This window comes from Pan paniscus, chromosome 13, assembly GCF_029289425.2.
Source record: "Pan paniscus chromosome 13, NHGRI_mPanPan1-v2.0_pri, whole genome shotgun sequence".
NCBI classification, from domain to species: domain Eukaryota; kingdom Metazoa; phylum Chordata; class Mammalia; order Primates; family Hominidae; genus Pan; species Pan paniscus.
In genome coordinates this window covers 60,603,259-61,656,684 of record NC_073262.2, presented here as the reverse complement: position 1 = coordinate 61,656,684, position 1,053,426 = coordinate 60,603,259, and the positions used below count along the sequence as shown (strand labels likewise).

Here is a 1,053,426-nt window from a genome sequence, read left to right as displayed (position 1 = left end):
AGTAAATTAAACTCCTGAGTTCCCAAAATGTTTTGTTATTCTCCAGCAGAGCAAAAACCAGGATAGGGACTAGGGATTCGGGTGTCCTGGGTTCTCCAAGATCCTCCCAGGAATCCCAGGCAGCCAAATTGGCCTAAGGGACTCTGCTCACTTAATACCCGAAGCTCTCTAAGACAGCCTTCGTTGATCTAGTTGACCAAGGAAGGATCAACTAGAACTGCCGCTGCCTTGTGTGGCCAGCGGGAATTGTGCACGGGTCACCCCATTGGTGTGTCTGGAGCAGAGAATAGAGAAGTTGCTGTAAACCGATTTATTGGTAACCCCTAACCTTGCTGTGGCAAACCCGCCTTAAAATACGATTGTGTTTTAAACAAGTTTCCTCATAAAAACTTCAACCTCACGCAGAGCTTCCCTATATAAAGACACCAGCAGGAGGGGTGTCCATATTTAAAGTTCTTATGAAAAGAGACAGGAAGCAAAATGCCACACAATCTCTTTTCATAAATTAAAAAGACTGAAATGGACTGGATTTTTCACCCGTAGTTTCAAAGGCCTGATTACTGCTGTGTTGATATTTGAGCAGTAAACACATCAGCGGCCTTGAAGTATTCCCGAAACAAGGCAGGATAGAATATTGAAAATAAAAATACAAACTTAAACCAGAAAACTATTGACTTCTTTCTCCATCTGAAATGTTTCATTGCTGAAAAATATGGTAATGTTTTATTTAATTTATCTTGAAACGAAATCTTTCAACAGACAAAAAAGCCAGACAGCAACCTTAATGATAAAAGAATGATGCAAACAAAAGACAAAAACTCCAAGCAGTCTAACTAATCTGAAATATTAAAATATAAGAGAAACAATCCTAAGAAAATAGACTGGTAAGATTTCCTGCTCCAGACTTCTTTATAATGGGAGAAAGGTATAATGGATGAAATTTATCATTTGTACCACATTTTTCTGGTTTCGGCTCTTCTCAGCTGTATTTCCAAATTTTTGATGAAATTGCTTAGTTAAATAGGGCTTTGAAGGCAGTGCAATTTTTTTCCCTCTACTCTCAAAGCTCCTTAAGTAGCAAGTAGAAAATCACATAAATATGTTCATTACTGACATCATCTTTAAATTATTTTTAGTTGAAAAAGTTTTGTCTTTATAGTTTCAGAAGTCACAGTCACTAAAGAAGTAACTTCATCACTGCCTAGTTAGGAGTATTTAACATTCTAAACAGGCATACAGCTAGCAATCTGAAATGTGCACACAGAAAGGCCCTGTCTCCCCTTCTTCCTGTAGTGTTTATATAATCCAAACTACATATGTTATTATGCACAATCTGATCTCCAGCTTTAAACAGCTGACATTACATACGCTATGTTGTACTAAGAACATCAAAGAAGCTCTCTTAAGCTGTGGGTGAAAATAGTACATTTATAAAAGACAAGGCCAAAAAGAGTAAAAAAAAAAAAAAAAAGAAAATTCATGGGTGAGGCAAACAGGGGGCTTCCATTAAGATCCGTTTCATAAGAAAAAATGTGAACATTTTCTAAATATCTTAATAAGTGAAGTATTAGCTGAGCACATATTAAAAAATGAATTTTAATTTTTTTTAAATCTGCTTTTCCCTTAAAAAATAAAAGCGTTTTTACTTAGTTGTTAGTTGATGGTCTGTTTGAATTTTTAGGAAAAGGAAAGCAAGAATCATCTCTTGCTTTTCTGAGGATATCTCTGCTTATCCCATCTACTTTAAGAAGCTCATTCATTACATTTCTGTTGATACCAGTTAGGAGAAAAAAAGAGAAATATAGATCACGTGAATAGTCTATGCTGCACACATTCCCTAAACAGACATACAAAATACTGGATTCCATTTTTAAATTTTCTGTCAGTTTGCCAGCAATGTAGCTTTTCTCAGCAGAGTGAAAGAAAACAGCAAATAATAAACTGGTCATTTTACTATACAATTTACTGCCCAGGGGAATAGGCTGAGGAAAGCGTGAGAAAAGAATGTGCCTTGTGAGTGTTAGAATGCTTTTTTTTCCTGCTTGGATTCGTAAGTACTTCTATTTTAAATCAAGTCTAAGTTGGGATCATGGCCAGTGTTTATTATGGTATGTGTAGTATAGAATACATAGTGAGAAGTGAAATGTTTAAAACACTGTAGTTAATTACATCCAAAAACTGTAACAGGGCTAAAAAAATTTTTAAGTCAATTTTTAAGGCAAAATTTAAGGAAATCTAGCCTCAAAATAATTCAGCACACAAACACTTCTTCTTTGGGGCATCTTTTAATGTTTACAAAATCCATTCTCCTTTGGTCCATTCATTCTTCCTCTCCCTTTTAACATTTTGGGGAAGAAAATAATTTTTATTAAAGACATTGAAAATAATAAAATAAATTGGGTGTAGTTAGAAATCAGGTGGGAAAAGCAATGAAATTACATACCCCTACACCACAGTCCCAGCATGTGTAACGATCCATGGCCATACACGGCTGCCAACACCATGGTCAGCTGCAAGCTGATGGCAGACATTCATCCAGGAATATAGAAAGCCGTAGCTGTGCACAGTTAGCCAGACAGTTAAAGTTAAGGAGTCATGGGACATATAAACCCCTCCACAGGTCTAACACATGGCCTGCCAACATTATAGAAACTCATCCAATATGGGTGAGGCAGTGAATTGTTTAAACCGATATGTAATCCACTGAGAGAAGAAACAGAGAGATAGAGTCAGAGGTTCACATTTCCTTATAAGAATATGAGAATAAATAAAGTCCTGGGAGAACCTGCTTTAAGACGGCATGCCATCTGAGTAGTATTTTAAATATAAATTTAGATTTAGATTTAGAAATCTACATTTATAAATTTAGATTCAGATTTTAAATATAGACTTTCATTAATCTTCTGATAGTGAAATACCCTATAGGGGGAAACAGGAAATTCCCTTGTTCAGGAAAGGTAAGGTAAGGCAATCAGATAGTAACCCCTCTGAGAAATGTCATTGAGTCTGGCTAAGACAGTTTAAAAAGAAATGTGTTCTTAACTTTGAGTATAACAGATGCATTTTAATGTTCTCCACCTTCCCTCTTTTCAGCAAGTTGTGCTAGAAAAGGCACTGGAAATGGAGTCATAATATCTAAATGCCAATTCTGACTGGTACTTACTGTTTGTGGTGACTGGCAATTCGTTTAGCCTTTTTGAGCCCCAGGTTCCTAATCTATGAAAAAAGGAGAATGGTATAGGATCCCAGCCTCACAGATGTGTTGGGAAGATTAAATTTTAAAAAGGTTGAAAACAATTAATTAGAAAATGCTCTACCAAAGTTAGTTTTTATTTAGTAGACAGTTAGATGTTTTCCTCTCCCTGTTACCTGGGGCCACTTTGGCTTGAATAACAACCTAAAGGTTTGATCAGAGCAGTCCAGAATGCCTATATTTGTGCTCTTAAGGAAGAGTGACTTAAAGATGATTTAGTAGTAGGTAATAACTCCAATTAAGCTCTCAGAGACTTATCTGAGGGTAAATTGGCAGGTCTTGTCGCAGTCAGGAGTCATTTACAGAGATATATTTTCTCCTGTCTTACTGTAGAGGAAAAAGTGTAGTGTATGTCTAACACAGGCACAACTCTATGCAAATCAACATGTGGAAATTCTTACATAATATATTAATGTAAAGGAAATATTTTCTTTAAAAAATTCTCGCTGAGATTCTTTGCAACTGCCAGTACAATCTTATTTATATTATTAATTAGTGACAATCTTTTCAATTCTGTGAAATAACACTGATAAATACCAATGGGATTACAAACTTGAACCCCTGAAATACTTTTGTAAGACCAAGCACTAATCAAAACTACTTTGTAGTTGCATATTTATTTGAAGAAATGCAAATCAGAAAATAGCACCTACTAAAAGATTTGGTTTAAAGGGGATGAGATGTGGGAGATGGGGGGACAAAAATATGGAAAACCTAGCCAAAATAGAAATTTTGGTTTTGTTTAAAAATCAGTTTGCTGTTTGTCTCTGGATGATCAGACAACTTAATCCAGAAAGAGATGAGGAATGTTGATATTGTGGATGATGAAGAAAATCAACTTGATAAAATTGAAGAGGTTTGTCCACTAAAGGGCCACATATAAGAGACAGCAGTAACTTCCAAGCCAAAGGGTGCATAAAACAGGATTCGTGCATTTAGAAGTTTTTAATACAACAATTAGAAGTCCTATCTGTCTAACTATTAAAGATCTGAACATTTTTTATTTGGAGCAGAAACTGATTAAATATAAACTTTTGCTCCTCTATCTTTCTTGTGTGTGTCATGTCTAAATGTCTCAATGGTTTTAGCAGCAGTCATGTCTGCCTAAGAGAAAATAGGGCACTATGTAATTATCAGGAGAAATTAAACTACCGGGCTTCATTAGAGAAGTCACCCCTTACCTAGAGCGTTTGCTCTAAAAACCAGCTACTTAGTAAAGATTGATTTGACTACTTAGTGAGCTGTAGCTAAAGCCCTGTTACCTTTCAGTGATTTCAAAGCTCTTCTTAAACCTCCTTTTGATTTCACAGCTAATCTATTGCTTCTCACTCTTCAAGGTTTTCAGTGCCTTTGAAAAGACCACCTGAAGGGAAAGAGATTACTGATACGATTACAATAGAAACAGGTTAAAACAAGATGTCAGGAACCCAAAATAAGACAGCAGTCACTGGGGGTTAAAATTAGATGCTGTCTTCTTTGACTGTCTTTTTTCTTTTTTTCTTTTTTTTCTTGGGCTCAGGAATAAATCCATTCATCTTTTTTCTAATTTGCCATGCCCCTGTTCTACCCCCAGGAGTCAACCAGAATGTTAGAGGCCTCAATCTTATTGGACAAAGAATGGGTTCCCGCAATTGGTTTAAAAAAAACAAAAACCTACTATTTACCTGGGAAGCTGTATTTAACTTATTAAAAATCAGGTGACATGCAGAGAAATTAGATCACTTATACATTGCTAGTGGTAATATAAAATGATACAGCCTTTCTGAGAAATGGTTTGAAAGTCTTTGTGGGGGGGGGGGGTTGTTTGTTTGTTTGTTTGTTTGTTTAGAGACAGAGTCTTGCTCTGTCACCCAGGCTGAGGCTCAGTGAGCTCCGGGGCTCAAGCAATACTCCACATCAGCCTTCCAAGTAGCTGGACTACCCAGCTACCATGCCCAGCTAATTTTTATTGGTTTTTAATTTTTAGTAGAGACAGAGGCTCACTATGTTGCCTGGGCTGGTCTTGACATCCTGGCCTCAAGCAATTCTGCTGCCTCAGCCTCCCCAAGTGCTGGGATTATAGGCATGAGTCACCTTGCTAGCCTGGGAGTTTCTTAAAACGACAGCAACAACAACAACAACAACAACAACAAACTAAACATGAAATTACCATATGACCCAGCAATTGCACCCCTGGGCATTTATCCCAGGGAAATGAAGACTTGTGTTCACATGAAAACCTATACACAAAATGTTTATACTAGCTTTATTCATGACAGCTAAAAACTTGAAACAATCCAGATGCCCTTCAGCAGATGAGTGGTCAAACTGGGATACAGCCATACCATGGAATACTACTCAGCAATGAAAAGGAATGAGCTATTATATACACAGCTTGCATGAATCCCAGGAAATTATGCTGAACAACAACAACAACAAAAATTCCAAAAGTCTACATATGATCCATTTAAATAATCTTTTTAAAATTATTTTTATTTATTTATTTTTTATTTTTTATTTAATTTTTTTTTTTGAGATGGAGTCTTGCTGTGTCGCCCAGGCTGGAGTGCAGTGGCGCGATCTCGGCTCACTGCAAGCTCCACCTCCCGAGTTCACGCCATTCTCCTGCCTCAGCCTCCCGAGTAGCTGGGACTACAGTCACCCGCCACAACACCCGGCTAATTTTTTGTATTTTTAGTAGAGACGGTGTTTCACCGTGTTAGCCAGGATGGTCTTGAACTCCTGACCTTGTGATCTGCCCGCCTTGGCCTCCCAAAGTGCTGGGATTACAGGCGTGAGCCACTGCGCCCGGCCTTTTTTTTTTTTTTTTTTGGCAAGGTCTAGCTCTATTGCTCAGGCTGGAGCCGTCATGGCTCATTGCAACCTCCCACCTCCCAGCTCAAGCGATCCGCCCACCTCAGCCTCACAAAGTGTTGGGATTACAACCATGAGCCACCACGCCTGGCCTAAATAACCTTCTTGAAATAATAATATTATGGAAGTGTCAAATAGATTATGGTTGCCAGGAGTCAGGGACTGTGTGCTGGAGGAGGAGGGAGACTTGGCTGTAAAAGGGCAACAGGAAGGATCTGTGTAGTGATGGAAATGTTTTTTCTTGACTGTATGACTGTCAATGTCCTTGTGATAGTATACTATAATACTTTTGCAAGATGTTACCATTTTGGATAAACTGGATGAAAGGTACGGGAGATTTCCATATTATTTCTTACAACTGCATGTGTATTGATAATAATCTTTAATTAAAAGTTTAATTTAAAAAATCAAATGGCAAAAAAATACGCAAGAAGCTGAAAACCAAAATAATAATAGAAATATTTGACTTGAAAAAAAATATTGGGCCGGGTGCGGTGGCTCAATCCTGTAATCCCAGCACTTTGGGAGGCCGAGGCGGGCAGATCACGAGGTCAGGAGATCGAGACCATCCTGGCTAACACGGTGAAACCCTGTCTCTACTAAAAATATTAAAAAATTAGCTGGGTGTGGTGGCGGGTGCCTGTAGTCCCAGCTACTCGGGAGGCTGAGGCAGGAGAATGGTGTGAACCCGGGAGGCGGAGCTGGCAGTTAGCCGAGATCGCGCCACTGCACTCCAGCCTGGATGACAGAGTGAGACTCCGTCTCAAAAAAAAAAAAAAAAAAAAAAAGTCATGTGTATCATCACTTAGTATGACAAATATATCAAAAGCAAGATTGTCTCCAGATGTTGATTAAAATGTAACATCCAAAGGCCCTTGAGAAGAATGGTCTGTATAATAAATAATGCTGATAACCAAATGGCAGAGTGGCTTATAAGAGAATCACAATGAGTGAGACAGCTTTTTCACTAGAATGTGAGCTCCATGAGGACAAGCAACATGTTGCATGACTGAATGAATATATATTGTGCATTTTTCCCCAGTTATCTGTTGCTGTGTAATGAACCATCCCAAATTCAGGGACTTCATACAATAATGATCATTTATTTTGCTTACAAATCTAGGGTTTGACTGAGCTCTGCTAAGCAGTTCTCACTCAATGTCCCTCATGAAGCTGCAGTTAGAATATGCCTGGGGTGGGATCTGGAGCCTGGGCTGGAAAGATTTAAACAGCTAGAAGCTGGAGGAGCTGGGGCTCCTTAAGCATCTATATGTCTTCATGTGATTTCTCCACATGGCAGTCTCAGCACAGCCAAATCTCTAATGTGGCAGCTGGAAGGCTCCCAGAGTGAGTTCCCAAGTACAGCAACAAAGGCTGAATGGCCTTTTCTAGCCTAGACTCAGAAGTCGCATAGCATCCTTTAATCCTCTTGCTGAGAGTTGCCGTGGTATACTATTAAGACCCTGTGCTTTATTATTATTATTATTATTTTATGTATTGATTTTTGAGACAGGGTCTCACTCTGTTGCCTAGGCTGGAGTGCCGTGGCATGACCTCGACTCACTGCAACCTCCACCACCCAGGTTCAAGCGATTCTCCCACCTCAGCCTTCCAAATAGCTGGGACTACAGGCACGTGTCACCACACCCGGCTAATTTTTGTATTTTTTGGTAGAGATGGGGTTTCACCATGTTGGCCAGGCTGGTCTCGAACTCCTGACCTCAAGTGATACACTCGCCTGGGCTTCCCAAAGTGTTGGGATTACAGGCGTCAGCCACCACGCCTGGCCTATTTTTTTGTTTGTTTGTTTTAAATTTTCTGGCTCCTGGGGCGGGGCGTGGTGGCTCACGCCTGTAATCCTAGCACTTGGGGAGGCCGAGGTGGGTGGATCACGAGGTCAGGAGATCGAGATCATCCTGGCTAACACAGTGAAATCCCGTCTCTACTAAAAATACAAAATAAAAAATTAGCCGGGCATGGTGGCAGGCGCCTGTAGTACCTTGCAGTGAGCCAAGATCGCGCCACTGCACTCCAGCCTGGGCAACGGAGTGAGACTCCGTCTCAAAATAAATAAATAAATAAATAAATAAATAAATAAATAAATAAATAAATAAATAAATAAAAAATTCTGGCTCCTGGAACTGAAGACTTTTTGCTTTAGAGACAGATACACTTACATTCACAGCCCAGTTCTTCCTTTCCTAGGTATGAGTCCTTGACAAAATGATTTAATCTCTTTGCCACCCAAGGTGAAACCCTTATCTTAATAATTGGCACCAAGACTTCCCCTCTGGAAGGTAACTGTCTTTACTGGGAAAACATTTATTGGAGTAGAAGGTGAGACCGTTTAATCCTCAGTATAGGTTAAGTGGCAAGGCATCAGAGACAAGAGCCAAACTGCTTTAAAGTGTGACAAGGAGAGAACTTTGTGTTTGCTTCTGAGGAAAGGCAGTAAGAGGAAACTGCAGACAGTAGAAGGTAGCATGCTATGTGTATGAAGGAACTTTCCCTCCCACAAGAAGATCCCTGCAGTAGGGTGGCTAAAGGACATTTTAAGAATAAGTGCTCGTTATTAAATTTAAAGTCGTTGGTGGTAGTGTGCTGCTTCTGTGTCTCCTTCCATGCCATTCTCCCTCAGCCACTGACATACTTCCAATAATAATGATTTTAACCACTTTGCAATGTAACAGCATATTATAGATAATAAATGGCAACAAGTATTATAATTATTGATCAAAAGATCAAATTTACATATCTTAATAAAAACGACTAATTAAATATTGCATGATATACCAGTTAAGGTTACAATCAGAGAAAGAAAACTCAGCTTAAATGGGCTTAACCAACAGAGGGGTTATTGGCTCACTTAAGTGGCAAGATCACAGATAAAGTAAGCTTCAAAATTTGGGTGATCCAGCAACTCAGGATCATCAAGGATTCATTTTCTTTCCATTCTCTGCTTAGCTATGTGCAATGTTAGCTTCATCCTTCATCCTAATGCCAATTCCCCTTGTGAATGTAATGTGGCTGGGAACTGCAACTGGGCTATGCGCTTCCAGATTTACATCCAGTAGGAGAAAACACACATTTCTGTCCCAACATTCTAAGCAAGAGTCCTGAAATTCACCTTGATTGTATCATTTGAGTTCCAATGTCCACTTTGAAATCAATGACAGTAGTTGGTGGTGAGGAGGGGGAACCATGCTGATTGGCCTGTCAATCATGGCCTATCCCTGTCATTGGTGGAAAAGGTAGGTAGTTTTCCTTGAAGCATGTAGGCTACACCAGGAAAATGCAAGTTCCCAAATAAATACCCTGTTAGGTAGAAGCAAACCAACTAATATCCACCACAACTGGCAAATATGGATTACAGACAAAATTCTTCAAATTGTGAACTATTGGGGGGAAATTAATTAAGGGGCTCTTTGATGGTTTAAAAAAACAAATTATGGGTTTTTTTTAGCCATATATTTTTAAAAACTTTTAATTAAAAAGTAAACCTTAATGTCAAAAATGCAAGGGAGGGCAGAAAGATCACACACAAGGCTATCACTTCACACTTGGAGGGTTGCACAGCAGCCAGGCAGAGGCGCTCCTCACTTCCCAGACGGTGGGGGCCGGGCAGAGGAGCTCTTCACTTCCCAGGCGGTGGAGGGGCTGTAGCCACAATTTTTTTAAAAGTTGGAGCCAGACGCGGTGGCTCACGCCTGTAATCCCAACACTTTGGGAGGCCAAGGCGGCAGATCACTAGAGCCCAGGAGTTCAAGACCATCCTGGGCAGCATGGTGAAACCTTGCTTCTCCTAAAAATACAAAAATTAGTCAGACATGGTGACGCCATAGTCCCAGCTTCTCGGGAGGCTGAGGTGGGAGGATCACTTGAGCCCAGGAGGTTGAGGCTGCAGTGAGCTGTGACTGCACCACTGCACTGCAGCCTGGGTGACAGAGTGAGACCCTGCCTCAAAAAACAAAAACAAAACAAAAAGGTTGGGAATCGCTGATATAAAAGGAAGTAAAAGAATGGGAAGAAAACAGGATAATTGATGGATTGAAAATTTAAGAAGAAAGATTGAGAGAAAAAAAGAGATAGGCAAAGATAAATTAATTTTAAGAGTCTTGTCTCAATAAGAAGCTGATAGTTTTTTTCTCTGAACATGAATGTCATAGAGACCTAATTATAAGGTTTATTAGAGCCATCAGCAAAATGAAACAGAACAGAACAGAACAGAACAAGAACAACTTTTAATAAATCTCACCTAAGAAAAGGTAGGGACAAATACTAAATAAGAGATGGCTACAAGTAGAGAAGGATCTGAAACCCAATTATTTAATGGCAATATTTGTGTGACCTTTTCCCCCTTTAATGTATAGGACTTTGAATACTACAAATGAAATAAAGAAAAAATAGTTTTTAACAATACTGAAATTGTTTAATATTTGTCTTCATTTCATGTGACTGCTGCAACAAACTGCCACAAACTGAGTAGCTTAAAACAGCAGAAATTTATTTTCTCACAGTTCCGGAGGCCAAAAGTCCAAAATCAAGGTGTTGGCAATGCTCCATCCTCCCTCCAGAGGCTCTGGGTGTGAATCCTTCCTTGCCTCTTTCAGCTTCTAGTGGCTCCAGGCATTTCTTGGCTTATGGCTGCATAACTCTAGTTTCTGCCCTCATCTTCATATGGTCTGTGTCTTCTCCTCTTCTGTATGTCTCAAATCTCTCTCTTTCTCTCTCTCGCTCTATCTCTGTCTCTTGGTCTTTCTCTCTCTCTCTCTCTTTAAGAGATGAGGTGTTGCTAGATTGCCCAAGCTGGAGTGCAGTGGCTATTCCCAGGGATGATTATAACACAGTGCAGTCTTGAATTCCTGGGCTCAAGTGATCCTTGAGTAGCTGGGACTTCAGACGTGTGCCACCATGCCCAGTTTCTGCCTTTCTCTTATCCAATCCAACACCTGTCATTGGATTTTGGGCCCCTATCCAGATAACCAGGATGAGCTAATCCTAAAACCCTTAATTATTACTTCCACGGAGACCCTTTTTCCAAATAAGGTAACATTCACAAGTCCCAGGTATTTAGACATGGACCTATGTTTTAGGAACCACCGCTCAACCACTACAATATTTATTAAAACAGAAAAATAATCTAACAAAAATGGAATAAAGACCCTAAGACTAGATTTAAATTTACAAATAAATTATATTTGTTAATGAAATGTTTACAGTTTAAAAAAAAAAAAAACCTATTTCCACTACCAATTTTTTAAAATGCAAAATAGGTCTTTGGGTGCCATTATATTCACATTAACCTAATAAAATATATATTAGAATTAGAAGACCCAGTTTCTAAACCAGGATCTAGTCAGGAAATTAGCAATCAAGCTAGGTATTTCAAAGAGAGGGTATTTAATACAGAAAACTATATTGAAACTATATTGTTGGGAGAACTGAAAGGTCAAAAGGGAAAGGTAGGTAACCCTGAGATTAATAAAGATAGAAAGAAAGAAGCTGGCAGAATAAGAAGGAGGAGGTAGCACTACCACAGCACAAGACTGCATGTCTTATTGTGTCATTGGGAATGCCAAATAGGATCCTGGGAACACCAGAGAGAGGACATCCAGAAATGAAGTCACTTCTAGAAATACTGCCAGAAGCAGAAAGAAAGAAAACTATGGCTTCTCCCTCCCTTACACTTTCTAATTTTCTGCTGGCCTCTTCTATTGACAGAACCTAACAAGAAGCCAGCTAGAAATGAAGCCTGGGAAATGTGCTTTGCAGGCTTCTAGCCCCAGCATTGTGAAGCAGAGTAGAGTGGGGTTGGTGCAGAGCTATGAGACAATAGGTAAATAATTGGCACATCAAGTGATGTGGAAAAGCAGGTGTATTTCTACATTGCTGATGATACTGTAAGTCAGAGAACAATTAGAGATGAGTAACTCTTTATACACATTGACTAAATAAGGCCATTCTGGGGAACATCATCCTGAGAAATAACCTACGTGTAAAAAAGAAAGAATTTGTACAAAAATGTTTGAAGTAGCATCATTTATAACAGCAAAACCATGAAAACAGCCCATATACCCAGCAATAAGGGAATGATTAAGAAAGCAATGACTGATTGATGTATGAGAATACTCTAAAGCTTAGAAAAAAACCCAGAACATATGTTTCAAGGCAGTATGAACATATTCATATGAAATAAGGTTAAGTGAAAAAAGTAGAATGCAGAATTATATGTCTACTACACTAATTACATCTGTGTAAAAATGTAGTAATGTATATTAACAAAGATCAGGGGAGACTTGGAGTGATATAACTGGTTTGGAGCTTAATGTTACTTAGGCTTCTTCTGTAAAGTTGGCTAAGTTCTTAATTAAAAGAGAGGCTGGCCGGGCACGGTGGCTCACGCCTGTAATCCCAGCACTCTGGGAAGCCAAAGCGAGTGGATCACCTGAAGTTGGGAGTTCGAGACCAGCCTGACCAACATGGAGAAACCCCATCTCTACTAAAAATACAAAATTAGCCGGGCGTGGTGGCACATGCCTGTAATCCCAGCTACTCAGGAGGCTGAGGCAGGAGAATCGGTTGAACACGGGAGGCAGAGTTTGTGGTGAGCTGAGATCGTGCCACTGCACTCCAGCCTGGGCAACAAGAGCGAAACTCTGTCTCAAAAAAATAAAAAATAAAAAAAAAAAAACCAGGGAGGCTGGGTGCAGTGGTTCATGCCTATAATCCCAGCACTTTGGGAGGCAGATTGAGGAAGATTGCTTGAGGCTAGGAGTTTGAGATCAGCCTGGGCAACATAATGAGACTGTGTCTCTACAAAAAAAAATTTTTAATTAGCCAGCCTTGGTGGCACACGCCTGTCATCCTAGCTACTTGGGAGGCTGAGGTGGGAGGATTGCTTGAGCTTAGGAGTTTGAGGTTACAGTGAGCTATGATCATGCCTCTGCACTCCAGCCTGGGCAACAGAGCAAGAGCCTGTCTCTTTAAAAAAAAAGAGAGACAGAGAAAAGTAAATGAATCTTTAATTTTATTTTTAGATTCCAAAACAACTGAGAATTATGTGTTTCATATTAAGCTACTTTAAGGAAAAAACCAGCACACACACACAAACACACACACACACACAGTACAACCTGGCTAACCGTTCCTACCACGGCACTTTTTACAACTCTGGCATTAATCACTGCCATGGCCTGAGGCCAGTGTCCAATTGGTCTAGAGATTTTATTTTACAACCTGAGAACACTGGCTGGCTCCCAGTGCCTCTGCTCTCCTGCCCTGAGCAGAGCCTTTCTTCTTGTTGCTACACTTCATGTTTTCTTACTACAGGCCAGGAGCTGTTAAAGTTAAGTAAAACAATGAATAAAGATAACAGAGTGAGCGCCCCCCCACAAAAAAAAGCCCAGCATTTTAATAATTATGTAAGTTTTTGTCAGTATTTATTGCTTCAAAAGATTTTGTTTTCTCCTTGAACCTGAAGTACTTTATAGCATGTCTGAAACACACACCCTAAGCTAAGAGGGCAGAAAGGCCACACCTTTGCCTCACCCCTCCCCCAATCCATGTTGCTGCCCAGAAGCACTGATGTGCCAAGTTTTTTGGACCCATGAACCCTGCCTCACTAGTAAGCTAATACAGATGCTTGTCACAGCTGCCTTAGGACTATCTGGAGTCTGAGAGTATGTGGTTACAGCACGAAAGACATGACATCATAATTGCCTCCCACAGGGACCTGCTGGCAGATTGCCCAAGAGACCTTGGCCGTGCCCAGAACCAATCTCTAAACTTGACAGACTTCCCACTTTTGCCTTTTGTGATTATTTGAAAATCATCTTCCAAAGACTGCCTAGCTTCAGATCCCAGTTTTGCTACCCATCATCTGGGTGACCCTAGGTCAGTTAGTTAAGCCCTCTGTGCCTCAGTTTCCTAATGTAAAACATGGGAGGAAAACCAGGAAATAATAGTAAGTACTTCATAGTTTTGTTGCAAAGATATGAGATAATGCACTTAAGGCTCAGTGGAATATATGACTCGTTCTCTACCCAAGATCCTTTCTATTCTTCTTTTTTTGTTAACAGAAATATGATTTTGTTTGGGGTGGCAGTGAGCCCAGCTAAAATACTCCCACAGACTCCCTTACAGCTATGGTGATCATATGATTCTACAGGGAGAGGTTTCCTGGAAAGCAGCAGATTCTGATGAAAAAAGGACAGACCCAGCTGGCGTGTATATTTTGCTCTTTGCCCTTCCTTTTTCATTCTGTCTGGAATGAGGATACCTGCAAGGCAGCCACCTTGCAACTAAGAGGACAAGAGCCACATGCTAAGGATGGTAAAGCAGAAAGCTAGAAGGAACCTGGGTCCCTGATGATGTCCTGAAGCAGCTGTGCCAGTAGTGAGCCACCTATCTCCAGACTTCGTGTTACATGAGAAGAATGAACTCCATTTGGCTAAGCCACCACGGTAGTTTCTCTTATATGCAGCTGAATGCAATCCTGATCTAAACTCATACCGCCTGCCAATAACACCTTAAGAACGGTTACCTTAGGCCGGGCACGGTGGCTCATGCCTGTAATCCCAGCACTTTGGGAGACCAAGGTGGGCAGACCACCTGAGGTTGGGAGTTCGAGGCCAGCCTGACCAACATAGAGAAACCCCGTCTCTATTAAAATACAAAATTAGCTGGGCGTGGTGGCGCATGCCTGTAATCCCAGCTACTCGGGAGACTGAGGCAGGAGAATCCGCTTGAACCCGGGAGGCAGAGGATGTGGTGAGCCAAGATCGTGCCATTGCACTCCAGCCTGGGCAACAAAAGCAAAACTCCTCAAAAAAAAAAAAAAAAAAAGAACAGTTACCTTTTATTTTTCTATGAAGTACCATAAGTCAGCTATCTCTGTGCTGAACACTGAGAGAGGTTCACAATTATTGTCATGAAATTTAGCTATGGCAAATATTATATAAAATTATCAATTGTCAACTAGAGTTGGTAAACATTCTTATTATTCAGAGACACTGGTAGTAATAACATTTGTTGAGATAGAATTTGACATTCTAGGATAGTGTTTTATTGCTGCTAGGTTATACTCAACTAGCTCTTTAAAGGGATTATTTTATTAATAAATCTAGTAAACTCATGGGAGGTGGGGGAATAGAACATTTACATATTTTAACTGATAAAGGCCTGCTCAGTGGCTCACATTTGTAGTCCTAGCTACTTGGGAGGCTGAGGACCACTTGAGCCCAGGACCTAAGGTTGCAGTGAGCTATGACTGCATCACTGCACTCCAGCCTGGGTGACAGAGTGAGACCATGTCTCACTCCATGTGGAAGCATGGATCCATCCCCAACACGAGAAAAGTTCATTCTAGCTTCAGTCTGGACAAGTGACTTCCCCATATGACCAGGGTGAGATCAGAGAACCAATCAGACATCCCTCAAGCCACAAATTAAATGATGTTCCTTTTTTCTCAGTTTGAACTGTTGGTTGTTTAAGTAGAGGAAAGCAGCAGGAGCAGCAGGAAAGGTTGAATTACGCTGCAAGAACACCTCCACCAAAATCCCAGTAGCTGAAAATAACAAAACTTGTTTCTTATTCATTCCACTCATCCTTCCTGGGGTAGCTGGGACACACTCCTCATTATAGCCGTGGAACTCAAGCTGAGAGAGCAACCATCATCTTGAACATTGCCAGCCACCATGTCGAAAGGAAAATGGGCCTTGCTTTGGCAGTTTCAAGAATATGTCACTTTTTGCTCACAACTCATTATCTGGAACCAGTCCCATGGCCTCAGGTAACCAAAAGTGAGCCATGAAGTGCACTTCTACCATGTGCCAGAAACGGTAGCACCAGAAAATGTTGGCGAACCGCACCAATGCCTATCAAAGAAATAGTATCACTGAGTGCGTATTATGTGCTAGCTGTGTGTGATGTCACTTATGTTATCTAATTCTTACCATACATTTGGATATTGTTTAACTCCAATTTTTGGATGAAAAATTGGAGGCTTAGACAGGCCAAGTTATTTGTCCAAGAGACCCATCTAATGTGTAGATTTGATTTTAGTTTCACCAGATTCCAAAACCTATGCTTTTTCCCTTGCCTCCTAGTATAACACGTTGAGCTGCTTACAACCTCACAATTTTGGGGTTGGGAGAAGTGGAGAAAAAGGGAGTAGAGGAAATGGTTTATGTAAGAAATAATTCTCTCGACAAAGCTGAAGTATGGTAACCAATGGGGCCATACTTCCTTGGCCTCATTAGTACAATGAGGTGGCCAACTGAACTAACTTACCTGAAGACTTAAAACTGATCAACACAAGCCCCGAAACAAAAATGACTAAAATAAGATTGTGGACAAGGAGATACTCGGTATGCTGAGTGAGTTGGACAGACAATACCATCAAATTGAGAGGCAGCGTTATGCTATCAAGTGGTAACTTGATAGCTTGATACCTAACAAGTGATAACTTCAGAATGTTTCCTATTACCCCAGATGATAACCAATTGCTTTAAGGGGCTCTCTTCACTATTGAATAATTCTCACCTTTAATACCTAAAGAGTGTTTATGATTTTCAGAAGTTCATTAACAGCATTTTATATATATATAATATTGCTTTGACTATAATAATGCTGACAGGGATTCACATTTCAAAGTAAAGTATGCACTCAAGCACAGCAGAGACACTGATTCTCTCTAGAGGTCTCAAACAGAGCGTGGTTGTGTACCATTGACCTGCTTCTAGAAGAGATGTAATTTTTAGCAAGAAAAGGATGATCCTTTAAGCTTTTAAAATAGTTTTTGCACTGTAATTTATTTATCCTACATAGCTAATGGTAGGTAAGGCCTTAAGTATTCAACCAGAGTTGATATTAATATAACATAGCTAGATTTTTATTTCTCTAAGCACATTCTTAAAAAATTATAAACCTAAATATAATTTTATCTTTTATAAAATGCTTGTGATATAATTTTTTTTGTTTTCGTTTTTGTTTTTTTTTTGAGATGAAGTCTCACTCTTGTCACCCAGGGCTGGAGTACAATGGCACGATCTCGGCTGGCTGCAACCTCTGCCTCCCAGGTTCAAGTGATTCTCCTGCCTCAGCCTCCCGAGTAGCTGGGATTACAGGTGCCCACCACCACGCCCGGCTAATTTTTGTATTTTTAATAGAAACAGGGTTTCACCATGTTGGCCAGACCAGTCTCGAACTCCTGACCTCAGGCGATCCACCCACCTCAGCCTCTCAAAGTGCTGGGATTACAGGTGTGAGCCACCACGCCCGGCCTTGTGATATAATGTTACATGGAAAAGCAGTCTGTAAACATTTACAGTTCCATTGGTTCCAGTACATACTACCTTCAACACACTAATCTGGATGTGTGTGGATGGGCCAATTTCCCATCTCACCCCTATTAGGTCTGTTTTAGCAGTATTTGTTGGTGCATTATAGATTATGGATGAATTTTCCCCTTTGTTCCTCAATTTTTTTTTTTTTTTGAGACAGAGTCTTACTCTACTGCTCAGCCTGGAATGCAGTGGCGCCGCCTCGGCTCACTATAGCCTCCACTTCCTGGGTTCAAGTGATTCTCCTGCCTCAGACTCCCGAATAGCTGGGACTGCAGGCACATGCCACCATGCCCAGCTAATTTTTGTATTTTTAGTAGAGACAGGGTTTCACCATGTTGGCCAGGCTGGTCTCAAACTCCTGACCTCAAGTGATCTACCTGCCTTGGCCTCCCAAAGTGCTGGGATTACAGGCATGAGCCACTGCACCCGGCCTCAATTTTTTTTGTATAATACTTTTATGACAAAATATTTTCTAAACTCAAAAACAGCATTTACAATATGAATTCAAATACTTCTGGTTACATACTTTTGTGTTCCTGTAGATTTTTTTTAATGGAAATCACTGTGAGATAGAGTATCAAAGACTCAAATAGTATTCTTAAAATAATCAGTTAAGCATGGAAGTCAAAACTTAATTTTAAGAGGAATGTCATAGAGTTGAGGGTCAACCCCTTCATATAACAGCCAAAATTTGAATCACCTGAATAAATAATGAGAGGAGAAGGAAAGGGCAATTTGAACTCTGCAACCTCTCATATTTAAAAGAAGAAACAGAAGAGGTAATTCCAATCGACCCTTTGTGTTTTTATGGGTTTTGCATCTCTGGGAAGGTTAAGATGACAACCCATTCTAAACACACATCCGTTTACATTAGCAGCCTTTTCTATGGGTGACTTAAGTGCATATTTGAAACATTCCAACAGAGAAACAAAAAAGACATCAAAGGGCCAAATAAATCCACACAAGCATGGGAATTTCAGAGGCGTTTATTTGGACTTTATCTCACCTTGTTTGCCCACTATAATCCAAATGAGACCGTAAAACAGTCAGTACCCAAAAGCCCTGCTTTCCATAGTCAAAACAGGGTTAGATCTTGACCCTCTTTTGGGAAAGTTATAGTGGCTGCTCTCTGTTAGCAAAGGGGACTAGGGGAGGATGTTGGGGAGAATTGTTTTACTAACACATTTGAAGTGTGTCAAATAGGTGTCAAGTTCCTGCCTGAACACTAATTAAATCTGGATGCTAAAAATGAACAAGAACAGGTTGACAGCAGTTTTTATACTACTTGGGTGGTAGTTGCAATGACCATGACTGGAATGGCCCTGAACCCGCCACATTGGGTTGATGATGTAATTTAAGGAAAACAATTAGTTTAACTTTTCTGACAGTCTAGGTCTAGGTTCCTTTGTCTTAGCCTGATATTCTCTTTTTAATGATTTTCCCCCTTCTTCTCTTACACTCCTTCCTCCCTTGATGGTATCATTACACATGGAAAATTGCAGATGTTTAGTTTATATAACAGGCAAGACTAATGTTCACTTTAAACCAAATCTGGTACATGGATAAAATCCATATAACGGCACATACAACACTCACACAAAGAACTCTGGGGCCCTTAACTTCAGTAAGAGCTAAAGAATGTTTTTAAGTGGAGAGGAAGAAATGATGGGAATATTTGCTACAGGATGCAGACATCAGTCCCTTGGTACCATTAGCTCAACAGGAGTTAAATGTAACTATGAGCAGGGGAAGTCATTAAGCCAATGGTCTTTTTCTAGGAAGTCCTTACTCTGCAACCTGGCTAGACTGATTTGTTGGGTTTGCCCAAGTAGTGCAGACATAAAATAATTGGGAAGAGAAGAAATAATGTGAGCAAAAGAGAATACTGAAGTTCTAATGGGTGCAACACCGAGGAAGACTATGGAGGTGATAAGAAAGAAGCAGATATTGAATGCTTACTTAACTTATTTCACTGATATCTTAACTAGTGACATCACAATAATCAATACTGCAAGTTGAACTACTGGTTCTTTAAGGAAAAAAACCAGAAAGGTGTTCTTTGTCCTTTGTTAACACAAACATAAATGTTTGTGCAATGAGAGAAATGCCCCTCTGTGGTCTCTTCCTCAGCACATTAGGGATGACTGGGAAATATTCAATTAGAACAACATAATAACGATCAATGACTGGCAATGTTTTATGTTTTACATCACCAGGAACAGATATTTAATACATTCTTTGCCTGTTTCCTTATATATGCAGTCACCACTACTAGTCACTGAAAGAGTTTCTTACATATTTTTCAAAATATGTATTATTATTTATAGATCCAGCAAATATACTATTTTTCCTTAAAGGCTGCCTGCCTCTCCCTTTTTTTTTTTTTTGACAGGTCTTACTCTGTCACCCAGGCTGAAGTGCACAGTGGTAAGATCATGGTTCAGCGCAGCCTGAACCTCCAGGCTCGAGCGATCCTCCTACTTCAGCCTCCTGGGTAGCCGGGATTACAGGTGTGCACTGCTACCACATCCAGCTAATTTTTGATTTTTATAGAGACAGGGTCTCGCTATGTTCCCCGGTTGGTCTTGAACTCCTGGATGCAAGCGATCCTTCCTGCTTTGGCCTCCCAAAGTCCTGGGATAACAGATGTGAACCACCATGCCTGCCCCCGCCCCGCCTTTTTTAAAAGTTTAATTAGAAACACTGATTGTAAAAATGTAAACAATGAATATGAATATAACAATCTAGGCTGGGTGCAGTGGCTCACGCCTGTAATCCCAGCACTTTGGGAGGCCAAGGCCGGTGGACCACGAGATCAGGAGTTTGAGACCTGCCTGGCCATCATAGCGACTTTACGAAAAATACAAAAATTAGCCGGGCATGGTGGTGCGCACCTATAGTCCCAACGACTCGGGGAGGCTGAGGCAGGAGAATTGCTTGTACCTGGGAGGTGGAGGTTACAGTGAGCCAAGATCGTGCCACTGCACTCCAGCCTGGGCAACAGAGCAAGACTCCGTCTCAAAAAAAAAAAAAAATCTAAAAAGTAAAATGTTCTCCCTTACCTTTCTCATGTTTATACTTATTTTGGTTATCTATTGCCATGTAAGAAATTATCCCTGAAACTTAATGGCTCACATAGTTTCTGTGGATCAGGAATCCGGGGTAGCTTAGCTGAGTGGCTCTTGGTCCAGCATCTCTCACAGGTTGTAGCCATGATGCTTGCAAGGGCTGTAGTCATCTGAAGGCTTGGCTGGGGCTGCAAGACCCACTGCCAAAGTAAGCCTGGTGAGTGATGCTGGTTGTGGGCAGGAGGCCTCACCTCTTCACCACATGGGCCATGACATAGCACTGTGTGGATGTGTGGATGTCTTCATAACATGGAAGCTAGCTTTCCCCAGGGTGAGCAATCCAAAAGATAGAGCAAGAAAGAGGCCAAATGACTTTTATGGTTGAATCTAATAAATCACACACACACACACACACACACACACACACACACACACACCACTCAGTCCAGTTCATATTTAGGGAAGTGAAATCAAGCCCCACCTTTTGGAGAGAGAAGTAGGAACATATTTGTGGACGTATTTTAAAATCACCATAATGGGGCTGGGCACGGTGGCTCACACCTGTAATCCCAGCACTTTGGGAGGCTGAGGTGAGCGGACCACTTGAGGCCAGGAGTTTGAGACTAGCCTGGGCAACATAGTGAGACCCCTATCTCTAAAAAAAAAAACAAAAAACCTGCCATAGTGCTGCTATTTCTTAAAGGTAACCACTATTAATATTTTGATATGTAACTTTCTAGACCTTTTCCTATGTACATACAAATATATATGATATATATATGAATATATATTACATATAGATGTAATACATGTATGTTTTATAAATATTTATAATTATTTTACAAAACTCTTAGAAAATGAATGAGAAAGTGCAGTACCATTCTGCTACCTACTCCTTTGTGTGTCACCTGTTTTTACTTTATTGAAGCTTTTCGGATTTGTTCTTTCTTCCTGATATTCTGGGATTATATGAAGGTATGTCATGGCTTTATTGTTGTTGTTGATTTGCTTGATTTGTTACACTGAGCACTCAGTGGGACTTATCTTCTGAAGATTTACATCAATTGGTGGTAGAAATTTTTCTTCTATTATTTCTTTGATAATTTCCTCCACTCCATTTTTTCCTATTCCTTCTTTTTAAAAAAAATCTCTCTATCCTGTTGATCAGATGATAGTCTTCCGGATTGATTCTCTAACTTTCTTATTTTCCGTCTGCTACTTTTCTTTTCTTTCTTTCTTTCTTTCTTTTTTTTTTTTTTTTTTTGAGATGGAGTTTTGCTCTTCTTGCCCAGGCTGGAGTGCAGTGCACAGTCTCGGCTCTATGCAACTTCTGCCTCCCAGGTTCAAGCGATTCTCCTGCCTTAGCCTCCTGAGTAGCTGGGATTATAGGTGTCCACCATCACACCTGGTTAACTTTTCTGTATTTTTAGTAGAGACGGGGTTTCACCATGTGGCCAGGCTGGTCTCGAACTCCTAACCTCAGGTGATCTGCCTGCCTCGGCCTCCCAAAGTGCTGGGATTATGAGCATAAGCCACCACGCCCAGCCTTCTCTCTGTTACTTTTCATCAGTACTTTGGGAAAAAAGGCTTTACTCTTATAATCAGATGAGATATGATAGTCATCGCCTCTAGGTTCAGTCTTGCTTTTTTTTTGGAGGCAGGGTCTTTCTCTGTCACCCAGGTGAGAATGCAGTGTGCACTCACACGATCACAGCTCACTGCAGCCTCGACCTCCTGGGCGCAAGCGATCCTCCCACCTCATTTTTTTATTTTTATTTTTTTGTAGAGATAAGGTTTCACTATGTTGCCCAGGGTGGTCTTGAACTCCTGGGCTCAGGTGATCCTCTCACCTTGGCCTCTCAAAGTGCTGAGATTATAGGCATGAGCCACTGTACCTGATGGCTCAGTCTTTCTTGATCACTGTCCTTATAGTCTGGCCATGGGATGAAACTTTTTTTAAAAAGTCAGAGGAGGCTGGTCTAAGCCCACTCAGCAGCAGGAATGCTGTTCCCCCACCATTATGATAACTTGTCCCCTGAAATCTCTGCTTCAGTGCTCCTGCCAATGCCATTTTAAAAGCTTGCCTTCTATTTGTACACAGTACATATGTTTTCTATTTATAGTTACCTTACTCTTACTCATACCCCCTGTTTATGGATGACTCCTGTTGCCTTATAGTATATGTGCACAACTGCTATGGCTTGAATGTGAGAGACACATTCAAGCCGTAACAGTACATTCTATCTCAAGAAACCACTTTAAGAATCTTAAAGTGTTCATGCGTTGAAAACCTAAATCCCAATGCAATGGTGTTGAGAGGTGGAACCTTTAAGAGGTAATTAGGTCATGAGGGCTCTGCTCTCATGAATGGATTAATGTTGTTATTGCAGGAGTGGGTTAGTTATCTTGGGAGTTGGTTACTGATAAAAGATAAATTTGGCTTCCTTCCTTTCTGGCTTTCTCATGCTCTCTGGATGACACAGCAAGAAGGACCTCACCAGATGCAGAGCCCTCAACCTTGAACTTCCCAGCCTCCAGAATTGTAAGAAACAAATTTCTATTCTTTTTTTTTTTTTGAGACAGGAGTTGTCACTCTGTCTCCCAGGCCGGAGTGCAGTGGCGCAATCTCAGCTCACTGCAACCTCTGTCTCCTGGGTTCAAACAGTCCTCATGCCTCAGCCCAGCTGGAATTACAGAAGTGTGCCATCATGCCCAGCTAATTTTTGTGTTTTTTGTAGAGATAGGGTTTTGCCATGTTGGCTGGGCTGGTCTCAAACTCCTGGCCTCAAATGATCCACCTGCCTCGGCCTCCCAAAGTGCTGGGATTAGAGGCATGAGGCACTGTGCCAGGCCTAAATTTCTATTCTTTGTTAATGACACAGTCTGTGGTATTCTGTTATAGCAAGACAAGACAGACAAAGACAATGATTTTCTCATCTTTGGTAGCTTTCAGCTTTTGCGACTAATGACAACATCCTCCCTGTATTTCTCACAAAATGTTTTCTAGATAATCTAATTATGTACCTAATCACCATCATTCCTGTTTGGGCAGAGCTTTTGCTCTAGGTAACCTCTTATACCTCAGCCTTGTAGCTTGGCTGCCCTTGAGTCAGTTACCACCTCTGGCAAAATCAGCTGTGGAATAGGGAAGGGACCAGGAGATACCATCAAAGCAAATCCTGTCCAAGGACCATTCAGGGCTACCTACCTAGCTGCCAAGTGGCTGTGGGCGTGGCAAGGTGTGACCAGCTCTTAATGATCACTTTAGGCAGGACACTTAACATTAGGAACCTCAATGGCCTCTTGGAAAAGCGGAAATAACTAAAGGTCTCTCATCTATTTCATTGGATTGTTATGAACATGACTCTATTTTTTGTCTTTATTGTTTTATTTATGTATTTATGTATTTTTTTTTTATTTTTTTAAGAGATAGGGTCTCATTCTGTTGCCCAGGCTGGAATGCAGTAGCATGATTGTAGCTAGCTGCATCCTTAAACTCCTGGGCTCAAGCAATGCTCCCACCTTAGCCTCCCGAGTAGTTGGGACTACAGGTGTGTGCCACCATGGCTGGCTAATTTTTTTTTTTTTTTTTGTAGTGATGAGGTCTTGCTATGGTACCCAGCCTAGTATTGAACTTCTGGGATCAAGTGATCCTCTCACCTCGGCCTCCCAAAATGTTGGGATTATGGGCATGAGCCACCATGCTCAGCCTGTTGTGAGAATGAAATAAAATATTATGAACTATAAAACACGGTCCAGCCGTGGTGGCTGAAGCCTGTAATCCCAGCACTTTTGGAGGCCGAGGTGGGCAGATCACCTGAGGTCAGGAGTTCGAGACCAGCCTGGCCAATATAATGAAACCCCATCTCTACGAAAAATACAAAAATTAACCGGGCATGGTGGTGTGCACCTGTAATCCCAGCTACTCAGGAGGTAACCAAATCTGTAATATCTCCAAAGGATTGTAATATCCTTTCAATGACTGCACTAAAGTCTACTGTTTTGAGATGCTTTTTTTTCCCAGAGATAGGATCTTGCTATGTTACCCAGGCTGGACTTAAATTCCTGGGACCAAGCAACCCTTCCACCTCTGACTCCCAGTAGGAGGGACTACAGGTATACACCACTGCACCTGGCTAATAGCTCATTTTGGTACTGGACACCTAGCAGCATTTTGTTACACTACTGTTGATGGAGCACCTCACAATAAAGCAAGTCACACAGATTTTTTGGTTTTCCAATGCACATAAAAGTTATGTTTACACTATACTGTAGTTTAAGTGTGCAATAGCATTATGTCTAAAAGAATCAATACCAGCCGGGCATGGTGGCTCACGCCTGTAATCCCTGCACTTTGGGAGGCCAAGGTGGGTGGATCACGAGGTCAGGAGATTGAGACCATCCTGGCTAACACGGTGAAACCCCGTCTCTACTAAAAATACAAAAAAATTAGCCGGCAGCACAATGGTGGGAGCCTGTAGTCCAGCTACTCGGGAGGCTGAGGCAGCAGAATGGTGTGAACCTGGGAGTCGGAGTTTGCAGTGAGCCGAGATCGCGCCACTGCACTCCAGCCTGGGCGATAGAGTGAGACTCCATCTCAAAAAAAAAAAAAAAAAAAAAAAGGAATCAATACCATACCATTATTTAAAAATACTATAATTTAAAAATACTTTATTGCTAAAAACCATAAACCATCATGAGACTTTAGTGACTTGTAATCTTTTTGCTGGTGGAGGGTTTTGCCACAATAGTGATGCCTGCTGACTGATTAAAATGGTGGTTGCTGAAGGTTGAAGTGACTGTGAAAAAAAAATTTTTTTTTTTGAGACAGGGTCTTACTGCACACCACTGGAGTGCAGTGGTGTGATCTCAGCTCACCGCAGCCTTGACCTACTGGGCTCAAGTGATTCTCCCACCTCAGCCTCCCAGGTAGCTGGAACTACAGGCACATGGCACCATGCCTGGCTAATTTCTTGCAGTTTTTGTAGAGAGGGGGTTTCACTATGTTGCCCAGGCTGGGCTGTGGAAATTTTAAAAAATAAGACAACAATGGACTTGGTGTCTCACGTCTGTAATTCCAGCACTTTGGGAAGTTGAGCCCGGAGGACTGCTTGAGGCCATGAGTTCAAGACTAGCCTGGGCAACATAGTGAGACTCTGTCTCAGGGAAAAAAAGACAACAATGATGTTTGTTGCACTGATGGATTCTTTCCTTCATGACAGATTTCTCTATAGCATGTGATGCTGTTTGATAGCATTTTACCATAGAAGACCTTTCAAAGTTGGGGTCAATCCGCTCATACCAGGCTGCAGCTTTACTGAGTTTATATAATATTCTAGATTCTTTGCTGTCATTTCAACAATGTTCATAGCATCTTCATCAAGAGTAGATTCTATCTCAGGAAACCACTTTAAGAAGCAACTCTTAATCTGTTCATGTTTTATCCTGAGATTGCAGCAATTCAGTCACATCTTCAGGCTCTACTTCTAATTCTAGTTCTTGCTATTTCCATCACATCTGCAGTTACTTACTTCTGTGAATCTTGAACCCCTTAAAGTGATCCATGAGGGTTGGAATCAACTTCTTCCAAATTCCTGTTAATGGTGATATTTTGACTTCCTCCCATGAACCACAAATGTTCTTAATGGGGAATCCTTTCCAGAAGGTTTCCAATTTTTTCCCCCAGATATATCAGAGGAATCACTATCTATGGCAGCTATGGCCTCACAAAATATATTTCCTAAATGATAAAACGTGAAAGGTAAAGTGACTCTTTGATCCATGGAATACAGAATGGATGCTGTGTTAGTGCACATGTAAACAATATTAATCTCCTTGTACATCTCCCTTAGAGCTCTTGGGTGACACGGTGAATTGTCAATAAGCAGTAATATTTTGAAAGAAATCCTTTCTTGTAAGCAGTAGGTCTCAATAGAAGGCTTAAAACATTTGTGACACCCCACTGGGTGCAGTGGCTCACACGTAATCCCAGCATTTTGGGAGGCCAAGGCGGGTGGATCACATGAGGTCAGGAGTTTGAGACCAGCCTGGTCGATATGGTGAAACCCTGCCTCTACTAAAAATAGCAAAATTAGCTGGGCCTGGTGGCACATGCCTGTAATTCCAGCTACTTGGGAGGCTGAGGCAGGAGGATCACTTGAACCTGGGAGGCAGAGGTTGCAGTGAGCCGAGATCGTGCCATTGCACTCCAGTCTGGGTGACAAGAGCAAAACTGTGTCTCAAAAAAAAAAAAAAGTGGTAATCATGCTATAAATAGATGTGCTGTCACCAAGGCTTTGTATTTCCATTTATAGAGCACAGGCAGAATATGTGAAGCATAATTCTTAAGGGCCCTAGGATTTTCAGAATGGTAAATAAGCATTTGCTTTGGTTTAAAGTCACCAGCTGCATTGGCCCCCGCAAACGGGGTCAGCATGTCCTTTGAAGCTTTGAACCCAAGCATTGACTTCTTTTCTCTAGCTATGAAAGATCTAGAGGGCACCTTCTTCCAGTATAAGCCTGTTTCATCTACACTGAGAATGTGTTGTTTAGTGTAGGCACCCTCATCGATGATCTTGCTAGATCTTCTGGATAACTTGCTGCAGCTTCTATATCAGCACTTGCTGTTTCACGTTGCATTTTTATATTATGGAGATGGCTTTCTTTAAACCTCATGAGCCAACTTCTGCTAGCTTTGAATTTTTCTTCTGCAGCTTTCTCACCATTCTTAGCCTTCATAAAATTGAAGTGAGTTAGGGCCTTGCTCTGGATTAGGCTTTGACTCAAGAGAATATTTTGACTGGTTTGATCAGTCCAGATCACTCAAACTTGCTCCATCTCAGCAATGTTTGTTTTGCTTTCTTATCATCCATGTGCTTAATGAAGTAGCACTTTTCATTTCCTTCAAGAACTTTTCCTTTCTATACATAACTTGGCTAACTGTTTGGCACAAGAGGTCTAGCTTTTGGCCTATCTTGGCTTGTTTTTTTTTTTTTTCTTGAGATGCAGTCTCGCTCTTTCACCAGGCTGGAGTGCAGTGGCGCAATCTTGGTTCACTGCAACCTCCGCCTCCCGGGTTCAAGCGATTCTCCTGCCTCAGCCTCCCGAGTAGCTGGGACTACAGGTATGTGCCACCACGCCCAGCTAATTTTTGTATTTTTAGTAGAGACAGAGTTTCACCATGTTGGCCAGGATGGTCTCAATCTCTTGACCTCGTGATCTGCCCACCTCAGCCTCCCAAAGTGCTGGGATTCTATCTTGGCTTTTGACATGCCTTCCACACTAAGCTTAATTGTCGCTAGCTTTAATTTAAGGTGAGAGACATATGACTCTTTCTTTCACTTGAACACTTAGAAGTCAGTGTAGAGTTATTAATTGGCCTAATTTCAACATTTTTGTGTTTCAGAGAATGGGGAGGCCCAACAAGAGGGAGAAAGATAGGAGATTGGTTGTTGAAGAAGTCAGAACACACACATTTTATGGATTAAGTTAATCATCCTCTATGGATGCGGTTTATGGTGCACCAAAACAATTACATGGTAACATCAAAGATCGCTGATCACAGATCACCAAAACAGATATAATAATAATGAAAAAGTGTGAAATATTGTGAGAATTACCAAAATGTAACACATAGACACGAGTGAGCACATGCTGTTGGAAAAATGGTGCCAGTAGGCTTGCTTGATGCCAGGGTTGCCGCAAATCTTCAATTTGTAAAAAACGCAGTATCTGTGAAGTCCAGTAAAGTGAAATGCGGTAAAATGAGGTATGCGTGTATTGCTTATTTGGAGACTTTATAAAGATGGAAGCATATAGTATAAATATACAGTTGACCTTCCATATCTGCTGGTTCTGCATCCACTAATACAGCCAACCATAGATCAAAAACATATTTAAAAACCCAATATGACAATAGCAATACAAATTAAAAAATATGGTATAGCATAGCATTTACATTGTATTAGGTATTATAAGTAATGTAGAGAGACTTTAAATTATACAAGAGGATGTGTGTAGGTTATATGCAAACACTACACCAGTTTATAGAAGAGACTTGAGCATCTGCGGATTTTGGTATCTGCAAGGGCCTGAAACCAATCTCCCACGGATACTGAGGGATGACTCCACACCGGTTTACCTGTCTATGCCACTGGTGATGGACATTTGGTTTGTTGCCAGTCTGGGGCTATTATTACCAAGCTGCTATGAACATTCTTGTACATGACTCCTGGCATGAGTGTATATGCATTTCTTTAGGGTAAATATATGGCTAGGAGTAGAAATATTGGGTGATAAAGCTGGGCATGATGACATGTACCTGTATTCCCAGCTCTTCAGGAAGCTTGCTGGAGCCAGGAGTTTGACAGCAGCCTGGGCACCATAGGAGACCTGTCTCAAAAGGAAAAAAAAAAACGGAAACGTTGGGTGACAGAGTACGTAAATCCTCACCTTGACTACAGAATATTTTCCAAGTGGGTTCTCCATGTACATCCTCACTAGCAATTTAGAAGAGTTCTCCCTGTTCCACATCCAAAAAAGGATTCTTCATTTTGAGATAATATCCTTCTGTATGAAAAATACTTTTATAAAAAATAAAAAATAATGATGGTTAACAGGTTGCTCTTTTTACATGCCAAAATAAAGATCTACTAGTTCCATTTAGGAACTTCTAAGCTTTTCCTCTGAAATTCTATTGGATCATGACATCTCAAATGCTGTAAACCATTGTTGCACAGAACATACACAGTGTAGATTTTTTTTTTTTTTTTTTTCTTGAGACGGAGTCTCACTCTTGTTGCCGAGGCTGGAGTACAGTGGCGCCATCTCAGCTCACTGCAACCTCCACCTCCTGGCTTCAAGCAATTCTCCTGCCTCAGCCTCCTGAGTAGCTGGGATTACAGGCACGTGCCACCACGACTGGCTAATTTTTGTATTTTTAGTAGAGACGGGGTTTCATGTTGGTCAGGCTGGTCTCGAACTCCTGATCTCATGATCCACCCACCTCGGCCTCCCAAAGTGCTGGGATTACAGGCATGAGCCACCGTGCCTGGCTCTTTTTTGTTTTTTAACATCAAAAACCACTTAATGTATATAGTAGTCAGCCTCCAAGATGGTCCGCAGTGCACCTCCTTTCTTGGTATTCATGCCTTTGTGCAGACTATTCCCACATATTAGGTAAGGGCTGGTTTTGCAAACAATAGAAGTGTCAGTGAATGAGTTCCCAAAACTAGGTCATAAAAGACATTGCTGCTTCAACATTGGATCAATTGCTTCAACATTTGGATCAATCACTCTGCAGGGAGTCAGCCACCATGTGAGAATGCTCAAGCAGCCAGATGAGTAGGCCCATATGGAAGAGAACCAATTTACCAATGCCAGCTTGTGAATGAAGTGAATGAGCCCCTTGAACACAGAGCCTTCAGCCTCAGTCAAGCCTCCAGATGATTTCAGTCCCCCAGTCCTTGAGTTTTCCAGCTGAGATCACAGAAATCATAAAGCAGAAACAAGCCATGCCCTTCTGCCCTGTCTGAATTCCTGATTCACAGAAACCATGAGATAATATATGATTATTTTTGATTTTAGCCCCCAGGTTTGGGGATAATTTGTTACACAGCAAGATATAACTGATACAACTCACATGACCATCAAGGAAGGTCAAAAATTGCCCAAAAATTTGGATTTTTGAATGACTTCACACAGCAATATAAAGATCTAGTACTTCTATTTAGGCCTTAATTTTTTTTCTGAGTCCAATTATGCCTCTAGATTTAATTACAAGTTTAGAAGAACTAGAAGTGACATGGAGACATGTTAAACAAACACACTGCAGAGAATATAGGAAATTCTAAAGCACAAATTACTCATTTTCTTCAATCAATAAATTGAAAAAACAAGATGAGGAGGGGAACCTGTAAATTAAAAGAGATGTAAGAATAGGTTGTATTCTTCCCAATAACAGATGCTGTCTCCTATAGGGAAAATTACACTTCCCGTCTCTCTGCTGACATCAGCTTTGACCATGTGGTTTGCTTTGACCAGTGAAATGTGAGCAAATGTGATGGTTGATTGCTACTTCTGAGCAGAAACTTTAAAAGACATTGTGTGTTTCAGCCATTCCTCATTTCCATCTGCCAGGAACTGGGCATATCCCAAACACAGATTGTTTCTTTAGCTTGTAGCCAGGAGTGAAGAGGATGCAGGGCTGACTCACAGTGGAAACTCACGTGAGCAGGAAATAAATCTGGGTTGTTGTAAGCCACTCCAATTTTGAAGTTGTCTGCTAAACATAACAGCATAACATAATGTACTCTGACTCATATAAGTAATGTTTCAAATACAATATGTAAACCTTGTTAGGATCTTGACTTATGGGACAATTGAAGAAATTTGAGTATGTACTAGATATTTTTGATGATAATTAAGAAATTGCTATTAATTTTTTAGGTGTGTGGATGGTATTGCAGTTAGGTTTAAAAGAACAAAAAGAGGCCGCTCATGCCTGTAATCCCAGTACTTTGGAGGCCGAGGCAAGAGGATTGTTTGAGTCCAGGAGTTCGAGTACAGCCTGGACAACATAATGAGACCCCATCTCTATTTAAAAAATAGAGAACAAAAAGAATTCCTATATTTTGGATACATGTTTCAGAGGAAAGGGAGAGTAGGTGAGGGAATATTTGAAACAAGGTTGGCCATGAGTGGACAACTGTTGAGCCGTGTGGTAGATACATGTCAATTTATCATACTATTCTCCTTACTTTTGTAGATGTTCAGAAATTTCCATAATAAAAACTTTTTTTTTTTTTTTAGACAGAGTCTCGCTGTGTCGCCTAGGCTTGAGTGCAGTGGCACTATCTCGGCTCACTGCAACCTCTGCCTCCCGGATTCAAGTGATTCTCCTGCCTCAGCCTCCTGAGTAGCTGGGATTACAGGCGTCTGCCACCACGCCCGACTAATTTTTGTATTTTTAGTAGAGATGGGGTTTCGCCATGTTGGCCAGGCTGGTCTTGAACTCCTAACCTCAAATGATCCACCCACCTCGGCCTCCCAAAGTGCTGCGATTACAGGTATGAGCCACCGCGTGCAGCCCATAATAAAAAGTTTAAAAGAAAGGGTTTGTTGACATGATTCCCAGAGTTGTCCCTTGACTCCCAAAGGGGTTCAGAAAATATGGGAGCTGGAAGGATTGAGCTGACCACTTAGGTTTATGAGTGTGAGTACACAAAATAGATGTTTGGGTCAGGCCTCAGGAATAAGATACTGAGACTGATTATGTTCAGTGAGAAAGATGTTTCCTTGGGAGCATTACATCAGGTCAGAGCAGTATCAGGGAAAGTTTGAGAGCACTGGAGAGCTGTAGGGAGCTGAGGTGTCAGCCTCCACCTCAACTGAGAAATAGGAGAGGTGTGGCGTAAGTAGACGCATTATCCGCCTATTGGCTAAAAACAAATGTAGTATCTGTTCCTATCAGTTAAAGCATCAAATGTGGTCTCTAAGTTCAGGGAATTAAATTAATATTTGGAATTGGGAGATGGTTTGGGAGCTTGCTCTATCCTCTCCATGCCTCAGCATGTAATTGCAATGCTTTCAGGAGTGGTGCATTCCTTTTGAGTTAATGACAGATTGTTTTCTTTTGTTCCCCTAGTGTTCTACAAAGTGCTCTAATTCACTGTTAATGAGGCTCCAGACTGCATTTCCACCATTTGTGCTGCAAAAAATAGAGTTTCCCATAAGTGAAGTCGACAAAGCAGTGGGCTTGAGCTATCTTGCCAGTACCACATCCAAGAGAGTGTTGGACAAGAAGATCACTTGAGTGAGGGGCAGCCTGGGGTGAGGGGGAGAACAGGCTGAGCTAGAAATCCCATGTCAAGGGACTGTGTGCCAGGACATGTGTCCCCAGGGAGCAACAACATGGGCAGCTACAGAGGGGGAAGAAGTTCTCTTGGAGTTACAGAGGCAGCAGCAACGTCGGTGACAGCACCCAGTGCCCACCCCCTCCATCCCTTATCTAGAGGAGTCAAGTAAAATGACCGTGCCTCTCATTCTGTCTTCCAAACCTAGGGTGGTCCTCTCTGAGAAAGGAGGAGAAGATGGGTATGCAAGAGCAGATATAGCTCCCATCCTTGCCCTTGCTGGACTGGCAGGTACTGGGACAATGGGGCAGGAGAACAGAGAACTTGAAATTCCCTTTTGACATTTTGTTTTTGTGATTGAATTTCAAAATCAATGGGATGCCATGTGTGGTGGCTCACGCCTGTAATCCTAGCACTTCGGGAGGCCAAGGTGGGTGGAAGATCTCAGCTCAGGGGTTTGAGACCAGCCTGGGCAACATGGTGAAACCCTGTCACTATTAAAATACAAAAAATTAGCTAGGTGTTGTGGTGCATGCCTGTAATCCCAGCTACTCGGGAGGCTGAGGCATGAGAATTGCTTGAACAGGGAGGCAGAAGTTGCAGTGAGTCGAGATAGTGCCACTGCACACCAACCTGGGGGATAGAGTAAGACTGTCTCAAAAAAAAATAATAATAATAATGAAACAGAGCATTTAGAAATGGGACTGGGAAGTTATGGAATTGAATGGAGACATCATTAAGACATCAAGGGAGCCTAATGCCCAGAGTAAAGCAGGGATTCCACAAGAATAAGCTGAGAGCAGTCAAATAGTTTCATGCTTACACCCCAATGAGTTGTTGCTCCTCAATGATTATAGGGTTTCTTCACTTCCCCTGTCAATACAACAAAAAACAAAAACAAAACCTTTGGTTAAGATCCACTTCAAAGTAGACAAAGCCTTTCTTTGGCAATTGCCCTCTGAATCTTTCTTCCCTTCTGCCTTCTCTCCCTCATCCTGCAATAAATCCATGCCCTCCTGCTACCCTCCTTGCAATTAACAAGAGCCAAACTTATGTACCATCAAGGACACTAAAAATAAGTATCTATATTTTCTTCTAATATTTTGCCTACTGTGACCTACTTTCAGTTAAATTTCAAAAGCAAACGAGTGAGATGTGTCCTAAATAAACATGCCTATGAACTCTGCTGTAGTGTTGGCTGCATAGTTTTTGTACCATAACCAAATACTTGTTTTCTATACAGAGCAAAAATTTAAAAGATTTCCTGTGTTGATATGTTGATATTTAAATTATAAAATTCCACTTGCTTCATCAAAAATCTATTTCTTTGAGGACCATTTCCCACTGATAATTCTGGTATTAAAGAGCTCTAGTTAGTGCTACCTCTGATGTGCCCAAGTCACATGTAGAATCACTTCCAATCTGCCCACACATCTGAAAATACATTTTCCAGCAATTATAATATCAAGAGCTGTGAAGCTTCCTTGCAAACACAGCATTGTATCAGCCGATGTTATTTTAATCATTCACTTTTAATGAGACACCTATGAATATCTTTAAAAATCAGAGTCAAAGGCAGGCTGTCACCTAAAAAAAAAGTCAAGTTGTGGTTTGAGGGTTTTACCGACATTAGACAATTATTGTAATAATTTAAATACTTCAGCTTAAACAGCAAGATATATGTTTGTGCTTTCAAAGTGAGTTCTAATATTCACCCTAGCAGTTGCTAATTAACATTTGAAGTAGTCTAATGGGGAATAACACTCCAGGGGGTGGTTTGTTAGCATTTAAGGGCCCTAATCAGCACCTTGGACTTGGAATCTATAGCTACTATAGCTCCTTCAACTATTCCTTTCTGAATCTACACTAGTGAATTTATTGTTTAGCATAAGAGATGTTAGAAATAACTTCTTAGGCTGGGCGTGGTGGCTCATGCCTGTAATCCCAGCACTTTGGGAGGCCGAGGCAGGAGGATCACTTGAGGCCAGGTGTTTGAGACCAGCCTGGGCAACGTAGTGGAACCCCATCTCTACAAAAAATAGAATAAGTTAGTCCAGTGTGGTAGTGTGTCCCTGTGGTCCCAGCTACTCAGTTTTGGGTGAGCCCAGAATGGTACTCCAGGCTTAGGTGTTTGTTTAGTATTGTGCCTGCCACTGAAGGCAGCACCCAGTAGTCTGATCCACTGGATTCTGCTCTGGGGCATTGTGGCGTCTGGTTCAAGTGAATACTTCATGGAAGACTATGGCCAGAGAGTCTGGAGCTCACCAAGCTTATGAGGCTGATTTGCCTGACTCAGGCTTGTTTGCTGATAGGCCCAAGACTCACTTTCATGGACCTCATCACCCAGTGACCCTGTGCAGGGGCAGAAGATCCAAGCTCCCGTGACTCAAAGGGGTGAAGGCCCCAGCAAGGCACTAACAACAGTGTACCACCAAACTGATTTGAACAAGTTAACAACATTTAACTATCCGCAAGTAGTTACCATGAGATGTATTTAATAATAATTTTTAAAAGAGGGCCAAATAGGAAAAAAAAATCTACATGTGATGGTCAAAATTCAAGGAAGATTTATAGAAAAACATGTGGCTTTGTCTATATAATTATAATAATAGAATTATATGGGGCTTACTCTGTGCCAGTAACTATTCTAAGCCATACCTTAGTAAAGACATACTATTATCTTAGTATTATTATTATTTTGGAGGCAGAGTTTTCTGTGTTGCCCAGGCTGGCCTCGAACTCCAGGGCTCAAGTGATCCTTCTGTCTCAGCTTCTTGTATTCAGAAACCAAGGGACTACAGGTGTGCACCACTGTGCCCAGCTCATCACATTATTATTCCCATCTTACTGATGAGGAAACTGAAGCACAAAATGTGACTTGTCCTAGGTTCTACAAATCAGGTAAGTGGGGGAGCAATGATTTGAATTCAGGCAGTCTGACTCTGGAATCCAGGCTTGTACCTGCTTTAGATACCGTAGTTTCCTTTCTGAAGAATAACAGTTGGTATGTGACTAGAAGCCACAATAGGAATTTATAGGGTTAAAGAAAACTGGACTTGCTATAAAAGCCCAGGGGAAAACTAAGGAATTCTGAGGTTTTCCTTGACTTCAGAAAAGGCTCTTACCAACAAGAGATTTTTTTTCTGTCAAGCATCATTTCAGCAGCAGACTTCTGTGATGAATTAAAAATAAAGATCTGTCGCTTGGTTGATGATGTGTATAACAGTTTTCCTAGACGCAACAAAACTGTGGAATTTTAGAAGGCTTTGAAGAAAAAGGCAGACAACTTGCCTCTCTCTTTTCCGTATTTGACTTCCTTTCTTTTTATATCTCCCTATAATATCTTATACCAGAACAACCATTCACACATGAAGTTACTGATCTAAGTCACAGCAAAACATTCATGTTTTTCTATGTTCCTTTCAGCCTCTCAGTGAGGGCAAAAGTTGGGATAATCTGATTACTAGCATGGTTATTTGGTGGACTCTTCACCAGCAGCTGTAAACCTGATCTTGCATCTTTCCTTTGCAAGTTCCTCTCTGGCCATGGCTCTTAGAGGGGACATAAACCACCAACCACAACCATCATTCTATGGATTTTTTTAAAAACCCATTTACTCACCTTAATTTCTGCCACAGAATTTTATCCACATATTAAATAAGTGAGTGTTTGGAGGTCCACTCAGGGCCCCTTCCCATTTTCCTGTCACTAAGGCAACGTGGTACTCATCAGCAGCAGCCCTGTCTCCTCAACTAGCTCCGTGTATATTCAGGATCCTGGTGAATGACTCATTCAACCACATTACACAGAGCTATAGAAAACTGACCCTGAGCATAGCAGACTAACAATGGTTTTGGGGGCTGCCAGATTCCAAAACTTTTAGAGGTTCTGAGATATTTAGGGTTCTTGTAACTGTTACTTAGAAAGTTGTCAAGTATTTTTTAAAAAAATCCCCAGTGTTTGCATGTACCAGATTGTTTTTATGTAAAAGTATAATAGTTAAATAATGTATTCATCAAATTTGAATTGAGTATTAGGAATTAATCCCAATGCAAGAAATTTAAGAGGAAAAAGATATAGACCCTGCTGATCTGTTGGGCTGTTTTGGTTGCAGGTGATAATAACTTAAAATAGCTTAAAAAAAAAAGGAAATGTATTGACTCATGTAACTGAAAAGTCTGGGTGTAAATTTCAGGCATCACTGGATCAAGAGGACTCAAATGATCTCATTAGGACCCTTTTTCTGTTTTCATCTCTGCTCATCTTTGCCTGTTTGTGTGCTGGCCTCATTTTCTCTTACCAAAGATAGCTTCCTCCACTATAACCTGAATGAATGGCTATAAGAAGCTCCAGCTTAGATCATTTTTGGAGCTCAAAGAAGTACAGGAATAGAGATCATCTCTCAATAAGAATCCACTTATCCAAAATCTAGAAAGATATTGATTGGCTCTACTTGATCACATGCCCATCTGACTGACCAATCTGGTTAGGGAAATGAAGTCCTCAGATTGGCCACACTTTGATTACCTGCTTCTCCTTCGGATGAGGAGGGTTTACTAGCAGTTGTACAACATGAAATATGTTTTCCACACAGGGAAAGGAGCAAACAATGGACAAAAAGAACAGATATTCACTGTGGTAGTCAGCCTCCAAGATGGCCCCAAATGATCTCCACCTCTTCATACAGTCATGTGTCACTTAACAACGGGGACACATTCTGATAAATGTGTCCATAGATGATTTTGTCATGGTGTGAATGTCATAGAATATACTTACACAAAGCTAGATGGTATAGCTCACTACACACCAAGGCTATATGGTATAACCTATTGCTCCTAGGCTACAAATCTGTACAGCATGCTACTGTATTGTAGGCAATTGTAACATAATGGTGAATGTTTATGTATCTAAACATATCAAAACATAGAAAAGGTACAGTAAAACTATGGTATTTTGATCTTATGGGATTACCATCTTATTTTTGGCCCATTGCTAACAGAAATATTGTTATGCGGTACATGATCATATTTACACATTCTTGCATAATCTTCTCCTACATGGAATCACGGCTGGCCTGCATGACCGATAGAATATGCAGAAGTGGTGGTGTGTGACCTTCATGGCTAGGTTACAAAACACGTTGACGCTTTCACTGTGCTCTGTCTTATATTACTGGCTCTGAAGGAAGTCAGCCACCATGTTGTGAGGACACCCAAGCAGCCCTGTGAAGCGATCCATGTGAAGAGTGTATTAGTTCATTTGCCTTGCTATAAAGGAGTACCCAAGACTCGATAATTTATGAGGAAAAGAGGTTTATTTTGGCTCATAGTTCTGCAGACTGTACAGGAAGCATGGTGCTAGCATTTGCTTCTGGAGAGGGCCTCAGGAAACTTATAATCATGGCAAAAGGCCTAGGAGCCAGTGTGTCACATGGCGAGAGAGGGACCAAGAAAGAAGGAGGTGCTAGGCTCCTTTTTAAACAAGCAGATCTCACATGAGCTCATTACTGTCTGGAGGGCACCAAGTCATTCATGAAGGATCCACACCTGGGAGCCTCCCACCAGGCTCCACCTCCAGCATTGGGAATCACATTTCAACATGAGATTTAGAGGCCACAATCATCCACACTGTATCAAAAAGGAACTGAGAACTTCTGCTAACCTCTTGTACCAGCTTGCTAGAAATTTGAGTGAGCCATCTTGAAAGTGGATTTTCCAGCCCTAGGCAAACCTTCAGATGACTGCAACCCTGGCCTACATGTTGGCTGCAACTTCATAAGAGGCTTAGGCCCTAAAACACCCAACTAAGCTGCTTCTGAGTTCTTGAACCACAGCAGCTGTGAGTTAATAAACGTTTATTGTTGTTTAAGCCAGCAGGTTTTGGAGGGTAATTTGTTACTCAGGAATAGATAATGAATATAGTCACTACATTTGCTTTCAAGTAGCTCATGGCCCAGTCTGCAGACATAGACATTTAAATGACTAATTCTAATTTGTGGGTGGGGTAGGAAGATAGAGGGGGGTAGAAGAGAGCCTCTGTGAAGGTTTTATGGAGAAGACCACCTCTGAGCTGGACTTTAAGGATGAGCAGGAGGAGGAAGGGAAATCTAGACCAAAGAAACGTCATATACTGAAGCCCGAAAGTGAATCACATTCAGGTAAATGCAAATGGAAGAGTGTGGTTGTAGTTAAGGCACCAGTCTATCAGAATCACATAGAGGGCTTAAAAAGTACAGATACTCAGACCCTACCCCTCAAAAATCTGATGATTAGGAAACACTGGTTAGGATTTCCTAGTTTCTTGGGTTTTGGTTGGTTAGTTAGCTGGTTACTGGGAAGGGTGTGTCTGCAGCAGGTTTCTCAGTAGGGACTCTGGACCACATGCTACAGAAAGCAGGAAATGTAGGTTCTCTGGAAATCCAGGGGCCCATGACTCACCTGTTCATACAATTTACACTCTGTAAGCCCCTGGAGACTTGGACACCATCAAATTTTGTGGGTGCAGTGAAATCAATGCTTAGAGAGAAATTTATAGCATTGAATGTATATATTAGAAAAGGAGAAAGCTCTAAAATCAATAATCTAAGCTTCTACCTTAGGAAACTAGTAAAAGAAGAGCAAATTAAATTTTAAGTAAGCAGAAAAAATAAAACATAAAAACTAGAGCAAAAACCAATGAATTAAAAATAAGAAGTCAGTAGTGAAAATCAACAGAACCAAAAGCAATGGATAAGCTTCTACCCAAGCTAACTAAGAAAAAAAGAGAGAAGATACAAATTACTAATATCGAAAATGAAAGAGGGACATCACTACAGATCCCATAGACATTAAAAAGATAATAAAAAATATTATGAACAACGGTATGCCCACAAAATTGATAATCTAGATGAAACAGACCAATTCCCTGAAATATACAATCTGCCAAAATGCACACAAGAGGAAATAGGCCATCTGAATAGGTCTATATCTATTAAAGAAATTGAATCAATGATTAATAACCTTTCAAAACCAGGACTTGATGGGTTCACTGGTGGATTCTACCAAACATTTATGGAATAAATTATACTAGTTATTCACAATCTGTTCCAGAAAATAGATGCAGAGGGAATAGTTTCTAACTCATTCTATGAGGCGGCATCACTCTAATACCAAAACCAGACAAATATGTTACAATAAAAGAAATCTACAGACCAATACTTCTCATAAACATACATGCAAAAATCCTCAACAAAATATTAGCAAGTCAAATTCAACAATGTATAAAAGGAATTATACACTATGACCAAGTGGGATTTATCCCAGGTATGTAAAGTTTGTTCAACATTTGAAAATAAATTAATATTGCCTATTACATCAATGGCTAAAGAAGAAAAGGATCACGTGATCTTATCAATAGATGTGGAGAAGCATTTGGCAAAAACCCAACACCCATTTATAATAAAAACTCTCAGCATACTAAGAATAGAGAGGAACATTCTCAACTTAATAAATAACATCTACAAAAAAACCTGAAACTAATATATTTAATGGTGAGAAACTTGATGCTTTCCCACTAAGATCAGGAACAAGACAAGGATGTCCCTTCTAACCACTGCTTTTTAATGGAAGTCCTAGCTAATTCAGTGAGACAAGAAAAGGCAGTAAAAGAAATATAGATTAGAAAAGAGTAAATAAGGCCAGGCGCAGTGGCTCATGCCTATAATCCCAGCACTTTGGGAGGCCAAGGCGGGCAGATCACCTGAGGTCAGGAGTTCAAGACCAGCCTGACCAACATGGAGAAACCCCATGTCTACTAAAAATACAAAATTAGCTGGGTGTGGGGGTGCATGCCTGTAATGCCAGCTACTCGGGAGGCTGAGACAGGAGAATCACTTGAAACCGGGAGGTGGAGGTTTCGGTGAGCCAAGATCACACCATTGCACTCCAGCCCGGGCAACAAGAGCGAAACTCCATCTCAAAAAAAAAAAAAAAAAAAAAGAATAAATAAAACTGTCTTTGTTTGCAGATGACATAATTGTCTGTGTAGAAAATCCAGAAGAATTGACAACAATAACAACAAAACCTCCTGGAACTAGTAAGCAATTATAGCAAGGTTACAGGATACGGGATACGAGGTTAATATGCAAAAGCTAACCACTTTCCTATATATCAAAATGATACTGTGGAACTAAAATATATTACCATTTACATTAGCACCCCCCAAAATGAAATATTTAGGTATAAATCTAATAAAATATGAGCAAGATCTATATAAGAAAAACTATAAAATTCTACTGAAAGATATCAAAGAATAAGTAAACAGAATAACTAAATAAATGGAGCGATATTCCATGATCATCTTAGTCTTAACTTGGTAAGATTATTCATGATCATGCAATTAAGAATTAAGGTGGATTAAATATTTTCAGGATGTCAGTTCTTCTCAACTTCATAGATTCAATACAATTCCAATAAAAATCACAGCAAGTTATTCTGTGGATATTGACAAATTAATTCTAAAGTTTACATAGAGAGGCAAAACAAAACAAAACAAAACAAAACAAAACACGAAACCAGAATAGCAAACGTAATATTAAAAGAGAAGAACAGGCTGGGTACGGTGGTTCATGCCTGTAATCTCAACACTTTGGGAGACTGAGGGGGGTGAATCACCTGAGGTCAGGAGTTTAAAACCAGCCTGGTCAACAGAGTGAAACCTCATCTCTACTAAAAATACAAAAATTAGCCGGGCGTGGTGGCACATGCCTGTAATCCCAGACACTTAGGAGGCTGAGGCAGGAGAATTCCTTGAATCTGGGAGGCAGAAGTTGCAGTGAGGTGAGAGCATGCCACTGCACTATAGCCTGTGTAACAATAGTGAAACTCCATCTCAAAAAAAAAAAAAAAAAAGAAGAAGAAAAAGAACAAAGTCAGAGAACTGACATTCCCTAACTTCAAGACTTACTATAAAGCTACAGTAATTAAGATAGTGCAGTACTGATGAAAGAATAGACAAAGAGATCAATGAACAGAATAGAAAGCCCAGAAATAGATCCATATAAAAATAGTCAGCTGATCTTTGACAAAAGAGCAAAGACAACATAATGGAGCAAAGATAATCTTTTCTTTTTTTTGAGACAGAGTCTCACTCTGTCATCCAGGCTGGAGTACAGTGAAGCAATCTTGGCTCACTGCAAGCTCCGCTTCCCGGGTTCACGTCATTCTCCTGCCTCAGCCTCCCGAGTAGCTGGGACTACAGGTGCCCGCCACCATGCCTGGCTAATTTTTTTTGTAATTTTTTTAGTAGAGATGGGGTTTCACCATGTTAATCAGGATGGTCTGGATCTCCTGACCTCGTGATCCACCTGCCTTGGACTCCCAAAGTGCTGGGATTACAGGCGTGAACCACTGCACCCAGCCTCAAAGATAATCTTTTCAACAAATGGTACTGGAATGACTGGACATCCACAAGCAAAAATAAAATAAAATAAAATAATAATAATCTAGATGCACACCTTACACCTTCACAAAAATTAACTCAAAATGGATCATGGATGTAGATATAAAGTTCAAAACTATAAAACTCCTAGAAAATAACTTGGGAAGAAAACTAGATGACCTTGAATATAGTGGTGACTTTTTAGGTAAAACACCAAAGGCACAATCCACAAAAGAAATAATTTTTAAGCTGGACTTCATTAAAATGAAAAACTTTTTTTTTTTTGCTCTGCAAAAGACAATGTCAAGAGAAAAGAAAAGACAAATCACAGATTTGGAGAAAATATTTGCAAAGGACACATCTGATAAGGGACTATTATCCAAAATATACAAAGAATTCTTAAAACTAAACCAGAAGAAAATGAATAACTTGATTAAAAAATGGACAAAAGATCTGTTATGGTTAGAGTGCAGTTTGTCCCCACCAAAACTCATGTTGAGGCTTAGACCTCAATGGGATGGTGTTGGGAGATGGCGGATTTAAGAGGTAATTAGGTTGTTAAGATAGATTAATGTCTTTCTTGAGAGACATTCTTGATGTCTCAAGAAAGATAATGTCTTTCTTGAGTTCTCCCAGGAATGGATTAGTTCCTTGCAGAGCTGGTTGGTATAGGGTGGTTGCCTCTTGTATTTTGCCCTTTGTCACATTAGCCTAGCTCCTCTTTCATTTCTCTGCCATGTTTTGATGCAGCCTGAGGCTTCACCAGAAGCCACCAGATGTGACCACCCAATTTTGAACTCCCCAGCCTGCAGACCGGTGAGCTAAATAAACCTCTTTTCTTTATAAATTACCCAGTCTTAAGTATTCTGTTATAGCAACACAAAACAAAATAAGACAAGATCTGAACAGACATATCACCAAAGAACACATACAGATGGTAAGTAAGCATGTGAAAAGACGTTCAACATACATCATTAGAAAATTGCAAATTAAAACACCAGTGAGATACCACTATACACCTATTAAAATAGCCAAAATTCAGAACACTGACAATGCCAGATGCTGGTGCTGATGTGGAACAACAAGAATTCTCATTCATTGCTGGTAGGATTTCAAAATGGTGCAGCCACTTTGGAAGACAGTTTGGCAGTTTTTTAAACAATTAAAATATTTGATACTTGTCCAGATAAATTGAAAACTTATATCTACAGAAAAACCCAGGCCAGGTGTGGTGGCTTACACCTGTAATTCCAACACTTTTGAAGGCTGAGGTGAGGGGATTGCTTGAGCTCAGGAAATTCAAGACCTACCTGGGGATATTGTGAGAACATTTCTCTACAAAAAATAAAATATTTAGCTGGGCATGGTGGCATGTGTCTGTAGCCCCCAGCTACTCAGGAGGCTGAGGTGGGAAGGTCACTTGAGCTTGGGGAGTTCGAGGCTGCAATGTGCTAATGTAGGTTCATGAATTGTAACAAATGCATCACTCTTGTGGGGGATGTTCATATTTGGGGAGGTTGTGCTTGTGTGGGAACAAGGGGTATATGAAAACTCTCTATTCTTCCTGCTTAACTTTGCTGTGAAACTAAAACTGCTCTAAAAAATAAAGTTTATTAATTAAAAAAAAAAGAGAGTGGAAATTCCAGTTTAACATCCATATTCTTAAACCTACATTTGAGAAGGTATTTTCTTGCCTTTACTAATTACAAGTTGAAACGAAGGAAGAGAGCACCCTCCTCTCTTTTGGGGTGCACCTACAATGTAGGGACTGTCTGAGGAGTAGTAGTCATTTCATTTCTATTGACAAGCTCTCTGGGAGCAGTCAGATGATAAGTGGAGAATGGCATATGGAAGGCTTCTGATGCAAATGGCCTTTCACGTTCCTGGGCTACCATATAGCTACAGGGAGCTCTGCACTTGGCAGAGCAGGATCACAGAAAAGAAATGCAAAGAAGGGAGGAGGGAGGAAGGGGCATAATAGTTTAGTCTAACTGTAACCAAACTTTATAAAAATTAAATTCCAGAAAAGAGAGAGGTTATCAGGCAATTACTTGCTTTATAGAAATATTTCAATATTTTATAAAAACATTTAAAATATTTTTAAGAGGTAATACACCCGAATATATGGAATAATAAAAGCCAATAGCACACACTATGTTCATTGTTCTGCTTTCCATGTAGTTGACTCATTTAATCCTCATTATAATCCTCATTTTACCACTGAGACAATTTAGGGTCACAAACACACAACCACTAAAGGGCAGCAGAGCTGTTTCCAAAGTCATGCTCTTAACTTGACCACTCCCTCAATAAGAAACAAAAAGAATGTTCTCCTCTCCTGAAGACACCATTTCCTGGAGATTCTTCCAGAAGATTGATAATTCAAGGAAACTTCTTTTGCAGATTCATTCAAGTGTGTTTTTCAATAAGCAGTTTGGAGAATGGATTCAAATGCTCCTTTCCATTCACACAGCTAGTTCTGAGCCACAAACTCTGAAGTCCCCCAGTCGCCTGCAGAGAGGCACTGCCTGTTACATCGCCACCTGTAAGTCCACAGACCCACAAACAAGGGGCTTCTGATTTACTAGGCTTCTCCCTGCTGGTCCACAGAGCAGTTAATCTTCTGCCCCCGGGCAGAGTTTGACAGCTCCCAAGGGTCCCATGAAGTGCTCTTTTCAAAGAGAAATTCTCAATCACATAAATTTGAAACGGACTTGGTCTGGATCCAGGTACAGATTCCCCACTCCCCCATAGCCCCAGGCAGTAGTTGGCTACACTTCACTTCCTGGGTTTTTTGAGTCCTCTGGTGCAGACTAGTGTTTTCCTTCAATAAAACAGTGATTTAAAAACCTTCATTCTTCCTGTTTTGAGACTGTGCCAGGGCATAACATTCTGTCTTCACCAAGGAGTACACAAAAATCAGCTGGGGCTCTGTGGCCACCCCCATGGTAGATAATCAGATAAACACTCCATTAGACCTATCCATCTACTTTTGGAAGAATCTTTTACCTTCATCCAATTAGAACTATTTTTCATTCCTCTTATTTTTCCTCACTTGAAGTTTTATTTTGATTGTTCCTAAGTATTCATTTTCCCTCAGACATTCAGATTATTCCTTATTTTAGATTAGTGCCCACAGGCTCTCCTCACCTCTACTAGGGTGCCTTAATGGTTTTATGATGATGATAATGACAAGGAAAGAGTTTCCTTCTCTTTCTGTAAACCCTAACTAAAAAGAAAAATATGCAAAGAATGTTTTCTACTTGTGGGGCAGTGGTGATAGCAGTAGGAGGCAGGCAAATCCTAGGCAGACAGGGATGAATCCCTAGTGAAACCCCACCTTCAAATCAAAGACAATTTAAAGCCTGAAAACCAAGCTACAAATCTTGGATAAATCCATGGACTGGATTGAGAACCTCTCTTCCTGTTTGGTGCACTTTCCTCTGATTGATCCCTACCCTTCACTTATTTTTCGTATACCTACCCTTCCCTAATTGATTTTGTACACCGTCATGCCCATCTCTGAGTGGTGCCTTTTTTTAGGCTGTTTTGCATACTCACAAACCAATCAGCACACACTACCCAATTCAGAGTGCATAAAAGCCTCGGACTCAGCTGCACTTTGGGACTACGTGACTTTGGGTGGGGGACTGCCCCTTTTGGGTCCCCTCTTCACAGAGAACTGTTCTGTGCTCAATAAAACTCTCCACCCGACTCACTCTTCAGTTGTCAGCATAACCTTGCTGGGTTATGCTGACATAATTCTTCTTGGGTGTAGGACAAGAACTTGGGACCTGCCTAACGCAGGTCCCAAGTAACCCTGTAACACTGTAGCCCTCTGCACTCTGCCAGTGCCAGGTGGCTGCCCCATGTGATGGGAAACAGTGGTGGGGCCAGGCCAGCCCAGGGGGCATGGGCCGGAGCAGGGCAGAGGGACTGAAAGAGCCGTTAGTATGCCCCCATCCACTCCAAGCTATGGACGGCGGGAATGACACCCCTTGGGGCTCTGTGTTTTTTTGGCATCTCCAAGTTTTCAAGTACCAACGCATCCCCCTTGTCTGGTCACTGGAACCCACTGAGGGAGTCACTTGTGACACACCTGGTTCAGACGCATACCCCGTGCAGAGCCTGTGGGCTGCTTGGAGCAGCCCACCCACCATAGCAGCAGCCCACCCGCTGCAGCAGCTGACACACCTGACTGTGTGCTGTGGCCAGGCCCTGTGCTTGCTTGCTCATGCACGCCCTCTCGCTGCAGGCTGAGTACGCAGTTGCAGTGGTCATGGGATCCTGGCCAGGGCACAAGCCAAGCACAGCCTGCGGGGCCAAGTAGGCAGGGTGCCTCCAGCGGCGAGTCTGAAGCCCAGTGAGGCCCTGGGCAAGGGTGTCACCAGCTGCAGAGGTCTCTGGCTGGCGAACTGGCACCAAAAAATCCTGCGTCATTTCTACAGGGAACATTTATGAGGGAAGAAGGTGTATAGTAAATTTCTAGCAGCCCTACAGTTTTTAGTAATAATTTCATTTGAAGTCCATTGCTGGTGTTCTCACTTCTAAGTCAGAGCTAAGCATTGGGTACACATTGGGTTTCCATAAAGACGGGAACAATAGACATGGGGGACTGCAATAGGGGAAGGAGAGGGAGTGGGGCAAGAACTGGAAAACTACCTATTGGGTACTATGCTTACTGCCTGGGTGATAGGACCATTGGTACCCGAAACCTCAGTGCTACGCAATATACCCATGTAACAAACCTGCACATGTATACCCCATGAATCAAAATAAAAGTTGAAATTATATATACATATAAGTTGTAAATATTTATAACGTATAATATATAAAACATATCATCATATATATATGATAAGTCCATCGCTGGGCATCTCATCCTTCTGCGCTCATTTTATCACTGACTGTATTGATATGGAAATCCTTAATGCTGTTTTGGTCATTTTTCCAGGCACATAGTAGGTCTGTACTTCATTGTTCCTTTAGAGGTGAGACCATGTGATTTGCTTTGGCCAGTGGAATATGAGAAGTGATATGTGTCATATCTAGGTGAAAATTTCAAATCCTATGATTCCTCAGGTCTGCTTCCCAGTGCTGCAGTGGTTGTAGGAGTAAATGTTGAGATGGAGACTCCATGGTCTTCATCCTGGAGTAACAGTGACTAGAAGAGCTCCCTTGCAATCTGCAATGGACAATGAAAAATTACTTTTGTTGTGTTAAGCTGCTGAGGTTTGGGAGATGTTTGTTACTATCTAGCCCTTCCTGGCTGATAAAATTCCAGAACAATCACAAATAAATATTGAAGAGCATCGTTGGATGTTTGTCTCACCCCGTGAGTACAAAAATTAAAGTCTGTCTTTACATCTGATTGAGCAATCTCAGATGAAATATCAATTCAATTTATTCACTTAGCAAGTATCTACTGAGGAGCTTCTGTGTACAAAGCACTACATGAAGGGTAAAAAAATCTGTATTTGGCTGGGTGCAGTGGGACTCATGCCTGTAATCTCAGCACTTTGGGAGGCCAAGGTGGGCGGATCACTTGAAGTCAGGAGTTTGAGACCAGCCTGGCCAACATGGTGAAACCCCGTCTCTACTAAAAATACAAAAATTAGCTGGGTGTAGTGGTGGGCACCTGTAATGCCAGCTACTTGGGAGTCTGAGGCAGGAGAATTGCTTGAACCCGGAAGGCAAAAGTTGCAATAAGCTGAGATTGCAGCACTGCACTCCAGCCTGGGTGACAGAGCAAGACTCCATCTCAAAAAAACAACAACAAAAAATAACAAAACAAAACAAAACAAACCCAAAACTGTATTTGATTGGTAGGACTATTTTGACTATTTTTTAAATAAAACACTGAAATTCCAGATAGTTCAAAACAGCCAAAATGACTAGGTATCTAAGATTCTGTACAGAGTGCTTTATTCCCAATTTTACATTGTCTCCGAGCATTTTTCAATTATAAAATTGTTAAAGGGGGCTGGGCACGGTGGCTTATGCCTATAATCCCATCACTTTGGGAGGCTGAGGTGGGCAGATCACCTGAGGTCAGGAGTTTGAGACCAGCCTGACCAATATGGTGAATTGCTTGAACCTGGGAGGCAGAGGCTGCAGTGAGCCGAGATCGTGCCACTGGAGTGCATCACTGCACTTCAGCCTGAGTGACAGAGCAAGAATCCGTCTCAAAAAAGAAAAACAAAATTGTTAAAGGATAGTTTTCAAAAAGAAGTAAAATCATGATTCTCATGCAGCTATAAAATAAACACGTGTCAAAGATTTTACTCAATTCATTATTTAATGAATAAACTGTAGACATATTACAACTGATTCAAAGGAGAAGTCAAAAGCACCACAATTTTATATGGAGTAAGGGAATGTTAAAATGAATTTACAAAGGGAAACAAAACTGGCTTTTTTCACTAGAGTGGGGAGTTCGTGGGCTTTGGGAGGAGTAAAATGAAACCACCACACCACAATTCACTGCAGATTTTATTTGCATGACAATGGATAAGAATTATTTTGGATTGCTATCAATTACCTACAAATTACAGTCATAAAACAACTCAAAGTCAACAATTAGATAAACAGTGTGTTCTAGACATACAGTTTTCACTGGAGATACCTAGTAATCTCTTTGCTTATTCTAAATTTATTTACAGAGTGAATCCTCTAAAAAAAAATAGAAACAAATAAATAAGACCATTTGCTCAGTGCTTTCTTAGTGCTGGGCAATGTGCTAAGTAAGGCCTTTACATACATTATCATTAGATGGATGGCATTGTTACTATTTTACAGATAAGAAAACAGATTGACTTGCCTAATATTCCAATACTTAAATACAAGTCTGACTGATTCCAAATCTTTTAATGTCTTAAAAATAGGATAATGACAAAATTTTCTAAAAATTTGACATACAGTAAACTTGACATTTTTATTCCGTGAACTTTAATGCATGTGTAGATTTTTCTAACCACAATCACAATCTGGATACAGAACTATTCCATCACCCAACAACTCTCCTTGTGTGGATCCTTTGTCATGTTACGGAGCCAGGCCCGTTTTGCCTGCCACACAGTATGCCACTCACTGAGACAATGAGCTTTGCAGCAAAGAAGGGATTTACTCGCATGGCAGCTAAGTGAGAAGATGAGAGAACAGGTCTCAAATTCATCTCCCCAAAGATGGGGTTTAGAGATATTTATGGGATAGGGGAGCAGGGTGGTCTGAGGTACAAGGAAAGGTGACTGGGGGTAAGGAAAAGTGAGGTAATTGGTGTTCTGTGCAAGCATAGCTAAACTTCATGGCTCTTTGTGGGACACATGTTCCAAAAATGGTAGCTTTAGCATGATCAGTGGGTGAAGCTCATGGCCTCTGACATCAGAAGATCACCCATCAGACATTTGCTCAGGCCCAAAGGGTCAATGTGGTCTTACCCAGTTTGGACTGGTTGAGAGCTGTCTTTAAGTTCCTGAAAAACAACTTAGGCAGCTGTTTTACCATTGTGACCTGTATGTCAGAGATGTTATCTATAGGATGGCTGATGGGAGTTTCTTTTTTAAAAAAACCAGCTAAAAGCAAGCAAAGCAGGTTAAAGTTTGACAAGCCTAGATAGGTTTCCCTCAGCTTCAGTAGTCATACACTCTCCCATCCCTGGCAAATGTTGCTATATTTTGGTGTTTTCAAGAATATCAAATACATGAAATCACACAGCATATAAATTTTAACAAAAACTTATTACTTAGAAATAATTATAGATTCACAGAAAGTTGCAGAAATAATACAGAGAGATTCTGGTACTCTTCGCCAGTTACCCCCAATGAGGACATGTGACATAACTATAATACATAACAAAACCAGGATTCAAATACCTCATTCAGATTTCTTCAGATTTATATGCACTCATTTGTGGGGGTGTGTGTGGTTCTATACAACTGTTATTTTTATTTTTTTATTTTTTGAGACAGGGTCTCACTCTGTTGCCCGGGCTGGAGTGCAGTGGCAGGATTACGGCTCACGGAAGCCTCAACCCCTGAGGCTTAAGTGATCCTCCCACCTCAGCCTCCTGAGTACCTGGGAACACAAGCATACGCCACCATACCCAGCTAATATTTATTTATTTATTGAGAGACAGGGTCTCCCTATGTCGCCCAGGCTGTTCTCGAACTGCTGGGCTCAAGTGATCATCCTGTCTCTACCTCCTAAAGTGCTGGGATTACAGGCATGAACCACCATGCCCAGCCAGTTCTATACAATTTTATCATGTGTGAATTCATGTAATCACCACGACAAGATACAGGCTGTTCTATCACTGCAAAACTCCTTGTGCTACCCTTTTATAGTCACATCTTGTGAAGTTAAATTTCTTGGAAGCCTTTCTTTATGTGTTTTACCACCCCCTAAAAAAAAAAAAACTACTCTAATGTAATTAAACAGAATCAAACCATTGCTTTTTTGGTACTGTAATATTTATTTTATTTTTTTCCCGAGATGATTATATGTAGAAAGTTCAATAAAAGAAAAATTATGCTTTTAGCTACATTATTATTTAATTTCAGGATTATTACTGAGGATAATTTTGTCACACATAAAGGGGTGTGTTAAAAAATGATCTATCCCAGGTGTCAGATGAGCTATGTAGACCACTATTTGGAAACCAGATGCTTGGACTTCACCAGACATCAAAGAGTGAACAGTAGCCCACCGCTTAAGATGAGTTCAAACTCTCTTACAGCTGTTGAGCCAAATGGCAGAACTTTAATCATTTTTCCTCTTCAGTACTTTTTAAAAACACACATTTTATAATAAAAGTATGGCATGCTAAATCTCTAAAAATGTAATGTTTTGGTAATAAATAGATGAACTGTGGAAATGGGATAAATGACGTTTATTTGTAAATTAAGAAAGCTTTCTTAGGGGGAAAAGTACTTGCCAAAACTATAAAATCACAGTGCTTCCTCTGGACTCTTCTTTTGCCAACCAATCAGATTTATTATTTTAATCTAAGAATAGCTGTAGACATGTTGTCTCCAATTTTTGTCTATTTGCTTATAAATTAAGATAAACTTTATTCTTAAAGCAGATTGCTGTTTTGGAATTACCAGAATATTGTTTAATCATATTGATTTGTGGAGAACTCTGACTTCTTATCAACCCCATTCACATTCTCCTTTGTACATTGTTTCTGTCTTAGGTTAACATTTATTGTAAGCATGAGGATAGTAGTTTCCAGCCTTTGCTCAAGTTATTCCTCTTGCATTCTCTGGTCAACTTAGCCTCCACTCATGATGGAATTTTTCTCCTAAAGCCTGGATAAAGATATTCCATTCAGCTCCTGTGGCATATCTTACAGATTCCCATACTGGGAATGATGAAGAAACTAAATACTAATGGGCAGAGGCAAGTAGGGGACATTTTTCCCTCTAAAGTTTACCTTTTTATTGTCTCTTTTTATGTGCAGCCTCTTTTTAAATATATATAATTGGAATTATAAGCCAAGGTATCCACAGCTATTCCTAAATAGTTGAACAATTTTCAGAGCAGATATAACCAATTCACTACCATAATTGGATAAATGTGTTGCCTGTGGTTTTGGTGAGTGGCTTTGTCCTGAGGTCCACATGCATTGCTATTAATGAGCAAAGAAGGACACTGATGTACCCCTTCAGATTGGCTCTCTACCCTTGCCCACCTAGGGTTGCCAGATTTAGCAAATAAAAACACCAGATTAAGAGTGAGGTCACCCACCACCTCCTGCTCCTTTCCTTGCTGAATGAGGACCATGCAGGTGGCCTCTTTTACAGCTAGAGTTACTCTCCGTGCCCAGTAACTGCTTTGTTCTCTTGACTCTCAGGTCTTGGGGTGATAATGTCTCTCCCTGTTGCTACTCCCAAGGTGCTTCACCATTCTTTTCTGGTTTCCTTTAACTTTGCCACACCACTGAAAATGGTCCCATTATTCCTTTTTCCTCAGTACCCCATTTGAAAGTGTTGCCTATTTCCTGTCAGGACTCTGACACGAAACGGTTCTGACTGGTGAAGAGCACAGCACATTTTGTAAAAATATGAATTGCAGATTAAACCATAGAGCCATTGACTTACATAACTCTATGGTGATGGGCTTCTATAATTTCAAAGGTGCTTTAGCTTAATTTATGACACATCTTCAACTGGAGGTGAATCCTAATAGCTCTGGTTTTGGAGGCCTTGGAAATAGTTCTACCCATTCACTATTAGACATAACTCTACAACGAAGATTTCCATGCATATAACATGGTCCTGTTTTACTTTCTTCTTTGCACATAAACAATTGTTTGATATTTCTAAAATTCAAGTCACTTAATTTACTGACCTTTTAAAAAAATACATGTGTGTATATGAAAGTGTATGTATGTGTAGGTGTGCGTGTGTGTGTAAAATTTTAAAAAAGATTAAATAATTACATCAGTCATGATAAATTCATACTACTGAATACTACAGAGGTATTAAAAAGAATGAGAACACATGGACACAGACAGGGGAACGACACACGCTCGGGCCCATTGAGGGGTCAAGAGGAGGGAGAGCATTAAGATGAATAGCTAATGCATGCTGAGCTTAATACCTAGGTGATGGGTTGATAGGTGCAGCAAACCACCGTGGCACACGTTTACCTATGTAACAAACCGGCACATCCTGCAAATGTACCCCGGAACTTAAGATAAAATAAAAGAAAATAAAATTGGCTGGCACAGTGGCTCACACCTGTAATCCCAGCACTTTGGGAGGCCGAGGTAGGAGGATCACCTGAAGTCAGGAGTTCAAGACCAGCCTAGCCAACATAGTGAAACCCTGTCTCTACTAAAAATACAAAAACTAGCTGGGCATGGTGGTGCTTGCCTGTAATCCCAGCTACTTGGGGGCCTGAGGCAGGAGAATCATTTGAACTCGGGAGGCAGAGGTTGCAGTGAGCCAAGATTCTACCATTGCACTCCAGCCTGGGCAATAGAGTGAGACTCCATCTAAAAAATAAATAAATAAATACAATAAAATAAAAAAGAATGAGATAGTCCTATATGTGTCAATATGGAAATCACTCCAAGACAATGTGTCACTTAACAAAACCAAGGCCAGAAGAAAAAAACATAGAATCAGATGATTTGTGTATGTATCATCGTCAAGAGTGAACTGGGGAGAGTTCCAGATCACTGACAGTGATTCCCCTTGGGGGAATGGAGGGAAAGGGTGTGAAACATGCTCTCACATTTTGCTCTCTATGCTTATGTATTGTAAGGGATTCTTACATATCTTTTACAACACATTTTGTGTTCATCTATGCTTTCTCCTAAAACCTCACCAAAATGACAGTGAAGAGACAACAAAGGACAAGCAGAACTGAGAGATGACAACAGTGGCTTAGAGACACCAACAAAATTTCGGAAAGTTAAGGGCAGAGGATAAGTGATAACTGGATTCACAGAATAACAAAAACTGAAGCTTATAGTTCTGCGGAGGTGGTTGCCAATGAGAATCAAACTGACTCATGGCCCAGAACACCTGAGAAACTCAGAAGTTAGAGACACCATTTGCCTTCGAAGGAAGGATAAGGAGGGGGATAAAAACAGGAAAATTAATTGAGAGTTTTTATTAGAAGGAATTCCATTCCTTGAAATTCTACCCCACTCCCAGAAGTCCAGTAATTACACTCTCCCAACACCAGCAGGAAATGGGAGGTTTGATTCCTGAAAAAATTATTCTAGAGACTCTGAATTCAGGGATGGCAGAAACAACTGAGGGCACATGGTGATCAAGTGAGACCTTGAGGCACTGGACAGGAAACAGCTGGATTGAGTGAAAGGCTACATACCCTGTGGTGACACCCCAGGCCTTCTCCCCTTCTCAGCCACAAGAATGCTGGCAGGAAGGCCCAGACCCCTCAGTCAGGAGTCTGGATAATTCTGTTTTGGAAAAGTTCTCCCCAGTGGACCTAGTCACCTTTAAGATCATCCAACAAACCATCAAGGTCCCACTTGATCAACCTACAATGAAACCCACCAGTTGATAAGCCCCATTCATGTACTCAGAGCTTCCAATCTAGTGCCTCACTTTAAAATATGAATTGGCAGATTTTTTAGGAAAACCTCTGATGTGCAAAAATAGAAACAAGAACAAAAAGAAAAAAAGAAACTCAGAAGAATCAAAGACAGTGCAAAGAGCAGAAGAAAACTTCAAACAAACTATTAATAATCTCAGAAAGATAAGTGATGATATTGCATCCATAAAATAATAGAATGCTAAGACAATAGAATAACCAAGGAACAAGAAAGAGTTTTAGAAATTAAAAATATTTTCAGTAAAAAATGCAATAGAGGGGTTGAAAGGCAAAGTTGAAGAATTTCTCAAAAATAGAACAAAAAAGCTGGAAAAAAGAAAGAAGAAAGATAGGAAAATTAGGGTAGTTCAAGAGGGCCAACTTCTAATTAACAAGGATTTCAGAGAGAAGGCAAAAAAGAGAGGCAGACATTGTCAAAAATACTGTGTTAGTCTGAGTTCTCCAGAGAAAGAGAACCAATAGGAACATGTACACGTTATAAGGCATTGGTTCATGCGAATAGAGAAGCTGAGAAGCCCCAAGATCTCCAGTCAATAAGCTGGTGACCAAGGAGAGCTGGTGGTGGAGTTCCAGTCTGAGTCCAAAGGCCTGAGAAGCCAGACAGATGACAGCGTAAGCTCCAGTCTGAGTCCCAGTCTGAAGGCAGAACAAAATCTACGTCCCAGCTCCTAGACAGTCAAAGAGAAAGAGTGAATTTTTTTTTTTTTTTTTTTTGAGACAGGGTCTCACTTTGTCACCCAGGCTGGAGTGCAGTGGCATGATCTCTGCACACGGCATCCTTGACCTCTGAGGTTCAAGCGACCTTCCTGCCTCAGTCCCCCAAGTAGCTGAGACTACAGGCATCCTGGCTAATTTTTGTATTTTTTGTAGAGACAGTTTCACCATTTGCTTAGGCTGGTCTTGAACTCCTGAACTCAAGTGATCCACCTGCCTTGGCCTCCCAAAGTGCTAGGATTACATATGTGAGCCACTGCACCTGGCTGAAAGAGTGAATTCTTTCTCAGTCTTTTTTGTTCTAGTGAAGCTTGAAATGGATTAGATGAAGGCCACCCACATTGGGGAGGGCAATCTACTTTACCCAGACTACCAATTCAAATGTTAATCTCATCCAGAAACACCCTTACAGACAAAGCCACAATAATGTTTAACCAAATATTTGGGCACCCCATGGCCCAGTCAAGTTGACAAATAAAACTAACCATCACATATACGAAATAGAAACATGTTCCAGAATGAAGGATGTGAGTCCCTGGTGAAGGGCCCCAGTGAGAATGAGAAATAAAAATGACCTATACCAGGGCACATCACTATAAAATTTCTACTGGGGATAAAAAGAATTCAAAAGCATCCAGAGAGAAAAACAGAGGTTACCAGGGAATAGAATGGCACAGGACTCTCAACAACAATGCGGGGAGCTAAGAGATAATATTGCAATGCCTTCAAACTTCTGAGAAAAAGCCAGGCCTGGTGGCTCACAGCTGTAATTCCAGCACTTTGTGAGGCCAAGGTGGGTGGATCACTTGAGGCCAGGAGTTCAAGACCAGCCTGGCCAACATGGTAAAACCCAGTCTCTACTAAAAATACAAAATTTATCTGGGTGTGCTGGTGCATGCCTGTAATCCCAGCTACTCAGGTGGGTGAGGCATGAGAATAGCTTGAACCCAGACGGCAGAAGTTGTGGTGAGCCAAAATTGCGCCACTGCCCTCCAGCCTGAGTTAGAGTGAGACTCTGTCTCAAAAAACAAAAAAAAAGGTCTGAGAAAAAAATCTTTCCAATCCAATTCTTTGCCAGCCAAACTACCAAATATGAGCATAGCAAAAAATTTGTTTTCAGACGGGTAAAATCTCAAAAACTTTGCTTTGCATCTTTTTTTTTCTTTTTTTCCCCACGAAGCTTCAGGAATGTGTGTCACTAAAAGAGGGCAATAAATGAAGAAAGAGGAAGCTCTGAGTTTGGAAACAGGAATTACAACAGAAGAAAGAGGCAAATTAAATTTCTATAGTGATGGTGAAGAGATATCCTAGGATGACAAAATGTTGCAATTCTAGAGATCAGTCACTACAAACAGCAACAGAAGGACAGAAGAATCTAGGAGAGATGTCTCCATCAAAAAGAAGAAACAAAAAACCAAAACCTGCTAGAATACTTGAGGTGCTTGACCATGTTGTCTGGAAGAGAATTGGGGAAGCATAAGAAAATGTATATATATTTTTGAAAGTCCACTCACACATACAAAAAAAAACAAAACAAGACGAATAAGTAAGCAGTATTTAATTCCAGGAAAAACAAAAAAACAATTTGTCTAGAAAACAAAATGTAAAAATGATATTGCTTATTTATGAGCAATATTTGCAGCATCATTATATTTAAACCTTGGATATTCAATTAATACAAAATTGTGATTAAAACACACAGGGTGGGAGAAATATGTGTGGAGGGTTGGGTAGGAGGAGTGGTAGTGAGAGGGTGCTAAATCCTTATCTTCTGTAGTAGGAAGTAAGTTAATAATGTCTGTCTGAATCTGTTGTTCAGGCTGCTGTAATAGAATACCATATGGTTGTTCTAGAAGACTATGAAAAAGCAATAGAGTACCATAGACAGAGCGGGACGGGCACAGTGGTTTAGGCTTGTAATCCTAGCAGTTTGGGAGGCCAAGGTGGGAGGATCGCTTGAGCCCACGATTTCGAGACCAGCTTGGGCAAGGGAGACCCTGTCTCTACAAAAACATTTTTAAAAATTAGCCGGGTGTGGTGGTGCACAGCTGTGGTCCCAGCTGCTTAAGAGGCTGAGGCAGGAGGATCGCTTGAGCCTGGGAAGTCAAGGATATAGTGGGCCGTGATCATGCCATTGCACTCCAGACTCCTGGGTGACAGAGTGAGGCTGTCCCCACTTCCCAAAAAAAAAAAAGATGGCTTAAACAACTAACATTTATTTCTCACAGTTCTGGAGGCTGGAAGTCTGAGATTAGCGTGCCAGCATGGTTGGGTTCTGGTGAAGGTCCTCTTCTGGGTTGCAGACTGGCAGTTTCTTGTGTCTTCACATGGTGGAAGTGGGTTAAGAGCTCTCTGGGGTCCCTTTTACAAGGGCCGTAATTTTATTCATGAGGGCTTACCCTTGTGACCTAATTACCATCATATTGAGGGTTAGGTTTTCAACATATAAACTTTGTGGGGGACACACACAGTCAGTCCACTGCAATGTCTAAAATCGTTTAATCAATAAATACAATAAATAGTAGCATAAACTTATTACTAAAAATAAAGAGTTAAATGTAAAGGGAAAAACAGCTGAGTTAAAAGTTGTCTCTGCCTTTGGGGAGTCTAATTCTGGGGTCAAATATTGCTGGTTTTTTTCTATTGCTGTCATAGTTTTTTGTTTATTATAAGTGTTGTAGTATTAATTGATCTTTCAAACCATGTCTGGGTATTTTTTGACTGCCCAAAATATTTTTATGACCAGAAGAAGTTGTGTATAAGGTGATAGAAAACACATTAAGAGTAATGGTTTCTTTTCTTTCTTTCTTTTTTTATTTTTGGAGACAGGATCTCGCTGTCACCCAGGCTGGAGTACAGTGGTGTGATCATGGCTCACTGCAGTCTCAACCTCTGGAGCTCAGGTGATCCTCCTGCGTCAGCCTCATGAGTAGCTGGGACCACAGGCACATGCCACCACACCTGGCCAATTTTTAAATTATTTGTAGAGACAGGGTCTCCTTATGTTTTCTAGGTTGAAGGTTTCCTTAATCTTTCTTGAATAAGGTTGGACCTAAACAAACTAGATATCTTGATGTTAATTGCCTTCTAGTTTTTGTTTGCTTGTTTGTTTTGAGACGGAGTTTCACTCTTGTTGCCCAGGCTGGAGTGGAATGGCGTGATCTCAGCTCACTGCAACCTCCGCCTCCTGGGTTGAAGCAATTCTCCTGCCTCAGCCTCTTGAGTATCTGGGATTACAAGCATGCACCACGATGCCCGGCTAATTTTGTGTTTTTAGTAGAAACAGTTTTCTCCATGTTAGTCAGGCTGGTCTTGAACTCCTGACCTCAGGTGATCTGCCCACTTCAGCCTCCCAAAGTGCTGGGATTACAGGCATGAGCCACCATGCCCAGGAGTGAATTGCCTGCTGGTTTTATTTATTTATTTAGACAGTGTTGCCCAGGTTAGAGTGCAGTGGCACAATCATAGTTTACTGCAGCCTCAAATTCCTGGGCTCAAGTGATCCACCCACCTCAGCCTCCCAAGTAGCTAGGACTACAGGTCCATGCTGCCATACCTGACGAATTTAAAATTTTTTTTTTAGTGATGAGGTATTTCTATGTTGCCCAGGCTGGTCTCAAACTTCTGGGCTCAAGTGACCCTCCTGCCTTGACCTCCCAAAGTGCTAGTATTACAAGTGTGAGCCGCTGAGCCCAGCCCACCTACTAGTTATTAATCATGATTTTCCCTTAATTCAAATACTCAAACAATTCAAATACCTACTTACATTAAGGCATATGTTTTATTATATTATTTAGAAAGCATTTCTATCAGATCAAAACATTTCTAAATGTTTTAAATGTATTAACTTTTTGAAATATTGTTGCTAATAATGTTTATATAGAATCAGATAATTCTGTAATTTTATTTTACTCTTTTATATGACTTTTCTATTACACTGTCTTTTTTTTTTGGAGACAGAGTCTCGGTTTGTTGCCCAGGTTGGAGTGCAGTGACACAATCTTGGCTCACTGCAACCTCTGCCTCCGGAGTTCAAGCAATTCTCCTGCCTCAGCCTCCCAAGTAGCTGGGATTACAGGCACGTGCCACCATACTCGGCTAAATTTTTATATTTTTAGTAGAGACAAGGTTTCACCCTGTTGGCCAGGCTGGTCTCGAACTCCTGACCTCAAGTGATCTGCCTGCCTTGGCTTCCCAAAATGCTGGGATTACAGGTATGAGCCACTGCGCCTGGCCTATTACGCTGTCTTAATAGCTATCAAGGAAACAATCCCAGGTTAATACTTTAAAGGTTAATGAATTATTTAGACATACCCTTTAGAGATATTTAGATATATCTTCTTTGATAATTTTCTCTTCCTAATCAGGGTTGAATTATTAATATCCAGTGTATATATCTTAGTTTGAATTTCTGTAAATTATCTTGATATAAGTAATACTCTTAAACATGTAGTTATGCAGAAAACAATCTGGAGGAATATATGACAAAAAGCTAACTGGATATTTGGGAAATGGAATTGGGGAGGTATTTTTTAAAAGTGTTTTATAGCCTTTGAGTGTTACTTTTGTAATCTGAATATATTTGTATATATGTAAAATAAAAGAAAGAGTTGTACATAGTAGGTTTGGGCTCTATGATTGCATTGATTGATTGATTGAGACAGGGTGTTGCTGTGTTACCCAGGCTAGAGTGCAGCGGCGTGATCATGGCTCACTGCAGTCTTGATCCCACTGGCTCAAGCTCAAGCAATCCTCCCACCTCAGCCTCCTGAGTAGTTGGGACTACAGGCATGTGCCACTGTGCCTGGCTAATTTTTGTGTTTTTTTGTAGAGACAGGGTTTAGCTATGTTGCCCACACTGGTCTTGAACTCCTGGGCTCAAGCAATCTGCCCACCTTGGCCTCCCAAAGTGCTGGGATTACAGGTGTGGGCCACCATGCCCAGCCCTACTTCAGCTCCATCACAAGAGAATTTCACAAGCACAAGCCCGGAAGGATTGCCTGTCAGATTTCACATGACATTCCAAGATTGGGTTTCACCACTTTGACCAAATGACCCTGAAGTGACCAAAGGCAACTGTCCTGTTCTAGATGGTTAAATCCTAGGTGGGGAAAGCATGTTAATGGCGGAGCCAGGAACATCCAAGCTAGGCTAATAGGCAATCACTTCTCAGTCCACAGTCAGCCAAGGTAAATAATGCATGAATGAGCATAGGAAATGGACTTTATAGACTTAAAAAAAACACAAAGAAATTCTTATTATTTATTTTATTTAATACATTGGATACATTTTAGCCAATATTTTTCATCCCCTTTGTTTGTCAGGACTTTTTATGTTAACCAGAAAATACAAATAACAGAGTTTCACATTTTTGCCGTTACTCTTCTGACGGGCAGTGTCTTCTTTCAGAGTAAGCTCTTCTCGCTTGAGATCTTGACTAGATTAGTTCTTTATTCTTCAGTTTCTAGTACAAGCAAGAAGATAATTCTGTCTCATGTTCTCCAGCATTTACATTACTATTCCAGTCCTTAGTACATATTTAGAGATGCTGCTAATGTATGCATATAATTCTGCAGGTTAGGAGGATTCTGTAGGTAATTCACAGTGGAGTTAGGAATAGAACCCTTTGAGGCTCTTTGCTCTACAACCACCTCAGATGGCACAGGAAATTAAAAAAAAATTCTTGGGGTCTCTTTTGACAACTCTAGGTCTTTTCTGACTCACCTCCAGTCCATCAGCAAATCTTCCAGTTATCCGTCCAAAATATGTTTCTGGTGGCCTGCTTTTCTCCATCTTTACCCCCACCACCCTGGGACTGGCTCTCAGGAAGGATGTCTGACCAGGACCACTGAAACAGCTTCAAGACTGTTCCTGCTTTTGCTGCTCCAGTCCTTTTGCCACACAACAACCAGAGTGACTTTCCAACCCAGTAGTTTGACCAGGTTCCCCTCCTTTTTATTATTATAATTAATTTTTTTTTAAATGATGAGGTCCCACTATTTTGCCCAGGCTGAACCTTAACACATGAGGCTCAAGCAATCCTCCTGCCTCAGCTTCTTGAGTAGCTGAGACTATACCACTGAGCTCAGCATATTATAATTTTTTATTTTTTGGAATGGAGACTTGCTCTGTCGCCCAGGCTGGAGTGCAGTGACACGATCTCGGCTCACTGCAACCTCCGCTTCCTGGGTTCAAGCAATTCTCCTGCTTCAGCCTCCTGAGTAGCTGGGACTACAGGCATGTGCCACCACACCGGGTAATTTTTGTATTTTTGGTAGAGACGGGGTTTCACCATGTTGGCCAGGCTGGTCTTGAACTCCTGACCTCAGGTGATCCGCTGTCCTCGGCCTCCCACAGTGCTAGGATTACAGGCGTGATCCACCGCACCCGGCCCGTATTATAATTTTTTATAAGTCAGTTTGTTGAGTTACAATTTACATACAGTAAAATTCACCCTTTGAAGGAGTACAATGCTATAATATTTAACAAATGGCACATCATTGTGTGTGAGTCCCTTTGTAGGCAAACATTTCTCTACTCACATGGCTCTATTTTTGTCCCTATAGTATTACCCTATTCACAGCGTCACATAAATGGAATCATACACTATGTAATCTGGTTTCTTTCACTTAGCAGAATGCATTTGAAATTTATCATGTTGTTGCATGTATCAGTAGTTCATTCCTCTTTATTGCTAAGTAGTATTCCAGCAACAAACTGTTTATCTACCCAAATCATCAGTTTTTGGCAACCATGATTAAAGCTGCTATAAGCATACAAGTTTACTTGTTTGTTGGGGGTGGAGTTGACATATGTCTTTCTTTCTCTTGGCTAACTACATAGGCATGGGATTGCTGGGTGATACGGTAAATGGATGTTAAACTTTATGAGAAACTCTTTCTGTTACCAAAGTGGCTGTACCATTTGCATTCCCACCAGCAATGCAAATTCCAGTTGCCCTGCATCCTCTCGAGCAGTTGGTACTATCAGGTTTTTAAATTTGAGCCATTCTAATTTTAATTTGCAGTTTCCCAGTGACTAATGATGTTGAGAATCTTTTCATGTGCTTATTTGTTGTTCATATCTTTTCTTTGGCGAAGTGTGCACTTTTATTTTTTTTTGAGACAGGTTCTTGCTCTGTTGCCCAGGCTTGAGTGCAGTGGTGCGATCCTGGCTCACCAGCCTCAACCTCTGGGGCTCAAGAGATCCTCCCACCTCAGCCTCTCGACTATCTAGGACTACAGGCATGGGCCACAAGCCCAGTTCCGATGACTGTTTCTTAAACCATGGAACCGTGGCCTTTCTGAACTCGTATGTAAACTTCCTCTGTTTATTTCAACTCCACTCAAGGGGCTTGTGCAAATTCTATTTATAAATATTACAAAAACTGGGATGTGTGTGGTATGGAGTGTGTGTAGAGGGAGGGGTGGGTATGGAAGCCTCCAAATCAGAAACTCTTCATAATTCAGGATCTACCTGCCAAGAAAGGAACACAAAGAGGGCTATAAGAAGCTGCGGAGCCCTGCAAAGCCCTCTGCTTTTTGTGATGTTCTTAACCTCTCTCCAAACCTCCCTGTTTCTGTTTTCCTTCTATTTGTTTTATAGCGGATATCTCATGCGTATATCTGTGCCTTTTATTTCTCATCTTTATCTAACTAAAGAGAGGTTTTTCTGATCTATGTTTCAGTCTCACCAGCAATTTATGGAGTTTGCTCTTCATAAGTTTTTCTTTTGATCATCGTTCACCCTCAGTTAATTTGCTCAAGTGAAGAGCAAAATCTCAGGAGGAGATTAGCAAGGTGAAGGATAGCATTTAGTTCTATCTAATGAAGTGTTTCTGAATTTGATCATTCACTTCTCACTCAAGGGGAAATTTAGGGTGTAGTAGTAACCTCTTTGATATTTAACAATCTCATTATTTCTCAGTTATTTATGTCTTAAAGGGCTACACTGACTTTAAGTACTGATTATTCTTTTAAACTCTATTTATATACTAAAAACAGAAGTTGGAGGTAAAAAAAAACCACTAAGCAGACCGCCTTCTGGTCAGTTCTAAATGTAACTTGCCATCTTACCTTTAGCATTAAAGACACCTTTTCATTTTGGCTTTTATAATGTACACACGGGTATTGCAGTATCCTGTGAGTTGCTTGGTTTTTTTTTTAGGAAGAGGTGACTGCGAAAGTGAAGCCAGGGGGCTCTGCTCAGGCACATGCCACTGGTTCACCTCTCCTGCACAAGTTATTTTCAGAATTGCTGCAAAAAGAGACTGTCATATTTTTCTTTCCACATTGTTTATTTAAAGAGACATGGGAACCATCATGAAGAAGATTCATAGGCCCCAAATGTCAACCCTGCATGTCTGCTTTGTTTTAGTTAATGAAGTTGTGATTTTGGAGTCACCTCTTCCCCCAGTCCTCACCTCTGCCCTGGGAAAATGGCAGGCCCTGAAATTTATAGGAATTCTGACCTAAGGGGCCAGGAAGTGCATGGGACTGGAGAAGGTGGGTAGCAAGGAGTCTGGCCTGTGATGGAGAGCTTTTCCTAGAAGAGAAAATATTACCTGCAGCTCTGGTTTCCACTGCACTGTTTTTAAACACTTAAAGATTTGTTACTCCTCTTGAAATGGCCCCAGGCATGTAGAAGGCACCAGACTTCATTTAAGTCACTTCCCTTCCCTTAACCTGCCATTTTAACTAGAAAAAAAAATCTTGAAGTGATTAGAGAATTTCCAGTTAAAAATTGTAGAGAAGCTGCACATTCTTAGTCCAAAGTTTTCAGAAAAAATGATCACTTTGAGGTTGATATTTACTGTAAAAAATTTTATTTCAAGAGATCAATTTTTGTCAGTTCTATGAAACTAACAGGGACAAGGCTGAAGGCTGAAAGAAGCCTTAGAGTTAGTCATGAAAGCTCTGGATTAAAAACCATTTTTTAAATGGTCTCATTGAGAAATTTTTCAAATAAGAGTCACCCTTGAATGAATGAATGTATGCTGTATCAAATTATCCAGAGACAAAGAAGAGCAGCCATTCTAGCAGAACAAATGCAGCCTGCTTTGTCTGGGGGACAAATCATTCTTGCAGCCAGTTTGGAAATGTCACTTTTAAGTCAATGAGAGTTGTGTTCAAATAAGAGGGGGCTGCAAGACCCTATTATATTCACTGGGATGTGATGTTTTGCCTCTGAATGGTTTCTACAGTGCATGAAAATTCCTTTTTCTTTTAGATGCGGGGGGAGGCCTTTTTAATGTCTTAAACTGTTTTCAGGTTTCACAAAGTGCTTCAGTTTTTACATTTAAAGGGCAGACATGATGATCACACTGGAACACCAGTCATCCAGCTACAGAAGTTCTGACTTATTGAACAAGTCTTTTGAACTCTTGACTTGGTGAAAACAGATGACTGGGAAAACAGATTCGTTGGCTCGCATGGTGGAACCTGTATTCTGGAAGTGATCCAGGGCTTACAGTAGTCCAACCAGCCATTTGCTCTGTCTTTTGGTGATATGACACACTGGGGCTCTGTCTTTAATGGGATTTATTTGAGCAGCAATGGTGTCCAGTGGAATAGGAAGTTCTGAGGTCTGAGGCGAGATTGAAGAAAACTGATGGGGAAATCAATCCATCGCCAAGAATTGACTAGATTGGCTGGCAACTGTAGGATTTGCAGGTCAAGCAGAAGCAGCTCGGCCCTCTTGGCTCACTATGGCAAACTCTAAATTCCCCAGGGCTGTCAATAAGCTCATGAAATCAATTTGTTTTGTGGCCAGTATTAATTTTTTTATTACCAAAAGAGACTAAATGCTAAGCAACAGTTCAACACCATCGAACTCTTCTTGGCAGGTATAGCAAAACACATAAAATGATTGATGATGTTTTTATATCATTTTGAAGTAGGTATGATTTTTTAAAGGTAAGTTTTTTTTTTGTTTTAGAGATAGAGTCTCATTCTGTTACCCAGGCTGGAGTGCAGTGGTGCTATCATGGCTCACTGCAGCCTCGACCTCCTGGGCTCAAGCAATCCTCCTGTCTCAGCCTCCCAAATAGCTGGGACTATAGGCATAAGCCACCATGTCCGGCTAAATTTATTTTATTTTATTTTGAGTACAGATGAGGCCTCACTACATTGCCCAGGCTAGGATAAGCTTCTTCATGGAGATAGGAGGATGTAAATCGAACCGTCAGTGCCAAACCATCCTTGCTCAACAACAAGTAAGGCCCTGGCAGCAGAGACCAGCTTAGGGAGAATACAGATGCTAGCTTTAATCTGTGGAAGTCTATCCAGAAATAAACAAGGGATGACACCTTGTACACAATCACAGAAGAAACTTGAAGTTTTTGAATGATCCAAATGAAAGATTCACTTTCAACAAGAAAGCGAGTTTTAAAGGGGCACAAATTGTTTGCATTGTCTTTAAAGGAAGATTAAATTCTCCACTTAACTGCATATCCAGTTTGGTTTTCAGGTAGAGGCAAAGCTTTAAAACTGTGGTGAGCAGTATGTGGCCAGGAGCCTTGCCAGCTTTGGGAAGAACCAGAAAATGCAATTCCATGTTGCCATTTCTCTCTCTCTCTCCTTTTTTTTTTTGAGACAAAGTCTTACTCTGTCACCCAGTCTGGAGTGCAGTGGTGCGATCTCAGCTCATAGAAACCTTCGCCTCCCAGATTCAAGCGATTCTCCTGCCTCAGCCTACCAAGTAGCTGGAATTATAGACACACGCCACCACACTCGGCTAATTTTTGTATTTTTAGTAGAGATAGGGTTTCGCTAAGTTGGCCAGGCTGGTCTCGAACTCCTGACCTCAAGTAATCCAACTGCCCTGGCCTCCCAAAGTGCTGGGATTACAGGCATGAGCCACCCCATAGGGCCGCAGTTTCTCAAATGTGCCTTAAGGTAAACAATCAATGACAAAATACCAGTGCCAAGTTTTTATTCCAAGTCTAACAATAATATCATTAGTAATTATAAAAAGAATATTAAAATAGTACTAACAAAAGCATATATTATATTTTACCAAGTGTCAAGCATTGTGCTAATTGCTTATGTGCATTTACTCTTCAACCATGGGACTAATATTGCTAGCTCCACTTTACAGATGAGAAAACTGAGGCCAAGAAAAGTAAATCTGCCCAAATTTGGAGCATGCTCACTATGTGCTATGCAGTCACTATTCTAATTGAATGATCATAGATACTGTTATTACCATTGTTTTACAGATGCTGAAACAGAGGTTAAACACTTTCCCATGGTCACACGGCTGTTAAGAGTCGAGGTAACATTCAAACCTAGTCACTCCAGTCCTACACTCTGAGCACTTCATGTCTAAATTTGTCTAACCAGTTAAATATACACATTTCTCATGGAATTTGGTAACGGTATTTTTTTTTTTTTTTTTTTTTTGAGATGGAGTCTGGCTCTGTCGCCCAGGCTGGAGTGCAGTGGCACAATCGCTGCTCACTGCAAGCTCCGCCTCCCGGGTTCACGCCATTCTCCTGCTTCAGCCTCCCGAGTAGCTGGAACTACAGGCGCCCGCCACCTCGCCCGGGTAATTTTTTTTGTATTTTTAGTAGAGACGGAGTTTCACCGTGTTAGCCAGGATGGTCTCGATTTCCTGACCTCGTGATCCAACCGCCTCGGCCTCCCAAAGTGCTGGGATTACAGGCGTGAGCCACCGCGCCTGGCCGGTAACGGTATTTTTATTTTGAGTTTTTATAAAGTGGGGCCTAAATTGTTTTGCCTACACTGGTCATTCTAACCAAATGGCTGTTTATCACTGCAGCACTTAGTCTCAGGAATGTGCTGCCGCCAACTGGATGCTTGGGCTTTTTTTCTGGTCTATACTACCCTCTAGTGGTTGATAGAAAAATTCGATGATAGGCTATTTAATGACAAAGAGAGAAATAGAATGTTGTCCACTAATGAGGACTCCTTTTAAGCGTAAGGGTAAGACATGAACCTGCATGTAATAGTATTTGTACTTTTTGTATCTTTTGATTGAGAAAAATACATAAAGACTAAAAGCTTCTATGAATTTAGTGCCTCATTTATGTGAATGTGTATTTTTATTTTTATTAATCTCAATAGTATACACATACATAAGAAACAAGGTGATATATATCTTTGTGTGTGTATATATACACATATATGTATGTATATATACATATGTGCTATATACATGTGTTATACAATATATGTGTTTTATACATATATATGTATGTATGTATGTATATAACATACACCTTATTTGTTTAGCTATAGACAATGCCTGGAGTGCATTGATGGATTTAGAAGCCCCCAAATTAGACTTCCCTCAAACTTCTTTGGCTAGATTTTCAACAAATACCCACTCCTAAACCATTACAGGCAAGGAGAAATTAACTCAAAATTTTAGATTAATTAGTATATTCTCCTGAATTGGGCATAGTCCCCTGGCCTGAGAGGTGGAGATGTGAAGATAATTGGGATTGTCTTTTTTTTTTTTTGAGAGAGTCTCACTGTGTCACCCAGGCTGGAGTGCAGTGGCGCAATCTTGGCTCACTGCAACCTCTGCTTCCTGGGTTCAAGCGAGCTTTGTGCCTCAGCCTCCTGAGCAGCTGGGATTACAGGCTGGTGCTGTCCCCATCACGCCCAGCTAATTTTTGTATTTCAGTTTCACCATGTTGGCCAGGCCAGGCTGGTCTGAAACTTCTGACCTCAAGTGATCTGCCCACCTCGGCCTCCCAAAGGGCTGGGATTACAGGCACGAGCCACCGTGCCCGGCCGGGATGGTCTGGACAAGGAAGAAGTCCTGCTGCAGGGGTGGCTGCAGTCTTACCCGAGTCTCCCTCCTGGGCGACCTCAGGAGGTGGGGGACTGGGGGCAGGCCCATGGGAGCATCCTCCCTGTGCAGGCACTAAGGTGGGCATTACCTGAAGGAAACTGAAAAACAATAGTAAAACTAACTAAAAGGTGGCCTGTGCTTTATTATCACCATCAAACAGTGATTCTAAACAGCAATGATAAACTAATTCTCCCTGAACATTTTTCATTTAAGTTCTAAACAAGGACTTTGCTTTCTTTCCATTTTTAACTATGTATGCTTCCAATTAGCACATTTTCATTATATATCCTTTCACAAACATTCTGTTCTACGTCATGGAAGTCAATCTGGAGAATTTCCAGTTACACAGTTGGCCTATGACATATGCGGCTACAAGCATTTGTTTCAGGAGTAAGTTCATGATAAATTGTAACTATCAGACCTCAGATTGGGCACAGTTCTACCATGTATTTCTGAGTCTAAAGTGTACATTTGAAATGATCAATGATAATACAGTGATTGTAAAGACAAAGAAACAGAGCTTGGGTAACTTTAATTCTGTCATTCTACGTGACTTCACAAACATATTAACAAACAGCCAGAATCAACCTAGAACAGTGTACAGTGAAATTGTTTACTTCAGATGGGTACATAGACTTCAAGAAGACCATTAACTCTGCAAAAACAAAATATAAGGAAATGGACATTTCAAAGAAAAATGTCAGGAGAAACAACAAAAGATGCAGGCCTTACATGGCCAGAAGAAATCAAAAAGACAATTTTGAATGCCTGAATTATTTTCAGCAAGAACTGGACATTCATTCTAAAATAAAGGATCAAATACGATGAACATTTACTATCACTCAGCCACTTTCTCTGATTTTTGCAAAAGAATAACTTGAGAAGTTTTAACTAAATGCAGAAGAAATTTATCATGAATTTCCTGGTGAGGATACTTGAGGGAATTTTTTTTTCACTGCAGAGATGTTTGAAAACTGCTATAATTCATCCTCAAGAAATTACATGGACTGTATTACAATCTCAGATTGACTTTGACATGGAATTTTTATGAATCAATCTCACCTTGATGCTTAAGTTTTTTCTTAACTGTGTTTGTATTGACTCATTTGAAAGCAGCTTTTCAAAATTAAAGTAATTAAAATATTATTTGTTTAATATGAGTGAAGAAGTTTGATTTTCACAGTTCTTGACAAATTTGTAGAAGGCTTGAAAATAGAAACCATAATCCTATTCATTAGTGCAACAGACCAAATGTACGTATGTGTTTGCCTTCTTTTTTTTCTATTTTTGAGACAGAGTCTTGCTTTGTTGCCCAGGCTGGAGGCAGTGGTGTAATCACTGCTCACTGAAACCTTGACCTCCTGGGCTCAAGTGATCCTTTCACCTCAGCCTCCTGAGTAGCTGGGACTACAGAGGCATACCACCACACCCAGCTACTTTTTTTTTTTTTTTTAGAGATGGGGTCTCACTATGTTGCCCAGGTTGTTCTCCAACTCCTGGGCTCAAGTGATTCTTCCATCTCGACCTCCTAAAGTGATGGGATTACCTCTGTGAGCCATAATGCCTGGCTTGCCTTTTTTTTTTTTTTACATGAACATGTTTTAAAGGTATCAATCCATTACATGTTTCCCTTTTTGTCCTGTATACTTTTTTATTAAAAAATTTAAAAATTGACTCGATTATATTGTTGGCTGCTGTGGAGGTTATGATCTTGATGAAATCTTAATAGCAGGGAAGCCAGAGGTGGGGATATTTATGAGGTTTCTGGGGTCTATGTTTAAGGTGGGTCTTTCAGTGTCAGGCTTGACTGAGATGGGACAAAGTTCATAATAGTTTAGTATTGGTGAATACAGAGAGGATAGGCTTTTGAAATGAGTCTTCAAACAGTAAACAATCATTTGATAATTTCAGTTGAGCTTGCTATTGCTTTGAGAAGATGCTATTTACCTGTGTTATGTGCTGAATGTTTATGTCCCCCCAATTTCATATGTTAGAGTCCTAGTCCTCAATGTCATGGTACAGTTGACCCTTGAACAATGCAAGAGTTAGGTGCACTGATCCCCCACAAAGTAAAAAAAAAATCTGTGTGTAACTTTCGATTCCCCGAAAACTTAACTACTAGTAGCCTACTGTTAACCAGAAGCTTTACCAATAACATAGTCAATTAACACACACTTTGTGTGTTATGTGTACCATATCCTGTATTCTTACAATAAAGTAACCTAGAGAAAATAAAATATTATTAAGAAAATCATAAGGGTCCAGGTGTAGTCGGTCATGCCTGTAATCCCAACACTTTGGGAGACTGAGATGGGAGGATCACTTGAGCTCAGGAGTTCAAGACCAGCCTGGGCAACATAGTGAGGCTTTGTCTCTATAAAACATTAAAAAAAAAAAAAAAGAAGAAGAAAATCATAACGAAGACAAAAATATTTACCATTCATTAAATGGAAGTGGGGCCAGGTGCGGTGGCTCACACCTGTAATCCCAGCACTTTGGGAAGCTGAGGTGGGCGAATCACGAGGTCAGGAGTTGGAGGCCAGCCTGACCAATGTGGTGAAACCCCATCTGTACTAAAAATACAAAAATTAGCCAGGTGTGGTGGCATGCACCTGTAATCCCAGCTACTTGGGACGCTGAGGCAGGAGAATGGCTTGAACCCAGGAGGCAGAGATTGCATGAGCCGAGATGGCGCCAGTGCACTCCAGCCTGGGCGATAGAGTGAGACTGTGTTTCTAAATAAATAAATAAATGGAAGTGGTTCATCATAAAGGTCTTATTCTTGTGGTCTTCACATCAAGTACACTCAGGAGATGGAAAAAGGGGGTGGTTGGTCTTGCTGTTTCAGGTAGAGGTGGAGGAAAATCTATGTATATATGGACCTGCCCAGTTCAAACCTATGTTGTTCAAGGGTCAAGTGTATCTGGAGGTGGGGCCCTTGGATGTAATTAGGTTTAGATGAGGTGATGTGGGTGGAGCCCCCATCATGGATAGTGTCCTTATCAGAAGAGTACTACACACCAGAGCTTTCTCTCCATGTACACACACTGAAGAAAGGCCATGTGAAGACACAATGAGAAGGCAGCAGAGAACCAAATCTACTAGCACCTTGATCTTGAACTTCTCATCATCCAGAGCTGTGAGAAGAAGAAAATCTGTTGTTTAAGCCACCCAGTCTATGGTATTTTGTTACAGCAGCTGGAACAGACTAAGACATCCCGCGGAGAGCAAATTGATAGCCTATGTAGAGAAATTGCTATTTCAGGAAATCCAATTTATCTTCTTGATCAAGAATATTCTGGATGAGTAGTGATGTTAATGCAGACAGTAAGCTGTATGACTGTAGACAGTTTTAGTTCTCAATATAAACAAAGTTCAATAAAAGAAAATGATCACTGTCTGCATTTCTTTTTAGACTATCATTATTATTCACTTCATTTCATGATTCTTTCTTTTTTTTCTTTTTTTGAGACAGAGTTTTGCTCTTGTTGCCCAGGCTGGAATGCAATGGCGCGATCTCGGCTCAGTGCAACTTCCACCTTCTGGGTTCAAGTGATTCTCATGCCTCAGCTTCCCACATAGCTGGGATTACAGGCACCTTCCACCATGCCTGGCTAATTTTTATATTTTTAGTAGAGATGGGGTTTTGCCATGTTGGTCAGGCTGCTCTCAAACTCCTGACTTCAGGTGATCCACCCACCTCGGCCTCCCAAAGTGCTGGGATTACAGGCATCAGCCACTGTGCCCGGCCCATTTCATGATTATTTCTAAAAATAATTTTGTTGTACAGAGGAGGGCTCTTAAAATCTATCTGATTGCCAATTATGCTAGGAAGGCCAGCTAGAAGAATCATATAAAAAGAGCCTATGGCAGTCTGGGGTGGGAGCAGCAGGCCCATGTGGCCCTGGCCTCATACCCTCAAAAGAAAATAAAGTTATAGGAGCCATCCCAAGGATACTCTGAAATGGCCAAATATTCATCATGAAATATTTTTGATGTGTTAAAAATGTTTATTTGTACACCCACATTCATACCAACATTATTCACAGGAGCCAAAGGGTAGAAGCAACTCAAGTGTTCATCAGCAGATGAATGGATAAACAAAATATGGTCTATACACACAATGGAATATTATTCAGCCTTAAAAAGGAAGGAAATTCTGACACATAATGCAACATAGGTGAACCTTGAGGTCATTGCTGAGTGAAATAAGCCAGTCACAAAAAGACAAATACTGTATGATTTCACTTATCTGAGCTACCTACAAGAATCATATTCATAGAGACAGAAAGTAGAATGGTGGTTGTCAGGGACTGGGTAGAAGGGAGAGTGGGGTGTTATGACTTAATGTGTATAGAGTTTCAGTTTGGACAGATGAAAAGGGTTCTAAAGATCGGTTGCACAACAATGTAAATGTATTTAATGTTTCTAGACTATATACTTAAAAATGGCTAAAAGGAGGCCGGGTGCAGTGGCTCACGCCTGTAATCCCAGCACTTTGGGAGGCCAAGACAGCGGATCATCTGAGGTCAGGAGTTCGAGACCAGCCTGACCAACATGGTGAAACCCTGTCTCTACTAAAAATACAAAATTAGCCAGGTGTGGCCATGCATGCCTGTAATCCCCACTACTCAGGAGGCTGAGGCAGGAGAATCATTTGATCCTGGGAGGCGGAGGTTGCAGTGAGCCAAGATCGCGACATTGTACTCCAGCCTGGGCAACAAGAGCAAAATTTGGTCTCCAAAAAAAAAAAAAAAAAGAAAAAAAAGAAAAGCCTAAAAGGGTAAATTTTATGTGAGATATATTTTTTTACCACAATATTAAAAATATTGATTTGTAACATGGAAACATTGATGTCTACCACAATTTGCATAATGCTATTTTGGCATAGGTTTCTTTCTTCTTTTCTTTTTTTTTTTTTTTTTTGAGATGGAGTCTTGCTCTGTTGCTCAGGCCGGAGTGCAGTGGCACGATCTCAGCTCACTGCAACCTCCACCTCCCGGGTTCAAGCAATTCTCCTGCCTCAGCCTCCCAAGTAGCTGGGACTATAGGGGCATGCCGCCACACTCGGCTAATATTTTGTATTTTGTATTCGTCTCGAACTCTTGACCTCAAGTGATCCACCTGCCTTGGCCTCTGAAAGTGCTGGGATTACAGGCGTGAGCCACCTTGCCCGGCCTGGCCTAGTTTCCTTTTGAAAAAAAGTTAGCACTGGAGCTAACCTCCTAAGTACCTTTGTGCAGGTGAGAAAAAGCAACTTTTCCTCAGATACTTTGCTGCCATCTGCAAAAAAAACGTATCCTAATGCACGTGCAAATCTACAATGACTTCAGTATGAAGGGAGCCCCCTAGAGTTGTGCAGTATACTACCTGCACAGTTGTTCAAAGAGTCCCCAACAAAACACAAGTGCCCAGGCCTCTCTATCTCTGTAAATAGTCTGGGGTGACTGGTGGTGGGAAAAAAATAAATACAAAATATAAAAAAATAAAAAAATAAAAAAATAAAAAATAAAAAATAAAAAATAAATTTTTTTTTAATATGGAAAGTTTGGATTATACTGGTTGTAGCTGTTGAAAATGCTGTTCTATCAACATTAATAAGCCAAAAACAAAGTCTCCCAAGGTGCCCAGCTGACAATTCAGGAGGTGGCTTTGAACAAGAAGTGGTGGGAATGATGTGTCAGGAAAGAAAGAAGCCACTGCCAGGGTTGGCCTTATTCATGGATAAACAGATTTATATTATGCGAACACTGAAGAGGCCCTGTGCACATTTCTATTCTCTAGTTTTGGGGATGCCTAAAATTCCAACGACTTTCTTCATGACTTATAGCTTGTCAGAACTACAAAGAGCCTTTGACGTCACCTGGTTCTAATCTCCAATTTCTCAGATGAGACACTGCAGTCTAGAAATGTTAAATGACTCAGCCACAGGCACACACTAGTTGGTATTTTGCTTTGCTCTCTACCTGAGAATCTGGCAGGGAAGAGGGTCCTCCAAGAGAGGAGAGAATATCAAAACTGGCAGGGACGTGGTTCTAGAGACAGGGGTGCTCCACTTCACAGTCATTATAATTTCCCTTTTCCCATAATCCCTAAGCCACAGGAGGGGTGAATGGGGAGGGAAAGGCAGAGGCTCGAGAACATTGATAACCCTGAGAAGCATACTAAAGCTTAAGAAGAATCTATAAGTAGTGTGTATTTGACTTTTCATTCATTTATTCACTAAATACATTGAGCATCAACTTAAGACAACGATTATGTACTTGAGGGTCTTGTGAACTAGTTGGGGAGAGAGACATGTAAACAGATAAATTATAGTAAGACCTGTAATATGCTGATTTAGATGTATGAACCTAGTGCTGAGGGGACCCTGAGGTGGGGACAACTCTTTTTCCACAGAGGCCTTGGGGAAAGCTCTCCAGAGGAAGCAATATTGGAGTGGGTTTTGAAGGGTGAATAGGAGTTTAGCAGGTGGGAAGGGTGTGAGGGAAGGTTCTAAGAATTCCGGGTGGAAATAATAGCCTGTGCCCTGGGGTAGGGTCTAGAGAGTGTGATCCCTTTAGGAATGGCAGGAGCACCCTGTGTTTTAGTAGCACATGGGAGGTGACCTGGGCCAAGGTACCGAGTTGGCATTTTATCCTGTAGCCAAGCAAGTCAACAAAGGCTGTGAAGCAGAGTGTGACAGGTTTCCTTGGGGAAGGAGAGAAGGACTCTGGCTTCCAAGGAGGATGAACAGCAGTGAGAGAGAGCAGAGCTGGGGAGACGGGGCAGGGGCTGTGAACACTCAGGCTGTGCTCCATCAGTGAACGAACTTGCCAGGACAAGCCGGGCAGCGGGGTGGAGAATGGCTCAGCCCCAACCCCCTGCAGCCATCTGTTCCTCCACACGCACACTGTGCCTCCTCCCACTCCTGAGCCGGCAGAACTTCTGCCACTGACATTTGAAACAGTGGGGGAGTTGAAAGAGGGAGGCCTGTGGCGAAAGCCCGCCACCCCATCCCTCCTTGGGCTTGCTTGGTCTGAATGTGGGATATGATGTATGTGGTTACACGTGTGGCACCTACCTCTAGCAGTCAGGAGGTGAACAAGGAATGTCACTTTATTCCTTCCAATGGAAACGAACTGCCTCTGATTCTGAGCATAGCAGGAGAAACTGAGCATCTGGGTGTAAAGCAGAGAAGACTGCTAGTGGGAGAGAAAAGGGCTTTAGTCTGGTAGTGGCTGGTACCAGGAGAACTACATTAGAGCAAGCCTAAGGTTGTCACCAACTTCTGTAGGAACAGGCAGAGGGTTTGTGGCCAGGTAGTTGGCTCAACTCCAGAGGCTGAGCTGACATATTGGACCCTCAGCCTTTGGGCTAATGTAGCCTTAGTCTGAACCAGCCGAGGACATTTTCTAGCTGAGGGTTTGAGGAGAGTTCCTTGTTTGGTAGCCCCCAGCTCAGCACAATGCCGGGTTCAGTAAATGATTCCTAAATGGAATCAAACTCAAGTGAGGAACCTACTGAGAGTCTTCACTTGTAACTGTACACACCTGTATATAGCCCCATGGCTTGTAGCAACATGTTTTTTAAAAGCTGCACATTGGCCACACACAGTGGCTCAAGCCTGTGATCCCAGCACTTTGGGAGCCTGAGGTGGGTGGATTGCTTAAGCCTAGGAGTTGGAGACCAGCCTGGGCAACATGGTGAAACCCCATCTCTACAAAAAATACAAAAATTAGCCAAGCATGGTAGTGTGTGCCTGTAGTCCCAGCTACTCAGAAGGCTGAGGTGGGAGGGTCACTTGAGCCCAGGAAGTCGAGGCTGCAGTGAGCTGTGATGGTGCCACTGCACTGCAGCCTGGGTGACAGAGCGAGACTCTGTCTCAACAACAACAACAACAACAACAACAGCAACAACAAATCTGCACACTATTATCTGGACAGGTGAATATTGAGAGAAGGAGGCGCAAAAAGCATGTGGGGGGGGCAGGAACCATGAACAGAGGCAGGGAGCAGAGAGAGAATGGTGCTGAGCAGGGGCTTGGAGGCCCCTTGTGTAAACGCAGAAGAGATGTTTAACCTTTAGCTGCCTGACAGAGAAAATGGAATGTTCCAGGGAGCAGTGGTGGTGACAGTGGTAGAGGACACTTGAGGGGCTTGCACACCTAAAGAGAAGTTTCTCAATATTTTAAATAACCACTATGGCCATACTGGTGCATGTGGTTACTGAGGGCAAAAGATGAGGGGGCAGGAAAAGACCTAGGCAAGTGCCACAGCAGGACTTACCAAGACAGCTTCATGGCAGACAGACTGCTGCAGTGTCCAGGGTGGAGAAATTGGGAAATAATAATAATAGTAATACTTTCCAGGTTCTCCACACTTAGGTAAGTCATTTAATCCTCACCACAATTCCATGAAGTAGATACATTAATTTTCCTTATTTTACAGATGAGGAAAATTGAAGAGTGCTCCGGATCATAAAGTAACTGAAGAAAAACAATGGGTAAAACATAAGCCCCCTACTGTCTCGTAGGAATTTAAAAACCATAGCCACCCTATCACAACCTGCTCTCTACCCAAGGTCTCCCATGACTGCGACACACACCAAAACCTTGTTTGTAACTGATGGATTTGAAGGTGGGAGATTCAAGTAGAATATGTGAGAAATAGCTTTAACATTTTACAACCAAATCAATAAAAGCTAAAAACACAGTTGCCTCTCCCTGTATTAACCAGTGCTGGGAACAGGCAAAAATATGAGAGTTGCTTGCTCCCGGAAACTAATAGCCCCAGAAGACAGGAGTATGAACCAACCAGCAGCTTGCCCATCGAGACATCCCTCAGGACCCTCGTCTCATGGAGCCACCACGCAAAGCTATTATATCATAAACTCTACCTCATTCCGACCAGTTCCCCACCTTGCAAGACCTGCCTGAAAATCCTCAACGCTGGTCCTGAAAACCCGAAAACATCTCTCTGTACTTTCCCGTGATGAGACATTATGAAGACTTTGTCAAGGTGATGTTCTCCCTTAGCTTTGTTTGATCAACAGGTTTTTCTGTGTTTCTTTGACGAGTTAAGAGTTGACGTTAAGCATGTATTTGACAAGACAGCCCTGGTAACATTGCGACCTTATCAGGGCAAGATATTAAAGCAGTATTATGGGTGTAAAACACACACGTTTGGATCCTTCCTGCTACAGCGATGTGTGCCCCAAAACCAGGGCAGGAGACTCAGACACTGGGGAGCTGAGGGGCACTGTTTCCCCATGACTGAACATGGTCATCACAATGACTCAGGAACCTTCAAGGGCTCAACTACCCTCACAGCCCCTGGAGTTCCTGCCTTCCACCCAAATTGCCATGAAGTGTGTCATGAGACCCTGCCACCCTGGCCATACAGACTGGACCAGAAATGGAGTTCTAACAAAGGCACCTCTAGATGTTATAAGCTAGGACAGTGGAGGCTTTTGAGATGGCAGGATATGAGACATCAGACCAATAGTCAGGGAATGCTAATTAACTCACCAAATCTTATTCTCTCTGGGGATGAGAGAGAAGCATAGGAAAAATTACAATGGGAACCAAGAGAAGTAATGAGAGAGGCAGCAGGAGAAATAATTGGAGAGTCGAGAGAGAATCTGAGTCATGAGAACAGAGTCACTAGATGAGGGAACGGCAGATGCTCAGTTCTGATGGGACCACAAAATATTGGAGTCAGAGAGCTACTGATGTATCCTGAACAGCTGCAGGTCCTGTTCCCATTCTCCATGAGGCCTATGGCTTTGCTGATGATTTGTTGTAATCATGATAAGATAATAAGTAACATAAGTTATTTTACAGCAATGTATTATTTATTTATTTATTTATTTTGAGACGTAGTTTTGCTTGTTGCCCACGTTGCAGTGCAATGGCACGATCTCAGCTCACCACAACCTCCGCCTCCTGGGTTCAAGCGATTCTCCTGCCTCAGCCTCCTGAGTAGCTGGGATTACAGGCCTGCACCACCATGCCCAGCTAATTTTGTATTTTTAGTAGAGGTGGGGTTTCTCCATGTTGGTCAGGCTGGTCTCAACCTCTGGACCTCGGGTGATCTGCCCACCTCGGCCTCCCAAAGTGCTGGGGTTACAGGTGTGAGTCACCGCACCTGGCCGTCGATGAATCATTTAACACAACAATATGCACAGATCTTAAATGTTCAGTTCTACGAATTTTGGAAATTATATACACCCATGTAACCACCAAAGAAAACAGGATAGAACATTTTCCTGATCCCAGAAAGTTCTCTCGTGCCTCTTTCCAATCAATCCTTCTTGTTACCAAAAGCACCAAAGGTTAACGTGGCCTTTCTTGTGCTTCATCTGCAATGTCCTTTTTGTGTCTAGTTTCTTTCACTCAACATAATGGTTTGGAGAGTCATCATGTTGCAAGTACCGGTAGTTGTTTTCTTATTATGACTAAGTAGTATTTCACTGTAGGAACATGCTGCTATTTGTTCATCTTTTCTCTGTTGAAGGGCATTTGGGTTGTTTCTACTTTGGGGCTACTAAAAATAAGGCTGCTACAAACATTCACGGACAAGTGTTCTTGAGGTTATAACTTTTAATTTTCTTGGATAAATACAAGGAGTGTAATTTCTGTTTATAGGCTTAATGTGTGTTTAAACTGATGGAAGTGCCAGGCCGGTTTTCAAAGCAATTGCACCTCTTTATACTCCTACCAGCCAGGTCTGAGAGTTCCAGTTGCTCTGCTTCATTGCTGATGTTTAGTGTTATCAGTCTTTCTTGATTTTAGTCATCCTATTGAGTGTGAAATGATGTCTCACTGTTGCTTTATATGCATTTCCTGGATGAATAATGATGTTGAGCACCTTTTCATATGCCTTTAACCATCTGTATATCCTCTTTTCTGAAGAGTCTGTCCAAGTTTTGTGCCCATGTTTTAAATGAGGTGGTGGTTTTTATTGTTGAGTTGTGACAATTCTTTATATATTGAGGATATGGATTCCCTCCAACTTTTTTTTTTTTTTTTGAGATAGGGTCTTGCCCTGTTCATTTAGGCTAGAGTGCAATGGTGTAATTATAGCTCACTGCAGCCTCAACCTCCTGTGCTCAAGTGATCCTCATGCCTCAGCCTCCCCAGTAGCTGGGACTACAGTCACAAGCCACTGTGTCTGGCTAGTTTTTTTTTTTCCAGTAGAGATGAGGTGAGGTCTTGCTATGTTGTCTGTCCTGGTCTTGAATTCCTGGGCTCAATCTTCCTGACTTGGTCTCCTAAAGTGCTGGGATTATGGGTATAAGCCACCACACCTGGCTTTTCTTTTTCAGATGAATATGCTGTAATTTTTTTTTCCAATCTGTGGTGTGCCTATTAATTTTTTTTGTTTTGTTTTGTTTTTTGTTTTTTCACTCTTGTTGCCCAAGTTGGAGTGCAATGGCACAATCTCAGCTCACTGCAACCTCCACCTCCCAGGTTCAAGTGACTCTCCTGCCTCAGCCTCCCGAGTAGCTGGGATTAGAGGTGCATGCCACCACACCCAGCTAATTTTTTGTATTTTTAATAGAAATGGGGTTTCACTGTGTTAGCCAGGTTGGTCTTGAATTCCTGACCTCCGGTGATCTGCCTCGGCCTCCCAAAGTGCCGTGATTACAGGCGTGAGCCACCGTGCCTGGCTCTTCATGGTGTTTTTTGTTGAAAGAACTAACATTGTTTTGAGTACCAGCCACTTAAAACATTAAGTGCTTTACCAGCATTATTTCATTTAATCTCACATAAAATTAAAAGTTGGATATTAATCTTCCCTTTTTACAGATAACAAAAGGCCAAAGGAAGTTAAATAATTTGCACCCAGCTCAGGGATGGGCACATCAACATTTGAATCAGTCAGTTGTTTTAGCCTGAGGTTATCTTTTTAAACCTCTCCGGAGGTGGAGAGAATGATATTACTCCCAATATCACAGGGGGTGTACACCACCCCTGTTTGATATTGTTGGTAATATTCTGTTTGTCAGAGGATGATGTTACCTCCAATATCGCAGAGTGTGTAAACACCCGCTGTGATATTGTTCCTAATGGCCTGTGAAAGAGAAAATATTACTCCCATTATCGCAGGGGGGTTCAGCCCTGATGATACTGTTTTCTAATATCCAGGGAAGGAGAGTATGATATTACTCCCAATATCGCAGGGGTTGTACACCTTTTGTGATATTGTGCCCAATATCCAGGGAAATAGAAGATGATATTACTCCCAATATCACAGAGGGTGGACACCCCCCTGGGATATTGTTCCTAATGTTCCAATGGGGAGAGGATGATATTACTCCTAATATCGAAGTAATTGTACAGCAACCCTGTGATGTTCTTCCTAATATCCAGAAATGAAAAGAATATTACTCCCAACAGCGTAAGAAATGTATACCTGCACTGTGATATTTTCCCCAATATCCAGGTGGGGAGAGGATCATATTACTTCCAATGTCGCAGGGTGTGTACACCCCCTCTGTGATCTTGTTGCTAACATCCAGGTTTGGGGAGGATGACATTACTCCCAATATCGCAGGGGGAGTACACCCCCTGTGACCTTGTTAGTCATTTCCTGGGTGGAGAGGATGATATTACTCCCAATATCGCAGGGGGTGTACACACCCTGTTAAAATCTTCCTAATACCCAGAGGGAGAGAGGATGATATTACTCCCAGTACCACAGGGGGTTTACACAGCCCTGTGATACTCTTCCTAATATCCACAGGGAGAGAGGATGATATTACTCCTAATATCGCAGGGGGTGTACACAACCCTGTGACATTGTTCCTAATATCCAGAGCGAAAGAGGATGATATGACTCTCAATTTCACAGGGTGTGTACACCCCTCCTGTCCTATTGTTCTGAACACCCTGGGAGGGAGAGGATAAGGTGACATTGAATATCGCAGGGAATGTACACCCTCCCCCTCTGATACCATTCCTAATATCCAGGGGAAGAGAGGAAAATTTTACTCCCAATATCGCAGAGGCAGTACACCCCACCTGTGATATTGTTCCCAATATGCAAGGGGGGAGAGGATGATACTACTCCCAATATCGCAGGGATGTTCACATCCCCAGTGACATTTTTTCCTAATATCTAAGGGAGAGACAATTATATGACAGCAAATGTCGCAGGGTCTGTACATCCCCTGATATTGTTCCTAATATCCAAGGGGGAAGAGGATGATATCAAATATCAAAGGGGGTGTATACCACCCCCCTGTGATATTGTTAATAATCACAAGGGGAGACGATGATATTACTCCAAATATTGCAGGGGTTGTTCACACCCCCTGTGATATTGTTTCTGATATCAAGGGGGGGAGAAAATCATATTACTTCCAATATTGCAGGTGGTGTATACCCCCCCTGAAATATGGCACCGAATATCCAAAGAGGGAGAAGATGGTATTAATACCAATATCGAAGTGTGTGTACACACCCCTTGTGATACGGTTTTTAATATCCAGGGGGCGGGAGGTTGATATTAGTCCCAACATCCCAGAGGGTGTGCACTACCCCTGTGATATTGTCCCTAACTCCCGGAGGGGAGAGGATGAGATCACTCCCAATATCTCAGAAGTTGTACTTCCCCCGTGATATTGTTCATCATATCCAGGGAGGCACAGGATGACATTCCATTGAATTTCGTGACAGGCGTACATGCACAGTGTGATATTGTTCCTAACATCCAAGAAAGGAGAGGATGATATTACTCCCAACAAAGCAGTGGGTATACATTACCCCTGTGTTATTGTCTCTAATATCCGGGGCCGGGGGACAGGGGGAGAGGATAACATTCCCTCAAATTTAACAGATGGTTTGACGCCCCTTGTGGTGTTGTTAATATCCAGCGGGGAAGACAATAATACTCTTTTTGATAGTCTGATTCATCCGCTCCACCTTTCCGGAACTCTGAGGCCGGGAGGCGGCATGCAGTTTCCGTGTGATCCCCAATACCTTTGCCGTCTTCTGTACCAAGGCAGCCAAAAACGCAGGCCCGTTATCTGAGCCAATCCGTAAGGCCAGTCGAAATCTCGGAATCAGATCTCGAAGAAACACAGGAGTTACTTCACGAGCTTTCTCAGTTCGTGTTGGATAGGCCTCCACCCACCCAGAGTAGGTATGTGCAAGAACTAGTAAATACTTGTTACCTCCACACTTTGTCATCTCTGTGAAGTCTACCTAGAGATCTTCAAAGGGGGCTGCTCCATAAGCTTGTATGCTGGGCGGAATGGCTGGACCTTGCCTCGCATTATGCTGTCGGCAGGTAACACACCGCTGTGTCACCGTTTTGGCGAGGGCTGACAAATGCGAGATGTAGAAATACTGGCCTAACAATTTTTCCAGTGACTCCTGACATTGATGGGTGGTTTCATGCACAGCCAGTACAACTGCAGCTCCTCGCAGCTGTGGCACAGCTACTCTCCCATCTGGTAACCGAATCCATCCTTCCTCCATCACTTGTCCTTCCCTCTACCTGGAGAAAGTCCTTTTCTTCTTTAGAAGAAGTAGGTCCAAGATCAGGTGCTTGAGGGAGCAGAGGAGCTGTGACTGATGCCTGGAAAGGGGCAGATGCTGCTTTTTGAGCCTCTGAGTCAGTGCGGGAATTCCCCAAACCCAGCAAGGTGGAAGCTCTCTGGTGTCCTCTGCAATGCATAACTGCCACCTTGTGGGGTTTCCATACTGCTTCTAATAATTGCAAGATTTCTTGTTGATATTTTCTGTCTTTTCCCCCAGAGTTCAATAGGCCCTTTTCTTTCTATCATGCTCCACGCACTTGAAGGGTTAAAAAGGCAAACTGAGAATCAGTGTAAATGTGACAGTCTCAGCCTCACTGAGTTCTAAGGCCCGAATGAAAGCAATGAGTTCAGCTTTCTGGGCTGAAGCGCCCTGGGGCAACCATCTGGCTTCAGGGTTACCACTGAATACCCTGTGCATCTCTCTCCTTGTGGGTTGAAGAAGCTGCTCCCATCCACGTATAGTTTCCAGTCTACTGATGCCCAAGGCTGGTCCTGGAGGTCAGGTCTGCTAGAGTCAATTGAGTCCAACACTTCTACACAATCATGCTCAACAGGGCTCTGTGATACCGGGACCAAGGTGGCGGGGTGTAGGGTGTTACAAACTTCAATGGTTATATGGGGATTTTCACAAAGCAAACTTTGGTACTTGGTAAGTCTAGTATTCGTTAGCCAATGATGTCCTTTAGTATTCATTAAAGTCACCACAGCATGGGAGGCCTTTATGTTCAGGTTTTGCCCAAGAGTCAGCTTATTTGCTTTTTGTACCAGTAGGGCAGTTGCTGCCAAGGCCTTCAAACAGGGGGGCCATCCTTTAGAAACCCCGTCTAGTTGTTTAGAGCGCTAGGCCACCGGCCTCAGCCAGGGCTGCACAGTTTGGGTTAAAAGTCCACCTGCCATCTTTTCTCTCTCTGACACATACAATGTAAAAGGCTTTGTCAGATTGGGTAGCCCCAGGGCTGAAGCTGCCAGAAGTTTTTCCTTTAACTAAGGAAAGGCTTGCTGTTGTTGGGGTCCCCATTCTAAAGATTCCCAGTCCCCACCCACTCTGTGACCTCTTACAAAGTCTTGGCTAATACTGCAAAGTTTGGGATCCACAGTCTACAAAACCCCACCGCTCCTAAGAATTCTCTCACCTGCCTTCTGCTCTTAGGCTCTGCTAGATTGCAAATGACCTGCTTTCTTTCTGATCCCAGGCTGTGTTCCCCCTGTTGGATAGTAAATCCCAAGTAACATACCTGCTGTCGGCAGATCTGAGCTTTTTTTCTTGGACAGCTTATACCCGCAGACCTCCAGGTGCTGGTGTAGGGCATCTGTTCCGTTGGCGCACCCGACTGCCATGGGGTGTCCCAGCAAAAGATCATCAACCTACTGGAGCAAAATGCAGCCTAGGTCTCTGGTGGGAAACTTCTGGAGGTCTCGAGCCAATGCCTCCCCGAAGATGGTGGGGGAGTTCTTGAACCCTTGGGGAAGCCCGGTCCAAGTGTGCTGAGTAGAGACACCTAACTCTGGATCTTCCCACTGAAAGGCAAACAGCTTCTGCCTCTCAGGGGCTAATCTGATAGGAAAGAAAGCGTCTTTCAGGTCCAAGGTGTCCTCAGCTGGCAGCAACCCCAACAATGTGGACTGGTTAGGTACTGTTGGATGTAAAGTCAATGTAGCTTGATTAAGCAAGCGCTAATCCTGTACCGGCCGGTAGTCCTTGGTCTGTGGCTTGGGAACAGGCAGGAGGGGAGTGTTCCATGGAGACTGACAAGGAACAATAATTCCAAAAGTTCTTAGGTGCTTGAGACGGACCTGGATACCTTGAAGAGCTTCTCTGGGGACTGGGTCCTGTTTTTGCCTAACCAGCTGGGCCCCAGGCTTAACTTCTATGAGTACAGGGGCTTGGTTGACTGCCAGTCCCAGAGGGTTGTCTTCTGCCCATACTCTTGGCCACAACTTACTCAGAGCTGGTCTTCTCTCTTGGCCCGGCTCAGTTAAGAAAAGTCTCCATTCCTTCTCTTGGGGGACCATAAGGGTCATAATGACTCCCGTTCCGGGTAACTTTAGTAGGAAAGAGCCATGCTCTGTCAAACAGATAGTGGCTCTCAGCTTGCTAAGCAAGTCCCTTCCCAACAAGGGCAAGGGACAGTCAGGCATGTACCAAAACTGATGAATGACTTTATGTCCTCCCACAGTACAAGTCCGAGGCAAGCAGGAAGCTTGCTTTGCTGAAACCCCTGTGGCTCCGATGATGTCAATAGTCTTTTTGGATAAGGGGGCGACCGGGGCGGTTACTAGCGAATGTTCAGCACCGCTATCTACAAGAAAGTCAATGTCTCTACCCCCAACTGTCATTCTGACCAGAGGCTCTTTGGGGACGCTTGAGCCCAATAACCCTTCTGCCAGGTTGAGTAGGGCCCCTTCTTCCTTGTCTGGGGCCTCCTGCTTGGAGTCACCTTGTTTTCTTTTGAGCTGAGGGCATTTGTTCTTCCACTGTCCTATTTCTTTCCAATAAGCACACTGGTTACGCTGCAAACTCTGACAGTCAAGCTGAGTTTCTTTCCCAGGGCCCCCCTTCCCTTGCCTCTTTGGGGGGGCCCCTCTGATTGCTGCAGCTAACAAACAGGTCAGCATTTCACCGGGCCTGACGTTCATTCTCTTTGCCGTTTTCCTTATGGCCTACTGCATCCCTGTTTACAAACACCTGGCTAGCTATTTCTAGTAATTGTGATGTATTCATCCCTGCAAGCCCAGCCTGTTTCTGCAGTTTTCTTCTCATGTCTTCTGCACTTTGGCAGACTAAAGTCATGTTAATCATGTGCTGATTTCAGGGCTATCGGGATCAAAGGGAGTATACATACCATAGGCCTCACACAGTCTCTCGTAGAATTGTGCTGGACTTTCTTCTTTTCCCTGAATGACCTCAGAGACCTTGCTAATGTTTGTAGCCTTCTGAGCTCCCCTCTTTAATCCTTCCAAGACAGCTTCCCTGTCTCCGTGTAGTCTTTGCATATCCTCTCTTTCATGTGGGTCCTACTGCCGGTTGGTTCCTGGTAACTGGGTCCTTCCATACTCTTGCGGGTTTTGATAATCAGCTGGTGCATGTTCCTCTAGCCACTTAGTTGCCGCTTGGAGCACGCTCTGCCTTTCATCTCTGTTAAAGAGGAACATAAGCAACTGGTGGCAATCAGCCCAGGTGGAGTTGTGGGTCTGGATAACAGTTTGGAGCAAGTCAATTAGAGCTTGTGGCTTTTCGGTATAGGATGGGGTATTGTTTTTCCAGTCAAGAAGGTCGGCAGAGGTGAAGGGCTGGTACCTAAAAACACGCCTCTCCACCACGTTACCATCCTCGTCTATCCCAGTATACCGCTGCTCTCTCAGGGGCATTTGTATCCCCGTTTTGAGTCATAAATGAGCTGCCAAGGGAGGGGTTTCTCCTGAATCTTCACCTCCTCTCTTGTCTACTCTGGGTAGCCTAGGGATATGCTTGTCTTGCAGAGGTGCAAGCACTGTGGGCTCAAGAGTGGGGAGCCTCTTTCCCTGGTAAGGGGGGGCACCACTGGGATCTCTGGTGCCATCTCCTGCAATGGATCTTCTGACATTGGGTCAAACAGAACTTCAGGAGTTGATTTCCCTGGGTGGGTGGAGAGGGATCCTTCCTTAGCTATCTGTCCCTTTGCTACTAGTATTGCTGCTAACTGCCCTCTTAGCCACTGTGGGGGGTCTAGCACCAGCTGTCACCAAGTGTCTATGTATGGGAACTGGTCTAGGTATCCTTTACCAGTTACCTTGTGCGACACCTTGGAAACAAGGGACCTGTCCAGGCTTCCTTCTGATGGCCAACCCACTTCTAATGTTGGGCAATCTATTTCCTACAAGATTCTAAGTTCCCCTGGTGGTCTAGTGCTTAGGATTTGGCACTCTCGCCACCGCTGCCCGCGTTCAATTCCCGGTCAGGGAACCAAGAAATGGAGCAGGACTAGCCACGGACAAAACCCCTCAGATAGCGGAATAAAGAAGGAAGAGGTTTTTTAATTTGGCTGGGAGCGTCGGCACACTTGCATCTTAAGAGTCAAGCTCCCTGAAGGAAGACAGAGTTCCTGGCCTGTTTAAGGGCTTACAACTCTAAGGGGTTCCACGTGAAAGGGTCGTGATGGATTGAGAGCACATGTGCTTAGAGTGGGGGAGGGGGTGGTTAATATTTTCACCTCAGGCGGGCTCCTCAGTGCCACCGGCTGGTCTTGCCACTGACTTCATTCCTGTTGTTTTTCAACTTTTACTTCCTCCTCCTCTTCAGAGACAGAAGACAGTAGAGAAATGGCTTCTCTCCTCAGGGCGACAGGATGATATTACTCCCAATATCGCAGGGGGTGTACACACCCCTGTGAAACTCTTCCTATTATCCAGAGGGAGAGAGGATGATATTACTCCCAGTACCCCAGGGGGTGTACACAGCCCTGTGATACTCTTCCTAATATCCACAGGGAGAGAGGATGATATTACTCCCAATATCGCAGGGGGTGTACACAACCCTGTGACATTGTTCCTAATATCCAGAGCGAAAGAGGATGATATGACTCTCAATATCGCAGAGGGTGTACACCACTCCCGTAATATTGTTCTTAATACCCTGGGAGGGAGAGTATAAGATTACATTGAATATCGCAGGGAATGTACACCCTCCCCCTCTGATACCCTTTCTAATATCCAGGGTAAGAGAGTATAATTGTACTCCCAATATCGCAGAGGCAGTACACCTCCCCTGTGATATTGTTCCTAATATCCAAGGGAGGAGAGGATGATACTTCTCCCAATAAAGCAGTGGGTGTACTTTATCCCTGTGTTATTGTCTCTAATATCCGGGGCAGGGGGGAGAGGATAAAATTCCCTGAAATTTGGCAGGTGGTTTGGCACTCCTTGTGGTATTGTTTTTAATATCCAGCGGGGAAGACAATAATATGACTCTCAATATCACAAGAAATGTACATCTTCCTGTGATATTGCTACTAATATCCAGGGGTAGAGAGAATGACGTTACTCCCTATATCGTCAAAGTGTCCACCCCCCTTTGATATTGTTCTTAATATATGGAAGGCAAGTATGATAAGACTCCCAATATGGAAGGGGGAATACACGCCCTTGTGATATTTTTCCCAGTATCGAACTGGGTGTACATCCCTTCTGTGATGCTGTTGCTAATATCCAGGTGGGGAGAGGACAGTATCAATCCCAATTATCCAGAAGATGTAGACCTCCCCTGTGATGTTGTCCCTAGTATCTAAAAGTGGAGAGGAAGATATATCTTCCAATTTCGCAGGGTTGTACACCACCCCTGTGATATTGTTTCTAATGTCCAGGGGTAGAGAAAATGACATGACTCACAATATGGCAGGGGGTGAACACCCCCTCCATGATACGGTCCCTAATATTCAGGGGGAGAAGAGTATGATACTACTCCCAATATCACAGGGGTTGTACTCCCAATATCCCAGGGGGTGTATAGTATCCCGACCTCGGATAGACTCCGCCACCATGCAGGTAGTAATATCATCCCCCTCTCCTTCACTGGATATTACGATACACATCGCAGGGGGGCAGGCGACCAGGGGGTCAGGCGACCCCCGCGATGCGGGGAGAAATATCACCCCCCCACCCCCGATATTACGAGCCACATCGCAGGGGGGTGGACATCAACAGTGACGCGGGGAGTAATATCTACCCCCCTTCCCCATGGATATTAGGAGCTACATCGCAGGGGCATGGGCACCCCCCGCTGATGCGCAGGTGTCCTCTCCCCGCCTGGATATTAGCAACAACATCACAAAAGGGATGTACACTCAGTTCGATATTTGGAGTAATCTCTTCGTCTACCCCTGGCTGTCAGGAACAACATCACAGGGGGGTGTATATTTTCTGCGATATTGTGAGGAATGTCGCAATATTACGTATCACAATTAATAATATCATTATTAATTGATACTAATAATTATCAATATTAAAAACTGATAATATAATTTTTAAAATCAATACCGATAATAATAATTAATATTAAATAGTTATACTAAAGATAACAATAAATGATTAATATTAATGATAAACAATGCCCGAAATTAATAACTGATACTGATCTTATTCATTAGAAAACAGTAATAGTAGCTCCTAATAATTAATACTAATATTAATAATCTGATAACTTTATTAGCAATTATTTCTTAATATCAATATTGGTTATTCATAGTCATGTTACTAATAAATGAGTAATAATTAATACTAATATTACGCCTAATATCTCAGTGGGTGTACACCCACGTGTGATATTGTTCCTAATGACCAGGGAGTGAGAGAGCATGATATTACGTTCAATATCGCAGTAGGTGTACACCCACTCCGTGATATTGATCCGAACATAACATCCAGGGGTGGAGTATGACGTTACTCCCAATATAGCAGTGGGTGTACATCCACTCGGTGATATTGCTCCTAATATTCACAGAAGAAGAGAATGCTTTACTCCCAGTATCGCAGGCAGTGTACACCCCTTCTGTGATATTGTTCCTAATATCTGGAGGGGGAGAGGGTGATATTACTCCCAATATCGCAGGCTGTGTACACCCACCCTGTGATATTGTTCCTAATAGCCAGGAAGGGAGAGGACGATATGACTCCCCATACAGCAGAAGGTGTACACCCATCCTGGGATATTATTCCTAATATCCATGGAGAGGAGAGGCTGATATGACTCCCAATATCGCAGGGGGTGTACATCCAGTCTGTGATATTGTTCTTAATATTCAAAGGCAGAGAGGTTATTACTCCCAATATCACGGAAATTGTACAAACCCGTGTGATATTGTTCTTAATATTCAAAGGCAGAGAGGTTATTACTCCCAATATCACGGAAATTGTACAAACCCGTATGATATTGTTGATACTATCCAGAGGAAGAGAAGATGATATTACTCCCCATATCGCAGGAGGTTTACACCCACTCTGTGATATTGTTCCTAATATGAAGGGCGGGAGAGGATAATATTCCTCTTAATACGGCCGGGTGTGTACATCGGCCTGTGATACTGTCCTTAATATTCCAAGGCGGAGAGGATGATCTTACTACCAATACCGCAGAAAGTGTACACCACGCCACTGATATTGTTCCCATGATCCATGAGACAAGAGGATATTACTTTCAACATCGCATGGGGTGGACACGCCCCCAGTGATATTTTTCCTAATTTCAACGTGGGAGAGGATGATACTACACCCAATGCCACTAGGGGTAGAAACACTCCTGTGATATTGTTCTTAATATCCAGAGGGAAGAGGATGCTATTACTGCAAATAGTGCAGAGGATGTACACCCGTCTGTGATATACTTGGTAATTTCCAGAGGTGGAGAAGATATTACTGAGAATAACGTGAACAGGCTACGTGACCACCCTGGATCGTAATATCCGGGGGGGAGGGGGGCGTGATATTACTCGACGCATCGCGGAGGGCGCCCGCCCCCCTGCGATGTGGATCGTCATAACCGGGTGGGAGAGGGGGGTGATATTACTCCCCGATTTGTCCTAGGATCTTTTCCCTACTGCCACCCTCGGTTCACACCCTGGGACATTATCTTCCATATTGTAGCAAGATGTGGCTGCTAAAGTCACAGAGGGTATACACCCTTCAATACTATTCCTAATTTTGTAGGAGAATGTTAAACCTGATGTCACAGGACTCTGTACACTGTGATGTTATTCCCAATATCCTAGCTTTACCTTAATAATAATGTCACATTGTGTGTTCACCTTGTGGTGTTATTCTTATTCTCCTAAGGGGAGGTTGCATTTATTGTCACATGGGGTATGTTCCGTTTGATATTATTCTTAATATCCTAGAGGGATGTCACTCCTTATGTCACAGGGTTTGTACACCTTGTCCAGTTACTCGTATTATCCTCATAAGATGTCACTCCTCATATCACAGAGGGTGTACACTCTGTGATCTTGTCGTCATATTCTAGGGAAATGTTACTTTTAATTTCACAGAGGGTGCACACCTTGTGAAATTATTCGTTATAATTTTGTGGGATGTCACCCCTAATGTCACACGGCGTGTACACACAGTGATGTTACGTGCAATATGCTATGGAAATGTTACTCGTAATTCACAGGTCCTGTACACCCTTTAATAATCTTCATAATCTTAAAGGTTGCTCATTGCAACCACCTCCGCTTCCCGAGTTCAAGTGCTTCTTGGGCCTCAGCCCTCCGAGTAGCTGAGACTACAGGCACGTGTCACCACGCCCGGCTAATTGTTTGTGTTTTCAGTAGAGACGGGGTTTCACCATGTTGGCCAGGCGGGTGTCGAACTCCTGGCCTCAGGTGATCCGTGCGACTCGGCCTCCCACAGTGCTGGGACTACAGGCCTGAGCCACCACACCTGGCCAAGATTTTGTTTTTTGTTCCTACATAGAAGTGAGGACATGAAATATTTGTCATTCTGTGCCTGGCTTCTTTCACTTAATATACAGACCTGCAATCTCATCCATTTTGTCTGCAGTGGAGAGGATTTTGTTTATTCCTTTTTTGGCTGAATAATACTTCATTGTGTGTGTATACCACAGTTTCTCAATGGAAACAAATTTCTAAAAAGCAAATATTTTTAACATGTCTCGGACGGTGAAACTTCAGGGATACGGTGCCCATTTTATTCTTTTCTATTTCCCATCTTATGTATATGCAAGTGTATAACAAAGCAACAATCAAAGTGTGTATAAATCTATAATTTCAACAAATGTAAAATGTAAATGCTAAGTGGTGGCTGGGCGAGGTCGCTCCCGCCTGTAATCCCAGAACATTGAGAGGCGGAAGCTGGCGGATCACCTGAGGTCGGGAGTTCAAGACCAGCCTGACCAATAGGGAGAACCACTGTCTGTACTAAAAATACCAAAAAAAAAAAAAAAAGAAAAAAGAAAAAAAGAAAAAAAAGAATCAGCCGGGCATGGTAGCGCATGCCTGTAATCCCAGCTACTTGGAAGGCTGAGACAGGAGAATCGCTTGAATACGGGAGGCAGAGATTGCAGTGAGCCGAAATCATGCCATTGCACTCCAGCCTGGGCAACAAGAGTGAAACTCTGCCTCAAAAAGAAAAAAAGAAAAAAGAAAAAGAAAAAAATAGAAAATGCTAAATGGTAAGAAACAACTGCATAATAAACATTGGTATGGTGTTGATGGACAATGCATTTGAAGATAATATTTGAAGAAATCATATTACAATTAACTTCTGTTCTTACTCATTGGAGCTTGATGCCTCTAAAAACTTCGTCACTGCAACCACCTCTGGTGCTTTAAAAAAAAAAAAAATCCACATACTCACACAGCTGCAAGGAAATCAGAACCTCAGGTATTGAGACCCAGGCCTCATCATTTGTAAGCTCCCCAGGTGATTTGACTCAAAGCCAAGATTGAGGACCGGTGACTTGGATCTCTACACATAACCTGCCTAAATTGATTCTCTAGAAGCAGTTTATAAAGAAATTCCACATGAACTCTGGAAGAGGATATGAATTTGATTTACAGTATGTCCTCACTTAACATCTTTGAAAGTCTCTTGGAAACTTCACCTTTAAGCAAAATTAGATATAGCGAAACCACTTATTCCTCACCTACAGTATAACTACACAACTTTGAAAACACCAATGGTGTTGCAGGACCTGCTGTACATTGTTTCCATAAAGTCAATTTTCAGGGAATTCCAAAATGAAGAGAGGACTTCACATATATAAAAAGATGGTTGTGATTCCACCTGGATGACAGGGTTATTGCTCAGAAACTAAAGGAGGCCGCCTAGGTATAGAGGATTCTGTCATGAGTTTCCTGCTAAACAGAGGATCCCAGAATACTCACCCATTCCAGTTAAAGGCATAACGAAGAAAGCAATGTTCACAAAGGAAATGCAGAAAGGAATAAAAGCCATCAAGCCACAGAAAGAATGTGACTAAGGGGCAGGATTTGCAGATGTAGGGATTTAATGTGGTTGCCCTTTCTCACCCACACAAGAAAAAGGATGGAACAGATCATGAGATTCCACTGTTCTTCTGCGCAGCCTCCGCAGGGCACTTTGAATGTCCCTGTTTCTCAGGCTGTAGATGAAAGGGTTCAGCATGGGGGTGACCACAGCGTACATCACTGACGCCGCCACACCATTCCTGGGGGGTGGTGACACAGCTGAAGTCAGGTACATGCCAATGCCTGTTCCATCAAATCAGCAAACAACTGCTAGGTGAGAGCCACAGGTGGCGAAGGCTTTATACTTCCCATCTGACGATGACATCCTTAGAATGGAGGGGACAATTTTATAGTAAGACAAAGGATCCCTGAAATGGGAAGAAAACCAAACATAGTACTATCGAAATATATAAATATGCTATTGATGACGGTGTCAGAACAGTCAAGGTTGAGAAGTTGAGATGGCTCACAGACAAAATTAGCGATTTCCACATTATTGAAGAAAGTGAATTGTAACACAATCTAACTGTGCAGCTAGGAATCCAACAGGCTAAGGAAAAAGGACACCAAAACTAAGAAGACACAGAGGTGAGGATTCACAATGACTGGGTAGTGCAGAGGGTGACAGATGGCTACAAAGCAGTCATAGGCCATCACAGTCAGGAGCATGTCTTCTATACATGCAAAAAGGACCAAGAAAGACATCCGTGTCAGGCAGCCCGCATGAGAGATGACTCTGCTATGCGACTGCATGTCCACGATCATCTTGGGAACCATGGGCGAGGTGAAACCGATGTCAGCCCAGCACAGGTTGGAGAGGAAGAAGTACATGGGGGTGTGGAGTTGGGAGTCAGAGCTGACAGCCAGGATGCTGAGCAGGTTCCTCAGCACCGTGACCAGATACATGGACATGGACAGGGACAGGGACAGCAAAGCGAGGACCGGCTGCAGTTCTGGATCCTCTGAGAGTCCCAGAAGGAGGAATTCTCAGACACCTGTGAGATTCCGTGGCTCCGTGTGTCTTGGACACCTTGAGAAGGAAAGAGGATTGGAAAAATAAAAGATAAAAACCAGCCCTTAATGCTGTGTGTATATTTTGGATGCAAGCAATTCACAAGGAACATTTTCACACTTGAGGACCATACGCCATCAGCAATATTTCTCAGTTGTGACAAACCCAAAAATCTCAGAGTTATTACATGATTTACTTTTTTGCTATTCAACTCCTTCTGTACATACTACTTTAGAGAAAATCCACTGAAGAATGTTGGAAGACCAAAACTTAATATATAACAAATCCGTGATCTCAGTAAAATACGGCCTACTCTTTTCAGAAAAAATAAAATGCAATGAAAATGTCCTTCTCTCTTTAAGAAAAAGATCTCAGTCTAATTGAAAGAAATTAAGAAGCAGTGAAATACGCTCTATTTTATTCTGACACCGTGCTACAAATTCCTTTGACATAGAATATGTAAAAGGACGACACAAGAGCTAGGACCCCATTATCTAAAAACGAAATCGAACCTTAGAGTTCTCAATCGGAACACCTTTTCACATGCCTGTTACTTTTCATATTTATTATCATCCTTAGGTTTTCTGACATCATTTCTTCATAGAAGTACATGCACACTCAAATATGGGAGTTGTGTTTCCAAATTAATTGAATATATAACTCTTGGCCGAGCGCCATGGCTCACACCTGTAATCCCAGCACTTTGGGCGGCCGAGGCCGATGGATCACCTGAGGTCAGGAGTTCCAGACCAGCCTGACCAACGTGGTGAAACCCCGTCTCTAGTGAAAATAAAAAAAAAAAATTAGCCGGGCGTGCTGGCGGGTAACCCTAGCTACTCAGGAGGCTGAAGCAGGAGAATCCCTTAGAACCTGGAAGGCAGAGATTGTACACCCTGTGATATTATTTTGGATATCCTGGGGAGATATTGCTCCTGACAGCAGAGTGAGCGTACACCATGTGATATTGTTTGTAATATCCTAGAAAGATGTTGCTCCTAATATCACAGTGGCTGCACACCCTGTGATATTAATTGTAATATCCTACAGAGATATCACTCCTAATAATACAGTGGGTGTACGACCTGTGATATTATTCATAATATATTATGGAGATACAACTCCGAATATCACAGTGAGTGTACACCCTGTTTGTACACCCTGTGATATTATTTGTAACAACTTAGAAAAATATTACAGCTAATATCAAAGTGGGTGTACACCCTGCGATGTTCTTTGTTATCTACTCGGTAGATATTACTCCTAATATCACAGTGAGTGTACACCATGTGTGTACACACTGTGAAATTATTCCTAATACCCTAGGAAGATATTACTCCTAATATCACAGTGGGTGTACACCCTGTGATAGTATTTGTAATCACCTATGGAAATACGATTCCTAATATTACAGTGGGTGTACACTCTGCGACGTTATTTGTAATGTCCTAGGAAGATATTACTCCTAATATCAAAGTGGATGTACACCATGCGTGTACACTCTGTGATATGATTTGTAATATCCCAGAGAGATATTTCTCCTAATATCACAGTGGGTATACACTCTGTGATATTATTCGTATTATCCTAGAGAGATATTGCTCCCAGTATCACAGTGGGTGTACACCCTGTGATATTATTCATAATATCCTAGAGCGATATTACCTCTAATATCACAGTTTCTGTACGCCCTGTGGTAGTATTCATCATATCCTAGGGAGTTATTATCCCTAACATCACAGAGCGTGTACACCATGGGTGGACACCCTGTGATGTTTTTCATCATATCCTAGGGGGATATTACCCTTAATGTCACAGTGGGTGTTTACCATGTGTGTACGCACTGAGATGTTACTCGTAATATCCTAGGGAGAAATTACACCTTGTGTTGCAGTGGGTGTACACCATGTGTTTATGTTCTCTGATGCTATTCGTAATATCTTAGAAAGTTATTAGTCCTAGTGCCACAGTGGGTGTATACCATGTGTGTACACTCTGTGATGTTATTGGTATTATCCTAGGGAGATAGTTCTTATAACATCACTGTGGGTGTACATCATGTATGTACTCCCTGTGGTGTTATTGGTTATGTCCTGGGTTGATATTACTCCTAATATCACCGTGGGTGCACATCATTGGTGTACATTCTGTGATATTATTCGTAATATCCTAGGGAGATATCACTCCCTGTGTCATAGTGGGTGTACGGCCTTGGGATATTATTGGTAGTATCCTTGCGACGTATTACTCCTGTTATCGCAGTGGGTGTACACCCTGTGATAGTATTTGTAATATCCTAGGGAGACATCAGTGTATACCCTGTGGTATTATTTGTGACATTTGAGGGAGCTATTTCTCCTAAAGTCAGAGTGGGTGTACACCCTGTAATATTCTTCCTAATATCACAGTGGGTGTACACCATGAGTGATATTTTTTCTAATATCCAGCGGGGGAGAGGATGATATTGCTTCCAATATCACAGAAGGTGTACACCCCCCTGTGATATTGTTCCGAATATCCAGGGAAGGAGAGGATGACATTATTCCCAATATCACTGGGGGTGTACCACCTCCCGCCAGGATATTGTTCTTAATATCCAGAGGTGGAGAGAATGATGTTACTCCCAATATCCCAGGGGGTGTACACCACCCCTGTTTGTAAACACCCCCTGTGATATTGTTCCAAATGGCCTGTGAAAGAGTCACTATCACTCCCATTATCGCGGGGGGTGTTCAGCCCTGATGATATTGTTTTCTAACATCCAGGGAAGGAGAGTATGCTATTACTCCCAATATCGCAGGGGCTGTACACCCTTTTGTGTTTTTCTGCCCAATATCCAGGAAAATAGAGTATCCCAATATCGAAGTAATTGTACAGCACCCCTGTGATATTCTTCCTAATATCCAGAAAGGAAAAGAATGATATTACTCCTAACAGCGTAGGAAATGTATACCCGCGCTGTGATATCTTTCCCCATACCCAGGTGGGGAGAGGATCATTATTATTTCCAATGTCGCAGGGTGTGTACACCCCCTCTGTGATCTCGTTGCTAACATCCAGGTTTGGGGAGGACGACATTACTCCCAATATCGCAGGGGGAGTACACTCCCCCGTGACCTTGTTAGTCATTTCCTGGGTGGAGAGGATGATATTACTCCCAATATCGCAGGGGGTGTACACACCCCTGTGAAAATCTTCCTAATATCCACAGGGAGAGAGGATGATATTACTCCCACTATTGCAGGGGGTGTACACAACCCTGTGATATTGTTCTTAATATCCAGAGCAAAAGAGGATGATATGACTCTCAATATCGCAGGGTGTGTACACCCCTCCTGTCTTATTGTTCTGAATACCATGGGAGGGAGAGGATAAGGTGACGTTGAATATCGCAGGGAATGTACACCGTCCCCCTCTGATACCCTTCCTAATGTCCAGGGGAAGAGAGGAAAATTTTACTCCCAATATCGCAGAGGCAGTACACCCCACCTGTGATGTTGTTCCCAATATGCAAGGGTGGAGAGGATGATACTATTCCCAATATCGCAGGGCTGTTCACATCCCCAGTGACATTTGTCCTAATATCTAGGGGAGAGACAATTATATGACAGCAAAGGTCGCAGGGTCTGTACATCCCTTCCTGATATTGTTCCTAATATCCAGGGGGGAAGAGGATGATATCAAATATGAAAGGGGTGTACACCCCCCACCCCTACGATATTGTTCTTAATATTCTTGAGGAGAGACGATGATATGACTCCAAATATCGCAGGGGTTGTTCACACCCCCCTGTGATATTGTTTCTGATATGTGGGGGGTGGAGAAAATCATATTACTTCCAATATTGCAGGTGGTGTATACCCCACCTGAAATATGGCACCGAATATCCAAAGAGGGAGAGAATGGTATTCATACCAATATCAAAGTGTGTGTACATGCCCTTGTGATATGGTTTTTAATATCCAGTGGGCGGGAGGATGATATTAGTCCCAACATCCCAGAGGCTGTACACTACCCCTGTGATATTTTCCCTAACTTCCAGAGGGGAGAGGATGATATCACTGCCAATATCTCAGAAGTTGTACATCCCCCGTGATATTGTTCGTCATATCCAGGGAGGCAAAGGGTGACATTCCATTGAATTTCACGACAGGCATTCACGTGCAGTGTGATATTGTTCCTAACATCCAAGAAAGGAGAGGATGATATTACTCCCAACAAAGCAGTGGGTATACATTACCCCTGTGTTATTGTCTCTAATATCCGGGGCCCTAACTTCCAGAGGGGAGAGGATGAGATCACTCCCAATATCTCAGAAGTTGTACTTCCCCCGTGACATTGTTCATCATATCCAGGGAGGCACAGGATGACATTCCATTGAATTTCGTGACAGGCGTACATGCACAGTGTGATATTGTTCCTAACATCCAAGAAAGGAGAGGATGATATTACTCCCAACAAAGCAGTGGGTATACATTACCCCTGTGTTATTGTCTCTAATATCCGGGGCCGGGGGACAGGGGGAGAGGATAACATTCCCTCAAATTTAACAGATGGTTTGACGCCCCTTGTGGTGTTGTTAATATCCAGCGGGGAAGACAATAATACTCTTTTTGATAGTCTGATTCATCCGCTCCACCTTTCCGGAACTCTGAGGCCGGGAGGCGGCATGCAGTTTCCGTGTGATCCCCAATACCTTTGCCGTCTTCTGTACCAAGGCAGCCAAAAACGCAGGCCCGTTATCTGAGCCAATTCGTAAGGCCAGTCGAAATCTCGGAATCAGATCTCGAAGAAGCACAGGAGTTACTTCACGAGCTTTCTCAGTTCGTGTTGGATAGGCCTCCACCCACCCAGAGTAGGTATGTGCAAGAACTAGTAAATACTTGTTACCTCCACACTTTGTCATCTCTGTGAAGTCTACCTAGAGATCTTCAAAGGGGGCTGCTCCATAAGCTTGTATGCCGGGCAGAATGGCTGGACCTTGCCTCGCATTATGCTGTCGGCAGGTAACACACTGCTGCTTCACCGTTTTGGCGAGGGCTGACAAATGCGAGATGTACAAATACCGGCCTAACAACTTTTCCAGTGACTCCTGAACTACATGGGTGGTTTCATGCACAGCCAGTACAACTGCACCTCATAGCAAGTGTGGCACAGCTACTCTCCCATCTGGTAACCGAATCCATCCTTCCTCCATCACTTGTCCTTCCCTCTACCTGGAGAAAGTCCTTTTCTTCTTTAGAAGAAGTAGGTCCAAGATCAGGTGCTTGAGGGAGCACTGATGCCCGGAAGGGGGCAGATGCTGCTTTTCGAGCCTCTGAGTCAGTGCGCGAATTCCCCAAACGCAGCAAGGTGGAAGCTCGCTGGTGTCCTCTGCAATGCACAACTGCCACCTTGTGGGGTTTCCATACTGCTTCTAATAATTGCAAGATTTCTTGTTGATATTTTCTGTCTTTTCCCCCAGAGTTCAATAGGCCCTTTTCTTTCTATCATGCTCCATGCACTTGAAGGGTTAAAAAGACATACCGAGAATCAGTGTAAATGTTTACAGTCTCACCCTCACTGAGTTCTAAGGCCTGAATGAAAGCAATGAGTTCAGCTTTCTGGGCTGAAGTGCCCTGGGGCAACGATCTGGCTTCAACAACAGTGTCCAGGGTTACCACTGCATACCCTGCATCTCTCTCTCCTTGGGGGTTGAAGAAGCTGCTCCCATCCACATATAGTTCCAAGTCTACTGATGCCCAAGGCTGGTCCTGGAAGTTAGGTCTGCTAGAGTCAACTGAGTCCAACACTTCTACACAATCAGGCTCGACAGGGCTCTCTGATACCAGCAGCAAGGTGGCGGGGTGTAGGGTGTTACAAACTTCAATGGTTATATGGGGATTTTCACAGAGCAAAATTTGGTACTTGGTGAGTCTGGCATTCGTTAGCCAATGATGTCCTTTAGTATTCATTAAAGTCACCACAGCATGGGAGGCCTTTATGTTCAGGTTTTGCCCAAGAGTCAGCTTATTTGCTTCTTGTCCTAGCAGGGCAGTTGCTGCCAAGGCCCTCAAACAGGGGGGCCATCCTTTAGAAACCCCGTCTAGTTGTTTAGAGAAGTAGGCCACCGGCATCAGCCAGGGCCCCACAGTTTGGGTTCAAAGTCCAGCTGCCATCTCTTCTCTCTCAGATGCATACAATGGAAAAGGCTTTGTCAGATCGGGTAGCCCCAGGGCTGGGGTTGCCAGAAGTTTTTCCTTTAACTCATGAAAGACTTGCTGTTGTTGGGATCCGCATTCCAAAGGTTCCCAGTCCCCACCCCCTTTGTGACCTCATACAAAGGCTTGGCTAATACTGCAAAGTTTGGGACCCAGAGTCTACAAAATCCCACAGCTCCTAAGAGTTCTCTCACTTGCCTTCTGCTCTTAGGCTCCGCTAGATTGCAAATGACCTGCTTTCTTTCTGATCCCGGGCTGCGTTCCGACCCCTGTTGGATAGTAAATCCCAAGTAACATACCTGCTGTCGGCAGATCTGAGCTTTCTTCTTGGACACCATATACCCACAGTCCTCCAGGTGCCGGAGTAGGGCATCTGTTCCCTTGGCACACCCGACTGCTGTGGGGTGTCCCAGCAGAAGGTCATCAACCTACTGGAGCAACACGCAGCCTAGGTCTCTGGTGGGAAACTTCTGGAGGCCTCGAGCCAACGCCTCCCCGAAGATGGTGGGGGAGTTCTTGAACCCTCGGGGAAGCCCGGTCCAAGTGTGCTGAGTAGAGACACCTGACTCCAGATCTTCCCACTGAAAGGGAAACAGATTCTGCCTCTCAGGGGCTAATCTGATAGGAAAGAAAGCATCTTTCGGGTCCAAGCAGGTGAAGCAGCTGTCCTCAGCTGGCAGCAACCCCAACAATGTGGACGGGTTAGCTCCTGTTGGATGGAAAGTCAGTGTAGCTTGATTAAGCAAGCGCAAATCCTGTACCGGCCTGTAGTCCTTGGTCCATGGCTTGGGAACAGGCAGGAGGGGAGTGTTCCATGGAGACTGACAAGGAACAATCATTCCAAAAGTTCTTAGGTGCTTGAGACAGACCTGGATACTTTGAAGAGCTTCTCTGGGGACCGGTTCCTGTTTGTGCCTAACTGGCTGGGTGCCGGTCTTAACTGGCCAATCCCGGAGGGTTGTGTTCTGCCCGTACTCTTGGCCACCTCTTAGCCAGAGCTGGTCTTCTCTCTTGGCCCGGCTCCATTCAGAAAAGTCTCCATTCCTCCTCTCAGGGGACCATAAGGGTCATAATGACTCCTGTTCCGGGTAACTTTAGCAGCAAAGAGCCATGCTCTGTCAGAGATAGTGGCTCTCAGCTTGCTGAGCAAGTCCCTTCCCCAAAAGGGCAAGGGGCAGTCAGGCATGTACCAAAACTGATGAATGACTTGATATCCTCCCACAGTACAAGTCCGAGGCAAGCAGGAAGCTTGCTTTGCTGAAAGCCCCATAGCTCCGATGACGTCAATAGTCTTTTTGGATAAGGGGGCAACCGGGGCAGTTACTAGCGAATGTTCAGCACCGCTATCTACAAGAAAATCAATGTCTCTTCCCCCAACTGTCATTCTGACCAGAGGCTCTTTGGGGACGCTTGAGCCCGGTCTCCGTCAGTCCAATAACTCTTCAGCCAGGTTGAGCAGGGCCCCTTCCTCCTTGTCCAGGGCCTCCTGCTCTGAGTCACCTTGTTTTCTTTTGAGCTGAGGGCATTTGTTCTTCCACTGTCCTATTTCTTTCCAATAAGCACACTGGTTATGCTGCAAACTCTGACAGCCAAGCTGAGTTTCTTTCCCAGGGCCCCCCTTCCCTTGCCTCTTTGGGGGGGGCCCTCTGATTGCTGCAGCTAACAAACAGGTCGGTATTTCACTGGGCCTGACCTCCATTCTCTTTGCCATTTTCCTTACGGCTTACTGCATCCCTGTTTACAAACACCTGGCTAGCTATTTCTAGTAATTGTGATGTATTCATCCCCGCAAGCCCAGCCTGTTTCTGCAGTTTTCTTCTCATGTCTTCTGTGTTTTGACGGACTAAAGCCATGTGAATCATGCGCTGATTTCAGGGCTATCGGGATCAAAGGGAGTATACAGACGACAGTCCTCACACAGTCTCTCGTAGAATTGTGCTGGACTTTCTTCTTTTCCCTGAATGACCTCAGAGACCTTGTTAACGTTTGTGGCCTTCTGAGCTCCCCTCATTAATCCTTCCAAGACAGCTTCCCTGTCTCGGTTTAGCCTTTGCATATCCTCTCTTTCATGTGGGTCCAACTGGGGGTCGGTTCCTGGTAACTGGGTCCTTCCATACTCTTGGGGATTTTGATAATCAGCTGGTGCATGTTCCTCTAGCCACTTAGTTGCTGCTTGGAGGACTCTCTGCCTTTCTTCGCTGTTAAAGAGGAACATGAGCAACTGGTGCCAATCAGCCCAGGTGGAGTTGTGGGTCTGGATAACAGTTTGGAGCAAATCAATTAGGTCTTGTGGCTTTTCGGTAGAGGGCGGTGTATTGTTTTTCCAGTTGAGAAGGTCGAGGGAGGTGAAGGGCTGCTACCCAAAAACACGCCTCTCCACCACGTGACCATCCTCCTCTATCCCAGTATACCGCTGCTCTCTCAGGGGTATTTGTATCCCCGTTTTGGGTCGTAAAAGAGCTGCCGCGGTGGGGTGGAATGGCGCAATGTGACTTACCGCAATTAATCATCTCAATTATTAATTGACGCTAATAATTATCAATATTAATAACTCATAATATAATTTTTAAAATCAATACCGATAATAATGATAATTAATATTAAATAGTTATACTCACGATAACTATAAATGATTAATATTAATGATTAATGATGCCTGATATTAATAACTGATATTGATCTTATTCATTAGAAAACAGCAATATTAACTTCCAATAATTAATATTAATATTAATACTCTGAAAACTTTATTAGCAATTATTTCTTAATAGTAATATTAATATCAGTCATTCATATTCATGTTAATAATAAATGAGGAATAATTCATACTACTATTAGGCCTAATACCTCAGTGGGTGTACACCCACCTGTGATATTGCTCCTAATGTCCAGGGAGGGAGAAAGCATGATATTACGTTCAATATCGCGGTAGGTGTACACCCAGCCGGTGATATTGATCTGAATATCATCTCCAGGGGGTGGAGTATGACGTTACTCCCAATATAGCACTGGGTGTGCATGCACCTGGTGATTTTGCTCCTAATATTCACGGAAGAAGAGAATGCTATTACTCCCAGTATGGCAGGAAGTGTACACCCCTTCTGTGACATTGTTCCTAATATCCAGAGGGGGAGAGGGTGATATTACTCGCAATATCGCAGGCTGTGTACACCCACCCTCCGATATTGTTCCTAGTAGCCAGGAAGGGAGAGGACGATATGACTCCCCATACAGCAGGAGGTGTACACCCATCCCGGGATATTCTTCCTAATATCCATGGAGAGGAGAGGCTGATATGACTACCAATATCACAGGGGTTGGACATCCAGTCTGTGATATTGTTCTTAATATTCAAAGGTGTAGAGGTTGATATTACTCCCAATATCACAGAAAGTGTACAGAACCATGTACTATTGTTGCAATTATCCAGAAGAAGAGAAGATGATATCACCCCCCCATCGTCGGAGGTGTACACCCACTCTGATATTTTTTCCAATGTACAGGGCAGGGGAGGATAATATTCTTCTTAATAGCAAAGGGTGTGTACAGCCCCACTGTGATATGGTCCTTAATACTCCAAGGCGGAGAGGATGATCTTACTCCCAATACCACAGAAAGAGTACACCACCCCAGTGATATGGTTCCCATGATCCAGGAGAGAAGAGGATGAAGTTACTTTCAATATCACACGGGGTGGACACACCCCCAGTGATATTGTTCCTAATTTCAACGTGGGACAGGATGATACTACACGGAATGCCCCCAGGGGTAAAAACACTCCTGTGATATTGTTCTTAATATCAAGGGTGAAGGGGATGCTATTACTCCAAAGAGTGCAGAGGATGTGCACCCGTCTGTGACATAGTTGGTAAATTCCAGAGGCGGAGAAGATATTACTGACAATAACGTGAACACGCTGTGTGAACACCGTGGATCGTCATATCCAGGGGCGGAGAGGGGGGTGATATGACTCCCCGCATCGCGGGGGCCTCACCCCCTTGCGATGGGGGTCCTAAGAGCCAGGGGGCGATAGGGGCTGGCTCTTACTCCCCGTACCGCCGGGGGGGGGGGTTCCTCAGCCCCTGCAATGGGGCTCCTAAGAGCCAGGGGGAGAGAGGGGCTGGCTCTTACTCCCCGTACCGCCGGGGGGTGGGGGTTCCTCAGCCCCTGCAATGGGGCTCCTAAGAGCCAGGGGGAGAGAGGGGCTGGCTCTTACTCCCCGTACCGCCGGAGTGGGGGGGAGGCGGTCCTCAGCCCCTGCAATGGGGCTCCTAAGAGCCAGGGGCGGAGAGGGGCTGGCTCTCATTCCCCGTATCGCAGGAGGTGTGTACAACCGCTGCGATATTGGGAGTAATATCATCCTCTCCCCCGAATATAAGAAACAATATCACAGGAGGATGTACACCCCCTGCGATATTGGAGGTAACATCATTTTCTCCCCCTCGGGATATTCGGAACAATATCACAGTGGGTGTGAACAGCCCCTGCGACATTGCCGCTAGTATCTTCCTCTCCCTGCCAGGATATAAGGAAGAATGTCACAAGGGAGTGTACACCCCCTGCGATATTGGCTGTAATATCTTCCTCTCCCCCGCTGCCCTTTAGGAGCAATGTCACAGAAGGGGTGTACACCCCCTGCTATATTGGGAGTGATATCATCCTCTCCGTCCCTGGATATTAGGAACAATATCCCTAGAGAGTGTCCACCGCCTGCAATATTCAGACTAATATCATCCTCTCGCCGCCTGGATATTAGGATCAATATCACAAGGGTGGTGTGCACCCCCTGTGAAGTTGGAAGAAATATCATCCTGTCCGCCTTTGGATGTTAGGGACAGTATCACGGGGGAGGTCTCCGCCCCCTGCGATATTGGGAGTCATATCATCCGCTCCCACCCAGGATATTAGGAACAAGATGACCGAAGGGATGTACACCCACTGCAATATTTTCAATAATGTCATCCTCTATCCCCTGGCTATTGGGAGTAACATCATACAGGGGTGTACACTTTCTGCGATATTGGGAGTAATATCCTCTCCCTCACGGATATTGGGAACAGTTATATTAATTATTAATATTAATAAATATAATAACAATTAATAGTAATCGATATTAATAATTACAGTAGAGACAGTAAAACTTAGTATGGATGAAAAATATTAAGGGTTATTATTAATTAATAGCAATATCACTATTAATAATAAAATAATTGTATCAGTAATTAATGTTACTTCAATCAATCATAAGTGATGTGGGTAATAAAACAATAATTAATATTAAGAATAATAACTAATATTAAAAATGACATTAATGTTAATAATTAATTTTAATCACGCATAATCATATCTTGAAAATAATCGTTAATGATTAATAACGTTAAATTATTAATTAATATTACCATTGATAATTATTAACCAGACTGATGTTTAATAATTCATAATATTATTACTGCTAATAACGCAGGGTGTGTACACCTACCTGTGATATTGTTCCGAATATCCAGGGATGGAGAGCATGATATTAGTTTTCATATGGCAGTAGGTGTACACTCACCCTGTGACACCGATCCTAATACCCAGCGGGTAGAGTATGACATGACTGCCAACAGAGCAATCAGTGTACAGCCACCCGGTGATATTGCTCCTAATATTCACGGAAGAAGCGTATGATATTACTCCCAATATCGCAGGGAGTGTACACCTCTTCTGTGATATTGTCGCTAGAGTCCCGAGGGGGAGAGGATGATAATAATTCCAGCATCGCAGGCTGTGTTCACCCAGCCTGTGAAATTGTTATTAATATCCTGAGAGGGAGAGGATGATATTACTCCCCATAATAGATAGATATGACTCCCCATAATAGAGCAGGAGGTGTACACCCACCCTGTGATATTCTTCCTAATATTCAGAGGCCGAGAAGATGATATTACTCCCAATATCACAGGAAGTGTACACCCCCTTGTGAGATGGTCCTCAATAATATTCGAAGGCGGAGGGGGCGATATGACTACACATAGGGCAGAAAGTGGACACCCCCGAGGGATATTTTTCCCATGATCCTGGAGGGAAGAGGATGATATTACCTTCAATATCACAGAAGGTGGACACGCCCCGACTGATATTGCTTCTAATTGCAACGTGGGAGTGGAGGATATGACACGCGATATCCCAGGGAGTAGAAACACCCCTGTGATACTGTTCTTAATATTCAGGGAGGAAGAGGATGACATTACTCCCAATAAAGACGGGTGTACACCCTCTGTACACGCAGGGTGTACACCCGTCTGTGAAACAGTTCATAATCTCCAGAGGGGGAGATGATATTACTCACAATATGGTAAACAGGCTGTGAGTCCACCGCGGATCCTAAAAACCAGGGGGGAAGAGGGGCTGGCTCTTACTCCCCGCATCGCGGGGGGCGCCTCACCCCCCTGCGATGGGGGTCCAAAGAGCCGGGGCGGAAGAGGGGCTGGCTGTTACTCCCCGCATCGCGGGGGACGCCTCGCTCCTCTGCGATGGGGGTCCTAAAAGCCAGGGGAGGTAAGAGAGGCTGGGTCTTACTCCCTGCATCGCGGGGGGCGCCTCGCCCCTCTGCGATGGGGCCCCAAAGAGCCAGGGGGGGAATAGGGACTGGCTCTTAATCCCCGCATCACGGGGGGCGCCTCGCCCCCTGCGATGGGGATCCTCATATCCAGGAGGCGAGAGGGGGATGATATGACTCCCCGCATGGCGGGGGGCGCCCGCCCCCTGCGATGTGGATGGTCATATCCAGGGTGGGAGATTGGGGTGATATTACTCCCCGAAAGGGGTGGGGCGCCAGCCACCCTGCGATGTGGATCGTCATATCCGGGGGGGAGTGGGGTGTGATATTTCTCCCCTCATGGGTGAGGGCGCCCGCCCCTCGGCGATGTGGGTCTTCATATCCAGGGTGGGAGTGGCGGATGATTTTACTCCCTGAATCGCGGGTGTTGCCGCCCCCATGCGTTGTGGATCATAATTTCCACAGAGGATAGGTGGGTGATATTACTCCCCGCATTGAGGGGGGCGCCCGCGCCCCTGCGATGTGGATCGTAATATCCAGGGGGAGAGTGGGGTGTGATATTACTCCCCGCATCTCGGGGGCCGCCTACCCCCCTGCGATGTGGATCGTAATATCCAGGGGGGAGAGGGGGGTGATAATACTCCCCGATTTTTCCTAGGATCCTTTCTATACTGCCACCCTCGGTTCACACCTGGGACATTATCTTCCATATTCTAGCAAGATGCGGCTGCTAAAGTCACAGGGGGTATACACCCTTCAATATTATTCATAATTTTGTAGGGGAATGTTAAACCTGATGTCACAGGACTCTGTACACTGTGATGTTATTGCCAATATCCTAGCTTTACCTTAATAATAATGTCACATTGTGTGTACACCTTGTGGTGTTATTCTTATTCTCCTAAGGGGAGGTTGCATTTATTGTCACACGGGGTATGTTCCTTTTGATATTATCCATAATGTCCTAGAGGGATGTCACCCCTTATGTCACAGGGTTTGTACACCTTGTCCAATTACTCGTATTATCCTCATAAGATGTCACTCCTCATATCACAGAGGGTGTACACTCTGTGATATTGTCATCATATTCTAGGGAAATGTTACTTTTAATGTCACAGAGGGTGCACACCTTGTGAAATTATTCGTTATAATTTTGTGGGGCATTACCCCTAATGTCACACGGCGTGTACACACAGTGATGCTACGTGCAATATGCTATGGAAATGTTGCTCGTAATTCACAGGTCCTGTACACCCTTTAATATTCTTCGTAATCTAGGAAAACGTTACTGCTAATGTCACAGGGCGTGTAGACCCTGTTATCAAATTCCTAATATCCTAGCGGGAGTTCACTAGTCATTTCACAATGCGTGTACACCCTTTGATATTATTCGTATTGTCTTGAAGAGATGTTACTACTGATGTCCCAATGCGGGTACATTCTCTGATCTTATTCGTTATATCCTAGGGGGATCTTACTTCTAATATCACATGGGGTGTACTCCCTCTGTTCTACTTCATAATATCCTAGGGCAATTTTACTTTTAATGACACAGGGGGTATACACATTGTGATATTATTTGTGATATTTTAGAAAGATGTTACTCCTAATGTCACAGGGCTGTACACCCTGTGATAGTATTCATAATTTCCCAGGGGTCTATACTCCTATTGGCACAGACAATAACACCCTGTGACATTATTTGTAATATTCTAGCGAGATGATACTCCTCATGTCACAGGTGTTGTACACCCCGTGTTGTTATTTTTACTATTCTAGGGGGATGTTACTCCTAATGTCACAGGGATATACACCCTATGGTATTATTCATAGTGTACCAGAGGGATATTAGCACTAATGTCATGATGCGTGTACACTTTGTGATATTATTTGTCATATCCTAATCTCAAAAAGGCTTGGTCAGATCGGGTAGCCCCAGGGCTGGGGCTGCCAGAAGTTTTTCCTTTAACTCATGAAAGACTTGCTGTTGTTGGGATCCACATTCCAAAGGTTCCCGGTCCCCACCCCATTTGTGGCCTCATACAAAGGCTTGGCTAATACTGCAAAGTTTGGGATCCACAGTCTACAAAACCCCACCGCTCCTAAGAATTCTCTCACCTGCCTTCTCTCTTAGGCTCCGCTAGATTGCAAATGACCTGCTTTCTTTCTGATCCCAGGCTGCGTTCTGACCCCGGTGGGATAGTAAATCCCAAGTAACGTACCTGCTGTCGGCAGATCTGAGCTTTCTTCTTGGACACCATATACCCACAGTCCTCCAGGTGCCAGTGTAGGGCATCTGTTCCCTTGGCACACCCGACTGCCGTGGGGTGTCCCAGCAGAAGGTCATCAACCTACTGGAGCAACACGCAGCCTAGGTCTCTGGTGGGAAACTTCTGGAGGCCTCGAGCCAACGCCTCCCCGAAGATGGTGGGGGAGTTCTTGAACCCTTGGGGAAGCCCGGTCCAAGTGTACTGAGTAGTGACACCTGACTCCGGATCTTCCCACTGAAAGGCAGACAGCTTCTGCCTCTCAGGGGCTAATCTGATAGGAAAGAAAGCGTCTTTCAGGTCCAAGCAGGTGAAGCAGCTGTCCTCAGCTGGCAGCAACCCCAACAATGTGGACGGGTTAGCTCCTGTTGGATGGAAAGTCAGTGTAGCTTGATTAAGCAAGCGCAAATCCTGTACCGGCCTGTAGTCCTTGGTCCGTGGCGTGGGAACAGGCAGGAGGGGAGTGTTCCATGGAGACTGACAAGGAACAATCATTCCAAAAGTTCTTAGGTGCTTGAGACGGACCTGGATACCTTGAAGAGCTTCTCTGGGGACCGGGTCCTGTTTTGGCCTAAGCAGCTGGGCCCCAGTCTTCACTGGCCAATCCCGGAGGGCTGTCTTCTGCCCGTACTCTTGGCCTCCGCTTACCCAGAGCTGGTCTTCTCTCTTGGCCCGGCTCCATTCAGAAAAGTCTCCATTCCTCCTCTCGGGGGACGATAAGGGTCACAATGACTCCCGTTCCGGGTAACTTTAGCAGCAAAGAGCCACGCTGTGTCAAAGAGATAGTGGCTCTCAGCTTGCTGAGCAAGTCCCTTCCAAAAAAGGGCAAGGGACAGTCAGGCATGTACCAAAACTGATGAATGACTTGATGTCCTCCCACAGTACAAGTCCGAGGCAAGCAGAAAGCTTGCTTTGCTGAAACCCCCGTGGCTCCGATGACGTCAATAGTCTTTTTGGATAAGGGGGCGACCGGGGCGGTTACTAGCGAATGTTCAGCACCGCTATCTACAAGAAAGTCAATGTCTCTACCCCCGACTGTCATTCTGACCAGAGGCTCTTTGGGGACGCTTGAGCCAGGCTCCCTCAGTCCAGTAACCCTTCTGCCAGGTTGAGCAGGGCCCCTTCCTCCTTGTCCGGGGCCTCCTGCTCGGAGTCACCTTGTTTTCTTTTGAGCTGAGGGCATTTGTTCTTCCACTGTCCTATTTCTTTCCAATAAGCACACTGGTTATGCTGCAAACTCTGACAGCCAAGCTGAGTTTCCTTCCCAGGGCCCCCCTTCCCTTACCTCTTTGGGGGGGCCCCTCTGATTGCTGCAGCTAACAAACAGGTCGGTGTTTCGCCGGGCCTGACCTCCATTCTCTTTGCCTCTTCCTTACGGCTTACTGCATCCCTGTTTACAAACACCTGGCTAGCTATTTCTGGTAATTGTGATGTATTCATCCCTGCAAGCCCAGCCTGTTTCTGCAGTTTTCTTCTCATGTCTTCTGCGCTTTGAGGGACTAAAGCCATGTGAATCATGCGCTGATTTCAGGGCTATCGGGATCAAAGGGACTATACATACCATAGGCCTCACACAGTCTCTGGTAGCATTGTGCTGGACTTTCTTCTTTTCCCTGAATGACCTCAGAGACCTTGTTAACGTTTGTGGCCTTCTGAGCTCCCCTCATTAATCCTTCCAAGACAGCTTCCCTGTCTCCGTTTAGCCTTTGCATATCCTCTCTTTCATATGGGTCCAACTGGGGGTCGGTTCCTGGCAACTGGGTCCTTCCATACTCTTGGGGGTTTTGATAATCAGCTGGTGCATGTTCCTCTAGCCACTTAGTTGCTGCTTGGAGGACTCTCTGCCTTTCTTCGCTGTTAAAGAGGAACATGAGCAACTAGTGCCAATCAGCCCAGGTGTGGTTGTGGGTCTGGATAACAGTTTGGAGCAAATCAATTAGGGCTTTTGGCTTTTCGGTAGAGGGCGGTGTATTGTTTTTCCAGTTGAGAAGGTCGAGGGAGGTGAAGGGCTGCTACCCAAAAACACGCCTCTCCACCACGTGACCATCCTCCTCTATCCCAGTATACCGCTACTCTCTCAGGGGCATTTGGATCCCCGTTTTGGGTCGAAAACGAGCTGCCGAGGGAGGGGTGGAATGGCGCAATGTGACTTACCGCAATTAATCATCTCAATTATTAATTGACGCTAATAATTATCAATATTAATAACTGATAATATAATTTTTAAATCAATACGATAATAATGATAATTAATATTAAATAGTTATGCTCACGATAACAATAAATGATTAATATTAATGATTAATGATGCCTGATATTAGTAACTGATATTGATCTTATTCATTAGAAAACGGTCATATTAGCTCCTAATAATTAATATTAATATTAATAATCTGAAAACTTTTTGTTAGCAATTATTTCTTAATATTAATATCGGTCATTCATATTCATGTTAATAATAAATGAGGACTAATGCATACTAATATTACGCCTGATACCTCAGTGGGTGTACACCCACCTGTGATATTGCTCCTAACGTCCAGGGAGGGAGAGAGCATGATATTACGTTCAATATCGCGGTAGGTGTACACCCAGCCAGTGATATTGATCCGAATATCATCTCCAGGGGGTGGAGTATGACGTTACTCCCAATATAGCACTGGGTGTGCATGCACCCAGTGATTTTGCTCCTAATATTCACGGAAGAAGAGAATGCTATTACTCCCAGTATCGCAGGCAGTGTACACACCTTCTGTGACACGGCTCCTAATATCCGGAGGGGGAGAGGGTGATATTACTCGCAATATCGCAGGCTGTGTACACCCACCCTGTGATATTGTTCCTAGCAGCCAGGAAGGGAGAGGACGATATGACTCCCCATACAGCAGGAGGTGTACACCCATCCCGGGATATTCTTCCTAATATCCATGGAGAGGAGAGGCTGATATGACTCCCAATATCGCAGGGGGTGTACATCCAGTCTGTGATATTGTTCTTAATATTCAAAGGTGGAGAGGTTGATATTACTCCCAATATCACAGAAAGTGTACAAACCCGTGTACTATTGTTGCTATTATCCAGAAGAAGAGAAGATGAGGTCACACCCCCATCGCAGGAGGTGTACACCCACTCTGTGATATTTTTTCCAATGTACAGGGCAGGGGAGGATAATATTCTTCTTAATAGCACAGGGTGTGTACAGCTCCACTGTGATGTGGTCCTTAATATTCCAAGGCGGAGAGGATGCTCTTACTCCCAATACTGCAGAAAGTGTACACCACCCCAGTGATATGGTTCCCACGATCCAGGAGAGAAGAGGATGATGTTACTTTCAATATCGCACGGGGTGGACACGCCCCCAGTGATATTGTTCCTAATTTCAACGTGGGACAGGATGACACTACACGGAATGCCACCAGGGGCAAAAACACTCCTGTGATATTGTTCTTAATATCAAGGGGAAAGAGGATGCTATTACTCCAAAGAGTGCAGAGGATGTGCACCCGTCTGTGACAGAGTTGGTAATTTCCAGAGGCGGAGAAGATATTTCTGACAATAACGTGAACACGCTGTGTGACCACCGTGGATCGTCATATCCAGAGGGGGAGAGGGGGTTGATATGACTCCCCGCATCGCGGGGGCCTCACCCCCTTGCGATGGGGGTCCTAAGAGCCAGGGGGCGATAGGGGCGGGCTCTTACTCCAGGTACCGTGGGTGGGGGGGTGGCCTCACCCCCTGCGATGGGGCTCCTAAGAGCCAAGGGGAGAGAGGGGCTGGCTCTTACTCCCCGTATCGCAGGAGGTGTGTACAACCCCTGCGACATTGGGAGTCATATCATCCGCTCCCACCCAGGATATTAGGAACAGGATGACCGGAGGGATGTACACCCACTGCGCTATTTTCAATAATGTCATCCTCTACCCTCTGGCTATTAGGAGTAACATCATAGAGGGGTGTACACTTTCTGCGATATTGGGGGTAATGTACTCTCCCCCACGGATATCGGGAACAGTTATATCAATTACTAATATTAATAAATATAATAATTAATAGTAATCATCCATATCAATAATTACAGTAGAGACAGTAAAACACTAGGGATGAAAAATATTAAGGGTAATTATTAATAATTAATAGCAATATCACTATTAATAATAAAATAATGTTATCAGTAATTAATGTGACTTCGATCAATCATAAGTGATATTGGTAAGAAAACAATAATTAATATTAAGATTAATAATTAATATTAAAAGTGACCTTCATAGTAATAATTTTAATCATGCATAATCATAACTTGAAAATAATCATTAATGATTAATAACATTATACTATTAATGAATATTACCATTGATAATTATTAATAAGCCTGATGTTTAATAAATTATAATAGTATTACTGCTAATATCGCAGGGGTTGTACACCTACTTGTGATATTGTTCCTAATATCCAGGGATGGAGAGCATGATATTAGTTTTCATATGGCAGTAGGTGTACACTCACCCTGTGACACCGATCCTAATACCCAGCGGGTAGAGTATGACATGACTGCCAACAGAGCAATCAATGTAGAGCCACCCGGTGATATTGCTCCTAATATTCACGGAAGAAGCGTATGATATTACTCCCAATATCGCAGGGAGTGTACACCTCTTCTGTGATATTGTCGCTAGAGTCCCGAAGGGGAGAGGATGATAATAATTCCAGCATCGCAGGCTGTGTTCACCCAGCCTGTGAAATTGTTATTAATAACCTGAAAGGGAGAGGATGATATTACTCCGCATAATAGATAGATGTGACTCCCCATAATAGAGCAGGACGTGGACACCCACCCTGTGATATTCTTCCTACTATTCAGAGGCCGAGATGTTGGTACTACTCCCAATATCGCAGGAAGTGTACACCCCCGTGTGAGATGGTCCTTAATAATATTCCAAGGCGGAGGGGGTGATACGACTACATATATGGGAGAAAGTGGACACCCCCCAGGGATATTGTTTCCATGATCCTGGAGGGAAGAGGATGATAGGACTTTCAATAACACAGAAGGTGGACACGCCCCCACTATTATTGTTTCTAATTGCAACGTGGGAGAGGAAGACATGACACGCGAAATCCCAGGGAGTAGAAACTCCCTTGTGATACTTGTCTTAATATTGAGGGAGGAAGAGATGATATTACTCCGAATACAGACGGGTGTACACCCTCTGTACCCCGAGGGAGTCCAACTCGCCTGGGAAACAGTTCATAACCTCCAGAGGGGGAGAAGATATTAGTGACAATATGGTAAACAGGCTGTTGAGACCAGCGCGGGTCCTAAGAGCCAGGGGGCAAGAGGGGCTGGCTCTTTACTCCCCGCATCGCGGGGGGCGCCTCGCCCCCCTGCGATGGGGGTCCTCATATCCAAGAGGGGAAGCGCGGGGTCGTGTGGCTCACCGTACCGCCGCGGGCGCCTCTCACCGCTGCGATGTGGATCGTCATATCCCGGGGGGATTGAGGGGTGATATTACTCCTCGAATGGGTGTGGGCGCCCGCCCCCCAGCGATGTGGGTCTTCATATCCAGGGTGGGAGTGGGGGATGATTTTACTCTCCGAATCGCGGGTTTTGCTGCCCCATGCGTTGTGGATCGTAATATCCACGGAGGTAGGCGGTTGATATTACTGCCCGCATCGCCGGGGGCGCCCGCGCCCCTGCGATGTGGACCTTAATATCCAGGGGGAGAGTGGGGTGTGATATTACTCCCCTCATCTCGGGGGCCGCCCGCACCCCTGCGATGTGGATCGTCATATCCAGTGGGGAGAAGCGGGTGATAATACTCCCCGATTTTTCCTAGGATCCTTTCTATACTGCCACCCTCGGTTCACACCTGGGACATTATCTTCCATATTCTAGCGAGATGCGGCTGCTAAAGTCACAGGGGGGTATACACCCTTCAATATTATTCGTAATTTTGTAGGGGAATGTTAAACCTGATGTCACAGGACTCTGTACACTGTGATGTTATTGCCAATATCCTAGCTTTACCTTAATAATAATGTCATATTGTGTGTACACCTTGTGGTGTTATTCTTATTCTCCTAAGGGGAGGTTGCATTTATTGTCACACGGCGTATGTTCCTTTTGATATTATCCATAATGTCCTAGAGGGATGTCACCCCTTATGTCACAGGGTTTGTACACCTTGTCCAATTACTCGTATTATCCTCATAAGATGTCACTCCTCATATCACAGAGGGTGTACACTCTGTGATATTGTCATCATATTCCAGGGAAATGTTACTTTTAATGTCACAGAGGGTGCGCACCTTGTGAAATTATTCGTTATAATTTTGTAGGGTGTTACCCCTAATGTCACACGGCGTGTACACACAGTGATGCTACATGCAATATGCTATGGAAATGTTGCTCGTAATTCATAGGTCCTGTACACCCTTTAATATTCTCCGTCATCTTCTAGGAAAACGTTACTGCTAATGTCACAGGGCGTGTAGACCCTGTTATCAAATTCCTAATATCCTAGCGGGAGTTCACTAGTCATTTCACAATGCGTGTACACCCTTTGGTATTATTCGTATTGTCTTGAAGAGATGTTACTACTGATGTCCCAATGCGGGTACATTCTCTGATCTTATTCGTTATATCCTCGGGGGATCTTACTTCTAATGTCACACAGGGTGTACTCCCTGTGTTCTATTTCGTAGTATCCTAGGGCAATTTTACTTTTAATGACACAGGGGGTGTACACATTGTGATATTATTTGTGATGTTCTAGAAAGATGTTACTCCTAATGTCACAGGGCTGTACACCCTGTGATAGTATTGGTAATTTCCCTGGGGTCTATACTCCTATTGGCACAGACGATAACACCCTGTGACATTATTTGTAATATTCTAGCGAGGTGATACTCCTCATGTCACAGGTGGTGTACACCCCATGTTATTATTCTTACTATTCTAGGGGGATGTTACTCCTAATGTCACAGGGATGCACACCCTGTGATGTTATTCATAGTGTACCAGAGGGATATTAGCACTAATGTCACGATGCCTGTACACTTTGTGATATTATTTGTCATATCCTAATGTCCCAGGAGGTGTGTTCCGTGTGATTTTCTTCCTGACATCCTAGACGGATGTTGCTCCTAACGTCACAGGTTGTGTACACCTTGTCACATCATTCACAATATCCTAAAACTACGTTATTCCTCAGGTCACAGGGGGTGTTCACCCTGTGATATTTTTCATCATAGTTTTGTGGGATGTTCCTCCTAAAGTCACACGGGGTGTACACAGAGTCACACAGTGATATGAGTTGTAATATTCTGTAGACATGTTACTCGTAAATCACAGGGGCTGTACCGCCTGTGATATTATTCATAGTATTCTAGGAGAATGTTGATACTATTGTCATGGGGGTGTACACCCTGTGATGTGACTCGTCATATCCCAGCGGGATGTTACCACTTATGTCACAATGCCTGTACACCCTGTGATACTATTTGTAATATCCTAAAGAGATGTTACAGCTAAGGTCACAGTGCATGTACACCCTCTGATATTATCCGTTATATCCTTTGGGGATGCTACTCCTAATGTCACACGGGGTGTACTCCCTGTCATATTATTCGTAATATCCAAGGGGGATGTTATTTTTAATGTCACCGAGGGTGACATTACGCATTAAAAATGCGTATTCAACGCCTGTGATACTATTCCTAATATCCTAGGGGCATGCTCTTCCGAATGTCACATGGGGTGTACACCATGTGTGTACACCTGCTGTGATATTATTCGTAATATCCTAGGGAAATGTTACTCCTGAAGACACAGGCGGTGTACACCATGTGGGTACCCCTCCTGTTTTATTATTCATAATATCCTAGCGGGATGTTTCTTTTAATGTCACAAAGAGTGTACAAAACGTCACAGGAGGTGTACATGTTGTGGCGTGATCTGCAATACCCTGGAAGGATGTTACTCCTAACATGTCACAGGGGTGTACAAGCTTTGATGTTATTTATAATCTCATAGAGAGATATTACTTCAAATATCATAGTGGATGTACACACATAGTGTATACCCTGTGATAGTATTCATAATATCCTAGGGAGATACAACTCCTGATATCACAGTGCGTGTACCCCGGGTGTGTACACCCTTGATATGCGTCGTAATATCCAGGGTAAATATTACTCCTCATATCACACAGTGTGCACACCCTGTGATATTTTTCATCGTACTTTAGGGAGATATTACTTCTAATATCACAGCGGGTGTACCCCATGTGTGTATACTCTGTGACAGTATATTCTGTATCCTAGGGAGGTATTACTCCTAATATCACAGTGGGTGTTCACCCTGTGACATCATTCTTATTTGACCTTGCTGCCTTTTTTAACCCACACTACAAAAGGAATGGAACACATAAGAAGATATTGAGATGAGACCGTGCTGCCGTGCGGCTGCCGCAGGACACTTTTAATATCCCTGTTACTCAGGCTGTAGATGAAGGGGTTCAGCATGGGGATGGCCACCGTGTACATCACTGAGGCCACTGCAGCCTTTCTCGGGGAAGATGACACATCTGAACTGAGGTAGCCTCCAATGCCTGTTCCATAAAATCAGCAAACAACTGACAGGTGAGACCCCCTGGTGGAGAAGGCCTTATGCTTCCCACCTGATGATGAAACCCTCAGAATGGAGAAAACAATTTTATCATAAGAGAAAAGGGTCCCCGAGATGGGAAGAAAACCAAATATGGCAGCGGGGAAATACATGATTATGTTATTGGTGAAGGTGCCACAACATGCAAGATGGGGAATTGAGAAGGGTCACAGAAGAAATTAGGAATTTCCACATCCTTGAAGCAGGTCCTTTGTAAGGCAATCAAGTTGTGCAGCTGGGCATCTAAAAGACTGAGAAAAAAAAAAGACAACAAAACTAGAAAGCCACAGAAACACGGGTTCATGATGGCTGAATGACATAGAGGGTGACAGATGGCTACAAACCGGTCATAGGCCATCACACTCAGGAGCATGTCTCTCTTCCATGCCTCCAAAAATGGCAAAGAGAGACATCTGAGTCAGGCAGCCTGCATAGGAGATGACTCTGCTGTGAGACTGGATGTCCACAGTCATCTTGGGGACCGTGGTGGAGGTGAAACCGATGTCAGGCAAGGACAGGTTGGAGAGGAAGAAGTACATGGAGGTGTGGAGGTGGGAGTCAGGGCTGACGGCCAGGATGATGAGCAGGTTCCCCAGCACCGTGACCAGGCACATGGACAGGAACAGCCGTTCTGGATCCTCTGAGTTTCTAGGAGGAGGAATATAGAGACATCTGTTAGATTCTGTGGGTCTGTAGAGATTGGACAACTTTTGCCTAGAAAAGAGGGTTAAGAAATCGGAAACAAGTAAACCGACCCCCAGCATCGTGTCTGCGTTTTGGATAGAAGCAATTCACAAGTCATGTTTTCAGATTTCAGAACAATCCACTCAGCAATAGTTTGCAGTTCTGACAAACTCAATTGTCTTCTAATGCTTTCATCATTGATTTCTGTGTTATTCACTTCTTGTTGTACACACCTGTCTCAGAGACACCAGATTCAAGAATGTTCCAAGAACCAGATCATCCTATATAACAAATTCGTAATTGCTAGAAAATACAGCCTGTCTTTACCGAAGGAAACTATGTAATAAAACCATTCTCTTCACTTTAAGAAAAAGGTTATCCTAATTAAAGGAAATTAAGAACTCAAATATTTTATGTTATTCGAATAGATTGATACAAATTCCCTTGATTTAGAACATCTGTAAACACCGTATAACTGCTGAGCCCATGCCATCTGGAAATGAAATTAAAGTTGATAGTTCATAAGCAGAGAATAGTTCCACAGACCGGTTGGATCCTAGTGATTTCATCATTCTGTTTTCTGGCTTTTCTCCTTCAAGAGAGGAATTGCTTACTCAAATCGGTGGGTCTTGTTTTAAAATTCATGGAAGCTATAACTCCTGTCCTTAGCTTCGGTGGACTTAGCGTTTTCATCAGAACGTTTGGCCGGACGCGGTGGCTCACGCCTGTGATCCCAGCACTTTGGGAGGCCGAGGAGGGCGGATGACGAGGTCAGGAGATCAAGACCATCCCGGCCAACATGGTGAAACCCCGCCTCTACTGAAAACACAAAAACTTCGCCCAGCATTGGCGGCGCGTGCCTGTAGTCCCAGCTACTCGGGAGGCTGAGGCAGGAGAATGGCTTGAACCTGGGAGGCAGAGGCTACAGTGAGCCGAGATCACACCACTGCACTCCAGCCTGGGCAACAAGAGCAAAACTCCGTCTCAAAAAACAATAAACAAAAAACACACGCTCTGTCACACTGACGTCACACTGATGACAGCCAATTTTTGTGAACCAAGGAAGTGTCAATTCAATAATTCACGTAGATGTTTACTCTGGCTATCTCCTATGTGCCAAGCAAGATATAGGCTCTGGGGAATCAGAAACAAAAGAGACTCACTTGTTCCTCTCACAATACTCAGTACTTACTGAGATAAGGACAAAAGAAAATGTCCGGTCTGGAATGCAGGGAAACCAGAACTTCAGGTCAGGGGATATTTCCGTCGAACCGCATGGAGTTTAAGCTGAAAATATTAACGAATGTATCTAAAATTCACTTTGCCTTGACTTTACGCATCCATCACACAGAGATCACGCAGCGGGCAGCCACGATCGGTTTCATCATCGCTCACTTCCATTGGATCAACTAGAAATCAACTCAGATGAGAGTGCTGAGTCTCAGAGGATGGACGTCTCACCCCTTGCCATACAGATAAGTAGGAAGGGTGGTGTTGAAAATTAATGGCCAGACTCTAAGTCCCAGGCACTAAACTTGATGGTCTCCCAACCCTCAAAATGTTGTGGGTTCTTTTTTGTTTTTGTTTTTGTTTTTGAGACGGAGTCTCGTTCTCTTGCCCAGGCTGGAATGCAGTGGAGTGATCTCGGCTCACTGCAACCTCTGCATCCCAGGTTCAAGCTATTCTCTTGCCTCAGCCTGTCGAGTAGCTGAGATTACAGGCACCCGCCACTATGCCCGGCTCATTTTTTTCTCTTTTTAGGAGAGACGGGGTTTCACCATGTTGGCCAGGCTGGTCTCGAACACCTGACCTTGTGATTCGCCTGCCTCAGCCTCCCAAAGTGCTGGGATTACAGGCGCGAGCCACCGCGCCCAGCTTCCAAAAGTTTTCAACAGAGCTCAGAGGTCTTAACCACAGGCACATCTGAGGAGCATTTTTGAAATGGTTTCCAGCTTCCTCAATAGGAATGGAAGCCAAACCCCGAATTGATGACTCCTTGGAGGAAGTCGAGAGCTATAAGGAAAGCCAGGAACAGGGGCAAGGGAGAGATGCATCCCGAATGATCCTGTGCCAATTCTTTCTGGAATCTTTGATGTGATCTCAGCTGCCCTTTCCATACTTGACACAGTGCTTATGGCACCCACTGGTCTAGCTGTGGTCTACAAGGAACCCCCAAAGGGAAGGGCACAGTGAGCAGGCGCATCGGCCTGAGTGACAAGGATTGGAGGGGGCAGGTTGGATGCAGGGAGAGGAATGGCCAAATGCCATGTGTCTGGCCTTAGACTGCCTGGTTCAAATTGGACTTCACCGTTTTTGACTTCATGATCTGGTACAAGTTACATGAAAATGTGTTGCTCCTTTTCTAGTCTGCAAAATAATCACGAAATGTGCACTAATAACTGGGAGACTATGCAGATGAAATGAAACAAGTAGCATAGACCACAGAGCTCAGAGCCTGGCCTTTAGGAAGCCCTCAGTAAGGGTTCATGTTGCCGTGGTGTCTGTCATCATCCTCTTTATCCTCATCATCACCTTCATCATCTTTTTGTTGTTCTCAGGGAATAGTTTAGAGGGACTCATTCCCTGCTCACGTGGGTGAGATGTCTATGAAAAGGACAACCAGTGGGGGAGGGAAGCACAGTTTTGAATAAGATTTCTGAGAGAGACCCCCCACCCCAACCAAGAACAGAAACTCCACGGTCTGCTGAGCTGACAGTTTGCACATTGGTCTCCTCCCATCTGCCCACGGCACTCTCCCGTTTGTCCTGAGGATGAGGAAACAAACAAGGCTCCTGACCGTCCCTCGGCACTCACTGAACTGCCCTTCCCCTCTGCTGGGCCATGACCACGGAGAACAGGTCCACTGTCCTCCCTGCGTGGTGCACATGGGAGGCTCAGCCTCCGTCCTCAAGGCTGGCAAGAAGACAGGCCGAGACATGAGCCTCCTGATACAGGTGACGGGTGTGGAGCCCACAGGACTGCAACCTCACACTGCGGGGCTGGAGGCACAGACTGAGTATTTACTATTCTATGGCCTGGGGGTCTCAAGGCATAGAGCTCCTCATTAGCCAGAGTCGCCCAAGTTCCCCAACCTCTAAGGATTTCCTCATAATCATGCAAGAAGAAGAAGGGAAAAGTCAGTGTCCACAGAAGTTTTGGGGCTCTTCCTCTAATCAGGAGAGAGCTTGTGTGGATTCTTCGCTTCTTTCTTTTCTTTTTCAAGATCCAAGTGCTTTAATTTTCATCTTTTAGTATGGGAAAATATAACACGTATAAATCCTAAAAATTATAAATAGAGATTCTTGCATATAGAATGGCCAGTATGAACATTTACAATTTCCACTAGTTTTCAGTTTAGAGTTTAATCACATTAGGTACATTCACGTTGTTTTGCAACCATCACCGCCATCATCTCCAGAACGGTTTTAGCTTTCCAAATGGAAATTGCACCCATTAAGCAAACTCTCCATTCCTCTCTCTCGCCCACCCCGGGGGCCACCGTTCTATTTTGCAACTCTATGAGTTTAACTACTCTAGACACTTGATAGAAGGGGAATCATACCGTGTTTAATTTTCTTTGTTTCTTTGTTTTGGAGACAGTCTTTCTCTGTCACCCAGGCTGGAGTGCAGTGGCATGGTCTCGGCTGACTGCAACCTCCACATCGTGGGTCCAAGCGATTCTTGTGTCTCAGTCTCCCGTGTAGCTGGGGTTACAGGCGTGCGCCACCACGCCCAGCTAATTTTTGTAGTTTTAATAGAAACGAGGTTTCACCATATTGGCCAGGCTGGTCTCGAACTGCTGACCTGAAGTGATACGACTGCCTCGGCCTCTCAAAGTGCTGGGTTTACAGGTGCGAGCCACGGAGGCTGGTCGTGTTTATCCTTTTGGGATGTATTTGTTTCACTGGAGATAATGTCTTCAAGGTTCATCCATGTTGCAGCCTGTGTCAGAAGTGCCTGCCTGGCTTTTTCGGTTTTTTATTATTTATTTATTTATTTATTTGGTTCTGTTTTGTTTTGTGTTTACATGGAGTCTCACTCTGTCACACAGGCTGGAGTGCAGTGGCACAATCTGGGCTCACTGCAACCTCCGCCTCCCGGGTTCCAGCGATTCTTGTGCTCAGCCTCCCGAGTAGCTGGGAGTATAGGCACGCGCCACCACGCTCGTCTAATTTTGTGCATATTCAGTAGAGATAGGGTTTCACCAAGATAGCCAGGCTGGTCTCGAATTCCTGACCTCGGGTGATCCGCCCACCTCGGTCTTCCAAGATGCTGAGATTACAGGCGTGAGCCACCACACCGGCCAGAAGTGCCTGCATTTTTATGGCTGAATAGTCTTCCGTTGTATGAATGAACTGCACTGTGCTTTTTCATTCATCTGCCCACGAACCCTTGGGTTGCTTCCACATTTTGGCTGTTTTGAGTAACGCTGCTATGAATATGGGTGTACAAATCTCTCTTCCACTCCTGGCTTCTAATTCTTTTTGGTGGGTACCCACAAGTGCAACTGCGGGAACATCTGATCATTCTGTTTCTACTTTTTCCAGGACAGGCCATACTATTTTCCCCATTCCTTCACGGTTTTACATTCCCTCCAATCAGATTCGAGCATTCCTACTTCCCTCTAGTTTCACCAAGGCTTGTTCGTTTATCATATCCATCCTAATATGTGGTATCACATTCTTGGTTTGATTTGCACTTCCCCATGATTAGTGATTTTGAACATCATTTTAGACGCTTATTGGCCATTGCTCTATCTTCTTTAGGGACACGTCTACTCGAGTCTTCTGACCATTGTTAACGGGGTGCTTTGGGTTTCTTGTTGTTTAGTTCTAGCTCTTCTTTATATATGATGGATATCAGCCTCTTTTCAGAGATATGATTTGCAAATCTTTTTCCTAATCCAGGGGTTATCTTTTCACTGAGTTCACAGTGTTTGCTGATGCACGAAAGTGTCTGTCATTTAGATGTCATCCAAGGAATCCAATTTTCTTTTGTTGCCTATGCTTTTGGTGTCATATCCCAGAAAGCATTGCCCAATCTGATGTCGTGAAAGTGTGGCCAATGTTTTCTTTGAGGCATTTTATACTTTCAGCACTGGGGGTGAGGTCTTTGATCCAGTTTGTGTTCATTTTTGCACCTGGTGTGACATAGGGTCCACCTTCCTTCTTCTGCATGTGGAAATCAAGTTTCTCCAACACCATTTCTTGAAAAGGCTACTTTTCCACCAATGAACTTTCTTAGCACTCCTGTGAAAAATCATTTGAACATATAGGGGAGAAGTTATTTCTGGGCTCAAAAACAAACAAACAACAACAGACAACAGACAAGGATACAGCATGGGCCGGGCGCGGTTGCTCACGCCTGTCATCCCAGCCCTTTGGGAGGCCGAGACGTTTGGATCACCTGAGGTCAGGGGTTCAAGACCAGCCTGACCCACAGGAAGAAACTTCCATCTCTACTACAAATACAACATTAGCTGGGCGTGCTGGGGCATGCCTGTAATCCCAGCTGTTTGGGAGGTGGAGGCAGGACAATCGCTTGAACCCAGGAGGCAGAGGTTGCGGTGAGCCAAGATTGCACCATTACACTCCAGCCTGTGAAACAAGCGCAAAACTCCGTCTCAAAACAAAAAACCAAAAACAAAAAAACCAGCATGATTTCAAGAGCAGAAAGAGAATAGCTGAGAAACCAGCATAAGGAGAAAGTTAGGAAGCTTCTTACCAAAGCATCTGGAAATATGCAAGAAATTCTTGTGAACTAAAATTTTCATACTGTGCTGTCAAACACTAGAACTCACTTATTCCATCTTTCTGTATTTTGGGACCCAATTATCCCCTTCTCTTCATTCCCCATCCCACCCCTTTTCTTCCTAGCGTCTGCTAACCACCTTTAGACTTTCCACCTTCCTGAGATTCCTTTTGTGTGTAGGTGTGTGATGGCGTCTCTTTCTATTGCTCAGGTTGGAGTACACAGGCACAATCCGGGCCCACTGCCACCTCCGCCTCCCGAGTTCAAGCGCTTCTTGGGCCTCGGCCCTCCCAGTAGCTGAGACTACAGGCACGCGTCACCACGCCCGGCTAATTGTTTGTGTTTTCCGTAGAGACGGGGTTTCACCATGTTGGCCAGGCAGGTCTCGAACTCCTGGACTCAAGTGATCCGTGCGACTCGGCCTCCCAAAGTGCTGGGATTACAGGCCTGAGCCACCACACCTGGCCAAGGTTTCCTTTTTTCTTTCTACATAGAAGTGAGGACATGAAATATTTGTCATTCTGTGCCTGGCTTCTTTCATTTAATATACAGACATGCAATCTCATCCATTTTGTCTGCAGCAGAGAGGATTTTCTTCCTTTTTAGGCTGAATAATACTTCATTGGGTGTGTATACCACAGTTCCTTAATTGAAACAAATTTCTAAAGAGCAAATATTTTTAAAATGTCTCGGAATGTGAAACTTCAGGGATACTGTGCCCATTTTATTCTTTTCTATTTCCCATCTTAGGTATATGCAAGTGTATAACAAAGCAGCAATCAATGTGTGTATAAATCTATAACTTCAACAAATGTAAAATGTAAATGCTAAGTGGTGGCTGGGCGCGGTCGCTCACACCTGTAATCCCAGCAATTTGGGAGGCGGAAGCGGGCGGATCACCTGAGGTCGGAAGTTCAAGGCCAGCCTGACCAAAACGGAGAAACACTGTCTCTACTAACAATACAAAAAAAAAAAAAAATTAGCCGGGCATGGTAGCGCATGCCTGTAATCCCAGCTACTTGGAAGGCTGAGACAGGAGACTTGCTTGAATACGGGAGGCAGAGGATGCAGTGAGCCGAGACCTTGCCATTGAACTCCAGCCCTGGCAACAAGAGTGAAACTCTGACTCGAAAAAAAAAAAAAAAAAAAGAAAGGAAAAGAAAGAAATAGAAAATGCGAAATGGTAAGAAAAAACAGCATACTAAACATTTGTATGCTGTTGATGGACAACGCATTTGAAGATAATATTTGAGGAAATCATATCACAATTAATTTCTGTTCTTACTCATTGGAGCTTGATGCCTCTAAAAACTTCGTCATTGGAACCACCTCTGGTGGTTTAAAAGAAAAAGAAAAAAAATCCACATACTCACATAGGTGCAAGGAAATCAGAACCTCAGGTATTGAGACCCAGGTCTCACCATTTGTAAGCTCCCCAGGTGATTTGACTCAAAGCCAAGATTGAGGAACGGCGACCTGGATCTCTACACATAACCTGCCTAAATCGATTCTCTAGAAGCAGTTTATAAAGAAATTCCACATGAACTCTGGAAGAGGATATGAATTTGATTTACAGTATGTCCTCACTTAACATCTTTGAAAGTCTCTTGGAAACTTCACCTTGAAGCAAAATGATGTATAGTGAAACCACTTATTTTTCATCAACAGTATAACTACACAACTTCGAACAACCAGTGGTGTTGGAGGACCTGCTGTACATTGTTTCCATAAAGTCAGTCTTCAGGGAATTCCAAAATGAAGAGAGGACTTCGTGTATATAAAAAGATGGTTGTGATTCCACCTGGATGACAGGGTTATTGCTCAGAAACTAAAAGAGGCCGCCTAGGTATAGAGGATTCTGTCATGAGGTTCCTGCTAAACAGAGGATCCCAGAATACTCACCCATTCCAGTTAAAGGCATAACGAAGAAAGCAATGTTCACAAAGGAAATGCAGAAAGGAATAAAAGCCATCAAGCCACAAAAAGAATGTGACTAAGGGGCAGGATTTGCAGATGCAGAGATTTAATGTGGTTGCCCTTTCTCACCTACACAAGAAAAAGGATGGAACAGATCATGAGATTCCACTGTTCTTCTGCGCAGCCTCCGCAGGGCACTTTGTATGTCCCTGTTTCTCAGGCTGTAGATGAAAAGGTTCAGCATGGGGGTGACCAGAGCGTACATCACTGACGCCGCCACACCATCCCTGGGGGGTGGTGACACAGCTGAAGTCAGGTACATGCCAATGCCTGTTCCATCAAATCAGCAAACAACTGCTAGGTGAGAGCCACAGGTGGCGAAGGCTTTATACTTCCCATCTGACGATGACATCCTTAGAATGGAGGGGACAATTTTATAGTAAGACAAAAGGATCCCTGAAATGGGAAGAAAACCAAACATAGTACTATCAAAATATATGAATATGCTATTGGTGACGCTGTCAGAACAGGCAAGTTTGAGAAGTTGAGAGGGGTCACAGACAAAATTAGAGATTTCCACATTCTTGATGATGGTGAATTGTAACACAATCCAACCGTGCAGCTGGGAATCCAACAGGCTAAGGAAAAAGGATACCAAAACGAAGAAGACACAGAGGTGAGGATTCATGATGACTGGGTAGTGCAGAGGGTGACAGATGGCTACAAAGCTGTCATAGGCCATCACAGTCAGGAGCATGTCTTCTATACATGCAAAAAGGACCAAGAAAGACATCTGTGCCAGGCAGCCCGCATGAGAGATGACTCTGCTATGCGACTGCATGTCCACAATCATCTTGGGAACCATGGGCGAGGTGAAACCGATGTCAGCCCAGCACAGGTTGGAGAGGAAGAAGTACACGGGGGTGTGGAGGGGAGTCAGAGCTGACAGCCAGGATGCTGAGCAGGTTCCTCAGCACCGTGACCAGATACATGGACAGGGACAGGGACAGCAAAGCGAGGACCGGCTGCAGTTCTGGATCCTCTGAGAGTCCCAGGAGGAGGAATTCTCAGACACCTGTGAGATTCCGTGGCTCCGTGTGTCTTGGACACCTTGAGAAGGAAAGAGGATTGGAAAAATAAAAGATAAAAACCAGCCCTTAATGCTGGATGCAAGCAACTCACAAGGAACATTTTCACACTTGCGGACCATACACAGCCAGCAATGTTTCTCAGTTGTGACAAATCCAAAAATCTCAGAATTATTACGTGGTTTACTGTTTTGCTATACAAGTCTTTCTGTGCATACTACTTTAGAGAAAATCCACTGAAGAATATTAGAAGACCAAATCCGTAATCTCAGTAAAATACGGCCTACTCTTTTCAGAAAAAATACAATGCAATGAAAATGTCCTTCTCTCTTTAAGAAAAAGATCTCAGTCTAATTGAAAGAAATTAAGAAGCAGTGAAATACACTCTGTTTTATTCTGACACCGTGCTACAAATTCCTTTGACGTAGAATATGTAAAAGGACGACACAAGAGCTAGGACCCCATTATCTAAAAACGAAATCGAACCTTAGAGTTCTCCATCGGAACACCTTTTCACATGCCTGTTACTTTTCATATTTATTATCATCCTTAGGTTTTCTGACATCATTTCTTCATAAAAGTACATGCACACTCAAATATGGGAGCTGTGTTTCCAAATGAATTGAATATATAACTCTTGGCCGAGCGCCATGGCTCACACCTGTAATCCCAGCACTTTGGGTGGCCGAGGCTGATGGATCACCTGAGGTCAGGAGTTCCAGACCAGCCTGGCCAACGTGGTGAAACCCCATCTCCAGTGAAAATAAAAAAAAATTAGCCGGGCGTGCTGGCGGGTAACCCTAGCTACTCAGGAGGCTGAAGCAGGAGAATCCCTTAGAACCTGGAAGGCAGAGATTAGACACCCTGTGATAGGATTTTTGATATCCTAGGGAGATATTGCTCCTGACAGCAGAGTGGGCGTACACCCTGTGATATTATTTGTAATATCCTAGAAAGATATTGCTCCTAATATCACGGTGGCTCTACACCCTGTGATATTAATTGTAATATCCTACAGAGATATCACTCCTAATAATACAGTGGGTGTACGACCTGTGATATTATTCATAATATATTACAGGGATACGACTCCTGATATCACAGCGAGAGTACACCATGTTTGCACACCCTGTGATCTTATTTGTAACAACTTAGAAAAATATTACAGCTAATATCAAGGTGGGTGTACACCCTGCGATGTTAGTTGTTATCCACTAGGTAGATATTACTCCTAATATCACAGTGAGTGTACACCATGTGTGTACACACTGTGAAATTATTTGTAATACCCTAGGAGGATATTACTCCTAATATCACAGTGGGTGTACACCCTGTGATAGTATTTGTAATCACCTAGGGAAATACGATTCCTAATATTACAGTGGGTGTACACTCTGCGATGTTATTTGTAATGTCCTAGGAAGATATTACTCCTAATATCAAAGTGGATGTACACCATGCGTGTACACTCTGTGATATGATTTGTAATATCCCAGAGAGATATTTCTCCTAATATCACAGTGGGTGTCCACTCTGTGATATTATTTGTACTATCCTAGAGAGATATTGCTCCCAGTATCACAGTGGGTGTACACCCTGTGATATTATTCATAATATCCTAGAGCGATATTACCTCTAATATCACAGTTTCTGTACACCCTGTGGTATTATTCATCATATCCTAGGGAGTTATTATCCCTAACATCACAGAGCGTGTACACCATGGGTGGACACCCTGTGATGTTATTGGTAATATCCTAGGGGGATATTACCCTTAATGTCACAGTGGGTGTTTACCATGTGTGTACGCACTGAGATGTTACTCGTAATATCCTAGGGAGAAATTACACCTTGTGTTACAGTGGGTGTACACCATGTGTTTCTATTCTGTGATGCTATTCGTAATATCTTAGAAAATTATTAGTCCCAGTGCCACAGTGGGTGTATACCATGTGTGTCCACTCTGCGATGTTATTCGTATTAACCTAGGGAGATAGTTCTCATAACATCACTGTGGGTGTACATCATGTATGTACTCCCTGTGGTCTTATTGGTTATGTCCTGGGTTGATATTACACCTAATGTCACCGTGGGTGCACACCATAGGTGTACATTCTGTGATGTTACTCATAATATCCTAGGGAGATATCACTCCTGTTATCACAGTGGGTGTACACCCTGTGATAGCATTTGTAATATCCTAGGGAGATATCAGTGTGTATCCTGTGGAATTATTTGTGACATTTGAGGGAACTATTTCTCCTAAAGTCAGAGTGGGTGTACACCCTGTAATATTCTTCCTAATATTACAGTGGTTGTACACCATGAGTGATATTTTTCTCTAATATCCAGTGAGGGAGAGGATGATATTGCTTTATTGCTTCCAATATCATGGAAGGTGTACACCCCCTTGTGATATTGTTCCGAATACAGGGAAGGAGAGGATGACATTATTCCCAATATCACTGGGGGTGTATCACCTCCCGCCAGGATATTGTTCTTAATATCCGGAGGTGGAGAGAATGATGTTACTCCCAATATCCCAGGGGGTGTACACCACCCCTGTTTGTAAACACCCCCTGTGATATTGTTCCAAATGGCCTGTGAAAGAGTCAATATGACTCCCATTATCGCAGGGGGTGTTCAGCCCTGATGATATTGTTTTCTAACATCCGGGGAAGGAGAGTGTGCTGTTACTCCCAATATCGCAGGGTTTGTACACCTTTTTGTGTTTTTGGGCCCAATATCCAGGAAAATAGAGGATGATATTACTCCCAATATCGAAGTAATTGTACAGCACCCCTGTGATATTCTTCCTAATATCCAGAAATGAAAAGAATGATATTACTTCCAACTGTGTCAGAAATGTATACTCGCGCTGTGATATCTTTCCCAATATCTAGGTGGGGAGAGGATCATTATTATTTCCAATGTCGCAAGGTGCGTGTGTACACCCCCTCTGTGATCTTGTTGCTAACATCCAGGTTTGGGGAGGATGACATTACTCCCAATATCGCAGGGGGAGTACAACCCCCGTGACCTTTTAGTCATTTCCTGAGTGGAGAGGACGATATTACTGCCAATATCGCAGGGGGAGTACACACCCCTGTGAAAATCTTCCTAATATCCAGAGGGAGAGAGGATGATATTACTCCCAATACCGCAGGGGGTTTACACAGCCCTGTGATACTCTTCCTAATATCTACAAGGAGAGAGGATGATATTACTCCCAATGTCGCAGGGGGTGTACATAACCCTGTGATATTGTTTTTAATATCCAGAGCAAAAGAGGATGATATGACTCTCAATATCGCAGGGGGTGTACATCCCTCCTGTCCTATTGTTCTGAATACCCTGGGAGGGAGAGGATAAGGTTACGTTGAATATGGCAGAGAATGTACACCCTCCCCCTCTGATACCCTTCCTAATGTCCAGGGGAAGAGAGGATAATTGTACTCCCAATATCGCAGAGGCAGTACACCCCACCTATGATGTTGTTCCCAATATGCAAGGGGGGAGAGGATGATACTACTCCCAATATCGCAGGGCTGTTCACATCCCCAGTGACATTTGTCCTAATATCTAGGGGAGAGACAATTATATGACAGCAAAGTTCACAGGATCTGTACATCCCTTCCTGATATTGTTCCTAATATCCAGGGGGGAAGAGGATGATATCAAATATGAAAGGGGGTGTACACCCCCCACCCCTACGATATTGTTCTTAATATTCGTAAGAGGAGACGATGATATGACTGCAAATATCGCAGGGGTTGTTGACACCCCCCTGTGATATTGTTTCTGATATCCGGGGGGTGGAGAAAATCATATTACTTCCAATATTGTAGGTGGTGTATACCCCACCTGAAATATGGCACGGATTATCCAAAGAGGGAGACGATGGTATTAATACCAATATCAAAGTGTGTGTACATGCCCCTTGTGATATGGTTTTTAATATCCAGTGGGTGGGAGGATGATATTAGTTCCAACATCTCAGAGGCTGTACACTACCCCTGTGATATTGTCCCTAACTTCCAGAGGGGAGAGGATGATATCACTGCCAATATCTTAGAAGTTGTACATCCCCCGTGATATTGTTCGTCATAGCCATGGAGGCACAGGATGACATTCCATTGATTTTCGGGACAGGCATTCCCGCACAATGTAATAATGTTCCTAATATCCAAGAAGGGACAGGATGATATTACTCCCAATAAAGCAGTGGGTGTACATTACCCCTGTGTTATTGTCTCTAATATCTGGGGCCGGGGGAGTGGGGAGAGGATAACGTTCCCTCAAATTTAGCAGATGGTTTGACGCCCCTTGCTTGTGGTGTTGTTTTAAATATCCAGCGGGGAAGACAATAGTACTATTTTTGATAGTCCGATTCATCTGCTCCACCTTTCTGGAACTCTGAGGCCGGGAGGCGGCATGCAGTTTCCGTGTGATCCCCAATGCCTTTGCCATCTTCTGTACCAAGGCAGCCAAAAACGCAGGCCCGTTATCTGAGCCGATCCGTAAGGCCAGTCGAAATCTAGGAATGAGATCTCGAAGAAGCACAGGGGTTACTTCATGAGCTTTCTCAGTTTGTGTTAGATAAGCCTACACCCACCCAGAGTAGGTACGCCCAAGAACTGGTAAATACTTGTTACCTCCACACTTTGGCATCTCTGTGAAGTCTACCTGGAGATTTTCAAAGCGGGCTGCTCCGTAAGCTTGTATGCTGGGTGGAACGGCTGAACCTTGCCTCGCATTATGCTGTTGGCAGGTAACACACCACTACCTCACCGTTTTGGCGAGGGCTGACAAATGCGAGATGTACAAATACCGGCCTAACAACTTTTCCAGTGACTCCTGAACTACATGGGTGGTTTCATGCACAGCCAGTACAACTGCACCTCATAGCAAGTGTGGCACAGCTACTCTCCCATCTGGTAACCGAATCCATCCTTCCTGCATCACTTGTCCTTCCCTCTACCTGGAGAAAGTCCTTTTCTTCTTTAGAAATAGGTCCAAGATCAGGTGCTTGAGGGAGCACTGATGCCCGGAAGGGGGCAGATGCTGCTTTTCGAGCCTCTGAGGCAGTGCGCGAATTCCCCAAACGCAGCAAGGTGGAAGCTCGCTGGTGTCCTCTGCAATGCACAACTGCCACCTTGTGGGGTTTCCATACTGCTTCTAATAATTGCAAGATTTCTTGTTGATATTTTCTGTCTTTTCCCCCAGAGTTCAATAGGCCCTTTTCTTTCTATCATGCTCCATGCACTTGAAGGGTTAAAAAGACATACCGAGAATCAGTGTAAATGTTTACAGTCTCACCCTCACTGAGTTCTAAGGCCCGAATGAAAGCAATGAGTTCAGCTTTCTGGGCTGAAGTGCCCTGGGGCAACGATCTGGCTTCAACAACAGTGTCCAGAGTTACCACGGCATACCCTGCACCTCTCTCTCCTTGGGGGTTGAAGAAGCTGCTCCCATCCACGTACAGTTCCCAGTCTACTGATGCCCAAGTCTGGTCCCAGAGGTCAGGTCTGCCAGCGTCAACTGAGTCCAACACTTCTACACAGTCAGGCTCCACAGGGCTCTCTGATACCGGGAGCAAGGTGGCGGGGTGTAGGGTGTTACAAACTTCAATGGTTATACGGGGATTTTCACAGAGCAAAGTTTGGTACTTGGTGAGTCTGGCATTCGTTAGCCAACGATGTCCTTTAGTATTCATTAAAGTCACCACAGCATGGGAGGCCTTTATGTTCAGGTTTTGCCCAAGAATCAGCTTATTTGCTTCTTGTCCTAGCAGGGCAGTTGCTGCCAAGGCCCTCAAACAGGGGGGCCATCCTTTAGAAACCCCGTCTAGTTGTTTAGAGAGGTAGGCCACCGGCCTCAGCCAGGGCCCCACAGTTTGGGTTCAAAGTCCAGCTGCCATCTTTTCTCTCTCTGATGCATACAATGGAAAAGGCTTTGTCAGATCAGGTAGCCCCAGGGCTGGAGCTACCAGAAGTTTTTCCTTTAACTCATGAAAATCTTGCTGTTGTTGGGATCCCCATTCCAAAGTTTCCCGGTCCCCACCCCATTTGTGACCTCATACAAATTCTTGGCTATTACTGCAAAGTTTGGGATCCACAGTCAACAAAACCCCACAGCTCCTAAGAATTCTCTCACCTGCCTTCTGCTCTTAGGCTCCGCTAGATTGCAAATGACCTGCTTTCTTTCTGATCCCAGGCTGCGTTCTGACCCGTCGGATAGTAAATCCCAAGCAGCGTAACTGCTATCGGCAGATCTGAGCTTTCTTCTTGGACACCTTATACCCACAGTCCTCCATGTGCTGGTGTAGGTCATCTGTTCCGTTGGCGCACCCCACTGTAGTGGGGTGTCCCAGCAGAAGGTCATCAACTTCGTGGAGCAAAACGCAGCCTAGGTCTCTGGTGAGAAACTTCTGGAGGTCTCGAGCCAACGCCTCCCCGAAGATGGTGGGGGAGTTCTTGAACCCTTGGGGAAGCCCGGTCCAAGTGTACTGACTAGTGACACCTGACTCCGGATCATCCCACTGAAAGACAAGCAGCTTCTGCCTCTCATGGGCTAAGCTGATAGGAAAGAAAGCACCTTTCAGGTCCAATCAGGTGAACCAGCTGTCCTCAGCTGGCAGCAACCCCAACAACGTGGACGGGTTAGGTACTGTTGGAATTTGAAAGCAGGATATTTAAGCTTTTTTCGCTGACAATCTGAAAGAGCCGCTACTCAGGTTGGCGTGAACTCCATCCCTGGATAATGCAGACCTGCTTCTGTAAACCTCAAGTCTGTATATTACCCACTTTGATGGTAAATAGCCACTGGGGATGAGTTTTTCCATGATCCCAGGGAAAAACTCCATCATCAATTGCTCTGAAGGGCATGACGTTATTATTATCATACTGACCAGAATAATTTATGCTGTAAAATTGCTTTGAAGTGATGTTATAGAGCTCAGAGAAGAGAGGTTTCCTTGTGGGGAATTGTGGAGATTTGAAGCTTACCTTGTCTTTTTTTTACTTCTTCCCCATTATAATCACCACCTCAATCTCTTAGATAGGGTCCTCTGAATAGTATTAACCAGTCTTTGCCACTTTGGGTGCTAATGCTAAATACTTTGCCCTTAAGAATCTCCTGTGACCAGTAAAACATCATCATCTGAATGTGCATTACACAGTTGGTTTCCATAACTCAGTGATTTATAAAGCCTGGATAGTAGTAGTATTTGAATGTACATAAAGGCAACAAAGAACACAGCTTTATGAAGTGCTAGACAGGGTAGAAGAGTGAAGAAGAGCTATAAAACTTCAGGTACAAAGGACTAGGGGAAGTCTGAGTACTCAGGCAGAACATAACTGTAACAAATGGAGCTAAGGGCTTTCCAAAAACTAAAGGTAAAGAGAGAAATCCTCGGTAGAAGGTCTCACCCAGCAGGAGGTCTGCAAAGGAAGAGGCTCCTTGGGCTGAGAAAGCTGTTTAATGTGCAGTTGACAAAGGGCAGGGGAGGTCTCTGGAAATGTTTATGGGAATGCTCCAGAATTTAATCTGACACCACCAGTCCTGTGAGCTTTGTGCTCTGGGCTCCTAATTAGCAAAATAGAGACACGGGGATTGTGTTTGTCTCACTTGAAATGATTCAGTGTTTATCTTGGCTTGATTGGTCCCAAAGTACTCATTTCACAAAGACCTGTGATGCCTCGTGGGAAGACTTGCACTGCTATTTCCTCAAATTCATGTTCCTATTCACTTGCCCTTCAATGCCAAAATTGAGAACCATAAAAAACTACTTCTTTTGGCCATCTGGCTTTCTGCTGGCATTAACATTCAATAAAACAGAGAGACCCAAACCTTTCCTTTCCCATATAGGGTGAATATTAAAGTGTTTTATGAGCAACTGATCAGGTTCTAGTTCAAGAGAGAAGGCTAGATGTATGGCACAGCAAGAAGGGCATGTATCTTGAGGGCACACTTACTGGCTGTGTGACTTTGGGTAAATCACTTAACTTTTCTGAGCCTTAGTTTCTTGGGGATGATAATAATACCTACTTATTTGTCCACTGTGAACACTTCATCTATAAAATAGGACTTGCCTCCTCTTTACCTCAAAAAAGAAAATCTAAAAAGAAAATCAAAAAAGAAAATCTATGTGTAGATGTGTTGTAAGCAGTGAAATGCTACATGTAGAAGCAAAACAGGTCATTATATTTTCATCAGATTTGAGTCATTCACTCTTCTATGTTCCAGACATTTTAAAATGCTTTTTTAAAGTCAGAAAACAACATGAATGAGAAGTTACCTGTGGGTCCCCAAATATCCATTTTGAGGGGACTGGAAAATAAAGCAGCAAGGTTAAGAAAGCTTTCAGAATTCATCACAGTGAGAACAGAGTCAAAACTGGAGAAAAAAAATGTCTTACACATTCTTCCAGACAAAAGGGCATTTCAAGTATTGTCTTCAAAATTCAGTTTGGAAAGTTATTAGCTTATAAAAGTGAGTTGTATGTACTTGACAATGCTGTGGAAACTCAGACACCCAGAGGTCCTCAGTCATGGAAGAATCAGCTATAAATGATTTGTTTTGAAATAATTGTCTTAATTCTTGACTACAATAGAATGTTAAAATGGAAGTTTCCACTAGGTAACAAGCTGCAATAGATGTGATATTCCAAAGTGAGCCTCTGGGCTGCCATACGCAGAATGAAGAAGCAGTGTCCTGACTTCTGAACTCCCTACCCTAGAGGGGGGTGAGGCCTGTGTGTGGGATGGGGTGGGGTACCACGGAACCAGGGGTCAAGCGGGCATGGCCTTGAGGGTGGATGCATTCTCAGTGATGGGACTCTAAAAACCCACAAAACTTTCCACAAAAGAAAAGGTGGTTTGTGATCAAGCCATCAATAAGAAACTCAGAAACTTCTCTGATTCTGTTTCCCCAGTTTTGCCCACTCAGGTGAGTAAGCAGGGATGAGGGAGTGGGCTAACTTTGAAAGTTCCCTTCCCTCCTGCGGATATTCCCCAACAGCAGCCCTAAACCCCTGGGAGTTTTGGGTTTCACACTGGATCAGGTATTCTAATGGCTGAGTAAAGACCTGCTGGGACCATGAAACAATTACTCCCTGAGGACCTGAGAATGAACGAAGTCATGGGGCTGCCCGGGTTTTCTGGCAGTACCACCTCCCTAGAGATCATTCAGAAATATGTTGGAGTGTGTCTTGATTGTCACAATGATTGGCAGGGAGGATACTCTTGGCATTTAGAGGACAAGGGCCTGAGATGCTCTATATCCCAGTAACCCAAGAACTCTCCTGCTTGAAATATTAACAGTGCTCCCAGTTGAGGCCTACACTCATGGAGGCAGGGGCAGGATCACCCCTTCCCTGAACAAGTTTTAAAAAGACAGTGGAACCTATGCCAGGCAGGTAAACCAGAACTGTAATTGATGACCTGCTGGAGGCTCAGTGTGAACAAGTCTGAGAAGAAAACTCCAGAGGGACCCAGTTACTTTTGTGAATTTTACCTGCTGGAGGTCAACCAGGTTCTCAGAGTAAATATCTGAGAAAAATAATAATAATAATAATAAAAAGACAGTGGGAGACAAAAATAGAAATACATTTTCATTATGTTGCCCTTTATGCTTATTCGCCATATCTATTACGCTGAGGCTACAAGTATTTTGCAGTGACTTGAGAGCTCTTTCCCACAGCTGCTTAATTACATTCCAGCTGCTTGGATGCATTAGAGCCAGAAGCAGGCCATGAAGTGGGTGAAGGACCTAGCAGAAGGTGCTATGGTGTGCTGCGGTAGCCTGAACCCCTAAAAGCCCTAGCCCAGGTTAAACTTGCTCTGGTGACTGAAGACCAGGATCAGCCCCAGGTTTGAGAAAACCTGGCTGGTCTTGGTGTGGTAGCCTGAACAATGTCTACGTTCTTAGCCCTGAAATCTGTGACTATGTTACCTTCCATGGCAAAAGAGACTTTGCTAACATGATTAAATTAAGATGTTGACATGGCAAGATTATACAGATTGTCCAGTAGGCCTGCTTTATTCACGGGTGTCTTTTGAAGAGGGACAAGGGGATCAAAGTCAGAAAAAGGACACATGATAACAGAAGCAGGAGTTGGAGTGATGCTTGTTGGAAATGGGGGCATGAGGCCAGGGCGGCAGCTCACGCCTGTCATCCCTGCACTTTGGGAGGCTGAGGTGGGCAGATCACCTGAGGTCAGGAGCTTGAGACCAGCCTGGCCAACATGGTGAAACCCCATCTCTACTAAAAATACAAAAATTAGCTGGGCATGGGGATGTGCACCTGTAATCCCAGCTACTCAGGAGGATGAGGTGGGAGAATTGCTTGAACTTGGGAGGTGGAGGTTGCAGTGAGCCAAGATTGCACCACTGCACTCCAGCCTGGGAGACAGAGCAAGACTCTGTCTCAAAAAAAAAAAAAAAAAAAAAAGAAAGAAAGAAAAGAAAATGGGGCATGCATGTGGCACTAGAAGCTGGAAAAGGCAGGAAGATAGATCCTCTTCTAGAGCCTCCAGAAAGGAACACAGACCTGCCAACACCTTGATTTTAGCCTGCAAGACCCATTTTGGGCATCTGATCTCCAGAACTGTAAGATATCCAATATGTGTGTTTTTAAAAGCCATTATATTTGTGGCAATTGGTTACAGCAACAATAGGAAAATAATTTACCTGGTTTAAAGTGTAATATAAACCTTTCTACTCAAGAGACCTTAGCAGTTCTCTCAAGTTCACCCGAAGAACCCCCAAATCCCAACACAACCCTCTCTCCCCTCTCTGAAGATTCCAAGGAGAAAGGAAAGCAGTCCTGGCAAAATCCTCCTCCGGACCCGGTAAACAACCTGCAACCATGGCACATTGCTGTGTGATATAAACGTGTGTGTGTGTGTGTGTGTGTGTGTGTGTGTGTATGAGAAGCCAAAAGAAATAAAAAGGATTTCTATATTATCTGCGGTTTTCTTCACTAACCTTTCCCTTTCTAGCTACATAGATAATTGAGGACTCACTCCATTCTATCAAGGACCGCCACTGCTTGCTTTCAAGGGCTTCCCTCACCCCACAGATTTCTAGATTAGATCCAATGCAGTCTCTGATCATGCTGAAGCCTTGATTAGCAAAGTAGAATAAAAATTAGAGAAAATTAAATGGACATTGTTGGAAAAACAAATAAATCCTCCTTCATTGGCAGACTTGAGCATTTACTAGAGCAATAACTATAGCACCATTTTCAACACTTTCTGCTGATGGGTGTGGAAACACTTTCTATCACAACCGACTTGACTTTTCCCTCTTTCTTCAGACCATAGATAAATATTTAGTTACAAACTTCCAAACAGAATAAAACCAGACTTTTAGTTTATTTGACAGGAAAGCTTAGTATGGGATACTTAAATCATTAAGGAGAAAAGACAGCTTAACTCACTGTAAAGCTAAAGATTAACTAGGAACCAACATGAATTCTCTTATAGGCTGTTTTCTACTCCCCTTGGTAGGAAAAAAATGTTAATTCACTCAGTATTAGATATCATGAGCCAAGTCTGGATTCCTTGGGAAGGTTTGTTTTCTCTCAGGAATACTTAGTTTGGCCCAGGGAAAATGAAAACAAGTTTAAAAAAAAAATCTTTCCTGGTTAGTCATTTTCTCTGGAGACTTAAAAGAAAAAAGACACTGATGTTGAGTAGAACGCTTTCTCTGCAAGCTTTTACTGCAATGTCAAATAAAAAATGCACAGAATTGGATCCCCTGGCAGCTTGTGCCTACTTTCAACTTTTTTTTTTTTTTTTTTTTGAGACTGAGTCTCACTCTGTCACCCAGGCTGGAGTGCAGTGGTGTGATCTCGGCTCACTGCAACCTCCACCTCCTGGGTTCAAGTGATTCTCCTGCCTCAGCTTCCCGAGTAGCTGGGACTATAAGCATTTGCCACCATACCTGACTAATTTTTTAATATTTTTAGTAGGGAAGGGGTTTCACCACATCAGCCAGGCTGGTCTTGAACTTCTGACTTCAGGTGATCCACCCATCTTGACGTCCCAAACTGCTGGGATTACAGGTGTGAGCCACCACGAATGGCCCCTTCAACTTCATGTCTAAAACACCAAAAGCAATGACAACAAAAGCCAAAATCGACAAATGGGATCTAATTAAAATAAAGAGCTTCTGCACAGCAAAAGAAACTATCATCAGAGTGAACAGGCAACCTACAGAATGGGAGAAAATTTTTGCAATCTAGCCATCTGACAAAGGGCTAATATCCAGAATCTACAAAGAACTTAAACAGTGGCCAGGCACGGTGGCTCACGCCTGTAATCCCAGCACTTTGGGAGGCCAAGGCAGGTGGATCACGAGGTCAGGAGATCAAGACCATCCTGGCTAACATGGTGAAATCCTGTCTCTACTAAAAATACAAAAAAATTAGCCAGGGTTGGTGGTGGGCGCCTGTAGTCCCAGCTAATTGGGAGGCTGAGGCAGGAGAATGGTGTGAATTGGGCAGGTGGAGGTTGCAGTGAGCCAAGATTGAGCCACTGTGCTCCAATCTGGGTGACACAGCAAGACTCTGTCTCAAAAAAAAAAAAAAGAGAACTTAAACAAATTTACAAGAAATAAAAAATCAACCCCATCAAAAAGTGGGTGAAGGATATGAACAGACACTTCTCAAAAGAAGACATTTATGCAGTCAACAAACATGAAAAAAAAGCTCATCATCAGTGGTCATTAGAGAAATGCAAATCAAAACCACAATGAGATATGATCTCATGCCAGTTAGAATGGTGATCATTAAAAAGTCAGGAAACAACAGGTGCTGGAGAGGATGTAGAGAAATAGGAATGCTTTTACACTGTTGGTGGGAGTGTAAATTAGATCAACCACTGTGGAAGACAGTGTGGTGATTCCTCAAGGACCTAGAACTAGAAATACCATTTGACCCAGCAATCCCATTACTGGGTATATACCCAAAGGATTATAAATCATTCTATTATAAAGACACATGCACACATATGTTTACTGTGGGCTATTCACAATAGCAAAATCTTGGAACCAACCTAAATGTCCATCAATGATAGACTGGATAAAGAAAATGTGGCACATATATACCATGGAATACTATGCAGCCATAAAAAAGATGAGTTCATGTCCTTTGCAGGGACATGGATGAAGCTGGAAACCATCATTCCCAGCAAACTAACACAGGAACAGAAAACCAAACACCACATGTTCCCACTCATAAGCGGGAGTTGAACAATGAGAGCACATGGACACAGGGAGGTGAACATCACACATTGGGGCCTGTTGGGGGGTGGGGGGCTAGGGGAGGGATAGCATTAGGATAAATACCTAATATGGGTGACGGGTTGATGGGTGCAGCAAACCTCCATGGCACGTGTATACCTATGTAACAAAACTGCATGTTCTCCACATATATCCCAGAACTTAAAGTATAACAAAAAAATTTTTTTTTCTAAAGATAACTTGTTGCCTTTTGTTAGCTGGAAAATGGGAAAGGAGAAATTTATATGTGTGTTTAACAGGAAACAGTAGAGCACAGAGTTAATATCACACATGTGAATCCCAATTTTGCTAAAATCTGACCAATGTGAGGAAAATAACTAATGTGTCATGCCTTAGCACACTTTACAGAGTTTTATCAAGTTAGGAAGTGTTATGTTAGTCCCTCATATAAACTTACTACTTCATGTAACATGACTATGGGCTACATTGGATGAAGGTCCAATAGTAGAAGGTCCAAGGTTAGGCTCAGTAAACTGAACACATCCAGTATCTGTTCAGCACTGGAAAGTTCTCTGGCTTTCACTGAAGACTTTGGCACCCAACTCATGGTTCTATTTTCCATCCTATGACTTGCTTCATCCTTGATGACCTTTTCAACAACTTTGTCCCCTTTTCTTGCTCCACATAGCTACCCACCTCCATGGCCATAGCCCAGAGCCTGTCCTCAGAGAGGCTCTGGCCACAGCCTGTTTTACATCCTCCCAGTGGCCCTGAGGGCTCTTGGAGCCCATGGAGACCTCCAACACTTTGTTACTGGCAGAATGTATCCATATCCATACGGGGCTACAGCAACCTCAATTCTTGCCTCCTCAGAAGAAAGAATGGGACTGAGGGGCATAAGGTAGAGGGAGAGACCAAAGCAAGTTTCAGAGCAGGAGTGAAAGTTCATTAAAATGATTTAGAGAAGGTTGACATTTAGAGAAGTCCAAATAAGAAGTTGGACTTATACTTTTGGAATTACCTCTAGAGACAAGGGGTCCAAAATTTTTTCAGCACCTAGGGCATTGACATTTTGTCAGCACCAAGACAGCTTGACATTTTGACTTGGGGTTTTATATGTTGGCATACTTCCAGTGTCTTGTGTTACTTCTCACCACTCGCCCAACTCCTGAGATCTTATTGGGAAGCTGCTGATCACCAGTTTCAGGTATTTTCTATCTATTAGGAGACGGCCTTTCCCTGGTGCCCGGTGTGACCAATTATTACTTTAGCGAGAGAGTTAACAAGAGCCTGACCATCACCTGATGGTCACCCAACACTCCTGGTGTGTGTGTCGGCGGGCTCTCTCCTGCCCTGCTCATACCTGACTAGCTACCTACTGTAACCGGTTGACCCCTCCTTTTATTTCCCATCCCTGATAAGAGTACCTCATCCAGATGAGAGTATATAGTTACTCACTTGAAAATCAGGAAGGCTGGGTGCTCACCTGTAATCCACAGGTGGATTACCTGGTGGCTCACACCTGTAATCCAGACACTTTGGGAGGCTAAGGCAGGAGGATCTCTTGAGGCCAGGAGCCAGGACCTCAAGACCAGCTCGGACAACATAGGGACACCCCATCTCTGCCAAAAAAAAAAATAAATAAATAATAAATTAGCTAGTCATGGTGGCGTGCACCTGTAGTCCTAGCTACACAAGAAGGCTGAAGTGGGAGGACTGTTTGAGCCCAAGAGTTGGAAGTTGCAGTAAACTATGATCATGCCATTGCACTCCAGCCTGGGCAACAGAGTGAGACCCTGTCTCTAAAAACTCAAAAACAATCAGGGCTAGACTAGATGCCCTAGGTGCTGAAAAAATTTTGGACCCCTTGTCTCTAGAGGTAATTCCAAAACTATAAGTAAGTCCAATTTCTTATTTGGTTCTCAAGGTGACTAGTTTAGTGTTCTTCAGAGGGAGGGTAGGGAGGAGGAGTGGGGAGAATATAGTGTTCTTAATTTTTTTTTTTCAATTTTGAGTGCCCCCTCGTTGGTACCCCAAGTGTGGGTTTAGTCTGTTCACTGGGTAATTGGAAGCATTATTTTACAAATATCCACATCCCTGCTGCACACTTGTTTCCCACAGCACAGCCAGGCAAACCAAGTTCGGTCGTGCCCTATCTTAGCATGCCTCAGAATCACCTGAAATGCTTGTTTCTATTGCTTGTTCCAAATGTGGTAGGATTGCAGCCCACCTCAGCTTGCACCTGCCACACACACACTTCCCTAAGTTTGCTGCCACCCAGACAGTCCACCCTAAAGCCCTCAGCCACAAGGTCCTCTCATCCCTCACCACAGTGACCCTTGGCTTGCAGGCTAGCCCTCTCACCTCCTCTTCTCCACCTCCTCCAAGGCCTGAAATTCAGTACCCTCTCGGCCTCTTGAGACAGAGAGGCTTATGAAAGGAGAGGCTAGCTCGGGTCCTCTCTCTGTCTAGACCTGTCCTGCTCAGATTGCTACTCTGGTGCAGCTGCCCATGGCTGGCAAGGAGTGTGGAGGAGACGGCTTCCTCCCAGGGACTCAAGAGGGAAGGAGATCATAAGCCCCTCCCCTCCCTGCATGCCTTCAGACCTAGCTAAGGGATTTAGGAGTCATTCTCCTATCTTTTAAAATTTTTTTGTAGAGACAGGTTCTCACTGTGTTCTCCAGGCTGGTCTTGGACACCTGGCCTCAAGTGATGGTCCTCCTTCCTCCACCTCCTGAAGTGCTAAGATTACAGGCGTGAGCCACTGAGCCCAGCCTCACTCTCCTGTGTAACACCCCTTCCTCCTCTCTGAGTGCCCCTTCCACCCAACTGGTCAAATTCTTCCCTTGATGGAAAATTGGGTCTATATTTTGCAGAACTTGTTCTCCTATGGGCTTCTAAAGAGCCAGGTTCCTGTTCTAGATATTTAAGAAGAAATTTTTAGAATGCAGGAAACTCTTTTTTCTCTTAAAAACCTGACTCTTGGCCGGGTTCACGCCTATAATCCCAGCACTTTGGGAGGCCGAGGCCCATGGATCACCTGAGGTTGGGAGTTGGAGACCCGCCGGACCAACATGGAGAAACTCCGCCTCTACTAAAAATACAAAATTAGCTGAGTGTGGTGGGGCATGCCTGTAATCCCAGCTACTCGGGAGGCTGAGGCAGAAGGACCACTTGAACCTGGGAGGCGGAGATTGCAGTGAGCCGAGATCTCGCCATTGCACTCCATCCTGGGCAGCAAGAGTGAAACTCCATCTCACAACAAAAAAACAAACAAACGAATAAGCAAACCTGATTCTTGCCATTGAAAGCTTGAATTCAAACCTAATGTTTCTGCTATGTTCTTTTAAGAAAGGTCTATTTTGAACATCATAATTGATCAATGACTCTTTTCTTCTTCTTTTTTATATTATATAAAATTCTTTTTTAAAATAATAGGCTGGGTGTGGTGGCTCACACCTGTAATCCCAGCACTTTGGGAGGCCGAGGTGGGTGGATCACTTAAGGTCAGGAGTTTGAGACCAGCCTGACCAGCATGGTGAAACCCCCGTCTCTATTAAAAATACAAAAATTAGCTGGGCGTGGTGGTGTGCACCTGTAATCCCAGCTACTTGGGAGGTTCAGGTAGGAGAATTGATTGAACAGGAGGTGGATGTAGCAGAGAGCCAAGACTGCACCACTGCACTCCAGCCTGGGCAACACAGCAAGACTCCATCTCTAAATAAACAAATAAATAAAATAAAATAATAGAGACAGGGTCTCACTATGTTGCCCAGGCTGGTCTTTAACTTCTGGGCTAAAGTGATCCTCTCACCTCAGCCTCTGAAAGTGCTAAGATTACAGGCGCGAGCCACTGTACCTGACCTCAATGACTTTTTTTGTTGTTCTGAACTGTATCTCACCCTCTGCCCCAAATAAGCATCAGTGGGTTAAAAGGTGTTGGGCTGTAAAAAAAAATAGGGGAAGAAAAAAGACCTAGGGTTCTATTAAAAAAGCATGCATACTACACTTTCCTTCCCACCCCTACTTGCAGCCATGGGCTCCCAAGTTTGGTTTGGCCTGGATAGTGTTTGAAACAACGTTTAACTAATTATCAATCTTTTCTTTTCTTTTCTTTTCTTTTTTGAGACAGAGTCTAGCTCTCGCCCAGGCTGGAGTGCACAATGTTTTCAATTGGATAATTTCATCTACAAAGCTGTATTTCTGCCTTCTCTTGGATCATGGTGACACTGGGCTGTGGTGGAGGCACTAGGGCCCATCTTGATTAATCCTGCCCTCTTCAGTTTGCTGGAAACCCCTCCTGGCCGCCTCACACATTGGCCTCTGAGGACATTTCTTTCTTTCTTTTTTTTTTTTTTGAGATGGAGACTTGCTCTGTTGCCCAGGCTGGAGTCCTGTGGCATGGTCTTGGCTCACTGCAACCTCCGCCTCCCGGTTCAAGCGATTCTCCTGCCTCAGCCTCCCGAGTAGCTGGGATTAAAGGTGCCCACCACCACGCCTGGCTAATTTTTTGTATTTTTTGTAGAGACAGTGTTTCACCATGTTGGCCAGGCTGGTCTCGAACCCTTGACCCTGTGATTCGCCCACCTTGGCCTCCCAAAGCACTGGGGTTACAGGTGTGAGCCACTGTGCCAGCCCCTCTAGGGCATTTCTAACCTTGACCTTAGGCAGGGTTTCTCACTTAGCCTCAAAAGCCTTTCTCTGTCTTTCCTCTTACAAACACTTTCAGACCTTTGCAGCTTCCTGAAAGTCCCTACTCCCCCAACACCCATTCCCCTACACTCTCACCAGATGACTAATTTTGTTGAGAAAATTCAGGCCAAAAGTACAGAATCTTCTATCTGCTGTCCAACCTACAAACTTTTCTATATCTGTACAGATCTTGCCTCACTCTCAGAGTCCTGCTTTTGGTCAAAGCAATTTCTTCAGTTATGCTATTTTAAAAATATATTGTTTTTTATGATTATGAAAATGATATAGCCTCAGAACCCTAAAGCCAAAATTAAAAATAAGTCACTCCTCCACAAACCCACAATGGTATCACTGCCCAAAAGTAAATACTGTAAAATTACTGCTAAATATTTGGTAGCCATCCTCCAGGGCTACCCACACACACACACACACACGCCACACACACACACACACACACACAACTAAGTATATATGTGTACACATAATTTTATTGTATTTTTCCATAACAGTGATTGTTTATTTTTGTACAAGTTGTCTTTTTCTACTTAACAGTGATTGTGAATGCCTTTATGTATCAGTACATGTAAATCTACTGTCTTCTAGGGCTATTCAGTGTTGCATGCATTGAGTATGTCACACTTATTAAAACCTTTTTAAAAATCGCCAAAAAGCAGTATATGCTTACTAAAAGTAATACACATTATACAGAAGTGTAAAATATGAAAGCTGCTTTTTTTCTTATACTCCCACCCCATTCTCCAAGGGGTAACTATTACTAACAGCTTACTGGGAATCTCTACAAACTTTTTTTAAAGTCTGGTTAATTGACGTGTAATTCACATACAGTAAAACTCACCATTTGTAGTGTACGGTTCTACGAATTTGTAAAAATACATATAGTTGTGCAACCAAAACCACAATTGAGTTACGGAACATTTCCATAACAACAAGAAACTTTTTTTGTGTCCCTTTATAGTCACCTGCTCCCTGACTCCCAGCCCTGGCAACCATTGATCTATTTTCTGTTCCTATAGTTTCGCTTTTTCTAGAGGGCCATATGAATGGAATCATACAATGTGCAGCCTTTTCAGCCGAGTCTCACTCTGTCGCCCAGGCTGGAGTGCAGGGGCACGATCTCGGCTCACTGCAACCTCCATCTCCCAGGTTCAAGAGATTCTCCTGCCTCAGCCTCCTGAGTAGCTGGGATTACAGGTATGTGCCACCAACACTCGGCTAATTTTTGTGTTTTTAGTAGAGACGGGGTTTCACCATGTTGGCCAGGCTGGTCTTGAACTCCTGACCTCAAGTTATCCACTCATCTCAGCCTCCCAAAGTGCTGGGATTACAGGCCTGAGCCACCATGGAGCCCTGGCTTTTTTCCCCTAGCATAATCCATTGGAGAGTTGATATGTGTGTTATTAAATCCTTGTCTAGTACATAGAAATGGTTTTTGTTCCTGGAAATGGGATCATGCTATACCTGGAATTAGCTATTTCTTTTCTTGTTTACTTAAATATTATAAATCCTTTTTTTTTTTTTTTTTTTTTTTTTTTTGAGACGGAGTCTTGCTCTGTCACCCAGGCTGGAGTGCAGTGGCGCGATCTCAGCTCACTGCAAGCTCCGCCACCTGGGTTCACGCCATTCTCCTGCCTCAGCCTCCCCAGCAGCTGGGACTACAGGCGCCCGCCACCACGCCCAGCTAATTTTTTGTATTTCTAGTAGAGACGGGGTTTCACTGTGTTAGCCAGGATGGTCTCAATCTCCTGACCTTGTGATCGCCTGCCTCGGCCTCCCAAAGTGCTGAGATTACAGGCGTGAGCCACCGCTCTTGGCCTCTTTTTTTTTTTTTTTTTTTTGGAGTCAGAGTTTTGCGCTTGTTGCCCACACTGGAGTGCAATGGCGCAATCTCGGATAACCGCAACCTCTGCCTCCCGGGTTCAAGCGACTCTCTTGCCTCAGCCTCCTGAGTGGTTGGGATTACAGGCATGCGCCACCACATCTGGCTAATTTTGTATTTTTAGTAGAGATGGGGTTTCTCCATGTTGGTCAGGCTGGTATGGAACTCCTGACCTCAGGTAAATCCATTTCTTTGTAACTTACTACATCTAGATCTAATTCTTTCTTTTTAATAGCTGCCCAGTATTCCATTACATACTTTCTATATAATGTATTTAACTGTTCTTCTCTTAATGAACAATGAGGTCATGTCCAATTTTTCACTGTTCCAGCATGTAAAAAAGTATGAACAGGTAAAATAAATACTGGTTCATAATTTCTTGTGAATGTATAGACAGATTCTTAGAAGTAGAATTGCTGACTGAAAAGGTGCATTTAATATTGTGACTCTGGGTGATGGATACCCTAAAAGCCCTGATTTCACCACTACGCAATCTCTGTAGGTAACAAAATTACACTTGTACCCCATAAATATTTTTATTTTTATACAAATAAAATGATTTGATAAACACTTCCAAATTGCTCTCTACAAATGTTGTATATGTTTAGGCTCCATCAATCTGCATTGGACTGTTTTTTTCTCTATAGCCTTACCAACAACACATATTAATCTTTCTAATTTTTCTTAACCTTATTGACAAAGTGAAAGATCTCATTTACATAGCTTTCATTCTTAATGAGATTGATTATTAAAAAAATATATATATATATTTGCTGTTCAAGTTTGTTATCTATGAAATGCCAGTTTCTAGCTTTTGCCCATATTTTCTATTAGGCTGTTATTTTAAAAAATGAATTTGGGCTGGCATGGTGGCTCACGCCTGTAATTCCAGCACTTTGGGAGGCCAAGGCTGGTGGATCCCTTGAGGTCAGGAGTTTGAGACCATCTTGGCCATCATGGTGAAACCTGATCTCTACTAAAAATACAAAAAATTAGTTGGGTGTGGTGGTGGGTGCCTGTAATCCCAGCTACTTGGGAGGCTGAGGCAGGAGAATCACTTGAACCTAGGAGGCAGAGGTTGCAGTGAGCCGAGATCACGCCACTGCACTCCAGCCTGGGGGATGGAGGGCGACTCTGTCTCCAAAAAAAAAAAAAAAAAGAATTTGAAGGAGTTTTTAAATATATTAGGTAGACTAGAACTGTTTTTTTTCCAGACTTATTTGTGGAGTCTATAGAGGCTGTATACTTTTGTTATCAACTTTTATTATGTCTGGAAATCATATACCATGAGGGAGATCTTTCCACCGCAAGACTTTAAAGTGATTCTGTAATCCATAGCTTAACTAATCTTTTCTGATAGACATGTGAATTGTTTCAAATTTTCCCTTTTACTGGTGATACTGCATTGAATACTCCTGTACATACATCTATCTCTTTGCCTTTGAACAATTTTATACAATTTTTCCTCCTTATGTGAACATTTGTATAAGTTTAAAAAAATTTTTTTTCTTGGAAGACAAATTCTGAGAAACTGCATCAAAGGATAGGCATATTTTAAATTTCACTGATCTGCGCTTTTGAATTCCTACCCATCAGCCTCTTTTGGAAACTTGTTCTCTCAGTGAGTCTTTCCCGCATAAATCTTTAGCCTCTCCCAATCCATGGGCTCTTTCTTTTCAGCCTACCAACATGCTCCAAACTCACATCTTCTTAGAAACAAAGCAGAACAACACAAAATCGCTTCCCTTGTTGAGTCTGCATTTCTTTCTAGTTGCCATCATGCCTCTTTTCTTTTCTTCTTAGCCAGCTTGTTGGAAAGGTTGTCTATCTGTCCCCATTACCATGACTGTTATTTGCTGCCATCTGATTTCTACCCCTTGCCCTTCACTGACACCGCCATGGAAAAGACGCCCAGGGACCTCTAAGTGGTTTACTAAATGTCACCTGCCACTGTTCCCTGTAACTCTCCATTCTTCCCCTCCATGACACCAGTTCTTTCCTGGTGCTCTCCTTGGTCAGCCTTCCTTCTCCATCTTCTTTGGGTTCCTTCTTCCAATGCTCACTCATTAAAAAATTATTATTATTATTATTTGAGATGGAGTTTTGCTCTTGTCACCTAGGCTGGAGTACAATGGCACGATCTCAGCTCACTGCACCCTCCGCCTCCCAGGTCCAAGCAATTCTCCTGACTCAGCCTCCCGAGTAGCTGGGATTACAAGCATGCGCCACCAGGCCCAGATAATTTGTTGTATTTTTATTTTTATTTATTTTATTTATTTATTTATTTATTTTTGAGACGGAGTCTTGCTCTGTCACCCAGGCAGGAGTGCAGTAGCACGATCTTGGCTCACTGCAACCTCTGCCTCCCTGGTTCACGCCATTCTTCTGCCTCAGCCTCCCGAGTAGCTGGGACTACAGGCGCCTGCCACCATGCCCAGCTAATTTTTTCTATTTTTAGAAGAGACAGGGTTTCACCGTGTTAGCTAGGATGGTCTTGATCTCCTGACCACGCGATCTGCCCGCCTCGGCCTCCCAAAGTGCTGGGATTACAGGCATGAGCCACTGCGCCTGGCCAATTTTTTGTATTTTTAGTAGAGACGGGTTTCACCATGTTGGCTAGGCTGGTCTTCAACTTCTGACCTCAAGTGATCCACTCACCTTGGCCTCCAAAGTGCTGGGATTACAGGCGTAAGCCACCGCGCCCAGTCAATTATTATTAGTTTTTGAGACAGGGTCTTGTTCTGTTTCCCTGACTGGAGGGTAGTGGCACGATCTTGGCTCACTGCAGCCTCAACCACTGGGGTTCAAGTGATCCTCCCACCTCAGCCTTCCAAGTAGCTGGGACTACAGGCACATGCCACCATGCCCATCTAATTTTATTTTCTTTGTAAAGATAGGGTATCACTGTGTTGCCCAGGCTGGTCTCAAACTCCTGGGCTCAAGCGATCCACCCACCTCGGCCTCCCAAAGTGCTGGGGTAACAGGCATGAGCCACCATGCCTAGTCCAATGCTTACTCTCTTAACTTTGGTGTTTCCAGTGTTCTGGTCTTGATCTCATCCTTTTCTCTCCATACACGTTCACCTCATCGGTTGTATCTACTCTCACTAACTTTATGCTATCAACACATGGTAGGTTGAATAATGCTTCCAAAGATGTCCAGGTCCTAATCTCTGGAACCTGTGAATAATACCTTATCAAGCAAAATGTGCAATTGTGATCTTGAGATGGGAATATTATCCTGGATTATCTGTGCAATGTAATCACACGTGTCCTGATAGAAGGGAGGCAGAGGGAGGCATGACTACAGAAGAAGAAAGCTATGCGACAACAGAAGCAAGACGCTGCACTCTTGGCTTTGAAGATGGATTAAGGGCCAGAAACTGAGGAATGCAGGCAGTCTCTCGGAGCAGAGAAGGAAAAGGATTCTCTCCTAGAGCCTCCAGAAGGAACCAGCCCTGCTGACACCTTGACTTTAGCTTAGTGAGACTAATTTTAGACTTCTCACTTCCAGAATCATAACAGAGTAAATTTATGTTGTTTTAAGCTACTAAATTTGTGGTAATTTGTTACAGTAGCCTCAGGAAACTAGTATAATGCTTGAATACGTATTTTTCATACCAGAACTCGCCTCTGATCATCAGATTCATAGCTGCATCTGCCTGCTACCCTCACATTCAACACGACTCAAACAGAACCCATCATCCTCTCCCTCCTTCTGCTGTGTTTCCCTGATTCATTTAATGGCACCGTCGGCCGGGTGTGGTGGCTCACACCTGTAATCCCAGCACATTGGGAGGCTGAGGCAGGCAGATCACCAGAGGTCAGGAGTTCGAGACCAGCCTGGTCAACATGGTGAAACCCCACCTCTACTAAAAATACAAAAATTAGCTGGGCATGGTGGCACGCACCTGTAATCCCAGCTGCTCGGGTGGCTGAGGCAGGAGAATCACTTGAACCTGGGAGGCAGAGATTGCAGTGAGCCGAGATCACACCATTGCACTCCAGCCTGGGTGACAGAGCAAGACTCCATCTCAAATAAATAAATAAAGATATGAAATAATAAATAAATAAATAAATGGCACCATCATTCCCTGAGTCATACGAGTCAGGACCAAGGATCCTCCTGGATTCCTCCCACTCACAGACCAGCAATCATCAAGCCCTGCAGTGTCTGCTGCCCAAACCTTTCTAATATACGCCTCCTTTTGGCCTCTATGGCTCTCCGCCTATAGATTTATCCCTTCCCGTATTCATCCTCCATATCAAAGCCAAGACAAGCCTTCTAAAAGGAAACCTGACCAAGGTCCTTTCTTTAACCACTGCTTAGATTCAAGTCCAAACTCCCTGGCAGGCCATACAAGGTTCTCCCTTTTGCAGCTATGTCTCCTGCTGTGGACTCTAATGATGCTCAAACAGTTTGCTACTTTCCTACCTATAGTAGTTACCTTTGCGTGTTCATGAAACTTCATGACCTTTGCTTCTGCTGCTCCTGCCCTTCTTTTTCTGCTCAGCTTTTACTGCTCTTCATGACTTAGCTCATTTTCTCTAATGAGGCAGAGCTCAGCATTCTTCTTTTGTCCTCCTGTAGCAGCCTGTGCCTGCTTGTGTACCATAGCAGTTTCCACAGTAAAGAGACATTATTTGTGTTCACCTGAAGCCAGGAGCAATGTCTCATTCATCTATTAAAGCTCAGTGGTTTGCACAAGGCCCAGTAAGTATCTGTCGAACTGAGCTGAATTGCATTGCAGATAGAAAAAAAAAAATGATTTCACTTAGTCAAAATATTTCAAAAATGTAGAAACTCTTCTTTTATAAACTTAATCTCCTCTGACAGTTCTGGGTTGCAGCCATGTATAACAAAGGGCAGGAATACAAAACAAAGATTGTCTGAAAATTCCCCGAGTGAAGCATTTAAAAAAGGAATCATGAAAATGTAAGTAAACTCTGTGGCCAGCCCATCTTCTCTGTGTTCTTTCAAGAAAAATATTTGAAGTTTCATTTTTCCTTGAAGTTCAAAACAAGTCGGAATATTTAAGAAAGTGTCTAGACATTCTGAACTTGACCTTTGACAATTGTAGGAGTTGACTTTTCTAGCCAGCTGTGAAGTGCAAATACAAAGCACAGTTCATTTAATCCAGAGCCAGGTATCAGGCTTGGGCACACTCTCTGTGTGAATAAATAGAAGCAGCAATTATGTTCACTTTTCTACAGGCAGGGATGACATCCTAAAAGGATGTCAGGCTGAAGAGACTACAGCATATACTGCTAGGTGACCAAACCAAAGCACAGAATGGTGTGTACGGCATGCCTCCTTTTGTGTAAAAAGGAGGGAGGGGAATAATATATATTCATATTTGTTTGTATTTGCATAAGTAATCACTGGAAAGAGAAATCAGAAATGAATAAATATGGTTACCTGTAGAGTGTGAGAGGCAACGGAGTAGATGGGGATGGGAAGGAATGACAGTTCTCAGTACCTACCTTTTCATAGTGTTCAGAGTTTTCACTTGTCTAAGTGTATTTTCTATTTAAAATAACTATAAAAAAATAATGTCAGATGTAGGCCAGTACTATTCCCAGTGTGCCTTGTTACCATTTGAGAAGCATCAGTATATTCTTAGTTTTTGGCCTAGAGAGACTTTTTTAATGTTTAGCACTTGATTTAGAAATGATGGTAAGTTTTATTTTATTTTTTTCCTTAAAAAAAAAATTTAGGTTGGGCACGGTGGCTCATGCCTGTAATCCCAGCACTTTGGGATGCTGAGGTGGGAGGATCACTTGAGTCCAGGAGTTCAAGGCTGCAGTGAGCTGTGTTCACGCCACTGCACTCCAGCCTGGGCAATAGAGCGAGATTCCATCTCAAAATAAACAAATAAATTAAATAAATAAATAAATAAATTTTAGATTTGGGGTACATGTGCAGGTTTGTTACATGGACATATTGCATGATGCTGAGGTTTGGGCTTCTGTTGGAAGCCCAAATAGTCCATTCTGTCACCCAAATAGTAAACATGGTTTCAAAATTTTAAAAATATTACAAAAATAAACATAGCACAAAGATCTCTATGCCCTCTGGGTGCAATGGCTCACAACGGTAATCCCAGCACTTTGGGAGCCTAGACAGATGGATCACTTGAGCCCAGGAGCTCAAGACCAGCCTGGCCAGCATGGCAAGATCCCATTTCTATGAAAAATATAAAAATTAACCTGATGTGGTGGTGCATACCAGTGTTCCCAGCTACTCCAGAAGCTAAGGTGAGAGGATTGCTTGAGCCTGGCAGGTCAAGGCTGCAGTGAGCCGCCACTGCATTCCAGCCTATCAATGAGAGTGAGACCCTGTCTTCAAAAAACAAAAAAAAACAAAACAAAACATTTCTATGCCCTTAACCAGATTCCCTGTTATCAATATTTTATCCCACATGCGTTTCCTCTCGCTCTCTCTCTTTCTCTCTCATACTGTATCTGAACCATCTGAGGTTCTGGATCCTCTACCTCTAAATGTTTCAGAATGTATTTTCTAAAAATGTAACCATTGCACAGTTACCAACTTCATGAATTTATGGTGATGCAATACGAACAAGAGAGTTTTCTTGTAGAAACAAATGTTTCCCAAACATAAGATCAATCTTAACTTTTACATTGTACAAAATGGCCATTAGGCAATCTACTGTTATAGGTGAGGAAGTGAATTGGGTGTGTCACTGTGGAGCTCATCAAACACTCTTAATGGCATCCATTTATCAGTCTCTAGAGGGTTTTTTCATCTTCCTTTTGGTAAAATCAAGCCATTAATTTCTAAAAGTCTGCAGCTTCCCTGAAGTCCTAATGAAAATGTTGCACAGGCCATTATAGTTCTGTCATGAAGTTGGAAGAAGATTCCTCAACTATACCTTGTTTAAAAGTAATTAACAATATATAGGCTGGGTGCAGTGGCTCACGCCTGTAATCCCAGCACTTTGGGAGGCCAAGGCGGGTGGATCACTTGAGGTCAGGAGTTCGAGACCAGCCTGGCCAACATGGTGAAACCCTGTCTCTACTAAAAATACAAAACTTAGCCAGGCATGGTGGCACACGCCTGTAGTCCCAGCTACTTGGGAGGCTGAGGCAGGAGAATCGCTTGAACCTGGGAGGTGGAGGTTGCAGTAAGCTGAGATTGTGCCACTGCACTCCAGCCTGGGTGACAGAGCAAGACTCTGTCTCAAAAAAAAAAAAAAAAAAAAAAAAAAAAAAAAAAAAAAAATATATATATATATATATATATATATATATATATATATATGGAGCACCTTGTGTCAAATCCACTTGTTTCCTTCCAGCTGCAACCATGGTGAAAAGGCTGGACCTGCCTTTCATTCCTCACTCCCAGCTGAACTTGTTCCTGTTGGAGAAAGAGGAGAAATATGGAGGTGGAGGTAAGCATGGAAGGTCTAAGGAAGGAAAGGGGGCTGGCCTTGTCCCCCGTGGCTCTGGCAAAGACCCAGAGTCTTACACGGCTGCTTTAACTACTATGAGGTAGTATTTTGCAGCCCCAAAACCAGTTTATTTTTATTTTTATTTTTGGAGATGGAGTCTTGCTCTGTTGCCCAGGCTGGAGTGCAGTGGTGTGTTCTTGGCTCATTGCAACCTCCATCTCCCAGGTTCAAGCAATTATCCTGCCTCAGCCTTCCAAGTAGCTGGGACTACAGGCACACGCCGCCACACCCGGCTAATTTTTTTTTGTATTTTAGTAGAGATGGGGTTTCACCGTGTTGCCCAGGCTGGTCTCAAACTCCTGAGCTCAGGCAATCCACCCTCCTTGGCCTCCCAAAGTGCTAGGATTACACCGCACCCAGCCCCCAAAACTAGTTTAAAAATATTTCAGAAACATTCTATGAATAGATTAATGCTAGATGATATGTTTTGGGTAAACGACATTGAAGAATGGTTCTGTCATTAATAGACACTGCTCTACAATCCTCATGAAGACTGGGATGGTGGTGAGGAGGTGACCTTTCCAAGTGTGACACACGTCAGCCCAGGCTGGGCCTCATGACCTGGTTTGGTGAAGGGTTCTTCCTTCCTATTCTCCTGTTTCTTCTGACCCCTCCTGCTCTCCCCAGATGCTAATCCACAGGACATACCCTTCCTGAGCTCAGCTACACTGCCAGAGGGATGTGCTGGGCTAAATTTAGCCAATACTTTGTGGACAGAAATAAGAATTTTTCTTTTAAAAAGTCTTTTTAATTGGCTATTGCTATATATACACAATACCTTGATGAACATCCTTATATTTGTATATATATATTTATTTACTTGTCCAATAATTTTTATAGAATAAATTTTTAGAAGTAGAGTTGCTGGGTTAAAAAGTATGGGTTTTTAAAATAACTTTTGATACACCCTGTCAAATTACCCTCCAGAAAGTTAATATGTACCAATCTACAATCCCACAAACAGTGTATGAGCATGTGGGGTTTTGTGTGGGAAGTCCAGGCTGTGACATCCAGCTGTCTGGTTTTGCACCCTGGCTCTGCCAGATACCAACTTCATTGTTTAGTAAATGATGCAGTCTCACTAAGCATTTCCTCATCCTTCCCATGGGAATAATAATAATACCCTTCTCGTGGGGCTGTCATGGAAGTAAATGAGATACTGTATGTGAAATGCTTATGTGAGGGCCAGGCACAGTAGTTCATGCCTGTAATACCAGCAATTTGGGAGGCTGAGACGGGAGGATCACTTGAGCCCAGGAATTCGAGACCAGCCTGGACAACATGGGGAGACCTTGTCTCTATAAAAAATTAAAAAATTAGCTGGGCATGATGGCTCACACCTGTAGTCCCCAGCTATTCTGGAGGCTGAGGTGGGAGGATCTCTTGAGCCCAGGAGGTGGAGGCTGCAGTGAGCTGTGATTGCACCACTGCACCCCAACCTGGATGACAGAGTGAGACCCTGTCTCACACACACACAAAATGCTTATGCCCTGGATAGTCTAAGGCCCAAGGTGTAGCCAAGCCCCAGTATTGAGTGCCACAAGCCTGGGGATTGGACCACAGTTTGGGTTGGTGAAGAAGTTAGAATATAAAATTGGTGCCAACCTTTATTAGGTAATAATTTGTGTTTCATGACATGCAACAGATATTTCAAAATCAATGTTCTCTTCATATCTTTTGTTTTTTTGTAACAGCTCTATTGGGATAATTGATGTATCATACAATTTCACTTATTTAAGTGTATAATTCAATGGTTTTTAGTATTTTCAGAGTTGTGCCACCATCAGTATAATCAATCTGAGAACATCTTCAGCATCCTTCAAAGAAATCCTATGCTATTAATATTTAGGGTTAAAAATGCAACCTCCAACTCTTTCTGTCCCTGAGTCTTAGGCAACCACTTCCACTTACTACCTGTATAATTTTGCCTATTCTGGACATTTTATGTAAATGGAACAATATGTGGTCTTTTGTGACTGGCTTCTTTCACTTAGCATAATGTTTTCAAGATTGATCCATGTTGTAGCATGAATCAGCACTTCATTCCTTTTTATTGTCAAGTAATATGCCAGGGTATAGAGATACCGCATCTTTTTTACCTGTTTGTCAGTTGATGGACATTTGAGTTGTTTTTAATTTTTGACTATTATGAATAAAGCTGCTGTGACATTTGTGTACAAGTTTTTGTGTGGATATGTGTTCTATTTCCTGGCTATATATCTAGGAGAGGAATTATTTGACCGTTTTGTTGGCTTTTTAAACACGTGAGTAGTGTTGCAATGAATATTTTGGCAAAAAAAAGTAATGGAGAGATTTCCAGTTAAAGGAGAAAGCATAAAGGTCCAGGGGCCTGGGTGTTGTATGCCTTAACTCCTCTGAATAATCCTTCAGCATTTGTAAAAGGGGTTGTTGTAAATATTAGAGATTAAATATAATGGACAGCCTCTGGCACACAGTAAATTCTCAGCAAATGATAGCTATTATTCTACACCCTCCAAACCGTGAAACAGAAATCCTCATGGGCCTAGCCTCTTCATCCATCCGTACCATCAATATTATCAGATTTCTTTGGTTCTTTTATTTTTATGACCTTGTGTTTTATTTTGCCAGTGCTGATGTAAACCCTTCAGTAACTGCCAGAATGCTACCACCTGCGGAAACTAAAACCGGCCTCTTCTTAAAGTGGGCCATTTCCTTCTCATCTTCACATCCTACTTCTTGCCAAACTCTAAGGTTATTAACTATTTCCTTGCATCCCTCCTGTCAGAGAGGCAAGCCCTGCCCTTACATCCCTCAGGTCATCAGGAACGTAGGACGGTTGTGCAGGCTCGGCGTGAAAATCTTGGCTTGCACGAAACGGTGGCCCACGGGCCAAATTGAACATGCAGACTCAATTATTTGTCTGCACAGTGTATAGTAAAAATAAACATGAAAGGCCGGGCGCAGTGGCTGACGCCTGTAATCCCAGCACTTTGGGAGGTTGAGGCGGGCAGATCACGAGGTCAGGAAAACACGGTGAAACCCCGTCTCTACTAAAAATACAAAAAATTAGCCGGGCGTTGTGGCGGGCGCCTGTGGTCCCAGCTACTCGGGAGGCTGAGGCAGGAGAATGGCGTGAACCCGGGAGGCGGAGCTTGCAGTGAGCCGAGATCGCGCCACTGTACTCCAGCCTGGGCAACAGAGCGAGACTCCGTCTCAGACAAAAAAAAAAAAAAAAGAATAATAAATAAATAAACATAAGAAAGTTGAGCCAACGTATCAAATTCAGAAGATTTCACACAAAACCTATATTTCAGATTGCTTTTGAGAAGAATAAAAAGATATGGCAGTATTGGGCCTTCATTCTTGCCTGATAAAAATAGACTGATTTGTGCTACTCCAGCCCCTTTGGTGTGTTTCAGGAATCAGAAAAGGGAGGCCAAATAGCTAGTCCTTGGAGACACAGCAAAAAGGCTTTTTTTCTTTTTTCTTTTCTTTTCTTTCTTTCTTTTTTTTTTTTTACAAATGCTTGTGTGGTCGGGGACCATCCCCCTCTCCCACCCCCACCCACACTGTTGATTATCCCTGCTAAGCCCCTGACATTTTTGTCATTTCACACCAGTCCAGACAACTTTTTCTGTTTAAACTTTGTCTAGAATTCTGCTACAAAGTCTCCAACTACAGGTTTATAAAGATAGTGACCTCTACTTCCCAGCATCCACCTTCCGTTTTTTTTTTTTTTTTTTTTTTTTTTAAATATCCCAGCTCCTTGTTTTACTGTACAGGACACTCCGCCTTCCTCTCAAGTGTCTGTCACGGAAAACAGTGCTTTGCTCAGTTCTTAAACGCCTGGTGGAACTACTCAGGACGCCTGCCAGACCCGGGGTGCTTCCTTTCTTCCAAACCCAGCTCACTCACAGCCACTTGACCCATGATGTCCGCTGTCAGATTGCTTGTTTCTTCGTCAGCCTACAGCCGAGCTGGCCACTCAATCTTTCTTTGCACTTGATACGTTTGGTTAAACCTTTCCATTATCTCAAGGCTCTCTTCTGGTGCCTTCTTATTCTGTCCATTTTAATCTTGTGACAGTCCTCGCTCTTCTCCCAGACCTCAGGTTTCTGGTGAGAGTGTTTTTGTTCTTGCCTGACCTTTTCTGCTCTCATCCTCCCCATTCTGTTTCATCTGGTCTTCAATTTCACTATTTCTGCTCCAGTGTCTTCACCTCCATTTTATTTACCTGTGCTGTCTCTTAAACACTTCTGCAGCAATATCTATTTTATCCTTAAAAGCCTCTGGCTATACTCCTTTGGAAAGTTCTCTTTATTTGTTAAAGAAAATGTTTCATTTTTCTGAAATCTTTAAAGAGGAGCAGGACTTCTGTTCTTCTTCACTTCTACCCAATTTCCTGTGTTTTTAGAAATTAATTTCAATCTCTTCATCGTGTACATAGAGATGATAAAATCCTGCACTTTACATTTTATGACCTCTAGCATTTTTGCTTATGATCCTTTCAATCCTGCCATATTCAAACGGCTAGCATGGGCGGCTAAATAAACATTCTTCTCTCCACTCGAATGGTTCTTTAATTTGAATAACTGATAGGCCTTCTTTTAAAAAAGAAAAAAAAATTCCTCTGCATCCACAGTGTTGACCTAAGTTATTTTATTTATGATCGATGGCTGTTCTAATATAGATACGATTCTGGCTAGTTTCATAACTTTAGCAAGTTTACAATGACTCAGTTCTCTCATTTGTCTCTTTTCACACTACCATGACATTTTGTTCACGAGGAACATTTCTGTTAAGTCCTCCTCCATTCTTTTCTCATAGGTCTCTGAGATAGAATACTGGCACTGTTGATGGGTTAAAAATCCCAGTGTGAACTTGGGCCAGAGGTCCTGTAATACACTTGCTCATAAAGTAGGCATCCAGGTCATTCAAAACATGCTTCTGCAATGAGTTAGACTGATTTGCAAAGCCATTGTAGGAACCATTCAGATCTCTGTTACTACACCTTACAGTCTGATAATGAATACTTCAGTGCAAGGTCACCTTTCCCCTGCCCTAGCTCCTTTCCGAAGCCTCACTTGACATGTCCCCTAGCCTCATGTCTCTTGCTGTACACAGGAGAGGTGTCCTGTGCAAAGTTGCCTTTTATCTTTCATTTGTCTTTCGAAGGCTCATCCTGCACATTTGATCTTTTCTCACAACCCAGTTCACTTCCATGATCTTTCAAGCTTTCACATTATATCTGTCTTAGTCTGTTTTCTGTTGCAGAGTACCTGAAACTGGGTAATTTATAAAGAGAAGAAATCTATTTCTTACAGTTATGGAGGCTGAGAAATCCAAGGTTGAGAAGCCACATCTGGGGGCCCTTTCTTGTTGGTGGAGGTTCTCTGCAGAGTCCCGAGGTGGTGCAGAGCATCACACTTGGGGAGGGGGCTGAGCACGCTAAGCCCAGGCCTCCCTTCTTCTCCTTATAAAGCCACCAGGCCCAGTCCCATGATAACCCATTAATCCACTAATCCCTGAATGCATTAATCCATGCAGTAGGGCAGAGCCCTCTTGACCCAATCACCTCTCAAAGGCCCCACCTCTCAACTCTGCCACATTGGAGATTAAATTTCCACATGAGCTTTGGAGGAGACAAACATTCAAACCATAGCACCTTTCAAAGAAAACTCTGAGAAGCTGTGTTTGTGTGGCTCCTCCCTATTGAGGTATTCGGTGAATCCCACATCAGTTCTCTCACACACAGATTTCTCTCTTCAAATTCATTTCTATTTCCTAAGTCAAAATTAGATCTCGATCCTCTCTGTTTGGAAACTTCTAAGCTTCAGCTCCAACCTATTTTCTTACGGGTTAGCAACAGAGACAGCTCTAGATTTGGGATTACGAGAGCCCCAGATAAATTTCTCTAGTTAACAAACTATAAGACATTAAGGAATCTCTTAATTTCCCAGAGGCTCATTTTTCCCATCGGTATAATAGGATAATAATAGCTATCATCTTTCAGAATTCTTGTGACAATTCCATGAAATACTGTATGGAAAACTATGTTTAAAATTCTGTCTTATATATTTTTTAGCAGAAGCTCTGCTTGCCCTACTTTTGTGTTTGTATTTCTTTCAGGCCTTCAAGATTTTATTTGAAACTTCTCTTCCTTTTCCTTTGGCTTCTCATTTCTCTTGTCTCAGGTTCTCTATCACTTCATTTTTTCTAATTAATTCATTGTTCATCTATCATATTTGGACAAAAATGTTGACATCCTGACAGTTGGTGTCACAGCTGTTTGAGGGTGAGGAGACTATTTTGGGGTAAAGTGACATGGTTTTCCAGGGGTTCAACAACCAGAGAAGTAGCTGAATTGCGAATTTGAAACTGAACAGGGTAAGGGAAGAAAAGTGAGGGAAGGGAGAGTGGGAGAGGGGAGCACTGCCAGCAAGATGGAGGCTGCCCCAGGTGACATGAATAGTGAATGAAGTCCTGGGGTGGGGTGGGGTGGGGTGGGGTGGGGGTGGCAGTGGGAAGTGGGTGGAAGGACACACAAATAGAATGAGGGTAGCGGACATTCTACTGGATGTCGTCTGGTTACCATGATGTAAATGCTCTATCAAGTCTTTAGTAAATTTTGCCACCCACTGAAGAAGACTTTTAGGGAAATCATGGAAAAGAGCTGGGTCCAGATCAGGGTGGTGGGGGCACAGGGACAGCAAGCAATGAATGAATTCACTGAAAATCAGAGGTGACCATACCAGTGTAACCCTCCTGGGAATTTACAGACATCTTGGAGAGGGCTTTGAATATCCACTGGGGATAATATGGGAATTTGAACCAATCTTATCATTCTAAAGGGGGTGGTGACACCACCTGACATCTAGATGTTCTTTAAAACAAAACATAGCCCAGGTCAGGTGCAGTGGCTCATGCCCGTAAGCCAGCACTTTTGGAGGCCAAGGTGGGAGGATCGCTTGAGCCTAGGAGTTTGAGACCAGCCTGGGCAATACGGGGAAATGTTGTCTCTACAGAAAATAAAAAATTAGCCAGACATGGATGTGGTGGCTTACACCTGTGGTCCCAGCAGCTTGGGAGGATCATCTGAACCGGGGAGATTGAGGCTACAGTGAGCCATGATTGCGCCACTGCACACCAGCCTGGACGACCGAGTAAGACCCTGTCTCAAAATGAATGAATGAATAAATAAATAAACAAATAAAATAAATCAGATAAAACATGACATATGTCAAATGCTAGGCATATATTCCTTGGACTTGGGGTCTATCTAAATGAAGCCTATCACACAGGAGAAACCTGGCAAGTGTTTGTTGGATAAATTGATTTTAGTTTTTCCTGCCAATAATTTATCATCCTTTGTTCCTCTCTTACTCTGTGTTTTTTTGAGTGGCCTCAGAAATAGCTATTTCTAAGTGTTCTCTATATCTTTTTCCTTGGCAAGACCTAGTTTTGCCTGTCATTTTCTTCCTGTACCTCTTGTTTGTCCCCAGCAACTTCGTGTTTCCTGGTTCCCTCCTTGGACTTGAAGGCCAGCTTCATCATCTACCCTCTGAACTCCACACACTCTCTCAGCTTCCCTGGCTCAGCGGCGGTCTTGTTTGTTTTGGCTCTTGTGCCTAGCATAGCTAGCAATGCTAGTCTCCCTTCTGTGGGGAAAGATTCTCCTCAATCTTGGTGAAAAATCAGTTTACAGAAGGAGAAAGAGATACAGAGAGAGAGAGAGAGCACACATGAAGGTTTATCTTTTGGAGATAACATACTGAAGTATCTCTAGATGAAACGATATGAGGTTTAGGCTTCACTCTAAAATAATCCAGAAGGAGAGAGGGAAAAGAGCAAAGAAGTAGGGGGCCAGATGCTGTAGCCAAACCAAGACGGTCCATGTTGTTGAAGCCCTGTGATGGGTAAGTGAGGGTTTAATATAATAGCCACTCGGCTTTTGTGTATGTTTGAAGATTTCATAATAAGCTTAAGGAAAGTCTGTTTATTAAAGATCCACACATGAGTTATTGGTCTCCACAGCCACCATGGCTTTTTTTGGCTTGCACGTGACCTTCAGGTGAGTTCTTGAGCCTCATCCACAGCATGACCCCAGCCCCCACCAAGCTGCATCTATAGTCTCTCTTGTTATTGATTTGTTGGGGGTCCATTTCCCTTTGGTCTGAGAGATCCTGGTGGACAGGGGCTGTGTCTTATTCATCTTCATGTCCCAGTGCCTAGCATAGAATCTGGTGAACGGAACTGAAATGAACTGAAGAAAATTATCTGCCAGTGAATTCCCAGCCCACGGCAGCCCCTCCTCCTTGTCATGGCCTTTGCTGGGCCCATGACCCATGGCTGGGGGCTCCTGAGTGGAGCCACAGCACATCCATGCCGGGATCTCTTCCTCAGGAGGGACAGTGGGCAGCTCTTGTGGCCTCTTGCACATGCCTCCACATCACCACAGAATTCTCTCCTGGACCTTCCTCTGCTGTTACATTAGCCAAGGGAATTCCAATTTCCTTTCAGATCTGAAGCTCATACCAAACGTCTGACTCCCTGTGACTTGGTGATTTAAATGACTGTAATTGTAGACTCAAGTTAATGCGTGGGTCCTCACTGCATAGGCTCCCTTCGAGCAGCCTCCCTTCCCCCACAGTATATCCCTCATCTCCAGACAGAGAAAATGGTACCCTTCCTCCCTTCTCACTTCCTTTGGGTGGCTGGCCCTCATATCACCCTAAAGAAAGGCAAATCTAGCAGTGCCACCATCTGTGTTTCTCAGTTCTCTTATCACCCCCTCCCCGTGTTTCCTTCCTGCCTCCATCTAGCCCCAAATCTCCACCTTTTCTCTGAATTTCCTGTTCTAGTCTCAACTTAATAGAGTTCTACTATTACTCTAGTTCTGGCAGCTTCTAGGATAGGCATCCTGGCACCATCTTGCTCTCACACTACTCTTTAATTAGCTTTTACCAATCTCAGTAGTCATTTTATCCTCTTTGCAGTATGCAACACTGAAAGGGTTCAGTTGGGGAGTCAGGTGTTATTGTGCCCATTTGGCAAGGATTGGAAAGGTTAAGTGGCTCGCTTAAGGTTGCAGAACTAGTAAGGGTCAGTAGTAGAATCTCCGTCTCCTGAACGTTAGTCCAATGTTCCAACCTGTACCCACCATCTGGTCTGTGTTACTGTCGCCTTGGAAAATGATGGCTGACCTTGAACTTCTGTCCATTTTCCTTGCAACAGTTATCTTCCTGGGATATATCTGACAGCAGTCCCAGAGGACAGGAAACTGAGCTAAGCCAAAATGAGGTGGTAATAACTGTCTTACTGATTCATGCTGGCATTGCCTGAAGGTCTGATATTGTCTCTAGCAATTCTCTTATTCTTGAACAAGAGCCAAAAAATGGAGGGGAGGAGGTGGATGCATCCCCACATCCAAGTGGGCATTAGCCAAGTGCCTCTTGTTTCCAAGAATCAGAGACAGGCTCAGCACCAGGTCATACTCCAAGAGTTGTCAACCTGTTCAGTGAAGGACTGAAGTGCTGGCCCCTTTCCCTGGGTAAAGAGAAGGGCTGGTAGTCCAATAGCATTCTCAACTGGAGGTGCAGAATGGTGAAGCAGTGAGTGACAGCCAACTTCTGTGAGGAAAGGATATGGCTGTCCCCAGCTGTCACCTGAGAATGCCCTTGACTGTTTACATGTGAATTCATGAAGTGTGTGTGTGTGTGGTAGAGGGGAGAAGAGCTAGTGCATGCTTAGTTATGGCAATACTCTCTCTCCCACACCATCTCCAGTGAAAATAACTTCTGTAGCCCAACGACAATGCCCTGTTCTGGAGCTTTCTGGAAGGCCCTGAGCAACTCTCCCACTGAAGCTATAATTCTACCTTCTGTCCTTGATTGCTTGGCAGAAAATAATATGTTTGTAATCAATTTAATTTTTCATTTTCCCACACTGAGCCTTGAAAACAAACTATGTACTTATGTGGGAAACTGGAAAAGACATTTCGCCTCAAGTGAAAACTTGAACATCCTTAGACAAACAAACTGAGAAGAGTCACTCCTTATGTTTGCATTGGATATTGGCCTTTGCCAAGCCCAGTCTACTCCTCTCCAACCTCTGCCTTCAAGGAGAACTCAATGAGGGTAGAACAATTCAGGGTCAGCGTCAAGAAGAGTGCTTATGTAGGGAGGTGGATGGAACAGTCAGGTATTCTGGATGCTTCACTTAATCTACAGAATTACATATGCAAACATCAATGGGATTCTGACCTGGACCAAAAAGAGGCACAGGGATGTGTCAGATTTACAAGTTTGGATGCTTTATTACCTAAAGTCAAAGGGGAAGATACAAAAGCTGTTTAATTTACCAAGCAAGTGCAGCATGCCTATGGAAAGCTTTGGCCCTTTTTGCTAAGCTGTCAGATATTCGAGGCAGCTGGCCAGACGGCTGTGTTTTAAATCCAGGCTTAACATTTTCGAGGCTGTTGAATAATGTAGATCCTTTTCAGTGGAACAACCTTTTCCAGAGCAGGTGTGGGTTTTTGATGCGCCATGTGCACTGTTGCTGGAAATTTATGGTTGAGCTAAAGGTGAGAAGGGAAGAAAAAATAGGCATATTGGATCTTCTTGGTCATGAAATATTAAACTAGTAGAAAGTGATATCGTTGATCAAGGGAATCTCACAATTTTGTTTATTTATTTGATAATATCTCTTTTTTTTCCATACTATTTCTAGCCCTAAACCCATGGGAGTATGTTTTAACCTGGGTCTTCTCTCATTTACTGTCCTTAATTTTAAAAAATTCCAATTGACATTTTAAAAAGTAGGAATGGTTAATTATGCCTGCATCAGTTCTCTGTGGTGTTAGCAATTATTCTGGCACTAGTATGCATCTATGAATCACTGAATTCTAAGAAGGGTACAGGGACATTGGAGAAGGTCCAGAGTGGGGACGAAAAACTCCTCAATTGTCAAAAGAAAGAAAGAACCTCTGAAAGAAGTTAAGAAGAGTTAGGGTTCTTTATTAGGTCTAAGTATGTACATTTGTTATTTTTTAAGGTAAAAAATGATGTGATATTGGCCATTCCATATGGTTCAATCTAAATAGCCCAGTGAAGAGAAGGCTGAGGGATGGCCTACTAGCCTCAGGGAACAAAAGTTCTGATTAGTCTTCTCCACAGAAGACATCTATGAGTAAATAAGCTTAAATAGGCTTATTAACACAGGCTGAGACTTTCTGACAATAAGAGACATTTCATATGCAACCCAGAGACCTTGTGGAATTTACATTAATGATAGCTTAAGATAGAAAGCATGCCCAATGCTGCTGACCACTTCAGACATGGTTTTCCTAGGAGGAGAATTTGGACACAGTGACCTTTTGGGTCCATGCTAGTTCTTGGTTTCCAAGCCCATCAATATGTAAAAGTACCTAAAGAAACCTCCCTTGGCCAGCAAGGAAGGAATGCCTCAGCTCAGTAGGAATTTAACTTATCACTATTGAACTTAGATGCCCTTGCCTTGGCACTCAAATTAAATAAAAGGGGAGATAAACTGTTCATGACCCTAGCCATCACACTGTTCATGGTTTGTTTGGGCTCTTCTAAGCCAGGGAAAACATATGTGCCTTACATCTCTTCTCAAATGTCTCTGCCCAGGCCCTAGGCACTCAGCAGTCCCTTTCATATGAAACGTGACTCCAAAAAGTCCTTTCTTCTTGGTTTTAAAGAATTAAACACACTGGAAGAAAATACACTGAAGTGTTAGCAATGGTTACCTCTGGGGGATAGAATTATGGGCAATGCCTAGTCTTTTTCTTCACTTTATTTATCAGTACTAATTTTTTTTTCTTTTACAATGAGCAGGTACAAGTTATACAAAAATTAAGCCCAAGGATTATCTCTGCCAACATTCTAGCAGAATGGAAACAAAACACAATTGAGATATTGATCATAAATGTTGCATTAGAGTCTAAAAGAGACCTGATGACTTTTTTTTTTTGTCAGGTCAGTTATTATCAGACCATATGACATGCATTTTACAATGTGTTAAGGGCAGAATGTTTTGTTTTGCTTTGGTTTTCTTTCAACATTAGATCCAGAAGGAAATTTAAGAGGTCACTGACTTCAGTAGTTTACTTCCAGACTGTGTGTCTTTAGTCTCAACTAAAATAGATCAATTATTTCAGGTTAGCTTTAAATCATATTGAGAGATTGCAGGTAGGAAGAAAAATGTGACAAGTCAGTTAAGGTAAAAGTGGGTGAGAAGGCAAACAAACAAAAAAACTCTGATATAACAGAAATTTGGGCAATCAGCCAAGGTAAGGGAGGGTAAGAGGATAAGTTGGGACTGGAACAAAGAAAGCCACATGTTGATTGTTGTTCTTAAGTGTGAAAGAGATGATGGGTGGAGGTAGGAAAAGAAAAAGGAAAGGCAGCCGGGCTCGGTGGCTCACGCCTGCAATCCCAGCACTTTGGGAGGCCAAGGCGGGCGGATCATGAGGTCAGGCGATCGAGACCATCCTGGCTAACACGGTGAAACCCCATCTCTACTAAAAATATGAAAAATTAGCTGGGCATGGTGGTGAGCGCCTGTAGTCCCAGCTACTCTGGAGGCTGAGGCAGGAGAATGGCATGAACCCAGGAGGCGGAGGTTGCAGTGAGCCAAGATCGGGTCACTGCACTCCAGCCTGGGTGACAGAGCAAGATTCCGTCTCAAAAAAAAAAAAAAAGAAAAAAAAGAAAAAAGAAAAAGGAGAGGAGAGTAGTGTTAGAATAAGTGATAGAAGATATTTGCTGCTTAGTTGGGCACTAACTTGTTATTTGATCACCTCCAGGGTGATCTCCACAATTTAGAGGCTACATCGTTTGGGCATCTAAAAAAATTGTGCTAAGATATACAAAACATAAAACTTGCCATTTTAACCATTTTAAAGTGTGTGTACAGTTAGTCCAGTGGTGCTAAATACACTCACATTATTGCACAGCTATCAACACCATCCACCTCCAGAACTTTTTCATCATCCTAAACTGAGACTCGGTACCAATTAAACAGTAATTCTCCATTCCCTCCTCCTCCAAGCCCCTGGCAACCACCATTCTACTTTCTATAACTATGAATCTGACTACTTTGGTACCTCCCATAGGTAGAATCATTCAATATTTGTCCTTTTGTGTCTGGCTTATTTCACTTAGCATAATGTCTTCAAGGTCCATCCATGTTACTGTATGTGTCGAGATTTCCTTCTTTTCTAAGGTTAAATAATATTCCATTGTATACATATATACCACGTTTTTTCTATCCATTCATCCATTGATGAATACTTGGTTAGGATCTCTTCATCTTTTGGCTATTGTGAATGATGCAGCTATGAACATTGGTGTACAAATATCTGTTCTGAGTCCCTACTTTCAATTCTTCCAATATATGGGAAGATTATATTGGAAGAAGTGGAATTGCTGGATCATACAGCAATTCTCTCTCTTTCTCTTTTTTTTTTTTTTTTTTGAGTTGAGGTTTTGCTCTGTCACCCAGACTGGAGTGTAGGGGTGTGATCTCTGCTCCCTGCAACATTGAACTCCCGGGCTCAAGTGGTCCTCTTGCCTCAGCCTCCTGAGTAACTGGGACTTCAGGCATGTGCCACCATGCTGGGCTAATTTTTTATATTTTTAGTAGACACAAGGTCTTTCTATGTTGCCCAGGCTGGTCTCGAACTCCTGAGCTCAAGCAATTCTCCTGCCTTGGCCTCCCAAAGTGCTAGGATTCGAGTTATGAGCCACCGCGTCCAGCCTGATATGGGAATTCTATATTTATTTTTTGAGGAACCACTGTATTGTTTTCCACAGCAGCTGGATCATTTTACATTCCCACCAGCAATACAGAAGTGTTAAGGGTTACATTTTAACTGAGGCATTCAACCGAAGTTCTAAAAGCACTGCTCAACTACTTCTCAGAAGAGGAATGCCACAGATCAGAATATTTGGGAAACTAAGTCAGCCCCTGTGGCCCAATGGCCATCTGAACTGATCTGGAAAGTTTGAGAGAAGAAAAGAAAATCAACAGGATTGAGAAAAAAGTAGGAATAATTCTGGCAAAGATAATAGAGAAACCGCCCATAATTGTTAAGCTACAAGTGTACAGCTTTTGGGGTGCCCAGAGCAGGGTTTCATAGCAACTTGAAAATATGATAACAGGAAAGTCAAGTTCTCCTTCTCAACTCCCTACCTGCCTCAGTCAGGGGCATCCTGATGTAGGACTTGGGGCTGTGGGTGGAGAGTCTATAAAGGATCTTCCATCAGAATTGATGAAACTGTCGATAAAATGGTCAGTTCCTAAATGTACTAATTCTTTGTGGTAGATTTTATATCAATGGAGATAGGAAAAGTTTATTTTCAAGTCTAAACTACAAATAAGTAGAAACAGCTTTCCAGAGTATAAGCTACAGCCAGCTGTGTTTTAGTCTGACATTTTAACTTCGGGGAAGCTGTGGAATTTTCATCATTAGTCTTTGTAAAATGATAGTGTTTGTAGAATGAAAGGTGTTTCTTGTCTCATTCATTAGGGTAAGAGAATCTAGGGTAACCCCACGAGAGAAAGAATTCAAAGCCAGTATATGTACAAGGATCCTGCCTTGCTGTGGCTCCATTACAGGGGCAACATATTGAACTTAGAAAGTGGATCAATAGAAACTTCCACATTAAGAATTTACCTTCATCTTGGGTAGCTGCGACCTCAGAACCTATATTTTTCATTTCAGAGAAAAAGCAAAAGAAGTGTGATAGAGGTCTTTATGACTAGAGAGCCCTGAAATTCTAGATGCAAGAAAATCAGCTGCAGGTTTTGTTTTAGAGCCTGAAGTTGGGTAGTATTAGCAGACTGGCAGCACTTTCATTCATCTTTCCAGGGTGTTAACTTCCAACTCGAATATTGGCACTTAAATTTCCACACCCTGTTAAGCAAACTGCTTAAAACAAAACATTCAGCTCTCATCAATGAAATTCAGGGATACTCCTACAGTGATATTAATCTACAGAACAAGAGAAGCCTTTTAAAATTTGCGATGCCTTTGATAGTTTTCTCTCCCCCAGGATCCCATTTCACATACATCTCACTGGCTTTGGCAGTGGTGACCCAAAGTCTGGAAGCTTGAGAAAAGTAGCCCCAACTTTAACCAGGCTTCAGCATTTCCCCCTCCACACCATAACGCAACCCCATTATGGATGTTTTAACTGGATACTTTTATGTTCTGAGAAGTTTCACAACTATTGCCAAATTTATTGCCATGACTGTCCAGAGGATTAATATATTTGGCAGTATCATTCTTGTTCACTCCCTGCCTTAAAATAATTTTTTAAAAGTAAATGAACGAGCACAAATCCCAGAGGAGTTACGTGACATCTAAAAGGTCAAATAACTTCTAAGTAGTGGGTGGAACTTGATCTAAGACCAGGTCTCCCAGATTTCTAGCCTAAAGAGCTTTTGGGCTACACAGCCTGTTTTCTGCAGGAATACCATGTCATGTGTTCTGCCACTGGGCAACATGAATTCTCTTATTGAGGGCTTCAAGAGGTGGGGAAGGCTGGCTGGAGAGTGAGGAGGAAAGCAGAAATGAGGTAGGGTGGGAGAAAGCAGGCTGTGTGGAGGGGAGAGGTGGGGAAATACTGTGGAGGTAGATTCTAGGCTGCTTCCCACTTTGATTTACACAATTCCAGCCCTTCGGGGACTATTTTTCAATCTCCAAAATCTTAAACCCCATGTTGATTTTGAAGTAGGAATTCAGAGATGAGTAGCATACAGAGAGAATTTTCCTGCCATGATTGAATGGTTGATGAGTTCCTATGGAGAGGAGTTTCTTTAGAGACTTAATTTCTTAAAATAAGTATGAGAAATAACATGGGTTCTTGAGTGTAACTGAGGGCATGAATGCATGTTAATAAATGCAGAGGATGTGACTCTCAATTCTGCCACTGCATTTATTCTGACCAACTGTATATTGTTAGGTCTCTGTGGCAATACATACCGTGAGGAGAATCATTGTAGTGCAGGAAAAATGTATTAAAAGATACCTGTATGTCTGTATCTTTTATATATCGATTCATATATTTTTTGAATCACCCTGTATAGTTTATGCAGCATGGCTACTCAGTTTTAAAAATCAAAGTATTTACCTACAGTAAAATTTACCCTTTTTCATGTGCTGCTTTATGAGTCTTGACAAGTACATACAGTTTGTGACTACAACCACAATCAAGATGAGTAACCATCCCATCATTCCCCCAAATTTCCTCTGGTCATTTGTAATCAACCCCTCCTACTCAGTCCCACACAACTGCTGATCTTGGTAGATCTAGTGGTCAGCAGGTGTCAACCCCAGGTTGACCTTTATTGTGAAATCTTACTAGGTTTCAGGTTGAATGATGGATTCGGTGAGATTTTTCTTAGCTATATGGAAACACATGGATTCTACCAATGTTCGTTTTTGAGATAGTCCCTTATGGTAATCTTGGAGCTTATTTTTGTTGCTGGTGCCTTACGCTTTACCTGGGATTCCAAGTGAAGGCAGGATGCAGGCCTGGGAACAGAAGATATTACTTGCTGAGGGCTAAGTATCCTAGCACTGTGCATGTATTATGTAACTTCATTCTACTCTCAACATGTCCCTATGAAGTAGATACTGGTACTCACACTCCCATTTACAGATAAGGAAAGAGGAGCACAAAAAAGTGAAGAAACCTGCCCCAGGACAAAAAGCTAGTAAGAGACACAGCCAGCACAGGAACCCGGCAGCCTATGGCTGATGCCAGGACCTGCTGTCCTAACCAGTAACCCGTGCAATCTTAGCCACAGTCCTACTCCACTAAACACTGAGCTGAGCACAAAGGTATATTTTAAAAAATAGGTATAGTTTCTGTTAAAAATGTTTCTTTTCTTTTCTTTTCTTTTTTTTTTTTTTGAGATGGAGTCTCGCTCTGTAGCCCAGGCTGGAGTACAGTGGCATGATCTCGGCTCACTGCAACCTCCACCTCCCGGGTTCAAGCAATTCTCCTGCCTCAGCCTCCTGAGTAGCTGGGACTACAGGTACCTGCCACCACGCCAGGCTAATTTTTGTATTTTCAGTAGAGATGGAGTTTCACCATATTGGCCAGGCTGGTCTTGAACTCCTGACTTGTGATCCGCCCACATCAGCCTCGCAAAGTGCTGGGATTACAGGCGTGAGCCACCGTGCCCGGCCTGTTAAAAATATTTCTAACAGCACACCATCTCAATGTTCTCTTATGGTTTCCAAATACAACTGATTATTGTTGTTAAGTATTGTTACTTAGGGAAGAGATTATTCTTTTTACCTTTGAAATAAAGAGGTGATATGTCAAAGACATAAGCATATCACATGTCTATAAGAACAGAACGTAAACTCTGGCATCATACCTAATACACAGCATGACCAACCTTTATTGACCATTCCTTTTCAATACTTTATTTCGAGTTAACAAATATTTTAGGGGAACATGTCTATTCTATCCATTTCCACTTACAACTGTGAGCATTCCCTTGCCCTAAGGAAGTGGTGTTTAGTGGGTGGGAGCAAGAGAATATAAGATGTGTGAGCAGGCAGCTTATGTTACAGGGTGTCATGCACCAGCCCTGCCTCTGAAGCCAGGAAGGCAGAGAGTCACTTATGACTTCACCCTAAATCGACCTGAGTGGAGAACCAAGGCTCACATGTGAGAAGGCTCTGTAGCTATGGCTCATCATCAAGATCTTACCTTGTACAATCTGCCCTGTAACATCATGGACTTTAGATAAACTGTCTTATTTCACTGTCATAAAAACCAATACTACTAACCCTAACAGAGTGCAAAGAGGTTACTCTGTGCTGAGACTCTTCCAAGACCTTCATGTATGTGAGCTCATTGTCTCCACGTAACAACCCTATAAGCTGTGCGCTCTTCCTTACCTCCATTATACACACATGTAACTGAACCACAGGATAAATAACTTGCTCAAGGCCATACAGATGGTGATGAAGCCAGTGCCAAATGGGGGGCCCGGAGGCCAGCTGCACTAATCTTTTTCAAAGGCTGAGCTGGTGGTCCTCAGGCATCTGATTTTGGCTGCAACAGCAAGTCTTCCTTCTACAGAGGACACTTTGTCCCACGCCTTCCATAAACATGGCAGTAGCAGAAAGAGTGGCTCTATATTACCTTGACTGTAATGTACCTGCCTACTAGACATAGAATAAGGGCCCTCACTCAGCTCACCTACAAAATTTGAAAACAAACTTTTCAATCCAGAAAACCAAACCACTGTCTACTTGGTAAGAGTTTTCTGAGTTTCTAGAACTACCTAGAAGGAATTCAGGACATATGGCCAGGTGAGGTGGCTCACACCTCTAATCTCAGCACTTTGGGAGGTCGAGGTGGCCGGATGGCCTGAGGTCAGGAGTTCGAGATCAGCCTAGCCAACATGGTGAAACCCTGTCTCTATTAAAATACAAAATTAACTGGGGGTGGTGGTACATGCCTGTAATCCCAGCTACTCGGGAGGCTGAGGCAGGAGAACCACTTGAACCCAGGAGGTGGAGGTTGCAGTGAGCTGAGATCGCACCATTGCATTCCAGCCTGGGCAAAAAGAGCGAAACTCTGTCTCAAAGAAAAAAAGAAAAGAAGGAATTCAGAATATAGAAATAAAAATAGTCCTGGTCAACTACCTTTATAAGCAGACTTCACTGGGTAAACCCAGCTGGTGCCCAGCCTTCCTCCAACCCTAGACCATGCAACCCCCTACCACCCACCCTCTCCTCAAATCAATATCTCCTTATAGGAACGCAGGGGCAGGGAGGAAGGTCAAAAACCGCTGAAGCCCCACTCCACAGGCTGCCTTTTATAAAAACATGCCAATGTTTCCAAGAAATATTTGGGATGGCAAAGTACCATTCTGCAAACTCAGCATCATGATTCCCACTTTCTTATCTTATTTTTGAAATGATTTATTAAATGGACACTTTAGGAATTTGAGAGAAGCAGCTTCTCCCACTCAAATCACTTTGTGTTCCTCTGACAGAGAACAAATTCTTTCACAAGGACATCAAACCTCTGGGTTGGAAAAAACCTCAGTGGTCATCCGCTCATTCACCCATGCAGCCGGATCCACTGGGCAGATTGACTTGGAGCACTATGTGATTTGCCCACGGCTCACCTTCTCCAGTGTGTCATTCAGGGCATCCAGTGTCTGTATTTTGGCAACATTTGCAATGGCACTGTGAAGATGAAAAGAAACTTTGAACAGGACTTAAAAAATTTTCCCACTGAAAAGGCCACATGATTTATAGAGGGTTGTCTCTTCAGCCTTTTATGCTTTCACTTTGCTTAGGAACATCTAGAAGACACAGATTTTGCCTCTGTGTACCTATGTGCTACACACAACAAGCTTTGCAGGCCAAATTATTATTATTATTATTATTTTTTTTTTTTCTGAGACACAGTTTCGCTCTTGTTGCCCAAGCTGGAGTGCAATGGTATGATCTCGGCTCACTGCAACCTCTGCCTCCTGGGTTCAAGCGATTCTCCTGCCTCAGCCTCCCAAGTAGCTGGGATTACAGGCATGCACCACCATGCCTGGCTAATTTTTTGTATTTTTAGTAGAAACAGGGTTTCACCATGTTAGCCAGGCTGATCTTGAACTCCTAACCTCAGGTGATCCACTCGCCTCAGCTTCCCAAAGTGCTGGGATTACAGGCGTGAGCCACTGTGCCTAGCCATTTTTTTTTACCTTTTTATTGAAATATGATATACATACAGAAACATGCACATGCTATAAGCATATAGATTGAATAAAATTGAAACCACTAGTCAAACCAGCTGCCCCTAAGGATAACTGCTATCCTCATTTATAGCCCCAAAGACTAGTTTTGACTGTTTTTGTGCTTCATAAAATGAACCGTCTACAGCTTGTACTCTTTTGCATCTGGCTTCTTTCTCTCAGGCCAAGTTATTTTGTAGGAGAGTTTCAATCAGGGCCAAATCTACAGTACAATGTCTTGAAGAAACTCTGCACTTGGCATATTTTTTTTTTTCTGGATGGTTTGTGTTGGTTTGTAGAAGCTATTAGGAAGTGGACATGGATTGATGATGTTTGGAAAATTCTGGTCTAGAGCATATTTTTAAAAAGCTATTCTCTAAGATGACGTACAAAGGAGTGTTTGTCCATGAAAACAAGGCTTTCCTATCCTGTGCACATGCCCTGCTAGGAGATGTAAATAGCAGAGGGGGATATATGTGGAGCTAATGATATTTAAGCCTAGGGTCTCCTGCCACAGTGGCTCCTCCCAAGGCCCTGGGAGGGGCCCTACCCATTTCATATCGGTCATTTTTGGTTATTTTTCTTTTAAAATGGCCCTGAAAGTCCATAAGATTCAAGCTCCGCATAACCTGTTTCTGTCCCTGGTACTTAGGGCAAGAGCTATCTTTTGCTGTTTAAGTTCTGTAAAAGTCCAATTCCTGTCATTTAACGACTATTAGAAAACAATTGAGTTTTTAAAGAAGATTCCAATCACCATCTTATTACTCTCTAGCCAACTCCCCTGCCTGCATTGTTCAGTGGATGTTAGAATTAATAGTAAGTCCCATTTTTCTGAGATGCAGAGAAATGAATGACCTGTCCTTTGGCTGTCCACTAGTAAGTCATTTCCAAGATAAGACGCTTTAGTTCCTGAGCCCCTGGCTCAGGCAGGTTAACTAATGTCACAATAAGCAGGGCACATGCTTGACTCAGGTTTTAGATACAGAATGAATAGGTCTCAAAGTTAATCAGCTTGCAATTCAATCGCAGTCTGATATCATTTACAGAATGCATTCACTATTCTAGGAACTGTCCTAGATGCTGGGTCAGAAGACAAATAACATGTGACCTCCACTCTTGAGGACGCACAGCTTCCCTTTTGTCATGTGATGGTTAGTTTCTGATATCAGAAATAACAAATGACTTGCTGCTAATGGAGCGAATCAGTATTTCATTCTAAAGTGGAGGGAGGCAAATCCTCAAAAAATGTCTTCCCAGAAATTAGGAAGCAATCTTTAAAAGTGATTTAAAAATAATTTTATAGAAAAGAGTCAAAGAAGTGCATTGTCTATTTCCATTCTCTTTCTGATATGGTTTAACTCTTATGGAGGTGCCTGGAGCATCCTCTACTCAGATCCTTTTGAATTACTCATCAACTGATCTGTGGAAACCATTTCAAAATTAATAGTCTCTGAAACACTCCTCAGAAAGAAACAGTTCTGCGTGTTTCTTGTTTTTTGAAATGCTCTGGTTTTCCTTACCCAAGGCCTAGACTGGTTGGGCCATTTGCTTACCTGATCCAGCCCACAGCTCTCTGCTGAGTTCTGAGAATAGGGCAGGCGTCAATGTTATGGTGGAAGGAGCAGCGGGGAGGCTGCTCGGTACCTATGTGCTTTCTGGCTATGCCAAATACAGTGGCCATTACTTTCTAAATAATTCAGTGATGGGTTTAAAACAAAAAAGACATTTATTTTTAATTCAGGACATTTACTTCAGCAGACAGCATATTATGAAAACAGAGCCAGCCTAGGAACAATATTTTAAAGGCTGATCTGAAAATAGGATAAAAGGATGGGTGTCAGGTTTGGATGCATGTAGGACTGTGCCTATTAAGTGCAAGGCTGCTGGGCTGGATGCAGACAGGAGGAGAATGGGTGGGAGTCGTGATGGGAGCCCTCTCAGAGGGATCCCTCCAGAGGGTAGCCACCTACCTTTCCCCACCCCTCACCCTAAGTCACCACGGATCACGCCCTCCCCCTCCTGCCCCCTTCTCTGGCTGCCTCCAAAGGCATAGGGAGCCTTGGTTTGTTCTAAAATAACTCCTGGAGGCAGAGTCACTCAAAACTCCTCAAGGCGATGGAGAAAAATTAAGAGTCCCTACCTTGTTTTCTCGAATCCTGTTTTTTTGGTATGTCTTTCCAAGATGCCAATTTCTTGTTTTTTGGAAATTCTCATTCCTCCAGCTTTTACTACAAACAGATAAAAATCAGCATGGAAGTTAGAACAGTGAGAGAAGGCTTGCTTTGTTATTAAAGGTATGACTTTAGATTTGAAAATAATTTTTGAACTTATTTTTTAAAGATCTAAACGTTTGTATAAAACAACACAATAAAAAAATATATATATTTTATTGGCAAACCAGGTGTGGGTGGAGGAAGGGCTGAGAGCTACTTGTTTATGCTCAGAGAAGTGGAACCAAGACTGAAAAAGCAGAGGTTACACCTTAGATTTGGGGAGGAGAATAACAACATACTCCCTTAGGCATTTCACTGAAAAACATTTTTTCTTATTATCAAACCAATTACATTCCCCACAATAGCAACCGACAATTACAACATGACCCTCTGTTTTCCCACCAGATTAAAGTTGTGCGTGGCTTGCATTTTTTTTTCCAACCAAAGCTTTCAAAAGCCAGATTCTGAGAGATGAGCCAAAAGTCAGTGCACACAGTGATAAAAGGCATTTAATTCAACAGAGATGGTTCTGATTCTACCAGATACCCACCTTCCATCCAGACCCCAAAACTCCGGTGTTGGCCAAGCTCAGATGTTCTAATGAGTAATTAAACTGCGTTAATAATCCTGCCATTCAAGTGATCAATTAGTGTTAATTAGGCTACAGATGACCTAACAGCAATTCAAGTGTTTAACAATGTCAGATGAAATCAACTTTTGAAAAGGAACAACCCATTTCAAGATAGCAAGTCAAAGCAAATGCTTTTTTTCTGTTCCCAGGAAATTTGCACATCTAAAATCTGACAAGCTCAGATGAGAAAAAGCTAAATGGACATTGATTTGTTTGAACCTGTTAATTCTTTTTATGAAAATGCCAGATTGGTGATTTTCTAAAACTGTGGTCCAATAAAGTGAAAAATAAAGAAAATGTATTCTATTTTTCTGTGCCCTTGTGAACTGACTTCATCATTGTTCTTTACAATTATTACTTAATTTATTGTCTTGGTTATCTTATCTGCATAAGGCCCAAAATTCAAAAGCCATAAAAAGGTCTGCAGTCTCCCTCCTACAATGATTTTCCAACTTCCTAGATTATCTCCCAAGATACTGCTAATGTTATAAGCTTCCTGTGTCTTCATCCACAGTTATTCTACACATACACTCAGGTTTTATTTTTTATAAAATGGTAGCCTAAGGTACACATTGCTCTACATCTTGTTTATTTTCTTCACTTAATCACATATTTTAGAGAAAGTTCCAAATCTATATTTACATCTACATCTATATCTCTATATATCATTTGTGTGTTTTTCTTTTTAACATCTGCTTTAACATTTTATTGTATGAACATCCTGTGTTTACTTAACCAGTTCCCTAATGTTGGACATTTCATGTGTTTCTAATCTACTGCTATCACAAACAATGCTGCAGTGAATATCCTTTTGTTACCAGAAAGAGGTGTCTTGATCCAGAATCCAAAAAAGGGTTCTTGGATCTTGCACAGGAAGAAATTCAAGGCGAGGCACAGAGCTCAGTGAAATAAGCAAGTTTATTAGAAACGACTCCATTACAGAGTAGGGTGTCCTCAGAAAGTGAGTGCACAAACACACTGTTTTTCAGTTTTTCTTATATAGGGGTCTTGTCTATGTAAAGACTAAACTGTGACTACATGCAGGTGAGCAGGCAACATGACAAGATTTATTATTCTACTGATGTAAAGAAAACCATCCTTGACGATTTGGTGTGTGAGTACATCAAAGCATAACTGTTACTATCTTGAAAGCATTATCATTATGGGTATTGGCACATCTGGACTTTCTGTGGTTGTAAGAGTTTGTTCTTGCAGGCATTACCAAGCTGCTTCCTCAGCTGTAAACATCTTAGCATCATGCGGTTGTGACTAGCAAGGAATGTGCCTCGCTCATTCTAAGATGGAGGTGATTTTCAAATGATGTCACTCTGGCTCTTTTAGGTTCTTGCTCTCCTAACAGTTTTAGATACATAATTTTGCACAAATACAAGCATACCTGTGGGGGAAATTCCTAAAAGTGATCTTGTTAGTTCTTAAGAGTGTGCGTGTTTGGAATTTTGTTAAATCTTGCCAAATTGCCCTTAGCAGAGGTTGCACCAGTTTAGAATCTCACCAGCCACGATGACAGTTGTTGTTCCTCCATACCCCTGTTAACAATGCGAGCTACAAAGTGTTTGGTTTTGTCAGCCAGTAAGTTACAAAATAGACAAAGGTATCTCACTGTTTTAATTCTCATTTCTCATGTTGTATTAAAGGTTGAGCTTGGTTCTGTGTTTTAGAAGCCATTTGCATTTCCTTTTCTGTAAGCTGTTCAAATCTTTTGTCCTTTTCAATTGGATTGCTAGTCTTTTTCCTATCTTTTTCTTACCAATTTATAGGAGCTCTTTTTCCATGAGATACATTGCAAATATAAAATATTATATTGTACCGGTTACTGCTTTTTGACTTTATTGATAATGTTTTTGCCAGTCAGAAATTTGCTGTTTTTATGTGACCTTGTCAATCTCTTATGGGTTTTGTATCACTAAGATCTGTGGTTTTACTATTCAACTATTCCTGCATTCATGGAATAAACTCCATTTGGTCATTTGAATTACCAAGTTTAAAAAATATTGATTTTTGTATATAAGCCTCAGAAAATGCTATCTTTATACATTATCTGCTTTAAATTATATATATATACACACATTCTTTATATACATAAATTATTTATACACACGCATATGGCATACAAAGTAATCAGCAACAAAAATGAAATTATATGGAAACATTTCTGAATAGCCATGGAATACAGGTGAAATAAATCAAGGGATGGGCTTTTTCCCAAAGAATGTTTGAGGCGTGTGTGCCTCTGTATGGGAGATGGCGTCTGCTCATAGCACTGTTGCTTAATGCTAAGAAGAATCAAATAAGAGCTCTGGGGCCTTTGATATACCTCCCAACAGTATTTTTCATTCTCCTTATGACAAGTGCCTTTCATATATAGTGTGCTGTAATTATTTTCTTGTTAGTGTTCCTTTTGCTTTCCCTGATGCTATTATTCCTACACATTTTCTTCTACCTGGATTAATTATTATTACCAAATATAGAAGCAAAATTGTTTTAGTTAAAGATGAGAAGACCTGGCTGGGCATGATGGCTCACACCTGTAATCCCAGCACTTTGGGAGGCCGAGGCAGGTGGATCACCTGAGGTTAGGAGTTCAAGACCAGCCTGACCAACAGGGCGAAATCCCATCTCTACTAAAAATACAAAAATTAGCTGGGTGTGGTGGCGATTGCCGGTAGTCCCAGCCACTATTTGGGAGGCTGAGACAGGAGAATTGCTTGAACCTGGGAGGCAGAGGTTGCAGGGAGCTGAGATTGCACCACTGCACTCCAGCCTGGGTGACAGAGTGAGATTTTGTCTAAAAAAAAAAAAAAAAGGAAAAGAAAAGAAGATCTTTGGAATGCTGAGTTCTGTACCACTCATTTGGAAGGACATTGACAATCTGGGAATCTTCAGAGGAGAGTGACCAGAGTGAAGGCAGACATGCTACATGAGGAACTAGGGAATCTAGTAAGATAACTCCTGAAAAAGCAAAGACTCGAGAGAACTTAGGGAGCCATCTTCAAAGATCTGAAGGGCTGTCATGAGGGCAGAGGAGCAGTTTACTGGTGAGGACATGTTATGTAGGGTTGGACAACTCTATTCCTCCTAAGCTCTGTGACTGTGAGTAGGACACTTAAAACTGCTCTCAGACTGTCTCCACGTCCTTCAATGGGGAATAATACTGACTATTGCTGTCAGAAAATAGAGGTGACATATGAACCTGGTGCATGGTAGGCACTTACTAATTACTAATTATTATTTATATTTATTTTATGTGGTTCCAGAGGTGAGAACGAAGACCAAAGACTAAGAGTTCCAGAAAGGTACAGTCTAGCTACTTGTAACAGCTTGTCTTATTCAACATGAAATAGATTGCCTAATACAATAACGAGTTTTTTGTACCTCAGTGTATTAAAGTGAAGGAAAGAAGTTCTTTTGTCATGAATACCTTAGGAGAACTTTGGGGAATTCAGTGGAAGTTGAACTAGATTATGTTTATTATAAAGTCCTTATTATAATTTCAACTCTTTTCATCTACCTCTAAAAAAGATCCATCACTTCTTTCTCTTTGGAAAGAACATAAGGCACTTAACAAAGAAATAATTGCCAAAAAAAATTTTTTTTTTTTTTTTTTTTTTTTGAGACGGAGTCTCTCTCTGTCACCAGGCTGGAGTGCCATGGAGTGATCTCGGCTCACTGAAACCTCTGCCTCCCAAGTTCAAGTGATTCTCCTGCCTCTGCCTCCCGATTAGCTGGGACTATAGGCGCCTGCCACCACACCCAGCTAAACCATAAACATGGGAGTTCCTCATCCTTAGGAACAATAAGATAGACATTTTAGGGGGAAGAAGAAAAAGTCCTCCCCATAAAGATTCCTACTTCCATCCAGCAGTCTTTAAATCCTCTCTGTCATAGGGCTGTAGGCTCTAACTCAGCAATTTTGGAAGCATAAGGGAAACACACATTGGATTTCCAGAACAGAGTTCTTGTTCTGGTAGCTGGTACCAAACTTGTTCTGGTAGCTGATCTTACTCGGTCATCTATGTACAGTAGAAAGAAGCAGAAGATAATATCCCTAGACTACAGATGGATACACTGATATAGATTTGGGCTCTCACTACATTGGGGTGACTGAACCAGGTGGAGTCAGTTTGTGGGAGGGTCATCTTAAAATCTCTGCAGGGAACACTGATCACAATGATCTCCTGGGGTCTAGACAAGCCATTATTTACAATGCAACACAATCAGATTCTTGCTCATTTTGCTTATACTAGATACCTCTGACTCAAGAGACCTTTTCAAAGTTTCACTGTATCCAAATCGATCCATTTAAGTTTGTAATCCTTTACGTAACTCCATGTTTGGGACTATCCTGCCTTTTGAACCTTTGCAGAAAGATCAATTGGAATTGGGCAAAGGAAAATATGAACTGATTTAACATTTTAACAGGATTTTGAGTACAAATATGTAAATTAAGACTTTCAGTCCTTTCAATAATGAAGATGAACTAGAGATAGACAATGTAAAAAAGGGAGATGCTCTTTTAGATAATTTCACTAGAAAACCTAAATTTAAGCAGGGAAAATGAAGCTTTGCTTTCCCATCTCTGCATGAGAATTATACTCTTGTGACTGCTTTTGTAGTTTATAAATTTTTAAAAATACATAATTTAGTTTAGAATTCTAAATAATAATTTTCCAGCTAAGATTTTCCAATCTTTTTCACAGTTTTCGGTAGAGAGTAGTGAAGATAAACATAAGCCTGCAAAAAAATTAGGCTTTTTCCTTCACAAATCCATGGACAATGTATGTGAAAAAGCTGAAAGGCACAAAGGTTTGTGCAAACTCTGCCTTGTGAATGAGAACATGTATTTGAAGGTTTAATGAAAAGTTTAGATGTTTGCAAAATGCTCACTTTGCATTCACAGTTAATTTATTAGGAAATTTTAGGCTGCCAATCAAGACCCCCAAAACCCTCATCAAGAGAAGGTTGTGGAGCAAACAGAAAAGGCTTTAGAGTAAGAGGGCTTTGACATGAGGTCAGCTTCATTTTCCAATTCCAGCTCCACTTCCCACTGGCTGTGTGGTTTTCGGCAAGTCCCTCAATCTCACTGAGTCTCTGTTTGCTCTTCCATGAAACATCACCCATCTGCAGGGCTGTTGCCACGTCTAGAAGTCTCTTTGCTGTGCCAGGTGCAGTCAGCATTGAGCGAATGGCAGCTGTTCTTGCAGTCCTCAAATCCCTGTCCCCTGGGGCAGGAGGAGGTGAATCTCACAGCCTCTCTCTTCTAACTTCATGGTTCTGTCCTGTTCCAATGCCCCCAAGTTGACTTGAGCAGATGGAATTGAGAGATTCAAGCCTTTGGAGTGTGTGAGGGTTTTCAAATGACCGTGGTCCATATGCAGTTTATGGTTGTCCCCCATTTTCTGCATTAGTTTTACAATTGGTCATACTCCCCCTCCAACTTCCTTCTCTCTTTAATGAGTCAGAAAACATATTCTCTTTAGGGATTCAGTGGCAACACCTCTAATGGCTCTGATTCATTTGGCTTAGACCCAATTAAAAAGTGCAGGAAATATAGAAAAAGTCATGAACCACTGCTCTTCTTTCTATTCATCATATATCTGGCTTCCTGGGGTCACCTTCTACTCACACATTTTTGGTGCTGCTGTTCATATAATGGGGTTCTTCTGAAAGTGAGAGTGAGACAAATCAAGAAAGCAGAAAATTCCAAGTTCTGCTTACTGGAGCCCAGGCCACCTTGTGTTTTATGTAGTCTCATTTCACAGCATAAATGTATAACCAGGGCTATCAGAGATGCAATATATTATATTAATATACATTAAAGTGAAACCATTGACCGCTCCATAGATAGGTAGGAAAGGGATGCAGCTGGCTGACTTCTAAGTGATTTTTTTTTTTTTTTCAGATGGGGTCTCACTCTTGTTGCCCAGGCTGGAGTGCAGTGGCATGGTCTTGGCTCACCGCAACCTCTGCCTCCTGGGTTCAAGGGATTCTCCTGCCTCAGCCTCCCAAGTAGCTGGGATTACAGGCACGTGCCACCATGCCTGGCTAATTTTTGTATTTTTAGTAGAGATGGGGTTTCACCATGTTGGCCAGGCTGGTCTTGAACTCCTGACCTCAGGTGATCCACCCACCTCGGCCTCCCAAAGTGCTGGGATTACAGGCGTGAGCTACTGTGCCCAGCTGAGTGATTTCATTTTTAACTGTGATGGGATAGGCACATATTTTTTCCATTGCAGTTTCTTTCTGTTCCGACTACTGCAGTAGTGTCTAATGCCGCTCCAGCATCAGGATGTCTTGAAATTGGGGAGGATAATTTCTTTTGATAGTGATGTGTTCTACCGGGCCTGCATTTTAAGGGGGCTAACATTCAGGTGCCAGATACTTTACAGAGGTGATCTCTTTTAATCATTACAACAAACTTACTAGATAGATGTTATTTATTGCATCCTGTTTCAGAGATGAGGAAACTCAGGCTTGAAGATGTGAAATGAAGTTGAGGTTCAAACCCAGGTCTGTCTGATTCCAAAGGCTATGTATGTCCCACCCTCCCCACCGAATCATATCTTCTTCCCACTTTTAGGGATCTGTATTTTGCTTATAAAAATCAAGTGAAAAATTAATAGAATTTTGGCACTTGTTTTTGTTCCATAAATACAATTTTGCACCACCACAAACAGATTCAGACTTAAAATTAGTGGCAAGACAGGCTGAAGGATGACACTTCTTTGTTCCCTTGTGCTCAGTGGGGAGGCAAAAGTCTGCCTTCATCTCCATTCTAATTATCCAAAACCTCTTATCTGTAGTGTCACAGTTCATAATAATTAATTGTCATGCCAGAGGCATTGTGACATGCTTGATGGAGTCATGGTGTGCTATGTACACAGAGTAATTAGCAATCATTAGTGGTGGGGACAGAAAGTTCCCGGTGGTTTCATTCGAACTTTCATTTGGTGAAGTTTATGAGTTTATGTCTGTGTTCTTTGTGCATAAATGTAGTTTAGCAAAACAGGTTTCATCTTAGCCATTTTATGAAGGGTTGGAGTGGAAACGACATAATGAGAATGGAATTCTTTTTTCTTTTGTCTTTGTCTATGTAAGGAGCCTGTCTTCCAATGATTTGCATATATACTTCCTGACTATTAGCTAGCATAATTAACTTTAAATATAGGTAATGTTAAATATTGCTAAATTTGATTACAAATATAAAACATCAGTAATCTACCAGAGGAGATCAGACCAAGATGTCTAGAGCTGGAAACTCAGAATGAGTAGTAAAATCTGGACTCTTTCTGGCCAGGCTACCAGCCGGAAACCCACCAAAACAATGTTACATTTTGACTCTCTGCGAAGACGATACCTGCCATCACCCTCTGCAGCAAAAATTATTGAAATAACCTTGGCCTAGAGGTGCCAGAGAATTAGACAGTAAATATGTTTTTGTAAATGGAGAAAGGCAAGAACGAAGCAGTCAAGCTTTTGAGGTCTTTCTTCAGTAAAAAAGAAGGAAAGCAGTTGGAAGAATATAAAACTGACTAAAAATAGGCCTGTACACCTTAGCCAATCTATATGAACATATGGTTAAGTACAATAAAACTAATTTCCATATTCCAGAGAGTCAATATAGATAGCATAAATTAAAAAAAAGACAACTATGGATGCTTTGCAAACACCTTGACAGCTACTTTTTCCAGTCAGCCTCCTCAAGTGCTGTGTCTTTATTTAAAAGTACTTCTCAGCTTGTTGACAGGTAAATACATCCCCAAAGCCTGAGGAGGGAGAAGGAAATGTGATTGTTGTCGTCTGTGCAGAAGCTGCTTTGCCTGGGTAGGAAGTCACATGATGCACAGGCATCTTGGGGAGACTGAGTCTTACAGCTGGAACCTCTAAAGAGAAAGGTTTCCATGGTAGCAAATCATCTTCCTGGTGTAGATGTGTCACTGCTAATCTACAGCCAGGGCCCCGAGAAAGGCATGCTGCCTCGAGGGAGGAAAGGTGCAACCTCTCTACCTATGCCTTTCCACTAGCCCCAAATCCATACACTCCCGTAGGTAATTAGGTTTTAACTCACTGGGGGTCTGACAAATCCCCGGGTGGCTTTACATACAAGCTAAGAAGGATCAAAGACATAAGAGGAAGTCAGGCTGCATGGAGTTAAAGTCATACTGGGTAGACAGAGAAGCTTCCGTCTGTTGGGGTGCTCCATGGAAGGCATTGGTGGAAGAGGGGAGCAGCAACAGCCTGCAGGACTGAGGGCAGGTGGCAGCCTACCTGCAGGAGGATGTCCCCCTTTCCGAGGGGAGAGCAGGTCTTGCACTTCATTTGCCATAGCGTGTGCCAGTGCCAGTGCCAGTGCTGGTGCTCTGGAGGCCGAATGCCAGCTGTGGCTGCCCCACCACCGCACCGGCTTTATAAAGGCAGGGGGCAGGGCCCCTTAAGGGCATTGCTGAGCAGCAACAGGGCTTGTCATCCAGCTCTCCGGGAAACCTGCATCTCCTTGGCAAGTTTTCTCTTAGAAGAAGACTTTCTTCTTCCCTCCATCTGGGAAGGCAAGGTAGACGTCTGCAGGAGACAGGATATTCCTTTCTTTCTTTTTTTCTCACAGGAGGAAAGGGAGAGGATGGAGTTCAGTGGAATTCTTTTTCTCTCCAACTGTTGATCCCTCAAGTGTGTATAGTGCACCTGCAATGTAACAGGCTTTTTTCATATTCTGGCATGACAAGGAGGCCAAGACAAGTTCTCTGCTTCAGGACATCTGTAGTCTTTCTAAAGAGACAGGTATAGAGCAAAGTCCTGTGCCTCTGTCCCAGTTTTTGCAATTATAAGCATTTATACTAAGAAAATAATTGGAAATGTATACAGAGATTTCTGCGCAAGGATGGGAATCATATGCTTCTTTTCTTTTTAAAATATTGATGGGAATCAAGATAAACATCTCCAAATACAGAGGGATAGTTAAGATGAATCAAGAAATCACTGTGAGAGTATACCTTACAATCATGTTTTCAAATAATACTTAATGATGTAGAAATATTAACGATAAGATAGTGAAAAAGTAGACAAGAAACCAATCAATGCCAATTTTGTTAAAAAGGAAAAATACAACTTTAAGCTTAGCCATTATTGTAATTCCAGCGCCAATAAAAGTTTAGCATGTGGCAGATATTTATAAAAATTTCTTTGTTCTTCAGTACAGTTAAAAAACAACTTGAAGAGCAGTTGTCTGCTCTTCGAAAAACCCTGTTAAGAAAATAAAAACAAGCTACAAACTGGGAGAAAATATCTGTAAAATGCATTTCTGATGAAGTACCGACATTTAGAATGTATAAAGAATTCTTACAACTCAATAATAAGAAAGCAGACAACCCAATTAAAAATGGGCAAAAGATTCAAACAAAACATTACAAAGTAAGGATATTGACAACACATAATCACATAAAAAGATGCTCGACATCATTAGTCATTAGGGAAATGCAAATTAAAGCCACAATAAAATACCACTACATATGTATTAGGATGGCTCAAGACAAAAAAAAAAAAGGAAAATACAAAATGCTGGTGAAGACGCAGAGCAACTGAAACTCCCATACATTGCTGGGGGAAACGCAAAAAAGCAAAGGTGTTCTGGAAGTCAGTTTGACAGTTTCTTATAAAATTCAACATACACTTACTATATATGACTAACAATCCAATTGCTAGGAATTCTCCCAAGAGTGATGAAAACATATGTACACACAAAACCCTATGTGCAAATGTTTATAACAGCTCTATCAGGATTGCCAAAAGTTAGAAACAACTCCGAAGGTCAACTGTAGAATGGGTAAACAGATTGTGGTGTATCTATATCATAGAATATAACTCAGCAATAAAAAGGGAAACATGGATGAATCTCAAAAGCAACACGTTAAATGGAAGAACCCAGACTAAAAAAAGCTACTTCCTATATAATTCCATGTACATGACATTCTTGAACAGTTGAAACCCTAGGAACAGAAATTGGATCAGTGATTGCTGGAGAGCGGTTGGGGAGAGTGGCTTAATTACAAAGGTGAGGAGGTGACTTTTTGAGGGTGATGGAAATAATTTGTATCTTGATTGTAGTAGTTGTTACATTCATCATACATCATACACACATCACCTTAAAATGGTGAATTTTACCATATGCAAAATATGCCTCAACAAATGACAAAAAATCTATGTATAAATAAATGAATGTAAATACTCCAAAATGTTAAGAGTGGCATTCTGTAGGTGGGAGTATTACATGTGGATTTTTAAATCTTCTTTCAGTATTCTGTATTACTTTTTAAATAAATAAAAACTAATAAAAGTTTTTTTTGAGGGAAAAGTATGCTAAAGTGTTGTGACAAAAGTTGGCACATTTTTGGGAGCAAAGAGGAAACATTCATATCATCTAGCAGTAATTTTGTGAGTGGCCTTTCCTGCAGGGCCCTGGACTAGGAGCTGGGGTTCAGAGATGAGAAAACCTCATTCTTGCTTTCAGCGATCTCACATTCTCATGGGGATATGGACATGATGAGAAGATTAACAGAATTCCTTCTATGATTGACAAGGTTTATTGTGGCATTATTCCTCAGAAATTTCTGAGAAGATGGAAATGTTTGTATCTGCTCTGACCAGTGTGGTAGCCACAAGCCACACATTCATTTGAGCACTTGAAATGTGGCTGGTGCAACTGAAAAACTGAATTTTTAATTTATTTAAAATTAAATAGTTTTAATTAATAGAAATAGGAATAGCTACATGTGGCATGTGACTCTGGTATTGGACAGCATAGGTAGGTAGCATAAAGCCTAGATGTGTGACTGTTTGGTACCAGATTTTATTGGTTATCTTCTATATCTATAAGCTGTGAAAGTGCAAAAGGCAAGGAGGAAATCAAAGGGCAACCACCCCTTAGGAGAGCCTGCACCGAGGACAGCCTAAGTGATGTGGAGGAATGAGTGGTTGGACCAGAATATAATGCATGCCCAAGCAGAGAAGGCTTCTTTGGGGCAAATACTCGATTTATCCATGAAGTAATGTTAAACAGGATTTCTTTTCACATCATTCGCATGTAAAGCCTCCAGTTCACAGATGTACATTGTGACCCTCCCCAGGGGGATTTAGTAGGCAGCATCCGCAGAGCATTTTTCATCATGAAAACGTTCGTTCTCATGGCCCTAAAAAAAACCCTTAGAGGGCCAGGATTGGTGGTGCACGCCTGTAATCCCAGCACTTTGGGCAGCTGAGGTCAGCCTATTGCTTGAGCCCAGAAGTTAAGAGACCAGCCTCCTGGGCAACATGGAGAAACCCCATCTCTAAAAAAACTATAATACAAAAATTAGCCAGGAGTGGTGGCACACGCTTCTGGTCCCAGCTATTTGGGAGGCTGGGGTGGGAGGATTGCTTGAGCCCAGGAGGTCAAGTCTGCAGTGAGCCAAGATCATGCCTCTGCATTCCAGCCTGGGCGATAGACTGAGAGCCTGTCTCAAAAACAAAAACCAACAAACAAAAACCCCCTAGAATTTGTGTTCTTGGCTTGGTGGGGTGTTGTGCACCTGGAGTCCCAGCTACTTGGGGAAGCTGAGGTGGGAGTATTGCTTGAGCCCAGGAATTCAACGGCAACATAGCAAGGCCTATCTCAAAATAAATAAATAAATAAATAAGAAAGAGAGAAAGGAAGGAAGGAAGGAAGAGAGAGAGAGAAAGAAAGAGAAAGAAAGAAAGAAAGAAAAAAAAAAAGAAAGAAAGAAAAAGAAAGAAAGAAGGGAGGAAAGAATTTGTGCTCTTGAAATCCAAGTTGGAAAATTCTGATCTAAGGGAACGGGAGTAGTGGTATCCACAGGGTGATGGTAAAAGGTAAGGGGCAAAAGCAAAAATGAGGCCAATGTGGCCTCCTCTGGGCCCCGCCCAGCACAGCCTTCCTGCCCTGCCACTCTTTCTGCTTCCACTAGAGGAGGCCCAGGGTCCCAACTCTGTCTCCCTCTGTGTGTGCTTAGGAGCACAGGGCAGCCCCAAAGTGGGATGGGGTCTTCCCTTGCCTTGTCTTTATGTTCGTCATGAAAAGCCCAGGCCTGTTTTGTCACTGTGAGGCAAGTGGAGCCCAAGTGATTTACTCTGGGGACATACTGGAGCTTCCATCAGGGTGAAAGTCTCATGGAAAGAAGACAACATGTTATTACTCTTTAAATGGGCTTATAAAGCTCACTTTAAAAATGGCATTAGTCGAGTTAACTGCAACAGGAGAGCAGTTCATGCTAGGACCAAAGTATTTGAAATTGTGCTTTGTAATGCAAAAAGCCTAGTAAAATGGATTCTCACGATGTTGAGGTTGCCAGAGAGCTTTCTGTCTTAAAATGAAAGGATGCTTTAACATTAATCATATTTTAAAATCATACAACACTTTCATCGTAGTATTGCACTTTCTTCTTTTAATTTGTATGTGGGAGACATTACCTTCCTCATGCACCTGTATATTTGCAGGGTGCATCTAATTTTTATATTTTCTTTTTTCTCTTAACATTAGTTACATGCTGTACCTTATGCTAAGTTCTGAAAGTGTGAGAAATCTATGTTAGAAATCAGGGGCAAGAAAGCTAACTGGGAGGGTGGTGACTCTTAGGTGGTGGGGTGGTGTCTTAATTTGTTTTCTATTGCTTACAACAGAATACCTGAAACTTGGTAATTTATAAAAATAAGCAGCTGGGCTTATTACAGTGGCTCATGCCTGTAATCCCAGTACATTGGGAGGTCAAGGCTGGAGGATTGCTTGAGTCTAGGAGTTTGAGACCAGCCTGTGCAATGTGACAAAACCCTATCTCTACAAAACATGCAAAAATTTAGCCAGGTGTGGTGGCGCATGCCTGTAGCCCCAGGTACTCAGGAGGCTGGGGCAGGAGGATCACTAGGCAGAGGTTGCAGAGAGCCAAGATCTCGCCACTGCCTGAGGGATAGAGTGAGACCCTGTATCAAAACAAGAACAAACAAACAAAAACAGTATTCAGTTATGGAGGCTAAGAAGTCGAAGGTGGAGGGCATGCATCTGCTGAGAGCCTTATTGCTGGTGGGGTCGCACTCTCTGCTGAGTCCCAAGGCGACACAGAGCTAACCTGCTCACTCGGGGTTTCTCCTCCACTTCTTTTTAGAGTCTCACTCTATCACCCAGACTGCAGTGCATTGGCATGATCTTGGCTCACTGCAACCTCTGCCTCCTAGGTTCAAGCAGTTTCTCCTGGCTCAGCCTCCCAAGTAGCTGAGATGACAGGCATGTGCCACCATGCCTGGCTAACTTTAGTATTTTTAGTAGAGATGGGGTTTCACCATATTGGCCAGGCTGGTCTCGAACTCCTCAAACTCCTGACCTCAGGTGATCTGCCCACCTTGGCCCTCCCAAAGTGCTGGGATTACAGGTGTGAGCCACCATGCCCAGCCTCTCCTCCACTTCTTATAAAGCCACCAGCTCCCCTCCCAGGATAACCATTAACCCTTTTTTTGAGACAGGGTCTCGCTCTATTCCCCAGGCAGGAGTGCAGTGGCTGTATTATGGCTCATTGTAGCCTCAAATTCCTGGGCTCAAGTGATCTTCCTGCCTCAGCCTCTCGAGTAGCTGGGATTACAGGTGTGCACCACCACACTTGGCTAATTTTTATCATTTTTGTAAAGACGTGTTTCACCATGTTGGTCAGGTTGGTTTCAAACTCCTGGGCTCAAGCCTTGGTCTCTCAAGTAGCGCAGGCTACATATGTGTGCCACCATGCCCAGATAATCTTTAAAAAATTTTTAGTAGAGATGAGGTCTCTCTATGTTGGCCAGGCTGGTCTTAAACTCCTGAGTTCAGGTGATCATCCCTCTTCATCCTCCCAAAGTGTTAAGATTACAGGCTGCACCTGGCCCCATTAACCTATCAATCCATGAATGGATCAATCTGTTCACGAGAGCAGAGCCCTATGGTCACCTCTTAAAGTCTTCACCTCTCCATACTGGCATATTGACGATTCAGTTTCAACATGAGTTTTGGAGGAGACATTCAAACCATAGCAGGTGGTTTAGAGAAAGCCCTCTCCAAAGCATCTTGCCTCCTGTTTTGTAAGATGCCTCTGAGCTTCCAGTGCCTGTCTAGACATTTTCACTCCAGTTTCTCCCTGTAGTCTATATCCATGTGTTTAGGTGCTTTGCTTTCTCTTTAGATTTCATTCAGTATTTTCTCTGTTGTTTCTCCATTATATGTTTTCTAGGTGGGGTGTGTTGGGGGGTGCGGTATTATGGGAGTTACATTATGAAGAAAACTGTGCTTACCAGCTTTTTTGGTCTGTTTTTTAGATATAGTATGTCTTTCTCTTCCCTCTCTCCAAAACACTGCGATTTTCCTTTCATCCGAGGACATTTTTAATTCCTAGTATTCTTTAGCAGAAAGCACTCATTGTCTTCTCTCTCCATTTGCTGGACCTGAAACAAAGAATCCATTAATAATTTGGAGAGGTGTGTAAGGATCTTTCTTCTGAGTTATCATGCAGATAGACACTTTTATGTATAGGGATTCCCCCAGCAACAAAACAATCACAATTCTGTGTGCAGGAATATAGAAACACAGTTTAGAAGTTAGCCAATCTTGATAACAAGGTAAACAATGAAGAGTACATTTTTTCTTGCCTTGGGGTCTTGAAGTTTTAGTGGTGAGTGTTGGAGCCAAGAGGCAAATAAACTTAATTAGAAGATAATAATAGTTCACTTTGCTTTTAGAAATACACTCGAGATTAGTTAAAACACAAATTTCTGCAATTCCCTACCTTCCACATCTTCTATAAAGCCAAAATTTACTGACCCCATTTTACAGGTGGGAAAAGGCCATAAAAGGAAACAAAGAGAGGTAAATTAGTCGTAAAACATAACAAGATGGCAGTGGAAAGATCAGAAGCTGCTACTGATCCATTGTTGGCCCAATCTTTATTATTGTCCAGCAGCTTGAAATCCGCATTGGGCATCTGAAAAGTCATGCCAGGAATCTGTATAATGCACCACTAATAAAACAGCTAAAGGACAGCATACTGTCTGAGCAGCGGATGCTAGTAAGTTATCTGTTACAGGGTTTTGTACCGCTTCCATGGGTCGAGATGTTTCAGGTATCAAAGATTCTTAAATGAATTCCAACCATAGCCAGACTAGGCCATGGGAAAGACATAGCTGGAAAGAGGGCCAGCCTTTTGTGGGCCAAGATGTGACTTTTTTGGACCAGTGTTTACTTCACTAACTGCTTCCCTCTTCTCTCTGCCAAGGACCCTCCCTGCCTTTCCTGTTAAAGGAAAAACTAGAGCTGGAAATTTATATAAAATGCAGTCTTTATAGACATTTTTACTCTAGTTTTTTCCTTTAGTCTATATCCATTTGTTTAAGTGTTTGCTTTCTCTTTAGATTTCATTCAGTATTTTCTCTGCTGTTTCTCCATTATATGTATTATAGATGGGGTGTGTGTGGTGGGATCATGGGAGTGATTATGGAGAAAACATTCCCTTGGTCCTTGGGCTTAAAAGACCAAGACATTCTTGCCTGTGGGCACCATCTCTTGGTGCCACTCAGGGTTCAGTGGTGAATTTCAGAGCCTGGAGATCCCTTTTCATGAATCTGGGCCCTTGTAGTCATGATATGATGACTCCACTTCACTCTGTAAGTCCCATCCTACTGTTGGGAAAACCCTCCAATTCATCCATTTAATCAAAAACTTATTATTTATCTCTCTATTGGCAAAGCCCTGTGTTAAGTCTCCTACAAATTATTCATCTCATTTAATCTCTCCAAAGATTTTTACGTTTTTATTTATTGAATGGGTAATGAGGGAGACAGGAGGCAGAGAAATATCAGGCAGAAAAGGGCATGTCCCTAGGGAAAACCTCATCCTCAAGCTGAAAAGCCTGAAACGGTGGCCCAAAGTGAGAAAGTATATCCCTGGTTTCCCGCTGGAATGTTACCTTTTCCTAAACCACCCAGGACCCCACCCCACCCCATCCTCTGCCTATAAAGACCCCAGATTCAGCCAGCAGAGAGGAGAAGCAGCTGGACATTGGGGACTATGGCTGGATGTTGTCGACTTCAGAGGGACAGCTCAAAGGTGTAACTTCAGAGAAGAATCTGGCTGGAGATAGCAGGACTTCAGGGGAAGATTACCTACCCCATCCTATCCCCTTTCCAGCTCCCCTTCCCACTGAGAACCACTTTCTTCGGCAATAAAATCCCCCACGTTTACCATCCTTCAATTCGTTAGTGTGACCTCATTTTTCCTGGATGCTGGACAAGAGCTTGGGAACCATGAGTGTGGACACAAAAGGCTGTCACACTGGCTCTTTTCCTGCTCTGGCAAAGGGCAGCCACCTCACGCAAAAAGGGAAAGGGCCCACTGAACTGTTGACACTTAAGCAGTCTGCGGATGGCAGTGCTAAAAGAGCAATGTAACATGCCCTTTGGGGCTTCAGGGCTCGCAGGCACCCACCTGGATGCTGCCGTGGGGCCTACACGGAGTTTGCTCCTGCCAGTGCTGAAGTGGTAGGCTGGTTCCAGTGCTTATGCACTCCAGTTTACATCTTGTTTGCTCACGTGCTCCCTCCTGTGAGGAGTTGAGTGGCAGGCTGAGTAAACCAGGCGCCCCTGTCATGAGTCCCTTGAAGGGGTCAGGGAAATACCCTGTTTCAGTAATACATTCATATGATTCAAAACTCAAAAGATACAAAAAGGAATATAGTGAAAATTGATTTTTTCCCTCTCCAACCTCCAGGTCCACTCTTTGGGGACAACCAAAGTTATAAGTTTTCCTAAGATATTTCATACATATAGGAGAAATTCATACATATGTTTTTAAATTTTTTTGTTGTTGTTTTTGAGACAGAGTCTCACTGTGTTGCCCAGGCTGGAGTGCAGTGGTGCAATCTCTGCTCAAAGCTCCGCCTCCCGGGTTCACGCCATTCTCCTGCCTCAGCATCCTGAGCAGCTGGGACTACAGGCGCCCGCCACCATGCCCGGCTAATATTTTTTTTGTATTTTTAGTAGAGACGGGACGAGGTTTCACCACGTTAGCCAGGATGGTCTCGATCTCCTGACCTTGTGATCCGCCTGCCTCAGCCTCCCAAAGTGCTGGGATTACAGGCGTGAGCCACCGTGACCGGCAAGTTTTTTAATTTTTATAACACATATGGTAATATATACAAAAATTATTGTGTACCTAACTTTTTTCACTTATAGAATATCTTGAAGACACTTCCTTCATTAGATATAAAAGCTCTGCAATTACTTAGTGACTGTACCCTTCCATGTTATGGATGGATCAGAATTTATTTCATCAGTGCCTTTCTGATGAAGATTTAAGTTGTTTCTAATCATTTACTCCCATAAATAATCTTGCAGTGAATAATCTTTTACAAATGCAACTTTGCCTCTGTATGCCATTTTATTTATAAGCTAAATTCCTAAAAATAGATTGCTGTGTCAAAAGACATGTGTATTTGTAATACTGATACTGCCAAATTGCTCTCTATTGATGTTGGAGGGCAATTCCTGCCAGAAATAAATGAGTGCCTTTTTCCCCCAAATGTTACCAATTTGCCAAGTCTTACCAACTTGCTCTTTGTCAAGTTGATAGGTGAAAAATAGTATTCAATTTTGTTTTTGTCTACACTTCTCTGAGTATGAGTGAGGTTGAACATCTTTTTAGAGGTGGTTCTCACTCTGTCACTTAGGCTAGAGCAGTGGGGTGATCATAGCTCACAGTAATCTTGAACTCCTGGGTTCAAGGAATTACTCCCGCCTCAGCCTCCCCTGTAGCTAGTGCTACAGGTGAATGCCAGCACACCCAGCTAATTTTTAAATTTATTTATTTATTTATTTATTTATTTATTTATTTATTTATAGAGATGAGGTCTTGCTACGTTGCCGAGGTTGGTCTTGAACTTCTGGCCTCGGGCAGTCCTCCAGCCTCGGCTTCCCAAAGTGCAGGGATTAGAGACATGAACCAGTGTGCTCAGCCTGTTGAATATCTTTTGTTTGTTTGTTTGTTTGAGACAGGGTCTCACTCCGCCACCCAGGCTGGAGTGCAGAGGCATGGTCATGGCTCCCTGCAGCCTCAACCTCCAGGGCTCCATTGATCCTCTCACTGCAGCCTCTCGAGTAACTGGGACTATCAGCACACACCACCATGCCCGGCTAGTTTATTTATTGTTTTAATTTTATTTTTTTGAGACAGTGAATATCTTTTAATGCTTCAGACTTATTTGAATTTTCTTTGCTGTGAATTATTATTCACCATGTTGATTCTTGTAGGGGTTTGATGGTATTTTGGTCATTTTTGTTATTACTTTTTAGAAGCTGTTTATATACTGTAATCAGTGCAACAAGCAACACTTTTATAATTTTCTTGTGTAAATCAAAAGAAATATAAATTATTGATGTATATATTAAAAGTCTCTAGAGGACATTTGGTTATTTTTAATGCTTTTACATATTCATTAAACAAAAACTTTTTGTTTGTTCATTTGTTTGTTTGTTTTTTGAGACAGGGTCTTTCTCTGTCAGGCTGGAGTACAGTGATATGATCATGACTCACTGCAGCCTCAACCCCCTGGGCCCATGTGGACATCCCAGCTTAGCCTCCTGAGAAGCTGGGACTACAGGTGCACACCACCACACCAGCTAATTAAAAAAAAATTTTTTTTAAGAGATGGGACCTCACTATGTTTCTCTGGCTGGCCTCAAACTCCTTGGCTGAAGCGAACCTCCAGCTTCAGCCTCCCAAAGTGCTGGGATTATAGGTGTGAGCCACCATGCCTGGGCGAATTAAAAAAATTTTTTTTACGGAGTCTGGGTATCACTGTGTTGCCCAGGCTAGTCTCAAACTCCTTGGCTCAGGCAATCCTCCTGTCTTGGTCTTAAAACTTTTTATTATTGACACTTTTAAACATGTACAGAAGTAGAGAGAATGACATAACAAACCCCCATGCACTCATTACTCAGCTTCAGCAATTATCAACACATGGCCATCTTATTGTCCATAACCTTCTCCCTGACCGACCCCACTTCTGCCACAAATTTTCCCTTGCCCCTTGGACTATTAAGATGTAAAAATCCTGGGTGTTACATAATTTCACGGTAATGATTGCTATTACATTGAAGTATTACTATTATGTATCCTTAGCAAAATTAACAGACGTTCTTTAATATCACTAAATACTTAGTAAGTACTCAAATTTGTCTGATTGTCTCATATCTTTTTTTTAACAGATGGTTTGTTCACACCAGAATCCAAACTGGCCCCTTCCTTAATTAATTAATTTATTTTTGCAATTATTTGTTGAAGACGCTGGGTCTTTAGTCCTGTAGAATTTGCTACATTCTGGATTTGGCTGGATTTGTTGTATTGCATGAACATGTCCTGTTCTTTGTATTTCCTGCAAACTGTTGGTTAGATCTAGAGGCGTGATCAGACTCATGCTTGATTGATTTATTTTGGGCAAGTATACCCAAAGGTGTTATTGTGTACTTCCTGTTGAGGCACATCTACAGGCTCATAAAGTCTGGTTGTCTTTGTGTAATGTTGAGGCTGATCTGTCATTTTAGCTGACATTCTGTTCTAAAGAATGCTATTAGATACAGAAAACAAAATTTGCCTCTCTATAGAAAATGAAGTGCCAAAGGAGAAACCCACAACTTCATTTTTGAGAGGAGAGAATGCACAATATGGGTAGCTTGCTTTTATATTTAACACAGTGAAAGACTCACAGAAAAAACTTGCCCTTCTGGTTCAAGTTCCCTTTAGTCCCCAGTTCAGCATCAGATATTTGTGTGATTTGGTCGGGCGCGGTGGCTCACGCCTATAATCCCAGCACTTTTGGAGGCCAAGATGGGTGGATCACTTGAGGTCAGGAGTTCCAGACCAACCTGGCCAACATGGTGAAACCCCGTCTCTACTAAAAATGCAAAAATTAGCTGGCCGTGGTGGCAGGTGCCTGTAATCTCAGCTACTCGGGAGGCTGAGGCAGCAGAATCACTTGAACCCGGGAGGTGGAGGTTGCAGTGAGAAGAGATGGTGCCACTGCCCTCCAGCCTGTGCGATAGAGCAAGACTCCACTTCAAAAAAAAAAAAAAAAGATATTTGTGTGATTTATTTGCTGGCTTACTGTGTCAGAATGTATTTAGATTTCAGGCATTTTTCTACCATCTTTTTAATTTGACTCAGAGTAAGAATATTTTCATCTTGCTTATTATGTTTCACTTTTAAAACAGCTGCCTCAGGCCGGGCGTGGTGGCTCACCTCTGCAATCCCAGCACTTTGGGTGGCCGAGGCGGGCGGATCATGAGGTCAGGAGATGGAGACCATCCTGGCTAACACCGTGAAACCCTGTCTCTACTAAAAATACAAAAAATTAGCCGGGTGTGGTGGCGGGCGCCTGTAGTCCCAGCTACTCGGGAGGGTGAGGCAGGAGAATGACGTGAACCCGGGAGGCGGAGCTTGCAGTGAGCCGAGATCGCGCCTCTGCACTCCAGCCTGGGCGGCAGACGAAGACGCCATCTCAAAAAACAAACAAAACAAACAAAGAAACAAACAGCTGCCTCAAAAACGTGAGTGATAATTTAGGGGGCTTGGAAGATGTCTTTCCAGGAGGCCTCGGTGGCTGGGGTCTCGGCTGTAGTCATATTGGACTTTCGGTGTCTAAATGACTGTCGCCCACTCTCCTTTCCCTGCCTCTGAGCTTTCATTTTCCTCAGTCTGCTATAATCCTCTACTCTTGGTCAACTCCCACGCCTTCCATGACCCCATCAGTCTGTGAGTCGCTCCTGCAATCATTCCACTCTTCTCATTCACAATACTTTGTGGGATTGATGAATTAAATCTCATAGTATCCTGAATTTGAATCAACCTGTAGATCTTCAATAAGTACTTTTTAAAAGGGAATCAAATTTCCTTGTTTTGTGTTACTTTAAAAACTACATTTCTTCAAAGACAAGTAGCCTGAGTGGTGTCTCAATGGAAAGTTACTTTCCCAAAGCCATTCTACAGTATCTGCAATTGCCTTAAAATTCTGCCAATCCGATTAATCTTATTTTAACCACAAAAATGACTTTCCTAAATACATCTTATGATGATCCTAAGTGATACCTAAAGTGATAAACGGATGAAACGACAAGTGAAGTGGCTTGTTTGAAAGGTTTCCGCGGATGGCCCTCCTTTCCGTCGCCCTTCCCTGTGGGTATAAAAGAAACTGCAGTCATGTGAAAGATTTGTGTTTGCCTCGATTGGGAGCACGCGGGCTTGGAAAAGAGGTGCACGTGCCCTGTTCTCTCTTGGGTATTTTGCTGTGGATGCATGTGATTCTGATCTCACAAACGGCTGGTGTGCTTTAGAAATTGAAAAATAAATGAGAATCCAAAGACACTGACAGATCATGTAGAATTTAATTTCAACTGTTACTTGAAGAGAAGTTGTGAGAAAACACCCACTTTCTGAAAGTAATCTTCTCTTTAATAACACTGGTTGGAGATTTTCAAAATGGCTATACACACACATTTATACACATTTATACACACATATTTAAATTTTTATAGTAATAGATGTAATGGATTGTCTTACCCAAGAATTTAATTTCTGAATAAAATAAATCTTTCCAAGGTAAATACTTATAATACAATTCTTCCTTTCCTATATGACCACAACTTAATGTAGAACTTTTACAAAACAGTCCCTTCATTTCACTCCCTTTGCTTTGGAATGCTGAGTCAGTGTGCTGTTTGAAATCCCAAGGCTGGGTGTGGGTGGAAATAGTAAGTCATGGGTTTTAAGACGCAGAACAATCAGGAAAGGAACTTTGACTCTGGACTCCGTCTCTTCAGCCCCTTTGTGGATTTTAGCACAGGATAACTTGCAACATCAGCATTTCACTCTTTGCCTGCACTTCTCCTACCTTTGGGGCAGGATTAGGAGCTCTTTGAGAGCAGGCTCTGTTTGTTATTCAGATCACATGGCATGCAGTTGGCAGAAAATAGATGAATGTTATTGATGATGCTGAGAATACCAGGATAGACAGCTGTGGGAGGTGTTTCACTCTTAATTGTGTGGCATGAAGAGCATTCAGCAGGAGAGTTGGCAGCTGTGACTTCTAGAATTCCACTTAAGAAATGGAGCGCCACTGATTCAGATCACCAGAGAATCTCATGGGTACACCTCAAAGGCAATATGACAAACAGTGTGATCAATAGTCATTTTAGGGTTCTCCTCTGCTACCAGTGTGTATTCCATGAAAATAGGCATGCCAAAAAAAGGAATCTTAAGCCTGTGAACCATGGAAAGGGTCAGAAAATAGCTATGGTAGCAGGCAAAAACTAGAAATGTCAAAAATTGGGCAGAAGAGAGAAAGGAGAAGGTAAAAAAGCAGATGAAAAGAATACCTTGTATAACAGAAAACCAAACACCACATGTTCTCATTTATAAGTGGGAGGTAAAAGATCAGAACACATGGACACATAGAGGGGAACAGCACACACTGGGGCCTATTGGAGGGTGAAGGGTGGGAGGAGGGAGAGAATCAGGAAAAATAACTAATGAATACTAGGCTTAGTATTCTGGGTGATGAAACAATAATCTATACAACAAACTCTCATGACACACTTTTACCCATGTAACGTAACAAACCTGCACATCCTGCACATGCATCCCTGGACTTCAAATAAAAGTTAAAAAAAATACCTTGTATAAAATAGAAATTGGGTGGGGGAATACAGGGCTGGGAGGGGGAGAGGAACTGATTTCAAGAGCAAACTCACATAGATAACTGGGCCTTTTAAAATGCCAGCATTCTGTGTTTTCAAGCCAGCAGGAAATGCTTTAGAAGAGTAGCAATATCCTTTGCTGAAGCCCATTTAGTTTCAAAGTGGAAATGTCAATAAGACTTGTGTTCCTGTGCCTCCCAAGCCAGAGGGATCTCCGTGCTTTGTGTTGGGCAGTATAAAACAGAGCTCTTAGGTCTGCAAAGAGTATTTCTTCTGAAAATAAGCCTACTGAAAATCAACTTTTATTACATTTTCTTGCACAATCCACATGCATTCTGGTTTTCTTCCTAGCATGCCAGATCCTGATTCATTAGGAGAGAAAAACAACTCCATTTTAAGCACTCTTTTCATTGTTTTCTATCCCATGGACTCCATGTTTTGAAAGATTTTGTCAGCCAAACTGCTTTTGATGAGCAATTTATATTTCCACTTTTCTTAAATCAAATGTATAGACCAAAGCTTTGTTTGGATGGGTATTTTCTTATTACTGATACAATTCCAGCAAACAACTTCGTGTCTGAGATAGTCTGGGAGGCAGGAGTTGCAATTTGACCCTTTGACTGCCAACATAGCTGACTCTATTCGGGCAGTTTTGCCAAAATTGAATTTGAACATCTTGAGGTGGGACAAATGCTGTCTAGTTTTCCTTTGGTGTTACTTTGGCTTCATGCATTGCAATGGAAGGTCTGGCTCCTGAGGGCTCCAGGAGAAGGTATAACTTCCACAAATCTTCTGAATGAATGGAAAATAGCTCTGGATCCTGATTTCTAACATTTACAGTCCCTGAGCATCCTGGAGACCCCAGAATAGAGACCATAACTGGACATTCCAGGTAACCTATGTGGTTTCTGTCTGGTGTGATCACATACCAAGGCCATCTTTTTTTATGATTAAAATTTGTATTTTGAGGTAACTGTAGATTCACATGCAGTTGTAAGAAATAACACAGACAGATCCCATGTACTTTTTATCCAGTTTCACCCAATGGTAACATCTTACAAAACTATAATATGATATCACTATAGGATATTGACACTGATACAGTCAAGATACAGAACATCCCTTCACCACTAGAATCTCTTACCCTTTTGGCTTCACACACTTCCCTCCTGCCAACCTCTTTCCTAATCCCCAGCAATAACTAATCTGTTCTCCATTGTCTGTAATTTTTGTCATTTCAAGAATGTTCTATAAATGGAAGCATATAGTCTGTAACTTTTGGGGATTGATTTTTTCACTCAGCATGTTTTTTTTGGAAATTCATACAGGTTGTTGCATGTATTAATAGTTCATTTCTTTTTATTACTCTGGTGTAGATATATAAACAAAATATATAAATAAATAGTTCATTTCTATAAACAATTTTAGGAACTTTCTACTTTTTGGTTATTACAAATAAAGCTATATAGTATATACTTTATAGTATATACTGTAAACATTTGTATATAGGTTTTGGTGTGAACGTTAAGTCTTCATTTCCCTGGGATAAGTACCCAGGAATGTGATTGCTAGGCTGTATGGTAGTTACATGTTTACTTTTTAAAGAAACTGACAAACTGTTTTCCACCCCAGGGCATCTTAATCACCAACTATCTCTACAAAGGATAGGCTGTTTCTATTAACTTTTTCATACTTTGCTTATAACTTTTGTGCAACCTTTTCGCTACAATGTACTATGGCAAACTATCACTTAGGCAATATAGAAACTCTCTTATCACATGCCTTTTGTTCTCTCTATTTGCTTGTTTCTTCTTTTCATCTTCTGATCTTTAGAGAGCAATAGAGATAATAACCAGCTCTACCCAGAAAGGAAATCAAAATAATCTTTTAAAAACATACGGTAATATCCGCTCCTGTTCTCACCTTGGGTTAAGCAAAAAAGGAAAAGGAAATTTGATCTGAATATTACAGGAAAAAATAGACTTTAAACTCTGCCTAAAAAATGTCACACCAATTTGATGATGTGGTCAACATTGTGCAAAAGAATGAAAATTTATAAAAAGTGAGTCCCTATGCAATAATCTTAGTTGCTTTTCTTTTTATAGTGAAACATGTTTTTAAAATTACTCCAGTATTAAATATACACTGCACCTTTGTTGAAAGGTGCAGTGCTTTGAAAGTACACTGCTCATTGCTGAAATCCTGCCAGAATTAAAAAATGGGGCAGAAGAATAGCATTTTGGGTCAGTCATTGATCACAGCAAGAGGATGGAAAACAGCGAGTAGTAATAATAGTAACAATATGGAAGCAGAGTGACGGACCCCCAGGGCAAGAAGAGCCAAGTAGAGGTCAATTAGCCCATCTGACTTGTTTAACTGTATTTTGGATGACAGTATTATTCTGCAATACAGTACCTCCACATTTCTTTTCCATAAGCGCATACAAGATGGACACAATTCAATAGTCCCCCTTATCCTGGGGGAATATGCTCCAAGATCCCGAGTAGATGCCTGAAACCTTGGATAGTACTGAACCCTATATATACTATGTTTAAAAAAAATACATACATACCTATGATAAAGTTTAATTTATAAATTAGGTACAGTAAGAGATGAACAACAATAACCAATAATAAAATAGAACAATTATAATATTGTACCAGCATCCCCACTGTTGTGTTTTGGGCCATTACTAAGTAAAATAAGGGTTCCTTGAACACAAGCACTGTGATAACATGAAAACCAAGAGGGCTACTAAGTGACTAATAGACAACTGGCCACTTGAATACAGCATGGAGATGCTGGACAAAGGGAGGTTGCACGTCCCAAGTGGGATGAAGTGGGACGGCCAGAGATTTCATCACGCTACTCAGAATGGGGCACAACTTAAAATTTATGAATTTATTTCTGGAATTTTCCATTTAATATTTTCAGACTGCAGTTGACTGAGAGTAACTGAAACCATGGAAAGTGAAACCATGGATAAGGAGGGGACTTCTGTACCATCTGTTCTAAAAATATAACCAAAAGCTCAAAGCTTCAATTAAAAGAAAAGCCACTCTCGTTGGGGCTTAACTCTGTAAATCTGAGCATAGTAATTTAAGAGACAGGATTGCACATAGGTTTTCATGTCTGAGGGAGCTGGATTTTAATACTGTCCTCACCTCTTCTTAGCTAGCGGTAAGTGTTGGGGGATGATTCTCCATGGGTTTCTCACATTTCTGCACTTCTTGTGTCAGCTTTTGTATCAGAGAATCTATTCAAGGATGTTTGTATAGTGAATAGTCTTCAAAGATACAATGTCTCCTTCCAGGTCAGGGAGCAGATGTGTTTGCTAGATCATAAAATTAATGGCATTTTTGGGAAAAACATTTGGGTGGGTTTACTAGCAGCCCTTTTACAAGACTGGAAGTTTCCTAAGCTTGGGGTTCCTTAGCTCCCAGGCCCATTGCGTGTGTGTCATCCACCTGGACTGATCCCCATTGACTTTGTGGGACTTGGAAGGTAAGGGGAACTTGAGTGACCAACCGTCCCAGTTTGCACAGGACTCTCAATGTTAAGTTGAAACAGTCCTGGGCAAAATGATCACTTTAGCTGGGAAACTGATGAGTATCTGATGCTTACACAGCTGTCTGCTATGTCATGAAAATGAAGTCCTTTGTCTCTGACCCAGGAATCATGTCTTTTGTGAGCACACATGAAACTGGCAGCCTAACTCATTAGCTTGCAAGTAGGGTAAAGTCTCAGACACCTCACAGTTTTTGATAGTGAGATGTTTGGCAAGTCCTTCTCTAAGCCTCCATTTTCTTTACTGTTAAATGCAGATGTCAACATCTGCCTCAGAGAGTTGTGAGTAAGAAATGTACCAGTTTTTCAGAGTCCTCAGCCTGACCACTCTGCCCAGGACATAAGTCTTCAACAGATATTGACAGTTTGTAACTATAATTCTTATTAGATATGATTGTTCTAATTCAATCATCTAACTGGTTGGGTTGGTGTGGTTTGTATATTGGTATCTTCTTCTCTGTGTCTTTACACAATGGAATGTGTCAGATTTTAAATGCCCAATTAAGTATTTTTAATCATTTTTATTACCAAGATCAGATTGATTCATGGTTGAGTCTAGTTACTGATTAAAATGTCCTTCAACTGGATAATTCAGTAACCTTATAGTTGTTGCACTTATTGCAAAGCTCTTTGTAATCTGGTAAAAACAATGTCTAATGGTGTTTAATGAATGACCTTTGACCTTCCTTAAAGCTTTCCAGGAAATCAAGTTCCAGGTAACACTCTTGAGAGATTATCTGCATGGAGTAATATGACAGCATTTCTCTTTGATCGTATAAAATAAATGTCATATACATACTCATTCATCTCAGCTGCCATGGCAAACAAAGTTGGAAAACAGCATTCCCATTTTTTTTTTGTATTTCCAAAGATTTTATGTATTTTTGTTGTTGTTGATATGTGATATATTTATGGCTCTTTTTTCTAAGAGTCAGAGACAATTTTCTTTTTTCTTTTTACATACAGAATCTTTCTCTGTTGCCTAGGCTACAGTGTAGTGGCACGATCATGACTCACTGTAACCTGGAACTCCTGGGCTCAAGAGATCCTCCCACCTCAGCCTCCTGAGTAGCTGGGACTACAGGTGTGTGTTACCATGGCTGGCTTATTCTTGTTTTTCTTGTGGAGATGGAGTCTCAATATTTTGCCCAGGCTGGCTTCCAACTCCTGGCCTCAAGTGATCCTCCCACCTCAGCTTCCCAAAGTGCTGGGATTATAGGCTTGAGCTACTGCACCCAGCCGACAATTTTCTTCAGAAGAAAAAGAATCCCAGTTTTTCTTGATTTGGAGGGATTCAGAATAACAAACATCTGGGCAGTCTTTTGCTCATTTGGGGACGTGGATAATGCTCATATTTTGTGTGACAAAGGAACATAACATTCCTTTCATGGTTACAAAAAAAGCATATTTAAACTGAATGTGGTTGTGGGATGATTTGAAACTGTCTAGGAAAATGGATCCCATTTGGGACACTATGATTATACCTCAGCCAGTTCATTTCATGTGCAAGACAAGAGTGACAAACAGAAATGAAAACCCAGGGCCTCTGCCTCTACTCAGATGTCATAAAGAGTGGGTAGAGTTCACACATTATTCTATTTCTGTTCTTAACTACTGATTTCCATTTCACTTGCAGGCTCAGTTCAGTTCTGGTTGTTTTGCAAATGTAACATGAGACTCAGTAAATTCACTCCGAGGCCATCTGACTTTATCTTTTCTGCACTGGCAACTGCCTTGGTAGTTTCCTTGGATCAAACATGAGGATTTATGGCTTGATGTTTATTTGTAGGAGATAGAAAACAATCAGAAATGTTGCCTAAAGGGAGCCAATTCTTGGTGTGATGTAACCATATGAACATGGGCATCCCTCTCTGACCAAAGTTGGAAATCCTCCAACAGCCTCAAATGTTCTATTAGTTTCTGTAAGGAAACTAGACCCATCAATAATGACCACTAATGTATATTCTGATTTTTTATCTTATTTTTTTTTTATGATGGAGGTAAAATTGACATACTATAAACACATTTTTATATTTGAAGAACTGTTTGTTCCCGTTTTCCTTTCGAATCCAGTGGCTCTGCCCAGAGCCAGGAACTCCTTTCTCCATCTCCTAATGGCTCAAGCTCTGAACATGCCTTTCTTCACCCCAAGGTCTCATCTTTAGACAATGTCCCCTTTATTCTGTAGGCCCAAGGCTCTATGGCTTTGTCTTACTCCTGTGCTATTAAGGAGATGTATATTGGCAGCTCTCTTGGCAGTTCTAGAGCCTACTGCCCCATGACTCCATAAGGCTTTCATTTACCCTCCACTCTTCCTCCAGAACAGGCCTCCATCTCTCCCCCACAGGGTTGCAGTTCTGCAATTCTGCCCTAGGTTTGTTTGTTTGTTCATTTGTTTTATTTTTATTTTTATTTATTTATTTTTTGCCTCAGTTGTGTGCTTTCCACAGCCTTGGGAGACAGCTTTGGACAAGTGGTGACCTCTGCTGAACCCTGGCCTTCCCGTCCAGGTTGTGCTCTGTGGTTTTGCCTTCTGCTGCAACCCTACTATTGGTCCCTGTATTCATCTTCTTGGGCTGCTGTAATAAAGTACCACAAACTGGGTGGTTTAAATGACAGAAATTTGGCTGGGCATGGTGGCTCACACCTCAGCACTTTGGGAGGCTGAGGTGGGTGGATGACTTGAGGCCAGCAGTTCGAGACCAGCCTGGCCAACATGGCAAAAACCCATCTCTACTAAAAATACAAAAATTAGCCAGGTGTGGTGGCGCATGCCCACAGTCCCAGCTACTCAGGAGGCTGAGGCATAAGAATTTCTTGAACCTGGGAGGTGGAGGTTGCGGTGAGCTGAGATCACACCACTGCACTACAGCCTGGGCAACAGAGCAAGGCCTTGTCTCAGAAAAAAAAAAAAAGAAGAAGAAGAAAAGACAGGAATAATCATCAATCAACAAACCCTATTTCCAAATAAAGTCATGTTCATAGGTGCTAGAGGTTAGGACTTCAATATCTTTTGGGGGAACACAATCCAACCCATAACAGTCCCATTGCTTTCACTCTGCTTTTAGTGAAGGACCAGAAAAAAAGCCCGTAAAGAAACTGATCTGTGACTCAGGCCATGGCATGAGCCCAGGCAGCTGGCTCAGGGGCAGTGAAGGCTAAACTCCAACTAGGCCCCTCTCCAAGCCATGCCCCCTGAGCCTTCTACCACAATGCATGACACATCCCATGAGGCTTCAATCACCCAAAAGGTTTTTGTTTTGCTTTTTTGTTTTTGTTTTTTCCTAATTTGCACCAAGGTGCTCTACAAGCTGGCTGAAGTCTCATAGGGTGAATGTCTGGTTTATTCATGGATATCTGCTATGCTGAACACAGATTTTTTTTTCCAATTCCATCATATTAGGCTTGTGATCTTATGTAAGATCTGTAGTTTGTCTTGCTTTAAAAATGAGTTTAGCCTTTCTTTTAGCAGAAACAGCATTACGATTATAATTTTTATGATCAGTTCAAAATTGGTTTTTCTGTAAAAACTGTCAAGGTTCGGTAGAAGGCAGCATAACAAGCCTATGTGTGTGGGATGAATTAGAATCCAGGCAGGTGAGGCAGCCTTGCTTCCTGCCTCCCCTCCGTTCAGCCTTCACATGTGCCTCACAGGCTCAGCATATGAAAAGCTGGAAGAAACAATGGTCGCTATTTTCTCACAGCAGCCAACTGTGGAATGAAAATGGAGATCTGGACTTGCTTATTATTTGCAAAATTCCAGATATATTTCGCTAGTAGTTTGTAATTAAAACAGAAAATACCATCCACCACAGTGCGAACCTCCTCTCCCAGCAGCATGATTGAGCACTGAAACATCTGAATCACTTTTAAATCTAGTCATTGTCCATTCAATTCGTTGGACCACAGTAGCCCAGGCTCAGCTTTCTAATTCTGGAGTTTGGCAAACATGGACAGGATCTCGGTTGTTCACTGGGGATGGGAGTGCCAGCTTTGGAGACCAGCCTGAACAGCATCTGTCTCTCCATTTAGTGCTGACGCTGTGCTCAGCCTTCCCATGAATTTATTTGCCTGGGCATCTTTGCCAAATGAGTTGGGTACATCTGAATGGAGACCATATTTCCTTGCCCACAACCTCTCTGGAGAGCTCGCAGGTACAGGACGCTGAGATAATGACCTAATTGCTCAATATAAGCCATAAAAAAATCTATGGTATATACGAATCTACTGTGGGGATAGATTTAGGGGTAGATTAATAATTTTTGTCAGCATATACTGCTTTTCTAAGTAAAGTCTGAGCATGTTCTCCTAATATTTTTAGATAAAATAGAGGATTTTTACATTCCTTTTTCTTTTTATCTATAGTGATGGTTTACTGCTGTGCAGAAGAGCCCGAGTTTTACTCAGTAACTCATATGTTCATGCAAATATTATAATAAAATATTCCCAGGTGGTTGAATCAGAGACCCAGGAGCTCCAATGTGAATGGTAGATAGGGCTTCTTAGAAGCAAAATGAGAGTGAATATCCAAGAGATCTGTGAAAATGACCTTGGGAAGGGATATCCCTGGAGGTCCACTTTGTAGATGTCCTGTAACAAAAAGAAGCAGGGGCCATGAAAAGCTTCTCAGGGCCGGTGCTGGCTGCAGCAAAGTCAGGGCCTCAGGGCAGTAGAGGTCCCCCAGGCAGAGACCAGGTTTAGGGCCTGCAGTGTTGGCTACTGGGACGGGGGTGGGAGGGTGAGGGAATGGGGAGGCATTTGTGGCAGGTGGGGAGATAGAGGTGGGAGCAGTATGGGGGGATCAGGGGAAAGGGATGGGTGAGACGCCGTAGTTCTCAAGGGCACAGCAGTAGTCCCCACCGCCATATCACTTCTGCCCTGTGGTTTTTGGGTGTCGTCCCAAATGCCCAGCCTCCGAGCATGGTTCTCCAGCTCTCCTGGCAATTTTGGATGAGCCTCTCTCAATCCTCTTAATAAGTCCCTTTTCTGCCTAAATTAACCAGAGTCAGTGTCTGTCGCTTGCAGCTAAGACCCTAACTGATTTGGGTATTCCGCTAGGGAAGCCAGAACTTGAAACTAGGCAGCTGGACTACAGAGCCCACACTCCTAAGCCCTGCAGGAGCCCCTTCTACCATGGGTCAGTCACTGTGCCAGGTACCAGGCCCGGTGCCTTGCTGAGGGGGACCATACAGATGATTGTCCAAAATGGAACACTTTTGTGAATGAAAAAGGATTCTCTTTATAATTATGCCAGGACTGTTCTAAGCTTCCTACCTGTATGCCCTACTGAGGAATTATGGCTTTTTCCTTATGCTGTAGAGATTAATGGGATCTGCTGAAAATTATATGTATAGTTTAGGGCCCAGAGCTAAGGGTCAGACTCAATTCTATTTCAATTCTCCAACTGCAGTGGTTAGTTTTATGTGTCAACTTGGCTGGGTTAAGGGATGTCCAGATAGCTGGTAAAACATTATTTCCGAGTGTGTCTGTGAGGGTGCCCTGGGAGAGATGAGACTTTGAATTGGTGAACTGAGAAAAGAAGACCGGCCCTTATCAATGTGTGTTGGCATCACTCATCTGTTGAGGGGCTGACTAGAATGAAGAGGTGGAGGAAGAACAAAGTTGCTTTCTTCTGGATGTTTCTTTTCTCCTGCCTCAGTCATTGGAGATTCTGGTTTGTGGTACTTTGGGGCCTTATATAAGTTGTTTCTCCCTCCTTGCTTGCCAGTTCTCAGGCCTTTATATTTGGACTGAATTACATCACTGGCTTTCCTGTTCCTCAGCGCCAGATGGCAGATCTTGGGATTTGTCTGCTTCCATAATTGCATAAGCAATTTCAATAATAAATCCCTTATCTATCTATCTATCTATCTATCTATCTATCTATCTATCTATCTATATCCTATTGGTTCCATTTCTCTGGAGAACTCTGACTAATACACCAAGATAAAGTCAGTAATGTCTATTCTGCTAAATGTCCATTTAATTTCTTTACCAGCAAATATGAAAATCCTATTTAAAGCGTAGACTTTTCTAGAAGGATAATACCTACCTGCCTTTAAGTGCATATGCAAAAGTATTCTAGATAATGCTCACCAAGGGCAGTAAGTTTAAGAAAAAAAATGAAGCAAAAAGGAAAGAACTGCATTATTTTTAAGGAGTCCATGAAATTAACAAACCATGGAATGAATTGGTAATTGAGGATACACCTGAGATAAGGTTAGTGGTTCCATGGAAATACACAGGGCAGAAGCATACAGAGATGTTTTATGCTCTTAGCTTTTCCTTTGAGCAGGGTCTTCCATTTGTTTGAAAGAAATATATATGAGAAGCTGCAGAAAAGAGTGAGGCCTCAAAGGGCAGTCAGGCCACAAGACAGAATTGGTAAACTGCCTTCCAAAGAGGGTTTCTGTCAATTGAGAGGCCCTTGGTTAAGCATCTTAAGGAGTTTGGATCTGCAGGCATGGGCTATGCAAAAATGGGCTTGAAGCTGGAGCAGAGCTTAAAGGCTCTGCACAGATCAGGGAGGAGGAAGTACAGAAGGAGAATAAAGGAGGGAGAAGCCAGAGGGACTGGGAACCATATGGAGAAGTCTTGGAGAAAAAAGCTTTCCTACATCAATTCTGTTGGGGGCAAGACTAGAGGGGGCCTTTAAGAGAAGAGAAGTATCTAATGTGCTGCCTGATTTGACCTCTCTTTGTTACCCACAGAGCTTCAGTAAAGACCAGAAAAATGAAATCCAAATGCTAGGAGTAATGAGCTTCTTGTGACAGTCAATGTTCTGCCTTCAAGTTGGCATGGGACCAGGATGTAGTTAATGCAGTGGGGTGAAGGGGTGGCTGACCAGTGGGCATCTTCCTTGATAAAAGTGTGCTTATTTTTTTACAGGATACAAAATTACGGCTAGATAGGAGGAATAATAATTTCCAGTGTTTCATACCACTGTAGAATTACTATAGTTAATGATAATACATAATTGCAAGTAGCTAGAAGGAGGATATTGAATGTTGCCAACATTGAAACAATGTTGGATACATGTTTGCGATGGTGGATATGCTAAGTACCCTGATGAGATCACTGTACATTACACATATTGAAACATCACGATGTACCCCATGAATATGTACAATTATTGTTGATTAAAAATAAATACATATATAAATAAAATAAAAAGGTTAAAAAGTTATAAATGTGCTTATTTTGAAAGTTGGCAAGGAGTCAGGAGAGGGAGGGAGGAAAGAAACCTCAGTGGACTAAGGAGACCGTAACTCTGGGAGAGCTGACATTGATGAGATAGGGAAAAATACAGAGAAAGATAAAAAGGGTTAGAATTCCAGAGGGAATTTGAGAAGGGAGTTCTGTCAAGATTTTAGCTCAAGTACAGACATGGAGTGACAGCATGGTGAGAAGAGGGACAGGTGATGCAGACATCCCTGTATCACTGAGGCTTAAGTAGCTTGCACCACAAGTCATAGAGAAACATGGTTAAGAGGCTCGGCTAGGCAAAAAACTTGGAATGCCTGGGGACAAGTTTAAGCAATGTTGTTGAAGATTACCCTACTGAGCTTTGGTGAAGCCATGGGCTTTGTTCACCCATCTGCCTTTAATTTTTCTTTCTCCAAGTATTGCTTATTATTTCTCCAATTATGCCTAGTAGATTAAGCAGGTGGCTGTACATGGTGGAAAAGGGCACACTTGTGACTTTTCTCCTAGTTCTGCTTCTTCCTCTATTCACTTCTAATTTCTGTCCATCCTCCAGAGCAGAGAGTGCAAACATTTTTTTTAATCATAAAGGTTGTTGAATATCAAAAATATCCAGGCCAAGCATGGTGGCTCATGCCTGCAATCCCAGGACTTTGGGAGGCTGAGGTGGGTGGATCACTTGAGGTCAGGAGTTCGAGACCAGCCTAGCCAACATGGCAAAACCCCATCTCTATTAAAAATACAAAAATTAGCTGGGTGTGGTGGTGAACACCTATAGTCCCAACTACTTGACTTGGGAGGCTGAGGCATGAGAATTGCTTAAACCTGGGAGGTGGAGGTTGCAGTGAGCCGAGATTGCACCATTGCACTCCAGCCTAGGTGGCAGAGCGTGACCCTGTCTAAAAAAAAAAAAATCCAGGAAAATTATAAGAGCATTTGTTTCTACTGATTAAAAAATGCATACAGTCAAAAATATTGCTAATGCAAAAACATTTCAATGGAATATTTATCTTATTAATTTTAACAGCATCTATAAACAGTTGAAAATACACATGTATTTGTTAGGATTAGACTAACTGTAACAGAGATCTGAAAAACAGTGGCTTAAATAATGTACAATTTATTTCTCTGTCACATGAAATGTGGTGTAAGGCTCCATAATCACTGGCAACCCAGGCTACTTCCAGCTTTTGACTGCATAGTCACTAGAGTGGGGCTCTTGTCATCACTATCCAAGATAGAAGTCTATCTAACATTTCCACATCTCGAGAAGTAGGGTGAAGGAAAGAGGAAGAGAAGGAGCCAAGGGCATACATCTCAGTTGTCTCCAGAAATTTCTGGAAATTTCCATGTTATCTGTTACATCCCATTGGCCAGAGCTTAGTCATACCTTACATCTAGCTGCAAGGGAGACTGGGAAATTGGGCCTTTATTCCTGGCTGTCATGTGCTCAGATAAACTGTGGACACTCAAGAAGAGAAAATTTAGAATGTGCTTATTTTGAAGGTTAGCAGGGATTATTATTAGAGGTAACTAGCATTTTCTGCCCCAACAGATATCTGTCATTTGCCCACAGCCACATGGCAATTCAGTCCAGGGTTAGGACTAGATGGAAGCTAGTTCTCCTAGATTTCCTGCTGCCTTCTGTCTCATATCATTTTTATTCTCGCTCCTTATCTTGTCCACTGAATGGCATACATATCTGTCTCATGGGTAAATGCCTCTCTAGCTTTCTTAAATTGCCATTTTCCCTTGTGGGTGTGTGACATTCTGGTAATATTTAATATATGTGATACTGTGTATGAGTCTTCTTGCCGCATTTAATCCCACATAGCGTAATACTCTCAAGTCACCATAGATAAGATATTTGGGGTTTAGGATGGTCCCTGAGGCACCTAAGAAAGTGCAGAGAAAGCAAGGAGCAAACAAGAATTGGTTGCAGCTCATGGAGTAATTCTCGAGATAATCAGGGGAAGCTGCCTTTGGCAGAGACTGAGACTTACATACCCTTGAGGGTATGTAAGAGGGTGAAATATGTGAATAATAAAGGAAGTCTTAGTGCTTGGGTGGTCTCTTGTGTAATATACTTTCAGAAGGTGAAAAAATATTTACGATTTTTGACTGTGTTGTTGCTGTACACAGCTCAACACTAAAGATGGGAGCTTTATCATTTGAACAGGGCATAATAACCATGGGTTTCAATTTCTTTTTCTTTTTCCTTTGTGCACTATTTTGAAGTAGCAAGTAAAATTGGGGTATCAACATTTGCAGAAAATTGACACATCCTACTCAACATTGTATCTTAACTTCCAAATCTTGCACAAATTCTTCTTTTGGGCAACTATCTCACCTTTGAAATTAAAAAAACATGTATATAAAACTAATAACTTTTTAGCCCTTTTACAAGGCCAGACCCTCATTTTTGATCACAGCAAAAGAATGAATGCATAGATATAATTGGATAGATGTGGATATAGGTGTATTTTAGCTTTGTATGCCTTTCTTCAGGAAGAGGAACTGTGGAGCCAACTCTTGACTCTGGTGTGAAATCTCTTTGACTGATTCACTGCTCTCAGCATGATGAGGCAAAGGAATCAGTTTGGGTGTAATCAAGGAAGTGGAATTACTAGGAGTATTATAGAGGAAAGGATTCATTACACAATTGTGGGAGAAGCTGGGAAAGTAAGGCCTGAAAGGAGGAATTGGAAGATCAGAGAAAAGTTGCTAATCTGCCCCCAAGATGGGCAATTTGGAACTTGTCGGGGAATCTGGGAAGCCAGATACAGTCAGTTGCCAGAGTTGGACCATGAGGGAAAGCTGGTTGAAAGTTGTGATCTCTGCATAGCAATTGCTTCTGAGGGTCTGTAGCCAGGCATCTGGCAGTGGGCTGTTGGATGCGGTTGGTCAGCAGTGTTGGCAGTTAGCAAAAGCTGAACACAGAGCAGGAGAGAGCAAGAAGCTGCAAGCTGCCGCCTCCTCTCCATCTGTCTGTCAACTTCAGAGAATAATGGCTACTGCTTTACTCCTGCCTTACAAATCTTGCACAAATTATTCTTTTGGCCAACTCTCTCTCAGAACCATATGGGGGTTCTGGGAAATGTAGTTCTAGATTAACCCAGTTGACACAGTACACATTCCCATAGTAAAATAGCCAAATAAAGGAAAATCATTGTTTGTACATTTTAAGGAAAATTCCAATATTAATGAGCCCCCAGTTCACCTGGTTCATATATTCACATGTACGAAAATGAAAAGTCATAGAAAATTTGCCAGTTGCAAAATATCATACAATGTTTACATTTTATAAATATGAAATTGCTGTAAAATCTTGCCCTTAAAATTCCCATTATAGATATGGTTTTGATTTCTAGTAGGTAGAGGGGAAAACTGTCCAAGAGAATTAGTTGAAATATTGAATGCTTTCCAGAGTTTGACAGAGTATTAAGAACAGAGGGCTATACTCTGTGGACCATAAAGTATCCCACGCCATTTACAAAGGCGATTTATCCCAGTAACAATTTTACTAATAGTGTCACACTTGGTGCTTATTAATGCTCATTACAGATCATTTCCCTTAGCTCCATTATGCTTTAATCTCAGCTGTTTTCTGGCACATTAACAGTATGGCAGACCCCCAAAGGAAGGCTGGTCACAGACTTAATGTTATGCAAAAAATGATTTGGCCAGTGAATTGGATGGATTAGAAAACTCAAGTAGGATCTTATTCTCCTCAGAAGACTCCGGGAGGCTGTGGAATCTCAAGTGTGGATAGCCGTGTCCTCTTTATAGAGTAGAGGCCTCAGAGAAGCGTTAGGTGGAGAGCTGCCAGAGAAGAGGCCGCTTTAGTCTTGTTTTTTTGGAAACTAACATAATATTCGAAAGTATGTGCCACTGTTTCAACCTTGAAACATTATCCATTCCCTCCCAGGCTCTGACTAGGTTGCGAGGCATCAAGAGGTTGTGTCTCTTCCTCCAAAGGCTTCCATGAGCCATCTGCAGGGCTGGCCCATGGTAAACCCGTGGAGGAGGATGACAATGCCTTCTCTACTGCCTTTCTTTCCACTTTCTTTGGCCCTTTAGACACTCCCTCCCCTGGTGCTAGGTGTCCTCATGAAGACTTTGGTTTTTGTTTTTGTTTTTGTTTTGTTTTGAGACAGAGGAGTCTCATTCTATTGCCCAGGATGGAGTTCAATGGCATGATCTCAGCTCACTGCCACCCCCGCCTCCCGGGTTCAAGCAATTCTCCTGCCTCAGCCTCCCAAGTAGCTGGGAGTACCAGTGCGTGCCTCTGCACCTGGCTAATTTTTGCATTTTTAGTAGAGATGGGGCTTCACCATGTTGGCCAGGCTGGTCTTGAACTCCTGAGCTCAGGTGATCCACCCACCTCAGCCTCCCAAAGTGCTGGGATTATAGGCGTGAGCCATATCGCCCGGCCCTCATGAAGACTTTGATTGTCCAAGGTCAGTCAGTGTCGTTCACTCCTTATAGGCCAGCTTTCACTGGCCAGTGCCTTACTTCAGACTTTCCATTTTCTCTGCTCCTGTAAAAATGTTCCATTGCAGTGTCCCTCTGAGACCTTCCCTCAGCTACTATCACAATACTGCTAATGGCTCCAACAATGCTCAGTCAATAAAAGCCTCCTTAATGGTAGCAATTGGGTGTGTCTGGCTTCCCAGGTTTCCCTGCCAGTTCCACATTAAACAATCTGATAGGACGATAATTTGGGCAAGGTTTTGGAAGTTTCCACTGGCCACCTACTCCACCTACATGTAGAGTAAATTACACACATAAATGTCTGTTTGGTTAGTTGTTAATGCAATTGATGGCTAGTGATTATTCAAACTCAAACTTCATACATGTTTTGCATCTGTTAGGTACTTAATAAATGCCTGTTGGCTGAAGTAGTTTTGAATAGTCTTTGTTCAAGGATTTTACTCTCTAAATTACAGAGACAATGGGACATCAATATTCCAGGAAAGAGTTAGCAGGAGTTTCAGAGGAAGAGTGGTAATTATGGATGGCAGGGTTGGGTGTGTGGCCAGGTGAGCGGAATCCCTAGCAAGGATATCTGAGGCTCTAAGCCGGGGAAGTCAACATATTTCAGCTTGTGGCAAGATTTGGAAAAGGAGATGAGTCATTGTTGGGGTCTATCATGGAAAAGGCCTAACTGCAAGTGTCCAAACAAAAGAACTAACTGAGACCAACTCAGTCAGTGCCTACAGGGATTCAGACCACTCCTATAAGCATGTCCTTTTTCAGCAGGTCTTGGGTCTCTGGATTCCTTTCATGGGTCCTGTCAGGGTCTCAGTCCTACCGGGTTTAGACCCTGCTGCGCAGGGCTAGGAGGTTTAGACCCTTCTACTGTGTTTCTGTGGATTTGACCACTCTAGACAGCACGTGGCCAGGTACCTCGCATAAGTGGAGTCTTAAAATATTTATCTCTTTGTGACTGGCTTATTTCACTTAGCATAATGTCTTCAGATTCACCCACGTTGCGGCATGTGTCAAAATTTCCTTTCTTTTCGAGGCTGAATAATATTCCATTGCATGAATAGATCACATTTTTTTTTTTTTATCTTTTCTTCCGTTGATGGACACTTGGGTTGTTTCTACCTTTTGGCTATTGTGAACAATGCTGCTATATTGTGAGTATGCAAATATCTCTTTGAGTCCTGCTTTTACTTCTTTTGGGTATATATCCACAGGTGGAGTTGCTGGATTATATGGCAATTCTACGTTTAAATTTTTGAGGAATTCCACACCATTTTCCATGTGTGGCTGCATCATTATACATTACTGCCAGCAATGCACAAGGGTTCTGATTTATTCACATTCTCAGTTACAGTCTTTATTGATGTATCTTTAGTGTGACACAGGTTAGTTTAGCTTACATGCTTACCTGCTTTTTTTTTTTTTAATTTTTTTGACACAGGGTTTTATTCTGTCACGCAGGCTGGAGTGTGGTGGCGTCATTATAGCTCACTGCAGCCTCAACCTCCCGGGCTCAAGCAATCCTCCTGTCTCAGCCTCCCAAGTAGCTGGGACTACAGGCATGCACCACCATGCCCAGCTAATTTTTTGTTTATTTTTAGTAGAGACGAGGTCTCACTATGTTGCCCAGGCTGGTCTCAAACTCCTGAGCTCAAGGAGTCTTCCTGCCTCAGCCTTCCAAAGTGCTGGGATTACAGGTATGAACCACCATGCACGGCCTTACCTGGCATTTTTGACAGCACATTTACCTTACAAAGATTTTGTAAGCTTGCCTTTGAGTGTGGGGGGTTTGAATTGTGATAGTTGTACTGTAACATGAATGGATGGGTTGAACTTGTTTTTGGTGGTCTATACTCTGTTTCCTTGGTGATACCTGTGAATAGTGTCCTGGTAGCCAAATTTAACTCAGCTTTGCTTCTGGAAAATGAAAACATGTTTAAAAAACTTGCTGGATTAGAAATTTCTAACCTCTCTTTAGAAAGATGTTATTGTCTACTTTACTCCAGACTGTTTGCAGCATATCTTGGGTCTTGGCAACATAAACTACTCATAAAAGCCTTCTGGTACCACAACCTGACCAGAAACTCACTGATTTGAAGCAAATATGTATACAAAAATAAAATCTTATTTTAAAAAGTGGGAAGACAAGGACAATATAGAGTGGCAGTTGTGCGAATGGTAGACTTGCCTTTTGATGGGGGTGGTGGCAGGGGGTGGTGATGGGGGTTGGGCAGAGAGAGGAAGCTTCCTCAACTTCCTCCCTACAAGTCTCCGCTGCCCAGGGCAGGCAGGGCTCTTGTGGCAGAGCTGTTGGAGAAGTCACAGGATGTGGCTGCATGTCACTGATGTCCGCATTTTCAATTTGCTGTTATTTAAAGAGCATCAAAAATCTAACATGGAGTATGTTGTTTTTCAAACTGATTTTTATGTTTCTTTGTTTTACTTAATTTCTTGCTTAAATTTTCTAAATGGTAATCCTTTACCCCTGCCTTTAGGAAATATTTTCTGAGCCAGTTATTCCTGAATCTTCCTGGCTTCTTCTGTTTTTTTTTTTTTTTTTTTCTGAGGAGGCTCTCAGGATTTATGCTCCTGATGGCCTTTCCCAGCTTGGCAGAGAGGGCACCTCAACCAGTCAGGAACCCACCTCTCACCCAAGGAAAGAAGCCAGCTCAACACAGGGATCCACCTGCCTTCAACCCTGGGATAAGCCAGCTTTAGAGCTGATTATTGACCTAGTTACTGATTCCACGCTAGCTTAGTGTGGGTGTGATAAACCTGGGTTAGTCTGGGCAAAGACTGTCGCATCCCCATGAACATGAAGGTAGTAATCCAAGGCCTGGCCTTGTTTCACAAGCGTCTTTGCAGCCAGTGACTCTCCTATTCACCATTGTGGAACCTCCTTTCTCCTACACACATTCTCCAGACAGGTTCTTACCTGACCTGGGATGGCTGGAAGTGAGTGAAGGGGGAGGGAGGGACTCTGCCTTCAGGAGGCCGCGCTCTTGCTCAGTCAGTCATTAGGAACTTGTGCTGACTTGGTTAGGAGGCGTCTACTTGAAAACCACGCTGTTAAGCAATGCATGTTCACACACAGACCTTAGAAATCTATTAAGTATTGAGCTGCCCTTCTATGATTGATTAAAATGTCTGGTGCCTTTTGAAAAAATTTTACGTGAAAATTAACAAGTTTCTTGTAAAAAAAAAAAAAAGCAAACGCAAACGATAGAGAAAGGTGAAATGTAGAAGCTCCCCATTCCCCCTCCCCATCCCAGCTCCCCAGTGCTGGGTATGTATCCTTTCAGATAAGTTCTACATACGCACAGGCGCACACACACAAATCTTCACATACACTTAGGAAAAAAACCCAAATAGATCATATTGTGCATACAGCTATACCATGTGCCTTTATCAATTATCATATCAGTTAGATCTTTCTATGTTAATTCAGTTTTGTTTCATTTTTAAAGAAAAAGTATAACAGGAAAAGTCATCGGCTTTCTGATAGGTGCATATTCAGACAAGGTTATGTGGCTCCACTAAGCCAAGTTTAGCTGAGAATCACTGGTACAGCTGACCCCCAGGCTGCCAGCTCCCTGGCCACTGCTGCCTCCTCTCACCTGACCCCCTAGCCCCCATGCATATGCCCATGACAAGGACTGTGGCATCTTATCAGGTACCCATGGAGGTGCAGGCATGAACTCCTGGCAAGGGAGAGTCAGCACGTGGCCAGTTTGGCAGGGAAATGAAAAGACCGGAAGGCCTCCTGGCTCAGTAGTTACCCTGGGTTTGGCAGAAGTACTTCAAAGACTGTCTGGTTTAGTGAATGCTGATGCCATTTCTCCTTATGAATGGTCCAGCATTGGTTGCCAGGCAGAGTCTCCAACAGCTTATGATTTGTTGGTGGCCCAGACATGCTAAGGGAATCAAATAGCTGGAGTCTTGTTTTTTTTTTTTTTTTTTTTTATCCCTACCTGTGGTGTAGAGGCATTTTGCCAATTCTATTTTAGGGGTGTAGGGAATGTGGGTGTAGGTGGGGGAGCTTTGATCTTGTATGTAACAATTATATAGGAACTTGAGCCTGACATATTCCTTTGGAAAGTCATAAATTTGAACAATTTCTAGCATTTCGGAGGTTAATTCTCTTGACTAACACCCTCTCTTGTAAACTGCATCTCTGTGATGGTGACTTCTAGACCTTCCTATCTTTTGCCCCAGCCTTTCTTAAATTCCTGACCTGTCAGACCTACTTCGTTCCCTGGATTCCCAGGCCTCTCAAATCTAATATGTTCAAAAGCACGACTATTATCTTCACCTAGTTCTTATTTCCATCCATTTTATCACTTAAGAGAGAAACTGCTAAAACATTCTTAATTCTTGCCTTTCCTTCCTAATTGTTGGATAAGTCCTGTTGGTTCTAGCTCAACAATGTCTTTCAAAATTGCTCCGTTTTTTCTATCCCCTCTGCTACTGCCTCTGTTGAGACTGTCACCATTTCCCAATAAATGTTTATCAACACTACTGCATACCAAAGACACTCCTACCATCCAAGGGTTCATCATTTAATGATCCCATTTAACCTCCAGAGGGATTGTATTAAATTACAAATCTGCTTTTAACTCTTCTCTGCTCAGAAACCTACATTAGCTCCTTGTTGCCTAGGATTCAATGCAACTCCTTGGCTGGACTCGATCTTTTCATGTCATTCACTCCGTCCTGCAATCTTGCTGCCCACCGTTCCCCTTAATCTCACCCTCTGGTGGGGTTCCAGTGTACCCACCAGGCCACAAGCCCTGTTTCAAAAATCCTTGTTTTTGCACATGCTGATTGCTCATATGGAACTTCTTTTTAAGATTCTGCTGAAATACTAACTCCTTTCTTCAGTCTTTACCTGCCCTCTGTATTTTCACAACACTTTGCTCAGTGCTTCAGCATGTACTTATCACCCTGTATTGCATGGTTTGCTAATATCTTGGACTCTGCGGTAGTCCCAGTTTCCAGACTGCTGGTAACCGGAAGGAAGGGACTGCATCTTCTTCATGTCGGTATCCCTCACGTTCAGCTTGATGCCTGGCACATAAAGCTAAAATAGGTGGGTACCAGACCTGTCAACTTCTGGGTCACACATCCACCCCTGTGGATAGGTAGGTGTGCAACATTGATGCAGCATTGTGAATGACTATCCCTGTGGGAATGACATAGGATGGGTGCAGTTCTTCAGCAGGAAGAGGAGTGCTGGGCAGACAAAGCATCAGATGTCCACTCTAGTTGCATGTTTGTGTTAGGATAGTAGTTCCTTTTACTTGTCATTAAAAAAATAATCATTCAATTTGTCTGTTAGCTTTTATGAGTGTGTAGCTGAGGTTCATGAGTGGCCCATTTTATCATATTGAAAGCAGAATAGAGGTTAAAGACAGTAGGTATTTGTCTTAGTTCACTTTCTGTAGCTATAACTGAATACCACAGACTGGGTGATTTATATAGCTCATGGTTCTAGAGGCTGGGAAGTCTAAGATCATGGTGCTGGCATCTTGTGAGGACCTTCTTGCTGCATCCTAACAAGGCAGAGGGCATCAGATTGTGAGACAGAGCAAGTGTGCTCGCTCAGGCCAATCTCTCTTCTTTTAAAGCCACCAGGTCCATCATGGGGGCCCCACTCTGATGACCTTATCTAATTTTCATTACCTTCCAAAGGCTCCAACTCCAATCAACATATGAATTTGGGATTTATGCTTCCAACACAGGCTGGGTGAGGTGGCTTAGGCCTGCAATGCCAGCATTTGGGAGGCCAGGGTGGGTGGATCACTTGAGCCCAGCACTTTGAGACCAGCCTGGAAACATGGTGAAACCCCATCTCTATCCAAAAAAAAAAAATTAGTCGGGCATGGTGACATACACCTATAGACCCCACTACTTGGAAGGCTGAAGTGGGAGGATCAGGATCACCTGAGCACAAGAGGTCAAAGTTGCATTGAGCCGTGGTTGCACCACTGCACTCCAGCCTGGGTGAAAGAGTGAAATAAATAAAATAATAAAGTTTCAAAATAAATAAATAAAATATAATAAAGTTTCTAACACATGAAATTTGGGGGACACATTTAACCATAGCAGTATTCTAGGACAATGCTTCTCAAACTGCTATGTGCACATAATCCACCTGTTAAAATGCAGGTTCTCATTAGGTTGGGTGGGACCTAAGATTCTGCATTTCTTACAAGCTGGTATTAATCTGCGTGGGCTGCCATAACAAAATACCACAGACTGGATGGCTTAAACAACAGAAACTTATTTTCTCACATTTCTAGAAGCTGGAAGTCTAAGATCAAGGTTGTTTTCTGGCCTCTCTTCCCGACTTGCAGTTGGCCACTATGTCCTCACATGTCCTTTCTTCTGTACATTCAAGGAAAAAAAGACAGTTCTCTGATGTCTTTTCCCTTTCTTATAAGGACGCCAGTCCTTTCGGATTGTGGCCCCATCCTTATGACCTCATTTAACCTTAATTATCACCTTAAAGGCTCTACTTCCAAATACAGTCACACTGGAGAAACACAATGCAGTCCATAACCAAGCTTAAAGTTGAATCTGTGTACTGCTACATCAGCACCACCTACCTGGCCAGCAGTGCTAAAGTGAGCTAGAGGCAGGTCTAGAGCTTTGAGGCAGCAGGAACCAGCCGGAGCTGAGGGCCCCACGCTCTGAGGATCCAGAAGGAGTGTGGTTGACTTTCTTAAGATTCTCTGGGTACTGTTCTCTGAGTAGGTCTTCTTTGAATATTAAGACAAAAAGTGTCTTTAATTTGGTGATTAGTAGTTTTTTGTTTTGTTTTGTTTTGAGATGGAGTCTCACTCTGTTACTCAGGCTGGAGTGCAGTGGTGTGATCTTGGCTCACTGCAACCTCCATGTTTCAGGTTCAAGCGATTCTCCTGTCTCAGTCTCCCAAGTAGCTGGGATTACAGGCACCCACCACCACACCCAGCTAATTTTTGTAATTTTAATAGAGATGGGGTTTCACCATTTTGGCCAGGCTTCTCTCAAACTCCCGACCTCAGGTAATCTGCCCACCTCAGCCTCCCAAAGTGCTGGGATTTCAGGTATGAGCCACCATGCCCAGCCATTTGTTCAGTTATTTTTAAAGTTGGTTTGAAAGTTTTATCTTATAATAGCCTTTCTTTCATTTTGAGAATGTGTGATAATAGTAAAGGTGGAGAACCTGTCCCCGGAGTGTACCTTAAAGGGCTGAGAAGGTTCCCCAGCACAGATGACTGCACCCTGCCCTGTGGAGAAGGCCGGGGCTTTGATTCTTCGTTTTTCAAGGAGTGATGGTCCTAGAGTGGAGAGTGTCAGAGAAAAATCTTGGTCCTGGCCTCAGGTGGCACCTGGTCTGCTCTGTGGGGTTCTAGGGTAGCCCCCTGGTGGGCAACTCCTCTCCCTACTCAGCCAGTTATCCAAGCATTTGAAATTGACTTTCACAGGACATACAGACATAATGAAGATAAATCTGTGAACTATGTGCCATCTAATTCTCTACCCCTTGGTAGAGCCCTCTCCGACCCCAAGTCAGTCATGTGTCCCCGCATCCAGCCCACGGGATTACTTGCAGTAGCCTGAGTTGCCCATGTCAGGCTGTGTTCCTCTTACTCATGATGCTGTCTCTGACTCAAATGCGCCCCCCCCTCCCAGGGCCATCTGTCAAGATCCTGCTGTCCTGCTTCCACATACCTCTTGAGTGAAGCTCTACTTAAAAAGTTACTGAGGTGAAATTCACGTAACAAAATTAACCACTCTAGACTGAACAATGCCACGGCATTTAGTACATTCACAGTGTTATGCAACCACCATCTCTGTTTAGTTCCAAAACAATCCCATCATCCCAAAACAGAACCCCACACTCATTAAGCAGTCACCCCTCACCATTCAACACTTTCCCCAGCCCCTGGCAACCACCAATCCACATTCTGTCTCTATGGATTTGCATAACCTGGATAATTCATATACACAGGGTTATACAATATGTGACCTTTTGAGTCTAGCATCTCCCACTTAGCATAACAGTCTACAGGTTCATGCAAGTTATAGCGTGTATCAGTACTTCAGTTCTTTTTACGGCTGCATATTACTCCATTGTATGTGCGTAGCCAGAATTTGTTTACCTCTTCATTCGTTGACGGACATTTCAGCTGTTTCTACCTTTTGACTCTTGTGAATAATGTCGCTATGAATATTTGTGTACAAGGATTTGTCTGAGCACCGGTTTTCAATTATTTTGGGTATGCATGCTGGGTCATGCGGTAATTCTGTGTTTAACTTTTTGAGGAACCGTCAAACTGCTTTCCACAGCATCTGAGTCATTTTTCACTCACACTGGCAATGTATGAGGGTTACTACTCCTCCACAGCCTTGTTATTGAAGCTTTACTTTTTTGGAGGGGGTGCATTTTTTCTACTTATTTTGTAATTATTAAGCAAAAAGTAGTTTGGTCCTTTCAGCCAAACTTGTCAATCAAGCTTAGAAAACATATAGGATACATTTTGGAGAGCAGAAAGTCTGATTTAATTAATTTAACTAATTAAAAAGGGGTTAACACTGTTTTTCCAATTACTTCATTTACTACAATTTGTACTGAAGCTTTACTTTTTAAACCCTTCAGTAACTTCCTCTTGTGCCCAACTCTGACTCTCTCCACACCCAAACCTAACCCTTCCCTGCAGCCTACCTCTTATCATGCTATATTGTGATTCTCTGTTCATGTGTCTCTTTGTGTTAGACTTGGCAGTTGCAGACTGGCATTGCTTGTGGGCAGAGAGCCTCTGGTGCCTGCAGAATGTGGACTGGCCACCTCGTAGGTGGGCAATGGGTGTCTAGGAATGTGTTACTAGGAGGGCACAGGGGCGCCCCCTCGTGGCGAGCAGGAATAAGCCTACACACTCTCACCTTCCCTGGCCCTGACACTAGCATAACACACTTTATTGACTTTAAAGCGATGAAACGAAGGCAAATGAGACACCAGATGGGCAAGCATGCTGAGCTCTTTGGAGAAAAGAGGCTGTGTAAATCCAAGTCTTTCTTTTATTGAAGAAACAAGGCAAATGACTCCAAATTGTCTTTACTTTATTGTGCCTGAAAAAAGAAAAGTTAGTCCAGATCATGCAAATGGTATTCGGTGGCATCTGAATGGAATCCTCATGCAATAAATGCAAGACTTATGGGCAAGCTGTGAGTCTGGGGTGCTGCACTGTCATCTAGTGATGAGGTGAGAGTGTGCCCCTGCATGACTAAGCCCTTCCTTTTCATTTGTTGTCTGTCGCTGTAAAATTGGAGGAGCATATGAATCCTTCCTGCTGCCCACGTGAGAACATTTGTCACTTCCCGTTTATCAAAAGACACCACAAAGGTGCTAAGCTCCAGCAAGGCAAAGATAAATACAATCTCATCCTACTCTCAATGTGTCCACATGTCAGATGCCACATGCTTTGAAGCCACATACCTGGAATATTTTGAAAGAAAGAAATCTCAGTGGGAAGGAATATAAAAGTTGCTTGCAGGCACACATGAAAGATATGGGGCAGAGCAGTTATAGGTCCTTTATTTGGGTTTTATTTGGTCATTTGGGTCCCATTGTTAGACAAAAAGCTAAATATTTTTCACATGTGTTGGCAGTTTTAGGGCTGTTATAACATTGACTTTTCTAGTACCAATAGATGGGCAGTAAGTTAAGTCAGAGAGAAGCATTTGACTATGAGCTTTTCTCAACTGAAGTTACAATAGTTTCCCTTTATCTGTGGGTGATACATTCCAAGACCCCCAGTGGATGCCTGAACCATATATATATTATGTCTTTTGCTATATATATGTACCTATGATAAAGTTTAATGTATAAACTAGGCACAATAAGATGAATAACAATAATAATAAAATAGAACAGGCCAGGCACAGTGGCTCACACCTATAATCCCAGCACTTTGGGAGGCTGAGGCAGGTGGATCACCTCTCTACTAAAAATACAAAAATTAGTCGGGCCTGGTGGCAGGCGCGTGTAATCCCAGCTATTCGGGAGGCTGAGGCAGGAGAATGGCTTGAACCTGGGAAGTGGAGGTTGCAGTGAACCGAGATTGCACCACTGCACTCCAGCCTGGGCAACAGAGTGAGACTCCATTTCAAAAACAAAAAAGAAACGAAACAAAACAAAACAAAAAACCAACCAAACAAAAACAAACCCTAGACCATTCTGTCCACACAGGCATCAGCTTCTTATCAAATATTTTCCCATCAGAAATAACTTTCCCTTCCCATGATGACTTCTGGCTAGTGGATTTTCTCCAGCTCAGCATCCTTGCTTTGCAAACCCAATCAAGCCTTAGGAGCTCTGTGCTGGGAAGCTAATCCTGGGAAGCTTCAGTAAGACCTGCGAGGATTTGTGCACCGCTCAGACGTCCATTTCAATATTCACGACCTGTATTTGGCATTTTCAATAAAATTCAAAAGCAAATGGCTTTCCACCATTACAGCTTATTATGTAGGTGTTAGGAGGCATTCTCTTCTTGTCTTCCATACTCTGTAGCGGTTCCTCCTGCTGTTTTCTGTGGAAATGACCATCTGGTTGGGACTTCCTAGAGATGACCACTAGAGGGCACATGATTCCCAGCTCACAAGCCCTTTACACCGCCAATTCCTGGGGCTTTGCTGCAGAAAAAGACAGTTTTTGTTTGTTTGTTTGTTTGTTTTCCCTCAGAAACAGGAGGAAAGCACTTGAAATTCCCTGGATGCAGCTAAGACATTTTCTTCAGCATTCATCTGTGAAATGCTGGCTGCAAGCAGACATTCTGGCGGGTAGAGGAAGGACTGTATTCTCTGTTCCCGTCACTCATTCCCACCAAGGGGAGGAGACAAGGGCTGCAAAAAGCTGCTCAAATGAGTTTTGTTCTTCCTCAGATGGCTAAAGAGAATATACTTGTAGGCCACATGCGTCTATTCAGGCCTCATGGTGTAGTGAAAAGAATGTGTGTTGGAAGTAGACAAACCTGGGATTTATTTCCCACACCCAGGCTTCCTGCCAAGAGGGTGCACTGGCCCGGTCTGCCGGCTCCTCTCCCAAGTCAGCCCTGGAGAAGCTCCAACATTAACTTGAAGGGAGGTAGGGGAGCGGTTAGGGAGACCAAATCACACGGGAGTGTCCCTTAGGCTCAGATACTCTGGAGGGAAAGAGAGAGTGATGGCACTGATAAATTAACGTGGGAAAATAAACATGAGTATGGTCAAACATTAGGAGTGACCAGGATAACATCAAAATTAGAATGCTTAACTTTAAACTGGTAGGTGAAAATTCATGGGAAGTGGAAATGGAAAAAAAAAAGAAATTTTAAAATCTTGTATTATGAATGAAAAGTCTGAATTAAAATGCTGAACTAAGTCTTCACAAAATCGTAACTAAATATTGCTCAGCTGCCGCACTTACTAACTCCGTGACCTTGGATAGGTTGATAAACTTTCCTGAGCTTCAGTTTCCTCATCTCTAAAATGGGTAAACTTTGTATGGTCACAAGCTTTCTGGGAAAGTTGAATTCTATGATGCACATGAAACAGGCCTCCTGTGCCTGACCCCTGGGAGATGGCTGGCCTTCTAGTTCTCATCTCTCTTTTCTGTCTCTAGCACGTTTAACATCTAAACACCTATGCAGTCAACAATATTTCCTGAGTGTCTGTCAGGTTATGTTCAGCTGCAAGTGACAGAACACGTTACTTAAATAAACAACAAGGAAAACAGTATCATCTCTATAGTGAGATACAATCACAATATTATTATATAGGTAATATAGTGAAAAGGTATTATCTCATCACAAGAAGTCAAGCAGCAGGGCAGTTCCAGGGCTGGTTGATTCAACGTCTTAGCAAAATCATCAAGGACTTGGGTTCATTCCATACTTTGGCTCTGCCATCCTCAGCAGGTGAATATTTGTCCTTGTGCCTTTCATCATGGCTGTACAACAGCCGCCTCCCACTCACCTAAAAACAGGGATGGGTTGTTTCCTCTCCTGAAACTCTTTAAAATGTTCCTGAAACTGTTTCTCAGAAATCATCCCAGCATATCTGCCCTCATGTCTCACTGACCAGAGTGGGTCACATTGCCCATCCCTAAGTCAGCCTCTGGGAGGGTGAATAGGTTTCCATGATTGGAACAGGCCAATCATGAATCAACCTTAGATCTCTCTTGGTCTTCTGGAGTTGTTGGTACTAGAAAAGACATCAATTACGTAAAGAAAAAGGGAAAAAATGGCTGCTGGGTAGGCAACCAAGACTGTTTTCCAGGCCCTGTATTTGGTGTTGGGCATATAGTAGTTAATAAGTCAGATGCCATCCTGGAGAGCTTACAGTACGGAAGGTTACAGACAAGCAAACTGGTATTTACATTCTAGCGTCTAAGAACTATGCATAGAGAACTAAAGGGCAGTAGCTCATAACTGGTGGTGAAGAAAGACTTTCTGGAGGGGGTGCTGTTTGCCTGAGACCTGAAGGATAAACTAGGCATTTTCCAGATGATCGGGTATAGAAGTAGAATAAGAGACTGAATGAAACCCTGGGAACAAAAGTGATTATAACATATTCAGGTAACTGAAAATGAGTTACGTGTGGGAGGGGAGACTGGGATAGAGGAGGCTAAGGGGTCAGCAGAGGCCAGTCATGAAGGCCTCGGAAACCATGTTGGAATCACATTATGTGAGCAATGGTCTTTAAAATGTGGGGTGTGAAACTAACACAGTGGTTCATAACCGGCATATAAAAATAAAATAATGGCAAATTCCTAAATGGCACTTACTACATTCAATGCACTGCTTTGAGAGTTTTATGTATTTATTAGCTCATTGATCCTCAGAGGTTGGTACTAGTTATCCCCATTCTGTGGATGAGGGAACTAAAGCACTCACCCAGGGTCACTGTCACCCAGGGTCACAATTCAGGGTTGAATTGTGTCCCCCTCAAAGGATATGTTGAAACCCTAAACCTCAGTTCTTCAGAATGTAGTCTTATTTGGAAATAGGATTTTTGAATTTAGCAGATGGAATTTAAGATGAGGTCACACTGGAAAAGGGGGCCCTAATCCAATGCAACTAGTCCTTTTCTTTCTTTCTTTTTTTTTTTTTTTGATAGGCTCTCACTCTTGCCCAGGCTGGAGTGCAGTGGCACAATCACAGCTCACTGCAGCCTCAACTTCCTGGGCTCAGATGATCTTCCCACATCAGTCTCCCAAGTAGCTGGGACTACAGGCATACACCACCATGCCTGGCTGATTTTTTAAGTATTTTGTAGAGATGGGGTCTCACTATATTGCACAGGCTGGTCTCAAAATCCTGGGCTCAAGCAATCCTCCTGACTTGCCCTCCCAAAGTGCTAGGATTGTAGGCATGAGCCACTGTGCCTGGCTGAGACCAGTGCTCTTATAAGAAGATGGCCATGTAAAGAGAGAGAGACAGGGAGAACGCTGTGTGAAGCTGGAGGCAGAGATTGGAGTGGTGCATCCCTAATATAAGCCAAGGAGCACCACAGATCACCTAGAATAAACACTGAGCAGGTGCTTAATGAATATACGTTGAATGAACATAGAAGGAGATATAGTGAGGAATGTGAATGAAATTTAGTCAGACAGTTGTCATTTTTTATGTCCATGCTCCCCTATCCCCCTGCTACCAACTGCAGAATCAAACACCTCCCCACAGAGCCCTGGCCACACACCTCCCCCTGTGTCCCTTCCACCTCTGTGACTCTGCAATTACATGTATGCCTCTCCTATTCATTATACACCAGAGGAAAGGGATGCTGGTGGCAAGTTGTGTGGCCTCTGCTGAATCATATCCCCACCAACAATGAGCTGAACATTGTTAACAGCTCCGAGTCAGCTGCAGAGGTGCGTGTGACATTTGTGGATGCCCTGAGCCCTGTTCCACAGCAAGGGATTATAGCAGTGTGCACAAATCCTTGTCTCTAAGACCTCCGTACTGTCTCAGAGTGACTGACAGAATTAAACATGGTCTAGACTGATGGGAAGTCCAAGGAGGATTTATGGCCCAATATAAAGAAATGTAAATTTTGTTCTCATTCAAACCATTCCTATGCTACTATTGATTTTTTTTCTAAGTGTCAAGATGAATTCAGCTTTCTGTATTAGGAAGTTGACTCAATCCCAGGGAGAGCTCTGAGCCACCAGACCTCTTTGTTTCTTGGTGTGCACACTGATGGGGATTTGTGGCTCACAGATGCATCATAATGACCCAGCTGTCACCTGAGTTTTGTTTTAGGGGAGATTGTCCCTGCATCTGAGACATGCAGAGAGGAGCCCATCTAGGGTGATCAACTGTTACAGTTTACCTGGGACTTGCCCAGTTTTCACAGTGAAAGTCCCATGTCCAAGGAAACCCCAAAGTCCTGGGCACACTGAGACAGTTGGCCACTCTAGCAGGTCCCCTCCCACCCTCCCAGTCAAATGGATTGGAAGCAAAACCCAGACTGCCTGTATTTCAATTCTGACCTCAGAACTCACTAACTGCAAGTTGATCTACCACTCTGTGCCTCAGTCTCTCCATCTGTAAAATGAGGATGATGAAAGTACCTGTCTCAAGGGGTTGCTAAAAGATTAGAACACACACACACACACACACACACACACACACACACACACACACTGCTTCTTCAATTGTAACTAGCTGGAGTAGGTACTCAGGGAAATGTGAGTAATTGATATTGTCTTATTGTCACGTCTCCACCTGCAGAAATGGGATCTTTCCATTTTTGGGAGCTAGCATTGCTTCCTTGCTGATGGGGATGGATGGTAGAAAAAATCCCTTTGCTATCTACAAAGGAACATGACTAAGAGACATTTCCAGTGGGAAGATGTGATCTCTCCCCTCCTTTTAACCTTTTATGTTAAATAAAACACAGATACAGAATATGGCATAAAACAAGTGGATTCTAAATAAGGCCAAAATTCTTGTAACGAATATCTGTGTTGGAAGACAGAAATTTGCCAGCTACCCAAGGAGTCCTCCATTGCTCTGCCCAAACTCTACCCCCTTTTCCTTCCCCAAGAGTGGAAGGAATGCTTATTATATCCGGAAGTGCTCCATTTTATTGTTTTCTTTAGGGCAAAAAAGGTGGCATTGTGGTGCTATTCAATCATGACTCTCTTATGTCATCTAGAAAACAGAAGGATCCATGTCTCCTTTATTTATTTATTTATTTATTTTTGGGGGGTGGGAGGGGGAGGAAAGAAGTCTGATTCCTAAAGGAAAGGGTTTAAGTAGGAAGTTGTAAATATTACCTTTCTTTTTGCAGCTATGCATACTACCACCTGTAAGAGTGCATAGATCTTGGTGTATGTTGCTTAAAGAAAATAGACAATAGTCACAGTCCATTAAAATCCCATCTGCTCTGTATAAAATGGAAAAGTCATTACTGCTGAGTCAGGGGGTCTCAGACCCATGTTGAGGAAGACCTCACCTACTGATTCTTTACATCATTGCAGCTTACAAAGGATAGAGTCACCCCCTTATTTTTCTACTAGGTCAAGTGCTTTTTACACCAAACCATGCTTCTCCCTCAACAGCTGTTAGTATAAAACATTCCTATTGGTATTTTGAATGATGCTGAAAAGAATACAGGGCCCAGCTCTCTGGTTACGGTATTAATTGTAAGATCTAGAAAGGCAGAGGCTGGGTGGATGTGGAAAACTGGGACTTCAGACTTGAGTCACAGAGGCAGGGAACATGCATCCCCGGGGAATGAGGTGTGGAAGGGAAACAGAGCTTAATGGAGGAAACTATTCATTGATGGGGCAGGCAGTTGGAAATAAAGACCAGGAAGCACAATTTGAAATATGGCCTTGTGTATCTGTTAGTATTAGCTTCATCTGCATAGAATAGAAAACCCAAATAAAGGTGGTTTAAATACAATAAAGCTAGTTTCCCTCTAGAGGTATGCAGTCCATAGCTGGCATGTGGGTTCCATGACTGTTAGGAACCCAGACTTCTACCTTCCTGCTTTGCCATCCTTAGCAGGTGAGGTACGTCACCTGCTTTGGGTTCAGGATGGCTGCTGACACACCAGCCATCACATCCAGGTGTTAGGCAAAAGGATGCAGAAAAAAGATCAACAAGGTGTGTCTTGAAGCAGGGTAGCTTTTTAAAGTAGCCATCCCAGAAGCTACACCTGACAACTTCTGCTTCATTGAGCGTACCTAGCTGAAAGGCAGGCTGAGAAATACAGACTTGGCTTCCTGGAATAAACTGAGATTCTCTTGGAAGGGTTGCCAGAGACAATGAACATGGAGGTGGGGCAGCCTGTCCTCTTTTCCACATATGTTGAAGCAGTAAAGCCTCATGGTTAACCATGGAGCCTCTAATGCCAGATTACTTGAGTAAGCATCTGGGCTCTATCACCTACTAATTGTGTGATCAATGACAAGACACCTAACATTTCTAAGACACAGTTTCCTCATCTGTGAAATAAAGAAAGTAATCAAGACTCCCGCAAAGGCTTGTGAGAGTCTGATAATGATGTAGATGCAGAGTGCTTAGCACAGTGTTTGGCACCCAGAAAGCAGTTCAAAGTGACAGCTATTACTAGGATTCTGATTTAAAGGGCTTGGGAAGCAAAGTTTCAATAACTTTTATAACATATGATAAAAATTAAATCCCATTCAAACAAACATGTCATCCAAAAAGTATGATGGAGGGGTTCCCAAATCTGGATTGGTGACTCCTTTTAAGTGCGGTTTCCATAGGACTAAATGATTTGAGGTTCTTTGCATTCCCGTATGCGGGCTGTGAACAGTTTGAGAGACTCTCTGTGAACTTCGGGGACATGGGTCTTTCCTGACCCAATTGCTGCCAACCTGGTGAAGATGGAAGGAAAGATGCTGCCCTGACCACACTCAAGCGGGCCAGACCACCACAGAAGCTCTGCGGCTGGATGTTCTGCTCCCAGACTTGCCCTGTACCCACTCCAGGAGTAAGCCTCTGCTGGTTCCATTTTTTTCTGAGCTTCAAACCATTCTGCTTAGATGATCAGCCTCCTTTACCTCTCTGGAAAGCTCTTTGTATCCACGTTTTGGTGGTCCTGGTTTCTCCTGGGTTCAGGGACCCACCCATTTTAGTCTGCACTTCTCAAAGTGTGTCCTTAGGAACATTAATCTCAAACGCGATCCCATTATCAACTATGTGTGGGAAGCACTGTATACTCTAGTCTCACTCTGGGAAGTCAAAATGCACATTAGCATATCAAAGGATCTGAGAAGTCCTGCAAAGAAATCCTATTAATCAACCCAATGTTTCCTACTTACCAACTGAGAAAGCTTGGCTTAGAGGTCAGCTTTAGGAGGGTGTGTCCTGAACATCTCAAATTTCCTGTAATTCCTAGTCAAATACGCTTTTCTCTCATATGTAGTTTTCTTGTTCCTGGTGGGAGTGGGTGGGGGCAGGGAACTCCTACTGAGTCCCTCTTTTCAGCCAAGGAGATATCCAAGGTTTAAATCCCATTTGCAGATCTGAGATGATCATTATTTTCTTGAAACCAATAAATGATGCATCTTTTCTGGGTGTCTCTTATAAACTCTTCCTACTTTTTTATATTCTCTGCTTATTATAAGAAATGAGATCACGGTTATGAAAGCTGCTTTATCAACCATTAAATGCTGTATAAATGTTAATTGTCACTGTTACAATGACTCACTCTGGTGCTCCAATCCCTTTCTCCCTGGGATGCAGCATTTACAGAATTGTAGTTTCATAATATAAAAATAATTGAAACCTACACAAATAGTAATAGCCATTTATATTACAAAAGGGTCCGTTCTGTTAGTGTAATAAGAAAATGACTGTAAAGTACATCATCAGTTCTCTGTCAAATGCAGGAAGAAAGAAGTGTAGACATCACTCCCCTTGAATCCTGAGGTTATATCCAGACACGCAAACCCAGAAACTTCCACGCCAACACGTCCAGACACTCAGAGCTGCTTCCTGCCTGCCCTCAAACCTCCAGGGTCAGATCCTCTAGTTACCCGCAGCTCTGCAGTGGAGCTTTCTTCAGATCACTTCAAAATGGAGACAGTAAACACCAGCTAAGGCTTGATTTGCCCAAGCTCCCAAACAATGGACTCTTCCTTGTTTGTTTTGAGAAGTTTCAACTTGGCTCTGCCTTTCCTGTAGACCACAGCAGTTTTCACGGGCACAGCCATACAAATATTGTATGATTCCACTTATAGGGGGTACCCAGAATAGGCAAAGTCACAGAGACAGAAAGTAGGGTAGAGGTTACCAGAAGCTGAGGGGAAGGAAGAAGGAAGAGTTATTGTTTAATGGGCATGGAGTTTTTGTTTGGAATGATGAAAATGTACTAGAAATGGATGGGGGGTGACAGTTGCACAGCACTGAATCATTCAATTAAAAAAAAGCTAAAGGGTAAATGTTATGTTATATGTATTTTGCCACAATAAACCAGAGCAAACAATGACAACAATAACATATTTGATATCAATTCCCCCAAAATGGTGTCATCCCCTGGGGACAGCTCCTAATCTGTGTTGTGTGGCAGCGACATGGTCATGGGAGGGAGGGTGAAGTGGACAGGATCTCCAGTCCTGGGAGAATGAGCCCCATACGGGAAGACCCAGCCAGGAGTGCCGGTCAGGCAGCTGCAAGCATCTCCTAGCACTGAGAGCTCATGTGGGTTTGGACATCAGCTGGAAGGCTCAGCTCATCTTTCCTAGGTACCTTTCTTACTTCTGAAGACAAACCGAAGAGTTTTTTTCTTTTGACAGAGGCTAGAAAGTGTTAGAAAGCTGTTCTGGTTGAGCAGGTCTGCTTCAGTCTAAGGACTCCGTGAGAGGTGCGTGGGATCACAGAAAGCCAACTTCGAGAAAGTAGAAGCACAGTGGAGTCTACTCAGGAAACACAGCCTTTCTGGGGTCTTTCTGTTGGTGAGGGAAGGAGACAGGTTGCTTACTGGAAAGAGTTTAAGACAGCGGCCTCTAGGTGGTGCACAGGCCGTGATAAATACCTGAGAAGAGAATGAGATTTTTGTCAGTGAATCAAGCTTCATGGCTCAGTTCAGAAGCAGGGGATTTTTGTAAGGATGCTACTCCCTGCCCCAGCTGAAGGCAAGCCCTAAATGTGAACCTCCTGGAGTCGATTTAAAGATGGCAGAGCTTTGATCATCTTGATGTCAATGGGGGGAAGGCATCACAGCTCCCTGAGGATGCCGCGGAGCCATCAGCTGTGGCCTTTCCCGCCAGGAGAGAGGTGAAGTGAGCGCCCATGGAAACGTTCAGTGCTCGGAGAAGAAAAGGCCTATTGTTACTCCTGGGAGGGTGTCAGCGGGGGCGCTGGCTGAACGCAGTGGTGGAAGGGGTGATCTCTCAGCCGTCAGGAGAGAATGCATTCAGGCCCTCAGCTCTAGGAGTGTGTTTTTCCCCCCTCCTCTTTTCAAGCCTGTATCATCTCAGCAAGTGCCTCAAGTGAGCAGGAGACAGGACAGAGGCCAGCCACTGGGGAGGCAGGGCTGGAGGAGCAGGCAGCTCCTCTCACCCTCCCAGGGCCATTCTCATGCAACACATAACCAACACGCACACATGCAAAGCCCTGTGAGGACAGACTGACACGGCCTGGAGAGTGCGGCAATCCATTGCTGCAGAGAGTGGAGCAGGCGGCGCTCACTCTCAGTGCCCAGGTTAGTTCTGTTTTTCTCCATTATACCACAAGGGCTCAGTCACTTCACCTATGCTGAGCAGGTCTATTCATGATTCTGTGCAAACTGGGAGCACTTAGCTAGTTGGTGACATGCATTTACGGGAGGCCCTCCAAGGGCCCCACGCTTGACTCAAGGCAGTGGTGAGGTGCAGAGGAAGCAGAAACTTCTGTCTCAGGCTTCAGGAGGGTACAGTCTGGAGCTACACTACCCACTATGGTAGCCACTGGCCATCTGTGGCTATTTAAATTAAAAGTAGCTAAAACAAAAAATTCAACTCCTAAGTTGAACTAGCCATGTTTCAAGTGCTCAGTAGCCACATGTGGCCAGTGGCTACCATACTGGACAGCACAAAAACCATTTCCATCCTTGCAGAAAGTTCTGCTGGACAGTATTGTGGCATTTTGGGCATCTATGGGAACGATATAAGGCCACTTACAAAGGTGGAAATTAAGAGCAAATGAATGGGGGGAAATTAAGGCTCAGACGAATTGTGTTTTCCAGCCAGTAAGTGGTCTTCTGATTTCTACTCCAGAGTTTAGAAGCATCCTGAGGATGGTCTTGACCCTAATACATGAAATGTTTGCATTTGGGGTGGGGAGTGGGGTTGAGCACTAGTGTGGTGGTGGTGGGTTAGCTATTGGAATAGATTTCAAGGTAACTAGAAGCACGCTCTCTAAGCTGTAGCCCCCCAGATATGTGAGTGATTCATTTCTGGTTTCACTTCATCTATGGTATTCTTCCCCACCTTCTGCCTTCCTCTCTCTTACTGTATTTACTCTCTCTTACTCCCTCTTATTGTATTTACTATGTGTCAGGGGCTGGGCTAAGTGCTTTCACACATCTCATTTAATTCCCACCACCTTCTGTGAATTGGAATTGCTGCCTATCTAAGCAAGAGATCCATTTCCTCTCCCCAAATATGACTCCTGCTCTCCCCAGCCCTTGGCTGTCCCAGTAAGAGGATTGCACTCCCAGCTCCAAGGGAGGGCTTCACTGATCCAAAAGGAGTCTTTTGTGATCAACAGGCTGAGGAACACAGCTCAAGGCCAATCTCCTTGCCACAACAATTTGTTGAGAAATGAGGTGTGACTTCTTTGGGCCAATAGGAAACAAGAGGATGTTAGCTAAGTGCTTCTGGGAAAGAAGTTTGCTTTATCTTAAAAGAGAGTTACTAGAGATGTGTCTTTCCACTGACTTCCTAGTGTATGGATATAAGACCTCAACCTGCTGCATCCATTTCTGTGCTGCTCAATACATAGCAGAGAGAAGAGCCAAGAACTCGCAGAGAAAGGGTGCAGGAGGGCCTGGAAGGGGCTATGGCTAATGCTATGGGCTCAGTGATGCCAGCCAGTCAACCCCTTTGTTGTTTCAGCATTTAGCCTTAGGCTTTCTGGGATTGCAGCCCACAAAACACCAAATGATCATTCCCTTCTGCAGATAATGAAACTCGGGCTAAGAGAATTTGATAACTTGCCCAGAACTACCTAGCTAGGAAAAGGCAGAGCCAGGTTAGAAGTACAGATATCCTTGACCCCAGACACATGCTCTTTTGTTTATCACACTGTTTCTTCCCTGCATGAACCATGCTGGTATTTCAAAGGACCTGGGGGAGAAACCATGAAGACAAAACTGAAGAAATCATACCTCTGAGGCCCCAAGAATACTCTTTTACCTCGAATATTACCTGAGAATGCTCTGATAGTCTGGTTTTTGTAGGTAATTGCAAACCAGACTTTAAAAATTCATTGGCAGCTACAGTTGATGGTCCTATTTATTTCTTGCTTTTTCCCAGGGCCCTTAGGGAACTCTTTTGGGCTTTTGGCTTTTTTTTTTTTAAGAGTGGATGAGAAACTTCTAGACAGAACTGCTGAAATCCCTGCCTTTCACCAGGTGAATTAAATTAAATACCTTAGCTCTTTTAAGCGTTCAGCCAACTGAGCTCCCGGGCAGCCAGGTCTCACCTTTACCCTTTGCTTTTATTTATTGCATATCCAGGGAGTTTGCTGGTAAGCCAGCAGGTGACTCGACTCCCTTCAATGTTGGAAAGCTGTGGTTGCTGCCTTAGAGACTTTTCAGTCTTTCAGAATTCAGTCAACAACCCCGGGGAGGGCTGTGATTCTGTCTTTGTCTCTTTGTCACTCTTCTGGCATCTCTCAGCTCCCTCCCCTAATGGTGCCCTTGACCTTATTTAATGAAGGTCATCCTTCTTGCAAATATCACTTTAAACATATCAGGCACTGATCAACTGAGAGATTTCCTAGCAGAAAGGTCACAGCTGAAAAGCATCATCTTTCCCTGCTCCCCTTAGCAATTGCTCTGGAGGAGATGCCTTGGGGGAGGCGGAAGTTGCCCACACAGGAAAGCCCTTGGAGTCTGTTGGATTAGCATCAGCTGCACTCCTGCTGCTGCACAAAACAGGATCACGGCTGAAACAACACTGCCTTCGAGAACTTTTGTCTTGGCCCTGGTGGAAATGCTAGCAGTGGAACATATCTGTATCTGTACCAGGTTGCAGCAACCTCAGTTCTTGCCTCCTCCTCAGAAGAAAATAATTTGACTGAGGAGCGTAAGACAGAAGGAGAGACCAAGGGGAGTTTTAGAGCAGGAGTGAAAGTTTATTAAAAAGCTTTAGTTAGCCCTGTGTGGTGGTGGGCACCTGTAACCCTAGCTACTCTGGAGGCTGAGGCAGGAGAATCACTTGAACCTGGGAGGCGGAGGTTGCAGTGAGCCGAGATTGCACCACTGCACTCCAGCCTGGGCGACAGAGCGAGACTCCATCTCAAAAAAAAATAAAAGCTTTAGAGCAGGAATGAAAGGAAGTAAGGCACACTTGGAAGAGGGCCAGGCGAATGGCTTGAGTGGCTACATGCCCTGTTTGATCTTTTGACTTGGGGTTTTATATGTTGGCATACTTCTGGGGTCTTGTGTGTTACTTCTCCCGATTCTTTCCTTGGGGTGGGCTGTCTGCATGCTCAGTGGCCTGCCAGGGCTTGGGAAGGGAACATGTAGTGTGTTGACTGGAGTTGTACTCATGCTTACCTGAGGCATCCTCCCTTACTAGGCTAGCATTCCTAGAGGAAGGTATATACCAGTTAAACTCTGCCATTTTGCCTCTTAATGCGCATGCTGGAGCCCACTCGCCCAACTCCTGAGCTCTTATCAGGAAGCTGCTGCTCACCAGTTTCAAGTGTTTTCTATTTATTGGGAGCCTGCCTTTCCCTGGCACTGGCTGTGACCAATTACTATTTTAGAGAGTTAACAACCGCCTGACCATCACCTGATGGTCGCCTGACACTCCTGGTATGTGTGTTGGGGAGCCCTCTCCTGCTCGGCTCATGCCTGACTAGCTACCTACTATAACAGAAGGAGCTGTTCACTTTGAGAACTAACAACCTGCAAAACCTGCTGCTTTCAATGCTTAGGCTTCATGGCCGAGTTGTTAGACATTTAAATCTGCAAAGCTTTCCTCTCATCCCCACTGTCCTCTGTGTTTGCTCTCCTTTTCTGATTATTGAAGAACCATATGGGTTTGACTTTTCCCCAAAGAAAAGACCAAGGGTTACCAACCCATTTCCTAACTAGCAACAGGGCCACTGGGCAGCTCTGAACAGGACGAATTGTACCTAAAGATCTGAAGTAGGTGAGCCCTCAAGCTTTAGCCAACCCAAGTATCGGGCTCCCCTCAACCACAGGATGAAAGGTTAGTTGAGTAGGAGACGTGGTCTGCTGTCCATAGACACCTTCGGGCTTGGGTGCCTTCCAGAGACTTTCGGACCAATACCATTGGACTACTGTGTTTTTCATTCTCTTAAGTGCCTGCCCTGCCCCCAGGAGAGCTTCCACCCTGCAAACACAATCCCAGAAGCCTCCCCATCTCCCACTATAAAGCAATTCTTATGTGCATGAGGGAGAGAATGTGCAAGAGGACTCGTGTTGAATCAAAAATGATAGATTCCGGCAAAAAATCATGCTTTAATGATAATGATAATGATAATGAGGGCATCATATTGTGAGCCTGGTTCTAAACCACGGTAACTCTGCACTATTTCCACACTAAGAAGATTTTATCTTCTGGGATCGAGATTGGGCCATGTGTTCCTCCAAGAATGAATTAACACGAGGCAATCATAATCCCCGGGGAAGACTTGCAGGGGTGTCCTGCCCCTTCCTTTAAGTGCTAGATGACCACTTCAGCTAGCATCTGGCTTTGTGATTCTGTCCATCAGCAGGAACCTCACTGCAACAGCATTTGCTGGAGAATTTGGAACAAGAAGACCTCGTTGGACTTTATCCAAGGGGATTTAGTCACTGCAGATCTAAAACTCCTCATAAGGCTGTGGCACAGTTCCAGAACCTGGCTCCAAGGAAGAGGTCATACCAGATACCATGTGTGTGCGTTTGCATGTATTTTTGTGTTGTTTGTGGGAGGTGTGTATGTGTCACATGAGTGTGTTTGCAGATATGCCTGTATAGTATGTGTTTGAGGGGTATGTGTGAAGACAGAAGATGCTCAGCTGCTTACAGTAGACACTCACTGTATGTGTTGAATTGAGACTGGGGCCTCCCCATCACAGCCTCCATCTGGGACAGAGGCTCAGAGATGCTGCCTTCCATTTTTCTCTCACTCCTCCTCAGAAAGTGCCTCAGGCGTGTTTGTCTCTGTCAGGGCAGGTCCCCATGCAGATTAGCTAAAGCCAAAGGGTGACATGGATTGCAGCTTTGTCCAGCCAAGGCTGCGGCTCTTCCTGGGAGCCTTTCCTCAAATTCCAGATTCCTTGCTCAGCCAGCCGAGTCCATCCATTTCCGTCTCAGGCCCTTCCAGTCCTGGTTTCCAGAGCAGTTCCTATTTCCTGCGTCTAGCCTGCATCATCCCTGGGTCAGGGGGTCAGGCTGCCTTTTAAATCTTTTTTTTTTTTTTTTTTTTTTTTTGAGAAAAGGTCTTACTCTGTCACCCAGGCTGGAGTGCAGTGGCATGATCACTGCTTGCTGAAGCCTTAGACCTCCTGGGCTCAAGCAATCCTCCTGCCTCAGCTCCCCCAAGTAGCTGGGACTGCAGGCCTGAGCCACCATGCCTGGCTTTTTTTTTTTTTTCTGTAGAGACAGGGTCTTGCTATGCTGCCCAGGCTGGTCTTGAACTCCTGGCCTCAAGAAATCCTCCTGCCTCATCCTCGCAAAGTTCTGGGATTACAGACATGAGCCACTGCACCTGGCCCAGCTGCTTCTTACTTAGCATCTGCAAAGTGTGGAGCTGCAAAAGGCATTCAAGATGGTTAGGTCCAGCCCCTACTTTTATTTATTTTATTTATTTTTTAAATTTTTATTGTGATAGCTTTTAGGATGCACGTGGGTTTTTGTGACATGGATGAATTACATAGTGGTGAATTCTGAGATTTTAGTGCACCCATCACCCAAGTAGTGTATGTATACATTGTACCTAAGGTGTCATTTTTTATCCCTGGCCCCCCTTTCATTCTTCCCCTTCTGAGTCTCTAAAGTCCACTCTATGACTCATGCCTTTGTATACTCAGAGCTTAGCTCCCACTTCTCAGTGAGAACATATGGTTTTTGGTTTTCCACGCTGGTGTTACTTCACTTAGAATAATGGCCTCCAGGCCGGGCGCGGTGGCTGACGCCTGTAATCCCAGCACTTTGGGAGGCCGAGGCAGGCGGATAACGAGGTTAGGAGATCGAGACCATCCTGGCTAACATGGTGAAAACCCGTCTCTACTAAAAATATAAAAAATTAGCCAGGCATGGTGGTGGGCACCTGTAGTCCTGGCAACTCGGGAGGCTGAGGCAGGAGAATGGCGTGAACCCAGGAGGTGGAGCTTGCAGTGAGCTGAGATTGCACCACTGCACTCCAGCCTGGGCGACAGAGCGAGACTCCATCTCAAAAAAAAAAAGAATAATGGCCTCCAGCTTCTTCCAAGTTGCTGCAAAAGACATTACTTCATTCCTTTTAATGGCTAAGTAGTATTCCATGGTGTGTATATACCACTCATTAGTCAATGAAGCCCCTAATTTTGTAAGTTAGGAAATGGGAGCAAGAATGGCCTCCAAGGCACGTAGCTGGGACCGGAGTTTTAAATCATGTGACAATCCCCCACCCCCACACATTATCATTCCTGCTTGCAGGATGACAACCTTGATGACAAGGTTAGAAACTGGAGTCTTATCATCGGTAGGACTTTCCTTAAATGAAGATCTCAACCTCTATCCTGGACAAGTGGGATCTTGCAGAATGGACTCAGGGGCCCGGGTTGGGCAAGGCTGATCCATGAAAGAGAGTCTAGAGGCAAAACTGAAGTCACAAACAGGCACAGACTGATCAAGATGTCTCAAAGATGCCTTCAAAAAGGTAAGGCACGAAGAGGCAATCCAGGTATAAGACCTTGGGATGGCATCAGATTTGACTTCGAGGCTGGGAGGGGGTTCTGAGAGAGAAGTGGGGTTCTGAGAAGTGGCCTTCTGCTCCCGCAGGGCTGCAGTGGTCACAGTGATTGGGAGGGGTTCTGAGAAGTGACCTTCTACTCCCACAGAGCTATGGTGATCACAGTGATTGGGAGGGGTTCTGAGAAGTGGCCTTCTGCCCCTGCATGGCTGCAGTGGTCACAGTGATTGGGAGGAATTCTGAGAAGTGGCCTTCTGCTCCCGAAGGGCTGTGGTGGTCACAGTGATTGGGAGGGGTTCTGAGAAGTGACCTTCTGCTCCCAAAGGGCTGTGGTGGTCACAGTGATTAAGCGGTGCAGTGGCTTTTTCTTCCCTGTTCTTACAAAACTGGTTACCTCTCTAAATTCTTAGCTCCACTGAGCTCAGAATCCACCATTTTTTTCCCATTAATGTGGAGTAGAAACTTGTTATCTGGCTCAATATTAATCTGTTTCAAAATCAGCATCAGCACGTCTATTTTCATAAGTGCTTAATAGAATGAACAACAACTGCCCCTCTCAACTCCCAGCCCAGCGTTCTTCCTACCAAACCAAGCAGCTTATTGCCCACACAGAGGCTGAGTTCATTGAAAAATATTTATTTTTTACCTTTCTGTTTTTACCCTTCTGGCATGGCCTGTGAATGAAACCGGGAGCTGGGGATTTTGTGAGTGTTTCGAGTCCATGTAGCTTCACGATGAACTGCAGGTCCTGCAGCAGGGAGGGCTGGGCAACCAGCGCTTCTCAAGCTGACTCATGCTCAGCTCCATTACTCTAGGATTCAGTTTCTCCAGTTATAAAAATTGTGATAGAGATGGAAAGCAAATTAATTGAATGAAGGATGGTTTTCAAGGGCCCCCACTGCACTTGCACAAGCAACTTTCAAGACCTGCAAGCCATATATCTATAGTTTTATACTCTTTTTCTTAAAGAAAACCCCTAAATTATAAATACACAAACTTCTGTAAAACCTGATCTATCCCCAGAATGGTATCCAGCTAGTTCAGGGGCACTAAGGATTCACATTTTGAGAGAAAGGCTAGAAACCATGCCTGCTTTTCTCTGCTTTTGCCAACTCCTTTCTCTTTTTTTTTTTTTTTTTTTTTGGCCAACACTAAAGAGTTGGAAATGTTGCTATCAACAGCAAGCTAACACCAGATATTTATTAACATGATTCTATTGGAAAAGCCACAGAGGTTTGGGTTACAGTGATGTCTATTATTGATGAAGAGATGAGGAGCTTCCACTGCGAAAAATAAAACTAAGCTCATATAAAATTCAACTTGGCTAATTTGACTTGAAGGTTGCAAAGCTGGAGGAAGCCAAGAAGAGGGAAAAAAAGAACTAGGAAAGGCTATGCAGCCGAGAAAGTTTGGGAGACTGGTCTATAGGGCAGGAGGAGTCATCCCCTTATCACTGGGCCCCTTTGCTCTATAGAGAAGACACTGCCCAGTACCTGTTGATGTTCTGTGTTGCAACTGAGAGCACAATACAGAAAAGACCCCTGTCTGTGCCACAAGACTGCATGTTGTGGTATGAAGGGCTTCAATCATTCACCATTCATTCAACAAATGTTTTCGTTAGTGTTGCTAGATGCTGGAGACATTATGTCGAGCAAAACAGATGTGGCCCTGGTGTTCCAGTTTGGAGAAGACACAGCCAAGAAAAGAGGCCAGTGCAATTCAATGTGATGTGTGCTGCAATAGGGCAGATACAGCGTATTAGGGGAGCACAAAGAGAGGCATCTGATCCAGCTTTGGGGAGTCAGGAAAGACTTCTCCAGGAAAGCGAGGATCCATCTGAGACCTGCAAAATGAGCAGGCATTCACCAGAAGAAACGAGAAGCATGTTTAAGGTAGAACGAAGAGGGAAGCAGTCAATGTTTCTGAAGCATCATGGACCAGGTGTGTGGTGGAGTCATGGGAGAAGGATAGAGTGGGCATTATTTAAGCAGATGCTGGCTCATATCGGCTTTGAAAGCCTTAGGAAGGAGTGTAGACTTTATCTCAAAGGAAATAACTTTGTGATATCACCCAGATGTTGTGGGGGAGTGGTCTAGAGGGAAGCAAGGCTGGGGATAAAGAGGCTAGTTAGGAGGCTGTGACAATGGAGGCGAAATGTAATGGGGCCCTGGATGGAAGTTGCAAATGTGGATGGAGAGATGAATAAGGATTCAAAAAATATTTAAGAGGCACAATAGACATGCTTTGATAGTTGGTTAGAAATGCAGTGTAATGTGTCCAAGGAATCTAGGATGACCTCAGACACATTTGACTTGAGCAGTTGGGCAGCCAGATGGTAGAGCCATTTGGAAAGACAGTGACTCCAGAAGGAACAGGTTTAGCACTTCTGAACTGAATTGGCCATTAGGTTAAAAGGAGGCTTCAGAATTCACAGAAGAAGGTCAAGTTGAAAGGCCCAAGAAAAACTGACTTATTAAAGTTACAGAGGTCAGGTCAGAGGAGGAAAAGACAGGAGGTTGAGAAGTTCAATCGAAAAGGCGTTCAGATGAGAAAAGGAGGCTACAAAACCATATGTACAATAAAATACACATGCACATGATAGAAACAAGGAAAAGATGCTGGAGAAATCCATATGAACACATTAGCAGGAATTATTGCCTCATAGTAAGATCACTGGTGATTTGTAGTTCCTTTTCTTTGCTTAGCTGTATTTGCAAAACTAAAGGTTGCACAATAAATGTGTGTTCTTTTTGTAATAAAAACAAAAGGTGTTTTCGAAAAGTGGTTATGCAGGTGAGGGAAGAATACGGAAGAGCTTTTTTTTTTTTTTTTTCAGGCATAGTCTCTCTCTTTTGCCCAGGCTGGGGTGCAGTGGCGCCATCTCGGCTCACTGCAACCTCCACCTCCTGGGTTCAAGTGATTCTCCTGCCTCAGCCTCCAGAGTAGCTGGGATTACAGGCAGGCACCACCATGCAGGGCTAATTTTTGTATTTTTGGTAGAGATGGGGTTGCCATGTTGGTCAGGCTGGTCACTGGTCTTGAACTCCTGACCTCAGGTGGTCTGCCCACTCAGCCTCCCAAAGTGCTGGGACTACAGGCATGAGCCACCCCACCTGGTCTAATACTGAAGGGCTTTTAACTTAAAGTGAAAAACTTAATTGGAAAGGTTTATAAAAGTAAAGCTCGTGGACAACTAACCTGATGTACTGTCTCACAAACTTGGTTGCATATTGAAATCACCTGCACAGTTTCAAAAATACTGTTCCTGGATCCCACGTCCACAGCTTCTGATTTAATTGACAGGAGGTGTGGTCTGAGCCTGGAGATTTTGGTAATGCTCCCCAGGTGATTCCAATGTTGGCAAAGATGGAAAACCACTAATGCAGTTAATGAGAAGGAAGAGGGTTAACTTTTTAGACTAGCATTCTGAGTATTTAAAGGAGTGAGAATCTTGGGGGAGAAGGTTCTCAGTGAGGCCATAAAGCGGGGTCAAAGGTTGGCAGTGAGATGGCACCCCAGGGTCAGGCATGAGGTCCATCCCACAATATGCTCTTAAATGACAACCTAGTGAAGTGAGCTGAGCTCAACCTTAGAAGGACGCTCCAAGAAACTCTGCAAAAAATGGGGACATTTTGCGCATAAGGAAATCTGAGGTCCTGCCAGCTTTGCCGTGGTCAAGAGCACGTAGCAGCTGGTTCCATATTTAAAGGGAAGCGGCTCTCACATCCTAAGGTATTACCCAGCAAAAGGCAGCCTCAGGAGGCAGCCCACTGAAGACCTTCAAGTCCACGAAGACAATGTATGGATTGTTCACTAAAACTGAGGAATGATTTTCAAATAATCTGTCGCCAGAGGGCCAATCCAGGCTTCAGGCTCCAGTGCGTATGGAGGAGCTGCCACTGCAGAGACGCTGGCTTAGGGGGCTGGGGGATGCCTCCTTTGAATTCTGGGCCCACCACTGACAACACTTCTCTTCTTGGGTGAGTTATTTCATTTCACTGACCTCGCTCTCTTTATTTGTGAAAAAGAAGATAGTACTACCTGTTACACAGGTTTCTCAGGATTAAATGAGCTCAGGTTGAGCTCATTGTGAAAGCAGCTATTCGGTTTTTTAAAATGTGATTGCCATTGTTTGAAATAGCAAAAGAGGATATATCGCTGTTAAAGTCCGTCTGGACGGCAGTCTTGCTGTGTCATTTCCACCACTTGCGTGACATTTTTTCCTTTCTTATTTAATTTTCTAAATTCTAAAGTACGGCGGCTAGAGCAGACAAACTGTTCTTTTCTTAGTAGATTAATGGCATTGAGTACGTAGCCCTTAAAAACATAAAGTTTAAAAGCAAAAGCAATAGCAATGGCCGGGCGTGGTGGCTCACGCCTGTAATCCCAGCACTTTGGGAGGCCAAGGCTAGCGGATCACTTGAGGTCAGGAGTTCGAGACCAGCCTGGCCAACATGGTGAACCTCCCCCCACCCCGCCCCACCCCATCTCTATTAAAAATACAAAACTTAGCTGGGCGTGGTGGCATGTGCCTGTAATTCCAGCTACTCAGGAGGCTGAGGCAGAAGAATTGCTTGAACCCAGCAGGCGGAGGTTACAGTGAGCCGAGATCACTCCACTGCACTCCAGCCTGGGTGATAAAGCGAGACTCTGTCTCAAGGAAAGGAAAAAAAAAAAAAGCAAAAGCAACAAACTCAAAATTTTGTTTTTTAAGTAAAATATCTTGATGTTAGTAATCACCAGAGTGAAGACAATGGTTACTGAAATTTCAACTCTAAGAGAAAAGGCAAAAGGCAATTATATCAAAGTATGGGCAACTTCCATATATATTTCATTAAATCTGAGATGCCTTTATTATAAGATATGTTCATTTTCTATATGGTTAAGGAAAAAATAGTTGCAAATTAAACTATGACACAATGCTTTCTTTCCTGAGACAATGTTTTCCATATTGAAAGAGCTCTTTCATATTTATTTAAACATCTCTTGTTACGTGTAGCACTCGACGTATCTAAAAAGGAAAACACAAGTGAAATGAATTGCTTAAGGTGTTCCACAAAACTTCACATTCTCACTCTTCTGAATCACTTTGCAGTCATCAATGCCACACATTTTTTCCAAACCACACAATTAACATCCTCTGGGCTTTCATGTGAACTGGCGATACACTCTCTTATGGTCTCCCGTATTTTTTCAGCCGCTGACATCTGTTTTTACAAGCTTTTTTGCCTAGGGTGTGATAGATGATCCTTTTGTGTATATCTTGGTAACAAACCTAACTCAGCTTTATCTACTTGTGGATATCTTCCCTTCATAAGCCCTATAAAGCTATGCTTCTCAAACTTCCCTGTTCATACAAATCACCTGGGGATCTTGCTAAACAGTAGATATACAACAGGTCTGGGCTAGAGCCTGAGATCCGGCAGTTCTCACAAGCTCCCAGCTGAGGCCAGTGCTGCCGGCCCCAGCACTACAGTTTGAGCAGCAAAGCTATAAAGCAATTGATCCTATTGGTTGTTGCTTCTTTGCAAGAAAATATGGAAGTGTGATTATTCCTCCAACAAATGGTTTCACTAATATCAAATTTATGTCTTGCTGCTCTGTTTTCATGCTCTTCTGTATATGCAGTAATTTTTCATTTCAATGCCAAATTGTCACACAATCTTTTTGAAAACACTTAAATGGCAGTGAAACTCAACATGTGTAGTGCCAGCAGTGCACGTAATTCACTGAAGTGTGATGGCGGAGAGTGGAGCTAGGACCAAGCTAGTTGTAGCATACCACCGATTGCAAGCTGTACTCTGATATCAGAGATGCTAAAAAGTGGAGAAGGTGCAGTTTTGGATCAAAGAAATATGGAGAATCTGTTGCAAACCTCTGTACTTTTAGCTTCCACTTTTTTTTTTCCTTTTTAAGAAAATGCTGAAATCAGCATTAGGAATTATGAGAGACAACACTAATAACCCCAGTGTGTTTTGCTGTGTCTGTTTTTAACCTTTTGGCTTCACCTTTGTAACTGGAACACAAGGATGAAAGTTCCTTGGTGTGTGAGTGTTGGTGATATGTGCATTTACAACTGACTCCACAGTGGTCAGTCACCTAAGAACTGACTTGTTGAAAATGCCCAACTCTGAGCTCCACCCAACCTGCTGAAGCAGCATCTCTGGGGGCTGATCCCAGGAAACCCTTTTACCAAGTCCCCCAGGGAAGTCTTAGGCCACTCAAGCTTGAGAACCACTGGTTTAGTGTCTTCGTGCCTTCTTGCAATATTTAGTCCATCAGTCTTCCAGTAGGGGACAACTATCGGGCATGTCCCAAACACTGTGCAGGTGCCAGAGGGAACACCGAGAGGTCTGGCGCAGCACCTGTCCCCACCTCATGGAGCCTATGCTCCAGATAGGTTGCCACAGAGAATACTGTGCTAGGGGCATTCAGAAGGGGCATGGAAGAGAGGAAGAAGATCCTCATATGGGTGTGATTGGAAAAGGCTTTGTGGAGAAGACTAGAAACGTGCTGGATCTTGAAAGATAGATGAAATTTGGATGGGACAGGAGAGGAAAGGAGCATTTCAGGCAGGTGGTACAGCATAAGCCCAGGCAAGGAGGCAGGCGAGCACTAGTCACACACCATAGAGAGTCGACCAGGCATCTAAAGAGATGGTTCATGCACACAGGCAGAAAGTATATGCTTGAAAGTTAGACAAGAGTAAGGCAATGCCCCAGGAGGATTTACCCTCTAATATCCGGTCCCTCCATGTGGAGTTTTTAATTTGTTTCTTTTCTTCCCCTTCTCCTCTCTTTCGAGCCTTTGGCTTCTCGTCAGTACCCCAGGCCATCCCTCTCCATCCCCACCACCTCTGTCCGAACCCCTCTGCTGGCAGCTGGTGCATGAGGAGAAATGCAAGCTCATTGCAATATTAATCTGAGCAAAACACAACTAGAGAGGAAATTTTGCTGCTCTGTTGCAAATAGCATATGGTACCTCCCCAAAAGCCAAAAGAAATGATTTTTTAATCATCTGCTGTTCAGGATTATCCACGCTCCCTTTCCTCAGTGTGGATAATTGAAGGTTGGCTGTATCTGGATTTCAAAGCAGTTTGGACTTCATTGAAATCCAAGGATCCCAGTTTGCTCCCTACCCCCCAGTGGGCATCCGTGCCTGTAATTAAACTGATCTGACAAGGGAGGGCCAAGGCAGTATCTCTGATGTGAGTGGTTACCAGAGAAAGACAACTGGCGTTTCTGTGGTGCACATGTGTTCCACGCGTGGACCGAGAATGATAGCAACTTCTCCCCTTCAAGAGAGAGCCCTTTGTGCTGTGGCTCTGGGATGCTGTTACCCCTAGACAATGCAGATTTGCTCTCTAAACAAAGCCTTGCAGTGAATTTAATGCCTTTTAAGGTTGGGCCTCACCTGCGGGTCTCACAGTGATGTAAGCAAAGATATTAGAGATGATTTGCTTTTTAGGTGGGCAGAAATTCGTCAACACAAAAAACACACACACACACACACATTCTGGATGCTGAAATTCTGAGGAGAGAAAACTCTGAGTAGAGCATGGTTAGAAAAATCCATCTGTCGCCCGCAGGTGTGTGCAGGTTGCATGTGAGAAGGAAGGTGGGCAGCCTCTTGGAGGACACGTGGGCCGAGGAGTGGGAGGCGTCTTTCTTCAAACAGAGCCCTTGCTCGTTGTGGGGGACAGAGGGAAGGAAAGACAAGATGTGAGCCAGCCCTTCACCTGGACTTGTTTTCCACCTGGCTATAGAGGCTCCACACAGTGCTGGGGTGAGGAGTGAGAGGCCAGGGGGAGGCCCAGGAGCCAGGTTGTCACTGGCTGGGCAGGGGCACTGGGCAGCTGGCTGAGCTTGGAATAGCAGAGGATGGAGGAAACCTCCATGCAGGACCGGCCCCTCCCAGCTGGCCCCCTGAGGAGGACACATTAGCTAAAGCCTCCTGAGCCCTCTCAGCCACTTGCCCACGCATGTTCCTCCTTGTTGGCAAGGGGAATTTCCCCATGGCCGGCGGCCACAGAAAGTGTTCCCTTGAAGTCCACAGCCTACTTGGCCCCCCAGGGGCAACCCCAAACCCCTGTTGAAGGTTAGTAGCAAGAGTGTCAGTAGTGGGCATTCATGTGGGCAGCCCCTTCACGTCTTCGCCAAAGCCAGCACTAGGCAGTCATCAGTCAGGACCCCAGCATCCCTCACTGGCCATCCCCCCACATCAACCGCCAGCAGCTTCTCTCTGGCTCCTCTCCCCGGCTCCTCTCCCCCATGCTCCACGGGCTGCAGGGCCATCACTGCCTCTGTCTGTTTGCTGTCATGCCTCAGCTGGCCCGAGAGAAAGAATGTCTGTTCAGTCCAGAGAGGCACAGCACGTGTGTCCTGCGGTCGGGGCTCCCTCTCTCTACTTCTCTGCCTGATGCCAGACATACTGCTCTTCTTGCCTTCACCATCTCAGAAGAGCTTCTGTCGAGATCCTCTGCACTTGCATGGAGCTTATTAGTATTTACACCTCCCTGGCTGTCCCCTCAGCAGTGCACAGATACTGAGAGATGGCAGCCCTGCACAGCCAGCTGGCCCTCTACTGAAACCAGGATGAGCAAGGAAAGAAAGCCATCCAAGGCGTAATTTCGTGTCCTCCTCAGAGAGGACAGCCGGCCATTTTCATGATTAAACCCACTAACCACTCCCACTGGCCTGTGACAGCTTCTTCTGACCACGGTGGTTACTGATTAAAGAGAATCGGGATTATTTTTCTTAGTAGAAAATTAAAACCACATACACATAGATAGAGGGAGAGTGCATTCCACTGTAATGCTCTTAATAAGAACTCCAGATTGCTCAAGCCATGTCCCTCTCATGATACCAGGCACCCCTGTCACCCAGAAGATGGCCCAGAGGACATGTGCTATGGCCCAGCAAGTGTGCATGTCAGGGGGATCCAACCACTCTGGCCCTTTCTTCACCCAGCATATTGATTCCTCTGGAGTGTCAGACACTGTGCTGGGCCCAAGGGCAAAAGCTGTCCCCAGGCCCCTCTACCACAGGAGACCGGCCAGGACATACTGAGCGTCTGCAGGAGAGTTTAGGCAGTCCCCTCCCAGGCTGCTCCACGCTGGCCCTTTCTGCTCCTGCAAAGCTGCCCATCCATCTTGCCTTATGGACTGCAGAACTGCCTCAAAGGCAGACACTTGCCCCTGTGGCTGAGGAGCAATGAACTGTCCACTGGCAGCTCTCCCAGCAGGAATAAAAAGACTGTACTTCAAATAAAGTTTCCTCCAAAAAAATAAAAATAACAAAAATAAGGCACTACCCCGGTGTTTCCCATATGTGAGCCTGCCTTTTACGGCCTGGATGCTTGACTCTCATTAGCATTGCTGAAGAAAAGCTGTTGACTGTACATGGGGGCAGCTCCAGGACTTATGTATTGAGGGATTTGGGGGCAGTGTAGTGGTCAGAGAGAGAGGGGTCTCTGCTTATTGAGCACACTGGTTTTTGGGGAGATGCTGATGGAGAATGCAGAAGGGTAAGACCCTCTCCCATCACCCCCACCGGTTCTTGGCAGCATCCCAAATTAAGCCTTTGTTCCATGAATGGAGCCAGCACTAGGAATCAGGAGTGCTGCATGCCAGTTCCAGCTCTAATTAGCTGGGGGACTTTGTACAATTCCAAAATTTTCCTAAGCTTTAGGATTCTGCTCTGTAAGGAGGTTGGACTTGGACCACATCGTCTCTAAAATCCCTCGAAATGATTCTAGGCCTTGGAGGAAGAAAAAGAAATTAGAGATACAGTTTCCATCCAAGGGAACGCTAATGATGGTGAAACTATAGCACCACACGGAAACATTGATGAAACTACAAATGGTGAAAGTCATGGAAAACTCTTGCTTTTTGTCCACCAGCTTCTACCCCCATTACTTCTGGCAATAGCTCCCGATTTCCATTTGGGAAGGTCACGAGGTTCTGGTTCCAGGGATGGAACTCATGACCTACAACGTGTCCTGAGTCCAGCCACTTCTCACCAGCTCTGTCACCACCCCCGTTCCAGCCACTACTGTCTGGCCCCTGTTTCCCCCACCCCTCTCCACATAGCAGCAAGGGGGCTTTTCCAAGCATAACTCATGTCATGCCTCTCCCCTTCTGAAAAGCCTGCAGACTCCACCATGGTCAGAATGAAGCTCTGTCTCCTCCCCATGCCGGCAGGGCCCAGCCTCCCATGGCGTCTGCCACTTCCCCACCTCTCCTCCCCTTGTTCTCTGTCAGTCTACTTTCCTCTGTCTATACTGGCCACTGTGGCTCTTCCTTCACCAGCCTGGCTTATTCTGCTTCAGAGCCTCTGCACTGGCCCTCTCTGCCTAGAATATTCTGTGCCCGGATCTTCTTGCAGCTTCTATTCTCATTGCATTCAGGTCTCAAATGTCACCTCCTAAGAGAGCCATCTTATTTAAACAGCACTCTACCCCATACCCCGCATCAATCTCTACCCTCTGAATCTGCTGTAGGTGGTTAATTTTTTAAATATCTGTTATTTCCTAATTTTGTATCATTCTGTTTGATGTATTTGTTTGTTTTCTGTCTCCTACTGGTAAGTAAGCCCCAACAGGGCTTACTGCCTTGTCAATATTATGCCCCCAGAATGCACAATAGTAGCTGGTACATAGTAGATGCTCAATAAACACTTGATGAGTGAGTGAGTGAGTGAGGTCAATCTGAGCATTCAGTGTCCCAGACATATTGGTTGGTTCTGGTTTGGGGGTCACATGACTTAACCTGGTCCAGGCAGAGTGAATCTCAGGACTTTGCCAGAACACTGAGTGACAGGCACCTACCTGCTTTGGTCTGCTGGGCTAAGTGTTGTTATGGTGTGAGGCTGAGGCTGCTAGAGCTTCCAGAGGGAGTCAGGAACAGGGCCAACCCAGGGGAAGAAGGACCAAGGGGAAAAACCTGCTGGCATTCTTAGAACCTGAATAAAGCCATACCTCAAGCCAGAACTTTCTATGACTTTTCTAACTAATGTGAGCCAGTTCATTTCATAAGCACCGTCTAGTTAATCTTCACACAACACCAGAAGAGTTCTGCTTACCCACATTTCCCAGATGACAGAATCAGGCTGAGGAAGAAAAGTTGAGTGACTTAGCCAAGGTCACACAGTCAGTAAGGGTCGGGTTAGGGCTTGATTTAAGGTCTTCTCGCCCCAGTGCTGTGTTCAGTATTCTCCTCCCCAAGGCCTCTAATGGCCCTTTTCTGGGGAAGGCAGCAGCCTTGCTGACATGACAGAGCTGGGCCAGGGCGGAGTCAGGTCAGCCTCGCAGCAGAGCAACCTGTTTGTGTTACTTCTGTTTATATAGGGCTTTTCTTCAAAGCACTCCACCTGTTTTTGCAAATAACTATTACAAGCCTTTTCTGCAGCAAGTCAAGAAGAGACAAGGCAAAACAATGGCAACAGATGTTCCCCAGCCTTAGAAACTGGTGAGTGGCCAGGCTTGTCAGCTGATGCAGCTGACAGAGCCCAGATTAACAGCACAGGCCTCTGTGATCTGTCTTTGAGAAGTGACGTGGCACCTCACAGATGTTCAGTCCTCATTGTCCGTTGGCCCCACCAGCAGGGTATGAGACGATGAAACTCCTTATGTTTTAAAGAGTGGCCAGTGTCTGGCCTTTGTCCCTTCCAGGCTCCTCTCCCATGAGCTCCACTGAGGATGGCTTTGTTGGTCTGGACCGTGAAGTTCAGCTGCCTCTGCTGGCCCTGCTCCAAGGATGAGCTTTGTTTGTCTGAGCTGGGTTCACACCATGTGAGTCCTGGGTCCAACTCTTAAGCCTGAGGTTTCCCGGCAGCCACCTTCAGACTGACTGCCCAGGTGACTGTTCTCAGGAACAAGCCTGCAGGGAAACATCTCAGCCACACTTGTGCCTGAGGTGGCCAAACAGCATCTAAAGGACTCAGAGGAAGACCAAGGGGTGGCCTAGGCTCCCCTGCCGAGCTCCCAGGCTCTTAGTGAGGGGTGGGAACCATGGGAGCTACCTCCATTCATCCATAAAGCCTGCTCAACAGCCCTTTCCTTTCCTGGGCCTGGTTAAGAACCTGCAGTGCCTCTCACTTTGCCTCCCAGCCAGGCCACTGGGTTCCTTCCCAGTGCCTGCCTGCTCTGTACTTGGACCAGGGCACAGCTCAACCTGAGTCTCCTACCTGGGTGGTGGCACCTATCTCAGCATATGGCCCTGCAGAATGAGGCTGAGAAGCTACCTAGTGAGCAGTCTGAATTCAACTAGTAAAGATCAGTTGAGTTCTCATGTGGACTCAAGTATTCACTTCTTTGGGCAGTTCTCAGAAAACCAGAGTCTAGACAGAGACTGGCCAGTTTTTGTTTGCCTTTGGCTAGAACCCACTAGGCTTGTACTAAATGACCATCTGGCTGCATACACATAAGGGTCAGGTAATTCCTGTAAATCCACGGTCTTCAAGCACAGAGGTGCATCAGATTCAGGCGGAGAAGACTGGGCTCCGCCTGCAGGGATTTGGGTGCTATGAGTCTGGGATGGGTTCACTGCATGTTTCTGTACCCCCACGCCCCAAGGCCTTTAATTTCATAGACATAAAGAAAAGTCCTGCAGATATAAGGAAATGAGAGGTGATCTCAGTTGATGGGGGAGACAGTGGCCCATCAGCTACTAGGTTTCAGCTGAAGATCAGCACACATCCCATGTTGCAGAGAAGAACAGAGCCAGTGAGCAGTGCTTCTCCCTGGCTTCTCCATTCTCTCCTTCACAGGAGGGGACAGGAATCCCCTCATAATTTGTCCCTATGACAGCCGAGTTGTCACCACTTGGGGAGCAAGGCAACCCCTGATGTCATCAGGTGCAACACACAGCCAAGTGAGCCCAACGCTGGCCAGGCATTGGTTATGCACTGCACACACCCAGCTCTTTGTCTGGCTCACTCCTAGCCAGACTGCAGAGGCATTTGGTAAGTGGCAGCCATTCAAAGCCAGAGGGACTCTACCCTGTTAAAGGGATGCCACTCTCAGTCCTGATGGAGACAGCGAAAGGGTGGATGTCTTTGGGAACAGCCTGCTATAGCAGGAAGCAAGCTGTGCATTTGTTAAAGGATCACATTTCGCCCTTGGGTTAACTGGCTCGGAGCAAGCAGTATCATCTCTGCTCTGGGAGGTTGTTTGCATAGGCTTTCTCCGCAGCTCTACCGGGCCATGGGCGGCCCTAATATTACTGTCAGCAGTAACAGCTGGCACTTTCCAGGTAGTCAGGAAACTTATTAATCCCCATTATGACTTTATCAGGTGGGCACTAAAATTACCCCCCGCCCTTTAGAGATAACTGAGGCGCAGAGAGGTTAATGACTTGTCTGAGAGCCCGTGCCAAGGGAGTATCAGCTCTGGACAGTGAACCCAGGCAGTCTTGCCTCTGGAGCTCTCCACGGCTTGGACAGGAGAAGAGGGCACCAAGTGAGGCTCAAGTCTGCCAGGCCAGTGCTCAGGGACCCATCCATTGGAGGGAGTGGTGAGGTGGGTACCATTTGCCTCATGGGATGGAGCGGCTGGTGTAGTCTGGGCACTTCAGGTCAAGGTTTTTGTGACTAATGCCATAGATATGTGATTGGGTGACTTTTTTTTTTCCTTTTCATTAAACAAATTGTAAGATTAGTGACTGGGGCATTCCATAAACGCACATCAGAGTGTTCCAGAGAGCTGTGGCTGGTAGGGCAGAGAGAGAAGGCAAACACCAGCCACCTGAAGGGCTGGGGGAACTCCAGCTTCTGCTTTGCAAAGACACAGCTTCCAAGAACAGCAAAGAGAAGCCAAACCAAGCTCCAAGGAGCATGCCCTGACAGCCAGCTGCAGATCCCGTCCAGGGTGGCTGGGCTGTCATGGTCCTAGAGGATCTGTGGGTCCCTCTCTCCCTCAGCCAGGTTTCTGGACACCTGAGCAGCAGTCCCCCTCCAGGGTCCCTTCCCTGCCAGGCATCAGAGCCACAGGGGAGACCCACATGGAGACTGCCTGATGCAATTGCAGCTGACATCATCTCCATAACTCACAAGCATGCTCTCACTGTGAGGAAAGCCACCTGCCCTCTCTTCCTGTGTATGTCTGTCCAGGAGAGCCCTCCCTTGCAGACACCTTTATGGGAGGGAATCAATGGAATGGGACTTGTTAGCAGTCACCGCCCCTGCTGGAGCCAGTGGGCATATGGGAGATGTCAGATGGTTCTGTTCAAACAAAAGAGCACAAGTTGTGGGTGGAGGCAGAGGGCAGCTAGCGAGGACAGAGGAGGCTGGCGGGTGAGAGGGTGTTTAGAGTGGTGACTGAGGCTAGCTCCCTCTTGAGGTTGGTGGTGGAGAGTGCAACTGCTCCCTCAGTGGCTGTGGAAAAGTTGGTTAGTTTTCATAAAAACCAAGGAAGTTTGCCCACTTGTCAGGGATGCCTTTTTGTTTTGTTTTGTTACTGATGTCATAGATAAGCAGGCCCCGTCCACATGGGGCATGTCTCTATGCCTGCAATACTTTTCATTTTAGAAGATGAACATTGAGACTTGTCAAATTTTGATGAAGAGAGGGCATACTGTCGTGAGCCGGATGTGAGCCCTGGGGCCAGCCTGCACTGGCTGTTTACATTTGGGCAAGGCTGTGACAAACAGAAAGGTGCTTGGCTATGAGTCACCAGGGAGCTTCCAGAGCTCCTTGGGGAGCTTGGATCTTGTCACACTGCCTTCTCTGAGGGGCTGGGGAGAGAAGCGGAAGCCAGTGATGGGATTCAGAGCTGGAACCAGAGATAGCAGGTCAGGGTGGTAGGTTTGGTACTGAGGGGAGAAGGTTCATTTTGGACAAATTCACTGAGGCCTTGGGCAGAGTGATAGTGCATTTTTATAGGGCATCAACCCCTCACCTATGATGGGAGGGCAGAGGTTGGCATGCAATGGCACTTATACAAGGGTAGATTCCCTCCTTTCTGGATGACTGTGAGGTGCACCTAGACTGTGGGTTATGGGAGATCCTGCCAGCCCTGGAGTGCCTGGGGCCACTGGGGCAGGGCCACAATGCTTTCCCTGTGGGCGCCCTGGGCTTGGTGACCTCCAGAGTCAATGTTAGTCAGGCCATTGTTGGGCCAGTTGTGTTTGTTAAAGCTCTTTAAAACAACATGTACAATCACAGGCCTGTCCCACAACTGGATTCATGACTCTGAAAGGGTTTCTTGTCCAGGCAGACCCCCCTAGAAGGCTGGGGGCAGGGACGGGGCCGCCGCTTGCTTTCCCCAGTCTGGCTGCCAGCCCCGCGACTGCAGCTGGCACTGGCTGTGAGGCTGGGCCTGTGAGAGGCTCTGAGCAGCGGAACAACACAGTCCTTGAAGCCCATCAAGATTCAAGTTGGCTGTGGGGGTGGAGGACAAATGGGGAATTATCCTGAGGCTTCCCTGCCCTCTGCTTTGCCAAGGGTTCATAGTGGACTTGCTGGGAGACACAAGGGCAGGGGCTAGGAGAGTCCAGCTGTTTCAAACCCAGGAGCTCCTCTGCCTAGAAACCCCTTTCTAACCAGGCCAGCACAACCAGCTGCAGACAATAGTGGCAAAGCAGCCAGCATCCCTGCTTGTGCACTCCTCACCATGCAAGGGAGGGAGGAGCTGTGCTGGGGCAGGCCCTGCTCTCCACACCTGGGCAGGGCTGGGGATATTAATATGAGTTATTTGAGTGTTTTCATGCCAAATGCTGTGCTCAGCACTGTGCTTATCTTACAAAAATTAACCCACGAGATAGACGCAGCCAGTAGAGCAAGGCGGTGTCCAGGGTCACATGGCCAGTAAGTGCAGGGCCAGGATGTGATCCCAGCTCTGTCCAACTCGCATGGGAGCTCTTCACCAAGACAGGACTTGCAGGACTCAGAAGATGGACGTACTGTGTAACTGTCAGCCCATTGCTTCACCTCTCTGAGCTGCAGGTACCTTACATGTGAAGAGTGGCTAATATGACCCCCTTCTGAGGCTGGGGTGGGGATTAGCTAAGATGAAGTATGAAGAGTGCCTGGCTCTGCTAGGCACACTGTAGGAGTTAACTTGACTCTTTGTCCTCTTCAGACCTGGAGTGCTCTCATCGAGGCCCAAGCCAGGCATGAGGGGGGTTGGAGTCACTTCCTGCTTCCCTTTCTGCCTCAGAGCATGTGACACTGTGTGTGCTTGGGTACCCATCATGTCTGTGAGGCTGGGCAGTGACCTTGACACAACCACTGCACCCCCAGCTACTCCCTTCCCTGACAAGTGGCTTCATCTTGAGCTGGGCTCCTGCTGGGTTGGGAGAGCACCCCCGACACCCAGGACCTACAGAGTGGGGCCTTCCCCTGCCTGGGATGCCTATCCTTCCCCTGGACCTGCTGCCCCTGAGGCCCAAATCCCAGCTCTTTACTGCCTCTTATTTGCCTCTCTCCACTGTGGCCCCCATTTCCTGGCAACTCTGATGGAGAGTATGGTAGGCCGAATAATGATCCCCCAAACATATCCCATCCTAATCCTTGGAACCCATGAATGTTACCTTATATGGCGAAAAAGAACTTGGCAGATGCGATGGACTTGAACATCTAGAGATGGGAAGATTATGCCATCCTAAGTGCCCTTACAGGAAGGAGTCAGAGGGAGATTCCCCAACCAGAGAGAAGAGGAGAAGGTGATGTGAAGATGGAGACAGAAACTGGAGTTTTGTGGCCAGAAGCCAAGGATGCACCAGACGCTGGAAGAGGCAAAGAAAGATTGTCTGCTAGAGCCTCTGGAGAGAGTGTGGGGCTGCCAATGCCTTGACTGCAGCCCAGTGATACTGATTTTCAACTTCCAACCTCCAGAACGATGAGAGAGTACATTTCTGGGGTGGGACTGTTTATCTTTTAGCTTTAAAAAAATTGTGTAAAAATACATATCACATAAAATTTACCATTCTCACCCTTTTAAAATATACAGTTTGGTGGCATTGGTGCATTTACGTTGTTGTGCACCCATCAACACTATCCATCTCCAGACTTTTTTCATTATCCCAAACTTAAACTCTATATTCATGAAAATAAATCATCCATCCTCCCCTCCTCACTGGACCCTGGTAACCACTATTCTACTTTCCATCTCTACGGATTTGACTCCTCTAGGTATCTCATATACATGGAATCATATAGTATTTGTTCTTCTGTGTCTGGCTTATTTCATTTAGCATCATGTCTTCAAGGGTCATCCATGTCATAGCATGTGTCAGAGTTTTCTTCCTTTTTAAGGCTGAATAATATTTCACTGTGTGTAACATCCATTTTGTTTATACACTTATTTGTGGATGGACATTCGGGTTGCTTCCACTTTTTGGTCATTATGAACAATGCTGCACATTTCTGTTGCTTCAAGCCACTAAATTTGTGGCAATTTGTTACAGCAGCCCTAGGAAACCTTGAGATGTTGATTGGACCCTCGGCCTTCCTGCATTCCATGCTATAAATCAAGCAGAAGCACAGAATTGCTCCAGGTGTGAGCAGCTGATCCCCTGCATCAGAAGCACTTGGGGCAGGGTGGAGATGAAAGACTTTTAAAAATGCAGATTCCTAGGTTCTACTGTCTGCTGTGTCAGGTTAGGGCCAGGGAAGCTGTATTTTTAACATGTGCACCAGAAGATTGGTATATGCGCTAAAGTTTGAGAACTTGTAGTTTGAGACCTGGTGGGTTACTCTTCCCAAATGAAATGTGTGGTTATGTGCATCTTCTGGATATAATCCCTTAACCTGAAGAGATGACCTTCTTGGCAGGGGTGTCAGGCATGGGGGGTGAGGCAGGTCTCTCTAAGCTTTCAAATCACGTGGTAGAGAGTGTGGAAAGATGAGAGAAAACATCTGTTACTTTAAAAGTCGAGTGCGATTTTTTTCATTGGTCTGGGAGGAAGATAATTGTTCCTAGAGGTTGAGTGGCCCTGTTGTTTGGGAAAAATGACAGGAGCCCTGCTACTGCTGAGAGATCAGGTTCTGGGCCTGAGCTGGATGAGTAAAGATGAAACAAAGGAAGGCTAAATTGCTCTTGGAAATGAAGAAATTTTGAAGGTTTTTGGTGTCCAGGATGTCTATGAGTTGAGAAGCTAGAAGATCAGAGCAGCAGGAGATGACACAGTCGTCTAGAGGCAGCTCTGAGGGGGTCATGGGGCCCAGTGGCATGGCCTAAGGCTGGAACATATGGAAGATGGGACCAGAGAGGAAGCCTCCCTGGGAAGCAGAGGCAGCCTAAAACTAGAAGTGATGTCTGCCTGATCATGAATTTACCTTGTAGTCTATGCTGTAATGACCCTCTTTTGGCCACCAAACCTTCAGTAAAATCTGTTATGTGTAGCTTGTGTACAAAGACCCTTGCAGAAAAGAGATTTTGTGCCATAGCAGAACATCCCAAGAAAGGGGAGACGGGGGCATTGCAGGAATTGTGGTCCAGCGAGGAAGCAGACTCTAGGCAAGGACCGACCAGAAGAATGTGAGCTCTTACTGCTACAAATGCATGGATACATTCAGGGATGCTAGACCTCCTGCACCAGGAATGGGGACTTTTCTCAATACCAATACCATTTTATTTGGTATTGAAGAAAAGGGGGATCCAGAAGGATGGAGAACCTTTGGAAAGGATGGTTACACATAGGCAGAAACTGACTAGTCTGTCTGGGGAGCTGGCTCCATGGAAGTCACCTAACTCCATGCCTGTGCCTTTCAGCACCTTTTTAGGTGAGTGGGTCCCTTAGCTCATCACTGAATTGAGTTTTCAGACATCACAGCTGGAGGATCTTTGGTGAGAGTCTCTCTGATAGAAGGTGGGTGGTGTGTGTGTGAAACAGAAGGTTCATCCAATTACTGATGGGCTAATAAAAACTTTCAATGTTCTGAAGGTGGAGATGAATAAAAAACACAAACTTTTCTTTTTGATATTTTTCCTACATTCTCCTAAGCCAAATGCTCAAGCATGTGGAATTTAAATAATTGTTTTTAAGTCAAATCAATTTTGGAACAGAGAGAGTTGGAGGTTTATAGACTCCTCGGTCACTGGCGGATTGCTGATTAATGACGCTGGTGTCTGTAATTATATTGCTGTCAGGAGGCTGTGTGTCCTCGATAAATCCAGGCCCATCTGCCTTCCCAAGACACCAGGAAAGGAGTGTCTTGATTTATGCCCTGATTGGCACATATTCTCTTTACTGTACCTTAGAGAACTCTCAACTACATAATGGTTTGAGAGGTCAATTTTCATCTTGCTTGTATTGAGCAACCTAGAATTTAAGTGTCCTTGCCCATGATTGTGAGGACATAAATTGGGTTTTTCTTCTCATTGCTCTTTTCGTTCATTTTTCTCTCTCTAACTTACCTCTTTCATATGAAAAACTGGGTGTGGTAGATCACAAAAATTCAGAAAGGGGTGACAATTCCCACCCCTCTCTGAATCCATGCCCTGTAAACGTGGCTTCACCACTCTTCCCATCAAGAGACAGAGTCTATTTTTCCATCCCTTAAATCTGAGCTGGCCTTGTGACTTGCTTTGGCCAATAGAATGTAGTGAAAGTAACAATGCGCCAGTTTCAAAAAGCCCCACGGCCTTTTGCTCTTCTCCCTGTAAGAACTCTGCCAGGCCTTGCTGCTGGTTGATGACGGACACGTGGTCCATTTCTCCCCACCACCCCCATAAGTAGAAGCAGTGCCTACATGGCCTGTGGCTGGGCCCAGTGGAGACCAGAAGAACTCCCCAGGCAGAGCTTGGCTTAAACAGCCTGATTGCTGAATCATGGGCTAAATGAATTGTGGTTTTAAGTTTGGTTTGCTGTGCAGCATTATTGTGGCAATAAATAACTGACCCCCTGGGTACCTACTGTATACTACTGCTGTTCTAGAGTTTGGAGCCACAGAGAATCAGAGATACAGAGGTGGATAATGTATAGTTCTGGCCCTTGAGGAGCTCACAGTCAGTGGAGGCAGACAGCCCAACAAACATGCCATTCTAATGGGAAGTGACAATGGAAACAATTTTTCTTGAACATTATCTATGTGCTGGACATGATGACAGGCATTTTATCTACATTATCATCCCACTTAGTCTTTGCTGTAAGGCTATGAAGCAGACACTATTATTGGCACATTTTATAGGCAAGAATACTGAGAACCATGGAGGTTAGGGCAGGACCTGATTCCAATCAGCCCCTGGTTTCTGCCAGCCCCTGATGCCCCTCTGTAACAGGTATAAAGCATTAAGGAGTCAGAGGAAGGGGAAGCTGGCACTCAGGGGGTAGGGGCAAAAGCTTCACTGGGACCTGGCCAGTGGGGGAGACCGGAAGCCTGAGGTCATGGGCTCCCAAATCAATCCAGGGGTGAGCTGTTGTGATCTTGAGCTGGAGAAGCTGATAGGATACATTTGGATGGAGACTCTGCTGGGGAACCTGGAAATAGCACCAGCTATTTTTAGGGTGCAGGCTGAAAAAGACAGGACATAATCCTCAGGAACTAGGGTGCATAAGGACAGGAGGAATTTTGTGTTCCTCATGACAAGCAGCATTTCTTTACTGCAGAGTATTCAACACCAGACAATGCCTGATTGGGAATTTCCGCATGGATTGTATTTTTTAAAAAACACATCATAATTAATAGGAAATTCAGTTTTTTTCCTCTATTGCTTTATCTTCAATGCCCTTTTAAGATGTTTGTTTTTAAATGGGTTATCTAGCTTCCTTCTGATGGCTCGTCTGGCTGAAGTGATTCCACACGATGCTGCGACCTGTGTGATGGGTCAGTCCCAGGAGCTACGCTCCACTCTAACCGACATCTCCTTCCCTCCTTCCACATAGAGGGGCATGGAACAGACAAAAAGTGGGTCTTGACATTTGCAGGGGTGACTTTCAACTGTGAGCTCCTTAAAGGTAGCACTCACCTCTGTTATAGTTATCGCTCCCTTACTGTGAGTGAAAGTCAGATGCAATACAAACAGCTAGCATGTAGGGAACATGGTGTCCGGGCATTGTTGTGGTTCTGTGTGTTAATTCACAGAAACACAGACACTATTATTGTCCTAGTTTTACAGATGAGGAAGCAGGCAGGCAGGGAGAGCTGTGTCTAAGGCCTCACAGTGGGAAGGAGCACAGCATGGGTTCGAACTGGGCCTTTTGCGTCTGGAGCCCGGGATCTTAAACACTCCCCTCCGCTCCAGTTGTCTGGAAATGAAGCCCTGGGGACAACAACCTGGGTGAGGTGAGACTGCGGGGCTGGGTGGGTGTTTCACTTTTTACTTCATGCACTTCTGTCATTGATTGAGGTGATCATGTGATAAATATGCAAATCTGGGGCGGTGGAAGGAAGAAAAAAATACCTTAAAATATATATTTTTTAAACATGGCATGTTAGAGCTGAAAGTGGCCTTGGAGCAGATCTAGCCCAAGGAGGAAGTGGTCTTGAAGGTGAAGCGATTGCCCCAGGCTCTATAGCTAGGTGGTAATGACAGAACCTGGCTCTCTGGACTCTCCTTGTTCCTTCCTCTCAGAGCTGCCTAGAGGACAGTGGCGGTGCTAGTGCGCGGTGGGGGTGGAACTATGGTCTGAGGCTGGCGCTCCTTCACCTGCCTTTCACACCCCTCCTTCCCTCTCACTGTGTCTCCTGGGCTTGCCCAAGTGCCCGGGGCTCTCGTGCTGGCCCCAGCCTGATCACAGTAACTTTTGGGGACCCCTCTTGGGCCAGCTGTTTCAGACATGCTCCATGTTCTCCTGACCTCTCTCCCAGTCAAATCAGTCTTATGTCCAGGAATCAGTCTTATGTCGGATTCTTTAAGCCTATCTGGTCAAGCTGGAAAAACTAATCCAAGCTAAAGAGCGAACAATGGATGCTATTTTCCCTCCTGCAGGTTGTAGCTAGATTTTAACAGTGGCCTTCAATGACTTAAAGCAAAAGACTCCTATTGCCATTGCAGCAGCCAGGCTTGGCTAGTGGGGGAAATATTTTAAGAATTTAATGCTTCAGTTAATGTCTTTAGCAGCAAGAAGAATTGTTAAGTGGGAAGGAAGAACTAATTGCAGGGCCAAAATAAATTCCATTTTCTGGCAAGGCCAGTCAGACCAGTGATGTCAACCATAAAATCCCTTGTTCTCTCAGTTCTTCCCTTTCCAAAGAATTGCCCTCCTCTGTGGCCATTTGCGGAGAAAAGGGAGGCTGTGCTATAACCATGGAGGCAGAGAAATGTAATCCTTCAGACAGGAGCTCTTTTCTGGGATGAATGTTTTGTTTTTACAGCATCATCCCTTGGCTCATTTTATTCAATGACCTTGCCCTCATGCTGAACCTTCCTCAAAATAAGAGTGGTCATTTCCTTTTCCCCATTCCCTGAAGGCGACATGGCAGACAAGTCACTATTGTGTAGTTCTGAGGGGGAGGCGGGGGCATGCCGCTTGGAGGTTATGTTTACTGGAATCATTTCTTCCCAGTAAATCCACTTTCTGAAGTCCCAGCCACTTCCTCTCTCAAGTCACACAGTGGGCTGTGATGGCTGCAGAGGAAGTGAGGGCCAGGGAGCAATTCTGAGCCTCATCCTGTATTTAGGATTCTAGCTTCCCCTCACTTCCCTGGAGGCTTTGTTCTGGAAAACAGCACTTGTTTTCCATGGAACAAAGGTTTCTGGAAAGCAAGAAGGCCATCCTGGAAGAGCCCTGTATGGGACAGTGAGCAGGGAGCCATGTTCTGGAAGCCCCTTGGGGTTGTTTATTATTATTATTATTTTTTGCTAGGGAGGCCAAGCTAGGATTCAGGGCCCAGGGTCCTGGAGGGCAGGCACAGGAAGTCAGACTGCACCTGCTTCTGGCAGGGTCGGGCTCCAGGCTAGAATCACAGGGGCTCAGTAATTATGGAGGGCCCTGTAGCCCAAAGCCTGCACTTCTAGATCTGGCTCTTCAACAAATATACTTTTATTTCTCTGAGCCTCTGTCACCTGCAACATGGAGATAGTAATACTTTTCCCTCTTACCTGGTAGAGGTTGGTGTAGACTTAAAGAAAACAATAAAGGCACAGAGGTTATTGGAGTTGGAAAATGAAAAGGATTACTATGTTCTCCCCACCACTCTCCTCTGCATGTTTTGTCAAGACAGAATGACCTTTGATCATTTTGTGGACCTGGGGGCACAGCACACACAGTAAGATGCCAGTCCCCTCCCTTGTGAAGGGTGGGTCCTGAGATAACTCCCCAGATTATATGGCTCAGTGGACACTATTTCCAAAGTGGACAGGAGTATAGTATAGGATATTGTAAGTACGCTGGGAAAGCATGTTTCCTGCTTAGCTGAATTTGGGAAACACTGGATTGAAAAAATTCACTACATTCAGATCTTCTCAGAGTATTTAATATACTAACTTCATCAAGAATTCCGAAGTGAGGGGGCATAAAATGCAACCTTTCCCAGATGTTTTTGATCACGGAGAAGTATTTTTCTCATGGAACAACTATTCGTGTGTCTCAGAACAGGGTGGTAAGTGCTGATGTTCATTCTTATGCCTTTGGCTATACAAAATATCTATAGTCTTTATTGATTTTGACTAAACAACATCATGCTGTTCTTGAAATGAGCCTCATTAGAAAAAAAAATCCACTGCTAAAAACCATTCTCTTGGACTTGTACTTTTGGGAAGATGGAATAAACATACTTTCCCCTATTCTTCCTACAACTTAAAGCAATTAATATTATATATAAAACAAACACATAAAGACTCTGAAAGGTAGAGGGAAGAAGGCAGGTGGTTAGGACCTTGGGACCCAAGGAATGACACAGTGATGAGTTCTCTGGGTTTTCTTTTTGCCTCATACCTCCCAGACTTGCAATTGAAGAAGCCAGAAACCTGGAAACAGCAACAAGCACAGGCAAAAAAGTGCCCATAAAAGCTAGCTCTCTCTAGCCAAAGTACCAGGAAAGGGGCAGCCTAGCAAGACAGAACCCTTCCAGACAATGACAGCTCTACTGCAGCCAGACACCATGGAAAAACTTTGGCCCACTTCCACCCTCACAAGTGAAAGCCAAGTGGGGAGCCCAAATGTCTGTCCTCATTACACCATGATGCAGAGCCCTAACGCCCCCAAAGAGTGGGATTAGAGAAGGCCAAGCAGAGAGCCAACTTTTGTCCCTGCTGGCCAGTCATGATGCACACCTCTCCCCACCATGTCTGTGGAAACCACAAAAGGAGCTTGAACTTCCCTCCCCACCTGGGAGTATGACATGCACCTCCATCCTCGGCTGGGGTGGTGTTAGAGGAGACCTGGTGGAGAGTCAGGACTTCTACAATTGCCCAGCAATAATGAGGCCACTTCCACAATGGCGTCAGTGGAGACCACATTGGAAGCCAGAACTCCCACCCACCAGCAACAGCAACGCACACTCCCCTCCCCTATGTCAATGGAGCCTGAGTGGAGAAACTGGTATTCTACCTCCATGTGTCAATAGTGAGGCAGCAAGCTCCCTCTTCCGCTGCATTGTCAAAGAAAGCCAGCTAAACCAGAAAATAATATGAAGATGTCCAGGTTTCTCTTCAATTGTCATCATACTTAAAAAGACAATTGATAGATGGCAACACTGAAATGACAGATGATAGAATCATTTGATGAAGGTTTTTAATGCAACTGTGGTAAAAAAGCTTCAACAAGCAATTATGAACATGATAGAAACAAATAGAAAAATAGAAAGCATCAGTGAAAAAAGAAACTCTGAACAATGAAATTGATAATATAAAGCAGAACCAAATGTAAGAAATAAAAAACACAATCAGCAAAATTTTAAAACTTAATTGATGGACTCAACAAGAGAATGGAGGGGACAGAGGAAAGGATTGGAGAACTGGGAGATAGAAAAATAGAAATTATCCATTCTGAGCAACAGAGAGAAAACAAACTGGAAAGAAAAACCCCAAACAAACAAATAGAGCTTTAGGTGCTGATGGGACCATAGCAAAAGATCTAACATTTGCATCATTGGAGTCTCAGGAGAAGAGAAAGAGGAAAGGAATTTTAAAATATTTGAAGAAACAATCACTGGCAAGTTTCCAAGCTAAGCAAGAGATATACAATTACAGACTTCTGAAGCTGAGCAAATACCAAAGAGAATAGACTCAAAGAAATCCACACCAAGACATGATAATTTAGTTTCTGAAAGCTAAAGACAAACAAAAAATCTTGAAAATGGCCAGACAAAAATGAAACCTTTATGTACAAGAAAAAAGAAATTTAAATGAAGGTGGATTTTTTCATCAGAAACCATGGAAAACAGAAGGAAGCAGCATAATAATTTTTAAGTACTGAAAGGAAAGAATGGTTAGAATTCTATAGCTAGCTAAAATATCCTTCAGGAATAAAGAGAAAATCAAGACATTTTGAGATGAAGGAAGATGAACAGAATTTGTTGCAAGTAGACCAACCCTAAAGGAAGTTCTCCACACATAAGGAAAAGAAAGAAAGAAGAAGGAACTTTGGAATATTAGGAAGGAAGAAAGAACGTGTTAAGCAAAAATATGAGCTATTACAATAGGCTTTACGAGAGTTTTCTAAATTATGATTGATGGTTGAAGCAAACATTAAAACACTTTCTAATGTGGTTCTGAATATATCTAGAGGAAATATTTAAGGCAGTAATAAAAACAGGAGTGTAATGTAATATAAAGGAAGGTGAGGTTTTTATATTTATTCAAACTGCTAAAATGTCAACACCAGTAGACTGTGATAAATTATGTACATATAAAGCAATACCTAGAGCAACCACTAAAAAGCTATGCAAAGATGGCTGGGCACAGTGGCTCACGCCTGTAATCCCAGCACTTTGGAAGGCAGAGGTGGGCAGATCACTTGAGACCAGGAGTTTGAGACCAGCCTGGCCAACATGGCAAAACTCTGTGTCTACTGGGAAAAAAAAAAATAGCCGGGCATGGTGGCACATGCTTGTAATCCCAGCTATTCAGGAGGCTGAGGCATGAGAATAGTTTGAACCTGGGAGCTGGAGGTTGCAGTGAGCTGAGATCATGTCACTGCACTCCAGCCTGGGCAACAGAGCAAGACTCTATAAAAAACAAACAAACAAACAAACAAACAAAAAACTCTGCAAAGAGATAAACCAAAAAATTATAGAAAAATCCTAATGGAATTCTACAAAATATTTAAGCAACCCACTAGAAAGTGAGAAAAGGAAAAAAGTAACTGAAAACAAAAGAAATAAAATGGCAGAGATAAGCCCTAATATATTAATAATCACTTAAACTGTAAATGGTCTAAAAACACCAACTAAAAGGCAGACATTGCCTAAGTGGATCAAAACACATAACTCTACTGTATGCTGTATATGAGAAACTTGCTGCAAATATAATGATAAAGGCAGGTTAAAAGCAAAAGATGGAAGCACTCCAGACCCATTAGGATGGTTATTATTAAAGATACACATAAATACACACACACACAACAGAAAATAACAAGTGTTGGCAAGAATGTGGGGAATTTGGAACACTTGTGTGCTGCTGGTAGTAATGCAAAATGCTGAAGTCACTATAGAAAACAACATGGTGACTCCTCAAAGAATCAAACATAAAATTATTATATGGTCCAGCAATTTTACTTTTGGGTATGTATCCGAAAGAAATGAAAGTGATGACTTGAAAAGATATCTGTATACCAATGTTTATATCAGATTTATTAACAATAGCCAAAAGGTGGAAGAAACTTATGTGTCTCCTAACGGATGACTGGATTACAAAAATGTGATATATACATACAATGGAATCCTATTCAGCTTTAAAAAGGAAAAAACTTGACATATGCTACAACATAGATGAATCTTGAATACACTCTGTACTAAGTGAAATAAGCCAGTCACAAAAGGACAAATACTGTATAATTTCACTTCTATGAGGTACCTACAATAGTCAAATTCATAGAACTAGAAAGTAGCATGTTGATTTCCAGGGGCTGAGGAGAGGGGCAAATGGGGAATTATTGTTTAATGAGTATAGAGTTTTAGTTTGGGAACATTAAAAAAGTTCTAGAGCTGTATGATGGTGATAGGTGTTCAACAATGTGAATGTAGTTAACACCACTGAACTGTACACTAAAAATGGCTAAAGTGGTTAAAAAAGTAAAAGGCTAGAAAATGATATATTATGCAAACATTTATAAAAGGAAAGCAAGATTGGTTATATTAATATTAAAGTAAATATCAAAGCAAAGAAAATTACCAGAGACAGAGGAGGATGTTATGTCATGATAAAGGGTCAATTGCCAAGAAAAAAGTGGCAATTCTAACTGCATAGGCACCAAACAACAGAGCTCCAAATATGGATAGCAAAAACTCACAGAATAGACAGGAGAAATAGGAAAATCCACAACTGTATTTAGAAAGCACAACACGCCTCTCTCAAAAATTGACGTAGACCAGGCACGGTGGCTCATGCCTGTAATCCCAGCACTTTGTGAGGCCAGGCATGCAGATTGCTTGATCCCAGAACTTTGAGACCAACCTGCACAACATGCCAAAACCCCATCTCTACCAAAAAAAAAGAAACAACAACAACAAAAAACCCAAATTAGCCAGGTGTGGTGGCGCACGCCTATAGTCTTAGCTACTCAAGAGGCTGAGCTGGGAGATTACTTGAACCTGGGAGGAAGAGGCTGCAGTAAGCTGAGATTGTGCCACTGTACTCCAGTCTGTGCGACAGAGCAAATCCCTGTCTTGAATAAATAAATAAATAATTGATGAAAAGCTAAACAGAAAATCAGCAAGGATAGAAGAACTCAGCAAATATTAATCAACAGAATCTTATCAACATTTATAGAAAACTCCATTCAAGGCCAGGCACAGTGGCTCATACCTGTAATACCAGCACTTTGGGAGGCCAAGGCAGATCACTTGAGGTCAGGGGTTTGAGACCAGCCTGACCAACATGGTGAAGCCCTGTATCTACTAAAAAAAAAAAAAAAAAAAATTAGTCAGGTATAGTGGCGGGCATCTGTAATCCTAGCTACTTGTGAGGCTGAGGCAGGAGAATCGCTTGAACCCAGGAGGTGGAGGTTACAGTGAGCTGAGATTGTGCCACTGCATTCCAGCCTGGGCAACAGAGCAAGACTCTATCTCAAAAAAAAAAAAAGAAAAGAAAAGAAAAGAAAACTCCATTCAGTAACAATAGAATACATGTTGTTTTCAAGGGCCCACAGAACGTTATACCAAGATAGACCATATCCTGTACCATAAAACAGACCTTAAGAAATTTAAAAGAATTGAAAACATACAGAGTATGTTCTCTGACCCAGTGAAATCAAACTAGAAATCAATAACAGAAAGATAAATGGAAAATCTCCAAGCACTTGGAAACTAAACAGCGCACTTCAAAATAATCCATGGGTCAAAGAGGAGGGCTCAAGGAAAATAAAAACTACCCTGAAGTAAATAAAATGAAAATACAACATCTTGGCATTTGTGGGGCACTGCTAAAACAGTGCCAAGAAGGGAATGTATAGAACAAAATGCTTACATTAGAAAAGAAGGAAAGTCTGAAATCAATAACAGAAGCTTCCAACTCAAGAACTTAGAAAAGCTCAAAATAAACCCAAAGCAAACAGAGTGAAGGAAATAATAAAGGTAATATCTGAAATCTATGAAATTGAAAATAGAAACACAATAGAGAAAATTGATGAAACAAAGAGGTTTTATTTTTTTTGAAAAGGTCAATAAAATAGTCAATTTTAAGAGTAAAACTGACAAAAACAGAGAGAAAACACAAACTATCAATATCAGGAATGAAAGAGGGGCTATCACTACAGACCCTGCAGTTATCAAAAGGATAATAATAAAGGACTGTTATGAACAAGTCTATATACATAGTTTGACAGCTTAGGCTGAATGAACCACTCCCTCAGAAAAACACAAATTACCGCAACTCACCCAACATGAAATATATAATTTGAGTAGACCCTATAATAATTAGGAAATTTAGGCCAGGCACAGTGGCTCATGCTTGTAATTCTGGCACTTTGGGAGGCCGAGGCGGATCACCTGGGGTCAAGGGTTCGAGACCAGCCAGGCCAACATGGCAAAACCCCATCTCTACTAAAAATACAAAATTAGTGGGGTGTGGTAGCACGTGCCTGTAATCCCAGCTACTTGGGAGGCTGAGGCATGAGAATCGCTTGAACAAGGGAGGCAGAGGTTGCAATGAGCTGAGATCCTGCCGCTGCACTCCAGCTTGGGGGATAGAGTGAGACTCTGTTTCCAAAAAAAAAGAAAAGAAAAGAAAATTAGGAAATTTAATTTCTAATTTAAAAACTCTCAGAAAAAAAATCTCCAGGCCAGATGGTTTCAATGGAGAATTCTACCAAATGTTTAAAGAATAATTAACACCAGTTCTACACTATCTCTTCCAGAAAGTAGAAGAAAAGGAAATATTTACTAATTCATTATAGGAAGCTAGTATTACCCTGATATCAAACCACAGTGAGATACACCCTTATAAGAATGGCTAACATAAAAAATAGTGACAACATTATAGGTTAGAGAGGATGTGGAGGAACTGATCACTTCTAGATTGCTGGTGGGAATGTAAAATGGCATAATCATTGTGGAAAGCAGTTTGAAAGTTTCTTTAGAAAAAAAAAAGAAAGAAACATGCAATTACCATATAACCTAGCAATTGCACCCTTGGTCATTTATTACACAGGAATGAAGACCTATGTTCACACAAAAACCTATACGTGGGCTGGGTGTGGTGGCGCATGCCTGTAATCCCAGCACTTTGGGAGGCCGAGGAAGGAAGATCCCTTGAGCTTAATAGTTTGAGACCAGCCTGGTGAAACCCCATCTCTACAAAAAAAAAAAAAAAAATTAGCCGGGCATGGTAGCATGTCACTGTAGCCCCAGTTACTTGGGAGGCTGAGGGGGGAGGATAACCTGAGCCCAGGAGGTCAAGGCTGCAGTGGGCTGAAATTACACCACTGCATTCTAGCCTGGGTGACAGAGACCCTGTCTGAAACAAAACAAAACAACAACAATAACAACAACAAAACCCTATACATGAATGTTTATAGCAGTTTTTTGTAATAGTCCCAATCTGGAAACAATCTAGATGTCCTTCAGTAGGTGAATAGCTAAGCATGCTGGTACATCTATACCACAGGATACTACTCAGCAATAAAAAGGAATGGACTATTAGTACAGTAACAACCTGGATGAGTCCCCAGAGATGAATATAAAAAGACAATCCCAAAAGGCTACGGACTCTATGATCCCATTTATATAATGTTCTTGAAGTAATAAAATTATAGAAATGGAGAACAGGTTAGTGAATGTCAGGAGTTTTGAGGGAATCTAGTGATGATAAAAATGTTCTGTACCTTGACTATCAATGTCAATATCCTGGTTGTGATACTGTATTATAGTTTTATAAGTTTTACCTTTGGAAGAACTAGGTAAAGGATACCTGAGATGTATTATTTCTTACAACTACATGTTACAGAATTGTAGTTGTTTCTTACAACTATGATTATTGCAAAATTAGAAGTTTAATTTTAAAAATTCTACATGGGTAGAAGAGCAGATGAAATTAAAATTCCCTTTCACATGCTTGGCAGGATTGGCATTCACCCAGCACAGGTGCTTGTCTGAAAGGCAATTTGCAGAGTGAACTAAGGTGTTGCAGATGTCTCAGGAGAAGGGGCACAGTGTGGTAGAAGAGTGCTGTATTTACAGCTGAAGACCTGGGTGTGAGCCTCAGTTTCCTAACTTACTAGCATGTGACCATTGGTACGTTATGAGTCCCAGTGCTAAAATTGGCCAAGTGGAGATAACTGTACCATAAAGGGATGCTGTGAGGAGCAGACAGCACCTTGTGAGTGAAAGCCTCACACACAGATATCCTCCAGCAGTTGGTCTAGAAGTCACAGATTCAGGCTGGGACTCCAAACGCTGGCATCGGTTGAGATTTATCTAGAAACCCCTGCTGCATGTGTGCAGCGTACTGTACTATGCCTACTGCGGTGTGAAGTTAAGTCATTTAGTATAATTCAGCGCTGAAAGTTTAGTTTGTAATGGAGAAGGAATATATCCCTCTAAATCAGGGGTCCCCAACCCCTGGGCTGAGGCCTGTTAGGAACTGGGCCACACAGCAGCTGAGCAGTGGGCTAGGGAGCATTAAGGCCTGAGCTCGCTGTGATTTTTTTGTTAAGCCAGACATGATGCATTGGGTAAAAGAACATGAAGAAAACAGGTATTTAGTAATGTAGTGGCAGGATATTGGGGAGAGGAATGTTCTATAGTCCTATGATTAGCCTCAGTGTTCTAGTGAGTCTGTACCCCTGGTCTATGACCTCCACAAGTGTGTCTCTGCCAGGGGCAGAGCCTTAGGTGGGACGGGAAGTCTAGAGGGGCCTGGACTCGGGTATTTCCCTTTCCCCAGGAAGGTTTGGCTCTGATAAAACTCCAGTAGGTTAGGGTCTAGTAAAATAGTTTCTCCTGAGGTCAGGCCCTGTTAAGAATAGAATACTTTGATATATTTCAAAATAGTTCTTGTGTGTGTGTGTGTGTGCGCAAAAGCTACAAGGGGATATTTCTCTTATCTTTGCTGTCAGAACCTGTTTGGGCTCCTAGAGGTAGAACCCACAAAAGTGTTGAGGTCCCCTAGGGTTTTTAATCCTCAGACTTATCCACATTGAGCTTCCAGAAATTGAGCAATTACAGTTTAGGGTCTCCTAGCCCAGCTCTGGTTCCCATGGGGGTCTCTGCTCATAGGTTTCTGCTCCAGTAAGTTGTGGTTCTCTGTATCCTCCTGTCTGTTTCTGCAGTTTTGGGGGCAGCAATTTGCTCAAAGACCTCACTTCCATGCTGGATCTAAGAAGAGCTGTTGAGTTTCGGTTTTTTCGGCTTTTTACTTGTTAGGATGGAGTGGCAACTTCCAAGCTCCTTACCTGCTGAACCAGAAACCACAAGTCTAAAGCGTTGTTTAAAAGAAATATAAAGTTGTTTCTTCAATTTTCTATTTTACAATTGGCATGGTAAGCAAGCTACTTTAATTTTTTTTCTGGACAAACTGATGTCAGGGTATATGAAGAAAAAGCCCCAGGAAGCATAGGACCCTTGGAGGGGCGGAGGAGTGTTGTAGCAGCCAGTGAGCACAGCATTTATTTTCTGCCTAGAAACCCTATGGTTTGTCCATTGTCAACCTGCTTTCCCACAAAGGATAGACTTGGAAATCAGGACCCTGTCCCTTGCAAGATCTCTGACTGTCAAGAAGGATATTTGTCATAAGCTTTAAGGGAAACATCCACGTAAAGGAACCAAATGAACATTGGTTGTGCCATCTTGGCAAAGCATGGCCAGGGATGCTTTGATACAATTAATCCTTCCTGTGATGCTGTGCCCCTTTCAATAGTGTCCTAACGAAACTGCCTTTGCAAAATTATAACCGAGACAAGTGTAAGAGATCTGACCTAACCAACTCCATCTTGCTTTCAACCTCCAAGTTGTCCTTGTTCATTCCTAGGCATAGGCTGAACTAACTTTGAGACAAATTTAGTTTACATATAGTTTAAAACAAAGATCATAACAGCCCTTTCCTAAAACAAACCCGCTTCTTGCCTGGGTACTAGACTGCCTTTGTAGGACTAACAAATTAGCCAAAAGATTAGAAATTATGATTTAGGAGTCATGCAGCTAGAGGCTACAAGATTCTGGCCCTTCCCAAATTGCTCTTGGGATTAACATCACTATTGTAAAGCCCAGCATCAGTGCTTGAGATATTTTGCAGACCCCTGCATTTGATGGGTCAGCTGGCACCACCCAGATAGATAAACTGGCTCATCTGCTCTTGTGGCCATGACCCTGGAACTGACGAGGCCTTGACCCAGGCACAAGAGGACAATTCGACTCCCTATGATTTCATCTCTGACCTGACCAATCAGTGCTCCTGACTCATTGGTGTCCCACCCACCAAATTATCCATAAAAACTCTGATTTATGAATGCTTGGGGAGACTGATTTGAGTAATAATAAAACTCCAGTCTCACAGATTGCTGGCTCTGTGTGAATTACTCTTTCTGTATTGCAATTCCCCTGTTGTGATAAATTGGCAAGGTGAACCTGTTGGGTGGTTACATTAATTTAGTTTTCTCAAGAACACAAACTTCTAGAAAATTTGTATGGTCTTTGTATGAAGATTATTTAGGTGACTATCTAGACAAGCTGTGCTCAAAGGCAAGACAGCATAAAGCCTTGGAGCAAGGTCCCCAGAGTCCGATGGAACTCCACTACCTGCACTACTTAACTTTGTGAACCAAGGTTTCCTTGTTTCCAAATCAGGGAGAATAATACCCACTTTTTTGGGCAGTTGTGAATATACACGGGAGAATGCATGTCAAGCATTCAGCACAGTGCTCACGACATGGAGGGGGTAAATAAGTGCTGCAATGACCTCATTCTTTTTCCTCCTGTGGAGCTGTTTGCTAATATAGAGGCCCAGAGACAGGGAAGGAGGATAGCCACAAAAAATATGAGGAACTTGATATCTGTATTTGTCTGTTTTCACACTGCTATAAAGAATTGCCCAAGACTGGGTAATTTATAAAGGAAAGAGGCTTAATTGACTCATAGTTCAGCATAGTTGGGGAGGCCTCCGGGAATTTACAATCATGGTGGCAGGTGAAGGGGAAGCAAGGCACCTTCTCCACAAGGCGGCAGGAAGGAGAAGTGCTGAGTGAAGGGGGAAGAGCCCCTTATAAAACCATCAGGTCTCGTGAGAACTCACTCAGTATCATGAGAACAGCATGGACTTGTAGCCATAGACTTGCAGAACACATGGATGATACAGAAAGAAGAGGATCTGCAGGGTGACCTAATGATTCAATTACCTCCACCTGGTCTGTCCCTTGACATGTGGGGATTATGGGGATTACAATTCAAGATGAGACTTGGGTGGGGACACAAAGCCAAACCATATCAATATCTGACAAAGGCCCTCCCTGGGTGAAAATGGAGTTGGAGACTTTCAATTGTCTATTGTTGTGTAACAAACCCCCTCAAACTTCATGTTTTAAAACAGCAATCATTTAATAAAGCCAATGGCTCAGGAATTTGGACAGGTGACAGTAGGAATGGCTTGTCTCTGCTCTGTGATATTTGGGGCATCAACTGGAAGACTGAAGGCTGGGAGGTGGAATCTTCTGGAAGTTTCTTCACTCAGAGGTCTACCACCAGGGTTGGCATTATTTGAGTTGGGGGCAGGGGGCTCATGAGTCATTTCTTTTTCTCTTTCTCTCTCTACGTGTGGTCTCTCCACCGTAGTGGCCTCAGGATGGTTGGACTCCTTACCCAGTGTTCCAGTGAACCATGTGGGACTCTTACAGCCATCTACAACCCAGTCTTGAAAGTTTTTGCATCATTTTCACCCTACTCTGTTGGTTGAGGTAGACACAGGCTCACCCAGATACAAGGACAGGGGACATGGGCTTTGCCTTTCAATAGGAGTGCCAAAGAAGCTGTGGCCATGCTTTAAAACTGCCACCAATACCACAGACTCCACACAGGCCCTGGTGTTCCTCTGGGCTTCATTTTTATGTCCTATATTGTGGAAAGAAAGGAAAAAGGAAAAATGGTTTCGTGTGGGAAGGGAATGAACCTGCCTTTTTGGCGTCTAAAATTGGTGGTAGAAGGCTGGGAAATGCCAGATTCACCTTCTTTATTTTCACTTCTCTGTAGCTGCAACCTGGGTATTTAGGAGTTAAAGGTAGGCAGTGGATTTTTTGTTTTGTTTTGTTTTTTAACATCGACTGCCCTGCTGTTACTTCTGGCTAAAACGTAATTTTTCTCCAGGGTGTGGTGGGTTAAGTAGTGTCCTAAAATTTGTATCAACCTGGAACTTCAGAATGTGACCTTACTTGGAAATATGGTTTTTACAGATGTAATTGGTGAAGGATCTTGAGAAGAAATCATCCTGGTTTTAGGCTTGTCCTAAATCCGATGACTAAGGTTCTTTTTTTTTCCATGATAAGCAATACTTTATTATGTTCAGTTCTTCTATGTACATAAAAGAAACAACATTTCTATTTTTAAAAAATCTGAAAATTCCACCTTTGCCCTTAAAATCAGCCTTTTGACCCCAATTTAGCAAACTTACTTTGTAAAACTCAAGATAACCAGGAAGGACAAACATTTCAAAAACAGTAACAAGAGGGAAAAAATAATTAAAGCAAATTACCCATGTGTAACAAATTGGGCACCTTTATCCTCTGTATTTCCTTTGAAGGCCACAAACATTGTGGAACCCTCCAAAATACTATCACTTTTTGTGTCATCATCTTCTAGTCCAGAGTCAAAATCCATCTCTGAGTCTTCCACTGTTGATGAACACAAGGAAATATAGATGTCGTCTAAGTTTGGAAGGTCATCCAAAACCCTGGTGAATATTATTCCAGAAGCGTACGCCAAGGGGCCAAGAAGAAAACCAGAATCTCTTTCTAAATTTTTATCATGTATCCAGGTCATCTTCTAAGTCCAAACAAGCTGGCATTTTTAGGGCTTGGATTTCAAGGTAGCAGCCAAATCAAAATTCTGTTGAACTCTCTGACCACTCTCAGGAAAGTTAGTTAGTAGGACCTCCCTCCATTCTTCCCAGTACCTGAGCCCTGCCCTAGCCCTCCGGGGAGGGCCTTGAGTGCCAGTCCAGGCCCTGCATGCCCACTGCCCTCCATGTGTGCACCTGTCAGTTCTTGTGTGCACCCGCCTGTCTGTTCGGCTGCTCACAGTTGGCCTCATGGAGCCAGTGGGAAGGGGGAATGGGCTGGTCCAGGCCTGACTAGGGTTCTTATAAGAAGAGGAGAAGACAGAGAGGTTCACAGGGAGGAAGGCCATGTGAAGACGGAGGCAGAGATTGCAGTTTTGCTGCCACGAGTCAAGAAACGCCTGAGGCCCTCAGAAGCTGTAAGAGGAAAGAAAGGATCCCCGTCAGAGCCTTTGAAGAGAGCATGGCCCTGGTGACAATTTGATTTTGGACTTCTAGCCCTCTAGAGCTGTGAGAGAATAAATTTCTGTTGCTCAATTTATTATGGCAGTCCAGGAAACTGATACATAGGCTAAATCCATGGGTGGACTTTGGATCCACAGAAACATTAGAGCAAGATTTGTAACCCTGGCAGTATTGATGTTTTGGGCCAGATAATAATACCAATATTATATTATTATTATTTTATTATTATTATTATTGCAAAAGGGTGGGCTGTCCTACGAGATGTTAAGCAATGTCCCTGGCTTCTACTGGCCAGTAGCACTTCAGCACAGTTGTCACACCAAAAACTTCTCTAGCATTGCCAAATGCCCTCCTTTGAGAATCACTGCATTAGACAGACAAGCTTGTGACCCATGAAGATGACTGCTCTGAAGAATTGGAAGCAAATAAACACTTGGGGTTTTGCCTTTGATATGGTTTGTCTTGGGGTCCCCACCCAAATCTCATCATTGTAATCCTTATAATCCCCATATGTTGAGGGAGGGAAACTAGTGGGAGGTTATTGGATAATCGGGGCAGTTTTCTCCATGCTGTTCTTGTGATAGTGAGTGAGTTCTTGTGAGATCTGATGGTTTTCTAAGTGTTTGATGGTTCCTCCTTCACACGTGTTTTCTCACCTGCCATCATGTAAAATGTATCTGCTTCCACTTCCACCATGATTGTAAGTTTCCGGAGGCCTTCCCAGCCATGTGGAACTGTGAGTCAATTAAACCTCTTTTCTTTATAAATTATCAAGTCGTGGGCAGTACTTTCTAGTAGTGTGAGAACAGACTAATACAGCCTTCTGGGTTTCCCTGCAGGCTGACAGAAGACAGGTAATAAAATTGATTTGACAATGCTATTGGTTGTCTCTTCTCTGCTTGATTTATCTCTCAGCCTGGACACATTCTATAACTCATCATCTTGAAAGGAGAGACAGAGATAGAGAGAGAGGAAGAGAGAGAGAAAGGAGAAGAGAGAGGGAGGGAGGGAGAGGAGAGAGAGAGAAACAGGTGGTTGCAGAACCCGACACCCAACCACCCAACACAGGTCTTTACCCTGGTCTCAGCAGGGGCCTTCCTAGAAGGTCACATTGGAACATTAGAATCAGGGTCATAGTTTCTGTGGCTGTGACAGGGAGTCCTATACCCTGGCCTAATTTGGCTCCTTGGAGAATGGCTCCGGAGGACAGGCAGACAGGAGACAGGAACGGTGAGTGTAAGTCCAGCCAATTCCTCTGAGGCCTTAGTGCTTCAGAGGAAGACAGCCTGGTTAAAACAGGATTTACACATCTATTGATTTTTTTCCCATTTAATCTTGACAACATTCATTTTCTTTCCTAAAGAGTCAACTCATTAATCGTTCAGGTGCAGCTGACTTTTTCTTATTCGTAGTGACAGGAGTTACTGATGTGTAGCTAATGGGAACCACAGATAATCCCAACCTTCACTGGAGTTCCTCAACATGGCTTTGACATTTCATTGAGAGCCTGGGAGAGGAGAGATACCCAAAGACAGACCACTAGGGGAGGGAAGCAAAACATCTGGGAGATCCACAAAAATAACCAGAACATGGCTGTTTGAGTTGATTTTCTTTTTTGTTTGTTTGTTTTTCTTTTTTTTCTGCCTTGGTTCTTTGGGTGGGGAAGCCATACTTCAAAACGAGTCAGCAGAGTGTGACAGCGCAATACCCTCAATGCCCCTCCTCCCACCCCATGTCTGGCAGGACAATAGCCTCCCCAAGAATCTGTGAAGAATACATTCCAACAAGCTCCATGGGTGCCTGAAACCTTGGATAGTACCTAACCCTGTGTGTGCTATGTTTTTTACTATCCAGTAAGTCCTCATTTAATGTCATCAGTGGGTTCATGGAAACTGGGACGTTAGCAAAATATAATGAAACCAATATAGTAAAACCAATTTTACCATAGAGCTAATTGATATAAACAAGGATTAAATTCCTAGGGCAGATTTCTGGTTACAAAAACATCACCAAACTTCTCAATAAAGACCAAAATGCTTCTAACATTAAACATTGAAATAAATGTGAGCTATACGTACATTTAATAAAGTAATAAAAACAAAATAATGATTTACCTAATTTTTGATGAGTCAGTGAGTGACAGCCGTTGTAGTCATGGTGGGTTAAATCAAGGAATAAATATTTACAAAGAGAAAATTTTAAGGAATACCCCACACCACCACACAGTTCAGAAGCAGTCATAAATACTGCAGGCTTGCTGAGTCCCTTCATTTTGCATAGTTTATCGTCATGCATTTGTATGATTATTGTCTACTTTAAAAAAATTTTACAATAGTTTGTATTCATTCACTCATTCTTTTACCAACCCACTTATTTATGGGTGGCTGAAGCCTGTTTCTGAAGCTCAGGACGTAAACTGGGAACCAGCCCCGGCCAGGACGACATCCCATCGCAGGGCACACTCACACACACCCTCACACTCACTCACACTGGGACAATGTAGACATGCCAGTGAACCTAAGGCGCACATCTTTGGGGTGTGGGAGAAAACCAGAGTACCCAGAGAAAACCTACACAGACGTGGAGAGTATGTGTGACTCCACACAGACAGTGGCCCCGGCACTGAATCAATTTTTTTTCTCATCAGCTTTACAATGAAACAACGTTGAATAAAATAACATTATTTGAGGACCTGCTGTACTACATACCTATGATAAAGTTTAACTCATAAGTTAGGAGAGGTAAGAAATTAACAACAACTACTACTAAAATAGAACAATTATAACAATATGCTATAATAAAAGTTATGTGAATGTGGTCTCCCTTATTCTCTCCTTCTAAAAATATCTCAATATTTTTGGACAGTTGTTGACTGTAACTGAAATCATAGAAATCAAAACCATGGAAAAGAAGGGACTGCTGTATTTGGTCCATCTCTACAACAATGAAGCACCCTCTCACACTTGGCGGGAGAACTCACCAAGGCCCTTTACAGTCCTGACCTTAGACCTGGTCGAAGAAAGGGGTTCCTGCTCCCGGCCTTACACGTCACACACACACACACACACACATCACACACACACACACACACACACACACACACACACACACACATGCACACACAGCATTTATTAAAGAACACATGAGAGCTTCAGTCACTCAGGACTCATAACTCTCAACGACTGCTGTCCAGACACACTGCGCATGCCTCAGGGAGGAACTTCTTCCCATCTCGTGCCACAGAAGCTCAAAACCCAATGCTATTGAGACTGAAGGCCTTGAAGGTGTGGGTAGAACTGAGGCCTAGGTCAGAGACAGAGTGTTTCAGAGTGCAGGAAGAATTTCAGTAGTGAAAATGCCAAGGACAGAGAAAAGAAATAAAAGGAATCCATCACAATCATGCTTCCCTTCCGATAGCATGAATGTGATGGATTCCTGCATCACACAGTGTCAGATCCCAATGGACAGGAATTCACTGCCTGCTTCTTTTCAAGTTGTTGTTCTCCTTTCTTCTCCTCCCTCCTCCCCCTCCTTCCTCCTCCTCCTCCTCCTCCTCCTGTCCTTCTCTTCTTCTTTGGATAGGTCTGCATTTTCTTCTGGAATAATCATTATAGTCTAACACAAGTATGGTTCTGAAAGGTAGTGGTGAAGGGAAATCCTCCTGGAGGCAGAACGTAGCTCATAAATCTGGTTTTCCACATTTTACAGGAGAGATGGCCTGAAATATACATCTATCCTATGCTCAACTTTATTTCAGGTTATTGTCTAGTCTCTTGAATTATTAATTTATATATTTTGCCTTTTTACTTTCTCTGTGCTGCAATGGCCTGAATTGTTTTCCATTGTCTGTGTATACCACAATTTATCCACTCACTAGTTTTTGACAGTTATGGATAAAGGCGCTAGAAACATCCATGTGCAGGTTTTTGTGCGGACAGTAGTTTTTAGTTCCTTTGAGTAAATACCAAGAGGTGCAACTAGATCGTATGACAAGACTATGTTTAGTTTTATAAGAAATTGCCAAACTGTCTTCCGAAGTGACTGTATCATTTTGTATTCCCACCAGCAATGAATAAGAGTTCATTGTGGAACAACAGCTCCACATCCTAATCAGCATTTTGTGTCAAGGTTTTGGATTTTGGCCATTCTAATAGGCATGTAGTGGGATATCATTGTTTTAATTTGCATTTCCCTAATGACATATGATGTTAACATCTTTTCATATACTTACTTATCATCTGCATATCTTATTTGGTGAGATGTTTGTTCAAGGTTTTTGCCCATTTTTAAAAAATTAAATTAATTAATTTTTTTACTTTAAGTTCCGGAATACATGTGCAGAAAGTGTAGGTTTGTTACATAGGTATATGTGTGCCATGGTGGTTTGCTGCACCTATCAACCTGTCATCTAGGTTTTAAGCCCAGTGTGCAGGAGCTATTTGTCCTAATGGTCTCCGTCCTCTTCTTCCCCACCCCTTGACTGGCCCTGGTGTGTATTGTTCCCCTCCCTGTGTCCATGTGTTCTCATTGTTCAACTCCACTTACGAGTGAGAATATGTGGTATTTGGTTTTCTATTCCTGTGTTAGTTTGCTGAGAATGATGGCTTCAAGCTTCATCCATGTCCCTGCAAAGGACGTGATCTCATTCCTTTTTATGGCTGCATAGTAATCCATGGTGTATATATACCACATTTTCTTTATCCAGTCTATCATTAATGGTTTTTGCCCATTTTTAGTTGGGTTGTTTGTTTTCTTATTGCTGAGTTTTAAGAATTTTTTCATATATTTTTGGATAACAGTCCTTTATCAGATGCCTCTTTTGCAAATATTTTCTCCCAGTTTATGGCTTGTCTTCTCATTCTCTTGACCTTGTCTTTTGCAGAGCAGGTTTTTAATTTTAATGAAGTATAGTTTCTCAATTAGTTCTTTCATGGGTTATGTCTTTGGTGCTGTATCTAAAAAGTTATTTCCATACTCCAAATTATTTTCTCCTCTGTTTTCTAGTTTTCCTGTTTTCAAGTTTTTTTTTTTTTTTTAGAGTGTCTTGCTGTGTTGCCCAGGCTGGAGTGCAATGTTGCAATAAAGGCTCACAGCAGCTGCAACATCCTAGGCTCAAGCGATCCTTCTAGGAATTTTATAGTTTTGCATTTTATTTAGTTCTACGATCCATTTTAAATCAATTATCATAAACAGTATAAGATCTGTGTTTAGTTCATCATTTTGCCTGTGGATAGTCTGTCATTCCAGCACCATTTTATTTAAGATGATCTTTGCCCTATTGTATTGCTCTTGCCCCTTTGTCAAAGATTAGTAAAACATATTTATGTGAGTCTATTTGTGAGTTCTCTCCTCTATTCCATTGATTTGTCTATCCTTTTATCAATATCACATTGTCTTAATTACTGTAGCTTTGATAGTAAGTGTTGAAGTTGGGGAGTGTCACTCTTCGAATTTTGTTCTCCTTCAATATTGAGTTGGCTATTCTGGGTCTTTTGCATCTCTGTATAAATTTTAGATTCAGTTTGTTAATATCTACAAAGTAACCTGCTGAGATTTTGATTGGGGCTCCATTGAATCTATAGATCAAGTTGGGAAGAACTGACATCTTGACAATCTCATGGACTATCTCTCTGTTTATTTCTTCTATTTCCCTCATCAGAGTTTTGTGGTTTTCCTCATATAGATCTTGCACATACTTTGCTAGACTCATACCTAAGAATTTTTTGGGGGGTGTGCTAATATAAATGGCAGTGTATCTTAAATTCCAAAATCCACTTAATCATCACAGGTATAAAGGAAAGCAAATGATTTTTGTTTGTTTAATTTTGTGCTCTTCAACTTGGCTATAATCACTTAGTTCTGGGAGGGCTTTTGGTGTGAGTTATTTTGGATTTTCTACATAAATGTTCATGGCATCTGTGGAAAAAAAAAGTTTTCTTTATTTCTTCCCAATCCATGTACTTTTGATTTCCTTTTCTTGTCTTATTGCTTTAACTAGGACTTCCAGTACAATGTTGAAAATCAGTGGTGAGAGGAGACATCCTTGCCTTATTCCTGACCTTAGTGGGAAATCTTAGATTTTCTTACCATTGATGTTAGCTGTAGGCTTTTTGTAGATGTTCTTCAGCAAGTTGAGGAAGTTCACCGTTACTTCTATTTTACTGAGATCATTTTATTTTTATATTTCTCAATGTGTATCTTTTTGGCAATATATATAGTGTTTTTCCCAAATCCCAAAGGGTTGACTACTGACTGACCATAACTATTTAGAGGAAAAAATTAGATATATACTGTTTTTTAAAATTGTGGTAAAAAACACATAATGTAAAATTTACTATATTTACCATTTTAAGTGTACAGTTCAATATGTTAAATATATTCACATTGTTGTGAAACAGATCTCCAGAACTTTTTCATTTTGCAAATCTGAAACTCAATACCTATTAAATAACAACTTCCCTTTCTTCTTGCCCTCAGTCCCTGGTAATCACCATTCTACTTTCTTTTTTTAAAAAATAAATTCAACTACTTTAGAAACTTATATAATTAGAATCTTATATAGAAACTTATATAATTAGACAGCATTTGTCTTTTTGTGACTGGCTTATTTTACTTAGCATAATGTCCTCAAGGTTCATCCATGCTGTAGCTCGTGACAGGATTTTTTTCTTTGAGATGAGGTCTCAATCTGTCACCCAGGCTGGAATGCAGTGGTGCAATCCTGGCTCACGGTAACCTCTGCCTCCTGAACTCAACTGATCCTCTTGCTTCAGGCTCCCGAATAGCTGGAATTACAGGCACGTGCCACCAGGCCTGGCTAATTTTTGTATTTTTTTGTAGAGACGGGGTTTCACTGTGTTGCCCAGGTTGGTCTCCAACTCCTGAGCTCAAGCAATCCTCCTGCCTTGGCCTCCCAAATTGCTGGGAATACAGGCATGAGCAACTGTGCCTGGCCTCCTTCCTTTTTAAAGATGAATAATATTACATTGTATGTGTATACCACATTTTGTTCATGCATTCATCCATTGATAGACATTTGGGTCACTTCTACCTCTTGGCTATTGTGACTACTGCTGCTGTAAGCAGGGGTGTGCAAATATCTTCTTGAGATCCTGCTTTAAATCCTTTTGGATATATACCCAGAAGTGAGATTGCTGGATCATATGGTAGTTCTATTTTTAATTTTTGAGGAAGCTGTTTTTCATAATGGTTGCACCATTTTATAGTCCCACTAACAGTCCACAATGGTTCCAATTTCTCTACCTCCTTCCCAACACTTCTGCTTTTATTTTATTTTACTTTTTACATTGGCAATCCTAATGGGTGTGAGGTGATATCTCATTGTGGTTCTGATTTGCATTTCTCTGATGATTAGTAATGTTGGGCATATTTGCAAATGCTTGTTAGCTATTTATATATCATCTTTGGAGAAATGTCTAATCAACTTCTTTGCCCATTTTTAAATTGGTTGATTTTTGTTGTCGTCTCTTCAAGTTCTAATGTGTGGTTCCCACAGTAGTAAATAAGGAGCACTGTATACACAACAGTTGCACATGGTGATTGAGGAACATTTGCAGTATTAATTCATGTTACTTTAAATTTTAATACATGACAGTCTAAAAGTAACATGCACGAAACATGAAAATGATTATTCTGGTACTAGGTAGATATACATGCTAGAATTATGAAGAGTTTCATATTTGTCAAAATAGGTGAAATATTTAATTGAAAATTTAAAAGTTAAATTAATGGCAGCTTTATTTAAATTATTTGATTTAAAATTTTATATTAATACATTAAAATTTATAATTTGCCTTATCATCTTGAATATATTCAAAGCAAAATGATATTTTGGAAACATATGAAAAGTAATTTTGGCTGGGGGTGGTGGCTCACGCCTGTAATTCCAGCACTTTGGGAGGCTGAGGTGGGCGCATCATGAGGCCAGGAGTTGGATGGCCAACATGGTGAAACCCCGTCTCTACTACAAAATACAAAAATCAGCTGGGCTTGGTGGCGGGCACCTGTAATCCTAGCTACTTGGGAGGCTGAGGCAGAAGAATTGTTTGAACCTGGGAGGTGGAGGTTACAGTGAGTCAAGATCGTACCATTGCACTCCAGCCTGGGTGACAGGGTGAGACTCCATCTCAAAAATAAAAATAAAAGAAAAGTAATTTTGTGTTTTTGACTTTTATGTATACTTTATACCTTGATAAAAATCTATTTCTACTTTTTGAATATACAACAATTTAAATATAATTACATTTTATTTTCTAATTTAAATATTAATAGAACAAAAATTATGGAAAAATATTGACCATAAATCATCAGTGACTTTGCCAAAATAAAGGGAGGAAGTGTTTTGTGAAATATTTATAATAATAAACTGTGTTTGTATTTATTACTCATCCAAATAGTGCTTTCCCTGAATGAGATATATGCAATAATAAAATTCAATCATATTTTAAATTTTGCAAACTTTTAGTCGTATAAAAAAATCATACCTTCATGGATACTTTAAAAATTTTGTTGTTATGAAAAAATAATTAAGATAAACATATGAGACACAGTTTATGTAACAGTTTGTTAGCAGATATATCTTTAAAATATCTATATATCTATACGGTGTCCAGAATTATGTTTGTATTGCACTGAGCTCTGCAAACATTAAGGCTGGGCCTGCACTTTTACTTCTCTAATCATGTTAGAAGGTGAGCGGGAGTATGGAACACTGGCCAGCGTTTATTGAGATGTTAGAAGGTGAGCGGGAGTATGGAACACTGGCCAGCATTTATTGAGATGTTAGAAGGCATTTATGAGATGTTAGAAGGTGAGTGGGAGTATGGAATACTGGCCAGCATTTATTGAGATGTTAGAAGGTGAGCAGGAGTATGGAATACTGGCTAGCATTTAGTGAGTGCTTATTGTAGGCACCATGGTAAGTGCTTTACGTGCATGATCTCAGCCAATCCTACAATAACCCATTTTACAGATGATGAAACTGAGACTCAGAAGGGCCATGTACTTTGCTCAAGGTCACCCCAGTAGTTAGTGGCTAATGGGATCTATATCCTAGCCATTTAACTCCAAAATCAGACCTTCCAATCTGAGCTTCATAAATGCAGGTTCTTGCCTGTGGGAACAAGGGTGTCGCTACTGCCATGGTACAAGAGGGATCCCCAGGCCTTCCTTTTATCTCATTTTGGCCCAAAGCAGAAAATTTGTTAGTTGTGTCTGACTGTTCACCTGCGGCCTCTACAGAATGAGGACCAACCCAGGCCTTATTCTTCTAGACCCATCTCTCACTCCATCTTAGGAAGTTGGCCCAAGGGAGGGGGCCCCTGCCTCAGGGTGTGCGGGTGCCAACAGCATGTGGCCTTTATGCTCAGATCTGCTGAGGCTGGTGTCTTCCTTTCTCTCTGTCCCTTTTCTGTCTAGTCTAAAAACCTCCCCAGGGCAAAGATGAAACACTGTTTCATCTTGTTCTATGTGTGAAGAAGAACAAAATATAGATCTTGGCTTGCTCATATCATAGACCCACTGACACCCTGTAGAACAGAGCATGGATTATAGATAAAACTTAAATCCATTTTTGCAGGAATTAGGCAGCTTACAAATGAAGGCAATATCTGTGTTTGGACAATGACTACCTCAGGGCCCTATGGCTTTAATGAAATTCTATACATCAAAGCCCTTTAAAAACCTCTGAGTCAAGATCATGCAAAGTGAACCCTATTCCTCTGGGCCCAGGAACCATGGTGAGAAGTGGTGGGGAGGGGACAGAAAAAGGCATCAGCCTGGCTGGGCCATAGTGGATGACAGCACAGGCTGACTTCTAGGTAGCCCCACCCCAGGGTTCTCTGAGAGGTGGCCCCATTCCGGGTTGTGAACCTGTTAATCTCAGGAGCCACGGAGACGCATCCATCCCTTCACCCCCTCATGGGTATGCAGAGTAAGGAGGCACTGGGTCACTTAGCCCAAGCAGTGGTTCTTGAAGTGTGGTATGGGGACCCCAGGGGTCTTAGAGACTCTTTTTTGGGGTAGGCCACAAGATCAAAACTATTATCATCATGATGCTACCATGTCAATTTCCCTTTTCACTCTTACTCTCTCATGAGTGTAGACTGGTGTGTTCTGGAGGCTACATGATGTGTGATGTCGCAACAGTTTGAGTGCAGAAGCAGGTATGAGAATCCAGCTGTCTTCTCTTATGCCAGACAGGAAAGAGACTTGCAAACATGTAAAATGCTGTCATTATGCTTCCTGATTTTTTGAAAAATAGTTATTTTTCATAAAATATATAATTTATGTTAGCATATAATGAACTTATTTTTAAAAATGTATTATTAGGTAGTTTTCCAATAACCCCCATAAACTAAAGTTTGCTGGATTTTTCAGTATTTTCTAAGAATGTAAAGGAATTCTGAGACCAAAAATTTGAGAACTACTGACATTACTGAGTCTATAGAGCACCCCACATCATGTGGCATCAGGGGATCTGGGCCACATTATATGCTCACTCTTGACCTTTACAGAATGAGCAAATGGGTCTGGATTTGAATTGGGCTATTTTGAATTTAAGGGGACCTTACAGTCAAGAAGATATATTTTAATTATAAATGTATAGATTATGTAAGAAAAAAAGCACCTTCAGCTATGAGTAGGGAAAAATAACTTTTATGTACTCTTTTATTTCAGAGATACTGGATTTCTGAATCCAATATTTACTGTAAGTCTTCTCTGAGCCTTCAATATGAACATTAGAAGTATTGTGAATCTCCCAGAGAAATACACTACGCTGTATTTTCCAGACTTATTTGATCATAAACTTTTTTAGGGATGACTTGCAGAGCTAATGTTCCAAGGAACACACTTTGGGAAAATGCTTTACTCAGCAAAAGGATGAACTGCTCCAAAGACCTGAGAGCTGCTCAATGACTACAAGCCCAACTGCTTGCTCCAGTGCAAGAACAGGGAGGGCTGGCTGTGCCCTGTACTCTGGGGGTGCCCGGGTGGGTCTGGTGGGGGGTGGAGTGGGCCAGGAAGCATTCAGCCCGACCTGATGGTGAACAATGTAGCAGAGGGGAGAGAGAGGTGATTCTGGAGCCCAGGGCTGGCCTGGGTAGAGAGCAGAAATAGAATAGAAGCTTTCTAGATCTCGTGAGAATGTGGGATACTGGGGATGGGAGGGGAAGAGCAGCGCGGAGATGGGACAATGATGCTGTAAGAGATGGGAAGCCCAGGGCAGGTCTCACCTGCCTTACCCACCCAGTCACGGTGCAGGGAGTTGGAATGGAATGAGAGCTAGTCCATAAACCATCATTCTCAGCAAACTAACACAAGAACAGAAAACCAAACATCGCATGTTCTCACTTATAAGTGGGAGTTGAACAATGAATGAGAACACATCACACACCAGGGCCTGTCGGGGGGTGGGGGGCTAGGGGAGGGATAGCATTAGGAGAAATACCTAATGTAGATGACAGGTTGATGGGTGCAGTAAACAACTATGGCACGTGTATACCTATGTAACAAACCTGCACGTTCTGCACATGAATCCCAGAACTTAAAGTATAAGAAAAAAACAAACAAAAGAATAGGGCATCCATGCTTACTCTCCCAAGAGACAAGGCTGCCAAGAGGAGCTCCTGTCCCTCTTTCCCTGTGCTCCCCAGCAGAGGGCCATTGCTGATCTGATAGGTGACAGCCTGACACTGCACTGTCACTTGGGGTGGGCTTTCTAACCTCCCTTTACTGGGTTTCCTCACCTGAAGAATGGAGTTGACAATAGCGCTTTCCTCTTTACCTCCCAGTGAGGTCATTTGCCAGAGGATCTTGCTCAGTGCTTGAGGTGGAAGCATGGACAGCTGATGGTGGTGGTGTTATTTCTTGGGCCATGTTTCATCCCTGGGCACTGGGCTGAAGGCTGGCCACCCTCTTGGGTTTTGTTCCCATGTGTAAGCACATGACTGGGTGGGGAGGTTAGCTCACACCTCACTGGATTTGGCTGTCCGAAGTTCCATCTGGGGAAGGGAGGGGAGAAGTGGGAAAACCAACTTCAACCTCAGGTTCAGCCATGTTCTCCAAAGAACTTGCTTGAAGCTTTGTCCCTTGGGGTGATGGGTGCTGGCCCAGGCTAACCTGGTGGGACTTCTGCCCTCAGTGTGTGTTAGCCCTGAGGCACTGGTGACAGCCCCTTCTTATCTACTCCCGTGAAAGAGTCCTGTTTCACATATTGAGATTCAGTTTGGTCCAGAAGTTTGGATGTGCTGGGGTTTCTGAAGGCCCAGACATACCTTAGGGCTGAGACCAGAACTGCGGAGGAATACACCCAGGGGTCATGTGGATTAGAACACTATCAGCTTTCTCACTCCTGAGGTGGATTTGGGAACTATAGCTTGAACCAGAACAAAAATCAGTCTTCTATAGATACTTGGGTTAACTGAACTCACCCAACCAAAACTTGAGGCCTCCGTGTAGTGCAGCACCAGCCAGGATAGTCTGCCCTGCGAGGGAGGCCGGATGCTCCGGCCCTTTGCTGGGCAGCTGGGCTCCCTGAGCTTACTTTGTTTCTCCTAGTCTCATCAGATGATCCCTCCTTTGCCCTTGAAGAAGAATGAAGAGTGAAGAGTGAAGATAAAGATATAAGGTTTCATTCCACATCTTCCAGAATGTCTGTGCTTCCCTTTTTATAGACTTGCAGGGCTATGAGTGAGTCCTTATTGGAGATGGTCTTTGGTGGGAGGGCCCTTCCCTCCCTTTGAGGCAACAGCCCTTTCCCAGCTGAACTGCCTGGCCTCCTGCCCCTGCTCCTGCCCAGCAGAGTTGCTCCTTGAGGCTAAGCGAGGTTGGAGGGGTGTGGAGGGGCAGTGGGATTGGACTGTGCAGGGGAGGGCCTCTCTTCTGGGTTCTTTTGATTCCATGAAGTGTTTAGTCACAGGTCTGGACTCGGAGCGTATTTTGTGAACAGGCCATTTGATAGTTTTCTTTTTGAAGGCATCAACTTTGATTTGCGCCAACATGATATTTTCCTAGTAATCTTTGCTAAGGCAACGTTAAAATGGATTTGTATTATTTGAGCCTAATTTGGCTGGGAAGCTGGTAGGAAGCTGGAGGGGGATTCCTGGCTGGGAGAGGGTTTGTCACAAGGGTTGACGTTAGCATAAACATCAAGGCTGGAGGGGACGGCTGTTCTGCTTCCTTAGGGAGGCAGGAACAGCTAATGGGGTCTCTGAAATCCAACAGATTCATCTGGCAATCCCCAATTGATGTGACCTTGGGCCACTTTATAGTTCTGAGGACAGTTTTCTCTTGTACATTGTTTTAGGGTTGTTATGAAGATTAAATGGGATAATGTGGTTAAAGCATACAGTACTGTCCTTGATAGCTTACATCCTAGCAAATACTCACCAAAAGATTATTGTTTTTAGGAGTCATCAAAAGGCTGAGATTTCTTTCATCTTCACCCCAAACCACTGAGAGAAACTTGTATTTTTGTTTGTTTGTTTTGGTTTGGTTTTGTTTTTTTGTCTCTTCCTCTTGACTTTCTTCCTGTACTCAACGTTCCCTGGTTTTCTCTGTAGTCTGCATCCCACCATTCTCATGTATTTCCTTTGTTTAAAGTTAACCTAAAGTTTAGCTTGAGTCCCTCTTGTTCTATCGGGCTTTCCTTGACAGCTCAACCCAGACTTGGTAGCTGCTAACTGCTCCAATGGACTCAGGAATGTTACAAATTCTTGGGGGCAATGACAGACGTGTCAGCCCCAGATTACCCCACAGTGCCCAGAACATTGAAGGAAGATTGCCACAGACATACTGTGAGTCGCAGCAACTCTCATCTGGGTGGCTGAGGGAGGCAGCTGCTGCCTCAGCCTACATGGCTTGCCAGTCAGGAGCACACAGAGCCATCTCTAGGGAGCTGCTTTTTAAGGTCAGGTGTTGGCCATACATGGTTTATCATTATTTTTGTTTTTAGCTATATAACCTTTGCTAAAATGATCTCAGGTGGACATGGAATATAGAAAGCAGCGCACAGTGGGCTGCTCTTGGTGCAGTGGGGAGAGGCACCTGGCGTCCCTCCCCTTGACTCTTGCACTTCTGTGGACTCCCCATGGCTCTACCCCATGGAGATTGGAAGCTACCAGGAGGGTGGGGCTTCTGACCATAGATTGCTGATGGTTACTGGCTTTCCGTGGTTAACTTTTACACTATGACATGGAGCCTGACTGCTGAGGACTCCTACCTCTAGGACAACTTGAGCTTGAGAAGTTTCATCCAGCCTTACTTATCTTTCATGCCTAGGAGCCCTGGGTACTATGGCTTCTGCCCAAGCATGGGAATAATACAACACAGGTCTCCAGCTTGGAGCATACATTCATAGGAACCGAAGAAATAAAAGTGCAGAGGTCATCTATCATCTTGGGCAGAGACTGAGAGTGACTTCCTCCTATCCACCCCCTCCTTTTCCTTACTAACAGAACCTACATGAGTAGAGGTGGCAATAGGACCTGGTAAAGATTCCTTTTCCAAGTGTCTCTTATAGACAGGAATGGCCAATGAGATGTATGGGCAGGGATTTAAGGAAAGCTTTTTTAGGGGTTTTGACTCAATCGACAAGCTCCACTTTCCCAACTCCTTTCTCTTTGTTGAGGAATGAGGATGTGATGGTTGGAGCTCCAGCAGCTAGCCAGGAAGCCATGAGGATGAGGGTCCTACCCAAAGAGTAGGATAAAGCTTACTTTATGCCATGAGGGCATTTGTGGAACCCCATACTAGGAAGACAGACATTAGACTTTCTGTGGTCATCTCTTTATGTGGTAGAGGAAAAAACTACAAATAAAACCTCTTAAAACTTGTCTTGTTGAAGCCTCAATTTTGGAATTTTTTTTTTTTTACTGCCAGCCAAATGCAGTTTCTCAGTGATGATATATCATCACCACACTCACTGATGTGGCCTCAGAGGACAATATTTGTAGCTTCAGGTAATTTAGCATCAGCTTTTCTCCAATTAAGATGTTATATATTGACAGACCTGATTTCAATACCACTCCACCTCTCCTCTGATAGCCTTTTCCAAAGCAGTGTTAATTTTCAAAGAAGTGATTAAAAGGTTACGCAGAGATGAGAGGAAAATGAAAAACGAGAACCTCACCATTTGCAAGCTGAATAAACACACCATTATCTTTTGACCACAGTAAGAGACAAGAAGGAGACTGCTGGTCACTGTGGCCAGCCATAATCACAGTGATTTTGGTGGACACATATTTCATCCAGCCTTACTTATCTTTCATGTCTAGGAGCCATGGGAATAATACAACACAGGTCTCCAGCTTGGAGCATACTTTCATAGGAACCGAAGAAATAAAAGTGCAGAGGTCATCATTCAGTGATAGAACCTCCTGGTTTTTGTTTTTGTGAAGGCTCAAAATGCATCCCTCATAGCACAACACAACCATTTCTACGATGGCCAGGACCCCTCCTGTGATCGTCATTTCTAACCTGGAACCCATGAGGATTGAATCCTTTCCTCTGGTCCCCAGGAAACTGGGCACACCTCACTATGCTCATTCTCACCCCCGGAAAGGAGAGAGCTGCCCTGGATTGTGCTGGCAGAACCACTGACTCTGGAGATCCGAAATAAAGACCTCAGAGGGGTTTCATCCTCCCTGAAGTCATTTTATTAGATTATTACTCAGTGGGTGGCAGCTCCTCAAGGCCTTGGAAGCCAAACACATTACATTTCATTGCCAGCAAATAAAGGCACATTTCAGGGGGCTTCTGGGGAGTGAGTTAATAGTTATAAGGGATTTCTGAAGGAAGAATTGGATATGTTCCCACTGATCGCAGAATTACACCTTTGACCCAGCATAAGTTGTGTTTTATTTTCTAAGACAATGCATTGGTCAGCTCTGGAATCACTGGATGTGAATGGAGGGTGAAATAGCTTATCATATCATTAAGTCTTTATCAAAATTACCCCAAGCATTGGATGGGGCTTTAATAATGAAAGAGCTAGTTATGGCTCATGCAAACGATTATGACAGCACAAAATGCTTTTTAGCGATTTCGTTAGAATTAGGCAATGGCGATAGGCACAAACAGCCACTTTGGGGACATGCCAGCTGCTTCCAGCGAAGCTGCTGACATGAAAACAGGGAAAGGCACTAAAACAGACACAATCTAAGTCATAATCTGCTTGCTAATAATTTCCTTTTTGTGTCTGCAGCCTTTAAGGATTGTCCTGAATAAGGGTATTCATAAGGACAGAGAGTTAAGTCAAGCCATTACGCTGGGGCACAGCAAACTGCTATCACGAGGATGAATAAGGCTGGAGACCAAAGACAAGACTGATTAAAGGGTGGCGGAACTGATGAGTCCCAGCTGAGAAGTGATCCTCTGTGTGGGTGGCAGCCCGTGCTGCACATGGTCTCTGAGGCCCAGTCCAGTTCTTGGCACAGGCCAGCAAAGGGCAGCTGTGTATCAGCGGTGGAAGCTGCCCCATGGAATTCCAAACATCATTTGTATCTTTGCTGCCCGCTAACTCCCTTCCCAGTTGCACACTAATTAAAGACTGTTTGGTTCCTCCACAGCAAAGATGCCTTTTACCTGCCACAAAGTTCTCCTTTGAATTCAAAGTCTGCCCTGCATTTGTAACATTAAAAAAAACCCATTAGCTGCTCTGCCTCTGATTTCACTGACCTGTTTGTTTTTCTGCTGACATCTTTCTGGTGCTTTGATGAAGGGGCTTCGCTCCCACACTCCGTCCTGTGGCTTGGGAAGTACTGAGATGGGTGAGGTGCTTATTTACACAACTCTTTGGATCGTTAGGTAAAAGGGGTGACACACTTCTCATTCTCAGCAACATGTTGAGACAGGTGCCTGAGTGTTGCTTCTTAACTTACCTTCTTGTCAGCACACACCTGAATCTGTACAATCATAGCTCATCCATAAAGGACACCCCCTGTAGTGCTTTCCAAGTGTATATTTTCCAGAATTCTGTTTAAACATAACTTGGTAGGCTGTCTATAGAACTACAAAGGCATTTTGTGCTCAAACCTTTTGTGTAAGAAACTATGTTTTCTAGGCCAGGCATAGTGGCTTACACCTGTAATCCCAGCACTTTGGGAGGCCGAGGCAGGCGGATCACCTGAGGTTGGGAGTTAGAGACCAGCCTGGCCAACATGGCGAAACCCCGTCACTACTAAAAATACAAAAATTAGCCAGACGTGGTGGCAGGTACCAGTAATTCCAGCTACTCGGGATGCTGAGGCAGGAGAATCACTTGAACCTGGGAGGTTGGAGGCTGCAGTAAGCCCAGATTGCGCCACTGCACTCCAGCCTGGGCAACAGAGTGAGACTCCATCTCAATGGGAAAAAAAAAAAAAAAAAAGAAATTGTTTTATTTTTCTTAACTCATGGGAGACTAATAATCAAAATTTTGATTCTAGTTCATAAAACTAAGTCTCAGACAATGGCGTGTATTTCCTTACTGATTTTTGAAGAAAGTTTTTTTTATTGAGGCAAATTGTATATACAATGAAATGAAGATCTTATGTGTACATTTTGATTTTTTTTTTTTTTTTTTTTTTTGAGAGAGTTTTGCTCTTGTTGCCCAGGCTAGAGAGTAATGGTGAGATCTCGGCTCACTGCAACCTGTGCCTCCCAGGTTCAAGCAATTCTCCTGCCTCAGCCTCCCAAGTAGCTGGGATTACAGGCATCTGCCACTACACCCAGCTAATTTTTGTATTTTTAGTAGAGATGGGGTTTCGCCATGTTGGCCAGGCTGGTCTCAAACTCCGGACCTCAGGTGATCCACCCATCCGGCCTCCCAAAGTGCTGGGATTACAGGTGTCAGCCACCATGCCCAGCCTATTTTGATGAGTTTTGATCAAGGTATACCCCTGTGTAACTGCCACCCCAACCTAGATATAGAACATTTCCATCGCTTAGCTCTCTAGTCAATACCCAGCCCCACGGGCAACCATGATTCTGACTTCTACCACCATAATTTTTCCTCTTCTTGAATCAGTCATGCTTTATGTTCTCTTTTCTGCAACTTTCTCCTGCGTTTGAGCAGCATATTTTTGAGATTCATCCATGTCTCTGTACTGTGGCTCATTCTTTTTATTGTAGATTAGTATTCTATTACATGAATATACCATAATTTTATCTATTCTTGGATATAACTTTTGTTTATCCATTCTTCCGTTGGAGATTTGGGTTGTTTCTAGTTTTTGGCAATTATGAATAACGCTGTTAAAAACAATGGTATTTTAAAAATCTAATAAGTGAATAGCAATGGCCAAGTTTTCAAATGTCTTTTCCTTGCAAGCCAGTTTGATCATGGAAATAAAACCACCATCCAATAGGTTTGGATAAGTGTTCCATCAAATGTACTGCTGAGGCCCCCAAATGGGAGGGTTGCCTAGTGACAGATTTTTAGTGGCTTATATTAATAGGCATAGCTCACAGCATTCTTTTAGGGGGAGTTATCAGCCAAACCTAAATCATCACACACATCAGAATAATCAGAACTCAAGTTTCCCAAAATGAGGTTCATGTAACACCAGTGGTGGTAGACAAGATAAATTTTGGTGGTACGTAGGCTTTTTTTTTTTTTTTTTTTTTTTTGAGATGGGGTCTCCCTCTGTCACCCAGGCTGAAGTGCAGTGGTGCAATCATAGCTCACTGCAGCCTTGACTTCTTGTGCTTAAGTGATCCTCCTGCCTCAGCCTCCTGAGTAGCTGGGATTACAAGTGCATGCCACCATGCCCAGCTAATTAAAAGCAATTTGATATTTTTTAATAGTTAATTGTTCATTTTTATGGTTACTAAAAAAGTATATGAGAAAACCATCACTTGCCCAAAGTTTATGGCAAGTGATGGTTTTCTCCTTTTAGAGTAGTAATAGAAAGTCCTTTGGCAAATTTGAAGCAATGATGAAAAACTTTGTAGAAGTTCAGCTGAAACTTGAATTATTAAATATGAAAACCACTGGCAATGTAGTTGAGTGTAATGCTAATGGCCCCTTACTGGCTGTATGATCTTCAGCAAGTTAGTCTTCCAAGTTTGCTTCAGGATATGTTAAATGGGCTGTTAGTACAGATCTCACACATGTGCTGTGAGGGTTAGATGATAATGTATATGGTACTCTGAGCACATAGTCAGCAGTCAATAAAGTGACCTGTTGGTATTTCAGTGCAAGAATCAGCATCAGGTGGACAGCAGAACACTGGCCAGGGATTAATGATTGGAACAGTTACGGGACTGTGTGGTCATCACTTCTGATACTCATGGACTTCAAAGGACATAACCTTAAACAAGTGTGCGCAGGCAAAAGACATACTCTGGCAAAAAGAAAAACCTCACATCTGACTTTCCAAGTTTAAGATCTCAATGATAACACTCCAAATCTATCCCTCTCTTCTAGGCAAACTCCGCACCCTAAACCCCAGCTGCTAAATTTTCAGGTCGTGCGGCAGCAAGGGATGGAGGGAGAATGGGGAGTAGTACCAAGTGGCTCTCACTTGACTGTATGCTGCAATCACCCAGGGAGCTTTTCAGGAATATTGATGTCTGGACACCACCTGTGTGGTTTTGAGTGGTCAGGGTGGGGTCCAGGTGACTCTTAATGTGCAATCAGGGTAAGGAAACCCTTGTTTAGCTCACTGACATTGGCTCAGTTCAGCCCTGACCCTCTGGAACAGGGTGGAAGTGGGCTGAATTCTATATGCTACTTAGTGACGTAAGGACAGCAATAAAAAGTCAACTTTGTTTTAGCAGAGCTTGTTTATTCCCACACCTTGAAGGAATAGTAGGCTTTGTTTTTTCATCAATGAGGCACTTTTGTATCATTCAGGCTGTGTCTGCAGTTTCTTTTCTCTGGTCTCAAGGGAGGAGTCTTAAACGGCATTAGATCTTCCGCCCAGTCCCCGTGTACAGGCCTCTTTCTGGCTCTGTTAGGTCTGATTGGAGACCCAGGTGAGTTATTTTCAACCCAAATTTGGATCCGTTTTTGAAATGCTGCCTGTTACAGCATTACCCCAAACTAATGCAGCCACTAAAAGAAAGTTATTGTCAGTTGGCTTGGGCTGGCTCCGATTCCCTTGTTTTCCTGATTCCCCAACTGAGCCTTCAGCTTCAACCCAGATCTGAAGATACCAGGTTCAGGGAAGTCAGTGATTGGAAACTGAAGTAGTTACGTCCCAGAAGTCCTGATGCCAGTTCCTCAGGAACATCTGGCGACCTCTGCCATCTAACAAGGGCTGTCTGCTGAGCTCCGCCAGGTATGAGGCAGCCAGGGCTCAGTAGCTGGGCAGTCGACTCCGCAAGCTGGCTCGGGTGTTCTTCGGAAGGCACCCCAGCAGGGCTCCCGGCTTGCAGATCTTAGGAACCTTCATGCTCGCACTGGTATTTCCATTTCACTTTGGATGCTCATCTTGGGCTGCTGTCCATTCGGCAAGAAAACGCAGCTTTCTCTTGGGTGTCTTTCCATATACTCACAAATATAAGTACAAATGTTTTAATCTGTGATTTGTATTACACTTGCAGGGTATATTGAGCTAAGACAACACTTCTGGGTTTGACTTGCCATTGGCGTTAGTTCCTAGTTTTCCTAGTACAGCTACAGGTAAACTAGTTCCTAGTTTTCCACGATGGCACTTAACCAATGTGGCATTTCCATATTTACACCAACAAAGATCCAGGAGCTAGGACTGAAGGGTGGAAACTGCAAGACCTGAGAAGGCCTCAGACTTTGGGCCTGGTGTCCCTCATTGCCTCCACAGATGGAGAAAAGCTCCCAAGTAATGCTGTGTGGTGCTATGGGGACCTCTGCCTACCCTACTGTGGGGCTTCTTTCCCCTACCCCATTCCTAATCCAGGAATTACTCAACAAGATCATAATTTAGAATTTGTTTTATTATATTGGTGCCAACCAAATAAATGCCCAACCACTGTTCTTATGAAGTTACTGAGTTCTTAAAAATGATGCCTAAAAAAGGTATCAATTTAGTTATATCAATTTAGTTATGGCCAGGCTGCCATATATAACTTGTCTTAGGTGAAGAGTGATGATATGTACATATGGGTCTGAGAAAAACATGATAAAACTGTGAAGGGTACTAGATTTGAAATAGATTCCAAGAAATAAAAATACCTAGATTGTCAGAGAAGGAAAGTTCATAGCTTAATTCTTTGGTGTGGTCCATCTCACAAAGTATATATAAAACTAGGAAAAGTCCAAAATAGTTGGATATATTTAAGCTGTTTCCAACATGCAGTTAGATTTGTGTTTATTAAATCTGCTTTTCCATATACATACAGAAAATTTAAAAAGAATAGAGAACACATTTCCAAGGATGAAATTTCCACATTTATTTTTCTTTTATGTGAATAGAAAATGGCAGTGAAGTGTCCTATGAACGAGGCGAGGAATGGGCATGGCGCTGCGGTACCAGCCTGGACGTTGTGCTTCCAAAGTACACTATGCGTGGTGGAGACAAAGGGTGTCGCGGTTTGCTTTTAATTGCTCACAGTTCCTTGGGCTTCTCATTTGCTTTTGAAGTTGTCAGTTTCTTCAAATCTCTTTTCAAGTGACACACTGCATTACAAATGATGGCACTTAACCAATGTGGCATTTCCATATTTACACCAACAAAAGAAATTTACAAGACATAATAGCATACAATCTTGACATTTAGTAATAGCAATAAAACATGGGCATCCATTTTATTTTTTCTGTACAAACTATCAGAACATAACTTTATTCACATTAAAAAAATCATCTTTAATTTGATTTGACCTACACATCCCCCATTTCATTTCACCCATTTCTCAAACCTCTCATCACGTCACCCACACCTTCACCAGACTACAGAATCTGTAAGTAATTAGATCTAACACCTAAATAGAGCTTAGAAAGTCCTCTCCCAAACGTTTCCTCACTTCCCTGATAATTCCTCAAAAAAGAAAAAAAAAAAACACACTTCACTCATTCCTTCCACTTCACTTTCACATTTCAATCATCAAATCAGCAAGATGGACTTTTCACCTCAATCCAAACAAGGTTAGAAAGAAAGAGTTCCTCTGTTGGGCATCTTGATGCTACACCCATGAGTCTGGGGACCCTGGGTACTGTTCTGCTCTATAAGAAGGTCGTTTAGTGGAATAAAAGTCTACATAATTTGTGGTCGATTTCAGTCCGTACTGTGTTGAGTAATCAGTAGAAGCTGGAAAGTGAACTCGGTCATCAAAATAAGGATCTTCATAGCTATGAGGAGACTGCAAATACAATCTGTATGCATCAAAGTTCTTTCTGTTGGAGTCATCTTGACTATAATACAGCTGTTGATGCTGTTGACAAAATGAAAAGGCAAATAAATAAAAGCAATTTTTTAAAAAGACGTGTTAGGAAAATTAATGTGGGCTTCCTGCTTCATATTTTTAAAGCAATATTCAATATTTGCAGTTTAAGGTTAAAAGCTGTTTCTGGTGCACACTATGCGTTTACTATTGGGCTCTTAAGGATTTTAAGCTGCATTCTCAGGCAGGCTGCTGAGTTTCCTGTCCTAAGACCTCTAGAGAAGCAGGTGCCTCAAGAAAGCCTGAGATCTCAGGGCAGGTGGCCCCAGAAACCTCCCCTCCTTACTGGAGGCCCTGCTGTGTGCTCAGCTGTGGAGGCACCTGTTACCTGGGCATGCCGAATGAGAGGATGGTCTTGATATTTGGTTTGACACAGGGGAATTATTAGCACATCACTAATTTAGTCAAGGATTGGGTTTCTGGGCCTTGGATAATTGTATAATTACCAAACCATCTTTTAGAACATTTACTTCAGATATGAAGATGGAGTCCACCCCTACATTTTAAAAGATGTATGTGGCTAGGTGAACAACAGTCACACTTTGGAAACTCTGCTCTAAGTTGTAATATTAAAGGAATAAGCAATCTCAAGGCAGAATAGTAAAATTAGGAGACACACGTGAGCAAATATGGTTCTAGAGGAAAAGGCTTCCCCAAGCCAGGGCTAAGTCCATCTGTAAGTGGGCAAGGCCAGGCACACGTGGGCACCCACACAGGGCTCACTGCTCTCCATTTCCTTTTGTTCAGTCTTAGCTTTGACCTCACACTAATTTCTTCAAATTGTGATGGTTATTATGTCTATGTTCTTGATTATGCCCAAATCCCCCTACTTAGTAAGATGTTAACAAATTTACCATATAGAAACCAATGTCATGTCCTGGAACTCAATGCATTCTAACATTATAAGGATTTCAGAGCTAAATTCTCCTTTCAAGCCAGAGTTATGATTCTGGTCTATTTTTCCTGACTAAAAAACTGTAGTATAAATTATGAATAACTTGGAAAGTTCTTTTTCTTCCACCTACAGAGAAAAGATGACGAGAAGGAGAGGTCTTAGAACACATCCTTATCTGAAGGACAGGATACAGTCTTGTTTTAGGAAACTCCAGCTGCTCTGTGTCATTGAAAGGGAAGAGGAGAGACCAGATAGATGGTCCAAGTTCGCCATGGCACTGGGAAGGACCTGAGACTGACTGCAGGCCCTTCATGAAAGCAAAGCCTGGGTGTGTTATAACCGCCAGTCCCACTCTCCCACAGTGAGGTCCATCCCGGCAGGGGCTGAGTCCACCTTGACCACTGAGACAAACAGACCTGGTGATGGACTCAGTGTTTTTAAATTGTGGAGCTTGGACAGGGAGGGGCGAGATGGAGAACGAGGTATACACAAAAGAGAACAATGTGATGAGGGCATGAAGTGTGCTTACCAACCTTCCCTCACCCAGAGGCTGGAAGAGATTTTAGAGCTTAACAGAAAGAGTGGGAAAAGGACACTGCTGGGCAAAAGACATGAACTAAAGACTTCTTGGCTGTCCCCATCAGTGGCACGGTGGTCTCAGCAGTACCGATGTGGATACTCAAGAACGTGAGGCTACCATGGAAATGCTTTGCTTAAACCACACGTGAGTTTCCAAGGAGTGAAGATCCCCAGGGAAAGCATCTAGGACCCTGCCGTGTTGGCCCAGCTCTGGGAAGTCAATCGACGTGGACCCCTTACTGTGTTAACTGCTAATCAGCCTTCTGTAAAAATGATATTGCAAATTCACCTGTAGCCGTCTATTTTGTTCTCTTGCTGGTGAGGAATAGGAACTGATGTAAATTGGTGAAGGTTTGCTGGAGCCTGTAAGAAAATATTTTATGAAATTAAAACTAGTGCTTATTACTCTGGTCCATTAGGCTGGGTGGTCTCCCCTGCACTAGGGCTAGCACTGTCCCCGACAGGGCCTGTCTTCCCCAGTGCCAATGCGGGCTGGGAGAGGTAGCAGCTCAGGGTCCCTGGATCTGGCCTGGCTGCTGCTTACCTCAGGGCTGGTGGGGGCTAATAGCAAAACTATGGCAAAAACAGGCCGCGTGTGTTTCCCCAAAAAGCAATGCCAGTGCAGAGCCCATGCGCAAAGGTTCCTGCTCAAGCTCTGCTCATATGTGGGAGGGTTTCTCCAGCTGGCTTTGGACAGCAGCACGGGATCCTGAGCTGAGGAACACTCCTTTTCCAGGGCTCTGAGCTACAGCAGTGGGTCAGAGAGGAGAAGCGAAACACAATATTCGAACAAGCCCCATGCCTTCCAAACAAACAACTGGGATTCAAAATCTCAGGTCAAGGAAGGAGCCACAATGGAGGCACAGTCTTGTACCTGGCATATTTAAGTATGTTTTAATACAAAAGGAACTTGGTAATAATGAGATAACTGTCTTCAAAAGTCCATAGTAGACTCCTGATGATGTTACCCTTCCATTATTGTTAAGGCTAGCAAAGATTTTTATTTTTTTAATGAGGAAAATGAAACGTACTTGAGGCAAATTAGTTTATTGAAGCAAGCGAAGAAGATACAGAAGGGCATGCATGCTAAAGAGGCGATCTGTAAGATAAAGCAGGCTGCTGCAAATCGGAAGCAACCATGCACTTCAGCTGGTATGTGCATTTCCTTTTGCACAGAGCTTGGTGTTGAAATGTAGCATCTGCAATTTTCTGAGCTATTAATTGCCATAGTAACAACAGTCGATTAGTAAATAGTCCTGTGAAATCACAATTTCAAAGACAACAGTACAATGGAGACTGCCCCCCCAGCAGGAGTAAAGCTGCCACCAGCTTTTATTTATTTTTAATAGACAGGTTTGAGAAAAGAGTACTTTTTGTGGGGTAGCTCACACTGACTTATTTGGAACATCTAAAGTAGTTATAATCGCCAGACGGTTGAGAATGGGAACAGTATGAAATCTTAGTAACCCTTTGGGCTGGTATCCTTTAAATAAATTGTATGCACAGCTTTCTGAATAGGATATAAAAATATTAACACTATGTAACATTATTTTTGTTATTCTTAAAAAATAATCACTTTGAGAAGAATCACATTATACCTTTTGCTATTTATTCAAACTCTTCTCCATGAAAATGTAAATGAAATTGATCTCCATTCTCTGGTTTGAATTTAAGAGATGAGCCAGTCTAGAAGATGTGGCCCCTGCAAAGTGACACCGGGCTGACGGTTCTGACGCATGTGGAAAACACAGAGACTGCTCAAGCCAGGAGGGGACGGAGCAAAGGGACTGTGCCAGTGAGCAGCCAGAAATGATTTATTTGGATACAGCCCTCTTTTTATTTGTGCCCACCGTACAACTACATACATACATACATACAAACAAGTACATGCTTGTTTTACTTTAAACAAGCAGAAAAGGCAACAATCCCCAAAGTAGGAAAGGGAATGACTGGAACATGGTTTGCTGCTGGGGGACTGTCTCAATACAAGCACAGGCTACTTCCCAGGCCACTGGCCAAGCGCCTGGAAATGCGGCTTTTCAAGAGACTGTATCACACACCCAACTGGCGTCTTACCAGGGTACAGGCCTTTATGTGTGGCATCCCCTTGGCTATTGTAATACTGCATAGGTGGCTGGGTCCTATCGTATTCAGAGCGAGGGTCTCTGATTCCTAACAGTGCTGGTGAGGAAGAGGTGCTGCCGACTGAAGGGAGAGGCAAAGGAGGAGAGAAAGAGGGGAAGAAAGAGAAATCAGCATCAGTATCTGTGGAAAATCCTCTCCAGAAACACAAAGGTCAGTAACTAGAAATGACACACAGCTGGTGCTGAAAATATCTCAGAGGTGCTGGGAGTGGAAGAGCAGCTAGACCCAAGTACGGCAAGTGCTACCTGCATGCAGGCCTGCCACTGCACAAATCAGCAAAGTCAACACCGGGGCTCACTCTCAAGCTGGAGGGCAAGCTGCCCGGCTAAAGAGGCACAGTGTAGAGATCATGCAGCTTTCCCCACTAGTCTGTCTCAATGTCTTGACTAGGCGTTTGAAACTGAGTGATAATAACTTACTAGCCATGCAAGAGTTATACTTGTTATTTTATGATCCCAGTTCAGTTGCTTGCAAAATACCCACCTATTATCCTTTATGTATAGCTCTTCAGCCAACAGAAGTTTTATGGCATGTTTTGATTTCTAATTATTTCCAAAATATCCACATCTCTAAACATGTTTGAATAAAAGCACCCATTCTGTAAAATTTATAATTCTTTTTATGGTGATCAAGGAAACAATTTAAACCCAGTAAGCCTGGCTCATTAGGAAGCGCACATGGTGCTAAGCCCTGACCTCAGAAAGGCCCAGAGGACTGTTTTACCCCAGCTTCAGCCAACATCTAATAACACCGTATCTATCCTTAGGACTCTTTTTGGACACTGTGGCACAGAAGGAAGAGAGAAACATTTCACATTTTTTCTTTTTCTTATTAAAAAAATCATCTTGCTTCCCCTAAAGTTAATTTCAAATAAGAGTGGCCACTTACTCACTTGATACACTCGAAAGCAACAGCCCCCCAAACCTTGACACCAGTGGTTTTGCATAAATTGATGCTTTCAGAGGAAGACTGACAATGAAACAGTTTTCCTAAAAAGTCACCTCACTGACATAGGATTGCTCAGTGTTAAACATGTAAGCACGTATGGACAATGTCTATGTGCTGCTCACCTTGCTTACTTTCCAGAAGGTAGTAGGACAGAAAGCATACCCGCCTGCCTCCAATGACATCAGCAAGGCATCAGACATGCCCGGAAGCAGATCCCACACTAGTGTGAAGGGATGCATTATCAGCCCTTAGAATAACTGGAGAAGCAGAAGTGGAGTATTCCCTACCACTGACTAGAATCCCAAAAGGCACCTAGGAATTTGAATGGGGCTAGCCAACACTGTCCAGCAGGTATATTTAAGGGGTCCTGAAAACAAGGTCACTATTCAGTAACTATGTGCTAATGATCCAGGGGTGTGCAATCTTTTGGCTTCCTTGGGCCACATTGAAGAGTAATAATTATCTTGGGCCACACATAAAATACACTAACATTAACAATAACTGAGGAACTAAAAAAAAAAAAATCACCAAAAAAATCTCATAATGTTTTAAGAAAATTTACAAATTTGTGTTGGGCCGCAAAGCCATCCTGGGACGCATAAAACCCATGGGCCGCAGATTGGACAAGCTCGTACTAATCTAAAATTATCCTTTGCTTGTCTATGTGCCTTTTGTTATAGAGCCACACATCTTAATTTCCCTGGCACCTCTATTCCCAAGACCCTGAAAGGTTCTGAGCATTTTTCTAAAAGAAAGCAGTTTCAGGCTATACCTGGGAGCTTAGCAAGGATGTTAAAAACCAGACACGTAGGTTTCTTTCAAGAAAGCAACCCATAATTTAAAAACTAAGATATATACCATGCACAACAAGCACAGACAATTAAAAAAAATTCTAGTTCAAGTGGGGACATCCAATTATGTGGCAAGAACCACTGGCCATGTATATTCGTCTTTTTGGCCACATTTGTCCACATGAGAAATAAGACTGCCAGCAGTAGCAGTGCTGAATAAAACAGATAATATTTAAAAGTCCAAATGGGTGACTTAAAGCCAAATAAAAATAAGATACTTATTATTTTTCCTTTCTCATTTTGGAAAGAATTAGATTTATAGGACTGATTGGCTTGGCAGTAATAATCAGCCCTTACATGTAAAAAAATTTAGTCTGAATCTCAAAACATTCTTTCCATCAAGTTAAACATTACAAAGAAGTAGGTAGTATGGTTGCCAGGATTCCCAACTTAAAAATCAAAAGGAATTCCTACAGACCCACACGGTAAGGCCTGCTTCCATTAGCAGCAGATGCTGGGGGTCTGCAGAGGAAGGAGGTTTAACTGGAAAGCAGGCAGCTCTCCCAGGTTGCGGATCTGAAGACCTTAAAGGTCCTCTTTACGGACCCTGCTTCTAAAAGGTTTCACTAAGAAAAGTTAAAAAAATTCACTTTGGAGGAGACTCCAACCTCATGGCCAGCTGGCATACAGGGCAGCCACTTTCAGGCATAACCCAGTGCGTCTCGAAGTGTGGCCCTCCACTCTCAGGCACCCCGATCCCCTGTCCAGTCTGTCAACTGCAGGTTTCAGGGCCCCTTCTCACACTTAGTGAGGCAGACTTGAGGGCAGGGCCCGGGGCGCTGTTGCTGATGTAAAATTGTATACACTTTTAAAAAGGAAGGAAGAAAGTGGGCTTGTGGTTTATAATGGTGTGTGATTCCTACAGAAAGTTCTCTGCTGCATGGGTAGTGTTGGAGATGACAGGCTTAACCAGCTTATGTTTGATCTTCTCTGGCTGGGGAACAATGTTCTGTCACACAAAGGTTCTTGCCAAGGAGTGGCATTTTCCCACTGACCTGACTGAATGATGGGTGACATCTGTTGGTTGGTGGTAGACAAGGAAGGATGTGATTTGAATCGGTCTCGCTCCAATGTCGACACAGGTGTAATAAAATGGTTCTGATTCCACCCATCCTGCAGAGTTAAGAGAAAAAGAAACCTCTCAAAATGAATAATGACATTTCATTACAATAAATGATTATGAGTGTGTGCTCTGATGAATGCTAATTATGCCAGAGCTATTCTTGTAGGTTACCTTTTTATAAATGCTCCGGAGGTCCCGATATTGCCATAATGTATTCAAGACCTGGGCTGCTGCCTTCACCACTTTCAGAGATGATCTAGGTAGAGAGCAAGGATATTAATGAATGTGGGTGACACAGCCTCAGCCCCACTCAGAGGGGTGCAGGATGAAAATCAGTGGCCAACAGGCCATCGCTCTCAGGGCCACAGGGATGGAGGCTACTGCAGGACACACCACAAAGGGACCAGGTGTGCCTGGGAGTCGATCAGGTTTGGAATTGGCAAGAGGTGGCAAGAACTGAAGTGAGGCCATCAGGCAGTGAGCTCTGTGGAGCAGCTGTGGCCGGGACGAACCTGAGCTGAGGATCTCTGTAGGTGTCAATCCCAACCTCCCTCCGTATCTTTACTGAGGGCCACTGATCTCACTGGGGCTTTGGGATTCATGCAACCATGACTCTACATTCTGAGTGTCTGGAGACCCTCCCAAGTGAGTATGTTTTATCCCTCCTTCTTTATTAAGCCTTCATCTAAATACCTCCATTGCCTTATCATTCATACCTCTAAGTAGACTAATGTGCGTTCTAATGTTGAATTTGGAAAACATGGTCACAGATATTATTTCCCCTCTCTGAGGACATTTTGCAAATGCTGGTGCTCTGCTTAAGCATAGCCGACCACCAGTCACTGGATTCACCTTGGGAGCTGCTGCTGTAAGTCAGTGGCCTCACCAGTAACTGAAGAGGGGACTTCCTGCCTCAGCTAAGGCCCTCAGATCTCTACATTTGGGTGGTACTCATGGACCAGTGCTTGCAGAGTTAGCCCTAAGGACAACTGAACACTTCAATCTTAAAACTCCATTGACAGTTTGACTTCAAATGTATATACCCGATCTAAAATCTGGTTTTCTCTTCTACTCCTTATCTTCCCAATTAAACTCTCATGAAGTGGAGGAGGACAAGGGAGGGGAGCAAGTGGTGAGCTACTTCCTCAGCCCCTAACAACAGAACATGGGTTGCTAATGATTCTGAGGGTTTAAGGTGAGCAGAGCCAGGTAAAGCCAACCCACTCAAAGCCTTTCTGACCTTTTTATTTCCAAATTGGACTATGGAACAGGCAATAGCTAAATACCCCAAAGAAATAAACACAGATGAAATTTCAGGCACCCAAGACAGCCTCTGGAAGACAGATTTGGGGGAGCAGGGCACTTGCCCCACATAGCCACCCTGTTCTCAGCTGGGCCCGGCCATTGCTGCTTTGTTCACCCATCTGTCTTTAAGTGCTAGGCAGCAGGATGAGGCTCAAAAGGCAGATTCCACAGCTGCCTGGGAGGATGACAACTGAAACACTCGACCAGGCAGGACCGTGCCCAGGATATGCCTTGACAAAAACAGACTACATATTTTCAGACACAAATTCCATGAGCAGAAACCTGACCCATGAGAAAAGCAAGGAAGATTCTTTGCTCTCCTTTGCAGCAAAACTCCTTGAAAGAGTTATGTACTTGCATCTCTAATTTCCACCATCCCATCTTCTCTTAAATATAGGACCTCCATATTGTTACATCCGAAGGTCAAGTTGCAGTCCTCATCCTGAGTCACTGTATTTCACCTTGGGAGCCGCTGCTCTAAGTCAGTAGCTTCACGGGTAAGTGCAGAGGGGATGCGGTGCCCTGCCTTGGCTAAGGCTGTCAGATCACCACGCTGGGGTGGGCCTCCTATACCCCTCACTGGCTCTGCTCCAGCCCCACCGGCTTCCCTCTGTTCCTCAAGCACACGAGGTCCTCTAGCTTCTCAGGGCTCTCTCCCTTGATGTCCCCCTCTAACCGAAATGCTCTTCCCCCAGGGAGCTGCACTGTTCCTTCCCTGCCTCCTCCAGCTCTGTGCTCAAAAGGCACTGTCTCTGCAAGGCCTTCATTGACTAGCATCCCTCTCCCCAGCATGGCCCACCACCCACCCTGACATTATTATGCGCCCTGCCCCTCAGCACCACCCACCACGCTCCATGCGTTTCTGTTCGTTTGGCACCTTGTCTGCGTCTACCTCGCCCATGGAACGTAAGCTACCTCGGGTGGGGCTGTCATGCGACCTGTCTGCTGCTGCAAGCCCAGCATAGAGAACAGCGTCTGGCACACAGCAGGCAGGCAGTAAGTACTTGTGAAAGAAGTTAAGTGTGTGGAGCTAGGAGACAATTTGATTTGGTCCAGGACTTTCCGAATCTCTGGTTTTGAAAAACAGATTAGACTGGGTAGCAATTTTCTTAATATGCAAAGATTCTGGCACTGGCTCAGCATCTCAGCCTCTTCCTTTGCTGCTCACAAGTGCAGGCTGTCCAGCGACATTTTAAGAGCATAAGTGATTATGGTTCCACTCACTCCCCTTCCCAGCCCTCCCCACCCCCTATAACCATTTATTACTAATTAAATAGAAAAAAATACATTTAAAAAAAAGACTGAAAGGAAATATCATTACTGCTGATAGGTGTGGTTTCTGGGAGATAAGAATATGGTTTTAGATTATTCTTATATTTTAGAAACTCCTTCAAAAGTATAAAGATGAGATGTAATGTGAGTTCCAGCACTGTCATTTGGCTAATTAATAAATATTCACCAAACACCTGTTATGAGCAGGCCAGGCTTATTCTAGATGCCAAGGATATAGCAGTGAACCAAAATAAAAATCTCTGCAATGGAAGAGTCAGGTATAAGAGGAAGACATAACTTCCACAGCAAGGGGAAATCAGCGCTATGGAGAGAGCAAAGCAGGGGGTTTGGGGGAGAGGGCTGCCATGCTACTGTGGCTCAGGGAGGTTGCTGTCCTGCTGTTCTGAGATGGCACCAGGCATCCTACTTACCATTTCTCTGATCTGATACTAAGGCAAACTTACAGTCACTGCTACAGCTCCATGACAAGCAGCCTTCAATTTTTACCACTGATTCTCTAGTCTTTCCTTCCTGCTTAATCAGTGAGGTGTCATGCAGAAGCAAAGGGAAATGCGCCATCCAAGCCTGGGGCACATCCTGAGGCCACACAGCAGCCCTGCTGCAGAGCAGTAATTTTAATACTTTCTGGGTATGTGGCAGAAAACTCAATTCCAGAACTGGGGATTCAAGAAGACGTTCCTGCAGAACAGGCACTCAGGCCTGGAGCAGAGAGACAAGGGCACAAGGGAAATGGTGCCCCCTAGATTTTTCTCATCCTGGCATTTCCAATTCTTCCAGGAGTTGGCATGACCAGTTGTGGCTTTAGGGACTGCTATGGTCTGAAAGTCTGTGTCCCTTCCAAAGTTCATATGTTGAAATTCCAACCCCCAAGGTGATGGTATTAGGAGGTGGAGCCTTTGAGAGGTGATTAGATCATGAGGGTAGAGCCCTCATGAATGGCATTAGCACCCTTATAAAAACAGGCCTGAGACCTCTCCCTCCTTCTACCATGCAAGGACAGCTGAAAGGCACCATCTATGAACCAGAATTGGGGCCCTCACCAGACACCAAATCTGTTGGTGCCCTGATCTTGGATTTCCCGGCCTCTAGAACTGTGAGAAATAAATTTCTGTTGTTTATAAGCCACCCAGTTCACAACATTTTGTTACAGCAGAACAAACAGACTAAGACAGAGACAAATACCAATGTAGGAGTGAGGGTGTTACAATAAAGTGAAAACCAAAAAAAGGCCCCATAACAGAAAACACTTCTCCCAGCATAGCAGGTTGTAAGTGCTGGAGACTGCTTAGCTTATCGGCATGTAAGAAATGCAAAAATAAATCCTTTCCAATAGGAAAGGTATCCTCAACAAAGGCCTCATCACAGGACAATCTCAGGAATAAGAGCACTACTTGCACCTCCTTGCCGCAGACTTGCCTGTCGCCCCTGCCTTTGGTTATGTTCACCAGCTTCTCTATGCCTCCTGAGTCGGCCAGGGCTTTTGCGTTCTCCATGTTTTTGCTGGTGACCTCATGCAGAGCACAGCAGATGGCTGCCATGGTCTCATCAGACAAGACACTGGGGCCATTGCCGCCGGGGAGCCGGTTGACCAGGTCTCGCATGGCGTATTTGCCTGCCAACGGCAAAAGAGTAAATTCTACTTCCAGAAGGTACTAGGTTTTTGTTATTGTTGTTCAGATTCTGGTGGCATGCAATCTCTTAAAAATAAAACCCTCAAAGAGACAATAATAGGGGAAAAAATCAAAACCCATGGCAAGGAAGAAAAGGACAAATGTCATTATAAGGGGAAAGCTAACATTTATTGCAACGTCACTTGCAGAAATGATTCATTTATAAAACATTACTGTCAATTGCTGAAAGCAAATGTAAATCAATGCGTAAAATTGGGTAGACAAATCAAGTTGCTTTCGTTCAAGTATTTTCAGTAACATTGAGTAATGAAGGAATTATAATAGTAAATTTTATTCTCAATGGAATTCCTATGCATCACAAATACCTCAATTTCCTCTTAGAGCTTTTTAAAACTTACCTTTGAATCTGGACCAAGTCAGGCTGCCAAACAATACTTTTCGTTAGATCTTTCTGGATCTTAATGTATGAACTGGGTACAGTTACACATTTTTGTGTATAGAGCTGAGGTGTACAGCAACTCATCTGACAACGGTGGCAACATGTTAGTTTCTTTAAAAGATGACACAAGTAAAAGTTCTGGTATTAAAATTATAGGTATGTTATCTCCCAGGAATAATGCAATAATAATGAAATTCTTGCTAAGACAAGGCAAGGGGAGTTTCACAGTTATTGAGGTATTTCTTTACAGATACTGAATTTTTCTTATTCCTCTCCAAAAAGAGATTACCTCTAGCTTTTTCAACTTCGATTACCAACTGACAAACTGTAAGTGCACTACAAACAAAAGAAATGAACTAAAGTGCAAGTAAACATCTTCTTAGTTCTCCCCTATGCTAATAATTGAGTGGATGTGCAATCGGTTTTTATAAAGGCCTGTTTATTTACAGTGGTAAGCAGAAGAAGACAGGTCTCAGCTACATGCTGTGTGATGTACAGCACGTCGGAGGGAAGGCTCTGGCTTGCTCACAACAAACACTGCTATGAAGAGTGGAAAAACAGTGCTGACACTGTAAGGCCACAAGATAAATGTGGTTTTCAGAGCAGATGATAAGTTAGCTCTGGTGATTTTGAATACTCATGAATGACCAAAAGGCCCATGACATGTAATTTGTCATTTTGCTAAGGCATAACTTTAAATTGCACTCCTGGGGGTTAGGCCGAGGCAGCTCGCTCTGCCTATGAATGAGTGAGCCTGGCGGTCCCCTCAGAACTTGCAGCTCCAGACAGCAGGGTGGGTCCCACTCAGTTGAGTATGTAGTAACTTTTATGAAGTGATAAAACTTTGCTTCTTTGTGAAAAATGGCTCTGAAAAGAAAGTCCTTTGCTAGTGCTGATGATGAATGTGAAAAAAGAGGGAAGAGGTCAGAGAAGGGGAAGGTTCCTAGGAACTGAAGTACTGGGTAAATTAGGCCAAATACTGAATCCAAGAGTGAGGCAGATCTCACAGGAATACTGAATCCAAGAGTGAGGCAGATCTCACAGGAAGACGGGAATAGGGAAACAAAAAAAACAGATTGATGGAACAGTTCAAGAGTGCTCCAGCCAGGTTAAAAAAAAAAAAAAAAAAAAAAAAAGCTCATCACTGGAGAGGCAGAAGGCCAGTGGAAGTTAAAAAGGGTTATTCACAGAAAACACAGAAATGCACTGAGAGGAAGCCAAGACTTGGAACACACATTCCTCTTGCCAAAGGTCTTAGCACTTCACAGTACCAGCTCAAGGCCTCCTGTCTACCTGTGTCTTTGCGTTGTGAAATATGACAGGCCACAGGATATACGTGTCAACCATTTGTTTTTTAGCATTAAAAATGCCCAAATTATACATGCTTCTTATAAGAAATCCAAACAATACAGACATAAGAAAAATAACTTTAAAGAATATCTCTCTTTAGGGACCTGAAGGATTTCTGTAAAGGAAGTGTGGGAACTGAGAGATATGGCACATCTACAAGAATCAGGCATGAGCTGGACCATGAACAGGGTGAGGAGGAACTTCCTTTCCTCTCCGTAGGGGGATGATTTGGCTTAAAGGAATGGTGTGTTAAGAGCAGGTTAATCTGGGCAACAATTCAAAATAGCAATTCTGTCGGGCACTGTGTGAAGGGCTTCCATTGTAAGTCATCACGTTTAATCCTTACAGCAATTCTTTATGGTAAACATCATCGCCCTTGTTTCTCTCTCCTTCTCTCATGGCAGGTGTATTTTAAGTTTACTATAGATTCACATGAATCCACATAAGATCTTGTCCCATTTCCCCTCCTTCTCCCCTGACCTGTCACCAGCTGTGGGACTTGGCATGGAGCTCTCTCATTTCCTCTTTACAGCAAACCCACAGTTAGGACAGCAGGCATCAACAGCTCCCCTTCAGAGATGAGGAGTTTCCTTTCATTTCCAATCTAGATAGAATTATGGAGCCTGAACGGGGTTATATAGGATACCCCAGGTTGCATGGCCAGTGAGCAGCACATCCTGGGAATGAAGCTCAGGTTTATGGGGGTCCCTGATGTCTTCTTTAGCCCGCATCCTGCCTAGGATGTGGCAATGCCACAGAGGCAAGCAAGCTGCCTGGGGTGCGGAGCGTACAGAGGTCCTCACTGTTTGGTTTGTGCATGTGCCAACCCTACCTTGTACACACCTGAGAGTAAAGGCCTCCTAAAATGTTGTGCCTTTGGGGCCTTGCTTAGCTCACCCTAGTCCTGCCCCTGCCCAGGGTGGAAATGATGTTGGGACAGTGGTTCTTCTCTGGGAAAGATTTATACCAATGTGAGAGGGGAAAGCTACAAAACATTCATGTGATTTTTTTATTTAGAGTATGGTAGTGTTGGTGAATTAGCAGGTATCAGTCCAAAAATTGGAAAGGGAGATTAAGATTTTTTGTTGCTCAGGATATAGAGAACTCTCTTAGAAATGAGAGACACTAACCCTACTAGTGTTGTAAGGTACAACTAAAATTGCTGGCCTTTCTGAAAATTTACCTTCCCTAATCAATGACTAATTAATGAGCTTGCCTCCTGCTGAAAAAGAATGGTCACAAAACAGGAGTACTCAAATATGCCAAGAAACTGGAGACTAGGGCTCAGCTGTTAATGATTTTACAAGCCATATATTTATTAATCAAAAGAAGAGTTTCATGAATTTTGTAGCTGCTCTCACATTTACAGCTCATCTTGTCACCAGAACATACCTATGAGCTCCTTGTTGCGAACATCTAGTGCCATATTCCTCAAGGCAGTTGCCACAGAAGAAACAACTCTATCGTTATCCATTCTCAGAAGCTCCACAAGGATGGGGAGCCCCTTTTCTTTTCGGACGGCCGCCCGGATATATGCTGCAAACTAGTGAGAAAAATAAGGCAGGAAGTAACATAAAACAGAGTTCCACTCTCATATGTTACTGTCACCTAAAAAAGATGTTTCCAAAAGATGAACTAATAGATTAAATGGTTTCTTTCCAATTGAAGATCAAATCTGTGGTGTCAGTGAAGAGAAAACCAAAGTTGGGGAGAAAGATAGGCTGGAATGACTGATTTAAAAAGAAATCCCAAAGCCTGAAAATCTCAAACCACCATCTGCCAGATATTTTTGTGCAGAAAAGAGAAGGCAGTGATTACTTTCTATCTCAGATACATAAACATGATTAAGGAAGGATCGTGTGTTTTCTTTGCAGTTGGTCCCCTGCCAAACCCAGAGGCTATAAATAGGATGGCAGAGACAGTAACCCATCAGCACACATGAAAGGAGAACCTGTCTCCATCAAGTCATTTTTTTTTCTATATTCCCTGCAACAATATTTCGAGTTCAGTAACCTGTCAAAGAGATTAGTTGGAAAAATCCCTTGCCTCAGAAGAAAGGGAAATCTCCAGAAACATCCAGCATCATAATTCATACAGCCTGGTGAAAAAGTAAGTATATTTGTGTGCAAAATGCATTCTCACTCAAGATTAGTTAGCTGCTGATGCTGTTTTTTAAAAATCCATAGTCAAGAAATTTTTCTGTGACTATGAAGCAACTCTGTACTGTGAGTCAGTATGTATATCTTATAAAATGGAAATGAGCGCTAAGTCATCAGTGAAACAACCAAAAAGAGTAACGTTAGAAAACGGTTCTTTAATCTTGTTTCCAGCTTTGAGCTTTAATTGACTTTTTCAACCAATGCAAATCATCTTTCAAATTTTAGGGTAATTGAAAGATGCTGCTCATAAAACATATACTTTCCTGCTGTGACCAAGACAGTAGGACAGAGATCTACCAGCCCTTTGTATTATTTCGAACATTAAAATATGTGATTGACCATCCAGTTTCTTGAATACCAACAGAATATTTTAATAATACAAATAAGAGGGAAAGATGCATTTCAAAGATCCTATTTATATTCTGCATATGAAATGCATACTCCTATTTTTCAAATCACATGAAATCTACGGGGGGAAAATGAAGTACATGACTCGTTACTAGGCAAAGCACTCAGGCAGTTTTATGAACTTCTCTCTCTGAAACCTGCAACAACAGAACCATCTCCTTCTGTCTCACTTGGAGACCTACCAGCCCAGCCCAGCCCAGCCCAGCCCGTCTCCCTTCTGGAGAACTACAGTCATCACTGCTCCTGAAATAGCTTCTTACTTGATAACATCTGTGGCCACGATTATCTCATTTTCTTAGTGAAGGTCCAATATTTTAACTCACTATTGAAATCGCTTAGATATAATGTTTATATTTTAAATGAGCTTTGCCATCTAACTCTCTCACTAAATGATCCCAGACATGAACTTCTAAATAAGTCAAATCACATCGATTTCAATTACTGTCTTTTTTATTATCATCAAATGATCCTCTGGTCACAGAAGCTGAAGGTGAACGCTGTTCTACAACATAAATGTTTATAAATACTTATGTGCTGGGAGTGTCTCACTAAATCCTCATAACCACTTTATAAGGCAGGTATTAATATTCACTTTATTTTAGGGAGGTGGAAACTGTGGGCAGAGCCCCTAGGCTGCCAGACGGTAAGCAGAGTGGCCTGGATTCACAGCCAGCACTTACACACTGAGTCACTGGCACTTTAACTAGGAGCCACAACAAAATAACCACACTGGCTGAGCACTAGACCATAGTTATCGCTCTATATTCAACGTAGTAGCCATGTGCACGAAACAAACCATACCTAGGCTTATCAATGCTTTTCACTCTCTTGAAAACACCATCACCAAAAGATTCTCATTTTGGGGGGTTAAGGTGGGGGAAGAAGCCCACAGCAAGCATTGTAGTAACTCTACTAAAATACACCTGTCAAGAAATTACTAGAGGTTGAAAATGTCTCAGACAAGGACTGTCTGGGAAGTTGCTGGGGGACATTTAAAAAGTTCTGAGAACTTGCTTACAGTGGTAACAAGAGGAAACCGTCTTCAGTTTTCATAGTCATACATTTGCAAAAAGATGCAGAAACCTTAGACACAGGCATGTCTGTAATGGTCTGAGAGGAACAGAGGTCCTCTATCCCTCCCCACAGTGCTGCCCAACCTGTGTTCTGTCCTGCCACTCAAGATTTCTCACCTTTGTATTGCTGCACCGGCTCCCAAATCCAGTCCCTGCTTCTAACTCTCCCTTCCTCGAATCCACCTTTTGCACTGCCATGGAAGTGGGTGAGCAGTGATGATATTAGCCCGTCTCTGTCATTTATCTGCCCAGACTCTTTCGGTAGCCCCTCCTGTGTGTAGGTTAGGATTCAGCTCCTGAAGTTTGGCCTTCAGGCCTATCCATGATGCCTGGCTCCATGGTGGGCCCCAGTGGGCAGCCAGTAGTCCTGGCCCACACTGTCTTCTCTGCACCACAAGACTGTCCTCCTCCTGTTGTCCCTGTTATCTGGATGGCTCCTTCCACACCACAGCCTCAGCCTCTACAGGCTTACTTTCACTCATCTTCAGAGATTCTGCCGGGCAGCATCCCCTCCAGGAAATCTCCTCCACGTCCTTACTCCGCTCTTTTCCTGACCTTCCCTTACACTGTGTGGCTGGGTTAGATGTCTTCTTTCAGGACCCCTCAGCACATACATCCTGTGGCTTCTACACTGTGCTGGCACCATCTGTTTTTCTCACTAGCCTTCTGTTTCTCATAGTGAGGGACTTGTATTTATCTTTGTATCCCCAGAGCAACTGCTTGTCTCCCTTTTTTCCCTTTAACCCCTTCACAGACAAACTAAGTAACTGTGACCCTTTCACCATCAGGGCTGATCTGACTGAGGCAGAACATATATATATAACATTTCAAGTTAGTTTGCAAAGATGGAAAGAAGTGTAGATAAGTGGAAGTCATCCTACCTTCCAGTTGCCAGCAGAGAGGTTCTGGAGAGACCCTGCAGAGCCTTCCAAGGTGGCTGGGTTGGAACTTTCTGCTAGAAGAGTCAGATATGGTTTTACCACCGATGGGTGCCACAGCATCTCAACCCCTTTGGGGGACTTCGACAGTCCTGGGATAGGACCAACTCCATCCCACTGAAAGACAAACAGCACACGTTAAATGGAGGCAGAATGAACATGATCTCCAATACTTGAAAACATTCACCTTTGCGGGACTCAGCTATAGCTATGCAGAAAATTTATTTTCTTGCCAAATATGTGATTCCTCACTCCCAGAAAAATTAAACTTGAGAGTCTCATATCAAATAAAATGCTAACTTGATCTTCTTGTGGAGTCCTCTTTTTCTTTTTCTTCTTCTTCCCCCAGCAACTTGGCTCAGAGTCTTTGCTGGGAGACTCTTTTCCCAGTAAGTCATCCAATTCGTTCAGTCCCAGTAACCGGGCCTGGGGCACCTCCAGCTCCAGCCGATAGGACAGGTTCCTCAGGGTGCACACGCAGTTCTCCACCGTCTGAAACCCAGCATGGCGTATAATTAAAAACAACTCGGCACATTAGAGCAAAACACTTCTGTACTGAACACTACAGACAGGAAATAAATGGGAAATATGAAAGAACTACTTTTTATTTATGAGAACTTGAAACAATCTGAAGAGAGAATTATGATTCTAGAGTGTTTGTGGAATACCCAGATGACAGGATGCAGAGCCCTTCTCAGTCCTGCTGAGGATTTGACTTCATGCCGACCGAAATGCTTGAGACTCCGGCCCAGTGTTTCTCCTCAGGGCTGCTGCCGTGCAGACTGCACCCATGATGCTTGAGCCTCACTTCTCACTACTGCAGATCCTTGGTGTGACAACAGATGCCCCAACTCCCTCCCTGGGGACAACCATATCCCCAAGTCCCATGTCTGCCTCCTTCTCAATCTCCCAACTCCACCCTCCTTTTGAGCCATGTTCAGCGGTGTCTTTCCCTGCTGACATTTGCCTTCTGTACATGGTCTTTTGTTCCCTAAAAGACTGCATCACACCTCTGATTGGGAGGCCAACTGTCATTTAACTGAGTGTTTAACTGAGTGTCTAAAACCAAGTTCAGCATTTGCCTATCTAGCAAGCTTCCCTTTCCAACTTGCTTACTCCTCTCAATTTCATCTGCAGATCTCCTGGTTCAATAAGGCTCAAAAACTGGCTGTTCCCTTGCATTCCTCTCTCTTCTCCCAGGCACTCTTCATCCTTTTTTCTCTCAGGCTCACCCTTACAATCCAACACCTTCCAATGGCCTCTCCTAGTCCAGTCCATCCTGACACCAAGTAACTGGCCCGCTTTGGAAGTCCTGACACTTTCAGTCCCTCTTTCCTGTTCTTTCCACTTTCCTCAGCCCCCAGGAGGATCCTGGATGGTCGTCACAGCTGACAAATGATGAGCAGAATGCCCTGTACTCGGGCACAGGAGGGAGAGGGTAAGGGGCTCATGCTGGGGACAGACCAACCACAGGGCGGCAGCAGCAGGAGGGGGTGTAGAGAGGTGCAGCAACAGTTCGTGCTGGGGGTGGGGACTGTGGACTGCACTGCAGCCAGGAGGGCAGAGAGTTTGGGGGGATTACAGTGCCTCAACCAGGAACTTTTAGTCAGTAGATACTCAAATACTGATGGCTCTGATTCTAGTGCGGATACAGAATTGGAGGAAATAGCAGCATGGGCACCACCCTGAGAATGAGCCTAGGGGAACCAGAGAGAAAGCCTTTACCACACCAAGCCACTCTGTTCTCACGGTTCTCAGGATATTTTCTTAAGTTGCCACGTCCTTGCCCCTGTAACTTTGGAGACTTGCCCTTTGATCTGGAGAGTGGCCTCCTGAGGAGGACAGGATCCACAGGTCAGAAAGAACCAATGGCATGCAAATAGTGGCACCAGGCATCATGGTCACCTGCCACCACGCCCTCCTGCAGCCAGGCCGGCACTGACCTTGCTGTCGTAATCGGATGTGTTCACACACGTGTGGATCACATACAACAGTGAGTCTACCAGCCCCTCGCAGGACCGCATTTGCTTCCGAGCTTCTTCCCCCGCGGAGCTGAGGTTCCTAAAGGGGTGGAGACAGGAGGAGCTGCTGAGATGAACCATGCACTCATCAGCCACGTGGACTTAACCTTAAGGATCTGAGAGAGCGAACAACAGGTGGCAGCCACTTAGAGGTCGGAGGAGGCACTGGGGGCTTGCATGGTAACATCCTGAAGCTCACAATGATGGCCCGCTCCCCATTATCCACACATGGAAGGGAACCTGCACATTTGGACTGTATCTCTCTCATGACGTGTCACTTTCTAACTCCCTCATATAATTCTTTAGGGGCCTATTCTCCTGAGGTTCTTCATACGTAAAAGGGGGAAAATAACAGTAACTACCTCACAGGATTGCTGTGAAGAAGAAACGAGTTGCTACATAGAAAGCAATTAGAAAACTGCCTCCTTCCCAGAAGGTGGCCTGCTGTCAGTCATGGTGGTGGCTACTACTAGACATGCTTCACCTCCCTTGTTAGGCCAGAAGCTTCTTGCAGTCCCCTGGGCCTATTATAATATTTTGCGTGCAGTAAGTAGGTGGTCATTAAATGTTTTTTGGATGAACAGAGGAAACATATAATTTCTTGTATTATAAACATTTCAAGTTAAATATAGATATTTGCTTATGCTAAAACTTTTCTGATCTTTTCAATTATAAAACACCCAGAAAACGGTTTTGTGTCTAAATTTTTTTATATCAATTTGCCTTCATAAATTGATACCAAATAAGGATCTATTTTATGTCTCATTAACAATGGTTCTAGGCTAACTGTAAAATTATGCAAATTGAGAATTTGCAAAACTGCGACTAGATGAGGGGGCGGTGGAATGGCGGCTCTCATCTGCCCTGCCTCTCCGCAGCACTTTCCTTTTCTCCACCAGCTTCTGGGACCCCACCTGGCTTCTCTCTCACCTTGCTACTTCTCAGACTCATCTGCCCATGGGCACCTCCAGGAGTGCCCCAGGTCCTGTCTTGTCTTCATCTTTGCACTCTCCAAGGTGCCTTCTGCTCCTTGTCTTTAATGCAACCTATGGACACATGGCCATAGGTTGGCACACATCTGCCTTTAGCCCTGACTGCTCTCTAGAATTGCGGATTCCTTTCTCCAGTGCTTTCTTGACACTGGCACATAGACTGCTAATTAGACTTCTCAAACTGGACATTGTCAAAACTCTGAGCTGCTCACCCTTCCAAGCATTCTTGTCCCTTCACCCCATCAACAGCACTTCTGTGCTTGCAGCTGATCCAGCCAAAGATCTAGGTGTATCCTTATTTCCCCCCTTTCCTCGCTCTTAATATTCGATCTATTAGCAAGCCTTGTCAGCTCTTCCTCCACAAAATAACCCAAATCTGCCTACCTCACCCCAGCACCTGGTTTAGGCCACTCTCACTGTTTGCCTGGATCTCTGCAACAGTCTGATGTTCCTGTCTCTACTTCTGCCTGTACGCACTCCTCCACACTGCAGCCAGAAATGAGGCCCACTACTCCACTGCTTAGAACACTCTGATGGTTTCCCATGGCACTTGGAATAAAATGCAAACCCCATCTGACTTACAAAATCCTATATAATCTGGTACCACTCTGCCCTTTGCTCAGTAGGCTATGGCTGCAAGCTCATTTCTGCTCCAGAACCTTTATCTTAACCATTTCCTTGACTGGCCTATGACTCTTGTCTTCCCCAACACCACCCTCTAGTGAGTCACTCCTTGTGGTATTTCGATGTAGGCTTAAATTTAAACTCCTTGAGAGACCCCCTGACCACCAAAGTAACCATTCAATAACCCTCACATCACCCTATTTATTTTTATGGCACCTACTGTTATTTTCTTGTTTCCTTGTTTGTCTGTCTTCCTGGTAGAATGTGGTTCCATCAGAGCAGGGATCTAGTCTGTTTTATTCGTCACTGGTTTCACACAGAGGGCATTCACCAAATGTTTCTATCCCTGACCCACTGGGGGAGCTGCAATGAGTCCTGCCCCAGGCTCTCCCTGAAGCCTAGCTGGCTGGCTGAGGAGTAATCCTAGCTCCCTGGATGATTGCTAGGCCATGAGACCCACCCTGAGATGTGGGCATCTGAATTAGGAGGAGCTGGCCTGCATTCTGGGATCCTGACTCTTGTTACCTCCCCACCAACACTGCCCCCTGACCAGGGCCGATAGCCACCTGTCGCAATGCTGGAAGGCTGCAGACCAGCCACACAAGCTTTGCTCTCTTTCAGGCTGCCTGTCTTGGTGATGCTAGATGTTAAACAGCACTCACTGAGTGCTCATGCGATGACACTGTGCTAAGCACCTTCCACAAGTACCTGCTGACCCCTCAGAGCTCTGAGGTGGTATTATCATCCCTATTCTACAGATGAGGAAACGGAGGCTCAAAGGGGTCCTGGAAGCCAGGTGGTCTGAGACCAGAGCCCACTCTCTCTGTCCCTGTGCCACTCTGCCCTAAGGCTTGCTTCCAGTTCCCAGGGTACGGTAAGGCTGGGAAATAGGGTCAAAATGGAGCTGATGAGTGTTAAGGGCAAATAATGAACTCTACTGTGCACACTTGAAAGAGGCTTTATATATAGATTTTAACTGTAAAAGATAATGACTAAAAAAGTATTTGGGCTCATTTTCACTTATTTATAAAACTTGAAACTGATTGTTTAAATCACACACCTCTTTAAAAGCAAAATGGTTTTAACCATCACATTTTGAATTTAAACAAACAGCAGGCTGCAAACACATTAGCAATCAGAATGCGATTACCAGAAAAATGCTGTTAAAGTGGAAAACACTGGAATTTTGGCAGTAATCTTAGACTGAAAGGGCCTTTCTGAGTAAGTCACAGAAGAGTCATTTACAAGATAACTTCTTTAAGGCCACAAGTCTGTGCTCACGATGTTTTTCTCCCAGAATAAGAAAGTCCAGTGGCCTAAATTTTGAAATAAAAACTGGAAACTTAGATAGATGTTAATAAAGTAAGTCCTCCTAAAATCAATTTACCTATGACACATATTTAATCACAGAACTAATTGGAAAGAAGAAATAAAGAATTTACCTCAGGCAACCTGTCGTGTTACGCAGAACTAGTGAAGTCTGAAATTTAATTTTATGATCATCATCAAAAGAAGAGTTATTCCATCCAGAATGTGGAACAATCACAGTGTTTGTTAAGGTTGAGAGAGCATCTCGAATGATTGTCATTTTTACAGCATCACATGAGGATAAATTCCAAAGAACTCCTAAAAAAAGGAGATTTAAAAAATCAAACAAATAGAGATCCTGTGGCTTTAGAAATAAAATAAACGTATTAGCTCTAATTAATATGAAGTCAGTCTGTTCCAAACCTAATCTATGGCCTATATTTGCAACCAGGGTGGGAATAGACCTCTAATGAGTTTTCAGTGAATGTATGAGCCTCCGACAACATATTACAAATTCTTAATATTCACCCTCTTGGATTTTAGAGGGTGAATATTATACACCCTCTGTATCTATTAGGCAAGGTGACTGTGGATTTTGCAAAGCAAATTAGTTACTCTGCAAAGGGAGAGGGGCACAATCCAAGCAGGGGTCTTGAATATAATGCATCTGTGATTTTTACAAAACTGCTATTCATTGCATTGTATTTTACATTTAATGTCTGTGTGACAAACCATTTTTAGAATTTAGTACTTGGAAAAATATTTCTTTTTCTTGAAAGACTGGCATGTTTTTCTTCATCTGCTTCCTTTTCTTACTTTTGCTATCAGAAAGCTCAAGCTTCAATAAAGCACTTGCCGTAACTTTCCTGGCATGGATGTTTGTTTTATTTGCTTCATCCACCTTACTTAGATAAGGTTTAAACACTTCTATCTCAATTTTAAGAGTTTTATTATCATGTGCTTTAGAAATACACGTTACTGTCATTCCTTTTTGGAAATAGGTGAAACTAACAATAAATTAAGAATCACCTGTATTGTAATTCATATCAAGATTTCAGGATAACAGATCTTAAATGGAGCTTATTAGAGTTCTGTTTAATGATATTAGAGGGCCTTAATTTTTGCACCAAGTATGAGGTAGCTAAAATTATTATCATAGCACAGGTTTTCCAATAATTGCTCTCATAGACACTGGAGCAAATTTGAGATGATACCTACCCTAATGTCATTTTCACATCAGTGCATCTTCCTGAGTAAGAGGAAAGTAGGTGGAGAAGAGATGGTGCAGCTGGTTTTTCTCTGCATTCAAGTCCCCCTGAGAGTCCTACACTCCTGACATACCCTTGGCAAGTTGCTCGAGTCTGTACAGTGCTTTCACAACTACCAACACACAAAAACGTTTGTGGCCTTGCAGAGGGAGGGGTGGCAAAATCTGCCCATGTCCATGGGAGCGTGTCAGGCTTGTGAACACGACTGATCAAGAGCATGGCCCGGAGACAAGACTGAGCACTGCTGCTCCAGCTGTCACGGCCCAAGAAGCCAGCCTGGACACCACCTGCTCAGCCTTCTCTGGGTGCCCCCTATAAAAGAGGGTGGTATGGGGAGGAAGACAGGAGCTCCTTCCTTTGTGGAGGAAGGGGATGTAGAAGCCAAGGGCTAGAAGTGAAGAGAGTGAAACAATCTTCTGACTCTAAACTGCGTGAGGACTGCCCCTTCCCAGGCCTGTCCACGTGCTGTGGAGGGAATGGTCGGACTGGAACCTGATGCTTGTGCTCTGGCCTCCTCTTGTGTTCTGCTCTGCACCTGTGCCCACGACTCTCCTCTTTCACTTGGCTTTGACTTCTGGACCTTGCTGATTTGGTTTCCCTTGTTCCCCAGGGACTTTTACCCCTTTTCTACTCCTATTCCACCATAACTACAGCCTTCAGGACACAGGATGGGTAGGAGACTTAAGACAGTTCTGAATCAGGCAAGTAAAGACCTTGCTTTACTTCCAAAAGCTTGCTCTGTTCTTCTTTTCTTCTGTTCATGATAGACCTTTGCTTATATAATTATCTTGGGGTACACAAAAGCTAGGGTCCCGGTTAGAAGGCAGCACGCATTATGGGTGCTTATGAAAAGAACTTAAATTCTACAGTTGGAGCTATTTCTCCATGGATTCTTAGAAAATTGGCCATGCTTCTATATAAAGTGCTTTTGGGCAATGGTTTTAAACTGTGCTCCCTGGATCCTGGGGGTTTTGCTGGCCTCCCATAGGGGCAGCCATGTGAGGAATTGAGGAAGAATTGGTCGTAAGGCTCCAGATCCCCACCCCAATTGACTCAGAGCACCTTCATATTATCTATGCTCAATTTTGGGCTTAATTGGGTTTCTGTTTCAAATCTAAAAGACATTTGGTAAGCCTGACGACCACAGAAAGGACCCGGGAGCTAAGGATGAGAAACACTTTTTTTTGGCAGTCTGTCCTGACCAAATAACAGGGCAAGGGAGTGAAAACAGAAGACAGAGTTGGGTCAAGGCATAGCAGGGGAGGACAACAGACTCTGTCACTAACATGGGCTTTAACATTTCCTGCTAGGGAGGCCAACCATAGTCACCCTGGGCCCTGATGGGGCCTCCAGGAGCATAAGCCAGCCACAGTGGCAGCATGCAGCCCAGAAGTCATCAGTGGGAAAAGGGTGACTCCCTAACCTCCCCTGCTGACAGTTTCATAACATGTGATTCCTAATGCCATTGGCACAAATTTTCTGTCACAGCTTTCGAATTCCTCAACGCATGGCAGAGAGCTGCATTTTTCAATAGGATATTTTCAACTTCACAGAATAAATGCATTCCAGTAAAGTTAGCTGCAAGGCAAGGTTTATGGAAAGTAAAGTCTATCATACTATAATATTGGATATATATACAGAAAATTAAACAACCTGTGTCACAAACTTCAGGTGAAAACATGACTAAGAAGAAGAGTAGTTTTTCAGCATATTGGATCCTGGAGTTGATGCCTAGAAATTCTCTGATTGCAGTCAGAAAAACCTGTTTTTTTTTGTTGTTTCTGTCTCTACTCCCGGCTACTTCTAACACCTACTTCTGGCAAGAGAATATTTCTCTGATTTGAGAATTTCCCTGATTTTCATGCTGGTGGTAGAATTTTGTCCTGCTCTGTCTTTTTCTTCCCAGGCATTCAGAATGACTGATGGAGTTGTATGTCATTCTACAGCTTAGTATTAGCCAGTATATATACTTGGGATTGGACATAGCATAAACATTCATAAATCAATGTAAACAATGGTAGCATCACCATTTACTGTGGCTTTACTCTGTGCCAGGCATTGTGTGCTTTACATATAATACCTTAAAGAGCCAAGTTGTCCAAAATTAATTAACTTTCCCTTTTAAATATTTTTATAGGTTTGAAATTCTACATGTTGATTTTTTTTTAAAAAAAAGATGAACATTTATATGCTGAAATTAAATTTTAATTTCATTAGGCAAGTATTATATAATGAGGAAGAAATACCCTATCATTATCCATCCTTTTATATATATGTTGTGTGACACATATGCAGGACACATAGTAGGTGGTCAAAAATATTTGTGATGGATCTATTTTTATATCCTGTATTTGTTTTTAGATTTCTCTTTTATTTCCTACCTATCAGACTTGGCTTATAAGTATTATTATTATTACCTCCCCTTTGTGCCTTTTTGTAAAACTGAGTATTCAGGAGCGTCCTTTAAGTTTGCAACTGGGGGAGAGGATCTCTAACAAAATTTGTCAGCATAGTTTTGCCTGTCTTTCACATTGAGACCAAAACAGATGGTTGCTGAAACCACCATCTTAGTGACGGGGATAGGAGAATCCAGTTGCCATTCTATCTCCCAGAATTGGAAAAGTCACACCAACATGCCAGAATCCCCATCCCTCAAAGTGCAAAATAGAAAGGAACAGTGCTGCCAAATTATAAACTATAAAGTTGTTAAAAAATATGTTACCCTTCAGTAGACAAGTTGACTATGCTATCTTTTAGTCAACTAAAATGACTTATTGATCATAACACTAGCCTACTATAGAAATTCAGGCTTTCATTTCTGCAACTTCCAAAAAAAAATGTTTACAGTTATTCTTGATCAGAAAAAAGGAAAGGTTCTATTTCTGCTAAGTATGTGGTGTTCAAGGGACCCACCAAAAGGCAGCTTTATCACCCTGCATTGTGTGTTATATTATCCTCTAATCCTGCACTTCACCATGTAACACAAAGAGTTGCAACCTTCGGTATGGATTTAACTCGCCATTTTGACTGGTTTTTCTTCCTCACTTTCTATTCCAAAACTAAGGTTATATAAAGCCAAAACAACCAGCTCTAGTCAATAAATAATGGATGAAAAAGATTTAATTAAACTTAAAAGCCTTAGATATGAAATGATTAATTTGGCTTTTTTGCTTAAAGTAAAAAGCACCTCTCTTAAGACCGGCTAATAACACCTGTGTGTGCTCGACCTCACTAAAACAATGTTCTCTCCACTTTGTCTAGGGCTTCATTTAATGGGTCAGGAAGAATCTTGCTAGGGCAGTAAGTAATGAATAGAGAATACACCAACTCCCAGATGTAGTAAGACTGATGAGAAAATGAAGAGCTGTAGGATTAGCCTTCTCCATCAACATGATAACCTCTAACTCCAACATCCTAATGCAAAATTTGCTTCAAAAATATTTATCGCCATACTCCATTATCTCCTGGTTCTCAAAGGGAAAGTTGAAAATAAACTAGAATTTGGCTGAGGAAGCTTGAGGTTTTATTTAATTTAAAGCAATTAGCTATTTGTTGTGAGGACTAAGAATATAAACATACAAACTAATTTAGAAAATATTAGGGAGTTTCATGCATATTATTGTAGAAAACGCTGCTTATTCCCTGTCACAGGAACAAGTACATATAATTATGAGTAACCAATAATCACAATGAAATACTGCCATGAGAGATGAAAGTTCATTTTCCTCACAAAGAATGAATAAAGTAATTAAAATACCATTTCACATAAATCCTATGCTGCACAATTTTGAAAGAGCTCACATTTAAAACTAACTTTATAGCTATTCTAATGGCGAACTGATAATTTTATAGTCAAATTAGAAGCTGATTTTACTGATTAATTAAAATAATAGCAACTATTTGAAAAATGTACTTCTTAAAGGATATTAAAAAACAACAAAACATTTGGAAAATGCGATTTCTCTGGTGGCAGATACGCATGGCAGCCTATACAACTGTTTTTCTTTTTGATATGAAAGACAATCTTAAACCACTCATTTTTAGACAGCATTCAATTTATGCCATGTTTCCTAATTATATTAAAAAGAGCCCAAGTGTTTGTAGACATTGCCAAAAGCAAAAAAGCAACAGCCATAAAGGTGCCAGTGTGCTTCAAACATCATCACTGGACAGGCCCCTGCATTTTCCTTCTTGAGTGAACCTCGCTCTGAGTGCTCTGGTTTTAGTCGTGCTCTTTCACAAGACGTTCATGATGGAGGCAGGTAAAACTACCCAGGCTCAGGGTGTGAGGAACCATCAAGGAGATAATAGATGCTAAGGTCTTGTGCACACTCAACCCCCACTCCATTTCCAGTACAAAGCAAGTGTCATGACCAGTGGCTAACAGGACTGTGCATTCCCGTTGAAGCTCTGGGGAACACTGCTCCGTATGTAATCCTCCCCACCTCCTGCCCCAGCTCCTGGCTATTCTGCATCTATGGGCTCACTGGAACCACCCTGCAAACATTCTTGAAAAATGGGGGTAGAAATATTAGATTAATAGCACAAACATAATAATATCAGGGCTGCAGATTGTATCACGGCCCTTGCCTGCTTCTCCTAGCACATGCCTCCATTATCATTCCCTATACAGTCTCTGGCTGAAACACTCAGGATCTAGCAAACACACATCTTCATTTCTTTCTCTGTGCAGCTGCCCTTGAAGTTCTCCCCTTAGCCCAATGGGTTTTTATAAACTTCTGCGGCTTTTTCTTGGGACGAGAGTAATGCCAAGATGCTATGGCACCTACATCCTGCTACAATATGGCCTCCCGCCAGTCTTAAAGTTACACACCTCATACCTTTGACATTTACGTTACCTCTACCCAAATGCAGTATAGACCTGTGCTGCCCCATACGGTGGCCATCAGCCACATGTGGCTACTTGAAATATGGCTAGTCCAAATTGAGATGCACTGTTGAGTAAAAAATAGATTATGAAGACTTGGTACGAAGAAGTGAACACAAAATATTAATAATTTTTATATTTCTTAGAAGTTGAAATACTTTGAAACTATTAGGCCAAATAAAATATATTACTAAAATAGATTTCCCATGGCTGCTAGAAAATGCAGAAAATATGCAGCTCATATTATTCTCCTATTGAACAGCGCTGGCAGAGATGCTTGCTTGCTTCATGCCAGACTCCGAGGGAGACACACAGGGGAGCCATCTGTTCTCAGGGGGGCCTTACCACAAACAGTTACACCACCAGGCAGTTGTGACAAAGGGCAGGAAGAGCAACAGGTATGGCTTGAATATCCTGTGTGCCAGGAGCTCAACACACATCATCACAAAAACACCAAGCAGCAGGTAATGTGTCATTGCCGGGGACACTGGGGTTTGACAGTGGTGATGTGTCTGGAGCCACAGAGCTGGAAGGAAACAAGTCAACCTGGCTCCAAAGCTCACACTCACTCGAGACCATGCTGCTTCTCCCTGGATGTTTTTCAAACTGTGTGAACTTGTGTTTGATAGGAGGATGGGAGACCATATTTGAGTTGCAATGTCAAGGACAGAGGCCAGAAAGAAGCAGGTTTGGGGTGCAGAGCTCTTCAGGCCAACTATAGCCTGGGAAAGAAGTAGAAGAGGTGACGGCACATGCTGGAGCTGGCTGGCAGGAGGTCACAGAAGCTACTGATTTGGACAGGCAGGTGGGAAAACCTGAACTGCAGGCACAGGTGTTATCCCAGGGAGGGGGGTGAGGCCAATGGGCTAGGAGGGGCAGAGCCTATTTCACAGGACAGGATGGAGGAGGGAGGAGGCCAAAAGGGAAGGGAAGTGCCTGTAGTGAGAATCTGGAGCCAGATGCAAACTGAGGGTGGTGTCACAGGTAAGCCAGGAGTTTGAATACGTGTGAAAATATGGCGCTGTTAACAGAAATGAGGAAGTCAAGGGGGTGGTGGGGAGAATCAGTGCCATAAAACTGTCTGCTGGGCTAATCAATTGCCCAAGCTTTCTAACAGGGCTGAAGGCTGTCAACAAATTACGAAATCTAAGTGAAACTGAAATAATGGGAAAACAATTATGAGACAGGGATAAAACTACTATCCTCAGTTATAGAAAAATACCTTTCTCTGGATAAATTCTGAGGAAAACAAGTTGTGGTGGTATATAGCCATTCCCAGAGTTTCTAAGATGCCACTATCTGAGCAGAGTTCCTGAAACCTGTGCAGTGACCCCTCCATGCAGTGAGGCTCCTGGTCTATAGGTGTGGCTTGAAGCTTTCTCCTTCCTGCCCCAAAGCATGAGAGGCCAGCTGCTGCACTCCCTGCTGCCTGGCACAGAGCACTGCAGGTGGTGGACAGGCCTGCCTTGCTCACCGCTGTGTTCTCTGGGATTTCCTGCACAGCAGATGCATAATCCTCATGGGGCACGGGGGAGCTCACTCAGGTCCAGCTGTGCTCGGAACACCACCATCTCAGCTTTCAGCGCAGTGGGAAGTGGGTGCTCAGGTGGTCTGAGGGCAAGATGCTTCCTAGGAGGGAGCTGTGTGGAAGTAAGGAACTGGGCTGGCCACAGAGGCTGCACACAGGGGCCCCAGCCTGCATATTCCAGTTGAAGGTGATCATTCCTGCTGTTGAAATTTGTCCCCAGTTGGGACAAGATAGATTTTTAGTGCCTTTAGAGAATATAAGGGTTAGCCCGAGTCTCTGCGATTTTGCAGGCATAAAGGTGGATCACAGTACCTTTGAAAAGATCTACCAATTTTTAGAGATCCATTTACAGAATCATATTTGCATTTTAATGTATTCTTCTTTATTCTAGGTAATTTTACCACTTCATGGATATGTTTTGAGGATTAATGACATAATGTAGTTATATAGTTCTATGTTCCCTGGAAAGGCATTTCTACAGAAAATAAATAAGCTTACAATTCAGAAATGCTGACTGAGAATTGCCCATATGGGACACACAGAGTGGCTCCTTCTGTTGAAGCAGAGCTAATAAAAGGGAACAGGTCACATGAAAGGAAATTAGAGAATCCTTCTGGGGCAGAAACGGCAGTGGGGGCAGCGGCCCTGGCCACCCTTGTTCTGCAGGTTATTTCAGTGTGACACAGAATTAGGTCATTTATACTGTCACAGTTACACTATCATAGAGATTTGCCCAAGAAACTGTCACTGAAGTCATATACTCCACAGCTGACCTACGTGTTCCAGGAACACACTTGCTCATCTGTAACTGCACTAGATCTTCAACCCAGTTGTCTGGTGCTGGCAGAAGCTTAGAGACAAAGGTGCCTCCAACTGTAAGCTATAGAGCATCATACTCAGAAACTGCAAAGCATTTGCAGGACCTGGCCTGGGGTCTCCATATTCCCACCTTTCTTGCATTTGTAGGACGTCTAGTCAACTGAGGGAGCATGTTATTACAGGGCCTCTCTTTTGCTGAGAAGTTCCACTCTGACTGATGTTTGAATACCCAAGTCTTATAAGTGACCTTCTGAGACTCCCTACTTGACTGCCTCCTTGTGCTTGGCACTTGGAAGCCTACACTCAAAATACAGGGTCATATTCCACTTAGAGGGTTGAATCTTTTCATACTCAAAACTATAAATCTTGAAATAGTTGCAAGACCTAAAATCACGTTTCATAGATTTCCTAAGCAAACTGAAGCTTTATGATTATACTTGATCACTAGTTTGATATTATAGTGCTAGTGGTGAAATTCAGGGATATTTCTCTATGGTCCTGGGTAAAATTCAGAGAGTAGTTTATTGTGGGGCTTTTTTTCTTTTCCCTTTTTGGTGGTAATCTTAAAGAACAAGGGAAATAACATTTGTACCCTCCAGATTTAGCTCCTGTTCAGCCCTTCTCAGTGGCCAGGGTAGGCAGGGGAAGGGTCAGGGAAGAAACACCTCCAGCCTGGACATCAGGAACTCAGCCTGGAGACTTGCCTGCTCAACCTTCCTGGACTTCGGTTTCTAATCTGTAATAACAGGGGTAGACAGGAGATTTCTTTAGGGTTCTTTCCAGTTCAAAGTTCTCTACCAACTGAGAATTGGTCTATTCATAATAGACATTTTTTGTCTTCTTAGTAATTAAACTTTTAAAAATTTGTCATTTCTCATTACACATTTTCAGGGTTTGAAATGTTCAGTGAATAAGGGAATCTGTTTCTGTTGTGATTGTTTCATTTATTTTTTTGAGACAGAGTCTCTGTCGCCCAGGCTGGAGTGCAGTGGCGCGATGTCGACTCGCTGCAACCTCCGCCTTTCAGGCTCAAGCGATTCTCCTGCCTCAGGCTCTCTAGTAGCTGGATTACAGGCATGTGCCACCACACCCGGCTAATTTTTGTATTTTTAGTAGAGATGGGGTTTCACCATGTTGGTCTGGCTGGTCTTGAACTCCTGACCTCGAGTGATTTGCCTTCCTTGGCCTCCCAAAGTGTGGGGATTACAGGTGTGAGCCACAGCACCCAGCTATGTTTTATAAAGTGGACCAAGTGACATGGATCCTTACTGATTTGGACTGGGAATTGGGAGGAGATGTTGCTAGATTTCTAAAAATGACCCACATAGCTTCTAACAGCCCTAGTGGCCCATAACAGTAGGACTGACTCCTCTCTGGACCAGAGCATAAATGACCTGTTTTGAAGGCATATTAATTAGGCTAAGGGGACATGCTTCGTAAATTGTTTTCATCCTGTAACAGCAAGTAATCGTCCAAAAGGCATGTCCACTAAGCTCCTGCTTTTTATAGTATATAAGACTAATTCTTGCCAGACTGTTCTGCCCTTTGTTAAACCTTAGCCTGGCCCATCTACCCTTCCTTAGTTACAACTATTATTTTCTTATTAATTTATCATCGAATTAGAAATATGGAGCTAATGATCAGGAAAACAATACACTTCATTTCATGTTCTGCAGTGTCTGGAATCCATTGCTGGCATCCAAACATTTCACAATAAACAGTGGAAATATTTTACTTAGCTATATGGATGAATAATCACTTACTAAATTGGAAGAAATGCACATGTAGCAGTCATATGAACAAAGTCTATTATTACTGAAGAACAAAGGCTACTTTTTGGTATTTAAGAGGGTAATAGAAGTGTGACAGTTGGGGACATTTGGTACGTACATTAAAAAGCAGGCCTCCAGATTTGCACAATATCTTCAATGTCTATAGTTTTAAAAAATGATGTTTTCAGGACGCTCAATAACTTGAAACTCATGTTTCCTAGCTTAGAAACACTATTAAATTATTTTGAACAAATGAGTTCAACATATCTTTTTTAGTGACAAGATGTTCCCATCTGTCCTCCATACTTTGTGGCCTAGCAGACATTCATTTTATAACCAAACTGGGGAACAACCATACTTCATCCAACTTTCAAGTTTAAGTACAACAACAGCAAAAAATACTTTTGGAATAAAAGAAAAATTACCCTAAGCACTCACATATATCAGCACTTACTAAAAGAAAAGCTCATTAGGTTTCAACTGGAAAATGTTCAACACAATGAGGAAAACACAAGAATCATGTTACATACTAGAGAACCATTTCAATTAACAATGACAGCCATATTGTCTTGGGAAAATGTGGCCAAAAATATAGGCCCTGGGCAGTTACTGTGTTTAAAGCAAAGGCAAGGCATCTTTATAAAAAACAGCTAAAATTTCTCCACTTAAGTATAGTAAAAACTGCCAAACTGAAACAAAGGGAACTAGAAAAAAAGACTGGATTAATAACTGGGTTGAATTACTTAATATTAAGAATCAAAGAATTCCTAGTTTCAAGGGCATAGTAGTTTCTTCAAATTATATAATATTTGGAACACAATGGTTCACTGTATTTTAACCTCTCATGATCCTAAGTTGACTATAATTTTCACTTAGGAATGTGTGGACTGTACCTACAAAGGCCAAGCACCGTGCAAGGCTAGCCATGGTATTTGTGAATGATACTAGCAGAACACTAAAATCTAAGGCTAATGTTCTGTTTTCAAAGGGGACTTTATAGGAGATGGGCACCTGATGGGGAATGCTGGGTGACACGGTCACACAGCACCTTCAGCCTGAGTTCAGAGCAGACGTGCTTTAATGACAGTTCAGATTGAGGGCTTACTTCCTTGGTTAGGAGTGCTGGTGGCTGGATCTAGGGTGGAACTGGTCTTTTTGTAGGGCCATTCCTATGCAAAAATGACCTCCTGAGGGTCTGTATTTTTTGCCTTTTCAAGTTATATCAGATAACTTCTTGCTGCTTTCTGGATAACCTTGTTGTCCAGACTTAACCCCACCAGGTAATGAGCTTCCTGTGCTGTGGGTTCACGCATGTGATGGCGGCTACTTTGTATGGAAACTGTACAGGAGATTCATGCACTGGATGGATGACTGAACAAAATGAGTTCTGAGGTCTCCCCCAACCCTGTGGTTCTACAATTAAAGACGGCTTGAGCATTTGATGTGAGGAAGAGTTAATGAAAGAAGAAAGAAGAGTTCAAGCATCTTTTGATGTTTTCATGCTTTAATATGTATCAAGGATCAATCACCCTTAAAATATTACTGAACATCAGTTAAGGTTGGTACCACTAAATTGTAGGACTGGGAAATGTGAGCAATTTTGCTGTCTCTATAAAGCTTAGACTATAAATACATGTACACACACAAAAAAAGCAACTATGCTAGATTTATATTGTGACTTGTTTCATGTTAGACAATGTTTAGGTATAAATCAAACACAGCTGCCATTTGGCTTTTTGAACTGGAAACTCATTTCTGAAGTCTTCTGGTCCAACCTACTTTACTTATGGCAATTGCATGAAGTGTTTACCCACTGACCACTCTCATTTCAATGTTTTGAAGAAAACATTTGATAATCAGTCCACATGTCAAAATAAAGGATTAGTGGTAACAGTATATAGTTATAAAGCAATTCTTAATGTCTCCTACTCTATAAGTATGGCAAAAAATTGTTTCTTATAGCCTAAAAGCTACCGGCAGATATTTTCAAGAGAAATATCAGAGGTACTTCTTAGTTTTACATTAGAAGTGATATGATCTGTTAGGAAAACAGCTCTTTTTGAATTAGAAAACACTTATATCCTCTTTTCAAGGCCAAGGTCCATGTCTTAAAACATCTTATGTTCTCTAAAAATAAGGAGGAAATCATCTAAATTAGCACTCAATTCCAGAGTGTGCTCCAGGTAACCTAGTACATAAAAGCCCTTGGTAGTAAAGTCGGGCTCTACTTAAAGTAATTTTGACTTATTTTTAAATGTAAACAAAAAAAGAGCATACAATCATGTACTTTTCTTCCTGTTTAACACTAAATCTTACAAATTCCTTGAGCTCAGCTCAGGAAAGGCACTGTAATAGTCTCTCCCAAGGAAAAAACTCAAACAGAAATTCAGAAAAGACTCATTCCTCCTATGAGAGGACAGAAGAGCAGGAAAAAGCTTCACATTAAGGATGTAAGGATCAAGTCATGATGAATCTGGCTAGTTAAATTTGAGGAGAAGCTGTGTTTTCCATGTCATTTGTCCCTGGATCGCCACTGCTCTCTCAGGGAGTGGCGCACACGATCGACTGCAGCCCTCCTGGCTGCACGGTGTTACTATGTGAAGACAACTGGACATGACACAGGAAGTTCAAAGTGATGGGAAGAGAAACATCAGACAAAGCAGGAAAGCACTCATGTACTGCAAATGATTCTGTCTCCTCTATGCCTCCCTAACAGTAGGCTCAGGGTAAATTTGTGGGCGTAATCACAGTGACTGTGTTGACTTCTAGGATGAACATAGCTACATTTTTATTTTTTCTTAATTCTGTTTAGCTTGCTCTAATTTTCATTTTATATCTACATGTACACGTAAACAAAAATAATTATAATTTGTTTTTTGGTGAGATGCCTCAAAAGCATTTTAGAAAGTGGGAGTACTAATTTAGAAGCGCTAAAGCATTAATAGTCAAAATACATTAAGGCAGATGGTCCATTCCAGATTTATGATTATTTGTAACGTATATTCTACTTTTGGTATTTTATTTAGAGTACAAGGGAATATTAATGTTGTATTTTGAACATTAATATCTTATGAGAAAGTTGATTCCCCTTAAATATTGGATGCAGGATAGTTTATTCATTCCCAAGTGTTACAGAAACTACAACTCTGATTTCATAGTGGAAACCTGGGGGGAATGAAATTAATTTTGAAGAAATCTTGTTTTAAAATTTTAAATTAAATATCTCAAGCATGAAAAAAGGCAAAGAAAATATAAAACAAACACCCAGGTATGCCAGCTTTGTCAAATATTAACATTTTGTCTTATGTATTTCAGAGTTCTCTAAAGAAACAGAGGTGGAATACAACCCCCAGTCCCATTTTCCTCCTTCCTCTTCATAGAGGTAACCCCTATCCTGAATCTATTTTTATTATTCCAATTAGAAATTTTAACCTTATTGCATGTGCATATATCCATAACTATCTACATATTTAAAAACTTTATTCAAATAGTATTACTCTGTAGTTATCATTCTGCAAGTATTTCTAAAGCTGCATGTATCTATGTTATGTGTAGTCTACTGTGCTTATTTTAACTGCTGTATGTGGTTTCACTGTGTGAGAGTACTGCCATTGATGTAACCATTCTTTTGTCAATGAACTCTTAGTATTTTCCCTGAATTATCTATTACAAGCAATGCTGTCATCAATGTGTCCTCCTGCAGAACCATTCTTCCAGCTCAATCTCAAGTATCCTTGAATCCAGCCACTAGCACTGCAACATCCAGGCATTACTCACTTCTCCCTCTCTGTCACTCCGCACTTCCGACCATCATGCCCAGACCACAAAATATTTCTCTGACTGCTCCACCCCACTCTTCCTTTTCATCATTAAAATAGTTCAAGCTGTTATCAGTAGACTGTTGGTCTGTTCATAGGCCTCCCACACTCTCCCACTTCATATCAATCCTCTACCCTGCTGCCTGCTGGAAGAAGGCATTTAAAGGCCTAAACTGGCCATGCCATACCCCAGTGTCCCTACTGCATGTGGGACACAATTAAGTTCCTTATAAAAGTTCCCTAAATGGGCAGGGTGCAGTGGCTCACACCTGTAATCTCAGCACTTTGAGAGGCTGAGGCGGGCGGATCACCTGAGGTCAGAAGTTGGAGACCAGTCTGGCCAACATGGTGAGACTCCATCTCTACTAAAAATACAAAAATTAGCTGGGTTTGGTGGCGCGTGTGTGTAATCCCAGTTACTCAGGAGGCTGAGGCGAGAGAATCGCTTGAACCCGGGAGGCAGAGGTTGCAGTGAGCTCAGATCATGCCATTGCATCCCAGCCTGGGTGACAGAGCAAGACTCCGTCTAAAAAAAAAGTTCCCTAAATGAAGACTCTATCTCTCTCTGGCCTTGTTTTCTTTCTTTCTTTTTTTTTTTTTGAAACAGGGCCTCACTTGTCATCCAGGCTGGAGTACAGTGGTGTGATCATGGCTCACTGCAGCCTCAACCTCCTGGGCTTAAGTGATCCCCCTACTTCAGACTCCCAAGTACCTGGAACCACAGGCATGTGCCACCACATCCAGCTACTTATTTTTATTTTTTGTAGAGATGTGGTCTCCCTGTGTTGCCCAGGTTGGTCTTGGACTCCTGGCCTCAAGTGACCCTCTTGCCTCGGTCTCCCAAAGTGTTGCGATTACAGGTGTGAGCTACCACACTTGGCCCTCACTAGGTTTTAACACAGCAGCCCCCTCTTGCTGGTAGCTCCAGAACTATATCCCATGCTGTTTCGGAGCTTGTAACTAGAAAGACCTCTGCCTATCCAGCCAATGCTTCCTCATCCTTTAGGCCAACTTCAGTTTCATGTCACCCAGGGAACTTCGTTACCCATCCTCTGTGCCCAATGCAACCTCTGTTGAGTGAGACTTGCCACATTTCCCTGACGCTCACAAAACCACCTGTGTTCCTCACCAATCTGAGGGTGACTTACGCGCAGGCACTGGGTTTTATTCATCTTTCTATCCCTGGGGCCTAGTAAAGTACGTGGGAATACAAACAGGCACTCAGACACTAGCTGAGCTAACGTAAAAGACTGCCAATCCATTAAGTATATTTTATTTTCATAATATAGGATAGTCTATTTAATACAACTAGATTTACTATGAAATACATGTAAAAAATGTCATATTTAGTCCTCCATGAAAAAGACATCTGTTAGCTGATATTTACAAATTAGTAAGTACAATAACTTATACTAATAGAGATGACCGCATTCTAAACGGTTTCTGACTCATTAGACTAAATAATTCTCAGCCTTCACAGTTGTGAGCACTATATATATCTCATTATCTATTACCTGGAACCTCCAACTCTTCCATAGTGCCACTATACAAGGGCACAGTCCAGACTGTTTTCAACATTTCCTCTAGGACGAGATCACATTCTATACCTACCTGTAACAAGCTCCCTTACTTCTGCATCAATAGATTTTCTCAACAGTCGCAACAAGGCAGGTATCCCACCAACATTCTTCATTGCTATTTTATTTTCGTCTGTAGACTTGCCAAAAACGAGGTTTCGAAGGGCACCACAAGCATTCTTCTGAACTTCCAAAACTCTGTGGTCCAGAAGGTCAACCAGATGCTTGATTCCCCCTAACCTACACACCTAGAATGAAAAATATTAGGTACCAGGCCTAAGTAACATGCAATTAATCAGTGATCAAACAGAAGTCTGTTATGGAGAGATCACAGGATGTGGATATCTCTAGACCATTTCAAAGGTTACTTTTTATTCCAAATAAGACAACTTTTATACATTCTAAGGAGAGGCCAGGTGCGGTGGCTCATGCCTGTAATCTCAGCACATTGGGAGGCCAAGATGGGCAAATCACTTGAGGTCAGGAGTTCAAGACCAGCCTGGCCAACATGATGAAACCCCGTCTCTACTAAAAATAGAGAAAACTTAGCTGGGTGTCGAGGCACACGCCTGTAATCCCAACTACTTGGAAGGCTGAGGCACAAGAATTGCTTGAACCTGGGAGGTGGAGGTTGCAGTGAGCCAAGATTGCACCACTGCACTCCAGCCTGGGCAACAGAGTGAGACTCTGTGCCCCCCACCCCCCGCCAAAAAAATAGAATTCTAAGGACACTCTTGTAGATGATACTTTTCCTGGGTTCATGGCTTCAAAAAAAGATAGGAGATTTAAGTGGTTTAATGTCCGTCGGCAGGCAGCACAGTCCTCCTCCAAGCCTCAGAACACACATCAAGAATTGTGCTTTCACTCCAGCAGTGCAATGTGCAAATACACAAACATAGCAAAGCTATCTGCAGGGCTTGAGGCAATATAGGAAATAATTTTTGACTTAAGTTATTTAGTTTCTAGAATGAGTTCTCTAGGCTACTCTCCTTAAATTTTCTTCCATTTGTCAATTCATTAGTACATTATTTGAGTATTTCTGGGCTTTATTTACTACATTCACTTTTAGGTCTGGAGCCGGTATGCTGTTATGCACATTAAAATGATGAAAAACACTTCAGTTTTATATAACACAGTGGGTCAGAAGAAGGCTTGAAACGTTAAAGAAAGAATCTATATGTTATATAGAATTATAGCCAATAACCAGTAACTTGCTATGTTTCTATAAATACCAAAAAAACCTTGAAATAAAATATTCATGTATGTTCAGCATTAGTGATGGTTATAATCCTCTATAACTTATTTATAGTTGGCACCAATCTGACTAGAATCCCATAAAACACATTGGCTCACTAGTTCAATGAATACTATAATTTTTAATCTAATAATTTTTTTTTCTTTTTGAGACAGAGTCTCGCTCCTAGGCTGTAGTGCAGTGGCTTGATCTCGGCTCACTGCAACCTCCTTCTCCCAGGTTCAAGTGATTCTCCCGCCTCAGCCTTCTGAGTAGCGGGGATTACAGGCCATGCACCACCATGTCCAGCTAATTTTTGTGTTTTTAGTAGAGAAGGGATTTCACCATGTTGGCCAGGCTGGTCTTGAATTCCGGACCTCAGGTGATCTGCCAGCCTCTGTCTCCCAAAGTGCTGAGATTATAGGCATGAGCCACTGTGCCTGGCCTAAAATATTTTTTAAATGCAAGTTAAATTGATTTTTGCTTCATGGTTTTATAAATAAGCTAATGAAGTAGACATACGATTTGAAAATGCTGAAAGCACTCCAAGAAATATATGTATCCTAGTTTTTCCTGAGAGATACTGAAATGCATAGTTAAGTGAAAGAGTATCTGGTATCAAAATATCCCTTTAAAAAGACTCTTGAATTACACTGGGTAATTTCTTAAATACAGAAGCACGTGGCTGTTAAATGCAAAGGCATTATTTTCCCCAGTCATCCCAGGCACCATGTCCTGTACCTCCATCTTCACTTTGTTGTCACCAAAGCACAGGTGCTGCAGGTAGGCCGCTGCATTTGCCTGAACAGATGGGAACTGGTGCTGAAGCATGTGAATGACCTCAGGCAACTCAGGATCACGCCAGGCAAACTCCCTACATGAGAAAAACATGGCTTCAGAAAGGAAGGCCCATGTTGTAAAAATACACTGAACAAAACACTTGTTATAAGGAAAAAAAGCTCAGCTGAGACAAAAATGGGAAGTTACAAAAATCCTAAAAAATACATACCTAAATAATTTTTCCCCCTGATGAACATATGCAGAGGCCCAGATGCTTATGATCTTAAAGAAATCATGAAGCACAGATGCATAGAAAGAGATTCAGGGGAACAAAGAAAATTCTTAATATAAGTAACTTCCACTCTCGTGTTCCTCCTCCTGATTCTAATTTTATGTCTTTCTACCTATGTAAGAAATCTGCAGGTGCAAGGCTCAGGTAAACACGTGCACTGTAGCGAAGTGAGATGTCATGCCTGAAGGGAGAGGAAGGGCTGGTGGGAACAGACAGGGCTGGCGTCAACCTAGAAATCACAAACATTGTGGGCCTGAGGATTTTTAAGAAACAATGTTTATGGTTGCTCTTGAGTATAACACAGAAACACAGAAAACTATAAACAAGTATTTGACCAGTCATCCTATATTCAGGATTACTGCTGACATTTCCTGTTTTTCTATATATGTGTGCAAATGTGCACACATGTGTGGGTTTGGAATTTTTTCCATAAAACTGGGTTATTATTAAATAGTAGTTAATATTTCATAAACCCCTATCCTGTGTCAGGCACTATTCCAGGCATTTTATATATATTTATTAATTTATTCTTACGGCAACCTTAGAGAAACGGAAGTTGAGGCAGAAAGGCCATGCGCCTGGCCACGTGGCTGTAAACTGCGAAGCGGTACCCTGCCTTCAGAGTCTGTGTCCTCCAACACTATGCTATACCATTTTTTTGAACAATGAATATATAATCATGCTATGTATATATACTTTTATACTTTCCTTTTTTTCAGCTAACATCCATTTTCAGGATTTTCTAATGTCATCTGATTGGTGTACTGTTTGGAATTCTTGTTAAATGTGAGTTTGTACTTATATTATGTGAAAAGCAGATTGTTAGAAAATGGCTCACAGAACAACAAATATGCAGACTCTGATTACAGGATAAAGTTAGTTGTTTATTAAAAAAAAGAATTCATACTGAGTAAACCTTTAAACTGGATTAAGAAAATGTGGCACATATACACCATGGAATACTATGCAGCCATAAAAAATGATGAGTTCATATCCTTTGTAGGGACATGGATGAAATTGGAAACCATCATTCTCAGTAAACTATCGCAAGAACAAAAAACCAAACACCGCATATTCTCACTCATAGGTGGGAATTGAACAATGAGATCACATGGACACAGGAAGGGGAATATCATACTCTGGGGACTGTGGTGGGGAGGGGGGAGGGGGGAGGGATAGCATTGGGAGATATACCTAATGCTAGATGACGAGTTAGTGGGTGCAGCGCACCAGCATGGCACATGTATACATATGTAACTAACCTGCACAATGTGCACATGTACCCTAAAACTTAAAGTATAATAAAAAAAAATAATAAAAATAAATAAATAAATAAATAAATAAATAAAATTATCTTTAAAATTAATGACCGAGTGATAATTCTCCTGCCTGGTTTTTGAAGCCTTAGAGTCTCTCTTGATCTGGGAAGTCTCCATGTATTAACTTGTTAGACCCCTGCAAAGGGGCATGTCATCCCACACCTGTGTGCACACACGCAAACACACACGCACGCGCACACACACACACACCCCTCATGCATTCAGTTAGTGAATTCTTACTGTGCTATGGTGCTGGAGATACAAATATTGGTAAGATACGATTCTATTTACAGGGTCTTCTATGCCAAACTAAAAAGTTTAGTCTTAATACCAATAACAGGAGTTATCCTTTATTGAGTTTACTTATATCAGGCTTTGTGCCAAGAACTTTACCTTCATTATCTCATTTACCTTTACTGTTGCCTCATGAGGTAAGCACTATTAAAATAACATTAGATACAGATAAGGAACTCAGGATTAGTAATTAGTGATAGAGGTTAGTGAAACCCAAGTGGTCTATATGTGTGCCTACACATAAGGAATGAAGGCTGTGAAGCAGGAGAGTAAGAGGATGTGACATGGTCACATTTATACAGACGATAACTCTAGTGGCCAAGGAAAGAATGCCCTAGAATACAAAAAGATGGGTGTCATGCAGATTACCCACTATCTGCACAGGAATCTATACATCTGCTTGAAACGAAATAGACTTCTCTTTGATTCCTCTCTTTTCCTCATCTTCCCTCATGGAATCCATCAGCAAGTTCTGTTGACTATCTACAAAATATTTAACATATACCAAATCCATTCATTTTCTCCATTTTGCCCAGAAGAGTCTAACAGTTTCCTACATGTTCTCTCTGCTTCTAATATTATCCCCTCACCCCACCTGCACCCCCAATCCATTCTTTATACAGCAGCCAGATGATCTAAAAACTGAAGTCAGGTGTGAGATGGAGTTTCTGGCTTGGTGAACAGGCTGGATGGTGATGTCACTAACAGCCATTAAGAATACAGCAAATGCCAAGGGAGGCAGGATAACAGCAGAAAAAGCACAGAATATGGAGTTAGATTGCCTGGGTTTCAGTCTTGGGTCCTTCCATTTCTGTGTGATTTTGAAAACCAACTAATTATTTGGAGCTTCAGTTTCCTCAACTGTAAAACAAGATCAATGAAACTAATATTTCAATCTTCACTGGTTGGTTGTGATGATTAATTATGATGATGAATACTAAAATATTTTATATATTTTTACTTCTGACACAGATGTTTTATTAATATTCATCATCCCTAAAAAATGAGCTATTCTAAATAGATGAATTCCTGGTAACAAATAGTTTTCCTTTTATATATTGAAACTGTTATCAATCGTTTCTCAGAAAATCTGTCTAAAGCCTGTTATGTAAATCTCTGTTGTAATTAACAGAGTGCAAGGAGTGTGATTTACTCTTTCTTTGATGACTCACAATCATTACAAATACACATTTTTGTCCTCTTTAAATGGGACACTGAGGGTCAAGATTTCCTGACATCCACAGTGCCATGAGGGCCAGACAGCCCCGAGGATGGGCTCCTGCCAGAGCTGGGCAATTAGGCTTGCTTGGCTTCAACTCCAACCTTGATGAAAATTCAGTAGAAATTTACCCTCGAAAAACTGCTATCAATTTGTAGGCTGGCTGGATGGCATCAATGCCTGCCAGGATTTGCTTCAGTATAACCTAAGCCCAGACTTCTGTTTCCAGCCATGATAGAGTAACTCGTACTGGATTTCGCCCTCCCACCATAAACAATTATAAAAGTGAATTTAGCTAAATGTAGGAGAAAACTGTTTTTAGACCCTCGAAAACAGGCAACACAAGAATATAATCCTTGAGACGAGGGAAACATCAACGAGTCCCATGTTTACTTGGCTTTCTGCCTGGGGGCACTTTCTGGACCAAGACACAGGAAGCTGAGGCCAAGTAGTATGTGAGGGATTTAGTGAGCTGAGGCAGGGAGCGAGTGGAATTTGTGGGTGCCAAAGTGGTTAGAATGTGCAAGGCAGAGTACTGGAGACAAGGGAGCTAAGCAGAGGTGATTCTCCGGGTTTGCGTGTGGACTATCCGAAGTCCTTAGTTGCACCCTGAGCTGTAGGGCACATGCACAGGTCTGGTGGAGAGTGGCTGCTGCACGGCTCAATGCTGAACAGGTACCAGGTGATGTGGACTCCCAGCCTAGTCAGAGTGCAGACCTCACTGAACACCTTGGGAATTTAGTCAAGACTCCACAAAGGCCAAGTTTTAGGGGTAAGGATCATGTTCTAAGGCTTAAAAGAAATATGAACTAGACCTAACAATGAACAAAACCAATCCTGATGGGATTGAAAGGATCTGCCAGTAATTTAGTTCTCTGCCACAACAAAACTCAGCACCCTAACAGGAGACAACTTAATCCAGATTCCCTATAATGTATCATCTACAACCGTCAGTATATAATTTAAAATGACTAAACATGAGAAGAAACAGAAACATATGACTTATAAATATGTAAAAAAGGCAACCAATAGAAACAGACCCAGACTCACACCAGATGTTGAACTTATCAGAGGAAATATTTTAAATGGTTATGATAAATGTGTTCAAAGACTTAAAGAAAAAGATGTATATAAGGAGTGAAGAGATGGAGAATCTCATAGGAACATGGAATATATAAAAGGAACCAAATTCAAGGATTGGAAATAAAAACAAATTTGCAAGGGCTTCACAATAGATTGTAGTCTATAGGACAAAGAACACTAAATTTGAAGGCATTAATAAAAATTTCTGATTACAAGAATACAGGGAAAAAAGATTTAAAAAATGAAGACAGATTCAGTAATCTGCAAAATAATAAAGTGATCCTGTGTGTTTAATTCAAGTCCTAGAAGGAGAAAAGAGAGTTTGGGGCAGAAAAAAAAACTTAAAGAATTAATGGCTGAAAATTTCCCAATTTTGACAAAAACATCAACCTACATTCCAAGAATCTCAGTGAACCCTAAGCAGGTTAAATGCAGAGAAAATTATACTTAGGCTCACCAGAATAAAACAGCTGAAAGCTAGAGAAAAATCTGAAACGCAGCCAAAGAAAAGACACATTACATAATGAGAAGAATGCACATGATGTCTGCCTTATCAACAGAAACAACGGAGATCTGAAGACAATGAATGACATCTTTTAAAATACAGAAAGAAAAAAATGCACACCTGTAAATCCTGAATTATATATCTAGCAAAAAAAATCCTTTAAAAAAACAAGTGAAATATTTTCAGATAAACTAAAGCTGAGAGAATTTGTTACAAGCAGAAATGCAAGACAAGAAAGGCTAAAGGAAGTTCTTTAGGCCAAAGGGAAATGAGTTGAGATGGAAACGTGAATACACAGGAAGTCTTTTACGTTACTCCTTTCAGAAGCATCATTGATGTTATTAATAAATATGGTTTCCAAGTAGACAACTATAAAAAAACTCACAGATTTCCTTTTATACAGTAAAGATCAATAACTTCCTCAGTCTTGAGAATTTTTCAGGCCAACTGTAATGTAGCATTAATAATAAAGGCTTACAAGTGAATAAAACTATTACTTCAAATTGCTATTTTCAAAACTAAAAGTTAACAGTTGTCATGAGCTTTTAATTTTGGTTTAAATATTCAAGCTTCAAAGTCACCTGAATTCCAGTTTTAGCTAGAATAAATGCACCTACCAAATAATCACTTATTCACCTTACGAAATGCATTATCAGTAAAGTTTCACATAATCAAAGCTAGCCATCAGTTTTATGCATTAGACTATGAAATTATCACACTATGAATAGCTGAGGTATATTATCATACATGAAGTCCTTGTTTATAGAGAATCAACTCATATTAGAGGTCAAAACTGAAGTCTTCAGGGACACATATTAAACTCAAAGTTCTCATCACACTTCACTGCCTTTCTAGGTAGCTATTATTTTCTCTTCAGGTCCAGCCAAGGGATGGTCTAAATTACCTACAATTCAAAACTCTTTTGGGAATTTCTGCATCTATTTGGGTGCCTTAGGCCTTTGTCATTTTGAGGATTTGAAAAAACAAAATCAGTAAGAGTATCTCTGACAAGCTGTAGGTGTTATTAGACAAGTTATTTTTGAAACTCCTTAAAAATGACAAAAAGGTGGCGAACCAGGAGTAGCAGAACCAAATGCATTTATATAGCTTAAAGAATTTCAGGAATAGAAGTGAATAAGTGAAGCGGTTTTAGTGAAGCAGTGGATTTCCCACTCAACTTTAAGGTATCTTTAGTCATTTTGTTTTAATGACCAAAACCTCACTCATCATTTTAATTCACATTCATTAAAACAAGTTGGTAGGCTGCTAAAAATGAATTGATAATTATAACAATTTTCCAGTGAAGCAACTATTTGTGGGCGAAGAGTGAATGAAATCTTGCATACACGCCTTAAAATAACACTAAAGCTGCTTAAAATTTAGCAACAATTTCACTCTTTCAGAAATGAAAATTCTTTTAGTTTCAAAATATCTTTATTTCCTGAATATTTTAAATGGCTTTAAGGACAAGGTCAGTTTTTCAAAATCAATCAAGTATTAAATGACTCATATTATCTTAATAAAAAATGCTGTCTACAGGGCCAAATAAAATCAGAAGGAGGAAACGTCTATGATTTGCCAAACACTTTTTGCTTATTAGATAGAATTTCTTATAAAGACTGTCTTCTCCTAAATGTCAGAAATTGTTTTCAAAGGACCTGGTTAATAACAGCGTTATATATTGTTGACCACTATGATTGAAAACATATAACACGGGTCTTTCTCTAGTTTGTAATAACCAAATCCATTTTTTGAAGCTGTTATCGAAGAAGTCGGTCAGGATAAGGGCAAAGGGTAAACTGATCTTTCAAAGCCTTGTTTAATTCTAAGAGGCTATTCCAGGTCGTTGTCTTGATGAAATATTTCAGTGATGAATGCAGCAGATATTCCCATGGATCTGTGCCTTCTCTAACTTATTATGAAAGGATGGAAAGAAGGAATCTATCTTTAAAATGAAATTAACCTCAATGACCTATATAGCTGGAATACAACTCGAAGTATTAATATATATGGAATTAATGATAGTATAATGATAGTATAATAGACTTAGCAACTTAAAAAAGTCAAAATGGAGGAACTGGCTGACTCCTGCAATACTGTAGCCTTCTAGAGACTCCTAACTGGTACTCGCCTGGGGTCCTTCTGAATGCTGTCTATTGATGGGGATCTTGTGGTGCCATCATCAGCCGGCACTGCATGCTGAAGCCTGTTATAATTGCACTCTTGCACTCGGTATTGTATAGGCCTGTAGGGCTCCGCGTAGGTAGCTGTTGTGTTCAGAGCATAATTATTTCTTTGGTATGTAAGGGTACTTCGTTGGCTGGATGTCCTTTGTAGATTTCCAATACCTACTAGAAAGTCAACATTTTGAAAAAGATTAGTATGTTCTCCATGAGATCACACTTTAATTAAAGGTAAAACATTTTTAATTTTAAGGACTATATTTTTTGGCAATTATATAAATCGCTTACTTTTAGATTTTAAAATTCTACCTTATTAGTGCTAAAAAGGATACTTAAGTTTTTAATGTACATAAATATTTTGTTAATTTTTTAGCAAGAAACAGCAAAAGTGAAACTACAAATCTGCTTATATAGTATGTTCATTGAGGTTCAGTAACAAAACTGAGAGAAATACAAGAATCTTAGAGATAAATGATAAAATAGCAAAATTTATTAATTTCATTCTAGTGGTAAGAACAAGATATTTATTCAAATTTGTAAGTAATTAAAACCATCAAAATTTTAACACTTTGTGTACCCAGGTTACTTATTTTATTCTACAGTAGTCCATCCTTATCTTTTGGTTTTGCTTTCCATGGTTTCAGTTACCCGTGGTCAATTGTCCAAAAATATCAAATGGAAAATTCCAGAAATAAGTAATTCATAAGTTTTAAATTGCACACCATTCTGAGTAACATGAGGAAATCTGTGCCATTCAGCTGTGATCCCACTGGGACGTGAATAATCCCTTTGTCCAGTGTACCCATGCTATAGATGCTACTAGTCTGTTAGTCACTTAGCAGCTGTCTTGACTATTAGATTTACTGTCTCAGTACTGCAGTGCTTGTGTTTAAACAACCCTTATTTTACTTAATTGCTCTATTTCATTCTTTGTTATTGTTGTTAATCTCTTACTGTGCCTGATTTATAAATTAAACTTTATCACATGAATGAATGTATAGGAAAACACATAGTATATACAGGGTTCAGTACCATCTGCCATTTCAGGCATCCACTGATGGTTTTGGAACGTATTCCCCATGGATATAGACAGACTATTATACATTTTATTTCTAGACCTGTGGATTGTAATAACACTGGAAAATCTACTTCACAAGAGGGAAAGAAGACTGATATATCAAATGATTCTACAGCTACTCCCCTAAATTACTGTATGATGCTATTACAAAGATACTCTACACTGTATTTAAAATGACTTTACTAATTATTTCAGTGGGTATCCCTCCAGTAACTGTGTACATATCTTCCTGCAATTAAAAAGATTTTAAACAATATCTATTTCTTAGTCTTATTAAAGGAATTCCTCAATTTACAGACATGAGGAAAAGTGAAATATTTCTTTATTAACGTCTATTAGAAATGGTACATTTTATTAGAAGATAAATCCCTCAGTGGATCAAACTGTCAGTTTCCTGCAAAGAACAAATTCAGATACAGTCTTCCCCACTCTGGTGTTCTAGAGTTGTACCTTTGAGGGGTTATTATTGCTACCTAGGGTTCATTTGTAAGCATGTTAATAAATTTGTGATACTTACTAAAAAAAAAAAAGTAGTCTTGAGACTCCATGAGCTAGCCGTGCAGCACAACCTGGCAGCTCACACCACCATGGGCTACAGCATCTGCTGTATGAGCCTTGATGGTATGGCATAAACATGAGGACTGGCGGTACAAGGGTGTGATGCTCCAGCTCCCTGCTTTTATAAATGTCGCTATTGAATCCTGTACCAGTTTGAGTCCATTGCAAGGGGTATCTATTTCACATTCTACATTTAACTATTCAGAGAACATCCAACATTAAAAAAGGAGTAATGCCAAATACACTTGGGCTTCATGCTTGCTAAATCAAAGATGGCCAAGTAACTCATGTATGGATTTTCTCCAAAAACTTGTTTGGCAAAAGAATTACAAAGAAATATTCCAACAAGGCTTTCCTTTTGATACTGAATATGCATCTAACCCGAGGAGAGTCAGATTTACAGTTTTACAAACTTATTCCTGAATTAACAGTATAATCACTATGTTCATTGATTAGAATGTACTAAGGTAAAAATATATCACCTATAAATAGGTACTAAATGAACCTGTTTTATTGCTTATTGATCTGCTGTCACAGCTGCTTATCTGACAACCAAATGGGCAACATGATTTCCTTCAAACAGGGAACCCAATCTCAATAAAACACTTCTACTGTGGGGCCTATGAAATCAGGAAACCAGTAAACAGAGTTGATGCCCACCTGAACCTGTGCGATACAACGCCGTCTGCGATCCTTGGAGCTCCACAGTTCCATGGTTTGGGCTGCGGTACACTGGGCTGTAATAGGTCCTCCCCTCATATATAGGAGTAATGTGCAAGTCGGGGGACACGGCAGAACGAAGGTCTTGGCCAAGCTGACTATGCTGACTAGCATAGGAACTCCGTAAGCCTAGAGGCACAAAAATTACATCGTTAAGAACTGAGACAATCACAGTGAGGTTAAAAACATAAACCCTAATTAAATTCCTAACCCCTGTAATCCCAGCACTTTGGGAGACAGAGGTGGGAGAGTGGCTTGAGCCCAGGAATTTGAGACCAGTCTGGGAACAGAGTGAGACCCCATCTCTACAAAAAATAATTAAAAAAAAATTAGTTGGGTGTGGTGGTGTATGTCTGTGATCCCAGCTACTCAGGAGTCTGAAACTGGAAGATTGCTTGAACCCAGAATGTCGAGGCTGCAGTGAGCCATGATCACACCACTGCACTCCAGCCTGGGTGACCAGGTGAGGCCCTGTCTCAAAATAAATAAATACATATATACATACATAGATATATACTAAGAAAATCCTAACCAATAGGACCAAGTGTTAAGTCTAAACACTAAAACTAGTAAGTTTTACCAAAGAGAAATGCCACACGTGAAAAGGACTGCATATATATATTTTAAATACAACTTTCTCTGCCGGGCGCGGTGGCTCACGCCTGTAATCCCAGCACTTTGGGAAGCCGAGGAGGGTGGATCACGAGGTCAGGAGATCGAGATCAACCTGGCTAACACGGTGAAACCCCGTCTCTACTAAAAATACAAAAAAAAAAATTAGCTGGGCGTGGTGGCGGGAGCCTGTAGTCCCAGCTACTCGGGAGGCTGAGGCAGGAGAATGGCGTGAACCCGGAAGGCGGAGCTTGCAGTGAGCCAAGATTGCGCCACTGCACTCCAACCTGGGCAACAGAGCGAGACTCTGTCTCAAAAACAAACAAACAAACAAACAAAAACACTTTCTCTTGGCAGCAGGATGAAAGTAGGTTTTCTAAGAAAAATAACAAAAAATTAAATGATTTGATACACTGAGATTCATCCTCCAGTAAGCTATTTTATGATGCTGATCAAACAGAGAATGACTTATTATTATATCATTTTCACTTTAAAAGCTTTATATGAGCAGTGGTTCATGCTGCTCTCTTCCTATCCTGCGGACCTGCCAGTCTCATTCAGTGGACAATCAGCTTCTCTCTGGGCACAAAGCCCACCATCTCGCACCTCTTTGAATCCCAACATCTAAGAGAACGCCTATATAATGTACTTGGTAAAGGCTGATGTTTAAAAGCTGTTTTGAAATGTCAATTAACTCACATATAATTTTTACAGAAAAACACTGGAAGTTTTGTGCTATAAGTTTTGTAATATTATCAGTAAACTAACATTATTATGAAATACTATTTATCATTGTTTTTCCTTTCTTTTAAAAAAATCAAACCCAAAAACTGTTTTTATAAGAACTCACATACCAGATTCTTGTTTACCTTCTTTCTAGTATAAAGAAAAAGTACAAAGTTAGTAGTACATGAACATTAAATCATTTTAAATATTTTGATTCAAACTGCTAATAACTAATGTTTACACATGGGACTCATGATAAAAAGGTATACTTCAAACCCAAACATTTCAATTTCTTAAAAAGACTGAATATTTTCTATATTATGATGCTCAGAAGTTTGTGACTTCCATTATTGGTAAGTAAAATCTGTCACTTGTAAAAATATCAATTAAGGGTATATCCCAAATATAAGAGAAAGCACAAACATATCTGAAGCCAGTCAGCATATATTTGCTTTTAAAAAAATGGCAAATCATTAACAAAGTAAGTAATTATAAAAAGGTAAGATTGGCTAGGCACGGTGGCGCATGCCTGTAATTCCAGCACTTTGGGAGGCTGAGGCACGTAGATCACGAGGTCAGGAGTTCAAGACAAGCCTGGCCAAGGTGGTGAAACCCCGACTCTACTAAAAATACAAAAATTAGCTGGGCATGGTGGAAGGCACCTGTAATCCCAGCTGAGGCTGGGCAGAGAATTGCTTGAACCTGGGAGGCTGAGGCACAGAACTGCTTCAATCTGGGGGCTGGAGGTTGCAGTGAGCCGAGATCGCGCCACTGCACGCCAGCCTGGGCAACAGAGTGAGAGTCTGTCTCAAAAAAAAAAAAAAAAAAAAAGATTGCTCCCATCCTGTTAGTTCAGTTAATCAAATCACAACTAAAAGCAAATGGACCTGAATAAGAGTGCTAATTACATGTTGGTTAGTGAGGAGAGGCAAGAAAGTTAACACATGCATAAAGCTTCTAAAGTGAATGATTATTACCTACCCTGGACAGCAATGTGACATGGAAAGAAACTAAACAAATCAATGTGGGTTTTAGCTACTGGCTCCCCTCTTGCTATAATGAAGACCACAGGTTTATACAATCTTATAACTGGGAGATTATCCAGCCAAACCTCATTTCAAAACTGAGGAAACAGAGTCCAAAAGGAAATGTGATTCGCCCCCATTAGAGAGCTACTTCCTTGCCGAGCTGACAGGAAAGCACAGGTCAGTGTTCTGTCATTATACACCCAATACTGGACACAGTTATCCCTCATGGAGCAACGGCACATGGTGAGGAAAAGTCTGAACTCCACAGAGCCCTCCACAAACACCAGGTTAAAGAGGAAGGTAAGCACACCAAGAAGGGGGCCATGGAAACCAACTTTAAAGATGACACTGTGATTGCTATTGCAAAATTCCCTTTTGAGGATTTCAGCTTTTTAGGCACTGGCCAATTTCTCATTATTATTATCATTTTTAGCAGAGTCTAAGCTCTATTTCTTTATGGAGCCCATGAATACCTTAGACAAAAGTGCACAGTTTTTGTTAACAGTGACATAAAGCAGACAGGTGAATGTACCTAGTCCTTGATAATCTTATCATTATGAGGTGCTATTGTAACACCCAACAGAGCCACAGACACTCACGACTCAGTGCAAGACACTGAGGATCATTTACACTTGGACAGAGCCAAGCCGAAGACTGGATGCTTCTGACATCGGTTGAGTCCTCATGTTCCCACTACTGCACAGGGATGTGAAATAAGACAAAGCATTCTGCATCACGATTACAATGTTATATTCTCATTCTACAAGTATCTGGCTGGATTCGTCACTGGAATCCATGCAATCTGAAAGGTTTTGTAAGCACAGACTATGATTTCATGAGAAAGGTAACAAAATGAGCTTTTTGCATTTAGAAATATAAAAAATAACCAGCAGATGTTCACTCGTTATAGGATCATTAGTAAATTGGAATTACTATTATGTGATAGGCTATAATGGGAAATAAAAGACTTAGAACTTTAGTGGGATGTAGCACTTTCTTGATATTAAGAATCCTTCTGAATGACATAATAAATAGTAGTAAACTATTTTTGTTTACCTGCTCGTGTGTTTAAAAACACAAGTACACAGTCCTATAGATTAGCATTTAAAAAAATTACAGTAAATAGCCTCTGTAGATTAAGTAAAATGAATATGTGTAGACAGCTCACTATAATTTACTATTATTGAAACTGGAATTCAAATAATTATGTTCTATAATTGGTATTAGAAATGATTTTTTCAGGGCTGGGTGTGGTGGCTCACACCCGTAATCCCAGCACTTTGGGAGGCTGAGGCGGGCAGATCACGAGGTCAAGAGATCGAGAACATCCTGGCCAACATGGTGAAAACCCGTCTCTACTAAAAATACAAAAATTAGCCGTGCATGGTGGCAGGCGCCTGTAGTCTCAGCTACTCGGGAGGCTGAGGCAGAAGAATCGCTTGAACCCGGGAGGCGGAAGTTGCAGTGAGCCGAGAGCGTGCCACTGTACTCCAGCCTGGTGACAGAGCGAAACTCTGTCTCAAAAAAAATAAAAAAATAAAAATAAATAAAAATAAATAAAAAATAATTTTTTCAGAAGCATTTCCACTGATTAATTTTTAATAACATTACTTCCCCTTCCAAATAATGGAAAACACTGATACACCACTGCATTATTTATCCAACCAATACTTTCTATTTGCAATTCCACAAACATATTAGTTTAGCTATTATTACAGTGATTCCATGTGATTAAAAATATTTATATTTATGGCATTAGAAATAAACATAAATTTATCTTTCAAAGATCAATTCTTTATCTCCTCAAAAGTTTTCTTTACATGCCATGATTATTCTGAAATGAACATTTTAGAGTATATATATATATTTCTGTAGTTTGTATCATTTAAATTATGATCACCAAATACCCAAGTCCCTGAATGTAGTACAAAACATTGCTTATCAATTAGCAGGCTATTAGTCCTTTGAAATCAAGAACACTTTGCTTCTTGAGAACACTGCAGTATTTCTAGAAAAAAATCACTGAGAGGCTAGGCCTAAAAAATAGACATTATATATATATTTCCCCCCAAGACACAAACTCTAATTTTACCTGCGTTGTCAGAGAAACAGACTGTTTAAACCAGAGGAAATGAGTCCTCTTAGGGTTAAATATGGAGACAATAATTTATGTGCTGGCTTCCTTCCTCCAGTCTCCTCTCTACTCTCTTACAAGCAGAGATTTCTGCATAGCTGTTCTATACACACGGGGGAATATGGAAGTCCTCAGAACTATTTATTTTCTAAGATTTCCTTGGGAGGTAGAATTTCATAAATGATTCCTACATCATTTTGCTGCATACTTTTCAGAGGCATTTCAGAAAATATCTAAGTCAAGCACACTTCTTGGATAGATGAATGAAAAAGAGGTGGTTTCTCCACTAAGAATTTCTTTGAGCTCAAAAATCAAGTTCAATATAAATTCTCCAGGCAAAATTATTCAATCACAAAAATCTCAAAAAGGCTTAAATTTTCTTAGAAGACATAAAAAAGATACTAATTTTACTATGTAAGAATGTTAAACAGTTTTGTAAATTAAAACCAAAATGAAATAAAAAGAAGTGACAAAATGGAAAAAATACTTGAGAAGCATATTACGAGGTGCTAGCTTATCTCTAGTAAAAAAAAGCTTTCACGAATTATAAAAATAGACAAAAGACTTGAACTTGTAGTTTCACAAAATGAAATAAAGTCGTTGATAAACAGATTAAATCTTCAACCTCAGTCATAACTCAATAAAAGCCCTTAAAAACAATGAGGTACAGCTTTTTACCTATCAGATTGGCAAAGATGAAAAACTTGGAATATGCAGCACTAGTGCAGTGTAGACAAGGTATAGACAAACAGGCACTCAAACTACTGGCAGAAATATAAATCCGTGTGTAACCTTCTTAGAAGGCAATTCTAAGTAATATCTCTCAAAGTAAAAATACACACATATTTTGATGCAGCAATTCTACTGGATCCCAGTTACCCTAGTACTTATGTGAAATATGCAGGGAGAACAATGTATATACTACATCATCTCTAACAGCTAAACATAACAAACAACCTAACTGTCCATTAGTAGGAAAATGACAAATAAATTATGATATATCTATAAAAAATGGGTCCCATGCATCTATTAAGAATGAGGTAGAGCTCTTAAGACATAGTTAGTGAAAAGAACAAAGTATAGAAGATCTATATGATAGAATTCCATCAGTAGAAAACACAATGTGTGTGCAGATTTGCATGGATTGCATATATTTGTAAATGCAAAGAAACATTCTGAAAGCCACATCAACTGTGATGGGACTGGGTGAGGGTAAAAGGCTTTCACTTATTTCAATATTTTCCCATATAGTTTTAATTTTTACCATTCTGTATATGTTACTTTTAAAATATAATTTAAAACACTAAAGTTAAATTGCATTTTATTTAAAATAACCAAATCTTTACACCATGTAGGAAACCCTCCACGAAAAACCCTGAAGTTGGAACAGCTGTATTAGGGACCCGGTGTCTTTCTGCTTTAATAGGAGTGGCATGTAAAAGTGATTTATAAGCGCTTTGTGCATTTACCGTTAAAATGCCAAAATCAAGTAGGGGATAAAATTCATAGTCTAGTCTATACTACCAAAGCATTTCTAAAGAAAAAATTTAAACATTTAAACAGATATTCTGATACCACCTTTTAACATAACTTTAGGGTATGTTTAGGGGTAGGCCTGGCTGGTAAAAAATATTTCATTAAAAAAAATTAATCAACTGCTTAGAATTGCAACTAATACTTATGAAATGCAAAAAAAGCACATTTTAAACCCTAATATTTAGTGGGAAAATATTACAAAAGAGTTATATCCATTGCAAAAGGATTCTATTGATATAAATGTATATAATTTCATGTATTAAGAATTACAGAACCTGAAAGACAAGTTAACCTTAAGTTTATAGTTTAAAATCTGAGATTAAAAACACGAATGAGCCTTTTCCACCTTTTCATTCTTTGTTTCAACTTAAGTTACATAGAAGATTTCCTCACTGGGTTTTATGTAGCACTGTCACCTTGTACGCACCTGTCAGGCTGTCTGGCCTGGGTGGAACCATCCTCTCATAAATGTCATACTGCTGCTGTCCGAATTGCTCCATGTCATGAACAGTCCTTTGCAGTGAAGGTCCCAGATGCTGTGGTACGGCGGTCATCCCTGAGCGTTTGGGGGACGACGACCCCACCTGGCCTTGGGATGGGGAAGCTACTCGAGTCTGTGCATCCGTCAGGGTCAGTGGGGACCCCACTCTGGCGGTGGTTTGGTATTGAGGGGTTGGTCCGTTGGGATTGGAGGTCTGCCGGGAGGTGACTGACCCAATCCGCCGTATAGCTGTTGGGGAGGCGGGTCTCTGTGAGTACGGAGAGGCTGCCCGCGCAGCAGGTAATGTGGTGGAGGAATATGCACTGGGGTTCAGAGGTCGGGGGTCGGTCACTGACGGAGAGCCAAATCCACTACCCAGAGAAGTTCTCAGCGACCCCCTTGAAGGAGACACGCCTGTGCTGATAACATAAGAAGGAGACTGTGCTCTAGATGGAACTGAACTAACTCTTCTCATGGCCCGATTGGCTACTGATGGCTGATGAAAGGGGGGAAAAAAGAGAATGGGTTTATCCAGGGTTTTGTGTTCATTGCCATTACAAAAGAAATACACATAGCTCACTACAGAATGTGAATCCACTATTTTAGGCATCTAAGATTCTTTTCCTTTTTATGCTTTGAGCCAGACATTAATTTTTCCTCACGGTGCTTTAGTTGTTTTACTTTTTTTTTTTTTTTGGTGGTTTAAACCAAATGCTAAAATTAACCTGTAAAAAGAGATCTGAAGACATTTAATACTCCTTTTTTATCTTTACATTTTTAACTATTGCCTATGCATTTTTCACAGCACATAAAATGTTTTATTCTAAGTGTTACATGTAATTCATGAGCGTGAAGGGGCACCAGAACAATGTACTTACTTCATTCCCTATGAAGCAAAGTTTGGCCAAGGCATTGCATTTATGTAAAACAAAAATTTGAATATAATTTGAATATATCAGTCTAAATGTAGCTAGTGGAATATTTATCATTGTTTTTCTTTATGGGTTGGTCCCATTAACAAAAGGAACATGTTCTTTCATTGTGGAATAAATGAACATTTGGATCAAGTGTGGGTCTGGCGCTCTCCACTGTGAATTTACTTCGGGGAACAGCTTGGCTACACAGGTGCTCTAGGCAAATTTGTTGATTCCTTTAGATCAAGCATAGCTTCTCACTTTAGCCATTTCTTTTTACCTCTTCTGATCTATGAGTTCTTAGCTTTAATTGGTGGATTTAAAGAGATGCAAAAAAAAGGCACCCCCAAATCTATTCCAGCAGGAGGAATGGTCAAAGCCTCTTTTGGGTTCTTGGCCTAGACAGCTGGAAAAGACCAGGATGGAAAGTGAACATTTCTGCCATTGCTGATCATACTCTGAATCTGTTGATTCCTGCAATTACAGCAGGTGCTGGACACTGTTTTTCATGCTGTGCAACAATAAAAAGGAATGGTTAGGCTGGAGAAGGGGCCCAAGGGAAACATGTATGGGAAAAAGGAGAGCCAACTGAGAAATAAAGACATTAGGGCTCCAGGTTAGAAGACTAGGACCAGGCTGCTCTGTTACCTCCTTAGTGGCTGCTAGAGTCTAGTTGTCATCAACCCACATCCACTTTTAGGTGGGGAGGTAAGGAAAGAAGCAGGGATCAGATGAGGGCTTTGTATACCCTTAGAGGTCATATGAGGATGTCTGCTCTGCCTCCAGGTGTCGCATGAAATTGGGCTGGCTGAAACACTTGCAGTGAGAACTCACTGTGTGTTCAAGTTCAACAATTTTAGGAAGGCAATAGCAGGGGAGAAGACATGGGGAGGAAAGAGGATGGTAAACAACAAGGCAAAAAAGATGGGGTTTAAAAATTAGTAGACAGCTGGAAAGTTAACAAGCATGATTGGGGCTGGGTGTGGTGGCTGACACCTATAATCCCTACACATTGGGAGACTGAGGAGGGAGGATTGCTTGAGGCCAGGAGCTTGACACCAGCCAGGGCAACATAGTGAGGCCCAGCCTCTACAAAAAACAAACAAACAAAAAAATTAGCTGGGCATGGTGGCATGTGCCTGCAGTCTTAGCTACTCCAGGAGGCTGAGTCAGGAAGATCGCTTGAGCCCAGGGGATTGAGACTATAGTGAGCTATGATTTTGCCATATTGTACTCCAGCCTGGGTGACAGAGTGAGACCTTGTCTCTATTAATTAAGAACAACAACAAAAAAAGCATGATTGGGTGGTAATAGTGGTAACAAAATGCAAAGAAAATCCCACATGACTTGCAACTACCAAAATGAAGTGATAAGTTGGTCCAGACAACTAGAAAATGTGTTGCCTAGACTACATGCAAATTAAGTCTCAGACACCCCCTTGCAAACAATTCTTTAGCTCTAGTGAGAAAATCAACTTACTCTTAAAGACAAAAGTGTTTACATGATCATTACTAAGGGCAATAAAATTTATATAGATATAAGGTAACTGCTGTTGAAAAGTGTGATTTCAGACCTGCTGACACAGAAATTCACCTAAGCGGATGAACTCCCATTAGCATTTAGTCCAGAGCTTCTCAAACTTTTCCACCAAAGCATTCCCAACAGCAAAAGAATAAATATATAATCTGAGGACTTGGGGTGCAGCCTGAAGTTGCTTGCCACATGCACAAGATTTCCCATTTTAGCTTGAAAAATTCATATGTTATATTTGTGTTTAATACAAACATGTTTTAAATGACTCTGAAATTTCTCCTGAATTGCTGAGAAAAGTGCCAAAGTTGTATTATGTTTCTCTGTGGGCGTTGGGAACTGTGACCCATTGCTGTGTACCTGTAGAGCTTCCTGTATTGCAGTAGAAGCAGCACAGTGTCCTCCTAACTTATTTGATTATCTTGCTACTTTTCAGCTCCAAAGAAAGCACTGGGGTTTTGGGGTCCTGGCACAGATAGTTATCCTCACTGATTACCACCATGCAGGACTCCTATTGCCTCTCTGAATCCTGGGACATGCTGGTGGACTGATGTGAATACAGTGGTAATGAGAAAGGAGCTGAAGAGTTTTTATAAATATACATGCAATATATATTTTTTGCTATCAAGTTAGAGAACCCTAACTTAACAGAATGGATATGTTTCTATACAATAACTTTCTTTAAGCAGGAATAGCTGTATTCTATCTAGTAAAAGAAAAGAAATGTAGTTTTAGAGAATAATTCCAGTGATGATGGTAATAACCTTTGGTTAGAATGGGCAAATCCCATTTTATGCAGGTGTGGGTATAGCACCCTGCCCTCTAGAGCTTTTTATAGCATATTTTAGCCCTAGTATTTTTAGGAACTCATAACCCCTCAGGGACCAAAACATTCCATTCAACTCTCTTACATTCCCCTTAGACTCTTCTCCTCATGCCAAACTTGTTGTTTCCAGAAGAATTACTCTACTGTATCCAGGAACTCATCAGAATTCATCAATGGGAGCTAACTCATAGAAACAAACATATTTAACATTGTATCTCAAATAGAATAAAATGATTTTACTATTTTATCCATTCTATAAAAATTGTACACATTTATTTCTAATAAGAAATACCTATAACAGATATTCAACTAGGAGTGTATTTCTTTTTTTTTCCTTTTTTTGTTTTTTGTTTTGAGACGGAGTCTCGCTCTGTCGCCCAGGCTGGAGTGCAGTGGTGCGATCTCGGCTCACCGCAAGCTCTGCCTCCTGGGCTCAAGTGATTCTCCTGCCTCAGCCTCCCGAGTTGCTGAGATTACAGGCGCCCGCCACCACGCCCGGCTAATTTTTGTATTTTTAGTAGAGACGGGGTTTCGCCATGTTGGGCAGGCTGGTCTTGAACTCCTGACCTCAGGTGATCCACCCGCCTCGGCCTCCCAAAATGCTGGGATTACAGGCATGAACCACTGTGCCCGGCCAGAAGGTATTTCTTTGCAGAGATCTTGATGTGTTTGGCTTACCTGAACCAGTGTTTGTCCTTCAGCTCTTGAATTCCTCACCACATGGTTGTTAGTTGATCCTATGAATGAATGCTGCTGTCTGTTGTCTGCCTTGCTCACGTTCTGGCTGTTGTGGAAACTCCCTGCTTCCTGGTATCCACTGTCGGAATAAGAATTCATTTGTGTTGAACTTCTTGAGTTACCCAATGATCCTGTAAGAATGAAACCAAGAAATATCTTTATTATACACACTTCTGACACTCGCTTTCAAGAATAAAATCTTAAAAGCAAATCCAGTACTTAAAAGATAACACAACAGACCCTCACTTTCATGGAGAGATGTCTGTTCTGGTGAATAGAGGGTTCCTTGTTCTGGCTCTGTCCTGATGAGATAGTTGTTGGGCTGGACAGCGTCAGAAACTCTAGGTTTGCCTACACCAGTATTTGGCACATCTGTAACAAGAAAAGTTTAATCAGCTAAATATAATAACATTACATAAAAACTTGCTAAAAAAGGTTCAGATGTTTGTCAACAGCATCTTAGAATCTATATGCTAATACAAGGCTATTATTTTCAGCTTACACAGCACATCTGACTCTTAACTATATGAATGTGTTCCATATACTTCATTAATATATTTTGCTGAATTTCATAAATGTTGTTTGTTGTGATTGTAAGTCTCAATATTAAATCAAAATCTGAAAACTGATCCTGTTCCCCTTGGAAAACTGACCTCTCAGACACCTTCCTCCAAGGGATTAAAAGACTGAGAATGGAGACCAAGTATTTCAAGAAGGGTCCTCCATCTTCCAAACAATTAAAAATGAAAACTTACACAACGTTCATATTATTGAGCTTGGTGATGAAGTCTCTGAAGGTAGAGCACATTTTATGTTATATTTCATGTCACTTACAGTCAAAGGAACTCTATACAAAGTTTTAGAATTGCAAGCAATGAAAATTTTCTTGTTCATCTGCTTATTTTATTCCTTTAGCCTTTTTTAAAGGAATATGGGCAAGTCTAACCTAATCATTGTTTCTTCCAGCCAAACTCATCTCTTCCATTATCTGCTTTAATTTAACAGTACCATTTGCCATCCTGAACTTGAAAAAAACAAACCCCATTCAAACTTCTGTTTTTTATGCCATAAACTTAGGTGGTGTAGATCATGCTGCCTTTTCCCAATTCGATTCCCGTATGTCCTTCTTTCTCTAATATCTTCAAAATGTATTTTCCCATTTTCTGATGGACTTCAATACAAGCCATTCCTTCCTTGCATTTAACCCTTATATTATTAACAAACTTTTTTTCAGAAATGCTACTTCACTCTCACTTCAAAGATAATTAAGTTCTTATCACATTCTGAGTTTAACATACAATCCTAAGGATTTAAATGTCTACCTCCTTTCCTCCCTCCCTGTCTCCCTCTGGGCCCTATTACATGCCAGGCCCTATGCAGTTATGAGAGAAGGTAAGGGAGGGGTGTGTGTGTGTGTGTGTGTGTGTCTGGGGGAATGGAGCTTAGGAAAATCTTCCTAAAGGAAGTAACATCTAAGTAGCATCCATTTACCACAGGAGGCCAGCTTTCTCTTTCTGTATAGCGCTTATCACCATTTCTCCCCACTAGAATATAAGCTCCACGAGGACAGACAGACTTTTATCTGGTTTGTTATATCCTCAGTGTCTAGGATGGTGCAGAGTACTCAGTAGGTGCTCAGTAAATATTTGTTGAACAAGCAAATTCCCAGTAACAACAGCAGCTTCCTTTTACTGAGTGCTGACTCATGCCTGGCATTGCACTGTGGCTTTACCTTACTGTGTTCAATGAAGTTTGGCTATGTAAAGCAAACTTCTTAGGGACTGCTGATTAAGCTGCTTTAGAAGGTGAATACAAGGTTTAAGGGAGAAGTGGGAAATCCCACTGCATTCTAAACCTTTAACTTGATGTCAGATTCAATTCAAGGTTTTGTTTCCTAGCCTCTGGAAAGATTAGCTGACATTCTTAGTATAGGTTTTTAATGACCTGTCTCCTGTTATATTATTTGACAGAATGCTTCTGTATGGTAGAATTCTGTGACAGTTCTGATTGCTTCAGTTTGGAATTTCAACAAAGATTAAAGATTGTATATGGTTTCCCTGGTACACGTTGAAACATGAGCTGTGTCACTGTCAGGCTGACAATACCAGAAAGTGTTCTGCTTCACTTGTACATCTTCTATCATGAGTTTTCCAGAGTTCTAAACATTCTTATACAGTAATTCTCAAAGGAGTTTTGCTAAGGACTAAGTAAAATACCAAGGAATTGGAATAGCTGGGAATAGCTGCACAGGTGCTGGCCTGAAATCAGAGCTATGCAGCAGTCAACCTTTGTTCCATCAGGGACGGAAACCCTGGGAAATCAAATACAAACTAGCAAGAAACTACAGATAAAAAGTACCACTGTGGTAGCCTCAAGGCTTCACATACATGGAAAAATTTTCTGTCTTGGAAAAGAAAAAGATGTTCAGATAGTTCTCAGCTTTAGTTAAATATAAGGTAAAATCTAGGACACCAATATATTAAAGCTTTTGGCTTAGAAACACTAGGTGGCATGTAGTGTCAGGGTCTCAACATTTTTCACCATGGAAACCAAAACCATTAGAATTTTATGTAAGCTGCCCACCCACTTTTTAAAAAAAGCTATTCAGAGCTTAAAAAAAAAAAAAACAGAAAAAGAGAAACATACCCTAAAAATTGTAGCTCAGAAATTGTGTCTTTTCACTCAATGAAACATATTCTCAGAAACCATGTAACAATCTTGCTCATTTAAACTCTTCCTTATGAGAAGCTATTTAAAATAAATAACCTTAGAGAAAGCACAAATCATGAGATATGTGATTCCATACTGGTTGCCCTAATAAAACTTCACGAAATTAGTATCTCAAACAATACAAAATTATTCCAAAAGTAATATAACAGCCATATTCCTTTTAAATATTATGACCTGTGTTTCATATATTTTTTAATGCAACGCCCTAGAAAACAGAATCTAGAAAAGGACACTGAGATGCTAACTAGAACACTAAAATACAAAATTCTCAGGTACCCAGGATCTAATTTGAAAATCTAAGTAACTGGGTTTAAAGGATAGGACTTAGGTTTTGTGACCTATCTTTAAGTAAATATAAAACTAAGAGTTAATAAAAGATTTATTTAATATGAACTTTAGTATAAAGCAATCAACTTCTATACTATAAATAAGGTCTTCAGTTATTTTTTCTTTTTTTTGAGACGGAGTCTCTACAGGCTGGAATGCAGTGGCATGATCTTGGCTCACTGCAATCTCTGCCTCCTGGGCTCAAGTGATTCTCGTGCCTCAGCCTCCTGAGTAGCTGGGATTACAGATGTGTTCCACCATGCCTGGCTAATTTCTGTAGTTTTAGTAAAGATGGGGTTTCACCATGTTGGCCAGGCTGGCCTCAAACTCCTGACCCTAAGTGATCTGCCCATCTTGGCCTCCCAAAGTGCTGGGATTACAGGCGTGAGCCATTGTGCTCGGCCATTCAGTTATTTTTCTGTTTCCTTAGTAGAGCCCAATGATAATGAAGAATAGCTGCAGAGATCAAAGTATCCTGAAATCTATTCTGATTTATGAAAAGAAATTTAAATGGTTTTCAAAATAGTTTTACTATTTTCTTTGAAAACTTGTGATCCACAAATTATCTATATACATGCATAAACCTATATATGCACAGACATCATATCTCAGGTAAACAGAAGACACATCTTCTAATTTTACTGGATAAAGTATTCCTCACTGTAGTATGGTAAGGTTCACATTTACCAATTATGTATTATTTAAACAATCTTACTTTAAGATGAATGAATTTTAAAAACCTCTGCTATGTGGAATGAAAGATCCTAGTCAAATTCACTAGAGAAGAGGTATATAGTGTGCAAATAACCATTTCATGATGAATGCTGTAACCTATCATTAAATAGTTGGAATATTAAAATTTAGCACAATTAGAATAAGAAATCAAGAGACATTTTTATAAGTAAAAATGGCAAACAGCATGTGAATGTTACTTCTTTAATCAGTGTACTGAAGAACATGCGTTGGTTTAAAAAAAAAAATTCACAAACATGTTTTCTGGGACACCAGAAATATACTATGGGGAACTTTCAAACATCAAATTAGCATCTTCGAAAATGTATGTCTAAAAATACAGAAATTGAACAAGCTTCAAGGTAGAATGAAATCTCCATTTGTGCCTAAGACTGCAAAATTATTGGAATCATGGACTTTCTTGTCTATTACATTTCATTTGAGTGCTCTAATATTTAAAACTATGTAATTAGAAAAAGTGTTACATTGCATCTATAAAAAATACTAGTGGGTAAGGGACAATAATGCTGTAGGGCTATGAAAATCTGGTATATTATCCACCTCATTAAGCTCATGGTAAAAGATGGAATACAAAGTGAGATATTTTATCTTTTTTATAATGTACATCCCCAAATATACAGTGTGTGCATGAAGATATGCTTAGTAAAAGAGTCTAAGGCCTCTTTAATGAACCTGAAATTATTAAAATGGTTCTGCTTTGTTAGTCTATGTCTTGCTGTACGAAACAGGGTCTGTAGTGTGTGTAAAATCACCATGGAAACAGGAACCCAGAGATCAGTAAGGAGATTTTTAGTATAGACAACCCTGTGACTAGTCTTTCATAGTCCAGCACACTGGAACCTCATGACAGGTTCTCCTTGTTTGAGTCTGTTCTGAGTTGCTATGGTGTTTAGGGGTTTGCCCTTACATAAAAGACAGTGTAGTGTGAGTTTTGGCAGGACTCTTGGGACAGCAATAGCACCCGAGGTTAAGGCAGATGATACTCTCCTTGACGGTTTCTTCCAACTCTCTGGCTTGTGAGCTGAGGTTAGGCTGTCATACCCAGAGGGGCAACATTTTGTGGAAAAAATGAGTAGAAACTGTTGTGTTACATGGACTCAACTTCCTCTCTGGTCATGGGGCTCTCCTTTCCTGTAGGACCACAGGCTTATGAAGGAGTCTACTTTCCACAGAGGTGCAGAAATTGTCCAGTGCCTCCTACGGCAAAAAAGCAAAGCCAAATTCTGGAAGAGAACATAGGTGGTGGCACCAAAAAGATTTCTCCTCTTTAGTACCTTCTGTGACATACAAGATTTATTTCTATAGCAGGTATGCTTATCATCAGAGGGAATGAGGTCACTGGGAAACGTTGTTTCAGGGTGACGGAAACATGAAGCACCAATAGTATTCCTTCCTCCACAGGAGAAAATACAAGTTGACAGATATTTTAAGAATATTACACATACTTGGAGTTTGTTGATTCAAATATAAGCTACTATATACATAGGATATCATTTAAAAGTTGGATTTCAATGGAAGTGAAGACATAAGGAAAGGCAGAAAGACCATGTTTCTTGAAACTATTTCTGGTCTGGTTCTTGAGGGTTTCTAGATTCTTGGGTCTTGTGCATATTTATATTATCTTATCAATATTAATCAGGCAATGGCTCTAAAAATTTTACCCGTCTAAAAAGTGTTGTATAAAAAGGCCTTGGAAAATGGAAACCATTAACGAAGTATCTTCTACTTCACTTTAAACTCTGCTTTAAGCATCAACTAGTCTGTCTTGAAATTCACTGTAAAGCTTGACTGCCTGGATTCGAATCTATAGTATAAGCAAATTTTGTGAATGCATAAACTGGTATCGTAGTGATTTCCACAATGACTAAACTAAAAGAGATCTCCTGGTCATATATAAATTCTGTCCAAGAATATAAAACCATTAAAAATAAATTTTACAAAAAATAAACTGAAGAGAAATTTCCACAAAGTCATATAAAAATGAGTGTTAAGTATTTTTAGTCTGGATACTAATTAAAATACAGATGTCACAGCTACCATAAAAATTTATACTTTATACCTATAAAAGGAAAACAAGAAAAAAACCAAGAAATTAAGAATTATAAATACAAAATGAAATGAACAAGACATAAATTGCCCAATACTGAGTTTAACAGGCTTCATAAATGGCTGAGGGGCTCTTGCTTCCTATCTAGGAAAGCTGAAAAAGGGATAAGTAAGGGATTCATTGTGATGTAAAAAGTCAGCTTATGGAAAATATAATTAAGTGCTCAAAAATCACTCTAAAATATTTTTCAAAGACACTTTTTATTCTCTTTGGGAAAAAAAATTACCAAATATAGAAATGGGAATATCTGTCAGTGGGAGATACAAAATAAGATTCCTTTTGTTAAAAACCAAAAAAACCTTCTTAAAAACACAAACCTATAAAGGATGATATTCACTATCAAAAAGAAAGAAACTATTCTTTTGAAATAAGATCTTCTATATTTTTCCACTAGTTAATTATTATTTTTTTTTGGTAAAATATACTAAGATAAAGCCACATGCAGACTAACTTTGTCATAAGAATGAAATGTGAAATTATAGAGGGTGGCTTTCAGATGTTTCCCAAAGCAACAGTTGTAAATTGAGGATCGAAGGCTCTGTGTTTTGAGGAGGTGGTAATAGAAAAAGAAGGGTTTTCAGACTTGACAATTTCTATTTTATTTTAGATAGTAGCACATTTCTTCACATATCACTAAAAGCATGAGAAAGTTTAAATATTTGGCATGTTTATATCAAACATAAAATATTAAAGGCTAAAACTGGATTCTTGATTTTCATATAATGTGCTTTTGGGGATCTGTTCATATATCATGCATAAGTGGCTTTGGAATATTTAGATGTTATGTTTGCTAGGGCAAAATCTAATATTCTTATTTGGTGGTGGCCCATGATAAACATATTGAGACATCTATCGTTCTAAACTTGAAAGGCTGATCTTCTGTATAATATAGGTAATTTGTTCGATAAAAATTCATTTAATAAAATCCCAAATATGTGGAAACTACAAATTAAGTAATATCCACTGGCTGGGAAACTCATGCATCCATTTCATAGTTGGTTTCTTCATATCATTTATGTCAGGGCTGACCTTCAGAATATGGTCAAAATTTTGCTGGCTTTACCATGTCACTCCAGCACACCATTTTTGCCTTGATATTTCAAAACTTTTGTTTAAAGCATTTGTATTTAATTTTTTTGTAATTGAAGTTTTAAACATATATAAAAGTTCTACTTTATGCATACTTTTTTCCATTATCTTTTTCCTTTGTTATAGAAGTTCAAAACAAATCTCTCACATCGGATCATTTCAACTCTAAATACTTCCATTTGTATCTCTATAAAATAAGGACTTCATAAAACCATAATTATTCCATAATGCCACATAGTGTGTTCAAATTCAAATTTTTCAGATGTCTTGGAAATGTGTTTCTTCAGTTGGCTTGTACTCGTCAAGCTGAAATAAGGTTTCCTGATTGCATTTGAGTACAACTGATTTAAGTCCCTCAATTTAGAAAGGGGCACCCATTCCTTCATTTTCATGTTTTTGATGAACTGAGGAAACTGCAGCAATACACTTTTAAGTTGTTCCACATCCTGAATTTATCTGATGGTTTTCTCATGTCATTTACTTATTCCTCTAAATACACTATTTCTTTAAGCAGAAGGTTATAGCTAAAAGCTTTCAGGTCAAGCCTTTGTGGGTAGCATACTTTATGAATGGTGCCATGTACATCACACCTTTCACATTACAACTTTCAGGGTTGCTAAGATCTATCAGGCAATGCAGGTAGTGGCAGCCTAATCCTCTGTCAAGTTTACCACCAATCTGTCTCCTAATGCGATGGTTCTCAGCCTTGGTTGTACAATGCAATCACCTGGGTTGAAAATTGGGTGGAATTTTAACACTATTGCTGTCCAAGTCCCACACTCAGAGATTCCAATTCAATCAGTCTAAGCTGTATTCTGAATAATGGAATTTTAAAAAACTCCCAGGGTGATTCTACTGTGCAGCTAGGGTTGGGAACTTAAGAGGTTTTAGCATCCATTGACAATCTTTGCTTGAATTATTTAATTAGGGCTTGCAAACTAGTGATTTTTCTAATTTTGTTATTCTTTCTACATTTATCAGCAGGAATTCTTTTGGAATATTTTATATAATAGCTAGGATTATTTACTTATCCTGAAATATGAACAGGACAGGCAAGATAAATTTTTAATTCTTCTCTTTAATGACTAGGTTTTAGAATAAAGCAGTGGTTCTCAAACTGTGCACACTGGAGTCACCTGGGGACTCGTTAAACCCCACTGACGCCTGGTTCCCAACTCAGACTTTCGAACTAAATTGTGTGGGGGTGATGCCTGGGCGTCAAGATTTCAGTAGCTCCGCAGGTGACTCTGAAGTATAGCAGTGTGTAGGAACCTCTGGAGTGAGATGTTGGCACCCACAATTATATCCAGTGGTGATTTTTTAAAAGTTTGTTTTTTGCTTGATTTGGTAGTGGTTGTTGCATTTTTCATGATAGAAAAATGTATCTGATCATTTTGAGCCAGCTATGAAGACAGAAGAAAGCCAAACTGACAGGAAACAGTATGATACTTTTACTATATTCTAAGGTCATGCTGATCTCCAATCTCCATGAGAACGAGTTAATTAGCATGATGGTTGGGGGTATGCTCAAGTTTCCATGGAGTGTTATGATTTAATGAATAGTTAATAATGATATTTAAAAATTATCTTACTTTGTTCAATCTGTTCCTGTTTTATGATATAGAGAAATTTGAAACAAATGTTTTTGTTAAAGCCTAGTAACATATTAAAATTTTAAATAATCATGAAGATTTACATTCCTGTACTCTGGTAACATAGTAAGTGTAGATAGGACTACCAGGTGCTATCAGTAGGAGCATAAATTGTTAAGCTTTCTGGTGGGCAAACTGACAATATTTGTCAAAATTAAAATGTATACACCCTTGTCCAGGAAGTTTCAGTTACAGAAATCCTATCAGAGACACTCATATATGTGCAGAAAGAATCTTCTCATTGTCTGTCAAAGTACAAAACTGGAAAAAACAAAATGTTCACTGATAAGAAACTGGTTATATAAATTTTCAAACGATGAATACTATTTAGCCATTAAAAAGAAATAGGGCTTTATATACTGACATAGAAACACATCCATTACTTTGTAATGTTAGGGGAAAAACTTAAAAGTCACAGAATAACGTAGAGTGTATCTTCATTTGTGTTAAACCAAAACAAACAACTCAAATGTGTGTGGATATTTAGACATACATACAAACACAGTTAACAGTCTGGGGTGTTTCATTATTCCAGATTTTTTCCTATATGTTATGTGAGTGTGTGTGTGCAGTTGTGTAGGTGTGTTGGTCATGGTATGGGAACATGTTGGAATGAAGGAAATTTCTACCTTTTACTCAGATTCTTCCAGACTGTTTTTTTTTTTTTTAAAGAAGCATATCTTATTTTCATCTTAAAACAGTAAGTTAAGAAGAGCTTTTATAGTGGCAATCAGGAAGCTATAGCACTGCAGTTGGTAAAAAGGCAGTCATGACTGTGTGGCTAAATGGGCCTGTAGAAAATAAGGGAGAGAAACTTGTACTCTACAGCTGATTTTAAAAGAAATTCTTACCATCCTTATATTTAGAAGAGACACAGGAAGAAATATATGATAAAGTTTTGTCATTTGTAAAGTTTATGGCTATAATAAATGACGGCATCCAAAATCCTCAATAATAGTCCTTTATACATGATTGCTGATCTAATATTTTGTTTATGAACATGTACAATACAACACTCACTTCCTACTGTATCTCCTTTATAAATTCAGTACATTTCTACTGAGGCATAAAGTGTTTCAATTTAAGTCAACTTCTTATCTCATGATGTGCTGATGAATTTTTGTGTTGTAAATTACTTGCACCACATGGAGGAAAAAAGAAAAGATAAATTGACTTAGGACTACTTTCTCATTTGTCATTTATCTTTGGTATTGATGTTTTTTTATTTTTATTTTTTAAAGCTCATCCCAGTGGAAGAAACTTGTATCTATACATTTTAGAAACAAAATTTAAATACATAAACAAAATGCACAGCCTAGCTCCTACAGTCTTAAATTTAGTAGTAAACATTAACTAATGCCAGTATTTCACACAGTAATGATTTAAATGAATAGTATGTTAAAATCATACCACTTCAATACCTGTTATACAATAAATGAATGTAGCACTGTGAAGTTACAGAATCAGTTTTAAACTTCCTATTTTACTATGGTCTTTTTTCTTCCCTTCCATATTTACTGTCAAACATCAAAACTCCTAACTGCACAGAATTGTTACTATTTTCTCTCCTGTTCATCCCAATCTATTAACTCCTCAGTGCCTTCTGAGTCAACCAGAAAATTTCTCTCACTTGTTGTTTTGGTAGAGATTCCAATCTTTTTTGGCCTCTAATTTCTTACCCATGAGCACCAATTCTTTATCACCTACGTAACATCCATCAATTTCTCGAACACTTTCTTTTTCTAGGAACACAGCAGTGTTAAAAAGAATGAGCTTGGCTGGCTGGCTGGTGGGGACAGAGCAGCACATTCCAGCCCTGTAAGACGGACTGCTCCTGGTCTAATGTGCTAGGAAGAGCTGGGGCGGAGGGAGGCTGGATTCTGAGGCCGATTCTCCTCCCCTGCATTTTACACAGATCTACTCAAGTTGGCAACCACCTAAACTCTAGTAATTTTTTTTTCTCGCAAACAGAAAAACTGTGATATTGTGACCTGCAGCAAAATTCACTTCATGGAATGTGACTGGGGGACCTAAGTAACAATCAATGACTGTTTTGACAAAAAAACTTCAATCCATGGCTTCAACCTATAGATTCTTTCTGATGGGTAGCATATACTGTGTGTAGCTATTTTTATTATTGAGTTGGTGTTTTTCTTTAAAAAGAGGTACATTCAAAGGATTTAAAGAAAAAGATTCTGTATAGCATTTTCGCTCATGAAGAATTATGATTATATATGCTTCTCACTTTCATCACCCTTTACCTATTATTCTAGTATATATTTTCTGTGATTTTGATGTTTATTTTTTGTTGTATTATATATGTTCTTACAAGTTACCTCAAATTTTGATGGCACACAGAGATTGTATATTTCGAGATGTGAAGCAGTGAACAATGGAAAAACTGACACACTAATATTATGGAAACAGAAGGGAGCGCTAACATAACATTCCCTCGGAAATGTTTCAGCAGAATACACAAGGTTATAAGACATGCAAGAAAAGACAAAGCTGAAACATAAATAAACTGCTCCTCATAAAAAAACACAAAAGATGTGCATTTATATTTTTAGAATGCAAATATGTAACACTGGTAAGCTAGAGGGTACAGAATAATGAAGAGAAAGGGCAAAAGTCAAGATAATAATAAAGCATAAATGCTCCAAAACAACTTTATTACTTCTAGGGAAGAAGTTTAAAGACCTGAGAAAATAAAAATGTTTGGCAGAATGGGCAGCTCTTCCTCGTTCTTTGGGAAGTATCTCTCTCAGCTCCCATACTTGAGAAACTTGGGCTTTTTGTTTTCAAATGTCCTACCTTCCTTAACTTCTGCCCCCCGCCCCTCAACAATAAACACACAAACAAGCAAGCTAGAGTCTCCTGAATCGAATGAAATGAGAGTGAAATGAAAATCTCTTCTGCCTAGGGCATCCTAAGCTCTTCCTTAGAAAATGATGCTGCAGTAGGTTAGCTATTTAAAAATCCAATTCAAAGGCTGGTTCCAGTTTACCACATTTCAACAGAATATAACATCCTGAAAACACCTGAGTAGGCAGGGATCGCTCCTAAGCAGTGATCAAACCATTGCATCTCTAACAATCCACCTATTGCTGAAAGGCTTTTAAAGAGCTAAGCTTTTCAAGTCAAATTTGTAAAACTTAAGAAAAAAGGTAGAGAAAGTGTCTGCAAGTAAACATGCAAAGTATAAAAATAAATGAGGATAAATGAGGACCTTCAATCCTAAACCCTTTTGTGAAATTTTGTATAGGAAACCAAAAACGAATAAAGAGGTTGCTTTTGTCAAGACCCAGCCAAAGACTAAGTGGACTGATGGTCTTTTAAATATTTTTCAAATTTAAGCCACTCCTCATTTATTCTGAGTAGGACTGCCTAATTCTAAGATAGATGATTTTCATATTATCTTCAGTATCTTTGCAGTCAAAGCAGCAAAGAAAAAAAAAACAATTGTCAAAATTTATAGAAAAAGCAGCAGCAACACTGCTGTTTTATCCCAATTATTAATATATACTCAAAGTTATAAATAGCATCTACAGTTACTAGAAAACGAAATATGGGCCAGCGCAGTGGCTCATGCCTGTAATCCCAGCACTTTGGGAGGCAGAGTTGGGCGGATCACCTGAGGTTAGGAGTTCGAGACCAGCCTGGCCAATATGTCAAAACCCTGTCTGTAATTTAAAAAAAACAAAAATTAGCTGGGTGTGGTGGTGCACGCTTATAATCCCAGCTACTCAGGAGGCAGAGACAGGAGAATCTCTTGAACCCAGGAGGTGGCTGTTGCAGTGAGTCAAAATGGCGCCACTGAACTTCAGCTATGGCAACAGAGCAAGACTCCGTCTCAAAAAAAAAAAAAAAAAAAAAGTAAAGAAAATAAGATTTTACTATTTTATTCATAAATTTTCAATTTGCTACTCTTCTAACTATAGCTTATTGCCATGGTTACAATTTAAATGTCATAAATATGGCTGAAAAGTGGGTAAACTTAAGAAAAACCACAACATTATACAGTTAAAATATTAGAAAGTAAATACCAGTTGTGATTGCTGTGTTTAGAAGTTAATACCCTTCCTCCTTCCCCTCAAAGGAAGAAAACATTAGTAAATGTAACTACTAGGCTTGAATATGAGTTTTAGGCAAGAGTGTGCTCTGAGAAAAATAAGGAACTATGCAGTTATTAAGTGTGAATTATGGACACACCTGTGGCGAGGGGAGATTAGCCACTGAATTAGTATTTGCCTAACACTAAAGTACTTGAGTACTTGAGGAGCTATTTGGACAACATTTAATTATTATGTATTCAATTTAAATCATTTAATACATTTGTGTACCATATATATTTTTATATTTAGCAGCTGATTGCACAGCCTACTAGAAAAGTAAAAAAAAGATTTGAAAACTTTAATTTAAAGGAAAATACTAAGCACATAATAGTATATATGGGTTTCTCTTAATTTTTTAATTTTAAATTTTTGTGGGTACAGTGAAGGTATATATGTTTATAAGGTATATTAAGTGTTTTGATACAGGCATGTAATGCATAATAATCACATCATGGAGAATAGTGTATCCCCTTAAGCATTTATCCTTTGCGTTATAAATCATCTAATCATACTTTTGTTATTTTGAAATGTACAATTAAATTATTGACTATAGTCACCCTGTTATGCTATCAAATAGTAGGTCTTATTGTTTTTTTCTATTTTTTTGTACTCTTATATTTGTTACTTGGCCATGATAAAAACCCTGAAGATGGCAGTCAAATGACTTAAGCAATGGGGAAGGGGTAGAAAGGATGCCAAGGCCATAGGTCCACTATAATTAATGTGTCTTCATAATCTAAACTCATTCTCTCTAGACTGTAAATCAACACATGATTATATGCAGTGTCTGCTTGGCTTTTGGTAATTAAAAATCCACAACTGCCCTCTCCAGCTCAGTTCAGCCAGTGTATAGACTGGTGAGGGTTAGGAGAAAAATTGCATGGGGAAATCAGGGTATTTCTCTGGCTCTATTTTAAACAACATTTCTGGCACGGGTGGCATCTCCTTCCTGGTTTCACCTAATGCTGGAAATCTCCCCGTCTGAAGCCCGTCCCACTGCTCCAGCTCTAGGACACTGACAAAACCATCTACCTACCCCTTTGCCTCTGCAGTCCTAGGGATGATAGCAGCTTTCTGGTATCATTATCTCTTGGGTGCTTCATCATCCTGTTTAATCACTCAAATCTTCCAACCCACACTTTCGTAACTACATTTTCTGTATCAAATTCCGTATGTTGAACTACCTGGCATGGGTTCTGTTTTCCCAGCTGAACCCTGGCTAATAAATACACCTATTATCCTTGGGTTACAAAGAACTCTTATCCATCAAACACTAAGTCTCCAATAGAAAAGAAAAGGGCAATCTATATTGTACTTCTATATCTCTAGATAATTAGAAATACAAATGATGACACTAATGTGGCAATATGAGAAGATCAATCCCATACACCTGGAGGGAGGGAAAATTAATACAATCTTTCAGGAAAGCAACTTGGTTACATATAGCAAAAGCATTAAAATATTCAAGTACTTTAAATAATTTTCTTCCTGAAATTCCAGCCTAAGGCAAATCAAAGGTACCGATACAATTTTATATATAGGGATGGTTACCACACTGTTATTTAAAATAGTAAAAAATAAGAAAAAATCTGAATGTCCGATACTAGAGATATGGGTAAATACGTATATACTTATGATTTTCCCTTATAGAATTCCCCTATCTCCCAACTGTAACTGAATATAGTTATACATCTCCACTATAGCTCACCTTCATTAAACCTGAAGTTCTTAAGAGGGCAAGGATGTTTGCTTTAAACATTGACAATTACATGCTAGAAAAGTGTTTATTTATTTCAGAAATAAATTAATTATGCAGTCTTAAAGATGAATTTGAAGAATTTTATATTACATGAAAAAAACTGGCAAATGTAACTGCATATACAGTATGTTCCCCATTTCTCTCAAAAGGTAAAAAAACTGTATGTAACACACAAATGCACAGAAAGGCTAAGTGATGAGCTTGATTATAAGTAATTTTATCCACTTTTTGTACTTTTTAAATATTTTCCAAATATCTTTTGATGAGGATATATTACATTTAGAATCAAGAGAAAAATTATATTTACAAAGTAAAGAAGAAAGTCGAGATGAAGGCAGTTGGTAAGGTTAAAATACAACAAGCTCTGTATTATTCACCACTACCTGAATAACTAAAACTAAAAATTAACTTCCTCTTCCCCCAAAAAAGGAGTATTAGCTGTCAGGGAAATTTAACTCAAAACCACAATGAGATATTACTTCACACCCACTAGGACGGCTATAATAAAAAGGATAATAACATGTGTTTGAGAGGATGTGGAGAAATCAGAACTGTTATTTTATTATTATTTTTTTTTTGAGAAGGAGTCTCGCTCTGTCACCCAGGCTGGAGTGCAGTGGTGCTATCTCCACTCATTGCAGGCTCCGCCTCTCGGGTTCACACCATTCTCCTGTAGAACCGTTATTTTTAACTAGTGGAAATGTTAAATGGTACAGCCACTCTGGAAAATAATCTGGTAGTTGCTTAACGGGTTAAACACAGAGTTACCATGTGACCTAGCAATTCCACTAATAGGTTTATACTTAAGAGAATTGAAAACATATATTCAAAACTTTTATACAAATGGTCATAAAAGCATTATTCATAACAGACAAAAGTAGTAAGACCTAAATGTCCATCAACTGATGAATGAATAAATATTATTCAGCCATAAAAAGGAATAAACTACTGTTACATGCTATGATAAGGATGAACCTTGAAAAAATCATGCCAAGTGAAAGGAACCAGCCACAAGGACCACATGTATGATTCTATTCAACTGAAATGTCTAGAATAGGCAAATCCATAAGGAAAGAAAGTACAATAGATTAGTGGTTGCCTAAGACTGGTAAGTTTGGGGGTAAAATGGCGTGACAGCTAACTGGCACATGGTTTCTTTTAGGGGTGATGAAAATGTTCTAAAATTGTGGTGATAGATGCACAAGTCAGAATATACTAAAAAAAATTTAAGAGTATTCTTAAAATGGGTAAACTATATAGTATGAATTATCTCTCAATAAAGCTATTATAATAAAGAAATTTGTATATTATACATAAAGAAAGAAAAGGCTGTTAAGAGAAACAAAAAAAAATTAAGTTCACATGCATGTGTGCCAAATTTGCCATAAAAAAAACAAACCTGCAATACTGTACTAACGTCCTGTTAGGCTATAAAGGTTTTAAGGCATTGTGAGTCAAGTTATGAATCAAAAATAGTTCTTGTTACTTTTAAAAACATAACTTCCTTGTGTATATATTTTTTCAAAATATAGATTTTGTTACTAAATGAAAATATTCACCTCATTTACTCATTAGGTATACTTTTAATACCTTCTAAAGGTTGGGCATTTTCTAGGCATGAAGTAGGAGAGAAAAAAGAGACACTTTGCAAGAGCTTAGAATTTGGCTGTGAAGCTAATATATGCACACAAAATATTCCTAGGACGTGTAAAGCAGCATTTACTATTCGTTCATGTATGCAGTATTCATTCGCTCAGGTGGTGAATCACCTAGGGTCTACCATCCACAAGGCCCTTGGAATACTTTGTTGAACAGAGCAGACATGGCTCCCACTCTCACTAACGACCTTAAATGCTGTGACAAAGTGGGGGAAATAACACTGCATCTCACCTGACTCCCTCTGTCCGCCTTGGTCAGATTTCAGATCATTCTCTCATTACCTCTCAAGAATAAGCAGCAGCAGCTTTCTCCTGGCATAGGCTGCTCTCCTAGGTTTCAGGCATGCTTTCTCTAACTCAGTTGTCCCTTATCCACAGCACTCTGGCCCACATGTCTGAACCACATAATAAAGTATTAATATGCATGGACCTATCGGTTTAACAGAAGTGTTTTCTTCACATTTGAATAAAGGCTTTCTTTAGTAATCACATTTCTAAATGCTTATTGAGTGGTGTCACTTGCTGCCCTTTAATCATCTCAAATCCAACACATCTCACACTGTGGTCCAGAGCACCCCCACCAAAACTGGCTCTCCATTTTGACACTCCTAATTGTTTTAACTGTACCATCCTCCCAAACGCAAAACCTCACAGTTATTGCCTACCCACCTGACCACCACACCAGCCTCTAAATCCTTATGAATTGCCTAGATGATCTCACACACCAAATTCTGCAGTAAGCTTTCAATTGGTCTATCTTGTCACTAATTTTTCCTCCCACCAGTTCACACCTCTGCTGTTTCTTCTGAGAAATGTTTAAATAATATGACATTTTGCTTCAAGAATTTTCAGTGTCTCCCCATGATCATGGAGAGAGTATAAAGTCCCTGGAACTTACAGATCTCTGTAATTTCAGCCAATTCAGCCTTCTAGCCTTTGCACGTCTTATCACCTCCCAAACCAGTTTTAAATGTTCCCTTCCCGTGACACTTGTGTTGTCTCTTCTTTTGCCCAGTGACAATGCCCTCTCCAGAGCCGCCCATCAAGCCCAAGGCTGCAGGACCATCTCCTCTGCCATCTCAGATGTGGGCTGTCCACTTATATCAGTATTTCCCACATAATACTTACTTGGCAGTTAACCACATATTATTTCATGGTGTGACTTGCCTTGTGTTAAACTGTTGTTTAGAAGCCTTATTGTTAGGTAGCTTTTCACATTTCTGCCTCATCAACAGTTTGAGTTAACACTATTTTTCTGGGGGAAAGAACTTCTTTGTATGACAGCCAAGTGCCTTCTATGCACTATAAGGAACACCAGAATCCTGGCACCAGGTTTAGATAAACTCAGATACTGGGCATTTGGTTATCTAAGTCTTCCTCAATTCAAGTCTTGTTTGAAAAGGGCCAAAGTATTTACACATCAATGCCTATTCCAGCATTACAACATTGTTCACATTACTGATTACAATGTAAGCTCCATGGGGGAAGGGGACAGGGACAAGTGTGTGTTATGCCCATCACTCTGCCCAGCAATGTGCACAGCACCCGGTACATTATGTGAATACTCAATAAACATTTATTGAGTGAAGGCTGAGTATGAAGACATCAACGATTTGTGTAAGTGACAGACAGTCTCCTTAATGTAATTCATCCTTCCTATGTGGTGAATTTAGGTTAAAAAGAAAAGATAGACTACATGGAAAGCTACCACACTATGTTAGAAGCTACTAGATATTCTACATGTGGATACATTAAAAAAATGAAAACTTCAAGCGACTTTTCTCTGAGTATGATAAACACAGTGAAAGACCCAACCTGTATAATTAGCAGCTTTCTTGATAATGTAATAACTTTTTTTGAAGTCAGCCCTGTGTTTTCTTATGATGGAAATGGAAACTTTCAGATATGGGGTTGATATTAAAAATGCTGCTGTTCAATGCTTTTTCATTACAGTTGACATACACAAATTTACTCAATTATACTAAAAACTTAAGCATATTAAGAACTACTATTCCAAAGCAATGTAGCGCAATATTGTCACTATTAAAGGCTTTGCTTGGCTTATTTCACCAAGAGATAGTAAGTTAAGAGAGTAGGCTATGTAATTTGTGTTTATCAAACATAACTTTTACATAATAAAAAACATACCTGTTGATCTCCAAGGAAATGACTTCTCAGTTGAGCTAAAGAAAAAGAAAGAAAAAAATGGAACATTTATTTATTTTGTCATAAAATTTAGCTTAGGACCTGTTTTGCATATTAACATTTAATTTCCACATTAAATTATACAAGAGCACAAAAACCTTAAATAAAATTTAAACTTATTTAAGTTAATTTTTAGATAGTATTTAAAATTGGGACAAAAATTGTTTCTATTTGGAAATTAAGGCAAATTATAAAATGACATAAAATTCTACTTGAAGAAGACAAAACAGCACAACTGTATGATATTCACAGTACTTACATGATGTACTACAGTTTTTTCGTGATAATATGAAAACCACATACGTATCATATATATGAAAAAGAACCAAAAAGGCTGTTAAACAGTTTATTTTATGTATTTTCAAAAGCAGCAATTAGAACAGAGACAAAAATTACTGAGGCCACTTTTGAATTGAATATTGCCTTATAAAATTTAAAACGCAGAACTTCATATCAAAAATATAAGGTCCTATAAGCCAGGATAAAGTGACAGCTATGTATTTTCCTTGGTTATTAGAGTGTGCATTTAAAAAATTTGTGAATAAAAACATATCAGTGCCTCCCTGCTTGCCACCTCTCTTGCCCCAATCAATACAGGAAACCATGGTGTTACAGGGACAGTGTAGCAGAATACAGGAACAACAGAATGGATTATTAAGCATTTATTAAATGCTAGATTAAGCATTTCACATATGATCTCCTTTATGTTATTTATCACAATCTTGTGAATAGGTACACCCTTATTGTTATCTTACAGACAAAGAAACATATGCTGGTAACTCGAAGAGCTGGAACCACACCCAGGACTCCTGGTCAGATTCCAAACTCGTGCACCTTATCACTGTGCTACCTGGCAGAACAGCTTGTGATCCCATTTTTGCATTAAACACATACAGACACATAGACAATATGACTAGAAGTCTAGAAAAGTAAAAATGAATGTGCTAGCAGTTATATCCATGAGTACAGCCATGACTTTTTTTCTTTTTAATCATTTATACCTTTTTTCCTTTTAAAAAACCAGAAAAAGGGCATATATTCATGGTATTTTTTTGAGTGCTTATTAAATTTATAGAAAAAGGAGTGTGACTCTGGGCTTAAGGAAACATTCTGCCAAATAAAGCACTTGGAGCGGGGGAAGAACCGTCCTTTTAGTGCTATATTTCTGAGATTTTAAGTTCTTATTACCCCCTTGATACTTTCCCCAAGTCATTATGTGGTTATGAAACTTGCTGGTTGAAAACCCTAGATTCCATAGAAACTCCCTGAACTTCAATTTTGTGTGTGATTTGCCTTTTCTCCATCACAGGCGCAGTAGTTCACATTCCAGGACCATTGAACGAATTGCAAGCAGGGTGACCTTCTCCCAGCAAGTGGAGTCAATCAGTTAATGCTAATCTCCTCCAGGGCTCTGTGATGTTCCTTTATCTGAAACACTCTTAGCTGATTTCAAAATGGACTGATAGGAAAAAGTGAAAACTTGGTCAAATATCAGTAATGAGACATTTGTCTTGCTCCTAAGGGTAGGCCATCACTGTCTTGTGACTCCAAAAGTGGTTCTGCACACTGAATTTCAATTTCTCCTCAATCTGTTTTTGTTATTTAATTCTATTATCTAAATTAGTTTCTAAGCACTGAGATTGGTATTACCCAACTCTGTTTCCTCAAAAGGATCATATTTTATGTCAATATTAAAATACATGGTAAATCAAACTGCCATCCAGAAATGTTTAGTATACCTCAAGTTTCTCGGGAATATTAAGAAAGTTTTATCTTCTGAGTTTGAAACTTATATCAACTTTAATGAAATACAAGACTTTTTATCCTCAAAACTGTAGGTCACAGAATATAATTCCAGCTAATTGCTCAAATGGGGCAAGGGCTGTGGTTGTTTTGCTCATCTCTTTATACCAAGTGCCTAGCATTTGCCAGGCACACAGCAGATGCTTAATTAAATTGTGAAAAAATCAAGTTCTTTAATGTTTTGAAAGGTCAGGATTATATAAATTACCAGGTATTACCTAGTATAAGCAGGTCAACTTATTCTCCCTGAGTCTAGGTAGGAAGCTCCAGCAACCTCGTTGTGTAACAATCAAGCAAACAGCATTTTTGCTGCTGAAAGGACCTTTGGTTACCAAAATATAATAGGTATTCCTAGGTGAAGGCAATGGGAAGCCTCAATAATGTTCCCTCCTCCATTTAAGGTACCATATATAAATCATTAGAAAAACAAGCTAATAATGAAATTAAAAATAAATAAATAGTTCCATGGTATACTTTGAAGATCATCTATTCAGCCCAACTACTTTCACAGAAACTTCTATAATTCTGAGAAATAACTGGTCATTATATGTTATTCATAACAGCCTATTTTCTTTTTGAATTACTCACTTCAAATGACTCTCAAATTGTTCACTACTTTGGGACTCAGGGATTGGACAACAAAACAGATGGAATTTTGAAATGCTGTTTTAAACCACCAAAGGCAATTGTTCTAATAAACCCATGTTTATTACAACAATCACAGGCAGCTTCATGTTAGAAACATAGGCTTATTTCCTCCTTCTCTCCCTCCAACCATCTATTCCTAGAAACACTTCCCCAACTTTTATTGAATGTCTACAATGTGTCTGTAGGCACTGTGCCCACAAATGACTCCATCCCGGTTCCCTTTCACTTCTCTTCTGAAGATGCCAAGCAGCTTGTGTTCTAGGAGCTTCCACTGGAATGTGAAACACATTTTAAAATACACACAGGAACTGAGTCACCCATGATAACTTTGTTTCAATGGGAAGATATATTCATAATTTAATACGTTAATAACTTAATCATTTAGAATGAAATCCACTAATAACCTTGGGGCCGTCCAGTCAGATGGTGAACATCAATCAAAAGCAAATTTATTACCAAATTAACAAAACAGTTCATTTTAATACGAAAAATCAGTTTTGTTTACAGGAAGACAATGTGCCTTCATCATAATATTACATGAAAATATGTTGTAGATCACTATAAAATTCTACATACTCCTGAAATTAATTTTTTTCATTCAGATGCAAATGGAGGCAAAAATATCTTTGTTGGACATTGACGGCTGTGCAATATCTTTGAAAACTCTCCTTATTTTGCTGTTTCCCATATTAGGAGTCAGAAAATTACCTGCTCATAATCCCCTCCAGCCAGAGGGCAGGCCAGTGAGTGAAGTTCACAAGAAGCCACATGTGGAGATAGGGTGATCCTGAGCATTTGTGGTGGATACAGTGGTGGCAGTAGGCACTGCTCCTTGAAACCCAGATTCAGATTCTGGCTCCCTGGCCTTCCTAGAGACTCCATGAGTTGATATCCAATAGCTCCTAAAAAGTTGCTTTTCTGCTTACATAAGCCAGAGAAGATTCTATTGTTTGCAACCAAAAATCCTGACTGATGTTATCCTAAAACTAACAAAGACAAAGTAGCCCTCTGAAAAGGGCCCAAGACTCATAACTAGACTATTTCCAACTGCATACTGGATATATAACACAGCTCAGATTCAACGTATTGAAATTATTTCCCTCTAAACTGACTCCTGTTTAGTGATTCCCACCTTCAGTCACTCAAACTGAAGAGCAGGGAGTAATTTTACTATTTGTTCTTCCCACTAGCGTGTAACCTCCATGAGGGTATGGCAGGCGGCCTTGTTTACAGACAATGGCCAGAGCCTAAGGCAGTATCTGACACATGGCTATCACTCATTTTGAATTCATCTCTACTACCACTGACACTGTTCTGGCCTTTATCCTCTTATCCTCTTTTGGCTGGGTCATTCTTTCAGTCTCTCTCCTAACTGGTCTTCCTGGCTTTCATTTCTCATCCTGCCAGGCTCTCTTCCACGCTGCTACTACTGCAATTTTTTTCAAACACTCACCTCTGATGTCATTCTTCTGCTGCTAATGCACAACAGATCCATACAGGATAAAATGCAAACATCTCAGATGGCACAGAAGGCCCTGCACCACCTGGCTCCTCCTAGTGTGCCCTTTCCCACACAAACCTACATCTGAAGCATTTCTAACTGCTTGCAGTTGCCTCACACACCATACTGTTTCACACTTCCACTGCTATTTTTAGGGTAGAACATGCAGGAATAGAGTCTGGAAATTCTTTCAGAATTACTCAAATTCTAGAATGGCACATGCAGGTACCATATAACTTGTTTATATACCCATGAAACAGAATGCTCTAAAGTTTACCTTCACTTTGTATCACATTCTATAATAACAGGAATATTTTTATTCTTTTTGAGATGGAGTCTTGCTCTCGCCCAGGCTGGAGTGCAGTGGCGCGATCTCGCCTCACTGCAAGCTCTGCCTCCCAGGTTCACGCCATTCTCCTCCCTCAGCCTCCCAAGTAGCTGGGACTACAGGTGCCCGCTACCATGCCCGGCTAATTTTTTGTATTTTTTTAGTAGAGACGGGGTTTCACCGTGTTAGCCAGGATGGTCTCGATCTCGTGACCTCGTGATCCGCCCGCCTCAGCCTCCCAAAGTGCTAGGATTACAGGCGTGAGCCACCACGCCCGGCAATAACAGGAATATTTTAAAAAAATGTTTTACTTAAGTTGGTACCCAATTTTCTCCTGGTTCCTCTGTCTGATGTGAGCAAGCCTGCTTTAGTGGATACCAGTAGGTAAACGCTAGGAGAGGGGACAGTAGAGAACTGGATGGAGCCACATGGTAATTCTGCCATGCCATTTCCCTCACCTTCTTTCAGGTAGGGCTCATTTTATCACAAGTATACACAAGCTACTGTTACTAGTCTCTTAGCAAGACATACTGAATTAGGACAAGATCCAAGGGTTACTCCTTTCTGAAAAAGAAACAGTTCTTAGCCTGAAATCAGAATACGGTCAAATTGCAAAATTTACTGCTTTATTTAAAAAAATCAGGCTTGGCACAGCGGCTCACGCCTATAATCCACCACTCTGGGAGGCTAAGGTGGGAGGATTGCTTAGCCCAGATGTTTGAGACCAGCCGGGGCAACAAAGTGAGACCCTATCTCTACAAAAAAGTTAAAAAAAAAAAATTGCCAGGCATGGTGACATGTGCCTTTAGTCTCGGCTACTTGGGAGGCTGAGGTGAGAAGATTGCTTGAGCCTGAGAGTAAGGCTCAAGGCAAGCAAGGCTGCAGTGAGCTGTGATCATGCCACCACACTCCAGCCTGGGCAACAGAGTGAGACCCTGTTTCAAAAAAATAAACAAAAATAATTGTGTCAAGAAATTTTACACACACATGTATATTTATATATGAATATAACTCATTAATAGCTGAAAAAATAAACCATAGCCAATAACAAATTAAATTTTACTCAGTATTAATTAAAAGGGATAACTCAAATTATCCTAGAAATTGTTTTATTTATGAATGGAGCATGGGTGTGTCCCACTGTCTAGACTATGTACCATCTATAACCTTCTCTCTGGTGACCAACAATCATCCTTCCAGAATTACCTTGAGGAGAGTTGGTCACCTCCTCCTTTTTATCGTGAATGTACCCAATAATTTATCTCTATTTTTGCACTTTTCACATTGTAACCATAGTATTTGTTTACCTACCTGTTCTACTAGCAGACTGCAGCCTTCTTGAGAGTAAAGATAGTATATTAATTCTACCTGCATCTAACCAGGAACTGGCATTGAGTAGGATGCTTAAATAGATGATAGCTGATCTTCACTCTTTGGGTTGTTGTTTTAAAGATTAATGCTACATAATTTTAGAAACTGTTTCAATCATTCTGCAAAAGAGACAGATTCCTCCCGATTTGGGCTCTTTGTATCTTATAGAAAAGATGTTTACTGCATATATCATATGGATTCATTCAACAAATATCTGTTGATCATTTATTGAGCACCAGCCATTGTTAGAGGCTGGGAATACATGGTGAGAAGAGCATTCTACAAGAGAGGACTCTGATGTCAATGTCACAGGGCCCAGCATTATGCCGACTAAAGAGACATTCACATATCTATCACAAACAAAAGTGTGAAGCAACTTTTAAAAACAAAAACAAAGACCTAACTCTCCTTATACTCATCTATGAAAAGAAGGTCAACTGGTACTGGGAGCACCCAGGTAGGAATTTGAACATGAAGTCTCCAGTGAGACAGGTATGGAATATGAACTATACGCCATAGTCTAGACTGTACCTTGATTTCCACAGCTCAAAAACCGTAAGGGGTTGGGAATAAGCCAGTTTGGGAGACCACCAAAATAATACGCTGCATGTGTAAGAAATCTGACATTTCTCCCCCTGTGTCATGACAGATGATCTCTTTAATGGCTGTTTAAACCATCTCAAATGAGTAGCGTTACATGATCTACTTTCACTGTCACACCATAGTTTTTTACAATATTACAATATTCTTTTCTTTTTTTTTTTAAAGAGACAAGGTCTCATTTCATTGCCCAGGCTGGGATTACAGGCATGAGCCACTGTGCCTGGTACACAATATTCTCTAAATTATTCTTAAGTGTTCTTCTATTAAATAGATGTAATTAATATATGAATCAGATGTATATTAATCTTTACTATGAAAAAATTTTAAAATACATTTGTACATTGTGGCCTTTCCTTGATGTTTCACTCCTCAATTTTCTCTCAGTTTTACCATTTTGAGCTCTGATCCTAAGTTCCACACAAGTCTGTATTTCTGTATATATTAATTATTGAATTAGAGTTTAAAAACGCCCACGTTTACAGATGAAATCTCAGTGGCTTCAGGACATAAGTTCCAAACTGCATTTCTCTCTTTCTCCACCAATTCTTTATTATCTTCCTTTCAATTTGTGATTTGCTCATTTTATAACATATGTTTCACCTTTTATTGTGCCATTGGTGGGCTTTATTTTTCCACTAATCAAAATTACTCCATTAGCAAATGTATAGGCTTTCTGGATTCTAAATCTATTGTGAGAAGTTCTAGCTAAGTCTACTTTTTAGTCAATTCCAAGGTCTATTTCTAAGTTAAAAAAAAAAAAAAGGTAAACTCATTTTGTGATTTTATTTTTTGGCAATGAGTTCACATTGCAATTACTTAACACCTTGTTATCCTCTAGGCATTACAAATTGCTTTTTAAAGAATTATTCTAGAATCCTCTTAGTTATGTGAACTGTGCTCCATAGTTCCCTGTCACTCTGTATTTCCCATTATGCATCTGGGATTTTTTTTCCCCTCCCCAAGGAAATATGGCAAAATAACTACTAATGATTCTTAAGTTTGTCTCTACTTAAGAATGTTACAGGATAAATTTAAAACAAACTACCTTAACTAAGTTTAACACATTCTGTCAAACACTTAAATTTCTATATCGTGATTAATTATAATTAAATGAAATCTTCAATTATGATCAGGAGATACAACATACTTTAAGATTTTTATTTCTATCTAACATTGCTTTGGCTTCTGTTTTAATTAGTATATTTAAAACTTTACTCCGTCTATCTCTTAATGCATTTGTAAAATATTCCATTAGTTTCTTGTGAATTCTTAGCTAGGTTAAATGCATTCTTTGCTTTAGCTTTCTTGAGTGCTCATGAATTTATGCTGAGAATACCGCTTTTTGAATATAATTCCTATGGAAGTCCCTGGTCTTATTAAGACCAGGCATTCACTTGTGGGCAGGTCAGATTTCTCCTTACCCTGACCCTCAAGAAGAATGTCCGTGAGCTCATTTTATATTTACAATAAGCATGGTGAGAAGTAGGATCTAGAAGACTAAGATGGAATACAGGGTTCTCTAATGCTATAACCTGTCTTCTGATGTTCTGAAAATTCATACCACTTACTAATAGGTAACTGTCAGGTTACAACCAGTTCTGTTTTTCCTGTTTGGGAAACAGGGCCTTTATCTGTTGCTCTTAGTCAGGTAAGGATTGCCCGGGAAATAAATTCTTTACACTAGAGACTTATGCTCTCTGTCTTAACGTCAGAAGAAATAGAGCAGTTACACAAATTAAACAATATATCATGATTATTCTTCCCAAAACAAGTTTGGATAGCTCTTCATCATTGCACTAAGCTAGTTCAGTAAGGTGAAGACAGGAAGGTCAACACGTGAAGACAGTGAAAGTGAACTGCTCTGCCCAGCTGAAGGACGAGGGAGTTGGAAGGCAAACAAATATCTCCACCACCACATTCACTACCACCTTGGAGGGGCTCTCAGGACCCTAGTTTGAAAAATCACGAATCCAGGCAGTAATGATTTCTTAGCAAAAATACTCTGAAAGCAATCCTCCTTAGTATTTAACTATATTTTTTGAAACCCCTTCCAAATTTACTTAGTGTCCATTCACAATCAATCTCAATGAAAACAAAAACAAAACAAAACCTCTTCCTCCAAATTCCTGGTTTTTCACTGACCAAGTCTCTCTTTACCATGCTGTCAGATCCTGGGCAATTCTCTGTTGGATGGAGACTGATTTCTTTCTTCCCAAGAAAGGGCCACTAATTAATTCTTCCTGGCTTTTCATCAGAATGGCCGTTAGTCCCCTCTCTTCCTAAGGCTATTCCCAAGATCTCAGCAGCCAGGAAAAGTGAAAATGTGACAACAGGTGCCTAACTGTAGTTTAGTTATTTTTATGTGTTATGACCTTGCCCCTGAAAATGGTACATGCCTATAGTTTGAACTAAGCAAGGCATAACAAATGAGACAGGGCAAAGGGCTTCTTTTCATAATTATTTATATGATCTGAGGGTGATATCAAGGTTACAGAAAAGCAAGAGCACTTGAATTAAAAATGACACCCTTCATGTAGGCTATAGCTGTTCCTGACCCATCAGCAACAGGACATGAGGCTTGAGTTGCCTTCCACCAGTGAGGCTCTGCGTCAATCCATCTCCACTCCAAACCCAACCACTGGTGTGACAAACAGAATGAGCAAACAAGATGGCTATAGGAAGGCAGACCTGATACCTCATGGAAGGCAGAAAAGGTCAAGGGCCTAGAGTCAGACTCATATTTCCCTCAGTGACACTTTACCTGAAAAACTTGGCCATGCTCAGAATGTGCTTTTACAATTTTAGTCTTTACAAAATCATGAGCAACAGGGACAGCAAAATGTGGAAAAAAAGTCCACTCTTGGTTTACATTGGCTGCTAGCAAGTTTGAGTAAAATGTATGCCCAGCTACTGTGGTGAACATGTTTGGTCTTATTCATGGCCCTATTTTGTTTTCATACTTGTTTTCTCAGTTCTTCATTCTACTTTTCCTTTGTGCTACTCTACTGTGTATTTTTGGATCCCTATAACAGCTGTCTAAAACGCATTCCAGAGAAAGTTAAGATTTAAATAAACAATATCATGACCAGCCTCCTGAAGGCGAAAATTGCTTATTTGATGCACAGCAAAAACATGAAAGGAACAGGAAATACAGTTCAAGTAACCTTCATAGGGACTAGAGGTGAACAAATTTCAGAAGATGTTAAATATTCTTTGACAAAAGCATTTTGTGTTAGTGCCTTGAATCTATGAATAAAAGAGTCAGAAGACCATATGGGAAAGGGAAGATCAAAAAGGACGTAGTACTAGACAAAAATGAGACAAACAGTTCCCTCTGGTATCCCTATAAATTATACAGGAAACATGACTTCTGTTTATGACCATCCCACAACAGGTGTTCCAACTAGTCAAAGTAGAAATCAGAAAAGGAAGGTTTTCTAATATTTCAAGTGACATTTGAAAGAATGAAAGCAACTGAGATGAAAAGAGTAAAATGGCTAAACACAACAACAGACTCTCTTCCTAAATATCCTGCCACAAACCTAGGATCCTATTTGGGCAAAGATTTGGCCCTGAAACAGAGGGGCTACTGGGAACTATTTGTGTCCATGGTCTACAAAATGCTGTTGCCTTCCTCATTTCTATTCTTCTAAAACCTTCCAAAGGTGAAGAAATAGAAAGGAAATTTTAAAAAATTTAAAATAAGAAAGGGCATATAAACATACTATTTTCTGCTAGAACTGCATAAAAGCATCTATATGTTATACTTGTAAATAAAGCAGATGCTGGTAAGGAACAAGAAAAGGGCCCTGTTTTTCTATTTGCTCTATGTGAGACTGGGCACAGCATTAACATGGGACTAAGCTGTAGCAGTCTACAGTAAGAGACATGCTGGGATACCAAATCCTTGAAATTTATAATTACAAATAGTTTTATTTGATGCATACAATTTAATTTCGTACATTATTTCATATTTTAAGTGCTTTGAAAAGCCTATGTGAAAATTTACTTAAAAGGAATTTTAAGCCTAAATTTGTAATTAAACATTTATTCCCCCAATCATTTACACAGAGAATTCTTTGCTACTCATGTAAAGGTACTATTAAATCTGGTGTGTGTCTAAAGAATGAGATTCACTTTCTGTCTACTAATTATCCAGAGTAAAGATTTTTAATTTTTATAAACAGTAAAAATTTCATTAATAAATTTAATTATAAGTGTGAAAAGAGAGAGCATAATACACTTGTTAAATTTCTGCCTTGCTTTTTGAAAAAGAAAGGTTTCTCTCTGTAACAGCATTTTCAGCTCTTGATTCATGGACAAGAAACATGAATAGCTGTTTTAGTGCAGAAGGAGGAATGAATTCACATGTGGGACAGTCCACAGACCCAGGATTATTAATAACTATCCTGGAAAAAGAGTGGACCCATAAGGAAACAGTCAATATTCTACATAGCATATACTATGTTTCTATGTAGTAAGACATCTGGATCCTAGAAAAGTGGTTCTAGAATGTTTTAAATCCCTCTGAAAACTCTCATGGATCCCTAATTCATCCCATATCCCCTTACCCACCACTCTGGTTTCCTACTCTTCTCTATCACCCACATGTTCCTAACTACTGCTGTAGTGGAATGAAGCAGAAAAAAGCCTAAGAGGATGAATAAGAAGGAATGATGATAATGATAATGGAGAGACAGGGTAAAGTCTCTTAAAACAGCATTCTTGATAAACAGTGTGTGATCCATAAACACTGATCAGGAGTTTAACAGGTACCCTTCAAGGCAAACAGAAAAGGTAAGTGGTTGGTCAAGACTGCCTTAAATTTCTAGCTTTAATGTCCAGGTTTCTTTTAAGAAACATGAATCCAAAAAGAAATGACAATTTACAACATAACAGAGGAGAGGCTGACTAACTTAATCTTTCTTTCCCTCTTTTTTCTCCCTGTCCCATTCATTGCCATGAGTGAACATCATTGATAGGAAAGGTATTGCATGGTATGTGGAACATATTATGTAAATTTATAATCTCTAAATTGTAAAAGTTAGAGCTAATAAATGATATTTATTTAAATTTTCAAAAAGAATATTTATTCCTCAGATTGTAAGAAATATAACCATACTCATCTTATAAACATTGAAATTATGGTTAATTTTTAAAATGCAATTTCAGTCAGAAAATTAAGATCTGAATCACCTAACATTTTAAAAACTGTTATGCAACATTTAAAATATATACAATAAAAAACGGTATAACAAACACTCTTTGTATTTATTACCCAGCTTCAGCAAGAAAATGAACATGTGGCCAAACTTATTTCACTGACATCTTTATTCTACATTATATTCTCTACATTACTGGATTATTTTGAAGCAAACTCCAGACATCTTATTACTTCAGTAATAAATACTTGAAATGTATCTCTAAATATAGATACTTTAAAAAATAACATAACCACAATATTATTACACCAAAAATTAACATTAAAATTTTTAGTATCAACAAGTATCTAGTCAGTATTCATATTCCCTGTTTCAATTTAAAAACAGTTGGGTGGTTTAAATCAGGACCAAAACAAGGTCCATATGTTACATTTGGTTGCTATGTCTCTAAAAATCTTATGATATATAGTTTTACCTCCCCCTCTCTTCTCTTTCCTATTTGAAATAATTTCATTTGCTCTGTAGAATTTTAGCCTGGTTCTAATGAATGTATCAGTACAGCATCAACTGACATGTTCCTCTGTCTCCTGTATTCCCCATAAACTGATATTAATATCTAGATGCTTAAATAATTTTAGGGCAAGAACATGTCATGGGTGACGTTACATACTTCTCATTGCATCGTATCAGGTGACTGTGATTTCTGGCTGTCTCCCTTTCTGTGATATTAACATAAGATAGATAAGTGGGTTCATGTCCTGTCAGCCTGATCCATTCATTGTAAAACTTCTCACTACCTTTCCAGCTGATGATTTTAGTAGCCATTGGTGATCATTGGTTTGTCACTATTTTGTTAGTGGTTGCGAAGTTCTACCAAGTTAATTTCTAGACTTATTCTGATTAAACTACTTCATTCAGTAATATAATTTCTCCCTTTGTTTCATGTTCATTTATGATATAATACTATTTCAGTTGTCATTTACAAATGTCTTTACTGAAAGAGATTTGCTAATGTTGTTCAGAAAACAGATACACTTTTGCATTTTGTACTTTGTAAGCATTAGTTCTTGTATTATGGTTGATAATTTTACTTGAATTTTCTCTGTGGCTGAAATAGCCCCATTATTGATAATGTAACTAAATCTGGGAAGTAGATCAATCTTTAATTGACTTGGACTGAAGCAAAGACTACACATCATAGGATCCTAAAATAACTGGCTATTATTTTTCTCCAAAAAAAAAAAAAAGTCTAGAAGAAATACACAATACACACACACACACACACTCAAGACATTCCTCCTTGGATTATAAGCAGTCTATTAATGCAAACCAAACATTTGACAGTGGTTAAAATGTGTAGGTATTTAATGGGAGTTTTTTTAGCTGTGAAAATCTGTAGTCTACACACTTTTTCCTGCTTCAGTTTTAGAGTGTTTTTCTCCTATTTAATTGTGGAGTAACACTACAGCAGCATAGAAAAATCTATGCAAAAACAGATTATATTGATTTCTTATTAAATACATTGTGAAGCCTCAGGGAAGATAACTATAATAACAATTCAGACAATATAAAGTCTGGCAAACTTGTCATGTTTGTCCCCGACCCCCATCCCTAGGCAGACATGCCATGTACATTTTTACGACAAGCTGATTAACTGCTGAAAACGCACTAGTGGATGGCCCTCACTTTTAGGTAGATAATCACATTTTCAGTTTCCTTTCCCATACATCACTGGATTAGAGCTGTCTAGGGTAGTTCTTTGAAGGGTTAAGCAAACATCACACATATTGCTCTTGTTGCTCTATGTCCTTAACCTGCCAAATGGTAATGAGAATGAGAGTTTACTACCAACCTTCCTTTATTTCATCATGAATATTAAAGTGATTAGATGAAGGAATTACAAAAAATTTCCCCCTAAAATAGTTAACTGTGCTAAGTACATTAGTGGCAACAGACAATATATTTTTAAAGGTTGTTTCCTAGAGTTGTTGAATTAACATTTATATGACCTCTTGTAACATGTTTGTGAAAGACCAGGAATAGAAATATCAAGCGCTTCAGAGTTTCCAGATAGGAGAGACAAAATAGTGGTAGTGGAGGTGGGGCTGGAGACGAGGACTCTCACAGATGCCTCTGTACAGCCAACACAACTTTTACCTAGATAGCATGTGTTTGGAGGGGTGCAGTGGCAAGAAGGAGGTAAATGGAGTACTGAAGTCTTCCCACCCCCTTGACACTCCAATGGTAAAGCAAGAGAAAAACACTATCTTTAGGGGAAAATGTCAGCCTCATGTTAGATTCAGGTGTACAATAAATAAAACCAAATCAAAGCAAAACACACCACCACCGCCAAGACCAAAAATGAAATGCTACTGAAGAGTAAGAGGATAACATGCACGAGACATTTACTATCAAACTGCAAATTACATAATAGGTGTTCAACTGCTGCTGTTCTCTTTCCTACACTATAATTATAGAAAGGGATTTTTACCTAAGGATATGATAATCAAAGATACCAAGGTAAGGCATCCTGGGACAGAGCTAGGAGAACCAGTGCAACCTCATCAACAGCATTCTTCACAAAACTAAAAATAATAAAATACAGGCATACATTTTATGCTGCTAGGAAGACACTTCATCACCTGGTTTAGTTACGCACAATGGTCTCTTGCTGATAGAAGGCAAATTTCTAAGCTTGTCTCTTTGTAGCTCTAGAAAACAGGAAAAGCTAAGTATTTAGTGAATGAATTTAGAAAAGACATCATAGATATTTGCAGAAAAAAATAAATGCAGAGTCACTAAAGAAAATGTGGAAATAGAAACTGAGAGTAATATTAGTTGGGCCTTCACCTACCCTAAGTGGCAGGTTTGGATAATTTGAGATTTATTATTATATTATATGTAGAAAGAAAATTATTTCTTCCACATACGTGTCACTGTACTAAAATGTTCATATTCTTAAAATAGATCAATATGGTGTACTTTGTTCTACAATGTACTAGGATCTGTACTATTTTAAGAAATATATCCCAGAGTTATTTTAGCTTTAAAAAACTAATGATAGAACCAAAAATAACAAGCCAAATTACTCATTAGAAAAATGAGCAAACAACATCAACAGCCGGAGGACACTCAAATGGACCATAGCATATGAAAACATATTCAACCCCAACAGTAATTGAGAAAATGCAAAGTTAAATGAGATAACGTTAGTTTGGCAAAAATTAAAGAGCCTGTTCAATATTAAATATTGGCAGAAGGAAAGAAAGCAAGCAAGCAAGAGAAAATGAACCGGGAACTTTTTTACACTGCTCAAGGGGGTGGCAACTGTTGAGCTACTTCAGAAAGCTGCTTCAAACCAGCAAGATCTAGAAAAATTAAAAATGTACATTCATTATGATCCAAATAGTCTACTTCTCATTATATATTTTCCAGAATCTTACACATGTGAACCAGGATGTATGTTCAAAAATGTTCACTTACAATATTGTAAAACTTCAACAATGGAATGGCTAAACAGTTTAATGTCTATGATATAAATATACAAGAGCAGTTAAAAGAATGAACTAGATTTACACATTTCAATGTGGCTGGATCTCAAATGGAAAAAATCAAGGTGTACAATGGCACATAAACTACACCTACCATCTTTGATGTAAAAAAAAAAAAGCAACACAAAATATTGGTTACACAGCTGTTAATATATATGTATATAATATATAAGTACTGTATATGTATTGACATAAAAGTATACAAAGTAAATTGAAACATTACATACTAGTGGTTAGCTATGGGGAAGAGAAAATGTGGCAAAGGGGACTTGAATTTTATGTTCAATATTTTTTATAAAAAATGAATTTTTAATAATTTTTAATTACAGGATGTGAGTACTTAACATTTCCATTTTATTCTCTGCATTTACAATTTTTAACATTTCTCAAAACAAAGAAGATTTTAAAACCCAGATAAGGGGAAAATAATAATAGTAATAAGAAAATACAGGATTTAAGAGCATTGTTGCTTTTATGAGATGGTAAATGTAATTACTAACTCCTATAAAGCAGCGAAGGCAAATCTGTTCAAGCATCTTGAAATATCCTGTATAACCTATTAAAGTACTTTATCAATATGTACACATAATTTCAAAAACTCTAATGATGAAGGGTAAGGGCTAATATTATAATTCTTATTTTGATTCAGTAATTCAATACTGTTAAATAATTTAATAATTACAGAAAGCAAACTATGAAAAATTACAGAAAATGAAACACTATTTTAACTAAAATTGTTCTTTAAAAGATGATTAAATAACGGCATGATATACATATTTTAGATGTATGGGCATCTGAATTTTTAAAAGTATTAGAAAAATTAATACAGCTGAGGTGCCTCCATTTTAACCACATATATTGAAACAGTCTTAAAATAATCGGAAACATTTATGCTATTAACCTGATCTTTTTTGTGGTTCTCCCTAACTGCATTATCCATTTAACATTTAAAATGCTCAGTCTAAGAGACAGGTAATTTATTTTGGAATACTTATTTGCTGTGATTAAAACATTCTAGGTTCAAAAAAGATTCTATTACTCACGAAAGATATCTTGTTTAAAATTCTTCATGGTGACATTTTTAGCTTAAAATACGTTAGCTTACTGCAATACTGGTTGAAATACCTTGGGGTCACATGTCCTAGGCAAGACTCAGTTATACTAGTTTAATTCACATGTGTAGAGATACTTGTCATTTGGATTTGTATGTCCCAGTTGAAACTGGCTTGTGACTGGAATGGCAATGAGATATCATAATTCAAAATGCCTTCTGGAAGAACTGTGGTTGAGCAAACTGCTCTAGATAAACAACTTCTATAGAGCTGCAGGTCAGCTTTGACTCATTTGGTATCTTTCAGATGTGGAACTCTTTACTGTGTTTACAATAGGAGTTGCATCACAAAAATGCAGTGTTACCAAATTTGCTCATAAGAGCATCAATTTAATAAATATTCACCATAGAGATCCCGAGGGTTTCCGGTAATTATATTCAGATATTAAACAGTTTATTCTTCATTTAGTCTGAATTAGAAATGAAGTTAGGGAGCTTTAGAATATTTGACTATTAAGAGAGTCACTAGTGACCAAATACACTAAAAAATTAAAACTAAATCATTACAGACAACTAACCCACCAATAAACAAGCATTTATTAAAACAAGAAGCAAAGGAGAAAGGAAAGGAGGCAAGCCCACATGACAGACTGGGAGGATGGGTGGACAGGCCAAGGGGAATCTCCCTTTGCTCCCACCTCTCCCAACTTAAGAATGTCTAGAGCAAAGCTCTTGATATTTTTCCCTCTTAAAATACAATACCCAGCAGCACTATTCATAAGAGCCAAAAAGTGAAAACAACCCAAATGTACAACTGATGCCTAATAAATAAAATGTGGCATATCTACATGATGGAATATTATTTGGAAATAAAAAAAGATGAAGTACCAATACATGCCACAACATGGAGGAACCTTGAAAATTTCATGCAAAGTGAAAAATGCCAGACACAAAAGACCACAAATTGTAATGATATAATTTATTAGAAATGTTGAGAATAGGCAAATCCATAGATACAGAGTGTAGATTAGTGTGGTTCTCTGAGGACAGGGAAAAGGAAAAAAGGGGGAGGCTAGAGGGTTTTTTTTTTTTTTTTGGAATGATAAAAATGTTTTAAAATTAAGTAGTGGTGATGGTTGCACAACTCTGAATATACTTAAAAACACTGAATTGTACACTTCAAAAGTATGGATTTTATGGTATGTGAAATGTATCCCAATAAAATAGTTATTTTATAAAAAGCACTCTCAGGTTTTGCCTGGTGAGAGCACTGAAGGTCAAAGGGACAGAACTTTCTCAAACATCCTCCTGAAGTGGTATATTAAATAAGTAATAAACTGTTAAAGCACAAACATTCAATCTATTCAAAGATTCTTCATTTTCTAAAGAACACATTATTTGAAGAGGTTGATTTCTCAATGACTTAAAAATATTTACTGAAGAAAAGATTTAAACCACAAAAAGGTCTTTTATGCCGCTGTCAGCTCTAAAACATTTTTAGGATTTTTAGTAATATCAATTGAAACCTGATGGGCATCTGCAGATGACCCGATCAAGTGTAAAAAATAAAAAATCTGAATGGCAGTGGGGAATCAAATCTTTTCATTAAAATAAACCAGTTCTTTTCTTAAGTGGTAGTAAGAACACTATTTGTCAAAACTGTATGACCTTTTTGAAATCAGAAAGAATTCTATTTTAGCAGGGCTTTAAACTAACTGAAAAAGGGGAGATAATCTTGGGAAGACTTTGAAGTTATTTAACTTCAACATTGCCACCCATTTTCCTAATACCAGCAGCAGCCAGCCAAAGAATGAACAATGTGAAGAGACCAAATGCTTCTGAACAGGATAATCAAATTTCAAAATCATTTGCAAAAAGCGAAAATGAAAATCTAAACTGTGCTTTACTTCCAAAAGTTGCCATTAATGTTTTCTACAATTATTAAAAGGCCCAATTTTTAAATATATATTTTTTACTTCAATATAAATCAAAACTTAGGGCTTTGTTTTAGTCAGGAGACAAACTACGATTTGTAAAATCAAATACTTGGAACCAATTTATGATGTACAAAGAAATAAACTTTCTCTTTCACTGTTTACAATTTATTGAGAAGTAAATAAAAAACAAAGAATAGATAACCAAGATGAGTTTCTGGGAAACAGTAACATTCCAAGTCTGTTGTCAAGAATAGTTACAGTTTTGAAATTCTTTACTATAAAATTTCAGGGATAGTTTCTAGAATTCTAAGATGATCATATTTCATTTATGAAATCTTCAATTCTAACTATATACTTTTAATCCTTCTAGTTTTTACTGTTTAAATTTTTTGTAGAGACAGGGTCTCACTATGTTGGCCAGGCTAGTTTCAAACTCCTGGCCTCAAGTGATCCTCCTGCTTCGGACTCCCAAAGTGCTAGGACTAAAGGCATGAGCCACTGTGCCTGGCCTATCCTTCCGGTTTTGCTACACAAGAAGCTGAACCACTAGTGTAACTTCTCTGCTTGCGTGAAATGTGAACACAGATCATACAATGCCTACCGGAACGGTGAATTTATCTTGCAGTATTTCTCCTGGCCGAGTCTTCCACTAGAATGCACTTGCCATTGGAAGGCTGCACTGGTCCCTAACCTACTAAGTTAGCATCCCTAGGCCCCAAGCTATTCAGCACTTGGGAATTCCGCTGGCACGTGGAAACCATTAAATTTGGTGTACGTGCTTGGCTGAGGAGCCAATGGGGCAAAGCTGCCATCTGTGGGATTATGACTGAACACCTCTAAGTCAGAATCCCGCCCAGGCAGAACCATACAGCAGGGCCACAGACCCTCGGTTGGCCTCGGAGCCGGAGCCTCAGTTGGCCTCGAATCACTGGGTCCCCGCCAGCAGGCCACTTGGACGTGCGCTGGGACCCCAGTGCAGAGAGCCCCTGGTCCTGGGAAACGGAATGCGGCCAGAAAGGCGGCTTCCCCCTTACCCGTCATGTAACGCTTGTTGGGAACCTGGCGCTAAACCATTTGTAGACGACCTGTTTCTGGGTTGGATTTCGTATGTAGCGGAGCAGCTCCCTCGCTGTGATCTATTGAAAGTCTGCCCTCGACACAAAGGTTTATTTAAAAAAATCAGAAAATATAAAAATATAAGAAACAAACAAACAAACAAAACATTAAAAAAAGATTGTTTAAAGAATACCCTGGCATACCAAAGTGGGACTTTAGGAACAAGATAAAAAGTCACCTGTGGGGAATTACCTCAAAATTAAATTAAAAAATAAATTTTTTTAAGAGAAAGAAATACAGCAAACTTTTAAAAGTGGTTGCCTCTTTTTAGGGGGGTTCATGAAAATGTTCTATATGTCAGCTGTAGTGTTGGTGGTTGTCACACAACTGTATACCAAAAGTGCTAGTAAAGGATTGTAAAACTACACTACAAAGGGTTGAATTTTACGGTAAGTGAATCACACTTCAATAAAGTTGACTTAAAATGTATAGTAGTTATCTCTGAATGGCAGATTCAGGAATTTTTCTCTTTATACTTTCCTGAACTTTACAACTTGTCTAAAAGGAATGTCATTTAACTCCACAATCAATAAAATACAGAGTAAGAATACGGTCTTATCTACACCATTGCCTGCTTCAGTGTCCTTGGAGTGCAGGCATAAGGGGAAGTCCTAGGGAGGAGTAGATGGGTACAGAATCCAAGTGGGCCCTGCAATGTGGGCTATTGGACCCTTTTACTCTCACTGTATCAGGTGAAATCTCAACCCAACTAATGTGAAAATGATACCCCATCAATGACATTGCAGGGAATACAAGAACAAGTCCCATGCTCATCAAAAGTTGGATTTGAAGGAGGTTGCTTAGCCCGTGGGAGACATGAGACTTAAAGGACATATTTCCCTCTGAAGATTCTATGCTGTGAGATTTCCTGAGATGAGCTGTACATACCCCAGCATCCCCTGGGAGTCATTTCTGTTGCTAAGATGTATACACTATGCACCTGCACAATGACAAGCAACACAAGCCATCTCACATCTCAGCATTCATTGCCATCCATTACTCTAAAAGGCTCTACAGACAGAAATAGTCATGGTAGGCTGCCTGCTTAGTGGACCTAAAATTGATTCATCCATCTACATATGCTAAGTATTATCCTGGAGCCAAGCTGTAGTGTCAGACTTGGCCCCGTGAAGAATTACTTTTAGTTAAGGTGCTATTCCATCATTCATATTCCATTTAACAATGGAAGAAAGAGCCCTATGAGCTTGTTTTTGTAATTTACTGGAAAGAGACCACTGAGGACACTGCTTGCCTCATCATACAGCAGTATGTTAATGGGGACACACGGGAGAAACCAGTTAAGCCTCAGTCCCAGGAATGGTGGATCCTCCTGAGCAACCTAGTTTGTTTTTCTCTTACAGACACATGAATTGTGGAATTCATTAGCGTTTTTGTCTTTACCATGGCTATTAGGTCACTCAGAGTGAATGTGGCATGGAAGGTTACAACATACATTTTGTGTACTAGTTTAAACTTGGCTTCATCTTATTTTTCTAAATTTTATTTTCTTTTTGCCCTAATTTCCCAACTTTTAATTTTTGTATTTTGAAAGGTGTTTCAAATACTTTTGGATGAGGTGAAATATTGAATGCATAAGTAACTATAGCATATTCAGAACAAATGCGGAAAAGTTTTTTCTTCCCTATTAACTGGTTCCTTTCAATGAGGTGAAATATAACTATACGCTACTCAATATAAATGCAGACAAACCATAACTTCTTTATTAATTCATTCCAAAACCAAACTTCAATGAGTAAAATATTAAATACACAGATAATATTACCTGCATAGATAACTTTAGTGTACTTGGTACAAATGAAGAAAGGCTACAACTGCTCTATTAAATGAGGCCATAACCCACCTTCAGGGCTTTTCAAGGTTGCAGCAATTATTTCTGGTCTGATATATCATCTCTTGATACAGACTTCATCAACTCCAGATGAAGGTTCATTATAATATATTGATAGTGCTAGTTTTATTAATTTTTAAGAAGTAAATAAAACCAATGGAAAAGTCATCAGAAATGAGGTTTTTACCTTGTTTGGAAGACTACTAATTCTAAAGAGTCATTAATAGAAAAACTAAGGAATTTTATCTTAAGATTTTCAAAATGTTCTCAAGAAGGCATACTGCAAATAAACTGCCAATGATTATTATGCAGTTCATCTTTTTGGGACATTTCCTGATAGGTGCAAATATATGCAGAGGACTAGTTTCTACCTATAAAATGGAAACATCTTCTGGCATGGGTTAAAAATGAATCTTTGATCCTACAAGTGTGAGGGAACCGAACTACTCACTATTAGAGCCACTCATTCGGGGAAGAGGATTCCACAGTTTATCACAGCATAAGCGTCATTAAATAGGTATTAAACAGAACCTCATGCCACTGCCACATCCTTCTTCACAGGGTGAGGCCAATAATGACAAAAACTTTGGATAGGTGAAAAGGTAAATAAAAACAAATGCTTTTCGTTTTCCTTTGAGTCATTACTGTCATCTTTGGACCAGGAAAAGTAAGAAAATCTTACAGATCACCTTACCAACTCTGCCACAGGATCCAAATCAAACACTATGAAAGGTAACTGGTGATCAAATCCCCCAGTTTGCTGATTAAACTCATTTCATGCAAGAACGAACTGAATCAAACAGAAGCTTGATGGCCCAAAGCAACAATTCCACTTTTAACTGTTATTTTTTAGCAAATCGGAAATGGCATACAGGAAAGGGGGCCTGGGTCGAAGAGCTAATTTCTGTTCTTCTCTGTATCGCTTAGATTCTAGTTCCAAGACTGACAATTGAAACACACTGGAGATGCAAGGGGGATCTCTCAAGTGACACAATAAAAAACCTTAGCTCCCCTAATGGCAAAGCACCTTTACATGATGTGCCCAAAGCATCCTGGACTTAAGTTTCATTATCCATTCAATGATCATTTGGCTGGGTGCCCACTTGCTGAGCGCCAGGCTCTGTGGCAGGGCCATGGGGGTGGAATGGGCCTTACTACCTGTTGAGCAGCTAACATGCACAGGGAAACAGTGATGGGAATTCAGATGAGGGAGGTGACTTTTCCTGAGAAACTTGAGAAAGGTTGTAAAGAAGGGTAAGCATTTAGTTGGGACATCAAGAATACATGGGAATTCAACATGAGAAGAAAGGAGGGCAATCCAAGTAGATCAATTACCATTCCAACCACAGCTCAGAGATCACTGAATGAAGAAACCCACCTTACTCATAACCCTTAAAATTTCATAATAGATTCCTATCTGGCTGCCTGGCCTCTTTATTCTGTTTTACACACTGCACTCTCAAAAAAGGAAAACTTGTAATCACCATCACCACCACCAATAACAACTTTCAGCTGGTCTCCTTTAAAGATCTAATAAAGTTCTTCACAATTAAATGCCAGCTTCACCTTTCCAATTTCATAAGCCAGTAGGTCCTTTTAGGACATATCCTAGACACTGAGCCTCTTAGTGCTCGGGACAACTGTAATGTGGGGCCACATATGCGTTTGTGCACATTTTCCTCCTTTCCCTGGTCAACCCCACTCCCATTTCTGCATGACCCATTCATTCACCCAACATTCATTGGTGGTGCCACAGTCACTTGCCAGGCACAAATGCCAGGCACTGAGAACCAGACAGGAACCACAAAAAAAGTCACTGACAGAAACTACTACCCACAATATGTACTTTACTTAGAGATTTTAAAAAAACATATGGAACCAGCCAATGAACGATATAGCCTTAAAATTATTTAACATTTTAAAATTCACAAGTCCAGAACATAATCTAATAGCCACGCATATATCAACCACTCCCTCATTTAACAGTTGTTAACATTTTGTTATATTTGCTCCAGATGGCTCTTGAATAAAATGCTACAGATTCTGCAAAAGCCTAATTCCTAGTATCGTCCTCCTTTCTTCCTTTCTAGAGGTTCCACTATCTTAAATTGGTGTCACTCCAAAATATCTTATAATTTTACTCCACATGCACACACTGACAAACAATACCAACTACTATTTATTATGCAGTATTGCTATATATATAGCTATATATATATTTTTTAAATTGCTCATAGATTATATCCTCCTACAGCTATTCTTCTGCAACTTACAGCTTTTCAAGTCTGTTTTGCAAACATGTCCATGTTGATACATGTAGATCTAGTTATTTCATTTTAACTGCTTTAGAGTGTACCTATTAACAGTTTATTTTCCATTTCCATCCTAATGAATAAGTACGTTCTTTGTAATTTTTTACTTTTGCAAATGATGCTGCAATGAGCATGCTTTGTATCTATTTTACTGTGCACACCTGTCAGACTTCCTCCAATGGTATCCAGTTCTTGGACTGTGAAACCCTACTCTTTTGCTCACTGATTCTCTCACTCATGGTCAAGTTTTTTTATGATATGTATTTCAATGCTTTTTTTTTTTTTTTTTTTTACAAAATCAGAACTAATTCAGAAATACATGATGAACAAAGCACAGTGTGACACTGTCCTTCCTACCTTCTTACCTTCTTCAATACATCTTTTCTTATTTCTGTGCTACACTCAGGTGCTGTAATCTCTCGTCTGGATTCCTTAGCTCTAGTGAAGGTATTTGTGTGTGTGAATGGTTGTTCAAATTGAAGTTTCTGTGAGAGGATGGGCACTGACAAGTCCTATTCTGTCATCTTGCTGATGTCACTCATAAATTTGTGTTTTATACTATCTCACTGTGAGCTCATCTTTAGTGGTGCCATTTTCTCACTGGGGACTCCTGAGCAATGTGGATAGTTACATTTGGGCTCCAAACCCACATATGACAGAAGCCTGGGGTTTGCTAATCATGGGGTCCTTTAAAGGACATGGCTTAGTGCAGTGATGTTAAGTTCAAACATACCATCTTGAGCACACACAAAACTTCATTCTTTGGCTCCTATATGGGTATAAAATCCACCTCTAGTGCTTACTTTGAGGTTTGACAACTGTTCTCACATCTCCTACAGAGGTAGCTCAAGCTTCTGGCTCTGGTTTTCAGTGCTCTTTCTAGTTTCAATATCTGGGGATTTTCCCTCCTCTTGTGCCATTTCCTCTAGGTATTGGTCTTTATTATTGATATACCAAGTATTACTAGGAGTTTATCAAGAGAATTTCTATTTTAATTTAGTTAGTAATATTGCCAGAATAAGAAGTACTAACAGAATTCTGTTAAATGTTGAATTACTTTTCTATTAAAATATAATTCTGGTTAGAAAAACAAAACCAGTTGGTTCATACCTTTTAGAAATATATAATACCATATTATTGAGTTTGTGAGTTGTTCTTTTTGGTGCTAAAGATACGGATAATTTCTAAAAAGTATTATAGAGAATTAAAGCTAATTTTTGTTTTCACAGTTTTAACTTCCTTAACGAATTATTTCATTGGGTATTGCAAAGTCTGAGTTAGAAATTTCTAATTTATTATTTTATACCTTGCTTATAATTCTCTTTCTATAAAAACCTTCCTGGATATTTATAAAATAATTACATAATCTTATATTTGTTTTGTAAAAGTTTTGACGACCTTTATTTATATACTTTATGCCTTACCAAACATATCAATATACACAACTGTTAAGAGAGATGAAAAATTCATATTACTACAACTTACCAGCCCAATAGTTTAATGTTCATACCAACAATCAGAAACAACAGACAGCATTCTATTCACTAAGAAGTTTTTTTGCCCATGAGTAACACAAGATACTGAAAAGTAGAATAATTATGAGGTTAGAAATAACTGAGAGAAAAGTTATTGCAGGCATGTCTACCTAAGTGTAAGCAGATCAAACTTAAAACTGCAAGCAATGAAAGCATTTTACAGTAGGCTTTACAGAAATATGTAATTATTAAGAAAGAAATCTATAGATGGGATAAGCAGTGATTTAACTATTTGGAACATGTAATTTTTACAGGAATGATGCTTTTAAATAGCATAAGAGGTACTTAAATAGAAAATAACAATCATGATTATGTTTTTACAGTAATGCACTCATTTAGTATTTACTATATGTGAGCACAGTAAATTATTCCATATAGTAATTAGTTTGTGTGGTAGATTCATAGAGTTCTAGAAAAACCCAAAGTAAATTGAAGACATTTTTAAAGTTAATGCAATCTTATTTAGAAATATTTCTTAGTTTTAAAAAAATCAATACCAGGTGTTCAAAGCACCAGCCAATTAGCTTTACCAAATAATTAGCAATTAATCACGACAACACCCATTAACTGTGTGTACATATGAGGAATCTGAAGGTAGCACAGTAGCTTTTGCTACAGAAGCTTGCCAATGCTATAGAAAACATTTCAAGCACAGGACTGAGGGATTGCAAGAGGCTTCTCAAAATTAGAATAAATGGACATTTTTGGTTTCAAATTCTGGAAGGCAAGTTAACAGTAACAACACTAACAGAATCTTTTGCTGCACAGAGAACAACCTAGTAAGGCATGTAACTTGAGTGTGCATAAAGATGGAGCCATTGGCCCTGTACCTGGTGCTGGCGATGCTTGGTGATTCTGCTCCAAGCCTACATCTTTCTAGCTGACTGGCAACAATCTGCCTTTCCACTTCCAGTTCTCGGGTGAGTCGTTGAAACTGAAGCTCCTGTGATTCAAGAAAATAAAAGGCATATAAGGCGCCAAGGTATGCTGCTCAGGCAGATATATGAATTAATGTATGTCACAGGAAACATAGGAACGTACCCATAACATAAAGCTATGGTGTGGCTTTGTGAAATGCAATTTTTGGATGAAATAAATGACCTATTGATTCCTAGCTTTTTCAAATCTAAAGGCAATAGAATATCAGCCTTTGTTTGGCATAAAAAACATGTAGATCTTTATTTGCCTTTTCTGATTTTGGTTCTGAGGTCTTTAAACAGTACTTCTGCTACAGTGCCTTATTAAAGTTAAGGCTTCCAGAGACCTTACTTAATGTATCTACATCAGAGGCACAGCAAACAATGGCTAGTTTTTATATTTCTTATACTATATGTCAGCATAGTTTAAAAAAATATAAATCCCCGTGATCAGAATCACTTTACCATGTTTGATATACAGTCTTTTAATTAAGAAAAAAAATGATTCCAATGCCACAGAAAGAGTCTTGCCGTATTTATCTATAATATAACCAACAAAAATTTGCTGGGTCCAAAAGCAATCATGTGCCACTGTGCAAAGGAGAGAAGGAACACAAGAAGTGAAAAAGACTAAGCCATAACATAGAATTTAAAATATATTCAAAAGCTGGAAGATAGTCTACAGAAATTATATTCTTGAATCTATGCTGCAAAGTGAAGGCAAACAAGTTCTATGAAAGGAGAGGATGTTTTAACTTTATTTGTATTTCTCTCATTGTTAGCTTGATGGGATTTTAATAAGTAGAAAACATGTCATGTTATAAAATATCTAAAGATCAAGTACATTCCAAAGGTTTTAAGCCACAAATAGCATCTCAAGCTCCCCTGTGCCATATTGTCTCCTCACAAGTCTATTCAAAGCAAATGCTGAACTGTAAGTAGTTTAATTTGATGACTGCTAGTTCAAAATACCAGACATATGAGTATTAAATCTAGAAACTATTCAGAAATAAAACAACCTAAAATATTATTTATGATTATATGTATACATTTGTTTGCCATTAAAAATTTTAATTGAAAAGTATATGAACTCCCTGTGAAATCAGGCAAACATGTAATTGCTTGACAGTACTGGCTCTGCAAATTCCACAAACTATTCTTGGAATAATTTCTAAGAAACAGTCCCTAAACTCCTTACCACCTTCTGATACTGAGAATCCTTTCCTAATAATCCCAATTGGTGTGGCAGTATTGGACAGGGCCTAGATGAATAATAGCTGGCTCAATAATGCTGTACAATATGATCATAATCAGTAAGTGGGACAATGCCTGCCTCTGCCTAAAAATTCCTAGGCTCTTAATAAATGTTCAGTAACAAAAGACTAGATAGACATAAATTGTTCAGCATTCAGTACCAGGCTAAGATAACCAATTTGAAAATACTATTATGCTTACCTCACACTTACTCTTTCTTTGCTCTTAAACAGCATCATTTTGTTTTTTTTGTTATAGACTTCTATTCGTTCACTTCATTTACTCACTTGTCATTATATGCATCTTTTCCCACAAGACTGCCTGGTTGTATCAAGCTGGGCCAGGAAAGGACTACTCAGGAATCCCAAAGTATTCCCCAAGCCATCACAATACCTTCGTCCTCTGAGTTCAGTGGCTACTAGGGATTGAGGGCTGGAGTACTGTCCTCATTTTGGGATGGCCAAAAGTTACCGTATCAGGTATAGTATGGTATGAAGATACATTGCAAATAAGAACATAGAAAAAAATTTCCATTCATAGAAACAAATTCCATTGTACAGGAATGAATTTTTATCATGTTTGTGGCTGCCTGTGACCTTGTAAACAACCTTTCAAGGAAATGGCTGGGAAAGTTCCTGCTTGAAGGCAGAAGTTGGAATTTCTCATAATTCCTTCCCTCAAAAGCAGAACAGGTGACTTTGGCTCTGCCAAGAAGGTACACTCATGCCAGGTTGTGATGCAGGTGCTGACACTGAGACTCTGACTCCAGCAAAGAGGACACTCGTTTTCTCTCTCTATTGCCTTCTTGCTGTGCTTCCTGCATTAGGTCTCAAGGTCAAGTTCCTGACATGGAAACAACCTCCATACACAACTCTGTGTGTTTGGTGGCTATAACAATAGTTTCTTTATCTGATCAACATTGTGGCACAAATTTGGACACCGTTCCTGGAATCTTAGTCTCAAGTCTTGTTCTCCAGTACCTGTAACAAATGTGGGAATTCACTAATAATCCCTTAATGAATTCCTTTTCTGCTTAATTAGCCATGTTAGTTTCTGTATCTTACAACTAGAAACTTTGATTGACGTACCCACAGAAACAATTTACAGTTCTTGAGTTGCTAGGAAAGCCTATACATGCATGATGTAGCTACACTTTTTATTTAAAAGTAGGGCAATTCCTTTAACATTCTTATGGACTGAATTAAGTCCACATTATATCCCTACTGGATGCAGAGCCCATAATACTGAACATCACTGGCTACTTTTATCAAAACCATTCAACCTATTACGTGCCCACAACTTCTCACAAGTAGTACTTCATTAAAGTGCCAAAAGCAGAATATCAAGAAGCTATAAAGCATTGAATTTGTAAAAGTGACTTAACACCTGTAAATGTTTACAAAGAAAAAATATGCTTTCTTGCAAAACTATTACTATTCCTCCTAAGAATACAAGTTGAACACACGCACATGTGAATGGCACCAAGATGTATGAGTGGGATATCAATATTTGATAATTCAGTCTCTACTGGCCTCTTTGACTGACTGATGAGGACAGTATTATGCCGTCATATGAAAACACATCTAATAATTTCCAAAATAACACTCATTAAGATGATGATGCAGAGACATCATCTATGAAGTTAAAAATTCTTATATTTTATCCTCTAAACAAAAAATGTGAAGAATGGTTCTTAAATCAGTATCCCAAATTGGGAATCTTAATTATAGGGTAAGCTTATATTTGTTCTTTTGTGAGAAGAAAAAAGTTAATGTTAAAAGCACTTGTCAGTGATTTAGTGTATGAAAATTTCCTCGTGGAGCCTAGCAAACAATACCACACGACTTTAGAAAGTCAAGGCTACTAATATACTATGAAAATGGAATCTGTTCACCTGTGTTACAAAGCTTTTCTTTGTATCTACTTCCTTCCTCTCAAGTAAGTATACTGATAAATATTCTTTGAGAGAGAGTTAAGGGAATAGATGAAAATAAAGCTGCACTTTCAGATGAGCCACATTTGGTAGACAGAGCTACACTGCCCAAGGAAGCCCAAGGAAAGGCTGGCTGTCCCATCTGCCAGCAGGTGGCCTGTGGTCATCAGCTCCTTCAGGGGTGTCTCGGCTGCAGACAGTCCCCTTGCCCATGGGCACACCCTCTGAGAAGCTTGCATTCAGGCACTGATCAAGATAAGAAAATAAAGACCAGGCCCAGATTTGCTCCCTTTGGCCTTGGCCAAGGCTTTGTCAGCCTGATTTGGAATTCTCCCTTGCCTAATCCTGCTTTCCCTTCCCCTCTCCTCCACAGGTGTTGATCCCTGACAAATATTCTGCATGTAAAACTCCATCTCAGTGAGAATTCAATCTGAAACAGTCTTTTTTTTTTTTTTTGGCTTCCATTTCTATGATAGATTTTTCTCTCCCAATTTAAAAATATTGTGAGACACTTCAAAAATACAGAAAATTATAGACAATAACACAATAAACTTCTGTGAATCTGACCAAGGTATAGCAAATCTTAATATTTTGCTACATTTGCTTCAGGTGTTTTATGAAGTAAAATATTACAATTTTATTTTAAAATACAATAAAATCCCTTGGTTTCTCTTTCCTAGATCCTATTTTTCTCTTTTCTTCCCTCCCTAGAAGGAATCATTACCCTAAATTTGGTGCTTAATATTCACATGAGTATTTTATATTACTACTACCTATTTAGAGAGCCATAAATGGCAACAGATATAGCACTGTTTTGTATGTCCACACAATTTATGCAATTGGTATATTGTACAGTTTTTGCAGATTGCTTTTACTGCAACATGATTTTGAGATTTATTAACATCAATACATGTAGATCTAGCTAATCTGTTTTCACTGCCCAATAGTATTCCATTGCACGGCTATCACATAATGTCTTTATATGTTCTCATCATGAACCTTGGGTTGTTCCCAACTTTATGTAATCATAAACATTCTGTAAAATAAGCTTTCTTGTATAAACCATCTCGTGCACATGAATCATACTTCTCCAGAGCAAAGAGACCTAGAAGTGGAATTGCTTGGTCGAAAGGTACACACATCTTCAGTTTTGCTTGATAATGATTGTCAGGTTACTTTTCAAAGTAGTTGTACTAATTTATGTTCCAGCCAGTAATAAATGAGAGTTTCAGCTTCTCCACATTCTCACTGACATCAGCTGGCATTTTGGGACTTAAATTTCTCTTTTCTTTGGTCGTCTGATAGGCATAGAATGCTATTTTGCTTGTGTTTTATTTTGTATTTCCCTGATAACAAACACCTTTTTCCTATGTTTATTGACGATTTAAGTTTTTGAATCTCATAGGTATCATAACTATCGGGGGAAAATGTCTTCCTCCTGCCAGCACCCAGGCCTGTCCTCTTCTGTGGGACAGATTTCTTACCAGTTTTAGCCAATGTTGTAGTTTTGGCAAGTTCTAGCTTTGGGCAAAGGATCTAATTTGAACCCTCACCTTAGGCTGTCCTCAAATGCCTGTGGCATGGAGCTGTCAAATAGCATGTTCAAGATGACCTAGATTTGCCAGATATCTTCAGGGTAAAAGCCAGGTTTATTGCTTAGGATTCTCATTTGCATTTTGGTTTTAGTTTTTGTGAATTATTTCTTTTCTTTCTAGCTTAGCCTTGCTTTTAAAAAGACAATTCAAATATTTTATTTAGTATGTTTAGTTTCTCTCAGGGGAAAGACTGGTTAGAATACCGAATCTACAGTATAGCGCTTTCATATTTTCTCTTAATTTCTTTGAGCTGTAGTCCGGGAGAATTTCTCAGCACTGCCTTCAATTCACTGTTTCTCTATGTGTCTTGTTTATGGTTTATCTCATCTACTGAACTTTTTTTTCAAAGACAGTATTTTCCATTTCTGAGACTTCTTATTAGTTCTTTTTCATGTCTGTTCCTGCATGGTCATTGGGTGTGAAATCTCTTTCTTCTTTTGTTTTATCTTCCTGTTTAGGTTGATGTCTACTTCAACTCCCAAGTTACTCAGTTCTAAATAAGCCCTTAAAATTGGTGATTACCGTGTTTCTTTCAAACAGAAATATTAGGATACTGCACATCTAGTCACAAGGATACCATCTTCCTTCTGGCTTTCAGAAACCCTAGGTAGCTTTCAGAATTAGGTCTCTGCACTCCCGCTCCTTTGATGAGCAGGAAGAGCTCCACTCCAGTTCAAGGCTCAGTCCTTTGAACCATTTTCACGTAACACTGAAAGCAGGTCACACTTCATCCTCCTGTGGCCTCCTAGTCTCTTACCCTCATTAAGTCCTCACTGATGGCCATAGTGACATATCTCCTGACCCTTTCCAACTGTGCCCTGTGGAAGCCTCATTCCAGTTTACAAACTCTCTCTTTACAAACTCTTTATCTTTTAATCAGAATGTTCTCCACCTCTGAGTTACTAAGAATACTCTCCACTTCCAGGCTTTAATTGAAATGTAGTTCTTTCTTGAAAATACTGCATTTTCCTACAACCCTCTCTGGTGAAGACTATGTATTCCTCCACACCCCAAACCCAAGGTGCCTCAAAGAAGGGAGAGGAGAGATGGTGTGCTCCTGGCTCCTTACTACCTCTAATTATTAGCATAAAGTAGTTCATAATATTCTTTGCTGTCAGTATATGTTATATAATTGTCTTCATTGTCAGCAGGATCCGCAATCATAGCCCCCTTACATTCTTGATATTAGTAAATCATGTTTTCCTTTTCTTCCTAATCAGTAAAGACCATTATGCTTCCAAATATGTGCAAAAGCTCATTGTCTTTTGAGCCTTGAGCCATCTAGCTCAGTTGTCAATTTGCATCATTACATGGATTTACTTCAAGTTAGTCCAGCTGACTAATTCAGGAGTAGCTGCAATAGCTACTACAATTATGATGACGACAATTAAGAAACAGCAGTAGGCGCTCATTTCAGGCCATCAGCTTGACAACTCAACTCCTGCCCCCACATTCACACTAATCCTTAGTTCTCTTCCAGGCTTAGTGGAGGGAGTGTCCCTTTCTCATCCAAGGCTGGTCTCTGCATGCTCTCCTGCCTTATCCAGAGCCTTGCTTCTCTCTGGAATCCTCTATGTTTCATTTTAGTCTAATGCTCAAGTTTTTCTCATCTGAGAACATATCTTGTTGATTATAGGACTCCTCAGTCTCTGTTTCTTTCTCCTCTGACCTATATTATCTCTTTCATTGAGTATTTTTCTTTAAACTGACTCCTTTATCATTCCAGGCATTGAAGTCATTGAAATCCTGGTTTCCAATGCTTGTATATTTTTAATATAAAATACATAGTAATTTTTAGAAATGTTTATCTGCGTGACAAAAATCATCTCATGCTAGCAGTATAACACACCAAGAGGCAACATACCTTTCCATGACTATGTATCTCAGCAGGAAAGTACTTAGCTCCAGTTATATTGAAAGAAGAAAACAGATGGTCCTTATGTGATGGAATTACTGGTTAAGAAAGCAAGCATTTTTATTTCAACTGTTGTTGGTTGAAAATCTTTCGAAAAAATCCACTTTCTGCCTTAGTATACTGAGAGTTTTATATTACTAAAATACTAATTATCACTGACTAGATTTTTAAGATAGAGGGGATTGGGCAGGATTATGTCCTGTTCCCAGGACATGCTATAGCATTTCTCCCCATTTCCCACATCGAAAAGATGAGTCACTTATGGTCATGATCATATCTTTGGGCCAAATTTAGGAAACTATTTTAAAAACAAATATTTAAGAACTACCAAGAAATCCCCCAAAAACATCCTAAATATTGTCCTGTAACCTAGGCTGGTGCAAAAACCAAAGTAGTCATATTTACAAAGGTCCTTGAACTTCTCATCCTTAAGACAACCAGCAAATTTGACAGAGGTAATCAAATGTCCTGACCATCTACCACAATTTACTTAATAACTGATAAACCATTATTATGTCTACTTGGTAGTCCCTAAATCAATGTATAATTAATTATAGAAATGCTGGGCATATGATGTCAATCACCATTGTACTGGCTAGCTTCCTTTGTTAAAAGGAAATTAAGAATCAAAGATAAATAACATTATGTTTCTCAAACTGAGAACACCAGTGTCCTACAGGATGTTAACAGATACTGCCTTAAAGGAAGGGTTCCAGGTCAAGTAGATTTGGGAAATGCTGCCCAGGAGATTCTAAATCTTGGAGAGTCACAGCAACCCTACCATATTAAAAGTTCTGAGAAGTCTACCAGTAGGAAGTCAGCTTACCTTTGTTTAACCCAGCACTTCTTTGATTTACTGAACACTAAGCACACTTTTTCTTTTGCAAAGAACAACTATTAACATCTCAAGGAACTATCATTTTGAGAACACAACTTGGGCAACACTGAAAAAAAAGTTTATTTGTTGTATTTAGGGAAGGCTGAATTAAGAGGTACTATACTATAGTCTACATTTAAAATATTTTTTACAAATTGGAAAACAAAATTTTAATCACTTTTGTCAAGACTGAATACTTACATAGGGAAGGGCACTACACAGGGTTAGCCTTCAAATGGAAACTGCTGACATTGCATCACTTTGAAGACATGAAGGATATACATTATTAGGACAGCTCTGTGGGATTCGTTGCCCTATGCTATGCCCATTGCCTGTTACCTTGAGATCTCAGGATCAAAGAAAAGTGCAACATACAGCTACCCATCTAATTTCTTGCCTTACTAGCTAATATTCTAATAGGAGATGAACAATATTAAGATCTTTGTTGTTTTATCCTACCACCAAAACAGGAATAAACCAAGTTCTAGTTGACATCTTTCCTCCAGTTTTAATGAAACAGAGAGAAAATAGTAAAGTTTACCAGATGCTTGAAGTTTATATTCTAAGACTCAGGCTCTCATCTGTAACTTAGCTCCTCTATTAGGAAACCCAAATAAAGGAGGAGAGGTTTGGGGGCACATTAAAAATACACAAGAAAAGCTTTTTACTTGGAACCATGTGTGGATGAGAACTTCAAAGAAGACAGGTAGAGTCTCATGCTTTTCCTACGTACCCCACCCACACGGATGGCTTTTGTTTTGGAGAAAGATTCTCACTCTGTTCCCCAGGCTGGAGTGTAGTGGCATGATCTTGGCTCACTGCAACCTCTGCCTCCGGGGTTCAAGCGATTATTGTGCCTCAGCCTCCTGAGTAGTTGGGATTACAGGTATGTGCCACCAAGCCTGGCTAATTTTTGTATTTTTAGTAGAGACGGGGTTTCACTATGTTGGCCAGGCTGGTCCTGAAATCCAGACCTCAGGTGATCCACCTGCCTCAGCCTCCCAAAGTGCTGGGATTACAGGTGTGAACCGATGGCTTCTTAAAAGACTGTCTACTCAACAGTGACTCACTGAGTAACTTGCTCTTGGCTCTTCAGCCTCTCACTTGACAATATGACCATCACACGGGTCCATGTACAGTGGTAATGTCCAAATTCACTATCTGTAATTGAATTTTCAGTGGTCTGCTACGTAGCTACACCTAAATGATGGATAAACCATGGCCTTACCCAGACACACCTCTCTCCTCTCCCATACTTCCCCACCTACTGTGTTTTCTATTTCTGCACGGAGTAGTTCTCAAAGTGTGGTCCCTGAACCAGCAACATCAGCACCACCTGGGAACTTCTTAAAGTCAGAGGGGTGGGGTTTAGAAACCTGTGTTTTTCTTTCTTTCGTAGATGGAGTTTAGCTCTTGTTGCCCAGGCTGGAGTGCAATGGCACGATCTCAGCTCACTGCAACCTCTGCCTCCCGGGTTCAAGCGATTCTCCTGCCTCAGCTTCCCAAGTAGCTGGGATTACAGGTGTGTGCCACCACACCCAGCTATATTTTTTTTGTATTTTTAGTAGAGAAGGGGTTTCGCCATGTTGGCCAGGCTGGTCTTGAACTCCTGACCTCAGGTGATCTGCTGCCTCGGCCTCCCAAAATGCTGGGATTACAGACGTGAGCCACCATGCCCAGCCAGAAACCTGTTTAAACAAGTCCTCCAGGAGATTCTCATGCACACAGAAGGTTGAAAACCACTGTCCTAATGGAAACACCATCCCTCTTTCATTCAGGCTCAAACTGTAAGTGTCCTCATCCTTTTGTCATTTCCTCCCTTTCTCTTATCCCATTCCTTGCACATTAAGTGATTTCCCAAATCCTGTCCGTTCACATCTTTAGCATAGGCTGAATCCATTTCCTTCCTCACTATTCCTTCAGGTTCACATTAATTCAGACTACTGCAAAAACTCACTAAGTCTTCTCCCTGCCATGGTGGTGTGGGGTCCTGCTTCCACTGCTTACATTTTTTCTTGATATATTTGCCAACGTTCAATACTACTCACCAATAATCTCTATGTTTTACAAAAGGTTTACTGGGCTCCAGGCTCTACGCTAAGTGCCAAGTATTTCTTCATGAACTCTACATAATCAGCCTGTGAGGGAGTCAGAGTCAGCCTCATTTCATAGAGAACTGACTTGCCTATGGTCACTCAAAACCAAGATTTGAAATCATCTCAATCTGTCCTAACCCCATGGGTTAACCACTGCGCACCACGCTCTACCCAACCCAACCCATAAAACTACTTTTAAAAAGCCAACTCAGCCTTGTTTTAAGACCTTCTGTATAGTCTGGCCCCCAAATATCTTTTTGTGGTCTCCTATCACTTCCCTTCATGACCTACACAGAATTATTTATGGCTTCCTATACACACCACTCAAGGCTTTTCCTCATTTGTTCCATCCACTTGAAACACTCTCCCATAAACACCTACAGTTCTTTATCCAGCCCTAGGGTATAGTGTTCTGTGACATCTTCTCAATTTACTAAACAGGACTCCTCTTAAAGAAGAGTGGAATCTATATTTCACTCATCTTAGTATCTCTCCAGCTCTTTGCAAAAACAACAACAACAACAAACCCAGAAAACTCTGGTAAGTAATTCAGGGTGATTTTATGATTTACTCCCTTATTACAGCCTCCCCTTTCTCCCTGACTTCTTGATCTCTCAGACATCACGTCCTGCATATCAAAAAACCAGGAGTTTCCAGCCTTAGCATGCCACTTTTGAAAACTCATTGAACAGACTACTGACATTTAATTGTTGAACAGGGAATGGCATTTATTTTCATTTACTTTTTCTCCTAAAATGTAGAATGTATAGATAGGATGTATAGATATGTGTGCTGTGTGTGTGTGTGTGTGTGTGTAGATATAAATAATTCTAGTTCAGTCTTGTAGTTGAGGTTTTATTAATTTATGTTTAAAATTCCTTACATTTGGGAAAGCCCTAGTAGTCAAATAAATATTGAGGAAAAGAGATATCACAAGGAAAATGGATAGTTGGAGGAGTGTAAGCTGTAGTTGTCAATGACAACCATTGCTATCATTTTCCAACAAGGTAGTTATTTGGTAGAATTAATGTCAAAAACACGGTGAGATTTTCTTTAAAATGTAATGCCTTGAATATTTGATTAGCTATTACTTTAAACCTTAAGAAATTACAAAAACTAGTAATGACTTAACATGAACAATTTGGGTTTTATATATATATATATATATATATATATATTTCAAAATTATTAAGACCAATGATGCATATCACCTAATGTTAGATGCTTATTTGGGGGTTAATTGACTACACAGTATATGATAACAGTCCACATAAATCATTATTTGCTGAAATGGAAAACTAAAAGAATAAATGACCAATTTTCTCCTTCCTCTACGTAGACTAGTTAATGAAAACACAGTAAAAAATATAAAAATGATAAGAGAAACAACAAGGCTAAATAAACTTAACCTTCTATTCCTCAGTAGATGTAATAAATTGCACTACAGAATAGGAGACTTATTTTAAAAATTACTAATTTAAGGTTTGGCTAGCTAGTTAATGAAATCTAATGAGAATGAAAACAAATACCACCTAACACAGGAAGATTTTTTCTTAAGACTATACTAGGTTTACTTTTACAATTGTCCGCAGATATTCTGTGGCTTAATGTGTGTGTGGGTGGCAGGGGTACTAGAATTAGAAAACATATTTATTAGTTATGCCCTAGTCAATTAAATGGTTCCTTGGGAATGCTGGGTAGCTGGCTCAAGAGGTACAAGTGTTCAAAATTTTTGTCTTAACTTTTTTCATGTTATCTGTATGGTTTCAATAATATCATTCCTTTCTAAACTTCCAGAAATTATCGTGGGCTTCTTGGGAAAGAAGGTTAAGAAAGATCAATGTATTATTGATAACCATAAGCCATATCTAATCTATAAGGAATATTAAAGCTGTAGGAGAGCTCAGGCACATCTAGCTACAGGCTGAGTCCAACCTCAGCGCATACACATCCAGAATAAAGCCCTGATTTCAGTCTTTGGGTCCACAAGTGCTCTGTTCCTTGTGCTTCCATATTTGATGTCCCTGTTTTTCTCTGACTCTCCTGCTTTCTCCCTAACATTTGGCTCCTTCCACCTATATATAAAAGCAATTTTATTTTTCGTTACCCTTATTGAATATCTGCATACTCCCTGCTTACCAAAAAAAAAAAAGCAGACAAGTAATGTTACTTCTTACTTGTGTTAGATCTATAGGGCAGAAAAGGAAAAAAAAAAAAAGGAAAAAAGAAGAAGAAAAAGAAGTTCCAGATTTGAATATATACGTTGTTCAGACTAATTTATTTGACCAAAAGAATCTTTAAATTGCCATATTGAGAATTCTTTTTCTCTTGCATAAAATACATCCTCCCTTATGAAGAAATATATTTGCTTATGTTTGGAATGGGCACAATTTAATATCAAATGTCTAACTTTCCTTTTAAGTCATAACAAAAATAATAATATCGGGCAGTACTGAATGAATGCCATCTGTGGGTCGGGCACTCTATTTATATTTTCTCTAATCCTTAAAAAGCAACACAGTTTTGAATTGAGCAATCCTAAAATGGGAGGGGCAAAGTAAATGACTTGCCCAAGGTCACACGAATTAGTAAGTGAAGAGTTGGACTGAAATTCTAAATTCTTCTTCTTTCCATTATAGGAAGCTGAAAAATTAAGGTTATGTCATTTTCTGTTGCTAAAGGTTATATTTAGAACTGTAATTGACTTTATTACTTCAAAACATTCTTCTTAAATCAAATAAAACCCTGCAATTTCATAAGAATTAAAGAGCCAGATGCAAGTATACATGGGAACTTAACTAATGACAAAGGGGAAATTTCATTCAATGGGAAAAGTACTGCTGTTGTTAAGTAGAGAAAACAAAGCTAGATTACCACCTCTAACTATACACACACATGCACACACTGCTCACTTTCATTAGTAAGGAAAAAGAAAATCAAATAACAATGAGATGTCATTTTTCATCATACTGGCAAACATTTAAAAAAGCAGTTAACAGCCAGGGCTGGTGAGGAACTGGGGGGAAATGGGCACTTACACGTACTGTTCATGGGAGTGGGATCTGCTATAACACTTTGAGGAAACAATCTGGTAATACCTATTAAAATTAAAAAGCCATATTCCTCATTCCCTGCCAACCCCACTTGGAAATCTAGTCTACAGAAATAAAAGCAAGGGTATATATTAAACAGTAATTGCAGCATCATTTGAAACAATTTGAATGTCCATCCACATAGCAATATTGTAACAAACGATGGCATCTCCATTCTACAGCATACTATGTCCTTATTCAAAAGAATGAGTTGGACTCTTATCTGTTGCTTCAGAAGGACCATTATATATGATTATGTTAAAAAGTCAACTGAAGAACTGAGTAAAACACAACAAAATTTAAAAACCCAAAGCCTACATAGGTTTGTTTGAACACAGACACAACTGTGAATGAGACACAGCAGATCAGTATGATTGGTCACCTCAGAAGGGTGACCAATCTATTTATACTTTTATATTACATTATTATATTATTTTATATTTACAATTATATACACTTTTATATTATCTCTTTTAATTGTATCACTTGTTACAACACAATTTCTGTAATTAAAATTGAATTCAGAAAATTAAGCAAAAAGAAAAGAAAAGACACGAAGTATTATTTGCATGTACCAGGACAAAGCTGCTGAGGAAACTGTCAATTCCTCCAACGTGGTATTCTGATTGAGTGGACAACTGATATTTTTGCTTTTCTGAAGCCATTAAAGTATGCTAACAGTGTTCAATAATATTCCAATAACCTATTATGGCCTATTCTAACAATTGGAAACAACACATCAGATTTGAAAGTACATAGCATTGGTGACGCTATGAAGAAATGGTGTAGCAGGAATGTAAACTAGTACAAACTCTTTTGTACAATACCAAAAAAAAGGTAAATATTACATACCTACCTGTTGTCCCATTAGTTCCAATGCTGAGGTTGTGATATACTTGGAAAAGTACACAAAACCAACCAATCAAATAAAACTGGAAACAACCCAATAATCATCAAAATGGGAATAGCTAAATATATACATACATCTACATAATAGGATTCCACGCAATTGCTAGAAAGGATTGAAGTAAATCCAAATGTGCTGATACAGAATATGTTTAAGAAAGATTATGCAGGAAAATAAAGCCAGGCAGTTGTTTTTAAAAAGACATCTATGCTAGAATATGCAGAAATAAATTTTTTCTTGATGTATACTCAAAAAACTTAACTTTAGAGGAAGTTTTAACCTTTGGGAAATGGGACTGGATGCCTGTAGGGTGGCTTACTTTTCATTTTATACTTCTGAGTATTTAATTCCCTCTACCTTGGGCATTTATTTTTGTTATTAATTTTTGTAAATAAAATAGAGTAAGAGTTGTTTGCTTACGTAAAACCACACTACAATCCCAATTTTTACTAATAGTTAAATGTTCCAATTCTGACCTATCAAAGAAAATGTTTTAAGAATTAATTTTCATGAAGGGCATGAAATATATAGCATCTTAAATATATATGCTGTAAAATGAACTGTTTGCTTTAATAGATTCTACTGTATGTATTTCTCTGGAAACTCCACAGGATTTAATAAAGAACTGGTATCTTTAGAAAGATGCTTTTTGGCTTACTCTATGGTTTTAATTAATTTCTTCCATAAATTGCTAATCAGTAAGGAAGGAAAGAGCAACTGATAATCAACCGTAATCTTATATCTACCTAATCATTCTTAAAAATTTTATATAAATATGCTTTGAAAATAAAACATGCAAGAGGACCCAATTAACTTTAAATTTTGAATCATGTTAGGGCTGAATCACTTAGATACCATGTATCACATGGTAAATTTTTCATTTGATAAACAAATAGTTTGAAAGAGTAATCATTCTTTTGTAATACATAATTTTGATTAGGTATTCAAAGTAGACATGATGTTTTAAACAGGTGATGATATAGGTATATATTTTTACTGTGACAAAATATATGCTAACAAAATGTAACACTTTAACCATTTTTAATTGTACAGGGCTTTAAGTATATTCACATTGTTGTGCAACCATCACCATCATCCATCTCCAGAACTTTTTCATCATCCCAAACTGAAAAAACAACTCCCAGTTACCTCTTCTACCCAGCCTCTGGCAACCACCACTGTGCTTTCTGTCTCTATGAATTCCACTACTCTAGGCACCTTGTATAAATGAAATTATGTATATACTATTTGTCTTTTTGTGATTGGCATTATTTCACTTAGCATAATGTCCTCAAGGTTTACAGAATTTACTTCCTTTTTAAGGATAAATATTCCATCGCAATATATATGCCACATTTTGTTTATCCATTCATCTGTCAATGGACTGTCAATAGAAACAACTTGTCATTAAAAACAACTTGGGTTATTTTTATGTATTTTTTTGAAGTCCCAAAAGTCTATACAAAACTTAAGCCAAATTCTGCAACAAAACATATCTTAAAATTTATATTTCTATTTTCTCCTCTCCTGGCTTCTTTTCCCGTCAAGAAACTACTAACTTTCACAAAATTCAATAGTGAAAGGTCTTATCTCCCAGGATGAAAACAGTTCTATGACTTTTTCTCCTGTAATTTAAACGACTGACTTGATTATGAGAACACTTGGACACAGGGCGGGGAGCATCACACACCGGGGCCTGTCGGGGGGTGGGGGGCTGGGGGGAGGGATGGCATTGGGAGAAATACCTAATGTTGATGGATGCAGCAAACCAACATGTCACATGTATACCTATGTAACAAACCAGCATGTTGTGCACATGTACCCTAGAACTTAAATTAAAAAAAAAAAAAGACTGACTTGATTATACATTCATTTGTTTAAACACTGCGATGGGTAGAGAGAAAGAGGGAAAGGCAGAGGCAACACCAGTGCCTGTGCTCCACAATCATAACAAAGTGCAACGAGCACTCATGTAACCTGGGAAGTCGGCCTGGGGCCACAGAGCAGAGGTGGTCTAAATTAGATATGAAGTTTCTCTTCAAGGAAGTCGGGGAATTGGATTAAAACATTCAAGCTGAAGGGTCAAAACAAATCCCTGTTTTAAGATGCCAAATAAAAGTAGGCACCTAGAAGGTCAGCGAACATGAACAAACTGCATGGTGCTGATGAGACCACAGGGCTTGGCATCCATTCCCCATTGGTTCAACAAGGCAACAACATCTGCATTGCTGGCTGCTGAAATGATCAAAAGACCTAAGGTGTGTGAGAGCTTTAACAAGCTTTCGGGCCCCATACAAAACTTCTTATCACAGATTTTTGTTCTAATATGCTAGAGCAGCAGTAGGCAAACATTTTCTAGAAAAGGCCAGATACACAGTAAATATTTTAGGCTTTATGGACCATAGCACAGGTCTGTGTCACAACTACTCACCTTTGACCTGGGAGTGCAAAAGCAGCCATAAACATAAATGACGAGTGTGGCTGTGTTCCAGTAAGATTTTATAATATATATGGAAACTGAAATTTGATTTCATCTAATTTTCAGGCGTCATCAAATATTCTGCCTTTGATTATTTTTTAACCATTAAAAATTGTATAAAACATTCTTAGCTTGCAGGCTATAAAAAACAGGCGAGGGCCAGATTCAGCCGGTAGGCCACCTGTCCTGTAGTTTAACAACTTGTAAGCCTCTTTAAAGGCATACGATTTCACAAAGATTAGAACAAATATGGAAGGATTATAGGATTTTGGTATCAACTTGGATCTGATGCTAGGCTCTGTCACTTACTAGCTATATAATATTAGACAAGTCACTTAAACATCTGTAAACCCCAGTTTAATCACTTGTAAAATGGGAGTAACAACCACATCAGAGGAGTTGGGTGTGAAGTACATGAACAAAATGCTAAATGCTGTGAGCTATTTTTTAAAGAGTTAGGCATGATAAAGTAAAAAATAAAATTTTATTTTTTTAATATACTACGTTCTTTCCTAAAAGGTTCACTTGCCAAAAATTTGGAAATATATTTTCATTTCCTAAGTAGAGGAAAAAAAATGAAGTAATTTCTGCCATAGACAGATGCCTTGGATTCCATTTTTACTAAGCTCTTAGCATTGTACAATGTTATCATGACACTTAGTTAATAATTTACCTCTTTTATCTTCTGATCATATTCTGTTCTCAATAACCCTTTTTTGTTCTCAATGTCATTTTTTGTTCTTTCCTCTTAAACTTCATATACAGAAGATCCATTTTTTTTTTACATAAAATCACAAGAAGGAAGTAGTGGCTGAAGCACCACTCATGACAAATGAGTGAGAAAAATAGTGGTTCCTTTTTGCTACAGCCATAATGCTCTATTTATTTAATTTCAAAGCAAGAAATTTACACAAATTAGGCACTCTTACAACCCTTACAAAATTAAAATGCATGATTTCTTTATATAGCCAGCCTGCAGATAGCAAAATATCAATGCCAGCCAGGCACGGTGGCTCACGCCTGTAATCCTAGCACTTTGGGAGGCTGAGGCGGGCAGATCACTTGAGGTCAGGAGTTCAAGACCACCCTGGCCAACATGGTGAAACCCTTTTTCTACTAAAAATACAAAAATTAGCCAGGCGTGGTGGTGCATGACTGTAATCCCAGCTACTCGGGACGCTGAGGCAGGAGAATCACTTGAATCCAGGAGGTGGAGGTTGCAGTGAGCCAAGATCGCGCCACTGCACTCCAGCCTGGGAGAAAGAGTAAGACTCTGCCTCAAAAAAAAAAGGGCCAGTACAGGGATGGTGGGTACATTTGTGTTGCTCTTTAATATTCAGATACTGATTTAAAGCAACCCAAAGTCTTAATTCAGTATTTCCCATCATATTACTCTTTTAAGAAATTCCTTTCCTTTGTCTATTTTATGAAAATACTAAAAAACAAAAAAAACTCCGCCCTTGTTTTCTGAAGGTACTCTGGGCAGTTTTCATGGTAACAATTCCCTACCTCCAGTTAATACACAGGAAAAGATCAAGCTTACTTCCATAACTGTCTTCTGTCCTTCCAGAAGCAGGAAGCCGCAATTGCAAGAGAATGCCATCTCTAAACTGAATGCTTGGTGTAAGTCCTCCGCAGAGTGCCAGGCTAGGTCAGGGCTCCTGCGTAGGGCTTGAGGCTCCTGTAAGCAGAGGCCAGCACACTGGCCCATACCCTCCCCAGGGATATCGTCAACCTTAATGCCTGGGACAGTGCCTGCCTGCCTCCCTCAGGCATATGTGTTAACAGGGTTAGAAGACTGGGTCCCTTTGGAAAGAATGGACAACACAGTCTACCACCGAGACCCACAACCTTCTGAATTCATCAGCAAAGTGAATAAAGGGGCTGTAGAAAGGATCACCACAGAGCAAGCTATGGGTTGATCCCAATTCTCTTGGGCCTAGTGGCGAGAAAAGTGGATCTGTGAACAGGGCCAGGAACCATAAAGGAATCAATACTTCACTGGGCAATTTTTGCTCTTCACAAGAAATATCCTAGGATCCTTACAACTCACACTGGAGCCTGAAATCTAAAAACAGACAAGGCCTTCCATTCATGAGAGTCTGCGGTTTCCCACAAAAGATGAAGAGAAAAAACTAACCCAACATCCTACATACCAGGTGAGACTTTTCTCTGAAGTACCACCAATGTAGCTGTGGCCAGCTTTTTCCAAAGTCCTCCCATTCACTCAGGAGGCACCGTGGTTTCCAAAGGGAAACCTTCTACTGAAGCACTGACCCTGATCCTCCCTTACTCATTTTGCTTGGGGACCTCCTAAACTACTCAGAACTTTCACAGCCTGCAATAGTACCCACTCCCTGTACCCATGACACCTTCACCTTCTCCTCCTCTTTATGTATTTCCATATTCAGCCTGACCATCGCATCACTCTCTTGACAGCACCCCAATTCCCCAGTCCTTTACTTCAGACAGTTCCTGTTTCCCTTTCCAGACACACTTATTTCAAGGGCTCTCCACTTAATCCGGTCTCATTTTCTCTTCAACTCTGTCATCTGGCTGCTGCTCTAAACTCTGTACCAACTGTTCTCTCCAAGGTTACTAACCATTTCTTGGTGGCTACATCCAAAAGGCACTTTTCCGTTCTCCATCTATCTACCCTGACCTTTCTGCATCCTTCAAAATCACTGATGACTTCCTCCTTGACATTCATCCTTCCTTTGGCTTCACAGATATCACCTTCTATTTTTTGCCCACCCTGCCTCCTCTGGCTATACTGTCTCCTTCATAGAATCCTGTTCCTTCCCCACCTCTTGTAAATACTGCTTTTTCCAGTTTTCTACTTGCCCTAGACATTTTCCCTAGGTGAGTCCCTCAATAATAATAGTGATAGTAGCATCAGCCGAAATGTACTAAAAGCATGTACTATGTGCTACCTGTTATTCTAAGCCTTTAAATCAAATTGATTGAAAGGCAATGATATCTCTGTAACTGTGCCTATGAAGTAGGAACTGTTAACACTTATTATTCAGAGGAGATAGAGCCACGGTCATATGGTGCACAGGGGAAAGAATGGGGACTAGATTCCCTGAGGATCACCCTAGGGCCTGTGTTCTTCATGCCTCTGCTGCTCCCATGGCTTCAAGTAACAACTATGTGGTTGTGGATCTCATATTGACAACTTTGACCTAGATCTTCCTGACCAAGGTCCAAGTCCATGTGTCCAGCTATCTAATGGGTCTCTTCCTGGGGATGATCCATAATCACCTCAAGATACACACATGCAGAACATCAGTTTACTCTCACAAATTCTAGCAATCTGTAACCAGCTGCCTTCTTCAAACCCAAGCATCCTCTTAGATAGCTCCACACACAAACTCCACACACAAAGCTCACCTTCCACACACAAACGTAAACAGGTCCTGTTCCATCTCTCATTCTCCTTGGATCTAAACCTAAGTTATCACTTTACTATACATCTGTGACACTTATCTTTTAAAATGAACTAAAGCATTACAATAAAAACAAAGCATTTTAATAGTATTATGTTATGAATGACATAAATATCAAACAACAGGTAAAAATACAGGATCTGGCAAAACTTGGCATTTTCTCAGCAGCACACATTAAGTTCACTTGAAAAACACTGTGTTTTAAAATAGCATGTACTTAGCTGGATTTAAGAACAGCAACATTTTCACTGCAAAGGCTGCTAGGATGACTTTAGTCCCAGAAACCTTGCATGTATATAATTCAGGACAGTATATAGAATGACTTGATGTTTTCTGGTTCACTACCCCAGCTCATTCATTCATACAACTACAACTTATGATAAAGTCAAATTTTAGCCATTCCCTTACATTTCCTCCTGTGTTTTCAGTAAGTCTACATCTGACACAGACTCATGTAAGGTGTCATGATAATAGTATTACTGGCTATTATTTATTAAGTGCATACAATGAGCCACATACTATATACTAAGGCTTTCTATGCATATCAAAAGTGTGAATATAGCCAACACCCAATGAATAATTTCTATGGGAGAGGCATCTTTTATTTAAATTCTACAATAACCCCACGAGGAATATATTACTATTAATCTCATTTTAGAGGTGTAGATCATGAATGTCTAAGGTTACACTAAGTAGATGACATGGCAGGGATATGCAGTTAGAAGGTGTGACTCCAGAGTTGATGCTCTTTATCACTCTGTCTTTCAGCCCCATGCCATGATCTTCAGGGTGTGGAAATGAAATTGATTTCAAGGTGGAGGGGGCAAGATAATAATCTCTTAAAAACAATATAAGCCTAAGTAATCCAACAGAGGTCTCACTACCTGGCTTTACTCTGACGTGATCATCTCCTTCAATTTAATAACTGACTCATAAGCCTTTCTTTGACATTATCTAAATACAATGGCAGTACCAAACAGGGATGGTCTGCAACAATTATCACAGCTGCCAAAGTTCCAGGGAAGTAGCTGTGGGTACAGAAAATCTAGTTTGCAGGGTTTTAGAGATGATCATCTTCACAGTTTCTCATCTGATAAACAGTGCCTTCTATGACATCCAGCATCCGTTACAGTGAGAAAGTAATAACTTTGGCATATCTTAAGACTCCTGGGATCAGAAACAAGAATTGGTAAGTACAAGTTAAAAAGAAACAAAAAAAGAGAAAGAGCCACAATGCTTCATTTATCTATCCGTATTTCTCCATTCTGGATTTTCTATGAGTTCTGTTTTTAAGCTCATTTTTGTCAATATATCTGATTGAGAAAGATACCAAACAAGTCCCAGGTGAGACTGCACCATAGCAACAGGCTTGCCAGGAATTCTTTGGGGAGCAGAATCTCAGAAAAGTATTTGATTGCCTCTTCACACTCTTGATTACAACACACCGAGCTGTTAAACTAAATTGTAAGCCATTAGTGTACTGAATGAACTTTAAAAACTAAACTACCCGATATGAAGATATTTTTCACACATACAATCACACTGAGATGTGTTTAATTGTTTGTGGCCCATTTCCCTCTTATTTAGAAAATAAGGCAGACATCTTTAAGCTATTTCAAAACTTGCCAATGTCACAGTGTAATAATGTGATAAATAAGACATTGCCCTTTATCACTAGTAAATATTGAATCTTGGCTCTAATTCATAAATGTCTTTAATCGTTCACTGTTAATTATGACAGAATATAAATGCCCTGTCCTTAGAATTTGATCAAGAGTTTTAAAGTATCTTGAGTTAGATCAGCAGTGGCCAAAATAAGCAAGCTATGGAAAAAACCAAGCTCAGTCTCAGAGTAGATTATACTTGGACTTGGCCTATTAGCTCAGCTGGGATGGTATTTTGAGAACAAACAAAAAAATAGGCCACAGAAGAAAAAACCAGTTTATGTCTGTGGGTTGTACAACTCAAAGTGTCAGCCACCCTACGAATTATATCATGATCAAAAGTGAGACCAGGTGAGGATACAGGTGGCATGGACAAAACCCATGACAATCAGAAAATCAACCACAGGCAAATCCAGATGAGTGTGAAGTACTATTACCATCCATCTTCACATCCAAATACAAGACATTTAACAAACATTTCCCACACTTGGGTATAAATTGTGTTGCAGGCAGTAAAACATTTCAGAAATATTTAAATCAAAGAACAGAGAAGCATTTATGTAAGGCTATTTTTATACAACCAATTCTTAGTTATTGATGCTAATAGAGCTATCCAGTGGTGTGTGTCTACTCCAAATTATTTACACTAATATTTGTAGTGCAGAGTATGATGTTTCTGTAGCAGATCTAATTACATTTTGCTTTATTATTAAGATGAGCTAACATTTCTTTAATATACACATGTATGGGAAAGGTGTTGTCCCTAAAGCCTGCTAGGCAGGAGAATAGCTGGCTCACAATTACAAAGACACCACAGACAGGCTTCAGAGAAAAAGAACGGACTGAACAACTCAAACCTTAATTGCTTTATAAGCACTCATAATTTACATAAGACTGGTACAGGTCACTAGGTATTGGTACAGATCATTTTTGCTGATGTTGCATGTCACCTTCTTAGGAGCCTGGGAAGCTTCCTCAACTACCTGGAGAACAATTAGAAAATATCATTTCACTAAATAAAACATGTACTAACGTTTAAACATGGCTTTTAAGAAGAGATATATTCTTTGGAAGCTATTCATATTAAAATATTCAGGATTATTTATTTTAAACAAGTAAATAGCAAATAATCATAATAGAAACATGCACTGTGCAAGCATTATGTAGTGGACCCCTGTTGTTCTTGCTACCTAACATCTTTGTACCTTTCTTCTAGGTGTGGCATTTTGATTTTTATCTAAAGAAACTACCTTCCCTATTCTTGGGCTGTAAGAGTTTGGTATATTAAGAGTAGGGTTGTTCGAGGTATAGAGAAAGTGGCAAGACCAATGGATAGCAATTTTTGATGAAGAATCATTTCTGGCAGGGCACAGTGGCTCACGCCTGCAATCCCAGCACTTTGGGAGGCTGACGCAGGCGGATCACGAGGTCAGGAGATCGAGACCATCCTGGCTAACACGGTGAAACCCCGTCTTTACTAAAAATACAAAAAATTAGCCGGGCATGGTGGCGGGCACCTGTAGTCCCAGCTACTCGGGAGGCTGAGATAGGAGAATGGCGTGAACCTGGAAGGCGGAGCTTGCAGTGAGCCAAGATTGCACCACTGCACTCCAGCCTGGGCAACAGTGCTAGACTCCGTCTCAAAAAAAAAAAAAAAAAAGAATTATTTCTGAGTGAATACTAAGAAAGGGAACTGAAGGACAGGAGTTTGTGGCCTAAGAATATAATGTCTAAAGGAAATGCAAGATGAGAAAGCCAAGGGACTGCCCTACCAGAGACTGGATGGGCTGTCTAGGTAGATACTGAAGTCACCTGGAGACCCACAGCAGGAGGTGAACTGGAGAAGGTGGCCATGAGCTGAATCTTCAGCGAATGACAGTGAGTGCCAGAAGGCTACTGAATGTCAGGAGAGAGGAGGAAGCATGGTAAAGCCAGGCATGGAAGTCTCAAAGGAGCCAGGGACGTGTAAAGGCAGGCAACAACCGGGGGGCAAGGAGAATGCTGACCCCACCTACTTAACTTGAGAACACAGAGGGCAGGAGAATAACCAGATGTTAAAGAAATAAATTCATGTCTATCCCATGTCCCAAATATATGCAACCCATTCCAACATCTCCAAAAGTCTCAAACCATTACAGCATCAACTAGAAGGGTCAAATCTCACATAAATCTCATCACTCAAAAATCCCAAATCTCATCATCTAAACATCCAAATCAGGTACAGGGAAGACTTGAGTATAACACATCCTGGAGCAAAATTCTTCTCCAACTATTGATTCTGTGAAGCTAAAAGATAAGTTATCTGCTTCCAAAATACAGTGGTGGGATAGACATAGGATAATAGTTATGACACTCTCATTCCAAAAGGAAAAAAAAAAGGAAAGAATAAAGGAGTCACCTTTCCCAAATAATTTCAAAACCCAGTGGGACAAGGTTTAAAGTCTGAGACTATGACTCTAGGCCAAAGCTGTATCCTTGAAGTCATTTTTCCTTTTCTTTAAGGGTACCACATATTTGCAACTGAGCACTGTTTTGACAAGCCTGTACAGTTTGGGAAGTCTAACAGCTTTCCTATATTTCAACCTGTCTCTGTCCTTTTCAGTTCAAGCTGGTAGCATTTTTGCTGATACAACATTTTCAAAAAACTTGTGGGTTTCCTGTGTATTTGTGCCATTAAACAAGTGGGTCCTCCACAGATCTTCCCTGGAAAATTTCATCTCCACTCCTGATTTCTGCGGAGTCACATGCCTGATATCTTCAGCACTAGTCAAAGGTTATCTAGTTACATCCTTGGCGTTCTCTCTGGAGCACTTTCTTAAAAGTGAATCTCCTAATTTTACCATTTTTTGCAACCTGGATAGGCTGAGAATTTTCCAAATTATCAAACTGTGATTCATTTTTGCTTGAGAGGTTTCCCCTTGATTTGTTTTTCCTCTCACATTTTGTTATTAGCAGCAAGAAGAAACCAGGCTGTACCTTCTACGCTCTGCTTGGAAATCTCTTTACCTAAATATCCAAGTCCATCATTTACATGCTTTCTACAGGACTGGGAGAGACAATTCAGCTAAGTTTTCTACCAGTATTGGCATATCTTGTTTCACTGCACTTCGCTTCATTACTCTCTGGCTATCGCATCTTTTACAAATTGAAGGTCTGTGGAAACCCTGAGTTGAGCAAGTCTACTGGCACATTTTTTTCCAACAATATGTGCTTATTTCACTAGCATTTTTAGCAATACAGTTTTAAATTAAGGCATGTACATTGGTTTTTAGACATAAGGCATGTACATTGGTTTTTAGACATAAGGTAATAGACTACAGTATAGTGTAAACATAACTTTTATGTGCACTGGGAAACCAAAAAAATTTATGTCTCACTTTATTGGAATATTAGCTTTATTGCGGTGGTCTAGTACTGAACCAGTATCACCAAGGTATGCCTGTAAATATTAAGAATCACCTTTCTTTCCTCTAGTTTCCAATTACGTATTCCTCATTTCCTTCTGAGCTCTCACCAGAACCACCTTTAATACCCACATTTCTACCAACGTTTTGTTTAAAGCAATCTAGGCTTTCCCTATCATGGGGCTAAAAATTATTCCAGACTCTACCCATTATCCAATTCCACAGCAATTCCACATTTTTAGGTATTTGTTACAGCAGACTCCCCTTCCTGATGCCAAACTCTGTAGTAGCATCCTATGACTGCTATAACGAATCACCACAAACCTGGTGGAATAAAACAACAAAAATGTATTCTCACAGTTCTAGAAACCAGAAATCAGAAATCAGTTTCACTGGGCCGAAATCAAGGTGTAAGCTGGGACGTACTCATTCCAGAGGCTGTAGGGAAAAACCTCTTATTTGCCCCTTACAGGCTCTGGGGACAGCTGGCATTCCCTGGCTTGCAGCCACATCACTCCAATCCCTGCCTCCACCTTCACAGAGCCTTCTCGTGTGTGTGTCTCTCTCTGCCTCTCTCATAGACAGATACTTGTGATGGCATTTAGAACTCACCTGGATAATCCAGGATAATCTCCCCATCTCATGATTTTTTAACTTATTTACACCCATAAAGTTTTGAAATAAGATAACATTTATAGGCTCCAAGCGTTGGGATAATAAATCTCTGGGGAGGAGAGCATTATTCTGCGTCCCACAATCAGTTTAGAGAGACAGCATATTAATTTATAATAAGACTATCCTGTCTATAAAAAAGTTATAGTTGTTTCAAAATTACTACTTAATATCGCAAAAGCTGCAAAATTACTTTTCTGAAGCTAATATGTAAATGTGAGATACTTATTTTGACTTTTTCACTTATGAATAAGTATAATTAACTTTTAAACATAATTTTAAAAATGAGGTTGATGGTACAGCTAAGTAGAATAAGTACTGGTAAATTAGCAAATATAAATAGTTGCAAAGATTTAAAAAATACTTCTGCATAAAGTAAAAATATTTTAGAAACAGATATGCCTTTATTTTAGAAATTACTCTTTAGGAAAATACTATTTTCCCTTAGGAGTTAAGAGTAAATAAATGGCTGTTATCTCTTTTAACTCTTGGTTATGTTTCAGTCTTTAGGTTGAGGAAGGGCGAGGGCGATTGAATACCAGAAGGGAGAATGCTGACTGAGATGGTTTTAGTAGAGCAACAGGCAGCTAAGTTTCTGTCAATATGATCAATTACCTTGGGAATCGCTTCACAGTCTAGCAATTGGCACCCCCACTTGCACTGTCCACTACAGGGAAGAGGGAAGATTCAGAGAGGCAATGGTAATGCTAATTAATGTTTTTTTCTCTAACAACCTAGAGGCAAACAGTTTGGGGTTTTCTGTCTAGAGCTTTAATGGCCAAATAAAACTGTGTGCCTATTTAATAGCTCTAATTACTTTTATAAAGTTGACCCAAAGACCACAGGTCTGATAGGATTCTTACTATTCTTTTCCACATAAGCCTAAAAGCAAATCAGAGTTACATTAGAGAATAATAATTAATACTTAATAGTGAAAATAATAATGACAACTAAGTAACTGTATTTGTAAAATCTTATTCTAAAAATGGTGATTCATGCACAGTAATTTGAATATATGGTCACATATTTTATATTAAAAAACATAAATAACACAGCAAGACAATGTAGTCTTCTTTCTTTGTTATGTGTATCTTTAAAAGGCCAGGTTGCCTAGGTTGTAAATTCCCAGAAGGGCACCACATTTGTTTCCCAGACATTTATAAGCTTTCTCTCAAATTATTCATTTTGTAATTCTAAACTAACAATAAATATTACTTCGTAAATGTACCTAAATCAATAAATGTCCAATCCTGCACAAATGTAAAATCCACAGTTTGAGAACTTGAGTGATAAAAAGTTTCAAACACTGTTTCTCACTGCGACACAGAATTGCAGGAATTCTCCATTAAGCCTGAGAAGTAGACAGGCCCCACCAGTCTATCAGAACAGACAGTGTCTTACATTAACATGATCCCAAGTTGCCACCTTTGCTGAGAGTGCAGCCAAACAGCAGGACTAGAAATCACACCCCATCAGGGAGTCAGCCCTGGTGGCAAAGTGCTTTTTGGGTCACACTGTGTTTGTCCAAGGACTCACAACCACCGTTTGAAAACTGCTTTACAGAACATTTTCTGGGGTGATGAAAATGTTGTATATATTGATTATGGTTACATGACTACATTCATTTGTCAAAACTCATTAAATTTTATTTTACATAAATTATACCTCAGTAAGCTTGCCTTTAAAAACATTAACACACATGTCCACATTTTCTTTTTATTAAGTTATGACTTTGTAAGCTATAAGTGACATTCTTACAACTCTGGCAAAATACTGCTATAGATTCATTCATGAATCCACTTTGATACACATTACAAATAGACTTCTGTGTTTGAAGCAACATTTTTCCACATTAATAGATTGTTTAACTTCTTCTTGGCAGAAAAATAATGTTTTACTCTGAGAGATCTATAAATGTAACCTTCTTTAGAGAGCAGAGCCATAGATGGAGCCTTAGGAGAGTGAGATTTTGATCTTCCATCTGTGCCTGACCCTCCTATGTTGGACAATACTACTCCCATTAGCGACACTGCTGTGAGATAAAATATTACTTACATTAGGTTGAATAATTTTAAAACCACAACCATGCATTTATTAGGCATAATCTTAAGTAGTTTTCACAACCTAAATGTTTTGTTTCTGTAAATTCACAGAATTTAAGCAATAATGGAAAAAAAACATGTTTTATGAAAATAAACCACTATCCCTTCAATAAAATCATCGGAATTAAATCAAGAAAACTTTTTAAACTTTTGTGAATAAATGCAAAATATGAGTGTTGAAATATTAATGACCCTTTCCATACTGGTCAACACGGAAGATTAAAATACTGGGCTATTCAGTTGAATCAATCTTTACCTCCTCCCTCTGCTTATTAAAATATTATAAGAAAAAAAGTTCTCTGTTTTGAATTCCAAGCAGAGGGGCAATGGCACCTAACCACCTGCAGGCCCAGCAGCCCTTAGTGTGTGGAATAGCAAAGGGTGGGGAAAGAGGTCTAAATCTAGGGGTGGCGGTGGGGAGGAACATATTCAACCAAAGCACTCGTCCCTCACAGGGGCGTAGGTGAAGGGCCACTAAACGATTTCCCAAAAACTCTGAAAAATATTGTAAATAAAATTTAAAAGGATTAAAAAGCAGACTACACTGACTCAAGCCTATTTTTTAGACATGAAATAAAATATGATCCACCCCTGTAAAAGTACCATTCTGATAATACTGAAAATTTAATTTACTTTTGGAAGGAGAATTTTTATTATTTTTATGTGCAGAAAACTCAACTGTGTACATTTAACCCAGTTTAGTGGCAAGTCCTTTAGCGTTTGCCCTTTCCAGCTTGGCAAAGCAAGCCACAGACTCGGAACCCAGGACACTGCCTCCCCAGTGATGGTGGATCTCATCATATCTATCATTGTAATTGATCCTGATAGTTTCCACCAGCTAAGCGAAGCTCCTTTGTCTTCCAAGTTAACCTGTGTGACGGCAACAGTGGTGCAGGGTCTTCCTATGCACAGACATCCCAGGCTTGCCTTCCCCTTGATAATGCAGTCAAGGACCCCCATTTTAGGACATAAGGCAAGCAGGAAGACAACTGGCTCAATGGGATCCATGTCATGTGCGATCACCACCAGCTGAGCCTTCTTGTTCTCCAAAGGTGGTGACAATGTTAACCCCTACTCGAAGGACAGGTGGTCTCTTAATGGGGATGTTCCCTTTGCTGGCGGCTTTCTTCTCAGCCCAGGCCAAGTCTCTGCTTCTTCTCTTGCTTTGTCTCTGGTCAGTACTTATGGGCCAGCTTAAGCAGCTGAGTAGCTGCTTGGCGGTCCACGGCCGGGGTGAACTGGTTAATCGCAAGAGGCACTTTCAGCTCTGGATAGAGGACAGCTCTTTGCTGCTGCAACCTGATGTAGTAGCAGGGGCATTTGACAAAGTGGGTTAAGATCCCATTTGGGCTAGATGTCCTATCCAATGCCAAAATTCTCAGGTTTTTTCTCAAACAGGGGATCCATCACTTTCTTGGCCTCCTGCTTCTCTGCAACAACAGCGGCCAGGGCCACCTTCTTCCCCTTGGCCTTCTTTCCTTTTGGCATCTTGGGTGGCTGGAGGAGTGAAACTTAACATTTATGAAGTTGAATAATCTAAAGGAATTTCTTCAGGGTTAACATAAAGAAGCCAAATAAAAATATTAAATTTTTCCACAGGGTTAAAATTTTACTTATGCACAAATTTTGTTTTTTCATAAATATGAGTATAACTGTTCCAATCTTAAAATACTCTTGAAGCATAAGATGTTATTTCCATAATCCTGGTCCTCAAATAGATGAGTCAGGCTTGATTTTATTAAAACTACCAATACAGGCTCCTTATGTTATTTCAATAAAATTGTTTCCTGTACAGAGTACTCCACAGGCAGTTAATTGTCTGAATCCCTGTCTGCCATTCAAAAGGCTTTATTCTAGTCATAGTGGATTACGTCGCACATATTTTTCTCCAATAGAAAAATAAATGTTAAGATGAACAAATCTAAAACAAAATTTTTATATCCAACAGCTTCACCCAGCCTCAGCACAGACTTGAACTCCGGTCTTGAGCCTTGTTGGCTTCACGGAGCTTCACTCCTCGACGCTCAGCCTAATGTGTGGTCTTGTTTCTTTCACTCAGGTGTCTGCTCAAAAATATTTTATGGGTGCCCAATATTAAGCTGCATACTGGAGTTTTGTAAAACAGTGTCTATCTAAGAGTCTGTGCTCTATAGAAGCTGATAATCTAGTTTAAGCCAGGATCTTACTGTGATTCTTAAAAACATGTTAATATGTTTTAAAAAGTCAACTTTATTGAGATATAACTTACATGCAATAAAATGCACCCATTTTAAAGGCACAGTGTTAGGGGTTTTACTAAATGTACACAACAACGAGCCACAGCTCCAATTAGATTCAGAATATTTTGGTCATGCCACCATCCTGCAAAATTGCCTTAGCTCCTTTGCAGTACTGCCCCTCCCTTTGTTCCCCAGCAATCATGGACTTGCTTTCTGTTGTTACAGATTAATTCTGCCTGCTCTAAAATTTCTATCAATGGAGTAAATCAGTACGTACTCTTTTATGTTTGGCTTACTTCCTTCACTCAGCAGATTTTTGAGATTCATCCATGGTGCATGTATCAATGGTTGGGTTCTTTTTTCTTGTTGTATGTTATGAATATAATTTATTAATTCACCCAGTGACAGACAATTAAGTGGTTTCTAGTTTGGTGGGTATTTGTGAATAACAGTGCTATGAACATTCTAGACAAGTTTTTGTGTGGACATACTTTTTCTTTTATTCTTAGGTGTGACCCAGGAGAACTGCTGGGCCATAGGGTAAATGTGTTTAACTTTACAAAAAATTATCAGATTGTTTTCCAACATGGTTGTGCCATCTTACACTTACCACTGCCCCCCCATGGCCCAAAAATGTAAAAGTCATCTTAGGTCATAGGTGATACAAAAATAGGTGGTAGACTGAATTTAGACTGTAGGCTATAGTTTGCTCCTTCCTGCTTAAGAATTTTCTATATATACAATAATATCCTTTGTGAAAAACAGAGTTTCACTTTTGCTTTCCAGTGTGTGTACCTTCTACTTCTTATCTTACTGCATAAAAAAGAGGCCTTTTTACTTACTGTAGCCTCTCTGTGAATCCAATCCTCTGACCTTTTCTTCTCTCAACTTTGAGATTTCAGCATTTCTGCAATGCACCAGGCCTGGTTTCGTACTGTCTCTATGTCTGTAAATCACATCCCCTTGCTCTTTATCCTTAACCTGTGCCCACCTCAAAGATCCCATGCTGTTTTTCTATGCTTATCTTCTATCCTCTGAGCTGCACTGTCTGAGAGGAAATCTTGTTCTCAAAAGTGAAATTAGTCTGAATTTGACACCTCTCTTGGGCTGCCTACTGCTACATTTTTTGGCTCATGCCCTATGGTGCTACTTCTCTCAACCAAAATCTCACGTTTCTTTCCTGTGTACTGAGAAGGACAACCAAACTCCCAAATATCTTGTGATTACTTAAAAAAAGAAGATTTCAAAAGCATCAGGTTTAAATATGCAGTGCTTACTATTTGTGCCATCTAACCATCTTTACCTGGGCATTTCCTGTTTGCCGGCTTCACTCTGAAAGCAGTTACAGAAGAGACAGTTTTCATAATCTTGCAAAGAGAGTAAAGCAAAAATCTGAAGAAAAATGACGTTTGAACAAATGGAAACTATATGACAAAATAAATTGGGAAAAGAACATATGGCAAAAGAATCTAAAAAGATTAATATTTGAAATCAGTCTTTTTCATTTTATTTAATACCACTTAAAGTATACTAAAATTCTTTACTTAACTAAAATTCAGTTCAAATAAAACCCAGAACAGACACACAAATTCAGAATACATTTCAGACAGTCAAATACAAAGAATTTAATGGGCAGTATCCAAATGTCAAAAACATATTCTGGGTACTAAAGAGATACCAATTTAATCTGAATTTACATTTCATTTTCTTCAAGATTCAAACCAGCAAGAATAATTCAGTATCTACTACAACCAAAAATATGCTTCCAATTTTGAAATATTTTTAAAAGGCACTGTATATAAACCTTCCTTAAGAGAGGAACTATATGCAAGAGAAATTGAGTCTTAGAAATTACATAACAAAAGTAATCATAATTCTTGGCATTTATGAAAATATTTTACCTTCAAAGAATTTTTACAAACACTAAACTAATTAAATTATGCAATACACATGTGAAATCTCATCATCAGTTTACAATTAGGAATAACTATGGTACCAGGTTTAAATCAAGCATAAACCTAGGGGGTAAATATGCAGTTATATATGGATATAAGAATGAGTAGCTGTAATTATTCATGGATATGATGAAAAGTGACTAGAAACAGGTTTAAATAAGTGTGAAGATTATGAATTGAATGCAAGTATTATTAGGAAAATCCTAACCTCTGCAACTGCTTAGACTCCCTAATAGCTATGCTCTGTTATATCGAAGTATTAGGCTCATGAGATTTTATTAGTGCTCAACAATATTTAACAAGGGCACCTGACCTTCAGCGGTTTATGACTTAAAAGAACAGATTTATTCATTTCTCAAAATTTTAAAACTTCTCCACCTCCCTTTCTTTCTCGTCCTTATTTCCAAACAAAAGGGAACACTGCTGCTGGTGGGATTACAGAAAGTGCAAAAAGGACAAAGCTAAGGGAACAGGAAAAGGAAACCTTTGTCAAAGAAGGGAGTACAGAGGGAGAGAGTGAAGGCCCAGAATGCCTGGTGAGGAAGCTGAGCCCCCAAAGGGGGAAGTGATGAAAGGCTTCCTCCTGAGCTAACAAAAGCTAATCAAAAGGAATACCCAACTGCCTTGTGCCCAGTGGCTCACAAAAAAAGAAAAAAAAAAAGTGAAAGACTTAGGTTAGGCCTGCTCTCTTTTACACTTTGGACTCAAAAATACAAGTGCTGGATCTCTGGGTGCCCAATGGCACTGTACATTCAGAGGATGGAACCAAATCCTAGTCCTGTGAATGAGAGGCCTTGGAGAATACATAGCTCTAGGTGGGACAGGGGACTTTCATTCATTAAGCTCTAGCTTCCTTAAATATCACTTCATGGCTACTGCTCTGTTTCCACCTGCAGTTAAAAAAGGGCCCTCTTGACACAGTGTTTGTCTTCTGCAGCTCCAACAGATGAGGAACATGAACTCATCCAACACATATGGATAACAGATAAGTTGGAGTAGTGGCAGAGAAACACTCTGCATTTACCGGGTTGAAGAGACAACTGAAAGACAGCACAGGATCTTCTGGCTCCTGGTGGGATGTTCAATTCATACCATATTCACCGATCAGTGTAAGAAGCAAATTCATTACCCTTGCTGTCTTTTTTGTGCAGCCTACATATCATCAGAATGAAATTAATACAATATAACGAGGACTTTTCTTGTTGAGCTGGGGGAGGGGAAGATAAGAGAATACTTACGGTGGGGAAAACCAAATTAAAATTTCTAATTTGACAATATTTAGGCCTAAATTACTCTAATTCTTATTTCTTAGTGCATAATGTTATATAATACTTCCCAAAAGGAAATAAGTGTATTTTTACTTTGCTGACTTAAGGATATCCATAACAATGCTTTATAACAGTCCTTTTTACAAAATTGTTTTTGGATTTCTAAGAATCTTTATTCTCATGAGTCTTACGATGCCCCTATGTAATAGGCAGTCAACTAATTGCTCTTATCCCCACTGTCTAACAGGCAGACTGAGGCTTGGAAACACTACCTGGCTGGCTGCCCTGGAGCCACAAAGCTAGGAAGTGATTTTGCTTCACTTAAGCATGGCTCTAGCAAGCCCTGGCAAGAGCACAAGCTCTGTGAGTGGTGGTGGACTAGGGGTGGGGAGGAGAATTCAGGCTGATTGCTTATGAATTGTGTGTGACTATCAACAGCTTTAGCAATCAATTTACACCTCAGTTTCCTCTCATTTCAAATGAGATAATCCTCATAATTCCTGAACTGCAAAGTGATGAGAAATTAAATGAGGTACACATGTCATCACCTGCACAGTGATACCTATAGTAAGTGCTCAGTGAACACTAATTATTATTCTAACAACAAAATTCTACCTTGCCTTTCTGGGTAAGAGTAACCACGTACGGAGAACTACCCTGGTCTCTCAGTGCTCTTCTCCCAAGGGAGTTACGACCTTTTAATGCATTACATTTGAAAACTGGCTACCTTGATCCTTTGCATTACTTAATAATTTTTCATTTCTCTCATCTTTGAGTAAAGAGCTGTTCTGCAGGATTATAATTTCTGGATATCCAAAGTTTATCCTTCAAATGCCAATTTATTTTCTGATTTCAAATACTACTCTGGTATTATTACTTATTTTCTGACTTATTAACCAGAATATATAGAACACACACTTTTCTTGATGACTGAAAGCACCACTATGAACATTCACAACTGCATGGAGACACCATTAACCTCTGGACCTATCTTGCAGTTGTTCTGTCTCTTCCCCCGACATAAGACCATCAGCTGTTGCTGTCACTGTCCCCTAATTTTGATCTTGTGTTTTCTATTTCTTGTTCTTTGGTCCCTTCTCCTCTTTTTAGCCTCTACCACTAATGTAACCAAATGTGCACATCTAAAACACATTCCACAAAAATACAAAGATAACCAAATATATACCTGTTGAGCATTCCTAACCAGAAAACCCAAAATTCAAAATGCTCGAACATTCAGATATTTTGGACTAGAGATGCTCGATTTGTACGTATATTTTGCAAATATTCCAAAAATTAAAAAAAATCTGAACTCTAAAACACTTCTGGTCCCATGCATTTCAGATAAGGGAAACTCAACCTATATTTCAAACTACAGCAAGTAAGGTTGAGTGTGAGGGCCTAAAGAGCAAAATACAGGCTCTTTCTTATGCAGAGACGTTCAAGTATAATTTTAGTATGTTTCAAAGAGCTGCAGTTGCCACAGCCTAATGCCACAGGAATACATATGTGTACGTATGCATCTTGTCCATACACAAGGGTGTGCTTAAGTGTATGTGTGTGGGTGCTGTATAGGAATGTATTGAGTATCAGGAGGCAGTTACTACAGTCAAAATATTTTAAGTACTTTAATAGTTTTGAGCATAGAGATTACAAATCGGAAATTTTTTTTAATTTACAAATTTAAATATGATTTCGTCAACAAATATTTGAGTACTACACTTATCACGACAGCCACGCTACAAGGTACTGAGAATAAAACGTTGAACAAGATAAATAATTATTCTACTCTTAAAAAATAAAAAATTTTATGTTTGAGGGCATAACACTTCTGTCTCCTTAAAATGTTTTTTGTTGTTGTTGAGATTATACTTTGAGTTTTGCTCATTTCCAATTATAAACTGTAAAGAAAAAAGCTTTTCTGGCAATGGGGGAAAAATCTGTGTTCAATAGCCTTACAAATATTAACTTGAGATTTTGAGTTCTCCAGAGAGAAAATTGGTGGTATTATAAAAATAAACTAATATTAAAACCCCGGAGTAGCACAACAATTTTTCCAAATGCAGGAAAGTAAGGAAAAAGAAAGTAAGGAAATAGAAAGACAACATTTAGGGTATCAGAACAACATTAATTACTCATATTGGGCATATTTAGTGATTTCCACTACTATTTATAAGAGGGCAATAGCATGAAAAGTTCAATACAAGGATTTATTTTTTAAATTTAAACAATATTTACAGGATTTCAAAAACCAGACTATTAAGGCTTAAAAGGAAAATGAACTTAAAAATATTTTAAAATAAAAATGTATTTTGAACTCAAGAAAATTATATCCTATCTTCCATAGTACTTATTACAAATATTAAACAGTGAAACAAAATCATCTTCTAAAAAAATGTAAGAATCAGAATAATGCTTCTGGCTCTTTATTGACCACTGTGGAACATCCAGAACAGTCCAGTGCATCCCAGCCCAGCCTGACCCTAATCAAAAGGAGGATACAGTAAAGCAGGTAGAAAAGAGAGCAGAGGAGCAACCAGGCTCAGGTGCCAGGGCACCCATACTCTTCCAAAGTAGACTGTGGCAGAAACTGCTAGTTGTTTAGGGTCATTTTAGCTTAGCATATGCTGCTCTTTGGAGCCTGCAATTCCCAGCTTCTGGGGAAGCTTGCAGCCATGAGACTGAGTTCTAGCATGTGAGGAACAAGCCTCTTTTAGACCGTACTTTTCCAAAGGAATGCATCTGCTCCCATAGTTTTTCATCCCTACCTGCTGCCTGGGACCTGATGAGAGCTGGGAGCTGCCTCAGGCCCAGAGATGGCAACCTTGCAGCAAAGCTGCCCTAGATAGCTCTGGACCACTGCTCTCTGGACTGTATCCTAAGAAATATATTATCATCTTGTTTAAGCCAAGGTAATTTGATGCCTCGTTGTTACAGCTGCAAAACTTGAGGCCCGCTTAACACACAGTTTTACAACAGACCTGACCATTTAGTGTCTAGCTGCCTCAACTCCTGTCCTGAAGCTCAGAACCACCTGGTAAGTGATGTTCCTCAACAAAGCACATTCTGAGCACCTTTACTGGGTTGTAAGCATCTTCAGGGGATTATGCATCTGGAGGGCTGGGACTATGTCTTCTATACCCTTTTATTTCTCTGAAACGGCCTAATACAGAGCTGACTGAGGGAAGGAAGAGTAGGAAAAGTAAGTTTAAGCTGTAGGCTTCAGGGTCAGACAGCCCCCTGGAATTGAATTCCTTGGCAGTTCCTGGGTTTTAACCAGATGTTCAAAATATCAACTGAATGTTCCATTCTAGAAACCAAGGTTTGTGCTCACTGCAACCTCCGCCTCCCAGGTTAAAGCGATTCTCCTGCCTGAGCCTCCCGAGTAGCTGGGATTACAGGCGCCCACCACCACACCCGGCTAATTTTTGTATTTTTAGTGGAGACGGGGTTTCACCATGTTGGCCAGGATAGTCTCAATCTCTTGACCTTGTGATCCGCCTGCCTCAGCCTCCCAAAGTCCTGGGATTACAGGCGTGAGCCACCTCGCCCGGCCTGTTATTATAATTTTAAAGAGGAAACAGGCTATGAGAAGTTAAGGGGCTTGCCCAATAGAATAAAGTCATTTGTAGGAGTCTGGATTTGAATCCATGTCTGTTTGATATCAATGCCTGCATTCTTCTCACTACATCAAGATGCATTTAAAAACTCTACTAAGTTCTTCAGAAGAGTAGAGTGAAACACTGTAAGAGTTTACTGATGAGTCAGAATTATTCAATTATCACTCTAAGTAATAGTAAGCCTAACACCTAAAAATATTCTTTGTGGTATAATATCCCAGGACATACTGAAGCCCCTGGGGTCCATGCACCTCTTCCAGAGGGTCCTGGGGGCTGGCTGGTAGTGAGAATGCCCTGGTTGATCAGCCTACCCAGTAGCACCCTCCAGAATGCTCAGCTGAAGGAACTGGGAGAGAGCTCAGTTTTCCTTGTTGGTAGCCTCCTCTGACTGGCTCTCAGTAACCCTTTGACATTTATTTTTCTGAGCGTCCAGGGGGCTAGTGCTTCCAGCTTGCCAATGCTCATCTGCTATGGGAATCAAAACTCACTGTACTGGTTGACATGGTAAAACCTTATTTAGCACTTACTTTGGATAGTCGAAATGCTAACTAAACAGTCACAAAATAGCAAGATCTTGTGCTTTGCAATATTTTGTGGCCAATCTACTCTATTGTGCATTTCTAGTCAGCCTGAATAAAGGACTATGAAGCTGGGACATATTTTTTTTTTAACATGCAAGAATTGTATTGGAAATGGCTCCATATTTTTTACATAGTGCTAGTCATAAAATAAGACAGTTCTAATTACTACATTTACCTTCTTCTGTGTAGGAATATATCACAAGGAACATTTAGAGGGTACCAACATGAGCTCTGCCAGTTCAAGTAAATCAGTCAGAGTGATTAAAGTTGACTTTGGATTGCATCCAGGTTATGGAAGGCAAGAATAGATTAGAGGTATGTGCCATCAGAGCAGGGACAAACTCTTGACTTTGTAAAAGCCCCAGTATTTCTTCAGGCTTAGACATGACTTACTAGGGCTACATTTTCAATGAAATATTGCTGGAAGCATTTAAAAGCTGGAAAATACAATCTTGTCAGAGATGCTCCCCCAATTCCCCAAAAGATGTGTGACATCATTTTAAAATACAATCTGCTGTCACCAGTATGCTGGGTTAGAGGGGGCAAAGTCTACACAAGTAGAAGCAGCACAAGTTTGGTGTGGTCCTATAGTCAAGATTCAGGGACCACCACTTCACTTTAGAAACAAAAAAGATTCACATTGGAACAAATCTGTTTTGGCTGCTAATTTTGTGCAGAATTGACTTAATAGAAAGGAAAAAAGTACTGGGTATAAATTATAGTATACATGTCATGAGAAAACTTTTCTTTTTCTGAGACAGGGTCTTACTTGGTCATCCAGGCTGGAGTACAGAAGTGCGATCCTAGCTCATTGCAGCCTTGAACTCCTTGGCGCAAGCTATTCTCCTGCCTCAGCCTTCCATGTGGCTGGAACTACAGGCACGTGGTGATTTGGAGTAGGTGGGACTACAGGCATTTGTCACCATGCCCAGCTAAATAAATATATGTGTGTGTGTGTGTGTGTGTGTATATATATACACACACACACAGAGAGAGAGAGAGAGAGAGAGAGAACGCGTGCGTCTCGAACTCCTGGCTTCAAGAGGTCCTCCTGTCTCAGCCTCCCAAAGTATTGAGATTACAGGTATGAGCCACTGGGCCTAGCTGAGGAAACTTCTGGGTTTTCCTTTGGATAGCTCCTCCCCACCAGTATACTGTCTTGACAGGAGGGGCTTTTTCCTTCCTCCCTCACCTCTCCTAGATAATATGAATGTGAATTTGATATCCATTAGTATATTTGTGTTTAGTTTCATGAAAACCAACATTATTAACAAACATGTACTCAACAAGTACTGAACACTAACTAGCACCAGAGTCCATTCTAATCTCTGAAATATAGTGGAAAACATGTTTGGACTGTCACACTGGAACATGGAAAACATGTTTGGACTTTATATACTGAAGTGGGACAGTCCAGAAAATGGAGGCTAGGCACAGTGGCTCACATCTGTAATCCCAGCACTTTAGGAGGCTGAGGTGGGTGGATCACTTAAGGTTAGGAGATCAGCCTGTCAACATGGTGAAACCCCATCTCTACTAAAAACACAAAAATTAGCTGGGCGTGGTGGCAGGTGCCTGTAATCCCAACTACTCGGGAGGCTGAGGCAGGAGAACCGCTGGTACCCAGGAAGCCAAGGTTGTGGTGAGTGGAGATCGCATCAATCACTGCACTCCAGGCTGGGCGACAGAGCGAGACGCCATCTCAAAAAAAAAAAAAAAAAAAAAAAAAAAAAAAGAGGCCAGGTACGGTGGCTCACGCCTGTAATGCCAGCACTTTGGAAGCCCACGGTGGGTGGATCACGAGGTCAGGAATTCAAGATCAGCCTGGCCAACACAGTGAAACCCTGTCTCTACCAAAATACAAAAAATTAGCTGGGCATGGTGGTGGGCACCTGTAATCTCAGCTACTTGGAAGGCTGAGGCAGGAGAATTACTTGAACCCAGGAGGCAGAGGTTGCATTGAGCCGAGACTGTGCCACTGCACTCCAGCCTGGGCGACAGAGCGAGACTCTGTCTCAAAAAAAAAAAAAAAGAAAGGAAAAGAAAATGGGGTATTTTATATACTTGTGTGTAACTTCCTTCTCTTACTTAACATACTTTGTGGAATTCCCTCCAAGGCAACAGGTAAAGATATATGTAAGCAATCTCTTAATGAGATTTCTGAATGTATTCTATAACTGTCTGGAAAGAGTTGGATTTGCAGGATTATTTTAGGATGACACAACCCATATCTCCATGAGTCCAGACAGACACTAACCTTTTCCATCAGCTTCTGAGACATCTTGACCACTTAAGACTGAGGCATGTAACTAAACTTCTGCCTCGCCCTTTGGCTAGAATCCCTACCGTGGGGCCAAGTCAGCCTGAGCCTTCTATCTATGAGTATTCCTCAGTCTGGATCCATGTCCCTCATAAGTGGCCCCAGGCTAGAACATGCTGTTTCCACTACCATTCTACATATCATCTCAAGGATAACAACTGCAGAATGTTTACTGAACACTTATTCCTAGCAGGATTGGAACCATTACCCTCATTTTACAAATAAGGACACCGGAGGCTCCACCCAAAGTAACCTGCTCAAAGTCACACAACTTAGCAGGTATGAAGGTGGGAGTTCCTGCTTTTAACACCTGTTCTATGACACTCTTCTGGATCTGTGGTCATAATAAACATTCCATTTATTTTTTAAGCAAGACAATCCAGTTTCTCAATCATGATTCATTTGACAAGTTTTCCACATCTTGCAACCTATACAAACTTACTTGTTTTCTTTCTGTCAACCTTCGCCTATAGTAACCTTTTATTATTGTTATTTTTGTGAAAATAAAAATGCCATTTTTATCATCTTTTATTCTAAATTGCCATTTTATTTTGTGGCTTTAGAATTTTTATGAAATACTCTATGCTTTTCATAAGCAATTTGCAAAATATAGGGGCAAACTTATCCAAAGACATCTATTCAACATTTACAAGCATCTCCTTCTATTTTATCAGTGAGTGCATGTGTGTTTGGATACACACATGAATGTGTATTTCTATAGCAAAACTGGATCATTCCATAATCATTTTTAAGACCTTTACTACAGATCATTACTTTGCAAAATGGCTGTGCCACTGTACTGGCACCAATACCACATGAAATTGCCCTGCCCACATCAGTACACCCACACTATTTTACCTTTAATTTTGTTGTGGCCAGTGTGAAAAGCAGATATATTCTCATTATGTTAATGTCTGTTTCTGTGATTACTAGTGAGGTAGAACATTATTTCACGTGCATATTAGTTAACACTTCTTTTCACAATTGTTAGTTGATGTCAAATACTCCCTTTTCACTAGGTGGTCATTGTTTTGCCTTATTGATTTGTAAGTAAGGCAAATCAGTACTGATTTATTCTGCACCGACTGCATTCATTTATTCACTCATTTGACAGGTACCTGCCAAACCCCTGTTGTTTACTTCCTCCTTTGCTTAGGACACAATTCTTATCCCGCGTAGTCAAAAACACCTTTGAGGATTGCCTTACAAAAGACTTTTTCAAGTAAGTACATATATTAACATAACTAAGATCCCATTACCAATACTGATATTTTAAGCACAATTAAAACAGTACTCATGGGTCCAAGAAAGATGATAACATGTATAGGAATCTGATCTCAGCTTAAACCTCAGGGTTTGTCTTTGCAAATTCAATAAGCCAACAACCTATAACATAAGTTATTACATAAAGTCTATCAACCTGAACTACTTGAAAAAATATATAGCTTGTGGATCGTGAAAAGCAGGAAAGCAGAGGACTTCAACATCTAATTGACTAACACCCAATAACCCTTGACTCTTGGTTTGGAACCTTAACTAAGAGAAGATCCACTAGTAATTGAATACTATGAATTTCTAATTTTTGAGTCTTAAATTTAATTCCTCCCTAAAGGGAACAAATCCTTAATTATCAAAAAAGGTAAACAGGGGAAAAAGAGTAAACACATTTCATGAATCCTTGAATGTCTGAGAATATCTTTTCAATCCTTCACATATTAAAGACAACTGAGCTGGGTATAAATTCTTGGATTACAAGCACTTTCCCTCAAAACTCTACACACATTGCTCTAATGTTCTCTGGAATTTTGTGTTTCACTGAAGCCTGATTTTATCTTTTGTAGATAAACTGTTTCTTTTATCTGAATTGCAAAGGTTTTTCTTCCTTCTCTTTGTAAATATAAAATTTTATAAAAGTAATTCCGAGACAGGTCTTTGTTCCACAGGTGGTGCCTGGAATATGATGATTGCTTTAAATCTATACACTCAGGGCTTTATTTTCTGCTCGGAAAAATTGTTTTTAAATTATACTTAATACTGCTTCTAACTATTCTAAAATCCTTCTCAAGAAAACCCACAATGTTTTCATTAGATCTACTTTCTATGGCTTCCATGTCTAGGAGAATTTATTACAACATTTTTGTTCTTTTTTTCTATATTCCAGGAAAAGGTCTCACATGCTTGTCACCATCAACGTTCAGTTTTCCTCTGTATGTGTTCTTCTCTTTATTGACTCTACTGCAGATTTTAATTGTTTAGTATGTATATCTGGCATAAGACTGCCAGGATATGCATCTCATATTCCCTATTTATTAACTATAAAAGTTTGAGCAAGTTACTTAACTTTTCTGAGCTTAGTTTCCCCATCTGTAAATAGTGGTAATAATGATACTGACCTGTATAATCAGGGTTTTTAATTACAAGCACCAGAAAACACTCTGGGTAACTTAAGGATAAAAATATGTACTGAAAGGATATTGTACAGTTCAAGACTATATATTGCCTCACAAAGTTGAAAAAGGTACGAAAACTCATGGCACAAAGAAATTGAGATGAAACGTTCAGTGGCCAAAATAACCTGAAAGACTTTTTACTACATTAACCCCAAAATTTGTGATAAGGAACACAGAAAATCTACCACTTATAGAATTAAGTACAATGTCTGATACATAGTAAGTACTCAATAAATGTTAGCTGTTAGTCTCCTATTGGATTTCTATTCCATAGAGATCACTGATTCTCATATCTTACTCACAATTACAATTTTTCTAGATTTGTCATTTGTTTCCTGTTGTGGTAGCAGCAGAAACAGTAGTAATAGTGGTAGTGGTGGTGGTGGTAGTAGTAGTAAGGAGAACAGAAATAGCAATCTAGCTGCATCAAAAAGCAGCAGGCCCAGTAAAGCAATGAAGGGTCTTTTTTCGCACAATGGCAGACCTGTCAGAGATGATCCATTCTTTGCATTTCTGATCTACTGGTTTTAAAGTAAGAAGAGCACTCTCCAACTCTGACAAAGGTTTTCAGTGGGAAACTGAAGTTTTATCCTGGGTTAAAAAGTTTGCTTTTAAAAAAAAATTATTCAACTAGATAAATTATTCCACATCAATAAAACACATTTGCCCAGTTCTGTAGTGCAGATCAAATGAGCGAAATGCAACAGCATTCTGTTCAGTACCCATAAATACACAAATATTTTTCATAATCTTACCTACAGGCCTTCAAATCTTCTAATCAATCAGCTTAGAATGTCAACAGCAGCAATCACTAAGATATATTTTTTCACATAATAGTTAAAAATTTTGCTTTTTCATTATTCTTTGCTAACTGAAATAAAATAAAAATCCTGCTGTTAAGAGCTTACATTATAGAAAAATAATATTACTTATCTTATTAAGGAACAAATGACAAAGTGGGACAATGGGAAATCTCCAGTAAGCAGCGTCCCTTCCAATAGTCCTAGACTTAAACCATGGAGCGTATAAGGCAGCTAAGGTTATGAATGAAAAACGGTGTTACTTGACTCTTCGGTTGGGCATAAAGGGCTTACTTTAAAAATAATTAACAGAAGTATTTTCAAAAGAAGAGAAATCATGGCTCATGTCAACTTTGTGATGGAAAGGCATTTCTAAAGGAATACCAGAATACAGAAATACTACATATGGATGAAATAGTAAGAGTTATTAATTCTGCCAGAATAGTTTATTAGAAGGCCATAGGCAGTGGTTAAGACGTTAATCTTGGTTTAGGCTCTTAGAATGATTTGGGGAAAATTTTTAAATGAGACATATGCCTATTAGGGTAGATGATAACTCACGATGAACACTTCACTGATGCCGCGTTGCTTTATAGGAATTTTCATAAGAAAAAGACTACAAGTTAAAACACTAAACGGTCTATAAATTGAAATGCTTTAAACTCCAATTTTTAAAGGAAAAATTAAATTTTCTTTCAAGAGCCACAGAGATTGAAATTCTAAGTATACTTTTAATTTATGATAGCTATTTTCATATTTGAAATATAATTATATAGAATATAATTGCATAGGATGTTATTTGTCTTCAAGTTTCAATAATGTGTTATTTCAATTTGCTTGCAGACTGCTTCTACTTTGTGTAACTCCTACATTATTAAGGTTTGGGTATATAAAAACTCTTAAGATTCTATAAGCTAAGACATAGATTTGTCTTTGAACTACTTGAAAATAACTTTACATTTTAAATGATCTTTCTTAGGAATGCCTGAAATAAAATAGCCATAACCCAAATTACTTTGCTGAGATACAAGCAGATCTGATCACTTTGGGAACAATACATTCATAAAATATAAACAGATGAAGTGAGACCATATGGACACATTTTTGCAAAGTAACAAAAATGGCAATTTAGAAATTGGGAGCCCTTCAACATGAAGATAAGCACTGGATAGGCTATGTTTTGCAATAGCTACGGAATAACTTTAGGGTTATACCTGAAGGGAAAAACATGTTTCCGAAATATTTTTCTCTCCAGAAGTGATTCTAAAAAGAAAAACGATCATGCAAAGCAGATAATTCAATGCTGAATAATCCTCTCATCCATTTAATCTCATCAACTCAGCAGTCACTCATTTCAAATTTAACAGCATAAAGTTTGCATATACAGGGGGAAATTATTCCATATATTCATAATTTAACTCTGAAAAGAATTGTAAACTGGATTATTCAACTGAAAAGGAAATTATAATTTTAAAGGTGCAAAGTCATGGTTGGCTTTAAGTGTTAACAAAGAAAAATATTCTATCATTTTCAAATGTAAACGAAACAATGCTAATTCAATGGTAAAAATTAAACAAAAATATTCTATTACTTTCAAATGTAAATAAAAGCTAATGGTAATTCAGTGGTAAAAATTAAACCTAAAAATGCCTAAGTTAACAAACTTACATAAAACTGACATAATACATACTGATAGCCTGTTTAAACTAAAAGGGGGCAAAAGTACACACATTCTTGTCTCTTATGCATCAATTAATGAATATTCATAATGTGTCAATTACTCTATATTGAAGTATAAATACGGTTTGTGCCTCTGCATTCTTCTGAGAGTAGAAACTATATGAAATAGATCATCTTTATATGTCTGCTTATCCCCCTCAACCCATTCCTTGACAAAGTGCTTTGCTCAGAGTAGTCTTTAAATAAATATTTTTTAATTAATGAAAAGCAAGCTTAATCTAAGTATGGAGGCACTGTAAACATGTTTACATTTTTAGTTCATTAACTAATAAATATTTTGGGCACCTACTATGTTTTCCATGTTTGAATGTGTGATCCAGTTATGTGTGAACAGCCACATGGAGTCTGTTCAAGTTCATAGAACAGTCTTTCAAACAAACCCCTCAGTGTCAAAAGAACCTAAAATGATGCTTCCGATGAAATCAAAGAGAACAAATACTAAGTTATTCTGAATATATAGTTGAGGACATATAAGACTGGAAGCTTTGCTAGCAGTTCCATCTGATCATTCATCAGACTATCGGAAAATGTAGGCAGGTAGCCAAATGCATATGCTTGTTGTTAGCTACCTCTTGGCAGTCTAATTTTTTGATGTTGAGAAGGACAACTTCTTTGAGGAGTGGGCAGTACTCAAATACTGAATAAACCTGTTGGCCATACTCTGTAGTATTCTTTAATCACAGGGACGCTTGAGGTGGAGGACACCCTGCACCGTTAACAAAATGAAGGGAAATGTTAAATTCTGACCATGGTATATGCAACTTAAGAGGACTGATCTCCTGACAGCCATTTTAGAGTTCAGAATTCTTGAATACAAGCCAAACAGTGTCACAAAGCTCTGCCATTTGTCCTCATTTTGAACCTCATTTTTATAATATTATGGAGATAAAGCTGTAAAATTTGATGATCCCTCAAAAACCACTGAGATCCAATCTTATCTTGGGTTAGATGCTGCAGTTCAGGCACTGAAAACTTCACTGTGGGTTACACGGTAACAATAACTGCCAGGATAATTTAGTTACCAATTGGAAAAATAACTAAGTTGCCAATTGGAAAAATCAGAAGTTTCAGGCATTGTACTTACAGCACAAGACTTCTAGTTAAGTGATAAACTATGCTTGTTTACAGCTGAAATAAAAATTCTCTCTTCTGCATGTGGCTGAGGTGTGTCAGAGAGGACTATTTCATTGAAAATAAGCATAGGGGCCAAACAAAAGGAAGTTACAAAGGCAGGTGTGTAACAGCTGAGTTGTTTCAGTTCCAGAGAAATAAAGTAAATAATTGTACTGGAATTTGTTCACTTCTGGGCATTTTGCCATACAGGAAGGGTGTGTAATTACTGAAGCTAAGATATCTATGTAAAAATGAAGTAACATCAATAGGACACAGTTGGGCTTCAGATTTTCTTATTTTATCTTCAAAAAATTAAGGATCTCTGGCTCTCATTTCACTCTTTGATATTTAAATATCACTTAAGTTAATAAGGACATACTGAAGATAGAATGGTTATTTTCACAGAGCCAGAAAACATATTGAAAGTGGTATTCTCTTTAAGAGCCACACAGATGAGGAACATTGCAATTTTCACTCATCAAAGATAACAAAAGAAGCATACACTATCTAACTTGAGACCTCACCAGAGTAAAAAGAGTGCATATAAAATTAGCATATTTTACCAAATCTATTCTTTGCTTACCAGTTCATGCTATCTGGATTGGCCTCAACCTTAAATCTAGATTCTAAGCTTCTGAAATCATTAACCAAAAATATAAGAATGTGGTTTGTGGGCCAGGTGTGGTGGCTCACACCTGTAATCCCAGCACTTTGGGAGGCCAAGGTGGGCAGATCACCTGAGGTCAGGAGTTTGAGACCAGTCTGGCCAACATGGAGAAACCTCGTCTCTACTAAAAATACAAAAATTAACTGGGTGTAGTGGCAGACACCTGTAATCTCAGCTACTCTTGAGAGGCTGAGGCAGAAGAGTTGCTTGAACCCAGAAGGCGGAGGTTGCAGTGAGCCAAGATCGCATCACTGCACTCCAGCCTGGATGACAGAGCGAGAGTCTGTCTCAAAAAAAAAAAAAAAAAAAAAAAAAAGTGGTTAGAGAGCCTGAAAAGTATGACCAAGTTCAAATAGAGATCTCAATTATTCAAGCAACTTTATGACAGAAGATGAACAACTCTAATGAATATTACATGTGCAATTCTACAAAACCAGAAATCAACTTGCAAAGATACTTGTGAAAGATACTTGCAAATCCTAGCCATGATTGGCCATATTGTTCTCTTTTAAAGAGTGTTTCTAAAACCAAGAGATCATATTGGAATCATTATAAAACTACAATGTATTCTACCACTTGATAATAATACCCTGCACATGATGCTTGGCTCGCTGTTTCCTTGTGCCTGTGAGTGAGCATTCTGACACATCTAAGTAAGTTGCAGAGGGCAGCAGCAAGGCTCTGGATAAGCAGCGAATGTCTTATCAAATTCCAATTTCTCTGCATCCAAGGGTGTGCTGTGCATTTCAATGACAAATCAATCAGTTTAATCTAAGGTTTCCACAGGAAGACGCAGGATCCTTTGAGGGCACCACATTTTTCTTTCTTTTTTTGGAGACAGGTTCTTGCTTTGTCACCCAGGCTGGAGTGCAGTGGCATGATCACGGCTTACTGCAGCCTTGACCTCCCAGACTCAAGTGATTCTCCTGAGTAGCTGGGACCACAGGCGCACACCATCACACCTGGCCAATTTTTTGTATTTTTTGTAGAGACAGGGTTTTTGTCATGTTGCCCAGGCTGGCCTTGAACTCCTGAGCTCAAGCCATCTGCCCACCTCAGCCTCCCAAAGTGCTAGGATTACAGGCATGAACCACCATGCCCAGCGCTGTATTTATCTAGTTATTACATCTAAGAGAGTAAGCTAGGCACTAACCAGTATCAAGTTTGTCAGACATTTTTGAAAACTATTAGGAGATTCCTCCTTTCCTACATCTGTATTCATCATGGACTCCTGGATTCTTATTAGGAGTTGAGTTGAACAGTAGAATCTGCTAAAGGATGATCCTAATTACAGCCAGCTGGTGGCTGAAGTTCTGATACTTCCTGTAATTTCAGAATCACATTACTTTGTTATTCCCATGGATTGACTTTTTATTTCTCTTAAAGCATAATTCTTAACACTTCTTTAGTAGTTACCCATATCACCTGATACACATAACACTGGTGGATATTTTGTGACATCACCAAGATAACCACATCCTTTTATTCCCTAAACTTAACTTTCGACTAAATTGGACAGATGGGAGATGAAAGTTATGACACCTATGTCATTATTTGACCATAGATATGAAATAAAATTTTATTTTGTACTATGCAAAGATTGGATTTAAATCCTGTATCAATATGGATATAGTGCAATTCAAATTGTCTTAAGAAGGTTCGGCTGAGTGACAAGTTTTCTAGGTGCTGTGAGACTCTCTTGCTCACAATGTTTCTGTGAATGTGGCTACAGGTTCTGTTATCTTAATAAAACCGCAAGTTGGTGACAAAGTAATCGACAGTAAGTATTATCTATTCATTCCCTGCTCGAACAACCATTTATTGCAGGTCTAATATATCCAAGGTGCTGGGAGAGGAGCAACCTGTAACACAGGTATAAAACAAGGCCTAAAACACGGCTCTATCCTCAGGTAGCTAATTATATAAATCCAAAGAAGCATACTATTAAGAGTCATGGCAGTAGTATAAAGTGCTAAAAGAGATCAGGAGAGAGATTTGACTTCAGGCTGGGTATGTTTCATCAAAAAGGCAGCGTTTGAACAGAAGTAGCAAGGATTCTTTCTGTCAAGGAGCAAGGATTTTTCTGTACCTTCGCAGGTACGCATGCACATGACGGATATCACTGTGAGAGGTTATCACTTCATAAACGACATTGTAAATTCTAGCATTATGCCAAAGAACAAGGAACAGCTAGCTTCTGGCACTGGAGGATTCTAGGGAAAGCATAGCCCAGTGAAGAAAGATTTCACTGTTTTATGACACTCTATGTCCAATTTCAGATATTTAATAGACTAACGGTTTGTTAACAAGACTGCTATTGGTTGCTTGCCATTTCCTTTCCTACCACTTACCATGAATTGCCCAAGGGGAGTATGTGTGAGGTATTTTACTGGCTTAGATATACTTTACTGAAGAACCCAGACTTTTCCTCTCAAAATTCAGGTTAATTTTATAAGATACTACTTTGCAATTCCTTAACCAAGTGCCTTGACATTATGTTTGGGGTTGCAATAAATTAGCATGTTCATAAAACTTTATTTTTATATGCTCTTTCTCATAACATATACATAAAATTGTATGTTTATGTATACAGTTTTTGTGAGATCAATATGAAGTTTTTAAAGTTTAGTGTCTGCATAAGTAAACTACTGTCACAACATAAACAGTGCTCAATATTCAAAGTTTGTCTTCTGCTATCAATGTCCAAAAAAAGGGCTCACTGAATCTTTAGTATGGTTACAAGTAGAACCACTAGCTCCTCCTAAGAGGAGCCTTTTCTTCTTATGCAGAAATGATGACGACAATCGTAATGTTAGCCCTTACTAAGTGCCAGGTACTGTTGTAAGCATTTTACCTATGTTAATTTAAGGTCCTCACTATTATTATCTGCATCTTATAAATGAGCAAACTGAGAACAGAAAGGTTAAGAAATCTTTCCAAGATCACATGGTTAGCAGAGAAAACAGAATTTTATGTACCCAGTTGCATTGATAGGGTCCCTTCCTTTTGTGACCTAAGGAAATATCATTCCTAAGACACAGCTGCCACTAAGCAAGTTCTGTTATTTGAGATCACAGAGTGGATACCATTACGGCATGGCAGTGACACTTTTGAAAAAAAATAATAATTATGGGCCAGGTACAGTGGCTCACACTTATAATCCTCACACTTTAGAGAGGCTGAGGCAGGAGGACTGCATGCGGCCAGGAGTTCAAGACCAGTCTAGGCAAGGTAGTGAGACCCCCATCTCTACAAAAAAATATTAAAAACTAAAAATTAGCTGGGCACGGTAGCACACACCTGTAGTCCTAGCTACTAGGGAGGCTGAGGTGGGAGGATTGCTTGAGCCCAGGAGTTTGAAGCTGCAGTGAGCTAAGAAGGTGACACTGTACTCCATCCTGGGCAACAGAGCAAGACCCCAGCTCTAAAAAGTAATAATAATTATGCATCCCATTTAAGAATATTGCTCTTTTGGATATAAAACATGACCAACATTTATTGCAATTGCATGTAACAGTGGGCTAAGAGTGTCACACTCTGACCAGTAAATTTTAAAATCAAACATATAAGGTGAATGGTAATTCGTTTTCTTACTTGGATCTAACTTTTCTGTGCTCTATCCCATTGGGTAGATGATAGGAAGTGACATATTTCAGGAGAGTCTTAAGAAATTTTTATTCCAACTATATTTTGCCTGATGCCACAAAAATTGCAGGGGAGCTATTTAAAACCAGGAGAGTATCTTGGAAAAAGACACAGATGTGGTATCCTGGGTTAAACAACTGAAATGCTAAGTACTTACAATTTTTAAAAGAAATTATGTATGAAACGGCAAATATATATTAATGAACTCCAATTTCTCAGGATAGGAACAGAACCAAAGACTAGAGTATAGCATCCCACTAACTAAACAATTATATATAATAATTGTTTTAATGAATAAGATGAATACATTTTTGGCTGCCTTGAGAAGCTGAACTCTTCTTAGCACTTCCCACAAAATACTTATTCAGAACACTATTTACTGCCAAAAGTAAAATTTTGAAGTCATTTGAGGCCATCAAGGAATTCTAGTGTCAAAATCTTAACAAGTTTCCTTATTTTCTTACATGTAGGGTATATGGTCTCAAGGTACAAACAGACATTCCCATTGCTATGTTTACTGCATGCAGTTAATAGTTTTAAGTCATTTCTAAACATTTTGATAAATTTACCACGTTTCACCAAAACACAGTATATACTAAGAGCCCCAAATAAATCTGAGGCTTCTCATCTTAACAGCTCTGTGGGTCAAATCTTGACAACTATGAAGTGCTATCGAAGAGTCCTTTTTTCTCTCCTAAAGATAACAGAAGCTTAGACATTTTATAGTTTGGTGGAAGATGAAAATTGTACTGACTATATCTTGCACCTTCTCAAACTCTTTGTGGAAAGTTTAAAAACTTCAAATTTCATTGAGGAATAAAAAAAAATGTTGACATCTTGTTACTAGAATAAACTGAAATAATTTTTCTTGAAAACACAGTTCTAACGTCAGACATGTGTCACGGTTATAGAGCAATCTTTCATGCCACATTCCAAGTTACGGCAAATAGTACAACAATAAGGTAATAAATGTTTCCTCAATCTTCGTCATCATTAGTCATTTGAGTTACTGATACTGACTTTCAAAGGAATATCCCAGCAAATACAACATTACCTATCTTGAGAAAAAAACATCTAGTGGCTTAATTATAAGATGTTTTAAAAAAACTTAATCTTAGATTATTTCAACAAAATAACCCTCACAGGGGACACATAATGTTGTTTTGGAGAGAAGAAGCAGGGAAAAAAAACCAAAAAAACCATCCCTGGACCTTTAAATTTACATTTACCTTATTAAGCTTTTAAATCTTAAGAAATTAAAATCACAGAATTCCAATTTCTCTAAGCACAACTGATAAGACCTAATATAGAAGGTTACTTGAGTTTGAAGGATAAAGAGTATTAATGCCTTAAAAAAATCAACATAAACATGACATTGAAGCAAACTGGCACAGTTCGACAAGTTTTAGAACATTAGCTCACAAAATGAATATACTTAAATTTAGACAAACACACAAATATAGCTTTTATCCAAAAATCACAGAGACAACCCTATATACTACCTATGTTAAAATGTTCAAAATACCTAACGCTATTACAGGACTCAGGTTGCCAGAGTCCTGATAGAAAAGTCAGCACTGAGAACTATGCTTTACACAGCTTTGCGTGCATGCACACACTCTGCAATGTGGGAGAGACAGAGACACCGATCACCATCGAGATTGTCCTTACTTGCAGACGCACAAGTATCCTGCATGTTCCGATTCTGACTGGCACCTGGAGCGGCTCTACATGCCAGTCATCCCAATGTACTCAGGGATGTAAACACCTTATAATTAGAAAACGTGAAGGCGTCAAGGACGTTACACAAATTTAAAACATATCCAAAGATTAATTTTTTAAAGGCATTAAAGAAATAATTCACTGCAACTTTCAATACGAGGATGTACCTGCTCCTTCACGGATGCTAGAATAGTGGTGGCTGTGGTCTCGGGTTCCATGCCTGGGCCAGTGGAGGCAGCTTCCTGGCGGGTCTGTGGTTGCCCCTCCTCCACCAATGAGGCCTGCTCAGGAGCTGGCATTCCTCCTGCAATCAAGCAGGCAAAGGGTTAACACTTTCTTCTGGGCTCCCTTGCAGGAATCAAGGCTTTACAGATGGTTCCTAGCAACTACAGTAGACTACAGTCTACACACCATGATCAAAAACTTGTGAAATTGCTAAATTTTCTAAACAGGTAACCAATAAGTAAATATGACTAACTTATCAAGAAACTAAATAATAAACATTCTAGATTGCTATAGGGGTCTGTTTTCAAAGTAATATGCACACAAAAAGACATCTACAAATGTTAACTGACATGAGAAGAATGTTTTGCCAATTGCAGAAGAGGTTTTTGCAACAGAAAAGAAAAAAAGAGTTTAAAACCTAAAGAAGGCTTAAAAATAAAAGTCTGCTTATTTGCAACAAGGTCACCCTTGGTGGAGTCTTATAGCTAGCTTGGTTTCTTTAGAAGAATCTGATTATTCAAAGATAACAATAACTAGGAATGTGGTGTTGAAAAGAAAATCTATTTTTTAGGCCCATAGCTTATGATAGAAGAATAGGTTCTTGGCAGCAGATGGAATGCCTTTCCTAAGACAACACATAGTGAGAGCAGTGTGTTTGTCAAAAGACTTACTGACCTGATATGGACTTTCTACAGTTTTGGAAAATAGGGGGAAACGATGATTAGCGTAAAATGTTATTAAAATTTTAATAACTCATTTACATATCAGTCTCTCTGTCTTCTTGTGAGTACAGTCTTTATCATACCATGAAACTAGCCTAGTGCCTGGCACATTAAATGGTATTCAATTAATGTTTGCTAAATAAATGAATACATGAATGAAGGATGATATATTTTCACTGTCTCATTCCAGTCATTAGGCAAATCCCGCCAAGTCTTAAGATGCCCGAGAGACCCTATCTGTTTAGATGTGTCACTCTGTATATTCAAATAGGGACATCTGAGACTATAAATACTTTTCTCGACATTCTTCAGTTTTCTCTTGCAAACTACTCTACTATTATGTATTCATTTATAATCAATTAACTTCCACAGTCTTCAATTCTATAGCTTGATCTGGGACTTGTTACCCCATTCCCTCAAATTTCAGTATCAGTCTTCTGTTTCCAAAATAATAATCCGTAAGTAAAAGGGGAGATGCACACACCCTCTGAGATCCCATCTTCTTCCCTACTCTCCTGGCTTAAATGTTAGTGGAGAGGGTCTAAGTTTCAGGTTTCTGCTGGTGGTTGTTTTATTCTTGCCATATTAATAGGCATAAATGGACAGTGGGTCTGATTAGTTTATCTGTGCATTTCCCCAGCCTCATGAGTTCTCTTGCCTGCTCTATCTAGCAAGTGAATTCTCAATCTCTTATTTTCATGGCACATAAGGCCTAGATAGACTTTGAACTGCAGGCAGGATCTTCTCAAGTATGAATAGAAGGATCCTGAGACACGAGATGAGTAGGATCAAAACCTAAGTGCCCTGGGGGGAGTTTCTACCTTGCTGAGCCTCACTTCCTCACTGATAAAAATGGCTAGTTCTTTATACAATGTAATAATTTTATGGCAATCTATATTTTTTAGTGTATGTGGAATGCTTATTGAGATGTAAAACAAAATATTATCAACTAAATAAAATTTCTTCTTTCTGTATCAAGTGCTCATTAAAGAGAAGATCTAAGGTCTATAAAGGAAAAAAATGCTACACAAAGATCCTAGATTAGCATTTAAGGCAAGTAAAGATATAAAAGTATTCCAGCCATTGAAAAATTACACACCTTAAAATAAGCAGATGGTTGCAAAGAACAAAAATGTTACTATGCAACAGTGAAACAAATAATGCCAAGAACCAAAAATTTTAAATGTCAAGAGTATAATATGAAACAACCAATGTGTAAGAAGAAAAAGAAGGAAAAATTCAGTGAACAAAGATAATTTGAGAAAAGGAGAAACAGAAATGTCATTGGGGAAGTAATTATTTATTAATATAGAAGGAGCCTTACTGTTAACAAGACATAGAATTATATTATGGTAATTGTATTACATCACTGTGAGGATATCATACTTAATTTCACAGTATTTATCTTGCTGACCCTGCTTCCCAGGACCAATGAACCCAGAGGAGCACTTTCTGAGTACCACTCTCCCAGGGACATTGACCATTAGGGGGCTCATCACCTAGCTGATGCAGCAACATAGGATCAAGGCAGAGTACAGCAAGATGTAAATGCAAAGGAGTAATGCTAAAGTCAAGAGGAGGAGGGTCAGAGAGCTTGTAACTGTGTAAAAGAAACTAATATAATGCTGAGAAGCTTGGCAGGAGAGGAAATTTTCATAGACATGGATGATATCTATTCTGATTCCTCAAAGGTTAGGACACACCACAGGCAACCATGAACAGTCATTAGATGAGGAGCAAAGCCAATGGTACCTGTCGTTACTAAGGGTGAGACACTTCCCTACCCCTTATCTCTGAAGCAGTCTCAATATGCCACAACCAACATGGGGCAGGGGAGGGATACCACTGTGCTGACAAGTTATAAACCTATGAAGGTTTCCTATCCATTTTCTTGTAGTTTTCATAATTGTAAGATCATTTAATGAATTAGAAAGTATCAAGCTAAGACTGGAGTCACAGAATAATGATATTGCTCCATTCCACTGGCAAAAAAAAAAGAAAGAAAGAAAGAAAGAAAGAGTACTTCTATCGTAAAGAGACTGTGAGAAATTAGGCCTCACGCTTCCCTCAGTGACCTCAATTTGCTTGATTTGACTGATCACATTCAGGAGACCTGGGAAAGCTTACAGATAGGTTGCTGAACCATTTTTGAGGGTTCTACAGAGAATGAAGGCATGCCAGAAAACTGGAAGGAGGAAAATGCCATGGCTGTTTTTGGAAAAAGGGAAGGTAGACTCTTCACATTACAAACTACAGAGCTAGACACAGATCTTGGGTGAGATTCTTTAAAGGATTTTATCCAAGAGGTGATTTGTGAGAACTAAAATGGGGCACCACAGAAAAGTCATGTTAAGCTGGCCTAATGTCTGTGGCAGTGTAACCATGGAAATGCAGTGTTGCCCAAACTCTAGTGGGGCGTGTATGATATTAGAAGTCCTCCATCACATTGTCATTAACATAGAAATGTGGCTGGAATAAGGGCAACTGCTGACTTCAACAATCTGTAAACAGCTGAATGAAATACATCAACCTATAGAGGTTTCTAACGTAATGCCAGAGGTCTGACCTTGACCCAACTCTACCAAATGTTTTAGCCATGATATCAATACAAGTCATATACAAGTTCTTCAATGACTAAGAATATGGAATTTGGCAGAGGGAGATAAAATTAAAATACAAAAAATATACTGCTACACTGCAGTAATGAGCTGCCTCTAATGAGACTAAAAACAACAGGAATAAATACAAGGTCCTGTATTTAGGTTAGCTCAGCAGCATATTGGGAAAGAAATGTAGGCATTTCAGGTTCAAGAGCAAAATGAGTGAATCGTAAGTGAAACAAGACTGCCCAAACCTAAGTGATCTTATGCTGTGTTGATGTAAGTCACTAGGATGATAGGAAGGGCGTTTAAGTGAGCTTACAATTTTCCTTCAGGCTCCTTGGGACATTACTTCCAGATAAGGGCAGCACATTAACAGGAATGCACACACTGTATCCATTCAAGAGATGATGAGTGGGGTGTTAAAGGGATCCAGTCATTATTTCCAGGCAAGGGGACAGGGAGGATGTGACTGACACAGCTCCTGTTTTTTATGAGCTCAAAGCTCACTGGGAGACATGAGAGTGGTAGTTAATGGAACAAGAAAAGAAAGTTTGACCTGAAGAAGAGAAATCCAATGTTGACAAGCAGATGCCTATAAGCCTCTGAAGGAGGCTTTTTAGGCTATAATCCCAAGAGCCAGACTAAAAGCTAATGGTTTTGTAACAAATGTGTATTAACCTATATTATTACTGTCTTTATATTTGGAATCAAAATTAAAGGTTGGAGCAATAACGGAGGCCTTTCCTTTTGGAGCTAATGGTCAAATGCTTAAAATTTCAAGAACTGATTGTCTCTGAAGGTAGCACACTCCCATGATGAGAGATCTTTAATCAGAGTCTGGATGATGATTGCAGGAGGGATAGTGTAGAAGAGATGCTGCACTGTGTGTGGCAGAAACAGGAAACTCTAAATCTTGAGGCCAACACTAAGATTAAACAAGTTCTACATTCTAAACAGATGTGAATGGTCCTCAGGAGTTTTCAGAATGTTGTCTACTGTATAACACTGTCTCTGTATCAGCCACCTGAAAGCCAGGACCTGGGCTTTTCCTGAGGGAATGCTGGATGATATTGGAAATTGTAGCATTAGCTTGTTTTCTCTTTGGCTATACAAAGCTCAGAGATGAATCTGTGACCAACTCTTACATGTGTGGGTACGCATATCTGTGTTCTCATTTTATCCCAGCCTTTACTTAATGAATGTTTTCTTTGCCCAGGTCTCTTTTTTTAAATCATACCATTAGACTGAATTCTTTTGAGGCTTCTAAAACATGTTTTAGAGGAGGGTTCACTATGGACAGCTGTGCATTTTCATCACAATCTTTATTGAACACAAAGAGGCTCATATGTGAAACTGGCAGTATAATTGTGTGCGTATGCATGTATGTATCTTAATCTTATATTCAACTATCAGTGATTAAGAGGCAATTTTTCTGCTCAAGGCTGCAGACCACATACACTCTAGTATGACTTCTGAAGGTTTTCTTGGCATATTATAGATGTAATATATAGGTGTAACCTATTATTCAATATATATGTAATCTCTTTTACCACAGCTGATAATAGTCCACAAAATCATCTGTCTTAAATCTTCCAGAGATGGCAAATCAACTAAATACTGGATTTTTCTCTACTTAATTCCCTTCTACTCGCCTTACTAATAATTTTTGGTGAAAGCATACCAAGTACACTTTATTTCATCTTTTTAGTAAAATAAGTTGGACTCCAGTTATTTTTCCTTTCTTGAGTTAGCTGTCTGGAATATAACATATAGTTGTCATTATGAACACTCAGAAAAATGTTGATGAGAAACACAATTTCAAAACTGATATGACAAAATAATGATGCCTAAGAACAAATTAATAAAAAATAAAGGTTAAAGAAAGTGTGAATATTTAAATTTGATTCAAAATATAAAGATACTAATGTCAGATAAAAGTGTAGAAAATAAGCATTAGATGAACAAAATATTTTAACAGTAATAAGTAGAAAAATTGCTAAGAGTATCATCATATAGCAAACATAAGTTCCTCTTTGTTTTACTTATAATGAAACTGGAACAGATATTGCAGAAGAATGAAGTACTAGGAAATTAAGAATTTGCCTGAAAAGTTAAACATCTTCAGGAGCATATGGTATCGAGTCTAGAATTCTAAAAGGAGTATCAGATAAACTTTTTGCAGTTATATTTTTAAAATATCCTAGAAATAGAAACATAACCAAAAGCTGCAACTCTTTAGGAGGATTAGAGGTAGTTGCATACTAACCTTCTAATCAGGCAGTTCATAAAATAATTCAAATTTCTCGGCAAGAATTTGTTTAGAAGAGAGCTCTGTGCCAAACAGCATAGTAGTTCAAGAGAATAATCTATGCATAGTAGTTAAATGTTTTTGATTATGAATTTATTTTTCACTAGAAATATCACTGCAAGATAATCTGGTAAAAAAAATTAAGCAAAAGGTTTGTACGAAGAGGAGAAAATCTAGATGACCAATAATGAAGTTCTCAACCTTATTAGTAATTAGAAAAATGAACATTAATACTGCAATGAGTAGTCAATACACAAGCACCAGAATGGCAAAACAGTATCAAATTTTGGTGAGGACCTGGAACAATGGTAACTATCCCATGCTGCTGATGACAGTGTAAATGGGAACCACTCCTTGGAATCCATTTTGGCATTATCTAGTGCAGCTGATGACATGTACATTCTGTAGTCCTGTAATTCCATTCCTGATTAAGTAGAGACACTCTTGTACATAGGCATCTGGAGAGTTACAGAAATATGTTCACGGCAGCACTCTTTGTGAAGGCGATAGGTTGCTAACAACTCAAGTGACTATTAACAGAAGAATGGATAAATACAATGTAATATATTCATTCAATGTATTTCACTTTCAGCAATAAATGAATGAACCAAAGCTCTATAAAACAAGGATGACTGTCAACCGTAATACTGAATAAAAGCAGCAAGGTGCAAAAGAACACAAACAGTGGGATTCCATTTATGTAAACTTCAACAATAGGCAAAATAAAACTCTGCTTACTAAGAACGCATGCATAGGTAGCCAGGAAATGACCACCACCAAAGTCAGAGGAGTGGCTACCTCTGTGGAGAGAGGGGGCTGTGATCTCAGAGGGGCACATGAAGAACTTCTAAAGTGCTAGCCCGACATGGGCGGCACTTACATAGATGTGCTTGCTTTTCAATATTTTTAATTCTATGTATATTTTATGTACTTTCATAGTTTTCTCACAGAATGGAAAAAGAATAATATAGCGGAATAAACATGATACAGTATTAGATGAAGTTTATAAATCAAATAATTTAGAATATTTCAATGATGATAAATAGAATAGTATTTAGTAACTTAAATACTAAAGATTATTCACTTTTAATAGAATTAAACTACTTCTGGTTTTAAAACTAGACTAAATATAATTTTACGATGTATAAATGCCTAGAAGGAATCCACTTCAATAATAAGAGGTTAAAGTTGCAAAATATAATACCCTCAGCCCTGTATAACATTCAATAACGATTTTTGAAAATAAAACACACGGTTAACATATAACACCAGAGTCAACACTGTTGGCACCCTGGGCTGCTCACACTGTGTCTTATGTGAGTGGTGCTCCTCTGGCCTTATGCAGCATTGACTTGCCCCTATAACACAAGGAAAGCACTGCAAAATGGTTAATGAAAACTGGAAATTCTATCTTGATAAACATGAATTACACATGGGCATTTTCAACATTTCCCCAAAATATCTTACTTCTTATAGAGAGGAAAGAAGGAAAAAAGGAAAATCTTTTTGAAAAGTACTACAGGTTCATTTTTTTTTTTTCTTTCTGAGGATTCAGGATCCTTTATAGCACCATAGATGCTAGGAGGAGACAAAATGAAAATCATGACAAATTCAGAGTTATACCTGGAATGTTAAAGGGTATACAAAGATAGGATGGAGGTAATCAATAGAGTTAAGAATGTAATTAAAACTCTGACGGAGGGGAACTGGATCAAGAGGCAAGATGAGCATAAATTTCAACTTTTCTCCAACTCACAACTCCATGAAATAATAGAAAAGGCATTTTCTCATTTTTAAGATAAGAAAATTAGTCAGTCTAGAAATTTTAAAAATGTCATCAGCGTGCCAAAATGTCAGAAAGATAACTGCTATAGACCTTTGGTAAGGCAACCAGAGGAAACCATAACACAAAGAGGCAAAGGCTGGCTTTAGAGGATGGAGCACTGGGTGACAGAGCTCGAGGTTCAGAGTATGGTATATCCCAGACTTGAGGCTCTCAGGCCTGGGGCCAATGTCAGGATAATCAAGGGGAGAGGGAGTGCAGCTGGGTGGTCAGCGCCTACCCTGCAAGTGCCCAAGCATTTTGTCACTGGCAGAGAAGAGATTCAGACAGAGCAGGCCTCAGACACTGACACCCAGGGGGGACCAAATTCCCCAAACAGAAGAAAGTAAAGTGGAACAGGTAGAACTAATATCCTTAGTGTTAAAACTGAAAACTGTAAGTAGGAAAGAGAAACAGCCAGAAACCTTGAAGAAAAAGCTACAGGATAAAAAAGAAATCTTAATCGTGAGATGAATAGCAAAATGAATTTTTAAAAACAGAGTATTTCATAAGAGTGACCTAAATAATTCTCTCAGAAACAACAATAAAAAAAAAGAGAGAGAGATTTTACAAAAAGATCAAAGAACAGTTTGGTGACTAGAGCTTAGATGCAGGAATGACATCTGTTTACTCCAAGTTCTTGGAAAAGAGAAAAAGAAGAAATACTACAAGAAGAAATGAAAATTCCCAGAGCTGAAAACAAATCACTTAAAATGAGACAATAAGTGAATAAAATGAATGAAACAAGCTACATCTGGACCAAGCCATTGAAATTTCTAGGTTCCAAGGATAAAGAAAAAATTATATATGTTACTATAGTGGAAAAAGCAAATAAAATCAAATTAGCATCAGACACCTTCTCAATTATAGATTTATCAATAGCTTCCAAGTACTGACCAAAAATTATGATTCAAATATGAAGGCAAAATAAAGGGTATTTTAGGACATACCAGGACTCAGAGAATTTGTTTCAACAAAAGGAAGTTCTGTAACCAAAATCACCCAACCATAATGCTGAATAAAAGGAAATTCTGCAGCAAAACAACAAATATGACAGAGGAAGGTTTAGGACACAAGAAACAGTGCAAAGCAAATGATTTAGGAAAACTGAAGATTAAACCTACATACCTTCTGTGTAGTCTCAACATGAGAGGAGTGAGGAGCTGATAAAAGTGAAATGACACTAGTGTTCTCATTTATCTCAGGGGGAAGAAATATGTAGACAGTAACTCCAGGTGACTGCAATTTTGCTGCTCTCAAAATTGCAGGAGGAGGGAGCATCTACTGCCCCACCCCTGGAATCTGCGACTGGCCATGTGACTTGCTTTGATCACAGAATGTGGCAGATGTGATCTTGTGCAACACCTGAAGCTAAATCTTAAGAGGACTAACAGCTTCTTTTGAAACCCTGAGATCACTAAGCTGTGACGTAACTTGGGATTAAAAGACGTTATGGACACACAGCCCAGCAATCACAGCCATTCCAGCCAAGACCTCAGAATATGTAAGACAGGCCTTCTTAGTCTTGCCCTGACCTAGTCACCAGCTGACTCCAGGCACCTGACTGAGCCTAGGCCAGACCAGAAGAACCTCCTTGCCAACTTAAAAACTCATTGTTGTTTGAGCCACTGAGATTTAGGATGGCTTGTTACACACTGAATAAGTCAATACTACCCGAAATAACCATCAAGATAGATGACGGGGATACTATTTTAAACTTATTTTTTCAGTATAATATTTGATGTACAAAATTATCTTATTTTCTTTTGTTTTTTTTTGAGACAGGGTCTCGCTCTGTCACCCCAGCTGGAATGCAGTGGTGGGATCTTAGCTCATTGCAGCCTTGACCTCTCAGGCTCAGGCAATCCTCAGCTCAGCTTCTCGAGGAGCTGGGACTACAGGGGCACGACACCACTGAGCTAATTTTCATTTTTTTTTTTGTAGAGTCGGGGTGTCATCATGTTGCCCAGGGTTGGTCTCAAACCCCCAGACTCAACCTACCTACCCGCCTGGGCCTCTCAAAGTGCTGGGAGTACAGGTATGTGCAAGTAGCACAGGAATGTGCTACTACCCAGGATTATCTTATAACAATATTATTTATTTAATGTATTATTGATCTACTTATGTATCAACCACACTATAAACCAGGTGTAAAAGTACTAAGATAAATAAGACCCTGAACTCCCATCCAACTTACAATCTAAAAGGCACAAGACAAATTAACAAACTACAATAAAATGCAGTGTGAGATAAATGAGGAAATAAGAGCTGAAACACAGATGGCAGGGGCTCAAAAGAGTTTCAACAGGAATGCATAAATGAAGACACTATTCTAGGTGGGGCAGAAGAACCCAGGTGGGAAAAAGCCCATCTATAATATAGTAATTAATTTTATTCAGCTTTTCTATTTTAAAATTTGCTTTAGGTTCAATAGATTTCTAAAAACCTCCCTAGACTGCTGTTTTATGTCATTTGTAATTAGGGTATGGTAAACCATATCAAATCTCAATCTGTTTAAATAAAAGATTTGTTTTCATCATTAGTTTTTCATATCAAATGCTAGTGTTAACAAAGATTAAAGACTAATGAAATCACTAGCAGAGCACATATGGGGATTTAGAAATATGGCAATTTATATGTGAATTACTAGAGGCAATAAAAACAAAGTAAAATTGTTTAAAGACTTGAATATTTAACAATATTTATAAGGTCTATTAAAAAATAAGAAAAGTAGGCCGGGCACAGTGGCTCATGCCTGTACTCTCAGCACTTTGGGAGGCTGAGGCAGGCGGATCATGAGGTCAGAAGTTCGAGACCAGCCTGGCCAACACGGTGAAATCCCGTCTCTATTAAAAATATAAAAAATTAGCCAGGCATGGTGGCAAGTGCCTGTAATCCCCCAGCTGCTCGGGAGGCTGAGGCAGGAGAATCGCTTGAACCCGGAAGGCAGAGGTTGTGGTGAGCCAAGACTGTGCCACTGCACTCTAGCCTGGGCAACAAGAGCGGAACTCTGTCTTAAAAAAAAAAAAAAAAAGAAAAGAAAAGTATATAATCCAGTGTACTTGCTATCTTACCTAGTGGTTGTCTTTTTAGCCCATACTGGTTTTTCTTTCTACATGAACTAGCTAAATGATTTTTTCAGTGTCTTGGGATTTACACGGGGCTGTTCGGCCAATCATAAACTAGAAGATCTGCATGAGATTTCTATTTAAATTATACATTAATTCATTTGTAATTTTAAAGATTCAATTTAAAATTCTCAAAGTGTGCTCCACGGACAACTTCCAGCATCTCAAAATGAGGTTCCTATGGTTAGCAAGTCTGGGAAATGTGGCAGAACATGGTTCCTCTTAAAAAATCCCTAAGAATCTTGTTACTTAAAGTGTGATCTGTGTGCCAGTTGTGCAGGCTGCACTTTGGAACTTGTAAGAAATGCAGAATTTCAGGCCTGCCCCAGACCAAAGAAATCAGACTTTACATGTGGGTCAGATCCCCAGTGTTTTGTATACACATTCAGCTTTGAGAAGCACTGGTGTGGAGCATCATAAAGACTCCAAGAAATCATGAAAAAAAGAACCTGTTTAATCTCACCTAACCCTACATCTCAACATTTATTAACCAGAGACCCTCATGTGTATAAAAAATAAAAAAAAAAAAAAGATGGATTCTCACTCTGTCACCCAGGCTGGAGTACAGTGGCACAATCATAGCTCACTACAGCCTTGAACTCCTAGGTCACACGATCCTGCCACCTCAGCCTCTCTAATAGGTAGGACTATAGGCACACATTATCATGCCCAGCCCATTTTTAAATTTTCTGTACAGACAGGGTCTCAGTATGTTAGCCAGGCTGGTCTTGAACTCCTGACCTCAAGCAATCTTCCCACCTCAGACTCTCAAAGTGTTAGGATTACAGGTGTGCACCACCAGGCCAGCCAACCCCCATTTTTTTTGAGGATCATCTATTAACATTCTGAGGAACATACTTTGGGAAATCCCACAATATGATAATCATTATCATTCATGAGCAAATGTAGATGGAAAGAGACATTGTTCCATCCTTCACAATTTGGCTTTCCTCAGCTTTTCCAATGATGTTTATCTATTAAGGAAAAACATTAATTTAATACTTTTAAGAAATGGTACAGAAAAATTAAAGCTCTTTTCAATAAAGATTCCTGCCACCAAAAACATGAAATTCTGTTTTTGCTGAAGGCTGAGTGCCAATTATTTTCTTTTCCTTTTTTTTCAAGAGATAGGCTCTTGCTATGTTGCCTAGGCTGGACTCAAACTCCTGGGCTCAAATAATTTTTGAGCCCTCAGACTCTCAAGTAGGCTGGGACTACAGATGCACATCACCATACCAGGCTTAAATTTCTTGACAACTTAGCTTGAAAGTAAATGAATAAATGATTTTACAGAAAAAAAGCCCAGCCTACTCCAGGCCAGGTGCAAGTTTTAGCTGTTTTTTCATGCTTATTTCATGAACACTCACATGGAAATGACCTTGGTATACTGTACACTCTGGTACTTTGGTTGCACAGATAAATTCCCCCATCTGGGTTATACAACAATTAGCCTAAAACATGTCCAGTTTAGGACAGACGTTAATTTATAAGTTACTTTACTGAAAGCACAGGCAAAAAAAGCAAAGTCAACAGTTTTGAGTTATAACATCAGAAAAATTGATTTTATACATGTTTAAAGTCCCTGAATAATGCTGATTTAAGCAATGATGCATTGAGTAATCTGCAATTTTTTTTTTTGAGACAGCGTCTCACTCTGTCACCCAGGCTGGAGTGCAATGACACGATCTTGGCTCACTGCAACCTCTGCTTCCTGGGTTTAAGTAATTCTCCTGCCTCAGCCTCCTGAGTAGCTGGGATTACAGACGTATGACACCACGCCTGGCTAATTTTTGTGTTTATAGTAGAGATGGGGTTTCACCATGTTGGCCAGGCTGGTCTTGAACTCCTGACCTCAGGTGATCCACCCGCCTCGACCTCCCAAAGTGCTGGGATTACAGGCGTGAGCCACCACACCCGGGCTAATTTGCAATTTTTTAAAGTAGCTCTTTAGAGTAAAAGAAAAAAAACCTCTTGATTTTAAAAGATATTTTTTAAAAAGTACCATAGATTCTCAGTTGTGATAACATCCTTTCTTTCTGTCTGGTCTTCAGCAGGATAGAGGACTGATGGTTATCTCTCAGTCTCCTTTATACCATTTAGAATCTGTGTGCTTAATACTATATTTCGTTTTCAAGGAGACAAATTTTCACACTTAACATCTCCAAACAGCTTTTTGAAGAAAGTACAAGAAAAAATAACAACCACTATAAAGTTTCTAGAGTTCTGTTGATCACAGATGGAGAACGCAATGGACTGGATGATAACTTATTTACTTTTCTGCAATCTAACCATACGCTCTTGGTTCAGTAATGGCAGGGACTCTCTTCATCTGGATTGCCACTGCATTCTCAGCAGATCCAGAAAGTGCCTGAAACACAGTAGGTATTCAAAAGTGTTTGTTCAATGGGAGCATGAAACAAACTGAGGGAAGATATGACAACATATCTGTGTTTTCAATGAAAACACATTTATACACCAGATGGTGTTAGGTCTTGTGGCCATTATGATGCTGAAAGAGCTGTCTAGCAGGAACAAAGGAGTAAAAATAGTGTGATAAATGCAAGAGTAAACAAGCATAAAATCTACCACCACAGAAGTGAGGGGAGCTCAACTTCGCATGGGAGAGCGGGGTCGTCAGGGAAGATGAGACTTACTACAAAGACAGAGAGGCATAAAACACCACAGCGTGCTGTGTTCAGAGAATGACAACAGTCTAAAATTGGGGTGGAAGCGGGGTGGGGGAGAAAAAGAGAAAGAAAACTCTGGAGATGAGAAGACGAAGGAACAATAAGTGCAAGTAAAGACATGGATTGTCTCCACAGCCTTTAAATTTGCCTAAGATGACGGTGAAAGTTGAGGCAAAGAGTCAAACTGAATGAGGTGTCACTGGTCCCAGTGAAGGTGGTAATGTGACCTGGAGTCAAGAGAGTAAAAGTTAGATGGTGTCAACTTAGGAGTACTGGGGAAATGTCTGGAAGGCCCGGTGAGGAGCTAGGAAGCAACTGTGAGGAAAAGAAGACTTTAAAGACATCAAAAAGAAGAAATCTCCAACATCTGCAAAAGAAAAGAATGATTCTTCTCTCCTTCATGTGCCGAATCCCTGGGGGATACAATCATGAAATCGAATCCTAGGAAACCTTGTCCTTCCTTGTCCAAGTGGGCTACTTAAGGACACTAGGAAGATGTACTCGGGTATTGCCATCCTGCTCGCCTCAGTATCCTCACAGGCAGATGCATCAGGGAGCTGCTCCTCAAAACCTCAAGAGAAAGGAAACAAGGCTGCTTCTAAGAGAAGAAAATCAGAAAAATCAATAAAATGAGGATAAGACCGGAAATGGGTGGACGTAAACTAAGAATCAGTAAAAGTATCCCCCAAGAGCTCTAACCTGTCATCAAGGAACAGACTCTTAACACGTAGACCAAAATCAGATTATGATTATGACTTATCACATGTGATTGCTGTCATAATTGGAGAAGAGGATAGTTAGCATGAAACACAGAAAAGGAAAACCCAGATTCCTGCCCTCCCCAGAGAAGTAAAAACAAGTGAGATTACAAGAAGGATCTTTGCTCTCAGGGACAGAGATGGTCCTGAGATGAACTCTTCTTGCAAACACATCTTCACCTTTGACAAGATTCTAAGTTCACAATGGCAACAGTCACCTGATCCTAGAAAGGAGAAGTGTACCTGGCAAATATGGACATTTTGATAATTATGAATTAATAAATTTGTGTTCTGGTTTATATATTACTCCAGGTTCTGAGAACTGTAAAACTGAGGACAGGCTCAGGACTGCAGTGACTTCAAAGCTCTGTGATGTGACTTTAGGGAGGTCTTGTCAGTACTGGTGGTTGTTCTCCACAGACAATAAGCTAGCTGATTATTCCAATTCAAAAATTTAAGAAAGGGTTAATATCAACCTATACAAATCAAAAGGTTGGTCATGATGGGTAATATACGTCTATTAGTCACTTTAGAACATGATGAAAACAGTTACATGTTGATTCACAAGTGTACAGTGGGACAGCTGTTGGAGTAAGTGTTCCATGCCACATGGGCACACCACAGTTTGTCAGTCAGAATCTGCTCTAATTGACAGAGCTGGCTGAGAATGTTGCACATGCCAACAGTTCCACAACTCTCTACCACTGCTGTGCAATGGCTGTGCTCATGCACTGTATCACCACCACAAGCATGTTAATCTCTCTTCTTTCAATATTCATGGGTTTAAATCACCTTTTCCAAAACAATGCCTTAATTCTGAGATATTGTCTATGTCTAATAATCTGTTTACAGATTTTGTTTTCATGGCAGTTTATTTCCATTTCACCTAAAGTGCAATTTCAAATCCAAGAACCAAGATATACGAGTTTAGTATTCCATATGATATATAGAAATAACTTAGGCAATTATTCCAATTTTGTATATTTTAAAATAAAGCCTGCCTCATTAAAATAATAGTTTGTGTGTTTCTAGTCCAGTCATCCCAAGAGCATAGCTGCATCCAAATGCATATGTAATAGAATTATCTTCAAATATGCTCTAAGCAACCAGAAATACTCTCTAGACAAGATATACCATAACACTTTAAAAAACTGAATTATGATTCATGCCATACCATTCTTGCTGGCTTTAATACTACCCATTTTGAGGACAATATGGTTTACTCAGCATTTTTTTTTCTTAAACACCCAATGGGCTGATTCAGAGTAGGGTATCTTTCATGACTAGCTTGTGTTTGCATGTGCTTCTACTTCATGTGTAAAATTTTAATGCCATTCCATAGTCAGAGGAAGGTAAATAATCATATTCTACATGAAAGCTTGTACAAAAATAAAACTGCAAATCAAAAATGTTTAATTTTGGTTCCAAGTCTTTGCTATTGTGAATAATGCCGCAATAAACATACGTGTGCATGTGTCTTTATAGCAGCATGATTTATAGTCATTTGGGTATATACCCAGTAATGGGATGGCTGGGTCAAATGGTATTTCTAGCTCTAGATCCCTGAGGAATCGCCACACTGACTTCCACAATGGTTGAACTTGTTTACAGTCCCACCAACAGTGTAAAAGTGTTCCTATTTCTCCACATCCTCTCCAGCACCTGTTGTTTCCTGACTTTTTAATGATTGCCATTCTAACTGGTGTGAGATGATATCTCATAGTGGTTTTGATTTGCATTTCTCTGATGGCCAGTGATGATGAGCATTTTTTCATGTGTTTTTTGGCTGCATAAATGTCTTCTTTTGAGAAGTGTCTGTTCATGTCCTTTGCCCACTTTTTGATGGGGTTGTTTGTTTTTTTCTTGTAAATTTGTTTGAGTTCATTGTAGATTCTGGATATTAGCCCTTTGTCAGATGAGTAGGTTGCGAAAATTTTCTCCCATGTTGTAGGTTGCCTGTTCACTCTGATGGTAGTTTCTTTTGCTGTGCAGAAGCTCTTTAGTTTAATTAGATCCCATTTGTCAATTTTGGCTTTTGTTGCCATTGCTTTTGGTGTTTTGGACATGAAGTCCTTGCCCACGCCTATGTCCTGAATGGTAATGCCTAGGTTTTCTTCTAGGGTTTTTATGGTTTTGTCCAACAATGATAGACTGGATTAAGAAAATGTGGCACATATACACCATGGAATACTATGCAGCCATAAAAAATGAGGAGTTCATGTCCTTTGTAGGGACATGGATGAAACTGGAAACCATCATTCTCAGTAAACTATCGCAAGAACAAAAAACCAAACACCGCATATTCTCACTCATAGGTGGGAATTGAACAATGAGATCACATGGACACAGGAAGGGGAATATCACACTCTGGGGACTGTGGTGGGGAGGGGGGAGGGATAGCATTGGGAGATATACCTAATGCTAGATGACGAGTTAGTGGGTGCAGCGCACCAGCATGGCACATGTATACATATGTAACTAACCTGCACAATGTGCACATGTACCCTAAAACTTAAAGTATAATAAAAAAAAAATGTTTAATTTTGAAAATTTATTCCTAATTGGTTGGCAGGGCTCTCCCTTTCTCTCTCTGATAAATACAATTTGTCACTGTTTTCTAGAAGGAAATTAAGTCAGGTGACAGTTAATTTAGCAAATATAGTACATCAGATAAATACTAGATTAAATTTTTCAAAGTTAAAGAAAATTCTCCCATTTACTAATTTCTTCCAAAGGATAGAACATTTGTTTTGTAGTAATGGTAAATTATAGGATTCAAATAAAATTGTTTAACCAAAATCACACTTTTGATACATAATACACTATGTACAGAAAATAAAGAGCACCAACTTAACTTTTTTTTTTTTGAGACAGAATCTCACTCTCCCCCCGAGGCTGGAGTACAGTGGCACAATCTTGGCTCACTGCAACCTCCGCCTCCTGGGTTCCAGTGATTCTCCTGCCTCAGCCTCCCAAGTAGCTGAGATTACAGGTGTGTGCCACCACGCCCAGCTAATTTTTGTATTTTTAGTAGATATGGGGTTTTGCCATGTTGGCCAGCTGGTCTTGAGCTCCTGACCTCAGGTGATCCGCTCGCCTCGGTCTCCCAAAGTGCTGAGATTTCAGGTGTGAGCCACCGCGCTCAGCCCCTGACGTGGGTTTCGGCAGAGCTCTGCATGCTCCCTCCTGCCCAGCTCTCTCCAGGGTTCCTCCTTCACCATACTCAGGCTCACAGAGGCCTTCCCCTACCACTCTGTGGTCTGGCACAACAGGAATTGAGCTGCACTTTGAAGAATGAGGAATGGTGACAGAAAAGTAGAGCAGATGCAGTGGTAGAGATCAATCACTAAAGAAATCTCGGGCAAAAGCTAAGTGTAAATTTGGAAAGGGTCCCTCTGCATCTGCTTGTCCCCAGATGGGGGGCACAGTGGGCATTCTTGCTGAAAGCAGTTCCCTTTCAACATAGCTGCCCTAGAATAGGTCTATTCTCATGCCTTCCATCAGCTGCCTGGGCAGGGGAAGTGGACTCACCCCACCCCACCAGCCCAATCCGGCCCAGCCCTCCTGGAACTCCAGCCCTGCTCTTCCTATCATTTCAAAGCCCACAAGCAAGTGTCAAACAACTTCACTACCACTTGAATCACCAAATCATTTCTTCCTTTGACACACAGGCACTTTGCAAGTGCCTCATCCTTAAGAAGACATTCATTAATGTGTTCTGAAATTGCCTTTTTTCGATGACTCACTCCTCTAGTCCAACCAATCTAGTTCAAGTCTTAGCAACACGCAATGCTCATTTTCACCCACTTGTATTTGCTCTTTAAAATGCTCCCACATCTTTTTAGATTTAAATTTAATAAGACCAAGATCCCTGTCTTCTATGTCTGTATTTTCTATGATGTCTAACACATGTTCTGAGGCATTTAATAAAATGCCTGCTGACAGAACTGATTTTACTATTTGAGGAGTTGAAGATAGAAACTGGCACTATACTGCTACATTTACAGAAAAATGTTTAATATATTAGATCAGTCATATTCAGACACAAAGAACCACTGAACAACCTGCTTCCTTAATGAAGTCTTTTGTTTATTAGTTGGCAGTAAAAATGTCAGAAAGAATCAGATTTCATTTTCAATCTTCCTATTTGGGTAACTTCTTTCCTTTTAGGTGAGGGTTTTGAATTTCTTAAAGGAAGAATTTTGGGAAATAACCACAAGTCAAGGAAGCTACATTCCATTAGCAGGAAATAACACAACCTATGTTACAATGTGGTCACACTGGTATTTCTTTTTTTTTTTTTTTTTTGAGACGGAGTTTCGCTCTTGTTGCCCAGGCTGGAGTGCAGTGGTGTGATCTCGGCTCACCGCAACCTCCACGTCCTGGGTTCAAGCGATTCTCCTCCCTCAGCCTCCCGAGTAGCTGGGATTACAGGCATGTGCCACCACGCCTGGCTAATTTTGTATTTTTAGTAGAGACAGGGTTTCTCCATGTTGGTTGGGCTGGTCTCAAACTCCCGACCTCAGGTGATCCACTCGCCTCAGCCTCCCAAAGTGCTGGGATTACAGGCGTGAGCCACCGCGCCCGGCCCACACTAGTATTTCTATATCATCACCTCCAGACCTAGTGTACACAAAGGTGTACTTTTAATGTGACCCTATAAATCAGAGCTATAATTCCACCAATAATCTAGAAAGCTGTTAACAAAGTCTTGATTGTCTTATGTCTCAAAAAGTCTTGATTGTCTTATGTCTCAATATATTGAAACATCACCTGTTCAGATTAAATGAGCAAGAAAATGAAAGACTGGATTGTTTCATTTCCTCACAGACTGTTTTTATTGTTGCCAATAAAAATATAGATATCTGTTCCGATTTGATGAAAAGATCAAAGCAGCATTTGATAATTCTAAAAGTGAGTGGTAAAATACCTCAAAGATTTTAACTGTGTTTATATCTCTTAAAATATTGTTACTCTTAAAATTTTGCTTGACACTTCATTTATTCAGAGTGCAAAGATAATTACAGTATACAAAATTGAACTGATTACAAATTCATAATCTATCAGAATCTAAGTCACATGTGATATAATCAAATCTCAAAAAATTAGTATTCTCAGTTTAAAATATTGTGATGTTCCCAAGATGCATTTTTGTGTCATTTTAATTTTTGGTGGGGGTGGGAACTTGCTTTTCATTAATCTGAAGACCATAAACTATAATTTGAAATTCACTGATAGGTAGATATTTCTCTTAGATACTAAAGAATATCTAATGACCTCCCAAAGATGGTACATTCACCAATAAAGTATGGCATTACAGAGTATAAATAACGATTAATAAATATTTAGAACCCCAGCAGTGCAAAGAAAGAGAACACATGTTAGATGACTTTCCACAGTCACCCCAGAACCTCTCTACAATTAAGGTAATGGTAGAAATATAAAATTTTGATGTCCAGCCTACTAGGATTATAAAGCCTGTGTCAACAGTACCATCTGTTTACGCAGAAGAATGTATGCTCACAATTCATAAGAATTACAGCAACATATGTAATTTTGAACATCAGAGGTATCATGATAAATAAGACATTTAATCTAATGTTTAGCAAAGATGGAGCAAGCTGGCACTTTGATGGAGTAGAAAAAGAAAGTGAAAAGGCAATCTGCTCATTTTACAGTACAATTCTCTACTCTTTCTGAGTTACTACTAGTACTCTAGGAACAGCTGGGTTTCTTGGTATCAATTTTCTACCTATATGTCAATTATAAACTATTACAAAACTCATGCTAGAATTGTCCATGGGAGTTAGGAACTGCTTAGGACACGCAGTGGTTTCTAACTTTCCTTCACTGGCATCTTCTTCTTTTTTTTTTTTTTTTTTTTTTTTTTTTTTTGAGACGGAGTTTTGCTCTTGTTGCCCAGGCTGGAGTGCAATGGCGTGATCTTGGCTCACTGCATCCTCTGCCCCCCAGGTTCAAGCAATTCTCCTGCCTCAGCCTCCCAAGTAACTGGGATTACAGGTGCCTGCCACCATGCCCAGCTAATTTTTTGTATTTTTTTTTTTTAATAGAGACGGGGTTTCACCATGTTGGCCAGGCTGGTCTTGAACTCCTGACCTCAGGTGATCCGCCCATCTTGGCCTCCCAAAGTGCTGGGATTACAGGCGTGAGCCACTGTGCCTGGCCTTGTTTCTATTTTCAATGTCCTGGGTAGAATGTCTAAGGGATGAAATGGTCTTTGAGTGGGGGAAACTGAACATACCTTATTAAAGGAGAAAGGCAGCAGCCACCCTGTGGCAGAGCAGAGGTAGGGGAAGTCCACTCCTGGCAATGAATCCAGGAATATTTCAATTATGGAAAGCTCACCACGGAGAGCAACAGGGTCACATTACTCTACATTCAGCCAGCAGAAAAAATTTAGAGAGCTTTTCCTACACAGCAATCCACACTCAAGGAAATTCTGTGGACCCGGAGACCCCCCCACACTACCTTCTTATCAGACTGCTCAATTCAATGTATTAACTCGGTTCTTTTGAAATGTGTGAGAGAAAAAAATAAGTTTGAGCAAGACATCAATGTTAACTTCAGTAATGTGATGGTCACAAAAGAACTGAAATTCTTTTTTAAATTTAAAAAAACAAACCAAGAAGTCAAGAGTCCAAGCCTCTGTCAAGACCTGTAATCCATTCTCCTTCCAAAAGCAGAGTTTTTCAAATGGGGAAAGGTAAGCAAGGGACTGAACTGGGAAAGTGCCAGATGAAACACATTAGAAAGAGTTAGCTAGAACAGTCTCAGGTTGCCATGACCGAGTCCTGGTTTCACGGTACTCTGTTGATCTTCGCCACTGTGATATCTAAACCATCTGGCTTTGAATTTACCTTCGACTAACAGCTGCCATGGGCAGCTACTGAAATTACATCACAACAAAGCTACCCCATTAGCGGCATAAACTCATCTTCATACCTTCACAGTGGTGAGTCACATAGTGAAAAACACCGAGAAACAATTCTCTCTAGAGTTGAATGCATGTACCTTGATTCAGTATGTAATACCAGTCATTTATGGATCAATATATCTGCACCACTGCAAAATATATGGAGCAAGAGAGAGGTATAGAACATAAAAACATCGAAGTAATGGACATGTCATCTTGGCCTTCAAAGCAAAAGAAAGAACAAAATAGTCAGTGGCTGGATGGAACAGGCTTTACGCTGACCAGGAGAATCACACGACTATTCTCCCAACCTTTCTTTCTATAATTCCATACTGTTATTTAGGAGAGACAAATAGTAGCAGCAACCTAACAGGAACACATCCTCTAAAGTGAGTGCAACCATGAATAACCAGAAACTAAATATGATCCTTTTAGACCCATCCATCCTAAAAGTGATATTGCCTCTATAGGAACTTCTTGGCAAAATGTCGTATGAACACTCCAGTCTGAGGGAATCGGGTAAAAGTTCCATTCTAACAATCTGTTCATATTCTTTTCAGAATTTTAGAATATTCCAAATTATTTCAGGATTTTAGAATATTCCAATTCATAAAGTTTTCCTAAAAGGTTAAAAGTAGGCATAAGTATAAATATCAAAGAGATTTATTGTGTCAATTCTTGATCAGATTTCAAAAATAACAGAACAGTATTTAAAGAGACTAGAAACTATCACCAAAGAAGCCCTTGTACCAAATACACAATCAGTCAAGAAGCACTTCTGTCAGGAAGCCCTGAGGTCTTTGACACATATCTAAACATTTTTGTGGCCAAATTATATGGTAGCAACATATACTTAAGGACTAATGAAAACAGCAGCTTCAAATAACTTTAGAAATGAGAAGGACCTTGGTGATCATCTAAGTGAGCTGTCTGCCAAATTCTTAATTTTGTTAATACCTTTACTTAAATACCCTTGGGAGGGAGCACTGATACAAAAAATTATAAAAACAGGAGCTGCTCCTCTTAGGCCTTCTTCATCTCCTCAACGACAACCTGCACTGAGGCTTCCTAAAGCTTGGAGGAAGGCCACTTAACATCAAGGACTGCACTGCAGAGCAAGGTGACTGGAGGCTCAAAGCCAGGGCATAACTTGTCCACAGTCTTGCTTCTGGGATCTTTCAACTGCCATGTTCAAGCAAAGCAACACAATTCTGAAGGAAACGCAGTCTGATCATCTAATTTGAAAGTACTTTCTTCATATTTACACAACCATTCTTTTTAAAATTCACATTTCACAGTATAGCTTGGAGGGAAAAAGTTCAGGCTTATTATTTTACAAATGTTTTACTTAAGGTTTCAAAACAGGGCTGTTGAAGCTCACAGTTGAGGGATGCGCCTCCTATGTACTTATGGTCTTCTTCACCAGATCTGCTGGTGGAAAGGTGGGCACATTTCAGACCCCACCTCCTCCACACCTGTACTTCCAGGGACAGCAGCACTCTATCCCTCCCTGCAACTACCTCTACACTTGCAGTTCCAGGCCCTGGCATGCCCTCTCCCCAGCTTTGTCTCTTCCTTCATTCTGCTGAGTCACCTCACCTAAGAAGCCTTTCTTGACCTGACTCTGATCCTGATGAACCCCCTTCCCTGCCACTCCAAAACCCTCACTTCTCCTATCACCCACCCTGCTTCTTTTCTCACCTTAATGCTTATCACCACCCCCTAATACATTACTAATCCTCCCTACCCCAATCTCAAGGAGAAAGCTACATGAGTACAGAAGAGACTTTGTTCACTGGTTTATCAACTGCAACAGCTGTCAGCAGGCAGCACAATACAGGAGGAAAAACCTGGGCCTCGGAGAAGCCCTGGACAAATGACTAGGGTTCAATCTCCCGATTCCCCCTAAGCTCCAAGAGCTCCTTAGTGGTTGTCTTTGGTTTTCCTGATAGGCATACATTTGGCAGGTGGGTAGAATCTTAATACTCTGGTGATCACTTCCAGGCTACCCACTAAAAATTTTATTCTGGGTCCTTGAGCTCAGTTTTGATTTCATGTCTCCCAGTCATCAACAGGGTTTCCTCCCAGATATTCAGCATGCCTATGGCGGAACTCATACTCTTCCTATACCTGTATGGCTAACAAAGTACCTTTCCTATCAGTGCCTTAAGCCACTCAAAATAGTTATTAAATTAACTCTTACAACATCCTCATGAAGTAAGCAGGAGCAGAACAGAATTATTCTATAGCATGCTATCAGTGCCAGAACAGGAATAGAACTCTTAATTTCCACCTGAAAACACTATTAAGCTCTTCTGTCCATTTTCTCCTCTGGAAGAAGCATCTTTGTGAGGACTGATACAAACAGATGGCTTGGCAATCTACCGTAACTCTTATCCATTATCTAATCACAGGACAGCCATCAAAAACAGACAAAACATGACTGAAATTGCACTGAAATAGTTGGAAAATGAAGCACTAAAGAGATTTCAACATATTCAGTATCTTCAGAACTCTCATAATAAACTTTGTTAGAATGCAGTAACAGAGTATTGGAAATTCCTGTGAATTTGCAAGAAGGATATAAAAGTAGTATCTGATTTGCAATACATTTATATTCCAGATTAGGTAATAAAGTTGGTTTTTTTTTAAGGATATTTAGAAGATCATAAGGCCAGCTTGAATAAATGAACCTGAATCAACCCTCAAAGAACTTTTAAGTTAATACTACCTATTCTAGTAAATAATTAAGTACTACTAACAAGAGAAAAGTGAAAACTTAGTTTTATGTTTAACTTGTCTCCTCTCTTCCTAATAGAAGGGCTAAATTGCCAGTGAGACAACCATCCTCAGGACTACAAGAATGAGAAGCAAAGAAATAGTAAAGATCAATAAATCAGATAATTCTCAGATATTCAAAGTTGGATCAATCAAGTTTTCAAAGAGTAACTATTACACTGCGGGGAAGTAGGACAATTGTTCATTTGTTCATTCCAGCATTTACTCAGTGTCCACTATGTGTCAGGCCCTGGGCCGTGTACTTCATAGGAACTTGTTTATATTGACTTCCTAATAACGCAATGTTGACGTATAAAAGTCATTAGAATGCTCCCTTCATGACCTCTCAAATTATTAAAGTAGCAAATGTACATTGGTCATTTACCAAGTAATACAAGTCACATTGTCAGCACTAAATACATTTAAATCAAAGTAAGAAAAACGCAATATTATGAGAACAACAAGAAAGGGAAGTTAAAAAGGAACTTTAAATTTTGTGAACTATAAAATCTATGGCAAACCTTTCGTATGTTTTCTTATATCTCAAACTCATTACTCAAAAAAAAAAAAAAAAAAAAAAGCCAGAATTTACCAGAAATCCTAAAACAGTAGTTCTCAAAGTATGGTCCAGCACCATCAGCAATGCTCCAGACCTACTGAATCAGAAACTCTGGGTACAGAGCCCAGCAACCTGTTTTTAGCAATCTATCCAGGTGATTGTGGTATACATTCAAGGTTGACAAGCACTGTCCTAAAGTAACACATCATGAGGTAATATAACTGAACAAAGTGCTTTCAGAATTGTGTATACAATTAAAAGACAAAAAGGCAGTTTGGGTGGTGGGGTTAAAATAATTCTAAGTATATGAATGATACAAACTTTGCTCAGCTGCTAAAATTTCCAATAAAAAAGAAGTTGTTTAAAATACTTGGAATGTCCAAAATTTTAACATAAAATTCCAATGAGAAATGAAAGATCTTAAGTTTTGAAAGCACAATTAAAAATTACAAGTGTATCTCCACTTTAAAACAGGATTTGATAAAATATGAGTTTATATATGAGAATATAACTTCATTTTACAAAAATATTATTTGCCCTCTTATTCATGGGACTTGCTTTGAGTAGCAAGTTTCCTTAGCCATGGAAGTATTTGTTTATAAATTATCAAAATATTTTTTAATCTTAGGTGAGGGAGGAAATTAGAGGCAAAAGGAGAGTCAAGGGACTCTGCACTGAAGCGTTAGAGCCAGCCACCAAGTAAATATGGATTGAATGAAAGATAACCCATTACTGGAATTCCTTTTGACATATCTTCTACATGAGTTGATATGCATCTATGAAATAGCAGAAGCATAGTTAAGTACAGCTAACAAATTGGATATTGCTTACATCATCTGACAAATGTTGCTTCCAAGAGCTTTTCCAATTCCTTCACATGTGTTATGGCTCAAACTTTTAATCAGGCTGAAGAATTCCTCCAAGGGGAGGTTCCTAGCTGGAATTATGCAAAACACATGTGGATAGCAAAGCTAAGAGAGGTATATTACAGGCCTACAGTCTTTAACACTTCTTAGCAAGAATTCCCACAGCATTCTTAATATATAAATAGACGACCACAGAGCAGAAAGTCTCGAGGATTTGTGCCAAAAGTTTATTTTAAAACAGAGAGAACTTACTATTCTTTGCTTTTATGAATGTATACTTCTATTCTTACAAAAACCATCTCTAACACACTGTAAAAGTTGTACTAAATGTAAACAAATATTCTGCATCACCATTAACTCCTATCAGCATGCGGGTTAACCCAACTTTTGAATCACCTTTTGTGTCCATCTGCACCAATTGCAATTGGGCAGTTCCCTAAAGGTGACTTGGAAAATTTATGTTTTACAGACTAGTTGTGCTACAGGACTGGAAAGAAGTCAGCTGGTAGCAGAGATTTCAACTAGAAGTGACTGCAGCGATCCACATGGAAGGGGACCGGGAAGAAGGTGAGGGGTGATGAGAAGACACTTCACTTGGAGACAAGTATGTGTTAGAGAACTCAAGGTGAGGCCTTCTGTCACTGAAATTCAAAGCTCAAATGGATTTGAGATACAATTTAAGCTAAAATTTCCAGCCCAGGGCACTAATTTGGGAATGAGGGCTCTAACTTCTTCGGAAACTTTTTGGGGATCCCTCCCCTACTGCGACTAGGAAGACTTCAATCTCAGAAAGACCAGAACCAGAATTCTTATGGACCCTAAGCTGCAAATGGAACTAGAGGTCACTTCTGTGTCCAGTGCTTTATTTCCAGGAACCATCATCAAGAACAGTTCCTAAAATATGATTGGCTCATTTGTTCTCACTAACATCTTGGGATTTCATGATCATGAAAAAAAATCATTTCATGATTTTTTAAAAATCCAAGTGGATGATCTACTCTTCAGCATGAATGCAATAAAGCAAAGTCAATTAACTGGATTTCATAATACTCTATTTTACTTAGATAAGCGCTTCCAGCCCTCAGAAAACCTTCAATAATGTTGTAAGCATCATCAAACACGCTTTAAATACTGTTCAGACACTGCCTGATGCCAACCACCATGCTCCTGAGGCACACATTCAGGAAAGCTGCTGAGGTCTTACACATGATCCTGAAAACTTAATGATACCAAGGACTGAAAAGTAGGAAGATCAAGGCCACCTGCCTTAAACAGGAAAACCTTACCTAGCCAAACAACTGCATGGTGATACTGTGGATGTGCAGACAGAAGACAGTATAAGAGTGAATCAAAATAGGCACACAATAGAGACTGAAATAATAATCATGCACCTTTCATATATCTGTGAAATTTGGTGTGCCCTCACTGAGGCGTTTAAATCTCCCTCTTCAACAAAACACTTAACATCAGATGGCATGGCAGGGGAGGCAAAGTCCTGCAGCACAGCCAGTTCACTGGCACTACAGCCACATTCACTGCAGTTGAGCTCAGCTGGCTGGGCATGTGCTGTGGATGGATGTCAGCAGGGCATGCAGGCAGCTGCTAGATGAGAAACTCAGGTAGGGAGGCTGTGCAGGGTAGGGAGAGAGAAATCTGTGAAGATGCACAAAAGCACAGCTTTGAGTAATGTGGCATCTGTGGAATGCTGAGAAACAGACACATATAAACCAACCTGGCATGTAGCAATTAGAAATAAAATGGTTCATTTTAAATGATGTCAGTGGATATCCAGAGAGGCCACAAAGGCAGAGTTGCAAGGCAACAATAAATGTTGGGGTATATTGTTTTGTTTTTGTTAAGTGAGCGGTCACCATTGGTAATATTAGTCTTCTTGTTAATACATCTCAGAAGTCAAATGGACCACTGGAGGCTACAACCCAGAGAGTATTAAGGCCTGGTACAGCAAAATAGGGATGCCTGCCTGAAGGGAATATGGTGTTTGCAGTGTTGTTGATCTGGACCCTTCCTTAGGGAGTTTCCAAGATGCCTGTTGTCCCTGCCAAGTCTAATCTAAAATCCATCTGTGCCCAGGTCTAGCAGTCATGATAAATTTTTCTGGGTTTCTCAGGCCTCAGACAAAGTAACTGCTCTATAAGAACGGCTCCTTCATTAGAGGCAGTATCAAGCAGCAGAGTAAAAGCAGGGAGGCTGGGCATCAAGATTCTGGGTCTTTCCTGCCCCTCTGCTATTCATTCTGCCCAAAACAAAGCTGCTAAGAGACGAGATAGCTTCTAAAGGCAAAACTGTCATAGGAGCTCAGAATATGAGGACTTTCTCACGAGTTCATGCCCTCTCCCAGATACTTGCATCTCTGAATTTACTTCCCATGCTCAAACCCCAAAGTGGACAACTCTGCAAAGGTAGCTCCATAGCTGTAGGCCAACAATGTAAGAGGGCTGACTCAATCTTATCCATGCTGTTGTGCGCTCTGTGGCTGAAGGAAGGCACGGGCTCTGAATTGGAGGAAACTTGTGGAAGAAAAATAGAGGCCATTGCCATCTGCAGGCTTATATTTTTACAAGGCATTGCTGCTAAGTTAAATAAGCACTGCATTTTCTGTTGCTCAGGGAAACAAAATATCTATAAACAGAGCAGGCTTTGTGTCTTTTCTTTATGGAACTTAGGTTTAATGAGGATGGGTTATCTTTATTTTTTGCTATTATACATGTTTATGAAAGAACAAAAATGTATTTGTGAGTCAAAAATGAAAATTTCTGCACACTTAATAATAAACCTTGACTGGTACAGTCAACAAGGTTGTCATTACCGGCAGTTATCAGGGTGACTGCTTTCTCTACAGAAACACTGGGGCCCTCATTTGCTACTGTTCTGTGGGTGTATGTGATGCACTGTGGTTAGGACATTCCAACTTCTTGCAGGAGAAAGAGAAATGATGGGAGTAGTAAAAATAGAGTAATTAGAAACAAATATGCAAGATTAACCTGCCTTGATTATTCATGAATGTAAAATACACTAAATTACCTTATATACTGTCCATAAAAGTGCCAGCAACTTTGTATTGAGGATGACTTTCATGGCTGCTTTCTCTAGCATCAGTACACTAATTAAAACTTTCTAACATTTCTGGGAAATTATCTCACTTTCTGATACATGCTGTTGTGCATAACAGAATCAGAAGTTGCAAATACAAGTCTGGAGAGGTGAGACTTTGTTTAATTCATGCATCCTGTTCTCTAAACTCTGTCTATATTCTGTATGTCCCAACATCATTCATTTTATTCAAGAAGTCTAAGACAAATCTACGGGCGGGTGCAGTTTTTTATTTAGTCCAAGTATTACCAATTTTTTTTTCAGGAATAATTGACCTCATTTCTAACCGAGTGAATGAAGACTAAGTAAAATGGCATGACTTAGAACACGCTGCCATTGAAGCAAGGCCACTGTGCTTTCCAATGGCAGGAGGGGTCAGTGGTGCTCTGCTTGGCCACTCACACAAATATGTGTTCCTCCAGGCCAGTGGACACAGGCCCAATTATCCTTCAGGATTATCAGTACTCTGATCTCTGCTATTCTAACTCAAATGCAGACATGTGTTAAAAATGTTATCCAGCTAAAACCCAGTGGTGTTACAGTTTCTCTATAGCTGGAAACACAACTGGGTCACAAGGAACTAATTTCTCTTAAGAACAAGTGAGGAAACTGAGCAAGGTGGGTCAAAGGTGGTACTTCACTAACAGGTACTACGTGGGGCAGGCTGTTGGGACTGCTCTGGGTTCAGGGTTGGGGGGATGCTGAACCCACTTTTGTTGGCTGATGTGCACCCTCAGGTAATGTATCCATCTTCAGTTTTGATATGAAAGGGGCCCATTTTTTAATTTAAAAAAATCAGTGGGTCATTTTATCTTATGTATTTAACATTAATCTTCACCAAGCCTTTCCCCTTACCACCACAGTATAATAAACTGCTCAGATTGTGGAGAATCTGAAGTAACTGCCATTTTGGACCACTGAAGGCACCCCTACCGCAGGCTCTCTCATTGGAGGGTATTTTACCGTTCTTCCTGAACATATTCTACAACTGTTTTGAATCCAGGAGCACTGAGCTAATGCACCAGCCCCGTGGGCTTAATCCTTAGGTGAGCACAGGAGTTCTGTTCTCTTCTGTGGCCACAGGCTGTGCTGTCACCACCATCAGCTGTGCTGCAGAAAGCTGTGCCTGGTTAGCAGAGGCAGAATTGAATGATCACCAAAAATCTCTCACCCCTGAAGGAAAAAAAAAAAAAAAAAAACACTCACAACCCACCTAATGCAGGCGCTGGGTCAACAGTATTATATGAACAAACTGAGCAGGAGTTTATCAGAGCAGAGCACAGAGGAGTCAAGGTTCTAGAACAGGCCAAGACTGTTTGCCCTATCAACCTATCTCCACTGTTTAACACTGCAGCATCCACAGACATTTAGAAGAAATATCCTGGGGAAGATGGCTATAAGGCCAACATCAGCAGAGTGCATGAGATTCCCAATCATCACTACTACAAAAGGAATGCTGAAGAGAAAACTGAAGCCCAAGAAACAAAATTACATTTCACAACACAGTTAACCTTTTTGGAAAACTATGTAAAACTGATAACATGATAAAATGTTAACATTTTTAAAGTATCTCACAACAAAAAATCTGAAACAAAGTACAGAATCCATCATGAGAATGTAGTGGACTATAAAATGCTTTTTATCTGGATAGGTTTTGATTTTCCCCATTCTCAGTCACCTAACAATTGTAATTTGATATTTACATTGACTAAAAAATGTGTGGAAAAGCTGGGCCTGGTAGCACATGCCTGTATTCCCAGCTACTTGGCAGGCTGAGGTGGGAGGATCCCTTGAGCTCAGGAATTCAAAGCCTGGGCAACATAGTAAGACCCCATCTCAAAAAAATAAAAATAAAAATAACAAAAAATAAAAATGTGTCAAAAGCTGCACAATTTAAAATCTGCCCATCCTCACATTGCCTCAGTGCAGTCGTCCTATCTCCTTTTTCTAAAAAAATTTAGTCAGAAACAAGACTTGAGTTTTTCCCTTCCTCCATTATCCTCTCTTCATTCTTTTTCTACCACACTCCATATCTAAGCTCATACTTACGAAACACCAGATGCACCTGTGTCCCACCCTACACTTCTGTTTTGTGGATTTGTTTTGGGGGATTTTGACTGTATACCGAACAGGCAACATTTACTGGGATTTTTAAAGTTACAATGATATTTGAAATAAGATGTCTGGCCTCTACCTTCATCTCTGAAAAGTTAATGCTATAATAGCAACATCAGCAACCATCAGCAACCACCTATTGAATACTATGACTCATACAGTGCTAAGCACTTTAAAACATTATATCATTTAATCTTTAAGGCAAAACTGAGTTACACATTATCTCTGTTTCACAACTGAGTACACAGAGCCAGAGAAGTGAAATAACTTGCCTAAGGTTAAGCAGCTAGTGACACAGTTTAAATTCAAGCCTGGGTCTACCTGACTCCTAAGCTGTTCACCACCACTCTGTGAGTTTCCAGAATAACTGACAGACTGTTTTTTAAAGCCAGATTTTAGAGAATTAAAAGAAAACAATTTAAGAGAATATAACTCCTAAATCAGTATCTATTTTCTCTGTGTGATTCTTATCTAGCATTGGGCAAGCAGAAGCAAGTGAACTAAAGAGAAAAAGCAGGAAAGAGGGAAGGTACCTTGAAGATAAAAACCAGGCAAAGAACCAAGAGGAAAAGGCAGGCCACTCAAAAATATACAAATGCAAATACTGCGTAACACTGAAAGTATTGTTAGAATATCACTCTAGTCATTTAAAAATACATAGGAGCTTCCCAATAGTTGAATGCATGGAGGTTCCTGCAGGGTGGAAGCTCTGTTCCCCTTCCCTGACACCTGGCCCTGTGGATCTTTTCATCTCTAGGTGAGGCACTGTCCAATGGATAGCCTAAAGAACCTGATTCATCTTTAACCAAGCTGAATTGCTTCAAGTTCCTAGAGCTGAAGAATCGTGGCACACCTGTATAATACCAAATTATTCTTTTAAGGAAATCAACATATCACTAAAAATGCATAGAAAAAAATCTGTTAGTGGGACTTCAGACCATTAATTTTTTTCAAGATATAATGAAAAAGGCAACTTATCAAGAGTGCAGGAACCTAAATGTCTTTTTACAGGAAGAATTCATAATAGGTTATTTGAGAGTTTCCTTCATCAAGAACCACCTACCCAGGAGGATAAAGAGACAGAGACAGAGAGAGTGAGACACACAGACACACACACACACACACACACACACACGGAGAGAGAAGGCGAGAGAGAGTGAGAGCGAAAGAGAGACACTGACTGAGACTCTCAAATTTCTCAGTCAGCTTGCTTTGTTCTGAAATAAGAACATTTTGGGGACACATGTAAACATGTGAAGGCTGAATTCTGGAGAGACAAAAGACAAGATTCTGGTTAAAAGCAAGAAATTAAAAACTTCTGAACTTGCACAGGTGAAAATGAAAAAGGAGATAAGATATTTCAGACCAGAGGACAGATGGATGTGGACCATGAGGAAAAAGAATGTTTACAGGAGACTGATCTACCACCACTTTTGATTTTTAGTACACTCTCAAGAGGGGTGCACCAACAAATTCACAGAATCGATAAATTCAATCCTCACAGCCAAGGCCTTCAATTTAAATGAATATACACTGCTAAAAAAGAAAATATAACATGGCATTTATTAGGTAAACTATCAAATGTTTATTTAAATTTCTATTTAAAATATTTTTGGGCCAGGCGCAGTGGCTCAAGCCTGTAATCCCAGCATTTTGGGAGGCTGAAGCAGGTGGATCACTTGAAGCCAGGAGTTCCAGACCAGCCTGACCAACATGGCGAAACCCTGTCTCTACTAAAAATACAAAAAATTAGCTGGGCGTGGTGGCACGTGCCTGTAGTCCCAGCTACTCAGGAGGCTGAGGTGGGAGAACTGTGTGAACCCAGGAGGCGGAGCTTGCAGTCAGCTGAGATTGCGCCACTACATTCCAGCCTGGGTGACAGAGTGAGACTCCATCTCAAATAAAATAAAATAAAATATTTTCAAGTAAAAATGTATACAAAAAAGAAAATATATGTTAAAACTGATATTGATTTACCATAATGAAAGGTTAAAAAAATATACATATATACCCCTCTTATTTATTTATTTATTTATTTATTTAGAGACAGAGTCTTGCTCTGTCACCCAGGCTGGAGTGCAGAGGTGCAATCTCAGCTCACTGCAACCTCCGCCTCCTGGGTTCACACAATTACCCTGCCTCAGCCTCCTGAGTAGTTGGGATTACAGGCACCCACTACCACGCCCAGCTAATTTTTGTATTTTCAGTAGCGTCGAGGTTTCACCATGTTGGCCAGGCTAGTCTCGAACTCCTGACCTCAAATCAGGACCTCCTTGGCCTCCCAAAGTGCTGGGATTACAGGTGTGAGCCACGGCACCCGGACACTCCTTTTTTTTTAAACATAGTTATTACTAACGGCTACAAAAAAATTCATTGTCTGATGTACTAATATTTAGAATTTTTGAGAGTATAAACGACTCAGCAGAAAACAGTTTTTGTCCACTTGTCTGATTATTTCCTTATATAGCACATTAGAAGTGATGAGCCAAGTGAACTTTCTGGGCTTTGTTTTTTTTTTTTTTTTTTTTTAACTCTCCAGAAGAATTGTAGCAATGTGAGTCCAACTTGCCAACGCTCATCCACATGAGGTTTTATCATTCTTTCCAGTGTTTGTCAGCCTAATCTGTGAAAAAAATGGTACTTCATTTTTATTATTTTTTTTGAGACGGAGTCTTGCACTGTCACCTGGGCTGCAATGCAATGGTGCAATCTCAGCTCACTGCAACCTCCGCCTCCTGGGTTCAAGTGATTCTCCTGCCTCAGCCTCCCGAGTAGGTAGGACTACAGATGCCCGCCACCGTGCCCGGCTAATTTTTTGTATTTTTAGTAGAGATGGGGTTTCACTATGTTGGCCAGGCTGCTCTCGAACTCCTGACCTCATGATCCGCCTGCCTCGGCCTCCCGAAGTGCTAAGATTACAGATGTGAGCCACCGCGCCCGGCCACCTCATTGATTTAATAGTTTTCCTGACTACTAAAAATGCAGAACTTTAAAAAAAAAAAATAGAGCAATGATCATTTATTTCATCTCATTAAAGTTTTTGCAAAACCTCTAGAGGTAGGCACAATCCTCACTTCACTGATTAGGACATAGGTTCAAAACAGTTTAAATATCTGCCCAAAGTTAAAGAGCAAGCAAATAGCAAAACTAAAATCTCTATTTGGTTATAAAAAATCATTTGCTGTTTGCTTACAAATTAAAAGAACCATTAAGTGCACTTTACTTATAATGGGGATATTTAGTACTTTGAAAAAGTCTTTGCAATTGGTCTAGAAAATTTCATATTAAAAACCTAAATAACTGAATAATGAAAGTAATCTACTACCATATTTTAAAGTGCTTTACTATCCATGATTACCTAGTTTAAATATGTTATTACAAAACAAATCATCCTTAATGGTATTAATCATCACTTCAGACATATCAGGTTCATAATTCGCTCATCTACTTTCAAATAACTAACACATTTTATTTATTCATACCATTGCAAATAATGCTGTAGTTTACAAGTATATTATTTGGCACAATTGATATTTCAACTAACTTCAAGTAAGACTATATAAAGGTCACATTTTTTAGGGCTGTTTCTTGTTTTATACAGAACCCATTTTCCCCTCCATAAGTAAAAAAAAAAAGTACATAATATAAATATATACTCTGCTGTCCTAGAGCAGTAGAAACATAGTGAGATGCCTAAATTGGTGTAATGGATGAGCTTCTTAGTTGAAGTCGAATAAACAGTTTGCTAAGTACAAAGAGCTTTTCCCTTCTCATCAGTGTTTACCTTTTAAAGTTCCTAAACTGTATTAAAAAATATCCAACTTTTATTATGGCAAGAATCTGCCTCCCTCCTGATAAGACTGAAATGAAAATGTCAGCTTCATTTTAAATGAATTTTGCACCCCTGGACTCCATTCATTTCTTCCCCAAAGACCAAGAAATATTAGTAGTGCAATCAATAATCACACTGGAGAATGAAAGAAGACTGAAAAAAGGGGTCCACAAGGGTGGGGAAAGGGGGAGAGTGAGGGAAGAGGAGAGAAAGGCAACAGTAAGACCTAGATTAGCAGGAAAAGCTCACCAGTCCTGAAACCTCAAGGAGGAAAGCATGTTGCCAAGTGAGCAGCACTCACAAAACAGAAGCCCAGGCCAAATGCTGCTCAATGCCCTCATGCAGCAGTGCTAGACACCTACAGGGACTAGAAGCCTCTTGAGACCTTCTCAAATCTCTCAATTTGCTAACGTCACTGTGTCACCGACTTCAGTTTTGGAAGAGGGCTACTCAGGCATTAATGACACTGTGCAGCAGGCCTAGAGAGCAACCAGTCCAGCCTGGAAAAGGAGGACAGGCGGCTGGTCCCAAATGTGAGGGTTAAATGGGATTCACTGATGAGCTGCTAGGGTAACCACATGGAAAATGGCACTAAGAGGCTAAAGGAGGGTGTGAGAAGATTTGGCTGTAGATCAAAACGAAGTTAAGGAAATGGAAAAATGAGGCAGGTATTTCCATTGGTGGAAAAAACACTTGGACTTAAAAAACGATGAGAAACTATTTGGCTCACTGGTGAATGATATATATAGTCAAAATAATGGAAACAATAAATAGTAATTTAATAAAAAATTATGATCTGTCATTATTAGGAAAACGGGAAGACAGCAAAGGGGTATAAGGCAGAGATTCTCATCTATGTATTAACAATAATAGATAATATATAAAATTAATGATTTAAAAAATAATATGTTATTTAGAAATAAGGAGATGAATATCAGAAGAAAGAGACAAAGTAACTGAAAGTATATACTTCTGGCAAAAAGAATGAGACAAGGGGGTCAAAGGACTGTTATAATTTGTTATAAGGCTTTCAATATTTTAATTTAAAATAAAAAACTAAAACCAACATTAAAAATAAACAGTTTAGAAAATAAATATTATTAGGTAGGGAGGAAATAAAGGTTATGTATAAAGACTATGCCTATGAAGCATAATCCCATTTTCTTAAAGAAACAAAACCAAAAAGCTATTCTAAATGATGAAATTATGGGTAGTCCATCTTTTGGTTAGTCTACATTTTCTACTGTAAACACGTATAACACTTCTGTAAGAAGAAGAAAATAGTAATGTTAAAAGGTACGCAGGAGGAAAATGGTCAGCTGGAAACAGAACTTAAGTAGTAAGAGTCAGAAAGACAAAAGGAGACAGAAAAAAATACTATTGTAACAGGCAAAGAAGGAAAGCAATTTTCCCATGGAGTGGGTAGTCAAGTGTTGATGGGCAAGACAGATGAAGAGTATCCTCAGGAGCAAAGCCCGGGCAGGGTGGCAGGAGGGGAAGCAGGGTGGCGGAAGCCAAAGGGAAACGGGGTTGGGGTTGGTGTGGGGGAGGGGGGTGCCAGTACAGCTCTCTGGAAGTGAAGGCAGGTTGCTGGCTGTTGTTAAAATCTGAGGAGACAGAAGATACTTAAGGAGAAGCAACCAGTGGAGAGGAAGCAACTGAGATTAAGACAAAGATGATTCCTCAGCTAAAAAAAATTAACTTCGCATAACTTGCTTTTTCGGTTTCTTATTTTTATAAGAATATGGGAATATCTGAACAGCGGGAAGGTGTGAGATAGATTCTGAGGAGCTTCCTATTCCCTGTGATGCCCTGTTTCACTCTGTGGGCAACTGAGGCCATTAGATTTTTTTTTCAATCAGGGCAGTAACACAACGTAGACTCCAGGTGCAAGAGAGCCAAATTGTATAAAGTAAAACTATAAAGTTAAAAAAAGGGGCCCGGTGCAGTGGGTCAAGCCTGTAATCCCAGCACTTTGGGAGACTCTGATAGGAGGACTATTTCAGCCTAGAGGTTTGAGACCAGCCCTGCCAAGATAGCGAGACATCATCTCTACAAAACATTTAAAAATTACTCCAGCATGGTGATGCGCACCTGTGCTCCATCTACTTCACCTCTAGCTACTAGGGTGGCTGACATGAGGGGATTGCTTGAGCCTGGGAGGTCGAAGCTGCAGTGAGCCATACTTGCTTCACTGTACTCCAGCCTGGGTGACAGAGTGAGACCCTGTCTCAAAAATAAAAAATAAAAATAAAAAAGAAAGCACGAAGAATACCTTGAGAACTAGGGCTAGAGAAGGATTTGAACAAAACCTTCAAGCTATATGGCTGGGGTGGGGGGTGAAGGGAGAACAAACGATGATTCTGATAGCACATTTAATGATTTCTGTTCAATAAAGTTTACAGACAAGTGGGATATTAAAGATTTTTGTAACGCCATAATAAGGGATATATATCCAGAATATAATGATGTCCCTCAAATCAACATAAGATTAGAACCCCCAGTAGAAAACTGGGCAAAAGGTATGGACAAAAAATTTACAGAAGAGGATACCCAAAAAAAGATAACAAGCAGATGAAGACATTATCAAGTTCATAAGTAGTCAGAGAAATACAAACTGAAAATGAGTTGATTTACACCTGGCAGACTGAACCACGCTAAGTGTTGGGTTGTGGAGACATATAGATGGATGCAGCCATTCTAGAGAGTATCAGCACCGCACAGCTCAGGCAAAGTAAGAGTACTCATAGTCTATGATGCAGCAATTCTGGTGCTAGGCATATTTCCCAAAGAAACTGTCACACAGGTCCCAAGGGATCACGCACCCCTTTTTACGATGGTGAGGAGGTGAATGCAATCTAAATAACCATCACAGAAGGAGGGGAGAGATAAAACTGGATGGATATATATCATGAAATACTCAACTGCAGTCAGAATCAACAAGCTAACACAGACACCACCCAGGGACACATCTTTAAAATAAACTAAGTGAAAAATATTAACTGAATGAGAATAACATTTATGTAATGATTTACATAATGCAAAATACATATTATACAAGAGTACACACAAACAAAAACACTAAACACATTAGAAATGCCTACGGCCGTGGGAGGTAGATGTAGAAGATGGGGATAAAGAAATAAAACACTGACCTGGTCCTGACAAATGCCATCAATGGAGATACATGAACAGCTCAACCCTCCCTAACATCCAACTAAAGAATTTCTCCAAAATAAAGACCAGCAATGTGAACACAAAAGAGAGAATCCAGAGCCAAGGAGAATAAACAGGAGGTGGTCAGATCAGTCTTCCAGGGGATTTGCTACTGTAAACCTACAGAGAATCATGCCCTCCTTAAGACAGATTAAATCAATGTTTAAAATTATTGTCCACATTGACTCCTGAGGAATCCTATTTGCACTTCTTCCTCCAGAAAAATGCCTGCTTATCCCAACTTGCTATTTCCCCTTTCTAAACTTCAATCCTCTATGACAAATTAGCTATTCTTACCATTTACAACTCAACAGCATTCTTTTAAAAATAACAAGTGGAAATTTGTTACAAGCTTTTTGAAAATCTAAGAAAAATTCATCTACTTTACTTATGCATCTTTTAACCCCCTAAAATATTCTAGTATTTTTGTTCTTATAAATATCACATTTGTTTGCCATCTTTTTTTTTTTTTTTTAATCAATTTGGTGACCAGGTCTGTTATCAGGGAGGTACCAGAGCTTAGCAGGAAAGATGGACAACAAAAGCTCTAAATCCTCTTGCATCGACACGTTCAATTTGCACTGACCAATCTGTTGGCACAGTAACAGTTTATAAGCTAAATTTGTACATTTTGGCTACAAGTATCCCAAATCCACCTTTTAAAAAATCCTAGGTAGATGCCATCTGGTGTTAATGATTGGCACACCCCTTAAATTGAAAATATTTTAAATAAATCTCATGGTTTTATATAGTATCATTAATGTGTCTATTTTAAAAAGACAATCTGAGAATAACACTTCCCCTAATTGTTGTCTTAATAATGACCAAGAGCTGAAGAAAAATGATTCACACTGTTAGTTGTTTTGTTGTTTTGCTCACGGGGGAAGGGGGTGAAGTAACTGGCTGTGCCTGGGTTTTGAAGCTCATTAGCACTAGGGCCACACTTGAGGAATCCAGACTCCTCTCACCTTAAGGTTTTCCTACTATAGACTGTGAGAGTTTCGCTGGACATAATTATGTTTTTTAAAATGTATACTTTTGTCTTGCTTGATAAACACAGCTTAAATTGATTTGCAAATGATTCCAAAAGGAAAGAACATTTTGTAAATGACATGAATAACATAAGGTTTAAATGCAGCAAGTGAGTAGAATTTCATTTCTGATACTGTAACACTGAAAAGAAAGGGTTAATAAATCTTTAGAGCAGCGTGGGAAGAGCCTCAGCAAAAACCTTGCATCCAGCTAAGGCAGCTGCAGGGGGCAGAGGAGTCAGGGAAGCCCCAAATCAGCATTCTGAGTGCTGCGATGGGTAGCTGGAACATTTTAGGCACAGAAGATGATTTCAGGGATGACATACCAACTCCACTGGAGGAACAAAAGACAAGCAGCCAATCATTTTCTTCTAGCAAGGAATTCTGACAAGGGTTATTGATAGGTTTTAGCGTCAGAAATCTCTTTCATTTGTCAGGGACACAAACTTGAAATGATTAAGATAGTGTGGCCACATTAAAACTCCATAACTATAAAAAGCAAAACCCTAGAAAGTTACTATAAATAGCAGTTCAAAAAAGAGAAGCCCAGATATGCTAACACCCAGAGAAATAATATCAAAAGATTTTAGATGTTATATAAATTTCACACCTACAATAATGATTTCTGAAGGAAAAAAAATGACTCTACTGTATGTGGATGAACTTTGTTTTAAATAAAATCTTATCAAAATGTAAAATATTGGATTTCTGGATGTAGAGAATATGAATTGAAAAGATTTATCAAAACAATCATCATCAAGTTCAACTCCATTGTACAGATGACGAAATAACGGCTCTGAAAGATGTAATGCCTTCCCCAAGGTTGTTAAAATAGTTGATGCAAATGAAGACACATCTTTTGAAGACACACTGCCTTGCACACCTGTTCCTATCTGATTCCAGCCACTCCTTGGACAGCTCTCTTTTAAACACCCATAGACTTCATTCTTTCCCTGACTCAGGAGTGAATTCTAAGCTCTTTTTCCTGAACACCATCAACAATCACTGATAATCCTTGGTAACACTGAGATATTGTTAACACTGCTATTATTGGAAGTGATATACAATCACCCAAATAAATAGTCTATTCATTAGAAATGAATAATAAATTCAGGCATGCTCAAGGGACAGAGATTACACTAAGGCATGGATTCCAGGAGGTGGGATCACTGGAGGCTATCTTAAAGCTGTCTACCATAAACCTACTGGTGAAAGGATACCTGCATATAAGTGAGACAGTGAGTGTCAAACAGAATCAAAACAGGGTTGGCAATGATCTCTCTTCTCTGTGACTGCTTCCCCACATTATTTAGAGGTAGTGGGACAATACAAGGGGCATAATAAACATAACAAAAGAGCACATGGTATATATGGGAATTTAGCAAGGCATCATTTCTGGAAAAGCTTCAACAGTTAGAACAAAAACAAATGAAGAGTCATCTCAGAAGGAAATGCGGAAAAGTGTTGATGAGAAGCTGAAGGAACTTTAGTCAGGGTATGGCGCCTAGGAAGTGTTAAAGAGGATGCCCCAGCGCATAGTAGGCTCAACAAATACTTGTTAAACTTTCATACACTACCTAGATCTTTCACCCCTTGCCTCCAATTTTTTTTATAATTTGGTTTCATGACAATGTGAAACTTACTTAGCAACACATGTATACAAAAATCAGATCATACAATGGTTATAAATAATTTAGTAGGTGGCAGTAATAAATTTGTGGATATAGGTGGAACAGATTGAAAAACATAAAGGGTCTACCTAGAATATAGCTTGATCCTGTGCAAAGAAATCAGAAATGAATAATTCCACAACTGAAGAAACGAATCAATATTTTCATTTATGATTTAGGCATATCTCCATAGTTTTCTACTAAAGTTATTTTACATGGTGTATTTCAAGACTATATTTATTCCCCAAAGAGCTTCTCTTAAAAAACACATTCCCTCGTCAAATCTTTTTCCTTCCTCCCTTCCTTCCTCCCTCCCTCCCCCTTCTCTCTCTTCTCTCTCTCTCTCTGTCTTTCTTTCACCATCAAGTCTCTATAAGCCAGAACTATGCTGGGCAATGGTCCAGTACAATGTCCTTACTCAGCATTCAAAGTGGTATAAAGAAAAAGTGTGGAATAGTATTTGCAGAAACTATTTTTACCTTCAAGTTCTTTCAGCATGTGTTTATTTAAATTTAACTTGAATAATTATATAAACATTTTACTTGAACAAACCACAACTTTAAACTCATGGGTACTTTATGCATATGACACCTCCCATATTAACTCATAGCAACAGTATGATCCAACCAGAGGCCTTTTCTTTATACATCAGAAAATTAAAGTTTGGATTCTGATTGAATTACTCACAAGTTGCAGGATCCTAGGGCAAATCATGGATTTCTTTTACTGTTTTCTCATGTGTAAAACACACATAATGATTATAAGATTATGCACTTCCAAAGATTATGGTGAAGACAACCAGTAAATGAGAAACTATATAGAAACACTGGTTTATACAAATGTGCTTTTTTTAAAAAAAAGGCTTTGTGCCAGTTAAAAATTCCTATTTATGGCCTTAAGGCTCTACTATGTCACTTGCAAATTGTTTTTAACTATCGCACAAAGCTGACAGGCAGTGTGAAAATCACTCCCACGGGCTGAATCATAGTGTGACAAACTCCACTCTCTGGCCACTACTTCTCTGTCCCACCCCAGTTTATAGGTATGCTTTATATAAGGATGCTGATGTAACGTTTCATATGGAATATATCACAGGGCTGGGAATAGGTACAGAATTATGAAGCTGACATGGAAGATAGTCTCCTTTGTATTTAAAATGTTAATGTAATTCTGACTGTAATCATTCTGTGAATGTATTACAACTAAAATGGCTAGTACACAAATACTCTTACTCAACCTACAAAGACTGTCATTGGACTCACGTTTTATTGTCTACAATTCAGCCTCAAGCTGCTCATGCTTAAGACAGACCATCCCAAGCAAGGGAGAATGACTTTCAGTCACCATTATTCCATACCATGACAACGGCCTGCTGCTGGCATTACACATCAGTACATTTTTCAAGTATCTTTCTAGACTGCTTCCCAAAATCAGTTTGCCATGTGGCAGGTCCTAACTTATTATGCCTTACTTAGTCTATTCTCTGCCTTATAGTTTAGAAGAGTTGTATTTGGAATGTAGGTCACTGTGCTCTCAACACCCCTTGCCTCACCACCACACATTACCTTCCACACTCTTAGTAAACTAGAATACTGCTCAGAAAGCTGAATAATATCTGTAGGTCTCAAAGTCCTTCAAAGTTTCGTCCTTTAAATACTCAGTTTTACCAAAAACTCAGTTCTATACTGCTACCAAACTATACATTTTCCCAAAACCCATTAAATTTGATACAGTGGAAAATATTCAGTCATATGCTGTGTAAATTTCTTCACTTCAACATGATTTATTACTCTAGTAACAATCTCAAAGGAAAACAATTCTACTTTGCAAGATACAATTAATATTGTCTCTATACCTCATACAATATAATACAATTTTCTCCTTATATCATATCCACATATATTCACATAGGAAACAACTAGTTTAATTATAGCCTATCATAAAAGTAAGAATTTAAAAAAGTTGAGCTGCCAAGTATCTTCAAAATAATAATGCTATGATTACAAATTTAATGTTATAAATTCCAATTTTCCTTATCAAATTTCATTTTTGTAATTCTTTTACTTTGAACTCCACTATTAATAATTACATAGATTTAATTAGAAATAAAAAAAAATTAATGTGGCCAAAATTAGAATGTGTATTTTTGTTTGGTAACAACTGCTATTTAAAAGGTTTTCAACAAAATAACAATTTACTGTAAACATAACCTTAATTAGATTACATATGCCAATGTATTTTAATTATTGACATTAAGGATGGGTGTTACTGAACATAAACTAATTAATGTCTATTCTTATACTTGAGATAAAAACAAAACTACAAAAACAACAAATCTTCAGCCATTATGAAGTTACACTTTTTTTTGTATTAGAATCCAGTAGGCATACAGAAATTTCAGTATCATTCTCCCATTTTACAAATGACAATGAACTAAAGGGTTAAATGTTTTGCTTATAAAAGAGACCCTATTCTCATGTTTAAGCTCAGTGATTCATCACATCAAATCATTTTCATTCATTCAACAAATACACACTGACCACCCAGTACACTTCAGGTGCTTGTAATGGGCTCTAAACATGCACGGTTCATGCAGCTTAGAGTCTTGGGGAGGCTTCAAATAATTCGACAAATATGAAATTATGAACAGTAGTGTTATAGGTTACATGGAGAGCCTATCTCATCTCAGATAGTAACGTGGGTCTAGGGTTAAGTGGGTTGGATGAGATTCCAGCACTGCCATTTCCTACGTACTTCTGAATGACTTAACTGTTACGTGTTTCCGTGTTTTCGTCTGTAAAACAGGGCTAATAATAATTGGCTTGTAGAGTAGTTGTGATTAAACCAGTTAATTCACATAAAATGTGTGGAATAGTGCCTGCCATACAGTAAGTGCTTAATAAACAATGACTATTGTTTTAAGAGTAGCTGCAAAACTGGCCTTGTATACAGGCCAGGCTGTCACTTGGGACATTCTAATTATAGAGAAGGGTGGGCCACAAAAGGCCTTGTAGACCACGGTGAGGCTTTCAGTCTATCACAGAGCAACAGTTAAGTCATTCAGGTAGGAAAGTGACCTAATCAAATGGTTTTCTTTTTCTTTTTAAAGATCTGGCACTTGGGGAGAACTGAGTGAGGTATACTGAGGTGAGATATGAGTATACTAGGTTGGATGGCTTACAGTAACAAAATCCTGTACCATTTATTCTGATTGTCACCTGCAAAGCTTTTCCTACTGGAAGTACTCCCTTCTAACAAGTCCATATGGGGCTGTGCTTGCACCCCACTTATGAGCAGTTTTCAGCATTTACAGAACCATGCAATCTTCTATTTACCACACTGTGTTACCACATCTTAAAAGAATAGTTTCATGGCTAACAACCCATTTATAAGGGAAGATAATCCACTTACTGCAACTCTATAAAATGCCACTTGGTATAAAGGCTGATTGTCTTCATCTTTATCACAGAAAATATGCCAGAGGCCTCTTAGGTAAGGCCCTCTTTGAGAAAGTCATCTACGTGTATATTCAACAGGAACCAGGCATTTTAGTCATTAAAAGTTCAGAGTATGCAAACAAAGGAGAAATACTTCCTAAGAATAGACAACAACATGCATATTAAGGAGAAATGCTAACCTGGAACCATAAACATCTCTAACACATTCACCAAATCAGGACAGCAACGGACACTTGCAACAGCAGAACCTCAATGCTTCAGTTCTCAAGGACAAGTAGAAATGATGCTGAGTTAGCACGGATTCAAGAGGCTTTGAAAAAATGTGCAACTGTGCACGTTCTTGTTATGCTCACTTTTAATGTATACACACACACAAAGAAATTCATTAGTCAAGCTGGCAATAGATGAAAAAAGGAAAATCAACTCAGCTGACCATGGTTTCTGCTGGCAGTTTTAACAATACTTTGGTAGAACGATGATGAAAAACAATACCTTTCAAATTATTTGTTAATTATCTGTTAATCTCCTAATTTTATCTACACATTTCCTTAGAGCAGAACATAATTCCAAATTCAATTGGTTCTAATAAGATGTGAATAATAAATTCAAGAGTAAACTTTAGTGAAAATTATGTCCTTTAGTATTTTTCTTAATGTTAGGGGCTTTAAAAAGTTTCAAAATGGCATTAAAAAAAAAATCACTACAATGACTTTTCCAGATAGTAGATCCCCCCAAACACCATTTAATACACAAAAAGCTACCTGCTTTCCAACCTGCCACACTGATGGTCTCTATGATGCTGTATTACATATTTTGTCATTAATATGTAGCTAGAGTTAATTAATGACCAGTTGTCAATTCATGACTCATGAAACTTATATAAGATGATCAAAGTTTAGAAACAGCAAGTTGGAGATCCAAACCTCAATAATAAAAGCAGAGAATGAGAAGACAAAATGATAAAAAAAAAAAAACACATAGCAATGAAGAGCAATCTGTTTATACACAGAAAAGAAAAATTACAGAAAGATCAAACATTCCCAGAAAAGCATTAGAAATTGGGGAGTCTTTGAATAAAATGCGTTAACAATGAATAGAACAAATAATTGAGGAAAAAAATTCCACCATGAGAAATGGATAAACAAAAAAGAAAAAGAAAACCAATCACAGCTTCCTAATCCTTATCTCAATTTTCTAAAAGATACAACTTCCCCAACTCAAAACACTGATTTTTTTTAAGGACACACTAATGAACAGACATGACTTAGAGATGAACCAATGACTACTCTTGAGGTGTAAATTTCAGGACCTAGCCATAAATATTCAGTATTTCCACACTGGATGGATAAAAGCTACTTAAAAAATAACCAATTGGCCTGTGTGTAGGCTAACAAACACTGTATCACAAACTTTAATAATACATACAGGTATACTTCCATTCTGTGCAATGACCTGCATGTCCTCTAAATTCCTTCCTCCCTTCCCCCCTCTTTTTTTTTTTTTTTGAAACAAGGTCTTGCTCTTTCTGGAGAGAAGTGGCATGATCATGACTCACTGCAGCCTCAACCTCCCAGGCCCAAGCAATCCTACCACCTCAGCCTCCTGAATAGCTGGAACTACAGGCAAAAGCCACCACACCCAGTTAATTTTCTTATTTTTTGTAGAGATAGGGTCTCCCTGTGTTGCCCAGACTGGTGTTAAATTCCTGGGTTCAAGCGATTCCCCACCTTGGCCTCCAAAAGTGCTGGGATTATAGGCATGAGCCACCGTACTCGGCCTATATGTTCAATTTCAAATGGTAAGGTTTTAAGATAACGTGGGTTAAAACATAAATGAAATAAAACTTTCACTGACATTTTCCTTAGAGTAAGAAACTTCATAATAAACCAGGTGCGGTGGTATGTGCCTATAATTCCAACTACAATGGAGGCTGAAGCAGGAGGATCACTTGGGTCCAGGAGTTTGAGTCCAGCCTGGGCAACATAGCAAGACCATGTCTTGGAAAGGAAGGAAGGAAGGGAAAGAATGGAGGCAGGGAGGAAGAAAGTAAAGAGAGAATTTCAGGATATAGCACATCTAGCTTAGCACTACTTGACTGAACTTCCTGTGATGATGTGGAAATGTATATTTGCAGTGTCCTGCATAGCAGGCACTAGCTATACGTGGCTACTGAACACTTGAAATGTGGCCAGTATGACCAAGTAACTGAACTCTTTATTTTAATTAATTTAAATGTAAATAGCTACATGTGACTAGTGGATATATTTTAGACAGCACAGGTACGTAATTATGGCATGAGCGATCACAACTGAAAACTCTATAAACTTTACCAACATTATTCCAAGTAGAATACAGTAAAATATCACTAACATTACAACAGTTTTTAAAATCAGACACTAAAGTTATAAAATAATTTGGCACCATTTCAATAATATAAGTAGGTGAATACTGTTCACCTGTATAAACCAGTTTTGCTTATTTTTATGTCTTATGTGGCAGTCAACTCTCCACGTACATTTTACTTATATATTATCAGTCAATTCTACAAAATTCTCTCCCTAAAAGTAATCATAGTACTTACAATAGCACTTGAAATACGTCAATTTTAAAAAGGGCAAAGGATTTAAATAAATATTTCTCCAAAGAAGACATACAAATGGTCAAGAAGCACATGAAAAGATACTCAAATGTATCTAGTCATTAGGGAAATGTAAATCAAAACTACTATGAGGTATCACTTAACACCCACTAGGAAAGCTATAATTGAAGACAGACAATAACATGCGTTGGTGAGAATGTGGAGGAGTGGAACCCTCATACTCTGCTAGTGGGAAAGTAAAAACTGTGCAGCTGCTTTGGAAACAGTTTGGGAGTTTCTCAAAAAGTTAAACATAGAGCTTCCATATGACCCAGCAACTCCTCTCCTAGGTATATACCTAGAAGAACTAAAAACATATGTTCACACAAAAATGTACACAAATGTTTATAGTATCATGATTCATAACAGCCAAAAACATGGAAACAATCCAAATGCCCATAGCTGATGAATGGATAAACAAATGTGGTATAACCATGTGATGGAATATTATTCACACATAAAAAGAAATGAGGCCAGGTGTGGTGGCTCACACCTGTAATCACAGCACTTTGGAAGGTTGAGGTGGGAGGACTGCTTGAGCTCAGGAGTTCGAGACCAGACTAGGCAACATAGTGAGACCTCATTTCAATATTTAAAAACAAAAAGTATAATATCACTTTTAAAAAGAAATTAATTTAAAAAGAAACACTGATTTATGCTACAACATAGATGAATCTTGAAAACATGCTAAGTAAAAAAAGTGAGACACAAAAGGACATGTACTACATGATTCTATTTACATGAAATCATGAAATGTCCAGAAGAGGCGAATCCATAAAGACAGAAAGATTAGTGGTTCCCAGGTGCTGAGGGGAGAGAGAAATGGTAAATGACTGCTTAATGAGTACGGGGTTTATTTTTGGGGTGATAAAAATGTTCTGGAATTAGATAGGGATGGTGATTGTCCAACTTTGTGAATGTACTAAAAATCACTGAACTGTATCCTTTATAGGAGTGAATTTATGGTATGAGAATACATCTCAATTGTAATATGCACTTCAATTCTTAGTTTTAAAATTCTATTAATTTCTTATTTATATAATTTTTCATTAAATATCTCGGGTGTGGTTTTTATTTCCTCTTAAAGAAATGCTGGCCATTTTAATAAATCATTTTTCTGTAAGTAGAAACAACTGGAAAAAAAAAAAAAAAGAATCCCAGAGGCCAGGCGCGGTGGCTCACACCTGTAATCCAGCTACTTTGGGAGGCCAAGGTAGGTGAATCACTTGAGGTCAGTAGTTTAAGACCAGCCTGGCGAACATGGTGAAACCTTGTCTCTACTAAAAATACAAAAATTAGCTGGGCGTGGTGGTGGGTGCCTGTAATCCCAGCTACTTGGGAGGCTATGGCAGGAGAATCACTTGAACCCAGGAGGCAGAGGTTGCAGTGAGCCGAGATCACACTATTGCACTCCAGCCTGGGCTACAAGGTAAGACTCTGTCTCAATAAAATAAAATAAAAATAACTAAATAAATAAATTCCATATAGGAGGCAAATTTTGAGTTGCTAGATACTTAAAATTAAGACAAAAGGAACTATTTAACAGAAATCTTTAAAACCTGTGAGTTGGCACTGACTTATGGGTAGAAAAACACAGGCGTGTACTCCTGACCTAGGGATATGGGACAGATCTGCAATTTGGTGCTCTTTGTAAAGCAGTAGCAGTTCAGAATCAACGTCTAAGAAGATGAATCTCCCCTCTTTCTGATATCCTCCTCAGCTGACGAAGGATACAAACATTTAAGCCACATGAGCAGCCCTGGTTGTAGCTAGGGCAGAAGCAAAACTGTGGAACCAGTTTATGGGCAAGCCCTAGATTTCAATATTAAGTCAAGTAAACAGAGGAATCATAAATGCTTTAGATACACATTTCCATGTCATGACTTGGAAAACGGATTGCTTGTCTGGGTCATACAGTAAACCAGAGACTAAAGAATAAATCAAGAGTTATTAATGCTTTTTATTCACCTGCCATCAATGACAGAATATAAAGCTTTTTTTTCCTTAATACAGTTGCTATTAGTTGAACTCTTTTCCAAATTGATAAAGACATCACCATGATTCTCATTTTAAGTACAAAAGTGACAATCTGCCTATAGAAGCTTAATAAGACTATATTAAGGAAAAATAAAATTAAAAAATTTTAAATTACAAAATAAAAAATTAATTTTAAAAACTGGGCTGGGCAGTGGCTCACGCCTGTAATCCCAGCACTTTGGGAGGCTAAGGCGGGCGGATCGCTTGAGTCCAGGATTTCAAGACCAGCCAGGGCAACATGGCAAAACCCCGTCTCTACAAAAAATACAAAAATTAACCGGGCATGGTGGCATGTGCCTGTTGTTCCAGCTACTCGAGAGGCTTAGGTGGAAGCATCGCTTAATCCCGGGAGGTGGAGGCTGCAGTGAGCCAAGATTGTGCCACTGCACTCCAACCTGAGGGAGACCCTGTATCAAAAAAAGACAAAAAATAAGTAATAATAATAAAATAAATTTAAAAATTAAATGCTGAATTTAAAAGTTAGCTAATGTTTAATATCTAAATTGTTTGAGAATTAAAAAGGTTTAAAAAACAATACTGCTTAGGTAACTCCTACTAATGGAAAAATAAAAAGAATAGAAACCTCCTCGAGAATGCTGGCTTGGCAGCCTAGCCTAGAAAGGAATAGAAACAAGTCTCTCCATGGAAGTACTTAGTGGGTGGGATTTACTAATTCCAATACTGGGGAAAATGTGACAGGAAATCATAACTGTAACAAAGATTTTCCACATCTAAAAGCCCATGTTTATGGAGATACAGATATGTAGTAAAAATAAAAACATAATGAAGTGGATAAACACCAACTTCAGAATCCTTAAGCAAACTTGGCAAACAAGATTTTAAAAATATGAATAATAGTTTCATGGGCACTCCATACATTATTCTCTGTACTGTCCCATATTTAAAATGTGCCATACAAACCCTAAGCAAAAAGTTTGATTATCATTAGTGATCATCAGTTTCATTTACAATAAAAGTTCAAATTATGTTTTTTAACAGTTACCAAAATACTATGTGGATAATTCACATTTTGCTTGTGCTTTATCACAATGAATTAAGGTTTAAGCCATCACTGATAACTTAGGCAATCTATCCAAATATTTAGAAAACTACTTAACAAAAAACGATGAGCTATTGCCAAGGCAGAGAGCGGTGGGCAGACCACAGGCTTGCTGATGATTCCATTTATCTTGATTAGGACAGCACTTAGTACGACTCTTCTAAAACATGTTAATGTCTTTAAACACAAAAATGTAAAAAACACTACTATCGGCATAGTCCAAAGGATTTACTATGAAAATCAAAACCACAGCACGTCATCTGCTTGTGAAAACCCCATTTTACAACATTCTAACTCACTGAATGGGAGAAACAAAACATACAACTTAATACAATTACTTTTAAGGTTCAGAATTAATTTTTCTGAATGCTTCCCTAATCAAAAAAAAAATCTAAATAATAATGTCTTTAAAATCTGGGATAAAGCTATAAGCTCCTATTCAACAGCCTTACATCTTATAGCTAACATGAGGTTAACATTAAGCTTCAAACCACACCCTTTCAAAACAAAACTGCAAATTTAAGATCTCTAACCTTTGCCAGTCTATTTTAGGACACTGAAAACATTTTTTAGCCAGAACTAGAAATTTCTCTTAGAACATAAGAACTGAGGGAATAAACCTTGTCCCTGGCTTATCAGTTATATATATGAAACATTAGTACAGTCATCAATTTATTTATTGGCATACCTCAGAAGCTGGTCTATAGCTCAGTTAGCATGAGGCTTTGGACTTTTGGTTTTTTTTGAGAGATGGGTGTCTTGCTATGTTGCTCAGGCTGCAGTGCAGTGGCTATTCACACGTAGGATCACAGTGTACTGCAGCCTCGATCTCCTGAGTTCAAGTAATATTCCTGCCTCAGCCTCCCAAGTAGCGTTGATTACAGGCATGTGCCATCATGCCCCAATTTAACCATTTTTTAAACCAGGATATTGTTGCCAGGAAATTGGACTTCAGCCTAATCCCAGTTGATCAATATGACAGCAGAATTTCAGGAAACCTTACTTTAAGACTGATACTTCTTTCTTCTTTACGGGGTCTATCCCCTGATGCTTGACTTCCTGAGGTATCAGGCCATAATTACTAACTCAACGGTACAGGAGCTGATACTTTTGCTTCAGTTAAGTAGTTCATTCATTTTGGCATGGTTTCCTTCTAATTTCATATTGTCAAAAGCACACCTCCAGCTGAGTTGGCTAGATCATTTCCTGTTTTTTCAATTAGTAGGGGAGAGGAGAAGCAAAGTCTGATATTTCCGGCTAGATAAGCTGATGGGAAACAAGGTACCTAGCCCAGGCCTTCTGATACAGGTATGCATGTTGACCTCAGGGACCATGTCTCCAGATCTCAGGCTCTTCCCCTGTAAAAGGAAAGAACTGCATATGGTGATCTCTAATATCTTTCCTTGGTCTAAAAGCTTGCGATTCTACAAGCACTAACCTCAGTGTCATCTTCAAATAAATGTGGTCATATCTGTGGCTTAACTTCAAGGCAGTCATAAACTAGAAGTGGAATTTCATTATTTATAAAAGCAAAAAAAAAAAACAAACAAAATTGTCCAATTTTAAGGGATGAATTAACATTTACAAAGAATTCTATTATACAGGTGTTCACAGAAGAATATAATTCTTTGTAAATGTTTTAAATATTTGTGTTAGAAGAGCATTTAATGGAGTAAGAATATGATGATTATTAATTCCAATTCTTTTAGATATGTACATGCAGAGGCTTAGAAAATAAAAACCTCCTGGAAGCATATAGAACAAAATGACAGCAGTGGTCACCTGTGAATGCAGCTAAACGATACTTGGGTTTTACTTTCTTCTTTTGTGCTGCTCTGTATTCAAAGAGTTTTCTGCAAATGCATGGATTTCATTTACAATCAGAAAAAAAAACTATTTTAAAAGTGAGATTGCCTAAACTTGAAACAGCAGGTCTCTAATCTGAGACTATTTTATTTCAAATAAAATCTTCAGGGGCTGAGTACAGTGGCTCACACCTATAATCTCAACACTTTGGGAGGCAGAGGTGGGAGGATCACTTGAGGTCAGAAGTTCAAGACTAATCTTGGCAACACAGAGAAATTCTGTCTCTAGAAAAAAATAAAAAATTAGCCAGGCAGGGTGGTGTATGCCTGTAGTCCCAGCTACTTGGGAGGCTGAGACGAGATGATCACTTGAACCCAGGAGGTCAAGGTTGTAGTGAGCTATACTCACACCACTGCACTCCAGGCTGGGCAAGAGTGAGACTGGTCTCTAAAAAAATAAAATAAAACTTAAAAATCATCAGAGGATAAGCCCCCAATTCAAAAGTGCAGGAAAGGAATCATATGACATCCCAGCACATTTTTCGCTGTACATGTAGATGAAAACCAATAACATGAATATAAAAGTAAAATCCTATTTTTGAAATTCAGTTACTAAGATACAATCGCATGTGTACCTACAACACACCCCAATGATTTCCTGATTGCATCTAAAAAGATTCAGTGTACTGGTTCTCTGAAAGGAAAATAGCTGCTTTAATATTCTAAGTTAAAAAGATAAGGATGTTTCTTTGTCTTTATTGCAATGAAAACGAATTCTATGAGAGGAAGGGAGAGACAATAACTATTTGAAAATCTGATGAAAGCTATAATTGCCCTCAAAAGGCTCCTTGATTTTGTGGACTGTCCCTATTAGAGAAAACTATTCTAAATATCTGAAAATTTATGTGAATCATAACGGTCTGTATTGGGTTGTGATTCTTCCAGAATCAGACCCCAAGACAAGAACTTCAGTGCATGTAGTTTATCTGGTAGGTGGATATGGGAGATAGGGCAGGGAAGTCCATATGGGGTGCACTGAGTCAGTTTTCACAGTGAACAAATGGGTCTTACTTCCACTGGGCACTTCTGCCAGACTACAAAGAACACACCTCAAAGATATCCCAACTAAGGGGTGAAGATGCTGAGCTACTGACTGAGGGTTGCTCCTGCAGGGATAACCCACTGGCACTTCTTACCTGCCCCAACACAGGTAGGTGGCAGAGAAGTCTTCTGGCTAAAAATTCTAGAATATTGCAGTAGAAAGTTGTCAGGTCATTGCAAGGGCCACAGGATGTGGGCAGAGCACAGACAGAATCTGCTGCCAGGTTGTTCCTACCTACTGAGAACAATAAGAAAGTAAAAATGCCCTTACTGAGATTAAAATGCAAACCTCTGTGTCTAAAACACTGGGCACCTACTCTATGCCAGGTACTCTGCTGGGTGCTGAAGACAAAAAAAAAAAGAATGAATCAGTTTCATGACTTTTAAAGTCCACAATCTAGTGAGGAAACAGCATATAGATATGTTATCAAAAAATAATAAAACTCTAATAAAAAGATTTTTAAAAAGTGGCACCAGGGGTCCTTGGCATTTCAAATGGAAAGGTGAACTTCCTTAAGACAGCTATAAAAGTATCTAACTTTTCTTCTAGTAGAAAGAGCAGAGATCTTACCCTGGTGACAACAAGAACAAAAAACACAACACAATCGCTAATTCATGATTTTCTTTAACCCATCAGAGAGCTGATATCTCAGTATAACTAACTAGCCTGAAATCTAAGGAAGGAAAGGCATCTCCAAGGTTGGACTTGCTTACCTGGGACAGATGATGCTGGACACTAGTAAAAAGAACTGAGTTAAAAATGTTTAGCAAATTGCTAAATGTTGAATGTGGGCAGGCAAGAGAATACAGAACCCCACAAGGCATCAGTCAGGTGGTGAATTCATACCTCTTGAGGGCTCTTCTACATGGACCTCCCCTGATGCTAATTTTAAAAAGATTGGCCAGAGTCCTGAGAAGGCCTCCCACTGAGTGCGGGCCTGGGGAGGGGAGCAGCAGCTAGTGTGGGAGAGGCAAGAAATCCTGCCTGGATCCTCCTCTCCTATCTCTACTATGGAACAGCCTTACACTGCTGAGGGAAAGGCAAAAAACCCGTCTTCCTTAGGGCACTGGTGAAAAACCATTGCAAATGGGAAACAGGCAGTAAATTTTCATTTCCAAAATGAATTACGGAAAACATTTTATGCACAAGCAGTTGTCAAATTATTCTTGCCTTCACTTAAAATCTCATGGTTTTCTTTTTTAAAAATTTTTTATTGGGCTTAACTTTGACACTTCCAATGTAATTCTGTGAATTCTCATCAATAACTGATTTCTGAGGCCCAATGCTAGGAGTGGGCAGGGGTTCAGTAATCAACACGGCCTAGATCTTTTGGTTCTAATAGCTTTGGTATTATAATGTCTTAGAAGTGATATCGTTAACAGCAAGTGAGCCTCAGGGATCCCAAAATGTCATTACTGATTACAGAAAGACACGATTGTTTTCACCTATGTGGCAGCTTCAAGTCAGCCAGAGTCTTGTACTTTCGGAGCTTCCCTCTGTCTTTGCTCAGACCTCTAGGGGCAGCAAACGTGTAAAACGCAGAATATCTGTCCTCGAGTAGCTTCTGTTAAAACTTGTTAATGACTATGAGGATGAAAGAAGGAAAACAATTGTTCTGGTCATCTTTGAGTTGTAGTTTTACTTTGGGAATTAAAATGAAAAAATACCCAGTAAACACAGAAATTTTATTCTGTAATGCATATAATAAATATAATTCATTTAGTATCACCTTGCTTCATAACCACTGAAAAATCAGAGTCCTCCCCTTTCCTTAGGTTGTTTAATGCTGACCTTGTAAGCCACACAAATTTTACCTGATTTTAAAATTTCATAAGCTAGCTTCAAAGCAAAAAATAAGCTAAGATACAATCTGAATTGCTTTAAATGGATATATATGTATTTTAAACTTTTAGGTTCAGGGGTACATGTGAAGGTTACGTAGGTAAACTTATATCGCTGGGGTATGTTGTACATATTATTTCATCACTCAGGAATTAAGTCCAATACCCCAGAGTTACCTTTTCTGCCCCCTCTCTCCTCCCACCCTCTACCCTCAAGTAGACCTCAAGAAGGTTGTTTCCTTCTTTGTGTCTGTGACTTCTCATCATTTAGCTCCCACTTATAAGTGAGAATATACGGTATTTGGTTTCTGTTCCTGAGTTAGTTTCCTAAGGATAATAGCCTCCAGCTCCATCCATGTTCTTGCAAAAGACCGGATCTTGTTATTTTTATGGCTGCATAGTATTCCACGGTGTATATGTACCACATTTTCTTTATCCAATCTGCCACTGATGGGCATTTAGGTTGATTCCATGTCTTTGTTACTATGAATAGTGCTGCAATGAACATTTGTGTGCATGTGTCTTTATAGCAGAATGATTTATATTCCTCTGGGTATATACCCAGTAGTGGGATTGCTGGGTTGAATGGTAGTTCTGCTTTCAGCTCTTTGAGGAATCACCATACTGCTTTCCACAATGGTTGAACTAACATACACTCTCACCAACCGTATATAAGTGTTCTCTTTTTTCTGCAACCTCACCAGCATCTGTTATTTACTGACTTTTTACTAACAGTCATTCTGACTGGTGTGAAATGGTATCTCATTGTGGTTTTGATTTGCATTTGTCTAATGATCAGTGATACTGAGCTTTTTTTTTACGTGCTTGTTGACCACATGGATGTCCTTTTTTGAAAAGTGTCTGTTCATGTCCTTTGCCCACTTTTAAATAGGGTTGTTTTTCTCTTGTAAATTTAAGTTCCTTATAGATGCTGGATATTAGACCTTTGTCAGATTCATAGTTTGCAAATATTTTCTCCCATTCTGTACGTTGTCTGTTTACTCTGTTGTAAATGGATATATTTTAACATTTCATGCTTGTAACATTTAACATAAATCTATGCTATAGTCTGTAGCCTTTTTTTCACTGCTTTTAAAAAATTAGATGACTGGCTTCTTCACAGGAAAAGCATAGGTTGTAATGAGTATGCAGATCTTTTCCTTTTCTCTATCTGACCCAATTTGGTTGAAAAGACATAAAAACTGATATGGTCAGCCTGAAGATAGTTTTTAATTCTTTTTTTTTTTTTTTTTTTGAGATGGAGCCTCGCTCTGTGTCCCAGGCTGGAGTGCAGTGGCTTGATCTCTGCTCACTGCAAGCTCCACCTCCCAGGTTCCCACCATTCTCCTGCCTCAGCCTCCCGAGTAGCTGGGATTACAGGCGCCTGCCACTGCCCTCGGCCAATTTTTTTTGTATTTTTTTAGTAGAGACGGGGTTTCACCGTGTTAGCCAGGATGGTCTCGATCTCCTGACCTCATGATCTGCCCGCCTCGGCCTCCCAAAGTGTTGGGATTACAGGCGTGAGCCACCACGCCCGGCCTAATTCTACTTTTTAAAATTCATTTTGATTTTAAATTTTTTAGAAACTAAAAGATAAAATTGTATGTATTTATTGTGTACAGCACGATGTTGAAGTATACATACATGTGGAATGTTAAATCCAGCTTATTAACAAATGCATTACTTAACATAGCTGTCATTTTTGTGGTGAGAACCCCTAACATCCACTCTCAGCATATTTCAAAAATATATTATCATTAACGATATTCACCATGCTGTGCAATAGATTCCTTGATCTCATTCTTTCAATCTAACTAATTATATATTCTTTAACCAACATCTTCCTATTGATTCACTTTCAGTTCTGTGCTAAGCTTCCTACATAGCGCTTTTTGGTACAGAAAAAGAGCTGAGGAAGAATGCATTTTTACTCTATACCTTTCAGAAACCACTTGATAAGCTATATTTAAATTTTGGCTATGAGTAGAATGAGACCAAATAATTTAGGCATGTTTAATTTTTCAATAATCACAAGTGTTTAAATGCCATTGTTAAGTTTAATGAGGTATCTAAAAAAGGAATTACTTTTCAATGACTAGTTCTTTTTTCTTTGAAATAATGCTTAGTTCAATAAACGGCATTTAATAGAAGAAATAAATTGTCCTGATTTTGTAACTATGAATAAGATTGGAGAAATATTAAAACAGGCATTCACTGATATTTAGTTGGATGATACTGCTTATGTCAAATCAACTAGAAGAGATGAATCTTACTTCCAGTATGTCTTCTCTCATGTGTGATGAGCCTCTGCTACTGCAGTGATGTGCACAATTTGAAATAAAGCACAATTCTTCATGTCAGCACTTGAAGGCTTTTTTTGACAATGAGCAAAATGTTAGACATTTCAGTGTGAATAGATCTCATGATCCAGAAAATACGAGCAGACAATCTAATTGTTCTTGACTGTAAAAATTAAATCTGATACTAAATTTAATCCAGGAATCTATTCATGTAGGGTTTTCCCCCCATTTTAAACAAAAATTAAACTTGCACGCCTAAGCATCTACATTGATGAAACATTCTGGAAGAAAATTCATGCTATGTGATTTACAACCTATCCTCCTTACTCCCTGATTTCTTTTAATTCTATTCTTTGGCTTTCCTCACTCCATCCATTACCATGCTTAAGTCCACTCTATCTTAAAACTTTTTCAACCAAAACCTTGTCTTGGGCCATCATTCTCTCTCCTTCACCTCCAAGGCTCTGAGAGATTCCTATGCTCATGGTGTGGGTGCAGAGTGTTTGCTGAGGAGCTAGTTTGGTGGCTGGGGTGAAGGGGCATTGAAGCTGTGTTTGTAGCAAGCATGCTGTTTTTAAATTGGGATGGCTTAACAATACTCTCAGAAATTTTCATTCTCAATGGTTTTCACCAGTGCCCTAAGGGAGACTGGGGTTTTCTGCCTTTCCATCCTCGGGTTGCTGCTCCCCTCCCCAGCCCCGCACTCAGTGGGAGGCCTTCTCAGGACTCTGGCCAATCTTTTTAAAATTAGCATCAGGGGAGGTCCATGTAGAAGAGCCCTCAAGGGGTATGAATTCACCACCTGACTGATGCCTTGTGGGGTTCTGTATTCTCTTGCCTGCCCACATTCAACACTTAGCAATTTGCTAAACATTTTTAACTCAGTTCTTCTTACTAGTGTCCAGCATCATCTGTCCCAGGTAAGCAAGTCCAACCTTGGAGATGCCTTTCCTTCCTTAGATTTCAGGTTAGTTGTTTATGATATTTCAACTCTCTGATGGGTTGAAGAAAATAATGAATTAGATTGTGTTGTGTTTTTTGTTCTTGTTGTCATCAGAGTAGGATCTCTGCGCTTTCTTTCTTTCTACCACAAAAAAGTTAGATACTATTACAGTATCTATTTGAACTAGGTCTTGAAGGACTTTGAAGATGTGAACCTAGAGTGGAGGGAGACAGAGAACAATGAGTAGAGACTAGACTTGCTGATGTGGAGGGTTCAGGAAGGAGAGCAATTAAGGTTTGACTGTAATGGGCCTTATATGGTAGGTCACTGGGGAATGTGAATATGATCCAGCAGGGTAAACAATGGGGAGCCACTGAAGGTTAGAAGAGAAGGGGATAACTAAGGTTGTAAACAAAGTATTTAATTATTCATTCACTCAAAGAAAGCATCATTGCTTACTATATGTTAGGAATACTGCTACATGAGAGAATTACAGTGATGGCTATGACACAGTTCTAACCTGCTGAGAGCTCACATAGCCAGGACACAGACACAGAAACTATTCACAATGTGACAAGTGTTCAAAGCAGAGTTATGTGCAAAGTGATGACAAGCACAGGTGGGAAGGTTGAAATCTGGAGTTGGGCAGAGCGAAGGGCCAGGGAAGGCTTCATTAAAGAGGGGTCATTGAGTTAGACCCTGAAGAAGAAAAACAAGGGCTCACCAGGCAGAGAAGGACATAACAGGTAATCAAAGAAAAACCTTCAGGAAATACACAACTTATTGGGAGGATCATATTTCTGTGAAAGTAAATAGTGCTGAGGTTGTATCATTCAAATACAGAAAATGGATCAAATCCTTAAAAGCACCATATTAAAAATGAATGTTACTGTATAGCTATATTTTAGGACTGATTGTACAGTCAACACTTACCTTCTCAGCTAGGATTCTGGAAGACTGAAGTATTGATAATAAAAATATTAGAATGAACATAAAAGTAATACTGAACAAAGTATAAAGCTTGTTAAGTAATCTGATGGTATTTTAAACTATGAAAATAAAGATTTGACCTTCAAGGTAGAAAAGACATTAATAAAAACTAACCAAAGTATCAATCACGAAGACTTCATTTAGCCAGATGCAATTTCAACATATTTCTCTGGCAGAGGTATGTACAACAGTCACACAAAAAGCACGGTGGGAAGGAGGGGATAAGAAAATCACTTTAGAAAATGTCTTTTCTGGCCGGGTGTGGTGGTTCACGCCTGTAATCTCAGCACTTTGGGAGGCCAAAGCAGGCAGATCACCTGAGGTCAGGAGTTCGAGACCAGCCTGGCCAACATGGCAAAACCTCATCTCTACTAAAAACACAAAAATTAGCTGGGCATGGTGGTGTGCACCTGTAATCCCAGCTACTCGGGGGGCTGAGACAGGAGAATAGCTTGAACCCAGGAGGCAGAGGTTGCAGTGAGCTGAGATCACCCCACTGCCCTCCAGCCTGGGCAATAGAGCAAGACTCCATCTCAAAAAAAAACAAAAAAAAAGTATTTTCTGGCTAGGTATGGTGGTTCATGCCTGTAATCCCAGCACTTTGGGATGCTGAGGCAGGAGGATTGCTTGTGGCCAGGAGTTCGAGACCAGTCTGGGCAACATGGCCAGATCGCCCCTACAAAAAACAAAAACAAAAAAATTAGTCGGGCATGGTAGCATGTGCCTGTAGTCCCAGGTACTCAGGAGGCTGACGCGAGTGGGTCCCTTGAGCTCAGGAATTTGAGGCTGCAGTGAGTTATAATAGTACCGCCACTGCTCCAGCCAAAAAAAAAAAGAAGAAGAAGAAAAGAAAATGTCTAATTTCTTTTCTTCTAGGAATGAAACAATCCTCACCTTTTAAAGTATCAGGTATGCTTACTGGCTTCAACCTAACGACTGGATTAATTCCAATCACATAGGAGAATACTGTCTTCATCTTACATCCTCACCTTGCCTGTTAACATGGTGCACTATCAACATTTTTTTGCAAGAATATTACCTATGATCATATATAAGTGAAATTCTGAAAGAGCCAACATTCATGATTACATTTTAAAATATAATATTGTTATAGAAAATTAAATGTGCCTGCTATCTAAAGAAAAAAATATAACAAAACCAAACAAATCCTGAAGCCAAGCTACAAAGCAACTTCATGAATTCTACTTAAAATCAATGGGGTTTTCCTAAAAAATAAGGTAAACTTATGGGAAGTACTATTTGTAAAACAGTAACAAAAGATAAAAGACTTGATTTTATAGACAAGTTTTTGTAATTTACCAAAGCTATAAATCTACCTTACAAAATTCTGTATTTTAATTCACCAACACATTGATAAAGATGGCTGGATTACTGAGGTCTCATATAATTCAGTGCATAATTTAGAAAGAAAGTTTTAAAAATTATGATTCAATGCAGCAATTGTATTCCTGGGCATTTCCCCCAGAGAAAAGTATACTTATGCTAAACTGTACATACATATTCATAGCAACTCTATTTGTAATAGCTATAAGTTGGAAACAACAGGTGAATGGTTAAGCAAACTATGGTACATCCATATTATGGAATATTACTTGGCTATAAAACAGAACAGACTATCGATACACGCAGCAACCTGGAATAATCTCCAAAGAATTATGCAAAATGGGAAAAAATATCCCAAATCACATACTTTATAAATCTATTTATATAATATTCTTTTTTTATTTTTTTATTTTTGGAGATAGAGTTTCACTCTATTGCCCAGGTTGGAGTGCAGTGGCACTATCATAACTCACTGTAGCCTCAACCTCCTGGGCTCAAGCAATCCTTCTACCTCAGCTTCCCAATTACCTGAGACTACAGGCACATGCCATCGCATGCAGCTAATTTTTAAAATTTTTTTTAGAGACAGCGTCTGGCTATGTTGCTCAGGCTGGTCTTGAACTCTTGGCCTCAAGTAATCTTCATATCTTAGCCTCTGACAGTGCTCAGATTACAGGAGCGAGCCACCGTGCCCACTTTTTTTTTTTTTTTTTTTTTGAGACAAGGTCTCACTCTCTCACCCAGGATGGAGTGCAGTGGTGAGATCATGGCTCACTGCAGTCTTGCCCTCCCAGGCTCAAGTCATCCTCCCACCTCAGCTTCCTCAGTAGCTGTAACTACAGGTGTAGGCCACTAGCATTCTTAAAATGACAAAACTATAGTTGTGATGAAAAATGAATGGTTGCCAGAGATTTAGGAGGCGATGAGAGTAGGAGAGATGAGCGTTGTGGTGATGGAAATGTTGTGTATCTTGATTACATCAATGTTAATATCCTGGTTGTGACATTGTAATATAGTTTTCAAGATGTTACCACTGGGGAAAACAATATAAAGGGTACACAGGATCTTTCCTTCTGTAAATTTTATTACAGTGATTATGTGAGGTTGGGAAAGGGACAACCAAAATGTATAAGAATATTTCTACCTACTATATTAAGACCAAACAAAGGTTTACTTACTATACCAACTAGGTCAAAACAAGCTATGAAATTTTGTTTCGTTACTCTTAACATTTATGTAATTTTATAGTACCAATAACCCTTAGCATTTTTGTAACATTTCCCCTTTGAAAAACTTCATGTGCTTTATATTATATCTACTTCTGTCTTAACTCTTCAGCTGAGTATACAAAGATATTACTGATTCACAAAAGGTACAGATACAGAAAGTTTGCTCAATATCACACTTTCAAAGCTTAGCTTAGTCTTGGTGCTTGATTGGTGCCTATTAGTAGTATGATAAAGAGCATTATGAAAACTCATCTCACTATGGTTATAATCCAGGCAATTAAGTTTAAAATGAATATGAACCAATCTGTTTAAAATCTTCTAATTAACTTCTTTTTGAAATGGAGTTTCGCTCTGTCACCCAGGCTGGAGTGCAGTGGTGCAATCTCTGCCCACTGCAACCTCTGCCTCACGGGTTCACGTGATTCTCCCACCTCAGCCTCCCAAGTAGCTGGGACTACAGGCGCCCGCCACCACGCCTGGCTAATTTTTTTTTTTTTGTATTTTTAGTAGAGACGGAGTTTCACCATGTTGTCCAGGCTGGTCTTGAACTCCTAATCTCAAGTGATCCACCTGCCTCAGCCTCCCAAAGTGCTGGGATTACAGGTGTGAGCCACTGCACCCAGCCGTTAATTTCTTTACTAAGGAATTTGGTATAATGAATTATTTATCTAGCAAGTTGTATTAGAAAAGCATTTTTTTAAAGTCTAAATAGTTTTTTCCTTTGAAACATGCAGGATAAATGGTATCAGGGTCTCAGACCTGTTTACAAAAGGACAGAGGATAGGTACTAGACACAAACAGACACGATTATCCAAGAGTAGCAGGTGAAGGTGTTCAAAACTAGAATTCAAACTCATTCATTCACTTAAGGTATACAGAACCACTGGAGGTCAAGATTAAGTCCTGTAGAAAGATAAACTCCCTGCTGTTGAGTAGCTTAGAGCAGGACTATTTTCCCATGGAACTGATATACTATAGTTACACTACAGGACAGGAGATTTATGGATTAATGTTGCTTCTGTGAAAAATTATATTCACAGTTCTAAATAATATTTTGGAAGACTGACACTTGCCGATATACTATCCGAAGATTTCAGACTGACACTTATTTTTCATCTGTTGACAGTCTGAATTAGACCTTTAACATCTGAGTTGTTTATCACAGGTCTCAGACTAATAGTATTAATAGTTCTTGTGAAGTCCAGTTGGATTTTGTGATTCCTTAGTCAGTGCCTTTTTTAAACAGACTTACTGCTTATGTAGTTGTCGACAAAATGACAGTAAGTGAAAAATTCCCATCAGTGCATCATTCTGAGATTCAAAGTAAGATTCAATGAGACCATTTATTCTAGCATACATCACGAGAGATTTTGAAACATTCTGTTTATTCATAACAATGGGAGGGAATATTTTCAACAGCAAGTTTGGGCTTATAAAGGCACACAAATTACATAGAGAATAAAAGAAAAGCACAAAACACAATAAATGAAAATACTGCTGCATGAAAAATAAAAATAAGAATGTAATAAAATGGCAGGTCTTACGGCATAAATTATGGTTTCTCATAAATCATGTATTGTCATTATGATTAATTATTTCACATAGGCTATATGGTAAAGTGTTTCAAGAGATACAGCCAAAATAATCAAGTTCATGATTAAAACTTATTTTGAAATCACTATTTATCTTTGGTGCAGACTTTTCCCAAAGAAAGCTAATGAGAGTGGTTAGTGCATATCTCTAGAATCGGGTAATTTATCATGTAATACACAACTAAGCAAGTAGAAGTATGAGCTACAACCTAGTTATTTTATAGCTCATCCTTAATACTTATGAAACAATGTTACATGTTTATTTATATACCAACATTTCTAGGACAATCTTCTCTACCTCATGTGTCTTATCTTTCCCAACCAGATTGAAAAATGTATCATGGATTCCTTAAAGACCAAGACTGCCATTACTGAATCTAACACAGACAGTAAGTATCCCTGGAGGAAGTCATCTTTTTGGCCATAAGGCCTATCAGTCTGATATGGAGCAGGGGACTAAAAAATGTTGGTTAAAATGAACTAAAATGAATCATTTCAAATAAGTAGTATCGTTTTAAATAAGTATGCAAAATGAAACACAATACCGCACACACAGCAGGACTCCAACAAATATCTAAAGTACTAATTGCCTACAGTCCCCTCACTTGCACCCCTAGTGGTATACAGGAATAAAGTTACCTTTAATTCATCAAACAGTCCCTGTTTCCCACTCAACTCAGGGTACAGGTGTCAGAACACATGATCCATTTCACTGCAAAGTGGTAAATAATGGTTTCTATTTTACATGAGTGTTTACAATTCTCATGAAGGTATGGGAACAACAGCCAGTTCTTCAAGGGTTTACTTTGATCGTGACATTGACAATTCATTTAATACTGCATACAATAGTAGTATAATTAATGCTTCCCTTTGCAAATAATGTCCTTATTGCATTAGCAAAGGGGAAGAGCTAACCTCAATATTTTTAAACAATTGTTTTATAGATAAATACATACTAGAGTTCTATAAGGATTTTTTTTCTCCACAAAGGAAGAGAACAGGGTCTAGGAGAAACTTTCATCACTGAATTTTTAAATTACTTTTTATAGAAGAGCACAAATCCAAGAAAAAAATTCTCCTCATGAAATCTGCCACAATTTCTGAACACTGGTAGATTGTCTATATGTAAAAATTAGACTTGAATGAAAAGTCCCTATATTCTATGAGATATGGATTGATGAGTTCCCTATGAACCTAAAGTATTCATACAAAATGTTTTCAGAGGAGCAACTCTGTCAGTTGTTTAACTTCTCTGAGGACAAATCAAACCATCTGAGAAAGTAAGAAGTGGATCTTTCTCACTGTAACAAGACTAGTCCCTTCTAACCACCATGCTAAATCCCCTTTCTTGTTTCTATCCAACTTCTGAAAAATGTAGTCTCAATCAGAGGTGAAGCCTCCAATGTGCACAGGGGACTGGTTGTAGACAAGTAAGTCCCAGAAGTCAGGGCTGTGACAAACTGCAGATGTGCAGCTCCATAAAGGCTCACTGCTCAGCTCCTGCCCCGAGGGGCCCCAGGGATCCTCACTCCTGGAGCACTTCACCACTACCGCACAAGACACGGAGCCACTGACTCAGCCACAGAGGGGTCACAGGTTTGTCTGGCTGCGACACATATTTTCAGGAGCTGAGAATTTCAAGTATACAACTTCAATTTTTCCTCCTTATCCCAGAGGGTAAATTGTCATAAATCCTTGGGAAGACAGCACATTCTTGCTGAGGAAAAAATGTAATGGCTTGATGTTCTAAGAGTTGCGAAATGTAAGTACTAGAGGGACTCTAGAGAGCATCTAGACCAACTCCCTCATTTTATAGACAAGAAAACTAAAGCCCACGAGAGTTACATGATGTGCTCATGGGACACACACCTGCATAGTGGCAAAGCCAGGACTAGAACTAGAGCCTCTTGATATCTATTTAACCACTGTCTGTTGATTTATATCATGAATATTCCAAACCCCCTTCCTCTTTTCTAGCCTTTCTTGATTTGGGAGTCTCCTGCTGATTTCAAATATCCTTTTTTTTTTTTTTTTTCCAACTGTGATCACTTTCAAACAGAAAAGCCAGCTTAAAGAGTTAATTTACAAGCTGCATTGGGGCAAATGGTGTTAAATGATGAACACTTTCTAACGCTTTATTCATGTACTGACTAGCAAAGACATTTTATAAAATGACTACTACCTGGGATTACAAACGCAATAATTGTATACATTCTCCTATACTTGTTGGCTAGCGGTGGTTAATGCCTCTCTAAGTATTGCCTACCGCAAGAAGCTACAACTTCTCTACTTAAAAAGGCCCTTAATTACTGCGCTGGATTCTCTTTTCTACAATGTCCTGCAAACTATCAAGCTCACAATGGTTTCTGTTCAGCAGTTTATTTCTTCCCTGAAATATCCTGTTGAAATCCATAATCATTTTGACAAAACCCACACAGAAAGCAAGCCAATAATTTCCCTGGCATTTGGTAAATGCTGCAGAAACCATCATAAAAGCACCACAATGTAAAAATAATTATTTCAATGTATTAAGCGCTGGCTCTGAACCAGCTCCTGTTGTAAGCACTTTACATGTATTAATTCATTTAATCTCCCCAACAACCATATGAAGTGGGTACTTTTATCACTCCATCCTACAGATGAGCAAAACGAGGACCATAGAGATTATACAATCTGCCAGGTTACACAGCTAGCAAGTTGCAGTGCCAGAATTGGACCCTGACAGTAAGGCTGCTAACCATGACACCTCACTACCTTAATGACACTTCATGAGCCTCACTGAGTATGAAGGTGAAATCCCAAGCACTTTCCCTGGCCAAAACTACCATATGTAATCTTGGACTAGGGTAGAGGCAGACAGCAAGACTTTGAAAACACGTGCTTCATCCCTTCCCCTCACTTCCCAAAATGATATTGTTTTAAAACAAAACAAAACAATTAAAAATGAATGTGAAGAAGGTTCAAAAGTCTCAAAAGAGAAATTCAACTTCCTTGTTGCCATGATTTGAGGTACAAGGGGAAACAGGGCTGATTATGTATATTCAAGCTTGGAAAAGTTTTTTGTTCTTTTTTTTTTTTCTTAAGAAAAATTTTTAAAAACCACTGTGAACTTCAGGAATCTTGAGCTAAAATATAACTTAGATCAATATAATCCAAATTGTATTTTTAAAAGGAGGAAGCTATCATCCAAACATTAAATGGTTTGTCAAGGTAATAAGGTTTAATGGCAGATCTCCTAATTTCTGATTTGGGATGCTTTTTACTTCCCTCATGCTTGCAATTCAGACACAGCTTGCAATGGGCCAAAACTTCAGATACCCAGTGTTTCAAAAGTCTATTTGTAAACTGATTGTGGGTTTCTATGAAAAACTGCATTCCAAGTTTCGGGCCAGACCCCAAAAGCCTGCATAGTACCCTGATAGCCTCATTTCAAATACATATTTTACCTAACCTTCATATACAGTATCATTTTTGTGTCAAACCCCATACCTGTTTTAAATTCAACCTGGAATACAGGACACCAATGTCTACATTTTATGTACATGGTCTCAGGCCATAAGGAGCTTCCTCTGCCTTGCCAAGCTCACAGATGTGGTGATGGCATAGTGTGTGTGTGTTGTGGCAGGGTGGTGGGGGCAGTGTAGGGGCACAGATGAAGGAAGAGCAGTACTAACACCATTAAATATTTGCAACTCACCCAATTTATATTTAGTGGAGAGGAAACTATAGAAGTCAAACATGCCTCAGATGTCAAAGAAAGGTGCTTCCCCTGGTCCCCTCCCTCCCTACCCTACATTGTGAGTTCTGGATTTTGTGAAGACTGTATTATTCTATATCTAGCTACCTGGACTGGCACCCACCCAGTCACCAGGTATTATTCCATTCAGGAAAAATGCTTTGCAATCACATGACTTACAATAACTCAGACACTTCCACATTTTAATTTATATATTTGGTAGTAATAAAATCTCACAATACAATCCCTAACAACATTTTATCAGCTGCAATGAATCATTATATATGAGTCATAATAAACTATAATGTTATCAAGACTATGAATAATAAAATGATCAGTGATATAGCCAACATTTATTGGTTTATCAAATAAATCTAAATTATGAAAAGGAAAAACAACAGGTCAATGATGAAGAAAATGTCTGCAACATTCCTAAGTTTAATTGAAGATCACCATCATGTAACATCCCCAATTTAGTAATGGTAACATAGCACACTAAATTAAGATAATTCCACTGAATTATTAAAGTGACAAGGTAAGAAATATTTGAATGTTATGCAACTTCTGAACTGAAACCAGCAAGTACATGAATTACTGTTCTTGGCAACTTAGGGCCTGATTACCTTACCTTGAAATAACCCTGTTATTTCTTATCACTGAGCATCCAACTGACCTGCTGACTGCTATCATCACTTCCATTGATGTAAGAATGAAAGCTTACATCCACGTATCTTAAAAGTTTTCCTTCTTTTCTCTATTTGCAGCTGTCTGTAGTGTTGTCTGGCTGTGAAATAGTTATTTAATTCTCCAAACATACCTAGTCCTCTGGTGTTATGTTTCAGATTCTTCTTCCCCCTTCAGTGCAGGAAGGGCACTACAGAATCATTTCACACATTGAAGGAGTAACTATCTCCCTGTACACTTGAAGGCGTGAAGGCAAACTTCCCAAACTGACATACAATACCATAGGCATTTATGCCCTAAAATAACCCTATAGTAACCTCTATTTTACCTTCCATTTAAGAATGAAGATATGATGTCCATTTTAGAATTAAGCAAGGTAGGGAATTACTGCTCAATTGAAACAGAAAGAAAAACACATTAGATTACAGAGCATTCTCAAAATACCTTAATATTTCAAAAGAGTCAGGTAAGAGACTAGACTTACCTGATGGTTGGCATCATCCAGGGTATGAATATTATTTAAATTGATCCCTGGGTAACAGCATGGAAATTACTAAGGTCAAAAATTGCCAATAATTGCATTTTCAAAAATTAAAGCGAGTTTCAAATTTTTACATTAAATTTACTTTGCCTATTTACAAGAAAAGGAAGAAAACTGCGATTCTAATTTAAACCTAATCCAAATACTCAAGGTCATGTAAGTGCTAAAATTTTTATTAAACTGAATTTGGTAGTAGTTTCTTTAAATTCATATCATGTCAGAACTAGTCACAAAATTAGATTTGATTTATTCAGCTTATAAATGCATTACTGCTGCAATAATGTATATAATTTTACTTTCTGGCTGAATACTAGCTGCCCCTAGTTTCTTCTTCCCTTGTTTTCCATCAATACTCTGCTCCCTTATCTCCCTCCAAAAACAATACAGGTAAAAATTAAAATAATTGGATATTTAGCTTTCCCAACTTAGACTCTTCAGTATAATACATAAGACACCAGATGCAGCAACCTCTCCTTACATAATAGTAGGGGGTGGGGAGGGAATGCACTTTGGTCAAAATACAATTTCGGTTATTTTCAATTGTGTAGGATCACTAGTTGAAAAGCTTCCACTCTTTGAATATCTGTAACAAATAGAAAGCATTTCTAACTGAAAGGTTACCTTTACCTGAAGCAGGCAAAACTATCTGCACAGCCAATCGTGTATGTGTGTGTGTCGTGTGTGTGTGTGTGTGTGTGTGTGTGTGTGATCCATACATCTGAATAGGGTTTTCAATTTCTAATGCGGCAGGGAAACTAAATTTGCTTTTACTTCCCAATCTTGACATCAAGTCAAATAAGCACGGGTTAAGCATGGGTTAAACACTGCTGTAATATGATACTGTTACATAATAAAAGTTTCCTGTTGGCATTTACAAACACCTCCCAATATCCTCCACAGTGTTACTGGACACAAATTAAACCTCTAAACTAGAAGATTCACTGATTATGCACATAGCTGAAAAACAACGTAGCAACCAAAACATAAACCTTTCTGAGTGCAAAATATTTTTTTCTATTTTTTTTCCTTTCTGTTGAGTCCTTAACTAAAGGCTCCTATTTAATAGTTTTCAATGTCCATGATCTACACAAAGTAGGTGTTGGAAGAAAGCTGATTGGTCAGACAACTGACTTATTATTTTACTGAATCTGACATAAAATAACCAGGTGCAAAGAGGTTTATCATAAATGCAACCTGCAAAGCAAATTGTGTCAAATAAAAACACACATATGATGCTTTTCAACATCCAGAAACACTTATTTCAGACATTAGTTGTTCTCGTTTTCATGTTCCCATTTTCCATAACTGTTTCACAGGCACCAAAACGAAGATACTCCTACAGCAATATACTGCATTCAAGAAGAGAAGCATTCTTCTAGTTTCTCTTTAAAAATAAAAAGAATCTAAGCTCAATTCTAGCGAACCACTTTCTGTCAAAATTTTGCTCTCCCGTATTAAGGAAAACAAAATTTGACCAAAAATGCATACTAGCCATCATTGATTTTACACGTAAATAATTACCGTTCTTTAAAACTTGTAGGGCAGCATTTATTTTTTTTTTCAGTCAAACTCAGTAACAAAGAGAAAAAACTGAGACCTCCACTAATAAATTACATCTTGAAATATACATGATTGTGGTGTCCCCGTGTTACTTTGAATGGTAACTGACACGTCCCGAATTTAACTGTACCAGACAGTTCTATCTGTCCCATCGCTGACCGAACAGTGCTTCTCTGTTTCTATTCATTATGTATTATACGAGGTCTAAACACAGCCCAGTATGACGAGGGAAAAAAATTACACTTCTTAGGATACCAAAGTGATGCATTCAAGATCTCTCTTGCAGTACATGCCCGTGAGCACTAACAGGCATTTTTTGATAGAGCTAAAATACGTTGGCTGCAAGCTCATTACTCTAACAACCTTCAGGCCCCCTGTTTCTGCTGGTTTTCAGAAAACCCTGGTGAAAACCAGGCACTATCCAAACCTTGCACACCAAACTTGCAAACAGCTCTGTGCAATGATCAATAACCTTGGCTACACAGTCATCGGCCCCAAATTCACGGTCCTGAAGACCAATGCAGCAAAAACCCAGACGAAAGGCTAGCTGGAGCCCCAAAGAATTACCGCGCTTCCCCTCTGCCGCATGGAGAGAAGCTATGGGAGGAGAGGAGTGGAATGAGGCTCACCAGCTCCGAAGATGCTCCGGTGACCTCTGGCTGCGCGGCGAGAGCTGGGGAGGGAAGGCGCTAGGGCAGCCGCGGCGGGCTGTGTGGACTCTGCCCCTGGTGCATTCCTCGCATTCCTGCACAATCTGTCGCCAGCCCAGGAGCCGGCAGCGCGCGTCCCCCGCTGTACACACACACCTGACTACCGCTGCGCCCCGAGCGGCCACGGCCGCCGCGGCGCCTCCACTGCCCGCGCTCGCGGTGTGTCGCACTCAGCCAACACACAGCCAAATCCCGGCCCCACCGCTCGCTCTCCGGGTAGCGGTCCAGGGGAGAGGGCCGGCAGCCTCGGCAGCGGGCGGGGATACCAGATCCGCCAGGGAGGTGCCGCAGCTCTGCTTCAACTCCTGGCAGGGAGAGGAGGAAGCGGCGGCGCAGGAGGGCAGCGGCGAGGCTCGGCGCTGGGGAGCCGGGAGGGGTGGAGCGTGAGGATCCGCGGCCGGTAGAGAGGGGCGCACTAGGCAGAGGGGGTGGGCAGGACCGGCAAGGAGTACAGGACTTCGGGGACAAACGCAAGACCGCGCGGGCAGCAGGGGCGTGGGAAGACGGGGAGGGGACCAAGGTGCAGGATCTGGGGCTAGGACAGACAGCCGGCCCCGAGTGCTGAGGAGGGCGGGCGCCCAGTGGTGTCGAGGGCGCCTTGGGGCGCGGGGCGGCAGGCAGCGGGGAAGCCGCCGCGAGGGCGTCCAGCAGGGCTCAGCGCGGCGCTCAAGTTCGGGTCTGGGGGCTCTGAATCCGAACAGCCCAGCGTGGGCAGAGGTCGTGCGCTGCGCGTACGGGAGACCGGGGAGAGGAATCGCCGGGAAAAGCAAATGGAGGGTGAAACTTGTGCGCCTGCCGGGGGGAGGGGAGCAGCAGGCGAGTGCGGGCAGGAACACGAGGCGGGGCAGGAAAGCCGCGGCGGCCGCGAGGCGCTGGGGACGGGGCAGCGGGAGGGAGGCCCCCGGCCCCCGGCCCCCGGCGCGCAGGTCGAGGGCCGAGGGTCTCGTGGGCAGGAGTCTCCGCGCCCTCCCGCGAGCCCACACACTTACTTTCCAGCTTAGGCAGCGGCCGTCGTCGCTCCAGGGATCAGGGACATCGGCGCCGAGGGGTCGCCGCTGCGGCACCCGAAAAAATTAAAAAAGTGCCGCGGCGGCGCGGCTGCCCGCCCCTCCCTCCCCCACCCGCCCCCTCCCCCGGAGCGGCTCTCCCACCACCCCCGGCGGCGGCGGTGGCCAACTTGCCCCTCTACCCCTTGCCCATGGTGCCGCCTCCGCGGCCGGTGTCGACGCGGACTCAGCCCCGGAGCCCCCTCTACTGCCCAGAGGCCGCCGCCGCCGCCCGCCCCGCCGCCAGCCCTCCCGCCCGGCCAGCCCCGGGCTCCCGGGAACGTCAGCACGCCGCCGTCCCCGGGCCAGCTCCCGCCACCCCATTGGCGGGAAGGAGAGGGCTGGCCCTCCCCATTGGCCCGGCCCTCATATTGAACAGGCCAATGGGAGCTGCGGTTTCAGGTCGCCATAGAGACCGATGCTGTTCAGCGCGAGAGGGCCTGGAGAGGGTGGGTGTGAGAGAGAAGGTGTCTCAGGTCTCGGGCGCGGGAGGGGGTGGCGGAGAGGACAGGGAGATTCCCCAGCGCTGGCTCTGAAATCTGGGGCAGGCTTTCCTTGCCTTACTGCCAATCCCAACTGTGCCTGGTAGGGTTTGTCCCTGGCGTCAAAGGTAGGAACAGCTGAGCCTTTAGATGTACCCCTGACGGCGAGAGCCCAGGAGTGGGCGTTTCACTTTTCCTGCGTTTGGGGAGTCCCTGAGGCTATGCCCTTTGACCTTTGACATGTGTGCAGCTTCTGCTTCTCCAGGTGAGTTTGCACCCCATCCCTTCCATCGCTGCTTCCTCCTGACGTCACTGAGCCACCTAAATCCTACTTATGTTTGTTCTCTCCAGCCACTCCCCCTTCCCTGGGGTGGATCTTTCGTCAACGTTTTGGGTCCTCAAACTCATAACCCTTCTCAAAGAAGACTCAAAGAGGATTTCCTTTGAGGATATTTTGGTAAGGGAACGAGGTGGCGGATTGTATGATAGATGCCAAAGCGTCAACACATGAGCTAGCCTGTTCCCTGATTCTCAAAGCAAACCTCTAATCTCCCTGTGGGCAGATATTTATTAAACACATCTGTGTGTACATCCCGCACTATGAGCTTGACAGGTGCTTGTTCTTTCACTTGAGAGGTTACAGGCTTGTTAAAGATAGAGGAAACAGAAACAATCCTTCACACCTTGTGATGATTTCACAAAAGAGTAAGGGAAATGGATTACAGTTGATGGATTTTGTTTTCTATTTTCCAGTATCTCTTTAAATTTGATATGGAAATAACCTGAGGCATGAAATCAGTACACGCAAAAATCTTGAGCTTTAATAATGTCTTCTACTTTCATTTAAAATCATTTTGTGCTGGTTTATCAATACTAATTGTTTTTTGTCAATAAATTTTATGTTTAGATATCACCTTCTTAAAGTGAGATTTCATGAACATATTAGGCTTTAAAAGATGATATTGCTCTAGCCTATAGCCACTGATATTCTTACATTCTTTTGGCGATTTTACTTTTTTTAGACTAATCTCTTTAGTAAGGAGACTATGTTTATGTTACTACCCCTCAAATTGGAGGGACCATATTGTGTGAAAAAGCTGATAGGATTTTGGAAATTACAAATATTTTGTTGGGAGAAACAGGTTAATGTGTGTGCAAGCTGCATATGTCTAAGTATTGTTCTGAATTTTAAGTTGGGCGATATGCTTTGCTACTGGTTTTTATCTTACTATAATTGAAGATTACAAAGATGTAACCTAAGAAATGTTAATATGGTGCCTTGATTGGAAAAAAAAAACCTCTCCACATTTGTAGTAAAATGTGAACTCAGTTGACAGTCCTACACAGGGTAGGACTGTGGAACAAAACAGGTGAACATATGTATGTTCCCCCTAAATATTTTCAGAATTGAGAAGGGATCAGCAGGGGCCAGGAAGTGCTGTGCCATGGCTGGCCATCATGGAAATAGGCTGTTTTTTTACTTCTTCCGGCTTTTTAATGTGTGTTTTTGTTTATAGAACAGAAAAAGTAAACCACAAATTGTTATATGAGACACATGTTTAATGAAAAGATACCAATGATTTTGCATTTTTTAAATTTCAATAACATCAAATGAATGAAAGTTGTGTCTAATGGAAAGAAAAAATGGGTCTTTTCTCTTGCCTTAGGCTAGCATAGAAAGAGGAAAAAAAAAGATTATTACTCCAATAATCTTTTTGTGTGGGTGTTTTTCTCAGATGACTATTTTGATATTGTAGATTTCGTGTTTGTCATAATTAAAATGTTACTGAAATCCACCATGAATAATGTCCCCTGAAATAAGTTGCCACTCAACATTAATTTTTTTGTTTATTTTTGTATTTAGTTGAAAGGTTTCTTTTGAACTTGCTCCTGTGCTACTAAGCATTGCTAGACAAGGTTAAAGAATCACTTCATTCCACTAAAAGTTCATGCTATTCAGACTTGGCTGTGTCTTCACTGATTCTCAGTTCCTTTCCTCATCAGGAGGATGATTATCTGGAACACTTATCCAGGAACATTATCCAGGCCACTTCCAAACCTGTCCAATGTCTGCTCTCCTGAAGCCCCCACTTTACGTGGTTTTCCTGCACTTCTGCAAATGATCTTGCCTCGTACTCTACTGAAGGATCCACCATGAGGTTCCTCAACTTAACTTTCTTAAACCTCAGTCCTAGTTTTCACACATCTTCACCTCCTTCAGTCATGGCTGAGAAGGGTGACCACATTTCTCTTCAAGGCTCATACTCCACTTATGCTCCTAAACATGAGCCATCATCTCTCTACCAGGATTTTGTTCTATTGATTATAATTTCTCTCTTACATGATGTGTTACACCCTCTCCTCCAAAGATTTTTCCTAAGCCTTCCAAATATCTGGCTTTTGGTAAAACCACCTTCCTTCTACCCTACCACCATCTCTATCTACTGGCCTTTCTTTTCACCAAGAAACTGTCTGAAGGGAATTTCTTGAGGTTTCTACTTTGTTGCCAATGTTTTGGCCCTTGAATACCTCTGAAATGATTTTGAAGATTGTGTTCTTTGTCTTCAAAATCCTAGCTTATTTTGCCAATTAAGTTCTCTCCTACAAAAATGTCCTTTGCCTCCAAGTTGGAATGGCCCAATTCCAGATTTCCAGTGAAGGAATGAAACCACTGTTGCCTAGCCTGAGGATCCACAGAAATGCAAATGACTGGCTTGAGAAGAGGATGATTTAAACTGCTAGCCTGGCCACCTTGGGAAAAGTGCTGGGAAGTAGGGGTGGGGAGAGGGCCTGTGCTGAGGCTGACACTGGGGCCCAGGGCAAGGTTAGAATATTAGGAGGTCTGGTGACTCCACCCTCAAGAACAAAAGTAAACAGCAGAAATCCAAACAACTTTTCAATTACCAGCTCAGAAAGAAGTCTACCTGAAACTTTTAAGATTACGAAAACTTTGTAACTTTCCAATGTTTATTTTTTTCGTATTATCCCCTAAAGATTAGTGGTAAATTCCCTAAGAAGCATAGCAGAGGCAGCAAGGAATAGGAGGAAGCAGGAGCACTGAGTCTCTTTGTCATACCTGGGTGTCTATGGAGGAGTGGGGGAGGTGAAGATAAAATCTTCAAAAAGTACACCAATACTGATAATTTTGGGGTTTTCTTTTTAAAGAGGAATGTTAAAACAGAGGTGGGTGGCAAAGGAGGGAAAGAGAGTAATGGAATAAGCGGGGCCTGAGAAGGGTTGCTAGGGCTTAATAATAGTTCCGCTCAGGTGGCTCTGGTGGTTTCAGGATTGGCTGAGCCCCACCCCATCCCCATCCTCTGAATATATTATACAAATCCTCCCATGGCTCTGCCTAATGATTACCTGTAAAAACTTTCTGAAAGTTTCCTGGCCTCCCCCCTTCTTGAGAGGGTGAGTTCTTCCTTACTGTATTGTGACCCTTGACACTCTATATCAAATGGTGTGGTTATTTTTGTGTGAGCCTTTTCCCCTAAGGGATAGGATCCACATCATGATCATGATTGTGTCCCTCACTGCCTTAAACTACTGAAGCACCTCCCACACTAAGAAAAGCCAATATTTATTAGTCCTTTGTTTAGTTCTTGGAAGAACTTGACTTTGAACAATAAAAAATTGGAATCAGGATGTTGGGAGAGAATTAGAAAAAGTTGGGATTAGCTGTACAATGTGGAAAAATCAGATAAAGTATGATAGAGCAGAATAGAGGTTTTGAAACTCAGCTTTGCTAAGCAAGTTAAGGGTTACTTTTTTTGGTATGTGAAACTTCTAGGTTGTCCTGTCTCTTGGAAAACAGTGGGGTCATGAGATTTTAACAACTTCATAAAATCAGAATGGTGTCAAACATCTGGTATGTGTAATAGAAATGCTTCCTAGTACGTATATCCACAGTCCTTGAAGGAGGCAGCCCTGCACACCTCATAACAATGCACCTGGCAAGGCATCAGCCCCTGTGGGGAGACCTGAGCCATGTAGCCAATCCACTGCCTAACCATTGACCCCTAACTGGTAATGATGCCAATCAGATTATTTTCCAGGGAATTTGAAATTAAGAGAACAAGAGAACCAGAGAGAGCAGCTGTCTTGGTCCTGATGTTTTCTGGGTTCCTATTGAAGGGACCACAATATGCCTACCCCAAAATGTGCCATTTTGGCATAAGGAATATTTTGAGCTGAAAGCAATTGAGAAATAGCAGATACAAGAAAAACTCTTTTTCCCTCCTGCTTTTCTGTCTAAAAGTAGGCCATAAATTTCCATTTATAAAGTTGTCTGCCTCTCTACTACCAGGAAAGGATCTACTTGGAAATATCTCTTGAGGACGCTTATGCATATAACACACCTTACTAGACAACCCTTATTTATCATACGTTTCCTAGCACCTTTCCTAACTTCCCCCCTCACCCCTGTTCTCCACAGGAAGCCCCATACCCCCTTTCCTTTGTGTAGCCTCTTCACACTTAATCACTTCTGTTACGATGGTATAGGTCAAAAATTCCAATTGCCTCCTTGAGTCACATTTATTTGTGAAGGCTTTGTGTACATATGTAATTAAATGTTTTTTCTCTTGTCAGTCTGTCTTTTATCAGTTTAATTCTCAGACATTGAAGGTAAGAGGATAGAGGAAAAGTGTTTTTCCTTCTTTACACTATTATCCTCATAAGGTCATACTTAAATAAACTTCATTTTCTTTTTGTTTTGTGAGATTTTTGTTTCCTGTGATCATCCCTACTCCATTCTTTTCCTTGTTTGCCTTTAGTGAGTCCCTGTTCCTTGCCATCCAAGGCTTCATTTACAAATTATGCAAATATTTTACAACAAAAGAAAACAGATATTATGACTTGATGAACTATGAAGAGTAACAGCCTAAAGTTTTTTTTAATAAGTAAATAGTAGAAAATGAATTACCTATCTAGTATCAAATTGTTGCCAACCTGAGTTAGGCAAAAGAATTTTTTTTAGTGCAGTGTCTCTATCCCCTACTCTCCCATATCAAAGCCCTTTATTCCTCAACAATCTGTTCTCATCCTTTCAAGTTGAAGATAAGAGAACTTTGAGAAAATTAGTGATATAATTGTTTTTTCAGGGTAGAATCATTTTGCCGCATCATTGGTATGGGAAGAAAATATTGGAACTTGTATTTCTATTATACATTTTAGGAATCAGGCTGGAAAATAAAAATAATTTATTAGAGACATCAGTAGTTATACAGTGTAGGAGAAATAGACTCTGATGTTTAAGTTCCAGCAATTTAAAAATTTCTCAGGAGGAAAATCAGATGTCATCCAAAATTGCTACAATATTTTATTTAAAATACTGAATTATCAACAAAAATTATGAGACCTGCATAAAAACAGGAAAGTGTGACTGAAATTCAGGAAAATAATCAGCCATTAGATACTCTAAGTGACCCCACTTGTTGGATTTAGTATACAACTAATTCAAAACAGCTAGTATAAGTATGTTTTAAAACTTAAAGATGAAATGACTCAACAAATATGGACTCTAAATAGAGAAATAGAAACTATGAAAAAGAAATGAAAAATTTTAGAGTTGAAAAATATAACAATTTAAAAATCTGCTGTATGGGTTCCATAGCAAATTTGTGATGGCAGAACAAGAAATCAGTGAACTTGAAGACAGACTAATAGAAACTATCCAACCTAAAGAATAGAAGAAAGATTGAAGAAAAATGAACAAAGCTGCTGGGACTTGTGGGACAGAATCAAAGTATACCAATTTATGCTGGGAGCCCCAGGAGGAAAGGAGGGATAGAAGGGTATAGAAAAAATATTTGAAGAAGCAATGTCCTAAAACTTCCCTAATCTGTTTAAAATCTTAATCCACACATCGAAGACACTCAGCAAACACCAAGTAGAATAAACATAAAGAGAGGCACAACTAGATACATCTTAGCCTGCTGAAAGACAAAAATAACAAGAAAATTTTGAGGCAGCAAGAAAATAACAACTCATTTTACACAAGGGAATCACAGTAAAATTAACAGCTGACCTCTCATTAGAAACAAAAGAAACTAGAGGATAGTAAAAGGACATATTCAAAATGCTGAAAGAAAAAACTTGTCAATCAAGAATTCTATATCTAGCAAAACTGTTCTTCAAAATGAAGGTGACACCGTAAGTGGACCTATGTTGGAAGTGTGCTAATTACTGCCAGATCCCATACAGCCAGCAGCTTTGTGCAAAGCTCAAAGTAAAAGAAGGTTGTCAGACAGTTGCAGGGCACCTGGCAAGTCACCCATCATCTCCAGTTGGAAAGAAGCTCTTTACTCAGTGCTAACACTGGGTCATCAAATGATCACCACAGTAGAGGGCTGTTGTAAAATGCTAGATCTGAAGTTCTTCTAAAATAAATCCTCAGAAAATATGACCTCATTATTTCCTGAACTTCAGAGCTCTTTGTCTGCTTCGTAGAGGTAGAAAGAAGGTTATTAAAGCAGTAGCAGAGAGAAAACGAATCATTCAAAAAATATATGCCCCCACTCTATCCTTCAGCCGTGATGCCTGGCCCTTTACATCCCTGGGCCACTGTTTATTGTCGTTTTCTGTACATCCCTGGGGTTGGATCAGGACAGCAAGACAACAGTACCTACTAATATATCATCTTGTCAGGAACTGCCACATTTGTCTGTAGTTAATTTTTAAAATACAAAAAAAAAAAAAAATGAAGATGACAATATGTGCCAGAAAAAGCAATTGACAAGATACAACACCGATTCATGGTAAAATGCTCAACATACTAAGAATAGAAAGGAACTTTGTCGGTGTGATAAAGTGCATCTATGAATACCAACAGATAACAACATATTTATGGTGAAAGACTCCATGCTTTCCTTCTAAGTCTGAGAATAAAGTATATGGCCATACCACTTTGAACGTACCTGTCTGATCTCAGAAAGTAGGGAGGGACCAGGCATGGTGTGGCTCATGCCTATAATCCCAGCACTTTGGGAGGCCAAGGCAGGCAGATCACCTTAGGTCAGGAGTTCAAGACCAGCCTGGCCAGCATGGCAAAATGGCATCTCTACTAAAAATACAAAAATTAGCTTGGCATGGTGGTGGGTGCCTATAGTGCCAGCTACTCGAAAGGCTGAGGCAGGGAGAATTGCTTGAACCCAGGAGGTGGGGGCTGCAGTGAGCCGAGATCCTACCACTGCACTCCAGCCTGGGCGACAGAGCGAGACTGTCTCGGAAAAAAAAAAAAAGAAACCAAGGAGGGCAAGAAGGGACAGAGCTCATTAGTACTTGGATGGGAGAATAAAATAAGGATGTCCATTCTCATCTCTTCTAGTCACCATTTTACTGGAGGTTCTAGCTAGTGTAACAAGGAAAGAAAAATCAAAGTCATTGATTGGAAAGGAAAAATTAAAGCTGTCTTTATTTACAGATTACTTGACCTTATACATAAAAAATCCTACTAGGACCTAATAAATGAATTTAACAAGGTCACAGAATACAAGATCAATATATAGAAGTCAGTTGTATTTTTATATGCTAGGAACTAGGAATCTGAAAATGAATTTTAAAAAACAGTTCCGGTCGGGCACGGTGGCTCATGCCTGTAATCCCAGCACTTTGGGAGGCTGAGGTGGGCAAATCACAAAGTCAGAAGTTCAAGAGCAGCCTGGCCAACATGGTGAAATGCTGTCTCTACTAAAAATACAAAAATTAGCCAGATGTGGTGGCGGGCACCTGTAATCCCAGCTACTCAGGAGGCTGAGGCTGGAGGATTGCTTGAACTTGGGAGGCGGAGGTTGCAGTGAGCTGAGATTGCGCCACTGCACTCCAGGCTGGGTGACAGAGCAAGACTCCATCTCAGAAAAACAAACAAACAAAAACAACAACAACAACAACAACAAAAACCCAGTTCCACTTATAATAACATGAGAAAGAAGACAATATTTAAGAATAAATTTTAGAAAACAAGCATAAGACCTCTAATCTATAGATTAAACGTCATCTCTATCAATATCTTAGCAAGCATTTTTATAGGAATTGAGAAGTCAATTTTAAAATGGAAATACAGGCCGGGTGCAGTGGCTCATGCCTGTGATCCCAGCACTTTGGAAGGCCGAGCGGGGTGGATTGCTTGAGCTCAGGAGTTGAAGACCAGCCTGGGTAACATGGCAAAACCCTATCTCTACCAAAAATATAAAAATTAGGCATGGTGGCTCACACCTGTGGTCCCAGCTCCTCAGGGGTCTGAGGTGGGAGGATGGCTGGAGCCCAGGAAGTCAAGGCTGCAGTGAGCTGTGATCACACCACTGAACTCCAGCCTGGATAACAGAATGAGACCCCATCTCAAAAATAAATAAAAAATAAAATAAAATGGAAATACATATCAAAAACAATCTTGTAAAAAAAAGGTAAGAGTTATTACAATACTAATTTCAAAACTTATAAAGCTATAATAATAGGATGTAATATTGGCATAATGATAGACACTTAGATCAATGAAATAGAAGGTACAGAAATTAATATATTTACAATCAGTTGGTTTTCAGCAAAGATGACAAGGCAGAGCAATAGTGAAAGGGATTTTTTTTAAAGAAATACTACTGGAATAATTGCATATTCATATGCAAAATACTGAACTTAAATTCTTACCAAACACCATACAGAAAAAAATTTATATATATCACAGACCTACCTGTAAGAGCTAAAATTATATCTGAAAACAGTAGAAAATCTCTGCAACCTTGCTTTTGGAAAGGTTTCTGTAGATACAATACCAAAATTGTGATCCATTAAAGAAGAAATTGATAAATTGCATTTTATAAAAATGAAAAGTTTTGCCCTCCAAAAGATACTGGTAAGAAAGTGAAAAGACAAATAACAGCCTGCGAAAAAATTCCTAGGTCAAATATCTGATAAAGTACTTGTAGCTAGAATATATAAAGCATGCTAAATGTCAAAAATAAGATAAGCAATTCAATTAAAAATAAAATGTTTTAATAGAGATTTCACCAAAAAGGTATACAAATGATTAATAAGCACATGAAAAGATGTTCAACATATTAGGGAAATGCAAATTACAACCACAATATGATACCAGTACACTACCAGTAAAATGGTTATAAACCAAAAATTGACAATACACAGTGATGACAAAGATGTGAAAAAACTGCAACTCTCATAAATTGCTAAATGTGTAATGGTATACACACTTTTTGGAGTCATTTAGCAACTTATTGAAAACATAAACATAGCCAGACACAATGTTGCATGCATGTAGACCCAGCTTCTCAGATGGCTGAGGCAGGAGGATCCCTGGAGTTCAGGAGTTCTGGGCTATAGTGCACTATGCTGATCAGGTGTCTGTACTGTTATGCATCAATATGGTGACTTCCTGGGAAGAAGGGACCACCACGTTGCCTCAGGAGAGGTGAAGCAGCTCAGGTTGGAAACAGGGCAGGTCAAAACTCCTGTGCTGATCAGTAGTGGGATTGCACCTATCGATACCACTGCACGCCCGTCTATGCAATGTAGAGAGGCCTAGTCTCTTTAAAAAAGAAAAAGTCATATATATAAATATAAACTTATACCATATGACCCAGCAATCTTACTTCAATAGAAATAAATATGTATGTCCACACAGACTTTTACATGAACGGTAGCAATATTGTTAATAATAGCAAAACATTGGAAATAATCTAAATATCACCTGATGATTGACAAAACAAAACATGGCATACTCGAATACTATTCATCTCTAAAAATAATGAACTACTGATACATGGTACAATATGGATAAACCTCCAAAATATTATGCCAAGAGAAAAAAAGCCAGACAAGAGGCCTCATTTGTATGATACCATTTATATGAAACTCCCAAAAAGGGAAAAAATATGGAGATAGAAGACAGATCAGTGATTACCTTAGACTGGGATGGGAGGATTTAATACAAGTGGTTATGACTGAATGTTTTCTGGTGATGTTAATGTCCTAAAAGTGGCTAGTGGTAATGGTTCCACAACAATACATTTATTAAAAATAATACAGTTCTAATGGGTATATTTTATGAATTGTAAATTAGACCCCAATAAAGCTATTATAAATAAAAATCTTTAAAAATAATGGCATAAACACATCTTAAAACTCCCTTATATGAACACTTAATAAATTTGAAAACATTTTCTAACATGATTAAAAATATTCCTAATGGCATTTCAGTGGCTCAGAACCCAGCTGTTAAACATTAAAAAAAAACTTTGTGAGGAAAACTAGTTGACCTCAGAGAAGCCAGAAATTTACTAGAGAAAAAGACTAAATTACAATCTTTGCATAATTGGTGGATGGAATTGATTTTTTTTTTTTTTTTTTGAGACAAGTTCTTGCCCTGTCAGATAGCTAGAGTGCTGTGGTGTGACCATAGTTCACTGCAGCCTCAAACTCCTGGGGTCAAGCAATCCTGCCTCAGCCTCCTGAGTAGCTGGGACTACAGGCATGGGCCACCATGCCTGGCTAATTTTTACATGGTAGTTTTTTTGTAGAGATGGGGTCTCACTATGTTGACCAGGCTGGTCTTAAACCCCTAGCTTCAAATGATCCTCCCATTTTGGCCTCCCAAAGTGTTGGGATTACAGGTGTAAGCCATAGCCCCCAGCCGTGGAATTGAAATTTGAGTATCATAGTTGATTACATAAAGCCTATTTCGTACTTCTTCCATATTTTTTCCAGTGTCTATTTTAATGACTATATTCATTAAAGCCAAGTATGGGGGTGAACTGTCCTTAGAGTTTGAATTCTTCTATGACCAACCATTAAACCAAGATTTTCAAGTAGTGAAGCATAGTCCATCACATAATTTTCACTAACATTTATTCGAATTGTCTATACTACATATGTCCATACTATATTTCTTTTTTCTTGTACTTATAGATTTTCTATATTTATATTTTATAATATACATAATTTAGAACAAGATTACACTTAAAGAATGTAAAATAAATACATTTGGAAATATATCCTCAAAAGTGTTATTTACAGAGATGTGTGAATGAGACCTCAACGTTTTAGTAGAATATCTTTAGATAAAATGTTTATTCTTTCCCTGCCATTTGTGTATTTTGTTGTCGTTTTAGTTTTTTCTCTTCTGTCTACCCCAATTACTGGAAGTAAGTCTTTGAAAGACTATATTTTAATCTTGTTCTTTTGCTTTTTTCTTTGTCTTAAACATCACTTAAATCATTTAGCTCCAATAAATTTGAATCTCAGACACGGTGATTATCAGAGACAGTGATCATTATTGTGATTCAAACTGAGAAAGGTCAATGAAATCTCCAGTGGTATTGAGAGGAGTAGCCTTTGGACACTTCTAAATGATGTAAAAGTAGGACATAAATAAGAAAAACACAATAGGAAAAAAGACAAGGAAATTCCTATAATGTAGAGAATTTGATAAAAGAAAAATATCTGCCCACACAGAATTAATTCATTTTTATGGTCAATTGAAAACTCGATTTTTAAAATCATAGGCATTTAATGATTTACTGTTGGGCCTTGGAAGAGTCACTTTTTTTTTATTGTCTCTTTCTCACATCTGTGAAAATGAGGTTTAATGTACTTCTCCATTTCTCACAAACATTATTAACCTTTAAACTTAAAAACAGTGTGAACTATATAAGCTTCTGAACTTTTTGTATAAGTATGCTAGTGTTCCTGTGCTAGTGTGCATAAACACGGAGGGCTTCTGTATCTAAGAGTTTATATCAGGAAAGAATTCCTTATTTCTACTTTACATTAACTTTTTGTTTCCCCCCTTCTTTCTATTTGTTAAGATTAGTAAAAATTTCTTTATTAACTAACATAATTTCTAATCCCATAGATAGCATAATCACCAGCATTTTATCAACTTCTTGTAAATCTTTTTTTTTTTTTTTTTTTTTTTTTTTCAAGACAGGGTCTCGCTCTGTCACCCAGGCTGGAGTGCAGTGGCTAAATCTCAGCTCCCTGCGGTCTAAACCTCTCCCCAGCTCAAGTGATCCTCCTGCCTCAGCCCTCCTGAGTGGCTGGGACCACAGGCATGTGCCACTATGCCTGGCCAATTTTGTTTATTTTTTATAGAGATGAGGTCTCCCTATGTTGCTCAGGCTGGTCTTGAGCTCCTGGGCTCAAGCAATCCTCCTACCTCAGCCTCCCAAAGTGCTGGGATTGCAGGCGTGAGCCACTGCACCCAGCATTTTCTCCCTTTTTTGAAACCACTAGAAATAATTTTCTTTAGTTGGTATGTCATAATCTCATTAGTCAAATACTTAAATTTAATATTTTAATCCAATGTTTTTTTCAATTATGAGCTTTCTAAAATTATAGAATTTTAGGGCTAGAGGAATCTTAGAGATTATAAATCAGTATTAATACTGGCCTAATAACTCTCAGCTTAAATCCCTTTCTATTCAACCTTTTGATTGCCCTTATAGAGAAGAAGAAATTAATAAGATTCAGTCATTTCACCATGTTTGCTGTATATATATATGTGTGTGTATGCATGTGACTAAATTTTCCAAGTCTAGAATAATGTAAATTTTGAAAATGTTATATGGATAAAATATTAGAAGAAAAAAATGTGCAGTTATGCCAAGAATTCTCCTCCTCATATTTAAAAATGACTACTTTATCTGACTATTACTCTAAAATATTATTTGGCTATTGAGAAGGTGATAGCCTGACGTATTTTGTATTTAACCTTCGATATGGGTACACTGTAATTATTTTTTATGTTCTTAAAATTGAATTGCAACCTATTGACTATGGCTTCTGTGTTTTAAAAGCTGATAAATTGTGTTTAATATAGTTGGTGGAAGAGCACTGATCTCAAAGTCAGGAGGTGTGGCTGGCTTGTAGCCTTGCCTGTCCTGCCTGCTTCCTCAAGTCTTGGGCAGGGCATTCAATCTCTATGGCCCTGTGTTTACTGGTCTGTAAAATGACTCAGCTGGGCAGAAATATTTCCTGGGCCTAGGTTAATTTCCATATAAAATGAAATACTACATGATCTCAGTCTATATTTTGATTTTTTTTTATTTTGAAAGAAATTTCCCAAATATGTTTATCACATTGCTATAGCCCTTAAGTCTATTTTCATCCCCTTGTTTGTTTTCAGTTTTCCAGAACCTGTGTTTGAATAGACTTCTCTCCTGCCTTCACTTTTTTTCCTTTTCTTTTTTTTTTTTTTTTTGAGGTAGACTTGCTCTGTCGCCCAGGCTGGAGTGCAGTGGCACCATCATGGCTGACTGCAGCCTTGATCTCCCAGGCTCAAATGATCCCGCCGTCTCAGCCTGCTAAGTAGCTGGGACCACAGGCACAGGCCACTACACTTGATCATTTTTGTTATCATTATTGTTATTTGTAGAGATGAGGTCTCACTATATTGCCCAGGTTGGTATCAAACTTCTGGCCAGAATCCTCCCACCCTGGACTCCCAAGAGATCCTCCCACCCCGACTCCCAAAGTGCTGAGATTACAGGTGTAAGCCACTGTGCCTGGGTGACTTTTTTTTTTTTTTTTTTTTTTTTTGTTCAAGATATGCCTTTCCCCTTTACTCCTACTTATATCTTGCCTTCCTGTCCCTAACTCTAGGACCTTACCCCTACCTTAACAAGGGAGCAGCTGTTTATTAAAAAACAAACAAACAAACAAACAAACAAAAACTATGACTGATCTTCTATGCCTGTTGAGGAGCCACTACCTGTAGTCATCTCCCTTTACTGAGAGAGGGTAGAATGGAAACCTTTGCAGGCGTTGGAGCCAGACTGCCTGGGTTTGCATCTGGTCTCTCCACTCAGCAGCTGGATGATCTCAAACCACAGTTTCTCCATCTGCAAAATGGGAAGAACAGTGTTACTCAAACATTGTTGTGAGTATTTAATGAGTTAAAAGAGCTAAGACTCTTAGAATAGTGTCTGGCACATAGTAATTGCTATTGACTCTCATAAAGTGGTAGTGACTTCAGCGCAGGCTGGAAGAGAGGATAAAGCTGAAGCAGGGGAACAACACTGGATGAGTGGAATGCTGTGTTCTTACAGTTCTGGGCCTTTTGCAATGGCACTCAATTCCTTGCTTCCTGCTCTTTTCCTGCTATCATCCTGGGATGCAAATGTTGGGCAAAAGCCTGATGAGAAGAGGAAGACTGGCATAATTTGTGGGTGATGTTCCTTTCATTTAATTTGAAAGAATGGCTACCTATGGCAACTTTTTCTCCCAGTACATTTCCTGTTTGAAACATGATTTTTTGTTTTCTACTATGCTTCTGAACTAGCATACCATAATTATTATGCTCTAAGACCTTAAGATCTTAGAAAAAAGCCCAAGAATTGTCCTTTCGACAGGCCTATTTATAATATTATTCCAGTCGAAAAACAGCACTGGAAAAACTGTTCTTAGCAAAGAATATTAATTGACAAAAACATTTCTTTGCTAAGAATCTGAGGGAAGCAATCTGTTCTTAGCTCTTTCAAACCACAAAATAGATTTAGCCTCTGATGAACAAAAGCCAATTATTTATTTTCAATACTACCTTTAAAAAGCCTTTGTTTTTTATAACAGAGCTCTTTTTCTATTGTCTATCAAAGCAAATTTTTTAAATACAGCAGGTCTTTTTATAAGAAAAAGGCAGCCAAATCTAATAACAAGATTCTAGTTTGGGTGTAAAACATATTTTTCCACCTCAATATTGAAGTATGTAGGTTTTTTAAATAAGAGAGTATTTACCCATTTTGATTAAGAAGTACCATTATGCCAAATCTTTGGTAGAGTGAGCATAACAAATATGTCATATGAAAAGAAGGCACATAAAAAGATTTTTGCTGGTAAAAAGTTAAAATTCAATGGTACTTAGAAAATAATATTGCACATTCTTGATGAACATGGAAGATATTAATATTAAATCTGGATAAATCAATGAGTATTTCACTTTTCCTCTCTTCTAAGGCAGAAGTAAAATAATACTAAACAATATTGACAAAAGGCTAATAAGTACATGTACTTTTTCAGATCATAAATACTGTGTTTGAAGCTCAAAAAGAATATGTCAACAAAAGAAAGAATTAAAATTCCTGAGCCATAGGATGTCACATAGCAAAGAATTTGGCCTTTTAATAAAACATCCTCAGCATATTTTTTATTTCAAATATGTTATTAAGAGGAAAACAATCACATATTGCATGGTCATGTCAGAAATCAGTAGACCTTTCTGTATGTATAAGTCAACTACATTCTGCACTTATTTGTAAACTTTTAATTAGATATTTCTGATTTACTTTAAAATTTTTGGTGTGATATTTAGTTAGAAAATATTATTTTAAATACAATTCATTCAGAAATCTTGATTTTGTATCTTGCATATTTTTCATTTAGGGTTTCATAGTTCATTTTGGGAAATTGGCAGCCCTAGAAATAAAAATTCCATTTTTCCAAAGACTCAGAAGAAGAGATGTTGAAATCTCTCTAGTTTGTCCAAACCTGGGACTGTAGCGTGATCCACTCACCCCAGTATTATAATAGTAGTGCAGATTCTCTTTCAAGCTATCTTTCCCTGGAATTGCTGGTCTATTTGTTTATATAGCCTATATAGGGGGTAATTGTCATTGTCAAGTATGGTACTTTTCCTTTCTTTTTTCTTTTTTTAAGAGACAGGGTCTCACTGTGTCACCCAGGCTAGAGTGCAGTGGCTATTTACAGGTGTGATCAGTGTATACTACAGCCTTGAATGCCTGTCAAGCAATGCTCCTGACTCAGCCTCCCAAGTAGCTGCTACTTACAGGTGTGCACCACTATGCCTGGCTCATTTTCTTTTTAATAGGCTATTGAACAGCTATCAGACAAAAATACATGAACAGTCTGGAGTATACTGGTAGTCATTCAGTTTGTTCAACATTAGTTCATTCCTTTTTATTGCTGAGTAGTATTCCATTACAGTAGTCTCCCACTAATTCGTGATTTTAGTTTCTGTAGTTTCAGTTACCTGCCAAAAAATTAAGATATTTTGAAAGAGAGACCACATTTACATAATTTTATTACAGTATGTTGCTATAAACATTCTATTTTATTATTGGTTATTTTGTTAATCTTTTACCGTGCCTAATTTATAAATTAAACTTTATCATAGGTACATAAGTATAAGAAAAAACAGCGTATATAGGTTATGGTACTATTCGAGGTTTCAGGTATCCACTGCGGGGCTTGAATGCATCTCCTGAGAATAACGGGGGACTATTGTGCATGTATTTATTTCTTTATTCATCTACCTGTTGATGGGCATTTGAGTTGTTTCAGTTTTTGGTTATTATGAGTAATGTATGTATATTTATGTACAGTTTTTTTGGAGGTGTACATTGTTTCGCTTGATATTGCTGGGTCCCAAAATAAGTTTATGTTTAACTATTTAACAGTTAAGAAACTGCCAAACAGTTTTCCAAAATGGCTATACCATTTTACACTCCTGACAGCAATCTATAATGTTTCAGTTATTCCACATTCTTGTCAATACTTGATATTACCAACATTTAAATTTTAGGCTGGGTGCTGTGCCTCACACCTGTAATCTCAGCACTTTTGGAGGCTGAGGCAGGAAGATCTCTTGAGCCCAGATGTTCAAGACCAGCCAGGGCAACATAGTGAGACCTCATCTCTACTAAAAGTAATAGTAATAAAAAAAATAGCTGGGTGTGATGGAACATGCCTGTAGTCCTAGCTACTCAGGAGGTAAGGTAGGAAGATGCTTCGTCCCAGGAGGTGGAGGCTACACTGAGCCATAATTGCACCACTGCACTCCAGCCTGCACAACAGAGAAATACCTTGTATAAAAAAGTAAAGTAATAATAATAAATGTTATCCGCTGTAATGTGTGTGTAGTGGCATCTTATTGTGGTTTAAATTTACATTTTCCTGATGACTAAGGATTTTGAACATTTTTTAATATGCTTATTGAGCATTACTATATCTTCTATTGTGAAGCATATGTTCAAATAGTCTACCCTTTCTTTTTTGGATATCATGTTACCGGCATATATACATGGCTAATGTCATGTAACTATCCAGACATCTTTTTTTTTCTTTTTATACTTTAACTTCCAGGGTACATGTGCACAACGTACAGGTTTGTTACATATGTATAAATGTGCCACGTAGGTATGCTGAACCCATTAACTCATCATTTACATTAGGTATACCTCCTAATGCTATCCCTCCCCCCTGCCCCCACCCCACGACAGGCCTCGGTGTGTGATGTTCCCCACCCTGTGTCCAAGTGTTCTGATTGTTCAATTCCCACATATGAGTGAGAACATGTGGTGTTTGGTTTCCTGTCCCTGCAATAGTTTGCTGAGAATGATGGTTTCCAGCTTCATCCATGTCCCTACAAAGGACATCAACTCATCCTTTTTTATGGCTGCATAGTATTCCATGATGTATATGTGCCACATTTTCTTAATCCAGTCTATCATTCTTGGACATTTGGGTTGGTTCCAAGCCTTTGCTATTGTGAATAGTGCCACAATAAACATATGTGTGCATGTGTCTTTATAGCAGCATGATTTATAATCCTTTGGGTATATACCCAGTAATGGGATGGCTGGGTCAAATGGTATTTCTAGTTCTAGATCCCTGAGGAATCGCCACACTGACTTCCACAATGGTTGAACTAGTTTACAGTCCCACCAACAGTGTAAAAGTGTTCCTATTTCTCCACGTCCTCTCCAGCACCTGTTGTTTCCTGACTTTTTAATGATCACCATTCTAACTGGTGTGAGATGGTATCTCATTGTGGTTTTGATTTGCATTTCTCTGATGGCCAGTGATGATGAGCATTTTTTCATGTGTCTTTTGGCTGCATAAATGTCTTCTTTTGAGAAGTGTCTGTTCATATCCTTCGCCCACTTTTTGATGGGGTTGTTCGTTTTTTTCTTGTAAATTTGTTGGAGTTCATTGTAGATTCTGGATATTAGCCCTTCGTCAGATGAGTAGATTGCAAACATTTTCTCCCATTCTGTAGGTTGCCTGTTCGCTCTGATGGTACTTTCTTTTGCTGTGCAGAAGCTCTTTATTTTAATTAGATCCCATTTGTCAGTTTTGGCTTTTGTTGCCATTGCTTTTGGTGTTTTGGACATGAAGTCCTTGCCCATGCCTATGTCCTGAATGGTATTGCCTAGGTTTTCTTCTAGGGTTTTTATGGTTTTAGGTCTAACCTTGAAGTCTTTAATCCATCTTGAATTAATTTTTGTGTAAGGTGTAAGGAAGGGATCCAGCTTCAGCTTTCTACATATGGCTACCCAGTTTTCCCAGCACCATTTATTAAATAAGGAATCCTTTCCCCATTTCTTGTTTTTGTCAGGTTTGTCAAAGATCAGATGGTTGTAGATATGCGGCATTATTTCTGAGGGCTCTGTTCTGTTCCATTGGTCTATATCTCTGTTTTGGTACCAGTACCATGTTGTTTTGGTTACTGAGGCCTTGTAGTATAGTTTGAAGTCAGGTAACATGATGCCTCCAGCTTTGTTCTTTTGGCTTAGGATTGTCTTGGCAACGCGGGCTCTTTTTTGGTTCCACATGAACTTTAACGTAGTTTTTTCCAATTCTGTGAAGAAAGTCATTGGTAGCTTGATGGGGATGGCATTGAATCTATAAATTACCTTGGGCAATATGGCCATTTTCACGATATTGATTCTTCCTACCCATGGGCATGGAATGTTCTTCCATTTCTTTGTATCCTCTTTTATTTCATTGAGCAGTGGTTTGTAGTTCTCCTTGAAGAGGTCCTTCACGTCCCTTATAAGTTGGATTCCTAGGTACTTTATTCTCTTTGAAGCAGTTGTGAATGGGAATTCACTCATGATTTGGCTCTCTGTCTGTTATTGGTACATAAGAATGCTTGTGTTTTTGCACATTGATTTTGTATCCTGAGACTTTGCTGAAGTTGCTTATCAGCTTAAGGAGATTTTGGGCTGAGACGATGGGGTTTTCTAGATATACAATCATGTCATCTGCAAACAGGGACAATTTGACTTCTTCTTTTCCTAATTGAATGCCATTTATTTCCTTCTCCTGCCTGATTGCCCTGGTCAGCACTTCCTACACTATGTTGAATAGGAGGGGTGAGAGAGGGCATCCCTGTCTTGTGCCAGTTTTCAAAGGGAATGCTTCCAGTTTTTGCCCATTCAGTATGATATTGGCTGTGGGTTTGTCATAGATAGTTCTTATTATTTTGAGATATGTCCCATCAATACCTAATTTATTAAGAGTTTTCAGCATGAAGCACTGTTGAATTTTGTCAAAGGCCTTTTCTGCATCTACTGAGATAATCATGTGGTTTTTGTCTTTGGTTCTGTTTATATGATGGATTACATTTATTGATTTGCGTATGTTGAACCAACCTTGCATCCCAGGGACGAAGCCCACTTGATCGTAGTGAATAAGCTTTTTGTTGTGCTGGATTCGGTTTGCCAGTACTTTATTGAGGATTTTTCCTCAATAAAGGAAAGGTTTATTGGTCTAAAATTATCTTTTTTTGTTGTGTCTCTGCCAGGCTTTGGTATCAGGATGATGCTGGCCTCATAAAATGAGTTAGGGAGGATTCTCTCTTTTTCTATTATTTGGAATAGTTTCAGAAGGAATGGTACCAGCTCCTTCTTCTACCTCTGCTAGAATTTGGCTGTGAATCCATCTGGTCCTGGACTTTTTTTGGTTTGTAAGCTATTAATTATTGCCTCAATTTCAGAGCCTGTTATTTGTTTATTCAGAGATTCAACTTCTTCCTGGTTTAGTCTTGAGAGGGTGTATGTGTCGAGGAATTTATCCATTTCTTCTAGATTTTCTAGTTTATTTCCGTAGAGGTGTTTATAGCATTCTCTGTTGGTAGTTTGTATTTCTGTGGGATCAGTGGTGACATCCCCTTTATCATTTTTTATTGTGTCTATTTGATTCTTCTCTCTTTTCTTTTTATTAGTCTTGCTAGCGGTCTATCAATTTTGTTGGTCTTTTCAACAAACTAGCTCCTGGATTCATTGATTTTTTTGAAGGATTTTTCATGTCTCTATCTCCTTCCATTCTGCTCTGATCCTGGTTATTTCTTGCCTTCTGCTAGCTTTTGAATGTGTTTGCTCTTGCTTCTCTAGTTCTTTTAGTTGTGATGTTAGGGTGTCCATTTTAGATCTTTCCTGCTTTCTCTTGTGGGCATTTAGTGCTATAAATTTCCCTCTACACACTGCTTTTAATGTGTCCCAGAGATTCTGGTATGTTGTGTCTTTGTTCTCATTGGTTTCACAGAACATCTTTATTTCTGCCTTCATTTCGTTATGTACCCAGTAGTCATTCAGGAGCAGGTTGTTCAGTTTCCATGTAGTTGTGCGGTTTTGAGTGAGTTTCTTAATCCTAAGTTCTAGTTTGATTGCACTGTGGTCCGAGAGACAGTTTGTTATAATTTCTGTTCTTTGACATTTGCTGAGGAGTGCTTTACTTCCAACTATGTGGTCAATTTTGGAATAAGTGTGATGTGGTGCTGAGAATAATGTATATTCTGTTGATTTGGGGTGGAGAGTTCTATAGATGTATATTAGGTCTGCTTGGTGCAGAGCTGAGTTCAATTCCTGGATATCCTTGTTAACTTTCTGTCTCATTGATCTGTCTGATGTTGACAGTGGGGTGTTAAAGTCTCCCATTATTATTGTGTGGGGGTCTAAGTCTCTTTGTAGGTCTGTAAGGACTTCCTTTATGAATCTTGGTGCTCCTGTATTGGGTGCATATATATTTAGGATAGTTAGCTCTTCTTGTTGAATTGATCCCTTTACCATTATGTAATGGCCTTCTTTGTCTCTTTTGATCTTTGTCGGTTCAAAGTCTGTTTTATCAGAGACTAGGATTGCAACCCCTGCTTTTTTTTGTTTTCTATTTTCTTGGTAGATCTTCCTCCATCCTTTTATTTTGAGCTTATGTTTGTCTGTGCACGTGAGATGGGTCTTCTGAATACAGCACACTGATGGGTCTTGACTCTTTATCCAATTTGCCAGTCTGTGTCTTTTAATTGGAGCATTTAGCCTGTTTACATTTAAAGTTAATATTGTTTGTGTGAATTTGATCCTGTCATTATGATGTTAGCTGGTTATTTTACTTGTTAGTTTATACAGTTTCTTCCTAGCATTGATGGTCTTTACAATTTGGCATGTTTTTGCAGTGGCCAGTACCAGTTGTTGCTTTCCATGTTTATTGCTTCCTTCAGGAGCTCTTGTAAGGCAGGCCTGGTGGTGACAAAATCTCTCAGTATTTGCTTGTCTGTAAAGGATTTTATTTCTCCTTCACTTATGAAGCTTAGTTTGGCTGGATATGAAATTCTGGGTTGAAAATTCTTTTCTTTAAGAATGTTGAATATTGGCCCCCACTCTCTTCTGGCTTGGAGAGTTTCTGCCGTCTGATGGGCTTCCCTTTGTGGGTAACCCGACCTTTCTCTCTGGCTGTCTTTAACATTTTTTCCTTCATTTCCACCTTGGTGAATCTGACAATTATGTGTCTTGGAGTTGCTCTTCTCGAGGAGTATCTTTTTGGCGTTCTCTGTATTTCCTGAATCTGAATGTTGGCCTGCCTTGCTAGATTGGGGAAGTTCTCCTGGATAATATCCTGCAGAGTGTTTTCCAACTTGGTTCCATTCTCCCCGTCACTTTCAGGTACACCAATCAGACGTAGATTTGGTCTTTTCACATAGTCCCATATTTCTTGGAGGCTTTGTTCATTTCTTTTTACTCTTTTGTCTGTAAACTTCTCTTCTTGCTTCATTTCATTCATTTGATCTTCAATCACTGATACCCTTTCTTGCACTTGATGAAATTGGCTACTAAAGCTTGTGCATGTGTCAAGTAGTTCTCATGCCATGGTTTTCAGCTCCATCAGGTCATTTAAGGTCCTCTCTGCACTGTTTATTCTAGTTAGCTATTCGTCTCATCTTTTTTCAAGGTTTTTAGCTTGTTTGCAATGGGTTCAAACATCCTCCTTTAGCTCAGAGAAGTTTGTTATTACCGATCGTCTGATTTGTTCTTCTCTGAACTCGTCAAATTCATTCTCCGTCCAGCTTTGTTCTGTTGCTGGCGAGGAGCTGCATTCCTTTGGAGGAGAAGAGGCGCTCTGATTTTTAATATTTTCAGCTTTTCTGCTCTGGTTTCCCCATCTTTGTGGTTTTATCTACCTTTGGTCTTTTATGATGGTGACATACAGTTGGTGTTTTGGTGTGGATGTCCTTTCTGTTTGTTAGTTTTCCTTTCTAACGGTCAGGACCCTCAGCTGCAGGTCTGTCGGAGTTTGCTGGAGGTCCACTCCAGACCCTGTTTGCTTGGGTATCACCAGTGGAGGCTGCAGAACAGCATATATTGCAGAATGGCAAATGTTGCTGCCTGATCCTTCTTCTGGACGCTTTGTCTCAGAGGGGCACCTGGCTGTATCAGGTGTCATATGGCCCCTACTGGGAGGTACCTCCCAGGGGTCAGGTACCTCAGGGGTCAGGGACCCACTTGAGGAGGCAGTCTGTCTGTTCTCAGATCTCAAGCTGCGTGCTGGGAGAACCACTACTCTCTTCATAGCTGTCAGACAGGGACGTTTAAGTCTGTAGAAGTTTCTGCTGCCTTTTGTTCAGATAGGCTGTGCCCCCAGAGGTGGAGTCTACAGAGGCAGGCAGGCCTCCTTGATCTGCGGTGGGCTCCACCCAATTGGGGCTTTCCGGCCATTTTGTTTACCTACTCAAGCCTCAGCAATGGCGGACGCCCCCCCCAGCCTCGCTGCCGCCTTGCGGTTCGATCTCAGATTGCTGTGCTAGCAGTGAGCGAGGCTCCATGGGCGTGGGACCCTCTGAGCCAGGCACAGGATATAATCTCCTGCTGTGCCGTTTGCTAAGACCATTGGAAAAGCGCGGTATTAGGATAGGAGTGTCCTGATTTTCCAGGTACCGTCTGTCATGGCTTCCTTTGGCTAGGAAAGAGAATTCCCCCACCCCTTGCACTTCCTGGGTGAGGCGATGCCCCACCATGCTTCAGCTCACACTTGGTGTGCTGCACCCACTGTCCGACAAGCCCCAGTGAGATGAATCTGGTACCTCAGTTGGAAATGCAGAAATCACCTATATTCTGTGTTGCTCACGCTGGGAGCTGTAGACTGGAGCTGTTCCTATTCAGCGATCTTGGAACCTCCCTCCGCAGACCCACCCTTTCTAAAATTAGGTTGTTTGTCTTACTATTGAGATTTTAAAAATTCATTACATATTTTGATACAAGTGCTTTGTCAGATATATGTATCATAGATATTTTCTCCTAGTATTTTGTTTGCAACTTGAGTTTCTGAACAGTGTCTTTATGACAAAAGTTTTAATTTTGATAAAGTCCACTGTATTAAGTTTTTCTTTTATTTGTGCTTTTGTTTTATATATATATATGTGTATATATATGTATGTATATATACATATATGTGTATATATATATACATATATGTGTGTATATATATATACATATATATGTGTGTATATATATATATACACACATATATATGTATATATATATATTTGAGTCAAGGACTTACTCTGTTGCCCAGGCTATAGTACAGTGGTTTGATTTCAGCTCACTGTGGCCTTGACTTCCTAGGCCTGAACAATCCTCCTGCCTCTACCTCCTGAGTAGCTGGAACTACAGGTGTGGGCCATGACACCCAAGTCATATATATATATGTATATATATTTTTTTTTGTAGAGATGAGGTTTTGCCGTGTTTTTCATGCTGGTCTCATACTCCTGAGCCGAAGCAATCCACCCACCTTGGCCTCCCAAGGTGCTGGGATTACAGGTGTGAGCCATTGCACCCAACGTATAATTTTACCTATGTTAATTTTTGTGTATGATTTGAGGCATCACATCATACACATGTTCACCATGTTGGCCAGGCTGATGTCGAACTCCTAACCTCAGGTGATCTGCCCACCTTGGCCTCCCAAAGTGCTGGGATTACAGGCTTGAGCCATTGCGCCTGGTCTCTTTTCCTGTAATTTATTTTTTTGGCTTTGGTATCAGGCAGATACCAACATTTTGAAAAGACTTGGGGTGTGTTCTTTTCTCCTTTAATTTCTGAAAGAGTTTGTATTGGATTGATATTATTTATTCCTCAGAAGATTGATAAAATTTACCAGTCAAATAGTGTACATCTGGAATTTTCTCTTTGAGGGAGTTGTTAATAATGTAATTGAGTTAATAGATATAAGGAATTCAGATTTTCTGTTCTTCTGGAGTTATTTTTGGTTATTTGTGTCATTTAGGAATTTGGACATTTCATCTACATTGTTGAATTTTGTGGCATAAAGTTGTTTATAGTATATTTAGTATTTTCGTGGTATATCTTTTGCCATTCTTGTATTTTTTACCCATACTTTTGTTTGTATTTAAAGTGGGCTTTTTGTAAATACCATATTGTTTGTCTTGTTTTTATCATGTTTGACAATCTCTGCCTTTTAATTATAGTATTTATGTCATTTACCTTTAATATACTTATAACTATGGTTGGATGTAAGCCTACCATCTTGCTGGTTTTTTTTATTTTCATCATCTTTTTTTTAATTTTCTTTGCCTTTTTCTGCTCCCTTTTGATTATGTTTTATTCTACTTTATCTGTACTATGATATTATTAGTTATAATTTTTAGTGGTTCCTCTAGAATTTATAGGTTAGCTCATTACAGTCTATCTTAAATTATGTTTTATCAGCTTATTCATTATATAAAACCCTTAACACAAGTTATTTTCATTTTTCTTATTCTGTACTTTGCCATTGTTAAAATTTATTTTTCATGTATATATGCAGTAAACAGTGCTACATATTTTTTCCATCTGGTATCATTTTTTTTTTCTTGCTCTGTTGCCCAGGCTGGAGTGCAGTGGCACAATCTTGACTCACTGCAACCTCCATCTCCCAGGTTCAAGCTATCCTTCTGCCTCAGCCACACAAATAGCTGAGATTACAGGCACACACCATCACACCCAGCTAATTTTTTGTATTTTTAGTAGGAAGTGTTTCACCGTGTTGGCCAGGCTGGTTTCAAACCCCTGACCTCAAGTGATCTGCCTGCCTTGACCTACCTAAAGTGCTGGGATTATAGGCATGAGCCACTGTGCTTGGCCTTTCTTTAATAATTCTTAGGGTGCAGGTCTTTCTTTAATAATCCTTCTTGGGCAGCTAAAAATCTCTTCTCTTTTGTTTTCCTGAAAAATTTTTTGTTTTGTCTTTATTCTTCAAAGATATTTTCACGGCGTGTGTAGGATTATAAATTGACAGGTTTTTTTTTTTTTAAGAAAAAACACCTTTTTTACAGCACTTTACAGATGTTCTGTCATTTTTTTTGACTTGTATAGTTTCTTACAGTGATCATTCTTATCTGTGAAGTCTGTGATCATTCTTCTCTGTGTTTTTCTATATATAATGTCTCCCTTCTCGACCCCATCACTAGAGGTCTTTAAGATTTTTTTATGACAGTTTTTTTAACAATTTGATTATTAAATGCCTTTGAATGGTTTTATTAAGGCTTGTAATTCTTGGTTTGTGGTTCCTTGGTATTCTTCAATCTGTGATTTTATCTTTTTTTTCAGATTTGAAAACATTTTGACTTTTATTTTTTAAAATATTTTTTTCTTCATTCCCTCTCCTTTCTTCTAGCATTCCACTTACATATATATTAGTATTCTTGGTATTATCTGATATATCATTGAGGTTCTGTTAATTTTTTGGTCTTTTTTCTCTCTGTGTTTCATTTTAGATAATTTCTATTGTTGTGTCTTTAAGTTCATTGATTTTTTTCTTCTGCAGATCTAATCTGCTATTAATTCCATCCAATGACATTTTCATTTTACATATTATATTTTTTCAGCTCTAGAAATTTTATTTGTCTCTTTCATTTTTTATTATGTTTGTGTTTTCTTTTAAGCCCTGGAGCATACTTATAACACTTATTTGATCTATTTTCAAGTTCTTTCATACTAATTCTATCATTTTTGCCATTTCTCTGTTTTATTTACTGGATTTTTTATGCTTTTTAAAATTGATACATAATAGATACATATTTTTCAGGGTACATGTGATAATTTGATACATTCATATAATCAAATCAGGGTAACTGGAATATACATCACCTTAAATATTTATCTTTATGTTATGAACATTTGAATTATTCTCTCCAAGCTATTTCAAAATGTGCAATAAATTAATATTAACTGTAGTCACGCTACTGATCTGTAGAATACCAGGTCTTATTTCTTCTGTTTAATTGTATATTTGTACCCATCACTATTTATGGATTTTTATTTTGTTCATTGATCAACTTTTTTGTCTGATTCCTGGTGCTTTGAGTGCTTTTTGAGTGGATACAGGATGTTGTAAATGTTAATATTGTTGAATGCCTGATTTTTCTGTCTTTTTAAAAAAAATTAGTTTTTGGCCTTGTTTTGGCAGGCTGCTAAGACTCATGGATCAGGTTGAGGCTTGTTTTTAAGCTTTGGTAGAATGTGTGTGGGGTTGCCTTTACTCTAACAAATTTCAGTTTTCCTCCTAAGGCTCCTGAGGTCCCTACTGTGAATGATTGGGGTGATTCACAAAGACTTTCCACCTTAACTAGTAAGAGGTCAAACATCTTCATCCCTGTGTGAACTCGAATAACTGCTTGCCTTTTATCTTCCTGTTCCATTTTTGTTGGGATTTGTACTACTTTCCTCTCCGCACACACCTCTCAGTATTCAGCAAAGACTCAAGAAGAGCCACATGCAGATTTATGAACTGATTTTATGCATAGCTCCCTCTTTTTGATAACTCTGCTTCACAACTTCCAGATGCCTTCACTTCCCTGACTGCTGATCTCTGATTACTGAAGGCTACTAATGCTGAGAATGCTCTCCCTGTTGTATGGCCTGAAGTATACCTCCAGTCAGAAAGCCATGGCAATCATGAGTCCCACCCAACTTGTTTCATTTTCTTCAGTGATCACAGACATGTTTTGCCTGTTATCCAATTTGTGAAAACATGGGTTTTATATATTTTGTCCAGTTTTCTAGTTGGTTACAGTGGAAGGGTAAGCCTGGTCTTTGATACTCCATTGTAGCCAGAAGCAGATGTCTGGTTTGTATTCTTAATTTTATTATTACTACCTTAATCCCTCAGAAAAACCTTTTAACAATTTACATTTTTGTTTATGTATGCACTTACGCATTGGATGTTATTGGCTCCTTCTTTCTTGAAAGGTTCTCTTCCACTAGTTTCTAGAATATCATACTAATCTGATTTTTCTCCGTTCTCTCTTGCCATTTCTTTTAAGATTCCTTTTTAGCTCATCATCCTTTACCTTAGCATTATATCTTGGAATTTCTCAAGGCTTAGTTCTAAGTACTCCTATCTATCTATCTATCTATCTATCTATCTTATCTATTCATGCTCTTTCTAGGAAATCTTACCTATGACATTAAAGATCATCAAGGACTTTCAAACTTATTTTTTTATTATTATTATACTTTAAGTTATAGGGTACATGTGCACAATGTGCAGGCTTGTTACATAAGTATACATGTGCCATGTTGGTGTGCTGCACCTGTTAACTCGTCATTTACATTAGGTATATCTCCTAATGCTATCCCTCCCCCCTGCCCCCACCCCATGACAGGCCCCACTGTGTGATGTTCCCCACCCTGTGTCCAAGTGTTCTCATTGTTCAATTCCCACATATGAGTGAGAACATGCGGTGTTTGGTTTCCCGTCCTTGTGATAGTTTGCTGAGAATGATGGTTTCCAGCTTCATCCATGTCCCTGCAAAGGACATGAACTCATCCTTTTTTATGGCTGCATAGTATTCCATGGCGTATATGTGCCATGTTTTCTTAATCCAGTCTATCATTGTTGGACATTTGGGTTGGTTCCAAGTCTTTGCTATTGTGAATAGTTCTGCAATAAACATATGTGTGCATGTGTCTTTATAGTAGAATGATTTGTAATCCTTTGGGTATATGCTCAGTAATGGGAAGCCTGGGTCAAATGGTATTTCTAGTTCTAGATCCTTAAGGAATCGCCACACTGTCTTCCACAATGGTTGAACTAGTTTAAAGTCCCACCAACAGTGTAAAAGTGTTCCTATTTCTCCACATCCTCTCCAGCACCTGTTGTTTCCTGACTTTTTAATGATCACCATTCTAACTGGTGTGAGATGGTATCTCATTGTGGTTTCAAACTTCTATTTCCAGCCTAGCCCTCTCTTACATGCTCTAAACCCTCCTGCCTGCTTTGACATCTCTAAGGCAACTCAAAGTCAAGTTAATGAAACTGCTATCTTCTCACCTTCCCTGACACCTGCCTCTAAATCTGGCCCTCTTCCAATGTTTCATATTTCAACGAATTATTCCTCCATCCCATCTAGTTGTGCTGTTACGAAATGAGCAACAGATCTTGGACAGTTTCCTTTTTCTTATTCCGTGCAATCCCTGACCCTACCTCCTTGTATATTCTCTCCAGCAGCAAGTTCTGTAGTTTTACCCCTTAAGTCTTTTGACCCCGTTTACTTCTCATCATTGCCACTGAATTAGTTTAAGCTACATATCATCTTTCATCTGATCTACTGTAACAGTCTTCTAAGTGGCCTCTGTGTATCTCCTCTAATCCTCCACCCAAATCTGCTCTCAATACCCCAGGCTAAAGTGACCTTCCAAAGATCAGATCTGAGCATGTCAGCCCCTTCCTTAAGTCTCCTCCATAGATTCTTATTGATTTTAGGATAAAGACTGTAATCCTAAATAAAGCCTAAAAGACTCTCTGTGTTTTGGCCATTGTCTGCCTCTCCTGCTTCTTCTCTACCTCAATGATCTTGACTGTGTTCCCCAACCAACTGGCTTCTTTCAGTTTTTGGAAAATGCCCCACTTCTTTCTTCTTTTTTTTCAGTAAAGTCTTGCCCTGCCACCCAGGCTAGAGTGCAGTGGTGTGATGATGGCTAACTGTAGCCTCGACCTCTTCAGCTCTCGACCTCTTCAGCTCAAGCTGTCTTCCTACCTAAGGCCTCCCAGGTAGCTGAGATTATAGGCATGTGCTACCACACCCACCTAATTTTTGTGTTTTTTTTAGAGACGGGGTCTCGCCATGTTGCCCAGGCTGGTCTCGAACTCCTGAGCTCAAGTAATCCTCCTGCCTCAGCCCCCTAAAGTGTTGGGATTGTAGGTATGAGCCACCATACCTGGTTCCCTCTTTCCTTCTTGCCATAGTATCTCAGCATATGCAATTCTGTTTGAAATATCCTTTCCTACCTTTAAATCACACTCTGCTCCAGGTTAACTCCTATTTATAATATCTATAGATTCCAGCTTTACCACCTCTTCAAGAAAGCCCTTTTTTCCCTTTAAATACATACTTTGTTTATAATTGTATAAAACTGGTTATGTCACTGCCACTTTGTCCCCCAGTGAAAATAAGATCCATGTCCTTAGCACTAGGTCCTACATAAGTATTTTTGAATGGATAAGTGGATGAATTACTCAATGGTTTCCATTTATTTTTATAGAATCATGAACATAATGAGTCATAAATGAAAATTTGTTAAACACTTTATGAATTGTTGCCTAATGTGCATTATCATTTCATCTGTTCTGAATGACTATTTATGGCCTTTTAAAATGAGGTTTATATTTTATTGAAATTATAGTATAGACAATTTTAGATAAACTCTCACTGTGAGGTCAAATTATTATTTCTTTATTATTTTTATTTATTTCAAAAGCCTTTATTCATTTTTGGTCAGAGAAAAGGACAATCTCAAGGTCAACTTTTCACTTAATTATACGTTTGAACTTACAGGATTCACTACCTAGACACTGTGCCTACTGACAACACAAAATGAACTGCCTTCTAGTCCCTAAAGTTGCATGTTGAAAGAATAAGCAGAATCCTTTGCAATAGCCAACATTGGTACTTATCCTAGGTGTAAGGTGTAATAGAAAAACAGAAGCAAAAACGGACAAGAGCATTGTAACTTTATAGCACAACAAGTGCAAATATCACTGGAACAAATAAAGTTACAGGCACCAAATTTTTTTAAAAGGCAGATTCATAAGCATAAAAAACTTAAATTGGTTGCACAAGATTAACTACTCTGCATGTGGACACGTGTGCCAATCCCAGTAGTTAACCTGGAGACAAACATCCTTAAATCCAATTAACTATACTGAATGCCAAATTCAAAGTTTGTGTTTACCTAGGTCCTCTAAAACCTAGATATGAAATTCTTTCTTTTCAATGAACCAGGAAAATCTACTGTAATGACAGGAGTCAGGAACACTTGGATCAACATTAACATATCTAAGACTTACCTTTTCCGCTATTCCTTCCTACATCTGAATATGCAAATGCTTACCTACTCAAGTTTATTCACTAACTACATTAAAATGATATTTACTATCATGACTTTTTCTAAACTCACACGGCATTTGCAGTTAACTGTAATACAGCTTCCTCAGAATGCCCAAATAGAAAATATTTTGTTCAGTGTTGTGATGGCTGTGACATAACACTAACAGAATATAACTACATCAGTTATTCTGCCACTACTTCAAATTTTAATTGAACTTTTGATCAAACTTTAATGGATAATCTCATACCTATCTGTGAAATTCCTTGTGTTATAATTACTTTCAATACTTTAAACTATAGTTCCTACCACAGTTTTACAGTGCTCTTTTCTATATTTATTTGGATTTTTACTAAGAGAATTAACATCATGGTGTTATGATTATAATTGCATATAAAGCTTTTTCTAGCAGACCACTGATTAGCTCTAAAGTCAAAGAAGTAATTAGCAATTCAAAGATGGCTTTCCAGAGACAAGAACAAAGCAAAAGGAGTTACTAATAATCATTATGTTACAATCCAGAGGACACATGGTCTACTAGAAAGCTTCCAGTGATCACAACACTGTGACTTTGTCTCAGGACAGTGTCTTCAGATATCCAGAGGGGAAAAACATCATCCAAAGATGTGGTGGAAACTTCAGGTAACAGACAGATGAAGCCTTAAGAGCATGGAATATATCTACATATTGGGAAACAGGGTATCACTGTGGCTGGCTATTTATAAAGGACCACAGTTTCTCCCTATGGATCAATTCTCTCCACACAACAAACTGTGCCTTAATTATTGCTTATTTAAAATTATGTTTTTATGGAGCCATGTGGTACCTGACACAGAAAAATAATCACATAAGGAAGCATTTATTTGAGGTTTAATATAAAATCATACAAATAAAATGTGTATAAACAGAAATCCACATTGAGTCATAACATAGATAGCAAAGGACAAAGTAAAAACAAAGAACATGAATTGGCAGCTATATACAGTTAGACACAATTGTGTCTTGTGCACTAGAAAGTCTTTTACAAAATAATCATCTTAGATCAACAAAAGACCAGTCTTCAATGTCATCCTGCAAGATGGGTTATTTTAGCATCATCTTCTGTTTTCTCCAATGTCCTCCTTTAGTATGGCTGGTGATTGTTTTGGTGATTGCGACCCCCTGGAGATGCCTTGCGATAAGTGCTCTTTTGGCCACTATAGTCTGCATACACCTGTGCATAGTCATGGTTCCTATAGTTACACCCAGCATGATCATATCTGCCATAGCCACTACAGTTTTGATCACCACCATAGGCACTATTGTAATTCCCATATCCGCGATCATAGTAGTCACTAGATCATTGATTCCAGTTATGTCTTGACCTTGGTCACGACCCCCTAGGGCCCCCTCATTCACTGGTTGCAGCACCTGTTCTTCCTTTTTGTTTTGGTGTTGCAGCTTCTATATCTCTTTGGGTTGTGCAACTTTGATTTCACACTTCCCAGAACCAATTTGATAATAATCTGCTGTCTAACAATTTCTTTACTGGCTCTTCATCTATATATGTGAGAAAACAAAATCTTGTTTTATTTGTTTTTGTATCCATGGGAATTTCAATATTTTCAAACTTTCCAAAGGCTCCAATATATTCTTTAATTTGTTTTTCAGAAGTTTCTGGGCTCAATCCACCCACAAAACCCTTTTTGGGGAATTCTTTCCCTTTTTTTTAATTATTATACTTTAAGTTCTAGGGTACATGTGCATAACGTGCAGGTTTGTTACATAGGTATACATGTGCCATGTTGGTGTGCTGCACCCATTAACTCGTCATGTACATTAGGTATATCTCCTAATGTTATCCCTCCCCACTCCCCCCACCCCATGACAGGCCCTGGTGTGTGATGTTCCCCACCCTGTGTCCAAGTGTTCTCATTGTTCAATTCCCACATATGAGTGAGAACATGCAGTGTTTGGTTTCCTGTCCTGGTGATAGTTTGCTGAGAATGATGGTTTCCAGCTTCATCCATGTCCCTACAAAGGACATCAACTCATCCTTTTTTATGGCTGCATAGTATTCCATGGTGTATATGTGCCACATTTTCTTAATCCAGTCTATCATTGATGGACATTTGGGTTGGTTCCAAGTCTTTTCTATTGTGAATAGTGCTGCAATAAACATACATGTGCATGTGTCTTTATAGCAGCATGATTTATAATCCTTTGGGTGTATACTCAGTAATGGGATGGCTAGGTCAAATGATATTTCTAGTTCTAGATCCTTGAGGAATCGCCACACTGACTTCCACAATGGTTGAACTAGTTTACAGTCCCACCAACAGTATAAAAGTGTTCCTATTTCTCCACATCCTCTCCAGCACCTGTTGTTTCCTGACTTTTTAATGATCACCATTCTAACTGGTGTGAGATAGTATCTCATTGTGGTTTTGATTTGCATTTCTATGATGGCCAGTGATGATGAGCAGTTTTTCATGGTCTGCTGACTGCATAAATGTCTTCTTTTGACAAGTGTCTGTTCATATCCTTCACCCACTTTTTGATGGGGTTGTTTGATTTTTTTCTTGTAAATTTGTTTAAGTTCTTTGTAGATTCTGGATATTAGCCCTTTGTCAGATGGGTAGATTACAAAAATTTTCTCCCATTCTGTAGGTTGCCTGTTCACTCTGACGGTAGTTTCTTTTGCTGTGCAGAAGCTCTTTATTTTAATTAGATCCCATTTGTCAATTGTGGCTTTTGTTGCCATTGCTTTTGGTGTTTTAGACATGAAGTCCTTGCCCATGCCTATGTCCTGAATGGTATTGCCTAGGTTTTCTTCTAAGGTTTTTATGGTTTTAGGTCTAACATTTAAGTCTTTAATCCATCTTGAATTAAGTTTTGTATAAGGTGTAAGGAAGGGATCCAGTTTCAGCTTTCTACATATGGCTAGCCAGTTTTCCCAGCACCATTTATTAAATAGGGATCCTTTCCCCATTGCTCGTTTTTGTCAGGTTTGTCAAAGATCAGGTGGTTGTAGATGTGTGGTATTATTTCTATTCCATTGGTCTATATGTCTGTTTTAGTACCAGTACCATGCTGTTTTGGTTACTGTAGCCTTGTAGTATAGTTTGAAGTCAGGTAGCATGATGCCTCCCGCTTTGTTCTTTTGGCTTAGGATTGTCTTGGGAATGTGGGCTCTTTCTTGGTTCCATATGAACTTTAAAGTAGTTTTTTCCAATTCTGTGAAGAAAGTCATTGGTAGCTTGATGGGGATGGCATTGAATGTATAAATTACTTTGGGCAGTGTGGCCATTTTCACAATATTGATTCTTCCTATCCATGAGCATGGAATGTTCTTCCATTTGTTTCGGTCCTCTTTTATTTCATTGAGCAGTGGTTTGTAGTTCTCCTTAAAGAGGTCCTTTATGTCCCTTGTAAGTTGGATTCCTAGGTATTTTATTCTCTTTGAAGCAATTCTGAATGGGAGTTCACTCATGATTTGGCTCTCTGTTTGTTATTGGTGTATAGGACCGCTTGTGATTTTTGCACATTGATTTTGTATCCTGAGACTTTACTGAAGTTGCTTACTAGCTTAAGGAGATTTTGGGCTGAAACAATGGGGTTTTCTAAATATACAGGCATGTCATCTGCAAACAGGGACAATTTGACTTCCTCTTTTCCTAACTGAATACCCTTTATTTCTTTCTCCCACCTGATTGCTTGGGCCAGAACTTCCAATACTATGTTGAAGAGGAGTGGTGAGAGAGGGCATCCCTGCCTTGTGCCAGTTTTCAAAGGGAATGCTTCCAGTTTTTGCCCATTCAGTATAATATTGGCTGTGGGTTTGTCATAAATATCTCTTATAATTTTGAGATACGTCCCATCAATACCTAATTTATTGAGAGTTTTTAGCATGAAGGGCTGTTGAATTTCATCAAAGGCCTTTTCTGCGTCTATTGAGATAATCATGTGGATTTGTCTTTGGTTCTGTTTATATGATGGATTACATTTATTGATTGGCATATGTTCAACAAGCCTTGCATCCCAGGGATGAAGCCCACTTGATCATGGTGAATAAGCTTTTTGATGTGCTGGATTTGGTTTGCCAGTACTTTATTGAGGATTTTTCCTCAATAAAGGAAAGGTTTATTGGTCTAAAATTATCTTTTTTTGTTGTGTCTCTGCCAGGCTTTGGTATCAGGATGATGCTGGCCTCATAAAATGAGTTAGGGAGGATTCCCTCTTTTTCTATTATTTGGAATAGTTTCAGAAGGAATGGTACCAGCTCCTCCTTCTACCTCTGCTAGAATTTGGCTGTGAATCCATTTGGTCCTGGACTTTTTTTGTTGGTAGGCTATTAATTATTGCCTCAATTTCAGAGCCTGTTATTGGTCTATTCAAGGATTCAACTTCTCCCTGGTTTAGTCTTAGGAGGGTGTATGTGTCCAGGAATTTATCCATGTCTTCTAGATTTTCTAGTTTATTTGTGTAGAGGTGTTTATAGTATTCTCTGATGGTAGTTTGTATTTCTGTGGGATCGGTGGTGATAACCCCTTTATCATTTTTTATTGCGTCTATTTGATTCTTCTCTCTTTTCTTCTTTATTAGACTTGCTAGTGGTCTATCAATTTTGTTGATCTTTTCAACAAACCAGTTCCTGGATTTGCTGATTTTTTGAAGGGTTTTTTGTGTCTCTATCTCCTTACGTTCTGCTCTGATGTTAGTTTTCTTGCCTTCTGCTAGCTTTTGAATGTGTTTGCTCTTGCTTCTTGAGTTCTTTTAATTGTGATGTTAGGGTGTCCATTTTAAATCTTTCCTGCTTTCTCTTGTAGGCATTTAGTGCTATAAATTTCCCTCTACACACTGCTTTAAATGTGTCCCAGAGGTGGTGGTATGTTGTGTCTTTGTTCTCGTTGGTTTCAAAGAACATGTTTATTTCTGCCTTCATTTCTTTATGTACCCAGTAGTCATTCAGGAGTAGGTTGTTCAGTTTCCAAGTAGTTGAGCAGTTTTGAGCGAGTTTCTGAATCCTGAGTTCTAGTTTGATTGCACTGTAGTCTGAGAGTTTGTTATAATTTCTGTTCTTTTACATTTGCTGAGGAGTGCTTTACTTCCAACTATGTGGTCAATTTTGGAATAAGTGTGATGTGGTGCTGAGAAGAATGTATATTCTGTTGATTTGGGGTGGAGAGTTCTGTAGATGTCTATTATGTCTGCTTGGTGCAGAGCTGAGTTCAATTCCTGGATATCCTTGTTAACTTTCTGTCTCGTTGATCTGTCTAATGTTGACAGTGGGGTGTTAAAGTCTCCCATTATTATTGTGTGGGAGTCTAAGTCTCTTTGTAGGTCTCTAAGAACTTGCTTTATGAATCTGGGTGCTCCTGTATTGAGTGCATATATATTTAGGATAGTTAGCTCTTCTTGTTGAATTGATCCCTTTACCATTATGTAATGGCCTTCTTTGTCTCTTTTGATCTTTGTTGGTTTAAAGTCTCTTTTGTCAGAGACTAGGATTGCAACCCCTGCTTTTTTTTTGTTTTCCATTTGCTTGGTAGATCTTCCTCCATCCCTTTATTTTGAGTCTATGTTTGTCTGTGCACGTGAGATGGGTCTCCTGAATACAGCACACTGATGGGTCTTGACTCTATCCAAGTTGCCAGTCTGTGTATTTTAATTGAAGCATTTAGCCCATTTACATTTAAGGTTAATATTGTTATGTGCAAATTTGATCCTGTCATTATGATGTTAGCTGGTTATTTCGCTCATTACTTGATGCAGTTTCTTCCTAGCATTGATGGTCTTTACAATTTGACATGTTTTTGCAGTGGCTTGTACTGGTTGTTCTTTTCCATGTTTAATGCTTCCTTTGGGAGCTCTTGTAAGGCAGGCCTGGTGGTGACAAAATCTCTCAGTATTTGCTTGTCTGTAAAGGATTTTATTTCTCCTTCACTTATGAAGTTTAGTTTGGGTGGATATGAAATTCTGGGTTGAAGATTCTTTCCTTTAAGAATGTTGAATATTGGCCCCCACTCTCTTCTGGCTTGTAGAGTTTCTGCCGAGAGATCTGCTGTTAGTCTGATGGGCTTCCCTTTGTGGGTAACTCGACCTTTCTCCCTGGCTGCCCTTAACATTTTTACATTTGGTGAATCTGATAATTATGTGTCTTGGAGTTCCTTTTCTTGAGGAGTATCTTTGTGGCATTCTCTGTATTTCCTGAATTTGAATGTTGGCCTGCCTTGCTAGGTTGGGGAAGGTCTCCTGGATAATTTCCTGAAGAGTGTTTTCCAACTTGGTTCCATTCTGCCTGTCACTTTCAGGTACACCAATCAGACGTAGATTTGGTCTTTTCACATAGTCCCATATTTATTGGAGGCTTTGCTCGTTTCTTTTTCCTCTTTTTTCGCCAAAGTTCTCTTCTTCCTTCATTTCATTCATTTAATCTTCAATCACTGATACCCTTTCTTCCATTTGATGGAATCGGCTACTGAATCTTGTGCATGCGTCAGGTAGTTCTCATGCCGTGGTTTTCAGCTGCATCGGGTCATTTAAGGACTTCTCTACACTGGTTTTTCTAGTTAGCCATTTGTCTCATCTTTTTTCTAGGTTTTTAGCTTCTTTGTGATGGGCTCAAACATCCTCCTTTAGCTCGGAGAAGTTGGATCGTCTGAAGCCTTCTCTCAACTCGTCAAAGTCATTCTCTGTCCAGCTTTGTTTCATTGCTGGTGAGGAGCTGCGTTCCTTTGGAGGAGAAGAGGCACTCTGAGTTTTAGAATTTTCAGCTTTTCTGCTCTGGTTTCTCCCCATCTTTGTGGTTTTATCTACCTTTGGTCTTTGATGATGGTGACGTACAGATGGGGTTTTGGTGTGGATGTCCTTTCTCTTTGTTAGTTTTCCTTCTAACAGTCAGGACCCTCAGCTGTAGGTCTGTTGGAGTTTGCTGGAGGTCCACTCCAGACCCTGTTTGCCTGGGTATCACCACCGGAGGCCTCAAAACAGCAAATATTGCAGAACAGAATGTTCCTGCCTGATCCTTCCTCTGGAAGCTTTGTCTCAGAGGGGCACCTGGCCGTGTGAGCTGTCAGTTGGCCCCTACTGGTGCTTTTCAGACAGTGGGTGCAGGACAGTGTGTGCAGCCCACCGAGCAAGAGCCAATGCAGGGCGAGGCATCACCTCACCTGGGAAGCGCAAGCGTTCAGGGAATTCCCTTTCCTAGCCACTGGAAGCTGTGACAGACGGCACCTGGAAAATCAGGTCACTCCCACCCTAATACTGCACTTTTCCAACGGTCTTAGCAAATGGCATACCAGGAGATTATATCCCATGCCTGGCTCAGAGGGTCCCAGGCCCAGGGAACCTTGCTCATTGCTAGCACAGCAGTCTGAGATGGAACTGCAAGGTGGCAGTGAGGCTGGGGGAGGGGTGCCTGCCAGCTGAGGCTTGAATAGGTAAACAAAGCGGCAGGGAAGCTTTAACTGGGTGGAGCCCACCACAGCTCAAGGAGGCCCACCTGCCTCTGTAGACTCCACCTCTGGGGACAGGGCATAGCTGAACAAAAGGCAGCAGAAAACTTCTCCAGACTTAAATGTCCCTGGTCTGACAGCTTTGAAGAGAGTAGTGGTTCTCCCAGCATGGAGATTCTTTCCCTTTTAAAGCTTTGGTCCTCTTGGAGTCTATCAATTTGCCATCCAGTTTGTGTTCTTTCAGTTCCAAAGCATTATCAACACTAGCAGCATCTCTGAAAAGCACAAATCCAAATCCCTTTATCTCCCAGTGATTGGATCTGTGTTAATTGTGCAGTCTACAACTTCCCCAAATTGAGATAAGTTTTCAGTCACATCTTTTTTGCTTTTATCCCAGCTCAAACCTCCAATACACATTTTACTATCATCTTGCTCATTCTTGCTTGCATTCATCTTGGGTCCCTCTGTGAATTCTGTTGCTGTATTTGTTCATGTCCTCCACAGTGAAGGAGTTGTCAGCAGAGAGGTGCTGGCATGCAGACTAGGTTGCTGCAGTAGTGATGGCAGAGCAACTATTTCTGTATTTAATATGGTTAAAAGATTTACCTCCTGGTTCCAGTTTTCCTTTCTAGGGGTGGGAAAATTTTTTCTTTCTAGGGGTGGGGAAGGCCTACTTTCAAAATATTTCATCTTTCAACTGTATAGATTGTATATTTTCACAAAGGAGGGGATGGTTATCCAGTTTCTAATGAGGGAGATGGGCTTGTAGAGGTAGTTCTGACATCTATCCCCTTTCTCACACATACTCCTGATTACCATAGACTTAAGTAGTCAATGTATTTTTATTGTTTGGCTTAGCTGCCTTTTATTATCTCATATGTTCCTAGCTCTATGTTTAGTGCTTTAGAGTATTACTAATCTCCAAAACAAGCATACAAACATTACTAATCCTATTTTACAAATTAAAAAATTGAGACCCAGAGAAATTAAGCAAATTGTTCAAAGCCATAGTTAGTAAGTGGCAAGGCCAGGATCTCTGAAGTACCAAAACCAATATATACCCTTCCTACTACTTCTTCACGAGCTAATTCCTGGTTTTATCATGGAAAATTGAGAGCTGACTTCACATTTGACTGTTTCTTGGTCTTTGTGACGTAAAACTCAATCACAAAATTATCTTGTAAAAAAAGGTTTTTTAAAACTTCAGTGACTCATTCTTAATATAACCTTTCCATAGTATTTAAATTTTCATAGAGCTATTTGATGACTTTTTAAAATTAGGCATTGTGAGTTTTAATTCTTTGGAAGTCAATAGAATTATTTTGATGCTTGCTTGTTTCCAAATATTAAAAGCTGAGTAATTTAAGCCTGTGAACTCAATTAGTTAGAACATGATCTTAGTGTTGATCATCATACAATTCTATTGATGTCCCACAGGAAAAAACTCAGTCCAAAGCTAAACCTAATGCTACTCCTGGCACACATTTGGGTTATTATCTTCTCTAATTATGAAATACAGCATGCAAAGCCAAGTTTCTGCTTCTATATGACCCTAAAAAATGGAATGGGGGTGATTTTTATACTTTCTTTCACTCTTCCAAAAGTTACAATTTTGTTTTCTGTTAGCACGCACGTATTGATTCACTCATTGATTCACTCATTTGTTCATTAAAACACATTTATTGTATGCTTCCTATATGCCAGGCATTATTCTAAGAGATATATATATGATAAACAAGACAGAAAACATGTTTGCTCCACAGAGCTTCTATTCTAGTGAGGAAAGACAGACAAGCAACCAAAAAAAAAAAAATAGTGATAATTGTTTGTAAAATGATATAAGAGAGTGTTCTGAAAAAAAACAGTTGGGGATTGGGGATATTATTTTGGGCAGGATTGTCACATAAGATCTGGTAGATGTGACTTTTGAAACAAGACCTGAACTATGAGAAGGAACTAGCCATTTGGGAACTACTTCCCAAACAAATGCAACAGACTTGGAGGCAGAAATGAACTTGGGAGATACCAGGAACAGAAAGAAGGTGTTACTAGGATAGTTTTTAAGGCTGGAAGAGGAGGCAGAGGCCAGCCCTTGAGGATTTTAAATACATTTAATTTTTCCTTCAGTTTCTTCTGAAATGACATTACTGATATTATTATATTGGACTTAGAGTTAGTTTTGCCTTCTTGATACTATTAATTATGCCACAGAGAAAACCATATATTATCATAAAATTTTAGAATGGAAACATTCCTTAGAAATTACCTAGTCCAACCCCTTCATTGTAGAGATATGGCAATTTGAACCCAGAAAAGTTAAGTGATTTGTAGGAGGTTAATCAGCAAGCCTGGGTAAGCTAGGATTTGAGCTCAGGCTTTAGTATTACACGGTGTGATGTTCTTTCCAGAAAACTAAAAAAAAAAAAAACACTCAAGGGATTTTTACGTTTATGGTGTTTTAATGGTTCTCTTATTACCTATTTGATTTTTTAAAAAAATAATAGATTACTATAATTTAACAAGTATTTAAATATAGTTGTTTTAGATTTGAACTATGCATATTTTTAAAAAATCATTTGCCAAAGTTTTATAAGAGCAGAATGATGCAAAAATTGGCTTAGTATCCATCTTTTAATTACCTTTAATTGTACCACCTGCTGAGGTTCTTAACCTGATGTCTTTATGCCTCAGGGGGATCTACAAATGAACTTCAGGGTTCCACTAATCCTTTGAAAAAATGCACAATGTTTTACACACCTGTGATTATCATTTCAGGTCCTCCAAGGAATAGACAACAAGACAGAATTAGACAAGCTTAATTTATGGGGGAGTGCATGTGGAGGGTAAAGGAGAGGGAGGAGGAATAGAAGGCAAGAGCCTTGAGACCACAAGGCAGGTCTGGCATCTGTGAAAGGAGAGAGGGGAAGGAGGATTTGGTTGGAGGCCTTAGACTGCAGTATAGTTCTAAGAAAATCTCATCCAAGCTAATGTGGAGTCCCCAAGCAAAGTTTGCTTATTGGAAGCATCCTATATTGGGCAGAAAGGTACAGGCACCATTACCTCTTCCATGCTTATTTATTGGCTCCAAGAAGCCCTAGGGCAAGTGCTATGAGCAGTCATGAATCCAAGGGGTAGTAGCTGGGGCTGTCCATCAGCTCAGCTCCTGGCAGGAGTTCTATGAAGGAGATCTGGGTGGTACACTTCCAGGGCCACCACAGTATGCTTATTTGCACTCCTTTGAGGGAATTATCTGTGGCTGTTGTTACATTTACAAAGTGTTTGGGTTCCAAAGAAAGTTCAGAACAACTGACTATTCAGACACCTTGATATAGTTTGGATTTGTGTCCCTGCCCAAATCTCATGTTGAATTGTAATCCCCAGTGTTGGAGGAGGGAACTGGTAAAAAGTAATTGGGTCATGAGGGTGGAATTCCCCCTTGCTGTTCTTATGATATTGAGTGAGTTCTCATGATATCTGGTTGTTTAAAAGTGTACAGCACCTCTCCCTTTGCTCTCTTCCTCCTGCTCCAGCCATGTAGAATGTGTCTGCCTCCCCTTCTGCCATGATTGTAAGTTTCTTAAGGCCTTCCTAGCCATGTTTCCTGTACAGCCTGCAGAACCGTGAGCCAATTAAACCTCTTTTCTTTATAAATTACTCAGTCTCCAGTAGTTCTTTATAGCAATGTGAGACTGGATGAATACAGAAAATTGGTACTGAGAAGTGGGGCATTGCTATAAAGATACCTGAAAATGTGGAAGTGACTTTGAAACTGGGTAAAGACAGAGAGGTTGGAAGAGTGCAGAGGGCTCAGAAGAAGACAGAAAGATGAGGAAAAGCTTGGAATTTCATAGATACTTGTTCAGTTGTTATGACCAAAATGCTGATAGTAATATGGACAATGAGGCTGATGTGGTCTCAGGTGGAGATGAGGAACTTATAGGGAACTGGAGCAAAGGTCACTGTTGTTAGGCTTTAGCAAATACAGCATTGTGCCCCAGCTCTAAGAATCTGTTGAACTTTGTACTTGAGAGATAGAATTTAGGGTATCTGGCAGAAGAAATTTCTAAGCAGCAAAGCATTCAAGATGTGGCCTGGCTTCTTCTAACAGGATATGCTCATATGTGTGAGCAGAGATGATCTGAAACTGGAACTTCCAGCTGGCTGCAAAAATTTGCCTAAGTAAAGAAGAGCCAAATGTTAATAGCCAAGAAAATAGGGAAAATGCCTTCAAGGCATTTCAGAGACCTCGTGGCAGCCCCTCCCATCACAGCCCTGGAGGCCTAAAAGGGAAGAATGGTTTCCTGGGCTGGGCCCAGGGCCCTGCTGCCCTGTGCAGCCTTGGGACACTGCTCCCTGTGTCCCAGCCACTCCAGCTCCAGCCATGGCTAAAAGGGTCCCAGATATGTCTCAGGCCACTCCTCCAGAGGGTGTAAGCCGCAAGCCTTGGAAGCTTCCATGTGGTGTTAAGCCTGCAGGTGCCCAGAAGACAAGAGCTGAAGCTTGGGAGCCTATGCTTAGATTTCAGAGGATCTATGGAAAAGCCTGGATGTGCAGGCAGAAGTCTGCTGAATGGGCAGAGCCCTCATGGAGAACCTCCACTAGGACAGTGTAGAGGGGAAATGTGGAGATGGAGCCCCCACACAGAGTCCCCACTAGGGCACTGCATAGTGGAGCTGTGAGAATAGGGCCATCATCCTCCAGACATCAGTATGGCCTGAATGTGAGACATGGAGTCAAAGGAGGTTATTTTAGAGCTTTAAGATTTAGTGACTGCCCTGCTGGGTTTTGGACTTGTACAGGGCCTGTAGTTCCTTTCTTTTGGCAGATTTCTCTCTTTTGGAAAGGGAGTAATTCCTATATCCCATTGTATTTTGGGAGTAAATAACTTGTTTTAGATTTTACAGGCTCATAGGCAGAAGGGACTTGCCTTGTCTCAGATGAGACTTTGGAATGTGGACTTTTGAGTTAATGTGGAAATGAGTTAAGACTTGGGGGACTGTTGAGAAGGGATGATTGTATTTTGCAATTTGAGAAGGACATGAGATTTGGGAGGGGCCAGGGGAGAATGTTATGGTTTGGATTTGTGTCCCTGCCCAAATCTCATGTTGAATTGTAATCCTTAATGTTAGAGGAGGGGTCCAGTGGGAGGTGATTGGATCAAGGGGGGACCTTGCTGTTCTCATGATAGTGAGTGAATTCTGAAGATAACTGGTTGTTTAAAAGTGTATAGCACCTCACCCTTCACTCTCTTCCTCCTGCTCCAGCCATGTAGAATGTGTCTGCTTCCCCTTTGCCTTCTGCCATGATTGTTGAGGCCTCCCTAGCCATGCCTCCTGTACAGCCTGTAAAACCATGAGCCAATTAAGCCTCTTTTTTTTTTTTAATGAATTACTCAGTCTCAGGCAGTTCTTTGTAGCAATGTGAGAATGGACAAATTCACACTTAAATTATGGCCCCAAACTATGGACTCAAATTTATTACCTTGAGTTTGGTAAGTAATACATACCAAATCATTGCTAATTGTGATATTGTTGCCATTATCTCTTTATGGGTGACAGAGACATTTACACTTTTTACATTCATGTCTATCTCAATGAAAGCAAGGAGTGTCTGACTACTGGCTCTAGGTTTATACCACAGGGTTTGGATGTACCTATTTTTCCTTAGGAGAAATGCTAAAGTTTCAGATCATGGATGATGGAAACCAAATTTCTGGATTTATATCATCATTCTGGCACTGACTGGCTGCTTGACCATAGTAAATTACTTCATTCCTCATTCATGCCTCACATACTTCATTCATGCCTCACATTCCTCATTTCTAACATTGCACATAATCATAATAGTGTCTGCCTTCTGGAATTGTGGGAAGGATTCAATGAGATGATCTCCAGAAAGCTCCTCATATAGTGCCTAGCACACATTATTCTTTTTTTTAAATATACTTTTAAGTTTTAGGGTACATGTGCACAACGTGCAGGTTTGTTACATATGTATACGTGTGCCATGGTGGAGCACACATTATTCTTATGGTGATAGGCTATTGGGCACTGGGCACTGCAGTTTGCCCCACTTGAGCAAATTCAGCACTCTAAAATGTGAACTTTGGGAGTGAATGAATGGATTAAGCTCTGATCCTATCTGATCCTACAAGCTGCAGAAGAATCCTATGAAGACTTGGCTCTTCTAAAGTATTTGAAACCTTTTTTAGTAAAACAGTAGTGTTTCTGGTTTGGTAAGATTTGTGGAGATATTTATTTTTTTCTTTGGGCTTATTTGTATTTTTAATTACAAAATTATGCATTATTTGTATAATTAAGCATTTTAGATTTTATGCCTAACACATCTGTTTTTAAAGCAAGTTAAAGCTATAAAGATGATTTTACATAGAAGTGGATTATTTCATAATATGTTACTATTACTGTTGTTACTGTTTAAAAGTTTTCAAATTTCCTCCAGAGAGCTTGACCTTTATTGATGTATCACTTTCTGTTTGGGTGACACTGCCTTTTCTCCTTTAACAACTTCCTTGATTTATCTCAGTCTGTTTTTTCTGTAATTCCTTTTTAAATTTCCTATCTTCTTGGTACATCTACTTTTCACTATTTCTGGTATAAACATTTTAGTAAGGCAGATATGATAAAAATTTGAAAGATTAAATAAGCACTCACGAGTTATTTAGTCCAGTGGTAACAAATTACAGCCCAAGGGACAAATCTGGCCAGCAGCCTATTTTTGTTATTAGAACCATGCTTTAAAAATTACACATTGGCTATACAACTCTCACGCTACACAACTGAGTTGAATAGTTACAACAGAGATGGAATGACAAGCAAAGTAGAAAATATTTACCATCTGTCCTTCTACAGAAAAAGTTTGCAAACCCCTGATTTAGTTTCCTCAAAAGAAAAAAAAAAGGCAAGAGAAAAAAATGTTCTAGAGTAAGATAGCTCTTTGAGTGTAGGAAATGTGTCTTACTCGTCACTTTATCCTTAGTAGCTAACCTACAGCTGGGCTTATTTATATGAGATAATAATCAAATATTTATGGAATTGAGTTGACTATGGCTTTACTTTACATTCATTTTTAAAATTAAATGGCTTAAATTATAAAGAGATTTCATCCCAGTAGGTTTTTATTAAAATGGCACTGTAGAGTAAACTAGCTGGGATAGCCCACTGAAGTGACCATTATAAATAATCTCTCTGGGGTGATTTGTAATACATTAGAAAAACATTCCTTTTGTGAAAAAAAAAACTATTAGTTTAATGGGATAATATGTTTGAGAGAGACTGCTTGACCACCTGCTGCTTCTTTTAACATTTTGCTTTTTATGCTAAGACTCCTTTACAATTTCTTAATACTTTAGGGATAAAAACTCATCAAATTACTAAACTCAAATGCATTTTCTACAAATACTTTCTGTAAGTTTGTTTTAGTACCTTGTTTGGAAAAATTGTTTAGGTAGTAAAACCTTTGTATGTGGCTACATGTGAATTACAAAACTAATTTTTAATACTTATATTGCTATAGCATTAGGAGATATACCTAATGCTAAATGACGAGTTAATGGGTGCAGCACACCAGCATGGCACATGTATACATATGTAACTAACCTGCACATTGTGCACATGTACCCTAAAACTTAAAGTATAATAATAATAATAATAATAATAAATACTTATATTGCTATAAAGGTCAAATGTTTTAAACAATTATAATTTATTAATCATTTGTATTATGCAGAATTTCACAAAGTAACAAACCTAGCCTTAAGTGGATAATTGCTATGTTAAAATTGTTAAAATTAGGGCATAGATTTCTTGTTTTCTGTTTTTAATTCATTTGTTTTTGTTTGATGAACAAGGACATCAATTATTTATAACTTTGGCAATTTTCCATAAAGTGCTTCCTATTGATAGAAATAATCTGAGATATTTCTTTCAAAAAATTCCTATGCCTCTCTCTTTTAAATTCTGATTCAGTATTTGTGGGCTGGAACTGGGGAATTTTCATTTTTAGAATATAAGCACTCTGAGTTATTCAAATCATGAGAGGAATTTAGGAAATGTTGATTTAAAGAATACCTTCATGGGAGTGATGTCAGCAAGATGACCGACTAGGAGTCCCATTCCTCATCTCCTTCAAAAACAATGACTTACTATCCACGGATGAAAATAGCTCTAGGAGAGCTTTAGAGTACAATTTAAAAGCTATAGCAACCCAGGTAGCACAGCAACTGGGGATAGGCACGTAGAAAAGCACCGGAAACATTTTACCTGTGTTATCCCATCACCTAGGCCACCACAACTCAGTGTCAAAAAGAATCTCCTTGGCTGAAACTTCCTGATGTAGTGGAAAAGGAAAGCAGGAGGACCCCAGTAGTTGTCACCATCAGGACCCTTCACCTTTTCAGCCAAGGATCCCCACAGCCTTTGTCAGTAAAACCCCAGCTGACAGAGCTGCACACAGCCCACACCACTGCATCACCCCAAGCCAGAACTGCCTCTGTGACCCTTGGAGCTGGAGCCACTGCACTACTCCCAGCCCCAGCAGTGATGTACACCTATGCCCCTGACCTGATTCCACTGTGCACCCATGCACCCAGCACTGCTGCACATCCCACCCAGCTAGTACCCTTGCAGACACTTGCAGGTGAAGGTCTCTCCCCACCAAAGCCAGACCATAAAGTATGGAAGAAATAACTCCTTCAAATGCACAGACACCAACACAATACTACAAGGAATGTGAAAAATCAAGGAAACATGATACCATCAAAGGAAGACAATAAATTTTTAGTAATTGACCCCAAAGAAATGGGGATCTACAAATTACCTGACAAAAAATTTAAAATAATTTGTTTAAAAAAGCTTGATGTGCAACAAGAGAACACAATTAGACAACTTAATGAAATTAGGAAAACAATACATAAACAAAATGAGTTCAACAAAGGAATAGAAATAACAATGAAGAATGAAACAGAAATTCTAGAACTAAACAATGTAATGAATGAAATGCAATAAAGAGTTTCTACAGAAAACTCAATCAAGCAGAAGAAACAATCAGGGAACTTAAATACAAGTTACTTGAAACTATTTAGTCAGAGAAGTAAAAGAAAAAACGAGAAAGAGTGAAATAAGCCTTCAGGATTTATGGGACATTTTCAAGTGAACCAGTATACAAATTATCAGAGTCATAGGGAAGGAGAAGAGAGAGAAAGAATAGGGCAAAAAGCTTACTTAAAGAAATAATGACTGAAAACTTCCCAAATCTGGGATAGGAAATAGATATCCACATTTTAGAAACCCAAAGGACTCCAAATAGCTTGATCATAAAGAGGTCTACTCTGAGGCACATTATAACTGTAAAAAGTCAAAGACAGACAATTTTGAACGCAAACAGAAAAGGAATCACATATAAGAGAACTCCATAAGTATACCAGTAGACTTCTTAGAAGAAACCTTGCAGCTCAGAGAAAAGTGCGATGGTATATTCAAAGTACTAAAAGAAAAAAAATTGCAAACCAAGATGATACCTTGCAAAACTATCCTTTAAAAATAAAGTAGTTAGAATAGTTCTCAGATAGACAAAAACTGAAGGGTTTGTCACCACTAGATTTTCCTTTGAAAAATGCTTAAGGGAGTTCTTCAATTTCAAACAAAAATATGCTAAACAGACACATAAAAGCATATGAAAGCATAAATCTCACTAATAAAGATAAATATATAGACAACAAATAATTTAATACCATAATGGTAGTGTGTAAATTTTAACCCTAATATTAAAGTTAAAGGACAAAATATTTGTTAATGGATACACAATACAAAAAGAAGTAAACTCTGACTGTAAGAACACAACGTGTGTATGTGAGGGGTGATAAAAGTATAGAGATTTTATATGTGATTGAAGTTGTTGATATCAATTTAAAATAAATAAATAAATACAAGATATTTTATGCAAGCCTCAAGGTAACCACAAAGAAAAACACCTATAATTTATACACAAAAGATATGAGAGAAGGATCAAACCAAATTACTACAAAAATCATGTCGTAACAAAAAAAGACATCAAGAAAGCAAGGAAGGTAGAGAGGCAAGTGCAAAACAGGCAGAAAACAACTAACAAAATGACAATAAGCAGTTCTCACTTATCAATAATTACAATAAATATAAATGGATTAAACTTTCTAATAAAAGGCTAGAGTGGCTGAAAGGATTAAAAACAAGATCTAGCAATATCTTGTCTCCAAGAGACTTACTTTATTCTTAAGCACACACATTGGTTGAAAATGAAAGGTTGGAAAAAAATATTCCATGCAAATAGTAACTGAAGAAGAGCAGGGGTGGCTAACTTAAATTAGACAAAATAGACTTTAAATCAAAAACTGTTCTAGAGGAGGTCATTGTATTAGGCTGTTTTCATGCTGCTGATAAAGACATACCTAAGACTAGGGAAAAAATAATTTTAATGGACTCACAGTTTCACATGGCTGGGGATGCCTCACAATCATGGCAGAAAGTGAAAAGCACATCTTACATGGTGGTGGCAACAGAGAATGAGAGCCAAGTGAAAGAGATTTCTTATAAAACCATCAGATCTTGTGAGACTTATTCACTACCACAAGAACAGTATGTTGGAAACTGCCCCCATGATTCGATTATCTCCCACCAGGTCCCTCCCACAATACATGGGAATTATGGGAGTACAATTCAAGATGAGATTTGGGTGGGGACACAGAGCCAAACTATATCATTCTGCCCCTGTCCCCTGCCAAATCTCATGTCCTCACATTTAAAAACTAATCATGCCTTCCCAACAGTCCCCCAAAGTCTTAACTCATTTCAGCATTAACTCAAAAGTCCACAGTTCAAAGTCTTATCTGAGACAAGGCAAGTCCCTTCCACCTATAAGCCTGTAAAATCAAAAGCAAGCTAGTTACTTCCTAGATACAGTGGGGGTACAAGCATTGGATAAATACAGCCATTTCAAATAGGAGAAATTGGCTAAAACAAAGGGGCTACAGGCCCCATGCAAGTCTGAAATCCAGCGGGGCAGTCAAATCTTAAAGCTCTAAAATGATCTCCTTTGAGTCCATGTCTCACATCCAGGTCACACTGATGCAAGGGGTAGGCTCCAACAACCTTGGGCAGCTCCACCCCTGTGGCTTTGCAGGATATAGCCCCTCTCCTGGCTGCTTTCATGGGCTGTCGTTTAGTGTCTGTTGCTTTTCCAGGCTCATGGTACAAGCTGTCAGTGGATCTACCATTCTGGAGTCTGGAGGATAGTGGCCCTCTTCTCACAGCTCCACTAGTCAGTTCCCCAGTAGGGACTCTGCGTGGGGGCTCTGACCCCATGTTTCCCTTCTGCACTGCCCTAGCAGAGGTTCTCCATGACAAGGGATAAATAACCAGAAAAAAATTATATATACATATATATATTTCTCTCTCTATATATAAAATTCAAACAACTCAACTCACTAGCAAAAGCACAAATAATCCTATGAAAAAATGGGTGAAAATCTGAATAGACATTTCTTAAAAGAAGAAACACAAATGGCTGACAAGTATTTGAGAAGTTCCTCAACATTAATAATTATTTGGAAAATGCAAATCCAAACTACAATGAATTATTACCTCACACCAGTTAGAATGGCTATTATCAGAAAGTTGGTGAGGATGTGGAGAAAATAGAACCCTGGACATTATTGGTGGGGATGTAAATTGGTACAGCCATTATGGAAAAAATATATATATATTCAAAAAATATATGTATTCAAAGGAAATGAAATCAGTTAATTGCAATATTAGTCACATAGCCAAGATATGGAAACAATCTAAATGTCCATCAATGGATGAATGCATAAAGAAAATGTGGTATATATGTATGTATATGTATGTGTGTCTGTGTATGTGTGTGTGTGTTTATGAATATTATCCTTAAAAAAGAAAGACATCCTGTCATTTGTGACTACATGGATGAAACTGGAGGATATTATGCTAAGTGTAATAAGCCAGGTACAGAAAGACAAATGCTTCATGATCTCACTTATATGTGGAATTTAAAATAGTCAAACTCATAGAATTAGAGTGTAGAATGTTGCTTGCCAGGGGTTGGGAGAAGAGGAAATGGGGAAATATTGGTCAAAGGGTACAAAGTTTCAGTTATGCAAGGTGAATAAATTCTGGAGATCTAACATACAGCAATATGACTATAGTTAATAATACTGTATTGTATATTTGAAATTTGCTAAAAGGGTATATATTAAGTGTTCTCACCACAGAAAAGAAAAAAGAAAATGGTTATGTGAGGTGATAGATACGTTAATTAGATTGTGGTACACATTGTATGTATATATCAAAAGATTTAGTTTTATACCTTAAATATTTATAATTTCATTTGTCAACTATACTCCAATAAAGCAGAAAAATACTTTCACATTTTCTTCATCATATATAAAGTGTTTTGAATGGAACTTGAAAAACTTACTTGGACCCATAGTATACTCCCACCAATGAATGGACCGTTTTTATATTTATTCAAAGAATTTAGAATTTGTACTTAAAATAGGCTAAATATTAGATAATTTTATCAGTTACTTAGAGTAAGTTTCTTTTAATATTTTAGTAACTGACTGTCCTTCAATATCTTAACCTTATTTGGGTCACAGATTCCCTCTGAGAAGTTGATGAAATCTGCATGATCTCTCCCCAGGAAAATTAACACATGCAAATTTTGCATACAATTACCAGGCTTCTATGAACCCAGACATATAATAGTGAATTCCAGCCATGGACCAGTTTAAGGTCTATTCTTCAGCTGGGACCCACATTATTTTTAATTTTGCTCTATACTAAGTATTTTAGCCTTGCCCTTAACTTTTTTTCTTGCCGGATGCTGTACTGCCAAAATTTAATAAACTGGTCCAGGGTTCTGGCTGTATATACCTCTCTTTCCAGTTAAATAGGACATATGTTGCCATTGTACTTCTTTTGCTTAATATGTCAATTTAAAAAATCTCATGTATTTTGGTACAACTCCAGTTTTGGAGAAGCTATGTATAGAAAGAGTAAAAAGTTGACAGTTTATTGGTGGAATAATAGAGGGAAAAATACCTTGAGATAGGGTGACTCCTAATAGACTCCTGATCATGCAATTCAAGAAGGAAGATGCCTGGGGGAAGGAGGTGAGGTGACCAGAAGCCAGCCACAAAAAGCCTAGTGCATACTGGAGTCAAAGGGATGAGTTCAGAGAGCTGGCAGCATATGCCCTTGGTCCCTCCCTTGTTTTAGAAATGAGAATTCAGGGAGGAATGAAAACAGCTTGGGTGGCAGATGGCCACAGAGAAAACTGTTTCAACCCGAATTTGAGGATTGTATCAAAAGCCCAGGCAGAAATAATTTTGTTTTTTTCAAGGTCTTAGAGTTGAGATCCAGCGGTAGAAACAGAGAAATACTGAGTGGGGAAGAAATGCGAGTAGAGGGGAAAGAAAGGGAGACAGAGGGAGAGAAAAGCTCAGGAAAGAAGCCACACTTGTATTAATCTATACAAAAATAGTCTAATTAATTATCTTGTGGAAATGTAATGTGCCAGGCTGAGCGTGGTGGCTCACACCTGTAATCCCTGCACTTTGAGAGGCAGAGGTGGGAGACTCACTGGAGTTCAGGAGTTGAAGACCAGAGTAGGCAACATGGCAAAACCCTGTCTCTACAAGTAATACAAACATTAGCTGGGCATGGCAGTGCATGCCTCTAGCCCCAGCTACTCGGGAGGCTGAGGTGGGAGGATCACCTGAGTCTGAGAGGTCGAGGTTACAGTGAGCTGTGATCATGCCACTGTACTCCAGCCTGGGTAACGGAGGGAGACACTGTCTCAAAAAAAAAAAAAAAAAAAAACAGAAAAAAAAAGAAATTTAATCTGTTTAACTGGCTGTAACCTCAAGAGTGTGCACTTTAAAATTACTTACCGAAAGTGTATATGTACTACTTTATGCTTCATTTGAGAAGAGGAATATTAGAGAAAACAAAAGGGCCAGCCTCTCCCCTGTATGTCAAATTATGGCTCAGAGCTCACACTAGCCCACAGGACATTTTATTTTGAACTAGAAACATACAGGCCCAGCCCCCCACTAGGACCTGTGGCCTAGCGAGCACCATGTAGTTGGGATATCAGTGCCCATTTCTCTCCATTGCCATCCCTCTGTGTTAACTGTGTTAACCCTGTTAAAAAGAACTGAATTTCTGCTTAGGCTTCAGGCAGCAGAGGGGATGCGGACAGCCTTTGGATATGTGTAAGGACATTCAGGTCTCTTGCAAGCCAGAGCCCCTACAATATTATCATTCATTTCTAGCATTCCAGCTATCCATGTAAATGTGAATCTGGGTAGGAAGGTTACAGAACAGCAATTTGGGAGAGATGCAGGTGGAGAGATCAAAAAGGAAAGAGGTACTGGTTCAGCAAGCCACACCATATAGAGCCACCCTGACGATCAATAAGGAGGCAGATGTTTCAGCCAGTCTGCTCTTCCATCCAGAAACTACTTGTAATTTTAATCTTTTCATAAATAATCATAGAAATCATTCCAGAATCATCATATTTGTATGTATTTATACACATACATTTATACATGATTCATATACATTTTCCTATATTCATGAATGCTAGCCATTCTTTCATATGAGTTACTTTATTACAATATTCAATGAATGTACTATCCAATAAATGCAATTAATGTCAATAATTCATATTATGTCTACTCTAACAAAATATGAAACATGTAAATTAGGTAAATCATTAACTTATATGAGGAATTTTGAAACCACGATCCAATCTTATTGAACTGTTCTTTAATGTTTAATGCTAATTAACCAAACACTTAACACATTTTATTCACATAAATGATTACGCTAAAAATATTTTACACTTATTTTCAATATTTTCTTTAGCTTTTGCTCTATCTTCTTTTGCAAATTCAGTGAAAATCTGGGTAATAAGATATTGATGATCAAATGTGATTTGTGTCTATGTCTTTATTTGTATCAGTTTGGATTATCCTCAATTAAGGCTGTTCCATTTCCTTCATTTAGACTTATTGAATGTCACATATTGCCACTAATGAAGCTTATAGTTATAAGAGGTATATAAGCACTATATCTTCCTTTGTATTTAAACCCTGTATTATTGTTTGCAGGTTCAAGATAATCTGTAGGGCTTTTTATTTTCTTAAAATAGGCAATTTAAAAATTCTGTTAATGTTTTGAATATGTAATACTTGATAATGGTTCAAAATTAAAATGTCAGATTGTATACAAGGAGAAGTCTTGTGACTACTCCTTCCGTGTTCCCCTGTTCCTCCTGGCCCTATAAGGAACCATTTTTTGTAGCTTCTTATTAATCATTTCTGTGTTTATTAATGAAAATAAAACACAAATATATGTTCTTATTTTTCTCCCTTTCTTTCAAAAACAGGTGATGTTTAAAAATTCTGCCCACAACGCCTTTTAACCTTGCTGCTGACTTATTTTTCCAGTTGGTAACTTACTTCTTTGCAAAGAGAATTCATTAAATCATCTATGTATGCATTCACAAGATCTCTATAAAGTTATCAAAATTAACAGGATGATTTTAAATAATTGTTCATTGATTCCACTCTTATAAGTTTTCAGAATGGATTGGTTGATTTGCTGGAAACATAGTGCTTGAATTAAGGACATCAGAGAGGGAGTCTGGTCCTCCCTAGTGACTGGAATGTTCTGGCGCACTATGCAGGTTACTGCCTTCCTGGCTTGATGATTTGGATAACTGCTGAGCTATTTTTTTGATATTTTAAAAATTAATTTAATTTCTAGCATAAAATCTCTGCTAAAGGCACCACATAGGAAAGTATATACAGATCTCAAAAATGGTTGAGGATGTTTTATGCTCAATGCAAATTTTAAAAACTTGTAATTTTAAAGTCTTGTAAAAAGTGATGTTTCAAGAGTTTGAACTGTTTAAATTTAGAATGCTGAAGAGGAGTTTGTGATGCTAACAATTATCTCTTGTGTGATCATATCACCAACTAATTACAAAATTGGAAGTTTTTTATTCACTCAAGCGCTTCCTCCTTCTCATTGCTAATATTTCCATTCAGGGTGTCTAGGCATCCTCATTTACGAATATGATTTTGTATTTCATGTTGTGTAGCATTAGAACCTTGCTCCCAGTCCTCAGCATTCCATGATACATGACTATGCTGCACAGACCATGGTTAGGGTGCGCTTCCATCCTTGCCATTTATATTGCAAATAGAGCCCCCTTTCAACCTCAGGAGTGCCCTGGATTTGGTATTAAATTCTGTGGTCAATCTGTGAGATCTGTCAATGATAATAATGGCTTTTATTGAGCATTTGCTCTATACCAGGCACTGTGTTAAGGTCTTTGCCTATATTATTTCTTTTATTACTGCACAGAGCATAACTCTTCCATTAGGCAACTGTATCGGAATGCTATTTTACAAAAGGCAATGGGAGCCAAGAGAGGTTAAGTAATTTACCCAAAGTCAAACAGCTAATAACTGATAAACTGGGACTTGAATTCAGACTTGTTGTATCTGCACAGTAACTGTTTGTGCCTTTGCTGTTTGAGAACAAGTCTGTGGCCACCGAGCCCAAGTTAGGTTGGTAACAACTTGTGGTGCTGGGACAACTGAGTTTCTTTTGATTGCCTTAAATTTATTCAGCCCATTCATCTGTCAACTAAATAAATACATTCTTTTTCTTTTTCTTTTTTAATAAATGACAAGACAAAACAATGTTTCGTGTTTGTGTGTGTTTGTGTGTGTGTGTGTGTGTTTGAGACAGGACCAATAATCTTGGCAGCGTTATGGCTTTTAAAATTTTGTACTAAATGCCAATTTAATTGTTTAGTTTGATGGGTGCATTAGGAACAGTGGATCACTGTTTCACTTTGGAAAAGCTGCTCTCTGTCAGGTTTGTGAACAGCTTTATTGTTTAGTTCATATAAAGGTCAATAGCTCTAAAAATCCACACTTTAATGGGTGATGTAATAGACATTTTATATGTGTTGCAGGTACTTTCCCTCAGTGGTTGAAATGAATACCTTTTGTGCCTTCTGGAGAAGGTGTCTGTATGTATGGTGTGGGAATATGTATGTGTCTGTGTATGTGCACATCTTGTTTGAAAGCCCCAGTCTTACAAACTTACAAACTGGATTCTTCAATCTCTTTCTTATGAAATATCAACATCTACTGTGAATCTATCATATATCATTGGAGTTGACAGACATTTTGACTGTTTAACTTGCAAATACAGGCTTTGGGTCAGAAAAAAAAAAGAAAAAAATATTTGTTGTAGATTCTGTTTGATTTTAAAAAAATGGAATCAATTGATTCAATTTAGCTTGGCAGCCTAACAAGGGACTTCAACTTCTGCATCTTCAGACCTTTCTCAGCTTTTCCCTTGCCCAAGAAACTCTTTCTTTCTCTTTGTTTCTTTTCGTAGCTTGAGGAAGTGTTAAGATTTGTTCATTTCAAAACAGATCATTTAAAAATGAAGAAGCCACATTGTTTAATTCACTGGACTGGGAGCCTTAGAGACATGTTCTATTCTCAGCTCTGGAAAATCTCTTAAAACAAAATCACATGACCTTCAAATAAAGATATTACTCTAGTTTGAGATAGTACACTTTACTTTCTAATCAGCCCTGAAAGCATAGTATTAACTGGAAAGACCTTGGCAAAGTTATACTATCTAAATAGGCAAGTTCCAAATCCTGGCAGAGAATATTCCTTTGAGTTACATTTTTCTACAATTTTTAAAAGTCTCTTCTCAACTGTAATCCTTCATTTCCAATAGGATTAATATATCTATTAAAAGAATGAAGATATTTTGGATGAAATTATTATAAATCCCTTATGGAAGTATACCACATTATAATCCCCAACTGAAGGCTAGAGTAGTGGTGATGGAATTAGGCTTACTGTACACACACACATCTGTAGCTGGGACTATTGATGATCCCATACCTGATACCTCAGGAAAACTGATCTCTTTAGCTATGCTGGTCCAGGTTTTGATATACCTTTTTTTTTTTTTTGACTTTTTTCTCTGTATTTAACAAAGCCAATCTGCATTACGAACAAAGAACAAGCAACACATACTTCCTTAATCATATAAGGAAAATTATAAAGAAAAAACAAACCAGGAAAGTGTGTGGTGAATGATGTGAAATTTCTGAACATAATGCAGTGAACAGTACAAACTATTTGGTTTCTGAAAAATTAAACTCTAGTCCTTACCATTTAACTGATTCTGTACCTTTAAACAATTGACTTAATCTTTTTGTTCTTTACTTTTAAAATAGGAGAATAACACTTCACATGGCTAGTTTAGGATCAAATGATAACTATGAAAGTACTTTGTAAAAGACAGATGTTAGTTATAGTGTTGATGATACAAGTCCTGCCTATGGGCTATTAGGTACATTAAATACACAACTCAGTTGTTTTTCTTCACTTTGTGGAAGCCCTAAGGAGATAAATTTCAGATTGTGTGCACTCATGCTTCGTGGGATTCTCACTGTCTACATGGCCATCCTTCTCTTCTGGTCTATTCTTTGGTTCTGTAGCTGAGGTCTGGGCTGCTCTGCTCTGGCCACAGTTTGCACTCCATTTCCACTTTGCAACAATTCTGATATGTTCTCCCTGTAATCTCCTTTGCCCTGCCCTCTCCCTCATTCCCAAAGAGAAAGGCTTGTCTTACTTGAGTCAGAATCAACTTGACATTTCCCTTTTCCCTCTGACATTTTCTAGCTTCAAGTCTTTTTATTATTATTATTATTATTATTATTATACTTTTAAGTTCTAGGGTACGTGAGCACAATGTGCAGGTTTGTTACATAGGTATACATGTGCCATGGTGGTTTGCTGCACCCATCAACTCGTATTTACATTAGGTATTTTCTCCTAATGCTATCCCTCTCCAGTCCCCCACCACCCAACAGGCCCAGTGTGTGATGTTCCCCTCCCTGTGTCCATGTGTTCTCATTGTTCAACTTATGAGTGAGAATATGCGGTGTTTGGTTTTCTGTCTTTGTGATATTTTGCTGAGAATGACGGTTTCCAGCTTCATCCATGTCCCTGCAAAGGACATGAACTCATCCTTTTTTATGGCTGCATAGTATTCCATGGTGTATATGTGCCACATTTTCTTTATCCAGTCGATTATTGATGGACATTTGGGTTGGTTCCAAGTCTTTGCTATTGTGAATAGTGCTGCAATAACATACGTGTGCACGTGTCTTTATAGTAGAATGATTTATAATCCTTTGGGTATATACCCAGTAATGGGATTGCTGGGTCAAATGGTATTTCTAGTTCTAGATCCTTCAGGAATCGCCACAGTGTCTTCCACAATGGTTGAATTAATTTACACTCCCACCAACAGTGTAAAAGCATTCCTATTTCTCCACATCCTCTCCAGCATATGTGGTTTCCTGACTTTTTAATGATTGCCATTCTAACTGGCGTGAGATGATATCTCATTGTGGTTTTAATTTGCATTTCTCTGATGACCAGGGATAATGAGCATATTTTCATATGTCTGTTGGCTACATAAATGTCTTCTTTTGAGAAGTGTCTGTTCATATCCTTTGCCCACTTTTTGATGGGGTTTTTTCTTGTAAATTTGTTTAAGTTCTTTGTAGATTCTGGATATTAGCCCTTTGTCAGATGAGTAGATTGCAAAAATTTTCTCCCATTCTGTAGGTTGCCTGTTCACTCTGATGATGGTTTCTCTTGCTGTGCAGAAGCTCTTTATTTTAATTAGATCCCATTTGTCAATTTTGGCTTTTGTTGCCATTGCTTTTGGTGTTTTAGTCGTGAAGTCTTTCCCCATACCTATGTCCTGAATGGTATTGCCTAGGTTTTCTTCTAGAGTTTTTATGGTTTTAGGTCTACCATTTAAATCTTTAATCCATCTTGAGTTAATTTTTGTGTAAGGTGTAAGGAAAGGATCCAGTTTCAGCTTTCTGCATATGGTTAGCCGGTTTTCCCAGCACCATTGATTAAATAGGGATCCTTTCTCCCTTTCTTGTTTTTGTCAGGTTTGTCAAAGATCAGATGGTTGTAGATGTGTGGCATTATTTCTGAGACCTCTGTTCTGTTCCATTGGTCTATATGTCTGTTTTGGTACCAGTACCATGCTGTTTTGGTTACTGTAGCCTTGTAGTATAGTTTGAAGTCAGGTAGCATGATGCCTCCAGCTTTGTTCTTTTTGCTTAGGATTTTCTTGGCTATGTGGGCTCTTTTTTGGTTTCATATGAACTTTGAAGTAGTTTATTCGAATTCTGTGAAGAAAGTCAGTGGTAGCTTGATGGGGATGGCATTGCATCTACAAGTTACCTTGGGTGGTATGGCCATTTTCACGATATTGATTCTTCCTATCCATGGACATGGAATGTTCTTCCGTTTGTTTGTGTCCTTTGTGTCCTCTTTTATTTCCTTGAGCAGTGGTTTGTAGTTCTCCTTGAAGAGGTCCTTCACATCCCTTGTAAGTTGGATTCCTAGGTATTTCATTCTCTTTGTAGTAATTGTGTATAGGAGTTCGCTTATGATTTGGCTCTTTGCTTGTATGTTGTGTATAGGAATGCTTGTGATATGATGGGGTTTTGCAAATATACAATCATGTCATCTGCAAACAGAGACAATTTGACTTCCTCTTTTCCTAATCAAATACCCTTTATTTCATTCTCTTGCCTGATTGCCCTGGCCAGAACTTCCAATACTATGTTGAATAGGAGTGGAGAGAGAGGGCATCCTTGTCTTCTGCTGGTTTTCAGAGGGAATGCTTCCTGTTTTTGCCCATTCAGTATGATATTGGCTGTGGGTTTGTCATAAATAGCTCTTATTTTGAGATACATTCCATCAATACCTAGTTTATTGAGAGTTTTTTAGCATGAAAAGCTGTTGAATTTTGTCGAAGGCCTTTTCTGTATCTATTGAGATAATCATGTGTTTTTTGTCGTTGGTTCTGTTTATGTGATGGATTACATTTATTGATTTGCATATGTTGAACCAGCCTTGCATCCCAGGGATGAATCTGACTTGATCGTGGTGGATAAGCTTTTTGATGTACTGCTGGATTTGGTTTGCCAGTACTTTATTGAGGATTTTTCCCATCGATGTTCATCAGGTATATTGGCCTAATATTCTCTTTGTGTGTGTGTGTCTCTGCCAGGCTTTTGTATAAGGATGATGCTGGCCTCATAAAATGAGTTAGGGAGGATTCCCTCTTTTTCTATCGATTGGAATAGTTTCAGAAGGAATGGTACCAGCTCTCCTTGTACCTCTGGTAGAATTCGGCTGTGAATCCATCTGGTCCTGGACTTTTTTGGTTGGTAGGCTATTAACTATTGCCTCAATTTCAGAACCTGTTATTGGTCTATTCAGAGATTCAACTTCTTCCAGGTTTAGTCTTAGGAGGGTGTATGTGTCCAGGAATTTATCCATTTCTTCTAGATTTTCTAGTTTATTTGCGTAGAGGTGTTTATAGTATTCTCTGATGGTAGTTTATATTTCTGTGGGATCGGTGGTGATATCCCCTTTATCATTTTTTGTTGCGTCTATTTGATTATTCTCTTTTTTCTTCTTTATTAGTCTTGCTAGTGGTCTATCTATTTTGTTGATCTTTTCAAAAAACCAGCTCCTGGATTCATTGATATTTTTGAAGGGTTTTTTGTGTGTCTGTCTCCTTCACTTCTGCTCTGATCTTAGTTATTTCTTGTCTTCCACTAGCTGTTGAATGTGTTTGCTCTTGCTTCTCTTGTTCTTTTAATTGTGTTGTTATGGTGTCGATGTTAGATCTTTCCTGCTTTCTCTTGGCTTTTAGTGCTATAAATATCCCTCTACACACTGCTTTAAATGTGTCCCAGAGGTGGTAGTATGTTATGCCTTTGTTCTCATTGGTTTCAAAGAACATCTTTATTTATGCCTTCATTTTGTTATTTACCCAGTAGTCATTCAGGAACAGGTTGTTCAGTTTCCATGTAGTTGTGTGGTTTTGAGTGAGTTTCTTAATCCTGAGTTCTAATTTGATTGCACTGCATTCTAAGAGACAGCTTGTTGTGATTTCTGTTATTTTACATTTGCTGAGGAGTGTTTTACTTCCAACTATGTGGTCAATTTTGGAATAAGTGTGATGTGGTGCTGAGAAGAATGTATATTCTGTTGATTTGGGATGAATAGTTCTGTAGATGTCTATTAGGTCTGCTTGGTCCAGAGCTGAGTTCAAGTCCTGAATATCCTTGTTAATTTTCTGTCTTGTTGATCTGTCTAGTATTGAGAGTGGGGTGTTAAAGTCTCCCGTTATTATTGTGTGGGAGTCTAAGTCTCTTTGTAGGTCTCTAAGAACTTGCTTTATGAATCTGGGTGCTCCTGTATTGGGTGTATATGTATTTAGGATGGTTAGCTCTTCTTGTTGAATTGTTCCATTTACCATTATGTAATGGCCTTCTTTGTCTCTTTTGATCTTTGTTGGTTTAAAGTCTGTTTTATCAGAGACCAGGATTGTAATCCTTGCTTTTCTTGTTTGTTTGTTTGGTGGATCTTCCTTCATCCCTTTATTTTGAGCCTATGTGTGTCCTTGCACGTGAGATGGGTCCCTTGAATACAGCACACTGATGGGTCTTGACTCTTTATCCAATTTGCTAGTCTGTGTCTCTTAATTGGGGGCACCTAGCCCATTTACTTTTAAGGTTAATATTGTTATGTGTGAATTTGATCCTGTCATTATGATGTTAGCTGGTTATTTCACCCATTAGTTGATGCAGTTTCTTCATAGTGTCTATGGTCTTTACAATTTGGCATGTTTTTGCAGTGGCTGGTACCGGTTGTTCCTTTCCATGTTTATGGCTTCCTTCAGGAATACTTGTAAGGCAGGTCTGGTGGTGACAAAAATCTCTCAGCATTTGCTGGTATATAAAGGATTTTATTTCTCCTTCACTTATGAAACTTAGTTTGGCTGGATATGAAATTCTGGGTTGAAAATTCTTTTCTTTAAGGATGTTGAATATTGGCCCCCACTCTCTTCTGGCTTGTAGGGTTTCTGCAGAGAGATCCGCTGTTAGTCTGATAGGCTTCCCTTTGTGGGTAACCCGACGTTTCTCTCTGGCTGCCCTTAACATTTTTTCCTTCATTTCCACCTTGGTGAATCTGAAAATTAGGTGTCTTGGGGTTACTCTTCTCAAGGAGTATCTTTGTGGTGTTCTCTGTATTTCCTGAATTTGAATGTTGGCCTGCCTTGTCTAGCTTCAAATCTTTAGAGGTCTTATCCTCCCCATGCCATAGTTCTGTCTCCTGGGTTGGTTTATCTGAAAAATATTTCTTACTGAGATTTTGAGACAGATTCTTGCCTTCTTCACCTGAGCTTAAGTGTGGGTCTGGCTTGCTAGTGGTCTTGCTGCCTGGAGAGTGGGAGTGCTCTCACTTCATTTTGCACCGTACATCCCTGTTCTCAAGGTCAGCAGCAGATAGAAACTGCTCTTTCCCACTTTTGAAAGACTCCATATTCCATAAGAGTTTCCAAATGAATTTCAAGTTCTAGCTTGAGAAAGCAGAAATAAAATTGAGGAAAGCCAATAAGTGTTTTTAACCTTCCCACCTAAGAGTAGTAGTAATTTTGGTAGTGCTACTAGAAGTAATTGTGGTATAGCAGCAGCAGCAATAATAATAATAGTAGTAGTAGTAGTCATCATCATTGTCTTAGTAGTAGTTAACATTTTTGCCCCTTTTTACAACAAAGTATGATGAAAACTTCTGAACATGCATTTTATGATTTAAACCTTCCAATGACCCTGTGAGGTGAGTCTGTCACTATTTCTCTTGTAGAGTTGAAGATGCTGAGGCTCTGCAGGTGAAGCAAATTGCCTGAGTAGTAACATGGAGAATCGGTATTCAAAGCCAGGTTTAATTTCAGAACCTGAGTACACTGTTCCACGTTCTGGAATACATTAATTGGCTCTTGGGGCAGAGGCTACTGACTCAAATGCCTATAGGAGCCAGTTCAGAAGTGAAAGTTGGTGGACAGGGCCCAGAATTAGGAAGACAGCAGTGCAAGCTAGATGATAAATGGCAACTGACATTCTTCCTCAGTGTTGGGGTGCTATGAGGCATGGTGGGGACTGGGGTTGTTGGAGAACATATGTCCTATCTAAAAAAATGACAGCTACTACTAAATCCAGCAGTTGTTCTCATAGAGAAATAAACTTTTTAATGCAGAAATTTTAAAAAGATGATGAAAACATGGATTTTATATAATATTTTTCAATTATTAAATATTGGCATTAGATGCAAATGAAAAGCTAAACAAAACACTGTGAGGGTTAAAATAATTATGTCTGGGGACCAAGTTGGGCCTGATGTGTTACCTCTCTCAGGGAAAAATTTTGGAACATTCAAACCATGTCAATGAGTGATGACACAATACAATAAGAGATATAATCTTCCGTATTGGCCAGTAGTTGGACTGTCCTTAGCCATTCCATCAACAATTGCTTTACGGAAGACTCTGGGGAAATCCCAGTTTATTAAATGTTGTATAAAGACTGAAAGAAATCACATAAGTAATAATGATTGTATTCTTAAGCCCCTACTGTGTGCCAAGCACTTTGTATAGCTATTTTATTTAATTCCCATAACATTCCTGTTAGACATGTGAGGATAGATATTTGAGAGGTCAAAAAATAATAGCAGCAACTTGCCAAAAATGTATAGCTCTAGCAAGGGGCAGTGTGGGGTGTGAATCCAGATGTGCATGATTCCAGAGCCCTTTGTCTTCCTGCTCAGCTCTGCTGCCTTTACAGTGACATATTGCTGTGAAGTTGGCATTATGCTGGATCTCACATAGGCAGGGAAAGGCTGTCCATGTTGTTCAGCATGACTTTCAGTTTCAACAAGGAGATTCCTCTAATCAAAATTATCTTTGTACACTACCAGAAATTATTCCCTTTCACATTATCACTCAGGCTGAAATTTGAGCCTTTACAGATTCTTTAGTTTTAACAAGCATACTCCTATGAAGGTGCCTGCTCAAGCAGTCTTTCCTTCATTCACGTGTTAACATGAAGTTAATCAGATTATATCCTTCAAACAACTAGCTGAGATCATAGGAATTTCCCCGGACAGCAGGGAGGAGGAAGTGGCTCTTCAGAAATATGTGTCATTGATTAGATGGGGTGACCGGGCTGTGGAAGTTGGGATAGGCCCTGTGTACCACAGGCAGGTTTCTGGCTGCTTCAGAAGCAGAAGAGTGGGCACAGAAGTTTGTTAATTATGTTACCTTCTGCCTAGATCTGTCCCCTCAACTAGACAAAACCATATTATTGGCTGGTGTTTTTTATCCTATTATATTTATGGTACAGAAATGTAGCATTTTTTTTTTGGCTGTGAATTAGATTTTGAATATTTTTTATGTTTCTAAAATAAAACTATTATCTTTAGAAAATTAATGTTCTTTTTTCCCGATTAAGGAACAGACTCTGTCAATAATTAAAGAGAAAACAAAGCTGAAGAAATAATCACAAAATAGCTCTCTCTAAGGGATAGGATTATGGACTTTCAATGTATTGTTTGAATTTTTTATAATAAGATAACTCATTTTAGAAGGAGAACAAACAATAGAGTTTTGGCATTGGAGGAGGGTGAATGAAAAATTGCTTAGTTGTCAGGGTGTAGTCAGAATGAGGTGGGCAAGTTTTACTGCCTGTGAGTTAGAATCTGTGATTACCTCAAGGAGAGAGGCCCTATTGAGGGTATGAGGCTCATGAAAGGGAACAGAGGAGGGGCCGACTCTCCAAGTTTTAGGTGGTCTTTCCTTCTCCCTACTTCTGAAGCCCCAAGGAATGTGGGGTTTCTCCACAGTTTTTTTTTTCCTTCTGGAAGTGAGAATGAGAATTTGGAAGAATTCAGGGTGATTCAGTACTCAGAATTCCCTGACATCTGTTAAACCTTAGTACTGACTGTTATTTATTAGACAGCTTTGCCCAAAACAGTCCTAAATGTTTACTGTGCCAGCCTTGCTAGAGTTTGCTCATGCCTTCTTGTAACCTGAATCCTACCTCCCAAGTTTTTAGAAGTCTCAGAATAGTTCTGTTTTCTTTCCCTTTTTGTTCATTTTAGATATCAGCTATGAAAAATTGTATTCTTTCATTTTGGTTCAGATGCAGCTTGGGATCCTCAACTTATTTCCCTATTTATTTGTCAATGGAAATTATTGCTTTGCCTTACTATAATATATGTCTCTCTGCAATTTCTGAATTTTCCAGGAGTAGAAGAATATATGCAAATGTTTTGCATATATTAGTGCATAATAACTAAGCTTTACCCTCTGTAAATAAACTCAAAACTGGTGGACAGTGGTTGTAAGTGGAATGAGTCAGGTGATAATGACTTATCCATTTGAACCCTAAACATACCTCTTTGGTCAGTCCTCAGAGTCCCTTACTGGTATTGAAGAGTAAGAGATCTACAAAGAAGAATATTAGGATCTAGGAACTCAGAAGGCTCTTTGGTCATTAAAGGCAAAATGACAATCACATCCTTTAAAATCAAATTTGTTATGTAATTATTCCATTTGTCTATCCCACAGATATCTGGTATAAGGAAAGGCTTTTATGGGTGAAACTGTTCTATTCTTTGTGATACTGTTGGAGAAAAGACCCATTTATTTAGTTCCCAAGAAAGGTTATCTATAGCAATGTCTTTTAATATGACATGTTCCTCAATGATTTCTCTTTAAAAATCCATCCACCTCTGTGGTCTGCTCTCTTGTCAGCTCATCTATTTAATTTTGGCTGCCCTTTTCAAAATTGAAGCCATCGGTGTTCTTGGCATCAGCAGATTTCTGTCAATCCTCTTTTTATCAGTTTTTTTCTCTGTCTGTATCTGAGTCGCCCACTTGGCCCCCTAACCTGTAGCTACACAGAATTGCTTGCTTGTACTACTTCAAACATATCCCACCCTTGTGGCCTCATCACTCAAATATCTGTGTTTTCTAAGGCCTTCCCTTTCCCTATAATTGATGAAAGCCCCCTGCTATTAAAGACTCACCTTATACATCACCTGTCCTATCTTTCTCCACCTTGGCCCTCCATCCTAAGCAAAATTAGGCTATCTGCCTTTTGTGCTCCAGTAGCATAGCTACGATATCATGATCTCTGCCTCACTCCACAGACCAGAGTTCCTTCATGTAGAGTACAAGATGATCCAGGCAGCGTTCAACTTATTTTTATTGATTTGAAATCTAAGGCAATACGGTAAGCTTTTCTAATGTTTCATGTATACATCCATCCTGGCACCTTCACTCAGTTCCCCTATTATTCCAGGTTTGCTCTCACACATTTGCTTATATTCAGCACATTATGAAATGTTATAGTTATTTTTATCTGGTTTTAAGAGGATTTACAGATTATGTTAACTTTTTTTTTTAAACTAAAACTACCTTCACAAGATGGACAAGTGTCTTAAATATATTCCTACAGAAACACCCTGACTTGTAGATAATACTTGTAATGTAAGCACACAAATGACAGGAAAAAGCCAGAGCTGACTCCTCTATACTGCTACAAACACTGTCAGCAATAGCATGGCATGTGGTTGTGTGCAGTCATATGCAATGTCTCTGACATCAGGCCCATCACAGTAACAACAACAGTAGCAATCCAATAACATCTTATAGAAGATTTAAAATGACTCAGATAATTTAAAATATAGATTTATATCTGTATTTCACTATTGCTGTCTAGTAACATTATCTTAAGGGTTTATTTTGCTCTGAGAGGGTAGATGAAAGTAATATAGTAATACAAATAATTTATATAGTATATAGTAATGCAAATAATTTATGATAATTGTAATAGTTTACAAATATAGGTTTAGTATCCTTTATCCAAAATGCTTGGGACCAGAAGTGTTCTGGATTTGGGATTTTGGAATGTTTGCATTATGCTTACCAGTTGAACATCTCAAATCCAAAAATCTAAAATCTGAAATACTCCTCCAGTGGACATTTTTTTGAATATCATATTGGTGCTCAAAAGTTTCAAATTTTGGAGCATTTTGGATTTTGGGATTTGGGATGCTCAACCTGTAATAAATATTCATTATTGACAGAACATGCTGAAAAGTACATTAGTAGGCATATGTAATAAAAAAGTTACAGACCACTACTATGAATTTAGAGATGAATGCCCAGAGCTGTTGCAGAATAGAGACTGTATTGTTTTCATCTTTGTAGCTCAAGCGCCTAGCACAATGACTAGACCATATTATATGCTCAGTAAATATTGAATGAGTGAATAAATCAATAGAAGAATGAATATAGGATGGGGAGTGTTATAATCTCAAACTAGAGGTGAGAAACCAAGATGAAAGAACCTGATGACTCAGATGCAGAAGTGGATTTATGTCTGAGTATGCAATGAAATTATGACCCTACTGCAGCGTGAATTTATCTGGTGAAGTCCTCACTTCCTGTCTCATGGGGAAAGGGAGATACTGCCAGTTGGGGAGAATCTGGGACTGTTCTCCTTTTGATTTCACCCTAAAACTGCCTCCTCTTTTTCAGATCCTCCTCCAGATCTCATCCCCTCACACCACCACTTGTGCCCCTGTTACCAAGGAACCTTTGTTGCCTGATATGCTCACCTGAATTACTGAGTGATTTTGCTTATGTCTGTGTAATCACAGTCCCAAAGCTATTTTCTGATAAATGATTACAACTTTACTTACATAATTCTGCAAGCCCATGCCTCATCCTTCAGTATAAGTGAAAAGAATCTAATTCATGTCATGATATTGCAACAAAAATTTGACCTTAGACCTCAATTGTTTTACTATTTAAGAATTACTTATCCTTGGATGTTGTGGGTTCCTAATAGAGGGATCTGTTAATTATTTTTATTCTTAAATAATAATAAGTGCTGAGGCAAGCAATATGGACTAGCAATATACTTGTGTTTTCAGAAATAAGGAAAGATCATTTTTCTAATATTTTAATAGAGCAAAACAATTTCAGCAACTAGTAGTATAAAGTCTCATTACTTGGGTAGCAAATGTTTAATTCATCTGTGTCATCTTGGTTAAATGTTCTCTAAAATTTTATGATAGTTATAAGCTTAGCTTGTATGTTTTAGGAGTAGTAATATAGGCAATTCACAAGTAATATTGACCTTTTAATTAAATGTTCATGATAAATATAGAATATCCATTTTGAGCACAAATATTTTTTATTACATTATTGGGAAGGAGTTGCAGCCATCAATAATAAATGGAGCTTGCCCTTCTGTAATTCACGGTTCATCATCACAAGAGGCCACTAGACAGTAAGCACCATGAAAGCAGGAAACATATCCTTTCACTCACTGTTGTAGCCTCCATGCATAGTAGAGTGTCTAGAATGTAATAAGAATACAACAAATATTTTGTCAAATGAATGAATGAAGTATGTGTATGTTCACCCCTGGCACCAGCCATGTATTACACCTTTGCCTGCCCATAAAGATAAGTCTCAAATAACAGCTATTGTATAGGGCAGTGGTTTTCAGTCTCTGACCTGGGGAACCTTGGTGCTCTGTGGAGATGCTGAGTGGTTCTGCCAATAGCAAATTGCTTTCTGTCAAACCTTTACACTGCTGGAGTGTTATTTGTCAGGATTCTTAGTTACAATGCAATCTACCTTAAGAAAAAAAAGATTTCTTGGCTTAGAAATGCCGAAAAAGGTAGCGCAAAAGACACCAAGGAAAGACTAGAATGCAGCCTGGTCTCAGAATAAACATCACCTTCATCTCTCAGCATGTTGGCTTCATGCTCACTGCAGACCTGTTTTTTCAGTGGGAAACATAGCTTATGACAGCTGTTAAGCTTTGGTATGTCTTAGATCTCTAGTCACTGGGTAAAGACTGACTTCAGGCTTTCTTTGGCCTCAAGTTTAAAATTTTGGAGAAGGAATTTTGTTTACAAGAGTTTGGTTATTTAAAACGAGTTTCAGAAATTTCTGCTGCAACAGTTAATTTGCAGCCCCACCACTCTTTTTTGACTTTCTCACTTTTATTCCCATCTGTTCTTTCTCAGCATCATTTCCTTAATTCCAAACTTGGACTCTTGGCCCAGTCTTTCTCACTTCTTAACTCTCTTCCTGGCCTATTTGGCCTTTAGCTTTCCTGTTCTTTGTGTCTTGGTATGTCGTTTGGTCCTTCTATCCCTTTGTCTTGACTGAAGACTGGTTTCTCAGAGAATCCCCTTCCAGCTTTTTGTCTGGGAGGAATTGAGCCATATAATATGTAAGTTTCAAGATTATATAAACCATAGCTGTTTTAAGTCTTCCTTGTACTTTCAAATGGTTTTCACTAAAGGACAAAAGGCAGTTATTTTATATCTACTGTAGTCCTAAGCAGCATATAGGGTAGAAGTTCTTAAAATAACTTCTTTTGTAAAGTGGGACACCTTCAGTCATTAGACTAGAATTTTCTCTGATGCAAGTGCTAAGAAATGACCTTGATCAGTAAAAAGGTACATACATATTGAAGCATGGGAATTACCAATATAATCTTTCTTTTCTGTTTCTGGAAAGGCAATTAAGGCTTCTACTCCTACAGCAGCCAGTGCAAAGCCTGTCCTGAGTCAGATTTGACAATAGCATTTTAAAATGACCAAAGGAAGTGTAAGCCTAATTTAGAGCAGGACATTTCATCTGCACTACTCCACTTAAACTTTTGTGCTGAATTTTTTAAATGTGCAAAAGTTGTCTTGGAAATACATTTTGAATCATGAGAAAATAATTACAAGTCAGAGAGCAGGATGAATTCTAGTCAAAGAAGACATCTTTACAAATAAATAGGTAATGTTGTGGTCCTACAGAGCATTTTTCACTTAGCTCTATGGTGAAATGATTTTAAAATGAAGAAAGATGAAGTTTTACTTTAATTAGTTTGTGACGACATGGATAAGTGCTTTTGAAAGAATAATTATCTGGCCCTTCTTTTCAGAGAATGTGAATTGAGAATTGAAATTGATCTGGGATCAGCCCAATTAACTTTATCACAGTTTTGTCATGTTTTGCAGTAAATTAGCATGAATTCTGTCATACATAAACTTCATTTGATTTTGTTTTGTTTCTTTTTCATTCTTGTTTTGTGTTTATTTAAAATAGTTGAAAGGAGTTCTGGCTAAAACCAAATTCATTGAAGGACTATTTGGTCTTTTTATATATTTCCTCAAGTTGTAGAGAGAATGAAAAATATATTATGTTATACAAACGTGTTTCTCATATTGGGGATCACCAACATATGCTGTGAGATTTTTAAGTTCTCTATGAGAATTTAAATACTTTGTGTTATTTCAAACGTAATTTTTAAGGAAGAGTATGTGTAGTTTAAATCCATCCATACAATATTGATGCCTATTTTTGTGTCCGTGGATTTATGACATTAGTGCCAAGAGTTACCTATGTGACAGTGTCTACATTTTAATATATTGTTTCTCAAATCAGGCTCTAAGAATCACAGAATCTCTGGACATGTTTTCAGGCATCTGCAACTACCTTTGTAACAACATTAATAACTAATATTTTCAGATGATATTTTTGACACCAGATGTCTTCTAAGAAGTTTTTATGTATTATCTGCTATAATCCTCACAACTCTAGAAAGTATTACTATTTTCTTCATTTTAAACATAGAAAGAGGCCAGTGTGGTGGCTCACACCTGTAATCCCAGCACTTTGGGAAGCCCAGGCAGGTCGATCACCTGAGGTCAGGAGTTCGAGCCCAGCCTGGCCAACATGGTGAAACCCTGTCTCTACTAAAAATACAAAAATTATCCGAGCATTGTGGCGGGCACCGGTAGTCCCAGCTACTTGGGAGGCTGGGGCAGGAGAATCGCTTGAACTCAGGAGGTGGAGGTTGCAGTGAGCCAAGATTGCACCATTGCACTCCAGCCTGGGTGACAAGAGTGAAGCTCCGTCTCAAAATAAATAAATAGATAAAATAAAAATAAAGATAGAAAAACATAAACACAAAGAAGCTAAGGAACTTGCCAAGGGTGTTAGAGCTGGGTTTGGAACCCCACACTCTAGCTCCAGAGTTCATGCTCTTGAGTACTGTGACCCTTTCCTCCCTGGTGGGGATAATGGGTACTGTTCCCTGCCCTTGTCATTGGTTACCCATAATTATGAGCACTTAAAAAGTAACTGATTTCATTAATTTGATGAATATGGGTTTCAATTTCTTGGAATAACAAGACTTCAGAAAATACTGACTGGCTTCTATTCTAAGGGTATGACTACTTATAGAAGGAATTAATTTGTGTATCAAACATTTTTAGAGTTACCAATAGAAAACTGTTAAGCCATAATAGCAACAAATTAGAGAATTTCTGTTGATGTGCATTATCCATATAGGAAGAAAACAATGTTTCCTCTACCCAGTTTCCTTCTCTTCTTTGTCCCTTCCTGAACTTTCATTCCTAAATCCTTATAAGGAGCAGAACAGTGCTGGTCTCTACACTGGAACTGGGAGGGAACTGCAGTGGCCCAAACTATGGTGTTGGAGCCCAAAAAGGGGAAAGGAGGGCATTTGTTTAGGAAGGCTGACCTTCACTGGGTCAGAGTCCAATGCGGGTAAGGACCACATTTATGTGTAAGGGCAGCCTGATATGGGTGTCAGAGCACAAGCAAGGTGGGGGTGGAAGAGGTACCATGAATGGGTGACTAGTGCACTGTGTCAGTGCCCAAGCAGAGTGAGAAGAACATCATCATGGAGGGACGGCCTGACATGGGGTTTTGAAACTCAACTGGAGTGGAAAGCATGCTCATGCAATGGGGTGGGGGGCAGAATGGGGAGTCAGAGTGAGGAAGAAGTATATTTGGAAGGGTAGAATCTGCCATGGAATATTGTAGCTCATGTGAGTGAAGGCAGGGGAGCACTGACTGTGGGCTGTTGGGACCCAAATGGGATAAGGGAGGCATCTGTGTAGAAGAGAGGTGGTATTAGAGATGAGGGATGAGATTTTATATAGGGAGTTGATCAAATAAAAGATAAAAAGTTAATGGCAGCTGGACTTCTCACTGTTGGAGAAAGAAGTTACAAATATAGGAGAGGAGAAAACTATAATGAACCCTACACTGTTGTATTGCAGTTGGAGATATCAGTGTATATTCATAGATATAGATATAGATATTGATATTGATATAAATATGTGGGCCTGTGTTTTCTAGCTTTGCCTACTGGGTGGGCCTAGAAGTAGTGACATCTCAGTGGCCATGAACACACCTAGTGCCCAAAGCTTGCCTTCTAATGCCATTCTCCAAGGAAGCAGAGCTCCTTGGAAAAATATTTGATCTAGACTGTGACCAGCAAAGACCCAGAAGAGGCTGGAAAATTATGTTGTGACAGAAAGAAAGGAAACATTCAAAGAAAGGTTTCAAAAGAACACAGAACTCCACAACCATATATGTATTTTTTATAGTCCCATTTTTGTCCCTGCAAAGACACTTGTTATGTGGCTGGAATGTAACCATGAGTTTGAATTGCTTGCCAGAGATTCACTGGCAAAAACTAGAACAAGAATAGGGCAGATTGTTGGAGCTAGAAATGAGTGGTAATGAAAGGTGAATGAAGGTGAATGCAGATTGAATAGTTCTGTGCATACGAGGGGAGGTAGAATATGTGGGAAGGAGTATGGGAAGGATGAGGGGAAAATCCCTGAAGGAGAAATGGGCAATTTGGCGACTTCAGGGGCCCTAGGCATTGATTTTTTTAAAAATCAAGAATTGTGTCAGAGAATAGTATGAGGTAGACAAAACTAGCTTGGTTGTTGAATTTATGGAAAGATGATAGTTCCAAAGATCATGGAGTTTGGATCATCTCTCTTTGGGTTGAGATGATGGGAAAAAAATTATTCAAGCTGAACTTGTGGTACATCTGTTAATTTGAAATTTAAGTTGTGGGAGACTACAGCTGAAAAAAAAATGTGTAGGAGAAAAATTAATCTGCATTGCAACCACATTGTATATGGTTAATTTGCCTTCATGTACCGGGAAGCAGAAATGCTTACTGCAGTAGGTGTTAAACTAGACTAATTATGAACATTACTTGGTGAGCTTTTAAAATAAATACACAATCTCAGAAATTAATAGCAATCACTGGTATGGTAAAAAGGGTGAAACCAGTTGTTTCAAAACATGGTTTCTCCATTTTCTAAATGTGCATCCTTGAACAAGTTGTTTAACCTCTTTGAGCCTCAGTTTTTTCACCTGAAAAATGGGACTAATAGCAGCTATTTTATAGTGTTATAATGTATGCAACAGGTGTTCTCTTGGTAATTACCTTCTGCATCAACTCCCCGCACTGCCCCCCAACCGCAGATACATACTTTGTTCTCTAGGATGCTTCATATTGTTGCTAAAACCAAGCAAAAGCCATACTCTAGAATCTTGGGTATAATATAACCAATTTAGTATAAAGGGGACAACACATTAGGAATGAGAGGCCAGACCCCACTATTTGTTAGGGCTTGGATGAGGCAGTAGCACAGAAAACCAGGGAGACAGTGCAGAGGCTTCCTTCCCAGGATGCCCTTGTTTTGGCAGATAGGCATGACCTAGATGTTACCATAGACAGATGGTAACAGGGTATGCTCTCTTGCTTTTCAAGAGGCCCTATCTTGCCAAAAGCCACCTCACATTCCAGGAAGAAGGCTGGGGCTCCCCAAGAAGTTGCCAGAAGCCTTGTTTGACCTACAGCAGTGTCAGGAGGCTAAGACCTACCATGACATGCCACAGAAGCTTAATTATAATTAATATCTTCTTTTATATATCTTTGTGTATACCTTTGATTATATCATTAGGATGAATTCCTAGAAATGGAAGTACTTGGATTTCTATATACATTTTAACAAATTGCCAGAAGTTTCTACCAATGTCTATTTCCTTAATGGTTAACTGGAATGTTATTTTGCTGTGCCCTTGGCATTGCTTTTTTAAAGATGTCTGTGAATTTGTTCAATTATACATAATAATATCAGTTAATACATGTATAGTTCTTACTATGTGCTACGTACTGTTTTAGTACTTTGTATGTGTAGTATAATTCTAGGAGGGCCCCAAGATTTCCTGCCCTCTAGCATATATGTCCTGTGTAATTCCCAGTAGCATGAACTTGTTGAGCTATCTCTGCCATGACTATGTTACATTATATGGCAAGAGATTTAGAGATGTAATTAAGGTTCCTGATAGTTGATCTCAAAATAGGGGAGATTATCCAAGTAAGCCTGATCTTATCACAAGAGCCCTTTAAATTTAGGTCTACAGAAAATTAGAGATCCAAACCATGAGAAGGAATTGGCATGAGGGTGATTATCCATGGCTGGCTTTGAAGATAGAGAGGGCCACATGAGGAATGCAAACAACTGTAGTCACTGACAACTGTCCCTGACTGATGGTGAGCAAGGAAGTGGGGGGACCTTCAGTCCAATAGCTGCAAGTAACTGAATTTGACTGACAATAAGAATGAGCTGGCAAATGGGTTTTCCCTTAAGGTTCTGGAAAATAACTCAGGCTGGTGATATGCTGATTTCAGCTTTATCAAACTCTGAGCAAAGTCATGCCATGCCAGACTTCCAACCTGCAGAACTGTGAGCTAAGAATGGGTATTGTTGTTTAAAGACATAGGGCACAGAAGCCAGCTTGAAGGGGTTTCCACTGGCTAAATTTGGGATAATTTGAGCTTCAAAATAAATAAATATAGTAACAGATTGTAACCCATTTGTTTTGGTCCCTTCTTGCATTGCTATAAAGACCTACTTGAGAGTGGGTAATTTATAAAGAAGAGAGGTTTAATTGACTCACAGTTCCACATGCTGTACAGAAAACATGGCTGGGGCAGCCTCAGGTAACTTACAATCATGGCAGAAGGTGAAGGGAAGGCAGGAATATCCTCATGGCTGGAGAAGGAGGAAGAAAGAATGAACGGGGAGGTGCTACACAGTTTTAAACAAACAGATCTCATGAGAACTCACCCACTATCACAGAACAGCAAGGGAGAAGTCCACCTGATGATTCAATCACCTCCCACCAGATCCCTCCTCCAGCACTGGGGATTACAATTTGACATGAGATTTGGGTAGGGACACAGAACCAAACTGTATCACCATTGAATAAAACAAATCTATGCAGATATGAACAAACAAAAACTTACATATTTAACGAGAAATTAAACTTTATTAATTTCAAAGTACCTCTCCACAAAATACAAGTAGGAAGAAAGGTACCTTTATAGTGGAGAAACCTGACAGGCACTACCTTAATTAAGCGATCAAAGTCAATAGCATCAGTAATGGACAAAGGGAAATCAGGTAATGCAATGAGAAGAGCACAACATCACTTCTGTGATATTCCCGCCAGATGCATATTCTGGGCCTAATCATGAAGAAACATCAGACAAACCAAAACTGAAGGACATGCTACAAAATAACTGGCATGTAATCTTCAAAAGTGTCAAGATCCTGAAAGTCAAAGACTGAGTAGCAATTCTGGGCTGAAGGGGACTAAGGAGACGTGACAGCGATATGCAGTGCTTGGTTCAGAACTGGAGCCTTTTTCTATAAAGGACATTATTGAAACAGTTGGCAAAACGTGAATGAGATCTGAGGATCAGTTGATAGTAAAGTTATCGATGGTAAATCTCTTGTTGCTGAGAGTTGTCTTGTGGTTATGTAGTAGAATGTCCTTGTTTGTAGGAAAGACACCCTCAAATATTCAGGAGGGATGGGAAATCAGGGCAACAGTTTCCTCTGAAATGGAACCTTCCTTCAGAAAAATAAACTTCCTTATACTCTACTTGCAACTTTTCTATAAGTCTGTGATTGTTTCTAAACATAAAAACATAACTTAAATTTTAAAAAGAAAAAAATTTTTCATTCACTGAAAATTTATAAAATATGGAACACAAAAAAGACAATAAAAATAATTCTATTCACATTGATTACTACTACTACATTTTGGTGTATAGCTTTGCAGTCATTTATTAAATATACATCTACACACACATATATATACACTTTTAAAATAAAATTATAATTATTCCTATCTTATCTTGCTTTAGAATTTTAATATACGTAAGCTATATGTCACTAAATAGTCATCTGTAATTTTTTTTTTGAGATGGAGTCTTTCTCTGTCACGCAGGCTTGAGTGCAGTGGTGTGATCTCAGCTCACCACAACCTCCACCTCCCAGGTTCAAGCGATTCTTCTGCCTCAGCCTCCCAAGTAGCTAGAATTATAGACATACGTCACCATGCCCAGCTAATTTTTATTTTTTTAATTTTTTTTATTTTTAGTAGAGACAGGGTTTCACCATGTTGGCCAGGCTGGTCTTGAACTCCTGACCTCAGGTGATCCATCTGCCTCAGCCTCACAGAATGCTGGGATTACAGGCATGAGCCACTGTACCCAGCCTATGTCATCATTTTTTATGGCAACTTTTTTACGTGTAAAACTGTGTTATTGAAATATTCAGATTTTTGTTGTTGTTGTTATTGTGTTTTTTTTTTTGTGAGACAGAGTCTCACTCTGTCACCCAGGCTGGAGGGCAGTAGTGTGATCTTGGCTCACTGCAACCTCTGCCTCCCGGATTCAAGCGATTCTCCTGCCTCAGCCTCCCGAGTAGCTGGGATTACAGGTGTCTGCCACCATGCCCAGCTAATTTTTTTTTTTGTATTTTTAGTAGAGACAGGGTGGATTTTACCATGTTGGCCAGGCTGGTCTTGAACTCCTGACCTCGTGATCCACCTGCCTTGGCCTCCCAAAGTGCAGGGATTACAGGCATGAGTCACTGTGCCTGGCCTCAGATTTGGTTTTAAAATTATCTTAACACTTCTATTCAAATTTGTCAGCTCTGTCACTTGGTTATGTCAAACTAGCCTTAGCAGTTACAAAATATATCTTGGAGCAAATAAGTTAATACATATGTCAGAGAAGAATGATGCTAGTAGCTGTTTACACACCCTTTGCCTTATACACATTTCCCATTGGACAGGACTAGAAGCATCATTTTCTAGACATAAGTCGGCACTAGTATCAATGAATATTTCAATACTCACTCTCCCTCTCAGCCCTTTTCCCAATAACAAAAATCTAATAGTGAATTTGTGAATATACGTCAATTTATTCTACTATTGGTAGACCTCTGGTGTGTTAGTCCATTTTAGCTACTATAACAAAATACTGTAGACTAGGTAATTAATAAACTTCAGAAATTGATTGCTTACGGTTCTGGAGGCTGGGAAGTCCAAGCCTGAGGTGCCAGCAGCATTTGGCGATGAGAGCTTGATGAGGCAAGATGAGGACTTGTTCTCTGCCTCAAAGATGGGCCCTTGTTGCTCTGTCTTCACATGGTGGAAGGGGCAAATACACACTTTTCAATTTCTTTTGTAAGGACACTAATCCCATTCAGAAGAAAGAAGCCCTCATGACTTAATAACTTCCTAAGAGGCCCCAACTCTTAATACAGACACGTTGGGGATTCAGTTTCAGCATATGAATTTAGCCAGGGGGTGGGGGCATGAAACACCAACATTCAGACCATAGTATCTGAGTAGTTTCTTTTTGTTTGTTTCAGGTAGTGCTGTGGTGTTGATCATGGCTCACTGAAGCCTTGACCTTCTGGGCTCGAGCCATCCTCCCACTTCAGCTTTCTGAGAAGGTGATAGGCATGCAACACCACACTCGGCTAGTTTTTCATTTTTTTTGTAGAGTCAGTATCTGTTTGTTGCCCAGGCTGTGGGTCATTTCTAACATGGGTTACTAGAGATAGCGCTGCTATGACCATTCTTATATATGTCTTCTGATGAATATATGTACAAATTTCTATTGAGTATATAAAAGGTATAATGGCTAGGTCATAGTAGATGAACTGCTAGTGATTTTTTTCTAAAGAAGTTGTTCCAGTTTACACTCCCACCAGCCGTGTGTGAACGCTCTGGTTGCTCCACTTTCTTACCAACATTTGGTATTTTCTATCTTTTTCATTTCATCTACCCTAGTGTGTTTATAGAGGTATTGCACTGTGGTTTTAAATTGGATTTTGCTAATGGATAAAGTTGAGCGCATTGTAATATGTTTATTGGCCACTTGGGTATCCTTTTATTGTGGAGTGTCTGTTGAGGTCTTCTGCCCCATTTTTTATTGGGTCGTCTGCCTTTTTCTCATTAATTTGTATGTGCTTTAATATATACATATGTATTCTGGATTCAAGTCTTTTGAAGAGATATATGGCAAATGGATTTTCCTGCTCTTCAGGCTCCCTTTTCACTCCCTTAATGGTGTCTTTGGATGAATAAATGGTCTTAATTTTAGTATTTCCCAACTTATTATGTTTTCCATTTAAGATGAACATTTTTTTAAAAAGAAATCTTTGCCAATTCCAAGGTCATGAATATGTTCTCCTTTGTTTTCTTCCAAAATGTTCATTTTTATCTTTCACATTTAGATCTGCAGTACATCTGGATTTGATTTATGTGACTGTTGGGAAGTAGGAGATCAAGAATCACTTTTTCCATGTGGATATCCAACAGAACCAGGACCATTTATTAAAGACTGTTCTTTCCATACTGCACAGCAGTATGACTCACTTCTTCATAAATCAGGTGATCATGTATGTATGGAACTGTTTCTTGAGGCTCTTTATACTGTTCATTGACCTATTTGCCCATCCTTGCTCCAATAACAGTCTTGATTATTAGAACTTCATAATGGATCTTGGTATATGGTACTATAAATCCTCCAGCTTTACTCTTTTCATCAAGATTCTCTTGGCTATCCTTGTCCTTTGCATTTCTATACATATTTTTAAACCAGCTTGCCAATTTTCATATGCACAAAAAAACTTTCTAGGATTTCAGTTGAGATTGTATAAATCAATTTGGAAGAGTTGACATTTTTACAATACTGAGTCTTTTCCACCATTTAAGTAATTTGCTGAGGGTGCCACAGTTTATAAGTGGTGGACCTGGAATTCAGTCTTTCACAGCCTGATTCCAAAGACCAACACTACCCTAGAGTTTAGGTGTACCTTAGTTTTGAGGATATGCTATTTTTATTTCAACTATATTTTAAATGAACCTATTTTATTGGTCTACTGTAATGCTTTCTTTTACAGTACTATTGTCTTAAAACCTTGCATTGTATGGGTATCTCATAATTTAATGTAACCAATCCCCTATGATCACTAATTTTAAAGTCATTTCCAGTTTTTCTCCAAATAGATAATTCGGCTGCAAGCATACTTGTAAATATATCTTTTTGTACATGTTTTCTTGGGATAAATCTCTAAAATTGTCACTGGGTTAAATGATATAAAAATGTTAAGAATTTTGATACAGAGCTGGCTGCAGTGGTACACACCTATAGTCAGCTACTCAAGAGGCTGAAGTAGGAGGATCGCTTGAGCCAAGGAGTTCAAGACCAGCCTGGGCAACATGGTGAGACCCCATCTCAAACACAAAGAGAATTTTGGTACAGGTGTACCTTGGAGATATTGCAGGTTTGATTCCAGACCACTACAGTAAAGCTAATATTGCAATAAAGAAAGTGGCATGAATCTTTTGGTTTTCCAGTGCCTGTAAAAGTTATGTTTACAGTATACTATAGTCTATTAAATGTGCAATAGCATTATGTCTAAAAAATAATGTACATATCTTAATTTCAAAATCCTTTAGTGCTAAAAAATGCCAATGCTCATCTCAGCCTCAGTGAGTCATAATCTTTTTGCTGGTGGAGGGTCTTGCCTCGATGTTGATGGCTGCTTACTGATCAAGGTAGTGGCTGAGGAAGGTTGGGGTAGCTGAGACAGTTTTTTAAAGGAAGACAACAGTGAAGTTTGACACATCAATTGACTCTTCCTTTCATGAAAGATTTCTGTGAAGCATGTGATGCTTTTGATAGCATTTTACCCACCATAGAACTTCTTTCAAAATTGGAGTCAGCCTTCTCAAACCCTGACATTGCTTTATCAACTAAGCTTATATAATATTCGAAATCCTTTATTATTTCAACAGTGTTCACAAGCATCTTCACCAGGTATAGATTTCATCTCCAGAAACCAGTTTCTTTGCTTATCCACAAGAAGCAACTCCTCATCTGTTCAAGTTATATCATGAGATTGCAGCAATTCAGTCACATCTTCAGGCTCTAATCCTAGTTCCCTTGCTATTTTCACCACATCTGCAGTTACTTCCTCCATGAAATTGTTGAACCCCTCAAAGTTACTTACAAGGGTTGGAATCAACCTCTTCCAAACTCTTGTTAATGCTGCTATTTATTTTGACCTCCTTCCAGAAATCATGAGTGTTCTTAGTGGCATCTGGAATAGTTAATACTTTTCAGCAGGTTTTTAATTTACTTTGCCCAGATGCATCAGAGGAATTACTATCTATGGCAGCTATAGCCTTATGAAATGTGTTTCTTAGATAATAAGACTTGAAAGTTGAAATTACTTCTGATCCGTGGGCTGCAGAATAAATGTTATGTTAGCAGGCATGAAAGCAACATTAATCTCCTGTACATCTCCTTCAGAGCTCGTGGCTGACGAGGTGCATTGTGAATAAGCAGTAAATTTTGAAAGGAATCTTTTCTTCTGAGCAGTAAGTCTCAACAGTCGGCTTAAAATATTCAGTTAATCATGGTGTAAACAGATGTGCTATCACCCAGGCTTTGTTGCTCCATTTATAGAGCACAGACAGTAGATTTATAATAATTCTTAAGAGCCCCAGGATTTTCAGAATGGTAAAGGAGTACTGGCTTCAACTTAAAGTCACCAGCTGCATTAGACCCTAACAAGAAAGTCAGCCTGTCCTTTGAATCTCTGAAGCTAGGCATTGTTTTTTCATCTCTGGCTATGAAAGTCCTAGATGGCATTTTCTTTCAGCATAAGGTTGTTTCATCTACTCTGAAAATCTATTGTTTAGTGTAGCTACCTTCACCAATGATGTTAGCAAGAGCTTCTGGATAACTTGCTGCAGCTTCTGAATCAGGACTTGCTGCTCCATCTTGCATTTTTATGTTCTGAATACAGCAACCTTCCTTAAACCTTATGAGCCAACTTCTGCCAGCTTCAAACTTTCTTCTGTAGCTTCCTCACCTCACTTAGGCTTCCTAGAATCAAAGAGAGTTAGGGCCTTGCTCTGAATTAGGGTTTTGCTTAAAGATTGTTGTGGCAGGTTTGATCTTCTATCCAGACCACTCAAACTTACTCCATATGAGCAATAAGACTGTTTTGTTTTCTTATCACTTGCATGTTTACTGGAGTAGCCCTTTTCATTTCTTTCAAGAACTTTTCCTTTGCATTCACAGCTTGGCTAACTGGCACAAGAGGTCTAACTTTCATCTCATTTTGGCTTTTGACATGTCTTCCTCACCAAGCTCAAACATTTTTAGCTTTTGATTCTAAGTTAAAGATGTACTATTCTCCCTCAATTGAACACCTACAGGACATTGTAGGGTTATTAATTAGCCTAATTTCAATATTGTTGTGTCTCAGAAAATAGGGACACCCCAGGAGAGGGAAAGACAGAGGAAAGCAGCTGGAACGAATTAGTCAGAATACACACAACATTTATCAAGTTTGCTTTCTTATGTGCATGCAATTTGAGGTGCACTGAAACAATTACAATAGTATCATCAAAGATCACCAATCATAGATCACCATAATAAATATAATGAAGGGTTTTGCAGTAACAACCAAAATGAGACACAGAGACATGAAGCAAGCACTGCTATTGAAAAGATGGTGCTGACAGGCTTGCTTGGCACAGGGTTGCCACAGACCTTCAATATCTGTGAAGTGCAATGAAATGAAGCACAAAACAAGGTATGCCTGTATGTCGCCAGCTAGCCCCCTAGATACCCACCAACAATGTGTATGAGAGTTAATTTACTGCCACCTTTCCAATTACATACATACATTTTATTTTTTGTTAATTTGATTGGGAATGTTGTGGTTATTTTAATTTGCATGTTTTTGACTGCCAGTAACAAGTGGTAGTCGTATGTTAATGACTATTTCATATGTTACTGACCATTATATTTTGAAACAAAGTATTCGATGGTACTTTTAAAGCCAAATGGAAAATCCTATGCAGCCACTTTCTGTTTGTCCTTGTGTTACATGGTAATTTGTACCCCACCCCCCCCCCACACCATCGACACACTCTACCCCTCCAGGCAGAAAGAAAAACTATCCCTTCCCTCTTTCTCTAAGGAAGAGCAGTTTATTTTTCCTCCACTTCCCCTAGTTTTCATAGACATTGAGGTTTTTTTGAAAAAGGACTTTCAAATCATTGTTCAGAGAATATGGATCCTTGTGCAAACAGATTGTGAAATAAAGGATAGTGGAGAATCGTCCCCTCCTTGCCTCTGTGAAGGACTAGGTTGAAGCAAAAATTGAAACAAGAGAAGACTGACTTATGAGCACTCCCCATTCAGCACCTCTCCTCACATCACCTCCCTCTTCTCCAGGTAGCTGCTCATCCTCAGTCACTGCCTCTCCCTGAAAACCCTACCCAGACCTGAGGGCCCACCTTTCATGCTTCAAAATTAGCCCCTCTAGTTCCTCTGCAGTAAAAACTCTACCCACTTCAGTGCAGCTAATGCCAACTATAAATTTGCCTTTATAGGGAGGAAGATTTTCGTTTATGATTTAAATTTAGAATTGAAAAGAGGAGATAGGAAAATAAGGAAATCTTTTTTCCTCTTTTTGTTCCCTCTGCGTTTCTTTTTCCTCCCTCTTCCTTTCCCTCCCTCTAAACTTTATCTTAACTCCTTTCATCTTCCCCTTCATTTATTTACTTCCTAGCCTGGAGATCTTTCAAATTTAACTGGCAATAATACAAAATGCATTAATATTTCTTACCTCTTATTTATTCAAAACATATTAGTGGCTACCATGTTCCAGGCACTGTAATTTAATAGAGTTTTATAGTCTTTGTTGTTAAAGAGTGGTAGGTTGCTATTTTTTATTAAAAATGTTAAAAATACCCTTTGTGTAACATTTTAGAGGAAAATTACTCCTTGCATAACTGATCCTTCACGGAAAACTATTCTGGAGTATTGTATACTTACAGATGCATTCTTTTGTGTTACTTTTTGGTAGTATACTTAACTTTCTGAGGATTTTTTTCTTTCCCTTTCCAGAACCACTGACATATCTTTTAACCTACTCTCTTTTAGCTATGTTAAAACTGCATGTGAAATTCTATTAGAGTTTTAAGACAGGAAATTTTGCTAGATGTAATTTTTTCATGCTACTATTGAAAAGCAATGACAGTAATATTTTCTAGTATTTTACCTATGTCTATATTGATAGGTGTTTTTCTAGAACAATTTTTATACTGCTTTATGTACAGAGACATCAGAATCTCCTGGGTGCTTCATATTATCCCAGTCTATCTCAGTTGAGGATTTTGTTTGGCTGAAAGTTACAGAACCTGATTGCAGAAGCTTGGGGATTTATTTTTCTCATTACAACAAGTCCAGAGGGAAAGAGTCCGGGGCTGGTACAGCAGATTCTTGATAACAACATCCCAGGCTCCCCTTGGCTTTCTTCTCTGCAACAGTTAGTATGAATCTTTCATCTTAATACTCACTCCATGTCTAGCTTTACGTCCGCATTTCATGCAGGAAGAAAGGAGAAAGGGCAAGGAATAAGGAGGTGTGCCTGTATGAGAAAACATATCTTGCCCTGAAATTCCCAGCAGACCTCTCTCTGGTCATGTCTCACTGGTTGGAAGTGTATCACATGGTCATTTACAGTCTCAGAGGTGTCAAAGGAAAGCCAATATTTTACCCTGAACAAAATTAGAATGTGTTAGAAAGGGAAAAAAGTAGAATGAATATTAGTACCTAGCTGTGTCTTCCAGTTTTAAACTTCAGAGGATAAAATTTCCTCAGCAGTGATAGTGAAAAGCACATCAAAATACCATTTAATTGTTGAACTCTATAACCTTGCTTGTGGCCTTCGCTTTCATGGTTTTCTTTTAATTATCAAGCTTGTAATCAAGAGAAAGACAATGCATTTGTGACCATTAATCAGAAGAAAAGCTGCGTTTTGAATCATTTTTGTTAAAGGGGCCAGAAGAAATTTATCTTACAAGGCAGAACAAATTTGTATAAAAATTATTTCATTATATACAAAATTAAAGTTAACTGGGTATTTCAGGCTGGCCTTCACAGGGTTTGTATGACTTGGTAGGGTCAAGGGGCTCTGGGAAGTGGTCCAAACTTGGCAGGTTCAGAAATGTGAGTGACAAGTGATCAGACTCTGGGGTTCTCACCAGTAGAACCCACTTGGTAATCTTTATAGACTCTAATATTGTTGCATTAATTTTACAATAGAAATGAGAATTGCAGTCAGCCCTCCATCTCTGCAGGTTTTGCATTTGTGAATTCAAACAACTTCATATAGAAAATATTTTAAAATAAATAACATAGAACAACAAAAATACAAATAAAAATATAGCATAACTATTTATTTAGCATTTACCTTGTATTAGGTATTATAAATAAGTTAGAGATGATTTAAAGCATACAGGAGGATGTGCCTAGGTTATTTGCAAAACTACACCATTTTCTATGAGACACTTTAGTATCCATACAGTCTGGTATTCTTGGAGGTCCTGGAACCAGTCCCCTGCAGATACTGAGAGATGACTGTATGTAGTAATAGGACCTTTTGGGGCTATGTTGATTACTTTTAATTACATATATGTACACATATACACATATATACATATATACACATATATATGTATATATATACACTCATATATAAAATCACTGTAAAAATGCAGTGATTTTATTACAGTTAAAGCTAAAGTCCCCTTTGACACTAACCTCCAATTGCAGCATCCTCTTCAGTTTGGTCTACGTGTGGGCATTTAGGCTTTTTTTCTCGAGAGAGAGCGCACGCACAAGAGAAGGGGGTAGTATTGTTTGAAGTCTGTTAATGTTTATATAATGGTATCATATGCTATGTTTCATAGTGAAACTTGCTTTTTTCACTCAATAATATATGTTGGAGGTAAAACTACATTATTTGTGTCTACCATGCATAGAATCTCCTTCTTAACCCCAAGCTCTTGGAGAAGTAAGATAGCATAGATATCCTTAGATTACTAACAAAATGCAAGTTTCTCCACGCGGGGGTTGTGTGCTATGATTGACACCTGAGTAGCTGGTCTGGGGCACCGGTCAACTGCAGTTAATGTGAACTTAGAGCCAGTGCTGAAACTTTAAAGCAGGCATGTGTTTTCTTCCTCACTTCTTCACATATACCTCAATCTACTGACCATTTTGACTTGGAGGTTGTTCTCGATAACAGTTGTCATCTCATACAGGTGAGCCTAGATTTAAATGTAGGGGAAAAGCAGGTGAAAACTATATGTTTGCTTCTAATACTACCATGCATTAGGTGCAGGACTGTGATCTATAATGTAATCACTTAATGCTCTTTCAGCAAATATGTATTGAATATCTAACAGGGACCAGATACTATTTTAGGCAGTCTGGAGAAACAGAGATGATCAGCTAAAGGCCTTGTTTTCATGGAGCATATATCCTAATTGTAGACGTGAACAACAGGAAAGTTAATAAATATATAGTATAATGCCACACAGTGAGATGTACCACAAAGGAAAATAATTAGAATGAGAGGGTGAAGAATAATTGGGGGTAGAGGGAACTACTTTAGATGACATTGCCAGAGATGGTCTCTCTGGAGAGGCCTGAATAAATCTATAGCCCTTTATCTAGTGTATGATAGATGTTTAATAAACATTGTAATAAGCTCATAAATAAATTAGAGAAACAGTAGGAGCAAACACAAAGTGTAATAGTAGTACAAGGGAAAGGAAAGATCATCTCTGTCTGGATTAGCAGAAGCTCCAGTAGGATAATTAAGATGAGACTGAAAAATAAGTAGGTATTGGTCAGAGAGGCAACAGCACAGAAAGGCCTTCCAAGCATAGGTATTAGTGTGTGTACTATTTCAAATGAGAGAGATATCAAAGAGCATATCAGTTTCCTATTGCTGAAAAAACATTACCACAGCCTTAGTGACTTAAACAATCCAAGTTTATGATCTTACAATTCTGGAGGTCAGACACCCAAAATAACAGCAAGCTGTGGGCAGGGCTGTATTCCTTTGGAGCCTCTAGGGGAGAATCTGTTTCCTTTCCTTTTCTAGCATCTAGAGGCTACCTGCATTGTTTGGGTCATGGTTTCATGCTTCTTCAACGCCAGAAGCATGACATCTTCAAACCTTCCTGCTTTCTCACCTCTGCTTCTGGCATCACATCTCTGATTCTGACCTTCCTGCCTCCTTCTAATAAGGCCCTTCTGATTACATTAGGCCCACCTGGATAAGCCAGGCTACTCTTTTATATAACATCAGTTGATTAGCAATCTAAATTATCTTTGCCACCTTAATTCCCCTTTGCCACATAACATAACATAATCATAAGTTCTGAGGATTACGACCTACATGGACATCTTTGGGGCACTATTCTGCCTTTCACAAGCATTGTCCGTTCAGGGATCTGCAAATGGTTTGGGAATGCTCAAGGGTAAAGTACAAATAAGGTAATAGGTAATGAAGGGGTTAGAGAGTCAAGAGCTAGATTGTCCTGGAGAGCAATTAGAAACCATTTGGTAGGTCAGGGAGTTCTATGATGTATTTGGGTGTTTGAGACATCACTCATCCAGGCAATTGTGTGATGGTAGCTGGGCTAGAAGAGCAGATAAAAGGATATTGATAAAATTCTATATATAGGATATGGAAGGAGTGAATTATATAATACCCTGCAGCTGTCAGAGAGGTTAGGCGTAAAAGGGACCAAGGGGAAGCAGGTGAACCTCTTACATCAAGTCCAGGTATGTAGGATGGGAAAGTAGACTCCCAAATTGTGTCAGAAAATTGACAAATTTAAGCATGTCCAAAATGGCAAGTCATGTAGGAGGATAAGTGGTAAGTCTTTCCAAAGCAGAGGATTACTTTCATTATTCTTTCTTTATGGATCCCACATTCAAGGGGAAAAATTAGAGGCAAAACAGTATTTCTTCATAACTAAGTACTTAGTTTCCCTAAGGTGATTTGTCAAAACTCAAAACTCCCAGTCATAGTTTCTGGTCAGAATTTCTGAGACAGTCAGTGGAAACTATGTGAATTTGTCCTTCCCCCCCGCCCCGAAAAAATCTGGAAAATTCCCATTTTTATGTAGCATATACCTAATTTATACCTTTTCTCTTGGGGTTTTGGAATTATTAAAACAGTTTGGAGGATATAGAGGGAGTAAGGGCATGAGAGGCTCCACTGCAGTTACCTTCACTCTCTGTGGGGCTCTGAAGTCCCACGGAAACTGGGCCCTTTTAGGTTGTTTGCTGTGGTTAACTCTTTTCTTTCTCCCGGACTGTGTTCCCCAGACTGGAAAAGCCTATGGGATGTATAGATCTGTATTTGAATTATTTTATTAGCAAGGTTGATTGAGACTCTCTACTTTGAGCTGTTTTAAAAATAGAGAAAATCATATAGGTTGACTATATGTGGAACTGGTTCATAAGCAAATTTATATGAATTATAAAGAGGGCAGAGATTTGATAGATTTTATTTTTCTGATTATGAATTTTATTTTTTAGTAGAAAAGGCAGAATTCTTTGAGAAAAATTTCTGTCTTTGATTCTTGTGGTTGAATGAATATATGTATATGTATACATGCCATTTTCAGTCATTAAAGGCACGTGTGTGTATATATATATATATATATGTATATGAACACACAAATAGAATGATATGGAAAGATGGCCAAGTTACATTATTAAATAACTTGTGGAATTGTATAAATGTCATTATTATACCTGTATAAAATTGGATATATATAAGTACTTACAAATGCATAGAAATTCTTTGAAATAATACAAAATAAAACCTTGATAATGACTACCAGGGCTAAATGCAACTGTTCCTCCAGCTCTTCTGTTAGAGGCAAGTAGGACTGAAAATCTTAGTTCTTACCACACAATTTTCTATACAGTTTATTACTTTAACCAGTGCATTTGTAACTAAAGAATAGTTTAAACTAAACTACTTATTTCCCAAAGAGCATTAAAAAATGACTTGGTGAATATTCTAATGTTAACATTTTAAAGTTCTATACAGTGCAACAAGTGTATTTTAATATACTCTGCCTTTTAGTAGAAGGTGAGTAAGAATCAATTCAGTATCAATATCATGAATTACACGTACATATGTTTATATCTTGAAGGATTCTTGATGTCATGAAATCCAGTTTCTTTTTTAATTGGTAAAATAGGCATACCATGGTAGTGTTTTCCCAGAATATAGTAAAATAGCTATTGCCTCTGCTTAGTACTTTTTAAACTGTGTTTTTCTTCTTCCTATAAAATAAGAAAAATTTAGAAATTATGCTCAATCATAAAGTAGTAATCAAAATTAAGTATAATCCTACTACCCAGAAATTGCCAGTGTTAAATATTTGCTATGCAGAATTAGACTAGTTTCTTTCTGTTCAATTTTTTTTTTTTTAATTTCCCGTAATCAACTTTGGTAGTTTTTTTTTTTTACAGTCTATCTCCTACAAACTTCTTATATAGTTTATTCCTAGATATTTTGTTTTTCATTTGTTTTGAGTGAGATCTTTCCCATTATATTTGAATTGGTCATATTTATTATGTGACTGAGCACTTTGTTTAACCATTTATATTAGTTCTAATAGTACATCTTTTGGTTCCATTAGTTTTTTTCAGGACAATAAATTTATCTTACACAAACTACAGTCCATAATGTTTTATAATGAAAGTGATATGTAACATTCTGCTTAAAATTTAAAAATGAATTCTGGATGTTAGAAAAATACTGCTTCAGCTGGACTTTGGCCATAATATTTGAATGAAAATGTTGTGGGATCTTTCATATGAAAATGACCAAGATCACATACCTAGTCAGTAGCAAAAGAACTTTAGTTTCAAAATCTTTCATTATAATACAAGAATCTCTAAAAATGAAGGCTTATTTTATAATCAATATCATGGCCAACTTTTATTATTTGATAAATTAATTTTTTACAATAATTTGATACCACATCCAAGATGTTCCTACATGTATATATTTTTAAAATTTAATTTAATTTTAAGTGCTGGGATATATGTGCAGGACATGCGGGTTTGTTACATAGGTAAATGTGTGCTGCACGTATGGTTTGCTGCATATATGAACCCATCACCTAGGTATTAAGCCCCACTTGCATTAGCTATCTATCCTGATACTCTCCCTCCACTAACCCCCTGACAGGCCAACCTCAGGCCAGTATCCCTGATGAATATTGATGTAAAAATCCTCAATAAAATACTGGCAAACTGAATCCAACAGCACATCAAAAAGCTTATCCACCATGATCAAGTCGGCTTCATCCCCAGGATGAAAGGCTGGTTCAACAAATTAATAAACGTAATTCATCACATAAACAGAACTAAAGACAAAACCAGATGATTATCTCAATAGACATAGAAAAGGCCTTCGATAAAATTCAACATCGCTTCATGTTAAAAACTCTTAACAAACGATGTATTGATGAAACATACCTCAAAATAGTAAGAGCCATTTATGACAAACCCACAGCTAATATCATACTGAATGGGCAAAAGCTGGAAGGATTCCCCTTGAAAACTGGCACAAGACAAGGATGCCCTCTCCCACCACTCCTGTTCAACATAGTATTGGAAGTTCTGACCAGGGCAGTCAGGTATGAGAAATATATGAAGAAATAAAGAATATTCAAATAGGAAGTAAAACTGTCTCTGTGTGCAGATGACATGATCCTATATCTAGAAAACCCCATTGTCTCAGCCCAAAAGCTTCTTAAGTTGATAAGCAACTTCAGCAAAGTCTCAGGATACAAAATCATTTGCAAAATTACAAGCATTCCTATACACCAACAATAGACAAGCAGAGAGCCAAATCATGAATAAACTCCCATTCACAATTGCTACAAAGAGAATAAAATACCAGGAATACAGCTAACCATGGAAGTGAAGGACCTCTTCAAGGAGAACTACAAACCACTGCTCAAGGAAATAAGAGAGGACAGAAACAAATGGAAAAACATTCCATGCTCATGGATAGGAGGAATCAATATCATGAAAATGGCCATACTGCCCAAAGTAATTTATAGATTCAATGCTATTCCCATTAAACTACCATTGACATTCTTCACAGAATTAGAAAAAAAACTACTTTAAACTTTATATGGAACAAAAAAAGAGCCCGTATAGCCAAAACAATACTATTTCTACATATTGGTATTGTTTTTAACATCATTTCGCCTGGCAGAATCCCCATTATAGAAGACTCACCGTCATGGGGTGATTGACTAGTCTACATATTTATAATCAGTTTAGAGTTTAAATGCTATCCATATGTAGTACAACCTTAACCCTAAATATAATTGACTTTTTCCTTCCTCAGTGTATTAAAAAAAGATTTTCTTAGAAAAGAGAAGAATAAGAATATTAACAGTGTTAAAAAAAAACTGCCTCCTTATATAAATGATCTCTCTCTTATTTTTTCACATCTCTAAAGAAGTCCTGATTTTTCCCTGTAGAGACTGGTCATAAATAGATAAATATCATTTATTTATCTATTTTACAAAAGTTTAGATTCCCCATCAACTCTGTAATAATTAACTTTTCACTAAAATGTTTTTTAACCCTCTAGCTATTGTGACACTATCATTCCATTATATATCAAAGTGTTCTTCCTGTGCTATAAGAAATTTCTTACAAAAGTATTATTTTAAGATATTTTCCATAATTGAGTAGATCTAAAAGGCTTAGCATTTTGATAACATTCATAAGCAATTTCTAAAATGTCATATAATGTGAATATGGAATAATTTATAAAACTAACTGTTCTTAAATTACTTAACACAAAAAATTCTGTTCAAGTAGCAGTTATGCAGCCAAAAGTATTTTAACAACAGGCTGATGTGGCCACTTTGAATTTCTCACTAGTAAGCATAAAATTGAAATAGCCTGGATGATGTATACTTCTTTGGGAACCAGGAAATGTTGGTTTTAATACAGTTTCACAAATCCCTTATCTGAAATATGTGGAGCCAGATAGTTTTTAGGTTTTTCAGATTTTTAGAAATGGGATAAAGAACATATGCCCATTATTTTTTGAAACCCTGGTGGGCCCCAGGCATCATCCCATAATTAAACAGATTAATATTTTTACATAAATGTATGAATGTTCACATTCATAGTGTAAACTTCAGTTTGGGTCAGGTTTGCCACCAAATGATTGCAGCTCAGGTTAGGTTTGGCCAGTGTATTAATTATGAAATAAACCTTCATTTTCAGAGATGTTTGTATTATAATGTGAGAGTTTGAAACTGAAAGTTCTGCTACTGACTAGGTGTATGATTTTGGTCATTTTTCTGAGCCTCAATCATCTCAGGTGCTAAAATGAGAACTGAACTAAGTAAATTACTTGTGAACTTTTCAGATCTAAATCTGAATGCCTAATCATTTCTCTCACATAAGAAACATTACAATGAAATCAGTTTTATAATACCTCAGCTTTAGTTCACAGGCCCTCAACGTTTTTGAAAGGCAAGTAGAAATTATACATGATTTATATATAACGATTAAAGTATGCAGGTCAGGAAGTATTTCCACTTGGTCTTCTAAATAGTTGGAACCAAATGAGGTTTCCAGTTCATGAAGACAGATTTGGCTGCAACTTTGATTTCCAGAATATATTCTAATGTCAGATTTCTTATGGCCATAATTAAAATTTGAAGTACATAGAGATAGTGAGAAACATTTTATCGCTTGCATGATTTTCTTCTGAAAACCAGGAGGAACAAATTAGACAGGGTTAGACCAAGGTAGCCAAAAGGGAATCTGCAAAACCCTATTTTGTTTCAGAACCTCAATGTTTGAGTCTCAATGCCAAGAAAAATGAGGCCTAAATCTAAAGGGGCTGGCTCTCCAGTGAAAGAAAACTACACAACTAACCAATAAGAGGACAGGAGAGGTCTCCTATGAGATAAAGATGGCAAACTTGGACAGCTAAGCTATGGATGGCAGAATTAAATGAAATCTAGGGAGGGGATGCAGTAGGCCAGAGCTAACAAACCAGCATAGATTTATTTCTGGAGGCGTGCTTTGCCTGGTACTTGTGTTATAAAAAGGAAAAACGTATATTTGATTATCTTTGGGTGTGGAATGCTCTTCAGTTTTCCAAATTTTCTGCCACTCCTATGGTCTTGCTCCTTGTCATTTCTCTCCTTTAACTTACTGATGGCTGCTGAGTGCATTTACATTTGCCACTCCTGTCTGTAGGTTATACTCTTAAAGCAGATTAAAATAACTGGGAAGGCTATGGTAGGGAGGGGGAGGCTATAGTAAGGACTTAGGAATTCTTGGTAACTTGGCAGAGTTTCCAAAAGTCATGGACCTTAACTATCTTCTCCTCCTTTTAAGAAGGTTTAGGTTACTGAAAGGGCCACTAGACATGGGTAGTTCAACCTAGTGGATATGGAACACAAACTTTTGAAAAGTGAGTACTGTTATTTAAAGAGCCACCAGAAGAGCGTGGAGTGGAAGATGTTTAGCAGGCATCTTTACCTGCGAAAGGGAGAAGAAGGAAGTGGGATTGGGCAGATGAAGACAACAACTTCAATGCAGGTCCAACAAAGTCTAGGCCAGCGTGGCAGGAAGCTCCAGAGCAAATATTATGTATCAGAGTGTCCTACATTGGGCCCAAATAGCTTTACACCCCTGCCTTGCTCAGTCATTGGGTACGGGCTGCCCTGGAAAGCATATGCCTTTGGACGAGGCTCTTCTCTGCAGCTGAGTCCTAACCTGAAGTGGGTGACAGCTGGAGGCTATCTGTAGACTGCATTCCCACAGCAAGGCAGCAAGTCCTTTGATCTGGCTGGTGCATCTCTGTATCTACCAAAAGTGCCATATTACTTGTAATAGAAGTAGTGAATAATTTATTCTTCAATTTAGGTAATTTCTTTCCTCCCAGGAACACAAAATAAAACACATAACAACTTTCTAATAACAAATTTTTTATCAGTCACTGGAATAATCCAGCGGAGGAGGATTAAGAGGGAAAAAATAGAAAGGACAGGACCAAGAACAAGAAAGGCACAGAAAAAACACTAACAGAGGGAGGCTTCTAGGGGCAAGAAAAGCAAATTTTAATAAAATTAAAAGCATTATGCCACCCAGTCCTGGGTCTTACTTTTAAAAATACTTCAAGTAACACAGCTTTAAAAACATTTATAAAATAATATTATGAAATTTTAGTTCTCTCTTGTTTCCTTAACAGATACGGAAAACATGAATCAAAGAGACCAACCATTCATGACAATTCAGAGAAATGATAGCTCAGGTATTTTTCTTACTTCCAACTCTGTTTTATTATTTACAGTGGATTATGTACTTTTGAAATGATACACAATTGGAATGTTGATTTTTCAAAATTTTAATAATGGAAAGCTCACTTTCTGGTTACATTGAATGACTGGCCAGTTCTTTACAATGGGTTTGTGTTAATCCTCAACAGTGGTCAGGATACCCTTGCTTTCTTCTTCTTTTTTTTAATTATACTTTTAAGTTCTGGGGAACATGTACATAATGTGAAGGTTTGTTACATAGGTATACACATGCCATGGTGGTTTGATGCACCCATCAACCCGTCATCTACATTAGGTATTTCTCCTAATGCTATCCCTTCCCTAGCCCTCCACCCCCCGACAGGCCCCAGTGTGTGATGTTCCCCTCCCTGTGTCCATGTGTTCTCATTGTTCAACTCCCACTTATGAGTGAAAATATGCTGTGTTTGGTTTGCTGTTCTTGTGTTAGTTTGCTGAGAGTGATGGTTTCCAGCTTCATCCATGTCCCTGCAAAGGACATGAACTTATCCTTTTTTATGGCTGCATAGTATTCCATGGTGTATATGTGCCACATTTTCTTTATCCAGTCTATCATTGATGGGAATTTGGGTCAGTTCCAAGTCTTTGCTATTGTGAACAGTGCCACAATAAACATATGTGTGCATGTGTCTTTATAGTACAATGATTTATAATCCTCTGGGTATATACCCAGCAATGGGCTTGCTGGGTCAAATGATATTTCTAGTTCTAGATCCTTGAGGAATCACCACACTCTCTTCCACAATGGTTGAACTAATTTACACTCCCACCAACAGTGTAAAAGCATTCCTATTTCTTCACATCTTCTCCAGTATCTGTTGTTTCCTGACTTTTTAATGATTGTTATTCTGACTGGCATGAGATGGTATCTCATTGTGGTTTTGATTTGGATTTCTCTAATGACCAGAGATGATGAGCATTTTTTCATGTTTGTTGGCTGCATAAATGTCTTCTTTTCAGAAGTGTCTGTTCATATCCTTCACCCACTTTTTGATGGGGTTGTTTTTTTCTTGTAAATTTGTTTAAGTTCTTTGTAGATTCTGGATATTAGCCGTTTGTCAGATAGATAAATTGCAAAATTTTTCTCCCATTCTGTAGATTGCCTGTTCCCTCTGATGATAGTTTCTTTTGCTGTGCAGAAGCTCTTTATTTTAATTAGATCCCATTTGTCAATTTTGGCTTTTGTTGCCATTGCTTTTGGTGCTTTAGTCATGAAGTCTTTGCCCATGCCTATGTCCTGAATGGTATTACCTGGGTTTTCTTCTAGGATTGTTATGGTTTTAGGTCTTATATTTAAGTCTTTAATCCATCTTGAATTAATTTTTGTATAAGGTGTAAGGAAAGGATCCAGTTTCAGTTTTCTGCATATGGCTAGCCAATTTTCCCAACACCATTTATTAAATAAGGAATCCTTTCCCCATTTGCTTGTTTTTGACAGGTTTGTCAAAGATCAGATGGTTTTAGATGTGTGGCACTATTTCTGAGGCTTCTGTTCTGTTCTGTTTGTCTGTATATCTGTTTTGGTACCAGTACCATGCTGTTTTGGTTACTGTAGCCTTTTAGTATAGTTTGAAGTCAGGTAGCATGATGCCTCCAGCTTTGTTCTTCTTGCCCAGGATTGTCTTGACTATGCAGGCTCTTTTTTGGTTCCATATAAAGTTTAAAGTAGTTTTTTCCAATTCTGTGAAGAAAGTCAATGGTAGCTTGATAGGGATAGCATTGAATCTATAAATTACTTTGGGCAGTATGGCCATTTTCACAATATTCATTCTTCCTATCCATGAGCATGGAATATTTTTCCATTTGTTTGTGTCCTCTCTTACTTCCTTGAGTAGTGGTTTGTAGTTCTCCTTGAAGAGGTCCTTCACATCACTTGTAAGTTGTATTCCTAGGTATTTTATTCTCTTTTTAGCAATTGTGAATGAGAGTTCACTCATGATTTGGCTCTCTGTCTATTATTGGTGTATAGGAATGCCTGTGACTTTTGCGCATTGATTTTGTATCCTGAGACTTTGCTGAAGTTGCTTATCAGCTTGAAGACATTTTGGGCTGAGACGATGGGGTTTTCTAAATATACATTCATGTCATCTGCAAACAGAGACAATTTAACTTTCTCTGTTCCTATTTGAATACCCTTTATTTCTTTCTCCTGCCTAATTGCCCTGGCCAGAACTTCCAACACTATGTTGAATAGGAGTGGTGAGAGAGGGCATCCTTGTCTTGTGCCAGTTTTCAAAGGGAATGCTTCCAGTTTTTGCCCATTCAGTATGATATTGGTTGTGGGTTTATCATAAATAGCTCTAATTATTTTGAGATATGTTCCATCAATACCTAGTTTATTGAGAGTTTTTAGCATGAAGGATGTTGAATTTTGTCAAAGGCCTTTTCTGCATCTATTGAGATAATCATATGGTTTATGTCCTTAGTTCTGTTTATGCGATGGATTACGTTTATTGATTAGTGTACGTTGAACCAGACTTGCATCCCAGATATGAAGCCGACTTGATCGTGGTGGATAAGCTTTTTGATGTGCTGCTGGATTTGGTTTGCCAGTATTTTGTTGAGGATTTTCACATTGATTTTCATCAGGGATATTGGCCTGAAATTTTCTTTTTTTGTTGTGTCTCTGCCAGGTTTTGGTATTAGGATGATGCTGGCCTTACAAAATGAGTTAGGGAGGATTCCCTCTTTTTCTGTTGTTTGGAATAGTTTCAGAAGGAATGGTACCAGCATCTCTTTGTACCTCTGATAGAATTCAGCCGTGAAGCCATCTGGTCCTGGACTTTTTTTTGGTTGGTAGGCTATTACTGCCGCAATTTCAGAACTTGTTATTGTTCTGTTCAGGTATTCGACTTCTTCCTGGTTTAGACTTGGGATGGTGTATGTGTCCAGGAATTTATCCATTTCTTCTAGATTTTATAGTTCATTTGCATAGAGGTATTTATAGTATTCTGTGATGGTAGTTTGTATTTCTGTGGGATCAGTGGTGATATACCCTTTATCATTTTTTATTGTGTCTATTTGATTCTTCTCTCTTTTCTTCTTTATTAGTCTGGCTAGCGGTCTATTTTGTTAATTTTTTCAAAAAATCAGCTCCTGGATTTATGGATTTTTTGAAGGGTTTTTTGTGTCTCTGATCTCCTTCAGTTCTTCTCTGATCTTAGTTATTTCTTGTCTTCTGCTAGCTTTTGAATTTGTTTGCTCTTGCTTCTCTAATTCTTTTTATTGTGATGTTAGGGTGTCAATTTTAGATCTTTCCCATGCTTTCTCTTGTGGGCATTTAGTGCTATAAATTTCCCTCTACACACTGCTTTAGCTGTTTCCCAGAGATTCTGGTACATTGTGTCTTTGTTCTCATTGGTTTCAAAGAACATCTTTATCTCTGCCTTAATTTTATTATTTACCCAGTAGTCATTCAGGAGCAGGTTGTTCAGTTTCCATGTAGTTGTGCAGTTTTGAGTGAGTTTCTTAATGCTGAGTTCTAATTTGATTGCACTGTGATCTGAGATACTTCTATAATATCCATTCTTTTGCATTTGCTGAGGAGCGTTTTACTTCCAACTCTGGTCAATTTTAAAGTAAGTGCGATGCGGTGCTGAGAAGAATGTATATTCTGTTGATTTGGGGTGGAGAGTTCTGTAGCTGTCTATTAAGTCTGCTTGATCCAGAGCTGAGTTCAAGTCCTGAATATCCTTGTTAATTTTCTTTCTCGTTGTTCTAATATTGACAGTAGGGTGTTAAAGTCTCCCATTATTATTGTGTGGGAGTCTAAGTCTCTTTGTAGGTCTCTAAGAACTTGTGTTATGAATCTGGGTTGTCCTGTATTGGGTGCATATATATTTAGGATAGTTAGCTCTTCTTGTTCCATTGATCCCTTTAGCATTATGTAATGACCTTGTCTCTTTTGATTTTTGTTGGTTTAAAGTCTGTTATGTCTGTTATGTCAGAGACTAAATTGCAATCCCTGCTGTTTTTTTTTTTTTTTTTTTTGGCTTTCCATTTGCTTGGTAAATATTCCTCCATCCCTTTATTTTGAGCCTATGTGTATCTTTGCACATGAGATGGATCTCCTGAATACAGCGCACTGATGGGTCTTGACTATTCAATTTGTCAGTCTGTGTCTTTTAATTAAAGGCATTTAGCCCATTTACAGTTAAGGTTAGTATTGTTATGTGTGAATTTGATCCTGTCATCATGATGCTAGCTGGTTATTTTGTCTGTTGTTGTTTCTTCGTAGTGCTGATGGTCTTTACAATTTGCTACGTGTTTGCAGTGGCTGGTACCGGTTGTTCCTTTCCATGTTTAGTGCTTCCTTCAGGAGCTCTTGTAAGGCAGGCCTGGTGGTGACAAAATCTCTCAGCATTTGCTTGTCTGTGAAGGATTTTATTTCTCCTTCACTTATGAAGCTTAATTTGGCTGGATATGAAATTCTGGGTTGAAAATTCTTTTCTTTAAGAATGTTGAATATTGGCCCCCACTGTCTTCTGGCTTGTAGGGTTTCTGCAGAGAGATCCGCTGTTAGTCTGATGGGCTTCCCTTTGTGGGTAACCAACCTTTCTCTCTGACTGCCCTTAACATTTTTTTCTTCATTTCTACCTTGGTGAATCTCATTATTATGTGTCTTGGGGTTGCTCTTCTCAAGCAAAATCTTTGTGGTGGTCTCTGTATTTCCTGAATTTGAATATTGGTCTGTCTTGCTTGGTTGTAGAAGTTCTCCTGGATAATATCCTGAAGAGTGTTTTCCAACTTGGTTCCATTCTCCCTGTCACTTTCAGGTATACCTATCAAACGTAGGTTTGGTCTTTTCACATAGTCCCATATTTCTTGGTGGCTTTGTTTGTTCCTTTTCATTCTCTTTTCTCTAATCTTGTCTTCACGCTTTATTTTAGTAAGTTGATATTTACTCTCTGATATCCTTTCTTCTGCTTGATCGATTTAGCTATTTATAGTTGTGTATTCTTCACGAAGTTCTTGTCCCGTGTTTTTCAGCTCCATCAGGTCATTTATGTTCTTCTCTAAACTGGTTATTCTAGTTAGCAGTTCGACTAAGTTTTTTCAAGGTTCTTAGCTTTCTTGCATTAGGTTAGAAATGCTCCTTTAGCTCGGGGGAGTTTGTTATTACCCACCTTCTGAAGCCTACTTCTGTCAATTCGTCAAATTCATTTTCCATCCAGTTTTGTTCCCTTGCTGACGACGTGTCGTGATCCTTTGGAGTGGAAGAGGCGTACTGGTTTTTGGAATTTTCAGCCTTTTTGCACTGGCTTCTCCCCATTTTGGTGGATTTATCTATCTTTGGTCTTTGATGTTGGTGAGCTTCGGCTGGGGTTTCCGAGTGGACATCCTTTTTGTTGATGTTGATGCTATTCCTTTCTGTTTGTTAGTTTTCCTTCTAACAGTCAGGCCCCTCTGCTGCAGGTCTGCTAGAGTTTGCTGGAGGTCCACTCCAGACCCTGTTTACCTGGGTATCACCAGTGGAGGCTGCAGAACAGCAAAGGTTGCTGCCTCTTCCTTCCTCTGGGAGCTTTGTCCCAGAGGGGCACCCACCAGATGCCAGCTGGAGCTCTCCTGTATGAGATGTCTGTCTGCCCCTGCTGGGAGGTGTCTCCCAGTCAGGAGACATGGGGGTCAGGGACCCAGTTGAGGAGGCAGTCTGACCCCTAGCAGAGCTCGAACATTATGCTTAGAAATCTGCTGCAAGGAGCTGACAGGCAGGGACGTCTAAGTTTGCTGAAGCTGCGCTCACTGCCGCCCCTTCCTCCAAGTGCTCCGTCCCAGGGTGATGGGAGTTTTATCTATAAGTCCCTGACTCAGGCTGCTGCCTATTGTTCAGAGATGCCCTGCCCATAAAGGAGGAATCTACAGAAGTAGTCTGTCTACAGCAGATTTGCTGAGCTTCAGAGGGCTCCGCCCAGTTGGAACTTCCCTGTGGTTTTGTTTACACTGTGAGGGGGAAACCGCCTACTCAATCAAGCCTTAGTAATGGTAGATGCGCCTACCCCCACAAAAGCTCAATCATTCCTGGTCAACTTCAGAGTGCTGTGCTGGCAGTGAGAATTTCAAGCCAGTGGATCTTAGCTTGCTGGGCTCCATGTGGGTGGGATCCACAGAGCTAGATCACTTGGCTCCCTGGTTTCAGCCCCCTTTCCAGGGGAGTGAATGGTTCTGTCTCACTGGCATTCCAGGTGCCACTAGAGTATGAAAAAAACTCCTGCAGCTAGCTCGGTGTCTGCTGTAATGTTTTGTGCTTGAAACCCGGGGCTCTGGTGGCATAGGCATTTGAGGAAATCTCCTGGTCTGTGGGTTGCAAAGACCATGGGAAAAAGTGTAGTATTTGGGCTGGGGTGCACCATTCCTCACAGCACAGTCCCTCATGGCTTCTCTTGGCTAGGGGAGGGAGTTTCCCCAACTTCTTGTGCTTCCTGGGTGAGGTGACACCCCACCCTGCTTCGGCTTGCTGTCTGTGGGCTGCACCCACTGTCTAACCAGTCCCAATGAGATGAGCCAGGCACCTCAGTTGGAAATGCAGAAATCACCCACCTTCTGCATCGATCTAGCTGGGCGCTGCAGACCGGAGCTGTTCCTATTTGGCCATATTGCCAGGTCGCCCTACCCTTGTTTTCTTTCACTGTGATTGGCCTGAAATCATTTGAGAGCTTCCTATAGTCATGTGATCCATGATTTACTTAATAAATCCAATTACTTTATATGACACAGATGAATTATTCATATAATTGAGGTGGAAGTACATGTTTTGTTCGATTTACTCAAGTTATTGTACTTTATGCTACTTGAACTTAGAGTAACCCTTACTTATGTTTTACTTTATGATATGGTTTTCATGTCATACCAGACTAGGACATTGTATGTATTTGGATGTAGATTACTCAGACATTTTACATCATTTTAATATTTTTGAACATATTAAACTTTTAGCTTTCAGTTTCAACCGTTTTTTCAAATTTAATTAAAATTATTTAGATTTTTCTAAGTTAAAAATGCATCTATGACTGAAAAATCTGTTTATATAATTTGATTTATAATGATGTGATACTTAATATTCACAGTTGATGTCTATCACATTTTAAATAAAAAGAATGGGTTAACAGTCATCATACTTTGTAGCTTGGTATTATAATTTTCTAAAATCTTCAATATATGGTACTAACTTAGATGAAAGCATTCCCTCTGTACCCTTTCAGAAGTAATGCTGTGCAAGAAATAAAGTGGCTATATTATAATAATTTCTAGAAATAGAGGCCTCAAATATATTATTAATATTGTAATATATTATTTCTTGTATTTGCTTAAAAATATTTAAAAATAAGATCTGAAGTCAACATGTTGCCCTAATTATATTTTGATTTCCAATAACATGATATTCTTTCTTTGTCATTTTTCTATTTTTATGACTAATAGATAATCTGGTACTCCATATGAAAAATGAGATGAGAAACATCAAGTACAAACCAGTAGACTATCAACAATTGCGTGCATTAACTGAAGCAAAGAAATTGGCTTCTGCCTCTGCAAAGCTAAAGGTTAGAAGTTGTGTGTGTATGTGTTTTTCTAGTTTTAGAAAATTGAATTGCTGGAAAGTATTTACATTGTCAATGTGAAAATAAATGACATTCCAAATAGTTGCTAGAAACTCCCAAGTAGTAATAACAGTGAATAGCAGCTAACATTTATCGAATGCTCTCGGACATCATTTTATAGTTTACATGCATTCATACATTACCCATTTAATGTTCAGAACAACTCTTTGAGGTCTGAATTCAACTTTATTTTTTGAAAGACAGTTATTTTATTAGCTTTCAACAACTTCCAACTTAATCTGAAGAATAAAAATTGTTAGTAATTACCAGCCATGGACTATTATCTGATTAAGGCTCCTTCTCCAACACTATACAAATATGTCCCCAGGTGCTCTCTTTTCTAGAATTCTGTTTTTGGCTTAAATATATGTTCCAAGCCAGGGTGAACCTAGGCTAGATTTGAAAGGAGATTATGTGCAAGTGATTTTGCACAGTATTTTAGGACCATGTGTAGTTTAGGATTACTCACACAGTGTGATTCTCTCTTGTGCAAATAATAGTGTTCATTGAAAACAGTATTTTCATTACTTGGCTGCATCAAAAAACAGGTTAGGTGAAGCAACTTGTTACGTAATTTACAAGTTATTTGTATTTAAAATTTTCATGGTTTGTTTGTTTTGCCTTTTATTGCTAATATCTTTTTTTATAGAAGGCAATTGTTATTATTTCAAAGCACATTTGATACTCTATTCTGGAGAGATTACCATATATTCATGAGACATATCTCCTCAAACTAAGGTGACCACTTAAAAGCCAGGGAATTATTTATTTGGTTTATATAACTTTAAAATAAGTTAATGTTATGGGAACATTCAAAGAAATTTTATGGTAAAGTCACTTATATTACTATCATCCTAACAAAACTTTTCATATTCCTGACTTCTGTTTATTGTACATATATATGTAAACATAAACATAATACATATTTTATTTTTCTCATGATAAAGATAGGCATGAAATCATGTATACTTTTCTCCCTAACAGTCTATCACATAATCTTTTAAATATTTAATTGTTCAAGCCAATAAATATTTATTATGTGCCTACTATTTGCCTTGAAGATACAATAGTAAGCAAAATATAGCCCTTACCTTTTTTTTTTTTTTTTTTAAAGCCACCCAGGCTATGGTATTTTTTTTTTATTATTATACTTTAAGTTTTAGGTACATGTGCACATAGTGCAGGTTAGTTACATATGTATACATGTGCCATGCTGGTGCACTGCACCCACTAACTCGTCATCTAGCATTAGGTATATCTCCCAATGCTATCCCTCCCCCCTCCCCCCACCCCACCACAGTCCCCAGAGTGTGATATTCCCCTTCCTGTGTCCATGTGATCTCATTGTTCAATTCCCACCTATGAGTGAGAATATGCAGTGTTTGGTTATTTGTTCTTGCGATAGTTTACTGAGAATGATGTTTTCCAATTTCATCCATGTCCCTACAAAGGACATGAACTCATCATTTTTTATGGCTGCATAGTATTCCATGGTGTATATGTGCCACATTTTCTTAATCCAGCCTATCATTGTTGGACATTTGGGTTGGTTCCAAGTCTTCGCTATTGTGAATAATGCCGCAATAAACATACGTGTGCATGTGTCTTTATAGCAGCATGATTTATAGTCCTTTGGGTATATACCCAGTAATGGGATTGCTGGGTCAAATGGTATTTCCAATTCTACATCCCTGAGGAATCACCACACTGACTTCCACAATGGTTGAACTAGTTTACAGTCCCAGCAACAGTGTAAAAGTGTTCCTATTTCTCCACATCCTCTCCAGCACCTGTTGTTTCCTGACTTTTTAATGATCACCATTCTAACTGGTGTGAGATGGTATCTCATTGTGGTTTTGATTTGCATTTCTGTGATGGCCAGTGATGATGAGCATTTTTTCATGTGTTTTTTGGCTGCATAAATGTCTTCTTTTGAGAAGTGTCTGTTCATGTCCTTTGCCCACTTTTTGATGGGGTTGTTTGTTTTTTTCTTGTAAATTTGTTTGAGTACATTGTAGATTCTGGATATTAGCCCTTTGTCAGATAAGTAGGTTGCGAAAATTTTCTCCCATTCTGTAGGTTGCCTGTTCACTCTGATGGTAGTTTCTTTTGCTGTGCAGAAGCTCTTTAGTTTAATTAGATCCCATTTGTCAATTTTGGCTTTTGTTGCCATTGCTTTTGGTGTTTTAGACATGAAGTCCCTGCCCATGCCTATGTCCTGAATGGTAATGCCTAGGTTTTCTTCTAGGGTTTTTATGGTTTTAGGTCTAACGTTTAAGTCTTTAATCCATCTTGAATTGATTTTTGTATAAGGTGTAAGGAAGGGATCCAGTTTCAGCTTTCTACATATGGCTAGCCAGTTTTCCCAGCACCATTTATTAAATAGGGAATCCTTTCCCCATTGCTTGTTTTTGTCAGGTTTGTCAAAGATCAGATAGTTGTAGATATGTGGCGTTATTTCTGAGGTCTCTGTTCTGTTCCATTGATCTATATCTCTGTTTTGGTACCAGTACCATGCTGTTTTGGTTACTGTAGCCTTGTAGTATAGTTTGAAGTCAGGTAGCATGATGCCTCCAGCTTTGTTCTTTTGGCTTAGGATTGACTTGGCGATGCGGGCTCTTTTTTGGTTCCGTATGAACTTTAAAGTAGTTTTTTCCAATTCTGTGAAGAAAGGCATTGGTAGCTTGATGGGGATGGCATTGAATCTGTAAATTACCTTGGGCAGTATGGCCATTTTCACGATATTGATTCTTCCTACCCATGAGCATGGAATGTTCTTCCATTTGTTTGTATTCTCTTTGATTTCCTTGAGCAGTGGTTTGTAGTTCTCCTTGAAGAGGTCCTTCACATCCCTTGTAAGTTGGATTCCTAGGTATTTTATTCTCTTTGAAGCAATTGTGAATGGGAGTTCACTCATGATTTGGCTCTCTGTTTGTCTATTGCTGGTATATAAGAATGCTTGTGATTTTTGTACATTGACTTTGTATCCTGAGACTTTGCTGAAGTTGCTTATCAGCTTAAGGAGATTTTGGGCTGAGACAGTGGGGTTTTCTAGATATACAATCATGTCGTCTGCAAACAGGGACAATTTGACTTCCTCTTTTCCTAATTGAATACCCTTTATTTCCTTCTCCTGCCTGATTGCCCTGGCCAGAACTTCCAACAATATGTTGAATAGTAGTGCTGAGAGAGGGCATCCCTGTCTTGTGCCAGTTTTCAGAGGGAATGCTTCCAGTTTTTGCCCATTCATTATGATATTGGCTGTGGGTTTGTCATAGATAGCTCTTATTATTTTGAGATACGTCCCATCAATACCTAATTTATTGAGAGTTTTTAGCATGAAGGGCTGTTGAATTTTGTCACAGGCTTTTTCTGCATCTATTGAGATAATCATGTGGTTTTTGTCTTTGGCTCTGTTTATATGCTGGATTACATTTATTGATTTGCGTATATTGAACCAGCCTTGCATCCCAGGGATGAAGCCCACTTGATCATGGTGGATAAGCTTTTTGATGTGCTGCTGGATTCGTTTTGCCAGTATTTTATTGAGGATTTTTGCATCAATGTTCATCAAGGATATTGGTCTAAAATTCTCTTTTTTTGTTGTGTCTCTGCCTGGCTTTGGTATCAGAATGATGCTGGCCTCATAAAATGAGTTAGGGAGGATTCCCTCTTTCTCTATTGATTGGAATAGTTTCAGAAGGAATGGTACCAGTTCCTCCTTGTACCTCTGGTAGAATTCAACTGTGAATCCATCTGGTCCTGGACCTTTTTGGTTGGTAAGCTATTGATTATTGCCACAATTTCAGATCGTGTTATTGGTCTATTCAGAGATTCAACTTCTTCCTGGTTTAGTCTTGGGAGAGTGTATGTGTCGAGGAATTTATCCATTTCTTCTAGATTTTCTAGTTTATTTGCGTAGAGGTGTTTGTAGTATTCTCTGATGGTACTTGGTGTTTCTGTGGGATCGATGGTGATATCCCCTTTATCATTTTTTATTGTGTCTATTTGATTCTTCTCTCTTTTTTTCTTTATTAGTCTTGCTAGTGGTCTATCAATTTTGTTGATCCTTTCAAAAAACCAGCTCCTGGATTCATTAATTTTTTGAAGGGTTTTTTGTGTCTCTATTTCCTTCAGTTCTGCTCTGATTTTAGTTATTTCTTGCCTTCTGCTAGCTTTTGAATGTGTTTGCTCTTGCTTTTCTAGTTCTTTTAATTGTGATGTTAGGGTGTCAATTTTGGATCTTTCCTGCTTTCTCTTGTGGGCATTTAGTGCTATAAATTTCCCTCTGCACACTGCTTTGAATGCGTCCCATAGATTCTGGTATGTTGTGTCTTTGTTCTTGTTGGTTTCAAAGAACATCTTTATTTCTGCCTTCATTTCGTTATGTACCCAGTGGTCATTCAGGAGCAGGTTGTTCAGTTTCCATGTAGTTGAGTGGTTTTGAGTGAGATTCTTAATCCTGAGTTCTAGTTTGATTGCACTGTGGTCTGAGAGATAGTTTGTTGTAATTACTGTTCTTTTACATTTGCTGAGGAGAGCTTTACTTCCAAGTATGTGGTCAATTTTGGAATAGGTGTGGTGTGGTGCTGAAAAAAATGTATATTCTGTTGATTTGGGGTGGAGAGTTCTGTAGATATCTATTAGGTCTGCTTAGTGCTGAGCTGAGTTCAATTTCTGGGTATCCTTGTTGACTTTCTGTCTCATTGATCTGTCTACTGTTGACAGTGGGGTGTTAAAGTCTCCCATTATTAATGTGTGGGAGTCTAAGTCCCTTTGTAGGTCACTCAGGACTTGCTTTATGAATCTTGGTGCTCCTGTATTGGGTGCATATATATTTAGGATAGTTAGCTCTTCTTGTTGGATTGATCCCTTTACCATTATGTAATGGCCTTCTTTGTCTCTTTTGATCTTTGTTGGTTTAAAGTCTGTTTTATCAGAGACTAGGATTGCAACCCCTGCCTTTTTTTGTTTTCCATTTGCTTGGTAGATCTTCCTCCATCCTTTTATTTTGAGCCTATGTGTGTCTCTGCACGTGAGATGGGTTTCGTGAATACAGCACACTGATGGGTCTTGACTCTTTATCCAATTTGCCAGTCTGTGTCTTTTAATTGGAGCATTTAGTCCATTTACATTTAAAGTTTATATTGTTATGTGTGAATTTGATCCTGTCATTATGATGTTAGCTGGTTATTTTGCTCGTTAGTTGATGCAGTTTCCTCCTAGTCTGGATGGTCTTTACATTTTCGCATGATTTTGCAGTGGCTGGTACCGGTTGTTCCTTTCCATGTTTAGCGCTTCCTTCAGGAGCTCTTTTAGGGCAAGCCTGGTGGTGACAAAATCTCTCAGCATTTGCTTGTCTGTAAAGTATTTCATTTCTCCTTAGCTTATGAAGCTTAGTTTGGCTGGATATGAAATTCTGGGTTGAAAATTCTTTTCTTTAAGAATGTTGGATATTGGCCCCCACTCTATTCTGGCTTGTAGGGTTTCTGCCGAGAGATCCGCTGTTAGTCTGATGGGCTTCCCTTTGAGGGTAACCCGACCTTTCTCTCTGGCTGCCCTTAACATTTTTTCCTTCATTTCAACTTTGGTGAATCTGACAATTATGTGTCTTGGAGGTGCTCTTCTCGAGGAGTATCTTTGTGGCGTTCTCTGTATTTCCTGAATCTGAACGTTGGCCTGCCTTGCTAGATTGGGGAAGTTCTCCTGGATAATATCCTGCAGAGTGTTTTCCAACGTGGTTCCATTCTTCCCATCACTTTCAGGTACACCAATCAGACGTAGATTTGGTCTTTTCACATAGTCCCATATTTCTTGGAGGCTTTGTTCATTTCTTTTTATTCTTTTTTCTCTAAACTTCCCTTCTCGCTTCATTTCATTCATTTCATCTTCCATCGCTGATACCCTTTCTTCCAGTTGATCGCATCGGCTCCTGAGGCCTCTGCATCCTTCACGTAGTTCTCCAGCCTTGGTTTTCAGCTCCATCAGCTCCTTTAAGCACTTCTCTGTATTGGTTATTCTAGTTATACATTCTTCTAAATTTTTTTCAAAGTTTTCAACTTCTTTGCCTTTGGTTTGAATGTCCTCCCGTAGCTCAGAGTAATTTGATCGTCTGAAGCCTTCTTCTCTCAGCTCGTCAAAGTCATTCTCCATCCAGCTTTGTTCCGTTGCTGGTGAGGAACTGCGTTCCTTTGGAGGAGGAGAGGCGCTCTGCGTTTTAGAGTTTCCAGTTTTTCTGTTCTGTTTTTTCCCCATCTTTGTGGTTTTATCTACTTTTGGTCTTTGATGATGGTGATGTACAGATGGGTTTTTGGTGTGGATGTCCTTTCTGTTTGTTAGTTTTCCTTCTAACAGACAGCACCCTCAGCTGCAGGTCTGTTGGAATACCCTGCCGTGTGAGGTGTCAGTGTGCCCCTGCTGGGGGGTGCCTCCCAGTTAGGCTGCTCGGGGGTCAGGGGTCAGGGACCCACTTGAGGAGGCAGTCTGCCCATTCTCAGATCTCCAGCTGCGTGCTGGGAGAACCACTGCTCTCTTCAAAGCTGTCAGACAGCGACATTTAAGTCTGCAGAGGTTACTGCTGTCTTTTTGTTTGTCTGCGCCCTGCCACCAGAGGTGGAGCCTACAGAGGCAGGCAGGCCTCCTTGAGCTGTGGTGGGCTCCGCCCAGTTGGAGCTTCCTGGCTGCTTTGTTTACCTAATCAAGCCTGGGCAATGGCAGCTGCCCCTCCGCCAGCCTTGCTGCTGCCTTGCAGTTTGATCTCAGACTGCTGTGCTAGCCATCAGCGAGATTCCGTGGGCATAGGACCCTCCAAGCCAGGTGCGGGATATAATCTCGTGGTGCGCCGTTTTTTAAGCCCGTTGGAAAAGCGCAGTATTCAGGTGGGAGTGACCCGATTTACCAGGTGTCATCCGTCACCCCTTTCTTTGACTCGGAAATGGAACTCCCTGACCCCTTGCGCTTCCCAGGTGAGGCAATGCCTCGCCCTGCTTCGGCTCGCGCACAGTGCGCGCACCCACTGACCTGTGCCCACTGTCTGGCACTCCCTAGTGAGATGAACCCAGTACCTCAGATGGAAATGCAGAAATCACCGGTCTTCTGTGTCGCTCATGCTGGGAGCTGTAGACGGGAGCTGTTCCTATTCGGCCATCTTGGGCTATGGTCAGCCCTTACCTTTACGAAGTTTACTGTTTGCTGGGGGAGGGAGAGGAGTCAGTGTTTATCAAATAAGCCTGGAAGTAAAATTATCCCAAGTATAAACTGCAATAAAAACCATGCTGTTTGGTGTATAATAGGATTTGATCTTCACTGAGTGGTTAGGGAAGGCTTTTCTGAGGAAGGGATTTTGGAATTGGGATCTCAAGGCCAATAAAGTATGAAGTTACAATGAGATAGGAGGAATCAGTTCTGGTGTTCTATTGCACAGTAGGGTGAGGATGAATAACAGTGAGGTATTGTATATTACAAAACAGAAGAGAGGCTGTTGAATATACTCCCCACAAAGAAATGATAAATGCACATGACGATGGCCGTGCTAAATACCCTGATTTAACATATATTTTATATAACATATATATGTATCAAAACATCAAATTTTGCCCATAAATATGCACAATTACAATATGTCAATTAAAAATATAATACAAAAGAATTAACTAGCTAAAAACAGGAGTGACAAGTACTCCAAAGAGAAAAAGATGCATGCATTATCCCACCCCAATTTTTAGATATTTGAGATGTATCCAATTTTGTGATAATAGAAATTATGCTACTTCAAGCATAGATACTTTTCATATTTTAGAATCCTCTACTCTCATAGGAAAAATTCCCATGATTGGGACATCTGGACCAAAAGTGTGAGTGTTTTTTAGTGTTTTTGAGACCTGTTACCAAATTTCTTTCCCAAGGTATTGTTTTAATAAAGGTACCAAAGAAATGTATTCTCTACACCCTTGTCAGTATTGGAATAGATAAATAAATATTCATACATGTATATATACACACTTATATTTCTAATACCATCCATCCATTCGAGATGTACCAAAAAAGACATTTTGGCTGAATGTAGAATGGTTGAGTGTTAAAATCAGTATTTTATCAAAGTGAATTTCTCTTTGGTGATAGACTCATTATGAAAGAATCAATATATTTCAGATTTTTAATTATTGTGGTTTTTACAGTTTGATATCAAGTGCAGGAACAATAATTTCTCAGCACTGTTAGCTGCTAGATGGTTACTGTGGTCTCTGTATTTACATATTTGTGCGGTTAAACAGATGCTCACGTTCAACTGGCATTTTAAATAACATCAGTAGCCTTTTTGTTTATAGTGGAATGTAATTCAGGAAGAAGCTTTTCTAGAAATAACTGTGTACCTGAGATTCATAGCTTCGCAAATCTCAAAAAATCCCTTGTCTTTAACTAGTGAAAATGGTTCACAGTCTGTAGCAATCATTTTGACAAGCTTTTGCTTCCATTTTTAGTCTCCGCAGATTCATGATGATAAGGAATTGTCCTTTTAAAGCATTTTGGAATGTCTGTTGTTTTGAATTTCAGTTAGTGAGAACAAAATGTGTCCTAGGTACTTCATCATTTTCTAACACTTGCTTTTTTTTCTTCATGCAGTTTTCATTTTTTATTATATCTGGATTAAGGAAGATGCATTGGGAATATTGCTGTACATTATTTTTTGGAGTCTTCCCTTCTAATTTAATTTAGAGGTGGCAAGTTGACATTTTGCTTTTAATTTATTCTTGTAAGTTGTGAACAATTGCCAAATAGGACTTTTTCTTAAAAGACTCATGGCTTAAGTGGAATTAAATAACTGGAAATTAAATACAACTCAAAGTTTTTTTTAATGTCCTGAATGCTAAGATACCAAACAATCCACACTAACTAGAATTATTATTATAATAGTATCTCTCTTATTCTTTCATATATTACTTGAATTAAAAATATATAGGCTCAAAAAGAATGTATTATTATTCTTAATGTTACATAGCTAACACATTCTCTCTAAATATTTGTATTAATTATCAGCCTACTTCCCTGTTTATTTTACCTTTTAAATACACTCTTTTTTTAGACATGTAATTAACAGTTTTAATAATCATTGTTAATTATTACAGCACTTTTCTCTGGCAATATTAAATATAAACATATTTAAATAAAATGATAAAATGTTAACATTTAAAGCACATAAAGAGATTATTGCTTCAAGTTACATCTAGAATACTTAGCTACCTGTCTGATTTGTACTACTGATATTATTAACAAGTTAGATGTGATGGTCATCTATATAATCACTGTGTCATTGATCATGCACAATTTCTGCGATGCCAGCCATATAAGACTGAAGTGGACAGTCAGTGATCTAGTCTTTCAAAGGCTGAGATTGAATCTGAAGACAAATAATAGAGTTGGGCTAAAAACTGAGACCAATTTTGGTACATTGTGTGTAACTGTTCATTCCCAGTATTTTAACTGTAAAAGAGATCTTTGCAATTATTTTTAAATTTGAATTTCTTTGCTTAGATACTTCTTGTCCAGCTCAAGCCTCTATTAATTCTTTTTAAAAATGTTATAGAAAATTATAAACATATGCACAATTGGATTGAATGGTATAGTGAATCTCCATGTCACATCATTCAGCTTCAACAATGATCAACTTTTGGCCCTTGTTTCCTCTATACTGCTATCCACAAATGACCCCCTGTGCCAGATTGTTTTGAAGCAAGTCACAGACATAATATTTCACCCATAAATATTTCAACATATATTGCTGAAATAATAGAGATTTTTAAAAAGCCTACAATACTATTACCATGTCTAAAAATGTTAATGTCTTAATAATTTCAAATATGTAGTGTTAAATTTCCCTGATTGTCTCAAAAATTTTGTCTTAAAGGTTATTTAAATCAGCTTCTAGATATGGTCTGTACATTATAATTTTTTTTTAGATTTGCTCCTCTATCCTTTTGTATTTTGTAATTTATTTTTTGAAGAAATTGTATTGTTTGTCTTATAGTCTGAATTAGGCAGATAACATCCTGGTGGTGTCATTCAACATGTTTTTCTGTTTCTTGTATTTCCAGTAAATTGATAGTTATATTTAGGGACTTGATCAGATTCAAGTTCAATTAATTTTGGCAAGAACAGTTACTGATGGAAGTTTTGTGCTCTAATCTTTTTCTATTACAAATGGTACTGCAGTGAATAGCTTTGTGCATATATCTTTTATACTTTTGCCAATATAGTTTTCAGATGGATTTCTATAAATGAATTTGCTAGGTCACAGGATAAATCCATATGAAATCTTGTGATGCATCTCCAAATTCCCCTCTGTGGGGGTTGTATCACTTTGTATTCCCACTAGCAATATTAGACAGAACATGCTTTCTGTAGCCTCACAGTGTTTTGTTAAACAATTGAGTTTTTGTCAACCCGATAAATGAGAAATTGCGTCTTACTGTAGTTGTTTTTTCTTTTTATTTATGTTAACAGTTCTTTATTGAGTTATAACTCACATATAGTAAAATGTGTATATCTCAAACATACGTCCCAGTGAAATTTGACAAACGTATACATACATGTAACCAGTGGTCTACTAGTTATTGACGTCTGTCTCAAAAGATGGATCTTCTCGTTCAAAGAGCTTTTGTAGTATTTCAAGATACCTATTTAGGGTTTTATTATCTTGGACCATCACAATAAGCCATATACAGGAAACCCCTGGTTTCTGATTCTTTTATGAATTCATTGTTTTGGCATGTTTCCAGAGTATTTTTGAATCGTCAGCATTCTGCACAAATTATCATCCACCCTAAGTATTGACTTCATATGGTGTATTGCCCAGTAAAATGAATTGGAATCACCTAGACATCTCTCTGTTTTTAAAGATAGAACTTTAAATCTTTTTGTTCTTTTTAAGACTTTTTTTTTTTCATTTTTGGCCCAAGGATAGAAGTGGAATCAATGAGTGAATTTATAAAAAAATCAGTGTGTTCTGCAAAATATTGGAATTGTCTAGTGAAAAATAGTAGCTTTATTTTGACTTTTATAGTCTACTTAATTGAACTTTCCATGGGCCCAAAGGCGAGAGCATTGATTTTTTTTCAAACTATAAAAATGTGTCCCCGTCTTTCACCAATGTATTTTAATTTTTTTGTACAATATGTACCAAATATGCCAAAGAAATCTAATTTTAAAAGTTGTATCTGTTGCAACAAACTTTAGAGACTGTGTATGGTAAATGGCTGGAATGAGTTTTAAGCATTCTTAAAGGGAACGTTAAAATGTCAGATTTTAGAAATACTGTGTACTTATATTCTTTTGGTAGGTAAAGTAGAGACTGCTGAATGTTTTTCTGCGGGGTCCTGTGCTTTTAAAAATGTACTTTCCTCCTAAATTTTATAATTGTAACACTCTTACCGTCTTAGGAAAATATTTGACTTTGACTTTGTATTTTTTAAAAGTAATCTTTGGGTTGTTTTCTTATACCCCTAATTTTGAATCAGTAACCAGAACAGCAGAAAGATAAACTCAAGGTTAAAGCAATCAGTGAATGACGGCTGGAAATAGCATGCATTATAAAGATTCCTTTTTAGAACTTGTCTTCTGAAGTCTTTACATCTCCAGCATTGATCTTTTAAAGCTTTCAGGGTACTAAGTACTTTAACAGCAGAGAAATTATGAAATATGCGTATTTCATCAAGTTTCTGATTTACACGTTTGTAGTTTAAAATTGTTAATATGGAATACTTCGGTTTGGAGTACGCATGAGTATAAGTTAGAGTCTAACCAGGGAACAGACATCACTTGAGGATTTAGAGCAGAGCGGTTTTTAATGTAGGAAAATGTTTATGCAGGTGATAGCACTGAGAAGGCAAAGGACTGGGAGGCAATACAGAGATTGACAAGTACAGGAAATCACTGCCATCGGTAGGTCAGAGGGACATACAGAAGAAGCAAGGCCATGCCAAATTCCTGGGGTGAGGTTACCCAGAGATAGTTGGAACCATAGTGGAACAGTTCAGAGAAAAGTTGGGGCAATGGACACAATGCAAATGCTCCTGGAGACTCTGTGAGAGTAGAGAAGGCAAGATGACATAATCCTTCAGCTTCTCCTTTCTTCCCTGCCTTCAGTCTCCCATCCCAGGGTCTTGCTTTGGCTGAAGCCAACTGATAGGGGTGCCTGAGAAACACAAGCTGCTCTGTGAGATGGAGCAGATCAGGCAAACAGCCAGAAATGGATCTAAGGCAAACAGATCCAGGGCTGATATAACCTTTCAGCAGAAACTCAAAATCATTAATTATGTGCTACATTTTTAAAAAGTAGTAAAATTGAGGAAAAATTACATTTAGTTGAAAATTTAGATTTCAATGCTACATGATTTTTCATATTTCTTTAAGTATCTTCAAATAAATATTTGCTTAAATTAAAAAAATTTTTTTACAAAGACGCACTTAGAGTTGAAAGACTAAAATTGTGTGTTCAAGGTCATATTTCTAGTAAGTGTTGAAGCCAGGCCTTCTAAAAACTTATCCAAGGAACCTTTCCCATCTTATGCTGAGGGATCAGATAGAAGCCAATCTAAACATCAAGGTTCTTTGTTACTCTGATATTTATGAGCTTTATAATCTTGACCACATCTTTTAACTTCTCATACATTCAATAAATATTCTCCTCCAAAAATGTGAATAAAGATGGCTATTATGCCTGACAGGGAAGATAAATCCAAAAGGGGAGAAATGAAACCTCTTGAAAACTCTTCTGGGGTTATATGAATTAAGGTATTATCTATTTCATGTATGGAAAATAGAATGACTTTGCCTTTGTTTTAATAAGTACTTTAAAAACAGTTTTTAAGTTTGTCAGTATTCCCAACCATTTTTCTTTCTCCTCCCCGCTTTAAAAAATCAAATTTATTTTAGGTAGATTTTGTGTTAGGAGATGCACGAATAAGAATTTTAAAAGAGAAACTATTTAACTTAGAAAATTCAGATTAAGCATTTCTGTTGTGAAAAACACATTCTGAAAACTTTGAAGTTGCTCCTCTTTTGTTCCTCTAAATCTAGATCAGAAAAGCAATGTTGACTTCAAAGTTATCCAAAGAACAAACACTAATAAAACAACACAAGCAAGTGTGGTGGCAGGAATACCAGAGGCTGAATGAAGTCAGGTAAGAACTGGGGGACATAGTAAGAACACGTAGGAATTACTAGGAATAGCACTTATCTTGTCAGATGTTCCATAATGTTCCATGTTAATTAACCATTACAATAAAAATTTAAAGTTACGATTTGAATGTGAGTCAAATTAAAATCCTTTCATTTCCTCAGCTTAATCTGAAATCCAGTGAATATATTAATATGGCTTTTGCTTCCTGTTGGAAAGAAGATGATCTTCTGTATGTGTCAATCACTTCCACACTCCCACTCTCATACTTGTATTTACTTGTATCATACTTAGCATATTGAATTATAATGTTTTAGATACATGTTTTTTCCTACCTATAAAGTGGTAAAGATCCTATCACGGGCAAACATCTCATCATATTCATTTTTATGTAGTAGAATACATAGGAGAGATGTAAATGCTTTTAATACATGGATGAACTAATGAACAAGGAGTTCAAGTTGCAAATGATTTCTGGGTGTAAGTGCATCATTACTAACTTACTCAATTTTGCTTTTTGACTTTTGTTATTATTTCCAGCCGTCACGTAAAGATAAATTAAAATGAAATATTGATTCTACAGTTGATCTTAATTGTAATCTTTGAAAAATTAGTTTTTTCAAAGGTCAAGGCAAAAAGAGAAGGCAGATGTGTTTCTCCTTCATTTATAGCTTGTATACTTGTTTTAATGATGATATTTATAAAATGTGCTTCTAAAATGTGCATTTTAAAGCATTTATTTTATATCAAAATAGTTAATTTCTGTGGTCTTATTCTAAGTAAAGTTCCTAAATGCCATTAACTTTACTTTTGACTTAGGTCTTTTTCATGTTGATGAGTTTCTTATTCTGGCAGGTGACTCCTTTATGTGAAGTAGAAGGCTTATAATTGAAAGTGGTTTTACATTATTGTGTAACTTAAAACATAGAAAAACAAAGTTATATGGACTTCATCACCATACAGCTACTTTAAATACAATGAAATTAGACCCATCTTATCCCTCAAAAAGTCACCTTTTATGGAGTGAATGTTTGAGCCTATTGAAATTTTTTTTTTTGAAAATGTGCATAACTTGAAACATGACAAAAAGGAAAGCCATTAGGAAGCTTTAATTGTGGTGTTCACTGATTCAAATTCAAGTGTAAAGGAAGACACTGGGTAAAGTTTTTTGTTTTTTTTAAATCTTGGCTATTCCACGTCTTTCTTAATGTGTATATTAAGTTGTTCTTAAGCTATGTAGAAGAGGTGTATACATATCATTATGGGAAATAATTCTTTTGGCTGACCTGGAATGACACAAAGAAAATGGAGATGAGGAACACTTAAGTAATGATAACCTTAATGTCTCAGAACTTGTAAGGGCTGAAAACTGGACAAAATGAAGAATTCCACGATAAGTTTCTATGTTATTCTAGAATGCAGGCTAATTTCAATTTGTGTTCGGTGCAACTAAAAGCTAATAGTAATAGGAGATAAGTTAGAGAAATGACTACCTTGTGGAGAATTTAGGGCCACCAACAAATTAGAAGTAGTTAAAGTCCTAACAGTGTTTGTCAACCTTTAGAAATCAACATCCCCTTTTAATAAGTAAGATTCTATGCCTTACCCTAAAAGACAACATTTAAGAATCTCAGGCAGGCAGAGGATAAGGGCTTATATAACACCTAACATTTGCTAGGTAATTTAATATGTGCCAGGTAATATTAGGTTGGGCAAAAGCCACAATTATTTTTGCACCGAGTATGTTAAGTCCTTTACATGTTTTATCTCCTTTAATATTTACAACGACCCTACAAAGTAGTCGTTATTGCTCTCTCGGTTTTACAGATGAGAATCTTGAGTCTCAGATGATGAAAGTTAATTTGTAGATCATAAATAACCTAGTCTGTGTGGACCTGGGATTGGAACATTTGCCCCTAACTTCTGTGCTCTATGACCTTGGAGTTGAGTAGCTTTTTCCTTTTTCTACAGGGTTCTGTTTACATCACCTGAGATGCAATTGGTCTAGCCTTGCCGTCAAAAATAAAAGAAATTTTGCCAGGGTGTGGTGGTGCATACCAGTAGTCCCAGCTACGTGGGAGGCTGAGGCAGGAGGATCACTTCAGCCTAGGTGTTCAAGTCTTCAGTACATTATGATTGCACCCATGAACAGCCACTGCACTCTAGCCTGGGCAACATCGTGAGACCCCATGTCTAAAAACAGCAAAACAAAATGAAAACATGTTGCCAAACTTTGATTCTTTGAAATCTGTACTAAGAAAACTAGACAAAATTTTCAAATGTAAAATTATGTTTAATATTTACATTTATACAGTTTTATTTAAATTGTGTTATGCTTAATCAAACTATACCCCTTGAGGTTTTTGACACACTTTTCCAGAGGCACTTTCTCCCTCGTTTCATTCTGGTACCACAAAGAATCCCTTAAGTTTTTGTGTGGTCGTTTGCCCAGATGATGTATTAATCTACTCAGTGCAACCACCTGCAGATAAGACACCCTGGTGAAGGGCATATTTGAGCCTTCAGGTGTCTACCTTGGTATAGATTCTTATCCTTCCAGAAAGGTGCCAAAGTTCTAAGTGGAGAATCAGTCTCCTCAGATCATCAAAAATTACCCATATCTTCATTTTTTGGCAGTTAGTATGCTCTGTTATGACTTTCTGGGTGCCGAGCTAGATGGTTTTTAAGTGCTGTGTTTTTGGTTAAACAAATCTGTTCTGGAATAACTTCTGGTTTGACTCAACCATTATGCACTCATCCTCCATGTAACAGTTGCAAATGTGATCTTAAAAATATTTCTGGCAGAAACTACCTGCTGGAAAAATAGACAGTGAGGTATCACTTACAATATCACCCCTCCTTTATACATTTAAACAAAAACCAAAACCTTGTCCCATGTAAATTGGCTTAGAAAATTATGACACAGCACTTTGGGAGGCCGAGGCAGGTGGATCACCTGAGGTCAGGAGTTTGAGACTAGCCTAGCCAACGTGGTGAAACCCTGTCTCTGCTAAAAATACAAAAATTAGTCAGGCATGGTGGCGCACACCTGTAGTCCCAGCTACTTGGGAGGCTGAGGCAGGAGAATTGCTTGAACCCGGGAGGTGGAGGTTGCAGTGAGTCGAGATCACGCCATTGCACTTCAGCCCGGGCGACCCAGCAAGACTCCTTCTCAAAAAAAAAAAAAAAAGAAAAAGAAAATAATGACACGTACATAAAATGGAATACTATGGAGTCATTAAATGATAATTACGAAAACTATTTAGAAATATCTAAAAAAAACTAGTGTTAGTAAAAAAAAAAAAAAAAAAATCGCACAACATAAAATGTTAAATATGCCATGTTATGACCATGTGAAATATATCAACATTTAGATGAGGGCTAGAAACTTATCTGGAAAAATTAAAATAATAATTATATTAAAGGATTATAATTGCTATTTTTTTATATTATACCATTTTAATACTGTAATAATCATAAAACTCTTTTATATGATTTAATTGAATCTGCCATAAGCAAGGGGTAGACTATAATATTTTTGGATGCCCATTTAGAGTTAGTTATGGTTTTATTCTAAAAAATGACTCTATTTTAAAAATATGTAGGCCAGGTGTGGTGACTCACACCTGTAATCCTGGCACTTTGGGAGGCCAAGGTGGGCGGATCACTTGAGGTCAGGAATTCAAGATCAGCCTGGCCCACATAGTGAAACCCTGTCTCTAATAAAAATACACACACACACATATTAGCTAGGTGTGGTGTCACATGCCTGTAGTTCCACCTACTCGGGAGGCTTAGGCACGAGAATCACTTGAACTCAGGAGACGGAGATTGCCGTGAACTGAGATTGTGCCACTGCACTCCAGCCTGGGCGATCAAGCGAGACTCAGTCCAAAAAAAATACGTATGTACACATATGTATACATATATAAGCTCATGAAGATTTGTTGCTCTTATTAGTATATTAAAAATAAAGTATACTTCTACCTCTGTAATTCAGGGTCTCATCCTTTCTGAACTTTTAAAATTACCTCCTTGTTGGTCTAGATTTGTCTGATACCCTCCTCTTCATCTTCCATCTCTATTGCTCACATCTCCTTCTGCTCTATCTTGTTGTCTTGGGAATCTTTCTGAAACACGGATCTGAGGAAGTGAGGTCAGCCTACTGACCTTCAGTGCTTCCCAATGCTCTGGGTCCTCTCCACATGCAATGCCAGGACCTGCTGTGGGCTGGCGTTTGCTCCGCTGTTTCTTCTGCCTGAGCCTATGCATCTACCTCAGTGTCTAGCAACGACTCAAGCCATGTTAGGAATTTAGTACATGGTTTAAATGAACAGATGACAAAGCCATATTAGACTAAATATCTCTTTGGTTATTTTTTAAAACCTAGATGTATGTTTATGATTGTAACATTTATTGAGATCACATCTCTTTCAGATGTAAAATGGAATCTGAAATAAAATCCCTTCTCAATGAAGAGAACATTGGAAATGAATGTCTTTGTGACCTTACAAATTTTGGTAAGATTTTTTTGATCCTATATTTAAAGGGGAGTTTTATTTTCAAGAATGAGAATGGGCCACTCACTTCATGTTCTTTTAATATTAACTGCCATTTGTTTTTTCTAAGGAAATCCCCAAATCTGTACTCTAATGATCTGTTTTTGGAGACACTTAAAATAATAATGTGTTCCTTTAATTCAATTTTGTTTCACCATAGAGCAAGAGCTATCAGAACAATGGTGCACATATCTTAAAAATATAATAAATCCTATTCAGCAGCTGAGAGCAGATCTAAAATACAGACAGCATCACACTTTGCAGCATTCACACCCACATATTGAGTTTAACTCTGTGAAAGTATTGGAAGAGGTTAGTATGTTACCTTTATTTTCCATAATGTAATATTTCATTTTTGTCCCAACTAGAAGAGTTTGAGATAAGAAACAAACATGTGTGACTTGTATATTAGTTAATATTAATACATAAATAATATTTAAATAGAAGGGCAGCTAATTCTATCCACTAAATATTTTAAACACATGCCTGAACTCTGTCGAGAACCCTCATTTCTTGTCTGGAATGTTCCAGTGGCCTCATAACTGGCTTCCCTGCTTTCATTCTTGCCTCTCCTCCCAGTGCATCCTGGGATCTTACCCCAGCACAGGGGGATTAAGTCATCTGTTGCTGAAATTCCCCAGGGGCTCCTGTGAGTACATAAGTCCTTCTATCCACCTATAGCCCCCTTTTTGCTTCTTCAATCACATCTGCTACCTGACATTTCCACTTTGCCATAAAAGCTCAGTCACACCCAGGCTGGCCTTCTTTCTGTTTCTCCGACATGCCAGGCCCATTCCTGTACTGGCTATTTCCTCTGTCCTGTTGATGTGACTCTTTGCCATTTAGATCTTGGCTCAAATGTCCTCTTGTCTGAGAGGCCTGTGCTGAGAAGCCACAGTCACTCCCTATCACACCACCCTATTTTGACATTGCCTTCCTGCTCCTGACCCTTTCTTACATATTTTTTTATTAGTTTGTCAACTGCTTCCCCTCAATTGAGCATAAACTTCTTGAGTATAGGTGTGCTATGTTTGATAAAAATTTAGGTGGTTTTTTCTATTTTTCAGTTATTCTGTAATGTTATATTGCTTTTATAAATACTCATAAAAATATAAATGTATGCCCAGCTGGGGATTAGAGGCAAGAATGCAAGGGAAGGAAGGGGTGATTGGAGCAGAGACATCTAGTAAGTTCTCTGCATTACCACAGAGAAAATAAAAAGGTGGGTGCAGAGTGACTGTGACTGCACTGTACTTTCTGAGCTTATTTTTGGGATGTCTAGAAGCTTCATCGCAGCTCATTTGTCTGATGAGCACTGCCTACCTGGCTGGGCATCTCTTTAACTCTCTTCCACAGGTCTTTAAACTTCATCACTGATTGGCTTTTGAGAATAATTATTGTGTCTTTAAATATAAATATGGAATGAATTGCAATAATTTGCCTACTACTTGTTCCAAATGTCCTATAGGTTGACTTTGTGAAGAAACAATTGAAAACTGTCTTTGAAAGACTTAGGCTGGAGCAACAGAGAATAGAAAATGATCTTTCAGACTGGAGTATAAAGGTAAGTGTGATGTGGCTAGTAATTTATGTGTTTATCAATTTGTCGTTTATGTTAAATAAAATAATCATATACTTTTTTTTCAGATTCTAGATCATTCTTTGGAAGAAAAGACTAACCCGCTTAGTGAACTGCCCATTGAATTAGAAAGTTTGGAATGCCCATACCCTGATTTGAAATCTTCAATTCTCAGTGAGTTCTATAAGTTTACACAGAAATATCAAAAGAAGCTTCAAGACTTTAATCTGAAGTTGGAAGACATATACAGGTGATAAGATAAAACTAATTGAGTCCTGTGTAGACTTTTGACACTAACTTTTTATTTTTGTTTGGGGTCACTATACTTCCAACTTACTGTATAGTTACTGTGTAACTGGAATACAATCAATAAATGTTTAGATTGACTATTTGATGAATAGAGAGGGTTTTATTTTTTCAAAAAAATTTCTTGACATAATAGTTCTTAAGATTTTTATAAGGTTAAGACATGTTGAAAATGTCTCTTATTGAGCTCTTCACTACACAGGTAAGAAATAGTTTTCAAATATGAATTTTCAGTAACCACAACTTTTCTTTTCAAGATGTGAAGCTGCTCTGCAGTAATTGATACAATGGAAAATGTACCCATGGAATTATGTTACTTGTAATTGACTGTAATTTTATCCTATGATCAACACAGAGTATGTTTTCTAAATTTTAAAAAAATTTCTTCTATATGTTAAATTTCATTTTTAGGAAATAGATTTCTGGTTTTCTCCCAAGAATGATTATCCACTTCTGCATGGTGAATATAATGTTCAGTGATTTAAAATTCAGTTTGGCAGCAGTGATCTTCTCTAGTGTCTTCTATGTTAAAATTCACTTAGATGACAAATCCGGATACACCACTCTGAACTAGATCAATGGTCTACCTTATAGTGTATATGAAGCATCTAGGGGACATTTTGTAGGGAAACAGCTTTGTGTGCTATGATATTGACCTCAATATTTTCCCCGAAAGAATGTATATTTAAGGGACACATTTATAGTAAATTAAAATAAAAGGTTTATAACTTTGGAATGGAAGAAGACGAATATGACAAATATTTATATTTCTTATGAATTGCCTGTGAACTGCAGCTCCTCTGTATGAAACTATTAATGGTAAGAAATAAATTACAGGGGGAAAAAACTTAAATTATACTAAGTAGAGTTATTTGCTTTGGTAGCTTCCTGATCCAAACTCTTCAGTTACAGCTTCTATTGGTCTTAGCACTCTTGTCAGTAAATAGAGCTAATTCTACCTGAAGTTGGACCCCTTTTTCTGATGGTAGCTTCTCCCCATCACACACCTTTTGGTCTCCTGATAGCCTTTCCTTCCCCATATCTCTCCTTTCCTTTCTTCTTTCCTATCTTGCAGTAAAGCTGAGAAATAATAATATACAATTTACACTTGATGATTGATTAATTACATGTTAACTGTAACTCAGTCATAGTGAAGTACTAACTCAACCATGCACTACACTTAAGTCTCCAATTGTTAAATGAACGTTGTCTTCCCACTCCCCATCCCAATCTTGTTAAAGAGATTTTAGAACTCATCAAGAAAGAGGAAGAGGATTTTTTGTTTGGTAGTGGAGAGGGCATTATAATCAGCCTGATTAACTGTAGTTGTGAAGAGGGTAAATCTGACCCTATCATTTAAAGCAAGTTGGCTGGCCCAGGACCTCCTCTCCCAGATGATTCCTTATCTCCCTGAGAAAGCTGGCTGAGATCGTGGTGTTTCTAGGTTAGTAACTCCTCAAGAGGGAGGAGTTTGCCTTAGCAGTCTAAAATGGCTTTCTTCCAGAAGACTTATTCTTCACAGCCCATTTTCCTTCTTTCTTTTTAACTAAACTCAATTTCTGCTCTTTCATAATGCAACCCTGTGTGACTCAGAAACAGTTGAGATTCACAGCTACATTAAAATTACTGAAGATTAAGTGGAGGATTAGATGAATATATATCACATGCTAACAATTCTGCAGAAGGAAGAAATATTGAGGATAAAATACCTTAGGAAGGCTTGATGGAGGAAGTAAAATTCACTATGGAGTTTGAAGAAGGGGTATGCTTAGCATAGGCAGAAGACGGTGGGGAGGCATTCTAAGAAGGGAGATTAAATGACTAGACTGTAAACCCCTTGAGGACAAAGTAATTTAGTAGTTATATTTGTATCCTTAACATCTTTAAATAAATGATTGTTCAATTGAGTTGAATTTGAAAAGAAAAACAATGAAGGCAAGACATGTTATGGGAACAGTAGGAATCTACTTTGGAGGAATATAAAGTTCATAAATTCTAGTTTAATAGTCTGCTTGCCACTTATAATTATCCATAATACATTTTATTCAGATGATGATGTGTTTCACTTGATGAATATTTATTGAATAAAACTTAAAATACAGTAGTCATTGCAAGCTCCCTGGTAGGGGGTTCAACAGACAGATTAGTTTAGTATATGGCTTTGCCTCTAAGAAGGCTTGGAATATTTGGGGGAAGAAATGTATATACATGTACCCTGACCAAATAAAAATAACATGCAAACGTCAACTAAAGAAAATATTTTATAAATATGCTGGCAGGAAATAATGAAGCATCAATAAAAACTGAATGAGGTTTCAGGAGTTGTGTCTTTGAGAAGAAAGAGTAAAAGAGTGATTTCGAATAAATACAGAGGTGGTGGCTATCAGTAGTCTGTGGCTTGTGAGCAGTAAGGCATAAAAGTATACTGTTCTACCTAGGACAATGAATTATAGGTTCAATCATAACATTATTTGTACTTCCAGTTTACCAGTATCTTCACTACTTTGATATGGCCTTCTCCCCTCTTTGTTCTAGTTATTGGGCTCACATAGATTATGTTCATGTATGTGGAAGTGTGTGCATAGTTTAGACAGTTGTGTACTGCTATGCCATATGAAAGTTGAAATATCCAGGGGGCATTGTTTAATTATAAAAGGTTTTCATTGGCTAAAGGCAGTGGACATCATGGTTATTCCCAGTGTTTATTCAATTCTTCCTATTTTATAGTAGCTCGCTGGTTTGGTTTTAAATGACTCCATCTCTAGATCCAAAGGTAGGCAGTGATTGGGAGTATGTACCCGTCAGTGCAACCTCATTTTCCCAGGTCACAGTGACTAGCTAAGGGAGGTCTAATCCTCAGGAGACGATTAGGTGAATATACATCACATGCTGATATGGTTTGGCTGTGTCCCCACCCAAATCTCACCTTGAATTATAATAATCCCCACATGTCAAGGGTGGGGCCAGGTGGAGATAATTGAATCATGGGGGCAGTATCCCCCATACTGTTCTCATGGTAGTGAATAAGTCTCCAGATCTGATGGTTTTATAAATGGGAGTTCCCTGCCACAAGCTCTCTTGCCTGCCACCATGTAAGATGTGACTTTGTTCCTCCTTTGCCTTCTGCCATGAGTGTGAGGCCTCCCCAGCCATGTGGAACTGTGAGTCAGTTAAACATCTTTCTTTTATAAATTACCCAGTCTTGGGTATGTCTTTATTAACAGCGTCAGAACAGACTAATACACATGCTAATATTTCTGCAGAGGAAAGGAACATTGAGGATAAAATAACTTAGGAGGATTGATGGAGGAAGCAAAATTCACTATGAACTTTGAAGAATGGGTAGGGTTAGCATAGGCTACCCTGAGCAAAGCTCAGGACTTTTGTTAGGTGCTTGTGAAAAGCAGTATCTTTTCTGCATGGATGTTACCAAGAAAACACATGGCTGACGTTGCTACTGGCAGTCATTTGGTGACCGAAGGAAGACAGCCTTTGAAGACAGGGCAGGGCCTCAGGAGTCCTGGAGAAACTGAGCTGGTGCTTTATTTGAATGGCATGGGAAGTCCACCTCACTGCTGGAATTTTAAGGGCCATTGGTCCAATTATTGTCTTAAACCAGTGTGACTTGGCTTTCTAGTTGTTTGCAACTAAAAACATCCGTAATTCAATACAATAATTGATTTGGCTTCAAAATATCCATGACTCATGGAATTAATCTGAAAAATTATATTAAATATTCCAATTTATTAGGAAGATTAAGCTTGTAAAATCAGCCAAACTTTAAAAATGAAGATTAACTAATGGTGGAGGGATGGGACTTGCGCAGCCAAATATAAATATATATATTTTAAAATCAAAATAGATTAGAAAGTTCTATGTGACTATGGAGTGTGTAGCGGATCAGTGGAACAAAACAGAAATAAAGCAGAAAAATATAATGATTTAATTTACAATAAAGGCTAATTTCAAAACTGGGATAATATCAGATTATTAAAGAGATAGCATTAGATAATAGGCAATTGGAAGATAAGGTTAGATCTCTTCATTCTATTCGACTCAGTAACCTCCAGGTGCGTTAAGATATGAAGAAAGAAAATCATAAAAGAATGAGATAAAAATAATAAATAATCTTGAAGTAGAGAAGGCCATTCAAAGACTATTATTTTCAGTGAAACTCGTAAAGAGTTTAAATAAATACAATGGCATAAATATTTTTTAAAATCTAGCATAATTGTTACTCAGAGAAGTTTTAACTCTAGAAAATAGAGACTTCTGGTTTTCAGTCTAGCATGTAGAAACATAGTTGCCACTTGCTTCTAACAACAAATAAAAAGCTGAACAAACTGAAAAATCAGATGTCTTTGATCTATCAAATAAGTGAGACCACAGCACAAAATGCTTCCCCCAAAATTGGAGAGACAGAAAGATACAAAGAATTACAACTTACTGGAGCAGAAATACATGAGCAGAAACCTCTGCAGGAACCGGTAATGAGCTAAGAAACCCTGAACCATAATTCATAAACTGCTAGAGGCTCAGTGTAGACAAATCTGAGAGTTAAAAACTCCAGGAGGTCCCAGTCATAGGAGGCAATCCACACTTTTGTGAGTTTTACTCCAGGAGCTATATCAGGTTCTCACTGTAAATATCTGATAAAAATTCCCTTTTGCTTCTGGCAGCAGGAGGATAAAAGGAACCAACTTGATCTATGCATTCAACGCAATCCCAGTCAAAATCCCAGCAAATTATTTTTTGGATATTGACTGGCTAGCTGATCGTAAACTTGACGTGGAAAGATGAAAGACCCAGATAGGCAGATCAATATTGAAAGAGAAGAGCAAAGTTGGAGGACTGATACTACCCAACTTCAAGACTTACCATAATCAAGATTGTGCGATATGACCAGAGAATAGCCAAGCAGATCCACAGAACAGAAGACAGAACCTAGAAATAGGTAAAGGGATCAATGCAACAAGAAGATCTAACTATCCTAAATATATATGCACCCAATACAGGAGCACCCAGATCCTAAAGCATGTTCTTAGAGACCTACAAAGAGACTTAGACTCCCACACAATAATAGTGGAGACTTTAACACCCCACTGTCAATATTAGACAGATCAACGAGACAGAAAGTTAACAAGGATATCCAGGAATTGAACTCAGCTCAGGACCAAACGGACCTAATACACATCTACAGAACTCTCCACCCCAAATCAACAGAATATACGTTCTCTTCAGCATCTCATTGTACTTATTCTAAAACTGACCATCTAATTGGAAGTAAAACACTCCTCAGCAAATGCAAAAGAATGGAAATCATAACAAACAGTCTCTCAGACCACAGTGCAATCAAATTAGAACTCAGGATTAAGAAACTCAAAACTGCACAACTACATGGAAACTGAACAACCTGCTCCTGAATGACTACTGGGTAAATAACAAAATTAAGGCAGAAATAAATAAGTTCTTTGAAACCAATGAGAACAAAGACACAATTTACCAGAATCTCTGGGACACATTTAAAGCAATGTGTAGAGGGAAATTTATAGCACTAAATGCCCACAAGAGAAAGCAGGAAAGATCTAAAATTGATACCTAATATCACTAGAGAAGCAAGAGCAAACAAGTTCAAAAGCTAGCAGAAGACAAGAAATAACTAAGATCAGAGCAGAACTGAAAGAGATAGAGACAAGAAAAACCCTTCAAAAAAATCAATGAATCCAGGAACTGCTTTTTTTGAAAAGATTAACAAAATAAATAGACTGCTAGTCAGACTAATAAAAAAGAAAAGAGAAGAATCAAGTAGACACAATAAAAAATGTTGTAAGGATATCACCACTGATCCCACAGAAATACAAACTACCATCAGAGAATACTATAAACACCTCTACGCAAATAAACTAGAAAATCTAAAAGAAATGGGTAAATTCCTGGACACATACACCCTCCGAAGTCTAAACCAGGAAGAAGTCGAATCCCTGAGTAGACCAATAACAAGTTCTAAAATTGAGGCAGTAATTAATAGCCTACAACCAAAAAGAGTCCAGGACCAGATGGATTCACAGCCAAATTCTACCAGAGGTACAAAGAGGAGTTGGTACCATTCCTTCTGAAACTATTCCAAATAATAGAAAAAGAGGGAATCCTCCCTAACTCATTTTATAAGGCCAGCATCATCCTGATACCAAAACCTGGCAGAGACACGACAAAAAAAGAAAATTTCAGACCAATATCCCTGATGAAAATCGATGCAAAAATCCTCAATAAAACGTTGGCAAGCTGAATCCAGCAACACATCAAAAAGCTTATCCACCACGATCAAGTCGGCTTCATCCCTGGGATGCAAGGCTGGTTCAATGTACACAAATCAGTAAACGTAATCCATCACATAAACAGAACCAAAGACAAAAACCACATGATTATCTCAATAGATACAGAAAAGGCCTTCAAAAAAATTCAGCAGCCCTTCATGCTAAAAACTCTCCATAAACTAGATATTGATGGAACATATCTCAAAATAATTAGAGCTATTTATGACAAACCCACAACCAATATCATACTGAATGGGCAAAAACTGGAAGCATTCCCTTTGAAAACTGGCACAAGACATGGATGCCTTCTCTCACCATTCCTATTCAGCATAGTATTGGAAGTTCTGGCTAAGGCAATCAGGCAAGAGAAGGCAATAAAGGGTATTCATATAGGAAGAGAAGAAGTCAAATTGTCTCTGTTTGCAGATGACATGATTGTATATTTAGAAAACCCCATTGTCTCAGCCCAAAATGTCCTTAAGCTGATAAGCAACTTAAGCAAAGTCTCAAGATACAAAATCAATGTGCAGAAATCACAAGCATTCCTGTACACCAGTGACAGAGAGTCAAATCATGAGTGAACGCCCATTCACAATTGCTACAGAGAGAATAAAATACCTAGGAATACAATTTACAAGGGATGTGAAGGACCTCTTCAAGGAGAACTACAAACCACTGTTCAAGGAAATAAGAGAGGACACAAACAAATGGAAAAACATTCCATGCTCATGGATAGAAAGAATGAATATTGTAAAAATGGCCATACTGCCCAAAGTAATTTATAGATTCAATGCTATCTCCATCAAGCTATCATTGACTTTCTTCACAGAATTGGAAAAAACTACTTTAAACTTTATATGGAACCAAAAAAGAGCCTGCATAGCCAAGACAATCCTGGGGAAGAACAAAGCTGGAGGCATCATGCTACCTGACTTCAAACTATACTACAAGGCTACAGTAACCAAAATAGCATGATACTGGTACCAAAACAGATATATAGACCAAAGGAACAGAACAGAGGCCTCAGAAATAACACCACACATCTACAACCATCTGATCTTTCACAAACCTGACAAAAACAAGCAATGGGGAAAGGATTGCCTACTTAATAAATGATGTTGGGAAAACTGGCTAGCCATATGCAGAAAACTGAAACTGGACCCCTTTCTTATACCTTATATAAAAATTAACTCAAGATGGATTAAAGACTTAAACATAAGATCTAAAATCGTAACAACCCTAGAAGAAAACCTAGGCAATATCATTCAGTACATAGGCATGGGCAAAGACTTCATAACTAAAACACCAAAAGCAATGGCAACAAAAGCCAAAATTGACAAATGGGATCTAATTAAAGAGCTTCTGCACAGCAAAAGAAACTATCATCAGAGTGAACAGACAACCTACAGAATGGGAGAAAATTTTTGCAATCTACCCATCTGACAAAGGGCTAATATCCAGAATCTACAAAGAACTCAAACAAATTTACAAGAAAAAATCAACCCCATCAAAAAGTGGCAAAGAATATGATCAGACACTTCTCAAAAGAAGACATTTATGCGGCCAATAAACATATGAAAAAATGTTCATCATCACTGGTCATCAGAGAAATGCAAATCAAAACCACAATGAGATACCATCTCACACCAGTTAGAATGGCAATCATTATAAAGTCAGGAAACAACAGATATTGGAGAGGATGTGGGGAAATAGGAAGGCTTTTACACTGTTGGTGGGAGTGTAAATTAGTTCAACCATTGTGGAAGAGAGTGTGGCGATTCCTCAAGGATTTAGAACTAGAAATACCATTTGACCCAGCAATCCCATTACTGAGTATATACCCAAAGGATTGTAAATCATTCTACTATAAAGACACATGCACACATATGTTTATTGTGGCACTATTCACAACAGCAAAGACTTGGAACCAACCCAAATTCTCATCAATGATAGACTGGATAAAGAAAATGTGGCACATATACACCATGGAATACTATGCAGCCATAAAAAAGGATGAGTTTATGTCCTTTGCAGGGACATGGATTAAGCTGGAAACAATCATTCTCAGCAAACTAACACAAGAACAGAAAACCAAATGCCACGTGTTCTCACTCATAAGTAGGAACTGAACAATGAGAACACATGGACACAGCAAGTGGGAACATCACGCATTGGGGCCTGATGCAGGGTGGAAGAGGCTAGGGGAGGGATAGCATTAGGAGAAATACCTTATGTAGGTGACACGTTGATGGGTGCAGCAAACCACCATGGCACCTGTATACGTATGTAACAAACTTGCGCATTCTGCACTTGTACCCCAGAACTTAAAGTATAATTTAAAAAATTAAAATTCAAAAAAAAAATTTAAAAAAAGAACCTAGAAATAGACCACATATATGCGATGTTTGATAAAGGAGCAGAGGCAACACGATGAAGCAAAGATAGTCTTTTCAGCAAATGTTACTGGAACAACTAGACACACATATTCAAAAAAAGGAATCTAGACACCTTTCACAAAAATTAGCTCAAAATGTATCATAGGCCTAAATGTCGGACACAAAACTGTAAAATTCTTAGAAGGTAACATGGGAGAAAACCTGGATGATCTTGGGTATGACAATGACTTTTGAGACCAAAAGCACGATCCATGAAAGAAATAATTGATAAGCTGAACTTCATTAAAATGACAAACTTATGTTCTGCAAGAGACAATGTCAAGAGAATGAGAAGTCAAGCTGCAGAATGAGAGAAAATATTTGCAAAAGACACATCTGATAACAGACTGTTATCCAAAATATACAAATTACTTTTAAAACTCAACAATAAGGAAACAACCTGATTAAAATATGGGCAAAATCCTGAAGACACCTCGGCAAAAAAAGATATACAGATGGCAAATAAGCACATGAAAAGATGATGCACATTATATGCCACTAGAGAATGCAAATTAAGATAAAATACCCCTACACACTCATTAGAATGGCCAAAATCCAGAACACTGACAACACCAAATGCTGGCAAATAAATATGTAGAGCAACAGGACCTCTTATTCATTGCTGGTGGGAATTCAAAATAGTAGGGCCACTTTGGAAGTTAGTTTGACGGTTTCTTACAAAACTAAATATACTTTTACCATACAATCCAGCAGTCATGCTCCTTGGTATTTACCCAAATGAATCAAAACTATATGTGAACGCAAAAACCTGCAAATGGATGTTTATAGTAGCTTTATTCATAATTGCTAAAACTTGGACATTACCAAGATGTTCTTCAGCAGGTGAATGGATAAACTGTGGTACATACAGACAATGAAATTTTATTCAACGCTAAAAAGAAAAGGGCTAGCAAACCATGAAAAGACTTGCAGGAAATTTAAATGCATATAACTAAGTGAAAGAGACCAATCTGAAAAAGCTTCATAGTGTATTATTGCAACACTATGGCATTCTGGAAAAGGCAATATTATGGAATCAGTAAGAAAATTAGTGTTGCTGGGGCTAGAAGGGAGGGATAAATGAGTAGGCAGAGCACAGTGTAGTTTTAGGACAATAAAACTATTCTGTGCAATACTACAATGGTGGATAAATGTCATTACATGTTTGTCAAAACTCTTAGGATGTGCAACACCAAGAATGAATCCTAATATAAACTATGGACTTTGGGTAATAGTGATGTGTCATCGTAGGTTCATTGATGATAACAAATGTACTCCCTGGCGAGGAATACTTACAGTGGAAGAGGTTTTATTTTGCAGGGGGCTGAGGATAAGTGGGAACTCTCTATACTTTCTGCTTAATTTGGTGTGACTCCAAAACTGCACTAAGAATATAAAGTTTATTAAACACAGAGAAAAAAATAAAAATGTCATTGCTATTTAACTGTTTCAGAGCATAGAAAAAGGAGGGAAACTTCTAAGTTATGTTCATGAAGCAAGTATAATATTGATAGAAAATCTTGAAAAAATTGCACACATACAAAAATTATGCCCCAATCTCACTTATATCTATTAATACAAAAATTCTAAGTAAAATATTCACTGTCATGATTCCAGCACATTAAAATAGTTAAGGTAAAGATATCTATTATGGCTTATCTTCATGAACACTGAAATGTCATTAAAAAGCTAACACTTATTCTTTAAAAATATAAAAGGAATAGTTGAATACATTTTTCCTATAACAAAATATATTAACTTCCAAAAACTTAATGGGAATACAATAGAGCATTTTTGTTAGTGAGAAACAAGTCTGTAATCACCACCATTATTTAATATTATTCTGGAAATACTAGGCAACACAATTAGACAAGAGAAAGATATTAGAGTTATAAAGTATAGGTAAAATTATCTTATTTGCAGATAGTGAGTTTTTACAAGAAAAACTCATGGCAATCAATGGAAAAAAATCTAAAGAAATAAGATAATTTGAAAGGAGAGCCAAGATGGCTGAATAGGAACAGCTCCAGTCTACAGCTCCCAGCGTGAGTGATGCAGAAGACGGGTGTTTTCTGCATTTCCAACTGAGGTACTGGGTTCATCTCACTGGGGAGTGTCAGAAAGTGGGTGCAGGACAGTGAGTGCAGCGCACTGAGCTTGAGCTGAAGCAGGGCGAGGCATCACCTCACCCAGAAGCACAAGAGGTCAGCGAATTGCCTTTCCTAGTCAAAGAAAGGGGTGACAGATGGCACCTAGAAAATCGGGTCACTCCCACCCTAATACTGCACTTTTCCAATGGTCTTAGCAAATGGCACACCAGGAGATTATATCCCGTGCATGGCTCGGAGGGTCCTACGCCCACAGAGCCTCCCTCATTGCTACCACAGCAGTCTGAGATCAAACTGCAAGGTGGCAGCGAGGCTGGGGGGAGGGGTGCACGCCATTGCCAAGGCTTCAGTAGGTAAACAAAGCAGCCCAGAAGCTTGACCTGGGTGGAGCCCACTGCAGCTCAAGGAGGCCTGCCTGCCTCCGTAGACTCCACTTCTGGGGGCAGGGCATAGCCAAACAAAAGGCAGCAGAATCCTCTGCAGACTTAAATGTCCCTGTCAGACAGCTTTGAAGAGTGTAGTGGTTCTCCCAGCATGCAGCTGGAGATCTGAGAACGGACAGACTGCCTCCTCAAGTGGGTCCCCAACCCCTGAGTAGCCTAACTGGGAGGCACCCCCCAGTAGGGGCAGACTGACACCTCACATGGCCGGGTACTCCTCTGAGACAAAACTTCCAGAGGAACGATCAGGCAGCAACATTTGCTCTTCACCAATATCCGCTGTTCTGCAGGCTCCGCTGCTGATACCCAGGCAAACGGTCTGGAGTGGACCTCCAGCAAACTCCAACAGACCTGCAGCTGAGGGTCCTGTCTGTTAGAAGGAAAACTAACAAACAGAAAGGAAATGCACACCAAAACACCCCATCTGTATGTCACCATCATCAAAGACCAAAGGTAGATAAAACCACAAAGATGGGGAAAAAACAGAGCAGAAAAACTGGAAACTCTAAAAATCAGAGTGCCTCTTCTCCTCCAAAAGAACACAGCTCCTCACCAGCAATGGAACAAAGCTGGACAGAGAATGACTTTGATGAGTTGAGAGAAGAAGGCTTCAGACGATCAAAGTACTCCAAGCTAAAGGAGGAAGTTCGAACCCATGGCAAAGAATTTAAAAACCTTGAAAAAAAATTAGACGAATGGCTAACTAGAATAACCAATGCAGAGAAGGCCTTAAAGAACCGGATGGAGGTGAAAACCAAGGCATGAGAACTACACAAGCCTCAGTAGCTGATTCGATCAACTGGAAGAAAGGGTATCAGTGATGGAAGATGAAATGAATGAAATGAAGCGAGAAGAGAAGTTTAGAGACAAAAGAATAAAAAAAAACGAACAAAGCATCCAAGAAATATGGGACTATGTGAAAAGACCAAATCTACGTCTGATTGGTGTACCTGAAAGTGATGGGGAGAATGGAACCAAGTTGGAAAACACTCTGCAGGATATTATCCAGGAGAACCTCCCCAGTCTAGCAAGGCAGGCCAACATTCAAATTCAGGAAATACAGAGAACGCCACAAAGATACTCCTTGAGAAGAGCAACTCCAAGACACATAATTGTCAGATTCACCAAAGTTGAAATGAAGGAAAAAATGTTAAGGGCAGCCAGAGAGAAAGGTCGGGTTACCCACAAGGGGAAGCCCATGAGAATAACAGCTGATCTCTCAGCAGAAACTCTCCAAGCCAGAAGACGGTGGGGGCCAATATTCAACATTCTTAAAGAAAAGAATTTTCAACCCAGAATTTCATATCCAGCTAAACTAAGCTTCATAAGTGAAGGAGAAATAAAATCCTTTACAGACAAACAAACGCTGAGAGATTTTGTCACCACCAGGCCTGCCCTAAAAGAGCTCCTGAAGGAAGCACTGAACATGGAAAGGAACAACCAGTACCAGCCACTGCAAAAACATGCCAAATTGTAAAGACCATCGAGGCTAGGAAGAAACTGCATCAATTAACAAGCAAAATAACCAGCTAACATCATAACGACAGGATCAAATTCACACATAACAATATTAATCTTAAATGTAAATGGGCTAAATGCTCCAATTAAAAGACACAGACTGGCAAATTGGATAAAGAGTCAAGACCCATCAGTGTGCTGTATTCAGGAAACCCATCTCACGTGCAGAGACACACATAGGCTCAAAATAAAGGGATAGAGGAAGATCTACCAAGCAAATGGAAAACAAAAAAAGGCAGGTGTTGCAATCCTAGTCTCTGATAAAACAGACTTTAAACCAACAAAGATCAAAAGAGACAAAGAAGGTGATTACATAATGGTAAAGGGATCAATTCAACAAGAGGAGCTAACTATCCTAAATATATATGCACCCAATACAGGAGCACCCAGATTCATAAAGCAAGTCCTGAGTGACCTACAAAGAGACTTAGACTCCCACACAATAATAATGGGAGACTTTAACACCCCACTGTCAACATTAGACAGATCAAGGAGACAGAAAGTCAGCAAGGATACCCAGGATTTGAACTCAGCTCTGCACCAAGCAGACCTAATGGACGTCTACAGAACTCTCCACCACATATCAACAGAATATACATTCTTCTCAGCACCACACCACACTTATTCCAAAATTGACCACGTAGTTGGAAGTAAAGCACTCCTCAGCAAATGTAAAAGAACAGAAATTATAACAAATTGTCTCTCAGACCACAGTGCAATCAAACTAGAACTCAAGATTAAGAAACTCACTCAAAACTGCTCAACTACATGGAAACTGAACAACCTGCTCCTGAATGACTACTGGGCACATAACAAAATGAAGGCAGACATAAAGGTGTTCTTTGAAACCAACGAGAACAAAGACAACATACCAGAATCTCTGGAACACATTAAAAGCAGTGTGTAGAGGGAAATTTATAGCACTAAATGCCCACAAGAGAAAGCAGGAAAGATCTAAAATTGGCACCCTAACATCACAATTAAAAGAACTCGAGAAGCAAGAGCAAACACATTCAAAAGCTAGCAGAAGGCGAGAAATAACTAAGATCAGAGCAGAACTGAAAGAAATAGAGACACAAAAACCCTTCAAAAAATCAATGAATCCAGGAGCTCGTTTTTTGAAAAAATCAACAAAATTGATAGACTGCTAGCAAGACTAATAAAGAAGAAAAGAGAGAAGAATTTAATAGACACAATAAAAAATGATAAAGGGGATATCACCACCTATTTCACAGAAATACAAACTACCATCAGAGAATACTATAAACACCTCTATGCAAATAAACTAGAAAATCTAGAAGAAATGGATAAATTCCTTAACACATACACCCTCCCAAAACTAAACCAGGGTGAAGTTGAATCTCTGAATAAACAAATAACAGGCTGTGAAATTGAGGCAATAATTAATAGCCTACCAACCAAAAAAAAGGCCAGGACCAGATGGATTCACAGCTGAATTCTACCAGAGGTATAAGGAGGAGCTGGTACCGTTCCTTCTGAACCTATTCCAATCAATAGAGAAAGAGGGAATCCTCCCTAACTCATTTTATGAGGCCAGCATCATCCTGATACCAAAGCCTGCCAGAGACACAACAAAAAAAGAAAATTTTAGACCAATATCGCTGATGAACATCGATGCAAAAATCCTCAGTAAAATGCTGGCAAACTGAATCCGGCAGTACATCAAAAAGCTTATCCACCATGATCAAGTGGGCTTCATCCCTGGGATGCAAGGCTGGTTCAACATATGCAAATCAATAAACGTAATCCAGCATATAAACAGAACCAAAGACAAAAACCATATGATTATCTCAATAGATGCAGAAAAGGCCTTTGACAAAATTCAACAATGCTTCATGCTAAAAACACTCAATAAATTAGGTATTGATGGGATGTATCTCAAAATAATAAGAGCAATCTATGACAAACCCACAGCCAATATCATACTGAATGGGCAAAAACTGGAAGCATTCCCTTTGAAAACTGGCACAAGATAGGGATCCCCTCTCTCACCACTCCTATTCAACATAGCGTTGGAAGTTCTGGCCAGAGCAATCAGGCAGGAGAAGGAAATAAAGGATATTCAATTAGGAAAAGAGGAAGTCAAATTGTCCCTGTTTGCAGATGACATATTGTATATCTAGAAAACCCCATTGTCTCAGCCCAAAATCTCCTTAGCAAATAGGTAACTTCGGCAAAGTCTCAGGATACAAAATCAATGTACAAAAATCACAAGCATTCTTATACACCAATAACAGACAAACAGAGAACCAAATCATGAGTGAACTCCCATTCACAATTGCTTCAAAGAGAATAAAATACCTAGGAATCCAACTTACAAGGGACGTGAAGGACCTCTTCAAGGAGAACTACAAACCACTGCTCAATGAAATAAAAGAGGATACAAACAAATGGAAGAACATTCCATGCTCTTGGGTAGGAAGAATCAATATCGTGAAAGTGGCCATACTGCCCAAGGTAATTTATAGATTCAATGCCATCCCCATCAAGCTACCAATGACTTTCTTCACAGAATTGGAAAAAACTACTTTAAAGTTCATATGGAACCAAAAAAGAGCCCGCATCGCCAAGTCAATCCTAAGCCAAAAGAACAAAGCTGGAGGCATCACCTGACCTCAAACTATACTACAAGGCTACAGTAACCAAAACAGCATGGTACTGGTACCAAAACAGAGATATAGATCAATGGAACAGAACAGAGCCCTCAGAAATAGTGCCACATATCTATAACCATCTGATCTTTGACAAATCTGAGAAAAACAAGCAATGGGGAAAGGATTCCCTATTTAATAAATGGTGCTGGGAAAACTGGCTAGCCGTATGTAGAAAGCTGAAACTGGATCCCTTCCTTACACCATGTACAAAAATTGATTCAAGATGGCTTAAAGACTTAAATGTTCGACCTAAAACCATAAAAACCCTAGAAGAAAACCTAGGCAATACCATTCAGGACATAGGCATGGGCAAGGACTTCATGTCCAAAACATCAAAAGCAATGGCAACAAAAGCCAAAACTGACAAATGGGATCTAATTAAACTAAAGAGCATCTGCACAGCAAAAGAAACTACCATCAGAGTGAACAGGCAACCTACAGAATGGGAGAAAATTTTTGCATTCTACTCATCTGACAAAGGGCTAATATCCAGAATCTACAATGAACTCCAACAAATTTACAAGAAAAAAACAAACAACCCCATCAAAAAGTGGGTGAAGGATATGAACAGACACTTCTCAAAAGAAGACATTTATGCAGTCAGCAGACACATGAAAAAATGCTCATCATCACTGGCCATCACAGAAATGCAAATCAAAACCACAATGAGATACCATCTCACACCAGTTAGAATGGCGATCATTAAAAAGTCAGGAAACAACAGGTGCTGGAGAGGGTGTGGAGACATAGGAACACTTTTACACTGTTGGTGGGACTGTAAACTAGTTCAACCATTGTGGAAGTCAGTGTGGCGATTCCTCAGGGATCTAGAACTAGAAATACCATTGATCCAGCCATCCCATTACTGGGTATATACCCAAAGGATTATAAATCATGCTGCTATAAAGACACATGCACACGTATGTTTATTGTGGCACTATTCACAATAGCAAAGACTTGGAACCAACCCAGATGTCCAACAATGATAGACTGGATTAAGAAAATGTGGCACATATACACCATGGAACACTATGCAGCCATAAAAAAAGATGATTTCATGTCCTTTGTAGGGACATGGATAAAGCTGGAAAGCATCATTCTCAGCAAACTATTGCAAAGACAAAAAAACAAACACCGCATGTTCTCAGTCATAGGTGGGAATTGAACAATGAGAACACATGGACACAGGAAGGGAAACATTGCACACTGGGGCCTGTTGTGGGGTGGGGGGAGGGGAGGGATAGCATTAGGTGATATACCTAATGTTAGATGACGAGTTGGTGGGTGCAGTACACCAACATTGCACATGTATACATACGTAACTAACCTGCACATTGTGCACATGTACCCTAAAACTTAAATAAAAAAAAAAAGAAATGAGATAATTTAGTAAGATGGCTGGGTATAAAATTAATGTAAATAGAACCCAAACTTTCATATATATAAACAGTGGCCATCTAGAAGATCTCATGAAAGAAAGAAACAGAGTTTGCAATAGCAATTCTAAATATAGAATATTTGGGAATTAATTTAACAAGAAATGTAAAAGATCTGTACTATAGGAAAAAAATTTCAAATGTTGCTGAAGGACATAAAACTTGAACAGGTGATATTTTAGTCTCAGAAGACTGAATAATTATAGATATATTTTGCATCAGTATATGAATTTAATGATATCAATAAAATTCACAGGATTAAAATATTAATCTGAATTTGAATTGAGGAGAATTCTGAGGAAAAGAAGCAATAATGAGGGAAGACTATTGCTGTCTTATATTAAGCATTTTATAAACTGTAGCATGTTGCCATGAACAGATCAGTCAATGGATGTGATTTGGGCTCAGACAATCCAAAAATCCTTGGATGAATTTGGGTTCAGAATTGAGTTAAAGGGAAAAGAAGCAAGGAGTGAGGCATTCACGTTGCTCATGTGATCATATTCTGACATTATAGCTTCCTGAGGTGGTAGGTGGGGCCTTTCCTAATCATGGCAGAGGCATTATTGTGTAAGTCATATAATATGTAGTCATAAACTATTTTTTGCTTAAAGAATTTGAATAGTTTTTATCATCTGCAACTAAATCTTAACAGATGTGGCGAGAGTGTGGAGAAAACAGGTATTTTATATTCTGATAAAGTGAGCCTAAACTGGTGAATCTTTTCTATAGAGCAGATCAGCAGGACTTCCCAGATCACAAAGCATATGCCCTTTGTCCTGACAGCCTCCAAATCTCAATAATATATCATATAAATGTACTTGAATATGTATACACTGATTTATTTTTACAGTTATTCATTGCAGTAGTGGAAGATTGAGCAAAAACCTTAATATCAATAGGAACTAGTTTTATAGATTATTGTATATACACAGAATATATTATTTTGCAGATTAAAAATTGTGAAAATTTACATTAACTGACATGGAACAATATGTAAGGGTTAGGGTGAGGTATATAGTTAAGTAATCAAAGCAATGTACAGTCTACATTGTGTAAAACAGGAAAAAGCAAACATATATATTTGCTTTTACATGTCTGAAACAATACACAAAAATTGATAACATTCATCTTGAGGGAGGGGAGCCAGATGCCTGGGGGAGTAGGTGTGAGAAAGAATTTTTATTGTATCCTCTTTCATTAAACCTTTTGAATTTTGAACCATATGAGTATTGTTTCTATTCTAAAAATTTTTAAAGGAAAAAAATTGACAAGGGTAAAAATGAAGTAACAGGAAAATGTTGGCAACATATCAGGTACAAATGATTAAAATCGCTAATACATAAAGACATTTTGCAAGTTAATTGAATGGTGAACAGCCAAAAGGAAAATGGAGCAAATGAGATGAAGATATGACTGACTTATCCTTCGTATTTTCAACAAATATTTATTGAACATTTATTGGCATAAAATATATAAAAATTCATGTACTCATGAAACAGAAACATGCTGAAAACCATAAACATAATACATAAGTATATTATACACAGTAGTGTTAGAAGGTGATAAGTGCTATGAAAAAATACAAAGTAAGAGAGATAGAAGGTGTTGGGGTTCTCGGGGCAGACTGTAATTTTAAGTAGATGTTTAGGGGTAGGCCTGGTTGAGAAAGTGACGTAAAAGTTAAGACAGGGTTGGGAGAACTAGTCCTGCAGATATTTGGGTAAAAATATTCCAGTCAGTGTTTACTGAGGCGGGAGTATGCCTGGCAAGAGGCCAGTGTGGCAGGAACAGAGTGACAGATCTGGAGAGTAGTAGAAGGTGGGGTCATAGAGGTGTGGATGGGGGGCAGGACATTTAGAGCCTTGTAGCCATTTTTAAAACTTCAGCTTTTACTCTGTGTGATATGAGAAGCTGTTGGAAGGTGTTGAGCAGAAGTGAGCAGAGTGACAAAATCAGACTTATATTTAGCAGAATCACTTTGGCAGTTACTGTGTTTAAGATAAACTGTGGGGCTGGGGGTAGAAGTGCAAGAAAATATTGGACACTTAGATAAAGTAATCCAGTTCAGCTCTTGGATATATTTTAAAGGCAGAGCCAACAGCACCTGTTGACAGATTCAATGAGCCATGTAAGAAAAAGAGAGCAACAAGAATAGTTCCAAATAGTTGCTTTTTGGGGACTGAGCCACTAGAAGGATGGAGTTGCCATCAACTTAGATGGGGAACACCGTATGTGAAGCAAGCTTTGGCTGTGGAGAAAATCCGGGGTTGAGGTTTGGACACGATGAGGTTGAGATGCCATTAGGTATCTGTGTAGAGATTGTGTGGATGCAGTTGGCTATATGGGTTTGGAATTCAGGAAAGAGCTCTTGACTGGAATTACATGGATATGAGTCATTAGCATGAGATTGGATGTGATCACTAAAGTAGTGAGTAAAGAGAGAAAGGAGAAAATCAAAGACTGATCCCTTAGGCCTGCCAACATTACAATGTCAGGGACAAGAGGAAGAGCCAACAAAGGACACTGAGAAAATGTCTGTGAGATATGAAAACAAAGAGAGTGTAGTGTCCTGGAAGGCAAGTGAAGAGGAAGTGGTCAGTCCATTGAATACATGCTGCTGGTAAGTAAAATACACTGATAATTGACTGTTGGCTGTAATAGAGGTTGTTGGTGGCTTTAGATGGAGGTTCAATCTTCATTGAAGAAGTGGAAGCAAATGCCTGATGGAATAGATTGGAATGCGTAGGAAAGGAATTGAAGATGATGTGTACAGATAACTATTTTGAGAAGTTTTTCTGCAAAGGAGAGTAGGCAAGTAGGGCCAGGCTTTTATGTAGTTATTTGCTTTTTTTTTTTTTTTTTTTTCCAAATAGGAGAAGTAGCAGTGTGTTTGATGCTAGTAAGAGTAATCTAGTAAAGGATAAACTCTGAAGATGCAGGCGAGAGGGGAATTGCTGAATGATGTCTTGGAGTTGTAAGGAGAGTTGGGATTTAGTACACAAGTGGAGGAATAAGCACAGATGGTTCATCTGCTACTCTAACAGGTGAGGTTGCAGAGTATATGGTGCAGATGCTGGGAGGGGAATGAATAGATGTTCATGGTGGCAGTCTGTGGAACTCTGGCTGGTAATTCTAAATGCAAATGACTAAGAAAGTTATAAAAGCCTCTCTACTCATCAAAGCAATGAAAATTTAAAACATACTCAATTTTTTTCCTATAAAATGGTAAAACATTGTGTCCAGAGTTTTAAATGGTATGAGAGAAATGAGCATTTTAATATATAATTGGTGTATTTGGAAGTCTGACACCATGTCATCAAAAATCTTTATAAATGTGAGTACTCTTTGTCTCTTTAGATATGATCTTTAAGGAAATAATCAGAGACATAAAGTGGATATTGGCTACAAGGGTGTTCAACATTAAATTTTCTTTCCTTAGTGATGGCAAAATCTTCAAAACTACCTAAAGAGCCAGCAAATAGGGAATGAGCTTCATCAAGTATGATATATCCACACAGTGGAATACTACACTGACATTAATGATTATATAAAGGATATTTCTAATGACACAAATGGTTTGAATATGTTGCTATGTAATTAAAAAGCAGGCCACAAAATAGTTTATAGAACATGGACTTTCTTTTTTTTCTTTCCTTCTGAAAGCGTTACATCTATATATAGCCACAGAAAAAAGACTGAAATGTTATTCACCCAAATAAACAATAAAAATAGTTATCCTGGGCCAGGTGCAGTGGCTCATGTCTGTAATCTCAGCACTGTGGGAGGCAAGATGGGTGGATCATTTTTGGTCAAGAGTTCAAGACCAGCCTGGCCAACATGGTGAAACCCCATCTCTACTAAAAATACAAAAATTAGCTGGGCAGTAGTGGTGCATGCCTGTAATCTCAGCTACTTGGGAACCTGAGGCAGAAGAATTGCTTGAGCCTGGGAGGCAAGCTGAGATCACACCACTGCACTCCAGTCTGGGCAACAGGGTGAGACCCCATCTCAAAAAAAAAAAAAAAAAGTTATTCCCAGGTGGTGAAATTATACAAAATTTTGGCATATTTTTACTTTCTATTTTTTAAAGCAAAAATACATGTTTTTAAAAATCTAAGTTAAAGGGTGAAGAGGAGACCATTGATATTTAATGAGTACCTATTACATGATCTGATAAATACAAATGATTTTAACCCTCAGTTTACCCCATCTTAAAAGCTCTGTTTTACAGATGAAGAAACTATAGCTCAAAGGAAGGTGAGCAATTTCCCCAAAGTCTCTGACATGGTAAATGGTTGAGCAAGATTACATCTCTTCTGCACATCTGAATAGAGAGCTTTCCCCGCTTACCACACTGCTTCAAGAATGTACACATGCCAGGATGCTGGTAAATCAGGTTGAGTACCAGTATCAGCTGGTAAAACAGGTTGCCATTTCATAGAAATATGGTAAAAGCTATACATGTGAGCACATATGTAATTTTAAGTTTCAAGTTGCTGTATTAAAAATGTAAAAAGAACAAGGTGAAATTTATTTTAAAGTGTGTCTTATTTAATGCAATAGTTCCACAATATTATAATTTCAACATACAATCAATATTTTTAAATTAATGAGATATTTTACATTCTCTTTTTTCATATGAAGTCTTTGAAATCTGGTCAGCATTTTATATTTAGAACACATCTTAATTTGGACTGCCACATTTTTAAGCCACATGTGGCTTGGGGCTAACATCTTAGACAGCACAGCTTTAAAGAATGATCTCTTTTACTGAAACACATTTTAAAAACAATTTGACTACAATTGAACCTCTTTCTTTATTCAGTGTTTTTGTGAAGCTATTTAGATTCTATTTGGGCTGTATTTCATCGGTAACATGAAGACAAGTTTAATTGCCTGTTTGAGACTCAGATGAGATTGTGGCTTTAATTTCCTAACATTTGGATGAATTAATCATATAGATGAGACATAATTGTCTGATGCTCCATTTAGCTATGTCAGATATGAAGTTAATATGTGGAAAAAGCTAAAGAATGATGGCAAGTAATTTCTACTTAATAGTTTGATAGGTATATTAAATTTTATAATGTTAGTTTATAATTAATATTCTATTATTATTCGAGATCTGAATCTGAATGCTATTTAAAATCCATAATGATTTAACAATTTTCTCCTCTGTATGTACATTGCTGATGCCCATAGTTTTATATTTTCTCAACTAAATTATTTGAATTTTCCCTACTTGTTAGTAGGCTTATTCTACTCATTAGTAATATTTAAGATAACTATTTAGTGCTCTATGAGCTTTTCCTTTTGTGCATATTCCTCTTAATACAGAAATAATTCTATTTGTTAAAGAAAATTTTTAAAATACAGTTAGAAAACTGGAGAAGAAACTAAAAATTAATCTAAATTTCCAACACTCAGATATATCCTTCGGTAACATTTTATATATTTCAGATGTATGGATGTTGTTTATAAAAATGACAAAAAACTATACACATATCTACTGATTTTTCCTGTTTTGAATCATATCCAGTGTCATTCCTTTTTTCAATAAATGGTTACTGAGCTTCTTCTATGATTTAGGTCATGTATTAAATATTATTTTACAATATATTTTTAAATTAGATGGATAGTATTACAATGTATGACTGTATCACATACATTTAACCAATTTCCTATTTTTGGACAATTATTTTTACCACATTTTGATAATTGTTTTAAAAACTTGGAATAGACAATTTTGTCACCATATTTTGAGTAGTTCTATAATTATTCCCTTAAGATGAACTCCTAGAAATAGAACTGCTGAGTCAAAGGGCATGAAAAATTCTAAGACTTTTGGTAGCATTGGTAGATTGCCTTCCAGACAAGTAAAAACAATTTATGTTTTCATTAGTAGACTTTGTATTATTTGGTTCATCTGTACTTGGAGATCAGGGCATTGGAGATTGCCGTCATGTGTGAATATCATCAGTGTCACGTTCATGTTCTTTCTCTCTCTTTCAATATTTATTTGTGTAGCATAGCTCTTTCACTGTCCTTATGTGAAAGTTTTGCCAAAAGAGAAATCTATGCCTAGTTTTCATAATAAACCTGACTCTTCCCTTGTTTCAAAATAAACCATATTTCAAAATAAACTCTATTGCTAATAAAGATGAGATGGATAAAAGTCAGCATCAGAAGGCAACACTCAAGAAACACTGTGTGGCTTCACATAATTGTCTTTAAAAATATGTGAAATAAACAAATGCTTACATATATGACCGTCGCTTGATGAATACAAGACAGAAGAGAGAGGGGAAGGGGTATAATAGGTAACTGACATTTGCTTACTTGATGAGGTGACAACAAGTTAAAACATTGGAGCCCTAATTCCCATGTGACATTTTTCTCTGAGAATGAACTCTCAGAGCTGTTGGAAAGTTTCAGTGCCTGGGCATGTCCAGTCTCAGGTTCTACACTTCCAGTCTGAGCTGGTTCTGTGCCAAGGGTGATTAATAAGGAGAGAAGTTCCCAGAAACAGCAGCGTCATTACCTTATCTTCCAGTGTTCACGTAGTCTCGTTGGTTAGATGACCCCTCACCCAACATCCTGGGTCACTGCAGCTCCCATTTTCTCTTGTCCAACTTGATGTTGGGGTTTATATTTTTGGAAGGAGTGGGTAATAGTGTGGACCATGATTTTATTTTTGTCACATATCTTTAGTAGCTGTCTCTTAAAATACATCATTCATAATAACTACTTTATGGTTTTATACTCTTCCTTTAAACACCAAAAACCACATTTGGTGTTTATTCAACCTACTTTGAGTTTGTCGTGGGAATAAAACATTTTAAATTCTCTTAGATATGGTGGAGTGCCTTTTTTCAAGGGAAAAAAGGGTTCACTTTCTGCAGGATACCCTCAAAAACTAGTCTTAGAGTTTACCTTTGCTTAGTTATATTTATTTGCATGTTATGTATTTGTGAAAAGTATATCTAGGTATTTAAGAATAGCGGCTTAAATACCTAGTTTAGGTTTTTTTAGTAATATCACTGCAGCTTCACCTGCCTTTTTAATGTAATTGTTTTAGCTAGTGACTGCACAATGTAATGGTGCATGAGGCTACATTTTCAATACTTCAGGAAACTGAAAAATCTGGGTTTTATATGATGAAGGGGTGAAAATCATTTATAAGGGGTTTCTATTCTTCACTGGGTGTGAAATCAAATTAATTTGGATAAATATGATTGAAGAAAATGGAAACAGCAGCTTGATGGGTTTGTGTCTAGGACAACTGACATTTGTTATTGGATAATACAGAAAGAATATATTGTAAAAATAATAAAATATGTGTAGCTATATGCAAAGCCAAGATTAAAATTTTTATGGACAAGATTGTCAAATTTTAACATGAGAAGAATTTTAACACCTATTTTATATAACAAACCAATTGTTCATGACAACAACTTTTCCCTATTCTTTGTACCTTGAAATCCAATTGCAGTTAAAATATAATCTTTTGAGGTAACCATAAGAACGAACACTATGGAGAACAAGTAATGTAAGAATAACTACACCATTCCCAGGTTTATGTTTATTTGCCGTATTAGTGCCTATCGGAAAACATAAAGTTGAACATTGCTAATGTCTAAAAAATAAACTGAGAAGAACCATCACTCTTTTAATTCATTCTTATAATTTCTTAGTGATTACTTATGGTTGGTTTGAGATGACATTATGACATTTTATGTGGCAATTAAAATTTCAGAAGACCTTATGATGGCTAATTAAAATTTTCCTCATACTGTCCCAAAGAAGTAGGCCAATTTTATTACTCTTGCTTTTGGACTTAGAAAATTGAGTCATAATGTCTATATAAGGTAATTTTATTTAATTCAACTTTACTGCACTTTAAAATGTTCTTGTCCCCCCAAAAATGAAGAATAAAATGGTAACATGGAGACAGATTTTGGCTCAATATAAGGATTTAAAACATAGAGCAAATAATGTATTTGTAGATGATCTTGTCTTCACTGATTCTATTCATTTGAGTTTGAGGGGGTTTTTCTGGTCTTAAAAATGGCCCTTGGTGTTGAACATCATTGGTCTGCCCACAATCAGCTGCAGAGTATTCATCACTTTAGATGCTGGTCTCTCCCCGCGTTGGGTCTATATCTCTTTCATCTCTACATCCTTTCATAGTACTTTTCTTCCAAAGCAATATTAAGATGCTATGTTTAAAAAGCCATGTTTCTCTTTTTCAGTTTGCTGTCAAATTATCTTTAGCTATAAGAGAATACCCAATCCAACTCAAAGTAACTTACATAATAAAGGAATTTCTTATTTAACAAGAAGTCTAGAGGTAGAAAAGTCCAAGTACAGTGAGGTCTGGTGTTCTGCATTCTCTTGCCCAGCCTTCTTGCAATTTAGATGACTTCCTGCCAGACAGTTCTGCATAACAATGTCCAGAAGCAGAGAGGGACCTTCCTTCTTTCTTTGTGACTCTTTTTAAGAGCTAGGAAACCTTTGCCCCAGAGGACTTCCCCTCACATTTCATTGGCCAGAATTCGATCTTTTGTCCCTGTTCCTACCAAACACTTGTTGGAGAAACAGGAAGTTTGTGAATGGGTGTTTGTGAATAGCTGAAAATCAATCCAGATTCACTGCCAGGGCTGGAGATGGGGCTCATTTTTCCTGAAGCAGTGCCAAGTGTGGATGGAGGAGAGTGGATCTTGAATAAAGTCAGCATTCTGGTGGGCAGGAGCAGGGGTGGGAGCAATGTCTGCTACAGTTTTCTTTTCCTTACACTTCTTATGATGAATGTAATTATTAAAAACTTAGCATATGGGGTGGTTGAGCAATTACATCTTACTTTTAAAAGGCTATTTTAGGTGAGGTGCTGTGGCTTATGCCTGTAATTCCAGCACTTTGGGAGGCCGAGGTGGGAGGATTGCTTGAGCTCAGAAGAAGACCAGCCTAGGCAACAGAACAAGACCCCATCTCTACTGAAAATAAAAAATTAGCTGAGTGTGGTGGCACGTGCCTGTAGTCCCAGCTCCGTGGGAGACTAAGGCGGAAGGACTGCTTGAATCCAGGAGTTCAAGGCTGCAGTGAGCCATGATCACGCCACTGCACACTGGCCTGGGTGACACAGCGAGACCCTGTCTCCAAAAAAAAAAAAAAGTAAAAGGCTATTTTATCTCGGTCATGTTATTTTAAAACTTCCACTAGAAAACTACTGCTGGATGGATGTTTCAGAGACAAAGAGTGGTTTAAGAGGCTTGCCATCATCCCCACTATTCTACTTCCAAAAAATATACATTCTAAGTAAAAAAAAAATGAGCTTTCTATGTAAACTTCTCTAAAAAAAAATCTAAGTAAAAGCAATATGCTTGCTATTTGGAAAATGCAACTTCCAAATAAATCGCTTAGCCTCCTGTTCTGACCGGATTCCCAAAGCCATCACTTTTAGAACCCTGCTATCTTTTCATCATTCTTCAGAAGAATGAGGCTTTGGAATTTGGCACAAGTTTTGGCTTTATCCTATAGGTCACCTTTTTTTTTTAATTGTTTGTTTCAATGGATTTTGACCTTGCTAGTGAAAGTTCGCTTTATTCTGGTTGTCACCTTCCAGCTAAGTAGCCAGACTGGTAGAGCCAGGGACTGTGGAGGTGGGAATGGATCTCTGAGGAATAGAAGATGCATACCCAGGGAAGATCAGATTCTGTTGGTCAGAAATGGGTCTGGGAGCAGGGAGCCTCCTATAAACCAGACTGAAAATCAGACAGATTTATATCTGGACAGTGGGCCTGGGCTGGGATCATTGGTGGATGAAGAAACCAGGCTGATTAGATTGGGTGTTTGGATGGTTCTGTCTTGGAAAGAAAAAATTGAAAGGTGAAGTCAAGTTGTATATTACAGAGGGTCAGACCTGATGCAGCCAGACAAGAGGATGGTCTGTCATCCACATTAATTGAATGGTGGCTCACTGCACTCCTACATCTCTGTGAAGGAGCAGTAGGTGTCCCCTAACACTGTTCTGCTTTAAGAGATGAGTTTTTCTTCAGGTCAGGTTCACTATTGCATCAGCTAGCTTCAGGAGGCACTAATTACCATTTTGCCTGGAAAGCTCCTTTTCTCTGAGAAAACATAAAACAGCTTTCAGCCAGTTTGTAACCACAGTGTTTAGTTTCATAAACTTGTTTCTGTTGTTAAAGTATCTGTTACCTGTATATGTCTTGTTTACCACCATTGTCTGCCCTCCACCCCTAAATGTATTTGAATGTCACGGAACCAGAACCCAAGGAAAGTGGTTTAAACATGGCTATGAGGACCACTAGTAGCTAAGTTAATTGTTAGTCACTTTAGGATTTTTGGAATAATTCAAACAGGTAGAATTAGGGAGACAATTGGCTTGGGTCAGGGTGAATTTTTACAGCTCTGTTGTTGTTTTCTGAATTATCTGTTTTGTCTCACTTCCTGAGAAATCATAATAAAATGATATCTGTGATCGATACTATATTGTGGGGCAGGGGATGTTGAATGAGAATTGAATGGTAAATACCTCACCTTTTGTAGGCTGAAATTCCCTGAAGTGTTCAAAGTACTCAATAAACTTACAAATTGTAAAATCTTGGCAGGCTATGATAAAGATGAACATTCTAAAGCACTTTAAATTAGAAAGTTTAGACGGACAAAAAGGAATAGAAATTGCAGAGAACTGCTAAAGATTTTTTGTCTAAAGATTTTTTTTTGTAAATTGCAAAAAGCTTAGGACAATTTAAAAGTTTTCTTTAAAATTTTCTTTTAACGTAGAGTCATTTTTCAAATTCAGAAAGTAGATAAGAGATGAGAATATTTTTCACTGTCTGTGCAATTTAGCTTGTTCTGTCATTAGAATCACCAGCAAAGCAGTTGAATTCAACAAGAACTTTGAAAGGTAAAACCTAACCTTAGTTTCAGCTATTTGGTATAGATTTTTCTATACAAAAAAGATGAAGGTTTGATTTAAAAAGTGTCCACATTTACACTTGGAAATGCAAATATATTGAATCTGATTTTATTTTAGAAGTTCAAAGTGCATGTTCCTCAGAAGTGGCTACTTTGTTATTGTGATGAGACTACTATGTTTAAATATTCTTAGATTTTTACTATTCAAAGGCTCGGTATATATGTAGGTTATGTATGTAGCTGAGGGAGATTTCTCCCTTCCTCAAATGCAGCATTCTAATGGAGATGCAGGGCTGTTTCATTATTACTGCCTATGTGAATATTTGCTCCAATATTTAAGGCTGCAGCTCTGGAAACTGCTATAAATACATAACCTAAAAATAATAATATTGTGAGTATTTATATATCATTTCCTTTTAGCATGTTTTTTAAATTTTTATTCTACATGTACTAAAAAGTGACTTGCAATTTGAGTAATTTTGGTAACTGGAAAAAACTGTTGGGATGTGAGGCTTCTAAAATCAACAAGAAGGTCAAAATGGATATGGTGACAGTTCATGGCATGCTTGCTTTGAAATATCTGACTTTAATGTCTTATGATCATTTCATATGTTTAAGTGGTTTAATATTGTCACTAAAATGGCAGCTAATTAATACATTCAGGCAATGTATAAAAATGCACTGAGTGCCACTAATTCTTCTGCTGCTATATTTATTTATAGCAATGTACACTGCTTAATGTGTGCTTCTATTTGGAAAGCATTTTTGTAAATGTTTGCCATTTTCACTTTCTCTTTGAGGACAGCCACAATCTTGTACTGCCACTCAGTATGAGATATCATCAAAGAAATTAATTTAGGAGTACTTTTCCATTTACCAAAAGATTTAAACTATTTTTGAAAATTACGGGTAAGATTGCTTGTAGATTATCTTAGGGTAGGTTCTATTGAAACAAAGCTGAGACAGGGATTCCTAAACAAGAGATTTGTTGGGAGGTGCTCTCAGAGGGAGGGCTGTGAAGGAAGCCAAATAGAGGAAGGGAAATGTGTAAGCAAGAAGGTGTCAGTGGAGACTGGCCACGGTTTGCTCCCATGGGGAAACGCCAGAGTGCAAAGGTATCATAGAGTTGATCCTCTCTGGAGGCAAGTAGGCTGGCTTTCTGTACCTCCAGGTAGGTCAGTCATTGGTTATGGTTGGCCTTTGAAAGAGGGTGGGAGGGTAGCCTTCTCTAAAGAGGGTGGGAGAGGCAGCTCCTAGTTGGTCCATAGCAATTCTCCAGAGAAGGAAGGGGCATCTGCGAGTTATCTGCCAAGACTCACAGCATCTCGGTGATAGGAATTCCATCTAATAAAGGCGATGTGGGTGTGGTACCAACAGTATCCATTATAGAGGTGAATCACAATTTAGAGGAACAGAGAACTGGTTGGACCTAGCTTCTATTGCTTCCCCCTTCCCAGGGCACACACTACCCATACATCCACATTTATAATCAAATAAAGGTGGAAATTCAAACTTTTTTCAAGTCCTTTTGATTAAAAAAACATTTTACAAACATTAATGAAGACATGTACTTTAGTTCTATTTTTTTGTTTGTTGCTTGTGGTATGGTAATGCAGAATTTATGTGGCTAACTCTGCTATTAAAATGCATTTATGTTAACCTGAATGAAGATGGGCTGCTCGAGACAGGACCTGAGATGTTGTCCATGAAAACCTGAGGATGTTTTAAATGCCAAGTTTACTCAGGCAAACCTTTCTCCTGGCTTAATACTCCTATTTGTACTGCTTTATTTGCAGAAGCCTTTGTCTATACGTGCATAACTGCTTCAGACAGGACTGAAACACTTGGTGTGTTCAATGAATTCATTTCCAGTTCTCTCTGCAATAAATTATTATGTCATACTGAAGAACTTTAGAGTATTCCTCTTCCTGGTAGAACCTCCAACCCTCTTCTTTTCCCCCTATTATGAAACAGATAGGACTTTTTTCTTTGAAAAAGAATTTTTCTTTCTTGCTACTTATCAGAATAATAATCTTGTATGAGAACATTGGAATTCCCATCAGTGTCACTGATTTAAGAGGTGTTTTATTCTGTTTTAAATTGTCAAATATTTTTCAGGGGCATGGAAGATATATAAGAAATTCTTTGAAATGCACAGTTAACTTAAAGTATAAGACCATTGATATAGTAGAAATAAACAATGACAAATATCCTCTTGGATTAAGAAGTATTTGTTGCTAATAATATTCCCTCTGATTGCATTTGTATTTGATTATTCTAATTTATTAAACAGGAATAATGATATGCAAAATAAACTCAGAATATAAAAAGATATTAATTCAGTTTAGTGTTCAAACTGATATTGCAAACTTTTCACTCTGCACAAGACTTTGCTAATACTCTAGAAAGAATGCAAACCAGGATGGTGCCTAGGAGTGTTCTGAAATGAAAAAGGCCTTTTGGAGCATAGTGGATATGTTATTGGGAAGGTGACTTGAAGGGATCCTATTTGCAAATGATTTCTTCAGTGGTTTTAATGCCGTTGGTTATCTTTTCACTATCAATATTTAGTATTGCCTCTATGAAGCACTAAGAAGATAAAGTAAAAGATAATGTTAGACTTTCTTTTGAAGTCAAACCTTAAATAAGTCTCTTCCTCAGTCTGTCTTTATTTTCCTTTACATAATTGCTCATTTAACTGTCTACATTTATACTTTTCTCCAGTTTAGACATAGGAACCTTGTTGAATAAATAAAATTCCTTTTTAATCTGTATATATAATAATTTATTTTCCAATGTTTATTTCATTCATTGGTCATGATTTCTAAAATATTGTTTTAGGCAAGATAGAATAATTTATTTTTGAAATACTATGTCTCATCAAACTTAATTGAATTGTGCCTGATACTCATGGCAAGACCAAATAAAGAACTGAAGGAACCCATTGCATTAGAATTTAGAAGCTTTTCTGAAACAGACATTAAATTTGGCTAATGTATTTAAAATACACAGAAACCTTGTTTTGCTTCGTTACTATCACTTGCTAGTAGCTTGAACAGTTTGAGTCCCTCAAATTTCATGATTGCTCAATAATATGTTGTGACATTTTTGTTGCTTCCAGAAACTGTCAACTAAGTGAAGAAGACCACTGGATTTACCAGGCTATTTTGGATCAGTACCCTGGAGATCTCTTTGGAAGAAGGACTCTGTATCTGGACATGTTACAAAGATATTTTCCTCACAAATCTAGGCATGATTTGGTGAGTACTGGACCTACCTACATACTGGCAAGTTAAATTGTTTTAGTAGTCAATAATTATTAAGCAATGTACATGTATTTTCAATGGTTCTTTAAAAATTATTTTTTTCCTACCCTCTAGAAAATAATAGGGTTATATAATAGTTTGAAAGCCTGTGCAGGTCATTTTTCAAGTTTGTCCTGTCCATAACGAGGTGGGGGGCCCCCTCGGGCAGAAGTCACTCTCTGTGCCTACTTGCTGTGGAGATCTTCACTGTGGTCCCAGGGCTGCTCTGCTAGTATTTGACTCCTCGATGTCCACACAGCCAGATGCTCACCTTCAGGGGCTTTACCATCTCCAGGTCTTGCCTGAAAGTGAAATGCCTGCTCCACCATTCACAGAGCCTGCTCTACCTCAGTCTTTCTAGTCACAGGGAGGCCAGCACTTGCCCTGGGGGTGGTACTTACTTATCTCTTCCCCACCACAACAACTCTGCTTGATCCTCCTAGTTGGATCTGAAACACAAATACCCCAAGTACAGAACTCAGAGATGTGACTGATATTTTCCTAAAAAGGAACTGGGAAATTACTGTTTTATTGTTTCATTCTTTAGTCAACAAGAACACAAGGGCAAGAAAACAGAAGTTACCCTGTCACCAGTTAATTTCACAATAACTCACCTTATAACATACACGTAAACAAACACACAGACTTTTAATTTTTAAGTGAGCCATGCTATAGCATCTTATATACTCTGCATTTTTGTAATTGTTTTAAATTAAGCAAGTAATAATACTCACATGTATATAGAAGTTAACCATATATCAATCACGTGGAAACTCCTTGAATACATGTAAGAGTGGATGGGAGAAGTACTATTCCCATCCTTAGATGGAAAAACTGAAGCAAAGGTCACACAGCTACTGTGGCCATTTTCTCCCATCCTCTTTCATCCTCTTCACCTCTCCCCCTTTATTCGGTAACAGATACCTGTTATATAATAAATAGTTCACTTTGGATTTTTAAATCACTTTCATTTATTAAATTAGATCTTTCCTTTTGTTCCCTATTGATTCTAGTTGCTTCTGTGACAAGTTGTCATTTATAACTTGAAGATTTTTATATTTTCCTATTATTATCATGATAAAGATTTTTACATTTGCTTTTTTGTTTTTTGGTTTTTTTTTTTTTTTTTTTGAGATGGATTCTCACTCTGTCGCCAGGCTGGAGTGCAGTGGTGCGATCTTGGCTCACTGAAACCTCCCCCTCCTGGGTTCAAGCGATTCTCCTGCCTCAGCCTCCCGAGTAGCTGGGACTACAGGTGCAGGCTACCATGCCCAGCTAATTTTTGTATTTTCAGTAGAGTCAGGGTTTCACCGTGTTGGCCAGGATGGTCTCGATCTCTTGACCTCCTGATCCGCTCGCCTTGGCCTCCCAAAACATTTACTTCTTACATTAGATTGATTAGCATCCATTTCTGTGTGGTATATGCTTAATGTTTGACAGATGTTAAGTGTATTTTTGGCTTTATAAAACAAAGCTGAGAAGTTTACAGAACAGATTTTAGTAGCTGATACTTAGTTTAAGTGAGACCAAGTAAGTGGTTTTACTGTGTACCTAATTATACCTAAAGTATTATTTTAGGTGGGACATACCTTATCCTATTTGCTAGCTGCTTTTCTCACAACTCCTGGGGGTTAAATAATGTATTAAATTCAGAGTCATGGTCTATACTGGCAAAATAAAGAATTATTTAGATCAGTGACTCTCAACTTTGGAAGACACATGTTTTTCTGAGGAGCATTTCAGAATGACCCACAGAGGTTTTCCAGGCTACTCAGGTTCTCTCCGTTCCTATTCTTCCCTCCAGACTGCTAATTCCCATGGATGAGATTCACTGCCAAAAGGAGCTACTGCTGCCAATGTAGAAATGCCATGTCCTTCATGAGCATAGCATGGGAAGGGCTCAGTGTCATTGCTATTATTACTTTAAGTTTAGGCATCCTAACATCTGAATGTTTCAGTAATTAAGGGTAAAATTGTGAATTTTCAGGATTGTGGTAGCAATTTTTATGTTTATTAGCATTTTGTCTAACTGAAACCCTTGATGTAATTGTTAAAATACCAAAACTGATGTAAAGATGGGGTATTTTAAAAATTATGTATAGGGAAAATATTGCTTTCTGCTCATAGAATCATTACCATTTAGAAATGAAAGTGGTTTTAGCTCTTCCTCTCCCTCTCCTCCCTCTGCCTCTCCCTCTCCGTCATCTCCGCCTCCCGCTTTCCACGGTCTCCCCCTCTCCCTCGTCTCCGTCTCCCGCTTTCCATGGTCTCCCTCTGTTGCCGAGGCTGGACTGTACTGCCGCGATCTCGGCTCACTGCAACCTCCCTGCCTGATTCTCCTGCCTCAGCCTGCCGAGTGCCTGGGATTGCAGGCACGCGCCACCACGCCTGACTGGTTCTTGTATTTTTTGGTGGAGACGGGGTTTCGCCGTGTTGGCCGGGCTGGTCTCCAGCTCCTGACCTCAAGTGATCTGCCCGCCTTGGCCTCCCGAGGTGCCGGGATTGCAGACGGAGTCTGGCTCACTCAGTGCTCAATGTTGCCCAGGCTGGAGTGCAGTGGCATGATCTCGGCTCGCTACAACCTCCACCTCCCAGCCGCCTGCCTTGGCCTCCCAAAGTGCTGAGATTGCAGCCTCTGCCCGGCCACCACCCCGCCTAGGAAGTGAGCAGCGTCTCTGCCTGGCCGCCCATCGTCTGGGATGTGAGGAGCCCCTCTGCCCAGCCGCCCAGTCTGGGAAGTGAGGAGCGCCTCTTCCCGGCTGCCACCCTGTCTAGAAGTGAGGAGCGTCTCTGCCCGGCCACCTATCGTCTGGGATGTGGGGATCGCCTCTGCCCGGCCGCCCAGTCTGGGAAGTGAGGAGCGCCTCTTCCCGGCCGTCATCCCGTCTAGGAAGTGAGGAGCGTCTCTGCCCGGCCACCTATCGTCTGGGATGTGGGGATCGCCTCTGCCCAGCTGCCCTGTCTGGGATGTGAGGAGTGCCTCTGCCCAGCCGCCCCGTCTGGGAGGTGAGGAGCGTCTCTACCTGGCCGCCACCCCGTCTGGAAGGTGAGGAGTGCCTCTGCCCAGCCGCCACCCCGTGTGGGAAGTGAGGAGCGCCTCTGCCTGTCCGCGACCCCCTCTGGGAACTGAGGAGCGCCTCTGCCCGGCCGCCCCGTCTGAGAAGTGAGGAGCCCCTCCGCCTGGCAGCCGCCCCATCTGGGAAGTGAGGAGCCCCTCCGCCTGGCAGCTGCCCCGTCTGGGAGGTGGGGGGCACCTCTACCCGGCCGCCCCATCTGGGGGGTGGGGGGCCCCTCTGCCCAGCCGCCACGTCTGGGAAGTGAGGAGCCCCTCTGCCCGGCCACCACCCTGTCTGGGAGGTGTACCCAACAGCTCATTGAGAACGGGCCATGATGAGGATGGCGGTTTTGTCACATAGAAAAGGGGGAAATGTGGGGAAAAGAAAGAGAGATCAGATTATTACTGTGTCTGTATAGAAAGAAGTAGACATAAGAGACTCCATTTTGTTCTGTACTAAGAAAAATTCTTCTGCCTTGGGATGCCGTTAATCTATAACCTTACCCCCAAGCCCGTGCTCTCTGAAACATGTGCTGTGTCCACTCAGGGTTAAATGGATTAAGGGCGGTGCAAGATGTGCTTTGTTAAACAGATGCTTGAAGGCAGCGTGCTCCTTAAGAGTCATCACCACTCCCTAATCTCAAGTACCCAGGGACACAAACACTGCGGAAGGCTGCAGGGTCCTCTGCCTAGGAAAACCAGAGACCTTTGTTCACATGTTTATCTGCTGACCTTCTCTCCACTATTGTCCTATGACCCTGCCAAATCCGCCTCTCTGAGAAACACCCAAGAATGATCAATAAATACTAAAAAAATTGAAAAAAAAAAGTGGTTTTAGAGGTTACCTGGTGTAACTGCATCCTATATGAGGAAACTAAGGATTTATAAACATTAAATGACTTGTCCTCAGTCACCAATTAGCCACGGGTTCAGAATTTTGGAGGTAGTACCTGGTTTCTGGTTGCTATATTTACGATTAAATATTTGTCCCCAGTTTTTCAAAATCATTGGTTATAATTCATTTTCTTTTCATTTTTGTAACAATGACGCAAAATATAAGCTCATTTTCATAATGATAAGTATTCACCCTCTGTTATCTTTTCAGGTTGAACACGAGAAATATTGTGACCAATATCGCTTTGCTATAGAGCAGCAAAATATCCTGATATCAAATTGGATTAAAAATAGGAAAGACTTTATACAGAAGGCTGTGCTGACACTCACTGAGGCTTGTGCAACTCATGAAATGGAGAGCACGTTGGCTAAGGACAAGAAAAAGCAACAGGAATTGTGTGCTGATCTGAAAGCCAAGGTAAGATGCTACACAGGTGTTTCAGTATTTGTCTGGATATTTAAGAATCCATTTTTCCCTTTTGTTCAAACTCAACCTAAAGTTCAGTTTCTCTTTAAAAAACAGCCTACCTTTAATAAAACTGTTAGTTTGAACTGTATAAAATTGCATTTTTTAGGTCAAATACAGTCAATAATCAATAATTTCATATGGTTCAACCAAAAAGTTACTATAACAGGATGTTAATATCAAAGTTTTGATTGAGATATCCAATACCAACCATAGATGTGCACATCAGATTGAGGTGCTAGACAAAAATGCAAGTGTAATGATAAAGTTACTGTCTAATGCTGATCTAAAGACTCTTGGACTTCTCATTCACATCAAAGATAGCAAAAAGTTCAAATGAGGAGGAGAAGAGAGGCTTTATGATGAAATACATTGGGGCAAGCTTGTTGGGCTGTGTGTGAGTCCTCAGCGAAGTGTTGGGGAATGGATGGGGTTTTCCTCCTCCTCAGACCCAGAAATATCTAGCGGGGCTGGATTGAGGATAGCTTGGGGAGTTGGTAGGTAACCCTCGCTGTTAGAAGGATTGAGGACTGGAGCAATGCTCAGAGGGAAATAGAGGAGCTGCTTTAGTGGCAGAACTGTAAGTAAGAGTGGTTGTTGTGCTGGGAATAATTGCATTCCACAGGAGGGTCACAGTGCATGAGTCCTGGAGGCCCGATGTGGATATGGCCTCCCCAGGAGTGTTGGCCAGGGCCATTAAAAACAAATTGTATTGAGGTATAACATACTTGAAGTGCACAAATCTTAAGTTGATAAATGATATGGTAGGAAGATGATGGTGCAACAAAAAATTTTGTTCTCCTGATAGAAAACAACTGGCAGACATTAAGCAATACCAATTAAGAGCATATAAAACAAATGTCTTTGTTTTAAAACATTAGAGGAAAAATGTTTCATCTGCATTTTTTAAAACAAAAAGATATTTCTTTTGACATTGCATAAGCTTGAGACCTAAAAGGAATAGAAGCTGCATCAAGGCTGGTCTATCATGGGCTGCAGGGCTAATACATGTTTCTTCTCCATCTTCAGGCTGGTAAGAAACACACAGGGGCCAGGGGCCATGACAAGTTATTGTATTCCTAGTGTGTTTATATTCATTTTGCACACATTATCATTAACTGTTGAGCTATGCTGAAATTGATATTTTCCTTATATTGTATTGCACTGAGGTAAACGTACATGTAGTAAAGTGCACAAGTGCGCTTTAGGTCAAAAACGGTCAACAATCAATAATTTCATATGGTTCAACCAAAAAGTTACTATAGCAGGATGTTAATATTGAAGTTTTGATTGGGATATCCAATACCAACCATAGACGTGTACATCAGACTGAGGTGCTAGACGAAAATGCAAGTGTCTTGATAAAGTAACTGTCTAATGCTGACTCAAAGACTCTTGGATGAAGCTTTATGACACACACACATACCCATGAAAAACCACTGAGATCAAAACCTAGAATGTTTCTGGCAGCTCAGAAGACCCCTTAGTGCCTCTTCTCAGTAAATACAATCCCCACCTGTGATCACTATTCTGACTTCATGACCATCGATTAGTTTTGTCTGTTCCTGAACTTCATATAAATCAAATGATATATACAGTATATAGTCCTTTGTACTTCTTGGATTCATCATATCTGTTTCATCTTTGTGGCATGTTACAGCTATTTGTTCTTCTTTATTGCTGTTTAGTATTTCATAGTATATGTATATATTTTCCTGCTAACAGAAAATTTGAGCCGTTTTCAGGTTTTTGCTATTATGATAATGGCACTATCAACATTCTTGAACATGTCTTTTGGTGGACATATACATTCATTTCTATTGGATAGATAGTATACTTAGGAGCAGAATCACTACATCATAAGGCTCAGATGTGTTTAGCTTTAGTAAATACTGCCAAATAGTTTTCCAAAGTGGTTATACAAATTTGCAACCGAATTCAGTTGCTTCACATCTTCCCCAACATTGGTATTGCTAATCTTTAATTTCATCTAATGTGGTGACTGAGTAGTGGTACCTCATTATGGTTTTTATTTGCACTTAGAATAAAGCTGTCCAAGTGTCTTTTCATATGTTTATTAGCCATTTGGGTATCCTCTTTTGTGAGAAGCCCACTCAAGTCTTTTGCCTATTTTTCTATTGGGTTTTGTGCTTTTTTTTCTTACTTATTTGTATGTTCTTTATATATTCTGTATGCAAGAGCTATTTCTTTTTATTTTCTCCCAATCAATGACTTGTCTCCTCACTTCTCTTAATGGCATCTTTAAATGAACAAAACTTCTTAATTTTAATGAAGTACTTTTTTTTATTTTTAAATGTCTTTGAGATATGTTATATATAGTAAAATAACTATTTTTTTTTTTTTTGAGATAGAGTCTTGCTCTGTCGCCCAGGGTGGAGTGCAGTGGTGTGATCTCAGCTCACTGCAAGCTGTGCCTCCCGGGTTCACGCCATTCTCCTGCCTCAGCCTCCTGAGTAGCTGGGACTACAGATGCCTGCAACCATGCCTGGCTGATTTTTTTGTAATTTTTTTTTTTTAGTGTTTTTTTTTATTATTATACTCTAAGTTCTAGGGTACATGTGCACAACGTGCAGTTTTGTTACATATGTATATATGTGCCATGTTGGTGTGGTGCACCCATTAACTCATCATTTACATTAGGTATATCTCCTAATGCTTTCCCTCCCCCCTTCCCCCACCCTGCAACAGGCCCCGGTGTGTGATGTTCCCCTTCCTGTGTCCAAGTGTTCTCGTTGTTCAATTCCCACCTATGAGTGAGAACATGCAGTGTTTGGTTTTTTGTTCTTGTGATAGTTTGCTGAGAATGATGGTCCATCATTCTCATCCATCCCTCTTTGTAGGGACAGCTTCATCCATGTCCCTACAAAGGACATGAACTCATCCTTTTTTATGGCTGCATAGTATTCCATGGTGTATATGTGCCACATTTTCTTAATCCAGTCTATCATTGATGGACATTTGGGTTGGCTCCAAGTCTTTGCTATTGTGAATAGTGCTGCAATAAACATACGTTTTTTGTATTTTTTTTTTTTAGTAGAGATGGGGTTTCACTGTGTTAATCAGGATGGTCTTGATCTCCTGACCTCATGATCCACCTGCCTCAGCCTCCCAAAGTGCTGGGATTATAGGCATGAGCCACCGCACCTGGCCAAAATCACTATTTTTAATGCATAGTTCTATGAATTTTGAAAATGCATGATGTATAACTACCACTATAATCAAGATATAGAACAGTTCCACCACCACTCAAAAATTCTTCACTCCCCTTTGTAGTCAACCCTTCATCTACCTCCAGCCTTTGGCAATCACTGATGTGTTCTCTATCCCTATAGTTTTGCCTATTCTAGAAGGTCATGTAAGTGTAACTCAACAGTGTGTAGCCTTTGAGTCTGGCTTTGTTCACTTAGCATAATGCATTTTAGATTCACCCATGTTGTTTGTATCAATAGTTTGTTCTTTTTTATTGCTGAGTAGTATTGCATGACATGGCTACGTTACAGTTTTTCCATTCATCAGTTGTTTCAAGTTATTGGCGATTAATGTTGCCTTGCTTATAGTGGGAGTAGACTTTAGGCTTCCTGGTGAGCCTGTGCCTCAGAGGGTGTCCCTCCTTTTTTTTTTTTTTTTTTTTTTTTTAAGAGACAGGGTTTCATTCTGTTGCCCAGGCTGGAATGTGGTGATGCAATCATAGCTCATTGCAGCCCAGATGTCCCAGGCTCAAGTGATCTTCCTGCCTCCATCTTCCAAATAGCTGAGACCACAGGCATGCACCACTATGCCTGGCTAATTTTTCAGTTTTTCAATATTTTGTAGAGACAGGGTCTTGCTATGTTGCCCAGGCTGGTCTTGAGCTTCTGGCCTCAAGCAATCTTCCTGCGTTGGCTTCCCAAAGCACAGAGATTGCAGGTGAGCCACTGTTCCTGGCCTGCCACACTCTTGTTCCTTCCCCTGCACTAGATTGTTACTAGACACTTGCTAGCCTGGTAGCGGAAGGGGCATTCTGCAGTACTGGTTCAGCCTCAGTCTCAGGCAGGGCCTGTGTCCCTGGGTCTTGGGGCTAAGGGCTTACTCAGCAATCCTGCTCTTTTCCCCATGGCAGACAAATTCTGCCTCATGAATTTGATGTTCTTGTGAGGGAGATAGTTTCCTTCACCGTCCCCAGGAGAAGATGGTTTCTTCATTTCCTTCTCCCAGTTGTGATGGGTCCACACTTGTACCCTAGTGGGTTTGTGGCTTTTCCTTCAGCAGTGATGGGTGTTCATTCTATAGGGCTTTGGATCCTCTCTGGCAGATCTGCACTGTCATAGGATGCGTTCTCTGCTCTTCTACCCTGACTCTGATATTTTTTTTGTGAGCACTCTGTGAGATCTATGGAGAAAAGCCTGAGAGTGGGTGCAAATTCCTCTTGTGTTTGTAGCTTCCACAGGTTCTATAGTCTCATGCTCTGCGAAGTCATTAAAACTTGTAAATCATTAAAATTTATCAATTTATTACAACATTTTAGCTGCAGTCTTCTTACCCACTTCCATAGTGGCCTCATCTCCCCAGGTGCTCTGCTGCAGGTAAGCCAGTTGTCACATCCTGGCTCTCCTTGGAGGCGTCTGTCTTTCCTTAAATTTCAGGCTAATTTATTGCCTTGTGACCTCTGCTCTCTGATGAGTTCAGGAAAAGTCCTGATGTAAGTGATTCAGCTTTTTCTTCTGGTTACAGTGAGAACAATATTCTATCTAACTTTCTACACCTAAATGGAAGCTCATAGGTCCTAATGAAATATAATTCATCAATCTTTTTTGTGCCCTATTTAAGAAATCACTGGCTAATGGTAAAGGGCCATTGTCAAAGATATTCTGCCCAAGATTTTTCTGCCTAACAGGGTTCCTGCCAGAGGTAAGGGGACCCCAAAAACAGTGGGATGGAACAACAATAAATGGGAACCTGACAGATAGAAAAGAAATGGCTAGTCAAAGGTAAATGAGCATGACCCACATCAGGAGCATCTTTCCTGGAAAGCCCAGCTAGCAATCAAGGCAACAGCACTGCTTGGATATCAAGGGTCAGTATGAACCTCCTGCCTAGCTTACTTAGGACAGTGTCAGTCACCCATCATCTGAGAACTTGCTTTCCTTTTCTTTAGCCCTCCTCTTCTTTTCTTTCTCCCACCTCTGGGCCCTGAAGGTTTAAGCATCTGGGGAATGAAAGAAGAAGCCATCTTCTGCATGAAGAGGGAAGTGCTAACTAATCTCTTGGAACCAGGCACTGATTTTGAACCAAGACTGTGTTTTGTGACTTAAAGTTACCACGGACCTCTCTAACCCAAGAGTGAGCCATGCATTCTGCTGAGTTTTCAACTGGTGGTTGGAGAACATCTGAATGGAGGACAAAAACAATGCCGCATTTTGTTGATGTCTCACACATCATGCTGTACCGTATACTAAGCATACTTTACTGAGTGTCTCCTATCCACCAGGCATCCTAATAGATGCTTTCTGTGCATTTCCTGATATTCTCTTCAATGACAGATCTAAGCTGAGATGTGCAGAGGTTGCTGCAGAGCATCTAGCCACTGAATCAAGGCCACAGCTCTAAGAGACAACATAAAATGTAGCCTCCTCAGAAGGGTATGGTCACATGAGGGTAAACAAATATCTGAACTTTCAGGGATGAAACCTGAGAAGTGTAAATGCAGGCAGACAGTGGGGGAAATCAGAACATAAAGTACACTATAGTAAAATGGATTCTGTTTTTTCTAGAGAGGGTGTTATCATTGGAATTTGTATTCCTGATGAGGGACTGAGCTCAGTAAATTATAGCTGGGATCAAAATGATATCATAAAAGAAAATAAGTAAATCTATAAATTCTTCAGTCACTTAAAATGTTAAACTATGCTTATAATTTTTTTTAATCTGGAAGGAAACTTGGCAATTTATCCCTGCCCTTCATTTTATAAGCCTGAAAGCTGAGCCCTGAAAGATGAAGTGACTTGCCTGAGGTTCACACCAGCTCATTCAATATTATCTTGGCCCCACAAAGGTTTGCATACAAGAGTTCTACAAAATAATAGAAGATATTTATTATACTGTAGGCTCCAGTATGCTATAAAGTAGGCCCACAGAGTGTGAAAAATATTACTTCATTGTATCATAAATTTGACCTTTCTAAAACTAATATGCCAGCTATAATAAACATTAATTAAACATTTAACCATAATTTTGTTCTCAGCCTTGGAATTTAAAAGGGCTTTTGGGGGTTAATTTAGATGATTTGTGTCTTTTAAGACAAGTGTTAAAGGAATTTTGAAATAATGCTCTCGTGCTCTCTTTCTCTGTCTCTGTTTTGTTTTATTTTGGTTTCTGTCATAACAGTTGCTGTAGCAAGCAGAGGCATTTAGGCCTCTCACCAGAGGATGAGAGTAAAGGGAGGAAGCAGAGCTCTCAATCTCCTGCTCCCATGAAACCTGCTCTTTGATCCCCCAAGTTTTCCCCGACTACTGCCTGAACCAGTCTGTTAGCTGTGCACTCAATTCCGCAGCATCCTTGTCTTTCAACAGCATGCCTAGGAACATCCTCCCCAGAGCCATCTCATAATTTTTTTTTTTTTTTTTTTTTTTTTATGGAGTCTCACCCTGTCACCAGGCTGGAGTGCAGTGGCACGATCTCGGCTCACTGCAACCTCCAACTCCTGGGTTCAAGTGATTCTCCTGCCTCAGCCTCCTGAGTAGCTGGGATTACAGGCATGTGCCACCACACCCAGCTAATTTTTGTATTTTTAGTAGAGGCAGCATTTCACCATGTTGGCCAGGATGGTCTCGATCTCCTGACCTTGTGATCCGCCCACCTGAGCCTCCCAAAGTCCTGGGATTACAGGCGTGAGCCACCGCTCCCGGCCCTCATAATTGTCTTTCTTTGCTTCCATGCTGGGTGGCTGAGTGCTGCCTGGTGGCCAAAGGGGAAGAGTTAACTTCATCTGGATGCTGAATGCCACATGAGAGGCTTTCATCCTGTCCTTAGTTTGCCCACTCTCCCCATTCCTTTTATGACTGTTTCCTATGGTCGCCACTCCATAGGACCCTTACCTGACACCATACACCCTCATTCTCAGACTCCCAGGAGACAAGCCACCTCCTACTTTAGCAAGAAAATTCAGTCATTGAGGAGTGAAACAACCCCTAATTTCTTCCTCCCCACCCTATGCCTTTCTGTCTCTTGCCAGGTGCTGGCCTTCCTCTAGATGAAGGGTGTGATGCTTCCTATGTGTTCAAGTTCGGTCCTTCTCCCTAAAGTCTGGAACTGTGACCCCCCCAACTACTTTAGAAATGTGATGCTAGTGGTTATCGCCTTTCTTTATTTTTGTCTCTCTTATTCTTTGTAGTGTTTCCTTCAGCCTATAAACATGACTAAGTCAAAAGACTATCCAAAGAAGCCTTCTCTTGTCATCCTCAAGGTCTTGGGCAGTCCCTAGCGCTACTCTTTCATTTGAAATCAATCCTTTGAAAGAATAGTCTACATTATTGTCCCAAGAACTTCTGACTTCTCAGTCTACTGAAATCTTCTCCACCCCTTAAGGTCTCCAGTGACCACCATATTACCTAATCCAGCAAGGCTCTTCCATCCTGATCCTCCTGGACCTCTCCCCTTCACTTCCCTGTTGATGATCCACTCTTTGACATTCTTTACTCCCTCAGATTCTGTAAAACCTATCTTGCCATATCTTACAGTGGTTCTTAGTCTTCCTGTATATTTCCCATTGTCTGCCCACTTTAAAACGCTGGAGCCTTCCAGTTTTCTGTCCTTGCTCTTTGCTCTTATTTCTTTACTTCATTGGCCACTAAGCCTCCTCGTGATTCCGCCTACCCTGATATGCTATAACTGCTCTCAGATCTCTATTCCCATTTCTGCACAGTTCTCTCTTCAGCTTCATGTATCCAGCTACATGCTGATTATATCAACTTAGAAGGCTGAATGCCTCAAATTCAGTGTCCAAAATAGAAATCCTCATTTTCCTGTGGTAAATTTGCACTTCTTACTTGAAACTTAGCTTCCTCTTTTCTCTTACCTTCATAACTATTTACCAACTTTTGAAAACTTTATCTATCTGCCCCTTCTTTTCTATCATAAAGCCCTGGCCATTGTTCCTGAGCTATTGCTCCTCTCATGACTATGTTTCACATTCTGCCCTTGAGAAACCCTTTCTCTAAATTGCAGGCAGAATGCTCTATCTAAAATTCAATTCAGGCCAGGCACAGTGGCTCATATCTGTAATCCCAGTGCTTTGGAAGGTTAAGGTGGGAGGATTGCTTGAAGCCAGGAGTTCAAGACCAACCTGGGCAACATAGCAAGACACTGCCTCTACAAAAAAGTGTTTAAAAAAACAGCCAGGAGTAGTGGTGCGTGCTTGTAGTTCTAGCTACTCAGGAGGTTGAGGCAGGAGGATTTCTTGAGGCCAGGAGTTCAAGGTTACAGTGAGCTATGATTGCATCACTGCACTTCAGTTCAGTCTGGGTGACAGAGTGAGTCCCTGTCTCTTAAGAAAACTGCAATTCAGGTATGCCATTCCCTAATGATACCATCTCATTTGCTTACAGTAATGGCCCAACTTTCTGGCATGGCTGTCCAGGTTTTCAGTAATTTGGACCCCGGCTTTCTTTCTAGCCTCCTTTCTTGACACACTCCATTTTACACATTACAATTTAGAAATACCAAACTCCTTGTAATTCACTCTCACTCTACCTCTGCCACTGCGCATGCAACATTCTATTTCCTGTCTCTGTGCCTTTGTTCCTGCTATTGTTGGCTTTGCCTGGAATGCCTCTCTTACCTTCCTTTGTCTGAATAAGTCTCATTCATCTTCAAAATTCAGCTCAAATGTCTGATACAGGAAAACTTTGTTGAATCCCTGACTAGAGTCAATACACTCTTTGTTCTCCCTAACTCCTGGTACATAACTCTGGCTCGCCTGTGATTATGATTATGTCACACTAAAAACTCTATTTCCCCAACAGAAGTGCAAGCAGGAACACCATCTTATTCATCTTGGTGTAAGCCTCCCCCTACCCCTGCCCTAGATTTTCAGTGTTTGGGACCTGATAGGTGCTCAGTAACTTTCGTTGAAGTGAAGTGGATAAGCCTTAGGCATTTTGTTCCTTCTTCCCAATACCTCCTGATACAGTACTCTCCTCACTACCTTCTTTTTAATGTATTTCTCAGGAAACTTGCTATTGAAACAAGTATATGATGTGCAGTCATCAAGAAGTGAAGTACAAGACTGAATTGTCAACATTGAATATTCTGAGATGCCAAATGTAGTTTTAAAAATAAAACCTGACTACCCATAAAATTGAGGTATATTTTAGGCATGAACAAAGTCACCAGGCACTTAGCTTTCTTCTTCACTTCATCTTGTTTTTGTGCTCCTCGTTGTCTCTCTAGCTGATTGTATGACCCAGTCAAGAAGCCACAAGTAGCTAAGAAAATCAGATAATGTTGAGACAGAAGATACCTTTTTGAATAAATATCACTTGAACTCTCTCTCTCCACATTTGGTAGTTCTCCACAGTATCAATTCCTTCCATAACCCCCCTTCTCCACAGATTTCAGCCTCCTTTGCTGTTGGAGAGCAGACTTGGATTTAGGTTTCACAAATCAGATGTGAGCAGTACTTTAATTCAAATAGAGTTTTCTGAGTTCCAGTTCCAGGGATGATGAATGGCTGTTGTCAGACTCACCCTCACACAGTAAGCAACTATAGAAACTTGACAAAATGATTTAAAAATGTTTGCAGGCATTGGATAACCAGTGTATGGATGAGATTTTTGAAATAAGAGAAGTTTTAAAAGTGGGCCTCATATTCACCCTGGATTTCTTCTTGAGGTCATCTTTCAATATGAGGTAGATAGAAACAGCCTAAGCAGAAAATGGTAGTCTTGATAGGTAAAAGAAGCAGAGATTGGAGTTTGGGCTGCAAAGGCAAATACGATTTGAGGGCAGGATACTAGAGATGAAGGACTGGCAGATAAAGAGCCTTCAAAATGTATATGAAAATATTCCTTGGGTCCTTTGCCAGCTTCTAAGTTCTGAATGTGCAGGATGAGATGCTAAAAGACAAACAGAGAACAACCACTAGAAGGCTGAGAACCAAATAGAGATATCAGAGGTCACAGGACACAGGCCTGGGGAGGTGTAGGTCTTGGAGTTCTAGTTTAGTCAAAGTAGAGAAATCTTGGTGAACTCTCTAGACATTCGGTTGAAACCCTAGAAAGGCCATGCCATAGGGGTAAGGGCTGTACTCTAGGATTATAAAGAAAATAGAAACAGACTTACCCTCTAAAAGGCCAAGACAAAGCGTCAGTAAAATTCAGGAGATTTTCTGGCAACTTAAGTGCCTTCCTGGTAAGGCTCAACACTGTTTAGAGAAATATAACATAACCCAGAGGCCCTACAAATATGATTCACAATGTCCAAAATATGATGAAAATTACCAAATACTCAAAGAAACAGGAAAAGTGACAGATAGATAATCAAGTAAAGAAACTGTCTCAGAGATTATCCAGATATTTGTAGTTAAAAGACAAGAACCTCAAGATAATTATGATTAATTTGTTAAAGAAAATAGAAGTAAACATGGAAAAAATGAATGAAAATATGTATTTCAGTAGAGAATTTGCATATATAAAAATGGGTCAAATAGAAATTCTAGAAATGTAAAATATAGTACCTTAAATTAAGAATCTATTGAATTGGCTTTATCAGCAGACTGGGCATAGCAGAAGACGACAAGCCAATAGAAAATATTCCAACTGAAGCACATAAAGAAAAAATAATAAAGTGAAAGTCAGAATAGAGCAGATAACATAAGAGAGATGTAGAACATGGTAAAAAGTTGTATTATATATGTAATTAAAGTTCCAGAAAAAGGAGAGAGAGAATAAAATAGAGGCAGTATTGAAGAAATAATATCTAAGAACTTACCAAATACAATGAAAGACATCAACCTATATTTTTAAGAAGCTCAACAAACCCCAAAGTAGACAAATACACCAAAAAAAAAAAAAAAAAAACCACACCTAGGCACTTGACAGTCAAACTCCTGAAAACAATGGTGATATGGTTTGGCTGTATCCCTACCCAAATCTCATCTTGAATTGTAATTCCCATAATCCCCACATGTTGTGGGAGGGACCAGGTGGAAATAATTGAATCACAGGGGTGGTTTCCCCCATCCTGTTCTCCTGTTACTGAGTGAGTTCTCACCAGATCTGATAGTTTTATAAGGGGCTTCCCCCTTTGCTGGGCACTCATTCTCTCTCCTGATACCATGTGAAGAAGGACATGTTTGCTTACCCTTCCGCCATGACTGTAAATTTCCTGAGGACTCCCAGCCATGCTGAACTGTGAATCAATTAAACCTTTTTCCTTTATAAATTACCTGGTCTTGGGTATATCTTTATTAGCAGCATGAGAACAGACTAATTCAGATGGATAAAGAGAAAGGGAGTTATATGAAGAGACAGACATGGCATGGCCATCGTTTTGCTGGTGTGGTCACACACAAAGGCAGTCTGTTCTGAGTCACTGGTGATGCAACAACTTCCCAATTGTGCCAGAGGCAGTGTGGCTTCTACTAGACCAGCTCTGTGGTACATGATTCTGGATGTTATTTCTGGAAACTTAGTCTAGAGCTTGCTTCTCTGCCCCCTCCACAGATTTTATGAGCTTTCTAAAATTCCATAATTAATACATTCTGCTAAACTGTCTAGGGTGGATTCTGCTGTGTGCAACTAAAAACTGACACAGAGGGTGTCTGGGTCCTGCTATGCTATTTTGACTGCTTTCTTGCTGGCTGCAGGTTAAAGATGAACAACAGACAGAATCAGTAATGATTCATCATTCTCCTGGTCCAAGCTGAAATAGATCTTGCAGGCACACACTATGTTGGATCACCTTTGAGGCAGAGATAATCACAAAAAGCTCATCCATCAGTCACATGGCCCAATGAAAAGGTATAGGGAAGGAGATGCATATAATAATGATATATCAACATCTATAGATGTAATTTACTTTCATTTGTACTCTGACATTATTTAGGGGGTATTTGCTCAGGAGATACAGCAAGTTGCTTCTTTTAGAGCATTAGGGATCTCCACACAATATACTTCGTTGATTAGAGAAGAAAAAACAACATAATTGGAGGAACTTGGGTGTCCAGTTTACTATGAGAACTGACAAGGATTCAATAGTTTCTGCCAATTTAAGGCAGTTGTTCATGAGTATTTTGGTGTGGTCAATTGTGCTATGCATCATTAGCATAATCAGTGCTAGTGATGAATTCCTTGCATTATCGGCTTCCCTATAGTCACGGCAGTTGGGGGCATTTATGGAGAAGTTCCCTGTGGTTAACCATGGAAACAATATTGGCAGAAGAAAGAGAGCTCTGAGGAACCACAGGCATCAGTGCCAGAGTGATTTTTGGTCACAGCAGCAGATGGCATTTCCTCTATACAGCTATATTGCACTATCTGTGGCTCTTGGCAGGTAGCTAATTGAAATTCCCAGGGTTCGAGGACTTGATGAATCTACATATTAGTTCCAAGTAAAATATTCCAAGTAGCCCTACTCTTAAAATGTCTTAGTTTTTAAAGTGTATCTGTCTGCATCGGGGTCTATTTTATAAAGTTTAAAAGAGGCTGTACTTTTTAAATGTTCTTTATAATGAGAGCCTTATATTTCTGTGGCAAGTCATAACAACATCTCACAAGATGTTTTGCAAATGAGGATACTTGGTCTAGAATATAGATGTTTGCATTTTACAATGACTTTATGCAACAAAATTTCAGGCAACCATAATCTCAAGTACTGGGTAATTTAGGAGGGGAAGTTACAACTTGGAGTTGGAAAGCCAATATTCTTAAAATATCTGTTAAAAATAAATACATAGCTATTAAAAAATGTAAACATGTCTAGTGGAACAGAATAGAGAGTCCAGAAATAGATCCACACATCTCAAGTCAGTTGATTTTCAACAAAGATATGCAGTCAGTTCAATGAAGAAAGGGTAGTCCTATGAAAAAAATGGTGTGAACCATTGAATATCCAGATGCAAAAATAAGTGAGCCTTAATACATACTTCTACCGTATGTAAAATGAACTCAAAATGGATCATAAACCCACATGTAAAACTGAAAACTACAAAACATGGGGAAGACAACTTGGGGGAATTTTTATGATCTTGGTTTTGGCAAAGATTTCTGAGATACGACACCAAATGCAGTATCCCTAAAAGATATAATTGATCAATTGGACATCTTCAAAATTGTTGAAAGACACTGCTAAGATAATAAAAAGACAGGCCATCCACTAGAAGAAAATATTTGCAAATTGCATGTCTAATGAAGAGTTGTGTGCAGAATTTATAAAAATTTATTGAAACTTAATAAGAAAACAGGGACAATTTGACTTCCTCTTTTCCTAATTGAATACCCTTTATTTCCTTCTCCTGCCTAATTGCCCTGGCCAGAACTTCCAACATTACGTTGAATAGGAGTGCTGAGAGAGGGCATCCCTGTCTTGTGCCAGTTTTCAAAGGGAATGCTTCCAGTTTTTGCCCATTCAGTATGATATTGGCTGTGGGTTTGTCATAGATAGCTCTTATTATTTTGAAATACGTCCCATCAATACCTAATTTATTGAGAGTTTTTAGCATGAAGGGTTGTTGAATTTTGTCAAAGGCCTTTTCTGCATCTATTGAGATAATCAAGTGGTTTTTGTCTTTGGTTCTGTTTATATGCTGGATTACATTGATTGATTTGTGTATATTGAACCAGCCTTGCATCCCAGGGATGAAGCCCACTTGATCATGGTGGATAAGCTTTTTGATGTGCTGCTGGATTCGGTTTGCCAGTATTTTATTGAAGATTTTCGCATCAGTGTTCATCAAGGATATTGGTCTAAAATTCTCTTTTTTGGTTGTGTCTCTGCCCGGCTTTGGTACCAGGATGATGCTGGCCTCATAAAATGAGTGAGGGAGGATTCCCTCTTTTTCTATTGATTGGAATAGTTTCAGAAGGAATGGTACCAGTTCCTCCTTGTATGTCTGGTAGAATTTGGCTGTGAATCCATCTGGTCCTGGACTCTTTTTGGTTGGTAAGCTATTGATTATTGCCACAATTTCAGAGCCTGTTATTGGTCTATTCAGAGATTCAACTTCTTCCTAGTTTAGTCTTGAGAGGGTGTATGTGTCGAGGAATGTATCCATTTCTTCTAGATTTTCTAGTTTAAGAAACAACTCAATTTTTTGAAAGAGCAGAAATTCAATCACTTCACCAAGGAAGATATATGGCAAATAAAACAAGAAAAGATGTTCAATACCACTAATTAGTAGAAAAATACAGGTTAAAACCACAGGGGGCTATTAGTATTACCTATCAGAAAGTCTAAACTAAAAAATCTGATCATGTCAAATATTGTCAACTGGAATTCTCATACAGTGCTAGCGGGGAATGCAAAGTAACATGGTCACTTTGTGCAACATTTTGGCAGGTTTTTTTTTTTTTTTTTTTTTTGACAGAGTTTTGCTCTGTCACCCAGGCTGGAGTGCAGTGGTGAGATCCTAGCTCACTGCAACCTCTGCCTCCTGGGTTCAAGCAATTCTCATGCCTCAGCCTCCTGCATGGCTGGGATTACAGGCACCAGCCACCAGGCCTGGCTAATTTGTGTGTTTTCAGTAGAGACGGGGTTTCACCATGTTGCCCCGGTTGGTCTACAACTACTGACCTCAAGAGATCTGCCCATCTTGGCCTCCCAAAGTGCTGGGATTACAGGCATAATCTTGGCAGTTCTTTATACGATTTTGGCAGTTCTTTTTACTATTTTGGCTTGTTTTGGCAGTTCCTTATACTATTAAACACACACTTACCACATGACCCAGCAATCCTACTCATGGGTGTTTATTCATTTAAACTGGAAATCTATGTTGACACAAAAATTTATAAGTGAACATTTATAGCAGCTTTATTTATAACTGCTAAAACTGAAAGCAGCCCAAATGCCTTCAACCAGGGAAGGGGTAAACAAGCTGTGATACTTCCATACAATGGAATATTACTCAGCAACAAAAAGTAAAACACTACTGATACAAGCAACAGCATGTACACATCTCAAATGTATTACGCTAAACAAAATATGTCAGACACAAAAGGCTATATTCCATATGATTTCACTTACATGATCTTTTGGCAAGACAAAACTATAGGAACATAAAATAAATCAGTCTTTGCAGAGGACTTGGCGAGGTGGGGATTGGGAGGGATTTCCAAGGCAGAAGGAAGGAAGGAAGGAAGGAAGGAAGGAAGGAGGGAGGGAGGGAGGGAGGGAGGGAGAGAGGGAGGAAGAGGGGAAGGAAGGCAGGAAGGCACATCCATGCCCCTCATTGGTTTTCCAGAAGTTGCACATTCTTTGTACTTGCCATGCCTGGCTGCAAGCTGAGCAATGCAGTCTATTTTAGGTAGTTGATGCCCAGCCAAAATTCAGAGATTATTACTATGAATAAAGGTGAGAATAAAATAACAGGGACAACTAGCAGACTCCAGGGTTGAGAGTTGCTGGCAAGGAATTTGGGGGTACCTTCCTTTCTAAGACTCTACCTCTGCTTCAGGTATTTTCACAAAGATTCTTGTGGCTTATTATCTCTAAGGCCAACCATAGGGTCCTCTGATCAGCATAGTTCTCCTGGAGGGCTAAGTCTATGATATTGTTTCAGGGAAAATTTTAGGGGAAAAAAACTTTTGTTAAGTGGTGACCATAGTCCTTGGCTTCTCTTAGTCTCCATCTACTCTACCTTCTCTTTATCCTCCCTACCTGCACTTGCTATGTGATTGCCAAATATTTGTGGAATAAATAAATGAAACTTTGCTTTAGAAACAAATAGGTTAAAACATGTCAATTTGCTGTTTCTATAGGTCAGGAATGGCATAATATCAGCAATATCATATGGTGCAACCTAGTGTGCAGGTAAGTGTAAGGTGTGTTGGCTCCTATGAGGGTATATTACCAGTACAACTTTCTCTGGAGATCTGCTCTTTACACTAATGCCATAGATATTGTGAATGTGCTTCTCCCCCACCCCCCATATTGTCTTCCTAGTGCTCATCTCCCATATTACATTTATTATATCTGATATACATACTTGTTTGTGTGTCTATTTCTGGACGCTAAACATGTGAAAGGAAGGGTACTTTTTTAAAAATTTTACTTTAAGTTCTAGAGTACATGTGCACAATGTGCAGGTTTGTTAGGAAGGGTACATTTTTTATTGAGCTTTGTATCACTAATGCCTAACACCAATCCTGATCCATAATGGGTACTCAATAAACATAGCATTAATTTACTATACCTTTGAATATGCTGCATTTGTAACAAATTGACTTTATTAAAAAAGTGCTATAGGAGGAATCTTGTGTACTCCTTTATGTTCTCTGATAATTTACTTGTATTTCAAATAGTTTACATCTGGCTTTTATATTCTTCATGGTGTTTTTAAAAATTGCACTGTAAAATCTGCCCGTGCCATTAATTCATCTGAGTCTATTTCAGGCAATCCCTATAGATTGCATAACACCAGAGCTCATTCTGGTTTCTATATATACTTTTCTCCAGCAAGAAACTCAGAAGGCAGATCTAACTGCCTTTTGTAGTTTGCCCTTTACCCTGGCATTGTTTGATTAGGGAAACTTTAGGCAGTGAGTGAAGGAATAATTGGTTAGAAAGACTCAAGTCTTGATTTCTTGTTCTTAGCTCCGGATGGCACAGGAAAGCTTTTATCAAGAGAATTTCAAGGTCAGAATGGAAAGTTTGCAAATGGACAGATGATACTTTTAAATGTATCATTTATTTTCATAGAATTATCTGTGTGATAATGGAGGAATTAAATATATTAGTTGTTGAAGGAAATCTCTGTTTTGATATCTGCAGTATTCAAGTACATTTCCACCTAGTGGAGCATATCATTCTCTGAACCCGGTGCCTGCTTGGTATTCCTTGCCAAGCTGATTATAACCAAATGAATTCCCATCAGAGTATTTTCGCTGAAGACTATTTGAGAAAATCCCTATTTTGTAAATGTCTAAAATAATGTATATTGAGTTTCTCCAATATTTTTTTTTATAATAAATGTTTCATTTGGTTATAGTGGCTTGCTGGAAGTTCTTTTTGTGGATGAGAGAGGCAGACTAGCAAAGGGATAAAGTTGAACGAAAAAAAAGAAAAAAGTGATCTTTCAGTGCCTGAGGCATTTATAATAAAGAGAATCAACTTTCTGGGCATGAAAAGACCATAAAAGACATGTTAAATGTGATTCTTCTGGGCTCTGTGCCTATTTCTTTACTTTCACAAGAGATGGAATTTATAAAAGACATATGTTGAATGCCTGGGTATTTGAAAGTGACACAAGTTGCTTGTTAGTAATATACTTAGTGATTATTACAAAAATTATTTTTCTTTTATATGGTGTAATTTATTCATTTACTCATTCAACAAATAGTTTTTGTGCACCTACCTTGTGCCAGACATTATGACAGGCACTGGGCATTCAGAGATGAGTAATTCATCCTCAGGGATCTCAGATTCCAGTAGAGGAGGCAGACACATAAACATTTGGCTGTTATGGAGTGCAGTATACACCATGGGAGAGATATGTATAAGAATTACGGGAGCACAGAGGACAGCACATAGCCTAACGAGGAAGGCAACCATATAAACACCAAAGAGGCAACCCTTTCAACAAATTGCTCAAGGATAGGATTGTTAGCTTGGTAAAATGAGGAGTGGGAGGACATTCTAGACATTGGGAAGAGATGAGCCAGTCTTCCTTAGATCAGAAACAATGTTCCAGGATGCAAAAGCAGTTCAGTGGTTCTTATTTTTAAGGTGTGAATCAGAGTGTAATGAGAGAAGGGCTAGAGAACTAGGTGTGTACTAGATCTTGCAGGGCCTTGTGTGCAACATCAAGGAGCAGGAGTTTTTGTCTACCTGTGTGATGAGGAGCCATTGGAAGCCTTTATCAGAAGAGGGACATGTTTTAAGATCAGCCTGGGACCTGGGGACCATGGCACATGCCTGTAATACCAGCCACTCGGGAGGCTGAGGCAGGAGGATCACTTGAGCCCAGAAGTTCCAGTCAAGCCTGGGCAATATAGCGAGACCCATCTCTTTAAAAAACAAAATATATATAAAAGAGGATCAGTCTCATAGCTGGGAACGTTAGGGGCAGCGATGGATTTTATGGAGAGAGGGCTAGAGGTGGGGAGTCAGGTTTCTATTGCCATCGTCTCGGTGATAGATGATGTAGTCTGAACTAGAGTGATGGTGATGGAGGTGGAGATAAAGGAGTAGAGGGATATTGAGAAAGTTGAATGGGCAGAACTGGGTGAAGGAGAAGAAAGAGCCAAAGAATTGAAAGAAATGAAAGGTTTCTACTTTCGTTATGGGATGGATAGATTCATTAATCCAACAAACATTTAGTGAATGCTGAGTATACGCTAGCATTCTTCCAAATATTAGGGAATCAAATTGTGGAAAAGATTCCAAAATCCCAACCCTCATGGAGCTTCATTTCTAATGCAAGTTAAGATGACTAACAAGATAAATCAACAAAATATATAATAAATACTACAAGAGAGCAAAAAGTGCTAGGGAGAAAAGTATAAAGCAAAGAAAATGATAGAATGTGGGGAAGGAGGGAAATGATAATTTAGATGGAACTATCTATGGAAAGCCTTATTGAGAAGACAGCAATTGAGTCAAATCCTGAGACTCAATTCTAGGGGAAGTATATTCTAAGCAAAAGGAACAGCAAGCGTAAATGCCATGCTGATGTATTCAAGGAACAGCAATTAGAACAGTGTAGCTGGAGTGAGCAGAGGATGACATGCTCTGGCTAAACAGTCGAACTGTAGGCTTGATAATGGATGACAGGACAAGCGAAAAAGCTGGCAGATGCATTAGGAAGCTTTTGCAGTAAGCTAGGTTACAGACCATGGGATGAAATGTGATTGTATACTGACAACGTGTCCTGAGTGGTGGGGTATGCCTGTGCCCAGTCCTTCCCCACCGCCAGCCTCCTTTATTCCCCAGCTTGTCTTGGTGCTCCCAGCTTGTGCCCTCCTCAGCCACCTGCCATCCTTCAGCTCCCTCTCCTGTGTGCCTCACCTCAACCTGCATATCTGCATCTCACATGTCTCCCAGGTCCACCTCTACCATGCTCTACCCTTTATTCAAATACTTGATGTCGCTCCACCCTACCCTAACCCCTCACCTTCCCATGTTATAAACAAACTTGTGTGTCAGTCATTTCCTTGGTTTTACCACTGGATATGCATCCCTGAGTAATATAATTTAGTTTTGCCTGTGTTTGAACTCCTGTGAATAGAATCAAGTAGTATGTTACCGTACTGTGTGTGGCATCTTTCCCCCAATATTTTGTTATGTGTGGCCATTGTGTACCACAATTTATTGATCCGTTTTGCTGTTGATAGACATTTGGGTTATCTCTACTTCATGGTTATTAGAAACAATGTTGCAATAAATGTTTTTATATGTGTTCCCTGGTATACACACTTCTCCTGGGTCCATACCTAACAATATAGAATATGTGTTTCTGCAACTTGGCAAGGTACCACTGCATTTTTTTCCTAACAAGCTTGTACCAGAACTTGTACCAGCTACATATAAAAGATCCTGTTGTTCCACATCCTTGTGAATGTTTCTATCATCCTACTGTATTTTTTAAACCAATCTGGTTTTAAAAATGTATTATGGTATTTCATTGTAGTTTTAACTTGCAGTTCTCTGATTTCTAATTAAATTGAGGGACTTTCAGCATGTTTAATGGCTATCTGGATTTTTTTCTTTGTGAAATTGCTTGTTTAAGTCTTTCATCCATTTTTTTTCTATTGTGTTACCCCACTTTTTCTTATCGATTTGTACTTGTTCATTAAATATTTTGCATATTAGTTCTTTGTGGGTTATATGTTTTTCAGGTATGTTTTCCAATCCTGTATCACTCATTTTCATTCTCTTAATAGTATCTTTCAATTAAGAAACATTTACAATTTTTATGTAATTGATTTATCAATCTTTGTCTTTTATGGTTAGTTCTTTTATATTTTATGTAAGAAATAATTTCCTGACTTCAAAGTCAATGATATAGTTTGGCTGTGTCCCCACTGAAATCTGAAGTTGAATTGTATCTCTCAGAATTCCCACGTGTTATGGGAGGGACACAGTGGGAGGTAATTGAATCATGGGGGCTGATCTTTCCCATGCTATTCTCATAATAGTGACTAAGTCTCATGAGATATGATGGATTTATCAGGGGTTTCCGCTTTTGCTTCCTCCTCATTTTTCTCTTGCTGCCACCGTGTATGAAGTGCCTTTTGCCTCCTGACATGATTCTGAGGCCTCCCCTGCCATGTGGAACTGTAAGTCCAATTAAACCTCTTTTTCTTCCCAGTCTCAGGTATGTCTTTATCAGCAGCATGAAAATGGACTAATACAGTAAATTGGTACCAGTAGAGTGAAGTGTTGCTGAAAAGATACGCGAAAATGTGGAAGTGACTTTGGAACTGGTATCAGGCAGAGGTTGGAACAGTGTGGAGGGCTCAGAAGAAGACAGGAAAATGTGGGAAAGTTTGGAACCTCCTAGAGACTTTTTGAATGGCTTTGACAAAAATGCTGATAGTGATATGAACAATGAGGTCCAGGGTGAGGTGGCCTCAGATGGAGATGAGGAACTTATTGGGAACTGGAGCAAAGATGACTCTTTTTGCCCCTGCCCTAGAGACTTGTGGAACTTTGAACTTGAGAGAGATAATTTAGGATATCTGGCAGAAGAAATTTCTAAGCAGCAAAACACTCAAGAGGTGACCTGGGTTCTGTTAAAGGCATTCAGTTTTAAAAGGGAAACAGAGCAAATTTTCAGCCTGACAATGCAATAGAAAAGAAAATCCCATTTTCTGAGGAGAAATACAAGCCGGCTGCAGAAATTTGCATGAGTAACAAGGAGCTAAATGTTAATTCCCAAGACAATGGGGAGAATGTCTCCAGGGCATGTCAGAGGTCTTCACAACAGCCCATCTCATCACAGGGCAGAGTGTAGGAGGAAAACATGGATTCATGGGCTGGGCCCAGGGTTCCTGTGCTAGGGACTTGGTGTCCTGCATCCCAGCCACTACAGCCATAACTAAAAGGGGCCAAAGTACTGGTCAGGCTGTGGCTACAGAGGGTGCAAGCCCCAAGCCCTGGCAGCCTCTATGTAAAGTTTAAGCCTGTGGGTGCACAGAGGTCAAGAATTGAGGTTTGGAAACCTCTGCCTAGGTTCCAGAAGATGTATGGAAAGACCTGGATGTCTAGGCAAAAGTTTGCTACAGGGGTGGGGCCCTCATGGAGAACCTCTGCTAAGGCAGTGCAGAAGAGAAATGTGGGGTTGAAGCCCCCACATAGAGTCCCTACTGGGGCACTGCCTAATGGAGCTGTGAGAAAAGGGTCATCATCCTCCAGACCCCAGAATGGTAGATCAACCAACAGCTTGCACCTTGCACCTGGAAAAGCCGCAGACATTCAATGCCAGCCCGTGAAAGCAGCTGGAAGGAGGCTGTACCTTGCAAAGCCATAGGGGCAGAGCTGCTCAAGATCATGGAAACCCACCTCTTGCATCAGTGTGACCCAGATTTGAGACAGGAGTCAAAGGAGATCATTTTGGAACTTTAAGATTTGACTACCCTGCTGGATTTTGGACTTGTGTGGGGCCTGTAGCCCCTTTGTTTTGGCCAATTTCTCCCATTAAAATGGCTCTATTTACTCAATGCCTGTACCCCCATTGTATCTAGTAAGTAACTAACTTGCTTTTGATTTTCTAGGCTCATAGGTAGAAGGGACTTGCCTTGTCTCAGAGGGGACTTTGGACTTGGACTTTTGGGTTAATGCTGAAATTAGTTGAGACTTTGGGGAACTATTGGAAAGGCATGATTAGTTTTGAAATGTGAGTATATGAGATTTGGGAGGGGACAGGGTGGAATGATATGGTATGGCTGTGTCCCCACCCAAACCTCAACTTTAATTGTGTCTCTCAGAATTCCCATGTGTTATGGGAGGGGCCCAGTGGGAGGTAATTCAATCATGGGGCAGGTCTTTCCTGTGCTATTCTTGTGATGGTGAATAAGTCTCACAAGATCTGATGAGCTTATAGGGGTTTCTGCTTTTGCTTCTTCCTGATTTTTCTCCTGCCACCACCATGTAAGAAGTGCCTTTTACCTCCCACCATGATTCTAAGGCCTCTCCAGCCATGTGGAACTGTTAAGTCCAATTAAACATCTTTTTCTTCCCAGTCATGGGTATGCCTTTATCAGCAGCATGAAAACGGACTAATACAGTCATGAATCCATTTTCCTTTTAATCTTCTAAAGGCTTTATTATTTTGCCTCTAATACTCAGACCCATAATCCTAGACTTGTTTTTTTAATGGTATGAGGTAAATGTCTAATATTACTTTTTATCATAAGGATACCCAGTTGTCCCAGTACCTTTTATTGTAAGCTCTGTCCTTTCCACTGTTTTGCAGTTCCGTCTATGCCATAGGCAAGTGTCTCTAAATCTACTTCTGAACCCTCCATTCCATTTTATTTGTCTATGTCCATGGGCAAATACTGTCCTACCTTAGATATAATAGCTTTGTAATGAGTGTTGTTACAGAAAATGCCCTCCTACCTTGTTGTTCTTCTTCATAAGTCTCTTTTTAACTCTTGAACCTTTGCATTACATTTTGGAAACTATTTGCCAAGTTCTAAAAAAGAAGTCCTATTGAGGGTTGTTTAATATTGTAATGAATATATGAATAAATTTGGCAAGAATGGAGAGCTTTGCAAAATAAAGAACATTGTATACATTTTCACTTACTTAGGTCTTCTTTAATTTTAATTTCTCTCATAAAGTTGTTTTGTCTTTTTTTCATTAAGAAAGTAAAAGAATAAAGAATGGCTACTCCATAGGCAGAGCAGCCTCTTGTAAAGTTTTATTGTTTCTTTGCAGAGGTCCTATACAATCTTTTGCCAGATTCATTTCTACATATTTGGTGTCTTTGCTATTGAAAATAGAATCTTTAAAAAAATTGTGTCTTATTTTTTCTAGAACATAAAAATATAATTTATATTGATTTTATAAGCAACCTTGATATACTAATATTAATACATATTAATATGAGTACTGTGAATTCTAATAATTTTTGTGTACATTATGTTAGGTTATCCATGTATAGGATATTGCCACCTATGAATGACAATTTTGCTTCCTTTTACCAGTGCTTATACCTTTTACTTATTTTTATTGCCTTGCTGCACTGGTTAGAACCTCCATTACAGTATTGAATAGAAGCATTGATAAGGGCCATTTTTGTCTTGTTCCTGACCTGAAAGAGAACATTCTCAGATTAAATAAGTTAACTTTTGGCCGGGCGCGGTGGCTCACTCCTGTAATCCCAGCACTTTGGGAGGCTGAGGTGGGTGGATCATGAGGTCAGGAGATCCAGACCATCCTGGCTAAAATGGTGAAACCCCATCTCTACTAAAAATACAAACAAAAAAAAATTAGCCAGGCATGGTGGTGGGCACCTGTAGTCCCAGCTACTGGGGAGGCTGAGGCAGGAGAATGGTGTGAACCTGGGAGGCGGAGCTTGCAGTGAGCCGAGATTGCGCCACTGCACTCCAGCCTGGGCGACAGAGCAAGACTCCATCTAAAAAAAAAAAAAAGTAGTTACCTTTTAGTTTTAGTTTGCTAGAAGTATATGTATGTATGAATGTATGTGTATATATATGTATATTACTATTATTAAATACTTTTTCTGATTCTATGTTTACCTTCTTTTTCTATTTCCTATTTCATATGCTATGCTTTATTCTGGAGAGTTTCTTCTAATCTAGCTTTCAGATTATCAATTCTTTAGCTATTTCTCATCTGCCATTAATCTCATACACTGATTTTTTTTTTTTTTTTTTTTTGAGACGGAGTTTTACTCCTGCTGCCCAGCCTGGAGTGCAATGGCATGATCTCAGCTCACTGCAACCTCTGTCTCCCAGGTTCAAGCGATTTTCCTGCCTCAGTCTCCTGAGTTGCTGGGATTACAGGCACCCACCACCATACCTGGCTAATTTTTGTATTTTTAGTAGAGACAGGGTTTCACCATGTTGGCCAGGCTGGTCTCGAACTCCTGACCTCAGGTGATCCACCCACCTTGGCCTCCCAAAGTGTTGAGATTACAAGTATGAGCCACCACGCCCAGCCTAATGCACTGAATTCTTAATATCAGTTATCAGTTTTGGAATTGATATTTGCTTATTTTTCAAAATTTTAAATGTCAATGTTCATAATTTTAAATTCCTTGCTTAAAATTTTAAGCTCAGCTTTCATCTCCATGAACACAGTAAGCACTGTTGTTTTATAATCTGTTTGTGATAATTTCTACAGATGCCTTTTGTTTTCACTGTTTCTGGCTCAGGTTCTTTCTCTTCATGTACCTTGCACTTTGGTTATTTACTAGACATTGAATTAAAAATGCTCACAGAAATAATTTCATATGTAAGTATATTAGCCTCTTCCAATGAACATGCTGCATCCTTCTGCCATATTCCTGAAAGCATTAAAAGTCCAGGACCAAAGCTTGAAGCCTTTTTAATTGCTCCAGTTATCAAGGATCCCAGCTGACTGCTGCAGTCTTTCGCTCAGATTCCTTCATGATCTTTCCAAAGCCCTGTCCTCCTCCCTGAGTTGGTGAATGCCCCAGTGCTTACCCTCAGTTTTTCACAAAAGAATCTCTGATTTGGAGTAGCTATCCAAATTTCCAAAAGGAGATCTTCACTTGTCACATTCGTTCCTCACCATCTTGTTAAGTTCTTTAAGAGGTTGTTATTTTTATTATTAATTATAAAAAATACTGAATAGTTATTTTTTAGTTTAGCAGAAAGGTTGGTCTGAAATACTAATCTGTCATTATTGGTTTTCTTTTTTTTTATTATTATACTTTAAGTTTTAGGGTACATGTGCACAATGTGCAGGTTAGTTACATATGTATACATGTGACATGCTGGTGCGCTTCACCCACTAACTTGTCATCTAGCATTAGGTATATCTCCCAATGCTATCCCTCCCCCCTCCCCCCACCCCACAACAGTCCCCAGAGTGTGATGTTCCCCTTCCTGTGTCCATGTGTTCTCATTGTTCAATTCCCACGTATGAGTGAGAATATGCGGTGTTTGGTTTTTTGTTCTTGTGATGGTTTACTGAGAATGATGATTTCCAATTTCATCCATGTCCCTACAAAGGACATGAACTCATCATTTTTTGTGGCTGCATAGTATTCCATGGTGTATATGTGCCACATTTTCTTAATCCAGTCTATCATTGTTGGACATTTGGGTTGGTTCCAAGTCTTTGCTATTGTGAATAGTGCTGCAATAAACATACGTGTGCATGTGTCTTTATAGCAGCATGATTTATAGTCCTTTGGGTATATACCCAGTAATGGGATGGCTGGGTCAAATGGTATTTCTAGTTCTAGATCCCTGAGGAATCGCCACACTGACTTCCACAATGGTTGAACTAGTTTACTGTCCCAGCAACAGTGTAAAAGTGTTCCTATTTCTCCACATTCTCTCCAGCACCTGTTGTTTCCTGACTTTTTAATGACTGCCATCCTAACTGGTGTGAGATGGTATCTCACTGTGGTTTTGATTTGCATTTCTGTGATGGCCAGTGATGATGAGCATTTTTTCATGTGTCTTTTGGCTGCATAAATGTCTTCTTTTGAGAAGTGTCTATTCATATCCTTTGCCCACTTCTTGATGGTGTTGTTATTCACTTGTAAATTTGTTTGAGTTCTTTGTAGATTCTGGATATTAGCCCTTTATCAGATGAGTAGGTTGTGAAAATTTTCTCCCATTTTGTAGGTTGCCTGTTCACTCTGATGGTAGTGTCTTTTGCTGTGCAGAAGCTCTTTAGTTTAATTAGATCCCATTTGTCAATTTTGTCTTTTGTTGCCATTGCTTTTGATGTTTTAGACATGAAGTCCTTGCCCATGACTGTGTCCTGAATGGTAATGCCTAGGTTTTCATCTAGGGTTTTTATGGTTTTACTTCTAACGTTCAAGTCTTTAATCCATCTTGAATTGATTTTTGTATAAGGTGTAAGGAAGGGATCCGGTTTCAGCTTTCTACATATGGCTAGCCAGTTTTCCCAGCACCATTTATTAAATAGGGAATCCTTTCCCCATTGCTTGTTTTTCTCAGGTTTGTCAAAGATCAGATAGTTGTACATATGTGGCGTTATTTCTTTAAGGCCCTGTTCTGTTCCATTGATCTATATCTCTGTTTTGGTACCAGTACCATGCTGTTTTGGTTACTGTAGGCTTGTAGTATAGTTTAAAGTCAGGTAGCGTGATGCCTCCAGCTTTGTTCTTTTGGCTTAGGATTGACTTGGCGATGCGGGCTCTTTTTTGGTTCCATATGAACTTTAAAGTAGTTTTTTCCAATTCTGTGAAGAAAGTCATTGGTAGCTTGATGGGGATGGCATTGAATCTATAAATTACCTTGGGCAGTATGGCCATTTTCACAATATTGATTCTTCCTACCCATGAGCATGGAATGTTCTTCCATTTCTTTGTATCGTCTTTAATTTCACTGAGCAGTGGTTTGTAGTTCTCCTTGAAGAGGTCCTTCATGTCCCTTGTAAGTTGGATTCCTAGGTATTTTATTCTCTTTGAAGCAATTGTGAATGGGAGTTCACTTATGATTTGGCTCTCTGTTTGTCTGTTATTGGTGTATAAGAATGCTTGTGATTTTTGGACATTGATTTTGTATCCTGAGACTTTGCTGAAGTTGCTTATCAGCTTAAGGAGATTTTGGGCTGAGACAATGGGGTTTTCTAGATATACTATCATGTCGTCTGCAAACAGGGACAATTTGACTTTCTCTTTTCCTAATTGAATACCCTTTATTTCCTTCTCCTGCCTAATTGCCCTGGCCAGAACCTCCAACACTATGTTGAATAGGAGTGCTGAGAGAGGGCATCCCTGTCTTGTGCCAGTTTTCAAAGGGAATGCTTCCAGTTTTTGCCCATTCAGTATGATATTGGCTGTGGGTTTGTCATAGGTAGCTCTCATTATTTTGAGATACATCCCATCAATACCTAATTTATTGAGAGTTCTTAGCATGAAGCATTGTTGAATTTTGTGAAAGGCCTTTTCTGCATCTATTGAGATAATCATGTGGTTTTTGTCTTTGGTTCTGTTTATATGCTGGATTACATTTATTGATTTGCATATATTGAACCAGGCTTGCATCCCAGGGATGAAGCCCACTTGATCATGGTGGATAAGCTTTTTGATGTGCTGCTGGATTCGGTTTGCCAGTATTTTATTGAGGATTTTTGCATCAATGTTCATCAAGGATATTGGTTTAAAATTCTCTTTTTTGGTTGTATCTCTACCCGACTTTGGTATCAGGATGATACTGGCCTTATAAAATGAGTTAGGGAGGATTCCCTCTTTTTCTATTGATTGGAATAGTTTCAGAAGGAATGGTACCAGTTCCTCCTTGCACCTCTGGTAGAATTCGGCTGTGAATCCATCTGGTCCTGGACTCTTTTTGGTTGGTAAGCTATTGATTATTGCCACAATTTCACTTCCTGTTATTGGTCTATTCAGAGATTCAACTTCTTCCTGGTTTAGTCTTGGGATAGTGTATGTGTCGAGGAATGTATCCATTTCTTCTAGATTTTCTAATTTATTTGCGTAGAGGTGTTTGTAGTATTCTCTGATGATAGTTTGTATTTCTGTGGGATCGGTACTGATATCCCCTTTATCATTTTTTATTGCATCTATTTTATTCTTCTCTCTTTTCTTCTTTATTAGTCTGCTAGCGGTCTATCAATTTTGTTGATCCTTTCAAAAAACCAGCTCCTGGATTCATTAATTTTTTGAAGGGCTTTTTGTGTTTCTATTTCCTTCAGTTCTGCTCTGATTTTAGTTATTTCTTACCTTCTGCTAGCTTTTGAATGTGTTTGCTCTTGCTTTTCTAGTTCTTTTAGTTGTGATGTTGGGGTGTCAATTTTGGATCTTTCCTGCTTTCTCTTGTGGGCATTTAGTGCTATAAATTTCCCTCTAGACACTGCTTTGAATATGTCCCAGAGATTCTGATATGTTGTTTCTTTGTTCTCGTTGGTTTCAAAGAACATCTTTATTTCTGCCTTCATTTCGTTATGTACCCAGTAATCATTCAGGAGCGGGTTGTTCAGTTTCCATGTAGTTGAGCGGTTTTGAGTGAGTTCCTTAATCCGGAGTTCTAGTTTGATTGCACTGTGGTCTGAGAGATAGTTTGTTATAATTTCTGTTCTTTTACATTTGCTGAGGAGAGCTTTACTTCCAAGTATGTGGTCAATTTTGGAATAGGTGTGGTGTGGTGCTGAAAAAAATGTATATTCTTTTGATTTGGAGTGGAGAGTTCTGTAGATGTCTATTAGGTCCGCTTGGTGCAGAGCTGAGTTCAAGTCCTGGGTATCCTTGTTGACTTTCTGTCTCGTTGATCTGTCTAATGTTGACAGTGGGGTGTTAAAGTCTCCCATTATTAATGTGTGGTAGTCTAAGTCTCTTTGTAGGTCACTCAGGACTTGCTTTATGAATCTGGGTGCTCCTGTATTGGGTGCATATATATTTAGGATAGTTAGCTCTTCTTGTTGAATTGATCCCCTTACCATTATGTATTGGCCTTCTTTGTCTCTTTTGATCTTTGTTGGTTTAAAGTCTGTTTTATCAGTGACTAGGATTGCAATCCCTGCCTTTTTTTGTTTTCCTTTTGCTTGGTAGATCTTCCTGCATCCCTTTATTTTGAACCTATGTGTGTCTCTGCATGTGAGATGGGTTTCCTGAATACAACACACTGATGGGTCTTGACTCTTTATCCAATTTGCCAGTCTATGTCTTTTAATTGGAGCATTTAGTCCATTTACATTTAAAGTTAGTATTGTTATGTGTGAATTTGAACCTGTCATTATGATTTTAGCTGGTTATTTTGCTCGTTAGTTGATGCAGTTTCTTCCTAGTCTCGATGGTCTTTACATTTTGGCATGATTTTGCAGCGGCTGGTACCAGTTGTTCCTTTCCATGTTTAGTGCTTACTTCAGGAGCTCTTTTAGGGCGGGCCTGGTGGTGACAAAATCTCTCAGCATTTGCTTGTCTGTAAAGGATTTTATTTCTCCTTCACTTAGGAAGCTTAGTTTGGCTGGATATGAAATTCTGGTTGGAAAATTCTTTTCTTTAAGAATGTTGAATATTGGCCCCCACTCTCTTCTGGCTTGTAGAGTTTCTGCCGAGAGATCCGCTGTTAGTCTGATGGGTTTCCCTTTGTGGATAACCCAACCTTTCTCTCTGGCTGCCCTTAACATTTTTTCCTTCATTTCAACTTTGGTGAATCTGACAATTATGTGTCTTGGAGTTGGTCTTCTCGAGGAGTATCTTTGTGGCGTTCTCTGTATTTCCTGAATCTGAATGTTGGCCTGCCTTGCTAGATTGGGGAAGTTCTCCTGGATAACATCCTGCAGAGTGTTTTCCAACTTGGTTCCATTCTCCCCATCACTTTCAGGTACACCAATCAGATGTAGATTTGGTCTTTTCACATAGTCCCATATTTCTTGGAGGCTTTGTTCATTTCTTTTTATTCTTTTTTCTCTAAACTTCCCTTCTCGCTTCATTTCATTCATTTCATCTTCCATCACTGATACCCTTTCTTCCAGTTGATCGCATCGGCTCCTGAGGCTTTGGCATTCTTCACGTAGTTCTCATGCCTTGGCTTTCAGCTCCATCAGCTCCTTTAAGCACTTCTCTGTATTGGTTATTCTTGTTATACATTCATCTAAATTTTTTTCACAGTTTTTTACTTCTTTGCCTTTGGTTTGAATTTCCTCCTGTAGCTTGTAGTTTGATCGTCTGAAGCCTTCTTCTCTCACCTTGTCAAAGTCATTCTCCATCCAGCTTTGTTCCATTGTTGGTGAGCAACTGCGATCCTTTGGAGGAGGAGAGGTGCTCTGCTTTTTAGAGTTTCCAGTTTTTCTATTCTGTTTTTTCCCCATCTTTGTGGTTTTATCTACTTTTGGTGTTTGATGATGGTGATGTACAGATGGGTTTTTGGTGTGGATGACCTTTCTGTTTGTTAGTTTTCCTTCTAACAGACAGGACCCTCAGCTGCAGGTCTGTTGGAGTTTGCTAGAGGTCCACTCCAGACCCTGTTTGCCTGGCTATCAGCAGTGGTGTCTGCAGAACAGTGGTTTTTTGTGAACCGTGAATGCTGCTGTCTGATCGTTCCTCTGGAAGTTTTGTCTCAGAGGAGTACCCTGCTGTGTGAGGTGTCAGTCTGCCCCTGCTGGGGAGTGCCTCCCAGTTAGGCTGCTCAGGGGTCAAGGGTCAGAGACCCACTTGAGGAGGCAGTCTGCCCGTTCTCAGATCTCTAGCCACGTGCTGGGAGAACCACTGCTCTCTTCAAAGCTGTCAGACAGGGACATTTAAGTCTGCAGAGGTTACTGCTGTCTTTTTGTTTGTCTGTGCCCTGCCCCCAGAGGTGGAGCCTACAGAGGCAGGCAGGCCTCCTTGAGCTGTGGTGGGCTCCACCCAGTTGTAGCTTTGAGGCTGCTTTGTTTACCTAAGCAAACCTGAGCAATGGCGGGCGCCCCTCCCCCAGCCTCGCTGCCACCTTGCAGTTTGATCTCAGACTGCTGTGCTAGCAATCCGCGAGACTCCATGGGTGAAGGACCCTCCCAGCCATGTGCGGGATATAATCTCCTGGTGCGCCATTTTTTAAGCCCATCAGAAAAGCGTGGTATTAGGGTGGGAGTGACCCGATTTTCCAGGTGCCGTCTGTCACCCCTTTCTTTGACTAGGAAAGGGAACTCCCTGATCCCTTGTGCTTCCCAAGTGAGGCAATGCCTCACCCTGCTTAGGGTTGTGCACGGTGCGCTGCACCCACTGACCTGCGCCCACTCTCTGGCACTCCCTAGTGAGATGAACCCGGTACCTCAGATGGAAATGCAGAAATCATCCGTCTTCTGCGTCGCTCACGCTGGAAGCTGTAGACTGGAGCTGTTCCTATTCGGCCATCTTGGCTCCTCCGGTTTTATTTTCAAATAAACTTATGTTTTAAAAAATGAGTCAGTTTAAGGAAAAATGTTAATAACATAGATTATTTGTGGATCTGGTTAGAAGCGGACACTCTAATGACTGAGGTTTACCCAACACAGTGTAGTGGCTAGAACCACAGGTGCTAGTCACATTGACTTGGTCATGTCTTATCTAGATCAGTTGTGAGTTTGTTTACATTGAACATGTTACTAACCCGTCTAAGCCTCAGTTTCTTTGTATATAAAGTAATGAAAATAAAAAACATAACTCCTTTGGGAGGCTGAAGCGGGTGGATCACAAGGTCAGGAGATTGAGACCATCCTGGCTAACACGGTGAAACCCCATCTCTACTAAAAATACAAAAAATTAGCCAGGCATGATGGCGGGCACCTGTAGTCCCAGCTACTCGGGAGGGTGAGGCAGGAGAATGGCGTGAACCTGGGAGGTGGAGCTTGCAGTGAGGCGAGATCGCGCCAGTGCACTCCAGCCTGGGTTACAGAGCGAGACTCCGGCTCAAAAAAAAAAACAACAAAAAAAAAACATAACTCACTGTGTTGTTGTGAGTATTGAAAGGGGCCATGCCTGTAAATGACATGGCATAGTCCCTGGCATTTAGTATAGTAAACACTTCATAGCATTTAGCTATTATTTCCCCTATTTGTGAGTCAGACAGAAAAATGACAATAGTATATATTTAGATCAATCATTATTCTCCTTGACTATGACAAAACATTAGCCTAATTTGGAACATTCTCAGTAGGTGTGAACGGTAAGTATAAGGAATGGTCATTATCACCTCAAGGAAATGTAGGCCAAATCCTTTAAAGGACTTTTTGCATGAAATAGCCAACCCTGCTGTGAATAGCCATTGAAGTTGTATACTGTACTGCCCAACTTTATGCAAATGTTATCATCCGCTCGAGTTGTGATGTGCATTTATTCAACTTGCACAACTAACTACATGCAATGGCACTGGGAAAATTCTTCAATAATGGTATAGTCTCTATACATTTGCAATATTAATTTGCAAACCACCATTGGACTTAAGGTACCTGAATTTCTTCATCTGTCAAAGAGGAGAGTTGAGCTACATTATCTCCAGCTCTAAACTTCTATGATTTGCATGTAAAATGCAATTTCAGTATCTCTGTAGTGGATTTACATCTTTTAGTAAATTTCTAGTATTAGCTGGGCAGTTTGGAATTTGTAGGCTGATAATTAGCATGAAACATCATACTTTTTCTATTTGTCATATTAACAAAGCATACATATTCTAGAACAAATGTGTGACATTTAAAATCACAGGGCTTAGTCTGACCTAAGTGGCCTTTTCAAAGTCTGTTTCAGCACCATAATTATCTGTGTATAAAGGACCATATCAAATGCCTTCTTCACAATTTCAAATGGCTGAAAGAAAAGTCCTCATCAGTGATAAAGGAAATGCTGTCTTGTGTGTCTGAATGGAGTTTCAGCTCACTTAATGTGATAACTTCATGCCCAGTCTTAAAGGCAGCTCACGAGTATAATGAGGCAGTTGTTTTGTTTTGTTTTGTTTTGTTTTGAGACCGAGTCTCACTCTGTCACCCAGGCTGGAGTGCAGTGGCATGATCTTGGCTCACTGCAACCTTCGCCTCCCATAACGAGGCAGTTTTTTTGTTTGTTTTTTCTTTTTGTTTTTGTTTTGAGACCGAGTCTCACTTTGTCTCCCCGGCTGGAGTGCAGTGGTATGGTCTCAGCTCACTGCAACCTCCGCTTCCCAGGTTCAAGAGATCCTTGTGCCTCAGCCTCCCAAATAGCTGGGATTACAGGCGCATGCCACCAGGCCCGGCTAAATTTTTTTGTATTTTTAGTAGAGACAGGGTTTCACCATATTGGCCAGGCTGGTCTTGAACTCCTGACCTCGAGTGATCCACTCGCCTCTGCCTCCCAAAGTGCTGGGATTACAGGCGTGAGCCACTGAGGCAAGGCAGTTTTTAATGCAAACCCAGTAAACTCCCAGTTTCTCATCCTGACCTGAGAAGACTCTTGAAAATCTCCAAGTCATATAAATAACTTAGAACCACATATCACCATTTTACATGTTAATCCTTTTACTTAACCCAATCCATTTACCTCTTCTTTTTTTTTTTTTTTGATAAATTTGACATTTTTTAAAGCCTTTCAGGAATCTATAGGTATAATGATAATTCTTTGATTTTAAAGTGAATAGATGTTCAGGCCATAAATTTCTATGGGTACAGAGAAGTACTGATGATGTGCATAGAAGAGTCTGTCTGGAACTTCCATTGTAAGAGAAACCCTCATCATAGGATATACTTTTTCAGAGTCATCATGACTACTTACACTCTTCCAAAGCAACAGTAATTTCTCCAGAGTTTTTTTTCTCAATTTAAATTTTTCCCATCAAGAATCTTTTAGAAAATACTTTGCATAAATATAACCAACTGCAACTCTGACTTCCAGCTGTCACCAAAGGCCTCTAAAGAATATACTTTGATGATAAAACTAGATTGACAGGGATTTGATAAAGAAAGAGACTCCAAAAAGCCACAGAACCGTTAGGCCTCTTTGTTCATATAAATTCCCTAGTAAAAAGCCATAGAGAAGTGCTAATATCAAAAAGTTCTTTATTTTTTGAGAAAGGAAAAACCTAATTATTACCTAGAAGCAAATGGCATGGCTCCCACTCGTGCATCCAGATGCTATGAATGGAAACCAATTATATTGTCTAAACCTAAATAATATAACAATCACAATTAGTTCTCTTCCTTAATTTTGCAAAATACTTTGACATATATTTTTCTGTCATTAGAGCTATCTTATAAGAGAGGAAAAATTATTATCCCTAAGCCACAGGTAAGGACATTGAGTCATAGAAAATTGGCTAGCCAGAAGTTACACAGCTCATTGGCATTTGATTTGGGACTAGAATTTATTCTACAGATTCTTAGCAATGGCATTTCCCAAAGACTACAGAATCACTTATGAGGAAGTAGGGATGAAGGGGAGAATGCTGCTCAGAGAAAAGAGAGCAAGTGTTTCTTCTTCCTCCTTCTCCTTTTCCTTGTTCCTTGCCCTCCAACAATCCTGCCAAGGCAAAGTGAGTTGGCCTTGTTCCCACATTTTGTGGCCAATTTATAGAATTCATATAAATCCGTGTGACTCTGTTGACTTGCTCCTTTCATCTTGAAATCCTTTTATCTTTGCTTCTGAGAATCTTCACTGGCCAGTTTTTCTTCTAGTCCCCAGCCACCTGTCAGACTCACTTGGACTATAGTAGTGTTCTCCCACATTGACTTCTTTACCACCAGCCTTGTGATCCTAAATCCATCTTCCAAATAGCCACCAGAATAATCTACTTGAAACAAATCTGACCATGTTACTTTCCTGCTATAAACTTGTTGGATGGCTTCTCATGACCGTTGGTTGTCAATTCTCTTAGACCCAATGCTCCCTTTTTGTAACAAATACTCTATAATATTTCATTTACTCTCCCCGAATGAAATCCATAGGAAATATAGTTGGCTGACTTACACAGCTTGAAAATAAAATTAATGCCTGAACAGTAATGTAAAAGAGAAATAAAAATAAAATAACTGAGCATAAAATAATATATATTTTAATGTGTAAATATTTGGATGTGACATCGCCAGGAGACACATTGGCCAGTTGCTTGCACCTATGTTTAACACAGTGACTATGACAGCTGCAGGTGTCGATGGATCTAGATGTTTGTATTCATGACTCAAACCCATGAACGGTGTTGCTGTCAGTAATTTTCTAAAATGGAAAAATTCAGGGACATAGTCTATAACATCTTTTCATACTTTAATGTAAACCTGAATCACCTGAAAATCTCTTTAAACTGCAGATTCTGGGGTGAAGCCTGAGACTGCATATCTAACAAGCTCCTAGATGATACTTGTGCTACTGGTTCACAAACTACATGTTGAATAGCCAGAGCCTAAACTTGGGGAACTTCATTTGTATTCAGAGGCTAATGACATCTAGGGACATTCTAGTAAAATCTGAAGTCCCATGCAAAACTTCATGAATTCTCACTTCTAGTATGGGGTCAATCTATATGTTGGAGTAACTGCTATCCTGGAACATAGCCCTGGAGGCCAGTAACCCTTGGCTCTGAGCCCAGAGGAAGGGCCAGGGAGTTGCAAAGAAAACACTATCCTCTTTTCTGGGGAATCGGTGGCTGACGTTGGAATCCTTTCCTAAGCACTTGTAATATTTTTTTTTTGGTTGAGTGGGGGAGGCACAGTGTAGCAAGGTAGATCATGCTGAACCTAAATTGACCCTATAAGTTCATGTCATAAATCTATGCAGTTGCCTGAGACAGATGCATGAGAGTTAGTGATGGAGGGATGGCACAGTGAATGAGTCCATCAAATCAGCAAGTAATAAACATGACTCATTTCTGTAAGGAACCCGGAATCACTGTGGCACAGAAATACTAGAGGGAATGCAGGGTCAGCTAGCACCTCTAGGGTGTGGCATCTTTGTGAGCGTCGGGAGATGGCATTCAAAGAGAGCTTCTGTAAGAGCAGCTGCAGATTTAGTGGATGCATAGTAGGAGATGGCAGATCTTCCCCTGAGGTCTGCAAACAAAGAGGCACGTGCCCATCAGGTACTTTCTTGTTAGTGTATCTTCTGTTACACCCCAGAAGTACTTTGGGGGGCATTTTATAGTGGAAGGAGGTAATCATGAGGAGGCAATAACATTTGTACACAAATACAAATATGATTTCATGTGTAATCACTGCTCAAAGAAATCTCGGGACATTGGTGGTATATTGCTATTATGTTTACTACTAATCAGGTCCTTCACTGTTGTTCCCTATATATCATGCCTGCAATCACCAAAATATACACTTTTAACCCATCTTCATCTTCTTTTAGCTTGATGCCTTCTGTATCAGGTCTGTATGACTCCTATCAAAATTTTCCTCTGATTGTTATAAAATGTTCATCTAAATCATAATTTGTAGCACAGAAAGAAAATCCTTTCTTGGTTCTTTTTTCATAGCCAGTTATTCACTTCTCACATCCTCCAGCCTCTTCCAAAGTCATCATCTCATATTAGAAGAAAAAGTGAATCCACCTCATATGTTTCCAAGGCTTTAAATCCTTTTTAAATTGACAAACAATAATTACATATATTTATAGAGAGCAATGTGGTGTTATGCTGTATGTATACATTGTGGGATGATTAAGTCATGCTAATTAATATATCCATCACCTCACCTGCTTATCACAAGACTTCAAATTCTGAGAGGAGTTTTTATGGTGGATGAGATACATTCTGGATTTCATTGTTTCATGCTTTCCCAGTGAATGAGCAGAAGTATAGGAGTTGGTATGCTTGACTCAAGACCAGTTCTTCTTGAACGTTGAGTGGATACTCCAAGAAGATAGATTCCCCACATCAGGCCTGCATTTGGCTGCCTCATCCTCTGCAATAAGCTACTATACATCCATCTCGGCACAGCACTGTGCATCCTACTCTCAGGGGCTGGGGATTCTGCAGCTTCATCAAAAGGTCTGAGTCTGCCTTGCCTGGAGACAGCTTCATATTTAACCTATAGTTAAGGCATTATAGAGTTTCCTCTTTTTCTCATCTATGTCAAAGATAAGAATTACCAAAGAATTGGCAGTAGTTGTGTACTTTTTCTTTTTGACTTTTATTCAAGAATACTTTATTCCATTCATCCGAGAACTATACTTCACCTTCCATAAACCAGAGGTATAGAGAAATATTACTGAACCCTTCTCCTCCATCAGTGAGACCGGTGTGCATTTAGGACTCATATACTGCATTGCTCTCTACCTCTAGCACATGCTCTGCTTGTTCCTGAGATTGTTCCAAGATGATTCTTAAGTCTGAAATTGAGCTAAAGTTCTTTGTGCTTTCCCCAGAATTTCCCACTATAAATCTTCTTATGAAACCTCTTGGAATGCTGCCTTTAAGCTTGTTAGACAATTTTCATGTCATCTAAGAGCTAACTTATATTTTGTCCTGATATTAACCAACTGAACATCAGCCCTGCCTTTTGAACTTGGATTGGAGGAGTGGAAATGGAAAAGAAGGATCAAATAAAACAAAGAATGAATTAATGCAACTTGTCATATGGAAGCAAAGGATGTAGGATGCCTGAGATTTCTAAGCTAAAGTAGTTAGGGAAATAGAGAAACAGGAAGAGCAATTCACTTTTGTGACAAAATCAGTAAGCTTGGTTTTAAGGCATGTTGTTTAAATGACAGTAGTAACCCTAAATAAAAATACTTAGTAGTCACATACCTGATTTCCATACTATAATAGTCCCCCCTTATCCATGAGGGATACAGTCCAAGACCCCCAGTAGATGCCTAAAACCACAGATAGTACCAAATTCTATGTTTATATTCTTTTCCTATGATAAAGTTTAATTTATAAATCAGGCACAGTAAGAGCTGAACAAGAATAATAATAAGACAATTATAGCAACATATTGCAATACAAGTTATATGAACGTGGTCTCTCACTCTCAAAATACTTTACTGTACTGTGCTCACCTTTCTACTTCTGATCTGTTGATTTGATAACCAAGATGGCCACAAAGTGACTAATGGGCAGGTAGTGCATACAGCATGGATGTGCTAAACAAGGGAATGATTCATCTGGCCAGGATACAGCAGGACGGCACAAAATTTCATCACACTACTCAGAACAGCATGCAACTTAAAATTTATGAATGTTTTATTTTTGAAATTTTCCATTTAACATGTTTCTAACCATGGCTGACCTTGGGTAACTGAAACTGTGGAAAGTGAAACCATAGATAAGCGGGGACTACTGTTAAGAAGCATAGATATATTGCAAGGTATTCATTTAGTGGTGAATTAGTAATTGAGAGATTTAGAAAAGTATATATAAAAGCCTCAAAGTAGCTTATTAACCCCCCCAAAATCTTCTTCATTAAGTCTATTAGATGATGAAAGTGAAGGTGATGATGATTATGCTGAAACAGTGAATGGATCAATTTCACAAAGGCACTATGTTACAAATGTTTGCAATGCTTGGTTATAAATACTAAACAATTATTTATAGAATTTTCACTTATACATTTTTATCTGAAATCAAATCCAATGTAGATTTTCCATTTGTCTCAGGAGCTATTTTCCAGCATTTATCTATGATGTTATGAAACATTGAATGAAATTCAGGAACTATCCTCTGATAGGGTGCACATATGTGGCTTCTGTCTACCACTATATCAGCTTTTACCATTTTGAAAATACTAAGAGTGCTTTCTATAATTGGAAAAGTACTCCCCCCTGGTAACAGTGCCTGTGGATATAATCAACATGTATATGTAATATGCATGTGCCAGAAAGCTGTGCCAAAAAGAGTTGAGCTATATTTGTATCACCATCAAGGAACTTGAGAAATCTATCCTTCGGAATAGACTAGCTTTCTCGTGCTTGCTAACAAAAGCTACTTTTGTATGGACTGCCATGGCAAGTGGTGTCCGTTGTCAAAAGTGATAACAATCCAATCCTTTACAAGATCCCAGGTTTACCTATGAATTGTTCTCTATATGGACATTTCTTATGTGTAGGATTCATCTGAGTCACTTGAGTATAGCTTTAATGGTTGGTTATCAGAATCAAGGACTCTTTTCCTCGTACAAAGTAAAGTAACCCTATCCTTTGCTGTTTGCTTGTGTCCTAAATGATACAATGCTTAGTACACTTGTGTCATCTCTCCAGCCCTGGCATGAATCCTTGTACAGAGTAATACCCCGCTTCTGTATGAGACCAAACCTATACAAGCCACCTCACTTGTTTTTCATATTATTCTCATGAGGATGTGTCACAAAATGTGCAGGTAAAATAAAACAATGCCAATTTACAAATGACTTTAGTGAAGAATAAATGTTAATGTTTAGCAAGTTTGACATTACTATTTTATTGCTTTTCAATAGGCCTAAAATACTGTGTTCATATATCTCCTTATGATTCTAATTGAAGAGACATACTTAAGTATTAAAAATCCAACAGTTTAGCCATGTAACTTTGCAATCTTATATCTCATGCTTGAAGACATGCCTAAAAATATTACTCACCAAAGAAGGAAAAATGCATACTTGTGTTCCTTACAGAGAATATTAGTTTAGGTTCTACTTTGTTCTGTTGTTAACCTCCCTTTTGAACTGAAATACTTTCTACTTTGTTCTGTTATTTACTTCCTTTAGACTTAGCAGGGATAGCACCTAAAGTGGAGCCCAAGACAAGGGCTTATGTGCAGGTAATTTATTTCAGAAAATGACATACATCAAGGAAGAAAAGTAGAGGCTTTGAAAGAGTCAAACAAGGAAGGAGGAAAAGCCATTCCAAGGATGCATTATTTTGTTGGTCACCACTATGGGCACTACAGTGTTCATCTGTGTTCATTCCAATTAGGTATCCTGTGAGGAGCCACAGAGAATGTGCCTTATAACTATTCTTCCAAGGGGAAGGGGTGGAAGAGAGAAACATGTACTCATCAGCTTCTCCCCACCAGTGGTCAAGGGTTGACCAATAGGGTATAAACTTTCTTGCATTTCTAGGTTTACACATGCTTCAGAATGAATAAGTTTTTGCAAACACTTTACATGGGGGTTGGAGGGCAGAGAAACCCTGGAGCAGAAAGTGAGATACATGGCACAAGTGAGATGAGGTTGAGTTGCTGCCAGGTCCTACCTATGAGCAGCTGGTTGCCACAACAATAGCTGCAGTTAAGAGGTTGGCCAAGAGCCAACAGGTACATGAACATGTGCTCAAACATGAGGGAAATGCAGGTTAAAACCACCATGAGATACCGTCTCACACCTGAAAGGATGGCATGACCAAAAAGACAAGAGAGAATGAGCGTCAGTGAGATGTAGAGAAAAAGGAATTCTTCTACACTGTTGGTGGGCATGTAAATTGGTACAGCCATTATGAAAAAAATGGTATAGGTGTTCCTCATAAAATTAAAAGTAGAACTACCATATGCCCAGCAATTCATCTTCTGAATATATACCTAAAGAAAATGAAATCATCACCAATCAAAGATAGCTGCACTTCTGTGTTCATTATTCACAACAGTCAAGATATGGAAACAACCTAAGTGTCCATCAAGGGATGAAAGGATCAAGCAACTGTGGCATGTATATATCCAACAGAATAGTATTCAGCCATAAAAAGAAGGAAATTCTGCCATTTGCAGCAACACGGATGAACCTGTGCTAAGTAAAATAAGTTAGAGAAAATAAAATACTGCATGATCTCACCTACATGTGGAATCTAAAAATGTTGAACTCATAGAAGCAGAGAGTAGAATGATGGTTACCAGGGGCAAGGGCATGGGAGGAAAGGGGAGATTTTAGTCAAAGGGTACATTCTTTCATTTATAAGATAAATAAGTTCAGGGGATCTAATATACAGCATGGTAACTATAGTTAACAGTCCTAAATTGTATATTTGAAATGTGCTTGAATATTCTCACCACAAAACAAAACAAAAAGGGTTACTAGGTGAGGTGATAAATGTGTTAACTAACTTGATTGTGGTAATCATGTCACAAAATTCATAGATATAGAATCATCATGTTGTATACCTTAATATAATTGTTTGTCAATTATACCTCAATAAATCTGGAAAATTTTAAAAATTTGGTATAGAGGACTTGAGATGGTACACAGATGTTTGATTTATCAGCTAATAAAGAATAGTGAAGGAGGAGTTTAAAGGAGGTCAGGCAAATGCTTTAAAGGAGGTGTAAGATATTACTACACCCTATAAGAGGGCGTAAATCAACCCCTCTCCCCCAGAAAACTAGCCCTCCAAACTCTGACAATATCACGTGCTAGTGAAGAAGCACAACTGGAACCCTTATGCATTGCTGACAGACAGGCAGAAAAGTACAGCCATTTTGGAAAAACAGTTTGGCAGTTTTTTATAAAGTTAAACATGTACGACTCAGCAATGCTACTGATTATTTATCCAAATGAAATAAAAACTTATGTTCACACAAAACCTGCACATGAATGTGTGTAGCAGCTTAATTCGTGATCATCAAAAACTGGAAACAACCCAAACGTCCTACAACTAATGAATGTATAAACAATCCGTGGTGCATCCATACAATGGAATACTTCTGAAAGTATTCAGAGGAATCAACCACTCATACATGGAACAACATGGATGAGCATCAGATACATTATGCTAAGTGGAAGAAGCCAACCACAAGGACTACATACTGTGTAATGCCTTTTATATAACGTTCTAGAAAAGGCAAAACTCCAGGGACAGAAAATAGGGCTGAAGCCACTGTATCGTGAGTGAAAGACTGACCAGTCCGGGAGAAAAGGCAGAGAGATAATGGACACTTTTTCAGTTAAGACTGAGGTTTTATATTTATATGAAAGCAGAGTTAAATTCTTTTAGAGATCAATGACAATCTCTAATTTATATGATTTTCTATTGTTAAAATGACATAGTTACTTATCTCCTGTTTAGTTCTAATACTATTATATGTCTGCTAATAGGTTATGACCTAGGGGTAGATGTAAAACACTGAATAACAACAGTCCTTGCCCTTAAAAACCTGTATTTTCTGATAGGGAAGGCAACTGTAAAATAAAATTTTCAATTCAGTGTGACTAATTATGTAAGAAGTACATGTCCTCGATATGGTGGTAATACCAAGAGTGAAATGATTGCCTTGTCTCATCCTGGGTCTGGGAAGACATTACAGAGGAAGAGATGCTTGAGCTGAGTCTAGGCAAGCAAATAACATTTTCCTATTAAATCAAGAGGTGTGTAGGTGTGGCAGGGCATTCCAGAAGTGGAGAAGACTATCCAAAGCCACGGGGGCTGCAAAAAAGCACGGCGAGTTTGATGTTTGGTGTGGGTGGAACACAGGTTGTATGTGGGGAGAAGAAAGGAATGAATGTTCTTTGACAGATAATAGAGGGCCTGGCATGTCATGCTAAGAATCGGAGTTTTATCTAGTTCGGGAGAGGTTGAAATTTGATAGCCTGAATATTAAGCTAGGGCTTCATATGTTTGTTTTTAAGAATGTGGGTATATTTTCATGCCCATCAATGGAGTGGTTAAAGAAACATATATATATATATATATATATATATATATATATACTGGAATACTAGTACTGAGCCATAAAAAGAAATGAAGTAATGGCATTTGTAGCAACCTGGATGGGATTGGAGACTATTATTCTAAGTGAGGTAACTCAGGAATGGAAAACCAAACACTTTATGTTCTCACACGTAAGTGGGAGCTAAGCTATGAGGATGCAAAGGCATAAGAATGACCAATGGACTTTGGGGCTCAGGGAGAAAGGGTGGGAAGAAAGTGAGGGATAAAGGACTACAAATTGGGTTCACTGTATACTGCTCAGGAAATGGGTGCACCAAAATCTCACAAATCACCACTAAAGAACTTATTCGTGTAGCCAGATACCACCTGTTCCCCCAAAAAACTATGGAAATAAATTAAAAAATTTAAAAAGAATGTGGGTGTATTTTCAACATGAACATTTTGGAAATTGTGCATACAAATCCAGGCTTCCAGCTTCTCTTGAAAAATTGGAACATCTGGTGACCGCGGGCCTACACTCATTCCTTTGTGGCAGCAACTGGCTGGAGTCAAAGCAGCTGCCTCCCTTAAGTGCCTTGAGGCGGAGCATGTGCCTCTTCCTCTGGGTGTAGTCCCAACCACCACCTGTCATTTTACACCCAGCCCCCTTTACTCACTTTTGTACCTGCCTGCCCCTGGCAAATATTTGAGCTTGTGCCTCTGCTGGAAACAGTGGGGAGCCAATGAAAGGCTTGAGGCAGGGGAATCATGTGATCAGACTTTTCACTATAGAAGGATTAGTCAGGCGTGGATATGAAAGGTGGATTGACATGGGATAAATCTGAAAGTGAAGAACCAGTTAGGAAATAATTGCCAGTCTAGGAAAGAGATTAATGCTTAACTGAACTTAGTAGGGGGCTGGAGGTGAGTAACAGAGTCTAGATATATTAAGGATGATTTGGTGACAGGATGTGAAGGGTAATGGAGAAAAAGAAGTCTAGGGTGGCTCTTGGCTTAGGCAACCAACTGGGTGATCTGTGATGCCATTAACCTAGATATGGAATACAGATTCTCAGGGGAAGACAGTGATTCTGTTTTGAATGTGCTGCTTTTGGAGATATGTTGGCTACCCAACAGAGAGCTGAATAATTGGATCTGGAGCCAAGGATTTGGGAGCTGTGAGCACATTTGTGGTACTGAGGCCCCAGTGGGTTGAGTGAAAAGGAAAGAACCAAAAAGGAAACACAAGAGGAAGTGGACCCAGCTAGCCAAGGGAGATGTACAATTGGTGTTATTGATTCCGACATGCTACTAACTCTTTAAAATATACTTATAAATTATAAGTTAGAAACATTTTCTTATTAATTCAATAGAATATACTTTAATTTATATACTAATGACAGTGGTATTCGAAGATTAAAATTTCCCCTTGTGTGAAGATTAAAGCTTCCATGGGATGTATATGATGCAGAGGAGTCACACGTATGAAAAAACTGACTCTTATGAAGAGACAAAGTAATTTTAAATGTAAAAAAACAAAAACCCAAGACATTTGCACATAATGATGTACAGGATTATTGGTTGGTTGCATTAGTTCTGTTATGACAGATAGCATCTTTTTCTAGCTGAGAGTAATTATCTGTAAGCAGGAAATGTTCAATAGAACATAGACTTGAAAGAGCAAATTCAAATTTCTGAACCTCCTAGCATAAGCGGCAATTAGATTCACACCATCATGCTTTATATGTTCTATTTAATACATTTTTATGGATTAGGACAGAGCTGTCTCCTTGGGTGAATAGTATAGAATTTTATATGAGGAATAGTATAGAATTTTATATGAGGGGTCATGGCTATTCCTTTAAGAAACATATGCAGAAGAAGTAATTCGAAGATTGGGGAAGCTGGAGGAATGTATAAATGAGCTTTGGTGGAGTTGTCATTTAGAAGTAAAACTGGCTAAATCTTGAACATAAAACAAATGAATTCAGAATAATGCACGTTATTCTAGTGTTTATCTACTCAGAACATTCATTTCAGAGGTTAACTAAGACTTTATGGAAAAGAATAAGATTTCCCATTTCCACGAACATATTGTAATATCAGTATAGCATCCTGCTTTTTAGTATCTATTTGGAAAAAATTCAAGATGACTGGATTTATCGTCTTGTGAGTACTCAGAGAATTGATTTGTAACTTCCATTTAGCATTTTGGGGGATAATCTGGGTGAGGCCCCTGTGCATGGATATAATAGCCCCTTAATTTTACATTTTATCCTTTGCCTCCCCTCCCCACTTCTTTTTCCGTCTTGAAGATCTTGCTTCCTTTTCCCCCAGGTATATTCTGACTGTTCTTTCTAGAAGCTAGCATTCAGAAAATGCACACATATCAACATGCACTATATTTAGTTTGAAATATTCATTGCTGAATTACATCCCACGTGAAGGGGGTTCTGCTGATGATAATGAAAGTCTCTTTCTTTTATGATTTTTTCCCAGTTAATAATCTTGTGATTTTTGTTTGAGAATCACATTCCATTCTTGGTCTCCTGTATAGCTAAGATGTAACAAGTGAAGAGATTAAAAGTACTGCCAGTTTCTTTAAATTATCAGTTGTTGATTCTGTGCTATATCTAGAAAGGAATGAGCTGATGACGGAAGACGTATTCTCATTGAAGGTTTCCTATTTGGGTCCTATAAGTTAGTAAATCCATATACTGTAATCACTTTTATCATACTCTGTAATCACTTTCCTTAATTTTTGTTCTCAGCAGTGGTCTCCATTTTGTACTCCAAAATGGTCTTATTCTCATTAAAAAACAAGTTACAGTGGTTACTGATCTATGAGCAGTTCTCTTGAGGGTTCTGTTCATTAAAATAATAACTCTAAAGGAAATATCAGACCTTTGAGGAGTATGGTTATGTTAATGTAAACCTGTACATTTAAGAATAGTTTACCATTGCTTTTTTACATTATATAATATATAAATGTAAATATGTATATTTATATTATGTACTATACATTTTTCACCTTCCCCTGCTAGGCATCATAATCCCCTCATTACAGGAAAGGATTTTTGATAACTACTTTTCTTCTTTGTAATCCATTTAACTTGCATTAATTAGGCAAATGCCTTGTTAGGTAAATGTACTAGATATTTTATTTTTAAGCACAGCCCAAGATAAGAAAGCCCAGAATTGCAGAATCAAAAGAGGAGTCATTTCTGGGGTTTGGTAGATTTATTGAAAATCTCTGATATTAAAATTAAACTTAAGGCTCAGCAGAAAGCTGTCTCAACTTTTTAAAGGGATGTTTGTAAGATCACAAGTGTCTTTAAGAATGAGTTTTATTGAGTATCTCCTTTGAATTTAGCATGTGGTAGATTTTATGGATTACAAAATTGGCATACACCTTGTCCCCAGAATACAGGGAGCATATAATCTAGTTGGGAAGTGGGATACACATGTAAAGTGGTTAATAAACTTTTTAATATAAGATAATAAAGTATTATTAAATATATTTAATACACCTTTAATAAGTATTTACTGTGCCAGCCATTGCAATAGTTTCCGTGGGAGGTAAAAAGAACAGGTAAGTGCCCTCTACGCACTGCAGAAAATTATACACATACATAAGCCTAACTTTCTCAAGGCCTCCATTCATAGAGTATATGCCCTAAAGTAGAGTCTTATTGTATTCTAAACTTGACTGTTCCCTTAGAGTCCAAATCCTCCTTTGTGAATCGTTCAAAGCTGAATCCAGGTCCTACCAGCTGTGTGAAACCTTCATGACTTTAGCTTGCCTCCTTGATAAAAGACTAGAGAGACAGAGAGGGCAAGGGGATAGGTGGAAGGAAGTGTGTTCTGTGTAAGAAATTTGTCAGGCTAAAGTTTCCTATTGAAATCATGTAATCACGTAGTGACATGCTAGATGGTACTCATCTGGCCCTGTGGTTTAGATAGTAGACAAGTATATGATTGCCAATCCGAGTTTTCTTTTATTACTATTATTTTTAAACTTTTAGATTCATATGGTTTGTCTCTGTGTCCCCACCCAAATATCATGTTGAATTGTAATCCCCACGTTTCAAGGGAGGTACCTGGTGGAAGGTGATTGGATCATGGGGGCGGCTTTCTCCATGCTGTTCTCATGATAGTGAGTGAGTTCTCATGAGATCTGATGGTTTAAAAGTGTGACACATCCCCCCTTGCTCTCTCCTGCCACTATGTAAGACATGCCTTTCTTCCCCTTTACCTTCTGCCATGATTTTAAGTTTCCTGAGGCCTCCCTAGCCATGCAGAACTCTGAGTCAATGAAACTTTTTTCTTTATAAATTACCCAGTCTCAGGTAGTTCTTTATATCAGCGTGAAAACAGACTAATACAGGGGTACATGCGAAGGTTTGTTACATAGGTAAACTCATGTCATGGGGGCTTATTGTGCAGATTATTTCATCACCCAGGTATTAAGCCTAGTACCCTATAGTTATTTTTCTGCTCCTCTCCCTCCTCCCACACTCCACTCTCAAATAGACTCCATTGTCTGTTGTTCCCTTCTTTGTGTTTATGAGTTCTCATCCTTTAGCTAAAGGATAAGTTATAAGAACATGTGGTGTTTGATTTTCTGTTCCTTAGTTTGCTAAGGATAATACCCTCCAGCTCCATCCATGTTTCTGCAAAAGATATGATCTTGTTCTTTTTTATGGCTGCATAGTATTCCATGGTGTATATGTACCACATTTTCTTTATCTAATCTGTCATTGGTGGGCATTTAGGTTGATTCCACATCTTTGCTATTGTGAATAGTGCTGCAATGAACATTTGCATGCACGTCTTTTTTATGGTGGAATGATTTATATTCCTCTATATACCCAGTAATGGGATTGCTGGGTCAAATGGTAGTTCTGCTTTTAGCACTCTGAGGAATCACCATATTGCTTTCCATAATGGTTGAACTAATTTACACTTACACCAACAGTGTTTAAGGGTTCTCTTTTCTCCACAACCTTGCCAGCATCTGTTATTTTTCAACTTTTTAATAATGGCCATTGTGACTGGTGTGAGATGGTATCTCATTGTGGTTTTGACTTGAATTTCTCTAATGATCAGGGATATTGAGCTTTATTTCTTATGCTTGTTGAAGACATATATATGTCTTCTTTTGAAAAGTATCTGTTCATGTCCTTTGCCTGCTTTTTAATGGGATTGTTTTTCTCTTGTAAATTTAAGTTCCTTACAGATGCTGGATATTAGACCTTTGTCAGATGCATAGCTTGCAAATATTTTCTCCCACTCTGTAGGTTGTCTTTTTACTCTGTTGATAGTTTCTTTTGCTGTCTAGAAGCTCTTAAGTTTAACTAGATGCTGTTTGTCAATTTTCGATTTTGTTGCGATTAGTTTTGGTGTCTTTGTAATGAAATCTTTGCCCATTCCTATGTGCAGGATGGTATTGCCTAGGTTGTCTTCCAGGGATTTTATGGTTTAGGGTTTTACATTGCAGTCTTCAGTCCATCTTGAGTTGATTTTTATATATGATGTAAGGAAGGGGTCCAGCTTCAATCTTCTGCATATGGCTAGCCAGTTATCCCAGCACCGTTTATTGAATAGGGAGTCTTTTCCCCATTACTTGTTTTCGTCGGCTTTGTTGAAGATCAGATGGTCATAGGTGTACATCCTTGTTTCTGGGCTCTCTATTCTGTTCTGTTGGTTTATGTGCCTGTTTTTGTACCAGTACCATGTTGTTTTGGTTACTGTAGCCCTGTAGTATAGTTTGAAGTCAGGTAATGTAATGCCTCCAGCTTTGTTTGTTCTTTTTGCTTATGATTGTCTTGGCTATTTAGGCTCTTTTTTGGTTTCATATAAATTTTAAAATAGTTTTTTCTAGTTCTGTGAAGCATATCATTGGTAGTTTGATAGGAATAAAATGGCATCTGTAAATTGCTTTGGGCAGTATGACTATTTTAATAATATTGATTCTTCCTATCCATGAGCATGGTATGCTTTTCTATTTGTTTGTGTCTACTCTGATTTCCTTGAGCAATGTTTTGTAATTCTCATTGTAGAGATCTTTCACTTCCCTGGTTAGCTGTATTCCTGGGTATTTTATTCTTTTTGTGACAATTGTGAATCAGATTGCATTTGTGTTTTGGCTCTCAGCTTGGCTGTAGTTGGTGTATAAGAATGCTAGTGATTTTTGTACATTGATTTTGTATCCTAAAACTTTGCCAAAGTTGTTTATCAGCTGAAGGAGCTTTTGGGCTGAGACTGTGGGTTTTTATAGATATAGAATTATCATGTCATCTGCAAGCAGGGGTAATTCGACTTCCTCTCTTTCTATTTGGATGCCCTTTATTTCTTTCTGTTACCTTATTGTTCTGGCTAGGACTTCTAATACTATGTTGCATAGTAGTGGTGAGAGAAGGCATCCCTGTCTTGTGCCGGTTTTCAAGTGGGAATGATTCCAGCTTTTGCCCAATCAATATGATGTTGCTGTGGGTTTGTCATAGACAGTTCTTATTATTTTGAGTTATGCTCATTCAATACCTAGTTTATTGAGAGTGTTTAACCTGAAGGGATGTTGAATTTTATTGAAAGCCTTTTCTGCATCTATTGAGATAATCATGTGGTTTTTGTCTTTAGTTCTGTTTATGTTAATCTGAGTTTTAGATACTTATTCATCCACCTAGGAATATTCATTGAGTATCTGCTTTGGGTGAGGCATTATTCCAGGAGTAGGAATAGAAGAGTGAATAAGGCAAGTCCCTGCTATCATGGAGCTTACTGTCTAAAGAGAAAAACAGACAAGAAAATAAATCAATTGATTAATAAAACAATTTATATAGTGGCAAATGTAAGTGAACTGAAAATAAAACAAAGTAGGTAGTTAAAAAGTCACTAGGAGGGGTGTATTTTAGACAGTATTCACAGACACAGGTAAGAGATGGGATAGTCAAATGTTAGGTGAAATCATTAGGATGGGACACTGAATGACCTTGAAGGGTAAGAAGCAGGAATGAGAGCTTTCCAGGCAAGGCCTGGGATGGAGATAAGCAAGGACGTGTAGGAGTGGGGAGGAAAGGAAGAGGCAGAGAAGGACAAAAGCCTGGGGAGTCATAGGAAATAAAGTCATGTGTACAGGGTCACATTCAAATACACCTTGAAAGATTGAGTCTTCCTTTTGGACAAGGTGGTATACAAATAAATGAATAAATAAATAGCTGTAAGGCCACTTGAACTGGTGGCCAAAAAGCCACTGCTATTAGAGGCTTGAGCAGGGAAGCAAAAATGAGTGAACATTAATCCAATAAATATATGTGTACACAATGGTTTGAACCAAAGTGACACTGAAGTCAGGAATGTCGGCTAGAATGCAACTGCAGCAATCCAGGCACATAAATAACATTTGTATATCACATTTGCTTTCTTACCTCATTTCATATTCATTTAAACATATCTATTGAGCATCTATCAGGTGCCGGGTGGTATGTAAAGCACTGGAGATACATTGATTAGTCAATCAGTTATGGCCCCTGTTCTCATGGAGATCACAGTCGAGTGGGGAAACAGGCACCAGTCAAGTAATTACAAACTTAATGTCTAATTTCGAATTACAAGAATTACCTTGAAGAAAAAGTAAGCAGTGTTATGGGAGCACATAACTAAGAGGCTTGATATCATGTCCTGGTGGGCAAGGCTTCCCTGACAGAAATTGCAGCAGAAATTTGGGATTGAATAAATATTGATTAGAAAGGGGAGTGTGGGGCAGGGAGGGGGAAAGAACACTCCAAGAAAAAAAAATGGCATGTGCAATATCTACATAGCTGGAAGGCATGTGACCTGTTCAGGGATCTATCTGTAAGGTGCATCTGGAACACAGAGGGTAAATTGGTAATTGGTGTGGGATTATGAGTTGGGGTTGCAGACACAGGTTGGGCCAAATACTGGGAGCCATGTAGTCTATACCTGGGAGTTTACACATTACCCCATGAGCAGTAGAAACCATTGAAAGATGTTAGGCAGGGAGGTGGGAGTGTGGACAGGGAATGAGATGGATCAGACATCTGTTTTGAAAATATTCAGTAAAGTATTTTCTCTACTGAGTCTGGCCTCAGTAGAGAGAGAGGAGCAACAGTGGATGCAGGGAGGCCCTTATGGAATTAGGGTGGTGGTTATGGAGATAGAGAGAACTGAATGGGTTTAAGAGACAGTGGGAAGTACAGTCAGGAGTAATAGACAACAGAACTTGGATACATGGAGTGTCAGGGACAGGCAGTGTTAGGATGATTCCTGAGTTTCTGGTTTGTTCAAATGGTTGGTGTTTGCATAGCAACCCTGTCAAGTGTTCATCATTATTATCTCATTTTACACTTACCTGAGGTTCTAAGTGGTTAAACAGTGTGCCCACGGATACCTTTAATAGGTCACAGAGGTAGGACTCAAACTCTGGTTTATTATTTCAAAACCTGGGTTTTCTCATCTATGCTGTGCTTCTGAGTTGATTGCAGAAGGAAGAAAGACTGTAGCTCAATGATGGTGACATAAAAACATTGGTCTTTATTATCACAGAGCCATAGAACCTTAGCATTGGGAGGGATTATAGAGAGCTTTCTGATGTGTTTTTCAAGCTTCTTTGACTGTGACTTACAGTGAGAAATGTATTTTACATCACAAATGAACACACACAGAATGGAAATAATTTCTTGACACAGCATTAATACATTGACATGATCTCTGTTATTTTCCATTCTATTATCTTGCATAAAAAATGCTAGTTGCTATCCACAAAATTGACTTCATGATCCAATTAATGAATTGTTTAGACAATACTGATCTAGTCCTCTTAATTTTTAGAAGAAGATTTGAGGCCCAGAACTGGGAAGTGATTTCCCAAGATCTCACAGCCAAGAAGCAAGTGAATTTCTTACCCTTAGTCCAGTTTTTTTGTTACTTTCATAAATAAAATTGACTGATAGGTTTGTAAATTTTATCCTTTCAGAAAAAGTAGCTGTTGATAATTTTCTGCTTATTGGCATTTAGTTTGTTTCTTCCTCTAGAAGTTTTGTTTTACACTAAGGTTAGACCCTCCAGGACCCAATTAAATGAAACATTGCAAGATTTTATTTGAAAAGTAAAGGACATGGAACAGTCAAGATAATAATAGTCCATTATCTTTGAGAATCTGAGTAAGACTAATAAAAGGCCACAGAAAATGAAAAGCAGTTATCAAAGAGAGGTGATAAAAAATGAACTTATGAAGTTACCTAAGAAACCAAGGAATAATTGTGAAGCCAAGAATAAAGACAAAATTTTTCTGCTAAGCAGAAATGCCAAATGGAGAATAGAAAGCTTTAATAACATCCAAAATCACAGGTACTGTATTTCATGAGCAAAGTTTAAATATAAATGAAATATATAAGATTAAAAAGCTTAGGTAGGTAATATTGAAAAACAGTGGTACATTGGAAAAATATTTAATGGTGCTATCAGACTGTTAAAGATTTAATAAAATGAAAATTTAAAGTTTACTCAGCTGAACTGAATTTAGAAGCTTATAGTAACATTTAGGGAGAAGACAGAGAAAGGGATTTGATTGCTAGTTTTTACACATGTCCTCTAATCTTGATGGAAATATAAATTAGTTGCTGAAAATCCTGACAAGTTTTCTGATTATTTTCCCCATCAGATAAGCACAGATGAAGCTTAGGAAGCAGTGAAACAGCTAGGACTGAGGAAAGCAGGGATCAGGAGTCTCACGGTGGGGGAGTTGGAAAATGGTAGCATGTCTCTGGTGGGAGACTTTTTTTCTTTTAAAGATCAATGCAAGAGGCAGAAGAGAAAATACTGTCAATCTAACTTCAGAGCATTATCCATGCAGTCACCCAAGAAGTACTTATTGAACCCTTACTGACTGGCAGATGCTATGCTAATCTTTGGAGACAGCCTATGAATAAGACAGATCTGGTCCCTGCCCTTATTAAGTTTGCAGTCCCTTGGGTCATTCCAAACACTTGATACGTGCTGTAATAGAATAGGGACAATGTGCTAGAGAAGTAGAGAGGTATCTAATCTGGGCATGGTGGGTTAGGAAAGCCTTCCTGGAGCAAATGGCATCTGAGCCAAGACTTGAGTAGGATAAGTAGAAGTTAGGCAGATGAAGTGTGAAGTAGACAGGCTTGCTTGTTTCAAGGATTACATCATACCATGTGTTTAACATCTTAATAAAACATTAGCCTGGCACAGAATAATCTCTCATAAATGGCAATTTTTCATATTTCATTATTGTCAGTTATAGGCACTGCTCAGATGGTAACTTTCTTTTGATTTTCCATATAAAACAACCACATCACACACTGTTTCCATAAATATGGCCAATAGAATATAATATTAATGTTTAATTATTATTTAAAAGATTTACAAAATACTGATGTTTTTTCATTGAAGTCAGCTTTGCATGGAGAAGAAAATTGCAGAGCATATCATATATTATGATCTCTCTATCTAAGGAAAATATGGTATCAGAATAATAGAACTTAAATGAACTATAGTGGTAACCTGATCCAGTCCCTCCCTTTAACACATGAAAGAACTGCATGAGCCATTTGCTCAAAGTAACAATATTGTTGTTGGTGACAAAGATGGGTCTCAAAAGCAGATGTTCAATATTCATTTCCTTTATGCCATACTGACACTTATAATAAATTGTTTTCAAGCTCTCAACTTTGATGTAAAATTGTGTTAATATTGTTTCATTGATGTTAATTTCAATCATTACCTTTGAAGTTTTCATGGGCTTCATTTTTGTTTTTCTATTACTTTGTTCTTTCTGAGAATGCGTGCTTATTAATTTCAGTTGAACCACTTTACTGTACATTAAGAGTGAGGAGTACATGTAATGCTACTAACCATTTTCATTTTAAACCATTAATTTATTATTTGCAGTAGACGAGCATATTTTAAATGTCATTAATCCTCTGTTAGGTTAAGGTCTCATTCAAAGACAACCCTTGGTAGGCATATTAAGCAAAGTATTAATTAAAACCTGGAAAAATGCCCTGTAGTTAGTAGTCTAAATAATGCTTTCCTATAACACATACTCCTGGCTGCCACTGTGGTAATGTTCTTTTGTGATTATTATTGTTACATGTTTATATGTTCACATACTCTCTTTAAAGCTATATAATTAGCAAAGCCTTTAAAATAAAACTACTAAAATGTTCTTCTGTGCTATTCTTCCTTTTGCTCACTGTTCACTCAGAGTCTTCTGTGCTTTAGTCTATTGTACTAATATTGATTCTTTTGCCCACCTGCCAGCTTTCTTATCCTTAGGCGTCTTGAAAATACCATAATTGTTTGTCATTCTCTCCACATGGAAGCCATCCACATCCCTTGAGTATCTCTGTGAGGATCCATTGGATAAGGATTATTTCAATTGCCACCAGATTCTTCATCTTATCCAGTGTGCATTCTTAAAAGTTGTTTTGCCTTATTGCTTAGATACCAATTGCTGCTGAGCCTGTTTCTCATTATCAAGATCTTACCACTCTAGCTTCCAACAACCTTCTTTCCTTTACCCGCCCCTTTTTTTTTTCCTGGTACCATTATAATTAGAAATAATGCTGTGAATTATTGACTTCAGGTAAAATTCTACGGGTCCCTGACCATCCCCATGATTCCAATATTAAGTAGAAGCAATTTAGTTTCTGAAGGCTGAAGCTTTGCTCTAGGGTTTTTGTTTTTTGTTTTTTACAGCATTTCTTTTCTTTTCTTTTCTTTTTTTCTCGTATTAAGATCTACAAACTATTGGCTTTTGGTTGTTGAATTTGCAGCTGTTTCAGGATTTTCTGGTGTGTACATCACTGTTTAAAAATCAACATAACTTTATCTTTTTTTTTTTTTTTTGGAGAAAAGAAGCATCATTTAAACTTGCCAAAGACAGGGAAGGGTAAATTAAATAAATTGGTGAGTAAACTGGTTATACTAGTTTTATTGGTCTGGTTATTATCTTGCTATACTTGCCTTAGGAAACAGAAATCTTTTCCATTTATAGATTTTGATTTATGCTTTTGCTTCTTTAAATCACAGGACATCATATAATATGCAAAGGTCATTCAATGACGGTTCCCCTTAGTTTTAAATCAAAAAATGAGAAGAGTAGTTCTAAAACCCTAACTTATTTTCATTAAAATTTATAAAAATAGTCTCAGTGCTCAGAAAGGCTGAATTTTTCTTTTCACTGTTTCAATGTATTACAGATCTTCCTTCCTACTGCCTCAGAACCTTGAGACTACAGTATTTGATTATATAAATCTCTTTGCATATGCATTATATTTTACAGTTTATTTTGTTTTTCAATACATTTTTTAGTATGCAAAAATTTTAAAACCTATAAAAGTCTATCATCCCTAACTTCAACAGTTATCCATTCGTTAGTCAAATTTGTTTTATCTGTATTCTTACTTACTCCCTCCTGCCCCTTGAAATAATAGTAAGAATCACAAGCACCATATAATCTGTTAGTATTAAGTATCTAGCTTTAAAATTAAAGTGTATATCTCTAATGTTATAGAACATAACCATACTATTATCATACCTAAAAACTTTAACAATATTTCCTTAATAGCATCAACTAACCAATAGCATCAACTTAATAGCATCAACTAAGTAATCAGTATTGAAATAGCTCTAATTATCTCATAATTTCTTTTCACATTGGTTTATTTACATCAGAATCCAAATATAAACCACATATTGCATTTGGTTAATTGGTTAATATGTTTCATAAATGTCTATCAATTTATCCCTCATTTTTATTCTTGTAATTTGTTAAAGTTCTTTGAGTGTTCACAAATTTTGGTTTTGTGGATTGTGTTCCCATATACTGTTGCATAATGTGTTTCTCTGTTGGCTGAATTTCCTGTAACCTGATAGGTAGGTCTAGAGCTTTGATCAGATTCAATTTTATTTTTTGGCAAGAATAATTCATGGGAATGCTGTATGCTTCCATCAGAAGGAACAATGTCTGCTTGTTCCTCTGTGATGTTAAGATTATTCCATATGTTTGTTTCCAGCTTGATCCATTCATTATAAAGTTTCCCATTAATTGTTAATATGAAATTTTTAGTGGTCATTGATGATCATTAACTAGGATCCATTATTTCAGCAATTGTTGCAAAGTGGTGTATTCTAATACTATCATTTTTTCTTATTTATCAGGCTTCATTTAAAATATTCATTTTGAAGGATTAAATAAAAGTTACTTGTTGAGCACCTATGATGTACCAGTACTCTGCTAGGCAGTGTAAGGGGAAGGCACATGCATGGACTGTGCTCTAAGTGGAAACCAACATTATATTCAACATACTCAGAGAGCAGTTATGGTATGGTCAGTGAAATAAGACAAGAGAGATAAAAATGGGCAGTAGAATGTTTCAAGGAAGATGTAGGCCATGAATATTTTATGAAGAAGGGGAAATCTGAGGGCATTTCAAGCAGGGGGTACTTTGAGTCACTCCATGAGCTAAGAATAGGAATGGCCATATAAGGGAAGGCAGAGGAAGAACGCTACTTAGAGATTATGTGTTAGCTACATCAAAGGGGGGCATTTGTTGGTAGTGAGAAAACTAAATTATTTAGATTCTATATTGATCAGTTGACATCATCCTTTTGAACTTTCTGATCTTGTTCTAAATACTTTTGGCAGAAAGACTTTGGATGGACTAGGGAACTACGACCAAGCTCAATGGTTTGGAAATTAGTTTGTCATAAATAAAAATTCATCCGAGCTTAAGAAATGTATGAGCTTCCAAGTCAGATGTAAAATGTAAAGAGACAGTCATGTTGATGTGTATACGTAGTAATAAAAAAAATCCAAACTACCTGGTGACTTGTGGTTCCACAGACCAAACCAGGATATTTGGAAAGGAGAAGCAGGTGCACAGGGTTTGATGTGAAGCTATGGCAAAGTTAAAGATGTTGAATTTAATTTTGGAAATGTTGGATTTTAAGTGTACATACAAAAAGCTAAGTCTTAAAGAATTTAACATAGGATTGAATTGCAGACAAAAAGATAGAGCGGATGATATAAATTTTGTGGTCAGAAACATAGAATGAACTCCTAGAAGGGGATAAGCACATCAAATAATGAACATAGATAGAGAGGTTGGAGGTTAATGAGAGGATAATGTAGGGTTTGGATTATAGGGTAGACACAGGAAACAGGAAGAAGAGAGCAGTATCTGGTGGTAGAGAAACAGGGGAGAGAAATGTCATGACCTGGGCAGGAAAGAGTTTTAAGCATAAAGCAATGGTCAACAGTGTCAACTATCACCATGAGGTCAAAGAATGGAGAACAGAAAACTATCTTTTGGGTATTTAGGGATAGATCACTGGTAATACGTGATGGGATGACAGGACACTGATTTTAATTGTAGCAAGTGAAAGATGGAAGATAAATTACAGAAAGGAAAGGTTTGAAAGCAGGTCAGGACAGAAGGCAGGGATGATCTATTCTAGGAATGGGGTTCCCAAGAAAAAGGTCAATATGATAGACAGGATAAGCAGTAGGTGGGCTAAACTGAACTGTATTTAAAAAACGGGAGTAGAAATTTCCTGGGTTATTTTGATAAACAAGGCAAATATTACTTTAGAAAATGAAATTTTTGCAAAAATGAACTTTAGAGTCACTTTAATTAATTGTATTTGTTTGACATTTTATTTATTTAATTTTCATCATATATATTACCATTAATAAATGATGCTTATATGAAATGTGTAAGAAATGAAGTATTTAATTGGGAATGCTAATATAAAAAGAATTTTGCATACCTCTACATTTCCCTGCTGTCTGCTTCCTTAGCCAGATGTATACATGGATCAGATAAGTATTTGTTTTTATTTCATTAGTTTCATTGGTTTCCTGCTTACAAGGATAATAAATACTTATTGAAAAAATGTCACCCAGCACAGAAAGGTTTAAAGAATAATTTTTTTAAATCCCAGGAAATGATTCTATTCAGAGATAACCAATATCATTATTTGGTAAGTCCCCTTCCAAATCTCTTTCTATGCATAGATACATAGTTGATATTTTACATTAATGAGATCATACTGCAAATGTGGCTTTGTATCTGCTTTTCTGCATCTAACAATATGTCGTGGATATTTTCTATTTCCATGAATATGGAGTTATGGCATCCTCTTTCAATGGCAGTCATTGTATAAAAGAACCATAATTGATTTAAGCCATCTCTTACTGCCAGACTTTAGACTTTTTCGATTTTTCTGTTTTAAACAGCACTGTAGTGCACATTCCTGTGGGTACATTTTTGTGCACTTGTCCAGTTAATTGTCTTCTCTTTAAATAATATTCTGGAAATAGGGTTGTGGATCAAGGCTATGCATTTTTTATATTGTGACGCATATTTACATATTACCTAATACCCAATAGAAAGGCTGTAGCAAGTATACTTCTGCCAATAACACATACCAGCACCCAGAAAGTTGTTTTAAGTGTCTTACTATTATTTTTCATCTTAATTCAGGCCTGTTTTCCATTCTTATAAAATAAGAAGGCTGAAATATTGCAGAGATTCTTAAACTTTTAAGCATTTTAGGATTATTTGAGAATTTTTGAAAGTTGTTTAACCTCCGGGAAAAAAAAACATAGGCAAAACCAGAAATTTTTACTTACTATTTGTGAGAATACACAGATTCTTTGGAGTTAAATCGTAGACTCTTTAGGAACCCTACTCCATGAATCCAGGTGAAGAATTCCTTAATTACATGATTTTAAAGTTGCTTTTTCCTTTTAACCCTAACAAACACACACGTTTCACAGATACATCACACAGTCATGTGCACATAGAATTTAAACATTTATTTGGAAAAAAAGTGACATCTGCTTGATATAGAGCCTAGTCTTATTATGACCTATGAAATAACTTCAGTGTGCATAGTTACTGGAATGAAGTTTTTCCTCTTTATTTCAGGTTCGTCAATGGCGAGCCCACCAAGAAGAGGTAGCAAGACTGGAAATGGAAATTTCTGCCAGAAGAAGAGAAAAGGAAGAGGAGAAAGAGAAACTGTGGAAGAAGAAGGAATTGTTGCAAAGAGCAGAGAAGAAAAAAAAAGTAAAAAATCTATTGTCAATATGAATGTGTGAATGAATGCTTAATGGCCTGATTGAGCTTTTTGGTCTTGGTGTTTGGCATGAAATTCTCATAAGCAGTTCTGAGAACATTCATAAAGATCTAGTGGAATGTTTTATCTAATGAAAAGTTTATTTGAGCTTCAAAGATTTGTTGACATGGAGGAGAACCCACTTTGTTGATTTGTGTGAGCACAGGTACCTGTGATTAGGAGAGGTGCTGTAGGTTAAAAAAAAAAAAAAAAAGACAAGGTTGTGACAGTTGTTAAATCCTGTAATAAATAGGGACGTGGCAAAAAATGGGAGGGTGCTGTGCTGGGATAGTGTCTTGGTTGATGGCAATGTGGTAAATAATTGCCAAAAACATCCTTGTTGGTAGAATATATTATACTAGAGACAGTGCGATTCATGGAAAGTCAAAATGCCCTTTAGAGTTTACTTCTTGCCTGTTTATTAGATGGTTTTGTTTTTCATTTACTAACACAAATTCATCATTCCTCTTTTGAGTAAACATTTGTTGCACAATCTTAAAACTATACACTGAAAGAAGTGATTGTTGATAATCCATGGAAGATAGAATACACTTAAGGGTTGTTTTGTTTTAAATATATATATGAGATACTTATTTAGGCATTTATGTTTTTTCCCACCACAAAAATTATGAAATTTGCCATAAAAATATTTTTGTTAGACATTTAATCAGATATATGAACCATTTTTTAAATGGAGTGGCTAAACTCTGTAGAAATAATTCACAAAAAGTCAATTAATTTGTGATCAGCAGAGTAAAAGGAAATGTCTTTAACCTATACACCTGTTTTGACTTGATCTATATGGTGTAAAAAAAATCTTTTCTTTGGAAAAGCTGCTTACAGTGCTAAGAATGATTAATTAATTCATGGTCATTGGTGGACAAACTTTTCATTTTTGTGAACATGGTTGACGTTTTGCACTATGTGACCAACTAAGTCAAAGAAGCTCATGCCTAGAGGTTGTTCCAAGTTGAATATGTAGGGGTAAAGGAACTATGTATTTTAAAGCTATAAGCCAGTTTTTCCACATTTTATTGTACTTCAGTTGTCATTGTTATTGATTTGTTTTGTGACTTTAAATCAGCAAAATGGTGTAGAGGCAGCATTGTGGAAAACAACATACATAGAAGTTATATGATCATTTGACAAAGTCAGCTGCTAAGAAGATATACTTCACAGTGCTTATTTTAATTCAAAAAGGAATTTGATTTCTGCTTCTAAGGAAGTAAATAGGGTGGTTTTATCAAGTCCCTATCAAGAGAGTTGATGATTAAAGGGAATAATTACATGTACCTCCAAAACTCATAAATATTGATCACGTTTCAAATAATGTAAGTGAGCTATATATCTCTGGAATAGGGGAACTTACCAATTATTTACTGTTATGAAAGTACAGTATGTGAAAAGCATATCCCTCTACTTGGGCCCTCGAAGCATTTCTTCACTGTGACTTAGCGTGACCACAAAAAGTATTATATTTGTAGGCACTTGTTTACATGCGGTGTCAACTTAAATGTCATATGAAGAGATTTGGAAACAGTTTCATTTACTGGGGGTTTACAAAGACAGGTAAAGCCATACAAATTAAATAACTCAAGTATTGAGAATGGGAGTCGGTACGATTAATTGTGCCAATTAAGTTTGGGTTGAGGAACTGGCATGGCTACACAGGAGAGGATGGAGGGACATCACTAGTTTGTAAGATTTCTGGAAGTGAGAGAAAGGCATTTAAAAGATGAGAGAGAGAGAGCTTCCTGAGCCTGCAGATGGGGCTGACAATTGCCTCATAAACACTGTAACAAAAACTGAGCAGAGTAATGGAAGGAAGAATTAAGCTATTTTAATGGCTGAGGCACCCAAAGCGCTAACCTAAATGCAGCTTAAAACAAGGACACTTAGGCCTGAAAAGATTAAGGCTGAGGAGAATTTCAGTATCATTAGTTGTGTGTGTAAATTAAATATCCTCTCCTCATCTTAGAATGCAAGATGTGATCTATACCTATGAGCATTAAAGTAGTACATGTTGAAAAAACATGAAAACCTCCATGCCTAGAATGCATTTTTGTCCCTGGTTGCATTTTGCTAAGCTTCATGCAGGGTGTTACATGTATAAAGTGTCCTGTACTTTATAATAAAACATATTATAAGAAGTGCCCTATCAAATTTGTTGTCCTATTTATATAGAGTATAGAGGACATTACAATGTTTTGGGAAACTAAGCCAAATTTGTGGTCAAACCCTAGCAATTGCGTAGGACCAAGGCATATGACTTATTTTATTTTTAAAATACTTTTTCATTTATAAAATATATTTTTTAAATAGAGATTGATATGATATAGACATTAGTACACATTGGCTAGCATTAAAATGTTAACATTTTTCATTTTGTTTCAGATTTTTAAAATTTAAATAAAGGAGAGAATATTACAGATAAAGTTGAAATCCTCTTTTGAGAACTTCCTCAGTACCATTTCCCTTCTTTCCTCCCCAGAGACAATCATGATCAGGAATTTTACTTCTATCTTTCCAGGCCATATATAGATTTTAAGATATTTTGACATATAATTTGTGACTTTAATTTTTTCATGAACACTATCATGCTATGTCATTCTGCAGTGTTTTAAAAATATGTCTGTGTTTCAGGGGGTGGGGGACAAGGGGAGGGAGAGCATTAGGACAAATACCTAATGCATGCAGGGCTTAAAACCTAGATGATGGGTTGATGGGTGCAGCAAACCACCATGGCACATGTATACCTATGTAACAAACCTGCATGTTCTGCACGTGTATCCCAGAACTTAAAGTAAAATAAAAATATAAATATACCTGTGTTAGTAATACACATAGACCTAATTCACTCTTTTTTTTTTTGAGACGGAGTCTCGCTCTGTCGCCCAGGCTGGAGTGCAATGGCGTGATCTTGGCCCACTGCAACTTCTGCCTCCAGGGTTCAAGTGATTCTCTTGCCTCAGCCTCCTGAGTAGCTGGGATTACAGGTGCCCGCCACTATACCTGGCTAATTTTTGTATTTTTAGTAGAGACGGGATTCACTATGTTGGTCAGGCTGGTCTCAAACTCCGGACCTCAGATGATCCGCCCGCCTCAGCCTCCCAAAGTGCTGGGATTACAGGTGTGAGCTACCATGCCCGGCCTTTTAATTGCTACATAGTGTTCCGTAGTAGAAGTGAGCTAGCATTTATCCATTCTCTTTGGTGGCTGACATTTAAGTTTCCAAAGTTTTGTTCGTATAGGCTGTGCTGCAGTAGCCAGCTTGTACTGATGCGTGTGTTCAGGCTTTCACTAGAGTGTACCTAGAAGGAGAATAACTGTGTTGTAGATTCATATACTTTCAACTTTATAAGATTTTGGGGGGTGGTTTATAAGATACTACAACTTTGCTTTTTTACTTTTGTCAATTTGATAAATTTTAAAAGTATCTTATAAATATTTTAATTTGTATTTCCATGATCATTTGTGAGGCTGAAAATCTTTCATGTTTACTGGAGAGTTTTCTTTCTCTGTAACTCACTTATTCATACTTTTAAAATCCATTTTTTAAATTAATATGTAAAAGCTCTTTATAAATTCTAGATACTATTTCTTTTTGTAGTTATATGGGTTGCATGTATTTTCACCCGTTGGTCATTTGCCTTTTAATTTTGCCTGCAGTATCTATATTGCCATGGAAATTTAAAACGCTCAAGTAATCAAGGTTATTAAACTGTTTCTTATGAATTATGCTTCTCTTCATGAACTGTGACCTGGTAGCAAGAGCATCTCTACAGGTGGCTCTTACATGTGTCTCTGTTGAAGGTCATATGCATTTTACCCTTTGGCCTGGGAACAATTTTCGTATCAGTTTCTAGACTTGGGACACTATGCCGTGAGCCTAGAGTGCATCAGATTTAGGGCTAGTGCACAGCACTGGTCTGGGGTTCTGCACTTGACCCTTTTCTTCTCTGGTCTCCCTGGAACTTTTGCAGAGAGTGATTATGGTGTATCTAGTCCCTATTTTGTATCTGGACAAGTCCTATGTGACTTTGTGCTATTTTTAAGTAGCTTGATTCCAGCTCCCGTGAGCACAGGTCCCATGACAAATGTTAAAGGCCTGGCCACCAGCTATGCAGACCTATACTGGGTCCCAGTTTTCCTCAAGTCCTTTGGCTTCAGCTCTCTCTGACTGCTCTGACTTTAGGTTCCATGTTTATTTTTGGCACTGGGGCAGTGTGTGTGCGTGTATGTGTGTGTGTAGTTGTGTTATAGTTTGTCCAGCATTTCTATGTGTTTGAGGTAGGAAAGGAGATTTCCATGTCAACTCAGAGATACTGACCAGAAGTTCTAGCTGTCTTTACATATACTCACCACAAACCTAGATTATCTTTGTTTTAACTATTTTACTGTTGGAGATACATTTTGGTTCTTCAGCGTTTAACAGCAGCTTGGCAGAAAATTACACCAGCAGCTCCCTGCTGTCATGAGAGGTGTTGCTTTGGTAGCTGGTGCTGTTTTCCCCCCATCTGCTGTCTCATCTACCTGGCTTTCCCTTCTCCTAAGAGACTGGCAGTAGAGGCAGAGAAACTGTGCCATGTGCAAAACTCCACCATACAATTTCTGAACAAGAGGTAATCTTCCTCCTAATTCTTCTTTCCAGCAATTTGTCTGTTATGACCAATTTACTGGAATAATATTTTGGTTTGTATTCGATGCTAATTTTACCCTTGCAGTTGCCCAGCTCCTTAAATCACTTTTTCTTCTATGCTTTAAAACTCAAGTTGAATATAATAGTTACAGTTTTCATAGTTTTAAGACTCAAAGAAAGTTTTGATTCCTAAGTTGTTAGATGATATTGATGTTTTTCAGGAGCATCTCTCTATTTCTGAAATTGTTGTCATGATAAAATCAAAAGATAACACCTCTCTATAAATGATCCCTGGGAGCTATTGTAAGAAACAAAATTTCCATGCTAGATGGACCTTATATAATATTGGTTCCCATACCACCCTTTCTCTAGATGTGGCTCTTTGTGTAGCTTAAATCACAGAAAAATTTCTCTGCATTATTGAGGTTTAGGAGATGTTGTTGCTGCATGCTGCCTAGTTTAGAGTTCCACAGAATCCATTACAAGGATGGTTCTAGCCTCACTTCCAAAATGGAGATTTTAGCAAGACTCACATAAAAAGAAGACATATCTCTCCCCTCGTCTAGCGTTTCAAAATTCTCTCTAATTTTGCCAACTCCTAATCTGCACACCAGACACTTTGTGCAATTGAGGAGTGGGGAGCATTTTCAAGGATATCAGGATACCTCTGCTGTGACCTTCAGCCTTACCTTAGAGATCTTTCTGGGGAGGGATCTGCCACTTTGTGAATTCTTAGCTTCTTGTAACATCATACCAATAAATACCAAAAGACATGGCTTTGGTAGAACATTGGCACTTGGGTGTTCCCCCACGCCCTCAGGGGATCTCATAATACCCAAATTACATGTTTCCTGCAGAGAACCAAGAAGAGGAGAAATAGTCTAAAACAAAAACCAGTAGACTGTCATAAACAGAATGCAGGTTAAAGGACTGTAACCATTCTTATTTCAGAAGACTCCAGAAGCTCTTGAACAGGAGAGAATTCAGAGTACCTCACCACTTCGGATCTGAACCATTCTCCCAGTGTGGGAATTTGTAGGTTCTTATCAGGGCAATGAATCATGACATTATAAAATCTGTTCTCCAGCATCTTTTATTCTAATAGTATACTGATCTAAAGAGCTAAGAGTAAAAAAAATGGTGAGCACAGAAGAATGATTTTTTAAAAAATTCCCAGGCTTTAAACTCTGCTTTTTCAGGATTGTTGAATTTAAAGGGGTCAATGAATAACACCAAAAGAAGTAGGCTTCTAAGGTGGGCTATAGGATCCCCTACCCACCCTCCAGATGTGCCCTGTATAATCACCCAGACCATAAATACTGTGGATTTTACTCCCACAATTGGGTCAGATTATATGGCACAGAAGACCTTAAAATTATCTGAGTGGTCCTGACCTAATCACATGAGCCCTTTAAAGGCAGAGTGATCGCAGACTGGGGTGGTCAGAGATTTGAAACATGAGAAGGATGTGACCACCATTGATGGATAAAAGACTGAGGGAGTCACATGGCAAGGAATGTGGTGGCCTCAAGGAGCTGAGGGTGGCCCGGGCTGATGGCCAGCAAGGAAATGGGACCTATAGCCTACAGGCCCATAGCCATAAAGAACTGGACTTTTATGAATGGGATTGGAAGCAGATTTTTTCTCCAGGTGAGAACTCAGTTTTGTCAATACCTTGATTTCAGCCTGGTGATACCATAAGCAGAGAGCCCAACCACACCATGCTAGACTTCTGGTTTACAGAATTCTGAGCTAGCAAGTGAGTGTTGTTTTAAGCTGCTAAATTTGAGGCAATTTTTATACAACAACGATTTTAAAAAAATGAATACAGATTTTAGTATCTGGAAGTGAAATGCTGCCACAACAAATACCTAAAAATGCAGAAGTGGCTTTGGAATTCATAAGTGGGAAGAGGCTGGAAGAATTTTGAGGATATCATCTTGAGGATGATAGGAAAATGCTAGAATACCTTGAATCAACTGTTAGTAGAAATATGGATGTTAACAACGTGACTGGTGAGGGCTGAGGAGGAAGTAATGAATGTATTATTGGAAACTGGAAAAAGGAGGATGGATCACTGTTAATGTGGTGACAGAAAGCCTAGGGCAGTCATGTCCTGCAGTTAGATGGAAAACAAATTAACCAGAAATGAACTTCCTAGTTGATGAACTAAGGTATAAAAAAAAATGTTGAAGGTGCCACCTGGATTCTTTCTGCTGCTTATAGTAAAAAGAAAAGAGATAAATAGAGGGAAGAAATTTAAGTGAAAAGGATCAAGACTTGATGCTTTGGGGACTTCTTGACCTATCTAGATTGGAAAAGATCTTAGAGTTAACAAATTACTGCCAACAGTATGGCATGAAGAACAGACTGAGGTGTGAATATACAGTCCTTTGTTTTAGTCTTGAAAAGATCAAAAGGTCAGAGTATTTAGTCATATAAAAGACCCTTCTGGGAGATCAACGGTGCTTCTCATGGATCTTTTCAAACTAGCAGGCCTCCAGGAAGCTTAAGAGTGGTATCCCTCAGCCATCTCGGCAGGAGACCGAGAGAGACAAGATTATTTCAAAAAGATTGTGGTATAGCTTTTGTCTGATGTAGTGAATTCCCAAAAAATCCACAGAGGTCCTGCTGCTTTCTTGGGAAAATTTTATTAGAAACACTGCCAGCTTGGACTGAAAGGGACAGAGAGAGTATGATGTGAAAATAGGCTAATAGTCCCCCAAAATTTGATTATAGTGATGGGAGGCAGGCTGATAAAACGACTCAAATGCAAGGGCCTACTACCATTCAAGAAGAAGGACGAATGACCCTTGAACCAAGAGGGCAGAATTTAATAGCCCAGGTATTAGAGACTGTGGCTGGCCCCTGTGGCCCCTTGCATTTTTTTGATACTTCCATCATTGAACAAACCCCCCTCTCTAGGCTCAGAAAGAGCTGTGACTATCCAGATCCTCCTGTAAAAGCACAGGCTACTTACTGCAAGGCAGAGAAGGGGGAAAGTGCCGCCTGAAGACAGATGGCATTTTAAGAGAGAGACAGGGCTGAGCTGAACTTGTTCAGTCATTTCTCCCACATTTGCCAATCAGAATGACAGGCCATACTGTGAACCCTCCTGGGGAGAGGAAGTTCCCAGCTATGTGAGGAGTGGAAGATGAGCATTCCCCCTAAGAAGAGTATAGGGTAGCTTCCATATCCCCTGGTACATCCATGGTGCTGAAATGATAGTTCACTAAAGGTTCAATAGAAGGAGAGCAGTCCAAAGACACCTTTATTCAACTATATGTTGGCCTTAAACCTATAACTAAATGGTTCACTAACAACCTCATTAAGACCTGAGCCAAGAAGTTCCTAGATATGGAGGTATTGGAGCTGATCTAAGAGGATGTATTTACCAGAATAAAGATGAAGAAGAGCCATGGTGGAAGGAGAGAAACAAAAAAAAAAAAACTACAGAGTGGGTAGCAGATGTGGAAGGCCATGAATTCAGTGAGCCCACTGGAAGTGGGGAATGGCTCAGGGTGGTATTGAGCATGGGGCTTTTTGCATTCCCTCAGACCTGAGCTGGAGTTCCAGCACTGCCACTTCTTAACTGTGGGGCTTGAGGGAAATTACTTTCTCTCCATTTCAGTGTTTGTGTCCGTGTGCTATTTGCATTTGTATGATAAGAAAATGCATGTGAAGCAGTTTGCATGTGGCTGGCACTTAGAAAGGCCTCAGTAAATGATGTTCTAATTGTTACTTTTATTATTGTTACCCCAGTGGAATGGTAGAGCAGAAGTCAGTTAGAAAAATCATGAGAACCAAATAGAAAAGGTAGAAACGAGATAAAGATAATAATAATGAGAGGCAGTGGTTTTAATGCTGATTCAGAAACTAATGTCATGAATACAGTTCTTTTTCTCTTTGCCTGGTTACTCTTTACCTGGTAACAGAATGTCTCTAGAATGGCAGAACTATACCAACACTAGTGACTGTGGAATCCATTGAAAGGTCAAGTAAGAAGAAATGTTCTAATTACAGCATAGGGCATGCAGAAATAGTTATCCACTTTAAACCAAAGAATCTTTGACTCATTAGTAAGTACATCCTATGGTTCTAAGTGGCAATCATCAACAAAATGTACTGATTAGCACCTAAATAGTTCAAACAAATAAAACATATACTAACTTCATAAGTTTCATGACTTGCTGACCTTATTGTAAACTATACACATAAGTCTTCTAATCTGTGTTTTATTTTGAAATCCCAAAGTCACCTTTCAGAAAATACTATGGCTCAACATATTTCATTTACTGTTATATTGAGTGTTGGTACGAATGTCCTCCAGCACATAGTACTGTGTGGCATTTGCCTCCTTTCCAACAGCCTCCCCACCCTTTAACATAGGTTAATGGTATCAACTTCTAGTAAGATACATTCACAATAAGATTGTGTATAATTCCAAAGGGGGCATTAAGGGTCCAAACAAAATGATCATTCATTCATTTGCTTGTTCAATAAGTACATACCAAGTGCCTTTATTGTGACATGTATTATACCCAGTCCTCCATTCTCCATACCTCATGCAATTATAAGAGATCATCCACTGAAGAAATTGCCCCCTTTCTCGTCTCTGTTTAAAGGGAGGTGTTTACCTGCTCTGCCACAAAATGATATACAATTCTTAGGTCAATGGGAGCTCTTATTAATAATACAGAAGGATGTCTTTTAGCTTCAGACTTTATAAGCACAGCAAAAAGAGTTAATAGAGAAAAACTAAAAATATAAAATGAAATGAACTATATACAGTTTGTTACTGGTTAAATTAAGCATGCCCATATATAGCAAATTAAATACATTTGTGCATATACATACATACATATATGCATATGCAAATATATGTATATGCATGTGTACACACACATGTAGAGTGTGACTTTGAGATTTACTTCCTGCTTTCTCAGGGAGTATCAACAAAGCCTTAACCTAACCTAAAGTAACATTAACCTAAGTTGGGGCGGTTAGGAGAGTGCCTTTGTTCTCATCCATGCCTAGACCTCCTTTTATTTCCTGTTCCAGTATCATCAAACTGTAATTTGGGCATCTGTCTTCACACTCACCCATGCTGGTCTGACTGCTTCCTAGTGTGAATACTCTTATGCTAACAGAAGTTATTAGTTTTGCTGTAGCTAATCAAAGTTCAGGCCTTAGAGTATAGACTTTTTGCCCTAACTGACTCCAGTAGGGTTTATTAACTCTCTTTCTATTAATTTACCTGTTTCCATTGAGGCCTTTAATTGTTGCAGGCATGTGTGTACTGTAGGAACTGCAGGATATGGGACTGTCCTCTGCAGTTTTCTTTGATTGCCTGTGACTGAATGCCTTTCATCTCCATCGAATGCTCTGCTGTTGAGGAGGGAGAGTGATACAGATCTCAGGGCTTCAGGTGGTGGGAAAATCAGAGTGCTGCCTGGAAGCCAGCACATAGCAGAGAGGTCCCTGTGAGATGGTACCTGCTGATCCTGGCCCAGGTCATCCATTTCTTCCAGGTCTTTTTCCCTCATGACTCTCCTTGTTAACCTTGTGTAACAGAGAGGCTGATACTTCTTTTAAAGAGGTGTGTGTGTGTGTGTGTGTGTGTGTGTGTGTGTGTGTGTGAGAGAGAGAGAGAGAAAGAGAGAGAAAGAGAGAGTGATCTAACTGGATCCCAGTTAGACAAACATGACTTAAACTGTAAATATTGTCAGTTTATATAATATGTTACTAGGGCCACCTGAAATGTGAACACAAATAAAAATCCCATGGCAGGACTCAATAGTACAGTGTCATTCAGATGATCTAAAGTTGGCTTATAGCACTCTTTTTACATGTTTGTAAACCTGAGAATATGGAGTATAAGAACTCTCATAGACTTCTTAGACGCTGGAAACATGTCTTTGAACCACTCTGAACACCAGCTTGGGCTTGGCTCTAACATCCATCCACCGAGATCTCTCACAGCAAGCATCCTCACTGCAAAAGAACTTGCTGCCAGTAGAGCTGAAGTGTCCCTACTTGGCTGAGGGCCACTCTGATTAACTGCTTCCTACCCTCCCTTTTGTGATTCTTTCAATTAATAACTCCTAGACATGTGATCTTGCAAAGTTTAAGGGAGTATTTTTTATTTAGTTATTAGTCTTTTTCTTTGGGAATCTGATGGAGTACTGCAAACATGGGAACTAAAGAAAAAAAAAAAACCTAATTGGTAAATTAACTATAAGGATAATATAATGGTCAAAAGGAGACGATAGCATATGTTTTTTTGTAGACAAGACTCCCAAGTAAACTGGGATTCAGACCTTATTTTCTGAAGATTTAATATTGGTTCTTTTAGTATTATTGTATGTGTGAAGAAATTAAGTAGAATAGGAGGTTTAATTATGCAGAAGAAATAAACTAGGGATCATCTAATTTTTAAATGTTCATAATGTTCCTTGTTTTGTTATTAAAACTTAGAAATAAACATTATTTTATTAAATTAACTTATTAATTTAAATCAACCTTATTAATTTAAATTAACTTTAAATTAACTTAACCTTCTAACATGAGACTGAGCACATGGTCAACTCTTGGTACAGTATATAAGTCAATAGGTAACAGAAAAGTTGTGGTGGTAACCCACAGATGGTAGAATGGTAATCCAAGAAGCTCACTTTTCTGGTTTCAGCTGTCTTGTAAAAATAAAAACTTCCACTAGAGCATCTTTTTAAAAGGTAGAAAAGCTGATGGAATCTTTCTACCCTCTGTCAGGACATAGTTTTAAGAAAAAGCCAGGGGTGGGTGGGGAGGGAGAGAGAGAGAGAGAGAAAGCCTGGATAATCAGGAGCCAGATGTATTTGTTTTTCTGGAAAAGATTTCCCATTAGACAGTTTTAGAGAAAGAATCTTGAATTTAACTCCAGGTATAAATTTTTGACTGTACTTTCTGGCTAGGTCTTGATTATTCATAGGGATTTGATTTAATTAACAGATACCTAAACAGTACTTGCTATGTGCAAGGCAGTATTCCATGTTCATTTAATCTTCTTAACAGCCCTAAGGGGTAGATACTTATATGATCCTCATTTCATAAATGAAGAAACTGAGGCACATAGGGGTTATGTAATTTCCCCGAAGTCACATGAACATTAAGTGTGCAGTAAGGATTTGAACCTGAGTGGTCTGACTGGTCTGATTTTAGACACTGTGCTATGCTCCCCATCAGCATGATTGCTGTGTGCTGTTAACTTTGTGATTAATTAATTTTGAGAAATCTCAGTTTCAAACTATTTACTTTCGGGTCACTTTAATGGCTTTGGTCCTGTCCTGGTTTACTCAGAACTATTCAATGGCTAGGTAATTGATAATCTTAAAACTCTTTATTAGTACCTGCCTGCTTTCTAGTAGAATTTCTTGTGTGTTCTAAAAGTTCACACTGCTTACTATGTCTGTCTCCCTACTCTTCTTAAAATTCTTTCAAGATTCTTCCCTCTGAGATAATGAATTATGATGTCTAAACACTTACAGGACACCAGACCATTATGATATGATCATAGTTGAAGTATCAAGACATGTTTTATGGAACAGATAAAAAATACCTTCTTCATCGCCTCCTCAGTGCCATTCTTTTGTTAAGCAGACTGAAGAAAATGTAATGATTTTGGTGTGATTTCTTTTCCTACTGACATCATATTTCACAAGAAGAGAATTTCCACAGGTTTCCAATATGACATCTGCCCACCTCTCAGAATCTGTACCCCTTGCCTCCCCTTACCTCTTTTTACAGTGCATGACGTGTCATGCTCCTGTCTAAGGCTAGTCCCTCCATTTGTGCGTGGAATCCTGTCCCCTTTCTCCTGCTCAAGTTTATCCCAATTTCTCTCCCACCACCATCCCCCTTTTTCTAGCTCTTTCCAGGTACCCTAAAAATACACCATTATGACCTTCATCTATAAACTACCCTCCCTTGATCCCACATGCCCTCTTCAGAAAATCTCATCATTCCCTGGCCTATACACAGTGTCTCCAGCGTCTCTCCTACCATTCCCTCTTGAACCATTTTGTCCCTCTGCTCCAGCAATGTCGCACTTGCCAACATCATTGCTTACCTCCGTATTTCAGTGATCAATTCTTTGTCTTCACCTTACTTGAATTATTATGATGGAATTCATCACTGCCTCCTCCTTGGAAAACTTGATTCCCTTGGCCTCTAGGAAGCCATTCTTTCTTTGTTCCTCTGTCTTACTGGTATCTTCCTCTCAGTAAACTCCTCACCATTCCATCTTCTAAGCTTTGGAGTCTCCTGGGGTGGCAGGGTGGGGGTCAGTCCTCTCAGTATGTGTACTCTCTAATGATCTCAGCCAATCCCTATGACTTCGTATACCATTTATTTCCTAATACCAATTCATACCTTTGGCCTGGACTTTTCTTTTGAACTCCAAACTCACATGTGTTAACTCCTCAAATCTAATATTCCCAAACTGTATTCTTGCTTTTGTCTCCAAAATACTCTTTCCCTAGTTTTTCTTTTTTCAGTAAATGGAAATCTGGTCTGCTAGCACTCAGGCCGAAAGGCTTGGTATCCTCTCTGACTTCTGTTTCCGCCCTTATACCCTTACCTGTTGGCACGGATAGAAGGCTGTATCTTTAAAATATAATTAGGACTATTATAATAGCTTCCTAATCTCCTAATTAATCTGTCCCCTCCCTTTCCGTTTCCACTCTGCCTCTCCAATCAGTTTCCCACACAGTAGGCAGACCGATCATTCTAAAACTCACTTTAGATCATGTCACTGCTCTGCAGAAAACACATCAATGACTTCCCATTCTACTCAGAATAGAATCTAGACGTCTAGAAGGGACATACAGGGCCCTGTGTGATCTACCTCTCTGCTCTGCTCCGATACTTCTTAAATCTCATATCCTACTCCTCTTCCCATCGTTGAGCTCCAGCCCAAGCAACCTACTTCCTACTCCATGAACAGTCGAGCATATGTCCTCTCAGCCTTTTGCTCAGGTTTGGAACACTGCTCTCCCAGATGTCTGCATGACTCACTCCTGCACAGCATTCAGGGTCCTGCACAAATGTCATCTTAGAAAGAAAGTCCTTGATGGCCCAACAAAAATGGCATCCTCTTTCTCTGTCACTATCTATTTATCCTGCTTCATTTTTTCCTTAGCACTTGTCACTCCCAACATCTATTTATTGACTATCTTCACTTCCACTTCTAGAATGTAAGCCCCATGAGAAAAGAGAATTTGTCTAGTTTCTTTATTGCTTTAGCCCCAGTGCTGGCACAGGGCACTCAAAATTAGTGATTGAATAAATGAACTCAATGAATGAAAAGTATATCACTCTCCTTTGATGTTATGGTGTAGAGGAAAGCATGCCAAGCTGAGAGGTCTTAACAAGAGCGGCGACCTTAGCAAGTTATGTAGGGTCTGTGGGTTTTGCCTTCTTAGTTGTAAAATCAGGTGTTTTGATTAAATGATTGCAAAAATCACCTTGGTTCTAAGTCATGACTGAATGACTCAGGTTTGATTACTTTTCACTTTTCACTCTCTCTGACACTTCAGGTTTTGAAATACAACATCCTTAGTCTATATACTCCCTTCTTGGATGAATAGTGAAAAGAGAGAAATTAAACAGGATTACAGACAAATTCATTTCAGCCATATCAACATATGACGTGATCATTATGCAATATTTCAATGCCCATACTGAAAACAAACCTTCCTCCTAAAGAAGACATGACAGTTATTTTTTAATCCACCTGGCATTTCAATTAAGGGGGAGATAACTAATGTGTTTACCCAAGAATACTTTCTTGGCTCATCATGTTATAAGGACATGGGACTGCATCACAGCAGAAAATAGCTTACTGCCAATTGAGTGGGAAGCTTTGCTATGGGAAAATGCTCACATAAGTGACCAAAGTAAACATCACCTAAAAGAGATTAGTGTTATTTATTTATGCATATAGACATCATCTACTTCCAAACAATTTATAATCAAAGGCATTAATACTTTAGTGCTGGATATCTTCTCCCTGAGTCGTATCACTCTCCATTCTGCTCTGTAGCACAGTTTTCACACATGGCTTCCTTGCCCTCTGGCTTTTGGTTTGGTTCAGCCAAAGTGGAACATGGGAGATCAAGGTGAGGGAGAGGTGTAGGGTTTGGATAGTTGTTTCTGCAGCTCCTTGCCCTGCAGGGTTGTACTGACCAGTTGTGTCCTTCACCAAAGATCTCAGCTCCCGTCAGGGGTCCTCCTCACCCAGCACTGTATGAGCCCTTGTGGTTGCCCTGCATTCCCACCCTCCTTTGTCGGTTGTCCACTTATTACATTCTTCTTAACTTATCCTAATTTTCAGTGTGCCATCTGTTTCCTATTAGGAATCATTAAAATAGAAAGTCAGTAAAGGAACAAAAGATGAGAAATTAAGGGAATGGGAATATCATTATGTCAGCAAACAAGACTAAAGAAGGGTGTTGTAATTGAACATGGTTAAAGTTAAAGGGAAACATATAGCTCTTATTTGCTAATAATAGAGAACACACCAGCAGATCAGGAGCTGGCAGCATGTATTGGGAGGAGGAGTACAACCCACTCAATGGATAGCATTTTCAGTAGAAATTTTACGAGAGCCTAAGTCAATCCTCTTATGAGATTGTACCAGCCTTTATAAGACCTGTGGCATAAAATTAAATCATGATTCTTTGAAACTTTTCTACAGAAAATGAAACTGCTGCCACATGCAAGGTGATTAAAAAAATGTTATATAGGAATATATATAGGATTCTTGTCATTTGACCTGATACAGGAATAGAATTTGGAAACTTCAGGAATGAATAATAGTTATGCCCCTTACATGCTCCTCCCAAATGTTAATTTCCTTGGCCAGACTTCATAAAAACTGGCCATAATATACTTACACATAATAGACACAATATACTTTTGTAGTTATTACTATTATTATTTTTAACTTTTATTTAAAGTTTAGGGGCACATGTGCAGGTTTGTTACGTAGGTAAACTTGTGTCATGGGGGTTTGTTGTACAGATTATTATATCACCCAGGTATTAAGCCTAGTACCCATTAGTTATTTTCCTCATCCTTTCTTTCCTCCACCCTCCACCCTCTGGAAGGCCCCATTGTGTAATTATAAAGTATTTTATGTCCATTGTAGATAATTTGGAAAATGCAAGCAGGCATACAAAATACAATAAAAATCACCCAAAATCCTAAACCACTGCCAAAAGAAAATTAACAGTGTCTTTACACTCTTTTTTCTACATATCCAAGGACTTTAACTTAACTAGAATCACACTATATATGTTATTTTTAACCAGATTTTTTTCTTATTGACCAACATTTTGCATATTTTCCCCTTTTTCTCCTGCCGCATAATTTTTAGTGGTTGCATAGTGTTACATCAGAATAGTGCATTTTGCAAATCTTGCAACTTGGGATCGTTACATTGTTTCCAATTTTTCACCCTTTTAAGGTTGTGATGAACATTCCTGTATATAAATCTTTGCATAGATTCCTGCCTGTTAATTCTTAAAAGTTTATTTCTTAATTCTTAAGATTTTTACTAGTTATTTTCTTATTTTTATTTTTTAAAATTTATTCTTCAGAAAAAGTATGACAATTTATCCTCCTACCAGAGGTAAATGAGCTTGTTTATCACCTTGGAGATTGGTTGCTAAAATGTTCAAGTTTAGGGCACTGATAAGTAGCTGAAACACGAACAGTTTTAATTGCAGACTGAAAGGAGATCCATTAAGTTCAAATAACCAGGCAGGATGGTTGCCAAATTGACTTTCTATTTTGAAAATGAAGGATTAACTCTGGTTTCTTACTCAAGTAGAGAGTTTTTCCATGTTTGCATAATAAATGCCCTGGAAGGTAATTCTTTTGAAGCCAATTTTTTTTTTTTTTTGAGATGGAGTCTCGCTCTGTTGCCCAGGCCGTAGTGCAATGGCATAATCTCGGCCCGCTACAACCTTTGTTTCCCAGGTTCAAGTGATTCTCCTGCCTCCGCCTCCCAAGTATCTGGGATATTAGGCACGCGCCACCATGCCCAGCTAATTTTTGTATTTTTAGTAGAGACGGGGTTTCACCATGTTGGCCAGGATGGTCTCTGTCTCTTGACCTCGTGCTCCACCCACCTCGGCCTCCCAAAGTGCTGAGATTACAGGCGTGAGCCACTGCACCCAACCTGAAGCCAATTTTTTATTCAGAAACTTAAGCCAGTCCCAGGTTGAAGCACACAGAGATCTCTATACCATCAAACTACAGAAGAGGTAATGTTGGCTGAAAGGTTTTGAGAGTAGGAATGACTAAGTATAGAATACCTTTAATCTGGCTTCCATGAGCAATTTGACCTAGAGACGTACCAGGTCCCCATTCTCTGTTGGGATTAAATGCACCTCCAAACCCCTGCATGAACTGGCTAAATGAACTGGCTCACTGTTTGAAAAGTTGCCTATCCAGATGTTTTTGGATTCATATGAGCTGATATAAGAAAAGTATTTGGGGCAATGCTATCTTTCTATATTCTTTTTCACTGGATCAGTTTAGCAAATGTATACCTTGTATCTCTCATCTGAAAGGTGCAATACTAGATACAAATAAACATGATAGTATAAGGCATGCTCCTTACCATTCAGAAGTTCACACAAAGTTGTAAAAACTATGTGGCAAAATATAGATAATTGTAAAATTGATCATATAGAAAGAGGAGTCATACTTCAATTGGTGGTGATTTTAGGGGGTACAGGGACCATCATTGATCTAAATGAAGTACATGGGAAAAAATTATAGTAAAAAAAGAATGCTTTTCTATTAAGACATCCTGTTATGTTTTTACATATAACAATGCTATGTTATATGTAAAACATACTTTTTGTGTGGAGTTGCGTATTCCAGGCCAAAAGTAGAAAGGGGATCTTTTTAAATAATTGATACATAGTGATTGTACAAATTTCTGGGGTACCTGGGATATTTGATACATGCATAAAACATGTAACAATCAAGTCAGGGTAATTGGGATATCCATTACCTCAAACATGTATCATTTCTTTATGTTGGAAACATTCCGAATATTCTCTTCTAGCTATTTTGAAATATACAATGAATTGTGATTAACTATAGTCATCCTACTGGTGCTATTGAACACTAGAATTTATTCCTTCTACTTAACTGTAGTTTTATATGCATGAAACAACTTCTCTTTATCCCCTGCCGCTTACCCTTCCCAGCCTCTAATAACCACCATTCTACTCTCTACCTTAAAAATAGGATGCAAGGAACTATCTAATTAGAATCTAGAAAATGGAATAAAAATGTGCTTTATCTTCATGGCTTATGGGGACTGGAACTGGATGCTTTGAACTTCATATCTTTTATGAGTCTGGTTAAGTGTTATGACTTCCTTCTGACTGAGTCACAGGTCAGAGATACTGACCTGACAACAATGTACAGAAGTCTATTTGTTCAAAGATTCAACATCACGCAAGCGTGAAATAAGAGACAAACTATTTGCTACTCTAATCCTTTTGTCCTAACTTTCTGCTTCCTATGTGTAAATAAGAAATTCTCATTTCATGTTGAATTTAATGGTTGTATAATATTGGTCCAAGAATTTTTTAAGTTAAACTTTGAGATACTCTAATATTATAAATGTTCTGTTTACAAGTGTAGTTTTTAATAGGAAAAAAATCTGAAAGATTACAAAAGTAAGGTAGGATATAAAAATGATCTTAGACTGAAAAATAGCATGACATTATTTGGGCTCCAAAATCTATATGGTGAATAGTTTCTACAGTTTTTATTTCTACAGTATTTATTATACTTTTACTGGCTTAACTTTATTAAAATGAACAAAATGTGGGACTGTGAAAATAAACCTCTTGCATTCAATACAAATCAGAAGTATAATAATAAGAGGAGATGGGGATAATGAGTGCTTGTTTTGTTTTTCTGTAAACCTCATGTGGAAGTAAAGAGACAAGCTATAAATTCAACTCTTATCATATGCTGACTTTCTGATTCTTCTGTCATTGAAACATTATAAGAATCCTTCAAAAAGTCTAACAATCAGTGCATTTAAAATCTCTGTCTCAACAAATGTCCCAAAGGACTAGTTAAATACCCTTAGTCTTGACTTCAGTTTGAGGCTTGCAAAGCTAATAATTCTTGATACATAAATTGTAGGATGAATTAATTGATGAAAAGTGAATGGAACTGTCCTTAGGGAGGTACTTAGTTTGGCCTTTACCATCCTGAAAAGAAAACTGCTGGCCCGGTTCCCATGTACAACTTTGTTATTCTTGGACCAGAGACCAGAAGAAACTTCCAGTCACCTAAGAGTGATCAATGATACCCTCTTATGCGTTAGACATGACACAATGTACTAAGGATACAAAGACAAATAATGCAGATTAACATGGGAAATGCTGTGCTAAGAATACACAAATAATGCCTTAGAAGGTACACCTAGCTGTATCTGGAGGAGAGGGAGAGGTAGAAAGGCTGAGAAGGCAATGCTAAAACTGAGTCTTTAAAGGATGGATAGGAAGGATTTACCAAGCAATAAGGCAAGGCAGAACTTTCCAGGCATGTACTAAATGCCCAAATATATTGGTAAAGATCCAGGGCCAGAACCTCATGAAAGAAGTCCAGGAATGCAGGTAGTCAAAGAAAGGAGGGTCATAAACTATAAGCTATTGGTGTGCCATGGATGGAGCTACTGTTTTTCTAGAGGGCTCAGGAGAAGATTCGAGGACGTGGCATTTGTTCTCATCTTATAGATAAAGTAAGTTTGACAGGTGGAAGAGGGAAATTAAGTCATTCTAGTAGAGAAAGCTGTGCAGAAAAGCAAATAAGCATGGGAGTGCGTAACCACGTTCTCTTTCCTGTTTACATCCTCATCCTGGAGACCTCATCCAGTCCTCTGGTGTCAAATACTGTTTATGTGGCTATCTCCTTAATTTAGGTCTCCAGCACTGAGTTCTCCCCTAAGCCACCCATCTGTGCCTTCAGATGTTCGTCTGGCCCCTCCAACTTAGAGGTCTCATGGGCTTGTCAAGTGTTATATGTTCAAAACTGAGCTCCCAATTTTCTTCCTTTTCCAAGCTTGTTATTCTCCCAATCTTCTATCTCAGTTACTAGTATCACCTTTCAACCAGCTGTTCAAGCAAAAACCTAGGAATTGTCCTTGATTAGTCTTTCCTCCAATCTTCACATGGAATCTCTCAATGAGCCCTCTTGGAATCTTTCAATGAGCCCTCTGATTCTACTCAAAAGCACATCTCAGATCTGAACACTTGAATCCATCTCCTGAGTCCAGGGACGAGCGCTGCCTTTTCCTTCTAACTGGTCTCCCTGTTGTTCCTTAGCTTCTCTACTACCCATGCTCCACTTCATATCCAGAGCTCTCTTTTTAAAATGTAAGTCAGATCATGCTACTATTTGCTTTAGTCTCCTCAATGGCTTTTCCTTGTTTCTAGAATTAAATCCTGGCCAAATCATCTAACCCCCATGCAGCTCTCCAATCTCGCTTCTAGTCTTAACCTATGCCACCTGCTCCAGCTCCCTGGCCTCTTCCCAGCTCTCAACATATGTGAGGTCTTCCCCATCCAATGCTGTTGCACCCTCTTCCCAATGTACTTCCCTCCATCTCTTCCCATGGGTGTTTCACTCTCATCTACCAGGTTTTCAAACAAATGTCTTGTCATCCAGATGTCCTATTTAAGACATTTAAAAGATACCTTCTACTAATTCTACTCAAATTTTTCTAAACCATCACTCTACGTATCCCCTTCTTAGAGGTTAATACAGCATGTGATATTCCATTCATTCATTCATTTACTATCTGTCTCCCTTTCTAGAAAGTCTCAGTTCCACAAGACAGAGGCTTTATTTCTTTTTAAGTACCAGTTATCATGTGCTCAATAAATACTTGTTGAACAAATGAATGTCAAAGTCCCAAAGTCAATAATGGTTTAATACTATAGGTAAGGGTTAACAGAATCAAATACACAGAGACATCAAGTAAAATCATGATTGAAAAGGATATTTGACCTGATCCTGTGGAACTCACCAGTGAGAGCAGTGACTCTGGAGTGCAGTACAGAGGTAGGAATACCGTAGGTGAGGAGTGAAATAGAAGATGTGCACATGGGAAAAAGCGAGTTGCTAAGATGCCTGGCGAAAGAGGAACAATGAAAGGTATGCTGCTACAATCTTTGGGTTCTAAAGAATTTCTAAATTATTGGAATGGGATAAAATTATGTTTAATTCCATGTGAGAAGGAAGCAGCAAAGAGCAAGAAGCTGAAGGTACAGGGGAGAGGAGGGGACAGATGAGGAGGGAGGCTACGAAGAAGGTGGAATTGGGAATGGGATCTGCAGCCCAGGTGAGGCATTAGTCTTGAACAGGAGGAAAAATACCTCTTCTTCTGATGGGCTGAACAATAAGAAAGATATCTTGTAGAGCTTCTGTTTGCTCTGATGAAAGTGAGGAAATAGCAGCAGGTATGGAGCTGAACATAGTGAGCAGGTTTTAGAATATCACTATGAGAAATTGAGAGGCATTGTCCAGGAATTCATAAATGGAATGCTTATTGTCATTGAAGATTCAACTGAAACCATAAATTTAGTACTAGTTCCTACAATTATGTCATCAATCAAATGGTTATTAAGTACATGCTATGTTTTAGACACTTTAGCTGAATGTCTCACAATTGTTGCAGCCTAGTGGGACAGAAGAAAAGTATATTAATTAGCAAAGCCTTGTGATGAGAGCTGCACTAGGGAAATAGCATTATATAACTGGAGCCCAGAGGATGATTGGAAGTGGGTAGGGCAGGTTCTGGTCACAGAGTCTATTGCTTATTCAAGATTACCCAGTTGGAACTGTTTTCAATGATAATAGAATTCTGGAGGAAGAGGAAGTTCCCTAGAATGGAGGAAGTCATAGAATTATGAGAATAACAGGTTGGAAGGGCAGTCAGACAGATGGTGAAGTTGATTAGGAAGGTTGGAAGGGCATTCAGACAGGCTGAAGTTGCCTGTATTTGAGAAGGCTGTGACTGAAGTATCTGAATTCTTTTTTTTTTTCTTTTTTTTCTTGCATTTTCTTTTTGTTGTTGTTGTTATTATACTTTAAGTTTTAGGGTACATGTGCACAACGTGCAGGTTAGTTACATATGTATACATGTGCCATGTTGGTGTGCTGCACCCAGTAACTCATCATTTAACATTAGGTATATCTCCAAATGCTATCCCTCCCCCCTCCCCCCACCCCACAACAGGCCCCAGTGTGTGATGTTCCCCTTTCTGTGTCCATGTGTTCTCATTGTTCAATTCCCACCTATGAGTAAGAACATGTGCTGTTTGGTTTTTTGTCCTTGTGATAGATTGCTGAGAATGATGGTTTCCAGCTTCATCCATGTCCCTACAAAGGACATGAACTCATCATTTTTTATGGCCGCATAGTATTCCATGGTGTATATGTGCCACATTATCTTAATCCAGTCTATCATTGTTGGACATTTGGGTTGGTTCCAAGTCTTTGCTATTGTGAATAGTGGTGCAATAAACATACGTATCCATGTGTCTTTATAGCAGCATGATTTATAATCCTTTGGGTATATACCCAGCAATGGGATGGCTGGGTCAAATGGTATTTCTAGTTCTAGATCCCTGAGGAATCGCCACACTGACTTCCATAATGGTTGAACTAGTTTACAGTCCCAGCAACAGTGTAAAAGTGTTCCTATTTCTCCACATCCTCTCCAGCACCTGTTGTTTCCTGACTTTTTAATGATCGCAATTCTAACTGGCGTGAGATGGTATCTCATTGTGGTTTTGATTTACATTTCTCTGATGCCCAGTGATGATGAGCATTTTTTCATGTGTCTTTTGGCTGCATAAATGTCTTCTTTTGAGAAGTGTCTGTTTATATCCTTCGCCCACTTTTTGATAGGGTTGTTTGTTTTTTTCTTGTAAATTTGTTGGAGTTCATTGTAGATTCTGGATATTAGCCCTTTGTCAGATGAGTAGATTGCAAAATTTTTCTCCCATACTGTAGGTTGCCTGTTCCCTCTGATGATAGTTTCTTTTGCTGTGCAGAAGCTCTTTATTTTAATTAGATCCCATTTGTCAATTTTGGCTTTTGTTGCCATTGCTTTTGGTGTTTTAGACATGAAGTCCTTGCCCATGCCTATGTCCTGAACGGTATTGCCTAGGTTTTCTTCTAGGGTTTTTATGGTTTTAGGTCTAACATTTAAGTCTTTAACCAATCTTGAACTAATTTTTGTATAAGGCATAAGGAAGGGATCCAGTTTCAGCTTTCTACATATGGCTAGCCAGTTTTCCCAGCACCATTTATTAAATAGGGAATCATTTCCCCATTGCTTGTTTTTCTCAGGTTTGTCAAAGATCAGATGGTTGTAGATATGCGGCATTGTTTCTGAGGGCTCTGTTCTGTTCCATTGATCTATATCTCTGTTTTGGTACTAGTACCATGCTGTTTTGGTTACTGTAGCCTTGTAGTATAGTTTGAAGTCAGGTAGCGTGATGCGTCCAGCTTTGTTCTTTTGGCTTAGGATTGACTTGGCGATGTGGGCTCTTTTTTGGTTCCATATGAACTTTAAAGTAGTTTTTTCCAATTCTGTGAAGAAAGTCATTGGTAGCTTGATGGGGATGGCATTGAATCTATAAATTACCTTGGGCAGTATGGCCATTTTCACAATATTGATTCTTCCTACCCATGAGCATGGAATGTTCTTCCATTTCTTTGTATCCTCTTTTATTTCATTGAGCCATGGTTTGTAGTTCTCTTGAAGAGGTCCTTCACGTCCTTGTAAGTTGGATTCCTAGGTATTTTATTCTCTTTGAAGCAATTGTGAATGGGAGTTCACTCATGATTTGGCTCTCTGTTTGTCTGTTATTGGTGTATGGGAATGCTTGTGATTTTTGTACATTGATTTTGTATCCTGAGACTTTGCTGAAGTTGCCTATCAGCTTAAGGAGATTTTGGGCTGAGACAGTGGGGTTTTCTAGATATACAATCATGTCATCTGCAAACAGGGACAATTTGACTTCCTCTTTTCCTAATTGAATACCCTTTATTTCCTCCTCCTGCCTGATTGCCCTAGTCAGAACTTCCAACACTATATTGAATAGGAGTGGTGAGAGAGGGCATTCCTGTCTTGTGCCAGTTTTCAAAGGGAATGCTTCCAGTTTTTGCCCATTCAGTATGATATTGGCTGTGGGTTTGTCATAGATAGCTCTTATTATTTTGAGATACGTCCCATCAATACCTAATTTATTGAGAGTTTTTAGCATGAAGGGTTGTTGAATTTTGTCAAAGGCCTTTTCTGCATCTATTGAGATAATCGTGTGGTTTTTGTCATTGGTTCTGTTTATATGCTGAATTATGTTTATTGATTTGCATATGTTGAACCAGCCTTGCATCCCAGGGATGAAGCCCACTTGATCATGGTGGATAAGCTTTTTGATGTGCTGCTGGATTCAGTTTGCCAGTATTTTATTGAGTATTTTTGCATTGATGTTCATCAGGGATATTGGTCTAAAATTTTCTTTTTTTGTTGTGTCTCTGCCAGGCTTTGGAATCAGGATGATGCTGGCCTCATAAAATGAGTTAGGGAGGATTCCCTCTTTTTCTATTGATTGGAATAGTTTCAGAAAGAATGGTACCAGCTTCTCCTTATACCTCTGGTAGAATTTGGCTGTGAATCCATCTGGTCCTGGACTTTTTTTGGTTGGTAAGCTATTAATTATTGCCTCAATTTCAGAGCCTGTTATTGGTCTCTTCAGAGATTCAACTTCTTCCTGGTTTAGTCTTGGGAGAGTGTATGTGTTGAGGAATTTATCCATTTCTTCTAGATTTTCTAGTTTATTTGCATAGAGGTGTTCATAGTATTCTCTGATGGTAGTTTGTATTTCTGTGGGATAGGTGGTGATATCCCCTTTATCATTTTTTATTGCATCTATTTGATTCTTCTCTCTTTTCTTCTTTATTAGTCTTGCTAGCGGTCTATCAATTTTGTTGATCTTTTCAAAAAACCAGTTCCTAGATTCATTGATTTTTTGAAGGGTTTTTGTGCCTCTATTTCCCTCAGTTCTGCTCTGATCTTAGTTATTTCTTGCCTTCTGCTAGCTGTTGAATGTGTTTGCTCTTGCTTCTCTAGTTCTTTATTTTTTTATTTTTATTTTTTTGAGATGGAGTCCCGCTCTGTCACCAGGCTGGAGTGCAGTGGCACAATCCTGGCTCACTGCAACCTCTGCCTCCCGGGTTCAAGCGATTCTCCTGCCTCAGCCTCCCGAGTAGCTGGGATTACAGGCGTGTGCCACTACGCCCAGATAATTTTTGTACTTTTAATAGAGATGGGGTTTCATCATGTTGGCCAGGATGGTCTTGATCTCCTGACCTTGTGATCTGCCCGCCTCGGCCTCCCAAAGTGCTGGGATTACAGGCGTGAGCCACCGTGCCCGGCCTTCTCTAGTTCTTTTAATTGTGATGTTAGGGTGTCAATTTTAGATCTTTCCTGCTTTCTCTTGTGGGCATTTAGTGCTATAAATTTCCCTCTACACACTGCTTTGAATGTGTCCCAGAGATTCTGGTATGTTGTGTCTTTGTTCTCGTTGGTTTCAAAGAACATCTTTATTTCTGCCTTCATTTCATTATGTACCCAGTAGTCATTCAGGAGCAGGTTGTTCAGTTTCCATGTAGTTGAGCGGTTTTGAGTGAGTTTCTTAATCCTGAGTTCTAGTTTGGTTGCACTGTGGTCTGACATACAGTTTGTTATAATTTCCGTTCTTTTACATTTGCTGAGGAGTGCTTTACTTCCAACTATGTGGTCAATTTTGGAATAAGTGTGGTGTGGTGCTGAGAAGAATGTATATTCTGTTGATTTGGGGTGGAGAGTTCTGTACGTGTCTATTAGGTCCACTTGGTGCAGAGCTGAGTTCAAGTCCTGCATATCCTTGTTAACTTTCTGTCTCGTTGTTCTGTCTAATGTTGACAGTGGGGTGTTAAAGTCTCCCATTATTATTGTGTGGGAGTCTAAGTCTCTTTTTAGGTCTCTAAGGACTTGCTTTATGAATCTGGGTGCTCCTGTTTTGGGTGCATATATATTTAGGATAGTTAGCTCTTCTTGTTGAATTGATCCCTTTACCATTATGTAATGGCCTTCTTTGTCTCTTTTGATCTGTTGGTTTAAAGTCTGTTTTATCAGAGACTAGGATTGCAACCCCTGCTTTTTTTTTGTTTTCCTTTTGCTTGGTAGATCTTCCTCTATCCCTTTATTTTGAGCCTATATGTGTCTCTTCACATGAGATGGGTTTCGTGAATACAGCACACTGATGGGTCTTGACTCTTTATCCAATTTGCCAGTCTGTGTCTTTTAATTGGAGCATTTAGCCCATCTACATTTAAGGTTAATATTGTTATGTGTGAATTTAATCCTGTCATTATGATGTTAGCTGGTTATTTTGCTCGTTAGTTGATGCAGTTTCTTCCTAGCCTCGATGGTCTTTACAATTTGGCATGTTTTTGCAGTGGCTGGTACCGGTTGTTCCTTTCCATGTTTAGTGCTTCCTTTAGGAGCTCTTTTAGGGCAGGCCTGGTGGTGACAAAATCTCTCAGCATTTGCTTGTCTGTAAAATATTTTATTTCTCCTTCACTTATGAAGCTTAATTTGGCTGGATATGAAATTCTGGGTTGAAAATTCTTTTCTTTAAGAATGTTGAATATTGGCCCCCACTCTTTTCTGGCTTGTAGAGTTTCTGCCGGGAGATCAGCTGTTAGTCTCATGGGCTTCCCTTTGTGGGTAACCCAACCTTTCTCTCTGGCTGCCCTTAACATTTTTACCTTTGGTGAATCTGACAATTATGTGTCTTGGAGTTGCTCTTCTCAAGGAGTATCTTTGTGGCGTTCTCTGTAGTTCCTGAATTTGAATGTTGGCCTGCCTTGCTAGATTTGGGAAGTTCTCCTGGATAATATCCTGCAGAGTGTTTTCCAACTTGGTTCTATTCTCCCCATCACTTTCAGGTACACCAATCAGACGTAGATTTGGTCTTTTCACATAGTCCCATATTTCTTGGAGGCTTTGTTCATTTCTTTTTATTCTTTTGTCTCTAAACTTCCCTTCTCGCTTCATTTCATTCATTTGATCTTGCATCACTGATACCCTTTCTTCCAGTTGATCGGCTACTGAGGCTTGTACATTCATCCCATAGTTCTCATGCCTTGGTTTTCAGCTCCATCAGGTCCTTTAAGGCCTTCTCTGCATTGGTTATTCTAGTTAGCCATTCGTCTAATTTTTTTTCAAGGTTTTTAACTTCTTTGCCATGGTTTGAACTTCCTCCTTTAGCTCGGAGTAGTTTGATCGTCTGAAGCCTTCTTCTCTCAACTCGTCAAAGTCATTCTCCATTCAGCTTTGTTCCATTGCTGGCAAGGAGCTGCATTCCTTTGGAGGAGGAGAGGCACTCTGATTTTTAGAGTTTCCAGTTTTTCTGCTCTGTTTTTTCCCCATCTTTGTGGTTTTATCTACCTTTGGTCTTTGATGATGGTGACATACAGATGGGGTTTTGCTTTGGATGTCTTTTCTGTTTCTTAGTTTTCCTTCTAACAGTCAGCACCCTCAGCTGCAGGTCTGTTGGAGTTTGCTGGAGGTCCACTCCAGACCCTGTTTGCCTGGGTATCAGCAGTCAAGACTGCAGAACAGTGAGTATTGGTGAACAGCAAATGTTGCTGCCTGGTCGTTCCTCTGGAAGTTTTGTCTCAGAGGAGTACCCCGCCATGTGAGGTGTCAGTCTGCCTCTCCTGGGGGATGCCTCCCAGTTAGGCTACTCGGGGGTCAGGGACCCACTTGAGGAGGCAGTTTGTCCGTTCTCAGATCTCCACCTGCATGCTGGGAGAACCACTACTCTCTTCAAAGCTGTCAGACAGGGACATTTAAGTCTGCAGAGGATTCTGCTGCCTTTTGTTTGGCAATGCCCCGCCCCCAGAGTGGAGTCTACAGAGGCAGGCAGGCAGACAGGCCTCCTTGAGCTGCAGTGGGCTCCACCCAGGTCAAGCTTCTGGGCTGCTTTGTTTACCTACTCAAGCCTCAGCAATGGCGGGTGTCCCTCCCCCAGCCTCGCTGCCGCCTTGCAGTTTGATCTCAGACTGCTGTGCTAGCAGTGAGCGAGGATCCGTGGGCGTAGGACCCTCCAAGCCAGGCGACGGATATGATCTCCTGGTGTGCCCTTTGCTAAGACCGTTGGGAAAGCGCAGTATTAGGGTGGGAGTGACCCGATTTTCCAGGTGCCGTCTGTCACCCCTTTCTTTGACTAGGAAAGGGAATTCCCTGACCCCTTGTGCTTCCCAGGTGAGGCGATGCCTCACGCTGCTTCGGCTCATGCTCGGTGCACTGCACCCACTGTCCTGCACCCACTTTCCGACACTCCCCAGTGAGATGAACCCGGTACCTCAGTTGGAAATGCAGAAATCACCCGTCTTCTGCCTCGCTCACGCTGGGAGCTGTAGACTGGAGCTGTTCCTATTCGGCCATCTTGGCTCCACTCCAAGTATCTGAATTCTTGAAGAGAATTTGGGAGTGACTTGGAAATTTACACATGCCAATGATAACGACAGGTAGAGGGTGATATATCCATGTGGTGTTAGCATCAAAGGGAGAGAGAATTGTACATATCATAATGGCCTGAAACAGACAGTTAACAATAAGGAAAATGCCCAAGCTATTCCCCAGCAAAATGGCACATGGGGTATCAGAATATGAGTATCCTTCACTCAAAAGAATTTCAGTGAAAACAAGTAAATAGTTTTCTGAAGGTTGAAGATGTAGGGAGTTTTACATGTGATGACACAGGGGTTCCAGAGGTCTCAGTGGAAAGCACTGAAAAGGATTAGAGAGAGAGAGAGAGAGAAAGAGAGAGAGGGAGAGAGCACACTTACACTATAGCAATGCCTGAAGGTTGGTACCTTCAGAGTCAAAGATGGAAATAATTGGTCTTGAGATTGCAAAAAGCTCCAGGTATAACATACGCCTGGGGCCTGCACAGGACAGTGTATCAATTGATCAAGTGGTGTCAGAAATCTGAGGATGCCAGCAACCTGGGGTTGCTCTGCTTGTGGTCAAGGAATTGTCTGCAAAAGAGCCACTGACTTTCTCCAAGGCCAGTGCTGGGAGTAAGGAAGTATTATTGGTCTGCTTTAACCCAGAGAAAAATGCTCTTTGATTCCATATCTGTTCTTTTAAAAAAATTTGTTTTGAAGTAGCTTAATTTTTTTCTGATTATAAAAGAAATATGATTCATTGCAAAAATAAGGTAGTGCAGAAAAGAATAAAATAAAGATGGTTTATAATTCCCAGATGGAGATGACATAATCATTGCTAACATTTCCGTATCTGTCATTAATAGAATTCCCTGGCATTTATCAGTTAGGACTCTAGAACACTCCTTGTCAATCAATGTTTCCTCTCTCTCCTGCACCCACCCTCTCTCTCTCTCTCTCCATCTTGGGTGCTGCTGCCTTTCTAGCTTTATCTCTGTTCTCTCTAAATCCAGAGCTCTGTCATGTCTGCAGTGGATATCACTGCACATTGGGCTTATTTAATTATTCATTAAACATTGAACAGATGGTGCTATTGTGGCTGCAGAGTTGCTATGTCTGTGGCGATGGTGCTTGGGATGCTTCTTTTGATTCTCCTAGAAATCAGAGACCATGTTGCTAGGGCAAGTCAGGAAACCACTTAGATTTTCCTATTCACCTCTGTCTCAGAAGAGAAAATGCCACCTTAGGGGTAGGGCTAGCCCAGCCTCTGCAACAGACCCCGTGCTGCCAGTCACTCACTATTTACCATTGAGGTACTCACCTGCAAGAGCCAGTCTCTTGACTCAGGCACAACATGGCAGGCCAGAGTGGTGGAATGGGCCTCTGTCAAATAAACATTCATTGTCCCATCACATTGGGAAATCCTGGATAAGGGTTTCAGCTCCCTGAAAATAGCTCATATGTACCTCTGGTTTTCTCATTTTGCTTCCATTTCCAGAAAAGGGAAGTAAAACAGGCCTACTAATAACACTGCTTTCACCTTTTTGCACTTGATAAGCTCGACCTTTATTTTACCACATAAGTCAGAACTACTATATACCACAACCCTGCTAATTTGTTCTTTTCCTCCTTCCTCCCACCTATCTCCTGCCACTTCCCCAGAAGCATAAAGCTTTCAACATCCTGCTGTCCATTAGCATAAATAAACTAATGCTTTTAAAATAAAAATAGTTTTAATGCTATATTTGTTAAAGACTGCATTACCATAAGAAGATAAAAATATTCTTGAGTAACAGGTAGATCATATACTTTAGAGACAATAACACACTTTTATTGTGGTTCTCTGGAAAGTTGATTATTTTAGCCATAGATTAAAACCTTAGGTCAGCACAAGTTATATTTCCATTCATTGCAGAAATTGTTAAACCTTGCAGTTTCTCAGGGCATCTACCTTTGTGTTTTAATTTATTTTTCTGTTGCCAGTGTATTATAAGCATATCTATGAAACAAAAAAGATGAAGTGCCCTTTAAATTCAATTTTGTAGTATGAACCGGTGGATATGGTTATGGCTTTTCCCCTCATTTTTACGTATCTGTTGTTAATTTAAATTTTATGTAACATTTATACAATAGATAAAAAAATACTGGGCCAAGAAAAAACAGAAGTGGCAAGAAATGGAAATGAGAGATCTTCAGCATCTAGAAGAACTGAAGAAATTAATGGCCGAACAGTCACTAAAAGACAGAGAAAGGTAAAAGAAAATTTAAAATTGTGTGGTAATGGAGGTGGTGAATGGAGTCTTTTGTAAAGTGTTAGAATAAATAATATCAGAGGGAGCATTTTTCTATACTTAATGTATCCTTTCAATATTTATATTCACAAATGAATACAATGATATCTATAATGCATTTTAAATTTTCATAGTCATACATGAACCTCTGGTTTTTCATTTTGTTCCTTAGATAGCTTCCTAGTTAAAACCCTCACAGAGGATTTGATAGTATTTGATTACCCACTGTGTGCATAAAATGATACTGGCTGCTGCTGTAACTATCTCTTGACCCAGAAGGAGGAAGCCATTATTCAAATAAGAAGGAAGACCCATTTACTGTGACGGAGGCTGGGGAAGACAGTACACAATTATACAATGCTGTGTGGTGTTTATTATAACATACTTAGGGCATGCCCAATACATGAAAAAAATCTGGAATTTCCTAGAAGTATGTAATTTTAGATCTGGAAAGGACATTTGAGATCAAGTAGCTTAGTCTCCTCATTTTACATATGAGTACAATTAGAGATTTAAGTTATTTTTTCCAAAGTTACTGTATCAGTTAGGGTCAATTAGGAGACAAAAAACATATAGTAATTGGAACAGGGTAAGTTTAATAGAAAAAATGATAAACTCTAACAGGAAATCCTTTCTATATAAAGAGATAAATAGCATGCTAAAGAATACCCAAGGGCTGAAGGAGGGTTCCCTTGGAAGAAACACGTTTGGAACTGAGGAGCCCTCTCCATGGTTGGGATTCACACCTTACTGTGGAAGCTATGGTTATGACCCTCTGAATGGTGGAGAAGTTCTTGGGTGGGTTAAGATAGAGCTAGTTCAATAGTCACTAGGCAAACAGGGAATACCCAACTTGGATGCAGGCAGGCCAAAGCTGGAAGCCAATTATTGAGATGCTTGCAAGGCTTAATGGAAATCTGACCATGGAAGTACTTTTGAAATTTGATGGGACTGACCATGGGTGTGCCATTGGAACTCTGTGGACACAGCAACACTTGTGTCCCCTACATGTGCTGCTGGCAGCTGTATGGTAGGAACAAGAAGGCATAAACACGCAAACCAGGAAGGAAATCCCCTTCCTCTGCAGTGTCCTTCAAGCAGCCTTTTCTGACACTGCTTAATATTTTGCCAGTTGTAGGGATAGATAGAGGGTCCACCTCCATTTTCAGAGAGCAGACAATGAAGGGTGGATTTAGAGCTGTGAGACATTACACTGATAACTGGCATAGTTATCTAATTTAGCTAGCACCTTAGTGATTTTCACCAAAGATAAAGAAGAGAGAGCTCTCGTTTCATAACATAAATCATAGTAAATTTCCTCTAAATAGTGAGCTTCCCTGATACATTTACCTAAGTTAGTCACTGTAAAAAAATTTCCTGGAACTCTATACTTTCTGCTTAATTTCACTCTGAACCTAAAATCGCTATAATAAATAAAGCCTATTTTGAAAATTGCCCCTCAGACTCACATATAATTTTGGAAGGCATAACCATTTGATACAATGAGGTTCACTTGTATCTAGGAAGCTTCCTTTGTGACCCATGTGACTGTTATCTCAAACTCTAATCACTGAGGTTGTAGATTGAATCTGGAGTTTCAAATAGATGCTAAGCATTCCTAAGGATTTTCTGGACGAAATGCACATTATTTCCCAGGTAGCTCAGGATTTTAGAGTTTAGTATAATCTGTTACTGAGAGAACTGAGAATATAGCAAAGCCAGGGCTCGTGGTTAGAAGGTGAAGCCACCAATGAGAACCCAGATTAACAAACACAAACCAAGACCTAAGTGGATACAGGCCATGGGTCAGAAACAAGTAGATGGTTAAGAATTCCCAAACAGCTAAATACTAAAGGGCAAGGCAACAGCTGGTTGATCAGTCTAAAGCTATCCTACCAAAACAAAAGAGAGCCACAGAAATTAAAAGGAATGGGGAAAACAGAACAGATATGTAGTTCCAGCACTAGATACAGGCTTCCACTAAAATTACCCCTCATAGTCAGGGAGCTTCTTTGATTACAGAGTCATTTCAGTCTTTTGCTTCCTGTCTCAATAATTATCAAGATTAGCTGATTCAGAACTTCAGTTGAAAAAGAAGAAAAGGAAAATCAGATTAATCTGCATTACATAACAGAAAAAAAATAAGCATATTATAAGATACTAAAAAGAGTACTAAAGACTAGGAGCCAGGAGACCAAGGTTTTAGTCTTGACTCTTCTTTGAATTGTATATGACCTTGGGAAAGTCTGTCATTTCACCTCTACAGGCTCTGTTTTGTCCTCTGTAAAGTTGAACTGGATAACTTCTGAGGGCAGAGTTGATCAACTTTTAAGGGCCTATGATATGTTTGTTCAACTCTTATGTTAAAATGCTGTAGATTCAGATAATTATGAGTCCAGTGCTTATTTGCAAATGGAAAATCAGTGAAAAAGGCCTTTAAAATATCAGGATATTTAAGACATATAATTCTCAGAAAAATTTTTATAATATTATAGATGTATATTCCTCGTTTTGTGACTTAGGGAGATAGAATTCAACATACAAAATTGCTGATAGTTTTTGCTTTTGATAGTAACCAGAAGTTGTCTTCTTTCATAACTGCATAGCACTAAGAAATTCGGTTGATTGGTTAAAACATTTTTCTGTACTACTGAAATACAATTCATAAACCTTATGTTTGATATTTTAACTACGGACACTTTTTTTCCATATCAGAATAAGGTGGCTTGAAGCAGTTTCCAGAACTGTGTTTAGAACACACACACATATCCTTGAGGGTTTGAAAACTTCCGTCATTTACTTCCCTTTTCTATTTTTAAATTCTAAGATTATATTTCTTAAAAACAATATTCGACTGGGTGCAGTGGCTCATGCCTGTAATCCCAGCACTTTGGGAGGCCAAGGCAGGTGGATCACAAGGTCAGGAGATCGAGACCATCCTGGCTAACATGGTGAAACCCCGTCTCTACTAAAAAAGTACAAAAAATTAGCCGGGCGAGGTGGCGGGCGCCTGTAGACCCAGCTACTTGGGAGGCTGAGGCAGGAGAATGGCGTGAACCCAGGAGGCGGAGCTTGCAGTGAGCCGAGATTGTACTACCGCACTCCAGCCTGGGCAACAGAGCGAGACGCCATCTCAAAAAAATGAAATGTATGTATATATATATACAAAATTTTATATATTTATATATACCTACATAAATAAAATGATAGGTTGAACCACATAAAATTCCATTTTTGTAGGTCAAAATGGTTGAGTACTGGCAATTTCGTGTGGTTCAACATTAAAAAAAGACATAGAAATTGTTTTATTTATTAATCACATTTACCTTCTCAATCTATTAGAATATGTCTTTTGCCCTCTTCATTTTATCGAAATTGTTTTTGCCCAAGTTTCCACTAACCTCCTAATACCCTGCTTTTATTTCTCAACATGCCATTGAGATTAAGAGGGAAGGCTCTAGAATCGGTTGACATTAGAATCCTGGCTCTATCCCTTATACCTGTGTGACCTTTAGATGAGTTATTTAACTTCCCTGTGCTTCAGTTTCCTCATCTGTACCTTGAGGATATAAACAGTATCTACTTCTTAAGATTGTTGCAAGGATCAAATGATACATTGAATGTAACACATTCACTGCCTGGAACAGAGTTAAGTATTCATTAAATATAAGCGATTCCTATCAATTGACTTTTACATCATGAAATACTAATGTATTCTTTCTCAAAATATTAAAGCAAGAAGGCCACACTTCAAGCCAGAAAGAGAGCCCTCACCAGAACCTAACCATGCTGGCACATTGATCTTGGGCTTCTAGCCTCCAGAATAGTGAGAAAATAAATTTCTGTTGTTCAAGTCACCCAGTCTATGATATTTTGTCATGATGGCCCAAGCTAACTAATACAATGGTATTATATTATTAAATGTATTGTGCTTTTTTAGCCAGGCATGGTGGCACGCATCTGTAATCCCAGCTACTCAGGAGGCTGAGGCAGGAGAATTGCTTGAACCCAGGAGGCGGAGGTTGCAGTGAGCCGAGATCATGCCACTGCACTCCAGCCTGGGCGACAGAGCAAGATTCCGTCTCAAAAAAAAAAAAAAAAAAAAAAAAAAGTATTGTGCTTTTTGTTGCTGTTCTTAAAGATTTTATACAGTACGTATATATAGGTACATTTTAAATGAATATTTTAAAAAATATTTTAAATAAAACATGTAAAAATGAGGACATTATTATAAAAATTAAAGTTAAAGCAAAAGTGCCCTTAACCACTACCCTCATGTAATCTCTTCTCTAAAAGCCATTGCTTTTATCATTTTTAAATGCATATACATACATGCTATCTATTTTATATGTACCTATATAAAATCAAGTTTAAGAACAGCAACAAAAATCACAACACATGTAACAATATAATACCACTGTATTAGTTAGCTTGGGCTATCATGACAAAATATCATAGACTGGGTGACTTGAACAACAGAAATTTATTTTCTCACTATTCTGGAGGCTAGAAGCCCAAGATCAATGTGCCAGCATGGTCAGGTTCTGGTGAGGGGTCTCTTCCTGGCTTGCAGAGTGGGGCCTTCTTGCTGTGACTTCACATGGTGAAGAGAGTCAGCAAGTACTTGAGTGTCTTTTCTTACAAGGGCGTGACTCCCACCGTGAGGGCTACGTATCCAAATACCATCACATTGCGGGTTAGGCTCTCAACATATGAATTTTGAGCAGACACATTCAGTCTATAGCAACCACTTGTGTAAAAAAAGCATTTATGTATGTACAAATCGACTATTTACTACTAACTTCTATTTATAGGTTGCTGCTGGCATATAAGTCCTTTGTGCTAGTTAGAAAAAGGTGCAGCACACCAACGTGGCACATGTATACATATGTAACAAACCTGCACATTGTGCATATGTACCCTAGAACTTAAAAGTATAATTTTTTAAAAAAAAAAGGTGCCTCCCTCTGTTGGCATGTGCATGTTGCTCCTACTACAAGTGGGCAAATTAGGAAAAGACTCCCTTCTGAACCATGGCATACAGCTTGACAAGCAGAGGCAAAGCTGGATGTCATACTTCATTTGTATCTCTGGGTCATGGGTCATTTTTGTAGAGCACAAACTTCAAAATGATACATGGTATCTCTGCAAATAAACCTACCTAATTCTTTTAAAATAGTATATATTATTCATATTTCTTCTAAAATTTAGTTCTGTAGCCATCTGGAACTTATTTTAATGAGTGATATGAGCTAAATTGTTCTAAATTGATAGCCAACTATCTCAACACCAATTATTTAATGATTCATCTTTACCCACTGATTTAAAATGCCACCTTTGTTATATGTTACATTTCTAATTATACTTTTATATCCATATGGACTCTTGATTAGATTAAAAACTGATCTATGTTTATAGTTCTACATTGATAGCGTCCTGTTCTAATTATTCTGTTTTGCTATCTAGTAGAACAAGTGTTCACTCATTGTTCTTTTCAAAAATATCTTAGCTATTCTTATGTCAAATTTCACTTAGAAATGCTGTTGATTTTTTTTGTATTGAAATTTTATTAAGGAGAACTGACACGTATACCAAATTTAATCTCCAGCCTGGGGACATGCTTCCAAATAGCTCTACAGCTCTAGACTTTTGCTAGATCCTTTAGAAAAGTTCATCTTTTTTTTTTTCTGGGGAGGACAGAAATTATTTTTGAAATAGGTAGAAATTGGTGACCAAGAAGCCAATTATAAGTTTCCTTCAGTAAGCTCTGTGAGAAAAAGTATCTGAACTAAGGAAGTGACAGCGGGAAGCAGAAGTGCTACAAAAGCTGACAGATGTGTGTGCAGTATTTACATGAGTTAGAGTTGATGACTCATGTCATCAGGGTTGGAGGCTAAAGGAAGACAAAGAATGAAACATGACCCTGAATATTATTGTGCTTTTTCTGGCCTCTTGGGTTGAAAGCTTTAGTTATTTTGTTTTCAATGTATTTTATTTCCTAATCAATTCACTCGGCTATAGTTTTTATTTTCCTGTTTATTTTTGGCCATATTCTACAAAGTTTGAAATATTGTGTTTTTATTACCTAATTTCTAGTAGTTTTCATTTCATTTTTTATGTCACAACAATAAATTGGTGGATATTGGGGTGCTTGCCACAGGTAAGTTTCAGTTTCATTGATTGTCTTGTGATGTGCTTCAAATTGGTGAGCAAACTGGATAGCGAAATGTATAAAAGTTAAAATACTAATCAAAATATGAGTATTAAGTGAAAGATACCTTTAGTTTTCTTGGGTAACAAATGACAGTCTTCAAAATAGACATAAGAATGTATCTTTGTCTTTTTTTTTTTTTTTTTTTTTACCACAATGTTTATTCTTTGTGTTCTTTAGTTTCTGTAACTCTATGCTCCAAGTTCCTTTCTAGCCATCCCAAAACGTTGCCACTTAGCCCTCATGGTAATTTTTACCCAAAGTCTTCTCCCCCTCCCCCTACCCCACCACTGCTGAAAGCTAAACTGTCTCTCTTTCGCATGCAGTGGTTGTTCTTTCTTTTCAGCAGGGCACTGACTGCACTTCCTAACTAACCTTGTTGGGACCAATACTGGTGCCCTGGTCACTGCAGTGTAGAGTTCTCTACAGCTGCAGTGATACTTTGATGTATATGTTTATTTTGTTTTCAGGTGTTTTTAAACACTTACCCTGTTCCCAGAAACTTTCTTTACTGAGCATTCTTTATGTTGAGTAGTGAAAGATTCTACACACAGGGAGGAGTAGAAAGCTAGGCTATGTAACAGTCATATCTCATTTGTTGTATATCTTTAGCATCACTGCTGTCTATTATCAGTGACTGTTGCAGAGCATGCAAGCAGAAATTAGACCATTCTTCCAAGCACAGGGGCCTTTCTCCCCTTTACATTATGACATTTTGAAAATGCTTATTACAATGTTCAATCTTTGACTTTTCTGAAGTTCAGCTCTCTTGTAGTTAACAATCTTATTCCTCTGTATTTGCCAATTATTGCTTTAATAAGGATAATTATATTGTGGCCTTTCATCTACTTATCTCCACTGCTGTTTCTTATAATTTAATAAATAGCTTGCTTTTCTCATTTTACCTCCTTTGTGCTAATTTTAATGTTTTAAAAATGTTTTAACAATATACTCCAGAAGATAATTTTAAAGATCTCTAAAAGCAGATTTACTTAGCTAAGGAGTTCCTCTAGATATCATTTCATGACCAAAAAAACTGAAGTTTGGTACAACCAACAAATGGATGCTACAGGTTCTAAGAACTTTATCAGTCAATGCTCATGTAACACTAGAGCAGCTGTTATTCCATTCTTTGCTACATTAGAATCACTTGGGGAGCCTTTGAAAGTCCTGATGCCCAGGCCAGACTCCAGACCAATTAAATTCATATCTCTTGGGAAAATTCTGACCCCCACATTTTTGGGAAATTCTTAGGGGATTCTAAAGTGCAGCAAAATTTAAGAACCATTGTGCTAAAGTTCTTTCTACACTTTCTCAAGTATGGGCCCAAAGTCATCTACTGGGTTCTTGAGACCATTCCACTTTTTGTAGAAATGCCCATAATTTCTCTTTTCCTAGACAGTACCCTCACTGAGCTCAGAGAGGTCATATAGGTGAAACTTATATTCATGGAACAGTTTATCAATTCTAGAAAACCGCTTCAAGTAAAAATTTTGCGTGGTATTTTTCTGACAACCCAGTTATGTGTATGTATGTGTGTGTATGTTTAGTGGAGAAAACGTTGCTTTCCACAGTACAAAAAAAAAAAAACAAAAAACAAAAGCAGCACTAATTTTAGGTTATTTTTTCCCAAATAATAGCATTTTCCTGTATTGTAAAATAGTAAACATTTGAAGTTTAAGATGTCAATGACCATTTGGGAAGGAAGAGACTAGAGCCAGCTGCCTTTCTAACACTAAATTGGCCTTGCGAATCTAGTGTGTGTTTTGAGGTCCTTGCCAACATCAGGGAATTGACAGTTATTGCATTTTCTAAGTAACAAAGCCAGATGTTTCTATTTTCCATGTCTTTTCTTAACAATGTGCAAATTTCGACATGTTGTATTGGAAGGCATTAAGGAAATTTAAAGTGGGTTCACAGTCTAATGTTTGAGATCTTTAAAGAGTATGTTTAGTAAAGTGACTTAATCAGAAATTTTTACAAACATTTGTCATGTTTTTGCTTCTCAGCATGAGATTTCTCAAAATTAATGGGGATGCTCTTGTTCATTAAGTCTCTGTCAACCAAATCCCCATTCCAAGTGGATGTGCCAAATGATATAGTCCAAAGATCACTGTGAACCATTAAACAAATACAGTTCTTAATAGGACTGTCTGTTTTGTATTTTATATGTATATTAGAAATGTTTTGCAAATTAGCAGTAACTTAAAACATGGAAAGAAACCTCATTGGTGGCCAACAGTAATAATAATAATAATAGTACTTATGACCTGCTCCTCAGTATAACAAAACAAATTGTGGGAGATGTGTGTGTTCATACATTGGGACATGGATACACAGATTATTTGGATATTATCGTAGTAGTTCTTGAATGGAGCTTAGCTAAGCAAGCATGATTGACAGAGAGGATAAGAAATTCATGGACAAAGCAATATATAGCCATTTTGATGTGAAAATGAACAAGCAAGCTTATGCCTGTGGGCAAATAGAGCACCAGCTGGGCAGAGATGGCACAGCTGAAGGTCATTCAAGAGGTCTTGGATGATGATTTAGCTCCTGATGACTGTACATCAAGTTGACTGTACATCTCTGGTTCCTTCCAAACCACAAGCAATTGAAGCATGTCGTTTGCTGAGTAGTTTAGGCTGCTTTTACTTTGTTGTTTACAACTTTGATTTTTGATTTGGAAATCTTGTTCATTTAAAGAGATACTGGATTTTCGTTGTATGCTAAGTTGATCTGTCTGTTGCATTTACTTGTTCAGGTCAAAAAATGGAATGTCAGCAGGTATGTGTCTGGTAAAGGCCAGACAACAATCAGAAATGCTTTAGAATATGTTTTTTAATGTATAAAATGAGCATTATTACATCCCTTTATGCCCACCATTATTTTTGTTTCATATGTATGTGTCAATGAATTGACCACAGATGCTGTAATTCCAAATAGAACATCTAGGTGCTGTGATCTTTTTGAGAATTAATTATCTCAAATTCTCCTCTTCAGTAACACAGACTTTTATTTTGGTACATAACTAGTGCTACAGATATTTGAAAGTTTTTGTTGGAGCATTAGGTTGTTTTCTTTCTTTTTTTTTTATTATTATATTTTAAGTTCTGGGATATGTGTGCAGAATGTACAGGTTGGTTACATAGGTATACACGTGCCATGGTGGTTTGCTGCACCCATCAACCCACCGTCTACATTAGATATTTCTCCTAATGCTATCCCTCCCCTAGCCCCCAACCCCCCAGTAGGCCCTGGTGTGTGATGTTCCCCTCCCTGTGTCCATGTGTTCTCATTGTTTCTTTTTTTTTTTTTTTTTTTTCGAGACAGAGTCTTGCTCTGTCGCCCAGGCTGGAGTGCAGTGGCACGATCTTGGCTCACTGCAAGCTCCGCCTCCCAGATTCACGCCATTCTCCTGTCTCAGCCTCCCAAGTAGCTGGGACTATGGGCACCTGCCACCATGCCCGGCTAATTTTTTTTTTTTTTTTTTTTGTATTTTTAGTAGAGACAGGGTTTCACCGTGTTAGCCAGGAGGTTCTCAATCTCCTGACCTCGTGATCTGCCTGCCTCGGCCTCCCAAAGTGCTGGGATTACAGGTGTGAGCCACCGCACCCGGCCTTGAGTGAATTTCTTAATCCTGCATTCTCATTTGATTGCACTGTGGTCTGAGAGACTGTTATGATTTCTGTTCTTTTGCATTTGCTGAGGAGTGTTTTACTTCCAGCTCTGTAGTCAATTTTAGAGTAAGTGTGATGTGGTGCTGAGTAGAATGCATATTCTGTTGACTTGGGGTGAAGAGTTCTGTAGATGTCTATTAGGTCTGCTTGATCCAGAGCTGAGTTCAAGTCCTAAATATCCTTGTTAATTTTCTGTCTCATTGTTCTGTCTAATATTGACAGCGGGGTGTTAAAGTCTCCCACTATTATTGTGTGGGAGTCTAAGTCTCTTTGTAGATCTCTAAGAACTTGCTTTATGAATCTGAGTGCTCCTGTATTGGGTGCATATATATTTAGGATAGCTCGCTCTTCTTGTTGCTTGGATACTTTTACCATTATGTAATGCCCTTTTTTGTCTTTTTTGATCTTTGTTGGTTTAAAGTCTATTTTATCAGAGACTAGGATCGCAACCCCTGCCTTTTTTTGCTTTCCATTTGCTTGGTAAATATTCCTCCATCCCTTTATTTTGAGCCTATGTGTGTCTTTGCACGTGAGATGAGTCTCTTGAATAGAGCACACCAATGGGTCGTGACTCTTCATCCAATTTGCCAGTCTGTGTCTTTTAATTGGGGCATTTAGCCCATTTACATTTAAGGTTAATATTGTTATGTGTGAATTTGATCCTGTCATTATGATGCTAGCTGGTTATTTTGCCCATTAGTTGATGCAGTTTCTTCATAGTGTCGATGGTCTACAATTTGGTATGTTTTTGCAGTGGCTGGTACCGGTTTTTTCTTTCTGTATTTAGTACTTCCTTCAGGAGCTCTTGTAAGGCAGGCCTGGTGGTGACAGAATCTCTCAGCATTAGCTTGTCTGTAAAGGATTTTATTTCTCCTTTGCTTATGAAGCTTAGTTTGGCTGGATATGAAATTCTGGGTTGAAATTCTTTTCTTTAAGAATGTTGAATATTGGCCCCTTCTGTCTTCTGGCTTGTAGGGTTTCTGCAGAGAGATCCGCTGTTAGTCTGATGGGCATCCCTTTGTGGGTAACCCAACCTTTCTCTCTGGCAACCTTTACACCTATATGCAGAGGTAAATGCTTTGCAGGTCTTCCTCAGCAGCAAAGGATGCTGTGTCCTCCAGTACGTCACACAGTATTTGTGAGTGATACGGAGGCAACCATTATATACTTTATTGATGTATTGATGTCTTTATTACTAACTTCTTAGGGAGTTTTACTAAGTAGTTTTAAGTAATGAAATACTGACCTTTTGGGCATAAACTTTGCAAAGATTTTATAAAGCTGCAGGGCCAGGTAGGCAGAAACTTAGCTGGTATAGGTTAAATGAAGGAAGGAGAATAAAGCCGTGGATTGGGAGAAATAACATGGTAGCTTTTACAATATGCCACTACCCTGGTGGATACCATAGAACTCCAGGCACTTGAAGTTTATTCTTTTGCGGGACTACCCCTGAAAAAAAATATGTATGTATAAAAATATATGTTTATGTTTATTTATATATATACATACATACACATGTATGTATGTATATATAACATATATTTATGTTTATTTATAAATATACCTACATAAATACAGCCATCAGATGATATTAAATAAGAATTAGAAGGTTAGTGAAGGGAGCATGTTTATAATCTGGGGTTTTTAAAAAAATATATTCTAATGTAAGTTTTACAGCGTCATATAATTTTGAAACTGGGAGGAATCATACAATGCATCTACTCCAACCTCCTTGCATTAACTAAGGTTTTAGCTTACAAGCAACAGAAATCCTTTCTAGTTAAATTTTGTGGTAAAAAGATTTTTGTGGAAAGATATTTGAGTAGCCCACAAAATCATCAGTTAGGCCACAGACCCAAGCTTAGCAAACTGTTGGGAATAATGAAGTCTGGGAAGATAGAAAAGAGTCAGGATTGGAACCCAACTCCCTTTGGAATTATCCTCTTAAGTTTAACCATGACTACTGGACCTTATGGCGTGCCTCCTCCCCTGTGGTCTCATGACATTGGGCATCTCTGCTGGCAACACTGCCTTTGTTCCTGTTCCTGTCATGCCACCCTGCCCAGGGCCCTAACAGCTCCTCGACAGGCCCTGCTTCTCTGCATCACTGGCTTCTGAGGGCAGCATCCATAGGGCAGAGCTCAGGTCCCACATTCATGCTCTAGCTGCAAAGGAGGCTGGGAAAGCAAGCATCAGGCCTCAGCTTACAGTGGGGATTTCTACAAAGGAGGAAGGGGGCTCAGAAGCTGAGAAAAAAGAAAGAGAACACCTTCTACAGTTCACAGCTTTAGTTGGAAAAATCAACACATACCCTTCTTTCTATACTTAAAACAGCAAAAAATTTGCTTCCACCTAAGACTGTTGTTTTACCTTTTACAACCCAAAATGTACTCACTTCATTCCCAAAGGGAATAAACTTAAAGTCTCATTTGTTACAGCATCCAGTTCCAAATCCAAGATCCCTAGGTCATATCTTTTTGCCCTATCATCCTCTCGTCTTGTCATGATCTATCTTTATATTCCATGACCTGTGAATGGAATTTTGAAGTTCACTACCAATAACAACACCTCATGTAAAATAGTATGGAAAAGGGAGGTGAAGGAAGTGAACAGAAAGTGTGTGTGTGTGTGTCAGATCAAAATGAACACCTTTCTGTAAGTGGTCCTTGCTTCTGCAAATGGTCAAGATCACAATTCAGATTTATAATTTCCCTTCTGTACTGTGAATTACGTATGCCCATTGCTTTCAGCCAGCATCTTGACTGATTGCAGTTCTTTACTCAATAGGTTGACTCCTACCTTAATTTCTGAAGGACTTGCTTGCATAGGTTGACTTTTATCCCTGGCATACAATTCCATAAGGTGTCCTAGGAATTCTTTGGATTTCATCTGCTTCTGCCTGCCTGTATTAAATTATAACACTCCTATTTCCCATTGATAGGTCTATTGTTCCAACCAACACTGTACCTTCTTTTCTGTCTGTTTGCTTCATGGTATGACAGACCCCAAAAGGTAAACATTTGCATCAGATCTTAAGTCAATGTAACCATTGTTGTCCTCCGATGGAAGCATTAGAAGTAAAACCAGCAGAGCCTGGAGTCCTGGGGATGGGAAACAGAAATTTTATTAAAGGATCTTTGGGGTTAATTGTGAAAAGCACCATTCCCACTTGTATTTAGTGGTACAATTATGTGCATATTCTGTCTTTGTGAGAAATAGCACCATATATTGGTCACTAATCAGAGCAAAATCACTTCTTATAAAACAGCATTGAACCTCAGAAAATATTGCTTCCCAGTTCGTTCTGTAGTGGAGTCTTCAATTGGCTATCTGTCGTCTTATAAGGACAGCAGTATCCGGGTGATGCGGTGAATGCCTGTGCTTCAGCCCATTCCTCTACTTCTACACAGTTAATGGACTTCCTTAGGAAGAAACAATGTCCTGTGCGATACTATGGATACACAGTTGGCCCAAAAACAGTGTATAGTGAAAGAAAATCCAATTATTTTTTCTGTCCTTTCCATAATAGAAAGTGGTCGATAAAGTATTGGAACTGGCTAAAATTGGCTGATTCCTTTGGGGTATTATACCATGTTAAGGACTCACAGTTACAGTAGTCAGATTAGCCTTGATAAAAGCAACTGACATGGTTGAGCAGTCCGTATCTCCTGTTCCCCATCACTAGGAGCATTTTATCATAAGCCCATTAAGCAAGTGGCAGGTTGCTGGGGAAGAAGACTGATACACACATAGTAGGCCATGACTCCCACCTACTTCTTTAAAATCACCTATATACAATACATGGGCACTCTGGACTAATTCCAACAATTTTTCAGGGACTTATTTTCACAATCCTCCAATCTTATTCCTTCAGTGTCCCTAATCTACTGGCCAAACCATTAGCTACTGCCCACAAAATGTTATTAATCCATATTTTATTCATCTATTTAAAAATATTTGCTGAGTACCTAATATGAGCCAGTCACTAATTCTTTACATGAGGTAAAGTGAACATGGAAATCATCCTATTGAAATTACATTTGCATGGTAAATTTCCCTCCTCCATCCCCTTTCAGGGACATTTCTGAGCAGGGCCATCAATCTCAGCACTCTGCTTCTGTCTGGACCAGTGCATGTGTAGATCCAGCTGTAAAACTGGCTCATTTTTTCCTTTCTCCAGAGGGTGCCTTAGGGGCTGTGGGTGTGGGTTGAAAGGATGCTGCTGTGGCAGGAGTGGCATGCTGAGTGGGAGCTGCCTGTCTGTGTAAATTACTTGGGTCTTAAGGCCCATTCTACATTCGTTTAATGAGTTGGTACTGCTTAGGTACTCCTAGAAGCATCTGGTGGCTCAAGTGACACCCAGCTCATTGGAATAGCGATGAGTCTCATTGTTACCTGGTATCTTAAGGTCAGGAGCCAAACTCTTGTTTATGAAACAGAGGTTAAAAAAATACATACCTTATATGGTTCTTGTGAGGAATAACCACACTAAAACATGGAAAACACTTACTACAATGCCTACCACATGTATCTACTTGACAAATGATAGTTATCATAATGATCACCAGGGTCCAATAGTGATTCAAGAGCTAGATCTTAAAAGAAAAATTACAACTTGCAAAGAAGGCATGGTTGTGCTGCAGAACCCTGAGGGTCTCTACTATGTGAGAACCTATAAAGGTTTTGACATGCTCTATAAGACATTCTAGTCACCCAGAATACACCGGGGCACCAGTGAACCCTCTGCATCAAGGACAAGTGGCATTGCCGTCTGCATCATGGCCTGGACCAGCTGGACAGCTTTCTCTTGTTCTGACCTGTGTTCATACTGTTAGCTGTTCAGATCACTCACTAAACTGACTGGATAGGCATTCCCAAAAGCTGATTTTGCTACCTTCCAAACCTACAAAGAATCATCTGGCATTATGATTGTCTTTTTTTAATGTGGAGTAAGAAAATCTGTATTAAAATCCCTATCTTACCACTTCCTACCTCTATGACCTTAGTCAAGTTACCTATGTCTCTGAACACACCCAAATGATTGTTAGCAGAATTAAAGGAAATGATGTATATAAAGCACCCGGAGTACAATACACACTGTTACATTCATTTCTCTCTACACCCTCCTCCTTATCTACAATGTTTAGCCAGCTGTCTGGGGATTTGCCATATGGATGTCTCCCTGGCACTTCACATTTTCCATGCCTCAGATAGAGATATTCATTGCTCTCTCCACCCTGTTCTTCCTCCAGCATTCCCTTTTCTGTAAATGACAACAGGATGTACTCACTGCCCAATCAGAAGCCCAAGGTGACTCTTCCCTCTCTTACTCCCCACTCCTACAGCCAAGGGCTTATTAAATTCTGTGAATTTACCTTTTGAATATTGATATCCTTTGCTGTCACCCTGATAGGGCCACCATCCTCTCACCTGAATTGCAGCCACAACACCTCACTACTTCAGCCTTGCCCCAAAGCAAACACAGCTAGTCATGTCATTCAGATACTGAAAACCCTTCTGTGGTTTTTCTTCACACTTTGGGTAAAGTTCAGATGCCTTAATGTTGCCCATGGGATGCCCATGGCTGGACTCCGCTTAGCTCTTTAATCTCTCACTGGAGTCCTGCCCCTCCTACTCCTCTCCAGACTGCTGGGCCCTGCCAGTTCCTGGTAGATCCACTGGGTCTTCAGATGGATGTTTCTTCTACTGGGAACATTCCTGTGGCTGACTACATTCCTGTGTTCTTTTGTCTCTGCACAAATGTGACTTCCTCAGTGAGACCTTCTTTGGCCTCTTGTTGAAGTTATGTCTTCTTGGTGTATGTTTTCATGATGCCTGTTGAGATGAATTTGGACAGAGTCAAGTATTTTGACAGGGCGTGGAGAGGATGGTTTTTCTCTGCTTCATAATTTCTGGAGTTTGAGCTTGGAGGACTTGAATGGCAGGGGAGGGGAATAATCTGATGTCTTCTTTCGTCTGGGCTGAGATGACTAGAAAGCTGGGGGTAGCTGGGAACTGTCATTTGGAGCCTTGCATGGTCTCTCCGTGAAGCTCGGCTTCTTCAAAGCATAGTGGCCTCAGAGGAGCCAGACTTCCTATATAATGCCTCTGAGCTCTAGGAGATTGTCTTCCAACAAAAAAAGGCAGAAGCCTTATAGCTTTCATGACTTAGTCTTGGAAATCACATAGTGTTATTTCTGTTTTATCCACTGGTCAAAGTAATTATAAGGCCCATCAAGATTCAAGTAGAAGGCATTTAGATCCAAACTCTCAATAGGAGGAGTATCAAATAATTTGTGATCCTATTTGAAAACCACCATAGTGCCCTTTTCCTGTGCAGTCTTAACACTCATTTTGTATTGTAATTACTTGTTAAATTTTTATCTTCTCCAGTAAACTCCAGTAAATTCTACGGAAGTGGAATTTGCATCTGTCTTCACCATCCTACCTTTGTATCTGGCACATTGTAGGTAACTCAATCTCAATAAATATTCATTGAGTAGAGGAATCTAACTAGAATAAACCACTACTAGACAAATGGTAGGGCCTGATTTGTTATAGTTGAATGAGTCACACTTGTTTTAGTTCTGTTTAAACTACAGGAATAAGGAATTGTCTCTTGGTTATTTATGTTTGCCTTTTTATTCTAAACAAAGGAAAGAGTACCATCTCAAAATTGTCAAGCCTGAGTATTAAAGATCATAAATCTTAAAAGTCATCTAGTTCAATGGTTTTAATGTTTAAACCTCTTCCACTTCTCTACTAAGTGTTCCTACATTTCATACATCCTAGGTACATACGCATCTCCTGATGTTGAACTTGCTATCTTTGAGGGCAGTATATTTCATCTTTTGATAGCTATAGAATTTTTTTCTTTTCCTTTTTTTAATTCCTTTATTTTTTATAGTAAGCTCAGATCTGTCTCTTGTACACATTGGTCCTCCTTTTATTGTTTGAGACCATGTGAAACAAATGTAAATCTTTCTCCTAACAAATTTTTAACATTGAGGATATTGTCTCTTTCTCTTTCCCCATATCTGTCTCCATCCCTATAAGGTCTTTGTTTTGTGAGTTCTTTTTGGAGGGAGTATGCTTTCAACTCATTTGCCATTAATAGTGGAGAAGAGTTTAGGAGGAAAATCCTCACTGGCCAGAGGACACCACCGTGATGATGCCCACACATCGTGGTTCAGGATCACTATGGCAGTATTGTTAAAGGATATAAATTATTGCAAATAAAGCTTATTGCTTAGGAAGTTATTTGTATCAGTATCTAATATACATTTATTTAAATAAGACGAATTCATATCTGAAAGCAAACCCATTTTATTGCACAGATAAACATGAGATTGATCTGTCAAGGTAAAGACCTCAAGGCACAGACAGTGGGTAAGGTGGCTTCACTTGCAGAAGGGAGCAAATAAGACAATGCTCTCCAATTCTAAGTAGATGCTGGACTAACAGACCAAGATTCCAGTTACCATTACTTTCATTATGACTCCAATCACGCTGATTACAAACTTGAAGCAAGCCTCCCTACTTACAGCAGCTCATGGACTTCTTTAATCTTGGAGGTCTCAGAGGACTCTCCTGCTCTCTGCTGAATGGCTTAAGAGTATAGTGCTGCTCAGACCTGTCACACCATCTAAGAGAGCCCCTTTCCTTCACCAAAGTTAAGCTAGGCAGCTAAAGGGCAGCCAACACAAAGATTCAATTTTAAGTTTTCCCTTTTGTTCTCTGGGTTAGTCCATATCTGGCCCTCTGCCTGTTTTTTGTATTGCCTGCAAGCTAAGAATATGTTTTTGCATGTTTAAATGGTCAAAAAAAGAAGATAAAAAAGAATTTGTGTTGTGTAGAAATTATATGAAATTAAAATTTCTGTGTCCATAAGTAAAGTTTTATTGGAACAGAGCCAAGCTTATTTGTTTGTCTCTGGCTGCTTTCGTGTGCTGCAGTGACAGAGTTGAATAGATGCCAACAGAGACTGTATGGCCTGCAGGCCTGAAATATTTATTATTTGGCACCGTTTCCACAAAATGTGTACGGACCCCAGGTCTAGCAGGATGGTGGAAGAAGCGGGGAACATTAGTATTGCTGCTTAAAAGCAAAATATTCTTACATACTTGGGTTCTATCTCGCCTTTAGAAAAACTGAACTGAAATGAAGGAAAGCTGAGAAAACTTGACATTCTATTAAACCAAAGACACCATTCTCATCTGATTGCATTCCTTTCTGCCTATTCACTTCCACAGTATAACACTCAGAGCCTTATGTATGGTCTGACCCTTCTGCTAAAACAGAGCAAACTTATAAGCTTCTTTCCCCAAGATACATACATTAATTAATTTTGCCCAAAGTGGGAAAGTGATTGTGTGTATGTGTATGGAACACTTTAAAAAATTAATATGGAACAATGATAATATTTTTCTTTCTCTCCCACCTTTTTCTCTAAATTTTAATTATTGATAAAATTTCAAGCAAAGGAAGAGTTATAAGAATAGTGCAAATAATTTCTACCCAGTTTTACTAATTTTTAATATTTTGCCCGATTTGCTTCATCATTTCTACTCTCTCTCTCTACACACACACACTTTGTTATGCCATGCCATTTGAAAGAGAGTTGCAGACATCATGACACTTTATCACTACATTGACATGAATTAACTGAGAATAAGGACAATTACCTACTTAACCACGATACCATTGTGATACCTAAGAAAATGAATGGTAATTCCACAATATCAATTAGTATCTAGCCATATTCAAATTTCCCCAATTGTCATAATAATGTTTTTTTAACCCCTCCCAAGTAAGATAATATAACCATATGAGGAAAAAAGACTATTTTAAGTAACTTTTGAAAACTCTGGGCCAGGTTTGGTGGCTCACACTTGTAATCCCAGCACTTTAGGAAGCCGAGATGGGTGGATTGCTTACATTCAGGAGTTCCAGAGCAGCCTGGGCAACATGGTGAAACCCTGTGTCTACAAAAAATACAAAAACATTAGCCAGAGTTGGTGGCGTATGGCTGTAGTTCCAGCTACTCAGGAGGCTGAGGTGGGACGGTCACTTGAGCCTGGGACATGGAGGTTGCAATGAGCCAAGATCATAATACTGCACTCCAGCCTGGGTGACAGAGTGAGACCCTGTCTCCAAAAAAAAAATAGTAACAAATAAAAGAAAACAGTAATCTGTGTACATTATTTGGATATATTCTTAGGGAAAAAGTACTGGAACGAAATCCTAAACTTCACTGGTTAGGTTTATTATTATTGGTAACACTGGTATTGAGACTTCGAAATATTTACATATAAATTGACATATTAATATTAACAGGACTAGGACTCAGTGTAAAAGAAAAATACCCATATTAAATGAAAATTTCAAAACGGTGATATTAAATATAAAATGAAAATATAAATAAGAACTTATAATTTTTAAGTAAATTTTTCTCTCTCTAGAAAGCATCACAGTAAGGGCCTAGAAACAATGACACTCCAGTGGCAATGAGCCTACCTAGTATCTAGGTACTGATTTCTAGATATTATTTCCCACCTGAAGGAACAGGGCTAATTGGGAAACAAATGGCTGATTCCAGGTCTGGGGCAGGGAAATTATAGGGTGAGTTTAGGCTATTTTATTGTGTCAGCTAATAAATGCTGAAGAAATGATAGATTTAGAAAATAACATTTTTTTATTTCCTAATGTAATAATTCTAGATCATCAATGGATGGTGAAACTTTTAGGTAAAGAATTTTTCAGAAAATTGGACATTTACACAGAACCAAGTATAACTCTATGAATTACTAAATTAAAAGGGAAAAAATATGCCTTTACAATGGAGAGAGCTGACTATCGCTACCTTAACCAAGTGTACTGATTTAGCATCACTAATACTGAGGCAAACTGACAGTGTGCCTCATGATGGTATAATATGAAGTACATCACCCTGGTGCCAAAATATTTTACCTGAAGCCAATCAATTTCTTAGTCAATGAGTTGGCAAATTTTATTTGGAAAGAGTTAGATCATAATTATGTTAGGCTGCGTGGGCCATCCTGTCTCTGTCGCAGCTTCTCAGCTCTGTCAATATGTAAGCAAATGGGTATGGCTATGTGCCAATAAAACTTTATTTATAAAAATAAGCAGTAGATTGGATTTGGTCCCAGGGTCATAGTGTGTCAACCCCTGTTCAAGACCCAACTTACTGTTTACAGGAAATTCAGGGGAAAGAGGAACCAAAGTAAATAACTGGATATCAAGAGGAAATAATCAGACAAATCAAAAATAAGGAACATCCTACAAGACTTTAAATTAAACAGCATTCCTTAAGTGCTTCAAAAAACTTAATATTATGGGAAAAAATGGGTCTGTTCAGACTGAAATAAACCAGTGAGATGCAAAAACCAATTTCAGGGCATGAACCTAGATAATGATCATCTTTTTTAAACATGCACCACCAAACTCTGTGTCACCAGCCCTGTCCTTGTGCAGCTGATTTTTTTTGGACCAGAGTGCAGAATCTTCCTTTATCCTGTCCCTGCCATCACAATGATCTGTGATCACTACCACAATGACTAGTTTGAATGCGTCTCAACCCTCTTGAGCTGCTTTTCAAAGCCTCATGATATAAAATCAATGCCATTTCACCTGAACATTTGATTAAAATCATTAAGAGAGCAAGTTTATGGAGGCAGAAGAATAGATGTTTATGCTTTAAGCACCAATCTTTAATTATCATGAGACACAAGTGGATGATTTATATCATTTGACCCTTTTTATTTTCAAAGAAAAAGAAACATTTGCTCGTTCCCAATAATGATCTAATCAGATAACTATATTTTTACTAATAACTGTCATAAAGTGACCTTCATTATTCACCTATAATTTCCTGAGACAGGACTTGGAGTTAAAATGACTCCAAGTTAAAATAAAATGGAGTTTTATTTTAGAATCTATCATCTAGAAGCACCTAAAGTCTGTTATAGAAAAATAATTTAAATAACTTATAAGCTAAAAACTGGTTTTAAATTAATATCAAAGGCCGGACGTGGTGGCTCACACTTGTAATCCCAGCACTTTGGGAGGCCAAGGTGGGTGGATCATCTGACGTCAGGAGTTTGAGACCAGCCTGGCCAACATGGTGAAACCCTGTCTCTACTGAAAATACTAAAATTAGCCAGGGGTGGTGGCGGATGCCTATAATCCCAGCTAGTTGGGAGGCCGAGGCAGGAGAATCACTTGAACCTGGGAGGCAGAGGTTGCAGTGAGCCGAGATGGTGCCACTACCCTCCAGCCTGGGCAACAGAATGAGACTTTGTCTCAAAAAAATATATAAATAAAAATTAAAATTTAAAAAAGCAATATCAAAATGTCTTCATTAAAACTATAAGAAAATTACTTTCCAAGCTTAAAGTATCATACACCTTAGAGCAGATGAATAAAACCAAGTAAAATCTCTTATAAACCAAGACATGTTTTCTTAATTCATACCTTGCTGCCATGACACTCTTCTGTTCTCCCTGTCAAGCCTATACATACCTTTCAAGCAGATCCCTTTATGCTTAACTAATCTCTACTGGTCCCAAGGTCCCTGCCTCTGGTTTTTCACTCTTGTTTTGGTCTCCTCCCTTAAAAAGTCATCTTTCTGAGAACAAAGCTGTTTCAGAATCAAGGTTTGTTTGATTTCCTTCATCGTAACAGAAGTCTTCTGCTTTTGTTCCTTAGGGAAGATGTTCTTGAACTTTACAATAGCTTTTCAGCTCTGTTTAACAAAGAGATAAAATTTGTGCTGCTGGTAACATACAGAATCTAACTTAAGATAAATTTAAACTCAGTTCACTGTTTCTGATTTTTCTGTCCTACAAACCGTGCTTATAGGATGATAATTCCAAATAATTATTTCCGACCTGGAAAAAAAAAGACCTTGAAGCCATTTCAAGTATTCTCTGAAGATATCAGCCAAAAAGTCCAATGAAATCCCAGGCATCATTAGGAAAGAAAACAAAGGCATGAAATGACGTGTGTGTAAAATCATCATGAATTTGCATTTGGGAAACTTCATGATTCCTGGCATGATTCAGAAAATGAATATAATGACCATGAAGTTGGGCCATTCTTCAACTTCAACTTCAGAGGTGCAGAGTTGATACACTGGCCTCTAGTCTGAGAACACAGTGATACTATTATTTAAAATCCACCAACTTATTTGGTTTACACATTTAATAATTATTATTGAGTGTCTACTACCTTGGGATACAACGATGGACAAAAATGACACTGTCCCTGTTTTCAAGAACCTGAAGGCCAAGTGAGATATTCAGATATCCTGGGGAAGGGAAGCACAAAGTGCTACGGACACACATGGAAGTAGCACTTAAACCAGGTAGGGGGTGCCAGGGATGAGTCAGGTGTTTTCTTAGTAGAAGGAAAGGCCTTCCAGAAATAGGAAATGTCCTCCTGCCAAATCTCCATGAGGAACTGAAAGTAATTTAGTAATTTACTATAGTTGAAGTGTTTGGAGTAGGTTGGGCAAAGGTTGTGGTGAGAGAAAAGATTAAATAGATAAGTAGAGACCAAATTACAAAAGTCCCTGGAAGCCTTAAATATTGTAGAGCTTGAATAGGGTTAATTCTGACTTTTTGAATTAATTGATTAATTCATTAGAATTAATTGCATTAACCAGTTAATGAATGCATTTAGTGGTTTTTTACCTTTTCTATTCCAAAAATATTATAATATATACCCAGAGATTTAGCAAATTCCAGGATACTGGAAGAAACTTGTATAGAAACTGTATCTATCATTACAGTGGCAATAAAAAAATAGAGAAGTAATTACCAGGAGGTTGCACATAAATTATGCATAGCGGGTTAATACATAAATTGGTTCAAAATGAGATTAGACAAACACAAGGACCTCATGAAGTATTAGGGGAAGTTGTTTATTAGAGGCTCTCTTATGCTCTCCAGCAAAATAACTTCAGTGACTTTATCAGAAATGGGGTTTTAGACAGGATGTTTCTTTGGTCAGATTTGGTATCATGTGTCTTAGGTATTTATATCTTTATCCCTTAACCATACGCATACTTTACTTGGGGTAACCTTAGTAAATAAGATCTTCAATTAAGCTTAGAACTTTGTAGGATATTAGAAAGCCAGAGTCCATATCTCTTTGTGGGGACAACTCAGACATCCCATCTTCCATTGACTATATTTTTGAGTGACTTTTTCGTAATTAGACTCTCTTCCTTCAAATTCAGCTTCTGTGGGATCATTGATTAAAATGTTGATTAAAAAAACTTTAGGAGAAATAAAACCTTCAGATAATTTTCTCTCATTGAATTCTTCTACAGTTCTTTCGATGAAGTGCTGTAAGTTGAATCTGTCCTGACTTATCGTGAGTGGAAACAGAGAACAAAGACTTCTCTGTATAAAATTCCCAATCATTCTCCATGATCACTTTCAGTTCCCCATTAGCCTTATCATTGCCACATAAAGAGTCTTACTTTCTTTAGATTTTCCTGAATCCATTTTCTGATCTTTTAATAATGTTTGCTAACCTCCTGAATTCCCTCTTAAGGACTCAAGTATTGATTCTAAGACAGTTAATGATCTCACCTTCCAGTGTTTTAGTAGATACTAAGGTGGGCTTAAATTACAGATATTTTAATTTAAAGTTAGTCAATCAGAAGTAACTGCCCAGCTACTATCTAGTACATACAGATATGAACACATAAACACAAACACACAGATATAAACACATAGACACACAAGTGCAGAGTAGGGTATAGGAGACAATGTAGGTAAAAGAGCAGGGATTTTGAGCAGAGAAAAAGTAGACGTAAAATTTATATGAAAGAATTTCTGAAGATTTTAAAAAGGAGGGCCAGTGTGAACGTTATTCAGGTAAGTTATTTGATATAGGTTGTGCTTCCACAGGCCTTGGCTTGAGACATGTTGGACCATATCGAAAGGAAAGCAGATTGGGGGCAGTGAGAAAGTTTTAAGTAAAGATGGGAAATTTGACCCATAACCATGGTGTACTTTTGTACTTTCCATCTTAATACTAAATGGTCTGGATTCACAGCAAATAATGCACTGGACATATTTAACAACTGGCTGGGGGTGGGAGGAGAGGGTTGGTTAAATCCTGATTTGCAGCACGTGCTGATTTCTGTGGTGTAAATATCCCACCGTAGCCTATTTCAAATTACCAACTTGATATTACTGAACACAGAGATGGGAAGAGATGTGCAGTGGCATACTCTCATATATTATTTCTGCCATACAGATTTAGTAGATATAAATTATCTCAAGAGCATAGATAATAGTAAAACACAGTAAAATAATTAAAAAGTGGTGAGTTTTTAGTATTTGTTACCTTTGTTTTTAATATAATTGATTTTGTGTAAATTTACATAATTTAATAATGCCTGTGTTTAACGACTAGCTTGCAAAGGTCCCAAAATGTAACAATTGGCTCAGTCCCTCCAGCTAGTATGATGCGGCTCTGGCATATGACTGGGGTTTACAGGCACCCCAGCTGATGGAAGAAATCATGTGAGTAAGTCCCATGAGGAGCTAATTGTGATTCCCTATGGATTGCTATGGAATTGCCTGTGTTACAGACCTGATGTGCTATATCTGCTGTGCTGCCTCCCCTGATAAACTTTTCCAAAATTCAGAAGTGAGATCCTAAGCCTCCTGCGCCCACTGGACACTCTGCACTTGTCCTGGCTTGTATGATCAATTTGAAGAAAAGTGGGAGGCATCCTGAACACTTTGAAGTCTTGAGTAGAAGACTAAAGGAGCTGAATGTGGAGGTGATATTTCTATCTTGTCTTCTTGCAGGTTGCTGAAGACTCATGCAGATTGCTTTGGAAGCAGCATAACCATAGAAAACTGCCAGAATGTGCTGTCCATGCTCTTTTAAAAATGATTTCCTGAGTGGTCTGTGACCAAAAAGGGAGGCTCTGAGCTAGGGACAATGGGTACCTCTCAAAAATGGAGAAAATATTTTTGACAGGAGCCTTAATAATTCCACAGAGAAGGAGCGGGAAGTATTATCGTAAATTTTTAGCAAAAACGCAAAACTTCACAGGGAACAAGGACAAACAAAATTACTTGGGGGTAAATGAATGTTAAACGATGATGAATTCCCAAGTATATGACTGAAGGATTCATAAGTTTAGTGTGGAAATTTGGACCATAAACTTAAAGGCCAGATGTTGGATATGCCTTCATGTGAAATTGTCAAATGTAAGAGGCACATCATAAGATAATAATATAAGCCAATGAATATATGGGGGGAAATGGAAAAGAGCAGGGGCAATTAACTGTGTCTGAGAGTGTGTAGAAAGTGGGAAAAGCATAAGATACATACCTCAAATACAGAGAATAAGCCAATAAAGCCAATGAACTGGAAATATCTTTCAGGAACAAAGAACAGATAATTTCTCCAATGTAGGTCCATATGTAGGCATTGATGGCTAGAAGTGGGGTAGGGAGGGTCTCAGATGGACCCAGGACCAGCATGGAGTGAATTGATCCCAGCGAGACAAGCAGAGACTGTAGCACATGCAGAACTATCAAAGTGAGCTCAGGAGTAACCAGCAGGTTATGGGACATGCGCAATTATCAGGGGCTTGTGGCAGGAACCAAAAAAGTGTGGATGAGCAGATGGGGGATGGGATGCTGGAAAGAGAATAACATAATAGTCAGAGGAGTTCAAGCACATGGGACCATTCAAAATAAAAAATCAAGTGAACTGTGGACCAGGCATTTCAATATATTACCTGCACAGGGCAGAAATAACAAAGCATAAAGCAATATCCAAGGGGCTGGTCACTATAACAATTTTCTATCTCGTTGTTGCTGGGTTTTCTATAGTTCCCATGCAATGGACACCATTCCCAGGAAGGTAGTGGTTTCCAAACTTTAGAGAGCAAAAATGTCACCTGATGGGTAATATGAAAATGCAAATTCCAGAACCCTACCTCCAGAGAGCCTAGGGCAGGCCCAGGAATCCTCATTTTAAAAATAGGCATCCTTGATTCCAGTGCAGTTGGTCTACTCACCGCTTTCTGAGAAATACAACAGTATAATTAATCCAGGGCCCCTGCTGGTGAGACAGGTCTAGAAACACCCTGTTAAAGAGGCACAGAGTTTCAGTAGTTCCATCTGGTGAGCAAATGCTGACGCCTGTGAAAGGCAAATTCATGGCCCAGCTGTGACAATTAACTTGTTACAATTGCTTGGAAATATCTACTCCTTTTACTTGGTTTTGTCTTGTCTTTGATTTTTAATGTTGTTGTTTTACCTGTGTTTAATACTAAATATCAGTTCAAATCTTGCTTGGAAACAGGAGGGTAGAAATTTTTATTAAATTTTTTAAAAATTGCCAACACCCTTCCTCATTTAATCAGAAATGGAGAAAGTGAATGATGCTGTTTAAATGTTAGTTGAGTAGTAACTTATTTTTATACTAAATGTCTTGATAATGTATCAGAGAATACCCTTTAAACTGTAAATTTTTTAAAATTTTTTTATTTTTTTTATTATACTTTAAGTTCTAGGGTACATGTGCACAACGTGCAGGTTTGTTACATATGTATACATGTGCCATGTTGGTGTGCTGCACCCATTAACTCATTATTTACATTAGGACACAGAAGGGGGAACATCACACACTGGGGCCTGTTGTGGGGTGGGGGGAGGGATAGCATTAGGAGATATACCTTATGTAAAATTATAAATTTTTATGCAAATGGATTATTTTAAAAATATAAGGTACTTCATATACACCTAATAAGTGTGTGTCTTTATCTGTTGTATTCCTGTAAAGCCTTATATACTCCAATGTTCTTGCATTTATAATGTTTTATCAATTGAACAGGGAAAGTTCAAAAGTTTCCATCAACTATACCTAGAGAAGAATGCATCACTTTGTCAAAATATTGTGGCTTTTTTAATTCTTTGTAGCTCTTCCAAATCCCACAAACAAAGAAAGGATTATCGTTACTATCTGAGTGTGTGTGGGCTTGAATGCGCTAAATGTTTCTAGAGGAGCAAGGCTTTTTGATGCTTAAAAAAAAATACTGTGAGCTTTTGGTGCACACTAATCAGGGTATTACTCCACAAGCCATACCCTCCTAGGACTTCCATAGCTGATGTTATGTTGGGGCAGTCTCAGAATAGAGTCTTCCTGTGGTCTGTGAGTGACAGTTGTCTTATTTGCAGAAAGGTTTGTCTCTGTTCACAATTATGCCAATTTCTGCATCAACACTTTTATGCATAGAATTGGGGCGGTGCAAACAAGACATTCTGCTGGAATTGAAGAATGCACATAAGACAGAAATGTTGATTGTGCCTGGCTAAACTGATACAATTATTTTCAAAGCCTAGAATCCAGGCACAGGATAGATTTGTTGATGTGTTAGTCTTCAGGGAAACCAGAGACATGATATCAGAAAGATGTATATTCAGAAGGAGGCCTTAAGGAATATTCTTGTCTCTTGAAATAATGGGGAATCTGGCAGAGAGGAGTTGTGACATCTGGGAAAGGATAATAAAGATTAAAATTTGAGTCACTTGGAGAGAAAATGTGAGTTGCCTTTCATATATTGACAGGGTTGACAATATCTCTAAGAAATTATAATCTTTTGGACATAAGCTTATTGCTTTTAGAGAAAATAAAATAGCCTTTTTTTTTTTTCTATTTAGACCATGGGATTGCCAAGCAGCTTAGGTCAGAGAAAATAAACCTATCCTTAATGGGCAATATTGATACCACTTTGTCAGCTTAACTTGGACTAAGTGGAATTTTCCCTTGGGTTTACTGTTTGGGGTCATGGTTAGGCCCCATGAGAGAGCCAGGTCTGTTTATTTCCTGACCTCTATTACTGTGAAGTTCTCATGAAGGGAGAGAGCTCTTTCCCTAAGAAGCCTCTCCTGCTGCTGCTTTACTTTCTGTGTAGAATGTGAACAAAGAGACACAACCACCTCTTGGTGTCCTTTGTTAGCTGTGTCTAGATGGCCAACGCTTGGCCATTGTAAACTTTATTAAAATAAAATTTCATAAAAGTTAGCTGTTTTTCCTACACCATGATTTGCTTAGTAAACCCTGTCCTACTTCTCATTCAGCCTGTCTACCCTTCCCCAGCTGCTTTCCAAGTTTTAGATTTAATTATAATCCAGACATCCGACTAAAGTTTACAAATCGTGAGTTGTTGGAAGCCTGTTTTATTCTCTGGCCCACGACCCTCCTCTAGCAATTTCTCTGTTTCCTTTGAGAGAGATATCCAAAGAGAGACCCATATGGACATCTCTAGCTTAATGTAGGAAAGGAAAAGACAGGGTTTCTTGAGGTTTATTTCTGTCCATACTTGAATAAAGCTGGTGAGAAGATATATACATGTTTCCTTTAAAAGAGGGGGCTATCAGTGAACTACATATTATTTGTAAGTTCATCTGAATCTCTGTCCAGTTTATTGCTTTATCTTTTCCAGTAAAGTTGGTTCCCTGTTAATTTAATTAATTTTACTATCTTTGACTTTATTGTCTGAGTGTTGATGAAAGCAACACATCTCTCTCTCTTTGCCTTTCTTGAACATAACCTTTGGCATCTCACCTGAAAAAACTACAGGGTAGGTAACAGAGTTCCCCAAGTAGGCACTGGAGATGGGCTCTCCTCCTGAAATCCAAACACCAGGGTTCACTTGGCAGAACTCTAGGGTGAACTGCTTTGTAGAGTTGTCTGTCTCCCAAGAAAAAAAAGGAACAGTGATTCCGGAGCTCAATTCCAAAAGCTGAATTCTGAGACAAAACGGAAACTGCTAAGGTAGGTGTGACTTGGCAGAGTCACCAAAGAAGCTAGTTGAAACTCTATAGCCAGAGGAAATCAGCATTTGAGAAAGCCAAAGGAAAAAAGCACTAGAAAAAGTCACACCCAATACATAAATATATTTTATCATTTGTTTTTTTAAAGCATGTTTAAAATGCCTGGCCAAAAAGTTTAGCTAATGAAAATATTTTACTGGGGGGATTAGAAGGGTTACTTAAAAAGTAGAAGAAAAAACCCCGAAGGCGTTTGTGAAAATAACTGTTCTGCTCCACTGACTTTCTTTTTTAACCTCAAATGTTAAAGAGGCTGTTTGTGAAGCCTCTTCGCTGATCATTTTCTAGGCTGAAAGAAAATCAAGGTTTACTTCTTTGCTGTGGGCGGCTGAATCACTACAAAAACCTTTGGTCCTTTTGATGTTTGCTTTCTACAGAAGTTCTGAGAGATCTGGGAAGGAAGAAAGAGAATGTAATGGGGATTTTTCAAACAGCATTAGAGAAGCCATGTTTTATTAATCTTATTTACTTAAATCATTTGTTTGAGGGAGAAGACTGTGGTTTCTTTTGTGGTCTCAGTGCCCTCTCGGTTCAGCAGTGCTGCTAAAGAAGGGAACCCAGTCCCATCATCATAATCATACAGATGTCTATCTCCAGAAAAACGAGGACCAATTAAAATCAGTTCTCACAATAAGTAGCCGAAGTTAAAAATAGATAGAACTAGACCGAAATATTATGACTTGATAACATGGTGGTATATTTTATTAGCATGTCTTTTTAAAGCTCAATACTAAAGCAATGCCTCTTTTAGTATTTGTGATTCTGAAAACACATTTATGAAAATCTTGGGCATCAGAAATTATGTGTCTTATGAGAATTTTTCAGCTGAAAAAAACCTCTCCAATAAAACTAATCACCCATGCTTATCATTTTCTTACTTTTAAAAGCATTATTTTGCTTTACAAACAAAATTAGCATAAGAATTTAAAGAAAGGTTCCAATGTTATGAGGTAAAACCTCAACAAAAGTTCCCTTCTTACACAACTGTTAAAATGATTATATGGCCTCATGAAGATTTTTTTAATGCAATACATATTAATTGTGGAGTTAAACTATATCTACCACAAACCATTTGTGAGTTCAAGAGTCACTGTGCAAATTACCCAATTAGTATCAAATGGCAGATGTCTTTTGTTAGTGAGTTCATATGATGGCAAGTGACAGGTGCCTCTAAGTATTCAAAATCCAGATGTAAGCTCTGCCTTTGTCTACTTGATAGGTGTTTCTAATTGCTCTGGGTTTTTGGTTTGTTTTGTAGAAATATGATTGTTATACATTTACATATATGGCACTTTGTATAAATGTGCTGAATAAATGAATGTATTAGAGGCAATTGGGCAAATAAATGCTGATCTGCCTGGGTGGCCTTTTAAATTTCAGTTCATGATAAATAATTTCTGAAAGCCAACATTATTTCTGCCTGTGCTGTCCCTCCAAAATCATGATCCTAGCAAGTCTGTATCATGGTCGTGGATGTCATGCCTCAGTTTGGCTTTTAGCATTCATGGCTCCTTATTCTCAAAAGGAACTGACACTAGATTTGTTCTCCAGTAATTCAATTTCTCTTCCAGCTTCTCAAATGATTAAATATCTTACAAAGACATACTCACTGACTAATTAGACAGGCTTAAAGGAATAATGTATATTTAATTTATTCTTACATTTTTATTTTGCCAACTCCTGTGTCCTGTTATTTACCTACAGCTTAGGATATTCAATAGAATGCTTTCCATCACTTTTTAATTTCACTCATCATTTATTCTATGTTTCTTTCATTTATTGGTGCATATCTTCTGTGTTTTAGGCACTCTGCTAGTTCTTGGGGATACACAGGAGATTAAGTCATAGCCACTACACTCAGGAAGTATACAGTCTAGTAGACAAGACATGAAAACAGAAACTATAATACAAAGCAGGAAGTGTCTATGTGTCTATGCCATTCAGTTTGTTTACTTGACCATTCTTGCTTGCTTATGGAAAGGTAAATATTATTTCCCAAACTGGGTCTATTGAGAAAGGTTTCTGTTATCAGATAACTGAGCAATAAGCACACCAAGTCCTCCTTTTAGAGATTCATAATGCACTCCACCATATTATCATAAATATTCTGAAAGCTCCTGCCATAAATAATTTTACTTTGTTTATCTTAGTATTTCCCAAACTTACTTGAACACATTTTTATAGTATACATGTTAACTTCCTGTGGGAAATTAACATTCCATGGACCATCAGTTTGGGAAAAGAACTGATTACCCTTTGGAACAGCTAGATACATGTCCTCTTGTTATAGAGGACAAAAAGACACAGATTTCCTTACACATAGAAGATATGTCTACTAGTCAGGAATCTTCAGAAGCAACTGACAAAACCTAACTCAAACTAGCTTAGGCAGAAAAGGGAATGAATTGATTTACAAGAATGGGAATCCAGGGCATGAGTCTTGCCTCAGTGACTCAAATGGTATCTTCAGATTCCTCTCACTCTCTTTCTAACTCTTTACTCAGTACCTGTGTACTGAGTACACATTCCTACCAACAATGTATAAGTGTTCCCTTTCTCTTCAACCTTGTCAACATCTGTTATTTTTGTTTTTTACTTTTTAATTGTAGCCATTCTGACCTGTGTGAGATGGTATCTCATTGTGGTTTTGTTTTGCATCTCTCTGGTGATTAATGATTGCATCTCTCTGGTGATTAATTGTTGGCCACTTACATGTCTTCTTTTGAGAAGTGTCTGTTGATGTCCTTTGCCTACTTTTTCATGGGTTTATTTGTTTCTTTTTCTTGTTGACTTAAGTTCCTTACAGATTCTGGGTATTAGTCCCTTGTCAGATGCTTGGTTTGCAAATATTTTCTCCCATTCTGTATGTTGTCTGTTCAATCTGTTGAGAGTTTCTTTTGCTGCACAGAAGCTCTTTAGTTTAATTAGGTCCTACTTGTCAATTTTTATTTTTGTTGCATTTTTAGAAGACTTAGTCATAAATGTTTTGCCTAGGCCAATGTATAGAAGAGTATTTCCTAGATTTTCTTCTATGAGTTTTATAGTTTGATTTCTTATTCTTAAGCTTTTAATCCATCTTGAGTTAATTTTTATATATGGTGAGAGGTAGGGGTCCAGTTTTGTTCTTCTGCATATGGTTAGCCAGTTTCCCCAGTACTGATTTAATGATTAAAATCTAGGTGTGTCCATAATAGGCAGTTGGCTCTGGTATCTAATTACTGCTGGAAAGAAGACACATATTTAAAAAAACTATTCTAATATCAAAGTCATTATTTTTAGATTATATAAAGTGGTTTATAGCTAATAATCCCAAATGTGAAGTCACCTCAATCAGTTGCTTAAGCATATACATGATTTTCTTGGCCCCAGGAAGTTCTATTGCTCAAAGTTTCATATTTTATGAGTGCTTTCCTTAGGTTTTTAAGTAGCTGAAATGACCAACTCCTCTATAAATATTGCAGGCTAAAATTGTTGCAGCCATCTTATAAGACATTAAACATTGGGAGCTTGATTGTCTGCTTTTGGATTGGAGTGGACCCCAAATAATTGACCAGACATGATCTTAGCTCTGTCCATGGTACCCAGGGTACCATAGTGGCTCATCTCTAACAGCATGTAAGGAGGCCATCTGGCTTTCTATTTAGATATGTCATCAGGTTCGTTCCTAACTTTGCACAAGAAGATGTCAAACTTATACCCAACTCAGACGCCCTTAAAGCAGCAGTTCTTTATTTAACCAGCAATGTAATATAGTTACACTTGAGAGATTTGTTTGAGGGTAATCCTGAACTTACATAAAGAACAAATAAAAGCTCAAAGGATCTGGGACTTTGAGGGAGGTGGAGGCTGCAGATATTTGTGCACTGATTGTAGTTGAAGTCAGATTTCTCAGAAGTAGTTTTTAAATTGAGAAAAGAAGAGGATTCATGTTGGAACTTTGGGTAGACAGACAAGGAGAAGCTGGTAAAAGGAATGAAGAGAAAGCAGTGCAAGAGATAGGAAGCACATTCCAAGAAGAAGGTATCATCAGTACCAGGCATTGCAGACAGGTCACATTGAAGGAGCTCTGAAAGACGGCTCTGAGTTTGCAATTTTGAGTCACTGGTGTTATTGGGGAAAGTAGTTTCCATAGAGTGGAGTGGACAGAGGCCAGACTGCAGGATGGTTTGGACTAAATGAGAAGTAAAGAGCTGGAGACAGAAAGTATGGCTTCCTCAGTTAAGAAATTTTCCAGTAAAAAGAATGAAAGAAAAAAAGATGGTGTCTGAAAAGGGAGCCAGAGTTGAGAGATACATCCCTCCACCCCATTTGAATAAGTTTATACGTAGAGGAAAGAGAACCATGGAAGGTGGTTGGTTAGAGAGAGAGAGAGACTGAAGAATTAAGAAAGAAAGAAGTTCACTTCTGGAGCAAGATCCTAGCAGCAACTAGGTTTATAGGATTAGGAGCCCAGATTTAAGGAGCAAAGGATGGATGAAGGTGAGTTTTGACAAGGTTGGAAGCGGCAAAGCATATTGAGGAAATGAATGCTCTTTTCAGTGGAGCAGGTGAGGTTCTCCACTAAGAGGGAGAGTTAGCCATGATGTAGAAATTCAAGGAGAACATCAAGCAGCTGGGGAGAGAATAAATAATTCTGGAGCAGTGTTGAATGTCCAGTTAAGGTTCAACTTCATTAGTATATAATAATTTCAACAAAGAATTAGAGTTGGATATTGGCAGGGTAGATGAGAAAGAAAAGGCAAGATAATTAAAGGATGCTGTTGACAATGCCTTTGAAGAGATAGACCCAGGGCTCCAAAGCTGGGGAGAGAATGAGATAAAGCCTGACTGGTTCTTGTAGCCTGGGAGAAAAGGCAAAACTAGAAAAAAAATTTCAGGAGGGAAGGCCTAACCCTGGTACCTAGCAAGATTTCCATTGTTCAATGGTATTTAAGTTAATAAATGAGAAGTGAAGAGCTGGAGACAGAATGTATGGCTTCCTCAGTTAAGAAATTTTGCAGTAAAAGGAATGAAAGAAAAAAAGACGGTATCTGAAAAGGGAGCCAGAGTTGAGAGATACATCCCTCCACCCGATTTGAATAAATTTATATGTAGAGGAAAAAGAACCGTGGAAGGTGGTTGGTTATTAATTTAAGCTAATAAATATTGTTGAACAATGGAAATCTTGCTAAGCTCAAGTCACAGATTGAGTAAGGTTAAATGGGTGACAGTGTCAGAAGGGTGACAGGCAATCCATGTGAATGACACTTCCTAGACTTGTGCAGCATACAGCCTTTCTAAGTCTATGCCATGACCCCAGACCTGGAGGCATATAACGGGAATCCTCAGTTCAAGGTGTTGGCAGGGGAACAGTTCTAGGTGATGACAATTCTAAGTTCAGTCTAAGGAAAAGTTTGCTGAAGTAGGGATGGAGTTAATGGTGCTGGAAATCAAGAGACTGTGTGGGCAGAGTTGAGTAAATATTGGACACTGACCCAGCCAGTCAGTAGTTAATTCCAAGAACCATAGAACAGACAGGATGGTATCATCCCAAAGTCAATGTGTAAAACTTTCTGGAATTGTCACTGAGGAGCCAGAAAAACTCAGCCTCCTCTCTGCAGGTACCCTCTATTTTAAGAGGTTGCAATAAAAGTAGTGGCACCTGGGAAGCACTGGTTTTCAATTAAGGCAAATCATTGAAAGCAGCGACTGAGAATGGGGTCAGGTGTGGCTGAGTGTTCCAGTGGAGGAAGTATTTTATCACTAACATTATTTAAACTATTGGGGCATGGTGATTTTTTAAAAAGGTTTTTGTCCGTTTATTATTTTTAAATTCTCTATAAACAATGAGCCCCATTTGGAATGTTATTGGAAAGGAGTAGTTGAGGAAAATGTTGAAGATGTGTAAAGATATAAAAGGGTTACAGAAGGTCAGGTAGAAGGAGGAATGGTTCAGAAAAAGAAGAATAAATAAGTTGTGGCGGAAATAGTTTTTTGGATTAGTTTGGGGAACGAGCTAATATGATATTTGCAACATTCTTCCAGTGTCTCTCTCTTCACAGCTTGTCCTCCTTTCAACATGGGACTCCCAGATTGAAGTCCTTGTTTGTATCTCTCACTTGCAGCTCACCTGAACTCAAACAGCAGGCTTAGAACTGATTAAAATCAACAGGAAAATGTGCTCTTATTTATGGATTTTTGCTTCCATTGTGATAAAATATCCAACCCTTGGAGCTGCCGAAATAATTCTCAAAGAAGGTGGTTCATATCTCTATTTAAAGGCTGAGACGCCTTCGAGTTATTTCCTCTTCCTTTTATTTTACTGAATAGACCCTTTAAATATCGGCCAGTAGCCTGAGGTTTTCAGCTGTCATCAGGATACACCAGTGTTTTGTCCATCAGAGGGAAAGAAAGAGGTTCAGTAATAGCCATTATTGCAACTGCCCATCACCAGCACTTATCCAAGTCTGAGAAGGCTCTGGTCTCTGAGAGAACCTGTCATCCATGTGTGTCAGGGCCATAGGGGCTGGGAAAGAATGGGGTTGAAAGGTCCTGCTCTGGAATGTCAATAATACCAAGCAAGAATTTCTAGTTTGGAACAGTCCTGAGGCATATAACTGCAATGTTTAGCACAGGCAAACAGAAATAAGCCCTGTCTAGGTAGTAATTTGTAACTGGTTTTGTCTTGATAACAATAGTCAGGTAAAGTCCTTTTAATCTGTATATTTATCTATGCTGTAGTTCTCAAAGTGTGGTCCCCAGACCAGCACAATCAGCATCACCTGGAAACTTGTCAGAAATGCAGATTTGGGGGCTCCGCTTCACAACTACTGAATCAGAAACTTTGGAGCTGGCCCAGAAGTCTGAGGTTTAACCAGTCACACAGGTGATTTTGATGTACGCTCATTTGAGAATGACTAAGCTATGTAGCATTGGTTCTCATCCCAGGCTGCTCATTAGAATCATCTAGTGGAACTTTCAACAAAATACAGTACTTGGGCCTGACTACTAGATTCTGATGTAATTATTCTGGAGCGAGGCCTTGGCATTGCAAGTCATTTTACAAGTTTCAGTGATTGAGAACCATGATTCTGTAGCAATCTGAAAAGGGGCTCTGTAATTTGGAAGTTTATGAATAAATTCAAAAACTATTAAGAACAATTTTGTGATTTTACTACAGTGTTCATTTAGGCATGCTTATACATAACAGACCACAAATTATGTAAACTCAACAGAGTAGGGACTTCTTTCCTCTGTTTTATTTCCCCCCACTATTATAACCTGAGCACCTAGAACAGTGCTTGACACATAGTAGGTGCTTAAGTAACTCTATGTTGACTAATTTAACTAATTAATCAATTAAAAGATGGGGTTCCAATAGCTTCACAAAGGAACCAGGAAGCTCTCTGAGCTGAACAATGGTCTCTGTTTGGGGCTGGCAAGGGTTCATCTTTTCTGGTTCTGCAGAGACCCTGTGAGTTTTCTTTGTTCTTGCCTCATGCCAATCTGTACCAGGATGTCAGTGTCTTGTGTCAGGATTCACATTCCTGTTTGCAGAAATTGGTCTTTGCTTATGCCCTTAGCCAGAATCCCCACTGAGTGGAGACTCCCAGCCCGTGTGGTTAGAGGAGTGATGCCTTTCAATGTGAATGTCTTCCTGTGCAATTTCCATTCTTTTCTTTGGGCAGACTTCTCCCCTCCACTTTGAAACGTGTTGGCACCTGGCCTGCCTGCTTTGATCTGCACATTCTTCCCTGTTGGGGTGACCTGTGGTTAATGAAGGGGTCCCCTCTGCTTAGTGGGAAGAACAACCTCCTGAGTAAAATCTGAGCCAAAAACGAATTTCCCAACAGGCAGAAACAGGTTCCCCATGATGCTGCCACTGAAACACCTGATAGTAGCACCTCCGGCACATGCCTGTTTAAAGATTTCTTCTTCCATATTGACTAAGCCACATGACTTAAACACTAAGTAGCAAGTTTGATTATAAACTGCCTTTAATTCAGTAGGGCAAATTACTTGCCTGAAATGTTAGGTGGTAGGGGGAGTTCCATACTAGTTAGAGACCCTAATGAAGATACGTCTTTATGCTCCATTTTATTGCTTAAGTTTTTTGTTTGTTTCTTTGTTTGTTTTAAATTGTAGAACTTGCCACTATTGACCATTTGTCAGAAGTCTTTTTCCCCCTTGGTGGCTGTAGCTTCTTTTGAGAGGAAAGTTAGCTGTGACTGCAGATAAAAGGGAGGTCAAGATTTGGTACTTATTATTTTGCCCGGTTCTCACTGAAGTTTCAGTGAAGCCCAGGGAAGCTGTTACTACAGATCAAGGTGTTTCCAAACATTTGTATTTGTATACTCATTTCTTAGAGTGCAGTGCACACATTAAAAAGTCTCATAAACGATACATAAATTCTCCATTTCTACATGAAAGCATACTGTCCCTTCAACTACACTCAGGCCTGGAGGCTTAAATAAAATCCTTTCCAGATTATTGTTAGTGCTGTGCCGGATTCTGCAGCAGCTGTTGCTTTTGAACAATATGATGCTTCTCCTCCCCCAAGAGCAGTCGAAAATGCCTCTTTTGCAGCACTTTCAACCTTTGTAGACTCAGGGAGCATATAATAGATTGAGAAATGAACCCAAGAAGGTTTCTGTTTGGGAATTTAGTGCACAACTTAAAAACTATTGAGTTTAGCCACTTCCTGACATTGACTTTCATAGCAACAGTTTAATTTGGAGAAAATCTGCTACCTCAAATGGCTAAAAGTATTTATGTGGAAAATTTTCCAAATGATTGACTTTACTGTGTTGCTATTTTATTTCCCCATGAATATGTGAGTATTTGGCTTCCTCCCAGGAGTTTTTCTGCATCACTTCTCTTTAGGCAAAGAAAATTTTCTATCCAGAGTAGAAGAAAGAAGCACCAAGAGTTTCTCCTTTTTTAAGTGAAGTATTATTGAGTTTAAACCATAGCATCTGTAAAAATGAAGAATTTGAGTGTGTCTCCTAAGTCCTGAAATTTTTTCATGGCCAATCCTTCAGGCAGTCAGAGTAACCTTGATCATCACTTTGGAGCCAATGCAGCTGTGGTCGGCTCTGTGCACCCTCCAGCTCCGCCTTGTCTCTCGCCTCTCCATTTGCATCATTTTTGCTGCAGGACTTGTTTGTCTCCATGCCCTCTCTTACTGCCTTACCTCACCTCATCCACCTCTGTGGGATGTTCTCACCAAGGTCACCAATGACTCCCTGTTGTTTAACCCAATCATTATTTTGCACTAGAATTGATCTTTCTGTAGCATTTGATGTTGTTGACCCCATTTTCCCTAACATCTTAGGACCACTTATCTTCCTCACTTCCCTAAATGGTTTCCTCTCCTTCTTTCCCTTTCCTAGGTGTTGTTTCCTTAGGAATCAATCCCAGGCCTACCTCTCTTCTTACTCTACATTCTTTTTCTAGATGGTGGCATCTGCCTTGTGGCTTCAATTCCGTTCTACTGGTAAAGACTCCCCATGTATTTCTCCAGCCCAGATCTTGTGAAGACAGGTCTGTGTTCAAACTGAACTTAATTCTTTCACCTCCCTGTTTCTCATGTAAGTTCCCAGTCTTAGGGAGGAACACCCCTGTTCACTGTGTAAGAGAAAATTTCCTCTATCTCTTTCCCTCTCCCATAAAATAAATGAAAACTTTCTGTTGATTTTTATTTTCTACATGTTCTTTAAATCCCTATCTTTTCCCAACCTCCTATGAGTACTCTTCCCCCATCCTAGATCAGGAGGCCTTCCATTCCCATCTGGATTGCTCATCTCTAGTCTTGCCTCCCAACAACCCATCCTGCATATCACAGCAGATACTTCTCCCTGATCGAAACCTCTCATGCTTTCAAAACCCCCACAGTCCAGCCCCTCTTGCTTCTCTAGCTTCAGTTCTTGGCCCTCTGCACCTTATTTTGCTCATTTTTGGTTATTCTGAATGTCTTTTAAGACATACCTGCTCACTCTCACCTCTGGGCCTTCAAATGCTACTTTTTTGTCTGAATCATTCTTTCTATTCTCTCCCCTCCTGGTGCATTCCTGCTCCTTCTTTGGATCTTAAATTTAGAGTACTTCCTCCTATTATAGATACTGCCCTAAAAGCCCCAAGTCTGGCAAAGCTGTCTTTCCCATGGTCTCTGCCCCATTGTCCCATCAGAGCACAAGCTGCCCTGTATCATAATTGCCTGGGTCTTTGTATCTACATTGGATTGTCAGTTCTTCGAGGACAGGAGCATGTCTCCCATGTTGACGTTGTATCACCAGTGCCTAACACAGCCCTTGATGCATGGCAGGTGCTCAACAAATACCTGTTAAATGAATGAATAAGCCTCAAAGTAAATGATGAGTCAGCCTTCTCTACCACACAAGTACAAATGCCTTTCTCTCATTTGCAATTTCTTCCTCACTAGTCAAGCTCCCCTGACTGTAACAACTATTACTTTTCCACAAAACAGACAAAAACTTTGTTGCAGACAAAGCAACCTATATATCCCAAAGGAAGAGAAACTTTCCAAAGGTTCTGAGAATTAGCATATGGTAATTGTCAAATCCCAGGGTATTTTTTAATTGAATCTTCACAGTAGTTCACTTAGCTTGTACTCAGTGCTTAAATTGAGTAGAACCTCATTAGGGAGGTTGTGTCATGTCATGCCTTAGTGAAAGTGGAGAGAATGAGAAATAGAGCTTTCCATGACATGGAGGCGTGAGAGAAAGGGAGCATTCTGGTCTGTGGGCTCTTTAATCTATGTGTCTTGACTATATTGACTCCTGATTTTGGCAAGAACACTCATGGCCATCAAAAGAGGTTAGGATTTTCCTTCTAAATCTCATTCTGGGTTTTGTATTCCACAAGGATCCACTGTGTGCTTCCCTCCTTTCCTCTCCTGTGTCTCTCCTTTCATGACAGACTCATGAGCAACCTGTTTCTGGGGTATTCCTCCCCAGGAGCATGTTTTCCTAAGGGAACCCTGTGGCTGCAGCCTCAGCCACCAGTACTTGCCTGGGCTTCTCTGTCACTCATCATTCACTTGTTCTGTTCTTGCCACCCTGAGCTCTTCCCCTCTCGTGGCCTCCATGACTAGGTCAAGGCAAGTGAGGGCCACTCTCAGATGCCAGCCCTGCACTTGCTGTCTCTGCCTGGAATCCTAATCCTCAAGACCCTGCTCAGATACTGCCTCCTCCGTGAAGCTCTTGCTAAGTTTAGCCAGCCCCTCCCACAGTGCAGTGATTGGTCATCTCACCTTTCTCCAAATTCTCAGTGGCTCTTATTTGTACGTCTCTTAAGATCACATGTCTATGCTTCTATTTCTTTATATCCATAAAATGGAATTAAAAAATGGCAACCCAGCATGTGATTGTTGTGAGGTCTAAATGACCTAAAACATATAAAGCACTTAGCACAAGACCTGATGCAGGGTGAACACGCAGTAAATACCAGAATCCAGAATGTAAAAGGTCTAGTGAAGGTGTCTCCACCTTGGAAAATGCAGGTGTGCACACTAAGGGTAAAGGACATTTGTGACTGATGCCGCAGAGAAAGCTAAATCTTTCAATGATGAAAGGGAGAGGTGGAGAGCTAATACTCCCCTGAGAACCCAGGTGCCTACTCTTTTGAAAGGATGAATTCCATCTCTATAATTCAGTAGAAGAATAGCTTGGGCAAGGAGATGGCAAGGGAGGCTGCCCAAAAAAGGCAGCAGAGGAGGGCCAAGGAGCTCAGGGCTTTAAGCTGGTATTTGAGTGGGCCATATTTTAATAGCCGATGATTTTAAGGGGGTTGGAAATAGAATGCTAAGGGAAAGTCATGTTTTTGCTGCCATCTACAGATGTCAAAGTGCAATTTTAAAAGTTGCTTAACACACATACGCACCTACTCAGAAAGTGAGAATGTAGTTGACAATATATGTAAAGTTTAAGTTCTAGTAAGTAAAATAATTTAGACATATTATTATAGTAGCTTATTTTACTTTTCCTTCTAAAAATTTGTATATTTAATCAGTAATGTAAACTTTCTAACAACCCAAGGTGTGCTAAAACTTCTCATTGGGAGACCACTATAATAGCTCACTTGAAAGTGAGCCAGTCACCTCTCAGGGCAGGTTAGCCAGAGCCATGGCAGCCAGTGGGTACTTTGAGAGTTAATAAAGTGATTTCAGTGAGGAATGAGATGAACTGAATTTTACTCCCACGCTTTCCTGTATTTCTCTGGTTGTTGTTAGAATTACTATGAATTCCTGTAATCTCAGCACTTTGGGTGGCCGAGGCAGGCGGATCACGAGGTCAGGAGATTGAGACCATCCTGGCCAACATGGTGAAACTCCGTCTCTACTAAAAATACAAAAATTAGCTGGGCATGGTGGCGGGTGCCTGTAATCCCAGCTACTCGGGAGGCTGGGACAGGAGAATTGCTTGGACCCAGGAGGCAGAGGTTGCAGTAAGCCAAGATCGTGCCTCTGCACTCAAGCCGAGACTCTGTCTCAAAAAAAAAAAAAAAAAAAAAAAAAATTGCGTTTTATATGAGTGTCTTTTATTGATTTGGACTTGAGAAATCAGTAAAAAAAAAAAATGTGACAGTGCTGTTACCTCTGAGATGTGTTCTGCCCCTATGCTGTTTTCTGTACAATCTCCAATATTATTATGATGCTTCCACAACTTCCTTCTGTGTTATTTTTAAAGGGTTAAATATAGACAAGAATTATTGGAAAGGCGTTTGATGGAGAAAAAGGAAGTGGCCCTTCAAGAAGCTCATGAAGACAAAGAGAGAGCACGGCGGCTAGAAGCCCTTAGGAAACAGGTGTTTTTCATTTGGAAATTTTCATGGGTGGTTTTTTTAAAAAAAATGTTTCTAAGTGCTCTCAATAGCATTCTTACTGGGGCTTAGTTCATGACATCTGCTATATAAAATTTAACTTTTCCAAATTGGGATACTGCTGTTCATTCCTGGGAGCAATTAGATTATATTGAACCATTTCCAGTTTCTCAGTGTATTGAAAGAACTTTATCATCACCTTTTAAAAAGCTCTCCCAAGATTTAACTATATCCATATCACCTAGAGTTTATTAGCTGGATAGTATCCATTTACAACAGTGAGGCTCTACATCTAGTCTACGAATTTTACTGTCCTCAAAAAACCTGGTGGAGTTCGAGCAAGATAATCTTCTTTGGCATAGGAGCCTCCCTTTGGAAACATCCCACAGTCAACAAATGTGTTAAAAACAGTTTTTTAGAAAATATCTATTTTGTGGAGAAATAAAAGCCTCCTATCACTTTGCCTAGTGAAAGTAAGCAAAAGTAGATGAAAATGGATGGTAGATGGCAAGGGTGAGAATTTAAGAACTTAGGAAATGTGATAGTTTTACTTGGTAGTTTTTCAGAGTTTTGAACTTGAAGGGGTTGTTTCAACTCAAAATCTCTAAAATCTTCATTGACACCGTTTCCCAGCTAATAGGAAAGGACTACTTGGTTTCCCTCCTGTGTTGCTGGAGGGAACACAGAATCATGGATAAGAACTTGGCCTCTGGTGTCCTTCCAACCTGGTACAAGCTGGTTGTGTACTCACCGGCACTGGAAACAGGTCATTTACTTAACCTTCATAAGCTTTATTTCTTCATCTGAAAAATGGGAATAATAGGATCTGTCTTATAGGTTTGCAATAATGTGAGTTCAAATTTATTATTTACTAAGTGTAAAGCCCTCTTCTAAATGCTGTTAGGTATTACTTTAATTTCTACCACAACTTTATGATGTGGGCAATATTAATATCCCCATTTTATAGGAGAGGAAACAGAGGAGACACGGAGGTTAGGTGCTTTCTTCAAAGTCACACAGCTAGTAAATGTTATACTGATTCAAACCAAGGAAGTCTAGCTAAATGAGATGGTATAGATGTGGCATAAATGCATACAACTATTATATCATCATCTTCTTTGATAAAAAAAGGTTATAAAGATAAATTTAAAGCATAGGAATGTAAGTCCTGGTAATCCTGGATCCTACAAAATTTTAGTTATTCAACTTATATATCATGGCCTTCTGGGTACAAGACTTAATGTCACTATTACTGAACACATTCTTGTTGAAAACATAACTTTGATAACTACAGTCTATATGATTAGAATTCTTTCCATCTGTGAATGCTTTGAAAGAGGAAATAGCTGTTATCTCTTATCTATAATCAGTATTTAGAACTGTGATGTAAGCTATTTTAGCTAGCAAACCTAAAATAATTAAAGCATGTTCAACCCTCAGTTATTTTATTACAGTCTTTAAATGGCATTAAGAATGCCATTTTCTTCATGCTAATTCTTGACTTTCAGAATTAATAGGCAGGTGTTACTAATGGTGCATATCATTTACAAAATTAGTGACTTCTTTTCATTAAGATGCAGGTTTGAATTATAAAAGACAAGGGCATTTGGGTTAAGATGACTTTGCAATTTTTCAGTAGAAGGAGGACAATGGTTTATAGCAGTCCCTGGAAATCTAGTTGCCTGGTACAAAGGAAATTCACCCACCTTGTTCACTAATGCCAACACACTTGACCCATGAATTATATGCTCTAGATCCAGTTCAATCAGGTTAAACTTCCTAGAAAACGTCATGGGGTTGTTACCATAACCATAAATTGCTAATGGTCAAAAAGTAAATTTTTTTTTACTTTCTGTGACTTTCAAGTTGGTTGAATATGTAAGGTCTTCTATATGAGATTTCCTGTGACTTCATATCAGAAAGATAAACTGTTTTCTGAAATTAATTATAATTATTCAATCATTAGCAAATAACTATATGCCAAGGCATTTTAATATTTTGTCTTATATGTATTGTCTTGTTTTGTTTTAACTCCTTTGTGGATCTCTAGGACTGACCAATTAATATTTCTTCTGCCCTTTCCTCTCAGGCTTTACCTTTAATAAAATTTCTTAACTTTAATGGGCATTAGACATCAATAATGTTGCCCAGAAATATTTAGTTTGTACCTTGTTCCAAGTAGCCATGCTTTCTCATTTTTAGGTTGCTGTTGTTGCTCAATTTGATCCTGTTAGAATGATGTCAGATACAATGGCATCAAAAGCTAGAATGGGCATTGAAATTGAAGAAGAATTTATTCTTCAAAAGCCACTCTTCACATTGAATACATACAATGAACAGCAGGTAATTATGGAAATTAGCATGACTGATGAAAAAGCCATGATGATGGTAAGGACTGTAGAAGTGTGTGTTTGGGGTTACAACAGTTTTCAATATTTACATTTGAATATCTTACATATTAACATAATTTTTACTTCTAAATGATAGTACATAATTACTACATAATTCTTAATATTACAAACTAGTTAATAGGTTACCATAGAACAAGAGGTTACCTAAGAATGTTATAAATCTGTCATTGAAGCTTATTTTTTAAATTTTTTAAAAAATGCTTTATAAAATTTTATTTGAGAGCTCTGTATTAATATTGTGTTTTGTTGTTTAAATGTTTATCTGTTACATTAAGAATTATATTTAAATTCATAATATAAATTATATTAATAACTGATACTGATGACAAAGCAGAGGAAAGTTTTTAGAAATGAAAATGAACAGAAGATAATACATCAGAGCTAGTGATAAAACATTTTTTACGGAAAAAGGTGTTAAGGGCTTATTTAACCATTTCTAGGAACCTAGGGTTCATTTTAATCTGTGCCTGAGAATCTGTGCCTGTAACTGAGAAAGGATTTTAAAAGATCTTTTAGATGGATGGATTGAGGGATGGAAGGTAGGAGGGAAAACAGATGAATGGATGGATGGATGGATGGGTGGATGGATGATATATCAGTCACTGAAATTAAGAGAGAAAGTAGTTGTCAGTTTTACAAATCTAAGGAGAGAAGCTAAATAATTATTTAATTATTTAAAAACCAGGAAACCATCCATTCATCCGCTTATGTCTCTACTTTGTGCGGCATACTTTGCTAGGGACTCTAAAGAGGCATAATTCATTTATTAATTGAACCAATATTTATGGAACATATATTATATTCTGGCTCTGCGTATGGTGCCTGGGCTACATCAGAGCAAGATAGGCTGATCTTGTCTGGAGGAAGTGAGCAAAAGAGCCTACTGGGGAAGGAAAGTAGCATGTGTAGCAACAATGCCACCAGGGTGGGATCAACTCGTAATGAATGTCTAAGGGTTGCCCTAGGAAGAAGAAGGGAATGAATGGCTAACCCCGACTGGAGAAGTCAGAGAAGGTGTCAGAGAGGAAACTTCTGAGCCCTATCTTAGTCAAATATTTTTGGAAGCAGTAGCAAAATCCACTCCAGATGATTTACGATAATAACAACAACAAAAATAGGTTGTGGGGGAGGATACATAGGGAGAAGGATTAATTACAAGGTTTAAGAGGTGTCTCTAGATCCTAGCTGCCGAAGTGGGGAGAATAGCTGAGGCTTGAAAGGATTGAAATCAGAAGCTAAAAAGTCTCAGGCCGCTGGGCTAACCCTTATACTCGGTTGACCTATTTCACCTCTGGGTTTGACCAAGCGGAAGAGGGTGGGGCAAGGCTTTTTCCTAGTATGTCTTCAGTGTAAGATACATGACAAGGGGTGCATGACAAGTGCTGGGAGAGGAGACCGGAAACATGTGTTAGGTTCAGGCGGTGAAAAGCATAGTAGGTCTTGCTACTAAGGCATTTGACCAGTAGTAGCAAGTAGGCCTTGCTACTAAGGCATCTGTATGCAGATGCCAGACTTTGAAGCTTTAAATTATATACAGTCATGTGCCCCATAACAGTGTTTTGGTCAAAGACAGACCACATATATGTTGGTGGTCCCTTAAGATTATAATTGATCTGAAAATTTTCTATTGCCTAGTAGTGTCTTAACATCATAGCACAATGCATTTCCTCTTGTATGTTTAGATTCACAAGTACTTAGCATTGTGTTACAACTTCCTACAGTAATGAGCACAGTAACAGCTCATTACTTCCTACAGTAATGAGCACACTAATGCTGTACAGGCTGTAGCCTAGGAGCAATGGCCTACATCATATAACCTAGGTGTGTAGAAGGCTGTACCATCTCAGTTTATGTAAGTACATGCTATGACATTCACACAACAAAATTGCCTAAGGACACGTTTCTCAGAATGTATCCTTGTCATTATGTGACACACAACTGTAATCAGATTTATGTTTTAGCTATGTGTCCTGAATGGAAAATTGGTGGGGGTGGGCATGGGTTGGGGTGAGTTCCTTTTAAAATGGCAGAGCCTTCATAGAAGTAGTGGTGGTGGTGGGGTCATGAATGGCTCTGGCTGAGAAAGGGAGAGGACAGAGAAAGTAAGGATGATTCGAAGCTGGACAACAAGTAATATTAAGAGCTGGTGTTTTGGATTCAAATCCACATCCACTGTTTATTGGCTGGGTGCATTTGTATAAGCTATTTACGTCTTTATGCCTTGTTTTCCTCATCTGTAAAATAATTATTTACAAAGTCCTTGTGAGCATTAGAGATAATAAATGTCCACTGCCTAAAATATTTCTTGGTACCCAGTAGTAATTCAGTAAATTATAATCATCTGGTGGTGCTGCCATTAACCATATAAGAATACAGAAAGAAAAACAGATTTAGGGAAAGAGAATTTGTTTTACTTATACCATGTTTAGGGTAAAAATATCTAGTACATATTTACAAGAAACTGATGGGCTGCCTGTGGGGAAGGGAATTGGGAAGATGAAAGTTCCGGTAGAGGGGAGATCTCCATTTCACTCTCTAGCTATGCAAAAATTGAATAATAAAAAAAAATTTAAGCCTCACAACATGGAACTGAAGAGAGAGGTGAGTCCTAGATGTAATTTGGGAGTCAATGGCATACAGGTTGCACATGAATCACTGGAGCACATGAGAGCAGACCAGGGAGAAGACATTGAGACAGAAGAGGAAAAACCTGGGTCTTAGGCTCATATTTGTTGCTTCTCAGACACAAATCTCTGTATTATTCTTGACTTCATACTCATCGTTGCCCCAAGCCCTGTATCTGATCAACTGCCAAGTGCTATTGATTCTTGTTTTCATAGTGTTTCTGACAATTATCTCTTCCTTGCTACCAGCCAAGTTCAGACATTTATTACTTTATGTCTAGACAATTGTAGTAAATTCCTAACCACTCTCTCGGCCTCCATTTCTTCTTTCCCTGACACCTTAATTTATTCTGAACTTACAATCAGACCCATCTTCCTATGCAACTACAATGATTATATTATTTTTATGCAAAAACTAGAAACAAACATACCCTAGTAGCTCCTTAGACTCGGCATGGCCATGCAAGCCTTTTAAGTTCAAGTCCTAGTCTGAGAAGCATCTGTTTCCAGTGTTCCTCAATGGTAACCAGTGCTCTGCTCAAACCACCCTTATCCCAAGTTGGCCTATTTCACCTCTGAGTTTGTAGGTGTCTTCCTTTCTCATTAGGTCTCTCTTCCTCCCCAGTCTGCTTTATAGACTAAGTTGGACTTTAAGGGTAGTTCAATTGCTCATCTTCACCTGAGACCATCCGCGTGCCGCCACCACCAGGAGATGCACCCCCATGTTTTACTGCTTTTAGGGCATCTGCCACATGTTGCCATAATCTGTAGTTATCTGTGTACATTTTTATTGCCCAAGTTCGCCTAAGAGCTCCTGGAGGGGCTGCTTTTACTAGCTTATTATCACATCCTCTAGGGGGACTTCAAATCCATGTAAAATGCCTCATTAGGTAAAATCCATATGTGGCCACCTTCTTATCATTTCAAACAGTCTCTGTTGACATTTAATATTCATAGGAGGAGGGGAAGAGGAATAAGATCCAATCAGCTATAAATGAAAACAGAAATTGAACTACTCATATGTCTACTTCCACTTAGAATCAGATTGATGGAGGCATTTTCTACTTCTGTTTGAAATAGAAATCCAGCCTTGGAAGAAAAGTTCTATTGATTTTGTTTTTCAAGTGGTGGCCATGTGTTTAAACTTAATTTACATATTGCCAGATGATGGAGAAATTAAGATGCTTTTTTTGTGGCTTAGATTTATTTTAATCAATGATTATCTGTATTTTATAATTCCAGCCAGCAATAAGTGATAAATCAATAGTAGCACTGAAAGTAAGCTTCTTTTACTTCATCTTTTAATAATTTTAACGCATTATATTTTGACTAATCTAGTACACTATGTTCTATATACCCTACATTGGAAACCACTGATGTACTGAAAAGTGATAATGTCAAAAAGGTTTAGATGTTTCCAAAATATAGTCACTGTATTCACAGTTTACTGTCACCTAGTCATCTGTCCAGTAAAAACAAATTAGTTTGGGAAAACATGGAACTAAATGTTAAAAGTTATTTTAGTTCAATGAATTGCTATTTAAATTGTATTTTTATTTCTACAGATAATTTCTGACCCTAGACTTCGCTTCGAGTTAGCGCTTCGAGAAGCTGGACTTCATAGAACACTTTATGCTAAAGAGATATTACCAAAAATTAGTCCTCAAAAACCTCCAAGAAAGGACATGGAGTCTACTGTATTTAAAATATAGAGCTCATCCTCAAATTCTATATGTAAAGAGCATTTTTCTTTGAAAACATGTATATGGATAATAATAATTACTACTTTCTAAAATGTTTGAAATATCAGACATAGAAATCATAGCACCTATTAAAACAACTTTGCCTTTCTTTTGTGATTCTTAGAATTTCATGCACTATATTTCCTGTATCTTTAAGTTATATTTAATAGTACTAAATTCCCCCAAATTATGGAACTTAATTATGGCACATATAGTACTTATAGTATAATTTAGTAAACTACATGTTGGAGGTTATGTTATCCTATAAAAAGAGCTCAAAATAACTTTGTGAGAATTATAAATTATGTAGCTGCTACCTGCTAATGTTCATTTCTGCTTGTTATTTCAGAATTTGACTTTTTAATTATGGAAGCTTCATTATCATTAATACTTCTATTATTTCTTGGTTATTATAAGAGGAGACTCAACCTTTCTCTAAATTTAGAAACCAATTTGGTACACCATGTTTACTGCAAACCAATCATCCAAACAATTTCATTTTGCAAATTAGCCCTTAAGAAGAAATTAGAAATTAGAAATAGCATTTCAAGCATGGGAATATCTGTTTTGGTTTGGAAATATATATTTGTGTGATTGTTTAGAAGAAATATTTAAAATTTCATAATATTTAGAATGCTGTCAAAAATTCCAAATTATCTATTAAATATTTAGATGATTTTATAGAAAAGGAGCATTTAAAATAAAACTCAAACATAAATATTTGACTATTTCTAAAAAATAATTTTTCAAGCAGAATAACAAGTTAGTGTTGTTGAAAGTTGCCATTGTTACAGTTAAGATTACCCCACTCCTTTTTCTCTCTATTGCAGCTCCCTGACATTTCCCACCTACCTCCCAGGGGTTGCAGCCTCTGTGCAATTACTGGAATAATGTAAAAAAAAAAAAGCCCAATCCAACTAGTGGAATCTTTGACTTTATGATTGTTCCCAACATCATGGAAATAAAAAATACAAGTACAGCCCCGTTAGAATAAATCTTCACAAAAGATTCTATGGGCAATATCTTTATCTGCATTCCAAAATTCATTCTAACACCCTTTTTGTTGCCTCATCATAACATCTCATAAAAAGAGAGGAAGGAGTGTTTAACAAGAGCTAGAGAGTAGTGAGCATTAGTATTTATCCTTACGGTATCTCCCAGGGTTACAGTGTTCCTTTATGGGTCCTCAGTTTGCTTGATGTGACGCCTCAGACATAGACCCAAGAAAGCCCTGCCATGTCAGAGCATACCCTCTCTAAACAGCATGACACCAATATTCCTCAGAGTCCACAGATCCTTTCCAGCATCAACATCCACACTGATGTCCAGAGGATCACACTCAAATTCCAGCTGAATAGTATCCCCTTTACGTTTTCCCAACAGTCAGACTAGTAGCTGGTGATAGTACTGTGAGGGATAGCACCACCATTTTGAGAACAATCAACTGACATGTGGTGGTTCCTTGTAGACTCTGGGTATTAGACCTTTGTCAGATGGATAGATTGCAAAAAATTTCTCCCATTCTGTAGGTTCTCTATTCACTCAGATGATAATTTCTTTTACTGTACAAAGCTCTTTAGTTTAATTAGATCCATTTGTCAATTTTTGCTTTTGCTGCAATTGCTTGTGGCATTTTCATCATGAAATCTTTGCCTGTGCCTTTATCCTGAATGGTATTGCCTAGATTTTCTTCTAGAATTTTTATGGTTTGGGGTTTTACATTTACATCTTTAATCCATCTTGAGTCCATTTTTGTAAAAGATATAAGGAAGGAGTCCACTTTCAATTTTCTGCATATGGCTAGCCAGTTCTCCAAGGACTATTTATTGAATAAGGAATCCTTTCCCTATTTTTTTTCAGGTTTGTCAAAGATCAGATCTAACCAGCATTTTTTAAAATAAAACAAAATTGAATAAAGAAATCTGAAATCCAAATGGCTAATGAACATATGAAAAGATAGAAGTACCAATTAAAGCCCCCAATGAATTATCGATATATACCCACCAGATGGGCAACAATGTCAAGAAATCTAACAATATCATGTAGTGATAATATAGAACGATGGGAAACACCTACTGGTAGTAGGAGTGTAAATTGGAAGCATTTGAACTTATCTGATAAGGTTGAAAGCATTCATACTCTGATCCAGCAATTCTACTGCTAGATAGATGCTCTTGAGAAGCTCCTGCATGTGTGTAGGAGGACATAAACTAGGATTCCCAAATGAAAACAAGCAGAATGTTCATCAACAGTAAATAAATATAAAAAATGTGGTGTATTCAAATACGAATTGCATCCAGCAATGAAAATGAATAAAAATAGCACCATGGACATATTTAGTGAAAGGAGCCAGAAACAAGAGCATGCATACTGTGTAGTATTTTATTTATCTAAGGTACAAAAGCAGGACAAAGTAACCTATATTATTTAGGGATATATGCATAAGTGGCAAAATAATAGAGAAAAATAGAATGATTAAAATTAAAATCAAGGTTATGATTACCTCTCAGAGATGCAGAGACAGTTGGGAGTAGGGGCTTCCAAGTTACTGAAAACGTTTTATTGCTTAACCAGGGTAGTGATTAGAGGATCTGTCTAATTATTCTTTAATGTTTACATAAGTGTTTTACTTATATACTATAATAGGTCAATGCTATGAATTCCCAATGAAATGAAAAAAATTTAGAAAATTATGAAAACAATCTTTTAGCATATAAGTGTATTGGAAATAATCTTGTTAGCCAGTTTCTGATTTAATATCCTTAATTTACATGTATTTCTGAGACAGGAAGGCCAGTCCCTACTCAGGAGTCATATTTACCCTGACATGGGATAGGATCCCCTTTATTTTCCTCCTCCCCAACCCTTGTGCTCTGCTTCAAAAGGTTGTGGCTCTTGCCAGTCTAGTTTGCCTAGCAGGCTTGAAAAAGAAAGAAAAGAGAACATACCTAGTAGGAGTAAGCACTGGGCCATGAAAGTTTATTTCAATTATCTGTGTTTCTGTATAGTGGGTCATAAGAAAAATATATTTATTAGTGGGTAATGGTCCAAAAAATATTTAAAAACCACTACCCTCAATCCCATGGTTAATAAATGGGATATCCTGATACAGCTCCACATCTTTGAAGACGATGGGCTTGTTTCAAACTGAAAGGAAAGAATGTAATCCACCTGGTAGAAATTCCCTTACCTCCCTACCACCAAATCTGCAAATACACCCAAATGGGCATTTACTTTTGCATCCTCTAGCAGAGGGAGAAACCCTCCCTCTATCAGAGACCAATGTTTCCATGTGTGTTTTGGGTTTCATCCCATCTCAACTCTGCAAGAATTTTTCTTTTTTGTTTATTCTTTTTCTCTTCTATATCTTCAAGCTCTCTCTCAGCATACAAATATGCTAGAATAAACTCCACTTTAAAAAGAAATCTCCATTAACCCCGTATTGTCCCCTAGCTACCGGGCTGTATCTCTGCTCCTCTTCTCAAGCAAACATTTTTAAAGAGTTGCCAATAGCCATTAAATGTCTCTTTTCATCTTCCAGTTACTGTCACTCATTTGATTTAGCTTTGCTCTCAACTCCTCTGACACTGCTTTTAGCAAGGTCACCAATGAACTGTGTGCTGGCAAATCTGATGACCACTTCTCAATTTTCATCTTATTGACTTCATGACAACATTTGATTCAGTTGACAACTACCCCATCCAGAGCATGCTTTTCTCTTGGCCTCTATGATACCAGCCTGCTTCACCTCTTGCTTCTCTGGTCATTCCTCAATTCCTTTTCTGACTCCTCCATCTCTATCCATCTCCAGATGTTGAAGTGCTCCAGGATTAGACCCTTTAACTCTATCTTTTTAATTGTATTATCCAAGGGGACATCCTTCAATGCTGTACTTTAGTTTTAGCTTTAAATTATGTCTTTTAAGTGTTTTTTAATCTACAGGCTTCCCCCTCCATCCATTTTCCCTGTTTGCATTTTATTTATTGAAGAAACAAAGAAATTTATATGCAGAATTCCCTATGCTGGATTTTGTTGACTTTATCTTTTTGGTGTACTAATAGTTTAATGTATTCCTCTCTCCTTTGTTCTTTGTGTTTGCCATAAATTGGTAGTTGACCCAGAGGCTTTATCAGACATAAGACTCAGGTCGTTCTCTTTTTTTCTTTTTTCCAAGGCTACTTTATTGTGGTGGTGTGTTCCCCCAGCAGGATATGCATGTTATCTGATGGAACTTCTTTTTGCAATTTTTGCTGCCACTAATTCTCAATGCCTAAGTCCATTAATTAATTACAGATTGCATGGTAGAGATATATTCAAATTCAATCACTCTTTCCTTTGTTACCTGGAAAAATTACATAAAGAAAAAATTTTCCTCTTCTGGTATTTGATAGTATAAGAGGAGTAGGCTAAGTGTTTGAGTTTTTTTTTTAACCTAACAGTTTTACAAATAATGAATTTATTCTTTGACATCCTGCAAAGGTGATCAATTTTGTTGTATCTTTATGAAGTTATGAATTTAAATGTATTTGATCATTTAATCTATTAAAGTGTTATCCTTATTGATGCTCCATTTATTCCCCCTTTGCCTAATGGAAACCTTTTCAGTTTGGCTTATGAATTCTATTAAGATAGCCTAATAGACTTGGTAACTTCCTTGCTATTCCAGTTATCTATTGCTATGCAGTAAAACTTAGTGGTTCAAACTTCATTTTTAAAAATTATTTCTCATGTTTCTATGAGTCGACTGGGCTCTACTGGGTAGTTCTCACTTGGGGCCTATATTAATTTCCTATCACTGCTGTAACAAATTACCACAAATTTAATGGTTTAAACAATGTAAATCTATCTTATAGTTTTGGAAGGTAAGAAATCAGAATTTAATCTCATTGGGCTAAAATCACAGTGTTGACAGGGCTGTATTCCTTTCTCAGGGCTCTAGGAGATAATCGGTTTCTTTGCCTTCTCCAGCTTCTAGAAGCTGCCTATAGTCCTTAGCTCATGCTGTCTTTCTTTTATCTTCAAAGCTAGCAGTGGCAGGCCTAATCCTTCTGACATCCCAGCACTCCACACTCCTCTTTTGCCTCCCTCTTCCACTGTTCAGAACTCTTGTGATCACATTAAGCCCACTCTGATAATTCAGAATAATCTCCCTATTTTAAGGTCAGGTGATTAGCGATCAGAATACCCTTTGCCATGTAACATAACATTCACAGATTATGGAGATTAGGAAATTGACATCTTTGGGAGACATTTTCTGCCTACCACGGGGTATATTATAAATTTGTAGTCAATTGCTAGTTGAGGACGTAGTCATCCAAAAGCTCAACTTGGCTGAATGACCAAGAGGACTCACTTACCTGACTGGCAGTTGATGCTGGTTGTTGGCTGGGAGCTCATTTGAGGTTGTCAATGGGACCGACCACCTACACATGACTTCTCAAGATGGCTTGGCTTTTCATAGAATGGTAGCTGGGTTCCAAGATAGAATTTTCCAAGAGCAAACATTCTAAGAGGTATAAAATGCAAGCTGCTAGACCAGTTAAGATCTACTGCTGGAACTGGGATAGGGTCTTTTCCTCCATACTCTTTTCATCAAAGCAGTCATAGAACTCTCCCAGATTAAAAAAGGCTGAGAAAAAGTCCACTTATTGATGGCAAGGTCACATTGGAAAAAAGTATGTGAAATAGGAAATATTTTTGCAGCCACTTTTTGAAATCTGTCATGTTTGTTATTGGGCATAACAAGATGTTTTAAGCTCATTTTGAATATTTCTTGCTCTGACCTGGAACTAACCTTTTCTCTGAGAAGCTTTGGTTCTTTTTATTGGAAAATCGTATTTCAAAACCAAAATTTGGAGACAAAGAATACACATTGCTACTAGGTTGATCTTCTATTCTAGACCTTTTCAATGAGCATGGTTAGAAAATACACACACACACACACACACACACACACACTCCCATACATATACATATACATATACATATACATATACATATACATATACATATACATACACATATACATATACATGTACAGACATATATACAAAACAGGCGAAGTGCGGTGGCTCACACCTGTAATCCCAGCACTTTGGGAGGCCAAGGCAGGTGGATCGCTTGAGGCTAGGAGTTCAAGACCAGCATGGCCAACATGGTGAAACCCTGTCTCTACTAAAAATATGAAAATTAGTAAGGCGTGGTCGAGAGCGCCTGTAATTCCAGCTATTCAGTAGGCTGAGGCACAAGAATCACTTGAACCCAGGAGGCAGAGGGTGCAGTGAGACGAAATCGCGCCACTGCACTCCAGCCTAGGTGAGAGAACAAGACTCCGCCTCAAAAACAAACAAAAAAACCCCAACAAATCCAGACATATGCTTATATTATCTAAAGATAAAATTTTTTTATTTATTCTGTTACTTCAAATTCCATAGGATTTTCACTTGATATCTTGTATTTTACTTTTGTATTTTCTTTTTTCCTTACTGACAATTCTGGTGCCCAATTACACACGGATGTTAGAATATGACATAGTTACTCATTTGCATTATCCACACAAAAGTCTTAGAATAAAATACCAATATAATAAAAACAAAAATAATAAAATTTGGGGTTATTATGCCTTTTCTATTCTTTTTCTTTTTGTTATCTATATTGTGAGGGATTGTGTAGACATTATACACACTCTCTTTTATCCATGATTGAATCTTATTCTATAAGTAAATATATATTTACCAATACTGCCAGTTTTTAATGTCAATTTCTCTCTTGTCATTTAGGTTGTCTGAAGCCTGTTTTCCAGAAGATTATTTAGGAATTAGTCATGGAAGCAATATTTTCTGGGTCCTTGAATGTTAATAACAGGTTGATGGTCGTCTTTATAGTTGAAAATAAATTTTTCCTGGGTCTAAGATACTTTATTTACGTTTTCTTTTCTTAGCATAAAATGTCAAAGGGCTGGCTATAACATGGTTTTCTTTCCCTAAGAATCACTTGATCTTTTTGCCTAATTAGAGTTTTTTTCACTTCCTTTATAATATAGCAGTTTTACTGGACTTTGTGTTGTCATTCTGGGTTAATATACTTAGTAAATTATATTCCCTTTCACAATATAAATTCAATTTTATTTCAGGAATTTTTTTAAATTATAATTTTTAGTGTTTGTTATGTTTCCTTTTTTCCCCAGGACTGTTATTATGCTATTATGCTATGTTGGATCTACTTTGTCTGTAGTCTTTATTTGTCACTTTGTTTTGAATTCTTTTAATCTCTTTCTTCATTTTTAAAAACTTTTTTTATTTGGAAATAACTTTATAGAATAGCCGCAAGAATAAAATTGTTGTAACTTTACCCCAGATTCTCCCATTGTTAACATTTTATTCAACTTTTAAATTGCTTTTGTGTTCTTCTTTAATTTGATTCATTTCTACAGCCTTTGTTGTCTTTCAAGACATTGACTTTTTATCGTGATAAATATACATAATATAAAATTTACTATTTTAACCATTTTTAAGCATACAATTAAGTGGCATTAAGTATTTTCACATTGTTGTGCAACAATCACCCCTATTCATCTTCAGAACTTTTTCTTCATCTCAACCTGAAACTCTGAACCCATTAAACAAAAACTACACACCTCCTCCCCTCAGCCTCTGGTAACCACTATTCTAATTTTTTTCTCTATGAATTTGTCTATTCTAGGTACTTCATATAAGCAGAATCATATAATACTTGTCCTTTTATGTGTGACTTATTTCACTTACCATAATGTTTTCAAGGTTCATCCATGTTGTGGAATGTATCAGAATTTCATTCCTTTTTAAGGCTGAAAACATCCCATTGTGTGTGTGTGTATATATATATATAAATTTTTTTTATCTATTCCTCTGTCAAAGGACATTTGGATTGTTTTCACCTTTTGGCTATAATAACAGTGCTATAAACATTGATGTACAAATATCTGTTCAAACCACTACTTTTAATTATTTTGAGAATATACTCAAGTGAAATTGGCAAATGATATGGTAATTTTATGTTTAAGATTTTGAGGAACTGCCATGCTATTTTCCACAGTGGCTTTGCCATTTTACATTCCCATTAGCAATGCACAAGAGTTCCAATTTATCTATATCCTTGCTGGCACTTGTTATTTTCTGTTTTGTTTGTTTGTTTGTTTTTTATCATAGCCATTTCAATGGTGTGAATTGGTATCTCATTGTGATTTTGATTTGCATTTTCCTAATGATTAGTGTTGGTGAGAATTTTTTAGGTGCTTTTTGGTCATTTGTATATCTTCTTTGGAGGAATGTCTATTCAAGCCCTTTGCCCATTTTTGAATTGGATTGGTTTCTTGTTGTTGTGTTGTAGGGGAGCTCCGCATATTCCAGAAATTCATGCCTTATCAGATATATATCATTTCCAAATATTTTCTCCTATTCTGTAGGTTGCCTTTTTATCCTGTTGATAGTATCCTCTGATGTACAAAAGTTTTTAATATCAGTGTCCAATTTATTTTTTCTTTTATTGCTGTGTTTTTACTGTCATATCCAAAGATTCATTGCCAAACCCAATGTCATGAAGCTTTTCCTCCATGTTTTCTTATAAGAGTTTTATAGTTTTAGTACCTACATTTAGAGCTTTCATCCACTTTATTTTTTGTATACAGTAAGAATCCAATTTCATCCTTTTGCATGTGGATATTGTTTTCTCAGCACTGTTTAAAAGACTGTCCTTTTAATTGAATGGTCTTGTCACCCTTGTTGAAAATCAGTTGACCATATATGCGAGGGCTTGTTTCTGAGCTCTCCATCCTATTCCATTGGTATGTCTGTCTTTAGACTAGTACCACACTAACCTAAAGACATTAGTCTGATCACTGTAACTTTGTAGTACGTTTTGAAATCAGGAAGTCCTTCAACTTTGATCTTTTTCACTATTGTTTTGTTCTTATTTTTTCAAGTTTTTTTGGCTAGTCAGGGTTTGTTGAATTCCATACAAATTTTAGAATTTAAAAAATATTTCTGCAAAACAACACCATTGGGATTTTAATGGGGAGTGCATTAAATCTTTAGATGGCTTTGGGTAATATAGACATCTTAAAAATATTAAGTCTTCCAATCTATGAACATAGGATATCTTTCCATTTATTTATGTCTCCTTTATTTCTTTCAGCAATATTTTGTATTTTTCATTGTACAGGTCTTCTATCTCTTTGGTTGAGTTAATTCATAAGTATTTTATTCCATTTGATGTTATTGTAAATGGAGTTGTTTTCCTTTCTGAATTGCTCATTGTTAGTGTACAGAAACACAACTGACTTTTGTGTGTTGACTTTGTATCTTGCAACTTTGCTAAATTTGCTTATTGGTTCTAACAGTTTGTGTAAGTGTGTAATCTTTAAGGTTTTCTACATAGAAGATCATGTCATTTGCAAATGATCATTTTACTTCTTTCTTTCCAATTTGGATGCTTTTATTTCTTTCTGTTGCCTAATTGCTCTGAAAAACTGTCATGATGTTATCAGGGGGTTTTTCATATATGGATGGCTTTTATCATGTTGGGAAATTTCCTTTAATTCCTGATTTGTCAAATGTTCTTTTTAAATCACAAAGCAGTGTTGAATTTTGTCAAATGCCTTTTCTGCATCAATTGAGATGATTGTGTGACTTTATTTCCTTTGTTCTATTAATCTGGAGTATTACACTGATAGATTTTTGTATGTTGAATCATCCTTGAATTCCAGGAATAAGTATCTTTTGTTCATGGCATATAATCATTTTAATATGCTGCTGAATTCAGTTTGCTAGTATTCTACTGAAGATGAAACTGACATTTTTGAAGAACACAGTGTCATTTTAAACAAAATAGAATGTTTTTCATTTGCTCTTTGCTTTTATTTTTAAATTTTTATATTTCTTACTTCCTATTTTTAAGGTATTATCTGTTGCGCTTTTATTCATTTGTTCTTCTAGTTTACTCTTCATTTCTAAAATCTTTTTCTTTTATTTATAATATTTCCAGAGATATATTACCTAATTTTTGAGTGTTCCTAATTCTGATTAATTTCATTTCATGTATCATTTTCATAGTTGTTTAGCTTTTTATTTTATTTTTAAGGTTATAATTTTAATCTCTTTTGTGGTAATGTTTTTCTAATGTGCATTAATTATTTTAGGGATGTTACTTGGCTTCTTGATCTGTTGTCTGATGTTAATTTTAAGATCTGATACTTCGTTTCCTCATTTACACTTGAAATTAGTTTTCTTAATTTTTAGAAGTAGTTGTTGTTCAAGATAGTTTCTCTAACCTCATGGCTCTAGAGCTCTCTGTTTTGTTATATTTGTGCAATGTTCAAAAAATTTGGAAGCTTATTCTCTGGAAATATGTTTTCCCTTACTTTTATCTGGACCTTCCCTTTCCTTTAATGCTGTTGTCTCTGTGCTGCTCAAATGGGCGTCTCCTTGGTACAGTTTCTCCTCATTTGGACTCTTTGCCCTCAAAGTAAGTTTTGATGAGTTAGTTTGGGAGTTCATGGAGCCCAGACTTCTCTGGTCCCTTCAGACTTTAATGCAAACTCCTTTAACTTACCCATTATTAGAGGGTGTGAAACTCCTCTCAGCTTCAGATAAAATTTCCAGTGAGTACTTTTTGGATATTTTAGGGTTCTCAAGTTCATCTGATGCCCCTTGTTTTTCTCTGGTTCGTCCTGCAAAGGTACTGATAAAATGCAGTTCTTACTGGTGTCAGTGGTTACTCCTCATCCACTCATATTTTATTTTACAGTCTATGGAAATATACTGTCACCTATTTTTTCCTTGTTTTCTTGAGATGGAGTCTTGCTCTGTTGCCAGGCTGGAGTGCAGTGGTGTGATCTCAGCTCACTGCAACCTCTGCCTCCTGGGTTCAAGCAATTCCCCTGCCTTAGCCTCTCAAGTAGCTGGGATTACAGGTGTGTGCCACCAAGCTGGGCTGATTTTTTGTATTTTAATAGAGATGAGCATTCACCACATTGGCCAGGATGGTCTTGATCTCCTGACCTCGTGATATGCCCGCTTCAGCCTCCCAAAGTGCTGGGATTACAGGCATGAGCCACCACACCCAACCACTGTCACCTATTTTTAAGGATGATCTCCATGGGTATTTGGCTTTGTTATCCTATTTGCTCTGTTTCTTTTTATAGGCTGATTTAAGGAGATTCAAAATATTATGCCACTTATGCTGTCATCTTCCTAGAATTCACCAAAAATGAACTCTTGATTCTGACTGCCTTTCCTGTACTAAACATGCTCCTTCCTCAAACCCACTTCATCTCAGTCATGCCCACACCATCTACCACATTATGCAAACCTGAAATCTGGGAGTCATTCATGATGCTCCATTTTCTCTCATTTGTAACATTTAATCTATCAAACTTCTTGACTTCCTGTCTCCTACACTGGAACCATACTGCTGTTGGAGGACATTTGCTGATGGAATATATTTGCCATTCTCACATTTGGGCAATGTCCCGCATTATGCCTCTGTCTTCCAGAGTAGAAGCTAGAGATTCAATTTCCCCAATATCTTGTGATATATTCTCTGCCTATCAGATGTAACCATCTGAGACTGCAGTTCATAAGACAGCTGTGTGATAAGGCAAGAATCCACTTTCTGACGAGTGGCAGTGGAAGATTTCAGCTTCAAGGAACAATAGTTGCATAATTTATAGTATCTGGTTCTTAGTTCTCAGGGTAACTGATGTGAGCGAAGGTGCAGGGGACACAGCAGCAGTGGGTCTTCAGTGGGGCCATTTCCTCATGAGAGTTGAGCATCTTCTCCAGTTGGATAGCCTCAAACAATAACTTTCTGGCCTTTCCAGAAATTCTAAGAACTACCTAACACCCATAAAATATTGCTTTCCTACTTAAATTAGCTTCAGTAGGTTTCAGTATTTGCTACTATGGATGCAATGACACACCACTGCTCTTTTTTCATTTCCTCTGATGCACCAACCACAGCCTCATGCCCTCTGTAGATAATCCCTCCATCTCTGCAACTGTCCCAACTACCATTTCCACTCTTTTCTGAAAATAGGAAGAAGAGAACATTTCAGTTTCTTTTTAACCTCACTTTAATTGCTGAGTACCGTTTTTCACAGCAAAGATTTCTGCACTACAGAAAGGCTAACTATAAAATGACCTTCTTTCCCTCCAAAGAGCTCAGCCCACTTTCCCACACCCAAATTCCTATGATTTATATGGTCCTAGTAATTGTAAAAATCATAGAAAGCGTGGGGCTTTCTACATTTGATGTGTATTTAGTTATTTTTTATGGAGGCTGTACTTCCATAGGTTTTATTTTGCCCTCATTAAAACAGCTTCATCATCTCTTAAAATCTGGCATAGCTATATTTTACCTCTGTGTTCTGTGTTCAGGACTCAAGGATAAAATATGAAGCCATTTTGAAGGTAAACGACATGGGGAAGAAAATAGAAACTTGTTAAGACCAATACTTTGCCGGGAGAAGTCAGGAGGAAAGTCTAAGTTATAAAATTTTTAAAGACTTCAAACAAATCCTAGAAATGATGAAGTCTGACCTAGGAAGAGAAAACAATCTGGGAATTCTACTGTTTCTGATATTTGATCAATTTCTTTGGAAAAATGATTGAATGGCTGCTGATACACTTGAAGATGAACACTTGATATATTACTGCTGAATACTGGAGAGATCCTGAGAGGAAAGTCTCAGGAACTTAGACACTGAACATTTAGGAACAGTAGATATTTGAAACTCAATACAGGACTGAATTATGACAATAGAATCCACAAGCTGCCCGACTACTTAAGGAATCAACTGTACCCCTCAGTCCTTAGGAAAAAATATGACATCAAATCTGTTATTACCATATTTTTATAATCTCCAGAAAGAATTTCCACCCTCAACAGTAATTCTTGTACTAACAAATGCCTGTGTTCTTTTTCTTTCCTGCCTTTCATAGTATAGGGGTCGAGGTTTTTTTCACTGCTTAACTTGATTCAGATTTGTATTTAAATACGTGTTTTAAATGTCACTGGTGGCCTCACTAATTTCATCAAATTTTTTTTCTCAAATGATTTATTTTGCTTGTGGGTAAGTGAATTTGGGGAGTGAGTAGCTGCCTTATTTGCCTTCTATTTTGCACATTTTCCCAGACACGTCAATATTACTTAGCACCACATATGCTTAAAACTCCTAATATTTATAAACAATTTCAAAAACAATTTGCTTACATTTCTTTAGACATTTTATAAATATGGTATTCATCTGAAATGTTTATCTTCACAGTATATTAAAAAAAATGATGCAACAAATGCCCTGTTACTATTGAAATATACTCTCATTTACTTTGGGAAGATTATTAAAAATAATATTTTTAAACCTACTAAAATAAAATCAAACTTTACTTGGTAGTGAAAATAAATGCCTTGCTAAAGGAAATCCAGCACAGCACAACATGAACTTCTGTCTACATGGATTGGGACCCTGGTATCTAGAAGAAAAGGTCCAGATAATGTGAAGAGAATATTTTGTTATCCACTGATATTATTATATCAATATAATGTAGTTACTTAAAACTGGCTTGAGAGATCAGTGGAAGCCTCAGAGTTTAATGTTTCTAGACAATTTCCTTTTTTTCCTCTTTCTGAGTCCAAATCTGTAACAGGTTAATTCAATTTAACGAACCTCCAGCATGGAGAAATGGAAAAACCTCCTCATCTCTGCACAGGTGTAGATAAAGGAAATTGCATAATCTGTGGTGCAGGCACAGAGAAAAACTTGTAGAATATGATGGATTGAAAACATTGGGACCAAGAACCCAGACACTATGCATGGATGACTGTTCTAAGTGAACCACTAGCATGGAGTTCTGCCAATCACCTGCCATGCCTACGCCTGTGACTTGTTGAGTGGCTTTACAAGAAGCAGCAATTGCTTTGAGGTGATGATGGTCTCTTCCAATAGGGAAGATAACAAATTTCTGGGATCCCTTTGGTTCAGACCTAGCAGATGTTTCACCCCGCAGGCTGCTGACCAGTTGTCACCCCCTTGGTCTGTTCAATGATCAAACAGACCCCCTTGGTTTATTTCCATATTCTTTCTGAAAGAACAACATTCAGCTGTTTCCTGGTCTATGCTGTTCTTGTCCCTTTTGAGGCTTTATAAAGCCAGAATGCAATCCCTACTGGTATCTGTGAGTTTTACTTCTGCCATCCTCCAACTCCACCCCATTCTTCACAGACAAAGGCCTAGGGTTTCATGAATGACAGCCCAAGGTGTTTGAACTTACGTAGACAGTACAAAATATTTAAATATTTGTGGAGCATGAAAACAAAGACAATCCTTCCAGAAGGTTAATAGGAGAGCAGGGTACAGTCAAATGGAAGCAGGGAGAACCCTGGGAGTGAGGGAACCATTTATTATTAATCAGAATAAATCAGGTGTGAGATGATGTGAAAGTGGAGGTCAGTGGGGTCCAATCCTTATCACTTTGAGAGGAAGAGCAAATTTATTCATTGTTTTCTGTTTTGGAAACTTCCTTTAGAGGGGTAGAAGAGCAGGTCTGTATGCAAAGTAAGCCTTGGGCAAGTGGATATGCAAATGGAAATATTCATAACTCTGCAGCGCCCAAAGGTGTGATGACTGGCCTGGCTCTAGCTGCTTCTTCACTCTTGTCCGAATCCCAAACAGCGCACTTAATGCTCTTACAGAATCTCTGAACAATCCTGATTCTAAGCACAGTGTGATAAGAAGGCTGCCCTCACTCAGCATCAAGCCCTTGAGTCTGCTCCTCCTGTTGCCAGCATGTCACTCCATTGCCCAGGGCCTGGTTGGTTACATCCTATCCTGTCCATGGTCACTTCTTTGTGGTTCTTTGGTAATGGTTTTTCTGTCTGTGGTACTCTAGGACTCAGAGGTTGTCTTCTGTGATCAAGATCTCCAGTTCCTCTGGTAGCTACCTTCACCATCTTTTGTTACCAACCACTGGCATGGAGTTCTGCCAACCATCTGCCAGGCCTACCCCTGCTTGGATCTATTTATACCACAAGTCTTGGTTTGTGTTCACTTCAGTTATTGATACTCACACCTTACCTGTCCTTTCTTCATTTTGGGTGTAACACACTCTTCATACTCCCACATGCCAACTGTAGCTGCTGTCACTGAAAACCACCCCCAGTGAGCCCTGCCTCCCTCTTCTAATGTTCTTCTCTAGTGCCCTCCCTCCCATATTGAAGCTGGATGGCCTTGTGACTTGCCAGTAGAATGGGGCAGAAGTGATGCTGACAGTTCTGAACCTAAGCATTAAAAAGGATTAGCAGCTTCTGCTCCTGTGTTCTTAGAAGCTAGTTACCATGTGATAAGTCCAAGTATGCCGCCGAAGGATAGGCCCCATGGAGAGCCTTGGAGGATGAGCTCTGTGGAGAGTAAAGCCATGTGGTGGAGCACTGAGGCACCAGACAGGTTAGGAAAGAGCTCATCTGGGAGTACAGTCGCAGTACAGTCAAGCCTCCAAATACTCCAGCCCCTGCCATCATGTGACTGCAACCACATGAGAGACCCCAAGTAAGACCAGCAGGAAAACCACCCATCTGATCCCAGTCAACTCATGAAATTATAAAGAATGGTAATACATTTGTTTTACAGTGATATGTTATGCAGACACAAGTACTGAAATCAAACTCTTGAACAACAGATTTCTGACGGATAGTTTTTTGTCAGAACTGCTAAGAGTAACAGCCAACATTTATGGAAGACTAACTACATTCCAGGCAGTGTTTCAGGTGCTTTGCATGTATGAAGTAATTTGATCTGCAACAACAACACTATGAGATATACAGTGTTACTACCTGCATTTTACAATGGGTGAAACCAAGGCTTAGAAAGGTGGCTTATCTTGCCCAAGATTACAGAATGGATAAGAATCTGAACTTAAAGCCAGGTAACCTGGCTTCTAAGCCCTCAACTCTATTGCCTTCTGATCTCAGCATTTGTCAAATTGACCATCCTCTGTTATCACAAGTATCAAGAATTACATTGGGTATCTATAGAACATTATGGGACATATCCACAAATCAGATAAAGTGATGACTCTTCTTTGGGTTTTTGCCAGGATATGGAATCACATGTATCATAATGGTATAATTTAAGAAGTGCTGGGAAGGTCCCCTGGACCCCCAAAATGTTTCCACTCAGAAGTCTGGTGCCAGATGTGTTGGAGCTCCTTTGTATGTTATTTGTTTTTTCCCTCTTGCTGCTTTTAGGATCCTTTCTTTATACTTGACTTTTGGGAGTTGGATTATTAAGTTCCTTGAGGTAGTCATCTTTGGGTCAAATCTGCTTAGTGATGTATAACGTTCTTGTACTTGGATATTGATATATTTCTCTAGGTTTGGGAAGTTCTCTGTTATTATTATTTTTGAATAAACTTTCTACCCCTGTCTCTTTTTTCTACCTCCTCTTTAAGGCCAGTAACTCTTAGATTTGCCCTTTTGAGGCTATTTTCTACATCTTGTGGGTGTGCTTCATTGTTTGTTATTCTTTTTTCTTTTGTCTCCTCTATGTATTTTTAAATAGCCTGTCTTCAAGCTCATTAATTATTCTGCTTGATCAATTCTGCTATTAAGAGACTCTGATGAATTCTTCAGTGTATTAATTGCATTTTTCACTTCCGGAATTTCCGCTTGATTCTTTTTAATTATTTCAATCTCTTTGTTAAATTTATCTGATAGAATTCTGAATTCCTTCTCTGTGTTATCTTGAATTTCATTGAACTTCCTCAAAACAGGTATTTTGAGTTCTCTGTCTGAAAGGTCACATACCTCTGTCTCTTTGGGATTGGTTTCTGGTGCCTTATTTAGTTTGTTTGGTGAGGCCATGTTTTCCTGGATGGTCTTGATGCTTGTGAATATTCACCAGTTTCTGACCATTGAAGAGTTAGGTATTTATTGTAGTCTTTGCAGTCTGGGCTTCTTTGTACCTGTCCTTCTTGGGAAGGCTTTCCAAGTATTTGAAGAGACTTGAATGTTGTGATCTAAGACTTTGGTCACTGAAGCTATATCTGCATTAAGTGGCACCCCAAGCCAGTAAGGCTGTGACTCTTGCAGACTTGTAAAGATACTACCTTGGTGGTCTTGGGTAAGATCCAGAAAATTGCCTGGATTACCAGGCAGAGATTCTTGTTCTCTTCCCTTACTGTCCTCCAAGCAAATGGTGCCTCTCTTTGTGCTGAACAACCTGAAGATGCAGGAGGGTGACACAAGCACCCCTATGACCACCACCACTGGGACTGTGCTGAGTCATCCTGAAACCAGCATAGCACTGGGTCTTGCTCAAGGACCAGGATGGCCACTGCTTGGTTACCACCTATGTTTACTCAATGGCCAAGGGTTCTACAATCAAGAGGTGGCAAATCCAGCCAGGCTTGTGTCATTCCCTTCAGGGCAGTGAATTTTTCTGGGTCCCAGGTAGGTCCAGAGGTACCATCTGGGAGTCAGGGCCTGGAGTTCAGAACCTTACATGTGTACCCAGTGCTCTATTCTACTATGGCTGAACTGGCACCCAAGCTGCAAAACAAAGTCCTTCCCACTCTTCCCTCCCCTTTTCTTTCTTTTTCACCAAGGCTGGAGTTAAGTGGTGCGACCTCAGCTCACTGCAACCTTCGCTTCCTGGGTTCAAGCAATTCTGTTATCTCAGCCTCCTGAGTAGCTGGGACTACAGGCACCTGCCACCAGACTCGGCTAATTTTTGCATTTTTAGTACAGACGGGGTTTCACCTTGTTGGTCAGGCTAGTCTCGAACTCCTGACCTCAGGTGATCCACCTACCTCAGCTTCCCAAAGTGCTGGGATAACAGGCATGAGCCATCATGCCCAGCCTTCCCTCCTCTTTTCTTAAGCAGAAGATTCCTCATAACCACAAGTGCCCTAGATCTATGGTGAGTATTGCCTGGCTACTGCTGATGTTCACTCAAGGCCCAAGGGCTCTTCTGTCAGTTTGTGGTGAATGCTGCCAGTCCTGAGTCTCCATTCAGAGAAGTGGGCTTCCCTATGGTCCAGGGCAGGTCCAAAAATGCCTTCTAGGAACCTAGACCTGGAATTGGGGGACTCCAGGAGCCCACTTGGTGCTCTATCCCACTGTAGCTGAGCTGGTAACCAAGCTGCAAGATAAAGTTTCCTTTACTCTTCCCTCTTCTTTTCTAAAGCAGAAGGAATCTCTCCCCATAGCCACTACAGCTGGGAATGTGCTTGATCACACCTAAAGCCAGCACATCTCTGAGTCTCACCCAAGGCCTGTGGTGAGTATTGCCTGGCTACTGCTGCTGATAATTCAAGGCCCAAGGGCCCCTTAGCCAGCAGGTAATAAATCCTGCTGCAACTGCATCTTTCTCTTCAAGGCAACAGATTCCCTTCTGGCCTATGGTGTCTAGAAATGTCATCTGGGACCTAGGTTCTGAATGGGGGCCTCAGAACTTTGCTTGGTCCCTATTATACTGTGGCTGAGCTGGTATCCAAGTTGCAAAACAAAGTCCTCTTTACTCTTTTCTCTCCTCTCCTCAAGCAGAGTGAAGGAGTCTCTCCTGGAGCTGTGAGCTGTGCTGCCTGGAGCTAGGGGAGGGATGATGCAAGCACTCCTTTGGCTGTCCGAGTTGGTGTCTCACTAGGTCACATGCCCTTTAAGCCCACTGGTTCTCAGCCCAGCACAGCACCAGGACTTGCCCAAGAATTGCAGTCTTTGTGGCCTAGACTGCCTTTCAAGTTTACCTAGAACTCTAGAGAACTTTAGCCCGTCGTGGTGAGGCTTGCCAGAACTCAGGTTCTGACAACTGGGATGGACAATTCACTTCTGGCTAGGGCTGGTCTAAATGCTCCCTCTGTGGGCACCGGCTGAGTTCTACCCCAAGTTGTTTTCCACTATAACAGGACAGCGCTGAGTTCCAATGTAAAGTTCCATGATCTCTGCACTCTTCCTCTCCCAGATGCCCAGATTCTCTCACTGCATCATGTAGCCACTGCCGAGGGATGAGAAGGGGATGGTGTAGGTAATTCAAGATTGTCTTTCATGCCCTCTTTAGTGCCTCTTATGATGTTAAAACTAGGTGCTGTGGTCACTCACCTGGTTTTTGGTTCTTATGAAGGTGCTTTTATGTATGGATAGTTGTTCAATTTGGTGTTCCTGTGGTGGGGGGGGGATAATTGCTAGAGGCTTCTATTTGGCCATCTTGCTCTGCCCCCTCCTCCAGCCTTATATTTTAATATATACAAGTAATAAAGTCTAATGTTATTTCAAACCTCTCCTCTCCAGCGATGGTGGGCTCTTAGGACCCTTCAACTCTATATTTCAGATTTCCATTTTAATATTATTTAGTACTTATTTTTAATCCCTCAGATTTATTTTTTTCAGTCATTATTTTTGTATTCCTTTGCTCACCATTTCTTCTTGCATCCTATTTTCCTATCTGAGTCAATTATTTTTTTACCTGAAGTGTATCCTTCAATTAGCTATTCTTTCATCAATAACCTAAGTGTAGGGGACTCTCTCCATTTTTATTTGTTTAAAAATGTTTTTAGTTTGTCCTCACACTTGGTTGATATTCTACCTGCTTATAGAATTCTAAGTTAACAATATTTTTCCTCAGGACTCTGCAGGAGTCCTGATCTAGATTATCACCTAGATAATCTAGAATTTTCTAGTGTTTATGGTTGCTATTGAGATATGTGCTATCCATCTAACTGCTCCTTCGTAAGGAATCTGTCTTTCCTTTTTTGCTTCCTTTTAACATTTTCTCCTAGTTTTCTTAGACAGCCTTATTACATTTATTCACTTGTGATATATCTTTATACTGTGCTTCTTGAATATTCATGTCTTTTACCAACTTTGGAAATTTCTTAGTCATTTTATTTTGAATTTTGCCTCTTTATTGTTCTCTCTATTCTTTCCTTCTGGAATTTTGAGAAATATATTGGATCTTCTTACTTTATTCTCTTGATTTCTTACTTTTGCTTATATATTTGCCATTTCTGTCTTTCTGTACTGCGTTCTTAGATTTTTTTCAGTTCTACTATACATTATTATACATGCCTTTTTTCTTCAACTATGCCTAACCATCTATTTAACTTACCTGCTGAATTTTCTTTACAATTACCAACATTTTAATTTTTGTAATTCTCGAATCCTGAAGTTCTTTTGAAATTTCATTTGGAAATAGACTTAGTTCTTAATTTAGTATAGTGCTTAAGGCCCTGTACTCCAAATAAAGAATGCCCTTGTGCAAATGTCAATTCCGTCACTTATTAGATCTATGACCCAGGGCAAGTTACTTAACTTCACTGTCCTTTAGTTTCCTCAACTATAAAATGGGAAAATAATAATGCCTCATAACACAATAATAATACTATAATGTTATGAGGATTAAATGAGTTATTTGCAAAAATAGAGTGTGGAGTGTGTGGTCAGTGCTATGCTATCATCATCATCATCATCATCGTCATTAACATTATCATTCGAAGCAAACTTGTCTTTTCATATTTCTTTCAAAAAGTTTTTTTTTTTAATTTTTTTATTTCCATAGGTTATTGGGGGAACAGGAGGTGTTTGGTTACATCAGTAAGTTATTTAGTGGTGATCTGTGAGATTTTGGTCCACTCATCACCCGAGCAGTATACACTGCACTCTATTTGTAGTCTTTTATCCCTCACCCACTTCCCACCCTTTCCCTCTGAGTCCCCAAAGTCCATTGTGTCATTCTTATGCCTTTGCATCCTCATAGCTCACCTCCCACTTATGAGTGAGAACATATGGTGTTTGGTTTTCCATTCCTGAGTTACTTCACTTAAAATAATAGTCTCCAGTCCCATCCAAGTTGCTGCGAATGCTATTAATTCATTCCTTTTTAAGGCTGAGTAGTATTCATACATATATATGAATACTACTATACATCTATCTGTGATATATATGTGATATGATATGATATATATGTGATATGATATGTGATATAATATATATGTGATATGATATGATATATATGTGATATGATATGTGATATGATATATATATATATATAACAGTTTATCCACTTGTTGATTGGGCATTTGGGTTGGTTCCACATTTTTGCAATTGTGAATTGTGCTGCTATAAACATGCGTGTGCAAGCATCTTTTTCATATAATGACTTCTTTTCCTCTGGGTAGATACCCAGTAGTGGGAATGCTGCATCAAATGGTAGTTCTACTTTTAGTTCCTTAAGGTATCTCCACACTGTTTTCCATAGTGGTTGTACTAGTTTACCTTTCCTCCAGCAGTGTAGAAGTGTTCCCTGTTTACCACATCCATGTTTTTGACTTTTTGATTATGGCCCTTCTTGCAGGAGTAAGGTGGTATCCCGCTGTGGTTTTGATTTGCATTTCCCTGATCATTAGTGATGTTGAGCATTTTTTATATGTTTGTTGGCCATTTGTATATCTTCTTTTTAGAATTGTCTATTCATGTCCTTAGCCTACTTGTTGATGGGATTGTTTGTTTTTTTCCTTACTAATTTGTTTGAGTTTGTTGTAGATTCTGGATTAGACCTTTGTCAGATGTATAGATTGTGAAGATTTTTTCCCACTCTGTGGGTTGTCTGTTTACTCTGCTGACTGTTTCTTTGCTGTGCAAAAACTCTTTAGTTTAATTAAGTCCCAACAATTTATTTTTGTTTTTATTGCATTTGCTTTTGGGCTCTTGGTCATGAAATCCTTGCCTAAGCCAATGTCTAGAAGGGCTTTTCCAATGTTATCTCCTAGAATTTTTATAGTTTCAGGTCTTATATTTAAGTCCTTAATCCATCTTAAGTTGATTTTTTATAAGGTGAGAGGTGAGGATCCAGTTTCATTCTCCCACATGTGGCTAGCCAATTATTTCTGCACCATTTGTTTGGAAAAGGGTGTCCTTTCCCCATTTTATGTTTTTGTTTGCTTTGTCAAAGATCACTTGGCTGTAAGTACTTGAGTTTATTTTGGGGTTCTCTATTCTGTTCCATTGATCTACTTGCCTATATTTATACCAGTACCATGCTGTTTTGGTGACTATGGCCGTATAGTATAGTTTGAAATCAGGTAATGTGATGCCTCAAGATTTGTTCTTTTTGCTTAGTCTTGCTTTGGCTATGTGGGCTCTTTTTTGGTTCCATATGAATTTTAGAATTGTTTTTTCTAATTCTGAGAAGAATGATGGTATTTTGATGGGGATTGCATTGAATTTGTAGATTGCTTTTGGCAGTATGGTCATTTTCACAATATTGATCTACCCATCCATGGGCATGGGATGTGTTTGCATTTGTTTGTATTGTCTATGATTTCTTTCAGCAGCGTTTTGTAGTTTTCCTTATAGAGGTCTTTCACCTCCTTGGTTAGGTATACTCCTAAGTAATTTTTTTTGCAACTATTGTAAAAGGGGTTGAGTTCTTGATTTGATTCTCAGCTTGGTCACTGTTGGTGTATAGAAGAGCTACTACATTGATTTTGCATCTGGAAACTTTGCTGAATTTTTCTTAGCAGTTCTAGGAGCTTTCTGGAGGAATCTTTAGGGTTTTCTAGGTAAACAATCATATCATCAGCAAACAGCAAAATCTCTACTGATTTGGATGCCCTTTATTTTTTTCTCTTGTCTGATGGCTCTGGCTAGGACTTCCAGTACTACATTGAAGAGGAGTGGTAAGAGTGGACATCCTTGTCTTGTTCCAGTTCTCAGGGGGAATGCTTTCAACTTTTCCCCTTTAAGTACTATGTTGGCTGTGGGTTTGTCATAGATGGCTTTTATTATATTGAGGTATGTCCTTTGTGTGTTGATTTTGCTGAGAGTTTTAATAATAAAGAGATGCTGGATTTTGTCTAATGCTTTTTCTGCATCAATTGAGATGATCATGTGATTTTTGTTTTTAATTCTGTTTATGTGGTGTATCACATTTATTGATTTGCATATGTTAAACCATCCCTGCATCCCTGGTATGAAACCCACTTGATCATGGTGGATTATCTTTTTGATATGTTGTTGGATTTGGTTGGCTAGTATTTTGTTAAGGATTTTAGCATCTGTGTTCATCAGAGATATTGGTCTGTAGTTTTCTTTTTTGGTTATGCTTTTTCCTGGTTTTGGTACTTAGGTGATACTTGCTTCATAGAATGACTAAGGGTAGGTTCCCTCTTTCTCTATCTTATGGAATAGTGTCAATAGGCTTCATACCAATTCTTCTTTAAATATCTGGTAGAATTCTGCTCTGAATCTGTCTGGTCCTGGACTCTTTTTTGTTGGTAATTTTTAAAATTATGATTTCAATCTCGCTGGTTGTTATTGGTCTGTTCAGGGTATCTAATTCTTCCTGATTTAAACTAGGAGGGTTGTATCTTTCCAGTAATTTATCTATCTCTTCTAAGTTTTCTAGTTCATGCACATAAAGATCTTCATAGTAGCCTTGAATAGTCTTTTGTATTTCTGTGGTGTCAGTTGTAATATCTCCCATTTCATTTCTTATTGAGCTTATTTGGATTTTCTGTCTTCTTTTCTTGGTTAATTCTTGCTAATGGTCTATCAATTTTATTTATCTTTTCAAAGAACCAGCTTTTTGTTTCATTTATCTTTTGTATTTTTTTTTAAATTTCATTTAGTCCTGCTCTGATCTTGGTTATTTCCTTTCTTCTGCTGAGTTTGGGTTTGGTTTGTTCTTGTTTCTCTAGTTCCTTGAGGTGTGACCTTTGATTGTCTGTTTGTGCTCTTCCCTCCTTTTTGATGTAGGCGTTTAGGGCTATGAACTTTCCTGTTAGCACCGCCTTTGCTGTGTCCCAGAGGTTTTGATAGGTTGTGTTACTATTGTTGCTCAATATGAAGAATTTTTTAATTTCAATCTTTTTTTTCTTTTTTTGAGACAGAGTCTTGCTCTGTCGCCCAGGCTCGTGTGCAGTGGCGCGATCTCAGCTCACTGCAAGCTCCGCCTCCCAGGTTCATGCCATTCTCTTGCTTCAGCCTCCCGAGTAGCTAGGACTACAGGCGCCTGCCACCACGCCTGGCTAATTTTTTGTATTTTTAGTAGAGACAGGGTTTCACCATGTTAGCCAGGATGGTCTCGATCTCCTGACCTCATGATCTGCCCACCTCAGCCTCCCAAAGTGCTGGGATTACAGGCGTGAGCCACTGCACCCGGCCTTTAACTTCCATCTTGATTTCATTGTTGACCCCATGATCATTCAAGAGCAGGTTATTTAATTTCCATGTATTTGCATGGTTTTGAAGATTCCTTTTGGAGTTGATTTCTAGTTTTATTCCACTGGGGTCTGAGAGAGTGCTTGATATAATTTCAATTTTCTTGAATTTCGTGAGTCTTGTTTTGTTGCCTATCATATGGTCTATCTTGCAGAAAGTTTCATGCACTGTTGAGTAGAATGTATATTCTGTGGTTGTTGCATGGAATGTTCTGTATATATCTGTTAAGTCCATTTGTTTCAGGGTATAGTTTAAATCCATTGTTTCTTTGTTGACTTTCTGTCTTGATGACCTGTCCAGTGCTGTCCATGGAGTATTGAAGTCCCCCACTATTATTGTGTTGCTGTCTATCTCATTTCTTAGGTCTATTATCACTTGTTTTATAAATTTGGGAGCTCCAGTGTTAGGTGCATATATGTTTAGGTTTGTGATATTTTCCTGTTGGACAAGGCCTTTTATCGTTATGTAATGTCCCTTTTTGTCTCTTTTAATGCTGTTGCTTTAAATTTGTTTTGTCTTATATAAGACTAGCTATTCCTGCTTGCTTTTGGTGTCCATTTGCATGAAATGTCTTTTTCCACCCCTTTACCTGAAGTTTGTGCACATCCTTATGTGCTGGGTGAGTCTCTTTAAGGCAACAGATAGTTGGTTGACGAATTCTTATCCATTCTGCAATTCTGTATCTTTTAAGTGGAGTACTTAGGCTCTTTACATTCACTGTTAGTATTGAGATGTGAGGTACAGTTCCATTCATCATGCTATTTTTTGCCTGTATATCTTGGTTTTTTGTTTTTGTTTTTTAAATTGTATTTTTGTTTTATAGGTCCTATGAGATTCATGCTTTGAAGAGGTTCTGTTTTGATGTGTTTTCAGGATTTGTTTCAAGATTTACAGCTCCTTTTAGCAGTTCTTATAGTGGTGGCTTGGTAGTGGCAAATTCTCTCAGCATTTCTTTGTGTGAAAAAGACTGTATCTTTCCTTCTTATATGAAACTTAGTTTTGCTGAATACAAAATTCTTGGCTGATAATTGTTTTGAGGAGGCTGAAGATAGGGCCCCAATCCCTTCTAGCTTATAGGGTTTCTGCTGAGAAATCTGCTTTTAATCTGGTAGGTTTTCCTTTACAGGTTACCTGGCGCTTCTGTTTCACAGCTCTTAAGATTCTTTCCTTCATCTTTACTTTAGATAACCTGATGACTATGCCTAGGTGATCTTTTTGCGTTGAATTTCCCAGGTGTTCTTTGTACTTCTTGTATTTGGTTGTCTAGGTCTCTCACAAGGCCAGGGAAATTTTCGTTGATGATTCCCCCAAATATGTTTTCCATACTTTTAGATTTCTCTTCTTCCTCAGGAGCACCGACTATTCTTAGGTTTGGTCATTTAACATAATCCCAGACTTCTTGGAGAGGCTTTGTTCATATTTTCTTATTCTTTTTTCTTCATCTTTGTTGGATTGGGTTAATTTGAAGACCTTGTCTTTGAGCTCTGAAGTTCTTTCTTCTACTTGTTCAATTCTATTGCTGAGACTTGCCAGAGCATTTTGCATTTCTATAAGCATGTCCATTGTTTCCTGAAGTTTTGATTGTTTTTCATTTATACTATCTATTTCCTTGAATATTTCTCCCTTTACTTCTTTTATCATTTTTTGGATTTCCTTACACTGGGCTTTGTCTTTCTCTGGTGCCTTTCTGATTAGCTTAATAACTAACCTCCTGAATTCTTTTTCAGATAAATCAGGGATTTCTTCTTGGTTTGGGCCCCTTGCTGGTGAGCTAGTGTGATTTTTTGGCAGGTGGTAAAGAGCCTTGTTTTGCCATTTTACCAGAGTTGGTTTTCTGGTTCTTTCTCATTTATGTAGGCTCTGTCAGAGGGAAGGCCTAGGGCTGAAGGCTGTTGTTCAGATTCTTTTTTCCCACGGGGTGTTGCCTTGATGTAGTACTTTCCCCCTTTTCCTATGGATGTGGCTTCCTGAGAGCCAAGCTGTAGTGATTGTTATCTGTCTTTTGGATCTAGCCGCCTAGTGAGTCTACCAGGCTCCTGGCTGGTACTGGGGGTTGTCTGCTGAGTCCTATGATGTGAACCACCTGGGTCTCTCAGCCATGGATACCAGCACCTTGTTATATATAAAGTTTTGGTGCTGCAAAAGAAATAGCACTCGAATATAAAATTTTCTTTTTAATTCTCAGCAAGGCAAGGTACTTCTATAGAAGTGTGCACCCTTACAGATGAAGCAATGGTGAGTACACACTTGGACAAGGGAGGGGAAGGGGTTCTTATCCCTGACGCGCGTGGCCCCTGCTGCTGTGTCCTTCCCCTCTTGGCTAGAGTTAGACCACACAAGCTAAACTAATTCCGACTGGCTAATTTAAAGAGAGTGACGGGGGTGAGTGGTTTGGCGGGAAAAATGGTTATGACACAGCAGGTAATCAGAATGAGTCAGGGTGGAGTAGGTAATAGGAATGAGTCAGGGAGGAACAGGTAACTGAAATGAGTCAGGGTGGAGCAGGTAATCAAAAAAGGTTGCTTTATGAGAAAGTTAAGTTTAAAAGTAGACGGTAAAGAATTGAACATACTGACATATTGATTCTTTGAAAAGAAATTTAGAACTCATATCTAACAACCTGTTCCAGTGGAGGTGGCAGAGGGGTGAAATGGACTCTGGGGGGTTCTTAGCTTCGGTGGTTTAATGCACGGGTTTTGCGCTGGTTGGCCTCTGGCCAGGAGGTGGTGCTTTCCAGAGAGCATCAGCTGTGATAAGATAGGAGTAACAGGTGGTGGGCGGGGCCTCAGAACTCCCAAGAGTATAGGCCTTTTGTCTTCAGCTACGTGAGCTGAGAACTTGCCCCAGGCTACCTGCCTCCCAGCTGCAAAAGCAACTATGGCTTTCCCCCACCTGTGGAGTCAGCACACCAGATAGATTGACGCGCTGCCCCAAGTTCTGGCCAGGAGACTTCTCCGTCAGTTCAAATTGTTACAAAATTCAGCTGGAGATTTCCTTCTCCCTGTGGCCTTTTCCCAGCACATTTGGCCATCCTCCCAAAGCGCCCCTGTGAGTCCAGGCAAAAACAGCTTGCCAGGGGACCCAGCGAGCTCCCACGGCTTTTCCCACTGCTTCCTCTACCCCTGTATTTCACTGGCTTTCTAAATTTACTCAGCTCCAGGTAAGGTCAAAATCTTCTCCCATAATCTAGGCCTTCAGTTTCTCCAGTGGGGAGGTGTGTTTGGGGGCAGACAATCTCCCTTTCCTACTTCCAGTTTGGGCACGCAGAGTATTTGGGTTGTCTCCCGGGCCCTGCAGGAGCAATCTGCTTTCTTCAGGGAGGTTGTGGGTCCTCGGAAGTTTTCTGATTTATTCCTGCAGTCGTTGTGGAGCAAAAATTCACGATGCGAGCCTCCACACACCTCTGTCTGTCCCAGTCGGAGCTGCAATCTAGTCTTGCCTCGCGTCCGCCATGATCCTCACATGTCTTTTCACATTTTTTATTCTTGTGTTTTAGTTACTTCTGGTATAGCTTTGATGATTTTAAAGCTATTATATGACAGTTGCTTTCTTTAAGGCCCAATTCTAGTCACATTCTTGGGTCTAATCCTCCTGTTGACTGTGCCTCACACAAATATTGTTACTTGCTTATTCTGTGACTTTCTATCATGAGCTTATCTTCAACGAGGCTGGCTATTTTGTGAGAATCATGTGTCACCTGGGTGTGTCTGCTTCCCCATGTGGTTTTGCATTTATTATGCTAGGAGCACCAGGGGTGTCTCTGTTCCATGACCCAATTTTCTGTATATCTTTTAAAATGGGAGTTCCTGAAATAAATTCAAATTCCAAGCCAGACTCAGGCATGGAGTTTGACTTTCTTAGGGAATTGTATTTTTTTCCTATTGCTTGTTAAACAGAGACAAACTAGATTCACTAGAATCTCCTGTGTAGGTGGGAGGATTTCTTCAGCTGGGTATTAGTTCCAATAACCACCTCACCTGACATGAGGCCTCATGTCTACATGAGCTTTAAACCTTAGCCTTCATGTTTGGTATCAGCTGTAAGCCCAGGTCACAACCCTGGCTTTAAGTTTTCTCTTTTTTTCTAGCATGTTTTGATTCTCTTCCCAAAATACTTCATGCAGCCTTTGTAGATGTTTGCAATGCCTTGGGGTATAATAGCTCTCCCTCTTGCAGAACCCCCAGTAAACTTCTTCTTATAATATCCTTCCACAACTGTTCTCCTTGCTTACTAGTCTCCCTTCCCTCTCAATATTTCCTTTCATTTTTTTCTTATTATTTCCCTTCACTTCATGATAATTTCTATCTTTCTCTAGCAACATATTTTGACCCCACAGAGTCCCATGTATGCTATGACAACCTGAAAAGATAAATTAACTTATTAGTTGTTCTTCCGTTATTGAGACACCAGAGTATTTATACCCAGGGTAATGCCTATTGGATTGATGCAGGAAAATTCCATTTTAAATTCACAGCCTTTGATCCTGTAGAAATACTCCCTGGTGTGTCTACCTTCTTCTCTTCTCTCTAGTATTTTAGATTTAATCATTCTTTCTGATAGCTATTGATGTGTCAGTCATATCTTCTCACTGCATTCCTGAGTCTGATAAACTGTGCTTTAAAAATAACTTCAGTCAGCTATGCTGTCTTGAGCAAGAATGCCTGAACTGCCGGATTCAAAGATTTAGGACTTCTTGGCAGATACAGTCTTATATTGGAGATAAGAACATGGGGCTACACGGTCTCCCTGCTGGTAGCCATTACCATACTCAACTCCTTTGCTGAGTGACTCATCACTCACCACAGAACCTTCTTAGAGCCACTTAACTCCTGTAGATCAGAGAAGCCCACGTAGAAATGCCAACCAGCAGTCATGAGTATCAGCAATGAGTAAATTAATAAAATTAGCAAATTAGAATGTGTTATTATAAAAACCACAAAATAGACCTCACTGAGCCTTTACATTTTTGTGCTAGTGAAACTTACATAACATTTATCATTTTAACACTTTTGCATGTACAGTTCAGTAGCATTAAATACATTCACGTTATTGTGCAACTATCGCCATTATCCACCTTCAGAACTTTTTCATCATCCCAAACTGAAACTCTGTGCTCATAAAACAATGAATCCCACTTCCTCTTTTTCTCAGCCCCTGGTAACCAGTATCCTACTTTCTTTCTCTGTGAATTTGTCTACTCTAAGTACCTCATATAAGTGAAATCGTACAATATTTATCTGTATGTGTGTAGTATTTCATTTAGCATAATATCCTGAGGTTTATCCATGTTGTAGCATGTATCAGAATTTCACTGAGACTTTACTTTTTAATGAATTAAATTTTATACATTTTTTTTGGAAAAACTAATTTTTTATTAGCCACAAAACCGTAAAAGGTTTTATCTGCATAGATGCTCAGATCATCACTGACATCTCTCACTCATCAGTCATTTCAACACCACTGTCTCCCACAGCCTCTATTCAGGCTGTGTCATATTTGAACTCTCCTTAGCCTTTTAACATAAGAAGACTTTGGAAGCACATGATCTTTCACGTGAAAAGGCAATTTTTATTCTGAAATATGTAAGCGGCTTGACTTTTTAGGTAAAAATTTGAAGCCACTGACCTTCACAAGTAAGGGAACTGACTAACAAGCAAATAGTGTCTTTGGAGGCCTCATCTTATCTTTAATCCATCTCCCCCGACCACCCACCACCACCTTGGAAATTGTGAAATGTAGCCGATCAAGTATTGGTCATCTACATCCAGGTGTTTCTTCTTAGTGATCTTTATCTGAAAAAGAACCAGTGCTTTTACACTTTTGAACAACTTCCCATTGCCTGGCCAATATGGTCCCATCTTCTTAACCTGACTTTTAGGACCCTACCTAATAGACTCCCAAAATACATTTCCAGATTCAGCCAACCAGGATTCTTCACCATTCTAGTCATATGTCCTGTCTTTTCCTCATTTTTTCTTAATGCTTTTCCTTTTAGTGACAACACCTCCGCTAGAACCTCTATCAAAATACCCTTAAGTAAAGCTCATCTCGAATATCCACCTTAGCCAAGAAACCCTTTCAAACCCTCTCAACTCCATAGTATCATTTTCTTTGTTTAACCTCTCAAAACACTTGTATGTCTACCTATTTTTTGGAGTCTATCAGATTATCCTTTGAGTTCTAGTCATTCACACATTTGTCTTAGTGCCTTGAACTTACTAGGTTGCAAATTGCTTAATGGAGCTGGCTGTATCTTGTTCTCTCATAACACCTAGTCTTGTGACTTACAGAAAGTAGATTCTTTATAAATATATTTGTTCTGTCATTTGCTTGTTTACTTGGAGTGAGTTCATAGCATTGTAGCCTTAAACCAACTTTGGACTGGCTCTTTAGGAGGTGAGTCCTCTGGGGTCCTAGTGGAAGGAAGAAGATAGCACTGAAAGTAGGACTGTGAAGTGTAGGAAACAGATCTGAGTGGAGGGCTGGTGGTCACTGCTGATCATTTACCTAGAGTAAGTGGAACCTGGGTGACATTTTATTTCATTTCATCATTGGTTTTTGTTGGTTGGAATGCTGGTAGGAAATGTACAAACTTGAACTCAAATGAAAAAATAAGTTGATTTGGATATGAAAAGTATCTAGATTTTTAAAGATCCATCTTCCTGTTTTAACAAGGAATGGGCAAAATCCGATGACCCAGATAATGTCTGTAACCTTGGAACATCCACAGTGCTTCACGGTGTTAACAATTAAGCTACTATAGGTGGAATAGCTTTTCCAAGAATATTAGAAATTTAGAAAAATAGACACAACCCTAAATTACTACTTTTTGGTAGGGTAATTCTAGACCAGTCCTCTGCAAAATATGATACTGGTCTAAGTTGTTTGCCTAATGAATTTCTAAACTACTTTATACTAATAACAAATAATATTTAAATCAGGCTTAATGTTTCAAGGGGAAAAAGTGGTTTAATGGCTCTTGTTCTCAAGTGAAAACTGCTTTGCTCAGTTTTTTAGAAAAACGAATGTTAAATTGATTCTAGATTCAATGACTTCTGTTTGGGAGGAGTGAAAAAACAAATCAGAAATTGAGAAAATCATTGAGAAGTGAATAACGAAGCAGACTGCAAATGGTAAGTTTTTTTCCAGTTATTCATTTTAGGATACAGTGGTTTGCAGAGTCACTGGCTATAGTTTTAGGATCATTAAAAGACAGAGAAAGTCCTGGAGGATTGCGAAAGAAAAAAACATGTATAATTCATTTATTTTTAAAAGGAACAAAGGGAGATCTTAACAATTAAAGATTAGTTTACATAGCTCCAACCCTGAGGTGAAGATTGTTGATCAAATCCTCAAAAAAAAAAAAAAAAAATCTATGGTATAGACATCTAGAGGCACACAGGATCCTGGAGAGGAACAGTGTGGCTTTATGAAACTCAGTATGTATCAGACAATTTTAATTTCCTTCCATGACAGGATGACAGGACTTGTAGCTTGGAGGCAAACAGTAGAGGCCATTAATCTGTCTTTTACTCAAGTTTTCAATTCTATCATACATGTGATGCCCAACAGCCAGCTAGGAAAATAAGTTGAGCACCATGTTTCTCAAGCTGCAGGCCCTGGAGAGTTCACGAGAATCTCTAAATAAAAGAATACATTCTTTTACAGAAGATTATATTTTTAAAAGTATTTTACCAATTAAAGAATTAGCTTCTGTTTTGCAATTTAAAAAATGTATAATTGAAAGATCGTCATATAGAATGACTTCAGTTCCTTAAGTCAGTGATTTTCAAAATGGTTTTGGTCCCCAGATGTATTTTGGAGGCTGTATTACTGGGTCTCAGCAGGAACCAGATGGCATAATTAAACAGGGAACCGAGAGAACTTACTGAAGGGACTGTTTACAAGGGGTGGGCAGGATTTAGGGAGCAACAAAGGATGATGCAGCTGGAAACAACTGTTACCAGCCCTGATCCGAGAGGGCTGAAGCAGGGCAATTACCAGAACCCAGGGAGGACAGAAGTGTGGCAAGGGCCACCCACAGGAGCTATGGCCTTTGCTAGAGGACACAGGTGTCCTGCCACAACCTGACCTAAGGAAGGTGCACAAACCCATGAAATTGTATGCAGATTTGGGGGCATGTGTATGAATGTGTGTTTTCCTGAAGATCGGGTTCATAGATTTTATCAGGGGTCTCCAAAATGAATCCCAAATGTTAAAACTGTGTTTGTAAAAGGAATAAATAAAATTCAAACTATTATATTCCTGAAGTTGATAGTTTACATCCTGTATGAAGCCTCTACAGGATGCAACACATTAGGTAACATTCTATAGCTGATAAAAATAAGTCAAAAACGTTATTTTGTGTATTTTGGATTACAGATTGAGTTTTTCTAAGCAATGATTAAACTTAACTGTTTCCTGTGCTGATGTTTGGGAATGAAAATGGAATACAAAAGCAAATTATACTGACTAATATATACATGTCGATCTGAAGACTTGTTCAGGTGATAACATTTGGATAAAATTACCCTGAGAGGTAGTCAGCTATTTTTTGTTATTTATTTTTGTGATTTTGTTCATTTTTGTTTCATCTTTCATTGGGGTGTTTTAGTTTTTTGTATGTTTTTGTATATAATTTTATACATACCAGCAAATATGTGTGTGTACATGTGTACATGTATGAATATATATACACATACATAGTAAGATTGAATGAATTATTTTATTAATATATAATGTATAGTATATAATTACATCATTATAATTAATTATATATAATTTTTAATATATCACATATGTTATATAAATTATAAACTGTTTCATATATTTTATATATATATATATATATAAATGTAAAATCCTTTCAGTCTTACTATGTGCCAGGCACTGTGCAAGTTGCTGGAATATAAAATGAGTAAGATACTGTTGCTAGCATCGAGGAGTGAGTCAAGTAAAAGAACTTGATCTCTATATAACTATTCCGGTGGAGACAAGGCCTAAAGAGTTTTAGAAGTTCAGCTGGAAGAGCACATGCCAGAGTCACAGACTGTCCATTCTTCTAAATTGGTAACTCTCAACTTAGGCTGCAAAATAAAAAATAGAGCTTCCCAGTCCCACTCCTAGAGATTCTTGTTGAATTGGTCTGAGGTGGACCTCTGAACAGTGTTTTCAAAAGGCTTCCCTGGTGATCCTAGTATGCACCCATGTTGAGAACCTCAGGGCAGTGTCCTGGAATGAACACACTGACGCCCAACTGGGGCTCATCCCCCAAACTCCACACCCAGGCGGTCTGAGATCCACACTCATCTCTACACACTGTGGCCTCTTAGAATCAGGACTAGTTGTTCTTCTCCTGATCATTAGTTTGCATTTTTATTTTAGAGATGCTGTAAATTTGTTCTCTTTATGAGGCAACCACTAGCTGGCCCCAAGCCAATTCAGAGCCCACGTTCTGCTGATGCACAGACTCTATGGAATGCACAGGAGCAGAAGCTTCAGGCTTGTACCAGTTGATGCCCCTTCCCTTTGCTTTTCCTTTTCTTGCCCAGTTAGTTCTAACTTATACTATCTTGATGTGCTGTTATTCAACCTTGTAAGCTGTCTCAGATTCTACTGGGGAAGAAGGAGGAATATATATTTATAATGAATGAATGAACAAAGGAAGAAACATACAAAAAATGTACACAAATATACATAGAAATGACAAGAAGAGGGTTTTTGCAGGCCAATCTGCTTCTTGAAGGGTGTTCAAAGAGGGCAAGAGAGAATGAGTAGGGAAGCGTGTTACAGGTGAGGTAAAAAGCCGATGCCCAGACCTAGAGCGTGCATAGGTAAGCAGTCAGAAGATACCTGTAGAGAACAAAACTCTATGACACGCTAAGAGTACAAAGGAAATGTGAGCCTCCCAAATGAAGACAGCCCAGGAACATGAAAAAGGATAAATGTTCTCAATACGGCATCTGCATGAGAACAAATTCCTGTCTTCCCAGTGCAAATCTAGTTCTAAAGGAAGGAGGGAAGAAGTGATAACTTGAGGGAAAATTGAAGTTGGAGACCTCCCCAAAGGAGGTGAATTTGGGGCTTGGTTTTGACAGAGGGGAAAGCTGTGTGTATATGAGAAAACAAGAGGTTCTAGACACTGCCACAGATATACACTGATGGTACAGAGGACTTTCCTCCCCACAGAGTGAGATATAGTGGGAGGAACAGCCAGGGAGAGCTGTGCTGACCAGGACTGAATAAGGAAAGTATGAGTCTTGCAAAGATTGTGAGATTATAGTGAGAGTTTACAAGGGAAATGCCGTGAAAAAGATTCATTCTTCACTTGACAAGTATTTATTGAGTGCCTAGTATGTGTCTGGTACTGTTTCAGGTGCTTGAAGTGATAGAAGCAAATAAAATATGTGCAGCCTTTGTTCTCCAGAACCTTATAGTGTAGACAGTAGGCATTAATTAAATAATGACCCCGATCATGACATAGTTGCAAGCTGCATACTTTGAAGAAGTAGTCGAGGGGGCTGTGGAGGGGGACTACAGGTGAGCATGGAAGGAATCTGGTTTGAGGATTAGAAAGACTTTCTAAGGGAAGGGATCTCTGAGTTGAGATTTAAACCATGAGCATGAGTTAAGCGAGGGCCCTTCAGGGAGAGTAGACAGCAAAAGGCTCTGAAATGGGAAGGGACATTGGCACTAAGAGTTCCCACTATCCCATATAACACCATTGTATAAATCAGGAAAAGGACCCTCTCAGTCAATGTGGCTCAGGGTAGACTGAGATTCACCCTGTCCAGGTCTCACAGCTAGCTGGACAGGGTGGATCTCAGTCCCACTTGTTCCCGCAGCTAAGCACCCCCACTGGATGGATCTGTTGGCAGTCCTTCCCAAGGGATTGTGCCTTTGTGAATTTGTGCCTTGGGTAAGACTGAAGGACCAAGGGTGATGTGCCTGGAGGGCAGACACAAGGGGAAGAAGTGGGTGAGGTGAGCTGGGCTACCAAGCTGGGCCAAGTCAGGAATGCCTAAGCTGCACAGAGGGCTTTGGTCTTCATTCTAAGACCAATGTGAAGGCTTTGAAGCAGGAAAATAACCCAATCAAACTTCAAGAATGGAGGCAGGGTGATCAGGAGCGAGGCTTCCTCAGTGATCTGGAGGAGAGATCATGGTGGCCTGGACTAGGATGGGTGCCAAAAAGATGGAAGGAAATGAACAGACTGGGGAAATATTTAGGAGGATCAATTAATAAGACTTAGTGATTGACTGGCTGTGGAAATTAAGGAGAAAGAATCATCACAGGGGTTTCCCAGGTTTCTGGCTTGTGCAAGCGATATGGTTTACTGAGATAGGAAATACCAGTGAGGAAGACACAGACATAAATGCATGCATGCACGCACCTGTGCACACACACTCCTTGCAGGAGTTGAAGAGAAGATTAACTGTAATTATTTCATTCTTCTCCCTCTCATAGCCTCTCCTTCTCCCTGTAAAAAAAAAAAAAAAAAAAAAGATTGTCCAGGAGCAGGCAGATAAAAGTTCACACTGAAGCCTCTCTGAGGTGGTTTTCACTACATGGTCTAAAAAAATATGAAACAAAGTAAAAATCCCATCAGAAAATGATGGCAATGCTATTCTAGCTTGCTTTTAGCTCTCATCTTTGAATTTGATGGTCAATTATGGAGATACCCTAAAAACGGCACTTAACGTGTCTCTAGTGCCAAAAAGAAGTTCACAAACCAATGTACCTCTTGGGGGATTGTTTATTGGTGATGATAAATACCTTGTTTATTGTCATTGCTCGAAAGAGAAAGCCATTCCCCACCCAGGAGCAAGCCAATTCAGACTCAACCAGCCTAGGACCTATTTCCTGCCCCAAGCCTCCATTCGGTCACGTGTGACAATGGCTCCGGGACCCAAATAATCTGTACTGTGTTGGAATTAAACTTTATTTGAGCCAAAACCATATAAATAATATGTACACAACATTACATACTATACAAGTGTGCCAGTCATCCTCTACCCATCCCCCATCCAGTCATTCCGACTCCCAAGTTTGTCAAATTGAGAAGAACCCAAGATGCGATCAGTTCACAGAGAGCATGTGCAGCCAGGAGGAGCACCATGCCTCCCAGAGAATCAAACGGGTAGGGCAATAGGCCGGTCTGGACAAGTCATACAAAAGGATTCCTTTAACATCTTGAACTCAAGTCTTAATTCAATTGCTATGAATTTCTCAGCCTATTTGGTTAATATTGAAATGGAATAAAAAATACAGCCTCCTCAAAACACTTTTTTTACAAGAAAAAATGGCTAGAAGGCAATTTAGTCACTTGTGATTCTGAAGAAAAAGGAAGGCCTTTCTTTGCATTACTGAGGGTTTTCAGTTGAGAGGAAAATGTAATCCAGAGTTGTTATATTCTGAGATAAAATCACAAACAGGCATATGTAAATCTCGAATCCTATTCTGTGATGCACTGAAATTGTGCAGGGGTAAAAAAGCAGTATGGCCATATTTTCCTAATGGTAACTTTTCCATATAGACCTACATTTCACTGACACTTTTTTCTGTAAATATTTTGAATATGGATGATCAGTTTCTGTCACTTGTCCAATACCTAGAAGTGCCTGACAATGTTCTAACATGAATTTCTGGATTGGTTTCAGAAACAGAGTGACTGGTAACTATCTGCAAATGGCTGGTCTATTTTGATGTGAGCTTAATTAATGCTGCATATGAAACTCCAAATGTCATAATCCAGGAGTTTTAAAATTTTAATTATTAGACTGATTTAGTTAACTTATTCTAAAATGAAATTTGAATTTAATTTAGTGTGAGTATTCTTTTACAATAAATTCCTTTTTAAGAGAGAAGGATTTCATAAAGTCTTTCCATTTAGCATGTGGATGAGAACTATATAAAAATGCCACAAATAAAATATGACTTTCACATTACAACTTGAGCTACAAACTTGCAGGGGAGGGTTGGGCTGCCCAGTTAGGACGTCTAGTCACAAAGTCCAAGCCGCCGTCTGATGAAGTTGGAGATTAGGAGCTGAGGCCGTTGCTGGTACTCCACCAGGACATCATGAGGCAAGTTGATCTGATCACAGTCGAGTCTGTCGAGAAGTGTCACACAGACCACAGCAGCTAGAAGAGCAATTAGCACAACTGGTGGAATGAATGGGTTCATCTTTTCTATAGAAGCATTAGCCAAACACACCAGCATCCCTAGCACATGTACTTTTGTGTATTTTTGTTGTTGTTGTTGTAATGTAGATGCAACCTACTGAACCTTCTGGTCTTCAATATTTTTGTGGAATCCCACCAAACACTTCATTTAAATAAGTTAACTAAAATTGTTGTGAACACTCCTCCTTCCTCTTTTCCTCCACAACTGACTAGATTAAGGCTCAGGAAAGCATCATGTTCAAGATAAAAGAGAAAGCTTTGCAATCTGAGATATGCCATCTCCTGCTTTCTATCCTATTTCCAGTTCTTAGAGGAGGGTCTTTTACGGGAGGATATAACTGGAGAACTAGCCGTAATTCCCAAGGTGACATTTTTCTCCTTGGTGCAATGGTTGAGTTTGCCTGCTGCATTGCAGCCCTTGCTGAAGAGAAAAGTAAATACAGAAGAGATATAGAACGCTGACCTCAGGAAATACCAATAAAGGTGAGTACTGGCCCTCATGAAATTTGAGAGGAAAAAACATGATATGAAATGCTTAAATGTATGAAGCAGCACCATGAAAGAGGAAATGTATTAGCATTTGATTTCTAAAGAATGAGAATGAAATCTTATAGGAAACTGGAGGAAAAAAAACAAAAGTCTTTTTTAAAAAATGAAACTCTTATTTTTGAAAAGTTGTCACAAGGGCAATGTCTTTGGTTTCATCAGCAAGAAAAATTGAGTTCCATATGAATTCTTTATTGTCAGTTTCATATCAAATCTTTGATTTCAAGGAATGTGGTTACCCACATTGAAATCAGTGTTAGCCACTTTGAATTGCTAACGGTGTAATAATCTCCATCTGAATCTGCATCATTTAAAAAAGGATTTCAGTACATATGTGATTGGATTGGATGTGTCTGTATTAACAAACTTGGAAGGCATGGAGAGAGTTGGGCATGAGGGTAGTGTTTATTTCTTTGACCTCTCTGCTACTCCAGACTTCTTTGTAAGATCTAGATTTGGGAAGAAGTAGTATACTGTAATTATAATAGTACATGCTATCTTTATTTTTAAATGACAAATAGTAATTATATATAATTATGAGGTACAATGTGATGTTTTGATATATGTATACATTGTGAAATGATTAAATTAGCCTAATTCACATATCTGTCATCTCTTATACTTGCATTTTTGTGGTGAAAACAATTAAAATCTACTCTCTTAAAGATTTTTCAGTATACGTTATTACAAACTGTCATCACTATGCTATGCAATAGATCTCTCGAGCTTAATCCTCCTTGTAACTGAAATTTTGCACCCTTCGACCAGTTTCTCTCCATTCCCCATCCTGCTCCCCTATACTCTGGTAACCACCATTCTACTCTCTACTTCCATGAGTTTGATTTTTCTAGATTCCACATATAAGTAAAATCATACAGTATTTGTCTATCTGTGCCTGGCTTATTTCACTTAACAAAATGGCCTCCAAATTCATCCATGTTGTTGCAAATGAGAGAATTTCCTTCTTTTTAAAGGCTAAGCAGTATTTCATTGTGTATATATACCACATTTTAAAAGTCTATTCATCTGTTGATGGACACTTGGTTGATTCCATATCTTGGCTGTTGTGAATAATGCCACAACAAACTTGGGAGAGCAGATGTCTGTTTACAGCACACTGATACCAATTCCTTCAGATATGTACCAGAGGTGGGATTGCTAGCTTATATGGGAATTCTTAGTTTTTTGAAGAACCACCATACTGTTTTTCATAATTGATGTACTAATTTACATTCCCATCAACAGTATTCAAGGGTTCTCTTTTCTCCACATCCTGCCAACACTTTTATCTTTCGTCTTTTTTGATTATGGCCATTCTAGCAGGTGTGAAGCGACACCTCGCCATTGTTTTAATTTGCATTTCCCTGATGACTAGTGAGGTTGAGCGTTTTTTAAAATATATCTGTTGGCCTTTTGTATGTCTTCTTTTAGAACCTATTCAGATCCTTTGCCCATTTCTTAATTTGTTTTCTTGCTATTGAGTTGTTTGAGTTCCTTGTATATTCTGTATATTACCTCTTATCAGATGTATCAGTTTAGAAATGTTTTCTCCATGCGTTTCTCCACATTTCTCCAATCCATGTATCTTTTTTGTTTGACTTAGTTATTGCTACATGCCAAGCATTTATGATATCACTTAATCCTTTACAGCTATTCCTTGAGCTAGGATTATTTTTGTCCCCTTTCGACAGATGATTAAATGAGGGCTTAGAAAGATCAACCAAATGGCCCAGAATTACACAGCTGGTCAGAGCCAATCAACTCCTAGCTTCCTAAACTGATGAGAGAAGAGTTCTCTACCTTCCATCCACTCCTCCCCTGAGCTAGCACATGGTGAACCATTAGGCAATCCTGCCCTATCGCTTATACTGACCCATCGGTCAGACTGACCCTCTTGTTCAGTGACGTGAAAAGCAATGAAAATATTCAACTTGAGCTGCGGCAAATATTTCATCACCTAGGACCCTATTTATTCAAAACTCAGTCAGTTGTAAAGCAACTTGGCTGTACAGGTAAACAAGCAAATGGAAGAGCTAGAAACTTCCCACAGCTTTTCAAGTTAATGATCAGCAAATCTGTGAAGCCTGACATGGGCTGGCAGTCGCACAGAAAAGTTGAAAGTCCTTCTCTAATCCTTCACTTTGGCAGAAGGATAAAAGGAAACCAGTGCTCTATACTTTTTACAGAGTGGGAACCGACTTTACTGAATGTCTTTTCTGGATTTCAAGAGGAATGCCAAAGATAGAAAAGAACAGGTTATAGCAATCTCAGTGGTGTTTTCTTGACCCTGGAGAATCCACTAGCGAGCAGCATATAATAATCTTGTCACTTAAAATTACTATTTCCATGAGCAATTAAAAGGGACTAATTACCCAAAACAATTTGCTGAAATTAAGCCTGACAGCTTTGCTAGCATAATCCTCAGATTAGGCAGGGAGGGTGGCTGCTGGAGAGGAAGAGATACTTAGTGACCCAGCTGCCACCAAGGAGATTGTCAGTGAACTGACCTGAGGCTAGAATGTTCTGGGAACACACAGACCTGAACATGGAGCTTGGATGCACCCCGAGGTGAACTAGGACTGCCCAGTAATTGTCAACCCTTTGGGAACATTTATGGCTGCTTTGAAAATCTGATGAAAGTCCTAATTGGAACCTCTTTTCGCACAAAAATACACATCTGCCAATACACACAAAATATTTGTGTATAACTTCAGGGGTCCCAGGACCCCTGAAAATTCACTCATGAATCCTTAGGAATCCACGCACCCCTATGGGCCACCACTTTAACCCCACCTCTCTGATTCAGAATGAACTTTCAACAAGGTTTTCCCATGAACAGTGGGCAAAGATAGCAGGGCTGGGCACAAATGCCCATTGCACAGCAGAAGTCAAACAGGGCTGGTCTTTGGAAAAAGGAAAAGCAGCAAAGATTGGCTTTGGAGTTCCCAGCCTGGCCTTTCTTCTACCTCTTCCTGGTTATGTTCATACCCTCCCCCATTGCTCCTCAAGGGTTTGAGTTTATTAAGCAAACACTACCTTTGCTCCCTATATGCTTGGTATGTAAAGCACAGGAAATGTTTCTTAATCAACAATCCAGAGCCTTTGCACTTCCTGTATCTCCGCTGAAACATTAATCTCAGGCTATTGGCTGCTTATTAAAAACAAGGTGGGGAAAATTTGTATTCAAAGGGGCTGGTCAATGGTAGGAGACATAGAAACAATTTGTTCTTCTAGAGTCGTGTTTCTCAAAATGTGCTCCACTGGCCTCTTGCATCAGAATCAGAGATACTTAGGCTTTATTCCAGACATACTAAATCACAATTGGGGATGGGTGTTGGGAAAGCGCAGTGAATCTGCATGAAAACATCTTCCCAGTTAAATTATTTTTACATTAATATTTGAAAATGACTGCTTCAAAGACTTTAAACTCTATCTTTGAATCATCATTACCACAAATGTACATACCTGGACCCCAGTTCTTTGGGTGCCCAAACAATGCTGAATTAGAACCAATTCATTATACCTATGAAGAATTGTCCCATACCTTTTATAAAGGTGCTATCAACGACACTGCCCATTATAATATAGCTGATAATTTCATCTAAGTTTAACATTTGGATCAAGATTTTGTGACAAACCGCAAATGTTTTTATTAGCTAATGGTGGCTGTATAATGCACAGTGGTTTTTTTTGTTGTTTTTTTTTTGAGACGGAGTCTTGCTCTGTCACCCAGGCTGGAGTGCAGTGGTGCAATCTCAGCTCACTGCAAGCTCTGCCTCCTGGGTTCATGCCATTCTCCTGCCTCAGCCTCCCGAGTAGCTGGGACTACAGATGCCCACCACCATGACTGGCTAATTTTTTTTTTTTTTTTTGTATTTTTAGTAGAGACGAGGTTTCACCATGTTAGCCAGGATGGTCTCGATCTCCTGACTTCATGATTTGCCCGTCTCGGCCTCCCAAATGCAGTGTTTTTGTTTACAGCTTGGCTTCCAGGAAACTCAGAGCTCAATCTAAGTGTTTAAATTAAGTATTGTACTCCTGGGTGGCCTCTTTAATACTGAGAACTTCTAGCCAGACACAGTGGCTCATGCCTGTAATTCCAGCATTTTGGGAGGGTGAGGCACGAGGATTGCTTGAACCCTAGGAGTTCAAGACAGCCTGAGCAACAAAGTGAGACCTCGACTTTGCAAAAACAACAACAACCACAACAACAAAAACCCATACACACACAAATTCGTGCTTGTATGAACCTGTGGTCCCAGCTACTCTGGAGGCTGAGGTGGGAAGATGGCTTTAGCCCAAGAGGTGGAGGCTGCAGTGAGCTGTGGTCATACCACTGTGTTCCAATCTGAGTTACAGACAGAGACCTTGTCTCAAAAAAAAAAAAAAAAACAAAAAAAAACCTTCCTATCTATTTCCTTAAATAAATGCCTCCTATTTTTTTTTTTACCTCTGTTTAAATTATATTATCATGCATTCCTCTTTCATTGAAAGCTGCCACAAATGCTTTTTCAAATAGAGGCAGTACAGGTCATCTTTCGATAGATGAATATATTACTTTTTTGCACCTTATGGAATAGTGGAGAGAGAGGTGATCAGGAGACAGGAGATGTCTATTCTAATTCATCTCTGTTTTAGTCTGTTTCCTCAGGCAGGTCAATTACACTCTCTAGACCTCATTTCATCCTCTGAGCAAGGAGCAGGTTAGATCTCAAAGGCTTCTTGCAAGTCCACATCCTCAGCTTACATGCCTCACATGATTTGGTTCGTTCAAAAACCTGCTGTCTTCTCCAGGAGGTCCAGATGTAATCTCGAGGACTTGAGCTTCTGCCAGATGTGGGACCGTTAACCAGAGATGCTACAGGATAGGTAGACGATGGAGCCTTGTGTACTCACTGGAGGTGGGGGTGAGAGGCTCACCAGGGGAATCCAGATAGCCTCCCTGGGGTCATAGCAGGGGAGAGGAGGGCCACAAATAATGACAACCACAGACAGGGTGGAATCAATGGCCCTAAATGATCCCTAATGTGTGAGTTGTTGGCAGTGGGAAGGGAAGAGTAGAATAGAGGCTAGGAGGGTGGAATTAAAATGAATCAAACAAAACTGTAGACACTGACCTTGATTAAAATATGTGAAAAAGCAAAAAGAAACCTTTGTAAAAATCTTGTCCCTGTAAAAGTAATAAGTGAATTATGTACCATTTATACCTGATTTTCCAGCTACAATGACTGATTTTCTTGGCAAAATGAGGGCTCTGCATACTATAAAATAATTATCTGCTTAATGTTTTATTTGATCCCATCACTAAGTCAATTGGTATGTGCTCAGCCCTTAGGGTTTGCTTGTGGCAGTGGTGCAACTATCTGCTCACCACACTTAAAATGGAAAAATCTGCATTGACTTTTAGTGGTGCACATTTTGGCTCTTCTGTCCAGAGACTATGAACATGTTGTCTCCACACGGAGGCTGCTGGCAAGAAATGGCAGACAGGGTGCAAAGCGGCCTGAGTCAGCAGAGCTGGGTTCAAAGTCCAGCTCACCTGTTTCCCAGCTCTGAGAAGGTGGGAAAGTTATTTAACCTCCCTGAGCTACAGTCATGTAGAATACATACAGAATGAAGTTTTTCTCTTGTAAAGGTGAAGAGCCCTGCAATTGGTCTCCTTGTACCCTGGCCTAAAGATTTTTCAAAATCTGGATTTATCTCCATTTTAGGGTTAAGAAATACTCTAGCTCCAAACTGATTATAACCTTTAATCCTTGTGGTATCTTTTTACCTTTATCAATGATCCTCATGCAGTTCTCAGAGTCCAATATCCTTCATTGTTGGGAACAGCAGAAGAATATAAACATGGAATTAAAGTCAAGATTCTGCTCCCTCTCATTGAACTGTACTAAGGTAATATTATAAAGACTAAATATTTCCCTAAGTTACCAGTGTCTGTCCGAGGAAATAACACTGAATTCTTTAAAGAAAAGCCACTGTGAGTGCTGCAAACAACTAGACATAGAAGAGGATTTAAGCAGAACCTAAGCTTAGACAAATATTAGGCTTCTTATATTGTCAGGCAAGCCTGTGTCAAAAGGCAGCACTGTCTTTAAAACATGAATACAAGTTAAACATACTTACCACAAGTTCACAGTACAAGAGGATTATCATCTTTCATCAGAATGTTTGGGGCTTAATTAAAGTAGATTTTGCTTTAAGAGAGACACAGATATGTGCATATTATAAAGTGATAGGAGAATGCATTTATTGAGCATTGCACAGTGCTTCCATTGAACAGGTTTACATTATGCTGAAAATTTAGCTTTGGAATAATTGGGTGAATTCCACTATTTCCCTTCACCTGAATCTTTGTTAAAACAGCATTGGATTACCAACTCTCTTTTCTAAGATAATGAGATCAGGATAGCAACAGTGACTTCTGGGTGTCAGTGGCCTTATTATAGGTAGTTTGTCCACCTATCAAATGTTGACAGACCCAGAGGTTGTAGATCTAGCAAAATAAATATTTGTATAGACCTTAGAGCAAAGGGAGGCTTGACTTTAAGGCTTTATTTCCCCCTTTGTGGACAGTTAGGAGATACTCCTAAGTCCTTTAGACAATTCTAAGCCACTTATATGACTGGGGAATAAAGGTTAAAGTTTGCAATGGCCATTTTCCATGGTCAAAAAGAGTCTAGTGGCCCTTTTTTTTTTCATTCACTCACTCTTTCAGTAAATATTGAAAGCCCATATGGCAGGCATTATTCTAAGTACTGGGGATACAGCAATGACAAACAAGGTCCCTGTTCTTACGGCACTTATATTCTAATGGAGAGAAATAATCAATATATGCCTTTATGTGCTAATATGCATGAAATAATATATAAGTTAACATATAAACAGACTGGAAATATAGTCAGTAGTGGTAAATGTGATGCAGATAAATGAAATAGAATGACACCATTGTGAGTGAGTGAGTGTGGGTAGTCATGCAAGACTTTTTTGAGGAGCTGAGATTTAGGGTGAGATGTGTAATACTAACTGCAAAGATAATAAGTGGTAATCCACGTGGACCAAAGGCCTCCTTGTGCTAAGTAGATCTAGAAAGATCTGTTTCTGCAATGGTCCAAACTCAGTGAGTAATTCATCTAAGTTAGTACAATGGTTCTCTAGAAGACCTTTGTTTATGTAAGTATTTGTTATTTATAAGCCATCACCTTAGTATGAATTCTGATTGGTTATCGAGTCATCTGGTAGTACTAAAGGAACAGAAGAGGTGTCAGAAGGCTGTCTGGAGAGATAGGATAGGATGGGCCATAACTAACAGTGGCAGGGAGGGGGTTAGGGAGACATGCCTATGGGCCCTGGGCTCTTGGTGCCAGGTGAAATCTTTTTTTCCATATTGCTTACCATCAGATGTCCTCTCTAACTTCTGTTTCAGCAGCTGTCCATGAATGCATTCTCAGCCCTTCCCCAAGCAAGCTTTTCTGGCTCACACAAAGTGCGTTATAAATGGGTTAAAATTAAAAGGTGCCAGATGCCAGCTTCCAAGCTTCAGTGTTATGGGAGCAGGATGTTATGAAGTAGTAATGAAAGAAGAGAATATGATAGCATCCTATCCATGGGGTTTTCGGTCTCTATACTTGGTGGCTGATCTTCCAGGGGGCAGCATACCAGGAATCCACCTTTTAGAACAGTAGTATCTGAGGGAGATAAAGAGCCCCTGGCACCATGAAGACATTCAGATAGAAATACTCCCAAGAACTACAGAGCTGCAGATGCAACTTTTAGTGTGAATGTTGGCAGCCTAGAAGGGGTCTACTCCATGAAAGGCTGCAGCAGTGGCCTGGGGGAGAGCTATTTGCAGGCGGAAATCAGCTACCAACAGGTCCAGCAGCAGCATAAGAAAGAAAATGCAGTGGAGGGCAGTAACTACAGAAATGTAGAGAAGAAAGCATCCAGGAGGGAAACCTGCAGGTAGCAGAGAGAGCAAGGTCACAAAGATTTGCAGCAAGGACAGAAAGGCTCTTAGAATAACTTCACTTAGGTTTCTGCAACATCCTAAACAGAGAAAGAAAGACTCAGAGTCCAGGGTCCACAAGCCTAGAACTCTTCTTGGCTGCCAGTTGGTGCCTCTTAAGAAAGAACTGCTGGTCATCACCCAGTTTTCATGAAGGCAACATGTTGATAACTCGGCATTTTATGTTTAACTATTAATAAAGTGGTTAACAAATTATGTTACACTTACACATTAGGTGGAGACATGACTCAAGTGATCACTTGTTTATGTAATAAAGAAATGTGAGGAGGCATTTCCTGGAGCAGAAACATCTGAATCCAGGTGTCCCTGCAGGCTGCGCGGGGTGCTGCTTTCCCACTGTCACTAACTTGTAGAGAGAAAAGCAGATGCTCTTGTTCTCTAAAAGAGGATATTAGCAATGACCTTCAAAAGAATACAAAGATGGGCTGGGCGTGGTGGCTCACTCCTGTAATCCTAGCACTTTGGGAGGCCGAGGCAAGTGGATCACTTGATGTCAGGAGTTCAAGACCAGTCTGGCCAACATGGTGAAACCCCATCTCTACCGAAAATACAAAAGTTAGCCGGGCATGGTGGCACAAGCTTGTAATTCCAGCTATTTGGGAGGCTGAGGCAAGAGAATCGCTTGAACCCAGGAGGCAAAGCAAAGATTATAGTGAGCCGAGATCGCGCCACTACACTCAGCCTGGGCAACAGAGGGAGACTCTGTCTCAAAAAAAAAAAAAAAAGAGTACAAAAATGCATTGCGTGTTCTTCCCACATTTTTACCAATAATTTACACGTACATATATTCTGACAGATGCAAGTAGTTAAGGATAGTGGTTCAACAATTAATCTCCTTAGAACTACAGCTTTTTTGTAAAATGCATTCTTAGAAATATGACCACATATATTCTGTTTGTAAGGTGTAGATTAAAATTCATTGACTATAAGGACAAGTATTGCAAGTCAAATTCCACTTATAAAAATGAAGCTTTACTGTGCTGTAATTCTTTACTTCTTTGAAGCCTTCCTCTCTGCGTATCAGGATGCCACACTTCCCTGGTGTACTGCCAACTTCATGGACCACTCCTCCTTGGTCTCTCCCATCTCAATTAACTTTTAACGTTTAAGCAAGGACCTCTTGTCATCTGTGCCTAGACTCATTGTTTGTTATCTTACCCATTGCATAGCTTTAAATGCCATCTATATGCTTTCAACTTAGAATTTTATGCCTCCAGTGCAAACGACCCACCTAAACTCCAGATTCATAAATTCACCTGCTTGCTTGGCCTCCATTTTGATGTCTACTACCCTAATGTCTTCACCCCAATTTCCTCTGTCCCAGTTATGACAACCTCATGCTTCCAGTAGTTTAGACCATAAACATGGGAGTCATTTTTAACTCCTGCCTTTCTCGCCAAATTTACATCAAGTTGTCAGCAAATGTTGTTGGGTTTGTCTTCAAAATGTTTCTACAATCTGACTACTTCTCACTACCTGCGCTGCTATCACTTTGTCCATCAACTGTCACTAGACTACTGCGTTCGCCTTCTCCTTCTTCTCCCTGCTTCTGCCCTTGACCCCATTCGGGTCTTCCCAGCTCAGCAGCCACCGTGATTCTGTTAACACACAGGTCAGATCCAGCCACCTCTCTATTCAGAGCTCTCCAGTGGCTTCTCATTTCATCCAGAGTGAAAGCCATTGTTCTCACAGTGTCCTACACAATCTGTACATCTTCCCTCTCTCCTTCCATTCTCCACCACTGCCTCTCCCCTCCTGATCTCTTCCCTGTCCCTCCAATTCTCCTCGAATGCTCCTGTCTGTGGCCTTGGATTTGCACTGAACAGAATGCTCTTCCCCCAGATATCCAAGTGGCACATTCTCCTCCCATCCTTCCCTGACCATGCTCTTTAAAATTATGATTGATGGACTATTTTAGGAATATTTTGTTTGTATCTTGTCTCAATAAATTCAATTGTAATAGAAACTACTAGCCACCACCAGGATGAAGGAAACTGAACTTGCTGTCAAGTCCTGAACATGTCACCAATTAGCTGTTGAACCCTGAGGTTTAGTTTCCTTATTTGCATAATAAGAATAATGTCCTGGCCACTCACAAGATATTATAAGATAATGTATATTATATACAATTATAAGTCATGCCTTCAGCCCAAGGTAATATATAGCTGGACCTCTTTTTCTTCTCCTAAGGTGTAAAAGTAGCTTCATGAAAGAGGAGAATTTGACCCTAAGCATTCACGAAAAGCTTACCTTTTAGACCACAGAGTCCACACATAGCTGCAAACACTGTAGATTCCATTTCAATATTCCTGACACCAGCTTTATATGCTCTCTTTAAGTAGTCTAACTTTTTTTCTCTGGAAAAGGAACACAGTGCTCCATCTAGTCGGCCTTGGCCTGAAAGGGAGGGGAGAACGTTTAGTGACTTGATGTCCCACCCCACTGACAGTGGCCTCATAGGAGGCTTGCTGTTGGCTGGAGCATGCTGCAGCTGTCTAACTACAGCGTGCTCCCCGTGTAGGATAAACTGAGCTGTGTGACTCTTCCTACCAGAGGACCGTGGAGCGAGGCTGTCCCTGGCTGAGGAGTCTCATACGTAGGAAGGAGCCTTCATGGCCGAGGGCCTCAGTTCTGGGGTCAGTAACTGTTGAGTGGCTGCAGCAGCCAGCACTGTGCCCAGGGAAATCAGGAAGCCGAGGGGTTGCTGTAAGAGCTGCCCTTTGAGGAAAATCTCAGGTTGCTCCAATGACTGGGGAATGGCCCAGGGATGGGTGCTGGGAGAAAAAAAAAGAGGTTTTGATGATGCTAAGCTACTTGAGGATCAGGACAGTGTTTGGACATCGCGCCTCTCCATATGCCTTTGCGACATTGTCCACCTTCCCCCTTTCCGCACACCTCTCAGGCTGCACGCCACCCCTTGTGATCACATTTTCCTTTCCAGGCTGCTCCCAGTGTTCATTCATCACTGAATTTCAGCTGTATCTACCAGTGCGGACAGAAGCAAGGAAAGGAAACCTTGATGTCATTACTCCTTCCGTACCCTGTGCACACCCAGAAATAGACCTCCTAATGCCTCCTCACTCCTGAGAAGACCTGGATTCAAGCGAGTGGGCTAATAGCACTCTGTTGCCATCCATTATTTTCACAATCCCCTTTTTGGTGCTCTTTCCTCTCTTTCCTCTATCTCTTTCACGCTACTTTCACCCCTGGCAGTCTGCTTCCCCTTGTTCCTTCTCTTCTCATTAGAGCTGCATGCCAACACCTCTATTTAAGCTGACTCAAACACAGACATCGCAGAAGCCAAGCAGGTAATGTCGATGCGAGTGTCTGGTCTGAGGGGAGCAGCTTCACCTCACCTTCAGCAAATGTAGCCCCAGATGTGGGTCAGGGCTTGCCAAGGCTGCCATGCATATATTAGTATACATTTTTAAATGCTAGTTATTTCAAAAAGCCAGAAATGTGGATGTTAATATAAAATCTCCAGATATTGTAAATGTTGGCAAAATAATTCACATTTTAAAAAATACTGTGCAGGCCAAAGGAAACACTGACTTTAACAAGCTTCCATTTGCAAATTCTGCTTTAACATATCAGTGAGTGACCCTCGAGATGGACTATGAGTCAGTGGCCTTGAACAGAGGGTCCCAACCCTATTGGACCCCAACAGCCCTTCTATTTTACAACAAATATGTGGTGAAACCACCTTTACTAACCGGAAGTAAAATGTATAGATAATATGACCTATCTCCAAACATAATTTTTTAAAATCAATATATCTCAAGTTTGAGCTAAAGGGAAAATAAAAGTAATTTATAATGAAATAGTATGGATTTTGAAAAGAATAAAACTACTGCCAGATTTTCAGAATGCCCTTCAAGGCATGGTACCAATACTGTGTAGATTCTTTCCTCTGGGACGAGAAAGAATCAGGGGTCTGTCTTTGAAGGTTTCTTCCCCTTGGCCCTTCATCCCTAGTAGCAAGTGCTGCTACATAGCAGTCACCTTCAATTTGTCTCTAAACTTGGTTTGGGGACCCTTACTCATGGCTGAGAGATAAAAACCCCACTCTGAGATCATGCCATCCCGTGGGATTTGTACCCCCTCCCCAAGCATTTCTCCCCATTTTCTGGACCACTCTTTCCGGGGGACAGGATCACTTTTGAGGTACAGATGAATGGCAGAAACATAGAATCAGCATACTTCCCTTCTCTTAGAGCTGCTAATTTAAGTTAAAGGCATAAACAGAGATAAGATTCTGTGAACATCACTAATTGCATTTTAGTGTTCAATGTGTTCTTGGAGGATTAAATCCACCCTCAGTATAAATTCATTCTGCTGCTCATTATGTCCTTGTGTTTCTATGCTTTAGTAAGTAAAAAAGGCTGTTTCATTTCCTTTTTAACCCACAAATATTAATTTTCTAAAGTAGAGTTGTTAATATAAATTATGGGTTTGAATAACAAAGAGTTGCTGGCGTTTTTCTGTTTCCTTCACAGTTTATAAATTGTTCTCACCTTCATAAAAATCATAGGTACACATTGTATGTCCAATGAGGGTTGGGAAGTTGGGGATTTCTTTGCTACAGTTGAACAGTTCTTCAGACAGTTCCTTGTCCAGTTCAGTACTTCGGGTGACGATGTTGTCCAAAATGACCTGTTCAAACCGGGGCTTAAAGAAGGAGTCTACAGCTATATCCGTTATTACAACAGTCCCTGGTGCAATCCCTGCAATGTGGGAATAAATGATTACAGAAGAATATCGTTTAGAGTTTACTTTTGACACATAGTATGTAACTTATTCTAGCATTAATGCTAGCTGCTAATGAGTCTCCCTGTTTTCAACTTTAAAATTATTTTCTTTTCCAAATGCAATTAAATAACATTCAGAAGAGGCATTTACATTTGTTGTCTTTTCAAATGCACATTTACAATGTGATGGGGTTTAGATTTCAAGACAAACATGACTCTTGGACATGCAAATTAGTGCCAGACTTTGGGCTCAAATTTGAATAAATTAGGTCAGGAAAAAACTAAATAAGCCTGCCAGCAAGTAGCTTTCATAAAGTGATGTGACTTCTTAATATTTAATCTTCTCTGCGACTTCTTGATTACTGTAATTTCTTTGCATCTCTATCCTCTTTTTCTTCTGATTCTTTTCACATTTGTTCTCTCGCCGACTTCATGTAAATCAGGCCTCTTGGCTGACCTTCCATGGCTACAAAGTCTGGGTTGCTCAAGGGACTTGGGCTTACTTAAGAAACTATTTTCTGCCAACTGTTAGTCTCCCTGCCTGCCATGCCCTCTCCTCCTCCCCCCACCTTTTCATCACACACCAAGTCACTCTTCAGGTGTCAGCTTAATTTACTTCCTGAAAAAGGTCTGAATCCACAGAAGGGAAGCAAACAAATGAAAAAATTAAAAGGCAACACAGATAGGTTACACTAAATTTCCCCAGGCCCATTTTTGACCCAGCTTTTGACCCAGTCTGGTTTCTATTTAGAGCCTGAATAAGAAGATATATCTTCATAAATGCCCTAGACTCTCTCTGTCCTAACACTTTTTATAATTACCCATTTGTTTATCTTTTTCTCTGATAGAACATAAACTCTATAAAGTCAAGAACTATGTCTGTTCACTGCTCTCTCCTGGTCTAGCTCTGTGCCTGCCACATTATAGGTACTCAATAAAAATTTGTCAAATGAGTGAATGTTTTCACAAAGATGCCATAGATTATAGCTCTGCAAGCCTATGGTTCATAAACCAAATCCTGTCTTTGTAAATAAAGTTTTATTAGTCACACAGCCACACCCATTTATTTACATATTGTCTATAGCTGCTTTCAAGCTCTAGAGGCAGAGTTGAGAAGTTGCAATAGAAATCACACAGTCAGCAAATCCTAAAATATGTACTATCTTGTCCTTTACAGAAAAAGCTTGACAATCCTTGCTATAGAGTATAGACTTATCCTTCAGGGTGGCATAAATTTTGATATTGATCAAAGTAGACTTAATTACAAAATGCTTCAGAAGATCCAACTAGAGACCCAAGGTGGCCACTGATAATAGAGCCTTGTTGGGTGAAATATTTTTTTTTTAATTTATTTATTTATTTATTTTTTTGAGATGGGGTCTTGCTCTGTCACCCAGGCTGTAATGTAGTGGGGTGATCTCAGCTCACTGCAGTCTCTGCCTCCAGGGTTCAAGCAATTCTCCGGCCTCAGCCTCCAGAATAGCTAGGACTACAGGCACATACACCCACACCTAACTAATTTTTTGTATTTTTAGTAGAGATGGGGTTTCACCACATTGGCCAGGCTGGTCTCAAACTCCTGGCCTCAAGTGATCCACTGCCTCGGCCTCCCAAAGTACTGGGATTATAAATGTGAGCCACCATGCCTGGCCAGATAGTTTTTAAACAATCCAAGTAAGTGGCTCCTTGAATTGTTCACAATGTCCTAAGAAAGTGATTGAGAGGGAAGTTGAAAATGTATACATAAAAATGATGTTATTTATATGCCATCCTAATATTTAAATGTGTTAGTGTATTATGTCATGGTTAAGGTTTCTCAAAAGTCAACATACTATTTAACTGAGTAGTTTATGCTTATTAAGGTGTGTCGGCTCATGTAGGAAGGGATCATGTGAGCGACAATACTGTGTACATCTTTCATCTCCAAATGCAATATTGCTTAAAAGAAAATAAGCAAATACATCTTTTTGATAAGCTAAGAGTTCTTAATGAGGATAAAACTTCAAAATGAAGGTGTCCACACCAGCACAGTGGGTTAATTTGCCACCATCCATGGGCCTTCATTGTGTGCTGTATGTATCGTGTTGCCATGAAATAAAATACCCTAATCAAGAGCTGGATGGTCATTGGAGCACCTTGCCCATGCTGGTGTTCGTTAATATCAAGTGGTAACTGTAGCAGTCAGGACTTTACAATGCATGAATGTTGGCTGTGAAGGCAGATCCTTGTAACCCACAACCCAAGAATTATGAGCAACTTTAATAGCTATGTTATCTGAAATTCATGCCCAAATGAGTAGTTCCCTACTACTGATTATTTGGGGTATTGTTGGATAAACTACAGTCTAGAAGGATGCCTGATCTGACACTTATTGCTAGCACTCTACTTCTCTCTATGGATGAACATGCACAAAGGTCCTACTTTCTCCCAGATGTAAGGGCCTTGGCTGGACTTTATTCCTGGACCACGGCTGTGGAAAGCCATCATCTTTTCCAACATGTCTGATTTCTAGTGAAGCATGGCTCAGCCATGGTGGCTTTGTGATGTTGAACACACCACTTCTCCACCTACTTGTGTGAGGATTTCTGACGTCCCTTTTTGCTCCATAAATGTCTAATTCTACCACCATTTCTCTTCCCAAATCTCAGCCCTTTTTATAATGCCCATTCAGTTCTATCGCCCTGTCAACCAAACTTCTCCATTTGCCATGTGCAGTCTGTATTTGCACTTTGGTGACATGGTAAAATCATACCCTGACAAGATGTGCTCCTTAAGAAAAAGCTGAAAATTTTGAGGAAACCTCAAAACTTCATCATAACACATTCTGGAAGCAAAACCAAGGCCTCTATACAGCTGACTGACAGGCCTAAGAAGAAGGGAGGTTGGGAGGCTCTGTGAAAACTATAGGAAGCATCACTTAAGCCTTCCCTGAAAGCCTGGCCTGGTTTTTTTCTAGTGTACTGATGAGGAAAAGATACAGCCAATAGAGGTGATGTAGTAACTGATGTGAGCAAAAAGCAATGTTTTTCTAAGAGCTTTGCAGTTTGCTCACTTAGCTGATAAAACTGGGACATTTTTATGATTTTTTTTTTTTTACTTGAACACACTTATTTCTGTCACTTTAAAAAACTCCTAAGACTTGAAATTTACCCCTACCCTCAAAACATATCTTCTAACAATTTTTCTACTCTTCCCTTTATAAACACCTAAGACTATCCTGCAATAGGCAGTGAGATCTCTCCCTGTGGGTTTCCATAAAGAAAAAAGGAATAAAAGAAAAAGGCAATGTGGGCAGATTTCCTTAAATTTCCTCAAGTCCAGCCTTCTGACACTTTTTAGCCCATCTTGGCTTTTGCTGGGCTCTGAATAGGATGGTATATTTTGGCAGCTACCATGTACGTAAGGATCACTCAGTTCTAATAGTAGAAATCAATCCGTCTCACCTATTCCCCCTGATGTACCGATTCTAATAATGGTGACATCGCAGCACCGTGCATGGTGGAGTAATTTGATGAGTTCATGAAGCATAATAGAAATGGAGGGGATGCCCATGCCGTGCTATTGAGAGAAAGAGAAAGTCATCATACATCTTGCAAAGTGATACATGAACAGGACATAATTTCTTCCATCATTACAAGTTAACAGGCCTCAGATACATTTACATAATCATTAAGACTTTGCCAATGCTGAGGAAAATGTAAGTCCTCCCTAATTGGCACCTACATGACATGCTGACAGATGTGTCCATCTGTGAAGATCAGAGGGAGGCATCTCACTGCCAGTTCTGTTGACTTCAGCCCTCATCAGCAAGAGCAGAAGGCGGGGATGGTGTGGTATACAGGTGTGTCAGGGCGGTGCCATTTCCCATCTTCCCACTGGGCTCTTCATGATGAGCCTTTGAAAAAGAGCTTTTTGCACGATTGACTTGATTTTGAGGAAATATAATTTTGGTTGCCAAATCATCAGTCTTTTTCAACCATACTAAATGAAATAGTGAATCCATTTCATTTGCTGTTAATTTTGTGTGCTCTGAAAGGTACTAGAGTAGAAACGTGGGTTAGATTCCCCACTTAACAATTTTAAACTTATACTGAACATGGAAGTGAGTTTAAATTACTATAGATCATGACCATAGCCCTGTTTTTTTCAGTATTCAGGACAGCGGAATCAATGTCACCAGAAAAGGGATCAACACAGGCTACAGGATTTAGCAACTCCTGGTGGCTACACAATGTCCTAATAACTCTCCAGAAACATCCTCCATTCTGTAATTTGCAGAAACTGGAACTGAGTTCAAAACTGGTAGTAACTTCATTCCTGACATAACAGCAGAGAGTCAAATGTGCTCTTCAATGTGTCCTACTTTTGGACACAAAGACTTTGGAAAACCATTGGCCGTGACCATGATGTTTTCACCTGAGCTTCCTCCTTCTATCAAGAATGTTGAGCTATGGAAACTTCGAACTTCTGCGTTCCCCCTTTCTGGTTCCCATTGCATATGCCCTGACTTTCAAATGTTTAGTAAGCATCCTGGAGCCAGGCATCGAACTTGTATTGATTTGTATATCCAAGATTAACAAGTTTGGGACTTTGGAACTGGCTCTGTGACTAATGAATAAATGCTCTAAGTATTATTTTTTCTTACCTGCAAATTAAGAAGATGAACTATTATTTGATCTATTAGATTCCTTCTAGTTCAGACATTTAGTAAGTTAATGATTGTCATTTATTATGTTACGCATTGATAAAATGACAATTGGACTTGTGCTCTCTTTCACACACACGCACCCCATTCAACCACTACTGGAGAGGAAGAATTTTCAAAGAAGGAATCACATTTGTCAATCCCCTGCCTGCCTAGTAAGGCCCATTTCTAATTGGTAACCTTGGCATCACACATATTTCAGGTCTTTTTCCCAGACAGGACAGGATCAGTCTATTGCTGTTTTCATTTCTTACTGTGAAGTTTTACTGCTTATTTATGAAACATTTTTAAGAAACTTACTTTTTTGTCCTTCTCCATTTACTATACAAAAAACAGTTATAGTCTAAAGGTCCAGTAAATGTTGGTAAGAAAAAATTTGCCAAGATGAGTGGATATTCAGTTTCCTTCTAATGTAGATATTCTGTAATGGTTTATTGAATGCACAAGTGAATAACTGAATGGACTGTCCCATTTGAGCAGGTTTCAGGCACTCTTGGCCCAGAGAGGAGAGCAATTTAGCTGCCTTATTGGTGTTGCATAATTTTCCCTTCTTTACAGCAGGTTTTCATCAATGATTGTCCACACTGTAGGGCAATCAATGGATGATGCCTATTCCCTGTGGTAGGAGCCACTTACAGCTTAGTTCCTTAGAATTGCCACCCTGTGCAGGAGATTCTTCCCCTGTCCCCTGGCATGCCTGCCTGTGCCTCTTTTGAGGGTTGCAGTGCCCAGAAATGTGATGGCTTCAGAGTTATTGCTTCAGAATACAGCCCTGTGCAGAGAGACAAACATGGGAAGGCAAATGGGATGCCTATGCACATACGCCCTCATCAGTGTGTGCCCAGCTGAGTCCAAGGGGGAAATGGTCTGCATCTTCCCTAAAACTGCAAATCATTCCCCTTTCATTTTGTCTTAGGACACTGTGTGCTTCCATAACTGTTCACATGTTCTAAATGCAGGAGAGTAATTTACAAGAGCTCAGTAGAAATGCATTAGCAGCTTTTCAGCGAGCTTATTATGGTGTTAAACAGCAGCACTTTAGCAGTCCTGAAAATTAGCCTCCGTGTACTAAAAGCTCAACATTCCCAAAGCTGGGTAAGGGATAGAAGAAGGAAAATTGCCATGGCGGGGATGAGGGGTGTTAACCAGTTACAAAGTAAAGAGAAAGGAGGGGTGCTTTGAGTATTTTCCCCCTAATTTGAATACCTAAGTGGTAACTAATAAACAAAAATGATGCTGCATGCTGTGTTCTGCCCTGGGGGCTTTTTCCAATAATGAACTCATACCTGGACACCTTGTTTGATTGTGTAAGAATGCGAAGCCAGAGGGAAAAAGAACTCCTACATGTAAAAGTTCCCACTTTTTTCTCTAGCCTGCAATGACTAGCTGAAATGCAACCATGTATACTTACACTGATGGCGAGCACAGGCCCGGTTTTGTACATACAGTATCTGTCTGTCCCAGCACAGATGTCTTTTATGTCTTCTTCACCTTCCTCCAACCCGAGCTCCTTGTGCATAAACAGTGCAAATGCTTTCATTCTGTTGGGGCTCCCACCGACACAGACAAACTGTTAATAAAAATAAACAAGGGCCTGCCATAGTAACTGGGATAAGAACCACGGGTCAGTTTCAACTCTAATGTTTTCATTTTACTTTTTAGTTAATTTACTTAAGAACACGTGTAGATGTCATGGTTTATGTTCCATGAATTAGCTAATTTGCATCATCAACCTGTAAATAAAGCAACAGATGCAAAGTTTTTTGCACTAAATTTGTAAAGAAAATCACAAAATCAAAATAAATGTTGATATTATTCAAGGAGGTGTTTCCTGGTGTTTTTGTTTATAGTGAACACCAACCAGCATCTTAAATTGACATAGACAGCCTATTGTTGAGCATTACCATGACATATGCTTAGGATGTAAGTTCTGAGGCCATAGCACGTGAGTGATGTAAGAGCAAAAGGAGAACTACCAGTTTTAGGTATGTTTTCTGATTCCCCATCCCCCATCATAAATTTGTATTGTGAAATGGAGTATGTGAACTTAAAATTTTAAAGGAATCATGTCAAGACTTTTAAATTTCTTATTCAGAAGAAATTCTCATGGAACAAGCCTTATTATTGTAAATGTGGGATCTCCCTGTGGCATTTCATCAATTCCAGTGATTTATTTTTGTTTTTGTTTTATTCACATTTTACCTTCTCTGAAATTAGGATAGGTGTTGCAGTCAACGGTGTCTAATAGAAGATGGTAATACAATTTTCTGGCAGTTACTCATACAACAGTCTGTTTAGGGGTACCCTAGCCCCAGGTACCAGGAATGGGAGAGGTGGACGCCAGGGAGAGGAGCAGAGAAGCACTACGGGTCAGCAACAAGAGGGTGAGCAGTAGCAGACTCTCACACCCAGGAGGAAGCACAGGCCACAGCAAGGTGGCAAGAGTAAAGTCCTCCCGGATTCTGAAGTAAGTGGTGAGGAAAATGCAGAGAGAGAGAAGACAACATAGTGGAGGGTCTGCCCTTTGAGGTTAGGTAAACCTGGCTTTGAACTCCAACCCCATCAGTGAGTAAGAAACTTGCTCAGTGTCACACAAATAATCGATGTGCCTCAGAGCATCTCCAAAATAGGAAAAACACAGTACCTCTCAGAGAGTTTTGAAAGAAGAACGTGAGATGGCATATGGCAAAGGACATTGCACAAGTCCAGACACGTTCTCAGTGATGTGCAAATGGTAACCATTATTTTTTATATCATGTAGCAATTTTCTATTCCTGCTTCTGAGCTTGTTACTTTTCCTATATTGCAGAATTTAGTACACATGAAGCTGGTTTGAGTCCTCTAGTGAGGAAAAGGCAGTTGGTGGTATCTGGCTGATGTAGGCATCATTGGACAGAGGACTGGGAGGGCTGACAAGGTCCATCACAGGGATAAAGAATATCTGTCTAACGAAATACCTAACTGAGGTTGTAGAATAGGCGGCCCCATTCACAAATGATTTACTCTAACTATTGGGTGGTCTGAGTACATGATGCATCCTGTTTCCATTTAGCAATAATTCCTGAGCTACACTCTTTCTCAATTAGGGGTGTAATTAACCCTGTATCCACGCCCTCTGCTTCTCTTCTACCCTTAATATTGTCTTTTCTCTGCCTTCTTATGAGTTTCTCTGATGAAGCTTTAAGCTAGTAATGAACTGCAATAGAAGTCTGCCATAAAGACTGGTAGCAAAGAGGTTAAGACCATGGTTTCAGGTGAGTTTTAAACTTGTTATTGATAATTCTTAGAATTTTCTTCTTTGTTGGTATGGATAGTTAAGACTTGGCTCACGATCTAAGTCTAAGGAAATTTTTTAACACAGTACGGTAGTTTGAAAATAACCTCATTGTGTGGTGCCAGTGAATGTAAATTACAACTATTCAGTTTGACCATAAAACCAAAACAGATGTTAGAATAGCTTGTGGTTTGAATTCTCCTTTGAACTGTAGATATTGCTATAATCGACAGGGATTTCTGAATATTTCTGGAGACATAAAGATCATATGCACAGACAGAAGCAGCTTGGTTCTTAAAGCCTTCCTTACTCCTAAATCAGACTCACTAAACACCACCTCTGGACACAATTTTCGGTCTGGCTGCTTTAATGAGAAGTAAAATATGGCTGAAGACCACCAACCAACATTAACCTTAAGTGACACTTACTGTGTTTATGTCTCAAACAAAATGATCAATTGTCCTGGTTTTATCAAAGAAGTTAGAAACACACTGGGAAGGAGTCAGAGGCATTACAAAAATATGTTAAGGATTTTGCCTAATGATTGCCAGAAAAAAACTCAGCTTTAGATATCCCTAGTATCTTAAAAGGCTTAACTATGCCATGTTGTATTAATCTGGTCTATTGCATTTTATGCATTTTCTGTGTTAACAAGGGAATATAAATACATTCAAAATGCATTGCATATTACTAAAATTTCTAGTGAGAGATTAGAGGATACCAGTTAGTGATTTTATAAAAGACATCTTTAGATGTTGATATTGAATAGATAACTTCCTTTTTTTTTTAGAGTTCAATTTATTTATTTTTATTTTATTGCTTGTGTTTTGGTATCTTACATAAGAAATCATTTCCTAATCCAAGGTCACAAAGATTTATGTCTATGTTTTCTTCTAACATTTTATAGAATTAAGCCTTACATTTAGGTCTTTCATCCATTTTGAGTTAATTTTTGAATATGGTGTGAGATAGGGATCTAACTTTATTCTTTAGCATGTGGATATCTAGTTGTCCCAGCACCATTTGAAGAGATGATTCTTTTCACAATAAATTGTCTTAGCATGCTTGTTGAAAATCAGTTGTACATAAAGGTGAGAGTTTATTTCTGGTCTCTCGGTTCTGTTCTAGTGATCTTTATGTCTATCCATATGTTAGACCACACTGTCTTTATTATTATAACTTTGTAATAAGTTTTGAAGTTGGGAAGTGCGAGTCCTCCAACTTTTTTCTCCTTTGTAAAAACTATTTTGGCTATCCTGCATTCCAGGCATTTTGATGTGGATTTTATTAGAAGCTTGTCAAGTTCTGCAAAATAGGCAACTGGAATTTTAATGGGGATTGCATTGAATCTGTAGAATATTTTTGGTAGTATAGTTATCTTAACAATATTAAATCTTGCAATCCATAAGCATAGGATGTCTTCCCATTTACTTAGAGCTTTCAAAATTTCTTTCAATAATGCTTGTTGTTTTCAGAGTATAAGTTTGCACTTCTTTTGTTTATTTGATTCCTGTATATTCCTGTAAGGTCTATATGTCCCACTTCAAGTCGTACAACATTGATTAAAAGTAGATTTTTAAACATTAAATATGTTTACTGTAATCCTTAGAGCAACCACTAAAACAAATAAGCAGAGAAACAAAACTGAAACAAAACAAAGAGATATAGTCAAAATATAACAGATAAATAAAAATGGAATATTTAAAAAATGTTCAACTATCCCAAAAGAAAGCCGGAAAGAGGAATAAAGAAATGGAAAGCAGAGGTTAATACACAGAAATCAAATATAAAATGGTAAACCTAAATCCAAACATATCAATAATTACATTAAATGCAAAGTGTCTAAGCACCCAATTAAGACACAGAGATTTTCAGAATGAATAAAGAAACATATGATCCAATTATATGCTGTCTATAATGATAATGATACAGGCAGATTAAAAGTAAAAGAATGGAAAAATATAGACCATGCAAGCTTTAATCTAATGCTGGAATGACTATATTAATATCAAAATAGGCTTCAGAGCAAAGAAAATTACCAGAGACAGAGGGATATTCCATAACCATAAGAGTCAGTTTACCAAGAAGACATAACATTCAAAGTGTATAAAAACTAAAAACAGAGCTTAAAAAATAAAGCAAAAACTGTCAGAAATAAAATATTAATAAACTCACAAGCATAGTTTGAGACTTCACCTCTCTCAGTAATGCATAGAACTAATGGAAAGGGAATCGGCAAGACTTAAATGTTAGACCTAAAACCATAAAAACCCTAGAAGAAAACCTAGGCAATACCATTTAGGACATAGGCATGGGCAAGGACTTCATGTCTAAAACACTAAAAGCAATGGCAACAAAAGTCAAAATTGACAAATGCGATCTAATTAAACTAAAGAGCTTCTGCACAGCAAAAGAAACTACCATTAGAGTGAACAGGCAACCTACAGAATGGGAGAAAATTTTTGCAATCTACTTATCTGACAAAGGGCTAATATCCAGAATCTGCAAAGAACTCCAACAAATTTACAAGAAAAAAACAATCCCATCAAGTGGGCGAAGGATATGAACAGACACTTCTCAAAAGAAGACATTTATGCAGCCAAAAAACACATGAAAAAATGCTCACCATCACTGGCCATCAGAGAAATGCAAATCAAAACCACAATGAGATACCATCTCACACCAGTTAGAATGGCGATCATTAAAAAGTCAGGAAACAACAGATGCTGGAGAGGATGTGGAGAAATAGGAACACTTTTACACTGTTGGTGGGACTGTAAACTAGTTCAACCATTGTGGAAGACAGTGTGGCGAGTCCTCAAGGATCTAGAACTAGTCCTCAAGGATCTAGAACTAGAAATACCATTTGACCCAGCCATCCCATTACTGGCTATATACTCAAAGGATTATAAATCATGCTGTTATAAAGACACATGTACATGTATGTTCACTGCGGCACTACTCATAATAGCAAACACCTGGAACCAACCCAAATGTCCATCAATGACAGACTGGATTAAGCAAATGTGGCGCATATACACCATGGAATACTATGCAGCCATAAAAAGGATGAGTTCATGTCCTTTGTAAGGGACAGGGATGAAGCTGGAAACCATCATTCTCAGCAAACTATCACAAGAACAAAAAACTAAACACCGTATGTTCTCACTCATGGGTGGAAATTGAACAATGAGAACACTTGGACACAGGAAGAGGAACATCACACACTGGGGCCTGTCATGGGGTGGGGGCAGTGGGGAGGGATAGCATTAGGAGATATACATAATGTAAATGACGAGTTAATGGGTGCAGCACACCAACATGGCACATGTAACAAACCTGCAGGTTGTGCACATGTACCCTAGAACTTAAAGTATAATAAAAAATATTTCTTCTTTTCCAACATTAGCCTTTAATTCTATAAATTTCCTCTCAGCACTCTACCCACATTCTGTAGATATAATATGTTGTATTTTCATTTTTCCTCAGTTCAAAATATTTCCTGCCTTCCCCGGAAATGTATATCCTGCTTTGTTTGAGTGGAGAATTTTATAAATGTCCATTAAATTTGAATAGATAACTTCTAAGGATCTTCCACCGTATGTATTAATTGTCTGAATCTTTCTAGTGAGTATGGCAGAGATTGATTAGCTGTTCACCTAAACAGTTTGCTCTTCTTTCTGGGCACCCAGCTAAACTTAACATCTCAGCCTCCTTTCCAGTTAGACAAGGTCATTTGTCTGGGTTCCAGTGACTAGAATTTGAGCAGAAGTAATGGGTACCATTTCCAGTCCTAGCCCATAGAAATCTCCCATCCTACAAGGAGGATGTATTGGTGACCCTACCTATTGTGGCTGTCATCTGCTGGACAGGTGTTGACACACTGGGAAACAGCAATTTATGCCTTGAAGGAAACAATGACAATTATGGAAGGAGCCTGGGTCCTCGGATCACCAGATGTAGGGAAACCATCCATCAACCAAGAACTCCCACCTTGTACCTAATGTGAGTGAGAAGTAAACTTAAATTGTATTAAGCTACTGAGATTTTGCAGTAGCAAGTAGCAAAAATTTTTAAATATGGTAAGAATATGAAGGAAATAGGAGTGATTGCTGGAGTCTGAAGTTTCAGCTTTATACACCCAGAGTTCTCCTTTCTTGGAAGATAATGGTATTAATAATGATTATCATCTCTGTGAAGACAAGCCTGAGTTTTCAGGTACTGATGGATTATGTCCTCTTTTCTTAGCCAGGACTGCTGCCCTGGGATTTAAGGAACTCAAGAAATTGAATGTAGAATGTTCTCATTCAAAGAGGAGAACATGGCTGGAGGAAGGCAAGTTTCTGAGGAAACCATCTATGAGAATAAATCAGACTTTACACGCTGCCTTGAAAAAATTCTACTTCAGATTAAATGGCCAGTTCTGAACATTTGGAGCTAGGTTACCTGCTCCTCAATTTAGAAACACACACACACACACACACACACACGCTTTTGCCTCCTATTCATCAAAATGGCTCAATCAGTAGAGTTGCTGTTTGATGGGATAAAACATGTTTGAAACAGAGCATGTCTTTTTATCCAAAAGATAATTTACTGAAGGTTCACAACCAGGTGGGTGGTGAATGTATAAGGTTGGATAGTGGTTATGACAGACAGTGTGTGAGAATAAGTGCTGAACAAAATCTGGACAGGCAGACGTGAAGGTCTGTTTCCTGGGATTATAACCGAGATGAGACAACTATGTGTGTGTGCGTATGTGTGTGTGTGTGTGTCTGTGTGTGTGCGTGCATGAGAGAGATACATACATGTGAGTCCCCTTATTTTTATCTCTAAAACAAAGCTTTCCATCCCAATAATTTCCCAGAAACTAATACTTGGAGTACTAAAAAGTACTAAAACATAGTGCTTTTGTTTTTTTGTTTTTGTTTTTGTGTTATTTTGTTTTGTTTGAACAGAGAAAGAGCCATTATTTTTTTATCGGAGAAACCTAAGGTTTAATCTCAGCTATTTGACTTACCAGCTGTGTTGTGCCTATTACAGACAAACATATATGTGTTATAACACTATGTATATATTTGAGCCTGTGTTTTCTCATCTGTAAAGTGGAGATAATAACTACTTTAGTTGCTGTGGGGACTGAATGTACCATTTGCATGTGCCACACAGAGTCTGATATATAGAAAGCGCACCATAAATGGTAGAGGAGACACAGACACCCAAGATATGTAGATAGCAAATCACTTTCTGTCTCAAATATATATCTCAAGTCTTTTAAATGTATTAACCAGCTATGTGCCTTAGTTCATTAATTGTGAAAAGTCTTTCAATTAATCAGAGTCATCCCTAGACAAGGGTCCTGGGATATTATTGAGAGGCATGAACCTCAAATCTAACATTTGAGTTCTGGTACAATCTGGTTATTGAGTATTAAAGACCGCCTTGATCAATGACTCTTGGAGCATAAGTAAACCAAAACAGCAGCAGGGGAAGAGGTTACATTGAGAAGACAAAGCGCTAAATAGAGGCAGGCCACACAAAGGCAAGGAGCACAGCCTGGAGAGGAGTGAAGACAGGGTGGGTCACCTCACTGCCAGGACACCCACCCACGCCCTCACACCTTCCTTCCTAGGAGAGAGGGAGCAGGAGAAGGCCACTCAGCACCTACTAATCATAGGCATCATAGATCTATTTCTTCTCATTTTCCCATCTTTTTTTCTTTCCTTCCCTCCTTCCTTACTTTCTTGTTCCCTTCCTTTTCCTCTGCCTCCAACCTCTTCCTCCTCCCCTTTTCTCACCTGCCTCTTGACCCACTGGGTAAGTGAAAGAGCTAGGATTAAATAATTATGGACTATCCTGAGTTACTGTGACTCAAAGGGTCCTCCTAGTGCAATGAGCAAGAACCCTAGAGATTGGACTTGGAAGAACTTAATCCAGGTCTCAGCACTACCACTCTATGGTGTAACTGTAACCTTCCTCCACCTCTCTGAACTTAATTTCCTTGTTTTATGGAGAGAGTTAATATCTGCTAAACCCATCCAAAAGAGCTAAATCTGCAGATGTTAGTGAGATAGTAGATGTGACGCTTTTATTTTTGTTCTTGTAATTGCTAAAGAAATGAAAAAGTCAGATGAAAACAGCGCGATTCTCCATTAGTGCAACTGTAAATAGATACAGTCTTTTGGAAAACAAAAGTTCTTTAAAAATTCAGTCTCTTTGACCATTTCTGTGAATCACCCTAAGCAAATTGGCCTAAATGTAGAAAATCTTTAGTTACAAAATATTCATTTGATTCCTGTTTATAATGGAAAATATTTTAACATAAAACTCAGTAATAGTCTCTATAATGTGTGGTACACCACTTAACACCCATAAATGATATGTTTCAAAAGAATGTAATAATATGGAGAAATGTTAATGATGTAAACCTAAATGATGAAGTGCAGAATGCAGTTATATAATTACAACTATTTTAAAGTCTATTCATTAAAAATGATTGAAAGAAAAAAATGAGTTGATCATGTCTATGTTTAGGTGGCAGGACTATTGGGTGTTTTTTAACAATCATATTTTTTGTATTCCCTATTTTAAATAATGTACACAAATTGCTTATATAATTAAAATATGTCAGATAAATAATGCAGAAGTACAATTTTATGGTAGTATTTAATAAATAATTTGTATGAAATATTTCTTATGAAACAAAATTCTTAATATGAAATATTAGATAATGGTTATTTCCCAGAAGTGAAATAATATTATATTGTTAGTTTTGTTGGGTTATTTTTATGAGTTAATAAAACGAGAACTAGTGAGATTAAGCTATAAATGTAGATGTTAAATAGTGAGCTGAATCTGTTAAAACATAATGAATTCTCAACACCCAGCAGTATTGTCAATAAAATTATATTTATCTCCAGGGGCCAGAGTAGCCAAATAATATGTTTGCATTAGATTTAGTTTGGGAACCTTTATGTCTTGTTGAGGTGGAAATGATTGTTCATGATATACACATTCCAAATTGTTTCAGAGAATGAGTGTGACTTCAGTTCCTATTGGGACTTCGCTAGCCAAAGGTGTATAGATTATTTTGGCAAGGTAAGAAGAAAAATTAGTAGAGAAAACTCAATCATTTTTCCTGAAATTAGAAATATTTTTACCTTTACATCTCCAAACATTGCTGGTAGGTTGTGTGTTTTTGTTCCCAAATCCAAGTGATAGAGAATGTCTTCATCCATCAAATCCAAGTAAGGATTTTTAACGTGAACAAACCTTTTTCTGGAAAAAAAAATTATACAAAGAAGATATAAAAGAATTTTGAGAGAAAGCTCACAAGAAAGAAAGTCTGAACATAAACCTTCCTTTAGGGTTAAATTATTTGTTGAGAAGCAATGTAGTATAACAGTAATTATGGCTAATATTTGCTCACACTATGTGCCAAGCATAGCACTGAGCATGAAAATGGCAAGAAAACTGCATATAACAAATGCATTAACTCATTTGTCCCATAACTGCCCTCTTAGCTGGGTAAGATTAATAATTTAGTTTACGAAGAAGCCAAGGCTTACAGAAGTTGAGAAACTTGTGCAAGATTAACAACCAGTAAATTACAAAACAGCCATTTCTATTCAGTTCTGACTGTAATGGTCATCTAATTTCTTTGCATGGGAGGCTGTGGAATATAAACTACTGGGCTCTGGATTCAGATTGCCTGGGTTCCAGTACAAGTTCAACCATATATATCCTAATTGTGCAACCTTGAGTAAGTTATTTGTATTTTATTTTATCTTCTCAAAGTGTAGCATGCATAACAATCAGCCGGACACTTCATGGACTCTTCTTCTGGAAATTCTGATTCAGTGAGTTGCTGATGTGTGTCCGAATTTGCATTTCTAGCAAGCTCCTCATTGGTCCTGATGTCGATGGTCTATGGACAACACTTTGAATAGCGCTGCCATTGAGGACTCCACCAACCATGCTGAACACACCACTTTCTTTCTACCCCAGTGGCCATGGCCCTGGCTCAAACCCCCATCACGGCAGTGCTAGCTAGAACACCAATCCTTCCTCCCTTTTCTTTGTGAAATACCACGAAATTCAAGACAGTGAGCTGATGACGGCTATAAGAATGACCTTAATTCAATCTAGTTCATATTTATGAAGCATATCATTTGTAGCTTTCGGTTATTTGGATAGTAATCATATGCCACTAGAGTTGTTAGTGATAAAAGTTATCTACCCCCACACCACAGTGGGTCAAGACGTCTTTGCCAAGAACTGACTGAGACTTCTTTGTTCTTTGTTCCTCCATTTCTCTCCACATGCCTGCCCCCTCCCCTCCCCTCCCCTCCCCTCCCTTCCCTTCCCTTCCCTTCCCTTTCAGAGTTCCACTCTGTCACCCAGGCTGGAGTGCAGTGGCCCAATCTCAGCTCACTGCAACCTCCGCCTCCCGGTTCAAGTGATTCTCCTGCCTCAGCCTCCTGAGTATCCAGGATTACAGGTGCCTGCCACCATACCCAGCTAATGTTTGTACTTTTAGTAGAGATAGGGTTTCACCATGTTGGCCAGGATGGTCTCAAACCTCTGACCTCAAGCGATCCACCCACCTTAGCCTCCCAAAGTGCTGGGATTACAGGTGTGAGCCATCATGCCTAGCCTTTCCACATGGCTTTCATTCCATACACCTCAAAACATTTTACCAGGCCTTGTGTCTTTCTATATCTTTATTGATTCTCACTTTGGTTTGCATTAAAATTACCAGGGAGCTTTAAAAACAAAAACAAAAACAAAAAAACACTGGTGACCAGGCACTAATTAATTTAGACACTCTGTATTTTAAATCTAAAGATTTTAAGTATTTTTAAAATCTCAAATGATCTTGGGTGAAGCCAAAGTTGAGAACCCCTGCTTCAGGCCTTTGTCCTTCAAACATCCTCCCCCCTTTCTTCCACTTTTCACCTATCAAATTCCAATATTCCTTTATGGTCCAATTCAAATATTACCTCTTCCGTGAAGGCTTTTCCAAGCATCTTCTCTCCTTGATCAGTATTAATTTTTTTCTCATTGTGTTCCCAAAGCATTTGTTTCATGCTAATGCTGGTAGATAGCATTTCACATTGCAATATAGTTACGTTTCCATCCCTCTAGAAAGACTGCGTATCCCCTGATGCAAGCTATCTCAAATATCCTTCTTGAATCCCTAAGTTTTAACAAATTCTATTGTTGAATTAAATTTAACTGTTCAGAAAGTGGAACAAAATACTATTAATTTCCTTCTCAAAAACATCTAGAGTAATAGATTTTTAATTAGTTACTGGGTCATACGTACCTAGTTTCAAAAATAAAGTATTCCGTGGTGTTAGTACACATTACTACTACAGAACAAGCTTCAAAATCTCAAAGCAAAGGGACATTTCCTTTCTTCTCTTGTGAGGCAAGAATTTATCCCTAGTCCCTTGTTATACAGTGTGTGGTCAGTGAACCAGCAGCATCAGGAACATCTGGGGAGCTCATTAGGAATGCAAAGTCTTAGATTCTACCCCATACCTGCTGAATCAAAATCTGCATTTTAACAAACTCTGTGTGATTCACATGCACATTAAAGTTTGACAAACACTGCCATCAACTTTTTCTTCCAAATTCTATTACACTTTCTGTTTCACTCTGCCAAGACTACTTTCACGACCTGGAAATATTCCTTTGGATTCCCAACTGAATCTATGAATGATTACTCTATAAAAGCGTCTTATTGCTCTACCCTAGAGATTCCAAACTCCAGCTACATATCAGAACCACCAGGGGCACTTTAAAGAGTACTTATCCCTAGACCCTATCTCTAGAAATTTGGATTGACTTGGTCAAGGAGACCTGGGCTTTGGTGTTTTTAAAATCACTCATCTATACACACTCTTCCTATCTTCAAGGAGAAATTCTCCAACCAGCAGAGCCATTAATTATTTTCACTTGTATTAATTATAATACTATTAATTCATTAGGATTAGTTTTCCTTGATGCCCTGTCCCAATGTCTAATGATTTCTCAGTCAGAAAATTTGAGGGACGGTCTATAGAAGTTTCTTGTTTCACTGGGCTCATCCAGAAGCACTTCTAAGATGATCACTTTATCAGTACCAAAGAAAAAACTTGTTTGGTATTTCATGCCAAATTTCTACCCAATATGAATGTAGTTTTGGGAATATTTGATTTTTCCAAAATATATAATTTTTACTAAGTAGGTTTATATGTGTTGTTGAATCTTCAAACTCTTCTTCCTTTTCCTAACACATAGAATAGTCTTTTTAGTAAATCGTGACAAATTACACTACATGATGAGTATTAAATATTGGTAACCAAAAGAAAGTGCTGGCTGAGAAGAAGTCTTTCCATTTGCCATTACCTTCATCTTCATAATTTTTCCTTTTCTCTTTCTCCTGGGCTTCCCTGAAGAAGGGAACATGCAGGAGGCTACCTCTGTCTGGGATGGGCAAATGGAGAGTTTTCTGAAATGCTGACATAATGGAGGCTCTAAGCAAGACATTTCACACAACTCTCAGGAAATCAGAGGGAACCAGCAAAATCTCCTTATGCCTCATGATGATTAATGCTCTGTTGTGTTCTGTTAACCTGGGGCAGGAACTGGAGCTAAATTTGTAGACAGCTTCAGCAATTTTATATCTACCCATGAGATGAATCACATAGACGGTATTTCAGAAGTAAATTCTATGTAAGGTCCATCACGAAGCATATGAAATCACTCCACAATATCCTGCAATACAATTAAACCTCCCTCAGGCACTGAGAGGCCCTTTTAATTATTTCTCATTTGCAGCCCATGGTCTTAGAATTAAGGGCTGAACTCTATAGTGAGTCCCAGGCTGAACCTTGAATTTGTTTACTACTGAAGGTTGGCTAAACTTTTGCATGTTTTTTATAATTTATTTTGCCCCATTTTCTTAGATGAGCCAAACCCTAACCCCCAAAACCAAGGAGTAAAAATGTCATTGAAAATACATTTTCCACTGTTTTTATTGCTTTATGAGCTGTATCCAGTGATATAATCTCTACATTTAAGAAATTTGCTTAACTGTAGAGGCCCATTATCTAATCATTTAATACAAAATCCAAGGAGCATCCATCTGATCAAAACAAATTTACAAAATCAAAATTACTCACCCAACATATGTATTCCTGTCAGATCTCATGGAACTATTGGAGGCAGGTATAACTGAAGCCATTCTCTCTACTATGTGAAAAGTCACTCTTAAATTGATGTCAAGAAAGAGAAATATTGTGACTTGTTATTAAATTATAGACCTAGTCATAATAGTTCAGTTCCCAGTTAGAATGATACCCTCTCTTAAAACAGGTTTTCCTGTGAAATTGCTAAGAAAATTTTTCCTTTAGCATTTTAAATTTTCCTATCAAATAAAAAATGTCCTCCCTGACATGACTTTTATACCACAGCCCAGCTCTCAGAGCAGCACTTCCTCAAGAAGATAGGCCCCCTTTGAAGGTGTGGCATCCTAGCTCTTTGACCAGGTTGGTTAGCTTGTTAACTATTGGTGAGAACTTTCCCTTACATCTGTCCTTGATCCCAGCACAGGTTTGATGTTGCAAACAGGCTTATTTGCTTTGAGACAACTGTATATGGATACGAGTCCTCTTTTGGTTTCTATAACACACCTACCAGGTCTTCTCAAAACTGTGTCCAGTACATACGAGAACTTTCAGTTCTCAAACATTTCAGTTCCCCATCTCCATCCAGCCCCTCGCCAACTTGTTTTCATTCTTTGTCATCACAAGTTAGGAAAGCATCCAAAGTCTGGACCTCAGAATGTCCCTTTATCTGAACTTTGCTCATTCCAGTTCACACAGAAGAACTGATAATTAAACAAAACTTATTTCCCAGGGCCTCTTTCTTTAGTTAAACTGTAGGCCATTGGTAAAATTTATTGAACCAGGGGTTAATCCACATGGAATAATAATACAGCATAGTATTTTCAGAAAACGGAGTCTCTGCCAAGAAAGGCATGAATTCACTACTTTCACTAATGCTTCTCACTTTTCACTTTTGGGACAGAAAAATCTAGAAAACTAGACAACTTCATCCTGATCTTTTTTCTCTTCACTCCCATAGCAATCAGCTGAAGTTCTATGCTGGTGAGAGCTTCAAGAACGTAGTCTCATGGCTTTCAGGCAAATCAGAACCTAAAATGTCTATAAATGTCAAACAGCAGCAAATACAAGACACCTCCTAATATGCTTGGATTTCTTTCCAAGAATGTGCATCACAGTCAAGAATCAAGTGCTCATATCCTAACTGAGTTCTCCATGTTAGAAGATGCTCCTCTTCCTGGTGACAGTCATTCTTGGCAAATTCTTTGAATGCCCCACTGGCCTCCTTTGGTCCATCTTGGTCAGACAACAAAGTTTACAGAATAGGAAGGAAAAAGAATAGGGGACTCTATATTGGGGAATCCATGTAGCCTAAATCTTGCCACTGTTACCACCAACTAGACGTTTGCAACTGTGCCCAGATAGCAAAAAATTCCTGAGGACACTTATCCTGGAAAAGGTAATGATGACTATGAGGCAAAATAGTCTTTAACATGTGTGTTGCCTTTGTAACTTAGAACAGTAGTTCTTGTTGATAGCTTGTATACATCTGTCTCTTACCTCCTGACTCATCTCAGGCTGGTCTACCTGCTGCTCCTTCCCAGGAACCACTGGCAATTTTGAGACTCAACATACTCACTCACTACTGCTGGCACCAGCACACCTTTATTTGATATTCCATGCCATATCTCTCAATTTTATTTTTAAGGTATAATGAGGAGAACCACCAATTTCAATCTGGCATTTACCTCTGGCTTTGAGAGGTAAAAATGTTAGCTAATTAGATAAGTGTTCAGTAATTAATTACCACAGTGAATTAACTAGGTTGATTAACATGTCTGTTTCCAGTGCAGATTCAGTCAACCAGTGATCTTGATCACTAACAGTGCCAGGTAATGCCATCTAAGATTTATGGACCCCATGTAACAACTCGGTCAGACATTTAGGCAAGTAATTGTCATTTGGATGAAGTTCAGAATAATCTTGTGGAATCTATAAAAGTTGATGAAAGTAGAATACTAGTTAATGCCTTCTGGGCAGTCTTAAATTATTCTCCCCAACTTTCAATCTTCTCAAGACTCGATCCTGCTCTTATGGTAGGTTGTTTCTCAGCAATGCTTTTTGATTGACTGTATTGCAAAAGGCCAGTCACCTGAAGAGCAGAGGCAAAGGTTTCGTTTTTAAAAATTATGCACACAGGAGTGCACAAGGCAAACTCAGACCCGGCCACTGGGTAATTTGCAAACAAAGGCTGTGTGCCAGGCACAGCCCATGACTCAGTCCAGCCTTGTGATCAGGAGGGTCTTGCATCAGATCTGCCAAATCCATGCTCCATGGTGTCTTGCCTGAGACAAAACACTTCACTTCCTACCGTCTTCCTTTATGATGCTGGCACTATTGCATTCTCAATTCCATTACAATTTTCTATCTGGCTTAATTTTGTCCCTGAACCTCTAATATTAGAAAAAGAAAGCACAATCTTGATGTACAACTGGATAGCATTTAGGCCTCCCTGAGACCATGCTTTTGTGCTCTTTCCCTGCCTGCTAGACTAGCCCTGGGACCAGAGTCTCAATTCTTAGATGTCTCTCCATGGGGTATCAGCAAAGGTTGTATTGGTTCACCTGAGGCTGCAGCAGGCACCCCTTCCCAGAAGACACTGCCCCTTACACATGCGCACACACACTAGCCTCACAGCCTATGGGAGTAAGGGTGTCAACGCACAGCAAAGTCCTCACATCTCCTCCTTCTTTGGCGGGTCTCAGAGTGGGGATGGGGTAACCAAGAGCCCTTTCCTCCTGCCACATCAGATTCCCCTGGCTCTTCCATTCAGCCCATAGCACCAGCAATGGCTTGAGAGAGCTCCAAAAATGTCCTAAGCTATCCATTCTGAGGCTAAGCAGTTTATATTTTCATTTATTCATTCAATAAATATTAACTGAGCATACACCATGCTCCAGGAAGTCTAGGAAGTGCTGAAGATAAAGGCATGAAAAAGACAGTTCTTGCTTCTTTTCTTGTTCACAAAATTATTGTCAATTCACAAAAATATTGACATTCCATGAATAAAGAAAACGCAAGTTACCACACTCCTCATACTAACCTTCTATATGTTAAAACACATATACTAAGTGTAAATTCAGCATTCTCTCCTTTGTGACAAATAACTAAAACTAATTAAAGATCTTTTGATCTTTCCTTGAGTGTTTATTTTCCAATACATAGGTTATATGTGCCTCAAAACCTTTGTATAAAAGGGGAGCTATTAAGAGTGTACAATTTTTTATGGTATAGATGTGTTATAGTTTAACATTATTACACATATGTGCAAAGAAAATGTACAGTATTTTCTATTAGCTATCCAGTCTTTCTCAGTATACCCACCCTCCTGGAAGATAGAGCAGAGGACAGTGTTTTTAAACTTGCCAATTAACAGCATCTCTGTCTTTGGTTTAAATAGTCTCATTTAGATGATTTATTTTCTTTTAGATATGTGTTCATCCAATTTCTTCCTTGTGCCCACTGCTCCCATCTGAGGTGACACGTACAAAATGGAATGGTGGGGATGAGCAAGGAGGAAGAGAAGGGCTCCTGGATCCATGTGCTCAGTTCCTTGTATTATCCCTTGGCTCTATGTGATGTTGCAGCTCAGGCATTGTCCGCTGTTTTCTCATGAGGGACCTGTGGCTACTTAGGTGTAGTCTATGGGTCCTTGAATGCGCTCACTGAGATGCAGCTGGCCCCATCTGGCCCTAAGGGAGCATTATGCTGGCCCTCCCCCTCACCATCTTGGATGCAGGCCTAAGCTGAATATGGAGATTCTCCTAGAGAATCACAACCTTTCTTAGGCTGCCTCGAAGGATGCAGGCCTCTGGCTCCAGTGTTCTCAGGCTGGCCTATGCCTAGTTGGATAGGGATAGCACCCTCCTCCTTTATTTTCACCCCCAAGGGTGGGTGGTCACCGCAGACCTTGGCCTGCCTCTTGCACCATTTCTCCTGCCCTCTTACTCTCATAATTAAAAGAGGAGACCCTCTTTGTACTTTTTCTCTCTGTCTTATGTGAATTTCCCTTATATCCTATCCTGAGTTCTCTCTGGTTTCTAGCAATCTCCGTGTTCAAGTCCAGACCTAGGTTTTTTTGTGTTAATGACAGTATGAACATATCTAAAATCTTTATTTTTCCTCACATTGCCTTATTAGGGACTCATAATTGCTATTGAAAGAATTCTAATTTCCTACTCTAACTCCCATTCCCCAGCAGATAGATGGGAGTGTGCACTATGAAAAAGGCCATGTATACAGAAAAGAAAAAAAGAGATTAGTATTAGGTTTCAAAGTACTATATTATAATTATAAGCAAGAATGATATCCCTAGGACAAATGCTACAATCCTACGGTGTTTGTTTTGCTCTTTTTTGGAGGGTGTTTCCCTCCACAATTCTGTCAAAATGCACTGCTGTTCTAGGCAGGGCCAGGCAGAGGGGTGGCAGCTGAATGTTTGCACAGATACCTTCCCCCGAGGGTTAGTGTAGTGGAGGCTGACCCATGCTGAGGCCCTGGGGAGGATTGCAGCATCCCCTAATCCTTGCAAAGGACTGCAAGCTCCTGTTTCCAGTCTCAGGAGATGTGGTTATGTTGTAAAAGTTTTAATAATTGTGTATGAGATTTAGAAATACAAAACAATGACATATTTTCCAGGACCCACAAGGCATTGACATCTGGAATCTTTTTAAAGTTGAAATTTGCCTGAGGAAAATTTCTTGATTGACGAAATTTATTTTTTACCAGAATTATATATACACTCTCTATATATATAGAGAGAGAGAGAGAGAGAAACCAGGAATTTCTCTTTGGACAATGATTAAAGTTAAGAAAATAACAAGTTTCAAATTGCGTGAACATTTATTTATAGGCTTTTGTAGGGGTTTGAGTAAGGAGGACTTGACTATTGTCAACCATTCCAGAAAGGGTCTGTCTCCAGGTAAATGGAAACGCCACATAAAAAGTGTCATACTTATCATGCAGTAAGTGATTATTAAGCACCTACTATGTGCTAAGTTTGTTAATGCTCGAAGATGAGTAATGTCTTACTTTATTTTATTTTTTTCTGGTTCATATTTTTTATCATGTTTTTAAAACTATAAAATATTTAATATATATTACAAAGTATTCAGAAAAATTTAACATGTTCTTTTCTACCAGACTTAATGTTAATTTGAAAACATTAAAATTAATCCATGTACAGTTGAAGATTTATCCAATCTCATTTCCTTCCCTTTCTCCCCAGATAAGTAAACATAACCCTAAAGTTGGGAAGTATACTTCTGGTTCATGTGTTTTATAAGTTGAAGTATAGATTATAAAAAAATAGTTTTGGTTCTTCTGTTTAAAAATTTTACCTTAATACTATCCCACTCTACCTTCCTTTACAACTTTGTTTTCAAAAATTTAATATTATATATGCAATGATATCAAATTATTGTTAGGCATAGATCTAATTCATCAGATTACCATATAGTGATCTGTTATATGACATTACAGCAATTTATCCATTCTCCTATTGATGGCCACTTATTGTTTATTATATTTATTTATTTATTTATTTTTGAGACAGAGTCTTGCTCTGTCAGCTAGGCTGGAGTGCAGTGGTGCAATCTCAGTTCACCGCAACCTCCACTTCCCAGGCTCAAGCAAGTCTCCTGCCTCAGCTTCCTGAGTAGCTGGGATTACAGGCGTGTGCCACCACGCCCAGCTAATTTTTGTATTTTTAGTAGAGACGGGGTTTCACCATGTTGGCCAGGCTGGTCTCGAACTCCTGACCTCAGGTAATCCGCCTGCCTTGGCCTCCCAAAGTGCTGGGATTACAGGCGTGAGCCACCGCACCTGGCCCACTATTTTATTGTTTTTTAATAATGGTCTTTGTTCTCAGCCTGTTTTTTCTGGCAACATCCAAATGAAAAGAACTTTACTTACAACTTCCCTGGCTTTTCTGGTGGCCTTTCTTATCACTAGCCTGACTCCCACAGTGTGACCAAAGCGTAAATTCACTGTTTTCTAATGGCTGACCTTAAGCCAACACCAGAGCCTCAGAGTCAACAGAAAACTCTGAACAGCCAGCAAAGGTCATCAGTGCCTCTAGTGGCTTGGTCAACAGAGGGACTTAAGACTGAAAAACCCTTGACTTCTGCATGTACTTGACTTCAATTTTTAGGATGTTTCTGTTCTTAATGATGTTTGAGAAAATATGAGGCACCGCGTGTCTAACAAAAATTCAAGAAAAGCTATTTCATTGGAAATAAAGCATATTTTAAATCAATACCAGTAGGGAATAAAATGTAAAAGCTTTTGTCTAAGCTCGAAATAACCACATTCAACTCAGAATAGAAATCTGAAGGATAAGGAAAAATAATGAAAAAAAAACAGGAAGAATGTCAGTAACAACAGTGGCTAATAGCATTACTCCAGGCCAGGCTTTGGACTAAACAGTTCGACTCCGTATCTCATTTCATCCTCACAACACGTCTGTGAGATAGGTATTATTATTTCCCCAATTTTCAGATGAGGAAATGGAAGCCTAGAGAGGTTAAATGAAATGCCTGAGATCCTATAGTGAGTAAATGGAGATTGGAGTTCAGATCTAGATCTGTGCAGCCACAAAACCATGAAAACTCTTTCTACACCGCTTCTGGTACATGGTGGAGTCCATTAAAGAAGACAAAGTCCAAGGAGAATGGCCTCAACAAGAGAAGGGAATTTGATCTGGGTGTTGAAGGTGAAGTAGGACTGGGATGTAAGGAACATCTCTCTGCCACATTTTACCCTGCTAGTCATCAGGTTGTTGATTTAACTCATTTGTAGGAAAAGAGGGCACAGTTAAACCATAGCAGCTGTGTGTTCTGTGAATGCTGATGAACAAGATGGCCCCATCAAAATGATGGCCCAGTCCTAAAGCTGATTTTAAAGTCTTCTCATTGCCAAATTTTAAATTGACCCTTAAAATGTCTCTCACACACACTTTACGATTAACTCATCTCAGGCTCATCACTTCCCTATGATTTTACCCAAATAGCAGGGCCCAACTCACCACCCTGTCTGGAGCAATTTCTGTCTGCCCCTGAGCTGTCCCTGAAATATTAGTTAAAGGGCATGAGGGCTGAGAGGCTCTGTTTCTGCTGGTCTCCTAGCCTGGCTTCCTCACTGCCTGTGACTGGCCATTCTGGTGACTTCAAGCCTTGGAGATTAAAGCCCGTGTTAGTCTTTCAGCACCTGATGAAAGCGCTTAACCAGATCATGAAGTACATTGGGAAATCAGCCTCCACAGCTGGAGGAAGCTCTGTGAGTTTGACAAACCCCACACTGAAGGGAGAGGGGGTGATTTTCCTGGGAACTCAAGGAAGGTTCAGTCCTAACCTCTAACACACACCACAGATTATTACTGCTGCTGCCCAAGAGGGCTCAGATGGGAAAATAATGCTAATACATTGTGGAGGTGGTGAATTCTAGGCCCCCAAAGTCATGAAATTTCAAAGCTGACTGATTCTAATTTAGGTTTAGCTGAGTGAAAGAGAACAGCATGTTTTATGGAACTCTCTTAACATTACTAAGTGCAATATATTGAGTTAACCATTAATTTTTTTTCTAAAGAAGTAGAAAACCTTGGTTGTATAATCATGGTCACATTGACATTTCTGTAAATGCTTCACCTTAGGCATGTCATGACTTTTCAAAAATGTTATTCTTTTGAACACTTTACTTGGTTTTTTATTTAAAGTAACTAAACAGAAAATACTGTTGCTGTGGTGATTGTTAGGTCTTTGTGACTACTTCATGTTAGTTACTATATTTAAAATTTTTAATTTTAAAATATTTTAAACATAAAGGTACAGATATATTAGATGCCTGTGTAGTTACTACCCAAATTTAACAATTGTTATATTTTGCCATATTTAACACATTTTTTTTTTAAAGAAAGATTTCATTAAAGCCCTGTCACCTTCCTTACTTTAGACTACCTTCACTTTCTTCCTGAAGGTAATCACTGTCCTAAAGGTGAAGAGTTGGTAGGTATGTTTTGGGGTACATGTTAAAACTCGTACTTATAAGTATGTACTTAATAACTACATGAGCAGGTTTAAGGTGTGTGCGTGTGTGTATGTATATGGTATATGTATATATATGGTAGATATGTATATATAAGAATCATATGTATATATAATATATGGCATATATATATAAATGTAACATATACTATATATATTTTTTTAAAACTGGCTTTTTTATGTTGCTTCCAATTTTTTCCTGTAAACATCCTTATGGGTATCTTCTTGTGTATGCACATAAGAGTTTCTCTAATGTGTGGTAATAATATGTTTGCATGTATTCAGTTTTACTAGATAGTATTACATTGCCCTACCTAATAGTTTTACCAAGTTACACTTTTGTCAACAGTGTATAATAAACCCCATTTCCCCATATTGTTGCCAATAAATTTGATGTTGTTAGCCTTATAATTCTTTTGTTAATGTGATGACTGTAAAATGGTATCTCTTTGCTTTATTTCATTTCCCTGATTACTAGTGAGATTAAACGCCTTTATATATGTTTGGCAGTCTTTCAGCTTTCTTCTCCATTCTTTGCCCGTATTTTCTTTTGGGTATTTTATTTTTGTCTTACTAATTTGTAGGAGATTTTTATATATGATGAATACTGATCCTTTGTTAGTTATATATATTGTCCTTTACTTCCAAACTTTCCATGTCATTATGTTTTAGGAGTGTATCAGGTAAACAATACATCAATGGATTTTCAAAAAGTTGTCTTTTATCTATGTTTAATACATTTACAAATACTGTGATTCCTGATATATTTTTACTCCTTTCTTCTTATTTTTTTTCTAATTGTGTGTGTGTGTGTGTGTGTGTGTGTGTGTATGTTTCTTTTTACCGCCTTCCTACATTCTATAGAATGATTAAGTTCTCTGTGCTGGGTGCAATGGCTCACGCCTGTAATCCCAGCACTTTGGGAGGCTGAGGTGGACAGATTACTTGACGTCAGGAGGTTGAGACCAGCCTAGCCAATGTGGTGAAACCCCATTTCTACTAAAAATACAAGAATTAGCCAGTCATGATGGCGTGCACCTGTAGTCCCTACTACTGGGGAGGCTGAGGCACGAGAATCACTTGAACCCGGGAGGCGGAGGTTGCAGTGAGCCGAGATCATGCCACTGCACTCCAGCCTGGGTGGCAAAGTGAGAAAAAAAATGATTACATGATTCTTTGCAGACCCCATTTCCCTCTGTTATTTTGGAAGTTATATATTTTATTTCTATTCTTTCAATAGTTACCCTTACATTTCAACAAGCATACTTAACTTAATACAATTCAAAGCTAATTAATACCTATACTCTTCTGCATAACACAAGCAACTTGGAACAATTTAACTCTAATTACTACTTCACATTTTGGTATAAAGTAACTTAATCTATCTTGTTTTCATCCCTTCCTCCCTTTTAGTCTTATGGTTACCGCTTTGTTGATAGTTAATAATAATTTACATTATCCATGTCTGCCAATGTCTTTGATCACAATTGCTTCTCAGATCTCCTTCCTTCTGGGTTTCTTTCTTTCTAAAGTACATTATATAATAGTTCTTCAGCATGGGCTTTGAGCTGAAAACTATCTTTGTTTTATCCTCATTTTTGAGTGACTATTTAGCATGGTCTAGAATTCCAGATTGCCAGTGATTTTCCCTCAGCACTCATGGGATGTTTATTCATTATCTTCTGGTACCCATTGTTGCTGATGAAAAATTTGTTTTCATCTGCTTGTGTTTGAGTAAGTAATCTGTCTCTTCTTTCTGGTTGCATCTAGATTTTCTCTTTATATCCTGAAGCTTTATTAAAATGTGTTTAGGTGTGACTTTTTTAGAAAATAACTTATTCTCATGGCTCACTGTGCTTCCAAATTATGAAAAAACCTGTCTGTTATCAATTTTAGGAAATTCTCACTATTTCTTCCTGAATAGGTTATCTTCTTCTGGCACCCCTCTTAGATGTATGTTAGGCCACCTCAGTTTGTCCTCCTAATGTATTAACTTCCCTTTTATACATTCAATTTGTCTCTCGGCAATAAAATGAGAAATTTTCTCAGATCTTTCTTCTTCACACACTCTCTGGGTGTGCTTGACCACTCTTAACCTATCTGTGGTTAGTTGCAGTAATGTCCTCAATTATTTACTCCACCCTGTATCTACACCCTATTCCATATAACTATGCAATGCCTTCTCACCATAAACTGGGTAACATTGACTGCTCCTTGACCATGGACTCGATCATGCCATTATTTTGATCAAGAAAATGAGTCAGAACTGACAATGTGCCAGTTGTTCATGCCTTTGCACTTCCCCATTGTCATACTAACATGCCCAGGGTAGTCTGCTGGAGGAAGAGAAGCATGTAAAACGGAGCCCAGGCACCTCGTCACCCCAGTGAGGGCCAGACTAGATCATCCAACAGCCAGCTGAGCCCCAGAAGTGAGCAAGCCCACGAAGATCAGCAAAGTCACTTTGCCAGCCCAGCTGACCCCAGGCACATGAGTAGGAAATGCTTGCTGTGTGTCTTTCAGGACCTATGGCAATAGCATTATTGTGGCAACAGGGTAACAAATATACCATGCATTGAGATTTTTCATTTACTAAACTTTTTCATTTGTAGGTAAGCTAATTATTACTTTTTCAAATTAACCTATATTTAAAAACCGTATCCTATTTTTTCTACATATTTCTGTTTCATCTTTTGTGTATGTAATCATTTTAAACATAGATATTTTATAATTTCTTTCAGGTTGTTGATCTATCTGAAGTTCTTGAAGTGCTAATCTTCCCATTACAGCTGATTTCTCTCATTAGTGTTTCCTCATTTTACCTATAATTTCAATTTTGTAGTCCATATCTATTTTACCATGGGAATCCAGTACACAGAAATATTTGAAAGCATTCCCAGGCAGCAGTTTTGTATTTGCTTCTGCTAGAGGCTACAAGTGTGTCCACAGTCTAGGACCAGTTTGACATTAATGTCTTATTTTAAGGATTTTGGTACCATGTAGGTAGCATAAACTGTCATTCTACAAACACAAGTGACGCGTTACTTCCGTTTCTCACTGGAGACTGTTTTTGTACCCACGTGCCACAGAGACAAACTTTCTTTGCATTTCAAGACAGTCATTGGGATGTTAGCCCTCTTTCACTGAAGGTACAGAGTTTCCCAGTTTTGGCTTAATGTAGAAGTTTCAGGTTCAACGGTCACCTACAAACCAGGACCCTGTGTATACATCCTGCAGAATCCCAGCACCTTGGCACGGGGGCCTATTCCAAGTTTGATCCTCTCTGGGCCTCAATGGCATCAGCTCATGAGCTTACATTCTTCATTTCTAAAACTTGGGGGTTATCTCTTTCATTCCTTAAAGCTAACCCATGCTAGCCTTTAGACAATACTTTTATGTCTGTTAGGAAAGTTGTCCATGTGGGTCAGTGTGCCGTGCTGCTGGCAGATGCTTTGTTTAACAAGCAAAAATAATATTGCAAAAAATTAGAAATGAAAATTTTTTTAAATTTATTTTTAATTACTATGGGTAAATAATAGATGTATATACTTAGATACATTTGATTTGTTTGTTTGTTTTTTTGGGTTTTTTGGGTTTTTTTGAGACGGAGTCTCACTCTGCCGCCCAGGCTGGAGTGCAGTGGCACCATCTCGGCTCACTGCAAGCTCCGCCTCCCGGGTTCACGCCATTCTCCTGCCTCAGCCTCCGGAGTAGCTGCGACTACAGGTGCCCACCACCACGCCTGGCTAATTTTTTGTATTTTTAGTAGAGACAGGGTTTCACCGTGTTAGCCAGGATGGTCTAGATCCCCGACCTCGTGATCCGCCCGCCTCGGCCTCCCAAAGTGCTGGGATTACAGGAGTGAGCCACTGTGCCCGGCCTACATTTGATGTTTTAATACAGGCACACAATGTGTAATAATCACACCAGAGTAATTAAGGTATCCATCACCTCAAGAATTTATTTATTTGTGTTAGGAACATTCCAATTCCACCCTTTTAGTTATTTTTAAATATATAATAAATGATTGTTGACTGTAGTCACTCAGTTATGCTATCAAATACTAGATCTTGGGGAAAATGGAGGATAGGAGGCAGGACTAATTTGCAGCTCCCACTCGGATGGACAGAGCAGCATGTAGAGACTAACATCATGAACTTTTGCTTCAAGAACTACTGCAGAAACAGCCAAGAGAGTCCACAGACCCTTTGAAGGAAGTGAACTGCTGCAGGCCCCAGGATATACCCAAAAAACTGTGAGTGCCCAAAATGTGAAAGGGGGATATTCTGCCCCCAAACATATACCCTTACTGGGAAACCTGAAGGTCCAGATCCCAGATCACAGGAGAAGGATTTGACCTTACCTGGAGCTGAGATGAATTTAGAGAGTCAAGTGAAATACAGGGGTAGAAGCAGCAGCAAGAAGAGCCCTGTGGGCACTTTCATTCTCCAGGGATGCCATTTCTGACTTTGTCTCACAGGGATCCTTGGGGAGGGCTGCCAGAGGAACTGGGAAATGACCGGAGAGAAGGAAACTTCCAGCTGAACTTTGTAACAATTTCAACCGAGTGCAAAGTTTCCTGGACAGAAGTTGGGGTCGGGGGTGGTTGAATCGGGAGTGCAGACACAGCACAGAAACTGCAGCAGGCAGGGAGGTGCAAAATCTGAAAGCCCTGCTTGCTTTCTAAACCAGGAGGCTGGTAGCCTGGGGCAAGTTCTCAGCCCTGCTTACCCACTGCCTGGAAACAAACTCAGTGCTGTCAAAGGGGCACGGTGGGAGTGAGCCCAGTCATTCAGGCTGCAGAGAAGCCAGGTGAGGCCTGTAACTAACCACTTTCCCCCACTCTCCTGGCAACCTACATGATGCACAAAGGTAACCATAATCCCCCTGGGAACGTAACTCCATTGGCCTGAGAACCACACCCCCATCCCCCCAGCAGCCACTGCAAGACCCCACAAGGAGACTCAGAGCTCAGACACACCTAACCCTGCCCCCACCTGATGGTCTTTCTCTACCCGCTCTGGTAGCCAAAGACAAAGGACATAATCTCTTCAGAGCTCTATGGCCCTGCCCACTCCCTGATCCTCCCTACACTATCACAGCTAATGCTCTCTTGAAAGCACCACCCCCTGGCTGGAGGCCAACCAACATGAAACTAGCACAATAAGCAAAACTACAACCAGGGACCCTCACAGAGTCCACTTCACTCCCCTGCCACCTCCACCAGAGCAGATACTGTTATCTACAGCAGGGAGACCTGAAGACGGTTCACATCACAGGACTCTGTGCGGACACTCGCCAGTACCAGCCCAGAGTCCAGTAGTTCCAATGGGTGGCTAGATCCAGAAGAGAAATTACAATCACTGCAGTTCAGCTCTAGGAAGCCACATCCCTAGAGGAAGGGGGAGAGCAACACATCAAGGGAGCACCCCATGGGACAAAAGAATCTGAACAGCAGCCCTTGAGCCCAAGATCTTCCCTCTGACATAGTCTACCCATATGAGAAGGAACCAGAAAAAAAATTCTAGTAATATGACAAACAAGGTTCTTTAACACCCCTAAAAGATCACACTGGCTCACCAGCAATGGATCCAAACCAAGAGGAAATCTCTGAATTGCCAGAAAAAGAATTCAGAAAGTCAACTATTAAGCTAATCAAGGAGGTGCCAGAGAAAGGTGAAGTCAAACTTAATAAAATTTTAAAAATGATATATGAAGGGAAAAAGCTTCAGTGTAATAAATAGCATAAATAAAAAACAATCACTACTTCTGGAAATAAAGGACACACTTAGAGAAATGCAAAATACACTGGAAAGTCTCAGCAATAGAATCAAGCAAGTAGAATAAAGAACTTCAGAGCTCGAAGACAAGGCTTTCAAATTAACTCAATCCAACAAAGAAGAGGAAGAAAGAATTTTTAAAAATGAATAATGCCTCCAAGAAGTATGGGATTGTGTTAAATGGCAGAACCTAGGAATAATTGTTGTTCCCGAGGAAGAAGAGAAACCTAAAAGTTTGGAAAATATATTTGAGAGAATAATTACAGAACACTTCCCAGGCCTTGTAAGCAATCTAGACTCCAAAAACAAGAACCTCAAAGAACATTTGGGAAATTTATTGCAAAAAGACTATCACCTCAGCATAGTCATCAGGTTTTCTAAAGTCAAGATGAAGGAAAGAATCTTAAGAGCTGTCAGGCAAAAACATCAGGTAGCCTAAAAAGGAAACTCTATCAGATTAACAGCAGGTTTCTTAGCAGAAAGCCTACAAGCTAGAAGGGACTGGAGACCTATCTCCTTAAACAAAACAATTATCAGCCAAGAATTTTGGATCCAGAGAAACTAAACTTCATAAATGAAGGAAAGATGGTCTTTTTCAGGCAAACAAAGGCTGAGAGAATTTGCCACTCCCAAGCCAGCTCTATAAGAGCTGCTAAAAGGAGCTCTAAATCTTGAAACAAATACTCAAAAAGCACCAAAATAGAACCTCATTAAAGCATAAATCTCACAGGATCTATATAACAAAAGCACAATGAAAAACAAACAAAAAAAGGTATTCAGGCAACAAATAGCGTGATGAATAGAATAGTACCTCACATCTCAATACTAAAATTGAATGTAAATGGTCAAAATGCTCCACTTAAAAGACAAAGAATGGGAGAATGGAGAATTCACCAACCAAGGATCTGCTGTCTTCAAGAGACTCACCTAACACATAAGGACTCACATAAACTTAAGGTAAAGGGGTGGAAGAAGATATTCCATGCAAATGAGCATCAAAAATGAGCAGGAGTAGCTATTCTTATATCAGACAAAACAAACTTTAAAGCAACAGTAGTTAAAAATGCCAAAGAGGGACATTATATAATGATAAAAGGACTCGTTAAACAGAAAAATATCACAATCCTAAACATATATGCACCTAACATTGGAGTGCCCAAATTTATAAAACAATTACTATTAGACCTAAGAAATAATATAGATGGCAACATATTAATAGTGGGGGACCTTAATACTCCACTAACAGCAATAGACACGTCATCATGACAGAAAGTCAACAAAGAATGGATTTAAACTATAATTTAGAACAAAGGGACTTAACAGATATTTACAGAACATTCTACCCAACAACTGCAGAATATACATTCTATTCCTCAGCACGTGGCGCATTCTTTAAGATAGATCATATGATAGGCCACAAAACAAGTCTCAATAAATTTAAGAAAACCAAAATTATATCAAGTACTCTTTCAGACCACAGTGTAATAAAATTGGATATCAACTCAAAAAGGAACCTTCAAAACCATGCAAATACCTGCAAATTAAATAACCTGCTCCTGAATGATCATTGGGTCAACAATGAAATCAAGATGGAAATTAAAAAATTCTTTGAACTGAATAATAATAGTGACAGAACCTATCAAAACCTCTGGGATACAGCAAAGGTGGTGATAAGAAGAAAGTTCATAGCCTTAAATATCTACATCAAAACATCTGAAAGACCATAAATAGACAATCTAAGGTCACACCTCAAGGAACTATAGAAACAAGAACAAACCAAACCCAAACCCAGCAGAAGAAAAGAAATAACAATGATCAGAGTAGAACTAAATGAAATTGAAACAAAAAAATACAAAAGATAAATTAAACAAAAAGCTGGTTCTTTGAAAAGATAAATAAAATTGATAGATCACTAGTGAGATTAAACAAGAAAAGAAGAGAGAATATCCAAATAAGTTCAATTAGAAACAAAATGGGAGATACTACAACCAATACCACAGAAATACAAAAGATTATTCAAGGCTACTATGAACACTTTTATGTGTATAAATTAGAAAACATACAGGAGAAACTAGAAATATATAACCCTCCCAGATGAAACCAGGAATAAATAGAAACTCTGAACAGAACAATAATAAGCAGTGAGAGATAAATGGTAATTAAAAATGCCAAGAAAAGTAAGTCCAGGATCAGATGGAGTCACACCTGAATTCTATCAGACATTCAAAGAAGAATTTGTGCCAATCCTGTTGACACTATTCCACAAGATAGAGAAAAAGGGAATCCTCCCCAAATCATTCAATGAAGCCAGTATCACCCTAATACCAAAACCAGGAAAGGACATAACAAAGAAAACTGCAGACCAATATCCCTGATGAACGTACAAAGATACAAAAATCCTCAATAAAATACTAGATTAACTGAATCTAACAGCATATCAAAAAGATAATCCAGCATGACAAGTGGGTTTCATACCAGGGATGCAGGGATGTTTTAACATATGTAAGTCAATAAATGTGATACACCACATAAACAGAATTAAAAACAAAAATCACATGATCATCTCAATAGATGCAGAAAAAGCATTTGACAAAATCCAGCATCCCTTTATAATTAAAACCCTCAGCAAAATCAGCATACAAGGGATATACCTCAATGTAATAAAAGCCATCTATGACAAACTCACAGCCAACATTATACCGATAGGGGAAAAGCTGAAGGCATTCTCTCTGAGAACTGGCAAAATACAAGAATGCCCTCTCTCACCACTTCTATTCAACATAGTAATAGAAGTCCTAGCCAGAGAAATTAGACAAGACAAACAAAGGGCATCCAAATCAGTAAACAGGAAGTCAAACTGTCACTGTTTGCTGATGATGTGATTGTATACCTAGAAAACCCTAAAGACTCCTCCAAAAAGCTTCCTAGAACTGATAAATGAATTCAGCAAAGTTTCAGGATACAAAATTAATGTATGAAAATCAGTAGCTTTGCTATACACCAACAGCAACCAAGCTGAGAATGAAATTGAAAACTCAATCCCTGTTACAATAGTTGCAATAAAATAAAATATAATGTAATACTTAGGAATATACATAACCAAGAAGGTGAAAGACCTCTACAAGGAAAACTGCAAAACACTGCTGAAAAAAATCATAGACAAAACAAACAAATGGAAACATATCCCATGCTCATGAATGGGTAGAATCAATAATGTAAAAATAACCAACTGCCAAAAGCAATCTTCAAACTCATTGCAATTCCCATAAAAATACCACCATCATTCTTCACAGAACTAGAAAAAAATTCTAAAATTCATATGTAACAAAAAAAGAGTCTGCATAGCCAAAGCAAGACTAAGCAAAAAGAACAAATCTGGAGGCATCACATTACCCAACTTCAAACTATATTATAAGGCCATAGTCACCAAAACAGCATGGTACTAGTATAAAAATAGGCATATAGACCAATGGAATAGAATAGAGAACCCAGAAATAAACCCAAATACTTACACCAAACTGATCTTCAACAAAGCAAACAAAAACATAAAGTGGGGAAAGTATATCCTATTCAAAAAATTGTGCAGGGATAATTGGCAAGCCACATGTAGGAGAATGAAACTGGATCCTCATCTCTCACCTTATTCAAAAGTCAACTCGAGGTGTATCAAATACTTAAATCTGAAACCTGAAACTGTAAAAATTCTAGAAGATAACATCAGAAAAACCTTTGTCGATATTGGCTTAGGCAAAGACTTCTTGACCAAGAACCCGAAAGCAAATGCAACATAAACAAAGATAAATAGATGGGACTTAATTAAATGAAAAAGCTTCTGCGCAGCAAAAGAAACAATCAGCAAACAGACAACCTACAGAATGGGAGAAAATCTTTGCAATTTATATATCCAACAAAGGACTAATTTCCTGAATCTATAAAGAAATCAGCAAGAAAAAAAAATCCCATCAAAAAGTGGTCTAAGGACATGAATAGACAATTCTATTCAAGAAGGTATATAAATGGCAAACAAACATATGAAAAAATGTTCAATGTCACTAATTATCAGGGAAATAGAAATCAAAACCACAATACAATATGAGCTTACTCCTGCAAGAATGGCCATAATTAAAAAAATAAAAAAATAAAAAATGTTGGCATGGATGTGGTGAAAAGGGAGCACTTTTATACTGCTAGTCAGAATGTAAACTAGTACAGCCACCATGGAAAACAGTGTGGAGATTCCTTAAAGAACTAAAATAGAGCTACTATTTGATCCAGCAATCCCACTACTGGATATCTACTCAGAGGAAAAGAAGTCATTATATGAAAAAGATACCTACACATGCACGTTTATAGCAGCAAAATTCTCAATTGCAAAAATATGGAACCAGCCCAAATGCCACTCAATCACCATAGATAAAGAACTTGTGAGATATATATATATAAAACATATATATATAAACAGACATAAACATATGTCTATATATACGTGTGTATATATATATGTATATATATATATACACCATGGAATACTAAGCGATAAAAAGGATGAAATAATGGTATTCAGAGCAACCTAGATGGAATTGGAGACAATTATATTTTTTTTAAATTATACTTTAAGTTCTGGGATACATGTACAGAACCTACAGGTTTGTTTCATAGGTATGCACATGCCATGGTGGTTTGCTGCACCCATCAACTCATCATCTACATTAGGTATTTCTCCTAATGCTACCCCTCCCCTAACCCCCCATCCCCCAACGGGCCCTGGTGTGTGATGTTCCCCTCCCTGTGTCCATGTGTTCTCACTGTTCAACTCCCACTTAAGAGTGAAAACATGCGGTGTTTGGTTTTCTGTTCTTGTGTTAGTTTGCTGAGAATGATGGTTTCCAGCTTCATCCATGTCCCTGCAAAGGACATGAAATCATCTTTTTTAATGACTGCATAGTGTTCCATGGTGTATATATGCCAATTTTCTTTATCCAGTCTATCATTGATGGACATTTAGGTTGGTTCCAAGTCTTTGCTATTGTGAACAGTGCCACAATAAACATACGTGTGCATGTGTCTTTATAGTAGAATGATTTATAATCCTTTGGGTATATACCCAGTAATGGGATTGCTGTGTCAAATGGTATTTCTGATTCTAGATCCTTGAGGAATCGCCACACTGTCTTCCACAATGGTTGAACTAATTTACACTCCCACCAACAGTGTAAAAGCATTCCTGTTTCTCCGCATCCTCTCCAGCATCTGTTGTTTCCTGACTTTTTAATAATCGCCATTCTAACTGATGTAAGATGGCATCTCATTGTAGTTTTGATTTGAATTTCTCTAATGACCAGTGATGATGAGCTTTCTTTCATGTTTGTTGGCTGCATGAATGTCTTCTTTTGAGAAATGTCTGTTCATATCCTTCACCCACTTTTTGATGGGGTTGTTTTTTCCCTGTAAATTTGTTTAAGTTCCTTGTAGATTCTGGATATTAGCCCTTTGTCAGATGAGTAGATTGCAAAAATTTTCTCCCATTCTGTAGGTTGCCTGTTCACTCTGGTGATAGTTTCTTTTGCTGTGTAGAAGCTCTTTAGTTTAATTAAATCCCCTTTGTCAATTTTGGCTTTTGTTGCCATTGCTTTTGGTGTTTTAGTCATGAAATCTTCGCCTATGCTCATGTCATGAATGGTATTGCTTAGGTTTTCTTCTAGGGTTTCTATGGTTTTAGTTCTTACGTTTAAGTCTTTAATCCATCTTAAGTTAATTTTTGTATAAGGTGTAAGGAAGGGGTCCAGTTTCAGTTTTCTGCATGTGGTGGAGACCATTATTCTAAGTGAAGGCACTCAGAAATGGAAAACCACACATTGTATATTCTCATTCATAAGTGGAAGCTAAGCTATAAGGATGCAAAGGCGTAAGAATCATACAATGGACTTTAGGGACTTAAGGAAAGAGTGGGAGGTGGTAAGCGATAAAAGGCTACACGTTGGGTACAATGTATACTGCTCTGGAGATAGGTGCACCCAAATCTCACAAATCACCATTAAATAACTTATTCATGTAACCAGACCAGGTATAATGGCTCATGCCTGTAATCCCAGCACTTTGGGAGGCTAAGGCAGGCAGATTACTTGAGGTCAGGAGTTCGAGACCAGCCTGGCCAACATGGTGAAACCCATCTGTACTACAAATACAAAAATTACCCGGGCATGGTAATGGGCACCTGTAGTCCCAGCTACTCAAGAAGAGGCTGAAGCAGGAGAATTGCTTGAACCCAGGAGGTGGAGGTTGCAGTGAGCCGAGATAGAGCCACTGCACTCCAGCTTGGATGACAGAGTGAGACTCTGTCTCAAAAAAAAAAAACATTATTCATGTAACCAAACACCACCTGTTCCCCAAAAACCTATTGAAATAAAAATAAATATAAAAAATACTAGATCTTATTAATTTTATCTACCTATATTTTTACATCCATTAATCATCTTTACTTTTTCCCCCTCCCCACTACCCCTTTTAGCCTCTGGTAACATCATTCTACTCTCCATCTCCATGAGTTCAATTTTTTTAATTTTTAGCTCCCCAAAATAAGTGAGAACATGTGAAGTTTATCTTTCTGTGTCTGGCTTATTAATGTGCTCCAGTTCCATCCACGTTGTTGCAAATGACAGGATTTCATTCTTTTTATGGCTGAATATTATTTTATGGTGTATATGACCACATTTCCTTTATCTATTCAACCACTGATCGACACTTAGATTGCTTCCAAATCTTGGCTATTATGAACAGTGCTGCAATAAACATGGGAGTGCAGCTATCTCTTTGGTATACTGATTTTCTTTCTTTTGGATATATACTTCACAGTGAGATTGCTGCATCATTTGGTAGATCTATTTTTAGTTTTTTGAGGAACTATCATGCTATTCTCCATAATGACTACTAATTTACATTCCCTTCAATAGAAAAAAATGTTTTAACTGACCTAGTCCTCAAGCAAAATAAGAACATAGTGCAATACAAAAAATATGGTCCAGGGCACAAGCTTTTCTTTAAAGTGACCTTAATTTTTATTAAGCATTAGAAATATCCTCTATCTTTGTTAAGCAGTAAAACTTGACATAAGCAGTGTTTGGACTAATGGTCCTGTTTTTCCAAAATCATCATTTCATACAATTCCTCTATATTCTGTGATTTAATTTATGAGACTGTATCCATTCTTTATTTTCCTGGTAACACGTGATTCTTATGTCTGTAAGTCATTTGAGATGTAACAACACTAAATCAACATTTAGAAGAGTACACAGGCTTGACACACTTCATTTTTTAACATTAGATTTTATTTGAAAATATTTTAAAATAAATGCCTTTAAATGAATACTTTTAAAATACTGCAACGTGGTTTTCTAACAAATAACTGAGGTTTCTGGAGATCTTTCCTCTCCTCTCTCCAGAGCCTGTTCGGGTGAGAGAAGGTCAGGGGATCAGAGAGCAGAGATGTTCCACACTAATTCTAATCCTCCCCTACTTTGTCTTAATCCCTTCTTCATTCCCACACTAATGAGGGCACAGTCTGGTGGACAAAATACAGAGGCTGGCTTTTTGGTAAAAGTCATAATTTTGTTTCAAGGTAGAAAAAATATTTCCAACATTTGGCCAGTTTTGATTTGAACTGGACTAGCTAGGAAAGATAACTATGGCTTCAATAAGTTGGAAGGGAGTAGTGCATCAAGATTTATAAAAACAGACTAACAATATACCAAATGATGCATTGTTCCGGGTATAATCAGTGTGGGGATAAATGGAAAGTAATTGTATTCAGAAGAAAGCCATTCTCTTGGCTGTGGAAGCAAGAAAAACAGTACAGCACAATTCTGTCACAGGATATAGATGCTGTTTTGTTTCAAAATGGTAGACTAACAAATTGCACCTACAGAGGCAGTGTGATATACTGAAAGGATAATTGTTTTAAAGCCAAATGGACCCATGTATCATTGGGCCAGCAAGCTCATAATCTTAGTGTTTTCTTCTTGTAAAATGGAAATAATAATAATTACTATGCAGGAGTATTGGGAAGATAAAATAAGAAAATATATATTAAATATCTGGTTTGTAAGCACATAATAAAAGATAAAATTATTGTTATTTTAATACCATTTATCTTAACATATACTTTTTAAATAAAAATTTATGAATATGTAATTAAAGAAGCATGAAATGGTGTGTGGCTCATGGAACACAAATCTCTTAATCAAATGAGAAAGCTCTGAAAGGGAAATTCTGGAGAGTCAAGGGGCTAAGACCAGGGATATTTATGTGGCTGTGTGGATCTAAGCTAGACTCTGCCCCCAGACAGTGAGACTTCAAACACAGATGATGATTACGCTGAATGGCTTGGTTGTCTCTGTGCAAATAGTGCCTGACAGACAGGAAACTGACTCCCATGATACACTTCACAGAATACAGTTAGCTTTACATTTGTTAACACTGATTATATAAAAGAACAATGAATGAGGCAGCATAGAACTTACCTCTCTCTCAATTCTGACTCACTCGAACTCATTCAACATTACTCTGCCAGAAACACACTCATTGTTGGAGAGCAGAAACAGTGACAAGTCAGGGAGAACATATTGGAAAAGGCTTTTTTTCAGTCATTTGAAAAAAATGTATGTAAGAGAAATGTATGAGTGGGGAAAATAATTGAATGAAGTGGAATGGGTTTAGTATGATTTAATCGCCTTTTCATTTTTCTAAATTTGCCTAATGATGACAGGTGCTACCTGTCTGTGATCTTGTTTTGTCATCACGAGCCCCCTGTAACATAGATATTTCCATTTTATAACAATGTTAGTTCATTTGCCCCAGATCTTCCAGGAGGTGAATAGCTCAAGTCTCTCCAATCCTAAATTCCACAACTCTTTCATTAACCCCTGATCAGCCAATCCAAGAAGCATATCTAGGACCAAATTCTTACAATTTGAATATCCTACAGGGACATATACAAGTAGGCTTTTTCCTTTTTTTAAAAAAAATTATTTTAAATTTTTGTGAGTACATAGTATGTGTATATATTATGGGGTATGTGTTAGTCCGTTCTCATGCTGCTATGAAGAAATACATGAGACTGGGTAATTTATAAAGGAAAGATATTTAATTGACTCACAGTTCCACATGGCTGGGGAGGCCTCAGGAAACTTACAATCATGGCAGAAGGCACCTCTTCACATGGTGTCAGGAGAGAGAATGAATGCTGAGCGAAGGGGGAAGCCTCTTAAAAAAACCATCTGATCTCATGAGGACTCACTGTCATGAAAACAGTATATAGGAAACTGCCCCCATGATTCAATTATCACCACCTGGTCCCACTTTTGACATGTGGGGATTATTACAATTCGAGGTGAGATTTGGGTGGAGATGCAGAACCACACCATATCAGGGTACATGAGATACTTTGGTACAGGTATGCAACATGCAATAACCACATCAGGGTAAACGGGGTATCCATCCCCGCAAGCATTTCTCCTTTGTGTTACAATCCAATTCTACTCTTTTCATTATTTTAAAATGTGCAGTCATTATGATTATAGTCACCCTGTTGTGCTGTCAAATACTAGGTCTTATTTATTCTTTCTAACTACTTTTTGTACCCATTAATAATCCCCACATCCCCACTCCCATCCCCCTACTACTCTTCCCAGCCTCTGGTAACCATCTTCTACTCTCTATCTTCACAAATACAATCGTTTTCATTTGTATCTCCCACAAATAAGTGAAGTGTGATGTTTGTCTTTCTGTGCCTGGCTTATTTCACTCAATGTAATGATTGCCAGTTCCATCCATGTTGTTGCAAACGACAAGATCTTATTCTTTTTATGGCTAAATAGTACTCCATTGTGTCTGTGTATCACATTCATTCATCCATTCATCTGTTGATGGACACAGAGATTGCTTCCAAATCTTGGCTGTTGTGAACACAGCTGCAACAAACACAGGAGTACAAATCTTTCTTCAATATACTGATTTCTTTTCTTTTGAGAATATACCCAACAGTGGGATTGCTGGATCATATGGTGACTCTATTTTACTGTTTTCTGAGGAAACACCAAACTTCTCCATAGTGGTCGTACTACTTTACATTCTCACCAACAGTGTACAAGGGTTTCCTTTTCTCCATATCCTTCCTAGCATTTGTTATTAGCTGTCATTTGAATAAAAGCCATTTTTATTGGGGTGGGATGATATCTCATTGTAGTTTTGATTTTTGATTTGCATTTCTCTGATGATCAATGATGTTGAGCATCTTTTCATATGCCTGTTTGCTATTTGTATCTCTTCTTTTGAGAAATGTCCATTTAGATCTTTTGCCCATGTTTTCATTGGAATACTAGATTTCTTCCTATAGAGCTGTTTTGAGCTCTTTATGCATTCTGGTTATTAATCCCTTGTCAGATAGGTAGTTTATAAATATTTTCTCCCTCTTATTCTGTGGGTTGTCTCATGCACTTTGTTGATTGTTTCCTTTGTTGTGCAGAAGTTTTAACTTGATATGATCCCATTTGTCCATTTTTGCTTTGGTTGCCTGTGCTTGTAGTTTATTACTCAAGAAATTTTTAGCCAATCCAATGTTTCCCAATGTTTTCTTGTAGCAGTTTTATAGTTTTAGGTCTTCGATTTAAGTCTTTAATCCATTTTGATTTGATTTTTATATATGGTGAGACATAAGGGTCTAGTTTTATTCTTCTGCATATGGATATCCAGTTTTCCCAGCAACTTAAAGAGACTGTCTTGTCATCAATGTACGTTCTTGGCACCTTTGTCGAAAATGAGTTCACTGTAAGTGTATGGATTAGTTTCTGAGTTCTTTATTCTGTTCCATTGGTCTATGTGTCTGTTTTTATGGCAGTACCATGCTGTTTTGGTTATGATAGCTCTGTAGTATAATTTGAAGTCGGGTAATGTGATTCCTCCAGTTTTGTTCTTTTTGTTCAGGATAGCCTTGGCTGTTTTGAGTCTTTTGTGGTTTCATATAAGTTCTAGGATTGTTTTTTTCTATTTATGTGAAGAATGTCATTGGTATTTTGATAGGGATTGCTTTAGATAGTATGGACATTTAACAATATTGATTCTTCTGATCTATGAAACGGAATATTTTTCCATTTTTTAGTGTCCTCTTAAATTTCTTTCATCAATGTTTAGTTTTCATTATAGAGATCTTTTACTTCTTTGGTTAATTCCTAGGTATTTAATTTTATGTGTGGCTGTTGTAAATAAGATTACTTTTTTGTTTCTTTTTCACATTGTTCACTGTTGGCATATAGAAATGCTACTGATTTTCGTATGTTGATTATGTATCCTGCAACTTTACTGAATTTGTTAATCAGTTCTAATAGTTTCCTTGTGGAGTTTTTAGGTTTTTCCAAATATAAGATCATATCATCTGCAAACAAGAATAATTTTACTTCTTTCTTTTCAATTTGGATGCCCTTTATATCTTTCTCTTCTCTGATCACTATAGCTAGGACTTCTAGTACCATGTTGAATAACAGTGGTGAAAGCAGGCATCTTTGACATGTTTCAGATCTTAGAGGAAAGGCTTTCAGTTTTTCCACATTCAGGATTATACTAGCTGTGAGTCTTTCACATATGGCTTTTATTGTGTTGAGGTATGTTTCTCTTATACCCAGTTTTTTGAGAATTTTTATCATAAAGCAATATTGAATTCTATTAAATCTGTTTTCAGCATCAATTGACATAATCATATGATTTTCATCCTTCATTCTGTTGATATGATGTACACATTGACTGATTTGCATATGTTGAACCATCCTTGCATCCCTATGGTAAATCCCACTTGGTCATGATGAACAGTCTTTTAACTGTATTGTTGAATTTGGTTTGCTAGTATTTTGTTGAAGATTTTTGATCAATAGTCATCAGAAATATTGGTCTATAGTTTTCTTTTTTAGATGTGTCTTTGTCTGGTTCTGGTATGAGGGTAATAGTGGCCTCATGGAATAAGTTTGGAAGTATTCTCTACTCTTTTATTTTTTAGAATAGTTTGAATAAGGTTGGTATTAGTTCTTCTTTAAATGTTTGATATAACTCAGCAGTGAAGCCATCGGGTCCTGGGCTTTTCTTTATTGGGATAATTTGTATTACAACTTCGATCTTGTTGTTATTGGTCTGTTCAGGTTTTGGATTTCTTCATAGTTCAATCTTGTTAGGTGGTATATGTCTAGGAATTTATCTATTTCTTCCAGATTTTCCAATTTATTGACATATAGTTGCTCATAATAGCCACTAGTTATCCTTTGAATTCCAGTGGAATCAGTTGTAATGTCTCCTTTTTCATATCTGATTTTATTTATTTGTGTCTTTTTTTCTTAGATAGTCTTGCTAAAGGTTTCTCAATTTATCTTTTCAAAAAATCTTTTCATTTTGTTGATCTTTTTTATTATTTTCTTCATTTCATTTTTATTTATTTCTGCTCTGATCTTTATTATTTCTTTTCTTCTAATAATTTTGGGTTTAGTTTGCTCTTGATTTTCTAATTTTTTAAGATGCATCATTAGGTTGTTTATTTGAAGATTTTCTTCTTTTCTGATGTAAGTGCTTATAGCTATAAATTCTCCTCTTCATACTGCTTTCACTGTATCCCATAGGTTTTGGTATGTTGTATTTCTATGATCATTTATTTCAAGAAATTTTTCAATTTCCTTCCTAATTTCTTCATTGACCCAATGGTCATTCAGGAGCATATTGTTTAAATTCCATGTATTTGTGCAGTTGTCAAAATTCAACTTGATATTGATTTCTAGTTCTATTCCATGGTGGTCAGAGAAGATGCTTGGTATTATTTCAGTTTTTTTAATGTTTTAAGACTTATTTTGTGACCTAACATATGGTCTATCCTTATCGATATGCTGAGGAGAAAAATGTGTATTCTGCAGCCATTGGCTAAAATGTTCTCTTAAAACATTCACATTTTTATTACATTAAAAATGTTCTCTTAGAACATTTACATTTATATTATTCCCTAATATAAATATCTCTTAGGTCCATTTGTTCTACAGTACAGATTAAATCCAATGTTTCTTTGTTAATTTTCTTTCTGAAAGATCTGTCCAATGCTGAAAGTGGGGTGTTGAAGTCTTCAGCTATTACTGTATTGGGGTCTATCTCTCTCCTTAGCTCAAATAATATTTGCTTTATATCTGGGTACTTCAATTTTGGGCGCATATATATTTATAATTGTTATTTTCTCTTGCTGAACTGACCATTTTATCATTATGTAATGACTTTCCTTGTGTCTTCTTACAGTCTTTTTCTTAAAATCTATTTTGTCTCATATAAGTATTGCCACTCCTGCTCTTTTTTTGGTTTCCATTTGCATCGAATGTCTTTTTCCAGCCCTTTATTTGCAGTCTATGTGTGTGTTTATAGGTGAAGTGCCTTTTTTGTAGGCAACAGGTCAATTGGTCTTTTTAAAAAAAAAAAAAAAATTCTCTCAGTCACCCTGTCTTTTCATTAGAGAGTCTGGTCCATTTACAATCAATGCTATTATTGATAAATAAGGACTTACTACTGCCTCTTTGCTATTTTTCTGTGTGTGTGTGTGTGTGTGTGTGTGTGTGTGTGTGTGTGTGTGTGTGTATGAAGGTCTTCTATTCCTTCTTTCCTTCCTTCCTGTCTTTCTTTGACTAAAGGTGATTTTCTCTGGTGTATGATTTAATTACTTGCTTTTTATTTTTTGTATATCTATACTATGTTTTTAAATTTGAAGTTATCATGAAGCCTGTAAATACTGTCATATAACCCATTGTTTTAAAGTGATGTCAACTTAACACTGATTGCATAAGTAAACAAATAAACAAGCAACAAAAAAACTAATAAAAACTCTACACTTTAACTTTATCCCCCAGCTTTTTAACTTTTTATTTTCTTCTCTTTATGTCTTATTGAAATGTCTATGTCTTGAAAAGGTGTTATCGCTATTATTTTTCACTGGTTCACCATTTAGTCTTTCTACTTAAGAATAGTAAACACATCACAATTACAGTTTTATAATATTCTGTGCTTTTCTGTGTGCTTGCTATTACCAGTGAGTTTTCTATCTTCAGATGATGTATTTTCTTTCTTTTCTGTTTGGATTTTGTTTGTTTGTTTTGAGACAGGGTCTCACTCTGTCACCTTGGCTGGAATGCAGTGGCACAATCTTGGCTCACTGAAACCTCTGAATCCCAGCTCAAGTGATTTTCCCTCCTCAGATTCCCAAGTAGCTGAGACTACAAGTGCATGCCACCACACCCAGCTAATTTTTCAATAAAAATTTGGAGAGACAAGGTCTCACTACATTGCCCAAGCTGGTCTCAAGCTTCCAAGCTTAAGCTACCCTCCCGCACTGGTCTCCCAAAATGCTGGAATTACAGACGCGAGCCACTATACCTGGCCCTCAAAGGATTTCTTCTTGTTTGTTGGCATCTTTCTTTTCAGTTTGAAGAACTCCCTTTAGCATTTGCTGTAGGAAAGATCTGGTGTTGATAAAATCCCTCAGCTGTTGTTTGTCTAGGAAAGTCTTTATTTCTCTTTCACGCTTGAAGGATATTTTCATTGGATGTGTTCTAGGGTAAAAGTTTGTTTCCTTCAGCACTTTAAATATGTCATGCCACTGTCTCCTGGCCTATAAAGTTTCTACTGAAAAGTCTGCTGCCAGATGTATTGGAGCTCCTTTGTATGTTGTTTCTTTTCTCTTGCTGTTTTTAGGATCCTTTCTTTATCCTTGATCTTTGGGAGTTTGATTATTAAATGCCTTGAGGTAGTCTTCCTTGAGTTAAATCTGCTTGGTGTTCTATCACCTTTTTGTATTTGAATGCTGATATCTTTCTCTACATTTTGGAAGTTCTTTTATATTATCCCTTTGAATAAACTTTCTACTCCTATCTTTTTCTCTGCCTTCTCTTTAAGATCAATACTCTTAGATTTGCCCTTTTGAGGCTGTTTTCTAGATCTTGTAGGGATGCTTCATTTTTGTTTATTCTTTTTTCTTTTGTCTCTTTTGACTATACATTTTCAAACAGCCTGTCTTCAAGCTCACTAATTCTTTCTTCTGCTTGATTAATTATACTCTTAAGGAACTCTGATGCATTGTTTTAGCATGTCAATTACATTTTTCAGCTCCAGAATTTCAGCTCAATTCTTTTTAATTAGTTCAATCTCTTTGTTAAATTTATCTGATGGAATTCTGAATTCCTTCTCTTTGTTACCTTGAATTTCTTTGAGCTTCCTCAAAACAGCTATTTTGAATTCTCTGTCTGAAAGATCACATATCTCTGTTTTTCCAGGATTGGTCCATGGTACCTTATTTAGTTTGGTGAAGTCAAGTTTTCCTGGATGGTCTTGATACTTGGGGGTGTTCATCAGTGCCTGGGCATTGAAAATTTAGGTACTCATTGTAGTCTACACAGTCTGGGCTTGTTTGTGCCCATCTTTCTTGGAAAGGCTTTCCAGGTATTTGAAGGGACTTGTGTCCCATGATCAATAATGCTGTGGTTCTTATAGACTCATTGAGTTACCACCTTGGTGTTCTTGGATAAAATCTAGAAGAATTCTCTGAATTGCCAGGCAGAATTCTTGTTCTCTTCCCTGATTTTCTCCCAAATAAATGGAGTCTGTCTCTCTGTCTGTCTGTCTGTCTCTTTCTCTCTGTGTGCTGAGCTGCCCAGAGCTGAGGTTGGAGTGATGCCAGGAGCCCTGAGGCCACCACCACTGGGACGGTGCTGGGTTGGACCTGAAGCCAGCACACCACTGGGTATTGCCTAAGGCCCACTGTAACCACTATTTGGCTACTGCCTGTGTTCACTCAAGGCCCTAGGGTTCTACAGTCTGCAGATGGGAAGATAGTCAGGTTTGTGTCTTTTCTGTTAGGGCAGCAAGTTTCCCCAGACCCTTGGCAGGTACAGAGATGCTGTCTAGAAGCCAGAGATTGGAGTAAAAAAACCTAGAAATCTACCTGATGTTTTATTCTGCTGTGGTTAAGCTGGCCCTCAAACCACAAAACAAAGTCTTTCCTGTTCTTCCCTCCCTTTTCCACTGGCAGAGGAGGCTCTCCCAGTGGCCACCACCACCACTGGCTTGCAGGGAGTTCTGCCATGCCACCACCAATATTCACGTAAAGCCGAATGGCTCTTCAGTCAGCTTGTGGGGAATGCTGCTAGGCCTGTGACTCATACTTCAGGGCAGTGGGCTCTCCTCTGGCCCAGGGCAGGTCCAGAAAAGCTGTCCAAGAACCAAGGCCTAGACTCAGGGTCCCCAAGAGCCCACCTGATATTCTACTCTACTGTAGCCAAATACGTACCTAAGGTGTAAGACAAAGTTCCTTTTACTTTTCCCTCTGCTTTTCTCAAGCAGAAGGAGTCTTTCATAGTAGTCGCTGCAGCTGGGAACGTGCTGGGTCTCACCTGTAACCAGCATATCTCAGACTCTCACCCAAGACCCACTGCATACTACCTTAGTGTCACTTTTAGTTATTTGGGGCTGAAGGGCTCTTTAGTCAGTAGATGATGAATCCTGCCAGGACTTGGTTCTTCTCAAGGCAGTGGGTTCCCTTCTAGTCCAGGGTGTATATAGAAATGTTGTCTGGGGAACTCATAACTCTGCCCAGTGTCCTATCTTATTGTGGCTGAACTGGTAGTCAAGATACAAGCCAAAGTCCACTTTCCTCTTAGCTTTCTTCTCCTTAAATAGAAGGAAGTAGTCACTTTTTTTTTTTTTTTTTTTTTTTTGAGACAGAATCTCGCTTCTTTGCCCAGGCTGGAGTGCAATACCATGATCTAGGTTCACTGCAACCTCCACCTCCCGGGTTCAAGCAATTCTCCTGCCTCAGCCTCTCCAGTAGCTGGGATTACAGGCATGTGCCACCATGCCCAGCTAATATTTGTATTTTTAGTAGAGACAGGGTTTCACCATGTTGGCCAGGCTGGTCTCTAACTCCTGACCTTAAGTGATCCGCCTCAGCCTCCCAAAGTGCTAGGATTACAGGCATGAGCCACCGTGCTGGAAGGAGTCACTTTTGTTGCTGCGAGCTGCACTGCCTGGGGTTGTGGGAGGGATGATGCAAGCACTCCCTTAGCCACCCCAGGTGATGTCTCCCTAGGTCACGTGCCGCCCTAGTCCACTGGCTCTAATCCTAGCACAGCATTAGGACTTGCCTAGGAAATGCAGTATTTGTGTCCCTGACTGCCTTTTAATTTTACCTAGTACTCCAGAGCACTTTAGCCCTTGGTGATGAGGCTTGCAGAGAAACTCAAGTCCCAACCACTGGGATGGATGATCCCCCTCCGGCTAAGGCTGATCCAAATGATCTCTCTGTGGGCAGGCAATGGCTGAGCCCAGCTCAGCTTTGCTCTCTGCCATGGCAAAACAGCACTGAGTTCAATATCAAGTCCTACAGTCACTGTGCTCTCCCTCCCTAAAGTGCTCAGATTCCCTCTCCATGCCATGTAGCTGCTCTGGGGAATAGGGAAGAGGTGGCATCAGTGATTCAAGACTGTGTCCTACCCTCTTCAGTGCCTCTTTCAATGATATAAAGTTAAATCCAGGTACTGTGACTCCTCACCTGACTTTTGGTTCTTGTGACAGTGCATTTTTGTTTGTAGTTAGTTGTTAAAATTTTGTGTTCCTTTGGGGGCAGTCAGTGGAGGCTTCTGTTTAGCCACCTTGCTCCGTCCCCCATAAACAGTGGTTTAATTAATATTTTTAGTGAAAAATGCCAGCATGGCAGAGAGGAAAGAACATTGGGTTAGGAGTCAGAATACTAGGGTTCTGATCCCAGCTCCATAATTAACTGGCTATGTGATCATAAGGAAACCATACAGCTTTTCTTGTTCTCAGTTATCTATTAAATGAGGTTGGATAATTAACACTTTACTTGAATCAAGAGACCTGTACATAGATAGAAACACGTCTCTGATTTCTGGGTAGGGACAGGTAGAGATGGCTTGTCTGGAATGGGTAGAGATGTCCTATCTGAATGACACCAACATAAATGGAAAAGCTGCTGAATGCTTGGGGGTAGCTCAGTTTGGGTTCATTCATGAGACAGAGTCCACACGGTAATTTGGACAAGGGAAAGTTTAATATAAAGAGTTGTTAATTATAGGGAGAGACTACAGTAGCAAAAGATTGGCTAGTAAGAAGTGAAGAGAATGCTAAATAATATAAAAATAGCAGATACAAGGAGCCACTATCCCTAGAGCTGAGCTAGAACACCCAAGAAAAAGCTCCCTGCACTCAAGGTTGAGATCCAGACCTTGTTTGGTGAGGCCTTTGGGGGGTGATTAGGTCAGAGTGGAGCCCTCATGATTGAGATTAAAGCCCTTATAAAAGGGACCCCAGAGAGTTCTCCATGTGAGGATACAAGAAGAAGTCAGCAGCCTTCTTGTTGGAAGAAGGCCTTTACTAGGAACTGACCATGCTGGCTCTCTGATCTCAAACTTCCAGCCTCCAGAACTTGATAAATTTCTGTTGTTTATAAGCCATCCACTCTATGGTATTTTGATGTAACAGCCTGAACAAGTCAAGACATTGTTGGAGGGCATGGCTGTGGCTCACAGAGTGACTGAGAGATCACTGAGGTGCCATGCCAGTGGAACTTGCTGAAAATCCTCTCTCTAGGGTGTCAGGGAGAGCTGTTCATAGGGACATGCCTCACCAGAGAGATTCTGCTACAAAAGAACACAAAGGGTTCTAGGGGAAGCTGATGACCACAGTGCACTGTAGAAGCCAGGCACTAAATAAGCTGTATTTACTGCAAGAACTAGTTGCTTAAGGAGTCACCCCTACTGTAGGAGCTGGGCACTAGAGAAGCTTTGCACTCTGCATAAGCTAGACACTGGAGAAGCTGCCCACACTGCAGGAGCCTGCCAAGAGGGCTCACTGGAATCAGGGAGCAAACCCCTTTCTCCTGCAATATCTCTTCTGCACACTCTACTAGCATAGCTTAACCTTGTGTCAGCTGACAACTGAAAACTAAATGGCCCAGCTTCATTTCATGGAGCAAGCAAAAAGGATGACTTTGGATCTCATGGGCACTAAATCAAGAACTTGCACAGGTGGACATGAAAAGCAGTTTCCTAAAAGATAGGAGTTCATGAAATGTGTCTTATTGTACCTTGGCAATCATTTGTTCCAGAGGCGACTAGCCTCTGGACAGCAAAAAGCCTTAAAATTTTGAGTGTGATCATGCCTGTAATCCTAGCACTTTGGGAGGCCGAGGTGGGCGGATCACGAGGTCAGGAGACCATCCTGGCTAACACAGTGAAACCCCGTCTCTACTAAAAATACAAAAAATTAGCCTGGCGTGGTGGCGGGCACCTGTAGTCCCAGCTACTGGGGAGGCTGAGGCAGGAGAATGGCATGAACCTGGGAGGTGGAGCTTGCAGTGAGCTGAGATTGCGCCACTGCACTCCAGCCTGGGCGACAGAGTGAGACTCCGTCTAAAAAAAAAAAAATATATATATATATATATATATATATATATATATACACATATATATATGTATATATATATATATATTTGAATTTGAATGCTTTAAGGAAGGCCATACCTATTCTATTTATCATAGTCCTCAGTAACTCCATAGGATCTTAAGCTCAGCAGCAAACTTCATACAAATATATGCTGGGCCCACACAAGCATCTGAGCGTGTGGTCCTTAACCATTTAACCACTTCATTTTACAGGTGAGGAAACAGCATGCTTAAATGGCTACTTCTGCCCCTGCCCCCGTCTCTGTCATAGTCAAAGAAAACAGCAGGGGAGGTAATACATAAACTTTCCTTTAGTGGTGATTTTTCTCAAACATTTGCTTTGAATTTGGGCTGTTTGTATTGCACAGATTTTGCTCATTTACATAAAATCAAGATCGTTGGAATAAATATGTTCAGGTAATTCTCTGAGGCAAGAAAATAACCAAATGCTTACTCAGACTTGTTTCTCCTCGGGTTAACTAGCCTGATATTAAGTATGCCTTAATGTAAAATCCCATTGAAAATCTCCTAAAACAAAACCAGTGCTTCACAATTTGTAATTAGTACTACAAGAACAATTTAATTGATTCTCCTATTCTCCCTTCTTTTGCATTTTCAGAGCCATTACTTTCCAACAGATGAGGTTGTAGAGATTTCTATCACTTCACCAGAATGGGAAATCTATGCCATTTTCATTAAGTAACTAAATGTTAGGCCATGTCCAATTCTTAAATAATTTCACACTCTTGGCAAGGGGGGAAAAAAGATTATTCAAAGTTATTTCAAAGTTTTTACAGAATTGCTAATAATAATAACAGTAGCAATGCCTTATTAATGCAGAATACTTTATGGTTTATAAATATGTATAATATGTAATATAATATATGTGACATAATGTAGATAAAATATATGTAATTTCATTTGAAATAACTCTTTAGAAATTTTACTTGCTAGGCCCGTTTTATTGCAACTTAAAGATGCTAAGGTGAAAAATAAATTGAAAACATTTTAGTTCATTCCAAACAGAAACATAACCCTAATTATTTTATTTAAAAATAAAATATACCTCCAATCATTGATAACTACTGAAATTATAGGTAAATAAGTGAGTTTCAGGAATTATTCTGGGGCACAGTATTTGTAATGAAATAAAAAATGGGCATGGTAAAAACTTGGAATCTGGCAATCTGAACACATCAATTTGTAAATCTTCTCTGCCCATAATGGGACACCATTCATCTTCTGAAAGTTTTGGTTTTCCAATCCCTGATGCACGTAGGATTCCATATTCCTTTACAACTTTTGCTTCTCCCTCTCCCCACAAAGGCAGTGAAGAGGAATTCCCTATATCCTTCATCTCATTTGTCTTTCTTTGTCTTCACTCCTGGTAGGGAAGGAGTTTGGTTTGTTTCTTTTTCTCTCTCTCTTTTTTTTTTTTTGATGATAAATGCATTTCACTATTTATTTAGATGTTTAAGCTCTCACACTAAGTTTTTACAAGCTGATGAACACTGACAAATTATTTCTCCCACAGAACTAAAACCACACATCCCCAGACAGTATAAATATATGGTTGAACTAACCTTAATACACACCACCATTTTATCAATTACATAATAAAACAAATTATCAAGTATCCAAATATTAAGTTACACAGCTCAAAAGGCATATAAAAATTAGATGTCTGCTCAATTCATTAGCAGAAACCTGCTTCTTTTTTTTGCAAGAATGGTTAGGAAGAGAAGGAAATAAAAAATCACTTTCAAACAAAAATAAGTTGGTAAACAACTTCTGATAAATATGGAAATAATTACAATAATTTTAGAAATTTTATGATTAAGAATTGTTTTGGCTACAATAACAAATCATCTCTACCTTTAAAAAATATTTTACTAAATTAAAGGGCATATCCCACATGCTCTGCACAAGACAAAGGCAAAATTTTGCTAAAAATAATGAATAGCCCCCTCCCATTCTTTTCTCAGGCCCTGACTGTGAAGTTGCACCTCAGATTGCAAACATTAAATGAACTGTAAGGCCTTTCTGTCTGAAGACATTAAAGACACATGCTTCTATACAATGTAGATTTTTTTAAATGGAGGCTTTTCATAACAGCACAAAGTAAGATTTATTGAAACACATTAAATAATCACTGTAAGACATGGTAAAAAAAAAAAAAAGAATCAATGGTTAAACAAATCTGATATTTGCTAGCATGAATGTGGGAGATGTAAACATAGAGTGAGCAGGCAAATCACTATGTAGGCCCTACTTTCAATGTTTGAAATGATTGAAGGAATAAACTACATAAGGTCTAGAGTGTTCATAGTTCCTGGGATTTTAGCTCTGTATGGTACTAAAAATACACAAGTATTGTGCCGGGTGGCACCTAATCTTCCTAATTTTCTTATATATTGATAAGATTCTGGCAAGCGAATAGATTTAAACAAGACATAACTCAATACTGCATGATTTCAGGAAAGGTCAGTTGGTACAAACGACAGGCACATTTTAAATGCTAACAGCAAGAATCTTTTGCCAAGTGTCCAAATAGGTTGACTGTAACCCAAACACAGAGGTTGCCAAAGCTGTCTAGCTTGTGGCCTGGTAAAACTGCCTTTCAGTACTCCTATGGAAGTTTCATTAGACTTACTCAAAGCCAACATGTTGGCTAATAAGTATAACAAATCAGGTCCTATCTCAAGTTCCACTTCCAAGGCAATAGCATCAGGGACCCCAGTTTTATTGACTGCAACAGTTGTATCTATAACCACTGGAGTCTTTGAAGTGCAGCCACATCTTTAAGGATGACACTTCTCCAAATACAAAAGTTAACTTGCTGTTAAAAGCTCCACACTGCTTTTTTCTTGCGAATTGTACTGCATCATCATCTTTCATTTTGCCTTCAATTAATGCTAGGGCAACAAGTACTGGAGCTCTCCCAAGGCCTGCAATGCAATGAACAGCAGTACAACAATGAGGTTCTTTATGAAACTTAATTTTCACAAGACTTAACCAGTCATCAATCTGGTTGGATGGTGGTGCACCATCATCAAAAGGCCAATCGAGAACATGGGTACCTTCTTTCTCCAGAAGAGTAGTGTCATAAGTTGCTTTACATACTCTTATCTATTGTGAAAACTCCATACTTCTTAAGTTCCTCTACGAATTTGTTTAAGGTCACATTGGTTGGGTTGTGTGTAGTAAGAAATCCTCATGTTCTTGTATGTGACTTCCACAGGAGCTGGACGGTTCATTTGAGCCATGTTAATTTAGTTAAAAGACACTCAATAGGGTTATGAAAGAATTTTAAAAGTTGAATACAGAAATGATGCAAAGAAACTGAAGTCTACTTCAATATGCTCCACTTGAAATTCTCAGTGCTTTGAGTATGAAGTTGTAAGTAACAATAAATGAAATGAACCTCCTAACAAGAAGCGACAATTCTTCAATCCAGTAATACTGAGGCAACAGAAAGGAAGCACACTGAGGTTTACCCTATCTAGGTCAGAACTCTTGTAAAATGCCCTATGGGTTTCAATTCAACACTTCTGTGTCCAGGACAATGGGTGCTTCTTGGTAGAGTAGTAATGAATTTCTACAGTTTCCTTGTTTGCATAGAGGTCATGCTATGCCTGGCAGTGATCTCCACTGCCCTTCAGAAACTCCATAAATATGTGACCAAGAACACCACAGAACTGAGGAATGTGTTTATGCATTGAAAATGGTGGCCTACTGCGTCGATCTCACTGGGAGCTGCTGACCGGAGCTGTTCCTATTCGGAAGCATCACGCTACCTGACTTCAAACTATACTACAAGGCTACAGTAACCAAAACAGCATGGTACTGGTACCAAAACAGATATATAGACCAATGGAATAGAACAGAGGTCTCAGAAATAGCACTGCACATCTACAACCATCTGATCTTTGACAAACCTGACACAAAAAAGCAATGGGGAAAAGATTCCTATTTAATAAATGGTGTTGGGAAAACTGGCTAGCCATATGCAGAAAACTGAAACTGGACCCCTTCCTTACACCTTATACAAAAATCAACTTAAGATGTATCAAAGACTTAAACGTAAGACTTAGGACCATAAAAATCCTAGAAGAAAACCTGGGCAATACCATTCAGGACACAGGCATGAGCAAAGACTTCATGACTAAAACACCAAAAGCAATGGCAACAAAAGCCAAAATTGACAAATGGGATCTAATTAAACTAAAGAGCTTCTGCACAGCAAAAGAAACTATCATCAGAGTAAACAGGCAACCCACAGAATGGGAGAAAATTTTGCAATCTATCCATCTGACAAAGGGTTAATATCCACAATCTACAAAGAACTTAAATTTACAAGAAAAAAAAACCCATCAAAAAGTGGGTGAAGGATATGAACAGACACTTCTCAAAAGAAGATATTCATGTGGCCAACAAACATATGAAAAAAATGCTCATCATCACTGGTCATTAGAGAAATGCAAATCAAAACCACAATGAGATACCATCTCACACCAGTTAGAATGGCGATCATTAAAAAGTCAGGAAACAACAGATGCTGGAGAGGATGTGGAGAAATAGAAACACTTTTACACTGTTGGTGGGACTGTAAACTAGTTCAACCATTGTGGAACACAGTGTGGCAATTCCTCAAGGATCTAGAACTAGAAATACCATTTGACCCAGCAATCCCATTACTGGGTATATACTGAAAGGATTACAAATCATTCTACTATAAAGACACATGCACACGTATGTTTATTGCAGCACTATTCACAATAGCAAAGATTTGGAACCAACCCAAATGTCCATCAATAATAGACTGGATAAAGAAAATTGGCACATATACACCATGGAATACTATGCAGCCATACAAAAGAATGAGTTTATGTCCTTTGCAGGGACAAGGATGAAGCTGGAAACCATCATTCTCAGCAAACTATCACAAGAACAGAAAACCAAACACCACATGTTCTCACTCATAAGTGGGAGTTGAACAATGAGAACACACGGACATAGAGAGGGGAACATCACACGCCAAGACCTGTCGGGGGGTGGAGGCTAAGGGAGGGATAACATTAGGAGAAATACCTAATGTAGGTTATGGGCTGATGGGTGCAGCAAACCACCATAGCACATGTATACCTATGTAACAAAACTACACATTCTGCACATGTACCCCAGAACTTAAAGTATAAAAAAAAAAAGAAAAGAAAATGGTGGCCTAATCCTACAGCTGGTCCCTAGGCAGCAGTGGCAGAGGCTGCAGGGCAGGAGGCAGAGATGGTTGTTGCTGGGTGGCGGTGGCCATGTTGCAAGCAGCCAGTGGGAACACCAGACTCTACCATGCAATGAGCGGCTCCTGGTTTTTCAGACATCAAAGTTATACTACAAGGTATAATCCTGATTCTTTTACTTATTCAAAAATATTTGAGTACCTACTTTCTGTCAGGCACTGCTCTGTGTAATAAGAATACAGCAATGAATCAAATAGAATTCCTGCTGTTGTGTAGCCTATATTCTAAAGAGGCAGACAGAAAATGAGTTCATTAGGTAATTGCAGAATTTGTCAGGTGATAAAGTGCTTTGGGGAAAAGTAAAGCAGGGAAAGAGGACAGGTGAGTGATGTGGGCCTAAATGAGGTGATCAAGAATGGCTCTCCAGAAAAGGTAATTGTTCAGAAAAAAAAGTTAAATCATTCAAGAAAAGGCTACACTTATATTGCAAGTATTCCCTCTACAACTGCTGAAATCAGACTCAAAGGGATGATTGTGAAACTGTGTTTGTCAGCTTGGGGATGCAGGAGAATAACAGAAAAGAGGGGCGGGGGAGCAGATTGGGTACTTCCTAACAGTGGATTGAGTGCTTGAAACATATCAGATACCCAACAAATGTGCATTGAATCTGAGCATAGTCAAGTTTCACACCTCTCATAAATTGAGGTAATATAGCAGTCCTATCAAGAACAGTATTTTGGAATGCCAGTATGCTGGATCTCCCTTATAGTTCAGCTGGTTTCTATCTCTGCACCTCATCCATTGGATAGTCCTCTGACGGGAAAATAACAAGTATTATCTCGGAAGAAGATACAGCATCCTATAAGGGAAGTCCTAGCCACATGAAAAAGGAGGGAATTCCTGCCCTCCTGGACCCAAGGGATAGTGTAAAAAGGAGAGTGCTACAGAATTGCCTCTTTGTGTCCTATCCTTGGGTCAAACATTGGGGTAGGGTAGATAGTGCTGGACATTAAACCTTTGCTAGATATGGAAGAATCTGGAACAGCAGGGTTTAATAGCATGTTTTCCCCACTGTGCCTGAGAAAAGATGCAAACCCCTGGTTAAAAACCTTGCACGTGGATACATGTCCCAGGAGCACTAATAGAGAAATGGCCAGGGAGAAGACCAGAAGGTAGAATTCCTGGCTCCCCAAGGCCCATTCAGCATCTAGAACTACACTGTCCAATATGGTAGCCACTAGCCACACAGGCTCCTTAAATTTAAAGTAGCCAAGATTAAATATAATTTAAAATGTGTTTTCTTAGCTGCATTAGCCACATTTCAAGTGCTCAATAACTATATATGGCTCAAGACTACTGCACTGTACAGCACAAATAAAGAATGTTTCCGTCATCATAGAAAGTTCTATTAGACAGCAGTAGTCAGCAAACTTTTCCATAAAGGGCTTACAAGTAAATATGTTTGGCTTTGTGGACAAGAAAGTCTCTGTCACAATTATTCAATACTATTGTTTTAGCATAAAAGCAGCTGTAGTCTGTATGTAAATAAAGAAGTATGGCCGTGTTCCAATAAAACTTTATTTTAAAAAACAGGCTTTGGTCTGAGGGATGCAACATGCCTGTCGCTGGGATAGAGGAGCCAAAAGTTCCCACATGCCTCAGTAAAGGGACAGAAGCCACTGAAAGAATCGGTGAGCTAGTGGATACCTGGGCTAGGGCCAGATTACCTGATCTGTGCACGCAAAGGCGATATGGGTCCAGGTGCAACTGAGACACATAGGCCAAGGGCCAGACCACAAACCTGCACACAGATTCAAGGCCATCTTGGGAAGGAGCAGGAAGAGAGGAAAGAAATTCAAAAGACCAACCCCAAATAATCCAAATGATCTAGAAGAAACTGTTTAAATGGAAGAGACAGTGATACTGTCTGTTGGCAGATGTAGGTGGCCCCGCCCACTGTGCCAGTCCCACCACTCCCCGTATCCCTAACCCCCTGAGGGAGTAGGAGCTCAGGAGGAAGTTTAAATCTATTATTTAAAGAAAATAAGCTACAGTTTCCTTGACTTTCTAAGTTACAGCGAAAATAAAAAGTCAATGCTGCTACACAGTGTTTTCTCAAATGTATGTAAAGACCCTTTAGAAAAGAAATCTTTGCACTCTTTCTAGGAGCACTAATTTGGGCTAATTCATCTCTACAGCCCCTCCAGGGCCTCCTTGTGACTGAAGATATACACTAAGGCCTTGTGTGAGGGGAACACTGGCATGGAGGGAGAAAATCTGGGCTCCAGCTGTGTGACTTATGCTAAACCTCTAACTACCCTGGGCTTCAGTGACCTTATCTGCCACATGGGAAGATAGATCAAATGACTCCTAAGTTCTTATCCAGTTCAGAGATAATAATTTTATGATTCATCTGAAAGAAATCTGACTGGGGTTGTGGCCCGTTGCTATAATTAACATAGTTAGCCTGATCACATGTCAATGGATTAAGCCTTAGCTTTACTATTAAGATAAAACTGAATTAGCTAAGTTTCTACCAGTTCACTGAAAAGTTCTGATATTTAATACTTGGATAGTTGTAAGGACATGCTATCACTCAAACTATATTAGTCATCCAGGCTGCCATACTAAAATGCCATAGACCGGGTGACTTAAAGAACAAACATTTATTTCTCACATTTCCGAAGGCCGGAAGTCGAAGATCAGGGTGTCAGCATAATTGGTTTCTGGTGAGGGCTCTCTTCCTGACTTGTAGATGGCCACCTTCTCACTGTGTCCTCACATGGCAGGGAGAGAGTGAGCTCTCTGGTGGCTCTTCTTTTTAAGGGCACTAATCTCATTATGGGGCCCTACCCTCATGACTTCATCTAAATCTAATTACCTCCCAAAGGTTTCATCTCCAGATACTATCTTATTGGAAGTTAGGGCTTCAACATACGAATTTTGAGGGAACACAGTTTAGTCCGTAGCACAAACCTTCAAATTAAGGTAAGATGCTGACTTCTTGGAATTTTGCAATCTGCTCATGGACAAAACAAAAGATGTGTCTCTCATCAGCAAGAAATTTTTGAGAAAGGAATATCAAGTTGTGTCCCACCTTTCTGACATTCAAAGCAGAGGCAGGATGGGAGGATGACTGTCTCAATTACCCACTATCATAATAACTAACATTTACTTGACAGCTTACCGTGCACCAGACACTCTTTGAAGTGCTTTACATGTATCATCTCATCTCACTCCACAATAACCTAAAATGACAGCCTTTATTACTAGACCTATTGTAGAGATGAAGACACACTAATACTTGGAAAGCCTTAGGAGCTTTCATACAGTGTCACAAGTAATATGAGACTGAGTCCAGATATAAAACTCAGTAGACTAACTCCAGAGCCTGCCCTCCTAATCACCATGATCTACAACCTTCAGGTTGAACACAAGTCATGGGAAGAGTGCCTGTGTGCATGCATGTGTGTACACACATGCATGCGCGCACACACACAAATCAGATGTGGTTGAAAATAGCGTGCATTTAATGTATTCATAATATGTGTTAATTAATGTATTAATGCCTATAAGTTATTCACCATCTATGATGGACTTCTTTAACCAACTAAGCAAAATGCATTCTCCCAACATCTTGATGAGATTAGAATCTCAGAAAATGGGAATTTTGATGAGTGGTGAAGACCAAGAAGATCCTTTGAATTGGAGCCCTTGAAGGATGAAAGGTCCAGATAGAACATTGAACTTAGAAGCCATGAACAGCTAGGGTATGAGACAAAGGCTCAAGTGCTCGATGAGAAGAAAAGGATGGAAAAAAAGGAGGAAGCCATATTGGGGCAAGAACTATGCCAAGTGAGGTGTTCACACTCCAGAGCTCTGTGTGCCAGACGTTGTACAAATTCTCCCTGCAATAATCTGTAGTCTGTACACAGCCTCCCAGAGACAAATCACTTTTACCCTTTTGCCCAATATGACCGAAGTCAAGTCATTAAGACCTCTTTTTGTGCCAGCAAGGTGCTTAAGTTTGGTCATTCCTGGCTGCCAAGATATGATGTATGACTTATGTTAAAATGTGACTGACTGCATGTGGAACAACACTCAGAGGAAGCTCAGAAAGTTCAGTAGTTGAGTTTAAAGACAAGAGCCCAGTTCAATGACAGAATGGATGTGCAACCAGTCATCCTAGCCATCAATTTAAATGGCCATATAATTTGAAAGGCTGACAGGCATTAGTGTTCAGTATGAAGCTGTCTGAGGCACTAGCTTGGTTACCTGATGGTCAAGTTCATTATATGGCTAGAGCTGGGCAGCAAGGTCTGTAAGTTCGGAGATTCCATACCATATGTTTTCCCATCATGCTTGGACTTCTTGAAGATATCTATGATCTCAGACTCTGAAGTCACAATCGACTAGATAGTTGTTCTTTGGAAGTGGGGCAGGCAATGGAACATGGATACTTTTAATCACTTCTTGAAGACCTCCTCAATGGCTGAGAATCAGTAGTTTAGCTAATAACAAAGCCCTTCGCTTTGACCTCCTCAGCTGACTTTGGGACCTTCTGTGCTTGTCCTCTTCATATCCCTTCACTCATCTCTCTTCACCTTAACCACTTGAATCTTTAACCAGGAAATCTTTGCTTGACCTGGGCAATTCCCTGCCTGCCTTTTTCATAGGCATTGTGCCTGCAACTCTCTTCTCCCTCTCAGCTTCCCAAACCATTCACTTTCCTTATTTAAACCCTTTTCATTGCCCAGATCTTGGTGTCTAATATCTTTCTCTAATAAAAGGAACCAGGGTTCCCTCAAAACAAATGGCTGATTTTAGGACTGGGCAGGAAATATACAAGCCTGGAGCATCTTATAGTGCCAGAAAATATGGAAGTGCTTGAAAAAGAAATTGATGGGATGTATTAGTCTGCTAGGGCTGTCTTAAAAAAAATACCACAGACTGGATGGCGTAAATAATAGAATTTTATTTTCTTATGGTTCAGGAGGCTGGAAGTCCAAGATCAAGGTAATGTCAGGGGGTTGGTTTCTGGAGAGGCCTGTCTTCCTAGCTTGTAGGAGACCACCTTCTCGTTGTGTCTTCACACATCCTTTCCTCTGTGCATGCGCGTACACACACACACACACACAAACAGGTTGGGGAGAGAGAGAGAGAGAGAGAAGAGAGAGCATACAAGCATGCTCCCTTGCTCCCTTGCGTCTCTTCTTCTTCTTCTTTTTTTTTGTTTTTTGTTTTTTTTTTTTTTTTGAGACGGAGTCTCGCTCTATCGCCCAGGCTGGCATGCAGTGGCACAATCTCGACTCACTGCAAGCTCCACCTCCTGGGTTCATGCCATTCTCCTGCCTCAGCCTCCTGAGTAGCTGGGACTACAGGCGCATGCCACAATACCCAGCTAATTTTTTGTATTTTTAGTAGAGACGGAGTTTCATCGTGTTAGCTAGGATGGTCTCAATCTCCTGACCTCGTGATCCGCCCGCCTTGGCCTCCCAAAAGTGCTAGGATTACAGGAGTGAGCCACTGCACCCAGGCCCTTCTTATTCTTATAAGAAGCAGACTAGTCCTATTGGATTAAAGCCTACCCTTATCACCTCATTTAACCTTTATTATCTGCTTATAGGCCCTGTCTCCAAATACAGTCATATTGGAGTTTAGGGCTTCAACACTGTGGATTTCAGGAGGACACAATTCAGTTCATAACATGAGGTTATAAGCCACCCACTTCTACAAAAATTTTTAATGGCAGCCATAGAAAACTACTACAGCATCCTGGAACAACAAAAAAAGAAGTTAAAAAAAAAAAAGAATCTGAATCAACTGTAGACTATACTTAATAATAAAAATTAGGTTAAAAAACATAAAGAATCTGAATCAACTATAGACTGTAGTTAATAATAATGTATCACTATTGGATCATTAATTGAAACAAATGTACCATAGTGTAATATAGGATATTAATAATGGGAAAACTTGGTGTGGGGTAGATGAGAACTCTGCAGTAGCTTCTCAAAAGGACACAGATGCCAACTGAAAGAGTTTTCACTGGCAATGCTAGAATAATCTGAGCAACAAAATAGAGTAGTAATGGATTATAATCCAATGTATAAAATATCCATGAGGTCATGCTGATATAAATACATGATTAAATAAATTAATAAATGGGGGGAAACAGACAAATCTTCCACACAGATGAATTGCAAATAATTTATGTAGATCTTTCACCCTGAAGAGCAGGAGCCTAACTCTCCCCACTCCTTAGGTGCGGGCTGTGCATAGCAACTTCCTTCCAAAATGCACAATGTGGAAAGGGAGAAAAAAGAGTAACTTTACAGTAGAGAAACCTGACAAAACACTACCTCGGCCAGGTGACCAAGGTCAGCATCAACAGTGATAAATCTTGTTGACACTGTGTACCCTTGATAAGATGTGATGAAAATATCACTTTACCTCTGTGACCTTCCTGCCAGTAACACATAACCCTAGTGTTATCATAAGAAAAGCTTCAGACACATTCCAAAAAATGGGACATCTTACAAAACACCTATCCAGTAGTCCTCAATTTTGTTGAGTCATCAGAAAATAAGGGAAATCTGAAAAACTGCCACAGCCAAGCAAAGCCTAAAGAGACATGACATAATGTGGTGTCTTGGATGAGATCTGTTATGGGTTGAATTGCATCTCCTCTCAGAAAAAAAGATATGTTGACATTCTAACTCCCAGTACTTCAGAATACCACCTTAATTGAAAATAAGGTCATTGCAGTGTAACTAGTTAAGTTGGGATGCAGTCTAGATAGGGTAGGTCCTGAATCCAGTACGACTGCTCTCCTTCTAAGAATCTCACGGCCATGTGAAGATACATGGAGAAGGCCATTTGACGGTGAAGGCAGGGATTGGAAATATGTAGCTGTAAGCCCTGGGACACCAAAGATTGCCAGCAGCCACCAGAAGCTAGGAAGTGAAAAGGAAGGGCTCTCCTACAGGTTTCAGAGGGAGCATAGCCTTCCTGGCACCTTGGTTTTAGGCTTCTAGCCTCTGTAAGACAATACATTTCTGTTATTTTTAAGCCACCAGTTTGTCAAAAATTTTTACAGCGGTCATAGGAAATGAATACTGGATCCTGGAACAGAAAAAAGTAAATAAACAAAATAAAGACATCTGAATCAACTATAGACTGTAGTCAATAATAATGTTTCCACTACTGGATCATTAATTGTAACAAATGTACCATGGTGTAATATAAGATATTAATAATGGGGAATCTCGGTGTGGGTTAGATGGGAGCTCTGCACTCAGTTCTCAATTGTTTAACAATGGAAAACTGTTTTTAAAATAAAGTATATTTTAAAAGAACCTTTTTCTTATTTCAGCAATTGTTGAAATAAGGTCTCAATTTCTCAAAGCTTTGATTTTGAAACCATCTGCCTTTGTGTAGTTTATATCAAATGCATTCTAATTTTAAAGAATCAGGAACTTCTCCACAGAAAGCGATCATCCTAAAGGCATCATGCCTCCCAGTTTAGTCTTGTCTCCTTCCTCTCCTTTCCTCACACGTGAATCTTTTAGGTCTTGTTAACCTTCCATTCATTCACTGTATGCCAGGAAATGTGCCAGGGATGTAGGGTAAAAAGTGACCTTGCCATCCAGGGAAGGAGACAGACACTAGAAACATCATCACACATAGAAATGACAAATCACCCTGTGACCTTTTAAGCTTAAATGGCTGGCTGTGAGGACAACACAATCTCCGCCATGAGCAGAATGCTTAGCTTAGAAAGAAACCAACACAGGACACAGCAGAGAGGCCCTGGGACATTGCTGGAAATGCTGGAGTTGGTTATGCCTGAATTCCCTACCCTTCCTTGACATCATAGTTGCATAGCCTGTTAAATACCCATTTTTAACTTAAAAATCACAACTTTCAAAAATTGCATAAAAGAGAAGTTCATCATGTTATGGGAATACTTTTAGAGGGCTATCACTTAGGGGTGTCAAGAAAGACAGCTCTGAGGATGTATATCCTTGAGGACATTATGCGAAGTGAACAAGCCAGTCACACACAAAAAATACTGTATTATTTCACTTCTGTGAGGTACCTGCTATGATTTGAATGTCCCATGCAAAATTCAGGTTGAAACTTAATCCCCAATGTAACAATATTGAGAGGCAGGGCCTTTAAGAGGTGATTGGATGGTGAGGGCTCTGCCCTTATGAATGGAATAATCCATTCATGGATTAATGGATTAATGTGTTATCCTGAGAGGGAAACTGGTGGCTTTATAAAAGAGACCCGAACCAGCACATTAGCATGCTCAGCCCCTCACCATGTGATACCCTGCACCGCCTTGGGACTCAGCAGAGAGAGCCCCCACCAGCAATAAGGCTCTCACCAGATGCGACCCTTCAATGTTGGACTTTCCAGCCTCCAGAATTGTAAGAAATAAATTCCTATTCTTCATAAGTTACCCAGTTTGGGGTATTCTGTTATAAGCAACAGAAAATGAGCTAAGACAGTATCTGAGTAGTCAAACTAATAGAGACAGGAAGTAGAATAGTGGTTGTCAGGGGCTAGGGAGAGAGGGGAATGGGAAGTTTAGTCTAATGGGTACAGAGTTTCAGTTTTGCAAGATTAAAAGAAGTTGTGGAGATGGATGGTGGTGATAATTCACAACACTGTGAATTTATTTAATGCCACTGAATTGTATATACACTTAAAATGGTTAAAATAGCAAGTTTTATGTTTTGTGTATTTATTGTAGTTTAAAACATTTTTAATGGGAAAAAGATTTGTTAGCTCAACATCATGTAGAAGTCATTGACTATTTATGGGAATGAGAAGAACCAATTAAAATACTAGCAGCAGATGTTTCTGGAAAAGGCAGTGAAAAAGCTGCAAAACTAGTCTCCCAGCAAGCCCTTAGTACACACCAGATTCTCAAAAGTCACTGGCTTTGGGATGGTTTTCATGCTTTTTCTCAGCCTCACTCTTTCCCATGTCCCACTACAGAAATTTCAGCACAATCTCATATTATCAGAGGAAAATGACTTTCAATATGCAAAGCCCATGATTCTCCAAGGGAACATAGAGAAATACATTAATTAATTTCTCTCACTTCCTTCTTTCTCTACACATTGCAAGGATTTAAAAAAAAAAAAACCTCAAAATAACCAACAAAGCAAAAACATGAAAAAGTAAACCAGGCATTTATCAATTATTTATAAGCTATATTTTTCCCTCTTGCACTGTTTCTTTCTTTTTATTTATTCATTTATTTACTTTTCCTTGAGACAGGGTCTCACTCTGTCACCCAGGCTGGAGTGCAGTGGCACCATCTAAGCTCATTGCAACCTCCCCCAGGTTCAAACCATTCTCATGCCTCGGTAGCTGAAACTACAGACGTGTGCCACTGCGCCCAGCTAATTTTTGTATTTTTAGTAGAGACGGGGTTTCATCATGTTGGGCAGGCTGGTCTTGAACTCCTGACCTCAGGTGATCCACCCGCCTCGGTCTCCTTTTGCACTTTTTCAAAAATGCAGACTTTTATTCAACACAGCTACTAATATTTTGCTGTAAGTCACCGCAAAATTGTGAAAATGCTTGTGACAGATAGTTACATTGTCCCATCAAACCTGGTAAAGAAAACCCCTTCTTTGGAATAACACTGCATTAGCTTTTTCACTATTTACTTTTTCCAATTAAGAAGGCCTATAATCTGTCTATGCCCCATTCTCCACATTTGAATTGTAGAAGATAAATTCCTCACACTTCGAGTAAACTATGGTAATGTGTGAGACATCGTGTGGCTAAAATGCTTCAAATTCCCTGGAAAACCTAATCTATAGCTTCATAAGATTATTTATAAACATGTTAACAATTCTTCCAAAGGTCAAGTAGCTACTGTATGGATAATGATTTACCTAGAAATCAAAGCCCTATCCATCCTTCCATCCATCCATCCATTGCTTGTTCTACAAATGGTTATAGAATGGTCCTGAATCCAGCCCTGTACATGGTACTGAGCTAGGCCTGTACGAGATACAAGCAATATGGTATGGGAGTTAGGCATTCAGACATTGGAGTCAGACCGCTTGAAATTGAACTCTGGATAACTATGATCACGAGTCTTTCCAAATTTCAGTTTCCTTATCTAATATACCTGTTCCTTGAGAATTTGGGGTGTACTAAATGAGAAAATGCATATAAAGTGCTTAGCACAGCAGCCAGCACATAACAGAGCACCCAGTGTATGTTAGGTATTATTATGAAAGTATGTAAAACCCAACCCTTGCCCTCCAGGTTTTGTTAGAAAGGCTACATCTTTCTTACTTATTCTTCTAAATCAGGACTTCCCAAAAGGCTATTGTTATTCACCACACACAGTTGACACCCAAGTCTTCTACCACCTTCTTTACACTTGGTGTGGGGGCTTCTACACACCTCCTGCTAGAAATGTGCTCCAGCTTATCTACCGGTTCCAGGGGCACCTCCTTTCTTCTTTTCCCATCCTTTCCCTGTAATGAAGAGATTTGTGAGGTGATTGAGGAGCCCTGCTTTAAATCAGGGATTGGCATACTACAGCCCTCAGGCCAAATCTGACCCAATGCCTGTTTTTGTAAATAAAGTTTTATTGGAACACAGCCATGTTCATACTTGTATGTATTGTTTGTCACTGTTTTCAGACTATAATGGCAGAGTTGAGTCTTGGGACTGAGACATTATGGCCCAACAAACCTCCAATGTTTACTATCTGGGACTTTACAGAAAACATTTACCAGTTCCTACTCTAGATAATGATGATGAAGATGATGATGACGACAGTGAAGAAGACAAGCCACTTCTGCCATTTATTGGGCAAAAGGCAATAATATTAATTCTATTCTACAAATAAAGACATTGACACCCAAAGATGTTAAGTAACCTTATCAAAGTGACAGAGCTAATATATGGCAACCAATATCACTCCTAAGTTTGTTCTCCCAATTCAGTCATTCAATACCCATATAATGAATGGCTACTGTTGGTGTCCAGGGCATTAGCCACTAGGGATAGAATGGTAGGTCTTACTCCAAGGAATAATAACTGACTCCTTTCTAGGTAAGAGTAACTCTCGATAGTGTCCCTGTTTATTGAAAGCTTACCCCAAGTATACTTCTTTCCAGTTTACCCACATCTTGATATCGGCACCATCATACTTTCTACTACAGCTTCATTTGATAGAATAAGTCAGGTACATCTTTTGTTCCTTAGGAACATTCCTCACTGTTTATTGGACCTTCGACTCATTGTTGGGTTCCAATTCCTTACCTACTTTTTCCTTCAGGTGACATGTTCCCATTATTCCCTTACCTAGAGTTGCCAGATAAAATACAGGACACCAGTTGAATTTGACTGTCAGATAAACAACAAATTTTTTTAGTCTAAGTATGTCCCACATAATATTTGGGACATATGAAGGGTGTTCTCTATTTTTATTTGCTAATTCTGGCAACCCCTACCTAAATATTTTTGTAGCTGGAAGAATTATCCACTGTGGGTAGCAGGGTATTTACTGGGAAGGCCTCATGGGTTAGGACAGACAGCATTGGATTTCCCAGCAGAGGATATGTGTGCCAGGCCAGCTGGGCAGCATCCCTCCACAGAATGGGAATGAGAGCCCCTACTCTCAAGGTCTGGTGAAGACTCAGTGAAATGTTGTATATGAATAGCATTGTGTTTGGCAAAGTGTAGTTGTTTTGTTTTGTTGTTGTTGTTGTTGTTGAGGTGGAGTCTTGCCCTGTTGCCCGGGCTGGAGTGCAGTGGCGTGAACTCGGCTCACTGCAAACTCCGCCTCCTGGGTTCAAGCGATTCTCCTGTCTCAGCCTCCTGAGTAGCTGGGATTACAGGTGCCCACCACCACACCCAGCTAATTTTTGTACTTTTAGTAGAGATGGGGTTTTGCTATGTTGGCCAGGCTGGTCTTGAACTCCTGACCTCGTGATCTGGCCGCCTAAGCCTCTCGAAGTGCTGGGATTACAGGCTTGAGCCACCGCCCCTGACCATGTAGTTGTTATTTATCTTCACTCCAAGTAATATTTGTTCATTCATTTTAGTCATTTCCTCTGGTAGTTCAGATTCTAAAAAACAGATATTCCTCAATATACCCTCAGCACAGCACTGTCAGACTGTGTCCCTCTAGCCTCTTCTTTTTCCAGGATCTCACTGAAAGATTTAAATGACTATCAAAGTTAATTTAATTATGAAGTATGCAAAATGCTCCTCCCAATTTATAAATTCCATGGGATAAAAAAAGGAAGTTTGACAGACTGGGTTGTTATGAAATGAAAGATATTATACACACATACACACACACACACACACACACATATATTCCTAGAGTGACCCTCAATGATTTTTTTTTAATTTTTATCGGTGCACAGTAGATATATTTATTTATATAATGTTTATGTGTGTGCATATATATATATTTATGGGGTACATGTATATATATTTATAGGGTACATGAGATGTTTTGATACAGGCACGCACTGTGAATTAGTCACATCATGGAGAATGGTGTATCCATGCCCTCAAGCAATCCTTTGAGTTACAAACAGTCCAATTATACTCTTTTAGTTATTTTTAAATGTCCAATTATTATCGACTATAGTCACTCTGTTATGCTATCAAATAGTAGGTCTTTTTCATCCTTTCTAACTACCTCAGTGCATTTCAACAGTTCATATTCAGTTACATTATCTGCTTTCGAGTTCCACCCTGTTTCAAATTCCACAATCACATTTGACAGCAGCAAATAAAAACTCATTTTAAAAAAATTCCTGGAATAATAGAATTTTTATTTTCTTTGTCCATTCAGTAAATGCCAGATCCATCTTACTCTTTTTTCTTTTTTTGAGACAGGGTCTTGCTGTGTTATCCACACTGGCCTGGAACTTCCAGGCTCAAGGGATCTTCCCACCTCAGCCTCCTAAGTAGCTTGGACTACAGGTGTATATCATCACACCTAGCTAGATCCTTCTTATTCTAAGGTCTCTTTTAGAAACTGAAATTTGATGGTTATAATTAATGCAATTTTTCATCTCTTACCTTATTAGAGAATAAGGATAAGATAGACTAGTACATTAAAAAAAAAAAACTAAATAATCCATGTAAATACATTGGAGCCAAACTGTTTACTTCTCAGTCTTCACTTAGAGTCTTTGCTCCTGTGCTTTTAGCAAATAGTTGCTAATGCCTCTCACACTTTCTTTTTTTTTTTTTTTTTTTTTTTTGAGACGGAGTCTCGCTCTGTCGCCCAGGCTGGAGTGCAGTCACACTTTCTTAAAAATGCAGAAGAGAATGATATGTTACCTGTCTCCAGGAGATGGTCAATGTGGGAATGTGCTCATGGAAAACCTCAGTTCATAAAGGTGTCTGTTTATTTCTCATGAAACTCTTTAGCCAAACACTGCTAAATTTCTGTATCAGGAATTAAGCATAAAACGCTCCACTTTCTGTTGTTGCCTATGACTCTTAATATTTTGAGAACAAACAAAAGGTAAATAAAATGGAAGGAATCAAGATTAACCATTAGAAATAAAAAATGAATCACCACAGTGAAGAAAAAAAGCTTAAATTCAAGGGGATTTTTATTTCAAATGGTAATGGGGCCTATTGGTTCAAGTGAAATCACATAAGAGCTATTTTGCTCAAGTCTTTTCCAAGTGAAAAATTGTCAACAGGATTAAAGAAATATATTTTGAATTCTAATGTATGATCATAAGAAACTAGTGTAAAACATTTACAAAATTCTTCTCCCTAGGTAATATTCCCCAGTTCACTTTAAAATCCCAAATGAAAGCTGACAGACTGTTCTACTACAGACTGAGATCTTTTAAAATGGTCTCAGATCCCAAATGCATGAGTCAATTAAAGTGCCTGGCGCTCCTCCTCCCCGCAGAGTGTATTAGTCTGATTGCTGCTGCCTGTTCTCCCCAACTATGATTTCCATGCACCTGTTGTTCACAGTAGAGGAAAAAGCTCACTAATGTATTACCCCTAAAATGAAAAGAGGCTGAAAAACCATTCTCTCCTGCTAATAAATGCTGGGCTACAGTAAGCAGATGAAGAAGTTTAAAAAGGAAAACAGGGAAAGAACATTTAACAAAACCTGATGTCCTCTGGTTTGTACTGCAGCTGAAAATCACTTGGAACTTAACCAATGAGGTTAATGGAAGAGGCCTGTGGCATGAATGGGAACTTCTTTTGCCACACAGGTGCTGTGGTTTCGAGCATGCCACTGACAGATGCACACACCCCTAAATCTCTCTCCATCTGTCACAGAGCCCACCATGATAGATGCATGCCTTTGAAATAAACTACCCATCTCTCATGCTTTGCTTTTGAACTCTATGTCTCTATCTGGAGAAGTTAGACATGGATCCAAAGCCAACCATTATTTTAGAACCCAGTACTTTAGTAAGAATCACCTAGTAAGGCCCTAAGGGACCAAACAGGTAACAATTAAATTGTGATGAGGGGTGGGCAAGCGGAATGTCTGGAACCACCCTGGGGAACTCTAAATTGTCAGGACTCACACCCACCGCACTGGGTGGCTGGAGCAAGGGAGATGCCATAGTGGAGAAAGGAGAGATGGTCAAGACACATTGACTCACATCACATTTTTCAAAAGCCTGCTCTGCTTTGCAGGCAGAAGGGCAGCGGTAGAAATTGGGCCAGAGTTCTCCTCTATCTCTAAACACCCCTCTAGCCCTCATGTGGCTTTCTGCCTTCCTCCTTTTCAAGCCACACAAATGATAGATCCCAGAGAAGCAAGAAGATGGTTAAACATGGAATCAGGCACCTTGTGTAGCTAATTTACAGTTTTTTAATACTCTTTAAACACTTGTTTAACTTAGAAGAGAGACTGTGCACTACAAAGGGCAAAAGCTGAGAGGGAAGATATGTAGGGAGTCCTCAGTTTCTTTTGTTGTTGTTGTGGTAGTGTTGTTTGAGACATAGTCTCATTCTGTCGTACAGGCTGGAGTGCAGTAGAGCAATCACAGCTCACTGCAGCCTCCATTTATTGGGCTCAAACAATCCTCCCACCTTAGCCTCCCAAGTAGGTGGGACCACAGGTGCATGGCACCATGCCTGGGTAATTTTATTTTTTGGTAGAGATGGGGTGTCACTATTTTCCTCAGGCTGGTTTCAAACTCCTGGGCTCAAGTGATCCTCCCAACTTGACCTCCCAAAGTGCTGGGATCACAGGCGTGAGCCACCATGTCCACCCTCAGTTTCTTTTATTTTCCTGAGCAACTCAGTTCTTCCAACTGAGCATGGGGGCCCCACTCAGGAAATCAAAACATTCATCTGCCCCTGCCCCAATCCAACTCTCTTGTCCAAGTGTTCCTTCCAGCCACACAGAATGCAATCCATGAGGAGAGTTCTTGCAAAAACTTGTGTGCTTTCTTTTCTATGTCTAGTACTGTTTAGTGCCCCTTATAGATTAGGTGCTTGGGGAAATGCCCAGAAGCCTCACCCCTTAATCCTTCTCTGGTTGAACATCTGGCTATGTAATCTCAGATGCCCCCCAGCCTTCATTAACCCTCACTGAACTCTCTGCTCAGGACTGCTCACTGTACATACTTCTCTCCTCAGATTTTGAGCTGTGACGGGAGCAAAAATCCCACAAACAAACAAATATCCTAATAAATCTGAGGTAAGAGAGACTCCTTCTAGAATTTAGAAAAACCAATTGGGAAGACTTGTAATCCAGCAATTTACAAAGAGCCTGGCATATAGTATATGTTCACCAAGTACTTGTTGAAAGAAAATTAATGAATGAATGAGCCACTGTGGCAATAGGATAAAGGATGATATGCTGCCTTCTATCTGCAACTGTAACTGAAGCTACATTCCTTTATAATTTGGCTCTATCATGATCTGTTTTTTAACAATTACGGATACTGATAATGAAGTGCATTTTTTTGACATATGACACTAAGGAGTGGTGCTGGAAAAAAAGACTTTCTGTGCCTTCTCATTTCCACTGGTCTCTTGGTTTGGCCTTGGGTAAACCCATGTGATATTTCTGAGTAGAGAACAATGCCCGGGTTTAAACCGGATGCCAGCTACAAAATCCTTATATCAGCATGCTCCTCTTGCCACTGACACATAAACTGGGAAAAAGGCAGGTTTAAACTCAGCTGATGGTAGACGTGCAAGTAAACCAGTAGCCACCTCTTGTTCCCAACACCCCTGGGGGCATCATGTGGCTTTGCCATCAGCTAATCAGCCTGTGCTCATGCTAAAGTTTACATCACCTAAAATGGGCTTTCCAATTGGTTCCCCTCAAATGAACCTCAATACCCCCGCTGTGTGAACATGTGGAGTTCCTGACAAAGATGTTTATGAGGTAGGAAATGCACCACAGGACACCCTGAATTTGCTTTTGGGAGGAATGAAACTTAGAACAAATGCAACATGAGATACACATTATAAGCTGACTTCGACTATTAACCAAAACTCCCTCAGATGCACATAGAAAGAACAATGATAGCTGATTTCTCTAATTATAACCCAGAGAGACTGCAAAATTCTGAACTATCTTCTGAATCTTCAAGCATGGTGTCGTTTTAGTTGATCTCTTTTAATATATTTAAATTCTTTGGAAAATCATTCTATTCTATAATGGCAACATCTTATTAACTATAATATCTGAGTAGTTATAATATAAAAATAAAAATCTGCATAAGAAAGAATGGACTGATTCCCTGGCTCCCTATATAAGGAAAAGAGATGAAACTTACAGAACTCCCTAAGCTTATTTCTGGTAGTAGAAAAACTCAATCACAATTACATAAGTGGAGAGGTTTGTAGGAATTACATAAGTGAAGAGGTTTATAAGAATTACATAAGTGGAGAGGTTTAAAGGGAAGCAATGTGTTGTCAAGACAGAACATTTTCAATATCTTGACAAGGCACTTTTCCCAGTTCTCCTTTGGTCATAACGTTAACCATAGGCAAACTAGTGAAGAATTAACTATTAATTTATCTACCTTTAGATGCTTCCTTGGAAGTTCTTTTGTGTGTAGCTCTGTCTCCCTATTTCCTAACCCAAAATTCAAATCTCAATCCATACAACCTGGCACAGAAAAACAACTTGGGGCAAGCAGATTCTCTGGCTGGGGGAGTCCTTGAAATAATAAATAATGAGCAAGCCAGATGCTTAAGAGTAAAAAGTGAAGTTGTAGGTTATGATTTAAGGAGCAATTGAGAAGTTGGCTGGGATGTCATGATGGATCATATTCAAGTGAGGGGGAGTGGAAACTATGAGCAAACATACACTCTGGCGATGAGGTTATACATTTATTTAAACTACAATTCCACTATGCAGACAAAATATAGCTTCTTTATTTGATTTAGAACAGCCTTAATCTTGTTAATGAGCCCCACCCACTGGATAACAAAAGGAACAAACCAAAATAACACGCTTTAGTCTAGTTCTCAGTTTGAAGCAATAATTTTGACATTCTTAGGCATTACTCAATTTTTTAGAATCTTATTTCTTTTCCTTCTCTGTCAATGTGATGTCTGGGGCTATAGGGCAGATTGGAGCTTATATGATCTTGTGGCTTTGAGGGGAAAGAGGCCCAAATGCCATTTAATATTCTTTGTCTCCTCTAGTCTCCACAGCCATGACCTTGAACAGCTGCTCATGGCTGGCCCCACTGGTACTTGCAGCTACAATTGGCGGCTGGTACCACTTGCGATCTAGCCTCTCGTAGCTTGGGTGGTGGCTGATGGCCTTCCCTGGCTCATGTGGCCTCACCGCACTTTACTGATGCTAATAACCCTTCCTAAAGGGTTGTGCCTCCCATTTGTCTGTCACAGCATCAAAACACGCTTACTGAGAAACAGAACTCCCCAAACTGTTTCCTCTACATTGAATCTACATCACTGAAGCACCAAAAGCCAACCCAAAAAGTAAAACATCAGGAAGTTTATCTCACCACATGGCACCTCCAGGTGGACAACTTGATGAAGTTGTCCCAGAGGTGCAGAGGGCAACATGGGAAGTGACTGCCTCCTAGAGTCCCAGGCATGGTATGGAGTGAAATGCTCATGCCACTTCAGTACCCCAAATTACCTGGATGTTCCTAAAGCTGCCCACTGCCCTTGAAGTTTGGCCTTGAGATGGTGTTGGGAGATAAGAGGAAGTTAGTCTTTCCATCTCTGCCTCTCTCCTTTTTCCCACAGTGCTTCAGGCTAGAAAGGGTGGGGTTTTCCTTGTCTTCGCCTGCATCTTACCATCCTTTCACCATCACTAATTAAGCCTTGTGACTAAGCCATATTAGATAGAAAGGGTATCATCTCTATACCTCAGGAGGAATTCTATGGTCTGATTCATCCAAGTTAGTTCCTGAAATTCTAAAAGGGATTTTGAAAATTCCTCCTGTCATCTAAGCCTGGTTTTCAAGCCCATTATTTTCTCACAGGACAAGGGGGTTTCATGGCTTAACCTGCAAAGAATATGATTTGAGAGGGAAAAGAAAATACATTCAGGAAAAAGGTGGAAAGGTGGAAAATTGCAAAGAATAGGATTTGAGGGGGAAAGAAAATACATTCATTTAACATTCATTTAATATTTGCAAAGCATTCATTACCTATCAAGAATGGAAAATATATTTATAAAGGGTAGAGAATTTGTCAGAAGTGAGAGGACTGCTGTTCAGACACCTGGAGTGGAGTTAAGGCTGTGATTGGTAGGGACTAAAATGAAACAGCAAACATCTTACTAGAGCCGTTTAGGTTACAGAGGACTCTCTGGTTACCGTCTCTCTGGAGCCTCCTTTTGTTAGTTTATTTGGCTTTTCCTGTGTTCCCATGCTTGTGTACAAATCTTTAATTACTTGATTTAACTTAAGTGCATTTCTGTTCCTTAAAACCAAAATATCTGATCGAACATAAGCATTCATTTAAGACTTTTATATTCCACAATGTATACATATTGTGCACACGAGTGTCACTAAATCCCATTTCCTGTTCCCTGTAAATGTCGTAATAGTCTCAGATTCCGGCTGCCACACTCCCAGGTCACCACCATGTCACCCTAGCTGGCTGACCTGACTCTCTCTGCGGTTATCCTGCCATCCTTGCCCCTTTAGTCTCCCTGAAACTCCACTGTCACTACATCCTCTCCTGCTCCGAGACTTACACATTGCTCTTCACCCTCCTCCCAGTCATTGCAAGTTGGATTTGCCTCAGTGCAGTTCTCGGGTTCTGCCCATTTAAAATAATCCAATTTCCCACTATGCTCAACTTGCCTGTACTCTAGGCAGGCCGACATCAAAACTGGCCTGCAAAGGGGAACACCCTGTCTGTGCTTGCTCTCTCATTTTCTGCAGTTCCTCAATGATTTTTGCCCCCATCTACCGCTAGTCTAAATCTAACCCATTTTTCCAAGCTTCCTCCAATCCAACTTATTTTCTTTACTCTGAGCTGTTAGTTACTCTAGGCCATGCTACTTTAGAGCTTAATTATATCTCATCTTTGGATAATAGGTATCTAAAGCTAATTTTTATTGAGCACCTTTTATGGGCCAAGTGCCTTCCCAGGATAGCTCATTCGATCTGCACTCCACCCCTGTGAGGTGGGCACAATGATGTACATACTGGAAATGAGGAAATGGAGCCTCCTGGTGACTAAGTAACTTTCCTAAAGTCATACAGGTAATGATAAGTGGATGGAACTAAAATTCACACCATGATATCAGATTCCAGAGACTAAACTTGTCGTTAATGCTGGCAAACTGCCCCCAGAGAATCACTGCTTCCAATTTCAAGTGTCTTGATCTTATCTCCCCAACCAGATGGTAACTATGCTGGCAGCAATATGGGCAAGATCATGAATTCTGTGTTGTCTGCATCCTCCTAAGCAAGCACATACAAGACCCTTGAATGATTATCTCCCCTGACTGGCCTCTCCCATTGAATCACCATTATCTCCCATATAGGGCAACATGGTCTTTACATTTGAGGCTTATTCAGATTCTGTTAAGTTTGAGTGCTGCACTTCTTCTCTTTCCTCCCATGCATACTCTGTGAGCCCCTGGATGGCTAAGGTGCTGACCGCCAAAGGTAGGAGGCATCTGGATGCTTTCCCAGAGACTCTACTTCTCTCTCTCTGCCCATCTGCCAGGCTTGACTTCTGATGTCATGGGACTCTGGTCAATCCCTGTTGCCCTTTTGCAATGTCGGGATTGCACAATGTTCCTAAATCTACCTTCCAGACAAACCAATCCCAAAGGAGTTCATGAGCAGGATTCTAGCCTGCAGAAGGTGTTCCCAGGCCAGCTCCCCTGAGGCTGGGCTTTTTGTACAGTGTTGAAAGGAGACCCCTAAGATTTCTCATTGAAATGCTCCCCAGCCCTGTGATTTATTTAGAGGGAAACCAGCTGCCCCAGTGAGAGCAGAGAAATGTCTAGTTTGTGAACAGATTTTAAACATTAGAGCTTATGCCTTCAAAGGGTGGTTTCCCAAGGGGATCTCTCTTCCTGCTGCTAAATGAAAAGCTACAAGCATTTCGGGCTGCCTTAAGATGTGGTGAAATGAGGGTTTGAGACTGTCAACATTTGGCTTTGCTCTTTGCGGAGGGTGCTGGGGAGCTTCACAGACCCAGGCCTGGCAGGAAAAGGCTCGGCAGGGGCCTCTTTGTTGTGAGAGGATTTGGGATGGAAATCATTCGTTTCCTCCAAAGGCCTCCTCCCCACCAACAGTGTGGCACCTCCCTTCCTCTCCAGCATCCTCGCCGGCCTCTCCAGTCTCTCTGCTTCCCCTCTCCCACCCAGTGTCCTCCTTGGGAGGAAGAAGAGAACAAAGTACATTCAAAAAGGCCTTCCTCTCTCTTCCTATAAGGTCACCCCAAAAAAGTCTCCCCAATGTCTTAGAGTGCAAGTTTCTTGTTATACCAGGGTTTGGCTGCAGAAACTAGAAGTAATTCCATCAGTGACGACATGACAAGATCATTTAAGGATCCCCTTAAAAGCCCTGCTGTTTGTCTAAATTTCTGCCCACAGCTGTCTGTTTAAGAAACCTCACAGAAACACCATGAAATCCTGTTTGTTCTCAACCCTTAATCAGTGCTAATCCAACAGGATAGGAAGGTGGAGCTTGTTTTAAGATGGGGGAAGGGCGGCATCTGTGATCATGACACACATCAGACACTTCCCCTTCTAGACATGTCAGGGGATGTTATGGCTTATGGGAGGTGCTCAGGAAAAAAAGCGAGGGGGGTTGTTCTTCCCTGGCCTGCTTTTATCTTTAATTGTCAACACTCCTGGCCTGCAGAGGATTGAAAAGAAAAAACTGTACAGGCCTAAATCAGTCAGAGTAGCAGGGAAGGGGTGAGATGCTCCACACTCAGGATTTAAGTCTCTTCCTGCAAGTGGGGAACTTTTTTCTATGCCTGGCCCACCTGTGCCTGCTTCAAAATGGTCCTGGACCTGGCCCCTGGTCTGCAAAGAATGAAGTGAGGCAGCATTACTTGACCCCTAATTCACTGAAGAAATGTATGTATATCCAAGGAAGTGTGATTCCTGGAAATCCAGATTTATAAAGGTAAGATTAAGTCAGGGATTAGATAGGCTTTTTGATTTCCTTGGGAAACATGAAAGGATGCCTTAAAATGGTGTCTCCCAACCAAGGGCATTTGAAATATGATCTGATTTTAAGAATTTGGTCCCCAATCAAATTCTTGGCAATTGAATCATATTCAGTGTGGGGGAGGTGGGAGAGGGAACTCATTTACTCATCAACTACATCTATGCAATTCCAACATCGGATGGGAAAGCAAAAATTCTCAGGACAGAAAAAGATTCACTAATTAATTGACCACTTATGTAATTAGTTCTCATTTAATCATAAGTTTCCACTTATGCTGTTGTCTACCCTCACACATGGCATCAAGATCTTTGTTGGTCACTCCCATGAAGTCATTAATACAATGCAAATCAAATGCAAATTGATTGCAACAAAGTGAAATTGCATATCCTACAAAAGATGTAGGCTTTCATCCAACTTGGATGAGGACATAATTTGAGCTTCAAAAGAGAGTGATCTGAATATCAGAGAATTAAAAGAGACTCTTGGGGAAATGAGTGGAGTACTTTAATATTTTTGCAAAAATGACCCTCTCATGACTGTAGCAAAAGTCAATGTAAAGTAAAGGAGATCTTAAAATTTTGCCAGCAAAGTTAAGCCAAAAAATCAACATTTAATTCATTTCCTGATTCTAAAATTAGCAATTGATTTTAACTGTAACATTCTGGTAAATATAAAATAAATACTAAATGATTTTATACCTTTCATTTTTAAAAATAAAATTCAATCAGTACTTTAAAAATACCATTTATTGTAAAAAAAAAAAAAAAGCTTCTTGTTTCAAGTGATTTCTCTTTGAATTTTTAAAGTATCAGCTATCCTTGGATATTGAGGACCATCTGTGGTTCTTTATTATTTCACATATATTATTTCATTTACTGCTCACAGCCACCCTGTTAGACTGAGCAGCTATTAGCACCATTTTTACAAGTAAGAAAATTGAGGCCTTGGGAGGTGATTTGAACAGTATTACAAAGTTAGTAAATATTAGCTTCAATTACATAGGCAATGCAATTATTCTTATTTTGTAAAGGAGAAAATTCTGTCTCTAGCAGGTTCAATGACTAACCCTTGGGCGCATGGCTAGTAATATTAGTTACATTCCAACCCAGATCTTCTGTCCCTAAATCAAATCTTATCCTACTATGGCCACCAAATTTATTTACAAATAAAAATAGCCAAGCATGATGTAACCAATGTTTTGAGAGCTAAAGATGTCAAAGGGAACCTCTAGTCTATTCAGAAAGCAGGGTTCTGTTGCAACCTCCATAGAGAGGAAGGGAGGGGTAATCACTATTAGATTAAAGTGTATGTTTAATTCATTTTAGATTGAGTTAAATGGGCACTTCAGTCATGAGTACAGCAGGCTATATTCTTCTTCAGTGACCCATTTGCCAAAAGTACCACAGCAATTAAACACTGAGCAAATACATGCATAGGTAAGATAAAAATAGCACTCAGATGTTGAAAACCTAAATTTATCCAGCACATTTAAGCCTAGCATAGCAAGGCATATGTGGTATCTGTTTTTATTAATGGATTTTTATTTCTGGCTTCTTTTTCCCTTTCAGCTTTGGTAATGCTAGATGTATGAACAAAAATCTAGATATCTATCCAGAAATTGTCACTTTAGTACTCATCAGTTGATACAAACAATATAACTAAGGCCATTATAATATTAAGTGAATTTTCAACAAATAGAGTTAGAAATCCAATTATCTTTCCATAGAAAGCTTTTGTGTGGAGTCATTGTTAAATAAAGGAGGGAAGCCAGTGGGAGAGTTAGAACAGCAATTTCTCCTCCCTGCAAAAGGACATTGGAGAAGTTCATCCTGCACATACATTAATCCATTCATAATGGCCTGCCCACTGCAGTCAGCTCACAAAGATCATTTTTAACTTCCTTTTCACTTCTGGTTACTGGAGGCTTCCTTTTGGACACAGAGCAGCAAAGCAGGAGCCGACAACTTGGGCAAAAAACTAAAAGATGAAACACACAGCCCTGCACACAAGCAAATGGCTTAACACTAAGTTCCAGATGGAAGGCACAGCACCCCTCCCCTGGGGCCTCAGTCTAGGGCCTTCAGAGCTTACTGGAAATGAGAGAAAACAGAAATTCCTTACCTTGGTTCCAATTTGACTAGACTTTGGTCGGCCTTAGATTAGTGCCTCTCAAGCTTTAATAGGTGTGTGAACCAAGTTAGTGTCTGGGTTAAAATGCAGATTCTGATTAACAGATTTGGAGTGGGATCTAAGATTCTACATTTCCAGAAAGATGGCAGGTGATTCCCATGCTATTAGTCCATGAACTTTGAGTAGAAAGAATCAAAACTAACCTAAGCCTTAGTTGGGACACTGAGTCTTATGCTTGACTCTCGGCAATGGCCATTAAAATTATATTCAACAGGGAGCTTACAGACCCTCTGGCCTTTGACAATTACTAACTATGTAACCTTGAGCAAGTTGCTTAACTTTTCTGTACCTTGATTTTCATAAAAGGTTGGTTATAAAGATTAAATGAAATAATGCTTACTACAGTGCCTGATACTTAGCATTTGCTTTGTAAATACAACTGATTTCACTGCTTCATTTTACAGATGTACAGAAAAGTCATTCTGAGGTGAAGAATCTTGCTCAATGTGACACAGCTTGCTAGTGCCAGTGGTTGCACAGGAACACAATCTCCTGACTTTTAGTTGAAAGCCCTTTCTACCACCTGTGGGTCTGCTGCATAGTTAGAGCCCATTACTAATTGAGAAAGCTGACCTAGGGTACACCCAGGCCCCCTTCACTGCCCCAGCCTCAGAAACACACAGAGCAACTATGGCTTACGTCGCACACCCAAATATTTTTGCTATAGCCGGTCCTGACAACACAAGCCTTCTGCCTGCCATTAATTATGAAGATTACCCAGATAATTGATTTAATTGGGAACAGGGAGTATCTCAGTGCGACCAGCCAAAGTGGATTAGATCTCCTCAGTGTGGTGTGTAGATCCCTGCAGCTCTCAAGGGGAAAGCATTTCCTTCATGGGGAAAATTATGGATGCCCCGATGGAACCTATTGTCTACTCTCTGCATAACACTAGCTTTGGTGACCTGGTCTCTGGGGATAAAATTAAAATTAGTGCCGGGCACATACAACCCTTTCTTCTTCCCTGCCATCTTTATAGAAACCCTCAATAGAGTTCTAATGCCCACGTTTGACAATGATGTCTTTTGGGAGGTCAGGAAGCAGAGAGAGTAAAAAAAATTCTCTCCCAATGTGGTTTTACAAATGGGCATTAGCCACAGGCTGTTCCAGCTCAAGGGTGAAGAGTAGCACAAACTCTTTTCTTTCTCTGCAATAAAAAGAATGAAATTACTTCTTTCTACAGCAGTGCTAAGATATGAATAACTGAACTGGAAAAAAATATTAGCTGTCTGTCTACTGTTGCTGCATAATACAAAATATATATCATTCCAGCATCTGCCCAGTGAAAAATTACAAGAACACTAGCAAACATGCGCTACAAAGTATCTTTGATTTGCTTGTCCTCATTATTGGTGCAATCAAAATGGGGTTATCAATGTGGTTCTTTGAAATCAACTATTTTAGTATCCACTTATTCTAAAGACACAACACTGTTAACAAATCAGCCTCACATCACTTTAACCTCTGTGGAATATTTTCTTCTCTGTTTCTCCATGTATGAAAGCCATTTAAAACATCTGGTAGACTGAAAGCCCAGGAAAGAGAAGCCACCTGAATAAAATACAAAAAGCAGTGTTATTGATACAAATACTAAATTATGTGTTCTGAGATTCTTAAACTTGGGAAACTGAAAATAAGATGGTTCTGGAGACTGATGATGGAATATAGAGCCTTTGTCTTTTAGGCAACTGTTGACATTCTAATCAGAGCAGAAATGGGAAAACAATGCAGCAGAAATGCTTCTACCCATTGAGGATACATTCTGCCTTAGTTTCTTTCTAAGGGCCCATGAACCTGCCACCATAAATCAAAACCATCTAAGATGTTGCTTTACATGCTTTGGCAACATTCACTATTTGATGGGATCAGATATTTCCTCATTCCCTGTTATGGATTGAATTGTATCTCCCCCACCCCCCAAAAAATGCAAAAATATTAACCCCCAGTACCTCAAAATTGAACTTATTTGGAAATAGGGTCGTTGCAGATGTAATTAAATTAAGATGAGGTCATACTTGAGTAGGGTGGATCCTTTATGCTATGTGACTGGTGTACTTATAAAAGAGATGGTCATGTGAAGACAGGCACACACACAGAACACCATGGAAGATGGAGCAGAGATTGGAGTGATGCCTCTACAAGCCAAGGAGTCCCTGTGACTGCTGGCCATGACCAGAAGCTAAAGAGAGGCGTGGAACAGACTCTCCCTCGGAGGCCTCAGAAGGAATTCACCCTGCTGACACTTGGATTTTGGACTTCTAGCCTTTAGAACAATCAGAGAATACATTTCTGTCATTTTAAGCTATCCAGTTTGTGCTACTTTATTACAATAGCCCTAGGAAACTAATATATCCCCCCAAAAGGATTTTTTTCTTTTTTCTTTTTTTGAGACAGTCTCCAGCCTGTTGCCCAGGCTGGAGTGCAACGGCACAATCTTGGCTCACTGCAACCTCCGCCTCCCAGGTTCACGCGATTCTCCTGCCTCAGCCTCCCGAGCACCTGGGGTTACAGATGCCCGCCACCACACCCAGCTAATTTTTTTGTATTTTTAGTAGAGATGGGGTTTCACTATGTTGGCCAGACTGGTCTCAAACTCCTGACCTCGTTATTCGCCCACCTTAGCCTCCCAAAGTGCTGGGATTACAGGTGTGAGCCACCACACCCAGCCAAGGATTGTTACATTTCTATCCTTTATGTCAAGTCAGAGCCTGGTTAGCCCTCTGAGATAGGAATGAATCTGGGATTCCAAAAAATAAATGAACTTGAAGATAGGAAACTTTCCCAGCCCCATACAGACTTTCTACTGAGCCAGTGTTTTGTTGGAGATGTGTCACTTTCTTTTAAGGAACATACAGAAGACCTTGGGGTCTCCGTGTCTGTGTGTCTGGTACCCTTCAGTGTGAAGCAAAACATATTTGGAAATGTGAAATTTTGACTGTGCCCCCTTTCAACTGTTCACCATTCTTTGATTTATTCAATGAATATTTATCTTCTGCCCACAGGGACAGATAACTGACATGTTGAGAACTTAAAAGTAACTGGTCTTATCTTCACCTGCCTTTCCATAAACATTTATATTCATAGCATCAGTGTCACAATCTATCATTGATTGATTCTGAAGTTGTGTGTTTCTCAGAGCCTTACTTACACCAGCTTATGAATGAACAGATAAGAGCTAGCAAAATTTCTGCTCAGAGTCTGTACATAAAATGGCACCACTGGCTATAGTTTATACTGGAAAATAGCTTTCATCTTTCATGGCACACAATAGGCCCACACTAATGGCCTGGTGATGAATGCTGATGCTGAGAGCTCTGTATTGAGGTCAATTACAAGACCACACCTGGACTCCACAGGAACTGTGCTGGGAGGCATCAATGTCTCCACCAAGCGCTCGGGGGTACAGTCGTAGTGAAGGAGCTGAGTATTTGCCCACCCTGCTTTTCAGGTTCAAGTGAAAAGACTTTGAAATTATACCTTAAAAAAAAGAAAATTGTGAAACATAAAATATAACTTTAATAACAGAATATGTGACACTATGAATCTTGGAGAATGGCTTAAGAAACTCAGCAAGCATTTTTTTCTAGCCCTTCTCTAATGATAATGTATCTAATTTTACAGATTAAAGAAGTAAAGTTGAGTATTTTGTTTTTTAAATCATCACTGCTACTTTCCAAGCTTGTGAGCTTGAGTTCTTTTAGGATCTACATTCACAACCCTTCTACTGCCCAAGAGACTTACACGTCAGAGGAGTGACAACATCTCCAGGAGCTTGGTAAATTTTGGCCAACTATTTGACACAATCCTTGTCCCTTGGAAAACACTAATGTATGTTTAAGGTGAAAATCAACTTCCTAGAAATCCCCTGTTCCAGTAGCTTATAAGGATGACAGCTGTTTAACAGAGGAAAACTGGTTTCAACCCTTGTGTATTTGAACAACTGCTTACAATGTAAAATAAGAACATCTCTGGACCAGTCAATCCCGTCCCTGCAGAATTATGTGCTGGTTTTTATACAGTGCTAAACAGTTTGGCAGATCTAATGTCATCAATGTATGAATTAGTTTCACATCTCTGGCTGTAAGAAACTGATAACACCCATAAAGCAATTCCCAGGTAGACTCTGATTGGCCAGCTCAGGTTACAAGCCCATGCCACAGTAGTAGGGTATGGTGCCCAATTAATAACCCATCAAGATTCTGTAAAATGGAGGAGGAGTTCCTTTGATTGTATCCAGCACAATAGGAATGGGATAATATGCTGATCAATGACAGACTATCAGAGCCCACTTCAATATTCTGATCCTTGGCCGGGCGCAGTGGCTCATGCCTGTAATTCCAGCACTTTGGGAGGCCAAGCAGGTGGATTATGAGGTCAGGAGTTCAAGACCAGCCTGACCAACATGGTGAAACCCCGTATCCACTAAAAATACAAAAATTAGCTGGGCGTGGTGGTGCATGCCTGTAATCCCAGCTACTCAGGAGCTGAGGCAGGAGAATCGCTTGAACCCAGGAGGCGGAGGTTGCAGTGAGCTGAAATCGCACCACTGCACTCCAGCCTGGGCGACAGAGCAAGACTCCATCTCAGAAAAAAAAAAAAAAAAGATTCTGATCCTCTTAAACTGAGGTACCCCATCTTATATCTCTACGTATCCTCTGTAGTTTCTAGCACTGTACCTGAAAATGCAATCTTTTAATAAATTCTGATAAAAAGAAGAGGATGTAGCAAGGTAAAGGGCTCTTTTCCACACCTCTGCTTCACATCTTCAAGAACCTCATTTGATGCCAGGCCAGAAATGGGGCTCTAATGCAAGCTACAGTGGCTCTGGGGCTTCTGATGTGCACTTTATTTGGTGGAGGGCCAACTTAATTCAGAATAGAGTTCTCCAGGCTGGACTGACAGTGACCTTTCCACAGTGACCTCAGTTTAAGGCCTCATTCAATTTGAAGGAGAATCTTAAGGCTAGTTTGAACAAGTTGCCCCTGAGATAAAGCCAGAAATGGTTCATGCTCTGCAGCAGAGGAATAGACATAATGAACTGCTGACTGGTGCCAAGCAATCTCTTTCTTTTCATTCACTATGCGTAATTAGTCCAGATTTATAGGACAGACTTCCTAGAATCCTCAGGCACACACACACGACAAATCTCTGGAAGGAAATGGACTTCAATTTTCCCTTCCCAAGCTCCCCTCTTGGAAGCTCTGTCATTCAAGGCCCTCTGTCTGTCACATCTCCTCTGAGATCCTTGAAGGCTGAGCTGGTTTGGAAAAGAGCACACTCCATTATCAAGCCAGGCTCCTTACACATCTTAGAACTTACTGACACCTGCTGGACGGTTTCCTTCTCTCTGAAAAGCATCTGAGCAGAAGCCTTTGCCCTACGTGTGAGGTCGAAGGAGCCAGGACATTGGCTTCTGCACTGGAAGAGGAACAGAGAGCTTTCCCTGCCCTGTGGAGTGCTGTGTCTGCTCAGTGAAAACGTACCTCCTCCCCACAGAGAGCAGACTTGAGAATTCCCAGGCAGCTTCAAGAACAAGCACCCTGATGGTAAAAATGCATGCAGGAAGGAACACCATGAAGAGCAGTTCAGAGGTGGAAGGTTGGAATTCATGATCATGGTCAAACTCCTAGATTCTTATGGCTTTTCCTCCTGGAGAGACTGAACATACAGCTAGCTTGAAAGGTATCCACTTCCAAGTGTGGAGCCTTACACTGTTCTCTGGGTTGCCAGAGCCAGGAGATGCTGCTTGACCGGGTCTGTGTTGCCCCAGAGCAAATCCTGAAGGAAGTAAAGGTGACCCTTGGTACTGTCCACTCTCAAAACATCTGGTTGTCTTTGGCTGCCTTCTCCAACTCCTAATGCTTTCAGGGCAATGCACTCTTCTCAACAGGTTGAAATAAGCCAATAAACTAATTCATTGCATCCTTGTGAAACTGCATGTTTTAAGAGAACCTTGGGGTGAGATTTGTGCTAAAGTCCAGTGAATCTCTCCTAATTGTAGCATTTTAAACCTGAGGATAGGCTAATAACAGAAACTACTTGGAAAAGTGGGCTTGTGGAACCCCTTTAATTATAACGTGTGGGACAGCTGCCTGCAGGTAGATCTTGCATAGAACTAGTTAGTTATTGCTGCTATCTTGCCAAGGAATTGCCCTACATGGAGACCATCTGCTGGACCGCCCATTCCCCAGCCTCTTCTCCTTCTTCCCAGGAAAGAGGAGGAGTACTCACTGGCTGGCTGGCTGGCTGGCTCCCCTCAAGCTCCCTGGAAGATCCCTTCTGGAGAAGCTATTCTTCAGCATTCCCTCTTGGAACCACCCATCCCATCTGCAGTCATAAGAGCATGCCCGAGTCTCATCTCAGTTTTCCTCCCTAAGAGCCCAGCTAAATGCAGAAAGCAGGAGAGTAGGTGAGTGTGAGAGCATCTGTAAGCCTTTTTGCCGCCAGGGCTCTAGTGTGGCAGAGAGACCTCCCTGGGAGTGGAGCTATACCCTTCCCTATACAGGAACACAGCCTGCCCAGGCCAACCTCAGAAACTAAACACCTTCATTTCAAGCAAGAAACACCATGCTCAAAGGTCCTCCACCTTTGGGGCCCCCCTCCCATCTTCAGTATGCTTCAGGCCAGAATTTAGGTAGAGCTCTGAAGTTTGAGTTCTAATAGCTGGGTGTTGCCTACACTTGGTGTTCTAAATGACCCCTGGCCTCCTAGGGGTAATTATACAGCGGGATTTGAGGGTTTAAGGATGAGTAGGCCAATACTGGTAAATACCAGAAGGAATGTACAATTTCCCCCTAAAAGCCTGTTAGGGCCAGAGCCTGCAGAGATGAAAGAGGTCAGGAAAATGCCATGATATTACTTGCTTCCTACCCTAACATTCGGCCTCTCTGTGTCCCTGCACAAAGAAACCTGTGCTGCCTGTCAGATATGAAAAGCATTGCTATTTAGCAACTCAAAAACCATTAGAGGATTTACTTCAATAACCTAGAACTCAACGGATTTCCAGAATCCAGCCTTTGTAGTGCTCTCTAATTTTATGATCTGTATCCTCACAAATCCTCCTCTGTCCCAGACATACTGTGTTCCAGCACAGTCTTTTGTTCACAATGCTCCCCGTAGCCCCAAATGCAGCCCTGAGTCTTCCTCTCCAGTGATCTCAGTCCCAGCCATGTTTCAGCACCTCCCCCATGTCCCACCTCCTAATGAAGCCCTCCTCTGCCACTGCCCTCACCACCCACAGCTCTTAATATTTCCCCTGTCCTATGTCGTACACTTCCTTAGGTTGTTGCTTATATTTTCATGTAGGCAGCCTTTGTTCTGGAAGATCATAGGCCCCTCAGAGGTAAGCTCTTTGTCATATACCTGTTTGACTCCCCAGTTCAAACCCAGAACTTTTCACCACAAGTTAGCCCATGGAGGGGGTCCCCTACATGGCATCCCTGAAAGATGTTTCCCCAGTCTCGCCATGAACATTTCTGGTGACAGGATGTGCATGACTTCATCCTGACCCACTCCAATATTGAATAGCTATAAGTTTTATTAAGTTCTTATTTCTACTAAGCCAAAATCAGCAATATCTGCTCCCAATGCTGCATTACAAGCAGCTGCTAGCTCTCAATTTTTGTCAGGATTCTCTTCTCCAGAGCAGAGATTCCCCAGTTCTTTTGATCTTCATCTATCATAGTTTACAGACCCTGTACCATCCCAGCAGCTCTCTCCTGGGAACTTTCTGGTTTCCAGAGTCTCTCATGAAAATTGCCACCCAGAAGGGAACACAATATTCAGCTGTATGAAGATGTGTGCTCTGAATGATAAACATACTCGAGGGAGGTATCTTGGTGATAATGGTGATGATCATGATCACGATCAAATTCTAACCACCTTTTAAAACACGAGGAAATTGCTAAAGAAAGAACGCTAGTATTTCACCCATCCAAGGGATTCCAGTTTTGAAGAAAACCAAAAATGTAGGAAATGCAATCACCTGGATTGTGGCAGACATTGAATCTACTTTCTCAATGTTATTTCATAGCCTTCCGATGGTAGAGTTGTGGTTTGAGTGAGTTATACGAAGAAGTTCATGTATCTGATTAAACAGCTTTATGTGTTACCAACTGGAAAGTTAACTATGGCCTTCCAAACCGACGCTGGCTGCCTCTGCAGATCCTCGTTAGAATAGAGCTGGCTCGGAACCTCAGCGGTCCTGGAGATGTTCCAACAGCTCAGGTTTCCCAGATCTCTGCACTCCTCACCCATCCCTAAGCCTCCTCCAGGGCCTCAAAATCTCGGAAGTCCCTTGAAAGAGCCAAATTAAGAGAATGAAATCATCAAATGTAAGAAGAAAACCACCAGGAAGAAACAATTTCCTTGTCTCCAAGCCCCTCAACATACCAAGCAATGCCTTAGGTAGGTTTAGGGCTTGGGAGGCCAGATTATGCTTTAGTTCTTGAGGGCCTTTTATGTAGCCACAGGACCTTACGTGAGTGAATTCTCCTTCCTGGCCCTCACTTTACTTCCTACTCCAAAATCTATGAACCTAAAGTCTACAACTAATGAAGGAGGAAAGCCTGATAAGAAATCAAAGGATTCCCCTAATCACTCCAGCCCACACTGATCTTTTGTTTCCTTTTAATTCTGAGGCATTTATTTTCTGTGCCATTTATTTAATTTTAATATTTTGCTGGCTTCTTATTTTTATTCTCATAAATAAAAGGATAGTAAGCTCTAGGAAAAAAAAAATAACACAACTCATCTAATGCCCTTGGAAAGCTGGGGAACTGACTGGCCTAAAGTTGCAAAGCTGGTTAGTAAAAGAGTACAGATAACCACCCCAGCTAGGTGCTACGCTCCCAAGAGGTCAGAAGAGAACAGGTTGACACATCCTTCTTTGCAGATCCAACCAGCAGCTCACTTTGAATAAATGTGCCTCAGGTCACCTTAATAGCAAACTAGGTTAGGTCTTGGGTCTATGACTGAAGGCTTCTTAGAGAAGTGGGATGAAAAGGAACTGCCCCTGGGACATTTAGTTATCCTGGCTGTCATCTACTAAGCTGTAGGATCTTCTCATATTCATAATCTCTTACCTTAAATGTGGTGGTATTTTGAAAGACAGTAGCTGGGCTTAGACATCAGCCCAAGCAAGGCATAGCTCACAGTCTCAATGCCCTACCCTGTCACCTGGGGTCCTGATGAATTTTCTGCCCAAACAGAAAGTTGGGGCATGCTTTATTCTCCAAGCCTTAACTTCAGGAGTCTGTTGCCACAAACTTACACAGAACAGAAATCTATATGGTGATTATAACATATGCTCAAATATAAGATGGCCACAAATACAAAGTGATTTCCCATAAGAACAGCCAAAGGAAAAGTTTTTGGCCAATTTGAATATATAAACTTTCAGGGATATGGATGAAATATTCAATTGCCTACTCATAATAATTTGTTAATTAAATTACTGGTTGATATTGAAAATCATGTACTACCTAAAATAATGCTTAATTTAGAATTTCTTGCCACCCTCATGTTTCAGAATAATTTTGTACATTCTCAAAATATATTTTCCGTGTTCATTGTCTCTTTCATCATAATTGCCAATTTTTTATCTTTCACCAACTTGTCCAGAGCACGTTGTTTGACATACAGCACTTTTTGAAATCGTGTGAGATGATGTCTGTAAAATTTCTTTCAAACCATAAACTTTCCTAACAGTAGGGGTTCCCATTCATTCTATAAGTTGACAATACAACTACTTCCCTTTTTGCTATTTTGTGTTTTCAAAACCCAAATTTGAAAGTTTGAAGGACTACCCTAAGGAATAATTACGAAATCTGTGTCAAATTTCCATGCCTGCTTTCTAAAACGCATTTTTGTAAGATGTTCTCTATAAAACTGTAGAACTAGCAGTGATTGAGTCATTTCAGGGAATGTATCTTTCCTAAATGGTGTTTTTAAAAAAAAAAAAAAAGAAAGAAACGAGATGACCTAGAATATGAGAAACTTCAAGAAGTCTTGAATAATACCTCTATTTATATCTGTGTCTATTTTTATGTCTATGTCTCCCTCCCTTTGTGAAATAACTTTGAAGGAAAAACTTTGCCTTATAGGTAAGGAGTGCCCAGTTTATACCTGTTTTCTGGAGTAATTATTAATAGTGCATTCTTTTATGCTCAAAAGTGTCCCAGTTTGGACAATATATTCAGTTGCCACTCTACTGATGGCAAGGAATATGCTATATATTATAAATCTGTAGCCTTGTCAAGGCATTCACCATATTGGCCATTCAGTAAGCTTCCTATAAAGCTAATATCTGCATGGCAGCCAGATGGAACTTAAAGGCATGGTGCTTGGAAATTAAAGCAATGTAACTAATTATCTAAAGTGATATTACAATGTGTAAGATACTGAAAATTTGACTATCAGTCAATACAGCATCTGCTTCAAAGAAAACATTTTTTTAAAGAATCTTTATTTTTTAGAAATCTAATTACGAGGAACTCAGTTAAGAAGTGCTGCTTTGCTCTTAGAACAGTGCATTTAGTTTATTATTAGTTTAAACTAGATATTTTGTTTAATATCTCTAAATATTTGGAGATAAATTGTCCTTATTAACTTACTTTACCATTGAACCATTCAGACTTACAATGATGTCTCATTTAAGGCAAAATTTATTTCCAAAGGACTGTCTTGAAAGTGAGTGCATTATGTGGAATGAGGGGTGAGTGAACAGATAGACTGGCTGCAAAGAGCTCTGGGCTGATGAAGCTCTGATCAGAACTCCAAGCCTTGGGCAAGCCTGCCAGCCTTTCTCACTTTCTCATGTATTGTGGGAGGGGCCTGGTGGGAGATAATTTGAATCATAAGAGTGGTTTCCCCCATACTGTTCTTATGGTAGTGAATAAGTCTCATGAAATCTGATGCTTTTATCAGGGGTCTCTGCTTTTGCATCTTCCGCATTTTCTCTTGCTGCCGCCATGTAAGAAGTGCCTTCTGCCTCCTGTCATGATTCCGAGGCCTCTCCAGCCATGTGGAACTGTAAGTCCAATTAAACCTCTTTTTCTTCCCAGTTTTGGGTATGTCTTTATCAGCAGCATGAAAACAGACTAATTCAGTAAGTTGGTACCAGAAATGGGGTGTTGCTGAAAAGATACCCGAAAATGTGGAAGCAACTTTGGAACTGGGTAACATGCAGAGGTTGGAACAGATTGGGGGGCTCAGAAGAAGACAGGAAAATATGGGAAAGTTTGGAACTTCCTAGAGACTTGTTGAATGGCTTTGACCAAAAGCCTATTAGTGATACGGACAATAAGGTCCAGGCTGAGGTGGTCTCAGATGGTGATGAGGAGCTTGTTGGGAACTGGAGCAAAGTTGACTCTTGTTATGTTTTAGCAAAGAGATTGGCAGCATTTTGACCCTGCCCTAGAGATTTGTGGAACTTTGAACTTGAGAGAGATGATTTAGGGTATCTGGTGGAAGAAATTTCTAAGCAGCAAAGCATTCAAGAGATGACTTGAGTGTTAAAGGCATTCAGTTTTATAAGGGAAGCAGAGCATAAAAGTTTGGAAAATCTGCAGCCTGACAATGTGATAGAAAAAGAAAAACCCATTTTCTAAGAAGATATTCAAGCGAGCTGCAGAAATTTGCATAAGTAAGAGGAGCCAAATGTTAATCTCCAAGAAAATGGAGAAAATGTCTCCAGGGCATGTCAGAGATCTTCACAACAGCCCCTCCCATCACAGGCCCAGAGGCCTAGGAGAAAATGGTTTAGTGGGCCTGGCCCAGGATCCCAGTGTTGTGTGCAGCCCAGGGACTTGGTGCCCTGCATCCCAGTCACTCCAGCCGTGGCTGAAAGAAGCCAATGTGGAGCTCAGGCCACGACTTTAGAGGATACAAGCCCCAAACCTTGGGAGCTTCCACATGGTGTTGAGCCTGCAAGTGCACAGAAGTCAAGAATTGGGGTTTGGAAACCTCCGCCTAGATTTCAGATGTATAGAAATGCCTGGATACCCAGGCAGAAGTTTGCTGCAGGGGTGGGACACTCATGGAGAATTACTGCTAGGTCAGTGCAGAAGGGAAATGTGGGGTCAGATCCCCCACACAGAGCCCCTACTGGGGCACCGTCTAGTGGAGCTAGGAAAAGAGGGCCACCATCCTCCAGACTCCACAATGGTAGATCCACCAACAGCTTGCACCATTTGCCTGGAAAAGCCACAGACACTCAATGCCAGCCCATGAAAGCAGTCAGGAGGGAGGCTGTACCCTACAAAGCCATAGGGGTGGAGCTGCCCAAGATCATAGAAACTTAACTCTTGCATCAGTGTGACCTGGATGTGAGACCTGGAGTCAAAAGAGATCATTTTGGAGCTTTAAAATTTGACTGCCCCGCTGGATTTCGGACTTGCCTGGGGCCTGAAACCCCTTCGTTTTGTCCAATTGCTTCCATTCGGAATGGCTGTATTTACCCAATACCTATACCCCCACTGTATCTAGGAAGTAACCAGCTTGCTTTTGATTTTACAGGCTCATAAGTGGGAGGGACTTGCCTTGTCTCAGATGAGACTTTGGACTGTGGACTTTTCGATTAATGCTGAAATGAGTTAAGACTTTAGGGGACTGTTGGGAAGGCAATGATTGGTTTTGAAATGTGAGGACATGAGATTTGGAGGAGCCGGGGTGGAATGATAAAGGTTTGGCTGTGTCCCCACCCAAATCTCATCTTGAATTGTACTCCCATGATTCCCATGTGTTGTGAGAGGGACCCGGTGTGAGATAATTTGAATCATGGGGGCAGTTTCCCCCATACTGTTCTCGTAGTAGTGAATAAGTCTCAAGAGATCTGATAGTTTTATCAGGGGTTTCTGCTTTTGCATCTTCCTCACTTCTTCTTGCTGCCACTATGTAAGAAGTGCCTTTCCCCTCCCACCATGATTCTGAGGTCTCTCCGGCCATGTGGAAATGTAAGTCCAATTAAACCTCTTTTTCTTCCCAGTTTTGGGTATGTCTTTATCAGCAGCATGAAAATGGACTAATACAGACTGCTTGCCTGTTATATTTTATATTAAACATGACCTGGTCATCTCATGGCAGTCAGCAGGTTTGAACTCTTTCTGTGTGGCCAACTTTGGGAAGCCACTCTCCTGGAGCCACAGGTAATGTCATGGAAAAAGAGTCTTGCCAAGGCGGTGACTTATGAAGTTTCCCCTCTCCTCAACCATATATGCATCTCCTCCAACTACCAAGCAGCACAGAGAGGGTTCCCATGAGATACAGTCCTAGAGAGACGCTCGTTCTTACATTGGGAACATGAGTCCTGCTCTCTGTATATGCTGTCATCCAATTTTGCCTGCAGTGAGCTGGCCTGATCAGAGAACAACCAAAGGACAGCTGTCCCTCAGAACAATCAGGACCTTGAGACCTTTACTTGGGCCCCACACTGTCCTACTTTGTGCTTGAGAGCTGAAGGCATATTTCTAGAAAGAAGGCAGCCTAAGCACCAAGGGTAATGCTCTGGGAATTTTCAGCCCCCGATGCTGCTCTGCGAGGATAAGAGAAGAGGCAGAAAGAGAAACCTTTCAGAATCCTCTCCCACACTCTCCAAATATCTAAGAAACCAGGCCGCCTCAGGTCTCTTGTCGACAAGAGCTTTCCCTTCCCACCATTTCCTAACCTCACAAAGAGCACGACGGGAGATACAATGAAGAAGGCTGGAGAGGAAGGCCTCAGCTATGGAGGCTGTTGTACTTCATCACCACCTCTTATGTCCTGGTGGCCTTTTGCCTCCCTCGATTATGTCCTCTTTCTTTCCGGGGCTGCTTCTTCCAGATGAAGCTGAAATGAGAGGGTAGGATGTGAGGCCAACTTTCCCATGTGCCCTTGGAACACGAGGATGTGATGTTTATCCCTCCAGACCCCCTTCTACTGACCTCTCTAGGCACATTGTTCTGGAATTCAGATGTGTCAGAGGATGTCTTCCGTGTGAGGCTCTGGCCAGGAGTTGCTCTCTGAACTAATTTTACACAGATGTGTACACATATGGCCCAAAGCCCACTAAGTGACCAGCAGCCTTGTCCCCAGCATTCTCTGCTGGTCTGATGCCATTGCTATATTTTCCAACCTATCCCTGTGGAATGGTGACCGTGGCCTCACCATAAACCCCAACTACTGGCTGCTCTGTCCTTGAGGTCACAGGCCAGCAGTGACCTTGCCAGTGGCTCGGCCTCCCGGAGGCTTGAGGCAGGGCTTCTTGGCTTGCAGTTGCACTGTGGTGAGTCCTCAAGGCCTCCTGTACCCTGCTCTTAGCCTGTTTGGCTTCCCTCCCCTGTAGCTGCTCCTCCCTGCAGGCCTGCTGGCCTCCACACTCCAGGACAGTTAGGATAACATCTAAAGCACGTGGAGTTGCTGGGAAGAAAGGCTCAGGTCTGCATCAGCCAAGTCACAGCTCTGCTGTCATTTTTGGTCCACAATGGCCCTGGGGTTATTGCATTTATCCAGAGCATTTCCACACCCACACCCTTCCCTCCACCCTGACCTTTTTATATTTTCTGATCTTTTTTTTTTTTTTTTTTTGAGAGGGAGTCTCGCTCTGTCACCCAGGCTGGAGTGCAAAGGCATGATCTCAGCTCACTGCAGCCTCCACCTCCCGGGTTCAAGCGATTCTCCTGCCTCAGCCTCCCAAGTAGCTGGGATTACAGGCACCCCGCCATCATGCCTGGCTAATTTTTATATTTTTGTAGAGACGGGGTTTCACCATGTTGTCCAGGCTGGTCTTGAACTCCTGACCTCAGGTGATTCACCCGCCTTGGCCTCCCAAAATGCTGGGATTACAGGTGTGAGCCACTGCACCTGGCCCTATTTTCTGATCTTGATTATGCACCAATAAAAAGAAAAATTTACCAGATGATAATTTTTTTTTATTTTTTATGACCAGATTGCACCTGCTACTTTTCCAAAAAGCCAACTTTTCAGAATGCTTTAAAAAACACTCCCTTTAAGTGACATATTTCATTTTGCAAAGACTATGGCTTTTTCTCAAACAGATTTTTATCTTTTTTCTGGGGTCTGATGTGGAAACCTCACTAAATTCCTCCATCTAGATCATGTCAGTATTTGATTAAAATGTGAGTTTGAAGGCTCTCCTGTGAAGCCATTTCTTCTTGCATCCTTTTAAAATTAACACTCACGTTAAAAACTGATGACATTTAACGTTGAAAATAAGCTAAACCTGATGGTAACTCTCTGAGCTCTTCAAATTGACGCTGAAGGTGGCCACCTTGTGGCTATTGTGGAAACTGCCACTTAGACCTGATTTTTCCCAGGCGTTGGGGCCCTACTGCCAATTAAATTAAATGACTCTTAAGATTATCTTTTCCCATGCAGTTTACATCCCAATCCTGCTCCTCTACAGGTCAACTTGTAGTGATATCCTGGCAGTTTGGGGGCAAGAAAGCTATTCTAAATGGCCTCAGTGGGTTAGTTGAAAGAAACCTTTTGGTCCTTAAACTAAGGAGAAGAGATAACCTCCCAGGAAGCCCAGGTCTTTGTCTTCCTCAAACCTTATATGCTCTAAGTCCCATATTTTAAAAAATATGCTCCAGGGGATCCCTATATCCGCATTCCTGGGTAAGATCTTTAAAATGCAGGTTGCTGGGGTCCCTCCTCAAGACCTAAGAATTGGAATGTCTAAGTCCTGGGATTTGCATTTTAAACAAATTACTCAGGTGAATTTTTAATGCACATTCAAGTACTAACAATGCTACATTTTAGTCTACTAAGGAAAGAAACTGGAGACCTAACATATGAAATGCTTTTGACGCAGGCAATCTCCCTCGGGCCCTGGGAGGGAGGGGATCCAGAGCTGAAGAGAGCTCAAGAGACCAATGCAGGAGTTCTCAAAAGCCCCTGACAACCCAAATGTTTGCTGCTTGAACATAGGAGGCTCCACCACAGTGACCTGGCAACTTCAGTCGAACCCTCTAAACAAGAAGCCATGGGCCACCAGAAGAGTGGCCTGCTTGTGTATGGTGTCTCCCTCTGGCCTGCATAGGAAGCAGCAAAAGGCAGTTAGAAGGAGAGGCACCTCTGCTGGCTACTCCATCACCCCCACCCAACTCCCACCGTGTCCACCCCACCCCAAAGCTCCATGTCCCAACTCGATGTGAAAGGCAAGAGACCAGCTTCCAGGCCAGGCTCTCCTGCTGACCAGCTTTGTGAACTTGGACAGGTCGCTGGCTTCAGGTGTTATTGCTGTAAATGGAAGTAGCTAGATAACCATCACTTAGCTTCTTTCCAATTCTAACATTCTGGGATCTCATTTTGAGCTTTCAGAGGGAGAGGAGGCTCTTTATGAGAAGTGATCATGGGAGTCCAGATTCCAAGCTTAGCATTAAGCCTTTGCTGTTTGTAGCAATTAATTATTATGGAGTGTCACAGTGAGAATTGAGATCCTCTGCCAATACAAAAACAATAAACTTTTGCAATGTCAATTCTCTACATTGGGGGTAAAGCAGCACTGGACTGAAAGCCTTCCAAATGCCCCCCTCCAACTGACAGCAACCCCATGACCTCATCACACCCTCCCCTCCTCACGCACTATTCTCCAAAGACTTTAACACACCCCATCCTCATACACGCCCTTCCCACACCCACCCCCACCTCCCAATCAGGCCTCCTGTCTCTGAACCCACTTCCTGCTCTAGCGTTCATTTTGTTGGGTGCTGAGATACCTGTAAGAATGTCTAGGTGGAGACTTCACCCAGATCATCCTTCTTATCCTTTCAAGATCATTGCCCCCAGGTGCCACTGCTCTGAGACTCCACCATTCCCTATGCATACTCAGCTCAGTTCTTAACCTGTGACATTATAATCATCTGCTTTTATGCCTGTATCCCTAAATGGAAGATCTGTGGCTGCCACATACTGAATATTCAATAAATGTTTCCTTGAATGAATGACAGTAGGAATGAAAGAATGAGTGGATAAATAAGGAATTAAGAAGATGCAAGCTGACTATTGTACAGAACCTCTGTACCTATTCTTTGCACAAGGCTGGATGAGGAAAGAAGAACCTGGTCCAGACTCTCTTGACTCTGGAGCATTTTGGGGAGAAGATGGGAATGGAGGGCTGTGCCTGCAGTAGAAGCAGCATGGTAGGTTATCAAAGCACAGGTCAGTGAAATCAGCTATTGGGTGGTGTCAATTTAGTGGGTTCAGACCAATATTTTTAAATGAAGTATAACATAATAGAATAAATTAGAAAACCTGTCTCTTAGTAAGTTCCAGTACAGCTTTATGGAACTTTTTTTTTTTTTTTTTTTGAGACAAGTCTCACTCTGTTCCCTGGGCTGGAGTGCAGTGGTGTGATCTTGACTCACTGCAACCTCCGCCTCCCGGGTTCAAGCAATTCTCCTGCCTCAGCTTCCTGAGTAGCTGGGATTACAGGCGCCCGCCACTACGCCCAGCTAATTTTTTGTATTTTTAGTAGAGACAGGGTTTCACCATGTTGGCCAGGCTGGTCTCGAACTCCTGACGTCGTGATTCGCCCGCCTCGGCCTCCCAAAGTGCTGGGATTACAGGCATGAGCCACCGCACATGGCCAAAACTTTTATTATATAGACATGTGCAAAATATACTTCTTTACTACACACAGTGGTCAAAAAATGTAGAAGCCACTCATCTAGGAAATACTTCCTAATACTTTACTAAATACTTCATTGACTCAATTTGAAAAAAAAAAAAACTGCTGACTTTATGGTATGGCTTCCATTTATTGCAATGTGGGGATCCATTTGTCAGGAAATGTATATGGATTCCATGATGTTTTTGAGAGAGCTATATATTTTCTAATTACTTGAAATGATAATGATCTGATCTCATCTAATTTCAATTATGTTCAGAATAGGTATCTTTCATAGAGATAAATAATTTAAGAAAAATTTCCTAAAATAGGGACCTTCCCTCTGTTTTGTCTTTTATGTCTCCCCATGTAGAGCCTGTCTATGATGATAGTATAATACTAGCTCTCTCTCTTTCCTACCAAGGTGAAAAAGCCATTTTCTAAGAGTTAGTAGAAAAGAAGTGATAAAAGCAAATTAAAAATCTTAAATTCCAATATCAAACTTTGATAAATCTATCTAAATATCTCCATGGGAAATCATAGTGACAGGTGAGATAATAAAATTAAAATCACAAAGGAAGGCAAATATCAACTAGCTTTGTTAGGAACATGAATCCAAGCACATAGGATACAATTTCTTCTCTGCTGTGTTTTGTTCTCCTCCGATGAACAGCCAGCCATGTGTTAGGCTTTCCCTGGTTTGGCCATAACACTGTCCCCAGTCTCGTCTGTTGACACCATATGGGATTGTCACGCTTCTTTGTTTATGAAGAGTCTCCTGGAATCTTAAAATTAAGTTTCAGTATCAGACCAGCATCCAAAACCAATCCAGATACATACTTAGACTGGCTTGCTGTTTAAAAAGACTTCATGTTAACAGTTAAAAGTCAGAACATTTCTTTTAAAAATTAGGGTTCTTGACTTCTCTTGGAAAGGTTAAAATATTTAGAAGTGCAAGACCCATATTACTGCATGGAGACTATTGCTCTTAACCTAGGTCCAGGGGACCCCTGTGTTTTGATACAGTTTCCTCTGTAATCCTATGTATTTTATTTTCTTTATTTAAAAGCGTCATCTTGAGAAGGGATCCATGGGCTTCACTAGACTGCCAGAGGGGTTCATGGCCCAATAAAGGCTGAGACCATCCTAGAGTAGAGCCAAGCAGCAGCTGTCCCCTTGATCCCTGTTCTCATCATTCTTTACTTTCTCTGAAGCCATGCATCTGTTTTCATTTTCCATTGCACTAACAATTTTCCTGGAGTCAAGAAATATTTTCCTGTAATTATGTCTCTATCAAAAATTGGAAAAAGAAAAATGAATTGAGGGCTTTGGAATTCTTACACTAAGCTGCTCCACTTATTTATGCCAGCTCACTGGCCTCTGGTCCACAGGGATTGCGTTTAACATCCTTGATCACCAGTGAAGCACAGCCACCAACCGGTCAGAATGGTTGTCATCTGTGCACGAACAATCCTGGTGCATGCCCTGTGAACCTCAGCCCTGTGCCTGGAGGATTTCCATCCCTGCTTCAGCAGGCTTCTCTAGCTCTCTGGGTGTCATTCCATGTTGCATCTGTCCTTCTTCCTGGAATATCAGGGAGTGTGAGCAGTGGGCTATTTGGAGTGTGCTTGGGAGCATCCTGGGGAACTAGGAGAAGATCAATTTCTCCTTTTTGGCAAAGGAGCAGAGATGCCAGCTCCACCCTGCCGTCCAGTCTCTGGACTTGAGGGGAAATGGAGCTGATCATCACCATGTCCACACTTGTCCTGCATAGTGCAGTTAACAGAGCTGTCTCCCTGGGCCCTCAGCTGAGAGATCCTCATACCAAACCTTCTGAAGAAAGAGCTGGAACTAACCTCACTTTGCAAAGGAGGACCATGGACAGTCAAAGAACAGGAGCAGTGAAGTGAGAAGGAGAACACAGACCTGCATTTTAGTCCACTCAAACACTTCGAAAATACTCGCTCCTCAAGGGAAGTGACTTTTTGGGATTTCCACAGCAAGTGCTTAATAAGGCTTTTTAAAAAAAAACAAAACAAAAAACAAACAGGCCTTGTTTAATGCATTAATATTTTAACAGAGCAAGTCTGGGCCTTTCAAGCAAATCTAGTCGCTATTCAACAGTCACCGTAGCCTTTATGCTAGGTATAAAGAGACAGATTTTGGATTTTGTATGGAAGATGGGCTTTTTGTGACAGTAAAATGTTTTATTTTATTTTTACAAATTATAATACAATAAAATTGACTTTTTCTTTTGGTGTATAAAATTTTAACCCATGTGTAAATTTATGTAACCACCTTCAGGATACAGATCTATCACTCTAAAAAACTCCTGCATGCTAGTTCTTTGTCTTAAAAAAATATACTGATGTACATGTAAAATGAAAGCTACAAGGATATTTGTAAAATAAAGTTTACATTTTATCCATATGAAATCAAGATAGGATTTCTCTCTCTCTGTCTTTCGTGTGTGTGTGTGTGTGTGTGTGTGTGTGTGTGTGTGTGTGTGTGTTTTAAAGGATTATATTTCCTTCCACTTTGGAGGATATAAATTCTTGAGAAATAACCTATACAGGCTATCATTAAAGAGAATTTTCAATAATTCTTTGAAGCAATATGATGGTTTGACCATTTTCAGGTTGTGATGGAAGGCATAAGAGGAAGCAAGATGAACCATTGGGGTGGTGCCTAAACATAGCGGCCCCAGGAGTGAGGCTTCTGAACATTTTCCCCACCCCAACCCACAAGGTCTTCTGCGCCTATACTACTCCCCGCTCCGTCCTAGCAATGGATCTGTATATCTCTCCAGGTTTGTCCTCTCTTCTCTCTCCTGCCTCCTTTCATATCCCACCAACTTGCCTCTTTTTTACCTTCTGTGGAGACAAAAGTGACTCCATCTTGGATGCTAATCCACCATCTTGACTTTTCATCAGCCCCAGTTCTATGAAGGCCTCCTGATTCCTCCTTTATTTACTGTCCCTAGTGTAAGAACATGTGCTCCTGATTTTAGATCAAAGCAATCTTGATGTTTTCACACAAATTATAGGCTATGATACATATAGCATTCTTGCTTGTTCTGGATGGTTTAATTGTCTTGCTAGAGTATGTATACCCTTTCCTTATGGTGGATAAGACTTGGGTTTGTGGAGTAACCATGTGGAGATCTACCTATCTTGGGGCCACCCAAGACCATGCTTCTGTCTATAAGTTCCCTCAATAAATTACCCAATACAAACAAAGTGGATTTGTCTACCACCTCCTTTAGTTTCTTGGCTCCTTCGACATCTGGGAGCTGTTAAGCATATATGGCCGTTTTCACAGAACTCCTAGGAAAAGGAGATATAAAGATCCAAGAAGAGTGGGAAAGAGAAGGTGTTCTGAGAGACAGGAATGTAAGAGTGTATTGACAAAAGGGAAAAGATATCCTTTTTCTGTCCCACTAAAATTTTACCTAGTTTGGACTCTTCCTGTTCACCTAACATGGCCTAAAGTAACAGGTAGCTGTCCTCTCTCCCTACCTGCTTTCCAAATAGAGAGATTACGCAGCCCCCTTCCCCCACTGACACCTGGGAAACAGCCATGCACCTGCCTTCCAGCCTTGCAGCCTGCTCTTCTGCACCCACTTGGTCGACCCTGCCCTTGGGCCCCTCCCTTAGAAGAAGGATGGGAGCTGAGAGAAAAGGGAGGAGGAGAGAGAGAAGAGAAGGGAGGAACAATGGGTACAGGTAAAAAGGAAGCTAATGCTCACGTGCATTCAGTGAATTCCTAATAAGAAAAAAGACACAGTGCCAGGTTCACTGCCCTCTATAAATATTGGAACAGAGAATATTAGCATAATCCAAACCGTCTTAATAAGACTTCTGAATTCTGTAAACAAGTGCACCCTTACTAGATATTTTTGCAAGTAGCTATTTCTTGGGATTTCACAGGAAGCGGAGCTTTTATTTAGTCACTAAAACTAGTGTCCTTTGAATAATGCTTACTATGACACCACATACGACAGGCTGTTTAGTAAATGATTTTCATTGGTTATGATATCATCTAGTTATTCTATGTGACTTCAGTGGGAAAGAGAAGAAATGCCTAAGTCAGTGGTTTTCTCATTTTTAAAACATTAATTATCATTACATCCAAATGAGGCTTCACATACAGTGTTAAGGTAAAGACCAAACTGTATTCATTGTGTATGCATATATATATGACATATATTTAATAGACTACAACTATACAACTATTTTCAAAGTATATAAGCTTAAAAAGAAGAAACAGAATGATAGAAAATGAATTGTTTGTGCTTCATTGAAAAATGTACAAGAGTTTGATATAATCGAAGAATTGCAACCCAGTGAAATTTTGGCCATAAGTAAAAAGCACTTGAATATCTTAATTAGTTTTGGAGTCAAATTTGGTTCCCCCTATATGGGAATGAACTCATCCCACAGGCCCACATCAGCTTACAGAGTTGTATGCCCAAAAACGAATAACTACATAAACCAGATATTGAGAGTATGAACTTTTCCCAGTTTCAACACTCAGCTATGCAAAGATTTGACTTTATGTTTCTATAATAGCTAGCTTTAACTTTTGAATCCTTGTTTCAACTTGGTAGCAGAAATGTTAAGTGTGCCCATTTGAGGTAAAACTTAGTTACTTCTAGAGTTAAAATCTGTAAGTTTTGGGTAAATAGCCATTTCAAGATGCATCCCTGTTCCTGCTTCCTTCCAGGAGAGATATAAGTACTAAGACGACTTCTGTATTGTCCAGAAAGGTAAATTTATGGCTTAAATATGTTGTTCTATTATTCACAAGGTACTTCTGGGTCACCTTTGCTATAAAAGTGGAGAATATTTTTAAAATAAAGTTAGGACACACTCCATAAAAGTTTTACAACTCACTTAAAATCATAGAAGAGCTGTATATTTCAAGATGAAGATTTAAGCTCTGGTTATTTAACAGGGTCTTAAGAGGCAGGAATTGCTGTGTCAACTAATGTTGTGCACTATATTTCATTACTGCCTTTATGTTTTTTTAAATACCTCAAGAATAAAGTTTATTTAAAATGTCACACTTTGCAAACTGCACATTATATCCATAGAATATGCGAGTACCCCTCCCATTCCTTTTATTTATTACAGTAGATTAGTTATGGACCCTCTGCTATAGTATCTTGGCTTATTAAGATACTGCATGCTAAAAAGCATAGATGGCCCTGTAATGAGCAGTTACAAAATCAAGTCACCAATTCTTCCTTGGCTTTCTTTTTTGTTCAGAGGGAAAAATTGAGGATTTGACCTGTGCCTGAAACATTAACCACCTGATTCTGCTTGTGGGGTGGGGACAGAAAAGGGCCCTCTCAACACTTAATTATTGAGAAATCCTCCGTATCTCTCCAGGATTATAGAAAAGGATTAACAATCATCAAGGTTGCTTGAACAAATCTCAAGTTCAAATTCCAGAGGAAGACGGGATGGTCTAGGGTGATCAAAACCTAGACCCAGGGCTGGGTGCAGTGGCTGACACCTGTAATACAGCACTTTAGATGCCAAGGCAGGCAGATCACTTGAGGTCAGGAGTTCAAAACCAGCCTGGTCAACATGGGGAAGCCCTGTCTCTACTAAAAATACAAAAATTAGCTGGGTTTGGTGGCGGGTGTCTATAATCCCAGCCACTTGGGAGGCTGAGGCAGGAGAATCACTTGAACCCAGGAGGTGGAGGTTGCAGTGAGCTGAGATTGCACCATTGCACTCCAGCCTGGGCAACATGAGCGAAACTCTGTCTCAAAAAAAAAAAAAAAATCATCTAATTCACAAGAATTTTTTTTGCTAACATAAGGCATCCATAAACCTCTATGAAAGGTGAGCCCTTTATGAGACAACTTGATCCCTATAAAGTATTCAATAAATACAATGGGCACTAAAAGAGAGTCTTAATGAAAAGGGACAATTTAGAAATATTTTCTTAATTGACATCAAGAAAAAGTAATTTTAAAAAACTGTTAGTTTTTTTTTTTTTTTTAAACAAGTGTTAGTGAGGATGTGGAGAAATTGGAGCCCTTGTGCACTGTTGGTGGCATTACAAAATGGGGCTATTGCCATGGAAAATAGTGTGGTGGTTCTCCAAAAAATTAAAAATAGAATTACCATATGACCCAGCAATTTCACTTCTGGGTATATGCATTAGTCCTTTTTCATACCACTATAAAGAACTACCTGAGACTGGGTAATTTATGAACAAAAGAGGTTTAATTGACTCACAGTTCCACAGGCTGTACAGGAAGCATGGCTGGGAGGCCTCAGGAAACTTACAATCATGGTGGAAGTTGAAGGGGAAGCAGGCACATCTTACCATGGTGGAGCAGGAGAGAGAGACAGAGAGCAAAGGGGTAAGTGCCACACACTTTCAAACAACCAAATCTTGTGAGAGCTCACTATCACAAGAACAGCAAGGGGGAAGTCTGCCCCATGATTCAGTCACCTCCCACCAGGCCCCTCCCCTGACACGTGGAGATTACAATTCAAGATGAGATTTGGTGGGAACACAGAGCAAAACCACATCCGTATATAAACAGAGTCTCAAAGAGATATTTGCACATCCATGTTCACAGCAGCACTATTCACAATAGCTAGGAAATGGAAGCAATCTAGATATCCAACAACAGATGAATGGATAAACAAAATGTGGCATATACATACAGTGGATTATTATTCAGCCTAAAAAAGGAAGGAAATTATGTCACATGCTGTAACATGGTTGAACCTTGAGGATATTATGTTAGGTGAAATAAGCCAGTCACAAAAAAAGATCAATACCATATGATTCCACTAATATGAGGTATCTGAAGTAGTTAAATTCATGGAAACAGAAAGTAGAGTGGTGGCTGCCAAGAGCTGGGAAAGGGGGAGTGGGAAGTTGTTGTTTAATGGGTATAGAGTTTTAGTTGGGCAAGATAAAAAGTTCTGGAGATCTGTTTAACAAGAATGTGAATATACTTAACACTACTAAACTGTATACTTTAAAATGGTTAAGATGGTAAATTTGACATTGTGTGTTTTTGTTTAATTATAATTTTAAATCTGTTAGTTTGTCTAATGATCATAATGAAGATTAATTAAATTGTGCTCAAAAGATGTATTATGGGATAGGAATACAGGTAATTTTATTCTCTTTATTGTTGCTGGACCAAGTTTTCTGCTTCCTACATATCAGAATGGCTAGGCATTGCAAGATAATCTATCACCATAGAATCTAAGGATTCTTTTGGAATATAAGCATCATTTTCAAAAGTAATTTGTGATTCAAGAGTTGCCTAGAACCAAATTTCCCTAGGAAACTTAATGGTTTGGGTGTTTTGTTATGGGGTGGAGGGAGAAGATGTGGTGGAAGTTGGCATGATCTCTATTTGGGTGGGGCTGTTTTTGTATTTTTGATAGAGAATAGCTGTATTAATCAGTAGTGTATTATAGAAGGCATATGTCTTATGTTTCATTGCTTGGTTTTATGTTGTGCAGCAGCAATTTGCTAACCACAGTCCTGAAGAAATATAGCCACGCAGCAAAAGAAGCATTTATTTTCAGAAACACGTTTCTTTTCTGACATTACAGGGGAGTGGGAGGGAAGGTCCAGATTAACTGTACTTTTTAATAAGAGATGGAGTGCTATTGGAAAACTATTAAGGAAACTGTGGCTTTAGCTCAGATTCAAGGAAGCCCATAAGAAAAATTTACTACCTTCCAGCTTAATACTGCAGCAGGGCCAGTTCTACAGACCCACTGCTCCCTGAATGATTCTGGAGAGTATTTGCAAGCTGGGGTTGTTCTAGGAGAGGCAATCAGCCGCTGATGAGCTCCCCTGCTTAACTTTCCTAATTGATTCCACCAGACCTCCTAGTAGACTAGTTGCTAACCCTGCCCCATCCCAACTCTGGCCTGGCTCTTTCTGATGGCAAAGTCTTCAGAGACCATTTGCCAGTTTGGAGTTAGGCCTTGGAGCTGCAGAACAGGCTTGTAAAGCAGATGCGTAGTAAATGCTGCAGCCAAGTGTACAGCACATTTTCCTAAGTGGAAATCCTGTGTTACCGACAGAACATTACTTAACAGTAGGTGGGCAGTTCAATCCTAAACAGCTCAGTTCTTCCCCATCAGAGACCCTGCAGAAGCAGGCTTCTGCCACAGCTGTGGGAGGAAGAACAGTTCTTGTAACTGTTAGGAGCAGACAGTGGCTAAGAGAAACAGTCTCTTGGGAAGTCCCTGTCTGTGATTTTCCTACGTAAACACAAGAAAACAAAACCCCTGGGCTTGCCGTTCACACAAGCAAGCTGCACAAAGCTTTCTTTCCTTCATCTGCATGTGCTAGTGTGCTGTTCTTCCTTTAGGTTTTACTGCTGCTTAAAGGTGTTTTTGTCCAGATATGTAAAGGTGCCTCGCCCTTCTCCTTCTCAGGAAAAATAACTATTTATTGAGTGCCTGTTGCCATGCAGGAACTCTGTATCCATCATCTCACCTCTTCCTCATCAAACACATCTCTTCCGAGTGAGTTGCCAAATTACACTGCTGGCTTCCCAACCTGAGGTTTTGCTTCTGTTTACATTTTACCAGAGCAAGAGAGAAAAAGTCTCAAATGATGTGCTGTCTTCTCATCTTACTAATCCCCTCTTCCCCAAGCCTTTCCACATCTAGAATTAAATACCTGGGCCTTGGCAGCCAGGCCAACCCCTAACATCGGTAAAGCCCAGGCAAGAGCACAAATGGATGCCCATATGCCTAAAGCTGTAAGAGTTATAATGCCCCTTTAATGCATCCTCATGTCCACGTTGGATATGTGCATTAAAATTCATGAAAAAGAATTATTGGCCAGGTGTGATGGCTCATGCCTGTAATGCCAGCACTTTGGGAGGCCGAAGTCAGAGGATCACTTAAAGCCAGGAGTTTGAGACCAGCCTGTGCAACATAGTGAGACTCCATCTCCACAAAAAATAAAACTTTTAAAAAAAATTAGCCAGTTTTGGTGGCAATACCTGTGGTTTTAGCTACTCGGGAGACTGAGATGGGAGGATTGCTTGAGGCCAGGAGCTACGATTGCACCACTGCACTCCGGCCTGGGCAACAGCAAGAATCTATTTCAAAAAAAAAAAAAAATAATAACAATAGCTTAAATTGGAAACAATCTAAATATTCAACAATGGGGCATTGATGAATTTTATTATAATATTTCTCCATATAGTAGGGTATGAGATCATCATTTAAAATTTTTAATAATAAGTTATTTTGAGTTTAAGTGAATAAAGATTATTAAAGTGTCTTTGTAATTATTGTTTTGTTTAAAGTATATGTACACATAAAAAGATGATCCAACAAAATAGTTACCATCTCCTTGTAGTGACTTCATAAATTATATTTTCTTCTATGTATTAGTATTTTCTAAAAATTGGTATAATGAGGGAAAATAAATAAATTTATAATAAAAATATTTGTATGCTTTAATCTAATAATTCTGTTTCCAGGAATCTCTTTTAAGGATCAAAGATGTGGTTAAATATCACAAGGTAATTTATCACAATGTTTTTCATAATTTTAAAATTATATCAGCTAGGCACGGTGGCTCATGCCTGTAATCCCAGCACTTTGGCAGGCCGAGGTGGGTGGATCACCTGAGGTCAGGAGTTTGAGACCAGCCTGGCCAATGTGGTGAAAACCCGTCTCTACTAAAAATACAAACATCAGCCAGGTGTGGTGGCACGTGCCTGTAATCGCAGCTACTCGGGAAGCTGAGGCAGGAGAATCGCTTGAATCCGGTAGGCAGAGGTTGCAGCGAGCCGAGATCGTTTCACTGTACTCCAGCCTGGGCAACTGGAGACCCCCTCTCAAAAAAAAAAAAAAAAAAAGAAAAAGGTAGAAACAATTCAGAAAGATTGTTGAACCTTTGAAACTTCCTCATGCTTATTCTGTTCTTAAAATTTTCTCTTTTCCTCAGAGTGATTAGCAATCAAACTCTTTTTTAAAAGGCTTATATGCACTGGTCTATGTGGGCAGAGAGTACAGGGAGCCTCAGAGAGTGAGCATGCAAACACTAAAGCCAGGACTGCAGAGGAGAAGATACCCAAAGGATAAAAAAGATGCTCACTGAGTCAAGTAGATGAAAACCAGCATTCTTGGTGTAAGCTCTAAGCAAGAGGGGAGACCATATACAGCCATAGCCAGGGAGTGGAAAAACCCAGAATTTTAGAAGGAAAGGAACCTTGTGGTTTCTTCAGCTCCAGGAAATAGCAAACACACCCTATCCCCACCCCACTACCATTTACACCTACCCTAGGATCTTCTATTCAATTAGAAAATCTTTCATTTATCGAGCAAATATTTGTTGAGTGATGTGCCAGGCATAGACAGGAGAGGAAAGGAGGAAGTCTGTTTGTTTCAATTAGCCAAGTTGGTTTATTCATCTCTTCCTTCTTTAAACAAACGGCTCCTTCCCTCCCTCCCTCCCTCCAGACAGGTGTTCTGTGTGAAAACTTGATCTTTTCACATGACCCTACATCCTCGTCCACAGTGATTGGTTCCCTTCAGCGGTGGACAACTTACCCAAGCTGAGCCTAGCTCCCTTGACCATTGCAATTGATCAAAGGGTGGTCATGTGGCCCAAAACAAGCCAATCAGACTTCTTCCCTAGCTTTTTTTCAAAACTTTACGGGAAAGGAGGGCTCCTTCTCTCCAGTTAGAGAGCCATGAGCCCAGATGTGAGCTTGGAAACTGTAAAGGGCCAGAAAAGAAGCAGAGGGGAAAATGAGACAATGAGCAAAACACTCAGAGATGCAGGAGGGAGAAAGAGTCCTGCTGGCATTCAGAACCCTGTGTCAGGTCTTTCTGAAACACCCATTTCCTCTGTCCTTCTGGCTGTCTGGTTACCTGAGCCATTACCTTCGCATTCTTCTGAAGCTATTTCCTATTGTATTTCTGCCATGTGAAACCAAAGGGTGTTCCCCAGCACAAGGGTTTGGAATTGCAGAGCTCTGTATGAGCTCTGGTAAGCCTCCTCGGCCTAGTGAAGCAGACAGGTGCCAGATCAGAAGCTTTATTAAGATAATGAGGGAGGAGGCCGGGCACTGTGGCTCACACCTGTAATCCCAACACTTTGGGAGGTCGAGGTGGGTGGATCACTTGAGTCAGGAGTTCGAGACCAGCCTGGCCAACATGGAGAAACCCCGTCTCTACTAAAAATACAAAAATTAGCTGGGCATGGAGGCGTGCACCTGTAGTCCCAGCTACTAGGGAGGCTAAGGCACCAGAATCACTTGAACCCAGGAGGCAGAGATTGCAGTGAGCCCAGATTGTGCCACTGCACTCCAGCCTGGGTGACAGAGCGAGACTCTGTCTCAAAAAAAAAAAAAAAAAAAAAAGAGGGAGCTAATGATGCTCTCATTGGAGGGAACTCATTGTATTACCTTTTACCTATTAATATAACTGTGCCTTCACTTAACATTAATGCAAACAATCCTTGTTGAATACCTGCCCTGTATTTCCCTCACCAGTTTTTGGCCTTTTAAATTGAATTCATGCATACCCGTTCTTCTTTCCTGCTTAATTTGATTCAGCCTACTAGGAAAGGTAAAAGGGAGGATTCCACTTATGCCCGTAACTGTGAAAATGCAACATATCTTTAGTGGAAAATTTACAAACAACCACAAGATGGGGCTGTTATGCAAGGAAGTAAAAGTTAATGGTTGGCGGGAAGAGAATGCAACAGTTTCCAGCATCCAGGATAGGATATTTAAATCTTTCCTCACTAGAAAATAAGGAAAGGAAAATATTTTAAGAACATATATTCATAAAATCAAAGCACTACTTATAACAAATTCATGGATTACTCTTTTTAACAATCTAGTGTTCCTTTTTGGGAAAGTGATACATAATTATTATAGTAGATATTTTCCGCCTATATCAAGGTTGATTGCTTGTCTTTCTTCCGGGTTTTCTTCATCCTCATTCTTCTGTCCCTTTCGATGAAAAGCCATAACATAAAACTAAAATACATGCATTAATTTATTAATTTATTTACAGACTTCTATGTCCTCTGTATTCAATTTCAAAGACAAAGAAATAGCATTTGATATATTTGATTAACATACTCTTGTTTCCTGGTGTCTTCCACCTCAATCTAAATTAAATCACTTTGACCTCATTTTTCCCCCCTTGGGTTTGCAGTTTGAAGATCTGGAAAATTCTTGATTAATAGCAATAATGTAAGGTAGCCACGTTTTTAGAAAATCCAAAAGAAGCAAGAGGAAAGTAACCCTGCACAGCCCTTTGCCTTATGAGAGACTACAGCATTTGCTGGGGCAAGATGACCACAGAAGGCAGCCGGCAGGAGAATGCCCATTCACCCTGGAGCTGTGCAAAGCAAGAAGTCTGCAGGTAGATGCAGGGGAAGCCACAAAGAGGAAGCATTCCTGTTCCTTCTAGGGCACAGTCCAGTCTGCGTTGCGCTAACTCAAAACTGGGAGCCTCCTGTTGAGAAATGGGAAACCTAAAAATAGACCTGCAGAAAGTACTTTGACCTTGGCTTGAAAGTCAGCCCAGTGCTATGACAAGAAAAGCCTTTTCCATGAAGATTATGTTCTTAAAAGCCATATTTCATCTGCACACAGACTCCCAGTAAAACCACACTCAGAAAATGTGCGTCTTGGCTATCCTTCAACTGTAAAATCATTATGTTTGGCTCTGGTTATTCTGGACATTAGATGTCTATGTAAGGGTTTCTTTCTGAAATTCCTTGTACAAAATGTTAGGGGTTATAAACTGGATTAATAGCGACATTTAAGCAAATCTGCTATTACTGTATGTATCCAATACCTTATGATTTTTGGAAAGAATTCAAGGACAAAGCAGAAAAACTGTTGTATTCAAGTAATTCAGAATGTACATGCTTTAGAATTAACTACAATAAACTAATAACTTTTCCTGAAAAAATCTAGCCAGAAAGCCAAGAGAATATATTTCATGAAAGCTTTAATAATTAAATCCAAAATTAAAGGGTACTGTCCTATAATTTCTTGCATGTGTTAGAATTATAATATTTAAAATTTGCAATATCAAAGCATTTCAGGAGACCATCATATGTAGTCTGCATGTATTTCAAGGATAACCCTTAAAGGGTGATAAAAAACTATTAAAGAGGGGAGAAAAAGCACTTTTATATACTTAGGTAACTTTCTAAGGAACAGCTGCCACCAATTAAACAACAAATACCTTTTAAAGACTCTTGGGGGTTCAATGTTCTTTCAGTGGACTGAAAAATCTGGGAAAATGGACTTCATTAGCAACTACAAAATTATTGAAAGGATATTTGAAATGGCATTTAATACCTGCAAAGACTGAAACAGTCAGTAGTTTAAAATTTCACCATAAAGATTGGTAAATAACACTGATTACAGGTCTTATTCAAACAGAAAATAATGAATATGTAATGAAAAGAGAATAATGATCCAAATTGCTTTTAATCTTGGAGTTATGCCTATTGATTGGCCTGGAAATAATAGTGCTAATCTTACAGTAGGAAAGTCAAGTGCTTTAGAAAGTCATTAGCTTTAGGGAAACGGGATACCCATTTCATTGTGCCAGTACAGTATTTTATTGAGTAAAGCCTCAAACAACTGTGTGTTTAAGAAAAATTCCAAGGTTAGTCTAAGTTAAATAACATTCCTCTCCACTCTGCTCTGTAACTGGTAAAAGCAATTTAGGTACTCTTTCTAATTTATCTACCTAAACACCTACTATATTCCTGCAACACAAAATAATCAAATACAGTAAATAATTCAGCATTCCAAAAGGTAATTATTGATCTCACACTGGCTTATTTCTAATAAGCTGAAGAAGTAATAACCTTCTCAAAATAGTAAATTTACATTTTAGACTGGCATTCCTGAGACACTCTGGCAAAGTTTCATGAACGAATATATTTATAAGCAAATATACATTAAAAAGACACAGTCTTTTTAAAAGTCATAATTTCTCATCTCTAGGAAAAGCCTCAAAGGATTCTGAATTTGAAATATCTTTACTTCCCATTAACTTTCCATGTATCCAATTACAAGTTAAATTTACATTCTTTTCAATCCATTTTTGAGACCTTAAATGTATTCTTAGATCCTGAGCTTGAAAATTGATTGCTTTTATTTTAATTTAAATGTTAACACAGAAGCATCTGGTTAATGAAAATAGAGATACGTGAAAAGCCGGGCACGGTGACTCACGCCTGTAATCCCAGCACTTTGGGAGGCCTGTAATCCCAGCACTTTGGGAGTCCAAGGCAGGCGGATCACGAGGTCAGGAGTTCAAGACCAGCTGACCAACATGTTGAAACCCTGTCTCTAGCCAGGTATGGTGGTGCGTGCCTGTAATCCCAGCTACTCAGGAGGCTGAGGCAGGAGAATCGCTTGAACCTGGGAAGTGGAGGTTGCAGTGATCACTCCACTGCACTCCAGTCTGGGCGACAGAGCAAGACTCTGTCTTAAAAAAAAAAAAAAAAGAGAGAGAGAGAAATACGTGAAAAACCCACGTTCCTCTTAGCAAATGTGCATGGAACAAGGAACTGGCCGGTGTTAAAAGTTGCCAGGCAGGGCAGCAGAGAGCACTTCACAATGACATGGTTAGATGAGGCCCTCAAGACCAGCTGGTTGCCAGGGAACAGTCAGGGCACCTGAGAAGTGGGCAAGATCAATTTGTTATGGGGAAGTCAGCTGAATGCAGAGCTGAAAAGAGAAAGTGCAAGCCAGAGGGAACAAGAAAAGACTGAAGTCAGAGTGGAAAGAGCTTGGGCTTGGAAGTCCCGAAAACCTGACTTCTGACCCTTATCAAATGTGTCACCTCTGAGAAAGGAAACACCTTTGTCTCTCCGACTTGGTGTTTTTCACGTGTCAACTGAGTATAATGATAGCACCGCCTCGCAGAATTATTATAGAGTTATAAGATGATGCATATCAAGCACTTAGCACACTGCCTATGAGTACACAGAAAGGGCTGAGCAAAGGATATGAGTATTACTACTGACTGCTGCTGCCAGAGAGGCTGGCAAAGGGAAGGTGAATGCCAGTCTCAGAAAAGGATACAAATGGGTACCTCACAGAGTCAAAGTCAGGGAGGCAAAGGAAACAAGGCAAAGGGAACTAGGATGGTGTGGAATCTCCTCACTAGGCTTTGCATTGAACCAAGGGCCTTCTGGTACACAAAATCTTGCACACTGAAATATGCCCCTTGGAATGTTCACCTTTCCTGACCCTGTCTTAAAGGTACCTTGCTCTAAATCCAGTCATTTGTAACAGCTGCTCTGGAAAGCAAATCTGGTGTCATTTCAGATCTGACAAGTGCCTTTGAATAAGAGCAGGAAGGAGAAGCTCATTCCATTGAAAGGCTTCCTCGAGTATGCCTAGGAAGACACCCACTGGAGATGGTTTGTTAGCTTGTTTGCCAAAACAAGTGATTCTTGGAAGTTGCTTTTATTTTTTTAATTCATGTGAATGGTCCCTTTATTTTTTAAAATGTGAGGTAAGTATCTCTCCCTTGTTTCTGGAGAAGATGGTGAAGTTTCCATGCATCTGAGTGCAGACACTGCAGTCTGGAAGATGTTGAGTGTTCTGCTTCATATTGGGAATTATGGACTTTTTTTTTTTTTTGAGACGGAGTCTCGCCCTTTCACCCAGGCTGGAGTGCAGCGGTACGATCTCGGCTTATTGCAAGAGCCGAGGCTCCGCCTCCCTTGTTCACGCCATTCTCCTGCCTCAGCCTCCAGAGTAGCTGGGACTACAGGCGCCCGCCACCACGCCCGGCTAATTTTTCATATTTTTAGTAAAGACTAAATAACACGGGGTTTCACCGTGTTAGCCAGGATGGTCTTGATCTCCTGACCTCGTGATCTGCCCGCCTCTTCCTCCCAAAGTGCTGGGATTACAGGCGTGAGCCACCGTGCCCGGCCATTATGGACATTCTTAACCACATTGTGCTCTTGAAGAATTAAATAACTTTATTAGCCATAAAATGGTGTTTGTAGGCTGAACTCTCCTCTACTTACTGCCCTTTAGGACTAACAGCCCAGACTTGGGTAAAGGGAAATGCGCTTTGGGGTGTTTTGCTGATCACTTTAGCTGCGCAGTGTAATGAGACCATTCCCTGGGTGAGTGTGAGGAGGGGATGAACACGCCTCAGGATAGAGAAGGAGAGAAGCTTATTTGCTTCAAGGGGACTGATGGTTGGGCACAGGACTGAGGCTTGCGGATGCCTAGAAGTCCTGTGTGTGGAGTGTGAGCTGCTCCTGGCCATGGAGAGGCCTTCGGGGGCTGGGCCAGGACCCTGAAGTTTGTTTAGGGTCAGCTGTAAGCCGGAAGAGCCCCCACTGGTCCCTGCAGTGTCAAGCACTCAACTTGATTCCATTGGCACTTAGTAAAGTTTTTATTAAATATCATGTTACTTTTCATTTTTGGTAAATGGCAGAGCCATATAAATTCACCAAAATGTTCAAACTGAAAACTTCCCCGTTCCTTCCCACTCTTCCACTGAAACCATCAACAAGTACTATCAATTCTGCCTCCAAAGAGCCTTAAGCTCAAGCTCGTGCTTTGTTTGCCTCTCCTGTTTCCCACCCTGATTCTGATTCTGTTGTTTTCCACCTGGGTGACAACAGGATCCTCTTCCTCTCCTGGCTTTCTGTCTTCACCTTCCATCCCATTCTTTACCAGCAACCTGAGAATCCCCTTTACAATATAAATGAAGTCAAGTCATTCTCCTGCTTAAACATTTCAGTTTCCCAGTATTCTCAGGATAAAGATCCAAATGCTTAGCATGGCTTGCAAGGTCAAGTCTGGGCTTGGTGAGCTTTGGAGAACTCAGTGAGAGCCCTGGCCTCTGGAAAAAGCTGCCTGGAAAACACAATTATAGCCAGTGCAAAGTGATCACTCAAAGTGTGGGCTGCAGGGTAGGTGACAAGAGACCATAACAGATTTCTTGAGATTCCTTCTAGAAGGGAACCCAGTAGAAGAACAGGCTCCTCATTCCTGTTGGTGAGAGGTTGTGACAGGGCAGTAAAGGAAACATGACTAGAGGTGTAGGCACTGGTTGATAAGATTTAGGGATATATCAGTGACACACCCAACGTAGGGTACTGTAACTGTAAATCAAAACAATCTTCTTTTAGTCTTAAAAACAAGAACCAAAAATTGTAAAATTTAACGTGTAATAATGGCTTCTATTTATCAAGCATCTGCAAAGGGGCTGGCTTTATGCCAGGCATTTTACATATTTGATTACAAAAACCTTATAAGATAATTATTATCTCCATTTTTGATATATGGGAACCAAGGCTCAAAAGGTTACTAAAAGTCAAATGAATAATAAGGCACAAACTTTAAAAAAAGTTACCAAATTGCATTTCTTTATGAAGGAAAGGGACAGATCTAATGTTAATTTGTTATTAACTGAGGACGCACAGAAAGTTGGGTGTTTACTTGTTTCTTATCCATCTCCCCCGACTAGGAGGAGAGAGCTTCATGAGGGGAGAGCCTGTTTTGTTCACAGCTGTCTCCCGAGCACACTGAATAGTGTCTGGTCGCAGCAGACCTGTAGGGGTTTGTTCACAGACTGAAGCAATGAAGTTTGACAGCTGCTTTCATTACTCAGTGATTTTGATTCAGAGCTTTACAAAAGTAGGAAAAATTAGTGTGAATATCCATTTTTCCATAGATTTGGTGTTGGATTTTTTTTTTCTTATTCTCTCCACTAACGTACTGCTATTAAAATACAACTAAGCCTTATTCACCGGGAGGTTTCCATTAGCAACAAGAATTAATTAAATTATGAGTCATCAGCAGATGACATACTAAGGCAGATTATTCCCTGACGATGATTGTTTTTTATTTTTCTAATTATAAAAGTAATATAGTAAAGAACACTAGCAAGATTTACTAATTTTAAAAAGTAAAGTATGTACTGTTATGAAAATATTTCTAAGATATATTTTTAGTGAAAAGAACAAGATGTAGAATAGTGTTCATGGTAAGCTTTTCTCCCATGGGATAATAATAATAGTTATTGAGAGCTTACTGGGTGCCAGGCATTATATTATATCCACTGCATGAATTATCTCATTTAATCCTTCAATAACACCATGTTGTTGGCACTGTAACATTATTAGTACTATACTCCATTTGAAATAGTACTATTGCCCTCATATTATTTTTCTTGTTTTTATTTTGAAACAATCCAGCACTTAGAGAAATGTTGCAACATGCAAAATACACATACACACACACAAGCATATACATGTGTACATTTTACATCTGTATTTACTTCTATGTACCCATATATTAAAAGCCATGAGGTTGTACTAATATCTACAATTCCATTCCTATGCCACAGAGTTGTAGTTTTCTCTCTTTTTTTTATTTTTTGAGAAAGAGTCTCACTCTGTTGCCCAGGCTGGAGTGCAATGGTGTGATCTCAGCTCATTACAACCTCTGCCTCCCAAGTTCAAGTGATTCTCCTGCCTCAGCCTCCCACATAGCTGGGATTACAAGCACACACCACCACACCTGGCTAATTTTTGTATTTTTAGTAAAGATGGGGTTTCACCATTTTGGCCAGGCTGGTCTCGAACTCCTGACCTCAGGTGATCCACCCACCTTGGCCTCCTAAAGTGTTTGGATTACAGGCATGAGCCACCCTGCCCAGCCGGCTCTCTTTTTATATGTATATTTATTCTCCCAAATAATGTGAAGGCTGGCTCCAATTGTCTTCAGTTTATTTATTCATCGAATCACCCTCCTGTTGCCTCCACTGTCCCTATCCCTGGCAGGAATGTCCCTCCTCCCACTGGTCTCCAGCACTCCGCATCGGACCTTCTCACCCCCTACAACCTCCAAGACCTTGTGCCCCATCATGCTCTGACACCTCCACCAACACAGAAGTCCTTCTTTCTCAGTGTCAGGACCTCCCCGAGCCCCCTAAGTTGTGACACCCCACCTACCCATCCCTGACAAAGACAGCTCCCTTGCCCATCAGGGATAGAGATGAGGAAGTGGCTCCACGGGTTCTAGTATTTTGAGACTGCATCAAACTTAATATGTTAGCATCTTTGGTAGCCCATTCTTAACCTGGACCAGCAGTTAGACCTAAAGCATAGATGGCCATTTAGCTAGTCATTTGCATGAGAATTAAACATGAGGATGAAAGAAAAGAAAAAGGAAAAAGAAAAAAATTGTACCAGGAAGGAAGATATTTCATGAGCTGAATCCCAAGCAGCAAAGTCACCACTAATGTCACACGGTGTTGCCAGCTAATAATGGGGCTGCTTCTTAACTGTCAGGAAATGCAAACAGCACAACATTAAAATGGTTCTATTTTTTTCCATCCTTACAATAGCAACACAGCAATAGAGTGCTGATCTCTGAAAGACAAAGGCTGTGAAAATAAACATGCACTTAAGCCAGGGGGCACATGGGTTGTGATTTTTCTTTCGAGATATTTGGTAACATATCCCAAATCCTCAAACCACCCCAGGGATCTTCCCTTCAATACAGTCTGAATCACCTACCTGTCTCAAATGGCCCAGCAAAGCTCTTGCTCTGTGCAGGCAGGCCTGCCAGATAGCTGCCTTTTTCTTTTCCTCTTACCTTGGCTAAGTGGCTTCCAAGGTGTTTCGGAAAGGAAAATGTAGGATTCAAAATAAAGAGCAGAGAGTTGGGCCAGGCCTGCATTGTCCTCTAACTGTGATAATGGGTGGCTGCTCGGCCCCTGGTTCATCTTCCACAGCAAAAGCTGGACCAAGGCCTGCTTTTTTTCTCTAATGGTGGGATTGCCTCTGGCTTCGAGTTGCACGTTTATCTTTGGTACTCATCACTTTGATTTTGTTATTACTTCACCCTCCCCTTTGTCTTCACTTTTATCTGTCTGTATATTTCCTAACAACCTGTTTTTACTTCATCTCCCTCTTTTATTATTACCATTTTTATTCCCCTGCCCTGCATCCTTGGCTTCCCCTGTAAGCACTTTGAAAAATGAGGTGAATTTTATATTGGTAAAAGATGCTGAAAGGTGAATCTGTGAAGCCCCCGCCCCCATAGCCTCCTTCCATGTGAGTACCTTCTTTCCATGTAAGGTAACAGCTCTCTCTCTTCTTTTTTTTTTTTTTTTTTTTTTTTTTGGTGCTCATTCTCCCCAGGCAACCAGGAAAGCTGTCCGCTTCAAGGAATGGCTTGATCTAAGATCCACTCATGGGATACAACTAAAGAACAAAACCTCCTGTTATCAGGTTGCAAATGTCCAGGTATTTGCAAGCAGTGTTTTGCTTTCTTAAATACCAGACTATGGCTAGCAATCTTCCCCCACTTCAGGTTATAGAAATTCAGAGCTCCCTATCTCAAGACCAGGAAAATCCAGAGCAGACACATGTTTTGTGAATATGACCAGGAATAAGTTATTTCATCTTGGGAAAAAAATAAGACCAAGATCTAGGGCGTGCTTGATGTTTCCCAGTTGTTCTTCCAGTCCACCCTGTTCCCTTCATCACTCTTCTCTGTGCCCCAAGTAGGAGGCTGACCTATTGGGCTGTATAAACAGGCTCTTTTGCACTATAGCTTCTTATTGGATTCACCCCATGGGGAGCATTGGAGATCAGAAAGAGGGTAGAATAGTGAGAGCAGAAGGCCAGGGTATTTATTCACCAGCTCCCTCTCCGTGGGCCACTACAGGCTGGCTGAATATCCCTGCTCCTGTCAGGTGACCCTGTCTCTCCAGCACCAACATCATTCTGTCCTTTGTCCCATCAGGCCTTCTACTAGCCCAGGGTACTGCACTACTCCTTGTGATTTCCCTATAACCTGCTAATACCTTTATAAATAATCTCCTTAATAAACTCTACTCAAATTACCCAATTTGAGTGGACCATTTGTTTCCTGCTGCTGGTTTGATGCTTACAAAAGATCTCTGCTTAGGCAAGGCAGAAACAGGTGCATTTGAGAAATGGCAATGGCAAATGATCGGGAACCCAGTTACCTGGAAACTGAGGCCCACGGTAGGAATTCAAGCAACTCTTGGCACAGAGAGACAAAGGAGAAACTTCTTTACTGAGGATTAGCAATACAGAGAAGTGAATGCAGTTACTGACAACTGGAGGTACTATGCTCAGATTTAATAATAACACATTTACCATGCACATATGATAAGCCAAGTACCTAATAAATACCCGGTCACATTTTAGAATTTTTTATCCACTTTACTGATGAGGAAACTGGGTGAATTGATCATTGCTGTTTTGTAGACCCAAATTCCCTCCTTCAGCATCTTCTAGTAATAAAACTACTCTCTCCTGCAAGGAGCTCATTTCACAGGTTTTAACTAGTGCTAACCCGGGCCTTGCCTGTCAGAACACACCTCCTCCCATGCACAATGCTTGGCTCAGTAATGGACATGTGACTCTAACAGGCCAATAAGTTTCTCCGAGATTTGATACTTGGACCTAGGGAAAGACTAGAAGGATGATGATAGCAGCCACCATTGCTTCAGGCTACCTTTCCCTCTGCTTGGAGGAAGCCGTCTCCAGTAAGAAATCATTTAGCATCAGCAAAGAGAACAGGAGAGAGAGAAAAGGGATAGATGGAGGAAGAGCAACAGTGAGCACAAAAGAGATGACCTCATTTGCTACTGCAGCCAGTCTCTTGAGTGAGTTTTATCCTTCAGTTTTCCAGTATTATGAGACAATGAATACTTTATTTTTACTTAATATAAGTTGGATCTCTCATTTATATTTCCAAAAAACCCTGTAAGTAGATTAAGGCTGCCTTGCAGAGACTCTTCAGCTGGGCAGTGATCAGCCCATGCGTGTGAGAAAACTACCAAAAGTTGGAAAAAGAGCCACTCAGAAGGAGCAGGTAGAGCAATCTCCAGAGCTTACAGAGATCCAGAGGCAGGAGAATCACTTGAACCCAGGAGACAGAGGTTGCAGTGAGCCGAGATCGCGCCATTGCACTCTAGCCTGGGGGACAAGACCAAGACTCTGTCTCAAAAAAAAAAAAAAAATTTGAAAGGCACAAAATGAAGAGAAAAACATATTATCTTTTCTACCATTCTTACATTAATATTTATTTTGAAAAGTTTTAATAACTTTTGACATCATTTCTCCCTCTCTCTCTCCTTCCCTCCTTCCCTTTTTATCCTAATCCCTCCAGTGCAATCTCCATCTCTTTTGATGTTTTTAGTATACTTCTCTTATTCTCTCTCACACTCACTGATTCTTTTTGGGTAAGTGTATGTGTGATTTAAATAGCATCCCAAAATAAAATAGATGTAAAATTTTTCTTAACTTTTATTCCATTTACTTTTTAGACTTTTTTTGTTAAAAACTAAGACAAAAACATGCAGGCCTACATAGAGTCAGGATTATCAAGATGTCAGTAGGCAATAGAAATTTGTCAGCTTTATTAAAATTTTATGGAACTACTGTCATATATGTAACTCATCATTGGCCAAAACGTTATTATGTGGTGAATGACTATAGCAGTCATGGTTATTAAAACAGGTTTATAACTATAGTCTATATGTTTAAGAAAGTAGAGGAAACCATAAGTGTGTTAAGAAAAGACACAGATTATGACATAAAAGAGACCCAAATAGGCTGGGTGAGGTGTCTCACACTTGTAATCCCAGCACTTTGGGAAGCCAAGTCGAGTGGATCACTTGAGGTCAGGAGTTCAGGACCAGCCTGGTCAACATAGTGAAACCCTGTCTCTACTAAAATACAAAAATTAGCTGGGTGTGGTGGCAGCCACCTGTAATCCCAGCTACTTGGGAGGCTGAGGCAGAAGAATCGCTTGAGCCCAGGATGTGGAGGTTGCGGTGAGCTAAGATCACACCATTGCACTCCAGCCTGGGCAACAGAGTGAGACTCCATCTCAACAACAATAACAACAACAACAACAAAAAGACCCAAATCAAACTTCTAGAGTTGAAAAATACAATATGTGAGATGAAAAATAAACTAGATGGGATTGAAAATAGATTAGACACTACAAATGAGGACATGTCAATAGAAACTACTCAAAATGAAACACACAGATAAAAAATGACTGAAAAAGATCAACAGAATTTCAGTGAGCAGTGGGACAACCTCATGCAGCCTACTCTGAATGTAAATGTGGTCTCCAAGATGAGAGAGAAGAGAGGACAGGAACAAAGTTTGAAGAAATATGGCTGAAATTTCCCCAGATTTGTTGAAGAACATAAACATATAGATCCAAGAAACTCAATAAACTTTATTTATTTTTATTTTATTTTATTTTATTTTTGCGACAGAGTCTTGCTCTGTTACCCAGGCAGTGCAGTGGTGCAATCTCGGCTCACTGCAACCTCCACCTCCTGGGTTCAAGTGATTCTCCTGCCTAGGCTTCCCTGAGTAGCTGGGATTACAGGCATGCGCCACCACACCCAGCTAATTTTTGTATTTTTAGTAGAGATGGGATTTCACTATGTTGTCCAAGCTGATATCGAATCCTAACCTCAAGTGATCCACCCACCTGGGCCTCTCAAAATGCTGGGATTACAGGCATGAGCCACTGTGCCTGGCCTCAATAAATGTTAATGAAAAGAAAGATGAAGACACACATCAAGGCACATCATAATCAAATCAGGGAGCCCATCTAAGTGGGCAACATCCCCCACAGTCATTTCTGACCTTCGAAGTAGAGTAATCACAGAGCATTTCAAGGATTCAGACGTGCCCTCCACTAAAGTATTTCTCAATATCTTAGTGAAGGGAAAGTCTTCGAGGCTTCTGGTGGAGCATTAGGTGGGAGGTTGGGCACCAGGTTGCACATGATAAATCCAGTTCAACCTTATGTCCTAAGCCTGTGGATTCCCTTCTCCATAGCATGCCAAGGAAGCTCTGGCATGGCATCCCCATTAAATGTAGACTACCATTGAGTCCAAGTTTTAGTCAATCCACCAAAAAAGATGTTAAAACCACCTCCAGTTGCATGAGCTAATACATTAAATCCAGAATCTCTACTAAGTACACCCGTATCCATGATTTAACCCAATCTAATATTGTATCTTCTTATGAAAAAGACCCTTAGAACATACTCTCACACATGTTCCCCAGGTTTCTGTTGCTATATATTTATTAGCAAAGTCTTGAAATGTTTGGGGCATGCAAGTTAATTTTTCCCAGGTCATTGTGTGTACTTATCCACCTACAACATACTGAGATTTGGACCTGTCCAAACGTTTAGTGGTAAGAGGGGGTGATTGTAGTGCATCTTAAGGAAAATGAACATCCCCTTTCAAAGCATCTTCCCCAGATGAAGGTTTTCCTAGCAATGATCTAAATGCCTCATCACACACCCAATCTCTCAGAAGTGGCTGGGCTATTTCAAAGCTGGAATAGTTCACTGAAGACTCTGTTATGGTGCCAACTGGGAGACAACGGCTTAAAAGGATGATATTCTGTCTTAACAGGATGTGGTACACGCTTTGAATTAGAGACCATGGTGGCATCTTCCCCATAATCAAAATATATGTGTCTGGGAATTAAGGCATGGAAGTGAAGGAGCAATCTGTCCTCAAAAGTAAATTCAAAATTTTACCTCTATAAACAGAAGAATTTGCTAACAATTTAAAAATAGCTATTTCCAGTTTCTAGTCCCACTTTCTCCTTATTACTACCAGGCAACAAGTTTCCAAAAAAATATTAACATCCAATTTTAGCTACCTAAAAATGTGAAGACCTTTACAGATGTTCAATGGTATATTATAAAATGGTAAACTTATAATAAAGAAATGAGCAAAGGTTCCCAAAATGAGCAGTAGAATGACTGGCAGTAAAATAAAAATTAAAAAAAATAGGAGGTCCAAACACAAAATATTATGTAGTGTCCTAACTATATTTTACTGATTTTTTGATAAGCTCCCTAGTTCATCCTCTTATTTGATCTAATAATCAGACAAGCAGTTCCCTGATGTTACAGGCAAATGAATTACCCTCAGAGTTTCCAAAGAAACGTTTGAGAAAACAATAGGGAAGAACTGCAGCAATCTGCTACTGCAGTGATGTGAAGACACACTGTTGAGGTTAAAAGTCAAAGGTCAAGTTGGTGTTATTCTCTTGGTCCTTCTGCAGTTGATTAAACAATATTACTTGAGATGAAAGCAATTAGTGAAAAGAATTATGATTACTTTATTAGCATTGCTGAATAAATGTCTTTTCAGAATCCAAGTTATCACTCAAAAACATGTCATGTTGCCCTAAAATTACTTATTCAATTTCTGGCCAGAGAGGATTTCTTTATAAGAAAGACTTTCCTATTAAACTTCTCATTGAAGTTTAATCAATATACTTCATCGATATGTGTCCCCTAAAGCAACCCTAGGATTTAGAAAAGGATCTAAGTATGTGGGCTTCTATGAGTAATATCTGAGTCTGAGCTTACTCAAAAGGTTGGTTTTCAGGCTGTTTCTTCTCTAATTCTAGAAAGCTCTAGAAGGCCATAGTAAATCCTCACAGAATACAACTGAAGCATAAAAATAACTTTCAAAGATTTATAATTAGCCGGAATAATTTTCTTTGGGATCTAATTCTTATTTACAAGTCATTTTAGAGACCCCAAATTAGGCAACAACATTGCAACATGACTAACACTGACTTCAGATTGGAAAAAAGCCATACATTTATTCAATAGGGAGTAAACAAGTTCTAGGGAAATATGTGAGAGAATAAATTAATAATATCATTTAGCAAGAAAAAAAGAGCTCAATAAATATTATAGCCTAGCTTAAAAAAGAAAAAAAAGTATGTTTAGGCAATAGTTGTATCTCCTCACTAAAGGTATGGTAAGCTAAGATATAGCCAAAGCTATAGTAAACCAAGAAAAGCTCTTCTCTCCAGTGGAGAGAGGCAATGTTGCCTCTACAATCATGTGGTCACAGTGTGTATGGTAGAGTGGCAAGGCATCTTCTGTTCCCCTTAGTCCAAAGTATGCACCTTGGTTGATAAGCAGCTAGAAGGAGAAAACCAAATAGATTTAGATCTGAACTTTTAAAAACAGGTATATGCAAACAGGCATTCCCACATTGAGCTGGGACTATATACTGGTAAAACCAATCTTGAAGACAATTTAGCAATATATATCAAGGGTCTTATGAGTGTATATGTCCTTTGAATAGGATATTTCACTTTAGCTTAAGAAAATAATCAGATTTTTTTACAACAATGGACTTCATAGAAAAAAAAAACACAGGAAATCATTTAAATGACCAAAAAAACTATTATAGCTTTTTTTCAAAACCATTAATGCTCAGTATAAGTAGGAAAAAATCCAGATTACAAAAAATTATGCCCACCATTTTCTATTTTGTAAGTCTGTGTATGTGTGTGTATGTGCCTGTGAAAAAAATGCAGAAAGACTTAGAATAATTTTTCTAGGGTCTTTCTTTTTGTATTTTCAATTTTTTTCTAATTTTTTAAAAAAATTATTTATTAAAGGGATCGTTAGAGTGGTCAACTACCTTAAAGAGTATTATGAATTCATGGTTTAAAAAGGTGATTGAAAATAAGGCACCAGTGTAGGGCTGTTCACATAGCATGTTTTTCTAAAATACCCTCTTCCATTGTCTGTAGTAGCTACCTGAATTTCAGTGGGCCTAGCTCTAAAAAAGTTGAGAAATTGTACCAATATGTGTTGCATCATCCCTTAATTATTTGTGCCAGTTGATGGAAGCTGAAATGTGGAAAACATCAACCACATAATTCAAAATTAATTTGTACTGAGACTTGGAATATGACCAGACACATGTGCTTAGACATGAATGTATTTCTCCTCTTCCCTCACTAACCTTCAGGCCTTGTCCTCACCACTTCTTGGTCTGGGTCCAACTCACAGCCTGGGGCCAGCATGGCAGCACTGGTGAAGTCCCTAGGAATAAAAAAAATGTTTGAGAAAAGAGTGGTGACAATGACTGGGCTCTGAATTGTGAACATTTACACGTGTAAATGCAGAAACACCCATATACGATCATCCACATATTAATTTTCCACCTAGACTCATTACTTTTCCATAACTCTGATGAAAAGGGGAGTTTTATTTGTGTAGAATCTTTCCGATTTGGTGATAGTGGTGACTGGAATAATAGTAAGAAAAGATATCTTGGCAGGACTGGCTACATCATTTAAGAGACCCAATGCAAAATGAAAATGCAGGCTCCTTGTTCTAAAATGATTAAGAATTTTAATACTGAGACAGCAGAGCATGAAACCAAGCTCAGAGCCCTTCTAAATTCAGGTCTCTGTGTGACTGTACTGGTCACGGGCCCATGAAGCCAGTCCTGAGTTTTAGAGTCAGGTAGATATGGGATCAAATTCTCGATTTTTTCATTTATAAGCTGAGTATCTTGGCTAAATTATTTAAACTTTCAAAGTTTCAGTTATGCAATCTTAAAATGGGAGTGATGTGAGTGTGGCATTATTCTCAAGATTGCTGTAAGGATTAAAAGAGAGAGCATTCTATTAGGTGCATACCATAGTGCCTGGCTCAGGGAGACTGTTCATCTTCTCTATGTTGTATACTGCAGTTAGAGTTTGATATAGTTTGAATATTTGTCCCCTCCAAATCTCATACTGAAATTTGATCCCCAATGTTGGAGGTGGGGCCTAGAGAGAGGTGTTGGGGTCATGAGGATGAATCCCTCACAAATGGCTTGGTGCCATTCTTGCGGGATTGAGTGAGTTCTCACTCTTAGTTCCTGTTAGATCTGTTAAAGAGTCTGACACCTCCCTCCCCACCCCTCTTCCTCTCTCTCTCATTCTCTCTCTCTGTTCTTTCCCTTTACCATGTGATGCCTGCTCTCCTCTGCCTTCCACCATGAGTGGAAGCTCCATGAAGCCCTCACCAGAAGCAGACGCTGGTGTCATGGTCATACAGCCTGCAGAGCCATGAGCCAGATAAACCTCTTACTTTTACAAATTACCCAGACTCAGGTATTCTTTTATAGCAACATGAAACAGTCTAAGAAAGAGTTCATATTCTAAAGTGCAAACTTGAAAGTTTGATATGGTTTGGCTCTGTGTCCCCATCCAAATCTCATGTTGAATTGTGACCCTATGTGTTGGAGGTAGGGCCTGGTGGGAGGTGATTGGATCATAGGGGTGGTTTCTGATGGTTTAGCACCATCCCCCTCGTACTGTCTCATGAAAGAGTTCTCAAAAGATCTGGTTGTTTGAAAGTGTGTAGCACTTCCCCCTTTGCTCTCTCTCCATCTCCTGCTCCGCCATGATGAATATATGCTTGGTTCTGCTTCATCTTCCGCCATAATTTTAAGTTTCCTGAGGCCCCGCAGCCATGCTGCCTATACAGCCTGCAGAACTATGAGTATATTAAATCTCTTTTCTTCATAAATTAGCCAGTCTCAGGTAGTTCTTTATAACAGTGTAAGAACAGACTTAATAGAGGGTTTCTCCCTGATTTAAGATTATTTTTGGTTATCCATTATCTACGAAACAAAATGAAAATGCACATTATGACATATAAGGACCTTAACTATTCAGGTTTTATCAATCTCTCTAAAACTTGCCACCTACCACTCTCACATATGTTCAAAGTATAATTTGTATTTATTTTCACTTTTCCTTAAGAACCAGTAATTTTAATAGGCATAGATGACAAATAATAAATTAGCATGTGCCAGGCACTGTGCTAATCATTCTGTGGGAGGGAATACTCATTCTCCACTCCTGCTGTTTCCTCCCATGAGAGAGAGCTGCATGAGCTGTAACATTCCTGGATACTTCCACCTCCTCATTTATCCTCCCCTGGCAAGGATAAGTTGAGAGAATCTGGGTATTTGTATTCCAGCCTCTTTCTCTTTTGGTAGCAAATCTCACAGGGAGCATGATTTTAGGCAAGCTGTAAGCATAGTGGCAAAGACCTTTTCCCGGTGGAACGACCCATTGTCCAGGACTACCTGATACCAGTTGGTGAGCCTGTCTATTTCTGGTATTCAGCGTCAGGAAGCCTAAGTTCTCCAGTACTAGCTTTATCAATGATAATGGTCTCCTGCCTGCGTTACTCTTGTCTGTTTCTAAATTGGTTCAGAACTTGGGTGGGGAAAATGGGTATTATTTACTGAGGATACGTAAGTATCCCAACAAAGTCTACATTCATTGTCTCCTTTATACCTCAGAGCTACCATATGAGGTAAGCATATCTATCATCCAATTTTTATAGATAAGGAAAGTAAGGATTAGCAATCAAGTAAGTGGCATAATCAAGATCTAAACAGTTCTATCCGATGCCACAGATTATGCCCTTACATTTTCCCATTTTGTTTTTGCATGAAGGTTTAATAATAAACTGATAAGAACATTCAAAATTTGAGTTCATGTTGAAAAAAAAAAGCTAACACAGTATTATATGCAGTGTACTTATATTCTATCTGGCAGAAAAGTTAGCCAAGCTAAACTTAAATTCAGCACATGCTGAATTTTATTTTAGGGAGAACAAGCTGCAATCATAATAAAGAACTGTATTTACAGCTAACAGCAATACCCACGTTTCTCTATAGGTCTTACACTACAATCTGAAATTGCATTTCATGATTTACAAGGTCTGAGACATAAACAGTAAAAGGTATGTTTCTGGGAATTTTCTCATTAACAGCCACAAAACAAGCAATTTTATGTGGAATTGCTTTGTTCACCTTTTCTGAAATATGTGCAAGATCTCTCTTTGATGTTGAATCCATTCTGATTTGAACATCTCAATATTTTTGATGTTCCGTGAACTCCTCCACACCCCACCTATCTCTGGGAAGCTCAGACCTCCCTACCTACTTGGTGAAAAGAAGGAAATTTAGAACATTTGAGCTCGCAGGCTGCCTACTTAAGACTACCCGAAGAATGAGCTCTGCTTACCCCTGTTCCTTCGTAGGTACATGAATGAGTCATCAAAAATTCACTAATAGTTGATTAATGCAGTTGTGACAGTATGAAAAACAACAAAAGGAGTGCAGTGCTGAAGAAATTCTAGATCTTGCAGATTTAATGCATCCACTTATATCCGTAACTCAATCCCTTTTCATATGACACTAGTTATTGTTGTTACTGTCTTCCATAACCATTCCTACCACGACTCCAGTCCAGGGCATACCCCCTTCTTCTTGTCACAAGAACATCAACACTCTGCAGTCTTTTCTTCTTTATCATGTCTTCATCCCTCCATACTTTGCTCACCAAGATGTGTTTTTCCATCTGTCATATTTGTCTAATCCTGTTGATTTAATGCACTATATTTCTACCAAGAAAACAGTACATACAAAATACTCCCAAGCATCTAACTACTTTTAAAAATATAGATCTTTCTAAATTACCCATATATATTGCCTGACCTGGCATCTCTCTCTCTTTTCATACAGTGCTCAGCACTCCTGATTAATTGTCTCTTTAATATTTTATCCAAAATTGCACTGGAAAACCAAGAAAACAGGACAAAGGAATGTCATTTGTACTTTTTGTAATCTTCATTATTTACCAAATGTATTTTTCTTATAACCACCTTTGTAGCACTTCAAGATATGCCTAACAGGCACTGTTAGCTCTTTTACAGGCCTGTGGATAATGGAAAGTATGGAGAATCCTGGCTTGGAAAGGCAATAAATAAGGTTATTTTGACACTACTCTCTATTGGAGGAATTGTGATTGTTTTTGTTTTTGTTTCTGTTTTGAGAGAAGAAGCTTGCCTAATGGCAATCCATAAGACATTCTGGAGAACAGTTACAGATTCAAAATGTGAGTTTTAGTCTACTTGAATGTAGCACCTTGTTAACAAAAAGGCTTCACTTTTATTGCCTCACTGATATTCACATAACCTGCTGACATAGTGCTATGGTCTGAATGTGTGTATACCCCCAAAATTTGTATACTGAAACTTAGTTCTCAAGGTGATGGTGTTAAGAGGTGGGGCCTTTGGGAGGTGATTAAATCGTGAGGGCTCTGCCCTCAAGAATGATGTTAGGTACCCTCTTAAAAGGCCTTGAGTAAGTGAAGTTTGGCTCTCTTGTTCTTCCACCTCCCACCCCGTGATATTGCAGATTTCACAACAACAAGGCACCATCTTGGGAGCAGAGAGCAGCTCTCCAAACATTAATGCTAGCACCTTGATCTTGGGCTTCTCAGCTTCCATAATTATAAGAAACCAATTTCTTTTCTTTATAAGTTACCCAGCCTAAGGCATTTTGTTATGGCAGCACAAACAGACTAAGACATATAGAGTTCATGTTGGCCACTTTTTAAAAAAATGTACAAAGAACTTGAGGCACTGAGAGGCAAATGACTGGCTCAAGAACATGCAAAGCATGATCAAGTAATTTTGAGGTATACATTTTTAATTCAAACTCCCTTGGTAATCTGATGGTGAAAAGAATTTTCAATTTTCAAATTTCCTAGACTACATGCAGGAGAGAACTCAGGAGCATGGCACCAACTTATTTTGTCTTATGTAGAAGGATATCTGACTTGAGGTTGAGAATTCCACATCAGAATCTATAGGCCTTTTCCCCTGCCCAGTAGAGTTTAGTTGCCTACCTTCAATCTCTGCCAACAGCAATCCTCTACCCCTTTGGTTTAAGCAGGCTGTTCTAAATAGTTGTCGGTGGTTACCGTGGTAACAGACGCTTAGGTTTCAGCTTCGAATGCCCCTTTTAATGAGGCAATTTCAAGAATATCTGTGATAAATTACCAGACCACAGACTTAACTGCAGGGAGTTTTGCTTTGGAAAATCTAATAAAAAGACAGCAGAAAGAATGAGCAGTAAATGCAACAGAGAAAATGGGGCCAGATTTGGAGGGGCAAATGGAAGAGATGCCAGATCTGACTACCAAAAGCCAAATCAGAATCAATTCAAACCAGAGCTTTAAATTATAAATGGTCCCTGAAGGGCTTCCTGACATGCTGAGCCAAGATTCCTTGGGAGGAGGAATGGTAAAGTGAGAGGTGGTGAGGGCAAGAGTTGAGTATGTCCTGCAGAGGGCTGTGTATTTTAAAGCTTCCATTTTCTATTTTATCATTAATTGTAGTGGCTAAATCAGAAACGGTCTTCTTTTGTTTCTCCATTTCTCCATGTATGAGACCAAGAGACATTGCCACCTGGAGAGGACATAATGAACTCAAATGTGGACTTTCGCCTAAGTGAATTTCACAGCAACCTAGGTTATCCACATTTCCCAAAGACATACCTGTCTTGATAATGGTCCAGGATTCTGTTATTAATCTCTTATCCATTGTACCCATTAAAAATTTCACAGAAGGATAAACATACTTAAACACATTGCTACACTATTGTGTGGAAAGAAACATCTCCTAATTACCCAAAGGAAGACATGTCATTCATCCTTGTTATGATTGAATATAAAAACTATGCCTCCACTATATAAAATAGCTTCAGTTTATACTTGGTTGAAGGCAAGAGGGCAGCCTAGAAGAGCCTTCACTTACACTGTAAGTGCCTTGCCAGGCTCCCTAGGTCCCTTCAGGAACATCTTACTCTTGCTGCTCACGGAAAGCACCAGGGAACAGATGCATTACAGTTTGTGACAGGAGAACAGCCTGTGGATTCCGCCTACTCCCTCCAGTCCATCTGGGAGGTGGGTGAGACAGGGAGCCCACAGAGAGGGGGGCTCTCCTGGGAATCCCTCAGGGTACCATGGCTATTGGTGCTTTATTTTCAGTAGATGGCACTGTGTCTATTGAGATAAGCAAAGGGAGATTCTAGATGGGAAATTTAATTGTTTCTAGAGAAAGCACAAGGCATGTGAGAATGCACGGTATTTTTTTTTGCCTTAGTTACATGATAACGCAAATACTATTCAGTATTCAGGTTACATTCTCTTTGGAGCCCATGGAATTTTATGATTTATTATTCTGGCTCCATCTTAGGTCTGTGGTGAAGCCCAGGGCCATCCTATACAGTATATACTTGGAATAAGAATAAATCATTCTGAATGTTCACCTCTGTTACCCAACACATACAGCAGCACCTATACTCCATCTGTGCCCTGGATCCCCACCTGTGCACTGGCTCTCTCCCTTTTTCCCAGACAGGAAACTCTGACACTTCAGTTCCTGCCTGGAACCCAGGAGTTTTCACACCCCAAGAATGAGACAACCAGAACAGTTTCTTGCACACTGGTGGTCCCATGGAGCAGACATTCTCCGTTGTCCGTCCATCCTTTTTCTTTTCTAATAGACATCCAGCTATTTTTTTCCTCTCTTCTGAGTATTTCCAGGAAAGTAAACTCTAGCACCAGAAGATGAATCAATTTTTTTTTATTATGCTTTAAGTCTGGGATACATGTGCAGAACGTGCAGGTTTGTTACATAGGTATACACGTGCCATGGTGGTTTGCTGCACCCATCAACCCATCATCTACATTAGGTATTTCTCCTAATGCTATCCCTCCCCTAGCCCCCCACCCCCAACAGGCCCTGGTATGTGATGTTCCCCTCCCTGTGTCCATGTGTTCTCATGAATCAATTTTATTTTAAGCCATAGTAGTCTTTTAAATGGGAGGAGAGAACCTCAAGTATGTTTCATAGAAAATGAACTGTAGACACAGGATGGAAGATGGAGGACATATGGGCCAAACACTAGGTGATGCGCTTAATATAAAACTCTTTTATTCCTTATGATAATCTTGAGACAGATATTTTGCTACCTGTCTTACAGATGAGCAAATGGAAGTTCAGAAAGTTTAAATAATCTACCTAAAATCATCCTCAATATTGACTGGGCATATAATAAGATTCTAAACTTTTGAGTAGTTTGCTAGAATACTTCTGGAAAGGGACTTGCATGGAGAAACTTACTTCTGTCCATTGACATTATCTTCTGAATATGACCCCTGGAACTGCAGCAGTCATCTTGAGACAATTATGGAAGGACACCTAAGAGAACAAGATAAAAGTCCAAAGACAACAGAGCAGAATGATAGAAAGAACCTGGAACCTTGATGATACCTTTTGAGCTGCTGATTTAATCAACCTTCAAACTTCAGATGTATGTTTTAGCCACTTTGAGATATGTCTTCTATTACTCATAGCCTGAAATACCCTAAACAATACTACCTAAACACTCTAGCCATAGATGACTAGAAAATGTATTAGTGCCTGAGCCATAGGCAGCCATCCATAGGATGACTGCTGAGGAGGTAGGATATGAAAGTTCACTCATCCAGGCATCCATATTGGATAATATCTAATGAAACCAATCAGATCCTTTCTAGGGGCATCTGAATAAGACAGCATTTTCCCTGTCTCCTCAGGAACCTTGCTCCATCAATTAACCCATCTCTCCTGTGTCTTCAATGTTTTTTCCTTAAACTAACACTTTTTTTTTCTTTTCTTGAGACAGAGTCTCACTTTGTCACCCAGGCTGGAGTGCAATGGTGCAGTCATGGCTCACTGCAGCCTCGACCTCCTCTCGGGCTCACATGATCCTTCCACCTTAATCTCCTAAATAGCTGGAACTACAGGCATGTACCACCATGCCTGGCTAAGATTTTGGCTTTTTTTTGTACAGATGAGTTCTCACTGTGTTTCCCAGGCTGGTCTTGAACTCCTGGACTCAAGCTGTCCTCCTGCCTCAGCCTCTCAAAGTGCTGGGATTATAAGCATGAGGCACCACCTAACTAACCCCTTCTTAAATACCGTTTAAGTTTTTCCTATTAAAAACAAACAAAACATCCTTTGTCAAATACAGAACTTCTTCCAATACCACTCGAAATAGCTCCTGTCTTTCACAGTCCACTTCTTAAAATAGATGTCTCCAGTTTCTATCCTTCAAGTCACTCTTCAACCCATTGCAATTTACACCTGCAGTTCCCCAACAGGACAGCTGCTCTTATGGACTTTACAAAATAGTAAGAAAATAGGTTGTCAATTGCTGAGTAACACACTACCTCAAAACTTAGTCATTTAAAACAACAGACACCACTGATTATCTGCCATGATTCTGTGGGTTGACAAGGCTCAGTTAGACAATTCCTCTGTTCTGCACAGAACTGCAGTCACCTGGAGGCTTGACTGAGCTGGAACATCCACTATGGCTCATTGACATGGCTGGCAGATGGTGTTTGCTTTTGGTTGGGAACTCAGCTACAAGTTAGTCCTTCTCCTCCTGGCCTCTCTACATGTGGGCTTCTCTCAACATGATGGCTGAATTTCAAGAGGAACAATTTCAACTTTGTGAAAATAGAAGCTGCTCAGCCTCAGAAATTAAAGAACCTCACTTCTGCCACATTGGTCAATACAAGTCCAATCCAGCCCAGATTCAAAAGAAAGCAAATAGACTTCACTTCTTGATAGAGAGAACAGCAAATAATTTACAGCTATCTTTAATGTACCACAGTTATTAATGAATTTCTTTATTGTTAAATCCAATGAAAACATTGTAGTCCTTATTTTCTGTGGCACCTTGATTCCGGAAATACTTTCTTCCTTCAACTTTCATGACAACACACTCTCCTGCTTGTCCAGGTACTTCTAGGGCTTCTCCTTCTCTTTTTTGGGAAGAATCTTTTCCTCAAACTCAAATATTACTGTTCCTTGGAATTCCATCCTTCTTCTTCTTCTATTATCACTATATTCACTCTTACTGGGCATTCTAATAAACTTACTAGGCTTCTATTACTATCTACATACTAATCACTCAAATCTATACTATACTCACAGTTCATATTGCTCACTTTAGTTTCAAATCTAGATATCGCACTCTTTGTTGATCATCTCTAGTCTCCATTTGAATATCCAACAAGTATCACAAATTCAAAAGGTCTAAAACTGAGCTTGTTGCATTTTCTCCCAAAGCTCCTATTTCAATGTTATCTGTTTCTATGAATAGCACCATATCCCTTCAGTTACATGATGCAGAAAGCTAAACATTTTTCCTCTTCTATTTTCTTCAACCCTACATTCAGTCACCATAGCTAGTTAATATTATATCTTTAACATTTTTCAAATTTGTCGTCAGCCTCTGTTCTCTAACACTTCAGTATTGAACTCCAGTTTAGACTACTATCATCTTTTATCTGTTTACTCCAGCATCTTGTATCAGTCTTCTTACCTCCACACTGGCCTCCTCTTTAATCCATTTTTCACGCTGTCAGAGTGAAGTTTTTAATGGTAAAATCGGATTACATTGTGCTCAATTCAGCAACACATATACCAAAATTAGAACAATTCAGAGAGACTAGTATGGCCCTTGTGCAAGGATGACTTAAGATTTGCAAAGCATTTCATATTTTTTCTGTATCCAAGGGCACACAATGTACTGGAGATGATCAGTAAAGTGTAGGATATCTAAATTTGGAATTATGTATTATAATTTGCATGACAATAACAACAAAAAATGAGGGGAAAGGGGATGGGCTATATGGGAACAAAGTTGTGTATATTATTGTAATTAAGTTGGCATTAACTTGAAATAGATTGTTATAAATTATGATGTTGTAATTCTAACAGCAACCTGTGATGATTAATTTCATATGTCACCTTGACTGGCCTAAGGAATGGGAATGCCCAGATGGCTGCTAAAGAATTATTTATGGGTGTGTCTGTGAAGGTGTTTCTTGACAAGGTTAGTATTTGAATCAACAGACTGAGCAAAGAAGATCCACCCTCATCCATGTGGGTGGACATAATCTAATCTGTTGAAGGCATGAATCAAATAAAAAGGCAGAGGAAGGGTTAATTTTCTCTCTCTTCTTGAATTGGGACATTCGGCTTCTCCTGCCCTCAGATATTGAAACTACTGGTTCTTGGGCCTTTGGACTTCAGGACTTCCAACCCCTCCACAACTCAAGTTCTCAGGAAATAGAGTTCCACCAGTGTACACCCTACACCAGGATTAAAGTTTTCAGGACTGGGACTTATGTCATCAGGTAGTCTTGTTCTCAGGCTTTTGAACTTAAATTATACCACTGACTTTCCTGGTTTCCCAGGAAATATGCAGACAGTATATCATTGGACTTCTTGGCCTCCATAGTTCCATGAGTCAATCCCTATAATAAATCTCCTCCTACATATCTCTATAGCCCATTGTTTCTGTTTCTCTGGAGAATCCTGGCTAACATACACCCACTAAGAAAACAATTCAAAAATAGCACAACAGAACACTAGGTAGAGTTCTAAGGTTTTTTACTCTAGTTCTTGGTGCCTGGATGGCCCCCCCAACCCACACAAGACCTGGGGGAATTTGCTGCCCTGAAGAGAAGGACATAGGCCTGGCTAGTTTTGCCAGCTAATGATTGTAGAGCCCTAGAGCATTGAGTGAACATAAGTGGTAGCCAGGGAGTGGTTACAGCAGGCCTTGGGCCAGACCCAGTGCTGTTCTCGCTTTAGGTCTGACCCAGCACAGTCCTAAGGGTGGTGGCCACAGGGGTGCTTGTGTCACTCCATCCCCAGCTCCAGGTGGCTCAGAACAGAGAAAGAGATACTCTCTTTGTTTTGGAGAACGTAAAGGAAGAGAAGATGAGTCTCTGCCTAGTAATACAGAGAATTCTTTCAGATCTTGTCCAAGAACATCAAGGTAGTACCTCTATGAGTCTGCAAGACCCAGAGCATTGCTGCCTCCTAAAGCAGATACAGCTTAGATCACAAAACCCTAGTCCTTTCAAATAGCTGGAAAGCCTCCCCAAGAAAGATGGGTATGAACAAGCCCAGACTGTGAAGACTACAATAAATACCTAACTCTTCAATACCCAGACTCAGAAGATCTACAAGTATTAAGATGATCCAGGAAAACATGATCTCACCAAAAGAAGCAAATAAGGCATGTGGGACCAATCCTGGAGAAACAGAGATATGTGACCGTTCAGACAGAATTCCAAATAGCTATAATGAAGAAACTCAGAGAAATTCAAGATAACACAGAGAAGGAATTCAGAATTCTATCAGATAAATCTAACAAAGAGATTGAAATAATTAAAAAGAATAAGTAGAAATCTTGGAATGAAAAATGCAATTGACATACTGAAGAATGCATCAGTCTTTTAATACAGAATTGATCAAGCAGAATAAAGAATTAGTGAGGCTGAAGATAGGCTATTTGAAAATACATATTCAGAAGAGACAAAAGAAAAAAGAATAAAAAACAATGAAGCATACCTACGGAATCTAGAAAATAGCTTCAAAAGGGAAAAGCTGAAAGTTATTGGTCTGAAAGAGGAGGTAAAGAAAGAGATAGGGATAGAAAATTTAGTCAAAGGGATAATAACAGAACTTTCAAAACCTAGAAAGATATCAATATCCAAGTATAAGAAAGTTATAGAACACCAAGCAGATTTAATCCAAAGACTACCTCAAGGCATTTAATAATCAAACTCCCAAAGGTCAAAGATGAAGAAAGGATCCTAAAAGCAGCAAGAGAAAAGAAACAAATAACATACAATGAAGCTCTAGTACATCTGACAGGAGACTTTTCAGTGTAAAACCTTACAGGCTAGAAGAGAGTGGCATGACATATTTAAAGTGCTGAAGAGAACAAATTCTTACCCTAGAATAGTATATCCCACAAAATTGCCCTTCAAACATGAAGGAGAAATAAAGACTTTCCCAGACAAAGAAAAGCCAAGTGATTTCATCAACACCAGACCTGTCCTACAAGAAATGCTAAAGGGAGTACTTCATTCAGAAAGAAAAGGATGTTAATGATCAAGAAGAAATCATCTAAAGTACAAAACTCACTGGTGATAGTCAGTACACAGAAAAACACAGATTATTATAACACTGTAACTGTGGTGTGTAAACTACTTTTATCTTAAGTAGAAAGAAAACAGTGAACCAATCAAAAATAATAACTACAACGTTTTAAGACATAGTACAGTAAGATATAAATAGCAACAATAAAAAGTTAAAAAGCAGGGGGATGAAGTTAAGACATAGTGTATTAGTTTTCTTTTGGCTCGTTTGTTTATGCAAACAGTGTCAAGTTGTTATCAGTTTAAAATAATGGGTTATAAGATAGTATTTGCAAGCCTCATGGTAACCTCAAATTGAGAAACATACAGTAAGTACACAAAAAATAAAAAGCAAGAAATGAAATCATATCACCAGAGAAAATAATCTTCACTAAAAGGAAGACAAGAAAGAAAGGAGGAAGAGAAGACCACAAAACAACCTGAAAACAAATAATAAAATGGCAGGAATAAGTCCTTACTTATCAATAATAACACTGAATGTAAATGAATTAAACTCTCCAATTAAAAGAAAAAGAGTAAATGAATGGATTAAAAATAAATAAATAAAACTAGGCCCATTAATCTGTTGCCTACAAGAAATGCACTTCACCTACAAACACAAACATTGAATGCAAATAAAGGGCTGGAAAAAATATATTTCACACCAGTGGAAACCAAATAAGAGCAAAAGTAGCTATACTTATATCAGACAAAATAGATTTCAAGAAAAAAACTATAAGAGACAAAGAAGGTCAAGATATTATGATAAAGGCATGAAATCAGCAAGAGAATATAACAATTTGAAATATATTTGCACCCAACACTGGAGCACACAGAAATATAAAGCAAATATTATCAGAGCTAGAGAGAGAGAGAGAATCCAATACAATAGTAACTGGAGATTTCACCACCCCACTTTCAGCATTGAACAGATCTTCCAGAGAGAAAATCAACAAAGAAACATTGGGCCATGGCCCAAAGAAACATTGTACTATATACCAAATGGATCTAGTAGATATTTACAGAACATTTCATCCAATGGCTGCAGAATACACATTCTTTTCCTCAGTACATGGATTATTCTCAGAGATAAACTATGTGTTAGGTCACTATATGTTAGGTCACAAAACAAGTCTTAAAATATTCAAAATAATTGAAATAATATCAAGCATCCTCTCTGACCACAACAGAATCATACTAGAAATCAATAAAAAGGGCTGGGCGCGGTGGCTCACGCCTGTAATCCCAGCACTTTGGGAGGCCAAGGCGGGTGGATCACGAGGTCAGGAGATCAAGACCATCCTGGCTAACACAGTGAAACCCCGTCTCTACTAAAAATAAAAAAAAATTAGCCAGGCATCATGGCGGGCGCCTGTAGTCCCAGCTACTCTGGAGGCTGAGGCAGTAGAATGGCATGAACCTGGGAGGCGGAGCTTGCAGTGAGCGGAGATCGCGCCACTGCACTCCAGCCTGGGCAACAGAGCAAGACTCCATCTCAATAATAATAATAATAATAAGAAGAAGAAGAAGAAGAAGAAGAAGAAGAAGAAGAAGAAGAAGAAGAATTTTGGAAACTATACAAATACATGTTTAGTATTTGTATGTGCATTTGTCCATTTTCATGCTGCTGATAAAGACAGACCCAAGACTGGTCGATTTACAAAAGAAAGAAATTTAATGGGCCAGGCACAGTGGCTCATGCCTATAATCCTAGCACTTTGGGAGGCCAAGGTGGGCAGTTCACAAGTTCAGGAGATCAAGACCATCCTGGTCAACATGGTGAAACTCTGTCTCTACTAAAAATACAAAAATTAGTTGGGTGTGGCAGCGCGTGCCTGTAATCCCAGCTACTCGGGAGGCTGAGAAAGGAGAATCTCTTGAACCCAGGAGGCGGAGGTTGCAGTGAGCTGAGATCATGCCACTGTACTCCAGCCTGGGGACAGAGCTAGACTCCATCTCAAAAAAAAAACAAAGAAAAGGGTTTAATGGACTTATAGTTCCACATGGCTAGGGAGGCCTTGCAATCATGGTGGAGGGCAAGGAGGAGCAAGTCATGTCTTACGTGGATGGCAGCAGGCAAAAAGAGAGAAGTTGTGTACAGAAACTCCCCCTTATAAAACCATCAGATCTCATGAGACTTATTCACTATCATGAGAACAGCATAGGAAAGAACTGCCCCATGATTCAATTACCTCCCATGGGGTCCCTCTCACAACACATGGGAATTCAAGATGAGATTTGGGTGGCAGCACAGCCAAACCATATCATTCCACCCCAGCCCCTCCCAAATCTCATGTCCTCACATTTCAAAACCAATCATGCCTTCCCTATAGTCCCCCAAAGTCTTAACTCATTTCAGCATTAACTCAAAAGTCCATAGTCTAAAGCCTCATCTGAGACAAGGCAAGGTCTTCCACCTATGAGCCTGTAAAATCAAAACAAGCTAGTTACTTCCTAGATACAGTAGGGTACAGGCATTGGGTAAATACACCTATTCCAAATGGAAGAAATTGGCCAGCACTAAGGGGCTACAGGCCCCATGCAAGTCTGAAATCCAGCAGGACAGTCAAATCTTAAAGTTTCAAAATGATCTCCTTTGAATCCATGTCTCTCATCCAGGTCATGCTGATGCAAGAGGTGGGTTTCCATGGTCTTGGGCAGCTCTGCTCCTGTGGCTTTGCAGGGTACAGCATCTCTGCCAGCTGCTTTCATGGGCTGGTGTTGATTGTCTGTGGGTTTTCCAGGTGTATGGTGCAAGCTGTCAGTGGATCTTCCATTCTGGAGTCTGGAGGATGGTGGCCCTCTTCTCACAGTTCCACTAGGTGGTGCCCAGGTAGGGACTCTGTGTGGGAGCTCTGAGCCCACATTTCCCTTCTGCACTGCCCTAGAAGAGGTTCTCCATGAGGGCCTCACCCCTTCAGCAAACTTCTTCACCCCTTCAGCAAACTTCTTCTAGGTTTCCTCTGAAACCTAGATGGAGGTTTCCAAAACCCAATTCTTGACTTCTGTGCACTCATAGACTCAATACCATGTGGAAGCTGCCAAGGCTTGAGGCTTGCACCCTCTGAAACCATGGCCCAATCTCTATTTCAGCCATGGCTGGAGTGGCTCGGATGCAGGGCACCAAGTCCCTAGACCTCACACAGCATGGGACCCTGGGCTTGGCCCACAAAACCATTTCTTCCTCCTAGGCCTCCAGGCCTGTAATGGAAGGGGCTGCTGCAAAAGTCTCTGAGATGCCCTGGAGACATTTTCCCCATTGTCTTGGGGATTAACATTGGGATCCTTGTTACTTACGCAAATTTCTGCAGGCATCTTGAATTTCTCCTTAGAAAATGAGTTTTTCTTTTCTATTGCATTGTCAGGCTGCAAATTTTCTGAACTTTTATGCTCTGTTTCCCATTTAAAACTGAATGCCTTTGACAGCACCCAAGTCACCTCTTGAATGCTTTGCTGCTTAGAAATTTCTTCTGCCAGATACCTTAAATCATCTCTCTCAAGTTCAAAGTTCCACAAATCTCTAGGGCAGGGGCAAAATGCCACCAGTCTCTTTGCTAAAACATAACAAGAGTCACCTTTGCTCCAGTTCCCAACAAGTTTCTCATCTCCATCTAAGACCACCTCAGCCTAGATTTCATTGTTCATATCATTATCTGAATTTTGGACAAAGCCATTCAACAAGCCTCTAGGGAGTTCCAAACTTTCCCACATTTTCCTGTTTTCTCCTGAGCCCTCCAAACTTTTCCAACCTCTGTCTGTTACCCAGTTCCAAAGTTGCTTCCCCATTTTTGGGTATCATTTCAGCAGCACCTTACTCTACTGGTACCAATTTAATATGTTAGTTCGTTTTCATGCTGCTGATAAAGACATACCCAAGACTGGCCAATTTACAAAAGAAAGAGATTTGTTGGACTTACAGTTCCACGTGGATTGGGAGGCTTCACAATCATCATGGAAGGCAAGGAGGAGCAAGTCCCATCTTACACGGATGGCAGCAGGCAAACAGAGAAAGCTTGTGCAGGGAAACTCCCCCTTATAAAACCATCAGATCTCATGATACTTATTCACTATCATGAAAACAGCACAAGAAAGACCTGCCCCCATGATTCAATTACTTCCCATGGGGTCCCTCCCACGACATGTGGGAATTCAAGATGAGATTTGGGTGGGGACACAGCCAAAAAAGATTAACGTGGAAATTAAACAATATGCTTCTGAATGACCAGTAGGTCAATGAAATAATTACAAAGGAAATTAAAAAATTTCTTGCAACACATGCTAATGGAAACACAACATACCAAAACCTATGGGATACAGCAAAAGCAGCACTAAAGAGGAAAGTTTATAGCTATAAATGCCCACATTAAAAAAAGAAAAACATCAAATAAACAACCTAACAAAGCATCTTAAAGAACTAGAAAATCAAGAGCAAACCAAATCCAAAATTAACAGAAGAAATAAAAAAGATCAGAGCAGAAATAAATAAAATTACAATGAAGAAAACAATACAAAAGATCAACAAAACAAAAAGTTGGTTTTTTTTTTTAAGTTAAACGAAATGGACAAGAATTTAGCCAGATTAGCTCAGAAAAAAAAAGATACAAATAAATAAAATCAGAGATGAAAAAGGAGACACAACAACTGATTCTGCAGCTATTCAAAGGATCATAAGTCACTACTGTGAACAACAATAAGCCAATAAATTGGAAAATCTAGAAGAAATGGGCAAATTTCTAGACACATACAACCTACAAAGGTTAAACCATGAAGAAATCCAAAACATGAACAGATCAATAACAATTAATGAGATGGAAGCCATAATCAAAAGTCTTTCAGTAAAGTAAAGCTCGGAACCTGATGGCTTCACTACTGAATTCCACCAAACATTCAAGGAAGAACTAATACCAATCTTACTCAAACTATCTGAAAAATCAAGGAGAAGTGACTACTTCCAAACTCATTCTACAAGGCTATTATTGCCCCAATACCAACACCAAAGATACCTCAAGAAAAGAAAACTACAGGTCCATATCTCTGATGAATACTGCTGCACAAATCTTCAACTAAATACATATTTAACAATACATTAAAAAGATGATTCATCATGACCAAGTGGGATTTATCCCAGGGATGCAATCATGGTTCCAACATATGCAAAATAATCAATGTGATACATTATATCAACAGTATGAAGGACAAAAACCATACAATCATTTCCATCAATGCTGAAAACCCATTTGACAAAATTCAGCATCTCTTCATGAAAGAAAACCCTCAAAAACCTGGGTACAGAAGGAACATACGTCAACCTAATAAAACCATACACAAAAGATCCATAGCAGATGTCATACTAACTGGGGGGTGGGGGGGTACTGAAAGCTTTTCCTCTAATATCTGGAACATGACAAGGATGCCCACTATCACCACTGTTATTCAACATAATACTGGAAGTCCTAGATAGAGCAGCTAGACAAGAGAAAAAGAAAAGGGCATCCAAATTGGAAAGGAAGAAATCAAATTATCCTTGTTGGCAGATTATGTGATCTTATATTTGGAAAAACCTAAAGGCTCCACCAAAAAACTGTTAGAACGTATAATCAAATTCAGTAAAGTTACAGGGTGCAATATCAACATACAAATATCAATAGCATTTTTATATGCCAACAGTGAACAAATCGAAAAAGAAATTTTAAAAAGTAATCTCATTTACTATAGCTGCAAATAAAATTAAATGCCTAGAAATTAATCAAAGAAGTGAAAGATCGTTATAATAAAAACTATAAAACACTGATGAAAATAATTGAAGAGGACACCACAAACTGGAAAGATATTTCATGTTCATGGATTGGAAGAATCAATATTGTTAAAATGTCCATACTACCCAAAGCAATCTATAGATTCAATGCAATCCCTATCAAAATGCCAATGACATTATTCACAGAAATAGAAAAAAAAATCCTAAAATTTATATGGAACCACAAAAGACCCAGAATAGCCAAAGCTATCCTAAACAAAAAGAACAAAACTGGAGGAAGCACATTATCTGGCATCAAATTATACTTCACAACTATAGTAACCAAAACATCATGGTACTAGAATAAAAACAGACACATAGACCAATGGGATAGAATAGAGAACCCAGAAACAAATCCACACACCTACAGTGAGCTCATGTTCGACAAAGGTACCAAGAAGATACACTAGGGAAAAGACAGTCTCTTCAATAAATGATGCTGGGAAAACTGGACATTCATATGCAGAAGAAAGAGACTAGACCCCTATCTCTCATCATATACAAAAATCAAATCCAAATGGATTAAAGACTTAAAGACCTCAAACTATGAAACTACTACAAGAAAACATTGGGGAAACTTCCAGGACATTGGACTGCACTAAGATTTCTTGAGTAATACCCCACAAGCACAGGCAACCAAAGCAAAAACGCATAAATGGGATCACATCAAGTTAAAAAGCTTTTGTATAGCAAAGGAAACAACCCAAAAAGGAAAGAGGCAACCCACAGAATGGGAAAAATTATTCACAAACTACCTATCTAACAAGGGATTAATAACAAGTATATATAAGTAGCTCAACCAACTCTGTCAAAAAAAAAAAAAATCTGGCCAGGCATGGTGGGACACACCTGCAATCCCAGCACTTTGGGAGGCCAAGGCGGGTGGATCACCAGAGGTCAGGAGTTAGAGACCAGCCTGGCCAACATGGTGAAACCCCATCTCTACTAAAAATACAAAAATTAGCCGGGCGTGATAGCACATGTCTGTAATCCCAGCTACTCGGGAGGCTGAGGCAGGAGAATCGCTTGAACCCAGGAGGTGGAGGTCGCAGTGAGCCGAGATCGCACCATTGCACTCCAGCCTGGGTGACAAAAAAAAAAAGTAAAAAAAACTAATAATCCAATTTTAAATGGGCAAAAGATTTGAAAAGACATTTCTCAAAAGAAGAGATACAAATGGCAAACAGACCTATGAAAGATGCTCAATGTAGTGATCACAGAGGAATGCAAATCAAAACTACAATGAGATGTCATCTCAGCCCACTTAAAATGGCTTCAAAAACAGGCAATAACAAATGCTGGCTAGGATGTGGAGAAAAGGGAACGTTTGTACACTGTTGGTGGAATGTAAATTAGTACAGCCACTGTGGAGAACAGTTTGGAGGTTTCTCAAAAAATGAAAAATAGAGTTACCATATGATTCAGCAATCCCACCACTGAGGATATACCCAAAAGAAAGGAAATGAGTGTGTCGAAGGGATATCTACACTCCCATGCTTGTTGCAGCTCTGTTAACAATAGTCAAGATTTGAAAGCATTTAAGTGTCTATCAACAGATAATGGATAAAGAAAATGTGATTCTCATACACAATGGAGTACTATTCAACCATAAAAAAGAATAAGATCCCTGTGCAACAACATGGATGGAACCAAAATTCATTATGTTAAGTGAAATAAGCCAGGCACAGAAATATAAACATCACGTGGTCTCATTTATTTGTGGGACCTAAAAATAAAGACAATTGAACCCATTGAGATAGAGAGTAGAAGGATGGTTACCAGAGGTTGGGAAGGTTAGTGGGGGATAGGAGGAGGTGAGATCCTTAATAGGTATCAAAAAGTTAAAATGAATAAATAAGGCCTAGTATTTGACGGTACAACAGGGTGGCTACCATTAATATAATTTAATTGTGCATTTTCTATTAAGAATAGCAAAGACATGAACACAACCTAAATGCCCATCAACGATAGACTGGATAAAGAAAATATGGTACATATACACCATGTAATACTATGCAGCCACAAAAAGGATGAGATCATGTCCTTTGCAGGGACATGGATAGAGTTGGAAGCCATTATCCTCAGCAAACTGATGCAGGAACAGAAAACCAAACACCACATGTTCTCACTTATAAGTAGGAGCTAAATGATGAGAACACAGGGACATACTGGAGGGGAAAACACACATTGGGGCCTGTTGGAGCAGGGGTGAAGGCAGGCAGAGCCTCAGGAAAAACAGCTAATGCATGTTGGGCTTAATACCTAGGTGATGGGATGATCCATGCAGCAAACCACCACAGCACACATTTACCTATGTAAAAAAACCCTGCACATCTGGCACATGTACCTCTGAACTTAAAATTGAAAGTTGAAGAAAAAAATTAAATAATTTAATTGTGCATTTTAAAATAACTAAAAGAATGCAACTGGATTGTTTGTAACACAAAGGATAAATGCTTGAGAGTGCGGATACTCCATTTTCCATGATGTGATTATTACACATAGCATGACTCTATCAAAACATCTCATGTAACCCATGAATATATACAGCTGCTGTGTACCCACACAAATTGAAAATTAAAAATTATTTTAAAAAAGAAAATAAAAATAAATACAGTAAAAGAAACAATGGATTAAAACAATACATTAGAAAATATATAACACAAAAGTAGGTATTAATAAAGGAAGGATTGAAAAAGACATGAAACATATAAAAAACAGGTAGAAAAATGGCAAATGAGAACATTACATTATTAGCAATTTCATTAAATGTAAACTGGTTGAACATTCAAATTAAAAATAAGAGATTCAGCCAGGTGCAGTGGCTCACACCTGTAATCCCAGCACTTTGGGAGGTTGAGATGAGTGGATCACCTGAGGTCAGGAGTTCAAGACCAGTCTGGCCAACATGGTGAAATTCCGTCTCTATTAAAAATACAAAAAAAAAAAAAATTTGTCAGGTGTGGTGGCAGGTGCCTGTAGTCCCAACTACTTGGGAGGCTGAGGCAGGAGAATTACTTGAACCCAGGAGGCAGAGGTTGCAGTGAGCCGAGATTTTGCCATTGCACTCCAGACTGGGTGACAAGAGTGAAACTCTGTCTCAAAAAAAGAAAAAAATGAGATTAGCTGATTTAAAAGCAAGATTCAACTATATGCTGTCTATGAGAGACTTTAGATTTAAAGACACAAAGAGGTTGAAAATAAAAGTATGAAAAAAGATGTACCAGTCAAACTGTAACTAAGAGAGACCTAGAATGACTATATTATTAAAGTAGACTTTAAGACAAAAAATTATTACTAAAGACTAAGAAGGACATCTTACAATGATAAAAGAGTTAATCGGCCAGGCATGGTGTCTCATGCCTGTAATCCCAGCACTTTGGGAGGCCAAGGCGGGTGGATCACTTGAGGTCAGGAGTTTGAGACCAGCCTGGCCAACATGGAGAAACCCTGTCTCTACTAAAAATACCAAAATTAGCCAGACATGGTGGCATGTACCTGTAATCCCATCTACTAAAGAGGCTGAGGCAAGAGAATCACTTGAACCCGGGAGGTGGAGGTTGCAGTGAGCTGAGATCGTACCACTCTACTATAGCCTGAACAACAAAGTGAGACTGTCTCAAAAAAAAAAGAGTTAATTGATCAAAAACATGTAAGAATTATAAACATATATGCACCAAACAACCCCAAATTCTAACAGAATTGAAGGAGAAAACAGTCAATTCAACAGTAGTTGGAGATTAATTAACCCACTTTCAATGGTGGTTAGAATAGCTAGACAGAATGTCTTCCAAAAAATGGAAGACTTGAACAAGGTATAATCCAGTTTCCAGAGATCTAAAGAACTTCCATTTATTAATAAAATAATACACATTCTTCTCAAGCACACGAGTAACATTTGCCAGGATAAAACATATGTTACACCATAAAGCAAGTCTTAATAAAGTATAAAAGACTGTAATGGTACAAATTATACTATGTGACCACAGTGAAATGAAATTAGAAATTAATAACATGAAAATTTGGAAATTTCACAAGTATAAGAAAATTGAGCACAGTTGTAAATAATTAAAGGTCAAAAAGTAAATTACAAAAGAAATTTGAAAATGCCTTGAGATAAATGAAAATAAAAACACAGTACACCAGATCTTAGGAGATGCAGTAAAAATAGTGCCTAGAGGGAAATGTATAATTAGAAATGCCTATTTTTTTAAAAAAAAGATAGATCTCAAATCAAAACCAAAACTTTGTCTTAAAGAGCTAAAAAAAAAAAAAAAAAAAAAAAAAAAGCAAATCCGAAGCAAACAGAAGAAAAGAAATAATAAATATTACAGAGAAAATAAAGGAAATAGAAAATAGAAAAACCATAGAGAAAATCTGTAAAACCAAAAGTTGGTTCTTTGAAAAGACCAACAAAATTGACAAAACTTTAGCTAATCTCACCAGGCAAGGAAAAAAAAAAAAAAAACCTCAGCTGGGTGTGGTGGCTCATGTCTGAAATCCCAGCACTTTGGAAGGCTGAGGCAGGTGGACTACCTGAGGTCAGGAGTTCGAGACCAGCCTGGCCAACATGGTGAAACCTCGTCTCTACTAAAAATACAAAAATTAGCCAGGTGTGGTGGCACACACCTGTAATCCTAGCTACTTGGGAGGCTGAGGCAGGAGAATCACTTGAACCCAGGAAGCAAGGTTGCAGTGAGCCGAGATTGCAGCACTGCACTCCAGCCTGGGTGACAGAGCAAGACTCTGTATCCAAAAAAAAAAAAAAAAGAAAGAAAGAAAGAAAAGAAAAAACAGACTACAATTACTAACATCAGAAATGAAAAATGGGACACTATTAATAACTTTACAAAACAAAACATATTATAAGGTGTTTTTGACTGAATGTTCCCCCTCACTGTCTCTAAATCCACATGCTGAAGCCCTAGCTCTCAATATGATGATATTTAAAGATGGGGTTAGGGTAAGGTAAATAGGGTTAGGTTAGGTCATGAGCTTGGGCCCTCATCATGGGATTAGTGGACTTAGAAAAAGAAGGAGAGATGAGATCATGGCAGACAGGAGGCAGGACTAGATTGAAGCTCCCACTTGGACAGACACAACAGCCTGTGGAGGCTTGTACTGTGAACTTTTGCTCCAGTATGACTGTAGAAATATATTAGGAAAGCCAAGAGAACCCATATATCTTCCGAAAGAAGTGGATTGTTCCTGCAAGACTCTGGAGACACCCCAAATACTGTGAGTGCCCGAACTCTGCAAGTGGGAAAGGAAGATTGTTCATCCATGAACATACATCCCCACTGGGGAACCTGAAGGTCTAGATTATGGGAGAAGATTCTGACCTTACCTGGAGCTGAGTCAATTTAGAGAGCTGAGTGAAATACAGAGGTAGAGGAAGCAGCAGAAAAATCTCTGTGGGCTTGCTGGGTCCCTTAGCAAGACATTTCTGCCTCACCTCACAGGCATCCTTGAGGAGAGCTACCAGAGTCACTGGGAAAAGGCCACAGGGAGAAGAAAAGCACCAGCTGAACTTTGTAACAATTTGAACCAATTTAGAAGCCTCCTGGCCAGAAACTGGGGGAGGGTGTGAATCTGGTGTGCATACTCCACAGGTGGGAGAGGAAGGAAAGCCCTAGTTATTTTCACAGCTGGGAGGTGGGTAGCCTGGGGCAAGTTCTCAGTCCTGCTGGCCCACGGCCTGGAAACAGACTTGTTGCTGTTGGGGGTGGGAGCGTGGTGGAAGTGAGATCAGCCCTTTGGGTTGGGTGGGAGCTGGGTGAGGCCTGTGACTGACAGCTTTCCCCCACTTCCCTGACAACCTGCATGACACAGCAGAGGCAGCCATAATCCTCCTGGAAACAAAACTCCATTGACCTAGGAACCTCACCCCCACCCCCAACAGGAGCCGCAGCAAGACTTACCCAAGTAGAGTCTGAGCTCAGACACACCTAGTCTTGCCCCCACCTAATGGTTCTTCCCTACCCACCCTGGTAACTGAAGACAAAGGACATAAACTCTTGGGAGTTCTAAGGCCTCTCCCACCACCTGTTCCTCCACATACTACCACAGCTGATGCTCTCTTGAAAGCACCACCTCCCAGCAGGAGGCCAACCAACACAAAAATAGTGCAATAATCAACCAAAGCTAAGGACCCTCACAGGGTCCATTTGATACCCCTGCCACCTCCACCAGAGCAGGTGCCAGTATCCATGGCTGAGAAACCCACAGATTGTTCACATCATAGGACTCTGTGCAGACAACCCCCAGAGCCTGTCTACTAGAGCAAGTCTACTAGCCCAGAGCCTGGTAGGCTTGCTGGATGGCTAGAAGAGAGATAACAATTACTATAGCTCAGCTCTCAGGAAGCCACATCCCTAGGAAAAGGGGGACAGTACTACAACAAGAAAACACCCCGTGGGACAAAAGGAACTGAACAACAGCCTTGAGCCTGAGATGTTCCTGCTGACAAAGCCCAAATGAGAAGGAACCCGAAAACCAACTCTTGTAATATGACAAAAAAAGGTTTTTTAACACCCCCCAAAAATCATACTAGCTCTCCAGCAATGGATCCAAACCAGGAAAAAATCCCTGATCTACCTGAAAAAGAATTCAGAAGGAGGTTAGTTATTAAGCTAATCAGGGAGGCACCAGAGAAAGGTGAAGCCCAATGTAAGGAAATCCAAAAAATGATACAAGTGAAGGGAGTAATATTCAATGAAAAAGATAGCATAAATAAAAATCAATCAAAACTTCAGGAAACAATGGACACACTTATGCAAATGCAAAATGCTCTGAAAAGTCTCAGCAATAGAATTGAACAAGCAGAATAAAGAACTTCAGAGCTTAAACACAAGGTTTTCAAATTAACCCAATCCAGCAAAGACAAAGAAAAAAGAATAAGAAAATATGAACAAAGCTTCCAAGAAGTCTGGGATTATATTAAATAACCAAATCTAAGCATCTTCAGCGTTCCTGAGGAAGAAGATAAATCTAAAGGCTTGGAAAGTGTATTTGGGGGAAAAAAATCAAGGAAAACTTTTCTGGCCTTGCTAGAGAACTAGACATTATACAAGAAGCTCAAAGAACATCTGGGAAACTCATCACAAAAAGATCATTGCCCAGGCACATTGTCATCAACTTATCTGAAGTTAAGATGAAGGAAAAAATATTAAAAGCTGTGAGGCAAAAACACCAGGTAACCTATAAAGGAAAACCTATCAGATTAATAGCAGATTTCTCAGAGAAAGTCTACAAGCTAGAAGGGATTGGGGCCCTGTCTTCAGCCTTCACAAACAAACAATTATCAGCCAAGAATTCTGTACCCAGTGAAACTAAACTTTGTAGATTAAGGAAAAATACAGTCTTTTTCAGACAAACAAATGGTGAGAGAAATCACTACTACCAAGCCAGCACTACAAGAACTGCTAAAAGGAGCTCTAAATTTTGAAACAAATCCTGGCAACACATCAAAACAGAACCTCTTTAAAGCATAAATCTCACAAGACCTACAAGACAAAAATACAATTAAAAAAAAAACAACCCAAGATATACAGGAAACAAATAGCATAATGAATGGAATGATAGCTCACATCTCAGTCAAACGTTCAATGTAAATGGCCTAAATGCTCCACTGAAAAGATACAGAATTGCAGAATGGATAAGAATTCACCAACCATCTGCTGCCTTCAAGAGACACACCTAATACAAAAGGACTCACGTAAACTTAAGGAAAGGAATGGAAAAAGACATTGCATGCAAATGGACACCAAAAGTAAGCAGGGGTAGCTGTTATTATATCAGACAAAACAAACATTAACGCAACAGCAGTTGAAAAAACAAAGAGGGTCATTATATAATGATAAAAGATCTTGTCCAACAGGAAAATATCACAATCCTAAATATATATGCACCTAACACTGGAGTTCCCAAATTTGTAAAAGAATTATTAATAGAAGTAAGAAATAAGATAGACAGAAACACAATAATAGTGGGGGCCTTTAATACTCCACTGACAGCACTAGACAGGTCATCAAGACAGAAAGTCAACAAAAAACAATAAATTTAAACAATACCCTGGAACAAAGGGACTTAACTGATATACACAGAACATTCTACCCAACAACCACAGAATATACATTCTATTCAACAGTGCATGGAACTTTCTCCAAAAGACCATATGATAGGCTGCAAAACGAGCCTCAATAAAGGTAAGAAAATTGAAATTGAATTCAAGTATTCTCTCAGACCACAGTGGAATACAACTGGAAATCAACTCCAAAAGGAACCTTCAAAACCATGCAAATACATGGAAATTAACCTTCTCCTGAATGATCACTGGGTCAAAAATGAAATCAAGATGAAAATTTAAAAATTCTTCTAACTGAATGACAATAGTGACACAACCAATCAAAACCTCTGGAATACAGCAAAGGCAGTGCTAACAGGAAAGTTCATAGCCCTAAATGCCTACATCAAAAAGGTTGGAAGAGCACAGACAATCTAAAGTCATACCTCAAGGAACTAGAGAAGCAAGAACAAACTAAACCCAAACCCAGCAGAAGAAAGGAAATCACCAAGATCAGAGCAGAACTAAATGAAATTGAAACAAACAAAAAAATACAAAAGATAAACAAAACAAAAAGTGCTTCTTTGAAAAGATAAATAAACTTGATAAACCATTAGAAAGATTAACCAAGAGGAGAGAAAATCCAAATAAGCACAATTAGAAACGAAATGGGAGCTATTACAACTGACACCACAGAAATACAAAAGATCATCAAGGCTACTATGAACACCTTTATGTGCATAAATTAGAAAACCTAGAAGAGATGGATAAAGTCCTGGAATGATACAACCTTCCTAGCTTTAATCAGATAGAATTAGGCACTCTGAACAGACCAGTAACAAGTAGAGAGACTGAAATGGTAATAGCAACAATTACCAACAACAAAAAAAGTCAAGGACCAGACGAATTCACAGCAGAATTCTAAGAGACATTCAAGGAAGAATTGGTACCAATCCTATTCATGCTATTCCACAAGACAGAGAAAGAGGGGACCCTCCCCCCAAATCATTCTATGAAGCCAGCATAACCCTAATACCAAAACCAGGAAAAGACATAACAGAAAAAGAAAATGAGAGGTGACAGTGTGCTGGCAGTGCTCACAGCCCTCACTTGCTCTGGGCGCCTCCTCTGCCTGGGCTCCCACTTTGGCGGCACTTGAGGAGCCCTTCAGCCTCCCGCTGCACTGTGGGAGCCCCTTTCTGGGCTGGCCAAGGCCGGAGCTGGCTCCCTCAACTTGCGGGGAGGTGTGGAGGGAGAGGCGCGGGTGGGAACCGGGGCTGCGCCTGGTGCTTGAGGGCCAGCGCGAGTTCCAGGTGGGCGTGGACTCAGCGGACCCCGCACTCGGAACCACCGGCCGGCCCCACCGGCCCCACCGGCCCCAGGCAGTGAGGGGCTTAGCACCTGGGCCAGCAGCTGCTGTGCTCAATTTCTCGCCAGGCCTTAGCTGCCTTCCCACGGGGCAGGGCTCGGGACCTGCAGCCCGACATGCCTGAGCCTCCCTCCCACTCCGTGGGCTCCTGTGCCGCCTGAGCCTCCCCGAGGAGTGCTGCCCCCTGCTCCAAGAGCCCAGTCCCATCCACCACCCAAGGGCTGAGGAGTGTGGGCGCATGGCTCGGGACTGGCAGGTAGTTCCACCTGCAGGCCCCGTGGGGGATCCACTGGGTGAAGCCAGCTGGGCTCCTGAGTCTGGTGGGGACATGGAGAACCTTTATGTCTAGCTAAGGGATTGTAAATACACCAGTCGGCACTCTGTATCTAGCTACTCTGGTGGGGTCTTGCAGAACCTTTGTGTCCACACTCTGTATCTGGTGGGGACATGAAGCACCTTTGTGTCTAACTCAGGGATTATAAATGCACCAATCAGTGCCCTGTCAAAACAGACCACTCGGCTCTACCAATCAGCAGGATGTGGGTGGGGCCAGATAAGAGAATAAAAGCAGGCTGCCGGAGCCAGCAGTGGCAACCTGCTCGGGTCCCCTTCCACAGAGTGGCAACTTGCTTGGGTCCTCTTCCACACAGTGGAAGCTTTGTTCTTTCGCTCTTTGCAATAAGTCTTGCTACTGCTAACTCTTTGGGTCCACACTGCCTTTATGAGCTGTAACACTCACGGCGAAGGTCTGCGGCTTAACTCCTAAAGCCAGCAAGACCACGAGCCCACAGGGAGGAAGGAACAACTCCAGACGCCCGCCTTAAGAGCTGTAACACTCACCGGGAGGGTCTGCAGCTTCACTCCTGAGCTAGCGAGACCACGAACCCACCAGAAGGAAGAAACTCGGAACACATCCGAACATCAGAAGGAACAAACTCCAGACATGCCGCCTTAAAGAACTGTAACACTCACTGCAAGGGTACTTGGCTTCATTCTTGAAGTCAGTGAGACCAAGAACCCACCAATTCTGGACACAAAAACTACAGACCAATATCTCTGATGAACATAGATGTTAAAATCCTTAACAAAATACTACCTAACCAAATCAAACAACATATCAAAAAGATAATCCACCATGATCAAGTGGGTTTCATACCAGGGATGCAGCGGTGGTTTAACATATGCAAGTCAATAAATGTGATACACCACTTAAACAGAATCAAAAACAAAAATCACATGATCATCTCAATAGATGCAGAAAAAGCATTCAACGCAATCCAGCATCCCTTTATGATTAAAACTCTCAGCAAAATCAGCATACAAGGGACATACCTCAATGTAATAAAAGCTGTCTATGACAAGCTCACAGCCAAAATAATACTGAATAAAAAAAAGTGGAAAGCATTCCCTCTGAGAACTGGAATAAGACAAGGATGCCCACTCTCACCACTCCCCTTCAACATAGGACTGGAAATCCTAGCCAGAGCAATCAGACAAAAGAGAGAAATAAAGGACATACAAATTGGTAAAAAGGAAGTCAAACTGTTGCTGTTTGCTGATGATATGATCCTTTACCTAGAAAACCATAAAGACTCCTCAAGAAAGCTCCTAGAAGTGATAAAAGAATTCAGCAAAGTTTCTGGATACAAAATCAATGTATGCAATCAATAGCTCTTCTATACACCAACAGCAACCAAGCTGAAAATTAAATTAAGAACTCGACCACGGCCAGGTGTGGTGGCTCACACCTGTAATCCCAGCACTTTGGGAGGCCGAGGTGGGCAGATCACGAAATCAGGAGTTCAAGACCAGCTTGGCCAACATAGTGAAACCTCGTCTCTACTAAAAATACAAAAAAAATTAGCTGGGCATGGTAGCATGTGCCTGTAGTCCCAGCTACTCAGGAGGCTGAGGCAGGAGAATCACTTGAACCTGGGAGGTGGGGGTTGCAGTGAGCCGAGATTGTGCCACTGTACTCCAGCTTGGGCAATAGAGTGAGATTTCGTCTCAAAACAACAACAACAACAACAACAACAAAACTCAACCCCTTTTACAATAGCTGCAAAAAAATAAAATAAAATGCTTAGGAATATACCTAACCAAGGAGGTGAAAGACCTCTACAAGCAAAATGGCAAAACACTGCTGAAATATATCATAGATGACACAAACAAATGGAAACACATTTCATGCTCATGGATAGGTAGAATCAATATTGTGAAATGGCCAGGTGCAGTGGCTCAGGCCTGTAATCCCCAAACTTTGAGAGGCTGAGGTGGGTGGCTAACTTGAGGCCAGGAGTTCAAGACCAGCCTGGCCAACATGGCAAACCCCCTCTTTACTAAAAATATAAAAATTAGTCAGGAGTGGTAGTGCACACCTGTAATTCCAGCTACTGAGGAGGCTGAGGCATGAGAATCACTTGAACCCAGGGTTCAAGTGTTGCAGTGAGCCAAGATCATGTGACTGCACTCCAGCCCAGATGACAGAGTGAGACTGTGTCTCAAAAAAAAAAAAAAAATTGTGAAAATGACCATGCTGCCAAAACCAATCTACAAATTCAATGCAATTCCCATAAAAATACCATCGTTCTTCACAGAATTAGAAAAAACAATTATAAAATTCATATGCAACCAAATAAGAGCCTCCATAGCCAAAGCAAGACTAAGCAAAAAGAACATATCTAGAGGCATCACATTACCTGATTTCAAACTATAGTATAAGACCATAGTCACCAAAACAGCGTGGTACTGGCATAAAAATAGGAACATAGACCAATGGAACAGAATAGAGAACCCAGAAACGAAGCCAACTGATCTTTGACAAAGCAAACAAAAATATAAAGTGGGGAAAGGACACACTCTATTCAACAAATGGTGCTGGGAAGATTGGCAAGCCACACGTAGGAGAATGAAACTGGCTCCTTATCTCTCACCTTATACAAAAATCAACTCAAGATGGATCAAGGACTTAAATCTAAGACATAAAACTATAAAAATTCTAGAAGATAACTTTGGAAAAACACTTTTAGACATTGGCTTAGGCAAGGATTTCATGACCAAAAACCCAAAAGCAAATGTAACAAAACAAAGACATATAGCTGGGACTTATTAAACTAAAGAGCTTTTGCATGGCAAAAGGAACAGTCAGCAGAGTAAACAGACAACCCACAGAGTGGGAGAAAATCTTTGCAATCTATACATATGACAAAAGACTAATACCCAGAATCTACAACAAATTAGCAAGGAAAAAAACAAACAATCCCATCAAAAATTGGGCTATTCTCAAAAGAAAATATACAAAAGGTCAACAAACATATGAAAAAATGCTCAACGTCACTAATGATCAGGGAAATGGAAATCAAAACCACAATGTGATACCATAATGGTATTACATTAATGGCCATAATCAAAAAATCAAAAAATAATAGATGTTGGCATGGATGCAGTGAACAGGGAACACTTCTACACTGCTGGTGGGAATGTAAACTAGTACAACCACTATGGAAAACAGTGTGGAGATCCCTTAAAGAACTAAAAGTAGAACTACCATTTGATCCAGCAATCTCACTATTGGGTATCTACCCAGAGAAAAAGAAGTCATCATATGAAAAAGATACTTGCACCCCCATGTTTTTAGTTGCATAATTTGCAAGTGTAAAATCATGGAACCAACCCAAATGCCCATCAATTAACATGTGGATAAATAAACTGGTATAAGGCTGGGCATAGTGGCTCACGCCTGAAATCCCAGCACTTTGGGGGCGCTGAGGCAGATGGATCATTTGAGGTCAGGAGTTCAAGACCAGCTTGCCGAACATGGTGAAACCCTGTTTCTACTAAAAATAAATACAAAAAAATGAGCCAGGCATGGTGGTGCACATATGTAATCGCAGCTACTCAGGAGGCTGAGGCATGAGAATCACTTGAACCCAGGAGGTGGAGGTTACAGTGAGATGTGATTGTGCCACTTCACTCCAGCCTGGGTGACAGAATGAGACCCTGTCTAAAAAAAAAAAAAAAAGACGCAAAACTGGTGTGTGTGTGTGTGAATATATATATATATATGATGGAATACTACTCAGCCATAAAAAGGAATGAATTAATGGCACTCACAGTGACCTGGATGAGATTGGAGACTATTATTCTAAGTGAGGTAACTCAGGAGTGGGAAACTAAACATTGTATGTTCTCACTCATATGTGGGAGTTAAGCTATGAGGATGCCAAGACATAAGAAGGACAAAATGGATTTTGGATACTCAGGGGGAAAAGGTGGGAAGGGGATGAGGGATAAAAGACCACAAATTGTGTACAGTGTATACTGCTCAGGTGATGAGTGCACCAAAATCTCAAAAATTACCACCAAAAAACTTACTCATGTAACCAAACATCAGCTGTTCCCCAATAACCTACGGAAATAAAAAAAAATTAAAAAAGAGGGAGAGATCTCATCTCTGTCTTCTTTCTAGTGCTCTCTCTTTACACGCATGCACCAAAGAAAAGCTTTGTGAGGACATATCAAGATAGTGGCTGTCTGTAAGTCAGGAAGCAAGCCCTCAAGAGGAAGTAAATCAGCTAGGACCTTGATCTTGGACTTCCCAAAGTCCAGAACTGTAAGAAATGAATTTCTGTTGTTTAAGTCACACAGTCTGTGATATTTTGTTACGGCAACCCAAGCCAACTAAGACATTAGGCATACTATGAACAATTATAAGCCAAAAAAGTAGATAACTTAGATGAAATAGACAAATTCCTAGAAACATACAAACAACCAAATCTAATTGAAAAAGGAATAGAACATCTGAAAAGATCAATAACAAGAGTCTGAATTAGTAATAAAACTTTTGAAAAGGCCCAGGACTATACAGATTTACTGGTGAATTCTACCAAACGTTTGAAGAAGAATTACTACTGATTCTTCATAAGCTTTTGCAAATAATAAAAGAGGAGGGAACAGTTTCTAACTCAATATTTGATGTCAGTACTTCCCTGATATAAAAGCAAGACAAACACATGACAAGAAAAGAAAACTACAGAGCGATATCTTTATAAATATGGAAGCAACATTGCTCAACCAAATACTGGCAAACTGAATTCAAAAAAACATATAAAAACATTTTAGACCACTCAGCATCCCCTTCCCATTCTTTCCCTTGTTCCCTCTCTTCCCCCTCCCAGAGCACCTTCCCCGTGAGGCTGCAGTAGTGGCAATGGGGTTCAACTGGGACCCGGTGAACAGGAGCGGGGGCTGGCAGACATGGCGGCCAACATGTACCAGGTAGGAGATTTTGTCTACTTTGAGAATTCCTCCAGCAATCCATAAATAATCAGGATAGAAAATCTCGACAAGACTGCAAGTGGCAACATGGAAGCAAAAGTAGTATGCTTTTACAGATTACGTGATATTTCGAACACACTGATAATGCTTATGGAGAAGCATGCTAAAGAAATTGAGGAAGAATCTGAAACAATAGTTGACCTTTACTTGACCAATACTCAGAAACATCAATCAAAACATAAGTTACTTTCTTTGTCACCCCAATATGAATCTTTGCCTTCAACACATATTAGGGGAAAATGCAGTGTTGGCTTATGAATGAGACAGAATCAATATTGTCATATCTTCATAAAAAGGATACTTTCTTCTACTTATTGATCATGACCCCTCATCGAAAATGCTATTAGCTGATGAAGGTGAATTCAGAATGGGACCTAGATATCAAGTAGATGTCCCAGAAATGCTCATAGAAGGAGAATCAGATGAGAGGGAACAGTGAAAATGGAAAGTTAAAGTTTGGGGATCCAAATAGCCCACTTAAAGATTGATCAATTAACCAGTTTTTAATTGTAGCAAGTACTATTGGGACACTCCCTAGACCTCTCGATTGCAGCAGTTCTTTGAGGCAGCCTAGTTTGCATATGAGTACTGCTGCAGCTTCCCAAGACATCACCTTCTTTCATGCTATCAATACATTGTGTAGACATAGCTATGATTTGAGCAGTGCAATTAGTGTCTCAGTACCACTTGAAGAAGCTGTTTTATGCAGAGATAAATTGGAAGAATGGTCAGCCTCTTAAGCTAGCTTATTCGAAGAGGTACTGGAAAAAATATGGCAAAGACTTCAACGACATATGCCAAAAATTTTTCCCTTGGAAATCATTGACTAGCATCACTGAGTGTTATTTCTTGTGGAGAACTACTGACAGATATGTGCAACAGAAATGGTTAAAAGCAGCAGAAACTGAGAGTAAGCTGAAACAAGTATATATCCCAATTTACAGGAAACCAAATCCCAACCAAATATCTACCAGCAATGGCAAGCCTGGTGCTATGAGTGAAACCATGAGGTTGACATTCCTGCCTCAGAATCCCCTTGTAGTGCAAGCCTGGGAGGGCTGCTGTGCTACACAGTCTAACCAGTAGTATTCTTGGGGCCCACCTAATATGCAGTGCAATTTGTTGGCTTTATTGAGAAAAATATGGAGACCTGAAAATGCCCACCCAGTCAGAAGAAAAGTTATCTCCTAGCCCAATTACAGAGGACTCTCATGTTAGAAATACTGCCAGGCCATTCAAGGGATGCCACTCCAAAACACTGTCAGTACAAAGTCTGCAGTGAAAACTCACCAAGCTTTCTTCCTTCATACTGTGTTTTTCACAAAATTTGCTCTCCATTTATTCAAAAGTATCCTCTGGCTGAAGCAGGCAGCAAGATGGCCACTTGTAGCTATTAATTTATGCTGCCATTAGGGCAGAATGTAAGCTTTTTTTTTTTTTTTTTTAGACAGGGCTTCACTGTATCACCCAGGCTGGAGTGCAGTGGCATGATCATGGATCACTACAAACTTCCTCTCCCAGGTTCAAGTGATTCTTCTGCCTCAGCCTCCTGAGTAGCTGGAATTACAGGTGGCTGCTGCCACGCCTGGCTAATTTTTGTATTTTTAGTAGAGACAGGGTTTCACCATGTTGGCCAGGCTGGTCTTGAACTCCTGACCTCAGGTCATCCTCCCACCTCGGCCTCCCAAAGTGCTGAGATTACAAGTGTGAGCCATTATGCCCAGCCACTGCTTTAAAATTCTTAATCTTATATGTTGTGCTTCTGACCATTTCCTCTCGCTCCTTTTTTTGTTTGTTTGTTTGTAATAAATGTAAGTTATTGTGTACAACCTTTTATTTGGTTTATTTTTTAACATTATTTTTGTCTGTTGCTATTTGTATCATGCCAATCTGAAAAAAATCAAAGCATTAAAAACTTCTGTTATCTTATCAGAGAATACTGCTCAGCAAAAGATTGGTGGGAGGTGATCCTATCCCACGGGGTTTTATGATGGAATTGCCTACAAAGCCCATAAGCACTTTTACCTACTAGGTAGTGCAACAAGATAACCCCTAAGGATGGTTGATGTAGTATGGCTGTGTCCCACCCAAATCTCATCTTGAATTGTAATTCTGATAATCCCTATGTGTCATGGGAGGGACCAGGTGGGAGGTAATTGAATCATGGGGGTGGTTACCTCCATCCTGTTCTCATGATAGTGAGTGAGTTCTCATGAAATCTGATAGTTTTATAAGGGTTTTTTCTCCCTTTCACTCTGCACTTCTCCTTGCTGCCACCATGTGAAGAAGGGTGGATTTGCTTCCCCTTCCACCATGATTGTAAGTTTCGTGAGGCCTCCCTAGTCCTGCTGAACTGTGACTCAATTAAACCTCTTTCCAGCCAGGTGCAGTGGCTCACGCCTGTAATCCAAGCACTTTGGGGGGCTGAGGTGCATGGATCACCTCAGGTCAGAAGTTTGAGACCAGCCTGACCAGTATGGAGAAACCCCATCTCTACTAAAAATACAAAATAATTAGCCGAACGTGGTGGGGCATGCCTGTAATCCCAGCAACTCAGGAGGCTGAGGCAGGAGTATTGTTTGAACCTAGGAGGCAGAGGTTGTGGTGAGCCGAGATTGCACCATTGCACTCCAGCCTGGGCAACAAGAGTGAAACTGACATAAAAAAAAACAAAATAAAACAACAAAAAAACCCTCTTTACTTCATAAATTACCCAGTCTCAGGTGTGTCTTTATCAGCAGTGTGAGAACAGACTAATACAGTAAATTGGTACCAGGAATGGAGCTGTTCGGGTAAACATACCCCAAAATGTGGAAGTGACTTTGGAACTGGATAACAGGCAGAGGTTGGAAGAGTTTGGAAGGGTTAGAAGACAACAGAAAGATATGGGAAAGTTTGGAACTTCCTAGAAACTTGTTGAATGGCTTTGAACAAAATGCTGATAGTGATATGGACAATAAAGTCCAGGCTGAGGTGGTCTCAGATGGCGATGAGGAACTTGTTGGGAACTGAAGTAAAGGTCACTTGCTATGCAAAGAGACTGATGACATTTTGCCCCTGCCCTAGAGATCTGTGAAACTTTGAACTTGAGAGAAATGATTTAGTATATCTGGCAGAAGAAATTTTTAAGTGCCAAAGCATTCAAGAGAGAGTAGAACATAAAAGTTGGGAAAATTTGCAGCCTGATGATGCGATAGTAAAGAAAAACCCATTTTCTAGGGAGAAATTCAAGCCCACTGCAGAAATTTGCATAAGTAACAAGGAGCCAAATGTTAATCACCAAGACGATGGAGAAAATGCCTACAGGGTATGTCAGAGACCTTCAGAACATCCCCTTTCATCACAGGCCCAGAGGCCTAGGAGGGAAAAATGACTTCATGGGCTGGGCCCATGGCCACCCTGCTCTATGCAGCCTCTGGACATGGTGCCCAGCATCCCAGCTGCTTCAGCTCCAGCCATGGCTAAAAGGGACCAATGTACAACTCAGGCTGTTGCTTCAGAAGGCGCAAGCCCTTGGTGGCTCCCACAAGGTGTTGGGCCTGTAGGTGCACAGAAGTCAAGAACTGAAATTTGGGAACCTTCACCTAGATTTCAGAGGATGTATGGAAACATCTGGATGTCCAGACAGAAGTTTGCTGCAGGGGTGGAACCCTCATGGAGAACCTCTGTTAGGGCAGTGTGGAAGGGAAATGTGGGTTCAGAGCCCCAACACAGAGCTCCCACTGGGGCACTGCCTTGTAGAGCTGTGAGAAGAGGGCCACTGTCTTACCCCAGAATTGTAGATCCACCAACAGCTTACCCCATGTACCTGGAAAAGTCACAGACACCCAATGCCAGCCCATGAAAGCAGCTAGGAGGGAGGCTGTACCCTGCAAAGCCACAAAGGTGGCACTGCTCAAGGCCATAGGAGCCCACCTCTTGTATCAGCATGACCTGAATGTAAGACATGAAGTCAAAGGAGATCATTTTGTAACTTTAAGGTTTAATGATTGCCCTGTTGGGTTTCAGACTTGGATGGGGCCTATAACCCCTGTGTTTTGGCCAATTTTTCCCCCATTGGAATGAGTGTATTTGCTCAATGCCTGTACCCCCAGTGTAACTAGAAAGTAACTAACTTGCTTTTGATTTTACAGGCTCATAGGCAGAAGGGACTTGCCTTGTCTCAGATAAAACTTTGAACCTGGACTTTTGAGTTAATGCTGGAATGAATTAAGATTTTGGGGGACTGTTGGGAAGGCAGGATTATGTTTTGAAATGTGAGAACATGGGATTTGGAAGGGGCCAGGGCATAATGCTGTGGTTTGGCTGTGTCCCCACCCAAATCTCATTTTGAATTGTAGTTACCATAATCCCCATGTGTCATAGGAGGGACCCAGTTGGAGGTAATTGAATGCTGTTCACATGACAGTGAGTGAGTTCTCATGGATCTGATGGTTTTAAATGGGGCTTTTCCTCACTTTGCTCTGCACCTCTCCTTGCTGCTGCCACATGAAGAAGGACATGTTTGTTTCCATTTCCATCATGACTGTAAGTTTCCTTAGGCCTCCCTAGCCCTGAAGAACTGTGAGTCAATTAAACCTCTTTCCTTTATAAATTACCCAGTCTCAAGTATGTCTTTATTAGCAGTGTGAGAATGGAATAATACGATGATGTTATAATGAAACTCCATAATTGAGACAGTGAGGTCCATTCATATGTAGATTAATTAGGTCTAAATAAAATTTGCCCAGCCTGGCTAACACAGTGGAACCCCACCTCTACCAAAAAATACAAAAATTATCCAAGTGTGGTGGCACATGCCTATAGTCTCAGCTCCTTGGGAGGCTGAGACATGAGAATTGCTTGAGCCCAAGAGGTGGAGGTTGCAGTGGGCCAAGATTACACTACTGCACTCCTGGGCAACAGAGCGAGACCCTGTCATAAATAAATAAATAAATAAAATTTGCCAATTTACACTTAAAAAAGGATTTTATACCATAACCAAATGAGATTTATCACGGGAATGCAAGGTTGGCTCAACATAAAGAAATCAATCAATAGGCTATACCATATTAATAAAGAAAAATCCCATATGATCATCTCAATTAATGCAAAAAATGCATTTGACAAAATGCAACACCATGTCATGATTTAAAAAAAAAAAAAAACACTTGGCAAATGGGGAGTAAAAGGGAACTTAACCTGATAATCTATGAAAACCCCAGAACTCATATAATATTTAATGATGAAAGACTGACAGTTTTACTCCTAAAATCAGAAAAAAGACAATGGTCTTCCAGTCTGATATTACTTTATGATTATAAAGTCATGTGTGTTGTAATTTAAAATACTTTCTATAAAGTCTAGATGTGGTGGCACATGCCTGTAATCCCAGCACTTTGGGAGATTGAAGTGGGAGGATTGCTTGAGGCCAAGAGTTTGAGACCAGCCTGGGTAACATAGTGAGACCCTGTCTCTACAAAAAATTAAAATATTAGCTGGGTGTTGTGGCATGTACCTGTAGTCCTACCTACTTAAGAGGCTGAGGCAGGAGGATTCAGAGGATCAATTGAGCTCAGGAGTTTGAGGTTGCAGTGAGCTATGATTGCACCACTACATCCAGCCTAGGTAATAAAGTGAAATATTGTATCTAAACAACAACAACAACACTTCTTAAAGGATATGCATGGTGTAATCCAATTTTCATTCTTTAACAAGTATATGTGATGCACAGAAATGAGTTTAGAAGGCTGTATACCAAGATATTGGCAATGGTAATTGGGATGGTGGCAGTGTTGATGATGTATATAGCTTATATATATATTTTAACAACAACTTTATTGAGATGTAACTCAGATGCCATACAATCCACCCATATTTAAAGTATACAATCCAGTGGTTTTTGGCACAGTTATGCAAGCATAACCACTATCTAATTCCAGAATATTTTATCACCCTAAAAAGAAACCTTCTACTCATTAGAAGTCACTCCCCACTTCCTTCTCTTCCAGCCCCCAAAAACCACTAACCATCTTTCTGTTTGTATGAGTTTACCCATTCTGGATACATGCTATGTAAATGGTATCATATAATATGTATTTTTTTGCATGTCTGGCTTCTTTCATGTGTCATCGTGTTTTCAAGGTCCATCCATATCGTAGCATGTATCAGTACTTTATTCCTTTTTACAGCTAAACAATATTCCATTGTATGGATATACTATATTTTGTGTATGCTTTTATCAGTTGATGGACATTTGGGTTGTTTCTACTTCTTGACTATTATTATTAATGGTGCTATGATCATTCATGTACAAGCTTTTGTGTAGACATATATTTTCATTTATCTTGGATATATAGTAGGTATGTGTTTAACATCTTAAGATATATAGTAGGTATGTGTTTAACATGTTAAGAAATTGCAAAGCAGTTTCCAAAATGATTGCGTATTTTATATTTCCATCAGCAATATATGAAATGTATGAAAGTCCTAGTTGCTCTATATCCTCTCCAATATTTGGTTTGATTAGTCTTTTAAATTTTAACCCTTCTAATGGATGTGTCATAGTATCTCATTGTGCTTTTAATTTGCATTTGCCTGATGATTAATGATGTTGAGTGTCTTTTCATGGACTTATTGGCTATTAGTGTATCTTCTTTTTTAAAGTGTCTTGCCAAGACTTTTGTTCCTGTTTAAAATTGGGTTTTCTTTTTGATACCTATTTGTAGAAGTTTTTATATATTCTGAACACACATCTTCATGAATATTTTCTATAGTTTGTGGCTTGCCATTTCATTTTTCAACTTTGAGTCAAGGTCTACTATTATACTCCAAACACTGGGCAGACCTCAAGCTTTGTCTTCTGTTCTCCACCCCACTTCCTGTGAAACCATTATAAATGCAATGTCTAGATCACTACAGTTTAGCATATGTTCTTAAGGCAAAAGCCTTAGCACTTTTCTCACCTCTTAGGAGGTTCCATGTTCACTTTATTTTTAGTTTCTGGGAGCCTTTACTTTCTTGGCAGTTCAGTAATGTGTTTGAAAGTTTATTTGTTTATATATATATATATATATATTTTTTTTTTTTTTTTTTGAGATGAAGTCTCACTCTGTCACCTAGGCTGGAATGCAGTGGCGCAATCTCAGCTCACTGCAACCTCCACTTCCCAGGTTCAAGTGATTCTCCTGCCTCAGCCTCCTGAGTAGCTGGGGTTACAGCCGCACACCACCACACCTGGCTAATTTTTGTATTTTTAGTAGAGACGGGGTTTCACTATGTTGGTCAGGCTGGTCTCGAACTCCCGACCTCGTGATTCACCTGCCTCGGACTCCCAAAGTGCTGGGATTACAGGCATGAGCCACGGCGCCTGGCTTGTTTATATTTTATATGGCAGCAGTATTACTTTGAGGGAGAGGATGATAGCTTCCCTTGCAGCTAGCACTGATCATGTGACATAGTTCTGGCCAATAAGAGAAGAGGAAGTCTGTGGGCAATGATCCTTTCCTCTTCCTTCCACTTTTCTGCTTCGAATATAGATGTGAGAACCAGAGATGAAGCACCCATCTTTAATTCATTAGGAAGTAACACATTTGCTAAGAATGGCTAAATAGAAATAAAACAGAAACCATAAACAATGATGACATCATGAGCTGTGGGACCAATCCTGGGTTGCCTAACTCCAAACTTCTTAGTGAAAAGTTATATACTCTAATTTGTCTAAACTACTGTTGGTTGGGTTTTCTGATACTTACAGTCAGAAATTAAAGTTATTTTTGAGATTTAATATTTATATAATCATTCATCCATCTAATCAATAAGCATGTATTAAATACATATCAAGTGCCAGACATTGTTTATAATAGAGTTTCTCATTAGGGGTGGTATTACTATTAGTTAGCATTTTAAACATTTGTGAGAAAGTTTTTGTAGTGTTACAACTGGAAGCAACTAACATTTAGTGGATTGGTACTGGGAATACAATATTTCTTTTTTTACATCTTATTTTTTTTTTTTTTTTGAGACAGAGTTTTGCTCTTGTTGCCCAGGCTGAAGTGCGATGGTGCAATCCTGGCTCACTGTAGCCACCGCCTCCCGGGTTCAAGCGATTCTCCTGCCCCAGCCTCTCGGATAGCTGAGATTACAGGCATGCACCACCACACCCAGCTAATTTTGTATTTTTAGTAGAGACAGGGTTTCTCCATGTTGTTCAGGCTGGTCTTGAACTCCCGACCTCAGGTGATCTGCCCACCTCAGCCTCCCAAAGTGCTAGGATTACAGGCATAAGCCACTGCGCCCAGCCAATACAGTATTTCTTAAAATGCATAAGACTGTCCCATGCAGTAAGAATTGCCCTACATCTCGCATACTTTTCAATGTCCACCAAAGACATATCTCTAGCTGAAAAAAGTGTTTTTAATGATCTAAAATTAGAACTTAATTCATTTTGCAAATAAATACCAAGTAGTTTCAACATGTGTTTAATAGATTTAAATTTTCCAGAAATTTTTTTTAAAGAGACAGGGCCTTGCTCTATTGCCCAGGCTGGAGTGCAGTGGCATGATCATAGCTCACTGCATCCTCAAACTCCTAGATTCAAGCAGTCCTCCAACCTCAACCTCAGTCTCCTGAGTAGCTAGGACTACAGGGGTAGTCCTACCATGTAGCATGGTAGTAGTAACTACCATGCCTAGCTTTTGTTTTTTTTTTTTTTTTTTTAGAGATGGGGGTCTCCCTATGTTGCCCAGGCTGGTCTTGAACTTTGGCTTCAAGTGATCCTCCTTCCTTGGCCTCCTAAAGTGCTGGTATTACAGACATGAGCCACCAAGCCCAGCTTCCAGGAATATTTTGTTAGAAATATACCATAAGGTATTCAACATTTAGGAAAATCACATAATCACTAGCAATGCTGCATATGATTTTAAAGTTTCCAATATAACACACCTATATCAGACTACATGTATAGCTGTCTCATTTACATTTATTCTATATATTAGTGTAAGTAAGCATCTAAGTTATTTTGTCTAGAAGTCAAAACTAGATATTTACCTTTTGAAATACATACTATATTATAAAGAACTTTGCTTTTATTACTCCTTTACATAATCAGGCGTTATGTTGCTTTTTTAAATTATGTTCACTTGTAAGTTATATAGTCTATTTAGTTAATGACAGAATTGTAAGCAGGTCTTATAAAATATCTATAATAGGAAGGGAGTTGCGCCTGGATAGAGTTAAGAATCATTGGTTTTAATGGTAATTCCTTATCTTTAAAAAATTGTTGGCCAGGCGCAGTAGCTCATGCCTATAATCCTAGCACTTTGGGGGGCCAAGGTGGGAGGATCACTTGAGCCTGAGTTCAAGACAAGCCTGGACAACATGGCAAAACTCCATCTCTACTAAAGATACAAAAAATTAGCCAGGCATGTTGGCGTACCCCTGTAGTCCCAGCTACCTGGGAGAATGAGGAGAGAGGATCACCTGAGCCTGGGAGGTTGAGGCCGCAGTGAGCTGTGATCATAACACTGTACTCCAGTCTGGGTGACAGAGTGAGACCTTGTCTCAAAGAAAAAAAATTGTTACATAGTATTTAATACTTTTCATTCAAGATGACAAGAAAATGCCTAAAAGCAAAGAAAATCCCTGGTTGCTTGGAAAACCTGACCCCCAGCTAGAATTCCCTGCCTATAGATTTTTAATTTCTGAGTACACTTTATGGCTCTTTGACTCAGATTGCATTTTACCCCGGTGGGCAGCAGAAGTTCCTGCCACTCTGCCAGCTCCTGGTGACTACTGGGGAGGGTTGTGAAGTCACCTCATTCCAGCAGCAAATCCATATGGCTCTGCAGCAATTTGATTCTTGCCTCCTCAGAGGAAAAAATTTGGCTAAGGGGCATAAGGCAGAGTGAGAGACAGGGGCAAGTTTTAGAGCAAGAGTGAAAGTTTATTTAAAGTTTTAGTACAGGAATGAAAGGAAGAAAAGTACACTTGGAAGAGGGCCCGGCAGACCACTTGAGAGATCCAAGTGCCCCGTCTGTCCCTTGACTTGGGGTTTTCTACATTGGCACGGTTCTGGGGTTGGCATTTCTTCTTCCTTGATTTTTCCCTTGGAGTGGGCTGTCCATATGTGTGATGGCCCGCCAGCACTTGGGAGGGGCTGCATGTGCAGTGTGTTTACTGAAGTTGTGTGCATGCTCACCTGGGGCATTTTTTCCTTACCAGTTGAGCGTTCCTAGAGGAAGGTCATATACCAGTTAAACTCTGCCATTTTGCCTCTTAGTGTGCATGTTTGAGCCCATTCGCCCAACTCCTGAAATTCTATCGGAAAGCTACTGATCACCAGCTTCGGGTATTTTCTGTCTATTGGGAGGCTCTTTTCGTGGCGCCAGCTGCAACCAATTATTTTGGAGAGACAGTTTAACAACAACCTGACCATCACCCGATGGTCACCTGACATTCCTGGTGGGGGCCCTCTCCTGCCCTGCTCGTGTCTGCCTAACTACCACTCTAAAAACCTAAGAACTTGGGTGTATTTCTCTTGAAGTTTGACACCATTCCTCTGAAGAGGAAAACACAATTAAGGAGGACTTACTGACTTACAGATGGAGAATGAATGAAAGAAGAAATGCAACTTGTTTAAGATCATGCAAAAAGCAGTGAGTGTTCAGAGGTAGGAACCAAATCTAATTTTCCAATTCCTGAAGCTAAATTTGGCTTAACCCATTAGTGTATGTTTTATATTTATTTATTTATTTACTTATTTTTGAGACAGAGTCTCACTCTATCACCCAGGCTGGAGTGCAGTGTCACAATCTCGGCTTACTGCAACCTCTGCCTCCTGGGTTCAAGCAATTTTCCTGCTTCAGCCTTTCTGTGTAATTTTTATATTTTTGTATTATTAGTAGAGACGGGGTTTCATATGTTGGCCAAGCTGGTTGGAACTCCTGACTTCAGGTGATCCACATGCCTTGGCCTCCCAAAGTGCTGAGATTACAAGTGTGAGCCACCATGCCCAGCCTGTTTCCTATTAAAAAAAAAAAAAAAAAAAAAGACATGAGAATATCTGTGTATGGTCAGAAAGACCTCTCTCCTCTTGAAGTTTAATAACTTAAAAAAAGTGGCTTACCACAGGCAACAATAGGAAAAATAGATAAATGGATAAATGGGATTACATCAAACCAAAGAGCTTCTGTATAACAAATAAACAATCAAAAGGGTGAAGAAACAACCTACAGAATGGGAGAAAATGTTTGCAAACCATACAAAGAGGTTAATGTCCAAAATATATAAAGAATTGTACACCTCAATAGTAAGAAAACAAATAACCCAATTTTATTTTATTTTATTTTTATTTTTTGCTGTTCCTTGCAGAGCTAATTCTTAGGCAGTGGGCCCAGGGTCAGCCCCAATTTTAAAATGGACAAAAAACCTGAATAAACATTTTTCCAAAAAAGACATACAAATGGCCAACAGGTATATGAAAAAATGCTTAATATCACTAATCATTAGAAAAATGCAAATTAAAATCACAATGATATATCACCTCATGCCTGTTAGAATGGCTATAATAGAAAACACAAGTGTTGGTGAGGATGTGGAGAAAAGAGAACGCTTGTACACTGTTGGTGGAAATGTAAATTATTGCAGCCATTACAGAAAAGAATATGGAGGTTCCTCAAAACAATTAAAAATAGAACTACCATATGATCCCGCAATCCCACTTCTGGGTATATATCCAAAGGATATGAAATTAGTATGTCAAAAAGATATCTGCTTGCCCATGTTTATTGCAGCATTGTTCACAATAACCAAGATATAGAATCAACCTAAGTGTCCATCAATGGATGAATAAAGAAAATGTGTATCTATACAATGGAATGCTATTCAGTCTTAAAAAAGAAGGGAATCTTGTCATGTGACAACATGGATAAACGTGGAGGACATTATGTCAAGTGAAATATGCCAGGCACGGAAAGACAATCTGAAAAAGTCAAACTCACAGAAGCAGACAGTAGAATTAGAATGGTGGTTATTAGGGGCTCATGGTTCCCCGTTGGTCGGGAAGGTCATGACATAAAATAGCAGGATTGGAGATATAGATGCTAGTCAAGAAAAGTCAAGAAATATAAATTTTGAGTTAACTATCAGAAATACATTCAGGAGATGTATTGTATGTTGCGGTGACTATTGTTAATAACATATTGAATATTTGAAAGTAGCTAAGAGAGTTGGTTTTAAGTGTTCTCAGCACAAAAAAATAAGTGAAGTAATGCATATGCTAATTAGCTTGATTTAGCCATTCCACAGCGTATGCATATATCAAAACATCATGTTGTACACCATACATATATACAATTTTTAGTCATCAGTTAAAAAAGGGAAAGAAAAGGTGGCTCACATTTCTCCCATTGAATCTTCTTTTTTTCTAAGTACAGTCATCCCTTCGTATCCTCAGGGGATTTGTTCCAGGACCCCCGAGGATACCAAAATCCATGGAAGCTCAAGTCCCTGATATAAAGTGGTGTAGCATTTGCTTATTATCTGAGCACATCCTCCTATACACTTTAAATCATCTCTAGATTACTTATAATGCCAACACAATGTGAATGCTATGTGAAGCATTGTTGTATTGCATTCTTTTGAATTGGCATTCTTTTTTATCATTGTCTTGTTATGTTTAATTATTTTTTTCCAAATATTTTCTAACTGAGACTGGTTAAATCCATGGATGGGGAACCACAGACACAACAAAGGACCAACTATAATTTCACTTGTATAAGTTCCTTATAAGTGAGGAGAGTGAAGGAAAGAAAATTTCAAAGGTCACAGAATTATTAATTGACAAGGTAGAAGCTCAGCTTCCTTAAGTTCTAGCCAAGCTTCTTTGCTATAGTAAAGTATTTATAAAGAAGTCAATGTTCAACTCTTATTAATATTATGGGTTTAAAATGTTTTCATTATCTAATTATACTTGGTCTCCTCTGATTTTGTTACCACTCCCCACTCATGCAACGTCATGCTCTCTTACTGGATACCTGATGGTTTCTTCCCTTTTATACTGGGATCTTTCCATTTGGCTATACCAGACAAATTTCGTTTAAGCAAATTATTAGAATCAGATGAGAAATTTTAAAGGCAATGTGACACTTTTTGCCTAAGACTTGGGCAAATGTCTGAAACTCTCTATACTCCAGTTCATTTTAGCTTCATATCTGTGATTGTTTGCTCTTTATAAATACTCACAACAGGGTTATAATATCCCAGGTATTAACTGAGCCTGTAAAATAAGAGTATTTTGTAAATTATGCCATTCATGTTTGCAACAAAAATAAAGTATCTTAAATTAACCCAGATATTTTGTTAACATTAGCCAATTGACCAAGAATACACAAGACATCTATGGAGGAAATTTTAAGACTTTTATAAAGGGCATAGATATGAATTTAGTACATGAAAAGACTTTATACTCTCAAACATAATATTTTAAAGATCTAATTACACTAACGTAAAAATCTATTAATTAATATATTTAAAGCAGTTGATTAAAATTCCAGTTAGATTTCGGGAGGAAATTTATACTCTAGAATTTATATGCCAACTAATTTGCTAGACTAAGTTGCCATTTTAAATGTAGACTCCTACTTTGTGATATTAAAACATAAACAGTAGTAATAAGGAGCAGGATGGCGTTTATTTGAATAAGGAATTGAAAAGGGAAGCAGAACTTCTATTCATAGAATAATGGATTTACTATAGTGTTAAGCTTTAGGCAATTATGGGAGCTGGCAGAAGAGTCTATATAAGCTTTTGCATCTGCATCTAGTGTTGACCTCAAGCATTTATAGGTCAGACAGACTAGCAGATGGAAAGGAAAGCTAGCTGTGGCTGAGAGGATGGGCAAACTGGAACCAGTGAAGACAAACTGGAGCTGGAACTGGAACCCACAAGACAAAGCAGAACCAGTGTGTGTCTCTTGCCATTTCCAACATCAGTGCTATGAGTGATCAGTAGAAGGTGGGACCTTTCACCATGGAACTGTCCACATACTTGGGGCAGAAATTGGAGAATCTGGTGGAGATTTGACAGGAGCTGGAGGAGCTGGATGTCTCAGTTGATTCAATAAGATAAGCCAGCAGATCAGTAACAATGCATGCAAGATGTTGCTATACCTGGCACTTTCTGAGGACCTTCAGAGCAGATAGATGATAGATAGGTAGATAGATAGATAGATAGATAGATAGATAGATAGATAGATAGACAGACAGATAGACAGATAGATAGACAGATAGCTGCCCCTTCACTTACCACTTTTCAAGTATCACACAAAATGCCTCCTGTGGCCAAAACAAACTGAGGACCATAAGGAAAAAATAATTATAGGAAATGTAATTCCAGTAAAACTAATCTGACACAGTTCAAAGCTATCACAATATTATATTGTTGGTTTGGTTCAAGAACAAACAGACAAAAAAGAACAGAAGTGAGTGCCAGGGACATGTTTATACAGAAACTTAATAGACGCTAAAGGAAAACTAGCTATATGCACACAAAGACTGGATCTTTATACAACATAATAAAAAATGGACTCCAGATAGATTTAAGAATAAATATGCTGTAATCCCAGCACTTTGGGAGGCCGAGGTGGGTAGATCACAAAGTCAGGAGTTCAAGATCAGCCTGGCCAAGATGGTGAAACCCCGTCTCTACTAAAAATACAAAAAATTAGCCAGGCATGGTGGCGGGCGCCTGTAGTCCCAGCTACTCGGGAGGCTGAGGCAGAGAATTGCTTGAATCTGGGAAGCGGAGGTTGCAGTGAACCAAGATCGCACCACTGCACTCCAGCCTGGGCGACAGAGCGAAACTCTGTCTCAAATAAATAAATAAATGAATAAATAAATAAATAAAAGATTAAATATGAATGTTATAACTATAAATTTATAAAATAAAATATAGAACATTTTTGTGACTTAGGAGTAGGGAAGGGTTACTTATACAAAACTTCAGAAGCACAAGCTATAACAAAAGGAAAAAAAGTAAAGTAATTTGATTACACCTAAATTGAGGCTTTCTGTTGAACAGAGAATACTTTGGACAAGATTGCGTAGTTAGGCCTGGGTGTGGTGGTTGACACCTATAATCCCAGCACTTTGGAAGGCTGAGGCAGGAGGATCACTTGAGGCCAGGAATTTGAGACCAGTTTGGGCAACATAGTGAGACTCCATCTCTATTAAATTGAAAAATAAATATTTTTTAAAATAAAAATTTTTGAATGTACAAATAAAACCACAGTTGAGCAAAGGAATACAAAAAACACTCAAGTGTATTAGCTGGATGCACACATATTTATTCCCACCCCCATTGTGTAAAAGCAGCCCTACTGCCTCCTAAAGAACAGGGTCCATGATCCCTGCGAAGATGATAACTTCTCTTCGTGTCTGCCAGTCCCTGGACACAAGGAGCATGAAATGCCTGATGGTGGTTGTTGTCTACATTTGCTGGATCTCCTAGCAAAACCGTGCCTCCTTTGGTAACCAGGACCCTAACGCTTCAGAGCCTAGGGTTGTGGGGAGAGAAAGTTCAAGTCTCCACTGAGTCTTTAGGAGTGATGGTAAGTGGGGTCACTCCTGCTTCTATTCCTTAGTTCTTGGACCCCTGATTTTTCTTACTGGAGATACAGTGTCATGTAAAAATGTTTTGATTCAATCTTCTGGGAGATGGAAGCCAATCTATCCTGATGCCCAGTAGCTGGAGCTCTTTCTGGAGAATGAAACCCCTTTTTGGTAAAGTATTGTCTCTAAGCTAGCATTTCAACTGTGTCTTCGGCATGACATTTCAATCTTCCAGACTGCCAGCTTCTGAGTGGTGTGGTATGTGATATGACCAGTGGATCCAATTGTCATAGGCTCACTCCTATACCTCCTTTGCAGTAAAGTGAACTCCCTGCTCTAACAGTGTCAGGAAAGGATCCTTTCCTAAGGAGAAAACATTTCACAAATTCCTGGATGGTGATGGTAGCTGAGGCTGTGCATGCAGGAAAAGTAGACCCACTCCCAAAACGTGTGTTTATTCTTATTAGAACAAACCTCTGGCCTTTCCAAGTTCGAAGGGGCTTGTAGTAGTTAACTTACCACTAAATTGTCTCCTTGAGAAACTATATATCAGATGCTCAGCATCAGTGTCTGCCCCTGGCAAGTTGGGCATTTGATGCCAGCAACAGCTAAATTCACCTTGGTAAGTGGGAACTCATACTATCTGGCCCATACATAACATCTGTCTCTCCTACCATGCCCATTTCATCATCAACCCATTGTGCCAGCACTGGGGTAGCTGATGACAGAAACTGGTGTAGTAATGCTGTCTACTTGGCTGTTTAGATCGATCTCCATGGTTAACGCTCTTTGGTGGATATGTGATACCAAGACTTTCTCACTTCATTCCTACTCCCATTTGTTCAACCACCTCCTTATCTCATTCCTTCAATCTTACTCTTTCATGGGCTCCTGCCCATGAGTCTGGATTTATTGTTACATCAAGCCGCTACTCCTTTTACACAAAGTGGATCAACAGGTGAATCATTCCAAGCTACCTATTAGAAAGATTGTCCTTGTCCCTCACTATAGTCTTTTAAAACCTCTTCGGAATGAGACTGCAGTTCAGTTGTTTCCATTTTTAAGAAACACATACTAAGCTCTTCCATTTCTAAATCAAGCTTTGGATTTTGGTTCTTCCATTAGCTGGTCATGAGAGATTCCCAATATGATCATAGTGAGGTGAAGGAGAGGTCTTAGTATGCAGTGGTGAAATTCATGGGGGTCTGGGCTACATGCTTATGCTGCTTGTTTTTTGCTAGTCCTTCTTATGCTTGGAGCTCATGCTTATCTTTAGATAACTGCTGTGGTGCTTAAGCAACCTTATGATTTGGAGATTCTGTGTGAATCAAGCTCATGTTGGGCATTTCTTGGAGGCATGACCATTGGTGTCTCCTGGTCAGGCATTTTTATGAATTCTATGAATGCTGGGCAGTATCCCAGGAGTTTTGTTTTGGTTTTTTCAAGTATATAATTCACTTTGCTCCAGAATCTCAGAAGCTGGCACTGTTATTCTCCTGCTGGGGCTTACTGTAGCCCCATTGCCACTTTGTATCTTTTCTTGCTACTGGTATTTCTAATACCACAGTATCTGCAGAGTCTTGTCGTCCAAGTAGTGGAGCTGCTAGTCCTCCACCTTGGATTTGGTACAGAAATCTTTTCTGCACTAGGACCTTCTTAAAGATGCCAATATTTCTTTCTTTTTCTTTTTTTTTGACAGGGTCTTGCTCTGTTGCCTAGGCTAGAGTGCAATGGTGGGATCACAGCTCAGTGCAGCCTCAACTGCCCAGGCTCAAGTGATTCTTCCACCTCAGCCTCCTGAGTAGCTGGGACTACAGGCTCATGCCACCACACCAGCTGATTTTTTTTTTTTTTTTTGTACAGATGAGGTTTTGCAAGGTTGCTCAGGCTAAAGATGGCAATATTTCTTATCAGTTGGTGCATGGGCTGAAGTATTCCCTAGTGCGGAATAAGCTATCTCCAGAATTGAGGGCAACGTATTATGCATAGAGGTTCCTTCCTTGTAGTGGAAGGTGCAAGATGTAATGGTTTGTCTTTTACTTTGAAATATGTGCCCTGATATATTAATACTTTTGACTACAGGACTCCTAAAATTTTGCTTACATGTCAGCCCCTGGTTCTCTATAGGCTTTATCTCATATCCTATGGAGCACATGTATCTTACTAAGTCCTCTAATGCACTAGCCATTTTTTATTCATTAGCTCCAATTAACATAATATCATTGATGTAGTAGGTCATTGTGAAGTTTTATAGGATGCCCAGATGGTCCATATCTCTCTGGACTGTATTATTACAGAAAGCAGAAGAATTAGCATAGCTTTGGGACAAAACCATAAATATGTCTTTTTACCCATCCCATGAGAATGCAAACTCTTTCTGATCAGAATATAAAAGAATGTTTTTGCCAAGTCAGTGGCTATGTACCATGTACCTGAAACCCTTTTCATCTCCTCTAGCAAAGGTATTAATTATATCTAGTCCTGTGGCTGAAATTAGGGAAACAACTTATTTAAGTTTGCAGTAAACTGACACTTTCCAGGAGCAATCTGGTTTCTTGTGGAGCGAAATTGGCAAGTTAAATGGAAATATGAGAGCATCTATTATCTCTGCATCCTCAAAAGTAGTACTAATTTCTGCCATCTACCAACCTGGGGTGGTTATATTGTTTTTGGTCCTTTGATGATATCTTAGTTCATTTGTGCTGCTACAACAAAATGCCACATATTGGGTAATATTTAAACAACAGAAATTTATTTTCTTGCAGCTCCAGAGGCTAGGAAGTCTAGGATTAAGGTGACAGAAAGTTTGATATCTGTCAAGGGCCTGTTCCCTGTTTCCAGGCTAGCACTTTTTTGCTGCATCCTCATATGGTGGAAGAGATGGAAGGGAATAAACCTGCTCCCTCAAAGCCTTTTATAAGTCCTAATCCTATCCAGGATGGCTCTGCCCTCACAATTTAATCACCTCCAAAAGGCCCTCCATCTGGCAGATCACTTGAGGTCAGGAGTTCAAGACCAGCCTGGACAACATGTCGAAAACTCATCTCTACTAAAACTACAAAAATTAGCCGGGCATGGTGGCACATGCCTGTAATCCCAACTACTTGGGAGGCTGAGGCAGGAGAATTGCTTGAACCCAGGAGGTGGAGGTTGTAGTGAGCCGAGATCACACCACAGCACTCCAGCCTGGGCAACAGAGCAATTCGCTGTCTCAAGAAACAAAACAAAACAAAACACCTCCCTCTTAATACTATCACATTAACCATTAAGTTTCAACACATGAATTTTGGGGGACACATTTAGACCATTTCAGATGGGATTGAGTAGAAGATGGGGTATTTTTAGAGGCTTCCACTTGGCATTTCCCACTATGAACTCCCTTACTCTACAGGCCAAAGACCCAAAGTTAAGGTTGTGCCAAGTACTACATAGGGCAATCCCAATTATACTTTTGTGAACCAGAGGAATGACAGCTAGTTGGGAAAACAAACCCAATAGGCCTGCTATAAGCAAGACTTTGGTCATAACACTGTAAGGCCTCATTCTAACAGGGAGACCATGATGTTACTTTGGGTCTCTGGATTTTGATGTCAGCTCAGACCTTTGCCTCCCACAATGTCCAAAATATTTGGGATACCTGAGTAAGTGGGCATTTGTCCCTTTGGAGAAAGACTAGCAGGTATTATTAACATGTATATTTGGCCGGGCACGGTAGCTCACACCTGTAATCCCAGCACTTTGGGAGGCCGAGGTGGGTGGATCACCTGAGGTCAGAAGTTCAAGACCAGCCTGACCAACATGAATAAACCCCATCTCTACTAAAAATACAAAATTAGCTGGCCATGGTGGCTCATGCCTCTAATCCCAGCTATTCAGGAGGCTGAGGCAGGAGAATCGCTTGAACCTGGGAGGCGGAGGTGAGCCAAGAGATGTCGCCACTGCACTCCAGCCTGGGCAACAAGAGCAAAACTCCATCTCAAAAACCAAAGAAACAAACACACAAAAAAATGTATATTTGGCATGAGGTTAGGGTCTATCCTTCTGGAAGCCTGGCCCTTTTTTCAGTCAATGGGTTCTGTAGCTGAAAACGAATTTAGATCCAGGGGCTAAATTGCTCTCAATTTAGTTGTCACCCATATTCAATTTCTTCTGATAGTACAAGCCGAGTTATACTCTTATTGCCAATATATTTGGCCCTATGGATACTGTATTCCAACCATCTCCTTTACTCTCTGCGGGTCAGGCCCTTTTGGTTATAACCCTATGAGCCTGCTACTCATTTAGATAATTATGTCAATGTGGCTTCTGGCAATTCCTACCATAACACACCCTCTATTGTTTTGGAATCCTAACATCCCCACCGCTTTTATTGAGTCTACTCTGTAATGGCCTCTCCTAATATTAACCCTGTCTAATAAAGAAGTCCCAGCACTAAACATTTTAGTGATGCTGGTACCCCTCTCACCTGTGCATTACTATGGCCTTGCTAATGGTGTGCACAATAGTCCCTCTCATGGTACATAATCATCTGGTGAGTCTTTCAGCATTACATAGATATTTAATGCCTATTTCAGCATGCCCATTTCCTTAAGCTTTTAATCCTTTCCTCCACTGCCTACCATAGCAATTCTGGCATTTCAACTTTAGTATGGTTTGTTATTTTCTGCATGCTTCTGGGATCTATACTAGTAGTGAGTTGCTACCATCTCCTCAGATCCTTGACAGAGTATTGAATCTTATATTTTTGGAGAGTGCCCCAAATAAATAAAGTCTCTCCTATCCAATATATTGTTCCAGATTGCTTAATGGTGCACCCTCAGAATCCAGTGCCAATAATGCCAACCAATACATTCTGTTTAGGTCTTGCAATTCCTTTGGGTAGAGCTTCTTTTCATCCTTATCAAGCCCAGCAAATCTGAGCTGTATTACGTTGGAACTTAACCCTGGTTATAGATCTAGTGGCCAGGAAGGGAAATGGGAGCAAATCAGGAGGCAAATCATGTGCCTACAGGAAAAGCCCTCTCCATTGTCTTCAAGCAAGAAGGATGTGCTAACTCTTGGAGAGGGATGGTCACTTCTGCAGACCAGGAGAATTCAAAGAAGCCTAGGGGTTCAAAATCTTAAATGACATTCACCCAAATCTCCCCAGCACAAGGGACAGTGTCCTGTTTTTCCTAATCTTGGCCCTAACTTTAGCATAACAGAATTGCTTTAATTCCGCATTTCCTCTCTTGCCATTATTATTACTAATTAAGAAAAAAGCCCTCTCTGTCTGTATGTGTACAAGTGTACACACATGCATATACATCCAATGAAGTGAATATGAATTTAAAGAAATCTCTAGAAGAAAATATCAAACTTTTAATACTGGTTAAATACATGAAGGGGAGTACAATGAAAAGCTTTGGAGAAAGAAATTTGCACAATTTTCTATACATTCTTCCATGTCTAAATATTTTTTGCAAATATTTGTATAACATTTTAAAGTATTAGGAAAAGTAAAAGGATCAATCAACGTAGGGGAAGAGAACTGGAAGAGGGAAGAAAACTTTAGCCATGTCCTTTATTCTCTCCTAAGAAGTTTGACCTCACTTCACCCAACCCAAGAGGAGAGAATGAACGGGTGATGGGCATTGAGAGCTTGTGCGATGAGTCATTTCCTTGCCCCTGGAGAAGGTGGGAATGAGGAGAAGGGGGCTTACTGTCCGTAGTCAGCCATACTCTTTCATTCCTCCTTCAGAAGGGGCCCAAGGGCTTGGGGATTGCAGCTCTGATCCAGGGACCATGAGAACCACATGAGAGGCATATGAACCTGGGTACATTGCAGAAGGATGATTCAACTAGGGACAGTCATGAGTGACACCACAGGAGGAGGTGTATCTGTGCAGAAACAGCTCTTCACAGCTTTTTGGAACATTGGCATGGTAGGAAAGGGCAAAATAATCTATATAAATAAAATTAAGTTTCTGTCTGTTAAAACAATTGATTAGACAGATTTTCAATACATTTGACAAAGGTATTTAGAATCACATATTGGTTTTCTGTAGCTACGATAGTAACAAATTACCACAGACCTGGTGGTTTCAAACAACAGGAATTTATTCTCTCACAGTTCTGGAGGTCAGAATTCCAAAATTGGGTTCATAAGGCAGAAATCAGGGTGTTGGCAGGAACATGCTCCCCCTAAAGGCTCTAGGGGCCTTGACTCTTCCAGTTTCTGGTGGCTGGCAGTATTCCTTGACTTGTGGCCATGTCACCCCAATTCTCCTATGACTTCACATCATCTCTCTGTGTAGATAAAACTTCCCTCTCCCTCCCTCCTATAAAGGCCCTTGAGATTCCATTTAAGGTCCACCGTAAATGTAATTTGGATAATCTCCCCATCCCAAGATCCTTAACTTAATCAAATCTATAGAAACTCTTTATCCTTATCAATTAACACTTACAGGTCCCAGAGGTTGCAACCTGACATGCTTGGGAGCCATTCAGCCTACTGCAGATGGACTGAATTAAAACATGCAACACACATGAAGTTAATGTTGGGAATTCTGGTTTTTCAAAGAGCAGTCTGCTTCTAGAGAACCCAAAATTGAGAAACAATAGCAGTTTCGTGTATCTGTCAATCAGAAGAGAGCTATGGTATGTATTAAGACACCAATTAGAGAAAATAATTGGTGGCTTCAAAGTCGAGCTCTGCCTCCCCACCTCAACCTATTGAGTAGAATTTCTGCATTTGATTCTTACCCTGACTAAAGGCATAAGAGTCGACACTGATGTGTAGGCTTCAGTTCACAGGAAGTCTGCTTCTCACATGAGCAACTCCCTATAGCTGACTTCTCAGTAATAAGTAGGGATTTATTTGTGGAACCATGTAGAATCCAAGTAGGAAGTCAAATTGTAGTAATAATACTAGCTAACGTTTCTTGAGCATTTATTATATCCCTTGTAATGTGCTAATTGCCTCTCATGTATTGTCCTATTTAATTTCAAAGCAAACTTTTGAGGTAGCTTGACTCACTAAGGCTCTTTGATTATATCCACCACAAGTAAACAAGATTAATTGGAAGGCCTCTGGGCTGGCTCACAAATCAGGAGAGCTGCAAAAACAGGGTTGGTAAGGACAGAAATAACAGCAGTTCAAGTGTGAAGAACTCAGTTCTTGGTGCTTTTCTCAGTTATCATTGGATAACTATCTAAATGACCTTTCACCTCTGTGGGTTTCCACTCAGAGTTTGAATTCCAAGCAGACTTAATCTCACCCTGGTGGGACAGAGCCACAATCATTGGCTTTGCCTGGGACAAATGCCCACCCTGGGCCAGGGGAGCAGGTTCAGACATGAAAAAAGAGTGAGGAGTCGGGTGCAGTGGCTCAAACCTGTAGTCCTAACACTTTGGGAGGCCGAGGCGGGTGGATCACCTGAGGTCAGGGGTTTGAGACCAGCCTGGCCAACATGGCGAAACCCCATCTTTACTAAAAATACAAAAATTAGCTGGGTGTGGTGGCACATGCCTGTAATCCCAGCTACTTGGCAGGCTGAGACAGGAGAATCGCTGGAACCTGGAAGGCAGAGGTTGCAGTGAGCCTAGATCATGCCACTGCACTCCAGTCTGGGTGACAGAGCGAGACTCTGACTCAAAAAAAAAAAAAAGTATGTGTCTCAAACACTATTTTGCAAGCGTGAAAGAAGGAAGAGATAGAATTGTGACGTTAAGTTCCCCAAGTCACTAAGCAAGCTGATAGTGAAACTATAATATATCTTTCAGTCTGTGACCTTTGGAACTCTCTGATAAGATGCAGACTACTTTAGCCATGTAGTAGACAGCTAATGTTTTTGCTAGGCCAGTACTGTGGATTAAATTGTGTCCTCCCAAAATTCACATGTTGAAACCCTAACCCCCCAATGTGATGGTATATGGAGATAAGGCCCTTGGGAGATAATTCGGTTTAGATAAGGTCATCAGGGAAGAGTCCTCTTGATGGGATTAATGCCTTTATAAAAAGAAGAAAAAGTTACCAGAGCGCTCTCTCTGCCACATGAGGACACAGCAAGATGACAGCTTTCTGCAAGCCAAGAGTGTGTCCTCACCAGAACTCATCCATGCCAGCACCCTGATCTTGGTCTTCCAACCTCCAGAACTGTGAAAAGGGTCTCTGTTATTTAAATCACCAGTCTGTGGTGTTTGTTATAGTTGGTGCCCAAGCCAACTAAGACAACCAGCATCCGTACCCCTTATTTTGGAAGCAGCTTTCCAATTCTAGGAAGTATTTTTTTTTTTTTTAGACAGAGTCTCACTTTGTCACCCAGGCTGGAGTGCACAGTGGCATGATCTCGGCTCATTGGAACCTTCGCCTCCCAGGTTCGAGTGATTCTCCTGCCTCAGCCTCTCCAGTAGCTGAGATTACAGGTGCCTGCCACCGTGCCCAGCTAATTTTTGTATTCTTAGTAAAGACGGGGTTTCACCATTTTGGCCAGGCTGGTGTGAAACTCCTGATCTCAGGTGATCCACCCATCTAGGCAGTCTTAATAGGAAAGTCAAGGCCCGGTGCGGTGGCTCACACCTGTAATCCCAGCACTTTGGGAGGCCGAGGCAGGCAGATCACGAGGTCAGGAATTAGAGACCAACTTGGCCAATATAGTGAAACCCTATCTCTACTAAAAATACAAAAATTAGCCGGGCATGATGGTGCGCGCCTGTAATCCCAGCTACTCAGGTGGCCGAGGCAGGAGAATGGCGTGAACCCGGGAGGCGGAGCTTGCAGCGAGCCAAGGTCGCGCCACTGCACTCCAGCCTGGGTGACAGAGTGAGACTCCGTCTCAAAAAAAAAAAAAAAAAAGTCAAGCACAGGGCCCTCTACCAAACCAAGCCAATCAGACTCTCCAGGGAGAATGACAGAGAGACTCTAGGTGGGTGAAATGGGGTTATTCCCATGGCATGACCTAAGGAAAGAAGGTATGTATATTTCTGACTAAGATTCGGTAGCTTCCTGCTCCTCTTTCTTCCCAAGACCTGGCTCATCAGTGTTTCCTTTAATTCTGTAAGCTATAAAGTGCCCTTCCAATAAATTCCTTTTTCCATCTAGGTGAGTCAGAGCTTCTTTCAGTTTCTTGCAGAACTGATTCAGCAATGGTAGCTGGGAGTGAGAACTGCAAGCAACAGAACTGCTGTGGAAATAGCAGAATTAGGTGCAAGGCAATGAGAATTCCCCAGTGTAGTTTAGAAAGCTGAAGCCAGTTATTTTTCTTGAACTTCCCAATTCATATATTCACCAATAAATTTCCATTGTTGCCCAATCTAGTCCTGATTAATATAAGCTACTTATGCAAAATGCAAGGACTTATGCTAGTAAGGTGTTTCTCTTCTTGTGGTTATTTGGTGAATTGATGTGGGCTGCCGTTGTGTATGTGCCTGGAAGCACTTTTTTTAACCCATTAGAGTAGCCTCAATGCACATCAATACCTGGCCCCAAACCAAGCCTTTGGCTTTTATAACCCTCAAGCTAATAAATGAGAACTGGAAATTTAGGTGCATAGAGAAGTACCCAACCACACTCCCCTTCTAAGATTATTGTGTTAGAAAGAGCCTATGGAAAGCAAAAAGGCAGAGCACAGCAGGCGAGCATAATAATAATGATGACCACCATTTGTTAAACCCTTACTATGTGCCAGACATTGGGCTATTATGTCACTTAATCCTGGAAGAGCAATACTATTATGTTTTGTTTTGTTTTATTTGGTATCTAAGGTTGAGCTGCAGAGGCTCAGAGCTGAATTGATTCAATCAGTCATTCTTTTCTGTTACGGGCATGATATAATCATCTGTCTAGACATGACCCCTATTTTTTATCTTCTTTATCCTTCATCCCCAAGTGTATCTAATGTGTGTCCTTCCAATCTACTTTCCATAGACTTACAGATCCGTAAAAATATGTAGTATAGTGTCTGCTTTTAAACTGTATATAAATGAATCATACTGTATGTCTCACTCTGCAATTTGCTTTTTTTACTCAGCATTATGTTTCTGAGATTCATCCACGTTGATATATATAGAGAGAGCTAGTTCATCTGTTTAAACTGCTCCATTGTATATGATCATATCAATATACTGTACCTTACTTAGGTATTTTCTCTTGACAGATATCTAGACTTTCTAATTCTTTCCTAATACAAAAAAAAAAAAAAAACTTCAATGAATAATCTTGTACACATCTCTCCATGCATTGTGCAACAGTCTCTCTAAGATTTACCTAGAAGTAGAATTGCCTTAGGCTATATATATTTTCAGTTTTAGGAAATCTTGCCAAATTACTTTTCAAAGTAGCTTTACTAATTTACACTCCCACCAACAGTATATGAGAGTTCTTGAGAGAGATAATATTTAGTATCTACATTTTGCAGGTGAGGAAACTGAGGAAACACAAAAAATGTCCAAAGTAAAACACTGTATCTATCTGAACCATGTCTATCTAGCTCCAGAACTACATTACTCAATGTCATGATAAGATATACACTAATTAACATAAGAAATATATTCAGCTGCAAGTGACAGAACCATCTACCAGTAGCTAAAGCAGTATAGGCATTTACCATCTCACTTAACACCATGGACTGAAGAGAGGTAGTTCCAGAGCAAGTCAGTAGCTCAGCTCTGGCAACACAGGTACTCTTCAGTTTTTTTATTCTGCCACCCTTAGCTGTTTTCACCCTTATCTTATCTCTTCTCAGTCCTACGATGTCTGACATTGTTCTGACATTGCGTTTGAGTTCCAAGCAGGAAGAAAAGGGTTGAGGTGGTGGTGTATGCAGGCAGTGGTACCATGAAGCTCTTTGCTTGTTCTCCTTTTTATTGGAAAGAAAAATGCCTTCCTTGAATCTTCACTCATCCAAGCCTACTTCCTTTATCTCACTGGTCAGAATTTGGCCAGAGCCCACTGCTGAAAGAATTTCAGGTAAAGTGGAACGAGATGATCA

General features: G+C 39.9%; 5 protein-coding genes, 3 long non-coding RNA genes, 2 other non-coding genes and 6 pseudogenes across 20 annotated transcripts; 4 read left to right on the top strand and 12 right to left on the bottom strand.

Annotated features, from left to right (window-relative positions):
- The first annotated feature begins 31,937 nt into the window (after window positions 1–31,937).
- LOC112439218 (U2 spliceosomal RNA) lies at window positions 31,938–32,125 on the top strand. The gene has a single exon (XR_003027511.1). It is a non-coding gene; the product is annotated as a U2 spliceosomal RNA (small nuclear RNA).
- Window positions 32,126–46,582: 14,457 nt separating this feature from the next.
- LOC129397271 (uncharacterized) lies at window positions 46,583–86,321 on the bottom strand. 3 transcript variants are annotated; one of them, XR_008624517.2, is made up of 3 exons: window positions 86,134–86,321; window positions 83,179–85,079; window positions 46,583–46,973 (listed from the first exon to the last, which is right to left on the bottom strand). XR_008624517.2 is itself a non-coding variant. In XM_055108611.2 (2 exons), exon 2 carries the CDS (start codon window positions 84,578–84,580, stop codon window positions 83,618–83,620), a length of 963 nt encoding a protein of 320 aa, XP_054964586.1. In that variant the 5' UTR covers window positions 84,581–85,079; window positions 86,134–86,321; the 3' UTR covers window positions 83,179–83,617. The 3 variants fall into 3 exon arrangements, 1 of the variants encoding a protein (XP_054964586.1); XR_008624516.2 differs by lacking the exon at window positions 46,583–46,973 and adding an exon at window positions 80,868–82,501; XM_055108611.2 differs by lacking the exon at window positions 46,583–46,973.
- Window positions 86,322–90,105: 3,784 nt separating this feature from the next.
- Window positions 90,106–94,049, bottom strand: LOC100968958 (olfactory receptor 7E24-like; annotated as a pseudogene).
- A 22,261-nt stretch (window positions 94,050–116,310) lies between these two features.
- LOC106634499 (olfactory receptor 7E24-like) lies at window positions 116,311–116,960 on the bottom strand (annotated as a pseudogene).
- Window positions 116,961–117,024: 64 nt separating this feature from the next.
- DAPL1 (death associated protein like 1) lies at window positions 117,025–184,376 on the bottom strand. 3 transcript variants are annotated; one of them, XM_055108608.2, is made up of 4 exons: window positions 184,256–184,376; window positions 175,266–175,353; window positions 172,523–172,583; window positions 117,025–117,250 (listed from the first exon to the last, which is right to left on the bottom strand). In XM_055108608.2, the coding sequence occupies exons 1-4, from the start codon at window positions 184,311–184,313 to the stop codon at window positions 117,161–117,163; spliced, it is 297 nt and encodes a 98-aa protein (XP_054964583.1). In that variant the 5' UTR covers window positions 184,314–184,376; the 3' UTR covers window positions 117,025–117,160. The 3 variants fall into 3 exon arrangements, with proteins under 3 accessions (XP_054964583.1, XP_003832746.1, XP_054964582.1); XM_003832698.5 differs by lacking the exon at window positions 117,025–117,250 and adding an exon at window positions 163,625–163,910; XM_055108607.1 differs by lacking the exon at window positions 117,025–117,250 and adding an exon at window positions 171,511–171,966.
- LOC100976885 (putative gustatory receptor clone PTE01) lies at window positions 124,980–130,799 on the bottom strand (annotated as a pseudogene).
- Window positions 184,377–297,442: 113,066 nt separating the features above from the next.
- Window positions 297,443–524,620, bottom strand: PKP4 (plakophilin 4). Its single transcript, XM_034954312.2, has 22 exons — window positions 524,479–524,620; window positions 453,722–453,858; window positions 401,929–402,041; window positions 376,275–376,309; window positions 358,183–358,308; window positions 357,877–358,067; window positions 353,875–354,424; window positions 347,352–347,540; window positions 345,004–345,223; window positions 338,122–338,254; window positions 336,181–336,394; window positions 320,611–320,794; window positions 317,475–317,592; window positions 315,832–316,023; window positions 315,475–315,648; window positions 312,346–312,496; window positions 308,950–309,145; window positions 305,107–305,191; window positions 304,868–304,985; window positions 302,005–302,133; window positions 300,218–300,291; window positions 297,443–298,445 (listed from the first exon to the last, which is right to left on the bottom strand). The coding sequence occupies exons 2-22, from the start codon at window positions 453,851–453,853 to the stop codon at window positions 298,197–298,199; spliced, it is 3,573 nt and encodes a 1,190-aa protein (XP_034810203.2). The 5' UTR covers window positions 453,854–453,858; window positions 524,479–524,620; the 3' UTR covers window positions 297,443–298,196.
- On the bottom strand, window positions 419,559–453,477 carry LOC134728728 (uncharacterized). The gene is made up of 2 exons (XR_010109467.1): window positions 432,977–453,477; window positions 419,559–430,951 (listed from the first exon to the last, which is right to left on the bottom strand). It is a non-coding gene; the product is annotated as an uncharacterized LOC134728728 (long non-coding RNA).
- Window positions 524,621–524,932: 312 nt separating the features above from the next.
- CCDC148 (coiled-coil domain containing 148) lies at window positions 524,933–988,519 on the top strand. 7 transcript variants are annotated; one of them, XM_055108600.2, is made up of 16 exons: window positions 524,968–525,282; window positions 617,315–617,377; window positions 624,837–624,958; window positions 638,090–638,193; window positions 642,627–642,709; window positions 642,909–643,060; window positions 644,217–644,312; window positions 644,396–644,577; window positions 675,622–675,760; window positions 679,966–680,172; window positions 737,552–737,590; window positions 738,541–738,681; window positions 769,098–769,216; window positions 810,729–810,846; window positions 813,064–813,204; window positions 817,462–818,356. In XM_055108600.2, exons 1-16 carry the CDS (start codon window positions 525,258–525,260, stop codon window positions 817,606–817,608), a joined length of 1,878 nt encoding a protein of 625 aa, XP_054964575.1. In that variant the 5' UTR covers window positions 524,968–525,257; the 3' UTR covers window positions 817,609–818,356. The 7 variants fall into 7 exon arrangements, with proteins under 7 accessions (XP_008956375.3, XP_054964576.1, XP_003832749.3 ...); XM_008958127.6 differs by lacking the exon at window positions 737,552–737,590 and having other exon boundaries at window positions 524,933–525,282; XM_055108601.3 differs by lacking the exon at window positions 617,315–617,377 and having other exon boundaries at window positions 524,943–525,282.
- Window positions 556,865–604,949, bottom strand: LOC103784028 (heterogeneous nuclear ribonucleoprotein D-like; annotated as a pseudogene).
- Window positions 753,317–824,405, bottom strand: LOC130541282 (uncharacterized). The gene is made up of 5 exons (XR_008955321.1): window positions 822,996–824,405; window positions 813,030–813,124; window positions 811,613–811,664; window positions 782,114–782,247; window positions 753,317–753,756 (listed from the first exon to the last, which is right to left on the bottom strand). It is a non-coding gene; the product is annotated as an uncharacterized LOC130541282 (long non-coding RNA).
- Window positions 850,775–887,910, bottom strand: LOC100995749 (uridine phosphorylase 2). The gene is made up of 7 exons (XM_003832702.5): window positions 887,539–887,910; window positions 883,528–883,645; window positions 874,505–874,663; window positions 871,832–871,946; window positions 868,155–868,364; window positions 865,891–866,037; window positions 850,775–855,026 (listed from the first exon to the last, which is right to left on the bottom strand). Exons 1-7 carry the CDS (start codon window positions 887,598–887,600, stop codon window positions 854,884–854,886), a joined length of 954 nt encoding a protein of 317 aa, XP_003832750.3. The 5' UTR covers window positions 887,601–887,910; the 3' UTR covers window positions 850,775–854,883.
- On the bottom strand, window positions 923,467–924,337 carry LOC117979397 (protein tyrosine phosphatase type IVA 1-like; annotated as a pseudogene).
- On the bottom strand, window positions 985,656–989,916 carry LOC117979398 (uncharacterized). The gene is made up of 3 exons (XR_010109466.1): window positions 988,586–989,916; window positions 987,674–987,815; window positions 985,656–986,890 (listed from the first exon to the last, which is right to left on the bottom strand). It is a non-coding gene; the product is annotated as an uncharacterized LOC117979398 (long non-coding RNA).
- A 12,696-nt stretch (window positions 989,917–1,002,612) lies between these two features.
- LOC129397269 (metastasis-associated protein MTA3-like) lies at window positions 1,002,613–1,028,872 on the top strand (annotated as a pseudogene).
- Window positions 1,003,768–1,003,872, top strand: LOC112439134 (U6 spliceosomal RNA). The gene has a single exon (XR_003027439.1). It is a non-coding gene; the product is annotated as a U6 spliceosomal RNA (small nuclear RNA).
- Window positions 1,028,873–1,053,426: the final 24,554 nt, after the last annotated feature.

Coding starts and splice junctions, on each gene's coding strand:
- PKP4 (XM_034954312.2), bottom strand. CDS start 453,853: ATGCCAGCTCCTGAGCAGGCCTCATTGGTGGAGGAGGGGCAACCACAG. Junction 358,068..358,182: donor ACAGACATCTCTCCATGAAA/GTGAGGGTCTGT, acceptor TCATTCTTACAG/GATCATTGGGTAACTCAAGA. Junction 354,425..357,876: donor AAGGACAAACACTGGTTCAG/GTAAGCCAAACA, acceptor CCCTTTCATCAG/CCATCAGTAGCCAATCGGGC.
- LOC129397271 (XM_055108611.2), bottom strand. CDS start 84,580: ATGAACGTCAGGCCCGGTGAAATGCTGACCTGTTTGTTAGCTGCAGCA.
- LOC100995749 (XM_003832702.5), bottom strand. CDS start 887,600: ATGGCTTCAGTTATACCTGCCTCCAATAGTTCCATGAGATCTGACAGG. Junction 871,947..874,504: donor GGCCTGTGCTCGCCATCAGT/GTAAGTATACAT, acceptor TTCTCTCAATAG/CACGGCATGGGCATCCCCTC. Junction 866,038..868,154: donor TACCTATGATTTTTATGAAG/GTGAGAACAATT, acceptor CCTCCCTTTCAG/GCCAAGGCCGACTAGATGGA.
- DAPL1 (XM_055108607.1), bottom strand. CDS start 184,313: ATGGCAAATGAAGTGCAAGACCTGCTCTCCCCTCGGAAAGGGGGACAT. Junction 175,354..184,255: donor AGGGGGACATCCTCCTGCAG/GTAGGCTGCCAC, acceptor ATCTGTTTGTAG/TAAAAGCTGGAGGAATGAGA. Junction 171,967..172,522: donor TGAATGACACACTGGAGAAG/GTGAGCCGTGGG, acceptor TCTTTGAGACAG/AGTTTCGCTCTTTTTGCCCA.
- CCDC148 (XM_055108600.2), top strand. CDS start 525,258: ATGTGTGCAGCTTCTGCTTCTCCAG. Junction 525,283..617,314: donor TGCAGCTTCTGCTTCTCCAG/GTGAGTTTGCAC, acceptor TTTCCTTAACAG/ATACGGAAAACATGAATCAA. Junction 769,217..810,728: donor TCACTAAAAGACAGAGAAAG/GTAAAAGAAAAT, acceptor TTATTTTTAAAG/GGTTAAATATAGACAAGAAT.